This window comes from Nomascus leucogenys, chromosome 19, assembly GCF_006542625.1.
Source record: "Nomascus leucogenys isolate Asia chromosome 19, Asia_NLE_v1, whole genome shotgun sequence".
In the NCBI taxonomy this organism is placed as follows: domain Eukaryota; kingdom Metazoa; phylum Chordata; class Mammalia; order Primates; family Hylobatidae; genus Nomascus; species Nomascus leucogenys.
The window spans coordinates 28494611-29579316 of NC_044399.1; the positions used below are offsets into that span (position 1 = coordinate 28494611).

The 1084706-nt window shown below is 41.8% G+C and overlaps 11 protein-coding genes, 3 long non-coding RNA genes, 2 other non-coding genes and 6 pseudogenes across 32 annotated transcripts; 6 read left to right on the top strand and 16 right to left on the bottom strand.

The window, feature by feature from the left end:
* Positions 1-4821: 4821 nt before the first annotated feature.
* Positions 4822-68760, bottom strand: MRC2 (mannose receptor C type 2). 2 transcript variants are annotated; one of them, XM_030800544.1, is made up of 31 exons: positions 68505-68760; positions 33036-33437; positions 31717-31890; positions 31364-31528; positions 31113-31226; positions 30452-30595; positions 26197-26385; positions 25882-26036; positions 23851-23958; positions 22125-22240; positions 21498-21646; positions 20543-20760; positions 19375-19517; positions 18123-18225; positions 17717-17855; positions 17572-17607; positions 17059-17219; positions 16890-16957; positions 16104-16204; positions 15664-15806; positions 10010-10124; positions 9749-9912; positions 9450-9558; positions 8650-8888; positions 8348-8516; positions 8105-8254; positions 7644-7763; positions 7277-7456; positions 6283-6309; positions 5964-6190; positions 4822-5655 (listed from the first exon to the last, which is right to left on the bottom strand). In XM_030800544.1, the coding sequence occupies exons 1-30, from the start codon at positions 68620-68622 to the stop codon at positions 5970-5972; spliced, it is 4440 nt and encodes a 1479-aa protein (XP_030656404.1). In that variant the 5' UTR covers positions 68623-68760; the 3' UTR covers positions 4822-5655; positions 5964-5969. The 2 variants fall into 2 exon arrangements, with proteins under 2 accessions (XP_030656404.1, XP_030656403.1); XM_030800543.1 differs by having other exon boundaries at positions 4822-6190.
* Positions 14429-14534, bottom strand: LOC115831583. Its single transcript, XR_004027113.1, has one exon. It is a non-coding gene; the product is annotated as a U6 spliceosomal RNA (small nuclear RNA).
* Positions 68761-80690: 11930 nt separating the features above from the next.
* On the bottom strand, positions 80691-220182 carry TLK2 (tousled like kinase 2). 5 transcript variants are annotated; one of them, XM_030800549.1, is made up of 23 exons: positions 219732-220182; positions 217815-217900; positions 175540-175611; positions 174107-174176; positions 173210-173253; positions 172051-172146; positions 160144-160311; positions 144049-144144; positions 142661-142753; positions 136281-136391; positions 131298-131434; positions 123032-123184; positions 121989-122054; positions 119654-119720; positions 117857-117954; positions 116239-116320; positions 110208-110299; positions 99653-99742; positions 95482-95651; positions 94134-94272; positions 90089-90200; positions 88160-88267; positions 80692-83769 (listed from the first exon to the last, which is right to left on the bottom strand). In XM_030800549.1, the coding sequence occupies exons 2-23, from the start codon at positions 217893-217895 to the stop codon at positions 83596-83598; spliced, it is 2319 nt and encodes a 772-aa protein (XP_030656409.1). In that variant the 5' UTR covers positions 217896-217900; positions 219732-220182; the 3' UTR covers positions 80692-83595. The 5 variants fall into 5 exon arrangements, with proteins under 5 accessions (XP_030656406.1, XP_030656409.1, XP_030656407.1 ...); XM_030800547.1 differs by lacking the exon at positions 121989-122054; XM_030800545.1 differs by lacking the exon at positions 121989-122054 and having other exon boundaries at positions 217815-217897; positions 219732-219798.
* A 30268-nt stretch (positions 220183-250450) lies between these two features.
* On the bottom strand, positions 250451-274226 carry METTL2A (methyltransferase like 2A). Its single transcript, XM_030800550.1, has 9 exons — positions 274080-274226; positions 273782-273873; positions 271533-271891; positions 270348-270397; positions 265385-265445; positions 259702-259841; positions 255526-255632; positions 252413-252478; positions 250451-251614 (listed from the first exon to the last, which is right to left on the bottom strand). The coding sequence occupies exons 1-9, from the start codon at positions 274187-274189 to the stop codon at positions 251460-251462; spliced, it is 1140 nt and encodes a 379-aa protein (XP_030656410.1). The 5' UTR covers positions 274190-274226; the 3' UTR covers positions 250451-251459.
* A 7920-nt stretch (positions 274227-282146) lies between these two features.
* EFCAB3 (EF-hand calcium binding domain 3) lies at positions 282147-661222 on the bottom strand. The gene is made up of 32 exons (XM_003270799.4): positions 661186-661222; positions 659302-659445; positions 654983-655054; positions 653162-653305; positions 652554-652625; positions 649517-649666; positions 647554-647598; positions 644330-644473; positions 642337-642408; positions 612638-612709; positions 608286-608423; positions 607937-608005; positions 603182-603322; positions 588197-588268; positions 587185-587328; positions 585494-585565; positions 349314-349367; positions 348281-348385; positions 347413-347466; positions 346308-346412; positions 332661-332714; positions 331630-331734; positions 328121-328174; positions 323980-324030; positions 318944-319034; positions 314562-314638; positions 310035-310178; positions 308427-308498; positions 306902-307022; positions 287419-287612; positions 286879-287063; positions 282147-282502 (listed from the first exon to the last, which is right to left on the bottom strand). The coding sequence occupies exons 1-32, from the start codon at positions 661220-661222 to the stop codon at positions 282176-282178; spliced, it is 3381 nt and encodes a 1126-aa protein (XP_003270847.3). The 3' UTR covers positions 282147-282175.
* On the bottom strand, positions 303877-304685 carry LOC105737903 (annotated as a pseudogene).
* On the bottom strand, positions 318830-318892 carry LOC115831607. The gene has a single exon (XR_004027132.1). It is a non-coding gene; the product is annotated as a U7 small nuclear RNA (small nuclear RNA).
* On the bottom strand, positions 319948-321575 carry LOC105737883 (annotated as a pseudogene).
* A 5327-nt stretch (positions 661223-666549) lies between the features above and the next one.
* Positions 666550-712258, bottom strand: EFCAB13 (EF-hand calcium binding domain 13). The gene is made up of 9 exons (XM_030799481.1): positions 711795-712258; positions 705139-705299; positions 698483-698594; positions 696234-696364; positions 695427-695509; positions 692280-692423; positions 679905-680048; positions 671084-671155; positions 666550-667146 (listed from the first exon to the last, which is right to left on the bottom strand). Exons 1-9 carry the CDS (start codon positions 711822-711824, stop codon positions 666557-666559), a joined length of 1467 nt encoding a protein of 488 aa, XP_030655341.1. The 5' UTR covers positions 711825-712258; the 3' UTR covers positions 666550-666556.
* On the bottom strand, positions 670855-676180 carry LOC115831458 (annotated as a pseudogene). The gene has a single exon (XR_004026943.1). The product of XR_004026943.1 is annotated as a UDP-N-acetylhexosamine pyrophosphorylase pseudogene (transcript).
* A 4196-nt stretch (positions 712259-716454) lies between the features above and the next one.
* Positions 716455-736508, top strand: LOC105737939. The gene is made up of 3 exons (XR_001113646.2): positions 716455-716581; positions 721408-721555; positions 736170-736508. It is a non-coding gene; the product is annotated as an uncharacterized LOC105737939 (long non-coding RNA).
* Positions 726996-784363, bottom strand: ITGB3 (integrin subunit beta 3). The gene is made up of 15 exons (XM_003270698.4): positions 784271-784363; positions 763559-763644; positions 756475-756670; positions 755328-755580; positions 753607-753769; positions 752804-752965; positions 750306-750401; positions 749811-749900; positions 748983-749117; positions 747346-747775; positions 740419-740641; positions 739360-739460; positions 737106-737225; positions 732334-732500; positions 726996-729823 (listed from the first exon to the last, which is right to left on the bottom strand). Exons 1-15 carry the CDS (start codon positions 784347-784349, stop codon positions 729758-729760), a joined length of 2367 nt encoding a protein of 788 aa, XP_003270746.1. The 5' UTR covers positions 784350-784363; the 3' UTR covers positions 726996-729757.
* Positions 784364-809181: 24818 nt separating this feature from the next.
* MYL4 (myosin light chain 4) lies at positions 809182-843821 on the bottom strand. 3 transcript variants are annotated; one of them, XM_030799733.1, is made up of 8 exons: positions 843753-843821; positions 823322-823484; positions 819054-819081; positions 812804-812953; positions 811009-811182; positions 810407-810484; positions 809803-809844; positions 809182-809350 (listed from the first exon to the last, which is right to left on the bottom strand). In XM_030799733.1, the coding sequence occupies exons 2-7, from the start codon at positions 823448-823450 to the stop codon at positions 809816-809818; spliced, it is 588 nt and encodes a 195-aa protein (XP_030655593.1). In that variant the 5' UTR covers positions 823451-823484; positions 843753-843821; the 3' UTR covers positions 809182-809350; positions 809803-809815. The 3 variants fall into 3 exon arrangements, with proteins under 3 accessions (XP_030655593.1, XP_003270748.1, XP_030655594.1); XM_003270700.2 differs by lacking the exon at positions 843753-843821 and adding an exon at positions 823718-823811; XM_030799734.1 differs by lacking the exon at positions 809182-809350 and having other exon boundaries at positions 809786-809844.
* A 90-nt stretch (positions 843822-843911) lies between these two features.
* Positions 843912-908713, top strand: CDC27 (cell division cycle 27). 6 transcript variants are annotated; one of them, XM_003270701.4, is made up of 19 exons: positions 843912-844078; positions 851552-851627; positions 860920-861067; positions 862932-863057; positions 870264-870361; positions 871212-871366; positions 871472-871683; positions 873764-873878; positions 876957-877069; positions 884539-884638; positions 886084-886291; positions 886495-886667; positions 889621-889773; positions 891139-891347; positions 895943-896060; positions 899941-900069; positions 902737-902811; positions 904058-904214; positions 905640-908713. In XM_003270701.4, the coding sequence occupies exons 1-19, from the start codon at positions 844052-844054 to the stop codon at positions 905720-905722; spliced, it is 2475 nt and encodes an 824-aa protein (XP_003270749.1). In that variant the 5' UTR covers positions 843912-844051; the 3' UTR covers positions 905723-908713. The 6 variants fall into 6 exon arrangements, with proteins under 6 accessions (XP_003270749.1, XP_030655540.1, XP_012353202.1 ...); XM_030799680.1 differs by having other exon boundaries at positions 904122-904214; XM_012497748.2 differs by having other exon boundaries at positions 886498-886667.
* LOC101178210 lies at positions 892172-892740 on the top strand (annotated as a pseudogene).
* Positions 908714-926150: 17437 nt separating the features above from the next.
* Positions 926151-941945, top strand: LOC115831477 (translation initiation factor IF-2-like). The gene is made up of 3 exons (XM_030799768.1): positions 926151-926158; positions 926250-926754; positions 941590-941945. Exons 1-3 carry the CDS (start codon positions 926151-926153, stop codon positions 941671-941673), a joined length of 597 nt encoding a protein of 198 aa, XP_030655628.1. The 3' UTR covers positions 941674-941945.
* Positions 941946-948081: 6136 nt separating this feature from the next.
* LOC100600393 (leucine-rich repeat-containing protein 37A2) lies at positions 948082-992749 on the bottom strand. Of its 3 annotated transcripts, none has more exons than XM_030800551.1 (15): positions 992267-992749; positions 990117-992092; positions 987995-988066; positions 985151-985222; positions 981945-982016; positions 981215-981295; positions 965195-965266; positions 964564-964638; positions 959088-959206; positions 955612-957143; positions 954965-955069; positions 951707-951756; positions 949935-949989; positions 949720-949856; positions 948082-949612 (listed from the first exon to the last, which is right to left on the bottom strand). In XM_030800551.1, exons 1-15 carry the CDS (start codon positions 992696-992698, stop codon positions 949546-949548), a joined length of 4917 nt encoding a protein of 1638 aa, XP_030656411.1. In that variant the 5' UTR covers positions 992699-992749; the 3' UTR covers positions 948082-949545. The 3 variants fall into 3 exon arrangements, with proteins under 3 accessions (XP_030656411.1, XP_030656412.1, XP_012353122.2); XM_030800552.1 differs by having other exon boundaries at positions 990117-992128; XM_012497668.2 differs by lacking the exon at positions 992267-992749 and having other exon boundaries at positions 990117-992155.
* On the top strand, positions 949900-1005636 carry LOC105737930. Its single transcript, XR_001113627.2, has 5 exons — positions 949900-950013; positions 954566-954656; positions 988195-988334; positions 1000373-1000498; positions 1005050-1005636. It is a non-coding gene; the product is annotated as an uncharacterized LOC105737930 (long non-coding RNA).
* LOC115831557 lies at positions 967025-978015 on the top strand. The gene is made up of 2 exons (XR_004027080.1): positions 967025-967105; positions 976269-978015. It is a non-coding gene; the product is annotated as an uncharacterized LOC115831557 (long non-coding RNA).
* On the bottom strand, positions 993038-1027199 carry LOC115831556 (nucleosome-remodeling factor subunit BPTF-like). Its single transcript, XM_030800553.1, has 3 exons — positions 1026985-1027199; positions 996071-996180; positions 993038-993124 (listed from the first exon to the last, which is right to left on the bottom strand). Exons 1-3 carry the CDS (start codon positions 1027190-1027192, stop codon positions 993077-993079), a joined length of 366 nt encoding a protein of 121 aa, XP_030656413.1. The 5' UTR covers positions 1027193-1027199; the 3' UTR covers positions 993038-993076.
* Positions 1027200-1045935: 18736 nt separating this feature from the next.
* On the bottom strand, positions 1045936-1047209 carry LOC100596100 (annotated as a pseudogene).
* Positions 1047210-1065701: 18492 nt separating this feature from the next.
* On the bottom strand, positions 1065702-1068377 carry LOC100601067 (annotated as a pseudogene). The gene has a single exon (XR_122193.4). The product of XR_122193.4 is annotated as a C-Jun-amino-terminal kinase-interacting protein 1 pseudogene (transcript).
* Positions 1068378-1084706: the final 16329 nt, after the last annotated feature.

Consider the following 1084706-nt stretch of genomic DNA (forward strand, 5'->3'; position numbering starts at 1 on the left):
TCTGCCTGCCATATGGGGCTTTTCATGGCTTGAGATTCCAAGAGGACAGCCTCATTTATTAAAAGGCAGTGAGGAGGCCAGGTGCGGTGGCTCACGCCTATAATCCTAGCACTTTGGGAGGCCGAGGTGGGCGGATCACTTGAGGTCAGGAGTTCACGACCAGCCTGGCCAACATGGTCAAACCTAGTCTCTACTAAAAATAAAAAAATAATTAGCCAAGCCTGGTGGAGGGTGCCTGTAATCTCAGCTACTCAGGAGGCTGACGCAGGAGAATCACTGAAGCCCGGGAGGCAGTGAGCTGAGATCACACCACTGCACTCCAGCCTGGGTGACAGAGCAAGACTCCGTCTCAGAAAAAATAAAAATAAAAATAATTAATACTAAAATATAAAATAAAGCATCCCCAATGGTCTAAATGTCTAATACATCAACCGAGCCCCACTTTATTTCTATGCATTGTACCCCACAGCCCAGGAGACCCAGGTGTCCCTCCGCCACTGCTTTGGGAAGGGAGGCCATGGAGGCTCAGAAGGAAAGCAGTCATTCTTAGCCCTCAAGTCTCAAAATAGCCCTAAAACTCTCCAGAGATGAGAGGTTGGGACAAAGTTCTTTAGTCCCCAGGCCTGACTGCAAGATCTCGAGGGGCTCTCTGCAGCCCTGTTGCCCACCCCACAACACGTTTTCCAGTGCAGGGAGGAGAGGTGGCATGGCAAGTTCTTCACCTTTGTGCCTTAGATTTCTCATCTGTAAAAGGGGGACAGTAGCACCTACCTTATGTTGTATTGGGAAGATTAAGTGAGTTAATACGTGTTAAGCAGTTAGAACAGGGCGTGTACATAGTAAATAATACATATTTTGTTATTATCATTGTCATGGAGGAATAGTGGGTCAGAGGCAGTGTCCTGAGCCCACTGCAGCCCCAGTATGAGGAAAGCCACCATCCAAGGGTCCCCAAGTCCCTGAGGGAGATGCAGAAGGGCAGGACACCCCTGCATAAGCCAGCGGGGACATGAATGACCAGGGACCAGATGCCCCTCCCCCAGCTTCGAAACCTGGACACTCCATAGGACCTCAGAGGCCGATGCAAGGAGACAGTTAAGGTTTTGCACTCCTCACTGTGTGGCCTGGAACCTCAGCGCCCCCAGCGTGTCCACCTCCAGCAGGAAAGGCCTGCCCACCGCTCCTCCTCCTCCCTTTTCTCTAGTGCTGGCATCCCGCCTGCTTGTCTGGAAAAGGAAGGATTAAAATCTGCCCCTCAAATGGTGCTGGTTCTGGTGGGAGTGAAGCCTGCAGTCTTTTCCCGGGGCCTCTTGGCAGTCCCAGCCCCTAAGATAAAGAAAATCAGGCCTGTCCTGAACATCTCAGTACTTTCATCTGGTGCTGGTCTTTCACAGCCCCCTTCATTTCCCTGCTGTCCTTTCCCCGCCGTCCCTCCCTCCCTCCCGCCTGCCTTCCTCTGGGCCCTCCCTCAAGACGCAATTCTTTGCCTTGTGCCTGCAATGGACTCAAGCCCTGGTGCTCGAGGCGGCTTGGCCGGGCTCAGGCGGCTCCGTTCCAGGAGAGCCATGTGGTGTGGCTGGCGGCTCCTCGCCCCTGCGGCCTCACAGAGCTGCCCACTGGGCCGCGCCAGCTCTGCCAGCAGAACTTCGAGGAGGCCATCTCTGGCGCGACAAGAAGAGGTTGAGAGAATGCTATTCTCTGGAGAGCGGCCGCATTCTCCCATTCATTCACGGATCCAGGTGGCCAGAGCGGGGCGGGTTAACCCTGCAAGTGAAGGCTGGGCCTAGCGCCTGGCATACAGTGCTCATTGCCCAGGCCCGCCAGAACAGGCTTGGGGGCATCTGCCACCCAGCAAAGAGCCTGATATGTAGAGGAGGTGCTTGATGTATTGAAATGAAATGAGCAGAAAGGAAGGAGACTGCCACCAGGGCCATCCTGAGCCAGAGGGCGAGTGGCCGGCGCCCAGAGCCTGCCTCCTGCCCCTTCAGAGAGGTACAGGAGCGTCCCTTAGTCATCTCTGGGCAGGCTTAGAACGAGGTCTAGGGGTAGCCTCCAGGCACCCGTGATGCTGTCTGAAATGCTTGCAGGTGGGTGCAGGGCCCTGGGGAGACTTGTCACCTGAGCAAGGCAGAGAGACGTGAGGACAGCAGGCACCAGCCACTGACGAGGGCAGCTCTGGCCACTTGGATCCTCAGTCCCTCTGCTGTTCCTTCCCACCCCTCAAGCTAGTGACCCTGACTTCACCCCTCGGCCTTTCTTCTCTCCCAAGGTTAGAGTTACTAGGGTCTGGGGGGGTGGGCCTTTCCCCCAGTGTTTCTTGTGGTATTGTGTCAGGAGTTGGTTCCTTCCAGTGGGTTCGTGGTCTCTCTGACCTCAAGAATGAAGCCGCGGACCTTCATGGTGAGTGTTACAGCTCTTTTTTCTCTTTTTTTTTTTTTTTTGAGACAGAGTCTCGCTCTGTTGCCCAGGTGCAGTGGCGTGATCTTGGCTCACTGCAAGCTCTGCCTCCTGGGTTCACGCCATTCTCCTGCCTCAGCCTCCCGAGTAGCTGGAACTACAGGTGCCTGCCACCATGCCTGGCTAATTTTTTGTATTTTTAGTAGAAACAGGTTTCACCTCATGATCTGCCCGTCTCAGCCTCCCAAAGTGCTGGGATTACAGGCGTGAGCCACCGTGCCCGGCCTAGTGTTACAGCTCTTAAAGGTGGCACGGACCCAAAGAGTGAGGAACAGCAGCAAGATTTATTGTGAAGAGTGAAAGAACAAAGCTTCCACAGTGTGGAAGAGGACCCGAGCGGGTTGCTGCTGGGGGTGGGGTGGGTGTGGGACACAGTTTTTATTCCTTTATTTGTCCCCCCCCATGTCCTGCTGATTGGTCCATTTTACAAATCTCTAGCCAGCTACAAAGTGCTGACTGGTGCATTTTTACAGAACACTATTGGTGCATTTTACAAACCTCTAGCTAGCTACTGAGCACCGATTGGTGTGTTTTTACAGAGCACTGATTGGTGCATTTTACAAACCTCTTGTAAGACAGAAAAGTTCTCCAAGTCCCCACTCGACCCAGGAAGTCCAGCTGGTTTCACCTCTCACTGTGGCCAGTGGCAGGGCACTTAACTCACAAAGGGAGCTGTTTGGGCTGCAGGGCTAGAGAGCAACTCACTCCAGGGTGAACCTCCCACGGGACTGGGGCTCCCTCCCATGAGTGATTAGGCGCCTTCCACGGGTCCTGCCGTTGCTGGGGCAGCACAGAGAGGATTGCTGGTGGGGGTCCCCTGGGCTCCACCGTAGTCCTGGACTCAGGCCAGCAGCTCATGGGCTCTCCCTAGGGCTCCCGTCTCAGGAAACGGCACCCCATTCACCCTGCAGTCCAGGCGGGAAGCTTGGAGTGCTTCCTGACTCCCACTGCCATTCCCCAGGCAGATCCCATCCCCAGCAAGGGCATCCGCCATCCCTTCAGTCCAATCTGGCGTTAATTTGCTTTCACAAAGAAACACTGGAAAGACAGGAAACTGACAGGGCAGGAGGGTATAGGCTGGAGGGGGACGGGCAGGGGCAGGACTTGCCTAACATCTATCTTGGGATATCATTTAGGTTTGAACTGCGTGACTGCGTTGTCTATTCATAAAAGTGGAAACTTATTTTAAATATCATGAACAGGGCAAAACACACACACACAGAGAATCTGACCACTGCTGCAGTCCTGATCCCAACAAACCACCGTCTTGTTGTGCCTGAATTTATTACAAGAGCTTCCGCACCAGCCTTCCTGCTTTCACTCCCCCGTTTCCCATCCATTGTCTATTTCTCATCTCCTAGCCAGAATGATCTTGTTAAAAGGTCAGCCCGATTAGCCATTCCCACTGACTTCCCACTATCCTGAAAATAATGCTACGTTCTACCACTGCCTTCAAGGCCTTGGACAATCTATTGGCCCTGCCTCTGACTCATCTCAGCCCCAGCCCACCTCGCCTCCCTGCTGGTTCCCTAAAGCACCAGGGACGCCCCCCTAGCCCTGGCCCAGATATTTGCATTGCTCACTCCCCTGCCTCATTCAGGCTGCAGTCAATCTCACTCCCTCTAGTGAGACCCTCCCCAGCCACACAGGCCACATTAGCAGCTTCCCCCTGGCTCGCCCGACTGGTGTTGGTTAACCTTCCTTTGTTGGCATCTGCAGCTCAAATACCGGCTGAATGAACAAGCGGATGAGTAAAGGTCCTGCCGTCTATTCTACCTTCTGTGGTTTCAGAGCCCAGGCCCCCTAAGGACACATGTGAACTTTCAGGCTGTTAGAGGGCAGGTATGATGGCTGCTTTGGAAGGACGGTGATGTGGAGCCCCCACCCAGGGCCGGCCTGGACACATCGAGTGCTCCCCTGGAGCCGCAGCCCAGAAACGGCAGTAACGCCTAATGCTTACAGAGCCCAGAGGCACTGTTTTAAGTGCTCTGCACAGATGAGCTCCCTTGATCCTCACATATCCTTAAAACAACCCCAGGAGGTGGGTCCGGTTCTCCCCACTGTGCACATGTTGAGAGGTGTGCTAAGTTGCCCAAGCTTGCACGGCTGGCTGCTCAGCAGCAGATGGCCTGGCTCCTGAGTTCTCACCCACATTCAAGCCCCCAGGAACAGAGAGAGCGGGGCGCAGGCGCAGAGGGGTGAGCTCCTGAAGAAGATCTGGGGTGAGAGTGTCCCCTAGAGGCCCAGAGACAGACGCAAAATGGCCAGCTGCAGAAAACACCTGTGGTGTAAGCTCCAAAACGACAGTTATCTCCAAAGGGACAGACGTGAAGAAGCAGGCTCACCACAGGACAAGGCAGAACCTTCTCTTTCAAGCCTCTTAAAGGTGTTTTATTTGTTTGCTTTTCTTTTTTCCTTTTTTTTTAAAAACAATAATGGCACATTTAAAAAATCAACTACAGAGAAAGGGCCATGTCTTCCAGTCCATGTTCACATTGTCCCACGCTGTCACACCAGGATGGGCCGCATACTTCATCCTGGCTGGGACTGTGGCCTCTTGGAAGGGTACTGGGCCACTCCAGGGCTCGGGTGGTGCTCCTCCTGGATCCACTAGAGGGTGGGACCTCCAGGCCCTCCCAGACTCCTGCTCCTCTGGGGCCCCCAGGACTCTGGCAACCCCTCCCCTTGCTCCAAACCAGAGCCAGGAGCTGGAGATGTTAGGGAACTTATTTTGGTCCCCACAGGGGACTCTTCCAGGGGCAGAGCCCTCCCCCACCCGGCAGGAGATGACACCCCAGCCCAGCCCAGCTCCCACCCTGGGAGGTTGGGGTGTCTCTCCCCAGTCTTGTCTCCAGCCCAGCAGACACCACACCCGTGCCCTGGTTCTCAGGCCCAACCCACCTAGGCCCCTCCTGCCAGGCCCCACAGCCACCCCAGCAGGCACAGGAGTGATAGATGCTCAGCCCCCTCAGCTGACCCTCACCAGGAACAAGAGGGCTCCCCAATCCCCAGGGCCCGGCTCAGAAGGAAGGGGTGGGGGAGAAGGGGCGAGAGGGAGCAGGGTGAGGGGCACAGAGCTGAGGCTGCCAGGTGGGAAGAGAGATGCAACAGATCTGCCCAAGGGGACACGGGAGGCTCCTCAGGCTCTGCAAAGAAGGGGGTCCTGGGGTGCGGATCAACAGGCCTGGGCCGGGGGCTCTGGGGAGAAAGAGGCTCTCGTTCCCCCTCCCATCCTACCTCTGGTTACTGTGGGGGCACAGGCCCAGGTGACAAGACCTCAGGCCCCCCCAGAAAGGGAAACGCCACGCTGCACTCAGCTGGGTCTCAGCCCAGCCCTTGTGGGAGGGTGGCACCCCACCAGCCCAGGCCCTGCCCAGCTCCAGCTCCCAACAGCGACTCCCAAGGGCACCCTTCCATAGGCCAACTGGACAGGCAGCTGGTGGGGGGCCAGACCGACCCAAGGCCCCAGCTCCCCAGCTCCTCCCGCCCTGGCCCTGCCCACGCGCCTGGCTCTATTCTTGCTGCTCATTCATTTCCATGTCTGACACCAGGATGTTCTTCTCAGTGGCCTCGGTGGGGCTGGAGCTGCTGCGGCTGTAGCGGGCGCCCTCAAAGGCCCCACGCTCGATGCTCTGGCGCCTCCGGTAAAGGATGACGGCCGCAGTGAGCAAGGCCAGGAGCAGCAGCACCGCCATCAGCACCACCACCAGCGCCGCCGGGCTCTCTGGAAGTGCTGCCAAGGCAAGTGTGCGTGAAAGGCCAAGTGGGCGTCAGGCCCAGCAGCGCTTCCTGCCTGCCCACCTGGGGGCACTGCCTTTCACTCACCTGATGGGGAGAAGCTGCTCTGCTCAGCTGTGGGCAAGAGGAGGGGGCCAGTTAATAATAGCGGTGATCATCATAACAATCATTTAAGTAAACATACAAAGCACACAGGCCTGGGCCGGGAGGTCTGGGGAGAAAGAGGCTCTAGCTCCCCCTCCCATCCTACCTCTGGTTACTGTGGGGGCACAGGCCCAAGTGACAAGACTTCAGGTTCCCCCAGAAAGGGAAAACGCCATGCTGCACTCAGCTGGGTCTCAGCCCAGCCCTCGTGGGAGGCCTGGGTGTCGGCCCCTTCCCTAACTCACCTCATCTTCACTAGCACTCTAGGAGGTCGGGACTTTTTTTTTTTTTTTTTGGAGACAGGGTCTTGCTCTGTTGCCCAGGCTGGAGTGCAGTGGTGTGATCTCGGCTCACTGCAGCCTTCACCTCCAGGGTTCAAGCAATTCACATGCCTCACCTCCCCAGTAGCTGGGACTATAGGCATGTGCTACCACGCCCGGCTAATTTTTGTACTTTTTGGTAGAGACAGGGTTTCACCATGTTGGCCAGGCTGGTCTTGAAACCCTGACCTCAAGTGATCCACCCACCTCAGCCTCCCAAAGTGCTGGGATTACAGGCATGAGCCACCACATCAGTCTGGGACTACTACTATTACCATTTGACATATGAGGAAACTGAGGCCACAGACTCTGCCCAAGGTCACACCATTGGTAAGTGACATGACCAGGACTGGAACTTTGTCCATGCCCTTGACCACTACGAAGTGACAGGGGGTTGCTGACCCCCAAGCCTTGTGGTCTAGTTTAGATGATAAGTTTCAGGTCCAGTCCATCCCACAGACTAATTTATCCTGGGGGTCCCAGCTGCCCGCAGTCTGGTCTGTTCAGGCCTTCCCATCAGCTGTGCCCCCTGCAGTTGTGTAGCAGCCCCCAGCCCCAGCCCAGGACCAGCGGCACAGGGTGGAAGGAGGCTGAGCGTGGGCCTGCCTGGCGCTCACCACGAGGAAGCTTGCAGACGACACCCATGGTGATGTTGCTGCAAGCGCCGGGGCGCCACAGCCCGCTGTTGCTCTGAATCCAGTAGCAGCTGTTGTGGCTCAGCATGCTGGGGCCCAAGCCCGGGGGCCCCCAGTTGGAGTAGTTCACAGCTGTGTTGTCCTGCCAGACCAGGGTGCCTCCTGTGGGAAAGAAGACGCTGAGGGAGCAGGGACAAGGTGGGGCAGGAGTAGGTGGAGGAGAGCAGGCGTGTTCTAGAACCAACTCCCCGTCCCCTGACAAGCCCCAGGGCAAGGCTCAGGGCAGAGTGGAGGGCAGCCCCTTACAGCCTGAGGCCTGATCTCCCCACCCCATACACAGGGCACCCACCTTTGGGATTGAAGTTCATGCCCAGCCAGGCGCCCCGACTCTGGCCCTCATAGCTCTGCAGGTGCTCCCAGACAAACACATTCTCCATCTCATCCAGAATAGACAGGACTGCCCCGCCCGCTGGATGCAAAGAAGGCCCACGTCAGGGCGGATGGGTCTCCGGCGGGGGCAGAGCCCCCCAGAGCTGCCCCAGCCCTCTTCTCTGCAGCCTGAGTAGAGGATGGTGTGGAGTCTGTGGATTCATGTGTGTGTGTGTGTGTGTGCACGTGTGCAAGTGTATGGGGGGCAGCATATGCACATATAGCGTCATGTATGGCCTCTGCATGTGACAGCATGAGGGCATCTTGTGTAAGTGCTGCCTATGGGTAGAGATCAGTGTGGGGATGTACTCATGGATCTGAGTGCCCACGAGAGGAGGTGCCACCTGCCCACCATGTGTGGGCTCTGGCCTGGTCACCCACCTCTCTGGCAGCGCTGTCGTGCCTCCTTGTGGCCCAGCAGCAGCTCCATGTGGAAAGAATAGCAGTGCTCCCGGAAGGGGATCCACGCGGAGTCTGCCAGCCCCTGGGGACAGCTGCCATGGTAGCTTATTCTTCGGGGAGGAGGGGGCCCTGTGGGGGTACAGGATTAAGAAGTGGCCCAGCACCCTCCCCGGGGCCACCAACACCTTGCCCACACCCCCGTCCTGGCAGGTGGGCACTCACCACTGCTAACCCCGCACACAGCCCCCTGCAGCTTGGTGTCACAGCTGGTGGTGCGCCAGGCCCCATCCACATCCACGTAGGTACAGCCCCCCGGCTGCTGGGGCTCCCCATCCTGCCAGCCCACGTAGTTCAGTGGCTCCTCTGAGACCCAGGAGTACCGCCGAGAGCCCTGGGCATGGGGGGCCATGGGGTAGGATGAAGGGAATAGTCAGGATAGGGTGCGGATAAGGTGGGGCCAGGAAGGGGCAGGGAGGGGAACCCGGGCAAGGCTGGGGCCCAGGGCAACAGCATCGTGAGCCCACCTCCTCGCCAGCCAGCCCGATCCAGAGCGGCGTGCGCAGCCCTCGGGCAGCCTGCGTAAGGAAGGCCTGGGTGTAGGGGTCGGGTACGTAGGCCAGGCTGGCATTGCGGCTCTCACACAGCAGGAGGGCATCGTGCCAGCGCAGTGGCTTCTGAAGCAGCCGGAAGGTGCCGTTGAGGTAGGAGAGCTCAGTGCCCGGGGCGGGGGGCAGCGCTGCTGGGGACGGGCTCAGGGAGGGGTCTACAGGGAAGGGGTCAGGGTTCAGGCTGGGCTCTGCTTCCCTCACCCCATTCCCAGGCACAAGGCCAGGAGAAGGCCGGACACCAGGCAAAGACCAGGTCTCCACCAGGCTCGGCACTTGGCTCAGACCAAGGCTTGGTAGGTGTCAGCCCTGATATTATTAATAATAGGTGTTTGCTAACAAATGGACAGGGAGGCGAGGGCCTTGACCTCCTCCTACCCAAGGAACCCAGGGCAGAGGCCACCTACGCATGGAGCTAAAGGTGTCTTGGACCTGGAACCTCAGGGTCCTTGACGCCACATGTGCCAGCACTCCATGCAGCCCAGCGTCTAGCTCTCCCCCCAACCCAACGAGCCCTCCATACCCCCAAATCTTCATCCTGAGACCCGTGGGTGCTACTGCTTTTCCATCTTATTGGCACCTTGCCTTTCTGCCCATCTGCTTCCCAAGCAGAGTCCCGCTCTGCCAGGAACCATGATTCCTTCCTCCTGGCATGGTCCCAGCATCCAGCCCAGTGCCAGGGCCCCGCTGGGGTTTCCCAGGTGACTAGTGACACATACCCGTGCCCTTCTGGCAGATGAAGCCATGGGTCTCCTCCGTGCAGCTCCGATCGTCCCAGCGGCCAGTGAAGTGGGCTGAGGGGCTGTGCAGGACCACCGCACAGCTGGTCTGGGGGGAGGGAGCTGCTCAGGGAAGCCCCAGCAGCTGCCTCCCTGTGCTACTGTCCCCAAAAGGCTGCAATGTGAGCAAAGAGGCTGGAAGAAAGGAGACCCCGGGGCAAGGGGAGACACTGGGACAAAGGCAGCCCCACAGGCTTAGGGCAGTGGGGTGCGAAGGGGAACAGGGAGGGCATCCTCACCGGTTTGTTGCCGCTGGGAGCAGGGCTAGGGCCAGAGGGCTCCCCAGGTGCCCAGTTGGCATACATCAGAGGCTCCTGCTCCACCCACTGGAAGTCCCTCTGCGAGGCGTGGAGGCCAATCCAAAGGTCAAAGGTCACATTGGGCAGGCTGGCTGTGATGAATGCTACGGTCCCCAGAAGATATTTATGAGTGACTCTGCCATAGCTATTTGGGGGGACAGTGTCAGAGGATACTGGGGGCTCCCCATAGGCTGGCCCTACCTTGCTCTAAGGGGTTTGTGATGGTGACCAGCTGGGCCTCTTGCTGTTCACAGGAGAACTGTGCCTCTGACCACTTCACCCGGCTCTGGGGGTCCTGGCCCTGGACCTGAAAACACTGTGGGGCAGAGGTGGGGATGTAATGGCCAGCCCCACCTCCCCATCCACACACCCGGAAAGGCCGCTGCGCGCCCCTCAGCAGCAGGTCCTGGGGGGCCTTTGAGGGCTGGGAGAGAACAGTATCTGAGAACCAGGACAGCTGGGTCTCCTTGGGGCAGCCTCCAGCACCTCCCAGCTTGGAACTGCAGATTCACACACACCTGCCCACACTCCAGGGGATCTTTAAATGGGAGGATTTCTTTGGGCCATCAAAGGCTATGACAACAGTGCCTAGGCCAAGCACGAGGAAGATGGGGACAAGGACCTATCTTGCTTTCTGCTAAACACCCGTCCAAGTGTTATCTGACATCCGTTATCTTGCCCTTTGAACTTACATGATCATCTCTAGGACACCTTTTTTTTTCTTTTTGAGATGGAGTCTCGCTCTGTCTCCCAGGCTGGAGTGCAGGGGCACCATCTCCCCTCACTGCAAGCTCCGCCTCCTGGGTTCACACCATTCTCCTGCCTCAGCCTCCTGAGTAGCTGGGACTGCAGGGGCCCACCACCACGCCCGGCTAATTTTTTGTATTTTTAGTAGAGATGGGGTTTCACCACGCCCAGCCCTAGGACACTTTTATCTCTATTGTTGAATGATCTATTAGCAGCAGTTTCTAACTCTGTAATTTTACATTTCTCTTTTCCCACTTTCATTAGCTCCATAAGGTTTCAAAACAAACAAACAAAAGCCCTGGGTAGGAAATCTCTCATCAAGTGAAGACTCTTTCTTAAGAAAATGAATATCTGATGATTTTCTGCTCAGAGGCAGTGTGATGGAAAATAAAGGGTGTTGGCCAGGCACGGTGGCTCACACCTGTAATCCCAGCACTTTGGGAGGCCAAGGCAGGTGGATCACCTGAGGTCGGGAGTTCGAGACCAGCCTGACCAACAACATGGAGAAACCCCGTCTCTACTAAAAATATAAAATTAGCCGGGTGTGTTGGCACATGCCTGTAATCCCAGCTACTTGGGAGGCTGAGGCAGGAGAATCACTTGTACCCAGGAGGTGGAGGTTGCAGTGAGCTGAGATCACGCCATTGCACTCCAGCCTGGGCAACAAGAGCGAAACTCTGTCTCAAAAAAAAAAAAAAAAGAAAGAAAGAAAGAAAAGAAAAGAAAAAGAAAAGAAAGGGTGTAGGGAAGCTTTGGAGTCATAAAGTCAGGGGTGGGATTCAGGTAAGGGGGAGATGTCAGATTCCAGCTCTGACAACCTTATGGCCTCAACTTACACCTCTGTAAAGTGGTGATACAAAGCCTGTCTTTGGGGATCATTTTAAGGATTAAAGATAACAGTACATGACACAGTAGGCACTTAACAAGTGAGAGCTGTGACTATTAATAATTAGCTCCAGCACCATCCTTACTGATGCAGATGGCAGATTTGGGGTAAAAAATTGTCAGCCCAGAAATAATGCAGATTTTTGGAGGTCTGTCACAAAGTTCAAGGATTTGGTTTCACAGAATTAGTTTCAGAGCCATGCTGAGGCCCAACTTAAATAACGAGTAGAATTCATCATAAACTTGGAAGCAGCAAGGTCACACCAGCACCAGCAAGAAGTGACAACTAAAGGGAGAGGGTATTCAGCTCAGTCCAGCCGACACTCAGGGCATCCCTGCCACGTGCAAGTGTATTAAGGGGTATGGCAGGTGCTAGTGGCCCTGCCCTTCAGGAGCTTAAAGCTAGTGGAAGAGGCTGTCCCACAAACCAGGGGTCCCTGGCCTCTTAGGAAGTGAGCAGCAGGGCGAGGGGGCATTACAGCCTGAGCTCCACCTCCTGTCGGATCAGCAGGGGCATTAGATTCTTTGTTGTTGTTGTTGAGATGGAGTCTTGCTTTGTTGCCCAGGCTGGAGTGCAATGGCGCAATCTCGGCTCACTGCAACCTCCACCTCCCAGGTTCAAGCTATTCTCCTGCCTCAGCCTCCCAAGTAGCCGGGATTACAGGCGCCCACCACCACACCTGGCTAATTTTTGTATTTTTAGTAGAGACAGGGTTTCACCATGTTGGCCAGGCTGGTTTCAAACTCCTGACCTCAGGTAATCTGCCCACCTAGGCCTCCCAAAGTGCTGGGATTATAGGCGTGAGCCACCGCACCCAGCCAAGATTCTCATAGGAGTGTGAACCCTACCATGAACTGCACATGCGAGGGATCTAGGTTACGTGCTCCATATGAGACTCTAATGCCTGATGATCTGAGGTGGAACAGTTTCATCCCAAAACCATCCCTCCCCTCCCCCAGTATGTGGAAAAATTGTCTTCCAAGAAACCAGTCCCTAGTGCCAGAAAGGTTGGGGACAGCTGCCATAAATGCTTTACCTACATCCAAATGCTATAGGGACACGAAGAAGGGCACAGAACTAGTAAAGCAAGATGGGTGAGGGCAGGCAGTGAAGGAGTGAACACCCTAGCATACTTCCAGAGCTTTCCACAGGCCAGGCACAGTGGCTCACACCCGTAATCCCTGCCCTTTGGAAGGCCAAGGCAGGAGGATCACTTGAGCCCAGAAGTTCAAAACCAGCCTGGACAACATGGCAAAACCCCATCTCTACAAAAAAAAATAGAAAAATTAGCTGGGCATGGTGGCATGAGCCTGTAGTGCCAGCTACTCAGGAGGCTGAGGCAGGAGGATCACTTGAGCCCAGGAAGTCGAGGCTGCAGTAAGTAAGCCATGATGGTACCACCATACTCCAGCAGTTTTTGGACAGAGCAAGACTCTGTCTCAAAAACAAAAACAAACAGAACTTTCCACAGGGTAGGAGAGTAACTGGTATCTTGACAATGATGATTAAGAATGGGACCTATTACATATATAAAATATATTCTGTTTAAAAAGTGGGTGGAAAAAGAACAAGTTTTTGGAAAAACTTTATAACATGAGAGATACTCAAAATATGATACAGAGAAAGAAGAGTTGGGTAGGAAATTATATTATTTAGTATGAGCTCAATTCCATGGAAAAAGGCAGGAAGGAGAATAACAAATATTGATAGCTGTGATCTCTGGAGAGTGTTGGATGAGTTTTGGTTTCTCTTCTGTATTTTCCAAAGTTTTAATAATATACATGCCTTAATTTTTTAAGGTAGAAGAGGTGTAATTTGTTTTTTGTGGGTTTTGTTTTGTTTTGTTTTGAGACAGTCTCAATCTCTCGCCCAGGCTGGAGTGCAGTGGCACGATCTCGGCTCACTGCAACCTCTGCCTCCCAGGTTCAAGCGATTCTGCTGCCTCAGCCTCCTGAGTAGGTGAGATTACAGGCGTCCACCACCATGCCCAGATGATTTTTTGTATTTTTAGTAGAGACAGGGTTTTGCCATGTTGCCCTGGTTGGTCTCGAACTCCTGACCTCAGGCGATCCACCTGCCTCGGCCTCCCAAAGTGCTGGGATTACAGGCATGAGCCACTGTGCCTGGCTGTGTAATGTTCTTTTGAATATTCTGAGGAGGGCAGGAGATCCATGACACTAAGAGGCTGGCTGCCTTCCTGTGTATGACAAGGATTTGTGGATTATATTATTCAGTGTTAACTAATCTAATCTTCACAATGGGGCTAAGTGTTCTTAAAATGTCCCCGCAAAGAAGCCATGGCTTGAGATTAATACCAATGACCCTGGCACATTACAAGGAAAATGACAACCTTCTCTTCCTGCTATGAACTCTTTGTCAGTCGCTAGGTAAAAACAATGAAGGACTAATCAGGTCTAATACATCAGCCTGTGCATGGAAAAATAACGACTGTGGGGAAGAAACTCACACTATGGAGGGGGTGTTTTGAAAACATGTTTAGAAATACATCCATAGTGATTAGTTTTAGTGCCCCAAGCTTTCCTACCTGCACACTCGAAACACTTGGAAAAAGAATTTTCTAGATGGGGTCTTGCTACATTGCCCAGGTTGGTCTCGAACTCCTGGCTTCAAGTGATCCTCCCAGGGCTCAGCCTCCCAGCCTACTAGCCAATTTTTAAACAAAAATGTTTAATTGGTAGAAGGACTAAAAATGGGGAGAATTATTTAGAAAGCCCAGCCAATGATGGACGAACTTTTTTCACTTCAATCTATTTGTCTTTGTGAGGCATCTTTAATCTATAGCCACCATGAAATGCATGTTTTGAAATAATTTGGATTTCCAACACGTTAGACCTGTGAGTCATGGGTCTTAAAGTGTCGGACTAAGATTTTTTAAAAACATGAAGTATATGCAATCACATTGGTCTTATTAAAATTATTTAAACAATAATTTTTTCGTTGAACAACCTTCAACTTTCATGAACTACACAACATATGGAACCTTCAGGAATTTGCATAGCATCCTTGTGCAGGGCCATGCTAATCTTCTCTGTATTGTTTCACTTTTCACACATGTGCTGCCAAAGTGAGCATATTAAACAATAATTATTATAATTGATCTTTTTTTTTTTTTTTTGAGAAAGGGTCTCACTCCATTGCCTAGGCTGGTATACAGTGGCATGACCACGGCTCATTGAAGCCTCTAGCTCCTGGGTTCAGGGGATCCTCCCACTTCCCACCCCCTGGGTAGCTGGGACTACAGGTGTGCACCATCACACCTGGTTAATTTTTCTATTTTTTGTAGAGACGTGGTCTCTCCATGTTGCCCAGACTGGTCTCGAACTCCTGGGCTCAAGTCATCCTCCTGCCTCAGCCTCCCAAAGTGCTGGGATTACAGGTGTGACCCACGACGCCCAGCCAAAAAAATGTTTTAAACTTAAAAGTATTTAAAAATCGTTAGCTAATGTTTTATACTCTTTTGTTCTTATACATATTTTACTATATATAATATTAGTCATTTAGTATGGAAGTAGGTTTTATTTACACACACATATTATACATATATAAGTTAAATGTACACACACATAGTTTGGTTATGTAAGCTCAATATTTTGTTTTGCTAATAGGAGTTCATTATCAAAGTCTTTGGCAATCAGGCCGGGCGCGGTGGCTCACATCTGTAATCCCAGCACTTTGGGAGGCCAAGGCAGTGATCATCTGAGTTCAGAGGTTCGAGACTAGCCTGGCCAACATGGTGAAACCCCATCTCTACTAAAAATACAAAAATTAGCCAGGCGTGGTGGCAGGTGCCTGTAATCCTAGCTACTCGGGAGGCTGAGGCAGGAGAATTGGTTGAACCCAGGAGGCAGAGGTTGCAGTGAGCCGAGATCATGCCACTGCACTCCAGCCTGGGTGACAAGAGTGAAACTCCTTCTCAAAAAAAAAAAAAAAAAAAAAAAAAAATCTTTGGCAATCACTGATCTAGAAAACTCTCCAAATTATTTGGACAACCTTGCTTCCCGGAGGATTGGAAGGTGCTACTACACTGAGTCATTTTCCAAGGAGTCTGGCCCTGGTACTGGGGCCAGGTGAAAGAGAAGTTGGTGGGTACAGGCAAGAGGCCATGAGTTTGGTGCTGCCAAAAGGCCAGGACTCCTGAGGCTCAGCCCCTGTTCACATCCTCTCCCGTGACTCCCTTGGGTGCCCCCTTGCCACTTCCTACCTTGTTGAGGAACTGGATCCAGCCAGAGGGGCAGCCCCCTAGGGCTGTAGTTGGCAGGTCTGGGGGCTGTGTTTCTTTGGTGATGTTGCTGCGCTTGCAGATGTAGGGCAAGGCTGTCAGGCACCTCTGGTCCCCCCAGTCCTCTGCGGAAAGGGGAGGGGAGGGCAGTCACCCCCAGGGCAGAGCAGGGCAGGGCATGGCTGGCAGCACACTCAGCCTCATGCCCTGAGAGGAGGCTGGGCAGAGGCTCAGGGCCTGTGTCCAGCTCCGAACTCAAGTCTTCTGGACCATGGAGACAGGCCCACCCCTCGCTGAGTTTAGCCTTTATTGGGTTGTGGGAACAAAGAGAAGGAGAAGAGACTGATGACTTCCGCCCAGGCTTGCCCAACATCAACCCTCTGCACAGCTGACTGCGCACTCTGCCCCCACCTTGCCCTCACCTCGGCTGGCTGTCATGTACACGCACTTCTTGTCCTTGCCGACAGGCCGAGGTTTGCCTGGTGCCCAGGAGATGAAGTTTATAATGGAACCATCTGTCCATCTGCAATGGCATGGAGCAGAGGTAACTCCAGCACCGGCCCTGGGTGGGCCTCCACTGGATACAGAAATGGGGGCAGAGAAGGGCCCAGGTTCTGGGGTTTAGTGGCTGTAGGCTGAGGAGTGGGGCTACTGAGTTCAGGGCAGTCACAGACCCAAGGACCTGGTGCCTTTAGATAAGGCCCCAGCTGTCCCTGGACACTTGCTGCTCCAGAAAAGAAGCCTGAGGACTCCAGGGCAGGAAGGCCAAAGGGCAAAGACAAGCTCAAATTCTGATTCCCAGGTGCTCCTGGTCCTTCCTGCCTCAAGCCCCCCAGTGCATGGTAAGTAGGCACCAAATACAAAGAGGCCCCCGGATCATCATATGTTCTGCCCACTTCCCGAGAGGGACTTAGTCATGATGAATGACACCAGACATAACAGGAGCTGCCATTATGTAGTAACTAATGTGCCGGATGCTGCGTAAGAACTTCACATATGTTATTTCTAATCTTCACAAAAATCTTACCAGGCAGGCCTCATATTCCCATTTTCAGATGAGAAAATCAAGGCCCAGAAAAGTTAAATCGCTTGCTCAAGGCCACACAGCCAGCAAGGGGCAGGGCTGGATTCAAATGCAAGTCTGTCTCTGTGCTCAGTGTGTGGACAGCCAGCCCCCTTCCACATCTGCTGCCTGCCTGGGTTCCTACCTGAAGCGCCCATCGCTCTCAGAGGTGTGCAGGCCGATCCACCAGTGCTGCTCCTGGGCCCGGGAGAACTGGAGAAGCCAGGCGGACAGGTGTGGGTAGGCAGCCCCCTGCCCTCATCCCGGGCCTGCCCTCCCCCAGCCTGCAGCCCCCTGCTCCATCCAATGCCCACCTTCTGCAGGTTGTGGCCCAGGAAGTCTAGCTCCGCCTGGCTGTGCACGGAGGTCAGCTCGGCCTGGAACCACGTGCAGATGCGCTGCGCCTGCGCCCACGTGGAGTGGTGCTCAAAGAACTTGTACTCGGCCTCCTGGAAGCGCAGCCATTCCCGTCGGCCTGCAGGAGCAGCGCGGGCGTGGGAGCGGCGGCCAGGCCGAGGTTGCACGCCAGGCCCCGGAGGCGGGCGCGGCAGGGCCGGGCAGAGCCAGGCGGCAGCAGGCAAGCCTGCGGGCACACCAGACCCAGGCAGGCACCGTGCCAGGCCCCAGGCTCCAGGCTTGCCTCGCCTCCCAGACGGAAGCAAACAGGGCTGCGGCTGTCTCCATCCGAGCCAACCCCGTCCCCCTTCTCTCGACCAGAACTCCTCATCCCTCCACCCCCGTTTCATTCAGGCCTCTCGGGCGTTACCCCAGAGTTGACGCCCCCTCCCACGCGATGGGTAGCGGGATGGGCTGGGGGCGGTCCTCACCTTGAGGGCTGTCGTCGGGCTCCCGCAAGTCCGTACCTAGGGGAACAAGGACAAAGACATTGTGAGGAAAGGAGACCCTCCCTGGAATTCCCGGCCCCGCCACCCTTCGCTCCAGCCCGCGTCCCCCAGCGCCACTCCAGCCAACCTCTGGGGATCTTGCAGATCCAGTCCAGCTGTGTGTCGCACTGCATGGCCACCCACTGCAGGGAGGCCAGGTCCAGCACCGCACAGCCCCGGATGTCGTCGTCGTCGTGCCGGCTCCGGTCGAAATTGTGGTAAGAGAACTGGAGGAGGCGGGTGGAGGGAAGAGAAATGTGAGGCGCAAGGTGCAGGCCGCCCCCATGCCCAGAACAGGTGAACAAGAGGCCTGGCCTGAGCTGGGAATTCTCACCCGGGGCCAGATGACCCCTCTCGGACCTGCTTTCCTGAAGCCGGCTCCGACCAGGGGCCCGGCCCCCAAGAAAACCCGCCCACCTCCAGGCCCCGCCCCAAACAGGCCCCGCCCACCAAGCTCCCTGCCTCACTGTCCCAAATACCCCAGGCCCCCTCACCCCTAGGCCGTCGCTCCAGCGCCAACTCTGACCCCCTCTGGGATCCCGACGGTTCAGGCCGATCCAGAACCAGTGCTGCTCGTGGATCTCGGGTTCTGATTCACTTCAGCACAACCCAGGAGTGGGGAAGGAAGAGATGGGAAGTGAGAGGGGCAGGGACCCAAACGTGCCCCCTGTCCCTTGCAGCTGTGACCGGGGTAGCCCCCAGGGCCTGGGGCCTCTCCATCTGGGCTTCACATTGACCCATCGATACAGCGTTGAGGTCACTTCGGTAAAGTTCTCCCCCAAGACAGAGCTGGGGACAGCTGGACCAAGCCATCCACTCAAGGGGCAGTGGCCCCTCCCCTTCGTTTGGGTTCCTTTTGGGTGGGGGTGCCCGGCCCAGCAAGATTCTGCAGGCTTTTACTTTACGGAGTTTAGGAAGTTCAGATGAGCAGGTGGCAGGGATCTACGGCTCTGGAGTTAAATAAACCTGGATTCAAGTATCCGTTCACCCATGAACTTGGGCAAATAACCTCTCAATCAACCCATAAGGGTCAGGGGTTAACATCTACTCCACAGGGTTGTCGGGAGGCTTCAGTGAGGATTATATGTTTAGCACAGTGCCTGGTACCTGGTGAGAAGTGATGACCATGAGCTATTGTAATTATGAGTCAAATAATGTAATCTCAATGTTTGCTGAGAGGAGCAATCCCTTCAATTAAGCTATCAGGAAGCCCGGATCCATCTGGATTTTCCCAGTGCTAGGGGATTCCAGGTGCTGATGCTCAGACCCCAGGACAGAGGTGGTGTCTCGAGGGATGCCCATGGGCAAATCCTCACAGCTGTGGTCTTTCTCCTCCTATCTCTCAGGAAAAACTGTTGATTGAGGAGCATGGGTCATTGTGGGATGGTGTAAGGTAAGGGGAAACACTTGCCAGGACCAGCGTGTGGGAGATTTTGCAATGGGGTGGGGGGTACATATGTAAGTTTGTGGGTCTGTTGGAGCATTGCTGGGGGGATGATGGTGAGCAATACACAGTCTCCTATGAGTGCATGGATCACACCAGCGTGTTCTCCCAAGACGCCAGGGCACCATGGCTACTTGAGTGAGGACAAGATGGTCCTGGCACCAGCAGCAGGTGCAGGCCTCCCTGGGGTCACCCACACTCTGCCATCCCCCTCTCGCCCAACAAAACCAAGGTCTGTCGGCCATGCCTGCTCCTACACGTGCGCAGGTGCCCTCCTACCACGCCTCAGCCCGGCTCAGTACCCGAAGATCTTGTTGAGCATGTTGGCCACAAAGTGCTCCTCCTCGTAGCTGGCCAGGCTCAGCAGCTGGGCCCCCAGCTCCTGGCAGGCCCCCTGGGCCTGGACCCAGCTCTTCTTGTCCTGTAGCCGCTCTGAGCTGAACACCTGCAGGGGCAGAGTCCAGCTGTCTAAGCTGTCCCCACTGGCCCACCCCTCAGGGGGCACCTACTGCCTTTCCCACCATGGCAGAGGAGGGGGCTGGAGCCTCACTGGACAGGGGGCTCAGGCTAGCTAAGGACAATCCTGTTCATCTGCAGATGAGGTCCGGGGAGGGAAGCTGGCATAGTCACCTCCTGGAGAGTGCCCCTGAGCCCCATCCCCTGACCAGCAGGGAGACCCGGGCTCTAATCCCAGCAGAGCCACAGTTTAACGTGGCTAAGTCCCTTCTTCTCCCTAGACTTCAGTTTCTGTGCATAATAAAAGACTTTGGATTCTGCCAGTGGCTCCCAAACCTAGAGTGGTTAAAAATACAGATTACCAGGCCCAATCCAGACCTAATGAATCTAAATCTCCATCATGACAGCCTAGATTTTTTTTTATTTTTATTTATTTATTTATTTATTTTTGAGACGGAGTCTCACTCTGTTGCCCAGGCTGGAGTGCAGTGGTGCAATCTCAGCTCACAGCAAGCTCCACCTCCCGGGTTCACGCCGTTCTCCTGCCTCAGCCTCCAGAGCAGCTGGGACTACAGGTGCCCGCCACCATGCCTGGCTAATTTTTTGTATTTTTAGTAGAGACGGGGTTTCACCGTGTTAGCCAGGATGGTCTCGATCTCCTGACCTCGTGATCTGCCCGCCTCGGCCTCTCAAAGTGCTGGGATTACAGGCGTGAGCCACCGCGCCCAGCCAAGATTTTATTTTTATCAGGTTCCCCAAGCAATTCTGAAGAACAGCTAGGCTGGCCCCAACATTTGGGAACCTCTGAAATCAATGATCTGTGGTTCCCTCAATTCCTCAAATGATTATTGAGCACCAGGCCTCCAGATTCCATGGACAAGTCTCACCAGAAATCACCCGTCTGCAGTCTGGTGTGTCTCTGGATTGTGGCTGGTCCCACTGGAACCTCCACGCAAACTGTCTCTTTGCTCCTGTCCTCCCCCTGCCCCCCACCTGGCCAACAGGCTGCCCTACCTTATAGCAATACCGGAGTTTGGGGTCCGAGGCCCAGCCCTGGGGACAGGAGCCAGTGAGGCTGGGTGTGGGATCTGGCCCAGGCAGCTCTGGCGTCACTGGAGTGCCCAGGCTCTGCCGGCAGATGTAGCGGGCCCGGAACGAGGTACAGTTCTTCACCTCCCACAGCCCCATGGCGCTGCCAGTGGCCAGGGCCACGCAGCCCCCACGGCTGTACCCTGAAGGAGAGGGAAGGGAGACCCAGGCTCTGAGACGGATTCATAGTCCGGTCCTCCCTCACATCCCGGCAGGGCACCAGCACAGCCCTCACACTGGGAACCAGCTTGGCCACCTCTGCAGAGACATGCTCTCTGGGGTTGGAGCCAGGAGGGAGGAAGGGAATGGAGGCAGAGCCCTGGCTCTGCGTTCACCCACTGTGAGGGCTCAGGCAAGCTGCTTAACCTCACTGAGCCTGCTTCATCGTCTACCTCATCAGGTTATTGAAAGGGTTAGAAAGATAGTGAATGTGAAATGGTAATAATAGTAATAACAAGCACTTGTATTGCGCTCAGTATTCTAAACACATTTTTTAAATGAGTCCAGATAGAGAAGAGATTATTTGTTCCTTTTTTGTGAGCCCAGATAGAGAAGTAATCTAGACACTTTACACACATTAACTCTTTACACACATTAGCACTTTACGCATATTTAAGACTCATGTCATCCCTATGAGGAAAGGATCATTATCCCCATTGGACAGATGAGAAAACTGAGGCTCAGAGGATGCACAGCTAATAGATGGCAGAGTCAGGATCGGAGCCAGGCAGTTTGGTTTCAGAGCTTGTGCTCATAGCCGCTACACCACAGTGCACCAGTGATCTGTTTATGGGGAAGCCCTGGGGCTCGGTGCTGTCAAGGACAGTCCACCCCAGCCTCCCTCCTCGCTTCACCAAGGCAAGTCAAAGAAGGGGCTCACCGGGCTGGTCCCGGTTCCAGTGGGTGTACATGACTTCATCCCCACTGAGCCAGCGGAAGGAGCCGGTGCTGTTGAGGTCCTGCAGGGCCGTCCAGAAGTACTCGCCCTCCCAGTTGTAGATGAGGCTGCTGACGAAGGCCTGCTCGAACCTTCAGGAGACGGGCTGGTCAGGGCAGGGATCTCCCCCCTTCCCAATCCCCCAGCCACAGGCCAGACGCCCTACCGTGGGATCTCGGGTGCTGCCCCCGACCAATAACTTGCTCAAGAAAGCAGGGACCCCTGGGAGCCCTGCAGCTGATTTATGGAACCCCCAGCTGCCCCTTCTACTCTCTGCACCCCTTGCCTTGCTAAGAAGAAGGTAGAGAAAATCAGACACAACCAAGGCCTCTCTTCCTCAAGTATCCAGCCCACACCTGTGCCTGCCCGGGCCCTGCCCTACACTGGGGTCACTTAACAAGTGGTAGTCATTCTTCTGACAAGATTTTAAAATGCCCTGGAGCCCACTGAGGTTCAAAGGACTCCAGGTCCCTCTGGGCAGGATGGTGGGATGCTACCCTGTTTGCTGGAGGGGCCACATTAGGCCCAGACAGGGGCAAGGGCTAGTCAGGGCACCCGCCCCTGCTGTACCTGTTGGTGATGGTGACCAGCTGAGAGCTATGGTCGGTGCACAGGCGCCGGGCCTCACTGTAGGTCACTTGGTCCTCTCCCAGCCAGTAGCAGGATGGGCTGTGCCACGTCCAACCCTGGCTCAAGAGTGGACAGAAGAGGGGTGTCTGTAGTGAGGATGACTCTCCACCCTCACCCATAAATCCTGCGGTGGGAGATGCCATCAGGGACCTCACTGAACGTGCTCAGGACGGAGGGGACTGGTTTGAGTCCTGGGCTGTGTTCTGCACCTCGTTTCTCCACACTCCCCCTCTGCCATCACCCACAGCTGTGGAAGCTGGGGTGGAGGCCCAGCCCCAGCGTGGCTGGCCGGCAGGCCGCCAGCGACCGGCCAGTGACCTGGCTCGGGAAGATGAATGGCCCTTCAGGCTCCTCTCTTGGGCATTTAAACCAAGAGACACAGTGGGGAAATTACTGTTGGCTGGGAAACCACAGCTAAAAGCTGGGGAGAGCTGCCAGGACGGAGAGGGGATGGGCAGTCCTCGGGGGCCTGGCAAAGCTGGAGTCGGCACAGGACGCTCCTGGCCCGGGGATGGCAGGAGGGGCTCAGAGACGAGACCCTCGCAGGCGAGGCTGGCAGGAGCCAAGGCAGAAGAGAAGCAGATGTGGTATGTGTGATGGGGGCCTCATCTGCTAGCAGGGGGTGTGCTAAGACCCCTGGTGATCCTGGGCTGTTAACCATGGACCCTCAACACTCCCCACACAAATTCCAGGCTGGCCTTGGTGCCAGAGAAGTTGGTAATTCCTCTCTACTCCTCCCTTCACGATCTTCGCAGCCATGACACAGCCCCTGGGCCAGGCACTGTCCTTGCCAGCCCACAGACTCTGCAGCCGGGCTCTGCTCTCCCCTCTGCTTCCTCCCCCATGGGGCCATGCCTGTTAGTGTTTCCTGCTCATTTTCTGGGGGAGGCTTTGGGGTCCAGGTGGGTGTGGTAGGGGCTTAATCCAAAGGAAAACAGAGTGAGGAGCCAACCTGGCTGCAAGGGGCTGCTGGGAGGGGCCAAGGGCCAAGCAGTGTCTTTTAGAAGCAAGCTCCCCGCACCCATCACAGCATTTGCACCCCTGCTCCACTCCCTGGAGGAGGGAGAGGGTCTGTCACTCCCTCACACCCTCAGTCACTCACCCCCCGCCACTCACTTATACAGCTTTCATTCCTTGACCCCCCGCCCCCAACCTCCCTGAACATCCTCTAGAAGCCCACTGGGGCTGGGAACACAAGGAGGGGGAAGGTGCAGCCCCACCCTGAGTGGCCTTACTCCTCCAGGGGAGACAGACCAGCACACGCCCTGTGTCAGACGGCAGAGGAAGGGGAAGGCAGGACTGGGGGTGCATAGGGGCCACACTTCACTTCGGCAGCCACTGCTTGACATGACTAGGCTGGAGGTGGGGGTAGACCAGCCCCCACCTCCCTGTTCTCTGCTGTCTCGAGGAAGTGGCTTCCCCCATGGGGAGGGACTCAGGACTGGGCTGGGGGCGGGGAGCTCTGCTTCCTCCCAACAGCGCCCACCCGTCCCATCCCATCCAGTATCACTCCTTCAAGATAGGAGCAGTTTGGAGAGCTCAGGGAAGGGGGTGCCAACTCGAGGGCGATGCCATGCGAGGCAGCAGGAGTTCATCCATCCATCCCTCCCCTGGTAGCCCCTCTGACTGGTGGCCCCACTCAGGGCAGCTCCAGAAACACCCTCACCTTCCGGCAGCCATGGTCCTCCTCGGCGGCCCCCTGGCTCAGCTGGCCTGCCTTCTTGCAGATGGATGGCAAGGACTGGTTACAGGGACTGTCATTCCAGCGGCCTTCCTAGGGACACAGGGTGAGGAAGAATCTCAACCCCCACCTCCCCATAAATCTCCCAAATCCTTCTTGGAATCTGGTTCCTAGAGCTGGCCCTGTCTCTGACTTGCTGTGTGATTCTGACATCTCTGTGTCCCAGCTGTGCAATGGGGAAGGCGGGATGAACCCATAAGCCTCACAGGGTGGATGAGAGCACAAGCAGTTCATGTGCAAACGCCTTGAAACTTAACAAGCATTGTCTAAATGGGAAAGGCATCCTGGCCCGGCGCGGTGGCTCACGCCTATAATCCCAGCATTTTGGGAGGCCGAGGTGGGCGGATCACTTGAGGTCAGGAGTTCAAGACCAGCCTGGCCAACATGGTGAAACCCCATCTCTACTGAAAATACAAAAAATTAGCCAGTCGTGGTGGCACATGCCTGTAATCCCAGCTATTTGGGAGGCTCAGGCAGGAGAATCGCTTGAACCTGGGAGGCAGAGGTTCCAGTGAGCCAAGATTGTGCCATTGCACTCCAGCCTGGGCGACAGAGTGAAACTCTGTCTCAAAAAAACAAAAAGGAAAGGCGTCCTTTTAATTATTGATAACTCGTTTTATAAATATCAAAAACAAACTGGCTAAGATTGTTAGAGTAACTGATGGCAGGATAGACAGCTGGGATTCCCAAGGCGTCTAGCTAGTGCCTGCAGGGCCAGAGTGAGCAGAGGCCAGTGTGCCCTGACCAGAATCTCAGCTGATGAAGCTGAGGAGGAATTTAGTCCTCGGCCCCTGCTTCTGTCTTCACCCTCCCCAGTATCTACAGGCCCCCAGCCAGCAGTATGTCTGCCTCTAAGCTCCATCCTGAGGGCAGGCGTGTTTGTGTATCCTAGCACCCAGAAAAATGCCTGGCACATGGTAGATACTCAATACATAATTGTTTTAAAATTCTTAAATAGCATCCCCTAAGGCAAATGACTGCCACTACAGTCCCCAGCATTGTTTGCAGTATGTGACAGCAGAACATCCTGTCTGTCCCTAGGAAGGGTGATCTGTGTCCCTATGGCTTTCTCCTTTTTATTTTATTTTTATTTTATTTTATTTTATTTTTATTTTATTTTATTTTGAGACAGGGTCTTGCTCTGTCACCCAGGCTGGAGTGCAGTGGTTCAATCTCAGCTCACTGCAGCCTCCGCCTTCCAGGTTCAAGAGATTCTCTTGCCTCAGCCTCTCGAGTAGTTGGGATTACAGGCATCTGCCACCATGCCTGGCTAATTTTTGTATTTTTAGTAGAGACGGGTTTTCACTATGTTGGCCAGGCTGGTCTCGAACTCCTGACCTAAAGTGATCCGCCTGCCTCAGCCTCCCAACGTGCTGGGATTATAGGCATCAGCCACCACACTCAGCTGGCTTTGTCCCTTTTTAAAGGGTCTTTCATCTCTGCTTGAAGCCCTGCATCAATTCCTTCACTTATACCACATCTAAGCCCAAACCATGGCAAATTGTCATAACTCAACAATCTCTTGAGATGATAGGACCCTGGACTGGGTAGATCACCGGGGGCAAGGGCTGGCAGAGTGCAGCCCTGCTTGCAAAGTATCTGCACATAATGTGGGTTCTGATGCCACCTTCTGGCAGGGAAGGGCAGCTGGGAGGAGACCAAGAATGCGCCAGGCACTGTGCCTAAGGTTTCACGAGAATTAACTCCTCTGATCTCCCCTATGACCCTCTAGTAACTTGCCCAAGGTGACTTGGCTAGTTGGAGGTGGAGGTGGGATTCAAGCCCCGGCAGTCTCTCATGTGGAAGGGAAGGCATTGGTGGGGAGGAGGGGGACTGCTGAGAGGTAAGAGTTTCCAGACAGGTACTGATAGTAACTAGGATGTCCTTCAGCTGGGGTCGCACCTGGAGGTTGGGGGTGTATTTTGTGGCCCTGTGATAGGGAGAGGGAGATCTCACCGGGCCCCAGATGGTGACACAGTCCTCCAGACTGTCCCGGAAGTTGTTGGGCTCAAAGGGGTGCCAGTGGGTGAAGCTCACAAGGCTCCCGTCAGACCACTCAAAATTCATCTGCAGTTTCAAATCGTTGAGGCCGATCCACAGCTCCTCCACCTCTGGGGGTGCGGCAGGAGAGGAGGGGAGAGAAGACATTGAGAGGTCAGCCTCAGCCACCAGTAGGGAGGAAGGAACATTCTCTGAGGCTCCTGGGCAGGATGGGTGGGGCAGTGGGAGGCCCTGCCCTCCACCCAGACATGTGGGCGGGCAGCTCCTCACCTTGCTTGATCTGCTTGGTGATGAATTCCAGCTCTGCCATGCTGTGGATGCTGACCAGGTCGCCACCGCCCCGTAGACATGCCTTCTTGGACTCCTGCCAGCTGCGCTTTTCGGCCTGCAGGCGGTAGCAGTGGCCCTGGAAGGGCTGCCAGCTCGGCTCGCACTCCACCTTCACATTGGCCCACCTGTCTGCAGAGACCCATGAGGCTGCTGCTCAGGGACTGAGCCGCCCAGTCTGGGCACCAACCCACTGGGTTGACGTCAACACAGGCGAGGCCTCCAAGTCACCTCCTCTCCAAACTCTCCCAGATCAATTCCAGTCCCCACCACAGGTCTTGGAAATGCTAAAAAAATAAAACTTTACAGGGCTGCTGGAGCCCCGGGGCAGAGACCCAAGTCGTGGTGGCAGATTCCACCCAGGACAGAACAGTTCCTCTGGCTGTGGCTCTCAGAATATGATGGGTGGGCCAGGCATGGTGGCTCAGGCCTGTAATCCCAGCACTTTGGAAGGCTAAGGCTGGAGGATTGTTTGAGCCCAGTAGTTCAAGAACAGACTGGGCAACAAAGGGGAGACCCCATTGCTATAAAAAATAAAAAATTAGCCAGGCATGGTGATGTGCGCCTGTGGTCCCGCTACTCAGGAGGCTGAGGTGAGAGGATCACTTGACCCGGGGAGGTCAAGGCTGCAGTGAGCCATGATTGCATCACTGCACTCCAGCCTGGGCGACACAGCAAGACCTTATCTCAATCAACGCATCAATGAATCAGTCAATAAACGATGGGTAGAAAGTCAGGACAAACCAGCCCCATGAGCCTCAGTTTCTCCCTCTGTAAATGGGGTTCCCTGCTATGAGATTCAAGCTTGGCTTATGGCCACCCTGCCTAGTAAATGGAACCACTGTTATTCTCTCAAATAACATATATTGAGCACCCACTCTGTGCAGGTCTGGGCAGCCCAGGAGGGAGAAAATAGGGAAACGGGACCTTGAGCCACTAATGGGGCCCAGGCAGGCCCACCAGGAATCTAAGGTCTTGGTGGGTGGGCAGCCGAGAACATTAGGAGGTGCTCAAAGTCACTACAGATCGGCCCCATCCCCCAGCTGGGACTCCTTCCCGCCTCCTAACTCCTAACCCTGAACCCCAGGGCTGAGAAATCCACCCGTCCCAGGCTCTCCCTTGCCCCGACTTCCGTGCCTTTCAGGTTCACCTTCTAGGGGTTGGGGTCCGAGGGCAGCTGAGGCAAACAAGCCCTTACTTGGTCTTGGCAGGAGAAAACAGGACTTCACCAAACCACCCACAGTGTCAGGCTCGGGCAGAATTCTGCCTAACCGGGCAGGAAAGCGCGCGCCCACTAGAACACGGCCTCAGACTGGGATTCCCGTGGTCCAGCCACACCTGCTCCTGGAGACCCGGCAAAGCTGGGCGGGCTGAGAGCCCGATTGGGCTCGCTCTCTGGCTCAGGACCTGTCAATCATCTCTTGCTAGCCAATGAGCTAAGACCTGAGGCTGCCGCCCCAGACAAGCGGATTTTAGTGGCTGCTGAGACCCGAGGGGCCTCAAGGACTGGAAGGGAGCTTGGGAAATGTGGATGCTTTGGGAACACGACGGCGCCTGCCTTCGAAATGACAGGACTTAAGTGATGAGACCGGGAAAGCAGAAACCGCCTAGAATATGCCTCGTGCAGAGAGATATGGGCTGGGCAGAGGGGCGGAAATTCGAGGCCTTAGATCTGTCTGCAGGTCCGGGAAGACCCAGAGGACAGAGGACTTGGTGAGGGGCCACAGATAGGCTAGGCATGCCCATGCCCGGGACTCCCAGCGGGCCCCTTCCTTCAGAAAGCTGCTTCTGGGAGGACTAGACTACGGCCCAAGGCTCCCTCCAGCTAGAGGTGGGGGTGCCCTAGATCGGGCTGCTGACGTTTCAAGCTTCTGCTCCTGGCCCCTTAGGGAATGGGAGATAAAGCAGTGGTCAACAGTCCTGAATCAGGCCGGAGCCGTGGCTCACGCCTGTAATTCCAGCACTTTGGGAGGCCGAGGCGGGTGAATCACTTGAAGACAGGAGTTCGAGACCAGCCTGGGCAACATGGTGAAACCCCATTTCTAAAAATACAAAAAAATTAGCCTGGCGTGGTGGCACACTCATGCATATAATCCCAGCTACTCGGGAGGCTGGGGCATGAGAATCGCTTGAACCCGGGAGGCGGAGGTTGCACTGAGCAGAGATTGTGCCACTGCACTCTAGCCTGGGCAACAGAGCAAGACTCTGTTTCAAAAAATAAATAAATAAAAATAAAAAGGCGGGGTGCAGTGGTTCACACCTGTAATCCCAGCACTTTGGGAGGCCGAGGTGGGCAGATCACCTGAGGTCAGGAGTTCAAGACCAGCCTGGCCAACATGGTGAAACCCCATCTCTACTAAAAATACAAAAGTTAGCTGGGAAGTAGTGATGCCCGCCTGTAATCCCAGCTACTCAGGAGGCTGAGGCATGAGAATCTCTTGAGCCTAAGAGGCGGAGGTTGCGGTGAGCTGAGATCGCACCACTACACTCCAGCCTGGGTGACAGAGTGAGACCCTGTCTCAGAAAAACAAAAAACAAACAAACAAACAAAAAACCAGTCCTGAGTCGATCCTTGGCAAGACTTCCATGGTCAGGAGCAGAAGTTTTGCTCTGTAAGCTCTTTACTGTCTGTGGTTAGTGGTGTGTGTGTGTGTGTGTGTGTGTGTGTGTTGCCATGTTTTCTTTGTAAAAGTCTCCTCACCGCCCCACAGCTTCCCAGGCAACTGCACGTGCCCTCCAATCTACACCATAGTAAACATCCACAGCCAACTACAGAAAAACTCCTTTGTGCCAGGCCAGATCTCCAGCCTTCCTCACAACAACCTTGCAAGGGGGGTGACTTTATTCTCCATTTGCAATGAGGACTCTGCACCCCAGAGACTAAGCTGCTTGCCCAGGGCCACACAGCAGTAAGGGGCAGAATCCCTAAAGCAGGCCCTGTCCATTGCCCCAACTCCTCCAGGAGGCCCCTAAAGCTGTCTCTATGATCACAAACGAGAACCAGACACTCCCTGGCTTAAACACCTACAAAGGTTCCCCACAGCCTACCCGGCCCCACCCAAACTTGGCCCAGCAGCCAAGACCCTGCAGAGACTGGCTGCAACCTGCCTTTTCTTCACCATGCCGTTTAAGCCAGGGCTTCCCAAACTGTACCTGCACATGAATCATCTGAGGATCTTGTTAAATGCAGGTTCTGATTCAATTACTCTGGGGCGGGCCTGACTGTGCATTTCTAACAAGCCCTCTGGGGATGCTGTGCTGCTGGTTGGAGGACCATACTTGAAGTGGTTAGAATCTATACCCTAACTGCAACGGGCACCATCCATTTTTTCTTTTTCTTTCTTTTATTTATTTTTTATTTTTTATTTTTTTGAGGCAGGGTCTTGTCTCGCTCTGTTGCCCAGGTTGGAGTGCAGTGGTACAAGCAAGGCTCACTGCAGCCTCAACCTTGCAGGCTCAAGCAATCCTCCCACCTCAACCTCCCTAGTAGACCGGAGTGCATCACCACATTCAGCTAATTTTAAAAAAATATTTTGCAGAGACAAGGTCTCGCTATGTTGCCCAGGCTGGTCTTGAACTACTGAGCTCAGGCAATCCTCCTGCCTTGGCCTCCCAAAGTGCTAGGATTATAGGTGTGAGCCACGGTGCCCGGCCATCACTCACCACCCCTTAAAGCTGCAGTGTATTTCTAGGCCTCCACACCTTTGCATGTGCTGTTCCCTCTGCCAGGAATGCCCTTCCCCCACACCTCTTTATATCTTTTAAACTTACACTCAATTTGAAAGGCCCAAATCAAATGTTATTTCCATAAACCCCTCCTTAACTCTCAGAAGCTCAATCAGTTTCTTCTCTATGCTCCTCTAACACTGATCCATATTTCTATAATTACTCATGACCTGGGATAGTCTAATTGTGCATTGAGATATCTTTCACCTCCAGCAGACTGTGGTCTCTACGAGGGAACAGTGGGTATTGCCAGCATTTAACACAGATCTCAGCACATGCTCCCCAAATGAATTAATGACACATTCCAATTTGCTCAGACTTTAACTGAACAATGAAATAAAAGTCAGAGGATCAGAGAGTCCCCTTGTGCTGTGGTGGTAACCGGAGGAGAGGCTGGGCCTGCCACGGCTCTGTGGCTGTGTCCCTGGCCCCGGGAGCCCCTCCCCACCCTGCGGCACAGTGCCTGGCTCACCTGGAGGGATGGGCTCAGCAGTGGCGTTGGGCTTCTTCTTGCACACATAGGGCAGCGCGATGCTGCAGTCGCGGTTCTGCCAGCCGCCCGAGGACTCAGTGCGGATCACTCCACAGTTCTCCTCACTGGGGTTGTCCGGCTGGTCTGTGGGGAGGGCAGGGCGCCAGCACCCCCGGAGAGAGAAGCTCACACCGTAGCTCCCGGGGCCCTGCTCAGAACCTCCTACCTCCCTCTGCTCCCTCGGAAGCCTGAGCCAGTTCGGGAAGCCTGGTGCTCAGCTCCAGCTCCGCCCCAGACCACAGGGTCCTCCGCGCTTTCTAACCTGGGTGCACATCGCCTTGAACCTTCTACCCAGCAACCAGTACCAGCCCCGCCCCGGCCTCCCCGGCCAGGCGTTGGGTGCGCTGGTGCCCGCTGCGCACAGGGGTGGCTGAAGAGGTGAGTGGAGGCTGGCACCCAGTCCATACGCACCAAGACCTGCGGCCTGGGGCAGTGCCGCCCTCCATGGGCTGGGGGGGTGCAGTCTGGGGAGGGGGTGGAGGTTTGTGCTTCCCCTACCCACACTGCCCCTCTGCAGGAGGACATGAGGAGAGGAGTCCATGGGAGGCCAAGAGCCCGCGGGGCCCCTTGGCTGCCCTGCGCCCCCAAACTTGTGCCTCACCACTCTCCCAGTTGAGGTACTTGAGGGGCGAGTTGTCCGACCACTGCCAGCCTCCGCTCGTGTCCAAATCATTCAAGCCGATCCACAGGGTGGAGCTGTACCCAGTAAGGAGGCCTGACAGCAAGGAGGGACACTGAACAGGGGACCCCTAGCCCCAGCCTCCCGCCCTCCCCATCGACCTCTCCCCAACCCATAAGCAGAAAGGGCCAGGGCCCTCCAGAGGCACGAGCAGGCGTCAGACCCCGGCTCACCGTTGATGTAGGTCTGCTCGTGGATCTCCGTGATGCTCAGCAGATCCGCGCCCTGCTGCTCACAGCTGGCCCAGGCCTCCCTCCACGACAGCGTGGACTGGAAGTTAAACTGGTAGCAGCTGTCAGTCAGCTGGTCCTTGTCCCAGAAGGTCTCGCAGTCGTTACCTGCCACCAGGACAGACCTCTCCTTCAGGACCCCTCCGGGGGTCCCTCGGGAGTGCAGACCCTCCCCCAACCAAAAGGCTGCACTAGGTAGGGGAGGGGGCAGTATCTCACCCTGGGTCTGGGGCCCCTCAGCACCAGCCTCCCTCCAGGAACACTGCCCCCACCCCCACGGCTCCAACCACTCTCACTCTTGATGGGGCAGAAGCCCCAGCGCTCGTCTTTGCCGTAGTCCTGGGTGGTGGCACACCACAGGTGACCGTCCTCGCGGCCCGTGCTGGTGCAGCCGTGGAACCACTGGTTGTCATATTTGAAGGGGATGGTGCACGGCTTGCCATGGGAGTTCCCCTGGATGGTGTAGACCTCTGCAGGGGGTGGACAGGGGCCAGGCCCTTGGCATCTGGACACCAGAGGCTGCCGCGCCCCTCGACCCTCAGGAGAAATCCCCTAAAACCCAGGGTGCTGGGTGTTCGCAGGGGTCAGCAGGTGGGAGAGGCAATGGCACCCCATAGTGGCTTTAAGGTTCCTTCTGCTGTTGAGTCAGCCCAGGAACCAGAGAGAGGTCTTGCTGCATGCCTCATAGGGCTGGGAAGGGGATCCCTGGTACCCCTAATCCCATCCAAACTCCAGCTGGGCGAGGGGGCATCCAAGTCATCCACAGAGGGCTGAGCCCAATGGAATCTCTGCTCAGCTACCCAGCCCATGGGCTCTGTGTCCCCACAAAGTTCTATCTCGGAACTCAGGGGGTCTCCTAGGAAAGGCCCCCCCAGGACGGGGCTGTCCACCACAAGAGGCCAGCCCCTCACATGGTGACTCTGGTCCCCATTCACCACATGCAAGATAGGCATTAAGACAACATGGGGGGCTACAATGGGGTTTCACCTGGAGAGTGGGCCTGGGGGAAGGGAATTTTCATTTAATTTTATGTTGTATACTATTTGAAGACTTTACAAGCATGTATTTTGCAATTTTTACAAAAGTAAATTAAATGCTTTGAGGTTAATTTTTCTTTTTTCTTTTCTTTTCTTTTTTTTTTTTTTTTTTTTTTTTTTTTTTTGAGACAGAGTCTTGCTCTGTCACCCAGGCTGCAGTGCAGTGGCGCAATCTCAGCTCATGGCAACGTCTGCCTCCTGGGTTCAAGTGATTCTCCTTCCTCAGCCTCCCAAGTAGCTAGGACTATGATGGGCATGCTCCACCACACCTGGCTAATTTTTGTATTTTTAGTAGAGATGGGGTTTTTCCATGTTGGCCAGGCTGGTCTCGAACTCCTGACCTCAAGTGATCCACCCACCTTGGCCTCCCAAAGTGCTGGGATTACAGGTGTGAGCCACCACACCAGGCCTGAAGTTAATTTTCTTCATTATTAAAAAATGCTTCCTATTATAATTAAACATGTGACTGCCAAGGGTCCACAGAGGCCAAAGGCCTTGTCACTGGGAATCTGTCCCTCATGGCTCCAGGCCCCTGGACGTCAGGGACCCCACCCTCCCGCCTGCAAGCAGCCCCTCACCATGGTAGGGCAGAGCACATAGGTCCTCCTCGCTGCCGTAGATGCGCCACTGGCCACTGCGGGTCTGGTCACCACGCTCAAGGGTGCCAGGCTTGGATATGTTGCTGGTGCGGGCCCCCAGGAGCAAGGACAGCTGGTCACCCAGTGTACGACAATGCCAGCGAAGATTCAGTGCCTCCCGGTCACACTCGTACATGCCCAGGGAGGCCGTGGTGTTGGTGCCTGGCCAGCCTGTGCCCAGGCACTGCATGGTACCCAGGTTGAAGAGCCGGTTTCGGGAGACCCACTTCCAGCGCTGGGCAGGGAGACTGGTATTGCAAGCCGGGGTGACTCTGACCTGCCCACCTTGGGCCTCCAGGCAGCCCTGCAGTCCATGGCTGAAGATGAGGAAGACATTGGGTTCTGGAAGGGAAGGCAGGACACGAAGGCATCACAGGGGCTCTCCTGGTTGGCCCTTGATGACCGGTGTGGCTGACAGGCACCTACCATGTGCCCAGCGCAGGACGGTGAGCCTTCGCTCATACGTTAAATCACTCGGTCCTCACTACCAACCCTGTGAGGTGGAAATGAGTGGCAGTGCTAAGCCCTTGTGCCCAGATGAGGCAGAGGCCTGCAGGACCACCTCTGTTCTAGCCCCTGCTCACCAGGAGGGAGGACTCAGCCCTCCTCTGTACCACCCTCAAAAGCAAACCCAACTCCACCCGGCACATCACCTGTATACTTTTCTGAAGATTTTATGAGGAGCGGTGGAGGCATTTACACCACATACTACGTTGCAACCTCAATCTCAATCTCTATTACATGGCGTGGTTTTTCTGCCAAAATTCTTCTTTGATCCGGAGGCATTGTGTCTCACCCTTCTCCCTGCCCCTTGCATTGGTTCCATCCTTTCCTTCTTCTAGGATCTTCCCAAACCACTCATCCCACCCCTGAACTATTTCACGCCTTAATCTTTATGCAGCAATTTAATTCTTTGGCTTCCTCAACCTTTCCTCTTTCCACCTATCTCCTCACTGAGCAGGCACCCTCTGTAGAAGTCATTGGGGAAATCCAACCTGCCCCCCCACCACAGAACACCCACTTTACAGAGTAAGAAATGAAGCTTCAATGCATAGAGACAGAAAGCAAATTAATGGTTGCCTGTGGGTGATGAGAAAGGGGAGTGGCTGCTACAGGGCACAGTGCTTCTTTTGGGGATATGATGAAAATGTTCTAAAATTAGGTTGTCATGATAGTTGCACAACTCTGTGAATAAACTAAATCCCAATTAAATATATGTTTTAAATGGGTAAATTCTATATGTGAGTTATTTCAGTGAAGAAAAAGAAAGGAAGGAGCAAGGGAGGGTAGTAAGGAGGAAAGAGAAAGAAAAGAAGAAAGTAGGGAGGAAGGAGGGAGGGAGGGATGGATGGTAGGAAGGAGGGAGCGAGGGAGGGAGGGAAGGAAGGTAAGAAAAGACAGAGTCTTAGAGACATGAAGTGACCTACTCCCAGTGTCACACACCCAGTAAGCAAACCCAGATCTCTGTGACATCCATCACCTTCCTCTTGTTCCCTGACTGCCACTTATGTACACAATACACATATGGAGTACATCCAATCTCCAAAGAACTTTTGCATCCACTAGCCACTAGCTCCCCAGGATACTTTTCATGTCTTGAAATGATGAATCCGACTGCTAGTGTTTCTTTTCTTTTTTTCTTTTTTCTTTTTTTTTTTTTTGGAGATGGATTATTGCTCTTGTTGCCCAGGCTGGAGTGCAATGGCACGATCTCGGCTTACTGCAACCTCTGCCTCCTGGGTTCAAGCAATTCTGCCTCAGCCTCCTGAGTAGCTGGGATTACAGGCATGCACCACCAAACCTGGCTAATTTTTTGTATTTTTAGAACAGACGAGATTTCTCCATGTTGGTCAGGGTGGTCTCAAACTCCCAACCTCAGGTGATCTGCCCACCTCGGTCTCCCAAAGTGCTGGGATTACAGGCATGAGCCACTGCGCCTGGCAGCTAGTGTTTCGATTCTAGCTCTGCCACTGAATATGGGACTTGGGCAAAGTGCTTCACCTCTCTATGCCGTTTCCTCATCTTAAGACTCTGGTAACGATGAAATGAGATAATACATGTAAAGCATTTGGAACAGGATCTGGCACAGTAAGAAGACTATAAATCAGCATTATGCTATGTTATTGGTGAAGAAATTGGCTGAGGGTAGTGGAGCAATTTGATGACAAGAGTGATAAGATTGTTAAGGGAAGGAGCTGAAATGTGGCCCTTGTCTCCTGGGTCCAAATCTCAAGTTCTCTCTCTTCTCCCATGCTGATCTTATCATCCTTCTATAGTCCATTCTCCAAAGACAGTCAGAATAATCTCTCTCTCTTTTTTTTTTCTTTTTGAGACAGAGAGTCCTGCTCTGTCGCCCAGGCTAGAGTGCAGTGGTGCAATCTCGGCTCACTGCAACCTCTCCCTGCCAGGTTCAAGCAATTCTCCTGTCTCAGCCTCCCGAGTAGCTGGGACTACAGGCACATGCCACCATGCCTGGCTAATTTTTCTGTATTTTTAGTAGAGACAGTGTTTCTCCACGTTGCCCAGGCTGGTCTCGAACTCCGGAGCTCAGGGAATCTGCCCTCCTCAGACTACCAAAGTGCTAGGATTACAGGCATGAACCACCGCACCTGGCCTAGAATAATCTTTTAAAGATATAAATCAGTCCTAGAAAAAATTTTAAAATATTATTGGAGTGTTGAAGGTCATAGACAACAGTGATGAATTCAATGGCATAAGAACTTTTTTCTCAAAAAAAGATTTTTTTCATGGCAACATATAATGCCATCAGCAAGGTCAAAATTCAAATAAATGACAAAAATATATGTAACTTATTAGAGGCAAACAGTTAAGTCCACAATATTAAAAGAGCTTCTGGCTGGTCCAAAGGTGGTGAGTTATCTCAATTGATTGTTCATAGTCAGTTACAGACCAAACTGTTTGTTCTCCTCTTTCCTCCTTTCTGACTTTACTAGGAAAGAAAGAAAAGAAAGAAGGAAGGAAGGAAAGGAAGGAAAGAAGGAAGGAAGGAAGGAAGAAAGAAAGAAAGAGAGAAAGAGAGAAAGGGAGAAAAGAAAAGAAAGAAGAGCTTCTACCAAAAAAATAGATACATGAAATTTAAGGAAAGTATCAACAACGCAGTAGAAAATGAAGAAGAGATATGCACAGAAAGCAAAAGAAGAAAATGCAATTGCCTCTTAAATATTTGAAATGACAGCCTCACTCATAGTAAAAGGGAAAAAAAACAACAACAACAGAAGGCAGGTAAGTCTTCCTCCTGCTTGAATTACTTCAAAGATGATTCATCATTCTTCAAATAAGATTCAGCCTCTTACTATGAGCCACAATTTAACATGATCTGGTCCTGTCTAATGGCCTGATCTCAAATCTTGTTACTCCACCTTGCTCAAGTCCCTTTGACCTCCTTGTTCTTCCTTGAACAAGCCTGGCTGTTTCCTGCCTCTGGGCCTATACATTATTTCCTCTACCTGGCATTTCACATTTCAAACAACAAAAAAGGGTAACATCTTTAGAGAGAGCCTCCTGGCCTCCCAATCTTAAAGTGACCACAGTTACTCTCTATCATATCACTTGATTATAATGCTCTTCATGGCATTTATTATCTGATTTTTTTCATCATCTGGGTTGTCTGTGCATCTGCATCTATTGACTGTTTTTTCTTTTGATTATGGGTCATCTCTTGCTGCCTACTATCTGCTAATTTTTATTATATGCTGGACATTGTGGACTCCTCATAAGGAGTCTGGACTTTTTTGTTGTATACTGAATGTCAGGGATGATATGTTAAAGGGAATCTGGATTTTAAAAAAATCTTCCTCTAAAGAATGCTGGATTTTATTATGGCAGGCAGTTAAATTACCAGTGGATTACCTTGCTCCTGTGGAGATTTGGTTTTAAGCTTTGCTAGGGTGGGGTTGTTTGAGTTTTGCCTTTAGTCTTCAGATGTGGCTCGTACCCTTGGATTTAATCATAAGGTGAGGCCCTTCTGGGATTTCGAAAGAAAACCTTAGGTGATTACTAAGCCCCTCAAACTTGGTGGAACTTAAATTTTAAACTCTGTTTCCTCAGCACCAGGTAGCAACTGAAACCTCTGCCTCCCAGCTGCTGTTTCTTGCTGGGCTGCTTAGAGCCCTACCCTGCAAATGCACAGTTTAGGATTCACCAAGGATTTAAGGAGAATCTGTAGAAGGAATTTCTATGGCTCCTTCCTTTCCAGGATTTTCCCTCTCAGTGTTAGCCTTTCTAGTGGCCCCAAGCTCTAGCCAGTAAAACTGCCACTTTCTGTGTGAGCTCCTCAAACCAGGTAGTGTGCTCAGGGAAAAGCTGGTTAAATGTGCCAGGTTTACTTTTTACTTTCAAGGATTTTTTCCTCTCTACCTCTGTCTGGTTTTAATTGCTGCCCAGTGCCTTCAAGTCACCATAATCACCATATTTTATATTTTTCCCTTAGTCTATAAGCATTCTTGGCCAGCAAGTTAGACTGACACAAGCTACTCTGCCACTTCCAGAACCAGAACTCGCTATCTGACAGGCTCTTGTTTTCTGTCTTCTCCACCACTGTATCCCCAGCACCTACAGTTCTGCCTGACACACAGTAATGCTTAAATACTGAAGGAACAAATGAACACATGCATGAATGAACGAATTTCATGCCTAGATAATAATCACAAACAACCAGCCTATCTTTCTGCTCCTTGTTCTAACAGCCAGATTAATTTTCCTAAAACATAGTGCCCACAGCTCCTGTCACGGATGCTCAAAACATCACCACGGGAGTGTAGGTTGGGGCAGGGACCCTGTCCCTCTGTCCTCTAACAGCACTTGGATGGGGTTCCTCTCTGGGCAGGACAAAGTGAGCTTCCTAAAGTACCCCTAGGACAACTGCCACAGCTAATCTCTGGGTCCCCTGCCTTGAACCTGCTCCTTCCCTCCTGCCATGAACTGAATGTGTCAACCTCCAAAAATTCATGTGCTGAAATCTTTTTTTTTTTTTTTTTTTTTGATACAGAGTCTCGCTCTGTTGCCCCAGCTGGAGTGCAGTGGCGCGAACTCTGCTCACTGCTGCAACCTCTACCTCCCGGGTTCAAGTGATTCTTCTGCCTCAGCAGCCTCCCAAGTAGCTGGAACTACAGGCCTGCGTCACCATGCTCAGCTAATTTTTGTATTTTTAGTACAGACTCAGTTTCACCATGTTGGCCAGGCTGGTCTCAAACTCCTGACCTCAGGTGAGCCTCCCACCTTGGCCTCCCAGAGTATTGGGATTACAAGAGTGAGCCACCACACCCAGCCTGTGTTGAAATCTTAACCCCCCAGGGTGATGGCATTAGGATGTGAGGACTTTGGGAGGTGCTTAGGTCATTAGGGAAGAGCCTTCATGAACAGGATGAGTGTCCTAATAAAAGACACCCCAGAGAGACCCTCGCCTATTCCACCATGTGAGGGTACAGTGAGAAGATAGCTATCCACGAGGAAGTGGCCCTCACCAGACATTGAATCGGCAGGGACCTTGATCTTAGACTTCTCAGCCTCCAAAGCCATGAGAAATACATTTCTATTGTTTACAAGCCATCTGTTTATGGTATTGTGTTATAACAGCCCAAACAGACTAGGTCACCTTTCAGCCACCCACCAGAAAACAGAAACCAGCTCCAGGACCTGATCCATGCCTGCCCAAGCTTCCTTTAAGGAGTAGGTATCTGGTTCTCAGAAACTCTACTCCAGACAGTAGTAATAGAAAATGGCCCGTGGCAGGAGGTAGCCAAAGGGGCCTGGGGCCGGAAAAGGAAAAAAATGTTTTGTAGATGTTTCTCAGAGATAGGACTGGAAAACAAAGCCCAAAACTTCACGTGAGCCCGCAACTGCCCAAGAGGACATTATCTTCCTCTCCTCCCCAGCCAGAAAATCCACAAGTGTGCTAAATCAATGCCAGGTGGGCTGTAGCAGTTGTAGCAAATGGTGAATGAAGGGTCAGAAAGAGGTCCAGGTTAGTTGGGAGGGGCGACTCCCAGGGTCAGGCCAACCTCCCCTCACTTGACAGAGGAAACTGAAGCCCAGGAAGGGGACAGGATTAGAATGTCCAACAGAAGTAACTTTCAGGCCTCAGTTTCCTCCTTTGTCACATGAGGCACAGCTTCGAGGCCTCTCCTCCCTCTGACATCCTAGGCTCTGGGTTCAAATCCACCCAACTTTTTGCTAGGTGCATGGCACGTTCAGGCAATGCTGGGACCACAAGGAAACTCGCAGCACTGTCCCTCCCCTCGCAGGATTTGTAATCCAGTTAGAGGAGAAATGCCGGGCATAAGAGCAAACAAGCCTTTAAAATCCCAGGTGTCTGGGGGCGTTGCAAGGAGCTCTGTGCCTCCCAAGGGCCAAGAGACTCTGCTGGGCAGAGATCTGAAGAGTGCAATGTGGAGGAGGCACTGAAGAACACAGGTCACATTTTCTCATTTGGCAGCAAAAGAGGACAAAGGCAACCTCTTGCATTTTCTCATTTGGCAGCAAATGAGAAAAGGCTGAGGAATCAGAAAGCAGAGGAGAGGCGTGCAGGAGCTCTGCAAAGCAAAGGAGAGGCTGAGGGGGGATTCCTGTAGGTGGATCCAGGGGGACTCTGCCAAGCAGGGGTCAGAGGGTTCTTGAGAGCATTTTCCACCCGAAGTGGCTGGTGGGCCTGGGCCCTCACTGAAAAGAGGCTCTTTCTCCAAGGCTTAGTGGAGGGGGAGTGCACGCTCAGGCTGGGCTAGAACTGCTGGGGAAAGAGAAAAGGCGTCCTGAGAGCTGGCTCTGTTCTTTGTACCCGTGCTTCATCAAGCACATACAAAGCGGGCAGAGGGAGCTCAGAGTGCACAGGCCTGATGCCCCCTACCCCCATCCAGAGAGGGCCCCTCCAGCCTCACCCACCCCCCAGCCTCATCCATATGCATGGGAGCATCAGGTGTCAGTGCAGGGAGCAAAATTGCCCCCCACAGAAGGTGCAGGGCCGCTCACAAGGATCTTGGGATTCTCCTCCCCAAGGACAAAGACCACTTCTTGCATTTTGTAGGCAATCAACCCATGCCTAGCACAGTGCTACACATCAAGCTGTGGCTCAATATGTTCTTATTGAGTAAATGAAGAAATGAATGAAGCTAGGCAGGGAGCTGTGCACTGAGCACTGGCTGGGTGTGATTCATTCATTTATTCATTCATTCATCCAACAATGATGTATTGAGAGTTTCATAGATGCCAGCAGGGTATTCGGCACTGAGGGTATTGTGAACAATATAGACATGATCCCAGCCCTTATCACCATATGGTCTGGCAGGGCACTGGGCTCTACAATGAAGACATGGCAACGATAACAATCTGTGACTTCACTGAGCTGCCTTTATCTGCCCAGGAAACTTCCCAACCCCTTCTTGTTCTCCTTGTATCGTGTACCTCTGGCTATGTGGATGTGTGGGTGGGCAGAAGGCTCACTCTTGAGCTGATGACAGTGTCTATCCCTTTGGCCACAGTAATGGGGCATATAACTCAAACAGGGCTGATCAGAGAACTCCCCTGGAACACAAAAAGCTTTCTCTTTTTGTTAAGATTGCTAGGCTGGGGCTGCCAATGGCCATGCTTCCTATGATGAGGGGATAATATATAAAGAGAAGCAGAGTTAAACAGGACAAAGAGATGGAAAGAGAGGAAGTGAGTCCTAGAGATGCTGGATGTCCTGTCCCTGAATCTCTGAGGCTCTTTCCTCCATTCTGTGAAACACTCAGGATCATCTGCAGCCAGCTGGGCTCCTGCATTCCCTTTTTTAATGAGCTTGTCTGCATTGGGTTTCTGTCCTATTCTCCTTATTTCCTGGGAGGCTACTGCTCTAGGACCTCCTCTGACCTGTCAGACCAGCCTCTTGGGTCGGCTGCAGCATCAAGGCCATGTCAGAGGAGGTGCCTGGAGGCTGGACCCTCAGCCCATTCTCCTAATCATCCTCTGGCTGCTCCCTCGGGGGCTTTCTTATCCCATACGGATGATAATCATTTATGAAGCACTGTAAGGGAAATTAAAAATGAACCAGATGCTGGGCACAGTGGCTCACACCTGTAATCCCTGCACTTTGGAAGGCTAAGGTGGGAAGATTGTTTGAGCCCAGGAGTTCAAGACAAGCCTAGGCAACATGGTGAGATCCCGTCTCTACAAAAAAATTTAAAAATTAGCCAGGTGTAGGCTGGGCGCGGTGGCTCACACCTGTAATCCCAGCACTTTGGGAGGCCGAGGCAGGTGAATCATGAGGTCAGAAGTTCGAGACCAGCCTGGCCAACATGGTGAAACTCCATCTCTACTAAAAGTACAAAAATAAGTGGGGCGTGGTGGCACGCACCTGTAGTCCTAACTACTCGGGAGGCTGAGGCAGAAGAATCGCTTGAACCCAGGAGGCAGAGGTTGCAGTGAGCTGAGATTGCGCCACTGTACTCCAATCTGGCAACAGAGTGATGCTCCGTCTCAAAAAAAAAATTAGCCAGGTGTGGTGGCATGTGCCTGTGGTCCCAGCTACTCAGGAGACTGAGGCAGGAGGACTAACTGAGCCCAGGAGTGTGAGGCAGTAGTGAGCTATAATCACGCCACTGCATTCCAGCCTAGGAATCAAAAGAAGATACGGCCTCTGCCCTCATGCATTTATAATGAAGCTGGAGAGGCTGAACTCATAAAGCAATCCATGGAAAAGTCTAAGCCTGCACGGTTGGGAGTGAAGGTGATAGATAGAAATTAACTTTCCAGATAAATGAAGTGTGATAGAAATATTTCTTTCTTTCTTTTCTTTTTTTTTTTTTTTAAAGAGACAGAGTTTCGCTCTGTTGTCCAGGCTGGAGTGCAGTGGCATGATCATAGCTCACTGCAGCCTTGAATTCCTGGGCTCAAGTGATCCTCCCGCCTAAGCCCCCAGAGTAGCTGGGACTATAGGCATGCACCCCACCATGCCCAGCTAATTGTTTTTTGTTTGTTTGTTTTGAGATGGAGTCTCACTATGTTGCCCAGGCTGGAGTGCAGTGGCACAATCTCGGCTCACTGCAAGCTCCGCCTCCCAGGTTCACGCCATTCTCCTGCCTCTGCCTCCCGAGTAGCTGGGACTACAGGCTCTCGCCACCACGCCTGGCTAATTTTTTGTATTTTTAGTAGAAACGGGGTTTCACCGTGTTAGCCAGGATGGTCTCGATCTGCTGACCTCGTGATCCGCCCACCTCGGCCTCCCAAAGTGTTTGTTTGTTTTTGAGACGGAGTCCTCTGTCGTCCAGGCTGGAGTGCAGTGGCATGATCGCTGCTCACTGCAAGCTCCGCCCCCTGGGTTCATGCCATTCTCCTGCCTCAGCCTCCCGAGTAGCTGGGACTACAGGCACCCGCCACCATGCTTGGCTAATTTTTTTGTATTCATAGTAGAGACGAGGTTTCACCATGTTAGCCAGGATGGTCTCGATCTCCTGACCTCGTGATCCGCCCGCCTTGGCCTCCCAGAGTACTGGGATTACAGGCGTGAGCCACCGCACCCGGCCCCAGCTAATTGTTTTTACTTTTTGTAGAGACGGGGTCTTGCTTTGTTGCCCAGGCTGATCTTGAACTCCTGGCCCCAACCTCCTGATCCTCCTACCTTGGCCTTCCAAAGTGCGGGGTTTCTAGGTGTGAGCCACCGTGTCTAGTTTGATAGGAATATTTCTGACGTAGTCCACACTTCTTGCTTCTCAGACATCCAGGTCATCACCTGGGAAACATGTCTGTGCTGATGGGCAACTGGGTTTTAAAGCAATTTGCCCTACATTGAGTAACCCATCTCCTCCCTCCTTGTTGATGGTCACTGAGGCCTCCTCTCCCGTCCTGTCTGCTTCAAGGCACACAATGCTTTGGTGAAGTTGCGAGGCTGAGTGCAAAGGCTTGACAACAGTTTGTGTCTCTGGAGCAAAACCCTCAGCTGTTTCTGCAGTTTTCCCGGACTCAGCCCATCCACAGAGGCAGCCAGAGGTCTGACCTCAGATAAGACGGCTGCTCTCCACAAGACATCATAGATGAAGGAGGCAGATGAGAAGTTAATTCTAGCATGGTGCCTGGCATGCAGCGGACTCTCAACAAATATGTGTTGAATGAGAGGCATGTCACATAAAACCCTGAAAGGCACAAGCAGAGACAAGGACAAGGAAGGCATTCCAAGGACAAGGAAGGCATTCCAAGGACAAGGAAGGCATTCCAAGGACAAGGAAGGCGGTCCAAGCGGCCGAACCACAGGAGCAAAGGCTACAGGCAGGAACGCAGGGCCCAGCGACCACCTGGCTTAGCTCCTGGAAAGCTGGGGGCTGGAGGGCAGCTGGCCAGCCCTGGAGGGGACTCAGTTCCATCCCTGAGGGCATGGCAGTATGGCCTCCAGCCTCTGAGCCTCTCTCCCTTCACTGCCCCTCCCCAGGCCACGCAGAGGCGAGAGGTCATCCCAGGGAGAGCCAGAGGCCGCCTGAAAGGGCCGCCAGCCAAGAGGAGCAGCTGTTTTCAATGAGCTGCTTAACCTCGAGGCCAGGCCTGGAAATGTCCCTGAGTCAGCAGAAGCTGCCAGCTCCACCCTGCTAAGGGGCCAACCCTGGGGACCCAGCACCCCACCCTGCACCACCCCTGGCTAGAGACTGTGTCCACGTACATGCATGCACATTAGATCCTGGGCTGGACGAGGGGGGCATCGCTTCCATGGAGGAGGGGGGATCACATGACATCGAAGCCCAATACCCTGCCCAACTGTGCAACATCCCCACCGACATCCTGAACTATGGCGGGTTTCCCTCCACCGGCCACCTTCCACTTTTCACACTCTCCTCCCTCCTCCCCAACAGCCCCTCCATCCCAGCCAGGCCAAACTGCTTTCCTCCCACAGCTTAAAGCGCTTGTGCCTAAAACCTACACACACAGTCCCAGCGGTTGCGCTGTTGCTGTCACAGGCCACCCTTTGTAGAGCGGTAGCGGGCTTCCCACACCAGTCATTTCCAGAGATGCTTTTCTCCCCATTTCCAATCTCTGTGTTGCAGACTGTGATATCCTGTGTTCTAGGAAGACATTAAATCACACTCTGGCAGGGAATGGGTGGAGAGGTGGGACTGTCCCTCCACCTACTAAATGCAGTGGGTGGTGGGGAAGGCGACTGTCACCTTTCCCGCGGTTTTGCTGATCCCCCACCCCCGCCCCGGGAGTAGGGGCGGGGGTGGGGGTAATGCAGGCTGGGTGGAAGCTAGCTCCTGGGATTCTCTGGGAAGGCAAATCCTCACCCGCGCTGGCTTTCCCCTTAGCAGTGTCATGGTGTTTGATCTCATCCCCTGCTGGCTTTTGTCTTCAGACCAAAGCATCACAGTATTTTCGGCCCGTCCTCCCCCAGGACCCCCTCGCCGGAGGAACTGGAGAGCAGCCGCGCTACAACAAGCGCAATCGCTCTCGCCTCCAACTTCTGCTCCGGGCAGCGCCCGGGCCTTTCCTCTCACTGGCTCTTCCACCCCGGCGGTCACCAGGCCTGGATCCCCAGAGTGGGAGCATCCCGGGGGCGGGCACACCTTGACCCCTTTCTCCCCCAACCGAGTGCCCAGGATCTGGGGCTCCCAGATCCACCTGCCCTTGGAGTTCCGAGTCTTCTCTGCTTCTGCTCCCCGAGGGGCACCCCTGCCCCGCCATCGTGCACCCCCAACTCCACGGAGCGCCCCTCCCCAAGCCACCGTTCGCCCTCAATCCGCGGCACGCCCCTCCCCCCGCCACCGTGTGCCCCTCCCTCCACGGAGCACCCCTTCCCCTGCCACCGTGCACCCCCACAAGGGGCGCCGCTTCCTCCGTCACCGTGCGCCCCCCTCTCCACTGGGCGCCCCTCCCTCCACCGCCGTGCGCCCCTCAATCTGTGGCTCTTCCCGCTCCGCCGCCTCCCGCCCAGCTAGACAAATGCCCGGTCTGCGTGGCCGCTGCCCCCGGCGCCGTCTGCGAGCCCGCAGCCAAAATAAACAGCCCAAGAGCCACTTCCTTCCCCGTGGGGGGAACTTTCACAACGACGGCTGGCTCCAGTCGCGGCAGGAAGTGGCTTTCTGGGCCAGCAGGAGCCAACCTCATTGACCAGGCCGCTGAGGGCAGAATTCGGGAATGGGACCCGGAGCGCGGGGGCGGAGGCAGAGCCTCGCCGTGGCCACGCGATCGCTCGTGCCCTCGCGGGGACCCCATCGCCGACAGCGGCCACCACTCCATAACGCAGGTCCGGAAGGCCTCTGCCGAGCCACACCTGTTCATCTCTCCGTCCGGGGGTGTCGTGCGCCTGTCCCTTCTTAAAATCATGGACAGGTTAGGACTCCACGCCTGGTTGATTGAGGACGAACCAGTGAGTGAGTGAGTGACTTTATTAGGAGACATCCACACGAATTTGGGGGAAAGCACTTTTTTAAAATGTAGTTTTGACAAAGTGTCTACAAGCTGTGTGTGGGGGGAGTAACCGAAAGCGGAAATACTACAGGTGCCCCTCCGGTTCATTGAAGAGTAAACAGAAATGAAGAAAATCTTTGGGCCTTTCTGTAATTTACAATTTTCCATAGCGAAAATTTATGTTTTCTGACTAAAAAAAAAAAAAAAAAAAAAAAAAACTTAGATACCCACCCCCCCACACACAAAAGAAATGTGTAGAGAAATGTATTCAACCAGAATGATTTGTTCATGAGAAACTAAGGTTTAAAATATTAACAGTCAGGCAGGGCGCGGTGGCTCACGCCTTTAATTCCAGCACTTTGGGAGGCCGAGGTGGGTGGATCACGAGGTCAAGAGATCGAGACCATTCTGGCCAACATGGTGAAACCCTGTCTCTACTAAAAGTACAAAAATTAGCTGGGTGTGGTGGCACTTGCCTATAGTCCCAGCTACTTGGGAGGCTGAGGCAGGAGAATTGCTTGAACCCAGGAGGCAGAGGTTGCAGTGAGCCGAGATCGCGCTGCTGCACTCTAGCCTGGCAACAGAGCGAGACTGCATCTCAAAAAAAAAAAGAAAAGATGTTTGTCAAATGACAGAATGACTGTGAACGGAGGGATCTTAGAATTCATCTTGCCAATCCTTTAGAATGGGAAAACGGAACACAGAAAGGTTAAGTGACTTGTCCAGGGATGTTCAAGGAACCCGGACCATGGCCTTTCTATTAGGTCTAAACCTCATCAGAGTCCTAAACAGCACTGTGCCAGTATTTGCTTCTCTAGGCAAACCATATCATTTACGTCAACACCGACAATGAAATGGCAAGTTAGTGATCATTACACCAGCACCACAAGCATGAACCAGGCCTGCCCCCGGCAAACTGGGATCTGTGGTCACCCTGCGCTCGTAAAAAGAGACACAAAGAATGCCAGGCATTAACCATGCGCGTCCAAGCACCAGACAGTGGGTTCCAAGGCTTTTCATTAATCCTTATAACAACCCTCAGATGTAGGTAAAATTCTGATGTGCACTTGACAGATGAGGAAACTGAGGCATTAAATAACTGAGAGATTAACACTTGATAACACAGTTAGGAAGGGGAAGAGCTGGGAAGGATGGCCAGGCAGACTTATTCCAGAGCGGACTCCAGCTAGCCTCCGTATTTTAGATGACGGCCCACAGGCAAGCTGTGTTTGGCTTCAGGGTGTGTGAGAGAGATTACACATGAAATTGTGGATTTCCAGTCGAGGCAGCGTGCCTGCAGGGCGCCAGCCACAAGAGCTGGTGCAGCTGCCCACCTGGGAGGGGTGTGGGCTCACCAGTTTGCCACAGTCTCCACCCATCCCTTTTGTGCCCCCACCATACACACACACTGAAGTGGAATGAGAGTGGCCATATAGTATCATGCTTGTACCCTTGTTTTTCTGAGTGGCAAAGCATTTTTCAGTATCCTGGCGTCTATTAAGAATGACGGCCAAGCATGGTGGCTCGTGCCTGTGGTCCCAGCATTTTTGGAGGCTGAGGCAGGCAGATCACTTGAGGCCAAGAGTTTGAGGCCAGCCTGGCCAACATGGTGAGACACCATCTCTACTAAAAATACAAAACTTAGCTGGGTGTGGTGGTGGGTGCCTGTAGTCCCAGCTACTCAGGAGGCTGAGGCAGGAGAATCACTTGAACCCCAGAGGCAGAGGTTGTAGTGAGCCGAGATAGTGCCACTCCAACCTCAGCGACAGAGCGACACTCTTGTCTCAAAATAAATAAATAAATAAATAAATAAAAAAGAATGACAAGAGGGCTGCATCTATTTCAAAATAAAACAAAACAAAAAATGTATGTATCGGTGGGGTGGGGTCTGCTGCCCTGCAGACATGATTGATGTCAAATGACACTGTGACACGCTGCATAGTAGACATGAGACACATCTGAAACACAGCACAATATGACTGAGAAATCAAGGCACGTTTCCTAATGAGCTGTTGCTCCACACATTGGCAATTCCCTGCCCTCCACACATTGGCAATTCCCTGCCCTCCACACATTGGCAGTTCCCCGCCCTCCACACATTGGCAATTCCCTGCCCTTCTGATGTGGCAACATTCAAGGATCACTTGTTTGGTTCTAAAAGCAAGGCACGGCACTCTTTTTGAGACACAGTCTCTCTCTGTCACCCAGGCTGGAGTGCAGTGATGAAATCTCAGCTCACTGTAGCCTCCACCTCCCAGGTTCAAGGGATTCTCCTGCCTCAGCCACCCAGGTAGCTGGGATTACAGGCGCCCACCACCATGCCTGGCTAATTTTTGTGTTTTTAGTAGAGACAGGGTTTTGCCATGTTGGCCAGGTTGGTCTTGAACTCCTGACCTCAGGTGATCCATCCGCCTCAGCCTCCCAAAGTGCTGGGATTACAGACACGAGCCACTACGCCAAATGGCACTCTTTAAAGTCAAGTGAATTTAGAATCGTTCTTGCTTGGGAATCTTCAAGATCTCCCTTTAAAATTCTAGCCAAAGATTAAACACTTGCCAGCTTCTGCGACGACAGATCAGCCGGACCTTGCCCCCACCTCCAGGAGGCACCATGGTGGAGGGCCTGGGAGGGCAGCTCTAGAATGTGGACCTACCCAGGTTCGCACCTCTGCTTGGACCCTTGGGCCCTGGGACTGGCTGCCTCACTTCCGCGAGCCTCGATTTGGGAAGGACACGAATAAGATCTGTCTCCTGGGTTTCTGGGACGACAAAGGGAGAGAAGGCTTCCTGTCCCTCGGTACCTGGGGAGCATGGAGTAATGGGAGGCCATTACTGCTTTTGATATTTAAGCAAGAGCCTCTGCCCAGTTTTGGGCAGCGAGCTCAAGAGTCTGTTTGTGTTTCACAGTGGAGAGTCTGGGAACCAGGCTTAGCAGACACTGCAATCTGGATAAGAAGAAACGATAAGAGGAAATACGGCCAAGGACTCCAGTGTGTAAGCTGTTCTTCAGAAGAATTAAAAGAAAAATAAACCCACGGTCCAGATGCAAAGTCCTCCCCCGACCTCAATTCCCATGGGTGCCCAGTCCCTTGCAACCACCATTCGTTTCTGTCTTTGAACTCTGGACCCCTCCTCAGGTCTTCCAGGAGGGAGATGCAAGGAGAAGAGGAAGGTGTGTCAGGGAAAAGTAGGGGGCTCTCTGGAAGGGCCAGGGCAGGGCAGATCGGGTGTGCACTCTTTCAGCCACATTCCGGTTCTGCAGAAATAAACTCCAAGGGCAGCTGTAAGGGAAAATGAGGTCACTCACAACGCAGCTGGAAGGGAAAGTGTGGAAAGAGGTGGGGCAGCGCCCACACCCCTTGGCCTGGCAGACACTGGGACAGGAGGAGTTGGCCTCGGACCCTCACCGGGACCCTCGCGCGGTCACGCAACCTCCGCCTCCCGGGTTCAAGTGATTCTCCTGTCTTAGCCTCCTGAGTAGCTGGGATTACAGGCATGTGCCATCACACCCAGCTTATTTTTGTATTTTTAGTAGAGATGGGGTTTCGCCGTGTTGTCCAGGCTGGTCTCGAACTCCTGACCTCGAGTGATCCGCCTGCCTGGGCCTCTCAAAGTGCTGGGATAGCAGGCGTGAGCCACTATGCCCGGCCTGTTCTTCCTTCTCTAATATCAATTAAAAATTAATGGGGTGGTGAAGAGAACTCAGGCTCTAGATTCAAAGCTGGGTTTGAGTCCCAGTTCCTGAGTGAGTCACTTGACCCCTCCACTCTCAGTGTCCTCCTCTGGTCAGTGGAGAAAACACTCCTCCTGTCCACTGTGTAGACCAATTACTGAGCACTTAGCAGGTACCACTGAGCAGGTGCCTTGTGCTGCCCACTGGGTAGTTGGCAGGGATGGCTGAGATCATGGATGGGAAGAGCTCACCTCATGGCTCCTCACAAAGGGAGCTCATGGGAGTAGCAGCCCCAGAGGGGCAAACTTTTTGCTGGAAAAATTGGCAGCATCTATCAAAAACCTTCAAAAGAATGAACACTTTGACCCCAGAATTCATTTCCTAGGATTTTAACTTAAGGAAAGAATTAAGAATGTATACAAAGATTTAGCTACACAGCATTATTTACAATAGCAATGATGGGGGAGCGACTAATGTCCAACAATATAGTGTTGACTAAGTAAATGGAAATATATTCATCTAATGGAATATATTCATCTAAATGGTCTCAAACTCCTGACCTCAACAGAAATGTATAAAGGGTATTTAGACACAGAAGTTCACATTCTATTGCTGATTTTTTTTTTAAAGCAAAAATGGGGGGCGCGGTGGCTCACTCTTGTAATCTCAGCACTTCGGGAGGCCGAGGTGGGTGGATCACCTGAGGTCAGGAGTTCGAGACCAGCCTGACCAACATAGTGAAACCCCTTCTCAACTAAAATTATAAAAAATTAGCCAGGCATGGTGGCATGCACCTGTAATCCCAGCTACTCAGGAGGCTGAGGCAGGAGAATCACTTGAACCCAGGAGGCGGAGGTTGCAGTGAGCCAAGATCATGCCACTACACTCCAGCATGGGCAATAGAGCAAGACTCTGTCTCAAAAAAAAAAAAGAAAAGCAAAAATGAATATATAGTATAACTTCATTTTTATTTTCTTTTAAATCAAGTAATGTCTAGAAAGATGCTTTTGCATTCTTGTTCTTAAAGTTGGGTGTCCAAATCGCCTGGAGAGCTTATTTACAATGCCAGTGTGCAGGCCCTAGAGCAGGTCTACTGAATTAGAATCTTAGAGTGACGGAAATCTAGATTGTAAACAGTCCCAAGCAATTCTGGGGTACACCAGGGTTCCAGAACAACTGTACATACCCAGGTGTTAATAGTGGTTATGACTGACTTATGAGATAGCTGTTGATTTTTATTTTCTTCTCTTTGTATTTTCTACAATTAATGTATTTGGTAATTAAAAAGAGATAGAGAATATATGTGTGCATCTGTCCTTTGTTTCAAACTTAACCCTGCGGGACTTGAACTCATATATGCAGAGTTCGACACTAAACCCAGCACATTTGGAGAGGGTGAGCAAAGGAGTAAACCAAACAAGATCCTCCTGGGAGAGGCTCCAGATGGATGAGACCACGCACCCAATCCTGGTGCCAAGGAGCAGACACTGCTGACAACAAAGAAGTGGGTGCCTTCAGAGGCATCAAGTTGACGTAGGTCAAGCCACCTTTTCACCGTGACTGGGATCCACATCAGACTTCAGGTCTGGGCAAGGAGTCCAGTGTGCTACGATGCACACAGTGACACTTCTATCAGTGACAATGAGAAATGACCTGCCCATCATGGTGGCATCACATCTATAAACCCAGCACTTTGGGGCTGAGGCAGGAGGATTGCTTGAGCCCAGGAGTTCAAGACCAGCCTGGGCAACATAATGAGACCCTGTGTCTTAAAAAAAGAGAGAGAGGGACAGAGAAATGACCTAAATGTCCAATAGGGGTAAGTTATTGTCCACTCACACCACAGAACCCTACGTAGCCAATAGAAGTGTTGGGCAGAAATACATTGATGACATATTGCTGAATGAAAGAAGAACATTAGGAAACAACATGAAAACATCTCTATAAAGTTTTATACAGGGAAAGCCGGGTGCGGTGGCTCACGCCTGTAATCCCAGCACTTTGGGAAGCTGAGGCAGGTGGATTGCTTGAGCTCAGGAGTTTGAGACCAGCCTGGGCAACATGGCAAAACCCCATCTCTACATAAAATACAGAAAAAAAAATTAGCTGCGGTCGGTGGTGCACACCTGTGGTCCTGCTTACTCAGGAGTCTGAGATGGGAGGATTGCTTGAGCCCAGAAGATTGAGGCTGCAGTGAGCCAAGATCATGCTACTGCACTCCAGCCTGGGCAACAGAGCAAGATTCCATCTCAAAAAAATATATAAATATATTATATATATACACACACACACATATATATATAAAATGTGTATATATTATACACACACAATATGTATATTATATATGTGTGTATATACATAACATATATATATATATTTTTGAGATGAACGTATATAATGTTTCTAGAGGACCATGCAAAGGAACCAGAGCTGGATCGCATTCCTTGCTCCTGTGATCCTGTCTCTTAGCCTCTCAGGCTCAATTTCTTTATCTGTGAAATGGAGGAATGTGAAGGTTTAAAATATGGGCCATACGGAATAATCTGATGCTGACCCTGGCTTACTTTATGTAAATGTAAATTTACTTACTTTATGTAAATTTACTATTAGTAAATGATAATGGGGTCTCCCATTTCTCATTTGTTGCACAAACAACATTATATGGAAACATTACAGTTCTTAAAAAGAAGGAAGCCTTCCAAAGGCCAATTCCCTAACTTACTGGCACCCTTCTGAGTTGCATTCGAGTCACATACCAGGTACTGTCATTTCATGTTTATAAAATTTTGTGTCCTGTTGTTTTTCAAAAAGCAAATGTGTATGACAGCGTTTGAGCCCTCCACCCCTGCCCCTTCTGTGAACACTGGGCTAAGTCACAAAGAGAAAGAGGAGAAAACTCGCGGTAGGGGGCTATTAATGGAGAGAGCACCAGGTGGTTCCCTGCAGACACAGAACCAGCTCCAGCTGGTGACCCTTGAGAGTCTCTCCCGCAGAAACTCCGAGGCTGACCCTCGCCCTCGCCCACAAGCGGGGAGGAGTCCTCACCTAAGTCCCAAATGAGGATCTGCGGGCTGTGCTGAAAACCACCACCTCCCAAGGAGGCTCTGACTGGCTGTGAGGAGTCACATGCTCATCCTCTGACCAATTACAGGACGGTACTGAGAACAGGACGCGAGTGCTGCTGGGGTCACGTGATCGATCACAGGCGAAAGATGCTGGCTGCCACTCCGTGGCCCAAGATACCAACATGTTTATTTTTGATTTTTATTTTTTGTAAAGATGGGGTCTTGCTATGTTGCCCAAGGTGGTCTTCAACTGGCCTCCCAAAGTGCTGGGATTACAGGCGTGAGCCACGGCATCCTGCCTCCAGACATGTTTTGTTATTTTTCCAGGTGGAGTCTTTCTCTGTTGCCCAGGGTGGAGTGCAGTGGCATGATCTCCGCCCACTGCAACCTCCATCTTCTGGGTTCAAGCAATTCTCCTGCTTCAGTCTCTTAAGTAGCTGGGATTACAGGTGCCCATCACCACACCTGGCTAATTTTTGTATTTTTAGTAGAGACAGGGTTTCACCACGTTGGCTAGGCTGGTCTCAAACTCCTGACCTCAAGTGATCCACTTACCTCAGCCTCCCAAAGTGCTGGGATTACAGACAGGAGTCACCACACCCAGCCTCCAGACATGTTTAAAACAGAAAAATTTCATCTACAATCGCCCCTGTTAAATAATATATTATGTAGTATATAGCATAGTACGTAAGAGAATCTCTTCTAAGTTTGCTGTGATTTTTCTACCAATTTTATCTATACATCCAAAATATTTCTATTCATATATATACACACACGTAATACACGTATATATACATAAATATACATGCACATTTCCACACGCAAACATTTTGGATCTTTTTTCACTTAATATTTCAGCAAAGGGATTTTTCTCTGTCCTTAAAAATATTCATAAAAATCATCTTAATGGCTGTATATTATTCCATGGTATAATAATATTATGTTTCATTTCATCATTTCCTAGCTACTACTTTAATTTACAAATAGAATTTCCTAATTATAATGTTATATTGAACATATTATATCAATCTTTCCTGGCACTGTTGCTAGAGGTGAAATTTTTTGCTAGTGATTTTAAACATTTTCCATTGGCTTATTAGACACTGGCATTTCCTCTTGGTGAACTCCGTTCATATCTTTTATAGTCTCATCTATTTTGATCTTAGTTGCCTTAAAACTATTGCAGGTTCCTGCGTTTTTCTCATGGTTTTATATGAGCTAGTTGCCATGTTTGTTGCAGATCCCTTCCCTGTTTGTTGTTCTTTTTAAATTTTATTTGAAACCCTCCCTGGTCGCTGAATACCCGTCTCCCACACTAAAGGTAACCACTCTCCTGACTGCAAACAGCACAGATGAGTTGTGCCTTTTATTTTGATATTTTCTTTTTTGTTTTTAGACGGAGTTTCACTCTTTGTCACCCAGGCTGGAGTGCAATGGTGTGATCTCAGCTCACCACAACCTCCACCTCCTGGGTTTAAGTGATTCTCTTGACTCAGCTTCCTGAGTAGCTGAGATTACAGGCACCTGCCACCATGCCCAGCTAATTTTTGTATTTTTAGTAGAGACGGGGTTTCATCATGCTGGTCAGGTTGGTCTCGAACTCCTGACCTCAGGTGATCCACCTGCCTTGGCCTCCCAAAGTGCTGGGATTACAGGCAAGGGCAACCGCGCCTGGCTATTTTGGTGTTTTCTATACATTGGGTCATATGGTATGAAGTAGCGTCTAGCTCAGTTTGTGAACTCCATCCATGCTGTGGCATGCAACTAGAGCTTGTTCATTCTCATCACTGTCTAATATTCAATTTTGTGAAGCTGCCACAATTCATCCATTCTATCGTTGATGGGCATTTGGGTGGTTTTCAGTTTGGCACTAGTTTTTAGTTTTTGGCTCTTATGAATAATGCTACTATGAACAACTTTGCTTTTTTAAGACTATGGTTAAAATTCCTTAGGTTATCTACTAAATACAAAGGGGAGGCCAGGCATGGTGGTTCACGCATGTAATCTCAGCACTTTGGGAGGCCGAGGCAGGTAGATCACTTGAGCTCAGGGGTTCACAACCAGCCTGGCCAACATGGTGAAACTCCACCTCTACTAAAACTACAAAAATTAGCCAGGCATGGTGTCAGGCACCTGCAATCCCAGCTACTTGGGAGGATGAGGCAGAATAATTGCTTGAACCTGGGAGGTGGAGGTTGCAGTGAGCCGAGATCGTGCTGCTGTACTCCAGCCTGGGTGACAGAGTGAGACTTCATCTCAGAAAAAGGGAAAAGGGACCTTTTTAGTGGAGAGATCTGGGAGACACCAGCTGAAACAAATGGTCAAAGTTAGTGTAAGGGAACAAATTGACATTGGTGTGACAGAATGGAAGGACACAACATCACCCATGAGTTCCCTTTCCAAAAACATTTAATATGAATCCAGGAACGAGTAAACAATCAGACAAATTTAGACTGTGGGACGTTTTACAAAACAACTGGCCTGGGATCCTCAAAAATGCAATGCCAATAAAAGACAACAAGGCCAAGCAACTATTCTAGATTAAAGGAGATTAAAGAGACATGACACCTAATTGAATCCTGAATTTTAAAACAGCTATAAAGGACATTATTGGGACAAATGGAGAAATCCTAACATGGACTGCAGATGAGAAAAAAAATTGTATCTGCTCTATTTCTTGGGTGTAATTAGATATTATGGTTACATAGTAGCATGTCTTTGTTTTTAGTTGTTACATGTTGAAGTATTTAGGTGTGAAATGTCATGTCTACAACTAACTTTCAAAGTTTCACCAAACAGACCCACCACACACACACACACACACACACGCACACACAGAGTGAGGTAAGCAAATGTGGCAAAATGTTAACAGCTGGTGCTTCTAGGTGAAGAGTATATGGGCGCTCGCTGTATTATTTTTTCAGTTTTTCCCGTGGTTTGAGAAAGAGTATTGTACCACATGCAGTCCTCTGGGATCCTTTCCCCCATTCAACACTATGTCTCTAATATTCACCCATGTTGTTGCAGATAGCTGGGGTCCATTCGTTCACCTCTGTTACATTTCATTGTGTCTACTCTATAATTTCTCCATATCTCTTTCCAAGGACATTTTTGTCTTCGCTAATATAAACAGGCTTCCAAGCTCTTTGCAAACCATCAATGCCCTTACATACTTCGATCCTTCAGGAATGAGGTTAAGTTTTTATGGGGTAATACCAGAATCCCCTTCTCTTGGGGACCAAGATGACTGCAAAGCTGCTTCCTGTTGAGTCCTTCCTATTCAGCCAGGCTAGTTTGTCTGGGAGTCGTTCTCCCTACGTCAGACAGGTTCCTGTTCCTAGATCTAAGGTTTTAGAGCAGTTGATTGCCTCCATCTTTCTTTTCTTTTTTCTTTTCTTTTTTTTTTTTTGAGACGGAGTCTCACTCTGTTGCCCAGGCTAGAGTGCAATGGCGCCATCTCAGCTCACTGCAACCTCCACCTTCCGGATCCACCCACCTCGGCCTCCCAAAGTGCTGGGATTACAGGCATGAGCCATCGCACCCAGCCCATCTTTCTCTTAATGAACTTAAAAGTTGCACCTTACAGGCCAGGCACAGTGACTTATGCCTGTAACTCCAGCACTTTGAGAGGCTGAGGTGGATCACTTGAGGCCAGGAATTTGAGACCAGCCTGGGCAACATAGCAAGACCTTGTTTCTATTAAAAAAAAAAAAAATTAGGCCAGGCGCAGTGGCTCACGCCTGTAATCCCAGCACTTTGGGAGGCTGAGGCAGGCGGATCACGAGGTCAGGAGATCAAGACCATCCTGGCTAACAGGGTGAAACCCTGTCTCTACTAAAAAAAAAAAAAAAAAAAAAAATTAGCTGGGCATGGTGGCGGGCGCCTGTAGTCCCAGCTACTCGGGAGGCTGAGGCAGGAGAATGGCTTGAACCTGGGAGGCAGAGCTTTCAGTGAGCTGAAATCGCGCCACTGCACTCCAGCCTGGGCGACAGAGCGAGACTCCATCTCAAAAAAAAACAAAAACAAAAGCAAAAACAAATTAAATATTAGCCAGTGGTGGTGGTGTGCTTGTATTCTCAGCTACTGGGGAGGCTGAGGGGGGAAGATCACTTCAGCCCAGGAAGTCGAGGCTGCAGTGAATCCCACCATTGCACTCCAGCTTGTGCAACAGAGCGAGACAGTGTTTCAAAAAAAAAAAAAAGTGCACCTGCAAATGAAATCAGTGTACGTTTGAGATTATTTATGGCACTCTACATTGGGAAGGGACTGCTTTCAAAATGCAAGCCTCAGGAAAGCAGGAATCATGCCTAGCCTGCTCACCACGGTGTTGGCAGCATCAAATACCATGCCTGGCACGTTTTCAATGTTCAGGAAAGAAAACGAAAACAAAAGACACCAGTTAACTGAATGAATGAACAGACAGATGAATGTCAGGTATGCATCTTGTTTCCAGTATGTGCATATTATGTTGTAAGATTGTCTCACGGTCCTCAGAACTTTCCTTGTAAGAATCATTAGCTGGCCAGGCATGGTGGCTCACACCTGTAATCCCAGCACTTTAGGGGGCCGAGGCAGGCAGACCACCTGAGGTCGGGAGTTCGAGACCAGCCTGACCAACATGAAGAAACCCCGTCTCTACCAAAAATACAAAAAAAAAAAAAAAAAGTAGCTGGGCGTGGTGGCAGATGCCTGTAATCCCAGCTACTCGGGAGGCTGAGGCAGGAGAATTGCTTGAACCCAGGAGGCAGAGGTTGCAGTGAGCTAAGATTGCGCCATTGCACTCCACCCTGGGCAACAAGAGAAAACTCTGTCTCAAAAAAAAAAAAAAAAAAGAATCATTAGCTATATATTTGTCACTTAAAGTTACACAAATCATTCATCATGTGGTTTCCAATTTGTTTTGCTACTAAAGGCTGTGGCTCACGCCTGTAGTCCCAACAACTCAGGAGGCTTAGCGGGGAGCACTGCTTAAGCCCAGGAGTTTGAGGCTGTAGTGAACTATAATTGTGCCACTGCACTCCAGCCCGGGCGACAGCGTGAGACCCAGTCGCTTAAAAACACTTCTAAGAACAATTTTTTTATCTTTGAGATTAATATCTTATAAATTACCAAAAGTAAAATTATGACATCGAAGGATAGGAAGTCCTACATATCCAGTTTCTTACATATTGTCTGAAAGACTGAATCCTGAAAAACCAGAACCAATTTACAGTCCCCCAGTCAGATATATTGGCTTCTTCACAGCTCCGCCAATACTAGCTTTTCTGTTTTTGCTAGTTTAAGTAGTTAAAGAAAGCTAATTTCCTTCATTTCCAGTGATCCTTGCACTTTATTTATTTATTTATTTGAGACAAAGTCTCACTCTGTTGCCTAGGCTGGAGTGTAGTGGCACAATCTCGGCTCACCACAACCTCTGCCTCCTGGGTTCAAGTGATTCTCCTGCCTCAGCCCCCTCCCCGACCCGAGTAGCTGGGATTACAGGAGTGTGCCACCATGCCCAGCTAGTTTTTGTATTTTTAGTAGAGGTGGGGTTTCACCATGTTGGCCAGGATGTTCTCAAAACTCCTGACCTCAGGTGATCCGCCCGCCTCGGCCTCCCAAAGTGCCGGGATTACGGGCATGAGCCACTGTGCCTGGCCCAATCCTTGCACTTTCTATGTGACAGCTTGCTATCTGAATTTCCTCAAGTGTGATCAACTATAAACTGAAATTAAAATTTCTAATTGTAATCCAGGTGTCCTCATAACATTTATTTTGTTCTATTTTGCTTTTGTGACAGAGTCTCGCTTTGTCACCCAGGCTGGAGTGCAGTGGCACGATCTCAGCTCACTGCAACCTCGGCCTCCAGGGTTAGGAGTTCAAGACTAGCCTCAATCTCCCAAGTAGTGGGATTACAGGTGCCCACCACCACGCCTGGCTAATTGTTTTCTTCTTTTCTTTTTTTGTTTTTTTGAGACAGGGTTTCAATCTTGTCACCCAGGCTGGAGTGCAATGGCACCACCTCGGCTCACTGCAACCTCTGCCTCCCACGTTCAAGTGATACTCCTACCTCAGCCTCCTAAGTAGCTGGGATTACAGGCACATGCCGCCACACCCGGCTAATTTTTGTATTTTTAGTAGAGACAGGGTTTCACCATGTTGTCCAGGCTGGTCTTGAACTCCTGACCTTGCTGCCCACCTTGGCCTCCCAAAGTGCTGGGATTATAGGCATGAGCCACCGCGCCCGGCTGTCCTCATAACATTTAAAAGTAAAAATTCCTTTTCCTATTAGTGTGTTTTTTCTGGTGTGCCTCACATTAAGTTCTTATAAGTTTAAATCCACTTCTGGAATTTTTTTCTAGTACATTGGACTTTTTTCTGTTTATTTTAATTCAAAACCATATGTTTTTCATGACCGTGGCATCATGTAAAATTCTAGAAGGGTAACTCTCATTGCCTTTCTATTAAAAAAAAAATTCTTTGGAACACTTGACTTTCTTTTTTCATTTTCAACAAACATTTACTAAATAATACCAAATGCCAGCCTCACAGTCGCTCACACATGTAATCCCAACACCTTGGGAGGCTGGGGCAGGAGGAGGCCTTGAGCCCAGGAGTTCGAGACCAGCCTGGGCAACATAGGAAGACACCCCCCCACACTACTAAAAATAGGAGCAACAAAATAGAGTGGTGGTGCTGCCTGTCGTCCCAGCTACTTGGGAAGCTAAGGCAGAAGAATCGCTTGAGCCCAGGAGGTCGAGGCTCCCGTGAGCGCCACTGTACTCCAGCCTGGGCGACAGAGCAAGACCCTGTTTCAAACAAACAAACAAACAAAAACAAATGCCACCGAGGCCAAGGTACTGTGCTGGAACCTGTGCAGCGACAAAAAGGCCCTGCTCTGGAGGTGTGTGAGGGACGACAGCAGTAAAATGCTAGAGCAGCCGTGGAGAGAAAGGCTTCTTCCAGCTGAGGGCAATCAGAAGGTCACAGGTGTGAGTTGGGACTCAAAGACAGCCCCCTGGGAAGCTGGTGCTCCTGGCAGGGAAAAAGCCTGAGCAGAGTCTGGGTTGGGCAGTACTGGGAGCTATGGGAACGGTAAGGAGCTCAGCTTGACCTGCACAAATGCTGAGAACCTGACCATGGAAGGCCAGGGATTCTTTTTCTTTTCTTTTCTTTTCTTTCTTTTTTTTTTTGAGACAGAGTCTTGCTCTTTTACCCAGGCTGGAGTGCAATGGCGTGATCTCAGCTCACTGCAACCTCCACCTCCAGGGTTCAAGTGATTCTCCTGCCTCAGCCTCCCGAGCTGCTGGGATTACAGGCATGCGCCACCACACCTGGCTGATTTTTGTATTTTTAGTAGAGACAGGGTTTCACCATTTTGTATTTTTGTATTTTTAGTAGAGGCAGGGTTTCACCATTTTGTATTTTTATATTTTTAGTAGAGATGGGGGTTTTACCTGGCCAGGCTGATCTTGAACTCCTGACTTCAGGTGATCCGCCTGCCTTGGCCTCCCAAAGTGCTGGGATTACAGGCATGAGTCACCACGCCTGGCGGGAATTCTAAATTCAGAAAGTTTACATTGATTCAAGCTGCCCCTTAGCAGTGCTAACCTGGCAGCAATGCCAGCTCTGGACTGAGGGTGGAGGGGAAGACCCTAAGGTAGGAAACTGTGGATGTAAATTATACCACAAAGGCCAGGAGAAGAGAGTTTTCAAAAGTGTCCATTGGTCCAGGTGCAGTGGTTTGTGCCTGTAATCCCAGAACTTTGGGAGGCCAAGGCAGAAGAATCGCATGAGCCCAGAAGTTCAAGGACAGGCCTGGGCAACATAGTGAGACTCTTTAATTAAAAAAACAACAACAGGCCGGGTGCGGTGGCTCACACCTGTAATCGCAGCACTTGGGAGGCCGAGGCGGGCGGATCATGAGGTCAGGAGGTTGAGACCATCCTGGCTAACATGGTGAAACCCCATCTCTACTAAAAATACAAAAACAAAATTAGCCAGGTGTGGTGGTGAGCGCCTGTAATCCCAGCTACTCGGGAGGCTGAGGTGGGAGAATGGCGTGAACCCGGGAGGTGGAGTTTGCAGTGAGCTGAGATCACGCCACTGCACTCCAGCCTGGACGACAGAGCAAGACTCCGTCTAACAAAACAAACAAACAAAACAACAACAAACCCCAGAAAACAGTCCATCGTAGGGAAGCAATTTTGTTTTGTTTGAACCAAGTACATCATAACAATGAAATATTGAGCACCGTTAATAAGAATGAGGCAGCTCTGTAGACGCTTGTGGCAAGATCTCTAAGAATACATAAAATAAAAATTATTTTGCAGAAGAGTTTAAAATACGGGCCTATTTGGGTAAATGGAGTATTTATGCGTATGCATATGCATTAAAAAATCAGAAGATTACCCAATGAACTACTACTAATCTTCACTGGGGAATCTTGGTTGGGAAGATTACCCATAGAATCTACTAGTGGTAGACTGTGGCTTCTGCTAGTGTGTGATCAGTGTAGGGGAGTGGACTTCACATTTTTTTGCACTTACTTGTGTATGGTTTGAATGTTTTCCACTGAGCATGCATTTTTACTTTTTTTTTTTTTTTTTGAGACAGGGTCTCACTCTGTTGCCCAGGTTGTGCAGTGGTGCAATCATAGCTCATTGCAGCCTCCAATTCCTGGGCTCAAGTAATCCTCCTGCCTCAGCCTCCTGAGTAACAGACTACAGGCACGCACCACTGTGCCCAGCTAATTAAAAAAAAAAAAAATCTGTAGACATGGGGTCTTGTTATGTTGCCCCAGCTGGTCTCAAACTCCTGGCCTCAAGCAGTCTCTCCTCCCTTGGCCTCCAAAAGCACTGGGATAATAGGCATGAGCCACCATGCCTGGCCCATTCTTACAATTGAGGCTAATGAACAGCATGCAAGCTGCAAGGTGAGGCCTAAGAAAGGTCACTTAATTTAGTAATTAGGGAGCCTCATTAGTATGACCCTTGGGAGGCAGTCCCTTAGACAGAAGGCTGAAGGCAACTAGAGGCAAAAAGGGGAGAGGTATGTCCAACCATCCCAGTGTTCCCTAGTCTGTCTCGGTTTTATTCCAGAGTCCCAGGAAGCTCCTTATCCTTCCCTAAGTGAAGGTTAAATAGGGAAGTGTAAGGATGAAGAGGAAGGTGATAAAGCAGATGGTGATAAATTGAGGGGCTTTAGCGGGTAGGACCATTGAGGGTGGGATTTTTTTTCTTTGGTATTTCAATTTACTTTCAGAAAAACTATGATTACTTTTTGGCACTTACAGGAGTTAGCAAAGTGTCACAAAGAAGTAATGCCTCTGATTGAGGCTATTTCTGAAAAAAAAAAAAAAAAAGAGAGAGAGAAAAATAATAATGAAGTAACAGGTTTAGACCTGCTTCAATTAAAAAAAAAAAATGGGGCTGGACACAGTGGTGCACTTCTGTAATCCCAGCACTTTGGGAGGCCGAGGCGGGTGGATCGCCTGTCAGGAGTTCAAGACCAGTCTGGCCAACATGGTAAAACCCCATCTCCACTAAAAATACAAAAATTAGCTGGGCGTGGTGGCACGTGCCTGTAGTCCCAGCTACTCGGGAAGCTGAGGCCAAAGAATCGCCTGAACTCTGGAAGTGGAAGTTGTAGTGAGCCAAGATCGTGCCACTGCACTCCAGCCTGGGTGACAGAGGGAGACTCCATCTTAAAAAAAAAAAAATTGTGTCAGAGGTGTTCAAACCAGAGCAACTCTGTCTTTAATAGGGGCTGGGTAAAACGAGGCTGGGAACTCTTGGGCTGCATTCCCAAGAGGTTAGGCATTCTAAGCCACACAATGACACAGGAGGTTGGCACAAGACACAGGTCACAAAGACCTTGCTGAAAAAACAGCACACAGTATAGAAGCCACCCAAATCCCACCAAAACTAAGAGGTGACAGAAGTGATCTCTGGGCCAGGCGTGGTGGCTCATGCCTGTAATCCCAGCACTTTGGGAGGCTGAGGCAGGCAGATCATGAGGTCAGGAGTTCAAGACCAGCCTGGTCAACATGGTAAAATCCCATCTCTACTAAAAGTACAAACATTAGCCAGGTGTGGTGGCACGTGCCTATAGTCCCAGCTACTTGGGAGGCTGAGGCAAGAGAATTGCTTGAACCTGGGAGGCGGAGGTTGCAGTGAGCCAAGACCACACCATTGCACTCCAGCCTGGGCAACAGAGTGAGACTCCATCTCAAAAAAAAAAAAAGTGACTTGTGGTCATTCCCACTGCCCATTTTTTATACACTAATTATAATGCATTGGCATGCTAAAAGATATTCCTATCAGCGCCATGACAGTTTACAAATGTCACGGCAACGTCAAGAAGTTACCTTATAGGGTCTAAAAAAGGGAGGACTCCCTCAGTTCCGGGAATTGCCCACCCCTTTCCCAGAAAACTCACGAATAATCCACCCTTTGTTTAGCATATCATCAAGAAGGAACAATTGTATAAGCAGCTGAGGCGTCCACGCTACTCCTCTGCCTATGGAATAGCCATTCTTTATTCCTTTACTTTCCTGTTAAGACTGCTTTCACTTTTCCCTATGGATTCGCCTCAAATTCTTTCTTGCGTAAATTCCCTCTCCTGGGGTCTGGATTGGACCCCCTTTCTGGTGAGTTGTAGTTAGGATTTTTTTTTTTTTTAGACAGGGTCTCACTCTGTCACCCAGGCTGGAATGCAATGATGCAGTTGCGGCTCACTACAGCCTCAACCTCCTGTGCTCAAGTGATCCTCCCATCTCAGCCTCCCCAGTAGCTGGGACTACAGGCATGAACCAGGACACCCGGCTAATTTTTTTTTTTTTTTTTTTCTGTAGTGACTGGGTTTCGTCATGTTGCCCAAGCTGGACTTGAACTCCTGGGCTCAAGCAATCTTCCCTCCTCGGCCTCCCAAAGTGCTGGGATTACAGGCGTGAGCCACCTCACCCAGCCTTTCTCTTCTTAATAATAAAAATAGCAATAATTTAGTATTGTTTGCTAAGAAATTATTCTGTGCCCAGTAGTGTGCCAGGCACATATCTCATACGTTCATGATCTCATTTGTATGTAATTCTTATAATACCTCTACAAGAGGTATTGATTTTTCCCATCTTATAAATGAAGACACTTGAGCCTCTGCCTGAGGTCACATAGCTGGTGAGTGGCATCAATCCTGGTCCCACCGACTCTGTCCCTATTTACATTTCCAGAGGACTGAGGGGGGGAAACACTGCCAGCCATGCCCACACTCCTGCCTCATCTACAGGAGGGAGGGGCCACTGTTCAGCCTCGCACGCGGCTGCCTTCAGGGAAGGCTGGGGAAGGCTGAGGAAGGCTGGCTATAGTGTTCCCTACATGTGCCCTCCTGAGGTGATCCCTGGGAGGGAGATTAACAGAGAGGCCACCCATCCAATCTGGGATTTGTCACCGTGGGCTATGTCCGTGTGCTTCTCTCTCGTCACCCCAGGTCAGCCCAAGAGGCAGGGACTAGGCTCCCTCAGTGTCCTCCCCAGGATCCTTGAGTCTCGAAGGAAGGGTCACTGGAAGGTGGGAAAGAAGAGGGGAGGGGAAGAACGCCAGGCAAAGGGATCGCGCGTGGGCAGAGGCCTGGAGGTGGAGAAGGCTAGGGCAGGACAAGAGACCAGAGGCATGGGGGCCCGGGGAAACTAGGAAGAAGTTGGTCCTTCTTCTACCAACAAAAACCAGAGCTGTGGAGGGCAGAATGCACAGTCAATGAAAGAGAAATCGGGAGTGGGCGAGGCTGAGGGGAGCAGAGCGCAGGTGGAAGGGTCTGCGCTGTGAGAGTGCAGAGCCAAGAGGCTGGTGTGGGGGGGGTGGGGGGGAGGGGAGAGATGAGGGGCCAGGGGGAAGTGCAAGAAGGGAACCAACTGGTGGAATTCCACGAGGGGCCACAGTGTGCAGTTGAGGGGGTCAACCCAATCTGTTTCCTAAAGGGCTGCAGCTGGTGGACCCCGGCAGTCCCCCAGTGTCACAGGTGCCACTGGACAGCCCTCATCCAGCTGCCGTTTACTGGTACAACCCCTAGCTGAGGAGTGACAGATCTGCAGGGCCCAGGGTGTGCTCCAGGAGCACGTCACCACCCCACTGGCCCACCCCACCCAGATTCACAGGACCCAGGCGTGGGAAAGCGGCCCCCTCCCATCTCATGTAGGTCTAAACAGGAAGACACGCTTCCTATCAGCAGTGCTCAGGCCTTCCAAGTCCAGGGACCCCCACTGGAGACATGGTGGGGAGGTCTCAAATAAAGAACAGGCCATGGCCATCTCTGCTTCAGCTCTGCAGGGGCTCAGTAGACATCCACTGAATGAATGAATGAATGAATGAATGAATGAATGAACAAACATGTGAATCCTTGACCTCAGGGAAGCTGGAGTGCCAGGCTGGGACACCTTGAGTCACTCACTTATCAATGCCTTCTTGGAGGGGGTCCCTCAGAGATCCTGAGGACACTGCAGACAGCTCAGTCCAGGCCTCTTGGACCCACAAGGAAGTGGGTGACCCAAGCGCCCAGACCGCTTACATGTGACAGAGGGCTGCTCGCTCCACCCTCCTCCTCAGGAGTCCTCCCGGTGGGACACATTGAGAGGTGTCCTAGAGGGCTTGGAGTTATGGGCGGGGGGGGGAAGAACGCATAAGGCAGAATTTCCCAGGCTTTCCTAACACACACACACTGACAGTGCTTCATGCGATGGAAACGCTGTGTGGTACTGGAGCGTTCAGGCTCCATACCCACTCCTGGGTTCGAATCTCACTGGTACCACCTTCTAGTGGTTTGGTGGTACAGCCTTGAGTGACTCCCTTAACATCTTTAACATTTTCACGCCAGATGTGTGCAAGGGTGACACCTGCTCAGAGATGGGAGGTGCTGAAGAGCTACTGCCAGCACAGGACCCAGCACGGCGCCCAACACATGCACGGCGCAGCCGTGGATGCCATTGCTCCGTCCCTCCGGGGGTATGGACGGTGCAACAGGACTCCTCCTCGATGCTTAAACTGATGAGGAACTCAAATGAATATCTGCCTGAGAACTGCATGGCACTTCTGAAATCATCTCATTGAGCCAAGTCACGGTGCCCTACGTGCATCAGAAAGCCAGGATTTCTCTGGTGTGAAAAATGGAGGCCAAAACCCGGGGTTCTTCCTCCCCTCCATGTACCCTCACGTTGCCCAGGTGAACCCAGAAGAGAGCCAGGATCCCGGCACTAGCCACAGCTCAGCTGGGCACCTCCTGGGCCCTGATGGCTCACAGAGAGCCAGAGGGTTGCAGCAAGGAAAACTGAGTTTTGCGTGGGGGAACAGTAAGAAGTTTCTGAACCCCACGACTCAGCAGAAGCTGGGCCGCAAGTGTAGGGAGCTGGTCTGGCTGACTCTGGTCAGAGCCCCAAGTACCCGATGCCTCCCTCCCTGTCCTTTAGGCAGCACCGACCTTCCCCCACAGGAAGACTTCCTGAGGTCTCCTCACCCCATGACCTTGAGACTTGATCCCTGGAGCTCCCAGAAGCCCCTTTCCCAGCAACTAGCCCCTCATTCCTCTGCTCGGAAACCTCCAAGGGTCCCCTGGGGTTCCCCACAGTCAGCGTGCAGGTCCCTTCCCCATTCTGGCCTCCCAGGTACCTCTTTCACTCAACCTTCTCCCCGACCCAGCCAGCAAGTTTCCACATCATCCCCAGAAGCGCCCAGCCCAGCGGCCCCTTCCTGCCTCTCTCCAGACAGCCTTGGCCACCCTTTGGCCCACACAGTCTCTCCTGCCTCCAATCTCCAGACGGGAAGCATCCACACTCCAGCCTTTCACTTACTAAGTGTGTGACCAATGTAAATGATCAGACCCCTCTTAGCCTTCATTTCCTCAACTGCAAAAATGGTCCAACAATAACCATCTCCTTGGGTTGTTATCAGAATGAAATGGGAACTTGCACACGAAGCGTTTAGCGTGGCTCTGGGCAGGCAGGCATCCCACCAATGGCATCCTGCCCCCTACGCAGTTCACTGTTCCACATTTCATTCTCCCACAAGATTTTCTTTTTCCAGAGGATGCATCTTACACCCTTCTCTACCTTCCCTCCTCCCCAAGAACTTGGCTCAAGGCTGAGCAAACTGCATGCTCCAGAAATGCAGTAATATGGCAACCAACAAAGAGGACTCCTTCCAGTGACAGGCTCCGTGGGCCACTCCACCAAGGTGGAGAAAAGATGGATTCCACCATCACGCACCAAGAAGGCACTGCCGCCTCGCTGCCCCTGCCCCGTGCTCTGGGCACACAGGGCTCCCCCCATGGTGGTCAGGAAACTGCCCACACGCAGCCCCTGCCCTGCCTGGCATAAGCCTCGCCCCCAGCAGCACTGCCCTGCCACACCCTACCTCCCACACGCATTTCCTGGGGCTATTTGGTCCCTGGTGCTGGTGAATTCCTCCCAACGACAACGTAATTCACCAGGTACTAGGGGCTGCCAGCTCTTCGGGCAAGGAATTCGGCCCAGAGGCTCTGAACAGGCTTCCCAGGGGAGGGCCCAGTGGAATTTGGCAGGGCAGGGGCAAGCGCACTCTGGGCAGAGGGCACAGTTCCGAGGGAAGGAACCTGCAGCAGCTCCATCCTCCTCCTGCTCAGCTGCTGCTGGAAGACCTCACACTGCCTGCCATCCAGATCCAAGTCTCCTCAGGGTGTGGTCAATGCAGTGCCAACGGGAAGGGGACCCTCTGAGGCTACTCATCCCTGGACACAGCCCCAGGGACGGCCAGGCACAGAGACCAGGAGGAGAAGGGGCACTCCAGGCGTCCTTGTCCTCCCTGACCGGGCCTCTCACCAGGCACTTCCAACCCCCTCTATGAAAAGCTCCAGGGGGAAAGGCCGAGTCAGCACTCTGGCCACAACTCTCTCCCAGGGCCTGGCTTTCAAGTGTGCTCTGGAGCTCTGGGAATGGCCATCCTCCCCACCCCTTCCCACTGCCTGCCTCCTGAGGCCCTGCGCAGAGGAGCAGAGGAAGGCAGGAGTGCGAGGAGGTAGGGGAATTGCCTGTGAGGCCGCCCTGCAGCGGGTTAGGGGGTTACCCGGCCTGGTTTGTGTCTGTCGCACATTCAATGCCAGGTGGGCCCAGAATTGCCCCAGGGGGCTCTGGTTGGTGTGAATGTGGGTCACCGTGGCCCCCACCTTTCCCATCTGGCAGATACGTGTCTTGTGCCTACGTCACGCCAGGCCAACCCAGCAAGCACGGGCCAGGCTGGAGGCCCCAGACTCTCCAGGGGGCTGTCTGGTCCTTGCACAAAACTGCAGACACTGCACGGACTGTCCCCATCCCCCAATTAAACAGCCAGCAGGACCAAGCTGGGCCCGGCGATTCCCGCGTTCACTCCAGACACCCCCACCCCCACTCCCCCAGGAAGTGGATCTTTCCTTTCAACTCTCAGATTCTTGGCGAGGGATCTGTCTGTCCCCACACTTCACTGTTATCCCTGAATAAGGAGCAGGAAGAGAATGGCACAGTTTTGGGGTTTTCTGATTTTTGTTTTGTTTTCTGTTGGTTGGGTTTTAAAATCTTTAGCAGCTCTTTTGCCGCTCAAGATCTGTCCCCTCTGGAGGGCCACGAGTGTGCCCAGAGCTGCCCACGCTACGCAACATCACAGCACGGCAGCGCCCAGCCTGTCGCTGCGTCCCGGTGGCAGGAGCCTCCTCACAGGGCTGCTGAGCTCACGCGGGGCGGATGCCGCGCGCCACAAGCCTCCTTGAAGACTAAGTGTGGAAAAGAAAATATCAACGCCCACGAGATGCAGGGGGCGGGGGGAAGGTGAGGGAAACGAACCCTCGCGGATAGTTGGAAAGCCGTCCTAACGCATCAGTCCTGGGGCAGAGCGAGGAGACCGGGCCCGGGAACTCCCGGACAGGGAGCCCTGGCTCCCCGGGCGCGCCCTGCAGGTCCCCTGCCGAGGACGGGCCGGCGCCAGGTGGTCCGGGAGCGCCGTGCGCGGGGGTCCTCAGGAGCCCACCCGCTTCCTCCGAGGCTGCTGGAGTCCCCCGGGCTCCCCTCCCCCGCCGCCCGCCACATCTGGTTCCACTCAGGTCCTCCCCCACCTCTAGGCGCGCTCCTCCTCCCCTCTCCTCCCCCGCTTTCAGAAAAGCGGAGACGAGTTTTAAAAACCCAGTCACACACACACGAACACGCACACGCACACACGCTTCTGGAGAAAAGTGGGGGGAAAAGGAGGGAAAAGTCGAGAGCGGCCCGCGCCCTGGCGCTCCCCCCGCCCGGGCCCTGAAGTTGGCCAAGTTGGCAGCGCCTTACCCGGGAGGGCGGCGTCCCCAGGGGCGCCGGGACGGCCGAGGTGCAGGCCCCCGAGGAGCAGGACGCAGCGCAGCAGGTGACGAGGCCAGGGCGCGGGGGCCGGCCGGCCGGGCCCCATCCCCGAGCGCGGCGCTCAATGGACGCGGGGACCGAGGGCGCACGGGCGCAACGCGCAGTGGCAGCCCCGAGGCTGGGCTGTGATGACCGCCCGCAAGGGGCTCGCGTCCTCCTCCGGGTCGGGGCGAAGTGATGCCTCCCGGGGAGGAGGAGGGAGGAGGCAGCCCGGGCGGAGGGAGGGCGGAGGGAGGAGCGCAGAACCGGGAAGGAGGGTTCGAGGGGTAGAGGGGAAGGGAAGTGGGCAGCGTGGGAGGGGAAGGGGAGGAGGCGCGGGGCTGGGGCGAGAGCGTCGGGAGGGAGAGAAAGGGGTGGCGGAGAGGAGGATACGCCGGGTCCAGGAGGACCCCAGTGTGCGCCCTTTCTCTTGCTGCTCTGTTTCCCAGCCTCTCCCCGCCTCGCCTTCCCTCTCTTCGGTCCCGGCCAGGAGCCCCAGACGCTGCGTCACAACTCCCCGGCTGGCGCGGGCGGGGAAGCAACTGCAAAACTTTCCGCAAACTTCACGGCGTGGTGGGACCTGGGCTACGAGGTCGGGCCAGCCCGGGGCGGGGGCGTGCGGCTGACCCAGGTGGCCAGACCCGGGCCGCCAGCATCCGCCCCGCCATCCCGCCTCTTTTTGCGGACGTCTCCAGCAGCCCAGCATCCCCTACCTCCATGCGGAGGAGGACCCCTCCCCCGGTCTGGTGGGGAAGGGGCGGAGCCCAGAGCCTGGCCACCAGGGCGAAGATTGGGGGAGGGGGAGGCAGAGCCCTTGTTACGTGTGTGCAGAGCGCAACAATTCTTGCAGGTCTTGTTTTAGCATTTTCGTGACCCCTGTGTCAGTGTCCCCGGTGCAGGAGTGTAGCACTTTTGCTAGTTGGGGCTGCATCCAGAAACCTGGGGAAAATCTGCCCACTGGACGTCCCAGAAGACCGGCATCATCTCTCCCACCAACTGGACTGCTGGCCGGTAGCAAAAGACCAACTGGAAATTTCATAAAACGTTAGACAATCCACAGTTACTCATTGTTACGCAACTGGTCTCTGCAGCACAGAGCACGAACTGGGGAGTCAGGATGCTGGAGTCCAGCCCTGCCTCTCTGCGGATTCCCTGCCCGACCTTGGGAAAGCCTCTTGGGGTCTTGGGACATAGGGCAGGACTGAGACGTTGAGACCCCAAGTGCAAAGAAGACACATTTCTCCTACCACGAGTAATCAAAAACACTATGAAACTGTACTATGGGCCGGGTGCAGTGGCTCACGCCTGTAATCCCACTTTGGGAGGCCGAGGAGATTGAGCCTAGGAGTTCAAGACCAGCCTGGGCAACATAGGCAGATCCCATCTCATTTTGTTAATATACATTTTTTAAATAATAATAAAACTGTAATATAAATTTTATTGTTTCCTGTCTTGTCCACCTTGGTATGTTTTTTGGAAATAAATTCAGTTTTTTTCCTTTTCATTCCTCCTGTTTTGGGTAAATGTTTCCCCAACTCTACAATGGGGGTGTTGGGTCAGAGATGCTCACTCGTCTCTTCCCATCACTGCCAGGCTGAGGCTCTTGGTAAACAGTCCAGTGGTAACAGAGCCTCGAAGCAAGCCCCCTCTGAAATCCCCTAGAGGCCCCTGGAAAGGGTCCCACTGGCCACCCTTTGGTTAGCAGCCAGACCAACAAATCCCCTGCACCCCACGGCTAGCTTCAGCAGGTCTGACAGGGCCAGGTCCCTTCTGGTTGCTGTGGCTCCACTGCCCCTTGGGACATGGAGCATGTCTTCTTGGTGTGGCATGTTCTGGGATCTCAGTCCTCTGCACACAACAGGCCATGCTGGAGCTGCCTCAGAGGTCCTCCTCTTGGCCTTCCCTCTTGCACAATCCTGTAATCTCCGAAGGATTTGAGGATTTGCCGGCTAAGCTGCTCTCTCGCTCTCAGAACACAGGATACTCCTTCCCCTGAAACAGGGTTGGATTCCCCCTTCTCCAGCAGCTTGACTAAGTTTCGGCGTTTCCTGCCGGTCTTCCCCACCCTCCTACTATCAGTGGCAGGCCAGAAGCCCACTCCTTGACAACACCAGTGCGGAGCATGGGGCCAGAGAATCCACCACTTGCCGGCACCAGGTCCCGCCATGCCCAGCGCACAGGAGGTGTGCTCTCATCTCTTCACTCACTGGTTCAGCAAGCACCGACTGCTAGCCCTGTGCTAGCTGCTAGAGAAACAGAGATGGGCAAAAGCCCTAGAGGAGCCTCATTTAGTGGGGAAAATAAACGTTTTGCCATATTCCAGGCAAAGAAGACTCAAGGGCTGAGGAGCACGAAAGTGTGCTGCTCTCGCAGGGACAGAGGTTGGTTCAAGCCTCTAAGGCCCGGTTCTAGTCTCTGTCAAGGGTGAGACTTCCTCCTCCAGCACGACATGGTTCCACACCGTGTTCCACTGACTTCTGCTGATGTCTGCAGCCACCAACTGCTTTTGATCTTGACTTTGGGGCAGAAAGCAGGGACACATCTGGGAGATTCTCCCTGTGGAGAATCCAGGCCAGTTCCCTACTGCATAAAGATCCTGTGCAGGATCAGTTGTCAACAGAACATGGCCACAGTCTGTAGGAGTGTTGGGTGTTGTGAGCAGCATGGGGCTCTCGAGGAACCCCTCATCAACACCCAGACCTTCATCTGCTTCCAAAGAAAGGCCAGCGTCCTCTGTGCCCACAGCCTCCTCACCATTCCTGTGCCCACAGTTGAACAGCTGTTTACTGTGGGCCAGTATGTGTCAGGCATCAGGCTAGATGCTGGAGACTTAGTGAGGTCTCTGACTTGTCCAGGGGATTTTTGCCAAGATGGTATTCGCTATCGTGGAACTGAAGCTGAGAATGGCTCTCCCCTAGACACTGACCAACTGTCAACCAGCAACAGGTACTGGGGGTGATACAGTTTGGATCTGTGTCCCCACCCAAATCTCATGTCAAATTGTAATCCCCATTGTTGGAGGTGGGCCCTGGTGGGAGGTGATTGGATCATGGGGGTGGATTTCTCATGAATGGTTTAGCACCATCCTCTTGATGCTGTTCTCATGACAGTGAGTGAGTTCTCACGAGAACTGGTCATTTAAAATCGTGCAGCACCTCTCCACTCTCTGTCTCTCGCTCCTGCTCCAGCCATGTGAACTGCTGCATCCCTTCCGCCATGGTTTTAAGTTTCCTGAGGCCTCCCTAGAAGCTGAGCAGATGCCAGCATCATGCTTCCTGTACAACCTGTGGAACCATGAGCAAATTAAACCTCTTTTCTTTATAATTACCCAGTCTCAGATATTTCTCTTTTTTTGAGACGAAGTCTCACTCCATTGCCCAGGCTGGAGTGCAGTGGTGCAATCTTGGCTCACTGCAACCTCCACCTCCTAAGTTCAAGCGATTCTCCTGCCTCAGCCTCCCAAGTAGCTGGGATTACAGGCGTGTGCCACCATGCCCGGCTAATTTTTTTATTTTTAGTAGAGAGGGGTTTCACCATGTTAGCCAGGCTGGTCTCGAACTCTTGACCTCAGGTGATCCACCCACTTCACCCTCCTAAAGTGCTGGGATTACAGGTGTGAGCCACCGTGCCGGGCCTGGTCTCAGGTATTTCTTTATAGCAATGAGATAATGGTCTAATCCTGTATTAGCATTACCCATTAGCAGACCCCCTGTGGGTCTGCTAATTTCATCAAAACCAGTTTACGCCAGGTGTGGTGGTTCAGGTCTTGTAATCCCAGCTCTTTGGGAGGCCAAGGTGGGAGGATCACTTGAGGCCAGGAGTTAACAATCAGCCTGGGCAACATAGCAAGACCACATTTCTACAAAAATTTTTTAAATTAGCTGGGCGTGGTCATGGTGGTATGCACCTGTAGTCCTAGCTACCTGGGAGGCTAAGACAGGGGAAGTACTTGAGCCCAGGGATTTGAGGCTGGAGTGAGTTATAATCACCACTGGACTCCAGCCTCAGCTACAGAGCGAGATCCTGTCTTTAATCAATCAAACAGTTTAGTGGAAGGAGTATAGACTTTGGAGCCAGAGAAACCTGAGTTCAAATCCTGGCTTCCCCATTTCCCAGCTTTGTGACCTGCAGCAAGTTATTAATGCTTTAACTCTGAGCTCACAATAATTTTTACTTGTAAATGGGGCAACTTGAGATGTTTCCTACCTTGGGAGTTAAATGTTAAGTGGAAAGCAATGGCATGGCCCCTGGATGAATGGGGATGTTCAGGGAATGTGGTCTCCTCTGTTTCCCATCTTCCTTTGCCATTTGGACATCAGGGTCCTTACCCTTCACCCTGCCTGTCTCTCCCCTACTCTCCCACCCTACCCTGCCCATGAAATCTGCACAGATCAGTTTTATCAGATTGTAACACTGAGTTTTACTTTGCCTGGGAAAACAATACAACATCCCTGCATTTTCTGAACATCTCCATATTTGTGTACAAAAATGGTACCCTGAAGTGTAAAGTAATCTAATTAGAAGCATGCTCGCTTTGGCTAATAAATGTGTGTCCATAAACAGCTCAGCATGGGGCACTGGGGTGAGTCCAGGCCTGGGGAGTGGAGGTGAGTGGGAGTTCCAGCTCTGCCATTCACTAGCCACATGTCCTCGAGCAAGTCACTTCCCTTCCCTGAGTCTCAGGTGCCCTGTGAGGTGTAAGTTTTGGTGTCATTACTCACTGTGCTTAGGGATCCTCTGGCATTACTCTCCTCTTCTCTGGTTCTGTGGCTCAGCAGCCTCTCCAGCCAGAGGGTGCCCAGGGGAGCAGAGCACCCAAGCGGGCCAGGTCTACAGCAGAAGCTTAGGAAAGGACAACTCAAGACAGGGAGGGAAAATGCAACTGGATGGCTAGGTAGGGTAGGAGGCTATAAAGAAAGACTTGGGCCGGGTGCGGTGGCTCACGCCTGTCATCCCAGCACTTTGGGAGGCTAAGACGGGCGGATCACGAGGTCAGAAGTTTGAGACCAGCCTGGCCAATATGGTGAAACCCCTTCTCTCCTAAAAATACAAAAATTAGCCGGGTGTGGTGGCGGGCGCCTGTAGTCCCAACTACTCAGGAGACTGAGGCAGAAGAATCACTTGAACCTGGGAGGCAGAGGTTGCAGTGAGCTGAGATTGCGCCACTGTATTCTAGCCTGAGTGACAGAGCAAGACTCCGTCTCAAAAAAAAAAAGACTTGGCCAGTCCTTGCCTGAGGCAACTAGAAAAGAGGCAGTGACCCCAAAGAGTTCTGTATGACCTGCCCCACCCTGCACCTTCTCCAAGCCAGGAAAGAGGACTGGCCAAATGTGGGGCTGGCCCAAGTGGGTCTCACCCACTCTTCTCCCTGGCTCCTGCATCTCAAATCACTGGGGCTCCACTCAGGCAATCCACTCCAAGTCCATCTGGCTACACCCTCGTCTACACCACCAAGGATCCTAGAGGGGACTGGGCTAAAGAAGGAAGGAAGAAGGCAGGCTCAGGATTCAGAAAGACCCACAGTTCAAGATCTGGTTCAACCTCTTCCAAGGGTAACTTAAAGGAACTATTTTTTCCCACACCCACATGACTGGGCAACTTTATGGCTGGTCTGTCTTCTCTTGACTAGTCCACCTCATTATAGCCCCAGCCCTCCTCACCATTCATCCAGCCACAGTTACAACCTGACAAAAATTCTGCCCACTTTCTCTAGGTTCTTTTTCCCTTCTCCCTTCTGTGGAGAACACCTAGAAGGGCTCCCCAATCCCAGGAAAGCCTCTGAGTTTATATCCACTCACTTCCAACCCAAGGCCTGTATTAGAAGAGGAATCCTTAGGCCAGGCGCAGTGGCTCACACCTGTAATCCCAGCACTTTGGGAGGCTGAAGCGGGTGGATCACCTGAGGTCAGGAGTTTGAGACCAGCCTGGCCGACATGGTGAAACCCCATCTCTACTAAAAATACAAAAAATTAGCCAGATGTGGTGGCGGATGCCTATAATCTCAGTTACTCAGGAGGCTGAGGCAGGAGAATCACTTGAACCCAGGAGGTGGAGGTTGCAGTGAGCCGAGATGGTGCCATTGCACTCCAGCCTGGGCAACAAGAGCGAAACCCTGTCTAAAAAAGAAGAGGGATCCTTTAAAGGGACCTCAAATCCCAGCCTTTTCTCTACCAAGGGCTAAGAGATAGTTACCTCACAGTGTCTTCCAGGAAGCAGGAAGTACAGATTTCCTCTCCATGAGCCTAGGAATCTGGACATCCACTCTCACTTGGAGGAGCCACCACGAAAACATTGTGAGCTGCCAGCGGGGCCCTGGAGTAAGCTCAAAGCAGGAGGGCTCAGGACTGCAAACCCCGGCTGCAGCAGGGGTCACAAAGCAAATGCCTCTCAGATCCTCGCTGGCTCCTGTCTCCACTGGGGAGGCTTGAGCAGGTTAGGAGCAAGCTGGCTAAGAGGAGCTCAGAGAGGGACAGAGGTTGCCCTGAGGCACCGCAGTAAGGAAAAGAGGGCACCACAGAGCTGAGCTGAAGAACCAGTTGTGCATGAGTGAGACGGAGTCCCCAGAACTTTCTACTGCCCTCCCCAGCTGGGGAGGTGGGGAGGAAAGGGAGTCACTGAGATGGAGCAGGATGCCACTTAGGGCTCTGCTGGGCCTCCTAAGCATGGAAATAAAAGTCTTGAGTCCCTTTTAAATGACATCCAAGGCACTTAGCTAGCCTTAAAAAGTCAATGAAGCCGGACACAGTGGCTCACACCTGTAATCCCAACACTTTGGAAGGCCAAGGTGGGGTGATTACTTGAGGCCAGGAGTTGGAGACCAGCCTGAGCAACATAGTGAGACCCGGTCTCTACAAAAATAAAATAGCAATCTGATAAATGTGAAGCTAAGTAACAATTGTCTCACAAGCAAGTCACTCACAAGGTGTTTTGATTCCCCATAGAAACTAAAAGATAACATCATAACATATCTTCTTGTGATGTTTCCAGAAACCTCCACCACATGGAAAATGCCTCTATTACTATACAGACCTTAGATAAGGGGGAGCTGGGGACTGAACTCTGACCACTATTCTTTGCCATGAGCCAGACCAGTGTATACCTTCCATGTATTTCTTGGTTTAAAATTTTGCCTGCAGCTTCCGCTATCCTGAAATATAACCCCATCTTTAAAAACTCTTGCTTGTAAGCCACCAGGGAGTTCTGGTCTTTATTATTATTATTATTATTATTATTATTATTATTATTATTATTTTTGAGACAGAGTCTTGCTCTGTTGCCCAGGCTGGAGTGCAATGGTGCAATCTTGGCTCACTGCAACCTCCACTTCCCAGGTTCAGGCAATTCTCCTGCCTCAGCCTCCCAAGTAGCTGGGATTACAGGCGTGTGCCACCATGCCCAGCTAATTTTTGTATTTTTAGTAGAGATGGGGTTTCACCACGTTGGCCAGGCTGGTCTTGAACTCCTGACCTCAGGTGATCCACCTGCCTCAGCCTCCCAAAGTGCTGGGATTCCAGGCATGAGCCACCGCGCCCGGCCTTAGGGAGTTCGGGTCTTAAGCACTAGCTGCCTGTTCTCCTTGCTAGGCACCAAATAATAAATACGCTTTTTCCCGCTGCAAATCTCAGCATCAGTGACTGATTTTACTGCGATGGGCAAGCAGACCCCATTTCAATTCGGTAACAGTATCACCCTGACTACAAGGGCCTCCCCTGACCTGGAACCGCAATGCCTCTGAGCCTGTCCCTGCACTGAGGATGAGGCCAAGCCAGGAGTCCAGGCCTCCTCTGAGCCACAGCTGTGGTTGGGCTGGCAGCTCTGCATCTTCACAATGTCACCCGAGATGTTCCACGACCTTTCTCTCTGTCTCCCCAACTCAGGAAGGACAGGCAGGGTGAGGTTTCCTCTGGTCTCAGTACTTGAGCCTTCTAAGCAAGGCCCAGTCCCTGCCAACAGCCTTCTGTGGCTCTCACTGATCCTGGCCCAGCGGAAGGCCAGGCTTTGCAGATGCAGAGCCTCCCCGATCCATCCCTTCCAGCCCAGGCCTCTGGCGGAATAGACCCTGGACCAGAACAGGAGCCAGGAGGCTTCATCCAGCTGGCCCACCACCTCCACCCTGTCCCAGGAGTCTGGCCCCACCTCCCTCAGTGGGGCAGCAAGTAGGAGACAGGGGCACCTGGGAGGCACTGCAATGTTTTCCAGCTGTTTAGTGGGTGGTGACCAGCATTTTCAAAGTGCAGTAGAACACTAAATGTCACAGTGCATTGCACATGAGTTAAGCCCTATGCCAGGGGCTATGTTCTGGGTTGAGATGTTAAGATGTTATCAAACAAATTTGAAAAACACTGCTGCTGAGGGCCTGGCCCCAGCCCCCCAAGCTCACCAGGTATCCTGGCCCAGCTCTGGTCTGCTCACCTGACACACTGCCCGGAGCTCCTCTTGGGTCTCACGCCTAAGTTCCCTCACCCCACCTGTCTGGCTCTACTTCCCCTTCAGAGGCACCGGCTGGACTACTTGGCCCCAGGCTTCCCGAGGGGCAGCTCATGATGCAACAACACGATATGGCGTTTGGAGCAAGGGAGAGATGCACAAGGCGCTGTGAGAGCCCAGAGGAAGGCCAGAGGTGACGCCTAAGCTGAGTTCTCCAAGATGCTCAGGCAGCCAAAGCGATGGAACTGCGCTGGAAGAGGCTGGGATGTGTGAGATCACAGGGGCCCTGCAGCAAAACACATTGTTTGTGAAGCTTATAAGGACCCTTTGCTGCTATGTTCCCCTCCTCATCCTAATGAACTCTGCTCCTCTCTCAAGGCCCAGCTCAGTGCCCTCTCTCCATCCCCAGGGTCTCATCTCCCTCTTACACAACTCCCCACCTCCCAGCTCCCACTCAGCTTCTCAGCTGTAAGCTTCCTTAAGGCAGGAGCCAAGATGAGGGGCCTTTTTATCACCCACAAATCCTGGCCCAGTGCATTAACAGAAGGGACCAACAGGTGTGTCCAAGCGGATGCATGAAGTTCATAGATGCGGCAGTTGTAGCTCAGAGTAGGAGTGCCTGGCTCAAGGTCACACAGCAAGTTGTGGAGTTGTGGTGTGAGCGCAGTCCTCACTCAGGGCTGTACTACCTTGTTCTACGATGCCAAAGCTGGGCACTTTGTCCAGCTGATGTGGCAGAGAATGCCGGAGGAGGGGTACTGGTGTGAAGGTTGTGGGGAGGGTTGAGAGTGTTGCAGATGCAAAGGAGCAAGGCCTTCCTGGATGTGCTGCCCAGAGGCAAGCCCTGCTCTTAGGGCATGTGAGCCAGGCTGAAGGGCTCACGTCTCACACTATGACAAGCCAAGGCCCCCACTAGGGGGACATCTATGTCCTCTGGACATCTCTCCTGGGGCCACTGTGACATGGAAGTGGCCACCAGCCTCACTCTCTATTTTATCCCACAACCCCTTTATGCCTTACAGCAACCTTAAGGAAGCCAAGGCAGAGGGTCCCATTCTCACTTACCCAATTAGGACACTCAGGAGGAGGAAGATGCAGTTTCTAGGGGCAGGACGGGCTTATGGCTTCCTAATCTATGAGCGTGAAAGGAGCAGAGAGGGCTTAGGGAACAGGCAGCACTGACATTCTGCGAAGCCACGCCTCCATTTTCCCATCTAAGTTCACTTCCAGCCCAGGACTGCAGAGCCAGTCTGCTGCCCACACTGGCTGGGTCTCCAAGTAGATTTCTTCTGAGGGCCATAAGCCATGAGGCAGGGGAGGGACAAAGTGAAGGGAGTCTGGGGGAGGGGAGCTGAAGTGCAGCCCTTACCCACAACAGCCTCTGCCCAAAAGATGGCACTCATAGAATCCACCTCACCCAATGTTCAAGCCTGTAGGCCCTTCCTCCCCAGTCACTCCTGTTCCACCCACTGCTCGTACCAAACCTCTCTAGGCCTAAGTTTCCACATGTAAAATCAGAGAGTGGCTGGGCGTAGTGCCACAATGCCTATAATCCCAGCAATTAAGAAGGCTGAGGTGGAAGGATCACTTGAGTCCAGGAGTTCAACACCAGCCTGGGCAACATAACAAGAGCCTGCCTCAACAACAACAACAAAAGGAAAAGAAGAAAAAAAACCATCAAGTTGCCCCTACCTTGCATATGCCTAGGTTGTGAAGCAACACAGCCGAGAAACTTGTTTGCAAAGCACAAGTGCTAGAGCCCCTTCTCTCTGCTATTGACCTCTGCTCCCTCTCCACGCAGCTTTCTGGGTGAAAAGGCTTGGATGGCGCATGGGGAGGCCACCACAGCTGCAGGCTGCTTGCAAGGCTGAGGATAGCACAGCTCTCTAGCTGGGCACTTCCCTCCACACCCAGGAGTCAAGTCAGTTAGCCAGCTGCTCTATGACTCCCTCACCACGGGGTCTCCTGCCCAGCGCCTCACACGTGTACACACACAGCCCTTTGCTGACTCCAGCCTGTCTCACACCCCTGCTGGGCTCCCCCAGCACAATAGCCCTCTTGTATTCCCTGCCCCCACCAGGTCCCAGACCTGCTCCCAGGCCTGCCTGTTTTCCCAGCCTCTGGCAGGTTCCCCCTACCCAACCACAGAACTCAACAGCAACCTGAGTCCCTAGCCACTCCCTGCCCCTTTAACCCTCCTCCTCTTCCCGCGATCTCTTCTCTCCTAGCTTTCCAAACAGCTGCAGTCCAGCCCTGGCCCTCCTCACCCCTCCCTCATCCAGTGGGCCGGGGTGGATTCATAAGCAGACCCAGGTCTTGGCCAGCTCCTCCTGCAGCCCTGGACCCCTCAGGTGAAAGGAAAATGTTATAAATAGTTGTTTTATATTTTAAGAGAAGGCCAAGGGTGAGAAGCTTCGCCCGAAGGAGTGAATGTTTCTTCAGTGTATTGTTAGGTATTTGTGCAAGGGATATGTTGTAGGGGCCCTCCAGGTGCTCCCCACAAAGGCAACATATGTATGACATCATATGCTGTCGGACAGCCAACAGCGTTGGAGTTTTTTCCCTATGTAGAAAATAATAGTCCTGTCTTCCAAGTGGGTGAGTTGGGAAGAGGCCTGATAGCCACCCTCTCCAATGACCCCGCCCTTATTGCAGTAGCTGGCTGGCAGGAAGGTTGGCAGGACTGGTACCCTTCAGTGTTCATCCCGCCTGGGAGTCAGGTAGCCTACAGCGGTGTTCTCAAACTGGAGCCTGCATCAGCAACACCTGGAGGATGAAACAGCCTGTTAGGCGCCTCCCCTTCGTTTCGGACACAGTGGGAATGGGTGGAACCTGAGAGTATGCATTTCTATAAGCTCCCGGGTGATGCCGACGCTGCTGGACACCTTCGTCCATAGAGATGCTTCTCCCAGGTTCAGCCAAAAGCAGTTTTGGAGCCAGGGGAAGAGGAGATTGCTGACCTTGTAAGACAGAGGTTGATACTGAACCTCAAGCCAAAGGGGCAGTCTCTTCAAAGGTCTGCATGTGGTGAGTAGAAGGCTCTGAAGCTCACACTAGTGAATTGGGGTTCCACTACTAGATCTTGTGATCTTTTTTTAAACCACATTTTTTGATTCCCCGCTTATGAACAAGCCAGGCACTTTACATATCTTATCTCTACTCCTTACTCCCACAGTGCAAGGAGATATCCCTGAAGCTTGCAGAGGTGGGGTCTAAACCCAGACCTAATTTTAAAGTCTAGGTTCTTAACCTTTTTGTGATTCTCCCTTAAGAAATGAGGCAGATAGCTTGGGCAATGAGAATGATGAAAGGAGGGAAGGAAATGGAACCCTTTTTTAGATAGCTGACATGTCCAGGTCTGCCACAGAAGTGGGGACATACAGCTCTTCCTGGTGAGTCTCCATCTAAACCTGCCCATCTCACACTGCACGAGTCCAGTTCCTTCCCTCCTGGGCCCTTACTCCCAGATTGCTGACTCCTGGATTGCCAGGCCTTCCCTGTCCTGTTCACTGCTGTATTCCCACCAACAAGCATCATTCCTGGCACACTTGAAGGTACCAAAGGTGTTGCATGAATCAACACATTCCCACGCCTGCAATGCCCCGAGACTCAGCCTGTTGCCAGGATTCTCCCAATCTACACCCTAGGTGGTCAGGTCCCTGTGTGAAGCTAGAGAACTAGAGTCAAATCAAGAGGCTGGGAAATTTACTTCTTAAAACTTATTTTAATATCCTTCCCTCCCCCACCCCATTGGGAAAAGGCTAAAACAATCTGGATGGGTTTAATTACAAATTAATACATACTGTCATTGTGTAAAGTAAATCAACATTGTGGCAACAAGGGACTATTCTTGGAAAAAGCGAAACCCATATTAACAAAATATGTCATGGAAGAACCCCACTTAGTGATTTCACTGGCAGCTTGAAAGACAGTCAATGGAAAGGTCAACGTTCTGCATGTTCTCTGGGGCTTGTCCATGCCTTGGAAGAAGGTCTTGCCCATATTCAGCCAAGCCTAGTTAGCTCCAAACAGGCCCTAGACCAAAAGCAAGGGAAGAGGGCATCCTTTCAATAGGATAAGGGTAGAAAGGGCAGATTGACAGATAAAATCCTGTAGCTTCACTTAAAAGCTACGGGGATAAAGGAGGCAGGAAGTTACTGGGAAGGCTTAAAGAAAGATGCAGCATTTTTTCAACGTTAAGAAAAATGTTAAAAAATTAAAAAACAAACAAATCAACTGCAAGATCACTGGAGAGGAAGAAAAAAAGGAAAAGAATTCATTGTTTTCAGTGAGTTTGAACACGGTCTCCGCTTCATCCATGTCTTCATTATGCAGACACCATCCTCTCAGCACTGTGCTCAACCTGTTAGACCCTTTGCTTAGCAGCTTAAAGGAATTTTTTTTTTTTAAAAAGGTACTATACACACATACATAAATGCACACGTTTATATGTGCATGTGTATAGACATATAAATTGTAATAAAGTAGTTTTAGAAAGCTGGGGGTACCAAGGCCTCTGGGGTTGACTTCCTTGCATTCAGAATTCCACAGGATGATACCTACCCATGAACTTCTCTCCAATTTGAAACACTCCATCTTCCCTTAAGATCGCCTGATACTGAGGAGACTGAGGCAGGTCCACAAAACAAACGAAGGTCCTAGAAAATGTGTCATCAGTGACACTGTTCACATGTGAATGGAACACTAGAGTCATGAGTTATGTGAGAGCTCTCTACCCTTTCTGACTCCCCCTCCCTGCCCAGACAACTCACAGGCCAGAATACTACATCTTTAAATATTTCTGGCTAAGCCCTCGCCACATATGTCAGTAACATTCCAAGCTGGCGACCACATGTTCAGGCTCTGGCTCCCTCCCTCTCTACTGAGGAGTGCTCTGCTGTTTCAAGGGCACGGTGGGGCCACCCGTCTCCCATTTCAGCTCCATCTTCAGTTGATCGTACATCTCAGAAACAACCAAATTAAAAAAGAAAATTGGTGCCAAAAGAATGTTCGTATTTTAAACACCTATTTCTCCTTTTTTTTTTTTTTTTTTTCTGAGACACAGTCTCATTCTGTCACTCAGTCTGGAGTACAGTGGTGCCATCTCGGCTCACTGCAACCTCCGCCTCCTGGGTTCCAGAAATTCTCCTGCCTCAGCCTCCCGGGTAGCTGGGACTAGAGGCGCACGCCACCACGCCAGGCTAATTTTTGTATTTTTAGTAGAGATGGGGTTTCACCATGTTGACCAGACTGGTCTTGAACTCCTGACCTCGTGATCTACCCGCCTCAGCCTCCCAAAGTGCTGGGATTACAGGTGTAAGCCACCAGGCCCGGCCTGAAATATCTATTTCTTTTCAGATTATTTTTAAAATTCCATTTGATAATCTTTTAAAGTGAGCTAGACAAAGTGTGTGTGTACATGCACACACAGACACACACCACCACACACCCACAAAATTCAGAGGCTTAGGGGGAAGGTTGTTTGCTGCCAAAAGATGTAACAGAAGAAAGCTTATGTGCTAATCAAGTTTTAATAACGTGGTTAACAAGAAATGTACACCATTTAGCAAGCACACAAAGACTAAGGGTAGGAACTACTGATCCCTGGAGTGTCTGGCTCCCAAGCCCATTTTCTGCCTACCTTTGGCATAGCTTCATAGTTACTACATTCAGAGAATCCAAGAGGACTGCATGGACAGATGAACCTTTATTTAAAAAAATAGCACTTCAAATAAATTAAAAGGGACAACCGTCAAGTGTTCAAATTGTGAAGAAATAGTTGAAAACCTAGAGAGACTCCAAGCTGCAGTCTTCTAACCTCATTCTTTGTCCAATGGCAAAAACCCACACATCTCAGTACTCCCACTCAATTTTTTCCCTACTGAGATGAGGGAAGCAATTGCAAACAGGAGACCAGATGGAGGAGAAAGCTGCATCTGATTGGAATGAACATTGCCACGTACTTGCTAATACAGGTTTCACTTTATGACCAAATGTATTCTTTCAAAAATAAAAAAGGGGAGAGGGAAGCTGCATGTTTTTAAAAATTGAAATTATTTAGGGATAAAACACTAACTCTAGTGCCTTTAACGGGCAATAGCAACTTTTTTCCTCCGAAGTCAAACACCATCCCCAGCTGAGCCTTTGTGCTACAAGCTTTTCAGGAGATGTTACCTAAACTTTATTAAAAGAAAAGAACAAGTTTAAATATAGACACTGGACTAGCCCAGTCTGTATTTTCAAGTCCACATTCTTCATCTGAAGCACTGCATCAGGGACCCCCCTGAGTCTGCATGTTTTCAAGTTCACAGTACATGGAACCAGTTTTTCTTTTTAATTTTTTCCTCACTCAGAGCAGCCACACACAGTGGCCGTTGACGCTGGAACCTCGGGCGGGGCCTTTTCCTACGAGGCCTGGCCAGAGCTGCCCAAGGTTTCTCCTCAATGAGAATCGATGCTGTCATGCTCTATGGATGGGAAAAAAGCAAGAAAATAAAAGCACCTGGTACAGGTTTCATCAGATCCATTCGGATTCGCTATGTTCCAAACCCGCTGCTGAATGCCATTTGTCCACTTTGTGTGTGTTGAACAGTTTGTGGCCTTGGAGTTGGTCTCAATTAGAAGAACTGTTATTGGACGCCCCAGAGGTTGATGCAATAGCAGCTCCAGCAGGGCTACTCGTAGAGACTGACTTTCGGATGTGAGGCAACAAGTAGGGATCACAGGCCAGCTGCTGGACATCAATGCGGTCCTCCTTTCGGTAGGCCAAGCATCGTCGAATAAACGCCTGCAAAGGAGAGTTTGTTGAAGACAGAGGCAGACAGTCTTGGCACCCCCAGAGGGAACCCTAAGGCTCTCTATCGGCTGCCAGGGCCCAGAGCAAGTATCTCCTAAAGAGAAGGGGCTTAAGGCCTTCCCCAGAAATCGCCAGGCAGACCCAAAGAAGACAAGGGAAGGAGAAGCACCAACAGCAGTACCTCTCTGCTGCCACCGACCCCTTCTCAGACAGAAAGGGCCGAGCCATTACTGAAGGGAGGAAAAAGGAAGCACAACCTCTAAATACTCCTGCCCCCAAAGCACTAAGACCAACAGAAAAAAAAAAAAAAAAAAAAATCTCTCTTTGTCTTTACTGGTTTGGATGGGAACGATCTAACTTCATGGTCCTCCATCTACAAACCATGGCCTCAAGTGAACTTCCTGAGGAAGCGAAAATTCTATCACCATATGAAGTGTCAGGAGACACACAACCACTAACACTATGATGTGTCACAGGTTATAAAATTATTTCCCTATGTCGTAAGGGGAAACCTGAAAAGGACCTGCATCTGCAATAACACTGTAGACCCAAAAATGCAGTGAGTGGGGTTGCACACGGAATTCCAGTTCACTACCAATATGGAGGCTATGCAGTTTTAGTTTCTGTAAGTCTTAGCATAAAGGCCCTTATATAGATTATCTGTCTTTTCCTGCTTGCTTTCTTCCTATTTTTTTAGCTAGTGCTGTTTAATCACTTTCAATATAACTATTTTAACTAAATTAATTTTTAAAAATCTAAAACATCATTACAGAAACTCGGTATTTTACATGAGGGTGACAAGGATGTGATGTGTCGGCACAGATAGGCTCATCGGCTCTCTCAAATGGACTGCTCTGGCAGAGATGTCGGTGCAGAGGCTGTGCGTGGGTACAGCAGGAGGTATAAGGGAACTCTATACTTTCAGTTTTGCTATGAGCCTAAAACTGCTCTAAAAAGCAAAGTTGATTTGAAACAAAATCTACAACATGAATCAAGCTACTGATTTTTTGGTTTTCCCCCATGTTTGATAAACAAATTAATAATACAATGCCAATCCTGGTTTTTCAAAATTAAAGACTTACAGGTACTGGCTTGGTTAAAGCATTTGAAAGATAAAAACAATTCATAGAAATGAACATAATGATCCTTGGCCTTTAAAAATGAGCCTTTCTAGGTGAAAGACAAGGAATTGGAGTTAAACAGGTTATCTTGGCTTAAATACTGGTCAAACTGTTTTTTAAAACTTTTTTTAGAGACAAGATCTTGTTCCGTCACCCAGGCTGGAGTGCATGGGCATGACCATAGCTCACTGTAGCCTCAAACTCTTGGGCTCAAGTGATCCTCTACCTCAGCCTCCCAAGTAGCTAGGACCAAAGGCATGCCCCACTATATCCGGATACTTTTAAAATATTTTGTAGAAATGGGTCTCACAATGTTTCCCAAGCTGGTCTCAAACTTGTGGCCTCAAGCAATCCTGCCACCTCATCTTCCCATAGGATTACAGGTGTGAGCCACGGCACTCAGCCAAGTAAACTTCATTTACCTTGAATTTTCTCTGTAGCTGCCAGTGTCAGCTCTTAAAACAACAATCAACTCACACAGTTGCCCTGATTAAAACCTGCAACTGCCTTCCCTCACACTTACCCTCACCCTCCTGCCTCTGTTACCACCTTCCCATTTGCTCTGTGGACCTGCAAAAAGCTCATTCTCACATCTGAGCTTCTCTCTGCTAAAAGGGTTTCCCCCGCAGATCTACGGCTCCTGCAAATCATGGCTCCCACCTTCATACCATTTAAGATACTGCTCAAACTGTCACTTCATCTTTGAGGCCTTCCCTAACCATGCCATCAAAACAGGTTTCCACCTCCTCAACCCCCTACTATGATTTATTTCTTCATAACATGTGTCACCATCTGAAATGTATCCACTTTTTGTTTTAATGTTTTCCTCATAAGTGGAATATAAACTCCTTAAGGGTAGGGAACTGGTCTGCAGAGTTCACTGCTACATATTCGGTTCCATCTCCACTACCCGGAATTCTGTCTCAGTGTTTCATAGGCATTCAATAAATATTTGTTGTGGGAGGACAGGAAGAGAAGAGGGTAGGATTTGGAGAAACAGGGACACAGGAGATAATGCATGGAAACATTTGGAGATACTTCTGTATTCTTCACAACAAGTTCATCTAACAGACTCTAAAGTTTTGGAGACATTTGTTCACCTATTTATTGAATAAACACGAAAATTTGACAAAAGTTATATAAAGAAATAGTCTTGAAAAACCTGACAGATTAGGAGAATTAAACATCTACCAGACAACGTATTCAAGTCCCTCAGTGTCGACTCTGGGTGGCAGCTGTGGCATGGGTAGTGAGAGCAGCTAGCTAGAGAATCTGCCAAGGGTTAGGTGCTACCAGTCCTCTTAAACCTCACAACCACCCTTCTTTTTTTTTTTTTTTTTTTTTTTTTTCAGACAGGGTCTCACTGTGTTGCCGAGGCTGGAGTGCAGTGGCTAATTCATAGGTATGATCATAGCACACTACAGGTGCACAGCGCTGCACCTAGCTACAAACACCTTTTAAGGAAGATGTTTTTTTCTCTGTTTTTATGGATAAGGAAAAACAGCTTAAAAGGTTTAACTTGCCTAAAGTTACACAGCTACTACTGAGTGCAGAGCTGACACCAAAATTAGGTTAACCAGGCTTCAAAGCTGAGCCTCTCTCCAGCTCTCCCAGGACAGTCAGGAAATCAGCATTTGCCTTAGGGATGTGTTATGGGACTTCTCCCTTGCAGATTTGATTTCTTGGTTATGCAGTACTTAAACTGTTGAACAACAGGGACAGGGAGCCATCAGTCAGGAATTATAAACAACGGCTGAAGATGTTCATTCTTACCCTGTGACATGGCAGCTAAACCACTTGGAAAAGAGGCTCTTTCCTAACCTATGTCACATAGGTACACTGTGAGGAAACAGCAGAGATCAAACACCGAAAAAAGAGATTAGACTTGTAACTGGCTGGGCACAGTGGCTCACACCTGTAATTCTAGCACTTTGGAGGCCGAGGCAGGTGGATGGCTTGAGCCTAGGAGTTCAGGATCAGCCTGGGCAACATGGCGAAACCTCTTGTCTACAAAAAATACAAAAAAATAGCCAAGAGTGGTGGTGCACACCTGTAGTCCCAGCTTCTTGGGAGGCAGAGGTGGGAGGATCACCTGAGCCTGGGGAGGTCGAGGCTGTGGTGAGCCGTGATAGTGCCACTGCACTCCAGACAGGGTGACAGAGTGAGACTCTGTCTCAAACCAACAACAACAAAAGACTTGTAACTGCTCACTTTGACCTTAAAAATGCTAAATGACCACAGCACCCAATGGGACTGGCTACCATTCATCTAAGTAGAACTGGTTAATAAATAGAGATAAATAAAATAGCAAGGAAAAAGTAGGCTGGCTACTAGAATCTTGGTTTACAGATGTGGCAAGGATGAGTGATTATTTACAGCTTCCTTTTCACCACTTCCCATTCCACGTTTCCTTTGCCCCACTGAGTTTTTTACTCCCTCACCAACTGCAACAGAATTTACTGCTTACCATTCACTTGACATTTAACCTTATAATGTTGATATGGTTTGGCTGTGTCCCCACTCAAATCTCATCTTGTAGTTCCCATAATCCCATGTCATGGGAGGGACCTGGTGGGAGGTAACTGAATCATGGGGGTGGTTACCCCCATGCTGTTCTCATGATAGTGAGTTCTTATGAGATCTGCTGGTTTTATAAAGGGCTTTTCTCTCTTTGCTCGGCACTTCTCCTTTCTGCTGCCATGTAAAGAAGGACGTGTTTGCTTCCCCTTCCGCCATGATTGTAAGTTTTCTAAGGTCTCCCCAGCCATGCTGAGCTGAGTCAATTAAACCTGTTTCCTTTATAAATTACCCAGTCTTGGGTATATCTTTATTAGCAGCATGAGAACAGACTAATACAAATGCCTTAGTACTCTTATATAATTTCTCCTACATGGGCATTAGCTCCCCAAATTAATCATAATCCCTGAATACAGATGAAGTTGGGTATCTTTCGTGACATCCACACACCTGTTCTCTCTCAACTGGAGTCTGCTCTCCCTCCCTTTCTGACTCTAGGGAGCCTTTCCAGATTAAAACACCCACCTATCAACATTCCTTCTACCGGAACTGGGGATGGGGTGGTCAGGGTATAAGCAATGTTCTTCTGCCAAGTGTTCTTAGGAACATTAATTCATGCTTATCCTAATATTTTTATTAACTGCTGAATTTCACACTGAAGAATCCATCCACTATTACCCAAAAAAATAATACAGAAAGCAAAGCAGTCGTCTCTGTTGGCCAATGGGTCAAACAAAACTTACCTTTGCTTCAGGTGTTACTACTGGCTTTGGCGGGAACTGTACTTCAGTAGCTTTAAGAATCGTATTCTCTTGTAGGATGTCTTGCTGAGACTGGTTATGGCCAAAAGGCTGTCACATAAAAACAAACAAATAAGGTGGGCCTCTGATGAAAATTAAAGAGAAAACAATTCAATACCACAGGGAAGGAAAAGGATAAGACATCTTCTAATTTGAATTGCTGCAAGGAACTCTGGAGACAATCCCCTCTAGTTCTCTCACTTTATAGATAAAGGGGGTAAGAGCTCAGAGCGTATGTAACTTGCTCACAGTTCAACTACCATGTCAAAGCAGAGTAGGGACCAGAAGCAGCATCTCCTATATCCTAACGCTCTGCTAAGCTTTGCTCACACCAGAGAAAAGGGAGATCTAGAGCAGGACCCAGCAACCTCACCTACTCTGAGGGATACATGTGGCCCTAAGAAATACACACCTGTGTCTCAGGCCAACTCAAGAAACAGAAAAAGAGAAGGAAAGGAAGTCAAAACCAAGAGGGGTAAGGACAGAGTGGGAAAAAGAAAGAGTTGGGGTTACTTAATGGCTTCATCTATGCCAAGCTGCCATTTTCTTTGTCTTTTTTTTTTTTTTTGAGACGGAGTCTCACTCTGTTGCCCAGACTGGAGTACAGTGGCACGATCTCAGCTCAGTGAAAGCTCTGCCTCCCAGGTTCATGCCATTCTCCTGCCTCAACCTCCCGAGTAGCTGGGACTACAGGCACCCGCCACCACGCCCGGCTAATTTTTTTTTTTTTTTGGTAATTTTAGTAGAGACGGGGTTTCACCATGTTAGCTTCACCATGTTAGCCAGGATGGTCTCGATCTCCTGACCTCGTGATCCACCCACCTCGGCCTCCCAAAGTGCTGGGATTACAGGAGTGAGCCACCATGCCCGGCCACCGAGCTGCCATTTTCTAAAAAACTCTTAAAAACAAGTTCAACTCAAGTCTCTTTACACTGGTTCTACTGAGATCTCTCTCAAACAGTTATTTCTAGATAATTTCTACTACTGTTATTGGCAGCAATTCAACATTGTCAGGGAATGTAAATAATAATTAACCCTACTACCTCTGAATAGTTTCCCCGTTTTAGAGAGGTGAGATAGAAAAAAAAAAAAAAAGAAAGAAAGACCAAGGGGAAGCTAAAGAGGAAGGTATAATCTGAATTAAGAGCCTGGTCTGGGGAACGTAATCAAAATATTAAGAATTCAAAGGAGACACAGAACTCCCATCTGGCTTATACCCAGAGCCTACTGGGAAACACTGAAACATACAAACACACAAAAACAGCAACAGGAACATAAATACACAAATGGATCCTAATATATACATTTATAAGGCATGTTCACAAGGAAAAACAAATATGACAATTCATTAGGTGTAGTTTACTACTTGTTGAAATATGTCACCTTGATCAGAGGTAACAATGAATACGTCCTGACACCATCTCCCCAGTATAGAAATATAAAGCACGCTTTCATTAATAATAGGTTCAACTAATGAGATGGCTGGCAATAAAGATTCTGGGGATATTTTGAGTTTTGGTTCTTGGGGCCCCCAGGTTCTTGGGAAGATTGTATACTTTAATAAATAAACGATTTTTGTAAATCTCTATACATACTATCAGAATAAATACATGTTCCAGATCTAATTGAGAACAGCAAAAGTGCATGTTTTTAACAGCCCAGCAGAACTCATTAGGTGCCCTAGGGTTGAGGATTTCTGCTTACGAATAAGGCTTGTATTATTAAGTCTGTATTTTCTTTAAACCACTCCTTTCAGGATTCTATTTTGTATAACCCAATAATTAACTCCAAGAGACTAATCCATACCAAGGCACTGTGTGTGTGTGCTACCCAAGAAAGAGATCAAGCTTCTCCATCAACCTTCTAACTTACCTTCCTTCCATAAAGACACTGATAGAAGATCACACCCACCGACCACACATCAACTTTATTTGAGATCTTTGGTGGTTCTTTCCCAACCACAAAACACTCTGGTGGTAAATACCTGGGACAAAGAAGAAATATAAATTATTAGAATAATGATCATATAAGTTTAAGACATGTACAAAAAGACAAAATAAAATATCTTGTTGAAAACAGAAATATCTTTTTTTTTTGAGACAGGGTCTTGCTCTGTCACCCAGGCTGAGTACAGTGGCATGATCATGGCTCACTACAGCCTCAACCTCCCGAGCTCAGGTGGTTCCCCCACCTCAGCCTCCCAAGTAGCTGGGATTAAAGGCAGGCACCACCATGCCTGGGTAGTTTTTTAAAAAAATTTGTAGCAGTGGGGTCTCACTGTGTTGCCCAGGCTGGCTGGTCTCAAACTCCTGGACTCAAGTGATCCTCCCACCTCGACCTCCTAAAGTGCTGGGATTATAGATGTGACCCACCACACCTGGCCAAAATGTGTGAATTTTAACAGTCAACTTAGACCTATATGAAGAGTCAATGAAAAGACACACTAGGCGGGGTGTGGTAATCCCAGCACTTTGGGAGGACAAGGCCGGCAGATTGCTTGAACTCAAGAATTCGAGACCAGCCTGGGCAACATGGCGAAACCCTATCTCTACTAAAAATACAAAAATTAGCTGGGCCTGGTAGCATACCCCTGTAGCTCCAGCTACTTGGGAAGCTGAGGTGGGAGGATCACCTGAGCCTAGGGGAGGTTGACTGCAATGAGACAAGATCATGCCACTGCACTCCAGCAACAGAGTGAGACCCCCATCTCAAAGTAAGAAAAGACACTCTAACTTAGAGAGGCAGTAATGTCCCTATAGGGCATCAAAATACAGTTCTCAATTTCCTAAGAGTGGTAAATATTCTCACTAGTCCCACTTCACTCGCGATCTCGGCTCACTGCAACCTCTGCCTCCCAGGTTCAAGTGATTCTCCTGCCTCAGCCTCCCAAGTAGCTGGGATTACAGGCATGTGCCAACACACCCGGCTAATTTTGTATTTTTAGTAGAGATGGGGTTTCTCCATGTTGGTCAGGCTAGTCTTGAACTCCTGACCTCGTGATCCGCCCGCCTCAGCCTCCCAAAGTGCTGGGATTACAGGCGTAAGCCACTGCACCCGGCCAGTTCTTGATTTTTTAATATACATAACTTAAATATGATCTTGGATAAGTATAACCTTAATTCTAAAATGACCATTTAAATGTATTTATAACTTTTTTATGGCAGTGGCAGGGAAGAATAGGAGTTGTTGAACCCATCCGAATGCAGAAAAATAAGTTAGCAAAATTTTTTTTTTTTTTTTTTTTTTTTTTTTTTTTTTTTTTTTTTGAGACAGAGTCTTGCTCCATTGCCAGGCTGGAGTTCAGTGGTGCAACCTCAGCTCACTGCAACCTCCGAATAGCTGGGATTACAGGCGTGCACCACCACGCCCAGCTAATTATTTTTAGTATACATGGGGTTTCACCATGTTGGCCAGGATGGTCTCGATCTCTTGACCTCATGATCCGCCCGCCTTGGCCTCCCAAAGTGCTGGGATTACAGGCATGAGCCACCACACCCGGCTAGCAAGATTTTTACAATATAAAAAGCCCTGTCACTTGATTGTACATGTCTGGCAAATCCCTTTCTAGGTTTCAGTTTCTCCACCTGTAAGTGAATGAAATTAATTCTTCATCCAAATAATACTGAAAATAATAAGCATTCTAACTTACTATCAAGGATTTTGAGAGGAGAGTAGAAGACAGCTCTATGATACTAAACTGTGCTAAAAAAAAAAATATATATATATAGTTGCATATTCCATCACAATCAAAATCCCCATACAAAAAAACAATTATTCTCACGGCATAGTCTATGGGTCACTTCTTTAAAATAAGTATTCAGCCAGGCGTGGTGGCTCACGCCTATATTCCCAGCACTTTGGGAGGTTGAGGCGGGTGGATCACCTGACGTCAGGAGTTCAAGACCAGCCTGGCCAACATGGTGAAACACCATCTCTACTAAAAATACAAAAAAATTAGCTGGACGTGGTGGCGGGTGCCTGTAAACCCAGTTACTTGGGAGGCTGAGGCAGGAGAATCGCTTGAACTCGGGAGGCGGAGGCTGCAGTGAGTTGAGATCACACCATTGCACTCCAGCCCAGGCAACAAGAGCGAAACTCCATCTCAAATAAATAAATAAATAAATAAATAAAAGAAGTATTCAACATAGAAGAATTCTGTAACCAGTAAATACTGCAAATTGTTACTTATAATTTGTTATACCCTTCAGGATTATTTTTATCTGACATACTGAGGATAGTGATTACGAGAATATTTCTACCAATTTGGAGACTCTTCAAACCTTCATAGAAACCTGTAACACTTAATCTTCTCAGAAGCCCTATCTTAGATTATTAAAAATCTCAACTATAATCGAACAGTAAAATGACCCCCTAAGTAAGCACCATCCAGCTTCAAGAATTATCAACATGTGGCCAATCTCTACTATTTCTCCCAACAGACTACTTTGAAGCAAAATCCCTAGCATCACATAATTTTTATTTAAATTCTAATCACTGAATTTTTGTAGGTAAGCAATTACAGCAGTAACTATTTTAAATGCGAAAAAACTGTGCCTTAAAAAAAAGATGATCAAACACAAAGCTCAAATCCAAATTCCAGTGAATTTATATAGCAGAGGTATAGACCTGTTTCCAGAATTTTCAGCAGCAGATATTTTTGTATCACTTAGTGACAGGAACACTAGCCCACAATAACCACCATAGTGAATAAACACTGTAAATGTAGCTTCTATTTTAAATCTATAATTTCAAAGTTTTAATTTAGGGACTGACTTGTTACTATAGGTACCATTTCCACAAGCAGTAAGGAGCAGCAGAAACCGGGGCATTGTGTCCATGGTGTTATTGGCAGGCTTCACGATGAGCACAGGGTTGATGCTGTGTGTTGTGAAAGCCATGTCCCTCTGCTTCCTCTTCTACCTTTGATTCCAGACAGTCAGTACTCTCTGCTAGGGCCTAGGACCCTCCAGTTCCAAAGATAAAGTTATTTGACCACCTTCCCTAGGGTACAAATAACATGTGTTGCCCCTCCGTTGGTGCTACAGAGCCTTCTCTTGCAACTCTTGAAGCAAATCCCTCATCCCATTAAGCCATGAAGAGACTTGCATTTGGACTAAAAAAAAATTGGGGGCCATTCTTTATATACACCAATATGTGGCTTGTGTGACCACCTCAAAATGGAAGAGGAAGCTTTATTAACACACTTTTACAACCATAGAGTTAAAGGCCTGAGTTTCAGGTATCTTTTATGGTTCTAATGGCCAAATGTAATAGTAGGCAGAAATAGAAGCATAAAACTGGCAGGCAGAGGTAACTTGGGTGGGGGTGGCTAGGGGAAGACAGGTGACAAGAGATGTGAAGAAATGTGCCTCAAAAACTTTTAGATCATGGCTAACAGACATGGATAAACTTCTGGTAAATTGTGGTCATTTTTTCCTGGATAGATTTCATACACGCTATAGTTATGTTTCATCCTGATCTTCGTAACTCCCTACAGTCCAACATCCTCAGGCAACTCTTGAGACAAATCCCTTATCCCCTTAACCCATGAAGAGAGACCTGTATTTGGACGGAAAGATTTTGGGGCCATTCTTTATATACACCACATGAGCAACCTTGTTCTCTACTGACTTGCAAGGCCAACTCTGTACAAAAAACATACATTTCAAATACCTGGACACATATAAGCTCTCCTTCTTAAGGGTTTCCAAGAAAGGAAAGAAAAATTGAGACAAATTAATGTAAATACCAAGAGTCAAACTGCTGAAAAGATAGTAATGATTTGGGGAGAAAGTCTGCTTTGGTTTATGGCATTTTTGCCTAGCAGATAGCATACAGCAATTAATTCATTATCAACACTTCAGCATAGCAGAGCCACATCTCTATAGCCAACCTGGCAGAGCTCCTGGATACCTACCAATAAGTACCAGCACCTTGTGATGTTAGCTCCATGCCATCCACTGAATTGTAGCTATCATCATCCATGATCTTCGAAAGACCAAAATCTGTAATTTTTATCTCTCCACACGCTGTACCATTTACTAAAAGAATATTACCTAAAAAATAAAAACCTTCATGAATAAGCAGAGACTTACTGATTAAGAGAAAAACCCAAAGTAATAGCAGATAAGAAGGGGACAACTGAACTCAAGCTCTTGCAAAAGCAAACATCCAAATCCTGGGAATCAAGCAATCTGGACTCTGGATACTCAGGGAGAGTCCTCAGCATCTGCTGAAACTTCTATTTTCCAAGAATCACCTGCTTAATGTGCCAAAACCATCACTATGATGAGCTCTGGAAATAAAAATAACTGGCCAAAGTAAAATATCCTTGTTCACTTGGTCAAAACTGATGGGAAACTTTCATCTGAACTTTCAGTGAGGATCTCTAAACTACCTTGTTTAGAACAGCACTTGGGGTGTGGGGGAGGAATCAAAGAAAACATGTAAGGAAACCAAAGCTAGCACCACAGCACCGCCTACAGCTCCCATTGCAGAAAAGTGTTGAATTCAGTTATGGAAAATTCATTCACAAAATAGTCATCGTTTAAAAAATTTCTTCATCATAATTAATGTTTTAGTCATCTGAACTGTATTAGAACATTAGAGAATAGTCAATGAGACGCAATATGCACCTACCAGAAGAGTAAAGCAAAGTTTACAATTTTGCAACACCAGAAGGTAAATGTGGACCATCTTCCTAATGCCCGAGCTAAGCTGTTAGAGTTGTCTATAGAACTATGCAGATTTCTAAAACACAGCTGAAGATAACAATAAAAAATAGAGGTAAGGACTCTAGCTGCCCTGTACTCTTTGCCGATGACCATCAAAGCTAGATAATAACCATACAAAAAGATGAAAAATTCTGCTTGAAATTTATTGAAATGGGATGCATAGAAGTAAAAATAAGTTATTAATTTGGGGGCTCTTAGCAAAGAGACCTGAAGCAGAGGGACTGTTATGTAGTATGAGTCATGGGAAAAAAACAAAACTGAACTTGCTGGAACATTCTTTTTTAACGAGACATCATGAACTGCTCCAAAGATAAAGGTATTGTTTCTCCAGAGTATTTAATCCAACACACCCTCCTAAACCCAGTGCTGCTTGGCTAGGACTCTTTTTTCCCACACCTACCCAGGGAATCAAAAGTCAGATGTTATTAGCCTTTCTTGGCTGCTGTGAAATTCTCTAACTTTATCAAATTAAAAGTCACTTATAAGACCAAAGAAAACCCACTAATACTGTCTCCTAAAAGTTAGACATACCTGGTTTGAGGTCATAGTGTATGATGGGAGGTTTTATTTCATTTAAGTACTTTAAAGCATTCACAATCTGCATGATAATGGACCGGGCCTCTTTCTCCGACATTAATTTGTGCTGTTTCAGGTAGAAGTCCAGATCATTTCCCTCACAGTATTCTAATACTGTACAAAACCTAAAAACAAATAAACCAACATTTAACCATGGAATAAGAGCAAGCAGATTAAGACTACCTAAATCAGTCCCACGTGAAAACTTCAGGTCATCAGCTTCGCACTCCTTTCTTCTTTGTTCCTTAAAATACTCTTCAATTGTTTATTCAGTATTAGCTGAGGGGTTTCTAGTAAGAAACTGCTTATTCTCTTGAAGAGTCTCCACACCCTCAATGTTGGAATCTGTTGTGCTCAAGTTCACCCATGGCAGATCTCTTCTTGAGTCTAGACTATAAGAATACTGATAAGAACTATAATGTATTTAAGCTAGGTATCTTCTTGGAAGGGGCTCCTTTACACACCCATGCCACACATCCATGTCTAAACAACCAGAATGTGATCAAGTACACAATTCTCCTTTTTTTTTTTTGAGACTCCGTCTCACTCTGCTGCCTAGCTAGAGTGCAGTGGTGCAATTTCGGCTAGGTACACAATTCGCACTGCAAACATTTTATATAACCCTGAGTGCTGGCAATGAGGAAAAATCTAGAGTTTGCCCACGTCCCAAAAACTGACTGCATACTACGTCTTCTGACAGTTTGGCACAATACTGCACTACAATTTCTCTTAAACACAAGGTGTAAAAGAGCTTGTAAAGTATAGTATCTATGGTCCTAACAAATGTATGTGGGTTCTCTTTCCTTCCCTTATGTCAATATGTCATACAGACCCAAACATAAAACCATATGCCATTGGTGGCATCACCAGTCATGTGTCTATCTTCCAAGGCATTATACTCTGAAGTAAGGTGTCCTGAACTGTTTGAATATCCTTGAGGGATGAATACGTTTCGAAGTATTCTAAGTTGTGACAATGTGGGTGTATCAATCAGGGTTTAGCCTGGAAAAAAAAAACCACCTGAACATTTAAAACAACGAGACTTTAATTCAGGGAACTGATCACACAGATGATGGAAGAGCTGAGAAGACAAACTGGTCAGTGAGGCACCCTAGAGATCATCTACAGGAGGAAGCCATTAGCACCCTCAGGCAAGCAGGCCAGAAGGGAGGAGATGGTGAAACCAGAACCCAGGGTCATCAGGAGAAACTAGAATTGCGGGGAGGGAGAGGAGGTGGAGACCCCCTCCCATTTCTGCCTTCCCATTGGCTGAAACCAGCAGGACACCAATGGACACATGCGCCTGATAAACACAGCCTACAAGGGCTAACCCCCCCCCGAAGATACAGAGCAGTGAAAGAGCGAGGAACAGAACTGAGAGCAAACAGGCTCAGGACTAGCGCTATGGGCCACTGAGCAATTTGAGGCCTTCATAAAGCACTGCAATTGAATATGGACACACATGGTCCTGTGGACTCCACAAACTGAACAATATCTTATGTATCTTACGAAACACAGCAGGGCATGCTAGTACGCTATTTGAAAACAAATGTCTGCTGTAATCCCAGCAATTTGGGAGGCAGAGATGGGTGGATCACTTGAGGCCAGGAGTTTGAGACCAGCCTGGCCAACATAGTGAAACTCTGTCTCTACTAAAAATACAAAAAATTGGCCAGGTATGGTGGTGCATGCCTGTAATCCCAGCTACTTGGGAGGCTGAGGCAGGAGAATTGCTTGAACCCATGAGGTGGAGGTTGCAGTGAGCCAAGATCATGCCACTGCACTACTGCCTGGGCAACAGAGCAAGATTCCATCTCAAATAAAATAAAATTAATAAAAGAAATATCTGAAATTTATAGATTCCTCTGATCTGAGATTCTGAAATCTGAAATATAGACTCATGCTCAATGGAATGATTCTTTGACCCAAATGCAAGTTGAAAATAAAGCCTCACTTTCAGCCGGGCGCAGTGGTTCAAGCCTGTAATCCCAGGACTTTGGGAGGCCCAGGCGGGCGGATCACAAAGTCGGGAGTTCAAGACCAGCCTGCCCAGCACGGTGAAACGCTGTCTCTACTAAAAATACAAAAATTAGCCAGGCATGGTGGTGTGCATCTGTAATCCTAGCTATGTGGGAGGCTGAGGTAGGAGAATTGCTTGAACCTGGGAGGTGGAGGTTGCAGTGAGCCAAGATCGCACCACTGCACTCCAGCCTGGGCAACAGAGTGAGACTCCATCTCAAAAAAAAAAAAAAAAAAAAAAAAAGGAAAACAACCAAAACAAAGAAAAGAAAATAAATCCTCACTTTTCATACCCAAACAATTCCGAGAAGATGTTCTAAAAATCATGGTCTGACTTATTTTTGGTGAAAATTCATCATACATACAATAGGAAGAACAAAGTAATCAACTCAAGAATAGTATAGAACCAACTCAATTTCTCACATTAGTTAAAAGTGTGTATACCATTCAAAACAGCAGATAATTTGAGCCTAATATTTATCTTTGAAATAGTTCTTGAACTTAATAGTTCAGAGAGGGGTGGTCTACCTAGTAGTCAAGCAATTTACTCAAAGCAAAACAGTAATGCCATGCCCTGCCCCTTGTTTCCCAATCCTGCCCTCTAACTAGATCTTTTTTAAAAAATTCCACTCCATGTGAAACACACATGGCTAAGCTCAGTGCCAGGGCTACCCAAATGAGAAGAAGAAATCCCTGAGAGAATGGCCCAGGTCATGTTTCCAAAGGGAATTATAGTCCTCTTTGGGGTTATTTCTAAATGTGAGGCAGCTGTCTGCACAGCCATCTCTGAGACTGTTGGCTAGAACAGACCAAAACTCCTAGAGTTATCCTGGGAGGCTGAGGGAACCTGAAGTCTAGATCTAGGGTATATTCTGATTCAGTTCAGACTTCTACAGAGAAACATTTCCAAATGCTGAGATATAACCAGCTAAACTGCTGGATAAACCCAGAGGCACAGGAGCTTACCTATACCAAGTAACAAAATACAGCAATGCCCACAATTATTAACTATCTCAGACAAGTTATTTAACTTCTCTGGTCCTCAAAATCCATCTATAAAATGAAAAGGCTGGACTCTGAGATCCCTTCCTATTCTAACATCCTATAAGCCTATGAGCCTGTATTTCAACATGTAGCACTGAGCCTTGTCTTCATTAGTGCCACATTTCTTATCTCAGTCTAGGATAAAATCACATGGCCAGCACTTTTTAAAAAGGTCTGTCAATGTTCATAAGAGTCTCTGGGGTGAGCAGAAACTCTCTTGAACAGTCTACACTCACTAGTGCACGTCAGTGGCATGCTGGCACCAACTCATGCCAGTTTCCAAGAGCTGACTTAAATTTTCAAGAATTTTGTGAGCTGGTTATCAAACCATTATAAGCAAAATGTGGTATATCCACACGATGGAATATTATTTTGCCATAAAAAGGAATGAAGTACTGACACATGCTACAAGGATGAAACTTGACAACACCATGCTAAGTGAAAGAAGCCAGTAATAAAAGTCCACATACTATATGATTCCATGCATATGAGGGTCCAGAATAGGAAATCTATAGAAATAAAACAGACAGGTTAGGGCTAGGGCAGAGGGATGGAATGGTGGAATAGATGAATAGTAGTAAAACGTATGATGGGGTTTCTTTTGAGGTGGTGAAAAAATTCTAAAATTGGCTCTGGTGGTTGCATGTATCTATGAATATGCTACAAACCACTAAACTGTATATTTTACATGTGTGAATCATACAGCATGTGAATTATAATTAAGATGTTTAAAAAAAAAACAAAAACAGGTGGTACATCAAAATTGGACACAGGAGGAATATCTACACCATAGAAACTGGCAAACACTATAAATTAGCCCTGTCTCTCTTCATACCAAGCTGGCTGTTAAACATTTACTGGCACGCAAGTGCACATGTCCTTTGGCCTAGAGGTTTCTTGCTGATCCAAATCTGAATTTATGTTTGATCATTTGTCCACAAATTTAATATATTTGGTTCCCTCAGAGGGTATGTCCTGGACCCAGAGTTCAGCTCTATTCCATGAACAATCAACATTGCAAGAAAATAATATAACTGTTAAGGTAAAATGGCACAGCACTTACGAGTCAGTATCCAGTGAAAAGTAATCATACAGCTTAACTATTCTGGGATGATCCAGTTCTTTATGAATCCGGTATTCCCTACATGCATGCCTGTAAACAAAAGGGAAAATTAACAAGAAGGTATGTTGGCCTGCCTTTTAGAACTCTTCAAAGATCTTCCTAAATATTCAATCATTTCTCTATTGTCTCCACATGTTAATTCCATTCAGGTCCATCTGGTCCCTCATCTGACTTTTCTCTTTGCTCATCCTATTTTCTCCACTGGAATCTACCAAGCCATTGAGAAAATATTAGGTGCTCTGGCTGGGCGCAGTGGCTCACGCCTATAATCCCAGCACTTTGGGAGGCCGAGGCAGGTAGATCACGAGGTCTAGAGATGGAGACCATCCTGGCCAATATGGTGAAACCCCGTCTCTACTAAAAATACAAAACTTAGCTGGGCGTAGTGGTGCGTGCCTGTGGTCCCAGCTACTTGGGAGGCTGAAGCAGGAGAGTCACTTGAACCCAGGAGTTGGAGGTTGCAGTGAGCTGAGGTCACGCTACTGCACTCCAGCCTGGCGACAGAGTGAGACTCCATCTCCAAAAATAAAACAAAATAAAATAATAGGTGCTCAAATATTTGTTAAGTGAATGGATGTCAACCCTTTTCATCCCTTTCAAGTTCATTCTATGATAATCACACCTCTTTTCCACTTATACTCAAGTATCATAGATTTTAAAATAACAAGGACGGTTATTTTCCCCCCTCCTCTAAAGCTGATACATCATATTTGTAAATGTATATATGCTGGGGTAACATCAAAGGGGTCATTTTTAGCATGTAAACCCCTTAGGTTAAAAGATTATCTGTTACATAAATCAATTAGCAGTACTTCGTATTTTTTGTTTTTAAATCCTTCTTACAAAAATAATTTAAGTGCTATTAGCTTTACTTTATTCCAATCAACTATGAAGTGTGAAATTATGGAACCCCAGTTTTCTTAGAATGGCAAATTTGATACAGTCATCCACTGCATAACAACCCTTCGGTCAATAATGCTAAGCCACATATACGACAGGGGTCCCATAAGAGTATAACAGAGCTTCCCATGAACTGAGGAAGGAAAAAAAAAAAAAAGTACAACAGAGCTGAAAAATTCCTATCACCTGGTGACCCAGCAGTCATGATGTCACCACACAATGCATTACTCGTGCTTGTGGTGATGCTGGTGTAAACAAACCTACTGTGCTGCCAGCCATATTAAATTCTAGCACATACAATTATCTACAGTATATAACACTTGATAATGATAATAAATGAATACATTATTGGTTTATGTATTTACTATACAGCAGGCCCTTAAATAACATTTTCTTATAATGCTGATTAAAAAAAAAAAAAAAAAGGCTAGGCATGGTGGCTCACGCCTGTAATCCCAGGACTTTGGGAGGCCAAGGCGGGTGGATCACCTGAGGTCAGGAGTTCGAGACCAGCCTGACCCAACATGGTGAAACCCCCATCTCTACTAAAAATAAAAAAATTAGCGGGCCATGGTGGTGGCCACCTGTAATTCCCACTACTCAAGAGGCTGAAGAAGGAGAATCACTTGAACCTGGGAGGCAGAGGTTGCAGTGAGGCGAGACTGCGCCATGGCACTCTAGCCTGGGTGATAAAGTTAGATTCCGTCTCAAAAAAAAAAAAAAAAATCAATTCCTGGTCGGCACCACTGTCCACGTGGAGTCTGTGTGTCCTTCCCCTATCTGCGTGGGTTTTCTCAGGTTATTCTGCTTTCCTCCCACATCCCAAAGGCACATGTGTTGGGTTCACTGGCATACCCACATGGTCCCAGTCTGTGTGTGTGTATGTGTGTGTGTGTGTGTGTGTGTGTGTGTATGCACCCGCCCTGCAATGGGACAGCATCCTGTCTAGGGTGGCTCCCACCTTGCCCCTGAGCTGCTGATATAGGCTCTGGCCACCCTCAACCCTGAGTGGGGAATGAGTGGGTAAATGTTACCTTGTTTCTATTAATCTTTCTTAAATGTATATAAAGCTCATATATATTTCAACGTTTAGTATTAGAAGTGTTTTAGTCTTTATTTAGAAGCTGGGTAATGTTTTTGTGACCAGGAATATGCCACAGGAACTTAACTCTTGTTTATGTCAATTAGCCTATGGTAAAATTGGTTTTGTTACACCTTGTTTCCCTTAAAGTTGCAGTTTCCAAGAAGCTATCACTGCTATTAAGTGAGGGCTTACTGTACTGCACTTTTTTTGTTTGTTTTTGAGATGGAGTCTTGCTCTGTTGCCAAGGCTGGAGTGCAGTGGCATGATCACAGCTCACTGTGGCCTTTGCCTTCCAGGTTCAAGCCATTCTCCTGCCTCAGCCTCCCAACTAGCTAGGATTACAGGCACATACCAGCACGCCCAGCTAATTTTTGTATTTTTAGTAGAGAGGGGGTTTCGCCATGTTGGCCGGGTTGATCTTGAACTCCTGACTTCAAGTGATCTGCCCGCCTTGGCCTCCCAAAGTGCTGGGATTACAGGCATGAGCCACGGCACCTGGCCTGCACTGTACTTTTTAATTATTTAAATTTTAGAGACCAGGGGCGGTGGCTAACGGCTGTAATCCCAGCACTTTGGGAGGCCAAGGCAGGTGGATCACTTGAGGTCAGGAGCTTGGGGCCAGCCTGGCCACTATGGAGAAACTGCATCTCTACTAAATTTACAAAAAGCAGCAGGGAGCGGTGGTGTGCACCTGTAATCCCAGCTACTTGGGAGGCTGGGGCAGGAGAGAAGCTTGAACCCAGGAGGCAGAGGTTGAAGTGAGCTACCACCACTGCACTCCGGCCTGGGCGACAGAGCAAGAATCCATCTCAAAAAAATAAAAAAAAATTTTAGAGTATACCACTTCTACTTATTAAAAAAATTAACTATAAAGTGGCCTCAGGTGGGTCCTTCAGGGCGTATCTCAAGAGAAGGCATTGTTATCATAGGGGATAAAGCTTCATGCATGTTATTGTCCCTGAAGAGCTTCCAGTGGGACAAGATGGAGATGGAAGAAAGCGATATTGATGGTCCTGACCCTGTGCAAGCCTAGGCTAATGAGTGTGTGCCTTAGTTCTTAACAAAAAATGTTTAAAAATTTAAAAAAATTTTAATAGAAAAAAGCTTATAGAATAAGGATACAAGGAAAGAAAATATTTTCATACAACCGTACAATGTGATTTTTTTAAGCTAAGTGTTATGAGAGTCAAAAAGTTTTAAAAAAAGGCAGTTTCTACAGCAAAAAGGTTATAGTAAGTGAAGGTTAATTTATACTTGAAGAAAAATTTTTTAATAAATGTAGTGTAGCCTCTGTGTACAATGTTTATAAAGTCTACAGTAGTGTACAACAGTATCCTAGACTCTGACTCACCCAGAGCAACTTCCAGTTTTGCAAATTCTATTAATGGTACAGTTGTATCATTTTTATACTGTATATTTACTGTACCTTTTCTATGCTTAGATATGCTTAGATACACAATTAGTAACACAATTGCCTATAGCATGGGTCCCCAACCCAGTACAGGTCCGTGCCTTGTTAGGAACTGGGCCAGACAGCAGGAGGTGAGCAGTGGGTGAGTGAGCGAAGCTTCATCTGTGTTTACAGCTGCTCCCCATAGCTCGCATGACCGCCTGAGCTCCACATCCTGTCAGATCAGCAGTGGCATAGATTCTCATAGGAGTGCAAACCCTACTGTGAACTGTGCAAGCCAGGGATCTAAGTTGTGTGCTCCTTATGAGAACCTAATGCCTGATGATCTGTCACTGTCTCCCATGACCACCAGATGGGACCGTTTAACTGCAGGAAAGCAAGCTCAGGGCTCCCACTGATTCTACATTATGGTAAGCTGTGTAATTAATTCAGTATATACTACAATGTAATACTAATAGAAATAAAGTACACAATAAATGTAATGCGCTTGAATCATCCTGAAACCATCTCCCCCTGTCCCTGGTCCATGGAAAAACTGTCTTCCACAAAACTGGTCGCTGGTGCCAAAAAGGTTGGAAACCACTGGCCTACAGTATTCAGTACATTAACATGCTATACAGGTATGTAGCCTAGGAACAATAGGCTATACCATACAGCCTAGGTATGTAGTAGGCTATACCATCTAAGCTTACATTAAGTATACTCCGTGATGTTTGCACAACAACAAAATCACCTAACGATACATTTCTCAAAACGTAGCCCCATTGTTAAGCAACATGACTAATATGATTAGCATTTTTAAGGTACTTTTCTAGTTTAAAATCATTTCATAAGGAACAAAAGTGTACTATATACTCTGACATATTCATATTCTGAATTTTAGAAGAACAACAGAATATGCTTACACAATATAATTACCAATACTATTTTAAGAATGTAGTTCTGGCCGGGCACAGTGGCTCATGCCTGTAATCCCAGCACTTTGGGAGGCCGAGGTGGGCAGATCACCTGAGGTCGGGAGTTCAAGACCAGCCTGACCAACATGGAGAAACCCTGTCTCTACTAAAAAAAAAATATAAAATTAGCCGGGATGGTGGCGCATGCCTGTAATCCCAGCTACTCAGGAGGCTGAGGCAGGAGAATCGCTTGAACCCAAGAGGCGGAGGTTGTGGTGAGCTGAGATTGCGCCATTGCACTCCAGCCTGGGCAACAAGAGCGAAACTCCGTCTCAGAAAAAAAAAAAAAGAATGTAGTTCTTATTTACAAAGACAGTAACTGATATTTTAAGTAATTCAGCACTATTTGGCTTAGGACATTTTATTATAAGGCTAGTTGGAAAAGAGACACTTTCCATAGTACGGTAAAATAAAACTAAACAACAGTGATGTTTTCAGAAACCAGTAAACTCCAGTATACCAAAAATACAAAGAAAGCACTCAACTAAAGAAAAGCTGAGGAAAAAATTAGGGGAAGTGGGGAAGGGGAGAAATAGGAATCTAAAAGTAATTACATATATTTTTCCCCAATGGAAACTATTTGGGCTTAGTTTTCAAGCTGCCACTTTTGGCCATTTTGCCTTCCCTGATGCTTCATTTCATCATCTTTACGTTTTTCCAAAAAACGACTTGCCAGCACTGAGGCAGAGTGGTGTTAGAACACACATTACCCTGGGAACACAGAGGCCTAGCTCCTTGCTGTGGCTCTGTGGCTCCACCTCTCTGAGCTTCAGTTTCGGCATCACTGGACTGGGTGTTTTGAAGTGAGCTTGCTGCAGACACTCAGCAAATGTAGCTTTGGCCTCCCCAACCCTCAATTCCAAAGTAGCTCCACACTTGTTTTTTTTTTTTCTTTTTTTTTTAATCACATATATTTAACAGTACAGTTTTACACAGAGTACTAAGAGCACTTTTCTTCATATTTTACAGAAGGGCTAGAAACATACAGATTTTCTTTTTCTTTTCTTTTTTTAAGACAGTCTTGCTCTGTTGCCCAGGCTGGGGTGCAGTGGTGCCATCTTGGCTCACTGCAACCTCTGCCTTCTGGGTTCAAGTGATTCTTCTGCCTCAGCCTCCCAAGTAGGTGGGATTACAGGCGCGTGCCACCATGCCCAGCTAATTTTGTATTTTTAGTAGAGACTGGGTTTCACCATATTGGCCAGGCTGGTCTCAAACTCCTGACCTCGTGATCCGCCCGCCTTGGCCTCCCAAAGTGCTGGGATCACAGGTGTGGACCACTACACCCTGCCCAGATTTTCTATTAGTAATCATACAATAGCACATCACCAAATCTAGCTCCTAAACAGGATGCATTACAATTTGTTTAGAATTTAAAGGCTTAAGGGCAATAAGCAGGAGAGGAAAAAGTATATACATTTTTATTTTACAAAACTGACTGAAAAATACATTCAAGAAATAGTAAAGAGAATTTAATACGATCTTGTTGGGTGTGGTGGCTCATGCCTGTAATCCCAGCACTTTGGCGGGCTGAAGTGGGAAGATTGCTTGAGCCCAGGAGTTAAAGACCAGCCTGGGCAACACAGTGAGACCCTATCTCAAAAAGAATTTAATATGATCTTATGTGCCCTGAAGGAGGTGGCACCTGATTAAGAGGGGTAATCACTATGTCCAAATAATCTCCTACACGGAGCTTCTGCAACTGCGGAGTCACAGAATCATCAGTCCCCTTTCTGCCAGCACACTTGCATTTTTAAATACATTAAGATTCCTTGTAATATTGCATTTGATAAAATAAGGGTGCTGCTGTTTTTGTTTTTGAGATGGAGTCTCACTCTGTCGCCCAGGCCGAAGTACATACAGTGGCGTGACCTTGGCTCACCACAACCTCTGCCTCCTGGGTTCAAGCAATTCTCCTTCCTCGGCTTCCTGAGTAGCTGGGATTACAGGTGCCTGCCACCATGCCTAGCTAACTTTTTTTGTATTTTTAGTAGAGACGGGGTTTCACCATGTTGGTCAGGCTGGTCTTGAACTCCTGACCTCAGGCAATCCACCCACCTCCGCCTCCCAAAGTGCTGGGATTACAGGCGTGAGCCACCGTGCCCAGCCGGTGCTGCTGTTTTTTTTTTTTTTTTAAACTTTTTGACTCTCATAATAACACTTAGCTTAAAAAAATCATGTTGTACGGTTGTATGAAAATATTTTCTTTCCTTGTATCCTTATTCTATAAGCTTTTTTCTATTAAAATTTCTTTTTTATTTTTAAACATTTTTTGTTAAGAACTAAGGCACACATTCATTAGCCTTAGGCTTGCACAGGGTCAGGACCATCAATATCGCTTTCTTCCATCTCCATCTTGTCCCACTGGAAGCTCTTCAGGGACAATAACATGCATGAAGCTTTACCCCCTATGATAACAATGCCTTCTCCTGGCATTTAAAAAAACAAACAAACAAACAAAAAAAACGGTTAAAGGCCGGGCACGGTGGCTCATGCCTGTAATCCCAGCACTTTGGGAGGCTGAGGCGGGTGGATCGCGAGGTCAGGAGATCAAGACCATCCTGGCTAACACGGTGAAACCCTGTCTCTACTAAAAATACAAAAAGGTTAGCCAGGCTTGGTGGCAGGTGCATGTAGTCCCAGCTACTCAGGAGGCTGAGGCAGGAGAATGGCGTGAACCCAGGAGGCGGAGCTTGCAGTGAGTGGAGATCGCGCCACTGCACTCCAGTCTGGGCGACACAGTGAGACTCTGTCTCAAAAAAACAACAAACAAACAAAAAACAAAAAAAAGTTTAAAAATCTAGGGACTAAACCAGATCACTGTTCTAAGTTATTTTTCATTCTAGCATGCTATAAATGTATAGCGCTTGACCCTTTTGTTTTAACTTCTTGATTTTATGCATTTTACAGCAGAAATCAATTTCTCTTGTTGAGGTACAGAAAACAGAGGAAACAAAAGGTGGCAAAAATTTAAGAATCAAAATGTCATTCAAAGTCCTCGCCAATTAAGGGAATTTGCGGAGTGTCGCTGAACCTATGCCCAGCTCTAAAACCGCATCTCTTACTTCATCAGCAAGGCAATGACTGAGCCATGTTCAACTTTCAACTTATAATCCAAGAGATCTATGCACTACAAATACAGAGACTTTAATGAGAAACTGGAAGAAACTCCTCCACCAAAATGTCTTTTACTCTCTTTTAAGTTAATATATATTTAGATTTTTCAAAATGCTTACTTTTATCTTTAAAAAATTAGAATAGAGTATCATACAAAAGTATACTAACTCCAATACAAATTACTTCTGCAAATAATTTTACGTGAAATTTTTCCTACTGTAGAATTTTTAATATGTTATTTGAGGGAGTTAAGGCAGGCGTAATACTGAATTTTTAAAATAAATTTTTTAATAAAATTTGTGTTTTTATAATATAAACGTAAAATACAATCAGTTTACTTTTTGTTTGCTTATGGTAGGAGGAGGAGAGGAATGCAGTGACAGAACAAAATTCAAAATACAACAAAACAAACACCTTTTATTTTTTTTTGAAATCTGCCTTCTTTTTTACCAGAATAAATGTCTTGATTCCAGATGGGACTGGGAAGTCATCCCCATGAATGGAAAAGCAATTAACAGACCTTACTAGCAGGGTTATAGCATTTTCATATTTTATAATGTCACAACACTGAAGTGTACTACTTTTTAGTTTAATACTGGATTTTTAAAGCACTCATCAATGTCCGTTATGTGCTTGATGGAAGTCTCCTTTTAGTTCAAAGCAGTTAATGACATTTTGTCAATTCACCATTTTCTACAGCCTGAAATGCATGAGTATGATTTCACATCACTTAGAAAGCCAATTCTTTCAAAAGAGAGGTGGAGGTACTTAAGAATTGTCTCCTCAGTGATGCTTCCTGATTGGAATACAAAACAAAACAAAAAAAAGGAACTCCCCCCAGCTGCCCAAGCAAGAATGGAGGTCACAAGAACTCACACACCCTCTCCCCAAGGTGTCTGCCAAATGGGAAATGCCCCCTCCTCAGATGAGCTCAGGCACCATGATCCCCCCTCTGATGAGGAAACAGAGTAGAAAGGCACCAATGCCAGCCTGGAACTTGAATGGAAAGAACTTAGACAAATAGGACCATCCCCTTCACGTGCTCTCTGATTCTGTCTGGTAGAGACATATGTGAGAAAACACCCAATCCATACCCACCAGGCCTCAGAGTGCTTGCCAACTGTTTGAAGGACGGACAAGGCCTGGCTTCCACTCCTCATTGTTTCAAAAGGCTAGATGAGCAGAACGCCCACCTGCAGTTGCTGTGGTATCCAACACTAGAGCTCTCTGCAAGGTCAGCCAGAAACCTGGATACTGAGACTAAGCAAAATACATATACGTCTCAGCACAGGAACTATGTTCTCGAGATTAACCAAGGTTGGTCCCTACAGGGCATTTTTAAAGAGAAGCATGTACTGGTCCAACACCCTTAGGCATTCTTAGGGTCTCAATACAGTAGGGGCATTGCTCATTTATAACTGGTTAGAACAACATGTGCTTTCCTTCTCTGAAGTGCTCCTGGCACTCACTACTACTGTGTGCCACTCATCCCTACATGTCAAGTGACTAGAATGTTCTTATAATAATGTAACTGCTTCTCAGGAGCATCTGGACTGTAGCTGCCTGTCACCTAAGAAACACACACAGGGTGCCACAGGTCATCCCTTCTCCCTCTGCTAAGCCCTGTTGCTCTTAATGTAGCAGGAACCTTCCCTTCTCCAGTGTTGAGCACCACTGCCCATCTGTTTGGAACAGGAAGAACTTCTGGGTCCCTGATGAACAAGAGGTATAGAGCAAGGGTTGCCTTGGACCAGGCTAGAAGCCAACTAAAGGGCTACTTCAAAGACCACTGTTTTTCTCCTTCCAAATTATTATTTATAAAACAACAACAACAACAACAAAACAAGACTGCCTTTATAGAAAGGAGGTGTTTGTTTCGTCAAAAAAGCCTGTCCCCTCCTTTCAAGGGCAGGACTTGTCTGATTCAATACTTGTACCAACAACAAGGAAACAAAACTAAGCCCAGTGGGGAACCTAATAGCAAATTAAGTCTGCATAGCCTCTAAAGCAAATGAGCCATGAACTCCAATGTTCAGAAGCTTGGGGGCATATAGGCAAAACCTGACATTAGTGGAACAAAGCAATTCACAGCTGCACAGATAATAATAATTCATTTTAAAGAAGCCCGCCCTCTCTACCCCACACCCCAAGTAAAGATGAAGGCTGCCACTAGTACTATTCTATAGAGAAGCAAGCACAGAAAGTGGGACCCTGAAGACCAACTTTGAGATGGGCAAACTGTGACAGGGAGGAGTACATAGCACAGAGAGGCTGAACAAATCAAACAGGTGCCACCAAGACACACCAGGTGCCCCCAGTCTCTTTCAGAAGGAAATGACTGAAGTAGCAGAAACAGCCCACCAGCAGCTCCCTAGGGTCTAGTTTCTACAGACAAGCAACAATGATTTTTTTTTTTTTTTTTTTTTTTTTGAGATGGAGTCTCGCACTCGTACCGTCACCCAGGCTGGAGTGCAGTGACGTGATCTCGGCTCACTGCAAGCTCTGTCTCCCAGGTTCACGCCATTCTCCTACCGCAGCCTCCCGAGTAGCTGGGACTATCAGGTGCCCGCCACCACGCCCAACTAATTTTTTGTATTTTTAGTAGATACGGGGTTTCACCGTGTTAGCCAGGATGGTCTCAATCTCCTGACTTCGTGATCTGCCTGCCTCAGCCTCCCAAAGTGCTGGGATTACAGACGTGAGCCACCGTGCCCGGCCAGCAACAATGATTTCTAAGGCTTTATTTACTACAGCTATTTTAGCCACAAAGGAAGGGAAGATTAAGAGTACCTAGAGCTTTGGATTAAGGAAAGTCTGGATTTAAATACCAGCTCAGCCACTTCCTGTTACTCCAATTCTGTAAACATCAGTTTCCTCATCGTAACACTGAGAATGTATTTATTCTCTTAGGGCAGTTATGAAGATTACATAAAACAAAACCAACAACAATGCATGTAAAGCTTGTAGCATAATGCTCAAACTACAGGTATTATTTAATTTTAAAAAGTCAGACACTGAAGTATCACTTACTTGTGGTAATTCTCCTTTTTCTCATCTCTCCAGTTTTTATTTAACTGGTGAATTTTCACAGCTACGTATCTTTGCTCTGTTAAATCAAATGCCTATAAAGAGAATAAATTATATACTGGGTAAATGTTAAGAAAAATTACAGGTAACTGATGTGAAGCTTTAATTTAACACATAACATAATCAAAGTCCAAAATACATTATTACATACATCACATACTTATATCAGTGTTGCAACCATCTTCTCAAAACTTGTGATTAGATAATTTAGAAGTCTCTAGACACACTGGCACCAAGGGGTTTAGAACATAAAACCAGGCCAACACCACAAACAGAAAGATAGCCCCTGCCTTCAGAATCATTTCCCAACCATTCTCTTTCTGGACACCATCTATTCCCATCTGGGACCCGTCTCCCTTAGGTTGTCTCTTGTCCTTCAGTTGACACTAGGACTTTACAAGCTCCAAACATCCTGCCACTTTTGAAATTCCAGGGACACACACTGCCTGCCTCCTGGAGAAAATAACCCCTCACAATATACTTCTTTGGTATGATTGTTTACAAAATAACCCTGTAATTTGGCATATTGTTTATTAAAATAAAAAGAGAAACAAGAACAAAAAACAGCCCTGCCTTTAGTCCCATCTCTATATGCTGGGTAAATGAAAAGTGGTTTTGTTGTTGCTGTTGTTTTTGAGACGGAGTCTCGCTCTGTCGCCCAGGCTGGAGTGCAACGGTGCGATCTCGGCTCACTGCAACCTCTGTCTCTCGGGTTCAAGTGATTCTCCTGCCTCAGCTTCTTGAGTAGCTGGGATTACAGGCACACACCATCACGCCTGGCTAATTTTTGTATTTTTAGTAGAGATGGGTTTTCACCATGTTGGTCAGGCTGGTCTCCTGACCTCAGGTGATCTGCCTGCCTCAGCCTCCCAAAATGCTGGGATTACAGGCGTGAGCCACTGCGCCTGGCCGAAAAGCAGTTTCTAATCCCAAAAATGGCTGAAGTTAGTCACACCAAGTCACTTCTCCAGCACTGTACAGAGGCAGGAACCGGCTTTCCCCAGTGGCCACCACTGCCAGCAAGTCCTGCATCAGCTAGGTAGTGCTTGCTATAGCACAGTAAAAAAGGTAACATGGATTTTTGAGGAAGCTGGGTGTAAATCATAATTTGATAAAGTAATCTTTCAACTCAATTGAAGATTTCCCTCCAAACCAAAGAATTTATTGCATAGCTCCTTTAGAATAGTTTTTCTTAGTTTGTAAAGTTTAGATTAAACGCTTACTACTTCAGTTTCAACACTGTTATCACTCATCTGCTAATTTTCACAAATATACAAATAGATGAAGGCAACAAGTACAGAAAACAGTCCATAAATAGGGTGATCACTACTTTACAGATGTATCTAAACCTAAGTTTCTCTAGGTAAGCACTGCATGTAGAGAAAGCTGCTTATAAAATAGAGAAACTTCCATCATTTATACCAAATTAAAACCAGTATGTTTAAAGTATAAAAACCACTCACTTCAGACGTAATATCTTATTTCACAAAAATTGCAACCTTTTTTATTTTTATTTTTTATTTTTTTATCTAGACAGGGCCTCAATGTGTTTGCCAGGCTGTTTTTGAACTCCTGGCCTCAAGTAATCTTCCCACCTTGGCCTCTCAAAGTATTGGGTTAGAGGCAGTAGAGGCCATGCCCGGCCAAAAATGGAAACTTTTGAACTTCTTTTCTTAAAGAATCTTCAGTCCATCCACAATCATGAATACCGTTATGGCTTCACAGTAGAAAACCATTTCAAATAAAATAATTTTTAGAAACATTAAATAGGCCAGGCGCGGTGTTGCGCCTGTAATCCCAGCACTTTGGGAGGCCAAGGCGGGTGGATCATGAGGTCGGGAGATCGAGACCATCCTAACACGGTGAAACCCTGTCTCTACTAAAAAATATACAAAAAATTAGCCGGGCGTGGTTGCGGGCACCTGTAGTCCCAGCTACTCGGGAGGCTGAGGCAGGAGAATGGCGTGAACCCAGGAGGCGGAGGTTGCAGTGAGCCGAGATTGCGCCACTGTACTCTCCAGCCTGGGCGACAGAGCAAGATTCTGTCTCAAAAAAAAAAAAAGAAAAGAAAAAAGAAAAAAAAATTAAATACCACCCAATTTATAAGAGCACCAATGCTATTTCAAGCATAATTTTCTCTAACTACTACACTGTACTTCTAAATCCAAGACACTGTGACCTACCACCGACTTAAGAAAGGATTTTGGAGAGTGGAGAACAGCAAAAGAAAAACTACATTAAATGCACACATCACTGTAACAAGTATTTAGATTTCAGAAATAAAGTGTGTGGGGCTGAGCGTGGCGGCTCACACCTGTAATCCCAGCACTTTGGGAGGCCGAGGCGGGCAGATCACGAGGTCAGGAATTTGAGACCAGCCTGGCCAACATAGTAAAACCCCGTCTCTACTAAAAAAAAAATACAAAAATTATCCAGGTGTGGGGGCGGGCACCTGTAATCCCAGCTACTCGGGAGGCTGAGCCAGGAGAATCACTTGAACCTGGGAGGCAGAGGTTGCAGCAGTGAGCTGAGATCACACCATTACACTACAGCCTGGACGACAGAGTGAGACTCCGTCTCAAGAGAAAAAGAAATAAAATGTTTGAAGAAATATATTAGGAAAAAATAGGATGATGAAATTACTAAAAGTAACTGGGAGGCACCAAGAACCAATTTTGATGATTTAAAATTACATACACTTCTAGGTATATATCCAAAAGAATTGAAAGCAGAGTCTCACAGAGATAATTTGACACCCAAATTCAAAACAGCACTATAGGCTGGGTGCGGTGGCTCGTGCCTATAATCCCAGCACTTTGGGAGGCAGAGGTGGGTGGATCATTTGAGGTCAGGAGTTCGAGACTAGCCTGGCCGACACAGTGAAATCCTGTCTCTACTAAAAATACAAAAAAATTAGCTGGCGTGGTGGTGCACACCTGTAATCCCAGCTACTGGAGGAGGCTGAGGCAGGAGAATCACTTGAACTGGGGAGACGGAGGTTGCAGTGAGCCGAGATTGCACCACTGCACTCCAGCCTGGGCGACAGAGCAAGACTCTGTCTCAAAAAAACAAACAAACAAACAAAACAAAAACAACAACACCATACACAGTAGGCGAGAGATGGAAGCAACCCAAGTGTCCATCGACAGAGAAGGATAAACAAGATGTGGTACATACAATAAAATATTAAGTGACCTTAAAAAGGAAGGCAATCCTGTCACATGCTATAGCATAGATGAACCTTGAGGACATTATGCTAAGTAAAATAAGCTGATTATAAAAAGAGGTAGTATGATTCCACTTCTGTAAGAAATCTAAACATAGTCAAATTCAGAGTAACAGAATGTAAAATGGTTCCAAGGACAAGGAGGAGGGGGAAAGAGAAGTTGGTTAATGGTTACAGAGTTTCAGTTTTGGAAGATGAAGAAAAGTTTGAGATCTATTTCACAAAAGTGTGAATGTACTTTACTGAACTACACACTTAAAAATGGTTAAGATGGTAAATTTTATATCTATCTTTTTACAATAAAAAATTACAAAGAAAATAAACTAAGCATTGACTTAAGAATGAACATAAATAAAAATGAAGAAAGCAGAAAGAAGGAATGAAAGCAGACATTAATGAAATAGAAAACTAACCAAATAGCAGATTTGATCAACAAAAAAAGTTGATTCTTAGGAAAAAAATTAGTAACAACACTGACTGATCTGTAGCCTATCAATCAAGAAACACAAAAATAAAAATTTTACAAGAACAGAGAAGTAACTAAGATGTGGAAAATATTTTTTAAAAATCTAGGCCAAGCATGGTGGCTGTAATCCCAGCACTTTGGAAGACTGAGGGATGAAGATCACTTCAGGCTAGGAGTTTAAGACCAGCTTAGGCAGCACAGTGAAACCTTGTCTCTATTAAAAAAGAAAAAAAACTAAATGAAATAGATTTCCTAGAAAAATTAAATTACCAAAACTGACTTAAGAAGGGAGAGAAAATCTGAACACATCAATAGTTGTAGAAGAAACTGAAAACACAGCCAAATGTTTTCCATTAACTCAACATCTCCCAGGCGATTTTTCTTTTCTTTCTTTGTAGAGGCATGGTCTTGCTATGTTGCCCAGGCTGGTTTCAAACTCCTGGGCTCAAGTGATCCTCCCGCCTCGGCTCCCAGAGTGCTGGGATTATAGACATGAGCCACAGAGTCTGTCCTGCCCAATAAATTTTTATGAGTCAACTCTAACAAATTTTCAAAGAGCCAACAATTCCCAAGTGATGAAAAGGGTTCCAGAGCATGGAAAAAAAGAGACTTCACAACTCTATCTAAGGAGCCAGGATAATTATGATATCAAATTTTGACAAAGCTGCTTGCATACCAAAGGTGACTACAGGCCAATCCTACTCATAAACACAGATTAAAAAATACGAATAAGATACTAGAAGCCAGGTGCAGTGGCTCATGCCTGTAACCCCAATACTCTGGGAGGCTGAGGTGTGATCACTTGAGCCCAAGAGTTCGAGATCAGCCTGGGCAACATGATGAAACCCTGTCACTATAAAAAAAATACAAAAATTAGCCAGGTATGGTGGTACACGCCTGTAATCCCAGAACTTTGGGAGGCTGAGATGGGAGTACACTTGAGCTCTGGAGTGGGAGGTTGCAATGAGCCAAGACTGCACTGCTACACTCTAGCCTGGGTGTCAGAGTGAGACAATGTCTCCAAAAAAAAAAAAGATACTAGAATATCAAAACCAGTATAGTAGTGCACTAATCGTAGTATAGTTCTGGAGATGAACAGTGATGTAGTGATGTCAGTTGCACAACACTGTGAAAGTACTTAATGCCACTGAAACATATACTTAATAAAATCACAGCTGGGTGCAGTGGCTCACACCTGTAATCTCAGCACCCTGGGAGGCCAAGGCAGGAGGATTGCTAGAGCCCATAAGTTTGAGACCTGCTTGGGCAATGTAGCAAGACCCCATCTCTACAAAAAATTTAAAAATTAGTGCACTGGGCCTGTAGTCCCAGCTACTCAAGAGGTTGAGGCAGGAGGCTTGCTTGTGCCCATTAGTTTGAGGCTGCAATGAACTATGATCATGCTACCTCACTCCAGCCTGGGCAATAGAGCAAGACTCTATCTCTAAAATAAATAAATAAAACCACAATTTAAAAAAAATTAAAATAAGAAAACAGTAGAACTAGTTTTACCATTTTTATTTGCAATGAAAACTATTTTACTAAAAAGATTTCTCATATATAAATTCATATGGGCATAACATAAATCCTAACAGTGAAAGCTGTACCTCTGAAAGGGACAGCTATGCAACAAAGACTACTTAATAAACAATTCTGTACTTTATAGACAGGTGCCAGAAACATGTAGAAAAATTAAATCCACATGTTATGGATCTGTAGCTATATTTAAAACATACTGAATCCCTCATTTGGTAAAAATCAACCTGGAAGCTCAGCAGCCTGTACTACGCTAGCCCAACTGAAGCACTCTAAGCCAGGACACTCTTTCAGACCGCCAGTGCTAGTAAATGATATTAGAACACTTCTAAAACAAAAAGCAGGTTTTCCAATGAAAAAAAACCTATTCTTATTGGAAATAGGTTTGACACATCTATTCTGTAAAAGAAAGAAAGATAGCACATACTTTTTTCTAACAAATATGTATGAGGCAGAAAGTACAGAACCAGAATAAAAATCATCATAATTCCACGACCCAGTACATTTCCTTCTTGCTTTTTAAATCTATAATTATTTATTTTTCAAATTTGAAAATGGCAATACTGTATTCTGCTTGGTCACTTAGGTTTATTGAAAGCTGTTTTCCCAAAGATACAGGTTTTTAAAGTTTTTGAATTTCAACCAATGGATATCAACCTACAATTATCAGTATTCTTAATGTTCTCCAAGTTGGTAAGAGCTGATAATTTAACCCCCAGTCTTTGTATCCAGTTCCTTATACTTACCTTGTAAACTTCACTGAAACCTCCTCTACCCAAAAGATGTAACAACAAATATCTGTCATTTAGCGTTGGATGATCTTTAAATCTGCGGAAACAGGGAACATGTAACACCCTGAGATCATGGACTACAGTCTTCCACGCTTGCAAAATTCCCAGAATATCTGACACATTATACATGTAATTATAGCTGCTGTTGGTAGTTTGACAATCAACATCAACATGGCAAATACTGAGTATAAAGTTACACAGTGCAAAGAGGCAGCATAATTACAATGAACAGCACTACCTATAGAGCCACAGGACTTGGATGCTGGTCTCAGTGTAGCTACACTAGACCTTTCTTGCTCCTCCTCCTTTCTTCTGCCCTGCTATACAATGAGGGAGGGTAGATTAGAGATTTTTAGATTGTGCTATTTGGCTCCTCCAAACTATTCAAGGGCCACATGTTCCCACCATTTCAAAACTACATACAGTAAAATTCCAAGACACTTGCTATTTCCTTAAAAACAGATTTGATTTTAAAGTGAGTCACATGTTCTATGTGCACTCATTATTCTCTCTTTAAGACAGATATAACTGTGTTCCCCATATTAGACTCTACCTTGGGTAGTTTCTTAATAATATGATAAAGAAATGACAAGTTCTGGCAAAAACAAATTTAAAAATATTTTTACCTAGTTCTTGATCTTAAACAATCTCACTATTAAATCTGAAATTACTTTACATGGATTTTAAGAAAGTAGGATGCCTATCTGGAGAGACATTACTGCATGGTGGTTTAGATGAAAAAGATCCAGCTTGAACTCTTTGGTCACATTATTTATGGGTCCCTGGGCAAGTTAATTTAATTTCTCTAAGCTTGTTTTCTGATTGACGTATTAAAGATGACTGAGTTATCCTGCGGATTAAATGAGAGCACTAAGGGCACTTAGGACCAAGCCTGATACACAGAGAGCTCTCAGGAAGTGGTACCTGCTGTTGTCTGCCACTTTAACAGAAAGACAGGTCCAAAGCTCATATAAGCCAAACAAAAATAGACAAGCTATGGCTTTATGAAAAAATGTTTCAGGGTCCAAAAAATATGAGGAAAAAACAGATTACTTATAAAAACCCCTTTCTACTTTCAACCTACTTTTCCCAGTTTCAATTCATCTACAATTAATGTACTGAACTTAAGAGTCTTACTTAAAATCTCAACACCTGAATGGCCCTTAAAGGTCATTCAGAAACCGAGTGTCATCTCAACCCAATACTCTTTCCAGAACACCACACTGTGACCCATCTTCTCTTTCTTAAGGCTCTGTAGGGAAATCTGAATATGCAACATATCTCAACCATTTACAATTACAAAGCCATATTGTTTTAGTAATTTTTACTCATGTAAAAATGCTGTATGTATACACATATATACTTAATATATAAATTTAATACAATTGTATATTTAAACCAAGGCAAATCATAATTTTGTTCACAAAATTGTATTAGATGCTACAAAAGAGCTAAATACACTATGGAATCATTTATGTAACTTATAGTAAGCAAACACATTATTCTAGACCATTCAATTCATATCATAAAATGCTTAGCAATCTCCAACCCAATATGCCCCCAAGTAGCTTACTGTGAATTATCTTCATTATGTATCCTTTTTAGTTCCCTGATATGTAGATTTCTAACCCTTTCTAGCCTCTCCAGCTCTGCCTGGATCTCTGCTTCCTCCTAAAGTGAAAAGGAAAGAAATAGCACAAAAGAAGGGGAACGTTACCTTTTCGGGATCTTATTTCAAAAACAATAGCAGATATTTATCTTATGAAAGGCTAAAGGAAGGTGCTTTGCGTTGAAAGATTTCTTTTTAAGCGATAAGAATTTTAATCATAAAAATGAGCCCACAGAAAAAATAAAATTCAAACCATACAGAGGAGTTCAGCAAGAAAAGCAAAAGTTCTCTACCCTCCTCCTCCCTCCTCTCCATGCCCACTCCTGAGATGTAACCACTATTAAGTTTCTTACGTATGTTTTCAGGAATGTTTTGTGCATATACATTTAGACATGGAGACATTTTTTACAAAAATCAGGTTATCTATCTGGTTCTCATCTTTAAGTATGGATTACACTTGGTGCCTTAAGTTCTACTTATTTTTATTTTTTAATTTTTGAGAGGAGTTTCGCTGTTGTCACTCAGGCTGGAGTGCAATGGCACAATCTCGGCTCACTGCAACCTCCGCCTGCCAGGTCCAAGTGATTCTCCTGCCTCAGCCTCCCGAGTAGCTGGGATTACAGGCACATGCCACCATGCCCAGCTAATTTTTTGTATTTTTAGTAGAGTCGGGGTTTCACCATGCTGGGCAGGCTGGTCTTGAATTCCTGACCTCAGGTGATCCACCCACCTCAGCCTCCCAAAGTGCTGGGATTACAGGTGTGAGCCACCATCCCCAGCAAGTTCTACTTATTTAACAAGCTCTAAGAACCCAGTGGGAAAACAGCATGAAAACTAATATGTGAAATAAAAAACAAAAGCACACATACCAAAAGCAGTTCAGTAAATCTTTACTGACCATTATCACCCATAAACAGCATCAACCAATGTATGGGCTTCTGAATTTTAAGAGCTGAGCAATCCACATCTAAGATATCTCAGTGAACATCATCAATAACAAATTCTATGTTATGTGCCTTTGTGTTTGAATAAGGTTCACATAAGACTTTCTCTTTTTAGCTAGTTTAGGCAAGGAATAAGAGCTGCTATGTGATTTAAAATATGACAAGAGTCTTCACATCAATTTCAAAACCATCTGCTCTTGTTATATATTTAAAATTTTACTCCAAGGATAACCACTTGGGAAGCCTCATGATGTGTACAGAATTATCTGCTGATAGATCACTAGGGGGAAAAACACTCTCATTGGGTTGCTGGAAGTGACTTGAAAATGCAAAGATAGGCCAGGCATGGTGGCTCACACCTGTAACCTGTAATCCCAGCAGTTTGGGAGGCCGAGGGAGGTGGATTACTTGAGGTCAGGAGTTCGAAACCAGCCTAGCCAACATGGTGAGACCCCCATCTCTACTAAAAATACAAAAATTAGCTGGGTCTGGTAGCATGTGCCTGTAATCCCAGCTAGTCAGAAGGCTGAGATACGAGAATCGCTTGAGCCCAGGAGGCGGAGGTTGCAGTGAGCCAACCACTGCACTCCAGCCTGGGAGACAGAGTGAGACTCTGTCTCAAAAAAAAAAAAGAAAGAAAATGGAAAAATATGAGTTCTACCATTAGGCTACAAGACATGACAGTGAAAGCAGTCACTGAAGCTTTCTGCTGCTATGTGCAGCTACTATTACAATCGCCCAAATGACCAAATAGCTTCAACCCCAAATTTAAACTAGGTATCACATTTCTCCAGGGAGATTTTCTCATTATACTTACCTTTTTAAGATGACCTAATCTGAGTTTGAAGATTTCTTCTTGTTCATGGTATTCTGCTAACGTTAACCTGAAAAACAGTGGTAAAAGTTTCAGTAAACTACTAGAAATCATAGTTTGCCTATTTAAAGAGAAATGCTCAAATATACTATAAGACATATTCAGTTTCAGTCTCAGTTAAAATGACTGAAAGATGGGTTATCTTGTAGTCCTCTGACAAGAGAAAACTTCTGTAATTTACCAGATGTGATGTGAGGGAAGAACTTCAAAGCCAAAAGTCTAATTTGTGAAACATAAAAAAAAAAAAAAGTGAGCCATATTTTTATATTATTTTTGAAATGAGTTTTGTGCCATATATTACTAAGATAAAAACTCAGAGACAGCCAAAAATTCTCTAAAAATTTTTTAGAGGGCAAAACCATAAGCCAATGGATTTGATTATTCTTGTTAACACTTAAACCTTGATACTGTAATGACAAAGAGAAAGACATGGCAGCAAATTAGAGTCTAGGATTTGGAGTCTGAGGACTAGGGTTCAAAGCACTACTAAGTTACTGGCCATGTGACTTTGGGCAAGCAACTTTAACCTCTTTAACTCAGTTTCCTGAAATGCAGCAAGTGATAATACCTATCTAAGAAAGCATGACTATTAAATGACAACGTATAAAGAACATTGAAAATGCTATTTAAATCAACTCTCAAAGGGCTGACTTGACGGGTAGTCATGTGTTTCATGTTCCAACTACTCCAACAGCATCCTTGTATCTCAAGAATGAACAAGTGGCCAGGCTTCGTGGCTCACTGTAATCCCAGTACTCTGGGAAGCTGAGCGGGAAGTACTTGGAGCCAGGAGTTTGAGACCACCCTGGGCAACAAAGCAACACTCTGTCTCTGTGAAAAAAAGAAGAAAGAAGCTGGGCATGGTGGCACATGCCTGTAGTCCCAGCTACTCAGGAGGCTGAGATGGAAGGATTGCTTGAGCCCAGGAGGTTGAGGCTATAGTGAGCTATAATATGTCACTACACTCTAGCCCAAGCAACAGAGCAAGGCTCTGTCTCGAAAGAAAAGAAAAGAAAAGAAGATAAACAAGTGAGAATTATTATTTCTTCCATCTCTACCTTCTTCGCATTCTAGAAGCATATACAGATATCTAATATTTTTAGATATCACTGTTTAGATATATTCTAAATAGCAGAAGAAAGGGGAAATATCTATCCTATCAGCCAGAACAGAGCCTTTGAGGTCTAACTCAAGAAAAAATAGAAAGAAGAAACTCACCCACTAGGGCTATCTCTTTACAGATGCAGAAATACCTATATCTATTACTCCATTCCACACCAGCAAAAAACAGAAAAATAAAAAATGATGGCTAAGAATTCTCTGTCTGAAACAGGTTTGGGGCCAAGAAAGGATAATATGGCTCACTCCAAGACCCCAGAGACCTACTTCTGGCTTCTGGTCAAATAAGAGCCAAGTCACAGATACTCTAATTAAAAACTGGACTGAAGGCCTTCCAGATTGGATTTTACACAGGACTCCAGATGGCAACTGCTTACACATTACTAGCCTGGATTGCATTCTAATTATCGTTCTGTGGCAAAGAAACAACCTATGCCTTCTTTATCACTCCTAAGCCATTAGCATTAGCATTAAATAATTATTTATTTTGTGCATTAGCATTAAATAATTTTCAAATAATACTAGAGGGAAAGTCCCTTCACAAAATAAACACAGGAGTCATGAAAGAAAACATTGGTCAGATTAATTAGCCTGGACAATCTTTCAAATTTGAGCCCCTACTTGGACTTGCTGAAAGGAAAATACTTTATATTTAAGACTCAATACTCTTCCCCTCTTCTCATTCTCATTATTGCACTTGACTAGTCTTTAAAATCAAGGGAAAAAAAGACTCTGGTTTTATAACATTTGGGCTGGGTGCAGTAGCTCACACCTGTAATCCCAGCACTTTGGGAGGCCGAGGAGGGTGGATCATTTGAGGTCAGGAGTTCAAGACCAGCCTGGCCAACATGGAGAAACTCCATCTCTATTAAAAATACAAAAACTAGCTGGGCATGGTGGTGCACGCCTGTAGTCCCAGCTACTCAGGAGGCTGAGGCAGGAGAAACACTTGAACCCGGAAGACAGGTTTCAGTGAGCCAAGATAGCAGCACTGCACTCCGGCCTGGGCAACAGAGTGAGACTTCATCTCAAAAAAACAAACAAACAAACAAACAAAAAATTTGGAGTTATATGAATGAAGATGTTTTCCAAGTTCATTAAGCACATTTTTATCGCTATACTTAATGTAATTATTAGTTTATTCGTCTGTTCATCTCACCTAAGTAAACTGTGGGCTCCTAAGGCTGGGGCTGTATCCTTTAGCTCTGTATTCCCAGAAGAAGGCCTAGCATAAAATAAGCATTTAACATAGACTTACTAAACGAATATCAAGGAAAAGACTTCCCAAAACATCAGATATGTATGGGGTGAGGATTGGTGTTAAGCCATCTTTCTCACTAGAATGAAAGAAGATGCATTTCTAGGATGCCACCGATTTTTAATAATAATGTAATACAAGTATTATTATACCTGAAGTGGATTATGTGTTGTTTTTGTGAACTAATATGAAAACATAAAGCAAATGACGTATTAGTTGATAAGTTACATATCTTTTATCTGCAGCTATCTTTGGACATGAAACTTACTTTCAGTTAAACAGAAAGGAAGAAAAGAATGGAGAAGGCAGGCATTTGTGCTTAGAATTTTCTACTCCTCCGATACATGGTAGCTATGTAAATATTGTTGAGTGGCAGAGAAAAAGATGACTGTACTGCAGTTTAAGATACTGGTGTTTTCCTTTGATTCCCAGAACAGGAAACAATTCTGATGAGATCAAGTTGTGGCTTATTGGGACAATGTCCTTTTCTAACATAACAGCTTTCCAGGGGGCTTATCCTAAGTTTGTGGCTATTAACTAAGTGCTCTTTTGACCAGTAAAGAGCATTCTTCAGTCTGAAGTAACAGCCAGGTAACTCCCATAAGATGATACTAGTGTACCACAACCTGGAGCCACATGTAAGCAATAATATCATTTCAGTACAATGACGTCTTATTTGTTAACCAGGAGTGGCCAAAAGTCATGATGTCAAGTGACATTACTTTTCCCTCTCATTCAAAATGCCCTAAAGAAAGAGCAGGTTTAAGAAAATCAACTAATTTTATATGGCATTTATATGAGTTGAGCAAATCCATTAATGTAACTGAAAAGAAGGTTTAAACCTGAGTGACCTCAAGAATTTAAAACCATTGCCGGTGGCAATCAACATTTGTATTTGGGGGCAGGGTGTGGTGTCTCAGCATTCACGTCAATAAAGAACATACGTTTCATTTTCAGCTCCATTGGTCTTGCTTTTCCGCTGTTTCTGCTCATTGGTTGCAGGAGGGGCCTGACCCATGGCAGGAGGTTTCCGCTTTGCTAACATTTTCCGTTGTCTTTCTATCTCTTCCCTCTGTGAATTTATCCTTTCCTGTTGCCTAGAGATATAAAAGACGTTGTACAAAGAAAGAAAGTCAACAGTTTTACCACAGCTGTGGAACACACACAATTTGTCACTTGTGTATCCAATTTCAGAAAAAATAAGCCCCTTTAAGTCAAGTAGAGATTTGATTTTAACTTCAGATTGGAAGGGCCAAATAATTGGTGATAGATATTTTCTGGGAATGAGTCTGTGCTTTAAGACACTAGTTATTACTATTTTCAGAGTGGACAGGAAGGAACATATCAAATTTCTATTGTGACCTTATTTTCTGACTCAAAAGGAACAATTTTCTGATTCCTTTTTAACAGTTAAGGAAACAATTCTCTGATCTGAACCCATTAAAAGTAAAAATCATATTTTAAAAGTTGTAAAATGTTCCAAGTTCTTTTTTGTTTTTATTTGGATGAAAGCTTCTCAGTTTTATGTAAAAAGATACCAAGTTTGTAGGATGCTAAAGAAAGTAAACAAGATTTTCTTTTTAGACCTATCCTTTATTCTAGTCTAAGGGAGCCATTACTACTCTACACATCAACCCCGCCCACTGATACAGTGACACCTAGATTAAGTTTTTACAACAAAAATACATTCGGAGAAAGCACAATGAAGTCTTCCAACTAGTAAGAACTCCTTAGGGAATAGTATATGAAATGAATTAGTATAAAACATATTTTACAACTGCAGTTAATCTAACACCATTACCATTAGAGTATTTCCTAATAAGATGTCACATTTTTCTGTGATTAACTAGTTTACAAATTAGGGACCAATAAAAACTCCATTGTAAAAAAAAAAACACTTTCTCTCATGTATCCTACCATCTAACAGATATTAAGGTTTACAGAATTGGTATATAAAAACATACAAAATTGGAGATTAACCATCTAACAGGCTAGTCTTTAAGTCATCCATTATAATTGACAATCAAATGATAGCTCCCTTCTCCTTCTCCCTCTACTGTGCTTCTCCGCTCGTTCTCTTTTGCGGAATCTTCATTTTTGTGGAAAAATAAATCTTTTTTTTTTTTTTTGAGACAGAGCCTTACTCTATTGCCCAGGCAGTGGCACGATCTCAGCTCACTGCAAGCTCCATCTCCCAGGTTCAAGTGATTCTTGTGCCTCAGCCTCCCTAATAGCTGGGATTACAGGTGTGCACCACCATGCCCAGTTAATTTTTGTATTGTTTTAGTAGAGACGGGGTTTCATCATGGTGGCTACGCTGGTCTCAAACTCTTGACTTCAAGTGATCCACCCGCCTCAGCCTCCCAAAGTGCTGGGATTACAGGCATAGCCACCACGCCTGGCAAAATCTAATTTTTTAAAACCTACACTCAAATGGAAGTTGCTCTACCCTCTTCCCTGAACATTGCTGTCAGATCTTTTCCAGATTCAGTACAGTATCTTTCGTGGAAGAACGACAAGCAGAAAACCAAGATTACTCTAAGGTAGATACCCACAATACAGTTTATTCAAACATATCTAGAAGGGCAATGCTGTATGCAAAATTAACCTAATCAGAGTCTTACAAAGAAACAGCCAGTCACTTGATAATACTATGCCCTTGGCTTCAAGATGAGCCAGGTCACTGATTAGACATCAATCGAACAGCAAAATGAAAATGATAATTCAAGAGTTTTCTGTTTGCCTGAAAATTATTTTTGATTATCATTAGCTAGACCTCCTCATCCCTACTCGCAGAACATATATAAGGTTGACTCTCCATATCCACGGATTCAACCAACTGCAGATTGAAAATACGTGGAAAAAAAAAAGATGGCTGCATCTATACTGAATATGTACAAACTTTTTTCCTTATTATTCCATAAACAATACAGTATGACAATTATTTACATAGCATTTACATTTATTAGGTATTATAGGTAATCCAGAGGTGATTTAAAGTATATGGGAGGATATGCATAGGCTATATGCAAATACTACAGATTTTATATCAAGGACTTGAGCATCCATGGATTTTGGTATCTGAGGAAGGTCCTGGGACCAATTCCCCACAAGGGACAAATACATATATAATTCATGGCTTGAAAGAAATCTGGGTTGAGACACAGAATCCTTAAGTAAAATCACAATCTTTCTTCTGGAGAAAACATTTACCTTAACTGAACATGAATTTCCCAATTAAAAAACTAGTAAACATCTTTAGCTCATTTCTACCCTTTTCAGGGGCCATGAATGTAAGACACTCTGAACTCCCTACAGATAAACATACAATATACAGTTTAAACTATAAACTACAGTAGCTTAGTGGAGTGCCACAACATTTTGTCTTTGAAGATTAACAGTGTTTTGCAAAACTGAGATTTTAGCAATCACCTTTATCAAACATAAAAATAATCTATTATTTTCAAGGACAATTCATATGTTTAATCTCTTCAGATTCAACAAGAAATGATCCCCACAGCCATCACATATATAAACCATAACACAAGGGACACAGATTCCAAAACACCTTTAGGGAAATCCTAAACTGTACATTCTGAGAACGAGAGTTTGAACATGAAAAGCTGATGCACCAAAGATCAACGTTACGTATTTTAAGGATTCCCATATCAATTCTTGATGTTCTTGAAACTGTTTAGCTATTCACATCGAAGAAGAATAGAATAAAGAGAGTCTATCAGTGGTACTTCATTTAGATTTATTTTGGAAGTACAAAGGCTGGATTATGTCAAACTGTAACTTCTCATAGAACAGGAATCGTGTCTTAGCAATCCGTATAACCCCCAGCATGCATTAACAGTGCCTTTCACCGAGTTGATCCTTAAATATTTCTTGTATAGCATCAATTTTAGAGAGTGCTCGCCCTTCATCACCCATAGCAAGAGGCTATTTCTTCTATATTTTACAGAAGTATTGAGGACCCAATAAATCCATCTCACTCAAATCTAAATAACTCTATTTACCAAGCCATTGCCTGCAAAAGAGAAACAAGACAATCAATCTTCTGCACCATTATGGGTTGTGTCCCCCAAAAGATATGTTAAAGTCGTTAGTACCTCAGGATATGACCTTGTTTGGAAATAGGGTGAATAAAGATATTACTAGTGAAGATGAGGTCATACTGGACACGATATGACCTTAATCCAATATGACTGGTATCCTTATGAGAAGAGGAGACACAGAGACGCACAGGGAGAGCACCATGTGAAGAGGAGACAGCGAATGGAGTTATGCTGCCACAAGCCCAACATCTGGGGCTGCCACACTGCTGAAGAGGCAAAGAAAGATAATCCCTAGAGGTTTGAGGAAGTATGGTCCTGCCCCACCTTGATTTCAGACTTTCAGACTCCTGCAGTGTGAGAGAATACATTTTTGTTACTTTAAACCACCCAGTTTATGGTATTTGTTACAGCATCCCAGGAACTGAATGCAGGCACCTTCAGCAGCAAAACTACATTTTACACTTCAACCATACAAGAAGTAACTAGTTGTAAAGGTATTTTTAAAAATGTGGCCGGGCGCGGTGGCTCACACCTGTAATCCTGGCACTTTGGGAGGCCGAGGTGGGCGGATCACTTAGTTTGAGACCAGCCTGGCCAACATGGTGAAACCTCATCTCTACTAAAAGTACAAAAAATAGCCAGGAGAGAGTGGTGGTGTGTGCCTGTAGTCCCAGCTACTCAGGAGGTTGAGGCAGGAGAATTGCTTGAACTCAAGAGGCAGAGGTTGCAGTGAGCCGAGATCGTGCCACTGCACTCCAGCCTGGGCAACAGAGCAAGACTCCATCCCAAAAAAAAAAAAAAAAAAAAAAGCAGCACGTATTTTCAGTCATTATTTTAACAAAATTATTTTAAATAATCTGTTATCTATTTCATCTCTGAGAGGTCTGAAACTTCAAAACTTCAAACAACATGTCAATATCCCAGATGGGTTGTTTTTTTTTTTTTTTGGATACGAAGTCTCGCTCTGTCACCCAGGCTGGAGTACAGTGGCGTGATCTCAGCTCACTGCAACTTCCACCTCCCAGGTTCAAGCAATTCTCCCGTCTCAGCCTCCCGGGTAGCTGGGACTATAGGTGCACGCCACCATGCCCGGCTAATTTTTGTACTTTTAGTAGAGAAGGGGTTTTACCATGTTGGCCAGACTGGTCTCGAACTCCTGACCTCAGGATATGCACCCGCCTCGACCTCCCAAATTGCTGGGATTACAGGCATGAGCCACCACAACCAGCCCAGATGAGATTTTTAAAGATTCCCAGGATTGAATATATTCTGTATAAACTGGGAGCTGTGAAATGGTATACGATACCTAAAGAAGATCTAATGTTTATAAAATCAACAAAATCAGTGAATTTGTTATGGATCATATGACTGAGAATCAGATGGTTTGATGTAAATTGCTTTAAAACGGATACTGGTTGGGAGGACGAGGTGGGTGGATCACTTGAGGTCAGGAGTTCAAGACCAGCCTGGCCAACATGGCAAAATCCCGTCTCTACTAAAAATACAAAAATTCACCAGGCATAGTGGTGGGCACCTGTAATCCCAGCTACTGAGGAGGCTGAGGCAGGAGCATCACTTGAACTCGGGAGGCAGAGGTTGCAGTGAGCCGAGATCGTGCCACATTGCACTGCAGCCTGGGCAATAGAGTGAGGCTCCGTCTCAAAAGAAAATAAATGAAATGGATACTGGAACTTGTTACGCTTCAGAATAAATACCTGGACTAGCATTACAATGCTGTAAACTTTAATTTCTTCCTCTAGTTATATGCATCTTAAATGATCACAATTTTGTACACAGGTCAAATCCCATTACTTTTCTTTTTTTTTTTTTTTTTTTTTTTTTTTTGAGACAGGGTCTCTCTCTGTCACCCAGCCTGGAGTGCAGTGGCACAATCTTGGCTCACTGCAACCTCTGCCTCCCATGTTCAAGCAATTCTCCTGCCTCAGCCTCCCAAGTAGCTAGGATTACAGGCGTGTGTCACCATGCCCAACTAATTTTTGTATTTTTAGTAAAGACAGTGTTTCATCATTTTGGCCAGGCTGGTCTCAAACTCCTGGCCTCAAGTGATCCGCCCATCTCAGCCTCCCAAAGTGCTGGGATTACAGGTGTGAGCCACCACATCTGGCCAAATCCCATTACTTTAATTTTGTTTACTTCAACATAAACAAAGCCTAGTAAAGAATTTTTATTGCCTTGCCATGGACTGTTTGAGACTTCTTTAAACAAAAAGTGGTATACCGAATAACATTAACATTTAGTATTTAACATTACTTTCTCAGAACTATTAAAATAAGCTACTTTTTCAAAAGATTCAAACATACTGTGGAAAGCAAAAATTACTAAACTGGCCAAAAAATACTACAAATCTGATATAATTTTCCTATTAGACAATGAATCTTCTGTTTTAGGAAATTAAAGATCACTCAAAAAAAGAACCAGTGAACAAAAATAACAACAACAACAACAAAAACGGTGTTAAGGGTCCTATTGAGGCTATATTTGATTATCTGATTCATTTTTTAAATGCCTTCAGGTTTGTCTCTTCCCATAAAACCTAGTAATGTTGTTAGTGTTCAGCTACTTCACCCACAAAATTACTTCACATGTCTTGGAGTTTCTCATGTGCAGAATTGTGATCTCTGAGGTTATTAGATATAGCCTTTTACAACTAGAGAATTTCAATTTCTATACTGAACGAAATTAATTTATTAAAGCAAAATTTCAGGAACTAAAATACCTATAATTAATAGACATCAGCCAGAAACAGCTTCCCAAGAGAAGACACAGATTTCTTGCCATTTATATGACTTAAAACAGTAAAACAGTGCTATCCACCTACAGTGAAGAGTCCTACTTAGGGATTTCATTTACATAGTCTCACTTCTTCTGATCTGATGGCTCTATAGCAAAGTCATCATTTTGTACTCTACCATACAGATTTCCAGACCCTCGTGCGCATCAAGCTGCTTTTAGAGTAAGAGATAAAATATTGCTACTATAAGCAGTAAGTTTAACCAATTCTTTTTGTTTTGTTTTGTTATGAGACAGGGTCTGGCTCTGTCGCCCAGGCTGGAGGACAGTGGTACAATTCTCGGCTCACTGCATCACTCACCTCTGCCTCCCGGGCTCAAGTCATCCTCCCACCTCAGCCTCCCAAGCAGCTGGGACCACAGGTGTGTGCCACCACACCCAGCTAATTTTTGCACATTTTGTAGAGACAGGGTTTCATCATGTTGCCCAGGCTGGTCTCGAACTCCTGGGCTCAACTGATCCACCTGCTTCGGCCTCCCAAAGTGCTGGGATCACAGGCAAGAGCCACTGTGCCCGGCCATAAGCACTCCTTAAAACTAATAACATCTCTATACAAACTCACCATCTTTCCTGAATCAAAGTCTAAAAAGACTGCTATCTAAATAGTAGCCATTGACAGGGCTGCTCAGAGTGACTACCACTACTAGAAGTCAGTGTAAGCATTAGGTGGCTTTGGCCACTATGTGGATCTTAAGTTTTATCTTCTTCTGATTCCATTTTAACAAAACTGGAAACTGGATGGTACGTCACTTCCAGGGCAACTTGCATGTCTTGGCCAGGATGTTATAAACAGGTATCATACCTCCATGTAACTGCTGTTTACACTGCCCTGATACCTCTGCTATCACCAACCACCTATGCTTAAGAGCGCAGAATGAATGCTGCTCTGAATGTCTGGTGCCGGCCTAAGAAAAGTCTGTGCTTTCCTTCCAAGGTATTCTTTGACTTGAAAGCCTCTTCACACACCAAAATATACAACATACATGAGGAATAATCATGAAGCAAAAACACGCTTAATCTAAGTTGGAGGTTAATGTTTCACACATAAAACAAGGACTACTAACGTCTAATTCAGAGGTTAGTTTTAACAAATATTATAAATAGCATCAATATTTGTATTTTCTTTCAGGCATAAGTTTCTTATTTGTTTCATTATTACTCAAAAGTAGTCACATGCTTTCCAATTCATACTCAACAAGCTATTTCAGCAAAAAAACAACAGGAAGGAAAGGCAGTCTATAGAACCTTCCAACTCATCATGACCTAGAGATTAAAAAAGAAAAAGAAGATACACCAAAACGTACTGCAATCTGAAGATATCTATATACATTTAAAGATCTAAGCTAACGGTAGCTAGTCACACAGTTAGAATTTGAGGATTTTAAATGTTAATTCCCTCGTTGGAATAAATACCTGAATGTTTCAAATCAAATGTTATGACAAAGACAATGAATGTTCAAGATTCCAAGCTGCAGACAGGCACACACAGTGGTGCTGGTCACTACTGCCTTCCACGAATTGACTCTGATGACTGGACACTGTCTCCTTAAATAATCCCAGGAACATGTCCTATAAAGTTCTTCAATGGTTTTATTCTGCTTTATACCTAAACTTATCTCAGGAAATTCTTTCTCAGGTCCTTTCACATTTCATTTTTCTGTGGATCCAGAATAAATGCTTGATAGACTCTTAATGAAAATTCATTATATAATTAGAAAGATAGAAAGTCAAACCCTAGGTTTTTCTTCCTTAGCTTCAGCAATTCTGATTCTTTTAAGTTTTAATGCAGAATTCGTTCTTTTTTTTTTTTTTTTTTTTTTTTTTTTGAGACGGAGTCTTGCTCTGTCACCCAGGCTGGAGTGCAGTGGTATGATCTCGGCTCACTGCAACCTCCACCTCCCGGGTTCAATCAGTTCTCTGCCTCAGCCTCCCAAGTAGCTGGGATTACAGGCGCCTGCCACCACGCCTGGCTAATTTTTGTATTTCTAGTAGAGACAGGGTCTCACCATGTTGGCCAGCCTGGTCTTGAACTCCTAACCTCATGATCCACCCGCTTCGGCCTCCCAAAGTGCTGGGATTACAGGCGTGAGCCAATGCGCCCGGCCTGAACTCATTCTTTATTTATTTTCTGGAACTCATTTTGTATTCCTGATTTTACTTGTGTCTTTTTTTCAGGACTTCACCTCATTCGATACATTTCTTTCCACATGTGGTGACTAAAAAACTAACTGAAAAGATGACTACCAATACTAGGATTATTAATGACTACGATTACAGAAAACCTAAAAAATCCAAACGAACTTTTCAATTCTCCATTTAATCATAACAATTCACTTACTTGATAAGATTCTGAAAAGCATAACCATCTGTCCACTGTTCAGTAAATGAGGCTCCGTGTCGGACAGTAGTAAAGTGGCCCAGTCTCAAGCGGTCTTGCATGCTCTTATCTCTACATGCCATCTTCTCTTGTTTTGACTTAGGGGAAACAGACAAAAAAAGGAATTCAATACCAATTAGCATGGATAAAGACACTTCTTAGAAACTAAAACATTTAACATCATCAGGAAACATACTGTTGAAAACCATACACCTTCTCAGAAGTCAGTAATGACTCCTTGGACGACTAACTATTCCTATTCAAACAAAGTAGACAAGATAGAATAATGAAACAACCACAGGTTCTTCATAGGTAAAGCTTTCCCAATCTGCCTACGTGTGTGTGGGGTTTTTTTGTTTGTTTGGTTTTTTGTTTGTTTGTTTGTTTTTTTAAGGCAGAGTTGCTCTATCGCCCAGACTGGAGTGCAGAGTCATGATCTCGGCTCACTGCAACCTCTGCTTCCCGGGTTCAAGCGATTCTCCTGCCTCGGTCTCCTGAGTAGCTGGGACTACAGGTGCGCGCCACCACGCCCAGATAATTTTTTTTTTTTTTGAGACGAAGTCTCACTCTGTTGCCCAAGCTGGAGTGCAGTGGTATGATCTCGGCTCACTGTAACCTCCACCTCCCGGGTTCAAGCGATTCTCCTGCCTCAGCCTCCCAAGTAGCTGGGACTACAGGCACATGCCATCATGCCCAGCTAATTTTTGTATTTTTAGTAGAGACAGGGTTTCACTGTGTTGACCAGGCTGGTCTTGAACTCCTTACCTCGTGATTTGCCCGCCTCGGCCTCCCAAAGTGCTGAGATTACAGGCGTGAGCCACCACACCCGGCTAATTTTTGTATTTTTTAGTAGAGACTGGTTTCGCCATGTTGGCCACGCTGGTCTTGAATTCCTGGCCTCAAGTGATCTGCCCACCTCCGCCTCCCAAAGTGCTGAGATTACAGGCCTAAGCTACTGCGCCCAGCCTGCCTAAGTGTTTTTAATCTTAGAGTTCAGCATCTCACATTTGGGCCACATCAATGCCTAGCTCTTAAGCTGTTTCCCTATTTTCTGTTTCTTCTCTATCTAATATTTTCTAGAGAACTGCTGCCAATTCATCTTCTCAGAACACGACTTTGCACACTTCCAGTTTGATGTTCCAAACCTTCCATGGGTCTTTGCTACCAAACTTTGGATCCAGACAAGAAAAACTCCTCAATGCGCTAGATTATTATCTGCCTCCCTGCAGAATTCTTACTCCAGAACACCTTATACACTCCTGATTCTTGAGAACATCATTCACTGAACACAGGTTTATTTAAAACCAATTATACGTCATGAACTGTAAGAATGTTAAGTATAGAACACAGAAAAAAACTGGTGTTCACAGCCTAGAGAGAGGGGGAGTTATAACCACTAAATATATTAATTGGTAATTCTAAGTACAAACTGCAGTAAAGAATTCAAAGGAAAAGAATAAAGTACTATGAGAGATAATACCATGGGATAAACGTCCTTGAGATGTCCTATTTCAACCAACAGGCAATTTATAGCTGCAGTTTTCCATGCCCAGAACACATTTTTCCTCTTTTTTATAGCTTTCTACAATTAGTCCCCTGCCCTTGATTTATTTTAGTGAATTTCTTTTCTTTTCTTTTTTTTTTATTTTAAGAGACAGGGTCTCACTCTGTTGCCCAGGCTGGAGTGCAGCAGTGCAATCACAGCTTACTACAGCCTCCAACTCCTGGCTCCAGTGATCCTCCCACCTCAGCCTCCTGAGTAGCTAGGACTACAGGTGTGGTTAGTGAATTCTTAATATGTGCACTGCTTCTCTGAATAGGTTTCCTTATATATGTGAATGTATCTTAATCGCCCACCCTCATGTAGACTGTTACCCCTCTGATGGCAGGAACTGTGTCTTTTGTTTCTTAGATTCATGCAAGCTGTTCTATTATGAGAAATTCATTCTTTTTTATTACTGAGTAGTATTCCACTGTATGACAATATAATTTGTATATACATTCACTTGTTAACAGACACGTACGATGTTTCCACTTTTTGGCTATGAATAAAATTCCCATGAATGTTCTCATACAACTACTTTTATGGACATTTGCTTTCTTCTGTTTTTAAAAATAAAGATGGTCTCGCTGTACTGCCCAGGCTAGTCTCAAACTCCTGGGTTCAAGTGACCCTCCTCCCTGAGCCTCCCAAAGTGCTGGGATTACAGGTGTGAGTCACCATGCCCGGCCAACATTTGCTTTCGTTTGTCTTGGGTAAATGCCAGGAGAGGAATTGCTGGATCACAGGATTTAGTACCTATTTATCTCAAATAGAAAAACTGTCCAAAAATCTTCTGAAGTGGCTGTAATATTTTACATTTCTATTGGTGTAAGAAATCAGGCGGCCCCTCATCTTCACCAACCCTTGGATCTGTCAGGTTTTTTTTATTTCTAGTCATTCTACTGGGTATGTAGTACTATCTCACGCTGGTTTTACCTTGAGTTTTCCTGATAGATAATGACATTGACCATCTTTTCATGCTTGCCATTTGCGTATTTTTATACACTCTTTTTTTGTAAACTATCTGTTCAAGTCTCTTGCTCATTTTTAATGAGTTGTCTTTTTATGATTAAGTTATAAGAGTTTTAAAATTTTTATTCAAATTCTATGAAAGATAATATTGCACTCTACGATTGCATTTTCATTTGTGTGTTTTTTTGCTTGTTTTTTGTTTTGAGACAGTCTCATTCTACTACCTAGGCTGGAGTGAAATGGCATGATCTCAGGCTCACTGCAATCTCCGCCTCCCGGGTTCAAGTGATTCTCGTGCCTCAGCCTCCAGAGTAGCTAAGATTAGAGGCGCACACCCCCACACTCAGCTAATTTTTGTATTTTTAGTAGAGATGGGGTTTCACCATGTTGGTCAGGCTGATCTCGAACTCTTGACCTCAAGTGATCCACCCTGGTTGGCCTCCCAAAGTGCTGGGATTACAGGCGTGAGCCACCACACCCAGCCCATTTATGCTTCTTTATATTGCATCACGGTGTAGCAGATACTCAATAAATATTCCCTATTTAGAAAGTCAGTAAGTAGATACTACAATTTCAGTTCTTTTGGAAACAAATTTAAATTTTGTTATGTACTACTTCTAGCAAATAGAAAGTTGTTTTCCTGTGAGAACTCAGAGACAGCATTATGTTTACTTTTTGTAGTATGCTATTTAGAGTTTAGTACAACTGGCTGAATCTATGCTGATTTCAGGAAGTATTCTAAAACTTCAAAGAAATTATCTGGATTAACATATATTTTATTTTTTCTCACTCTCAGAAAAAATTTTAAAAAGTGGTTTCTTTTCTATAAAGTTGATTAATGAGTCAAAGAATGAAACAAAATTTCCCCCAGTATCTTTGGCCTCAATAAAATAATCCATTTCACTTTTACTAAAAGACAGTGCTCCCTGTCTTTTTAACAACATTCCAAAGATTTCAGGAAAATAAATCCCCAGTATATCTCAAACCTCTAGTTTGTTCTTGTAATATTGTCATTAGGAAGTATTGCCTTCTTAAAACTTCTAAGAAATACGCCGGGCGCAGTGGTGAGCGCCTGTAATCCCAGCACTTTGGGAGGCCAAGACGAGGGGATCACTTGAGGTCAGAAGTTCAAGACCAGCCTGGCCAACATGGCGAAACCCCACAATTCCTCAGGGATCTTGAACTAGAAATACCATTTGACCTAGCAATCCCATTACTGGGTATATACCCAAAGGATGATAAATCATGGTGCTATAAAGACATGCACACGTATGTTTATTGCAGCACTATTCACAATAGCAAAAACTTGGAACCAAGCCAAATGTCCAACAATGATAGACTGGATTAAGAAAATGTGGCACATACATACCATGGAATACTATGCAGCCATAAAAAATGATGAGTTCATGTCCTTTGTAGGGACATGGATGAATCTGGAAACCATCATTCTCAGCAAACTATTGCAAAGACAAAAAACCAAACACTGCATGTTCTCACTCATAGGTGGGAACTGAACAATGAGAACACATGGACACAGGAAGGGGAACATCACACACCGGGGCCTGTTGTGGGGTGGGGGAAGTGGGGAGGGATAGCATTAGGAGATATACCTAATGTTAAATGACGAGTTAATGGGTGCAGCACACCAACATGGCACATGTATACATATGTAACTAACCTGCACGTTGTGCACGTGTACCTTAAAACTTAAAGTATAATAAAAAAAAAAACACAAAAATTGGCTGGGCATGGTGGCACACACCTATAAACCCAGCTACTCAGGAGGCTGAGGCAGGAGAATCACTTGAATCTGGGAGGCGAAGGCTACAGTGCGCTGAGATCATGCCACTGCACTCCAGCCTGGATGAGACTCAGCCTCAAAAAAAAAAAACAAACTTCTAATAGTCACTAATACCTATTAACAGAGATAAGTGATAATTAACCAATGAATATAATAAAGAGGACATCAGCCAATTAAGTAATCATATACAGGTATATGACAACCTTAATTTTTTAATGCACAAAGCATTAATTATCACATTATTATATACATAAGTTATTCTAAATGCCATCTCTGAAACAAAAATGCAACTATTGTTAATGATTCTAATAGTAATAGGATACTCACTTCAATTGATGGAATGAATTTAAGAATTTAGGAGAGCAATACCCCAAATAAACTCAACTAGGACAAGCTGTCTCTGTTCAATATCACACTCAAAGCAATGCACAGCAACAAAGCATATCCCAAATTAACACTCTGGATGCTTGGTCTGGTGTCCATGCGAGGAAAAAATTCTAATTGTCAAATCATGTTCCTAAAAAGCTCTACTTTTAAATATTTTCATCTCAAGTAAGGAATAAGAAGCCACACAATGACACACATTGAGTATCTTGGGATAGAGTTTAGACCAACATTATTCACTGACCTTTTCTATAAGGAGTTTCTTGCTCATTGTCACACATCTATTTAATCGTTCCTTGTATTTCTCTAGCATCTTTTGCTGTTCATCAATCTGCCGTCTCAAATCACAGTTGGCCTTCAATGAGAAAAAAATGTTTAATTAGCTCCAAGGAAGAAGATTAACAGAAAAGCAGTTTCTAGGGAGAGAAAAAAAAAATCATTTCTATATGTTGTTTTATCAAAAGCAAAATTAATGTTCAAACAGGTAAGAAGTAACTATGTCTCAGAAAAAGTAAATAATTCATTCCTTTATTCTCTCATAACATATCATCTATTTGTAAATGATAAATTGAATTACTAACTTGGGCATGTTTTTCTACTGATCATATTTTGCTCCTGCCAATAACCAGTTACAGCTACTCTTGTAATCACAAACACCTAAGCTATCACAAAATAATAACTTAAAAAATGTTAAGGCTGGGAATCGTGGCTCATGCGTGCAATCCTAGCACTTTGGGAGGCCGAGGGGGGCAGATGACTTGAGGTCAGGAGTTCAAGACCAGCCTGGCCTGTGTGGTCAAACCCCATCTCTACTAAATATAAAAAAATTAGCCAAGTGTGGTGGCGGGAGCCTGTAATTCCAGCTACTCGGGAGGCTGAGGCGGGAGAATCGCTTGAACCCAAAGGCAAGGGTTGCAGTGAGCCACGATCACGCCACTGCACTCCAGCCTAGGTGACAGAGTGAGACTTCATCTCAAATAAAAAAAAAAAAAAAAAATTAAACTACACATGTTTAAAATACAGAGTGATTAAGCACATACAAAAAAATTACTGAATTTTATGTTTGCTTTGTTCTTTTTCTAGTCGTATTTAAGAAAGATAAATTTGCATAAATGTTCCTCACCAGAGAAGCCAGGCACGCCCATGCCCACAAAAGACAGAACAAACAAACAAGGTCCTCATTCAAGAATGCCAGAATGTAAATATACAGCTAATTTAGCTGTGGTCAGAAGCCTACAGTGTGGACTAAAAACTTAAGGCCTCCTGCAATAACAGAGAAGGGAAGAACCACTAACCCAAGGATGAATTTGACTTGCAAGTCCTGAATTTATCCCTTTTGTGTTAAAAAAAAAAAAAAAAAGAGATCTCAGCTCTTCTAGCAAATAATGTTACCTCATAAAAACTCACTTAAATTATGAAAAAGAAAAATCTGTTATGTGTTTCTAAAATACTAAAAAGCACAAACAGAAGATATCACACAATACTCAATTTTTGAGACTTTGTAGCTTCATTAAAATTTTTTATCATTTTTTATTTTGTATAATACAGCATCATTTTTAAAGTAACCCATGGGAAACAGCTTTTGTCTCCAAATGTTTCTCCTCTCCCCATCAGCATTAATTTCTTCCTGTTAGTTTTTGTACAGAACCATATTATCAAAGGCAGAGTGTAACTACATTTGGGTAAGTGTGATTACCAAATTCATACTAAAGAATCTACGAAGCAAAGATCATGTAATGTTTATGGAAAACCCAGTCTACTCATAAGGTGAGTGTTCCCTTGAAATCTATAACCAAATGTATGAAATCAATCAATCTCTTGGCAGTTATTTAAAATGTTAAGAATTCTAAGTTTTTGTGGCTTCTGACACTAATGTCTTCGAGGAGTTCATGTTTAAAGGAACAGCTGGTGGCTGGTGCGCGTGGCTCATGCCTATAATCCGAGCACTCTGGGAGGCCAAGGCAGGAGCATCGCTTGAGCCCAGGAGTTCAAGACCAGCCTCAGCAACATGGCAAAACCTTGTCTCTATAAAATTTTGAAAATTAGCCATGTGTGGTGGCATGCGCCTCTGATGCCAGCTGTTCGGGAGGCTGAGGATTGCTTGAGCCTGGGAGGTCAAGGCTGCAGTGAGCTGTGATTGCACCACAGCACTCCAGCCTGGGAGATAGAGCAAAGCACTGTGTCCTTTTTTTTAAAATTAAAAAAAAAAAAAAAAAAAAAAAGCAGCTGGCTAGTAGCCCCCAATGCAGCCAAACCCAACATCTCACTAAAATGGCAAAATTCAATGAATGATGTCTGAAAGAATATACAAGACATGTAGTCTTTCCCTCACTGTCGATCTTCCAGATCTTCTAGAAGCACAAGTTCTAATCAACCTAAAAACAAGGCAGCTGCCCTCTGTGTCTTCCTTTTTTACTTGTTTACTCCTTTAGTACTGCTCTACATACAAATGAAGACTGCAACAGTCTGAAGATGACGGAGTAGAAGGGGCAGTGGTGAGTGAAGGAAACATACTGCTTCTTAGAAAATATAAGCAAACATTTTTTTAAAACTCCTAAAGCAATACCAAGTTAGGATTCAAGTTTTTCTCATACTCTGTCATATCAATCTTAAAGTCAGATGATGGAGAAAGGCACGCCCACAATTCTTAGTACAGCAGAGCTTCTCTGTACAAAACCCTGACAGATACTGGAATTTGGCAAGGAGCTTTTTACACCCACAAACCATTTCATTATAAATCTTCGATGGCAATTCAACCAGCACCCAAATGAATAAAAACAGGAATAAGAGCAACTCCATACAAGTATACACATCCGAACAATGAAAAATACAACACAGTGCTGAGACTACACATGGGTCTCCTCATTCAAAGACAGAGAAAAGGAAATAAAAATAACATTAGTAAATAAAAACAACAACAAAAAAAATAGGCCCAAGGAATACAGAAAATCAGCTTGAAAACAATGAAAATGATCACCCACAGAAATCAAAAGAACATTTTAGAATACTTCTTGTCATATTTCATAAAACGCAAAAAGACATGATATCTAGGAAATAGGAACCAAAAACCCTAGAGAATATACAGAATGGGGTAAGAAAGTATATTAGATGAGGGAAAAAAGCAGGGAAATTTAAAATGTAAATAATAGGCCTGGCATGGTGGCTCACGTCTGTTATCCCAGCACTTTGGGAGGCCAAGGCAGGAGGATTGCTTGAGCCCAAGAGTTCAAGACCAGCCTGGGCAACACAGTGAGACCCTGTTCCTACAAAAAATAAAAAAATTAGCCAAGCACAGTGGCATGTGCCTGTAGTCCCAGCTATTCAGGAGGCTGAAGTGAGAGGACTGCTTGAGCCTGGTAGATAAAGGCTGCAGTGAGCCATGACGGTGCCGTTGCACCCAGCCTGGGCGACAGCAAGACACTGTCTCAAAAAATAAAAATGTAAACAATAAAATCAAAATTCACATGAGCTGCAGTAAATGCCAGAAATATATGGAAGACAGTGTTTAATGAGATTCAGAAGAAAGGGGCAATCACATTAAAATGAGACATAACGTGTTAGAAATAAAGGAGAGAAATCAGAGATTCAAGCTAAGAGTCAAGAAGAAACAAATATAAAGAGGGATAAAAGCATAGTTAGACATAATCACACATTTTCCAAATAAAAATATATAAACCCACATATAGATACACCCTGGGGTAATATTTAATAAATTACGGTGTTTGCTGCTTTGGTCATGAACTTCTCTGAAATACTAAATGCTTGAAAAACTGAAGGAGAAACAGAGAGAGAGAATGTGTGTTATATTTGAGAGGCAGAACGAACAGAACAAGGGGTTATGACACAAAAATCCTGCACACAGTGTTGTCTTTTCATGGGAGGGCAAAAGAGAATTCTCAGGTCTGCAAGGCAGAGAAAATTTAACACTGACAAATCCTTGCTGAAAAATAATCACTGAAAAATGTACCACCATCAACAGATAAAACAAAAACTATAAATAAAAAAATACTGTTGATAAGCTTTGAAATCAGTTGAATAAACAAGTCTAACAATGACTACAAATTTGGTCATAAAGCTGCCTCTGCCTATACTCTATACATAAGAACTTAGTATCATATATAGCAGTAAAAATAATTTAATAATAATAATATAGGCCAAGCGCAGTGATTCACGCCTGTAATCCCAGCACTTTGGCAGACCAAAGCAGGCTGATCACTGCAGGTCAGGAGTTAAAGACCAGCGTGGCCAATATGGCAAAAACCCATCTCTATTAAAAATACAAAAATTAGCCAGGCATTGTGGTGCATGCCTGTAATCCCAGCTACTTGGGAGGCAGAGGCAGGAGAATCACTTGAACTTGGGTGACAAAGTGAGACTGTCTCAAAAAATTAATTAATTAATTAACTAATAATATAAACAGCCAAATGTAGTGGCACATGCCTATAGTCCCAGCTACTTGGGAGGCCGAGGTGGGAGGATCACATCAGGCAGGGACTGGGGAGGGCACAGCTTGCAAGACTGCACCACCGCACTCCAGCCTGGGTGACAGAGTGAGATCCTGTCTCAAGATAAATATATAAAATTAATAATAATAGCCGGGTACGGTAGCTCACGCCTGTAATCCCAGCACTTTGGGAGGCCGAAGCGGGTGGATCACGAGGTCAGGGGTTTAAGACCAGCCTGACCAACATGGTGAAACCCTGTCTCTACTAAAAATACAAAAATTAGCTGGGCATGGTGGCGGGCGCCTGTAATCCCAGCTACTCAGGAGGCTGAGGCAGGAGAATTGCTTGAACCCGGGAGGTGGAGGTTGCAGTGAGCCGAGATCACACCACTGCACTTCAGCCTGGGCAACAGAGCAAGACTCTGTCTCAAAAAAAAAAAAAATTAGTAATAATATAAACACACCAGACTTTACTAATAAAGGCCAGACTTAGTTTAGCTATGTGCTGAATTCCAGGTTTTATATAAAAAGGAGTCAAAATACACTATTTTACCCTATGTTTTTATTAAGTACAGAAATATAATACAAGTAAAAAAATTTTGGAGGTCAGATCATCATGAGTACAGTGACTTTTATAATCTGTATTATTAAACATAAATTCAAACAAAATTGTACCCAAAGCCTAATAAGAAAGACTGACAAAGGCAAGGCCACCGATCCCCACCTTGCTGTGTCACAGTAACCCTGGAGGTTTCAGGACCCTAAAGAGTCAGATTAACTACCACATTAGCACAAATAAGGATCAAACCTATACCTTCTAAATCACTAGAGAAGAGAAAAATGCTAGCCAATGTTATTCATAAATCGGTAACATTTATGTATATATTCATTTGTGTGTGTGTGTGTGTATACACACATATCTATTTCAAACAGCTCAAAATTACTGAAAAAAAATGTACCAAATGTTTAATCCCAATTAATGGAATTATGAGTGACATATTTTTCTGTATTTTGTAAAGAGCATGTATAATACTTTTTTTTCTTTTTTTGAGGCAGGGTCTTGCTCTGTTGTCCAGGCTGGAGTGCAGCAGCATGAACTTGGCTCACTACAGCCTAGAGGTCCTGGGCTCAAGCATCTTCCCACCTCAGGCTCCCAGTAGCTGGGACCACAGACACACCACCATGCCTGGCAAACTTTGTATTCTTTTATAGAAATGGGGTCTTGCTGTGTCATGCATGCTGGTTTCGAACCCCTGGTCTCAAGCAATCCTCCTGCCTCAGCCTCCCAAAGTGGCAGGTATGGACCACCATGCCCGGTCCTTTTTACTTTCTTATTTTTTTTTTTGAGATGAAGTATCACTCTGTCGCCCAGGCTGGAATGCAGCGGTGCAATCTCGGCTCACTGCAACCTCCGCCTCCCAGGCTCAAGTGATTCTCCTGTCTCAGCCTCCCAAGTAGCTGGGACTACAGCCGCTTGCCACTACACCAGGATACTGTTTTATATTTTTTTAGTAGAGACAGGGTTTCTTTTCACCATGTTGGCCAGGCTGGTCTCAAACTCCTGACCTCAAGTGATCCACCTGCCTTGGCCTCCCAAAGTGCTGGGATTACAGGTGTGAACCACCATGTCCGGCCCTTTCTACTCTTTAAAAAGTATGAGTCAGTCATGCCAAATTGCATATTCAAAATATATTGATAAAGTATTTTCTAGCGGTATCTATTTAATTCCAGATGAAGTATTTTAAAGGTTTCTTTTGTAAGCACCAAAAAGTTTGGGTGAGTAGGTTATAAAAGGTACAAAAAGCGAAATGGGCTAAAAAGTCCTTTGAAATAGCTTATAAAATTCAACAATATTAAAATAACTTCTCTGGAATGGGAAAACAACACTTTATACTTATTCCCACAGTTCTAGATGAAATATAACACTCCACATATCTATTTCTCCAATATAAATTCAATCATTAAAATACTACAGTATAAGATTTCCAATTTAAAGGTAGTGTTTAGAATGCAGGAATCTGGTTCCTACTCAGATTCCCTCCATTAAAGAAAAATACCCAAATGTTTATTGTTTCATTGTTATTTGGCTATAGTAATTACTTCTATGATATGTACATAATCCAAATATACATAACAAATGGTGCTTGCTATAAAATCTCTTACCACATTTTAATACTTACTCTTAATAAATCATCTATTCTTCCCTCCTTCTTCTCTAAGTCAGAATTCTTACTGTTTTCTAGTGCAGATATTTTTTCTATTGTGAGGTCCGACTACAGAGACAAAGGTAAAACAAATTTAGGATTAGTCTCAACATATTATATGTCATCACACTCTTCTCATTACCTTTCTCAGGGGGGAAAAAGCACTTGCTCACACAAATGGCCTAGAATCACATGGCTTAAGAAATGAAATCTGCTTGTCTCATCTCATTCTTCAAGTCCTCTGCTGGGTTCCTTATGTCCCACTACACCTACACTTCAAACACATGTTAATTCTGGAATCAAATGTATGAATTCTCACTACTGTGCACTGAACAATGTAGAAACACGTTACTCCAGAAATGAAACTAACTTTGAATAGAAAAGGATCTCACAGGAGACTTGACACAACTCTCTAAGGAACAAATGCGCCATCTGGTGGAAACAGAGAGCAATCAGAAGGGAAAAGAAGAAGCTACCTGAGTGCTCAACTATCTAACTGAACTGTACAAGAGCTGGTGATTTAGATAAAATTCAAATGTGCTCCAGGGAGCTGTATACCTCTTGAGATTTAAGAAATTCTCCTAGATTGCCAACGATCCTGTCTTGAAAGTAATATATATAGTATCAAAAGAGGCTTCAAGAAAACCCAGTATACTCAAAACTACAAAATGGAAGCTATAGCCACCATCCTTTGCAGATACAATCCTCAAATGTTCAGAACGCTCCCTAAATTAAAGAGTTTCTGAACACAATTTCAGGAGTAAACCATGTTGGTATCTCACATCTGAGAGAAGTTTAGCCAGGTATAAATAAGTAAACAGGAAAAGGAATACATTAACTACTTAAGGAATACATTAATTACTACAGTAAGCAGGAAAAGGAATAAATTAAGGAATTAACATTTATTGAAAGCCTACTACAAGTACACTACTAATAAACATTTTGTATATACTGTCTGAGATCATGAGAATCAACCACATTTTCACAGATGATTTGTACTAAGAAAAACTGAGGCCCAGGCCAGAATGAATTTAGGCCACAGTGCCAGAATCTGAACTTAAGCCTTCAAAGTGTAGGTACTTTTCTTCTGTGGAATACTGTAGGAAACTTTCCTTAACATCATGCTTTAGCATAAGCATTTCTGCTACAATACACCGGAAGAGTAAAGAAAAGCCTCAAAAAATTAAAGCACCTTCCAAAGGACTTTAAATACCCATAATGCAAGTTCTGAATATAATACACACAAATAATGAGGTGGTCAGAGAAATACAGAGAAGTCAGAGAAGAATGACAGACTACACAGGTTAGCCCTTATTCTTACACAGCAGGTATGCCCCTCGATTGATTATCGATCACCAACCTACCTGGGTCTGTCTGTGCTGGATGGAGATCTGTTTTTGGGAGCTGCAGGAATGCTCTGTGTTGCCAGATCCCGTAGATGAGGGACTGTTTTGCTGAGCCTACAATAAAGGTGCATTACCAATCACAGGAAAGTTTGGCATCTTTTTCCACAAACACTTGTATTAATGCAAACAACTCCATAATTTGAATCTCCACAATACAAACCCCTTCTTATGAAAGTGAGAAGTCAGGGCCACGTGGCCAAGAAGAAAGTAAAACAATCCAAATATGAGACAAAGGGCTGGACACGGTGGTTTATACCAAGTTCCTGTAAACAGGTTTAAAGTATCAAATGCTTACAAATAAATTTTTAAAGTATGAAAATTAGAGAAAATGAAAAGTTATTCCTGTAATAAGTTGCCTTTTTCACTTGTATTTTCATATGCTTTAGTCAGAAAAGGCTAGTGAAGCATCCAATGCACAGGGGCTGCACATAAAGGACTGTGAACCACTATTCAGAATAGTCTCCTAAACACACAAACATTATCCATGAACACGCAGCGGTCTAAAATCCAGGTTGATTTCTAATACCGTCACTTGCTGACTGGGCATTCTAAGGCATTTTAAATTTATATGGTTTAGGTTCCATAATATAATTAACCTATTCAGGTTACTAACCTATTCAGGTTAATTATATTATATTCTCAATAGTACTTTTTTTTTTTTTTTTTGAGACGGAGTCTCGCTCTGTCACCCAGGCTGGAGTGCAGTGGCGCAATGTGGGCTCACTGCAAGCTCCGCCTCCCAGGTTCATGCCATTCTCCTGCCTCAGCCTCCCGAGTAGCTGGGACTACAGGCACCTGCCATCACGCCTGGCTAATCTTTTTATGTTTAGTGGAGACGGGGTTTCACTGTGTTAGCCAGGATGGTCTTGATCTCCTGACCTCGTGATATGCCCACCTCGGCCTCCCAAAGTGCTGGGATTACAGGCGTGAGCCACCACGCCCAGCCTAATAGTACTTTTTAAAACAAGGTAAAACTGCAGCTAACAAAGTATGACCCATCACAGATGTAAGTAGAAAATAATTCAATATTCTGAGAATCACGGAATAGTAAAAATACAGTACTACTATCTCATCAGAGAATACAGCATTTCCACATGTGAATTTCTTCTGATACTTTCTACATATTCTTTTGATTATTGTTCTTACTCATTAACATATTAACAATGGTATAACCACCATCTATTGAACAAGTTACTGTAACCTAAATGCTTCACTGTCATTGTCACACATTAATTCTTACAAAATCCTATAAGGAGGCTGGGTCAGGTGGCTCACCTGTAATCCTAGCACTTTGGGAGGCTGAATCAGGTGGATCACCTGAGGCCAGAAGCTCGAGACCAGCCTGGCCAACATGGCAAAACCCCATCTTACTAAAAATACAAAAATTAGCTAGGCACGGTGGTACACACCTGTAATCCCAGCTACTCAAGAGGCTGAGGCAGGAGAATTGCTTGAGCCTGGGAGGCGGAGGTTGCAGTGAGACGAGATCACACCACTGCACTCCAGCCCGGGTGACAGAGCAAGACTCTGTCCTATAAGGTGGTTGTAATTATTAGTTCCATTTTACAGATAAATAAAATAAAAATCAGAGATATTAAGTACCTATGTGGGTTCACAGAGCTAGTAGGTGGGGGAACCAGAACTGGGGGTTGTGTCCACAATAACTGCTCTCAATGACCATAGTAGACTGTTACCACCACCCTGTGAACAAACTAGCACTTCCTACACACGATTTCATTGAAGGCTCACAACGACCTTATCAGATAGGCAGCATTATTAACGCCATTTTAATGTATCCATTCAATGACTATTTATTAAGTACTCCCTATGTCTAAGCACTGTGCTAGGTGCTAGGTGCACATGGCCAAGAGAAACCACAGACCCAGTCCTTACTCTGCCTCAATGAAGCTTACAATCCAAAAGAAGATTTACTAAACACTTGGTAAATATTTGTTGAAAGAAACTGTTGAATAAACAATTATATAATACACGATCGCAATTAGGATAAGTGCTAAAAGAGCATTTAACAAGGCACATAACCTAATTTAGAGGGTCAGGGATAAACCTTTAAAAAGTTTATGGTTTGAGACTGAGCACAATGGCTCATGCCTGTAATCCTAGCACTTTGGGAGGCCGAGGCGGGTGGATGACCTGGTCAGGAATTCAAGACCAGCCTGGCCAACATGGTGAAACCCCCATCTCTACTGGAAATACAAAAAATTAGCCGGCCGCAGTGGTGCACGCCTGTAATTCCAGCTACTCAGGAGGCTGAGGCAGAACAATCACTTGAACCTGGGAGTCGGAGCTTGCAGTGAGCCAAGATTGTGTCACTTCACTCCAGCCTGGGCAACAAAGCGAGACTTCATCTCAAAAAAAAAAAAAAAGTTTATGATTTGAGGCTGGGTGTGGTGGCTCAGGCATATAATCCCAGCACTTTGGGAGGCTGAGGCAGGTGGATCAGCTAAGGTCAGAAGTTGAAGACCAGCCTGGCCAACATGGTGAAACCTCATCTCTACTAAAAACAAAACAAAACAAAACAAAAAAAATTAGCCGGGCGTGGTGGTGGGTGCCTGTAATCCCAGCTACTCAGGAGGCTGGGGCAGGAGAATCGCTTGAGCCCAGGAGGGGGAGGTTGCGATGAGCTGAGATCATGCCACTGCACTCCAGCCTGGGTGACAGAGCAAGACTCCGTCTTGCGGTGGGGGTTGCGGGGGGAGTGCCAAGTCTATATAATTCCAAATAACTAAAAATGTTCTCTACTCTAGAATGCAGCAAATCTAATCTTTCCTTACTAATTAAGGGTCATCATTATGAACCTCAAGTATTATAATGCACTAGGATACAAGCATTCTTTCCTTCAGTTATCATTTGATTGCTTTTACAATCCTCTCCTTTTACAATGTGTTTCTATTTTTTATTTTTATTTTTTTACTTTTTTTTTTTTTTTTTTTTGAGAGGGAGTCTCACTCTGTCGCTCAGGCTGGAGTGCAGTGGCACGATCTCGGCTCACTGCAAGCTCTGCCTCCCAGGTTCACGCCATTCTCCTGACTCAGCCTCCCGAGTAGCTGGGATTACAGGCGCCCGCCACCACTCCCAGCTAATTTTTTGTATTTTTTTTTTAGTAGAGACGGGGTTTTCACCGTGTTAGCCAGGATGGTCTCGATCTCCTGACCTCATGATCCGCCCACCTCAGCCTCCCAAAGTGCTGGGATTACAGGCGTGAGCCACCGCGCCCGGCCCTACAATGTGTTTCTATACAAATGACTGTTTGAACTATATTTATAATAAGAACGAATAAGAATCAAATGATTAGACTGGGCGCAGTGGCTCACGCCTGTAATCCTAGCACTTTGGGAGGCCGAGGTGGGCGGATCATGAGGTCAGGAGTTCAAGACCAGCCTGGCCAACATGGTGAAACCCCGTCTCTACTAAACATACAAAAAAAATAATCTGGGCGTAGGGGCGGGTGCCTATAATCCCAGCTACTCGGGAGGCTGAGGCAGGAGAATTGCTTTAACCCAGGAGGCGGAGGTTGCAGTGAGCCGAGATCATGCCACTGCACTCCAGCCAGGGCGACAGAGCAAGACTCCGGCTCAAAAAAAAAAAGAAAGAAAACAATCAAATGATTAAAAGACACTTCTACAGATTTCTAGATATATGGTATATTGGTTTAAATATGCTTATATCTGATTCTAAGTTTTCTTCCAGCAAACTGAGGGTGTTAGAAAGTGATTTAGTGAGATATTTCTAAATTAAAGCTCACATAGGGCTGGGTGCAGTGGCTCATGCCTGTAATCCTGTCACTTTGGGAGGCCAGGGAAGGCAGATCACGAGGTCAGGAGTTCAAGACCAGCCTGGCCAATATGGTGAAACCACGTCTCTACTAAAAATATAAAAAATTAGCCAGGTGTGGTGATGCACGCCTGTAGTCCCAGCTACTTGGGAGGCTGAGGCAGGAGAATCACTTGAACCTGGCAGGCAGAGGATGTAGTGAGTTGAGTCACCACTGCACTCCAGCCTGGGTGACAGAGTGAGACTCCGACTCAAAAAAATAAAAATAAAAAAGACACACACACACACACACACACATGTATATATATATATATATATATGGCCCAATGATAAGTAAAATGCAAAAGTTAACTGAGGAAGTAGGCAGTTAGGAAGTTCAAAGTGTGTGCACTTAACTTCCGTGGAATACCATAAACAAAAAACAGTGTGCGCACTTTCCTTAACACCATGCTGCAGTATAAGCATTTCTGCTCCAATACACTAGAAGGGGAAAGAAAAGCCTCAAAAACTTAAAGCACGTTCCAAAGGACTTTAAATACCCATAATGCAAGTTCTGAATATAATACAAACAATGAGATACCATCAGAGAAATAGAGAAGACAAAGGGGAATCATAGACTATCTAAGGTTAGCATTTATTCCTATGCAGCAAATATACCCCTCCACTGGTTATTGATCATCAGCCTACCCAGGTCTGTCTGTGCTGGATAGAGATCTGCTTTTGGGAGTTGTAGGAATGGCTCTGTGTTGCCAGATCCCATAGAAGAGGGATCTAAAAGGCCCTTTGCAGATTTCTTGATATATGGTATATGGGTTTAAATATGCTTATTTCTGATTCTAAGTTGTCTTCCAGCAAACTAAGGGTGTTAGAAAGTGATTGTGATGTTTCCAAATTAAAGCTTTCTGTAAAAGTACACATATAAATAGCTCATTGATAAGTAAAAATGCAAAAGTTAACTGAGGAAGTAGGCAGTTAGGAAATTCCTCAGTTGGGAAGCAGAAAATCCTCATGAAAATGAAAACAATGTTTTCAAAAGGTAAAAGGTACTACACAATATAGGGAATTCCTGTGACAATGCTCAGATCCGTTAGAGAAAAAAATGCTGCAAATCTAGAAATGCAAAACTGGAAAACAAAGAGACTATGCTACCAAAAAGAAAAAAAAAAAAATCCATGCCAACAACCTATATTAATCACTCTAATCCCTCATTCAGCTAAGCTAAATACATTTTCAAGACAACCCCAACAGCACAAAAGGAAAAATCCAAGATGAAAAAACAATACCTAATCATAGAGTTAAAACAGATAATTGAATAAACAACTCTAAAAGTAAAGTATCAGTTTAGCCCTTGATTTTCAATATTTTATAGTATGAAATGACAAACTGCTTTGGTTCATTTCATAAACTGAAACTCTGCATTTAGATAACTGTATTAAAGGGTCTTATGAAAAAAATAAAATAGGTTCAGAGAAGATCAAAAGGATACTGTAGCTACAAAAATTTAAAAAGTAAAGAACATGAATAATTAAATTGACAAAATAAGATTATCAAAGTTTAAAAATTTAATAGGTGGGTTAAATATCAAAATGGACACAGCTGAATACACAGCCAGTAACCTAAAAGACAATGTCAAGAAAATCTCCCAGAAGAGGCCGGGTGCAGTGTCTCACGCCTGTAATCCCAGCACTTTGGGAGGCCGAGGCGGGTGGATCACCTGAGGTCAGGAGTTCGAGACCAGCCTGGCCAACATGGTGAAACCCCGTCTCTACTAAAAATATTTTTAAAAATTAGCTGGGTGTGGTGGTATGTGCCTATAGTCCCAGCTACTTGGGAGGCTGAGGCAGGAGAATTGCTTGAACCCGGGTGGCAGAGGTTGCAGTGAGCCAAGATCGTGCCACTGCACTCCAGCCTGGGTGACAGGGCGAGACTCAGTCTCAAAAAAAAAAAAAAGAAAATAAGAAAATCTCCCAGAAGATAAAACAAAAGGTTAAATGGAGCACAAAAGAAAAGAAACATGAATAGCACAGAGACCCTGAAACTATCTAATGGCTTTCTAGAGTAAAGAACAGAGGAAATGAAATAATCAAAGAAACAGTAAAACAAAATTTCTCTGAAATAAAAAACCCTTTCCATTATTTAAAAAAAAAAAAACAAAAAACAATCACCAAACTCAGAATAGGGAACTTTCTCAGCCAGGTGCAGTGGCTCACGCCTATAATCATAGTACTTTGGGAGGCCAAGGCGAGCTGATAGCTTGAGCTCAGGAGTTCCAGACCAGCCTGGCCAACATGGCAAAACCCTGTCTCTACAAAAGAAATCAGGGCATGGTGTGATGGCTCATGCCTGTAATCCCAGCATTCGGGGAGGCCAAGGCGGGCAGATCACCTGAGGTCAGGAGTTCAAGACCAGCCTAGCCAACATGGTGAAACTCCGTCTCTACTAAAGATACAAAAATTAGCCAGGCACAGTGGTGTGCGCCTGTAATCCCAGCTACTCAGAAGGCTGAGGCAGGAGAATTGCTTGAATCCAGGAGGCAGAGGTTGCACTGAACCGAGATCCATGCCACCGCACTCCAGCCTCAGTGACAAAGGAAGACTTTGCTCAAAAAACAAACAAAACAAACAAACAAACAAACAAAAAATCAGCCGGGCATGGTGGCACGCACCTGTAGTCCCAGCTATTTGGTGAGGCTGAGGTGGGAGGATGGCTTGGGCCCCAGCAGTTGAGGCTGTAGTGAGCCACAATCAGGCCACTGCACTCCAACAGCCTGGGTGACAAAATGAGACCCCGTCTTTAAAAAAAAAAAAAAAAAAAAGAGAGGAACTTTCTTAACCAAAAAAATGACCACCTCTGAAAAACATACAGTAAACATGCTACTTTTTCTCTTTTTTTTTGAGACAGTCTCTCGCTCTGTCACCCAGGCTGGAGTGCAGTGGCACAATCTCAGCTCACTGCAACCTCTGTCTCCTGGGTTCAAGCAATTCTCCTGCCTCAGCCTCCCAAATAACTGGGATTATAGGTGCACACCACCACGCCTGGCTAATGTAATATTTATTTTTAAAGACCTCACATTTCCCTTAAAAATCATGAACAAGAAAGACAACGATGTCCCAGAAAAACTGGATGATACCTTTTTAACCTTAGCTAATAAGTTTACACACAGAATTTTCTTTACAATTAACGTTTGAAAACTTGCTTAAACCTTTAAAACAATCCCAGCACTTTGGGAAGCTGAGGTGAGTGAATCACAAGATCAGGAGTTCAAGACCAGCCTGGTCAACATGGTGAAACCCCATCTCTACTAAAAATACAAAAAATTAGTTGGGTGTAGTGGCAGGCGCCTATAATCCCAGCTACTCGGGAGGCTGAGGCAGGAGAATCGCTTGAACCTGGGAGGCGGAGGTTGCAGTGAGCTGAGATCGCACCACTGCACTCCAGCCTAGGTGAAAGGGCAAGACCCGATCATGATAGATCAACATACAAAAATCAATTGTATTCCTATACTCTGGCAATGAGCAATCTGAAAATAAAACTAAGAAAACTATTCCATTTGCAATAGCGTAAAAAGAATAAATATTTCGGAATAATTTTAACAAAAGAAATATAGGACTACATATTGCAAGTTGCAAAACATTGTTGAAAGAAATCAAAGGGTCCTAAATAGATATTTTGTGTTCATGGATTGAAAGACTTAATACTGTTAAAAAGGCAATACTTCTCAAATTGATCTACGGATTCAACAGAATTGCTATCAAATCCTATCTGGTTTATTCATAGAAACTGAAAGGCTGATCTTAAAAATCATAGGGAAATGCAACAGATCCCAAACAGCCAATACAGTCTTGAAACCCAACAAAGTTGGAAGGCTCGCACTTGCCAATTTCAAGACTTATTACAAAGCTACAGTTATTCAGACAGTGTGGTCCTGGCATAAAGACAGGTGATATGGTTTGGCTCTGTGTCCCCACCCAAATTTCATGTCGAATTGTACTCCTCATATGTCAGGGGAAGGGTCTGGTGGGAGCTGATTGGATCACGAGGGCATATTTCCTGCTTGCTGTTCTCATGATAGTGAGTGAGTTCTCACGAGATCTGATGGTTTAAAAGTGCATGGCACTTTCCCTTTCACTCTCTCACTCTCTTTCCTGAGAAGAAGGTGCTTGCTTCTCCTTAACCTTCTCCCATGATTGTAAGTTTCCTGAGGCCTCCCAGTCATGCTTCCTGTTAAGCCTGTAGAACTATGAGTTAATTAAATCTCTTTTCTTCATAAATTACCCAGTCTCAGGTAGTTCTTTGTAGCAGTGTGAGAATGGGCTAATATAACAAACATACAGATGGAGCAGGATTCAGAGTCCATAAATAAACCCCTTGCTGTAAGTCAGTTGATTTTTGAAAATGGTGCCAACGGTTCAATGGTAAAAGCACAATATTTTCAACAAATGGTGCTGGGACAATAGGATATACACATGCAAAAAAAATGAAGTTGGAACTCCTTCCTCATACCACACACAAAAATTAACACAAGACGGAAAAAAGACCTAAATATAAGAGCTAAAAGTATAAAACACATAGAAGAAAATATAAGAGTAAATTTTCTTGACTTTAGGTTAGGTGAAGCCTTGGCTACAACACTAAAAGCATAAGCAACAAAAGAAAAAAACAGATAAATTGAACTTTTCTCAAAATTAAAAACTTCTGTGCTTCGCAGGACACCGTCAAGAAGTAAACTGACCACCCACAGAATAGAAAACCTTTGCCAATCATATAGTTGACAAAGATCTAATATTCAGCATATATAAAGAATGCTTAGAACTTAACAATGAAGGCAACACTATTAAAAAATGGGTAAAGGATTTGAATAGTGATCTCTCCAAAGAAGATGCACAAAAGCCCAATTAGCAAATGAAAAAATGCTCAACATCACCAGTTTTTGGGGGAATGCAAATCAAAACCACAATGAGATGCCACTTTACACCCACTAGGATGGCTATAATGAAAAAGAGAGACAATAGCAAGGACATGGAGAAATTGGAATGTACTGCTGTGGGGAATGTAAAATGGTGCAGCTGCTGTGGAAGAGTCTGGCAGTTCCTCAAAAACAGTTACCATATGACCTGGCAATTTCACTCTCCAGCATATATCCAAAAGAAACGAAAACGTATGTCTACACAAAGTCTTATACATGAATGTTCATAGCAACATCATTCATAATAGCCAAAAGTGGAAACAGCCTAAATGTCCATCAACTGGTAAAAGGATAAAGCCGTGAACAACTGGCACCAAAAAAGAATGATTCTCTTTACTGATGTACACCCATGAAAATCCATGAAGCCATGATAATCAAAGAAGAGAAAGCTGTTTGTCACCATTTGGCACAGCTATCGAACAACTCCCTACTTTAAAAGTTAAAAAAAATGTAAAAGCCTCATTAGTAATCAAAAGGAAAGAACTAAGCATTTAGCCTGTTCTTTCTAGTAGAACTGTACGTCAGTGTAGAGCAACAGGCACAGATGATGAGAGGAAAGTTCTATTTTATAGATGCTAATAGATATGTTATAATGTTAATTTCACTATCTAGCAAAATGTTAACACACGTTTTTTAAAAATGCCTATTTAATTATTTAGAGATAGGAGGTCAAGATTTCTGAATTGTATTTTAAAACACTTTGGCATAAAAAAAGCAAACTACTTTTTTAAAAAAGCAAGTTTTGAAGAACATCTGCATAATGTTAAAAGACACAAGTTTTAAGGAAACAACAGACTTGCCATTAAGGGAAAAAAAGATCCAGTAGACCTTGACGACTAGAACTGTTTCAATCTAAACTAATTCAATGTCTCTCTTCTTTTCAGTGAGTCCAGTAAAATCATTTGGTTTTGCAATGCCCAACAATGAAACAATCATAATATTGTAAATGTTCCTTGTTTTCAAGTCTTAGAATAATTTACAAAGCAGAAAAGACTCAATTGTAGTTAAAATAACAAACTAAATATCAAACACTCATACTGTAACATAACTAAACAACTGAAAAAGAAAGAAAGACTGGGTGAAAGTTATGTTAAATTTGTCTTTCATAATGAGGAGTAAATAGATCTTACTTAAAGTTGATTAAATAAGGCCAGGTACAGTGGCTCAAGCCTGTAATCCCCACACTTTGAGAGGCCAAGGCAGGAGGATGGTTCAAGACCAGCCTAGGCAACACAGTGGGACCCTGTCTCTACCAATAAATAAATAAATAAATAAATAAGATTAAATAAGGAACATATTATTTGACATTAAGATGGTAATCATTAGAAAATCCAAAACACAAACTGTTAACAGTAGTTATCTCTCTGAGAAATCCAAGGGAAGAATTTTACTCTTCTCCATCTCCTCAATTTCTTGTGGGTCATGTGCATGTTCTATTTTTATAATTTAGGAAATTATTTGCTTATGATTTTCCCTGACGACATTCTCACCAATAGAGAAGGAAATGACCTTTTTCTAATCCCTCTACATCTCCCTTCTTCCTGGATCTTTATGTATGTTGCAATGTCATAAAGTTAAAAGTGAGAGGTCAGCTCAGATATCTTATTCTCTAGCCTGATATATATTGTCTTTGTACAGATAGTCTTCATACTGGGAGCCAGTGTGGTGGTATAGAATGAGCACTAGACTGTAAGTCCAAATACTAATTTTTTTTTCTTTGAGACTGAGTCTCACTTTGTCACTCAGGTTGGAGTGCAGTGGTGCAATCTCTAGTTGCAGCTACTCTGGAAACTGAGGCAAGAGAATTGCTTGAACCCAGAAGTTCCAAGGCTATAGTATGCTATAATGCTATGATTGCGCCTGTGAATGGCCACTGTACCCCAGCCTGGGCAACATAGTGAGACCTCTCTCTTAAATATAAAACCTTAAATTTCCTATGTTAAAACATAGAATTATGTAATAATTTTAAACATTTAAAAGATCAAATTCTTAATATTCTGCCACCTGCTATTTTTATCAACACATATTTAGAAATCTTTCACTGGTGTATATACAGCTACCTCACTTCTTTTGTCAGCTGGATAGCATTCCACTGTACAAATGTATTACAATTCATTTAACCAGTCCTTCTATAAAGAATGCTTTTACTAACTCATGCAACATATAATTACACTGAGTGCCTATTAGAGCAGGTCCCGTTCTGGGCATTGGGGATACATAAGTGAACAAAGCAAAGTCCTTGATCTGATGAAGCTTACATTCCAGTGGGGGGAAGTCAGACAAAAGTCCATCATAGTACTTCAGCTGGTGCAGACTAAGGAGAAAAACAATGCAAGGCCTAGGAGCTCAATAACAGGTGGGGTGGGTGGGGAGATGTTGCTATTTTATAGTGTGGCCAGGGTAGGCCTAATAGGGTAAATATAAGCAGAAACCAGAGGGAACTGAGAGAGCGGGGCATGATGATATATGGGTGAAGAATGTTAGGGCAAAGGCAACAGCCAACACAAAGGCCACGAGGTGAGGGCATCACTGAGAGAGAGTATTTGAGAAAACAAGGTGGCTAGTGTGCATGGAATCTGATAAGAAAGGGAGATAGTAGTAAGACATGTCAGGGTGGAGGAAAACAAACCATGCAGGGCCACTTTAAGGACTTTTCAACAGGGGAGTGGCATGACTGGACTTATGTTTCAACACAATCACTCTGCTTTGTTAAGAACAGATTAAAAGAAAACAAAGGTCAAAGCGATGGGTCCAGTTATCTCAGTGGGAGACAATGGTTTAAGTTGGAGTGGCAGTAGTAAAGAGAATTAGAAGTGGTAAAATTCTGAACATAGGCCGGATACAGTGGCTCATGCCTGTAATCTCAGCACTTTGGGAGGCCAAGGTGGGTGGATCACCTGAGGTTAGGAGTTCAAGATCAGCCTGGCCAACATGGTGAAACCCCATCTCTACTAAAAATACAAAAATCAGCTGGGTATGGTGGTATGCGCCTGTAATCCCAGTTACTTGGGAGGCTGAGGCAGGAGAACCAGCTTGAACCTGGGAGGTGGAAGTTGCAGTGAGCCCAGATTGCACCACTGCACTCCAGCCTGGGTAACAAAGCAAGGCTCTGTCTCAAACAAAAAAAAAAAAAAAAAAAAAAATTCTGAACATATTTTGAAGGTAAAATCAATAAACTTTACTGATAGATTTAGATTTGGCATGTAATATAAAAAGAAGAGAAAGACAAGAATGACTCCAAGGATTTTAGCTGTAACAATTAGAAGGAGAAAAGTTGACAGTTATTGAGATGTAGAAGGCTGTGGAGGTCAGACATGGTGGCCCACACCTAAAATCCCAGCACTTTGGGAGGCCAAAGTGGGAGGATTACTTGAGTTCAGGTGTTCGAGAACAGCCTAGGTAACACACTAATACCCTGTCAATATTTAAAAAAAAAAAAAGAAAGAAAGAAGAAAGGAGAAAGAAGAAAGTAGAAGAAGAGGAGGAAGAGGAGGAGAAGGAGGAGGAGGAGGAGGAGGAGAAAGGTCGCTGTAGGAGAAATGAGTTTCAGGTGGGGAACAGAAGGAAGAGTTCAGTTTTGAACATGTTATATTTGATACGTTTGTTAGACATAAAAAGGAAATGACTGGAGGCAACTGACATAGGCCTGAAATTCAGGGCAGAGCTCTGGGCTAGACACATAAACTTGGAAGTCCTCTGCACATAGGAGTTAAGTTTTAATAACAAAGGAACTAGATGAGATTAAGAAGGCTGGGTGTGGTGGCTCCTGTCTGTAATCCCAGAACTTTGGGGAGGCCGAGGCGGGAGGATCACTTGAGGTCAGGAGTTTGAGACCAGCCTGGACAACATGGCAAAACTCTGTCTCTACTAAAAACAAAAATCATCCAGGCATGGTAGCAGACGCCTGTACTCCCAGCTACTTGAGAGGCTGAGGTGGGGAAATCGCTTGAGCCCAGGAGATGGAGGTTGGAGTGAGCTGAGATTGCACCACTGCACTCCAGCCTGGGCAACAGAGTGAGACCCCGTCTCAATTGGAAAAAAAAAAAAGAGAGAGGGAGGTTAAGAAGAAAATGAAGGTAGATAAATGAGTCTGAAGACAGAGCCCTGGAACACTCTAATGTTCAGAGATAGAGGATGTGAGAAAAATCGAATGGAAGCCGAGTGAAGACTGTATGCTTAGAGAAGAAAGAAGTGATCAACAGTCGCTAATGAATTAAGTCAGATGAGTTCTGATGCGAAGGTCATATCCTCTGAAATACTGGAGGGGAAACTGCTTCCAGATTTTTTGCAACGATAAACAATACCTCAATAAATATCTTTGTGTAATTTTATGGGAATGGAATTTCTGGACCCAAGGATATGTAAACTTAACATTGAGATACATTACCAAGTTGTCCACATGACTTCAACAATTTATAGACAGAATAAAACTGAATGTATCTCTAAACCATCACCTACACCAGAACTATCAAATTTATTAATCCTTGCCAATTTGCTAGGTCAAGAATGTTATCTTGTTTTATTTTGTACTTCTCTATGGCCAAAATTGAGCGTTATTTCATGTTATTAGCCACTTGCTTTCTTTTCAAAAACAGTCTTTGCCTACTTTTCTAGGAATCTGCTTTCCTTTGCTGATTTACACTTGTTGTATATTAATACTAACCCTTTTACTATTTTCTTTCCTTATACTACTAAGCTTATATGCTGGCTGGTACTGCTGAGAAGCAAAGAGAAACAAACTGTACCAGAGCATTTAGACTTTTGGTTTTCATACTGTTTCCATGTTCCTTCTTCATACATGATCATTTTGTTACTCGTCTCTGCCACCTCTTTCCACATGAGAACAACGTGGCTACAGCATCTGCTACTCCTCTGATAGCAGACTGCGTCAGCTGATAGGACTGAGTCCTTCACGTGCATCCACCACAAGCCTGCATAACCATACTTTTTACAGAAGATGAAAAGGAGAACAAGTTCTTGCTGACCAAATCTTGTGTATTTAACTATGTGCTCAATACACGGTGGGCACTCAGTACGTATTTGTGGAGTAAACAAAGGGAACTCCTCTCAAGTGAAAAAGAGGTCATTTAATTGCCTTAAAAATGACCAAAAGACAAATAACTCCCTAATTATCCAAGGTTTTTCCTGGAAAAGTAAGATCCAAGATAAAGATTTAACAAAGGCTGGGTGCGGTGGCTCACGCCTGTAATCCCAGCACTTTGGGAGGCCGAGGTGGGCAGATCATGAGGTCAGGAGATCGAGACCATCCTGGCTAACATGGTGAAACCCCATCTCTAATAAAAATACAAAAAATTAGCCGGGCATGGTGGTGGGTGCCTGTAGTCCCAGCTACTCGGGAGGCTGAGGCAGGAGAATGGCGTGAACCCGGGAGGCAGAGCTTGCAGTGAGCCGAGATCACACCACTGCACTCCAGCCTGGGCGACAGAACCAGACTCCGTCTTTAAAAAAAAAAAAAAAAAAAAAAAAAAAAAAAAAAAACAAATATTTAACAAACGTAAGTGTATGATAAACATTAACAATCTTGAAATGTGTGAATGACACACGTACATTCTTTAGAACAATACTATAGCATACTGCATTCTCAAAGAAACTATTCCATACTGCTGTCAGTCCCTCTCACAATATTATATAGGTCAATTCTCCCATTTTTAAAGTACGTATATTTCCTTTGTTACCTGGGGATAGGACTATACTGTCTTCACACAAGAAGTTTCCCCATTCCTTTGATGATTAAAGATCAAAACACTTCTAACATTAAACACTGAAATAAAAGTGGGCTCTACATACATTTAAGTAAGATTAATAAAAACAAGTAAGATAATGATTTTTTTTAATCAATATTGGCCAGGTTAGCCTCGAACGTGTAGCCTCGCCTCCCTGAGTGCCAGGGCAACCAGCCTGAGCCACAGCGGCTCCCCAAGTAAGATAATGATTTATCTGTTTATTCCAGTACAGAGTGGTGAATAGCCAGAGCCTATCCCAGGCAGCTCAGGGTGCAAGCAGAAACCAGACCTGGACAGGAAGCCATTCTGTTGCACACACACACCCACACTCACTCAGACTGGGACTCCGTAGACACACCAATGAACCTAATGCACACATCTCTGGGATACGGGAGGAAACCAGAGTGCCCTAAGAAAACCCACACAGACATGGGGAAAACATGCAAACTCCACACAGACAGTGGCGTCAGCTCACAGTGTCTAATTAACACTATCACGAAACCATGTTGAATGAAATGACGTTATTCAAGGAGCATTGTATCTCTTTCTTAAGGTAAAGCTATCATAACTATGAGAAAACATTCCATATCATGCACAATGGTTTCCTATCTGGTTAACTGTTTTATTATTTCTATTTCCTTTTCTTTTTTCAGCATCTTTTTGAACACAGTTGGTGGAGTGTGGATTGAAGACTTAATAGATACCATAGGGCAAATAAACAGGAAACTTAGATTATAACTGGACAAAAATGAACCAGTAAGAGGGACAAAATTTGGATGAGTGGTGACTTAGTTCTGAAAGATGCCCCTGAAAGTGGAATAGGAATAGGGTGACAGGGCTTTCTGTTACTCTGGCACCCTTGGCAAAAAACAGGTGACCCGGTAGGGCCCAGAAACCAGGAAAAGTAACATTTGGTTCAAATTGCACTCATAGCGCCTTATGAAACGAGGTCAAACTTTCATAATACTCAAATTCTTGTTCTTCAAAGATAGAGAAAGAAGTAAGCTGAAAGGAGCAAACAGGTAGCCAAATATTCCTGAGAAAGATAAGTGTACCAACACTCTGAAGGGTGAGAAAGCAAGTGTGTACATCGCCCAAATACTACACGGGGTAAATGACCAGTAACCTTGCTGTGAGAATGCCTGCCTACATACTAAAACTGTACTGACTTGAATATTAACTTACATAGATGATGGCTGGAACTTGGAGAGTCTATTTTTAATTATATCTTGGTTACTAATGGAATTTGATCTGTATTTTCTTCTTTGTCAGTCTAAGATTATGCTTTCCTTCCTTCCCATTATGGGTTCAGGCTTTGACAAAGCAGTCTCCCTCAGGAGCTTGAACCAAGGGAGACTGGGAAAAACACAATATATTTAGAAGTGATGTAGAATTAGACATGTTTGGGAATGATGATAAGGAGAGATCACATTTAAAAAAAAAAAAGTATCAGAAATGTCCTTATCTCTCTACCAAAATAATTAATCCAATTTCATCAAGGAGCGCTAGGGCAATGGAAAGGATCTGAATTAACTTAGGCTTTGTACTCACTGAAACAAAAGTGAAGCAGAGGCCAGCTCCCCTTTGTGCCAGCTGCTCTGTGTCAAGACGAGGTTTTGCTAGCATCACTGACATGAGGGTTGGCAGAGCAGACTGCTCCTCCGTTGCCTCCTTTGCAGCACTGCCATCTAAACCATAGAGGGGCTGTTCTACTCGTCGCTGGAAAACAGTAAAGAAACACACAAATGACATGAGAAAGATAATCTGATACTGCCCAAACATGCAACGGGTTAAAAACAGTTATCAAATATAAGATGAATTGTTTCTTTAAAAAGGCCTCTCTAAAAATAATTATGGAGAGCATACCAACATTATCATTGTATTATAACCTACCTAACAATGTGACTATCTTACTCAAATTCTTTGACATTATATTTTAATGGTTCTATATTTATGAGAGTCTGAATTCACACATTACTTTGTAGAATTCTACAAATCAACTTCATAATGCCCTCAACCCTACACAGGAAATATTATTTCTATCCTGTAGGTAAATGAAAATTAAGACACTGTCCCACGACTTTTTTTTCTTTTTTCTTTTTTTTTTCTGAGATGGAGTTTCATTCTTGTTGCCCAGGCTGGAGTGCAATGGAGTCTCTGCTCTCATTGCATGCAACCTCTGCCTCCTGGGTTCAAGCGATTCTCCTGTCTCAGCCTCCCAAGTAGCTGGGATTACAGGTGCCTGCCACCATGCCTGGCTAATTTTTTTGTATTTTTAGTAGAGACAGGGTTTCACCATGTTGGCCAGGCTGGTCTCGAACTCCTGACCTCAGGTGATCTGCCCTCCACGGCCTCCCAAAGTGCTGGGATTACAGGCATGAGCCACCGTGCGTGGCCTGTCCCGTGACTTTATAGGTGAAGCTTATTTCACTCTCAATTCTATTCTCACTGTACTATATTTAGATGCAAAAATCTAAAATAAATGCAAGCAAAACAAGTTCCACAGTATACTAAAAGGATAATACACCACAATTACGCATAACTTACTCCAGAAACCTAAAAATGATTCAACATTAGCAAATCTACTAATGTAATTCATTACATTAACTTTAGGGAGGGATAAATTAAGATTCTTCCTGTTGGATACCAAAAAGGATACGCACACTGTTAGGCAACTCTTAAAAGACTGGAATTGGCAAGGCACAATGGCTCATGCCTGTAATCCCAGTACTTTGGGAGGCCAAGGCAGGCGGATCACTTGAGGTCAGGAGTTCAAGACCAGCCTGACTAAAAATACAAAAATTAGCCAGGCATGGTGGTGGGCACCTGTAATCCAAGATACTCAGGAGGCTAAGGCAGAAGAATCGCTTAAACCCAGGAGGCGGAAGTTGCAGTGAGCCCAGATTGCGCCACTGCACTCCAGCCTGGGTAACAGAGCGCAACTCTATCTCAAAAAAAAAAAAAAAAAAAAAAAAAGACTGGAATTATCCACTTTTAATGCAATGAAAAGTATGTTTTTCAAAAATTAAAATATCATAATTAATGGTGCTAAGACTGGAGACGCTTTCATTAAAGCTAGAAAACAAGACAAAAGTAACATATTCTCATATTAAACGTTATTATGAAAGTTTTAGCCAATATAAAAAAGAAAAAAAGACGTAAAAATACTAGAAATTAAAGATTTTTAGTGTCATTTTTGGATGATATAACCATTCACAAAGGAAACCAAGCAAATCAATGGAAAAACTACTATAACAATTAAAAGGAGTTCAGTAAGATGGCCAAATACAAAATAAATACACTAAAATCGACAGCTTCCCCAACTGATTTTAATCAGAGCATATAAAAGAAGGAAAAGCAGATTCAAAGTAGCAAACAAAAATCTGTAAAATACTTGAAAGCAAACTTAAGAAACATGCAGAACACCTATGAAGAAAAACTATACAGCTTCACAGATGAATATAAAAGATGATCTAAATTAAATGGTAATATCATGTTCCTGGGTTCAGATTCTACAAACATCAAATTTCTCTAAAACCCAAGTTTAATGTTTTTAATTTTGTGTTTTGCCTTTTTCTCTTCCAAGGGATAGTCTTATGGTGGTATAGTGGTCATCCAAGTTCTCTCTCATGCTTTCTTGGGCAGTTGTTTTTGTAGAATTTCACAATAAATTCTAAGGTTCACTTAAAAAAATAATCATAATCAGCCACATAATTTTTCAGAAAAAGTATCAGGGAAACTTGACCAGATATCAAAACATACTACAATGTTACATTAACTAAAACAGTATCATACAGATACAGAAGCAGACAGATTGACCAGTGGCACAGAATACAGAATTCAGAAACAGATCTATATAATATAGATATATAAGTTGTGATTAATGTGCATTTTGTATTAGCGGGAACTTATTAAAAAGATGGTAGGACATTTGTGCAGATATTAGAAAAAAAGGGAAAAGTAGATTCCTACCTTTTATCACATATAAAAAATTACAAGAAGAAAAAATAAACAAATGCTTTTAGAATTTTCTAGTGGTAAAGGACTTTTTAAACATGACATTAAAAATATAAACCATGGGCGGGGCACAGTGGCTCATGCCTGTAATCCCAGCACTTTGGGAGGCCACGATGGGCAAATCACTTGAGGTCAGGAGTTTAAGACCAGCCTGGCCAATGTGGCAAAACCCTGTCTCTACTAAAAATACAAAAATTAGCTGGGCATGGTGGCACATGCCTGTAGTCCCAGCTACTTGGGAAGCTGAGGCATCAGAATCACTTGAATCCAGGAGGCAGAGTCTGCAGTGAGCCAAGATCACACCACTGCACTCCAGCCTGGGCAACACAGCAAGACCCTGTCTCAAAAAAAAAATTACATATATATACACATACACATACACACACACACACACACACACACACACACACAGACACACACACACACACCCCATATAGGAATACACCGCATGGGAACATCTAAGAATAAGACAAATCCCATAAGTCATAAAGGAAAAACACTGATAAATTTAACTACTTCAATTTTTTTACATCTGAATGGTAAAAGTCAACATAAAGTTAAAAGACAAGATTACAAACAAGCAAAAATATTTATAATATAACAAATAATATAAATAATTTATTAAATCTTAATAAATAATGCTTTACCTATCAGTAAAACAAAAACCAAAACACACAAGTATTTCAAAAGAGACATATGCAAAGGACCTGAACAAGCATTAAAAGAGAAATCCAAAAGGCCATTAAACATATGTTTAATATATATAACTAATGAACAAATATATATAACTAATGAACAATAATAACAATAATAAGTTAAAACAAGGCATTTTTCTTTATGCAAAGGTTACAATGATAAAATTCAGTATTAGCAGGGTGTGAAAAAATTGGTACTCTCAAACTGCTAATAACCTTCTAGAAATTTATGTGATGACATTTTTAAATGATTATATTCTGACTTGGGAATCACCATTAGGGGATTTACCTGGGAAAAATGCATAAGTTAAGAAGTATGTATAAGGATGTTCATTACAGCACTACTTATAGAATACAAATGCTTATAAGATACTGGTTAAATAAACTAATACAATGGAAATAAGAAAACCTATTATATAAACATCCATGTATAACTCAAAAAGTCTAGAAATATTTGCCCACCATACTGTCTAATAACAGTTCTTTTGGAGGGAACTTTCTATTTCACCATTTCTGAATTGTTGAACTTTCATAATCCGCATGAATAAAGGAAATAATTTTCCTTAATCAGGAACAGTTCTTTAACGTTTTCATGTCAAAAAAATAAAAGTAAAATGATCCTGACAAAGAAACTAGTTTTTGAATCTATGAGTAGAGTCCTACCCCAGCAAATGTAACAGTTTAAACCCAGGCTCCAGAACACCTGTGATACCCATTGATGACAACATTCTCACTGCATGGGAGAATGAGCTGCAACAGTAAAATTAAACCTTCTGCCACATATTCAATAAATACCTGCCAAGGATTGAAAGATTTAAAAACATTTCTGTAAATATCCTATGTAGGCTATAGCCTTTCCTGTTTGAACCAACCTCTCCCTGGAGCGGGGGGAAGAAACTATACAGATAGGATAAAATATGGGCGAACAATAACAACAACAAAAAACATTAAAAGCATTGAACAGTTGATAAAGTATTAGGGATCTGCCAGGGCAAAATCTAAGAGAAATTAGGAACATAAGACAGGTAAAAGAAGCACCAAAGCCACATATGGCCTAAGGGCACCTGCAGATCTTGAATTTCCATTTTCAGGGCAACATGGTATCAAGCAGATAATCACAGACCAAAGCCCACCCAAGGGAGAGGGTTCAATAGGAAACCCTTCCCACTTCAAGCTGGGCCTCCAAAGAGCTACCGGCATTCTGAAGGAAAGGGTAAACCAGAAGAAAAATTACCCCCACCCTCAGATGGCTGCCAGGAAGTTGCCTTGGCAGTGTAAGAGTTGGGGGTTCTCTTGAGAAATGTTGACACAATCCAAATCAATATTTCCTAGTGTTGAAATAAGCAAACAAAATAAACAAACTAAACAAAATATAAGCCATAAATTCACTAAAGTGGTATATAAAAGAGGTAAAATCTCTAGGTACTTGGAAGGAGCAAATAAAAATTTTCCCTGGAGTAACACATCTTCATTCATCCTAGATCTTGAAGAAACCCCCCCAAAAATTTTTCAAGAACAATGAGGAGTACACAGTTAAAACACAAAGCATAAAAGAAATAAAGCCATGAACAACAACTAAAAAAAACAAGAAACACCAGAAACTGATTCATAAAAGCTTCAGATGCTAGAATTATCAAACAGATTATAAAATAATTGTGTCTACCATATTTTAAAAAATAAAAGACAGGCTTGAAAATATCTGCAGGAAATGTAATTCTTTTTCTTCAAAAGGCAGTAACCAGTTCGATAGGGCTAATAGCAAATTAGAAACAATAAAACAGGATCTGGGAACTAAAAGGCAAGAAGAAATTATCCATGATGGAGTATATAAAGACAAGAAGAACAAAAATACAAAAAAAGAAGTCAAAAGCCATGGTAATAAAATTAGAAAGTATAATGTATGGTTAATTAGAATTTCATAAGAGAAGGAAAAAAAGAACAAGTCAGAGATAATAGTCAAAGAGACAATGGCTAATTATTCAGAACTGATTAAAGACACCAACCCACAAATTCCAGAAGTCCAAGAAATCACAAGCAAGAGAAATGAAATGACACATCATCATAAAACTACAGAACACCATAGCTAAAGACTTTTAAAGCAGCCGGGGAAAAAAAGCAGATACCTTCAAAGAAACAACAGGCAAATGACAGCTGATTTTTTAATAGTCAATGGAGGGTTAGAACATGGTAATGAATTACTGCTCAATTGTGTTAAAAGAAAAAAAAAGCGAACCTAAAAATATACACAGCCAAAAATACCTTTCAGGAATAAGAGCAAAATAAAGTTATTTCAGTAAACAAAAACCTAGAGAGTTAATCCCTAGCAGATATATTCTAGAAGAATACTAAAGGAATACTTAGGCAGAAGGAAGGTGACCCCAGGTGGAAGGTGTAGGAGGCAAAAAGGAAAGAAGTACAAAGAGGTAAATATACAGATAAACCTAAATGAACACTGATAGCACTGAACAGTAATATTTTATGAGACCAAAAAAAGGCAAAATAAAAACATACACCACTACCACCAAATCAGTAGCAGAGTAAACAGTGTTCTGGGGACATGATTTTATTTGGTAGAGGATGAAGATACAACTGACTTCAAATTTTGGCATGTGGTAATTTATTTTTATTTTTTCTTTTCTGGGGGTTTCGAGACAGGGTCTCACTCTATGCTCCAGGATGGAGTGCAGCGGTGTGATCACGGCTCGCTCCAGCCTCAACCTCCTAGGCTCAAGGAATCCTCTCGCCTCAGCCTGGGACTACAAGGTGCATGCCACCATGCCTGGCTAATTTTTAAATGTTGTTTTTTGTTTGTTTCTGAGACGGAGTCTCACCCTGTCACCCAGGCTAGAGTGCAGTGGTGCGATCTCGGTTCACTGCAATCTCTGCCTCCCGGGTTCAAGAGATTCTCCTGCCTCAGCCTCCTGAGTGGCGGGGATTACAGGCACCTGCCACCAAGCCCAGCTAAGTTTTTGTATTTTTAGTGGAGACAGGGTTTCACCATGTTGGCCAGGCTGGTCTCGAACTCCTGACCTCATGACTTGCCTGCCTTGTACAGACAGGGATCTCACTATATTGCTTAGGCTGGTCTCGAACTCCTGAGCTCGAGTAATCTTCCCACGTGGGTCCCCAGGTCTCCCAAAGTGCTACGATTACAGGCGTGAGCCACCACGCCCGGCTGTATGTGGTACTTTCTAAGAGAAACACCAAAGACAGCCTAGCTACTAGCAGAGGAGGAAAATAGAAAATGACTTAAAAAAAAAAATTCAATCTAAACGAAAGCAAGAAATTAAAGAAAAAGGAACACAGAACAGGCAGGATAAATAAAAAACACATTAAACAATGATATATCTAAACTGAATGTAGTGGTAATTATATTGAATGCAAATAGGATAATAAAAAATTTTAGACTTAAGAGAAAAAAATCTAATTATATGGTATTTGCCAAAGATAGAAAACATAATAATGCAAAGTTGACAGTATTAAGAATGGAAATAGTTATACCTCACAATGGTTTGGATATATTAAATATCAGATAAACCATATTTAAAGCAAAGGGCTTCAGCCAGGCTCGGGGGCTCACACCTGTAATCCCAATACTTTGGGAGGCCACGGCAGGCAGATCACTTGAGGCCAGGAGTTCCAGACCAGCCTGGCCAACATGGAGAAAACCCAACTAAAAATACAAAAAGATTATCTAGGCATGGTGATGCATGCCTGTAATCCCAGGTATTTGGGAGGCTGAGGCACAAGAATCACTTGAACCCAGGAGGCAGAGGTTGTAGTGAGCTGAGATCGTGCACTGAACTCCAACCTGGGCAACAGAGAGAGAACCTGTCTCAAAAATAAAAACTAAAATTAAAAAATAAAGCAAAGAGCTTTAAAGAGATGAAGAGAGTCATAATATATAAAACAAAATTTAATATAAATATAAGAAGAAACAGACAACTTCCACAATCACAGCGAGAGATACGAATATACACACCGCTCTTAATAATTGATAGAACAGCCAAAAATAAAAATACCTAAGATTTAAACACTGAGTTTACTTACTGGCAAAACTAAACTATTTTGTTTATGGATTCATACATGGATAGTTTAAACTACATGAAAATGATTACCACAAAAAGTAGCCAAGTGATCACTTCTAGGGTAGTGGGAGTTGTGATCAGGGAACAGCATGTAGGTTTCCAGCTGCTGGAAATAGTTTACCTCCCTATGTAACAATTACATAGTTAACTTTATAGTGATTTTCTGGGAGCTTTTTTGTGAAGGACCAGATAGAAATATTTTAGGTTTTGCAGGCCACATCAGTCTCTGTCATATATCCTTCGTTTCTAAAACCTTTTAAAAATCTAAAAATCATTCTGAGCTTGCCAGGCGCGGTGGCTCACGCCTGTAACTCCAGCACTTTGGGAGGCTGAGGCAGGTGGATTACTTGAAGTCAGGAGTTAGAGGCCAGCCTGGCCAACATGGCGAAACCTTGTCTCTACTAAAAATACAAAAATTAGCCAGGCGTGGTGGTGCACACCTGTAATCCCAGCTACTTGGGAGGCTGAGGCAGGAGAATTGCTTGCACCTGGGAGGCTGAGGTTGCAGTGAGCCAAGATTGCGCCACTGCACTCCAGCCTGTGGGATAGAGTGAGACTCTGTCTCCAAAAATAAAATAAATTAAAATGAAATAAATTTAAAAAAATAAAAATCATTCCTAGCTTGCCAGCTGTGATCTTTTGCCAACTCCTGCATGAAAACTTTCATGTTTGACATACTGTATTTTTTATATTTAACACAAATACAGAATAATCTTTTACAGGAAAAAAGGTGAAAATAATCTTTCATCCATCTATTCTTCCCTGTCAGCACAATTTTGAACACCTATTGTGTCCCAAGCACTGTTTTGGATGCTAGAGACTGAAAATAAAATAAGACATTATTGCTTACATGTCAAGTGGGGGAAATTAGTTTAAAAATTACACCTTTATGTAACAATAGACAGCAGTAAACAAAGCAAAGCAAAATCCCCATTCTTATGAGATTAACATTCTAGGTGGGGCGCAGTGACTCATGCCTGTAATCCCAACACTTTGGGAGGCCGAGGCGGGCAGATCACGAGGTCAAGAGATTGAGACCATCCTGGCAAACATGGTGAAACCCCATCTCTACTAAAAATACAAAAAATTAGCTGGGCGTGATGGCGCATGTCTGTAGTCCCAGCTACTCGGGAGGCTGAGGCAGGAGAATCGCTTGAAACTGGAAGGCGGAGGTTGCGGTGAGCCAAGATCGCACCACTGCACTCCAGCCTAGGCAACAAGAGCGAAACTCCGTCTCAAAAAAAAAAAAAAAAAATCTAGTGGGAAGATGGGCAATTAACTATATAGTTAAAAATTAAAATATATAAATTATTAAATAAAAATTAAACTTATAACACACCAATGAAAATAAATGACCTACAAAATACACAATGAAATGGATAAACCTCACAAAAGTAACGTGCAACAAAAGGAGCTAAACACAAGAGTATACACTGAATGTCTTTTACACAAGATACAAAAAAAAAATTCATCTATGTTGTTAGAGGCCAGGCTAGTGGCTATCCACAGCGGCAGGGAGGGGGTTAGTAACTGAAAGGGAACTCAGGGAGACTTCTGCAGCACTGGTAATATTTCTTGTGCTTGTAGAGTTTGTGAAAATTCATGTGAACTGTAGACTTACAATGTGTACTCTTCTGTATGTATAAATATGAATCAACAAAAAAATTTAAATATATATTAAAATGTATGTACATGGGTGTGTCAGGTGCCAATAACTTAGAATTAAAATAAAGTACAGTTAGGAACAAATTGACAAGGTATGAGGGACTGCTATTTTAGAGAAGTTGGCTAATGGAGACCGCTTGGCTGAGGTCATTTTTGAGCAACAACCTGATGAAGAGATTGCTGATATCTGAGAAAAGAATGTTCCTGGAAGAGGGAATAACAAGTACAAAAACCCTATAGCAAAAGCGTTCTTCACAGAGCTCAAGGAGGCCAGTGTGGCTGCAGTGGCATGAAGGAGAAGGAGAATGGCTGCAGATGTCAGAATCAGGTGGACGACAGGGAGCACAGATCACGCAGGAGCTTTTAGGTCACATAAAGACTTCAGTCTAGGAAGTGTTGAGCAGAGGAGTGCCAGGATGTATCTGAACATTTTAACAATTACTCGGGCTATTACATTAAGGTGAAACAAGGGCAAAAACAAGGAGACTACTTTGAAAGCTAATGCAGTGAACTGGAAAAATAGAAAAGTGGTCATATTCTAATACATTTTAAAGGAAAAACAGGATTTTCTGATGGATTACATTTGGGGCATGAGGCTGTGACCTGAAAAACCAGATGGTGTAACCTGTCATTTACCAGGACAAGGCAGATTACAGGAAGAGCAGTTCAATGTTATTGTTATGGTAGGGAAGGGAAAGCAAGAGTTCCTTTTTGGACATGCTCAAGCAGTACAAGTGGAAATGTCAAGTAGACAGCTGGATACATAATTATTGGAGAGACCAGACCCATGTGAAGGGCTAGCAAGTTCATTCATCTCAAAGGCAGATGGATGTGGGTACTGATGTAAGGAGCTTGGCAAATCTGCAGTAGGAGCTTGTGGAAATGCTCCTCCGATTGTTTATATTTTCTCAGTAACATAAAAAAGGAAGGCCATCAGTTAGCAGAAGAATTGCTGGAGGTTTGCAGGAGATGACAAAAATAGGACATATTCATGGAGGAAACGGAACTAAGTAGAAATACAGTAGGACTGGCAGGCAGTGAGAGATACACATGAGGCCAGTGCTCATGACCAGATCAGTCAGTCACCTTGGTGTGTGTGTTTTCCTCCAACCATGCTGAGTTGCCTAGAGGCAGGCAAGGAAAAGGTGGAGGATTAAGCTTTGGTTCCTATTTTAACACCTCATCTATATTCAGATTTGCATGATGATGAGGCTCAGCCACATTCATATAGCTGGCAAAAATGTCTACAGATCATTGAGTTCATCTCTTTTGTCTTCAGGTAAGATTCAACCTAAACTGACACATGAGAGATGGGTGGTCACACCATTAAAAACCAAATGAAAAAGGCATTTCAGGAAGAAAAGAATGATGGACAACACTGAGAAATTCTACAAAACGTATCTGTCCCAAATAGATAATCTGCAATCTCATTTAGTATCTTTTAGACTTTAATTGGTTTGAAACTTAAGAAAAACAGAGACACAGGCCTCTTCAACAGTTAACTAACAAACCTCAACCTGCCCAAATTGGATCTATCATCAAACATTTCTAACATTTTAAACTATGGCCAAGGATGGTCTGACACAATGGCTAATGCCTGCAATCTCAACATTTCGGGAGGTGGAGGCAGGCAGACCACATGATCTCAGGAGTTTGAGACCAGCCTGTGCAATATGGTGAAACCACGCCTCTACAAAATTACAAAAATTAGCCGGGCGTAGTGGTACATGCCTGTAGTACGAGCTACTCAGGAGGCTGATTTAGGAGAATCACTTGAGCCTAGGAGGCAGAGGTTGCAGTGAGTCATGATCGCACCACTGCACTCTAGCCTGAGTGGCAGAGCGAGACTGCCTCAAAAAAAAAAAAAAAAAAATTATATATATATGGCAATGATGACACAGTAACAGCCAAAACTTCTTAGTTGTTTTCATAAGTTTAACTTATGTTTTCATAAGTGCTTTAATAATTACAATAATCCTAATGACGGTTTTTATGAGATAGTAGAGGGGGAGAAAGTACATTTTAAAATACTTTAACAATACAGAAGCCTAAATCGCTTAGGAAATGAGTACTATTACACAACTCTACCAAGGCAAAGAAAAACAACTTTCCTAAAAATCAGTGATCTAAAATAAAAACTTCTGTCCCAGAGACCCTGTCTCCCAAGATCCCAGAGGCAATACCTAAGGCATTAGGGGATAGAGCACACTCTTGAGTAAGAGGTCTTACACAGTATCAACAAATAATGCAAAGACACTGGAGCAAATAAACATAATCCTACGTTAGCTTACTCAGGAATTCTCAACCTCAGCACCACTGATATTTTGGACCAGGTAATTCTTTTTTGCAGGGAGGCTGTTCTAACATTACAGAATGTTTACCAGCATCCCTGACTTCTGCCCAGTAGATGCCTATAGTGTCATCCCCATACCTCCGAGCAGTGACAACCAATAATGACTCCAGTTATTGACAAATGTCCCTGAGGGGCAAAACTGCCACCAACTGAGAACCATTAACTTAGGTATGATGTTTTTAAGACCTTCAGATCTCTCTTACAGGCTGGAAACATACCTATCACAAATCTGTATAGCATTAGTTTTTCTAGTACATTACTGAGTAAGCTCTGGAGATAACTCAATTATGCCAGAAGCTGGTAAAATTTTAAAATAAAAATAAACCCTACAGGAACATACAAATTTGGCAAGGGAAAAAACCTAATGTTTCGATTGGAATCAATTCTTCGATAGACTACTGAGCTGTAGGATTAGAGGTAATTTATTATATAGAGATAATAGGATTGGCTCTTCTGTAAAAAGCTAATTTACTGATAACAGATTTGAATCAAAGTAAGGGACTCATAGGTAAAACTATGAACTTTTCTCCCTAATGCTTCATTCCCTGTGGGTAATTAATGAAAGAGAAACTTTGCTTGAGTGTTTCTGGGCATCTTGTCTCCTACAACAGGTGTCAAATTTCTCCAGGTGAATGCTTACCGGTAAGGGATTGGATAAGGAATGTTGCGGTGAGGATCGTGCAACTGGTGGAACACTTCTGCCAGGGCTGGTTCCTGGCCCGCTTCCCCCAGCAAACTGGCCAACAGGGAAAAACGGATATGAATAATTCAAAACAGTACTATGCTTCAGATAAGGAGAGTAAAAGATTAATACACAAACAGATCTTAATTATATGGCCCCTTTAAGTTAATACATCTTACTCTAGAGAGAAAATGCCACACAAGTCAAATTCTGCTAATTTTTAATGAGATTTCTAAGAAGGAGCTCCAGCAGAAATATACCAAGATATAAAGAAAACATGGCTAGAAAGCTGAAGGTATAACATGATTCTGAAAGGACATGAGAGAAGAATGTTTTCCCTTCTTGTCTCAAAATACACGAAGCAGAAATGCAGTGGTGCAGTGGATGTTAGTGTCTTTAGTAACCACTAACGATGGGTCAGGGAACTCACTACATGTTCCACTGGACTAAAGGGAGGAGGACAAAAGAAGAGTCCAAGTCATTCCACCTCAATCTTTGTAAGACACAAAACCTCGTCTGGCCAAGAGAAAAATCACCTCATTTGTGAATTCTTATATCATCACAGACAAGACACATAATAAATTTAAATTTAGGAAGGCAGCAGCAGTTTTCTCTTATTGAGAGATGGGGCAGTATTAACTGATGAAGATGGGGAGAAAGGGAAGAAGAGTACAGTAAAGGCAAAACATTACTTTCTTTCTTTTTTTTTTTTTTTTTTTTGGAGACAGGGTCTCACTGTCACCCAGGCTGGAGTGCAGCAGATCATGGCTCACTGCAGCCTCGACTTCTCAGGCTCAAGTGATCCTCCCACCTCAGCCTCCCAAGTAGCCAGGACTGTAAGTGGGTGCCACCACACCTGGCTAATTTTTTCTGTTTTTTGTAGAGACAGGGTTTCCCCATGTTGCCCAGGTTGGTCTCGAACTCCTGGGTTCAAGCGATCCTCCCATCTCGGCCTCCCAAAGTGCTGGGATTACAAGCATGAGCCACCTCGCCTGGCCAAAATATTACTTTCTAAAGCCTCAAATGAACACAAGGATTTAGGTTTTTTTTTAAAAAATCACTATAGAGTTTTTTTGTTTTGTTTTGTTTTTTTGTTTTTTCAAAAAATGTAACTTACCTCAAAGTAATCACTAATTTTATGTCCCCTAGGAGTGCCTTTCCCTGAAAATGAAACCAAAGTAAATACAGTTTTTCCAATACACATATAAACCATCATTCACTAAAATGTACTATACATTCAGTAACTACATACATTGCTATAAACCCAAGTGTCAGCTTTACTTGTAACAAATGAGCCAAAATACCTTAGCCTAAGAACAGACTATTTCCTCCATAAAATAAAGGACTGAACAAGCAGTGAAAGGAAGAATTTTTCACAGCTTTAAGATTCAGTAATTTTTCTTGTCACTTTGGGAGAATTTTGCTCCCAAAGACAAAATGAATTATCTGTAGATTTTAAAAGATAAGAAGGATGCAACAAGACTGGGCTTTCTATTCCTTAGAATGGGAGAAAAAAAAGCCAAGCCATTTTTTCTTTCTTTGATTATATAAAGATATTTGGCATTATAACCATCATGTTTACAGATTTATCCCAGTGGGTTCCAATATTCAACTAACAACTGCCATGGAAGAGCAGTAGGCAGAAAGGACAGTAATGTAAATGAAGCACTTTCAGCTGGCTATCATTAACAAATCACTGATCTAACACAAGACAGAGTTAAAACTGACATAACCTCTTTTTTGTACAATATATGCTTGGTGTAAAGAAAAACCTGTGGTTAAGAAGATTGTTAGCTTACAACAGGGAAAACAAAGAGTCCCCGAAGAACTAACACTGTTTTGTCTGGTGTATATCAAATGGCAAGTCTGTAATAAACAGTCTGATACTCCCTTAAGATACACAAACCTCCTTTCAGGAATCCTTGTGTATAAACTAATTATTTAGTATGAATTGGAAAATTCTATCTAAGTACATTAGAATTGAGTACTTTTGTTGATACGAAATTATTACTACCTTGGCTAGTTTCATATGGTTCAGCTTTTCTTTTCCGATTTCGCTGGTCATTCTGCTTTTTCTCGGGAGTCTGTTAAATACCATATAAGTCACAATTAGCATTTTGGTAAATTTTTCACGTTAGGAAAGACAGCGAGTATACACAAAATATTGAATATATAAACAGATATAACTGGCCCAGACAAGTCCTGAATCACTGTCTTCCTGTTAAAATTGAGTATAACAAAGAGTATTAGGGTCTAGAACCAAACCATCCACACAGTTTTTGGCAAACTGCTTAAAATATCGGAGCTTGAGTTTATTCATCTGTAAATCAGAGGTGCTACAAAACTTTCATAAGATATTTAATAGAGCACAAATGTAGGACAAATGTCCACCATAAGTTAAGTTCTCAGAAAACTGCTGTTACAGTACTTCTACTTTAAATCCAATCTTTTTTCCAAAAAGGAGAGATCTGCAAAGTACAAAGTAGGTGGCTACAGACTTACACTTAGACCCATCTACAGGCAGCTAGGTTATATGCCAAATAAAAAAAAAAATCTCATGTATGAGGGCTGTGAATAGTTAAGCAAATGAACAAAAAATCCTCGCCAGGCACTGTACTGTGGCTCATGTCTGTAATCCCAGCACTTTGGAGGCAGAAGTGGGAGGATGGCTTGAGTTCCAGACCAGCCTTGGCAACATAGTGAGGCCCCGCCTCTAAAAATATTTTTAAAAATTAGCCAGGCATGGGGGCACCTAGCTACTCAGGAGGCTGAGACAGGAGGACTGCTTGAGTTCAGGAGTGTCAGGTTACAATGAGCTATGATTGCACCACTGCACTCCGGCCTGCATGACAGAGCAAGGCCATGTGTCGAAAAAAGTTGTAAAAATAAAATCAGTCAATCAATTTTATCTTCCATTTAAACAGGAACAATATTGCAAATTTCTATCCTTTACTGATGGCAACTATGCAAAAATTTTAAAATATGTAAGAGCCACACATGATTATAATAAAAACCTGTGAGGGCCACATCATAACTGTACGTATGCAAAGAGCACACAACTCAAAGGGGAGCAATTTACACAGAGTCTAACAGCACCCAGGGAGTTAATTAAGCAGTGCTATTTTTTCTGTGAGATGGGGGTCTCACTCTGTCGCCCAGGATGGAGTGCAATGGTGCCATCACAGCTCACTGCAGCCTCATTCTCCCGGGTGCAAACGATCCTCCCACCTCCAAGTAGCTGGGGCCACAGGTGTGCACCACCACGCCCTTCTAAGTTTTTTTGTAGAAACAAGTTCTCACTATGTTGCCCAGGCTGGTCTCCAACTCCCAGCCTCAAGCAATCTGCCCGCCTCAGCCTCCCAAAGTGCTGAGATTACAGCCTTGAGTCACCAAACCTGGCCCAAAAGTACAAGTATGAAAAGTCCTGCCATGAACATAGTTTCTTACCTCAACTTCTTTATCACTCAAGGATCCGACGCTGCACAAGCTCTGGTTGGAAGACTCACTATTAAGTGGTCCCTGAAAGAAAAGAAAAATCATAAATAAATTTTAATTTGAGGATAGCAAAACTGAAGAAGAAGCCTGATGATTTTTTTTTTTTTTTTTTAGACAGAGTTTCACTCTTGTCACCCCGACTGGAATGCAATGGCGTGATCTCGGCTCACTGCAACCTCTGCCTCCTGGGTTCAAGTGATTCTCCCACCTCAGCCTCCCGAGTAGATGGGATTACAGGTGCCCACCACCACGCCCGGCTGATTTTTGTATTTTTAGTAGAGATGGGGTTTCACCATGTTGGCCAGGCTGGTCTCAATCTCCTGACCTCAGGTGATCCGCCTGTCTCAACCTCCCAAAGTGCTGGGATTACAGGCGTGAGCCACCATGCCAGGCCAAAGCCTGATGATTCTGATGTCTAACTCAGGTCAGAGATGGCAAAAGTTAACTGCATCAACTTCAAGCCAACCTGAATAGAACTCAACTATGGTGCCGTACCCTCCATGTTAAAATCATCTACCATTATTTTCATTTCTTTTACAAACTCTGTACTCATGTGCAAATTTTCCCTCCTATAGTACTTCCACATGTATTGAATTGTTTATGGAAAATAAGCATGAGAAATCAACTCTCTTGGCCTCTTATAACACAAAAGAACAGTACCTGAAAGTTGAGATGTTAAGGGGTTTATTAAGAGTTCCTTATGAAGCATAGTCAAAGTTCATAATGAAGGAAATGTTTTTCTAAGCTAAGCCTTATGGAGGCATGAATGCTAGCTCAAAAAAAGTTTACAGGAGATTGACACTGAGAATAACAGCATGAGGAAGCTCCACTGACTGCTCCTTAGTGGAGTGGAGATGGGGTTTCATCTCCACTCAAACAACAAGCACTCAAACAACAAGCACTCAAAGCCTCTGAGTCCTAAAGGCAAACAGGAAATGAAGAAACAGGCTGAGCATGGTGGCTCACACCTATAATCCTAGCATTTTGGGAGGCCGTAGTGGGCGGATCACTTGAGGTCAGGAGTTCGAGACCAGGCTGGCCAACATGGTGAAACCACGTCGTTACTAAAAATATAAAAATTGGCCGGCACAATGGCTCACACCTGTAATCTCAGCACTTTGGGAGGCCGAGGCAGATGGATCACCTGAGGTCAGTTCAAGACCAGCCTGGCCAACATGGTGAAACCCCATCTCTACTAAAACTACAAAAATTGGCCAGGCCCTGGTGGCGGGCACTTGTAATCCCAGCTACTCAGGAGGCTGAGGCAGGAGAATTGCTTGAACCCAGGAGGCGGAGGTTGCAGTGAGCCAAGATCGCACCACTGCACTCCAGCCTGGGTGACAAGAGCAAGGGTCTGTCTCAAAAAAACAAAAAACAAAAAATTAGCTCGGCATGGTGGCACATGCCTGTAATCCCAGCTACTCGGGAGGGTGAGCCATGAGAATCACTTGAACCCAGGAGGCAGAGGGTGAAGTGAGCCGAGATCGTGCCACCGCATTCCAGCCTGGGCGACAGTGAGACTCTGTCTCGAAAAGAAAAAAAAAAAAGAAGAAACATTTATTCAATAAACTCTGAAAATTCAGTCAGAAAAGTGACAGTCTGTAAAATCTGAACAAAGATCCCACCCCGGCCCTGTCAGCTAGGCTCTGGGTGCTGCAGCCAAGAACACAGGTGTCCCCTTTCCCCAAAATCCAAGCCTGAGGGCTCTTTTTTTTTTTTGAGATGGGGTCTTGCTTTTGCTCTTGCTCTGTTGCCCAGGCTGGAAGGCAGTGGTGCGATCTTGGCTCACTGCTACCTCTGCCTCCTGGGTTCAAGCGATTCTCCTGCCTCAACCTCCCGAGTAGCTGGGATTACAGGCACGTGCCACCACACCCAGCTAATTTTTGTATTTTTAGTAGAGTTTTTTTTGTTTTTTTTTTTTTTCGAGACGGAGTCTCGCTCTGTCGCCCAGGCTGGAGTGCAGTCTTGTGATCTCTGCTCACTGCAAGCTCCGCCACAAGGGTTCACACCATTCTCCTGCCTCAGCCTCCCAAGTAGCTGGGACTACAAGCACCTGCCAAAACACCCGGCTAATTTTTTGTATTTTGTTTAGTAGAGACGGATTTTCACTGTGTTAGCCAGGATGGTCTCCATCTCCTGACCTCGTGATCCGCCCACTTCGGCCTCCCAAAGTGCTAGGATTACAGTTGTGAGCCACCGCACCCATCCCTGAGGGCTCTCTTTATTCCTGGGAAGAATGCGACTTCAGCGTTTCTCATCCTGCCCTGACTTCTGTTGCTGAGGCTAAGTCTCAGGCAAGTACTCTCAGAGACAGGGGCTCCCTTCTTCTGCTCAATCCCTACTTGTGGAAAAGGGGCTCTTTCATAGGCATGACACACTGAGAATACTGGGAATCCAACGACCCTTTCTCCCAGCTCATGGGGCAGTGGTTCCACAACAGGAGAGACAAGCCAAGAGGACCCCAGGCTGCTGACCTGCCCCATACCCCCCTAGAGCTGGGGTAGCATTCACAGAAAAGTTTGCTATTGTCCCCACCTAGTCTACCACTAGAACCCTGGCTCAGATACTTTGCCTAAGGCAAGAAGCAGGAACACAGAGTATCTCAAAGGACCTAACTTCACTTGCAAGAGTGTGACAAGTTTCAGTCTAAGGGTGTTCCCAAAAACAATAGGGGTTGTGGTACTAGGCAAGTAGAAAGAGGTTCCTGGATGTGATGAAGATACAGCCTAGACCGTAGGCTAGTTTGTAGGAGAGACCCAGGGCATAAAACAGCCACAAGGAGCCTTCCTTTTATAACTAATGACTAGTTCAGCAAGGTTGTAGAATATAAGATTGATAGACAAAAATCCATTTTTTTATACTTGCAATGAACAATCTGAAAATGAAGAAAATAATTCCATACACAGTAGCATCAAGAGGAAGAAATAATTTTATATTATAAACAATAATAATTTATTATTGTTTCGCCATGTTGGCCAGGCTGGTCTCAAACTCCTGACCTCAGGTGATCCACCTGCCTCTGCCTCCCAAAGTGCTGGGATTAAAGACGTGAGCCGCCTCACCGAGCCCCAGCTGACTTCTTTGTAGAAATTGGTAGGCAAACTCTAACATGCATATGGAATTGCTAGGAACCAATCCTGAAAAAGTAGGAAGGCTCATACTTCATCACCTAAAAACAAAGCCACAGTAATCAAGACAGTACAGTACTAGCATAAGGTTACATCAATGGAATAGAATTGAGAGTCCAGGAATAAATCCATAATTGTGGTCAAATGATTTTTGACAAGGGTGCCAACACAATTCAACGAGGGAAAGAATAGTCTTTTCAGCAAATGGTGCCAGGAGTAGATAGCCACAGGCAAAACAATGAAGTTGTACCCTTCCTTCACATCAACATAAAAATTAACTCAAAACAGGCTAGGAGCAGTGGCTCACTCCTACAATCCCAGCACTATGGGAGGCCAAGGTGGGTGGATCCCTTGAGCTCAGGAGTTAGAGACCAGCCTGGTCAACATGGTGAAACCCCATCTCTACCAAAAATACAAAAAATTAGTGAGGCATGGTGGTGTGCACCTGTGGTCCCAGCTACTTGGAGGCTGAGGTGGGCAGATCGCTTGAGCCCGAGAAGCAGAGGTTGCAGTGAGCCAAGATTGCGCCACTGCACAATGCACTCCGGCCTGGGTGACAGAGCCAAGACCTTGTCTCAAAACAAAACAGTTATGAGTAAAATAAAAACATGTTTATTACTTAATTTTAAAAGCAATTTTTCCAATTTTTATGTTACTGCTGATATACAGAAATTATTAATTTTCATAGTTTTTATTTAGCCAGTCACTTTACTGAATTGTTCTTCTTAATCATTTTCAGTCTTTTCCTTTCTTTCTTTTTTTTTTTTTCGGAGACGGAGTCTCGCTTTGTAGCCCAGGCTGAAGTGCAAAGGTGTGATATCAGCTCACTGCAACCCCTGCCTCCAGATTCAAGCAATTCTCCCACCTCAGCCTCCCACATAGCTGGGATTACAAGCACACACCACCACACTTGGCTAATTTTTTTGTATTTTTAGTAGACAAGGGGTTTCACCATGTTGGCCAAGCTGGTCTGGAACTCCTGCCTTCAAGTGATCCGCCCACCTCAGCCTCCCAAAGTGCTGGGATTATAGCCAGAAGCCACTGCGCCGGGCCCAAGTTGTTCCTTTCCACTTAGTTGTCTAGGTATAAAATCATAGCATTTGTAAATAACAAGGTTTTATCTTCCTTTCTATAATTTATACCTCTTATTTGTTTACATTTTACTGCACTGAATAAAACATGAAATAATAATCATAGAAAACATTTTTCCATTCTTCATTTTCATGGTAACACTTCTAAAGTTTTACCATTAAAAACTATATTAACCCGTTTATGCCCAAGGTTGCAAATTTTTTCTGTGACAAATCAGACCTTGGTGATGACCTTGAGCAGTAGAATATAAATAACTCCCACAAGTTTAGCAACCCAATAATGAAACACTAAGCACAAATGGGCTAAGACCCCAAACGGACAAAACAATCTTGAAAAAGAACTAAGTTGGAGGTCCCACACTTCCTGATTTCAAAACTTACTACATGCCGGGCGCAATGGCTCACGCCTGTAATCCCAGCACTTTGGGAGGTCGAGACAGGCGGATCACCTGAGGTCAGGAGTTCAAGACCAGCCTGGCCAACATGGTGAAACCCCATCTATACTAAAATTACCAAACATAGTCAGGCAGGGTGGTGCACGCCAATAGTCCCAGCTAGTCGGGAGACTGAGGCAGGACAATCGCTTGAACCTGGGAGGTGAAGGTTTCAGTGAGCCGAGATTGCACCACTGCATTCCGGCCTGGGCAACAAAGTGAGACTCCATCTCAAAAAAATAATAATAATAATTAATTTTTAAAAATTACAAAGCTATAGTAATCAAAACATCGTGGTATTGGCATTAAAGACAGACATATATCAATGGAAAAGAATGGACAGCCAGAAGGAAATCCTCACATACATGGTCAAATGATTTTTGATAAAGTGCCAAGGCTATTCAATGGTGAAAGTCAATTTTGTCAAAACCTGGTGCTGGAGGCTGGCGCGGTGGCTCACGCCTATAATCCCAGCACTTTGGGAGGGTGAGGCGGGCGGATCACTTGAGGTCAGGAGTTCGAGACCAGTCTGGCCAACATGGCGAACCCCACCTCTACTAAAAATACAAAAATTAGCTGGGCATGGTGACACACGCCTGTAATCCCAGCTACTTGGGTGGCTGAGGCACGAGAATCACTTGAACCTGCAAGGTGGAGGTTGCAGTGAGCTGAGATTACTGCCAGTGCACTCCAGCCTGGACGACAGCGAGAGACTGTCTCAAAAAATAGTGCTGGAGAAACTGGATATGTACATGCAAATGAAATGAAAGTTGGACCATTACCACATGCAAAAATTAACTCAAAACACATCAAAGACCTAAACATAAGAACTAAAACTATAATCAACTCTTAGAAGAAAACAGGGAGAGCCGGGCACGGTGACTCATGCCTGTTAATCCCAGCACTTTGGGAGGCCGAGGTGAGCGGATCACCTGAGTTCAGGAGTTTGAGACCAGCCTGGCCAACATGATGAAACCCCATCTCTACTAAAACTACAAAAATTAGCTGGGCGTGGTGGCGGGCACCTGTAATTCCAGCTACTCGGAAGGCTGAGGCAGGAGAATCACTTGAACCCGGGAGGAGGAGTTTGCAGTGAGCTGAAATCGCGCCACTGCACTCCAGCCTGGGCTACAGAGACTCCATCTCAAAAAAAAGAAAAAAAAAAAAAAAGAAGAAGAAGAAGAAGAAAACAGGGAGAAAGTGTTACAGCGTTGAATTTAGCAATGATTTCTTGAATGTGACACCAAAAGCAGAGATTAAAAACAGTAAAAATACATAAAATAGACATCAAAATTTAAAATCTCTGTGCATTAAATGACACAATCAACAGAATAAAAAGGAAACCCATGGAATGCGAGAAAATACTTGCAATTTATATATATGGTAAGGCATTAATAACCCAAATATCTGAATAACTGCTACAACTCAACAACAACAAAATAACCCAATGAAAAAATGGGCAAAGGACTTGAACAGATATTTCTCCAAAGATATAAAAATGGCCAATGACCACATGAAAAGATGCTCAAAATCACTAATTTTAGGAAACTGCAACTCACAAAAAGACACCGCCTCACATCCATTGAGGTGACCACTACCAAGAAAACAAAAACCCAACCAACCCCACAAAATAACAAGTATTGGTGAAGATCGGGAGTAACTGAATACTTGTACACTGTTGATGGGAATGTAAAATGATGTAACCACTATGGAAAACTATGGCAGTTCCTCAAAAACAGAATTATCATATGATACAACAATTCCATTTCTGGGAATATACCCAAAAGAGTTGAAAGCAGGGCCTCAAAGAGATAGCTGTGCAACCATGTTCACAGCAGTATTATTCACAATAGCCAAAAGGTGGAAGCAACTCAAATATCCATCAACAAATGAATGGATAAACAAAATGTGGTGTATACATGAAATTCTACATTCTACAACATGGATAAACCCTGAGAGCATTATGCTAAGTGAATAAGCCAGTCACAAGAAGACAAATACTTTGTGATTCCACTTAGATGAGGCACCTGTAATAGTCAAATTCATAGAGTCAGAAAGTAGAATGGTAGCTGCCAGGGGTTGGGGAGAAGGTGGATATGAGGAGTTGTTTAATGGGCATTTCAGTTTTCATTTTCCTAGGTAAAAAAAGTTCTGGAGATTGGATGCAAACAATATGAATGTATTTACTACTGAACTGTACATTTAAAAATAGTTAAGATGGTGGGCCAGGCGCGGTGGCTCAGGGCTGGGTGTGGTGGCTCACGCCTGTAATCCCAGCACTTTGGGAGGCCAAGGCAGGTGGATTACGTGAGGCCAGGAGTTTGAGAGAAGCCTGGCCAACATGGTGAAACCCCATCTCTACTAAAAATACAAAAATTAGCCGGGTGTGGTGGCGGGCGCTTGTAATCCCAGCTACTCAGGAGGCTGAGGCAGGAGAATGGTTTGAACCCGGGAGGCAGAGGTTGCATTGAGCCAAGATCGCACCACTGCACTCCAGCCTGGGCAACAGAGTGAGACTCCATCTCAAAAAAAAAAAAAGGTTAAGATGGTAAATTTTATGTTATGTGTATTTTACCACAATTAAAAAGTTTTTGAAACTGTATTGTTTTTAAAATTACAAAGTAGGAATGACTACTGAGTTTATCCAAATTTTTTTTTTTTAAATTATTATTGACTGGGCATAGTGACTCACACCTGTAAGCCCAGAACTTTGGGCGGCTGAGGTGGTGGATCATTTGAGGTCAGGAGTTCGAGACTAGCCTGGCTGGCCAACATGGTGAAACCCCCATATCTACTAAAAGTACAAAAATTAGCCAGGCGTGGTAGCACACACCTGTAGTCCCAGCTACTTGGGAGGCTGAGGCAGAAGGATTGCTTGAACCCAGGAGGTGGAGGTTGCAATGAGCTGAGATCGCACCACTGCACACCAGCCTGGGCAACAGAGTGAGACTCCATCTCAAAAAAAAAATTTTTTTTATTTTATTTGCTGTGTTGTAAAGTAATAATAATAAATAACACGTAGCACTTTTTTTAAACACAATCCTCAAAAGCTCACATAATGTAGCACTTTACAGGCAAGACATTCTATATTAGCACATTTAATCGTCACAGCTTATAAAAACAGACCCTTGGCCGGGCGCAGTGGGCTCATGCCTGTAATCCCAACACTTTGGGTGACTGAGGCGGGTGGATCACAAAGTCAGGAGTTCAAGACCAGCCTGGCCAAGATGGTGAAACTCTGTCTCTACTAAAAATACAAAAAATTAGCTGGACATGGTGGCGGGCGCCTGTAATCCCAGCTACTCAGGAGGCTGAGGCAGAGAACTGCTTGAACGCGGGAGGCGGAGGTTGCAGTGAGCCAAGATCGCACCACTGTACTCTAGCCTGGGTGACAGAGTGAGACTCCGTCCCAAAAACAAAACAAAACAAAAAAAAAAACAGACCCACATAAATATATCCAACTGATTTTTTACAAAAGTATAAAAGCAATTCAATAGGGTTCACCCCTGTGATCCCAACACTTTGAGAGCATGAGGTGGGAGGATCGCTTGAGGATCACTTGAGCCCAGGAGTTTGAGACCAGCCTGGGCAACAAAGTGAGATCCCATCTGTACAAAAAAATGAAAAAGTTAGCCAGCCATGGTGGCACTGTCTGTAGTCCTAGCTCCTAGCTACTTAGAAGGCTGAGGCGGGAACTCAGGAGCGCGAGTGCAAGGTTACAGTGAATTATGATCACACCACTGCACTCCAGCCTGGGCAACAGAGTAAAACCCTGTCTCTTTAAGAAAAAAAAAAAAAGGCAATTTAATAAATTACATAAAGAGACTTTTAAATAAATGCTACTGGAACAACTAGATGCATAGGCAAAACAAACAAACAAAACACCTTTGTTTTGTACACTGTTGCTTACACCTTGCTTACACTTTATAAAATATTAACTCGGCCGGGTGCGCTGGCTCACGCCTGTAATCCCAGCACTTTGGGAAGCCGATGCAGGTGAGGTCTGGTGTTCAAGACCAGCCTGGCCAACATTATGAAACCCCGTCTCTACTAAAAATACAAAAAGTTAGCTGGGCATGGTGGCGGGTGCCTATAATCCCAGCTACTTGGGAGGCTGAGGCAGGAGAATCGCTTGAACCTGGGAGGCAGAGGTTGCAGTGAGCTGAGATCGCACCATTGCACTGCAGCCCGGGCAACGAGAGCGAAACTTCATCTCAAATAATAATAATAATAAATAAATTTTTAAAAAAGAAAAAAACAAACTAGATCAAGAACTTAAATGTAAAACATAAAACTGTTAGGAAAAAAGGGGAGAAAAATCTCTACAACTTAGAACTAAGCCAACAGTTCCTAGACTTGACACCAAAAGCTCTAATCCACAAAAGGAAACATTGATAAATGGAAGCTCATCAAAAGTACAGAGTAAGACCCTGTAAACAGGATGAAGAAACAAATTACTGACTGGAAGAAAATATTTTCAAGTCACACATCTACCAAAGAACCTGAGATTAGACTATCTAAAGAATTCCAATTAGAAAATTGGCAAAAAATATAAACAGACATTTTACTAAAAAGGATGTAGGCCAGGGGCGGTGGCTCACCAGCACTTTGGGAGGCTGAGGCGGGCGGATTACCTGAGGTCAGGAGGTCGAGACCAGCCTGACCAACATGGAGAAACCCTGTCTCTACTAAAAAATACAAAATTAGCCGGGCATGGTGGTGCATGCCTGTAATCCCAGCTACTCGGGAGGCTGAGGTAGGAGAATTGCTTGAACCTAGGAGGCAGAAGTTGCAGTAAGCCGAGACCATGCCATTTGTACTCCAGCCTGGGCAATAAGAGCGAAATTCCATCTCAAAAAAAAAAAAAAAAAGGAGGGGTGATGTAAAGATGGCTAATGAGCACAAGAAAAGATGTTCAACACATTAGCCTTTAGGGAAATAAAAGTTTAAACCACAATAAGATTTCATTACACACCTATAAGAATGGTTAAAATAAAAAATAACAACAACGCTAAACGCTGTCAAGGATGTGGAGAAACTGAATCACTTACATGTATTGCTGGTGAGAATGTAAAAAGGTAAAGCCTTTTTTGATGGTTTCTTTTAAAACTAAAAATGCACTTAAAACTTATCATTTGACCCAGCAATTGTGCTCTTGAACATTTATTCCAGAGAAAGAAAAACATGTTTGTGTAAAAACCTCTATAAGAATGTTCAGAGTAGCTTTGTTCATAATAGCCAAAAACTGGAAACAAACCAAATGTCCTCATGGAGGCAATGGTTAAGCAAAGTGTACTATATCCATACCATGGAACACTGCACAGCAATAAAAAGGAATGGCCTATTTATATATGCAAAATCTTGGAACTTCAAGGAAATTATGCCGAGTGAAAAAAAGCCAATCTCAAAAAGCTGTAGGCTGGGTGCGGTGGCTCACACCTGTAATCCTAGCACTTTGGGAGACCAAGGCAGGAAGATTGCTTGAACCCCAGAATTCAAGACCAGCCTGGCCAATATAGTGAGACCCTGTCTCTACAAAAAATTTAAAAATTAGCTAGCGTGGTGGTGAGCTAAGATCGCACCACTGCATTCCAGCCTGAGTGACAGGGTGAGACTCTGTCTCAAAATAAAAAGTTGTGTACTTTGTGACTCCATTTATATATATTACATTCTTGAAATAATGAAATTATAGAGGAAAATAGATCTGTACTTGTCAAGAATTAAGGTTTCAAGGGAGAGTGGGTGTGGCTATAAATGTGTAGCAGGAAAGAGCCTTGTGATGAAGTAGTTCTGCATCTTGACTGTAGTGGTTACAAGCTACACATGTGATAAAACTGCCTAGAAGTGTAATACACACACACATAAATGATTCATGTATAACTTGAAATCTGAATTAGTCCTATGGATTGCACCAATGTCAATTTTTTGGTTTTAATAATGTACTAGAATTATACATGAGGAGAGATGCACCGTGCATGAACAGAACCTTCCTATACATTTTGTGCAACTTCCTGCCAATCTCTAATTACTCTGAAATAAAAAAGATTTTTCTAAAGTTTTTGGGGTTTTATGTATTACTTGTTATTGTAAAGTAGTAATAATGATAATCAACACTTAGGTAGCATTTGCTAGGGCCAGGTACATCAGGGCATTTAACCCTCGTAACAACCTGTTATGAGCTGAACTATGTCCTCCCAAAATTCCTATGTTGAAGCCCTGATCTCCAGTACTTTAGTGTATTTGGAGATAGAAGCGTAAATCCAATAAAACTGGTATTCTTATGAGAGGAGATCAGGACAAAGAGTGAGAGAGAGCAAGTGAGCACGCACAGACATGTATGCACACAGAGGGACTACAATATGAGGCCACAGGAAGGAGGCAGACATCTGCATGCCAAGGAGAAAGGCCTCAGAAGAAACCAAACCTGCTGACACCTTGCTATTGCACTTCTAGCCTTCAGAACTATAAGAAAATAAATTTCTGTTGTTTAAGCCACACAGTCTGTGGTATCTGTTATGGTTGCCCTACCTTGTGAGGTAGCTGCTCTTATTACTCACTTATAGACGAGGAAAGCATAAGAGAAGATCAATAAACTCATTCAAGGTCACACAGTCATTAGGTAGCAAAGCCAAGATCTGAACCAAGGCTATCTGGTTCAAAAAAAGTACTCCTCACCATTAAGCCATACTTAGTCTGTAGGTGCTGTTATGACAGAATGCCTGAGACTGGGTAATTTTTTTTGAGACAGGGTCTCGCTCTGTCACCCAGGCTGGAGTGCAGTGTTCCAATCCTGGCTCACTGCAGTCTTGACCTCTGGGCTCAAGCAATCCTTCTGCCTCAGCCTCCCAAGTAGCTGGGATTACAGGCACGTGCCACCACGTCTGGCTAATTTTTGTGTTTTTGTAGAGACGGAGTTTCACCACTTTGCCCAGGCTGGTCTCGAACGGCTCAAGCAGTACACTCGCCTCCACCTCCCAAAGTGCTGGGATTACAGGCATGAGCCACTGTACCCAGCAGACTGGGTAATTTATGAAAAACAGAAATTTAATTTCTGACAGTTCTGGAGGCTGGGAAGTACAATACCAAGGCACCAGCAGGTTAGGTGTCTGGTGAGGGTCCAGGCTCTGCTTCCAAGATGGTGCCTTCAACACTGTGTCCTCCAGAGAGAAGGAATCCTACATCCTCACAAAGTAGAAGGCAGAAGGGCAAGAGGTCCCGGACACCGTCCTCACATGGCAAGGTGTAAAAACAGACTAGGTTACGCCATCAAGCCTTTAAAAGGATACCTAGTCCCATTCATGAGAGGAGCTCTCTTTACCTAATCACCTCTTAATACACTGGCGACACCTGAATTTTGGAAGGGACACATTCAACTGACTCTAGATATATTACTGAGTTTTTAAACACTGAACTTGTCTGACATTAACTACTTGAAACAAAACAAAAGAATAATCTGCTGTGGCCATTTACTAGTATTTTTATTTTATTTTAAACATCTATACATTCATAAATGAGATTAGGTTATACTTTTACTTTTTCATGTTTGTAATTTTGCTGTCGGAGTTGTTTACTTCTGTCTTATTATTCAACATGAGAAGTATCTGCTTCTTAAAAGGTTAGGAGAGACCAGGAGTGGTGGCTCACACCTATAATCTCAACAATTTGGGAGGCTGAGGAGGGAAGATTACTTGACCCCAAGGGTTCCAGATCAGCTTGGGCAGCATATCAAGATCCCATCTCTACAAAAAATTAGAAAATTACCCGGGTGTGGTGGCCCATGCCTGTGGTCCCAGCTACTTGGGAGGCTGAGGTAGGGGAACTGCCTGAGCCCAGGAGGTCGAGGCTGCAGTGAGCTATGTTTGTACCATTGCACCCTGGGTGACAGAGCAAGACCCTGTCTCGAAAAACAAATAAATAAATAAAATAAAAGGTTAGGAGAAATCACCAACACCTAGAGAGGAGGAAGTAGTTTTATAATCGCCTCAATTTTTTTCTTGGTTACAGGAGTCTATTCTGGTTTTGTTGTTGTTGTTGTTGAGATGGAGTCTCACTCTATTGCCCAGGCAGGAGTGCAGTGGTGTGATCTCGGCTCACTACAACCTCCACCTCCCGGGTTCAAGCGATTCTTGTGCCTTAGCCTCCCGAGTAGCTGGGATTATAAGTGCACACCACCACACCTGGCTAATTTTTGTATTTTTAGTAAAGACAGGGTTTTACCATGTTGCCCAGGCTGGTCTCAAACTCCTGACTTCAGGTCATCTGCCTGCCCTCAGCCTCCCAAAGTGCTGTGATTACAGGCATGAGCCACCGTGCCCGGCCCCTATTCTGATTTTTATGTCTTATTTCGTCAGTATTAATTCCTAGTATCTTTGAAATTATTTATTCATTGAGACTTTCATATAACTAACAACATTCACTTCCAGTATTTTCTTTTTGTAAGTCCTCGGTACCTTTTGTTATATCCGATGTACTCTCCTTCATTTTGCCTTTTGTTTCCTAATTTTCCAACTCTTGATTATTTCCCATTCTTCTGTTTTGCAATGTATTTATTTCTTCTTGCATATTTATTGTTTTTTCCTCCTCTTTTCTAGTTTTCCTAAAACCATAAATTGAATGGTAAATTCATACTCTTGTACAAAATGCTTCTTTGTCCACAGTATTTAACTATGTGGCATTTTATCTTATTTTCTTAGTAAAATAGTCTGTTACTTGTCATTTGCTATATAATAGCTATCTGGGAGAATGCTTACTAATATCCGTATCACTTGGGAGGGAAAATTATCCTTTAAAAGAGCCACCCACAGACTCAAAAAAAAAAAAAAACCAGGAAATTTTTTTTAATTTACTAGTTTAAATTTGTTAATTTCACAAATTTAAACAAATTTAACTAGTCTGATTTGTTAAATCAAAACTAATTTTGGTAAGATCTCTCCACAAAAGCTCTATTGTCTATGACAACATTTAAACTACCTCCCCTGTCTCCTGCTGATAATAATTTTCTAAGTAAAAAAATCAAATGGACAGTTTAGAAGATGAACAAGAGTCAAGTTTCTTGTTTTTAAAAGAGTACAGTTTGCAAAAATAAAGTAAAACATGTTTCTAATATACTTAAAATGTACTTTTTTTTCTAGGAGGATCTTAAAAAATACTTTAGTTACAAGCCTAGAGAAAATTCTGTGGATAAATTATAAATCCATGAACACTGAGGTTAAGATGCAAATGTTGACTACCAGCCCTTTAGCACCACGAAGGAGGCGCATATAAACTAAGAAAAACTTGTAGAATAGAGGCCAAAGGTTAATCTTTCACTCCTGTAAAAGTTTAAACGTCAACATTTACTGAGTTTCTAAAGTTTTCATTTCCTCCTTAGACCAAATTGGCTGCTTAAAAAGGACTGAGAACAGAAGACAAGTTAAGCCTGCCTAGGTATGAAGAAGCATAGCTGCCAACAAAGTCAAACTACCCCATACTCCAGTAAAGAAGATAACGCCATTTAAAAAAACTAAGGGTCTCTATGCTTTTTATTTTAGTCATGAGTAGTACCACCTTTTCACACCATACCAGAGTCAAAATAGCAATCAAAATAGTTTGACTCCCAGAGACCTTACAACATTCTTAGAAGTGAAACAAATGTGAAATCTGTTAAATTCTTACTTGATGTGTATAAACAGAAGAGTTCTAGGTCAAGTGAAAAAAAGTTTACCTTTTTTTTTTTTGAGACAGAGTTTCGCTCTTTTTGCCCAGGCTGGAGTACAACGGCACGATCTCGGCTCACCACAACCTCCGCCTCCCGGGTTCAAGCAATTCACCTGCCTCAGCCTCCCTAAGTGCTGGGATTATAGATGTGACTCACCGCGCCCCGCCAAAAAAAAACCCCACTTTCAATAAGTGACAAAACACTGTAAATAAATGTGTTTACAGGATGATTATTTAAAGAACAATGATCCAAACTAGGTCTGTATGTATCAACATCTACCTGGTAGATCTCCAAAATCATATGCTGAGTGGAAAATGAGCTATTACAGTTCTCATTATTATAAAAGTATGCAAACATTCTTTATATAACTGAAAATTAATCATTAAAGAAAAAACAAATCCTAAGAGAAAACAGTACAATTCCAATACACACAGAAGCACTAACCATATGCAACTACTATATATTTCATTATGGGGCCTATAATCTATGTTTTTAGCTTTCTCCTTATGCTAAAAAGTTCTCTTTTATCGAGAACAAATTCAATATTTAAACTACAGACAGAAACTAGAAGCTCTGTACAAAATCCTGGAGCACATTCACAGTGAAGAAAACAAAGAAATAGAAAAATGAGAACAAAAATATAAAAATCAACATAATCTAGATTTAAAATACCCGAGAGCTATGTAACCTTGAAGAAAATTCAGTGACCAGTAAGTTTAGTTTTGTGGCTTTTTCTGTTGTGAAGAGACTATTACTTCACATATGAGGAAAAAAAAGAAAAAAATCCCACTGCCATCTCCAGTAGAAACTGTATAACAAAATTCCTACTGGAACTGGTGTAAGATGATGCAGAAGTCAACATTCCAGTTCTGGTTCTTGACTGTGGCACAAGCGTTAACAAGTTTACTATAAAGAACTAAGCAGACGTCACTAATATGGCCTTCCTTCAAGGCCCAGAAGTTAAGACAGCAACTTTAAGTTCATATAACCAGTGACTACCTCCTACATACACACACGTCCTAGAACTGGTTGCAGGTTCTACCTATCTGTCTGGAGAAGACAGTTGGCAGAGCTTTCCACCAAGCCATGGCAATCTCATCTGTGACCTGCCAATTCCAAAAATTACACTACTAACCTATAATCACATGATGGCAGTACATTTGGTATAACCCACATATAGACTCTCAGCTAGATAACTGTTACTTATGACTCTAAAGTACATACTTCCAAGATACAGGCTCATGGCTCAGAGTTAAACTAACTTACAATTTAAATAGATGCTGACTTGGATTAAAGTGTATTGGCTGGGTGTGGAGGCTCACACCTGTAATCTTAGCACTTTGGGAGGCCGAGGCAGGAGGATCACTTGAGCCCAGGAGTTTGAGACCAGCCTGAGCAACATGGCAAAACCCCATCTCTACAAAAATAAATAAATAATTAGCCAGGCATGATGGCATGCACCCATAGTCCCAGCTACTAAGGAGGCTGAGGTAGGAAGATCAATTGAGCCCAAGAGATAGAGATTGCAGTGAGCCTTGATCGCACCATTGCGCTCCAGCCTGGAATTGGTATAATAATAAGATGCAGAAGTCAACATTCCACCCAACATTCTGGGTGACATAGCAAGAATATGTCTCAAAAAAATTTGAAAACAAAGTGTATTAAAAGCATTTTTAAAATGGTGTCTCAAAAATAAAAACAAAGTAAATAGAAAAAAAGAAGAAAAAAACAACTGGTGTCTTGAGCTGCATGTGGTGGCTCATGCCTGTAATCCCAACACTTTGGGAGGCTAAGGCGGGAGGACCACTTGAGGCCAGGACTTCAAGACAGCTTGAGCAATGTGGGGCGCCCCGGTCTCTACTGAAAAAAAAAAAAAATCTGGGTATGGTAGTGCATGACTGTAGTCTTCACTTCTTGGAAGGCTGAGTTGTGAGGATCACTAAAGTCCAGGAGTTTGAGGCAGCAGTGAGCTATGATTGCACCACTGCACTTTAGTCTGGGCAAGAGAGCAAGATCCTGCCTCTAAAACAAAATTTTAAAATAAGAAATAAAACTGGTATTTTGACATATCAGCTGTGAAGTGCATCACAAGAAATCCTGATAGCATTTTTTCTTGTGAGTGACATACTTTTAATATAAAATCACGGCCAGGCAGAGTGGCTCACACCTGTAATTCCAACACTCTGGGAGGCTGAGTCAAGTGGATCACTTGAGGTCAGGAGCTCGAGACTTGGGCAACACAGCAACACCCTGTCTCTACTAAGACTTCCAAAAGTAGCCAGGCATGGTGGCGCACGCCTATAGTCCCAGCTATTCAGGTGGCTAAGGAAGGAGAAATCACTTGAACTTGCGAGGCGGAGGTTGCAGTAAGCCAAGATCACGCCACTATACTCCAGCCTGGGTGACAGAGTGAGACTCAGTCTCAAAATAATAAATAAATAATAAAATAGACTCAAAATTAGCACTATATATTTTTTTTTAAAGATAAGGTCTCACTCTGTCGCCCAGGCTCAGTGCAGTGGTGCCATCATAGCTCACTGGCAGCCTCAACATCCCAGGCTCAAGCAATCCTCCCACCTCAGCCTCCCAAGTACCTGAGACTACAGGTTCGTGCCGCCATGTCCGGCTTTTTTTAATTTAATTTTTTGGTAGAGGTGGGGTCCTACTATGTTGCCCTGGCTGGTCTCAAACTCCTGGGCTCAATAATCCACCCACCTCGGCCTCCCAAAGTGCAGAGATTATAGGCATGAGCCACTATGCCCTGCCTAAAAAATTAATCTCATTTACTTGCATTTCCTCCTGACTAGGAACACATGGGATGGTCCAAGGGTATGATCAACAGAGAACAGCTGGTCCTGACAGTTTAAAGTCAAATAGCTGTGGGACTAAATCTCTGAACCACTGTATGAAACTGGGCAAATCACTGAAGTTCTATTAGCTCTTCTTGAAATCTGTGGATTTCAAGAGGAAAAACCATCTACCTTATGGATGTTTCAAGGATTAAATAAAATAGTACTATATGTTGGGGATGAGGGTAATACAGTGCCTGAAATATAGTTGGTGCTCAATGAAGATTATTAGTTACTTCTTTTCCCCTATATGGGAGTCCTGCATGGACCATCCTTAACATGAAATTTTAACCAACCAACCAGTTTCAACCACTCTATGAACTACCAAGCATGTATTACAACAAAATAACTTGCCACCCATAGGGGCCAAATTATTCAACAAGTCACAATATTTAAGATATAACTGGCCGAGCGTGGTGGCCCACGCCTGTAATCCCAGCACTGTGGGAGGTCGAAGTGGGCGGATCACCTGAGGTCGGGAGTTCCAGACCAGCCTGACCAACATGGAGAAACCCTGTCTCTACTAAAAATACAAAAAAAAAATTAGCTGGGGTGGTGGCGCATGCCTGTAATCCCAGCTACTCGGGAGGCTGAGGCAGGAGAATCGCTTGAACCTGGGAGGGGGAGGCTGCAGTAAGCTGAGATCACGCCATTGCACTCCAGCCTGGGCAACAAGAGGGAAACTCTGTCTCAAAAAAAAAAAAAAAAAAGATATAACTAGGCCAGGTGCTGTGGCTCATGCTTGTAATCCCAGCACTTTGGGAGACTGGGGCGGGTGGATCACATGAGACCAGGAGTTTAAGAGCAGCCTGGCCAACATGGCAAAACCCCATCTCTCCTAAAAACACAAAAATTAGCCAGGCATGGTGGCACACGTCCATAATCCCAGCTACTAAGGTGGCTGAGGCATGAGAATCACCCGAACCCGGGAGGCAGAGGTTGCAGTGGGCTGAGATCGTGCAACAGCACTCCAGCATAACAGACAAGAGTGAGACCCTGTCTCAAAAAAAAAAAAAAAAAAAAAAAAAGACATAACTAAAAAGTAAAAGCTTTGAACCACTCATCTAAATAAAAAATGTTAAGCCAGGCCGGGCGCGGTGGCTCACACCTGTAATCCCAGCACTTTGGGAGGCCAAGGTGGGTGGATCACAAGGTCAGGAGATCAAGACCATCCTGGCTAACACAGTGAAACCCCGTCTCTACTAAAAATACAAAAATCAGCCAGGCGTGGCGGCGTGCGCCTGTAGTCCCAGCTGCTGGGGAGGCTGAGGCAGGAGAATGGCGTGAACCTGGGAGGCGGAGCTTGCCGTGAGCCAAGATCGCGCCACTGCACTCCAGCCTGGGCAACAGAGCAAGACATCTCAAAAAAAAAAAAGTTAAGCCAAAGCCGTAAACTGAGGCCCTACATTTATTTCTCCCTTCAATTTCCATTAGATTATAAATTCTATAAGGGCACGGGTCAATGTTTTTATTCACTACTATATCCCTAGCACAGTATCTACTACATAGATGTTTATAAAGACATGCTTATGAACAAATTAATGTTCTTTAATCCTTTGCACCTGAATGTCTTCAACCATGAAACAAGAATATAAAATAATTTCTTCTGTTCTTGGGGAATGTTTTAACATTGCACATTATTTGATGCTATTATAAATGATTTGCTTTTTTTTTTGCTTTTACTTCAACTGCCAATTGTTCATTGCTAGTATGAAAAATATAACTATATCTTGCAAATTGATTTATATTCTAGCTAAACTTAAATTCTAGTAGCTTTTTTATAGCTTACTTAGGGCTATGTGTACAATCATGACATCTAAAGAATAGTTTACTTTTACTTTGTAATCTGTAAGATTATTCCTTTTACTTGCCTTATTTCATTGGCTAGGACCTTTGGAACATGTTTAATAGAGGTTGTGAAAACAATTATCATTGACTTGTTTGGAGTATTATATAGAAAGCATTCACTCTTTTACCATAAGTATGATGTTACTTATATATTTTTCATAAGTGCCTTTTATCAGATTAAAGAAGTTCCCTTCTATTCCTAGTTAGCTGAGAGCTTTTATCACAAATAGTGTTAAAAGTTTGTCAAATGCTTTTTAGGTAACTATTACAAAGCCACTTAGATTTCCTCCTTTATTCTATTAATAATGGTGAATTACAATGAATTCTAATGCTAAGTCAACTTTGCAACTGGGATAATCCAATTGGTTATGTTTTTATTCACTGCTAGATTCAATTTTCTAATATTTTGTTAATTATTTCTGCATATATATTGAGGGATACTGAGCTACAGTTTTCTTTTTTCCTAATGTCTTGGTCTGGTTTGGTATCAACGCAATGCTGGCCTCATAAATGTCTTGTGAAATTTGTAAAAAAAAAAAAAAAAAAAAAAAGGTATTTTTTCCTTAAATGTTTGATAGAATTTACCAACAAAGCCATGTAGGTCTGGATTCTTCTTTTTAGGAAGACTTTGTGTGATTGTTTGTGACAGTGACTGTGCCACTGCATTCCAGCCTCAACCTCCTGGGTTCAGGCAATCCTCCCACCTCAGTCTCTCAAGTAGCTGGGACCACAGGCGTGCACCACCACACCTGCCTAATTTTTATTTATTTATATTTTTTGTAGAGATGAGTCTCGCTATATTGCCCAGGCTGGTCTCAAACTCCTGGGCTCAAGTGATCCTCCTGCCTTAGCCTCCCAAAGTGCTGGGACTAGAGCCATGAGTCACTGTGCCTGGCCTTGTGGGAAGATTTTTAATCCAATTTCTGTAATAAATATGGGGTTATTCAGATTCTCATTCTTTCTTTTTTTTTTTATTTGTTTTTTCTTCCAGTATTTTTGTATTTTAGTATTTTGCTATATTGCCCAGACTGGTCTCAAACTCCTAGACTCAAGCAATCCGCCCACCTTGGCCAACCAGAGTACTGGGATTACAGGAGTGAGCCACCTCACCCGGCCTTGTTTTCTATCTCATTTACTTTAACTCTTTATTATTTCTCTTCTATTTAGATTTCTCTTTCTATTAAGGCAGAATGTTACGTCACTGATTTTAGACCTTTCTTTTAAAGCTGAAGTTTCCTTCTAAAGCACTGTATTAGCTGTATCCCACAAATTTTGATATACTGTGTTTTCATTTTCATTTAGTTACAAATATTTTCTTTTTTTTTTTTTTTTTGAGACAGAGTCTTGCTCTGTCACCCAGGCTGGAGTGCAGTGGCACGATCTTGGCTCACTGCAAGCTCCGCCTCCCAGGTTCACACCATTCTCCTGCCTCAGCCTCCCGAGTAGCTGGGACTACAGGCATCTGCCACCACGCCCGGCTAATTTTTTGTATATTTAGTAGAGATGGGGTTTCACCGTGTTAGCCAGGATGATCTCGATCTGCTGACCTCGTGATCCGCCCACCTCGGCCTCCCAAAGTGCTGGGATTACAGGCGTGAGCCACCGCGCCCAGCCCACAAATATTTTCTAGTATCCCACAAATTTTGATATATTGTGTTTTCATTTTCATTTAGTTATGAATATTTTCTAATTTCCTTTGTGAATTCTTTGACCCAAAGGTTATTTTGAAGTATGTTATTTCACTTTCAAATATTTGGAGATTTTCCAGATATCTTTTTCATTTCTAATTTAATTCCATTGTAGTCAGAGTAGACACTACATTTCAATCCTTTTAAATTTGTTGAAATGTGTTTTGTAGCCCAGCATATGGTCTATTTTGGTAAATGTTCCATGTGCACTTGAAAAGAATGTGGGCAGAGTGTTCTATAAATGTCAATTAAGTATAGTCCATTGAGAGTATTGTCCAAATCTTCTATAACCTTACTGATTTTTTGCCTGCTTGTTCTACCAGTTATTGAGGAAGAATGTTGCAGTTTCCAGATGTAATTGTGGATTTGTCTATTTCTCCTTTCAATTGTCAAGTTTTTGCTTCCACTGTTACTGGATGCATATACATTTAAGACTGCTGTGTCTTCTCAAAAAATTGATCCTTCTTTCGTGATGAATCGTGCTTCATTACTCCTAGCAATATTTTTCTTGTTCTGAGGTCTCCTTTGTCTAATAAAAATCACTCTAGCTTTTTTATACTTAGTGTTTATACTTAGCTTTTTTATACTTAGTGATACTGTTTATACAGTATCTTTTTCCATTCTTTTAAATATAAAGACACAATTAGCCAGGTGTGGTAGTACACACTTGTAGTCTTCCCTACTTGGCAGGCTGAGGCGGGAGGATCACTTGAGCCCAGGATTTTAAGGCTGCAGTGATCTATGATCATACCACTGCACTCCAGCTTGGGCAACACAGGGAGACCCTCATCTCTTTAAAAAATAAAATAATAATAACAAAGACCCGATCTAGGAAATTCATTGTAATAAAAGGTTTGCTAGTAAGAGCAGGATCCCATTATAGCAAATGGCACTCTAAAAAGTTCTGTAAGAATGGCCCATAATAAGAATTTTGTTCTAATCTTTTATTTTAGAAATAAATAAAACTTCGGAGAACTTGTTAAAATAAGTTTTTCACAACAAATAATTCTTTCTTTTTTTTTTTAGACAGAGTCTTGCTCTGTCACCCAGGCTAGAGTGCAGTTGCATGATCTCAGCTCAATGCAACCTCTGCCTCGCAGGTTCAAGCAATTCTCATGCCTCAGCCTCCTGGGTAGCTGGGACTACAGGCACACGCCACCATGCCCAGCTAATTTTTTGTATTTTTAGTAGGGACAGGGTTTTACCATGTTGCCCAGGCTGGTCTCAAACTCCCGAGCTCAGGCAATCCGCCCACCTCGGCCTCCCAAAGTGCTAGGATTACAGGCGTGAGCCACCTTGCCTGGCCAACAAACAATTCTATACAACAAATGGTTCCTTGAGTTCTGGTCCAGAGTACGTAACAATTTTCTTTGTTTTCCTTACTGAGCACTATTAGTAGGTAAAAAATAGGCTGGGCACGGTGCCTAACACCTGTAATCCCAACACTCTGGGAGGCTGAGGCGGGCGAATCACTTGAACCCAGGAGTTTGAGACCACGCTGGGCAACGTGGCAAAACACCGTCTTTTTTTTTTTTTTTTTTTTTGTGAGACGGAGTCTTACTCTGTCGCCCAGGCTGGAATGTAGCAGCTCAATCTCGGCTCATTGCACCTCCTAGGTTCAAGCGATTCTCCTGTCTCAGCCTCCCGAGTAGCTGGGACTACGAGCGCGCACCAACAAGCCCAGCTAATTTTTATGTTTTTAGTAGAGACAGGGTTTTGCCGTGGTCGCCAGGCTGGTCTTGAACTCCTGACCTCAGGTGATCCACCCGCCTCAGCCTCCCAAAGTGTTGGGATTACAGGCATGAGTCACCGCGCCTGGCCAACCTCGTCTTTACGAAAAATACAAAAATTAGCTGGGGACAGTGGCGCATGCCTGCGGTCCCAGATACTCAGGGAGGCTGAGGTGGGAGGGTCTCTTGAGCGTCGGAGGTTGAGGCTGCAGAGAGCCATGACTGCACCACTGCACTCCAGCCTGGGTGACAGAGAGAGACTGTGTCTCAAGCAAACAAAAAAATAAAGCAAAGAAATAGCTGATCAAGAGCTGAGACCTTTTAACTTTTGCTCCAGTATCAAGCAAGACATACAGGTCTACCTCACTTTTCCCCACATAAAATATTCTAATCATCTCTAGAAAAATCCTCTTTCAAAATGAGCTACCAAATAATAATACAGTAAAAAAGACAGGGCTTGGCTAGGCCCGGTGCTCATGCCTGTAATCCCAGCACTTTGGGAGGCCAAGGTGGGTGGATAACCTGAAGTCAGGAGTTTGAGACCAGCCTGGCCAAAATGGCAAAACCCCACCTCTACTAAAAATACAAAAAATTAGCTGGGTGTGGTGGCGCACAACTGTAATCCCAGCTACTTGGGAGGCTGAGAAAGGAGAATGCTTGAGCCCAGGAGGCAGAGGTTGCAGTGACCCGAGATTGTGCCACTGTGCTCCAGCCTGGGTGACAGAGCAAGACTTTGTCTCAAAAAAAAAAATAAATAAAAAGACAGGGCTTTATACGACACTATCAACTATGTTTAAGTTAACTAAATCTTTTAACTTTCTAATTCATTACATGGTGCTACTGTTTTCTCTCCAAGACCTAAAAACTAGGAATTATAACTTTTGATAATATGTATATTACAAATTAATTCCAATATCCCAAAACCTGAAAGCCCTAAGGAATCTGTTATGGTGAATGAAATTTTCCTTGCAGTAGTACTTGCAGAATTTAATGTAAGCCCTCATTTAAACCTATTTTACACACACAGAATTCAAAAGAAACATGGACATCATCAGGTAAAAAGGTTTGTTCTTCATATCTTCAGCAAGTCCAAGAGGTAATAATGAAGGTCTCTGAATTATTTTTCACCAACACAGTCTAGTTAAAATGTCAGATTGGGCTGCGCACGGTGGCTCACACCTGTAATCCCAGCACTTTGGGAGGCCAAGGTGGGTGGATCACCTGAGGTCAGGAGTTCGAGACTAGCCTGGCCAACATGGTAAAACCCCGTATCTACTAAAAATACAAAATATTAGCTGGGCATGGTGGCACGGGACTGTAACCCCAGCTACTCAGGAGGCTGAGGTAGGAGAATCACTTGATCCTGGGGGGTGGAGGTTGCAGTAAGCCTAGATCGTGCCACTGCACTCCAGCCCGGGCAACAAGAGCAAAACTCTGTCTCAAAAGAATACAATACAATACAAATATCAGATTGGCTTGACTTTAGCTCAACTTTTATCAACTCCTAATAGATGAAAGGATTTCAACTCCCTGTAGTAAAACTTACCACACACTATCTAAAGCTCTCATTAATAAAATTGGAGAAATAAAGTACTGCTTAATAAATTCAGTCTAATAATGGGGGAAAAAGCCTTTTAAAACATGGTCTCAAGAGTGGGAGGAATAACAGTAAAAGGTTAGGAATTAGATTTAGTCCAGTCTCTTCCACAATGACTCTCCACACAACATCTCTAATAATTACGTACATAGCTTCTGCTCAAATACTTCCTGTAAGAGAAAAATACTGTGTAGAGAAAAACAAAGCAGTGTGCTTAATTCGGGTCAACTAACTACAAGTCAGTGGTTTCTTTAACCTATTTTGAGTCACAGAATTTTTTTTTTTTTTTTTTTTTCTGAGACAGGGTCTCACTCTGTCACCCAGGCTGAAGTGTAGAAGTGCAAATACAACTCACTCTAGCCTTGACCTCGACCTCCAAGGCTCAGGTGATCCTCCCACTTCAGCCTCCCGGACAGATGCAGATGGGACTATAGGCACATGCCACCATGCCCGGCTAATTGTATTTTTTGTAGAGATGGGGTTTCAGCACTTTGCCCAGGCTGGTCTCAAACTCCTGGGCTCTATGGTCCTCTTGCCTCAGCCACCCAAAGTGCTGGGCCTTGCCACTGTGCCTGGCCAAATAACTTTTTTTTTTTTTTTTGAGATGGAGTCTCGCTCTGTCACCCAGGCTGGAGTGCAGTGGCACGATCTCGGCTCAGTGCAAGTTCTGCCTCCCGGGTTCACGCCATTCTCCTGCCTCAGCCTCCCGAGTAGCTGGGACTACAGGCGCCCCCCACCATGCCCAGCTAATTTTTTTTTGTACTTTTAGTAGAGACGGGGTTTCACCATGTTAGCCAGGATGGTCTCAATCTCCTGACCTCATGATCCACCTGCCTCGGCCTCCCAAAGTGCTGCGATTACAGGCGTGAGCCACCGTGCCCAGCCCCAAAGAACTTTTTAAGAACGTAATAAAACCATGGACTCTTTCTAAAGAAAAATATACATCCATATATATACACACACACAAATATTTACCTATCATTTTACAGAGTTCAAGGACCCTGATGCCTGTCCACCCCTTGCCATACTTGACTATGGGAGACAAATTCCTCTTCTCCATGGAGAAGAATGTGGCTATATCTACTAAAATCACAAATGCATATATCCTTGAAAAAAGCAATTCCACTTCTAGGGATTTATCCTGTAAATGTATCTGAATGTGTGTTAAATGACATGATGTACAAGATTATTCACTATAGCACTATTTATATCAACAAAACACTGCTGTCCATCTAAGTGTTCATCAACAGGAAACAGTTCAGCCATACAATGAAATACAAAGCAGCCTTGAAAAAAAGGACAAAGAAGCTCTATATGGCTGGGCGCGGTGGCTCACGCTTGTAATCCCAGCACTTTGGGAGGCCGAGGCAGGCAGATCACGAGGTCAGGAGATCAAGACCACGGTGAAACCCCGTCTCTACTAAAAATACAAAAAAATTAGCCGGGCATAGTGGCGGGCGCCTGTAGTCCTAGCTACTCAGAGAGGCTGAGGCAGGAGAATGGCGTGAACCCGGGAGGCGGAGCTTGCAGTGAGCCGAGATTGCACCACTGCACTCCAGCCTGGGGGACAGAGCGAGACTCCGCCTCAAAAAAAAAAAAAAAAAAAAAAGAAGCTCTATATGTATGAATGTAAAACAATTCCTGAAATATCTTAAGCACAAGAAGCAAAATGCACAATAGTTTATATAATATAGATGCATTTTTTAAAAATGGAAGGGTTGAATATACATACGTATTTGCAGATATATCTCTCAAATATAAGAAACTTTATAACAGTTGTCTCTAGGAAGGAAACCAGGTGGATAAGGGAGAAATGTAGAAGAGATGTTTCACTGTGTATCTGTGAAAGATTCTGAATTGTGTATTATATATTAACTAGTAAAAAATTTTAATTTTGGGGCCAGGCATGGTGGCTCACGCCTGTAATCATAGCACTTTGATAGGCACAGGTAGGTGGATTGACTGAGCTCAGGAGTTCGAGACCAAAGCCTGGACAACACGGTGAAACCCTGTCTCTACTAAAAAACAAAAAAAAAATTCACTGGGCATGGCAGCATGCGCCCATAATCCCAGCTACTCAGGAGGCTGAGACAGGAGAATTGCTTGAACCTGGGAGGCAGAGGTTGTAGTGAGCGGAGATCATGACATTGCACTCCAGCCTGGGTGACAGAGTAAGACTCCGTCTCCAAAATACATATATATAATTTTTAAATTTTTTTACCGCATACCTAGACTTCAAGGAAACTAATCAAGATTAATTCTTTAAAAACACGCCTCGGCCAGGCGCGGTGGCTCACGCATGTAATCCCATCACTTTGGGAAGCTGAGGTGGGAGGATCACTTGAGCCTGGGAGTCAGAGGTTGCAGTGAACCAAGACTGCACCACTGCACTCCAGCCTGGGTGACAGAGTGAGACCCTATCTAAAAATAAAAATAAAAAATAAAAAATAAAAAAGGCCTCTGCCCTAGACTCTAAACTCTTTTGCTAAGCTTCAAAACCAAGCTATCCTGTACTAATCATTCTTTAATTTATTCCTAATAATATTGTATCAAAATTGTTCTGAGTTTTTTGTTTTTTGAAATGGAGTTTCCCTCGTTGCCCGGGCTAGACTGCAATGATGTGATCTTGGCTCACCACCACCTCATGCCTGGCCATAAGGTTGTTTATCTACAGTAATCTTTTCCCTTTTTTTTGGAGATAGGGTCTCGCTCTGTCACCCAGGCTGGAGCGCAGTGGTGCAATCTTGGCTCACAGCAACCTCCGCCTCCTGGGTTCAAGTGATCCTCCTGCCTCAGCCTCCCAAGTAGTTGAGATTACAAGTGCCCACCACCATGCCCAGCTAATTTTTGTATTTTTTAGTAAAGACAGGGTTTCACCATGTTGGCCAGGCTGGTCTTAAACTCCTCACCTCCAGTGATTCACCTGCCTCGGTCTCCCAAAGTGCTAAAATGATAGGCATGAGCCACCACACCCAGCCAATCTACAGTAATCTTAATTCTGCTTTCTGAGCAATACACAATGAACAAGTTAATTATACTCCCTTATTCTGGGCTCATAATACCTTCCCATCAGCATATCCATCCTCAGCTATGTGCCATAGGCATCTGAGTCCCTGTTTGTCTGATTATAAATGCCTCAGGACTATACAATGTATCTGGGCCAGGCATGGTGGCTCACGCCTGTAATCCCAGCACTTTGGGAGGCAGAGGCAGGTGAATCACTTGAGACGGGTGGATCACCTGAGGTCAGGAGTTCAAGACCAGCGTGGGCAACATGGTGAAACCCCATCTCTATCAAAAATATTGACCAGGCGCAGTGGCTCATGCCTGTAATCCCAACACTTTGAAAGGTCAAGGCAGGCAGATCCCTTGAGGTCAGGAGTTCGAGATCAGCCTGGCCAACAAGGTGAAACCCCATCTCTACCGAAAATACAAAAATCAGCCAGGTACAGTGACGCACGCCTGTAGCCCCAGCTACTCAGAAGACTGAGACACAAGAATCACTTGAACCTGGGAGGTGGTGGTTGCAGCGTGTCAAGATCATGCCACTGCACTCCAGCCTGGACAACAGAGCAAGACTCTGTCTCAAACAAACAAAAAAATTAGCTTGGGGTGGTGGTGCTGTGTCCCTGTAGTCCCATGTACCAGGAGGCTGAAGTGGGAGGATCACTTGAGCCTGGGAAGTCAAGACTGCAGTGAGCCATGATCGTGCCACTGCACTCCAGCCTAGGCAACAAAGACCTTGTCGCAAAAAAAAAAAGTATACAGTACATCTGGTTGATTTTGTTAAATTCCCCTAACAACCTAAATACAGTATAGATGTGATCAAAGTTGGCTGAACTCAACTGCTGCAAAATTTGGACACTAAGCTTTTGACACAGGCCAGGCACAGTGGCTCATGCCTGTAATTCCAGTGCTTTGGGAAGCCAAGGCAGGCAGATCACCTGAGGTCAGGAGTTCAAGACCAGCCTGGCCAACATGGTGAAACCTTGTTTCTACTAAAAATACAAAAAGTAAGCCAGGCACGGTGGCTTACGTCTGTAATGTCAACACTTTGGGAGGCCAAGGCAGATGACTTGCAGTCAGAAGTTGGAGACCAACCCAGACAATATGGCAAAACCCTGTCTCTACTAAAATACAAAAAATAGCTGGGCGTGGTGGCGAGCACCTGTAGTCCCAGCTACTCGGGAGGCTGAGGCATGTGAATTGCTTGAACCCGGGAGGCGGAGGTTGCAATGACCTGAAATCAAGCCATTAGACTCCAGCCTGGGCGAAAGAGCGAGACTCTATCTCAAAAAAAAAAAAAAAAAAAAAAATCGATAGAGCTATTATGTCTCTTTTCCTTCATCTTATCCAGACACAAGTAGGTCAAATGGCTTTTCAAAAGAAATTAACTGAGTATTTTGTGTTTTGTTCTAGCTGGTCAATTGTTACTATAATGGAGACTGGATAAGTTAGTTTGATGCTAGTAACTACTGCTAAATTTGAACATTAAATGTGGTTGCAGAAGTTAGTAACAGAAGACATCCTGAATTGGAGGATCCTGAGATCAGCTGTACCTTCAGATTACATTTTAATTCCACAATTAATCCTTAGTAGTCTTCTAGAGTCAGGGAGAACAGGAACTAAGTGATCAACAACTCTGGCAGCAGTTTATGTAATAAAAGTCACATATATACCTTTTGTAGAAGCAAAGTTATCAGTCATACAGCTCACATCCATTACAATGGTTACCAGCACCTTGTTATCTTTATGTAGGCAACATTACCAGTCTTCAAAGGACTGATTGTAATACTATTTGAGGCCATACTCATTTTTGTTTTTTTTTGAGATAGTCTCGTTCAGTCACCTAGGCTGGAGTGCAATGGCCATCTCGACTCACTGCTCCCTCCATTCCATGGGCTGAAGCGATCCAGTAATAAGCATCATCTTTTATTATGAAGACAATAAAATCTTGAGGTTGTGTTCACTTAATCTGGTTGCAGTTGGTCTTTTGGGAGGGAATAAACTAGGGCCATCAATAGAATTCCCTTTGTAGAAAAAATTTTCTTAAATTAAATAAAATTCAATACTCAATTTTAAAATAAAATTCTGGCTGGGCATGGTGGCTCATGTTGTAATCTCAGCACTTTGGGAGGCCGAGGCAGGTGGATCACTTGAGGTCAAGAGTTCAAGACCAGTCTGGCCAGCATGGTGAAACCCCATATCTACTAAAAATACAAAAATTAGCCAGGCGTGACGGCAACACGCCTGTAGTCCCAGCTACTTGAAAGGCTGAGACAGGAGAATCGCTTGAACCCAGGAGACGGAGGTTACAGTGAGCTGAGATCACACCACTGTACTCCAGCCTAGGCAACAGTGTGAGACCCTGTCTCAAAAACAAAACAAAATAGAATACAGTAAAATTCTAGTACAGCAAATCTGGATAGCAAATTAGCAAATGTGTGATATTCTAAAAGTAACCTACGGTTTGACTAACATGAAAGTCTATCCTAAGGCTGGGCGCAGTGGCTCACCATGGTGAAACCCCGTCTCTACAAAAAATACAAAAATTAGCCGGGAATGGTGGTGGGCACCTATAATCCCAGCTACTTGGAAGGCTGAGGCAGAGAATCGCTTGAACCCAGGAGGCAGAGGTTGCAGTGAGCCGAGGTTGTGCCACTGCACTCCAGCCTGGGTGACAGAGCAAGACTCCATCTCAAAAAAAAAAAAAAAAAGGCTATCCTATGTAACTTGCCAAGTTACATAGTAGCTTACTTCTTACTTACTGGGCCAATAATACTATTTGTAATAATTGCAATTTGACTACCATTACTAGTTCATCTGCATATGTTAACAGAATTTCTAAGACTTCTAAAGCTTTTGTAGAATGTGAATTAAAAGAACCACTATTTTCTAGCTGTCCCTTATTAATAAGGCCTGAGAGGAGGTCAACAAAAGAGTACAGTTTAATATGATCCAACTTCGGGTCTGCAGCCATAAGAATTTAAAGCAGGGACTGCAAGACTACAGCCATTTTCATAGCAGCAGCATTTGTTTGTTCATAGCACTATTCACAATAGCCAAATGGTAAAAGTAACCCAAGGGTCCATCAACAGATGAATGAATAAACAAGATGTGGTATATGCACACAATGAAATATTACTCAGCCTTAAAAAGGAAGAAAATGAAATTTTGACATATACTACAACACAGATAAACCTTGAAGATACTATGCTAAGTGAAACAAGCCAGTTAAAAGGACAAATACTGCTATGATTTCATTCATATTAGTACCTAGAATAGTCAAATTCACAGAGATGGAAAAACAGAATGATAGTTGCCAGGGGCTGGGGAGAAAGGTGGAGAATGGGGAGTTATTGGGAGGTTTTCTTGTTGTCGTTGTTCTGTTTTTTGAGACGGAGTCTCGCTCTGTCGACTAGGCTGGAGTGCAGTGGCATGATCTCGGCTCACTGCAACCTCCGCCTCCCGGTTCAAGTGATTCTCTTCCATCAGCCTCCTAAGTAGCTGGGATTACAGGTGCACACCAACACGCCCGGCTAATTTTTTTGTATTTTTAGTAGAGATGGGGTTTCACTATGTTGGCCAGGTTGGTCTCCAACTCCTGATTTCGTGATCTGCCCACCTCGGCCTCCCAAAATAGTGAAATTATGGGCTTGAACCACTGTGCCTGGCCTGGGAGTTATTATTTAATGGGCATGGAGTTACGATTTGGGAAGATGAAAAAGTTCTGGGCCAGGTGCAGTGGCTCACGCCTGTAATCCCAGCATTTTGGGAGGCCTAGGTGGGCGGATCACCTGAGAGGTCAGGAGTTCAAGACCAGCGTGGCCAACATGGTGAAACCCCATCTCTACTAAAAGTACAAAAATTAGCTGGGCGAGGTGGCAGGCACCTGAAACCCCAGCTACTCGGGAAGCTGAGGCAGGAGAATCGCTTGAACTTGGGAGGCGGAGATTGCAGTGAGCCAAGATCGCGCCACTGCATTCCAGCCTGGGCGACAGAGTAAGACTGAGTCTCAAAAAACAAAAAAAAAGTTTAATAATAAATCTCTATCTCCCTCATCTAGTTAGGACTAGAAAACAGACACCATCCTTATTCTGAGACTATTTTTAGAAAAATGTTTTACCTTTATTTTCCTCACTGCTGTCTTCAGAGTATACCTAATGGGCAAAACAAGGTACTTTTCTTGCTCCTATGGTATTTTTCTAACATCGTTATTTTATTGTATGTAACCCATGTTCCCAAAAGGCTATATATATACAAAATGAAGGAATGAATTTTGGCAGATTTTATCCTATAGAACCTTTGTTCCTGAAGGTTTATATTTTAATACCACCACTCATTCTTTCATACTATTAATACTTAACTGGAATATTTGGAATTTATTATCCTGTATCTCAAATCTGGCTTCCTCTTTTTGTGTAGTTCATCAAACATAAAATTCTTAAATTGGAAGTGCCCAGAGAATTGAAATGACTCGTAAGTTAACTAGAGCTCGCTAACTTCTTAGCAGATTCTAGTATCAAAGCTATATTATTCCTACTCCAATACTTTGCAATATATGCAGCTTTTTGGAAAAAGGATATGTTAAGAATAAGATATGGGGGCCAGGTGTGGGGGCTCACGCCTGTAATCCCAGTGCTTTGGGAGGCCAAGACGGGCGGATCATGAGGTCAGGAGATCGAGACCATCCTGGCCAACACGGTGAAACCCCATCTCTACTAAAAATACAAAAATTAGCAGGGCATGGTGGCACCCACCTATAGTCCCAGCTACTAGGGAGGCTGAGGCAGAACTGCTTGAACCCAGGAAGCGGAGCTTGCAGTGAACCGAGATCACGCTACTGCACTCGAGCCTGGGGACAGAGCAAGACTCCACCTCAAAAAAATAAATAAATAAATAAATAAATAAATAAATAAATAAAGTACTTAGCTAACCATGGCCAACATACTAGGAAGTAGATTCCAAACTAATTCCATCACATCTAGTAGTGGCCAGGATCAAGTGAAACGTATCACCAGGAGGAACCTAACAATTTAAGACCCAGACAAGGTAGAGAGGAAGAATAGAACTAAGCCAAATTATCCCTAGACCCAGGTATGAAATAAGCAACCACTGATAATATACCTTATTTGTTTTCCCTCTCATGGCCTTTCTTAAAAATAAAATTTTAAGAAATCTTTCCATTTAATCTGAATTTAACTAAAAGTAAACAGAGAACAGGAAATAAATGACTTTAAAGGCCAAGAGTGATGACAACGCCAATGCCAACCACTTATAGGCAGGAAGGAAGAAGGAAGCAGATGAGAAGTGAAAGTCACAAGGAGGTAAACTTTACAGTGACACAAGAGTTCACACACACTAAGTGTTAGTTTTATATTATTGACTGCAAGGCAATGAAATAAAGAATTACTTCTGTAAAAAGTCAAGAATCCAGAGACACAAGACCAGAACTCAAAAAAATCACTTCTGCTGGGTGCAATGGCACATGCCTTGTTGTCTCAGCTACTTAGGAGGCTGAGGTGGGAGAATCACTTGAGCCCAGGAGTTCGAGGTCAGCCTGGGGATGAAGTCCTGTCTCTAAAAGTTAAAATTTAAAAATAAAAAATGATTTCAATTTGAAGTCATTTGCAGATTAAATTCTAAAGAAAAATTTTTGAAATTAGGCCAGGTGTGGTGTCTCTTACCTGTAATCCCAGCATTTTGGGAGGCCAAGGCAGGTGGATCACCTGAGGTCAGGAGTTCAAGACCAGCCTGGCCAACATGGTGAAATCCTGTCTACACTAAAAATACAAAAATTAGCTGGGTGCGGTGGCGCGTGCCTATAGTCCTAGCTACTTGGGAGGCTGAGGCAGGAGAATCGCTTGAATCCGGGAGGCGGAAGTTGCAGTGAGCCGAGATCATGCCATTGCACTCCAGCCTGGCGGCAGAGCAAGACTCCATCTCAAAAAAAAAAAAGAAAAGAAAAAGAAAAATCTAGCTATAATTTAAGAGGCCTGGGAGTATAGGGAGAGAAGAAAGTCAAAGCCCGGGCCCTGCCCAATGAGGAGAGTGTGGGAAAGCCACCCCATACATTAGAAGACCCATGGGCTACACCCTCAGGATAAGAGTGACTCAGCTCTTATAAAATTTCAACGTATAGGTTTATGTAGATTAAGCAAATCTAAAGAGAAAATTAATCAAGTGGAAGATAGGTCACAAGAAACTACCAAGTATTTAGATAAGAAAACAAAAAGACAAGCAATACAAGAGACAGGGTAAGAGGCAGAGAAAACACAATGAGAAGGTCTAGTATATGTTTAGCGTGCCAGAGAAGACAGAATAAGACAGAAACAATATATGACAAGATAACGGCTGAGAATATTCTATAACTGGCCAGTGTGACGGCCCACGCCTGTAATCCTAACACTTTTGGAGGCCAAGGCAGGTGGATCACTTGAGGTCAGGAGTTCAAGACCAGCCTGGCCAACATGGTGAAACCCATCTCTACTAAAAATACAAAAATTAGCTGTGCGTGGTGGTGGGCGCCTGTAATTCCAGCTACTCAGGAGGCTGACACAGGGAGAACTGCTTGAACCTAGAAGGCGGAGGTTGCAGTGAGATGAGATCACGCCACCACACTCCAGCCTGGGCAAGTTGACTCCATCTCAAAAAAATATAAATAAAAATAAAGAGCCTAATGGAAGCCAGTAGACAACTGTGAACAATGGACTTTAGTTAATAACGTATCATCAATTGTAACAAAGACACTAATAATGCAAAATGTGAATAATGAGAAAGTAGGGTAAGGAAGTATATGGGAACTCTGTATTAGCTGCTCAGTTTTCTATAAACCTAAAAGTGCTCTAGAAAATATACAGACTGGGCACAGTAGCTCACACCTGTAATCCCAGCACTTTGGGAAGCCAAGGCTGGCGGATCGCCTGAGGTTAGGAGTTCAAGATCAGCCTGGCCAACATGGTGAAACCCCATCTGTACTAAAAACACAAAAAAAGAAAACTTAGCCGGGCATGGTGGCACGTGCCTTTAGTCCCAGATACTCAGGAGGTTGAGGCAGGAGAATCACTTGAGCCCAGAAGGCAGAGGTTTCAGTGAGCCGAGATCGCACCACTGCACTCAAGCCTGAGTGACACAGTGAGACCATGTCTCAAAAAAAAAAAAATTTTTACATACACACACACACACACACACACACACAATTAAATCCAGAACAGCAATAGCATGTGAATTGTGAGGGGAATAAATGGAGTTAAATCTTCAAGGTCACCAGTCTGGGCAACATGGCAAAACCGTTTCTACGAAAAATACAAAAATTTGCAAGATGTTGATGGGAGGCTTTTTTTTTTTAATTTATAAAAAGAAAAATTACAAAAATTATTCGAGTGTGGTGGTGTGTGCCTGTAGCCCCAGCTACTCAGGAGGCTGAGGCGGGAGGAGCACCTGAGCCCAGGAGGTCAAGGCAGCAGTGAGCCATGATCATGCCACTTCACTCCAGCCTGGGTGACAGAGTGACACCCCATCTCAAAAAAAAAAAAAAAATCTTCAAGGCCCTTGTACTGACGAAGAGGAAGACAAAGGTATTAACATTAACCTTTGATAAGTTAAAAATATGTGTTGTCATTTCTGTGGTAACCAATAAAAGAACAGAAAGGGTGCAAGACTTCCAAACTAGAATTTCGAGTTATGAATAAAAACAGTCTGGATTAAGGCAGTAGCAACGGGGGCAGAAAAACACTTCAGAAATTTCAGAGAAAGAGGCGCGTGTTGGTACTTGACGACATATGAAATAAGGAGGGAATCAAATAAATACTAAAGTAAATTAATCCGCAGTTCCTTAAAATGCATCAATATAAGTATAGGCCATTTCTCAGCATTCATACTTATTGAGCATTGTCAGGCATGTAATTAAATGTAAGACATACAAACATTTTTACAAAATGAAAGTGACTTTGGTATGTGAAAAAGCTGACACTAGATATTCATAACTGAAAGCTTCTAATTGCTGCAATGAACTACATGAAAAGAAAGGTATCAGTTGGTTAAATACCTTTTCAGAAGTCAAATTTGATTATATAATGTGATGTATCAGACTTAAAAATTTATAAAAGATAGAAAAAGAGTTCCTTGGCCCGGGCACGGTGGCTGACGCCTGTAATCCTAGCACTTTGGGAGGCCAAGGCAGGTGGATCACCTGAGGTCAGGAGTTCGAGACCAGCCTGGCCAACATGGTAAAACCTTATCTCTATTAAAAATACAAAAATTAGCTGGGCATTGTGGCGGGCACCTCCCAGCTACTCAGGAGGCTGAGGCAAGAGAATCGCTTGAACCTGGGAGGTGGAGATTGCTGTGAGCTGAGATCATGCCACTGCACTCCAGCCTGGGAGACAAGAGTGAAACTCCGTCTCCAACAACAACAACAAAAAAAGTGAGAACTTAAAAGATACTTGCCGCCGGGCGCAGTGGCTCACGCCTGTAATCCCAGCACTTTGGGAGGCCAAGGTAGGTGGATCACTTGAGGTCGGAAGTTCAAGAACAGCCTGACCAACATGAAGAAACCCCATCTCTAATAAAAATACAAAATTAGCTGCGTGTGTTGGCGCATGCCTGTAATCCCAGCTACCTGGGAGGCTAAGGCAGGAGAATCACTTGAACCCGGGAGGCGGAGGTTGTGGTGAGCCAAGATCACACCATTGCACTCTAGCCTGGGCAACAAGAGTGAAACTCCGTCTCAAAAACAAAAAAACAAAAACAGATACTTGCCAAGGATTTAAGTAAAGAATTCCTGCAGATTAAAAGAATATCATAAATTTTTACAGATATCTCCTTGCTGACTTACTTTTTTTTTTTTGAGACAGAGTCTCACTCTATTGCCCATGCTGGAGTGCAGTGGCGCAATCTTGGCTCACTGCAACCTCCGCCTCCCAGGTTCAAGCAATTCTCCTGCCTCAGCCTCCTGAGCAGCTGGGACTACAGGCACGTGCTGACTTACCTAGTCTTTCTAGGGCAGTTAACTTAGTTCTCTTGGAAACAATTCTTTCATTTTGCAATCATATTTCTTTCTTTTTTTTGAGACAGAGTCTCGTTCTGTCGCCCAGGCTGGAGTGCAGTGGCACGATCTCGGCTAACTGCAACCTCCAACTCCCCAGTTCAAGTGATTCTCCTGCCTTAGCCTCCTGAGTAGCTAGGATTACAGGCACATGCCACCACGCTCGGCTTATTTTTTGTATTTTTAGTAGAGATGGGTTTTGTCATGTTGGCCAGGACGGTCTTGATCTCCTGATCTCGTGATCTGCCCGCCTCGGCGTCCCAAAGTGCTGGGATTACGGGCGTAAGCCACTGCGCCCGGCCTGCAATCATATTTCATTGGTTTATGCAATTGTGTATTAAATTGAATAATTACAACACAAGTGTAAGTTATTGTAAAATGACCATTGACATGGCTATAATTCAACTAGTGGGAGCAATGTGATAAGCATCAGTCAGCATGGCTTATAAACAGAGAATGGAGAATGCCTATTAATCCAGTGAGTTGATTACGTACAGATTTGTTAACCATTATCCCTGTTATAAAATATCTAAATTCACTTCTTATTGCTTTTGTTGTACTATTGGAATAGTACCTGGCACACAGTATTATAAGTATTTGCTACTATATTAACATTGATATTCAACTAGGTGCAAGTAACAATGCATGCAAGGGTGAAATTCTGTCTACTTTACATGGTCTCCAGAACCGCTGAGACTACCTGTACTTAAACTGTCAAAAGGGAGCAGGGTGTAGAATATAAACTGCAACAGGTTGATTGAAAACATATGAATTCAAGATATAGTCAGTTTCACATTACTAGAAGTAGATTATCCAGTGCTTACAGGAAGAGGTCTTTAAAAAGAGGTATGACAGGCCAGGCGCGGTGGCTCACGCTTGTCATCACACAATTTGGGAGGCCAAGGCGGGAGGATCACGAGGTCAAGAAAGAGAGACCATCCTGGCCAACTAACATGGTGAAACCCCGTCTCTACTAAAAATTTAAAAATGAGCTGAGAATAGTGGCACACGCCTGTAGTCCTAGCTACTCAGGGAGGCTGAGGCAAGAGAATCGCTTGAACCCGGGAGGCAGAGGCTGCAGTGAGCCAAGATCATGCCACTGCACTCTAGCCCGGGTGACAGAGCGAGACCCCGTCTCAAAAAAAAAAAGAGGTAGGACAGCTCACATGTCAGGTCAACAAGACATAAAGAACTAGCAGCCGGGTGCAGTGGCTCGTGCCTGTAATCCCAGCACTTTGGGAGGCCAAGGCGGGCAGATCACGAGGTCAGGAGATCGAGACCATCCTGGCTAACACGGTGAAACCCCATCTCTACTAAAAATACAAAAAATTAGCAAGGCGTGGTGGTGGGCACCTGTAGTCCCAGCTACTCGGGAGGCTGAGGCAGGAGAAAGGCGTGAACCCGGGAGGCAGAGCTTGCAGTGAGTAGAGATTGCGCCACTGCACTCCAGCCTGGGCGATAGAGTGAGATTCCATCTCAAAAAAAAACAACAACAACAACAACAACAAAAAAAAAAAAAACCGAAAATTACTAGGTTCACAACCCAGTTTAGCCTTACCACCTCAAAACTGCTAAGACGATGGCTCCAGGTCCTCCTAAAAAGGGGCAGCTAGACTAGGGAGCCTGCTATAGACTTTTGGGTGCACATTACACTACTTTCCCCTCATCAATTCATGACAGAAAACGTCAATCTTTAAAAAAAAACCAAATAGTGCATCCCATATGCTTGAGAAACTGAGTACCTATAAACACACTATGCAAGAAAATTAAAAATTTGCACTATGCAAGAAAATTAGAAATAAAAAAAATTAAAAACCTAAATATAGGTAATGAGCAACTTAAATATAAGTAATAGATGTGGAGATTTGGCCATTCTGTTTTAGTCTAAGTAATGGAGTGTATATCTAATTTGCAGGTGGAAAAAACTTGAAAGTTATACAACAGAAGATTTACAACAACCAGAAAGTTCAAAGACTGTAGCTACTTGCAACACTCTTGTCCACTAGGAAAGAATCCACAGTGGCACTGACTTTCTTCCTTCTATGGACATCAAAAAGTACTGAAAAATGTTATGAATAGTTAGGAGAAATTCAAGAGACAGCCCAAGAGGCTGAACCAGTCCCACTAGATGGCACCATCACAGGGAAGTCACTCTGCTCTCTTATTTGGAGCTGCAGAGGCTGAAATCTTTTTTGATCTTCGAAAAACAAAGCTGTCATCAACACAGTGATATTCTTTTTTTGTTTTGTTTTGTTTTTGAGATGGAGCCTCGCTCTGTCGCCCAGGCTGGAGTGCAGTGGCGCGATCTCAGGTCACTGCAAGCCCCGCCTCCCGGGTTCACGCCATTCTCCTGCCTCAGCCTCCCAGGTAGCTGGGACTACAGGCACCCGCCACCACGCCTGGCTAATTTTTTGTATTTTTTAGTACAGATGGGGTTTCACTGTGTTAGCCAGGATGGTCTTGATCTCCTGACCTCGTGATCTGCCTGCCTTAGCCTCCCAAAGTGCTGGGATTGCAGGCGTGAGCCACCGTGCCTGGCCCTAACACGGTGATATTCTCATTGGGAAATAATGATCCGAAATGAGAATTCAAAGCCAGGGAGAGGAGTTTTTCCAAAAGCACCCTTTTCTCCCAGTATCATCATCCCCTCCACACCCCCATTTCAAATCAATAGTCTGAGAGGTACGATGTCTTACTGGTAAAAGAAGTAATACAAAGGCTGGGCGCGATGGCTCACACCTATAATCCCAGCACTTTGGGAGGCCGAGGCGGGTGGATCACCTGAGGTCAGGATTTCGAGACCAGCCTGGCCAACGTGGTGAAACTCCATCTCTACTAAAAATACAAAAAATTAGCCGGGCGTGGTGGCACGTGCCTGTAATCCCAGCTACTCGGGAGGCTGAGGCACGAGAATTGCTTGAACCCAGGAGGCGGAGGTTGCAGTGAGCTGAAATCGCGCCATTGCACTCCAGCCTGGGCAACAAGAGTAAAACTCTGTCTCAAAAAAAAAAAAAAAAAAAAAAAAGAAGTCATACAAAATGGAGATTTTCTTTTCCCAGCTCTGCAAACTACAGAATTAATTTTTTTTCAAGTTTCTTTGTTATAGGAAAAATAGTCTCCTGCTAGTCCTCAAATAACAAATTCATTGTAATCAATATACTTACCATGACTGGAAATATCAAAATAACATATGACTACTTAAGCCGGGCACAGTGGCTCACGCCTATAATCCCAGCACTTTGGGAGGCTGAGGCAGGCACATCACAAGGTCGGGAGTTCAAGATCAGCCTGGCCAATATGGTGAAACCCCATCTACTAAAAATACAAAAATTAGCTGGGCGTGGTGGCAGGTGCCTGTAGTCCCAGCTACTCAGGAGGCTGAGGCAGGAGAATTGCTTGAACCCAGGAGGCAGAGATTGCAGTGGGCCGAGATTATGGTACTGCACTCCAGCCTGGTCGACAGAGCAAAACTCTGTCTCAAAAAAAAAAAAAAAAAAAAAAAAAAAACAACTAATGGAATAAAAACAACTGGAAATAAAGCTGGGTGCAGTGGCTCATGCCTGTAATCCCAACACTCTGGGAGGCAGAGGCAGGTGGATCATTTGAGGTCAGGGATTCAAGACCAGCCTGGCCAACATGGTAAAACCCCATCTCTGCTAAAAATACAAAAATTAACAGTGTGGTAGTGGCACACACCTGTAACCCCAGCTATCTATAGGCTGAGGCAGGAGAATCGCTTGAGACTAGGAGGTGGAGGTTGAGGTGAGCCGAGATCGTGCCACTGCACTCCAACCTAGGCTAGAGAGTGAGACCCTCTCAAAAACAAACAAAAAAACTGGAAATAGGTAAATTTCTTTTTCTGTACAGAGAACTTTCTATGTTAAAGGTAGAATTTCCTATTAAACAATAGGTTACTGTATTAAAGTTTTCTGATACCTTAGTTACATGACTTTAAGTTGGGTCTAGACAGCAACATGTTGAATGTCACTCATTCTTATCACTTATGCCCTACTCCATCAAAAGTATACTTGGATACAGCCATCACAAACCTAAAAACAGAACAACAACCCTAATCCAAAGATCAATGAGCTTAAACTATGTAAAATTTGAATACAAACTGACTTACAGGAGGCGGGGGTGGGGGGACCATTTAAACAGACAGATCTGGATATTAGCCTTATGCTCAATCTTCAAGTTAAAAAGACACATCAGAGGTCATTTAGAGATCAATTTAGTATTCAAACATATTGCTCACTTCTACTTGAAGCTACTTCACCTAGATCAGAGAGTTTACATTTGTAAATGTAACTTCACTATACAACGTCCAGGAGCACAGCCACTCTAAGTGCCACAAAAGTAAACTGCTTAAGTGGCCAAAGAAATTAAGAATATGTAACAAATCCTGTGTTCCCACAACACCTTGTCACAGTTCTAATACAGATCTCATCACGGTATCATCTCTCTCTCCCCATACTGCAGATGTGGAGGTACTGTGCTCAAGCATCAGCCCTAACACCTTGCACAATGCCTAGCATACAGCAAGTGCTCAATATTTGTTGAATAAACAAAAACTATCAAGCTGGTTGGGCGCGGTGGCTCATGCCTGTAATCCTAGCACTCTGGAAGGCCAAGGCAGGAGGATCACTTGAGGCCAGGGGTTTGAGACCAGCATGGCCAAACCCTGTCTCTACTAAAAGTACAAAAAAATTAGCCAAGTGTGGTGGCGGGAGCCTGTAATCCCAGCTACTAGGGAGGCTGAGGCAAGAGAATTGCTTGAACCCAGGAGGCAGAGGATGCAGTGAGCCAAGATCGTGCCACTGCACTCCAGCCTGGGCGACAGAGCAAGGCTCTGTCTCAAAAAAAAAAAAAAACAAAACCCTATCAAGCTATCCCAGCTCACCAAAACTGTGAGACCCATCAAAGAAGCCCATTTTTCCAACTAAACCTCAACACACCTTCTCCTTGGAGAAGCTACTAACTAAAGCACGAGATCAACATCCAGGTTACCATGAGACAGGATTTCTTGAAAAGCACAGAAACAAATGTTGTATCACATTGGTTAAAGATCAAAAGCTCGGCCAGGCACAGTGGCTCCTGCCTGTGATCCCAGACTTTGGGAGGCCGAGGCGGGTGGATCACCTGAGGTCAGGAGTTCGAGACCAGCCTGGACAACATGGTGAAACCCCGTCTCTACTAAAAATACAAAAATCAGCTGGGCGTGGTGGTGGGCGCCTGTAATCCCAGCGACTCAGGAGGCTGAGGCAGGAGAATCATCACTTGAACCCAGGAGGCGGAGGCTGCAGTGAGACGAGATCACACCCTTGCACTCCAGCCTGGGCGACAAGAGGAAAACTCTGTCTCAAAAAAAAAAAAAATTCAGTAGCTCATACGTTCACACATCTCAAGCCCAAGTAATGTGATCTTGGACCAATGAAGCTTTTAAATAAAATATCGCAAATATACTTTGAGTACTGTATTAAAATCAAACATTTTACACATTGTAAAATCATCCTATGAGAGCAGAGGGGTGGACCAGTGGGTACATAAACATGCATAGGAAACTATAAATTGCTTAACTTCATACGTGCCCGTTAATGGGGGCCTAATCTAATATTATGCTCCTGCAACAAAAATAAAAACTAAGAAGGAAGAATGAGAAGAGCAACAAACCAGTCTGGGGGTGCAACCAGTAAAGAGTCTGCAGACTTCACAGAGGCCAATTTTTCAATACTCTACCATGTAACTACCTCCAAAGTCCAATGTAACAAAGCTATGCAATGCCTTGTAATTTTCTTTCTGAATGACTGACAAGTTTTAACAAAATATGGCATAGAATCTATACACACATCCTCTTAGTTTCCTTGTAACAAGAACCATGAGAAACCTCTCCTATACGAGAAAGGAGGAAGAAACATATATTTCCATATAGAACATTTTCAAACCTACTATGTTAAATGACTACTGGAATGACTAGCAGGATCCAAAAGTTCACTGAAATTAAGACCCAAATCTTCTCCCCTGCAAACTATCAGAAGGGCCTACCCAAATTGCTCTTAATCATTTAAAAAATGTGTTTAAATTAGAATATGAATAGTGTTCATTATTATCATTTTACTCACCTTACTAACACCTACTCCAGTAAACCTGGCCTCCAGTAATTCCTGCCGTCGTGGGTCCAGGCTATGCAATTCTTCCATCATTTCTACTGAAAAAGAAAAAGAAGGCTGTGAAACCATAAACACTAAAATGTGAGGAGGTAATTTTTTGTAGAACGAAACTCACAGTAATTATTTCACCGAAAGATCAAATGCAGGTAAATCTCAAGTAAATATAGCATACAAGTGGTAGACTACTATGTGCTGCATCAAACAGTAATACATTTAAAAGTTTTAAAGCAGCTCAGAAGTCCTCTTCTATGACAGCCACTTTTTCTTCCCTAGTTCTGATTTGATTTTAACAGCAAAAATAAACCCCTCAAACCCTTCATATAATCTCTGTAAAAGTTGAGCACAGGGGAAAGAACAAAACAAGAACTAGCCTGCAAAAAGAACATTCCTTCTATCAGCCTTCGGATCTAGCTAAGTATCTTCAGATATTTATTTCCCACTCAGGAAGTAGTCCTTAAACTAAAAATATGAATCATTGACAATAATTTCAAAAGAATATAGGATGAATCAGAAGCTACAAATAACTGTAAAAACACTATTATACAGCTCCTTTCTCTGAAGAGCTCACAGTAGCTCATGAAAAAAGGAATTAATTATTTTAAATTTAATAGAGAGCCCATGGTAAAACCATCCACCTCCATTCACTCAGTAAATTAATATAGCTCCATAACAATCCCTTTAAAAAATATTTTTCTGACCACTCCCTGCAGTAGTTTTCTCTTGATTCTGGACATCTGCTTTTAGCCCTTCTTCCAAGCAGGGAGGGGCAGGAGGACACCATTTTTAAACTTCCATAACCAATTAATGCACAGGCTACTTTCAGCAAATATGTCCATCCTTTGCAAGAGACCAACTCCTACACGACCCATTGAAAACCTCTCTTTAATATTAACAGTGGAAAAGAAACATATATCATTACATAGAACCCCTTCGAACACATTATTAAGAAGTTGGAATAGTTGGTGTGATTTTAAAGTTACTGAAAAGATGAATCGAACATTCTCCTCTGCAATCCAACAACTCTACAATCTCCAGTAACAACCCCCTTACAAGTCCTTCAGTTTCATTTCCCTTCCTGGATTGAGAGCCTGGGGCAAAGGGGAATGAAAAGGTGACAAAGTTTCACCCACACATGCAAGTGCAGGTTAGAGAATTAGGAAATTCTCAGAAAGGTTGAAATGCATCTTTATAAAAAGAAAAAGAAGGAAAAAAAGAGACTGGGAGAATGAGTTTCCCCCGTGGCCTTCCTCGCGTGCTGCCCTGCCCTAATCGAGGTCGGAAAGGCAGAGGTTGCAGTCTCTCCCAAACCCCAAGGTCTCTCCCAACACTTCCCAAACCTCCATCCCCAGGCCCGGCCCGGAAAATGACGCCCCGGCGGTTATTCCGTTTAACGTCAACTCATGTTAAGGAAATAGCCACTCCGTCTAATTCCAGCGGGGCCTTGGACTGGGATCCTCCCTGCAGCCCACAGCCGGGAAGCAGGAGCGATGGGGCCTGGTCCCGGCGCCCCTCGCCGGCTCCAAACTTTCCCCAACTCCAGGCCCACCTGTCACGGAGGAAGGGAGGGCCGGCTCTCGGGGGCGCCCGGGAGGCTGCTGAGGCCTCCAGCTGCCAGGGGGCCCCCGTCTCTCCTCCGGCCGCCGGCCCCAATCCCAGGCCGGGGCCGCCTGGGCCTCCCCCATCTTCTGCCCGGCCCCTCAGCGACCCGCAGCCCTCAGGGAGCCCCTCCCGCCTCAGCGCCCAGGAGCTGCGGTCCGGAGCCGGCCCCGAGCTGGGCCCAAGACGCAGGCTCCTCAGGCCAAAGGGGTCCCCGGGACGGTTAATGCCCCAGGCCCGGCGCCCTCCCCCACCCGGGGCTCAGCCTCTCACCTGCCGCCGCCGCCGCCGCTCCACGCTCCTCCCGGGAGGGGCCCCGACCCGACCCGGCTGCGGGCCGCTCCGCTCTCCCCCTGGGCAGGCCCGGGGCGGAGCCGGGGCCTCTCCTGAGCGCCGCAACCCCCCGCCCGGGCAGCCGCCGCCGGCGCCGGGCTCCACGAGAGGGCGGGCGGGGGAAGGGGGGCACGAAGGCCGCAGATCCCCGGGCTCGCGTACAGAGCCAGGCGCCTGACGCGGGCCCGGGCCCGGGCGGCCGCGGGGGGCGCGGGACCGGCCTCCTGGCGCCGGACAAAGGCCAAGGGAGGCGCAGGAGGGCCCAGGCAGGGCCAGGAGGTGGGGGCCCGCTCGGCTGGGGGCCACTCGGGTGCGGCGCGGAGGGCGGGGGGGGGTCGGAACCGCTGGTGCCCAGGACCCGCCTCCGGCCCCTTAATCCGGATCGGTTCGGTCCGGATTAGTAGTGATCGGTGTAAACACACTAGTGAAACCGCGTGTTTCCTCGCGAGATTTGCACGGCTGGGAGGCAGGGGGGGTCCTGGGGGGGTGGGGGAAGCGCCGACAGTGGGGGAGGAGGGGGAGGGGACGAGGAAGGTGGTGGGGGGGGTCCCCGCTGCCCCGGCGCCCCGCCTCCTCCAATCAGCGGCCGCGCTGCCGGGCAGGGGTTAACCAGGGGACCCCGCGCCGGCAGAGGAGGCCGCGCTTCGCCGGACGGCTGAGGGCGGACGCCGGGCGGCGCCGGCTGACTGGCCGCGACGCGAGGGGAGGTCCGGGGGCCCGGGGCGCCCTGCGACTGCCCGAGGCCGGAGGCCCGGAAGACCCGCCGTCGCCTTTGTGTCACCGGCCCCCGCCCCGCTGGACTGGCCCGGGCCGGGGCGGTTGGGTCGGCGCTGAAGGGGCTTGGCCGCCTGGACCCACCCGTTCCCGGATCCGCCTCGCCGGCCCCGGCTGCCGCCCAACCCCTCGGCTCCGCGAGTTTGGGTGAGAAGTGTGGCGGCTTTTCCCAGGGATGGAGTTTAGAGGACGCTAATCCTATGTGCGAGCGGCGGACCCCGCCCGGACTTCCCGGAGGCGCCCGGTTAGTGAGGCGACGGCGCCCACCCGTGTTCGCGGGCTCCCGGCCGCCACTCCCCGGAGCCGCCGGCCCGCCCCAGCCCCGCGCGGCCTCCTGGAGGGCGGGCTGCACTCCCTCCACGTACCTGGCTGGCAGAGCGTCTCCAGGGACAAAAGGTGCCCTGGGATCAAAGCCGAGCCCCCGCCCCCGCCGGGATGCTGCCCTCCGGAAGGAGGGGCGCTGCCCCCAAGGTACTATTCCCGGGCACCCGGGGGGGAGGTTCCATTTCAATCTCCGATGAAAAACACGGCCCTCCCGGGTACTTAGGAGGGTCTGAAGGTAAGTGCCAAGATGGAGAAAACACGCCGGCCCCTCACAGATTATCTCCTGAGGAATGAGAACTATCTAGTGGGCAAGGAGGGCTTCCTGCATAGCAGAGGGCACCCCCTCTGATCCCCCAACGCCAAGGGAAAAAAAATCACTCTTCACTGGCTCCCCTGAGCCAGGACAGGCTCCAGTGCAGCCACCCACCTTATAATTTTCCGCGGATGCTGCCTTGATCAGATGTCTGAAGATGCCTTTAAGGACTACAAGCAAATCTCAAGGGAAAAATTCAGACCTTGAACAAGAGCCTTGAACTTTTTCAGGGTTAGACAAGTACTCCCCAGTGGAGTTTCTGCCCTTATTTCTTCTTTCTTCTGTTAATTCTTTCATATTTTAACAGAACACAGACCTGCCGAAACGACACAGGATGGCGCTTTGCTTTTTGTTAGTTCTCCAACCTTCCAAACCCTTGGGGCACATGCAAGCACTGTGGAAAAACTCCATTAAACTAAGAGTCATCTTACTCCAGATCCCAGACTGCTTGGGAAGTTGGACATGCATATTCCCAAAGAGAACAGTGTTGGAAGGAGACAGGAGAGCAGCTAGGGTTGGGGTAGAGGGTAGGAAAAGAGGGCAAAATGGAGGACTACCACTCGAGGCCAGCCTCCACTGCCTGTTAGGGCGGTAGAACCTAAGAGCCGGTCCAAGGCAACACAAAAGACAGTGAGGCTAGGTCTTTAATTGCAGCCAACGATCAAGAAAGCAACTCCATCAAATGACACTGTCTTTAAGAATTTATTTTTTTCTGAGACAGAGTCTCGCTCTGTCGCCCAGGCTGGAGTGCAGTGGTGCGATCTTGGCTCACTGCAACCTCTGCCACCCAGGTTCAAGCAGTTCTCCCTGCCTCAGCCTCCTGAGTAGCTGGGATTAAAGGCACGCGCTACCAGGCCCGGCTAATTTTTTTTTTTTTTTTTTTGGTAGAGTCGAGGTTTTGCCATGTTGGCCAGGTTCGTCTCGAATTCCTGACCTCAGGTGATCCGCCCACCTCAGCCTCCCAAAGTGCTGGGATTTCAAGCGTGAGCCACCGCGCCCGACCAAATGACACTGTCTTAAATGATTTAATGTCTTAAATCGAGAAAGGAGAGTAAGAGAAAGCACTCAACGGAGTCAGAGGTGTCTTGCAGCCTAGCTCTTTCCACAGATAAGCCACATGGGCCTATCATCTAACCTTTTCAAGCTTCTCCAACTGCTTCTGTGATGGAGGGATTTGGGCTAGAGGATTTTTTTTTTTTTTTTGGTGACGGAGTCTCACACTGTTGCCCAGGCTGAAGTGCAGTGGCACAATCTCAGCTCACTGCAACCTCTTTCTCCTGGGTTCACATGATTCTCCTGCCTCAGCCTCCCAACTAGCTGGGATTACAGGCGCACACCACCACACCCAGCTTATTTTTTGTATTTTTAGTAGAGACGGGGTTTCACCATGTTGGCCAGACTGGTCTCGAAATCCTGACCTCGTGATCCACCCACCTTGGCCTCCCAAAGTGCAGTGATTACAGGCATGAGCCACCGCGCCTGGCCTAAGATCCCATTTTTTAAAGTAATTAGGCTGGGTGCAGTAGCTCATGCCTGTAGTCCCAGCACTCTGGGAGGCCAAGGCGGGTGGATCACTTGAGGCCAGGAGTTCGAGACCAGCCTGGCCAACATGGTGAAACCCTGTGTCTCCTAAAAATACAAAAATTAGCTCGGCATAGTGGTGCATACCTGTACTTTCAGCTACTTGGGAGGTTGAGGCAGGAGAATTCGCTTGAACCCGGGAGGCGGAGATTGCAGTGAGCCAAGATGGCACCACTGCACTCCATTCTGGGTAACTGAGACCCTGTCTCAAAAATAATAACAAAATGAAAGTAATTATTTAAGGCTGGGAGTGGTGGCTCACGCCTGTAATCACAGCACTTTGGGAGGCCGAGGCGGGTGGATCATGAGGTCAGGAGATCGAGACGATCCTATCTAACACGGTGAAACCCCATCTCTACTAAAAACACAAAAAAATTAGCCAGGCATGGTGGCGGGTGCCTGTAGTCCCAGCTACTCGGGAGGCTGAGGCAGGAGAATCACTTGAACCCAGGAGGTGGAGGTTGCAGTGAGCTGAGGTCATGCCACTGCACTCCAGCCTGGGTGACAGAGCGAGACTCTGTCTCAAAAAAAATAATTATTATTATTATTTAAAATAATCATTGGGCCTGGCGCGGTGGCTCACACCTGTAATCCTAGCACTTTGGGAGGCCAAGGCGGGTGGATCACGAGGTCAGGAGATTGAGATCCAGTCTGGCCAACATGGTGAAACCCCATCTCTACTAAAAATATTTTTTTTAATTAGCTGGGCATGGTGGCAGGCACCTGTAATCTCAGCTACTCGGGAGACTGAGGCAGGAGAATTGCTTGAACCTGGGAATCGAAGGTTGCAGTGAGCCGAGGTCATGCCACTGCAATCCAGCCTGGCCGACAGAGCAAGACTCTGTCTCTAAAATAATAATTATTATTATTGTTATTTTTGACAGGCCAGTGTAGAACAGGTGGGGCATCTGTGGTATGACAGAACTGGGTTCCAATTCTGTCCCTTCACCTGTCCCAGGTTCCTCATCTGAAAACTGTGACCCAGTAAACCTAATTTCATGAGCAGCTTTCATTAAAATTGAAATAATGTTGGAAAATGCCTTGTAACCATGCTTGATATAGAGTAGTTACTTAGCCAGTTATTTCCTCTCTTCTTCCCATTCCTAACAAAACTGAAAAACGTTTGGTTAATAGGAAAGAGCACTAAGGGGATTTTGTTGTTGTTTGAGGCAAAGTTTGGCTCTGTCGCTCAGGATGGAGTGCAGTGGCACAATCTTGGCTCACTGCAACCTCTGCCATAGACAGGAGCCAAGTGTAGTGGTGTGCACCTGTCTGTAGTTCCAGCCTCTTAGGAGGCTGAGGCAGGAGGATTGCTTGAGGCCAGGAGTTTGAGTCTAGCTTGGGCAATATATTGAAACCTTGTCTCTTAAAAAAAAAAAAAAAAAAAAAAAAAAGAGGCCAGGTGTAGTGGCTCACGCCTGTAATCCCAGCACATTGGGAGGCTGAGGCGACAGATCACTTGACCCCAGGAGTTCGAGACCAGGCTGGGCAACATGCAAACTTCCATCTTTTAGGCCGGGCGCGGTGGCTCACACCTGTAATAACAGCACTTTGGTAGGCCGAGGTGGGCAGATCACGAGGTCAGGAGATCGAGACCATCTGGCTATGGTGAAACCCAGTCTCTACTAAAAATAAAAAAAAATGAGCCAGGTGTGGTGGCTGGCGCCTGTAGTCCCAGCTACTTGGGAGGCTGAGGCAGGAGAATGGCATGAACCCAGGAGGTGGAGCTTGCAGTAAGCCGAGATTGCACCACTGCACTCCAGCCCAGGCAACAGAGCTAGACGCCCTCTCAACAACAACAACAACAAAAAATTACGTCTTTAAAAAAAAAAATACAGGCCGGGCGCGGTGGCTCACGCTTGTAATCCCAGCACTTTGGTAGGCCGAGGCGGGCGGATCATGAGGTCAGGAGATCGAGACCAAGGTGAAACCCCGTCTCTACTAAAAATACAAAAAAATTAGCCGGGCGTGGTGGCGGGCGCCTGTAGTTCCAGCTACTCGGAGAGGCTGAGGCAGGAGAATGGCATGAACCCGGGAGGCGGAGTTTGCAGTGAGCCGAGATTGCACCACTGCACTCCAGCCTGGGCGACAGAGCGAGACTGTCTCAAAAATAAATAAATAAAAATAAAATACAGGGCTGGGCGCGGTGGCGCATGCCTGTAATCCCAGCACTTTGGGAGGCCGAGGCGGGTGCATCACGAGGTCAGGAGATCGAGAGCATCCTGGCTAACACAGTGAAACCCCGTCTCTACTAAAAATACAAAAAATTAGCAGGGCGTGGCAGCGTGCGTCTGTAGTCCCAGCTGCTGGGGAGGCTGAGGCAGGAGAATGGCGTGAACCCAGGAGGCAGAGCTTGCAGTGAGCCAAGATCCCGCCACTGCGCTCCAGCCTGGGCGACAGAGCGAGACTTGGTCTCAAAAAATAATAATTAAAAAAATATGTACAAAAGTTAGTTGCGCATGTTGCCATGTGCTCCTGGTCCCAGCTACTCAGCAGGCTGAGGTTGGGAGATCACTTGAGCCCAGAAGGTGGAGGTTGCAGTGAGCTGAGAACCCACCATTGTACTCCAGCCTGCCTGTCAGTGAGATTCTAAAAAAAAAAAAAAAGAAAAAAAGAAAAGAAAAAAAAATCTAGGGCCGGGCGCAGTGGCTCATGCTTGTAATCCCAGCATTTTGGGAGTCCGAGGCGGACGGATCATGAGGTCAGGAAATCGAGACCATCCTGGCTAACACGGTGAAACCCCATCTCTACTAAAAATACAAAAAATTAGCCGGGCGCGGTGGCGGGTGCCTGTAGTCCCAGCTACTGGGGAGGCTGAGGCAGAAGAATGGCGTGAACCCGGGAGATGGGGCTTGCAGTGAGCCGAGATCGCGCCACCGCACTCCAGTCTGAGCGACAGAGCGAGACTCCGCCTCAAAAAAAAAAAAAAAATCTAGGCTATGCTCCCTACTATGGGAAATCTAGTCTAGTCATTTGGCAGAATCAGGCTTTGCAGGCCATATTGTCTCTGTCATAACTACCAACTCTGCTAGTTAAAAGGGAAGTAGCCACAAACAATATCTGAATGATGGATTATGGCTGTGTTCCAATAAAACTTTATTTGCAAAAACAGGTTGCTGGTTGCAAGGTAGTTTTCCAACCTCTACGTGATTCTCAGACTTTAGGTTGCATCATAATCACCTGGAGGGCTTGTTCAAACACAGATTGCTGGGCCCCACCCCAAGAATTTTTGATTCAGCAGGTCTGGGGTGGGGCTGATATTTGTATTTCTAACAACTTTCCAGGTGAGGCTGGCTGATGATGGTCTAGAAACCACTTTGAAAACCTCTGAAGCTTTTCTCAACTCCCTTCTTTGTGTACCTAAAACACTTTATCCCTACTGTAGATGTAGCATTTAGCATGTTAGTTTAGTGATTGGTGTGTGGGTCTCTGGGAGCCTTTCTGAATCACCTCCCTAGCCTAGTGCCTGACAATAGCAATTTGCTCCCCATTCATTGACTGAACTGAAACCGGAGGGTCATGGTCATCATCAATGTTCCAAGCCATAGATAGAAGATGAAGTCACCACCCCCAATCTCAGAGCTCATCAGAGTAGAGCTTGGGCTGGACCCTGCCCTTCTCTGCAGTGAGCAGTTTTCTCTCTGGAGCTCTGTGCAACCTGGAGCCAGCCCTGCCTGGGGTAAGAGGAAAAAGGACTCCTTCCCCCCAGCCCCACAGCCTGTACGCAAACACACCAGGAGACATGACCTGCTCAGAGGAGACCTGGAACCAAGGGAATAAAATGAGAGTGGGTTGGGGGCTTGGCTGTTTAAGTTTGTTAATTTTTGCTTGTAAGTGGACAATTTGTGGTGTGGTGTGTGAATTTGGGGTCTTAAATCCAGATAGCTGTCTGCTGTGGACAGCCGCTGTTTCTGAATTACAGGGCATTTCAAGTCACCTGTGGTCAGGATGTTTTCTCTCAGATCAGGCAAAATCAATTGGTCCTGATAATAACCAGGGGAGTTGTACTTTCCCTATCTTGAGTAGAAGAAGCCACAGCTCCCGGGTCCACCTGCCTTTCCTGACTGCCCACCTCCTGGCTTTTTTTTTTTTTTTTTTTTGAGACGAGGTCTTGCTCCGTCACCTAGGCTGGAATGCAGTGGTGCGATCTCAGCTCACTGCAACCTGGGCCACCTGGGTTCAAGAGATTCTCCTGCTTCAGCCTAGCGAGGAGCTGAGATTACAGACGTGCGCCACCTCGCCCAGCTAATTTTTTTATATTTTTAGTAGAGACGGGGTTTCACAGTGTTAGCCAGGATGCTCTCAAGCTCCTGACCTCGTGATCCGCCTGCCTCAGCCTCCCAAAGTGCTGGGATTACAGGTGTGAGCCACCGTGCCCCGCCGGCCTCCTGGCTTTTATCCTGGGGGCACTGCAAGTAGAGCCAAGCATGTGGCCCATGCATCCTTCCCAGCCTCTCTTTCCTGCTGGGCATGGAGGAGGAGGCACTGCCAGGAGCTCCCCACAGACAGGCGCTGCTTACTAATGGGTTGGCTGCAAACTGTAGGCATAACAGTTACCTTCCTCTTCACGACCCCCAGGCCTGACCTGACGAGGCTTACACAGGAATTTCTTTGATTTTTGTTTTGTTTGTTTGTTTTTTTTTTTTTTTTTTGAGACGGAGTCTCGCTGTGTCGCCCAGGCTGGAGTGCAGTGGCGCGATCTCGGCTCACTGCAAGCTCCGCCTCCCGGGTTCACGCCATTCTCCTGCCTCAGCCTCTCCGAGTAGCTGGGACTACAGGCGCCCGCCACCACGCCCGGCTAATTTTTTTGTATTTTTAGTAGAGACGGGGTTTCACCGTGGTCTCGATCTCCTGACCTCGTGATCCGCCCGCCTCGGCCTCCCAAAGTGCTGGGATTACAAGCGTGAGCCACCGCGCCCGGCCGAATTTCTTTGATTTGTGAAGTTTTAAGACTATGCTGCTGGGCGAGGTGACTCACGCCTGTAATCCCAGCACTTTAGGAGGCTGAGGCAGGCGGATCGCGAGGTCAGGAGATCAAGACCATCCTGGCTAACACGGTGAAACCCCGTCTCTACTAAAAATACAAAAAATTAGCCGGGCATGGTTGGGGGGCACCTGTAGTCCCAGCTACTTGGGAGGCTGAAGCAGGAGAATGGCACGAACCCAGGAGGCAGAACTTGCAGTGAGCCGAAATCACGCCACTGCACTCCAGCCTGGGTGACAAAGCAAGACTGTCTTAAAAAAAAAAAAAAAAAAAAGACTATACTACCTAATCTTCCATGCCTCGCTCTTTCCACATTAATAGACAAAACCAGGAAAAAGGACTGCTCCCTCTCCTGCTCTTGATTGGGCTCCATAAGAACTGCCAAAAGGCCAGGCAGCATTTGCTACTCTTCTGGGGTTCACTTCTGAAAGGTGCCACCCTGCAACCTAGAGCACAGGGAAGTTAGGACAGCAAAGGAGCCGAGCTGAGCCGACGCTGGCTTAGAACTCTTTCTGATACTCCCTGTTCCCGCCAGCTCGTTAGCCCAGCCTGCCAATCAGTTTTGCATCAATAAACTTTATGTTCTGAGCTTGGCCAGATGAATGAGAGGAGGGCAGCTAAAGACTGATCTCTGACCTTGGCACATAAACAGCCTCCAGATTGGACTTGACAGTTAATAACGGAAAGGCCCTGCAATTCTCTGATGCCTTTTTGCCTTAATTAGATTGAGCATTCCAAGGCTATGGGGGAAATCTTCCATTTGAAGAGAAAGACCTCACAAGACAGGAAGTCACTTCACTCATTCATTCAGTCAGTCAGTCATTCGGTCAACAGTCACTGGCATTTGTCAAATGCCCTATTACCTGTGCTGAGCACTATGCTAACTGCTTTTGAGTCAAGTGGCTGCAAGAATTCCAGAAGTCCATGCCGTGCTCTTCTGGAAGACTGCACAGCCAGGCAGTCAAGAGCACAAGCTTCAGTTTAACACATCTGAGCTCAAATCCTGATTCTGCCATGTGACTTTTGGCAAGTTATTTGAACTCTGCCTTTAGTTTCCTCTTGGAGTAAATAATACCAACCTCCACAGGTTGTCATCAAGGCCAAGTGAGACCATCTGTGTAAAGTAGGCAGCACAGAGCCTGGTGCTTGGCAGGTGCCTGGTGGCCATGAACATGACAGTGCCTGCACTTGGCTGAACTGTCAGGCCAAGAAACCTCCCTTCCTTCCCTCTCTCCCCTCCCCCATTCCTGGCATGCTGCCAGTCACTGGGGAGCTGATGATGACTCACAATCCCTGCCCTCAGTGATATAAATCTTTTGTCGGCCGAACACTGTGGCGCAACGCTTGTAATCCCAGCACTTTGGGAGGCTGAGGCAGAAGGATCACTTGAGGCCAGAAATTTGAGACCAGCCTGGGCAACATACCAAGATCCCGTCTCTACCAAAAATTTAAAAATTAGCCGGGCATGGTGGTGTGCACCTGTAGTCCTAGCTACTTGGGAGTTGGGAGGCTAAGGCAGAAGGATCGTTTGAGCCTAGCAGTTCAGGGTTACGGCCTGGGTGAAAGAGAGAGACCCTGTCCCTTTAAAAATAAAAATAAAAATAAACTATTGGCCAGGCACGGTGGCTCACGCCTGTAATACCAGGACTTTGGGAGGCTGAGGCAGGTGGATCACTTGAGGCCTGGAATTCAAGACCAGCCTGGCCAACAGGGTGAAACCCTGTCTCTACTAATAATACAAAAAATTAGCCAGGCATGGTGGCACATGCCTATAATCCCAGCTACTCAGGAGGCTTGAGGCAGGAGAATTTCTTGAACCTGGGAGGCAGAGGTTGCAGTAAGCTGAGACTGCACTGCTGTACTCCAGCATGGACGACAGCGGGAGACTCCCTCTCAAACACACACGTGCGCACGCACACACACCAAAAAACAGGACAGCCGGGCACAGTGGCTCATGCCTGTAATCCCAGCACTTTGGGAGGCTGAGGTGGGCAGATCATGAGGTCAGGAGTTTGAGACCAGCCTGGCCAATATGGTGAAACCCCGACTCTACTAAAAATACAAAAATTAGCTGGGCATCATGGCACGTGCCAATTGTCCCAGCTACTTGGGAGGCTGAGGCAGAAAAATCACTTGAACCTGGGAGGTGGGAGGTTGCAGTGAGTGGAGATCGTGCCACTGCACTCCAGCCTGGGCAACAGAGTGAGGCTCAGTCTCAAAAAAAAAAAAAAAAAGATATCCCTGAACCCTTTCACGCTATATTTGCTCACACATACAGGTTTCTTCAGTGTTAACCGTGTTCATCACATTGATGTGCTGTTTCACTTCACGCTATGTGATGTGAACTTCAGCCAGAGCAAGGAGAAAGCAGTATATACTCTGAAAAGGACCCCGCACCGTGTTCACCCAAACAGCAACCTTGTCATGCATCTCAGAGCCCTTGGCATCTGGGCCACCTCCTCACTCCCCCAGGGGTGCTCTGAAGCCTTAATCAGTCTGCTTTTTCTTTTTCTTTTCTTTCTTTCTTTCTTTTTTTTTTTTTTTTTTTTTTTTTAACAGAGTCTTGCTCTTGTTGCCCAGGCTGGAGTGCAGTGGTGCGATCTTGGCTTACTGCAACCTCTTCCTCCCGGGTTCAAGCGATTCTCCTGCCTCAGCCTCCCGAGTAGCTGGGATTACAAGCATGAGCCAACACGCCCGGCTAATTTTGTATTCTTAGTAGAGATGGGGTTTCTCCATGTTGGTCAGGCTGGTCTCCAACTCCTGGCCTCAGGTGATCCACTTGCCTCAGCCTCCCAAAGTGCTAGGATTACAGGTGTGAGCCACCACACCCAGCCTCTCTTTTTTTTTTTTTTTTTTTCTGAGAAGGATTCTCGCTCTGTCGCCCAGACTGGAGTGCAGTGGCGAGATCTGGGCTCACTGCAACCTCCACCTCCCGGGTTCAAGTGATTCTCCTGCCTCAGCCCTCTGAGTAGCTGAGACTACAGGTGCCCACCACCACGCCCACCTAATTTTTTGTATTTTTAGTAAAGACGGAGTTTCACCATGTTAGCCAGGATGGTCTCACTCTCCTAACCTCATGATGTGCCTGCCTCAGCCTCCCAAAGTGCTGGGATTATAGGCGTGAGCCACCATGCCTGGCCAGGAGTCTGCCTTTCACGTGCCTCTTTGTATTTATTGGTTTTTTTGTTTTTTTGTTTTGAGACAGAGTCTCGCTCTGTCGCTCAGGATGCTGGAGTGCAGTGGCACGATCTTGGCTCACTGCAGTCTCTGCCTCCCGGGTTCAAGCAATTCTCCTGCCTCGGCCTCCTTAGTAGCTGGGACTACAGGCACACGCCACCACACCTGGCTAATTTTTGTATTTTTATTAGATACAGGGTTTCACCATATTGGTCATGCTGGTCTCTAACTCCTGACCTCAGGTGATCTGCCCACCTCAACCTCCCCAAGTGCTGGGATTACAGGCGTGAGCCACCATGCCTGGCGTTGTATTTATTGGTTTTAATCCTCAATTAGAAACCTCTTAGGCAATTGTCTAGTTTTTACTAGCTATCCTTAATTCTTGTTTTTTTTTTTTAACTGAAATCAAGTTTATTAAGTAAGTAAAGGGATAAAAGAATGGCTACTCTGCCGGGTGCAGTGGCTCATGCCGGTAATCCCAGCACTTTGGGAGGCTGAGGCGGGTGGATCACAAGGTCAGGAGTTCAAGACCAGCCTGGCCAAGATGGTGAAACCTCGTCTCTACTAAAAATACAAAAATTAGCCAGACATGGTGGCGGCGCATGCCTGTAATCCCAGCTACATGGGAGGCTGAGGCAGAGAATCGCTTGAACCTGGGAGGCGGAGGTTGCAGTGAGCCGAGATCGTGCTATCGCACTCCAGCCTGGGTGACAAGAGCAAAATTCCGTGACCCCCCCCCAAAAAAAGGAACAGCTACTCCATAGGCAGAGCAGCGGCTATCCTTAATTCTTAAATAACCCAGGCTCGTGCTATTCAGTATATGCTTCCCATGACTTCCTAAAGGGACCATGAGCGTACAGGAGTTCAGAGTCCTTTGAGATCTCCTAGTTCAATCTCCTCACGTTACAGATGGAGAAACTGAGTCTCGGAGGTGTAGGGACTTAATTTCTCCTCTTGCCTCCCTCCCTAAACCAATAAACAATCTTCACCCAGATCATCAACACAAACCCACAAATCCCACCAGTTTTTCCCTGCGGGAACCTCCCCATTGCTCTCCTGGCCCTTCTTAGCAGAGAGCCTCATATCCTACGTAGAGGAGAGAGGGAAAGTCATCAGACAGGAACGCCCCCCACCAAGCTGCCCGTCTGACGTGTGGCCACCCACACTGGGCAAAGGCCACCCTCCAGGCCCTCACTCTGGGCCATCCACCTGCTCCTCCAGGACTCTGCCCTGCACCTCTCACCCCTGGCTGACATCATCACCTTCTCCTCCTCCCTTCCATGAGCATTGCTTTCAACACACACTCATGCTCCTATTCTTCAAAAAATTTATCAATTGTATGAAACTTTCTCTTGACCCTGCTAGTCACCCTTCCTTTTTGTAATTAAAATAAAAAAAAAATTTTTTTGAGGCGGAGTCTCACTGTCGCCCAGGCTGGAGTGCAGTGGCGCGATCTTGGCTCACTACACACTCTGCCTCCCGGGTTCACGCCATTTTCCTGCCTCAGCCTCCCGAGTAGCTGGGACTACAGGCACCCGCCACCATGCCCAGCTAATTTTTTGTATTTTTAGTAGAGACAGGGTTTCACTGTGTTAGGATGGTCTCAATCTCCTGACCTCATGATCTGCCTGCCTTGGCCTCTCAAAGTGCAGGGATTACAGGCGTGAGCCACCACACCTGGCCTCTTTTTTTTTTTTTTTTTTTTGAGACAGATTCTCGCTCTGTTGCCGGGGCTGGAGTGCAGTGATGCAATCCTGGCTCACTGCAACCTCCACCTCCCGGGTTCAAGCTATTCTCCTGCCTCAGCCTCCCAAGTAGCTGGGATTACAGGCACCTGCCAGCATGCCTAGCTATTTTTTGTATTTTTATTAGAGACAGGGTTTCACCATGCTGGCCAGGCTGGTCTTGAACTCTTGACCTCAAGTGATCTGCCAGCCTCGACCTTCCAAAGTGCTGGGATGACAGGCATGAGCCACTGCACCCAACTTAGTTTTTTTTGGAGACAGGGTCTCTGTCATCTAGGCTGGAGTGCAATGTCAAGATCTAGCTCGCTGCAACCTCCGCCTCCTGTGTTTGAGCTACTCTCCTGCCTCAGCCTCCGGAGTAGCTGGGATTACAGGCAGGCGCCCCCAACCGTGTCCGGCTAATTTATTTATTTTATTTTTTTAAATTTTTTGAGACGGAGTTTTGCTCTTGTTGCCCAGGCTGGCGTGCAATGGCGCAATCTCAGCTCACTGCAACCTCCGCCTCCTGGGTTCAAGTGATTCTCCTGCCTCAGCCTCCCAAGTAGCTGGGATTACAGGCATGCACCAGCACACCCGGCTAATTTTTTGTATTTTTAGTAGAGACGGGGTTTCACCATGTCAGCCAGGCTGGTCTTGAACTCTTGACCTCAGGTGATCCACCTGCCTCGGCCTCCCAAAGTTCTGGGATTACAGGAGTGAGCCACTGCACCCGGCTGCACCCAACTTTGTAAGGAAATAATTTAGCTGAAAGAGGAGTTGAAAAAATATTAAAATATTCTTCACCTAGATTTTTCCAATTAGCATTTTGCCATCTGTGCTTTCTCTGTGTATGGGGTATGTGTTTAGTTTTTTGTTATTGTTGGAGCACTGGAAAGTTTTAAGTATCTACTCTTTCTGCCCTAAATACTATAATGTGTGTCTCCTACAGAGTTTCTCTCTTACCACACACCGTTATCACACACAACAAATTCAGAGCTGCTGTATTATCTAATACAGGCCAGGCATGGTGGCTCATGCTTGTAATCTCAGCACTTTAGGAGGCCGAGGCTGGAGAATCACTTGAGCCCAGGAAGTTGAGGCTGCAGTGAGCTCCCTGCACTCCATCCTGCATGCCAGAGTGAGAACTTGTCTCAAAAAAACAAACAAACAAACAAACAAAAAGTATTATCTAATATGGAGTCCATTTTCCAGTTTCCCCATTTGCCCCCAAAATGTCCTATATAGCTTTTTTTTTAAGTATAAATATTTTTTATTTCAGAGATGGGGTCTTGCTCTGTCACCCAGGCTGGAATGCAGTGGTGCAATTGTAGCTCACCCACAGCCTCAACGTCCTGGGCTCAAGCCATCCTCCTGCCTCGGCCTCTGAGTAGCTGGGACTATACCCGGCTCATAGCTGTTTTTTAATCCAGACCCCAGGCAGGGATGAGGCCAGGCACTGGTGATCGTGCTGTTTTACTCTTCCTTCCCATCCCAATTTGACTTCCAGACTCCGCCCTCCACCCAGACGGCTCTGGTCAAGGTCAGGAGCCACTTGCATTACCAGATCGAAAGGATCCTTCTTGCTGAGCGCAGTGGCTCACGCCTGTAATGCCAGCATTTTGGGAGGGCGGATCACCTGAGGTAGGAGTTAGCGACCAGCCTGGCCAACATCGTGAAACCCCATCTCTACTAAAAATGCAAAAATTAACTGGGCATGGTGGGCGCCTGTAATCCCAGCTATTCAGGAGGCTGAGATAGGAGAATCGCTTGAATCTGGGAGGTGGAGGTTGCAGTGGGCTGAGATGGCACCATTGCACTCCAGCCTGGCCAACAAGAGCGAAACTCCGTCTCAAAAAAAAAAAAAAAAAGGATCCTTCTCTGTCTTGTCTTCATTCTCTGTCTTCAGCAGGGACTCAACAAGGGCAGTTTCCTCTGAGTTTCTGGGTCACAACACATTCCCATTTCCTCCCTAACTCAGAGATTGTGGCTTCAAACACCAGTTGTGCACTGATGCCACCCACACTTCCAGCATCCAGGGGCATCCAGCCCTGACCTGTCTCCCCTACTCCAGACTGACATGTTTCACTGCCTTCTCCACACTTCCATGCGGGTGTGCCATGGGTACCTCAATGGGTCTGAACAGAAGTCTTCATGTCTTTCCTAGCTCAGGAGCACAATAGCATGACCATCACCACCATTTATCCTTGATAACAGCCTTTCCTTTCCCCTCCAGCCCCTCTACCCACAGGTCCTCTTGGACCCCCCTGTCTCCATCCTCACCTGCATCGCTGAAGCCTGGCCCCCTATTCAGAGTCCGGAAGTATCCAGGGCCCTCCACGCGGCTCTCAGCTCTTGCCCCACCCCCACAGTACACTTTCCACAGTGCTAATCGCTTTAAAATGGAAATCAGATCTGGTCACTCCCTCCCTTAAAACCCTTTAATAGCTGCTCATTGGAGTGAAAAAAAAAATCTCAGCTCCCTCTGGCTTATAAGGCCCAGGTGGTCCAACCCTGCCTCTATCTCATCTCCAGCCTCCTCCACCATTCTTGCCAGGGACCCTCCGGGGCCTGCCTTTAGCTGCTTGAATGGGGATATTTTCCTGCCTGGGGGCTTTTATACTTGCTTTCACCCTGGCCTGCCATGCTGTCACCCTGGAATCTCCCGTGGCTGCCTCCCCTCCGCCTTCCTGGCCTCCCAGAGCTCCCCAGCGCTCACTGTCCACATCCTGCTGCCTGGAGCGGGCTGTCCTCTCCATCTGCCGTCCGGGGCAGGGGCTCTGACTGGCTCAGCTCAGGGTACATGCATGATCTTCTCCATTCACCTGGACAAGGGCGGGGGTAAGGGATCATCATTTGGTCTAGATTCATTCTCATAATATTCATTATTATTATATGCATATTTTCTTCTGATTTTAAAATTAATTAAAACAATTTCCAGGGCCCCTAACAGTGTCATAGGCCTGATGGAGCAGCGGAACCTGCCTGAGGGTAAAGCTGAAGTTCCTCGGAAACCAGACGGCCTTATAGCCTTTTCACTGCTCTTTGAGATGGAAGAGAAGAAATGCAGATGAATGCTTTCTGCTACAAATCTCATCTCTCCAGGCTAAAGTTGCCAAGGAACATGCCATCACTGTAACTGCTAAAAACACAATGTATAATGAAATGCATCTTCTACAAATGAATCTGTGAATACAGAATAGCCTACAGAGGTTGACAATTTGATTCTGTTCTCTGCAAGGCATTAGAATTTCACTATGGGGGCCACTAGGTCTGCTGTATTAATTATGTGTATTCTATTGTTTTTTGTTGTTTTTTTTTTTTCAGACGGAGTCTCACTTTGTTGCCCAGGCTGGAGTGCAGTGGCTCTATCTCAGCTCACTGCAACCTCCCAGGTTCAAGCGATTCTCCAGCTTCAGCATCCCGAATAGCTGAGACTGTAGGCACTCACCACCACACCCAGCTAATTTTTGTGTTTTTTTTGTTTTTGTTTTTGAGAGATGGAGTCTTGCTCTGTCGCCCAGGCTGGAGTGCAGTGGCACGTGATCTCGGTTCACTGTGACCTCTACCCCCCGAGTTCAAGCAATTCTCCTGCCTCAGCTTCCCAAGTAGCTGGGACCGCAGGCGTGCACCACCACACCCAGATAATTTTTGTAATTTTTTTTTTGAGATGGAGTCTCACTCTGTCGCCTAGGCTGGAGAGCAGTGGCATAATCTCGGCTCACTGCAAGATCCGCCTCCCGGGTTCACGCCATTCTCCTGCCTCAGCCTCCCAAGTAGCTGGGACTACAGGCGCCTGCCACCATGCCTGGCTAATTTTTTGTATTTTTAGTAGAGATGGGGTTTCACCATGTTAGCCAGGATGGTCCCAATCTCCTGACCTCGTGATCCACCCGCCCCAGCCTCCCAAAGTGCTGGGATTACAGACATGAGCCACCGTGCCCAGCCAATTTTTGTAATTTTTTAGTAGAGACGGGGTTTCACTGTATGTTGGCCAGGGTGGTCTCGAACTCCTAACCTCAGATGATCTGCTCGCCTCGGCCTCCCAAAGTGCTGGGACTACAGGTGTGAGCCACTGCGCCTGGTCTATTCTATTGTTTGTTTTGTTTGTTTTTGAGAGGGAGTCTTGCTCTGTTGCCAGACAGAGCGTGCAATCTCGGCTCACTGCAACCTCCGCCTCCTGGGTTCAAGCAATTCTCCTGCCTCAGCCTCCCAAGTATCCGGGATTACAGACGTGTACCACCACGCCCAGTTAATTTTTTGTATTTTTGGTAGAGACGGGGTTTCACCATGTTGGCCAGGCTGGTCTCGAACCCTTGACCTCAAGTGATCTACCCACCTCAGCTTCCCAAAGTGCTGGGATTACAGGCGTAAGCCACTGTGCCTGGCCCTATTCTATTGTTTATACTCAATTTTCAGTCGAGGAAAACAGCATGAGAGAACTTTAACTTGGCCAAGATGGCAAAGAGAACAAATGGTGACTCCAGGGTTTCAACCCCAGCCCCTGCTCTTAGGGGTTGCTTTGGAGAGATTGGGTTTGAGGTGCCTGGGGCCCTGCTAGGGGAGAGATATGTCTAGGAGTTATTTAGATAAACTAGTTCAAGGCTCAGGAGAGATCCTTAGCTCATGACATAGATTTGGGAATTATTCTTGTATTGGTAGCACTTAGAGATTCAAAGTGGATCAGCTCATTCACTCTTGCCATCTTGTGGGGCCTAGAATTGTTTCCAACCATCCTGATGCCGCCTCCTCCCCATGACAGGCTTGCTCCCCGGCTGGCTCTTTTGTCCTGCTCTTTCCCAGGAATGCGTGGCTTGGAAGGAACACTTAGGGAGACCCTCCTTTCTGCAGGTTTTGAGGTCCATCTCCAGCCCTGCTGTTTCCTGCTGGATCGGGTGGCAAAACTTGTCTTTCCTCCCTTTGGTGCCTGACACTCTCAGGGACATGGCTTGTAGGTGACATTCTAAGCACTTGCCCACCCAATAAATATTTACTGAGCACCTTCATGTGCCAGGCAAATCTAGGTACTGAGGATACAACTGTGAGCAAAATTGACCAGGTCCCCGGACCCAAGGGGCAAGCCCATAGTCTAGAGGCAGGAGGCAGAAGTGAGCAGGAACAAGGATGCTGCTAAGGAGTCATAAGAAATGCAAAGCCAGGCACAGTGGCTCACGCCTGTAATCCCAGCACTTTCGGAGGCTGAGGCGGGTGGATCACCTGAGGTCAGGAGTTCAAGACCAGCCTGACCAACAAGGTGAAACCCCATCTCTACTAAAAATACAAAAATTAGTCGGGCGTGGTGGCAGGCACCTGTGATCCCGGCTACTTGAGAGGCTGAGGAAGGAGAATCTTGAAACTGGGAGGCGGTTGCAGTGAGTCGAGATTGTGCCATTGCACTCCAGCCTGGGCAACAAAAGTGAAACTCCGTCTTAAGGAAGAAAGGAAGGAAGGAAGGGAAGGAGGGAGGGAGGGGAGGAAGGAAGGGAAAAGAGGAAGGAAGGAAGGAAGGAAAAGAGAGAGGAGAAAGAGAAAAAAAGAAAGAGAGAGGGAGAGAGACAAGAAAGAAAGACAAACCCTGGGACGGCGTGGGACTGAGGGGTCGTGGGAGGTCAGGGAAGGACTGTTAGACGGGCAAGGCCTGAGGGTATAGGATTGGCATGTCTAGAAGGCCTGCTTGAAGGTGCCCAGGGGTCGAGGAGAGGGGCTTAGAAAGGGAGGAGGATCAGAAGGGAGGGGCATGTCCCCCCGGCATACTAAAAATGCAAACATTAGCCAAATGTGGTGGTGGGTGCCTGTAATCCCAGCTACTCAGGAGGCTTAGGTAGGAGAATCGCTTGAACCCAGGAGGAGGAGGTTGCAGTGAACCAAGATTGTGCAGTGATCTCCGTCTAAAAAAAAAAAAAAAAAAAGTCAAGAGAGCTGAGCACAGGGGCTCACAGCTCACGCCTATAATCCCAGCACTTTGAGAGGCCGAGGCGGGAGGATCGCTAGAGCCCAGGACTTTGAGACCAGCCTAAGCAACATGGTGACACTGCAGTTTCTTGTCTCTTAAAAATATTAGACAGGCGTAGTGGCACACACCTGTAATTCCAGTTACTTGGGAGGCTCAGGCGGGGAGGATTGCTTGAGACCAGAAGTTCAAAATTAAAATTGCAGTGACCTATGACTGTGCCACTGCACCTCCAGTCTGGGTAACAGAGCCAGACTCTGTCTAAAGAAAGAAAGAAAAGAAAGAAAAGAAAAGAAAGAAGCAAGGAAGGAAGGAAGAAAAAAAAGGCAAGAGCAGACAGCTCTTTGTGAAGGAGAGGAAAAAGGAGGAAGAAGGAGCAAGAAAGAGGCAGCAGCAGGACTGGCTGGGTTCTTTGCGAGACCCAATGAAAAATGAAAATGCTGGGTCCCGCGTTAAAAATAATTATTAATAATTCTGGGCTGGGTGTGGTGGCTCACACCTGTAATCCCAGCACTTTGGGTGGCTGAGGTGGGTGGAATCACTTGAGGTCAGGAGTTCAAGACCAGCCTGGCCAACATGGTGAAACCCCATCTCTACTAAAAATACAAAAATTAGGCTGGGCGTGGTGGCTCACGCCTGTAATCCCAGCACTTTGGGAGGCCAAGGCAGGTGGATCATGAGATTAGGAGTTCGAGACCAGCCTGACCAACATGGTGAAACCCCATCTCTACTAAAAATACAAAAATTAGCCAGGCATGGTGGCGGGCACCTGTAATCCCAGCTATTCGGGAGACTGAGGCAGGAGAACCACTTGAACCCAGGAAGCAGAGGTTGCAGTGAGCCAAGATTCTGCCACCGCACTCCAGCCTGGGTGACAAAACGAGACTCTGTCTCAAACAAAACAAAACAAAACAAAAACAAAAATACAAAAATTAGCCAGGCGTGGTGGCGGGCACCTGTAGTCTCAGCTACTCGGGAGGCTGAGGCAGGAGAATTGCTTGAACCCAGGAGGCAGAGGTTGCAGTGAGCCCAGATCGCACCACTGCACTCTAGTCTGGGTGACAGAGCGACACTCTGTCTCAAAAAAAAAAAAAAGAAAGAAAGAAAAAAAGAAAAAAAAGAAAAAGAGAAAAGAAAAAACGAATTCTGGCCAGGCTAATCCCAGCTACTCGGGAGGCTGAGGCAGGAGAATCGCTTGAACCCAGGAGGCAGAGGTTGCAGTGAGCCAAGATCCTGCCACTGCACTCCAGCCTGGGCAACAGAGTGAGACTGGAGACTCTGTCTCAGAAAGAAACAAACCAACCAGAAAAAAAAAAAAAAAAAAAAGGAAAAGAAAGAAGCAAGGAGAAGGAATCTCAAGACAGCAATGGCAGGGCATGAAATCAAGCGTGGGCTCTTCTGTAACTGAACAGGCCACAGCCTGTGAAGCCTCCATGGAACCCCTTGAAGATGAGGAATTAGAATCCCAGCATCCCCTGGCCAGGTGCGGTGGCTCACGCCTGTAATCCCAGCACTTTGAGAGGCCGAGGTGGGCAGATCACGAGGTCAGGAGATCGAAACCATCCTGGCTAACACGGTGAAACCCCTTCTCTACTAAAAATACAAAAAATTGGCCGGGCGTGGTAGCTGTAGTTCCAGCTACTGGTTGGGGGTTGGGAGGGCTGAGGCAGGAGAATGGCGTGAACCCGGGAGGCGAAGCTTGCACTCCAGTCTGGGCGACAGAGAGACTCCGTCTCAAAAAAAAAAAAAAAAAAAAAAAAAACCAACAAACCCAGTCCCCCCTTCACCCCAGGAGGAGCTGAGCCTCACAGGCTCACCTGGCCCATAGGGTAAAGATGGGGGATTTCAGTTTTCTATTTTGATGAAAATGTTGCAATTTGGACAGTGTTGCAACACAAACACAAACTATGTAGCCGATTGCATGGACTGTTGATAGTTCTTTTACACTTCTGATAGCTGCGGGGTTTTCTTCTCCTGGGGAGGTTTGGGGTGAGGGTGCCTTCTCCTCCAGCCCGCAGCAGGGTTAACATCTGAGCAGGTGTAACATTTTCCTGGACTGGCATCATTGGTTGGAGCCAAAAATGTCTAAACTCGTATATTATGTCAGATATCATTTATATCAAACTACCTCTCCCTGATCTAAGGCTAATTACCTCACGATTAACACTGGTCGTCTGACCTTGGTAAACCATTTACCCTCCCTGAACTTCGGATTTCCTCATCTGTAAAATGGAGATAATTACACTTATATTCACAGAGGCAATGTGAGGATTAAATATATGAAAAGCTATTTAAAGAGTCTTAAGGTCTAGACAAACGCCAGCTCGTGTTAGTGCAAACCTGCTCAGCAGTTGCTTCGTTGGGGCACCTCGGAACGGGATGGCTTGACAGAAACCTCCCTTGGTGCCATCCAATCTCTGGGCTCAGTTGTTTTCTGAACAATCAACTTCTGATCTAAATTCGGTTTCTCAAGTAGCTTCCCTTCCTGGAGAGATCCCCTCAGCTTGTCAGTTACATTTCCGATTACAGATCAATAATCTTGCTTTAGGGGCACGATTAGTGGGGTGGGGAAAAATAAAGAAAAACAAAATAATCTTGCTTTATAATCCAGACCCTTGTGAGCGGGGCTGACCTCATAGCTTTAACAGTTCTTAGATGAACTGAGAAGAATCCAGATCCTGCACATGAGGGTTGATTGGAAGCTGGCAATCATTCTCACTCATTTCTCAGTACCTAATGCACCTGGGTAGTACTCACTAAAATGTGCTAGGGCCGGGTGTGGTGGCTCAGGCCTGTAATCCAAGCACTTTGGGAGGCCAAAGCAGGAGGATCACTTGAGGCCAGGGGTTTGAGACCAGCATGGCCAGCATGGCCAAACCCTGTCTCTACTAAAAATACAAAAAAATTAGCCAAGTGTGGTAGCGCATGCCTGTAATCCCAGCTACTAGGGAGGCTGAGGCACGAGAACTGCTTGAACCCAGGAGGTTGAGGCTGCAGTGAGCCGAAATTGCACCACTGCACTCCAGCCTGGGTGACAGAGCAAGACTCTGTCTTAAAAAAAAAAAAAAAAATGTGCTTGAGGCAGATACATTCATTACGAGAGTGAGCAATGGTACCAAGCTTAAGATTCATGATGCAGCGTTCCCCACACTGGGTGGATGGAGAATCCACCATGAGCCTCAGGCCTTTGCACTGGCTGTTCCTTCCACAGAGAAGATGTTCCATGAGAGATGTGACCTTCTCCAGGAGGCCTTCCTTGTCCCCACTCCCACCCTCAGAGTATGCCTTTTCCCTGATCCCTGCCACCTCTCTATTTTCCCTAGCTTGCTGGGTTCTTCCTGGCACATGCCCACGTGTTAGAGGATTTATGGGTTTATTGTTGGAATCTCCTCATCCAAATTTGACAGCTCCAGGAAAGGTGTGACTGATGTGTTCACTCCTGTTTCCAGACCTAGTGCTCCAAGTCTTTGGCCAAAGGCATCCAGCTGGAACTTAAGATATTGTTTTGCTTTCATTGTATTTATCTTTAAAATATTTATTTATTTTTAAATACAGATGGGGCCTCACTATGTTGCTCAGGCTTGCCTCAAACTCCTCAAAGGGTTTAAGCCATCCTGGGTTCAAGTGATCCTCACACCTCGGTCCCCCAAAGTGTTAGGATTACAGGGGTTAGCCACTGCACATGGCCCAAAAATACTTTCAATTCATGGCAACTAATATTTATTTTACCTTTATAGCAGTGATTTTAAAAAAATCCCTTAAAAATAAATTTAAGGCCGGGCGCAGTGGCTCACGCTTGTATTCCCAGCACTTCGGGAGGCTGAGGCAGGCAGATCACGAGATCAAGAGATTGAGACCATCCTGGCCAACATGGTGAAACCCCGTCTCTACTAAAAATACAAAAAATTAGCCAGGCGTGGTGGCACACACCTGTAGTCCCAGCTACTCAAGAGGCTGAGGCAGGAGAATCACTTGAACCGGGAGGCGGAGGTTGCAGTGAGCCGAGATCGTGCTACTGCACTCCAGCCTGGGCGACAGAGTGAGACTCCATCTCAAAAAATAATAAAATAAATAAATAAATACATTTAAGTAAAAATATAAATTTAAAAATTTTTTTTTTGTTTTTTGAGATAGAGTCTCACTCTGTCACTCAGGCTGGAGTGCAGTGGCACAATCTCACTGCAACCTCTGCCTCCTAGGTTCAAGTGATTCTCCTGCCTCAGCCTCCTGAGTAGCTGGGACTACAGGCAAGCACCACCACCCCCAGCTGATTTTTGTATTTTTGTATTTTATTTTATTTTATTTTTTTGTAGAGAGGGGGTTTCACTGTGTTGGCCAGGCTGGTCTGGCCTCAGGTGATATGCCTGCTTTGGCCTCCAAAGTGCTGGGATTACAGGTGTGAGCCACTGCGCCTGGCCAAAAATATACATAATGTAAAAGGATTCAATAATGGTCTACTCAGATATCAATATTTGGGAAGATGAAATAAACCGGCTGAAGTCTAGGAAATCATGCCCTTACAGATGCCTTTTTGGGGATTCTGCCTGCCATTGTGGGAACTGCCTGCCTAGACACACACACATGCACATACTGCACACCCATTTTACAGAGACATCAAACCTCAGGAGCTTGGTTACAGCTGCCTCCCATGAGTGCACTAAGGAGCAGAGAAGTGGTCCTTAAAGAGGCTGCAGGAGTGAGGGTGACCACACACCTCCCAGGGTGGGGTCCAGGAGGCACCCTGTGCCTTTCTACTGTTGTTTTTTGTTTAAGCCACTTTGAGCTGTTGATACTTGCAACCTTGTATGATTTTTTTTTAAGTTAAATACAAACTGTGTATCCGGGGTGTCTGTGCAGTGGTGGGGGGCAGCGGGCAGGGTAGGAAGAAGCTATTCAGGCATTCAGTCCCCACTGACTGGGCACTGACCATGGGCCAGGGGCTTTGGTAGTCTGCTGTGTTTAGAATACAACGGTCCCCCAAGAAACTCATAATATATTTATTCATTTATGTATTTGAGATGGAGTTTCACTCTTGTTACTCAGGCTGGAATGCAATGGCTTGATCTCAGCTCACTGTAACCTCCACCTTCCAGGTTGAAGCTATTCTCCTGCCTCAGTCTCCCGAGTAGCTGGGATTACAGATGTGCACCATCACGTCCAGCTAATTTTTGTATTTTCAGTAGAGACGGGGTTTCACCTTGTTGTCCAGGCTGGTCTTGAACTCCTGGCCTCAGGTGATCTGCCCGCTTTGGACCCCAAAAGTACTGGGATTACAGGCGTGACCCACCGCGCCTGGCCCTTTTTATTTTTTATTTTTTCAGGCAGAGTTTTGCTCTTGTCACTCAGGCTGGAGTGCAATGGCAGGATCTCAGCTCATTGCAACCTCCGCCACCCGGGTTCAAGTGATTCTCCTGCCCCAGCTTCCCAAGTAGCTGGGATTACAGGCACTCACCACCATGCCTGGCTAATTTTTGTATTTTCAGTAGAGACAGGGTTTCACCATGTTGGCCAGGCTGGTCTCGAATTCCTGACCTCAAGGGATCCACCTGTCTTGGCCTCCAAAGGGATTACAGGCATGAGCCCCCGCACCCCATCAGAAACTCATAATTTAATGAGCTCGATTGAATGTTAGCCTTAATCGCCCACAAAATATTGAGGGGTAATGAGAAGCAAGGCTGAAGAGGGTTACGGGGGCTTGTCAGTAGCAGGGCACTTAAGGGCCCTCACCATTCTGCTCACCCTTGGAGGGTTTCTCAAGTGTGCCACTGCTGATAAATGTTCCTCCCTCCCTGCCTTCTTTCCTTCCTGTTTTTTTTTCTTTCCTTCTTCCCTTTCTCTTTCTTTTTTTTTTTTTTGAAGGAGTCTCACTCTGTCACCCAGGCTGAAGTGCAGCGGCGTGATCTCGGCTCACTGAAACCTCGGCCTCCTGTGTTCAAGCAATTCCTTTGCCTTGGCTCCCCCAGTAGCTGGGATTACAGGCATGGGTCACCACACCCGGCTACTTTTCGTTTTCTTTCCTTTCCATCGTTCTCTCTCCCTCTCTCCTTCCTTCTTTCCTTTCTATCTCTCTCTTCTTTTCTTTTTTTGAGACAGAGTCTTGCTGTGTCACCCAGCAGTGGTGTGATCATAGCTCACTGAAGCCTTGAACTTCTGGGCTCAAGCGATCCTCTCACCTCAGCCACCTGAGTAGCTAGGACTACATGCAGGCACCACCACGCCTGGCTAATTGTTTATTTTTTTGTGTGTGAACAGGATGCTGCTATGTTATCCAGGCTGGTCTCAAACTCCTGGACTCAAGCGATCCTCCCATCTTGGCCTCCCAAAGTGCTGGGATTACAGGTGTGAGCCATCACACCTGGCTATAACATTAAATTTTAATGGCAAAATCCAGATTCAGAGAATGGAAGTAGAGAATGAATGAATGAAGGCAATGTGAGGCTCATCTGTGGGTAAAGATGCCAAGCTTGAGGCTAGAGTCAAGGCTACGGTGTCTCAGGGTCCCCAGTGGGGTATTAAATCGGACTGTGGCGATTTGTCCTGAAACCTGGTCACAGAGTGTGTTTCACTGGCTACAGAGACAATGTCCAACCTTGAGCCAAGACACTTATTTAAATAAAATGAGGCAGTCATGATGCAATGTTTCAGTGTTTTCACCTGGGAAATTCACCATCAGCACTTCTTCTACCTCTTAACTAGGGTTCCCAAATCACAACCTGTAGACCAAATTAGGAAGCACACACAAATCTGCAACGCATCAACGCAGCCAGGCTCTGAAAATAGCAGCTGCAGCCACAAACCAAAGAACAGGCCTTTGTGAACAGACTGAAAGAAACTGCTTGTCCTGAGCTCATCTTTTAGGCCACAGAGAGAACTCTTTACTCCTACTAAAGTATGTCTTTAAGCAAAGATAGGAATCAATTACATCCAAGTAGGATGTCTTAGCACATTAGATTTTCCCTTTCTCACTAAGTTTCCAAGGCCTAATTTTCCAACCAGAGCCCAAGAGAATATGAACTTATATGAAAAGAGGTGGCCGACCCATTGTACATAGGTTTGATAGCATTAACAGAGGGCAGGCTCTACATGAATCCTGCAAGACCAGGAGATGAATCCCTTTCACAGTGCAAAACCCACTTTGAGGGTGATCGCTGCCTTGAGGAACATGGTTTCACTCCAATAGCTCCAGTGCATCTGTCTCAAACTGTCTCTCATTTTTCAAACAACATTGAATTTATCTCCTCACCCTAATTAACACTACTTAGGAAGGTAAATCAGTTTCAGAAACACTTCTCTGTTAGATTCACGTTGAAACCACACAACTTCCTGAGCAGCTTCACACCTGGAGCCACCTTCCAGCCCCACATAGCACCTTTTTTTTTTTTGAGATGGAGTCTTGCTCTGTCACCCAGGCTGGAGTGCAATCTCTGCTCACTGCAACCTCCGCCTCCTGGGTTCAAGCAATTCTCCTGCCTCGGCCTCCCTAGTAGCTGGGATTACAGGCTCTCGCCACCATGCCTGGCTAAATTTTTTTTATTTTTTATTTTTAGTAGAGATGGGTTCTGCCATGTTGGCCAGGCTGGTCTCAAACTCCTGACCTCAGGTGATCCGCCCACCACGGCCTCCCAAAGTGCGGGGATTACAAGGGTGAGCCACCACACTCGACCCACCATTCTTGCATTAAGCATATTAAGAGATACCATTTAGAGTCAGACTGATAGTTGAGACAGTATTTATTTTTTAAGTGGCACTGAGGTCATATACTTTAATCCCTCCCAACACATGTAAGGGATGAAACGTTATGCAAAGTCCCTTACAGAGTCAAATTTGGCCTGAGAGATAAAAAGTCGAGCTTAGCAGATGGCAGGGAATAAAAGGGAGCAGGGGCAGGAGAAGGCTCATCTTTTTAATCTAAGCCCAAAGCCCAAACCAGGTGCCAGAAAGATAAAATAAAAACTGTGCCTATAGTTCTGAAATGCTTTAGGGATGCTGAAGGAGTCTTTAGAGAATCATTTAAATTAATGTACCTATTCTTCATTTCAAAAGATAAATGAAATACCATCCCAGTGATTCAGTTTTTTCCAGTTTTAAGTAAATACGGTAATGGAAAAGATGGGAGCTCTCTTCCTCCCTTCATTCTTTGCTCCCACCTCTGAAAACCCATTAAGTGGGGCCAGTCGCGGTGGCTCATCCCAGCACTTTGGGAGGCCGAAGTGGGAGGACTGCTTGACCTCAGGAGTTCAAGACCAGCCTGGGACACATGGTGAAACCCTGTCTCTACAAAAAATACAAAAATTAGGCTTGGTGGCACATGCCTGTAGCCCCACCTACTTGGGAGGCTGGGGTGGGAGAACCACCTGAGCCTGGGAGGCCGAGGCTGCAGTTAGCAGTGATCGTGCCACTGCACTCCAGCCTGGGTGAGCCTGTCTCAAAAACAACAACAAATAACTCCACAAGAAACTCAAATACCCATGGGTCCATATTGAGACAAGTAAATCAGATATGAGAAGGCTTTTCTGTACAAGATACCAACCAATCAGTGTAGAAGGAATGGAAGGATCAGAAACCACTATTTGGCAACTATCATAGTTATTCAGCCAAAAAACAGCAATAGATACTGAAACTAGGGGGTAGAAGTTTGATGAGGAACAGGATATTTAGTCTCAAAGCACTTCCCTACAAAATACTTATTAACTTTACAGTGGCAGAACCCGGCAGACAACACAACATTATTGGTGACATCACCAATAATGGGGAAATTTATAATCATGTGTCGCCTGATACGATCCTATGGGAGGAACACAGCATCACCTCTGAATATTCCTGCCCAAAATGCAGAGCCTGAACCAAATCATGAAGAAACACCAACAAACCCAATTCGAGTTTACACAATAGCCTCTTACCTTAAAATGCAAAGGTGCAAAAGCAAGCCTAAACTGTAGACTGAAGCAGACTGAGACACAACTACTAAATTCAATACAATTATTTATTTTTTATGGTTTTTTTTGTTTTTTATTTTTAGACGGAGTCTCACTGTTGCCCAGGCTGGAGTGCAATGGCGCGATCTTGGCTCACTGCAACCTCTGCCTCCCAGGTTCAAATGATTCTCTAGACTCAGCCTCCCAAATAGCTGGGATTACAGGCTCCCACCACCACGCCCACCTAATTTTTGTTTTTTTGTTTTTTTTTTGAGATGGAGTTTCACTCTTGTTGCCCATGCTGGAGCGCAATGGCACCATCTCGGCTCACTGCAACCTCCGCCTCCCAGATTCGAGTGATTCTCCTGCCTCAGCCTTCCAAGTTGATGGGGTTACAGGCATGTGCCATCACGCCTGGCTATTTTGTATTTTTAGTAGAGACGGGGTTTCTCCATGTTGGTCAGGCTGGTCTCCAACTCCCAACCTCAGGTGATCCACCTGCCTCGGTCTCTCAAAGTGCTGGGATTACAGGCGTGAGCCACCGTGCCTGGTCTGTATTGTTAGCAGAGATGGGGTTTCATTATGTTGGCCAGGCTGCTCTCGAACTCCTGACCTCAAATGATCCGCCCACCTTGGCCTCCCAAAGTGCTGGGATTACAGGCGTGAGCCACCGCACCCAGCCTATTTTTAACATTTTTTTAAAAAGTCAGGGTCTTGGCTGGGCGTGGTGGCTCACGCCTGTAATCCCAGCACTTTGGGAGGCCGAGGTGGGCAGATCACCTGAGGTTGGGAGTTCGAGATCAGCCTGACCAACATGGAGAAACCCTGTCTCTACTAAAAATACAAAAAATTAGCTGGGCATGGTGGCGCATGCCTGTAATTCCAGCTACTTGGGAGGTCGAGGCAGGAGAATCCCTTAAACTTGGGAGGCGGAGGTTGCGGTGAGCCGAGATTGTGCCATTGTACTCCAGCCTGGGCAACAAGAGTGAAACTCCGTCTCAAAAAAAAAAAAAAAAAAAAAAAAAGTCAGGGTCTTGCTACATTACCCAGCCTGGTCTCGAACTCCTGGCCTCAAGTCATCCTCCTGCCTTGGGCTCCCAAAATGCTAGGATTACAGGAGCCACTGTGCCCAGCCAACATAATCATGTTTTTGTGTGACAAAGCTATTATTGGGACTACTGGGTAAACATGAATGGTTAGTGGCTGGCATTAATGTTTCCATGTATTCCTACTTGTGATGGATATATTTGGTAATATATTTGGTGATGTTGGGACATCAGAAAAAAATGGACTATTCTTGCAGTATTCCTATATAAATTTATTATTCCAAAATTTAGAAAAACATCAACAAGGTGAAAGCTGGGCATCTTTGTTTTTGAGATGCAGTTTCGCTCTTGTTGCCCAGGCTGGAGTGCAATGGCACCATCTCGGCTCACTGCAACCTCCGCCTCCCAGGTTCAAGCAATTCTCCTACCTCAGCCTCCTGAGTAGCTGGGATGACAGGCGCCCACAAACATGCCGGGCTGATTTTTTATTTTTTAGTGGAGACGGGGTTTCACTATGTTAGCCAGGCTGGACTGGAACTCCTCGGTCCAGGAGGAGTTCTTCTGCCCACCTCGGCCTCCCAAAGTGCTGGGATAATAGGCGTGAGCTGCCTCGCCTGGTCAAAAAGTCCTTACTTTTTTTTTTTTTTTTTTTTTTTTTTTGAGATGGAGTCTTGCTCTGTCGCCCGGGCTGGAGTGCAGTGGCGCAATCTCGGCTCACTGCAAGCTCCGCCTCCCGGGTTCACGCCATTCTCCTGCCTCAGCCTCTCTGAGTAGCTGGGACTACAGGCGCCCGCCACCACGCCCGGCTAATTTTTTGTATTTTTTTTTAGTAGAGACGGAGTTTCATCGTGGTCTCGATCTCCTGACCTCGTGATCCGCCCGCCTCGGCCTCCCAAAGTGCTGGGATTACAGGCGTGAGCCACCGCGCCCGGCAAGTCCTTACTTTCTAAAATTAAGGATATATCCTATAACTGCATGGATCAAGAGAGAAATATGTAAAAATAACTGAAAAAATGCAGAACATAAAAAAAAAAAAGGATCTAACAATTAGCTAGGCATGATGGTGCCCACCTGCAGTCCTAACTACTCAGGAGGATGGCTTGAGCCAGAAGTTCAAGGTGATAATGAGCTATCATTGCACCACTGAACTCCAGCCTGGGCAACAAAGTGAGAGCCCTGTCTCCTAAAAAAAAAAAAAGCATCTAACACTGACAATGATCACATTCAGAAGTGAAGTGATGATGTGGTTAAAATTAAGTTCTCTCAATTCCTTTTGTGTCAAACACTTAAGGGTGCAGAAAAAAAGATAATTTTGCAAAAAGTGAAAATTCTTTTTTTATTTTATTATTATACTTTAGGTTTTAGGGTACATGTGCACAATGTGCATTGTTACATATGTATCCATGTGCCATGTTGGTTTGCTGCACCCATTAACTCGTCATTTAGCATTAGGTATATCTCCTAATGCTGTCCCTCCCCCGTCCCGTGAAAATTCTTTTCTTTTTTTTTTCTTTTTTTTGAGATGGAGTCTTCCTCTGTTGCCCAGGCTGGAGTGCAGTGACATGATCTTGGCTCACTGCAACCTCTGCCTCCCAGGTTCAAACGATTCTCTTGCCTCAGCCTCCCAAGTAGCTGGGACTACAGGGGACTACAGGTGCGTGCCACCATGCCCAGCTAATTTTTTTGGTATTTTTAGTGGAGATGAGGTTTCACCGTGTTAGCCAGGATGGTCTCAATCTCCTGACCTCGTGATCTGCCTGCCTCAGCCTCCCAAAGTGTTGCGATTACAGGCATGAGCCACCGCACCCGGCCAGATTCTTTCAATTCTTTAGACACAGGTTAGAGTGGGAACAGTACTTAAAATTCCATGGAACTAAGATTTTTTTTATTTTTATTTTTTTGAGACAGAGTCTTGCTTTGTTGCCCAGGTTGGAGTGTAGTGGTGCAATCTCAGCTCACTGCAACCTCTGCCTCCTGGGTTCAAGTGATTCTCCTGCCTCAGCCTCCCGAGTAGCTGGATTACAGGCACCTATCAACAACGCCCAGCTAATTTTTTTGTCTTTAGTAGAGATGAGGTTTCACCATGTTGGCCACGCTGGTCTCGAACTCCTGACCTCAGGTGATCTGCCTGCCTTGGCCTCCCAAAGTGCTGGGATTACAGGCGTGAGCCACCACGCCTGGCGGAACTAAGATAAAGTGAAAACCACGATCAATTACTTAACAAGAACACCACATTTTGATGCTCTCTATAGGGTCATTTTTTTTTGTCAGGAAAAATCTGATCTGATTCTTTCCAGCTTGTTTCCCCTACAACTTAATAAGCCCTTCACTAACCTCTGTATGTATTAACTGCAATTGCCTAGCCGGGCATTTACACTCTCAAAAGATTTAACGCAATTACAGTCAAAAAACACTTGTCATATATAACACTTTTTCACATGGAAATAAATTGGTGGTTTAAGGTTTACAATTCCTTTGAATAAAATTTCAGTTATTAGTTACAAAATGCTAAGACAGATTGAGATCTCAAAGAAAGAACTTGAGAAAATTATGTTTTAAAGGACTTCACAAATATAAAGCATAATTGTTAGACTCCTGATACAAAGTAACTTTTCCTAGGTTTAAGGTTCAAGCCTGAATTCTTGAATTGTCCAACATCAAGGAGACCTCATTTATATTCTTTTTATTTTTATTATTACTTTCAGATACAGGGTCTCTCACTATTTTGCCCAGGCTGGATCCTGGGCTCAATGGATCCTCCCCGCCTCAGTCTCCTGAGTGGCTGGATTATAGGCATGCACCACCATGCCCGGTGCTACAAATTTTTTTTTTTAAAAGCCCGGAAACACAATGGGCTTGCATCGTGTTGGCAGCAGGTGCCTCTCAGTTGGTGCTGGACAGAAGGGGCTTGCAGTATTTGCACTGAATCCAAACCCGGTACATTGTCAGTTGCTTCCCTCGGTTCACCTGCAGTCGGCGGTCCACCAGGTTCTGAACTTTTTCCAGTCCAGCAGTGGTGAAAAGTGTGTCCAGTTCCTCTAGTGTGGAAAATAAAAGATGTTTATGCATTTTCCCCTCAAGAAAAGGCATTTTTATCTACTAAGTGCTTGTTAAATGGGGCTCTGGGAAGTTGCTGTCGTGTTTTTTACATGGCCATTCGGTTATAAATGCAGTGGTGGCTTGGTAACAGCAAGTTCATGCTTAGGTTGGGGAAGCCACTGCATATGGGCCGCGGTTTTTTCCTTTTTAAAAACCTTTGGTTTATATTTGGCCTTTAGGCTCTATGAACACCTTAAAATTTATGCAAAAATATCTATGTATGTCAAAGCAATTGTTTTAGGAAAGAGGTTTCATCATCTTAACCAAAGGCTCAAAGAAGGTGACCCTAAAAAGGGCCCAGGAACGGAAGGCCCAGGTGAAGGATGAAGCCTGTGGACGGGCCAGTTGCAGAGGAGAGCAGTTCCCGGAACCCCTAGAACCCAGAGTTCACCCTGACCTGGGCACACCAAAGCACAACCCCGTGTAGAAGGTGAGACAGGCTGGACTGGAGATGAGCCTTGCAGACTGGGCAGACTTCCCATTTTGGACAGTGGCAGACAGGGAGAGCAGAGCAGGACTGAAGGCATGGACAAGCCAGGGCTGCCTGGGGGCCCGAGTGGCTGGCTGCCATGGGTAGCCTAGCCCAGGGTGGAGGAGGGTGTGAGCAGTGGCGAACCGCAGGAAACGGCCTGCCTAAAAGGCAGGAGGGGCCAGATAGTTTTCCTTCTGAACGTGCCTTGAAGACCATCTCATCTGGTACTGGGGACTTCTAGCGTAAAAAGATGAGTGTTTCATACCTTGTGTGAAGAAGTAAACTCTGGTTCCATCACCTCTCACATAGAAATTTCCAGATAGACACTGACCTGCAGAGTGATGTGTTAAAAATCAGAGACTTTAAAGCAATTCTTTGACTTGCATTGCTAAGGAATGGTTTTTTTTTTTTTTTTTTTTTTTTGAGACGGAGTCTCGCTCTGTCACCCAGGCTGGAGTGCAGCGGCGCGATCTCCGCTCACTGCAAGCTCCGCCTCCCGGGTTCATGCCATTCTCCTGCCTCAGCCTCTCCGAGTAGCTGGGACTACAGGCGCCCGCCACCACGCCTGGCTAATTTTTTGTATTTTTTAGTAGAGACGGGGTTTCACCGTGGTCTCGATCTCCTGACCTCGTGATCCGCCCGCCTCGGCCTCCCAAAGTGCTGGGATTACAAGCGTGAGCCACCGCGCCCGGCCTAAGGAATGTTAACTGAGAGGTCAGTTGGTTGCATGGAGAGCACTCCCGCCTCAGTGCTTTCGGAAGAGCAGCTCAACGGAAGTAAGTCACAATGTCAGAAAACATGAGGTTCCTAAGCACCCCACTCCAAAACTCTAGAATTGTTTGATGAAAACCACTTGTTCACTCTCCCAAACCCATTAAATTAACAGCACAAACTTTTTATTTATTTATTTTTTTTTGAGATGGAGTTTCGCTCTTATTGCCTAGGATGGGTGCAATGGCGTGACCTCAGATCACTGCAACCTCTGCCTCCCCAGGTTCAAGTTATTCTCCTGCCTCAGCCTCCCAAGTAGCTGGGATTACAGGTTCCCACCACCACACCCAGCTAATTTTTTGTATTTTTAGTAGAGACAGGGTTTCAGCATGTTGGCCAGGCTGGTCTCAAACTCCTGACCTCAGGTGATCCACCCGCCTTGGCCTCCCAAAGTGCTGGGATTAAAGGCGTGAGCCACTGTGCCTGGCCTTTTTTTTTTTTTTTTTAAATTACGCAATACAGCTGAGTTTAAGGCAACTTGAGACAACCATTACCATTTTGGTGGTGACTGTCCTTTGCATGTCTCTTCACGGGTCTACAGAATCATAAATACAACTCAGATACTGTTTTGATCATGAACACACTTTCCCTTCTGCTGCTAACCACCCTGACCTTACCTCAGTTTACCGGCCTGGCACATACTTCTAGACCTTCCCGAATGCCCAAATCGTCACAAGTGTATACTTATTTCCCTGCAGATACTGGTATATGGGGATAGAGTTTAAAATACTCCCTTGCACATTGCTCTCCTCTCACTGAATACAGAACAGAAATCCCTTCAAGTTCAGTGGTATGGGGTCCACCTCAGGTGACAAGCATGACATCTCCCTATCCAGAGGCATTCACTTTGTTTACAAAGTTTTGCTCCTGCATGTATTATGTGCTAGTTCTTGACTATATTCAAAACAAGATTGGATTGAACAATAATTGGGTGCCTAAAAAAAGGCTGTAAGCCGGGCACAGTGGCTCACGCCTGTAATCCCAGGACTTTGGGAGGCCCAGGTGGGTGGATCACCTGAGGTCAGGAGTTCGAGACCAGCTGACCAACATGGTGAAACCCTGTCTATACTAAAAATACAAAAAAATTAGCCAGGCGTGGTGGCACATGCCTGTAGTCTCAGCTACTCAGGAGGCTGAGGCAGGAGAATTGCTTGAACCCAAGAGACAGAGGCTGCAGTAAGCCAAGATGGTGCCATTGCACTCCAGCCTAGGAGACAGAGTGACTCCGTCTCAAAAAAAAAAAAGGCTGTAACACTGGGCACAGTGGCTCACACCTGTAATCCCAGCATTTTGGGAGGCCAAGGCAGGTGGACCCAGGAGGCAGAGATCACGCCATTGCACTCCAGCATGGGCAACAAGGGCAAAACTCCATCTCAAAAAAAAAAAGGCTATAACAATTTCTTTTTCTACCAGTAATGAAGGAATGCACCTCTTTCTTTGAATTGGCCAGCAATAAGAAGTACTAACTCGTTATTTTTATTTCCTTGAAGTGTTGTTTACTGGCCATTTAGATATGTTCTTCTGTGAACTGACTAAATACTCCTCGCCTGTTTTTTGGGTGGGTCACTGATCTTTTCCTTATCAGTTTCATGACAGCTCCTTGAAGAGCAAAGATATTAAGTCTTTATCTATTATATGCACTGAAAATATTCCTTCTTACTCCGTCATTTGCCTTTTACATTTTTAATGGCATCTTTTGTCATGCCACATTTAAAATTATTTATGTCTTTCAAATGTCTTTTTTTTTTTTTTTGAGATAGAGTTTCACTCTTGTTGCCCAGGCTGGAGTGCAATGGTGCGATCTCGGCTCATTGCAACCTCCACCTCCTGGGTTCAAGCGATTCTCCTGCCTCAGCCTCCCGAGTAGCTGGGATTACAGGCATGTGCCACCATGCCCGGCTAATTTGTATTTTTAGTAGAGACAGGGTTTCTCCATGTTGGTCAGGCTGGTCTTGAACTCTTGACCTCAGGTGATCCGCCCACCTCGGCCTCCCAAAGTGTTGGAATTACACGCATGAGCCACTGCGTCCGGCTGTCTTTCAAATGTCTTTCTAATAAAAGCTCTTCTAAAGGTAGCTTGTCTTACTTAAAAAGACCTCAATATCTAGATTATACAAGCCTCTTCAGTTTTCTTAAAAAAAATACTACTCTGTCACATATTAGATGGCTTTATATAAGGAGTTCTAATTCTAGAGTTTCTATTCTGATGGCAGCACCATTTTTTGATTATAGTGGCCAAATACCTTTTTTTTTTTAAATTATACTTTAAGTTCTGGGGTACATGTGCAGAACGTGCAGGTTTGTTACATATGTATACATGTGCCATGGAGGTTTGCTGCACCCATCAACCGGTCATCTACATTAGGTATTTCTGCTAATGCTATCCCTCTCCCAGCACCCCCACCCCCAGACAGGCCCTAGTGTGTGATGTCCCCCGCCCTGTGTCCATGTGTTCTCATTGTTCAACTCCCACTTATGAGTGAGAAAATGCGGTGTTTGGTTTTCTGTTCTTGTGTTAGTTTGCTGAGAATGACAATTTCCAGCTTCATCCATGTCCCTGCAAAGGACATGATCTCTAGTGGTTAGGATTCAGCACTCTCAAAATACCTTTTTTAAACCGAAGCTGAGCCATGTCATAGCGGCCGTAATCTCGCAGAAGTATCATCCCCCCAGGTTTCAGAAGCCTGCTCAGCCTGTTGATAGCCTTCTGCATCCTGTGGAGCAGCAGGGAATGACGGTCAATCAGGTCTCCTTAAAGACAGCATTCTCTTTCCCTGTAGCATATCCCAAAAAGCCAGTGGACTTCCTCAACTGACACACCAAGTCTGAGATCTAAGCTCCTCTACTCTTCAGTTAGAACTGAAGGACATTAGCTGCCTGCTCACAGCTGTGGCCTCGATCCACTGCCTTCAGCCTGAAGAGGCCCGAGGACAGCCCGCTTCTGCTGTAAGAAAGTTCCCTGATCCCAGCTGGGTGCAGTGGCTCATGCTTGTAATACCAGCACTTTGGGAGGCTGAGGCAGGTGGATCACATGAGGTCAGGAGTTTGAGACCAGCCTGGCCAAAATGGTGAAACCCCGTCTCTACTAAAAATACAAAAATTAGCCAGGCATGGTGGCGTGTGCCTATAATCCCAGACACTCAGGAGGCTGAGGCAGGAGAATTTCTGGAACCTGGGAGATGGAGGTTGCAGTGGGCCAAGATTGCACCACTGCCCTCCGGCCTGGGCCGCAGAGTAACTGAGACTCCGTCTCCAAAAAACAAACAAACAAAAGTTCTCTGCTCTCCATCTGGTTCACTTCCCCACTGTCCTAGATAGCCATCTTTGCCCTGTGCTCCTGTGGCTGAGCGGAATCCTGAACATCCAGTGGGTTCTGCTAGGTGACTTATCTGCCTGCACCATTAGACCTGAGCTCTTTCAATGCAAGGGCTGTATCTTTCTGTTTGTTAAATGAAGACCTGTCCTCAAGAACTTACAAGTTACATGGCAGTACAATCAGTATGCAAATGAGTATAACAGACAGAAGGTTTTACACTTAGGTCTGCGCTTTCCATATGCAGTGTTCTTCAAAAGTCTTGGTGCAGGTTGAAGCTTTCATAACTTCAGAAGTCTAAATGCTACAAACTTCACCAAAAAATTTCAAAGTCTATTTAAATTTTGCATAATGAATGTTTCCCACTTAAAAAAAACAAAAAAACAGCCAAGGCAGGCAGATCACCTGAGGTCAGGAGTTGGAGACCAGCCTGGCCAACATGGTGAAACCCTGTGTCTACTAAAAATACAAAAAAATTCGCCAGGGATGGTGGCAGGCACCTGTAATCCCAGCTACTTGGGAGGCTGAGGCAGGAGAATCGCTTGAACCCGGGAGGTGGAGATTGCAATGAGCCAAGACCAAAGCACTGCACTCCAGCCTGGGCAACAAGAGCGAAACTCCATCTCAGAAAACAAACAAACAAACAAAAAACAGCTGGGGTCCTGCTATGCTATGTTGCCCAGGCTGGACTCTTGGGCTCAAGTGATCCTCTTGCCTCAGTCTCCTAGGTAGCTGGGACTAAAAGTGTGTGCCACTGTGGCTGGCTTGAATTTTAAATTTTAATAATTTGTTTTAGTCCATGTCAATTTTTAAAAAGTTTGTAGCACTGAAACTTCTAAGGTCATAGGTTTTTTTTGAGACAGGGTCTCACTGTGTCACCCAGGCTGCAGTGCAGTGGTGTGATTATAGCTCACTTCACTGCAGCCTCAAACTCCTGGGCTTAAACCATACTCCTGCCTCAGCCTTCTGAGTAGCTGGGACTACAGACATGCACCTGGCTAATTTTTTTATTTTTATTTTTAGTAGAGGTGGGGGTCTTTCTTTGTTGCCCAAGCTGGTCTTGAGCTCCTGGCTTCAAGCACTCCTCGCACCTCAGACTCCCAAAGTGGTGGGATTATAGGCGTGAGCCACTATGCCTGGTCAACCTCTGCAATTATTAAAGTTTAAAACCATGGTAGGCCTTTTGGGTTATCCTGCATATGCCTTTATTTCACATTCATCCTCTCAGGTTGGATGACTTCAGTACCCTTCTAGAGGAAGTGTGGCCTCCTAGAGGAAGGTCAATCACTCAAAGCTCATATCCTGTGCAGCCAGCAAGGGGTCCTTGGACTCTGGAAGATAAACCAGGATCTCAATCACTGGTCCCTGCAGTCTCTAGTCATGTAATCTGGCTTCCTAACACCAGCTTACCTTGACCTTTAACACTAATTTACTTAATCATCCTTTGGAGGACTCTGACGACACAGAATGAGATGTTTGAAGTCTCTAATCTCATGATTTCATGGGTACAGTTTACCCTAACATGTGCCAACCCCCAGCCTGTCCAGACTCACCGCACTCTGGCAGTGACAAAGGCTTCCATGGAATTAGTCAATGGTGTCTGAATCTCTTAGCCACCATCTGACTCTGCTTCCTTGAGAAGGTAGTTTTGGTCAGGTGCGGTGGCTCATGCCTGTAATCCCAGCACTTTGGGATGCCGAGGTGGGTGGATAACTTGAGGTAAGGAGTTCAAGACCAGCCTGGCCAACATGGTGAAACCTCATCTCTACTAAAAATACAAAAAATATTAGCCAGGTGTGGTGGTGCTTGTCTGTAATCCCAGCTGCTCGGGAGGCTGAGGCAGAAGAATCGCTTTAACCTGGGAGGCAGAGGTTGCAGTGAGCCGAGATCTCACCACTGCACTCCAGCCTGGGCAATAGAGTGAGACTCCATCTCAGAAAAAAAAAAAAAGAGAGAAGGTAGTTTCACAGGACCACTGGTTACCTATGCATATGAAGTTTTAATGGTGTATTTTACGATATAGCATTTGACTTTCCTTTAATCTGAATCTGATTTTATAGAATTCTGTATCACATTTTTCTAAAACACTGTAAGCATCAGAGAACACCTTAGTTAAGGTTCAATGTAAATTTCGTGTTGCTAATAAGGTTGTTTTATTTAAAGCACTTAAAAGGCCAATAGGCTGAGCGTGGTGGCTCACGCCTGTAATCCCAGCACTTTGGGAGGCTGTGGCAGGCGGATCATGAGGTCAAGAGTTCGAGACCAGCCTGGCCAACATGGTGAAACACCACCTCTACTAAAAAAAAAAAAAATACAAAAATTAGCCAGGCATGGTGGCATACACCTGTAATCCCAACTGCTTGGGAGGCTGAGGCAGGAGAATTGGTTGAACCTGGGAGGTGGAGGTTGCAGTGAGCCAAGATCTCATCACTGCACCCCAGCCAGGGCAACAGAGCAAGACTCAATCTTCAAAAAAAAAAAAAAAAAAAAAAAGGCCAGTGTGGTGGCTCACACCTGTAATCCCAGCATTTTGCGAGGTTGAGGCAAGCAGATCACAAGGTCAGGAGTTTAAGCCTGACCTGACCAACATGGTGAAACCCTGTATCTACTAAAAATACAAAAATTAGCTGGGCATGGTGGCGGGTGCCTGTAATCCCAGCTACTCGGGAGGTTGAGGCAGGAGAACTGTGTGAACTGGGAAGACGGAGGTTGCAGTGAGCCTAGATCACGCCATTGCATTCCAGCCCGGGTGACAGGGCGAGACTCCATCTCAAAATAAAATAAAATAAAATAAAATAAAAGGCCAATAATGAGACATTACCTAAAAGCTGTGACACCCACAGTTCACAGTTCTAAAATGGCATGTGATGAGATTATCAATAGGAATTTCCCCACACACTCATTAGAGACTGATTTCCCATTCTTTCCCAATGTTGAGCCACAACAAAGAAATGAAGAACCAACTACTGTAGAAGTTTCCAGGCCAGAACAGAAGTTGGGCATCAAGACAAATTTAGGAAAATGGTTGAGATGCTCACATCACTACAAATGGTGTGGCTTCTTTGTGTCTATCAGAACATAAACAAAATTCTTTTTACTTTGAGCCCAACTCTAATATCAAGGTCCCTCGCCAGATGGGCACGGTGGCTCACACCTATAATCCCAGCGCTTTGGGAGGCCAAGGTGGGAGGAACGCTTGAGCCCAGGAATTCAAGACCAGTCTGGGCAACATGGCAAAACCCCATCTCTGCTAAAAACACAAAAATTAGCCAGGACTGGTGACACATGCCCGTGGTCTCACCTACTTGGGGAGCTGAGGAGGGAGGATCATTTAAGCCCAAGAGGTTAAGGCAGCAGTGAGCCATGATCGTGCCACTGCACTCCAGCCTGGGCTGACAGAGCAAGACCCTATCTTAAAAAAAAAGGTCCCTCACCAAAGAGACACTACCAGCCAAGGGACCCAAACTTACTTGTCTGGAACAATTGCTGAAAGAACAAATATGAGAATGATAATATCAAGACTGCCCTTGGGCACCGGGTAACTCTTCTCTTCATCACACAGGTCGTGAACAAAGGCAAAACACCGAGAAGGATCATATTCTGTATTTGTCTGCAGACAAACGGAAGTGGAAGAGACAAGTAAGTTAGAAAATATTAACATAGCCTAAAGAAAAGATTATCTTGTTTTAAATTTTAAATGTAACTGCTGCTACTTCACAAAGAGGGATATATTTCTTTTTTCTTTTTTTCTTGAGGCAAAATCTGCCCATGTTGCCCAGGCTGGCCTCAAACTCTTGGGTTCACGCGATAGGATCACTTGCTTCACCCTCCCGAGTAGGGGATATATTTCTAATCATTATATAGATTGGTGAAAAAGTAATTGAGGTTTTTGCTATTGAAAGTAATGGCAAGAATGTGGTGACTTATGCCTGTAATCCCAGCACTTTGGGAGGCCAAGGCGGGAGGATCACCTGAGGTCAGGAGTTCGAAACCAGCCTGACCAACAAGGAGAAACCCCATCTCTACTAAAAATACAAAATTAGCTGGGTGTGGTGGCACATGCCTATAATCCCAGCTACTCGGGAGGCTGAGGCAGGAGAATCACTTGAACCCAGGAGGCAGAGGTTGCAGTGAGCCGAGACTGCACCATTGCACTCCAGCCTGGGCAATAAGAGTGAAACTCCGTCTAAAAAAAGAAAAGAAAAAACAGAAAGTGATGGCAAAAACGACAATTACTTTTGCATCAATCTAATAGCATGTTATTTCAGGGAGGACTCAAAGAGTAAAGATCAGGAATAATTGAAGGGAGATGGTGAGGAATCTAATAGTTGCTTTTAAAATAGAACATTCCTGACTCCCCTACTTTTATTCTTTATTCTTGTGTACTTTCTATACTTCTCATGCATGAAGTCAGATCTAAGAATTGGAAAATGATCATGAAAATGAGTGACCAACAGGGAAAAAAAAACATTCGTAAGGAGAGAGACAGCACATACGTTAAGCATGCAGTGGCTCACGCCTGTAATCCCAGCACTTTGGGAGGCCGAGGCGGGCAGATCACGAGGTCAGGAGATCGAGACCATCCTGGCTAACATGGTGAAACCCCATCTCCACTAAAAATACAAAAAATTAGCCGGGCGTTGTGGCAGGTGCCTGTAGTCCCAGCTACTTGGGCGGCTGAGGCAGGAGAATGGCGTGAACCTGGGAGGCGGAGCTTGCAGTGAGCCGAGATCACACCACTGCACTCCAGCCTGGGCGACAGAGCGAGACTCCATCTCAAAAACAGAAACAAAAACAAAAAACAAACAAAAAGCACGATCTGCTAGGCACAGTGGCCACGCCTAGAATCACAGCACCCTGGGAGGCTGAGGCAGGAGGATCACTTGAGCCCAGGAGTTTGAGACCAGCTAGGCAACATAGTGAGACTTCATCTCTACAAAAAATTAAAAAAATGCCAGGCGCAGCCGGGTGCGGTGGCTCACACCTGTAATCCCAGCACTTTGGGAGGCCGAGGCGGGTGGATCACGAGGTCAGGAGATCGAGACCACCCTGGCTAACACGGTGAAACCCCGTCTCTACTAAAAATACAAAAAATTAGCCGGGCGAGGTGGCGGGTGCCTGTAGTCCCAGCTACTCCAGAGGCTGAAGCAGGAGAATGGCATGAACCCCCGGGGGCAGAGCCTGCAGTGAGCCGAGATCGCGCCACTGCACTCCAGCCTGGGCGATAGCAAGACTCCATCTCAAAAAAAAAAAAAAAAAAATGCCAGGCGCATGCCTGTAATCCTAGCACTTTGGGAGGTCGAGGTGGGCGGATTACCTGAGGTCAGAAGTTCAAAACCAGCCTGGGCAACATGGTGAAACCCCATCTCTACTAAAAATACAAAAAATTAGCTGGGTGCAGTGGCACCCGCCTGTAATCGCAGCCACTCTGGAGGCTGAGGCAGGAGAATCGCTTGAACCTGGGAGGCGGAGGTTGCAGCGAGCTGAGATCACGCCACCGCACTCCAGCCTGGGCAACAGAGCTAGACTCCGTCTCAAAAAAAAAAAAATTAGCCAGGTGTGGTTGTATGTGCCTGTAGTCCCAGTTACACAGGAGGCGGGAGAATCACTTGAGCCCAGGAGATCAAGGCCGCAGTGAGCTTGACTGTACCACTGCACTCCAGCCTAAGTGACTGAGACCCTGTCTCAAAACAAACAAAGCACACAATTTAAAACAACTCCCAACTAGAAAATATTACACAAACCATAGAATCCTTCAGGAAAATCAATTTCTGTAGATGTAGAAAATGTACTTTGTTATCAAAAACTGAAGTAAAGATAGGCTTCAATATTCATTTGGTCTTTAACTGCACGAATAATTCTAAAAGCATGGCACTACCAATTCCTAATCTGCCCTAACAGCATTGCATACATTGCATACATAATTGTGACAGACACTTTTTTTTTTTTGAGACAGAGTCTTACTCTGTTGCCCAGGCTGGAGTGGTGCAATCTCAGCTCAGTGCAACCTCTGCTTCCCGGGTTCAAGCAATTCTCCTGCCTCAGCCTCCCCAGTAGCTGGGATTACAGGTGCATGCCACCATGTCCTGCTAGTTTTTGGTTTTTTTTTTTTTTTTGAGATGGAGTTTCGCTCTTATAGCCCAGGCTGGAGTGCAATGGCGTGACCTTGGCTCATGACAACCTCTGCCTCCTAGGTTCAAGCGATTCTCCTGCCTCAGCTTCCCGAGTGGCTGGGACTACAGGCACCTACCACCATGCCTGGCTAAGTTTTGTATTTTTAGTAGAGATGGGGTTTCACCATATTGGCCAGGCTGGTCTTGAACTCCTGACCTCAAGTGATCTGCCCACCTCAGCCTCCCAAAGTGCTGGCCACCACGCCTGGCCAATTGTAACAGACACATTTTTTTTTTTTTTGAGATGGAGTCTTGCTCTGTCACCCAGGCTGGAGTGCAGTGGCGCGACCTCGGCTCACTGCAACCTCCGCCTCCTGGGTTCAAGTGATTCTTCTGCTTCAGCCTCCCAAGTAGCTGGGACTACAGGTGCGTGCCACCACACCCAGCTAAATTTCATATTTTTAGTAGAGATGGGGTTTCACCATATTGGTCAGGCTGGCATCGAACTCCTGATCTTGTGATCCGCTGACCTTGGCCCCCCAAAGTGCTGGGATTACAGGTGTGAGCCACTGCGCCCAGCCATAACAGATACATTTTAAGGCATCTACCCTCAATGTCCGTCTTCTCCAAATATGTGAGTTTGTTTCTCATTGGCCAAAGCTGATTCAAACAGGGCTGCTGTATTTATCAGGTAGGTTGTGTTAACTAGACTTTCCAGGGACTTCAGAACTGGGACACAATCATTTTAGTGAGGCACCATGAACCCCTGAACAGGGTGAGCTTGTAAGGGACTGGGAGGAGCAAGCACGTTGGGGCCACGTGCAAAACTAGGAAAAACTGACTAGAGAAAGCTGGTATGCAAAGAGGGAAAAACAAATGGGCCCTGGACAATGAGAGGTAAGATACCAGGAACCTGGGGCTGTATTTTGTGCCCTTAGGTTCTATGACATTCTCCTTTATTGCTTTGAGTTTGTCCAGATGTTTCTGTTACTTGTAACTCAAAGAACCTCAATGGAATCATCTCATCAAGTTCGCCTGAGCCCAAAAGTTCAAGGCTGCAGTGGGCTATGATTGTGTCACTCTACTTCAGCCTGGGCAACACAGTGAGAACCAGTCTCAAAAAAAAAAAAAAAGTGAAGCCTGAAGATGTGACTGAATTGCTGCAATCTTGTTGCTGCTTCTTTTTTAGTCTTATTGTTTCTTTCTTTTTTAAAACCAGCATCCTTATCTATAATGAGTTGCTTCTTATGGTTGGGCAAAGAAAGTGGTTTATTGAGATCAAATCTACTCCGGTAAAGATGCTATGAACATTGTTTTGAAATGGCAAGAAAGGTTTTTTGTTCTGACATGGCATCAAACTTAGTTGATAAAGCAGCAGCAGGGTTTGAGAGAATGGACTTCAATTTGAAAGAAGCTCTACTGTGGGCAAAATCCTATCAGCATCGCATGCTACAGAGAAATCTTTCATGAAAGGAAGAGCCAATTGATATGGTAAACTTCATTGTTACCTTATTTTAAGAAACTGCCAGTCACCCCAGCCCTTAGCAACCACCACCCCAGCCCTTGGCAATCACCACCACAGCCCTTAACAACCACCACCCCAGTCCTTGGCAACCACCACCCCAGCCCTTAGCAACCACCACCCCAGCCCTTGGCAATCACCACCCTGATCAGTCAGCAGCCATCAATATCAAGGCAAGACCCTCCACTAGCAAAGATTACAACTTGCTGAAGGTTTAGATGATTATTAACATGTTTTAGCAATTAACTGTTTTTTTTTCTCTTTTTTTTTTTTTTTTTTTTGAGATGGAGTCTCACTGTGTTGCCCAGGCTGGAGTGCAGTGGCACGATCTTGGCTCACTGCAACCTTTGCCTCCCCAGTTCAAGCGATTCTCCTGCTTCGGCCTTTTGAGTGGCTGAGACTACAGGTGCCCACCAACATGCCTGGATAATTTCTTGTTATTTTTCTTTAGTAGAGATGGGGTTTCACTATGTTGCCTAGGCTAGTCTTGCACTCCTGATCTCAAGTGATCCGTCTGCCTCGGCCTCCCAAAGTGTTGGGATGACGGGCGTTAAGCCATTGTGGCCGACCATTAACGTATTTTTATTTTTTTGAGATGGAGTCTTGCTCTGTTGTCTAGCTGCAGTGCAGTGGCACGATCTTAGCTCACTGCAACCTCCACCTCCTGAGTTCAAGTGATTCTCCTGCCTCAGCCTCCTGAGTAGCTGAAATTACAGGTGTGTGCCATTTTTTGTATTTTTAGTAGAGACGGGGTTTCACTTGGTCAGGCTGGTCTTGAACTCCTGACCTCGTGATCTGCCCGCCCCGGCCTCCCAAAGTACTGGGATTACAGGCATGAGTCACCGCATCAGCCTGCAATCGTATTTCATTAGTTTATGCAATTGTGTATTAAATTCAATAATTACAACACAAGTGTAAGCTATCATTCGAGACCAGCCTGGGTAACATGGTGAAACTCTTCCTTTCACTTGAACACACAGAGGACACTGTAGAGTATGAAGTGGCCTAATTGCAATATTGTGTCTTAAAGAACAAGGAGACCTGAGGAGAGGGAGAGAAATGGGGGAATGGCAGGTTGGTGGAGCAGTCACAACACATGCATTTATTAAGTTGACCACCTTACACAGATATGATTAGTGGAACTCCAAATCAAGTACAACAGTAACATCACACACTATAACATACATAACAGTAAAAAAGTCTGAAATATTCTGAGAATCACCAATGCATGACACACAGACACTAAGTGAGCATATGGTGGTGGAGAAACAGCATCGGTAGGCTTGCTTGATGTGGGGTTGCCACAAACTTTCAATATATGAACAGATATGACATCTGTACAGTGTGATAAAGTGAACTGCAATAAAATAAGGTATGCTTGTTATCAGTAAATCTTTTACTCTTAGACCATAAGAACACAGACCATATAAGAACACAGCCAGAGACCTTGATTTTTAGGAGAACCTTTTCCCTTTAATCAGTGGAAATTACTGATAGGTAATTTCCCATTGTACTCACCTGGACCAGTTCTATAGCTGTGGAAGAAAAATCACAGCAGTAAACAAAGAGTCCTGGGTCACTGAAATGGGCAGAAAAGACAGAACAATGAGACTACAAATCAAGCTATGTCTACTCTCATTCTTGTGTAGCAGAGTTAAAATATCAAATGGGAAAAACTATCATTCATTCAAATAAACCGTATCTATTAGTCACAACATATTTCATTTTGGTTAAAATCCTTTTTGAATTATATCCTTTTGGAGGCTCTGTGGACATAGCTAATATGAAGTTTATAAAACAACCAGTGAGTTTCAAATCAATGTCTTCTCTTTTTCCATCTACAGAAATCCTACTTTTCCCTCAAATGAAGCCTTGCTTGATAGCACCACAAGAATTCTTTTTTCTTCGCTGAGCTACCTTGGCACTTTCTCCACACCAGGAACACATCTGTACCTGTCTGTTGGCGCCCACCACATAGTGAGTGAGTGCTTTGACAGCGGCGATTACATCTTTCGCTTATTAGTTCACCAAACACTACTGAGAGCCCACTATGCATTGTGTATTATCTTAGATGCTGAGGAGATAAAGATGAACACCACAAAATCCCTCTGCTTATTTTTCTTGGTATCCTCACTATCTAGCACAAGTCTCAGCACAAGGTAGCAACACAAAAAATGTTGATTTTAAGACCATCAAAATTGCTTCCAGTTATGAAGCACATTATACATTTATTCTGAAGACATCAAAATACAAAACAATTTGTAATGCCAGAATTCTTTTTGTTAGTACAGGTCTAAATAAAAATGGGAGAGGAGGAAGGCTGTATGCTTGTGTTTTAGAAACAACAGCCCAGAGCTCTTCTGCACTGTTGGGCTCATTATTTGAGTGAGACCCTGGGATTTTTGGAAGTATGCATACCTCCAGCCTCTCAAAGGCATGGGCTCTGCTTCCTGCTGAACTGTTGACCTTTGGAGCAGACAACTTCCGGGAGGTATAATCAAGACGAAAAACCTGGGGAACTGCAGCATTTGCTATGGTAATCACTAGCTACCTGTGGCTACTTAAATTAGAAATTCAGTTTCTCAGTCCCATTAGATACATTTCACACGTGGCTAATGACCACCATAAGGGAGAGTGAAGATGCAGATCATTTCCATCACTGCACAAAGTTCTATTTCACAGCACTGCTCCGAAAGCAGGGTCCATGCCTGTCCTGTCCTCGAATCAGCTAGGCAGCTGCATCTGCCGCGTACCCATTAAGGTCATGGGCTAAGTTCTATCAGACTCAGCTTCTGCTTTCTAAAAGACTCATTGCAGTCTTTGCCTCCTGGGTTCAAGTGATCCTCCTACCTCAGCCCCCCAAGTAGCTCGGATTACAGGTGCACACCACCATGCCCAGCTAATTTTTGTATTTTTAGTAGAGACGGGGGTTTCACCATGTTGGCCAGGCTGGGCTCGAACTCCTGACCTCAGGTGATCCGCCCACCTCTGCCTCTCAAAGTGCTGGGATTACAAGGGTGAGCCACCACGCCTGGCCCGTGCTTTTCTTTAAGTTTTCTACCGGTCATATAGTTGTCCCTTGGTATCCAGCTCAAGTCTCTTACACAATGGTGTTGGGTGTAGCATTTGCATACAACCCACACACATCCTCCTGCATACATTAAATCATCTCTAATGCCTAACACAAATGCCCAGCACTTTGGGATGCTGAGGCGGTTGGATCACCTGAAGTAGGGAGTTTGAGACCAGCCTGACCAACAGGGAAAACGCCGTCTCTACTGAAAATACAAAATTAGCTGGGTGTGGTGGCGCATGCCTGTAGTCCCAGCTACTTGGGAGGCTGAGGCAGGAGAATCGCTTGATCCCAGGAGGTGGAGGTTGCGGAGAGCCGAGATCGTGCCACTGCACTCCAGCCTGGGCAACAAGAGCAAAACTCCGTCTCAATCAACCAGTCAATCAATCAATAATACAAAAATTAGCTGGGCGTGGTGGTGGGCACCTGTACTCCCAACTACTCGAGGAGGCTGAGGCAGGATAATTGCTTGAACCGGGGAGGCAGAGTTGCGGCGAGCCGAGATCGAGTCACTGCACTCCAGCCTGGGTGACAGACTGAGACTCCATCTCAAAAAAGACTGCAGAGTGAGGCAGCTGGACGATAACGACTAGGGAAGTTTTCTAGATGCTTCTGATCTAGAATATGAGGAAGGAAGGAAATAGTGTAGTAGAAACAAAGGACATTTTGGAAAGGTACGGAGTCAGGGGAAGACATGCAAGGTGTGACCAGTGCACTGAGGGATAAGAGGACATACTTTACAGGGCACACTCTCGTAGAGGACTTTGAAAACTATGCCCAACAATTTAAACCTGATTCACAGGCAGTAGAAAACATGTCCATTCTAAGCCAGTGAATTACATGAACAAGTGGGTTCTAGCAAGATATTGAACACAGCGATCTTATTTAAATGGCATAAAGAGGCTGTGGCAAAGATGCCATCTACATTGAGTTTTACATTCATTGATGATACTGATGATTAATGGCTGTAACTTGAAGCTAAGTCAATCTCCCATTTGAGGTGGATTCCTCAGTGTAACTTGAAGAGCAGAACAATCTCTTTTCTTCAGTGTTAGCTACTAGGACTTGCCATTTTCTTAGAAATTTCTGAGAACAAATTGTAGAAATATTTAAATGTGTATTAGTAACGAGGCTAATGTTTTACTCAATCCTGTTAATGAATACTGTGGGCTAAATTGGCAAAGTATATATTATATGAAACCTTTGAGAAACAGTGGATTCCAATAATGAATACAGAACTGGAATGTCATTTCCACAAGGGGTTTAAAAACAGCTATAGGGCCGGGAGCCATGGCTCATGCCTGTAATTCCAGCACTTTGGGAGGCTGAGGCTGGTGGATCACTTGAGGTCAGGAGTTCGAGACCAGCCTAGCTGACATGGCGAAACCCCAACTCTACTAAAAATACAAAAAGTAGCTGGGCATTGTGGTGCATGCCTGTAATCCCAGGTATTTGGGAGGCTGAGGCAGGAGAATCGCTTGAACCCAGGAGGCAGAGGTTGTAGTGAGCCAAGATTACACCACTGCACTCCAGCCTGGGCAACAGAGCAAGACTCCGTCTCAAACAAAACAAAATAGGTATGGTGTAATAAATATATTTGGTGTTGGTCCTTGTGGTTCCAGGCAGAGTTCCAAAAACCTTAAGAATTTCCTCAGCAGGCTGGGCGCGGTGGCTCACACCTATAATCCCAGCACTTTGGGAGGCCAAGGTGGGTGGATCACCTGAGGTCAGGAGTTCGAGACAAGCCTGGCCAATGGGGTGAAACCCTGTCTCTACTAAAAATATAAAAATTAGCTGTGTGTGGTGGCATGCACCCTTAATCCCAGCTACTGGTAGGGAGGCTGAGGCAGGAGAATCACTTGAACCCGGAAGGCAGAGGTTGCAATGAGTCGAGATCGTGCCACTGCACTCTAGCCTGGGTGATGAAGCAAGACTCTGTATCTTTTGTTATTCATAATGAACTCCCTCAGGACCACACTGAATTTATGTTAATGAGATGACCTGGGGTGGGGCCAACACTAGTAAGGGCAAACTGATTGGAACTTTCAGCTTCACCCACCAATGTCCTGAATAGAAATGCAGATTATGCTGTATGAAAGCTATTTTCTTCTCCTCCTTTTAAAATTAATTTTCCCATGAGTCTGTGTCCTAGCTGTATAAAAACTCTTGAGGCTGGGAACGGTGACTTATGCATGTAATTACAGCACTTTGGGAGGCCGAGGCAAGAGGATCACTTGAGCCCAGGAGTTTGAGACCAGTCTGGGCAACAAAGTGAGATCCTGTCTCTACAAAAAAATAAAAATTAGCTGGGTATGGTGGCATGTGTCTGTAGTCCCAGCTACCTGGGAGGTTGAGGTGAGAGGATTGCTTGAGCCTAGGAGTTTGAGCCTGCAGTGTGCTATGGGCGCACCACTGTGCTCTAGTCGGGATGACAGAACAAGAGCTTGTCTCAAAACAAAAAAAACCCCTTGATGAGCTTCCAGTTTGGTGAACACATCCGTGTGCTAGGAGGGCGCTGCACTAAGCTCCTCAGGGTCAAAGCTCCTGAGCGTGAGATCCTCTGAACCCCACCTTAATTACTTCTTCAGCTGGCTGTTAATCTGTATTCTTCATAACAAACACATAAATTTAAGTAAAGTGTTTCCCTGAGTTCTGTGAGCCATTCTAGGAAATTATTGAACTGGAGATAGGGCTCCCCTGATTTACAGCCTGTAGGGTAGAAACACGGAGGACCAGATTCACAACTGGCATCTGAAGTTGGGGGCAGTCTTCTGGGACCGAACCCTTAACTTGTGGGATCTGATACCAACTCCAAGTAGACAGTGTCAGAATTGAATTGTAGGACACCCAGCTGTTGTTGAATTGGTCAGTGTTGGCAAAAACCCCGCACATTTGGTGTCAGAAGCATTCTGTTTAAGTACACAAAACCAGTGTGTTTTCGTCAGAACAGGAGACATCTTCATGTATGTTAGCTTTCTCAACTCTACCATGGGGGTGATGACAACTCAGCCACTGACTGTTCTTCAGAGATCATGAGAATGGAAAAGTTGAACACATTTGTTCCTTTGAAGAAGGCACTAAACATTAACACTAGCAAGTTTTAAGTCTAATTTTCCAAATGACAAAGATAATCAAATTAAAACAATCCATAAATGAACAATGTAGAAATCTGAATCTGACATAATCCATATTTTCCAATAACCATTATTGATAGTTTGATGCAGCAAGTTTTGAAAAAACCTTTACTTTTTTTTCTTGCTACATTGCCCTGGCTGGTCTCACACTCCTGGCCTCAAGCAATCCTGCTTTGGCCTCCCAAAGTGCTGGGATTACTGTCGTGAAGCAATGCGCCCCGCCAACCTTCACTTTTATCTTCTTTGCTGTCATAAACTTTTACAACATACTTACTTGTTTGTTTGTAAAATTGGAAAGACTGTGTTTCCCACACCACAGCCAACCTGCAGACAGAAATGAACTATTAAACACAGAACTTTCCAGAGTTAATTCCCTAAAGCTAGAAAAGCTAGAAAAATAATAATCAACAAGAATCTGGCCTAACTGTATTAGGGAAGGTGTAGTGATCAGAGCTAAACAGTACCTATGACATTTGTTGATTTTGTTCTTGACTTCAGGAACCCTTAAAAGACAAGAGCATGGGTTTTTATTAGCAGAAATGAGCTGGTCTAGAAAAAAGGGCAAGGATTGCTTTTATCTTTTGAGTTCTAGCAAATGGTCCTGTAGATGAAGTATTTTCTTACTGAGCTTATATTATTATTGTGAAAATATTTGTAATAGACTGTGCTAAAAAATGTATGAAAAGGGGACCTTGGCAACCTTGTCCTAAACACAGTTCTGCATGGTAATGAAGACAGCAACTATTTATTAAGGGCTTAACTATGTGCCAGGTACTGTTCTTAGCCATTTTACATACATTATCTCCATCCTCATAACTACAAGGTGCAGAGGCAGCAGTCTCACTGCTCAGAGAGGGTAAGGAAATTGTCTAAGATCACACCATAGGACTCAATCCCAAGGCTAACCAGTTCCAGAACCAGCTTCCAGTAATGTGTGCAGTCCCCATTTATGAATTTACATTATACCAATCTAGACATTTTTCCAGGTCTAGACTCTGAGACACCATCCAAATGCAGAGGAAGAGAATTATCCCAGGCCTAAGACACAGGCACCATCCTAACTACCCTCTCCGTTCCTATAAATGTATTAGAAGAGAAGCAACAATTTGTCTTCTGATCTGGGACTTTTTTCCAGAGTTATAGCATGATCATGTTGAGCTCTTTCACCTGTATGATGCAGTGGCATGTGACAGGTACAGCATGATGCTGTTAATACAATTTTTGGAAGTGACATGCTATTCCCGTGTGATCTTTGTTTATCATGACCACTAGATATCTGGCCTGCATTGAGGGCATTTTATCAGTTCAAAAATGGAGGTGATTCCAGGCTAATATAAGGGTCAAGTCTAGTCGGCATCATCCAATAGAAGTTACTTTTGTTGTCAGCCTCTCTGTGCTACCTCATGTGCACAAATATAATAGCTTCACATACCCCACTACCAAGACAATAAAAGGTTACCTCCAGTATTCGGTATGTGGCTGAAGATCCAGGAAACTCATCAGCACAAATTTCCAGGTCACTAATTTTCTGAGCTACATTCTCCTCCACAGGAGGTGTCTGTGTTTTATGTTCAAGGCTCTTTGAAGAACACTTGTGCTGTTCTTCCATTATTAAACCAGGTCCATCCTCATTGTTTCTACATTCAGGTACTTCACTCCTCTTGTTCTCCAAGAACCAATCCTTCAAATGATTTTGATTTTGGCTAGGTGCCAGCTCAGGGAATTCGGTAAAAAGCCAATGTCTATCCTTGAAAAACCCATTTTCGTGGATTTTGTAGAAGTCATTCCAGTATTTGTGGGCATTGATCTCATAATCAACTGTAAATATTTAAGAAAAAATTTTAAGAACCAGCTCTCAAATATTTTATTTATATCTAATGTCAATTATCCTGCTTTACCAAATGTCACTTTAATACTAAAAGTATCCTCAGGTAGAGCCACAGTCCTAGAACTGAAGGCATTTCTGAGGTCATTTAGTCCTGCCATCTGGCATTATACCTGAATGCCCCTATCCGTCATTACAGGAGAGTCTAAATTCTGTTTGAACAATCAACCAGAGAACTTACTACCTATCAAGTGTCCTCCTACATCTTTGGATGACTTTTTTTTTTTTTTTTTTTGAGACGGAGTCTCGCTCTGTCACCCAGGCTGGACTGCAGGTGTGTGATCTCGGCTCACTGCAAGCTCCACCTCCCGGGTTCACGCCATTTTCCTGCCTCATCCTACTGAGTAGCTGGGACTACAGGCACCTGCCACCACGCCCGGCTAAGTTTTTAGTAGAGACGGGGTTTCGCCATGTTAGCCAGGATGGTCTCGATCTCCTGACCTTGTGATCCGCCCGCCTTGGCCTCCCAAAGTGCTGGGATTACAGGCGTGAGCCACTGCGCCCAGCCAGATGACTTTTAACTATTAAAAAATCCTAAAAGTAGCCAGGTCCAGTGGCTCATGCCTGTAATCCCAGCACTTTGGGAGGCTGAGGCGGGCAGGTCACGAGGTCAGGAGATTGAGACCATCCTGGCCAGCATGGTGAAACCCTGTCTGTACTAAAATACAAAAAATTAGCCGGGTGTGGTGGTGCACACCTGTAGTCCCAGCTACTCGGGAGGCTGAGGCAGGGGAATCGCTTGAACTAGGGAGGAGGAGATTGCAGTGAGCTGAGATTGCACCACTGCACTCCAGCCTGGTGACAGAGTGAGACTCCGTCTCCAAAAAAAAAAAAAAAAGAAAGAATAAAAACCTAACAAATTGAGCAGGACAGTGACAATGGAAGTTGGAATCCACTAAGAAGTGTGTTAACAACTCACAACTCACCTGCTGAATCAACCAAAACTCCCTAAGAAATAGGATTTTAGTTCCACTACTGCTACTACTGACTGCTTACCTCTGGGAAAAGCACTTAATGTCCTGTGGTCCAAGTGTCTTTAACCATAAAAAGAGAATATTGAACCACATGATTTTCAAAATCCCTTTCAACTCTTAACTTGCTTTGATCTAGTTGCTGTCAAACTATGCAGGGTGAGTGTTTTGTAACTGGAATCTTCTTGTTGTAGAGAACTCTTTCAGCGGGTACTAAGTTTGTAGTCCTACCTTCAATTGTCTGGAATAATCAGTCCCACTTTTAGTATCTAGGGATATTATGCAGTGAAATCATCCACCTCTCAAGCAGGGGCCTCCTTTTCTTCGGCTAGACTTACTAGACTTATCTCCACTCTGCTGCATCCACCTTTCCTTGACTGAAGCCCTAAATTGTCATAACCATCACACAAATAATAGACACACAGTCACCAGTCATTAGCCCCCCTCCCAACAATATTTAGAATCTAATCACTTAAATGAAGCTTCAATGGAAACATCTCATGGAAAATGCAAATCATGTAGAAAGTACAGGTTCTAAGATGATCGCGTGACCACACAGTTGTCATTGTTTAGCCATATCAACGTGGGTCTAGTCAACATAATTAAAGACAAAATTACCCTCCTCCAAAGTAAAAGTATATATATAAAAAAACCCTCTACGACTTAAGATTTTGCTAACAATGCAGCCCTTTTCCCTCCTTGCTCATCCCCTCCCTGTCCTGCTCTACTCCTGAGATCCGCATCAGGCCAGGAATAAAGGATCTGGGCGGCCGCGGTTCCCTGGCCTCTCCGGGAGGGCGCGTTCGGCAGTACGCTGGCTGTTGATACCAATGAGAGCCCATTTAAGCGCACCTTGTTTCTCCTGGCACACTCGCTGGATACTGTTCTCCTGGACTTTTCTCTCCGCCGCCGCGGCTTGCTCTTCCGACCACTCCACATTGTCCCTGAGAAAATCAAACGGGCAGCTTAGGGGACTCACGTCCTGGCTGCGGGCAGGGTAAGTCGCTGGCCTAGGAAGTTTCTCTCCGTTTGGAGAGTGACTCGGGTAAGGCAGCTGGACTCGTGGCCGGCGGCCAGGGGCTTTTCGGAGTGCTCCGAGGCGGCGGGACAGAGGGCGAGCGCCAGGCCGGGCGAGGGGCAGGGTGATTACCAGGCATTGTGGTGGAAGACGCGCGCCGGATCGCTCAGGAACCGGCTTCCGAACTGCTGCCTCTTATCGGCGAGGACTGCAGGTGCACCTTCAGAGTAGGAGCCGGCCATGACACCGGAGCCGGAAACACTTTACTTTCCGTAACGCGAGAACTTCCTGCGGGCCACGCCCTCTTCCAGAAGACGCCAAGTCTCGGCGGGAAAAACGGTGGCGGGTTAGGGCGGCCCTGGAGTCTGGTCCGGGTGGCGCTCGGGAGCTGTCGTTTGGGGCTGCCCCAGGGTTGGCGAAGGGCTCTCTAGGGAAAGGGATCAGGCTGGGGGAAATTCTCCCCGGAGTCGTTTCTCATTGATGAGGTGCTGATGGACGTGCAGGTTAGGCAGAAAGTGGGAGACATTCCACTAGAGCCCCAGTTCAATGGTGGGATCCTCTAACAGGTTCCCCAGCTCCCCTCAAGTTGTAAAACAGGAAAAATCTTGAATCATTATAAGAGTTGAGGCTACCTAGTTCCACTGTGGAGCCGATGTCCAGAACTGAAGAAGGTAGCAAGCAGCGGGAAGAAACAGGGCAATTTCCAGCTTCTATGGTCAGCTCTTCATAGTGTGTGTGTGTATGTATACAGTGTGTATATATATTTTGGTTGGGGTAGGGGGAGATGGAGATATGAAATTAGAGAACACGAGGCTTAGCAAACCAAATGGAATATTCAAGGACAAGTTTTTTTTTTAAATCATAACCATCTAACCTTTTTGGATCATCCATATTATTATATTTATTATAATTATCCTTATTAGCACAATTAAGATTGTAATACACACATACATACAGTGTCATAGTAATACATTTTAGCCTTACATTTCTATTTCTAGATCTAATACAAATAGACTCTCAAAAGAATCTAGAAGAAAGTATGTTATAGACATAAGGTTATTTGAGAAGACTTCCAAGAGAAGCATGATGAATACCACTTGGAAAAGAAGGAAAGGGCAGAGACCAAACAAGGACCAGCCCAATACCTCTTGGATTTTATTTAATGTCATAATGTCAGAATAAAGGGAAAGATGAATTTTTTTACAAAAGGAAAGGGTTAGTGCAGTGCTAGACATAGCACATTGGTAATTAGTCCTTTTTTTTTTTTTTTTTTGAGACGGAGTCTTGCTCTGTTGCCCAGGCTGGAGTGTGGTGGCTGGATCTCAGCTCATTATAACCTCCATGTCCTGGGCTCAAGTGATTCTCCTGCCTCAGCCTCCTGAGTAGCCGGGATTACAGGTGCGCGCCACCACACTCAGCTAATTTTTGTATTTTTAGTAGAGATGGGGTTTCACCATGTTGCCTGGGCTGGTCCCGAACTCCTGACCTCAAATGATCTGCCCGCCTCGGTCTCCCAAAGTGTTGGGATTACAGGCGTGAGCCACCGCGCCCAGCCAGTAAAATTGTTTATTCCATTGTAAATTCTTTCTGTAGGTAAAACTACAGGGAGCAATGAATGATTCTATACTTTTTCCTCCAAAGAAATGGGAACAAGCTCTAAGCCCTCTCTAATCAGGAAGAAAAATACACAAGTTAATCAAAAAGATAGTAAAGAAGTTGTACTTCATTTGAAGACAATATGCTTTTGCCATTCTTGTGGTCTTTGGAAACATTTTGAACACAAGCTCCATACCCAGAAACAAGTACAAGGAATTTTTATCTTTTCTCAAGGCCAGCTGTTTGCAGATATGGTGGTTGATTTACATTTATTTCTGGCATCTTGTTTTCTCATCTATGGGCTTTTATTCTCCCCTCACTAAAAGCTGTTAGTGTTCCCAATCAACAGTCCCACTGCATATTTTCTTGCAGACAGCTCATTGTCTTCACTTGAATTTACTATATTAGTTCCAATGGAGACATTTTAAATGTCAAACAGCTTTGGCCTTTTTTTGTGAAATGTGCTAAAGTATCCTAAACTTAATTTTATTTTTTATTTTTATTTATTTATTTATTTATTTATTTATTTATTTATTTATTTATTTTGAGACGGAGTCTTGCACTGTCGCCCAAGCTGGAGTGCAGTGGCGTGATCTCAGCTCACTGCAAGCTCCCCACTTCCCGGGTTCATGCCATTCTCCTGCCTCAGCCTCCCGAGTAGCTGGGACTACAGGCACCCGCCACCACGCCCGGCTAATTTTTTGTATTTTTAGTAGAGACGGGGTTTCACCGTGTTAGCCAGGATGGTCTCGATCTCCTGACCTCATGATCCGCCCACCTCGGCCTCCCAAAGTGCTGGGATTACAGGAGTGAGCCACCGCGCCCGGCCTAAACTTGATTTTATACAATTATATTTGATTGGCCCGTGCAACCTATTTTTCGAAGCACCTAAAATAATTTTTCAGAAGTTTGACATGGCTGTGAGTTCTCTGGTATCAGACTTTATACTGGATTGTAGCTTCAGAAACGCCACGTTTCAGAGGAACTAAGGGTCCCTCTGGTGGTGAGTAAGGAGAACTCTTCTAGCTCAGTGGGTGGCATGGGTTAAACGCTTGTAAAGGTTAAAAACTCTCACTCTGGATTATTGCCTTAGGTTGTTAGCCAAGGACAAGGGTAGTTAATTGGTTTTTTTTTTGTTTTTTTTTTTGTCTGAGACAAAGTCTCGCTCTGTCGCCCAGGCTGGAGTGCAGTGGCATGATCTCGGTTCACTGCAAGCTCCAGCTCCCGGGCTCAAGCCAGTCTCCTGCTTCAGCCTCCTGAGTAGCTGAGATTACAGGCCACTGCCCCCACACCCAGCTAATTTTTGTATTTTAGTAGAGACAGGTTTCACAATGTTGGCCAGGCTGGTCTCGAACTCCTGACCTCAAATGATCCACCTGCCTCAGACTCCCAAAGTGCTGGGATTACAGGCGTGAGCCACCGTGCCCGGCCTTTCTTCTTTTTTTCTTTGAGATAGGGCATAACTCTGTCATGCAGGCTGGAGTACAGTGGCACGATCACAGCTCACTGCAACCTCTGTCTCCCAGGCTCAAGTGATTCTCCCACATCAGCCAACAGAGAAGCTGGTACTAGAGGTTTGTGCCACCATACCTGGATAATTTTTGCATTTTTTTGTGGAGACAGTGTTTTGCCATGTTGCCCAGGCTGGCCTCAAACTCCTGGTCTTGAGCAATCCGTCTGCCTCGGCCTCCCCAAGTGCTGGGATTACAGACATGAGCCACTACACCTGGCCTGTGTTTTCTTATTGCAAAATAAATTTTTTATTATAGAACATTTAGAAGATATCGATAAAACAAAAGAAAATACTTCTTCCCACCATTAATTTGACTCATTAACGCTTTGGCTTATATCATCCCAGTCCTTTCTTTCTAATTTATATAAGTGACTTTACACAAAAGAAAATACTTCTTCCCACCATTAATTTGACTCATTAACGCTTTGGCTTATATCATCCCAGTCCTTTCTTTCTAATTTATATAAGTGACTTTACATCAAAATAGTTTCAGAACAAAATGCTTTGTGTTTTTTTTTTTTTTAAACAATTACATTCATCTGGCCGGGTGCGGTGGCTCACACCTGTAATCCCAGCACTTTGGGAGACCAAAGCGGGTGGATCACGAGGTCAGGAGTTCGAGACCAGCCAGACCAAGATGGTGAAACCCCCGTCTCTACTAAAAATACAAAAATTAGGCCGGGTGTGGTGGCTCACGCCTGTAATCCCAGCACTTTGGGAGGCCGAGGTGGGCGGGTCATGAGCTCAGGAGGTCGAGACCATCCTGGCCAACATGGTGAAACCCAATCTCTACTAAAATACAAAAAATTAGCCAGGCATGGTGGCGTGTGCCTGTAGTCCCAGCTACTCAGGAGGCTGAGGCAGGAGAATCGCTTGAACCTGGGTGTTGGAGGTTGCAGTGAGCCCAGATCACGCCACTGCACTTCAGCTTGGGCGACAGAGCGAGACTCCTTCTCTCACACAAAAAAATAAATAAGTAAATAAAAATAAATAAAAAATAAATAAAATAGCTGGGCATGGTGGTGGGTGCCGGTAATCCCAGCTACTCGGGAGGCTGAGGCAGGAGAATCGCTTGAACCCGGGAGGCGGAGGCTGCAGTGGGCTGAGATCGTGCCACTGCAGGCCAGCCTGGCGACAGAGCAAGACTCCGTCTCAAACAACAACAACAACAACAAGAAAACCCAATTACATTCATCCATTTTAAGTGTACAGTTCAATACATTTTCATAAAAATCTGTATTTGTGTAATCAGTATCACAATCTAGTTTTAGAACAACGCCTTGAAGTTCTCCCATGCCACTTAGCAGTTGTAGTCTGCTTTTTAACTTAATAATAACTTGGGGACATTATTCTTTTGTTCGAAATATTCTTTTACAACATCACTTAATGTCCTTCTGGTATTGTTTCGTATAGCTATATCATGCTTTATTGGACATTTAGGCCACTTTAAGTTTCATACTATTAAAAATTTAACGGCTGGGCGCAGTGGCTCACATCTGTAAATGGGAGGCCAAGGCAGGTGGATCACGACGTCAGGAGTTCAAGACCATCCTGGCCAGCAAGATGAAACCCCGTCTCTACTAAAAATACAAAAATTAGCCAGGTATGGTGGTACACACCCGTAGTCCCAGGTACTCGGGAGGGTGAGGCAGAAGAATAGCTTGAACCCTAGAGGCAGAGGTTGCAGTGAGCCACAATCACGCCACTGCACACCAGCCTGGGCAACAGAGTGAGACTCTGTCTCAAAAAAAAAAAAAAAAGAAAGAAAAAAATTCAACATGGTGTACATCTTTGTAATGAAATAATTTTGTACATTCATGATTATTTCTTTATGATTAGTTTCTAGAAGAGGAATTGCTGAGTCAATGGTTATAATTAGCTCCATCACTAAGCTCTGTGAGGTTAAGTCATTTTACTTGTTTGTTAACTGTTATATGTCCAGGTCCTAGAACTAGATCTGGCACACAGTATGCAACTCAGTAGATAATTGATGAATGAATGGATGGATGAGTACCCTCTTGCTATACCATATTTCAGCACAGAGATGCCAATTTACACTGTCATCAACAGTGTGTGACAATTTAATAGAAAGAATGTATTGCTGTACATTTTAGATTTTCCAGGACAGATCATACTAAAAATATTCTGCCCTGTTATCTCACTGATGCAAGGAAATATTCCAGGAATTGTAACATTTTGGCATCCAAATTATATCTCCTAGATTACCTGTTATACCCACAGCCATATGAAAAGTCTCTTGTCAAGTCATAAATCTTGTTTTTAGCTAGAAAATATGGCTGCTTATCTATCTATAAGGTTAGTTCTTCTCTCCAACATTGTATCTTTATAAATAATAGCAGGTATATTTAGACTCTTTTGACTATTCATGGTAACACTCACAAAATTACCTCAAGGCCATTTCAATAAACAGTTTTGGGGGCACTATGTTCATTGCTTTTTCCTGGCATTTTATAATTTTACAGCGGGGCACAGTGATTCATGCCTGTTATCCCAGCACTTTGGGAGGCTGAGGGTGGCAGATCACCTGAGTTCAAGAGTTTGAGACTAGCCTGGGCAACATGGCGAAACCCCATCTCTACTAAAAATACAAAAATTAGCTGGGTGTGATGGCACGCACCTGTAATCCCAGCTACTTGGGAGGCTGAGGCAGGTGAAACGCTTGAGCCTGGGGAGGTGGAGGTTGCAGTGAGCTGAGATCACATTGCTGCACTGCAGCCTGGGCAACAGAGTGAGACTCTGTCTCAATTTTTTTTTTTTTTTACATTATGAGGCATTGTCCCCATCAATATTGGACATATCTTTTCCTTTTTCTGGGTCAAAATTTTTCTAGAATAGTGATTTAAAAAGCATTTGTTTGGCCGGGCGCGGTGGCTCACGCTTGTAATCCCAGCACTTTGGGAGGCCGAGGCGGGCATATCACGAGGTCAGGAGATCGAGACCACGGTGAAACCCCGTCTCTACTAAAAAATACAAAAAATTAGCCGGGCGCGGTGGCGGGCGCCTGTAGTTCCAGCTACTCGGAGAGGCTGAGGCAGGAGAATGGCGTGAACCCGGGAGGCGGAGCTTGCAGTGAGCCGAGATTGCGCCACTGCACTCCAGCCTGGGCGACAGAGCAAGACTCCATCTCAAAAAATAAAAAATAAATAAAAAAAAAAAAGCATTTGTTCTATATGTTGAGTGTGATGGACTGGTTTGCACCCACACACCTGCAAACCAGCTTCTTGGACAACATTTACAAATAGTTGATCTCATCCCTTACATTTTTAGATCAGAATTGGCACAAGAAATAAAACACTTTGCCATCCTGATGCTAGATCAGAAGGTTAATATAGGTTTAGTCTTGGTACATCCAGATTTCCTGAGTCCAAAAGTGGTCTGTCTCTCTGTGGGCAACCCGTGAGAACCACAGAAAAATACCCCAATGGGACTGGGCACAGTAGCTCATACTTGTAGTAACAACACTTTGGGAAGCCGAGGTGGGAGGATCACTTCAGCCCAGGAGTTTGAGACCAGCCTGAGCAACATAGGGAGTCCATGTCTCTATAAAAATAAAAAAAATTTAGCCGGGCATGATGGTGCGCCCCTGTAGTTCCAGCTATGTGAGAGGCTGAGGTGGGAGGATTACTTGAGCCCAGGAGGTTGAGGCTGCAGTGAGCCATGATTGTGTCACTGCATACCAGCCTGGGTGACAGAGTGAAACCCCATCTCTAAACAGACACACACACACACACACACACACACACACACACACACACACACAACAAACCAAAACAAAAAACCCAGTAATGGATAACACACACTTAAACATGATTGAAAGGGCAAATTTTATGTAATGTATATTTTACCATAATAAAAAATTATAATCCCCCAAACTTGTAATATAGTTATATATGTGCTCCTTTATTAAATGCATTAAAAAACAGCAACAATAAATACAATGGATGTGATCAGCTATTCATTTTGTTTTGTTTTGAGACAGAATCTTGCTCTGTCACCCAGGATGGAGTGCAGTGGCATAATCGCACTTTATACTCACCATAAACTCACTGCAACCTCCACCTCCCAGGTTCAAGCGATTCTCCCGCTTCAGCCTCCAGAGTAGCTGGGATTATGGACGTATGACACCACGCCCGACTAATTTTTGTATTTTTAGTAGAGACAGGGTTTCACTATGTTGACCAGGCTGGTCTTGAACTTCTGACCTCAGGTGATGCGCCTGCCTCAGCCTCCCAAAGTGCTGGGATTACAGGCATGAGCCATTGCACCTGGCCATGTTCAGCTATTTGTAAGAGCAATCTAAGTGTGCAGGTGTGTAGCTAAGGAGCCTTGGGAATACCCAAATTTAATCAAGGTTCTTTAGGGCTTGCTGATCTTATTCCCTGAAACTGAAAGGTCATCCTCATCTGCTGTCTCTAGTCTCTTTCACAAACAATTGAAAACCTAACCCAGTTTACACTCACCATAAACTCAGAGGTTTATTGCTTGGAGGGCCCTTAGCTCAGGCCAACTTTTCTCCTTCCTGCTGAGGCTTAGGCAGTCTTAAGCCAGGTAGGGGCAGCAGAGTGCAGCTGGTTGCTAAGGAACTAACAGCCCAGCATCTATTTACTAGTAAAGATTTAGGAAAGGGGGCCGGGCGCGGTGGCTCACACCTGTAATCCCAGCATTTTGGGAGGCCGAGGCGGGCGGATCACGAGGTCGGGAGATCGAGACCATCCTGACCAACATGGTGGTAACCCCATCTCTATTAAAAATACAAAAATTAGCTGGGTGTGGTGGTGGGTGCCTGTAATCCCAGCTACTTGGGAGGCTGAGCCAGGAAAATGGCTTGAACCCAGGAGGTGGAGTTTACAGTAAGCCAAGATCATGCCACTGCACTCCAGCCTGGTGACAGAGGAAGACTGTCTCAAAAAAAAAAAAAAAAAAAAAGAATTAGGATAGGGAAACCATTTTATGACTTAAACTTTTTTTACTGGTCAGAATCCAAAAGATGTCAAAATGTCCAGCTTCTAAGAATGTACTTAGACAAAAGCAAGAAACCACAATTTTGATAACTATGAAAAAGTAGTTTGTGATGAGCTGTTTAGAAAATGTAGAAATTTCATTGTTGAAATCCCTTTAAACCTTTCCATTTTCTTTTTCTTCCTGAGTCTGTGTCACATTCACTGGTATCTGATGAGGAAGAGGATCTGGAGTTATGGGAGGAATTTCTATTCACATAGGCATCATATAACCTTAAGTCCTTAGGAGAAAGTAATTCTTGGCAAACATTCCAGGACCACGTATAAGTAGAAAAGGTGTCATAAAAGGACTCATTTCTAGAGTCTATCCCAATCAAATCCCCTCGGATCTTCTGCCAGAGGTTGAGCATTTCTTTCCGGTGTTCAAGGGCAATTCCTAAATTATAGGTATCAGTAGCTCTCTTCACCTGCAGTGAGAGACCAGAAGTTTATTGTAGTTACCTTAAAGTAGCTTTGATTTGTGGACCACAATGATAGATACCCCAAGAGTTATGTTCCTGGGCTACTTGAAAGTCACTGAATCTATACATTGGGTGGTGCCTCGAGAGGACATGTGAGCTAGGAGTTGATGGACAATCAAAATGTACTGCTTGGGAATAATGAGGTAATAAGAAATTTTTTAAGGATATGAAAAATACAATGGACTAAAATAGGGTGAAGTATGGTATGGAGATAGGCTATGGATATAACAAGAGTGCCAATTCAGCCACTCAGTTCAGCCTAGGATAGGGAGAACTGACTGGGAGAAGATGCTGAGCTGAGTAGGTCCTCAAGGATGTGATCAAATTGAGGGAGTAAGTGGTGAGGGGAAGGTGTTCCAGGGAGAGGGGACAGCATAAACAGCTTAAACAGAGACCCCAAGGCAGTAAATATCCTGGAGGTGTGGTAGGAGGGTTCAGGCACTTGGTATTGCTGGAGTGTCAATTAAAGTGGGAGGAATAAATAATGACAAAGGACAGGCAGGCCCTTACACTTAATCTTATAAGTCAGTAATATCTGTGAGGCTGGCAAAAGCCTGTTCCTCAGTGAAAATCATGCTGTAGTGACCCACTGTTTCTAATGAAAGTGAAATCAATCCCTTAAGCAGAAAATAGAGTTGAAATTGCCATCATTGAGAGGGACGTGTTCACTTTTAAGCAGGACAGTGCCATTCACTTCTAGGGATCCACATCTCCTGACCCTGAATGGGCATCTAAACCCCAATCCCAACCCATCAGGGCCTAGATCTGTAGGATCTACCTACCACTTGTTAACTTGTGAACTTGTTATTCTGGCTTTAGGCGCTCTCTCTCTTGCTTTCTGAAACATGGGGTTTTGCTTTCTTTTGAATACATTTTTGAATGTTTGTCATTTTATTTCATCCAGTATTCATATATATATATATTTTGTAGAGACAGAATTTTACCATGTTGCCCAGACTGGTCTCGAACTCCTCAGCTCAAGCAATCCACCTTCCTTGGCCTCCTAAAGTGTTGGGGTTATAGGCATGAGCTACCATACCCAGCCCTATCCAATATTTTAATGTGGTCATAGGGAGTCTATGTGTGGGGTCAGGTAGTGTTCATGTAACTCAGTTACTTTCTGAAACTTGAAAGTATCATTTCTTTCTTTTCTTTTTTGTAGAGACGGGGTTTCACCATGTTGCTGAGATTGGTCTCAAACTCCTGAGCTCAAGTGATCCAGCCGCCTCAGCCTCCCAAAGTGCTGGGATTACAGGCATGAGGCACTGTGCCCAGCCTATTTCTTGGTTCTAAAGAACATTTATTTTATTTTGAGATGGAGTTTTGCTCTTATTGCCCGGGCTGGAGTGCAATGGTGCGATCTTGGCTCACCACAACCTCTGCCTCCCGGGTTCAAGCGATTCTCCTGCCTCAGCCTCCTGAGTAGCTGGGATTACAGGCATGTGCCACCACGCCCAGCTAACTTTGTATTTTTAGTAGAGATGGAGTTTCTCCATGTTGGTCAGGCTGGTCTCAAACTCTTGACCTCAGGTGATCCACCCGCTTCGGCCTCCCAAAGTGCTGGGATTACAGGCGTGAGCCACTGCGCCTGGCCTCTAATGAACATTTATAAATATACAATTAGATTAGATTAGATGTAATATACTACATAGTATATTAGATATACTATATATGTATATAACTATAAACATATAGTTTAATAGAAATAGCATTAAATGTAGTATATTATAATATTTGTAAATATAGTACATATACAGTAGGTATAGATGTAAATATACATATGTATGCATGTAGTATAATAAATATAAATATGTAGTGTATTAGAGGTAATATACTAGTAAATATGTAATAGATGGTAACAAGTGTTATGAAAAAAATCAGGAAAGGGGGTAAGGTATTGGGGGTTGTGATTTTATTTGAATACATATATATATTTATTTGTGCAAAAATTTTTATTTTAAATTTATTTTTAATTAAAAAATTTATTTTTAGAGATGGAGGCTCACTATGTTGCCCAGGCTAGAGTGCAGTGCATTCACAAGCATGATCATAGCACATTACAGCCTTGAACTCCTGGGCTCAAGTGATCCTCTTCCCTCAGCCTCCTAATCAGCTGGGATTAGGGGTATGTACCATTGCACCCAGCTATTTAAATACTTATTTAAAAAATAATTTATTGGCCAAGCGTGGTGGCTTATGCCTGTAATCCCAGCACTTTGGGAGGCTGAGGCGGGTGGATCACCTAAGGTCAGGAGTTCGAGACCAGCCTGACCAACATGGTGAAACCCCCGTCTCTACTAAGAATACAAAAATTAGCCGGGTGTGGTGGTGCATGCCTGTGGTCCCAGCTATTCGGGAAGCTGAGGCAGAAGAATTGCTTGAACCTGGGAAGCGGAGTTTGTAATGAGCCAAGATTATGCCACTGTATTCCAGCCTGGGCAACAGAGCAAGACTCTGACTCAAAAAAAAAAATTATTAAAGTGAAAATTCATGTAACATAAAATGAACCATGTGAAGTGAACAATTCAGTGGCATTTAATACAATGACAATGTGGGGATTGTTATTTTAATGGGGTTGTTAGAGAGGCCTCCTAAAGTGACATTTGAGACAAGACCTGAAAGAGGTGAGGGGAGAGCTATGATGCAGCTCTCTGAGGAACAACATTAGAGCAGAAGAAATAGCAAAGCCACAGACCACGAGGTGAGAGCACATCTAGTCTGTAAGAGGAAGAGTAAAGAGGCCTTGAGGATGGAGTGGAATGCACTGGACGGTGAGCAGTGGAAGATGAGATTGTTAGATGGGCAATGAGAGCCTAGATCAGTGATGGCCAATAACATTTTCCTCAATAATGGAAATTTTCTATATTTCTGTGTCATCCAGTATAGTAGCCATTAGCCACATATGGCTATTGAGCATTTGCAATGTGACTGGTGTGACTGAGGAACTGAATTTGTAATTTTATTTAATTTTAATTAATTGAAATTTAAACAGCTACTAGTGGCTACAATTATTGGAAGGCTCAGGTTTTGATTGTGTGGGACATTGTAAGTTATAAAAATTTTGGTTTTCATTCTGCGTGATACGAAAAGCCATTGGAGGGTTTCAATCTGATTTTAACAGAACCACTTTGGCTGCTGGGTTGAGAATCGATTGAAGCGGACAATAGTAGAAGCAAGGGGACCATTTAGGAAGCTATTGACATTATTTCTGCTGAGATTATTAGAGACAATCTAGCATACAGTATGCTCTCAGGAAATAAAGTATTTGTATTACAGTATTCTTTCTTCCAAAAAATACTGAGTTACCTGTGAGCCAAATTCATTTTAGATGATAGGGATACCTCAGTGAAAGAAATACAACCCTTGTGTACATGAATGTTATATTCTAGTTGGAGAGATTGACAATAAACAGATAAGCATCTGGGGTGGAGGAGTAGTTGAATGTTGGGACATAAGTTTAAAAGAGGATAAATGTCCTCTTATTTCCATCTTCTCAGTGATATTTGCCTGTGGGTGTTACTTCATTTGGAGAAAGACAAAGTCTGAACTTGAGGTCATTTGTGACAGTGATACCCCTCTGGGCCTCTTAAACTCTATGTGTGGAGGGGCCTGCTAGGAACTGTACAGTGATGTGAACAACACATGGACCTCTGGAACCCAGAGCTCCGCAGGGTGAGCTGGCCTCCAGTTAAGTTTCCATTCTGTTTCTTAGGCCTAGAGGCCTTACCTGGGGTGAGGCCAGAGCCTCTTGAGAGTTTATCTAGAAACTTGGGCATAGTTGCTGGAGACCTTAAAATTTATGATGACAAAAGTATATCCTGGGAGTGGGGGCAAAAAGACTAGAGTCAACAGAACTTGAAGCAAGGCCAGAAGGTGCAGCTGGGACCATAAATGGGGATCTAGTCGAGGGCAGGATGGCCCCTCCATCACAGCACTGCTCCTTTGGGTTGTGGGCCTGGTCTTCTCATCTCATGGTGTTTGCCCATCCACAATCTAGAGTGGATGGAGGGTGTCCAGAGTGCAGCTTCTGGTCCCTGAGTGGTTGTGGGAGCAGTCAGAGATAGGAATGGAGAAACTTTTATTGTTATTATTCCTATATTCCCCATCCCCAACCCCAAAGCTGTATTTTTTAGTAAGTTTAACTATTTGTTGAAATTAAATGAAATGTTAATACCTGGACTTAAATTTAGGAACATGGTTATGGCATCTGGTTTGAAAATAATGACTAAAACTATTTGTTGTAAAAAGCATGTTATTAGTTCTGTTAAGTTAGTGCTTAAAAATCCAAGTATTTAACTAATGTGACATAATCTAAATCTCACCTGTGTTTTCCAGTCTCTTTTATGGAAAAAATAATCCTCAAAGAAATTCAAAGGCTCCTTTCTTCTTAGCATCTCTAATTTCTGCATGTCTTTGAATGGCTTTCCCATCACCACCCCATCCACATTAGGTAACAATGGAAAGATGGGTATTTTTGAATATGGGCTATCTGAACCAGGATTGCATCCTAAAAAAGATAAAAACAAAAATGGTATCACAAACAATGCAAGAAGAAGTTCACATAAAAGACCAGCATGTGGTGCCTATTTTGCTTTGTCTATTCTTCTCAGTGGCCATGGCCCTCATTCTTCACTCTCCTGCTCCCAGCCCCTACCCATCCACAGACTCTAGGCTTCATCAGGTGTCTGAGGATTCAGTTACATCTACATTTGCTTTCAAATGACATCTGTATGACAGAGAGTGGTCACTCAGAATAGGCCGTGGTCCTGTTCTTACGGCATTTGGGCTCTAGTACTTCTTTCTGACCAGTCATATACAAATAAATCCTTTAGGACAGTAGAGAGAGAACAAATGGCTCTTACTCTTGAGCTCTTCAAGAAATTTAAATAAATCATTTTCTTTCATTATTGCAATCCGGGCAGCATTAGCAAAGGCAGCCATGCTTGAGCTTGGAGGTGTGCATATGTCTGGCTTAAGTGTCCTTTTTCCATAGCCCATAGTGTAGGGACTCCACAACATTCCTGGGCAAGTATGCTGGAATTTTCTTTGGAAATAGCTTAAAAAAAAAAAAAGTAATTCAGAAATGGATACAAAGAGATATAGGACAAAAATTTTAAAAAGTCAAGTTGCTAGTTACATATGCTGAAGAAACTTATTTTAAATCGAATTTGCATATTCATTCAATAATATTTGAGTGCCTATTTCTGTGATATTTATACAATATTTACTGATACCTTCCACAGGCCATTTGACTATTTATATCTGTATTCCTTGGCTTTTGGTCTCCTTTTTCTCCCCAAGGCTTCCCAGAGTTGTTTTTTTTTTTTTTGAGACGGAGTCTTGCTCTGTCACCCAGGCTGGAGTGCAGTGGCGCAATCTCGGCTCACTGCAAGCTCCACCTCCCGGGTTCACGCCATTCTCCTGCCTCAGCCTCTCCGAGTAGCTGGCGCCTGCCACCATGCCCGGCTAATTTTTTTGTATTTTTAGTAGAAACGGGGTTTCACCGTGGTCTCAATTTCCTGACCTCGTGATCCGCCCGCCTCGGCCTCCCAAAGTGCTGGGATTACAAGCGTGAGCCACCGCGCCCGGCCTGTTTTTGTTTTTTTTTAGAGAGAGATGAGGTCTTGTTATGTTGCCAGGCTGGACTGGAACTCCTGGGCTCAAATTCCCCTCCCTCTCGAACCTCCTGAGTAGCTGGGACTATAGGTACCTGCTATCATGTCCAGCTCTGACCTCCCTGTTTTGTTTAGAAAAATACGTATGAATTACGATCCTTCACAAACACTTAAGTGGTACCAGCTTGAATACAAACATTAATTATTATTACTTTGTGTTAGGTTTAAAAATGCAACTTTTGTTTTAAATTAAAAGAAATTCTCATTGCAGAGAATTTGGAAAACATAGAAAAGTATAAAAAGGAAAAGAAAATACTACCAGTAAGCTTATGATCTGGAGTAAATCACTATTGATTGCATTTCTTTCCTATCTTTTTTTTTTGGAGTGTATGTGTATGAACAGACTTAGAAGATGTATTACTGGGCGTTTTAGGTTATACATTCTTTAAGAATAAGTACAGCTGGCAGGCTGTATATGATAAAGGACTCTGATCCATAGTATAAACATCTGACTTACAAACATGCATGCCTCGAATATCAGTGACTGTGGTGGTAAGTGATCAGCTTCCTCCTTGCTGCCAGAACAGTGGACTTCTCTCTGCAGCTATGGTAGGGATCTGCTTACTGCTGCTGAGGTGGAAGGACTTGCTTCTCACTGCTTTGGTAGTGGAACCTCTCACATTTCAGTGTTCTGAGCAGAAGAGCATCACTTCATGCTGTCTCAGAGGACAAAGTGTAGGACCTTGCTTCTCATTAATACATAGGCTGATTTCTTCCTGTTACAGCAATGGGAGGCTTCACTACTCTCTGGGATGGTGACAGGCAACCTTTCCTTTTCTCTCAGGAAGAGGGAAAGGACTCATTCTAAATGTTGGGGCTGAAGCAGTGGTTGGTAGGAAATGTGCCTATGGTGTTCTGATTACAGTCTGACTTATGATCAGATACTTTTTTCCCTAGCCTTGAACTCAATCATCGACGATGTCATCACTTGCCTCTGAAAATGGCATAATGTAATTTAATTCTCACCAGGTCCTTCAAGGCTCAGTTTTTCTTTCCCTCAGAGTATTCTCTATATACCCTATGGCTCTGAGTGTGGTCTTCAGCACCACTGGGAAAATACAAATTGTGGGAAATACAAATTCTTGGCCCTGACTACACACCTATTAACTTAGAAATCCTGTAGCCTAGCAATGTGTTTTAACAATCACTCCAGCTGATTCTGACACAGTGCAAGTTTGAGAACTTTTGCTCCCGTCTATAGTTTCCTTTCTTCCTTGAAATTCTAATCTTTGCTTAACAATTTATGTCACATTATATTTTATAACTGTTTCATGTATATTACATACCAAAACTAGTGGCTTGTGTTTGTATTTGCTGTCTTTATTATTATTATTATTATTTTTTGAGATGGAGTTTTGCTCTCGTTGCCCAGGCTGGAGTGCAATGGCGCGATCTTGGCTCACTGCAACCTCTACCTCCCGGGTTCAAGCGATTCCCCTGCCTCAGCTTCCTGAATAGCTGTGATTAAAGGCATGCGCCACCATGCCTGGCTAATTTTGTACTTTTAGTAGAGACGGGGTTTCTCCATGTTGGTCAGGCTGGTCTTGAACTCCCAACCTCAGGTGATCCATCCACCTCGGCCTCCCAAAGTGCTGGGATTACAAGTGTGAGCCACCGCGCCCAGCCTGCTATTTATTATTATTATTATTATTATTTTAGAGACAGAGTCTCACGGTCTCCCAGGCTGGAGTACAAGGGTGCAAGGCTCACTACAGCCTTGAACTCCTGGCCTCAAGCAGTCCTTCTGCCTCCGCCTCTTGAGTAGCTGGGACCACAGGTGCAAGCCACCCTGCCTGGCTAATTTTTAAATTTTTTGTAGAGAGTTTCCCTACATTGCCCAGGCAGGTCTTGAACTTCTGGGCTCAAGTGATCTTCCTGCTTTGGGCTCCCAAAGTTTTGGGATTACAAGAGTGAGCCACCATGCCTAGCCTGTATTTGCTTTTAATAACTATATAATTTTGCTAGATTTGCATATCCCTGTTTCCCGGAATTCCTGGGCATATCTAAAAATATAGGAAAGATATTCTTTGCCACACAATATTACAAAGTATAATAAAAGAAAATAGGGCCAGGCGTGGTGGCTCACGCTTGTAATCCCAGCACTTTGGGAGGCCAAGGTGGAAGGATCACCTGAGGTCAGGAATTCAAGACCAGCCTGGCCAATATGGTGAAACCCTGTCTTTACTAAAAACACAAACACTAGCCGGGCGTGGTAGTGGTGGTGCGTGCCCATAATCCCAGCTACTTGGGAGGCTGAGGCCAGAGAATCGCTTGAATACGGGAGGTTGCAGTGAGCTGAGATCGTGCCATTGTACTCCAGCCTGGGTGACGAGAGCGAAACTCCATCTCAAAAAAAAAAAAAAAAAAAAAGAAGTATAACAAAAGAAAATATACATTCTATAAACCTATATTCACAATAAAGGATCAGTCTGTATAGGGGCCCAAATGTCCTGGGCAAGCCCAGTCTTCACTCATTTCCCTCAGTCACCTCCAGTGATGTCCTGGCTTGTAGTAGGCTTTTCCTCTGCTGAGGTTTCACACCTTCCTGACAGTCCAGTGAATTCACTGACACCATTCTAACTGTGTGATCCTGGGCATATTATTCAATTTTTAAGGTGCCTCAATTCCCTTATCTGGGAATAGGGGTAATGATAGTATCCACTTCATAGTGTTAAATGAAATAATACACATAAAGACTTCAGGGTGGTATCAGGAGCATAGTAACAACTCAGCATATGTAAGGTGTTGTTGTTATTTCTCTAGTTCCTTGCAAGATCCATGATCAAACACACAGGACTTCTATATATTTCACTTTTTGCTTTCTTGAAGAGATCTACCCACCTGGAATGGTTTCAGTGCATAGTTATTGACCCAGAGTTATTCGTCACCACCATCCTAGGGAGGAAGTCCCTTTGTCTGTCTCCTTTTTGGATCTTCTGTTTCCTGGATCCTGTTTTCCTTTTTTTTTTTTTTTTTTTTTTTTTGAGACAAGGTCTTGCTCTGTCACCCAGGCTGGAATGCAGCGACCTCCTGGGCTCAAGCGATCCTCCTGCTTCAGCCTCCTGAGTAGCTGGGACTACAGGCACATGCCACGTCTGACTAATTAAAAAAAATTTTTTTTTTTTTTTGCAGAGATAGGATCTCCCTATGTTGCCCAGGCTGGTCTTGAACTCCTGGGCTCAAGTGATCCTTCTGCCTCAATCTCCCAAAGTGCTGGGATTATAGGTGTGAGCTGCCTGTTTTCCTACTTATTATGTATACTCCCTCATCTTGGTGGGGTGTATCCTTCAATAGCTTCCTAAGGAAGAATGCGTAAGTACATTTTTTGAGGCTTGGTAACTGGAAAGTGTCTTTTCTTTTTATACTTTGCAGTTTGGCTGGGTAGATTGGAAATCATTTTTTCTGAGGCACTGGTCCATTATTTTCTGGCTTTCAGTGCTGTACTTGAGAAGTCTTATGTTTCCTTTTCGCATGCAGAAAAGTAAATTTTTTTCCTTATTGGAAACTTTTAGCATCTTTTTCCTGATGTTCTGAAATGTTATAGTAATGTGCCATGTGTGGGTATGGGTCTTTTATCATTCATTGTGCTGGACATTCAATGGATACTTTAAACCTATAAACTCATGTATGTGAGTTCTGGGAAATCTTCTAGGACTATTTTTTTTGATGATTTCCTGCCTTCATTTGGTTTTCTTGTTCATCTTTTAGAATGCCTACTATTTGGAATGTTGGACTGATTTTCTCATCTTTTTTTTTTTTTTTTTTTTGAGACGGAGTCTTGCTCTGTCGCCCAGGCTGGAGTGCAGTGGCGCAATCTCGGCTCACTGCAAGCTCCGCCTCCCGGGTTCACGCCATTCTCCTGCCTCAGCCTCTCCGAGTAGCTGGAACTACAGGCGCCCGCCACCACGCCCGGCTAATTTTTTGTATTTTTAGTAGAGACGGGGTTTCACCGTGGTCTCGAACTCCTGACCTCGTGATCCGCCCGCCTCGGCCTCCCAAAGTGCTGGGATTACAAGCATGAGCCACCGCGCCCGGCCGATTTTCTCATCTTTTCTAATGCTGTTTTCTCTTTTTCTAATATTCTGAGAGATTTTCTTAATTGAAATTTTCACTTCTGCTATTCTATTTTTAATTTCCAAGAGCTTCAACTTTCTTCTTTCTTTTGAATGTTTCTTTTATATAGTTTCCTATTCAAATTTCATGAATGCAAATTACCCCTCATATCTTGGAGGATATTACAATAATTTTTCTGTATCATGCATTATCTCTACTTCTTCAGTTTGTTCTTCTTTCTTTTTTGTTCTTCTTTCTTTCCTTGTTTTAATATTTCTTTACTATTAATCTAAGATTAATAATTTAATAATAATCTTCCTTAAATATCTTTTTTTTTTTAAAGAGATGGGAGCATCATTATGTTACCCAGGCTGGACCTGAACTCCAGGGTTCAAGTGGTCCTTTTGCCTCATCCTTTTGAGTAGCTGGGACTACAGGCATGTGCCACTATGTCCAGCTCTTAAATGTCCCTTGATTCCTTGGGTGTCTATTCATATTTTAGAATGAGAGTAAGCACTTGTTAAGTCCAATTGGAAGCTCTTTGGTGTGTTAAATCTTATTGATGGGAGCTCTACTGTCAGGTAATTGGTTGGAGCCTTGTTTCATCAAGAGACTTTTTAACTGTGAGTGTGGGTTTTTTCTCTTGGGCTAGTCAATTTCCCTGAAGACGAATCTTCTACAGTTTTACTTGGGTGATATAAGTCTAGCTTCCAACACATTGGGAATATGGAAGGAGAAGGGGGCTAGTGGGAGGTCTTGCCATTCAGTAAGTACATTTTCTTTTCTTTCTTTTTTGAGACAGAGTCTTGCTCTGTCACCCAGGCTGGAGTGCAGTGGCCTGATCTCGGCTCACTGCAACCTCCACCTCCTGGGTTCAAGCGATTCTTGTGCCTCAGCCTCCCAAGTAGCTGGGATTACAGGTGTGTGCCACCATGCCTGGCTAATTTTTGTATTTTTAGTAGAGATGGGGTTTCGCCATGTTGGCCAGACTGGTCTCGAAGCAATCTGCCTGCCTCAGCCTCCCAAAGTGTTAGGATTACAGGCAGAAGGCACTGTGCCCAGCCCCCTTTGCTTCCTCTACTTTCCAGAGCTATTTTTCTTACCTCTTCATTTGTCTCTTGGCCATCAGTCTGTCTTTCTACCAGACTTTTCTATATACTATTTCCAGGTCAAACTCCGCCACTCCTCTATCAAAATCTTTCTTCCTCACTGCTCCCCTCTCCCAGCACTTTGGCTCCCCACTGCTTGGAGGAAATCTTAGAGGAGATTTTCTATAATCTGGATCCAGTACATATTTTCCACCTTATCTCTTCCTGTTTCCCTACACAAATATCATGTTGTAGCCAAACAAATGTAGACTGTTTTCTTTTTTTTTTTTTTGAGACGGAGTCTCGCTCTGTCGCCCAGGCTGGAGTGCAGTGGCACAATCTCCGCTCACTGCAAACTTCGCCTCCCGGGTTCATGCCATTCTCCTGCCTCAGCCTTCCGAGTAGCTGGGACCACAGGCGCCCACCACCACGCACGCCCGGCTAATTTTTTGTGATTGTTTTCTAAGTCTTTTTCTCACAACATTCTCTTATTGAACTGCTGAATCAGATATTTAATAGCTGTATAATCTTGGGAAAGTCAATTAAATTCAACAAGTATTAAGTGCCTAGTTTGTTTTGTGCTGTGTGTTAGGTGCGGGAAAAAATGAATAAGCCTGACATGGTCCCTGCCCTTCTAGAGCTCACAATCTAATGGACAAGGCTGCCTGTTAAACCTGTAACTTCAACAGTGCAATGTGCTGTATGATAGGGAGAGAAGAGCATGTAGGAGCAAGCCTGACCCAGAATTGTGGGTCAGAGAAGGCCTTTCAGAGGGAGTGACTACTCACAGGGACAGAAAGGATAAACAGGAGTCAGCTAAGCATAGATAGGTAGAGTGGGTTGAATTGTGTTTCCCAAAAAGATGTCCAAGTCCTAAGCCCTGTACCTGTTGTGGGACCTTCTTTGGAAAGTATCTTTGCAGATGTAATTAAATTAAAGATCTTGAGATGAGATCATCCTGGATTTAGGGTGGGTCCTAAGTCTAATGACTGGTGACCTTATAAAAGAAAGGAGAGGGAGATTTGAGACAAAAATAGAAGAAGGCATTGTGAAAATGAAGGCACAGATAGGAATTATGCTGCCACAGGCCAAGGAATGCCAGGAATCACTGGAGGCTGGAATTTCCAGGGAAGGATTCTCGCCTGGAGAAGGAAGGGGTGTGGCCTTACTGACACCGTCTGGCCTCCAGAACTGGGAGAGAATAATTTTTATTGTTTTAAGCCACAGAGTTTGTGGTAATTTTATTAATTAATTTATTTTAGAGATGGCGGTCTTGCTATGTTGCCTAGGCTGGAGTGCAGTGGCTATTCACAGGCATAGTTCTGCTGCTGATCAGCATAGGAGTTTTAACCTGCTCTGTTTCTGACCTAGGCTGGTTCACCACTCCTTAGGCAACCTGGTGGTCCCCTGCTCCTGGGAGGTCACCATATTGATGCTGAACTTAGTGTAGAAACCTGATTGGCATAGTGCACTATAGCTCAGAGCTCTTGGGGCTGAAGGGATCCTCCTGTCTCAGCCTCCCAAGTAGCTGGAACTACAGGCTTGCACCACTGTTCCTGGCTATGGTAATTTTTTATGACGCCCTAGGAAACTGACTCACAAAGGGGGAAACTGTTTTAGGCAAATACCAGGAGGTGAGAGAGCATGGAGTATTTCAGGATATGAGTTAAATGTAATCTAGGGTGTGAGAGGGGAAGTTACAAGAGATGACGGCTGGGCACAACTGCTGTCACCTATAATCCCAGCACTTTGGGAGGCTGATGGGGGTGGATAACTTGAGGTCAGGAGTTCAAGACCAGCTTGAGCAACGTGGTGAAACCCTGTCTTTACAAAAAAATGCAAAGATTAGCCAGGCATGGTAGTGCATGCTTGTAGTCCCAGCTACTCCAGGAAGCTGAAATGAGAGGATTGCTTGAGTCTGGGAGGTAGAGGCTGCAATGAGCCTTGATCGCCCCACTGCACTCCAGCACTCTATCCTGGGAGATAAGAGAACAAGACTCTGTGGAGAGACAGAGAGAGATATATGAGACTGGAGGTTAAGCAAAGGATATATTATGAAGGACCTTTAAAATGTCACGTTAAGTTAGAACTTTTTCATAGGAAACATGAGAGGTCACTGTAGGCTTTTTAGAAGGTAAGTGATGTGATGATATGATTAGATTTGTGCTTGGCATTGTAGGCCACTTAAATATTTTCTAATATATTCAGTTATGATCTGGCTGCAGTGTGGAAAGTGGATGGAGATAGCAAAAATGGAAACAGAGTGACAAGGCAGGATACTGCAGTTAAGTCCAAGAAGATAGTGACTTACTTACGCTAGGGTAGTTTCTGTGGGGATAGAGAGAAGTGCATGGCTTTCATGTTGAGGAGGTAAGATAGACAGGGCTTAGTGATTGGTTGGATGTAGAGAGTGAGAGAGCAGTGACAACTGAGGATTATGCTACGCCTTTGGCTCAGACAGTTGGGTAAATACACTGAGTTGGCAAAACCATGCACGGAGATCTGAAACTCAAGTGGAAGAACTATAGAAGTATCTGTGGACACAGAGACACAAACTACCATCAGATATAAACACCTCTACACAAATAAACTAGAAAATCTAGAAGAAATGGATAAATTCCTGGACACGTACACCCTCCAAAGACTAAACTAGGAAGAAGTTGAATCCCTGACTAGACCAATAACGGGCTCTGAAATTGAGGCAATAATTAAGAGCCTATGAACCAAAAAAAGTCCAGGACCAGATGGATTCACAGCCAAATTCTACTGGAGGTACAAAGAGGAGCTGGTACCATTCCTTCTGAAACTATTCCAATCAATAGAAAAAGAGGGAATCCTCCCTAACTCATTTTATGAGGCCAGCATCATCCTGATACCAAAGCCTGGCAGAGACACAACAAAAAAAGAAAATTTTAGACCAATATCCCTGATGAACATCAATGCGAAAATCCTCAATAAAATACTGACAAACCGAATCCAGCAGCACATCAAAAAGCTTATCCACCATAATCAAGTGGGCTTCGTCCCTGGGATGCAAGGCTGGTTCAACATACGCAAATCAATAAACGTAACCCATCATATAAACAGAACCAAAGACAAAAACCACATGATTATCTCAATAGATGCAGAAAAGGCCTTTGACAAAATTCAACAGCCCTTCATGCTAAAAACTCTCAATAAATTTGGTATTGATGGGACGTATCTCAAAATAATAAGAGCTATTTATGACAAACCCACAGCCAATATCATACTGAGTGGCAAAAACTGGAAGCATTCCCTTTGAAAACTGGCACAAGACAGGGATGCCTTCTCTCACCACTCCTATTCAACATAGTGTTGGAAGTTCTGGCCAGGGCAATCAGGCAGGTGAAAGAAATAAAGGGTATTCAATTAGGAAAAGAGGTAGTCAAATTGTCCCTGTTTGCAGATGACATGATTGTATATTTAGAAAACCCCATTGTCTCAGCCCAAAATCTCCTTAAGCTGATAAGCAACTTCAGCAAAGTCTCAGGATACAAAATCAATGTGCAAAAATCACAAACATTCCTATACACCAATAACAGACAAACAGAGAGCCAAATCATGAATGAACTCCCATTCACAATTCTACCATTAACCAAATCAAGGCCTGCTTTCTCAGGAAATTAAATAATTATCTTTGCCACTTATTTGACATTTATTTAACATATTTTGGATTATGTTACTTCTATTTATTTAAATATCCACATATTTCTGACTTTTCTCTCCATTTTTATATATATATATGTGTGTGCATATGTGTATACATATATAATTATTATTTTTTCTTTCTTTCTTTTGAGACAGGGTCTCATTTTGTTACCCACACTGGAGTGCAGTGGGGTGAACATGGCTCACTGTAGCCTTGACCCCCAGGCTCAAGCAATCCTCCTGCTTTAGCCCTTTAAGTAGCTGAGACAACAGGTGTGTACCACCACGGTGGCTAATTTTTTGTTTTTTTGCATATAAAAATTTATCACTACAGTTTTTTTTTTTTTTTTTTTTAAATTTATTTTTTTTATTATACTTTAGGGTTTTAGGGTACATGTGCACAATGTGCAGGTTTGTTACATATGTATCCATGTGCCATGTTGATTTCCTGCACCCATTAACTCGTCATTTAGCATTAGGTGTATCTCCTAATGCTGTCCCTCCCCCCTCCCCCCACCCCACAACAGTCCCCGGAGTGTGATGTTCCCCTTCCTGTGTCCATGAGTTCTCATTGTTCAATTCCCACCTATGAGAGAGAACATGCGGTGTTTGGTTTTTTGTCCTTGCGATAGTTTACTGAGAATGATGTTTTCCAGTTTCATCCATGTCCCTACAAAGGACACGAACTCATCATTTTTTATGGCTGCATAGTATTCCATGGTGTATATGTGCCACATTTTCTTAATCCAGTCTATCGTTGTTGGACATTTGGGTTGGTTCCAACTCTTTGCTATTGTGAATAGTGCCGCAATAAACATACGTGTGCATGTGTCTTTATAGCAGCATGATTTATAGTCCTTTGGGTATATACCCAGTAATGGGATGGCTGGGTCAAATGGTATTTCTAGTTCGAGATCCCTGAGGAATCGCCACACTGACTTCCACAATGGTTGAACTAGTTTACAGTCCCACCAACAGTGTAAAAGTGTTCCTATTTCTCCACATCCTCTCCAGCACCTGTTGTTTCCTGATTTTTTAATGATGGCCATTCTAACTGGTGTGAGATGGTATCTCACTGTGGTTTTGATTTGCATTTCTCTGATGGCCAGTGATGATGAGCATTTCTTCATGTGTTTTCTGGCTGCATAAATGTCTTCTTTTGAGAAGTGTCTGTTCATGTCCTCTGCCCACTTTTTGATGGGGTTGTTTGTTTTTTTCTTGTAAATTTGTTTGAGTTCATTATAGATTCTGGATATTAGCCCTTTGTCAGATGAGTAGGTTGCAAAAATTTTTTCCCATTCTGTAGGTTGCCTGTTCATTCTGATGATAGTTTCTTTTGCTGTGCAGAAGCTCTTTAGTTTAATGAGATCCCATTTGTCGATTTTGGCTTTTGTTGCCATTGCTTTTGGTGTTTTAGACATGAAGTCCTTGCCCACGCCTATGTCCTGAATGGTATTGCCTAGGTTTTCTTGTAGGATTTTAATGGTTTTAGGTCTAACATATAAGTCTTTAATCCATCTTGAATTAATTTTTGTATAAGGTGTAAGGAAGGGATCCAGTTTCAGCTTTCTACATATGGCTAGCCAGTTTTCCCAGCACCATTTATTAAATAGGGAATCCTTTCCCCATTTCTTGTTTTTGTCAGGTTTGTCAAAGATCAGATAGTTGTAGCTATGCGGCATCATTTCTGAGGGCTCTGTTCTGTTCCATTGATCTATGTCTCTGTTGTGGTACCAGTACCATGCTGTTTTGGTTACTGTAGCCTTGTAGTATAGTTTAAAGTCAGGTAGCATGATGCCTCCAGCTTTGTTCTTTTGGCTTAGGATTGACTTGACGATGCAGGCTCTTTTTTGGTTCCATATGAACTTTAAAGTAGTTTTTTCCAATTCTGTGAAGAAAGTCATTGGTAGCTTGATGGGGATGGCATTGAATCTATAAATTACCTTGGGCAGTATGGCCATTTTCACGATATTGATTCTTCCAACCCATGAGCATGGAATGTTCTTCCATTTGTTTGTATCCTCTTTTATTTCATTGAGCAGTGGTTTGTAGTTCTCCTTGAAGAGGTCCTTCACATCCCTTGTAAGTTGGATTCCTAGGTATTTTATTCTCTTTGAAGCAATTGTGAATGGGAGTTCACTCATGATTTGGCTCTCTGTTTGTCTGTTATTGGTGTACAAGAATGCTTGTGATTTTTGTACATTAATTTTGTATCCTGAGACTTCGCTGAAGTTGCTAATCAGCTTAAGGAGATTTTGGGCTGAGACAATGGGGTTTTCTAGATATACAATCATGTCATCTGCAAACAGGGACAATTTGACTTCCTCTTTTCCTAATTGAATACCTTTTATTTCCTTCTCCTGCCTGATTGCTCTGGCCAGAACTTCCAGCACTATGTTGAACAGGAGCGGTGAGAGAGGGCATCCCTGTCTTGTGCCAGTTTTCAGAGGGAATGCTTCCAGTTTTTGCCCATTCAGTATGATATTGGCTGTGGGTTTGTCGTAGATAGCTCTTATTATTTTGAGATATGTCCCATCAATACCTAATTTATTGAGAGTTTTTAGCATGAAGGGTTGTTGAATTTTGTCAAAGGCCTTTTCTGCATCTATTGAGATAATCATGTGGTTTTTGTCTTTGGTTCTGTTTATATGTTGGATTACATTTATTGATTTGCGTATGTTGAACCAGCCTTGCATCCCAGGGATGAAGCCCACTTGATCATGGTGGATAAGCTTTTTGATGTGCTGCTGGATTCGGTTTGCCAGTATTTTATTGAGGATTTTTGCATCAATGTTCATCAAGGATATTGGTCTGAAATTCTCTTTTTTGGTTATGTCTCTGCCAGGTTTTGGTATCAGGACGATGCTGGCTTCATAAAATGTGTTAGGGAGGATTCCCTCTTTTTCTATCGATTGGAATAGTTTCAGAAGGAATGGTACCAGTTCCTCCTTGTACCTCTGGTAGAATTCGGCTGTGAATCCATCAGGTCCTGGACTCTTTTTGGTTGGTAAGCTATTGATTATTGCCACAATTTCAGAACCTGTTATTGGTCTATTCAGAGATTCAACTTCTTCCTGGTTTAGTCTTGGGAGGGTGTATTTGTCGAGGAATTTATCCATTTCTTCTAGATTTTCTAGTTTATTTGCATAGAGGTGTTTGTAGTATTCTCTGATGGTAGATTGTATTTCTGTGGGATCGGTGGTGATATCCCCTTTTTCGTTTTTTATTGCATCTATTTGATTCTTCTCTCTTTTCTTCTTTATTAGTCTTGCTAGCGGTCCATCAATTTTGTTGATCTTTTCAAAAAATCAGCTCCTGGATTCATTAATTTTTTGAAGGGTTTTTTGTGTCTCTATTTCCTTCAGTTCTGCTCTGATTTTAGTTATTTCTAGCCTTCTGCTAGCTTTTGAATGTGTTTGCTCTTGCTTTTCTAGTTCTTTTAATTGTGATGTTAGGGAGTCAATTTTGGATCTTTCCTGCTTTCTCTTGTGGGCATTTAGTGCTATAAATTTCCCTCTACACACTGCTTTGAATGTGTCCCAGAGATTCTGGTAGGTTGTGTCTTTGTTCTCGTTGGTTTCAAAGAACATCTTTATTTCTGCCTTCATTTCATTATGTACCCAATAGTCATTCAGGAGCAGGTTGTTCAGTTTCCATGTAGTAGAGCGGTTTTGAGTGAGTTTCTTAATCCTGAGTTCTAGTTTGATTGCACTGTGGTCTGAGAGACAGTTTGTTATAATTTCTGTTCTTTTACATTTGCTGAGGAGAGCTTTACTTCCAACTATGTGGTCAATTTTGGAATAGGTGTGGTGTGGTGCTGAAAAAAATGTATATTCTGTTGACTTGGGGTGGAGAGTTCTGTAGATGTCTATTAGGTCCACTTTATGTAGAGCTGAGTTCAATTCCTGGATATCCTTGTTAACTTTCTGTCTCGTTGATCTGTCTAATGCTGACAGTGGGGTGTTAAAATCTCCCATTATTATTGTGTGGGAGTTTAAGTCCCTTAGTAGGTCACTCAGGACTTGCTTTATGAATCTGGGTGCTCCTGTGTTGGGTGCATATATATTTAGGATAGTTAGCTCTTCTTGATGAATTGATCCCTTTACCATTATGTAATGGCCTTCTTTGTCTCTTTTGATCTTTGTTGGTTTAAAGTCTATTTTATCAGAGACTAGGATTGCAACCCCTGCCTTTTTTTGTTTTCCAGTTGCTTGATAGATCTTCCTCCATCCCTTTATTTTGAGTCTATGTGTGTCTCTGCATGTGAGATGGGTTTCCTGAATACAGCACACTGATGGGTCCTGACTCCTTATCCAGTTTGCCAGTCTGTGTCTTTTGATTGGAGCATTTAGCCCATTTACATTTAACGTTAATATTGTTATGTGTGAATCTGATCCTGTCATTATGATGTTAGTTGGTTATTTTGCTCGTTAGTTGCTATAGTTTCTTCCTAGTCTCGATGGTCTTTACAATTTGGCATGTTTTTGCAGTGGCTGGTACTGGTTGTTCCTTTCCATGTTTAGTGCTTCCTTCAGGAGCTGTTTTAGGGCAGGCCTGGTGGTGACAAAATCACTCAGCATTTGCTTGTCTGTAAAGTGTTTTATTTCTCCTTCACTTATGAAGCTTAGTTTGGCGGGATAGGAGATTCTGGGTTGAAAATTCTTTTCTTTAAGAATGTTGAATATCGGCCCCCACTCTCTTCTGGCTTGTAGAGTTTCTGCTGAGAGATCAGCTGTTAGTCTGATGGGCTTCCCTTTGTGGGTAACCCGACCTTTCTCTCTGGCTGCCCTTAACATTTTTTCTTTCATTTCAACTTTGGTGAATCTGACAATAATGTGTCTTGGAGTTGCCCTTCTCGAGTAGTATCTTTGTGGCGTTCTCTGTATTTCCTGAATCTGAATGCTGGCCTGCCTTGCTAGATTGGGGAAGTTCTCCTGGATAATATCTTGCAGAGTGTTTTCCAACTTGGTTCCATTCTCCCCATCATTTTCAGGTACACCAATCAGACGCAGGTTTGGTCTTTTCACATAGTCCCAAATTTCTTGGAGGCTTTGTTCATTTCTTTTTATCCTTTTTTCTCTAAACTTCCCTTCTCTCTTCATTTCATTCATTTCATCTTCCATCAGCGATACCCTTTCTTCCAGTTGATCGCATCTGCTACTGAGGCTTCTGCAATCTTCGCGTAGTTCTCGAAACTTGGCTTTCAGCTCCATCGGCTCCTTGAAGCCCTTCTCTCCATTGGTTATTCTAGTTATCCATTCTTCTAATTTTTTTTCAAAGTTTTTAACTTCTTTGCTGTTGTTTTGAATTTCCTCTCGTAGCTCAGAGTAGTTTGATCGTCTGAAGCCTTCTTCTCTCAACTCATCAAAGTCATCCTCCATCCAGCTTTGTTCCGTTGCTGGTGAGGAACTGCGTTCCTTTGGAGGAGGAGAGGTGCTCTGTTTTTTAGAGTTTCCAGTTTTTTTGGTCTGTTTTTTCCCCATCTTTGTGGTTTTATCTACTTTTTGTCTTTGATGATGGTGATGTACAGATGGGTTTTTGGTGTGGATGTCCTTTCTGTTTGTTAGTTTTCCTTCTACCAGACAGGACCCTCAGCTGCAGGTCTGTTGGAGTTTACTAGAGGTGCACTCCAGACCCTGTTTGGCTGGGTGTCAGCAGCGGTGGCTGCAGAACAGCGGATTTTCGTGAGACCACAAATTCAGCTGTCTGATAGTTCCTCTGAAAGTTTTGTCTCAGAGAAGTACCGGGTTGAATGAGGTGTCAGTCTGTCCCTACTGGGGGGGTGCCTCCCAGTTAGGCTGCTCAGGGGTGAGGGACCCGCTTTAGGAGGCAGTCTGACCGTTCTCAGATCTCCAGCTGCGTGCTGGGAGAACCACTACTCTCTTCAAAGCTGTCAGTCAGACAGGGACATTTAAGTCTGTGGAAGTTCTTGCAGAGTTTTTGTTTGTCTGTGCCCTGCCCCCAGAGGTGGAGCCTACAGAGGCAGGCAGGCCTCCTTGAGCTGTGGTGGGCTCCACCCAGTTCGAGCTTCCTGGCTGCTTTGTTTACCTAAGCAAGCCTGGGCAATGGCGGGCGCCCCTCCCCCAGCCTCGCTGCCGCCTCGCAGCTTGATCTCAGACTGCTGTGCTAGCAATCAGCGAGACTCCGTGGGCATAGGACCCTCCGAGCCAGGTGCGGGACACAATCTCCTAGTGTGCCGTTTTCCAGGCCCGTTGGAAAAGCGCAGTATTAGGATGGGACTGACCCGATATTCCAGGTGCCGTCTGCTTCCCCTTTCTTTGACTAGGAAAGGGAACTCCCTGATCCCTTGCGCTTCCCGAGTGAGTCAATGCCTCGCCCTGCTTCGGCTCGCGCACAGTGCGCTTCACCGACTGTCCTGCACCCACTGTTAGGCACTCCCTAGTGAGATGAAACCAGTACCTCAAGCAGAAATGCAGAAATCACTCGTCTTCTGTGTCGCTGGGGCTGGGAGCTGGAGACCGGAGCTGTTCCTATTCGGCCATCTTGGCTCCACTGTTTTTTTTTTTTGAGACTCTCACCCTGTTGTCCAGGCTGGAGTGCAGTGGTACTATCTCGGCTCACTGCAACCTCTACCTCCCAGATTCAAGCAATTCTTGTGCCTTGGCCTCTTGAGTAGCTGGGATTACAGGTGCGCAGCACCACACCCGGTTAATTTTTAAATTTTTAGTAGAGACAGGGTTTCACCATGTTGGCCAGGCTGGTCTCGAACTCCTGGCTTCAAGCAATCCACCTGCCTTGGTCTCCCAAAGTGTTGGAATTACAGGCGTGAGCTACCACGCCTGGCCCATCACTACAGTGTTCTCACCATTAAAGTTTATGATCTTGGTCTTTCCTTCGTGCCTTTGTATAGGGCCAAAAGAGAGACATTGGGCACTTTGACAACCTTAAAGCAGACTCCAGGAATATCGCCTTTTTTTTTTTTTTTTTTTTGAGATGGAGTCTCGCTCTCATTGCCCAGGCTGGAGTTCAGTGGCATGATCTCGGCTCACTACAACCTCTGCCTCCCAGGTTCAAGTGATTCTCCTGCCTCAGCCTCCTGAGTAACTGGGATTACAGGCGCCCGTCACTGTGCCTGGCTAATTTTTTTAAATTTTTAGTAGAGATGGGGTTTCACCATGTTGGCCAGGCTGGTCTCGAACTCCTGACCTCATGATCCACCTGCCTTGGCCTCCCAAAGTGCTGGGATTACAACCGTGAGCCACTGTGCTCGGCCCAGCATGACCTTTTTAACCAAATCCAGCAACAAGAACTTTATCGTTCTTGTTGAACTTTCAGCAACAAGAACTTTTCAGCAACAAGAACTTTCAGCAACAAGAACTTTTTCTCAATAAAGTTCAAGCAACCACCATTGGCTACAAAGGCTGTGATTTTCTTGCTATTCTTGATCAGCTAGATGCTGGCACACTTCCTGATGGCAGAATTTGGCTGTTTGGTTTCAACCCCTACTTTTTCCAGCACAATTCCTTTTGCATGAGAAGCACCTCTCATGCAACCCTCAAAAGGGTTGGCCTTCAGGGCTGTGCCCAAATGGGCTTTCTTGTACTGTTTTTCATGCCACTTCTGGTCTCATCAGTGACTATGGAACTTCCTAGCAGCACAAAGTCCATGACACTTGCCCATCCTGCTGGTACCACGGGCCTAAGTGAAAGAGCTAATTTTTGTAGAGACGGGTTTCACCAGGTTGCCCAGGCTGGTCTCAAACTCATGGACTCAAGTGATCCATGCACCTCAGCCTCTCAAAGTGTCTCCATTTATACATTAAATACTATGTCTTAAACATTTTTGATCTCCTTAGGTATCAGGCACTAGCAAGATGACCAGATAAATAATAACCAGATAAGATAACCAGATAAATAACAGCCACGCCACAATAACAATAAAAACGCCAACATCAGCTAACATTTCCTAAGCACTTACTGGGTGTGAGAGGCAGTATAGGGAGATAGATAAGAGCATGAGTTCTGGAATCAGACCTAGCTAAAATATAGGTACCATTCCTTCTTGGGCAAGTTATTTAACTGACCTGTGCTGCAGTTTTTTCATCTGTAAAGTGGGAGTGATGATAGTATATACTCATTAGGGAGGTGAGGATTAAATTAGATAATATATATATTCTTTTTTAAAAAAATTTATTTTTATTTTACTTTTTTAGAGGACGGTCTCACTCTGTTGCCCAGGTTGGAGTGTAGTGGCACAATCACAGCTCACTGTGACCTCAAATTCCTGGGCTCAAATGAGCTTCTTGAATAGCTTAGACTACAGGTATTCACCACCATGCCTAGTTAATTTTTTTAATTTTGTAGAGATGAGGGTCTTGCTATATTGCCCAGCTGGTATGGAGCTTCTGGCCTTAAGTCATCCTCCCATCTCAGCCCCCTGAGTAGCTGAGATTATAGGTGTGAGCCATGGTGCCTGGCTATAATTTTTTTTAAACGAAGCTTCAATTTTCTTTTTTTTTTCTTTTTTATTTTTTTGAGATGAACTCTCACTCTGTTGCCCAGGCTGGAGTGCAGTGGAGTGATCTTGGCTCACTGCAACCCTCCGCATCCCAGGTTCAAGCTATTCTCTTGCCTCAGCCTCACGAGTAGCTGAGATTACAGGTGCCTGCCACTACACCCGGCTAATTTTTGTATTTTTAGCAGAGACGGGATTTCACCATGTTGGCCAGGCTGGTCTCAAATTCCTGACCTTGTGATTCGCCTGCCTCAGCCTCCCAAAGTGCTGAGATTACAGGTGTGAGCCACTACGCCCAGCTGAAGCTTCAATTTTCAAGATAATATGTGTATGCTTAGTCTAGTTATTTCCACATGATAATAATAGCTAACATTTATTGAGCTCTTATAATGTGCTAAGCACTTCACATGTATTGTCACACATCAGCCCCACAATTGTCCTATAAGGTAGGTATTATTATTATCATTCCCTTTTTATAGATGAGGAAACTGAGACTGAGAAGTTAAACAATGTGTTGAATTTGTGTACCAACAGCAGGCTTTACTAAGTGTCTTTGAGTTGGAATGAAAAGTAGAATGTTGTGCATCCTCTATTCTACATCTGACAGAGAGATAGGAGAGTATAAATAGACTACTTATTGAGGGGCAGAAGAATATTTTTACATTGTTGGTGGAATTCTATACTCTTAAGTCTCTCTAGGTGGGAGACTGGAATGTTTTGAAGGAGTATAAATTGAAAAGACTGACAATAGCAACATTTGTTTAAGATAATGATAAAAACAGATTGAGGTGATTTACTCTCAGCGCTACTTGCTGGAATAAATAATGCAGTTGGTGTGTGTTATTTATTTAAAGGATGAGAATTAAAGGTTTAAAGGATGAGAATGTTTCCTCATCCTTTATTCTCAAGTCTAATTCTGGCTCTGCTCTAGTCCAAAGGCTACTTTCGGAGGTCTGAATTTGCTGTACCTCATCTCTGAGTCAGAGATTTTTGAGAGCCCCTGGTAGTTTCAGCATGAACAAGAGTGTCTTATATTCCAAATTGGATTTCTAAGCCCACCCAAAATTATTCCTGGAAAAGTCTTGTTCTGCTGGAATTCTTTGGCCTGAGATAGAGGAGGCTAAAATTTCTTGGTTGTCTTAGGTCCTCAGTGGGGCCCTTGGGTGGTCTGAGGTCAGCCTCGCAGTTTTAGAGCTGGGCAGGACTGTGGAGATGAGGGAATAAGGTCTCATGTTGTAGCACAAGGGCATTTGCCCAGATACCTTCTTCTCCTTAGTTTTGGACCAGAACCTGTGGAGTTGGATGTTAGTGAGAGCTGACTGCCATGTTAATATCTTCATAATGCTTCTGAGAAGGCTGTTTTTGCTCCTTTCCTTCTCACTTACCTTACTATTTCTTTTATAGACTTTCTGGGTAGGGCTGAAGTCTCTAGAAGCCTTGATAGGATTTCAAACAATAGGATTCCTGGGTTGCCAGCTAAATCTAAACAGGTCTCCTTTTCTGGAACTATGGAGGGAAAACAAAAGATAGATTTTTAAATACCTTCTGAAATAAGAAATTGACCACCTCTTTACTGATTATTTACAATAATAATATCAAGTCAGGAACTAGAGGTACAGTAAAACATTAAAAGTCTGTTCTATTTGGTAGAAAGGACATTTTGGTTACTGAGCAGACAGAATAAAATGGAATGTTAAAAAATACTTTTAGTTCAATAACTTCTAAGAAAACGAAGTAATATTTTTAACACAAACATGAATTTTGTGTTAATGATTATTATCTGGTTCTAGGCAAAGATTCTAGGCAAACTCCCATTACTATAGTATTACTTGTAAGAAATAACTTCTCTTTATCCTAAGAACAGTTCATAGCTTATGAATGAATATATTTTCAAAACTGTATACAGTATTTGGAATTTGGAATGTTTATCCTGGAAAACATGAATAATGGTTAGCTTTTCCAAGGCCGCCTGTTAAATTTATAAACAAACCATGAGGGGATTAATGACAATATTTCAAGTACAACTACACATCATTTATAACCTTGGGGGAGAAATAATAGAAAAATTATTTTCTATTAGTTAGTGGAAGCACGTGACACCTTAATGCTCTCTAACCTCCAGCAGACTCTCCAGCCCTAGCATTGAGGGTAGAGGCTTCATCAGTGTGGGGAAGGTATTTTTTTAAGAACAGTAAATTATCGATACCCTAGCTTTACATGAGAGAGTGCATTTTTCTTTTTCTGAAACAAAATTTTTTTTTAAATAAAAGGAATGCCTCCCAAAGTAGTGCAAACACACATTATAGGCTGGGGGTGGTGGCTCACGCCTGTAATCCCAGCACTTTGGGAGGCTGAGGCAGGTGGATCATGAGCTCAGGAGATCGAGACCATCCTGGCTAATAATGTGAAACCCCATCTCTACTAAAAATACAAAAAATTAGCCGGGCGTAGTGGCGGGCGCCTGTAGTCCCAGCTACCGGGAGGCTGAGGCAGGAGAATGGCATGAACCCGGGGGGCCGAGCTTGCAGTGAGCTGAGATCGCACCACTGCACTCCAGCCTGGGTGACAGAGCAAGACTCCGTCTCAAAAAAAAAAAGACAAAATAATTCAGACATTATAGAAGGCAGCCACATTTTTCTACACCAGTCACTCCTTCAGTGTTCTCATTGGAGACCAAAGGGCAGTGTCTCTTGCAGTAGGCGTTTGGATAGTGCAAGTGCCTGCTTGATTTAGTTAACACTGTACCAATTTGTTTAGCAAATACTGTTCTGGAGAAGCAGTACAAAAGTAACTCACATCCCAGACTACACCTTCCTGACCTGTCTCCCGACTGGAAGCCTGTGAATGATCTTTGCTGTGCAGTGAGTTGTAGCTGCCCAACTGCCTTCTGTTCATAACGTCTCTACTCACCCACCGCCTTGAGGAAGAGATTCTTATCTGTTAGCACCTTGATAAAGTCTGAGAAATTCACCTTCCCATCTCCTGCAACAAAAATCTGAGACTCAGGACAAGGATAAGATGTATTTTAATTATGAGAGTATATATTAAATATAAAAATTAAAACACTCTGGATGATTTAATATTAAAAACAGGGCATTTGAGGGCTGGAAATATGCTCAGGTGAGCCCTGGTCTTCTTGAAGTGGTCTTAGCACCATTACATGAGTCCTCCACAGCCCACAGAAGCAACGGTGGTTGTAAACATCCAGCCAGGAGCACCCAGCCATTGCAGTCTGTCCACCTGCCCCTTTCTCAGAGACTGGCCATGTTTGCAAGGAATCTGTCCTGTCTTCCCATGCTATAACCGCCCCTATTATTCCTATTATATCTCCAAGCTGTATTCCATTTCCTCTAAAATTGAAGGATGATGAGTATTATTAGAGGGGTATGTGTATGTTTCCATGAAATAATAGAAAATTTTGACACAGTTAGTAGAAGCAAGTGACACCTTAAGTGACATTGAATGACAGGTGGAACTGATGTTGATTGAATAGGGCACTAGCAGTTGGGTGGAGAGAGGTGAGAGGAGATAATATGCTGCATATATTTTTCACACAGCATATCAGTTTGGGCTACTAATAATTCAGTCAGTATATTCACTAAAAACATTATCTGTGGCTGGGCGTGGTGGCTCATGCCTGTAATTCCAGAACTTTGGGAGGCTGAGGCGGGCGGATCACGAGGTCAGGAGATTGAGACCATCCTGGCTAACATGGTGAAACCCTGTCTCTACTAAAAATACAAAAAATTAGCCGGATGTGGTGGCGGGCCCTGTAGTCCCAGCTACTCAGGAGACTGAGGCAGGAGAATGGCGTGAACCCAGGAGGCGGAGGTTGCAGTGAGCTGAGATTGCGCCACTGCACTCCAGCCTGGGCAACAGAGCGACTCCGTCTCAAAAAAAAAAAATTATCTGTATGCTTAAAAAATACCAACAAAAGTGCTGTGGCATTTAAAATTCAATATAGGTGGGACTTGATGAAAAAAAAGATTTGTTCTATTTTGATTCAAACAGAAACAAAAGGCTTGAATTCTCTTGGTAACATGTCATTATTAACATTGTTACTGCTTTTGTACATCAGGACAGGTGACCTGAATTTGATACTGAAATCAGACAATCACTCTTAGCTTCCACACAGCGTTTTTCAAATAGTCCATTTTCTAGGATTAATTTGATTTCACAACTTGTACACATACCTCACTGATCTCCTTAAAGGGACATACACACATACACACACAGACACACAGACACATGTGTGTGTCCCTTTAAGGCTATATATATGTGTGTGTGTGTATACATAGATATATGGATATATACATATATGGATATATACATATATGTATATTTGTATATAGTATTCAAATATATAGTCTACAAACATATAATATACAAATATATATATATATATTTGGGGGGCAAGTAAATAAGGTTTGTTTCTCATGTTTATACAGTGATTAAAAGAAAACTATATATTCACAAAAATCTTTTATGGGAAAAACAATGAGAAGCCAAAGGACTCACGATCAATATCAGCACATTTCAATTCATTATAGACATCATGCTTGGTTAGATTCATTCCCAGCTTAGCTACAGTGCACATCAGTCCATGGAAATCAATACAGCCAGTTTTGTCCTTGTTGAAGAAGTTGTAGGCATCTTGGAAAGCTGGGGAAATAGGATTAAGTTATTCAGGACAGTTGTTCAAGAAGAAGTACATACACTAATAGGAGTAGGACAGACAATATAGTTGACTGGAGATCATGTTCTAAAAAAAGGATTGTGAAAAAAATGAGTGCTTAATAGACATTTCTTATAAAGGACAGTATCCTTCCATGGAACTTGAACTGGAATGAACTAACTGTTGCAAAACCAAGTGTTGGTAGGTAAGATGGCTTTCCAAAGATACCCACACCGTAATCCCTTAACCTGTGAATATGCTATCTTACATGGCAAAAGGGACTTTGCACATATAATTAAGATAGATTATTCTGGGCTCAATCTAATTACATGATCCCTTATATAGCTAGAAGCCAGAGAGATGTGGCAGAAATCAGAGAGGTTTAGAGCATGAGAAAGACCTGACCCACCATTGCTGATTTATCAGCCAGGAACTTCTCTGCTTGCTAAAGAGGCTGAGAAGCTCCTGGCTGATAAACAGTAAAGAAACTGGAATGTCAGCCCTACAAGAGAAAAGAACAGAATTCTGCCAAAAATCTGAATGAGACTGGGAGCAGATTCTCCTCCAGGAGATCCTCGTGGATCACGAGGTCAGGAGATTGAGACCATCCTGGCTAAGGCCAGGCTGGCCAACACCTTAATTTCAGTCCTATAAGACACAGAGAAGAGAAACCAGCTGTACCCACCTGGGCTTCTGACTTATAGAACTGTGAGATAATAAATTTGTGTTGTTTTAAGCTGTTATGTTTGTGGCAATTTGTTACAGCAGCAATAGAAAACTAATCTGTCAAACTGGACCCAAATTACATATATGTGTGTGTATGTTTTGTATGGATCCAAAGTTTTTCAAAGAAATAGTCAAGGCACTAACTGGAGCCAAAATTAGATATGTATTTTCTGAAATTAGTGAATGAGGAAATAAACCTGGAACAAAATATATCCCAAATGACACCTGAATAAAACTTACTTCATATCACATTCAAGTCTCAGCGTCTCTATGTATAAGAGTGATTAATCTCCTACAGAGATAATGATACCTGCTCTGTAAGTGTGTAATGTAAAAAGGTAACATCTTTCTCCTTGATAAAAGGTAGGCTTCTCTAGGGCTGGAACCGAACTATCTCTGACTTGTTTCTCTTTTTCCCACTATCTCTTGCATGTTAGTAGGCAGTCAACAAATATTGATTGCATGCTTTCCATGGACCAGGTATTGCTCCAAGTGTTTTGGATATATTAGTGCACTAAATAGACAAAGATCTGTGACTTCATATAAATGTAATAAATAGGTAAACCATTTTAGAAGGTGGTATGTACCATGGAAAAAAGAAAAAATAATTCTGGGTGGATGATTAGAAAGAAGAAAAGAAATAGAATTCCTACACACTCCCACCTCCATGTCTACTTCCTGACCAGCACCTGTACCTGCATGATCTTCCCTCCCTTGTGGATTGGAACTCATCCCCTCTCTCATATTCAAAGAATTTACTGAAGAAAGGGTCTCCTCTTAGGTAAGGGAAATATCATTTTTTCATTTTCTATTATATCAATCCTATTGTTGTATAAACTTTTGCTATTTCTCCCTTAAAAAGTACATTGTGACCCCATTTCCCCCTCCGGCTATTGCTACCTCTGCCATTTGTCTCTTCTTCCTATTGAAAATTTAGTCATTTATGGCCGGGTGCGGTGGCTCATGCCTGTAGTCCCAGCACTTTGGGAGGCCAAAGCGGGTGGATCACGAGGTCAGGAGATCGAGACCATCCTGGCTAACAGGGTGAAACCCTGTCTCTGCTAAAAATACAAAAAATTAGCCGCGCGTGGCGGCGGGCGCCTGTAGTCCCAGCTACTCAGGAGGCTGAGGCAGGAGAATGGAGTGAACTTGGGAGGCGGAGCTTGCAGTGAGCCGAGATCGCACCACTGCACTCCAGCCTGGGGGACAGAGTGAGACTCCATCTCAGAAAAAAAAAAAAGAAAAAAATTAGTAATTTATTTCTATCAGTGTGGATTCATGGATGTTTATTTTATACTTTGGGTTATAGTCAATTCTATATTATTAATTTTTATTGCTCAAATAGAAAAAGTTGGTGGAAGGCAGAGTATATGGATACAGATGCTGGTAAGGAGGTAGACATGGAGGTGAGAGTCTATGGAAATTCTACTCTGATTGCTTCAGTTTTCTTCAGGAAAGTAAGGAGACCAATTGACAGTAAGGATGGGAGATGCTGGGGATCTTGAAGTATTCAATAAATATTTGTAGAATGAACAAATTAACCTCTCATAGGAAAGTTGTGAGGATTAAGCACTGTAACGAACACATTTTCTAGTTTCCATATTTGATGTTTTGATATCTGGGGCCTTGCTGGCCCTGGAGGGACTGCCCCTCTCAGGGCTGGTCAATTCCTAGAAATAGTAACTACTAGCTTGTGAGTGTGTCTTTCCTCTGCAAACCATCCAATTCCATAGACCATATTCCATAGACCATATCCTCAACCACCTGCCTTCTCCACCTCTTACAGTCAGAGCCACTACTTCCCTGCCCTAGTCATCCCAGGGCTAGGTACCAGACAACTAGGGACAGCCCTTACATGCCAGAGCCCACTGAAGTTGTTTAAACTAGCTAACCCCATACCTACTTACCCTGCCTTGTCCATTCCTTTTTGCAGAAACCACAATAGAGTTTCTTGTCCACATGCTGCCCCTGCCCACTTCCTGACTGACCCTGGTGCTTCCTCTTGTGGCCCCACATGCTTGGCATGCTGTGCCCTGTTTCTAGGGATCTGTGAGTATGAAAAACTTCCTTTGTGGCCATCATTTCTGTGTCTGCATGTCTCACCATATCTGACTAAAATAAACCCCTTAAAATGAGAACCAAAGTATCTTAAGGCACTTTAGAAACCTTAAAGGTCTATAAAACCATAAGCTGTTATTATTAAGGCATTTAGCTCAGTTTTACAATGAAAAATGCCAATCTGATCATGACAATCCTTTGCGTTTTCCAAACCGAAATTCCCAGCAATAAAGGTTGATTGATTATAGAATGAACAAATTAACCTCTCGTAGGAAAGCTGAGGATTAAGCACTGTAAAGAACACATTTTCTAGTTTCCATATTTGATGTTTTGCTATCTGGGGCCTTGCTGGCCCTGGAGGGACTGCCCCTCTCAGGGCTGGTCAAGGTCGACTGATTCTATGATTCATTTCTGTCTCCTGGGTCAATTTCTAAATTGGTTCTAAATTTAGTGGGGTAAAGCATCAGCCTCTCCAGAAACCAGACGCAACCTAAACACAGCCACACTTGACTTCTTTGAATTTTTCTAGTGCATCATGCTTTCCCTTTTCTCTGGCCTTTGTAGATTCTGTTCTTTCTGCCTAGAACACTCCTCTCAGCACTATTTGCCTGATTTACTCCAATTCGTCATTCAGCCTTCTCTGGGACTGCCTTTCTTCCCTCACAAGACCAAATTAGGAGGCTTTCCTTTAAGCTCCTTAACACTCCATACTTTTCCTATCATAACTTGTGTTATATTGTAATTTAAATGATTTATTCCGCAAGTTCATGCCTTTTTTGTTTTCGAGACGGAGTCTCGCTTTGTCACCCAGGCTGGTGTGCAGTGGCGCGATCTCGGCTTACTGCAACCTCCGCTTCCTGGGTTCAAGCAATTCTCCCTGCCTCAGCCTCCCAAATAGCTAGGATTACAGGTGCCCGCCACCACGCTCTGCTAATTTTTGTATTTTTAGTAGAGACAAGGTTTCACCATATTGGCCAAGCTGGTCTCAGACTCCTGACCTCAGGTGATCGGCCCGGCCTGCCTCAGCCTCCCAAAGTGCTGAGATTACAGGCATGAGCCACTGTGCCTGGCAAGTTCATGGTTTAACAGCCTGTCTTCCCTATTAGACTTCCTATCAGGGCAGGGACCACGTCTGACTTGTTTTGTTATGTTTCCCACACCTAGTACATTTTTGGCATTAAATAAATATTTGTTGTTTGGATGAATAAACTTTAGCCAGTGTAGCTCATTTTATATTTTTTTCTTTGAGAAATCCTAGGACTGTAGCTGTGTTTGTGTTCTTTATTACTTGATTTATATTTGTTCTTTTGTTATTTTTGTTCTGTTTGCATTTGTTCTTCTTTTCCACACCCACAAGTTCTCTTTTGAATACAGTTATTTGACCAGCACTGCCTAAATTCTAGGGAGATGTCCATTTAAAAGCAATTTCCCTCCTGTCCCACAAAAATGTAAGGCTTTTTTCCTTTCTCTCAAATGATGGTGGTGTAGACAACCCTTGAAATCTCAGATCTTTCTTAGAGAAGAAAGGATCAGACATATTAAGGAGCTGTTGTTCATGCTTCAATTTTGAGGATGATTCTCATTACCTGCCATTTGTGAAGCACTTAGCTTCTTTTCTTTGTGTTGTAATTGGCATTGAAGAGATCCTGGTAAGTCTCTATCCCTGAGGAAAGATATGAAAATATTTAGATTTACTACATATGTGAAACCAGCAGATATTAGTCCTATTCATCAGTTTCTGCTTACTGGAATGAATGTAGCATCTCAATGTATCCAGTCTACTATCCTAAGGGATCTTCTATTTAGGATAGCCAATAGCTACAGGATGAACAGTGAAAAAATGTTGGCCACTGAGATCCACCTCTGCCCTAAACTTGCCCATCATCCCTCCCTTAAAAAATTATAATTTCAGGCCAGCCATGGTGGCTCATACCTCTACTCCTAGCCCTTTGGGAGGTCAAAGCAAGAAGATCGCTTGAGCCCAGGAGTTCAAGACCAGCTTGGGCAACGTAGCTGTCTCTATTTTTTGTCTCTACAAAAAATAAAAAAAAAATTAGCCAGGTGTGGTGGCACAGGCCTGTAGTCCTAGGCACTCAGGAGGCTGAGGTGGGAGAATTGCTTGTGCCTGGGAGGTCACGGCTGCAGTGAGTCATGATTGCACCACTATGCTTCAGCCTGGGTGACAGAGTGAGAGCCTATCTCAAAAAAAAAACAAAAAAAAAACAAACCCAAAAACCAGTTACGATTTCCCCCCATTTTACAAAATAAGAAACAGAAGCTCAGAGCGATTAAATAATTTGTCTCAGGTTATACAGATAGTAAATGAAAGACCTGAGATTCAAACCCAGATTTGTCTGACTCCAAAAATCAAGGCCATAATGCTTTACACTATTCCTGTTGTTAGAAAGAGAAGTTGTTTCAATTTTCTTTTTTGCTGGCTCCAACTCTCAGCCTTGAGTTTAAAGTTTTAAAACAGTATAAATATTGTTGTGGTGAATACCCTTACAGAGAAACCTTTGCATCTATGACTATTTTACAACTTTTTTTTTTTTTACAACTTTTACAACTATTTTACAATCGCCAAATTGTATTTTTACCAGCATATGTATGGGTGTATAAGAGAGAGAAATAAAGATAGAGAACACTTCTGAAAATTTGAAACCCTGGGTGACCTTTCATTTATTGAGGAAAGTAAAAGCTGGAAAAGGCAGGAACATATTAATACCTTCAAGATACTTTGTACAGCTCTGAAGTAATTTATTACTTTAAGAACACACAAAAATATATCATGTAAAACTGAGTTTGCTTATAATATGATAAATAAAATTTAATTACATTTAAGTAAATGTGATTTAACTCCAAAATTTAATTATAATCAATTTTATAAATTTATTTAAAGTGCATTTAGTTTTGATACTTGTAAAACTAAACGTTTAAAAAATATGAAATCTCATAGTTTTGTGGCTTTATAAGAAGCAGTTTAAAAAGTAAAACTAGGCTGGGCACGGTGGCTCATGCCTGTAATCCCTGCACTTTGGGAGGCCAAGGCGGATAGATCACGAGGTCAGGAGATCAAGACCATCCTGGCTAACATGGTGAAACCCCGCCTCTACTAAAAATTAAAAAAAAAAAAAATTAGCCAGGCATGGTGGCAGGCGCCTGTAGTCCCAGCTGCTTGGGAGGCTGAGGCAGAAGAATGACATGAACCAAGGAGGCGGAACTTGCAGTGAGCAGAGATCATGTCACCGCACTCCAGTCTGGGCAACAGAGCAAGACTCTGTCTCAAAAAAAAAAAAAAAAAAAAAAAAAAGGAAAACTAGGAGAAATACTAAACATTGTAGTTAAACAAAAAATTATTATGGTTTATTAATTTAGTATCCTCTAAAGTACTTATTAGATTCAACTCATTTTCAAAGAGCGGCCTGGGAGAAAAGGAGGTGATAGTCTCAAAACTGTTCTTAACTTTTGAAAGTGGCATTTTATCTAACTTGTCTTATTTTCTCAGTTTTTACTAACATTGATTTCTTCTTCTGGTGCTTCCTCTTTATTATCTACTTGAATTTCTTCTCTTTCTCTCATTCTTTCAAGACAGAGTCTCCCTCTGTGGTCCAGGATGGAGTGCAGTGGTGTGATCGTGGCTCACTGCAGCCTTGACCGCCCAGGCTCAAGGATCCTTCCACCTCAGTTTCCCAAGTAATTGGAACTATAGGTGCATGCCACCATACCCAGCTAATTTTTTATTTTTTGTAGAGACAAGATCTCCTTATGTTGCTCAGGCTGGTCTTGAACTCCTGGGCTCAAGTGTTCTTCCCCCACTACCTCCCAAAGTGCTGGGATTACAAGTGTGTGCCACTGTGCCCAACCTGTAATTTCTGAAGCTCAGGTTTGTCCTTATTCAGATAGGTTATTTTATATTTATTGTACAGATGTTCCTTGATTCATGATGGGGTTACATCCTTACAAACCCATCATAAGTTGAAAATATTGTAGATTGAAAATGCATTAATTCGCCTAAACTACATAGCTTAGCCGAGCCTACCTTAAATGTGCTCAGAACAGTTACATTAGCCTACATGTGGGCAAAATCATCTAGCACAAAGCCTATTTTGTAATAAAGTGTTGAATGCCTCATGTAATTTATTGACTCCTGTACTGAAAGTGAAAAACAGAATGGTTGTATGAGTATTTGAAGTAGAGTTTCTACCAGATGCATATTGCTTTTGTACCACTATAAAGTCAAAAAATGGTAAGTTGAGCCATTGTTAAGTTGGGGACCATCTGTATTTCTAAATATAAACAAATTTCTTTTGCATGACGTAAAAGATGCAGTACATGGAGAAATACTATGTTCTCAAGAAGCAGGAGGAAAGTAGAATTCAAGGCAGTGTAAAGATCTTTTTTCTTTCGAGACAGGGTCTTGCTCTGTTGCCCAGGTTGAAGCGCAGTGGTGCGATCTCAGCTCACCCTAACCTCTGCCTCCTGGGCTCGAGCAATCCTCCCACCTCAGCCCCTTGAGTAGCTGGGACTACAGGTGTGCACCACCACACCCAGCTAATTTTTGTATCTTTTTTGGTAGAGGCTGGTCTCAAATTCCTAGGCTCAAGTGATCCACCCGCCTCAGTCTCTCAAAGTGCTGGGATTACAGATGTGAGCCACCGTGCCAGGCCAGGCAACGTAAAGTTCTTATTACCTGTCTTTAAAAAGACACTCTTGGCACAATTTCAAACCTTATCTTGGATCAAACATTGGAGAAAGACTTTATTTTTCAAAGTTTCAAATGACTGAAGAATCTTACATTTGGAAGGAACCCAATCCAGCCTCTCATCTAATGTAGGAATTCCCTTTACATGTAGTATTGTCTAGTCTTTGCTTAACTACTTTCAGTGACAAGGAACTCACTACCTCAAAAGATAGCTTGCATAGTCAGGGACACTAGAAAAGATACACTCAGAGTAGAAAGTAAATGGATAATTGTGAAAGAGAAAAAAATGTTCTTCTTATGATCTGATAAAATATAAATCAGGTTCTCATTTTTGGTCATTAGTGGCTGTTTATTGAAATTTGTTGTTAGGTGACTAAGAAAAAGCCATTGTTAATGTCACAGGTAAATCTCCCTTCCCAATTTTAGCCCAGGGTCAGTCATGGCTAATTTACCAGCTTTCGTTTACCAGCTATATTTGAAATATAGACCCTTTTTCTACACTTTGACTTGGTTATGGGTTTAGGTCTTCTTTATGGCCTTCTAAATTTTTTCTTCCTTAAACTGGCACTCAAAATATCTCAAGGTATAATTGATAACTCCTTGAGCCCCCTAGGGTATTTTGTATCCTAACATAAAAACAGCTTCTCCTTTGGGAGGACAGGAGGGAGAATTCTGCTCTTCCTATCAAAAAAGATGTATATCTTTTTCTTTTCATAAAAAATCTTTCTCTTCAATTCCGATGTTTTGTTTTATAACTAAACTTATCATATAATAAATATTTGAAGAGTATTTTAATTGTTTCATCATAATCTTTATGAGCATTTAATATATTAATAATTTTTTTTTGAGATGGAGTCTTGCTCTGACACCAGGCTGGAGTGCACTGGCACGATCTCGGCTCACTGCAACCTCTGTCCCCCAAGTTCAAGCAATTCTCCTGCCTCAGCCTCTCAAATAGCTGGGACCACAGGTGCCCACCACCACGCCTGGCTAATTTTTGTATTTTTAGTAGAGACGGAGTTTCACCATGTTGGCCAGGATGGTCTCGATCTCTTGACCTCATGATCCACCCACCTCAGCCTCCCAAAGTGCTGAGATTACAGGTGTGAGCCAGTGCGCCCGGCCAATAATCTTAATAATTTTCTTTTTTTTAGGGGCTTCCTGGTAAAGACTGGAAAACCTGCTAGACAAAATTCTGAAGGAGCTGTAACACTAATAATTCTTTGTCATAATACATTTATCACCCTTAATACATTCATTACCTACCTTTTACTGTGGGAGATGGGTACTTTTATTAGAGGATTCAGCTTAAGTTTTGGTTTAACTTCTGAAACTGCCATGTGGCCAGTGACTCTGTCTGGAATTCAGAATGTACAATTAAGAAATCAGTTTACAGATTAATTCTTTATATTCTTTTGCAACTTTTTCAGCTCAAAGCCTGGAGTTTGAAAAATCTAGGGCCTCAAGGAATGGTAATAGATGCAAACTCAAGTTAGAGGTATGCATAAAGTTGGAATGCCATGTGGAAAGGCCCCTTCATTGTTCCCAGATTTCTAAGCAAAGTTGCTTGTCACTGCTCCCCCTTCAATTAGTGTCACTCTGATCCTATGTAAAAATAAATGCTAAGTGAAATAAGCCAGACACAGAAAGACCAACGCTATATGATCTAACTAATATGTATAATCTAAGATAGTCAAACTCATAGAAGCAGAGAGTAGAATGGTGGTTGAGGAAGGAGATATGGGGAGATGTTGGTGATACGAAGTTTGAAGATGAATAAATTCTGAAGATCTAATGAACAGCATGGTGACTACAGGTAATAACACTACTGTACTGTATACCTGAAATTTGCTAAGAGATTAGATCCTAAGTGTTCTCACTACACACACACACACACACACACACACAAATAGTAACTCAGTGAAGTGATGAATATGTTAATGAGATTGATTGTGGTGATTATTTAACAATGTATACACATATCAAATCATCAAGTTGTACACCTTAAATAATAAAAATGGTGCCATGTGACACAGATAATGAGCATTCTGGAAACATATGGAAAAAGTTATTTAAAGATGCTACTTTATTATGAAATCAGTAGAGCTTTCAAATCATAATTGACAAAGAATAAAATTTGCCTACTTGTTTACATCTTAGATACCTGCCTAGTAGTAAGTAGACTTTCCCAGGGTTTCTTTTTGGGAGACTCATCTCTGCCCTGTCACTTCTTGGGAACCAACTGTTGTTTGTTTGTTTGTTTGTTTTTGTTTTTAGATGTGTAAAAAGGCTTTATTTGCAGGGGAGCAGGAATTTAATAAAAGAGACCAAATCCCATGTCATCGTCTGACTCTTTGGACACCTCCTCCTCCTCCTCCTCATCTTCTCCTCTGCTGCAGCGGGGGTGGAACCAGCAGCAGGAGCTGCACAGCCTGGGGCAGCAGAGACAGCCGTAGCCCCACCGGCAGGTACACTGGCAACCTTGCCAATACCCTGGGCGATGACGTCTTCAATGCTTTTTCCATTCAGCTCACTGATAACCTTGTTGAGCCGGTCGTCGTCCGCCTCGATGCCTACGCTGTCCAGGATCCTCTTGATGTCTTTGGGGCTGAGGGAGGTGTTGCCCCCGAGGGCAGCCAGCAGGAGGGAGGCGATCAAGTGCACTGGGGGCAGGCGTCTACGGAGGTGGCAGCGAGGCCTCCATGCGTGCGATCTCGGCGGAATCAGAGAGGAAAAGCCCAGGTGGTCTTGGTTAACAGTAGGAATGGGGGTGGGATACAATGCAGTTCTGCTACCCTACACCCTGGAAGGAACTCGTGAATTACCGTCGCCTTTCCACTTGGCATAGTTTGAGAAACAGGGCTTATGGATCAGAAGCTGGGTTGGCTGGGCTTCCCCCTTTGTTGTTCTTTGAACCAAGCCAAATGTCCAACAATGATAGACTGGATTAAGAAAATGTGGCACATATACACCATGGAATACTATGCAGCCATAAAAAATGATGAGTTCATGTCCTTTGTAGGGACATGGATGAAGCTGGAAACCATCATTCTCAGCAAACTATCGCAAGGACAAAAAACCAAACACCGCATGTTCTCACTCATAGGTGGGAATTGGACAATGAGAACACATGGACACAGGAAGGGGAACGTCACACACTGGGGCCTGTTGTGGGGTGGGGGGAGGGGGGAGGGATAGCATTAGGAGATATACCTGATGTTAAATGACGATTGATGGGTGCAGCACACCAACATGGCGCATGTATACATATGTAACTAACCTGCACATTGTGCACATGTACCCTAGAACTTAAAGTATAATAATAATAAAAAAAATGTAGAGTGTATTTGATAGTTCACTGACAAGAAAACTAGGTTGCTGACTTAGGAATAATGGATAATTGAATACTATTCAACCATGAGGAAAAAAAGTCTCTGAATGTTTGGTTAGAATTTGATCCATTTTCCCAGGTCTTCACCTCAGAGCCCAGAAAGCAGTTGTTTCTAAACAACTCAATTTACAAGTTCTCAAAATCTGAAAACCTACCACAGAGCTGGGAACTCCAGAATGGCTCAACAATTCAGGCACTTGAAAGGTGCTGTGAAATCATCCCCATACCTCAAAATAATCATTTCTTTAAAAAAATACCTTCAATTCTCATAGATAATAGATTTTTAAAAAAGGACTCAGCATAGAATCCTACAAAATCATGATATTTACCTACTTTTAAGCTGTGCTACCTACCACTTCTGGGCTTCAATCAGATCAGGAATCCAATAAAGGGTTTGTTCCATCACACAACTGTGACCTCATTAACTGCTCAGACTCAAGCCCAGGGAGAGAACGACCCAGGAGCTCCTTCCAACCTTACAGCAAGTGTGTTTTCAGTGTGGTTCATTCAGCACCCTTGGTGTATATGAGGGTGTGATTTATAAAATCTGAACATTTTGACACTGTTGGGATTTCAGGGAAGGGGGATAATTTTTGTTTCAAGTTCTATATTAATATATTTTCATGTTAATGTCTTTATCAGGCTGGGTGTGGTGGCTCATGCCTGTGATCCCAGCACTTTGGGGGGCTGAGGTGGGCAGATCACCTGAGGTCAGGAGTTTGAAACCAGCCTGGCCAAATGATGAAACCCTCATCTCTATTAAAAATAGAAAAATTAGCTGGGTGTGGTGGCACACACTTGTAATCCCAGCTACTCAGGAGGCTGAGGCAGGAGAATTGCTTGAACTCAGTAGGCAGAGGTTGCAGTGAACTGAGATCACGCTCCTGCACTCCAGCCTGGGCGACAGAGCGAGACTTTTGTCTCAAAAAAAAAAGAAAGTCTTCATCAGTCAGTTGAAAGTTGTTCAATTAAAACATTTTACTCAGTTGCCTTCACTGAATGTGATTAAGAATCATTTCATTAATTGTTTAAGCCTAGAAAGAGAGGCAAAAAAACTCTCACAGGCTTGTAGTCTTTAGTATTATTGGGAAAAGTGCTTTCAAAAGAACAATTACAGAAAAGATTGTTTTAAGCAGAAACCAAGGTATTCATGATCGACATGTCTCATGGCATTGTAAATACTCTAGTGCAGGAGTTAGGAGTGTCTTTAGTCTATCATGGCTAAGTACAGATATCTCTGGCACCCAAGGCTTAGCTAGTTACATAGCTGGGCCCCTAAAAGTGCTTCAGGTTTCACTTGCAGCAATTCTAGAGGTTTCCTATTCCTGCTCAGGGGGATTTGTTCATTATGCGCATAATTTGACTTTAACCTAATCTTTTTAAGCTTGGTACACTGCCTCCCATTCTGGACAGGAACACACAAGGAAAGAAAGGGAAGGCTTAATTTATAAATTACTTCAACAATTATTTACTAAGAGCCTACTATATTAAAGACTACTTACTTAGATTTTTTTTTTTTTTTTTTGGTGAAGTCTCACTATGTTGCCCAGGGTTGAGTGCAGTAGCAGGATCATGGTCCACTGCAGTCTCGACCTCCCGGGCTCAAGTGAGTCTTCCACCTTAGCCTCCCCAGTAGCTGGGACTACAAGGTGCAGGCCACCGTGCCCAGCTAATTTTTTGTATTTTTGGTAGAGATGGGGTTTCACTATGTTGCCCAGGCTGGTCTCGAAATCCTGGCCCCCAGCAATCTCCTTGGCCTCCCAAAGTTCTGGGATTACAGGTGTGAGCTACCATGCCCAGCCTTATTGTTGCGTTACAGCATTCTTTATTTTGGAGACTAGATCCTTATCAATTACATAATTCACAAATATTTTTCCCTATTCTGTGGGTTGTCTTTTTACTTTATTGATAATGTCCTTTCAGCCACAGAATTTAGTCCTGGAATTTTAAAGCTGAAAGATAACTAATGGATCATCAACCTAATTCTGCCCCCAACCCACCACATTTTTTTTTTATTATACTTTAAGTTCTGGGACACATGTGCAGAACGTGCAGGCTTGTTACATAGGTATACACGTGCCATGGGGGTTTGCTGCACCCATCAACCTGTAATCTACATGAGGTATTTCTCCTAATGCTATCTCTCCCCTAGCCCCCCACCCCCCTACCCCCCAACAGGCCCCGGTGTGTGATGTTCCCCTCCCTGTGTCCATGCCCATTTCATTTTTTTTAAAAAGAGACAAGTTCTTTCTTTGTTAGCTGAGGCTGAAGTGCGGTGGTGCAGTGATGGCTCAATGCAGCCTCCAATTCCTGGGCTCAAGTGATCCTTCCACTCAGCCTCCCGAGTAGCTAGGACTACAGTAGGCAAGTGCCACTATATCTGATTAATTTTAAAATTTTTTATAGAGAGGGGGCCTCGCTGAGTTTCCCGGGCTGGACTCATACTCCTGGCTTCAAGTGATCTTCCTGCCTCCGCCTCCCAAGGCTCTAGGATTACAGGTGTGAGCCAATGCTCCAGGTCTTCACCCATTTTATTTTACTGCTCAGGACACTAAAGCCCAATGAACTGAATTAACTTCCTTAATGGCAGAGTCAGGAACACCTGCTTTGTAAATTGCACTGTGATACCAAATAGGCTACAGTGTTCTTAGAGGTTAAAAAAAATCACAAATGGAGCATTAGAAAAGAATATAAAATACTTGATAATCACATGTGATTCAGTGTGGTGTGGACTATAAAGGTACAAGGAACTTAGTTGGAGAGATAACGGTGTTCATTCACTTTATGGACAAGTAGATGGAGGATAGAAACTGACAAGACAATTAGGGAAAGTAACTAAGGTATTAAAAAATGTAAGTCAAAGTATTAAGCCCCATCTTTACAATGGCTTCACATCAGCTTTCACACTCACCTTTAATATCATTTGCAGTTTTCAACTTATGCAGAGTCACCATTCCTTTTGCTTAAAGACAAGATTAAGAATCAAAATTACATGAATTCTGAAGTTATGGAAAGTAGACTAGGAGGGCATAATTTATCTTATTTTTTTCCCCAGATGAGTGAAAAATTAAGAAAATGTCAAGGTTATATGGGATATCCATCTTCATTCATATTGTTTCTTTTGGTGCCTTAATGTATTGTACTCCAAAAGCAAAAATTGAAAAGCACTATAGTGTCAGCATTGAAATCAAGACTATTCATTTATCATCTTTTAGGATGTAAAGAAGTGGAATGACTTTGAAAATCTGTTGATTCAGGAGGAAGATGATCTGTTACCCACTTCATTTTCATGAATGCTTTGTTTAGGAAGGTATTGACTAGTTAGATACCTTTTAATGAGATAGATATTTCTTTCTAGTGAATTATCCTATCAAATATGTGGGTATAATTAACTAACTGCAAAATCTTCCTTCACCCCACCCCTTTCTATGGCCAGAACAACAACCAACCAAAACCTTAATAGTACAGATTTAACTCTTTTTCTTTTCTTTCCTCTAAAAATGTGGGGGAGTTTTGTTTTCTAAGCATGAGAAGATTAATACTCAGGAAAAAAGTGTGGCTATAATAACTCAGTTTCCTATATTTGGTTTGGTTTGGCCTGGCCAGATAAACCAATAATGTATTATTTTAATATCAAAAAAGGTCCATGGCAGATGATGAAACATGGAAACATGGAAAATATTTCGTGATCCCTTTAGGTTATAGAGGCTATATAAGGTAATATATAATGCAGAAAGCAATACATATAAAGAAGAAATATCTTTCCTATGGGGAAAGGATTAATTCTAATATAAAACACATAATCTGTAGAATTCAGAAAAACCTACACCTATGAAGCATCTTTTCTTTCCCTGCCTCTGATCTGTCACTCTCTCTCTCTCTATTGCTTGGCTCTTCTCCCTTCCTGGATATTAGTTTGCTAGAGGCACCCTATGCCATTCTTAGACACTGCACGTGGCAACATTCTGGTTGAGAATGTGACTTAGAAGATGACAAGAAGCAGACTTCATTTTTATATAGCAACTTTTTTTTCTAAATGTATGTTAGACTTTCTCTGTGTCCCTAGTAAGTACAGTTTTAGAAATTCTCATGTGGAACCTTACAACCCCAGTGCCTCTGAAGGCCAGAGTGAAGCTCTGAATGTTCACCATCAAATAACAGAAATTTTAGCAGGTCTTGAAGTTGTTCATATATGAATGTTATTTCCACGTTATCATGCTTAGGTAGCTGAAATTCACCTTTATTCTTTAGAAAGTAGAAATGGTGAAATGGGAATGGGAGAAAAAAATATTTAAGTGTGAAAAATGCCATTGCCATTATGCCTATGTCTGTCATCTGAAATTTGAGTGTGAAGACTTAAATCACAGTACTATATTAGAAGGCAAATGTGTTAATATGGCATTAAGAAATAAAGTTTGTCCCTTAATACTTATATAAAGAAAACTTTCTTTAAAAGTTTTTTTAGGCAGAGTCTCGCTCTGTCACCCAGGCTGGAGTGCAGTGGTGTGATCTAGGCTCACTGGAACCTCTGCCTCCCAGGTTCAAGCGATTCTCCTGTCTCAGCCTCCCAAGTAGCTGGGAGTGTGCCACCAAACCTGGCTAATTTTTGTATTTTTGTAGAGACGGGGTTTCGCTACGTTGGCCAGGCTAGTCTCTAACCCCTGACCTCAAGTGATCCACCTGCCTTGGCCTCCCAAAGTACTGAGATTACAGGCGTGAGCCACCGTGCCCGGCCAAAGAAAACTTTATAAGTGAAAATGTAGTATTATTGAGTGAATCTTTGAAATAGAAACCAGTATTTGAAATTTCTAAAAATATGAAACATACTTTAAAACACCTAAATATTCTTTAAGGCACTGTAGACTTCACAGAATAAAATATATTTCAGTGGCAGGAGGTGGATTGGGGCTTATGAAGTGAAGAAAACATGTGGGCGAGCTGGGTAGCCATGTGAAATGTATATGTTTGATAAAGAGACTGGAAGAAAAAGAAAGAATAGCACTAGAAAAACAAGGGGAAGCTGGAGCAAAAGAAAAAAATATATTTTTAGAGATATGGAGAAGACAATAAAAGAGGATAAAAGAAGAAGTGGAGAGGAGAAAGAAGAATGATAGAAAAGTAAGCAAAGAGATCTGAAGTGTTGTGCCTTCCTGGCTTTATAAATGGTTAAGAGCCAATTCTAATATGGGTGACTCGCCTATGTTACCTGGGGTTGTTAGTTTTACAGAACTGTTTGTTCCGAGTTGCCCAGCTAGGAGAGATTATCTTAAGAATGACCTTGATACAGCCGCTTCGGTTAGTGAATCTTCAATTATCTGAAAGCAGGAGACTAGAACCTCTATCAGGTAATCAACAAGTATTTATTGAGCATATACGGTGTACACAAAAACTAAGCTTTTGTGAGAGTGGGAACCTTGCTTTATCTTTTGTTCATTGCTAAACTTTCTTGAACAGTGTCTGGGTGCTCAAAAAATACTTATTGGTGAACATAGAACTTATACATGGCCATGGGAGATGGTTTCCAGTATCTCCAATTGGCAGATTGATTTTAAATGCTGGGGATAAAAACTAACAAGTGAACATTCCTGAAAGTTTTCTAGCACCAACAGCAAAAGCAGCAATAGATGGGATAGACTGGACTTATTAAAAGGTATATATTTTTTCTTTTACAAATAAAATGCAACAGGACTAATTCGGAAATATTAGGTATGGGTACCCAGAATTTAAATTTATTTTCTATTAAAATTCATTTTGTGGATACTTGCATAACATACCTTAAATTATTCTTACACCCTCCTTTTTTATTTCTTTTTACAGACAAGGTCTCACTCTATCATCGAGGCTGGAGTGCAGTGGTGCAATCACAGTTCACTGCAGCTTCAACCTCCTGTGCTCAAGCAATTCTCCGACCTCAGCCTCCTGAGTAGCTGGAACTACAGGTGTATGCCACCACACATGGCTAATTTTTGTAATTTTGTGTAGAGATGGGGTTTTGCCATGTTGCCCAGGCTGCCCTCCAACTCTCGGCCTCAAGCAATCTGCCTGTCTTGGCCTCCCAAATTGTTGGGATTACAGAAATGAGCCACCATGCCCTGCAATGTCCTCCTTTTTGAAACACAGTCAGGCTTGCAGAGACACAGCAAATTTCTTTTTTGTCGCACTTGTTAGGAATGCAGATGCAGAGAATAAATCAAGATTACTTAAAAATGAATTAAAGATTGAGGTTGCACCTGTGTGGGAAGAGGGCAGAGACAAGTTTTACTTTGCCTCTGTTGATCAATTTCACAGCATAATGTTCAAATCTCTCATTCATTTGGAACATGACATTTTGGCAATAAGAAACTTATTTTAGAAATAATTAAATATAAGGGGCCTACAGGCAAAAAGTACTGAGATTATGTATTAAATTTCAGAGGCATCCAGAAAGGAACTTTAGATTATTAGCTTTATTTATTTATTTATTTTTTGAGATGGAGTCTCTCTATGTTGCCCAGGCTGGAGTGTAATGGCACAATCTTGGCTCACTGCAACCTCCGCCTTCCAGGTTCAAGCGATTCTCCTGCCTCAGCCTCCCGAGTAGCTGGGACTACAGGTGCGCACCATGACGCCCAGTTAATTTTTGTATTTTTAGTAGAGATGACCATGTTGGTCAGGCTGGTCTCAAACTCCTGACCTCTGGTGATCCACCTGCCTCGGCCTCCCAAAGTGCTGGGATTACAGGCATGAGCCACCGTGCCCGGCCTAGCTATATTTATAAAAAAATAAAATTTTAATATGAGTAAGAAAATGGAATGTAAATACATTGGACATGGATAAAAATGCACAGAAATTATGTATGCATAAGGAAAAAAATTGTGGTGATAAAATTATGGATTATCATTGGAGGACAGAATTAAGAATTATTAAAATTTCCTTTTTTGTCTTTCCATTTGCTAAACATAGAAATTTTCTATAATGAACATATATTACTTTTATAACCAAGAAAACACAGATAAAAATACACATATAGCATCAGATTACAATTTTATATTGTATCATTAACTTTCACTTACGTTTAAACTTCTTCAGGCCCTCCATTACTGAATTAACATTAATCTTTCCATTTCCTGTAAAACATTTTGGCTTACAGAGAAGTCACATAAAAATTCATAACAGTTGTGAAATTATTAAAAACAATATAATAGGCTGAAATTCTTCCATGAGTTAGAAGAACTAGAAACATTGGTTTGCTTTGGAATTTGGATTCATTTTTCTGTCAGGTGAATATGATGGAAAAAAAAAGATGAACTTTTGCTTTGGCTCTGTCTGGCTCTGTCCTTCAGGCTGGAGTGCATGGCGTGATTATGGCTCATTGCAACCTTGACCTCCCTGGCTCAAGCGATACTCTCACCTCAGCCTCCTGAGCAGCTGGGACTGCAGGTGTGTGCCACCACACCCAGCTCATTAAACATTTTTTTTTTTTTTTTGGTAGAGATGGGGGGTCTCCCTATGTTGCCCAGTCTGGTCTTGAACTCCTGGCCTCAAGTGATACTCACGCCTTGGCCTCCCAAAGTGTTGGGATTACAAGGGTGAGCCACTGTGCCTGGCAAAGATGAGTCTTTGAAAGAGATACCTATTTCTACTTTTTTTTTTTTTTGAGGCAGGGTCTCACTCTGTCACCCAGGCTGGAGTGCAGTGGCGTGATCTCAGCTCAGTGCAACCTCTGCCTCCTGGGTTCAAGTGATTCTTGTGCCTCAGACTCCCAAGTAGCTGGGATCACAGGCATATGCCATCATGCCCAGCTAATTTTTTTATTTTTAGTGAGATGGGGTTTCGCCAGGTTGGCCAGGCTGGTCTCGAACTCCTGGTCTCAAGCAATCCACCCACTTCAGCCTCCCAAAGTTCTGGGATTACAGGCTTAAGCCACTGTGCCTGGCCCTATCTCTGCTTTTTAAAAAGCAGTTCATCTTTTCTGTGCTTTAGGAAATTGTATTAATCAAAGGGACAAAAATAAGAAGGAACAAGGTATTTTCAGGGAACTGTGGGTAGTTCAGTTGGTTTGGAGCATGACATGTTGGAAGTAGTGGAGGAGAAAGCTGAGAAGTACATGGGGGCTGTGTTGCAGTGGGTTTTGTTTGGACTTTTTTGGGAACATAGGAAAGAGTCATGAAGGCTTCTGACCATCGCTATGTAAAGATTGATCTGAAGGCAATCTGCCTTTTCAGAGGCAGGATACAGAGAGATAAATGAAACTGAATATGTTGGAAAGGAATTATTAAAGCAGTAATTTTTGAAAAGAGAGTAGATGAGGTCAAGAGTAGTGGATTTAGAAGGGTTGTAAAGAATCTCTTCAACTGGCCGGGTGCAGTAGCTCATGCCTGTAATTCCAGCACTTTGGGAGGCTGAGGCAGGTGTATCACTTGAACCCAGGAGTTGGAGACCAGCCTGGGCAACACAATGGTACCCTGTTTCTACAAAAAATACAAAAATTAGCTGGGCATGGTGGTGTGTGCCTGTAGTCCCAGCTTCTTGGAAGGCTGAGGTAGGAGGACAGTTTGAACCCAGGAGGTGGAGGTTGCAAGGTTGAGCCCAGGAGCTGATAACACGCCACTGCACTCCAGCCTGGGTGACAGGGCCAGACCCTGTCCCCAAAACAAAAAACAAAATCTCTTCAACTGAAGAGAGAAGAGGAAGAAAATATAGGTGAAAAGGAAGAAATGAAAAACTAGAGAGAACAGAACATGGAGATATGTTTGCAATGGATTGGTTCAAATTTATTGCTATAAAACCATGATTTGAAAAACCTAACGGTTCAGTGTCTCATCTACTTTCAGTTGGGCTTTGTAGAGAAAGCGAAGTATGTCTCCTTTCTTCATCCTTGTATTCCTAGTACCTAGTATAGGGCCTGACATATTCAGTGACCAATAAATATCTGTTGGTTGAATAAATCAATATACTCTTTTAAATTCAAGGCCAGGCTGAATAGAAACTCTCTGACAACATCACTGAAGCATTATAGTAAGAAACGCTATCCTCCAATGCACTTAGAATATCTTTTTTGGGATATCAGAACAAAAAAGAAAATGGTAGAAATAAAATAGTATTTATATAGCACAAGGGCCAGTGAGTAAGCCATGTAAATAGACTCAATAAACAATAATAAAATTTCAATAAACAAACAACCCCAAATTCCCCCTCCTTCCCCTGTGTATCTCTTCCTAATACTCATTTTATTTTCTAGTTTCACTCGCTGTAATATTTTTCCTTATTTTTCAGGCTGGAATCATACCGTCAGGCACAACTTAGCATATTGGTTGTATTTGTGATTTAAGAAATGAAAGTCATGCACAATCTTTTTTTTGTTTGTTTTTTTTGAGATGGAGTCTCACTCTGTCACCAGGCTGGAGTGCAGTGGCGCAATCTTGGCTCACTGCAACCTCCCCATCCCGGGTTCATCCTGCCTCAGCCTCCTGAGTAGCTGGGATTGCCCGGCTAATTTTTTTTTTTTATTTTTAGTAGAGACGGGGTTTCACCATGTTGGTCAGGCTGGTCTCAAACTCCTGACCTCAGGTGATCCACCTGCCTCGGCCTCCCAAAGTGTTGGGATTACGGGTGTGAGCCACTGTGCCTGGCAAGTCAGGCACAATCTTAACATATCATGTCTTTTTTTCATCTTTTAGGTCTCTGATAGGCAAAAGGTGGCTCGTGCACCAGCATCATTGGCATCATCTGAGAGCTTGTTAGGAAGGCAGAATCTCAGGCTGTACCCTATTCTCAAACCAAAATCTGCTTTTTTTTTTTTCTTCTTTTTTTAAGGAGACAGGGTCTTGCCCTGTTGCCCAGGCTGGAATGCATGGTGCAATCATAGCTCATTGCAATCTTGAATTCCTGGGCTCAAGTGATTGTCCTGCCTCAGCCTCCCAATTAGCTAGGACTATAGGCATGTGCCATCACGCCTGGATAATTAAAAATTTTTTTTTGTAGAGACAGGGTTTCAGTCTATTGCTCAGACTGATCTTGAGCTTTTGGCCTCAAGAGATCCTCTTGCCTCAGCCTTCCAAAGCACTGGAATTATAGGTGTGAGCCACCATGTCTGGCCCCCAAATCTGCATTTTAACAAGATGACCAAGTGATTCATATGCACATTTAAGTTTGGGAAGCTATGTTCTAGGTGTTACAAAGATAAGGATCATTTCTGAGGATGTTATGTACAGGATGACAAAAATACACTTCTTTTTTTTTTTTTTTGAGACGGAGTTTCGCTCTTGTTGCCCAGGCTGGAGTGCAATGGCACAATCTCAGCTCATTGCAACCTCCCCCTCCTAGGTTCAAGTGATTCTCTTGCCTCAGCCTGCTGAGTAGCTGGGATTACAGGTGCCCGCCACCATGCCCAGTTAATTTTTTGTATTTTTAGTAAAGACGAGGTTCCACTGTGTTGGTCAGGCTGGTCTCGAATTCCTGACCTCAGGTGATCCACCCGCCTTGGCATCTCAAAGTGCTGGGATTACAGGCGTGAGTCACCATGCCCAGCCCCAAAATACACTTCTAAGAAGGCAACATAATTATAAAACATACATCTCACCATTAAATGTCAAATGAGGCATCAACTCCTTCATTTCTCCTTCTGTGAGCTCAATCCCTTCGCTTGCTAGAAAGTTGTCTAAGTTCTGGACATCAATCACCTCTCCTTAGAAAGGGTGAGAAACGAATTGCAGAAATATAACAGAATTATTTGCAAAGGACAAAGAACACTATCTGTGCTTATATACATTATCATCCAGAATAGGAGAATCAGAAACAAAAATCTTTAATTCTGATTGAAAGAATCAGAAAGTGGCTACAAAGAAGAAAGTAACCAAGGGTTAGGAATTGACTGGTGGGTTGTTGCAATATCCACAGCACATTAAAATACATATAGGGACTTAGTTTTATGTAACAACATTACAGATTAATGTAACGGGGAAAGATAGAATTCCATCACTCTAACACAGGAACCATTTTTAGTTTTTGATATTCCATCTTGGTCTTGGCAATAAGACTGTACTTTTACAATGTGGAAATCTAATATATGTACAATTCCATATTTTGCTTTTCCAACCTAAAATCATTCCTTCATAAACATGTTTCCAAGTTGCCATATAATCTTTACAGTTAGCATTTTAACATGTTATCTCATTAAACTGACATACCATGGTTTATGTAGTAATTCCTGTATGGTTAGGTATTTCTAATCAGTTTCAATTTTGTCACGATTCTGAGAATGAAAGTCCTTAGGCAGAAAACTTTTCATTTTATTCAATAAAACTATTTTTAAAGGATAAATTTCTAAGACTGGGGTTAGTGGGGAAAAGGGTATGAATAGTTCTGTGGCTCTTGATATCTATTACTACTTTGAAGAACTCTTTTGCAGAAAATTTTGGAGACTAGTATGGGCACCGATATATAAATACAGATTAGTTATTGTTTACTCAAATTCAGCAGCATCCACAAAAATGGAACATATGTTATATGAAAAATCTGAACACTTATGAATGGAAAATATTCTTCTCCAACACTAATTGCAAATATTAAGATGTTACTTATAACATCTTCCCATTATAGCTTGCAACTCACCCTTGATGTAATTGACAGCATCCAGTAAGTCATTCAGGTCAACTGCTGTCTCACCTGTAAGGCAAGGGAAGTATACCTCAGAGTCATACGAACTGATGTTCCTGAGACCCTCAACATTAATGCTGTATGAAGTTCTGAAGTTATGAAGATCGTAAGAATTCAGTAATTTTTTTCTTTTTTTTATTTTTTGAGGTGGAGTCTCACTCTGTTGCGCAGGCTAGAGTGCAGTGGTATGATCCCAGCTCACTGCAACCTCTGCCTCCCAGGTTCAAGTGATTCTCCTGCCTTAGCCTCCCGAGTAGCTGGGATTATAGGTGCACATCACAACGCCCAACTAATTTTTTGTATTTTTAGTAGAGATGGAGTTTCACCATGTTGGCAGGCTGGTCTTGAACTCCTGACCTCGAGTGATCCACCCACCTTGGCCTCCCAAACTGCTGGGATTACAGGCGTGAGCAACCATGCCCAGCCAGAATTTACTATCTTTAAATTTTTCCTTAGAATTTTACGGACTTATCCTCAGAGATAAGAGTGTTATCTTAGAAACAAAGTAAGCTTTAATTGTGACAAATCTATCAAATTTTTTGTTTTTCTTTGTGTTAGAGACCACCAGAGTTGTCTAAATTAAGAAGTGATTGGTTACAGTTAAGCACAGGGAGAGGATAAATGACTCTGACCCTATGTACTTCTATTTAGTCAACTAATCAACAGCTATTTATGTATCACCTTCTAGGTGCCAGGCACTTGGATAGGCTTTGGGGATACAAAAGTAGGCAAGGTGACAGAGTTCTGGCTCTTAAGGAGTGTACAATGTAGTGAGAGAGACAGATAATAAACATATAAACAAAAAAGATAATTTGGTATACTATTAAGATGCTATAGAGCAACATAATAAATAGTAATAGAGGATGGGATTGATTTAGACAGGGAGGTCAGGAAAGGCCTCTCAGAGGAAGGTCTATTTGGGTTTAAGGCTGAATGATGAGAAATGAGTAGCCATGTGAAGAATTGGGGGAAGATCATTCCTAGTAGAAGAACAGCATGTGCAATAGTCCTAAGGTGGGAATGAATTTGCCATGATCGAGAGACAGAAGGTCAGTGTGACAGGGGCCAAATCACGCAGGGCCTGGTAGGGCATGATGATAAAGTCTGGATTTTACTTTGATTGCAATGGAATGTCATTGGAGGCCTCGGAAAACTGGAGTAACTTGACCTGATTTCAGCTTCCAAAAGATCACTCTGGCTGGTGTGGATAGGATAAGGAAACTGGAGGAATGGAGACCAGACAGGAGCCTGTTTCACTGGCCTAGTAAAGAGATGACAGTGGCTTGGGCTGTGGTTGCAATAGTGGAGATGGTGACAAGTGATGGATTCAGGACGTATTTTTCAGTTTGAACCTACATTTCTTTTTCAAAATTTGGTTTTCCCTTCTTTTCACAGGTGTTGATGAATCTAGATTTACATGTGGGATATGAAGGAAGGAGAAATCAAAGATGAAACCTAGTCTACCATCCCCAGTCAACAGGGTGGATGGGATGCCTTTACTGACTTGGGGAGGACTTGAGATATTTTAGGAGAATTAACCAATAATTCCATTAAATTGGTGATGACTTTTAGAAATCCAAGTGGAGATACCAAATAACTAGTTTGATATGCTATTGCTTAGATAAATTGAGCTAGAGATATAAATTTACTCTACCAGCTTAGAGAAGGTATCTGACCCAATGAGACTGAATGTAATCTCCGAAGAGGAGAGTGTAGATAAAAAAACAGCCAAAGGTCTAACCCTGGGTCACTTCATTATTTAGAGATCTTGTAGGGGAGGAACAGTCAGAAAGAAAACTGAGAAGAAAATGTCATCGAGGGAAGAAGAAAACCAGGTGAGTATGGGGCTTTAAAAGTCTAGAGAAAAACACATTTCTTTTTCTTTTTTTTTGAGACAGGGTCTTGCTCTGTTACCCAGGCTGTAGTGAAGTGGCACACAATAACAGCTCATTGCAGCCTCCACCTCCCGGGCTCAGGTGATCCCCCTGCTGCAGCCCCCCGAGTAGCTGGGACTACAGGCATGTGCCACCACAGCTGGATAGTTATTTTATTTTTTGTAGAGACAGGGTTTCACCATGTTGCTTAGGCTGGTCTCAAACTCCTGGGCTCAAGTGATCCACCTGCCTCGGCCTCCCAAAGTGCTGGGATTACAGGCATGAGCCACTGTGCCTGGCTGAAAAATGTATTTTAATAAAAAGGGGGTGGCCACTTATGTCAAATGCTGCTAAGATGTCAAGTAAAATAAGAACAAAGAATTGACTGTGAGCCTTGGCAAGAAATAGATTATTGACAGTCTTGTTGAGAGCTCATTTGGTGCCATTGTGGAGATAAATACCTAATTGGAGAATGCTGAAGGGTGAATGGGAGGTGAGGATATGGAAACGATGAGTAATGACAACTTTTTGAGGCAACTCTGCTGTGCAGAGGAACCAAGAGATGATGTGGTAGCTAGGAGGGAGCAAGTGTGAGAGAAAAGCATAGCTGCATGTCAAGAGAAATATAGATAGAGATACTTCAGAGAGGGAGAAATTGATGATGCAGGAAAGGGGAAATATTGCAGGAGGTAAGTTTTTGAGAAGGCAAGAGGAAATAGGATCCAGGGTGCAAGTGGAAAGGCTGGCCCATGAAAGGAGCATTCTTTCCTCCTTATAGCAAGACAAAAGGCAGGGCATGTGGGCATAGGTATACATAGGTTCATAGAAACGGAGGTAGGAAAATGAGGTCTTCTTCTCTAACTGCATCTATTGTCTCTATGAAGTTTGAGATGAGATCATCAGCTGAGAGTTGAGGTGAGGAGACACTGGAAATTTAGACAGAGAAGGTGTGAAATTGTCTCTGAGAGTAAGAAAGTGAAGTTACTTGGAAAACATAGCAGGGACTTTTTTGGCAGTATTAAGGGCTAACTTGAAGTTTCTGCCCATTATGTGAAGTGAGTTCTATTAGCATGGCTTTGTGATCTTCTCCAGCAATGTTAAGCTGTTCAGGGGTAAGCGTGGAGTAAAAAGATGGCCAAGTTTTTGCCAAGGAAATTTGAAGTTCAGAGAGTTTGTAAGCTTATATGATGTTGAAGCAGTGAATCTAATTTAAGTAAGGAAGAAAATTAAGAGAGGTGGTGGTGGGGTTGTTGAATAATAAAAGAATAGTAGGGTCAAAGGCATGAAGGTCTCCACATGGCTGGAATAGCTGGAGTTGGAGTTCTATACTCTGTTCTGGTACAACATATGATTGATTCAGTAGCACTGTTTCATCATATTCAGTTGGTAAATGGAATGATGTCACAGTAATGTGAATGGTGTGTTGGTTCATACATAATTTTTTCTAAATAAGAAGGGAATTCTTTTCTTCAGCAAGCAAGAAAAAAAATCTTAGGTTGGGGCTACAGCTGGAGCCCTTTCTGTTCCGTATTTTAATAAAATTAAAAAATTAGTGCCTGTGATGCAGGAGGGGGAACCAGCTTCACTGGCTCAGAGCTCTACTTCCATCTACACTATTTCAGAATGGCAAGCCAGCTCTTTAACTCCTTTTTTGGGGTGTGTGTGTGTGTGTGTGTGTGTGTGTGTGTGTATACGCATTTTTAAATTTTTTTTTTTTTTTTTTTGAGATAGAGTCTCACTCTGTCGCCCAGGCTGGAGTGCAGTGGCGTGATCTTGGCTCACTGCAACCTCCGCCTCCTGGGTTCAAGCGATTCTCCTGCCTCAGCCTCCCAAGTAGCTAAGATTATAGGCGCCTGCTACCACTGATTTGTTGTATTTTTAGTAAAGACAGGGTTTCACCATCTTGGCCAGGCTGGTCTTGAACTCCTGATCTTGTGATCCACCCACCTTGGCCTCCCAAAGTGCTGGGATTACAGGCATAAGCCACCGTGCCCGACCTATTTTTAAATATCTTACAGCTGTTCTGTGCTATTTGCCTGGGCTGTACAAGTTTCCTTGTGCTTTTGGTAGTGTTCTGGTTACAAGCTGGCATAGATTTTGGGTGTGCTTCCAGAATTTTCTCCATAAGCTCCATTACTTTAGTGGGTAATTTTACAGAACAGGAGGTTTTTCAGGAATTCCTATGTGGTGTTATGGCAAAAATGTCTGCATAGTAAATGAACTGGAAGGAAAAAGGTTAGAGAATGAGTCTATGAAACAGTAATTTTGGAGGTGATGAAGTATTAGGGAAGGATGAGTTCTAGGTCATTACTATGTGAGTGGTAATCAAGATGGAAGGGAGGAAAAAAATGACTGAAGTTAAAGATATCAAGGAACAAGAGGTCAGAGTATTGGATGGATGACCTGTATCAGGAGTTTTTAACCTAGATCTATTGACCCTGTATTGCCAGAATTCAGGGAGGTCTTGAGCTGGAATGGGAAAAAAATACTTTCTTTTTTCTTTTATGTTTTGAGACGGAGTCTTGCTCTGTCGCCCAGGCTGGAGTGCAGTGGCGCCATCTCAGCTCACTGCAAGCTCCACCTCCTGGGTTCACGCCATTCTCCTTCCTCAGCCTCCTGAGTAGCTGGGAGTACAGGCGCCTGCCACCACACCCAGCTGATTTTTTGTATATTTTTTAGTAGAGACGGGGTTTCACTGTGTTAGCCAGGATGGTCTTGATCTCCTGACCTCGTGATCCGCCCGCCTCAGCCTCCCAAAGTGCTGGGATTATAGGCATGAGCCACCATGCCCGGCCTTTTTTTCTTTTTTTTAAATAGAGATAGGGTCTTGCTATGTCGCCTGGGCTGATCTTGAACTCTTGGCCTCAAGTGATCCTCCCACCTTGGCCTCCCAAAGTGTGTTGGGATTACAGGTGTGAGCCACAATGCTTGGCCAAAAGTGTGTCTTTCTTTTCACTAACCATTAACTTAAATTTATTATTTTCTTCAATTATTAATGTAGGCAATAAACCCAAGAATAGTGGCAGAAGTTGTGACTTTGTCACTAATAGAAATCACTGACATTTTCAAATCATAATATAGTTGTTCCAAATATGTTGAAATGTTGCTCATGCTCATTATTACTTTATTTTTTATTTATTTTATTTTTTTGAGATGGAGTGCAGTGGTGCGATCTTGGCTCACTGCAACCTCGGTCTCCTGGGTTCAAACAATTCTCCTGCTTCAGCCTCCCTAGTAGCTGGGATTACAGATATGCACCACCACGCCCAGCTAATTTTTTTTGTATTTTTGTTAGAGATGGGGTTTCACCATGTTGGCCAGTCTGGTCTCAAACTCCTGTCCTCAAATGATCTGCCCTCCTTGGCCTCCCAAAGTGCTGGGATTACAGATGTGAGCCACCGCACCTGGCCCTCATCATTACTTTAAAAATATAAAAATAATTTTAACCCCCTGTAATCCCAGCACTTTGGGAGGCCAAGGCAGGTGGATCACCTGAGGTCAGGAGTTCAAGACCAGTCTGGACAACATGGTGAAACCCCATATCGACTAAAAATACAAAATTAGCTGGGCATGGTGGTGTGCACCTGTAATCCCAGCTACTGGGGAGGCTGAGGCAGGAGAATCATTTGAACCCAGGAGGCGGTGGTTGCACTGAGCCAAGATTGTACCATTGCACTCCAGCCTGGGTGACAGGGCAAGACTCTTTCTCAAAAAAAAAAAAAAAAAATTGATCTGCTACTAGAAAGTGTTAAATGTTTTAATAAATACTAATAATTTATATTTTAATGTTTTGATAAATTATATTTTAATATAATTAGCTTCTTTGTAATCCTATTATTTTATTTTATACATTTTAAAACATTATACTTGGAAGTGGTCCATTCAGCAGATTTTCAAAGGGGTCATGGCACAAAGTCAAAAGCCCTTGATCTATATGAAAGATTTTGAAGAACAAGGACAGGAGTAGGAGAGAAGGAAGACAGTGATCCCAATGCTATTTCTTATAGGATGTTTTAAATTGCATATTGTCTTATTTATTTATATAAAGGTAATAATAAATATGTATTGTTAGGAAATATTTTCATAACAGGAAAAATTGATTAATAGATTATAGAATTTCCTTTTTCATTCTGTTCTTTTTTATTATTATTGTACTTTAAGTTCTAGGGTACTTGTGCACAACATGCAGGTTTGATATATAGGCATACATGTGCCATGTTGGTTTGCTGCACCCATCAACTCGTCATTTGCATTAGGCATTTCTCCAAATGCTATCCCTCCCCCAGCCCTCCACCACCCGACAGGTGCTGGTGTGTGATGTTCCCCGCCCTGTGTCCAAGTGTTCTCATTGTTCAATTCCCACCTATGAGTAAGAACATGCAGTGTTTAGTTTTCTGTCCTTGTGACAGTTTGCTGAGAATGATGGTTTCCAGCTTCATCCATGTCCCTGCAAAGGACATGAACTCATCCTTTTTTATGGCTGCATAGTATTCTATGGTGTATATGTGCCACATTTTCTTAATCCTGTCTATCATTGATGGACATTTGGGTTGGCTCCAAGTCTTTGCTATTGTGAATAGTTCCTAGAAATAGGAACACTTTTACACTGTTGGTGGGAGTGTAAATTATTCAGCCATTGTGGAAGACAGTGTGGCGATTCCTCAGGGATCTAGAACTAGAAATACCATTTGACCCAGCCATCCCATTACTGGGTATATACCCAAAGGACTATAAATCATGCTGCTATAAAGACACATGCACATGTATGTTTATTGCGGCACCATTCACAATAGCAAAGACTTGGAACCAACCCAAATGTCCAACAACAATACACTGGATTAAGAAAATGTGGCACATATACACCATGGAATACTATGCAGCCATAAAAAATGATGAGTTCATGTCCTTTGTAGGGACATGGATGAAACTGGAAAACATCATTCTCAGTAAACTATCGCAAGGACAGAAAACCAAACACCGCATGTTCTCACTCATAGGTGGGAATTGAACAATGAGAACACATGGACACAGGAAGGGGAACATCACACTCCGGGGACTGTTGTGAGGTGGGGGGAAGGGGGAGGGATAGCATTAGGAGATATACCTAATGCTAAATGACGAGTTAATGGGTGCAGCACACCAACATGGCACATGTATACCTATGTAACAAACCTGCACATTGTGCATACGTACCCTAAAACTTAAAGTATAATAATAATAAAATAAAAAAAGTGTTCCTATTTCTCCATCTCCTCTTCAGCATCTGTTGTTTCCTGACTTTTTAATGACTGCCATTCTAACTGGTGTGAGATGGCATCTCATTGTGGTTTTGATTTGCATTTCTCTGATGACCAGTGATGATAAGCATTATTTCATGTGTCTGTCAGCTGCATAGATGTCTTCTTTTGAAAAGCGTCTGTTCATATCCTTTGCCCACTTTTTGATGGGGTTGTTAATTTTTTTCTTGTAAATTTGTTTGAGTTCTTTGTAGATTCTTATTAGCCCTTTGTCAGATGGGTAGATTGCAAAAATTTTCTCCCATTCTGTAGGTTGCCTGTTCACTCTGATGTAGTTTCTTTTGCCGTACAGAAGCTCTTTAGTTTAATTAGATACCATTTGTCTATTTTGGCTTTTGTTGCCATTGCTTTTGGTGTTTTAGTTATGAAGTCCTTGCCCATGCCTATGTCCTGAATGGTATTGCCTAGGTTTTCTTCTAGGGTTTTTATGGTTTTAGGTCTGACCTTTAAGTCTTTAATCCATCTTGAATTAATTTTTGTATAAGGTGTAAGGAAAGGATCCAGTTTCAGCTTTCTACATATGGCTAGCCAGTTTTCCCAGCACCATTTATTACATAGGGAATCCTTTCCCCATTTCTTGTTTTTGTCAGATTTGTCAAAGATCAGATGGTTGTAGATAGGTGGTGTTATTTCTGAGGCCTCTGTTCCGTTCCATTGGTCTATATATTCTGTTTTGGTACCAGTACCATGCTGTTTTGGCTACTGTAGCCTTGTAGTATAGTTTGAAGTTAGGTAGCATGATGCCTCCAGCTTTGTTCTTTTTGCTTAGGATTGTCTTGGCAATGTGGGCTCTTTTTTGGTTCCATATGAACTTTAAAGTCATTTTTTCCAGTTCTGTGAAGAAAGTCATTGGCAGCTTGATGGGGATGGCATTGAATCTATAAATTACTTTGGGCAGTATGGCCATTTTCATGATATTGATTCTTCCTATCAATGAGCATGGAATATTCTTCCATTTGTTTGTGTCCTCTTTTATTTCGAGGAGCAGTGGTTTGTAGTTCTCCTTGAAGAGTTCCTTCACAGCCCTTGTAAGTTGGATTCCTAGGTATTTTATTCCCTTTGTAGCAGTTGTGAATGGGAGTTCACTCATGATTTGGCTCTGTGTTTGTTATTGGTGTATAGGAATGCTTGTGATTTTTGCACATTGATTTTGTATCCTGACACTATGCTGAAGTTGCTTATCAGTTTAAGGAGATTTTGGGCTGAGACAATGGGGTTTTCTAAATATACAATCATGTCATCTGCAAACAGGGACAATTTGACTGCCTCATTTCCTAATTGAATACCCTTTATTTCTTTCTCTTGCCTGATTGCTCTGGCCAGAACTTCCAACACTATGTTGAATAGGAGTGGTGAGAGAGGGCATCCTTGTCTTCTGCCAGTTTTCAAAGGAATGCTTCCAGTTTTTGCCCATTCAGTATGATATTGGCTGTGGGTTTGTCATAAATAGCTCTTATTATTTTGAGATACGTTCCACTGATAACCTAGTTTATTGAGAGTTTTTAGCATGAAGGGCTGCTGAATTTTGTCGAAGGCCTTTTCTGCATCTATTGAGATAATCATGTGGTTTTTGTCGTTGGTTCTGTTTATGTGATGGATTACGTTTATTGATTTGTGTATGTTGAACCAGCCTTGCATCCCAGGGATGAAGCTGACTTGATCGTGTTGGATAAGGTTTCTGATGTGCTGCTGGATTTGGTTTGCCAGTATTTTATTGAGGATTTTTGCATCAATGTTCATCAGGGATATTGGTCTAAAATTCTCTTTTTTTGTTGTGTGTCTGCCAGCCTTTGGTATCAGGATGATGCTGGCCTCATTAAATGAGTTAGGGAGTATTCCCTCTTTTTCTATTGATTGGAATAGTTTCAGAAGAATGGTACCAACTCCTCTTTGTACCTCTGGTAGAATTCAGCTGTAAATCCTTCTGGTCCTGGACTTTTTTTGGTTGGTAGGCTATTAATTATTGCCTCAATTTCCGAGCCTGTTATTGGTCTATTCAGAGATTCAACTTCTTCCTGGTTTAGTCTTGGGAGGGTGTATGTGTCCAGGAATTTATCCATTTCTTCTAGATTTTCTAGTTCATTTGCATAGAGGTGTTTATAGTATTCTGATGGTAGTTTGTATTTCTGTGGAATTGGTGGTGATACCCCTTTATCACTTTTTATTGCATTGATTTGATCCTTCTCTCTTTTCTTCTTTATTAGTCTTGCTAGCAGTCTATCAATTTTTTGATCTTTTCAAAAATCAGCTCCTGGATTCACTGATTTTTTGAAGGGTTTTTTTGTGTCTCTATCTCTTTCAGTTCTGCTCTGATCTTAGTTATTTCTTGCCTTCCACTAGCTTTTGAATTGTTTGCTCTTGCTTCTCTAGTTCTTTTAATTGTGATGTTAGGGTGTCAATTTTAGATCTTTCCTGCTTTCTCTTGTGGGCATTTAGTACTATAAATTTTCCTCTACACACTGCTTTTAAATGTGTCCCAGAGATTCTGGTATGTTGTCTCTTTGGTTTCACTGGTTTCAAAGAACATCTTTATTTCTGCCTTCACTTCGTTATTTATCCAGTAGTCATTCAGGAGCAGGTTGTTCAGTTTCCATGTAGTTGTGTGGTTTTGAGTGAGTTTCTTAATCCTGAGTTCTAATTTGATTGCACTATCGTGTGAGAGACAGTTTGTTGTGATTTCTGTTCTTTTACATTTTCTGAGGAGTGCTTTACTTCCAATTATGTGGTCAATTTTAGAATAAGTGCGATGTAGTGCTGAGAAGAATGTATATTCTGTTGATTTGGGGTGGAGAGTTCTGTAGATGTCTATTAGGTCTGCTTGGTGCAGAGTTGAGTTCAAGTCCTGGATATCCTTGTTAACCTTCTGTCTCGTGGATCTGTCTAATGTTGACAGAGAGGTGTTACAGTCTCCCATTATTATAGTGTGGGAGTCTAAGTCTCTTTGTAGGTCTCTAAGGACTTGCTTTATGAATCTGGGTGCTCCTGTATTGGGTGCATATATATTTAGGATAGTTAGCTCTTCTTGTTGAATTGATCCCTTTACCATTATGTAATGGTCTTCTTTGTCTCTTTTGATCTTTGTTGGTTTAAAGTCTGTTTTATCAGGGACTAGGATTGCAACCCCTACTTTTTTTTTTTTTTTTTTTTTTTGCTTTCCATTTGCTTGGTAGATCTTCCTCCATCCCTTTATTTTGAGCCTATATGTGTCTCTGCACCTGAGATGGGTCTCCTGAATACAGCACACTGATGGGTCTTGACTCTTTATCCAATTTGCCAGTCTGTGTCTTTTAATTGAGGCACTTAGCCCATTTACATTTAAGGTTAGTATTGTTACATGTGAATTTGATCCTGTCATTATGATGTTAGCTGGTTATTTTGCCTGTTAATTGATGCAGTTTCTTCCTATCATCAATGGTCTTTACAATTTGGCATGTTTTTGCAGTGGCTGGTACCAGTTGTTTCTTTCCATGTTTAGTGCTTCCTTCAGGAGCTCTTGTAAGGCAGGCCTGGTGGTGACAAAATCTCTCTGCATTTGCTTGTCTGTAAAGGATTTTATTTCTCCTTCACTTATGAAGCTTAGTTTGGCTGGACATGAAATTCTGGGTTGAAAATACTTTTCTTTAAGAATTTTGAATATTAGCCCCCACTCTCTTCTGGCTTGTAGGGTTTCTGCAGAGAGAACCACTGTTAGTCTGATGGGCTTCCCTTTGTGGGTAACTCGACCTTTCTCTCTGGCTGTCCTTAACATTTTTTCCTTGATTTCCACCTTGGTGAATCTGACAATTATGTGTCTTAGGGTTGCTCTTCTCAAGGAGTATCTTAGCGGTGTTCTCTGTATTTCCTGAATTTGAATGTTGGCCTGCCTTGCTAGGTTGGGGAAGTTCTGCTGGATAATATTCTCAAGGGTGTTTTCCAACTTGGTTCCATTCTCCCCGTCACTTTCAGATACACCAATCAAACGTAGATTTGGTCTATTCATATAGTCCCATATTTCTTGGAGGTTTTGTTTGTTTCTTTTTACTCTTTGTTCTCTAACCTTGTCTTCTCACTGTATTTCATTAATTTGATCTTCAGTCAGTGATACCTGTTCTTCCACTTGATCGAATTGGCTATTGAAGCTTGTGCATGTGTCACGAAGTTCTCGTGCCATGGTTTTCAGCTCCATCAGGTCATTTATGGTCTTCTCTACACTGTCTATTCTAGTTAGCCATTTGTCTAACCTTTTTTCAAGGCTTTTCGCTTCCTTGAGATGGGTTTGAACATGCTCCTTTAGGTCGCAGAAGTTTGTTATTACTGACCTTCTGAAGCCTACTTCTGTCAATTTGTCAAAGTCATTCTCCATCCAGCTTTGTTCCATTGCTGGTGAGGAGCTGTGATCCTTTGGAGGAGAAGAGGTGCTCTGGTTTTTAGAATTTTCAGCTTTTCTGCTCTGGTTTCTCCCCATCTTTGTGGTTTTATCTACCTTTGGTCTTTGATGTTGGTGACCTACAGATGGGGTTTTGGTGTAGATGACCTTTTTGTTGATGTTGATGCTATTCCTTTCTGTTTGTTAGTTTTCCTTCTATCATTCAGGTCCCTCAGCTGCAGGTCTGTTGGAGTTTGGTGGAGGTCCACTCCAGACCCTGTTTGCCTGGGTATCACCAGCAGAGGCTGCAGAACAGCAAATATTGCAGAACAGCAAATATTGCTCCCTGATCCTTCCTCTGGAATCATCCCAGAGGGGCACCCACCTATATGAGGTGACTGTTGGTCCCTGCTGGGAGGTGTCTCCCAGTTAGGCTACACAGAGGTGAGGGACCCACTTGAGGAGGCAGTCTGTCCATTCTCAGAGCTCAAACGCCATGCTGGGAGAACCACTGCTCTCTTCAGAGCTGTCAGACATGGACGTTTAAGTCTGCAGAAGTTGTTTGCTGCCTTTTGTTCAGCTATGCCCTGCCCACAGAGGTGGAGTCTAGAGGCAGCAGGCCTTGTTGACCTGTGGTGGGCTCTGCCCAGTTCGAGCTTCCTGGCCTACTCAAGCCTCAGCAATGGTGGACACCCCTCCCCAAGCCAGGCTGCCACCTTGCAGTTCGATCTCAGACTGCTGCACTAGCAGTGAGCAAGGCTTTGTGGGCATGGGACCTGCTGAGCTAGGCATGGGTGAGAATCTCCTTGTCTGCCAGTTGCTAAGACCTTGGGAAAAGTGCAGTATTTGGGCAGGAGTGTCCCATTTTTCCAGGTAGTCTGTCAAGGCTTCCCTTGGCTAGGAAAGGGAAATCCCCTGACCCCTTGCACTTCCCAGGTGAGGTGACGCCCTGCACTGCTTCAGCTCACCCACTGTGGGCTGCACCCACTGTCCAACCAGTCCCAGTGAGATGAACCAGGTACCTCAGGTGGAAATGCAGAAATCTCCCATCTTCTGCATCGATCACACTGGGAGCTGCAGACTGAAGCTTTTCCTATTTGGCCATCTTGGAGTGCCTCTCCTTTCGTTCTGCTCTTTAACAACTTTTCTATCTTCCCCATCATCATCACCACCACACCACCATCCATCATCACTAACATTTACTGACTATTCTAGACTGCATTACATGCATTACATAGATTAATTTCAGAGCAAGAAGTAATCATAGGGCATCATTTAGTTCAACTTGAAGATATCTTACATATGAGGAAACTAAGATTAAGTAGGGTTAAATTATTTGTCAGCAAGTCTGTGGCAAAACAGGGACCAGGACCCAGCATAAAGAAATAATGTATACTGCATGAGGAACGTAGGCTGGATTCACCAGGGAAAAGAGAAGACTTTTCCCCCTTAGACACTGTCAGGTGACTTTTCAAAAAGTATATATAGCAGTGGCAACTCTCACCCTAAATTTATCAGTTAGTCCCTTTCCTCATATTTTCATAAGAACTAAATATTATCAATCTTGTTAAGTTTTGCCAGTCCAATGAATGAAGATAGTATTGTGTTTTATTTTGCATTTTCATGATTATTGGTGAGGTTAAACATCTTTTCATATGTTATTTGGGGATGTACATTGTATTTTCTCTTGTATGAATTACTTATTTGTATATCTGCCTATTTTTCTATTATCAGTATGTTTCTTATCAATGTACAAGGGCTTTTGCTACCTTAGGGGTATTAGCTCTTTGGCTTGCAACTATTCATTTCTAATTTATCATTTGACTTTCAGGTTTCTTAATTTTTCTCTTAAATGTTCTCTTCAATTCATTTTTCTTTCAGCTCCTTAAGTGTGTGGCATTCCCAGGCATGACTGAGGCTTCAAGTGGCATCCCTGACATATCTTTTTGAAGATGGTATTTCATCAAGAGTCAGAATTAAGTTTTTACATTTACTTCATTATGATGCTAAAAAGGCTAATTTCAGCAGTTCTAATGGAAGGGCTTAATGTTTCTCTGAAGAGCATAGAGATATTTGTAATACTCACCCTCAGTTGGTAGTTGGGTCATGAGTTCCTCAAGTTCCTCATCCTTGATTTTAGTTCCCATGTTTTCCAAAAAAGTCTCCACTTTTTTTATTTTGACCCTTGGCCCTTAAGGAAGAAGGGCATGGAATCAGAATATGAGTGTTATTGTTTAAGAGTGAAAAATGTTAATCATGGTCATGCATCAGAAACCCCAATTGGAGGGTAAAGTACAAGAATACAAAGAAACTATTAACGTGTGTGTGTGTGTGTGTATCTCCTCAGATTGTGTGTGTGTGTGTATCTCTTTAGATTTAGATATGTCAGTTAAAAGTTGGAAAGAATTGAGAAAGATAACTGCTGAATTGTTAACAGTATTTACCTTTATAGGGAGGGGATTTGTGGAAGATAGGAGAACTTACACTTCTTTTTTTCTTTTCAAAACCGGGTTTTGCTCTGTAGCCCAGGATGGAACTGCAGCCTTGAACTCCTGGGCTCCAGCAATCCTTCTGCCTCAGCCTCCTAAGTAGGTAGGACTATAGGAACGTGTCACCATGCCCAGCTAATTTTAAAATTTTTTGTAGAGATGGGGTCCCACTATATTATCCAGGCTGGTCTTAAAATCCTGGCCTCAAGCGATCTGCCTGCCTAGGTCTCCCGAAGTGCTGAGATTACAGGCAAGAGCCACTGCGCCAGACTGTATCAGTTTTTTTTTTTTTTTTAAAGTGGTTAGAGTTGCATAATTTTCTTGTATTATTTTAGTGTTCTAAAACATCTTTTTCTAATTAACAATTGAAATAATAATTACTTACACAGAGTTAGTACGGAAAGATAGGGTATTTCTCTTAATACTGATCCAGGGGGTTCTGCTTTGGTTTTCCCTGAGAGGTCAACAGAGAGGAGCAGGCAAGTCTAATGACTTGTGGTTGAAACAACAACTAATTTACTTCCTATAGTGATATGATTCTTTAACTTATATCCCAAAAGGCCAATGCATCCAAAGAAGAATGGTAAGTTATGTCCTAACAACGGATAAGTAAATTGGCAGGAAGTGAAGTTGGAACATTTAAAAGAAAATACCAAACATAGGAATTTTTTTACTTGCTCTTTCACCATGCTTCCTACTCACCGTTGAGGGCCTTCACACCTTTGAGCAATCTATTCTTATATACCTTTCCACTAGCTGTAAGATAAGACACAATTCAGAATACGGGTTATATGACAGGAAGACTAATAAAATCAGCACAAAGACAACACAACATCCATAATTTCAGGGAAAGAAACCCCTTCCAATTTGCTTGGAAGTTTCTTCTCTATTACATTTAAGAATGAAACCAAAGATGAAGAATACTTTCCCTGTTATAAATCTATCCATTGGTTGAATAAAATACAGTATTTCCCTGTTTCTGTCTTTTTCCTTCCTTTTCTTTCTTCCCTGGTTTCCTTCTCATTGGTCATGATGAGATTAGGCAGTGCTCCCAGGGGGACAGGATAATTTAGCCTGGATGGTGGGACACCCCCAGTGAAAGATGTTGCTAGCTTTCAGTATTAAAATATAAGCAACAAAAACAGGCAACAAGACTTTTTTTTTTTTTTTTTGAGAGATAGAGTCTTGCTCTGTTGCCCAGGCTGAAGTGCAGTGGCATGATCTTGGCTCACTGCAACCTCCATCTCCCAGGTTCAAGCAATTCTCCTGCCTCAGCCTCCCGTGTAGCTGGGATTACAGGCATATGCCACCATGCCCGGCCAATTTTTGTATTTTTAGTAGAGACGGGGTTTCACCATGTTGGCCAGGCTGTTCTCGAACTCCTGACCTCTTGATCTGCCCACCTTGGCCTCCCAAAGTGCTGGGAGCCACCGCGTCTGGCCAAGATGTCTTTTAGTGTGATAACTGTGTTTTCTAAAGGAGGTTTACTGGGCATATACATGTGTAATTTAAGAAGTTTTCACACACAAGCCCCTAAATCCAAGTTTCAAAGGATGTGGTAAATACTCACTGCGAATTGGCAGAGTTTTCAGCAGCTTCTTGTGCTCCTCATCAGTGAGTACAAGCCCCATTTTCCTCAGCTCATTCCCCAGATTACTGACATTAACTTTTTCTCCTTTGGAAAGACGGGAATTGTTAATATGTAAGAATTTTAGGAAGAGAATAGTGATTTCAAATTATGAAAAAATTACCGGCCAGGCGCAGTGGCTCACGCCTGTAATCCCAGGACTCTGGGAAGCCGAAGTGGGTGGAGCACCTGAGGTCAGGAGTTCAAGACCAGCCTGGCCAACATGGTGAAACCCTGTCTCTACTAAAAATACAAAAATTAGCCAGGTGTGGTGGCAGGCACCTGTAATCCCAGCTACTCGGGAGGCTGAGGCAGGAGAATCGCTTGAACCCAGGAGGTGGAGGTTGCAGTGAGCCAAGATGGCGCCATTGCACTCTAGCCTGGGCAACAAGAGTGAGACTCTGTTTCAGAAAAAAAGAAACAAACAAACAAACAAAAACAAAACAAAAAAAACAAGCAAACCTCTACATAATATAAGTCTACAGGAAAAATCCCAAATCAAAGAGTAAGGTTATGAAACAAACATTTAACCATTACATTTGTAGGGGTGTCAATTTAGCATGTTAGTAATAGTCTGAAGAGAAAACTACTATTTAAATATATTTTTTAAGAGAGGTTTTTGCTCTGTCTCCCAGGCAGGAGTGCAGTGGTAATCATAGCTTACTGCAGCCTAAAACTCCTGGGCTCAGCTGCCTCAGCCTCCCAAGTAGCTGGGACTACAGGCACATGCCACCATGTCCAGCTAATTTTTTTTTTTTTTAGAGATATGGTATTGCTTTGTTGCCCCAGGCTGGTCTTGAACTCCTGGCCTCAAGTGATCCTCCTGCCTCAGCCTCTCAAAGTGCTGGGTTTACAGCCATGAGCCCACATGCCCAGCCAAAATCTACTGTTTAAAAACACTTAAATTTTTTTCTCTATAGAGCATTAAGGTCTTAGTTAAAAATGAATGCCCTTCTCACCATGACTTCTGACTTACCTGTAAAAGCTTTTGCTTCATCCATCACCACATTCACATCAACCATTTCATTTTCTGTAAGACAAGACAAGTCAGACATAGAGACCAAATCTTAGACAACTGACGTGAAAATTTAAGTTGTAATATAAAGGTTGGAATTCAGCTATTTCTCCTAATTTTCTCTAGTAACTCTTTTAACTCAAAGTGAAGAAGAAACAGAAGATAGAAAAAGATCAAGCTGTAAGTTTAAAGTGAACACCTACTTAATTAATACCACTTTCTATAAAGTATCAAATGACTCAACATTGAGATAAAGCAAGTTTAATAGTAATCCCTTCTATAGGCTTTTCTCTTCCTTCAGACCCATAAGGGCAGCATATTTTAATATACATGATTGAATTTGAAACCTAGAAGTCACTTATGTACATAAACAGTGAACCTTTAAACCTTGAAGGAATGCTAGCTTCTTAATCTCCAAATTTTGCTTATGTTCCCACCTCTACCCCTCAAGACTGTAATCTACTTGAGTGCAGAAATTATGCCTTAATTTTATTATACTACTGGGTTTAAATTTTCCACTCGCTAGTTCATTGTTTCGCATATAGTATGTGCTAGCTAAACAAATGAAAAAATTCAGTGGTATGGAAATAGTCACACTGTTGGATGAGAAAAAAATTGTCATTAAAAAAAATAAAGAATTCTAAAAAATACCTCATCAGTAACAATATTTTCCAGCAGGAAGCATTTTTGAGGACCCCTAGCTAAACATGTAGGGACAACATTACAATTAAAAAGTAATTTATGGTGACGTTTTTCATGATAGGAGGAAGGGCCAGACAAAATTATGGATAATTATCAATGTCGTTAAGCCCAGGGAGTGTGAGGTTTTAAACTGCAAATTACGGCTGGGCAGGGTGGCTCATGCCTGTAATCCCAGCACTTTGGGAGGGCAAGGCATGCAAATCACTTGAGGTCAGGAGTTTGAGACCAGCCTGGCCAACATGAGGAAACCTTGCTTCTATTAAAAATACAAAAATTAGGTCGGGTGAGGTGGCTCATGCCTGTAATCCCAGCATTTTGGGAGGCCGAGGCGGGTGGATCACTTGAGGTCAGGAGTTGGAGACCAGCCTGGCCAACAAGGTGAAACAACACAATATTATATTGTATTGTAATTATTATAAACAATACAAATAATTATTTGTATTTTTAAATACAAAAAATTAGCCGTGCGTGGTGGCGGTTGCCTGTAATCCCAGCTACTCGGGAGGCTGAGGCAGGAGAATTGCTTGAAGCTGGGAGGCGGAGGTTGCAGTGAGCTGAGATCGCACCACTGCACTCCAGCCTAGGCGACAGAGGGAGACTCCATCTCAAAAACAAAGAAAAAACAAACAAACAAAAAACGAACCTACAAAAATTAGCTGGGTGTGGTAGTGCATGCCCATAATCCCAGCTACTTGGGAAACGGAGGCATGAGACTCGCTTGAACCCGGGAGGTGGAGATTGCAGTGAGCCGAGACTACACCACTGTACTCCAGCCGGGTGTGAGCAAGACTCAGTCTCAACAAAACAAAACAAAAAACTACAAATTAGGCCAAAACTGTTTTCTACGTTAGGGCCAGCTACAGGTGAAGGTAGCATGGAGGATGTCTGCTGATAGCAGTGGCCTACTTTAGTTACACCTGCCCATCGCTAGTTGAGAACAGAAACCCTGAATTAGGGGAGAAAAATTATTTATTTTGGGTTGGCATGTGCTGGCTCTACTGAAAGATGTGCTATCTGGCTCTCTAATGGAAGCTTGTTTTTCAAGGGGAAGAGCCATCTAATAACGAAATCTTAGCCAGGGTCTCATTCCTTAGCAATTTCTTCCTAATGAATTATTCTGGCTTTGCCTCCGACAGTTTTGTCTAGTTAAAACGGTCTTACTGAGTTATTAATAAAACTTTGTCTTATTATAAAAAGGTTTACTTGGGAAGGAGGGAGGGAAGGAAGGAAGGGAGGGAGGGAAGGAAAGAGGGAAGGAGGTAGGAGAATATATGAAGCAAGTATGGCAAAATAGTAGCATTTATTAACTCTGGCCAGTGGGCACACAATGTTTGTTATATTGTTCTCTGTTTTCAGGTATGTTTGAAATATTTCATAAGCTTTTCAAAGAGGTTAAAAAATAGGTTTACTTTCAGGAGCCTTCCTACAGAAGCCCTGCATTTCTCCTAGGTACAGTGGTATCTGAAACACTTACCATCAACAGGCAGATGGTTCAGTAGGTCCTCATATTCCTCTTTCCCAACTTCGATTTCCATATTATTTAGAAGAGTTTCCAGATTACTGACATTGACTTTTTTTCCTTAGGAATTAAGAGGATGGAATAAGAAAAACAAGTAATTTGAAGAAGTGGAAGATGCCAGCTTTATTATTATTATTATTTTTGAGATGGAGTTTCACTCTTGTTGCCCAGGTTGGAATGGCGTGATCTCAGCTCACTGCAACCTCTGCCTCCCGGGTTCAAGCAATTCTCCTGCCTCAGCCTCCCAAGTAGCTGGGATTACAGGTGCGTGCCACCACGCTCAGCTAATTTTTGTATTTTCAGTAGAGATGGGGTTTCACCATGTTGGCCAGGCTGGTCTCAAACTCCTGACCTCAGGTGATCTGCCCGCCTTGGCCTCCCAAAGTTTTGGGATAACAGGTGTGAGCCACTGTGCCCGGCTCAGAAGATGCTAGCTTTAAATATGCATTTATATTAAGTGGAGAGTGAAATAATATATTGGCCACTCAGTGTCAGAGTTGAGAAGAGAAAATGCTCCCTCAATATTGAGCTATAATTTTCAATTGAAGTAATCATGGAGGAAAAAGAATTAGACAAATTTGATAAATTGTGATAAAGATAACAAACCTAAATGAAAGCAGAATTTCTTTTTCTTTTCTTTCTTTTTTTTTTTTTTTGAGATGGAGTTTCGCTCTTGTTGCCGAGGCTGGAGTGCAATGGCACGATCTTGGCTCACCGCAACCTCTGCCTTCAAATGATTAGGTTCAAATGATTCTCCTGCCTCAGCCTCCCGAGTAGCTGGGATTACAGGCATGCGCCACCATGCCCAGCTAATTTTTGTGTTTTTAGTAGAGATGGGGTTGCTCCATGTTGGTCAGGCTGGCCTTGAACTCCCGACCTCAGATGATCTGCCCACCCTGGCCTCCCAAAGTGCTGGAATTACAGGCATGAGCCATGGCGCCTGGCCCAGAATTTCTTTTTCTTTTTAAGATAGGATTTTTTTCTGTCGCCCATGCTGGAGTGCAGTGGCATGATCCTGGCTCCCTGCAGCCTCGACCTCCTGGGCTCAAGTGATCCTCCCACTTCAGCCTCCCAAGTAGCTGGGGCCACAAATGCATGCCAGCAGGCCAGCTAATTTTCTTATTTTTTGAAGAGATGTGGTCTCCCTAAGTTGCCCAGGCTGCTCTTGAACTCCTGGGTTCAAGTGATCCTCCTGCCTTGACCTCTTAAAGTGCTTATATTACAGGTGTGAGCCATCATACATGCTGAAAGCAGAATTTCAAACTTGCTACAGTGACGTATTACTAACAGTCACTTGCTCAAATATAATTATACCAAAGGAAGAATGGTAGGTTATGAGGCATACATTCAGAATCAGTAAACAGTGGAATAGTGAGATTCTAATCAGTGAGAAATTCAAAAAAGCAAATGTAAAGCCCAGTACATTTTAGCTGCTGTTTTCATATTCTTACCTTTGAAAGGCTTCACACTATCCAGTAATTTTTTCTTATACACCTTTCCATCTGTAAGATATGGTAAAATTCAAGTCAAAAAGAGGATAAGAAACTCTTTTTATAAGACATGATTCACCTAGAAATTTATTCTATTTCGCCCTCAAATAATAACAAAAGATAAGAACTGCTCTCAATGTGGTCAATCTGTCCCCTAGTTGAAACACATGCCAGTAGTTGATGTGCCCTACAAACACACACACACACACACACACACACACACACACACACACACGTGCTGCTTCTGCTGCTTTTTTTTTTTTTGAGACAGAGTCTTGCTCTGTCACCCAGGCTGGAGTGCAGTGGTGCTATCTTGGCTCACAGTAACCTCCATCTCCCGATTTAAGTGATTCTCCTGCCTCAGCCTCCCGAGCAGCTGGGATTACAGGCATGCACCACCATGCCTGGCTAATTTTTGTATTTTTAGTAGAGACAGAGTTTCATCATGTTGGCCAGGCTGGTCTCAAACTTTTGGCCTCAAGTGATCCACCTGCCTTGGCCTCCCAAAGTGTTGTGAGCCACTGCGGCCAGCTGGTGCTGCTGCTTTTTTTTTTTTTTTTTTTTTTACTTTCTTCTTGTTCTTCTTTTCTTGCACTTTGCCTTTCTCTCCTTTCCCTGACTATGCTCTAGGCCCATGAAGTGTTCCTATCTTTATCCCTAATGGAGGATCCTAAAGGGATGATATGAAAAATAGTTATCAACTTGAACAGTAATAAAAAACAATATTTAAATAAAAAATTAAAAACTGTTTTTGTTTTCTGAACAAACTCTTTCCATAAACGGAGGTGAAATTCAATTAGAACAGAAACAGAGGGCTTGTGCACCACCCCACCTCAGGCTCTATCCTATGGCAGGAGAATCTGTAGTACTGAAAAACCCCTCAATGCCTGGCATTGTCTGTATAGTATACTACAGTGTCTGTAGTAGTCCCTGATACAGTCCATCTGCATTCTCCTTCCTGCTCTCTCAGAACCAAACTCCTAAGTAGGCTGCAATTCTCATAACTGGCCCTTTGAGAGAACAATCTGGAGGAAATGCTAGACAAAATGAGTAATCACAGCTTTAAGAATATGTGGGATGGGCCAGGCGTGGTGGCTCACGCCTGCAATCCCAGCACTTTGGGAGGCTGAGCCGGGCAGGTCACTTGAGGTCGGGAGTTCAAGACCAGCCTGGCCAACATGGTGAAACCCCGTCTCTACTAAAAATACAAAAATTAGCCATGTGTGGTGGTGGGTGCCTGTAATCCCAGTTACTCGGGAGGCTGAGGCAGGACAATCGCTTGAACCCGAGAGATGGAGGTTGCAGTGTGTGGAAATCGTGCCACTGCACTCCAGCCTGGGCGACAGAGCCAGATTCCGTCACATACACACACACACACAAAAGAATATGAGGGATGAATTCAAATGGGTACTCAGCATTTGCTGCCCAGGGTGCTACTTCTGCCTCAAGGGCACTATCCCCCTTGGCAATGTGCAGCCTTACTCTTGCCTGGGGAAAACTGGGGCAAAGAGCAATGGGAGGAAAGGATATCTACATGGGGTCTCTAGAACCAGGCAGGAGGCACAGTTCTGAAGCACAGGCTAACCTCTAGGGTCTTTGTGGGTAGTTCTGTGCAAGTGCCCTGTAGGTGGAACTTTTGAGGGGCTGTTTGTGCTACTGACCAGGTGGGATACTGACAGTATAAGCACACAGTCCTGGAGGCCCCTGCTCTCAGGTGGTTTTCCCTTTTAATTGATGGATTGTGGGGAGATACAAGGGCTAACACGGGAGGGACTGAGAATGTTGGGTGCATCGGGGGCTACAGAAGAATTTAGCTGTGCAGCTATTACAATATTTAGCAGAGGCCTACTCACTGAATGCGAAAGAGAACTTTCTCATTTCCAAATTAAAACACAAGTGACAAGAATAGGGTTTCTTTCTTTTTTTTTTTTTTGAGATGGCATCTCACTGTGTTGCCCAGTATCTTGGCTCGCTGCAACCTTTGCCTCCCGAGCTCAAGTGATTCTCATGCCTCAGCCTCCCAAGTAGGGGACTATAGGCACCTGTCATCACACCCCACTTTTTTTTTTTGTATTTTTAGTAGAGACAGGGTTTCACCATTTTGGCCAGGCTGGTCTCAAACTACTGACCTCAGCTGATCCAGTCACCTTGGCCTCCCAAAGTATTGGGATTACAGGTGTGAGCCCACACGCCTGGCCAAGAACAGGGTTTCTTATGCCAGAATTTCATTTTTTACGGGGTGTAATGGTTAATACTGAGTGTTAACTTGATTGGATTGAAGGATGCAAAGTATTGATCCTGGGTGTGTCTGTGGGGGTATTGACAAAGGAGATTAACATTTGAGTCAGTGGGCTGGGAAAGGCAGACCCACCCTTAATCTGGGTGGGCACAAGCTAATCGGCTGCCAGCGTGGCTAGAATATAAAACAGGCAGAAAAATATGAAAAGACAAGACTGGCCTAGGCTCCCAGCCTACATCTTTCTCCTGTGCTGGATGCTTCCTGTCCTTGTACATTGGACTTCAAATTCTTCAGTTTGGGGACTTGGACTGGCTCTCCTTGCTCCTCAGCTTGCAGATGGCCTATTGTGGGTCCTTGTGATCGTGTGAGTTAATACTCCTTAATAAATCTATCTATCTGTCTGTCTGTCTATCTATCTATCTATCTATCTATCTATCATCTATCTATCTATCTATCTCTCCCACTAGTTCTGTCCCTCCAGAGAACCCTGACTAACAAAGGGGGTTTCTCACAGTTATTGTCCAGAAGCCTATGATACCACAGCTCCATGCACAAGCACCATGATGGTATGCTAAATACTCACCACAGACTGGCAGAGTTTTTAACAGCATCGAGTGTTCTTTTTCTGTTAGTTCAATCCCCATGTTTCTCAGCACATTTTTAAGGTTATCAGCTTCAACCTTTTCTCCTTTGAATAGATGGGAATTGTTTCAGAAGACAATATTAAGAGACTTAATTATTCCAAGTTATAAAAAAGTATAATCCAGTACAGCACTATTTCTAACTGCACAATGAGGTATAAATACATGAGTTGACTTCACTTACATAAAGTTATTTTGAGATTCAGTACCTGAAAGCATTCTTTAATCCAAATAAACAGATGACACTTCCGTTCTGGGTATGAGCCAGGATAGCATGGAGTAACAGGGGGGTGGCATAATTGCTCAGTGACTTATGATGTGCTATGGCTTGAATGTTTGTGTCCCTTCCAAAATTCATGTTGAAACTTAACCCACCATGCAACAGTATTAACAGGTAGGGCCTTTAGGGGTGGTTAGGTCATACAGGTTCCTCGCTTCTGAAATGGATTAATGCCCCTATAACAGAGGTCTCATACAACAATCAGCCCCTTTTTTTTGCCTGTCTGCTCTTCCCCATGTGAGGACACAGTGTTTAAGGCACCATCTTGAGGCATAGAGCAACCTTTGCCAGACATCAAATGTGTCTTGATCTTGGACTTCTCAGCCCCTAGAACTTTGAGAAAGCAATTTCTATCATTTTTGAATCACCCAGTTTGTGATATTTTGTTATAGCAGCATGAATGGACTAAGACAGATGGTATATAGAATCTATGTAATTCTAGCTGCAAGTAATATTTCTGTTTCTGCTTCATGGCCTGAATTATGGGACTAATTGTTCATAGTGATCACATTTCCTTTGTGAAAACTTCATACTCAGATTCACTGTGTTCACCAATATTTTGGTTCTTTAAACACTAGTGAAATGAACACATTATTGGCCTACACATTAGACAAGTTAATACCTCTTTTTGAGAGTACCCACACTTTTCCTAAATCTTTAATATTCCAAAATGTTGTCAACAAGACAAAATTATCAATAAATGGTAAAAGAGCAGAATGAATTTATCGATTTCTGGAGGGGGTAAACTACTGCTTTAAAAGGTAGTTATCTATAAAGCATTAAGATCTCAATTTTATTATGTCTTATATAAATTCCCACTCACCTGTAAAAGCTTTTGCTGCATCCATCAAGACATCCAGGTCAACCTTTTCATTTTCTGTAAGAAAACTCAGAATTTAGATTCAGAGTTGAAGCTACTGAAAATTAAAAAATTATATAAAATTCTTAAATTGAAATTTAGTGAACAGAATTACAGTAATTTTTAATGCATTATTCTAGAATTTTTATTATTTTTTCAATCCAAAGGAGCACATACTAGAGGAAAAAAGATTCAAGCTTTAAGTATATATTCATTCAACTTAATTGAATGCTTGTTTTTATTTTACGAACTGTTAGCTGTTAAAAATATTCAGAGCATTATGGTGAATGAAGTTTTGTTTGTCTGAAGTTAGCGCCATCCTACAGGTCAGCCCTCCTCCTTTCAGATCTAGTTCTCTTGCATTGAGTGCAAGGCTGAGATGTGTTAGAGCAAGTGTTCCCAGCGTGTGGGCCATGGACCTCTATATTCACCCAATACCCTTTGCCGTTTTCACTGTGTTGACATTTGTACTGATGGTGCAAAACAATGTTGGACAAAACTGCTGCATCTTTGCATGAATGAAGGCAGTGACAATTAAGTATACTAGCAGTCACTGCGTCCTTCACTGTACATACTTGTAGTAAGATGTCCTTGGCAAAGCAGCAAAAGTTATTAATTTTTATTAGATATTAACCCTTGAGTGCATGAAACACTTAAGCTGCAATCTGAACTATGATGATTTCCTGAGGAAAAGAACTTGTATGATTGTTTGAGTTGCAAGAAAACTAGCTGCTTTTTCATGGGATACCATTTTCACTGGAGAAAATGACTAACAGACAAAATATAGTTTTTCAGAGTTGGATATCTGCCAGACACCTTCTTGAAAATGAACAAAGTAATCTCATCATTTTAAGAAAAAAAAACCCTAACAACAGATGTTTTAATGGTTGAGTTCAAGCTTTCGAAGAGCAATTTGAATTTTGGAAACCTTATTATCTGTAATGTGACTTGATAGTTTCCCAATACTTAAATATTATTTTAATAAGAATGATGGTGATATTAGTAAATGTAGTTTTTCAAACAAGCCAGCATAATAACCAGCTAACACAATGACAGTATCAAATCCACACATATCAGTAATAATCTTGAAAGTAAATGGGGTAAATGGCTCACTTAAAAGGCACGGAGTGGCAAGATGGATAAAAAAGCAAGATCCAATGGTAGGCTGTCTTCAAGAGACATCTCACATGTAATGACACCCATAGGCTCAAAATAAAGGGATGGAGGAAAATCTTCCAAGCAAATGGAAATCAGGAAAAAGCAGGGGTTGCAATCCTAATTTCAGACCAAATGGACTTTAAATCAACAAAGATCAAAAAAGACAAAGAAGGGCATTACATAATGGTAAAGGGTTCAATTCAACAAGAAGACGTAACTATTCTAAATATATATGTACCCAACACAGGACTGTTCAGACTCATAAAGCAAATTCTTAGAGACCTACAAAGAGATTTAGATTCCCACACAATAATAGTGGGAGACTTCAGTACTCCACTGACAGTATTTGATCACTGAGGCAGAAAATTACCAAAGATATTCAGGACCTGAACTCAACATTGGACCAAATTGATCTGACAGACCTCTACAGAACTCTCTACCCCAAAACAACAGAATATACATTCTTCTCATTGCCACATGGCACATACTCTAAAATTGACCACATAATTGGACATAAAACAATTTTCAGGAAATAAAAAAGAACTGAAATATCAAACACACTTTCAGACCACCGTGCAATAAAAATGGAGGTCAAGAATAAGAAAATCACTCAAACCATGCAATTACACGGAAATTAAACAACATACTCCTGAATTACTTTTGCGTAAATAAAGAAATTAAGGCAGAAATCGATAAGTTCTTTGAAACTAATGAGAACAAAGATACAACATACCAGAATCTCTAGAATACAGCTAAGGCAGTATTAAGAGGGAAATTCATAGCACTAAACACCCATGTCAGAAAGTTAGGATGATCTTAAGTTAACAACACCACAACTGAAAGAATTAGAGAAGCAAGAGCAAATCAACCCCAAACCTAGCAGAAGACAAGAAATAACCAAAATCAGAGCTGTACTGAAGGAAATTGAGACTCTGAAAACCATTCAAAAGATCAGCAAAGCCAGGAGTTGGTTTTTTGAAAAAATTAAAAAGGCCACTAGCTAGACTAATAAAGAAGAGAAAGAAGATCCAAATAAACACAATAAGAAATGACAAAGGGGGTATTACCACTGACCCCACAGAAATAAAAATAAGCATCAGAAACTACAAACATGTCTACACACACAAACTAGAAAACCTAGAAGAGATGGATAAATTCCTGGACACATATACCTCCCAAAACTGAACCAGGAAGAAATTGATTCCCTGAACAGACAAATAATGAGCTCTGAAATTGAATCAGTAAATAGCCTACCAACCAAAAAAGCCCAGGACCAGATGAATTCACAGCTGAATTCTACCAGATGTGCAAAGAAGAGCTGGTACAATTCCTACTGAAACTATTCCAAAAAATTGAGGCTGCATCTAGTCATCCATCTTGGAGGAGGAACTGATTCTGACTTTTTGATTATTTTAGAGTAACGGTCTTTAGTCCCCATTAGCCCATCTCCTAACTTCTGAGTGTCCTGGCATCCTCCCTATGGATCTCCCAATTCCTGCAGGTCACAAAAGACAGGGGCTGTGGCATAGTCACCTGGGCCTCCCTGAATGGAGGGCATGGAGCAGTGAAGAGTGGAGCTAAGCACAGTTTGTGGGTGCAAGGAGACAAAGGCCCTGCCAGATCCCTGAAGCTATATTGTTATTTTAAAATGAATTAATATATAAGTATTATTAAATGTGTTTTAGTTTCTAATATAAATATTAATATATACCCACATGAACAGCATGAAGAAGTTTTTAAAAAATTATTGATTGATTGATTGATTGATTGATTTTTAACAGTGGTGTCTCTCTATGTTGCCCAGGCTGGTCTCAAACTCCCGGGCTCAAGAAATCCTCCCACCTTGGCCTCCCAAAGTGGGAGGATTACAGACATGAGCCACTGTGCCCAGCCACATAAATAATTTTTGAGACCAAAATGTTTGAGAACCCCTAGTTTAGAGAGTATATGCAATAATAGACAATACTTAGTTTGCTTGTTGTTTCCTCATCCAACTTCAGAGCATATTTATCATTTAGCCTAGAAGATCCTGATACCCTATGTTTCCTAGTTCTCTTGTATTTTCCCAAGACTGTAGGCTCCTCTGAGGGCAGACGCCATATCTCTGCTGCCCTTGTACCCCTAACCATTCTTAATTTCTAGTAAATACATTACCCAGATATAGTATAAACATTTGCCAAGTAAATACAGCAGTATCATTACAATGCTGATATATTATTGGCATTCAATAAATATTTGTGGAATGAATCAATAAAAGAAAAAAATGTATTCAAAAATCAGGACCTCGATCCTTGAATAATGAAGTCCTGCCTTAGTAAAAGATAATCTTTCTAGTCTATGGTGTTCCATGCTGTTATAAACTTGAAGCCAGCCCTTTATGCCAATCAAGATTCTTGGTGATCTGCGTCCTTACTAATGTTAGCTATCAAGCTCAGTTGAAGAAAGAATAGACTCCTCCCCTCCTTCTCTTCAGAGTCTTTTCAACTCAGCCCCAATACTATCACAGTCGCACTTTTTTTTTTTTTTTTTTTTTTTAAAAAAAAAAAAGATTGGCCTAAGCTGAAAAACTGTGAGTTCCCAAAGTGTGAGGGGGATAAAGTCTGCCTCCGAACACATGTCCCTTCTGGGGAACCTGAAAATCCAGATCACAAGAGAAAGATTTAACCTTACCTAGAGCTGAAATGGATTTAGGGAGCCAGGCAAAATATAAAAATAGAAGAAGCTGCAGGAAGAGCCCCGCAGGTACTTCTGGTCCCCAGCTTCAACCCAAGGAAGCCATTTCTGGCCTTATCTCATAGGGGTTCTTGGGGAAGGCAGCCAGTGGAACTGGGGAGGGGCCACAGGGTGAAGGAAGCTCCTAACTGAACTTTGTAGTAATTTCAACTGAGCATGAATTTTCCTGAGCAGAATCCAGAGGGGGAGCAAATGGGAAGTAGAGATAGGAGTGCAGAAACCACAGCTGATAGTCTGGGCAGGTGGGGAAGGGCAAGGTCTGAGAGCCCTGCTTGCTTTCTCAATGGGGAGGCTTATAGCCTGGGGCAAGATCTCAGCCCTGTTGCCACTGAGATCTAAAAGTTTGGAAAATATATTTGAGGGAATAACTGAGGAAAACTTCCCTGAACTTGCTAGAGATCTAGACATTCAAATACAAGAAGTTCAAAGAACACCTGGGAAATTTATTGCAAAAAGGTCATCACCTAGGCACACAGTCATCAGGTTATCCAAAGTTAGGATGAAGGAAAGAATCTTAAGAGCTGTGAGGCAAAAGCACCAGGTGACCTATAAAGGAAACCCTATCAGATTAACAGCAGATTTCTCAGCAGAAACCTATGAGCTAGAAGGAATTGGGGCCCTATCTTTAGCCTCCTTAAAGTATACTATCAGCCAAGAATTTTGTATCCAGTGAAATTAAGCTCCATAAATAAAGGAAAGATACAGTCTTTTTCAGACAAACAAATGCTTTGAGAATTCATCACTACCAAGCCAGCACTGCAAGAACTGCTAAAAGGAGCTCTAAATCTTGAAACAAATCCTTAAAATACACCAAAATATACACCAAAATAGAACCTCCTTAAAGCATAAATCTCACAGGACCTATAAAACAATGACACAATAAAAACAAACAAACAAACAAACAAAACCACACACAGTATTCAGGCAAAAAACAGCATGATGAACAGAATAGTACCACACATCTCAATACTAATGTTGAAAGTAAATGACCTAAATGCTCTGCTTAAAAGATACAGAATGGCTAAGAATTCATCAAACAAGTATCTGCTGCCTTCAGGAGACTCACTTAACACATAAAGACTCACATAAACTTAAGGTAAGGGGTGGAAAAAGATATTCCATGCAAATGGATGCCAAAACAGAGCAGGAGTAGCTATGCTTGTATCACACTAAACAAACTTTAAAGCAACAGCAGTTAAAAAAGGCAAAGAGGGGCATTATATAATGATAAAAGGACTTGTCCAGGAAAATATCACAATCCTAAATATATATGCACCTAACACTGGAGTTCCCAAATTTATAAAACAATTACTAATAGACCTAAGAAATGAGACAGACAGCAACATAGTAATAATGGGGGACTTCAATACTCCACTGACAGCACTAGACAGGTCATCAAGACAGAAAGTCAACAAAGAAACAATGGGTTTAAACTGTATCCTAGAACAAATGGACTTAACAGATATTTACAGAACATTCTACCTAACAACTGTAGAATATACATTCTATTCATCAGCATATGGAATATTCTCCAAGTTGAACATATGATAGGGCACAAAACAAGTCTCAACAAATTTAAGGAAATTGAAATAATAGCCAAGTACTCTCTCACACCACAGTGGAATAAAATTGGAAATAAACTCTAAAAGGGGTTTGATGCAAATACATGGAAATTAAATAACTTGTTCCTGAATGATTGTTGGGCTAACAATGAAATCAAGATGGAAATTTAAAAATTCTTTGAACTGAATGATAATAGTGATACAACCTATCAAAAGCTCTGGGATACAGAAAAGGCGGTGCTAACAGGAAAGTTCATAGCCTGAAATGCCTACATCAAAAAGTCTGAATGAGCACAAATAGACAATCTAAGGACACACTTCAAGGAACTAGAGAAACAAGAACAAACCAAACCCAAACCCAGCAGAAGAAAATAAATAACCAAGATCAGAGCAGAACTAAATGAAATTGAAACAAAAAAATACAAAAGAATTATGAAACAAAAAGCTGGTTCTTTGAAAAGATAAATAAAATCGATAGACCATTAGCAAGATTAACCAAGAAAAGAAGAGAGAAGATCCAAATAAGCTCAATTAGAAACAAAATAGGAGATATTACAACTGATACTACAGAAATACAAAAGATCATTCAAGGCTATTATGAACACCTTTACATGAATAAACTAGAAAACCTAGGGGAGATGGATAAATATCTGGAAATACACAACCCTCTTAGATTAAGCCAGAAAGAAACAGAAACTCTAAACAGACCAATAACAAGCAGCAAGATTGAAACAATAAAAAATTGCCAAGAAAATAAAAGTCCAGGACCAGATGGATTCACAGCTGAATTCTATCAGAAATTCAAAGAAGAATTGGTACCAATCCTATTGACACCATTCCACAAGATAAAGAGGGATTCCTCCCTAAATCATTCTATGAAGCTGGTATCACCCTAATACAAAAACCAGGAAAAGACGTAACCAAAAAAGAAAACTACAGACCAGTATTCCTGATGAACATAGATGCAAAAATCCTTAACAAAATACTATACTAGCTAACTGAATCCAACAACATATCAAAAAGATAATCCACCATGATCAGGTAAATTTCATACCAGGGATGCAGTGATGGTTTAACATATGCAAGTCAGTAAATGTGGTACACCACATAAACAGAATTAAAAACAAAAATCACATCCTCATCTTAATAGACACAGAAAAAGCATTTGACAAAATCCAGCATCCCTTTATGGTTAAAACTCTCAGCAAAATTGGCATACAAGGGACATACCTCAATGTAATAAAAGCCATCTATGACAAACCCACAGCCAACATAATACTAAATGGGGAAAAGTTGAATGCATTCCCTCTGATAACTGAAACAAGATAAGGATGCCCATTCGTACCACTTCTGTTCAACATAGTACTGCAAGTCCTAGCCAGAGCAATCAGACAAGAGAAAGAAATAAAGGGCATCCAAATCGATAAGAAGGAAGTTAAACTGTTGCTGTTTGCTGATGACATGATTGTCTACCTAGAAAACCCTGAAGACTCCTCCAGAAAGCTCCTAAAACTGATAAAATAATTCAGCAGTTTCCAGATACAAAATTAATGTACATAAATCAGTAGCTCTCCTGTATACCAACAGCAACCAAGCTGAGAATCAAATCAAGAACTCAACCTCTTTTACAATAGCTGCAAAAAAAAAAAAAATACTTAGGAATGTACCTAACCAAGGAGCTGAAAGAACTCTACAAGGAAAACTACAAAACACTGCTGAAAGAAATTATAGACAACACAAACAAATGGAAACACATCCCATGCTCAGATACATTCAATATTGTGAAAATGACCACAATGCCAAAAGCAATCTATAAATTCAATGCAATTCCCATCAAAATACCACCATCATTCTTCACAGAACTAGAAAAAACATTCTAAAATTCATATGGAACAAAAAATGAGTCCACATAGCCAAAGCAAGACTCAGCAAAAATAACAAATCTGGAAGCATCACATTACCTGATTTCAAACTATACTATAAGGCCATAGTCACCAAAACAGCATGGTACTGGTATAAAAATAGGTACGGAACAGAATAGAGAACCCAGAAAAAAGCCAAATACAGCCAACAGATCTTCAATAAAACAAACAAAAACATAAAGAGGTCAGGCATGGTGGCTCATGCCTATAATCCCAGCACTTTGGGAGGCCAAGGTGGGCAGATCACTTGAGGCCAGGAGCCTGGCCAACATGGTGAAACCCCATATCTACAAAAAAACAAAATCAAACAAAAAAAAAAAATCAAACAAAAAAACAAAAAACATGAAGTGGGGAAAGGACACCCTATTCAACAAATGGTGCTGTGAAAATTGGCAAGCTACATGTGGGAGAATGAAACTGGGCCCTTATCTCTCACCTTATTCAAAAATCAACTCAAGATGAATCAAAGACTTAAATCTAAGACCCGAATCCATAAAAATTCTAGAAGACAACATCAGAAAAACTCTTCTAGACATTGGCTTAGGGAAAGATGTTATGGCCAAGAATTCGAAAACAAATGCAATGAAAAGAAAGATAAATAGATGTGACTTAATTAAAAAGCTTCTGCACAGCAAGAGAAATAATCAGCAGAGTAAACAGACAACTCACAGAGTGGGAGAAAATCTTTGCAAACTATGCATCCAACAAAGGACAAATATCCACAATCTACAGGGAACTCAAACAAATCAGCAAGAAAAAACAAATAATCCCATCAACAAGTGGGCAAAGGACATGAATAGACAATTTTCAAAAGAAGATATACAAACAGCCAATAAATGTATGAAAAATGCTCAACATCTCTAATGATCAGGGAAATGCAAATCAAAACCCCAATGTGATACCACCTTACTCCTGCAAGAATGGCCATAATTAAAAAATCAAAAAATGATAGATGTTGGTGTGGATGTAGTAAAAAGGGAACACTTTTACACTGCTGGTGGGAATGTAAACTAGTATAACCACTATGGAAAACAGTATGGAAACTCCTTAAAGAACTAAAAGTAGATCTACCATTTGATCTAGCAATCCCACTACTGGGTATCTACCCAGAGGAAAAGAAGTCATTATATGAAAAAGACACATGAACATGCACATTTATAGCAGCACAATTTGCAATTGCAAAAATATGGAACCAGCTTAAATGCCCATCAACCAATGAGTGGATAAAGACAATGTGGTATATATATGTATATATATATACACCATGGAATACTACTCTGCCATAAAAAGGATGAAATAATGGCATTCACAGCAACTTGGATGGAGTTGGAGACCATTATTCTAAGTGAAGTAACTCAGGAATGGAAAAATGAACATTGTATGTTCTCATTTATAAGTGGGAGCTAAGCTATAAGGATGCAAAGGCATAAGAACGATAGAATGGACTCTGGGGACTCAAGAGGAAGGTTAGAAGTGGGGTGAGGGATAAGGCTACACATTGGGTGCAGTGTACATTGCTTGGGTAATGGGTACACTAAAATCTCAGAAATTACCACTAAATAACTTATCCATGTAAGCAAATACCACCTGTTCCCCCAAAACTATTGAAATAATAAAAAAAAAATTCAAAAAAGGAGACTGGTCTATATCCTGATGGATATATCTTTTCATCTCTTCTTATCCTTTTTATTTTCTCTTACCCTCCCCTCATCTCTTTCTGTTATCTCTTTCTTCCTTATCCTACTCTTTTATTCCATTCTTTATCTTTCAAATATTCCTTTATTCTATCTTTCCATTCTTTTGGTGTTCTTGTCCTCATAGAGACACTCTGAGACACTGTTTTAACCCTGGTGATGATTCTCATGGTTTGATGTATCTTGTTTAAAGATGAATAACACTAATAATTAGGGAATGCATTTTCAATTGTCTGATACTGAGTGTCCTATAAGTACCTCAATTCAATTATATTTCAAAGATTTTTCTTCATTCTGCTTCCTCTGCTATCCTTCTCCCTGTTCTTAAAAATTGTTTTTTGGCATTGTTTTTGTGCACCAGAAGTGATAAACTTCTGGTGCACAATTTAGTATCTCCCTCCCTCTCACCCACCACATCAAATCAGTCTTCCCCATATATGTGTGGTTCCCAGGTAAGGCCCTTATCAACTGTACCTTATTAACAGTCTCTTAAATTGTATCTCTGTCCCCAGTTTTTCTCTCTCCAACATGTCTTTACTCTTTGCTTTCACAGTAGACTAGTCATTATCTACAGGATAAAGGTGTCTTAAATGCTCACCAGTCACTGGCAGGTGAGTCTTCAGGTCCTTGATTTCTTTTGCTTCGAGTCTGAACCCAGTGTTTTGTAGAACAGTCGTTAGGTCATTGACATTAACCTGCCCTCCTTCATAGAAACAAGAAAAAGTAGATAAGGATATCATAAAATGAAAAATGCATACTCTCAACCCCTACTCAGAAATGAAAGCAGAAAGAAGCTATTTACAGCAAGTCATGTGGGCGTCAGGAACAGAATATGCTTCCAAAATTAAACTTCTGGAAGAAGTTTATACTGGGGAGGAGAAGTAAAGAGTTTGGCATTTCTGATGAATTAGACAGAGATAACAACCAAATCATGTTATTCTGTCAAAAAGAAAGATTTGAAACTTGTTACAGTAATAATAAATTATCTCCCAAGTGTAATGGTACATAAAGGAGGACTCCAGTTAATGGGGAAAATTACTGAAAACTATTGGTGTAGTTTTGATCAAATCATTCTGAAATATGGGGATTTAAAAAGAGTCAATAAAGAGTCAATATATATTTCAGATAAATTAAATAATTAAATGTAAAAAGTGAAATAATAGAAAAACAAAGAAAACTAAATATATGTGATTCTTCACACACTGGCTAGCTTGTAAAGGACTTAAAAGTCAATCACAGAAGAAATGACTGATAAAATTAAATACATAAACATGAAAAATGGCCATATATCAAAATACAACATAATGGATAAAAAGTAGATTTGTAGTTGCCTAGGTCTGCGAGAGTTGGGGGGGTATAAGTAGTGACTGCTAATGGGTATTGAGTTTCTTTTTGCAGTGCTGAAATATTCTACAGCTGATTGTGGTGATACTGCACAACTCTGTTAGTATACTAAAACCCATTGAATTATACACTTTAAGTAGGTTAATTGTATGGTATATGAACTATATCTCAATAAAGCTGTTGTAAAAATACAATAAAATAAAATGCAGATAACGAATTGGGAAAATATTTATAATAGATATGACAATGTGCTAATATTTAATCTATAAAGAGGTCATTCATATTAATAGAAACAATGTTTGGACTCCAATAGATTAAAAGATACAATGATATAAAAACATTTTCTTTCTGAAAATTTTTTTCCTTTTTCATTTATGGTTTTTAAATTTTTAAAAATTTTTAAATTTTCTTTTTTTGAGACGAAGTCTTGCTTTGTCACCCAAGCTGGAGTGCAGTGTTGTGATCTCGGCTCACTGCAACCTCCGCCTCCTGGGTTCAAACGATTCTTCTGCCTCAGTTTCCCAAATGGCTGGGACTACAGGTGGGCACCACCATGCCCGGCTAATTTTTGTATTTTTAGTAGAGATAGGGTTTCACCTTGTTGGCCAGGCTGCTCTCGAACTCCTGACCTCGTGATCCAACCACAGTGGCCTCCCAAAGTGCTGGGATTACAAGTGTGAGCCACCATGCCCAGCTTAAATTTTTTTCTTGCCCTGTTTTATGGTGTTGGTCAAAATTTTCTATGAGTGATTTTATGTATATATTTTGTTCTCTAAGTAGATTATAAACTCTTTGAAAGTAAGAGCTACCAGCCAGGCATGGTGGCTCACACCTGTAATGCCAGCACTTTGGGAGGCTGGGGCGGATGGATCACCTGAGGTCAGGAGTTCAAGACCAGCCTGACCAACATGGAGAAACCCTGTCTCTACTAAAAACACAAAATTAGCCGGGTGTGGTGGCGGGCACCTGTAATCCCAGCTACTTCGGAGGCTGAGGCAGGAGAATCGCTTGAACCCAGGAGATGGAGGTTGCAGTGAGCTGAGATTCTGCCATTGTACTCCAGCCTGGGTGACAGAGCGAGACTCCATCTCAGAAAAAAAAAAAAAAAAAAAAAAGAAATTAAGAACTATCTTCTGCTTTTTGTAGCCCCTCCCCTACCACACTCCCAACACTATGCCAGTCTAATGTTTGATGAATGAAAAAATCCTCAAAATAAGCTTTCTTTTCCATTAAAGAGAAAACAACTGCTATCCTTGTGAGGAATCCATCATTTAAATATAAAACAATTGATATGGTTTGGCTGTATCCCCACTCAAATCTCATCTTGAATTCCCACATGTTGTGGGAGGGACCTGGTGGGAGGTAATGAATCATGCGGGCAGGTCTTTCTCATGCTGTTCTTGTGATAGTGAATAAGACTCACAAGATCTGATGGTTTTATAACGGGGAGTTTCCTTGCACAAGCTCTCTCTCTTTGCCTGCTACCATCCACGTAAGGTGTGACTTGCTCCTCCTTGCCTTCCACCATGATTGTGAGGCCTCCCCAGCCATATGGAACTGTAAATCCATTAAACCTCTTTCTTTTCTAAATTGCCCAGTCTCAGATATGTCTTTATCAGCAGCATGAAAATGGACTAATACAACAATATAAAGCTGATTTAAAAATTGTCTTTATTTTAATATATTTTTTGAGACAGGATCTGGCTTTGCCATCCAGTCTCACTGCAGCCTCAAACTCCTGGGCTCAAGTGATCCCCCTGCCTCAGTCTCCTGAGTAGCTGGGACCACAGCTACATATCACCAATATAAAAACATTTTCAACTTTATTGATAACAAAAAAATCAGAACAATAATTAGATTCAATTTTTTCAGCAAATTAATTCAATTTTTTCATCCATCAAATGAAGAAGAATAAAAAATATTAAAATAATATACTGTGTTTAGGGCATGATGGTAATACTATGTATGGAGGTGCAAGTTCCTGCTGGAAGAATATATCCAAAGAAAATGACTTTAAAGTTGGATCAAGATTTATGTATGAAGATCAGAGACTTATAAGAGAAAAACACTAAATAAGTGTTCAACAAGAGAACAATGATTAGGTAAATTATAATACAACTAGATAATAGAGTTATTAAAATGATGTTTACAAAGAAATTTTAAATAACATGGTGAAATTATTACACTAAAATTTTAGGATTAAATGCAGGATATGTAACATTTCTAGTAAGAGTTTAATTAATAATACACATATATGCACAGGAAAAAGATCAAAGATATCTGTGATAGAAAAGGTAATATTACTTGAAATTGTGGGTAATTACATTTTTTTCTGTATGCTACTATATATTTCCAGATTATTCTCAAATACCCAGCATCTAGTAGACACTTGAATATTTGTTGAATAAAATGCATAATTTTCTGCTTATTTATGTAATCAGACAAAACCAGTTAGAACAATCTCAAATATTATTGTCCTTATCCTTTTCTTCACTTACCTCTGAAGGATTTCACACCATCCAATAATTCTTTCTTAAACACCTTTTTATCAGCTGTAGGATAAAACATGATTAATAATGCTTTCAGAGATTCATAAAAATTAAAATATATACTTACAGGAAGGGAAAATTTAGAAATTTATTACAATTTAATCTCAATGAAATGAAAGATACTTGGAAAACTCAGTGTAGTGAACCTATCCACTGGATAGAATACAAACTATTGTTAGTGGTGCCCTACCGTGCTGAACTACACATAGCCTTGCCTTTCTTGTTTTCTCCTCTCTAATTTACCTTCATCTTTTCTTTCTTCACTTTTTCTGCCCCTTCTGCTCTTACTTTTTTTCAGTTTATACCTTAAGTCTTATCTTTTTCCTAGGGGGACAAAAGAAATTTTCTTATGATAGGACTTCTGACTGAAGAGGTTCGTGTTTCCTAAACCAATATAATAATAACAGGATTTTTAGAAATGCTAGGACTGGGCCTTTTAAAAAATATTTTTAATTGACACAACTGTTTCAAATATTAGAATTTCTAATACAAAACCTTAAAACCAACCTCTTTGAAATTTTCAAGAGTGTAAGGACTTGGGGAATCAGACATGGTCCCTGCTCTCTCAGGTTTTAGATAGTGCCACGCAGACAATGATCTTCAGTAAGGGTTGAATGAATATATTTTTAGACATCAGTGAAGCAGATGTAAATGCTTACCAGAAACTGGCAGAGTTTTCAGCAGCTTTTTGTGCTCCTTATTTGTGATCTCTATTCCCATGTTTTCCAGAACATTTTTCACATCCCCAGCATGAATCTGCTCTCCTTTAGAGGAAGGGAAATAGTCATAGGTAAGAATATAAGAATTATGTCATATTTTATATTATGATATTATAATTATGTATTAGTCCATTTTCATGCTGCTGATAGACATACCTGAGACTGGAAAGAAAAAGAGGTTTAATTGGACTTACAGTTCCACATGGCTGGTGAGGCCTCAGAATCATGGCAGGAGGTGAAAGGCACTTTTTACATGGCGGTGGCAAGAGAAAATGAGGGAGAAGCAAAAGCAGAAATCCCTGATAAACCCATCAGATCTCATGAGACTTATTCACTACCATGAGAATAGCATGGGAAAGACTAGCCCCCATGATTCAATTATCACCCCGTGGTTCCCTCCCACAACATGTGGGAATTCTGAGAGACACAATTCAGGTTGAGATTTGGGTGGGGACACAGCCAAACTATATCAAATTATATACAATATTATATGTAATTATAATTAACATATATGTAATTATGATTAACATATAACATTATAACTACATATAATGTTATATATCATATATATGTACCTACGTTTGTATATATATAATTATATATAATTTGTGTGTATGTGTGTGTATGTGTATATGTATGTGTGTGTGTGTATATATATATATATATATACATAAATGTAATCCTGAGCTGCTGGGGGAAGAGCAAAGCACAGTAAAAGCTTGTTTAGCTATTTATTTATTTATTTATTTACTATTTTGAGACAAGGTCTCACTCTGCCATCCTGGCTGGAGTGCAGTGGCATGATCATGGCTCACTGCAGCCTTGACCTCCTGGGCTTAAGCAATCCTCCCACCCAAGGCCCTCAGAGTAGCTGGGACTACAGGCATGCAACAGCACATGGGGCTTTTTGTACTTTTTGTAGAGATAGGGTCTCCCTGTGTTACCCAGGCTAGTCTTGAACTCCTGGCCTCAAGTGATCCGTCTGGCTCAGCCTCCCAAAGTGCTAGGGTTACAGGCATGAGCCACTGTACCAGGCCTTGTTTAGCTATCTAGAGTCAAGGAGGGGAGTCAGAAATTTTTCTTTTAACCTAAGTAAAATAAAATCTCTTACAATGATAAAACAATATCATACAATAAGTAAAACCGGAATTGTATAACTTCTCAATAATTTGGGAGCTGTTTCATGGTTAATATAAATAATACCACAAGAACACCTCTATTTTTAATTTTCTTTTTCTTCTTTCTTCTTTTTGGTCCTCCTATCCCCTTCCCTCTTGTTCTTTTGCCTTAATTATGGGGTAAGTTAAAAATGACAATAAAATCTGACTCCTTGTAATATATTTCACCTTGAGTGAATTTACATTTATATAATTACATTGTAAACTTGGGAAGTCAGGGATCATGTCTTTCTCTCAAAATCTAGCATAATGCCTGGCATATAGCCAGTGATCAACTAAATATAGAATGAGTTAATTAATTGTTTGAACATCAGCAAAGCAAAATACATTACCGATTGAAACTTCAGAGAGTTCATTCACTTGATCATTACTGAGTATTTACTATGTGAAGAAAACAAAATTTTTGAAGAGGTAAAACTGACATTGAAACTGCTCAATATATAAAGCATAATTAGGCCAGGTGTGGTGGCTCATGCCTGTAATCCCAGCACTTTGGGAAGCTGAGGTGGGCAGATCACTTGAGGTCAGGAGTTCAAGACCAGCCTGGCCAACATGGTGAAACCCTGGCTCTACAAAAATACAAAAATTAGCTGGGTGTGGTGGCATGTGCCTATAATTCCAGCTACTCAGGAGGCTGAGGCAGGAGAGCCACTTGAACCCTGGAAGCAGAGGTTGCAGTAAGCAGAGATCAGGCCTCTGCACTCCAGCCTGTGTGATGGAGTGAGACTCTGTCTCAAAAAAAAAAAAATCATAATTAACAAGCAGGACTATGACTTTTTTTGGCAAATATTATTGCAACATTTACTAAAATTGATCATGTTTTAAGACAAAAATTTAAATCTCAATAAATTACTCAAAGGCAAAAAGTATATTAGTCATATTCTAATTATAATTTAAAGTCAGCTGGGTGCGGTGGCTCACACCTGTAATCCCAGCATTTTGGGAGGCCACGGTGGGTGGATCACGAGGTCAAGAGATCAAGACCATCCTGGCCAACATGGTGAAACTCCGTCTGTATTAAAAATACAAAAATTAGCTGGGTGTGGTGGTGTGCTCCTGTAGTCCCAGCTACTTGGGAGGCTGAGGCAGGAGAATTGCTTGAACCTGGGAGATGGAGGTTGCAGTGAGCTGAGATCGCTCTGCAGTCCAGCCTGGTGACAGAGTGAGACTCTGTCTCAAAATAAATAAATAAATAAATAAATAAATAAATAAATAAATAAAATAAAATAAAAATAAAAGAAGAAAAAATGTAAAATCAACCACAGAAAAAGATTTAAGAAATCCTCTCTACTTGGAAATTATAAATAAAATACTTTAAATAACTGCTGAGTTAAATAAGTTGAAACTGAGATAATAAACTACTTAGAAATTATGAACACAACTTCTGTTTCCAGCAAAACAATAGAGTAGGACATCCTACTTGCTACAAATATCTAAAATGGATTAAAAAAATGACAAAATAATTATAGATGGATGGCTGAGTTTGTCGGAAAGGAAGAAAAATTTCTGGTTTCAGGAAATAGAGAGGGTTTTAAGAGTCAAGTTGATATGTACTCAATTTTTTTTCTTTCTTTTTTTATTAACCTTTCCTACGGTGCTGAGATATATACTCAATTTGATGTGGAGATAACCCTAGTGGGTTATCTGACCAGATCTGGCAACAGCTTTGTTTTAATGCCCAAGCAGGAGCAGGGAGATAAGTTCTTGAGCACATGATAGGGACACAGATTTGAAACACTGCATATTTAAAGTCCATTAAAGAGACTGGGCACAGTGGCTCACATCTGTAATCCCCAGCAAGTTGGAAAGCTGAGGAAGGTGGATCACTTGAGGCCAGGAGTTGGAGACCAGCCTGGCCAACACTGAAACCCCGTCTCTACTAAAAATACACACACACAAAAATTATTTGGGTGTGGTGGCACATGCCTGTAATCCCAGCTACTTGGGTAGCTGAGACACAAGAGTCGCTTGAACTCAGGAGGTGGAGGCTGCAGTGAGCTGAGATCATGCCACTGCACTCCAGCCTTGATGACACAATGAGACTCTGACTCAAATAAATAAATAAATTAAATTAAACTATTAAAGAGAAAGAAAGGGCATAGATAGAAGCATAATAATAAAAAATTGAGGAAAAGAACAGGCTAGTGTGCAAAAGATGTAAAATGATATCTAGAAATAAAAAATTGTGGCCGGGCACGGTGGCTCACACTTGTAATCCCAGCACTTTGGGAGGCCAAGGCGGGCGGATCACGAGGTCAGGAGATCGAGACCACGGTGAAACCCTGTCTCTACTAAAAATACAAAAAAATTAGCCGGGCGTGGTGGTGGGCGCCCGTAGTCCCAGCTACTCGGAGAGGCTGGGGCAGGAGAATGGCATGAACCCGGGAGGCGGAGCTTGCAGTGAGCCGAGATTGCGCCACTGCACTCCAGCCTGGGTGACAAAGCAAGACTCTGTCTCAAAAAAAAAAGAAATAAAAAATTGTTATTGGCATTTTCAATAAACAGTGTGAGATGGAGTTGTAGAGAGAATTAGTGAACTGGAAGAGAGATTTGAGAAATTCTAAAAAAAAGGAGAACAATATAAAAAGTGGAAAATATGGAAAAAAGATAGGAAAGACAGAATAAGAAAGTCCATCATATACATAATAGGAGTTTCCAAAAGTAAAAGAAAAAGAGAAGAGGCAATATTTGAAACATAAAGGCTAAGAATTTTCAATAATTGATGAAAGGCATGAATTTTTAGTTTCGGGAATCACAAGTCTTGAGCAGAAAAAATGAAAAGAAGTGTATACTTGGAGACATTATAATGAAAACTTCAAAGATAGAGATAATCTTAAAAGTTACAAGAGAAAAAGTAGCTATTAATAAATAATTAAGGCTGGGTGTGGTGGCTCACACCTGTAATCCCAGCACTTTGAGAGGCCAAGGTGGGTGGATCACTTGAGGTCAGGAGTTTGAGACCAGCCTGGCCATCATGGTGAAACCCCATCTCTATTAAAAATACAAAAATTAGCCAGGCATGTGGCTCATGCCTGGAGTCCCAGGTACTCAGGAGGCTGAGGCAGGAGAATTGCTTGAACCTAGGAGGCGGAGGTTGCAGTCAACTGAGATTGTGCCACTGCACTCCAGCCTGGGTGACAGAGCAAGACTCTGTCCCCCTCCAAAACAAACAAACAAACAAACAAACCCAATTAAGACAGCTTATTTTTTTAACAGCAAAAAGAGTCCAGAAAACAATCAATATATGAATACATATATATATAGTGTGTGTATATATGTGTGTCTATGTGTATATGTGTGTGTGCATGCATGCACATGGTATATATTTTCTTTTCCCTCTTTCCACTTTTAATTTAAATATTAGTTTTGTTATATGTTAACTTTACAACTTAGGCTTTAGGTAACAGACTATTCAGATAGCACTGTAACTAAATTTGATAAGTAATTAACACAGCTCAGAGACAGTATGACTGTCTACCCAAGATGGACTGTTGGAACTTTGTTTCTCCTCATTCTGTGGAGAGGGTGAGAAAGAATATCTTCATTTATATGAAGAATAGTTGCATCTTATTAGGTGGAAACAGAGTTTTTTTTTTTTTTTGATAAATAGAAGTTCAAATATATGCAGAAGGATTGTAGCTGAGTAGCCAAAAGAGTACTCTTTCAGCTATTTAGTTATTGTCTCTCAGCTCCAATCCTACCGTTCTATACTTAGCTTTAGGATGCTGAGCCTGAGACTCTGTAAACTATGTTTCTGGCTCCATGTTAAATTCTGCCAACGGAGAGTGCTAGAGGGAGTCTGAAAGGCTGGAAGATGCAGTTCCTTCCTGCAGTAGTGGCTGAATCCAGTTTTCAGTTTTTCAACCTTGTGGAACCAGCTTTATCTGGTGTCTCCTCAGGGACAGACATCAGCATTAGTTTCCAGAGTTCTAAGATAAAATGACAGTCTGTAAGTCTAGATACAGCCAAACTATGATTCAAAGATGAATCATAGCCAGGTGTGGTGGCTCACACCTGTAATCCCAGCACTTTGGGAGGCCGAGGTAGGCAGATCACGAGGTCAGGAGATCAAGACCATCCTGGCTAATACGGTGAAACACCGTCTCTACTAAAAATACAAAAAAATTAGCCAGGCGTGGTGGCGGGCGCCTGTAGTCCCAGCTACTTTGGAGGTTGAGGCAGGAGAATGGCGTGAACCTGGGAGTCAGAGCTTGCAGTGAGCCGAGATGGCGCCACTGCACTCCAGCCTAGGTGACAGACTGAGACTCTGTCTCAAAGAAAAAAAAAAAAAGAATCATTAGTTTCCAGAGTTCTAAGACAAAATGACAATCTACAAGTCTAGATTCAGCCAAACCATGATTCAAAGATGATTGTAAAATAAACATACTTTTAGACAAAGACTGGCTTTTGTTGATATCACTTAGAAGGATGAACCCATAAAGGACTAGGAAGTTAAAAGCATCAGTGAGTAAGGAAAGCTTTAACTGTATTTACATCTTACAGAAGATTGGCTTTAAGTTACTCTGTTCTTGCTTTTAATATACTCACTTGACAAAATCCCACTGCTGGTTAAATGCAAGTCTCTACTACTCTGTGCCTACAGCCATGTAGCTAACTAGAACTAAAGCGAACTATGCTGACTGCCCTCACTTTACATTGATGATCATGAACCTCAAGTGGGTCTTTAATGCCCTGGGGCAATCATACTATACTTTGCTGGTTCCTTAATTTTCCTACTCTTCTTTATGACTACTTCACACCTTCCTTCCTCTTTTAAAACCACTGTTTCCTCTTCTTTCACTTGATCACTACTTCTTTCCTCTCTTTAATTAAAAAAAGAAGCCGCCTCTTACCACCATTTTCACCACTTTACTTATGCCCTTATTCCACTTTGCTCTCTTTTGCAGTGAAACACCTTAGATATTCACACAGTTCCTAAATCCTATCTTCCCATTATTTTGGACTCATTCCACTTAGGCTTCTTCCCATCCTCACTATCTGAAGTTTCTCTTTGGATATCACCAGTGACCTCCATGGGGCTATATGCAATTGTCAATTCTTGGTTCTCATGTTAGTTGGCCTATCAGCAGCATTTGACTATTGATTTGCCCTCTTGTCTGGTAACTGTAGCAGATGCTACAGATGCCCTGCTCATATCCCCTCATATCAATGCATGCTTGTCCACTTTCAGTTACTAGTATCTCTTTGTCTGAGGGATTTCTTCAGCTGCCGGAGTTCACTCTGCCTATGCTCAGATGGCTAGAAATGCCAGCAGAGTAATACTGCTTTCCCCTCCCTTAAGCAGTTTTTAACCAATGACTGATATGAGTTGGTGTGAAAATAACCTAGCTCTATTACCCCTCTCTTGAGGCCATGTCATTTACCAGATATTCCCCAGTGCGATTAGGCTCCAGTTACCTGCAATGGTAACTTGTTTGATAAACACTTTATTGGCTGCTTTTATCTATGTCTCACTTCTCTGCTCCCCTGAGCTCCCTTCCCAAGCAAACTACCTGTATATGTAATCCTTGTTTCAGGGTTTGTTTTCTGGGGGCACCCAACTTAATATTCCTTATCTGGTTTTCAGGGCACCTTATTATCTTGGTTTTCCACCTACATCACTGGCTACTCCTCATCTTCTTTGCTTTAGGACTTCTTAATATTGAAGTACTCCAGGTTTCATTCTTTAGTCCTCTTCTCTTCTTCACTTATACACACTCCTCGAGTGAATTCATTCAATCTCATGGCTTTAAATACCATCTATATGCCTATGACTTTCAATTTTATATTTTTACCCAAGATATATTTCTTGAATTTGAGGCTGTTTAGTAAGTTTGTACTTGACATTTGCATTTGGAGGTCTATTAGTTATCTCAAAATGCCCCAGATTGGATTCCTAATTTTCTTTCACCCAAACTTGTACTACTGGTAACTTTTCTCATCTCAGTTAATGGCAAGACTACCCTTTTAGTTAGTTGTTCAAGACAAAAATTTTAGAATTACTCTTGACTTCTCCTTTTATCTAGTACTTTGTATCTAATCCTCCAGAAAATTATTTTGACGCTTTAAAAAATATGTCCAGAATCCAGCCATTGCCTTCCACCCTGGTTGTGTCACCAGCATCCCTAACATTGATTACTCCAAAGGCCCTCAAAATGGTTTCCCTGTTTCCTTTCCTCCCCTCCCCTCCCCTCTTCTTTTTTTTTTTTTTTTTTTTTTTTTGAGATGGAGTCTCGCTCTGTCACCCAGGCTGGAGTGCAGTGGTGCTATCTCGGCTCACTGCAAGCTCCGCCTCCCGGGTTCACGCCATTCTCCTGCCTCAGCCTCCCGAGTAGCTGGGACTCTACGGCGCCCGCCATCACACCTGGCTAATTTTTTTTTGTATTTTTAGTAGAGACGGGGTTTCACCGTGTTAGCCAGGATGGTCTCGATCTCCCGACCTCGTGATCCACCCGCCTCGGCCTCCCAAAGTGCTGGGATTACAGGTATGAGCCACTGCGCCCAGTCTCCTCTTCTTTTCTTTTGAGACAGAGTCTGCTCTGGAGTGCAGTGGCATGATCTTGGCTTACTGCAACCTCCACCTCCCAGGTTGGAGTGATTCTTGTGCTTCAGCCTCTCACGTAGCTGGGATTACAGGCGTGCACCACCACCCCCAGTTAACTTTTGCATTTTTAGTAGAGACAGGGTTTTACCATGTTGGCCAGGCTCATCTTGAACTTCTGGCCTCAGGTGATCCACCCATCCCAGCCTTCCAAAGTGCTGGGATTTCAGGCAAGAGCCACCGTGCCCAGCCAAATGGTTTCCCTATTTCTACTGTTGATTCTTTCCTCCCAGCCCAACCCCAATCTATACTCAAAACAAATCCGGAAAGATCTGATTAAAACATAGGTCAGATAATATTACACCTTGGTTTTAAACACTATAATAGCTTTCTGTTTATCTCAGAAAATAAGCCCAAATCCTTGCAGGGCTTTCACAAATAAGTCATGCACCCATTACTTTTCTCTTCTCATCCCCCATTACTTTTTTTTGAGATTGGGTCTGGCTTTATCACCCAGGCTGGAGTGCAGTGGCCTGATCTCAGCTCACTGCAACCTCTGCTTCCCTGTTCAAGTGATTTTCCTGCCTTAGCCTCCTGAGTAGCTGGGACTACAGGCATGCACCACCACGCCTGGCTAATTTTTATATTTTTAGTAGAAATGGGGTTTCACCATGTTGGCCAGGCTGGTCTTGAACTCCTGACCTCAGGTGATCTGCCCGCCTTGGCCTCCCAAAATGCTGGGATTACAGGTGTGAGCCACCGTGCCCAGTCTCCCTATTACTTTTTTACTTAGTTACTCAGCTTCAGCTACACCGACCTTCTTGCTGTTCTTTGAATATACCAGGCATGCTCCTGCCTTTGTCCTTGTCCCCTTTGCCTGCAACACTTTTTGTCTAGAAATCCCCACATGGTCAAAACCCTCACCTCTTTCAAGTGTTTGCTCAAATGTCACCTTCTCAAGAAGGCCTGATTATCTGTTTAAAAACACACCTGCCTCTTTCCCCAACACTCCCTGCTCTCCCAATCTCCTTTATCTACTTTTCACTTATTTCCATAGCATAAATAACTTTCTAACATATTATATAATGTACTTATGTTTAATGTTTATTGTTTATTGCTTATTTCCCCTGCTAGAATCTAAGCTCCATGAGGCGGTGACCTTTGTACTATTTACTGATGTAGCCTATATGCCTAGAACAATGCCTGGCATGTGGTAAATACTCTATAAATAATTGGTAAGTAAATTAGTGGAAGAAACATTATTGTGTTAAAAATATAGTTCCATATAAAACTTTAAGATCACACAATGTAGTATTTACTGTAACATCTCACTCACCTGTAACATTTTTAACTTCATCCATCATCACATTCAAATCAATCTTCCCGTTATCTTTAAGATAAAAAAGCATCAAAAAGATTTATGGAAAAATGATATAAGGTCCTTAAATTTTGAAATAGAAACTCAAAAGTCAATTATTCAAAAACATTTCCCTAGAAGTTTATTTTTCCAAGTCCAATGCTCATGAATTTAATTAATATAGATACTACTATTTATCTTATAAACAAACAAAATCTACATTTCACAATGCAAGAGTAAAGTTTAAAGCATTCTTCTTTCCTTCAGGACAATCAATATATTACCTAGTAAGTTAGTCTATTCAGGGGTTGGAAATTTGAGAATTAAAAAATTTTGTTTAAAAATGGTATTTCCATTTTTGTCAACGCTGACTTTATCTTTAGGCTTAGGATGACTTTGGCACTAAGTTATCCACTAAAAGATGAGAGTGTTGGTATCCACGTCTGGTTGCTCTTAGGTTGCCAGCATAAGTATCATGTTGATATATCCAGTTAAAGTCCATTTGTGATGACAAAACTTTTATTTTGCCATGACCATTCTCAATTACAATATATTTTCATAGACCATGTACTTAGTTTCTTTGATCAGTATTTCTCAAATTAAAGTCTGAAGTCACTGGAAGTCAGCGGATAAATTTTAAGCAGTTTGTAAGATTGCAAGTTTGAGAGACACTGGATTGGGAGGTTAAGCTAGTAGTTAAGAGATGCTATTACTCTTATAGACAAGATTCAGTTTGGAATCTTACAGCTGCTGAAGGACACACTCATTTTCTACTTATGACTTGGTCAAGGGTGTCAATTCATCACTGCTCAAATATGTTCACACTGTTGTATTATTTGTAATATTCCTAAGACTATAAGTTTATCTGAGGATAAGATACCAAGAATCACTTTGCATTCTTACCATCACCTAGGCATTAGTGTAATGGTCTGCACAAGATTGATGCTCCATAAATATTTACTAAATTATAGTTATAGCAAAATGCAAACATATTATAAATAATGAATTAGCTTTAAAATTATTATATTCGATTCTTAGAGAATTTATCTTTGTTTGTTCTTTTTAAATACTTTTTTGATTATGACAATCTTTTTTTTTTTCATACTGTTGCCCAGGCTGGAGTGCAATGGCATGATCTCGGCTCACTGCAACCTCTGCCTCCCAGGTTCAAGCGATTCTCCTACTTCAGCCTCCAGAGTAGCTGGGATTACAGGTGCCCACCACCACACCAGGCTAATTTTTTGTATTTTTAGTAGAGACGGGGTTTCACTATGTTGGCCAGGCTGCTCTCGAACTCCTGACCTCGTGATCCACCCACCTTGGCCTCCCAAAGTGCTGGGATTACAGGCGTGAGCTACTGCACCCAGCGATTATGACAATCTTTTACTGGTATTTTTTTTTCTTTTTTCTGAAACAGGGACTCATTCTCTCGCCTAGGCTGGACAATCCACCTGCCTCACTCTCCCAAGTAGCTAGGACTTTAGGCACATACCACCATCCCTGGAAAATTTTTTTATTTTTGAGATAGATTCTCGCTCTGTTGCCCAGGCTGGAGTGAAGTGGCACGATCTTGGCTCACTGCAACCTCCACCTTCTGGGTTCAGGCAATTCTTCTGCCTCAGGCTCCTGAGTAGCTGGGATTATGGGTGTGTACCACCATGTCCAGTTAATTTTTGTAATTTTAGTAGAGTTGGGGTTTCATTGTGTTGCCCAGGTTGGTCTCGAACTCCTGGCCTCATGAGATCCACCTGCCTTGGCCTCCCAAAGTGCTGGGATTACAGTTGTGAGCCACTGCGCCTGGCCGTTCCCGGATAATTAAATAATTTTTAGAGGTGAGTTTTTGCTATGTTGCCCAGGCTGGCTTTGAACTTCTAGTCTCAAGAGATCCTCTCGCCTCAGCCTCCCAAAGTGCTGGGATTAAAGAGGTCAGCCACTGCGCCTGGACTGGTATTATTTTATAGTTTTATAATACCTTATTATTAGTAGAAATATGGTTACCATTATAACTTTTAAATAGGACAAGGAAGATCCTTTTTTGGATAAAAGTCTGCCTGTAAATAACATGCCACCACACTCTTCCCTTTCTATGTCTCCAATTAGCTCCACTGAGGCCCATTAGATTCTGAAACAATATTCTATCCTACCTCAGATGATTAAACAGAGGTACAAGGTATTCTACAGGAATTATATTAAGGGCCTCACACTTTAAATCACTGTGCTGGTGATGTTCCAAGATACTAGGACAACAGGGCAACCGCAAGTATCTACATTTATTGCATTGGTAGATTGAAAGAGCTATAGAAGGGATTTAAAAACAAAAGAAAAAGTCATGTTTTGAAAATTGCTTACTTATTAAGGCAAAGGTACCAAGGGCCTAGAACAGTGCCTGATGCATCATGGTTTTTAAAGTTGATGGACTGGAAGAATGAAAGGTACCACTGATTTAGAAAAGCACATACAGTATTCACTGACTTGGATTAATTATATATTTTTACAATTTCCTCTAGGGAGCAGTAGTCCCCCAAAATTTCCTGATGAATTTTTCTCAGTTCCACTAGCATGAGACCATCTAAAATATGACAAGTTTAATTAATTTCATCTGTAACATTACTATATACCTTTTAAAATTCGTTAATTCTATTAGCTCATGGAAGTATAGCATCGTGGTTAAGAGATAGTTTCTGGAGCCAGATTGCCTAGGTTCTTCTCCTGGTTCCATCATTTACTAGCTCTCTGCCTTTGGGCAAGTGACTTGACTTTTCTGTGCCCTAGTTTCCTTATATGTAGAATGGGGATAAAAACAGAACCTACCTTTTAGGGTTGTTTGCAAGATTAAATAAGTTGATATATGAAAGTACTTAGAATAGTGCCTTGCATGTGTCAGGACCACACAGTGTTGGTCATTGCTATTAACCATGGATTACCAGCAGGGATTAAAAGATTAATGTCCTGTGTATTCTTGTTAATTCTTGGCATTTCCTGTGGTGTTACATAGTGAGTTGACACTTGCCATTTATGTTGGCAGTATTCTTGGTGATTCTTCCCAAGCGGTAGCCATTGGGTTCGGTTTGGTAGCTATGGTGAAGGTCTTACTCTCTCATTTCTTTTCATATATATCCTATCTTCAATCATTCTACCCCTTCAATCATTCCAGCCCCACTACTAGCCTCATGTTCAAAGGTTTACTAAAGGGTATACTGATATTCAAAACTCTCACCATCAACTGGTAGGTGGTCATTCAGTGTCCGGATTTCTTTCTCCTTGAGATCAATTCCTATGCTTTTCAAGAAAATTTCCTTCTTATCTGAAGACACTTTTGTTCCTTAAGAAACAAGCGGATGGATACAAGAAAATTTGTAATGATATAAAGAGTGGGTAATTCTAGCTCACACCTAGGCATCAATTCTATAAGCAGAAAGGGCAAAGAACAATTAAACCAGTCAAGTAAACATGGTTTTTGGTATGTAAGTAAGGAATTTCTAAACCCTGAGCTGTGGGATTCTGTTGTTGCTTTTAGGAGAACTAAGACCAAAATAACCTTTATAAATGTGTCTGCACAATAGGATCTGAAACTTGCTAAAATAATGGAGAAAAATAAATAACTAAATAAAGTCTGTGGGTTTACTCCATCATAATCCTCTGGAAATATTTTTAAAATTTTTATATTTTTAATTGACAAATAATAATTGTGTATTTTAAAGGGTAGGATGTGATGTTTTGATACATGTAAGCATTGTGGAATAATCAAATCAGTGTAATTAGCATATCTATCACCTCAAATATTAATCATTTCTTTGTGGTGAGAACATTCAAAATCCTTTCTTGTAGCTTGAAACACACAACATACTATTATTAATTATAGCCATCTTGTTCTGCAATAGAACACCAGAACCTATTCCTCCTAACTATGACTTTATATCTGTTGACCAATATCTTCTGAGACACTTTTTTTTTCACTTTTTCTGTTCATTTTATTATTTTATTTTAATTTTATTTCTTAATATTATTATATTGTTTTATTATTATTATACTTCAAGATTTAGGGTACATGTGCACAACGTGCAGGTTTGTTACATATGTATACATGTGCCATGTTGGTGTGCTGCACCCATTAACTCGTCATTTAGCATTAGGTATATCTCCAAATGCTATTACTCCCCCCTCCCCCCACCCTACAACAGTCCCCGGTGTGTGATGTTCCCCTTCCTGTGTCCATGTGTTCTCATTGTTCAATTCCCACCTATGAGTGAGAACATGCGGTATTTGGTTTTTTGTCCTTGCGATAGTTTGCTGAGAATGACAGTTTCCAGATTCATCCATGTCCCTACAAAGGACATGAACTCATCATTTTTTGTGGCTGCATAGTATTCCATGATGTATATGTGCCACATTTTCTTAATCCAGTCTATCGTTGTTGGACATTTAGGTTGGTTCCAAGTCTGTGCTATTGGGAATAGTGCCGCTATAAACATACGTGTGCATGTGTCTTTATAGCAGCATGATTTATAATCTTTTGGGTATATATCCAGTAATGGGATGGCTGGGTCAAATGGTATTTCTAGTTCTAGATCCCTGAGGAATCGCCACACTGACTTCCACATGGTTAAACTAGTTTACAGTCCCACCAACAGTGTAAAAGTGTTCCTATTTCTCCACATCCTCTCCAGCACCTGTTGTTTCCTGACTTTTTAATGATGGCCATTCTAACTGGTGTGAGATGGTATCTCATTGTGGTTTTGATTTGCATTTCTCTGATGGCCAGTGATGATGAGCATTTTTTCATGTGTTTTCTGGCTGCATAAATGTCTTCTTTTGAGAAGTGTCTGTTCATATCCTTTGCCCACTTTTTGATGGGGTTGTTTGTTTTTTTCTTGTAAATATGTTTGAGTTCATTGTAGATTCTGGATATTAGCCCTTTGTCAGATGAGTAGGTTGCAAAAATTTTCTCCCATTCTGTAGGTTGCCTGTTCACTCGGATGGTAGTTTCTTTGGCTGTGCAGACGCTTTTTAGTTTAATTAGATCCCATTTGTCAATTTTGGCTTTTGTTGCCATTGCTTTTGGTGTTTTAGACATGAAGTCCTTGCCCATGCCTATGTCCTGAATGGTATTGCCTAGGTTTTCTTCTAGGGTTTTTATGGTTTTAAGTCTAACATTTAAGTCTTTAATCCATCTTGAATTAATTTTTGTATAAGGTGTAAGGAAGGGATCCAGTTTCAGCTTTCTACATACAGCTAGCTAGTTTTCCCAGCACCATTTATTAAATAGGGAATCCTTTCCCCATTGCTTGTTTTTGTCAGGTTTGTCAAAGATCAGATAGTTGTAGATAAGCAGCATTACTTCTGAGGGCTCTGTTCTGTTCCATTGGTCTATTATCTCTGTTCTGGTACCAGTACTATGCTGTTTTGGTTACTGTAGCCTTGTAGTATAGTTTGAAGTCAGGTAGTGTGATGCCTCCAGCTTTGTTCTTTTGGCTTAGGATTGACTTGGCAATGCGGGCTCTTTTTTGGTTCCATATGAACTTTAAAGTAGTTTTTTCCAATTCTGTGAAGAAAGTCATTGGCAGCTTGATGGGGATGGCATTGAATTTATAAATTACCTTGGGCAGTATGGCCATTTTCACAATATTGATTCTTCCTACCCATGAGCATAGAATGTTCTTCCATTTGTTTGTATCCTCTTTTATTTCATTGAGCAGTGGTTTGTAGTTCTCCTTGAAGAGGTCCTTCACATCCCTTGTAAGTTGGATTCCTAGGTATTTTATTCTCTTTGAAGCAATTGTGAATGGGAGTTCACTCATGATTTGGCTCTCTGTTTGTCTGTTATTGGTGTATAAGAATGCTTGTGATTTTTGTACATTGATTTTGTATCCTGAGACTTTGCTGAAGTTGCTTATCGGCTTAAGGAGATTTTGGGCTGAGACGATGGGGTTTTCTAAATATACAATCATGTCATCTGCAAACAGGGACAATTTGACTTTCTCTTTTCCTAATTGAATAGCCTTTATTTCCTTCTCCTGCCTGATTGCCCTGGCCAGGACTTCCAACACTACGTTGAATAGGAGTGGTGAGAGAGGGCATCCCTGTCTTGTGCCCATTTTCAAAGGGAATGCCTCCAGTTTTTGCCCATTCAGTATGATATTGGCTGTGGGTTTGTCATAGATAGCTCTTATTTTGAGATATGTCCCATCAATACCTAATTTATTGAGAGTTTTTAGCATGAAGGGTTGTTGAATTTTGTCAAAGGCCTTTTCTGCACCTATTGAGATAATCATGTGGTTTTTGTCTTTGGTTCTGTTTATATGCTGGGTTACATTTATTGATTTGCATATGTTGAACCAGCCTTGCATCCCAGGGATAAAGCCCACTTGATTATGGTGGATAAGCTTTTTGATGTGCTGCTGGATTCGGTTTGCCAGTATTTTATTGAGGATTTTTGCATTGATGTTCATCAAGGATATTGGTCTAAAATTCTCTTTTTTGGTTGTGTCTCTGCCAGGCTTTGGTATCAGGATGATGCTGGCCTCATAAAATGAGTTGGAGGATTCTGTCTTTTTCTATTGATTGGAATAGTTTCAGAAGGAATGGTTCCAGCTCCTCTTTGTACCTCTGGTAGAATTTGGCTGTGAATCCATCTGGTCCTGGACTTTTTTTGGTTGGTAAGCTATTGATTATTGCCTCAATTTCAGATCCTGTTATGGTTCTATTCAGAGATTCAACTTCTTCCTGGTTTAGTCTTGGGAAGATGTATGTTCGAGGAATTTGTCCATTTCTTCTAGATTTTCTAGTTTATTTGCCTAGAGGTGTTTATAGTATTCTCTGATGGTAGTTTGTATTTCTGTGGGATCGGTGGTGATATCCCCTTTATCATTTTTTATTGCGTCTATTTGATTCTTCTCTCTTTTCTTCTTTATTAGTCTTGCTAGCAGTCTATTAATTTTGTTGATCTTTATTTTATTTTTTATTTTAAGTCCTGGGATACATGTGCAGAACGTGCAGGTTTGTTACATAGGTATACATGTGCCATGGTGGTTTGCTGCACCTATCAACCCGTCATCTAGGTTTTAAGCCCTGCATGCATTAGGTATTTGTCCTAATGCTCTCTCTCTCCTTGCCCCCAACCCCTTGACAGGCCCTGGTGTGTGATGTTCCCCTACCTGTGTCTATGTATTCTCATTGTTCAACTCCCACTTATGAGGGAGAACATAGGGTGTTTGGTTTTCTGTTCCTCTGTTAGTTTGCTGAGCATGATGGTTTCCAGCTTCATCCATGTCCCTGCAAAGAACATGAACTCATTTCTTTTTATGGCTGCATAGTATTCCATGGTGCCACATTTTCTTTATCCAGTCTATGATTGATGGGTATTTGGGTAAATAATTTCGTTATTTACCCAGTAGTCATTCAGGAGCAGGTTGTTCAATTTCCACGTAGTTGTGCGATTTTGAGTGAGTTTTTTAATCCTGAGTTCTAATTTGATTGCACTGTGGTCTGAGAGACTATTTGTTATGATTTCTGTTCGTTTGCATTTGCTGAGGAGTGCTTCAGTTCCAATTATGTGGTCGATTTTAGAATAAGTGCTATGTGGCACTGAGAAGAATGTATATTCTATTGATTTGGGGTGGAGTATTCTGTAGATGGCTATTAGGTCTGCTTGGTCTAGAGCTGAGTTCAAGTCCTGAATACCCTTGTTAATTTTCTGTCTCATTGATCTGTCTAATATTGACAGTGGGGTGTTAACATCTCCCACTATTATTGTGTGAGAGTCTGAGTCTCTTTGCAGGTCTCCAAGAACTTGTTTTATGAATCTGGGTGCTCCTGTATTAGGTGCATATATATTGAGGATAGTTAGCTCTTCTTGTTGCACTGATCCCTTTATCATTATGTAATGGCCTTGTCTTTTTTGATCTTTGTTGGTTTAAAGTCTGTTTTATCAGAGACTAGGATTGCAACCACTGCTTTTTTTTTTTTTTTTTTTTTTTTTTTTTTTGCTTTCCATTTGCTTGGTAAATATTCCTCCATCCCTTTATTTTGAGCCTATGTGTGTCTTTGCATGTGAGATGGGTCTCCTGAATACAGCACACTGATGGGTCTTGATGCTTTATCCAATTTGCCAATCTGTGTCTTTTCACTGGGGCATTTAGCCCATTTACATTTAAGGTTAATATTGTTATGTTTGAATTTGATCCTGTCATCATGATGCTAAGCTGTTCAATTTGCACATTAGTTGATGCAGTTTCTTCATAGTGTCATTGGTCTTTATATTTTGGTATGTTTTTGCAGTGGCTGGTACCAGTTTTTCCCTTCCATATTTAGTGCTTTCTTCAGGAGCTCTTGTAAGACAGGCCTGGTGAGGAAGCAGAGCCCTCAGCATTTGCTTGTCTGGAAAGGATTTTATTTCTCATTCACTTTATGAAGCTTAGTTTGGCTGGATATGAAATTCTGGGTTGAAAATTCTTTTAAGAATGTTGAATATTGGCCCCCACTCTCTTCTGGCTTGTAGGATTTCTGCAGAGAGATCCACTGTTAGCCTGATGGGCTTCCCTTTGTAGGTAACCTGACCATTTTCTGTGGCTGTCCTTAACATTTTTTCCTTCATTTCAACCTTGGAGAATCTGATGATTATATGTCTTGGGGTTGCTCTTCTCGAGGAGTATCTTAGTGGTGTTCTCTGTATTTCCTGAATTTGAATGTTGGCCTGTCTTGCTAGGTTGGGGAAGTTCTCCTGGATAATTTCCTGAAGTGTGTTTTCCAGCTGGTTTCCATTCTCCCCGTCACTTTCAGGTACTCCAATCAATCATAGGTTTGGTCTTTTCATATAGTCCCATGTTTCTTGGAGGCTGTGTTCATTCCTTTTCACTCTTTTTTTTTTTTTTTCTAATCTTGTCTTCACACCTTATTTCAGTAAGTTGATCTTCAATCTCTGGTACCCTTTCTTCCACTTGATTGATTCGGCTATTGATACTTGTGTATGCCTCACGAAGTTCTTGTGGTGTGTTTTCCAACTCCATCAGGTCATTTATGTTCCTCTCTAAACTGGTTAATCTAGTTACCAGTTCCTGTAACCTTCTTTCAAGGTTCTTTGCTTCCTTGCATGGGTTAGAACATGCTCCTTTAGCTCAGAGGAGTTTGTTATTATCCACCTCCTGAAGCCTACTTCTGTCAATTTGTCAATATCGTTCTCCATCCAGTTTTGTGCCCTTGCTGGAGAGCTGTTGTGATCATTTGGAGAAGAGGCATTCTGGTTTTTGGAATGTTCAGCGTTTTTGCGCTGGTTTTTCCTCATCTTTGTGGATTTATCTACCTCTGATCTTTGAGGCTGATGACCTTTGGATAGGGTTTTTGTGTGGGGGTCCTTTATGCTGATGTTGATGTTGTTGCTTTCTGTTTGTTAGTTTTTCTTCTAACAGTCAGGCCCCTCTTCTGCAGGTCTGCTGAAGTTTGTTGGAGGTCCACTCCAGACCCTGTTTGCCTGGGTGTCACCAGTGAAGGCTGCAGAACAGCAAAGATTGCTCCCTGCTCCTTCCTCTGGAAGCTTTGTCCCAGAGGGGCACCGGCCTGATGCCAAATGGAGCTCTCTTGTATGAGGTGTCTGTTGACCCTTGTTGGGTGATTTCTCCAAGTCAGGAGGCACAGGGGTGAGGGATCCACTTGAGGAGGCAGTCTGTCCCTTACCAGAGTTGGTGCGCTGTGCTGGGAGAATCCCTCTTGTCAGGATCAGCTGCTCTCTTCAGAGCCAGCAGGCAGGAATGATTAAATCCACTGAAGCTGTGGCCCACAGCCACCCCTTCCCCCAGGTGCTCTGTCCCAGGGAGATGGGGATTTTGTTTGTAGGCCCCTTACTGGGGCTGTCACCTTTCCTTCAGAGATGCCCTGCCCAGTGAGGAGGAATCTAGAGAAGCAGTCTGTCCACAGCTGCTTTGCCATGCCCAGACCAGACCTCCCAGCCTTCTTAGCACTTCGGGGAAAACCACCTACTAAAGCCTCAGTAATGGCAGATGCCCCTCCCGCTACCAAGCTCAATTGTCCCAGGTTGACTTCAGACTGCTGTGCTGGCAGTGGGAATTTCAAGCCAGTGGTTCTTAGCTTGCTGGGCTTCATGGGAGTGGGATACACGAAGCAAGACCACTTGGCTCCCTGCCTTCACCCCCCTTTCCAGGGGAGTGAATGGTTCTATCTCACAGAGTTCCAGGTGCTACTGGGGTATAAAAAAATACTCCTGCAGCTAGCTCAGTGTCTGCTCAAACAGTTGCCCAGTTTTGTGCTTGAAACCCAGGGCCCTGGTGGCATAGGCACATGAGAGAATCTCCTGATCTGCAGATTGCAAAAACCGTGGGAAAAGTGTAGTAACCCAGTGGGGTAGCACAGTCCCTCACAGCTTCCCTTGGATGGGGGGAGGGAGGTCCCTGGCTCCTTGCACTTCCCAGGTGAAGCAACGCCCTACCCTGCTTCTGCTTGCCCTCTGTGGGTTGGACCCACTGCCCAACCAGTTCCAATGAGATGAACTGGGTACCTCAATTGGAAATGCAGAACTCACCCACCTTCTGTGATGGTCTTGCTGGGAGCTACAGACCAGAGCTTTTCCTATTAGGCCATCTTGGCCCCTCCTCCTCAAAACTTTTTAATAACATGTTTCTAGGTACTAGCTCTAGAAATCCAAGACCAATATGACAGAAAAAGGGCCTCGTGATCTGAATGCTAAGACAGTGTTTTTTTTTTTTTTTTCTGGTGATTCTGATGCACAACTTTATTTGGGAACCACTGTTTTTGAGTCTACTGTAGTTAAACCATTTTAGTGATTGCAGTGTGCCTAAAGCATATAAGGATAAACAATGAATTAATAAACAGTTGGGACAGCAGGATTAATAATCTGAAAATTGTGAAATAGGAAGGGTTTTTGAAAACAACAGTAAAGCTTGAGGAACTCAGTTTTACCTGCCTTTTTATCTTACTTCTCACTCACCTTCAAGACCTCTCAATTCTTTCATCAATCTGTTCACAAATACCTTTCCTTTGGCTGTAAGACAAAGAAAAATCCAAGTCTCAGGCAGCAATGTAGATATTTAAAAAATAGTACAAAACATACATAATTTCAGAATATGCATTTTAAAATATTTTATTCCAGAAATTTATACCTTTTCATTTTCAAGAATAAAACTCAGGAATGGAAACAGTTCGCAATATGATGAAATCATTTTGTTGGTGGGACATGGAACATTCCTTACATAGAGAGTATTAGTCACAAAAGGTCATATGCTCGGCCTTCTTCAAAGAATCCTGTGATTTTGTTGTTGTTGTTGTTGAGACAGGGTTTTGCTCTGTCTCCCAGGCTGGAGTGCAGTGATGAGATCTCAGCTCACTATAGACTCCACCTCCTGGGCTCAAGTGATTCTCCCACATCAGCCTTCCAAGTAGCTGGGACTACAGGTATGTGGAGCCATGCCTAGTTACTTTTTAAACTTTTTTTTTGTAAAGACAGGGTCTCACTATGTTGCCTAGGTTGGTCTCAAACTCTTGAACTCAAGTGATCCTCTCACCTCGGCCTCCTAAAGTGCTGGGATTACAGGTGTGAGCCACCACACTTGGCTTTACTATGATTTTTTAAATTTAAATTTAAACTTTTTGAGACAGGGTCTTGCCCTGTCATCCAGGCTGGAATGCAGTGGTGTGATCACTGCTCAAAGCAGCCTTGACCTCCTGGGCCCCAGCAATCCTCCCACCTCAGCCTCCTGAGTAGCTGGGACCATGAGCATGTGCCACCATGCCTGGTTGTGTGATACTTTTAATGCTTACCATCAACTGGAAGATTATTCAGCAGTTGCATGCCTTTATCTTCTGTGAGCTTTATCCCCATATTTTCCAGAAAATTTTCCAGGTTCCTAGTATCAACCTTCTCACCTTTAAAAAGTAAAAAGTGAAAGTGGTTTAAAGTTTGAAGAATGATGATTCTATATTAAGAAAAATGTTCATGTAGCATCATTTGCTGATTAAACATTAATGAAATAAATTGGCAAGAATGCCAGCTATTGCTCAGACATAAACTTAGAGCTGTTTTCTAAAACAATGATGGTGAAAATTAGGCTGTAAGCCATTAGATGCAAACGTTCACCAGTAAATAGGTAGAGTGAGAGAATGTATCAAAAAGGGAAACATTGCATTTAAAATAGAATTTTGTGCAAACATTGGAATCTCGATTTTGCAAAATTTTCTTAATTGCATGTTTTGCCACCATACAGAGCCTATCTCTAGGGGCTTCTATCTTAACCTGGTCTGGCTCTCTATCATGCCTCAGGGATTTGGTGAGTCTGCTTTCCTCTTCTTGGTAGCTACAACACACAGTGCATTTCTTGTGCTTCCTTCCTTAAGGGTGGCTAGGAAGTCAGATGCAACCTCTCAAGCTCACCTCTTTTTGTGTGCCTCAGGAACACTAGCATGTAGAGATTTTTTATTCCTAGAACCTTAATATAAAGTGCTAGAGGGAAACAGACAGGTGATAACCAAACTATCACAAGCATGAGTAAGACACAAAGCTAACAAGTTTCTTTGGTAATGAACTTAGTTTTAGTTCCTGGTTATGAGAGTGGAAATCACCAGTTATCCTTGCCCCCTGCAACCATCTCCCAGTCTGCTCTTAGGATGACTGTGTACAATTTTCCTTCACCATGGCTCTTTTCTCTGCTTGAAGATGCAATTTCTTTCTTTATTGTTTGAGCATAACCTCAAGATTTTATTGTTTTCTTAATAAAACAAAAGATGAAGCTCAGAGCTGAATCACTTGGCCTTTTCTTGTTTTAGCTCCTTCCCGTTCTCTTAACAGCCAGCATTCGCTGAGATCTGCAGTTGGACTCAATACACTCTTGTCTCAGCACAATCTTCTTTGTGGTTTTAGCCTTTTCTGGAAAATCAGCTTAGTCTGCCCATCACAGCCACTCTGCTTCCTGTCATAACACTGCTTTCCCTGGGCATACAGAGAATCCTTGCCCTTCTTGCACTGTGTCACTTTGTGGGATTGGTGCTTGCCATACTTCCTACAGAAAGTCCAGTGGGTTTTATGAATGTTCATCATGTTTACAGTAGCTCTCTTGGCAGGGAACAAAAGCTAAAGATGCGGTTAAGGCAGACAAATCAGATGTCCTAATCCTTTCCAATTCCAGCAAAAGAAAATTCTTGCTTTTAGTCCTCTGGAACAACAATGCAGTATTTCCATTGGGAGGGGAATGTCTGGAGAGTTTGCCAGTCATCTGCACAAGTGCCTAGGAGGAAATGTGCATAAGGGTTGTTTTCCCCAAGATGCTTCGGAACTCTCTTTACCACTGGGGCTTCTAATATCCCCCTGTCACCAGCCAAAGGAATGACTCTTCAGACACAAAAGAGCACCCAGTCTGCTAACTTGATCAGGCTTTTGACAAGACATGGGAGCTTCTGCCTCAAGGGCATTGGTCTAACCATACCTTTTATCCATATTGCTCTCATTTTTCAGAATGAAAACCCCTCCCAATTTTCTGCTCTCTCTAGTCTATTCTGTTTTATTACTTGATATTTTTCTTTCTATTGCTAGCTTCTTTTCAACCCTTCTCATAGAGTTGAAATAGAATATGAATTTCTCTGTATTTTTAGTCTCTTTACAGACTTTTAACCTTCCTTCTTAATTGAACTTTGCCTCTTCCTAATTTTCTATTACTTGCTTTTATTTTTGAGATAAGACTGCTCATTTTTCTTTTTCTTTTTCTTTTTTTTTTTTTTTTTTGAGATGGAGTCTTGCTCTGTTGCCAAGACTGCTCATTTTTCTATGTCCTAATTGTCTCAGGGCTTGGCATTCTCCTAGATTGCAACTGCTGCTTTCCAACCAAATCCAAACCTCTTCTCTTTTGAGATTTATGGAATTTGGCTTACTTTTTATTGCCACCCACTGGCTTCTTGGTCACTTCAGCAGCTTGTCCTATGACCCATAGTCTTCTCCTGCATCCAAAACTCCTGGCATCATTATAAGGAATTCCAGCCTTTATATGGATAACTCATTCAATGACTTCGCCTCCAAATCTCTTGACCTTCTTATCCTCAATGACTATCTCTTATTTTTATTGCCACTCACTGGCTTCTTGGTCACTTTAGGAGCTTGTCCCATGACCCATAGACTTCTTCCTCCAAAACTCCTGGCATCATTATAAGGAATTCCAGCCTTTATTCAGATAACTCATTCAATGACTGGCCTCCAAATTTCTTGACCTTCTTATCCTCAATGACTATCTCTTAAATTCTACACTAGTTAACTCTCAAGGACACATTCTGGACTTTGTCATCACCTAGAAATGCTTTACCTCTAAAACCTTAAATTCTAACATGCTGACTTTTGGCCAATACCTTGTAATTCTTCCATTTATTTTACTTCCTTACTTATACCACACGTGTTATATCTTTATAGAGAATTTCATTCCTCTTCTCTCACTTTTCTCTAAGTTCACAACCTCACTTCTTTCTGCATCCACACTAGAACACTTAATCATTTTCTTGGACTACATGGTTAAGTCTCTATGCTTTCATTGTTTTGGTACATGAGCCTTAGAATCTCCTAATTTGGTCCAACTGAAGAATATCATATAATCATATGAAAGGTTGCCATTATGTTTTAATGGTATTTAACTATGGTTACCTCTTGGCACTTCTCAGCAATGCCTTCATGTATTCCTTATTAACTTTAGTTCATATTTTCTATCAAAGTTATACAAAATTAAGTTAGTATAGCTTTTATGGAAAACGGCATGGAGATTTCTCAGGGAACTAAAACATGGAGCTGCCATTTGATCCAGCAGTTCCATTACTGAGTATATACCCAATGGGAAAAAAATCATTATATTAAAAATATATCTGCACTCTTATGCTTATTGCAGCACTATAGCAGAGATGTGGAATCAATCTAAGTGTCCATCAATGGAGGACTGGATAGAAAGTATGTATATACCAAGGAATACTACTCAGACACCAAAACAATGATATGTTGTCTTTTGCAGCAACATGGATGGAACTGGAGGCCATTATCCTCAGCAAAATAACTCAGAAACAGAGGGTTAAGTACTGCACGCTCTCACTTATAACTGGGAACTAAACAATGAGTACACATGGACATACAGAGTGGAATAATGGACATTAAAGACTACAAAAGGTGGGAGGGTATGGGAGCGAGCGTTGAAAAATTACCTATTGGGTACAATATTCACTGTTTGAGTGATGGGTATACTAAAAGCCCAGACTTCACAATGATGCAATATATACATGTAAGAAATCTGCACTTGTATCCCTTACATATATAAAACTAAAAACAAAAACAAGAAACAAAGTTATGTAAAATCACCAATACTCTTCTTGAAATTCCCTACCCCACCATTGTGTCCTTCCTGTTAGTAGATGATCCTGTTTTCTACTTTACAAAGAAAATTGAAGCTTTTAGGTAAACTCCTTTGAATTTTACTCCCACATCTACATAGATTATATCTGTGTCCTTCCTGACTTTAAGTCCACTTGTCTTGGAAAAAGAGGTGGCTTCAGAATCTTTTTTTTTTTTTTGAGACAGAGTTTTGCTCTTGTTGCCCAGGCTGGAGTGCAATGGCACGATCTTGGCTCACTGCAACCTCTGCCTCATAGGTTCAAGTGATTCTCCCGCCTCAGCCTACCTAGTAGGTGGGATTACAGGTGCCCACCACCATGTCCAGCTGATTTTTTTTGTATTTTCAGTAGAGATGGGGTTTCACTATATTGGCCAGGCTGGTCTCGAACTCCTGACCGCAGGCGATCCACCTGCCTTGGCCTCCCAATGTGCTGGGATTACAGGCGTGAGCCACTGCGCCTGGCCCAGATTCTTATATATTCAATTGTGTACGGTTCAATTCTCTTTAGATGTCTCACAGGAACCACAAATTCAATATGACCCAAAATGGTAACTCTACTTCTAAATGTTTTACTGAATTTCTTATTTTGGTGACTGTCACTATCACTCACCCAACTACCCAACTCAGAAACAAAGCAGTCATCCTTTACTCTTTCTTTTCTTCCAAACTCCATACCTGATCAGGAATCAAATCCTGTAATACTGTATCTGTAATATCTCTTATATATGTCCCTTCCTCTAAAGTCTCATTGATAATGATTACCTCTGTCTTTTATTGTCTTTTGCCTGGACAGTGACAATCTGCTTCCTAACTGCTCTCCCTGACTCCTCTCTTGCACACATACCTTCACCCATTGATCCATTCTCTATATTGCTGAAGCAATCTTTCTTTCTTTTCTTTTCTTTCTTTTTTTTTTTTTTTTTTGGAGACAGGGTGTTGCTTTGTCACCCAGGCTGGATTACATGGTACAATTGTAGCTCACTGCAGCCTCAACCTCCTGGACTCAAGTGATCCTTCCACCTCAGTCCCCAAGTAGCTGAGACTACAGGCATGTGCCACCACACCTGGTTAACTTTTTTCTTTTTTTTACTTTTTTTTTTTTTGTAGAGATGCAGTTTCACCATGTTGCCCAGGCTGGTCTCAAACTCTCGAGCTCAGGCAATCCACCTGCCTCTGCCTCCCAAAGTGATGGATTATAGTCATGATCCATTGCACCTGGCAAATCTTTCTAATTTGCACATCTAATAACATAGTCTTTAGCTTAAAATCCTGGAATGACTCCATACTCCACAGAATAAAATTCACACTCCTTTATTTGGTAGTCAAGGCCCTCTATGATTTGTCCCCTGTGTTAGTTCCTGTTGTTGCTGTAACAATTTACCAAAAACTTGGTGGTTTAAAACAATACAGCTTTTTTCTCTTAATGGTTCTGGAGAGTGAAAGTCTGAAATCAGTTTTATTGGGCTAAAGTCAAGGTGTCAGCAGCGCTGGTTTCTTCAGGAGGCTCTGGCAGAGAATCTGTTCCCTTGCCTTCCACTTCTAGAGGCCACTTATATTCTTTGGCTCATGTCCCTTCTTCCATCCTCAAAGCCCTCATTGTAGCATCTTGCGTCCATTGTCACACTGCCTTCTACTTTTTCTGTCATCAAGTCTCCCTCTTAAGGACAGTTGTAATTACATTTAAGGTATACTTAGATAAGGATAATCTCCCCATCTCAGGGTTCCTAATCATATCTCCAAAGTCACTTTTCCCATATAAGTTAACATTCACAGGTTCTGAGGATTAGGACCTGGGTATTTTTGGGAGCCTACCACATCTCCTTCCTTGCTCTTTAAGTTTATTTCTTGCCAAACTCCTGATAGCATTTTATGATCCAGCTTATGCCAAATTATTTCTAGTTCCTTAAAGTTCCATACTGTTTTGTTTCTCATCTTGGTGCCATTTATGCTTTTTTTTTTTTTTTTTTTTTTTTTTTTTACCAGTTGAGTCAATTGTCTTACATGGTTGCTGTTCATGGTACCCCATAACAATTACAGTAGTAACATCAAATATCATTGATCACAGATTACCATAATAGATATAACAAAGAAGTTTGCAAGACATGACACAAGAGACATGAAATGAGGACATGCAATTGGAAAAATGACATTGATAGGCTTGCTCAATGCAGGGTTTTGCAAACCTTCAATTTGTAAAAATCACAGTATCTGTAAAATGCAATAAAGCAGGGCATAATAACATGAGGTATGTCTGTAACTGAATTTCTTATTATAGGTGTATTTAGACTTTTTTTCTTAGTTGGGCACAGTGGCCCACGCCTGCAATCCCATGACTTTGGGAGGCCGAGGTCGGTGGATCGCCGAGATCGGTGGATCACCGAGGTCAGGAGTTTGAGACCAGCCTGGCCAACACGGTGAAAGCCCATCTCTATTGAAAATACAAAAATTATGCTTTTTTCCCTCTATCAGAAACACTGTCTCCCTGACAAACATGGTTTCATTTTTTAAGGATCAGCTCACTTGTTGCCCACTCTACAAAACTATTTCTCAATTTTTTCTCCTCAGGTGCAAGTGACCATCTTGCCCCTTCTTTACGTTGCATAGGTTCTTTGCAATCTATAAAATTTTATTGCATTTACTTGTATGTATTTTTCCTGCCTCAACTACACAAGCTCCTGGAAGGTTGGGATATGATAGACACTCAATAATGAGTTAATAAAAATCTAACCTACCTGTAAAAAGATATCCTTCATCCATCACCACATTCACATTAACTCTCCCCTCATCTATAAGACAAGACAGAATCGTAATCATAAAGACAATAATAGAATAGAAGAAAGATGTAACAGTCATACATTGGCCAGGTGCACCTGTAATTCCGGCACTATGAGAGGCCAAGGTGGACGAATCATTTGAGGTCAGGAGTTTGAGACCAGCCTGGCCAACATGGTGAAACCCTGTCTCTACTAAAAATACAAAAATTTTTATATTTGTATAAAATATGAAGGAGGCTGAGCAGGAGAATCGCTTGAACCCAGGAGGTGGAGGCTACAGTGAGCCAAGAACATGCCACCGCACTCCAGCCTGGGGGGCAGAGTGAGACTGTCTCAAAAAAAAAAAAAAAAAAAAAGTCATACCTCGAAGGAAAACCCAAAATTCAGCAAATTTGTATGATTTAGTCTAGAATTTCATCCTTTTGTTTTGATATTTATTTATTTATTTTGTGTCAGGGTCTCACTCTGTTGCCCAGGCTGGAGTGCAGTGGTGTGATCTTGGCTCACTGCAACCTCTGCCTCCTGGGTTCAAGTGATTCTCTTGCCTCAGCCTCACAAGTAGCTGGGATTACAGGCGCATGCCATCACGCCCAGCTAATTTTTATATTTTTGGTAGAGATAGGGTTTCACCATGTTGGCCAGGCTGGTCTCCAACTCCTCACCTCAAGTGATCCACCTGCCTCGGCCTCCCAAAGTGCTGGGATTACAGGTATGAGCCACTGTGCCCGGCCTAGAATTTTATCCTTTTAAAACTCCAAATGGAAAATGTGTAAAGAAAAAGCTCTGATTATAAAAAGGATACTTACTTCACACTTCTAATATCACTTTTTATTTTATGAAGATAGTTAACCTCATGTAGTAGAATGCTGGGCTGACACACTGAAGAAGTAGCCCTCTCTACTTTGATATCTGGAATAACTCTATTTTATTGATTATAATACTGTCAAGCAACTTAAAAAGGGAAAATGCTCCAGTAGGGAAGATTTGACTTGGAGCATTAACAGTCCATATATCTGCAAAAAATCCCTCCCCTAAATCAAAAAACAATGCATTTTTTGTTTTGTTTTTGTTTTGAGATGGAGTCTTGCTCTGTTACCCAGGCTAGAGTGCAGTGGCGTGATATTAGCTCACTGCAACCTCCGCCTCCCGGGTTCAAGAGATTCTCCTGCCTCAGCCTCCCGAGTAGCTAGGATTACAGGCACCCGCCACTGCGCCTGGCTAATTTTTGTGTTTTTAGTAGAGACGGGGTTTCACCATCTTGGCCAGGCTGGTCTCGAATTCCTGACATCATGATACACCTGCCTTGGTCTCCCAAAGTGCTGGGATTACAGGCGTGAGCCACCGTGCCTGGCCACCAATGCCTATTTCTTTTCTTTCTTTCTTTTTTTTTTGGAGACAGAGTCTAGCTCTGTCGCCCAGGCTGGAGTGCAGTGGCGCCATCTCGGCTCACTGCAAGCTCCGCCTCCCAGGTTCACGCCATTCTCCTGCCTCAGCCTCCCGAGTAGCTGGGACTACAGGCGCCCCCCACCACGCCTGGCTAATTTTTTGTATTTTTAGTAGAGACGGGGTTTCACCGTGTTAGCCAGGATGGTCTCGATCTCCTGACCTCGTGATCCGCCCGCCTCGGCCTCCCAAAGTGCTGGGATTACAGGCATGAGCCACCACGCCCAGCCACGGCAATGCCTATTACACTCAATCCACACTTAGCTCAGGCTGTCTGTCCTTCTTCTACTACCCACTTCAATATCAAGAATTTTTTTTATCAATCTAACTGAACTTTAACAATATCTTTTAAATTTTGTTTTTAAACTTTATTTTGTATTTTTCTTTTTAAAACTTGTACAAATTTAAGGGGTACAATATTGTTATATGGATATATTGCCTTTTAAAGTGGGTCTTTAAAGACCCTTATAGGCCAGGCCCGATGGCTCACGCCTATAATCCCAGCACTTTCAGAGGCCAAGGCAGGTGGATCACCTGAGGTCAGGAGTTTGAGACCAGCCTGGTCAACATGGCGAAACCCCGTCTTTACTAAAAATATTAAAATTAGCCGGGTGAGGTGGTGGGCGCTGGTAGTCCCAGCTACTTGGGAAGCCCAGGCAGGAGAATCACTTGAACCTGGGAGGCAGAGGTTGTGGTGAGCCAATATCAGGCCATTGCACTCCAGCCTGGGCAACACGAGCAAAAGTCCATCTAAAAAAAAAAGGGTCTTATAGATGGTCAGTGCCTTGGAGGAAGATGTCTTATCCATTCTCATGCATTTTATTTTATTTATTTATTTTTGAGACAGAATCTGGCTCTGTCACCCAGGCTGGAGTTCCATGGCACAATCTCGGCTCACCACAACCTCTGCCTCTTGGGGTTCAAGTGATTCTCCTACCTCAGCTTCCTGAGTGGCTGGGACTACAGGCATGAACCACCATGCCTGGCTAATTTTCCATCCTAATGTATTTTAATTATTCCCACAGAAGACTTATGAATAGTCTGAATGCTATTTATATGAATATTTCTAATGCTATTTCCTAAGAGCTCATTGACTTGAAAAGTAGTACTCAAGGACATAGTTGACACTTCTACAACCAAAATCATCACGGCATTCCAGCAAAGTTTCAAGATACCTGGATAATGAATAAGAAAAAGTATCTACATCATTTTACAAGTAGATAAAAAATACTGGGAAATGATATATTTCCAATAATAAAAAAAAATCCAATGGAAAATTCACTTTCTTCTGACCAGAGCAGAGCATAAATAGGTGGCATTGTGTTGAGATGAATGTATACTGATTTTTATTATTGCTACTAATAAAGCTAATTTTAAATGTTTACTATGTGCTAAGGCCTATATTAAGAATTTACAACAATTATGAAAGTAGATATTATTTTCTTCTTGACAGAAGGGAACTAGATTCAGAGTGGTTAATTTGACCAATCTTGCACAGCCAAGAGTTGTCAGAGCTGAGATTCAAATCCCTGTCTGGCTAATTCCAATTCCAACTTCATTCCACAATGCCATATAATCAGTGGAACCAGTGGGATGAATCCCAGGTTTTTGCTATTTTTTTCCCTAGAGGGTTATTATTTTGGAAAATTTTCTTTTTGGATACTTGTAGGTCTCATTATGATGAGGCCATGCTAATGTTTGGTAGAAGTGATTGATGTTAAGGGGAATTATTACTATTCCCCATCTTAAACTTGTCATTTTTCGTAGGTCAGAATTCACTGTAGATAAATTCTTTTCTGTCTTTCTCTTACTACTATTTTCCTCCTTATTTTATTTGTTTACTTTCAAACTTTCCCTATCAGACATTTTCTCCATTTATTTATTTGTTGGCTTTTCCTTTTGGTCTACTAATAATCTCATCAGTGCTCTGACACATTGCTAAAGTTTTGCTAAATCTGTGGACTGCTAACTTCCTAGTTAAAGATAAATAAGATGAATTACTAGAGTATTCATTTCCAACCATCTCTTAATTCATATTTCTAAGTCAATGTCTTACAAGTATCTCAAACTCTACCTGTCCAAAACTGAAACTACTCTCCTGACATTTTAACCTGAACCTCTTCCTGAATTGGCTTATGACTGATGACTTACTTATTAAGATATCCCTTCCTAAAATTCTTCGACTTTTCATACCTCTCATGTAATCAGTCACCATGCCCTATTCTCTTTACATTTTTATTTATTAGTTTTAATAAATAAACTTAAATTTTAAAATCTTTCCCAAATCACGCTGTTATCCATTACTAAGTTCATTTCCCTTGCCTAGGCTCTCACTGTCTCTTGTTGGATCATGGAAGTATCTCTCAAGTTCCAGTCTTTACTTCCAATAATGCTGTCTACATTGCCATCAGCACTGATTTTGCAAGAGGGAAATACTCTAGATATACCACTACCTACAGTATAAAGGCTAAAATTGAAGAGAGAAATAGACAATTGAAGTATAATATTTGGAAACTTCAGTACCCCACTCTAAATAATGGATAGAACAACCAAACAGGAAAATAAGTAGGATAAAGAAGACTTGAAGAATATTATCAACCATGGAACATTCACCAGGCTAGACCATATGCTAGGCCATAAAACAAGTCTCATTCAGTTTAAAAGAACTGAAATCATGAAAGTATGTTTTCTGACCACAAAGGAATTAATTCTAAATCAACAGCAGAAGGAAATTTGGGAAATCCATAAACATTTAGAAATCAAACAACACATTTCTAAATAACCCATGGATCAAGAAGAAATTACCTGGGAAATTACAAAGTATTTTAAACTGAATGGAAGTGAAAACACAAATATGAAAAATTTCAAAATGCAGCTAAAGCAGTGCTTAGAGGAAAATTTATACCTGCAAACACCTGTATTAGAAATGAAGAAAGGGTTGGGCATGGTAGCTCGCATCTGTAATCCCAGCACTTTGGGAGGCTGAGGTGGGTGGATCACCTGAGGTCCGGAGTTCGAGACCAGCCTGACCAACATGGTGAAACCCCTTCTCTACTAAAAATACAAAAATTAGCCAGGCATGGTGGTGCATGCCTGTAGTCCCAGCTACTCAGGAGGCTGAGGCATGAGAATCGCTTGTACCCAGGAGGCGGAGGTTGCAGTGAGCCAAGGTGCCATTGCACTCCAGCCTGGGCAACAAGAGCAAAACTCTGTCAAAAAAAAAAAAGAAGAAGAAGAAGGAGAAAGAAGAAGAAGAATAAAGAAGAAGGAGGAGGAGGAGGAGGAGGGGAGGAGGAGAGGAGAAGGAGGGGGAGGAGGAGGAGGAGGAAGGATTTTAAGTTAATAATTTAAGTTTTCACGATAAGAAAAACAAACTAAACCCAAGGTAAGCTGAGAGAAGAAAATATGAGGATTAGAGCTGAGATCAATAAAATGGAAAACAGAAAATTGATAGGAAAAATTGATGTTGGCTTTTTGAAAAGATCAACAAAATTGGCAAATTTTTAGCTAGTTTGACTAAATAAAAAAGATACAGATCAAAATCATGAGAAAGGAAATCATTACTGACTTCATAGAAATTAAAAAGGAATATAAAGAAATACTATGAACAACTTCATGCCAACAAATAAGACAACTTAGATGAAATGGACAAATTTCTAGAAAGGCACACATTACTGAAAGGCTCAAAAGAATGATGAAAGCTAAACTACACAGCTTTCCAGTCTTGGCAATCTGCCTTTCCAGCCTTTTTTTTTCTTGCCATGTTGTAACATGAAGAGTACATTCTACCCACAAGGAAATTCTTGCTGCTTTCCTAACAATTCTGTGACTTTGCATGCATTTATGCTTTTGTATGCATTATTTTCCTATCTGGAATGCCTTCATCTGGGAGAATTTCCACACATCTTCTGACAGGCCTTTCTCTGATTCAATTCCTGGCAAACTTAGCTCTTTCCTCCTTTAGGATCTCACTGAATATATTTTTATATATTCACAACCACATAGCATTATGATGACTTGTCTGCATATAAGCTGTATTACTAGCCTATGAACTCCTAGAGGTCAGAGATCCTGTCATCTTCATTTTTGTATTCCTAATAGTTTACATATATTAGATGCTCAATAAAGTCTACTGCATGAATTGATTAATTCTTGAGGACTGGACTCTTACCTTTTTATATATTATTTATTTATGCATTTATTTATTTATTTTGGAGACAGGGTCTCACTCTGTTGCTCAGGCTGGAGTGCAGTTCTTTTTATTTTTTAATGCTTCTGCACAACTCTAAATATACCATCAGAAGTTCTCATATATGAATCCAAAGTTTTGCTTAAAGAGCAGCTCACCATCAATGGGCAGGTGGTTTTTCAGATCTTGGTATTCCTCTTCCTCAAGCTGAAAGCCCATATGTTCTATGAAGGGTTCTAGCTTATCAACACTAAGCTTCAATCCTTAGAAAAAAGAGGACAGGAATGAGAAATGCAAACAATAATGATAAAGTGAAAAATACTAGGCATGTCCATGAGTTAACAGAGGGTAAACAATCAAAGAAACAATAAAGTTGTTTATATGAAAAGAATTGCCATGTGAATCGGGAGCAGAACCTGCTCTCCCATTTTTGTCTAAAGGATCTGACTATAGCTTTCATGAGACATTTATAAGGAAAAAACTGAAGAACTAGGAAAGTCTGATGAAATGTGGCGAGAAACTGCCTTTATAATTCTATTTGTAAAATAGATTTTAAATGTAGTGATAGAATAAAAAATCATTTCCCCGAAGGCACTATGTTCAAAGTAGTAAATTATGAGACAAAAACACTTAGCAAACAGGTTAATTGCCAAATTTGTCATCACCCCAAATATATGTGGTTTTAAAAAAGTAAACACAATCAGTTTTACCTGATTTCTCACTTACCTTTGAGAGACCTTATTCCATCCAGCAACTTATGCTTATACAACTTTCCAGCAGCTGTAAGATATTAAAGCACAGTATAGAAACTGATAGGGAGGCCTGATAAAATATTTTAAAAACCAGCAATTTCAGAAGAACAACTCTATAATTTTACTTAAATCTTTTCGTGTTTGTGTTTATATCTGAAATAAGAATTAGACCAACAGGAGAAAGCTCTTAAGATAATAAATCTACCTACTTTTTCCTTTTTGACAATCAAAACAATTAGTGGTACCTTGCCATGCCTTTCTTATATCTCTCTTTCTTTTCTTCTGATTTCTCCTTTTCTACTCCTCTGCTTAAGATCATGCATATTGGTGTTCCCAAGTATAATGTTAGATATAGTTAGATTTAGCTCAGGTGATTGTTGAGCAAAAAACCTGATGATTATGACAAGATTTCTTTAAATGTTAGCATTGAGCGTTTCCATATAGTTTTCACATGACATCAAATGGATGCTTTGCTTTGTATTTTCATTGACAAGCCCATGACAATAAATTCTTCTTTAAGGTAATCAGTGAGATGTTGTCTGCTGCCGTGACAGGTTTCATATTTACAGAAATTCATCTGTTCCCATATAGGTGGTGAAGTAGCATGGATTTCTGGCTTCCTCTCCACAAATCAACCCTGGAGTAACTGAAGTTTGAGCAGAAATTTGGATTGTAGGAACCAAGTGAAAAGCCATAACAAAATTCTTGGGAAATGAAAAGCTGTATATGTGTGTGTGTGTGTGTGTGTGTGTGTGTGTGTGTGTGTGTGTGTGTATGTGTGTGTTTACAGCCTGGGGTAGAGGGCTAGCAGTGGCAGTTGAAGCACCAATTAGGGAAACTTTTCTTTTTAAAAGATTTTTGCCTTTGCCTTTATGCACCATGAATCTAAGATTATCATTGCCTACTCCTTCCCTATAGAAAGCAGCAACAAAAGGCTAGACCAATGGTCAGGTGTCTGGAAGGTAACATCAGGGCAGCATATAAACCCTTCACAAGTGAAGGACTAATGTAAACAAGAGAAGACTGATAAGCTGCCCTCTGGTATTTTATCTTCCTGTAACTTTTATGGTTGGTGGATTGCCTTCTTTCAGTTCTAAGTTTCTCTGTGGTTAAAGGTGAAATTGACTGTCACTGTTTGCTGATAATATGATCGTTTATCTTGAAAACCCTAAAGGCTCTTCTAGAAAGCTCCTAGAACTGATAAAAGAATTCAGCAAAGTTTCTGGATACAAGATTAATGTACACAAATCAGTAGCTCTTCTATACACCAACAGCAACCAAGCGGAGAATCAAATCAAGAACTCAACCCCTTTCACAACAGCTGCAAAATAAATAAATAAATAAAATACTTAGGAATATACCTAACCAAGGAGGTGAAAGATCTCTACAAGGAAAATTACAAAACACTACTGTAAGAAATCATAGATGACACAAACAAATGGAAACACATCCCATGCTCATGGATCGGTAGAATCAATATTGTGAAAATGACCATACTGCCAAAAGCAATATAAAAATTCAGTGCAATCCCCATCAAAAAACCACCATCATTTGTCACAGAATTAGAAAAAACAATCCTAAAATTCATATGGAACCAAAAAAGAGCCCATATGGCCAAAGCAAGACTAGGCAAAAATAACAAATCTGGAGCCATCCACACTACCTGATTTCAAACTATACTATAAGTCCACAGTCACCAAAACAGCATGGTACTGGTATAAAAATAGGCACATAGACCAATGGAAAAGCATAGAGAACCCAGAAATAAACCCAAATACTTAACAGCCAACTAATCTTCCACAAAGCAAACAAAAACATAAAGTGGGGAAAAACACCCTTTTCTTTCTTTCTTTTTTTTTTTTGTAAGATTCTATCCAGTTTATTCTCTCTCAATTTTAGAAAAACAGCTTTCACACTTTCCCTCAAATATTGAGCAATATAAAAGCATTGTTCAATTTAACTTTGAAAATGACAACTTAAGGTACTGTGTTAGATGCAGTAAACCAAATAGAGTCTTAAAATATAAAAATTCTTGACAATCGAGTAGGAGTAACACACTTTTTTTTTTTTCATTTAACATTTCAACCTAACCACGGAGATGTGGGGGATTTATGTTCTTTCCCTTTTGATTGTGTGTGTGTTCTGCAATTGCTTTAATCAACAGAAAACTACAGAAGTGACTCTGTACCTGTTTCTGTGCCTAGGCCTTATGAAACTGACAGCTTCCACTATCTGTCTCTTGGAACAATTGCTCTTGAAAACCAGCCACTGTGCTATGAGGAAGACGAAGCAATCCCATGGAGAAGCCCACATAGAGAAGAACTGGAGGTCCCAGACTGAAGTCCTGCTGAGTTCCCAGACAACATTCAGTACCAATTTGCCTTTTAAGAGAGTGAGCTATCATGTAAATGACTTCTCTGGATCCAGAAAAGCCTATTTCTTGACCTACAAAATCATGAGCCAAATAAAATTGCTCTTTTAAGACAACCCACAGAGTGGGAGAAAATCTTCACAATCTACACATCTGATAAAGAGCTAATATCCAGAATCTACAATGAACTCAAACAAATCAGTAAGAAGAAAAACAATCCCATCAAAAAGTGGGCTAAGGACAGGAATAGACAATTCTCAAAAGAAGATACACAGATGGCCAACAAACATATGAAAAATGCTCCTTCCTGTGTCCATGTGTTCTCATTGTTCAATTCCCACCTATGAGTGAGAACATGCGGTGTTTGGTTTTTTGTCCTTGCGATAGTTTACTGAGAATGCTGTTATCCAGTTTCATCCATGTCCCTACAAAGGACATGAACTCATCATTTTTTATGGCTGCATAGTATTCCATGGTGTATATGTGCCACATTTTCTTAATCCAGTCTATCGTTGTTGGACATTTGGGTTGGTTCCAACTTTTTGCTATTGTGAATAGTGCCGCAATAAACATACGTGTGCATGTGTCTTTATAGCAGCATGATTTATAGTCCTTTGGATATATACCCAGTAATGGGATGGCTGGGTCAAATGGTATTTCTATCGGAAGGGGAATATCACACTCCGGGGACTGTTGTGGGGTGGGGGGAGCGGGGAGGGACAGCATTAGGAGATATACCTAATGCTAAATGACTAGTTAATGGGTGCAGCAAACCAACATGGCACATGGATACATATGTAACAAACCTGCACATTGTGCACATGTACCCTAAAACCTAAAGTATAATAATAAAAAAAAAGAAAAAAAAAGAAAAATGCTCAACATCACTAATGATTAGGGAAATGCAAATCAAAACCACAATATGATACCACTTTACTTGTGCAAGAATAGCCATAAGAAAAAAATCCAAAAACAGTAGCTGTTGGTGTGGATGTGGTAAATAGGGAATACTTCTACACTGCTGGTGGCAATGTAAACTATTACAACCACTATGGAAAATGGCGTGGAGATTCCTTAAAGAACTAAAAGTAGAACTACTATTTGATCTAGCAGTCCCACTACTGGTATCAACCCAGAGGAAAAGAAGTCATTATATGAAAAAGATACCTGCACACACATGTTTATGGCAGCACAGCTCGCAATTGCAAAAAAGTGGAACCAACCCAAATGCCCATCAATCAACAAGTGGTTACAGAAACTGTTGTATATTTATATGATGGAATACTATTCAGCCATAAAAAGGAATGAATTAACGGCATTTGCAGCAACCTGGATGAGATTGGAAACTATTATTCTAAGCCAAGTACCTCAGGAATGGAAAACCAAACATCGTATGTTCTCACTGATACGTGGGAACTAAGCTATGAGGACACAAAGCCATAAAAATGATACAGTGCACTTTAAGGACTGGGGGGAAGGGTGGAAAGGGGATGAGGGATAACAGACAACAAATAGGGTGCAGTGTATACTGCCTGGGTGATGGGTGCACCAAAATCTCACAGATCACCACTAATGATCTTACGCATATAACCAAATACCACCTGTACCCCAATAACTTATGGGGAAAAAAAGGTGAAATTGACCAGAGGAGAGTGTCAGCGCAAGAAAATGATTAAATATTCCTGGGTTTCTCTGCCCTGGGACTCATCTTCTTCTTTGATTAAATTGAGTCAAATTAATAAATTTCTTCACATATTGTGAATATCACTGTGTACTCTATACTATCTCAACATGAAATTATACATGGTTCCTCAACCATGCCTTGGTTGAGTATGCCTCCATGCCTTTGTTACGTTTTTCTTTTTAGTTCTTGCCATTTCCTACTGTTAAACTGTTCAGGCTCATTTGAAATAATATTCACTCTGTGAAGCCTAGAGTTTCCAGTCATAGCTGGTCAATCTTCCCCTTTTACTTACATGGCAGTATGTATTTATTAATATTATAGCACTTACCATAGTGCATGGAATTTTTTTGGCATGTGCTGTCTATCTATATATTGAATTCTTTTAGGACCCGGACATTGTCTTTTTTATTCTTTAAGGCTCAGAGCCAAATATAATGTCTAGTACCTAATGGCAGCACATTAACTTTTAGTAAATGGATGAATAAATACCTCATCATAAATTAAATGCTTACCATCAAGTGGCAAACTTTTCATCAACACCGAGTTTTCCTTCAGCTGCAGTCTTAACCCTATGTTTTTCAGAATATTTTCCAGGTCTTCATAGTTAATTTCTTCCCCTTAAAAAAGAAAATAATCAAAAAAGATCACATTTCAATAGTAATTATAAAATCAATTATGTCTGTGTAGCATCATCCTCAAATATAGGATAAAAAGCAACAGAAACATCAGTGTTGTCTAATTACACAGAATGAGAAGGGAGATTTCAGAAATGAAACTTCTTTCTGGTAGAAGAAAGCTCTTTAATGTTGGGAACAGGAAACAAATACAGCACACAGAGTTCACTAAATGATGTGGTAGGAATAATTCTGCCAGCATGTAATATATGCTCTATTGTTTCATTTGTGTCTGAATCATGAATTTATTCTTGGTAGGCATATTACCTGTATGTGTAATTTGCATTGCTATTTTGCTATCAAAACAGTAGAGAATGAAAAACTCCAAAGAATACAGGACATGTTATTTAGGCATTACATTGTGGCCTTTTAAGTAAGATGTAGATAACAACTGATTATATTATAATAATTAATAACATTTAGTTTATAAAGCACGTCTCTTTAATTGTATATAAATTGCCAATAAAAACAGACACAATGTCAGGATTAATATGTTATGGACAAGATAACATAAAATACTTTCAAAATAATTTCTTTTGTTAAACATTTAGATGATTTTTATTGTCTTATCATCATTTCTTCTGACTCACCTAAAACTTCATCTACTTCATTCAGAAGTAAATCCAGTTTAACTCTTCTCTCATCTATAAGACAAGATACAATTTTGATATGGTCCTGCTATGGACTGACTGAATTATGTCCCCCATATAATGAATGATTCATATAATGAAGCCTTAACCCCCAATGTGACTGTATTTAGAGACAGGGTCTTTAGAAGGTAATTAAGATTAAATAAAGTTGTAAGGGTGAGTCTCTGATCCAATATGATGGTGGCCTTATAAGATGAGGAAGAAAGAGATCTCTTTCACCCTCTCCATCATGTAAGGACATAGCAAGAAGGCAGCCATTTATAAGCCAGAAAGGGAGCCCTCCCAGAAACCAAATTGGCCAGCCCCTTGATCTTGGACTTCCTATCTCCAGAACTGTGGGAAAATAAATTTCTGTTGCTTAAGCCACTCAGGCTATAGTATTTTGTTATAGAAGCCCAAGCACACTAATATAGGTCCCAATTACATAAAATTCTTAAACTGTGAAGTAAAGTGCTAAGGATTTGGCAATTGCCTAGAATTTTTTCTAATTATACATATATTTAGAAAAAAGTGTGTGTGTGTATGTATATATATATATATATAAAATATATAAGTATATGTATATATACACTTTTTATATATAAAAAGAATATATACTATACTTTTATACATATAAAACTACATATATACACATATATATACTGTGTGTGTATATATATGTATATATATACATATATATGCATATACATATGTGTGCATGTATATATATATATATATATACACTTCCTTTTTAGAAACAAGGTCTTGCTCTCTTGTCCAGGCTGGAGTACAGTGGCATGATCATGCCTCACTGCAGCCTCAACCTTCAGGGTTCAAGTGATCTTCCCATCTCAGTCTCCTGAGTGACTTGGACTACAGGCATGTACCATCACACCTGGCTAATGTTTTACAATTTTTTTTTTTTTTTACAGATAGGGTCTCCCTATGCTGCCCAGGTTGGTCTTGAACTCCTGGGCTCGAGTGATCCTCCTGCCTTGGCCTCCCAAAGTGCTGAGGTTACAGGTACAAGTCACCCCATTTAGCTCTAAGTAGCTTATTTTTACTTTATATAAGTATAAATTGAGAAAGGAAAAAATAATCTAAATATGATAAACACACTTATGCTGTTCAGTCAATTTGTCCTGTTTTTGTTACTTCCTCACTAGTGTGAAAGAGGAAAAAAAAGAAAGATTATTTTCATTGTTAAATTCATCAAATATTTGATGGTCTAGAAAAAAAAATTCTAAAATTCAAATGGAACCAAAAAGGAGTCAAAGCAATCCTAAGCAAAATAAAACAAAAAATCAAGATACAAAGAAAAACCAAAGCTGGAGGCATTGTATTACCTGACTTCAAAGTATACTACAAGGCTACAGTAACTAAAACTGCATGGTACTGGTACAAAAACAGACACATAGACCAATGGGACAGAATAGAGAATCCAGAAATAAAGCCACACACCTGCAACCATTTGATCTTCAACAAAATTGACAAAAATAAGCAATGGGAAAAAAAACTCCCTATTCAAAAAATGGTGCTGGGATAACTGGCTATCCATATGCAGAAGAATGAAACAGGACCCCCTACCTATCACCATATACAAAAGTTAACTCAAAAGATGGATGAGAGACTTAAATGTAAGACCTCAAACTATAAAAATCTTACAAGAAAACTTAGGAATACCCTTTCCGATATTGGCATTGGCAGGGAATTTATGGTTAAGTTCTTAAAAGCAATTGCAGCAAAAACAAAAATTGACAAATGGGACCTAATTAAACTAAAAGCACACAGAAGCACTGCAAGAGAAACTATCAAGAGAGTAAACAGATAACCTACAGAATGGAAGAAAATATTCACAAACTTTATGTCTGACAAAGGTCTAATATCTAGAATCTATTAAGGAACTTAACGAGCAAAAAATTATTACTCCACTTAAAAGTGGGCAAAGGACACGAACAGACACTTCTCAAAAGAAGACCTACAAGTGGCCAACAGACATGAAAAGAAAAAAATGTTCATCATCACTAATCATTAGAGAACTGCTAATCAAAACCACAATAAGGTATCATCTCACACCAGTCAAAATGGCTTTTCTTTTCTTTTTCTTTATTTTTTTTCTTTTTTTTGAGACGGAGTCTTACTCTGTCACCAATGCTGGAGTGCAGTGGCGCGATCTGGGCTCACTGCAAGCTTTGCCTCCTTCCTGGGTTCACGCCATTCTCCTGCCTCAGCCTCCTGAGTAGCTGGGGACTACAGGCGCCTGCCACCACGCCTGGCTAATTTTTTGTATTTTTAGTAGAGACGGGGTTTCACTGTGTTAGCCAGGATGGTCTCGATCTCCTGACCTCGTGGTCTGCCCGCCTTGGCCTCCCAAAGTGCTGGGATTACAGGCGTGAGCCACCACGCCCGGCCCAGAATGGCTTTTCTTAAAAAGACAAAATATAACAGATGGTGGTAAGGCTGGGGAGAAAAGGGAACACTTACATGCTGCTGCTACTGCTGGTGAGAATGTAAATTAGTTCAGCCACTGTGGAGAGCAGTTTAGAGATTTCTCAGAGAACTGAGAGTTGAACTACCGTCTGACCCAGCAATCCCACCACTGGGTATATACCCAAAGGAAAATAAATCATTCTACCAAAACGACACATGCAATTGTATGTTCATCGCAGCACTATTCACAACAGCAAAGACATGGAATCAACCTAGATGCCCATCAATCGTGGACTTGATAAAGAAAATATGGTACATATACACAATGGAATACTATGCAGCCATGTAAAAGAACAAAATCACATCCTTTGCAGCAACACAGATGCAGCTGGAAAGCATTATCCTAAGCAAACTAATACAGAAACAGAAAACCAAATACCATATGTTCTCACTTATAAGCAGAAGCTAAACCTTGGGTACTCATGATCATAAAAATGGTAACAATAGACACTGAGGAATACAAGAACGGGGAGGTTGGAAGTAGGGTAAGGATTGAAAAAAAATCCTACCTATTGGGTACTATCATCACCACCTGGGGGACAGATTCATTCATACTCCAAACCTCAGTATCATACAATATACCTGTGTAATAAGCCTGCACATGTACCCCCTGATTCTAAAACGAAAGTTGGGGAAAAAAAGAGAAATCCAACAGGTAATATTTTGTAAGCAATGTAAAATGACAGTAAAAATGTCAGTGAAAGTGAAATCAACAAGGAATATCTAGCCACATACAAATTTTATTTAAAATCAATTGGAATAACAGTTCAAACTAAGAATATTTTACAAAAATCAGTGAAGTACTTAAGAGAAAGCCTTGTGATTGGAGTCAAAGGATTTGAATTTATTGAACCGCTACCAATACTAACTTAAGGTTATAGAAAAACATCAAATCTGGCCTTGTCCACTACTATTCACTAAAGTAAAAGGTTATTTCAAAAATATGTTCAAAACATAAAAATGCTTTTAAATATTAATAAAATAATTACATTCTAAAAAAACATATTTGCCAGGCTCTGTTTTAGTACTGGGGATACAATAGCAAACAACAGGAAGTCTCTGCTTCTGTGACAGCAATCACTAATGTCAAAGCAACCACTGCGTTATGAACTATTTCAGATCCAACAATAGAGCATTACATTAAAACACTGACACTGAAGAGGGAGAAGGAAGAGGAAGAAAAAGAAAGTGGGATAAAGGATCAGAAAGGGAGGAAAATAGAAAAAATTAGAGTATGACTCCAGTGTGCAAAAAAAATTAATAAAAAAAACAACAACACTGACACTTATTTGCTCCTACTTATTTCAAATATTTTAAATGGTTCTCTAGCTGTTTTTTATATCCCTTTGGTTTACTGTTGTACTTTTGTTTCTTTGGTTGTATTTTTGAAACTCAGCCTTCATAGAACAGAGGTGAACTCTAGTAATATTTATTTCAAGACATCAGCTGGTCTCTCTGGAAATTTAGAGTGGGGCCATATCCTCATTTTAACAGGAGCTTTACACACTCTTGGTTGGCTCATGTGTTACACAGTTTTATGAAAAAAGGATTAGAGGTTGGGCAAGAAATAGAAGACCATGTTTTTGGCAAGCAGAAAGTCTTACGGTTTCAAGCATGATCAGATCATGTTAGATAAGCTTTGGTAAATCAGCACTTCTGGGATGCTTATCAAACTATTACATTATCTCAAGATCCTAAAGATGTTAAGATGCTCAAGATGTTAAGAGTTAAACAGAGTGCTTTGACGAGATTGTGTTGCTAAAGATCATGCAAAAAGGTAATAATTCCAAATAAATATATCAACATATATTTTCTTTTATTGTAAAGGCTATTTCAACAAAATTAACTGTGGTGGGATTGCTTATATAAAATGAAGATTCATGGGCTCCATCCTAGACCTACTTGATCACAATCTCAAGGGAGTGGGTGATTTCTATGCAATCTAAAGTTTAAGACCTATGAATTTATTAAATGTGATTGTTAGAAATGTTTTATACATTTTACAATAGTACACATAACTTTTAACAATTTCCACCACTTTCTTTTCTGTTTCTTTTTTCTGTTTATTTCTCTCTGAATTATTTCATAATTTTCTCCACCTTCTCCTCAAATATTCTTTTTCTGTTTACTTATATACTTGATCCCAACACTGGCCATGATCTTATTTTGGTGTTTTTTGGTATAGAAGCTCTGGTAGCAGCAATATAAGGAAATATATATTATATATACACACACACACACACACACAATTGTGTGTATATATATATAAATATTTATATTTATATTTGAGACAGGGTCTCACTCTGTCTCAAAGAGTCATCCAGGCTGGAGCGCAGTGGCACCACCATGGCTCACTGCAGCCTTGACCTCCCCAGGCTCAGGTGATCCTCCCACCTCAGCTCCCCCAGTAGCTGAGACTACAGGCATCCACCACCACACCCGGCTATCATTATTATTTTTTTTTGTAGTATATTTTTTTGTAGAGATAGTGTTTCGCCATGTTGCCCAGGCTAGTCTTGAGCTCCTGTGCTCAAGAAATCCGCCCACCTCTGCCTCCCAAAGTGCTGGGATAACAGGTGTGAGGCACTGTACTGGGCCCAATTATTGATATTTTATCTCAGATTAATAATAAGGGACACTATTTCTTCACTCTTTAGGATTGGGTCTCTATATGCTCTATATGCTTCTGACTTTTTGCATGAAATTAATAAATATACTTGAGATGTTCTCATAGAAAAACAAAATTTTTCTTACAGGGCCCTGTATTTTTGAAATGCTCACCATCAATTGGTAAGTGTTCACACAGTTTCTCAATTTCTTCTTCCTCAAGTGGGATTCTCATGTTTTCAAGAGCATCATCTATTTTATTGACATTAACCTTTCCTCCTTAAAAAAGAGGGGGATAAGAATAAGAGAAATTTGTATTTATGCTAAAGAGAGAAAAATGCTTGCTTATTTCAGTCAATCAACACAGACAGGAAGCATCATAAAACCCTTGAAGCAAACAAAAGAATCAGTTGTGGAGTAGGAACAGAAAAATTTTCCCTCATCAGTGTTCCAGAAAACACTGTTACAGCAATTTCTAGGAGGAATTTACCCAGAAGAAAAAGAGCAAGCAAGACTGATGAATTATAGCAAAGAAACAACAATCCAAAGATTTCTTACCAGTAAGATTTGAAATTTGCTACAGTGACAAAATAGTGTAGGCTATTACCCCAAATGTGATTGTGTACAAGTAACAATGTCAGCTCATAATTTGAAGAATATATTAACATAATTAGTAATCTAATCGTTGGGAAATAAGATAGGTTTTAGGAAAGTAAATGCAAAAGCTTGAAGAACTCAGTTTTATCTTTCCTAGCATGATTTTTACTCACCTCTGTAAGTCTTCACTCCATCCATCAACCTATTTTTATATACCCTTTTATTATCTGTAAAATAAGGGTCAATTTAATTCACAAGGAAGTGGAAATTCAGAAAGACATTAATGCTTAGTTATTAGTAAATTTTAATAAATTTATCTTAATAATAATCCAAAGAAGGAAGTAAAGAAATTAATACGTTTCTCAAGGTTAACTATATTCTGGTATTTGGTGTACTATTAGTGGAACACTAACATGTTGATATAGATTTTTTTCTTTTCCTTTTTTTCGAGGTGCATCTTCCTTCCTTTCCACAATTCTTTTATCATCTTTTCCTATCTTTAGCTTTAGTCTTGTTATAGCTGCTGAGTCTCACATTTAAAATTGTTTATCCCATAACAACAATACCCCAAAGAAGACATTACCTCCCAAATTAAGATATAAATGGTAAAGACAGTATATTTTATATTAGAATTGGCTCTTCCTATGCTTAATTTTCTCTTAATTTTTAATAGGACTTTAAACAGTTATACTTCTAGAATTTTATGTGTACAAGTCATAAATCCAAGATTCTTTGAAATTGACTGCAAGGTCTGAAATGCTTACCATCCAATGGCAGTATGTTCAGTAGATCCTGGTTTTCTTTATTTGTAAATTCAATACCTACATTTCCTAGATAAAGTTGTGTGTCACTGGCATTAATCTTACCACCTTAGAAAAAGATGGGAAACATGACAAGTGAATATTTTCACATACGATGATTCCAAATTTAGAAAATTATAATAAAACAGTAATATCTCAACTTGCAAGAGATGTAATTGCAGAAGAACAAGAACCCAATGAGGATTATCTGACTGCAGAGCATCATAAGAAGGAGCTAAAAATAGAATATTTCCTTTAAGTCAAAAGAATGCTTTTATTCATGGTCTAAAAACAATGGAAACAAGCCAGATACCTATAATAAAATAGACTTCTTTAAAAAAAAGATACTCCTAAAAAGTAGGCAATAAAAAAACTCATCAGTATTCTTAAAAAGAAGCATGTCATCAATACTTTGGTGAAATAAGGCTTGTGTATCATTTATACAATACTAAGGCATTCCAAAAATAAATATATTAAAATAGTTTTACATATAATAAGGGATCTTGATTTTATATCTTTTTGTTAGCATTTCTCACTCACCAGAAAATAAATTGGCTGCATTGATCACAGAATTCAATAAAATCTTTCCATTCTCTGAAATACAAAACATAAATCAGGTATAAATAATTTTTTTATTGCTATTAGGAATGAGATCACTTTTTTCCTTAAAATTTTCTAAGTTATCATTGCTTTCAGAGAGAACATTTGTTAATTTTTGAGTGTTTTTCTTGTACTCAACTACCTTATAGAATTCGAAGACCATGTTTTAAATGCTAAATTGTATCTTAAATTCTTCTCCTAAATTGTCATTCTGACCTAAAAGATATCTGTCCAATTGCAGATGAATGGTCTCAAGTCAGAAATCACTCACCCTCTATTTCAACTCCACTCTGACATTCATCTCGTATTTGTTAAATAAAAACATAATCACCTCTATTTGTACATTACTTTTTTTTCTGAACAATTCCAAACCTTTTTTACCTTCTCATTTGGTTTTGTCAGTCTCTGACCTTTTGTAACATCTATTTCAATATCTTACATTATTTTCTTCTGAAGTGTTTGTTTTTCTAGTTAAATCTAAATCTACCAGTGCCCTTATTGGTTCTCTGAAAATATTGAGATTAATAATCTGAAGTCATATTTTTATCCTTGAGGACTGTAACTCTACAAGTACTTCTTACTGTTTATTTTATTTTTCTTTTTTTAAGAGACAGACTCTTGCTGTTACCCAGTCTGGAGGGCAATGGTGCAGTCATAGCTCACTGCAACCTCGAACTTCTGGGCTCAAGCAATCCTCCTGCCTTGGCTTCCCAAAGTCTTGGTATTATAGGTGTGAGCTACTGCACCTGGCCTTCTTACTTTCTTTTATTTGAGACGGAGTCTCACTCTATCGCCCAGGCTGGAGTGCAGTGGCACAATCTGGGCTCACTGTGTCCTCTGCCTTCCGGGTTCAAGTGATTCTCCTACCTCAGCCTCCCAAGCAGCAGGATTACAGGCCTGTGCCACTACATCTGGCTAATTTTTGTATTTTCAGTAGAGATGGGGTTTCACCATGTTGGCTAGGTTGGTCTCGAACTTCTGACCTCAGGTGATCTGCCTGCCTTGTCCTCCCAAAGTGCTGGGATCACAGGCGTCAGCCACCGGGCCCAGCCCCGGCCTTCTTACTTTCTAAGTGAAATTGAATAAGCAAACTCTCAGAGGTTCTACAAGAGGATTTTAAAGATTCTTCAGAAAGAAAGTGATAAATGGTAAATGAAATACCATCAATTTTCAAATGGTTTCGTAGATCTTTCATTTCTTCGTTTTCAAGTTTGTAGTTCATGTTTTCCAGAATGGTTTCTAGTTTATTTTCAAAGACCTTCCCTCCTTAAGAAAAAATATGTGCAATAAGAAAAATGTGAAATAATACTTTAACCTTAAAAATTCTACTTAGGTATATGCCCTAAACTCCAGTGAGAGGGAGAAAAGCAAAGTCACAACGCAGATGTTCAGAGAGAACACAAAACCAAGGTGGCAGGCGATTGGGTACCGATATGAGGAAAAGAACAGCTCCTTATATGTGTTGCATGATACCCTGCTAACATTTTAAGTAGACATTTGAAACAAAGAGAACGAATAGGGCTTATTATTCATTCTTCAACTATTATTCATTGTGGAGAAATATATTAGAAACAACAGCCATAATAGCAGGCACTGAATTTGAAATCTACCATTATAAGAGCAAATTGTCTGTATAAATTTAGTATTTATCTGAGCTTAAGCTGTAAGTCATAAAAGGAAAGAAAAACATCAGTAAACTAACTGTTAAACATAACACAGTGAATCAACACCTCTCATCTGTGAAATGGTGATAATAAAAGTACCTACCTCATAGTATTTCTGTGAGAATTAAATAAATTAATATATGTAAAGTATTTGGAATAGTGCCTGGTACTCCACTCATTAGAAATTAGCTATTGCTATCATTAAGTAATTAAAAAGACTTTCAATTAAAAAATTTTTTTCAACTTTTATTTTAGGTTCAGGGGTACATGTGCTGGTTTTTTACACAGGTAAATTGTGTGTTGCTGAGGTTTGTTGTACAAATGATCCCATCACCTAGGTAGTTTTTACAGTACCTGACAGGCAGCTTTTCAACCCTTGACCCCTCTCAGCCTACCTCCTCTACCCCTCCTAATAGTCCCCAGTGCCGAGTGTCTATTATTCCCATCTTTATGTCCAGGTATAGTCAATGGTTAGCTTCCACTTATAAGTGATAACATGCAGTATTTTCTTTTCTGTCCCTGTGTTAATTTGCTTAGAATAATGGCTTCAAGCTACACCCATGCTGCTGCAAAGGGCATGGTTTTGTTCTTTTTTATGGATGCATAGTATTTCATGGTGTATATACACCACATTTTCTTTATCTAGTTCACCACTGATGGGGATCTAGGTTGATTCTATGTCTTTGGTATTGCAAATATGCTGTGATGAACATACATGTGTATGTGTCTTTTTGGTAAAATGACTTATTTTCCTTTGGGCATATACCCAGTGTAGGATTGCTGGGTCAGATGGTAGTTTAACTCTCAATTCTCTGAGAAATCTCCAAACTGCTCTCCACAGTGGCTGAACTAATTACATTTGTTCCCTTTTCTCCACAGCCTCATCAAAATCTGTTTTTTTTTTTTTGTCTTTTTAAGAAAAGCCATTCTGACTGGTGTGAGATGGTATCTTATTATGGTTTTGACTTACACTTCTCTAATGATTAGTGATATTGAGCATTTTTTCATATGTTTGCCAGCTACATGTATGTCTTCTATTGAGATGTATCTGTTTTTATCCTTTGCAAAGGGACTTTTGAAAAGGAAATACAAAGCTTAAGGATTTCAATTTTACTTGACTTCTTATTACATGTATTACTCACCTTGGAAAGTCTTTAAACGATCTAGTAACAGATTGTGATACACCCTTCCATCAGCTATAAGACAAGGCATAATTGATGTCATAGAGAAAGTGATACAGCAATTCATAACAAGAATATATAGACTATTATTTCATAAAGACAACAATCTTACATGATTTGCCTTATAGATTTAACCAGTTTTGCATCCGCACATCCTTCTCTTCCTTGGCTTTAAGAATAAAGTGAAGGAGTAAAGTTCCAAATATATCCATCTTACTACGCTGAAACTATCTCTCTGCCTTGACCCTTTTTATCCTGCTATTATTACATGACTTCTCTTTTTTCTCCTTTTTCTTTATGCTTTAGGACTTCCAGACATTCCCAAGGTAATATATTAAATTAAAAATGTTTAATAAATTAAAAAATCTTTATTCATTTACAAAGTTTTCAAGCTCAGTCCCAATAAATAAGCTCCATTACCATAATAGTCTTCATGAGAGCAAGGACTTTTGTCTTTAATCTCATTACCTAAGAAGTACTCAGTAAATATGTTGAATATAAATATAGGTGGAAAAAATGTTTAATGATTCCCACCTCCCCCAACAATACTGTCACCTAAACTAAGTTCCCCCAAAGGCCAAACTGTATCAGAAATGCTCACAAGTTTGTCAAAGATCAGATAGTTGTAGATATGCAGCGTTATTTCTGAGGGCTCTGTTCTGTTCCATTGATCTATATCTCTGTTTTGGTACCAGTACCATGCTGTTTTGGTTACTGTAGCCTTGTAACGTATGTTTATTGTGGCACTATTCACAATAGCAAAGACTTGGAACCAACCCAAATGTCCAAAAACGATAGACTGGATTAAGAAAATGTGGCACATATACACCATGGAATACTATGCAGCCATAAAAAATGATGAGTTCATGTCCTTTGTAGGGACATGGATGAAACTGGAAATCATCACTCTTAGTAAACTATCGCAAGGACAAAAAACCAAACACCGCATGTTCTCACTCATAGGTGGGAATTGAACAATGAGAACACATGGACACAGGAAGGGGAACATCACACTCCAGGGACTGTTGTGGGGTGGAGGGAGGGGGGAGGGATAGCATTAGGAGATATACTTAACATAAATGACGAGTTAATGGGTGCAGCACACCAACATGGCACATGGATACATATGTAACAAACCTGCACATTGTGCACATGTACCCTAAAACTTAAAGTATAATAATAATAAAATTTAAAAAAATAAAAAAAAGAAATGCTCACAAGTAACTGGCAGAGTTTTTAGCAGCTTCCAGCGTTCCTTAGGTGTGAGTTCTATCCCTATGTTTTTCAAAATATCATCTACTTCATTAGCATTAATCTTGGTTCCTTTGAAAAGATGGAAAAGATGATGAAAAATCTGAGAGTGAGTGACAAATGATTTTAAACTATGAATGTCATCTAAGTTTAATTGCAGGCTTAAATAGTCAAAATGCTGAGTCAAAATTCTAAGGGGATGTCAGAAATAGAACTCAATCTCATAATTCTAGAGAGGAAAATATCTTTTGAATGCTCTAATAACAATGGGATAAATCAACACTCTGAAATGGGGCTTGTATAAAGGTCTATGTCTATGACTACTGTATAAATGACTATGTAATTCTTTGAAGATAGGTAGCATCCATATTTGCCTATGTGATAAGATGAATTATTCCTAAAAAGAATTATGACAATGTTTTGTTTCACCAATTATATGGTAATCTAGATTTCTGTCTGTTTAAACAATGGAAACGTGATGTTCATTATTGAAAACAATCCAGAAGATATAAGGTATTTTACCAAGACTTTATAATTTAGTACTTTTGCTCAAAAAGTATATGATCGAAAACTATCCTGAGTTATTGGATAAAAGATACCATTAATATACTAAAAAGACTAACGAGTCAATGTCAGTATGATGGAAATAGAATATTTAAAAGTATAACGGAAAAAGTATTAGAATATAGCTATTTACAACAATTTTCCCTATAACTTTTTTCTTTTTTTTTTTCTTTTTTGAGACGGAGTCTAGCTCTGTCACCCAGGCTGGAGTGCAGTGGTGAGATCTTGGCTCACTATAACCTCCGCCTCCCAGGTTCCAGCGATTCTTCCACCTCACCCTCCCAAGTAGCTGGGATTACAGGCACGCATCACCAGTCCTAGCTAATTTTTTGTATTTTTAGTAGAGATGGGGTTTCACCACGTTGGCCAGGCTGGTCTCGAACTCCTGAGCTCAAGTGATCCATCTGCCTCGGCCTCCCAAAGTGCTGGAATTACAGGTGTGAGCCACTGCGCCCGGCCTACCTATAGTTTTTCACTCACCTGTAAATAACTCTACATTTTCCATGACCTTATTCAGTTTAACCTTCTTTTCATCTGTAAGATAAGGTACAAGTGACACCGAGCTATAATGACTCAGACCCAGAAAATATGCTATAAAGATCTTGCATTGTAAAATACAACACTAACATTCAGAAGTTTACCCTGATTTGTTCTATAAATGTATTCATTTTCATGCCCAGATGATCATGGTAGTGAAGAATGAAGTTCCAAATATGATAACTATATAGCACAGAAGAAGAAATTAAAGTATATAAAATTCTATTCACAATGGTTCTAGGAAATTTTGAAAGCATTGCTTTGACTTCCTTTCCACTTGGCCTGTCCCACTTTAGAATCCAGGAATAACCCTATGTTTGACCACTTTATTATTACAGGATTTAAAAGAAATATATTCTATAATATTGGTGTATTTACCTACCTAAAAGATCATAGCTGGCTACTTCTACATGCAACTGTTACTCAGCCCTTTCTCCATGCCTCCGACTCCCTGGCCACAAAGATTTCCAATCTTTGCTGACTCTCAGTTAATTTGTGTACTTACTGGTTGATAATTCTCATCTCAAGGGCCACATCACACAACCTCCTTAAAGAATCATTCCTATCATAGTCTGTGTGGCTCTGCTTACCTCTCTTATGTGAGACAGTATGATTTGGTAGAAAGGGCAAACCTTTGAAGTTACATAGATCTGAGTTCCCATCTTTACTCTTCCATTTAGCGGCCACATGGCCTCGGGCAAATCAATTAACCGTTGTGACTGATCTTCAATTTCCACATCAGATAAATTAGGATGATAATCTACTTTGCAGAGTTATTTTGAGGACTATTAACATACGTCAAGTACCAATTATTATTTTTGGTATATAGCAGGCAGTTAATACTTGATCATTATTGTCTGTGGCTATTTCAGTTGAGGTGATTAGTTTATATTACCAGGAATATGACAGCATGAGAATAAGAGAAAGAGGATTGGCCAGTTTCCTATATTAGCTACTTAATTAGTATACAATTCTGTGTTCTTATTAATTAAATTAATATTATTTTGTGCAAATAGTCTTGCAAAATATGTGTTCAAGTGGGTAAGACTGACCTGATTTATATTAGCAAATATTTCTAGTAAAAAGACATATTAAATAAAGCAAGACTGTTCATAAAATTCTGAATCTGTGTGCTTTGGATCAGAAAGAAGAGAGATAGCTGTGATACATTTTTATAGTGTAGTAAGGATCTTAGATAATTGGCTTTTAATTCAACATATCATTCACAATCTCAGACCCACACAATACACTATAATACTAAGGAAAGTCACTGTGTTGCTACCAGAGAGAAGGATGCATTTTCTATTTCTTTTTCATAGGATTTTAAAAACTAGGCTTTTTATATGATCAAAACAACATGCTTTAAAATGTTTACTCACATAATTATCCCTTAGCTGGGGATGAGAGTTGGGGATCCCACAATTAAAAAGGTTCTCCCTGCTACAATTGGCAAACTAGCGTCTATTCCTGCTTCATTTGGTAACAGTGCTTTCCCTTTTTGGAAGGGTATACTGTCTTATCCTCTGGGAGCAATTTGTAGGCAATCAAAGTCCCTACCTTACCCTGGCCACCAAATGGTAAGGCCTAAAAAGATCCAATCAAAAGAGAAAACCAAAGGTGGCTGTTGGTATTCTGGTCACCCACCAAATGGTCAGGATAAGGTAGGGACTTTCATTGCCATGCCCACAAACTGCTCACAGAGGGTAAGATGGTATACCCTCTCTCTTGAGACTCTGAATCATGAAAAGCATGATGTAAGGGTGATTCATTTCTGCTTCACTGCCCTGACAAAACTGTTGATTAGTTCCTGCTACCTAGGCTCTTTGATGCTGCCTTGATTTGCCCTTTCTGATCCTGGTTTTGTCATCTATTTCTTTGATTCTGTGAACCACTCTGTGGCCTTGCAAAAATTTTCTTTTGTACTTAAATTGGCCAGACTTAGTTTTTTTTTGCCTGCAATCACAGGACCAGAATACTAACAGCCACCTTTGGTTTTCTCTTTTGATTGGGTCTTTTTAGGCCAAGCTGGCAAAACATTATTTTTCTTAGTGTCAGGGCTAATTATAGGTTGAGGCATCATGGAATCTGTATGCTGATATCAGCAGGTTACTTAACTATACCAGCTAATCACCAATCTATAGAGAATAGGACTCATCAATGGGGAACTGTTTGCTCTAGATTCACTTGCAGTGGCTTGTGAATGCTGGCAATTTATCTCCTCCCTTATCAGGTATGAAATGGAGAAGACTGTGATTTAAAGTATTTTAAAGGGTGTGCTGGGTGCAGTGGGTCATGTGTGTAATCCCAGCACTTTAGGAGGCTGAGGCAGGCAGATCTCTTGAGCCCATGAGTTTTGAGACCAGCCTGGGCAAAATGACAGAAACCCATGTCTACAAAAAATACAAAAATTAGCTGGGCGTGGTGGTGCATGTCTGTAGCCCTAGCTACTTGGGAGGCTGAGGTGGGAGGATTGCTTGAGCCCAGGAGGTGAAGGCTGCAGTGAGCTGTGATTGCACCACTGCACTCCAGCCTGGGCAACAGAGGCAGACGCTACCTAAATAAATAAATAAATAAAGTGTGGCTTTTTAATTGGGATGTTAGGGTGTCAATTTTAGATCTTTCCTGCTTTCTCTTGTAGGCATTTAGTGCTATAAATTTCCCTCTACACACTGCTTTAAATGTGTCCCAGAGATCCTGGTACATTGTATCTTTGTTCTCATTGGTTTCAAAGAACATCTTTATTTCTGCCTTCATTTCGTTATTTACTCAGTAGTCATTCAGGAGCAGGTTGTTCAGTTTCCATGTAGTTGTGCAGTTTTGAATGAGTTTCTTAATCCTGAGTTCTAATTTGATTGCACTGTGGTCTGAGAGACAGCTTGTTGTGATTTCTGTTCTTTTACATTTTCTGAGGAGTGCTTTACTTCAAATTATGCAGTCAATTTTAGAATAAGTGTGATGTAGTGCTGAGAAGAATGTATATTCTGTTGATTTGGGGTGGAGAGTTCTGTAGATGTCTATTAGGTCTGCTTGGTGCAGAGCTGAGTTCAAGTCCTGGATATCCTTGTTAACCTTCTGTCTCATTGATCTGTCTAATGTCAACAGTGAGGTGTTAAAGTCTCCCATTATTATTGTGTGGGACTCTAAGTCTCTTTTTAGGTCTCTAAGGACTTGCTTTATGAATCTGGGTGCTCCTGTATTGGGTGCATATATATTTAGGATAGTTAGCTCTTCTTGTTGAATTGATCCCTTTACCATTATGTAATGGCTTTGTCTCTTTTGATCTTTGTTGGTTTAAAGTCTGTTTTATCAGAGACTAGGACTGCAACCCCTGCTTTTTTTTTTTTTTTTTTTTTTTGGCTTCCGTTTGCTTGGTAGATCTCCTTCCATCCCTTTATTTTGAGCCTATGTGTGTCACTGCATGTGAGATGGGTCTCCTGAATACAGCACATCAGTGGGTCTTGACTCTTTATCCAATTTGCCAGTCTGTGTCTTTTAATTGGGGTATTTAGCCCATTTACATTTAAGGTTAATATTGCTATGTGTGAATTTGATCCTGTCAGTATGATGTTCGCTGGTTATTTTGCCATTAATTGATGCAGTTTCTTCATAGCATTGATGGTCTTTATAATTTGGCATGTTTTTGCAGTGGCTGGTACTGGTTGTTCCTCTCCATGTTTAGTGCTTCCTTCAGGAGCTCTTGTAAGGCAGGCCTGGTGGTGACAAAATCTCTCAGCATTTGCTTGTCTGGAAAGGATTTTATTTCTCCTTCGCTTATGAAGCTTAGTTTGGTTGGATATGAAATTCTGGGTTGAAAATTCTTTTACGAATGTTGAATATTGGCCCCCACTATCTTCTGGCTTGTAAGGTTTCTGCCAAAAGATCCGCTGTTAGTGTGATGGGTTTCCCTTTGTGGGTAACCTGACCTTTCTCTTTGGCTGCCCTTAACATTTTTTCCTTCATCTCCACCTTGGTGAATCTGACAATTATGTGTCTTGGGGTTGCTCTTCTCAAGGAGTATCTTTGTGGTGTTCTCTGTACTTCCTGAATTTGAATGTTGGCCTTCCTTGCTAGGTTGGGGAAGTTCTCCTAGATAATACTCTGAAGAGTGTTTTCCAAATTGGTTCCATTCTCCTCGTCACTTTCAGGTACACCAATCAAACATAGATTTGGTCTTTTCACATAGTCCAATATTTCTTGGAGGCTTTGTTCGTTTCTTTTCACTCTTTTTTTCTCTAAACTTGTCTTCTCACTTTATTTCATTAATTTGATCTTCAATCACTGATCTCTGTTCTTCCACTTGATTGAATTGGCTATTGAAGCTTGTGCATGTATCACGAAGTTCTCGTGCCATGGTTTTCAGCTCCATCAGGTCATTTAAGGTCTTCTTACACTGTTTATTCTAGTTAGCCATTTGTCTAACCTTTTTTCAAGGTTTTTAGCTTCTTTGCCATGGGTTAGAACATGCTCCTTTAGCTTGGAGAAGTTTGTTATTACTGACTTTCTGAAGCCAACTTCTGTCAACTCGTCAAAGTCATTCTCCATCCTGCTTTGTTCCATTGCTGGCAAGGAGCTGCAATCCTCTGGAGGTGAAGAGGCACTGGTTTTTGGAATTTTCAGCTTTTCTGCTCTGGTTTCTCCCCATCTTTGTGGTTTTATCTACCTTTGGTCTTTGATGTTGGTGACCTACAGATGCAGTTTTGGTGTGGATGTCCTTTTTGTTGATGTTGATGCTATTCCTTTCTGTTTGTTAGTTTTCCTTCTAAAAGTCAGGCCTTCAGCTGCAGGTCTGTTGAGTTTGCTGGTGGTCCACTCCAGATCCTGTTTGCCTGGGTATCACCAGTGGAGGCTGCAGAACAGCAAATATTGCAGAACAGCAAATATTGCTACCCGATCCTTCCTTTGGAAGCTTTATCCCAGAGGTGCAACTGCCTGTATGAGGTGTCTGTCGGGGCCCCTACTGGGAGGTGTCTCCAAGTTAGGCTACACAGGGGTCAGGGACCCACTTGAGGAGGCAATCTGTCTGTTCTCAGATCTGAAATGCCCTGCTAGGAGAACCACTGCTTTCTTCAGAGCTGTCAGACAGGGACATTTAGGTCTGCAGAAGTTTCTGCTGCCTTTTGTTCAGCTATGCCTTGCCCACAGAGGTGGAGTCTATAGAGGCAGTAGGCCTTGCTGAGCTGTGGTGGGCTCCACCCAGTTCAAGGTTCCCTGCCACTTTGTTTACGTACTCAAGCCTCAGCAATGGTGGGTGCCCCTCCCCCGGCCAGGTTGCAGCCTCACAGGTTGATCTCAGACTGCTCGCTAGCAGTGAGCAAGGCTCTGTGGACATGGGACCTGCAGAGCCAGGCATGGGAGAGAATCTCCTGGTCTGCAAGTTGCTAAGACCATGGGAAAAAGCACAGTATTTGGGTGGGAGTGTCCCATTTTTCCAGGTACAGTCTGTCACAGCTTCCCTTGGCTAGGAAAGGGCAATGCCCTGACCCCTTGGGCTTCCCAGGTGAGGCAATGCCCTGCCCTGCTTTGGCTCACCCTCCGTGAGCTGCACCCACTGTCCAACCAGTCCAATGAGATGAACCAGATAGCTCAGTTGGAAATGCAGAAATCACCCGTCTTCCATGTCGATCATGCTGGGAGCTGCAGACCAGAGCTGTTCCTATTTGGCCATCTTGGAATGGACTCCAAGTGTGGTCTTTCCTTGGGTCTGTCTCAAGTCTATGATCCTATCCCTCAGGAAGCAGTTCAACTTTGTCTCAATTGCTTATGGCATCAGTAAATAGCTTTAAGTAGTTTAAACCAGAGAAAGGAGTGTTCTTGGCCTTTTATTAAGCAATGTCTGTCATACATATATTTAAAAACAAATCTTTAATTTTTTTATTTTTAAAAATTATTTATTGCTTTAAAAGATATCAATTTAAGAGACATCCTGGTGGATGGTCAAAAGGCTAGATTCTTCTTCCTGAATTCATTCTTCTGCTCCATAGATTTAAGAATCTCCATAGTTTTAAGAATCTCTATAGATTTAAGAATTCTTCCTGAATTCATTCTTCTGCTCCAAAGATTTAAGAAGTCCTGGCTGGTCGGGATGCCTCATGCCTGTAATCCTAGCACTTCAGGAGGCTGAGGTGGGAGGACTGCCTGAGCTCAGGAGTTCGAGACCAGCTTGGGCAACACGGCATAACCCCGTCTCTACTAAAGATACGAAAAATTAGCCGGGCGTGGTGGTGCATGCCTATAATCCCAGCTACTTGGGAGGATGAGGTAGGCGAATCGCATGAACCAGGAGGTGGAGGTTGCAGTGAGCCAAGATCGTGCCACTGCCCTCTAGACTGGGTGACAGAACAGACTCTTGTCTCAAAAAAAAAAAAAAAAAAATCCTGTTCCAAGGTTATGTTTTCCTCTCTTGTTGGCGTTTAATTCTATTCTATAAGGGGAGAATATACCAGCCATGCTGTCTGAGATTCCTAATAACACTCACTCTGTTGTTGGCTTCTGGGCTCAATTAGGAGACTACAGTAAAAGGTTAAACACCTACTTCCTGCTCTCTTTTATTTCCAGTAAGTCATATCTTCTTTTAGCCTTGCCTTGACTATATGTAGGAATAGATAGTTTCATTTTTTACTTTTTATGTTTTTTTGAGACAGAGTTTTCACTCTTGTTGCCCAGGCTGGAGTGCAATGGCACAATCTTGGCTCACCACAACCTCCCCCTTCCAGGTTCAAGCGATTCTCCTGCCTCAGCCTCCAGAGTAGCTGGGATTACAGGCATGCACCACCATGCCTGGTTAATTTTGTATTCTTAGTAGAGGCGGGGTTTCACCATGTTAGGCTGGTCTCGAACTCCTGACCTCAGGTGATTCACCCACCTCGGCCTCCCAAAGTACTGGGATTACAGGCATGAGCCACTGCTCCTGGCCAGAATAGGTATCTTTATACATAAACTTCTAGAAAACTAGATAGGAATATGTAGTAATTATACACAGTGAGGTTTTCTTAATGTATTTAATTTATAAACTCTCCTTAGAACCTAATCTTAAAAATGAAACTCCATTAGCTCAAATAATCCCATAACTATAAACAAATCTATTGCTCATATTGATATTGAGGCTTAATATTAGGACAGAATGGTATAAACTCTGTAGGAAAGCAGGAACACTTTTGAAATCTCCACTCAGCGCTTCTTTTCTTTTTTTTTTTAAACTTTTATTTTAGTTTCAAGGGTACCTGTGCAGGTTGATTCTACAGTTAAGTTTTGTGTTGTGGGGGTCTGGTGTACATATTATTTTGTCATCCAGATAATAAGCATAGTACTGGATAGGTAGTTTTTTTTAACTTCACCCTCCTCCCCACCTCCACCCTCAGGTAGGCCCTAGTGTCTGTTGTTCTCTTCTTTGTGTCCACGTGCACTCATGTTTAGCTCCCACTTATAAGTGAGAACATGTGGTGTTTGGTTTTCTGTTCCTGCATTAATTTGCTTAGGATAATGGCCTCCAGCTCCATACATGTCTGGCACTAATTTTCTGTTAGGGATTTATTAGTTATCTTAAAGCCAGGATGGTTAGGCATGTTGTCTTTTCTGTCACAATATGTTCCTTCCTTTAGTCTAGTTAGCCTTTATGGTGACTTAAGGGATTCCCTTTTTTCCTGATTTATTTGTAAATATCTTCCCTGACTTTGTCTTCCTTTGAAGTGTTCCTTTGTTTCATTCCTCTGTCTGTTCTTAGGTCTGTCAATTTCCTCAATGGCATCAGAGTTTAGCCTTGAAGGCAGGACTCACTGTTTAGCAGATTACTGATATCCGCTTTAAACATTCTAATCTGAGATAATAGATTTTTTTATATGAATACATTTTGAAATTTTATTAGAGGATCTCAGAGTTTCCTTGAAGGTACAATGACGTGCTCACCAGTAGTTGGCAGGTGGTTCTGCAGGTATTCAATTTCCTCATCTTCCAGCTCATAACCCATGTTTTCCAGGATAGTATCAATTTTAGAGACACTGCACTTCCCACCTTAGGAAAGAAGGAAGTGATAAAAAATAGGAACTGATAGCTAAGAAAAATACTAGTTATATTCACTCACCAATAACAATCAAATAGAACAAATCCACTGAACGGTAATAATTTTTTTAAAAAACTGTTCAGGGCTACATAAAGCCTTACTATGGAAGCCAGGAATATATGTTTTGCCACTCTTGTTTCAGGGGATGCTTTCTATACTTTGCAAAAAAGGTGTATTTAGAAGGAAATTATATATTACATAATATGTAATTTTATTATATGCTAATTATATGTACTTTTATATATTATAAATTACATATTTTTTTTAAATGAACTTGATGAATTATGTTAGATAAGAATTAGAGCTCTGGATAGCAAATAGAATTTAAAACTTTTTCAAAGTATAAATTATCACATTAAAAGTTGTATCTAAGACCTATAGGCTAATGTGACAATAAAACAGATAATCTAATTATTATCTAATGATAAGGTCTTTTAATAGTTAAGGTAAAGCTTACAAGTCATAGTTTCACTTGCCTTATTGGGTTTTTTACTTACCAGGAAATGATTTTATATTATCAAGCAATATATTTTTATATACCTTTCCATCATCTGTAAAATAAGGCACAGTTAAGATTAAAGAAATTACAGAGACAGTCAAAAAAAGAGTAGAAAGAACATAATTTTTTTTTTTTTTTTTGAGATGGAATCTCACTCTGTTGCCCAGGCTAGAGTGCAGTGGTGTGATCTCAGCTCACTGCAACCTCTGCCTCCCAGGTTCAAGCGATTCTCCCACCTCAGCCTCCTGAGTAGCTGGGATTATAGGCATGCGCCACCATGCCCAGCTAATTTTTGTATTTTTAGTAGAGATGGGGTTTCGCCATGTTGGCCAGGCTGGTCTCGAACTCCTGACCTCAGGTGATCCGCCCACCTTGGCCTCCCAAAGTGCTGAGATTACAGGTGTGAGCCACCATGCTCAGCCCCAATTTTTAAATGCAGATTTAAAAATGTTTAACTTACATTCCTACATTTCCTACAGCCACACCTCTTCATAACTAAGTCCAAAAATAAGACGAGGATAAAATTCTTAATGTGGACAGTCCATTCATTCTTCTACACTGAAACAGATGTGCCTTTTCCCCACTCTGAGTTTTCCCTTTTCCTTCTCTCCGCTACTAGCTAATTCAGCCTTCTTTTCTCTTTGGCCTCCTTAAGCTTTATTTAATCTCAGGGTAATGTTACTCTTAATGGCAGGACTCAGGTTTGAAGATACAACAGCCTCTCAAAACTAAACATTTAAATGCCAAATGCATAATATATTTACAACCAGAGGTTCATATTTTTGTCTTTTTGTCTTTTTTTTTTTTTTTTTTTGAGATGGAGTCTTGCTGGATTGTGCAGGCTGGAGTGCAGTGGTGCGATCTCAGCTCACTGCAACCTCCACCTCTGTGGTTCAAGCGATTCTCCTGCCTCAGCCTCCTGAGTAGCTGGGATTACAGGAGCGCACCACCATGCCTGGCTAATTTTTGTATTTTTTAGTAGGGATGGGGTTTCACCATGTTGGCCAGGCTGGTCTCAAACTCCTGGCCTCCGGTGATCTGCCCGCCTTGGCCTCCCAAAGTGCTGGGATTACCACCATGCCTGGCCTCTTTTTGTCTTTTTATAGGAAATCAGAAGGGCCCATTTTTATGATATTCTCACATTTAAGTCCACACTAGCACAGAAATATATATCATAGTACTGCATAAAATACCTACCAGTCATTGGCAACATTTCCATCAGGTTCCAGACTTCCCTATTTGTGAGTTCTATCCCCATGTCTCCCAGTACTTTTTGTATGTCCTTGGCTTGAATTTTTCCGCCTTGTAAAAGATGGGAATGGAGAGACAGGTGAGAATTGCCTACTGACTCAAAATGATGAAAAGTGTTTATGCTTGTATAGTATTATCTACAGCTTTCAGATGAAGAGCACTGGAAATGGAAATTATTTCTTAAAATCTAAATAAGATCCTTATTTATAATTCTCTTAATGACTTAGAGAACTTAACCCAGCTCATAGTAAGGGGATGTACAAGATGCTCAGTGATCTAAATATGTATAAGCTTTTATGTAATCTGAATCATATTACCATCAGGTGAAATCTGTGTTACATTTGCTTTGCCTGAACTATGAGATAGATTAGTCTCACTGACTACATTATTTGTATACCTGTCAAAGTTCTACCTTAACATTTACTGGGTTACAGTAGGTGCTTAGTAAGCATTTTGAATGAATGAATGAACACGTGTTGCCTATTTAATCACAGTGAAATGCATCACAAAATCGAGCTTTCAGAGTATAAGACTGGTTATAGAGGTGCAGCACCACAAAGTTGTAGCTAAAACATAAATAATTCAGTGAAATTTTCATTATTAAACCCAAAATTTAATCATTAAAAAAGTAGAAGTTAATAAGTCAATGATAGAATAAGAAAATACAGTTTTAAATATGTATGTGAAAGTGAAGTATTTGCATTTTGGTTTTATATCTTTTCACAAAATGTCTTGCTCACCTGTTAATTTATTTACTTCTTTTAGTAGTTTATGCAGATCAGTGATCCCAGAAGCTAAAAAACAATCCAAAAATGCAGACAGACATAATTGTGTGCTGATTCAAAAAGATTGTCAGAGCAAAGGAATCATTTTCTTTATGATTTGTTTTGAATTATAGCCTAATAACATACATAGATAAACATAAAATAGGGAAAATTACTCTACAAAAATGTTAACTATTAATTTCATCAATTATTCTCTCCTCTCTTTTAAGATCTCAAACTTTATACACCGTGGAACATCTACCCCCTTGGGCATGGTCTCTTTACACTATCTACTATCAAGTCCTAGGAACAAGATGAAAACATTTCCGTTTGGAACCTTAAGCTATTTCCCCACTGAACACTGCCCCATACCAACATCCCCCTGTTGTACTTATTTTCTAGTAAATATGTTCATTATATACTCAAAGATATGTTCATTACATACTCAAAATAAAAATAAATAAATTAAAAGTGCTTTTAAATAAAGAGAATGTATCTACTTAATTCTGTATCCCATCCAGACATCCTAACCCAGCAACTAGCATAAGACTTTACACATAGCAGTATTAAATACTTTAAATTAAATGGTGGATTGGAACATATTACAATGGCACAAGTAGTTCTCAAATCATCGTATTTTTTCAAAGTTGCAGATGCAGTATATTTTGGGGTAAGAAGAAAACTAGAAACTAGGCACATTATTGGTATTTTGGTATTTTCTTGCCATTAAAGGTTACTTTTATTTTTTATTTTTTTCCAGACAGAGTCTCACTCTGTTACCCAGGCTGGAGTGCAGTGGTGCGATCTTGGCTCACTGCAACCTCCGCCTCCCTGGCTCAAGCAATTCTTGTGCCTTAACCACCTAAGTAGCTGGGATTATAGGCGTGTACCACAACGCCTGGCTAATTTATATATTTTTAGCAGAAATGGGGTTTCACCATGTTGGCCAGGCTGGTCTCAATCTCCTGGCCTCAGGTGATCTGCCTGCCTTGACCTCCCAAAGTGGTGGGATTACAGGCATGAGCCACTGCACCTGGCCAAAAGGTTATGTTATTTATTATTATACAATCCCATTCTTCTTTTGGGGTAGTTTCCATAACACATTTTCCATTCATTTAGTTAGCAGATTTGCACTTTGGGGACTCTAATTATATATAGAACAATGTATTACATAAAACTCCTATGGAGCACAGAAAGAAAACAATATGGAAAATAGCGAAGAGATGTTAAGGGCCACAGAGGACACAACTATAAGGTTTACCTTACATTTAATCAGAGTTACAGAAGAAACGAACCCACAGAATAAAGACAATAATGGAAGAGATGATGGCTAATAACTTTTCAGATCTGATGAAAGACTCCAATTGTCAGACTCAAAAAGCCCAGTGAATCCCAAGGAGGATAAATAAAAACAAATACATTCCTATCTTCCATAGTGAAACTTCAAAACCAAAGACAAATGTCTTAAAAGCAGCAGCAGCAACAACAACAACAACAGCAACAAAAACATTACTCTCTCAGGAAAAATAAATAGATTCACAGTTGACTTTTCATCACTTTTCATCAGCAGATGAGAAGATGAGAAAGCAGAAGATAGTGGAATGATATCTAAAATGTGCTAAAAGAAAATAACTGTCTACCTAGACTGCTAGGTCCAGAGAAAATATCTGTCAAAAACAAGAGCAAAACAAATATATTTTTAGACCAGAAAGAAAAAAGGAGTATTTGTCACTAGCAGATCCTAAATAAAGGAAATTATTTTAGGCAGAAGAAAAGTGATCCCAAAGGGAAGGCCTGAAGTACAAGAAAAAATGAAGGGCAAAAAATAGGTAAACATTTGGGTAAATCTGAATAAATGGTGACTTTATAAAACATTACTACTGATACAGGTTTGCTGAATTAAAACAAAACAAGATAGCATGAATGACATAAAGAACGCTAATATGGGGAAGGGGAAGGGGAAAAATAGAGTTAAAATGTTCTTAGGTCCTTCTATTATCTAGGAGAAAATGAATTTGGGGATGCAGTAACCTGCAAATTTATATTATTTTCTTTATCAAGGTCAGCAATAGAAGTGGAGATCTGAATGACTGGGTTGATGAAAATTTGGGGGTTTTATACAGCAGGAATGACAGAGAGAGTTGTTTGACAATGAAAGAAGTTAGAAAACAGTTTGTATATTGAAAGGAGATGGAGAAACCCAGGAACTAGTATTATTGATGAAGATGAGGTACATTTCTTGGGAATAAGAGAACTGGAAGGTTAAAAAAGAAGGTAAAATATTGCTGGCTATGATTTCTAAAGTACAGGAGATGAGACCAAGGAAGGAATAATGTGAGCCAGTGCCAAAACACAGGAAGAAGGGATCAGGAAGTTGGTGTATTACAAAGGTACAGAGACATGTATAGCTGGATGAAAGGACCTTCAAATGTTATTATACTATGTACTCACAAAAATAAAAAATAAAAAAGTTACTAAAATTATGTAATTAATCTGAAATTAATGACCCTTCCCTGTGGTTAATAAGCTGTCTAGCTTCTCTCAACTACAGACTTATTTATAACTCACTCTAAGACATATACCATGTACCCTGAAATTAGTGAAAATACACTAAATTAAAATGTGTTCTTATGTTAGGACTGAGTTCTTCTCTAAGTTATAAAAAGTCATATTAGCACCCAAACAGATCTAGCCTCAGGAATTCTCATTAAGCCTATAAATAAAATTTCCTCAAAAGGTCTAATACTATGTTGCTCACCATCAACTGGTAGGTTTTGTGACAAATCTTTAAGTTCCTTATTTGGAAGTATGATTTTCATGTTTTCCAAAATGTTTTCCAGGTTACTAACATCAACCCTTCCACCTAAGGAAAGAATCAAGAATATGAGGGAAATTTAATGCCCTTTTGAACAAGAAAATTTCAATTAATCCCCATGCACTATGGCTATCAGCAAAAATATCAATGACCCAAATGTTCAAGTGCATAAAGGTGGACAAGATGGGATTAGAATTGTAACCTCTTGCCTGATCTTGAAAACCCTACAAATTACAGATTGATTCTCTGACGAATTACTATTGTGGAGACAAAGTGAAAACATCTTTCTGGTAGGAAGGGCCTAAATGCTCAGTTTAGTTCTTTTAGTTACTGACATGCCCTGAACAACTGCCAATACTTCGCTTCACATTTTCTATGTAGAACCAGATTTAAATCTGACTTTCAGCTAAACTGGGCAAAAGCCAAACATGGCAGCAAAATGAAAGACTATTTGGAAAATGCAGCTATATTTAAAAACAGCAGAGTAAATACAGAATTAATTATTATGAGAGATGGTAAGACCTGTAAGAGAATAACCAGGCAGTAATACAAATTTGAGGCTGGTGGATTCTCTTCATGCTTCTTACCGTTGAATGATTTCACACCATCTAGCAATCTATTTTCAGATATAGTTCCATCATCTGCAGGAAAAGGCAAAATTCACAGCACAGATAAAGTGATACAGAGACTTACAAAACTGGTAAAAAGGTATCATTTCATAAAAATATTTCTAAATGATTTGCTTTAGGAATAATTTTGATTTTTGTTGTCCCATGAGTTTGAAACCACAGAATGGAGAAAACTCTCAGAGTGCTATGTCTGACTTAAAGTAATTATTTAATCATTTAATATTTAGTGGTAAACAGCTTTAAAGGAATATGAACATGTCTTTTGCTTTTCTTCTATGACTATTCCTTCTTTCTTCTACTTTCCTATTCCTTCCACTTTTATATTTTTTCTTACATCTCTCAGCTCAACTTTTAGTTGTCAAGGTGGAGCCAAAAATAATAACAAAAGTTTTTATATTCAATGGCAAGATTTCAAGAAAATAGAGTTGCTGACTCTCAAAGAAAGAACTTAATTATATTTTCCAAACGAAAAACAAGGTCATGCTAAAATTCCTTACACAACCATTTTTTTATTTATTTTTCATTTTATTATTATCATTTTTTTGAGACAGAGTCTTGCTTTGTTGCCCAGGCTGGAGTGCAGTGGCACAATCTCTGCTCACTGCAAGCTCCACCTCCCGGGTTCACACCATTCTCCTGCCTCAGCCTCCCCAGTGGCTGGGACTACAGGCGCGTGCCACCACGTCTGGCTAATTTTTTGTATTTTTAGTAGAGACGAGGTTTCACTGTGTTAGCCAGGATGGTCTCGATCTCCTGACCTTGTGATCTGCTCGCCTCGCCCTCCCAAAGTGCTGGAAGTAAAGGCGTGAGTCACTGCGCCTGGCCGCCATTTTTATTTTTTAAACTAGAATATCTAATAGGTATCTTTTTTTGTTTTTGTTAGGTTGTCTTAAGTACATAGGGCTAAACTTCTTCAAAAGATCCAGTAGTATTTGAAGTGCTCACCATCAATTTGCAGATTTTGTACCAGTTCCAAATATTCTTTAGGTGTGAATTCTATTCCAAGGCCTTCGAGAATATTTTTTAGATTTTTCACATTAAGTTTTTCTCCTTCAAAAAACAGAAATGACAAGTATAGTTGACAATATTAAGATCTAAGTATTCAACAATATGAAAGAAAATTGTCTTTGTTTCTACATTACCATCCCTAACAGCTGATAAAAAACAAAGGCATACCAAGACCTAATGAGTGGAGTAATTGTTAAAACTCATAAATGGGCCAGGAGTGTTGGCTCATGCCTGTAATCCCAGCACTTTGGGAGGCTGAGGTGGGTGGATCACCTGAGATCGGGAGTTTGAGACCAGCTTGACCAACATGGTGAAACCCCATCTCTACTAAAAATACAAAATTAGCTGGGCGTGGTGGCACATGCCTGTAATCCCGGCTACTCGGGAGGCTGAGGCAGGAGAATCGCTTGAATCCGGGAGGCGGAGGTTGCGGTGAGCCGAGATCGTGCCATTGCACTCCAGCCTGGGCAACAAGAGTGAAACTCCATCTCAAAAAACAAAACAAAACAAAACAAACAAACAAAAAACCTCATAAATGAATTCAGTAAAGTTGCAGGATAAGAAATCAACTTATAAAAATTAGTAGGTGGTTGAGTGTGGTGGGTCACGCCTGTAATCCTAGCACTTTGGAAGGCTGAGGCAGGAGGATCCCCTGAGCCCAGGAGTTTGAGATCAGCCTGGGCAACACAGGGAGACCCTGTCTCTACACAAAATTAAAAAAAAAAAAAAAAAAAACAACTATCTGGGCATGGTGGTGTGCACCTATAGTCCTAGCTACTTGGGAGGCTGAGGCGGGAGGATCGCTTGAGGCTGGGAGGTAGGATGCAGTGAGCTGTGAATGCACCACTATTCTCCAGCCTGGGTGACAGAGTGAGACCCTGTCTCAAAAAAGAAAAAATTAGTAGTGTTTCTATACCCCAGCTTTGAACTATCTAAAAAAGAAATGAAGAAAATAATCCCATTTACAATATCAATAACATAAAAAATTTTAAAATGGGAATAAATTTAACCAAGGATTTGAAAGATCTGTACACTGGAAGCTATAAAACATTGATGAAAGAAACTGAAGACATAAATACACGCAAAGATATCCTATGTTCATGAATTGGAAGAATCAATATTGTTAAAATGTCATCCTATTCAAAGTGATCCATATATTCAATGCAATCCTTATCAAAATTCCAATGTCATTTTTCACAGAAATAGAAAAAACGATCCTAAATTTTACATGGAACCACAAAAAACCCCAAATAGCCAAAGCAATCTTGAACAAAAGAGAACAAGGCTAGAGGCATGACACTTCCTGATTTCAAAATACATTACAAAGCTATAGCAATGAATATAGCATGGCACTGGCATAAAAAGACATACTGGACAGTGAAACAGGATAGAAAGTCCAGAAATAAACCCATCTATTTACAGTCAATTGATTTTCAACCAAGGCACCATACAGTCTCTTCAATAAATGGTGCTGGGGAAACTGGATATCTCTGTGCAGAAGAAATAAATTAGATCCTTATCTCACCTACATACAAAAATCAACTCAAAATGGACTAAAGACTTAAACACAAGACCTGAAACTGTATAACTACTAGAAGAAAACGTAGGGGAAAACTCCATGACTTTGGTCTGAGCAATGATTTTTTAGATATGATCCCAAAAGTATAGGCAACAAAAGCAAAAACAGACAAATGGGATTATATCAAATGAAAAAGCTTCTGCACAGCAAAGGCTTCCTTTGATGGGAGATTTTTTATTACATGTTCAATCTCCTTACTCTTTGTTGGTCTGTCAGATTTTCTATTTCTTCATGATTCAGTCTTAGTAAGGTGTATGTTTCTAGAAATTTATCCATTTATTCTAGGTTGTCCAAATTGTTAGCATATAATTGTTCACAGTACTATCATCCTACTATCCTTTGTATTTCTGGGTATCAGTTGTACTGTCTCCTCTTTTATTTCTGATTTTATTTGAGCCATCTCTCTTTTTTTTTTAGTTTAGCTAAAGGTTTGCCAATTTTGTTTATCTTTTCAAAAGAACAACTTTCAGTTTGGTTTCTCTAGTCTCTATTTCACTTATTTCTGTTCTTACCTTTGTTATTTCCTTCCTCCCTCTGCTAAGTTTGGGCTTAATTTTCTCTCCTTCTGTAAGTAACCTATCATTCATTTACTGAATCTTGGCAATTATACATATCTTACCTCTAAATGTTTTATTTTTGAGAAATCAAGTGAAAAGCACAATAAGGCATCAAACCATACACCTGATAAGGAGCTAATATCTAAAATATATATGGAACTCAACTCAATAGCAAGAAAACAAATAACCCAATTAAAAAAATGATAAAAGGGCCTGAAAAGATATTCAAAAGAAGATATATGAATGGCCAGCAGATACATGAAAAAATACTCAACATTTCTAATAATCAGGAAAATGCAAATTAAAACCCCAGTGAGATATCTCCTTAAACCTCTTAGAATGGCTATTATCAAAAAGACAAAAGATGTTGAGAACGTGAAGAATGGGGAATACTTGCACACTGTTGGTGGGAACATAGATTTAAAAAAGAAAACAGCACGGAGTTTCCTCGAAAAGGTAAAAACTGAATTACCATATGATCCAGCAATCCCACTTCTGAGTATATATACAAAGGAAATGAAATAAAAATGTTGAAGAGATATCCACACTCCTATATTTATTGCAGCATTATGCATAATAACCAAGACATGGAATTAACTAAAGTGTGCATCAATGGATGAAGGGATAAAGACACTGTGGCATATATACTGGACCACCTTTAAAAAGAAGGAAATCCTGCCATTTGCAATAACATGGATGAACCTGGAGGACATAATGTTAAGTGAAATAAGCCAGGCACAGACAAACAAGTGCTACATGGTCTCACTTATATGTGGAATCTAAAAAGGTTGAACTCATAGAAGCAGTTACCAGATGCTGGAGTCAGGGGTATGTTGGTCAAAAGGTACAGGTTTCATTTAGACAAGAGGAATACGTTTTAGTGAACTATTGTACTGCACAGTGAGCATAGTTAACAAAAATGTGTATTTCAAAATTGCTAGGGGTAAAAGAAACTATCAACAGAGTAAACAGACAACTTACAAAATGGGAGAAAATTTTTGCAAACTATGCATCTGACAAAGGTCTAATATCCAGCATCTATCAGGAATTTAAACACATTTACAAGATAAAAACAACCCCATTAAAAAGTGGGCAAAGGTCATGAACAGATACGTCTCAAAAGAAGACATACATGTGGCCAACAAGCATACGAAAAAAGCTCAACATCTGATAATTAGAGAAATGCAAATCAAAACCACAATGAGATACCATCTCACACCAGTCAGAATGGCTATTACTAAAAAGTCAAAAAAATAATACATGCTGGTGAAGTTGTGGAGAAAAAGGAACGCTTATACACTGTTGGTTGGAATGTAAATTAGTTCAACCATTGTGGAAGACAGTGTGGCGGTTCCTCAAGGATCTAGAACCAGAAATACCATTTGACCCAGCAACCCCATTACTGGGCATATACCCAGAGGAATATAAATCATTCTACTATAAAAATACATGTACATGTAGGTTCGTTGCAGCACTAGTCACAATAGCAAAGACATAGAATCAACCTAAATGCTCATCAATGATAGACTAAATAAAGAAAATGTGGTACATATACACCATGGAATACTATGCAGCCATAAAAAAGAACGAGATAATGTCCTTTGCAGGGAGATGGATGGAGCTGGAGGCCATTATCCTTAGCAAACTAATGCAGGAACGGAAAACCAAATACCACATATTCTCACTTATAAGTGGGAGCTAAATGATGAGAACACATGGACACATAGAGGGGACCAACACACACTGGGGCCTAGCAGTGGAGGGAGAGGATCAGGAAAAATAACTAATGGATACTAGGCTTAATACCTGAGTGATGAAAAATTGGTACAACACACCCGTATGACACACATTTACCTATGTAACAAACCTGCACATCCTGCACATGTACCCCTGAACTTACAAGTTAAAAAAATTACTAAGGGTAGATTTTGAATATTCTCACCATAAAAAATGATAAGTAGGTGAGGTAATGACAATGTTAATTAGCTTGATAAAATAATTCCACAATGTATACATATATTAAAACGTCACATTGTACCCTATAACTATATAATTATTATTTGTCAAATAAAACACCAACTTAAGAAATTAGAAAAAGGACAATAGAACAAATCCAAAAGCTGTAGAAAATGAAAATAATACAAAGACAGAAAGTAATAAATATGAAAATGAAGATACAATAGTGATAGAGAGGATTAAGAAAGTCAAAAGTAGGTTTTTAGTAAGGAGTAATAAAGCAGATAAATATCTGTCCAGGTTGAGTAAGGAAATAGAAGAGAGAAGATAGAAATAAATATTTTTATAAATAGAAAAAGGGGACTTCAATAACATATAGCAGAAATTAAGAGAATACTATAATTTATGAATAAATTTGAAAACTTATACCAAAGTAACAAACATATAGAAGATATAACTTACCAAAACTAGCTCAAGAAAAACAAAAAATCTCCCAGAGGATCCTATTATCATTTAAGAAAAATAAATTAATAGTTAAAATCTTTCTACCTAAAAAAATAAGACCCAGATGGTTTTTCAGGTAAGTTCTGTCAAACTTTTTCTTTTTTGAGACAGGGTTTTGCTCTATCACTCAAGCTAGAGTGCAGTGGTTGATCTTGGCTCACCACAACCTTGAACTGCTGGGCTCAAGTGATCCTCCTGCCTTGGCCTCCCAAGTAGCTGGGATTATAGGTCTGGGCTATACCTGGCTAACTTTTAAATTCGTAGTAGAGTCAAGGTCTTGCTATGTTGCCTAGGCTAGTCTTAAACTCCTGGGCTCAAGTGATCCTTCCTCCTTTGTTTCCCAAAGTGCTGGGATTATAGGCATGAGCCACTGGTACCTGGCCCAAACCTTCAAGAAACAGATTATTCCAATCTATTTTTTTTTTTCCAAGACAGGGTCTCACACTGTTGCCCAGATTGGAGTGCAGTGGTGCTCATTGTGGCTCACTCAAACTCCTGAGCTTAAACGATCCTCCTGCTTCAATCTCCTGAGTAGCAGGGACTACAGGTGTGGACCACCACCTCCAGCTAATTTTTAAAATATGTATATTTTTTGTAGAGACGGGGTCTCACTATATTGCCCATGCTGGTCATGGACTCCTGGAGCAATCCTCCTGCACTGGCCTCCCAAAGCACTAGAGTTACAGGTGTGAGCCACCATACCTGGCCAATTCTAATCTAATACAAACTCTTTCAGAAACTAATAAAGAGGAAATATTTCCCCAAGATGGATTATATATGGCCAATATAACCTTGATACCAAAGTATATGAAAATCATAGAACATGATAGTATATGAAAGAAAATTATACAACAACTTTAGTCATGAAAATAGATTTAAAAAACATTAGTAAGCCTAATCCAAAATTGATGCCTAAATTCAACATATCTTAGTAATGTAAGAGTGGTTTAAGTGAAAAAAATGTATGCATGCCATTTTCCATATCAAAAATTAAAGGAAAAACCATACAATCATCTCAATAAACAAATTATTTCAAAAAATATTATTGATCAAGTACGCGTTGTTCCAAATACTGGGGGTTACAGTAGTGAAAAAAAAAAAAAACAGGCAAAAACCTTGCCTTCATCTTCCAGCCAAAAGAGAACAGGAGAATTCCTTAACCTAATAAAGGGTGTCATCCAGAAACTTCAACAAACATTCTCAAAGATGAAATGTTAAGACATTTCCTTTAAAATCAGGAATGAGACAAGAATGCCTCGGAACACTGTATTTAGCAGTATATATTGGAAGTCCTAGCTGTTGCAGTAAGGCAAAGAAAAACATATAAGTTAGAACAGTTGAAAAAGAAGAAACAGAAACAGTCCCCATTTATCGTAATTATTTACATAAAGAATCTATATAACATTATAAAATCTATATAATTTATGTATCCATGTGACACATAAAAATTTATGCATCTACATATAACACACAAAATTTATGTATCTACATATGATACATAATAATTTATGTTTCTAAAAGAATCCATCAGCCTATGGGCAGATTGTTGAAATTAATGAGAGTTTTGCAAGGAGCTAGGTTTAAGATCAGTATAGAAAAATCAGTTGCATTTCCATACTTTAGCCAAAAAAAGAAAACATAATTTTAAAAAACAGCATTTTTATTAGCAGAACATTAAGATACTTAGAAATGAAGCTAGTAAGAATTTTTTTTTTGAGACAGGGTTTCGCATTATTGCCCAGAACTAGAGTGCAGTAGCACAGTCATAACTCACTGCAACCTCAAACTCCTGGACTAAAATGATCCTTCTGACTCAGCCTCCCAAAGTGCAGGGAAATGGGGAGGGGAGTAACCACGGGTTGATGCAATGATATTGGAAATATTCTAGTTATTTTGTTGATTATTGGATTCAGGGATATTAGCATGATGCTTATAAATATATATATTAACTGAAAAGATGAGAAAAATAATTAAAGAACTAGAATTTAAATATTTACAATACGTTTTAACTTGCCTATAACTGCTTTCACATCATCCATCGCCGTTTTCAGAGGAACATTTCCATTAGCTGTAATACAAAGCATAAAAAATTTGGACAATGACACAGAACTTCGAAAAATTATAAGCTACAGCCCAATGAAAGACTACGTATTTTAATAAATTGTATTCATCTTAAACTTTTATTTCCTGGTTTGAGTGCTTGATTCTTTATTAGTAAGAAGGACCAAGGTAGAGCGCCCATGTTCCTTAAACATAGGGTTTGACTATGGCAAATGTACTATGCCCTCGGTTCTTGGGTTTTCAGATACTTTCTAATAAGCATGGTAAAAGGTATCATTCATAAAAGATTTTTGTGTGTATGTGAACCTGACATCTAACACAGATACTGAGCTTCTATCTATTCTCAATATGCTTTCCTCTAACGTTTTCAACTTCTGTATATATCTCAAAATGGTGGTGACATGTGGTTGTTAGATACTTGGTGAAATATTAATGATGTTCTGCTACTTCCTATTGTAGATATTTTTCTCTCAATTGTTTCTGGCTCTCTTTGTTGTTTATTTATTCATTTCCCCCCTTGCTCTCATGTCTGTTTCTCCCTACTATTCTCTGGCCTGATAACAGTTGTGAATATCCTCTCAGCATTATTCATAGTTGAGCAGGATGATAATACATATGAATAAAAATGACAAAAGACAGGATTTCTTCTTATTTTCACACCAAGTTCTTCTCCATGATTCTTAGAAATATCTTAAGTGCCTCAAATCAATCTAGTTTTAGAAATTAATATACATGATTCCAAGATTTTAAGCTCTCCCCTAAAAGGCAAAATAGTTATTTATAATGCTCACCATCAACAGGTTGATTTTGTATCACACTTTGAAGTTCCTTATTTCTGAGCTTGATCCCCATGTTCCCCAGAATTGTTTTCAGGTTACTGATATCAACCTTTCCTCCTTAAGAAAGAGACAGAAATGTGATTTTAAAAAAACCTAAAAAAGACAATGTGAAAAATACTTTTCATGCTGATGAGTTAGTTAAATTAACATTCAAAAGGCCTGACTGTTGCTGAGAGTTAATTGCAATGACCTAATTGGAAAATAGGCTGGCAATAACTATCATGATCCATTAAAATGTTCAAAATATGGCCAGGTGTGGTAGCTCATGTGTATAATCCCAGCACTTTTGGAGGCTGAGGCGGGAGGATTGCTTGATCCCAGAAGTTCGAGACCAGCCTGGGCAACATAGTGAGGCCCCACCTCTATTATTTAAAAAGTTCATAAATCTTAGCCAAATAATTCCACTTTTGGGAATACAGATAAAGCTTGTGCCAAAAGAGGGGACAAGTGTTCATTATAGTCTTTGTTACAATAAGTTAAACAAATTCAAACTCCCAGAATTTAAATATCTAACAACAGGGTATTTTTAAGTAAACCAATGTATTTTCAACCCACATAAAATTATTTAGCTATAGCCATTAAGAAAGATGTTTGCCACAGGAAAAGAAATACTTTTTGAAAATAAGGTGGAGTTATATGATTATTTAACATATTTACCAAAGTCTTTATGCCCAGTAAAATAAACATAAAACAATGTAAATAATGCCTGCGATTCTTCCTGCCATTCCACAGACAGCAAGCACATAAGTAGAGTAAACCTCAGATAGACAATATCAATTTATTACTCTATCAGATGGACTAATTTCTCCTGTGCCTGTCATACTGTGAGCATCTTAACTCAGTGTGATTCCAGTATTAGACAAATTTTTGTATATCATGGCTGTTGACCAACTGCTTCATCTAATTCCTCAACTATAGAAATCTATTACATCATTGGATGAAAAAGTGACTATGTTGGAACTTATCAAGGCTAGTATATTGATAACTTTTATGTGATCTTCCAATAGGATTTCAGAGTAATTTTGACTACGTGGGATTTTTAATATTTTAACTACATAGGCTTCAAAATATTAAGAGTGGTTATGATTAGATAGTAGGACTATGAGTGTTATAAAAAAAATTAGATATGGCCAGGCGTGGTGGCTCACATCTGTAATCCCAGCACTTTGGGAGGCAGAGGCGGGCAAATCACTCGAGGTCAGGAGTTTGAGACCAGCCTGGCCAACATGGTGAAACCCTGTCTCTATTAAGATTACAAATATTAGCCAGGCGTGGTGGTGGGTGCCCGTAATCTTAGCTATGCAGGAGGCTGAGGCAGGAGAATCGCTTGAACCCGGCAGGCGGAGGTTGTAGTGAGCTGAGACCGTGCCATTGCACTCCAGCTTGGGCGACAAGAGTGAAGCTTTGTCTCAAAATAAATAAATAAATAAATAAATAAATAAATAAATAAGATTATTTACTGGGCACGTGACACTTTATACTGAATAATATCGGGGGAAATTCAGCCAGATATCAGGTGAAATTCACCCCTGATATTTCATGTAGGTTCTTTTCTATTTTCCCTAAGTGTTGGCTGGTCTGAGAAATAAAGGGACAGAGTACAAAAGAGAGAAATTTTAAAGCTGGGTGTCCAGGGGAGACATCAAATGTCGGCAGGTTCCGTGATGCCCCCTGAGCCTTAAAACCAGCAAGTTTTTATTAGTGATTTTCAAAAGGGGAGGGAGTGTATGAATAGGGTGTGGGTCACAGAGATTACATGCTTCACAAGGTAATAAGATATCACAAGGCAAATGGAGGCAGGCAGAGATCACAGGACCACAGGACCCGGGCAAAATTAAAATTGCTAATGAAGTTTCAGGCATGCATTGTCATTGATAACATCTTATCAGGAGACAGGGTTTGAGAGCAGACAACCGGTCTGACCAAAACTTATTAGGCAGGAATTTCCTCATCCTAATAAGCCTGGGAGCGCTACAGGAGACTGGGGCTTATTTCATCCCTACAGCTTTGACCATAAAAGACAGCCACCCCGCCCCCCGAAGTGGCCATTTTAGAGGCCTACCCTCAGGGACACATTCTCTTTCTCAGTGATATTCCTTGCTGAGAAAACGAATTCAGTGATATTTCTCCCATTTGCTTTTGAAAGAAGAGAAATATGGCTCTGGTCCACCCGGATCACCAGCAGTCAGAGTTTAAGGTTATCTCTCTTGTTCTCTGAACATTGCTGTTATCCTGTTCTTTTTTCAAGGTGCCCAGATTTCATATTGTTCAAACACACATGCTCTACAAACAATTTGTGCAGTTAACGCAATCATCACAGGGTCCTGAGGCAACATACATCCTCCTCAGCTTATGAAAATGATGGGATCAAGAGATTAAAGACAGGCATAGGAAAGCACAAGGGTATTGACTGGGGAATCACGTGATAAGTGTCCATGAAATCTTCACAATTTATGTTCAGAGATTGCAGTAAAGACAGGTGTAAGAAATTATAAAAGTATTAATTTGGGGAACTAATAAATGTCCATGAAATCTTCACAATCCACGTTCTTCTGCCATGGCTTCAGCCGGTCCGTTTGTTCGGGGTCCCTGACTTCCCACAACAGAATAAAATAAAAGAACACTAGCAATTCACAACTGAACATTATGATGGTTATTTTCAGCACTGTGAAGGCCACAACTTTAATTAGACCTATCTAAAATTAAACAGAAAGACGAAAGTGGAGATACTCAGGACTGTTTCCTTTGAATCTGATCCGGGGATCAAGCTTATGCAGCATACACACACAAAAGACTACAAGATCAATATATAATCGATAAATAGAAGAGGTGGCAGAAGAATCATGCCCTCATAACTAGGAATAAAGACGAAGATTGAGAATGTCAATCTTATATGCTTTCTCATCACTTTTATTACCCACCTTTGAAAGACTTCACACCTGTTAGCAATCTATTCCGAAAAACTTTCTTATCACCTGTAAAAAAAGGCACAGTTCAGGACAGAGAATGGCTCAGTAAGAGACTTTAAGAGGCAGACTTTTCTTTGTGAAACTGACCTTAGAAACTGACCCTGTTTCACCTTCAAATCATGATGAAGTTAAGCAACAAACAAAGCTTTCATTATGATATGGAGTGGTAATCTGGTGTAGAGGTCAAGAGCCTGCAATTAAATTCTTGCTCTGCAGACTGGCTTTGTGGCCTCAACCAAGTTACTTACTCTTCCTATGCCTTTGTTTCCACCACTGTAAGATGGAGATAATGTGTTATCATTGTGTGTGGTGAGGATAGTACATCACCACATCATTAGGACTTAATAAGTCTAGATGTTATTATTAATAAATCTACTTACTCTTTGACACTGAAGGTAACTGTTGGTTTATATATTACAGAGCTGAAACTCCTCTCATCCTTTATTTCTATCACATTTTCATTCTGTTTACTTCCTCCTACACCTAAAGTTTGACATGTCAATGGCCTAATGGGTAGCAGCAGGGATTTGCTTAGTCCTTGGTGGCAAAGCTCTTGCTTGAAGGTTTTTATGACTTCCAAACTGGTATGACATATGGAAAAATTTAATTTTCTAGCAGCTGGTATAAGAATTGTTTGCAGGGACAAATAAGCAAAAGCTTATGTTGAGAAGATGTGGGGCCTTTGTGTTTAAGGGAAGAAAGAAACAACACTCCTAACAGAGAGGAGAGAGAAATTTGGTATCCTCCCAGAAATTGGTAACAGAGGAAAGAATTTTTAGGGTTTAGCTCTGTGAGAGATAAGTGTGGGGAAAAGGGAATCTCCCTTGGCAATAGTTAGAAAAGTGATTCTGGGAAAGAACAGGAATTCTCATGAGGACTTTGGCAATGTTTACTGAGCGACAGCAGATATAAATCCTTTTCCTCCTTGCAAAATCATCAGTAACATCTTTCCTCCTCAACAATGGTTTTGTGGAAAAGGATCCTTTTGGGGGTTGAATTCTGTACCTGAGTTAGCACATAGTAATAGAAAGGCTGTTCATATGGAAACAGCTGCAGGATGTGTGCAGGTAACATATGAACATGCATCACTTTCACATATACATTTCAAGAGTAGAACCATAAAACTAAACTGCCTGGAGCTCACAGTAACATACAGCTAGCTCACCATCAACTGGTAGTAATTTTAGCAGTTCCACACATTCCTTATCATTGACTTCTATCCCCATGTCTCCGAGAACATTTTTCAGATCTCTGGCATCAACCTTTTCTCCTTTGAAAAGATGGCGTGTTAATAGGTGAAAAGTTTACAAATTAATAACTTTAAAAATAATTTTAAGTTCATACTAACCTGTTCGAGTGATTTTTAAAATACTTATAATATTTTACATAGCATCGCTCTTAATTTGGAGTTAAAGAGCAAAGGCAAAATGGAACATGCAAATACAGTGTGACAACAGAAGTCAAGGTAAACCTGTTCCTATAATATCAATATAATGAAGGCTCTCTTAATGTTGAGGATAATATACAAAATTAAATCTAGTTAACAAATCGGATTATCAATTGCCAACAGAATTCTGGCAAGTGATATTATATTGAATGATATAGCTGATCATTCATGAAACTACATGTATCTTGAGCTTTGCAAACTTCATCATATTTATTATTGTGCTTGCCTGAAATTTAGCTATATACATTCAGCGAAAAACATATATAGGTGAAAAAATATCTCCTCAGAACATTGGACTTTTTATCAAGACTATGTTGTGTGGTTTATTTTTAAAAGTTTATCCAAGATCAAATTGATTTTTATTAGGCAGAAATATTTTACAATAACTGGGTAAAATGAAAAAATTAATATAACGATAGACTATTGGGGAAATAGCATCTAAAATATAATTTACTGTGAAACATTAGGGTTTCAGTGTTATGGAAACTCACCTACAGCAGCCCCCGACCCTCCTGATGGAACAGGAGTCAAGAGGCAAAGCCACTCTGGCTAATATTCTAGGGTTGTAGAATGTTATCCTGCCTTTCATAATCCATTTAACAAAGTAGAGGAAGGGGGGTTGGGGGAAGGAAGGGAGGAAAAGATGAATAAGTGAAACACAGGGGATGTTAAGGGCAGTGAAACTATTCTGTATGAAGCTGTAATGGTAGATACATATCTATATGCATTTGTCAAAACCCATAGAACTATGCAACACAAAGAGTGAAACTTAATGTAAACAATAGATTATAGTTAATAGTAATGTATGAATGTTGGTTTATTAATGGTAACATATGTACCATACTAACGCAAGATGTTAATAGCAGGGAGACTGTGTGCTTGGGATAAAGGGGAGTGGAAGGATGGGTATATGGAACTCTCTATACAATATGCTCAATTCTGTAAATCTAAAAGTGTGCTAAAATACAGTCTATTATCATAAAATATGATAATAATAATAATGCCACCCACTGAAAACCTGCCCTTCTTTAGTGCCTTGGAGTGCATTTTGCTCTCTCCCATTGGAGATACAGGATGCATTGTGACTGGGTCTACTTAGCTGATATGTGCATGCCAAATATGGGGGATGACCCCATACTAAAGAGTCTTGCTACAGCTGAGTGTCACAAAAATACTAAGACCTCAATGGAAGAGAGAGTAAACCTCCTGGAAAAAAAAAACTTACCTGTAAAATCTTTTATTCTCAGCATCACGTTATTCAGATCAACCTTCTCATCAACTGTAAGACATGGAGGAGTCACAGAGCAACAGTAAGGCTATTCTTTTTTTTTTTTTTTTTTTGAGACGGAGTCTCACTCTGTCGCCCAGGCTGGAGTGCAGTGGCTTGATCTCGGCTCACTGCAAGCTCCGCCTCCCGGGTTCACGCCATTCTCCTGCCTCAGCCTCCCGAGTAGCTGGGACTACAGGCGCCCGCCACTACGCCCGGCTAATTTTTTGTATTTTTAGTAGAGATGGGGTTTCACTGTGTTAGCCAGGATGGTCTCAATCTCCTGACCTCGTGATCAGTAAGGCTATTCTTTCGGCTTTTGCCACCCATGACACCTGCCCCCAACTAGAATGTTGATATCATCTTGAGTTTTAGTTCTAGACTATGATATTACATTTTTGCACATGCAATACTTACTTAGATTTAAGAGTAAGTTCTTTCCTTCACTACTGCCCCTGTATTCATTTTGTTTTTATTAGAATACATCTGTTAGTAATTTGTTTAGAGAAAGTCCATGGCTAGTAAACTTCTGTGTTCTTGTTTGCCTGAAAATGTCTATTTTATCCTAATCCTTGAATATTTGGTGTTCAAAGTTATTTTTCTCCATCACTTTGAAGATAAATATTTTTCTGTTTCTTTCTGAATCCAATGTTGGTAATATAAGATTCTTTTATCATTTTGTGTGTAGTTTGTTTTTTCTTCTGTTAACGATTTATAAATTTCTCTTCGCCCCTGATATTGTGAAATTTTAGAGTATCTTTAGGAGTAGGTGGAAAAAAAATTTATCCTGCTTAACATTCAGTATTCCCTTTGATCTAGAATAAAAGGAAAGGATGAGGAGATGAATGATTTATATTGTTCATTTCCCCTTCTTTACTAATTTATCCCTAACAGTTGTTTCTACTTCTTCCTAGTAAGTTGAGAAGGAAAAAAGTTATTTATTCAATTTGCTTTACCCTAGGTCTGGGCACTTTAGTGTGAATTCTCTGGATTTTGCAGCTTACCAGTTTAGTTTCTGAAGAATGACAAAGGTTTTGAGGAGCCTGCTCTGCTGTACTATTGTTTCCAGTGTAGAGTCTTTATTTCCTTGTCTGTCCCCATTTAACATTTATGGCATTAAATTGGTTCCCTTTTATGATTTGATTCATGTTGAATTTCCTTTGCTTATTTTTTTACTTTTAAAAATTCTGTTGTTCATTTTGTTAGGTATTAGAGGAAAAGAAAACTAGCCAGATTTTGCTTTTTTCATCAACTCAAGCTGGAGTCCTCTGGACCAGTTTACATAACATTAAAATGAAAATTCTCTGAAAATTTGATAGAACTTTGAAAACCATTTGAGGCTATCACCTTTTGTTGGAGGGATGGGTAGTAGTGGATGAGTTTACAGATAAAATTATTTGACAGTATTTTTCAACTATTATTGGTCTATCCATATTTTCATATCTTCTTGAACCAATATTGGCACTTTTTTTCCTCTGAAAAAGTTTTCATTTTACTAACATATTTAAAATCTAACCTCATATTACATGTAGTATCCTATTATAATAGTAATATTAGGCTGACTATTCATAGTTACATCTCTTAACATTTCTAATGTCATTCCTATTCCAGGTCTCTCTATTTTATGTTAATCTTTCTGTTTCATAACAGCTGAATCATACATACTAGAAATCACCATTAATCAATTTTAATCATGCCTCGTCACAGTTTTCCTTTTCTCTCACATATTGTGTAATGTTTCTTTTAAATCTTTCACATTCTATTTTTCTTCTTTTCTTCATTCTTTGACCTGAGAGTGGTCTGTTAGTACCCTCACCAATTTTCATTATCCATAATGGAATACATTTGCTGGACTTGAATTAAAGAGAGGAAATATGTTTTCATCTGACCTGAATTCTGCTCTAAGCTTTTAAAAATGCCCTACTGATATCAATTAACCACTCTCATTGGTCTATGTATGCTTTCAAACCCAAGCTGTCTTAAATGTAATACATTTTTATCTATAATGCTCACCATCAACTGGTAGGTCTTTCGAAAAATCTTCAAGTTCTTTTTCTGAGAGCTCAATCCCCGTATTTTCCAGAAATTTATCCAGGTTATTTATATCAACCTTTCCTCCTTAGGAGAGACAAAATATCATTAAAAAGAATACTAAGACATGAAAAAAATCCTTTTTAATTCATATGCGTTATGGTTATCACTTTAATCATCAAGACATAAAGTATAATCAGATCTAGTTAAGGGTACAAATAGGGTCACCACTAAAACTAGATGTAGAATCTCATCCTCTGACTATATCTTTTGTTTATATCAACATAGTGCAAGTTTTATAGGATGCTGGATAATTTTCCAAAGAACTGTGGCATAATATATCTAACATAGCCACAAATACTGGGAGGATGCATATATGGGATTTTAAATCTCATACAAATAAATTTGTGTAAATTAAAACAGGAGATTATCTCAGATTTATCTGCTTTCTCACCATACTTTGCACTTACTTTTAATAGTCTTTATACCATCCAGCAACCTTTTTTGATACACCTTTCCTTCAGCTGTAAGAAAAGACACAATTCAGGTCAGAGAACAATAAAGGGAGACTTGCTAAACAATAAAAATGTGACAATTCTTCCCCTAATCACATAATTTCAGAAAGATGGAGTTTTAAATATTTTTCTCTGAAATTTACCTACTTTCCTCTCAATTAGTAACGAAGATTATTTGGAGACACTTTAATGAGGTAGATCTATTCACACTTACACAAAAGCAATAATTATTGGCTTAAACATTTTGAAACTTATATCCCATTTGATTTACCTTTATCTCTAACTTCTTTCCTTATACTTCTCTTACTTTTCCATTTTACATTCTCCCCTGTACTATCAGGCTTATTAATGCAATCAATGACAACAATACACATGTCTTACTGGCATGAAGGAGTACAATAGCTACTGTTCATCATAATAAAAATCAAATGAACCAGATTTATTTTTTGGCAAAAATCTAGTAATTCTAAAAGCTTTTAAAACTAGAAGTAGAATCTCAACCTCTGACTATATCTTTTGTTTATTATCAACATAGTGCAAGTTTAATAGGATGCTGGGTAATTTTTCAAAGAACTATGGCATAATATATCTAACATTTATCATAACATATCTAACATTATTTATCATAACATAATATATCTAACATATTTATCATAACGTAAATAGTGGGAAGATACATATATGGAATTTTAAACTGAATACAAATAAATTTGTGTAAATTAAAAATAGGAGAATATCTCAGATTTATCTGCTTTCTTACCATACTTTGAACTTAAAAAAAACCGTGGTAACAATTTTATATCATTTTAGAAGAAAATCTCACATCTCACAAGCACTCTGAAGCCCTTTGAAGGATATATACGTTTTAAATTCTTACCATCAAGTGGCAAAGTTTTTACTAAAGGCAAGTAGTCCTCATATGTGACCTCTATTTCCATGTCTTTTAGTGCATCTTCTAGGTCACTGACATCTACCTGTTCTCCTAGAAAAGAGACAGAAATTGTGACAAAAACAAATTTGAGAACACAAATACTGTTAACTAACAATATTTTCACTCATATACCATTATAATAATTTCAAAGGTACTTAAAATCATGTATTGCACAACAAGCAAAAAGTTCAAATTTATAATAATCTTAATCACGTAAATAGGTAAAAATAAAACAAATAATAATTTGGTTCTTTTCTTACAGTATAGAAGTTTAACTATTTCTCTTGATATTTAAAAAATAATCATTATGTTAGAAGCAGTAAAGTGTGAGGCACATACATTTCATATTGAAAAGTACACAGATTACATAAATTATATTAATTATTAAGTAGTACAATGTCCATAAAATGCACATAATAAATGCTTGATAGAGAGTATATTGCAAAAATGGGTCCTCAGCCAGCATTACCTTTATAGCAAAGCCAGCCCAGGGCATTAGAGGAAAAGAAAATTATAGGCCAATATCTCTGATGAACATACATGTAAAAATCATAAACAAAATAGTAGTAAACCTAATTCAACATCACATTAAAATGACCATTCACTATGATCAAGTGGGATTTATCCCTGGAGGCAAGAATGGTTCAACATATACAAATCAATAAATGTGATACACCACATTAACAGAATGAAGGGAAAAAACATACGATCATCTCAATAGATGCAGAAAAGGATTCAACAATATTCAACATCCTTTTATGATAAAAACTCAACAAATTGTATATATAATAAATGTTCTTCAACACAATAAAGTCCATATATGACAAACTCACAGTTAACATCATGCTCAATGGTGAAAAATTGAAACTTTCCCTCTAGGATCAGGAACAAGACCAGGAAGCCCACTTTTTTTTTTTTTAATTTTACTTTAAGTTCTGGGAAACATGTGCAGAACATGCAGGTTTGTTACATAGGTATATATATGCCATGGTGGTTTGCTGCACCTATCAACCCATCATCTAGGTTTTAAGCCCCAGATGCATTAGGTATTTGTCCTAATGCTCTCCCTCCCCTTGTCCCTCACCCTCTGACAGGCCCTGGTGTGTGATGTTCTCCTCCCTATGTCTATGTGTTCTCATTGGTCAACTCCCACTTATGAGTGAGAACATGTGGTGTTTGGTTTTCTGTTCCTATGTTAGTTTGCTGAGAATGATGGTTTCCAGGGAAGCCCACTTTTAAGAGAAAGAAATAGAAGGTATTCACGTTGAAAATAAAAAGTTGATTGTTTGACGATGACATGATCTTATGTAATGAAAACCCTGAAGACTCCAACAAAACACTTAGAACCAATAAACCAATTCAGTATGGCTGTAGGATACAATATCAACATAGAAAAATCAATGGTGTTTCTAATACAGTAACAATGAACTATCTGAAAAAGAAATAAAAAAATCGCATTTACAATTGCTACAAAAAAGCTTAGGAATAAATTTAATTAAGGAGGTGAAATATCTGTATCCTGAAAACTATAAAACATTGATGAAACAAATAATGGAAAGATATCTTGTGTCCACAGATTAGAAGAATTAATATTGCTAAAATGTTCATACTACTCAAAGTGACCTATAAATTCACAGGAAAAATAACTAATGAGTACTAGGCTTAATACCTGGGTGATGAAATAATCTGTACAACAAACTCCCATGACACAAGTTTACCTATGTAACAAACTTGCACTTGTACCCCTGAACTTAAAAAAAGAAAAGTTTTAAAATCAGAATACATGCAATATCCAAAATAAGTTAATTTTGACCATCAAAAAAAGTGATCTAGAAATTCAATGCAATCCCTACCAAAATTCCAATGACATTTTTCACAAAAATAGAAAAAAACAGTTCTAAAATTAATATGGAAACACAAAAGATCCCAAATAGCCAAAGCAATCTTGAGCAAAAAGAACAAAGCCGAAGGCACCATACTACTGAATTTGGAAACCTACTACAAATCTATAGTAACCAAAACAGCATAGTACTGGCATAAAAACAGACACATCAAACCATGGAACAGAATAGAGGTCCAGAAATACATCTACACATTTATGGTCAATTTTGATTTTTAGACAAAGGTACCAAGAACACACAATGGGGAAAGGACAGTCTCTTCAATAAATGGTGTTAGGAAGACTGGATATCCACATGAAGAAGAATGACATTAGACCCTTATCTCACTCATTTATAAAAATCAACTCAAAATGGATTAAAGTTACAGTTTCAGGGAAAGAAATAGAAGGCATTCAAATTGGAAAGAAAAAGTTAAGTTCTCTGTTTGCAAATGACATGAACTTATATAAAGAAAACCCTAAAGACTCCAACAAAACACTATTAGAACCAATAAACCAATTCAGCATGGTTGCAGGATACAGTATCAACATAGAAAAATCAGTGGTGTAAAACTACTAGTAACTGCAAAACTACTAGAAGAAGACATAGGGGAAACTCTCCATGACTTTGGTCTGGACAATGATATTCTTGGATAGGATCACAAAATCATAGGTAACCAAACCAAAAACAGATGACTGGGATTGCATCAAACTAAAAAGCTTCTACACAGCAAAGGACACAATTAATAGTGTGAAGAGACAACCAACAGATTGGGAGAAAATATTTGCAAACCACGCATCTGACAAAAGTTTAATATCCAAAATACATAAGGTACTCAAAGAACTTAATAGTAAGAAAAAACAACCTGATCAAAAAATGGGCAAGGGACCTGAATTGTTACTACTGGGTCTTCTTTTTCTGCTTTGTTAATGAATTGGATTGGGGACCTTCTTCCATCATATCCATAGAACCAGATCACAGGACAGCCTAAATAGAGTGGAGGGCAATGGCGCCCTAGCCTATGGAGGAGGCATGGCAGAGGAACTTGATATAATTTTAGTTGTGGATATTGTGATGACTTTTATCCTGTGCACTCGGATCCAGCTGTGTACATATCAGGAGAAACAATGGGTTCATTTCTCCTCCATTGTCTACTATGAGAATCTGTATAGCTATTGAAAACTAAAAAGTACTCGTATTTTTGTATTCTAAAAATAAAAGACTGATTGTTCCACAGTAACAGCAACAAGGAACCACCAGACTGGTTTTAAATCTGTTTAATCACTCAGTGACAAATTACCAGAAATAACACACTTCTGCAAGCCAACTGATCAGTCAAAGCTTCTTGCTTCTGAAAGTCAGCCACATGGGAGCAGTCATACTTCAATGAACACTTTTGTGAACACCAACCAATCAATAACACTTTTACCAGAGAAATCATGTTTCTACCGATGATGTCAACCTACCCATGCCTCTGAGTTTGCCTATCACTCAACTCTATACTTTCCCCAGATCTTATATAAGCATTCTGTTCTGCACAGTTGTGACCATGTCTGACCAGCTTTGCTTTTGATTTCAGATAATAAAATAAATTAGTTGTGTCGGCCTTTAAAAATCCTGAAGGGGTCACTTATTTTGAAGATCTCCATCTGGCAGCATTCCATGGGGCTTGTTGGACCAACTGGGGTACTCACCAGGACTCTTATGTATAATTTCTATTTGTCCTTCACATTTGCTGTCATGTAAGTCAACAATTTGAGATCTTACTGTGTTGTATTGAGTTCTTGTGGGCAAATTAATTTTGTTATCCCAGGATTTGTCTTTGTCCTTAGTGCTAGTTCTTTGTGTAATATAATCAGACTTTTTGATTTGTAGTATATTTGGTAAATATTTTTGCTGTTAACCTGCCTATTCTTCCACTACTTGCTTTGCTTTTACTTTTGCTTCTCTATTGGAATAAAGTCATGCCTCAATTATTTTTGTTTTGTTCTTGTTGTCTTATTCTGTTGAGTGTGTAAGTGAAAATTTCACAATGGATGAAAATCACAGGCCCAATCCAAATTAGTCTTAAGGACTAATGGTTGTAGGTTTGTGGGACTAGCCATAAATTTTTGCAAAGGCAACTAGTCAAACTTAAATAAAATTTGAGAAAGCACCCATTATCTTTTTATTTGTGAAAGAAAATCAGTTTTAAAATTTTGTATTCCAGGGTTGATGATTTTCAGGTTACTGATATACAGCTCTTCATAACATTTGCTTGGCTGGTGAACTCAGTTGCCATATATAAGCATACATATACTTTTGTGACTCTTTTGTGAATTTTCTTTTGGTAAACAGGGGGAGAATGGCCACATTGCTAATTCTTTATATTGTACTTGCATTCACACTTCCTCTTCCTCTTCTTCTTCTCTCTCTCTTCTTTTTTTTTTTTTTTTTTTTTTGAGATAGGGTCTTGCTCTGTCACCCAGGCTGGAGTGCAGAGGTGCAACCTCCGCCTTCCTGGCTGAAGAGATCCTCCCACCTCAGTGCCCTGCTCCATACCAGTATCTGGGACCATAGGCATGTGCCACCATGCCCAGCTAATTTTTGTATATTTTGTAGAGGCGTTGTTTTGCCATGTTGCCCAGGATTCACACTTAGACATTTATATATAAGCTAAAAGAAAACTTGAGTTTTAAAGGTAGACTTAAAGGATTGGTTAGACTAGTTTTCACTCATGCCTGACAAATGTTTGGCCATGATTCCAGAGTAACTTCCAGTCCCTTCTTATAATATTTTCAGTTTTGTTTGCCTCACAGCTGTTTGAGTTCTGCTTTTCAGAGTCTCTTTAGTAGAGATGGGGTTTCACCGTGTTAGCCAGGATGGTCTCGATCTCCTGACCTTGTGATCCGCCCACCTCGGCCTCCCAAAGTGCTGGGATTACAGGCGTGAGCCACCGCGCCCGGCCAGAGTCTCAAATGCTTCTATGCAGCCACTGTATCAACAGATAATTTAACAAATGATTCAAAGACAAAAACAGGATGAAATCATCCTGATTGGACACTGAGATGTCAGCTCATCTCAAGCAGAATCAGCAATAGTGGAGAAGGTCTGGACAATTCCTAATGGTTTTCCCTGTGGCTCTCATTGAGGGAGGACCAAAAGGTGGAATTAGGACTAAAAACATTCTCATATTATTAAGAAAAGTCTGCTATCGTGGTTACATAGCAATATCAAATACTATAGATGCAGCTGCTTCCTCTCCTTCTTTCTTTTCTCTCTCTCTTTTTTTTTTTGTTTTTTGATAGGGTCTTGCTCTGTCACCAAGCCATCCTCCCACCTTGGCCACCCAAAGTTCTGGGATTACAGGCGTGAGTCACCATGGCTGGATGGCAGCAGCATCTTCTATTGCTAGATGAACAACAAAGACATGAGCACACTTGCTGTATTATGCAGAGTAAATGCCAGACTCAGAAATATAACTTATTTCTCTTATTTATAATAAAAGTCATTTCAACATAATGTAGGAGAAAATTACTACACATAATATGAAGTTAATATAATTTCCCTGAAAATTACGATATTGATGATCAATACAAATAATTTTGTTCGCAGAAATGTCTCAGTTATTACCTCAATTCTGAAGTATCCTATATCTTGTGCCAAGATCTAGTACCTCTATTGGTTGTAAAAGTGTAGGTGATCCAAAGCAGGTAAATAAAAACATTTAATTAATGAAAGGTTAAAACGGTGAAATTAATAAGAGAATGAAGGGATGGTAGGAAAGATCATGTAAAAAATTAATTTCTCGGTGGGTGGAGCCAAGATGGCCGAATAGGAACAGCTCCAGTCTACAGCTCCCAGCGTGAGCGACGCAGAAGACGGGTGATTTCCGCATTTCCATCTGAGGTACCCGGTTCATCTCACTAGAGAGTGCCAAACAGTGGGTGCAGGACAGTCGGTGCACCGCACTGTGCGCGAGCCGAAGCAGGGCGAGGCATTGCCTCACTCGGGAAGCACAAGGGGTCAGGGAATTCCCTTTCCTAGTCAAAGAAAGGGGTAACAGATGGCACCTGGAAAATCGGGTCACTCCCACCCTAATACTACGCTTTTCCAACAGGCTTGGAAAACGGCACACCAGGAGATTGTGTCCCGCACCTGGCTCAGAGGGTCCTATGCCCACAGAGTCTTGCTGATTGCTAGCACAGCAGTCTGAGATCAAACTGCAAGGCAGCAGCGAGGCTGGGGGAGGGGCACCCACCATTGCCCAGGCTTGCTTAGGTAAACAAAGCAGCCAGGAAGCTCGAACTGGGTGGAGCCCACCACAGCTCAAGGAGGCCTGCCTGCCTCTGTAGGCTCCACCTCTGGGGGCAGGACACAGACAAACAAAAAGTCAGCAGTAACCTCTGCAGACTTAAATGTCCCTGTCTGACAGCTTTGAAGAGAGTAGTGGTTCTCCCAGCACGCAGCTGGAGATCTGAGAACGGACAGACTGCCTCCTAAAGTGGGACCCTGACCCCTGATTAGCCTAACTGGGAGGCACCCCCCAGTAGGGACAGACTGACACCTCACTCGGCCGGGTACTCCTCTGAGACAAAACTTCCAGAGGAACAATCAGACAGCTGAATTTGTGGTTCATGAAAATCCGCTGTTCTGCAGCCACCGCTGCTGACACCCAGCAAACAGGGTCTGGAGTGGACCTCTAGCAAACTCCAACAGACCTGCAGCTGAGGGTCCTGTCTGTTAGAAGGAAAACTAACAAACAGAAAGGACACCCACACCAAAAACCCATCTGTACATCACCATCATCAAAGACCAAAAGTAGAAAAAAACTACAAAGATGGGGAGAAAACAGAGCAGAAAAACTGGAAACTCTAAAAAGCAGAGCGTCTCTCCTCCCCCAAAGGAACGCAGTTCCTCACCAGCAATGGAACAAAGCTGGATGGAGAATGACTTTGATGAGAGAAGAAGGCTTCAGACGATCAAACTACTCTGAGCTACAGAAGGAAATTCAAACCAATGGCAAAGCAGTTAAAAACTTTGAAGAAAAATTAGACGAATGTTTAACTAAAATAACCAATGCAGAGAAGTGCTTAAAGGAGCTGATGGAGCTGAAAGCCAAGTTTTGAGAACTACATGAAGACTGCAGAAGCCTCAGTAGCCGACGCTATCAACTGGAAGAAAGGGTATCAGTGATGGAAGATGAAATGAATGAAATGAAGCGAGAAGGGAAGTTTAGAGAAAAAAGAATAAAAAGAAACTAACAAAGCCTCCAAGAAATTTGGGACTATGTGAAAAGACCAAACCTACGTCTGATTGGTGTACCTGAAAGTGACGGGGAGAATGGAATCAAGTTGGAAAACACTCTGCAAGATATTATGCAGGAGAACTTCCCCAGTCTAGCAAAGCAGGCCAACATTCAGATTCAGGAAATACAGAGAACGCCACAAAGATACTCCTCGAGAAGAGCAACTCCAAGACACATAATTGTCAGATTCACCAAACTTGAAATGAAGGAAAAAATGTTAAGGGCGGCCAGAGAGAAAGGTCGAGTTACCCACAAAGGGAAGACCATCAGACTAACGGCTGATCCCTCGGCAGAAACTCTACAAGCCAGAAGAGAGTGGGGGCCAATATTCAACATTCTTAAAGAAAAGAATTTTCAACCCAGAATTTCATATCCAGTTAAACTAAGCTTCATAAGTGAAGGAGAAATAAAATACTTTACAGACAAGCAAATGCTGAGTGATTTTGTCACCACCAGGCCTGCCCTAAAACAGCTCCTGAAGGAAGCACTAAACATGGAAAGGAACAATCAGTACCAGCCACTGCAAAAACATGCCAAATTGTAAAGACCATCGAGGCTAGGAAGAAACTGCATTAACTAATGAGCAAAATAACCAGCTAACATCATAATGACAGGATCAGATTCACACATAACAATATTAACTTTAAATGTAAATGGGCTAAATGCTCCAATTAAAAGACACAGACTGACAAATTGGATAAGGAGTCAAGACCCATCGGTGTGCTGTATTCAGGAAATCCATCTCACGTGCAGAGACACACATAGACTCAAAATAAAGGGATGGAGGAAGATCTACCAAGCAAATGGAAAACAAAAAAAGGCAGGGGTTGCAATCCTAGTCTCTGATAAAATAGACTTTAAACCAACAAATATCAAAAGAGACAAAGAAGGCCATTACATAACGGTAAAGGGATCAATTCAACAAGAAGAGCTAACTATCCTAAATATATATGCACCCAATACAGGAGCACCCAGATTCATAAAGCAAGTCCTGAGTGACCTACAAAGAGGCTTAGACTCCCACACAATAATAATGGGAGATTTTAACACCCCACTGTCAACATTAGACAGATCAACGAGACAGAAAGCTAACAAGGATGCCCAGGAATTGAACTCAGCTCTGCACCAAGCGGACCTAATAGACATCTACAGAACTCTCCACCCAAAATCAACAGAATATACATTTTTTTCAGCACCACACCACACCTATTCCAAAATTGACCACATAGTTGGAAGTAAAGCTCTCCTCAGCAAATGTGAAAGAACAGAAATTATAACAAACTGTCTCTCAGACCACAGTGCAATCAAACTAGAACTCAGGATTAAGAAACTCACTCAAAACCGCTCAACTACATGGAAACTGAACAACCTGCTCCTGAATGACTACTGGGTACATAACGAAATCAAGGCAGAAATAAAGATGTTCTTTGAAACCAATGAGAACAAAGACACAACATACCAGAATCTCTGGGACACATTCAAAGCAGTGTGTAGAGGGAAATTTATAGTACTAAATTCCCGCAAGAGAGAGCAGGAAAGATCTAAAATTGACACCCTAACATCACAATTAAAAGAACTAGAAAAGCAAGAGCAAACACATTCAAAAGCTAGCAGAAGGCAAGAAATAACTACGATGAGAGCAGAACTGAAGGAGATAGACGTACAAAAAACCCTTCAAAAAATCAATGAATCCGGGAGCGCTTTTTTTGAAAAGATCAACAAAATTGGTAGACTGCTAACAAGACTAATAAAGAGGAAAAGAGAGAAGAATCAAATAGATGCAATAAAAAATGATAAAGGGGATATCACCACCGATCCCATAGAAATACAATCTACCATCAGAGAATACTACAAACACCTCTACGCAAATAAACTAGAAAATCTAGAAGAAATGGATAAATTCCTCGACACATACACCCTCCCAAGACTAAACCAGGAAGAAGTTGAATCTCTGAATAGACCAATAACAGGTTCTGAAATTGTGGCAATAATCAATAGCTTACCAACCAAAGAGTCCAGGACCTGATGGATTCACAGCCGAATTCTACCAGAGGTACAAAGAGGAGTTGGAACCATTCCTTCTGAAACTATTCCAATCAATAGAAAAAGAGGGGATCCTCCCTAACACATTTTATGAGGCCAGCATCATCCTGATACCAAAGCCTGGCAGAGACATAACCAAAAAAGAGAATTTTAGGCCAATATCCTTGATGAACATTGATGCAAAAATCCTCAATAAAATACTGACAAACCAAATCCAGCAACACATCAAAAAGCTTATCCACCATGATCAAGTGAGCTTCATCCCTGGGATGCAAGGCTGGTTCAACATACGCAAATCAATAAATGTAATCCAGCATATAAACAGAACCAAAGACAAAAACCAAATGATTATCTCAATAGGTGCAGAAAAGGCCTTTGACAAAATTCAACAGCCCTTCATGCTAAAAACTCTCAATAAATTAGGTATTGATGGGATGTATCTCAAAATAATAAGAGCTATCTATGACAAACCCACAGCCAATTATCATACTGAATGGGCAAAAACTGGAAGCATTCCCTTTGAAAACTGGCACAAGACAGGGATGCCCTCTCTCACCACTCCTATTCAACACAGTGTTGGAAGTTCTGGCCAGGGCAATCAGGCAGGAGAAGAAATAAAGGGTATTCAATTAGGAAAAGAGGAAGTCAAATTGTCCCTGTTTGCAGATGACATGATTGTATATCTAGAAAACTCCATTGTCTCAGCCCAAAATCTCCTCAAGCCGATAAGCAACTTCAGCAAAGTCTCAGGATACAAAATCAATGTACAAAAATCACAAGCATTCTTGCACACCAATAACAGACAAACAGAGAGCCAAATCATGAGTGAACTCCCATTCACAATTGCTTCAAAGAGAATAAAATACCTAGGAATCCAACTTACAAGGGATGTGAAGGACCTCTTCAAGGAGAACTACAAACCACTGCTCAATGAAATAAAAGAGGATACAAACAAATGGAAGAGCATTCCATGCTCATGGGTAGGAAGAATCAATATCATGAAAATGGCCATACTGCCCAAGGTAATTTATAGATTCAATGCCATCCCCATCAAGCTGCCAATGACTTTCTTCACAGAATTGGAAAAAACTACTTTAAAGTTCATGTGGAACCAAAAAAGAGCCCGCATCGCAAAGTCAATCCTAAGCCAAAAGAACAAAGCTGGAGGCATCATGCTACCTGACTTCAAACTATACTACAAGGCTACAGTAACCAAAACAGCATGGTACTGGTACCAAAACAGAGACATAGATCAATGGAACAGAACAGAGCCCTCAGAAATAATGCCACATATCTACAACTATCTGATCTTTGACAAACCTGACAAAAACAAGCAATGGGGAAAGGATTCCCTATTTAATAAGTGGTGCTGGGAAAAGTGGCTAGCCATATGTAGAAAGCTGAAACTGGATCCCTTCCTTACACCTTATACAAAATTAATTCAAGATGGATTAAAGACTTACATGTTAGACCTAAAACCATAAAAACCCTAGAAGAAAACCTAGGCAATACCATTCAGGACATAGGCATGGGCAAGTACTTCATGTTTAAAACATCAAAAGCAATGGCAACAAAGGCAAAATTGACAAATGGGATCTAATTAAACTAAAGAGCTTCTGCACAGCAAAAGAAACTACCATCAGAGTAAACAGGCAACCTACAAAATGGGAGAAAATTTTTGCAACCTACTCAGCTGACAAAGGGCTAATATCCAGAATCTACAATGAACACAAACAAATTTACAAGAAAAAAACAAACAACCCCATCAAAAAGTGGGCGAAGGACATGAACAGACACTTCTCAAAAGGAGACATTTATGCAGCCAAAAAACACATGAAAAAATGCTCATCATCCCTGGCCATCAGACAAATGCAAATCAAAACCACAATGAGATACCATCTCATACCAGTTAGAATGGTGATCATTAAAAAGTCAGGAAACAACAGGTGCTGGAGAAGATGTGGAGAAATAGGAACACTTTTACACTGTTGGTGGGACTGTAAACTAGTTCAACCATTGTGGAAGTCAGTGTGGCGATTCCTCAGGGATCTAGAACTAGAAATACCATTTGACCCAGCCATCCCATTACTGGGTATATACCCAAAGGACTATAAATCATGCTGCTATAAAGACACATGCACACGTATGTTTATTGCAGCACTATTCACAATAGCAAAGTCTTGGAACCAACCAAAATGTCCAACAACGATAGACTGGATTAAGAAAATGTGGCACATACACACCGTGGAATACTATGCAGCCATAAAAAATGATGAGTTCATGTCCTTTGTAGGGACATGGATGAAACTGGAAAACATCATTCTCAGTAAACTATCGCCAAGGACAAAAAACCAAACACCACATGTTCTCACTCATAGGTGGGAATTGAACAATGAGAACACATGGACACAGGAAGGGGAATATCACACTCTGGGGACTGTTGTGGGATGGGGGGAGTGGGGAGGGATAGCATTAGGAGATATACCTAATGCTAAATGACGAGTTAATGGGTGCAGCACACCAACATGGCACACGGATACATATGTAACAAACCTGCAGATTGTGCACATGTACCCTAAAACTTAAAGTGTAATAATAATTAAAAAAAGAAAAAAAATTAATTTCTCACTTACCTAAAACAGCACTCAATTCTTTAATCAACTTATTTAGTTTGACTTTCTTTTCAGCTGTAAGACAAGGCAACATTTAGACACTGATAAAGCCAATCTCGGAAGAAAAGCATAAAGCATTAATTATTTAAATTATGAAGTAAAACCTAGATGAAGGCTATTCACCATATGTTGTCATTTTAACATTTATAATTCTTGGGCTTTAATAAATAGCTCTGTTATCTGCAATAAGAACTAAGATTTCTTGGACCATAAAGTCTCCCTTAGGTAAAATGTTTTCTGTACTCTTTTGAATGCATTCTGGTTTTAATTCCCTATTTCTCTTGGAATGGATGATAACACATATTGGTATATACTGAAGGCCATTGTTTATGACATTATGTTATTTTCTATTATTGGACGACAATGAAAGAATCCCAGGAAAAGGAGCAATGAACAGCACAGTGTGTGGTGAACTAATGCTTTTATATCTTGCTCAAGGGAAAAATGCCCCATAAGGAGGGAAAAGAGTCAAAAGAGGTTGAATGGAGTCAGAGTAACAGTTAACAGTTAGTTTCTGAGTTTAGACTGTCTGGATCTGGGAATAAGCAGTGAAAAAAGATAATCCTAGCTCTACGAAGCTTACGTAAATTTGTTTTGTTCATGGCTGTATCCCTAAGACTGAAACAGGCTGAGACATGGGTGTTCAACAGATATCATGAATCAATAAATTAATTAAATGAGCCAATTGATAAAATGCTTAGCACTGTGCCTGGCATACTGTAAGACTCAATGTACATAAGCTATGAAGGATCACTGAAGAGTTTTAATTTGAGGAATAACAATGTCAGATTTTCACCTTAGCAAAATCATCCTGGCTAGTTTATACAGAGCAAATTGAAGGCAACAATATGATTATTAGACCAGTCAGGAGGCTTTTCTAGTAGTTTAAGCCAGAGATCATGAAGATCTGAATTAAGGTTAGAGTAGTCAAGATAGCAAGATAGTTTTAAGAGGAAAAAAATGAGAGAGCATGAGCTGCCAAGATAATTTGTGGATTATTGCGTGGTAACTGTGGATAAATAATGGTAACAGAATTTTTAAAAATTATGAATTAGGTAGTTCCTGATTTTTGTTTTACCTTGTATTTGCTGAGTTTGGATTATCAGTGAAAAAGCTATGTCTGAATTGGGATTTGTTATTATAGAAGAATATTTCTTAATTTACCTCAATTTAACCAACCTGATGGTCTAAATTTGATTTTCCCTTTCTACTATGAATTCTCACATTCAGACTGATGCTGACGGCATGCCAAATTTTCACAGCTAGTAAGCTTCCATTTTAGTAATCCAGTGCATCTGTGTTATGAGTTAAGTTGTAGAGTTTGTTTCTAGACTTGTTTATAAATAGTTCTACTTTTTATTAAATTGATGATAATTCAATCATTATATAAACCGATGAACTATAAATGGAAAAGGGAGTTTTTCTCATAGAAAACACATTTGAATAATTTGGAATATTCTGGTGAAGGCAAATTGCTAAAAAAGTTCTGCTGAATTTGGTGTGAATAAGATAACTGTAAAAAGACTGGAGAAATAACTAAAACCTAGACAGATTCTGACTGAAATTTCTGGTCAACTTTTTTATTTCTTTTTTTATTATTTTTTTTTAGACATGGTCTTGTTCTGTCACCTGAGCTGGAGTGGTACAGTGCACAATCATGACTCACTGCAGCCTTGACTTACCAGGCTCAAGCGATTCTCCCTCCTGAGCCTCCTGAGTAGCTGGGACTACAGGTGCATGCCACCACGCTTGGCTAACTTTTGTATTTTTTTGTAGAGATGGGGTTTTGTCATGTTTCCCAGGCTGGTCTAGAACTACTGGGTTCAAGTGATCCACCCGCCTTGGCCTCCCTCCCAATGCTAGAGTTACAGGTGTAAGGCATGGCGCCCTGCCTTCTGGTCAACTTAAAAGAAAAATACTTTATTCTTAAAAGAAACTGAAATTAGGAGTGTAGACAATAAATAAATATGTTTATGTAAGAAAATCCCCAAAGAGAATGCCTACATTAAATAAAAATGGCCTTGGGCCTATTTTTTTCTTTCAAGTAAAATGTTTAAGGTATGTATGTATCATTTTATGATCCTTTATTTTAACTAGATTTTAAGATGATCTGACCAACTGCTTGTCTCAGTCATTCGAGATAAAAGGATTTTACTATCCTAGACTGAATCACATGGGCTAAGTCTACGTTTGAGATCAAAGATTTGAAATCTTAAACATACACAGGTAAGTGAAATCATCTAGAAATGTGGTTGTGGAAAGAACAACAGACTGAGAATAGAACTGTTATATCACTATCATTTCAGCCAGTATTTTTCAAAAATATTTTTCCTAAGCTCCACTAAGAACTCTGAACACCCACCATGTCACACACACACACACACACACACACACACACACACACACACACACACACGTCATAGTTTCATGAAATAATATGTAGCCTGTGTGACATATGCTCTGATATTTTCTTTTCTCTTCTATAATATTTCATTAAAAAATGCTCACTTAACCCACTAATTTGAGGGGAGGAATAGAAAGCCATAAACAGTGAGCCTTAGGAGAGGCAGAGAAGAAAATTATGGAGAGCATGAATTAATAGCAGCTGAGAATGTAGAGAGTTGTAATAAAAGAAAAAAGTTTAATATTATTAAAGGCATCAGAGAGCTCCAGTTAGAAAAAGGTAAGTGGTGCACATTGGATTTGTCTACTAGGATGTTGCAGTCAGCTAAGTAAGAGTATTTTTTAATAGAATGGTGAATGTGGGAACTGGATATTTTGAGAGAAGAAAATATGAGGTGATCTCCTTTCCTTCCATTAATAAACCCTTCCCTTCCGTTTTGAATGCTACCTCCTGATCATTTTCTGGCTTAAAAAAAATCTTGGCTTCATTTTATGCAATGCTTAGTATCCATAGGGGGAAAATTGGATTTTAGATTAATTAAGAGAATCATTAGATTCTCTTAGATTAATTGAATTAATGTAGATAATTATTTCTCTTATATTAATTAATTAATTTAGATTACTTGAAATTATGAAGAGATTAAGAGAAATGATTTTTTTCCCTGACTTTAAGACTGAGCTCTTCTCTAAGCTTTTGAAAAGTCTTTGATATTTCGATGATCTGCTTCGAGAAATTCTCATTTTCAAGTTTAAAAGAATAAGTACCCCTTAAAAAGTATAGGGGTGATTACAGTGCTCACAGTCATCTGGTAGTCTTTCTGTTAGATCCATAAATTCCTCTTCCGTGATCTTTATCCCCATGTTTTCTAAAAGAGTGTCCAGCTTATTGACATCAACATTGCCTTCTAAGTAAGGAATAGAAAAGGAATATGGTAAAGCAGAATGATTCTAAAATTGGACTATGCATTCATGTTGCTGTATTATTTTTCTTCTTTATTGAGCATGTGTTTTATCACAATGGAAAAATATCATTTATTTCCTAGTATTACTGTTAAGATTTTAAGACAAACACGAAAAACTTGTTTTTTACAGCTAATGGAAGGATAAAAATTAGAACTGAATTCTTCAAATCTTATTGTGGGAACAAGCCTACAAAGCAAAAATATTCTTAAAGAAGGTTGAAAAGCTAGAGCTGATGATGACCATAATATTCCACAGAACAGGAGTTATTTTTGTTGCCTGTATTTGCAAACTATATGTCCTGCTTTTGACTGAAATCCTTATCTGACAGCCTTTACTCTTCACCTTTTCCTGTTTATTAAAAAAATTTTTCCTTTGGGGCTGAGTGAGGAAAAATCCAAGAAAGTTTGACACTTTCTGCCAGATCATAGTAAAATAAACACTTGGTAACTTGCAGATCTACTGAAGGAGCCATAAATAATGACTCAGTTATATAGGAAAGGGAGATTTATATTTTAACAGTACAAATAAGGGTTTAAGACTAAGCCTTTTTATTGTGCTGCTTACTCACGCTCAAGAGACTTTATGCCTTTCATCAACCTTTTCTGATACACTTTTCCATCACCTATAAAAAACGGGACATTTTGGAAATAGAGTTAGAAGATAGTACACATCTCTTAATTTCAGAAAGAACTTAAAATCTTTGCCCAAGGAACATTTCAAATGCAAATATATAATACACAGTAACAAAATGTTCACTCTCAGTAGTACATGAGTAAAATGCAAATCATAACAATTATACGTACCTGCCCACTTTTCTGTATTGGGAATGCAGGGAAAATAACATTCTCTACTGCTGTTTGTGGGAATTCAAATTATGATAACTTTTCCGGAAAGAAATTTGACAAAATAAAATATCTTCCATTTTGCAACTTTACTTAAAGAAATCTAATCTTGACAAATTTTAGGATGTTTGCAAAGTTTTCTCCACAAGGTTGCCAAAGAAAATAAGGACATATATTCATAGATAGGAAACTGGAAATACACATCTCAAATTTTTTATATTTATTTATTTATTTAATTTTGAGATGGAGTCTCACTCTGTCGCCCAGGCTGGAGTGCAGTGACACGATCTTGGCTCACTGCAACCTCCTCCTCCTGGGTTCAAGCAATTCTCCTGCCTCAGCCTCCTGAGTAGCTGGGACTACAGGCGCGTGCCACCATGCCCGGCTAATTTTTTGTATTTTTAGTAGAGACAGGGTTTCACCATGTAAGGCAGGATGGTCTCAATCTCCTGACCTCGTGATCCGCCCACCTCAGCCTCCCAAAGTGCTGGGATTACAAGCGTGAGCCACCGCACCAGGCCACACATCTCAAATTTTTGACAGTAGTTATTATTTTGAGGTAAGAATAGAAATGTTTTGATATTTTCTTATCTGCATTACCAAGGTTTTCTATGATGAATCACATTAATAGTTTGAAGAGATAAGAATGATAAATTAATATATATATAAATTTTATCTATTTATCTTTATCATCTATTCATCATCTAAAAAGTGCTGAAGGAAAATGCTCTAAAATATTAACTTTGATTATCTTTGGGTTATGAAATTAAAAACATTTTTTATTTTTCTGAACTTTTTGGTTTTATTTCACCTAATAATAAGTTAAGAAATGTAGCCTTTTCTCAATGTACAAAATTATCCACTTGTTGGTAAACTACATATTCTATTTTTCAGAAACACACACAGCTACTTTATTTAGTTTCTTTCTATTGTTTCTCTACTACTGTTTCTTTCCCCTCCTCTCTCTCTATTTTCTTGTCCCTTTTATTTTTCTTTTAATCTGTTTCTACAAATCTAGCTAATCAACAACCTGAAGATGTGAATAATGAATTTGAACTTTGATAGCAACTTACAGCTGAAAGGTTTGATGATTTTCAACTAAAATCTAAGTGATGAAATTTTTCTTTGTATTAGCATTAGCTTTTAACAATTTTTAAGCATTTTTAGTTTATTTTGGAATGTTTTTATATATCCACAAAACCAGGCTACCTAAAAAACCCAGTGGCATCCATAAGACTTACCATTAACTGGCAATGTTTTCAGCAAGTTCAAGTGTTCATTAGGCATGAGCTCAATCCCCAAGTTTCCTAAAACACTTTTAAGTTTATTTGTATCAACTTTGTCTCCTTTGAAAGAAAAAAACGTTGTTCACACATGGCAATTTTAGGATATTATAATTACCAGAAATACTGAAAAAGCTGGACCATATAATGACATCTTTACTCATGTATTCTCACATATTCCTTTTTTTTTTTTTTTAAATTTTACTTTAAGTTTCGGGATACAAGTGTAGAACATGTAAGTTTGTTACAGAGGTATATGTGTGCCATGGTGGTTTGCTGCACCTATCAACCCATCATCTAGCCATTAAGCCCTGCACGCATTAGCTATTTGTCCTAATGCTATCCCTCCCCTTGCCCCCCACCTCCTGACTGGCCCCAGTGTGTGTTGTTCCCCTCCCTGTGTTCATGTGTTCTCATTGTTCAACTCCCACTTATGAGTGAGAACATAGGGTGTTTGGTTTTCTGTTCTTGTGTTAGTTTGCTGAGGATGATGGCTCCCAGCTTCATCCATGTCCCTGCAAAGGACATGATCTCATTCATTTTTATGGCTGCATAGTATTCCACATTCTCACATATTCTAATAGTGTTTAAGGATGAGTGAGATAGAACTTCCTTGATTCTTCATGAGAAGAGACAGCAGTCTCCTAAGCCTAATGTAAAGACATGCTAGCACTGAAGAAAATCCGATTGTACAATCAGCCTATAATTTAGGGATATCTAGTCTTTTTTGTTTTTAATGCTTAATCATGTGATTATTATTTAAAGCAACCCAATCCACTTAATCCTTTTAAAATATTTATCTTCTTATTTTCTGTGTCTATCTAGATGTTGACTACTTAAACCAGAAGTTATTAACTCAAAAGCTCACAAGAGTCTGGAGGTAAAGGAAAGGAGTGAAATTGGCTTTGGTGAAGCAAACAGCACATGCTTTATCCAAAGAGAAAAAACATCAGCAATTTTGTGAGTAAATGCAGATTCAGTGTTTCCAGACCTTACAAAAGTTGATAGCAGTTTGGATTCAACCATGGGTGGCCAATTTGTGACTTCTGATTAAAATACTGGTTCAGATCAGCATATTATTGTTAGATATCACAGAAAATATAATTTATTACTCAATTATACCATTCATTTTTATGTCCAAGTCCTAAATAACCAAAGGGAGAACAGTTCTATATAAATATGTAAAATATCAGCACAAATACATTTAATATTGGGAAAGCACCATGCAAAATACAACTGAGTTAGAATTCAAGTAAAAATGTTTTAGTAATGTCTTACCTGTAAAATATTTCATTTCATTCATCAACTTCTTCAGATCAACCTTACCATTAACTGTAAGACAAGGAATAAATTGTTCAGAAACATGACAATAAGACTATGAAAATGATGCTGCACAGAGGAGAATTTAGTATTTGTTTGCTTTAGAACATGTAACTTTTGCTACACCCTTCATAAGAAAGCTCAAATGATAATAAACACAATTATTTCCTAAATACAATTAATATTTCAGCAGCACTGAAGTATTATGTTTTGGGGGAGAAAAGTGACTAATTCCTAGTTTCTGAAAAAAAGTAGTTTTTCTTCTAGCAGCAAAGTAATACTCCATGTTGATGAGAAAAATCCAGCTATAACCCAGGAATCACGGAAGATTAAAAATGTAGTTATTTCATGAATTCAATAAACTTTTAACACAAAATACCAGTAGAGTGGCCAGAAAAGTATATCAATTGTTAATAGTCTTGCTAAGTCTATGGTGAGAAGAATATTTTGATCCTTAATCTACACCTATTCAAGTATTCCTGAACACAAATAATTTCTGTGTCAACACCAGCTACAGGTCAGGACAGCATGAAAATGTGTTTTTGTTCAACTGGACTATTATAGGTTATCAAGCCTATCACGGAAAAAGATAAGATCTTTGAAGGGGATTATTGCTTTTTTGGCTTTGTGTATGGTTTGCTATAGTGGGGAGTCAACTAAATCCTTTTGTCTTTTGATTGCCCAACTGGTCATAATAAAAACTGTAACAAACTAGAGATTTTTTTAATACCTTATTGGATATGTTACCTGATCATAACTTCACAATGTATATGTAAAAAAATGAAAAAAAGGAAATTAAGAACCATATTCCTAGATAATGTTTGCATTGATTACAAGCTACCTAGTAAAAAGTAATGACTAAGGTAACTCTTCATAATGAAACCAAAAGGACTCAGTGAAGCTGCATTCAGAAGAAAATGTATGGTTTAAACTTCATTATTAAAGCAGAAAGACAAAAAGGAACTAAGCATGCCACCCAAGGTAGGGGATGGCAACCATAGAGGAAGAAACAAAAACCTATGAGATTGGAATTAATACAGGTAAAAATATAAATTAATAAAATAAAAAACAGTGAAAGACAGTGAAAATACAAATGAATACAAAAGCTAGTTATTTGAAAAACCAATAAAATGTATTTTGTTCTGATGGGCTGATTAAGAGAAAAAGGAATCAAAGACATTTAAGAATAGGAAAAGAAAGAGAGCCATATCTTTCAGGCCCTGGCAGGTAAAATATATCTTTGAATGGAGCACCCAAGAATGAACTTATTTACAAAGGTATGGCCTGGATAAAGGGGAACCAAGAGATGATGAAAATCCAGATGGGGCTGGAGTACTGGGACAGAGGGAAGCCATTAGCCTTGTTCCTGGGCTTAAAAGTGAAAAGATTTAATGTGGCACATATACACCATGGAATACTATGCAGCCATAAAAAGGATGAGTTCATGTCCTTTGCAGGGACATGGATGAAGTTGGAAACCATCATTCTCAGCAAACTAACACAAGAACAGAAAACCAAACACTGCATGCTCTCACTCATAAATGGGAGTTGAATGGTAAGAACACATGGACACAGGGAGGGGAACATCACATATCAGGGCCTGTCTGGGGATAGGGGGCTGGAGGAGGGACAGCATTAGGAGAAATACCTAATGTAGGTGATGGGTTGATGGGTGCAGCAAATCCCCATGTTACATATATACCTATGTAACAAAACTGCACGTTCTGCACATGTACCCCAGAACTTAAAGTATAAAAAAAAAAGTGAAAAGATTTAGAAGGGAGAAGTAAAACTTTCTCTATTTACAGATGACATGATAGTTTATGTAAAAAATCCTAAGGAGTTTACAAAACAACTATTAGAATTAATAATTTAGCAAGGTCACAGAACATAAAGTTAATATACCAAAATCAGCTATTTTTTTAATATACTACCTGCCGGGTGAGGTGTCAGAGCCCTGGCAATGAAAAGTGATTGGCTTGTGGGTAGTAAGAATAATTTATGGACCACAGTATAGGTTTGAAAAGGCAAGCGCTGCAGAAGAGTGCAGTGGGGTACTTCGGCAAGAGAGGAATGAGTGTGTCACGGTGGATTTTCCTTAGGGGTATTTATGGACCTTAAAGCGGGAGTTTAAGGGTAATTTGGATCATCTTAGCCACATACGTCATGATAAATAATTTTTTGGAAAAAAAACCTGTTACCAGATGGTGTAAAGCCACCAGATGGTGGCTTTAGATAATAGGGAAGTCTAACTACTTCTAAATTCCTCTGATAAGGACTTTTGCCCCTGGAGGTCTGCTTGATGGCTATCAGATGATCTCTGCTCTCCTCACTATCAAGAAATAATTTGAAAATAAAATTTCAAAAACTCCACTTTCAATAGCATTGGAAAACATTAAATATTAGAAATAAATTTAACCAAAGATGTAAAAAGACTTTTACACTGAAAACTATAAAACATTGCTAAGAGAAATTAAATACCTAAATAAAGATAGCCCATTATTTATCAATTGGAAGACTCAATATCATCAAGATGTCAGTTTTTGCAAAATTAATCTATAGATTCACTGCAATCCCAGTATGCTTTTTTTGTATGTAGAAATTGACAAATTGATTCTAAAATTATCTGGAAAAAAAGAACCTAGAATATCTAAAGCAATCATGGGAAAAAGACAAGACTGGGCATATTCAGGGTGGAATGGCTGGAAAAAAGAAGAGAAAGAAGAAAGAACAACGTTGGAGGATAAGAAAAATATTGAACTTACAAAGTCACTTGATTTTCAATGGAGATACCAAAACATTTTGGTGGGGAAAGGAAATTCTTTTCAACAAATGATGTTGGAATAACTAGACATCCATATAGAAAAGAGTGAACTTCAACTCATACATCACACCACACACAAATATTAAAGATAGATCAACTGACTGAATTGTAAAAGTTAAAAACTTAAAGCTTTTAGATGAAAACATAGGAGAATATCTTTGTAACTTGGATTTCCTAGATAAGATATGGAGAGCAATAATTATAAAGAAAGAGAAACATCTAAGTAAGGTTTCATCAAAATTAACAACTTTTGCTTAACAAATAACACCATTAAGATAATGAACAGGCAAACCATAGACTGAGAGAAAACATATCTGAGAAACGGCTAGTATCCAAGATATATAAAGAATTCCTAGAACTCAATAAACAACCCTAAGTGGGCAAAAAAATTTGAACAGAAACATTACAAAGGAAGGTATATAACTTGCTATCAAGCAGTTGAAAAAGTATTCAATATCATTAGTCATCAGGGAAATGTAGATTAACACAATATTGAAACACCACCACACACTGACCCGAAGGGCTAAAATCAAAAATATTGATAACACCAAATGTTGGTAAAGAGTGAAGCGAATAGAAATCTTAGACATTGTTGGTGGTAGTATAAAATGGTGCCATCAACTTTGGAAAAATCTCTGGCAATTTCTTATAAAGCTAAAAATGCATCTACTTTATGATGCAGCATTTCCACACCTAGGTATTTACCCAAGAGAAAGAAAACACAAGTCCACATATAACTTGTGTAAGAATGTTCATAGCAGCTTTATTCATTATAGTAAAATACTAGTAAAAACCTGCATCCAACAATAGAAGAGATAAACATGTTATAATATATTTGTACAATAGATTACTGCTCAGCAGTGAAAACAAATGAATTACTGATACAAGCAACAACATGGATGAATCTAAAAACAATTATGCTTAGTAAAAGAAGTTTTGGCAGACCATATTTTCAAAGAATGGCTGAGATATATATCCCATCCCACATCCTCTTCTTAAAATGCGACTGATGCAGCAGGGCGTGGTGGCTCATGCCTATGCACTGTGAGAGGCTGAGGCCTGTGGATCACTGGAGGTCAGGAGTTCCAGACTAGCCTGGCCAACATGGCGAAAACCCATCTCTACTAAAAAGACAAAAAAGATTAGCTGGGCGTGGTGGTGTGTGCTTGTAGTCCCAGCTACTTGGGATGCTGAGGCACGAGAATTGCTGGAACCCGGGAGGAGGAGGCTGCAGTGAGCCAAGATCGCACACCGCACTCCAGCCTGGGTGACACAGCGAGACTGTCTAAAAAAAAAAGAAAAAGAAAACATTAACTGATACATCTCCCACCAAGAGCTTAGACTGAGTCGAGGCAGGGTTTTGCCATGGCTTCAACAATAACATTTGGTGAAAATGATGCTATGTGACTTTTGAGGCTATACCACACAAAGGATAGTTTTCATCTGGCATTCTCTCTCTCTCTCTGTCAGAATGTTTCAATTTGGTACCCAACAACTGTGTTATACAGGAGCCCAAAATAGCTCATGCAGTGAGACCATATGGAGAACACACTTGGAGAGAAGCAGAGACTGCCTCCAACCCCAATCCAATAACCATCATCAACTGACAGACTTGGGTGAATGAGCTCATAGATGATTCCGAACCCTAACTTCTGAGTTTTCTAGCTGAGGTCCCAGACATCATGAATCAGAGATAAGCCATTCTCACTATGTCCTGTCTGAATTCCTGACCTACAGAATCTGTGAGCATAACAAGTAGTTGCTTTATGCCACCAACTTTTGGGGTAATTACGTTGCAGCATTAGAAAACTGGAATAGAGGCTTTATACAAAAGAGTACTTACTATATGAGCCATTTATATGTTTTGGGGTAGGTAAAATTAATTTATGGTAGAAAAAATTAGCATATTGGTTGCTTCTAGGATGGGGTGAGAACTGGGATGGAGCATGAAGGAAATTTCCGGAGTGACAGGAATGTTCTATATCTTGATGTTTGGGTTACACAGGTATACTTATACGTCAAAACTCAGCAATCATGCACTGTAGATGTATATCAGTAATTACATTAACTGTACTAAAAACTAACCAAAAGAGAAAAAAGAGAAAGATTGTCAGACTCAAAAAACGGAATCTAATTATATGCTGTATACAAGATATACCCTTTAACAATGCGGGCACAGATAGATTGAAAATCAAAGGAGGGAAAAGATACACTATGAAAACAGAAAAAAGCTAGTAACACTGGTAATATGGACAAAGTAGTATTTAAGGCAAGAAGAATTACAAGAAATAAAAAGGGACATTTTATAATGACAAATGCATCAACTCAAAAAAGAAAATATAATACTAAAATAGCTCAACCACACCTAAAATAAAACTACATGTGTACATTTAACTCATTATCTTTAAAAAGTTCCCTATTTCATTTTTAACTTTTATTTGGAATGGCTGAATGATAACAATCACTACCTTTCTCAGATAATTGTTGGGGGTATTCCAATTATAATCCATCACTGGCATTTCTCTTTTTTTCTCTCCCATTTCTCTGTTAACTTTCTTTCATTATATTCTTCTAGCACCGTCCACCAAATCCACAATTTTGCCAACTTAATTTTCCTCTTTCTGTGTATTTTCTGGCCTATTGGTGGCCCTGTTAACACTTTCATTTATTTTTAGTAATAGTTCAACAAATTCCTTACTTAAGGTTATAAAATAACATTACAAACCCAGGGCAGGATTAGGAATTAATGATAAGGTGGAGATTTTATTTTGGCCGGGGGTTTCAGAAATTCTTAAATTCTGCCTATAATAGATTACTACTTACCTGTAGGTCCCCAAGATAAATACAGTCCCAGGAAATGACTGACAATTTTTAGAGTCCAAATCTCTTGAGGTATATCTTCGCATAATATGAGCCAGTAGTGCTTTAAAAGATTCAGGCAGATGTGGACTATGGGTATACTCTCAAACCTAAAACTGGGTCTCAAATTTTACCACTGTTACTTGAAAAAAGGTTAATACAATGTATACATGCCAGCATCGGGGAAATGGAAACAGAGAGGAGCTGGTTTAAATTGTCCACCATAAACCTTTCTCCATAGGACCCGTATGAAAGAGAGACAGACAGACAGACAAACACTGATTCAGATGGGTGTCATGTACAGCAGGTCTACCTAGCCACAGTAAAAGGGAAAAAACCATAAAAGATTAAGTGCCCTTAAAAAAATAAATACTGATGTCGCCTATTAGCAAATGTGGTCAAAGGTGTGGATTGGAATTTGAGCAATACCTATCAATTCTCCTTACCTTACAGGGAATACAAAGAAAAGTTGAATATAAAAAGAGAGAGTGAATGAATAATGATCATGAAATCTTTCTCCAAATACACATGCAACCAGCAAGAGATAGCATGTGTTCTTCCTTTGGACCCAAGTTTTTCCTCTAAGGTTTTCAGAATGCCTTCTTGATGCCAAATAAACATTTTTCTTTTTTTTAAAGAGACAGAGTCTTGCTATGTTGCCCAGGCTGAAGTGCAGTGGCTATTCACAGGCACAAGCATAGTGCACTGCAGCCTTGAACTCCTGGCCTCAAGTGATCCTCCTGCCTCAGCCTCCAGTGTAGCTGGGACTACAGGTAAGCACCACTGGATCCAGGTCCAAATAACATTTTTAATGACTGTTATAAATAGGCTTATAAGACTAGCTCTTCTGTAGGTTTCAGTAATATCTAAAATTCTCACCATCAACTGGTAGGTTTTGTGTTAGATCTTCAAGTTCTTTTTCAGTGAGGTTTATGCCCATGTTTCCCAAAACCATGTCCACTTTGCTGGAGTCAATCTTCCCTCCTTATTAAAAGAGAGATATATAAGCAAAAGTTAATGTCTCTAAAATGTGGGAAAAACTATCAATTTCTGAGGATTATGGTTAATATTTTCATACAAAAGACCAAATACTAATAAGACATCTACAGGTATACAAAGAGTCGGTAACAGACTTGGAATTAGAGCTTGCTGTTTTAATAGTCATGATAAGCATACCCAGTATAAAGTTTTAAAGGTGACTGAATTACTTCTCACAGAATTTCAGCAAGGTGACAATCCAATGTTTCTAACTCATTTTCTCTGGTTTTCATTGTATTTATTTTTACAATGAACTTCTAGTTATGTTAAGGGATGCTGGATTTTCCATTCCCATTTTCTTTTTTTCTAAAAATATTTTTAAAATTTATTCAAAAAAAAAAAACCAGGATACATATGCAGAATGTGCAGGTTTGTTACATAGGTATATGTGTGCCATGTTGCTTTGCAGCACCTATTGACCCATCCTCTAAGTTCCCTCCCCTGACCCCCATCCCCAGTAGGCCCTGGTGTGTGTTGTTCTTCTCTCTGTGTCTATGTGTTCGCAATGTTCAACTCCCAGTTATAAGTGAGAACATGTGGTGTTTGGTTTTCTGTTTCTGTGTTAGTTTGCTGAGGATGATGGCTTCCAGCTTCATCTATGTCCCTGCAAAGGACATGATCTCATTCCTTTTTATGGCTGCATAGTATTCCATGGTGTATAAGTACTCCATTTTCTTTATCCAGTCTATCATTGATGGGCATCTGAGTTGGTTCCATGTCTTTGCTATTGTAAATAGTGCTGCAGTAAACATACGTGTGCATGTGTCTTTATAGCAGAATAACTTATATTCTTTTGGGTATATACTCAGTAATAGGGTTGCTGGGTCAAATGGTATTTCTGGTTCTAGATCCTTGAGGAATCGCCACACTGTCTTCCACAATGGTTGAACTAATGTACATTCCCACCAACAGTGTAAAAGCATTCCTATTTCTCCACAGTCTTGCCAGCATCTATTGTTTCCTGACTTTTTAATAATTGCCATTCTGACTGGCATGAGATGGTATCTCATTGTGGTTTTGATTTGCATTTCTCTGATGATCAGTGATGTTGAGCTTTTTTTCATATGTTTGTTGGCTGCACAAATGTCTTCTTTTGAGAAGTGTCTGTTCATATACTTTGTCCACTTTTTGATGGGGATGTTTGTTTTGTTCTTGTAAATTTGTTTAAGTTCCTTGTAAATTCTGGATATTAGGCCTTTGTCAGATGGGTAGATTGCAAAAATTTTCTCCCATTCTCTAGGTTGCCTGTTCACTTTGATGATAGTTTCTTCTGCTGTGCAGAAGCTCTTTAGTTTAATTAGATCCCATTTGTCAATCTTGGCTTTTGTTCCAATTGCTTTTAATGTTTTTGTCATGAAGTCTTTGCCCATGCCTATGTACTGAATGGTATTGCCTAGGTTTTCTTCTAGGGTTTTTATGGTTTTGAGTTTTACATTTAAATCTTTAATCAATCTTGAGTTAATTTTTATATACAGTGTAAGGAAGGGGTCAAGTTTCAGTTTTCTGCATATGGCTAGCCAGTTTCCCCAGCACCATTTATTGAATAGGGAATCCTTTCCCCATTGCTTTCTTTTGTCAGGTTTGTCGAAGATCAGATGGTTGTAGATGTGTAGTGTTATTTCTGAGGTCTCTGTTCTACTCCATTGGTGTATACGTCTGTTTTGGTACCAGTACCATGCTGTTTTGGTTACTGTAGCCTTGTAGTATAGTTTGAAGTCAGGTAGCGTGATGCCTCCGGCTTTGTTCTTTTTGCTTATGATTATCTTGGCTATACAGATTCTTCTTTGATTCCAAATGAAGTTTAAAATAGTTTTTTCTAATTCTGTGAAGAATGTCAATGGTAGTTTGATGGGAATAGCATTGAATCTATAAACTACTTTGGGCAGTATGGCCATTTTCACAATATTGATTCTTCCTATCCATGAGGATGGAATGTTTTTCCATTTGTTTGTGTCCTCTCTTATTTTCTTGAGCAGTGGTTTGTAGTTCTCCTTGAAGAGGTCCTTCACATCTCTTGTAAGTTGTATTCCTAGGTATTTTATTCACTTTTAGTGACTGTGAATGAGAGTCCATTCAAGATTTAGCTCTCTGCTTGTATATTGTTAGTGTAAAGGAATACTTGTGATTTTTGCACATTGATTTTGTATCCTGAAACTTTGCTGTAGTTGCTTATCAGTTCAAGAAGTTTTTGGGTTGAGCTGATGGGGTTTTCTAAATACAAAATCATGTCATCTGCAAACAGAGACAGCTTGACTTCCTCTCTTCCTATTTGAATACTCTTTATTTCTTCCTCTTGCTTGACTGCCCTGGCCAGAACTTCCAATACTATGTTGACTAGGAGTGGTGAGAGAGGGCATCCTTGTTTTGTGCTAGTTTTCAAAGGGAATGCTTCCAGCTTTTGCCCATTCAATATGATATTGGCTGTGGGTTTGTCATAAATAGCTCTTATTATTTTGAGATATGTTCCATCAATACATAGTTTATTGAGAATTTTTAACATGAAGGGATGCTGAATTTTTTTTATTTTGAGATGGAGTCTCACTCTGTCGCCCAGGCTGGAGTGCAGTGGCGTGATCTCAGCTCACTGCAAGCCCCACCTCCTGGGTTTACGCCATTCTCCTGCCTCAGCCTCCTAAGTAGCTGGGACTACAGGTGCCCACCACCACGCCCAGCTAGTTTTTTGTATTTTTAGTAGAGACGAGGTTTCACCATGTTAGCCAGGATGGTCTCGATCTCCTGACCTTGTGATCCGCCCGCCTCGGCCTCCCAAAGTGCTGGTAATACAGGTGTGAGCCACTGCGCCCAGCTGCAGGGATGTTGAATTTTATCAAAGGCCTTTTCTGCATCTATTGAGATAATCACATGGTTTTTGTCTTTGGTTCTGTTTATGTGATGGATTATGTCGATTGATTTGTGTATGTTGAACCAGCCTTGCATCCCAGGGATGAAGCTGACTTGATCATGGTGGGTAAGTTTTTTGATGTGCTGCTGGATTCGGTTTGCCAGTTTTTTATTGAGGATTTTTGCATCGATGTTCATCAGGGATATTGGCCTGAAGTTTTCTTTTTTTGTTCTGTCTCTTCCTGGTTTTGGTATCTGGATGTTGCTGGCTTCATAAAATGAGTTAGGGAGGAGTTCCTCCTTTTCAATTGTTTGGAATAGTTTCAGAGGGAATGGTACCAGCTCCTCTTTGTATTTCTGGTAGAATTCAGCTGTGAATCCGTCTAGTCCTTGTTTTGGTTGGTAGGCTATTAATTACTTCCTCAATTTCAGAGCTTGTTATTGGTCTATGCAGGGATTCAACTTCTTCTTGGTTTAGTCTTGGGAGGGTGTATGCATCTAGGAATTTATCCATTTCTTCTGTATTTTCTAGTTTATTTGCATAGAGGTGTTTATAGTATTCTCTGATGGTAGTTTGCATTTCTGTGGGGTCAGTGGTGATATTCTCTGTATCATTTTTTTTATTGTGTCTATTTGATCCTTCCCTCTCCTCTTTATTAGGCTAGCTAGCAGTCTATCCATTTTGTTAATTTTTTCAAAAAACCAGCTCCTGGATTCGTTGATTTTTGGACTTTTTTTGTGTGTCTATCTCCTTCAGTTCTTCTCTGATCTTAGTTATTTCTTGTCTTCTGCTAGCTTTTGAATTGTTCGCTCTTGCTTCTCTAGTTCTTTTAATTGTGACATTAGGGTGTCGATTTTAGATCTTTCCTGCTTTCTCTTGTGGGCATTTAGTACTATAAATTTCCCTCTTAACACTGCTTTAGCTGTGTCCTAGAGATTCTGGTACATTGTCTCTTTGTTCTCACTGGTTTCAAAGAACATCTTGATTTCTGCCTTAATTTCATTATTTACCCAGGAGTCATTCAGGAGTAGGTTGTTCAATTGCCAGGAAATGGTGTGGTTTTGAGTGAGTTTCTTAATTCTAAGTTCTAATTTGATTGCACTGTTGTCTGAGAGACTGTTATGATTTCCGTTCTTTTGCATTTGCTGAGGAGTGTTTTACCTCCAATTATGTGATCGATTTTAGAATAACTGCCATGTGGCACTGAAAAGAATGTATGTTCTGTTGATTTGGGGTGGAGAATTCTGTAGATGTCTATTAGGTCTGCTTGGTCCAGAGCTGAGTTCAAGTCCTGGATATCCTTGTTAATTTTCTGCCTCATTGATCTGTCTAATACTGATAGTGGGGTGTTAAATTCTTCCACTATTATTGTGTGGGAGTCTAAGTCTCTTTGTAGGTCTCTAAGAACTTGTTTAATGAATCTGGGTGCTCCTGTATTGGATGCATATATATTTAGGATAGTTAGCTCTTCTTGTTGCACTGATCCTTTTATCATTATGTAATGCCCTTCTTTGTCTTTTTTGATCTTTGTTGGTTTAAAATCTGTTTTATCAGAGACTAGGATTGCAACTCCTGCTTTGCTTTGCTTTCCATTTGCTTGGTAAATATTCCTCCATCCCTTTATTTTGAGCCTATGTGTGTCTCTGCATGTGAGATGGGTCTCCTGAATACAGCACACTGACAAGTCTTGACTCTTTACCCAATTTGCCAGTCTGTGTCTTTTAAATGGGGCATTTAGCCCATTTACATTTAAGGTTAATATTGTTATGTGTGAATGTGATCCTGTCATCATGATGCTAGCTGGTTATTTTGCACATTAGTTGATGCAGTTTCTTCATAATGTCATCAGTCTTTATATTTTGGTATGTTTTTGCAGTGGGTGGTACTGGTTTTTCTTTTCCATATTTAGTGCTTCCTTCAGGAGCTCTTGTAAGGCAGGCCTGGTGATGACAAAATCTTTCAGAATTTGCATGTCTGTAAAAGATTTTATTTCTCTTTCACTTATGAAGCTTAATTTGGCTGTATATAAAATTCTGGGTTGAAAATTCTTTAAGAATTTTGAATATTGGCCCCCACTCTCTTCTGGCTTGCAGGATTTCGGCACAGAGATCTGCTGTAAGTCTGATGGGCTTCCCTTTGTAGGTAATCTGACCTTTTTGTCTGGCTGCCCTTAACATTTTTTCCTTTGTTTTAATCTTGGAGAATCTGATGATTATGTGTCTTGCGGTTGCTTTTCTCAAGGAATATGTTAGGGGTGTCCTTTGTATTTCCTGAATTTGAATGTTGGCCTGTCTTGCTAGGTTGGGGAAATTCTCCTGGATAATATCCTGAAGTGTGTTTTCCAGCTTGTTTGCACTGTCCTTGTCTCCTTCTGGTATTCCAATCAATTGTAGGTTCGGTCTTTTTATGAAGTCCCCTATATCTTGGAGGCTTGGTTCATTCCTTTTCATTCTTTTTTCTCTATTCTTTTCTGCATGTCTATTTCAGTGAGGTGGTCTTCAAACTCTGATATCCTTTCTTCTGCTTGGTTGATTCAGCTGTTGATACTTGTGTATGCTTCAGGAAGTTCTTGTGCCGTGTTTTTCAGCTCCATCAGGTCGTTTATGTTCCTCTCTGAACTGATTATTCTGGTTAGCAATTACTCTAACCTTTTATCAAGGTTCTTAGCTTCTTTGCATTGGGTTAGAACATGCTCCTGTAGCTCACTGTACTTGTATTACCCATCTTCCGAAACTTACATCTGTCAGTTCATCCATCTGATCCTCCATCCAGTTCTGCACCCTTGATGGAGAGACACTGCAATCATTTGGAGGAGCAGAGGCACTCTGGCCTTTTGGGTTTTCAGCAATTTCTTTTTGTTGATTCCTTCTCATCTTTGTTAGTTTTTCTTGTTTCAGTCTCTGAGATTGCTGATCCTTGGATGAGGTTTTTGTGAGGGCCTTTTTTGTTGTTGTTGATGCTGTTGTTGTCGCTTTCTGCTTGATTTTCTTTCAGTAGTCATGTCCCTCTTCTGTAGGGCTGCTGGAGTTTGCTGGGGGTTCACTTCAGGCTCTATTAATCTGATTTACTCCTGTGCCTGGAGATGTCACTCAAAGAGGCTGGAGAACAGCAAAGATGAGTGCCTGCTCTTTCTTCTGGGACCTCTGATCTTAAGGGGCACCAACCTGATGCCAGTAGGATTGCTCCTGTATAGAGTGTCTGACAACTCCTGTTGGAGGGTCTCACCCAGTTGGGTGGCACAGGCCGCAGGACTCATTTAATGAAGCACTTTGTCCTTTGGTGGAGAGGATGTGCTTCACTGGGGGGAAATCCACTCGTTTGTGCTGCCTGGATTCCTCAGAATTGCCAGGAGGAGAGACTAAGTCTGCTGGCCTGCAGAGACTGCAACTACCCCTCCCCTTAGGAGCTCAGGCCCAGGGAGATCCGAGTTCTGTCCCTGAGCCTCTCGCTTGAGTTACTGTAGATCCTGCAGGGAAGCCCTGCCCAATGAGGAAGGATGGGTCAGGGTTTGGCCTGAAAAGGCACTCTGGCCACAGGCTGCCACAGCCGGTGTGTTGGGCTGTTGGGACAAGACTTAGGACCAAGCCTTCTAGCCTCCCTGGTGCCAGAAGGGGAAAAGTACAGCCTGGAGCTATAGAAATGGGTGCCACCCTTCCCCCGCCTAGGGAGCTTAGCATGCTAGGCAGTTGCAAGTCCTTTGCTGCCCCTCCCACAAAGAATTCAAATGACTTAGACAATAGGCAGCCTCAGCTGATGCTGGTCATCCATCCCCACTGGGATTTCAGTAGGCGTAAGCAGATTCCAGTTGAGAGGCTGTAAGAAACTGTGTGTCCCAGGGGTTGGGACGCTAGGCCCCGGTGGCGTGGGTTCACGAGTGGGATCTTCCGATATGTGGGTTGCACAGTTCCGTGGAAAAAGCAGAGTTCCATGGAAAAAGCTGGGTAGCAAGCTCACTCACTGCCTCTCTTGGCTGGGGGCAGGAGGTTCTCCTTCCCCATGTGGCTTGCAGGTGGGCCACTGCACCACACTGTTCTTCCTTCTCTCCATTAGTCAAACTAGCCTTCTAGTCATTTTGATGAGAATCTGGATACCTTGGTTGCCGGTTAAGGATTTATATATTTATCATGTTTTTGGATGGGAGCCTCTGAACACCGCTGCTTCTAATTGGCCATCTTGGCCCCGCCCCATAAATTTTTTAATTTTAATTTTTGTGAGTACTTAGTAGGTGTGTATATTTATAGGGTACATGAGATGTTTTGATGCAGGCATGCAATGTATAATAATCACATTATGTAAAACGGGATATCCATCCCCTCAAACATTTATCCTTTGTCTTATAAGCAATCCAATTAACATTTTATTTAAGTTAAAAAAGTAATTTCCCTTTACTTTTTGCTGGGCAACCTTGGCTGTAATAATTTCTTCTGTCAAAATTTGGAAAATCCCAAGAGAGCATGGGAATTCTTTCCGAGTTACATTATAAGAAATGATCTCTTAAAGTAGAGGCTAATCTATAAAATAAACAAAAGTATGTAATAATATACATGTTATGTGGTAAGATTCACAATTTAATCACAAGGAAATTATGTAAATGACAAACATTATAATCTCAGATTAATCCGCATTTTATTAAGCATCTCTCTCACCTCTAAGAAACTTTATACCATCCAGCAATCTTTTCTGATAGACCTTTCCATCTGTAAGAAGAAGCACTGCTCAGATCACACAAGAGAAATGTGGGGCTTTACAGAAAATACAAAACCAATAATTTCAGAAAGACATACTTTATGAACTGCCTTAGAAATTTTCTGACTTACTGAAAAACAATGAAATTACATAGAGTGTGGAGAACGTTATAACTTTATTAATATAGGCAGTTAATACTGACACTCTACCATGTGGAAACATATCCTTTCTTCTTATTATTTTGTGATATTTCCATTTTCTCCTATTAGATCACTCCCTTCTCTTTCTTTTTCTCATTTATTCTGGCTTAAATTTTAGATCTTTCAGTAGAATCAAAAGTAATAAAAAATATAACTGAACCCTGACGACAGAAAACATGATGACACAATTGTTGATTCTCAAACTAAAAGCTGAATGGCAAAAATAATCTTTTAAAATATAATGAGGTCATTTAAAATTATGTAACATGGGTCATAGATTATTTTTAAAGTTAGATAATTTTAGAAGTTTTCACAGTTTAACAGTAAGCCTCCCTGGAAGATTACATTTTTATTTGAAATACTCACCATCAACTGGCAGATTATTTACCAGTTCTGTGAGTTCTTTATCCGTAAGCTCTATCCCCATGTTTCCTAGAATTGTTTTCATGTCATCAACATCAACTTCCTCTCCTTCAAACAGATAGAAATGGTAACACATGAGATTTTAAAGAACTACCTAATTATTCTAAATAATAATTACATTTTCTATTAATGCTAAATAAATATCTTTGATTAATCTGGAAAAAGTGAGATTACAGGCTTATTAATAAAATGTGGCATCATGTTTTGTTGCTGAAACATTGATAAGCCATAGTTAAGGTCTAGGAAACTGGACACGATCATTTCATTAAAAAATAGCTTAATTAATTAAAAAAAAAGCAAAACTGGAGGCATCACATTACCTGACTTCAAACTATGCTATAAGACTACAGTAACCAAAACAGCATGGTACACATACGAGAACAGACACATAGACCAATGGAACAGAACAGAGAGCCCAGAAACAAAGCCACAGATCAACAACCATCTGATCTTCAACAAAGCTGACAAAAAGAAGCAATGGGGAAAGAAGGCCCCAGTCAATAAATGGTGCTTGGATAATTGGCTAGCCATTTATCAGAATGGTAGTTCTCAGAACAGGCTAGCCATATGCAGAAGAATGAAACTGCACCTTTACCTTTCACTATAAACAAAAAGTAATTAGAAATGAATGAAAGATTTAAATGTAAGACATCAGACTATAAGAATCCTACTTTGGGAGGCCAAGGCAGGAGGATCCTTTGAGCTCAGGAGTTCAAGACCATCCTGGGCAACATAGTGAAACCCTGTGGTGGTGTATGTTTGTAGTCTCAGCTCCTTGGGATGCTAAAGGGGGAGGACTGCTTGAGCCCAGGAGATTGAGGCTGTGGTGGGCTGTGACAGTGCCACTGCACTCCAGCTGCACTCCAGCCTGGGCAACAGAGTGAGACTGTTTCAAGAAAAAAATCCCAAGCAGCAACAAAAAAAACCCTGTAAGCATTCTGGAAGATCTAGGAAATGCCATTCCAGACATTGGTCTTGGAATATAATTTATGCTCAAAAAGCAATTGTGACAAAAACAAAAATTGACAAATGGGACCTTATTAAACTAAAGAGCTTCTGCACCGTGAGAAAAACCATCAACAGAGTAAACGGACAACCTATAGAATGGGAGAAAATATTCACAAACTATGCATATAGCAAAGGTCTAATATCCAGAATCTATAAGTAACTTAAATCAACAGGCAAAAACAAATAATTTTATTCAAAAGTGGGCAAAAGACATTAACAGACACTTTTCAAAACAAGACATACATGCAGCCAACAAGCATATAAAAAAAATGCTCAACATCACTAGTCATCAGAGAAATGCAAATCAAAGCCACAATGAGATATCATCTCACACCAGTCAGAATGGCCTTTATTAAAAAGTCAAAAACAACAGATGCTGCCAAGGTTGCGGAGAAAGGGGAATACTTACACACTTCTGGTCAGAATTTAAATTAGTTTGGCCACTGTGGAAAGCAGTTTGGAGATTTCTCAAAGAACTTAGAACAGAATTAACATGCAACCCAGCAATCCCATTACTGGGTATATATCCAGAAGAAAATAAATTGTTCTACCAAAAAGATGTAGACACTCATAGGTTCACCACAGAAAATACATGGAATCAACCTAGGTGCCCATCAGTGGTGGACTGATAAAGAAAATGTGTTACATACACACCACAGAATACTATGCGGCCATAAAAAGAGTAAGATTGTGTCCTTTGCAGAAACATAGATAGAGCCAGAGGCCATTATCCTAAGCAAATTAATACAGGAACAGAAAACCAAATACTGTGTGTTCTCACTTGTAAGTGGAGTAAACACTGGGTACACATGGACATAAAAATGTCAAAAATAGAACTATGGACTACTAGAGGGGGTGATGGGGAGGGGGATGTGGGTTGAAAAACTACCTATTGGGTACTATGCTCACCACAGGTGATGGGATCATTTGTGCCCCAAACCTCAGCATCTCACAATATGCCCATGTAACAAACCTGCACATATACCCCTTGAATCTAAAATAATAGTTGAAATTATTTTTAAAAACAACCTAATTTTAAAAGACATTAAAATTAACAGGAACACATATCAAATATGTGTAAAGTATTGGAATCATACACATTTAGTATTTGTATTTACTTTATAAATAACATTTATTTTTTATGTGATCAGCAAACAGTTGGTTAAATGTATGAAAAGTATACTCTCAAGTGTTAGGATTTCCATTGCTAATTTTCTGAGTATTCATGTCTGAAGACAATCATAAGGATGAATAAGAACGGACTTGGACCTCTAGTTTAATCAAAAGGCCTAACAAAACAAGTTAAAGGAACTGTCTGATATTCTTAGCCATAAATATAGAATTCTTTTTTGTCCTTAAATGAAGTGTGTTTTCATTTGCTTTAAGCAGCCTTTTAAAACAAAATATCACTCTTTTAAAATGTTTAAGAAAAGTAAAATCAGTTGACTGAAAAAAATCAGAATAATATATATTTGGTCACTTTCTCACTTGTAACAGCTTCTACTTTATCAGGTTTTTCAGATCAACTTTCTCATAGGCTGTAAGACAAAGTTTAATCAGAGAGAAGCAATAACATGAACTCTGAAAAAAAGACATATAGTACAGGAGGTTCTTTTCATTGAAGATTTATTGTTGAATAGATGACCAATGAAAATAAATCCAGTTAAAATGAGGACCAAGATTTAATAGCAAATAATAAATAAAAATGATCTAAAAGGTTTGATTGGACAATAAAAATGGAAATGATCAAAATAAGTTTATATGATCTTATATTTAGGGAAATTCAAATTATATTTATAACTATTCCATAATTTTTAGGATAAGCAATGAATAAATGCTAACTTCTAAAAGTGTGTTGTGGTACGATTTTCTGACAAAATTATATCACTGCCTACTACAGCATCTTTCTTTTTTTTGAGACAGAGTCTTGCTCTGTTGCCTTCTGTTGCCCAGGCTGGAGTGCAGTGGCGTAATCTTGGCTCACTGCAACCTCTGCCTCCCCGCAACCTCTGCCTCCCTGGTTCAAGCGATTCTCTTGCCTCAGCCTCCCAAGTAGCTGGGATTACAGGCACGGGCCATCATACCAGGCTAATTTTTGTATTTTTAGTAGAGACAGGGTGTCTCCATGTTGGCCAGGCTGGTCTCGAACTCCTGACCTCAAGTGATCCACCTGCCTCGGCCTCCTAAGTGCTGAGATTACAGGCATGAGCCACCATGCCTGGCCAGCATCTTTTTAAACTTTGAAACAAAACATATAGAAAGTAATTTTTGCAAAAGTGATTGACTTTTTTTTCTTGAGGATTCTTCTAACTCCTTTGAAGTCCAAATCATGCTACTTTAAATGGCCTTTCAAATCACTATTCATGTGGAATTTTCCTTCAATTATTAAATGGTCTAATTCTGTCGGGTCCATACTTTTAGTGGCCTTTGTGTCTGATTTGAGCAGTCTTCCAACTTTACTTTCACTTACTTAATGAAATTATGCATATTTTTCAATACATGTAAAGATTATTATCTTGTATGGTCATATGTTGATGCAACAGGCAGCGAATGTGTTAAACAGCAAGGAATGTTTGATAGGGACTAATTATTTCTGCGGTCAGTTTAGTAATCTCCTGAACCAAATGGTGGCTAAGAACTCAGCTAAAATCCAATAGTTTTACATCATTGGTATCAATCTTAAATTAAGAAAACTAAATAAATCAAGTCTAAAAAATTATAATTTAAGACATACTTTGTATAATAAATTAAAAAATACACAAGCATACAGGGAAAAAGTAAATAATTCCTCCTTTTACCTCTTCTCATTTTTATTGCCACATTCCACCATTACTAATAGTTTGGCATATATCCTTCCAGACTTTTCTTATGCTTATAAAGGTTATATATATATAAAAGGTTATATATATATATATATATATATATATATATATATATATGGTTTTATATATATATACACACACATATGTGTATATATAAATATATGTAATACTTTATATATAATACTAATATAACATAAATGGTTATATATAAACATATATAGTATACTTTCACCCTGTCTCCCAGGCTGGAATGCAGTGGTGTGATCACAGCTCACCACAGCCTCAACCACCCTGGCCTCAGATGATTCTCCCACCTCAGCCTCCCGAGTAGCAGGAGTTACAGGTGTGCACCCACCATGCCTGGCAATTTTAAAAATATTTTCTGTAGAGATGGGCTTTCGTTGTGTTGCCCAAGCAGGTCTCAAACTCCTAGGCTCAAGCGATCCACCTGCCTTGGCTTCCCAAATTGCTGGGACTACAGGCGTGTGTCACCATTCCTGGCCAAAAAGTATATATATTTTTAAAAATCAATAATATAGTATATACTTCTCTGTATCTTGTTTATTACAGTAACAAAAAGTAAAAAGAAAGCACCTCAATATCTGTTAGTAGAGGAATGAGTTCTGGCTGAACAAATTGGGTTATACCCTGGACTGGCATCAATATTATATGGATCAGTGACTAAAAACAGGTTGCAGATCCTACTTTTATAAAACAATAATTCCTCTCCTCCTTACTAGCAACTGTCCCCTATGACACATAAAGCAAGTGATTACAGGTTTTAAAGGAATAAAAATGAAGAGCCTTGTTTGTTTTTTTGTGAGTTCTTCTGACAGCTATTCAAATGTCTCTTGGGCAGCAACTCATTTAAAATTTTGAAACAGTCATAATTAATCCTGAAAGCTCAGCCTCTGTTTAAAATCACAGTGTTTTCCAGGCTGGGCGTGGTGGCTTACCCCCGTAATCCCAGCACTTTGGGAGGCTGAGCTGGGTGGATCATTTGAGGTTAGGAGTTCAAGACCAGCCTGGCCAACATGGTAAAACCCCATCTCTACAAAAACACAAAAATTAGCCGGGTGGTCGTGGCGCGTGCCTGTAATCTCAGCTCCTCAGGGGACTGAGGCAGGAGAATCTCTTGATCCTGGGAGGCAGAGGTTGCAGTGAGCGGAGATCATGCCACTGCTCTCCAGTCTGGGTAACACAGTGAGACCTCATCTCAAAAAAATCAATCAATAAAAATAAATAAATAAATAAAATAAAATCACAGTGTTTCCCATAATGCCCACCATTACTCAGGAGATCCTTTATCCTATCAAGTTCCTTTTCTCTAAGCTTGACCTCCATGACTTCCAAAATAGCATCCAGATTATTTACATTAACCTTCCCTTGTTGTGAACATAAAAGAAAAGGGAGAAAAATGGAATACTCTAAAATATTAAGTATTTTAGATTCTAATATTCTAAAATATTAAAAATACATTAATACATGTATGTTATTACCTCCAACTAACAGGTGTTACTTTTAAATGACTATTGCTAATATTTTCATGAAAAGAACAAAAGAGTAGTAGATTTGCTGATTTGTTCTACTCTCCAGAGGTTAAAAGCAGAGTTAAAATTAGAACTTGTTTCCTCAAACCTTAAACATACCTACCCATGGAAAGGTTATACGGTGCAGGGGTAAAGCAACCATAACTGGAGAACACGAATCTATCATTTCCACAAATAAGAGGTTGTATATGTTTCCTAAACTCTCACTCTCAGATTTTCACCATTTCTGGTCAAATTTTGGAATAAATGCCAAACTTTCCCTCATTCCCTTCTTCCCTCCCTTCCTATCTTCCTGTTTTTCCTTCTTTCTGTCTGTCTGTCTTTCTTTTATTTATGTTTATAGGAATGTTTTTTCAGAGAAAGTTTGAAAATTATAAAGCAATAGAGAATTTCCTTCTAAGACAAAGTAAAGGCTATTACCAGGACAAATACAGATGTGTTACAATGAGCAAAATAAATATTATATTCTATTAATATAAATTTAACACTTGATTTTCATATACGTTCTCATTGAGCTTACTCACTTTTATTATGCTTCACATCTTTCAGCAACCTGTTTAGAAACACCTTTCCATTAGCTGTAAGAAAAGGTGCAATTCAGATCTCTGGGAAATTACTAAGGGAGACTGACCAAAACATTACAAATTATAGGACTGCAGAAAGATACATTTTAATGATTTGGTTTTAAAATTAATCTATTTTATAGTTACACAATATTGACATTTAAGAATGGAAATATTCACCACAGTGACAAACCTATTCATTCTTTGGTATTAGAGACATTTATTAATCTATCTCTATTAGAGATATTTATTAATCTATCTCTATATATCTAGATCTATTAATCTATCCAACATGGAACACTAAAACATGTATCAAAATACTTCTTTCTTCTTTTTATTCTACTGTTGTTCTATTCCTCTCTTTTTCATTGCTCATATTGTAAACCTAATACTAATCTGAGGGAGTAATATTTGTCACCTAGACAACTATATGGCAACAGAGAGATGACTCAAATTGTATTAGAAGAGGTAATGACAGAACTTCTTTTCAAGTCAAAAGTGCCTTTCTATTAACTTATGGCATTTTTTAGGTGAAATTATCCTATTAAAAAAGACTGGGAACTGCTTAAACAGGCCCATTAAATCAATTTCCCTGGAAGGTATGTGGCATTTACACGGCTTACCATCAATGGGCAATGTTTTCAGCAGTTGATTGTGCTCCTTATCTGTAAGCTCAATCCCCATGTTTTTTAGAATATTCTGTAGATCACCAGTATCAATCTTTTCTCCTTTTAAAAAGATGAAACATTCATAAGTAAAATATTAAGGAACAATCTCATTATTTCAAGTTATCTAAAAGTATACTTGTGCTGCTATAGTCTTTAATACAAGAATGAAGAGGAGTGAGAATGTGAGATTTCTTGATAAAAATAGAGAAATGGTAAGCTGAAAATAGAATTTTTCCCTTAATATTAGTAAAAGGGATATATTCTTAATACTAGGAATAACACCAGATAGCACAGAAGAAAATTTGGTCATATAATTATTAAGATTAGGATGGTTAGTATAATAAGGTACACAAGAAAAGTATGAGGGGGGTCTGTTCCAAGATGGCCAAATAGGAGTGGCTCCAGTCTGCAGCTCCCAGGGTGATCGACGCAGAAGATGGGTGATTTATGCATTTCCAACCTAGGTACCTGGTTCATCTCATAGGGACTGGTTGGACACTGGGTGCAGCCCATGGACGGTGAGCCAAAGAAGAGCAGCGCATCGCCTCACCCAGGAAGTGCAAGGGGTCGGGGGATTTCCCTTTCCTAGCCAAGGGAAGCCGTGACAGACTGTACCGGGAAAACTGGGACACTGCCACCCAAACACTGCGCTTTTCCAATGGTCTTAGCAAACGGCACGCTAGGAGATTATATCCCATGCCTGGCTCAGTGGGACCCATGCCCACGGAGCCTTGTTCACTGCTAGTCCGAGATCGAACTGGAAGGCAGCAAGCCTGGCTGGGGGAGGGGCGTTCGCCATTGCTGAGGCTTGAGTGGGTAAACAAAGCAGCCGGGAAGCTCAAACTAGGTGGAGCCCACTGCAGCTCAACTAGGCCCACCTACCTCTGTAGACTCCACCTTGGGGGGCAGGGCTTAGCTGAACAAAAGGCAGCAGAAACTTCCACAGACTTAAACGTCCCTGTCTGACAGCTCTGAAGAGAGCAGTGGTTCTCCCAGCACAGTGTTTGAGCTCTGAGAATAGACAAGACTGCCTCCTCAAGTGGGTCCCTGTCCCTTATGTAGCCTAACTGGGAGACACCTCCCAGTAGGGACCAACAGACACCTCATACAGCCGGGTGCCCCTCTGAGACGAAGCTTCCAGAGGAAGGATCAAGCAGCAATATTTGCTTTCTGCAATATTTGCTGTTCTGCAGCCTCTGCTGGTGATACCCAGGCAAACAGGGTCTGGAGTGGACCTCCAGCAAACTCCAACAGACCTGCAGCTGAGGGACCTGACTGTTAAAAGGAAAACTAACAAACAGAAAGGAATAGCATCAACATCAACATCAACATCAACAAAAAGGACATCCACACCAAAACCCCATCTGTAGGACACCATCATCAAAGACCAAAGGTAGATAAAACCACAAAGATGGGGAGAAACCAGAGCAGAAAAGCTGAAAATTCTAAAACCCAGAGCGCCCCTTCTCCTCCAAAGGTTCGCAGCTCCTCACCAGACACGGAACAAAGCAGGATGGAGAATGACTTTGATGAGCTGACAGAAGTAGGCTTCAGAAAGTCGGTAATAACAAACTTCTCTGAGCTAAAGGAGGATGTTCGAACCCATCGCAAGGAAGCTAAAAACCTTGAAAAAAGATGAGACGAATGGCTAACTACAATAAACAGTGTAGAGAAGACCTTAAATGACCTGATGGAGCTGAAAACCATGGCACGAGAACTACATGATGCATGCACAAGCTTCAGTAGCCAATTCGATCAAGTGGAAGAAAGGGTACCAGTGATTAAAGATCAAATTAATGAAACGAAGCGAGAAGAGAAGTTTCGAGAACAAAGAGTAAAAAGAAACAAACAAAGCCTCCAAGAAATATGGGACTATGTGAAAAGACCAAATCTACGTTTGATTGGTGTACCTGAAAGTGACAAGGAGAATGGAACCAAGCTGGAAAACACTCCTCAGGATATTATCCAGGAGAACCTCCCCAACCTAAGCAAGGCAGGCCAACATTCAAATTCAGGAAATACAGAGAACACCACTAAGATACTCCTCGAGAAGAGCAATCCCAAGACACATAATTGTCAGATTCACCAAGGTGGAGATGAAGGAAAAAATGTTAAGGACAGCCAGAGAGAAAGGTCGGGTTACCCACAAAGGGAAGCCCATCACACTAACAGCAGATCTCTCAGCAGAAACTCTACAAGCCAGAAGAGAGTGGAGGCCAATATTCAACATTCTTAAAGAAAAGAATTTTCAACCCAGAATTTCATATCCAGCCAAACTAAGTTTTGTAAGTGAAAGAGAAATAAAATCCTTTAGAGACAAGCAAATGTGGAGAGATTTTGTCACCACCAGGCCTGCCTTACAAGAGCTCCTGAAGGAAGCACTAAACATGGAAAAAAACAACCGATACCAGCTACTGCAAAACCATGCCAAATTGTAAAGACCATAGATGTTAGGAAGAAACTGCAGCAAGTAACGGGCAAAATAACCAGCAAACATCATAATGACAGGATCAAATTCACACATAACAATATTAACCTTAACTGTAAATGGTCTAAATGCTCCAATTAAAAGACGCAGATTGGCAAATTGGATAGAGTCAAGACCCATCAGTGTGCTATATTCAGGAGACCTAGCTGATGTGCAGAGACACACAAAGGCTCAAAATAAAGGGATGGAGGAAGATCTACCAAGCAAATGGAAAACAAAAAAAAAGCAGGGGTTGCGATCCTAGTTTCTAATAAAACAGACTGTAAATCAACAAAGATCAAAAGAGACAAAAAAAGGCCATTAAATACTGGTAAAGGGATCAATTCAACAAGAAGAGCTAACTATCCTAAATATATATGCACCCAATACAGGAGCACCCAGATTCATAAAGCAAGTCCTGAGAGACCTAAAAAGAGACTTAGACTCCCACACAATAATAATGGGAGACTTTAACACCCCACTGTCAATATTTAACAGATCAATGAGACAGAAGGTTAACAAGGTATCCAGGACTTGAACTCAGCTCTGCACCAAGCAGACCTAATAGACATCTACAGAACTCTCCACCCCAAATCAACAGAACAAACATTCTTATCAGCACCACATCGCACTTATTCCGAAATTGACCACATTGTTGGAAGTAAAGCACTTCTCAGAAAATGTAAAAGAACAGAAATCACAACAAACTGTCCCTCAGACCACAGTGCAATCAAATTAGAACTCAGGATTAAGAAACTCACTCAAAACTGCACAACTACATGGAAACTGAACAACCTGCTCCTGAATGACTACTGGGTAAATAATGAAATGAAGGCAGAAATAAAGATGTTCTTTGGAACCAATGAGAACAAAGACACAACATACCGGAACCTCTGGAACACATATAAAGTAGTGTGTAGAAGGAAATTTATAGCACTAAATGCCCACAAGAGAAAGCAGCAAAGATCTAAAACGACACCCTAACATCACAGTTAAAAGAACTAGAGAAGCAAGGGCAAACAAATTCAAAAGCTAACAGAAGACAAGAAATAACAAAGATCAGAGCAGAAATGAAGGAGACAGAGACACAAAAACCCCTTCAAAAAAATCATTGAATCCAGGAGCTGGTTTTTTGAAAAAAATTGACAAAATAAATAGACTGCTAGCAAGACTAATAAAGAAGAAAAGAGAGAAGAATCAAACAGATGCAATAAAAAATGAAAAAGGGGGTATCACCACCGATCCCACAGAAATACAAACTACCATCAGAGAATACTATAAACACCTCTACGCAAATAAACTAGAAAATCTAGAAGAAATGGACAAATTCCTGGACACATACACCCTCCTAAGACTAAATCAGGAAGAAGTTGAATCGCTGCATAGACCAATAACAGGCTCTGAAATTGAGGCAATAATTAATAGCCTACCAACCAAAAAAAGTCCAGGACCAGACGGATTCACAGCCAAATTCTACCAGAGGTACAAAGAGGAGCTGGTACCATTCCTCTGAAACTCTTCCAATCAACAGAAAAGGAGGGAATCCTCCCTGACTCATTTTATTAGGCCAGAATCATCCTGATAGCAAAGCCTGGTGGAGACACAACAAAAAAAGAGAATTTTAGACCAATATCTCTGATGAACATCGATGCGAAAATCCTCAATAAAATACTGGCAAACCGAATCCAGCAGCACATCAAAAAGCTTATCCACCAAGATCAAGTTGGCTTCATCCCTGGGATGCAAGGCTGGTTCAACATAGGCAAATCAATAAATGTAATCCATTACATAAACAGAACCAAAGGCAAAAACCACATGATTATCTCAATAGATGGAGAAAAGGCCTTCAACAAAATTCAACAGCCCTTCATGCTAAAAACTCTCAATAAACTAGGTATTGATAGAATGTCTCTCAAAATAATACGATCTATTTATGACAAACCCACAGCCAGTATCATATTGAATGGGCAAAAACTGGAAACATTCCCTTTGAAAACTGGCACAAGACAGGGATGCCCTCTCTCACCAGTCCTATTCAACGTAGTGTTGGAAGTTCTGGCCAGGACACTCAGGCAAGAGAAAGAAATAAAGGGTATTCAATTAGGAAAAGAGGAAGTCAAATTGTCCCTGTTTGCACATGACATGATTGTATATTTAGAAAACCCCATCATCTCAGCCCCAAATCTCCTTAAGCTGATAAGCAACTTCAGCCAAGTCTCAGGATACAAAATCAATGTACAAAAATCACAAGCATTCTTATACACCAATAACAGACAAACAGAGAGCCAAATCATGAGTGAACTCCCATTCACAATTGCTTCAAAGAAAATAAAATACCTAGGAATCCAACTTACAAGGGATGTGAAGGACCTCTTCAAGGAGAACTACAAACCACTGCTCAACAAAATAAAAGAGGACACAAACAAATGGAAGAACATTCCATGCTCATGGATAGGAAGAATCAACATTGTGAAAATGGCCATGCTGCCCAAGGTAATTTATAAATTCAATGCCATCCCATCAACCTACCAATGACTTTCTTCACGGAATTGGAAAAAACTACTTTAATGTTCATATGGAACCAAAAACCAGCCTGCATTGCCAAGACAATCCTAAGCAAAAGGAACAAAGCTGCAGGCATCATGCTACCTGACTTCAAACTATACTACAAGGCTACAGTAACCAAAACAGCATGGTACTGGTACCAAAACAGAGATATAGACCAATGGAACAGAACAGAGGCCTCAGAAATAACACCACACATCTACAACCATCTGGTCTTTGACAAACCTGACAAAAGGAAGAAATGGGGAAAGGATTCCCTATTTAATAAATGGTGCTGGGAAAAGTGGCTAGCCATATGTAGAAAGCTGAAACTGGGTCCCTTCCTTACACCTTGTGCAAAAATTAATTCGAGATGGATTAAAGACTTAAATGTTAGACCTAAAACCATAAAAACCCTAGAAGAAAACCTAGGCAATACAATTCAGGACATAGGCATGGGCAAGGACTTCATGACTAAAACACCAAAAGCAATGGCAACAAAAGCCAAAATAGACAATCCAACTAAAGAGTTTCTGCACAGCAAAAGAAACCACTGTTGGAGTGAACGGGCAACCGACAGAATGGGAGAAAATTTTTGCAATCTACCCATTTGACAAAGGGCTAATATCTAGAACCCACAAAGAGCTTAAACAAATTTACAAGAAAAAATCAAACAACCCCATCAAAAAGTGGGCAAAGGATATGAACAGACACTTTTCAAAAGAAGACATTTATGCAGCCAACAGACACATGAAAAAATGCTCATCATCACTGGTCATCAGAGAAATGCAAATCAAAACCACAATGAGATACCATCTCACACCAGTTAGAATGGCGATCATTAAAAAGTCAGGAAACAACAGGTGCTGGAGAGGATGTGGAGAAATAGGAATGCTTTTACATTGTTGGTGGCAGTGTAAACTAGTTCCACCACACGTGGAAGACAGTGTGGCAATTCCTCAAGGATCTAGAACTAGAAATACCATTTGACCCGGCAATCCCATTACTGGGTATGTACCCAAAGGATTATATATCATGCTACTATAAAGACACATGCACACGTATGTTTATTGCAGCACTATTCCCAATAGCAAAGACTTGGAACCAACCCAAATGTCCATCAATGATAGACTGGATTAAGAAAATGTGGCACATGCACACCATGGAATACTATCCAGCCATAAAAAAAAAAATGAGTTCATGTCCTTTGTAGTGACATGGATGAAGCTGGAAACCATCATTCTGAGCAAACTATCGCAAGAACAGAAAACCAAACACCGCATGTTCTCACTCACAGGTGGGAAATGAACAATGAGAACACTTGGACACAGGGCGGTGAACATCACACCCTGGAGCCTGTTGTGATGTGGGGGGATGGGGGAGGGATAGCATTAGGAGAAATACCTAATATAAATGACGAGTTAATGGGTGCAGCAAACCAACACAGCACATGTATATATATGTAACAAATCTGAACGTTGTGCGCACGTACCCTGGAACCTAAATTATAATTTTAAAAAAGTCAATAAAAAGAAAAGTATGACATATTTTATTTTTGTAAAACTATGTGGTTAGATGCTTGCAATTAACTGATTACTTTGATCCTTTTAATGCTTCACCCTGTTTTTACTGTGTCCATCTAGTTTTTTGGGTCTATAATTACTGGTGAAATCATTTTATTGGAAAAAAGTACTAAAGAATGTAAGATGTTATCAAGAAATAGTTTTTTTTTTTACTGATAAAACACAGATAATGTTAATCTGTTAGTAAGTGCAGCTATTTTATCAAAATATTGAAAATATGTGAATTTATAAGCCACAACTAGAATATTAGAAAAATACTGTTAAAAATTTTAGTGTAAATCATTATTTATTGCAAATCATTTATAACAAACTCTTACCAGTTAAAGCTTTCACTTCATCCTCCAATGCTTTCAGAGTCACTTTATTATCAGCTATAACGCAAATGCATAATTTGAAGCTCATAACATGTTATATCATAAGAACATTCTTTGGCCTCCTATGATTATAACACCTAGTAGCAGCACTTATGAAGTATACTGGGCATTGTGTTAAGCACTTTAGTCATTTGATAAATATTTACTCAGAATATGTTATGAAGATGAAGAAACAATTACAAATACTGAAAATAAACTTCTTTAGAAAATGTAAATTTGACTTTCTAACCCATAAAATAGCAAATCTTATATTTGATAATGGAAAGATGGAATTCAAAAGTGGCTTTTTCCTATGGGTCAGCTTTCTTGTCCTCAGAATTTGGAAGGCTCTTTTATTGACCATGCCACTAGTACTCAGAATACTACAGTCCCTACTTTGTTACTCCATTTTCATTATGAAAAGTTCTTTTTTCCCTTTCCTTCTAATAATGCTAAAGGTATATAAAACACAAAACTCAAAAACCAGTGATATCTAGCATGCTCACCACCAACTGGCGGGCTTTGTGTCAGATCTTCAAGTGCTTTATCTGTGAGCTTGATTCCCATGTTGTCTAGAATGGTTTTCAGGTTTTTTACATCAGCCTTCCCTAATCAGAAAGACACAGGCTGTGAGGAAAATGTAGACTCTAAAAAAAAAATTTCTAAGTTTTTTTTTTTTTTGAGACACATACTCACTGAGAATCTGAGAAAAGCTATGGATCTTATATTTCCACAAAGTACACATACGCATTTTTATAAACTGGCCATTAGGATTTAGGGGGATATGCTAAAGCCCATCCATGGACCTCGTAAGTGTTCATGAAACCTAGCTTTAAAATATCTGTTCCACACTGAAAAAAGTTAATTCCTATGAATCATGATTATATTTTTCAACATAAAGAGAAAAAATTCATTGAATCAATATATAAATGAAATTGACAATGGAATTAAAATTAGGATCCTTTTCTTTAAACCAATTAACTGATCAGTGGATGCAAACTTGGGGACAACAATTAACATATTTTGACCAATACATAGGATTAAAAAGTAATCTCTCAATATTACTCCCAATAGCGATAACGATAGCTAATATTTATTGAGAGCTTTTATTTTGGCACCAGGCACCATACCAAACATTTCATTTATATTTTGTCATTAATCTCAGACAGATATCAGATAACAGTTAACTAAATTCCTTATATAAACAGCTCATCTTTTCCCTGACTTTTTTGGCATGTAATTACAGCTTCCTCACTAAGTTTACAAACTCTAAGAGAGTATGGGATACATTTCTAAACAATATGGTTGATGATCTGGTTAAAGAAAGACAAATCTGTTTTTAAAAAATCAAATGGAATCTATGTATTAGAGGGGTTGCAGGATTCACAATGAAATTATTAGTGAATGATGTAAAGGCCAAATGAGTACCTTATATTCATCTATCTTCTTATTACTTTCACTCACATTTAAGGTATTTCATACTACTCAGCACTATGTTTTTTCCCCAACATTTTATTTTATTTTATTTTATTTTATTTTTATTTATTTTTATTTATTTTTTTTTGAGACGGAGTCTCGCTCTGTCGCCCAGACTGGAGTGCAGTGGCGCGATCTCGGCTCACTGCAAGCTCCGCCTCCTGGGTTCACGCCATTCTCCTGCCTCAGCCTCTCCGAGTAGCTGGGACTACAGGCGCCCGCCACCACGCCTGGCTAATCTTTTTGTATTTTTAGTAGAGACAGGGTTTCACCATGGTCTCGATCTCCTGACCTCGTGATCCACCCGCCTCGGCCTCCCAAAGTGCTGGGATTACAAGTGTGAGCCACCGCGCCAGGCCCTCCCCAACATTTTATAACGAAAAGTGCCAAACATTCAGAAACATTGAAAGAATAGTACAACGAAACATCACCACTTACATGAAATAATAGTTAACATTTCGCCATAGTTTACTTTTTCTCTCACACTGTCTTTCCATATGTACGTGTGAGTGTATACATAAATACGTTTTTCTTCCCTCAACCATTTGACTGTAAATTGTGGACATCGTAACTTATTATCCCTAAACACTGCAGCATACAATGAATCTTCTAAGAATAAGGATATTCTCTTATGCGACATTGTTGATAAATACATAAGAGAATTAACGATAATCCCTTAGTGTCATCTTACATCTAGTTCATATTTTAAAATATTTTTCTTAATTGTCCCCCAAACATCTATGACAGCTGTTTCTGTCAAAGGTTCACATTGCATTTAGTTATTCTCTTTGTCTCTTTAAATCTAAAAGTTGGCTGGCGCAGTGGCTCATTCCTGTAATGCCAGCAGTTTGGTAGGCCGATGTGGGCAGATCACTTGAGGTTAGGAGTTCGAGACCAGCCTGGCCAACATAGTGGAACCTCGTCTCTACTAAAAATACAAAAATTAGCTAGTCATGGTGGTGCATACCTGTAATCTCAGCTACTTGGGAGGCTGAGGCAGAACAATCACTTGAACCTGGGAGGCAGAGGTTGCAGTGAGCTGAGATAGCACCACTGCACTGCAGCCTGGGCAATAGAGTGAGACTGTGTCGAGAAAAAAAAAAGTCTCCCCACTTTTTTTTTTTTAACATTGAACACCAACTTTTTTAAAAGACTAGGCCAGTTTTCTTGTAGAATGCCTCACATTCGGAATTTGTGTGATTTTTTTCTTTGTGGTATTATTTAACCTGCTTTTTATTCCTTATATTTCAAATAAACTAGAATCACTATGAAGTCGTGGAATTTTTTCCAATGATTGATAGTAAATTGCAGGCATTTATTTCTCTCTCTCTCTCTTCCTCCTTTTTTTTTTTTTTTTTTTCTGAGATGGAGTCTCATTCTGTCACCCAGGCTGGAGTGCAGTGGTGTGATCTCGGCTCACTGCAACCTGTGCCTCCTGGGTTCAAATGATTCTCCTGCCTCAGCCTCCCAAGTAGGTGGGACTACAGGCACCCACCACCGTGCCCAGCTAAATGTTTTTTTGTATTTTTAGTGAGACGGGGTTTCACCGTGTTAGCCAGGATGGTCTCGATCTCCTGACCTCGTGATCTGCCCGCTTTGGCCTCCCATAGTGCTGGGATTACAGGCGTGAGCCACCACGCCCGGCCTGAAATATTATAGTTTTTAAAAAGAAGAAAGTCTTCCAAACGCCAATTCCCTAACTTACTGGCACCCTTCTGAGTTGCATTCGGGTCAGGTACTAGGTACCGTCATTTTGTGTTTATAGAATTGTGTGTCCTGTCGTTTTTTGAAAAGCAAACGTGTATGACAGCGTTTGAGTCCTCCACCCCCACCCCTTCTGTGAACCCTCGGCTAAGTCACAAAGAGGAGAAAACTCGCGGTAGGGGGCTATTAATGGAGAGAGCACCAGATGGTTCCCTGCAGACACAGAACCAGCTCCAGCTGGTGACCCTTGAGAGTCTCTCCCACAGAATCTCCGAGGCTGACCCTCGCCCTCACCCACAAGTGGGGAGGAGTCCTAAGCCCTCGCTTAAGTCCCAAAGGAGGATCTGCGGGCTGTGCTGAAAAACTCCACCAGAGGGGCCCCTTACGCTCCCAGGGAGGCTCTGACTGGCTGTGAGGAATCAAATGCTCATCCTTGGACCAATTACAGGACGGTACCGGGAACAGGACACAAGTGCTGCTAGGATCACATGACTGATCACAGGCAAAAGATGCCCGCTGCCACTCCATGGCCCAAGATACCAACATGTTTATTTTTTACTTTTATGTTTTGTAAAGATGGGGTCTTGCTATGTTGCCCAAAGTGGTCTTCAACTCCTGGCCTCCCAAAGTGCTGGGATTACAGGCATGAGCCACGGCATCCAGCCTCCAGACATGTTTTTTTATTTTTCCAGTCGGAGTCTGGCTCTGTTGCCTAGAGTGGAGTGCAGTGGCGTGATCTCAGCCCACTGCAACCTCCATCTTCTGGGTTCAAGTAATTCTCCTGCCTCAGCCTCTCGAGTAGCTAGGATTACAGGTGCCCATCACCACACCTGGCTAATTTTTGTATTTTTAGTAGAGACAGGGTTTCACCATGTTGGCCAGGCTGGTCTCAAACTCCTAACCTCAAGTGATCCACTTACCTTGGCCTCCCAAAGTGCTGGGATTATAGACAGGAGTCACCACACCCAGCCTCCAGACATGTTTAAAACAGAAAAATTTCATCTACAATCACCCCTGTTAAATAATATATTATGTAGTATATAGTAGTATATGTAGACAGAAGGTTAACAAAGATATCCAGGACTTGAACTCAGCTCTGCACCAAGCAGACCTAATAGACATCTACAGAGCTCTCCACCCCAAATCAACAGAACAAACATTCTTATCAGCACCACATCGCACTTATTCCAAAATTGACCACATTGTTGGAAGTAAAACACTTCTCAGAAAATGTAAAAGAACAGAAATCACAACAAACTGTCCCTCAGACCACAGTGCAATCAAATTAGAACTCAGGATTAAGAAACTCACTCAAAACCGCACAACTACATGGAAACTGAACAACCTGCTCCTGAATGACTACTGAGTAAATAATGAAATGAAGGCAGAAATAAAGATGTTCTTTGAAACCAATGAGAACAAAGACACAAAGTACCAGAATCACTGGGACACGTTTAAAGCAGTGTGTAGAGGGAAATTTATAGCACTAAATGCCCACAAGAGAAAGCAGGAAAGATCTAAAATCGACACCCTAACATCACAGTTAAAAGAACTAGAGAAACAAGAGCAAACACATTCAAAAGCTAGCAGAAGGCAAGAAATAACTAAGATGAGAGCAGAACTGAAGGAGACAGAGACACAAAAAAACCCTTCAAGAAATCAATGAATCCAGGAGCTGTTTTTTTGAAAAGATCAATAAAATTGATAGATGGCTAGCAAGACTAATAAAGAAGAAAAGAGAGAAGAATCAAACAGACGCAACAAAAAGTGATAAAGGGGATATCACCACCCATCCCACAGCAATACAAATTACCATCAGAGAATACTATAAACACCCCTACGCAAATAAACTAGAAAATCTAGAAGAAATGGATAAATTCCTGGACACATACACCCTGCCAAGACTAAATCAGGAAGAAGTTGAATCACTGCATAGACCAATAACGGGCTCTGAAATTGAGGCAATAATTAATAGCCTACCAACCAAAAAAAGTCCAGGACCAGACGGATTCACAGCCAAATTCTACCACAGGTACAAAGAGGAGCTGGTACCATTCCTTCTGAAACTCTTCCAATCAATAGAAAAAGAGGGAATCCTCCCTAACTCATTTTATTAGGCCAGTATCATCTTGATAGCAAAGCCTGGTGGAGACACAACAAAAAAAAGAGAATTTTAGACCAATATCCCTGATGAACATCGATGCGAAAATCCTCAATAAAATACTGGCAAACCGAATCCAGCAGCACATCAAAAAGCTTATCCACCAAGATCAAGTTGGCTTCATCCCTGGGATGCAAGGCTGGTTCAACATAGGCAAATCAATAAATGTAATCCATTACATAAACAGAACCAAAGGCAAAAACCACATGATATTCTCAATAGATGGAGAAAAGGCCTTCAACAAAATTCAACAGCCCTTCATGCTAAAAACTCTCAATAAACTAGGTATTGATAGAATGTATCTCAAAATAATACAAGCTGTTTATGACAAACCCACAGCCAGTATCATGTTGAATGGGCAAAAACTGGAAACATTCCCTTTGAAAACTGGCACAAGACAGGGATGCCCTCTCTCACCAGTCCTATTCAACGTAGTGTTGGAAGTTCTGGCCAGGACACTCAGGCAAGAGAAAGAAATAAAGGGTATTCAATTAGGAAAAGAGGAAGTCAAATTGTCCCTGTTTGTACATGACATGATTGTATATTTAGAAAACCCCATCGTCTCAGCTCCAAATCTCCTTAAGCTGATAAGCAACTTCGGCCAAGTCTCAGGATAAAAATCAAAGTGCAAAAATCACAAGCATTCTTATACCCCAATAACAGACAAACAGAGAGCCAAATCATGAGTGAACTCTCATTCACAATTGCTTCAAAGAAAATAAAATACCTAGGAATCCAACTTACAAGGGATGTGAAGGACGTCTTCAAGGAGAACTACAAACCACTGCTCAACAAAATAAAAGAGGACACAAACAAATGGAAGAACATTCCATGCTCATGGATAGGAAGAATCAACATTGTGAAAATGGCCATGCTGCCCAAGGTAATTTATAGATTCAATGCCATCCCATCAAGCTACCAATGAATGACCTTCTTCACGGAATTGGAAAAAACTACTTTAATGTTCATATGGAACCAAAAAACAGCCTGCATTGCCAAGACAACCAAGCAAAAGGAACAAAGCTGGAGGCATCATGCTACCTGATTTCAAAGTACACTACAAGGCTACAGTAACCAAAACAGCATGGTACTGGTACCAAACAGAGATATAGACCAATGGAACAGAACAGAGGCCTCAGAAATAACACCACACATTTACAACCATCTGATCTTTGACAAACCTGACAAAAGCAAGAAATGGGGAAAGGATTCCCTATTTAATAAATGGTGCTGGGAAAAGTGGCTAGCCATATATAGAAAGCTGAAACTGGGTCCCTTCCTTACACCTTATGCAAAAATTAATTCGAGATGGATTAAAGACTTAAATGTTAGACCTAAAACCATAAAAACCCTAGAAGAAAACCTAGGCAATACCATTCAGGACATAGGCATGGGCAAGGACTTCATGACTAAAACACCAAAAGCAATGGCAACAAAAGCCAAAATAGACAATCCAACTAAAGAGTTTCTGCACAGCAAAAGAAACCACTGTTGGAGTGAACGGGCAACCGACAGAATGGGAGAAAATTTTTGCAATCTACCCATCTGACAAAGGGCTAATATCTAGAACCCACAAAGAGCTTAAACAAATTTACAAGAAAAAATCAAACAACCCCATCAAAAAGTGGGCAAAGGATATGAACAGACACTTTTCAAAAGAAGACATTTATGCAGCCAACAGACACATGAAAAAATGCTCATCATCACTGGTCATCAGAGAAATGCAATCAAAACCACAATGAGATACCACCTCACACCAGTTAGAATGGCGATCATTAAAAAGTCAGGAAACAACAGGTGCTGGGGAGGATGTGGAGAAATAGGAACACTCTTACACTGTTGGTGGGAGTGTAAACTAGTTCCACCATTGTGGAAGACTGTGGCAATTCCTCAAGGATCTAGAACTAGAAATACCATTTGACCCGGCAATCCCATTACTGGGTATATACCTAAAGGATTATATATCATGCTACTATAAAGACACATGCACACATATGTTTATTGTGGCACTATTCCCAATAGCAAAGACTTGGAACCAACCCAAATGTCCATCAATGATAGACTGGATTAAGAAAATGTGGCACATATACACCATGGAATACTATCCAGCCACAAAAAAAGATGAGTTCACATCCTTTGTAGCGACATGGATGAAGCTGGAAACCGTCATTCTGAGCAAACTATCGCAAAGACAGAAAACCAAACACCGCATGTTCTCACTCATAGGTGGGAAATGAACAATGAGAACACTTGGACACAGGGCGGGGAACATCACACCCTGGAGCCTGTCATGATGTGGGGGGATGGGGGAGGGATAGCATTAGGAGAAATATGTAATGTAAATGAGGAGTTGATTTATTTTTATTTGATTAGATTTAGTTCTAGCCACTTAAGCTTTCTAGAGGTGTACTGATTGGCTTGAAATCCCAGGGCATGCCTGTTTATGAGGCAATTGTTAATGTTCTACAACTTGCAATCAGAAACAGTTACTTAATTTATTTTTCACATCGTTTGGACAGTCTCTCTATTCATTCACTCATCAGATATTTAAGACTTGTAAAATAAGAGAAAGGTACTCTGCTAGACAACAGGAGTACAATGTTAAAAATAATCAGTATGGTCTCTGCTACCAAGAAATCTTAAACTTGTAATGGGGAGTAATATAAACGCTCATATGTAGAATTCAATATGGTAAGTACAATGATGCAGACATATTTAGTATAGAACAAAAGATGAGGGAAGACAGAACAGAATAGGCTTTCTGAAGAAAGTCAACCCTGAGTTGAAGCTGAGTTTTTAAAAAATAATATGAGTTTTCAAATTACATGTGTGTAACTATGTTTGTGGCAATGTATTGGCTGAGGTGAGAGAAGATATACAATAAGATGCTATGCCATATGTATTAGGTAACAAAGAATATTTATTCATTTGTGAAAGAAACTTTTAGAAGACTCTGCTAAATATCAGGCATCATACTAAATATTTAGATGAAATACAATGGATGCTAAAAATAGCATAGTCTCTGACATTAAGTAGTTCAGACTCTCGTGGAGAGACAGACACGGCATAGATATTTGTTATCAAAGAAATGCAGGGAGAAATTTTTCTACCAATTGAGTAAGGTGACATTCCTGCTACCAGTCTGGAGTGCTATTCAAAACCAGCATGGGAGTTCAGATGTTTCAGTGTGACTGCAGAGCAATGTGAGAGACAGGAGATAATAAGAAAGGCTGGAAGTCAAGACCAAATGTAAGAGAGGCTTCTAGATTTCATGGTTGGACTAGAGAACTTGGAATTTTTTGGTAGTCAATAGCAAATCACCAAAGGGATTCAAGCAGGAATATAAAGCATTTATATTTTAGATAGAGCATTCTGATAGCTCTAGAAAACACAGACTTAAAAGGAAATAACCTGTAGTTAGAGATGACTTCATTTGGCAATTCATGGAATACAGGCAGGGAGGGGGTGTGAGGAGTAAAGGCTAATACAAAACATTCTAGCTTAAGTGAATGGAAAACGATGGTTTAACCTACAAAGACAGAAGCCAGTATATGGCAGAAAATTATAAAATTAAATTTTAAAATACGGTGAAAGTAAGAAAGTATAATAGGAGTTTTGTATACATTGATCTTATACTAAGGGGAGAAACAAGCTGGGAATCTAGAAGTCTTCAGCATAGACATAATATTGAAAATATTTCCCTTGGAAAATGTATAAAAATGAAATGAGTAATGGTAATTTAATACAAATGGCTGAGGAATGACTATTTAGTAAAGGCATTGCCTATTTTAAAATTTTCATTCTGCTCCACGTACATTTCCTAATTGTAGATTGGTCTTGACTATTTTCTAAGCAATGCAAAGAACACAGAAGGAAAGAAGCTAATGACTATGGATTTCTGAATCAAAGAGACATGCCCTATTCTTATTATGCTTTATTCTTTCATTTTTGAAAATGTAGATAGTTTCTATGGCAAATAAGCAGCTAGCTATCCACCAATATTCCTACTTCCTCCCACAATGTGGAACTGTAGATGGAAGAGAACGCCCAGCCAGATACTACATTCTAACACCCTGCTGCTAAAGTGGAGCTCTCTGAACCTTTTCCAGGTCTGAGTGATGCCTGACTCATCAATCCTTTAATGCTCAAATGAATTCTGTTAACATCGTTTTGTCTAAAGATTTTTTTCTTTTAACACCTTAAAAAATACATGCGTTGTCCATTAGGACAGGCTTCTAACTTATCTTAGTAAAATGCATGTTTTTTTATACGAAATATCACTAGTTCATATGTATTCCCTTATACAAGCCCACAATGTCAATTCCTTTCTAAGCTCCATTGCTCTCTACAATGCTTACCACTAAGTGAAAGATTTTCTGTCAGATCTTTAAGTTCCTTTTCTTTAAGTACAATCCCCAGGTTTCCCAGAACAGGGTCTAGGTTATTGACTTTAACCCTTCCTGCTTAGAAAAGAAACAAAGAATCACGATGACAAAAATTAATGATTTCAAAATATTGATATATTCAGGCATCGATTTTTACCTGATGTGCCCTTTATTATAATAAAAATATAGATGTACTACTTATTTGTATTAGTGAATAGGCATGTGAGATAAGCTCAGCAAATCACCTATCATCATATTAAGAATAACTTAACAAAAAAAATTCTGAAGTTGAAACATTATTTGGGGAACTGTGACTATGTATTTAAAGTTTTTATCTGCATTATTAAGTAGTAATTATCTACAAAAAGAGGGCCCCAAAGAATACCAATGGTACGGTTGTCCCCATGGGGCTTATGGGGATAATACTAGGCAAGTCTGTCTCCCGAGTAAAATCAAGACAATAGCTGAAAGTGATAATTTGAATTTCTGACTATCAATGTTATACTTTATTGCCACATCTAAAAAGTATTTAAAATGGTAACAAATTGCTCTATGAGAGTATTATGGACAACACATTCACCACAAATGTTAACTGCCATTATTCTAAGGGTCTGGAAGAAGGCCAAATGCCACCAGCAAGAGATTTCTCTCACCATGTACTAAAAAGCAGAACTTGTAACCAACCCTTTTTCCTCCTCTACTCCCTTCTCTTATTCTAAGGACTGATAGGTGAAAGAAGCAGCAAAAAAGCAGCTTGGCTACAATTCTATGTTTTTTTCTACTTTTTAAATTGTTTGTTAACTCGCATTTGGGAAAGTACATATTATAGAACATAACTTGAAGAATCTTGATTCATGGAATAAAATTATAATAAAGAGCACTCTAAATCCTTCATATAATAGGTTGCTATTGGGGAAATTTCCAGAAAACTGCCCTATCTTCTCTACATTATATTCTGTATGTAATTAGATTTCAAATGATTATTTGAGGGTGCCATTTAGAAATATTCAAAAGAGAACAGACTCCTTGCAATAATATAACATGGGTAATTATATCAAAGTACCATGTAATGAATGTAATAAAATGATAGCTCTAAATATAGACACATACACACCATTAAAACCTAGTGGTATAGACATGTGTTGTTTTTTAGAAGACATTTGTGTAAATCATGCTTCTTTCATAGACTTCACACCATCCAACAATCTGTTCTGACATACCTTTCCAGCAGCTATAAGAAAACGCACAATTTGCCTCAGAAGGAAAAGAAAGTGGGTGGTCACACAGTTATTGTGCAAATGGATAATTCAAATAAAAGAGTTTAATGCTTGACCATTTTTGGGACCATCTAATAATTCCAAATAATAAAATAATCATCATCTGTGCTGTACCATCTTCAATTTGAAGTAGTGAACAGGTAGGAAGAGACCTATACAACTACACTGAATTATGGGAGAACTGCAAACAGAACATACTTCCATAATTTCATAAATAAGAAAATCCTCTCTTAGTGATGAATCTGTGGGCATCTCATGCAGCAGAGCAGTAATCTTGCTATTAAGATTGGCCACCAAATTAGAATGGAAATCATAGAAATTTATAACTGTGGCAGGAGAAATTGATATTGTGGGGTATATTTTTAATTACATGTTTTTTCTCTTCACAATGTCACTAATATTTTGTTCCCTACTAAAGCTTCAGCTTGCTATTTGCTATGCCAGTCAAGATATGGGTTATCTGAATATTGGTAAAATAAATCATATTATTGATCTATTAAAAATATTTTCTCTATATTGCTTACTAAAATACAGAATTTTAATTGTATTGTTAAATCTAGATAGGGTAAAGTCCAACATAATACTATAAGAAGATGCATTTAATGAAAAATTAATATAAGACAAAATATGACAATTTGAGTAAATCAAGAAAGCATCTAAAACATTAACACAGTTTTATAGTAACTTGTCACTCTTCAGTAAACGCTTTTAAAGCATCCATTAACTTTTTCATTTCAACCTTCTGATTAATTGTTAAGAAAACATGCAAATCATATGGACATGCTACTGACACTCATTAAAATACAACATAAAAAGAAATAGAAATCATATACTCTATAATTTTATCCTGTTTATCCCTTTCATGAGTTAGAAGTTCCAGATTATGATTTCTAGGGTGTTGACTCATTGTCCTAAAGGAAATAAAATCTCTAACAGTCAAGGGTGAGTTATATAATAAAGTCGCTTTTTTTCATGGGGTCTGCTTTATGACTCCTATGCCTTGGAAAACTTTCTACTGTTTACATCAAACACAAAGAATAGGACTTACAACTTGTGTGTATTGCATATTAATGTTTCAGTTTGGATTTTAGAAATAATCTCCTTATGTAATGAGTTGATATTCAGTAGTTTCTAACTTTTCCCTGAGGCAGAGCTTCTTACTCCGTTGTTACATAAGTAAAATAATAATCACTCCAGTGATTAATATGAGATATTTTGTAAAGTGAAAGCTTAATATTTATTTATAAAGCCAATTTTTAAAAAACATTAAAATGAGGCTGGGTGCAGTGGCTCATGCCTGTAATCCCAGCACTTTGGGAGGCCAAGGCGGGTGGCTCACTTGAGGTGAGGAGTTTGAGACCAGCCTGGCCAACATGATGAAATCCTGCCTATGCTAAAAAAATACAAAAATTAGCTGGGTGTGGTGGTGTGTGCCTGTAGTCCCAGCTACTTGGGAGGCCGAGGCAGGAGAATTGCTTGAATCTGGGAGGCAGAGGTTGCAGTGAGCCGAGATCGCGCCACTGCACTCCAGCCTGGTCAACAGAGTGAAACTCCATCTCAAAATAAAAACAAAAATAAAAATAAAAATAAAAATACATTAAAATGAAAGTATGTTATGCAGATAAAATTAACTCAGAAATTAAGGTTGTGTTAGAATCTCAGATACATTTTCCTTTATTGGATGAAAAACAACTAAGAAATGTTCTCTCTGTTCTTCATTTGCAAAACATATTCTTGATTGTTTGCCTGACTGTAAATGACAAATATTTAAACAGAAGTTCCATGTAATTGAGAAACTCTGTTAGTAAGACTATAATTGAAAAACATTTCCAATAATTGAAGTTTGTATTGATTATCTTATAAGTTACAGAAAGTGGCCAAAAGCAAGCATCAATTGGCCATGTTATAAAATCTAGGCTGAGAGGAATTTTTGTTCCTCATTTTCTTCTTTATCTAAAAAATTCAAGTAGGCCATTATTCATTTTTTTAGATTTGCTGAACTGTTGTGAATACACAGCAGTCTCCTCTTATGTGTGCTTTCACATTTTGTAGTTTCAGTTACCTGGGGTCAGCAGTGGTCTGAAAATATTAAATGAAAAATTCCAGAAATAAACAATTCATAAGTTTTAAATTGTACACCATTCTGAGTAGCACGGATGAAATCTTGCATCACCCTGCTCTGTCCTGCCTGGGATGTGAATAATCTCTTTGTTGAGCATATTCATGCTGTATATGCTACCCACCCATCAGTCACTTAGTAAGCATCTTGATTATCAGATCAACTGTCTCAGTATTACAGTGCTTGTATTCAAGTAACCCTTATTTTACTTAATGGCTCCAAAGTGCAAGATTAGTGATCTTGGGTATTTGGATATGCCAAAGTGAAGCTGTAAAATGTTTCCTTTAAGTGAAAAGGTAAAGTTCCAAACTTAATAAGGAAAGACAAAAATTTGTATGCTGAGGTTGCTAAGATCTATAATACTGATGCATCTTCTATCTGTGAAATTGTAAAGGAAGAAAAAGAAATTTATGCTAGTTTTGTTGTCACACACCAGATTACAGAAGTATACATATGATTCTGTACTATCCATAGTTTGAGGCATCCACTGGGGTTCTTGGAACATATGTTGCATCATGGATAAGGGGAAACTACAGTGATTCACAAACCACATAATCTACCTTTTTTTTTTTCCCCAGACAACCTCGCTCTGTCGCTCTGTCATTCAGGCTGGAGTGCAGTGGTGAAATCACAGCTCACTGCAGCCTCAACCTCTCAGGCTCAAGCGATCTTCCTGCCTCAGCTTCCAGAGTAGCTGGGACTACAGATGCATGCCACCATGCCTAGATAAGTTTTAAAAAATGTTTTAGTAGAGATAATTTTTTTAATGTTTAGTAGAGGTCTCACTATGTTGCCCAGGCTGGTCTCAAATTCTTCTCCAGCCTCAGCCTCCCAAAATGTTGGGATTACAAGCAAGAGCCACTGTGCTCGGACACCCATTTAAAGTGTACAATTGCATGTGGTGGTGTTTTTTTAAGCATATGCATAGACCTAGGCGACTATCACCACAATCTAATTTAAGAACATTTCTATTACCTCAAACTTGATCTGCATTAGCCTATAGTAACCAGCCCCTAGTAATCTAATCCACTCTCTGTCTCAATTGATTTACCAATCCTGGATATTTCATATAAGCTGATTTGCACAATATGTGGTCAGTCCTGTCCACGTGTTCAACATTCCTTTGAATCCAAATTTAAAGGAGTTGCTGACATATGTTCATGAAATTACAAGAATATCACCTTATTTTCTTTCTGAGTTCATTTCTAAGTTTTTATAAATGTCTTCTTAAGAGCAAACTTTTTCAGAGGTGATTATATAGATGTTCACATTCTCAAGTTATCTTCATCAGTTGAAAAATTTAAATGCTCACCATCAACAGGTAAGTTCTCTATCAAAGCTTTACTTTCCATTCCTGTGAGTTTCATCCCCATGTTTTTCAAGACAGTGTCCGGTTTAGTGACATCAATAATCCCTCCTGAGGAAAAAAGAGAGGAATATAAGCAAATTTGACAAAGGCTATGAATTACTATGTATTATGGATATAAGTTTCACCAAGAAGACTAAGGTCCAATGAGGTATGTTCAGTTGTACAAAGACTGTCAATAAGGGTAGAATTAAAATGTCTACCCTTGAGCTTTTTTGGGAAGGGGAGAATAATTTATATAATTCACTTTCAAAGGTTGCGGCATACCTACTAGACCATTTATATAAATGGCAAAGAAAAAGGTCACATACTGCCAAGAGTAGGGAAGTATTATTCTTGTTTCCTGAACTAAACAGTTTTCTCTTCTCTGAATAAATTTATCAAATAATTTTGAATAATTCATCTCATTTTTTGTTAAATTACAAAATATTACAGGGATGAAACATTTTATGAAGATACCACTGACACCTTTGTATTCCACCCAGCTTCAGGAATAAACACTACTGATGTAGCAAAAATGTCCTGTGAAACCCTCTTCATCCTCAGCCCTATTATTCTCTCACATTTTTCTCATGTGAACCACTGTCTTAAACACAGTGTTTATAATTCCCATGCACATTGTACATGTATATGTGAAGTAGTTTTGCATAACTTTAAAATTTATATATGTCATATAATAATGTGAGTTTCCTTTGCCACTTGCATTTTTAATTCCATTTTCTTTGCTTTTTAAAAAAGATTTGCCCATGTTGAAACATGAAGGTCTTCTTCATTCATTTGAACTACTGTTTATTATTCTACTATAATGTTATTCCAACATGAATTGATCCATTCTCCTGTAGATGAATGTTTAGGTTGTTTCTGATTTTTTGCTATTACAAGAAAAGAAAAGGATGTTAATGAGCAATAAGAAATCATCTGAAGGTAGAAAACTCACTGGTAACAGTAAGTACACAGAAAAAGAGACTATTATAACAGTGTGACTGTGGTGTGTAAACTGCTCTTTTCTTAAGTAGAAAAACTAAACAATGACCAATCAAAAATGTTAACTACAACTTTTCAAGACATAGTACAAAAAGATATAAATAGAAACAACAAAAGTTTAAAGGCAGGGGGATGAAGTTAAGGTGTAGAGTCTTTATTTGTTTTATTTTTGCTTGTTTGTTTGCTTACGTAAAAGTGTTAAGTAGTTATCAGGTTAAAATAATGGCTTATAAGATAGTATTTGCAAGCCTTATGGTAACCTCAAACAAAAAAAAATCATACAATGAATACACAAAAAATAAGAAAACAAACTAAATCATATGACCACAAAAAATCACCTTTACTAAAAGGAAGATAAGAAGGAAGAAAAGAAGAAAGAGAAGACCACAATACAGCCAGAAAACAAATAACAAAATGGCAGGAGTAAGTCTTTACTCATCAATAATAACACTGAATGTAAATGAACTAAACTCTCCAATCAAAACACCTACTGTCACTGAATGGACCCTGCCGCCCACCGCCAAAAAAAGACTAGTAGATTCTGTTGTCTACAAGGAATACACTTCACCTATAAAGACACACACAGACTGAAAATAAGGGATAGCAAAAGATATTCCATGCCAGTAAGAAACCAAAAAGAGCAGGAGTGGCTATACTTATATCAGATAAAATAGATTTTAAGACAAAACTGTAAGAAGAGACAAAGAAGGTCACTATATGATGATAAAGGGGTCAATTCAGCAGGAGGATATAATAATTTTAAATATATATGCACCCAACACTGGAGCACCCAGATGTACAAAGCAAATATTATTAGAGCTAAACAGAGGGATGGACTCCAATACAACAGTAGCTGGAGACTTCAACATCCCACTTTTGGCATTGGACAGATTTTTTAGACAGAAAATCAACAAAGAAACATCGGATTTAGTCTACATTATAAACCAAATGGATCTAATAGATATTTACAGAACATTTCATCCAATGGCTGCAGAACACATTCTTTCCTCAGCACATGGATCATTCTCAAGGATAGACCATATGTTAGGTCACAAAAGAAGCCTTACAACATTCAAAAAATGGAAATAATAGTGAAGATCTGACAACAATGGAATAAAATTAGAAATTCGTAACAAGAAGAATTTTGGAAAATGTACAAATACATTGAAATTGAATAATATCCTTCTGAGTGACCATGGGTCAATGAAGAGATTAAGAAGGAAATTAAAAAATTTCCTGGCTGGGCGCGGTGGCTCATGCCTGTAATCCCAGCACTCTGGGAGGCCAAGGTGGGCAGATCACCTGAGGTCGGGAGTTCGAGACCACTCTGACCAATGTGGAGAAACTCCATCTCTACTAAAATTACAAAAATCAGCTGGGCGTGATGGTGCATGTCTGTAATCCCAGCTACTTGGGAGGCTGAGGCAGGAGAATCCCTTGAGCCCAGGAGGCAGAGGTTGCAGTGAGTAGGGATCACGCCATTGCATTCCAGCCTGGGCAACAAGAGCAAAACTCTGTCTCAAAAAAATCTTTAAAAAAAATGATAATGGAAACACAACATACCACAACCTATGGGATATAGCAAAAGCAGTACTAAGAGTGAAGCTTATCACTATAAGTGCCACACCAAAAAAAGAAAAACTTCAAATAAATAACCTAACAATGCATCTTAAAGAGTTAGAAAAGCAAGAGCAAATCAAACCCAAAATTAGTAGAAGAAAAGAAAAAATAAATATTAGGGCAGAAATAAATGAAACTGAAATGAAGAAAATACAAAAGATCAATGAAACAAAAAGTTGGTTTTTTGAAAAGTTAAACATAATCAACAAACCTTTAGCAAGAGTAACTAAGAATAAAAGAGAAGAGATCCAAATAAATAAAATCAGAGATGAAAAAGAAGACATGACAACTGATACCAAAGAGATTCAAAGGATCATTAGTGGCTACTATGAGCAACAATATCGTAATACATTGGAAAATCTAGAAGGAATAGACAAATTTCTAGACACATACAACCTACCAAGATTGAACCACGAAGAAATCCAAAACCTGAACACACCAATAACGAGAAATGAGATCAAGCCATAATAAAAATTCTCCCAGCAAGGAAAATCCCAGGATCTGAGGTCTTCACTACTAAATTCTACCAAACATTTAAAGAAGAACTAATACCAACCCTACTCAAACTATTCTGAAAAATAGAGAAGAAAATACATCCAAATTCATTCTACAAGGCCATCCAAATTCATTCTCCCTTCCTTCTCCCTTCCCTTCCTTCTTTCTTTCCCTTGTTCCCTCTCTCCTTCCTTTCCTCCTCCAAATTCATTCTACAACACCAGTATTACCCTGATATCAAAATCAGACAGACACATAAAAAAAAGAAAACTACAGGCCAATATAGCCGACTAATACTGATGCAAAAATCCTCAACAACAACAAATATATATATAACAAAATATTAGCAAATTGAATTCAACAATACATTAAAAAGATCATTTATCATGACCATGTGGGACTTTTCCCTGGAATGCAAGGATGGTTCAATATACACAAATCAATTAATGTGATACATCCTAACAGCAGACTAAAGGACAAAAACCATAAGATCATTTCAGCTGATGCTGAAAAAACATTTGATAAAGTTCAAATCCCTTCATGATGAAAATCCTCAAAAAACTTGAGATAGAAGAAACATACCTTAACATAATAAAAGACATATATGACAGATCCACAGCTAGTATAATGCTGAATGAGGAAAAACTGAAAGCCTTTCTTCTAAGATTCAGCACATGATGACAAACACACCCACTTTCACCACTGTTATTCAACACAGTACTAAAAGTCCTAGCTAGAGCAATTAGACAAGACAAATAAATAAAGGACATCCAAACTGGAAAGGAGAAAGTCAAATTATCTTGCTTGTGGATAATATGATCTTAGATTTGCAAAAACCTAAAGACTCCACCCAAAACTACTAGAAGTGATAAATTCAGTAAAGCTGCAGGATACAAAATCAGCATAAAAAAGTCTGTAACATTTCTATATGCCAGCAATGAACAAGCTGAAAAAGAAATCCAAAAAGTAATCCCATTTACATCAGCCACACATAAAATTAAACACCTAGGAATTAACCAAAGAAGTGAAAGATCTCTATAATGAAAACTATGAGACAATGATGAAGGGAATTGAACAGGACAACAACAACAAAAAAAAAATGGAAAATTATTCCATGTTCATGACTTGGAAGAATCAATACAGTTAAAATGTCCATACTCCCCAAAGCCATCTACAGATTCAATTCAACAGAATTCCTATTCAAATACCAATGATATTCTTCACAGAAATAGAAAAAACAATCCTAAAATTTATATGGAACCACAAAAGACCCAGAATAGCCAAAGCTATCCTAAGCAAAAAGAACAAAACTGGAGGAATCACATTACATGACTTCAAATTATACTACAGAGATACAGTAAGCAAAATGGCACGGTACCAGCATAGAAACAGACACCGAGACACACGGACTTTTTTTTTTATTACTGATTCAATCTCTACATGTCATAGGCCTGTTGATATTTCTTCTTGAGTGATTTTAGGTAATTTGTGTTTCTAGGAATTTCCCTATTTCATCTAAGTTATTATAATGTCACCATACAATTGTCATAATATGCTCTCATAAACCTTTTTATTTATGTAAGCTTGGTGGTAATGACCCCACTTGCATTTCTGATTTTAGTTATTTGTATCTTTTCTCTTTTTTTATTTGTCAGTCTGGTTAAAGGTTTGTCAATTTTGTTGATCTTTTCAAAGAATTCAGTTTTGGTTTCATTAATCTCGCTATTGTTTTTCTACCAAATGTCTAAGTGTTATCTATCTTCACTTTAATCTTTATTTCCTTCCTTGTACCAGCATTGCTTTTAGTTTGGTATTCCTTTTCTAGTTTCTCAAAGTGCAATGTTAGGTTATTGATTTGAGTTCTTTCATCTTTTTTAATGTAGGCATTTACATCTATAAATTTCCCTCTGAGCACTGCCTTCACTGCATCCCACAGTTTTGGTATGTTGTGTTTTCATTTTCATTCATCTCTATGTATTTTTTAATTTTTTGTGCCTTAGTGACAGTATATGGGGCCAACTCTGCAGGTGTGCAAAATGCAAGAACTGTGGGGGTGTGGCTACCTCCACCTAGATTTAAAGGATGTTCTGCAGAGCCTTGGGGAACAAGCAGAAAACTTCCATGGGGTGAAGCCACTGCAGAGAGCCCCCACTAAGGAAATGAATGCCCAGTGGAGCCATGGGGGCAGGACTGCCCTCCAAGACTGCAGACCAGTGGAGCCACCAGTGTGTAACTCCAGCCTGGGAGAGGCCACAGGTATGTGACTCCAACATGGGAGAGATGCCGTATGGGCTGCACCCAGCAAAGCCACGAACACAGGGCCACCTAGAAACTTTGGGGTCAAACCTCTGCCCCAGTATGTCTGGAAGGTGAGACACTGAATCAAATAAGATCATTCTCAAGCCTTAAGACTTAATGTTCTTTGACCTGTTGGGTTTTGAATTTACTTGGGACTAATTTCCCTCCTTCTCTACTTCCCTCTTTTCCATCTTTCCTTCCTTCTCCCTTCCCTTCCTTCTTTCTTTCCCTCATTCCCTCTCTCCTTCCTTTGCTCCTTCCCTTCCTTTCCTCCTTCCCTCCTTCCCTCCCTCCTTCTCTCCCTCCTTTCTTCCTTCTTTACCTCCCTCCTTCCCTCCCTCCCTCCTTCCTTCCTTCCTTCCTTATTTCTCCTCTTTAGAATGGGAATATATATCCTATGCCTATTATATTTTGGAAGCACATAATTTGTGTGATTTCATAGGCTCACAGCCAGAGGAAAATTTTCCTAAGTATAAATTATACCTTGAGTCTCACCCATACCACCACTTAGATGATATTTAGATGTGACTCTGGACTTTAGAGTTGGTGCTGGAACAAGTTAAGACTTTGGGGGCTATTGGGATGGGATGAATGTATTTTTGGGAGATCAGGAGTAGAATGCTATGGTCTGAATATTGGTGTCCCCTCAAAATTCATATGCTGAAACTTAACTCCAAAAGGGATGTTATTAAGAGGTAGAATCTCTGGCAGGTGATTACATCATGAGGGCTATGTCCCCCATGGGACAGGGATTAGTGCCCTTATGAAACATCTTGAGGGAGCAATTTGCCTCTTCTGCCCCTTCCACCATGCAAGGATACAGCAAGAATGTTCTATCTTTGAAGCAGAGAGTGAGCCCTCTCCAAACACCAAACCTGTCAATGCCTTGATCTTGGATTTCCTAGCCTCTGAAACTGTGAGAAATGAATTTCTATTGTTTATAAATCAGCCAGTTTTAGGTATTTTTGTTATAGCAACATGAATGGATTAACACATATACAGAGCATCAATCCCAATCTGAAGAAGGTCAAGGCAAAAGTTGTTCGTGCCCCATCCATGATGTAACTTCTTACAAGTACCTGGAATTCTCTAGTTGTTTTCTCTAGCTATATAAGTATGCTTAGCCAGTTTGGGGCATATTAGAGGTGCCAGGGATTAAGTTTACTCAGGAGCATCACTCAACCATTGATTAGTGGGAAGCGGTCCTCCCTTATTTTTCTTTAAGTCCTTGGACATAATTGCAATAGCTGCTTGAAAGCCTTTGCTAAGTCCAACATCTGAGCTATATCTAACTATGTATCTGTTGATTCTTCTTTTTTCTTTATTTGACTATAATACTTTTCTGATCTATCTAGTAATATTTATTGTATGCTGGATGTTGTGATTAATATCTCATAAGACTCTGGATTCTGTTCCATTCCTCTGAAGCATTTTGAATTTTATTCCAACAGGCAGTTCCATACAGGTGACCCTGAACTAGTGTAGGTTTGATTTTGCATACTGTAATAATTGATCTAAAGCAGTGCTGTCAAATAGACCTTTCTGTGATGATGGAAATGTCTACCTCTGCACTAATACAATAGGACTAGTCAGGTATGACTATTAAGCACTTGAAATACGGCTAGTGTGACTACAGAACTAAATTTCTAGTATTATTTAATTTAAATTCATTTAAATTTAAATGACTGCATGTTGCTAATGGCGACCATATTGGACAGTGCAGATCTAGAATAATCCTTACTCCAGGATGTGATATTTACTTCGGAGGTGTAGCCTTTCTGGTTTCTCAGCTACTTGTCCAAGGTGTTAATGAGGTTTCCTCACTCTAGCTGGACTGACACGTCAACTAGCATTGCTTTCCCTCTAGTGTCTTTGTTCCACTCTCAGTCCTATAGCAGCTACTTTCTAGTGTAGCATCACTTTGAGCATGTGCAGTCTAAACCTTGGCTCAGAAGTCAGAGCATCCCCCACCTGACCCCATAGACTTCTGCCTCACTTCCTACACAGTCTTCTTCTCACTGGCACTATGCCCATCAGATTCCAGCCACTTCAACAGCCCTGAACTCTAATCTATAACTGCCTCAGCTCAGTGTGGCCACTGTGTTCTGCCTGGGCTTTAGCTTCCTAAACTATAACTGGAAAATTGTCCTTAGGCTTACTTCATAATTTTTTCTTCTCTCAAGGATCAGAGTCTTGTACTTTCTGTCGTGTCCAATCCTTGAAAACAGTAGCCTTATATATATTGTCCAGTTTAATAATTGTTTATGGCAGGAGAGCTAGTTATTTCATAATGATCCACAGGGAAGATCCTGGTAATGATTTTTTCAAAAGTTTTAATTTTGCTGAAACACACATCAATGCTCTATATATGTAAATTAAGTATGTTAATTATATTGTTCAAATATTCTTGATAAATTTTGATTGCTTATTCTAGCAATTTCTGAAGGATATATGTTGTAATCTCTATGGTTAGGATTTATTTCTCCATTAAGTTTTGTCATTCTGTGCTTTATATATTTTGAAATTATATTATTATGAACATTAAAATTTAGAACTGGATTATCTTCCTCATGAATTAACTCCTTTATCATGCTGCAATGTGCTGGATTATCTTGCTATAATCTCTACCTAGCTTGGTATTAATTTAATTATACCAGCTTTATTTTCATTTGTGTTTGTATTATGTATCCATCCTTTTGCTTGCAACTTTTCTCTGTATTTATATTTAAGATGTGTCTCATGTAAGTAGTATATATTATTTTTTAATCTAGAGTCACAATCTTTTTGTTTTAATTTGAATATTTATCCCATTTACATTTAATATTATATTTTAGTTAAATCAATATTTATTATTGCTTTATTTGCCAACTTGTTATGCTTTCATTCTCTCTTTTTTAATTTACTTCTTCCTTTCTCTTGACTTATTTTTATTTTTCCATTATTCCCTTTATTACAGGGAAAATGGTGGCTCATGCCTGTAATCCCAGCACTTTGAGAGGCTAAGGTGGGCAGATTGCTGGAGCCCAGGAGTTCAAGACCAGCCTGGGCAACATGGTGAAACTCTGTCTTTACAAAAAATACAAAAATATTAGCCAAGTGTGGTGGTGTGCACTTGTAGTCCCAGCTACTTCAGAGGCTGAGGTGGGAGGATTGCTTTGAGTCCAGGAAGGCTGTTGGTTGCAGTGAGCTGAGATCATACCACTGAACTCCAGCCTGGGTAACAGTAAAGAAAAAGACTCTATACTTTTATTTCCTCCCCATTACATTTTAGATTATTGATATTATGGTTTATACATTTTTGTATTATGTGCCCATTAACAAATTATTATAGTTATAGTAATTTTTAATATGCTTATCTTTTAACTTTTATACTAGTGTTGAAAGTGATTTATCTACTGCCATTAGAATATTAGAAAATTCCAGATTTGTCTAAATACATTTACTTTAATTAGTGAGTTTTATACATTCATATGTTTTTATGTTGTTAATTAGCATTCTTACATTTTAGCTTGAAGAACTCCCTTAAGTATTTCTTGTAGGGCAATAAACTAGTAATAATAAGCTCCCTCAGCTTTTGTTTATATGGGAACGTGTTTCTGTCTCCTTCATTCCTGAAGGACAGCTTTGCCAGATACAGTATTCTTGGTTAGCATATTTTGCTCTCTCCATATTTTGAATATATAATCCCATTATTTTCTTGCCTACAAAATTTCTATTGAGAAATCCATTGTCAGTCTTATAGAGGGTCCCTTGTACGTGATAATTCACTTTTCTTTTGATGTTTTCAAAATTCTTTTTCTTTGGCTTTTGACAATTTAATTATATGTCTTCATGTAGGCCTCTTCAAATTCAACCTATTTGCTGACCATTAGGCTTCAAGAAGCCACTGGCTGGGCCCTCTGGTTGGGCATGGCCACCAGCAGAATGCAGTGCCATCACCAAGGTCAGCACACTGGTTACTGTGAACCATGTCCCCCTTTTTCTGTTCCTATGTGACCCCAGGTTGTCTAGCCCTGCCAATTCCCCCATTGTTCCCCATGAGGAAAGACAAAAATAGGCCCACCTAAAATTGCCCAGAACACTGGGGAAGCTTGATGTTCTCCTTAGGATCTCTTTCCTCACTAGAGAAACCATTGGCTTGGGGATCCCTTTTGATGTGGTGCTGTGCTAAAACGAAACCTCTCCTCTCACCCTTCTGATATAGCTTTCCTCCATTTTTTATGTGCCAAGGGGGTGCTTTTTAGCCTCAGTCTCAGGTTCTGAGATTTTAACAAAGGCACTCTTGTATATGGATAGTTGATAATCAGTGTTTCTGTGAGGTGAACTAGAGCAGGGACCTCCTATTCTGCCATCTTGCTGATGTCACTCTCCCGTATATTTAACATCTAACTACACGTCTTTAATTGGTACATCAACAGTACTGAAAAATGAAGCAATGATTTGATAAAGATATATTTTGGGGAATGAGCTTACCATAGGGCAACGGTGAAACAGTATGCAACCCATGGCAAAGTTATAACTAAATGGCATACAAGTCATATGAACAAACATTTTTATACATAAGAGACAGTGTTCAGTAAAATGTTCCTATGGAATGCTGTTTTGTCTTATTGAACTGTGTCTAGCTTAATATATTCTATTTTAGTTCCTTTAAGTTAGAGATTACTTTGTGATTTACCACACTTCAATTGTAATTCAATTTTTTCTTTAAGACAGGCAATTCTGTCCTCGATTCCTGAAATCTGATTCAAGAATTTGAAAATCCATGCCTATAAATAAGTAGGGAAAATGTACACATCGGCTGAAATTCCTAGTTCCTATGAAAACTGCTGATTTGACTAAGGCCCTAGCAACTTTCTCAGCTACTCCTGGTACACTAAGAATTGTTTACATTCGGCCCCACAAAACCAAACACTATGTCTATTTTTGCTTACCACTGTATCTCTGGCACTTGGCATAGCACCTGATATATAGTGCTTAGTAAAAAATTGTTAAATGAATGAGTGAATGAATGAAAAATTTAAAAGTACCAACTTTAGATTAATACATTAAGAGAAAAAATATCATTCTCATCAAATAAGTACTATCAAAAATATCAGCCAAAATTCTCTTGAGGGTGGCAAAGCTATTAAGAATCCAAATTCTCTTGAGGATGCAAAGCTGTTAAGTTTCTCACCATTCACTGGTAGATTTGGGGTTAGATCATTAAGTTCCTTAGCTGTGAGTTTGAATGCCATGTTTCTGAGTATACTGTCAATGTCATGAACATTGACTTGCAACTCTATAAAAGAGGAAGACATGAAGAAATTGAAATAAAAGTCAAAATGTAATAAATATCAATTTTTATGTATCATGATTATCAATTTCATTATAAAGAAGAGCCCAGGGACACTTAAGTATTTAAAGAGGGCCATTAATGAACTAAAATTAATCTATTCATTTACATCCAATATCCAAAATGAGCCCACATAAATAGCATGTTGAAAGTTGATAAACCACTCAGGTTATTTATAGCAGAAAAATAGCAAATTTTTAAATAGTTTTTAACAAAGTATCCATACAAATAAGGTTCCGTTTGCTCACTGTCTTATTGGACTGCACTCTGTATCTCAAGATATATTAGCTTCTCTAAAATTTTGAGACCTAGGACTAAATTTTATTATTTCCACAGCCAAAATTGAGAAAAATCTAAGATAGGTAGAATAACTTTAAAAATAAAACACAGGAAATTATTAAATCAATGTGAACATGTATATGTATTAAAATTAATTATGGAGATATATATGAGATTGATAGCAAAATTTCGTGGTGAGGATAAAACAAAAGCATAACACAAGTACCTCAATTAATCTGCTTTCTCAATTTGCATATCGCTTACCTTTTATACCTTTCACACAATTCAGCAACCTATTCTTATATATTTTTCCATTAGCTGTAAGAAAATATGTAATTTACGTCATATGGAAAACAATTATATATGCAAAAGCAATACAAAAATCTCTAAGTTCAGAAATACAGACCATAAAATAATTTGCTCTTAAAATTTACTTAATATTCTCTAAAATGATAAAATTAAAATGTAGACAAAATTCTTAATATGGTAAATCTGTCAATTCTTTAGCATCTGAGAAAATTATTAATATCAACTAGGATAAAGCAAAAAAAGTATACCTTTTCTGACTTTATTCTTTTTTTCTCCACAGCTCCTATACATCTATACATTTCTCCTCCTCCTCCTCCTCCTCCTCCTCTCCCATATCCTCCTCCTGTTTCCTATAGGTCTTAACTCAACACATCTCAATAGAATGAAAGATAACCATCAATATTAATTCCTTAGCCCTGATGACAAGATTTATGGTTGTGTATATTTCATTAGACAATTTTTACATTCCTAAATATTAAAAATAGTTACCTATGAAATTATGAATATTTAAAAATCCCTAATTTATAAACAATGTACAATAAACATACGTTGTTGGATAATATAAATTTTGAGGATATATTCCTATTTCAAGACTCTACTGATATGTGTAATGTGGAATAACTCCCTTGATGACTACACTAACTCTCCTGAAGACTACTACTATTTGAAATGCCCACCATCAATTGGAAGTAATTTCTCTAGCTCCAAGTGTTCTCTAGATGTGAGCTCTATCCCCATATTTTGCAGGACATTTTCCAGGTCATTGAAGTCAACTTCTCCTCCTTCAAAACAAAAAACGTAGAGAAAAATAAAATTTAAAAAAATATTATAATTCAGAATTATGAAAGCAGAATTAAGGCAAATAATGGTATTTGTTAAACAATAAGCAGTCAATTGCAGATACAGAGAATGAATAGTATTCCTTCAACCCTAGTAAAAGAAGTGTTCTCACAGTGATGGTTATAAAATAATATTGCACACAGTTATATAAAGCTTATGCCATTTTTTTTTTTTTTTGAGACGGAGTCTCACTCTGTCGCCCAGGCTGGAGTGCAGTGGCGTGATCTCAGCTCACTGCAAGCTCCGCCTCCCAGGTTCACGCCATTCTCCTGCCTCAGCCTCCCGAGTAGCTGGGACTACAGGCGCCCGCCAACATGCCCGGCTAATTTTTTTTTGTATTTTTAGTAGAGATGGGGTTTCACCATGTTAGCCAGGATGGTCTCGATCTCCTGACCTCGTGATCCACCCGCCTTGGCCTCCCAAAGTGCTGGGATTACAGGCTTGAGCCATCGTGCCCGGCTGCTTATGCCATTTTAAATGAGCATAATGGCAAAGACAATTGGTACAAATAAATGTGTTATCTAGGGTAGGGAATTAAACTAGAAATCAATAGTAAAGGTTTACTAAGAAAACTCCCATATATTTGGAAATCAATAAGTGCATTTTTAAATAATTCATGTGTCAAAAAGCAAATCAAACAAAGTTAGAATATATCTTGACAATGATAATATTACATATTAACACTTGTGGAATAAGGTAAAGATGTGCTGACAGGGGAATTTAGTCTTAAATGCATATGCTAAAAAAGATAAAAAGACCAATAATCTAAGATTCTATCTCAAAAAGTTAGAGAAAAAGGCTGGGTGTGGTGGCTCAACACCTGTAATCCCAGCAATTTGGGAGGCTGAGGCGGGCGGATCACGAGGTCAGGAGATCAAGACCATCCTAGCTAACACGGTGAAACCCCGTCTCTACTAAAAATACAAAAAAAATTAGCCGGGCGTAGTGGCAGGCACCTATAGTCCTAGCTACTCAGGAGGCTGAGGCAGGAGAATGGCGTGAACCCAGGAGGCAGAGCTTGCGGTGAGCTGAGATCACGCCACTGCACTCCAGCCTGGGCGACAGAGTGAGACTCCCTCTCAAAAAAAAAAAAAAAGAAGTTAGAGAAAAATAGCAAATTAAACCTCCCGAAAGTAGAAGAAAATAAATAATAAAGACAAAAGCAGGAATTACGGAAACAAAAAACAAACCTTACATAGAGAGAATGAACACAGAAAAAAGTTGTGTTTTAGAAAGACTAACAAAGTTGATAGATACCTGTACTAAGATTGACAAAGGAAAAAATGGAGAAAACATAACCAATGACAAATGAGACCACTACAGTTCCTACAGATACCTAAAGGATAATAGGAGGATATTATAAACATTATGTAATTAGTTTGAATATTTAAAAAAGGTATAAAGTCCTAGAAAAACATAACTCAGCAATAATGCTATATATATAGATACAGATATATACAAAGTAAAAAAGACTTAGGAGTAATTCTAACAAAAAAGAAAAATCGAGTTGACCAAAATAAACTTAGTGATGAACGATTTTTAATCATGTGCCACCAACTTGAATTGGCTCATGACAACTGATTGTTAAATTTTCAGGAGTTTTGTGAACTTGATTTTAAATTGTTTACTACTGGAAGTCAGCCATGGTGAGACAATTTACATCATGGAAGTTGAAAAATGCTACAAATCAAATGGTGGTGTTTTACAGAGAGCCATTTTACCAGCATACCATTTACTGAAAAACTCAAAATTATAAATATATCCATTCTCTATAAATTGATCTAGATTCATAGGCTGTGGCAAGATGGCTGAATAGGAGAAGCTCCAGCCTGCAGCTCCCAGCAAGACCAATGTAGAAGGTGGGTGATTTCTGCATTTCCAACTGAGGTACCTGGTTTATCTCATTGAGACTGGCTACACAGTGGGTGCAGCCTATGGAGGGCAAGCAGAAGCAGGGTGGGGCATCACATCACCTGGGAAGCACGAGGAGCTGGGGAACTCCCTCCCCTAGCCAAGGGACTGTGCCATGAGGGACTGTGCTATCCAGCCCAGATACTACACTTTTCCCATGCTTTTTGCAACCCATAGACCAGGAGGTTCCCTCGTGTGCCTACACCACCAGGGCCCTGGGTTTCAAGCACAGAACTGGGCGGCTGTTCAGGCAGACACTGAGCTAGCTGCAGGAGTTTTTTTCGTACTCCAGTGGTGCCCAGAACCCCAGCGAGACAGAACCATTCACTCCCCTAGAACAGGGGCTGAAGCCAGGGAGCCAAGTGGTCTTGTTCAGTGGGTACCACTCCCATGGAGCCCAGCAAGCTAAGAATCACTGGCTTGAAATTCTCACTGCCAGCACAGCAGTTTGAAGTCAGCCTGGGATGATTGAGCTTGGTGGGGGGAGGGGCATCTGCCATTACTGAGGCTTGAGTAGGCAGTTGTCCCCTAACAGTGTTAACTCTGACTGTGCAGAACTCACTTGAGCACAGCAAAGCCCCTGGGGCCAGACTGCCTCTCTAGATTCCTCCTCACTTGGCAGGGCATATCTGAAAGAAAGGGAGCAGCCCTAGTTAGGGGCTTATAGATAAAACTCCCAACTCCCTGGGATAGAGCACCTGGGGGAAGGGGCAGCTGTGGGCACAGCTTCAGCAGACTTAAATGTTCCTGTCTGTTGGCTCTAAAAAGAGCAGTGGATCTCCCAGGACAGCACTCGAGCTTGGCTAAGGAACAGACTGCCTTCTCAAATGGGCCCCTGACCCCTATGCCTCCTTACTGTGAGACACCTCCCAGCAGGGGTCGACGGACATCTCATACAGGAGAGCTCTGGCCAGCATCAGGTGGGTGCCTCTCTGGGACGAAGCTTCCAGAGGAAGTAGCAGGCAGCAATGCTTGCACTGGTGATACCTAGGCAAACAGGGTCTGGAGTGGACCTCCAGCAAACTCCAGTAGACATGCAGAAGAGGGGCCTGACTCTTAGAAGCAAAACTAACAAACAGAAAGCAATAACATAAACATCAACAAAAAGAACACCCACAGGAAAACCCCATCCAAAAACCATCAGCATAAAAAATCAAAGGTAAATAAATCCACAAAGATGAGGAAAAACCAGCGCAAAAACGCTGAAAATTCCAAAAACCAGAATGCCTCTTCTACTCCAAATGATCGCAACTACTCTCAAGCAAGGGCACAAAACTGGACGGAGAATGAATTTGATGAATTGACAGAAGTAGGCTTCAGGAGGTAGGTAATAACAAACTCCTCCAAGCTAAAGGAGCATGTTCTAACCCAATGCAAGGAAGCTAAGAACCTTGATAAAAGGTTACAGGAACTGCTGACTAGAATAACCAGTTTGGAGAAGAACATAAATAAACTGATGGAGCTGAAAAACACAGCATGAGAACTTCATGATGCATACACAAGTATCAATAGCCAAATTGATCAAACAGAAGAAATGATATTAGAGATTGAAGATCAACTTAATGAACTAAAGCAGAAGACAATATTAGAGAAAAAAGAATGAAAAGGGATGAACAAACCCTCCAAGAAATATGGGACTATGTGAAAAGACCAAACCCACAATTGATTGGTGTACCTGAAAGTGAGTGATGGGAGAATGGAACCAAGTTGGAAAACACACTTCAGGATATTATCCAGGAGAACTTCCCCACCTAGCAAGACAGGCCAAAATTCAAATTCAGGAAATACAAAAAACACCACTAAGATACTCCTTGAGAAGAGCAACCACAAGTCACATAATCGTCAGATTCTCCAAGGTTGAAATGAAGGAAAAAATGCTAAGGCAGCCAGAGAGAAAGATCAGGTTACCTACAAAGGGAAGCCCATCAGACTAACAGTGGATCTCTCTGCAGAAACCCTACAAGCCAGAGGAGAGTGGGAGCCAATATTCAACATTCTTAAAGAAAAGAATTTTCAACCCAGATTTTCATATCCAGCCAAACTAAGCTTCATAAGTGAAGGAGAAATAAAATCCTTTACAGACATGCAAATACAGAAGGAATTTGTCATCACCAGGCCTGCCTTACAAGAGCTCCTGAAGGAAGCATTAAATATGGAAAAGAAAAACCAGTACTGATGGGAGGTTCCAAGATGGCTGAATAGGAAGATCTCCAGTCTGCAGCTCCCAGCGTGAGTGGCGCAGAAGATGGGTGATTTCTGCATTTCCAACTGAGGTACCAGGTTCATCTCACTGGGGCTTGTAAGACAGTGGGTGCAGCCCATGGAGCAGGGCGGAGCATCGCCTCACCCAGGAAGCACAAGGGGTCGGGGAATTCCCTTTCCTAGCAAAGAGAAGCCATGACAGATGGTACCTGGAAAATCGGGGCACTCCCACCCTAATACTGCACTTTTCCAATGGCCTTAGCAAACAGCACACAAGGAGATTATATCTCACGCCTGGCTGGGAGGGTCCCACGCCCACGAAAACTTGCTCACTGCTAGCACAGCAGTCTGAGATCAAACTGCAAGGCAGCAGCAAGGCTGGGGGAGGGGCGTCTGCCATTGCTGAGGCTTGAGTAGGTAAACAAAGCAGCTGGGAAGCTCAAACTGGGTGGGGCCCACCGCAGCTCAAGGAGGCCTGCCTGCCTCTGTAGACTCCACCTCTTGGGGTGGGGTATAGCTGAACAAAAGGCAGCAGAAACTCCTGCAGACGTAAACATACCTGTCTGACAGCTCTGAGGAGAGTAGTGGTTCTCCCAGCACAGAGTTTGAGATCTGAGAATGGACAGACTGCCTCCTCAAGTGGGTCCCTGACCCTCGAGTAGCCTAACTGGGAGACACCTCTCAGTAGGGGCCGACTGACACCTCATACTGTCCGGTGCCCCTCTGAGATGAAGCTTCCAGAGGAAGGATCAGGCAGCAACATCTGCCGTTCTGCAATATTTGCAGTTCTTCAGCCTCCACTGGTGATACCCAGGCAAACAGGGTCTGGAGTGGACCTCCAGAAAATTCCAACAGATCTGCAGCTGAGGGTCCTGACTGTCAGAAGGAAAACTAACAAACAGAAAGGACATCCACACCAAAACCCCATCTGTACATCACCATCATCAAAGACCAAAGGTAGATAAAACCACAAAGATGGGGAGAAACAAGAGCAGAAAAGCTGAAAATTCTAAAATTCAGAGCACCTCTTCTTCTCCAAAGGAACACAGCTCCTCGCCAGCAATGGAACAAAGCTGGACAGAGAATGACTTTGACAAGTTGAGAGAAGAAGGCTTCAAACGATCGGTAATAACAAACTTCTCTGAGCTAAAGGAGGATGTTCGAACCCATCGCAAAGAAGCTATAAACCTTGAAAAAAGAGTAGATGAATGGCTAACTAGAATAAACAGTGTAGAGAATTCCTTAAATGACCTGATGAAGCTGAAAACCATAGCACAAGAACTATGTGACACATGCACAAGCTTCATTAGCCGATTTGATCAAGTGGAAGAAAGGGTATCAGTGATTGAAGATCAAATGAATGAAAAGAAGCAAGAACAGAAGTTTAGAGAAAAAAGAGTAAAAAGAAATGAACAAAGCCTCCAAGAAATATGGGACTATGTGAAAAGACCAAATCTACGTCTGACTGGTGTAACTGAAAGTGATGGGGACAATGGAACCAAGTTGGAAAACACTCTTCAGGATATTATCCAGGAGAACTTACCCAACCTAGCCAGGCAGGCCAACATTCAAATTCAGGAAATACAGAGAACACCACAGAGATACTCCTCGAGAAGAGCAATCCCAAGACACATAATTATCAGATTCACCAAAGCTGAAATGAAGGAAAGAATGTTAAGGGCAGCCAGAGAGAAAGGTTGGGTTACCCACAAAGGGAAGCCCATCAGACTAACAGCAGATCTCTCGGCAGAAACTCTACAAGCCAGAAGAGACTGGGGGCCAATATTGAACATTCTTACAGAAAAGAATTTTCAACCCAGAATTTCATATCCAGCCAAACTAAGCTTCATAAGTGAAGGAGAAATAAAATCCTTTACAAGCAAACTAATGCTGAGAGATTTTGTAACTACAAGGCCTGCCTTACAAGAGCTCATGAAGGAAGCTCTAAACATGCAAAGGAACAACCAGTACCAGCCACTGCAAAAACATGCCAAATTGTAAAGACCATCGATGTTAGGAAGAAACTGCATCAACTAATGAGCAAAATAAACAGCTAACATCATAATGACAGGATCAAATGCACACATAACAATATTAACCTTAAATGTAAATGGGCTAAATGCTCCAATTAAAAGACACAGACTGGCAAATTGGATAAAGAGTCAAGACCCAACAGTGTGCTGTATTCAGGAGACTCATCTCATGTGCAGAGACACACATAGGCTCAAAATAAAGGGATGGAGGAAGATCTACCAAGCAAATGGAAAACAAAAAAAAAGCAGTGGTTGCAATCTTAGTCTCTGATAAAACAGACTTCAAATCAACAAAGATCAAAAGAGACAAATAAGGCCATTACATAGGGTAAAGGGATCAATGCAACAAGAAGAACTAACTATTCTAAATATGTATGCACCCAATACAGGAGCACCCAGATTCATAAAGCAAGTCCTGAGGGACCTAAAAAGAGACTTAGACTCCCACACAATAACAATGGGAGACTTTAACACCCCACTGTCAACCTTAGGCAGATCAATAAAACAGAAGGTTAACAAAGATATCCAGGAATTGAACTCAGCTCTGCACCAAGTGGACCTAATAGACATCTACAGAACTCTCCACCCAAATCAACATAATATACATTCTTCTCAGGACCACATCACAATTATTCCAAAATTGACCACATAGTTGGAAGTAAAGCACTCCTCAGAAAATGTAAAAGAACAGAAATCACAATAAACTGTCTCTCAGACCACAGTGCAATCAAACTAGAACTCAGGATTAGGAAACTCACTCAAAACCGCACAACTACATGGAAACTGAACAACCTGCTCCTGAATGACTACTGGGTATAAAACGAAATGAAGGCAGAAATAAAGATGTTCTTTGAAACCAATGAGAGCAAAGACACAAAGTACCAGAATCTCTGGGACACATTTAAAGCAATGTGTAGAGGGAAATTTATAGCACTAAAACCCACAAGAGAAAACAGGAAAGATCTAAAGTTGACACCCTAACATCACAATTAAAAGAACTAGAGAAGCAAGAGCAAACACATTCAAAAGCTAGCAGAAGGCCAGAAATAACTAAGATCAGAGCAGAACTGAAGGAGATAGAGACACGAAAAACCCTTCAAAAAATCAATGAATCCAGGAGCTAGTTTTGTGAAAAGATCAACAAAATTGATAGACCACTAATAAAGAAGAAAAGAGAGAAGAATCTAATAGATGCAATAAAAAATGATAAAGGGGATATCACCAATGACCCCACAGAAATACAAACTACCATCAGAGAATACTATAAACACCTCTACGCAAATAAACTAGAAAATCTAGAAGAAATGGATAAATTCCTGGACACATACACCCTCCCAAGACTAAACCAGGAAGAAGTTGAATTGCTGAATAGACCAATAACAGGTTCTGAAATTGAGGCAATAATTAATAGCCTACCAACCAAAAAAAGTCCAGGACCAGACGGATTCACAGCCAAATTCTACCATAGTTGAAAGAGGAGCTCGTACCATTCCTTCTGAAAGTACTCCAATCAATAGAAAAAGAGGGAATCCTCCCTAATTCATTTTATGAGGCCAACATCATTGTGATACCAAAACCTGGCAGAGACACAACAAATAAAGAGAATTTTAGACCGATATCCCTAACGAACATCAATGAGAAAATCCTCAATAAAATACTTGCAAACCGAATCCAGCAGCACATCAGAAAGCTTATCCACCACGATCAAGTCAGCTTCATCTCTGGTATGTAAGGCTGGTTCAACATATGCAAATCAATAAACATAATCCATCATATAAACAGAACCAAAGACAGAAACCACATGATTATCTCAATAGATGCAGAAAAGGCCTTCGACAAAATTCAACAACCCTTCATGCTAAAAACTCTCAATAAATTAGGTATTGATGGAACATATCTCAAAATAATAAGAGCTATTTATCACAAACCTACAGCCAATATCATACTGAATGGGCAAAAACTGGAAGCGTCCCCTTTGAAAACTGGCACAAGACAGGGATGCCCTCTCTCACCACTCCTATTCAATGTGGTGTTGGAAGTTCTGGCCAGGGCCATCAGGCAAGAGAAAGAAATAAAGGGTATTCAATTAGGAAAACAGGAAGTCAAATTGTTCCTGTTTGCAGATGACATGATTGTATATTTAGAAAACCCTATCGTCTCAGCCCAAAATCTCCTTAAGCTGATAAGCAACTTCGGCCGAGTCTCAGGATACAAAATCAAAGCCCAAAAATCACAAGCATTCTTATACCCCAATAACAGACAAACAGAGAGCCGAATCACGAGTGAACTCCCATTCACAATTGCTTCAAAGAAAATAAAACACCTAGGAATCCAACTTACAAGGGATGTGAAGGACCTCTTCAAGGAGAACTACAAACCACTGCTCAACAAAATAAAAGAGGACACAAACAAATGGAAGAACATTCCATGCTCATGGATAGGAAGAATCAATATCGTGAAAATGGCCATACTGCCCAAGGTAATTTACAGATTCAATGCCATCCCTATCAAACTACCAATGACTTTCTTCACAGAATTGGAAAAAACTACTTTAAAGTTCATATGGAACCAAAAAAGAGCCCGCATTGCCAAGACAATCCTAAGCCAAAAGAACAAAGCTGGAGGCATCATGCTACCTGACTTCGAACTACACTACAAGGCTACAGTAACCAAAACAGCATGGTCCTGGTACCAAAACAGAGATATAGACCAATGGAACAGAATAGAGCCCTCGGAAATAACACCACACATCTACAACAATCTGATCTTTGACAATCCTGACAAAAACAAGAAACGGGGAAAGGATTCCCTATTTAATAAATGGTGCTGGAAAAACTGGCTAGCCATATGTGGAAAGCTGAACTGGATCTCTTCCTTACACCTTATACAAAAATTAATTCAAGATGGATTGAAGACTTAAATATTAGACCTAAAACCATAAAAATCCTATAAGAAAACCTAGGCAATACCTTTCAGGACATAGGCATGGGCAAGGACTTAATGACTGAAACACCAAAACCAATGGCAACAAAAGCCAAAATTGACAAATGGGATCTAATTAAACTAAAGAGCTTCTGTACAGCAAAAGAAACCACCATCAGAGTGAACAGGCAACCTACAGAAAGGGAGAAAATTTTTACAATCTATCCATCTGACAAATGGCTAATATCAAGAATCTACAAGGAACTTAAACAAATTTACAAGAAAAAATCAAACAACCCCATCAAAAAGTGGGCGAAGGATATGAACAGACACTTTTCAAAAGAAGACATTTATGCAGCCAACAGACACATGAAAAAATGCTCATCATCACTGGTCATCAGAGAAATGCAAATCAAAACCACAATGAGATACCATCTCACACCAGTTAGAATGGCGATCATTAAAAAGTCAGGAAACAACAGGTGCTGGAAAGGATATGGAGAAATAGGAATGCTTTAACACTGTTGGTGGGAGTGTAAATTAGTTCCACCATTGTGGAAGACAGTGTGGCGATTCTTCAAGGATCTAGAACTAGAAATACATTTGACCCAGCAATCCCATTACTGGGTATATACCCAAAGGATTATATATCATGCTACTATAAAGACACATGCATACGTATGTTTATTGCGGCACTATTCCCAATAGCAAAGACTTGGAACCAACCCAAATGTCCATCAGTGATAGACTGGATTAAGAAAATGTGGCATATATACACCATGGAATACTATGCAGCCATAAAAAAAGATGTCCTTTGTAGCGACATGGATGAAGCTGGAAACCATCGTTCTGAGCAAACTATCTCAAGGACAGAAAACCAAACAGCGCCATGTTCTCACTCATGGGTGGGAACTGAACAATGAGAACACTTGGACACGGGGCGGGGAAGATCACACACCAGGGCCTGTCATGGGGTAGGGAGAGGGGAGATGGATAGCATTTGGAGATACATCTAATGTAAATGATGAGTTAACGGGTGCAGCACACCAACATGGCACATGTATACATATGTAACAAACCTGCATGTTGTGCACATGTACCCTAGAACTTAAAGTATAATAATAATAATAAGAAGAAGAAGAAAAACCAGTACCACCTACTGCAAAAACATACCAAAATATAAAGACCAATGACACAATGAAGAAACTGTATCAACTAATCTGCAAATTGAACAGCTACCATCATGATGACAGTATCAAATTCACACATAACAATATTAACCTTAAATGTAAATGGGCTAAATGCCCCAATTGAAAGATACAGACTGGCATGTTGGATAAAGAGTCAAGACCCATCAGTGTGCCATATTCAGGGGACTCATCTCACATGCAAAGACACACATAGGCTCAACATAAAGGGATGGAGGAATGTTTACCAAGCAAATGGAAACATACTTTATACCAACAAAGATCAAAAAACACAAAGAAGGGCATTATATAATGGGAAAGGGATCAATGCAACAAGAAGAGCTAACTATCCTAAATATATATGCACCCAATACAGGAGCACCCAGATTCATAAAGCAAGTTCTTTGAGATCTACAAAGAGACTTAGACTCCCACACAATAATAGTAGGAGACTTTAACACACCACCGTAGATATCAGACAGGTCAACAAGACAGAAAATTAAGAAGGATATATAGGACTTGAAATCATCTCTGGACCAAGTGGACCTAAAAGACATCTACAAAACTCTCCACCCCAAATCAACAGAATATGCATTCTTCTCAGCACCACATCACACTTATTCTAAAATTGACCATATAATTGGAAGTAAAACACTCCTCAGCAAATGCAAAAGAATGGAAATCATAACAGTCTCTCAGACCACAGTGCAATCAAATTACAACTCAGGATTAAGAAACTCACTCAAAACCAAACAACTACATGGAAACTGAACAACCTGCTCCTAAATGACTACTGGGTAAATAACAAAATGAAGGCAGAAATAAATAAGTTCTCTGAAACCAGTGAGAACAAAGACACAAAGTACCAGAATCTCTGGGACACAGCTAAAGCAGTGTTAACAGGGAAATTTATAGCACTAAATGCCCACAACAGAAAATGGGAAAGATCTAAAACTGACACCCTAACATCACAATTAAAAGAACTAGAGAACCAAGAGCAAACAAATTCAAAAGCTAGCAGAAGATAAGAAATAACTAAGATCAGAGCAGAACTGAAGGAGATAGAGACATGAAAAACCCTTCAAAAAATCAATGAATCCAGGAGCTGGTTTTCTGAAAAGATTAACAAAATAGATAGACCACTAGGCAGACTAATAAAGAAGAAAAGAGAGAACAATCAAATAGACACAATAAACAATGATAAAGGGGATACCACCAATGACCCCACAGAAATACAAACTACCATCAGAGAAGACTATAAACACTGCTATGCAAATAAACTAGAAAACATAGAAGAAATGGATAAATTCCTGGACACATACATCCTCCCAAGACTAAATCAAAAAGAAGTCAAATCCCTGAATAGACCAATAACAAGTTCTGAAATTGAGGCAGTAATTAATAGCCTACCAACAAAAAAAAAAGCCCAGGACCAGATAAATTTGCAACCAAATTCTACCAGAGGTATGAAGAGGAGCTGGTACCATTCCTACTGAAACTATTCCAAACAATTGAAAAACAGGGATTCCTCCCTAACTCATTTTACGAGGCCATCCTGATCCCAAAACCTGGCAGAGACACAACAAAAAAAGGAAATTTCAGGCCAATATCCTCGATAAACATCTGTGCGAAAATCCTTAATAAAATACTGGCAAACCGAATTCATCAGTACATCAAAAAGCTTATCCACCATGATCAAGTCAGCTTCATTACTGGGATTCAAAGCTGGTTTAACATATACAAATCGAGAAACGTAATCCATCACATAAACAGAACCAATGACAAAAAAAAAAAACCACACGATTATCTCAACAGATTCAGAAAAGGCCTTTGATAAAATTCAACACCCCTTCATGCTAAAAACACTCAATAAACTAGGTATTGATGGAACATATCTCAAAATAATAAGAGCTATTTATGACAAACTCATAGCCAGTATCATAGTGAATGGGCAGAAGCTGGAAGCATTCCCTTTTAAAACTGGCACAAGACAAGAATGCCCTCTCTCACCACTCCTATTCAACGTAGTATTAGAAGTTCTGGCCAGGGCAATCAGGCAGGAGAAAGAAATAAAGGGTATTCAAATACCAAGAGAGGAAGTCAAATTGTCTCTGTTTGCAGATGACATGACTGTATATTTAGAAAACCCCATGGTCTCAGCCCCAAAACTCATTAAGCTGATAAGTAACTTTAGCAAAGTCTCAGGATTCAAAATCAATGTGCAAAAATCATAAGCATTCTTATACACCAATAATGGAGAGCCAAATCATGAGTGAACCCCCATTCACAGTTGCTACGAAGAAAACAAAATACCTAGGAATACAACTTACAAGAGACGTGAAGGACCTTTTCAAGGAGAACTACCAATCTGCTCAAGGAAATAAGAATGGACACAAATAAATGGAAAAACATTCCATGCTCATGGATAGGAAGAATCAATATTGTGAAAATGGCCATACTGCCCAAAGTAATTTATAGATTCAATGCTATTCCCAACAAGCTACTGTTGATTTTCTTCACAGAACTACAAAAAAACTACTTTAAATTTCATATGGAACTGAAAAAGAGCCCATATATAGTCAAGACAATCCTAAGCAAAAAGAACAAAGCTAAAGGCATCATGCTACCTGACTTCAAACTATACTACAAGCCTACAGTAACCAAAACAGCATGGTACTTGTACCGAAACAGATATATAGACCAATGGAACAGAACAGAGGCCACAGAAATAACACCACACATCTACAACCAAATGATCTTTGAGAAACCTGATGAAAACAAGCAATAGGAAAAGAATTTCCTGTTTAATAAATTGTGCTGTGAAAACTGGCTAGTCATGTGCAGAAAACTGAAACTGCACCCCTTCCTTACACTTTATACAAAAATTAACTCAAGATGGATTAAAGACTTAAATGTAAATCCAAAAACCATAAAAACCCTAGAAGAAAACATAGGCAATACCACTTAGGACATAGGCATGGGCAAAGACCTCATGACTAAAACACAAAAAGCAATTGCAACAAAAGCCAAAATTGACAAATGGGATCTAATTAAACTAAAGAGCTTCTGTACAGCTAAAGAAACTATCATCAGAGGCAACCTACAGAATGGGAGAAAATTTTTGCAATCTATCCATCTGACAAAAGTCTAATATCCAGAATCTACAAGGAACGTAAACAAATTTACAATAAAAAAAAACTCCATCAAAATTTGGGCAAGGGTAGCCGGGTGCACTGGCGGGCACCTGTAATCTCAGCTACTTGGGAGGCTGAGGCAGGAGAATCACTTGAACCCGAGAGGCGGAGGTTGCAGTGAGCCAAGATTGCACCACTGCACTCTAGCCTGGATGACACAGCAAGACTCCATCTCAAAAAAAAAAAAAAATTTTTGACAAAGGACATGAACAAACACTTCTCAAAAGAAGACATTTATGCAGCCAACAAACATGAAAAAAAAGCTCATCATCACTGGTCATTAGAGAAATGCAAATCAAAACCACAATGAAATACCATCTCATGCCAGCCAGAATGGTGATCATTAAAAAGTCAGCAAACAACAGATTCTGGGGAGGATGTAGAGAAACAGGAATGCTTTTACACTGTTGGTTGGAGTGTAAATTAGTTTAGCTATTGTGGAAGACAGGGTGGTGATTCCTCAACGATCTAGAACCAGAAATACCATTTTACCCAGCAATCCCATTACTGGGTATATACCCAGAGGATTATAAATCATTCTACTACTAAGACACATGCACAGGTATGTTTATTACAGTGCCATTCACAATAGCAAAGACTTGGAACCAACCCATATGCCCATCAATGATAGACTCGATCAAGAAAATGTGGCACATATACACCATGGAATACTATGCAGCTATAAAAAAGAATGAGTTCATGTCCTTTGCAGGGACATGGATGAAGCTGGAAACCAGCATTCTCAGCAAACTAACACAGAAACAAAGACCAAACACCGCATGTTCTCACTCCTAAGTGGGAGTTGAGCAATGAGAACACATGGACACAGGGAGGGGAACATCATACACCAGGGCCTGTTGGGGGGTGGGGGCAAGGGGAAAGAGAGCATTAGGACAAATACCTAATGCATGCAGGGCTTAAAACCTAGATGATGGGTTGATGGGTGCAGGACACATGTATACCTAAGTAACAAACCTGCACTTGTATCCCAGAACTTAAAGTTTAATAAATTGAAAAATAATGACCTAGATTCAACAAAAACCCAAGCCATAGGGGTGGATTAAAGTTTGATTTGAAATGTATATGAAAATACAAAAGGCCAAGAATAGCCAGGGCAATCATAAAAAAGTAAAACAAATGTGAAGGATTTACACTTCAGATATAAGATACATTGAATATATTAAGAGAGTGGTGGACTGGTGCAAGGACACACAAACAACAACAATAAAGTAACAGATTAAATAGTCCAGATATACAAACACATTTATGGTCTTTGATTTATGAATAAGATAGCCTTACACTGCAGTGAGAAAACTGTATTATTTTCAATAAATGGTGCTGAATATCCACTTAGAAAAAAACTGAATTGTCACCCGTATCCTACATCACGGATTGTAGATCTAAATGTGAAAGTAAAATAACAAAGGTCCTAAAAAGTGAAATAAGAAAATATTTCCACGGGCTTGGTGTATGCAAGGATTTCTCTTCTTTTATTTTAAGTTCAGGGGTACATGTGCCAGTTTGTTACTCAGGCAAACGTGTGCCATGGTGGTTTGCTGCACAGATTATCCCTTCCCAAATATTCTACCATAAAAGAGAAGACTGATTAGACTACATGTAAAAATAGGAACTTTTTTTCTGTAAAAAGTATAATTCAAGTGAAAAATCTAATACATATAGTGAGATATCTGTAATGTATAACCTACAATGGACTTGTATCTAGAATATATTAAAAAAAAAGTAAAAGACAGTAAGTTTAAAAAATCAAAAGTAAAAGACAGACATCCAAACAGACAAATAGGTAACAGACATCAAGAGGAACTTTACAAAAGAGATTATCCAAATAACTAAGATATGTAAAAAAGGTGCTCAATATCATTCATCATTAGGGAAATGCAAATTATAAACACAGTGGGATAGTAATACATGCTAACATGGAAAAGACAGTATCAAGTATCAGGCAAGGATATAAAGCAAAACTCTCACACACTGTTGGTTGAATTGTAAAATGGTACTGCTACTTTGGAAAATTGAATGACAGTATCTAATAAAGTATACATAATTCTATAACAAAGCAATCCGATTTCTATGTATGGCCACATAATCATGCACATATGTTCACCAAAAGGCATGTATAAAAATATCATTTGTAATTGGCCAAACTGGAAATGTCCTTCAGTAATAGAATTGACAAATATATTATAGTATACTTACACAATGGAATATTACACAGCAATATATTCAAGTACAACAAACTAATTGAAATCATTCCCCATACCAAAAAAGGTTCCCTAAAGATTTCTACTTGATTACAGTTTATTAGTCTTTGTACTATATAGCAGTGAAAATGAGCAAACTACTGCTGCATGCAACAATATGAATGAATCTAAGAATCGCATGTGACATAATGTTGAGTGAAAGAAATTAGACATAGAAGAATACAGATTGTATAGTTTCATTTATGTAAAGTTCAAAAACAGACAAAACTAGTAAATCTGTGGTCCTAGAATTCAGGATAGTAATTGCCTCCAAAAAGTAAGGAGGAACAGTCTATGTAGTGGTATCAGGAATCTTCTGGGTTATATAATCTTTTATTTCACAACCCAGGTTATAGTTAAATGGGTTTGTGTAGATGTTCATTTTGTCATAACTCTTAAGTTGGACACATATGATTATATAATATATATGTCAAACCTTAGTAAAATAATTATCATAGAAAATATGGCTTAAGATATTAGGATCTTAAATTCATAGTAACTTCTTACTAACCTGTAATAACTTGCACTGCATCCATCAATGATTTCAAATCAGTCTCCCCTTTAGCTGTAAGATAAAGTGAATTCAGGAAAAAAATTATTTCTAAATAATAATCCAGAAACCAGCTAAAGTTTGTTATTATACATCATTACTTAGCTTCACTTTAATTGAATAACTTTTTTTGTCATTTTTTAAACTTTTTAAATTCTTAGAAACAAAATAGTATGGTGTAGCACAATAGACAACCCCATATGTTCTCAAAGAAAAAAGTGAATAATAGATTTACATGTAGCAAGACAAGAACTTCCATTCCAAGAAGGCTAAAACATAATTGCTAATTGTATTATACTGTTTAAGCACAGTATTTAGAACTATTTTCCCACAATTTCATATATGCTCTTTTCCTATCCAATTGAAACACATAAATCAAAGTTGAAATTAACTCTTTCTACATGCCTATTTCAGATGTATAATTATATTTGAGGACTATGCTTATTACTAGTATCAGCATTTAAGCTTCCATTTCCTCTTTATTTTTATATAGTAAGAGCAAAATTTAAGTATGTATGCATGCAGATGTATATGCACAATCATATATTAAAATAATAAGATAAATATTGCTGTCCAGAAAAAGATGGCACCTACCAAATTGAAATGCCAGCTGCCAGACCATGTTACCATACAGTCATTTCAGTTAAGGTCCCAAGTTTGAATTCACAATACAAAGGACAATTTGAGGATGTTAATGTATGAATGTATAAATAATGTATGAATGTATAGGTTGTATGAGAGATAAACATATAAAAATTGCTGACTATAACAAACTGCTATGGTTGAAGCCAAGGTTGAGGAACTAGAGCCCACCCTATGTATCACTACCTGTTTATCCTCTTCCTGCATAGCAACACTTGAAACAATTCAATAAAACATAGTCTTCAAGAGTTAATTCCATATTAGTAAGCTGGCCCTTGACCATTGGACCACAAAGTCTGGCTCGGGAAAGAATATGTTCTTACTGGGCTCTTATGCTTTCCTATAAACATGATGAAAAATACCATCCATGCAAGTTAATTCTCTGAAGACCCTCAATTCTGATAATGCCACAGTTCTCTGGTGACAAAGACCATATGTTCAGCTCTGGTCTATTCCTAACAGACTTTGATACAGCATGTCACTCAGAATTGCTGCAAATAAATGATTACATAATACCAGGTGTAAATATTAGTATCCTGACCAAAAGCAGTTCTTCATTTTCTTTAGGAATTATCTTGTCAATATCTATTCATTCACTTATTCATTATGTCATTCTCTCATTTACTCAGTAATTTGTCCATCTCTAATTTAACATTTGTGGAGTGCCTACTTATATGCCAAATACTCTTCTAGGTATTGGAAGATAAAAATATACCCATCCCTACTTTAAAGCTAACATTAAAGTGACAAGATAGGCAAATAAACAGAAATACACAATTACAGTACAATGTGGCAAATATAATGAAAAATGTATGCACAGTTATTGTGGAAATACAGAAAAGAGGTATCTAATATAGTCTGGGTAGTTAAAACTTTCTGGAAAAAAAACATGGCTCTCAATTCTGATAAGCAATGAGAAACAGTTAGTCATATGAAGGGAAAGGAGAGGCCCTCTGAGTAATGGAGACATCATAAACAAAGCAAGGAAGTGATAAAAAGCATGATATAAAATACAAGTGATATAAAGTTATTTTATTCTATGATATAAAATGGAATAAAAGTGCAATATTATTGGAGTGTAAAATACTAGATTAGGTAAACAGGATCCAAATCATGAAGGAACTTGTTTTCCATATCAATGGACTTAAGACATTTTTTAGCACATGATTGTAAGCCACTAAACACTTTTAAATTGAGTCATGATGTGGTCAGATTTGCATCTCATATAGATCACTATGATGGCTATTTTGTAGAAGCCATTGTAATAGCTGAAACCAGGAAGGAAAGAACCTGAAATATGACAATGATAGAAGGAACAAAGAGATGTTAACAGATTTATATATGGAATTTTTTCAATGTTTTATTATGTAAATTTTCAAACATATGGCAAAGTTGAAAAAACTGTACAATGAACAGACCTATCATCTAGATTCTACTATTAACATTTTAGTATACTTGCTTTGTCATATACCAATCATCTATGTATGGTAGTTTGAGGTAAAACTGGCATGATAAAGTGATAGTCCAGATAGGAGGTGATAGGAAACACGTGGTTATAAAAAATGAATCCCATGTATCTAGCTTATATGACTAAATAGACAGTGATAGAACAAATGGGGCAGAGAATATAGGACTAGAAGGTAGCTTGGACAGGGAACAAATGAATTCCGTTTCAAATAGGTCAAAGGATGTCTCCTATGGAATATCTGAGTAGAAATATCTAGCAGGCATTTAGATATACCAGTCTGCAATGCAGGGGAGAGGTCTGTGTAAAAATACAGATTTGAAAGTCATCAGCATGTAGGTGATATGTAAAACCGTAGATATGAGTGAGATTTTCCAGAGAGAGGATATAAAATGAAAATCAGAATAAGAAAATCCAGATTGTGGTAACCACACAGAAACTAGGGGAACAAAATTTCAAGGTCAGATTTATCATCAATATCAAAGACAGCAGAGAGCTCCAATAAGAAACAGAATGAATAATGTCTAATGCAATCGACAAATGGAAACTTATGGTGTCCTTAGAGAAGTTTCAGTAATATTAGGGAGCTGAGTCAGAATACAAAAATGAATGGGAAATATAGAAAAAATACACATTAACCTTCTTTCATTCCTTCCTTTTTCCACTCTTTTCTTTGGCTTCCTGAACATTCCCAGATGTGAAAAACAATCTTAGAATCAATCTAGTCAAATGCTTTGTATTCTATGTGGATTTAGAAAATGAAGACAGGCTTTGTTCTTGCTCTGAAACTGAATCTTTCTGAGATGTTGCAAGGTTTATTATCACAAAATTAAACTGGTTTTAGAAATACTCATATATAAACCTGCGACCCACTTCTGAAGAATTTTTTTATATCTAAAATGAGTCACCATCAACTGGAAGGTTTCTTGTCAGCTCTCCAAGTTCTTCTTTAGTAAGTTCAATCCCCATGTTTCCTAGTACGTTGTCCAAGTCTCTGATATCTACTGTCTCTCCTTAGTAAAGAGAAAGAAATATGAAAATTTCCACTAATGCTGAAATGTTCCACCTTATATTTCCTTATGCATTAAAGATTTTGTTTTGCAAGTAGACTTAAGATCACTGGAACCTGTTTAAGTTTACACAGAGATTCAATATGGTTAGAATTAAGCTTAGTTCCCTTAAATCTTTTTAGAAGAATAAACATACTCACCATAAATTTTCAAAGGGAACAAAATTAGCTTCCAGTGTATTATTCTTATAATGAAAATAAGAATTTCTAGTGAAATGAGAAAGTTACTATGGTTGGAATAAGAATACATGGGTTTGAATACTGTTTTCTACTATTTATTATCTACAGGAACTTATTCAAATAACCTAACTTCTTTGGTTTCCAGTTTTCTGTTGTATGAAAAGAAGATGTTCCTACCTGTTTCACAGAGTTTCTGTGGGGATAAAGTTTCATGTGAAAAATCCTAGAACTCTGTCAGCATAGAAAGTGCTTGATACATTTTAATAACTACTTCTGAGCCAAAGGTAGGCTCATTTACCTTTTTAACCCAAACTAGATTCATTGTCCACGCTAACCACAATCACTGAATGGCAATTCTCTTGCATTTTACAATTAATCTTTAAAAATAAACTCAGTCTCTTCTCTAGGAAAGTGTATCAAAACGTGTATAAATATGATCAATATAAATAAAACAAAAATGGACATTCTGCCAAAATAAAAAATAATGTAAATTATGTTGGATCCATATGTTGGAGAGTAGCAGGATTCCTTATCAAGTGATTAGGAACCATGACAACAAAGAGGAAAATTGAGAGTGATTTGTTAATTCATCATCCATCTTACCATTGAAAGCTTTCAAACCAGATAAGATTTCATTCTGATACACCTCCTCAGACTTAGTTTATGTCTCTACTGTGAAATATATCTAATCATCTATTTATGGTCATTACTGAGAAAAAACTTATTGTAAAAGAATAATATTTAGCTCAGAAGACAAATATTTAGCAAAGTGATATAACCGAATATATGTCCATCATTGCGATGATTCATGTCTTTCTTTTTTTTTAAATTTTATTATTATTATACTTTAAGTTTTAGGGTACATGTGCACAACGTGCAGGTTTGTTACATATGTATACATGTGCCATGTTGGTGTGCTGCACCCATTAACTTGTCATTTAGCATTAGATATATCTCCTAACGCTATCCCTCCCCGCTTCCCCTACCCCACAACAGTCCCCGGTGTGTGATGGTCCCCTTCCTGTGTCCATGTGTTCTCATTGTTCAATTCCCACCTATGAGTGAGAACATGTGGTGTTTGGTTTTTTGTCCTTGCGGTAGTTTGCTGAGAATGATGGTTTCCAGTTTCATCCATGTCCCTACAAAGGACATGAACTCATCATTTTTATGGCTGCATAGTATTCCATGGGGTATATGTAAACTACTTCAACCATTGTGGAAGTCAGTGTACCGATTCCTCAGGGATCTAGAACTAGAAATACCATTTGACCCAGCCATCCCATTACTGGGTATATACCCAAAGGATTATAAATCATGCTGCTATAAAGACAAATGCACACATATGTTTATTGCGGCACTATTCACAATAGCAAAGACTTGGAACCAACCCAAATGTCCAACAACGACAGACTGATTCATGTCTTTCTTTGGGAGGGAGGGTAATGCTCAAACAGCGTGCATCACAAAAGACATTCTTCAATTTCCTACAATGGTAATAGTTCTTCACTAATAATGAGTAATGTCATTCACAGTAGTAACAATAGATTTCAGACCATGCTCTCCTATGCTACAGCTAAGTCAATACAAATATTTCATAGCCTTTCCCCCAAGTTCAAAATTGACTTGTAATTCACACCTTTGACACTGAACTTATTTCTGTAATGCTAGAGTTTTGCCTTTTTTTGACTTTTTTTTTCTCATGCACCTGTTCCAGGAATCCAATCTAATGGGTGTGGATCTGTGAGCACGTGCAAACATACACACTCTTAAAACTGATAATTCCCAAACCCTAATTGTTTGCAACCACTATGAGCCCACAAATAATGGAGATGGAAGTTTTGGGAAGGTAGAGGAGTGATAGAATGATCAATCTTTCCCTTTTCCCATCTCTTCTCAATTCAAGTCTGCTTGATTTGTTCTGGCATGTTATAATTACTTAATAACCTTGATTCCTGGCTTCTCCTGAATAAAAAAAAAATGTAAGGATCTAGAAGTAGTTTGAAACTTCAGAATAAAGGCTGAAGCTCCCTCTTCTTATTTCTCAAAGGTCCGCACTTGGGAAAATAGGAGACAAGCGTAGAGATGGTCAGTAACAGTCCACCACATTCCAGTAAGAAGACCCAACAGAAGGTTAAACCACCACATCAGGCTTTTCTCCTGGAGTCAGTCACCAGCACAAGCAACAGCACCAGAGAGACTGCATAACACATGATCTGTGAAGTCTGTTGTAAGCTATCTATGATAGTGGCAAGACATCTTAAAAGAAAACAATTGCAGAAACCAGGCAGGCAGGGTACACTCAGTATATGCAGAAATAGAAACAGAGGATAAAGGTATCACATCTTTCAGGACAGATAATATTTACAAAGACAGAAAAGGGAAGAGGGCATCCCAGGTGGCACATATAGGCTTTAAATCCTATACCTAATATGGAGATGAAGCTATTTGATGACAGTGATGGTGGGAGGAGAAAATCAATCCAATGTGGTGACAGGCTGTCATGTTATCAGCATACCAGGCCTTGGCGAGGTCCCAGGGGACAATTCTTTTATCCAGAGAGTGCACACATGTGGACTCCACAAGTAGCATCTCCCCTTATTAGCCTTCAAACTGGAAGCAGATGGGCAACAGGTATACCAGCCCTGCTGGAATTCATAATAAAAACTGGCAATCACAGAACCACAAAAGGCCAGAGCAATACCTACAGGCTGGCTGGGGCTCAGCTGGAAGAACTGGAATGGAACACTTGGGAGACTATCGGAGCTTAAACACCAGGAAGGCTTGAGAGGAGGAGTACACAGGGACATCTGGAAGCAGGAAGTAAATATTTGACTTTAGAACTATTTCCCTATAGACTGGGATACTGAAAAAAGGGAACCAAGATACAAATTCAGACCAGAAGAAGCCTGGAAGAAGAAACAAGACAGGGACCAGTCAGTAGCAGTTGGGCATAAGCAAGAGGTACATCACATGGTAAGAAGTAAGAAACAGCTGCTGGTCCTAGGGTTGGGTGGGCAGCCAGGATGACAGAATAGAGAAGCACTCTCAGTTATGAAGATCAGAAGGATGGTGAAGACAAGATATCATTACAATCTGGAATCTTAAACCATTATTTCCACCAACCAAAACAATGTGGTTATGGCACAATGTCTCCTTAACCTGTGAGTTCTGCACCAGCTTCATGGAATCCAAGAAACAGGTAAAATGCACCTAAGATGGTTTCATAAATTTTCATACTCTATTATTCCATTTCTATAACATTCTTAGAGATGAAACTATAGTGGAGAACAGATCACTGGTTGACAGCCTAAATAGAAAAGTTTTAAATTAAAAAAAAAAAAAACGCAAAATACAACTCACAGAGAAGAGAAATAAAATCCATAAAATAGTTTAAGTTTCATGAAGGAGCACTTTTCCGATTTGCCTTAAAAATTAGGAATATCTGATGAGGACGATGAAGAAAAAAAAAGAAAAAAATAGGAATATCTTCACTGGCTGGCCGTGGTGGCTCACATCTGTAATCCCAGCACTTCGGGAGGCCAAGGCAGGAGGATAGCTTGGGCCCAGCAGTTCAAGACCTGCATGGACAACATAGTAAGATCTTGTCTCTAAACAAAAAAAAAAAAAAAAAAAAGAGAGAGAGAGAGAGAGAGAGAAAAGAAAAAAGAAAAGAAATATCTTCATTAAAATATGGAAGCTAGGCCAAAATCTTGTCACTCTTGAAGCAGTTGTTAGTGACACCCTGTCATGCCGAATATATGTACAGGTGTAACATTTTAAATTATATCAATGTACTTTTCATTCTCACATTTCCTTTCTTCCATGCAACCTTTCCCAAATCAGCCATAGAATTTACACCACTTCAAAAGAAAAAACTTGTTTTTAATGTTTAAAGGCTACTTTTACGAAGCAAAACTTCAAGGTCTGACACTTAGTGTTACTGTAAACTAGAGTACTGAGAGGCCAAAAATTACATAAGGGAAACGCCTTTCCTCCTTCTTTCTACCCCCTACTTGATAAGAAGAAAAATGAAAAAAGTCCACTTTACGGTTTAAGAAAGTGCAACTGGGAAGAGCAATAGTTACAGTAATATAGTTTTATCTAGTTATCATCTATCTACCTACCTACCTACTTATCACCTTTCATCTATTTCTCTTTTATCTATTTATCTCCACTTACTGAGAAGTTTAAGTGTTCTTGCAGCCTGCTGCCCACCTTCCACCTCCACCCGAACTCCCCTCTCCAAGAGGAGGTAAGATAGAAGAAAAACTCCAGATATGCTGGTGGGATGAGGGTGGGGTATGAAAAAAGCAACAAGGACTTGTGTCATACTTCCTATTTGGAACTTTGTGAAGTTACCACCTCACTAAGTGCGCAGGCACTAGCATTCCATTGTCATGAAGGATAGATATTGTGGCATGGTGTATGTAGGCAGACAAAGGGCTGAAAATATGCCACCCCTTAGTCTCCTTTGGTTTTTGTGTGATACGTGAGAAATTCAGATACTTCCATGTACTTCCAGTGAGCAATGTGAAAGGTATCTCAGAGATGAAGGCCAGTGGGTTTGCCATGGGATATCAAGTCAAAGGGCAAGACGTTTCCTAACACAAGCTGTTGGGGTCGACGGTCCAGTCTGGGTACAGACAGAATACTTAACTGAGACTCAAAGGCCCTTATTACCAGTGAGTGCTAAGGCTGAGCCAAGTTAGTGAAGGAAGGATCACAGAATCTTGACTTTGCTGGGAAAACAGATTGTGAATTTTTCAAGCAGTAGAATTCTGCAGGAGAGGTAAACAGGATCCATGGAATCCCATGAAATATGGGACATTGCTAAAGAGAGTATCAAGAACCCAGACAATAAGACAAGGTCTGGCTGCCCTCTTCTACCACCAGGAAGACATTCAAGCTTTCCCTTATACTGGGATGCCTTTCTGAGGGGAAGTAAGGGAAAGACTTGAAAACTGATAATTTCCCAAAATGAGCTGGGTCAGCCAAAAGAGACTGATTTTTTGCTTAAACCAGAAGAAACTGGATTACTGGTCAATTTGAATCCTACCTTCTCACCTTTCAATATCCCACCCACAGCCAGAATAGGATGGGGGACTGAGAGAGAAATGAAGTTAGAAAAAATAAAGAACACACCACATTTATTGTGTATCTCAGTTTGTTGTATGTCAAATTTGAATTTGCTACACACACATACCCATTCCTTTAATATTTTTTTTCTTTATGACTACTTCCCTATTTTCTTCCTCTGTACCTCTCAGACTTGTTTCCCTCTTTTTTTATACTTAGACTTTAGGCCTATAGGTAATTCTGGTATACCATTCGAAATTGTTTAATACTGATGGAAGAACCCATAAGTGAATGGTTTGCTGCTATAAATATACTAAAAATACAATCACAAAACAGTTTTATTTTTCATTATAGTTATATTGAGCTAATGTTTTCCTCAACATATTTTATAAAACGTTAGTATGATGATATAGATCTGGAAATTTTCACACACAAGCCTCAAAACAAAGCTCCCTTGAAGGGAAATTCATCAGCTGAACCTTTCCTTATCTGTGAGTTTAACCGACATACTCCCAGGAATATTTTGAAAGTCACTGGGATCAATTTTCTTTCCTTTGAAAGATTAGAAAAAGAGCCCAGAAAAACATTTAAGAATTATTTAATAATTGCAAGATAAGCAAAATACCTAGCATGCTTGTATCACTCTAATTCAGCTATAGATGAAAATAAAGATATGAGCTATTTCCAATTAATTGCAGTCTAAAATAGTCATATTTTGGTAATCCTCTTATAATTCCAGGTCAGAAATATTATATATCAACAACCTAAAATTACTAACAGGGAGTATCATTATTATTTTCTTTTGTATTATGAATCTGGTTGTCTATATATAGATACAATCTGAAGAAAAATTACTACATTTTATCCTGATATTTACCCTCTAAGCCTCTAGTCCTTCATTTATAAAATGAAGATTATAATAGTACCTATCTAATAGATATAACAGTAACAAATGAATTAATGCATGCAAAGCACTTGGCACAATGCCTGGTATATAGAAAGTGTCCACTACATAGTAGTCATTATTATTTTTATTATGCTGATTTAGGTTTCATATTTCTAAAGTATAACAAGTGAAGCATGCTATTGGTAATACCTCTAGAGAATGGAGGACTTCTGTCAAGAAACAGCACTATAATTTTATTTTGAGAACACTGAAATTCAAAGTAGTTAATTAGAAAACATTTGCATTAGTTAATAAAGTGGCAGAAGTTACAAAGAAATGGTTACATATTCAAAATACTGTTGCAAAAAAAAATGTGTAAAGCATTAGTATCTCAGTTTTACATCAACTTCTTACCTGTAACAGGTATAGCTGCATGCACTAGTTTAATACGTTCCACTTTCCCGTCAGCTATAAAACAAAACAAATCACAGAGGCCACAGTGATTCAAAAACACAACGTGAAATTTTTTTTTTTTTTTTTTTGAGACGGAGTCTGGCCCTGTCTCCCAGACTGGAGAGCAATGGTGTGATCTCGGCTCACTGCAACCTCTGGCTCCTGGGTTCAAGCGATTCTCCTGCCTCAGCCTCCCAAGTAGCTGGGACTATAGGCACGCGCCACCACGCCCAGCTAAGTTTTGTATTTTTAGTAGAGACGGGGTTTCACCATTTTGGCCAGGATGGTTTTCATCTCTTAACCTCGTGATCCGCCCGCCTCGGCCTTCCAAAGTGCTGGGATTACAGGCGTGAGCCACTGCGCCCGGCCTGTGACATTCTTAACTGTGAGACACAGCATAAGAAATCAACAATTTCCCACTATTTTCACTATAACTGTATTTTTACCATCCCTCCCCACACCATAAGAACATGGAAAAAAATGAGCATTTGAAAAATGATACACATGCTTTTTTTTTTTCATTAAAGTACTTTGGTGTTAAACTCTATTTATAGCATTAGAGCAAAAATTTTGAAGTATTTTCCTCCATATCAAGCAGGTTCATTTCATCTCTTAACCTCTCTAATTTGTTCTCTTTCACTCAAGGAAGGAAAGAAAATGAAATTTAATGCATGTCTACCAAGCCATATATTGTGATAGATGCTTTCATACAGTGCATCTATCTCATACTTCTATGAAGTTACTATGACTCCTTTTTAAAAAACATACAAAGAAGTTGAGCCTCAGAAAAGAACCTTGCCTAAATCACAAAGTTAATATGAGATTGAAAACTGTATCTGTCAGATTCCTAAATCAACATTTGTTCCATTCCAAGTCAAGTAGGCTGCTGGGGCAGGATTTAAAAGCAGCACAATCACTTGCACCAACATTCTTAAAACTGACTATGGTCACACTTAGTCCTCAGTAAGCACTTTTGATAAGCTGATATTTCTAACCCTTAAATTACTTTCACTTATACTTTTTTGCCTATATATTTCTCTTCTCCCTTAATCTAATGCACCTTTAGAAACAAACACTAAGTTTTACATTTTTATAAATCTCATCTCCAGAGCCTAGCATGGGGTTTTGCTTCTTTGAATTTACTTCAAGAAACATAGAATATTCTAAAGTATCATGAAGGTAGTGCTCAGTTCAGCAAAATGAAATGCTTACTTTTGGACTGAGTTCCCTTAACATGTGTCAGTTGTATTTGAAGAACTAAAAAAATAGAATTTTAAAAATGTGAAATCATAAGCCCACAATCCCAAATTATCCTTTAACAGGGATGAGGGTGTCTATAATACTCATAATTACCTGGCCAATTGTGTGACAGTTCTTCAAATTCCTTATCAGAGAAATTCATTTCCATTTTCTCTAGAATGGTGTCAAGGTTATCAATATCAACCTTTCCCTCTTGGAAAAGAGAAAGAACTATGAAAAAGGTATCATGACTCTACAACACCAAAACAATGTCTATGTATTATCAATACTATATCCAAAATCTATCCAAGTGGCAATGAGGTTTAATATCAGAATTAGAAATAAAATGTATTTCATTAGGCTTATGTTAAAGAAAATCCTATTCAGCAAGATTTCTAAAAGAAGTTGACTCCAAACGTCAGCTCAAATGTTACCTTCCTCTATCAGGCAGTCCCTAACTATCCTATCTAAAGTAACCCCGCCATCTTCCACTCTTGCTCATGTTACCTTCTTTTTCTTTCATAGCACTAATAATTGCTTTATAAAATTATCTCATTTTTATTTATTAATTTCTCCCTCACTTTAGTGGGAATATGAGTTTCACGAAGGCAGGAACATTGCTTGATTCACCACTGTATTTCCTACACCTATAATACTAGAGAAGTACCTAGTACTATAAGAGCACAGTAAATGTTAATTAACTGAATGAATTATAGCATTGAAGGCAAGGAATCTAATGTTAAAACCTTAGACAAATAAATGTTGTCCAGACTATCTAAAAAGGTAGTCTCCATTGCTGAGAAAATCCTGAAGTCTCTATTTCACATTTTTGTTGCAAAGACACAGAGGTTGTTTTTTTCCTCGCCTATCAAGATTGGAACTTCTTTCCAAAATACAAAACAGTTTATCATGTGATATTAACTGATAAATATGTAAAATAATAACAAACCAATTAATACGTGGTGGCAAGACTGACACTCTAATGACTAGGAAATGGTATAAGAATCAAAGCAAAAGGATCACAGTTACTGCCTTTTCATCTTTTTTTTTTTTCCAGAGACGGAGTCTTGCTCCGTCACCCAGGCTGGAGTGCAGTAGGCGCGATCTCGGCTCATTGCAACCTCTGCCTCTCAGGTTCAAGTCTCTTACCTCAGCCACCCAAGTAGCTGGGATTACAGGTGCCTGCCACCAAGCCTGGCTAATTTTTGTATTTTTAGTAGAGACGGGGTTTCACCATGTTGGCCAGGCTGTTTTCAAACTCCTGACCTCAAGTGATCCACCTGCCTAGGCCTCCCAAAGTGCTTGGATTACAGGCGTGAGCCACCGCGTCCAGCCTCATCTTACTTTTAAGAGCCTCCATTACATCTATTTGCTTCATCTGATTTATTTTTTTCTGTTGCAATAAAAGGCAAATATATAATGATTTATAAACACTGTGAAAGACTCCAACATTTCGTAAATAAATTTAGAAAGTTAAAATTTCTTTTATAATTCTGCATGACAGTCTTTCCAAATGAAATGAAAGTAGGACATTTAGAATACTTTCCATTTGGTAATATGACAATTAGTAACTCATATCCATTCTTAATCTTTCTCTACTCCCACCTACTCCTGCCATCCTATCCTAATTATTTAGGAGCAAATCATAGACATCATATCAAATCATCTGTAAATATTTCAATATGTATGAATAAAATATAAGAGCACTGTAAAAATATTACTAAATCATTATCATGCTAAAATTGTTAACAAGTATTCCTTAAATTATCAAGTATCTAGTTTGTGTTCATATTTCTCTGTCTCAATTTTATATGAGTTTGTTCAAATAATGATCCTAATAAAGTCTGTTACCTGTAATTGCAAATGCTATTACATCTTTTAGGTCTCTTTAAAAAATTTTTTTTTAGCTTTTACATTGATATAAAGACATTTGTTCAATTCATACAAATAATTTTTCAGATCTATACAGTAAGCCTAAGCTGAGGGGAAAAAAAAATCCTTACATTGATAGCAAAATATCTTCTAGCCCTCATAAGTCATCTGCAATCACTTACTAGGGAAAAATTCCATAATCACATAGATCATGCAAACACTTTTTCATGCTATTGGTATTCACTTTTCTAAACTGAGCAAAACAATGAAACCTTTTACTTTTTTATGGATTTCAATTTTCACATATATTAATTTTCCTTCCAACCTTGATCCAGCTCATTACCTAAAGGAATGAGATAAGGAGTGAGAAAAAGATCCTTGAATTTTCTCATTTTCCTCCTTTTTCCTTGAAGTAAACCAAGAATTCATTAAAAATTTTTATGCTGCATTTTCTTTTTCTTTATTTTTAAATTTTATTTCAACTTTTATTTCAGATACAGGGGGTACATGTGCAGATTTGTTACATGGGAATATTGTATGATGCTGAGGTTTGGGGTATGGATCCCCATCATTTAAATTTTTATAAATCAGAACCATAACAAAAGACTCAATGGAGTAAATAAACAAATGGGTATTCAAATGTCAGTAATCTAATAGGCCCTAATACAGCTTTAAGATAATTTCACTTTAACATGGAAGTGTTAGAACAGAAAAGAAGCTTCCCAAGAGGCACTCATTTTTAAAATAAATTGTGGCTTAAATTATTACTGTATAGACTATATCAGGCAAAGGCAGAAAGAATTAATTTTTTCCTCCTTTCATGAAGCACTGCAAATCATCTACCATCTTGATTAAGTGTGTTTATTGAAAGTTTTCTTAACATTAGACATTTTTATGGGAGTAAAATGATTAGTAAATAATCATTTAATTTCTTCTCTCCTCCTAGTCTAGCCACATAAACCAGCCATAAAGGATGATACAGATTTCAGCTCTAATTTGTAAAATATTCCAAGAGCTGCCACACTCCCAAAAACTAGAGAAAACTGCCACTCACAAATAAACTATCAAGGTAAATGTAAGTACAGTGTGGTTCTAATTTTCTTTCATACAATCCCAGACAACCCCAAATAACTATAAATGCCTTATTTTAAAAAAAGTAATTTTAAAACCTTCAAAAGTACTTAAAATACTTAAATGTAGAGCTCTCAAATTTCCTTCAATCAGGCCAGAAATCATCACAAAAATTATGATCACAGTTACAAATGGAATGAGTGAAATGTTTAAGTTTAGGACAACCAAAAAGCCCTATGTAACTTCTTAAATATAATCATTTACTCAATTATACTGTAAATGGGAATGGTGATAACACAGGGAGCATACCTTGCAGGTGAAGTTTCTAGAAATTCATGAAAACAATGCCATTCCATATTACAGATACAAAAGGAAAAACAGTTCTAATAGAGTTAAGAGTACTCTGGTCATCTTTGTTCATTTAGTCATGCAAGGTGTTAACTATTTTCATTTCCCATGACACAAGATAGTCCATAGGAGGAGCTAGTGGATATTGTCCATTATGAAGGGATGATGGAAGCTGGACCAAGGCTTAACAGCTGAAAGACCACCTGGAGCTTCCAGAACCTGGCTACTTCAGATGCCACTCAGGTCCCTTTTAATTTATAGGTCCTGACTCTATCTCATTTTTCTCTGCATTTTTTTTTTGTTGAAAACACTACATTGTTAGCTCCTTAGAGTTTCTCATAACCTGGATTTTGATTATTACACCCCCGTGGTGGGGTTTAACATATTCCTCTGTGCTCTTATTTTTTTCTGTGAATCAATAGGAAGATACAGAGGCTTGACCAGACACAGGGTTGATCATCTGGAAAAAAATACCTCATAGCTGGTATTTTGTATTTTCATCAGAAAACAATGTCTAGTTTTCTTTATTTTTGGGTGATAGTAGTGATCACTGATAATTATAGACTAGACCCATTAAATTATTAGGGGTTGCAAAATCCTCATATTCAATTTCAATCATTCCTTTTTTTGTTAAGCTGCAATACATTTATAAGATAAACTTCCTCTTTGGTTATTTGGTTACTATAAATTACAGTTTGTATAGAAAGTGCTTATTTCCCTCTATTTACCAGTCTCAAAATAATTTGTTTCCTAGAATCTTCCAGTGATGATTTGTGATGATTTTGTTAGTTGTGTGTTTTGTTGTTTCACTTGAGTATCATTAAAAAACTCATGGATTTAAAGATTTGTTTCAAATTACTGCAATTATTCTTACTGATGATCAAATTGTGCTATCTTTGGCCAGAGGGAACCCATTCAAGTCAGAGTTTGAGTCCTTTTAGTAGTACTGGATAGGTTTATTGCTTTCTGGCATTATAAAATATTCCAGGCTCTTCTTGTACATTTTCTTTGGCATACCTGGGATCAGCCATTTCTCCAAAAAGCCATTCTTACAGAAGGTAGCTAGTCAGACATGAGCAGAGCAGGAGACACTCTGGCTTTACACCAGGAATGTCAGGTGACCATCAGGTGCTGGTCAGGTGGTTGTTAACTCTCTCTCTCTGAAAATATAATCTGTCACAGCCAGCACCAGGAAAAGGTAGTCTCTCAATAAACAGAAACACCTAAAACTGGTGATCAGAAGCTTCCCAATAAGATCTCAGGAGTTGGGTGAGCGGGCTCAAGCATGTGCATTAAGAAGCAAAATGACAGAGTTTAACTGGTATATGACCTTCTAGGGACATTCAGCTGGTAAGGGAAGTACACCTCAAGTGAACAAGGCATACAACTCCAGTAAACACACTGTGCATGCTCTCCTTGCAAGCGTTAGTAGGCCATTGTGCATGTGGACAGCCCACCCCAAGGGAAAAATCAGGGTAGAAGGGATGCAAGACTCTGGAAGTATGTCAACATATAAAACCCCATGCCAAAAGGTCAAACTGTGCACTTGTCTTTCAAGTCACCCACTTTGCCCTCTTCCAAGTGTACGTTCCTTTCTTTTGTTCCTGCTGTAAAGCTTTTTAGTAAACTTTCACTCCTACTCTAAAACTTGCCTCAGTCTCTCTTTCTGCCTTATGCCCCTCAGTCAAATTCTTTCTTCTGAGGAGGCAAGAATTGAGGTTGCTGCAGGCCTGTACTGATTGACTGTTGCTAACATACTTTGATGCCACGTCTTGGATACGTTCTGCCGATAATACCATGCTTCCTTTTAAAGAAGGGAGATACAGAATTTGGAGACTACAATCTGGGTCTTAGGGGCTGTGTTGTAATAAAAATATATTTTGTCCTGGTCCTCAGTTCCTGTCACAGAGTGATGAGAGTGTCTTTGTTATTTATAAGGAACCCCTTTAGACCATACTTGAGTTATGCTAATGGAGTAACTCATGGCATGGATCCTTGGATAGCTTGGGGAAGAGGAGGTTGGTTACAAGAAAACCAACCATGTGATTAGAGAGTTTAAACTTTCAGCCCCACCCCCATCCCCTGACCTCTGGAGAAGAGAAAGGGACCAGAGATTGAGTTCAATCATATGACCAATGATTTAATGAGTCATGCCTATATAATGAAACCCGAGATAAAAACTCTGAAACAAGAAGGCTTGGAGAACTGCTGGGTTGGTAAATAATATTAATGTGCTAGGAGGATGGCATGCTTAAAGAAGGCACAGAAGCTCTGTCCCCACCTACCTTGCCACCCTATATATCTCTTCATCTAGCTGTTCATGTGTATCCTTTATAATAAACCAGTAATCTTAAGTATAGTGTTTTCCTGAGTTCTATGACTTGTTCTAGTAAATTTGTGAACCCAAGCAGGGGGTGGATGCAGGAATCCTTGAATTTTTAAACTGGTTGGTCAGCAGTGTGGATGGCCCACTGACTTATGGCTGGCATCTAAAGGAAAAGTAGTCTCATAGTATTAAGCATTTTAAACTGTGGGGCCCATGCTAACTCTAGGTGGTCAGTGTCAGAACTCAATTGAATTGTAGGACACTCAGTGTCAGAGAGTTGGTTATTGGAATGACACAGGGGTGCTCTTCAATAAAAGGCTAGTTAGTAATTGGTTCCAGGCCTTTTCCATGGATGTAATTAGGAAATACGCATCTTAAGATAAATTACATCATGAATTCATAGTAATATATTCACAATCCAGGGTGTTTTAAAGTAAATCTCATTTATCTAAATTAATATTTCCTTTCTCCTATGCCAAAAATCACCATTCTCAACAATACCAACATTATGACTCATTTGCTTTATCCCACAGAATATACACAAGAGTCTCAGAATAATGCCACAAAAGCTAACAATAATAAGCTAATTGTTGAAAATATTTTCAGGGTTATTGTTGTCATTCTTTGCAGATATTTTTGTCCTTTGATATTCCATTCAGGGGTGCACAGTCAAATTTGTATTTTTTATAAAATTGTTTGAAGTAGTTCCTTTCTATGTTTTAAGCTACCAAATCAATATAAAGTTAGGTTCATCTGATTTTGCTTTCAATTTTTAGAAACTGCTTTTAAAAAAATTGCTAAATAATTATGTAAAATATTTACAAAAATCCAAAGTTAAATATTTATTCAAAATAGGAGGCTGGGCACGGTGGCTCACTCCTGTAACCCCAACACTTTGGGAGGCCAAGGCGGGCAGATCACTTGAGGTCAGGAGTTCGTGGACAGCCTGGCCAACATGGTGAGACCCTGTCCCAGCTAAAAATACAAAAATTAGCTGGGCATGGTGGCAGGCGCCTGTAATCCCAGCTACTCAGGAGGCTGAGGCAGGGGAATTGCTTGAACCCAGGAGGTGGAGGTTGCAGTGAGCCAAGATTGTGCCACTGTATTACAGCCTGGGCGACAAGAGGGAGACTCCGTCTCAAAAAAAAAAAAGAAAAAAAAGATACATTTTTTAAGTGTATCCTCTTTTCCAGTTTTATTCACCTTGTTCCTTCCCATCCCTGAGAGTAACTATTTAAAAATTGTATATCTGATACTTCCATTTCTCTTTTTAAATCAACTTTGTTGAGACATAATTTACATATGATAAGCCACAATTTTAAGTGTTTGGTGTGATAAGTTTTGACAAATACATACATCCATGTAAACAACACTAAAATCATGATATAAAACATTTCCATCACCCCTCAAAAGTTCCCTTTCTATGCTGTCGGTCCCTCTAAAACATAAATCTAAACAATCACTGATGTAATTTCTGGTATTATGTTTGCTTGTTCTTGAATTTCATAAAAAGTATAATGTAGTCAGTATTATTTTGTGTCTGTCTTCTTTTACTCAGCATAATGTTTTGAAATTCATCCAGAATGTTGCCTGTTATCAGTAAATCATTCATTTATATTGCTGAGTCATATTCCATTGTATGAATACTATACTTTGTTGATCCCTTTGCAGGTAGATGGACATTAGGATTATTTCCAATTTTTAACTCTTACGAATAAAGCTATGAGCATTCATGCACAAATATTTTTGAGAACATTTATATTTCTTTCTTTTGGAAAAATATATAGGAGTGAGAATGCTGAGTTTTACAGTAAGTTTATGTTTGGTTTCTTAAGAAATTACCATGCTGATGTCCACAGTGGTTAGAAGACCCTCTAGGAATTATATGAGTTTCAATTGCTCCACATCACTACCAACACTGGGTATGGTTGATCTTTTTATTTTTAGTTTTTCTAGTGGATGAATAGTGATATCTATTTATGTTTTAAATTGCATTTCCCTGAGAGAAATAGGAATGCTTTTCTACTGTTGATGAGAATGTAAATTAGTTCAACATTGTGAAAATGGTGTGGTGATTCCTCAAAGATCTAGAACCAGAAATACCATTTGACCCAGCAATCCGGTTACTGGGTATGTACCCAAAGAATAGAAATAATTCTATTACAAAGATACATGCATGAGTATGTCCATTGCAGCACTATTCACAATAGCAAAGCTATGGAATCAACTCAAATGCCCATCAATGATAGAGTGGATAAAGAAAATGTGGTACATATACACCATGGAATATTATGCAGCCATAAAAAGGAATTAGATCATGTCCTTTGCAGGGACATGGATGGAGCTGGAAGCCATTATCCTTAGCAAACTAATACAGGAACAGAAAATCAAACACCACATGTTCTCACTTATAAGTGGTAGCTGAACGATGAGACACATGGACACATTGGAGGAACAACACACACTGGGACCTGCCATTGGGGGTAAGGGGAAGAGCATCAGGAAGAGTAGCTAATGGATGCTGGCCTTAATACCTAGGTGATGTGTTGAGCTGTGCAGCAAACCACCATGGCACACGTTACTTATGTAACAAACCTGCACATCCTGCACATGTACCCCACAATTTAAAATAAAAGTTGAAGAAAAAAAAAAAGAATCAGATCACACCTATGAGTGATCTTCAGCCTGCCCCATTTCTGGTCCAAGAACTGTTGAAACTCTGATTGCCTAACCTCCTCCTGGCCTTCTTCTCCATTTCTTAGTATCTTACTTTCAGGCCTTCTCTTTCCTTCTATGTCTACTCATTTACCTTCTTATTTTCCTTTATCTGTTTTTCTTTTCCTAAGTTAAGTCACTCATAGTAGAGTCACTCTCAGATATTGTGTAAGCCTGCCAATGACACCAAAGAATTGTAAGAGAAGACAATATTTTAACATATTTAAGAGTTAACCTTTCTGAATACAATTCAAAGCTGCAATATGGCAAAATAGGTATTGTTTAACTAATTCTCATAGATAAGATATGCTCCTCTAAAAATATCAGCAATGCCAGAAATGTTTACCATCAACCGGTAAGTGTTCTTGTAGATTCCAAGATTCCTTATTTGTGAGCTCCACTCCCAACTTCTCCTGAATATTGTTAGGCTTTTTAGCATCAACCTTGTCTCCTTAAGAAAGATGAGACAAATTAGAGGAAAAAAAAATCTGTTTATCTATGTGCACACATATATATAACATAATATCTGAGATAAAAGTACTCTGTGCATGTTGTGCTTTTAAGCAAACTTGCATGATTAAGATTATTTTAAAATACATATAAAATAAATAGCAAAATTAGCAACGGAACCTGATATCATTAGTCCTTGCTCAAGGATCAAAATTATACCTCTGACAACCAGCATAAGCCAAATTTTTTTAATGTGAAGTTGGTAATTGTCTATCACTAAATTTCACCAGTAGATAATAATTCAATTATTTTGGCCACTACTTACTATCTATACCAGAAGTGGTATTTGTTCCCTTCTACTTCCTCCAATCCTTCTAGATTTCTACTTATGTATTTAGTTACTAAAGTAACTTAAATCCTGCCAATTTATAACAGCAATACTTCCGTGCAGGTCAAAAACATGACCACTTTAAGAAAGCCAGAGTAAATTACATTATTTAGAAAAAATATATAAAGGGATCATAGAAGTTGTTTGGCGTTACAGTAGTACAGTGATTCTTTGTTCATGAAACAAACTCAGTATCAGTGGATACAAATTATCAATCAATAAAATGATTACCATTTTTTTACTCATTAAATAATATAAACACTAAAAATCAAAACCAAGAATTTCAGTGCAAAATATAAAAAAGAATTAAAAGAAATGTACCAAAATATAGATGTTGGTAATCTTTGTCTTTGGTTGTAAACTAGGGGTGATTTTTTGCCTTCTTTATGCTTCCTTTGTTTTCTACAAGCTTTGTGTATTATGAGCATGTATTCCCATAATCAAGGACAAACATTTAATAGCTTTATTAAAATACTATTGTGAAGGCTAAAGATTTTAATTTTATATCTTATTACTCACCTTTAAGAGTCTTTATGGTATCCATCAATTTAAGTTGAGTTATCTTCCCATCAGCTGTGAGAAAAGATACAAAGTTTTAAACAAAAGCAATAATAATATGGGAAGTCAAAAAGCACTATAACTCAAAATTATAAAAATTAGTATAAACAGCAAATCTTTTAAAATTTATTTTTTAATCGACAAAAATTATATATATTTATGGTGTGTAACATGTTTGATATAAGCATACATTGTGGAATGGCTAAATCAAACTATTTAACTTATGCATTGTCTCACATACTTATCATTTTTTTGGAGTGTGAACACAAAGTCTACTTTTTAGTAATTTTCAAGCATATAATACATGGTTATTAACTATAGTCACCATAATGAACAATAGATGCCTTGAACTTATTCCTCGTGTCTAACTGAAATCTTGCATCTTTGGATCAATAACCCTCTATTTCCTGCACCCACCAGCCTCTGATTATCACTGTTTTACTCTGTTTCTATGAGTTTGACTTTTTAAAATTCCAATATAAGTGCAATCAAGTGGTATCTGTCTTTCTGTGACTAGCTTATTTCACTAATATAATGTCCTCCAGGATCATCTATATTGCAGCAAATGACAGAATTTCCTTCTTTTAAAAGTCTGAATAGCATTCCACTGTGCATATATATCACTGATTTCATTTTATATATATCCAGCAGTGGAATTTTTGATCATATGGTAGTTCTATTTTTAATGTTTTGGGCAATCTCCATACTGATTGCCTTAATGGCTATATTATTTTATATTCCCACCAACAGTGTGCAAGAGTTGCCCTTTATCCACATCCTTGCCAATACTTACCTTTTGTATTTCTAGTAATAGCCATTCTAACAGGTGTGAGGTGATATCACATTGTGATTTTAATTTTAATTTCCCTGATTAGTGATGTTGAGCATTTTTTCATATATCTGTTCCCCATTTGTATGTCTTCTTTTGAGAAATCTATCCATCAGGTCCTTAGCTCCTTTGCCCATTTTTAATTTTTTTTGTATTCTTATTATTGTGTTGTTTTAGTTCCTTTTTATTTTGGATATTAACCCCTTATCAGATGTATGGTTTACAAGTATACTTGTCAATTCCAAAGTTCTCTTCACTCTGTTCCTTATTTTCTTTGCTGTGTAGACGCTTTTCACTTTGATGTAATATTATTTATCTATTTTCACTTTCGTTGCCTGTACTTTTGGGTTCATATATGAAAAATCATTGCCCAAATCAGTATCATGGAGCTGTTCCCTATGTTTCTTCTGGTAGTTCTACAGTTTCAGGCCTTATGTTTAAGTCTTTAACTCATTTTGTGTTGATTTTTTTACGTTGTGTGAATTAGGGTTGCTATAGTTTGAATGTCCTCTCCAAAACTCATGCTGAAATGTAAGTACCAATTTCACAGTATTGGGAGGTGAAGCCTTTAAGAGGTTATTAGGTTATAAGGGCTTTAACTTCTTGAATAGATAAATGCCCTTATTAAGGGAGTGGATTAATTATCATAGGAGAGGGCTCCTGATAAAAAGATGAGTTCGGCCCAATTTCCTCTCTCTGTCTTGAGTGCTCACTTCTGCTTTCTGCCTTCCAACATGGGATGACCCTCTCCAGGTGCCAGTGCCATGCTCTTGAAACTTCCAGCCACCATACCATGAAACAAATAAATATCTTCTCTTTATAAACTACCCAGTCTGTGGTATTCTGTTATAGTAGCAGAAAACAGACTACATTAAAGTTCTAATTTCATTTCAGCTTTTCCAACACCATTTATTGAAGAAAGTATGTTCTTAGCCTCTGTCTAAAATCAAATAACCATAAATCCATGAATTTATTTCTTGTCTCTCTATTCTGTTCCATTGGTCTATGTGTCTGTTTTGGGGTCAATACCATGCTGTTTTGATTACTATAGCTTTGTAGTAGATTTTCAAATTTGGTAGTGTGATGCCTCCAGCTTTGTTCTTTTTGTTCAGAATTGCATGACTATTCAGTCTTATGGTTCCATATAAAATTTAGGATTGTTTTTTCCATTTATGTAAAAAGGTAACTGGAATTCGGATAGTAACTCCATTGAACACATTGCTTAGAACACGTTGATTAGAATACATTGCATACAACACATTGCTTTGGGTAGAATGGGCATTTTATCATTTTGTCATTATCGATTCTTCTAATCCATGAACAAGGAATATCCATGAATGTGATATCACTCCACTTATTTGTGTCTTTAGTTTCTTTCATCAATGTTTTATACTTTTCAGTACACAGATCTTATACTTCCTTGGCTAAATTGATTCCTAAATATTTCCTTGACTGTTTTTTTGCAGATAATTCGTTGTTAGTGAATAGAAATGCTACTGATTTTTTATGTTGAGCGTGACTTTACTGAATTCATTTTTTATTTCTAACAGTTTTTTGGTAGAAAGTTTGGAATTTTCTATAGGTAAGATCATGTCATCTGCAAACAGAGACTATTTAACTTCTTTCTTTCCAATTTGGATGCTTTTTATTCCTTTCTCTTGCCTAACTGATTTGGCTAGGACTTCCAGTACTATGCTGACTAGAAGTGGCAAGAGTCAGCATTCATCTCTGGTTGCCACTGTTAGAGGAAAAGCTTTCAACTTTTCAGTTAAATATGTTGTTAGCTGTGGGTTTGTCATATATGGTCTTTATTGTGTTGATGTACAATCCTTTTGTACCTAATTTGTTGAGAGTTTTATCATAAAAGAATGTTGAATTTTGTTGAATGCCTTTCCTGCTGCTATTGCGATTATAATATGGTTTCTGTCCTTCATTCTGTTAATGTGATATATCACATTTATGGATTTGCATATTTGGAACCATCCTTGAATCCCTGAGATAAACCCTACTTGATCATGGTGAATGATCCCTTTAATGTGCTGTTGAATTCTGTTCACTAGCATTTTGTTGAGGACTTTTGTATCTGTACTCATCAGGGATATTGAACTGTAATTTTCTTTTCTTATAAAGTTCTAACCGGATTTGGTATCAAGGTAATCCCAGCCTCATTAAATATGTTTGCAAGTATTCCCTTCACAGTAATTTTTTGGAAGAGTTCAAAAAGGCCTTGTGTTAATTCTTTCTTAATTGTCTGGCAGAATTCAGGAGTGAAATAATCAGATCCTGGGCTTTCCCTTGAAGGAGGCTTTTCTTTACTGATTGAACCTTCTTACCCATTATTGATCCTTTCAGATTTTCTGTATATTTGTGATTCAGTCCTTATAGGCTGTATCTGTCTATAGCTTTATCCATTTCTTCTATATCATCCAATTTGTTGATGTATAAATGTTTGTAGCAGTCTCTTATGATCCTTTGTATTTCTGTGCTATCAGTTGTGATGTCTCCTTTTTCATTTCTGATTTTATTTATTGGGTCTTCTCTTTTTTCTTAGTTTAGCTAAAGAGGTTTTCAATTTTGTCTATGTTTTTAAAAATCAAATTATTAGATTCTTTGACTCTTTTTACTGTTTTCTAGTCCTATTTCATTTATTTCTACTCTGATCTTTATTATTTTCTTCCTTCTACAGGATGCCTCATTTTATTGTGCTCATCTTACTGCATTTTGCAGATACTGTGTTTTTTACAAATTGAAGATTTGTAGCAACCCCGTGTCAGGCAAGTCTACCACTGCCATTTTTCCAAAGCCATGCTCTCATTTCATATTTCTGTGTCACCATTTTGATAATTCTCGCAATATTTCAAACATTTTCATTATTATTATATTTGCTGTGATTTGTGATCAGTGATCTTTGATATTACTATTGTAATTGTCTTGGGGTGCCATCAAGCATGCGCATACAAGATGGAGAATTTAATCAATATATGTTTTTGCGGCTTCTGACTGCTCCACATACAGGCCATTCCCCCATCTCTCTCCCTCTCCTTGGGACACTCTGTTCTCTGATATGCAACAATATTGACGATACCCCTATAAATGGCCTCTAAATGTTCAAGTGAAAGGAAGAGTTTCACATTTCTCACTTTAAATCAAAAGCTAGCAATGATTAAGCTTAATGAAGAAAGCATATCAAAAGCCAAAATAAACTGACAGCTATGACCCTTGTGCTAAACAGCCAATTTGTAAATGCAAAGGAAAAATTCTTCAAGGAATTAAAAAGAGCTACTCTAGTGAACACACAAAGAAAGAGAAACGCCTTATTACTGATATGGAGAAAGTTTTAGCGGTCTGGATAGAAGATCAAAGCAACACAACATGTCCTGAAACCAAAACCTGAAGCCATCTCCATAACATAAAAGTACAAGGTGAAGCAGCAAGTGTGCTAAAGAAACTGTAGCAAGTTATCTAGAAAATCTGGCTGAGATAATTGATGAAAGTGGCTCTACTAAACAACAGATTTTCAATGGAGATGAAACAGCCTATTGAAAGAAGGTGCCATCTAGGACTTTCATAGCTAGAGAGGTGAAGTTAATGCCTGGGATCAAAGCTTCAAAAACAAGCTGACTCTCTTGTTAGGGGCTAAAGCAACTAGTGACTTTAAGTTGAAGTCATTCATTAACTTAATTAAACATTCTGAAAATCCTAGGGCCCTTAAGATACTACTAGCACAGGATAAATCTACTCTGCCTGTGCTCAATAAATGGAACAACAAAGCCTGGATGACAGCATACTGTTTGCAGCATGACTTACTGAAAATTTTAAGCCCACTATTGTGACCTACTGCTCAGAAAGAAATATTTTTTGCAAAATATTACTGATCACTGACAATGCAGATAGTCACCCAAGAGCTCTGATGGGGAAGTACAAGATGAATCTTGTTTTCATGCCTGCTAACACAGTATCCATTCTGCAGCCCATGGACCAAGGAATAATTTTGACTTTCAAGTCTTATTATTTAACAAGTACATTTTGTAAGGCTGTAGCTGCCATAGATGGATCCTCTGATGGGTCTGGGCAATGTAAATTGAAAGCCTTCTGGAAAGGATTCACCATTCCAGATGCCATTACAAACATTTGTGATTCATGGGTGGAGGTCAAAATGTCAACATTCACAGGAATTTGGAAGATGTTGACTCCAACCTTCATGATAACTTTAAGAAATCATTTGGAGGAAGTACCTGCGGATATGGTAGAAATAGCAAGAGAACTAGAATTAGAAGTGGAGCCTGAAAATGTGACTGAATTGCTGCAATTTCATGATATAACTTCAATGGATGAGAAATTGCTTCTTATGGGTGTGCAAAGAAAGTGGTTTCCTGAGATGGAATCTACTCCTGATGAAGACGCTGTGATGCTTATTTGGTTTGTACTCCCAATATCTTGTCACAGATGACAACCTCAGTAGATGTCTGTCGTGTAAATGAATATTTATCTTATAAGAATAAAGGGAGGATTCAGGGGATCATGGTAGATGGGAAGCAGTTTTAGATTGCAGCTCCGGACAGAGCAGCATGCAGAGGCTTGCATTGTGAATTTTAGTTCCAGATCAACTTCAAGAACAAACCAGCAATCTCGAGAGAAAGTGGACTCCTCCTGCAGGACCCAGGAGACACCCCTAATACTGTGAGTGCCCCAACCGCGGAAGTGGGAAAGGGAGACCCTTTTCTCCCAAACACACTCCCCCACTGGAGAAACTGAAGGTCTGTTTGTGGGAGAAGTTTCTGACTTTACCTGGAGCTGAGTCAAGTTGGAGAGCTAAGCGAAATACAGGGGTAGAGGAAGCAGCAGAAAGGCCCTGGGAGCTTGGTGGGTCCCCAAGCAGCCCATTCCTGCCTGGCATCACAGGGATCCATTGGGAAGGTGGCCAGACAACCACGGGGTAAAACTACATGGAGAGCAGGAATTATCTAGCTGAATCTTGTAACAATTTGAGGGGGCAAGAAGCCTCCTAGCCAGAACTCTGGAGAAGGCACGAATCAGGTGTGCAGACTTCACAGGTAGGGGAAGAACTAAAATCCTTTTCTCTTGCAGCTGGGAGGCAGATAGCCTTGGGCAACTTTTCAAACCTGTCTTGCCCTCCACTTGGAGACAGACAGGGCTATTGTGGGGAGGGTAGGCACGGTGGGAGTGAGACCAGCCCTTTAGTTTGCATGGCAGCTGGATGAGGCCTGTGACTGCCAGCTTTCCCCCACTTACCTGACAACCTGCATGACTCAGCAGAGGCAGCCATAATCCCCCTAGGTACACAACCCCAGTGACCTGGGAATCTTACCCACATCTCCTACAGCAGCCACAGCAAGACCTGCCCAAGGAGAGTCTGAGCTCAGACATGCCTAGCCCCACCCCTACCTGATGGCCCTTCCCTATCCACCCTAGTAGTGGAAGACAAAGGGCATATAATCTTGGGATTTCTAGGGCCCCCGCCCACCACTGGTACCTCTCCACACTATGACAGCTTATGCTCTCTGAAAAGCACCACTTCCTGGCAGGAGGGCAACCAGCACAAAAATAGAACATTAAATGACCAAAGCTAAGGACCCTTATGGAGTCCACTGCACCCTCCACTACATCTACTGGAACAGGCACTGGTATCCATAGCTGAGAGACCCATAGACAGTTCACATCACAGGACTCTGTGCAGACAACCCCCATTACCAGCCTGGAGCTGGGTAGACTCACTGGGTGGCTAGACCCAGAAGAGAGACAACAATCACTGCAGCTTGGCTCACAGGAAGCCACATCCATAGTAAGGGAGGAGACCACCCCTCATATGGTCTTATGCCCAATTTCTGCCTCCAAAGAAAGAAGAAGTAAAAACTAAAAGGCAGAAATGAAATCCACAGGCAGACAGCCCAGCGCCACACCTTGGGCCTGGTAGTTAAAGATCGACCCCTGACCTAACCGGTTATGCTATCTATAGATTCCAGACATTGTATGGAAAAGCACTGTAAAAATCCCTGTCCTGTTCTGTTCTGATTACCAGTTCATGCAGCCCCCAGTCACATACTCCCTGCTTGCTCAATTGATCACGACCCTCTCACACGGACCCCCTTAGAGTCGTGAGCCCTTAAAAAGGACAAGAATTCCTCACTTGGGGAGCTTGGCTCTTGAGACAGGAGTCTTACTGATGCTCCCAGCCAAATAAACCCCTTCCTTCTTTAACTTGGTGTCTGAGGGGTTTTGTCTGTGGCTCTTCCTGCTATGTTTCTTGGTTCCCTGACTGGGAAGCAAGGTGATTGGCAGATGGTTGAGGCAGCTCCTTAGGCGGCTTAAGCCTGCCCTGTGGAACATCCCTGTGGGGGACTTCGACCAGCCCGAGTAATGCAGATCCTGAGAGTGCTCCTGGGTAGGCATTTGCCCCGGTGGGACGCCTCATTAGAGCAGTGTGTGGCAGGCCCCCGTGGAGGATCAACACAGTGGCTGAACACCGGGAAGGAAGTGGCACTTGGAGTCCGGACATCTAAAACTTGATAAGACTGGTCTTTGGAACTTGCCCACTCCGTTTGAGTGGAAGCGTGGCCTGATTACCCATGGCATGCCTTTATCAGCACTTTGGTTTTGGTTTTGGTTTTGACTTGGTTTGAATTGCTTGACAGGACCAGTCTTGGGAACTTGCCCACTGCATTTGAGTGGAAGCGTGGCCTGATCACCCATGGCATGCCTTTATCGGCACTTTGGTTTTGGTTTTGGTTTTGACTTGGTTGGAATTGCTTGACAGGCACATATGCTTGCACAAGTGTGGCATGGATTTGACCCTGAGGCCATGTTTGAAAATGGTTCCCAGTGCTAGGAGGATTTAAAATTCTTATAATAAAAATTACAGTAAAAACAGGAACCTGCTTACTGATCCCTTATTTACTACCTGTACTCATTCAAATGGTAAAAGGTTTCATCGATACTCTAGTTCACCAGAATGCCTCAGCACAAGTGTATTACATGAATCACTATCAATCTGTCATGCAGGAAGACATAGGTAGTAAGGATGAAGGTGAGAACTCCCACTAATGAAATGAGTGAGAGTCTCCAAGGTGGGGAATAAGGGAGGAGACCACCCCTCATATTGTCTTATGCCCAATTTCTGCCTCCAAAGAAAGAAGAAGTAAAAACTAAAAGGCAGAAATGAAATCCACAGGCAGACAGCCCGGTGCCAGGCCCTGGGCCTGGTAGTTAAGGATCAACCCCTGACCTAACTGGTTATGTTATCTACAGATTCCAGACATTGTATGGAAAAGCCTTGTAAAAATCCCTGTCCTGTTCTGTTCTGTTCTGATTACCAGTGCATGCAGCCCCCAGCCACATACCCACTGCTTGCTCAATCAATCACAACCCTCTCACACGGACCCCCTTAGAGTTGTGAGCCCTTAAAAAGGACAGGAATTGCTCACTCGGGGAACTCAGCTCTTGAGACAGGAGTCTTGCCAGTGCTCCCAGATGAATAAACCCCTTTCTTCTTTAACTTGGTGTCTGAGGGGTTTTGTCTGCGGCTCTTCCTGCTATAATAGGAAAAGCGGGAGAGTACTACATCAAGGGAACACCTCATGGGACAAAAGAATCTGAACAACAGCCTTCAGCCCTAGACCTTGCCTCTGACAGAGCCTACCCAAATGAGAAGGAACCCTGGTAATATGACAAAACAAGGCTCTTCAATACCCCTAAAAAATCACACTAGTTCACCAGCAGTGGATCCAAACCAAGAAGAAATCCCTGATTTACCTGAAAAATAATTCAAGAGGTTAGTTATTAAGCTAATCAGGGAGAGACCAGAGAAAGGTGAAGCCCAATGCAAGGAAATCCAAAATATGATACAAGAAATGAAGGGAGAAATATTCAAGGAAATAGATAGCTTAAAGAAAAAAAACAGTAAAAAATTCAGGAAATTTTGGACACGCTTTTAGAAATGCAAAATGTTCTGGAAAGTCTCAGCAATAGAATTGAACAAGTAGAAGAAAGAAATTCAGAGCTCGAAGATAAGGTCTTTGAATTAACGCAGTCCAACAAAGACAAAGAAAAAAGAATAAGAAAACATGAACAAAGCCTCCAAGAAGTCTGAGATTATGTTAAACAACCAAATGTAAGAATAATCAGTGTACCTGAGGAAGAAGAGAATTCTAAAAGCCTGGAAAACATATATGGGGGAATAATCGAGGAAAACTTCCCCAGCCTTGCGAGAGACCTAGACAGCCAATATAAGAAGCATAAAGAACACCTGGGAAAATCATCACAAAAAGATCTTTGCCTAGGCACAATGTCATCAGGTTATCCAAAGTTAAGATGAAGGATAGACTCTTAAGAGCTGTGAGACAAAAGCACCAGGTAACCTATAAAGGAAAATTTATCAGATTAACAGCAGATTTCTCAGCAGAAACCCTACAAACTAGAAGGGATTGGGGATCTATCTTCAGCCTCCTCAAACAAAACAATTATCAGCCAAGAATTCTGTATCCAGTGAAACTAAGCATCATATATGAAGGAAAGATACAATCATTTTCAGACAAACAAATGCTGAGAGAATTCGCCATTACCAAGCCACCACTACAAGAACTGCTAAAAGGAGCTGTAAATCTTAAAACAAATCTTGAAAAAAGCATCATCAAAACAGAACCTCTTTAAAGCACAAATCACACAGGACCTATAACATAAAAATACAAGTTAAAAAGCAAAAACAAAAAACAAATAAAAAACACAAAATACACAAGCAACAAGGAGCATGATGAAAGCAATGGTACCTTATATTTCAATATTAACATTGAATGTAAATGGCCTAAATGCTCCACTTAAAAGATACAGAACCACAGAATGGATAAGAACTCACCAACCAAATATCTGCTGCCTTCAGGAGACTCACTAACATGTAATGACTCACATAAAAGCAAAGGGGTGGAAAAAGGCATTTCATGCAAATGGACACCAAAAGCTAGCAGGGGTAGCTAATTTTATATCAGACAAAACAAACTTTAAAGCAACAGTGGTTAAAAGAGACAAAGAGGGACAGTATACAATGGTAAAAGGCCTTGTCCAACAGGAAAATATCACAATCCTAAACATATATGCACCTAACACTGGAGCTCCCAAATTTATAAAACATTAGTAATAGACCTAAGAAATGAGATAGACAGCAACGCAATAATAGTGGAGGACTTCAGTACTCCACTGACAGCACTAGAGAAGTCATCAAGACAGAAAGTCAATAAAGAAACAATAAATTGACACTATATCTTGGAACAAATGGACTTAACAGATATATAAAGAACACTTCATACAACAACCGCAGAATACACATTCTATTCAACAGTGCATGGAACTTTCTCCAAGATAGATCATATAATAGGCCATAACATGAGCCTCAATAAATTTAAGAAAATTGAAGTTATATCTAGCACTCTCTCAGACCACAGTGGAATAAAACTGGAAATCAACTCCAAAAGAGACCTTCAAAACCATGAAAATACATGGAAATTAAATAACCTGCTCCTGAATGACCACTGGGTCAAAAACAAAATCGAGATGAAAATTTAAAAATTTCTTAGAACTGAATGACAATAATGACCCAAGCTATCAAAACCTCTGGGATACAGCAAAGGTGGTGCTAAGAGGAAAGCTCACAGCCCTAAATGCCTACATCAAAAAGACTGAAAGAGCACAAACTGACACTCTAAGGTCACACCTCAAGGAACTAGAGAAGCAAGAACAAACCAAACCCAAACCCAGCAGAAGAAAGGAAATAACCAAGATCAGACCAGAGCCAAATGAAATTGAAACAAGAAAAAATAAAAGATAAATGAAACACAACGCTGATTCTTTGAAAAGATAAATAAAATTGATAGACCACTGGCAAGATTAACCAAGAAAAGGAGAGAGAAAATCCAAATAACCTCACTAAGAAATGAAACAGGAGATATTAAAATTGACACCACTGAAATACAAAAGATCATTCAAGGCTACTATGAACACCTTTATGCACATAAACTAGAAAACCTAGAAGAGGCGACGGAAAAATTCCTGGAAAAATACAACCCTCCTAGCTTAAATCAGGAAGAGTTAAATATCCTGAACACACCAATAACAAGCTGCAAGATTGAAATGGTAATTTAAAAATTAACAACAAAAAAAAGTCCAGGACCAGACGATTCACAGCAGAATTCTACCAGACAATGAAAGAATTGGTACCAATACTTTTGACACTATTCCACAAGATAAAGAAAGAAGGAACCCTCACTAATTCATTCTATGAAGCCAGCATCACCCTAATACCAAAACCAGGAAATAATATAACCAAAAAAGAAAACTACAGACTGATATCCTTGATCAACATAGATGCTAAAATCCTTAACAAAATACTAGCCAAGTGAATCCAACAACATATCAAAAGATAATCTACCATGATCAGGTGAGTTTCATACTGGGGAAGCAGGGAGAGCTTAACATACGCAAGTCAATAAATGTGATAGACCGAGGGTGGAGCCAAGATGGCCGAATAGGAATAGCTCCAGTCTACAGCTCCCGGCGTGAGCGACGCAGAAGACGGGTGATTTCTGCATTTCCATCTGAGGTACTGGGTTCATCTCACTAGGGAGTGCCAAACAGTGGGTGCAGGACAGTCGGTGCAGCGCACCGTGCGCGAGCCGAAGCAGGGTGAGGCATTGTCTCACTCGGGAAGCACAAGGGGTCAGGGAGTTCCCTTTCCTAGTCAAAGAGAGGGGTAACAGACGGCACCTGGAAAATTGGGTCACTCCCACCCTAATACTGAGCTTTTCCAACAGGCTTGGAAAACGGCACACCAGGAGATTGTGTCCCGCACCTGGCTCGGAGGGTCCTATGCCCACAGAGTCTCGCTGATTGCTAGCACAGCAGTCTGAGATCAAACTGCAAGGCGGCAGCGAGGCTGGGGGAGGGGCGCCTGCCATTGCCCAGGCTTGCTTAGGTAAACAAAGCAGCCAGGAAGCTCGAACTGGGTGGAGCCCACCACAGCTCAAGGAGGCCTGCCTGCCTCTGTAGGCTCCACCTCTGGGGGCAGGACACAGACAAACAAAAAGACAGCAGGAACCTCTGCAGACTTAAATGTCCCTGTCTGACAGCTTTGAAGAGAGTAGTGGTTCTCCCAGCACGCAGCTGGAGATCTGAGAATGGGTAGTCTGCCTCCTAAAGTGGGTCCCTGACCCCCAAGCAGCCTAACGGGGAGGCACCCCCAGTAGGGACAGACTGACACCTCACTCGGCCAGGTACTCCTCTGAGATCAAACTTCCAGAGGAACAATCAGACAGCTGAATTTGTGGTCTCATGAAAATCCGCTGTTCTGCAGCCACCGCTGCTGACACCCAGCAAACAGGGTCTGGAGTGAACCTCTAGCAAATTCCAACAGACCTGCAGCTGAGGGTCCTGTCTGTTAGAAGGAAAACTAACAAACAGAAAGGACATCCACACCAAAAACCCATCTGTACATCACCATCATCAAAGACCAAAAGTAGAAAAACCTACAAACATGGGGAGAAAACAGAGCAGAAAAACTGGAAACTCTAAAAAGCAGAGCATCTCTCCTCCTCCAAAGGAATGCAGTTCCGCACCAGCAACGGAACAAAGCTGGATGGAGAATGACTTTGACGAGTTGAGAGAAGGCTTCAGATGATCAAACTACTCCAAGCTATGGGAGGAAATTCAAACCAATGGCAAAGAAGTTAAAAACTTCGAAAAAAAAAATAGATGAATGTTTAACTAAGATAACCAATGCAGAGAACGGCTTAAAGGAGCTGATGGAGCTGAAAGCCAAGTTGTGAGAACTATGTGAAGATTTCAGAAGCCTTGGTAGCTGATGTGATCAACTGGAAGAAAGGGTATCAGCGATGGAAGATGAAATGAATGAAATGAAGCGAGAAGGGAAGTTTAGAGAAAAAAGAATAAAAAGAAATGAACAAAGCCTCCAAGAAATATGGGACTATGTGAAAAGACCTAACCTACGTCTGATTGGTGTACCTGAAAGTGACGGGGAGAATGGAACCAAGTTGGAAAACACTCTGCAGGATATTATCCAGGAGAACTTCCCCAGTCTAGCAAGGCAGACCAACATTCAGATTCAGGAAATACAGAGAACGCCACAAAGATACTCCTCGAGAAGAGCAACTCCAAGACACATAATTGTCAGATTCACCAAATTTGAAATGAAGGAAAAAATGTTAAGGGCGGCCAGAAAGAAAGGTTGGGTTACCCACAAAGGGAAGCCCATCAGACTAACAGCTGATCTCTCAGCAGAAACTCTACAAGCCAGAAGAGAGTGGGGGCCAATATTCAACATTCTTAAAGAAAAGAATTTTGAACCCAGAATCTCATATCCAGCCAAACTAAGCTTCATAAGTGAAGGAGAAATAAAATACTTTACAGACAAGGAAATGCTGAGTGATTTTGTCACCACCAGGCCTGCCCTAAAAGAGGTCCTGAAGGAAGCACTAAACACGGAAAGGAACAACTGGTACCAGCCACTGCAAAAACATGCCAAATTGTAAAGACCATCGAGGCTAGGAAGAAATTGCATCAACTAACGAGCAAAATAACCAACTAACATCATAATGACGGGATCAGATTCACACATAACAATATTAACTTTAAATGTAAATGGGCTAAATGCTCCAATTCAAAGACACAGACTGGCAAATTGGAGGAGGAGTCAAGACACATCAGTGTGCTGTATTCAGGAAACCCATCTCACGTGCAGAGACACACATAGACTCAAAATAAAGGGATGGAGGAAGATCTACCAAGCAAATGGAAAACAAAAAAAGGCAGGGGTTGCAATCCTAGTCTCTGATAAAATAGACTTTAAACCAACAAAGATCAAAAGAGACAAAGAAGGCCATTCATAATGGTAAAGGGATCAATTCAACAAAAAGAGCTAACTATCCTAAATATATATGCACCCAACACAGGAGCACCCAGATTCATAAAGCAAGTCCTGAGTGACCTACAAAGAGACTTGAACTCCCACACAATAATAATGGGAGATTTTAACACCCCACTGTCAACATTAGACAGATCAACGAGACAGAAAGTTAACAAGGATACCCAGGAATTGAACTCAGCTCTGCACCAAGCCGACCTAATAGACATCTACAGAACTCTCCACCCCAAATCAACAGAATATACATTTTTTTCAGCACCACACCACACTTATTCCAAAATTGACCACATAATTGGAAGTAAAGCTCTCCTCAGCAAATGTAAAAGAAAAGAAATTATAACAAACTGTCTCTCAGACCACAGTGCAATCAAACTAGAACTCAGGATTAAGAAACTCACTCAAAACTGCTCAATTACATGGAAACTGAACAACCTGCTCCTGAATGACTACTGGGTACATAACGAAATCAAGGCAGAAATAAAGATGTTCTTTGAAACCAACGAGAACAAAGACACAACATACCAGAATCTCTGGGACACATTCAAAGCAGTGTGTAGAGGGAAATTTATAGCACTAAATGCCCACAAGAGACAGCAGGAAAGATCCAGAATTGACACCCTAACATCACAATTAAAAGAACTAGAAAAGCAAGAGCAAACACATTCAAAAGCTAGCAGAAGGCAATAAATAACTAAAATCAGAGCAGAACTGAAGGAAATAGAGACACAAAAAACCTTTCAAAAAATTAATGAATCCAGGAGCTGGTTTTTTGAAAAGATCAACAAAATTGATAGACCGCTAGCAAGACTAATAAAGAAGAAAAGAGAGAAGAATCAAATAGACGCAATAAAAAATGATAAAGGTGATATCACCACCTATCCCACAGAAATACAATCTACCACCAGAGAATACTACAAACACCTCTACGCAAATAAACTAGAAAATCTAGAAGAAATGGATAAATTCCTCGACAAATACACCCTTCAAAGACTAAACCAGGAAGAAGTTGAATCTCTGAATAGACCAATAACAGGCTCTGAAATTGTGGCAATAATCAATAGTTTACCAACCAAAGAGTCCAGGACCTGATGGATTCACAGCCGAATTCTACCAGAGGTACAAGGAGGAACTGGTACCATTCATTCTGAAACTATTCCAATCAATAGAAAAAGAGGGAACCCTCCCTAACACATTTTATGAGGCCAGCATCATCCTGATACCAAAGCCTGGCACAGACACAAACAAAAAAGAGAATTTTAGACCAATATCCTTGATGAACATTGATGCAAAAATCCTCAATAAAATACTGGCAAACTGAATCCAGCAGCACATCAAAAAGCTTATCCACCATGATCAAGTGGGCTTCATCCCTGGGATGCAAGGCTGGTTCCACATACGCAAATCAATAAATGTAATCCAGCATATAAACAAAACCAAAGACAAAAACCACATGATTATCTCAATAGATGCAGAGAAGGCATTTGACAAAATTCAACAACCCTTCATGCTAAAAACTCTCAATAAATTAGGCACTGATGGGACGTGTCTCAAAATAATAAGAGCTATCTATGACAAACTCACAGCCAATATCATACTGAATGGGCAAAAACTGGAAGCATTCCCTTTGAAAACTGCCACAAGACAGGGATGCCTTCTCTCACCACTCCTATTCAACATAGTGCTGGAAGTTCTGGCCAGGGCAATCAGGCAGGAGAAGGAAATAAAGGGTATTCAATTAGGAAAAGAGAAAGTCAAATTGTCCCTGTTTGCAGATGACATGATTGTATATCTAGAAAACCCCATTGTCTCAGCTCAAAATCTCCTTAAGCTGATACGCAACTTCAGCAAAGTCTCAGGATACAAAATCAATGTACAAAAATCACAAGCATTCTTGTACACCAATCACAGACAGAGAGCCAAATCATGAGTGAACTCCCATTCACAATTGCTTCAAAGAGAATAAAATACCTAGGAATCCAACTTACAAGGGACATGAAAGACCTCTTCAAGGAGAACTACAAACCACTGCTCAATGAAATAAAAGAGGATACAAACAAATGGAAGAACATTCCAGGCTCATGGGTTGGAAGAATCAATATCGTGAAAATGGCCATACTGCCCAAGGTAATTTATAGATTCAATGCCATCCCCATCGAGCTACCAATGACTTTCTTCACAGAATTGGAAAAAACTACTTTAAAGTTCATATGGAACCAAAAGAGAGCCCGCATCGCCAAGTCAATCCTAAGCCAAAAGAACAAAGCTGGAGGCATCATGCTACCTGACTTCAAACTATACTACAAGGGTACAGTAACCAAAACAGCATGGTACTGGTACCACAACAGAGACATAGATCAATGGATCAGAACAGAGCCCTCAGAAATAATGCCGCATATCTACAACTATCTGATCTTTGACAAACCTGACAAAAATAAGCAATGGGAAAAGGATTCCCTATTTAATAAATGGTGCTGGGAAAACTGGCTAGCCATATGTAGAAAGCTGAAACTGGATCCCTTCCTTACACCTTATACAAAAATTAATTCAAGATGGATTAAAGACTTAAATGTTAGACCTAAAACCATAAAAACCCTAGAAGAAAACCTAGGCAATACCATTCAGGACATAGGCATGGGCAAGGACTTCATGTCTAAACCACCAAAAGCAATGGCAACGAAAGCCAAAATTGACAAATGGGATCTAATTAAACTAAAGAGCTTCTGCACAGCAAAAGAAACTACCATCAGAGTGAACAGGCAACCTACAAAATGGGAGAAAATTTTCGCAACCTACGCATCTGACAAAGGGCTAATATCCAGAATCTACAATGAACTCAAACAAATTTACAAGAAAAAAACAACCCCATCAAAAAGTGGGCGAAGGACATGAACAGACACTTCTCAAAAGAAGACATTTATGCAGCCAAAAAACACATGAAAAAATGCTCATCACTGGCCATCAGAGAAATGCAAATCAAAACCACAATGAGATACCATCTCACACCAGTTAGAATGGCCATCATTAAAAAGTCAGGAAACAACAGGTGCTGGAGAGGATGTGGAGAAATAGGAACACTTTTACACTGTTGATGGGACTGTAAACTAGTTCAACCATTGTGGAAGTCAGTGTGGCAATTCCTCAGGGATCTAGAACTAGAAATACCATTTGATGCAGCCATCCCATTACTGGGTATATACCCAAAGGACTATAAATCATGCTGCTATAAAGACACATGCACACGTATGTTTATTGCGGCACTATTCACAATAGCAAAGACTTGGAACCAACCCAAATGTCCAACAACGATAGACTGGATTAAGAAAACGTGGCACATATACACCATGGAATACTATGCAGCCATAAAAAATGATGAGTTTGTGTCCTTTGTAGGGACATGGATGAAACCGGAAAACATCATTCTCAGTAAACTATCGCAAGGACAAAAAACCAAACACCGCATGTTCTCACTCATAGGTGGGAATTGAACAATGAGAACACATGGACACAGGAAGGGGAACATCACACTCTGGGGACTGTTGTGGGGTGGGGGGAGGGGGGAGGGACAGCATTAGGAGATATACCTAATGCTAAATGACGAGTTAATGGGTGCAGCACACCAACATGGCACATGGATACATATGTAACAAACCTGCACATTGTGCACATGTACCCTAAAACTTAAAGTATAATAATAAAAAAAAGTTACAGAATTAACTTATTAGATAAGTATTATTTTCCAACAAGCCAGAAAGTTCTCTCCATCTCCACATGTAATTCTTCAGTAAACCTAGCCCTTTTAGAATGTTTTATTTTTTTTTTATTTTTTTTTTAAATTATACTTTAGGTTTTAGGGTACATGTGCACAATGTGCAGGTTTGTTACATATGTATCCATGTGCCATGTTGATTTCCTGCACCCATTAACTCGTCATTTAGCATTAGGTGTATCTCCTAATGCTGTCCCTCCCCCCTCCCCCCACCCCACAACAGTCCCTGGAATGTGATGTTCCCCTTCCTGTGTCCATGAGTTCTCATTGTTCAGTTCCCACCTATGAGTGAGAACATGCGGTGTTTGGTTTTTTGTCCTTGCGATAGTTTACTGAGAATGATGTTTTCCAGTTTCATCCATGTCCCTACAAAGGACATGAACTCATCATTTTTTATGGCTGCATAGTATTCCATGGTGTATATGTGCCACATTTTCTTAATCCAGTCTATCGTTGTTGGACATTTGGGTTGGTTCCAACTCTTTGCTATTGTGAATAGTGCCACAATAAACATACGTGTGCATGTGTCTTTATAGCAGCATGATTTATAGTCCTTTGGGTATATACCCAGTAATGGGATGGCTGGGTCAAATGGTATTTCTAGTTCTAGATCCCTGAGGAATCGCCACACTGACTTCCACAATGGTTGAACTAGTTTACAGTCCCACCAACAGTGTAAAAGTGTTCCTATTTCTCCACATCTTCTCCAGCACCTGTTGTTTCCTGCTTTTAGAATGTTTTAGACTCATGCCACAAATTCAGGTTAAGACTACTCTAGTCCCCTCAATCATCCCAAAGAGTCCTGACACACAAGACCACTTTCTCATTCCTAATTGAAATAAAGAGAGAAAAGGAAAGGAAAAGTCCTTCAGCAACAGCTAAAATATATATGGAGATAATATTCTTTGTTAACAAGACTAACAATTCTTTGTTAGCAACATTCATTCATCCTGTAAAATAGCAAAGGTTGAAAATGGTTTAAAATGAATTTAAACTGCTTTCATTTATAGTTATACTGTTTTCTTGAAACTATCAGTGAATATAAGGATTATAAATTAATCCTTAATTTAAGGATTATAACTACTTAATAAAACTAGAATATTTTCCCTAAAAACATATACACAGTTAAACTATGATATTAATTCAAAAGGCAGTGTACAATGCAAAAAGAAAAAGGTAAAATTAAAAAGCACAATATTTACCAACCATGGCCTTTTCTAAATTGTTGCAGTGAAGTATTACTAAAAATTTCTTAAGACTGCACACTTTCTAAAGTGGAACACTGGATTACTTGTGAAACTCAAACAACAATATTCAAAAATGTCTATTAAAAATACATTTGTGCTTTATAAAAATAAACATAGTTAAGTTTGACTATTTTATTAACCTCAGAATATAACAATGAACTGAAAAATACTTGCCAGCTCAAACCAAAATTAATTTGATGACTCATATCTCTAGGATAAGGTTGGTTTAATGTAATGAATTTTTATGACCTATACAAACCTTTTAAATAATTTGTGCCAATCTCTACAACCAAAGTCTTTAAAAGAAAACATATATGGTAGAATTTTTTAACTTTTTTTGAGGCGGAGTCTCGCTCTGTCGCCAGGCTGGGGTGCAGTGGCACCATCTTGGCTCACTGCAACCTCTGACACCCTGGTTCAAGCGATTCTCCTGCTTCAGCCTCCCAAGTAGCTGGAATTACAGGCACACGCCACCACGTCCAGCTAATTTTTGTACTTGTAGTAGAGACAGGGTTTCAACATGTTGGCCAGGATGGTCTCCATCTCCTGACCTTGTGATCCACCCGCCTCAGCCTCCCAAAGTGCTGGGATTACAGGCATGAGCCACCACGCCCAGGCCCAAAACAACTTTTAAAAGGTAGAACAAAGTTGAAGGGCTAACATTATCTGATTGATTTTAATTTTTGTTATGAAACTACAATAATCAAGGCAATGTAATATTAGTGTAAAGATAGACAAAAAACAATGGAACAGAATAGAGAATCCACAAATATACATTTATGAAACATTCTACATATATAAACATTCCACTTATATATAATATTCTATACATATAATATTCTGTAAAAGTACAAAGGCAATTCAGTGGAGAAAGTATAGTCTTCTCAACAATAGAACAATTACATAACCATATGTTAAAAAAACTCCACACTTTACCCCGCATACAAAAATTAACTTGAATTATACATAAGAAATGTAAAACCAAAAACTATAATTTTAGAATAAAACATATGATTTAAAAAAACTTGCAAACTTGGATAAGAACAAGCTTTCTTACACATGACACCAAAAGCATGGTCCATAAAAGAAAAAAATTGGTTAATTAGACTTCATCAAAATTAAAATTAACCCTCTTTTAAAGACACTTAAGAAAATGAAGAGACAAAAGATTAGAAGAAAATATTTGCTAAGCATGTATCTGGTAAAAGACTTGTATCCAGAATACATAAAGAAATATGAAAACAGGCAACAGAGACCAACCCCATCTCTAAAAAATATATGTGTGTATATATATTTACATGTATATATATATGAAAACAAACAAGCCAACTTAAAAAGATGAACAAAGTTATAACAGACACCTCACCAAAGAATATACACATGACAAATAAGTATACAAGAAAATGCTCAACATCATTAATCATTAAGAAAATGCAAAGTAGAACCACAATGAGATACTACTATATACTTCTTAAAATGGTTAAAATTTGAAAGACTGAATATGCCAAGTATTGGCAAGAGTTTGGAACTGAAACTGTCATACACTGCTCTTGGGAATGTAAAATGGTAAAACCAGTTTAGAAAACAGCTTGGCATACTCTTAAAAAGTAAAACATGCATCTACTATATGATTCTGTTAGCATACCCCTTGGTAATTGCCCAAAGAAATGAAAGCATATGTTCATACAACAACTGGTATGTGAATGTTTACAGAAGCTGTGTTTGTAATAGGCAAAACCTGGAAAAAACCTAATTTACCTGTATCACCAGGAAAATAAACTGTGGCATATCTATAAAGTGGAATACTATTCTGCAATAAAAATAATGAACTACTGATGCACACTATAACATGGATGCATTTCAAAATAATTATGCTGAGTGAAAGAAGCCAGCAAAAAAGAGCACACCCATTTACATAAAATTACCAGAAATGCAAAAACAAATTTCTAGTGAAAGAAGCATATCAGTGGTTGCCTCGGAATGTGCGAAATGTGGAGAACGGCAAGAGAGATTATAAAGGGTATGAGAAAGTTTTAGGTGTAAGGGATATATTTATTATCTTGATTGTGATGATGGTTGCATAGGTACATGCGTATGTCTACACTTAATCAAAATATGTCCTTTAAAATATAAAATTATACAGTTTTACATCAATTATACCTCATAATGCTGTTTTAAAAATAATAACAAGAGGCAATGAAAACTATCTAAATATCTAAAATAAAATATTGATTGACCCACCTTCAAATATAGAAGTTGGCTTACTTGTGTTCAAATTCTCCAAAATTTTCTTGAGACTTACATTACTATTTTCTAAAAAGTAAGGTACAAGGATTATGAAATGGCAAAGTGTCAATGCTAATAATTATTAAATAACCATGACAAAGGATAGGGATGGGAAATTTTTGTAATTTCTAGAAATTAGCAGGATAAAAATCAATTAATTTAAAATAGTTTTACCCACAATCAATTTTCTCAAAATAAGAAATTCTAACTAAAGGAATTTACTTGGCTTAAATAATTAAATTTTGTGCATATATTTTATAGATTTGATGCTAAATAGAGGATGGCTCTTAAAAATTTATTTCCAGTAGAAAAATCCATGAATTTTAATTAGCTCTCAATCTGCCTATGTTCTCATTATATTTCTAAGACCCAGTTTACCTCTCACATGTAAGAATGGCTTTTATCAAAAAGACAAAAGATAACAAGTGTAGGCAACGAAGTGGTGAAAAGGGAACTCTTGTACAGTTACGGTGGGAATGTAAATTAGTACCACCATTATGAAAAACAGTATGGAAGTTCCTTAAAAAATTAAAAACAGAACTCCCATGTGATCCAGAAATTTCACTTCCAAGTATATATCCAAAGGAAATGAATTCAGCATGTCAAAGAGATATCTGCACTCCCATGTTCATTGCAGCACTACTCGCAATAGCCAAGGCAAAGAATCAACCTAAGTGCCCATTCAACAACAGATGAATACATTTTTAAAAATGTGATGTTTATCTATATGTTATAAATATATATGCACAATAGAATACTATTCAGCCTTTTAAAAATGAAGGAAATCCTGTCATTTGCAATAACATGGATAAACCTGGAGGACATTATGCTTGGTGAAACAAACCAGGCACAGAAAGACAAATACTGCATGATTTCACTTATATGTGGAATCTAAAAAAGTTGATGTAATGGAAGCAGGGAAGACAATGGTAATTACCAGGGATTGCAGAATTTGAGGGGAGAAATTGGTTAAGAGAAACAAAATTTCAGTTAGACAAGAGGAATAAGTTCTGGAGATCTATTTTAGTGCAAGGTGACTATGGTTCATAATGTACTGTATACTTGAAAACAGATAAAAGACTACATTTTAAATGCTATCACAAAAAATTATAAGGATTTAAGGTGATGGATATGTTAATTAGCTTGATTTAATCATCCACAGTGTATACAGATTTCAGAACATCACACTGTACTCCATAGATATATATTTTTCACTTGCCAATTAAAAACTAAACACTTTTGGACTGAGCGTGGTGGCTCACACCTGTAATCCCATCACTTTGGGAGGCTAAGGTGGGTGGATAGCTTGAGTTTAGGAGTTTGAGACCAGCCTGGGCAACATGGCGAAACTTTGTCTCTGCAAAAAATACACATTAGCCAGGTGTGGCGGCTGCTTGGTGGGCTGAGGCAGGAGGATGGCTTGAGCCCAGGAAGCCAAGGCTGCAGTGAGCCATTATCACGCCACTGCACTCTAGCCTGAGAGACAGAGAGACCCTATCTCAAAATAAATAAAAGTAAAAAATAAACACTTCTGCTGATCAAAAAATAAAATAAAATATACATATACACAACAGCTATCCCAAGCACATAGTAAAACTAGGACTTCATTAAGCTCAAAATAGATTGCTCTTTCAAAAAGGATTCACCATCAACAGATGCTTGTCTCAAGATCTCTTGGAACATTTTGCTGCTTACTGGAATTCTGGCACTCAAGAGTTTGGAGCTCAGTTCATTTACAGGCATTGTATCACTTCTGATACTATCAAGAGTTCTAATCTCTTTAAATAAATCTGTAAATACGGGAAGAATAGAAAACAGATAATGAAGTTGGGGCAAAGCCCCTTTTAAGATATAACATCCACAGCCTGCTGTAGAAGACATTCTGAGTTAAAAGGCTTTTAAAACATACCTATGGGCTTTGTTTTTAGAAGTCAGTTAAATAATAAAAAATGTTCAACATACCCCTAGTCAGTAAAAGTTAAGTTTCTGCAAATTTTTTTGTAAAGTCCACTTTTTTCAGTAACTATTATCCCTGAAAGGTGTTTCTGCTACATGCTCTGGTCTTTCACAGACTGCAAAGCTTTTCAAGACAGGTAGGTAGGTGGTAGCTCTTAGAATGAGGCTGAGAAGCACAAATAGAAGCCAAATAGTTGGGGAAAGGAAAACACTAACAAATATAAATTTGCTACAGACTGAAAAACAGTCATACACTACCTTAACATTAAAGAGTGTTTATCTCTTACCAGTCTACCAACTAATTTTAAGAACACTAGATCTTTCTTGTACTTTCCTTAATTAACATGCTTCACTATAGGTGAGGAAAATAAGCATGTGGCTATCAATAAAGGTGAGAGAAAATTTTACTAGATTAATGGGAAGGATGCATACTGTTACAATAAAGCATAATACTGAGACAAATTATTTGCTTTAAGGAAGCATATTCTAGGTATGTAATTCTAAATAATTCATTATACTCAAAGCATAAATTGAATATGATAAGGAATAAGAAAGCAGATTACAACATTTCAAATAAAGCAAAGAAAACTTAGGAAAGTGTTGAAAATACAGAGAGAAACAAACTATATTTTAGAAAAGATAGGATACCATAAAATGACCTAAGAAACTGCTTTCTAATTTTTATTCTTTTACTATACTTACTGTTGAATGGTGTGGATGGTTTAGGTGAATTAGTGAAAACATCAATTACATCTTTTAAGATCACTTTTCTTTCTGAAAGGTTAAGAAATAAAGTAGGATTTAAATAAAGTAGATTTTAAATTCATTAAGGCAGGGATCTGGTATTATTTTAATATTTCATCCAGCTTTCAAACCCTAGTGATCATAATGCATAGTAAGAAATACTTCTATATTGTGAGCACAGACACAAACAAAAATACAAGTTTTATAAAGCAATACTCACCCTTATCGTAGGTGATACATTCTAATATCTTCTAACAAATTTCAAGTTATTCTATTTCATTTTTTAAATACTATTCAAGACCTATTAAATTTATTTCACAACTGACCCACAGTTTTAAAAATGATAAACAGGTTATATAGCACAAATATATATACACATTAATTTTCATTAAAGCATATAAATACTTATAAAGAGTATAAGAGGATGTGTAAGACTACCCACTGAAGAGATGTTTTACCCATCAAAAACAGCAAAGGAAGAGACCAGAAAAAGAAAGAAAAGACATACTTTTCCTTTGCAAAAAAAAAAAAAAAATCTGGTGACAAAGAGGAAAAATTCATTCTTTTCTTACTATCATTACTTCCTAATTGACATTGAAACAACAAACAAACAAAAAACTATACACAAAAGTAAATATATAAAACTAGACTCCCTTTTCCAAGCAAGTAAAAATCCTTAGGAAACCTAACAGTCAAGTGTCAATTTCTTCTGAATTATCCATAACATTACACATAAATATTTCTTGTTCTTTGGAATAACAGGGTTCAGGACATGTTATCCCAAAATATAACACTGTGACAGAATTGGATATTTAAGCTGAAGGAATCTGAGAAATATCAGGTGCAAGAACAACTCTGTGATCTCCCTTGTCTCCCCTGAAGCAGGTCATGATATCCTCATATGAGAGGTGCTCTTCTTATTTAAAAAAAATGAGTATCCTTATCTCCGAAGATGGAGGGATGCTGAGAGGAATCAAAACAAACAGGCCATGCTACCCTTAGCTACACTTAGCTCACAGCCACTCTTTTATCTTCTATTACATTTTCCATGACTTTCCACTCTTCATCAAACCTAGCGTAAAAACATCCAGATTTAATCACTTCTTCAGGTTTTCACTTTCTAATGAGGGTTCCATGTCACATAAAACTTACACCAAATAAACTTGTATGCTTTTATCTTGTTAATCTGTCTTTTGTTACAGAGCCTCAGCCAAAAACCTGAAGGAGAGAAGGAAAATATTTCTTCTCTATGCTTAACTGGAGACTGCTTCAAAGATTATAAACTATTAGCCCACAGATTGAATACAGTATGAGATTTAGTGATGTTCATTGGCCTAGAGAGTGTCATAGTAGTTTTTAAATTTGAATTTCATTATCTTTACATGGGATATATACTCTCAAGTTACTCCACAATTCTCATCACTTCATCTTATGCTAACCTATTTTATTAATTTGTATTTCATGCCTGACTGCTAGACATTTGAGTTAGATGCCCTTGGCCTGTTTCAAATATTATCCTTCTCTGGAAGCCTACTGTAATTTATTTTTTTTATTTTTGTTTCAGACAGAGTCTCGCTCTGTCGCCCAGGCTGGAGTGCAGCGGCGCGATCTCGGCTCACTGCAAGCTCCACCTTCTGGGTTCATGCCATTCTCCTGCCTCAGCCTCCCGAGTAGCTGGGACTACAGGCGCCCGCCACCACACCCGGCTAATTTTTTTTGCATTTTTAGTAGAAACGGGGTTTCACCATGTTAGCCAGGATGGTCTTGATCTCCTGACCTCTTGATCCGCCCGCCTCGGCCTCCCAAAGTGCCGGGATTACAGGCATGAGCCACCGTGCCCGGCCTGTAATTTATTTAAAATGTCACTATTAGAACTATAACACTGGATGAAACTGGAAAACATCATTCTCAGTAAACTATCGCAAGGACAAAAAACCAAACACCACATGTTCTCACTCATAGGTGGGAATTGAACAATGAGAACTCATGGACACAGGAAGGGGAACATCACATTCCAGGGACTGTTGTGGGGTGGGGGGAGAGGGGAGGGACAGCATTAGGAGATATACCTAATGCTAAATGACGAGTTAATGGGTGCAGGAAATCAACATGGCACATGGATACATATGTAACAAACCTGCACATTATGCACATGTACCCTAAAACCTAAAGTATAATAAAAAAAAATAAAAAATAAAAAATAAAAAATAAAAAAAGAACTATAACACTGTACCTCTTGGATTGGGAAACTAATTTGACCCATCTTTCCCCTATCTCCTATTCTAAGCAATTAGCTTGACCTTAAGTAGTATTTTTTCACTCCTCTGATTTTTGTCAACTTAATGTTTTTGTAGAGACTGCTTTTGCAAAAGCCTAAACCCCTTGAAGAAAATATATCAAATGCCTAAAGAGAGAGATTTTGACAACTGAGAGGAAGGATTTCTTCTGAAAAGAGAGAGAGAGAGAGAGAGAGATCTAATGAGAAATAATGAGAATTTCTCTATGAGAGCATCCATTCCCCAACCCTACCCATCCTCAAGGTGCAGGACTGCCATTGCCTTTATCAACTGAATGTCAGTAGAAACACAATGAAAGGGAGTTTAAAAGCTCTTCCTCCTTGCCCCATTGCCCTTTCCCAAATTATAGTGCAACACTGGATTGGGAGGGAGTCCCAGTAAATAACCAGCCAGCCCTCAGGGTCAGAGTTAATTCAATTAAAAGAAAATAAAGTGACTGCAATTTCTGGTACTATAGCAGCTAGACATCTGGATTAACCCTCCTACTGAAGATGACAAAAATTCTAAATAAAATATGATTTATAAAAAATCTTAACTGCCTCAATATGCTGCCAAGAAAGTAAGAAACTCCCAGGCCAAAAAAAATTGATGAAGAACTCTAACCCAAAGCACTGTATCTACTTTTTCAGGCAAAGAGTGTTTGCCAAAGACAAAGCAAAAACAAATGGAATGAATTTTAGTTTATATTTTCAAAGGCTCAGGCAAAACCTAGGTTCCTCCCAAACTGCATATTTATACTCCTTTAACTTATAAAACTGCTTACCTAGAATTCAATACCCACAAAAAATATCAATAATAAAGAAAGGTTCCTCCTTTAGAGGTAATTTGACTCTTCTCTCTGGCTACCTTTAAGGTTCTGTTTCTTTTGGGGTATGGGGCAGGTTCATCCTGATATATCTTCGCATGGATTTCCTTTTATTCCATGTGGAATTCACTGGACTTCTTGAATTGGTAGGTTAAGGTCTCTCTCAATTCTGGAAAATTCTAAGCTACTGTCCCTCAAATATTTTCTCTGCAATCACTCTATCCTCTCTTCTCCCCTGTATCGATGTATATTTTTTATACCTCTTCATTCTATCTTCTATGCCTCTTAACCTATTTCCTGTATAATTTGTCTGGCTGCATTGTGTATAACTTCTTCAAACTATTTTGCAGTTCATATTTCTCTCTATGCCTATTTTAATCTGTTAATATTCTTGTCCACTAATTAATTTTGATTATTATATTTTAAATTTCTAGAAGTTGTCCCTTTTTCATATCTGTGCATTCTTTAAAGGCTTTAGGTTCCCTTAGATATTTTCAAGCTTCTCTTTTATTTCTTTGGAAGAATACAGAAGAATATGACTATAGAAAGAATGAAATTTTAAAAACGGAAGATACGTACACCAGAAAAATATTACCTTAGGCTAGATTGGCATCAGACAAAATATACTTTAAGGCAAAAGCCTTACTGACGATGAAAATTCAACTTACAACAGGGGAAAAAACAGTTTTAATCTCTTTAGGAATCTATAACAAGTTTAACTTTAAATACATCTAGTAACAAAGACTTAAAATATAGAAAGCAAAAAATTGACAGAACTACAAGGAGAAATAAACAAATAAACTATCATTACTGAAGATTTTTAACAAACCTTTCAATAAATGACAGGACAAACAGACAAAAAATCAGTAAGGACATAGAAGATTTGAAAACATGATTAATAAATGAGCAAATATAAAGGACTGACTCAACAATTGTAGAATTTCTTTTCAAACTCATAACATTTTCCAAAAAATGATCATGTTGTGATCCATAAAGCAAGTCTAAATATATTTTAAATAACTAAAATCATATGCATTTTAAATCACTGAAATTATAGAAAATATATTCACTTACTGCAATATAATTAATCCAAAAATTAAAAACAAAAAACACTCCCAAATTTGGAAATGAAGAAACCTTCTAGAATTGCCTATGGATCAAGATAGAAATAATTTTAAAACTAAGAAAAATAATTTTAACTAATCAATAATTTAAAAACTACATATCAATACCTGGGGCCACGTAGCTAAAAAACCAATACATAGAAGAAAATATATATGCTTAAAACCTTACATTAGAGAAGAAAAAGGGACTAAAATTTCATGAGCTAAGCATCCATCTCAAGAAGTTAGAAAAAGAGTAACAAAATAAACATAAAAATTATAGAGAAGAAAATGATAAAGATAAAAACATAAATGAAATGAATAATAAACATATAATAAAGAGGATCCAAAAGTTGACTTAATTATTGAAATGTACAAACCATGAGCATAAATTATCTTAAAAACACACAAAAAAGACAAAAATGAGCAAGACAAGGAATGAGATGGGAATATTACCGCAAATGCCACAAATATTACAAAAATGTTAAGATCTTATTATTAAAAACCATAGAGTGACTAGCCTAGCCAACATGGCAAAACCCTGTCTTTACTAAAAATTAAAAAATTAGCCAAGCATGGTGGCACACACCTGTAATCCCAGCTACTCTGGAGGCTAAGGCACGAGAATCACTTGAGCCTGGGAGGCAGAGGTTGCAATGGGTCAAGATCATGCCACTGCACTCCAGCCTAGGCAACAGAGCAAAACTCTGTCTCAAAAACAAACAAACAAAAAGTATAGTATTAGAGTGATAAATTTTTCAGATGAAAAAGTCAAAGTCTTAGGAAAAAACCAACTTACCCAAATTGACTCATGAATAAACAGAAAATCTAAATAATCCTACAATATGAAAGAAGATGAATCAGAATCAAAAATCTACCCAAAAGAAAATGTCAAGGCTCAAATGGCTTGTTCTGTGAATTCCACTAGACCCAAAGATAATATGCAATCTCAATGCTATAGAAACTATTCAGAGATTGGGGGTGGCTGGCAAGATGGCCACTGAAACTATTTCAAACAATAGAAACAGAAGGACTCCTCCCTAACTCATTTTATGAGGCCAGCATCATCCTGATACCAAAACCTGGCAGAGACACAACAAAAAAAGAAAATTTCAGGCCAATATCCCTGATGAACATCAATGCAAAAATCCTCAATAAAATACTGGCAAACTGAATCCAGCAGTATATCAAAAAGCTTATACACCATGATCAAGTCAGCTTCATCCCTGGGATGCCAGGTTGGTTCAACATACACAAATCAATAAATGTAATCCATCACATAAACAGAAACAATAACAAAAAACACATGATTGTCTCAATAAATGCAGAAAAGGCCTTTGACAAAATTCAACACCCCTTCATGCTAAAAACGCTCATTAAACTAGGTATTGAGGGAACATATCTCAAAATAATAACAGCTATTTATGACAAACCCATACTGAATGGGCAAAAATTGGAAGGATTCCCTTTGAATACCGGCACAAGACAAGGATGCCCTCTCTCACCACTCTTATTCAACATAGTATTGGAAGTTCTGGCCACAGCAATCAGGCAAGAGAAAGAAATAAAGGGTATGCAAATAGGAAGAGAGGAAGTCCAGTTGTCTCTGTTTGCAGATGACATGATTGTATATTTAGAAAACCCCATCGTCTCAGCCCAAAATCTCCTTAAGCTGATAAACAACTTCAGCAAAGTCTCAGGATACAAAATCAATGTGCAAAAATCACAAGCATTCCTCTATACACTAATAATACACAAATAGAGAGCCAAATCATGAGTGAACTCCCATTCACAATTGCTACAACGAGAATAAAATACCTAGGAATACAACTTACAAGGGATGTGAAGGACCTCTTCAAGGAGAACTACAAACCACTGCTCAAGGAAATAGGAGAGGACACAAACAAATGGAAAGACATTCCATGCTCATGAAGAATCAATATTGTGAAAATGGCCATACTGCCCAAAGTAATTTATAGATTCAATGCTATCTCCATCAAGCTGCCAATGACTTTCTTCAAAGAATTAGAAAAAACTACTTTACATTTCATATGGAACTAAAAAAGAGCCCCATATAGCCAAGACAATCCTAAGCAAAATGAACAAAGCTAGAGGCATCACGCTACCTGACTTCAAACTATACTGCAAGGCTACAGTAACCAAAACAGCATGGTACTGGTACCAAAACAGATATATAGACCAATGGAACAGAACAGAGGTCTCAGAAAAAACACTACACATCTACCATCTGATCTTTGACAAACCTGACAAAAACAAGCAATGGGGAAAGGATTCCCTATTTAATAAATGGTGTTGGGAAAACTGGCTAGCCATATGTAGAAAGCTGAAACTGGATCCCTTCCTTAACACCTTATACAAAAACTAACTCAAGATGGATTAAAGACTTAAATGTAAGACCTAAAACCATAAAAACCCTAGAAGAAATCTTAGGCACTACCATTCAGGACATAGACATGGGCAAAGTCTTCATGACTAAAACACCAAGAGCAATGGCAACAAAGTCCAAAATAGACAAAGGGGACCTAATTAAACTAAAGAGCTTCTGCACAGCAAAAGAAACTATCATCAGAGTGAACAGGCAACCTACAGAATGGGAGAAAAATTTTGCAATCTATCTGTCTGACAAAGAGCTAATATCCAGAGTCTGTGAGGAACTTAAACAAATTTACAAGGAAAAAACAAACAATGCCATCAAAAAGTGGGTGAAGGATATGAACAGACACTTCTCAAAAGAGCACATTTATGCAGCCAACAAACATGAAAAAAAGCTCATCATCACTGGTCATTAGAGAAATGCAAATCAAAACCACAATAAGATACCATCTCATGCCAGTTAGAATGGCAATCATTAAAAAGTCAGGAAAGAACAGATGTTGGAGAGGATGCGGAGAAACAGGAACACTTTCACACTGTTGGTTGGAATGTAAATTAGTTCCACCATTGTGGAAGACAGTGTGATGATTCCTCAAGGATCTTGAACCAGAAATACCATTTGACCCAGCAATCCCATTACTGGGTATATACCCAGAGGATTATAAATCACTTACTATAAAAACACATGCACACATATGTTTATTGCAGCACTATTCACAATAGCAAAGACTTGGAACTAACCCAAATGCCCATCAATGATAGACTGGATAAAGAAAATGTGGCACATATACACCATGGAATACTATGCAGCTATAACAAAGAATGAGTTCCTGTCCTTTGCAGGGACATGGATGAAGCTGAAAACTGTCATCCTCAGCACAGGAACAGAAAACCAAACACCACATGTTCTCACTCAAAAGTGGGAGTTGAACAATGAGAGCACATGGACACAGGGAGGGGAGCATCACACACTGAGGCCTGTTGGGGGGTGGGGGGCTAGGGGAAGGATAGCACTAGGAGAAATACCTAATGTAGATGACAGGTTGATAGGTGCAGCAACCACCATGGCATGTGTATACCTACGTAACGAAGCTGCATGTTCTGCACATGTATCCCAAAACTTGAAGTATAATTTAAAAATAAACTATTCAAAGATTTAGGCAAAGAAAAAATACTTTTCAAATTATGAAGATAATGTGACATCAAAGCCTGACAATGCTAATGAAAACAAAGAACATTACAAGTTAATCTCACAGATAAATAAAGATGTATAAATCCTTAACAAAATATTAGAAAAATGAACCCACCAATATGTAAAAAGGATAATACATCATGACTAAAATGAGTTTATTCCAAAAATTCAGGTTGCATTTAATATAAAAAATCAACTAATGCACCACATTAACCAATTAAAAGAGAAAACTCATATGACCTATTTTAATAGATGCATAAAAACTGTTGAAAAATTTTGTAATAAAACAAACAAATATAAATGTAATCATTTTTAAAACAGGATTAAAAGGCAATTTCCTTAGCCTGGTGAATGGTATTTACGAAAAACCCACAGGAAACACTTGGTTTCGTACCTAGTGAAATGCTTAAAGTATTCCTTTGAGATCAGGAATAAAAGAAAGATGCCCATTGTTGCTATTTTTAGCTAAGATTATTTTGGAGGTCCTAGTCCCAGTACAGAAAGATAAAGAAAAACAAAAACATAAAAGAAGTACACATTTTGAAAATTAACTTTAAGAAATATCATATGGCCGTGAAATAGAAAACACAGTACTATAAAGATATATGTTCTCAGCAGAAACCTTATATGCCAGAAGAGATTGCGGTCCTATCTTTAGCCTCCTTAAATAGAGTAACAGTCATCCATGAATTTTGTATCCAGCAAAACTGTTTCACAACTGAAGCAGAAATAAAGTATTTTTCAGACAAACAAATGCTGAGGGAATTTGTCAATATCAGACCAGGCTTATAGGAAATGCTAAAAGGAGTTCTAAATCTTGAAACAAAAGGTTGATATGCACCAGAATAGAACTTCTTTAAAGCACAGAACTTACAGGGCCTGTAAAACAATAATCCAATGAAATAAACAAATTAGGTAACAATCAACAGGATGACTGGAACAGTACCTCACATCTCAATATTAACATTGAACATAAATGCCCTAAATGCTCCACTTAAAAGACAGATTGGCAGAATGGATAAAAAAATCACAAACCAAATATCTGCTGTCTTCAAGAGACTCACCCAACATGTAAGAATTCATATAAACTCAAGGTAAAGATGTGGAAAAGATATTCCACAAAAAGGGAAACTAAACATGAGCAAAAGTAGCTCTTCTTATATCAGATAAAACAGATTTTAAAGCAACAACAGTAAGAAAAAAAAAAAGACAATGTCATTATATAATGATAAAAGGATCAATCCAACAAGAAGATATTGCAACCCTAAATATACATCCACCTAACTCTGGAGCTCCCAGATTCATAAAATGATTAATACTAGACCTAACAAATGAGATAAACAGCAACAGAATATGGGACTTCAACACTCCACTGACAGCACTAGACAGATCATCAAGGCAGAAAGTCAACAAGAAACACTGGACCTAAACTGCACTTTAGAGCAGATGGGCTTCACAGATATTTACAGGACATTCTACCCAAGAACTACAGAATATACGTTCTTCTCATCAGCACATGGAACATTCTCCAAGACACACCAGATGATAGGCTACAAAACAAATCTCAATAAATTCTTAAAAATCAAAATAATACCAGTATCTTCTCAGGCCACAGTGGAATAAAACTAGAAATCAATTCCAAAAGGAACCCTCAAAACTATGCAAACACATGGAAATTAAACAATGTCCTCTTGAATGATTTGACAGTTAGCAATGAAATCAAGATGGAAATTAAATAATTCTTTGAAATTAATGATATTAGTAACACAAGTTATCAAAGCTTCTGGGATATAGCAAAAGCAGTGCTAAGAGGAAAGTTTATAGCACCAAATGACTACACCAAAAAGTCTTAAAAAAATAACAAATTCAACCACCTAACATCACATCTCAAAGCATTAGAGAAATAAGAACAAACCAAACCCAAAGCTAGCAGCCAAAAAGAAATAATAAAGATCAGAGCAGAACTAAATGACACTGAAACGAAAAAAATACAAAAAAGATCAATGAAACAAAAGTTGGTTCTTTGTAAAGATAAACAAAATTGATAGACTATTAGCTAGATTAACCAAGAAGACAGATTCAACCAAGTTCAATTAGAAATGAAAATGGAGACATTACAAACAACACCACAGACATACAAAAGATCATTCGAGACTACTATGAACACTTCTATGCACACCAACTAGAAAATCCAAAGGAAATGCATAAATTTCTGGAAACATACAACATTCCTACGTTAAATCAGAAAGAAATAGAAATCCTGGACAGACCAATAACATGCAGTGAGATTGAATTGGTAATTCAAAAATTGCCAACAAAAAGAGCTCAGGGATTCACAGCTGAATGCTACCAGACATTCAAAGAATTGGTACCAATCTTACTGAAACTATTCCATAAAATTAAGAGAGGGAATCCTTCCAAACTCATTCCGTGAAGACAGTATCACCTTAATATCAAAACCAGGAAATGACATAACAAAAAGAAAACTACAGACCAATATCCCTGATGAACATAGATGCAAAAATCCTCAACAAAATACCAGCAAACCAAGTCCAACAGCACATCAAAAAGATAATATACACAATCAAGTTGATTTAATCCCAGGGATGCAGGGATGGTTTAACATACAGAAGTCAATAAATGTGATACATCACATAAACAGCATTAAAAACAAAAATCATACGGTTATCTCAACAGGTGCAGAAAAAGCATTTGATAAAATCCAGCATCCTGGCTGGGCGTGGTGGTTCACGCCTGTAATCCCAGCACTTTGGGAGGCCCAGGTGGGTGGATCAGGAGGTCAGGAGATAGAGACCATCTTGGTTAACAGGGTGAAACCCCATCTCTACTAAAAATAAGCCAGGCATGGTGGCACGTGCCTGTAGTCCCAGCTACTCAGGAGGCTGGGGCAGGAGAATCGCTTGAACCCGGGAGGTGGAGGTTTCAGTGAGCCGAGACTGCACCACAGCACTCCAGCTTGGGTGACAGAGCGAGACTCTGCCAAAAAAAAAAAAAAAATCCAGCATCCTTTTCTGATAGAAATGCTATCATAAACTAGCATACATTCAATCAAAAAAAACTAGGCATCAAAGGGACATACCTCAAAATAATAAAAGCCACGTATGACAAACCCACAGCCAACATCATATTGAATGAGGAAAAGTTGAAAGCATTCCTCCTGAGAACTGGAGCAAGGTAAGGATGCCTACTTTCACCACTTCTATTTAACATAGTATTGGAAGTCCTAGCCAGAGCAATCAGGCAAGAGAAAGGAATAAAGGGCATCCATATTAGAAAAGAGGAAGGCAAACTATCACTGTCCACCAATGATATGATCATATACCTCAAAAACCATAAAGACTCCTCAAAAAGACTCCTAGTTTGATAAATAAATTTAGTAAAGTCACATGTGACATAAGCAGTGTACATAAATCAGTAGCACTGCTGTACACTAACAGCAATCAACTAAGAATCAAATCAAGAACACGATCCCATTTCTAATTGCTGCAAAATAAAATAAAATACCTAGGAATATACCTACATAACAAAGTGAAAGTTGTCTATAAGGAGAACTCCAAACCCCTGCTGAAAGAAATCACAGACAACACAAACAAATGGAAAAACATACCATGCTTATGGATTGGGAGAATCAATATTGTGAAATGACCGTACTGCCCAAAACAATCTACAGATTCCATGCAACTGCTATCAAAATACCAACATTATTTTTCACCTAATTAGAAAAATAAATTCTAAAATTCATATGGAACCTAAAAAGAGCCTGAATAGCCAAAGCAATCCTAAATAAAAAGAATAAATCTGGAGGCATCACATTACCTGACTTGAAATTATACTCCAAGGTTATAGTTACTAAAACAGGATGGTACTGATTTTTTTTTTAAAAGTAGATACATAGACTAATGGAACAGAATAAAGAACTCAGAAATAAAGCCAAATACTTACAACTATCTGATCTTTGACAAAGCATACAAAAACATAAATTAGGGAAAGGGCAGCCTATTTAATAAATGGTACTAGGAAAACTGGATAGCCACATCTCTCTCCTTATTTCTCACCTTATACAAAAATCACCTTATATAAAAATATCTCACCTTATATGAAAATCAACCCAAGATGGATCAAAGACTTAAATCTAAGATCTGAAACCATTACAATTCTAGAAGAAAACCTAGGAAAAACCCTTCTGGACATTGGCCTTGGCAAAGAATTTATGACTATGACCCCAACAACAAATGCAACAAAAACAAGAATAAATGAGTGGGACCTAATTAAACTAAAAACCTTCTGCACAGCAAAAGAAATAATCAATATGGTAAATAGACAACCAATAATATAGAAGGAACTATTTGCAAACTATACATCCGACAAAGGACTAATATCCAGAATCTACAAGGAACTCAAACAAGTCAGCAAGAAAAAAAACACATAATACCATTAGAAAGTGGGCAAATGACATGAGCAGATATTTCTTAAAAGAAGATATATGAATAACCAACAAACATATGAAAAAATGCTCAACATTACTAATAACCAAGGAAATGCAAATTAAAACCATGATGAGATACCATGTTACCTCTGCCAGAATAGTCATTATTAAAAAGTCCAAAAACAATAGATGTTGGCATGGATATGGTGAAAAGGGAAGGTTTATACACTGTTGGTGGGAATATAAATTAGTACAACCTTTATGGAAAACAATATAAAGATTTCTTACAGAACTAAAAGTAGATCTACCATTTGATCCAGCAATCTCACTACTGAGTACCCAAAGGAAAAAAAGTAATTATATCTAAAAGACACCTGCACATGTATGTTTACTGCAGCACAATTCACAATGGCAAAGATATGGAACCAACCTAAGTGCCCATCAACCAATGAATGAATAAAGAAAATGTGCTACATATATACGATGGAATACTACTCAGCCATAAAAAGGAATAAAATAATGTCTTTTACAACACCTACAATGGAGTTGGAGGCCATTACTCTAAGTGAAGTAACTCGGGAATGGAAAACCAAATACAATATGTTTGCACTTGTAAGTGGCAGCTAAGCTATGGGTATGCAAAGACATACAGAGTGGTATAACGGACTTTGGAGACTCAGAAAGGGGAGGTGTGAGAAGGGTGAGGAACAGAAAATTACATATTGGGTACAACGTACACTACTCAGGTGACAGTTACACTAAAATCTCAGACTTCACCACTATACAATTCATCCATATAACCAAAAATCATTTGTACCCCGAAAACTATTAAAATAAAAAAGTTTTTAATTAACATAGAAATATACAAGTTCTCCCAAATTGAACTATATATTCAAAACTCCCAAAGGATTTTGACAATCTGTTCCCAAAATTTATATAGACAAGGAAGGGTTAAAGAACAGCCAATACATACTTGAAGAACAACAAAATGGGGGCATTGGGGGTCTCACCTACCATATAAAAGGTTGATTTTAAAACTATTGTAAATATGTGGTACTGATACAAGGATAGAAAAATAGGCCAATGTAAGGAACTATGCATATATAGACACTTGATAAAGACAGAAGTGATATTATTGGTCAATAAGGAGAGTTTTCTCAATAAATGATATAGAAATAATAAAATTGGGCCCCTATTTATCACCATAATAAAAATTACATCTGGATAGATCAAAGATATAAAAATGAAATGCAAAACTATAACACTTTTAGAAGGTAACAGAAGAATCTCTTCATGGTCTCAGGATAGGGGCAGGATTTCTCAAACATGACAAAGTTTACTACCCGTAAGGTAAATATTGATACATTTGAGTACATGCATATTAAGAAATAATGTATACCAAAAGATACCATAAAAAGTTAAAAAACAAACCACAGACTGAGAGACAATATTGGCAAAGCACAGTGCTAAAGACCAGTATCCAGAATATATAAAGAACCTCTATAAATTAACATTTTAAAAATGAAATCCCTCTCACCAAAAAAATGAGCAGAAGTAATTGGGCATTTATTAGATAGTAAATTGAAATAGCTGAAAACATCTGAAAGGTGCTCGATTTTATTAGTAATCAAAGAATTTTAAGTAAAAACCAAAATTATGTATTTTTACTTTCCCACCAGATCTGAAAACAGTTAAAAAAAATCTAACAATACCAAGTGTTGGTTAATATATGGAACCACAGGAATTCTTTCCCATTATTGGTAGGGGTATAAACCATTATACCTACTTTGTAAATGTTTGGCATTACTTTGTAAAGTAAAACATGAAAATACTGTAAGACCTAGTAGTTCTCCTAGAAATATACTCAAAGAAGCTCTTGGACATGCCTATCAAGAGATAAATATGATATTATTCTTCATAACAGCATCGCAAAAACTGAAATCTAGCCTAAGTTCATCAACAATAGGGCAGATTTGTCTTAAAATTGTGGTTTGCTCACGAAATGGAAAACTATACAATAGTAAAAAGGAATGAATCACAGCTACAATGCATCCGTCTGGATAAATTTCACAATACTGAGCTAAAAGCAAACCATAAAAAATATATACAGCATTATTCCATTTATATAAAGTACAAAAAGCAAAACTCCACTATATATTTTTTAGGGATATGAACATAGTAAACTATAAGAAAAAAAAGCAAGGAAATGGTTAGAACCATGCAATGGATGCCTTCTAGACATTCCAGAAGTCATTTGCTGAATCTCACTGCTGTCTTTACAGTCCATCTAGTCTAAAAATTATGCTAATCCAACAATAGTAGGGTGACTAAGGTTATGTTCTTAACCACAGAACACAAAAGTCTGTGGAACTCTGTATATAGGAAGTATCTTCTTTCTAGAATACTGGGTTGGGGAAAAGGAAGAGTAGGGCTCTACCAAATGTATTATTTGGCTTTTATACTCCAATATATGAACATCTGGTTTTAAAACATGAATAACAAGATTATGTCTGTCTTATCCAAATAAAGAACATCCATACACTTTCCAAAAGGGTTGTAACAATTCACAACGAGCAATATACGAATATACTGGTTCCACAATAACCTTTTTAAGTATACAGTATTACTATCACTTTTTAAAAATTTAGCCTGTGCGAACATGTGTACTCTAAACAGGAGAGCTGAGAAGTAACGGAAGTACTCACCGTCTGTTGCACAGTTTGATAAAATCTTAAATTCTTCTTCATTTAAAGGTTTCTCCAGGCTCTTCAAAGTGGATAAAAGGTCTTCAATTTCAACTTTCCCATCACAGACACTATTAATAATGTTCCATGCATCTTCTATTTCTATGTATATATATATACATATTGAGAAAGTGTCACAGTACTTACTCTAACCATATAAGCACATAACAACCCGATTTGTGTAAAATATATTCACTTTGTAGGATATCCAATCCTTTTTGCCTCTGAAATATCTTCTAAATGGAAAGCTCTACAAAATTTATAGGTTAAATGTTTATATGAGAAAACAAGAAACAAATATTTTTAAAGTGTTCAACTCAAAAAACTAAACAACAAAACAGAAAAATGATCACAATTAAAATGGTGCCATAAATTATTTTTTAATTTTAAAAGTAGCCCTTGCTCTTCTTATCTACATGTTTGGAAAGAATGACAGTGCTGTTGATGAGATGTCCATAAACTGATGTTTTATTAACTTAATTTTAAGTGTTATTCAAATACTTTTAAATCTCTGTATCCACACTTTTCACTATCTTCTTATTTATGCCATCTCTATTTATTTTCCTTCATCATAATTCCTAAAGAGTTCTTTATTTTATTAGTCTTTTTCAAGACCCAACTTTTGGTTAAACAAAAATTTGTTTTTGTGTGTATGTTCTATTTCAGTTACTCCTACTTTCAACTTGATTAGTTTCTAACCACTGCTTTTTGTGGGGACTGTTTTGCTGTTGTAGTTTATGTTGCTGTTTAGTTCATGAGTTGAAAAATTAAGAAAATTTTCATTATTTCTCATTTTCTAATAAAAGCATTTAAAGCTACAACATTTCCTGTAAGACTGTTTTGGTCATACTTCACATGTTTTGACATTTAGTACTCTCATTCTCATCCATTTCTAAACAGTGTTTAATTTCAGACTTTCTTCTTTAACCAAATATTTAGTGGAGCATCTGCTTTTTTTGCTTTTTAAAAAGCTGCTTTTAATCTTCAGATCAAAATGTTTTCCACATTCCTTCATAAATAATTTTAATATATTACTACATGGTGGTCAGAATACGTGATCTAAACAACTTCTGATTTTCAGAATTCATTGACATTTTTCTTGTGACTTAAATATATCATATATTTGTGTGAATATTTCATAGGCATTTGAAAATGTGTATTCAATGTTTTTGGAATATGAAATGCTGTATGTTTCTTAAATCAGGCTTATTGTCATTTAAATCTCAAATTCTTTCTATCTTTATCTCTGTGTATAAATATATACACTCTGTTTAATCTTATCTAACTTATCAATTTAATTTTTTCATATTAGTAAAGAGTTCTAGTATACATAATTGAGTTGATCATACTCTTGAATTCATGGTGTTTTGCCATCACTTATCTTCAAAGGGCCTCTGCTTGTTTTATTCTTTTTCTCCTTTAACTACTATCTCCAGTTTTATTCCTTCATAAGTAGCAACTCCAGTATATTTAATATATTTCTATTCAATCTATCTAATTACTTAGATTTATGTGTTTACCTGAAAAAATATAGTGTTGTCTAATGTGCACTCATATAAATCAGTTTACATAAAGCATTTTGAACTGTAAGTTTATTTTATTTCTTCCCTTTCTTCACTGAACCATATATTACTGAAATATATCTATGGTACAACTAGTTTGTTTCTGATTTACTATATGTAGAGGCCACATTTTATTGAATCATTCAATTAGTAATGGACAACTAAGTTACATTCATCTCTTTTCTCTCTCAAATAATGTTGCAATGAGCTCCCTTATACATGTCTCTAACAAGAAACTTTCTCTGGGTGTTACAAGTCCAGCGTAACATTTTTTTTTGGGTCACAGATTCTGGGCACCCGATAGAATTGATGGCCCCCCGCCCCCTGTACATTAGCAGAGATATATCAACAAATGAAAATGTGCAAGCCAGTCTACATGCTCACAAGACCTCCTCCAACTTTGAAATAAAATTCTTAGTTATGGACCCTAGGTTAAGAATTTAGAAGACATCCTAAATATTGAAATTTTATTGTATAGATAATTAGGAAGTTAAAACCTAAGAAAATCATCAAATATTAGGGGTGCTTCTGAATTGATTTATCTGCAGTTTAACTGCTTAGCATTTATGGAATGCATTTAGGTTACAAAAAGCCATAGAGTTTTATGATAAGCTGGCCAAGTAATTAGTTGAATAGATTTTATAATTTTTTACACTTCTCATCTGATAATAACTACTGTATAGGTAGTAGACTTGACAGTAGTTCAGTATTTTCTGTCAACAGAGTTGTGTTTATAATAATTACAGTCAACTACTGTAGTTCTTCAGTTGCACAGAGTAGCTTTTGGCAAAAGTGAAAAAACCTACAACCAACCTACATCTTTTTACCTAGGTGGAATAATATTGAGTTCTTAACAGATTATACTTCATTATAGCCTGTGTGTGACTAGCTAGGTTGAAATGTACTGTGCATGATAGGCCTTGTAAAGCAAGTTATACGTTGAAATTGGTATCTTGGGAAGCGTAGATAGATAGCTGGAGAAAAATGTAATGATTTGGAGCTTATACTCCAGAGGGGAAAATGTATTTCCCGTGTTTATAGAGAATAGAAGAATAATGGGCAGGGGTTGAGTGTAAAGGGAATTAAGGGGTATCTTAGAATGGAGAAGAAAAGGAATAGATTTTGAAGGAAAATATCATACACGTTCTCTACTCAGTCACATCTGGAAAATAGGGAATATAAAATCTACTCCAATATTAACTGTTAAAAGGGTAAAGAGGATCTTTAGTTGGAAAACTGTTCTGATTTTGTCGTTCTTTCAGTTCAGACTTATTTCAGTACTTTGGTTTGTCATGAACTTTATAACTATTGTGGAGCAATTAATAAATAACTCTTAACAGACAAAAAAAAAGAAATTTTCTCTGGGCTAATTAAGAACTGAATTATTGGGTGATGGGAACGCACGGATTTAATTTCACTAAGTGCTGCTAGACTGCTATTCTGAGTGGCAATACTGTTTTACCTGCCCGCCAGCTATTCATGAGTATTCCTAATGCTCTCTTCATATACTTATGAGCCATTTGTGTTTCTCCTTTTGTATACTGCCTTCTTATATCCTTAACTCATTTTTCCAAAGAGTTTTTATTTATCTATTGCTTATTTGTAGAATTTCTTTATATATATTTGAATTATTAATCTTTTGTTAGCTCTAAAAGTTGCAATTATCTTCTTTCAGTCTGTTACATATCTGGTCATTTCTTTAGAGTCCTTCATTGAACAGAAATATTTAATTTTAATATAATCAAATCTTTTTCTACCCTATGATTGTGATTTTAGAAGTCTCATTTAAGAAATCCTTCGCAACCACAAGGCACAATATTTTCTCCAATAATTTCCTTCACCAGTTTTGTAGTTTTACTTTCAGATTCACATTAACATCTATTTAATTTATTTGAAGATTATTTTTGTGTATGGCATAAAGTATGAATTCAATTTTATTTTCCTCCACAAAGTGCAGCAATTTCCCAAATAAGGTATTAAATAACACATCTTTTCCCCCATTGATTGATGATATCTCTATCATATGCCAAGTTCTCATATACATGAGTCTCTGCAGGTACTATATTGTGATGCATTGGTCTATTTGTAACACTGTTACAATAGCATTATAATATGTCCTTCTATCTGGTATGGTAAGGCAACTTCCCCATCATTATTGCTTTTCAAAGAGTCTGGCTTTCAAATAAATACCATAATTATTTTCTCAAAGTTCCCACCAAAATTTTCCTGGAATATTGATTGAAATTGCATTCAAATTAAAGACTAATTTAGAGATAATACACTTAAGACCCATTCAAAACCCCAGTCTTAAGATTTCAGTTCGCAATTTCAGTGTTTGTGTTCCAAGGTTGTTTTAATGTCTCACTGTGCTGAAATTTCAAAATAGACTTTAAAAAGCTGAGTTAAGCACTTAGCTAAAGTTTTTGACAAAGAGCAAGGGAGTAAGCCCAAATATATAAGAAGAAATAAGGAAGAAAGATAAGAAAAGTGGAAATGACACTAGAGGTGATTAAAGAAACCAAAACCAGATACTTTAATAATAAGATAGATAAACCTTGGACAAAACTGATAAAGAAAAAATGCAACTTAACAGAATCCATGAAAAGTGAGAAACACAGATAACAATTTTTTAAGTAACTAATGATATTATGAAAAATATGTATCCACAAATTTGAAAACCTGGGTTTTAAATATATATATTTCTATATTGTTTAAATGACAAAATGAAAAAGGGGCCTTGGCAGAGTTTTGTTAAAAGTTAAATACATGGCCAAGCATGATGGCTCATGCCTGTAATCCCAACACTTTGGGAGGCAGAGGCGGGCAGACCACTTGAGGCCAGGACTTTGAGACCAGCCTGGCCAACGTGGTGAAATCCCATCTGTACTAAAAAATATAAAAAGCTAGCCAGGTACACACCTGTAATCCTGACTACTTGGAAGGCTGAGGCAAGAGAACTGCCTGAACCTGGGAGGTAGAGGTTGCAGTGAGCCAAGATCATGCCACTGCACTCCAGCCTGGGTGAGACGCTGTCTCAAAAAAAAAAAAAAAAAAAAAGCTACACACACACACACACACAAATACACACACAACTACACATACCAATCTAGAGACATGAAGTTTCTGTTTACATTCCATCAAATTTCATACTTACTTTGGCATTCAATAAATTCATCAGTGTTGGCCAATTCTCTGATAAAATCCTTAAAATGCACCACTTCATCTTAAAAAAAGGAAGTAACAATTTAGATATTGTTGTTAAAATGATCATTTGATGTTATAAAACCAGAGCTATAAAACATGAAAATAAAGTGGAGGAATGAATTATCTTGTGTTGTATCCAATATGCACATCAGATCCAAAATAAAAGCGGCCAGACATATAACTTTGAAAATAAGTTCCTTCAATACAAACTCATCAATTAAAAGATAATTTCCTTGGGCATTTAAAGTTTCTTCTGACATACTCCAACTTTGTTAATTTAAAGTGAAATAATTACTCACCATTAGGATTAGTATTATCCAAAGTGTTCTGTATTTTATCATCTGTCAGATAGATTCCCATGGCATTTAAATTTTTCTGGAGACCAGAAATGGCTGTAACATCATTTTTGTGAATGTTGTTGTTGTAAAATTTATCTTCTGGGAAGAGATAATCACTTTCAGTTAGAAAGAAATTTTCATGTTTCTCCTTTATATTTTAAAGATAGGTGGTTAAAATTTCCCAACATATGAAATTACACTTAAGAAAAATGATAGTATTATTTATTTGTATTTATTTATGTCCTTCTCTGTTGCCAAAATAAGTTAACTGACAAGAAATAGACACCAAAAAAATACAAATGTAAGTGAAAAAATTGGGGGAAAGGAAGAGAGCAATAAAAATAAGATAAAAAAGAGCAATAGACAAAATATATTTCATAAGGTCATATACACAAATTTTGCAAGAATACCACATTTGTATACACTGAACAAAGCCTTCAAAGTAAATAAAGCAAAAACTGACATAATTAAAGGGAGGAATAAATGAACTGGGGATTTTAACACCTTGCTATCAGTAACTAATAGAACAAGTAGAATAAAAAACAGTAAGAATTAGAAGACCAGACCAAATTAGCAAACATTGTAACCTAACTGATATTTACAGAATGCTACCCAACAAGTGCAGAATGCACATTCTTTCAGGTACACATGGAACATTCACTTAGATAGACCATAACCAGGGCTATAAATAAATCTTAATTAATTTAAGAATTTAAATCATGCAAAATATATTCTCTGGCCAAATGTATTAAATTAGAAATCAGGCTTGGCACAGTAGCTCACACCTATAATCCCAACACTTGGGGAGGCCAAGGCAGGAGAAATGCTTGAGCCCAGGAGCTCAAGACCAGCCTGGAACACAAAATGAGACCCCATCCCTATAGAAAAAATGTTTAAAATTAGCCAGGTGTAATGGTGTGTGCCTGTAGTCCCAGTTACTTGCAAGGCTGAGGTAAGAGGTTGCTTGAGCCCAAGAGCTGGAGGCTGCAGTGAGCCATGATCATGCCACCTGCACTCCAGCCTGAGTAACAAGAAAGACCCTCTCCCTAAAACAGATAAATAAATAAATTAGAAATCAATAATAATTAAGATATCTAGAAAATGTCCCAATATTTGGAAATTAAAGACTACATTTCTAAATAACCTATACTTCAAAGAAAAAATCATTAGGTAAATTAGAAAATATTTTAGTAAATGATAAAGCACAACATAACAACGTTTGTGAGATGCAATGAAAGACATATTAGGGGAAAATTTGCAGTTCTAAATGTTAGAAAAGAATAAAAATCAGTTATCTAAGCTTCTATCTTAACAAGCTAGCAAAGAAGGGTAAACGAACCCAAAGTAAACAAAGACCAAATGATAGTAAAAATAAAAATATAAACCAATGAAAAAGAAAAACAAAAGAGAAAAGTTAACAAAAATTAACAAAATCACCATTTGTGTAAAATTATTAATAAATTTAATAACCCCCTAGCAAGACTGGTTACAAACAAAAAAGAGAAAACAGAAATTACAAACATCAGGAATGAAAAATAAGACATCACACTATAGACATTAAAAGGATAAGGGGATATTATGAACAACTTTATGACAATAAACCTGATAAATTACATAAAATAAACATTTTGACAAGACACAGTTCCAATTATAAAAAGTATATTTCTTCTTTATGATACTTACAGAAAGATATAGTGACTACAGAAATATTTAGAAGAGGGAGGCTCTAAACAGCTATACATCCATTGAATAAATAGAGCTCAATATTTTAAATCTTCAGGAATAGATGGTGAAGTCTACCAAACATTTAATGAAAACAATAATCCTAATCATAATCATAAACTGATATGGTTTGGCTGTGTCCCCACCCAAATCTCACCCTGAACTGTAATAATCCTCACGTGTCAAGGGTGGGGCCAGTGGAAATAATCGAATCATGGGGGCAGTGTCCCCATAAGTGAGTAAGTCTCACGAGATCTAATGGTTTTATAAATGGGAGTTCCCCTGCACAAGCTCTCTTGCCTGCCGCCATGTAAGAGGTGACTTTGCTCCTCATTAGCCTTCTACCATGATGGTGAGGCCTCCCCAGCCATATGGAACTGTGAGTCAGTTAAACCTCTTTCTTTTATAAATTACCCAGTTTCAGGTATTTCTTTATTAGCAGCATTAGAACAGACTAATGCACAAACTCAACCAGAAATAAAAGAGGGAGGGAAGACTTCCCAACTCATTTTATGAGGCCAGCATAACCCTAACAAAAAAATCTGGAAAAGACACTGAAAGAAAACTATAGACCAATATCCCTCATAAACATATACTCAAAAATCTTTAATAAAATATTAGAAAATCAATAAGGTTAAGAGCTCTGTTGTATAACATGGTGACTACAGTTAATAACAATGTATAATATTTTTGAAAATTGCTAAGAGAAAAGATTTTAAGTGTTCTCATCACAAAAATAGGTATGTGAGGTAAAACATGTTAATTAATTCAATTTAGCCATTCCACAACATATGTACATATTTTGAATCATGCAATACACAGTACATACAATTTGTATTTGTCCATTTAAAAATTAAAGGGTGACCATAGTTAATCATGTATTGAATGTTCTCACTACAAAGAAATGATAAATGTTTGAGCTGATGGTGTGAAAGGAAAATAAATCTCTGTATCCCAAAATCACTAAGCCAAAGGGAAAAGTCAAGCTGGGAACTGTGTCAGGCAAACCTGCCTCCCATTCTATTCCTAAAGGAGATAGCAACAGAGATAAAAAATAAAATAAAATAAAATAAAAGAAGAAGCTACATACCTTCCTAACAATTTGTCCATAAGGAAATTCCCCACTTCAAGTTGTCTTCCCCCCACCGTTCTGGAACAAACCAATGTACATCTTACATGTATTGATTGATATTTCATGTCTCCCTAAAATGTATAAAACCAAGCTGTGCCCCAACCACCTTGGGCACATGTGTCAGGACCTCCTGAGTCTGTGTCATGGGCACACCCTTAACCTTGGCAAAAATAAACTTTCTAAATTAATTGAATCCTGTTTCTGATATTTGGGGTTCACAACCAGTTGCTAATTACACTGATTTGATTATTATACAACATATAAATGAAACAACACATTGTACCCCATAAATATGTACAATTATGTATCAATTTAAAAATTTTTTTAAAACACTTCTAATGTGTAGATTAACTTCTTGATTTATATTTAAATATGAATCTTCAGCAAAATAGCAAAAGTAACCATCTTGATTTAATGTCCTAGTATTTTCTTCCCATATATGAATTGTGTAACCTTAAGTGAGGACAATAAAATCAGTTAAACTGTAAGTTTAGAACAGACCTGAGGGATAATTTTGCACAGCAGCTTTACTAACGGTACATTGTTGGTTCAACAAAATGTTGGTTACACATATACACACACACACACACACGCACACAACTTAGTGGGAAACAAACAGCCAAAGGGATCTGTACCTCAACTTTGGGGGTCCTCAAATAAAGCTTTATTTGGAATTTGTAATATTGCAACCAGAACCAATCAGAATCCATTTTTTCTAGGGAGGATTGGTAGTATAAATGAGAGTATAAACAAAGTACATTCAAAGTATATGCATGCAATGACTGCCAAACTCAAACCACTTCATATTTAATCATTTACATGATATTCCACAAAAGGCAAAACTATAGGGACAAAGAATGAATCAGTAGTTGCCAGGGGCTCAGGGTAGAGGAAGAAATGGATTACAAAAGGGCATAAGAGACTTCTGGGGGATAATATAGTCTATATGTTCTGTATAGTAAAGGTTACATTACATTATTTTTAAGAATCCAAAGAACTGTATACCTAAAAAGAGTGAATTTTGCTATATGTACATTATACCTCAAAAAGCATGAATGTTTAAAAAATGTGATCAAGAGAGTCGCTGAAGATACATGAGAACATAACAGTGATAAAAATTCTACTGGATTTGTCAAAAGTTTTAAAAATTATTTTCTAATAATTTCAGAAGTCAAATATGCCTACTGAATAACCTCAAAGAATAATATATAATCTAGTAATTTTCTAGCACTACCAAGTAAGACTACCTAAAATTTTGAGTTTGGGTTAAGCTTAGCAATATTTGCCTTAGAATTCAAACAGAAGTTATGTAATCTAATCTTGTATTGTTTTATATTTATATTGTATTGTTTCTTACTTACCTGTGCTTTAACTATCGAACCCTGTATTGTTTTTAACATGCAAACCACTGCTTGCCTTTCTAGATCTGGGCAATAAGTGCATATTAAATAAAACTTACCTGCAGCTTTAGGAATTGTCAATATATCGGATAATTTAGTCATAAATTCTTGAATGGTAACCCTGCCACTTTCTGTAAGGCAAAGCATAATTTAATTAAATGAAAGAATTACTGTTTCAGAATTAAATAATACAGCTCAAGCTAATAGTCAAATTATAACAAAAGTTAAAAGCTTGAGAGTAAGGCTGGGCTACTCTCTTGCATGCATATGATTATCAGTTTCTGCTCATTCTATTTCCAAATACTTCTTGAATTTACTGCTGCATTAACTAATACCTTTGTTATTACAATAGCATCTTTAAAAACCTATGCCACCAGTCTCATCTTCTATTTATTTTCCACAGTATGTCAAGGGATGTATTTCTCTTTAAAATAATTGATTATTCCTATGCATAAAACCCTTCAGTAGCTCCTAATTGCCTACAAAACTACAGAATAAATATAATACTGAGGAGGTGAGGGAGGGAAATTATAGACCAATATTACTCATACATGTGTTAAAGTATAAGCAAAATACTACTTATAGGATTCAGCAGTACAACAATGAAAAAAAATTCAAGATACTTTCAGAACATACATTCTCACTGAGAGTGATACTGCTCTCAAGGGGTAAAACTGGTTCTTAGGATAAAAAAAATCTCAGATATTACAATAGTTTGTGGCCATAGTACTTAAACAGATATATGGTATATCTGTGGTATTAAATATTCAAGGGGATAATTAGGAACTAAAATGTCTATAAAGGCTTCTTATGGGAGCGAGAGAAAAAAAGGCTAGAAACACTGCTTTAGTATGACAGTAGACAAGTAAATTTAATCTCTCCACATGGTCTCCAAAAATCCATACAAATTAACAAGTAAGGCAAGTAAAATAGCCTATAGTCCATGCCTACAGTGTAACTAAGAGGCAGAATATTAAACATTTGTATTTGCATATAAGTCAGAAAACAAAAATCTAGGACCAGCGCAGTCAGCTTCAGAGCCTACACCAAAGAGGAAACTCAGGCAAGACATGGTGGCTCATGCCTGTAATCCCAGCACTTTGGGAGGCTGAGGTGGGCAGATGACTTAAGGTCAGGAGTTCCAAACCAGACAGGCCAACATGGTGAAACCCCGTCTCTACTGAAAATACAAAAATTAACCAGGTGTGGTGGCAGGAACCTGTAATCCCAGCTACTCGGGAGGCTGAGGCAGACGAATTGCTTGCACCTTCAAGGCAGAGGTTGCAGTAAGCTGAGAATGTGCCACTGCACCCCAGCCTGAGCGACAGAGCAAGAATCTGTCTTTAAAAAAAAAAAAAAAAAAAAAAGAGGAAACTCAAGTGGCAATTTCATAGACAAAAGAATAAGGAAATGTCTTTGTAATACAGAACATGGATAATATCAATGAGAGTTTACCCATAAGAAGAGAGCCCCCTTGCTGTGTAGGGAAATACTAAGAACAAGTCAGAGAGCTGATGAATGAAAGCCTTAACCTCTGGGGAGATAAAACAAAGAAGCTTGGAAATACAGGAGGCCAAAGATAGCAGTCTTGAGATGGTATATGAGGGAAGCAGAAAATTAATATTAGAACCTGGGTACAGGACAGATTCCGAAAGTGAATAGCATTATACAAAGCTTGGTAGAAAAATCGCACTAGTTCACCAGTAATGGATCCAAACCAAGAAGAAATCCTTGATTTACCTGAAAAAGAGTTCAGGAAGTTAGTTATTAAGCTAATCAGGGAGGGACCAGAGAAAAGCAAAGCCCAATGCAAGGAAATCCAAAATATGATACCAGAAGTGAAGGGAGAAATAGTCAAGGAAATAACTTAAAGAAAAAACCATCAAAAATTCAGGAAATTTTGGACATCCTTTCAAAAATGCAGAATGTTCTGGAAAGTCTCAGTAATAGAGCTGAACAAGTAGAAGAAAGAAATTCAGAGCTCGAAGATAAGGTCTTCTAATTAATCCAACAAAGACAAAAAAAAAAGAATAAGAAAATATGAAGAAAGCCTCCAAGAAGTCTGTGATTACGTTAAACAACCAAATATAAGAATAATCAGTGTATCTGAGGAAGAAGAGAATTCTAAAAGCCTGGAAAACCTATTTGGGGGAATAATCGAGGAAAATTTCCCTGGCCTTGCTAGAGACCTAGATATCCAAATACAAGAAGCACAAAGAACACCTGGGAAATCCATAGCAAAACAATCTTCACCTAAGCACACTGTCATCAGGTTATCCAAAGTTAAGACGAAGGAAAGACTCTTAAGAGCTGTGAGACAGAAGCACCAGGTAACCTGTAAACGAAAACCTATCTGATTAACAGCAGATTTCTCAGCAGAAACCCTACAAGGTAGAAGGGATTAGGGCCCTATCTTCAGCCTCCTCAAACAAAACAATTATCAGCCAAGAATTTTTATATCCAGTGAAACTGAGCATCATATATAAAGGAAAGACACAGTCTTTTTCAGACAAATGAATGCTAAGAGAATTCGTCATTACCAAACCACCACTACAAAAGCTGCTAAAAGGAGCTCTAAATCTTGAAACAAATCCTGGTAACACATCAAAACAGAACATTTTTAAGCACAAAATACACAGGACCTATAAAACAAAAATACAAGTTAAAAAGCAAAAACAAAAAACAAAAAAAAACCAAAGTACACAGACAACAAAGAACATGATGAATGTAACCATACCTCACATTTCAATACTAACACTGAATGTCAAAGACCTAAATGCTCCACTTAAAAGATACAGAACCACAGAATGGGTAAGAACTCACCAACCAACCATCTGCTGCCTTCAGAAGACTCACCTAGCACATAAGGACTCAAATAAACTTAAAGTAAAGGGGTGGAAAAAGGCATTTCATGCAAATGGACACCAAAAGTAAGCAGGGGTAGCTATTCTTATATCAGACAAAGCAAACTTTAAAGCAACAGCAGTTAAAAGAGACAAAGAAGGACATTATATAATGGTAAAGACCTTGTCCAACAGGAAAATACCACAATTCTAAACATATATGTGCCTAACACTGGAGCTCCCAAATTTACAAAACAATTACTAATAGACCTAAGAAATGAGGTGGACCTATGTCTCCACATCCTCTCCAGCACCTGTCATTTTCTGACTTTTTAATGATTGCCATTCTAACTGGTGTGAGATGGTATCTCATTGTGGTTTTGATTTGCATTTCTCTGATGGCCAGTGATGACGAGCATTTTTTCATGTGTCTGTTGGCTGCATAAATGTCTTCTTTTGAGAAGTGTCTGTTCATATCCTTCACCCACTTTTTGATGGGTTTTTTTTTGTTTTTTTCTTGTAAATTTCTTTGAGTTCATTGTAGATTCTGGATATTAGCCCTTTGTCAGATGAATAGATTGCAAAAATTTTCTCCCATCCTGTAGATTGCTTGTTCACTCTGATGGTAGTTTCTTTTGCTGTGCAGAAGCTCTTTAGTTTAATTAGATCCCATTTGTCAATTTTGGCTTTCGTTGCCATTGCTTTTGGTGTTTTAGACATGAAGTCCTTGCCCATGCCTATATCTTGAATGGTATTGCCTAGGTCTTCTTCTAGGGTTTTTATGGTTTACGTCTAACATTTAAGTCTTTAATCCATCTTGAATTAATTTTTGTATAAGGTGTAAGGAAGGGATCCAGTTTCAGCTTTCTACATATGGCTAGCCAGTTTTCCCAGCACCATTTTTTAAATAGGGAACTCTTTCCCTATTTCTTGTTTTTGTCAGGTTTGTCAAAGATCAGATAGTTGTAGATATGCGGCATTATTTCTGAGGGCTCTGTTCTGTTCCATTCGTCTATATCTCTGTTTTGGTACCAATGCCATGCTGTTTTGGTTACTGTAGCCTTGTAGTATAGTTTGAAGTCAGGTAGCATGATGCCTCCAGCTTTGTTCTTTTGGCTTAGGATTGACTTGGCAATGCGGGCTCTTTTTTGGTTCCATATGAACTTTAAAGTAGTTTTTTCCAATTCCATGAAGAAAGTCATTGGTAGCTTGATGGGGATGGCATTGAATCTATAAATTACCTTGGGCAGTATGGCCATTTTTACGATATTGATTCTTCCAACCCATGAGCATGGAATGTTCTTCCATTTGTTTGTATCCTCTTTTATTTCATTGAGCAGTTTGTACTTCTCCTTGAAGAGATCCTTCACGTCCCTTGTAAGTTAGATTCCTAGGTATTTTATTCTCTTTGAAGCAATTGTGAATGGGAGTTCACTCATGATTTGGCTCTCTGTTTGTCTGTTATTGGTGTATAAGAATGCTTGTGATTTTTGTACATTGATTTTGTATCCTGAGACTTTGCTGAAGTTGCTTATCAGCTTAAGGAGATTTTGGGCTGAGACGATGGGGTTTTTCTAGATATACAATCATGTCATCTACAAACAGGGACAATTTGACTTCTTCTTTTCCTAATTGAATACCCTTTATTTCTTTCTCATGCCTGATTGCCCTGGCCAGAACTTCCAACACGATGTTGAATAGGAGTGGTGAGAGAGGGCATCCCTGTCTTGTGCCAGTTTTCAAAGGGAATGCTTCCAGTTTTTGTCCATTCAGTATGATATTGGCTGTGGGTTTGTCATAAATAGCTCTTATTATTTTGAGATACGTCCCATCAATACCTAATTTATTGAGAGTTTTTAGCATGAAGTGTTGTTGAATTTTGTCAAAGGCCTTTTCTGCATCTATTGAGATAATGATGTGGTTTTTGTCTTTGGTTCTGTTTATATGCTGGATTACATTTATTGATTTGCATATGTTGAACCAGCCTTGCATCCCAGGGATGAAGCCCACTTGATCATGGTGGATAAGCTTTTTGATGTGCTGCTGGATTCGGTTTGCCAGTATTTTATTGAGGATTTTTGCATCGATGTTCATCAGGGATAATGGTCTAAAATTCTCTTTTTTTGTTGCGTCTCTCTGTTGGTGGGACTGTAAACTAGTTCAAACATTGTGGAAGTCAGTGTGGCGATTCCTCAGGGATCTAGAACTAGAAATACCATTTGACCCAGCCATCCCATTACTGAGTATATACCCAAAGGATTATAAATCATGCTGCTACGAAGACACATGCACACGTATGTTTATTGCGGCACTATTCACAATAGCGAAGACTTGGAACCAATCCAAATGTCCAACAACGATAGACTGGATTAAGAAAATGTGGCACATATACACCATGGAATACTATGCAGCCATAAAAAAGATGAGTTCACGTCCTTTGTAGGGACATAGATGAAGCTGGAAACCATCATTCTCAGCAAACTATCGCAAGGAAAAAAAACCAAACACTGCATGTTCTCACTCATAGGTGGGAATTGAACAATGAGAACACATGGACACAGGAAGGGGAACATCACACACTGGGGCCTGTTGTGGTGGGGGATGGGGGAAGGATAGCATTAGGAGATATACCTAATGCTAAATGACGAGTTAATGGGTACAGCACACCAACATGGCACATGTATATATATGTAACAAACCTGCACGTTGTGCACATGTACCCAAAAATTTAAAGTATAATTAAAAAAAAAAAGAAATGAGGTGGAGAGCAACACAATAATAGTGGGAGACTTCAACACTCCACTGACAGCACTAGACAGTTCATCAAGACAGAAAGTCAACAAAGAAACAATGGACTTAAACTATACCTTGGAACAAATGGACTTAACAGATGTATGCATGGCCGAATAGGAACAGCTCCGGTCTCCAGCTCCCAGCCCCAGCGACACAGAAGATGGGTGATTTCTGCATTTCTGCTTGAGGTACCGGTTTCATCTCACTAGGGAGTGCCTAACAGTGGGTGCAGGACAGTCGGTGAAGCGCACTGTGTGCGAGCCGAAGCAGGGCGAGGGAAGCGCAAGGGGTCAGGGAGTTCCCTTTCCTAGTCAAAGGAAGGGGAAGCAGACGGCACCTGGAATATCGGGTCAGTCCCATCCTAATACTGCGCTTTTCCAACGGGCCTGGAAAACGGCACACTAGGAGATTGTGTCCCGCACCTGGCTCGGAGGGTCCTATGCCCACGGAGTCTCGCTGATTGCTAGCACAGCAGTCTGAGATCAAGCTGCAAGGCGGCAGCGAGGCTGGGGGAGGGGCGCCCGCCATTGCCCAGGCTTGCTTAGGTAAACAAAGCAGCCAGGAAGCTCGAACTGGGTGGAGCCCACCACAGCTCAAGGAGGCCTGCCTGCCTCTGTAGGCTCCACCTCTGGGGGCAGGGCACAGACAAACAAAAACTCAGCAAGAACTTCCACAGACTTAAATGTCCCTGTCTGACTGACAGCTTTGAAGAGAGTAGTGGTTCTCCCAGCACGCAGCTGGAGATCTGAGAACGGACAGACTGCCTCCTAAAGTGGGTCCCTCACCCCTGAGCAGCCTAACTGGGAGGCACCCCCCCAGTAGGGACAGACTGACACCTCATTCAACCGGGTACTCCTCTGAGACAAAACTTTCAGAGGAACTATCAGACAGCTGAATTTGTGGTCTCATGAAAATCCGCTGTTCTGCAGCCACCGCTGCTGACACCCAGCCAAACAGGGTCTGGAGTGGACCTCTAGTAAACTCCAACAGACCTGCAGCTGAGGGGCCTGTCTGGTAGAAGGAAAACTAACAAACGGAAAGGACATCCACACCAAAAACCCATCTGTACATCACCATCATCAAAGACAAAAAGTAGATAAAACCACAAAGATGGGGAAAAAACAGACCAAAAAAACTGGAAACTCTAAAAAACAGAGCACCTCTCCTCCTCCAAAGGAATGCAGTTCCTCACCAGCAACGGAACAAAGCTGGATGGAGGATGACTTTGATGACTTGAGAGAAGAAGGCTTCAGACGATCAAACTACTCTGAGCTACAAGAGGAAATTCAAAACAACAGCAAAGAAGTTAAAAACTTTGAAAAAAAATTAGAAGAATGGATAACTAGAATAACCAATGGAGAGAAGGGCTTCAAGGAGCTGATGGAGATGAAAGCCAAGTTTCGAGAACTATGCGAAGATTGCAGAAGCCTCAGTAGCAGATGCGATCAACTGGAAGAAAGGGTATCGCTGATGGAAGATGAAATGAATGAAATGAAGAGAGAAGGGAAGTTTAGAGAAAAAAGGATAAAAAGAAATGAACAAAGCCTCCAAGAAATTTGGGACTATGTGAAAAGACCAAACCTACGTCTGATTGGTGTACCTGAAAATGATGGGGAGAATGGAACCAAGTTGGAAAACACTCTGCAAGATATTATCCAGGAGAACTTCCCCAATCTAGCAAGGCAGGCCAGCATTCAGATTCAGGAAATACAGAGAACGCCACAAAGATACTCCTCGAGAAGGGCAACTCCAAGACACATAATTGTCAGATTCACCAAAGTTGAAATGAAGGAAAAAATGTTAAGGGCAGCCAGAGAGAAAGGTCGGGTTACCCACAAAGGGAAGCCCATCAGACTAACAGCTGATCTCTCAGCAGAAACTCTACAAGCCAGAAGAGAGTGGGGGCCGATATTCACCATTCTTAAAGAAAAGAATTTTCAACCCAGAATTTCCTATCCCGCCAAACTAAGCTTCATAAGTGAAGGAGAAATAAAATACTTTACAGATAAGCAAACGCTAAGTGATTTTGTCACCACCAGGCCTGCCCTAAAAGAGCTCCTGAAGGAAGCACTAAACATGGAAAGGAACGACCAGCACCAGCCACTGCAAAAACATGCCAAACTGTAAAGACCATCGAGGCTAGGAAGAAACTATAGCAACTAACGAGCAAAATAACCACTAACATCATAATGACAGGATCAGATTCACACATAACAATATTAACGTTAAATGTAAATGGGCTAAATGCTCCAACCAAAAGACACAGACTGGCAAACTGGATAAGGAGTCAGGACCCATCAGTGTGCTGTATTCAGGAAACCCATCTCACGTGCAGAGACGCACATAGACTCAAAATAAAGGGATGGAGGAAGATCTATCAAGCAACTGGAAATCAAAAAAAGGCTGGGGTTGCAATCCTAGTCTCTGATAAAATAGACTTTAAACCAACAAAGATCAAAAGAGACAAAGAAGGCCATTACATAATGGTAAAGGGATCAATTCAACAAGAAGAGCTAACTATCCTAAATATATATGCACCCAACACAGGAGCACCCAGATTCATAAAGCAAGTCCTGAGTGACCTACAAAGGGACTTAAACTCCCACACAATAATAATGGGAGATTTTAACACCCCACTGTCAGCATTAGACAGATCAACGAGACAGAAAGTTAACAAGGATATCCAGGAATTGAACTCAGCTCTACATAAAGTGGACCTAATAGACATCTACAGAACTCTCCACCCCAAGTCAACAGAATATACATTTTTTTCAGCACCACACCACACCTATTCCAAAATTGACCACATAGTTGGAAGTAAAGCTCTCCTCAGCAAATGTAAAAGAACAGAAATTATAACAAACTGTCTCTCAGACCACAGTGCAATCAAACTAGAACTCAGGATTAAGAAACTCACTAAAAACCGCTCAACTACATGGAAATTGAACAACCTGCTCCTGAATGACTATTGGGTACATAATGAAATGAAGGCAGAAATAAAGATGTTCTTTGAAACCAACGAGAACAAAGACACAACATACCAGAATCTCTGGGACACGTTCAAAGCAGTGTGTAGAGGGAAATTTATAGCACTAAATGCCCACAAAAGAAAGCAGGAATGATCCAAAATTGACACCCTAACATCACAATTAAAAGAACTAGAAAAGCAAGAGCAAACACATTCAAAAGCTAGCAGAAGGCTAGAAATAACTAAAATCAGAGCAGAACTGAAGGAAATAGAGACACAAAAAAACCTTCAAAAAATTAATGAATCCAGGAGCTGGTTTTTTGAAAAGATCAACAAAATTGATGGACCACTAGCAAGACTAATAAAGAAGAAAAGAGAGAAGAATCAAATAGATGCAATAAAAAACGAAAAAGGGGATATCACCACCGATCCCACAGAAATACAATCTACCATCAGAGAATACTACAAACACCTCTATGCAAATAAACTAGAAAATCTAGAAGAAATGGATAAATTCCTCGACAAATACACCCTCCCAAGACTAAACCAGGAAGAAGTTGAATCTCTGAATAGACCAATAACAGGTTCTGAAATTGTGGCAATAATCAATAGCTTACCAACCAAAAAGAGTCCAGGACCTGATGGATTCACAGCTGAATTCTACCAGAGGTACAAGGAGGAACTGGTACCATTCCTTCTGAAACTATTCCAATCGATAGAAAAAGAGGGAATCCTCCCTAACACATTTTACGAAGCCAGCATCGTCCTGATACCAAAACCTGGCAGAGACTTAACCACAAAGGAGAATTTCAGACCAATATCCTTGATGAACATTGATGCAAAAATCCTCAATAAAATACTGGCAAACCGAATCCAGCAGCACATCAAAAAGCTTATCCACCATGATCAAGTGGGCTTCATCCCTGGGATGCAAGGCTGGTTCAACATACGCAAATCAATAAATGTAATCTAGCATATAAACAGAACCAAAGACAAAAACCACATGATTATCTCAATAGATGCAGAAAAGGCCTTTGACAAAATTCAACAACCCTTCATGCTAAAAACTCTCAATAAATTAGGTATTGATGGGACGTATCTCAAAATAATAAGAGCTATCTACGACAAACCCACAGCCAATATCATACTGAATGGGCAAAAACTGGAAGCATTCCCTCTGAAAACTGGCACAAGACAGGGATGCCCTCTCTCACCGCTCCTATTCAACATAGTGCTGGAAGTTCTGGCCAGAGCAATCAGGCAGGAGAAGGAAATAAAGGGTATTCAATTAGGAAAAGAGGAAGTCAAATTGTCCCTGTTTGCAGATGACATGATTGTATATCTAGAAAACCCCATTGTCTCAGCCCAAAATCTCCTTAAGCTGATTAGCAACTTCAGCAAAGTCTCAGGATACAAAATTAATGTACAAAAATCACAAGCATTCTTGTACACCAATCACAGACAAACAGCCAAATCATGAGTGAACTCCCATTCACAATTGCTTCAAAGAGAATAAAATACCTAGGAATCCAACTTACAAGGGATGTGAAGGACCTCTTCAAGGAGAACTACAAACCACTGCTCAATGAAATAAAAAAGGATACAAACAAATGGAAGAACATTCCAGGCTCATGGGTTGGAAGAATCAATATCGTGAAAATGGCCATACTGCCCAAGGTAATTTATAGATTCAATGCCATCCCCATCAAGCTACCAATGACTTTCTTCACAGAATTGGAAAAAACTACTTTAAAGTTCATATGGAACCGAAAAAGAGCCCGCATCGCCAAGTCAATCCTAAGCCAAAAGAACAAAGCTGGAGGCATCACGCTACCTGACTTTAAACTATACTACAAGGCTACAGTAACCAAAACAGCATGGTACTGGTACCACAACAGAGACATAGATCAATGGAACAGAACAGAGCCCTCAGAAATGATGCCGCGTAGCTACAACTATCTGATCTTTGACAAACCTGACAAAAACAAGAAATGGGGAAAGGATTCCCTATTTAATAAATGGTGCTGGGAAAACTGGCTAGCCATATGTAGAAAGCTGAAACTGGATCCCTTCCTTACACCTTATACAAAAATTAATTCAAGATGGATTAAAGACTTATATGTTAGACCTAAAACCATTAAAATCCTACAAGAAAACCTAGGCAATACCATTCAGGATATAGGCATAGGCAAGGACTTCATGTCTAAAACACCAAAAGCAATGGCAACAAAAGCCAAAATCGACAAAGGGGATCTCATTAAACTAAAGAGCTTCTGCACAGCAAAAGAAACTATCATCAGAGTGAACAGGCAACCTACAGAATGGGAGAAAATTTTTGCAACCTACTCATCTGACAAAGGGCTAATATCCAGAATCTACAATGAACTCAAACAAATTTACGAGAAAAAAACAAACAACCCCATCAAAAAGTGGGCAAAGGACATGAACAGACACTTCTCAAAAGAAGACATTTATGCAGCCAAAAAACACATGAAAAAATGCTCATCATCACTGGCCATCAGAGAAATGCAAATCAAAACCACAGTGAGATACCATCTCACACCAGTTAGAATGGCCATCATTAAAAAATCAGGAAACAACAGGTGCTGGAGAGGATGTGGAGAAATAGGAACACTTTTACACTGTTGGTGGGACTGTAAACTAGTTCAACCATTGTGGAAGTCAGTGTGGCGATTCCTCAGGGATCTCGAACTAGAAATACCATTTGACCCAGCCATCCCACTACTGTGTATATACCCAAAGGACTATAAATCATGCTGCTATAAAGACACATGCACACGTATGTTTATTGCAGCACTATTCACAATAGCAAAGAGTTGGAACCAACCCAAATGTCCAACAACGATAGACTGGATTAAGAAAATGTGGCACATATACACCATGGAATACTATGCAGCCATAAAAAATGAAGAGTTCATGTCCTTTGTAGGGACATGGATGAAACTGGAAAACATCATTCTCAGTAAACTATCGCAAGGACAAAAAACCAAACACCGCATGTTCTCACTCATAGGTGGGAATTGAACAATGAGAACTCATGGACACAGGAAGGGGATCATCACACTCCGGGGACTGTTGTGGGGTGGGGGGAGGGGGGAGGGACAGCATTAGGAGATACACCTAATGCTAAATGATGAGTTAATGGGTGCAGGAAATCAACATGGCACATGGATACATATGTAACAAACCTGCACATTGTGCACATGTACCCTAAAACCCTAAAGTATAATAAAAAATAAAAAATAAAAAACAGATGTATGCAGAACATTTCATCCAACAACTGCAGAATACACATTCTATTCACAGCATGGAACTTTCTCCAAGATAGACCATATGGTAGGCCATAAAGCGAACCTCAATAAATTTAAGAAAATTGAAATTATATCGAGCACTCTCTCTGGCCACAGTGGAATAAAACTGGAAATCAACTCCAAAAGAGACCTTCAAAACCATGCAAATACATGAAAATTTAAATAACCTGCTCCTGAATGAGCACTGAGTCAAAAATGAAATCAAGATGGAAATTTTAAAATTCTTTGAACTGAATGACCATAATGACACAACCTATCAAAACCTCTGGGATACAGCAAAGGCAGTGCTAAGAGGAAAGTTCATAGCCTTAAACGCCTACATCAAAAAGACTGAAGGAGCACAAACTGACACTCTAAGGTCACACCTCAAGGAACTAGAGAAGCAAGAACAAACCAAACCCAAACCCAGCAGAAGAAGGGAAATAACCAAGATCAGAACAGAACTAAATGAAATTGAAACAAAAAAATACAAAAGATAAATGAAACAAAAAGCTGGTTCTTTAAAAAGATAAATAAAATTGATAGACCACTGGCAAGATTAACCAAGAAAAGAAGAGAGAAAATCCAAATAACCCCACTAAGAAACAAAACAGGAGATATTACAACTGACACCATTGAAATACAAGAGATCATTCAAGGACCCTTGTGCACATAAATCAGAAAACCTAGAAGACATGGATAAATTCCTGGAAAAATACAACTCTCCTAGCTTAAATCAGGAAGAATTAGGTATCCTGAACAGACCAATAACAAGCAGCAAGATTGAAATGGTAATTAAAAATTACCAACAAAAAAAAGTCCAGGACCAGATGATTCACAGCAGAATTCTACTAGACATTCAAAGAAGAATTGGTACCAATCTTTTTGACACTATTCCACAAGACAGAGAAAGAAGGAACCCTCCCTAATTCATTTTATGAAGCCAGCATCATTCTAACACCAAGACCAAGAACGGACATAACTGAAAAAGAAAACTACAGACTGATATCCTTGATCAATGTAGATGCTAAAATCCTTAACAAAATACTAGCTAACCGAATCCAACAACATATCAAAAAGATAATCCACCATGATCAAGTGGGTTTCATACCAGGGATGCAGGGATAGTTTAACATACGCAAGTCAATAAATGTGATACACCACATAAACAGAATTAAAAACAAAAATAACATGACCATACAGAAAAAGCATTTGACAAATCCAGCATCTCTTTATGATTAAAACCCTCAGCACAATAGGCAAACAAGGGACATACCTTAATGCAATAAAAGCCATCTATGACAAACCCACAGCCAACATAATACTGAATGGCAAAAAGTTGAAAGCATTCCCTCTGAGAACTGGAACAAGACAAGGGTGCCCACTCTCACCATTCCTCTTCAACATAGTACTGGAAGTCCTAGCCAGAGTAATAAGGCAAGAGAAAGAAAGGCATCCAAACTGGTAAAGAGGAAGTCAAACGGTCACTATTTGCAGATGATATGATTGTTTACCTCAAAAACCCTAAGGACTCCTCCTGAAGGCTCCTAGAACTGATAAAAGAATTCAGCAAAGCTTCCAGATACAAGATTACCATACACAAATCAGTAGTTCTTCTATACACCAACAGTGACCAAGCGGAGAATCAAATCAAGAACTCAACCCATTTTACAATAGTTGCAAAAAAAAAAAAAAAACTTCGGAATATACTGAACCAAGGAGTCAAAAGACCTACTTTTAGTTTTTTAAGGAATCTCCGTGTTGTTTTCCATAGTGGTTTTATTAGTTTACACTCCCATCAGCAGTGTAAAAGTGTTCCCTTTTCACCACATCCATGCCAACGTCTATCTAATTATGGCCATTCTTGTAGGAGTAAGGTGGTATCTCATTGTGGTTCTAATTTGCATTTCCCTAACAAATAGTGATGTTGTGCATTTTTTTCATATGTTTGTTGGCCATTTGTATATCTTCTTTTGAGAACTGTCTATTCATATCCTTTGCCCACTTTTTGATGGTTTTGTTTTTTTCTTGCTGACTTGTTTGAGTTCTTTGTAGATTCTTGATATTAGCCCTTTGTCAGATGTAGAGTTTGTGAATATTTTCTCTCATTCTGTGGGTTGTCTGTTTGCTGATTATTTCTTTTGCTTTGCAGAAACTTTTTAGTTTAATTAAGTCCCATCTATTTATTTTTGTTTTGGTTGCATTTGCTTTTGGGTTCTTGGTCATGAACTCTTTGCCTAAGCCAATGTCTAGAAGAGTTTTTCTAATGTTATATTCTATAATTTTTATGGTTTCAAATCTTCGATTTAAGTCTTTGATCCATCTTGAGTTGATTTTGTATAACGTGAGTGATGAGGATACAGTTTCGTGTTTCTACATGTGATTTGCCAATTATCCCCATGCCATTTGTTGAATAGGGTGTCCTTTCCCTACTTCATGTTTTGTTTGTTTTGTCGAAGATCAGTTGGCTGTATTTGGCTTTAACTGTGGGTTCTCTATTCTGTCCCATTGGTCTACATGCCTATTTTTATACCAGTACCATGCTGTTTTGATAACTATTGCCTTGCAGTATAGTTTGAAGTCAGGTAATGTGATGCTCCAGATTTGTTCTTTTTGCCTAGTCTTGCTTTGGCTATGCAGGCTCTTTTTTAGTTCTATATGAATTTTAGGACTTTTTTCTAGTTCTATGAAGAATGATCATGGTACTTTGGTGGGAATTGCAGTGAATCTGTAGATTGCTTTTGGCAGTATGGTAATTTTCACAGCATTGATTCCACACATCCATGACCATTTGTTTGTGTCATTGATGATCTCTTTCAGCAGTGTTTTATAGTTTTCCTTGTAGAGATCTTTCACCTCCTTGGTTCAGTATATTCCTAAGTATTTATTTATTTTTTTTGTAGTTGTTGTGAAGGGGATTGAGTTCTTGATTCGATTCTCAGCTTGGTCATTGTTGGTGTATAGCAGTGCTACTAATTTGTGTACACTGATTTTATATCCTGAAACGCTACTGAATTCATTTATCAGATCTAGGAGCTTTTTGGATGAATCTTGAGGGTTTTCTGGGTATACGATCATATCATTGATGAAAAGTGACAGTTTGCCTTTCTCTTTACTGATTTGGATGCGCTTTATTTTTTTCTCTTGTCTGATTGCTCTGGATCACACCAGACAGCAATTTTTAAACTGTGATATTTGACAAAGTTTTGACATTTGTAAACACAAATAAACAATAATCACAATAAAATAATGAACACACTTATCATACCCAAAAGGATTTTATATCATTTTGTCATATTTGTTTTGCTATTGTCTAAGAAATTGAGTAATTTTTAAAGTAAAAAATCCAAAAGACAAGGAAAGAGAAAAGGAAATATGGAACAGGTGGCTGAAATAGAAAGTACTAGTAAAATGGTAGATTTAAACCCAAATACTTTAGTAATCTCATACGTGTAAGTTAACTACATGGTTTAATTAAAAGACATATTACTAATTAATTAATGGGAGTGAAGGAATAAATCATCCCTGCCGAAGAATTTCAAATAATTTTAAAATGTAGAAGGAATGAGGGAAGTAGGAAATCAACATTAGAACAACACAGTAATAATTGCTACAGCAATTCATCTGCCAATGAATGCTAAAATTAGTGGGAGAAACTTAGAGGAGAAACAGAATACTTGCACAGTCTCAAAGTATCTCCTCCAAAAATATTTATTAATTACTGTGGTTATTTTAACACACGTTCACAAATTCTTTGATACTCCTCCCTCCAGAAGAATAGCCTAATTTTCTTCTTCTTGAGCATGGGGCTGAACTTTATGACTTGCATCTAACAAAAACTGTGAAAAAAGGAAAAAGAGTAACTTTACAATGAAAAAATATGGCAGACACCACTTCAAGTGATCAAGTGATCATAATATCATCAGTAACAAATCATGTTAATATAATGTATTATATGTTGCAATAAAAAGGGCACTTTACCTTTGGGGTATTCTTCCCAAAAGCCCATAACCCCAGGCTAATCATGAGATAAACCCAAACTAAGGGTTTATACAAAATACCTGACCAATACTCTTCCAAAGTGTCATGCTCACTAAATAGAAGGAAAGACTGAGAAACTGTCATAGACTAGAGAAGGCTAATAAGACATGACAGCTAAATGCAACATGGTATCCCAGGCTAGATCCTGGGACATTAAAGCACATTAGTGAAAACTAGTGAAATCCAAATATATTCTGTAGTTTAATGAATGGTACTCTCCCAATATTAATATCTTTGTTTTAATAAATGTTACATGGTTATGTATGATGCTAACATTAGGGGAAGCTGGGTAGGGTATACAGGAACTCTGTACTATCTTTAAAACTCTTCTGTAAGTGTAAACATTTCAAATAAAACATTTTTTAAGATACTAACAGGCTGGCAAAGCCATGTACTATTCATGAGATACATCTAAAATATAAGGATACAGAAAGAATGAAAGTAAAATGACAAAAAAGATATGTTATCCCTAAAAAAAAGATAGCCAATGTTGCTATACTAGTATCAAGGTAGATGTTAAGATAAAAAGCATTATTAAAAACAAATATGGATACTTTATAATGAAATGTTCTATTAATTTGGATGATATATCAGTTTTTTTGAGACAGGGTCTCACTTTGTCACCCGGGTTGGAATGAAGTGGTACGAACACAGCTCACTGCAGCCTCAACCTCCTGGGCTCAAGCAATTCTTGCCTCAACCCCCCAAGTAGTTGAGACTACAGGCTCATGCCATCACACCGAGCTAATTTATTTATTTATTTTTTCTTTTTGAGATGGAGTCTCACTCTGTCGCCCAGGCTGGAGTGCAGTGGTGCGATCTCAGCTCACTGCAAACTCCGCCTCCCGGGTTCACACCATTCTCCTGCCTCAGCCTCCCAAGTAGCTGGGACTACAGGTACCCGCCACCAGGCCTGGCTAATTTTTGTATTTTTAGTAGAGACGGGGTTTCACTGTGTTAGCCAGTATAGTCTTGATCTCCTTACCTCGTGATCCACCCGCCTCAGCCTCCCAAAGTGCTGGGATTACAGGCGTGAGCCACCGTGCCTGGCCCATACCAAGCTAATTTTTGTACTTTTTGTAGAGACAGGGTTTCACCATCTTGCCCAGGCTGGTCTCGAACTCCTGAGCTCAAGTGATCCGCCTGCCTCAGCCTTCCAAAGTGCTGGGATTATAGGCATGAATCACAATGCCCAGCCTTAATTCTAAGTCAGCATGTTAACAACATGGGCTAAAACTATAGACAGCAAACACGGACAGAATTGAAAGGAGAAGTAGACAAATACATAATCATTGTATAAAATTGTGGAAGATTTTAGAACAACTGTTTCAGTAACTATTGAACAAAGAAATAAAACATCAGTAAGAATATAAAAAAATTGAATTTGACAATAAATCCAATCTAATATATAGAACACTCCCACCCAACCCAACTGCAGACTATATATTCTTCTCAATCACATGAAATATTTACTAAAAATTAGGAAATTATTACATTGATACAATGTAATAATATCATCTAATTCTCAAACCCATTCACATTCTGCTATTTGTCCTGGTAATGCCATTTTTAGCAAAATGATACATATTTTGTGAATGCTATAAAGAAGGCACCGAGATTAACTTCTTTATAAATGAATATTCAATTGAAATAACATCATTTATTTAAAAGGCCATCCTTTCCTTGCTCCATTGCAGTGGTACCTTTGTTGTAACTTTATAACTTTGTTATAAATCTTGATGTAAAATAACGTGAGTTTTGCAACTTTGTCTTCTTCAACTTTGCCATGGCTATTTTGGCCCTTTGCATTTATTCTCATATTTAAAATCAGATTGTCAGTTTCTATAAAATTATGCTAGACTTTTGATTGGGATTGCATTGAATGTATAGCTCAAATTGGTGAGAACTGAAAGCATATTGAAACTACAAAACATAATATATCTCTCCATTTATTTAGGTTTTTCTTTAAATTTTGTCAAAATTGTTTTGTAGTTTTCTGTTTAAAAATTATAAACTTGTTTCACTAGTTACTCCTAAATATTTACTTTTTTGTACCATTGCAAATCATATCTTTACTTTCACTTTATAATTGTTTGTGGCAAAATACAGAAATACAATTTTTGAACATAGAATTATAATTTTAAATTGATCATGTGTCATGCAGCTCTGATAAATTTGCTCATTAACTGAAATACAATAATATAATAAGCAGTGTATAGATTCATATTTTTTCTACCTATTAATTATATTGTCAATGAGTAATGGAAGTTCTATTCTTCCCTTTTAATCCTTATCTTTCTTATTCTGTTTTGCCTGTGGTACTGGCTAGGACTTCCAGTACACTGTTGAATAGAAGTGATGATAGTAGACATTCTTGTCTCATTCCTAATCTCTGTGAGCAAGAATTTAAAATTTTCCTTTAAACATGATTGTTGTAGGTTTCTGTAAGTACCCCTTAACATGAAAGGGTGTTGAATTTGATCATATATGTTTTCTACAACTACTAAGATGATTTTTCTTCCTCCTTTACTTTGTAATATGAAGAATTACATTTTTATTTTTGTTAATTAATACCAATATTGCACTCCTAAAAATAATTCAACTTGTGATATATCTTTCCTTTTTATATATCACTAGATTTCATTTGATCCTATTTTATTAAAGCTTTTCCCATTTGTGGTCATGATGGGGACTGAATTATAATTTGGTGCCCATGTAAGGTTTTTATATGAAGATTACATAGGTCTCATAAAATGAGGTTGGAAATGTTATTCCTGCTTCTAAACTCTGAAGGAGTTTATGTAAGAGTGGTACTATATCCTTCTTAACTTTTAAAATAACTTACCAATGAAGCCATCTGAACCTGGAGTTACTCTTCAGATTTTCTCATTATTCTTCAGCTACTTTTGGTAAGCTGAGTTTTTCAAGGAATTCATTCTTTTCATCAAAATTTTCAAATGCATTGGTATAAAAGTATAAGATCCTCTTAGTATCTTTTTTATGTCTGTGTACTCTGTAGTGATGTCCCTTTTTTCATTCCTAATATTGGTAACATTTCTTCTATGTAGATCTCTTGGTAGTGAACTTTCTGTCTTTTAAAATATTATTTCATTTTTAAAAGATATTTTAATATAGAATACAATGTTCACAGCCTTTAAAAAAGTTTAGTATTCAATGTTATTCCATTGTCTCTGGCATTCATCAGAGATGGATCACAGCATTCTGAAAGACAGGTGCATTTCACCAGCACTGTAACTCCTGAACAGTAATAACCAATAAACTATTGACTCATGAACTAAGCTAGGCTCCTCCAATGATAATTTTGTAAACATTTTTTGTAAAGAAAGCTACGAATATGTATTTATTATTATTATTATCATCATTATTATTTAGAGATGGGATGTCGCTCTGTCACACAGGCTGGAGTGCAGCAGCATGATCACAGCTCACCGCGGCCTTGAACTCCTGGGCTCAAGCGATCCTCCTGTTTTCCTGAGTAGCTGGGACTACAGTCACGTGCCATCACACCTGACTTATTTTTAAATTTTTTGTAGGGACAGGGTCTTGCCATGCTGCCCAGGCTGGTCTCAAAGTCCTGGCCTCAAACGATCCCCCCACCATGGCCTCCCAAAGTGCTGGGATTTACAGGCATAAGCCACCACACCCAGCCATCAATATTTTTTTGCTCCTTAGAAAATAATGTATAACTTTTCACTGGTGGCTTTTAGGATTTTCTCTTTGTAGTTGGTTTTCAGCCATTTTACTCTCATGTTCTTAAATGTGGTTTTCCTTGTGTTTATCCTATGGCCCCACAAATCCTGACAGGCTTGGTTACTGCCCATTGCCCTTAAACAGTTGTGGTGATTACTTATGTTGCTTAATTTTTACCAGATTTTATAGTTATTCTACAAAATACAAGCTACTTCATCATATACAGATAGAACCAGGTGAACCAGCTTTACGGGTAATTCTAGTTACCCTGCTCTGGTTAAAAATTACTGTTTAGGTTATTACTTTAAACAAAGCTATAGCAATCAAAAGTATGTGATATTGATATAAGGATAGAATAAATATAAAAGGAATAGAATTGAGAGTCCAGAAATAAACCCATACATCTATGATCAATTGATTTTCTCTAAGGGTACCAAAATCATTCAGTGGAGAAAGAACAATGTTTTCAACAACGGATGCTAGGACAACTAAAAATCTGGACCAAAAAAGATAAAAATGGACTGTCATCTCACACCACATACAACAATTAACTCTAATTTATTAAGGATTCAAATAAAAGAGCTAAAACTAGAAGAGAACTTTGGTGTAAACCTTCAGGAGTTTGGATTATCTTTATGACATCAAAAGAAACAACAAAATAAAATATAAATTGAACTTCACCAAATTCAAAATCATTTATGCTTCAAAGGACACCAGGAAAGAAAAAAAGACAACTAACGAAATGTGAAAAAATACTTGCAATTATCTACCTGATAAAGGTCTAATGTCCAAAATATATGAATTAACTCTTACAACTCAACAATAAAAAGCCTGATTTTAAAATGGGCAAAGGATTTGAATATACATGTCTCCAGAAAATCATTGAGGAGAAAGTATGTATCCCAGAACAAGTTTTTAATGCAGACAAAAGTGCCCTATTCTGGAAAATAATGCCAAAAAGGACATTTATTAGTAGGGAAGAGAAGCAAGCATCACGATTTAAGAAGGGTAAGCTAGCTCTAATGTTTTGTGCAAATGCAGTTAGGTTTAAAATCAGGACTGCCCTTATCCATAAAGCTGCTAACCCTCAAGCCTTGAAGGGAAAGATAAACTCCTGCTCCCATCTTTTGATTGTATAACAAGAAGGTTTGGAAAACCAGAATTCTTTTTCTAGATTGGTTCCATCAATGCTTTGTCCCTGAAGCAAGGAAGAGACTGCCTTTTAAAGTTCTTTTGATATTGGACAACGCCTCTGGCCACCCAAACTCTATGAATTCAACACCAAAGGCATTGAAGTGGTTGGCTCCAAATATGATATCAGCCTCTACATTAGGGGGTCATAAGAACCTTTAAAGGCTCATTACACATGGTACTCTATGGAAAGAATTGTCAACACTGTGGAAGAAAACCCTGACAGAGAGAACATGAAAGGCTTCAGTAGGATGCCACGTCAAACCCCAAACAATAAACTCCTGCTGGAGAAAGCTGTGTCCAGATGTTGTGCATGACTGCACAGGATTTATAACAGAGCTAAACAAGGAGATCATGAAAGAGATTGTGGAAATGGCGAGAAAAAAAATGGTGAAAGGTGAAACGAGAAATTCAAGAGTTAATATACACCACACCAGAGGAATTAACTGAAGATGACTTGATAGGGATGAATGCTTCCAAACCAGTGCCAGATGATAAGGAAGAAGACATAGAAGAAACAATGCAAGGAAACAAATTGACATTAGACAATCTGGTAGAAGAGTTCCAATTATTCATGACTGCTTTGACTTATTTTATGACATGGACCCTTCTATGATATGGACACTGAAACTAAAGCAAACAGCGAAAGATTGGTATCATAGAGAAACATTCTTAGAGAAATGAAAAGCCAATAACGTCAGACAAGAAATTATGATGTATTTCCATAAAGTTAAACCAAGTGTCCTTGCCTCTTCTGCCTCTTCTTCCACCACCTCCACCTCTTCCATCTCTCCCACTCCTGAGATAGCAAAACCAACTCCTCTTCCTACTCATCTTGAAGATGATGAGGATGAGGATGATCATCCACTTACACTTAATGAAGAGTCAACATATTTTATCTTCCTTATGATTTTAACAATATTTTCTTTTCTCTAGCCATGTTATTGTAAGAAACAGTATTATATAAATATGCCATAAAGATATGTGTTAATCATTTATGTTACTGATAAGGCTTCCACTCAACAGTAGACTATTAGTAATTAAGTCTCGGGGGAGTCTGAAATTATACATGAATTTTTGACAGTGCAGCCACTCGTTTTCCAGCCAGTCTCTTGAAGCAAAAGTGTCCCCTTACCCTTGGACTTTTGGAAATGTGGACTTTCTTTCATTTTCATTAAGCAATCTTTTAAATCCAACTCTATATTATCTTGAAGGTGCCCCTAACCCCCACATTGTTCAAGAGTCAATTGTACTAATTCATGCTATAATATAAATGAACTTAGAAAACATATGCTATCAGCATGGATGTAGCTGGAGGCCATTATCCTAAGTGCATTAACACAGAAACAGAAAAACAAACACTGCATGTTCTCACTTATAAGTGTGAGCTAAACATTGGGTACTCATGAACAGAAAAATGGCAACAATTGAAAGTGGGGACTACCAGAGGAGGGGAGGGGGAGAAGGGGAAAGGGTTGTAAAACTAACTATTGTATACTATCCTCAGTACCTGGGTGATGGGATCATTCATATCCCAAACCTTAGCATCACACAATATACCCAGGTAACAAGCCTGCACACGTACCCCCTGAATCTAAAATAAAAGTTGAAAAAAAGAGAAAGAAAGCATATGCTGTATAAAAGATGTTAGACACAAAAATATACAATATGATTACATTTATATGAAATGTTCAAAATAGGCAAATTCATACAGACAGAAAGTAGATTCATGGTTGTCAGTAGTTGGAGAGAGGTGGGAATGGAGAATAACTGCTAACAGGTACAGAGTTTCTTTCAGAGTCATGAAAATGTTTTGGAATTAGAAAGTGGTGATGGTTGCACAACTTTCTGAATATACTAAAAATCACTGAATGGTACACTTTAAAAGGGTGAAATTTATGGTATATGAATTATGTCTCAATTTTAAAAGCTACATCTGATTAAAAATACTATAAGGCATTCAATTTTAGAGATATTAAAATGTAAAAAATGTGATACAAAGACATTTGTTTCACCAAAGCATTTAGAAATATGCCATTGATAAGGGTATCTGCATCCATGAAGAGTTCTTTGGTAGGTGTTCTCTGCAGACTTGGGAGTTAGGAAAATATGTTGGTGTTGAAATGGTCTCCCTAATTTCAAAAAGAATAAGACGAACCTCAGGGACAGAGGCCAAGCAGAAGTCTTTAAATAGCAGGGATAAAATGATGTGGTTAGGCAACATAGATAGTGTGGTATTAAGAATAATACAGGGATTGATACTGCGGGGATTTAGAAGGACTGATTAACTGAAGTTAGGATTTCTATAACCGAAATAGATGGGCAGTCCAGTTGTGTACATCTGAAAACTCCAGAGGCATGACTTAAGATGTCACAAAAACTGGTGGTCCCTCATCCAATTCCACACATGATTTAATTCATAGATGAGAAGTCATTGAAGAAAAACCTAACTACCTTTGAGAAAGGACCTTGCACATATTAATCTTTTTAACCTTGCCTAGTTTTCCCCCTCATTATATCTTTGCCCAATTTTCTTCACTTATTTTTATATTATTATATTATTTATACTATACATCATAAGTGGCTTGAAATCCTTTATAAATTAGAGAGACTAAAAATTAAAAACTTGAAATCCAGATAGTCATTTTTATTTTTTTCTTTTTTTTCTCTTTTTTTTTTTTTATTATACTTTAGGGTTTTAGGGTACACGTGCACAATGTGCAGGTTTGTTACATATGTATCCATGTGCCATGTTGATTTCCTGCACCCATTAACTCGTCATTTAGCATTAGGTGTATCTCCTAATGCTGTCCCTCCCCGCTCCCCCCACCCCACAACAGTCCCTGGAGTGTGATGTTCCCCTTCCTGTGTGCATGAGTTCTCATTGTTCAATTCCCACCTATGAGAGAGAACATGCGGTGTTTGGTTTTTTGTCCTTGCGATAGTTTACTGAGAATGATGTTTTCCAGTTTCATCCATGTCCCTACAAAGGACACGAACTCATCATATTTTATGGCTGCATAGTATTCCATGGTGTATATGTGCCACATTTTCTTAATCCAGTCTATCGTTGTTGGACATTTGGGTTGGTTCCAACTCTTTGCTATTGTGAATAGTGCCGCAATAAACATACGTGTGCATGTGTCTTTATAGCAGCATGATTTATAGTCCTTTGGGTATATACCCAGTAATGGGATGGCTGGGTCAAATGGTATTTCTAGTTCGAGATCCCTGAGGAATCGCCACACTGACTTCCACAATGGTTGAACTAGTTTACAGTCCCACCAACAGTGTAAAAGTGTTCCTATTTCTCCACATCCTCTCCAGCACCTGTTGTTTCCTGATTTTTTAATGATGGCCATTCTAACTGGTGTGAGATGGTATCTCACTGTGGTTTTGATTTGCATTTCTCTGATGGCCAGTGATGATGAGCATTTCTTCATGTGTTTTCTGGCTGCATAAATGTCTTCTTTTGAGAAGTGTCTGTTCATGTCCTTTGCCCACTTTTTGATGGGGTTGTTTGTTTTTTTCTTGTAAATTTGTTTGAGTTCATTGTAGATTCTGGATATTAGCCCTTTGTCAGATGAGTAGGTTGCAAAAATTTTCTCCCATTCTGTAGGTTGCCTGTTCATTCTGATGATAGTTTCTTTTGCTGTGCAGAAGCTCTTTAGTTTAATGAGATCCCATTTGTCGATTTTGGCTTTTGTTGCCATTGCTTTTGGTGTTTTAGACATGAAGTCCTTGCCCACGCCTATGTCCTGAATGGTATTGCCTAGGTTTTCTTGTAGGATTTTAATGGTTTTAGGTCTAACATATAAGTCTTTAATCCATCTTGAATTAATTTTTGTATAAGGTGTAAGGAAGGGATCCAGTTTCAGCTTTCTACATATGGCTAGCCAGTTTTCCCAGCACCATTTATTAAATAGGGAATCCTTTCCCCATTTCTTGTTTTTGTCAGGTTTGTCAAAGATCAGATAGTTGTAGCTATGCGGCATCATTTCTGAGGGCTCTGTTCTGTTCCATTGATCTATGTCTCTGTTGTGGTACCAGTACCATGCTGTTTTGGTTACTGTAGCCTTGTAGTATAGTTTAAAGTCAGGTAGCGTGATGCCTCCAGCTTTGTTCTTTTGGCTTAGGATTGACTTGGCGATGCGGGCTCTTTTTCGGTTCCATATGAACTTTAAAGTAGTTTTTTCCAATTCTGTGAAGAAAGTCATTGGTAGCTTGATGGGGATGGCATTGAATCTATAAATTACCTTGGGCAGTATGGCCATTTTCACGATATTGATTCTTCCAACCCATGAGCATGGAATGTTCTTCCATTTGTTTGTATCCTCTTTTATTTCATTGAGCAGTGGTTTGTAGTTCTCCTTGAAGAGATCCTTCACATCCCTTGTAAGTTGGATTCCTAGGTATTTTATTCTCTTTGAAGCAATTGTGAATGGGAGTTCACTCATGATTTGGCTGTTTGTCTGTGATTGGTGTACAAGAATGCTTGTGATTTTTGTACATTAATTTTGTATCCTGAGACTTTGCTGAAGTTGCTAATCAGCTTAAGGAGATTTTGGGCTGAGACAATGGGGTTTTCTAGATATACAATCATGTCATCTGCAAACAGGGACAATTTGACTTCCTCTTTTCCTAATTGAATACCCTTTATTTCCTTCTCCTGCCTGATTGCTCTGGCCAGAACTTCCAGCACTATGTTGAATAGGAGCGGTGAGAGAGGGCATCCCTGTCTTGTGCCAGTTTTCAGAGGGAATGCTTCCAGTTTTTGCCCATTCAGTATGATATTGGCTGTGGGTTTGTCATAGATAGCTCTTATTATTTTGAGATACGTCCCATCAATACCTAATTTATTGAGAGTTTTTAGCATGAAGCGTTGTTGCATTTTGTCAAAGGCCTTTTCTGCATCTATTGAGATAATCATGTGGTTTTTGTCTTTGGTTCTGTTTATATGCTGGATTACATTTATTGATTTGCGTATGTTGAACCAGCCTTGCATCCCAGGGATGAAGCCCACTTGATCATGGTGGATAAGCTTTTTGATGTGCTGCTGGATTCGGTTTGCCAGTATTTTATTGAGGATTTTTGCATCAATGTTCATCAAGGATATTGGTCTGAAATTCTCCTTTTTGGTTATGTCTCTGCCAGGTTTTGGTATCAGGACGATGCTGGCTTCATAAAATGTGTTAGGGAGGATTCCCTCTTTTTCTATCGATTGGAATAGTTTCAGAAGGAATGGTACCAGTTCCTCCTTGTACCTCTGGTAGAATTCAGCTGTGAATCCATCAGGTCCTGGACTCTTTTTGGTTGGTAAGCTATTGATTATTGCCACAATTTCAGAACCTGTTATTGGTCTATTCAGAGATTCAACTTCTTCCTGGTTTAGTCTTGGGAGGGTGTATTTGTCGAGGAATTTATCCATTTCTTCTAGATTTTCTAGTTTATTTGCATAGAGGTGTTTGTAGTATTCTCTGATGGTAGATTGTATTTCTGTGGGATCGGTGGTGATATCCCCTTTTTCGTTTTTTATTGCATCTATTTGATTCTTCTCTCTTTTCTTCTTTATTAGTCTTGCTAGTGGTCCATCAATTTTGTTGATCTTTTCAAAAAACCAGCTCCTGGATTCATTAATTTTTTGAAGGGTTTTTTGTGTCTCTATTTCCTTCAGTTCTGCTCTGATTTTAGTTATTTCTAGCCTTCTGCTAGCTTTTGAATGTGTTTGCTCTTGCTTTTCTAGTTCTTTTAATTGTGATGTTAGGGAGTCAATTTTGGATCATTCCTGCTTTCTCTTGTGGGCATTTAGTGCTATAAATTTCCCTCTACACACTGCTTTGAATGTGTCCCAGAGATTCTGGTATGTTGTGTCTTTGTTCTCGTTGGTTTCAAAGAACATCTTTATTTCTGCCTTCATTTCATCATGTACCCAATAGTCATTCAGGAGCAGGTTGTTCAGTTTCCATGTAGTAGAGCGGTTTTGAGTGAGTTTCTTAATCCTGAGTTCTAGTTTGATTGCACTGTGGTCTGAGAGACAGTTTGTTATAATTTCTGTTCTTTTACATTTGCTGAGGAGAGCTTTACTTCCAACTATGTGGTCAATTTTGGAATAGGTGTGGTGTGGTGCTGAAAAAAATGTATATTCTGTTGACTTGGGGTGGAGAGTTCTGTAGATGTCTATTAGGTCCACTTTATGTAGAGCTGAGTTCAATTCCTGGATATCCTTGTTAACTTTCTGTCTCGTTGATCTGTCCAATGCTGACAGTGGGGTGTTAAAATCTCCCATTATTATTGTGTGGGAGTTTAAGTCCCTTTGTAGGTCACTCAGGACTTGCTTTATGAATCTGGGTGCTCCTGTGTTGGGTGCATATATATTTAGGATAGTTAGCTCTTCTTGTTGAATTGATCCCTTTACCATTATGTAATGGCCTTCTTTGTCTCTTTTGATCTTTGTTGGTTTAAAGTCTATTTTATCAGAGACTAGGATTGCAACCCCTGCCTTTTTTTGTTTTCCAGTTGCTTGATAGATCTTCCTCCATCCCTTTATTTTGAGTCTATGTGTGTCTCTGCACGTGAGATGGGTTTCCTGAACACAGCACACTGATGGGTCCTGACTCCTTATCCAGTTTGCCAGTCTGTGTCTTTTGATTGGAGCATTTAGCCCATTTACATTTAACGTTAATATTGTTATGTGTGAATCTGATCCTGTCATTATGATGTTAGTTGGTTATTTTGCTCGTTAGTTGCTATAGTTTCTTCCTAGTCTCGATGGTCTTTACAATTTGGCATGTTTTTGCAGTGGCTGGTACCGGTTGTTCCTTGCCATGTTTAGTGCTTCCTTCAGGAGCTCTTTTAGGGCAGGCCTGGTGGTGACAAAATCACTCAGCGTTTGCTTGTCTGTAAAGTGTTTTATTTCTCCTTCACTTATGAAGCTTAGTTTGGCGGGACAGGAGATTCTGGGTTGAAAATTCTTTTCTTTAAGAATGTTGAATATCAGCCCCCACTCTCTTCTGGCTTGTAGAGTTTCTGCTGAGAGATCAGCTGTTAGTCTGATGGGTTTCCCTTTGTGGGTAACCCGACCTTTCTCTCTGGCTGCCCTTAACATTTTTTCTTTCATTTCAACTTTGGTGAATCTGACAATAATGTGTCTTGGAGTTGCCCTTCTCGAGGAGTATCTTTGTGGCGTTCTCTGTATTTCCTGAATCTGAATGCTGGCCTGCCTTGCTAGATTGGGGAAGTTCTCCTGGATAATATCTTGCAGAGTGTTTTCCAACTTGGTTCCATTCTCCCCATCATTTTCAGGTACACCAATCAGACGTAGGTTTGGTCTTTTCACATAGTCCCGAATTTCTTGGAGGCTTTGTTCGTTTCTTTTTATCCTTTTTTCTCTAAACTTCCCTTCTCTCTTCATTTCATTCATTTCATCTTCCATCAGCGATACCCTTTCTTCCAGTTGATCGCATCTGCTACTGAGGCTTCTGCAATCTTCGCGTAGTTCTCGAAACTTGGCTTTCAGCTCCATCAGCTCCTTGAAGCCCTTCTCTCCATTGGTTATTCTAGTTATCCATTCTTCTAATTTTTTTTCAAAGTTTTTAACTTCTTTGCTGTTGTTTTGAATTTCCTCTCGTAGCTCAGAGTAGTTTGATCGTCTGAAGCCTTCTTCTCTCAACTCATCAAAGTCATCCTCCATCCAGCTTTGTTCCGTTGCTGGTGAGGAACTGCGTTCCTTTGGAGGAGGAGAGGTGCTCTGTTTTTTAGAGTTTCCAGTTTTTTTGGTCTGTTTTTTCCCCATCTTTGTGGTTTTATCTACTTTTTGTCTTTGATGATGGTGATGTACAGATGGGTTTTTGGTGTGGATGTCCTTTCCGTTTGTTAGTTTTCCTTCTACCAGACAGGACCCTCAGCTGCAGGTCTGTTGGAGTTTACTAGAGGTGCACTCCAGACCCTGTTTGGCTGGGTGTCAGCAGCGGTGGCTGCAGAACAGCGGATTTTCGTGAGACCACAGATTCAGCTGTCTGATAGTTCCTCTGAAAGTTTTGTCTCAGAGAAGTACCGGGTTGAATGAGGTGTCAGTCTGTCCCTACTGGGGGGGTGCCTCCCAGTTAGGCTGCTCAGGGGTGAGGGACCCACTTTAGGAGGCAGTCTGACCGTTCTCAGATCTCCAGCTGCGTGCTGGGAGAACCACTACTCTCTTCAAAGCTGTCAGTCAGACAGGGACATTTAAGTCTGTGGAAGTTCTTGCAGAGTTTTTGTTTGTCTGTGCCCTGCCCCCAGAGGTGGAGCCTACAGAGGCAGGCAGGCCTCCTTGAGCTGTGGTGGGCTCCACCCAGTTCGAGCTTCCTGGCTGCTTTGTTTACCTAAGCAAGCCTGGGCAATGGCGGGCGCCCCTCCCCCAGCCTCGCTGCCGCCTCGCAGCTTGATCTCAGACTGCTGTGCTAGCAATTAGCGAGACTCCATGGGCATAGGACCCTCCGAGCCAGGTGCGGGACACAATCTCCTAGTGTGCCGTTTTCCAGGCCCGTTGGAAAAGCGCAGTATTAGGATGGGACTGACCCGATATTCCAGGTGCCGTCTGCTTCCCCTTTCTTTGACTAGGAAAGGGAACTCCCTGACCCCTTGCGCTTCCCGAGTGAGGCAATGCCTCGCCCTGCTTCGGCTCGTGCACAGTGCGCTTCACCGACTGTCCTGCACCCACTGTTAGGCACTCCCTAGTGAGATGAAACCGGTACCTCAAGCAGAAATGCAGAAATCACCCGTCTTCTGTGTCGCTGGGGCTGGGAGCTGGAGACCAGAGCTGTTCCTATTCGGCCATCTTGGCTCCACCCAGATAGTCATTTTTAAATGTCATTTTTAAATATTTATTTTCTAGCCATTCTCTTGAACAAGAAGTATTCACTTACCCTTGGACTTTTGGAAATGTGGACTTTCTTTCATTTTCATTAAGAAATCTTTTAAATCCACCTCCATATTATCTGGAAGGTCAAAGTCAAAAATGCTGACATTAAAAACCTGATACTGAATTGGCACATGAAATAAAGACCGATTTACAATAGTTAGCTAAAATTTCACTCTAGCTCACTTTTCTGTCTCAAATGATTGAAACTATTTCAATAGAACTTTTAACACTTTTTAAAACCACCCAGTGACTAGTTAATAATATTACTAGCAAACAATAGCTAACATTTTTGAGTTCCTTATATATACTAGGCACCCTTTTATGGTGTTTTACACATATTAAATCACGTAATCTTCATAATAATTCTATGATGTGCATACTCTTCGCATGCCTATTTTTTTTTTTGAGACGGAGTCTTGCTCTGTTGCCCAGGCTGGAGTGCAGTGGCGCGATCTCTGCTCACTGCAAGCTCCGCCTCCCAGGTTCTGCATGCCTATTTTTGAAAGATGAAAGCAAATGTAAATTAAATAACTTGTCCAGGTCACAAGGTCAGGAAATGTTAGAGGTTGTATTTGAATTGATGCAGTCTAAGGCCAGAGGAGACAATGTTATTAGAATACACACATACATGCACATGTACATGTACAAACACACACACACACACACAGTCACAAGTTAAGTAAGGTGCAATAATGTGACACAGCAGACAATCTAGGGCTATAATTATATTAAGGAGACTTTGAGTTTAAACAAAATGGCAGACCTGGGTAGCACAGAAACCATCCCACTACAAACCCCTAGAGATGCTCTATGACATATAACATTCCATGGATGTGTGACTGAGTCATATGAAGGAAATAACAAAAAGTTAACTGGGAACTGAGATCCAGAATGCTAAGCATTGAGTACTAACACCAAAACTATCTTTGGGATAGAGATGAGACCCAGAAATGGCTAGGTCCTTGATTTAAATGCTCATACAGAGTCATAAAAAAAGATTCGAGCCCATAAAAATAAGAGTAGGAACTTAGCTATCAAATAAAACTGAAATGCTTAAAGGGTTTCAATCCTGGTTTTTTAAAAAAGAAATTAAAATATTATATTTATTGACTCACATAAACAAGGAGGCCTAAATCTTCCCAATTCTGAGAGACAGTGGAAAAAAAAAAAATCTCTTGTGAGAAATTGAAGGCCCAGCATGCATCTCATGTGGGTGTGAAGTCAAAATTTATACCACTCTGATGATGTGAGAAAACTGAGGTAAAAACATAAAAATTGATCTAGGTGAATAACAATCTGGGGAACCTGGCAAAATCAATAACTAAACTGTACTGGAGAGGTATTCTTAAACCTAGGACTCACAGGATTCCCAGACACAAATTGGTTAAGATAAGCCCAAAATAAAAGTTCACCAAAAACCAACAGAACTCCACAGCTTCTAGAAGTATTCCCAAATGATTTGACTTCCTAAAAGTAAATGTGTATAGGAAAGGAGATCAAGTACATATTACATGAAGTCAAAGACAGAAAAGAAAGGTAAATATGGACTACTTGAAAACAATCACTAAAACTAAATAACTTATTTTTAAATGTAGCGAGCCCTCCCATATTTTATTTGGTTAAAAATCAAAATGGAGCAAGTACTGTAAAAAAAAAAAAAAAATGAAAGCGGATCTCCTCTGAAAAAGATTGCATATCAAAATAAGCTGCTGTTGTCATGTTTTTATTTTATTATACAATTTATGGTATTTTTCCACCCATGCTTATAACTAATTAATGGTAATTAAATAAGCACATATAGTATCCATATGAGTATGAATAGATATGTTCAATAAATATTTAAATTAGTAGAGTGATTTGGCTCTAATTTGTATCAACCTAAGCCTCCAACAGAAAAATGACTCCCATTAGCATCTTATCCTTATAGGTACACTCTAAGACTATTTTTCATAAGTAGAAAAAAAATGAAAAGAATCTCAGGCCAAAAAAATGCTCACCACTGACGTTACAACAGTTAAGGGCTTCATTGAAGTCCTCCTCAGTTAAATTAACATTCAAACATTTCAAGGCATGCTCCAAATCAGGTATACCAATCTTCCCATTATCAACATGTGACAAGATGTTAGCAGCTTCTTTAATCTCTACAAAGATAAATGTATACAAGCTAGTATGGTGTAAAAAACATTCAAAATAATTTGTCCAAAATCTACCATAGGTAAACCTCGAATTAAATATTTATCTGAATCAAAATCTCTCCAAAGGAAACACAATATTTTCTATTTGTAACTGATGGCCCACTTCCCTCAAGCAGCACTTGAAACGAAAAAACATTATGGCAAAGAGAATAATATGATGGGCTATTGACATGTATTATAATAAGATTTTATCTTCATTCATTCAGCCATTAAAAACTGAATGAGCTACATGCCTCCCTGTACATGTAGATCTAAAGATTTCTACCACCTGATGATGTAAACAAAGGCTAAAATTTGAGATTGAAGCTCTTGATCCCCAGGGCCTCAGATAGTTCATACTGTGCTTTTGTGTGAATTGGGAAAAGGCACCTCCTCTCTATGCATTAGTTACAAAAAAGGGTACCTTTCACTAGGCAACTGCAATCCAGCACAGAGGTTCAAGGCTTGGGTATGAACTGCATTTCAGCCTCCACTTATGCTCTCTCAACAGGCACCTTTGTACAAAGCACAACTCATATAACCAAATGGGGCAGTCCTGTTGATCTCACACCAATTTAAAATATAAAACATAATCATTATGTGGTTTTCAATTTTTCTGGTTTTTGTCTGTTTGTTTGTTTTTGTTTTTGTTTTTGAGATGGAGTCTCACTCTGTCACCCAGGCTGGAGTGCAGTGGTGCCATCTCAGCTCACTGCAAATTCTGCTTCCTGGTTCATGCCATTCTCCTGCCTCAGCCTCCCGAGTAGCTGGGATTACAGGCATGTGCCACCACACATGGCTAATTGTTTTTATATTTTTAGTAGAGATGGGGTTTCGCCATGTTGGCCAGACTGGTCTGGAACTCCTGAGCTGAAGTGATCCACTGGCCTCAGCCTCCCAAAGTGCTGAGATTACAGGCGTGAGACACCAAATCCAGCCTAATTTTTCATCTGTACCATTTCTCAATCAATTTCTCCCTCAACCCCATATGTCTATGTTTCCATATGCTGAAAATTGTTGCATTACACCAGGAGATCTAAGCCTTCATGGAGATCACTTGGAAAGAACACCATAATATCATCTTAGACCTACATTCATTCTACTAACAGTTATTTTACAGCTTCTAAGATCAACAATAAAATATTCAGTCCCTCGTATCAAAGATTTTCAAGTAAATTCCTTGATAAGGGAGACTAAATCTGTCATATCTATAAACAAAATTATACCATATAGTAAGTGATATGAGAAAAATACACACACAAAATTATGGAAGCACTGAGAAGGTTCACCTAACCTAGATTTAAAAAGTGATGAACTCTGGGAAGGAAGTCTTATGGCATGAGAAATGACATTTGAGCTGAGTTGGGGGGGAAATGTCAGTTTGTCTGTCAGGGAATGTATCCAAAGGAAACAGTATATGCAAATAAATGCAAAAGCAAATAGAGCCAATTTAAATTGTGCTAAGTAGTATGACTACAGAATAAACACAAATGCAGAAATGATAAAGGGTGGGTCTGAAGAGATAAGAAGACATCTATTCAGTCATTCATTCAATAAATATTCATGAGTATGAGTTAATAACAAAAGATTTGGAACAATAGCATAGTAAATATTACATAAGTATCAGATGTTAATATTAGTTAACCTTAAGAGTCTAATTAAAGAGCCAAGCCTCTGCTAGGTCCTAGAGATACGATGGGAAGCAAAGTGGAGATATATTCCTTGGCCCAATGATACCAGGCAAGTGAGAGGAAGAGATATTAATCAAATAATCGAAAACAGAAATGGATATTTATAATATGAAATAAGTGCTAGGAAATGGACAGAATTTAATAAGAGTATATAACAAAGGAAACAAAAAATTCTGACCTATACTAGCCGCTGATGATAGGCTTTTCTATAATTGACTCATGGAGTCAAAAGAGATTATTCTCCAGCTTTCAGACTTAATGTTGTTTTCCCTTTTTGGTTTCAGACTTACTTGGGACCAATTATCCCTTTCTTCTCACTCATTTCTCCCTCTTGGAATGCATATGTCTATCCTATGCCTGTGTGTTTTGGAAGCATGTAACTTGCTAACATCACAGGCTTACTGCTGGAGGAGAATTTGCCTCAAGATGAATTGTGCCTTGAGTCTCACCCATCTGATTAAGATGAGACTCTGGAATTTGGAATTTTGAGTTGACACGGGAACAAGTTAAGACTTTTGGGGCTACCAAGATGGAATGAATGTATTTTGCACATGAAAAGGGCATGAATTTTGAGGGCCAGGGATGGAATGCTATGGTTTGATTGTGTCCCCCAAAGTTTATGTGCTGAAAACTTAATCCCCAATGCAACAGTGTTGACAGGTCGGGCCTAATAAGAGGTGATTAAGTCACAAAGGCTCTGCCCCTATGACTAGATTAATGTCAGTGATTTAGTTATTGCAAGAGTGGCCTTATTATGAAAGTAAGTTCAGTCTCCTCTTGCTCTCTTGCTCTCTCAAACTTTCTTGCCCTTCTGTCTTCTGCCATAGTATGACACAGCAATAAGGCCCTCACTAAATGTGGGCCTCTTGACCTTGGATTTCCCAGCCTCTAGAATTGTAAGAAATGAATCTCTCTTTTTTTTTTTTTTTTTAATACAAATTATCCAGTCTGTGGTATTCTGTTACAGCAACACAAAATGGATTACAACAGTAGGCAAAGAGGATCAGGGAAGAATATTCCAGGGAATAGAATATGAAAAAGTCTTGTGGTGGGAGGAAACGGGAGTATCTAAGGAACTAAAGTAAAGCCAATTTAGTTGAAGTACAGAAAAGAAGGATAATGGTATAAAATAACACTAGAAAGGGCATGGAGGATTTTAATTTTTATCCTAATAACAACAGGAAATGTTTGAAGAGTTATAAATGGGGGAGGTAACATGATTAGATTACTATTGTGAAAAATAGTAATCTGGCTGAAGTGGGCAGGAAAGATGAGAAATACATTGGTACTTGGCAATTATTCTAAAAAATATCTCTTATTATTGAAAATTTTCTCATATATAAAGTTCTTACTCACCGTTTACCTTTGGTAATTTTAGATTTGAAGCCTCTTTCCCAAAATCTGCAAATTCAGAGAGAGACATTACATAATGAGGAATGGCATCCTAATCTTACCCTGCTTGAAAGGAAACCAATGGATAGATTGAATACTTCTTTTCTCACTAACATTTATCATTGATAACCATTCCCTTCTTCTCAAAAGTTGTTCCCTGGCTCCCAAAATATCCATTCTTTCCTCATTCTTTGCTTACTTCTTGGGCTCCTTCATGGTTATCTTCCACCAACTCCTTAAATGTGGCAGTTCCTAATGTCACAGATGCTTCCTTTCTCCCTAAGGGTACAAGTTAATCTCCAGCCGGTCTATTCAATAAAATGCTTAATTATTAGTCTAAATTGTCCTTCTTGATCTCTTACCTACCTATCTACTATCTAGTCCTAGAATTTTTCCTAAGAACAAGTTGCAGTTATACCCATTCACTCCACATACTTCCTACAGAGATGCAAGTTGGTGTAGAGATCTGAGGAACAAACGATAGAAATAAAAACTGTCCATTTGCATAGATGGACTCTATTGTATTAAAGAACAGTTTAGAATAACTCACAGCTAGCCCAAGTATTACCTTGAAACAAACAGAGGTTAGAATACACACAAATTATATTTGCCTTAATTTGTATTTTTGTTTTAAGCAGGATAAACAAAACAAATAACTATAAAAAGTACTTTTAAAATAATAGGTTTGGACAATTTTACATGGTAACTCTAAACAAGATTTCTGAACCTAGGCACTATTAGTATTTTTGGCCAGATAATTATTGGGGGGGGGCAAGGGTATTATCCTGTAAATTGTAGGATGTTTAGCAGCAACCCTTGCCTCTATTCACTAGATGCCAGTAGTCCTCTCCCATCAGTTGTGATAACCAACACTGTCTCTAGATATTGCCAAATATTCCCCGGTGTGAGGTGGGGGGCAATGGGGGATTTGATTATACTTTTTATTTTGTATTTATTTATTTATTTGAGATGGAGTCTTGCTCTGTCGCCCAGACTGGAGTGCAGTGACAGGATCTTGGCTCACTGTAACTTCCGCCTCCCGGGTTCAAGCATTCTCGTGCCTCAGCCTCCCAAGTAGCTGCAACTACAGGCACGGGCCACCATGCCAGGCTAATTTTTGTATTTTTTTAATACAGACGGGATTTCACCATGTTGGTCAGATTGCTCTCAAACTCCTGACCTCAGGTGATCTGCCCGCCTTGGCCTCCCAAAGTGCTAGGATTATAGGTATGAGCCACTGCCCCCAACCTGATTACATTTTTTAGCTGAAGCTAAATTTAAAGGCAGGAAATGGCTTTCTAAATATAGGATAAAATCCATCTCAGTACATCCAAGCTGAGGGTATATAGATGGATCAGGTAAATTCTTTGTAAATAAAGTAAACAACAACTCAACACTTACGGTTGGCTACAGAAATAAACATTAATTTTTCAACAATACCTTGTACTTCTCAAAGGGCCTTTCATCCAAAAACACAAAGCTACAAAACCATTAAGACCTCTCTAAAACACATAAAAGGAAAAGGATTAACTTTGAAATAAAATTATTCTTCAAAGCCATGCAACAAATATATACATACTCTGAGACCAATTTTACAATCTAGGTCATCAGATCACCCAGGAATTTGATACTGTAATGACTAAATCTCTGTGGGCACATATAACATATAGACCTGAATATGGTCTACAGTAAAGCGTCCAACAAGTTTATGGTGTGATTTAGGGGCCAAGTATTAAGACTTAAATAATACTTGGTAAAATAGTTTGAAATCCTTGGATAAAAATTTAGAAGAACAGTAATATCAAACATTTAGACCAGACAGCCCATGGCTGACCTCCCTAAATTAAAAAACAAACAAAAAAAACCTAAATAAAATTCAGAAGAAATTTTTTATACAAGCTGCTGGTTGTCTGCCAAATCAACTCACCTTCAACAAAGGAGTCATCCATTACTTCTTGAAGTATGTCATCAGTAAAAGAAAGCCTATCAGTGTTTTCAAGTACATCTGGATTTTTGTCTTTGTCAAACTGACAATTTTCTTTCATGGAATCCAATGTATTGATAGTCTCATTCAATGCTACAAACAGAGAATATACATACAACATGTAATTCAGTCCATGGATCTAAGTCTTTTGAGCATAACAATAAAATTGATGGCCTCTTTTGAGATCTACACTGTTGAATAAGGCAGTCACCAGCCACATGTGGCCATTTAAATATTTAGAGTGGTCCATTCTCCACTCTAATAATTTTCTATAACCCTACTTCAATAGTTTTCTCCACTCCAATAGCTTTCTATTTGTAGCTCTAATAGTTAAAAATAACCCTTTTCTTTATTCTTAAAATTGATTTGTTAAATGTCTGGGTTTGAGGTGAGCTATTCTGCTACAGACAAAAGTATGTTAAAGTTTCCCTAGTTATTCTGTTAATAAGCACACCATTTCAGTAAAGTCCCCTTCATTCCTCATAACTCCTCCTAAATGCCAATTTTTCTCTTTCCTTCCCTGCATCCCTTGTTCCTGTCAGCTAACTTCACCCATTTTAGAGAATCATCATAGCCTCTTATGTTTAGCACAGTAACAAACATTTGGACTAAGAAGACCGTGGCTGACCTCCCTTGATTTAAAAAAATGTTAAAAGTTCACATTTCCAAAGTATATTTCTAAAAAGGCATCTCTCAGGATTTTGTTCTATGATATAGTCATTTGTCATTGGTAAGACGTTTCAAATATAGGTCAGTGAAGAAGAGTTGAAGGGTATTTGAGTCTAGAGAGAAGATTCATTTAGTGGCAAGGAAAGAGAACATGTGAGTTATCTTGACATTTCTGGAAGGCTATTAATGGGAGGAAGAGTCCAAATGTTAAATATGGTTCCAGGAAATTTCCACCAAATATGTGGAATAATGTTCTAGTTCTATAGCTGTCGAAAATTATAGAATGAGCTACTTCAAAAAGTCATAAGGACTTCCAAGACAAAGAGTGAAATGTGTGAATGTACCTTACCTAGCCTATCCCTGCAACCAACTAATTTTGATTTTGATTTTTAAATAGTAAATATAAAAGTTGAGGGAATTCTGTCTCTAATGAACTAGGGAACTATCAAACCCTCTATTACAGACCTCGTTCTCTGACCACAATAAAATACAACTAGATATAAACAACAAACTTAAGGCAACAATGACATTTAAATTGCTTTGAAATTTGGCCGGGCGCGGTGGCTCATGCCTGTAATCCAGCACTTTGGGAGGCTGAGGTGGGCGGATCACAAGGTCAGGAGTTTGAGACCAGCCTGACCAACATGGTGAAACACCGTCTCTACTAAAAATACAAAAATTAGCCAGGCATGGTGGTGTGCTCCTGTAATCCCAGCTACTCAGGAGGCTGAGGCAGGAGAATCGCTTGAAACCGGGAGGTGGAGGTTGCCGTGAGCCGAGATTGCTCCACTGCACTCCAGCCGAGGCGACAGAATGAGACTCCATCTCAATAAATAAATTAAATAAATAAATTGCTTTGAAATTTAAAGTTTCCTCCTAAATAACTCTCAGATCAAGGAGAAAATCAAAATGCAACTGGAAATATTTATAAAATAACCATAATAATAGCCTAACAAGTCAAAGACTGTTAGATACACCAAAGTTTCACTAAAATGAAAATTGACTGCCTTAAACATGTTTATTACCCAGTAAGAAAAAAAAAGTAAATAAATAATTTAAACAAGAAATTAGAAAAACTATTAAATGAGCATAAGGGAACAATATAAAGGACTTACTAAAGATAAAATCAGAAATTAATTTTTAAACTATAAATAGAAACACTAAAGATAAACCCAAGAGCTAGTACTTTAAAAACAGAGATAATAGAACATTCAGTAGCAAAGAAAAGTTATACATATATATATATATTTAAGAATGAGAAAATAACCATATATACAAAAAAATGAAAAGAATTAGAAGTGCATAGGGCTGTCCTAACAGTCTAAGTCATTTTAACCTCAATACAATTTAAAATTTCCTAGAAGAATCAAATTACCAAACTGACAAAATGAAACAAAAGATGGCAAAAAGCAATCCACCAAAGACAAAGTCAAAAAATCAAAAATAAACTAGAAAAAAACCTGAAATGGGTAAGACAAAGTATTAATGCTCCTATCAGAATTTTTAATAAATAATACCCCCTGTTGATAAAAGTGTGAATTTCCACAAACCTTTAGGAGGGTAATTAGGCAGTAGCTTGTTAACATTTTACATCTAAAAATACTTTGGCCCAGCAAGTCCGCTTCTAAGGAATTTGCCCTACAGAAAAATTGTGTGCAATGTGCACAAAGATATACGTACAAGGATACTCACCAAATGTTTGTAATAGTAAAAAATGGCAATAACCTAAATATTTATTAAAAGTATTGTGGACAAAATTATAGTTCATTCCTCTAGTATAACATTATGCAGTCTTTTAAAAGAATGAGGTAGGTTTACATAATATAGTGGAACACAGAATTATATCTAAGATATACTGTCATATATTGCACTCAAGTTGTGCAATATTATGGACAGATGTAAAGAAGAAAGCCTAAAAGGATATTTACCAAACCTTCATAGGGATAGTTCTGAAGGGTAACATTAATGTTATAAGAGACTTGCACTTTATACTTCTTACATTCCTGGTCATTTAAGTTTTTTATAGCATTAAAAATAACCATTCATATAATAAAGGTATCTTATTTTAACTATTGGAAAAGATCATAATCTTGTTATTTTTCCAATCTCCAATCACAAATATACAATTCTTAAATTTCAAAATAAAATGTAGGAAGTTCCCCATAACTGAAGTGTTCAAGTACACATGAAGCAAACATTTGGCACAGATACTATAAAGAAGATTTAAACACCAAATTTAGGGTTTTACTAGGTGAACTTTGAATAAGTTCTGTATCATTGCCTTCAAACAGTTTTACCATAAAGCTCTTACCAATATAATTGGAAAATTTCTGGGTGTCCCTCAAAGCCCTCATATAGTCTTTAATGTTCACCATGTTATCTTCTGCAAGGAAAAGAGAGAGATGACAAACAAGAACCCCTAGACAAAGTAATACTTAAAGGCTAGTATCAAAATTAGCATATGACTTATATATTTCTTGAACATTTTATTTACAAGGTACTTTTAGATTCATTTTCATCCATTAAGCCTCGCAATAACCCTACAATGTTGTAGGTATACTAGTTCTGATTCTACCTATAATGGGAACTGAAGTACAAAGAAAGCCCCAGTAACTCTGACCAGTAATTTGGTCAAAGGTGGCAAAGCTAGGATTTCTATTCACAGAACTTGAATTCCTAAGATGTTCTTCATTCATTAAATCAAGATAGCAATGAGGACAGAGTATTCTAACAAGCCGACTTCCACAAAATCTAGACCCGCTTGTATAGAAGTATTCTCGTAACTGCAAAAGAGGAAATTAAGAGGAAAGGCTCCATTTCAAAGATTACATTTATAGTAACATAAGCAAATACCTATAGACCTTGCACATCTTTACTCATACAAAAAAAAAATCTGAGAGTAATATTTAAAATGCCTACCAGAAACAAAATCTGATTGAAGAATTTTCTCTACCTCTTCTTTAGGTGACTTAATCCCAATATTTCTTAGAAAGTCTTCCAAGTTCTTCCCAGCTATCATGTCACCTTCAAGCAAATCAGCAGCTAAGACAACTTCCTGTAACTCTATAAATAGAAAAAAGTTAACTGATAAAAAGCAGTAGCCATCACTCAAGACATTTGTTAGTGGAAATCCATAGTTTATTATTGTATCCTGAACTGAGGAATAAGAAATCTCAGAGAGAAATTATCCCCTCATAGAATTCTATGGCCAGCAGCACAATGTGCAGAGTTCTCTTGATCTATCACATTTCTCTGGTGCGTTTATAAAATTTGCACAACCAAAATCACTCATATAGCTGAATTTTTCACTGCAATTATACAAAGTAATTATTTTGCTGAGGACCTGTAATGGTATCAAATAAAATTAACTCATCAGATATAGGCGAAATAACTTTCAGAATTATGAAAAATGTAAAATAGAGGACAAGATTTACAAGGGCTCATTCAGTTGTCCTTTTCAATTCACCAGGACCCAATTGTACCCTAGCGTCTGGAATGTTGCTTTATTTCCAGCAGTGGTTAAGTCAGACAAACATTCAAAGTCTGGCTCCAGGATTTGTAACCTGGAACTGTGCAACTGTGAGCAAATTATTACTTAACATCTCTTTCGTCTAAAATGGGATAATACTATTATCTATCTCACAAGGTTGATGTGGAGAGTTAATATAATAATGTATAAAAAGTACTTAAGATAGCATTAGACATATACTAATGCCTCAATAAATGTCATATTTATAGAATAAAATTAGTTTTATTATTATTATTAAAGTCAACAGAAACTAGCTGCAAATGGTAATCACAGTTTAAGCCTTATGTCCTGCCTCACTTTCTATTCCTCTAACATCACTGGGAGGCACCTACAGATGGCAATCTGAGCTTTGCTGACACCCAAAAAACCTGTATCAGCTCTGTTTTCTTGCCTTAGCACTTGATTTCCTTTAAAAACAGTTTCTTTGCACAACCACCTTGAGTAGAGTCTGCTCATCCTCCCATGCTCCACATACTGTAAGACCAGGAAGCAGAATAGCATTTTCCTGTCTTTCTGCTGCTGCTATCAGGCCATTTTAGTTCCACCTTCAGTCAAACCTTATCCCTCTCCCTTGAGACTCAGGCCTGTTATTCAACTATGCCACTCTCCTGACAACAGTATTGATTACTGTCTGATCACTCCTTCACATTCTCTGAGGTTTTTGGCGCTTTGATCATAATCCTCCTTCTACCTCTCATCCCAATATCATCCAATGACAATAAGGATGAGCCTGGCCTCAGAACACTTTGACCTCTTAACTTCAAAAGGCCTTTATTTCCTTTCCAAAGTCATCCACACCAATGGCTACCCTTAATCCTTATCATTACCTATAATTGTCTATTCCACCTCTAAAATCTTAAATTGCAAGGTCAGACACTGACCATATTCCCTTAAAATTATATGTGTAGATACTGAAAGAAGGCATAGAACTTCATACTATGCCTATTCTCTTGGCTCCTCCAAGTTCTTTAACAAATAGTCTAGACAGAGTAAACCAGCTTTATCAGTTAGTAATGAAGGATACATTCTGAAAGCCAAGTTCCTATATGCCAGCCAATGTTTAATCAAAACCAAGTTTCATCTGCGTACAAACATATCAATGCCAACATGTTAACCAGAAATTAGGTGAACACACAGCATTAAAAACAAAAACAAAAACAAGTCCTTTCAATAAAAGTAAATCTAACCGTTATAAATAATTCAGTACTTACCTTCTAACCTGGCGGCATCACGCATTTTCCTTACTACTTTTGCAAATTCTTCAAATTGTACTTTGTCACCTTCTGTGAGAAAAAACACTTTTAATAGACCAACCTCATTTAGCAAAAGTCAGATCCAATAAAGCAACCTATAAAAATATAAACCATTTGATGCACTCATAAGAATCATATTTCCTTTTCATATTTTTGAATAACCAAAGGATTAATTTTATGGGATTAATAAATATTAAGACTATAGAAGTCAGGCTGACAGCTGGGCGTGGTGGCTCACGCCTGCAATCCCAGCACTTTGGGAGGCTGAGGTGGGTAGACCATGAGGTCAGGAGTTCAAGACCATCCTGACCAATATGGTGAAACCCCATCTCTCCTAAAAAATACAAAAATTAGCCGGGTGTGGTGGCATGTGCCTGTAGTCCCAGCTACTCAGGAGGCTGAGGCAGCAGAATTGTTTGAACTGGGGAGGTGGAGGTTGCTGTGAGCCAAGATCTCACCACTGCACTCCAGCCTGGGCAACAGAGAGAGACGCCATCTCAAAAAAAAAAAAAAAAAAAAGAAGTCAGGCTGAGTTCTCAATGTCAATCAATCACTGGAAACAATATAATCCATATTCCCAAAATATAAAACCAAGACATATTCCTAGACAAAATTGAGACATACCTCAGTCTTAGTTTTGTCTTTCAATTGTTTGAAGATAAAAATTCTATACCAGAAAACTTTAAAGACTTCTTTCAGTGCCTGATAGGCCTATGACTACGATTTCTGATATGTGTTTACACTCATTTCTTACACAGTACACAAGTACTAGATTACAAAGTTACAGTGATGAACACAGGAAACAGAGCAGCTTTGTTTTCCCAGCTAGGAATAAGGAAGCTTAGGATTTAGAAATATTATAGTTTATTATCATAGACTAGAACAAAGCACAACAAGCAAAATGTGTCACCAGCAGATAAAAGCCTGAACAGGGCTTAAGTATATAGCTCAATTAACAATGTCTCACCTTCTATCTACTTTAGCTTTAAATTAACACTTGAACTTTTAGGAACTATTCTTTAGAGTAAAAACGCATGTCTTTATTGCAGTATTTTTGCTGCTTTGGTCATTTAGTAGAGTCCTATATATCACTAACTGTAAAGGCTCTGTCCCTGAATCTGTGTTCTCTCTCTGATGGGAGAAATGGTAGAGAAGGATAGAAGTGTTCGCACATTCCATTCCTCATGCTTCTTTTATACTTTTATACCACTCAGGATGGCCTTCCACTAGCTTCACATCAATCAACAAGGTTGCATAATCAAATATTCTAAGACCATGTTATATAAAGACGTTCTTAATTAAGTGTCTTCAACTTAAAGTAGCTTAAAGATTAGCTTAAAGTAGGCAACAGGTACTGTAACTCAGTCACCTAAATGGAGTCCCCTCTGAATCTAGTTCTTGGTATGTATAATCAAGTAGAACTAAATCACAGCTACTTAGAATTCTGGAAGGAAAGGAAGGGAAGGGAAGGAGAGGAGAGCAGAGGGGAGGAGAAGGGAGGGAATCGAAGGAGGGAGGGAGAGCGGGAAGGGAAGGGAGGGAGAGAGGCAAGGAGGCAAGGAGGCAAAGAAAGAAAGGAAGCAGGAAGCCATCTAAGGTCAACAGGTACTGATAACACTAACAAAATTTACAGCTAGCTTTGGACCTGTTTACCAAGGGACCCAAATCTGTAAGCATGACCTGTGATCTCATTTGATCCTTAGGTTCATATAACTTGCTGAAATAGAATAGCAACTACCAATATTAGGAAGGATTTCCTGGATATCTTTAAATAAATCCTGTGAAAAGACATGTGGATGGATAGAGCTGCTGTCAAGAATTTGTAGCTCAATTATTCTTTGCTAAACCACCAAAACAGGGTTAATCACAGGTGATGCCAGGTTGTAAAGTTAGAGCCTGAAACAAAGATTCAGATCTGGCTTCAATGGATATTGCATAAAAAATCATGAAGATAAGTTCAGAGTCTTGTTGCCAAGCCGAAAAGAAAACGAAGTTATTAAGCTAATTTCAAACACATCAGATATCAGAGTCAGGAGAAACAGAGAATATCAGTTTAAGTTTAAAAATCTAAAACAAATAAAGCTAGAGAAACCACCAGCAGAGAAGAGATTGTCCCAGGCCTTAAATGCCTAACAACACCTATTAATGATTTCCTCTAATTCTTAGCCTATGGATTCAATGTCTCACATTCACCTTGACCATTTTCCATACCATCTTACCTATTTTTGCTCAACACCAACTTTCTTCACTCAGGTCTTTCAGAAGAAACAAGAGAGCTCATAAGCTACATAACTAGATATTTGGGAAGCATTTCTGAATATGCCAAATGATAAATTATCTTTTCTATTTTTCAATGCTTTTTTTGTAATCATCATAAAATTATTTTTTAATTTTAAATATATTTTAAAATATTAAGGAGTCAATATGGAATACCACCAATAACCAAGAACTCACTCTTCAATTTCACTAGAGAGAATCTGAATCAGTTGTTTTTCAAGTTTTTTTTTCTGGTCAAAATAATACCCTAGATCAGTACTTTTAAGTTCTTTCTTATATTTCTAAGGTCTTATGGAGCTGTTTCAGCAGTCCACTTGGTCATTTCTCCCACTTTGGTCAGAGAAGCTCAACTTTAATTTTTATATATTAGGATACTGTATAAGATTTAATCTGGAAAAAAAGCATTCTGCTTTAACAATATCAAATATAAACAAAAATAACAAATCTCAAAATTTTGCAAACCACTGCATTAAAATAAGAACTAAATACCTTTGTACTAAGTGCACAATGTTAAAAGAAGAAATGATATGACAAATGGCGTACAGATACAGTTTGCAATATCATGTGTGTATTTAGGCTTAAATTGTAAAATCTGCATTTTATATACTGTCTTTTGCTTCATAAGTACAGAATAATAAACACAGGCCTGGTGCGGTAGCTCATGCCTGTAATCCCAGCACTTAGGGAGGCCAAGGCCAGCAGATCGCCTGAACTCAGGAGTTTGAGACCAGCCTAGACAATATGACAAAATCCCGTCTCTACAAAAAACTAGCCAGGCACAGTGCTGTGCACCTGTAGTCCCAGCTACTTGGGAGGCTGAGGCAGCAGAATCGCTTGAATCGGGAGGCAGAGGTTGCAGCGAGCCAAGACTGCGCCACTGCACTCCAGCCTGGGTGACAAAGCAAGACCTTGTCCCCTCCAAAGAAAGAATAATAAACACAATATATGAGTTTTTATTATCATAAAAAATACTTTTCTAGTTACTTTCATATCTCATAAAATAATACTTCATTGGTCTGGTTCAAATAAATGCTATTACTTTCTGTGGTACATGTTGCCTATAAATTCCATTAACTTTAACAAAAGAACCTGAAGCACTGCCACAGAGAAAAAGGGAAGAAAATCTATATTATTGGGCAGAAATTAGCCTTCTTTTTATCATCAACCTTTTCACCTCAAATCTTCCAATAAACAAAATAATCAATACATTTAAAGCCCAAAACTGCTAGCCTCAACTAAACAGAAGCTTAATGGATGAAAAGGATAATAAATGATTACAGAAAAAGTTCTTTGACAAAGACCCCTGACAGCATGCTCATGTTACTAATCTAGTTCTGTATAAACATTCCACATAAAAGAATATAAACGTACTAGACATGTTTTTAACTTCTAGGCACTAAGACTATGAGAGAGTAGAAATGTCTACCTGTAGCCTGTGTACTCTCCTTCCTGCATGTAGAATATCAGCAGTAAATGATGGAGACTTACTTTACATTTACATTTTTTAGTCTATAGTCTTTGTTATACAATACTTTTTTGAACTTTGTTTTTATTTTTTTTTTAACTTGCTAAATAGAGGTGGTAGCTATCAGCAGGTGTGTTTTTCTACCAAATTAAATAAAAGCCAATTTCAACAAAACAGTATGAATATTCCAAGTGCTGTTATTATAAAATTTAAATAGATCTTTTACCATTTCCTAATCATGCCCTCTGTGTTCACTGGGATATGCCATTTTCCAGTAACATACTACACAACTTGAAGGTACTCAATGCATATTTGATCAATTTAGAGCAATAATAAATTACATAATAATATTTTTATATTGAATAGCCAAACAATCTGAACCTTCTTTATACAGTATTTCCTAAATGCATATGTTGGCATTTCAATCATATTGGAACACTCCGTCTCACCAGGTACAAGATACAACGACAAGAGTTGACAGAAAATAAAGTAGTATCTTGGTATACTTCTTAATTTTAGTATTTGTAACACTCACCATCAACTGCCACTAGTTTCAATGCAGCTAGAAATTCATCCTTTTTTAAATTACTATTCAAACTAGACAGAGTATTCCACAGGTCAGAAACACTCATCGTCTCCTTTCTGAGATTGTCGAGGGTTTCAATAGCATCAGGCAATACTAAAGGGTAGATAAAACACAAGTTTTACGAATGCTTATGCAAGAAGTTAATACAGTAAACTGTCATCTGGAATAGACAAAAATTAAGGTTTTTATGGTTTAAAAGAATAATAAATATAGCATAAATGAACTGCCAACTTTCAAATATGAAAACATATGAAAATAAAATATTTAGCCTCAAATATAATGTATTTTTTAGGATCTTGAAATATTTTAAGAACTTACAGTGCCCCAACCCTGAATAAACATTATAAATAATAATTTTTATTGAATTTAGATTTTTAAAAGTGTGAATTCAGAAACATTTTCAATTGATAATACAATTAAGTAGCTTTTGTTCTATATCTCTCCCTAAAATTCTCCTCTGGCTCCTACTTCCTCTTCAATCTACCACTGTAGACAATAAAAAGAAAGACTATTTCAATACAAAATCACTGGAGCATCTTAAACAAAGGAGTGCAATTATCTTACTACAAATTTGTAAAAAGTCACTGTGCTGCTATATAGAGAATGGATTCTCAGGAAGATTAGACATTAGGAAGAGCTAGAAGATATTAGTGACCAAGATTTTGTTTATAACCTGTACAATCTTCTCAGCTGTGTGATTTTCTCCAGAAATGCTGTCAGACACAAGAAGGAGGCTAATTGGGTGCATTTGGGGTTGAAAGTTTTGACAGATAGGTGCAACAAAAGTACACGGAGGCAAGACAGTCTAGGGTATTAGGTATATATAGATAAGATAATTTAAACTAAACAAGGAAGAAAAGTGAAAACAGGAGGAGACTGATGGATTAGGAGAAAGCAGAGGGGTAAAGGGATATAAGGTCCCAATGAGGTATATGGAACCAATAAAGAAGACATGCTCTGAGCAGTCTAATGAAGAAAAAAGAAAAAGAAGTAAACATAAACATGCAATATTAACAATTATATATAAAATACAATGACAGAGATAGATTAGGTAATATACTATATAACTCTGTGCTAATAAAATTTTAATCTCCATAAAACTAAATTTCCTAGGAAAAATGAAGTAACTGATAATCTCTTTCTCTGTATGATGTACCCCTGTATAGGAGACAAATTAAATCTTATATTGTAAAGTAAAAGGAGCTGCTACTTAAAATCTACTGTTACCTAACATATAAGAACAAAATAATACAATGTTACTTTCAGCCCCAATTTTTAGAATGCATACTAACTTCACTCCATTAAAAATATACATATGTGACCTTACACTTCTTTATGGTGAACTTCTGAGTGGCAAAACTATCTTTTCCATATTACCACACTTACAGCTTAACATAAAGCCTAGTACATATTAATGGTTCATAAATGTTACTGAATACATTGGAAGATAGAAAGAAATGGGAACAGATGTAACCAGAAATTCTCATATTAGTACTTAGGCACTAGATGGCATCATTTTTCCTAAGTTGAAAGACATTTTAAATCTTTTCCCCAAAACGAATGCTATACATGGTTCTAGCCCTCTATAAGTGTGCTAATGAAAAATAAAATTATGATAGCTTTTAATTCACTTGCATGTAGAAGACATTCTAGAATTAGGGGTCATTAGGGAAGATTAAAGCCAAATATAGCAGCAGGAAGCCAGGCATTTATTTGCCGGATGACCTGCAGGATAACCAGCTCTATAAGAGACTAAAAGAGTGTTTACGCTCTTTTAAAATCTGTCAAACCATTTGGTCCACAAAAACCAGAAGACATGATATTCTTATGTACATAATTTTTCAGAGAAGCATTCTGTGTTGCTCATCATAGTATTGATGAATTCTTTAAAATTCACTTTTTTTATTTCTACAGGAAAAAGAAACATTTTTTTCGGTATCTTTTAAGTATTAAATTATTATGAAAAATATTGAATTATATAAAATAAGTTATATATTCAGAAATATATAATTATATCCATCAGGTAATACTAACCAATAAAAATACATGGGTATAAAGGGGAAAAGCAAATCAATTTACAGTAGAGAAGTAAACGCTGAAAAACACCAAGAAAACTGGTCAAAATTCTTCCAGTCCCTCTCAAGCATACATAATATTTTTAACTTTAGTTTATTTTTATTTTTATTTATTTATTTATTTATTTTTGAGACAGAGTCTCGTTCTGTTGCCCACGCTAGAGTGCAGTGGTGCAACCTCAGCTCACTGCAACCTCCACCTCCCAGGTTCAAGCGATTCTCCCGCCTCAGCCTCCCAAGCAGCTGGGATTACAGGCATGACACCATGCCCAGTTAATTTTAGTATTTTTAGTAGAGACAGGGTTTCCATTATATGAATACACAATGGTGTATACCACAATTTATGTACACATTCTGTGGATGAATATCATGTTGCTTTCTCCTTTTTTGCCATTAAGATCAGTGCTGCCATGTACATTCTTGAACATGCTTCCTGGTAATTAAGTCCAAGAGATTTTCCAGGATTTATAGCTAAGAATAGTATTTCTAAACCATGGGGTATGCAAACTTTACAAGATACTACATATTATTTTCCAAAGTGGTTTTACCACTTTCATCATATTTACCAATACTTAGAATAACATATTTCTTAATTTTTCCCAATTTTAGTGGATATAAAAATGTATCTCATGAGCCAGGCATGGTGGCTTGTGCCTGTAGTCCCAGCTACTCAGGAAGATGAGGTGGGAGGATTGCTTGAGCCCAGGAGTTTGAGGCCAAAAGATCCCTCTTTTTTTTTTTTTTAAGTATCTCATTATGACCTAAACTTTGCACTTTCCTAATTACTAAGGATGTTGAGAACCTTTTCATGTGATTATTAGCAACTTGTGTCTTCATGTGGAAAATTTTTATAATTTCTGTTGTTAGTTTGTAAAAGTTGCCTATATATTCTCTACGATAATCATCACTGTTGTAAGTGTTGCAAATAACTAGTGTGTGGCTTGTATTTCATTCTCTTTGTTGTATCTTTTAACAAACAGAAGTTCTTAATGTATTCAAAGTTATCAATCTTTTCTAGTTTCTTATTTCATATCTTAAAAAATCCTACGTCAGAAAATTTTTCTTCTATTTGTTTTCTAAAACTTAGTTTTCACACCTGGAAATTATTGAATACGGAGTGAGACAGGGATCTAACTCTATTCTTTCCATTTGAGTAAGTAATTATTTCAGTACCATTTATTAAATGGTCCTTCTTTCCCCAGTTATCCACCACTTTATCATATATGTTGCCATGTATGTTTGTGGATATGTTTGGAAGTTCCTTATCTTGTCCTATTGGTAAATTTCTCTAGCCCTGTGCCATTCTCACACTCTTTTCGTCACTATGGCTTTAAAAGGAGTGTTGATATCCAGGAGAGCAAGCTCCTCCCAACCCCCACCCCCCAACACACACACATCTCCACAAATGTTCTTCTTCAAGAGTGCTTTAGCTATTCTTAGCCTTTGGTCATTCATATAAATATTAGAATTAGCTTACAAAAAAGTCAGGGTTTTATTAGAATTGCTTTGAATAAATAAGTTAATTAGAGAATTGACAGTCTTGGGTCTCTGAATCTACAGACATGGGATACATTCTTATTTATCTAGATTTTAATGTCTTCACAAAGTCTTATTTTCTCTATACAGGTGTCATACAACTTAGATATTCCTTTTTTACTTTTTATTATGGAAAATGTTAAATATACACAAAATAGAATAGTGTAATATGTTCATATATTATCGCTAGCGTCAACAATTATCAACTCATAGACAATATTTCATCTATAACCCCAGTCTCCTGTCGAGCCACTCTCACCCTTGCCCTTTAGAAGAGCTGCTACTAGGTTATATGGGCACAGATACTCAAAAATGGCATACCTTTATTGTGAATTGTAGGTTTTGACATAATAATGAATCCCTATTTGCCCCCATTTAATACCTTTTGTCCTGACTTCTACCTTGTCAGACAGCAATACCACAAATTCTGCTTTCTTTTTGTTTGCACTTTTGCCTAGGAAAAAAATCTTAAAAAGACTATTTTAAAAATAAATAAATAAAAATGTTTTTAATTAAAAAGACTATTAATACTGGTTATTCCTAAAAAATGGGCTTTTGAGTGTTTTCTTGTACTTTTGAGTACTTCCATACTTTTTGTATTAGTTTAATTTTAACATTTTATAATAAAAAAGTTAGTCATTTTTCTAAGGAAAAAAATAACAAATTGACCCTCCTTCCAGATGTGTCAATGCAGTTTGCCTGAAAATATATCACTCACCACTAGCTTCAGTCAATTCTGTGATCTTCTTACATTCTGGCTTAGAAAGGTAAATACCCAAATTTTGAAGACAAGTATTTAGATCCTCATAATCCACATTTTTATCTTTAATTTTATCAATGGCTTTAATGACACCAGGCAACACTAAAAATAAAGGAGTATGCTAATAAGTATTAAATATAAGTCAAAAATAAAACACCACTAATAAGATGAATTTTAGTTCTAACACTAAATTAACAAAAATATAAATCACTTCAGCAGTGTTATATACTAAAAGCACATCTAGAATCTTTAATTAAAAAAACAGTAAGTATCAAAATCAAAGTCAAAAATATATTATTCTAGGCCACACACAGTAGCTCACACCTGTCCTAACATTCTATAAACATTTATAATCTACTTGTTTGGGGGAACAGCCTGTTCCAGTGGCCCAGCCAATGCTGCTTGCTTCTGATTAAAATAAAATTAATGAGGCCAGGTATGGTGGCTCCTGCCTGTAATCACAGCACTTCGGGAGGCCAAGGCAGGTGGGTCATTGGAAGTCAAGAGTTTGAGATCTGCCTGGCCAACATGGTGAAACCCTGTCTCTACTAAAAATACAAAAATTAGCCGGGTGTGACGGCGCATGTGTGTAGTACCAGCTACTCAAGAGGCTGAGGCGGAAGGATCACTTGAACCCGGGAGGCAGAGGCCGCAGTGCACTGAGATCACACCACTGCACTCCAGCCTGAGTGTGTTTGTGTGTCTGTATGTGTGTGTGTAAAATTAATGAGTCCAAGAAATAAAAACACCGAAGTGTTTTGTTTAAATTGAAGAATTCCAAGCAAAAATATAGAGTTCTTCACCCTCCCATTAATTTACCCTACCATGTTTTCAGTTCATTAACCTTCAAAAAATAAAATCTTAGAAGCAAATACACGTAGACGTCATGTGCTTCTTACTATGATGCACTGAGATGGGTACAATATCACTTCTGAGGTAATCTGACCAAAAATGCATAACCTGAATTTATTTGTGAAGGAATAAAAGAAAAATCCAGAATGAAGGGTATTATACAAGACAACTAGTCAATACTCTTCAAAAGTGTCAAGGTCATGAAAAATTGAGGAAGCATCCCAGACTGAAGGAGACTAAGGAAAAGTGACAACTAAATGTAATGGGTGATTCTGGATTAGATCCTGGAATTGAAAAAGAACATTCATGGAACAACTGACAAAATTTGAATAAGGTCTGTAGATCAGTAACAGTATTGCATCAGTGTTAATTTCCTGGTTTAGATCATGTCCTAATGGAAATGTTTGTACTATTTTTGTGACTCTTAAGAATGTAAAGTTATTTAAAAATGAAAAGTTAGAACTTTTTAATGTAAATCATACAGGCAGTCATATTCCATAAAAGTCCAATTACCATCCATTTGTTTCAGGAAGTTATGCCACATAAACTATTTCATACTTCTCTATATTCAGAACATTAAGTATGGCTGTGGTAGGTGACATAATTTTATTTTAGTGACACGAGAAAGGTAGATATCACTTTCTTCTGATAGCCTCTTCTACCCATGTCTGTCTGCTGTTTCATTATTCCTTTAACCCAAGGTTTTAATTCTTTTGAAATAAAAATAACTCTCAGAAATACAAATGAGGCACAAAGTAGCAGCAGTGCATTGGTAAAGGAATCAGAATCAGGATGATAATCACTGTGCCTCCTTAATAGATCACATTCCTTTTTTCCATCGAGTTATTTGAATTATGCACTAATGTATGAATCACAAAATTTTCACTAAACAATCATTTTATCTATTACATTAAATACTAAATGTGATATGAAGGTCAGTAAGTTTTTAAAAGAGCATAAATATGACTTAAGTAACTTCAGCAGAGGACTACAGGAAGAAATCTTTAATTGGGTTCCACACACACTGCTTCTATGATGAAAGTAATACAAGGAGAGAAAATATACTGGTTGGGAAACCATTGCTCATCTTTGAGAAAAATCATAAAGACTTGGAGACCTAGATATATACTATTATTTTTTCCTGATATTCTCCTTCCATAAGAGATAATACCTGAAGTACTATGAATATTATATATTTAAATTACAGCACTCTAAGCAAAAATTTCACACAGATTTCCTACTTGTTTAAATGTTTAGTAAATTACAAAATAAACATTTCTAAAAGAAGCCAGGCCTTCTACTTTCTAGGGAATATTAATGACTCCAATTAATCACTGAGTAAGTTTCTCAGGAAAAGTTAAGCTCCTCCCTAAAGGGGGCATCTGGAAAGGAATTATCATCAAAATCACAATATTATATCCATTAGTTTATGTGTCAGAAGTGGCAGGCCAGACGTGGTGGCTCATGCCTGTAATCGCAGATCCTTGGGAGGCCAAGACAGGAGCACTACTTGGGGCCAGGAGTTCAAGACCAGCCTTGGGAACATTATTGGACCCCGTCTCTATGAAAAAAAAAAAAGTTAGCTGGGTGTGGTGGCATGTGCCTATGCTCCCAGCTACATGAGAGGCTGAGGAGGTGGGACGATCACTTGAACACAAAAGGTCGAGGCTGCAGTGAGCTAGGATCACGCCACTACACTCCAGCCTGGTTGACAGAGTGAGATTCTGACTCAAAAAATAAATAATAAATAAACATACAATTCAGTGGCATTAATCACATGTACAAAGTTGTACCACCATCACTACTGTACATTTCCAGAATTTTTGCATAGGCATGGTGGTTCATGCCTGTAATCCCAGTACTTTGGGAGGCCAATGCAGGAGGATTGCTTGAGGCCAGGGGTTTGAGACCAGCCTGGGCAACCCTGTCTCTATAAATAATTTAAAAATTAAAAAAAAAGAAGTGATGGTTACCCAGGGTGTTAACAATTGAAATGCTTACAACTATCTAATAATTGATTCATTCTGTTCATTTCTGTGATGACTGAAGAACTCAAGAACCTAGATTTTTTCTTACCCAGAGTATTAATTGCAGTTTTTTCCGTAGACGAAACCTGTTTTAGGAGACTGGAACGCTTTCTTACAGCTGGCTTCTGAAGTTTTGGGATACTAGAAATATCACTTTTATCCAGAGACTTACTGAGGCTTGTACTACTCTTCAAGCTTTGTGGTTTAGACTTTGAGTCATGAATTTCACCCTTCTCTGAATGTTTTTTAAAGTTTATGCCATTCTTTGAATATGGTTCTTGGACTTCTACATTACTGCTGCCAACCCCACCCAGAAATTTTCTTATTTGCCAAGTATTTTTTGGTCTTTTAGATTCAAGGTCATCATTCTCCATAATTTTGCTATAATATTGGTTGCTGTTTTTATTTAACTTTTTGGATATTGAAGGTTCAGGGAGTTTGGAAGACAAACTGTTTTTCTTCTTATATTTTAGATAGCATTCTGCTATACTTGATAACTTTCTGTCTGAAGTAATTTCATCCAAAGGTGATCCTTCTGTAATTGCTAAATAAGAGAAATATACAATTATTTCATTTACCTGTATAATTTGCAATACATTTCAAAAATAACAACTAAGTCCTCATGAAAACTATTCAAGAAATTATCAGTTGCTTAAACATATAAAACAAACCAAAAAAATTAAAGAACTGACAGTCAAAAGATTGGACTATTAACTAGGTCAAATATAATGTGCTGCTTTAATATATTTACATATTCCCATCCAAAGCTATTTAAAGTTACACTGAAACTAAAATGATAGCCTAATGAAGTATATGGTTCTCATTCCCCACTCCTTCCCAATTGACAAAGATAACAGATTAATAAGCTAATACAGATAGAAATTCCTTACTTATAAAAGTGCAGAACTATGAGGAAAGGGGAGATTTTATTTATAAAATTAGAACTTAAGTAATTATTCTCCTAAATATTCTTGGTATTTGTGGAGGAAAAAATAACTTCATATATAAAACAACATCTTTAGAAAAATATTAACACAATGCCCCAAACTGGGACTTCATTTACAAAATTTATCTGATGTTTCAGAATCTTATCTTACATTTGAATAACACATTTTAAAATATTTTGAATGTTATAATATTTGATCCTCAAAACAACTCTATGAGACTGTCAAGCAGCAGCAGTATAATCTCAACTATGAATAAATTTTGCCTAGAGGAAATAAAAAAGTTTCTTATCTTAGACTCTATGAGAATAAACAATTGAAAATAATTAAATGACAATATTTTAATATTAAAGTCTGAAAATACTTAAAGATGGTGCTATACATGTATCTCTAAGTGCACTATGTATCAGATAAATAGGTTAGTGAGCAGGTAAAAATATAATCTTTGACACTTCTGATTTAGGCTTTTGGACCACACCAAACAGCCTGCCCAGAATCTCTGATTCTGACTGATTAAGTGCCTTCCCAGTCCTTCAAATGCAGAGACATCAACATAAGGCAACAAGAAACATGAAAAATCAAGGAAACATAATACTACCAAAAGAGCACAATAATCTCCTGATAGCTGACCTCAAAGAAACGAAGATATAGAAACTTCCTGACAGAATTCAAACTAATTGTCTAGAGAAAGTTCAGGGAATAAAATTAATGACATACAGAGAAAAAAATTCAATGAAATCAGGAAAACAATAAATGACCAAAAATAGAATTTTACAGAGACACTGAAATTACACAAAAGAAAATAAATAAACAAAAATCAAGAGCTGAAAAGTGTAATTAAAGAAATGGAAAATACAATAGACAACTCAACAACATAACTGATTAAGCAAAAGAATGAATCTGTGAACCTGACAAGTTATTTGAAAATATATAGTCTGTGGTGAATAAAATAAAAAGAATGAAAAATAATGGGGAAAGCTTACAGGATTTATGGGACAGCATCCAAAGAGAAAATAGTCAAGTTATAAGAGTTTATGAAGGAGAAGAGAAAGACAAAAGAGTAGAAAACTTACATAAAGAAGAACAGAAAACAATCCAAATTTGAGCAAATATATAAATATCCAGGTACAGGAAGGCCAAATGCCTCCAATCAGATGAATTCAAACAAGACTACACCAAGACATATTATAATCAAACTGTCAGATATCAAGAACAAGAGGGAGATTCTGAAAATAGCAAGAGTAAAGTAAATAACATATACGTTCCAATAAGGAGAGCAAATTTCTCAGCAGACACCTTATGGGTGCATAGAGAATGGACTATATATTCAGAGTACTGAAGGAAATAAACTGCCAACCAATAATACTGTACCTAGAAAAACTGTCCTTCAGAAATGAAGATAAAGACTTTCCCAGACAAAAGCTGAAAGAGTTCATCCCCTATATTTGTCTTACATGAAATGTCAAAAAGAGTTCTTCAAGCCAAAACAAAAGGATACTGTTTAGTAACACAAAAAATAAATGTGTAAAACTCACTGGTAAAAGTAAGTACACAGTCAAAGTCAGAATACACTAATACTATAATGGTGGTGTGCACTTCACTTACATAGTATGAAGGTTAAAAATAATAAAAGCTACAATGATTTGTTAAGGGAAACAATATACGAATCTGTAAATTGTGACATCAAAAATTATAAATGCAAAAGGAGAGATGAGGTAAAAGCACAGTTTGTTTATGCAAGCAAAGCTAACTTGCTATCAGCTTAAAATTGCCTGTCATGACTACAAGAGATTTTGCAAGCTTCAGAGTAGCCACAAATCAAAAACCTACAATAAATACACAAAAGATAAAAAGTAAAAAAAATCAATAGAGAAAAATCAATCACAAAAGAAGAGAAAAATAAGGAAACAAAGGATCTATAAAACAAGCAGAAACAATTAACAAAATGGCAGTAGTAAAATCCTTCCATATCAATAACTACCTTGAATGTAAATGAATTAAAATCTCCAAAGAAAAGACATAAAGTGCTATGTGGAACTGTGAATCAATTAAATGTCTTTCCTTTATAAATTACCCAGTCTCGCGTATGTCTTTTTTAGCAGCATGAGAAAAGACTAATACAGCAACCAAAACAGTATGTATAAAAATAGACACAGAGGCCGGGCACAGTGGCTCACACCTGTAATCCCAGCACTTTGGGAGGCTGAGGCAGGTGGATCACCTGAGATCAGAAGTTCAAGACCAGCCTGACCAATATGCTGAAACCCCGTCTCTACTAAAAATACAAAAATTAGCCAGGCATGGTCATGCATGCCTGTAATCCCAGCTACTCAAGAGGCTGAGGCAGGAGAATCGCTTGAACCCAGGAGGCAGAGGTTGCACTGCACGCCACTGCACTCCAGCCTGAGTGACAGAGCGTGACTCCATCTCAAAAAAAATGGACACAGAGACCAATGGAACAGAATAAAGAACCCAGAAATAAAGTCACATATTTACACCCAACTGATCAACTGTTGGTTTACACCCAACAAAGCAACAAAGCCAACAAAGCAGTCAAGAATATACACTGAGGAAAGGATACCCTCTTCAATAAATGGTGCTGGGAAAAGTGGATAACCATATGCAGAAGAATGAAACTAAACCCCTATCTCTCATCATATACTAAAAACAACTCAAGCTGAATTAAAGACTTAAACATAAGATCTGAAACTAAAAAACTGTTTGATGATAACATAGGGAGAAGTCTACAGGACATTGGTCTAGGCAAAAATTTTATGACCAAGATCTCAAAAGCACCAGCAACAAAAACAAAAATAGACAAATGAGACTATATTAAACTAAAAAGCTTCTGCACAGCCAAAGAAATAACAGAATGAAGAGACAACATCTTGAATGGGAGAAAATATTTGCCAACTATTCATCTGAGAAGGGATTAATATCCAGAATTTATAAGGAATTCAAGGAATTCAAACAACTCAACAGTAAAAAAAAAAAAAAATCCCATTAAAAATTGGGCAAAGAGGCAGACGCGGTGGCTCATGCCTGTAATCTCAGCACTTTGGGAGGCTGAGGCAGGTGGATTACCTGAGGTCAGGAGTTCAAGACCAGCCTGACCAACATGGTGAAACCCTCACTCTACTAAAATTACAAAATTAGTTGGGCGTGGTGGCATATGCCTGTTATCCCAGCTACTTGGGAGGCCGAGGCAGGAGAATCACTTGAGCCCAGGAGGCAGAGGTTGCAGTGAGCCAAGATCGCGCCACTGCACTCCAGCCTGGGCAACAAGAGCAAAACTCCGCCTCAAAAAAAAAAAAAAAAAAAAAAAAAAAACTAGGCAAAGAATATGCATAGACATTTCTAAAAAGAGGACATATAAATAGCATTTTGAGTATTATATTTCATCTCCCTGATTTAAGAAGGTAAATTATTCAGAGAAGGTTTTCAAAACCCTTTATAAAATAAAACTTATAAATTAAGATTTAATGTAAAGACTTTAACTATAAACAAAACTTGTCATAGCAACAAGAGCTCACTTACAAACATCCTCATACTGTTCCTGTAGCTCATTCAAAATAAATATAATATCCCCAATATCCACCATGTGGTTTCCTGTAATAGAATAAGTTCAAATACTGTATTTACTTTTGAACACACATATATCTGCCATCCTATTCTAATACGAAAACAACACAGAATGTGTGGCTAGTAGGAACAAAGAGCCAACTATTACGAGTTTTGAATAAAACCTGAAATCATGAATTAATAACTCAGTACACACCCAACATAAGAGTAAGACCATGGTCTTTTCTCCTTAATAAAAGAGTTTTTCATCAAAAGAAATAGTCATGTTTTAAGCTCTCGTGCTAATCAGGATATTTTTTCATTTTACATGTTTTTTAGAGTTTATTACAGGTATTTATTTGCTCTTTTGACTTCATTTCTAGATTGTGAACTCCTCAAGAACAAAGGATGTGTTTTTCCTTTGTTTCCCCAATGCCTCACAAAGTACCTACTTCTTATCACTAAAAATTATTTTTGGTTGAACAAAATATACAGAAGGTGATAAAAAACAATGCAATGTCTACATAGTGAATAGCAGACAACGATATTTACTTTGTACCTTCTCTGTGTCCAGCACTCATAACTTCCCACTATTCCTGCCCCTGCCCGTCTAAGATCATTTTACTTCTTGGATAATGCATGACTGAGGATGTGTTCAGATGCAGTCACCCCGAATAATGTCATTTCAATTGTGCACAGAGATAGAAAATGCTTTGCCCAATAGTTCTTGCCTCCAAATATTTGATTTTGCTTGCCATCCAAGATGAAAAAGACTGAAAATTTACTTATCTATAATAGTGATGGTTTTTTTCTTCAGTCTATTCATAAGAAATCAACTGTTCAATAATATGCATAAGTGAAAACTCTGAGAGGAAGAAGCAAATTTTTATTGTTTTCCAGAAACAAGAAGATACGTTTATTTTACTGTCCAATTATTTCATTTAAAAAGTTGAATATTTGATAAAATAAACTTTTGTTACCATAGAAACCTTTCAACATCTACAATGACATATTATTACTATGCACAACTTCAAAAACAAATGCCTCCAGCTCCAAGTAAAGTGATGTTGAACATCCTGACTGTAGTTCAGCTGTAGGAAATTTCTTGTATTGCCAATGGTTTCCTTGCCTTGGAAAGAAATACACAATTGAAAAATATAAATAAGACCTTCAATGAGTTGGGAATCATAAAAATGCTATCTGAAGTTCAGTCATCTAGATCTTGGGAAGTTTGCAGTAGCTCTAAGAGTTCAACAAGCAAAATAAAACCCTGTGAATATTTAAACTTCAGTCATCCAGGAGGTCCTGTAGGTTCACAGTTGGTCTATCAAAAACAAAAGCTATTCCTATTGTGGTAGAACTTGGTATCAGGCTCATATACCATTTTCACCACCTCATGAACTCCATTCTCATCGATGATTAAAGGTGCATGGAATTCTATATCTGCCACATAACTTTCTATTCCTTCCTCAGCATTAGAGATAAGAAGAGAGGTTTCACACCGGATTGGTACATCATTGGCATCCTTTAAGTGGGAAATTGCTGGAAGATGAGAGCCATTTTCATCTATAAAGTGACCCCTGCATTGAGAACCCAGCAATAATGAAGTGTGCCTTGCGGTAGTAGAGTTGTCTTTCCCATTCTGACTGTCAGCATTCTTTAGTGTGGAAAAGTCATCTTCCCATAATACTTCATAAACCACAAACTTCTTTGCGAACTAGAAGATGTCAAAGACAAATTTTTCCATACTTATTCCACTGGGTTTATCTGGCTTAATTAAGTGCTGTTGGGTATCCACATAAGGAATCTTCTTTTGAGCCACATGGTGCTGCAACTGAGGTTCATAAACATTGACAACATCTCTTCAGAAATAGTACAGTGAATAAGTGGTTGGCAACATTCCCCACATTGAACAGCAGTCATCCATCTGAGCTTCGTTTCTGAGCTGTTGCCAGGGAAATATCACTATATTCTACCACCTGGTAAAGTCCATCCACTTGGCAAACCACTCCAACCGGTTCTGTAGGGTTTGTTTTCTCTACCACCTTTGCTCCACAGTCTGCTCCTTTCTGAATGCAAAATCCAGTGAACTGTGGGTCTGCCACTTTTACTAATACGCTGTCAACACAATAGACATGAATGCTCCAAATGCCTCTTTGCTCCATATCCTCCACAATATGCCAGGCTGCAAGAGCCCGATGAAGACCAGTATTCTCATCTGGAGCCATAGAAACTTTGTTCTTCTCTTCCAAAATAATTTGCCCATCAAAACTCATGGCAGGGAGCATTCCTTGCTGAAAAAAAAGATAATATTTTCTATTTTTTTTAAACCAAAGTACTTGTGCTTGGTGAAGAACTCCTTTGTAGATTCTGCTGTTCTGCCACTGATCATTATATGGAATAATGCATTTGTTGCCATAATATTTTTCAGCTAACTGTTGTAGCTTCAGGATATGCTCTGCTTGAATCTGAAAAACTGTCTTATGGGATGGCAAACCAACATCATACATCCCCTTTGGATATGCAACGAGTCTAGTCCCCTGCCCACCAGCTAGAAGAACTGTGACTTTGTTCTGAGAAATCTGGAAAACTTTGCTTTCCCAGGCCTGGAGCTGATCTAGCTTCCCTGCAGCACTGCCCAGTACCTCTTGAGGGACAGGTTCCATTCACGCATCCACCTTTTCTTGATGAGAGGACTGGTTAAATCCTTCAATGGCCTTTTGGAAAAAGAAGTTCAGTTCCTGAAAGTTGATGGCCTGGAGCTCTGCATAAAGTTCTACCTGTCAGGCTTCTTCAAGCTCATTCCAGAAACGTAGTGGGTTTGGACAACCTGAGTTTGAGGTCATTAGTGTTCATAATGCTCTGATAGCCAAGCTTTGTGAAAATAGGGATGCAATGCATGTATCTATAAAGCTTCCTCAGCGCGACCACAGCTCCACCCGGCTCCTTCTGTGCCGGCGTCCTGCGTCCCCTCCAAATATATACCCTCATCCTGGGCCATGGTGGTGGGGCGGGGCAAGCCGGGACCAGGGCCAAGGGGAGCGGCCCAGCCACTCTGCCCCTCTTGCTGCCACGGGAAGCAAATATGTAAATCAAAGAATAGTATCATTTTGGTCTTGGGTCCACCTGATTCACTCTGATTCTCTGAAAATTGGTAAACTATGTATTTCAGGTGCAGGCCTTTAAATCACTGCAAAGCAAATACTATGTGTTTGAACCAATCAAAGAAATGCTAGACAAAATTGGTGCTAAACTGCCTTCTGATTAGAGATTGCTTCCTACATTCTGGTTTCTTATTTCCTTGGTATTTATCCTCATTCTGGTTTTGATTATAGTTCTAACACTTCCCATAACCTCCCCAGTAACTGGCACTTATGGTAGATTGATTCCATGTCCCATGTTCTTAGATCATGGCTTAAGTCCTAAGACAACTCAAAGCCTCAACCCTCAAGCTCTTGAATCTGATCACTGAAAAGTATTCTGTTAGACCATACATGTATTAATCCAGTGGAAAAGGCCATCTTGCTTTTATCTGCTCTTCATTTAGAAAACTCCTTTCTCTGAACAGAAGTCCAACGTCAACTAATAAGAGTATGGTAGTCAACCATGTTCACAGATTCATTAGCTCTTGCTCAAATTTATTCCTTGCATCTATGCAATAATAAACACCTATTATGAAACTCCTAAACAAATATTACCTACTTAAATAGTCCCTAGTGGCCGAAGATGCATTCCAGAATCTGAAATGACTATCTTGGTCCCTATCTAACTTAGCAAAACCTTAAAGAATGATTCCTGGTTGAAACCAAGGCAATCAATATGGTCATAGGTATCATTTATTTCCTAAGGTATATAATTCTGGAGGAAATTCATCCTGGAAAACGCAACTACGTACTGTGAGAGGAAAAAATGATCCTAATTATTAAGGTCATATATGCAAGGCAACATTACTCTGAAGGTGCTAAGTGACCATTAACACTACATTTCTGTAATCTTCAGGTAGCTCCACAATATCGAAAGCCTCCTCTAGCAAAAACTGCACTAGTCACAACTTCCCACCCAGTTCAATTTCCAGATCTCTAACCTCCATGAGAGAAAAAAAAAAAAAGAACTGCTATACCAATACACTATTTCAGAAACCAAAATACCTGGCCCTCTAAGAACTGCCATCAGCTGATTTTCCATATGGCACTTTTTGCCATATCTTAATAAAGCAAATCCTCCTTGGACTTTCCTGAAAATTTCAGGGGGCTAATTCCTTCTCCCTCATTGCAAACATCTATAAAGATGAACATATTATCTACCTATCATCTCCAACAATATACCAAATGCAAAAATAAGATGCTGGAACAGTACCTGCAGTGCTGTCTTCTTTCAGCAGGACTGTGTTATATTATTCCTTACTGCAAAATTCTGCTACAGAAAAATTAACATCTCCTACCTGGGCGACCCAAAATTTTTGGCATCCTGGGGTTAACGTTTCCTTTAATATTAAAATAGCTCAGACCCCAGAGCATATACTAACATAAATCAATACCTTGACCAAAGTTTGAGGATTCCTAGGTCACTTGTGCTCTTTTTGTTTATTTTTGCTTTGTTTCTCTATTCCCATGGACTCTTGATCTCACTCACATTATTACTTTCCACAGGTGCAATCCTCTTTCTGCCCCAAGAAGATCGAACATAGAACTTATAGGTCTTTATCCTTGAAATCTCCCCACCAACAATACTAATACAAGTCTATTGTATATATCCAACTCTTATTGGTAATTTGCAATTGATGGGAGTAAGGGAGTTCTTAAGAAGCACAGCAAGCAACTACATACTATAGTCCTAAAGTTCTATGGTTACTCTACCCTCACTCACTCTTAGGTTCTATCCATCTTCTTCCTCCACTACTGAGCCACTACTATATTTCAAATTCCTGTTGCTTTCTTATGTACAATACTTTACCTTACCTTTTTGCTCAATCTAGGTGTTTCCCAGTATGTTTTAACTCTCATAATCTAACATATCTATTAAGATTATTTTCCTGGTCAAAAGATAAGGACCTTCCTTATGAGGAATTTTGTCTCAAACTGCAGCCAGCTTATTCATATGATAAAATGAAGAACATTTTGTTCTTTCTGACTGGAAGATGTGGCATGAGGAATCAGAATTATTCATTCATTCAACAAATATTTGTTGAGCGGTTAATATGTGCCATAAGCACCATGCTAGGTACTGAAGATACAATATTAAGCTAAAGCAGACATGATATCTGCTCACCTGATGCTCAGTCTTATTTGAAATATCAACATCAATCAAACAAAAATACAAATTTCAATTGTGAATAGTGCTATGAGAGTGTATAACATGAGAATCTGACCTACTCAGAGAGGTCTGGGAAAACATCCCTGAGGAAAAGACAGTTGAGTTTGGATCTAAAGTATAAGTAGGAATTACCTAAGGTGAGAAAAAGGTTCAAGGAAGAGAAATGAACACATGCAACAGCTATTTGGCAAGAAGGGGAATGGTATATAGTTGAAACTCTAAGAAGGCACAGAGAGCAAGGAAGAATATGGTCTCAGATAAAGCTGAAGCTCTGGGTAAAAGCCAGAACACACAAGGCCCTGTAAACCACACTAAAAGAGTTATTTATCCCAAGAGGTATTATTAGATTTTATGTGAGGAGAATAACATGATCAGACCTGTACTTGAATGAAGATCATTATGGCTGCAGTATAAAGGAACATAAGAGTGGATAGGGGTATACTTGTTAGGTTGAACTGCAATGGTCCTGAGGAAAGGTTATGTGAACTTGGACTAAGATAGGGAGATAAGGAGAAATAGATTACGTCTGTAATCCCAGCACTTTGGGAGGCCAAGGCGGGTGGATCACAAGGTTAGGAGATCGAGACCATCCTGGCCAACATGGTGAAACCCTGTCTCTACTAAAAATACAAAAATTAGCTGGGCATGGTGGCATGTGCCTGTAATCCCAGCTACTCGGAGGCCGAGGCAGGAGAAACGCTTAAACCAGGGAGTCGGAGGTTGCAGTGAGCCGAGATCACGCCACCGCACTACAGTCTGGCGACAGAGCGGAGTAAAAAAAAGAGAGAACTAGAAAGACTTAAGAGATATCTATCTTATATACAGAAAAAAGGAGAAAAGTTTTTAAAAAGATGTATCTAAGACTTTAAATAAGGGAACTATTGCATGAGGAATAGAGAAGTAGAGTTGCCAAGGATGACTCTCAGGTTTCTGCCTCACCCTTCTTCTGTCTGTTCTGGGTGCCAAGCACTGTGATAAATGTTTATATTTAATTCCTATAACAATTCTATAAAATTAGTATCATTTGTCCAATATACCGCCCCAAATAAAGCAGGAGGCCTGGAGACCCAGACCAGAACTCCATAAGCCAAAAAGCAAGGTACTGCAGCTATTTCATATATGATTTCTGTTGTTCCTGGTAGGGCATGCCCTAAAGGCTTAAGATTAGTCTTTAAAATCCCCATTTTACATTTTCATACCCCATCATATCCTTCCGCTCATGCCTCACCCCAGAGCCCACCATACCTGACTTCCTAAGAGAACTCCATGTGGCCTGATTCTATCTCCAGACCACATATCAGCAACCAAAAGCCCACTACAAAACCACCATTAATAAATGACAAAAACTAGTGGAAGCCCACTCAAAAAGATGTCATGTCTGATTATTTTTCTGCCATATTTACACAAACTGTTCCTTTGGCTTAAGATGTTTTTCTCACTCTTTGCTACCACCTTCAACTACTTAATTCATACTGATCCTTCAAGATTTAGCTCAGACATCAGGCCCTCTGATAATCTTTCGCTAAGGCTTCCAGTATGTATTAGCAGCCTATGTACACTCTATTATAGTATTTGCCATGGAGCATTTTAATTTTCAGTTTACTTGACTCTTTCCACACTTGAACGTGAGCTCCCTCAAAAACAAAAAGAAGTGTGTTTTATTCATCTTTGCATCACCTAGCACAGTTCCAGGCATAGTAGATATTAAATGACTGACTATCTGATTCATTAAGTGAATGAATCAGGCTGGGCCCAGTGGCTCATGCTTGTAATTCCAGCTACTCAGCAGGCTGAGGCAGGAGGATCACTTGCAGCCAGAAGTTTGAGACCAGCCTAGTAAACATAGCAAGACCTCATCTCTACAAAATAAAAATTAGCCTGGCATGATGGTGCACACCTATAGCCCTAGCAATTCAGGAAGATGAGGTGGGAGGATTATTGAGCCTAGGAGGTCAAGTGGGTTTTCTGCCTGTGTGTGGAGATGAGAGAGTGTAGAAATAAAGACACAAGACAAAGAGATAAAAGAAAAGACAGCTGGGCCCGGGGGACCACTACCACCAAGACGCGGAGACCGGCAGTGGCCCCGAATGCCAGGCTGCGCTGACATTTATTGGATACAAAACAAAGGGGCAGGGTAAGGAGTGTGAGCCATCTCCATTGATAGGTAAGGTCACGTGGGTCGCGTGTCCACTGGACGGGGGCCCTTCCCTGCCTGGCAGCCGAGGCAGAGAGAGAGAGACAGAGAGACAGACTGCTTACGCCATTATTTCTGCTTATTAGAGACTTTTAGTACTTTCACTAATTTGCTACCGCTATCTAAAAGGGAGAGCCAGGTGTACAGGATGGAACATGAAGGTGGACTAGGAGCATGACCACTGAAGCACAACATCACAGGGAGATGGTTAGGCCTCCGGATAACTGCGGGCAGGCCTGACATCAGTCAGGCCCTCTGTCAGGCCCTCTACAAGAGGTGGAGGAGTAGAGTCTTCTCTAAACTCCCCCGGGGAAAGGGAGACTGCCTTTCCCAGTCTGCTAAGTAGCGGGTGTTTTTCCTTGACACTGACGCTACCACTAGACCACAGTCCGCTTGGCAATGGGCATCTTCCCAGATGCTGGCATTACCGCTAGACCAAGGAGCCCTCTGGTGGCCCTGTCCAGGCATAACAGAAGGCTCACACTCCTGGTCACTTCTCAGTATGTCCCCTCAGCTCCTATCTCTGTATGGCCTGGTTTTTCCTAGGTTATAATTGTAGAGCGAGGATTATTATAATACTGAAATAAAGAGTAATTGCTACAAACTAATGATTAATGATATTCATATATAATCATATCTAAGATCTATATCTAGTATAACTATACTTATTTTATATATTTTATTATACTGGAACAGCTCATGCCCTCAGTCTCTTGCCTCAGCACCTGGGTGGCTTGCCGCGCACAATAATAAAACAAATGAATCAATCAATTAATCACTAATTATTATAGGACATCCTCTGGTTACAAGTAAACATGTAATACAAAACACCTGCTAAATATTTTTATCATGTTTAAAGCAATCCACATTGTGCAGAGAGCAACTGAAGGGCATAGCAAAATTGTTTAATCAAAGCTACATAATAAAATTGAGAATTCAAGAAATTTAGGTCTTCTAACTTGTGGAGTCAATGCCCTTGACACTACAAGAAACTACTTCTCCACAAAGACCAGAAATGACTTGGAAAAGAGATATAAGGCTGAACTTTTTTTAATTCATTTTATTCTTTAACCAAACATACCAAACTATAACAATTTTAGAAACCTCTCATTTAATTTTTCTCGACTATTTCTTACTACAGACACCAGTAAACAGTGTCAATGGCAAAATGTAAGAATCAAGAGAAAAAAGGAGAAGCAAAGGACAGATCACAAAATTGATATCCGGAAAAAAATGTATAAATATATTCACATATATATTGACATATATATCTCAATGCAAATAACTCACTGTCAATATAGGTATGTTTTATCACTTCTTCTAAAATTTCAGGATTTACAAGGATACCCATGCTATCCAAAACAGCAAACACTTCATCAGTTGAAACTCGACCACCTTTTATCCTACAGTAAATCTTCAAGGCATCCTGGAATGCTGCAAAAAACAAATTATTATACCATGAGAATCAACAGCTTTTCTTGGAAAAGGAGCTGATTTTGTGTCAATAGCCTTCTAAGGGAAAATAACCTTGTATAAGCACGGGGTTTTATAAATATTTATCTACAAGTAAACCACTGTTATAAAATAACTTTATAATAGTGGTTAAAACATTGGTCTTTTATTTCTCCATAGGAATTTCATATTCTTATGTTAACAATCCTTAGCATATAAAATGAATTGAAAAGAACCTATTCAGAAGCAAATATTCAGCATGGCCCTGACTAGCAAACCAAATCTGGGGGTCCCCAAGACATCTACTTCTGAATGTTAGATTCTATAAGTTTAAAACAATCTAACTAAAATAAATTAAATACCAAATCACTTTATCATTTTCTAAAATTTTTAGAGTCACATCAGAGAGCTCAGTATATTTTTAATTTTAAAAAGAAAATATTCAGATAAATTATAATTTTCCACAAAAAACCTTAAAAATTAAACAGATTGAAAGCAGATTGAATATAAACTGCTAAATTTATATTCTCCCTGACCACTACACCCCTAAATTAGCCTTGACAAAAAAAAAAAAACACAATTCCCGTTATCAATTTCAGATGGAAAATCATTTATAGTCAGACTAGATTTTCTTGAAATTCATCATATAATAAACTAATGATTACTAAGTTCTTTGATAAGCACAGTCAAGGAGGAAAAAATGGGCATTATTTGTTCATTCAATTAGTCTTTTTTTTAATTAATTAATTTTTTTTTTAAAGACAGGGTATCTCTCTGTAGCCCAGGCTGGAATGCAATCACACGATCTCGGCTTACTGCAACCTCTGCCTCCCCAGCTCAAGCAATCCTCCCACCTCAGCCCGTTGAGTAGCTGGGACTACAGACACATACCACTACGCCCCGCTAATTTCTTTGTATTTTTGTAGAGATGGGTTTTTGCCATGTTGCCCAGGCTGGTCTCGAACTCCTGGGCTTAAGTGATCCACCCGCCTTGGCCTCCCAAAGTGCTGGGACTACAGGCATGAGCCACCATGCCTGGCCTCAACTAGTCATTATTGATCAAGTGAACAAAAATAGCAGAGGAAGGGACCTCCAGAAACCCTCTCCTCCATAAAAGCAATGAGAACTCTGGCAAAAATTATCAGAACCAACTTGTTTCAAAATTCTGAAAATAAGCCAAAGGCTTGCAGCTATCTGAGGAATTTCTTCAAGAAAAATGACTGAGTCTTAGTAAGAACAGTGAGCTTTGTGGCATTTAAACTTGCCCTATTCCCATCTACCCATCTCCAGGTTCCCTGGAACATTGAAAACCAGTACTCCACAATCATGATGAAAATGTGTGTGTGTACTATTGAGGTGAGAAAGGCCCCTTTAAGCACAACTCAAAACTCATAAGACATAAAGAAAAAATAATAAATTTTGTGATAAAACGTAATAGTCCCATTCCAAAAACCAAAGACACCATTTCGAAATTAAAAGAGAAACAATAGATTAGAAGAAAACATTTGTAATATACATAACAAAGGATTAATAGCCAGAATATGAAAACTCCTACAAATCAATGAGATGAACAACCCAGTCTTTTAAATGAAAAGTGTATGTGAAAAGCGAATTCATAGAAAAAAATATATGAATGACCAGTAATTATATTACAAGATTACTAATTTCATACTTGAGAAATATAAGTAAACAAGATAGTTCCTGCAAAACAAGGTGGCAAAATTTCTTTTTCTCTTAAGAAAAAGATATTTGCGTTTTTCCCTTTTATTTTTCTCTAGGGAGTCTCTTGATTTCTAACTGTATGCTTGATCTTTTTACTAGTTTCTATGAGACCTAGGTCCTTTGCTTCCACTCTGCCTAGTAATTGATAACTCATTTTGCCTTGACAAAACATAAATTATATATATGTATGTGCACATAAAAAGAATTCTCAGGTCAGTATTAAACTGTAGCAATCTTAGAGGGGTTAAAGAAGGTCTTTCATATCTTTATACACATATATTGCTTGGATATTTTATTAAAACAATATATTCAAGAATTATGTGTGTTCTTTTAAAAGGAACAAAAGAAACCTGAGAGTTCTTGATTAGTCTCAGAACACTGTCCGTAAACAGAAAATAAGGTCAAAATAGGAAACCAGGACTTGAAAAATCAAGGAATATAGGGAAGTAAATAAGCTATTCTAAGTTGTGATTCAAAAAGTGGTCTCTACACGCTGCTCTGTCTGTCTGAGTGAAAGCTGCAAGTTAGTCCTGCCTCCTATCCATCATTTTTCCCTATTGTCTGGAACTCAACTTACATTTTTTTCTGACTATAGATTTATATGTGTGTTTGGACTCCTAAGTACTGACCACAGATACATATATATAATTTATGTTTTGTAGCAGGGCACAGTGGCTCACGCCTGTAATCCCAGCACTTTGGGAGGCCAAGGCAGGTGGATCGCCTGAGGTTAGGAGCTCGAGACCAGCCTGGCCAACATGGTGAAATCCCACTTCTATGAAAAATACAAAACTTAGCCGGGCATGGTGGTGTGGGCTTGTAATCCCAGTTACTCAGGAGGCTGAGGCAGGAGAATTGCTTGAACCAGGGAGGCAGAGGTTGCAGTGAGCGAGGTCGCGCCATTGCACTCCGGCCTGGGCAACAAGAGTGAAATTACATCCAAAAAAATAATAGTAATTTATGCTTTGTCAAGGCAAAATGAATTATCAAAACGTCAAAATAGGAAACCAGGACTTGAAAAATTAAGAAATATAGGAAAGTAAATAAGCTATTCTAAGTTGTGATTTAAAAAGTAGTCAGTTAGTAGACACTCACATCATGAACTTTTGCTCCAAGAACTACTGCAGGAACATACCAGGAAAGCCAAGAGAATCCACACACCCCTTGAAGGAGGTGGATGCCCTTGCAGGCTCTGTGGGACAGGCAAGTAACTGTGAGTCGGCTTGCTTTCTCAGTGGGGAGGCTTGTAGCTTGGGGCAAGTTCTCATCCCTGCTCACCGCCTGCCTGGAAATAAATTCGGTGCTATAGGTGAAGCACAGTAGGAGTGAAACCAGTCTTTCAGACTGTGGGCTGCGTGGAAGCTGGGTGAGGCCTATCGCTGCTGGCTTTCCCCCACTTCCCTGGCGACCTGTCAGGCAGCAGAGGCAGCCATAATCCTCCCAGGAACATAACTCCATTGGCCTGGAAACCACACCTTCACCCCGAAAGCAGCTGCAGCAAGGCCCACCCAAAGAGAGTTTGAGCTCAGACATGCCTAACCTGCCCCACCTGATGGTCTTTCTCTACCAATCCTGGTAGCAGAAGACAAAGAACATAATCTCTTGAGAGCTCTGTGGCCCTGCCCACCACCTGACCCTAGGGCAAGCTTGTAATCTCCCTATACTACTGCAGCTGATGTGCTCTTGAAAGTGCCACCTCCTGGCTGGAGGCCAACCAACACAAAACCAGCACACTAAACAAAAATACAACCGAGGACCCTAATAGAGTCCACTTCACTCCCCTGCTACCTCCATTGGTGCAGGTGCTGGTATTCACGGCTGAGAGACCTGAAGATGGAACACATCACAGGACTCTTTGCAGACACTCTCCAGTACCAGCCTGGAGCCTGGTGGCTCCACTGGGTGGCTAGATCCAAAAGAGAAATAACAATCACTGCAGTTTGGCTCTCAGGAAGCCCCTTGTCCAGGAAGCCCTATGTCTCAGGAAGCCCCTTGTCCAGGAAGCCCTATGTCTCAGGAAGCCCTTAGGGGAAGGAGAAAAGCACCAAATCAAGGGAGCACCCTGAGGGACAAAAGAACCTGAACAGCAGCCCTTGAGTCCCAGAGCTTCCCTCTGACATAGTCTACCCAAATGAGAAGGAACCAGAAAAACAATTCTGGTAATATGACAAAACAACGTTCTTTTACATCTCCAGAAGATCACACTCAAAAGCTTAGCAGCAATGGATCCAAATCAAGATGAAATCTCTGAATTGCCAGAAAAATAATTCAGAAGGTCAATTATTAGGCTAATCAAGGAGGCACCAGAAAAAGGTGAAGTCTAACTTAAAGAAACCAAAAAAAAAAAAAAGATACAGGATATGTATGGGAAAATCTCCAGTGAAATAACATAAATAAAAAACAATCATAACTTCTGGAAATGAAGGACACACTTAGAGAAATGCAAAATGTGCTGGAAAGTCTCAGTAATAGAATCAAGTAAGTAGAAGAAAAAACTTCAGAGCATGAAGACAAGGCTTTCTAATTAACCCAAGACAACAAAAACAAAGAAGAATTTTTTAAAATGAACAGGCCAGGTGCAGTGGCTCACACCTGTAATCCCAGCACTTTGGGAGGCTGAGGCAGGCAGATCATGAGGTCAAGCAATCGAGGCCATCCTGGCCAACCTGGTGAAACCCCATCTCTACTAAAAATACAAAAATTAGCTGGGTTTGGTGGCGCGCAACTGTAGTCCCAGCTACTCGGGAGGCTGAGGTAGGGGAATCACTTGAACCCGGAAGGCAGAGGTTGCAATAAGCCGAGATTGCATCACTACACTCCAGCCTGGTGACAGAGTGAGACTCTGTCTCAAAAAAAAAAAAAAAAAAAAAAAAAGAACAAAGCCTCCAGGAAGTTTGGGATTACGTTCAATGACCAAGCCTAAGAATAACTGGTGTTTCCAAAGCAGAAGAGAAATCTAAAAGTTTGTTAAAACATATTTGAGGGAATAATCGAGAGAAACTTCCCCGGCCTTGTGAGAGGTCTAGACATCCAAATACAAAAAGCTCAAAGAACACCTGAGAAGTTCATCGCAAAAAGATCATTGCCTTGGCACATAGTCATCAGGTTATCTAAAGTCAGGATGAAGGAAAGAATCTTAAGAGCTGTGTGGCAAAAGCATCAGGTAACCTATAAAGGAAAACCTATCAGATTAACAGCAGATTTCTCAGCAGAAACCCTACAAGCTAGAAAGGATTGGGTCCTATCTTTAGTCTCCTTAAACAAACAATTATCAGCCAAGAATGTTGTATCCAGTGAAACTAAGCTTCATAAATGAAGGAAAAATACAGTCTTTTTCAAACAAATGCTGAGAGAATTTGCCATTACCAAACCAGCACTACTGACTGCTAAAAGAACTGCTAAAAGGAGCTCTAAATCTTGAAACAAATCCTCAAAATACATCAAAATAGAATCTCCTTAAAGCATAAATTTCACAGGACCTATAAAACAATAACACAAGAAAAAAAAACCCAAGATATTCTGTCAACAAATAGCACAATGAATAGAATAGTATCTCATATCTCAACACTAACATTGAATGTAAATGGTCTAAATGCTCCACTTAAAAGGCAGAGAATGGCAGAATGGATAAGAATTCACCAACCAAGTATCTGCTGTCTTCAAGAGACTCACCTGACACTTAAGGACTCACTCACATAAACCTAAAGTAAAGGGGTGGAAAAAGATACTCCATGCAAATGGACACCAAAAGCAAGCAGGAGTAGCTATTCCTATATCAGACAAAACAAACTTAAAGCAACAGCAGTTTAAAAAGGCAAAGAGGGACATTATATAATAATAGGACTAGTCAAACAGGAAAATATCATAATCCTAAATATATATGCACCTAACACTGGAGCGCCCAAATTTATAAAACAGTTACTACTAGACCTAAGAAATGAGATAGACAGCAACAGTAGTAGGGGGCTTCAATACTCAACTGACAGCATTAGACAGGTCATCAAGACAGAAAGTCAACAAAGAAACAATGGACTTGAACTATACTCTAAAAAAAATTGATCTAACAGAAATTTACAGAACATTCTACCCAATAAATGCAGACTATGAATTCTATTCATCAGCACATGGAACATCCTCCACGATAGACCATATGGTAGGCCACAAAACAAGCCTCAACAAATTTAAGAAAATTAAAATTACAGCAAGTACTCTTGCTACAGTGAAATAAACTGGAAATCAACTCCAAAAGGAACCCTCAAAACCATGCAAATACAGGGAAATTAAAGAATCTGCTCCTGAATAATCACTGGGTCAACAATGAAATCAAGATGGAAATTTAAAAATTCTTCAAACTGAACAATAATAGTGACACAACCTATCAAAACCTCTGGGATACAGTAAAGGCAGTATTAAGAGGAAAGTTAATAGCATAAAATGACTACATCAAAAAGTCTGAAAGAGCACAAATTGGCAATCTAAGGTCACACCTCAAGGTACTAGAGAAACAAGAACAAACCAAACCCAAACCCAGCAGAAGAAAAGAAATAACCAAGATCAGAGAAGAACTACATGAAACTGAAACAAGAAAAAAAATGTAAGTCAAAAACCAAGTAGACAAAAGAGAACCAGGAAAATCCTAATGCCATGGAGTCTATCAAAATGCCAAAAAGAAAAAGCAAGCCAAGCATATCTATATTATTCACTGCTTCATACATAGGCATAATTAATGTTTATTACATAAATGAGTAAATAAGTATTGAAGAGTTTTCATTGCCTTTTACTTGCTAATCCAGTTCTATAAAGACTATCACATTCACATATCCTTGATTCTAACAAAATAAAATCTGGGCCGGGTGCAGTGGCTCACGCCTGTAATTCCAACACTTTGGGAGACTAAGGCAGGCGGATCACTTGAGGTCAGGAGTTCGAAATCAACCTGGCCAACATGGTAAAACCCCATCTCTACTAAAAATACAAAAATTTAGCCAGGCATGATGGTGCATGCCTGTAGTCCCAGTTACTTGGGAGGCTGAGGCAGGAGCGTCCCTTGAACCTGGGAGGCAGAGGTTGCAGTGAGCTGAGATTGTTCCACTGCACTCCAGCCTGCATGACAGAGCAAGACTCCATCTCAAAAAATAAATAAATAATAAATAAATAAATATACAATCTGATTCACTATAAAAGGAACATACCTCAAAATAATAAAGGCCATATACGACAAACCCACAGCCAACATCCTACTGAATGGGGAAATGTTTAAAGCATTCCCCCTAAGAACCAAAACAAAACGAGGATGCCTACTTTCACCACTCCTATTGAATATATTACTGGACGACCTAGCCAGAGCAATCAGGCAAGAGAAAAAAAGTAAGAGGCATCCAAGTTGGAAAAGAGAAAGTCAAATTATGTCTGTTTGCTGATGATATAATCTTATACTGAGAAAACCCTAAAGATTCCTCCCAAAAAACCCTTAGATTTGATAAACAAATTTGGTAATGTTTAAGTAGATAAAATCAACATACAAAAATCAGTGGCATTTCTATACACTAGTATCAAGCTGAGAACCAATCAAGAAGGCAATGCCATTTAGCTTAGCTACAAAAAACAAAGTACCTAGTAATACATTTAACCAAAGAGGTGAAAGATCTCTACAAGGAAAACTACAAAACAGTGATGAAATAAACTATAGAGAACACAAACAAGTGGAAAAACATCCCATGCTCATGGATCAAAAACTTAATATCATTAAAATGACCATAATGCCCAAAGCAATCTACAGATTCAGTGCAATCTCTATCAAAATGCCAATGTCATTTTTCACAGAAATAGAAAAAATAATCCTAAAATTTACATGGAACTAAAGGAGCCCAAATAGCCAAAGTAATCCTAAACAAAAGAACAAAGCTGGAGACATCACATTACCTGACATCAAATTATACTATAATAGTAACCAAAACAGCATGGTACTGCTATAAAAGTAGAAACATAAATCAGTGGAATAGAAAACAGAACCCAGAAATGAAGCTTCATATCTATAGCCACCTGATCTTTGACAAAGTTGACAAAAACATACACTGGTGAAAGGACACTCTTTTCAATAAATGGTAAAGGGAAAATTGGATTGCCATTCGCTGAAGAATGAAACTGGACCCCTATCTCCCACCATATACAAAATCAACTCAAGATGGATCTAAACTTAAATGTAATACTTGAAGCTTTAAGAATACTAGATGAGGCCGGGTGCGGTGGCTCACGCCTGTAATCCCAGCACTTTGGGAGGCCGAGGCGGGCGGATCATGAGGTCAGGAGATCGAGACCATCCTGGCTAACGCGGTGAAACCCCATCTCCACTAAAAACACAAAAAAATTAGCCAGGCGTGGTGGTAGACACCTGTAGTACCAGCTACTTGGGAGGCTGAGGCAGGAGAATGGTGTGAACCCAGGAGGCAGAGCTTGCAGTGAGCCAAGATCACGCCACTGCACTCCAGCCTGGGCAACAGAGCGAGACTCCATCTAAAAAAAAAAAAAAGAATACTACATGAAAACCCAAGGAAAACTCTTACTGACATTGGTCTAGGCAAAGAATTCATGACTAAGAACTCGAAAGCACAAGCAACAACAACAAAAAAAGACAAATGAGACAACTAAACTAAAAAGCTTCTGCACAGCAAAAGAAATAATCAACAGAATGATTGATTGAACAGACAATGAATGAACAGACAACTTGAAGAATAGGAGAAAATATTTGCAAACTATGCATCCAACAAGGACTGACATCCAGAATGTACAAAGAACTCAAACAGATCAACGACAACAAAAGCAACAAATAATCCTGTTAAAAAGTGGGCAAATGACATGAATAGACATTTTTCAAAAGAAGACATACAAATGGCCAAATGAGCATTATGAAAAAATGGGAAGCAGTGTGGAGATTTCTCAAAGAACTAAAAATAGAACTACTGTATGATCCAACAATTCCACTACTAGGTATATATACACCCAAAGGAAAAGAAACCATTATCTCAAAAAGATACCTGTACTCATATGTTTATCACAGCACAATCCACAATAGCAAAGACATAAAATCAACCTAAGTGTCCACCAATGGATGACTGGATAAAGAAAATGTGGTACACACACACACACACACACACACACACACACACACACACACAGTGGAATACTAGTCAGCCATAAAAAAGAATAAAATAACATATTTCACAGCAACATGGATGAAACTATTATCTATCTGACTTTCTGTTTCTGACTTGTTTCACTTAAGATAATGAAAGCCATTTATAGGTAGGAGCCAAATTTATAGGTGGGAGCCGAATGTGTACACATGGACATAGAGCATGAAATAATAGTTACTGGAGACTTGGAAGTGTGGGAAGGGGGTGAAGGATGAAAAATTACTTAATAAGTACAATGTATAACTATTCGAATAATGGTTACACTAGAAGCCAGACTTTACCAGGATGCAATATATCTATGTAACAAAACTGCATTTGCACCCCTTAAATTTATACAAATAAAAAATAAAAATATATAATTCCAAGGACCGAGCATAAGAACTTGATATCGCCTAATGGAGGAATAGAAGAATTGCTAACATCAGGTCATGAACACCACAGATTTCCTGTTTTTTGAGATACTGTTTCTACCATTAGTACGAATACCCTTTCCAATCACTTTATTTATAATGTATAGGTAATGTAAACTAAAGGTTACTAGGAGACCCATAAGTATCTGAAATTTTTAGGAAGAGATACAAACAAGACTCCTGGCAAAAGGAAGAAAGTACTGTTAAGGATGAAGAACAAAACAGATGTGAGATTTCAACAGAAAAAAAAAACACGCACACAAACAAAGGCATGGGAGTAAGAATTATATTGGCATGTATGGAGATTTATGACTAACTGGAGTATGCGGTTCTTGCCTGGGAAAGGTTCTGTGATAAAGGGAAGAGTGGTGAACAAAATTATGAAGGGGTGAGGAGGCTAAGCATGAGAGTTTGGCCTCTATAGACTCATTTGATAATAGGAAGAGCATCTAAATTCTTGAGCAGGAAAATGACATGGTGAAAATAGTATTTTAAGAGAATTAGTCTAACAGTTAATGTGCAGGAAAAACTAGAGATTAGAGATAGAACGTTTGAATATTGGGGCAGTATGAGCCAGGTTTTGTAATGCCTTTTATGACAAAATTCACTCCTCATTTTTCTCAGCCTACACTAGTGGGAGATTTGTAAAATATAAATTAATTCATATATTAAATACCACCCCTCCCAACCCCAAAATCAGTTACAAAAGTATTATCTTCTATACTTTTGAAGAAGTCTTTTTTACCTGGATTCTGAGAGACCAAATAGGAAACATCAGTCACAGCTTTAAGGAAATTTGAAAAATCCAGCATTCCATTAACTATAAAAATGGTTCCAAAACAGAAGGGAAAAAAACTCCATCAGCAAACATTATTAGCAAACTCACTAAGAACATAAGATAAAAGTGGCAACTAAAAATGTAAATAGAATTAACTAATGAAGGCCGGGCGCGGTGGCTCACGCCTGTAATCCCAGCACTGTGGGAGGCCGAGGTGGGCAGATCACGAGGTCAGGAGATCAAGACCACGGTGAAACCCCGTCTCTACTAAAAATACAAAAAAATTAGCCAGGCGTGGTGGCAGGCGCCTGTAGTCCCAGCTACTCGGAGAGGCTGAGGCAGGAGAATGGCGTGAACCCAGGAGGCGGAGCTTGCAGTGAGCCGAAATCGCACCACTGCACTCCAGCCTGGGTGACAGAGCGAGACTCCGTCTCAAAAAAAAAAAAAAAAAGAATTAACTAATGACATTAGAATACTATTATCTATACACAGAGCAGTCGACATTATATATAGAATGTAAAAAGAATATTTACCAGAAAAAAATTTACATATTGTAATTAGGTAGTAAATAGTGTTCCAGCAGTAATAAGAATGCTATGGGACTAGTACTGTAGATACTGCAGTGCTCTTTGCTCAAGACTAATTTTTATATTTGTAGTTCTTCAAGATTCTTCAAGTTAAATAACTATGAATTCATCTTCTGCTGTCATTAAATAAATGAGCCCAACTTTGACAGGGTTTATTTACATCAGTGATGTTATCTAAGTCACGAAGAAAACAAGTATAAACTTATATTTCAATTTAATGTCATCTGAGCAGAAATAGCCTATAGAGGAATACTTCAGTGCTTCCAATTGTCTGCAGAGGAAATGACAAGGCTTGGTTGTTCTCACTTCCATACCACAGAAGCACTTTCTCCAATACTGAAAAGTCTGTCAAGTTGTCTGTCTCCACTTCTTCAGTGTAACAACTTGAGAGTGGATTCTCCTTTCTTTCAAAAACAGTGAAACATCTGTCCAAATTTTAATGAACTACTTTGACTTGTTTTCTAATATTGTTGTGACTTTGGGTTGGCAAAGATCTTTTAGATAAGATATCAAAGGCAATTCATGAAAGAAAAAATTGCAGACTGGACTTCATCAAAAGTATGAACTTCTCCTTTTCTAAAAACATTCTTAAGAGAATAAAAAGACAAGCAGCAGAATGGAATAAAATATCTACGAATCACATATCCAATAAAGGACTTATATTCAGAATATATAAAGGATCTCAAAATACAATAATAAGAACACAATTTTTCAATGGGCAAAAAATATACAAATGGCAAACAAGCACATGAAAAGATATTCAACATTATTTAATCATTCAGGAAATGCAAATTAAAACCACAATCAGATAATAACCATATATCTATTAGAACAACCATAATTTTTAAAGGCTGATCAATTCAAGGGTGGCAAGAGCAAGAGCATACAAAAAAAGTAGTATACAACAGTATGAATAAATCTTAGTCATATAATATTAAGTGAAAAAAACAAAAGATTATACACATCATGAAAAACTGTTTACTAAAGTTTTTTAAACAACTAAAATTTTTGAACCATTTTACAAAAATACCTATCCATAACAATAATACTATTTAAACAGAAAAATAAGAGAATAATGAATATAGGATTCAAGATAATTCTTACCTCAGGTTGGGGAAAACAGACTAATAGGTTGCTTAGGAAAGTTTACAGTTAGATGTAAATTACTGACAAGGTCCTACTTTTTATTTTGGGTGGTTGGGTCAAGTATTTATTACATTATTTAAATTATATAACTAAATAAGATTAGACCATGCATGGAACAATAATGAGAATATGCCATAATCCAGTCTAGTAATTAATCAATCCAATTACACAAACCTGAGGCTAATTTTCAATATCATTATTGTAAGTAATGTTCTTGTAACATGTAAAAATGTTTCGTAACATATAATATGACCAAAAATGATGTTTTTATAATATATTTTAAGGTTTAGCTTTCCTATCATTTGTAATTAATCTGACAAACATAACATATTTATGATTGCAGACCCTTAAACTAATACTGAAAAGATAAAACTTACCGTCAATATCAACAGTCTTTAGTGCCTGTCGCATTTCTAAATCACTTATAGAAATTCTCAAGATGCAAAGGATCACTGGAAGATCATTCACATAAATCCTACCACTTCGAATTTTACTAAAAATTTTACAGGCTTTATGAAGTGCTGCACACACATAACAAAACATTTAGTTAATTACCAAAAAGAATAATTATCCTTATTCCCCCCACTATCTCTCAAAAAAATAATAATCACTAAAAGAAAGGGGAGCCAATCTGTGTTTTCAGCCTTTCAAACTTCTTTTTTACCCCACCCGCTTCAATCTTTTAATATTCAAATCTTTCAACCTGTTTCCTAAAGAACTTTCAGAAACTGTCAGAAAAGTCACACAAGGGCACATAGGCAAAGACTTCCACAACTTGCCCTGGGAATAGTAAATTTTTCCTCTGTGTTCCCATAGCACTTACTATGTATCTCAGTGAAAGCCCTTGATATTATGATTGCTTGCATGTCAGTATCCCTCACTAAACTGTCAGCTTCTGCGGAGCAAGATTTTTCATTCTTCTGTTTCCAGTGCCTAATTAAGAAATTCTCAAAAAAATGTCTATTGAACTGAATTTTTTGGTTCAGTGGATACTACACTTTATTTTCAGAAAAGAGGCAATTGGTGATAGTGCTGTTTTTGTTTGTCTTTTTAGAGCCAGAGTTTCTCTGTTGCCCAGGCTGGAATGCAGTAGTGCGATCATGGCTCACTGCAGTCTCAAACTCCTGTCTCGAAATCCTGGGCTTAAACAATCCTCCTACCTCAGCCTCTCCAGTAGCTAGGACTACAACTGTGTGCCAACATGCCCAACTAATTTTTTGTTTTTATTATTTTTTGTAGAGATGGGATCTCACTATCTATATTGCCCAGGCTGGTCTTGAACTCCTGGTCTCAAATGATCCTCCCACATTGGCCTTCCGAAGTGCTGGGAATATAGGCATAAGCCACCTCACCCAGCCCTAACAGTGATAAATACAAAATAATGACTAAAGAGTTGATAATAATGGCTTTAATAAAATACTTTTTAGTAGAATTTTGGAGGTGGAAGACAGAGTTCCATGAAATGGGAAGTGAGAAAATTCAGCAACTAATGAAAACAACTCCTTCAAAAGGCTTCTGTGAAAAATATTGAGTATAAAATTAGCAAAGCATAGACCTTGAGAAAGCAGAAGAAAATCAAGAAATGAAAGGATTAGTCTGGTAAAAGGGCACCTTTTCCAATGAGACAAGATGAAAGGATATGAACGTTGTCTGTAGGTAAGAATATCAAGGAGTTGGCCGGGCGCGGTGGCTCACGCTTGTAATCCCAGCACTTTGGGAGGCCGAGGCGGGCGGATCACGAGGTCAGGAGATCGAGACCACGGTGAAACCCCATCTCTACTAAAAATACAAAAAAATTAGCCGGGCATGGTGGCGGGCGCCTGTAGTCCCAGCTACTCGGAGAGGCTGAGGCAGGAGAATGGCATGAACCTGGGAGGCGGAGCTTGCAGTGAGCCAAGATTGCGCCACTGCACTCCAGCCTGGGCAACACAGCGAGACTCCATCTCAAAAGAAAAAAAAAAAAACAAGAATATCAAAGAGTTTAGGAAGCTTCCCAACAGCCCTTACTAACTCTCTATGAAAAAGCAAAGCCACATGATCCAGTAATCCCACTTCTGGGTATTTATCCAAAAGAATTAAAATCAGGATTTTGAAGAGACAGTAGTACTCCCCTGTTCACTGCAGTACTATTTACAATAGCCAACCTATGGAAAACAATCTAAATATCTGTGGAAACAACCTAAATGTCAGGTAAATGGGGGGGGAAAAAGTACGTTATATACATATGATAGAATATCATTCAGCCTTTAAAAAGAAGAAAATCCTGTAATATGTAATAACATGAATGAATCTGAAGGACATTACGCTAAGTGAAATAAGCCAGTTACAGAAGGACAAATACTACAGAATTCCAATTATATAAGGTATCTAAAATAGTCAAACTTATGGAACAAAGAATAGAATTGTAGTTGCCAGGAGCAGGGGGTATGAGGAAATAGTGAGTTGCTAATCAGTGAGTATAAAATTTCAGTTACACAAGATGAATAAGTTCTATAGAAATACTGTACAATATTGTGCCTATAGATAAGAATAACTTACATTTTTAAAATCTGTTAAGAGGGTAGATCTCATGTTAAATATTCTTACCACAATAAAATCTTTTTCAAAAGTAACAGGGGAGAAAAGATTCAGTTTCATAGATTTCAGACTAGCAAGTTTTAATTTTATTTTAATTAAGTAAAACATTTTTAAATGTTTAAAGTTGGATAGGTGACATAATTGAGTATTTGAGGAGAGTAGTGAAGGTTTGGAATAGATACCAAAGGAAACAGGAGAGATCACACCAAAACTTAAAGGGAATACCAACTGGTGCTAAGGGCAGCTGAGGTTGGAAATCATACAATCATAGTGGCACCAAATGGAGAGGTCAAGGAAATAAAATTCTAAATAAAAAGAGATTGTGAGTGAAGAATAAGACATTAAAGTCTGAGATTTTCACATAATGACAATGTGTAATTTGTGGCCATCAGTGTTGGTCAGGAGAATCAAGGTAAAATAATTGGTTTTGAAAGTGTGAAGCTACAGCAGTATGAGTCACCCATTTGGACACTAAGATACACAATATGACAACCCGAGTTAAGGTAAAAGGAAAACTATGCGAAATTATTCCATAAGTATAAAGGAGAAGCCCAAGATAGGGAGAGGTCAGTGTCATGAAGGAGTGAAGGATAGTATAAGCCTTAATATTAAGATACCAAAGACTAAATTCCAGTGATATCAGTGACTCGAGCACTTACTAATTTATCCATGGGATGTAATATGCAGACATTTTTCCAAAAAATACATTTGGACTAGTATAAGATACATATTATATTTTCCCTATCTTACCAATATAACCAAAGATATTTATGTATTGAACTATCTACTTTTGCTTCCTCACAGCCCACAGCATTTGCTATATCATGTATTATCAGTTGATACCATAAGCCATTAGGAGTAGATGAAGAGGCACTAACTGCTGAAACAATTCCTAAAAAGCACATAATCAGGAAATGTATTCAAGAAATTTTAGAACCTCTTATTACCACTTAATTCTTTTGAGTGTAAATATCCATGGGTTACTTCATCATCTAATGTCATGTAGAGGTTAGACAGCATTTCCTTTTCCCTGTCAAAGAAACAGCCATATTAGAAAGTGGCAATGAAAATATGCAAATTCCATTTTAAAATATTAGCAAACCTACCAATAGTCTGAGATTCATAAGAACCTTTCTTGAAGAACTGTCCAAGTTATGGAAAATTCCATATTCTTCACCTCAGAAATCCCACCTTATTTCTTTTTGAGATATTTTTCTATAAAGCAGAATTTACCCTAGTCTGTAAATAGTGTCCATGACCCACTATCCTTTGACTGTGGTCCAATTTTTCCTATTCTTAATCTAAGTCACAGCAAATTTTTAAGAAAATTACAATAATAAAGCAAACGAGAACATCTTTAAACAGCCAAAGAATCTCAGATTCCATTACCTATCAGGAAAAATGTCTGGAAAAGACGATTTATCTAATACTGTAACATGTAAATAACCGAAATCATATAATGTTAGTGTTGGAAGACATCTTAAGACTCCATTTAGTACAAGGTCTTTATACAGATGTGGAAAGTGATGCCCAGAGATGTAAATTTTACAAAAGTCTAAGCATGTGAGGTCAATCAGGACTCAAATCTAAGTCTTCCAATTCCATATACAGTGCTATTATCTCTACACAATTCTAACAGCACAGTTAGCATAAACTACTTGATATTCTTTATGTGGAAGGGATAAATGATTCTGGAGAGAAACACCCAAGTCTGAACCCAACATTTAAAAAATAGAGAACAAGGATTTAAATACCGAGTAATTGCGGAAGATGTACAAAGAGGTGATGAAGTCTTGTGAACGCTGTACTGATTTGGCAACTTGCATAAAGAGTTTTCTTTCCTAGTCATCTTCTCCTTTGACAGCTTCAGAAAAGGAGGGATAATCTAGAGCCAAATGCAAGTATGTTGGTGCCTGAGGTGACACTGGTAATTCAGCATTCTCGGATGATAAAACTCTTAAAAGATAATTAATCATACCTTGGCTCCTCATTAATTATGCTTCTGGTGTAAAATTGCCTTTTGTAATTAAATTACATTTAATATAAACTAAAATTTTAATAAACTATACAATGTTGTTTTGCAAAGCCATGGTTTTCTTAAGTATGCAGTTAATCATGTCATTAATAGTTGGTAAATATATAGTAATGGATTTTGCAAAGCAGGGAAAACCTATGGTATAGAGAGAACAAGAAGACTCAGCCACCAGACTCTAGGCTACATATAAAGGCTTTGACTTAAGTGCAATGTGGAGAATCAACACAGTTATTCAAATGATACAGGTAATTTTGTTTTCAATTATCCCTATCATTGAGTAAATTATCCACTTAAGATTGCATGTATAAACATGATTCCAAAAAGGCAAGCAGCTAGGTGGATAGAAAAGTAGCACTTTAGAAAAATGAGAATTCTAATTGTGTCTTCAATTTTACATGGAACCCTGAGCGTTGAGTTTTAATGACCATGCAAGATGTGGAAAAAACACTCTCACATTACACAAGATTGACAGGAATTGGTACTTAGATGCCACACAGAACCAAAATCTTCAAAAGACAATGTTTTCAGCAAGAGTGGGGAAAGAAAAAATTTATCCCCCAATGAAAAAGTATGATTAAAACATGTCTGTATCCCAGCTCCAGGTTTGAAAAAAAGAAAGACTATTCCTCCTGATTAGTCATAATCATAACTCTACATACATGAGTTTGGAACTCTAATCTACACTAAATATATGGGTCAGGGAAACAGAAACCAAAAAATTCATTTAAAATGACCTCAGATTTGTAACACTTCTGAAGTGCATGGCAAAGACAAAAGCAAATTTTCTTTTTAAAAATTCTCTTGAAGGGCAAACTGAAGATTCCCACATATTTAGATCAACTATATATGAAAGAATGTACAAAGTATATATAACACCCAAAGAACAAGTTAACATGAGTGAGAATCAGACAAAACAACAAACACAACATTTGGATCCCCCAAGAATTTCATATAGTGAATTGATCAGATACCAATCTTGAAATAACTGTAGAATATGAGCAAAAAACATGACACAGGGCATATTTTAAGAACCATCAAATAAAATTTCTGGAGGTAAAATATAGAATCACTGAAATTAAAATCTGAGAGGAAAGGTTAAATTGCAGATTAGATTCAGCTAGATAAAGAATAAGTGAAGTAGACAGTAGATGGGGAGAAATTACCAAGAACAAAATAGAGAGACAGAATAGACAAAAAATATGAAGCAATGTTAAAGAATATAGAAAACAGGATGACAAAATCTAATACACATCTAATAGAAGACACAAAGGGACAGTAAAGAGATTGAAAGAGGGGAAATATTCTAAAAGATAATATATTAGAATTTTCTAAAATTGAAGAAAGGCATGCATTCTCAGATTTAAGAAGCACAGCAAATACTAAGAGGGGAAAAAAGGAAATATACCTCTAAGTATATCATAGTAAGTGACTACACAAAAAGATATTCCATGTTCTAATATCTGAAACCTGTGAGTGTCACCTTATTTGGAGAAAATGTCTTTGCAGATGTAATCAAGTTAAGATCTTGAAATGAAATATACAATGACAGACGTGCTTGTAAGAGAAAGGAAGAAGGAGATGAGATACAGACACAGGAAAAAAGGCCATGTGAAGACTCATGAGAAGATGGAGGCAGAGACTGGAGTTATGCTGCCACAAACCAAAGAACACCTAGGGTTCCTGTTAAAAAAGCAAAAATGTTAGCAGAGAGCACAGTAAAAAAAGACAAAAAAATGAAAAAACGCAAATTTTTCATAAGCTCCTGAAAACATTCCTTGTTCTATTTTTTTTTTTTTTTCCTTAGGGAGAAGGAAAAGGAGAATTAAGAACAGAAGAGGAGGAGCAAGAGCAGGTAGTAATACTTAAGACTGTGACATTTCAACACTTGGACTAAAAAATATAAGGGAATGTTTGAGGGCTAAGGAAAACACTTGAAGGTAAAAGAAAAATTTCCAAATCTTTATTTACCTCAGTTCTTTTACTGTGCTGTTGTACTTGTAAACTCTTTCTCCCAACTTTTTTTTCTCCTGAAAAATCAGAGGACTTTTCTTCTCCACAAAGGATTATTGATGTTTCAAATCTAAATGACACAGAAATTGGAATCACTCTTGAATTTCTTTTTGCTTTTTCTTATTCTTTTCAACTTTTAATTATGGAAATTTTCTAACATATACAAAAGTATACAGAATCCCATCACCCAGTTTCAACAGTGGTCAATCCAATTCCATCTATATCCCATCCCTGTTCCCATCCCTTATTATTTTTGAAATAAATCACAGTATATTATTTCCATCTGTAAAGATTTTAATAGAAATCTCTATAAGGTGTCTTTTTTTGTAGAGATTGGGCTGGGTGTGGTGGCACACACCTGTAATCCCAGAACTTTGGGAGGCCAAGGTGGGCAGATTGCTTGAGGTCAGAAGTTCAAGACCAGCCTGGCCAACATGGTGAAACTCCATCTCTACTAAAAATACCAAAAAAAAATAGACAGACGCGGTGACACACGCCTGTAGCCCCAGCTACTCAGGAGGCTGAGGCACAAGAATCACTATAACCTGGGAAGTGAGCTGAGATCGAGCCACTGCACTCCAGCCTGGGTGACATAGCAAGACTCCACCTCAAAAACAAAACAAAACAAAACAAAAAATACCATATGACAGCTAAAAATCAATAATTTCTTAATATCATCAAATATACAGGCAGCATTCACATTTCCAGTTGTCTCATAAACGTCATAAAATTTTTTTAACATTTTACATCAGGACTCAATAAAATCCCAGCATTATAATTGACTGAAATGTCTTTTTAACTTCTTTTCATCTATAAGTTCTCCTTCTACACCTTTTATTATCATTATAATTATTATTACTAGGTCATTTGTCCTGTAGATTTTCCAGTCAGGATTTTGCTGATTGTATCACCATGGTTGTAGGATTCTAGAGGCTTGAACATATTAACGTTCAATAGTTGAGGGAGATGCAAACCACTCTCTAGGTGGTGATGTTATTCCATCAGGAAGTACGTAATGTCCAATTGGCTATTTGTGGCTACTTATACATAATAACTAGATCCAGTAAATCATGAGGGACTGGCTGGGCATGGTGGCTCATGCCTATAATCACAGCACTTTGGGAAGCCAAGGTGGGCAAATCACCTGAGGTTGGGAGTTCAAGACTAGCTTGGACAATATGGTGAAACCCCGTCTCTACTAAAAAAAATATATATATATATATATATACAAAAATTAGCCAGGTGTGGTGGTGCACACCTGTAGTTCCAGCTACTCAGGAGGCTGAGGCAGGAGAATTGCTTGAACCTGGGAGGCAGAGGTTGCGAGCCAAGATCGCACCACTGCACTCCAGCCTGGGTGATAGGGCAAGACTCTGTCTCAAAAATAAATAAATAAAAATAATAAATCATGAGAGACTGCAAAGTGGTTGGATTATAAATCTATCATTCCTTCAGTCATTAGCTAGAATATTTCTTTTTTGTATGTGTAGAGATGGGATCTTGCTAAGTTGCCCAGACTGGAGTACAGTGACTATTCACAGGTATGATTATAGTACACACTACAGTTTCAAACTCCCAAGCTCAAGTGATTGTCCCACCTCAGCCTCCTGAGTACTGAATTATAGGCACACACCACCACGCCTGGCTGCTAGAATATTTCTACAAATAGAAACTTTCTCTCATATACTATTGGGTTGCCTAGTGGTACAGTTCATACAGAAAGGCAAGATATAGACAGATTCAACTGATTAAAAAAAAAAAAAAAGAACAAGAAAGAAAGAAAGGCAAGATAATTGTTCTATTGTTTTCCTTTATTTACCACTTTTCATAACAAAGACTTGGCTCACTTGTAACCTCTAAAAATGACAAAATAATTTTATACCATTTTGAACACAAAGACTTAAATACATTTGATGCAGTTTAATTCCCTGAAATTATTATACTTATTGATGCTCTAATTTTCTCATCTTTTATAGGAAAAGGTGGGAGCCTCTTCGAGTAGGCTCTTGAGTCCTTCTGATGAATCCCTGGTAGCAGTCTTTTTTATTAATAGTTTCCTTATCTCCAGAAGACAAGATGTTCCAGGCTTACTGTACATTTCCTTTCACAGACATGCAATCAGCATTTCTCTAAAGAGCCTTTTAATAAGAAATGGTATTTCAAGAATAAAGTTTGGGCACTAGAAGCTGAACTTCTTTTTAATCAACATTCTTCTTTCTTATTGTTTGATTTTCTCTTATTTCTCTTTTTTCCTCTTCTTATAGGACTGTCAAAAACTTTTTTTTTTTTTTTGAGATGGAGTCTCGCTCTGTCGCCCAGGCTAAAAGCACAGTGGTGCGATCTGAAGACCTTTCATAACACAAACATTCCATAAACCAGGGGTCCCCAACCTCTGGCCTGTGAACCAAAACTGGTCCACACAGTAGGAGGTAAGTGGCTGGAGAGTAAGCATTACCACCTGAGCTCCACCTCCTGTCAGATCAGCGGCAGCATTAGATTCTCACAGGGGCACAAACCCTATTGTGAACTGTGCATGCAAGGGATCTAGGTTGTGCCTCCTTATGAGAATCTAATGCCTGATGATCTTCTGAGGTGGAACAGTTTCATCCAGAAACCACCCCTGCCTCCTCCCCATCCCCTTGTCCATGGAAATATTATCTTCCATGAAACTGGTCCCTAGTGCCAAAAAGTCTGGAGACCACTGCCATAAACTATACAACAATAAGATAAAATGTAATTATGAATTACATTTGAATTAAATTTTAGAAGAGAAGACACATACTCTTAGAAAGTGCTTCAAGTAATCCAGGGTAGACTTAAATTTCAAGAACAACCCATCAGGACAGTGACTAACTAGACTATATCTACAACAGCTTCAGGTGAACTCAGCCCTAAGCAAAACTGTGACATAAAAAAAAATTATAATTCATGCCACTCCCCTTCTTTAGCAAGTACCTTGGCCTTTTTTTCCAATTTTATTTATTTATTTTATTTTAAATTGATAGATAAAATTATATGTATTTATCGCGTTTCTTAAATTTATTTTTAATTGACAAATAAAATTATATGTATTTATGGTGTACCCTGCTCTTTTTTTTCTGACTTATTTCTCCAAGAAAAAGTATCTTGCTTTTTTGACACACTATCCCTTTAAATCCAATCTCCCAAATTCATACCCTGTGAACCCCCATACTTTGCTCTTCACTTCCCTGAAGCTGCCATATGATTAGATCCCTCTGCAGTCCTCTAGTCTCAAAGCAAGGATTTTCAACTATTTTGCCTATGACCCACAGTCAAAAGTACATTTTCTATTGAGGTACAATATACATATACAGAGAGAAGAGGTGCAATAGAAAGCAAGAGAGAGAGAGGAGGAGGAAAAAGCACTCTAATGTTTTCAATTCTATTCTAACTTATTTATTAAAAAAAAAAAAAAAAAAACTAGTAGTAAACCAGCTGCAGTGGCTCTCACCTGTAATCCCAGCACTTTGGGAGGCCAAAGTGGGAGGACTACTTCAGGCCAGGAGTTCAAGACCAGCCTGGGCAATATAGTGGGACCTCACCTCTCCAAAAAATTTAAAAATTAGCTAGGTGTGGTGGTGCACACCTGTAATCCTAGCTACTCAGGAGTCTGAGGCAGGAGAATCCCTTAAGTCCAGGAGTTCCAGGCTGCAATGAGCTATGATCATGCCATTGCACTCCAGCCAGGGTGACAGAGTAAACTCCTGCCTCAAGAAAGAAAGAAAGAAACAAACAAACAAAACTAGTAGTGACCTCCTAAACTGATTTCATGACCTATTAATGAGTCACAAACTGCAGTTTACTGGTGCTTTATATCCTCCATATATCCTTATTGACGTTGAGCCTTCTTATTTCTAGTATAATCATGACTTCCACTCCATTACATGACTTTTGATCTTTCATCTTTTTTCAAAAAATGATAAAGAAAATAAATTTTTAATCTGATGAATGCAAGGCCTCTTTAAATTATCAGGCCCAAAGAGGCATTAAAATGAGATAGCAGTCACTGTCTCACATCCCCTTGAGCTAAGCAATTATTTCAAAGTTGCCTGCTATGTGGACTCTAGACTGTCACCAAGTAGCCACAAATTAACCTAACAATGCCATACACTGGATACCATAACTCGCACGCTACAGTTCAGCAATATATAGCCAATCACTAATCAATGTTATTTCTGTAAGCCAGTAAGAATTCCTGAAAAACAACTTTTGTAATCAACCCATCTCCTGATTGCTTCCTTTTTTCTTTAAAATATTGAACCTCTCCTTTGCTCTCCAGAGTACCTCCCAGTGTTTCCCAGGCTGCAGTCCTCAACCTGGGCCTAAACACTCTACTTATATTAATTTTGCCTCAGTTTCCTTATTTAGGTAAACAAAAGTATAAGTGTATTTTTTAATTATGAGCTGCTTCGCACATTTCATAGAATAAGGATGATTTGGTATAAATAATGAATAAGTAAAAACATTTGTCCTGTACCCCATTTTTAAATTTTTTTTTATTTTTATATATTTAGAGGGTACAAGTGCAGATTTCTTACATGCACATAGGCATTGTGAGTTTAGGCTTTCAGTGTACCCATCACCAAATTCAACCCCCACCCCTCCTCCTACCTTTTGTAGTCCCAATGTCTATTATTCTACTCTGTATGTCCATGTGTACCCATTGTTTAGCTCCCACTTACAAGGGAAAACATGCACTGTACCCCATTCTTTTGAGGCACGTGCTTCCCACAGTGCTAACCTATCTTGAGGAATGCTAATGGAAGAAGGTAAAGGGATGCTCCCACGACCTTCCTTTTCTTCCTAGGTAACAAGTTTCATTGTAGTCTTCTAGAAATAATTGCTTCATCTTTTGCCATCTAACAAACAGGAGTAGTGTTGAAAATGTTAGATTAAATAAAAGTGAAATACAGATTTCTGGAAGGTAGAGGAGATTTTTATTTAGGTGCCTCTCCAATCACAATGTGTAGGTAATTTCCAGTTTCACCAACAGGTAAAATGAGCATTTAGTTAAAGATAATAAAGTGACATAAGCTCTGAATGTTTTCCCAGAGGCTTTTAGATTTTTTTTTATTTTTTAGTCATTTTATGAATAATAAATACAGATTGAATATTTCTCCTACATGCATCTAAAATGCTAGAACTTCTATGACTAACAAAAGGCAACCAGGCAATGCAGCATACAAGAAAGAACTGCTAAAAGATTCAAATAGCTTGGCCAGGCACAGTGGCTCACGCCTGTAATCCCAGCACTTTGGGATGCTCAGGTGGGCAGATCACGAGGTCAGGAGTTCAAGACCAGCCTAGCCAATATGGTGAAATCCCATCTCTACTAAAAATACAAAAAAAAAAAAAAAATTGGCCAGGTGCGGTGGCTCACGCCTGTAATCCCAGCACTTTGGGAGGCAGAAGCAGGCGGATCATGAGGTCAGGAGATCAAGACCATCATGGCTAACATGGTGAAACCCCATCTCTACTAAAAATACAAAAAATTAGCCATGCATGGTGGTGGTCACCTATAATCCCAGCTACTCGGGAGGCTGAGGCAGGAGAATGGCTTGAACCCAGGAGGCAGAGCTTGCAGTGAGCCAAGATAGTGCCACTGCACTCTGGCCTGGGCAACACAGCAAGACTCCATTTCAAAAAAAAAAAAAAATAGCCGAGTGTGATGGTACACACCTGTAGTCCCAGCTACTCGGGAGGCTGAGGCAGAAGAATCACTTGAACCCAGGAGGTGGAGGTTGCAGTGAGCCATGGCTGCGCCACTGCACTCCAGCCTGGGTGACAGAGTGAGACTCCATCTCAAAAAAAAAAAAAAAAAACTATTCAAATATCTTAATTTCATGGAAGGCACAAAGCCAAGCCTAGAGGAAAGAACCTTCTGTTTCCTTCTTAAATTCTCTTTAAGACAAACTTAACAGACATATGGGTAATTGTTCTCCTCTAACTAGAATCCTATGATTCCAGTTAGCCTATAGCTTCCTTATAGGCTTCCACATGTGATATAGTTTGACTCTGTGTCCTTACTTAAATCTCATGTTGAATTGTAATCCCCAATACTGGGGGAGAGACCTGGTAGAAAGTGATTGGATCATGGGGGCAGATTTCCCACTTGCTGTTCTCACGATACTGAGTTCTCATGAGATCTGTTTGTTTAAAAGTATGTGGCACTTCCCTCTTCACTCTCTCTCCTGCTGGCCTTGTGAAGATATGCTTGCTCCCCCTTCCCCTTCCACCATGATTCTAAGTTTCCTGAGGCTTCCCCAGCCTTGCTTCCTGTAAAGTCTGCAGAACCATGAGCAATTAAACCTCTTTTCTTTATAAATTACGTAGTCTCAAGTAGTTCTTTATAACAATGTGAAAACCAACTTAGACAACATGGAAGCCTATAGACTTCCACATGGCTGTGAGAGAAGTCAGAAAAAATGTAAGAACAGCTATTTAGGAGTTAAAATTATGCTACTGAAAGAATGACCACAAATATGCATGATCCTATACACATGGTACATTATGAGAACACATAAGCTACATTATAGCACTCTTAACTTGCAAAAGTATAATTCAATAAAGTAAGTTCAGAGTTTTTAACTTACATTTGTTTATATTCTGGGCTCAAACTCCTAATTTCCGGTGAAATTTTCTTCTCTATTGTTTTAGAAAACTTGATGTATTTCTTGTGGTTGATAGCTCCTGATGGCAAGTCAGTTGCAAAAGAACTAGAGCCATCATCTACTAAGTCAATATTTTCCTCTGCCTGGGGAATATAAGAGCCACAATCAAGCATGTCCTCTTTGCACATACATATTAAATATGACATTCTGGGTCAATCATTCATTTTAGATCGATATTCTTTCTCAAATAGTGCTACCGAAGAGAATTTTGTTGAAAAAGGTTTTACTCACTAATGTATTATTATTCCAGATTCAGTACATACTCTAAATAACTCCAATTATCCTTAGTGCATTATACAGCTATAAAATGAACATCATTTATGAATATGTCTAACAGTTATTGCACCTAGCACTTTTTCTTTTTTTGAGACAGGATCTCTTTTTGTTGCCTAGGGTGGAGTCCAGTGGTGCAATCATGGCTCACTGCAGCCTTGACCTCCCAGGCTCAAGCAATTCTCCCACCTCAGCCTCCTGAGAAGCTGAGACCACAGACATGCACCATCACACCTGGCTAATTTTTGTATTATTTGTAGAGACGAGGTCTCTCTACATTGCCAAGGCTGGTCTCGAACTTCTGAGCTCAAGCAGTCCTCCCATCTCAGCCTCCCAAAGTGCTAAGATTACAAGCATGAGCTACCTCTCCCAGCCTGGATCTAGCTCTTAAGGCATCAAGGTACAAAAGTTTATCATACTCTTTGCCAAGCAAGGTACAAAAGTTTATCATACTCTTTGCCAAGCAAGGTACAAAAGTTTATCATACTCTTTGCAAAGCAGTATTTTTATTATAAAAATTAACTCGATTTTAGATATAAACCAAAGCCATGATCCATGAAAGAAATAATCGATAAGTTAAACTTCATTTAAATTAAAAGCTTCTGCTCTGTGAAAGACACCATATCAAGACAATGAAAGGACAAGTCACAGACTGGGAGAAAACGTTTTCAAAAGACATATCTCATAAAGAACTGTTATCCAAAATATACAAAGAACTCTTAAAACATAATAAAAAAAGAACTCAATTTTAAAATGAGCTAGACTTGAACAGACACCTCACCAAAGAAGATATACAGAAACATGGTAAATAATGATATGAAAAGACGCTCAACATTATAATGGGATTAGGGAACTGCAAATTAAAAGGAAATATCATTACATACCTGTTAGAATGATGAAATTTTAACAAAAAAAAACTATAAAACTTTGATAAAAGAAACCGAAGAAGACACAAATAAATGAGAAAATAGCCCAAGTTCATGGATTCAAAAAGTTAATATTGTTTAAATGTCCATACTTTCCAATGCTATCTACAGATTCAATGCAATTCTTCTCAAAATTTCAATGTCATTTTTCACAGAAATAAAAAAATCCTAACATTCATATGGAAACAGAAAACACCCCATATAGCCAAAGCAATCTTAAGTAAAAAGAACAAAGTTGGAGGCATCACACTTCCTAATTTCAAAACAGATGATAAAGCTATAGTAATCAAAACAGAATGTTACTGGCATAAAAACAGACACACCAATCAATAGGACAGGATAGAAAGCCTAGAAATTTTCCAAATATTTACAGTCAGCTGATTTTCAACAAAGGTGCCAAGTACACACAATGGGGAAAGAACAGTCTCTTCAATTAACAGCATTGGGAAAACTGGATATCCTTCTGCAGAAAAATGAAATTGGGACATTATCTCACACCACATACAAAAATCAATTAAAAATGCATTAAAGATTTAAACACAAGACCTAAAACTGTAAAGTTACAAGAAGATAGGGGAAAAGCTCTACCACATTGGTCTGGGGAATGATTTGTTAGATAAGACTCTATAAGCACAGGCAACAAAAGCAAAAATGGAAAATGGGATTATATGAAACCAAAAAGCTTCTGTACAGCAAGGGAAACAATCAACAGGGGACGAACAACCCACAGAAGGGGAGAAAATATTTGCAAACCTTACATCTGTTAAGGGGATAAGGGGTTTATACCCAAATTACATAAGGAACTCAAGCAAGAAAACAAACTATCCAATTAAAAAATGTGTGAAGGATCTGAACATTCTCAAAAGAAGACATACAAATGGCCTATAGGTTTGTGAAAAAATGCTCAATATCACTAATTATTAGGGAAATGCAAACTAAAACCACAATGAGATATCATCTCATACTAGTCTGTTAGATATTCTGTTAGCTATTCTGTTAGAATAGCTATTATCAAAAAGACAAAGGATAATAAGTGCTGGCAAGGATGTGGAGAAAAGGGAACATCTGCACACTGTTGGTATGAATGTTAGTACAGCCATTCTAGAAAACAGTATGGAGGTTCCTCAAAAACTAAAAACAGAATTACCATACATTCCAGCAATCCCACTTCTGGGTATATATCCAAAGGAACTGAAATTAATATGTTGATGAGATATCTGCACTCCCATATTCATTTCAGCATTATTCACAATAGCCAAGATATAAAAGTAACCTAAGTGTCCATCAACAGATGAATACATTAAGAAAATGTGGTGAATATACACAAATGAATACTATACAGCCTTTAAAAAGAAGGAAATTTGGTCATTCACCATAACATGGATAGAACTGGAAGACATTATGCTAAGTAAAATAAGCCAGGCACAGAAAGACAAACGCTGTATGATCTCACTTACATGTGAAATCTAAAAATGTTGTTCTCATAGAAACAGGAAGTAGAAAGATGGTTATCAGAGGCTGGGGGGTGGAGAGGTTTGGGGGAAGAAGAGGGATGGGGAATGGGAAGACATTGATCAAAGGCTACAAAGTTTCAGTTAGACTGGAGGAACAAGTTTTAGTGATCTAATGCATTGGTGAACATGGTTAGTAAATAATATATACTTCAAAATCACTAAAATATTTTTTATGCTCTTACCACAAAAAAATAATTTGGTAATGATTATGTTAATAGCTAGATTAAATATTTCTATAATGTATACATAGATCAAAATACTACATTATGCCCCAAAAATATACACAATTATTATTATTTGTCAATTTAAAATAATAATAAAAAACTCAATTAAGAAAAAAGAATGGCAATAATCCAAAACACTGACAACAACAAATGCTGGCAAGGATGTGAAGCAAGAACTCTCATAATTGCTGATGGGAATGCAAAATGGTACAACCACTTTGGAAGACAGTTCGGCAGTTTCTTACAAAACTAAACATACAATCCAACTACTGCACTTGTTGGTATTTACTCAAACAAGCTGAAACTTTATTTCCACATAAAAACCTACAATTGGATGTTTATAGCAGCTGTACTCATAATTGCCAAAACTTGAAAGCAATCAAGATGTCCTTCAGTAATTAATAAACTGTGTTAAATGTAGAGAATGGGATATTATTTAGTGCTAAAAAGAAGTGAGCTATCAAGCCTTGAAAATACATTTAAGAACTTTAAATGCACATTAAGTGAAAAAATCCCGACCTGAATGGTTCCATATTGTATAATTCCAACTATATGACATTCTGGAAAAGGCAAAACTATGGAGACAGTAAAAAATCAGTGTTTGCCAGGGGATGGGGGAAGGAGAAGCAAATAGCTAGAGCACAGAGGATTTTAGGGCAATGTGATTATTCTGTATGATACAAAATAAATGAGACCTAATTAAACTCAGAAGCTCTTGCACAGCAAAAATAATAATCAACACAGTCAACAGACAACCAACAGATGGGAGAAAATATTTGCAAACTATACATCCAACAAAGGACTAATATCCAGAATTTACAAGGAATTCAAACAAATCAGCCGAAAAAAAACAAGTATTCCCATTAAAAAGTGGGAAAATAACATGAGCAGATATTTCTCAAAAGAAGATATACAAATGGTCAACTAATATATGAAAAATGCTCAACATCACCAATCACCAGGGAAATGCAAATTAAAACCACAATAAGATATCACCTTACCCCAGCCAGAATAGCCATTATTAAAGAGTCAAAAAACAATAAATGTTGGTGCAGATGGGATGAAAAGGGAAAATTTATACACTGCTAGTGGGAATGTAAATTAGTATAATTTCCACAGAAAACAGTATGGAGATTTCTCAAAGAAATAAAGGTAGATCTATCATTCAATCCAGCAATCCCACTACTGGGTATCTACCCAAAGAGAAAAAAAAGTTATTGTATCAAAAAAAAAACCTACACATATATGTTTATCTCAGCACAATTCACAATACCAAAGGTATGGAACCAACCTAAGTGCCCATCAACTGATGAGAGGTTAAAGAAAATGTGGTATATATACTATGGAATACTACTCATCCATAAAAAAGAACAAAATAATGTCTTTTGCAGCAACTTGGATGAAACTGGAGGCCATTATCCTAAGTGAAGTAACTCAGGAACAAAAAAACCAAATACCACATATTCTCATTTATAAATAGAAGCTAAGCTATGGATCCAAAAAGGCATATAGAGTGGTACAGATTCAGGAGTGGAGAGGGGGCAGGGAAGTGAAGGATGAAAAACTACCTGTTGGGTACAATGTATACTATTCAGGTAACAGGTACACTAAAAGCCCAGACTTCACCACTGTATAATTCAGCCATGTAACCAAAAACCACTTGTACCCCTGAAGCTATTGAAATAAAAAATATTAAATAAATAAATATCTTTCTCTACAAAAAATAAAATAACAAAAAACAAAGCCTATATTAAAAAAAGAAGCTATATTGCTTCTAAATAGACACCTCTCCCCACCCCCCCCAAAAAAAAGAAATAGAGTTTAGTGACAATAAACATGTTTAGAAAAAGAAGAATGCAGTTGGAAATATTCTCTCCTGAAATTTGGCTGTTTGCTTAAGACAACTGGCGGCATCCAGTCAATCAAAGGTGCATTAGTCCTGAGTCTTTGAACCCAAAGGTGACCCTGAAGATTACACAGACAATTTATAAAGATTACCAAGGAAGTTTAGAGAGAATCTCTATTTCCACAGGATGGAAATTAACAGAACTATTTCAGTGACTTTTACAATCTGCATCATTTGTCTTATAACAAAGGCATACCTTTAAATTGTTTCAAAAAGGCAATTCGATTTGCTGCCTTGATGAGATGTGTATTACAAATGATGAAAGGATTCCTAAAGAGATTGAAAAAAATGACCCAAAATAGAAAGCTGAGGGGGAAAAGGGGTAGGAAATTTAAAAAGACAGAAAAACCTGTTACCAAAGGCCAAGTGAATGAAAACAAAGAGTGAGTAGAAGTTTTTGACACAGAAGAAGAAAAGAATCTCAGAAACACTGTAGTAAAAGGTGAGCCATCTGGGAAGTATAAATTATACAGTCTAAGGAAAACAAACTGGTATGATACTTTAATATTAATTTTTAAGAATTCATCTTCAAAATCAGTTTATAAGGGCAAAATCAACAAAGTAGTAGGTATAAAAAGGTAAACTTTAAATGTATATATGTGTGTATATATATGATATAAAGTACATATCTCAGCACTTTTCAAGAGTCTCTGAGATTATTTTTCAAACTATAGTACAGGTACATGTTTTACACAGTAGCGTCAGATCTGTTAAAAGGATAAATTTAAAAGATTAGGACTCTCAATTGACAATGCTGAATTTCACTTGAGCCCTAAACTCCCAGAAAACAGTGAGGGTTAAAGGAATCCCCCACCCTTTTGTGTTCTGGAAAATGGCTTACTGCAAACCACCCCTCCCCATATGACTTAGGTAAGACTCTGGAATGCCCCCCTTGTTTACTTATTACAATGCCAGACACACCCCCTCAAAATTCCCTTTCTTTTTGTCATAAATTATTAGCTGAATTGCTTTATCCCCACTGATAATCAGAACAAAATAGACTGACTTCATGATAAAATACTCTCCAATATACTTACCTAATCATTCTACTGTTTCATCCCATTTCCCCACACCTGGTTCTTTCTAGCATCTCTCTATAAAAGAAAACTCTTTCTGCCCAACCCTTGAGACACCTGCAGATCTTACGGTCATAGCATTCTTCCCATTGCAATAGTCCTCCTCCTCTTCCAATTTCAATAGTCCCTTTTTTACCTTGCAACAATTATTTTGAATAAAGTCTCTGCTTACTAAGTCCAGATTTGTTTTTATTTGAAAAAAATTGTCTTATTTGACACAATACTAGCAAAAAAAAAAAGGCAGAGACATCTAAAAAGACAGAAGGGCATAAAAATCTGAAGTACAGATAAGAGGGCTAAAGAAATTTGATGTCCTCTACATTATTTTTTGGTTATACTCTCACATCATTAATTATATTATCTATGACCTCTCATGTAAGTTTAACCCTTTTGATCTCCACAAAAATTATCCAGGTCCGTACCCCACCAAAATACTCTCATCATACACCACAGAAGGTCTCTCAGTATTATATGGGTTGTTGGGATGGGAGTTCAATACATGTTCACTAAAATGACTCAAAAGTCATCTCAGTTACTTGGCCAGGTTCCTTATAACTATTACTCTATGAATTTGCTTACTGATTATGAATATGAGGTAATGTAAACTAATTTTAAAAAGAAGAAAGAAGAAATCTTTGGAAACTGTTTTAAATAAATACCTGGCAGAATAAATGTACTTTAGTTTCCATCTTTCTGTTTAGAGGTAAATTCTGTCCTTAAGGACTCCAGGCTTTGATGAACAAGTATGAATGAGCAATAGTACAAAAGGATTTCCTGCCAAAAAAAAGAGAAAGAAAAAATCATATGCTTGTTTAGGACACTTAAGCAATTATATTTACCTACCTGAAGTTATCTCTTCAATGTAAGATTGACTTGGGGTATGATACACAATATTTCACCAACACAGATATGTGGGCAAACACTAGAAAAAGCAGTTAGTAGACTATAAATCACAGATCATCCAGTTCCTTAACTTTACCTTTTGTGGTATGAGGAGAAATCCAGTTTCAAATGGCATACAAAGCAGAGAAATCCAATTATATCTGTTTATTTAAATAAACCCTGAGAAGCAGAACTGCTAAGACAGTAGTAATCACTCATGTTACTGAATGCTTACTGTGTGCTAAATATTATGATAAAGACTTGAAGAGATCAAGTTTCCCAAGATCACACAGCCAGCAAATAGCAGAGACAGAATTTGAATTCAGACAATTTAACTCCAAGCCTGTGGTCTTCAGTCCCATAGAACATTGCCTCTCAAAACAATGCTACTGCAAACAAAAGATGGTGTAGGCTGGGCGCGGTGATTCACATCTGTAATCCCAGCACTATGGGAGGCTGAGGCGGGCAGATCACGAGGTCAAGAGATCGAGACTATCCTGGCCAACATGGTGAAACCCCGTCTCTACTAAAAATATTAATCAATTAGTTGGGCGTGGTGGCATGTGCCTATAATCCCAGCTACTCAGGATGCTGAGGCAGGAGAATCGCTTGAATCCAGGAGGCAGAGATTGCAGTGAGCCAAGATCACACCACTGCACTCCAGCCTGGGATATACAGCAAGACTGTCTCAGAAAAAAAAAGGCCAGGCATGGTGACTCACACCTGTAATCCCAGCACTTTGAGACGCCAAGGCAGGTGGATCACGAGGTCAGGAGTTCAAGACCAGCCTGGCCAAGATGATGAAACCCCGTCTCTACTAAAAATACAAAAATTAGCCGAGTGTGGTGGCATGCGCCTATAATCCCAGCTACTCAGGAGGCTGAGGCAGAGAACTGCTTGAACCCGGGAGGCAGAAGTTGCAGTGGGCCAAGATCACGCCACTGCACGCCAACCTGGGTGCAAGACTCTGTATCAAAAAAAAAAAAAAGAAAGAAAAGAAAGAAAGAAAAGATGGTGTAGCCTCACTTCAATCCAAAGACTTTCACATTATGCAAATGTGATAACCAACACTTAGAAATTCCTCAAATTTTCACATTTTCAACTCACATCTGAGTTACATTTGATGAACTATTTATCACAGTGCTAGCTATATTACATTATATTACATTGCTAGTTATAATCATCAGTCTTTTTCTTGTAAAGTTTAACTGCAAGTATTAATATTCTAATGAAGACAGAGCACTTAAAATCATTTTTATTTATTTCTGACATATGTTAATAGTCATTGTTTTTCAATGTGATATGTCCAACATTCCTGGAATTCAAAATATGTTAAAATAAAATAGAACCACATTGAAAATACCCATCTCAGAAAATACTGGAAATCTATGCAGGTCTCCCCAGTAACCCATCCTATGTAATCTCTTCTAGATCTTCTCCAACCAGTTCAATATTTACCTCTAAACTACTGTGCATAGCACTTACTGTCTTCACTATTCTTGTCTTCACTATTTAACTGACATTAATCATTTGCCTTGTATTTGTATTTAATTTTCATATGTATACCTCCTATACCAACTATAGCCTAAATTTATAAAGAACTGGGACTGGTAACTTATCATTCTTAAAATTATTTCTCACAGTATCAAATACAATGGTATATATATAATGAAGGAAAGAGTAGAGGAGAAGAGGAAAGGTATGGAGGGAGGGGAAAAGAGAGGGAGAGAGGGATGAATGAACAAATTCCCTTCCTACTAAGCTACTCACCAAGAGTTCTTAAATCATCAAAGTGCTTAATTAAGCAGAGTTGACACGTTTTGAATAAATCTTGAAAGGAACAATTGTTCTGTAATTTATTGACCAGATTATCAAAAAGTTGGCAGGTCTTAATTTGCTGGATGAATCAGGTGCCGCATAAGCCTCTCCAAACTTAAAAGAAAAAATTAACTTAGAAAGTCTATTCCCTGTATCTCTGACAATATAATTGTTTCTCAACTATTTCAATCCTATCTTCTATCTGTGAACTTGCAGGAACAAATCAAGAGAAATGGAGGAAGCCGTATCCCTTTTCTCCAGTCGTCTACCCATTCACCTTTCTATCCACGAATTCAACGTTTATGTCTGCATGCTTAGCCTAGGTTCTCTCCCAGGCTCTAGGGATATAGCAATGAACAAAATATATATAAATATATATAAAATCTGCCCTCATGAAGCTTACATTCTAGTCAGGGAGTGAAATGATAAAATAGAAAAATAAAACATATCGTATGTTATCTGCAGTAAGTACAAAAAAAAAGTAAAGCAGGGAGGGGAATATGAAATACAGTATAGGGGAAGAGATGCAGGGAACAGAATGGGTGGCCAAGGAAGACCTTACTGAGAAGGAGACTTTTGAGTACAGACCTGCGGGAACTGAAGTAGGGAGCTGATTAATACCTTAGGGAAGAGCATTTCAGCCAGAAAGAAAAGTTAAGTACAAAAGCCCCGAGGCAAGAAGAATGTTCAAGGAATAGTGGGAAGGCCCCAGGAGGCTGAAGCAGGAGAGATCAGAGAGGCTAAGGGAAGGTGGCAGATCATGGAGGAACCCTAGATGACAGTAAGAACTGTGGCTTGTACTCTGAAGGAGTGACAAGCATTGGAAGAGTTCTGAGAAGGATTACATAATCTGAAGTTCTTTCTGAAAGGATCACTCTGGTTACTGTGAGGAGGGAAATCAGGTAGGTCTGGGTTCCTGAATGCCAAGTGAAGAGGGTACTTCAAGAAGTGAGCAATCAGGCTGTGCGTGGTGGCTTATGCAGGTAATCCCAACACTTTGGTGCGGGGGGTGGGTGGGGGTCTAAGCAGGAGGGCTGCTTAAGGCCAGGAGTTCAAGACCAGCCTGGGCAACAGTGAAACTCCCACCTCTACAGAATTTTATTTTTTAATTAGCTGGACATGGCGACCTTAGTCCCAGCTACTCCAAAGACTGAGGCAGGAGGATCTTTTGAGCCCAGGAGTTTGAAGCTGCAGTGGGCTATGATTGCACCACTGCACTCCAGCCTGGGCGACAGAGTGAGACCTTGTCTCAAAAAAAAAAAAAAAGTGGGGGGAGTGGGGGGCTAAGCTCAGTACTGAATGGTTCGCTAGGTTTCACAACACGGAGGACACCGACAACCTTGAAAGGAGCCATCTGGGTGGGGTGGTAAGGAGACAATGTCCTCAGAGCGAGTACAAGAGAGAACGGGGTAAAGAAATTGAACCCAGCCAGTACGGTAGGCTCTTTCAAGGAGTTATGTTGTTAAGAGAAATAAGGTAGTAGCTGAGAGGAAAATGGGGCTGTGAGGGTTTAAGATGAGAAAAACAAAGGCATCTTCACTGAAGCATGACTCTGTACGACATCCCTTCACAAAATACCTTCCTCTTTCCTCTCATGCCACATTTCCCTCACAAGCCGCCCCACTCGCTCGCTTTTCTCTCGCTAGAGGGACCGAAAACGTCATTAATACCAACTGCATACACAACTCCATTGCAGCTATTGCCATTCATGAACGTTCAAACTTTCGTCACCCTGTTTTCATATTTGTGTAACAAACGTCGAGTGAACCTCCACCTCTTCCAAGAACCCACGCTGAGGAGGCTTCCCATAGACCCTGCTCTCATGAAGCCAACGACTTCTACAGGAAGAAACAGGACCTGTAAGCTAGGGTGAACGACCCGCAAGATGGAAATGAGTGCCCTAATAGAGGTCTCCGCCTCACGCTGAAGGAGCAGGGAAGTGACCCCACCCCCGGGACCGCCAGCCTTCTACAACAACCACCATTTCTGAGGAACCACCTGATCAGTCCCAGTCACCCTTCACCCTGCCCCTTTGTCCCACTCGGTCCCCTCACTGTTCCTTTCTGGAACCTTCCTTCACCCAGCCCCACCACTGTTCTCCTTCCACCCTCGCACCCTACTGCATTCTCCACCCTCCACCTCGAAGGCTCCCCTCCCAACTCCTCAGCAGGTCTCGCCTCCCCTCCCCACCTCTGTCCCCCAAGGGTCCCACTACCGGCCCAAGCTGCCCTCCCTTCCTCTTGGCTCGAGGCCCCCGCGCTTTCTGCGGTCAGCCCTGGGGCCCCTCGGGCGGCGCTGCTCTAGCTCTGCAGCCTTCCCAGGCTCCCGTGCGGCGCGGTCCCGCCCCCGCGGTCACCTGACCGAGCCCGACGCTCCGCCCACCGGGCGTCGCGAGCGGAGCGGGCACACTACCGCCGTCGAGCCGGTGCTGCCACGGCCACCGCCACCGCCCAGGGGCTCCGGGGCCGTGGGGAGCGGCTGAACTCAACACCGCCTCCGGGCCGACTGGAAGGCGCTGCGGCCGCGCCTGCCTGCCCCACCTCATAGGGGCCTGTGACCTCACGAGGCGAGCCGCCGGGCGCTGCATTCGAGCGGCGAGGCTCCTGTCCGTGCGCTTTCCTCCCGCAGCCCCGGCCGGGATTCCGCCCTCCGTCCTTGCCACCCGCTCGCCACTCTTCCCTAATCGCTGTTCATTCTCCGGTGCGCTGTCCCGCCATGGTCTGACCCCACTTCAGTTTTATCTTCGGTCCATCCTTTGAACACCCCGACCCCCTTCTTCTAAAACATTCCATCCTTCTTGGCTTCTGCTGCTCAATAATGGACAGCAGCTCGAAGGCCATGTGTCCCACGGCTTTGCTGAAATTTGTCTTGGGTTGCCTTTCAGGAGACTGTCGTTTCCTTTTGAAAGAGATACTTTGGTTGGTTTGGTTTTATTCTGTGTGTTTGTTTTTCCTATGTATTTATTGTATGCAGTTGGGCAAAATATTTATGCTCTCTGAGTCTCGATTTTCTCGTTCTTCCAGGGTTGTGGGAATTCAAAAATATATACGTAGTGCTCAATGTTACAATATTTAATCCTTTGCATGATACTACTGTGTTCATTTATATCTTAAACCTTGCTTTGTAGGCATTTAATATTTTATTTTGATTTGTATTTATTATTAAATATATATACAAATCGTAATTGTAAATATTTAATGGGGTACAATGTGATATTTTAATATATGTATACAATATGGAATGACCAAGTCAAGCTTAACATACCCATCACCTCATTTAACGTTTTTTGTGGTGAGATATTTGAAATTTACTCTTAGCAGTTTTGAGATAATATGATATATTATTATTAGCTATAGTCACCACACTATGCAATAGACCTCAGAAACTTGCTGCTTTTGTCTGACTGAACCTTGTATCCTTTGAACAGCATCTCCCCATCCTCCATCTCCTACCTGCCCCGTCCCTTCCCAGCCTCTAACCACTATTCTACTGTCTACTTCTATGAGTTTGACTTTTTAAGATTCCACATATAAGTGAGATCATGTGGTATGTGTCTGTCTGTGCCTGGCTTTTTTCACTTACTATGTCCTCCAAGTTCATTCATGTCACAAATGACAGAAATTCTTTTTTAAGGCTGAATAGTATCCATTGTGTATGTTTACCACATTTCCTTTATCTGTTCATCCATTGATGGACAAAGGTTGATTCCATTATCTCAGCGATCGTGCATAATACTGAAATGAACATGGAAGTGCAAATAAGTCTTTGATATACTGATTTCAGTTACTCGATATATGCCCAGAAATAGCATCGCTGGATCATATGGTAGTTCTACTTTTAATTTTTTGGGAAGCCTCCATATAGTTTTCCATAATGGCTATAACACCAACAGTGTAAAAGTTTTCTCCACATCCTCACCAACACATTATTTTTCATCATTTTGATAACAGCCATTCTTTTTTTTTTTTTTTTTTTTGAGATGGAGTTACTCTGTTGCCCAGGCTGGAGTGCAGTGGCGCAATCTCAGATCACTGCAACCTCCCTTCCTGGGTTCAAGCGATCTTCCTGCCTCAGCCTCCCAAGTAGCTGGGATTACAAGCATGTGCCACCACACTTGGCTAATTTCTGTATTTTTAGTAGAGATGGGGTTTCACCATGTTGGCTAGGCTGGTCTCAAACTCCTGACCCTCAAGTAATCTGCCCACCTCAGCCTCCCAAAGTACTGAGATTACAGGTGTGAGCCACCACACCCAGCTTAATAGCCATGCTAACAGGTGTGAGGTGATATTGTAATTTCATTTTGCATTTCCCTAATAATAGTGATTTTTTTTTTCACAAACCTGTTGGCCATTTGTATGTCTTCTTTTAAGAATGGCTGTGTCAGGCTGGGCATGGTGGCTCACACCCATAATCTCAGCACTTTGGGAGGCCAGGGCGGGAGGACCGCTTGAGCCTAAGAGTCTGAGACCAGCCTGGGCAACATAGTGAGGCCTCATCTCTACAAAAAAAATTTTTTTAATAAGTCTGTTCAGATTATTTGCCTATTTTTAAAATCAGGTTATTTGCTTTCTTGCTACTGAGTTTCTTGTATATCTTGGATGTTAACCCCTTGTCAGATGTATGATTTGTAAATATTTTCTCCCATTCAGTGGGTTGTCTCTTCACTCTGTTAACTGTTTCCTTTGATATGCAGAAGTTTCTAGTTTCATGTAATCCCATGTGTTTATTTTTTGTTTTCTCGCCTGTATTTTTGAGGTCATGTCCAAAAAAATGCCCAGACCAATGTAGTGGAGCTTTCCACCTATGTTTTCTTCTAGTGGCTTTCTTCTATTTTTTCCTCTAGTAGCTTTCCCCCATGTTTTCTTCTAGTAGTTCCAGTCTTACATGTAAGTCTTTAATCCATTTTGACATTTGTGTATGGTGTGAGATAAGGGTCCAATTTCATTTTTCTACACATGGATATCCAGTTTCCCAACAGTTTTTATCAAGAGATTCCATTCCCCATTGAGTGTTCTTGGATCCTTATCAAAATGCAATTGTCTGTACGTTCCGGACTCTCTAGTATGTTCTATTGGCCAATGTATCTGCTTTTATGGAATACCATGCTGTTTTGATTACTGTAACTTTGTCATTTATTTTAAAGTCAGCTACTGTGATGCCTTCAGCTTTGTTCTTTTTTTTTTTTTTTTTTTTGAGACGGAGTCTGGCTCTGTCTCTCAGGCTAGAGTGCAGTGGCACAATCTCAGCTCACTGCAACCTCCACCTCCTGGGTTCAAGTGATTCTCCTGCCTCAGCCTCCCGACTATCTGGGACTAGAGGTGCATACCACCACACCTGGCTAATTTTTTTGTATTATTAGTAGAGACGCGGTTTTTTTACCATGTTGGCCAGGCTGGTCTTGAACTCCTGACCTCATGATCTGCCAGCCTTGGCCTCCCAAAGTACTGGGATTACAGGCATGAACGACTGCGCCTGGCCCAGGTTTGTTCTTTTTGCTCAAGATTGCTTTGGTTAGTTGGGATCTTTTACAGTTCCATATGAATTTTAGGATTTTTTTATTTCCATGAAAAATAACTCTGCAATTTTGATAGGAATTGCATTGAATCCATAGATCACTTTGAGTAGCATGGGCATTTTAATTATATTAATTATTCCAATCCAAGAACATGGGATGTCTTTTCGTTTATTTGTGTTTTTTCCAATTTCTTTCATCAGTGTTTTTTAGTTTTTAGTATAAAGATCTTCACTTTCTTGGTTAAATTTATACCTTTTTTGTTTCAGTTTTGGTTTTTGCTAATGTAAGTAGAATTATTTTCTTAATTTCTTTTTTGGATTTGTTGTTGGCATCTAGAAATGCTGCTGATTTTTGTGCATTGACTGTGTACAGCAATTTTACTGAATTTATTAGTTCTAACGGTTTTTTTTGGTGGAGTCTTTTGGGTTTTCTATGTGTAAGATCATGTTGTCGACAAAGAGAAAATTCCAATGCTTCCTTTCTATTAAGATGCCTTTTATTTCTCTTGCTTAATTATTCTGACTAGAACTTCCAGTGCTATGTTGAAAAAAAAAAAAGCAGTAAGAGTGGGCATCCTTTTCTTTTTCCTGATCTTAAAGGAAATGCCTTTAAGATCTTTCACTGTTGAGAATGTTAGCTGTAGGCTTGTCATATATGACCTTTATTGTGTTGAGGTACGTTCCTTCTATACCTAATTTGTTGAGAATTTTCATCATGAAAGGATGTTTCATTTCATCAAATGCTTTTTATGTATCTATTGAAATAATCATATGATTTTTGTTTATGTGGTGTATCACATTTATAGATTCCTATATGTTGAACCATCCTTGCATCCCAGGGATAAATCTCACTTGATCATGGTGAATTATTCTTTGAATGTATTGTTGAAGTCAGTATGCTAGTATTTTGTTGAGGATTTTTGTGTCTATACTCATTAGGGATATGACCTGTAATTCTTTAGTGCTTTTTAAATGTATATAGTTTATCTCCCCAAAGATTCTGAAATATCTGAGTGCTGAGACCATGTCTTTTATTTTTGTAAATACCCCTCAATCCACCCTCCATCCCCCACTTTCCCACTCCCCACGCCTGTTGTGTTTAAGGGTGGTAGCTCAGAGTACTGTTCAATCAGGCAAAAGACCCTCTAAAGATTTTAAGAGTGGCTGGGTGCAGTGGCTCACGCCTGTAATCCCAACATTTTGAGAGGCCGAGGCAGGTCGATCACCTGAGGTCAGGAGTTGGAGACCAGCCTGGCCAACATGGTGAAACTTCATCTCTACAAAAATACAAAAAAATTAGCTGAGTGTGGTGGTGGGTGCCTGTAATCCCAGCTACTCAGGAGGCTGAGGCTGGAGAATTGCTTGAACCCGGGAGGCAGAGATTGCGGTGACCCAAGATCTCGCCACTGCACTCCAGCCTGGGTGACAGAGTAAGACTACATCTCAGAAAAAATATTTTAAGAGTATGGCTCACAGGTCCTCTCATTCAAACAACAGGGCTTCTAAGAAACTTAAGGTCTTTGTCCTTCAGCAGAAGCCCAAGGTAGAAAAAGAACGTATCTCAAAGGTATTTGCTGCCATGGCTTTTGTCTCCTGGACTAAAACCCAGTAAGATTCACAGTAGATTCAAAAATTGTTTTAAGAGAATTGTATTGTCAGAAATACTGTCAGCTCAAGCTGAAAGAGAGTTACAAAAAGGAAAGGGGCCTTTGGACCCTTTCTACAAACACATTTCTACAAACAGGAAGCAGGCTAAGAAAACTATTTAGGTCCAAACACATCTCCCTTTCACCCAAAAAAGGATGACTTAGAGGATAAAACCAAGAGCCCAGAGGGTGGAAACAAAAGCCATAGGGAGTTATTCCCAGGCTTTGAATGCAGAACTACAAACCTGTACTCAAATGGATTTCAGAATTGCTATGAACTAGTGACTTCTGTGCACCTTGTTTTCCAACTGTTAGAACAGGAGTGTCTATAGCAGTTATCTCTCTGCCCCTGCCGTTTTACATTGGTTGCTGTGGGGAAAGGAGCATATGACCTTTTCCTTTTTGTTCGCAGAACTTCAGATTGAAAGGCATGTACTTGAGTAGCTGTATTTAAGGAATTACACCCAAGAAGTCTCATCTTCCCTGGACTTATGTGGAGGATAAGATTCTGAACTTTGAATTGATGCTATAATGGGATAAGACTCGGGGCCTTAGAAGGGGTAAGTTTATTTTGCATGTGGGAGAACTATAAATAATTTGTGACCAGAGGGTGGCCTGAGGTAGTCTTAAAATATGTCCACAAACACTTTGATATTTGTATTCATTTCCTATGCTGTGGTAACAAATTACTACAAACTTAGTGGCTTAAATAGCACAAATTTATTATCCCAAATTTCTGGAGGCCAGAAGTACAAAATGAGCCTTACAGTGTTAAAAGCAAAGGCTGCATTTCTTATTGAGGTTGTGGAGGAGAATCCATTCTTTGCCTTTTCCAACTTCTACGGGCTGTATACATTCCTTGACTTATGGCCATATCAGTCTGACCCACTTCCATTCACTCTCACTCTGGCTCTCCTAACTCCCTCCTCTTTTTTTTTTTTTGAGACAGAGTATTACTCTGTCATCCCGGCTGGAGTGCTGTGGCGCAATCTCGGCTCACTGTAACCTTTGCCTCCTGGGTTCAAGTGATTCTCATGCCTCGGCCTCACAAGTAGTTGGGATTACAGGTGCATGCCACCACGCCCAACTAATTTTTTTGTATTTTTAGTAGAGACAGGGTTTGGCCATGTTGGCCAGGCTGGTCTCAAACTCATGGCCTCAAGTGATCCAACCACCTCAGCCTCCCAAAGTCCTGGGATTACAGGCATGAGCCACTAAGCCCAGCCCTGACCCCTTCTTGTAAGGACACTTGCGATTACATTGAGCCTCCCCAGATAACCCAGGACGATTGCCTCATCTAAAGATCATTAATTATGTCAACAAAGTTGTTTGTTCCACGTAAGGTAACATATTCACAGGTTCTGGAGATGGGGATGTGGCTGTCTTTGGGGAGCAATGACTCTGTACACAATGCTCCTACCTTCAAGAGGTGGCATCTATTTCCCTTCTCTTGAATGTTGGCTGGATTTAGTGAGCTACTTCTAATGAATAGTGTATGGCAGAAATTATGGTGTGACACTTACAAAACTAAGTCATAAAAAAAATTGTGACTTCCTCCCTGTTCTCTCTTGGATTACTCCCTCTGGGAGAAACTAGCTGACATGTCATGCAGACACTCAAGCAGTCCTATAGAGATGTCCAAGTGGTGAGGAACTAAGGCCTATTGCCAATAGCCAGCATGGAATTGATGCCTCCTGCCAACAGCCACGTGAGTAAGCCATCTTAGAAAAGGATTCTCCAGCCCTTTTTAGCCTTCAACCGACTACAACCCTGGCCAACAGTTTGACTCCAACCTCATGAGAGTCTCTGAGCCAGAACCACCCAGCTAAGCCATTCCTAAATTCCTGACCACAGAAACAGCAAGATAAGTTTGTTGTTTTAAGCTACTAAATTGTGGAGTAATTTCTTATGCAGCAACAGATAACTAATACAATCCCCACTGGGTACGGTGGCATGCACCTGTAGTCCCAGCTACTTGGGGAGGTTGAGGTGGGAGGATTGCTTGAACCCAGGAGTTCGAGTCCAACCTGGGCAGCATAGCAAGACCTCACCTCCTTAAAAAAAATTTAAAAATAAATAAAATAATACAATCCCCAAGGTCACATACTGAGCTATGAGGGCTACTTAACTTCTGGGTATTAACTCTGCATTCCAGCCTGCAAGATGAAGGAAATGAAGAAAAGTATGTTCCTTCCCTTAAACAGCATTTACTGGAAGTTGCATACACCTCTTTCATTTACATCTCATTGTCTATGAGATGGACATGGCACATATAGCTACAAGATTTTTGCATGCTAACTTTGTATCCAGCAACTTTACTAAATTTGCTTATTAGTAATAAAAGAATAATATTTATTCTGGGCAACCATGTGCCCAACTAAACAGCAGAAGTTCTAATATTATGTGAGAAGGAGAAAACATACTGGGCACAATCAGCAATCTCTGTCACAATGGTGAGTGTAAGGGTCAGGAAAAGCAAAGTCCAGCACACACCCATCAACATTTTTTTCCAATTTCTTAACGAAGTATTTCCATTGGCCACCAAAGTGATATTTACACATCATCACTGTGATCTCTCCAAAGAATCAAGCCAATTCTGTATGAGTCACTGGAAAATCCAATTACTATACTAAAATGAAATCAATTGTGAAACTTTTTCCTTACAAGTTCTTATTGGGGACACTGCTAAAGAATAATTTAAAATGGACATTTTGTTTAAAGGCTCCTAAATTTTCTAAATGGTGCTTTCTGTGAGCAATCTTTGATGTGTCAGAAAATACATAGCCGATGAAAGCGTTTCCTTTATGCAAGGAGTTGGAGGGGCTTCATTATAACATTAGCAGCCTCAAAGAAGGCAGTCATGTTCCTAACCTCTCATTTTCTTTTCACATACAAACCCTTCTTAGGTAGCCACATTAAGTGGATTTTTAAATTTTTATGTAATGATATACTTAACCCTAATCACAAGCTTCTAAGACTGCCTCCTTGCATGTTTTAATCTAACTAAAACAAATTAGGAATATATACTTCCATAAATATATTATATTATAAAACCAATTAGAAATGATTTTTAAATGGCTTATTTGCAGAGCATACGTTATGGTTCCATTATATCATTGTGAAAATTGAGTAATTCCCAGGCAATCTGCTTGTAATTGGTCCCAGTGGTCATTAGATGGCTCTGTTACTGTAGAGTTTGGACTACCAAAGCCAAGAGTTAAAGGATTACAAATGTGGCTTGACATATAGCTTTTCATCTCATTTTACATAAGATCCTCTATTTTCATCCAGACATTTAGTCAGCAGTTACCAAGACGTAAATAAAACAGTGAATCTCACAAGATTTCACCATAAAAGGTCTCAGTCTGTGTTCACATAATCTAATGATGTCATGTATTGTATCATGCTCAAAAAATGTACATTATGTTAGAAATTTAAGACTCAGGCCAGGCACTGTAGCTCACGCTTGTAATTCCAGTACTTTGGGAGGTAAAGGTGGAAGGATTGCTTGAGCCCAGGAGTTTGAGACCAGCCTGGGCAATATAGTGAGACCTCATCTCTACAAAAAATATGTTTTTAATTAGCCGAGTGTGGTGGCATGTGCCTGTAGTCCCAGTGCTTTGGAAGACCAAGGCAGGAGAATCCCTTGAGCTTGGGAGGTCAAGGCTGCAGTGGCCACAATGATGCCACTGCACTCTGGCAACAAAATGAGACCCTGTCTGCAAAAAAAAAAAGGACTTAAAGATTATGTTATCAGTGTTCTGTAAGGTACTTCAGTCCCACACTGTTGGTGCTCAATAAATTTTAAACAGCCAAAAGTAAAGTAAAAAATTCTAAGTATTATTCCAGCATCCTATAGGATAATGTTAATAATTAAGATTTTGATCCCATCTCCTGTGAATAAATTCTGTAAGAATATTTCCTTGCTTGCGTCTTGGTACACATAAAAAGCATCCTGTTAGTTTTTCCCCAGGATTCTGTTCTTTCAGTTATTCATGGGAATTTGTGGTCATGAGTGAAACCAAGATGCCCAAGATCATTTAACCTGGAAAATGGGTCAAAGTAGATTTTCATTTTGTGTGGGTGGATATTTCATCTTCTGAGTATGTCAGGCAAGATTTGCTATTAACTATATAGTAACTAAGCTGCCTTACTATAAAGTTCTTTCTAGGCAAGAAGGCTAAATATGTGACTCCTTAAATCAGTTGTTCTTAAACTTGAGCATGAATTAGAATCACCAGGGAGGCTTCTTAAAACAGATCATGGGTCCCCACTCCCAGATTTTCTGATTCAGCAGCTGTGGGGTGGGGCCTGTCGATTTTCATTTCTAACAAGTTTCCAGCTGATATTGATGTTGCTGGTCTTGGGACCACACTTTGACACCCACTGCCTTAAATAAAATTTAGGCATTTAAATAGTCCTGTAAATAATTTGCCATTAAGCTATTATTTTATCCATTTATGCTTCCTACAAACAAAATCTAGGCTACACTGGCAGTCTGTTCTTTTGAGGTTGCACAAGTTCCTAAATAATACTCAATTTAAAAAAAAAACTCAAACTCTTAGAACAGTAATAACCTACTCATTTAAAAAACATTAAGTCTAAAGAGGGCCAGGCCTGGTGGCTCACATCTATAATTCCAGCACTTTGGGAAGCTGAGGCCGGCGGATCAGTTGAGGTCAGGAGTTCGTGACCAGCCTGGCCAACATGGTGAAACCCTGTCTCTACTAAAAATACAAAAATTAGCCAGATGTGGTGATGCACGCCTGTAATCCCAGCTACTCGGGAGGCTGAGGCAGGAGAATCGCTTGAGCCCCAGAGGCAGATGTTGCAGTGAGCAGGGATCACACCACTGCACTCCAGCCTGGGCAACACAGCGAGACTCCATCTCAAAAATAAATACATAAAAATACAAAAATTTGCCAGGCATGGTGGCGGGCGCCTGTAATCCCAGCCACTCGGGAGGCTGAGGCAGGAGAATCTCTTGAGCCCAGGAGGCAGAGGTTGCAGTGAGCCGAGATCGCGCTCACTGTGCTCCAGCCTGGGCAACAGAGTGAGACTCCATCTCAAAAAAAAAAAAAAATCTAAAGAGAAGCTCTGGATTCTGAAGCTAGCTTCAGTACCCATAGTAGTCATCATTCTGTTACATTTAGAAACATGCTTGCTCTAAAATAATCATTTCTGAGTCAATGACACCTATTCTTTTCATCCAAAGGAAACAAATAACAACACAGGAAGCACTGGGCAGCCTTAGGCCAATTCTTTTTGGTAAGTACATTTAATTTACTGTTGCACAAACCCAGAGAAGGTGGTTAGGAAGTCAGGAAGGCACTTAAGAAATTTCAACCACAGCTGGGCGCGGTGGCTCACTCCTGTAATCCCAGCACTTTGGGAGGCCGAGTCGGGCGGATCACAAGGTCAGGAGATCGAGACCATCCTGGTTAACACCGTGAAACCCCGTCTCTACTAAAAATACAAAACAAAATTAGCTGGGCATGGTAGCAGGCGCCTGTAGTCCCAGCTACTCGGGAGGCTGAGGCAGGAGAATGGCGTGAACCCAGGAGGCGGAGCTTGCAGTGAGCCGAGATCGCGCCACTGCACTCCAGCCTGGGTAATAGAGCAAGACTCTGTCTCAAAAAAAATAAAAAAGAAAAGAAAAGAAATTTCAACCAGGAAAACTTAACAAACAAAAAGAGGCCTTTGGACCCCCACGTTAAAATCACGGATGACAGGCCAGGCACAGTGGCTCACGCCTGTAATCCCAGCACTTTGGGAGGCGGCGGAAGGCGGATCGCCTGAGGTCAGGAGTTCGAGACCAGCCTGGCCAACATGGTGAAACCCCGTCTCTACTAAAAATACAAAAATTAGCCGGGCGTGGCAGCGGGTGCCTGTAATCCCAGCTACTGGGAAGGCTGAGGCAGGAGAATGGCTTGAATCCGAAAGGCAGAGGTTGCAGTGAGCTGAGATCTTGCCATTGCATTGCAGCCTGGGTGACAAGAGTGAGGCTTCATTTCAAATTAAAAATAAAGAATAAAAATAATGAATGACCTGGGATTATCAGAGAAGTAAAGAACCACTTCTAATATGGCAACTTGTGAGGAATATTCAAAGTTTCCCATTATTGTCCACAGATCCTGAGACTGGACATAAGTTTTCTCCAAAAGAGCAAGACACAATCCCTTTGTGCCGTGTTATCTGATGCCAGAACACTGTTTAGCTGTTCACCCCACAGGCCAAAACTGCTATTTGCTACCTCATGAATGCAGCTACAGGTTATCCCCACATATTGACAAATAGTATTGGTCTTCAAGACCTGTGAACTTTATTCCAGTAGCTCAGACAAGATTCCTGATTTGATTCACCCGTTAAATACATTTTCTTCCCCCTTTGATACAGTTTCTTCATATAAAACATCTTATCTAAAGAAAATGTCCTGTTAACACTCTCATGGACTGTGTCTTAGTAACTGAAGATTATAATTACAGGCGTGAGCCACCACACCTGTTCCCTGCCACTATTTCTAAAGACTTCTTGGATCCATGACTATCCCTCCCCGTCCCCTATTTATCCCTCTACCATATTCCCATTCCCTACAGTAAGGAGTAATCCATGGGTGAGACAGGGCTCAGTCATTGCCTCATATCTAATTCCAAGGCTTATTCTCAATGTTAACACAATAATACAGAATAGATATTTCAGCTCCTTATGGATTCCTCTTCCCTAATATGTGGATGCAAATGTGTGCAAAGTGAATAAAGAAATAATAACTAAATGAAGCTTAAGTGCTACATCGGGAGAGATGTAACTATTAACAAATGTTGGAAAAGGGGTTTGGAGAGAGGATAGAATGAGACTTTCATTGAGAAAGATGATAGGGAATGACATCTGCTCTTGCCAAAGCCAGGTCTCTCTGATCTCCCAACTAAAAACACAAACAGTATCAATATCCCACAGAATCTTAACCGCACATTTGATGCCACAGTAGGTCCCAGCATCTTAGAATGTTGATACTGAAAGAGACCTTCAAGACTGGCTGCTAAAAATCCATCATTTCTCAAACTAGAAAACAGCCTTAAGAAGAAGAAAGTGACTTGCCTTAATTAGAGTTAAAGATTATTTAGCTGTAACACTGAGGCCAGAACTCCAGTTTTCTGCTCATGGAACAACTGTTGATAAGTCTTTCTTTTTCTCTTGGGCATTTGGGGGTGGCTTTTAATGTTGGATGTATGTCAACACCAATGGAGCCACTGCTTTTCTGGGACAAAAGAACAGTCCCTCTTCCTCAGGAAAGGTCCAATGTGTCCATACATCTATCCCCATAGCCTTCCATCATGAGAGAGCCCCTCACAGATCCAGCCACTGGCCAGTGACTTGCTGTGAATGATGCCAAGTGGGAGTGTCTGTACCCTGCCCAAGTCTGTGTGGTTTCCTATGCTCTCCTTCTTTGCCATCACATAAATTTACAAATATAATGCAAGCATGTATATATACATGTTATTTTAAGTTAAGAAAACCTCATCATGAGAAAAATAAAATAAAATTGCACTGTGGCCTCTCAGATTAAAGACTGAGTTAAAATGAGGTTGTCCAACCCATAGAAGAACAGGCCACACATGCTGATACAACTGACCCATCATTCCATCCTGGCACTTATTCCCAGCCAACTCACGGGAATAATTCCTTCACAAGGCAGCCAAGAGGTAGAAGGTAAATACAATCAGCCCCATGGATGGATACAGCACACCAAGGCACAGGGCTGGGTATGTGGAGGTGCTATGGATGAGGGACAGGAGGCCGGAAGCGTAGGGCCAGACCTCTGGCTCTACAATAGCACTCTCTCCCTTTGAGGAAAAGCATTTGGTCATGAGAGACATCCCCAGCTCATAGCAAATGTCTACAGCAGTGAGGGTGTGGAATTAGGAGGTAAAGAGATGGTGCTGGCCTAAGGGTGACACACTTCTTCTAAACAAACCTCCAGAGTAGAGCTGCCAATAAGGCAAATCTGAAGGGTTGTGATTGTGAACTGGGAGATGCTGGTACATCCCCCAGGCCATGAATGACCCCTGAGTGGCCCAGACATCCTCACTCCCAACAGGTCAAAGAATTAGCTTGCGAGGACTTCCCTTGCGAGAGAACCATAGCTGGGTTGAGGGGATGGCAAAAGGCACAGGCAGCTCTGATCAGCTCTCCTTGACTCCTCCTTCGGCCTGAGGGAGGGGAAAGGAGGCAGAGGTACAGATGACCCAGGCTGCCAAGCCCAGCAGTTCCCACCATAGCTGCTGAGAGTCAGGCCCGAGAACCATAAACTTACGAACTCAGGGTAAAGCCAAGGCTTGGCGTCCCTTCCTCTGGAATGAGAGGCCTCAGCCCTGCCCTTCTCTTCAGGGACAATGGCCTGATGAGGAAAGCTGGCTTCTCACTGAGGTAATGAAGAACACCTGCTCAGCTCCATAGTCACCCTCAAGCTAAGCAGGAAGAATCCCTGCAGGAGGCATTCTGGGATAAAGGCTAAGGAGCTCAGCTTATCAGGACACATCACAATTTTAAATTACACACTCCCACACACAACACGCACACATAAACACACAGACCCACACACACACACACACAGACCCACACTTCCACATACTGACATTCTCCCAACCCACCCCACTCTGAGCCCCAAATCCCTCCCCACAAATACTGTCCTCTGTAAACATGATGGCAGAGACTCCTGCAATCGTGGCACAGGCTGATAATGATCTGAGGATGACTGCTTATCATTAAGTGCCCCGGTACGTGATATTGGTGAAGGTAGACGTGGCCTCTTTATACAGTGGGTTGTTGGCCTGTGGAGGAAACAGAAAAGCATCTTACAGTGACTTCCTCAGTCCTTCCCTACCCTGAATGTTTAAAATTCATCTCAGAAGTTTTCCCAAGGCACCGTTCTCTGGAATACACCATCAATGAAACAGAATAATGTTCATTTTGCTCACACTTTAGTTCTTGGCATGGGAATTGATAGGAAATAACAGGAGGAGATGAGGTAGAATGCCATCCTGCCACCGTTTCTTTTTTTTTTTCTCAGACAGGGTCTCATTTTGTTGCCCAGGCTGGAGTGCAGTGGCACAATCTCGGCTTACTGAAACCTCCACCTCCCCTGACTCAAGACATCCTCCCACCTCAGCCTCCCAAGTAGCTGGGACTACAGGCACACACCACCATGTCTGGCTAATTTTTGCATTTTTTTGTAGAGATGGGGTTTCATCATGTTGCCCAGGCTGGTCTCAAACTCCTGAGCTCAAGCGATCCACCTGCCTCAGCCTCCCAAAGTGCTGGAATTACAGGCATGAGCCACCACACCTGTTCCCTGCCACTATTTCTAAGGAGCTAAATTCAGCCTATCACTCTTCAGTGATCCCACAGCATTTGGGGATAGAACCTCTCCTATTTCACCCTTGTGTCCCCCCTCTCTTTTGCCCTTCTCCTATTTTACATTCCCTGTGACAGTGATAGGAGATGTGGACAAGGGACAGAAATGTAGCAGGTGGAATTCAGAACACAGAGGAAAGCTTTTGCCCAAGTAATTATTAATTTGTTTTCATCTAATCTGGCCAAGCACTAACCATGGCCAGGCATGGTGGTTTATGCCTATAATCCCAGCACTTTTAGGGGCCAAGGTAGGGAGATCACTTGAGCCCAGGAGTTCTAGACCAGCCTGGGTAACAGAGTGAGACCTTGTCTCTACAAGGGAAAAAAAATACAAAAATTAGCTGGCTCGGTGATGTGTGCCTGTAGTCCTGGCTACTTGGGAGGGTGAGGTGGGAGGATCACTTGAGCCCAGGAGATTGAGGCTGCATTGAGCCATGATGGCACCACTGCACTCCAGCATGGGTGACAGAGCGAGACCCTGTCTCAAAAAAAGAAGGAAGGAGGGAAGGGAAGGGAAAGAAAAGGAGAGGAGGGGAGGAAGGGAAGGGGAGGGGAGGGGAGGAAAGGTAAAAGGAAGGGGAGGTGAAGAGAGGGGAGGGGAGGGAAGGAGAGAGGAGGGGAGAGAAAGAGAAAGCACTATCCACAAACTGTCATGTTATCAGGACAAAGTAAGACCCTCACTAGGTTTCCCAAACTATTTTCCAACAGAAAGTAACAAATCCTGTAAGGTCTAGTAGTCCTTAATGGTAGCTTCAAGAAACACATTCTTGGCCAGGCGCAGTGGCTCACGCCTGGAATCCTAGCACTTTGGGAGGCCAAGGCGGGTGATCACGAGGTCAGGAGTTCGAGACCAGCCTGGCCAACATGGTGAAACACCGTCTCTACTAAAAGTAGAAAAAATAGCTGGGTGCGGTGGCTGGCACCTGTAATCCCAGTTACTCAGGAGGCTGAGGCAGGAGAATCACTTGAACCTGGGAGGCCGAGGTTGCAGTGAGCCAAGATTGCTGCACTCAAGCCTGGGTGACAGAGCAAGACTCTGTCTCCAAAAAAAAAAGAGAAAGAAACATTCCTGTGGCCCTCATAGGTACAGAATGTTCCACACTGTTCTAACAGAAACATCTCAGTTTCTTGGGACCCTTGAGTATAAAGCTCTGGGGTCAACATCAAATGGGAACAAACTTGCAGCCTAACTCTGGACATTTGGGGAGTCAAATAGCCATTTGAAGGGTCCAGGAAAAAAGTTGAAATGTGAAAGAAGAGCCAAAAGAGAATAGAGTAATATTAAGTATATAGAAAGTTCTCAGTAAATGCTTATTTAATTGGAATAAATCAGGATAAAAGAGTAGAGTCTGATTTGGAAGTAATCTTTTATTTTATTTATTTTATTATTATTATTATTATTATTTTTGAGACCAAGTCCTGCTCTGTCACCCAGAGCAGGGTGCAATCTCAGCTCACTACAACCTCTACCTACTGGGTTCAAGCAATCCTCCTGCTTCAGCCTCCCGAATAGCTGGGATTACAGGCATGCACCACCACGCCTGGCTAATTTTTAGTTATTAATAGAGACGGGGTTTCACCATGTTGCCCAGGCTGGTCTCGAACTCCTGAGCTCAAGTGATCTGCCCACCTTGGCCTCTCAAAGTGCTGGGATTACAGGCACGAGCCACCAGGCCCGGCCTGGAAGTAACCATTTATTTGAGAAGAAAGAAGAGAATGAGGTGGAATGACATCCTGCCACCATTTCTAAGAGGCTGAAGGAAGCTGAAGGACAAGGGGATAGTGAGACCATCTCTCCCAGTTTCCAGAACAGAGGATAACGGAAAGATGATGGTACTGGCTGAACATGACCACCCAAAGCATCTGCTGCTTCCACTTAAGGGTCTCAGACCAATGACTTTAGAAAACACCCAGCCCTGTCTCTTACTGTGTCCCATTTTGCTCTGGCGCGTTCTTCCTCAAATTTAGCAAACTCTTTTCGGTCATGGATGGTGATGAGGAGCTTCCAGATGAGCAGAGCGGCAAGGCCGATGAGCAGAATGGCCCCCATCACTGAGAGCAGGACCACCAGGATGTCAGGGCCCTTGGGACACTCTGTGAGGAAGAAGCACAGAGCAGGGCGGTTGTGAATGAAGCAGGAATCACTTGAACTGGCTATGAATAAGGTGTTCTTGACAAAGTAATTAAGGTCCTTGAAGGAAATAGGACAGTTTTCAAAAATTAATTTTTTTAAGGAGACAATCATTAGGACAGCAATAATCTGCGCTGAGTGGCTCAAATCAGAAGTCTAGACCTGGTAACCCCTAGACAGAACCCAGCCACACCTTTGTATGGGGGTTCACCCAAGTGTTTATTTTAAAAATTAAACACAAAGAAGAGGACAACAGACACTGGGACGTACTTGAGGGTGGAGGTGGGGAAGAGGTGGGGATCGAAAAACTACCTATGAGTCACTATGCTTATTACCTGGGTGATGAAATAATAGGTACACCAGACCCCCATGACTGACAATTTATCTACAGAACAAACCCACACACGTACCCCTAAAGCTAAAATAAAAATTTTTTAAAAATTTAAAAATAAAAAGCCAAGTGTGGTGGCTCACACCTGTAATCCCAGCACTTTGGGAGGCCAAGGTGGGCAGAGCACCTGAGGTCAGGAGTTTGAGACCAGCCTGGCCAACATGGTGAAACCCCGTCTCTACTAAAACTACAAAAATTAGCCAGGCATGGTGGCGGGCACCTGTAATCCCAGCTACTCGGGAGGCTGAAGCACAGAATCACTTGAACCTGGGAGGTAGAGGTTAAAGTGAACCAAGATCACACCACTGCACTCCAGCCTGGGTAATAGAGCAAAACTCCATCTCAGAAAAAAAAATAAATAAATAAATAAATAAGAAAAAAAATTGATTTTATTGGCAATATTGAATAATCAGGAGATTCTCCCCCTAAAATTTCATATTAGTCTCTAAAAAGAAAATCCAGGCCAGGCACAGTGGCTCATGCCTATAATGCCAGCACTTGGGAAGCCGAGGCAGGAGGATAGCTTGAGTCCAGAAGTTCAAGACCAGCCTGGGCAACATAGTGAGGCCCTGCCTCTACAAAATTTTTTTTTTTTAATTAGCCAGGCATTGTGGCATATGCCTGTAGTCCCAGCTACTCAGGAGGCTGAGGTGGGAGGATCTTTTGAGCCTGGGAGGTCAAGGTCATAGTGAGCCATGATCATGCCACTGCTCTCCAGCCTGGATGACAGAGGGAGAGCCTATCTCAAAAGAAAGAAAGAGAGAAATACAGAAAGTGAGAGATTCCTGTATTCCTGCAGGGCAGCAGCTAGCTAGAGCTGAGGAGGAGCTGCTGCTTTTAGTTGGAACGCATGTTTTCTAGTTCACCAGAATCCCCACCACTCTCCCTTTTCTCTCCTAGAGGAAGGCAGTGTGACTTGTTGGTGTGTCTGTGCTCCTGTGGATGTTAGAGCCAGACTCCCTGAGTTTGAATCCTGACTTACCACTTAACTTTGATACATGATCTTTGTAAAATTACTTAACCTTTCTGAATGTCTGTTTCCTTGTTTCTCCATCTTTAAAATGAAGATAGTAAGAGCACTGACTTTAAAAGACACTTGTTATGAGGAATAATTAAATTAAATATATCTTAAAAACTCAGAACAATGCCTGGCACAGAATAAGTGCTCAGTAAATATCAGCTACCGTTGTAACTGATCTTCTTACACCCAGTTGTTTTCACTAACTTATTTGCTTCCTTAGCCACTGTAAGTATTTGTGTCTGTTACCCTGGTTCAGATATTTACATTCCTGAGGGCTGTGAACCTAATGACATTTTTTGCATTCTTAGAGACCAGGACCTGCCAGCCAAGACAATATTTTGGGTTCTTTCCCAAAATATTTAGTCATCTAAAATCATAACCCTATTGAAAGCTGACTTCCTGTTCAACCCCAGTCAACAACTAAAACAGAGGCATGTCACCCCTCTGGGGGTCAGGCTGAGTATACTCTGCAGAGCTCTGCTTCCCACAAATGTCAGGTATCTAATAGGTGATCTTATTCCAGTAACCTCAAGTGTTATGAAACCAGGTGTTTATATTTGAGGGTGCTAATGAGCCTGGAGAGGAAGTCACACCCACTTTCCACACTGTCTCCCACCTTCTTCTCCAAACATATACCCAATGCTCACCACACACACCACAAAAACAACCACCACCATAACCCAAGCTGGCTATCTCCCAACCTGCCAAATTACAACCTGTCTATAATTAAATGAGTGCCTGGAGAGAGGCTGTGAGGTTCCAGTGTTCAAGTTCCCAAGAGTGCAGGGTCCCAGTTCTGGGAAAAACAATTATGGATTCTCTGGAAGATTTGGGTAAGCTGACCCTCAATTATCCAAGTAAAATCTCTTTAATTCTGCACATTAATATGGGCAGGACAGGTAGGGTGCCAGAAGGTCTTCAGGGGAAAACAATCTGTTAACCATGTGTCCTGAAAGGAGTTTGGGGTGGGCTTCCTGGAAGCAGAAGGCAAGATCAGGTGACCTCTGGAGGGCCCTTCCAGCCACAGCGGTGGACCAATGGCAAATGACCCAAGGTCAGAGAAGTCTGGGTAGGGTTGGCAGATTTAGCAAACAAAAACACAGGTGCAGTGGCTCACACCTGGAATTCCAGCACTTCAGGAGGCCAAGGCAGCCAGATCACTTGAAGTCAGGAGTTCAAGACCAGCCTGGCCAACATGGTGAAACCCTGTCTCTACTAAAAATACAAAAGTTAGTCAGGTGTGGTGGTGGGCGCCTGTAATCCCAGCTACTCGGGAGGCTGAGGCAGGAGAATTGCATGAACCCGGGAGGCAGAGATTGCAGTGAGCCAAGCTCACGCCACCGTACTCCACCCTGGGCAACAGAGCAAGACTCTGTCTCAAAAAAAAAACAAAAAAAAAAACAAAACAAAAAAACAAAAACCCAGGAAGCCAAGACAAATTTGAATTTCAGATAAACGATTATTTTTTACTATCATTGTGTACCAAATATTGCATGGGACCTAGTGTATTTTATTTGGCAACCCCATCTGGGAGTGATAAGAGCCCAGCTCAAGAGCCCATTCCATGTGGTTAAATTCCGTTTGGTCAATGCCAAAACTTTTGGCAGTGTTGTCTTTACTGCCCTATAGTGGCTTAGCCCTTCAAGAAGAGCATCTGCAAGAGCACGAGTTAGGAAAGAGAAAGAGAATGATCTCCCCCATTGTCTGAGGCCCCAGCTGCAACATTCTACTCAAAGCCAGGAAATGATTGGAGTTGGGAGATGAGCAGGGAGGCAGAGCCTAGAATTCCAGAGCAACAACATAGGAAATGTTGGCCCTGTGTGTTGGCTCACACCTGTAATCCCAACACTTTGGGGGGCTGAGGCGGGGGGATCCCTTGAGTCCCGGAGTTTGAGACTAGCCAGGGCAACATAGTAAGACTTCGTCTCTACAAAAAATGAAAATTAAAAAGTAGACAGGTGTGGTAGTGTACGCCTGTAGTCCCAGGGAGGGTGGGATGGGAGGATTGTGTGAGCCGAAGAGGTTGAGACTGCAGTGAGCCAAGGTCGCACCACTGCACTCCAACCTGGGCTACAAAATGAGACCCTATCTCAAAAAAAAAAGATAGGAAACATGGGTCTATGGATCTGGGGTCTGTTCTCCTAATGTGGAGGAAGGGGTCTACTGGCAGTGAATACTCAAAAATGTTTTCTAATAATTCATCTTAATCTGTTGTTTAAGGAGAACAAAGGCCATAAAGGTGTTAAAGGGAAGCAAGCAATCAACAGCATTGGATGGTGACAAACCTGTGGCTGGTCTGTGTATGATGGTATGGATTCCTCCTGGTCCCAGAAGGCACTGTCCTTTCAGTGTTCAGGGCAGCCTTGCCTTAGTGCCTCAAACCCATCCTACATCCTGCGGTAAACTTGGAAAGGTAACACCTCTAACCATCAGGCCTTCCTCTGAAGCACAGTCAAGTTGCTCCTGGCAACCATCTCAATTTTAATAGTGCAGATGCCATGTGCTGTAAAGTCCTAAAATTTAAATTCTTTATTTCTTGACATCATTGCCTCAAAAAAATGCAGTGATATATGTTGTCCATTAATGAGATCCATATCTATCTTCTCCTTACCTGCTTTCTGATTTTCCTGTCTCCTCAATTAACAAGTCACTTTCTTGATAATATTTGTGTTTATAAATACCCTTCACCCAGATGACAGTCCCTAACTTATCGTTTGTTTTTGTTGTTGTTGTTTGTTTGTTTTTTTGAGACAGAGTCTCACTCTGTTGCCCAAGCTGGAGTGCAGCGGCGCAATCTCAGCTCACTGCAACCTCCGCCTCCCGGGTTCAAGTGAGTCTCCTGCCTCAGCCTCCCAAGGAGCTGGGATTACAGGCATGCGCCACCATGCCCGGCTAATGTTTTTGTATTGTTAGTAGAGACAGGGTTTCACCATGTTGGCCAGGCTGGTCTTGAACTCCTGACCTCAGATGATCCACCCACCTCGGCCTTCCAAACTGCTGGGATTACAGGTGTGAGCCACCACACCTGGCCCCTAACTTACCACTTACAGGCTTAACCTGTTTTGCTTAAGAGCATCGATGAGTAGAGATTCCTGCCTAACGTGGTTCTCCCTTTCCCTCCTGAGGCAGGGCCAGGAGCCCTCAGGGTTCACTCACCTGGCTCTTCTACCACATACAGGATGGACTTTCCACTAGAATCTTCATAGTACTGGAATCTGACAACACAGTCATCCTCATTCTTATAGGTACAATTCACTGCATCCTTGCCAGTGTCCTCTGGGAGTAGGGAAAATGGAGGAATAAAAAGTGAGACAACTACTGGAAGATGGGCCCACTCCAAACCCCTATCACAGGACTTCGGGGAAACTATGCGACAGGAAACCCTGTGCCTCATGTGCATGATGCCTAGATTCAAGGTGGCTGTTGTGTCTGGCAGTTGCCACTCACTGACCCTCACTGATGTATTTCGTACTGTACAGGCCCTTTTTGGTTCCTAATCCTTCCTCTGAAAGGGACATGATATAACAGTATTACACAATTTAATTCAAATTCTGGCTTCACTACCTACCTGTTGTGTGATCTTGGGTAAGTTACCTGACCTCATCAAGTCTTTCTTCATCTATAAAAAGGAAATGATACCCCCACCTCACAAAGTCGGTGAACTAAACAGCATAAAGTAAACAGTGTCTAACATATAGTAGGTGTACTCTTCCCTCTCTTTCCTTTCCCTGCTGCTTAGTGATTCTTAATAGTTTGCTTATGCAGCTGTTCTATTTCTTCCATTTCTGTTTCTGATCCAGTATACTTCCCCAGAGCTATCCTCTCTTCTCTGACTCCCACCATGTTTTGTAGACTTCATCTCTTCTAATTCTAAAGCCTGTTATTCTGCCAATGATACTAGGGGTTACCCTCCACCAGCTGCACTATGCTACATACTGATGAAACCAGATGAGTAAAACTGACACATGATGAAATTAAGCAAATGTACCCAGGTCACACAGCAAATGAGTGATGAAGCAGAACAAGAACAGGAGTCTCAAAGCACATCCTGCAGACTTGAACTCAACAACCCTTCAGAAAACCAGTGGTATTATAATAGAGGGAAAAGAGTATGAATTTCAGGATCTAGTTATTATCTTAATTTGCCATTCCCTTGCTTAGGCCAGTTACTTAACTTTCCTGAGACTCAAAATGAAGATAATAATAGTACTGTAGTTCTACTTCACTAGGCTATTGACAGAAAAATAAGATAATGTATATGAAAGATACTTTACAACTTTTACAAGCTATAAAATTCCCTACAAATAAGCATTTATTTTAATATGCTTATTTCCATACTCTTTTCCCTGTACTATAATACCACAGGTAGAGGGGAGGTGGAGGTACAGAACTACTTATCAATTAACTTGTAATACCTACCTAGTCTAGATGATGAAAATAACATCTCAGCAGCCTCTCCTCTCTGAACTAATCATAGCAAGCCTAATCTGCTCCAGAGGAAAAAGTGTTTCTACAAACTCAATCCCCAAATCACTAACCTCACCCCAGCCCTACTTCTGATGTTAGCCAAAAGGCCCAGAGATCTGACTCTTTTCCATAACACCCCCACCAGGAAGCTGACTGGCTGGCTGTGTCTTACTGTAGCTCTCTCTGAAATGTGTTTCTGCCTTCATGGGACATTGCTATCTGTGGAGAGATTGCCGTCTCTCTAGTACTACCCAATGCTTCGCTGGCCCACATAACTATATCAGATGTGACGACAGCAGCAAAGATCATCTCCTTTTAAGTTAAGATGAAGTACAGAGAATACTTCAAGAATAATTGCAGGCAAGATTTTTTTTTCTCCCCATTGTTTGTATTTCTGTCTGTCTTATTTCAAAAGGGGCTCCAGAGAGGCAGAAGGACTTCAGATAAAGCTTTTGGTTGCCTATCCATAAGGTTGAAGATTTCCCTCCAAACCTGCAAAGCTTTAAGCAAAATCTTGGGCACTGCATAACACTTTTAGTTAAGTAAACTTGGTAAACGCTTACTAGCTACTGAGCTAAGATGATGACTATCACAGGCAACCACTTCCCAGCTCTGTGCCTCAGTTTTTTCATCTGTAAAATGGGATACATTCTCTTCCCTTCCTTAGGGAGGTGCTTGCTCCCTTTGCTTTGCAGGCTCTTGCTGAGTCTGTGGGCTCTGGGAAGCAGAAGTGGTGGATGGCTGCACACACTAGTAAGAAAGGAGGACGACTCTCAGAGACACCAGCTCACATCAAGTGTCAGTTGTTCCTCAAGCCTGCACAACATTCCCTGAGGTAGGAGTCACACTTCCATTTTACAGATGGGAGTTGGATAGGTTCTGGGATTGAATTAGAAACATTTAGAACCTGGGTGTGTGCAACTCTAAGATGTGCTGAACTTACTAAGCTCTTTCACTGACTCGATCTCGTCACGGCAGTAACGGTTGCAGGTATTTTCATCATGTAGGGCTCCCCGGTCAAACTTCTTACACTCCACACATTCTCTGAAGGAGAGAGGACACGGTGATTAAGGGAAAGAAGGAGGAAGCCTAAGCATATCCCAGTCCAGCTGCGATCTCCATGCATTCAGAAAGCTGCTCCACCTCCATTAAAACACACACACACACACACACACACACACACACACACACACACACGCCTGTAAGACAGTCCTGGGGACCTGAATGGCAAGTGTGGAGTTCAGGGGTGGGAGTGTCCCCCTCACCCGTAGGCAGCACCTGGCAGCCAGAAGCCTCCCAGGTCCTTCATTAAACGTCCCACCCCATCCAGGGCTGTGCCAGGATGGTGAACCGTATGCCACTTCTGAGAACTATGAAGTCTGAACCAGTCACGTCATTTGGGGGCCCAGTGCAAAATGAAAATGTCAGCTGTCTTGTTCAAAGATTAGTAAGAATGTCAAGAGAGTGATGGCAAACCTTTAAAACAAGCATGAGGCCCTTCTAGGCATAGGGCCCTGTACAGCTGCACAAGTTGCATGCTCGTAAATCTGGCCCTGCTTAAAGTGGTAAGCAGAATGACAGTGCCATGGACTTGGGCTGATGGGGCTTCCTCTGGCCCCTAAAGTGGGAGGTTTGTAGTAGTTTCACAGTGTCCTCCATAATTCCAGCCCTCACATCTCCCACTGAATCAGAATATTAGCACTGGAATGTTCCTCAGACTGGTTTAGCCTTCCTCCCAACTCGGAGGGATTCAGGATGTCACCCTAGGAGAGGACATTCTCCAATCGAAGTCCAGCTCGTTCAACTTTGGCGCCTTCACAGTCGGCTCTATTCCAACTTGCCCAAAGCCTTTGGCAAAAGGAGAGGTAGCCATCTGGCTGGAGTGGACTCCTCTCCCTAAGGCTCTAGTGAGCAAGAAACACACCTGGAGAGCTGGGGATTCTAGTCAGGGGATCCTCTCCTACCTCCCAGCCTCCCAGCTCTCTCCAGACTCCACACTCACTTCTTAAAGGTGCAGGCATCTGGGCAGGTGGGGCACTTCTCACAGGTGTCCCCATAGGAGCCCGGCTGGATACAGACACAGCTGCCACATTCACACTTGCCGCGGCCGCTGCACAGCAGCCCATTGCTAGACATGCAGGTGTCAGTACGCGTGGTACAGTTGCAGTAGTAGCCGGTCCAGTCGGAGTCACACAGGCAGTCCCCACAGCTGCACTGGCCATGGCCTGAAAACACACAGCCCAGGAAGGTGGACTAGCTGGCGAGAGCTCCACTCCCAGGGCAGCAGGCTACACACAACGACCCTGCTCTCCCAACCACACAGATAATGATCCTCCGGGTTGGCAGGGAATTGGCTTACCCCCCAGGGGGAGTCCTACCTAGCAGGGACAAACTCAGTTTTCTAGGTGTCCCAAGGTATGGCAGGACTTGCTCAGAGCCACTGTAGAGCAAAAGATTCTCAGGAACTAAGTCTCCTGGGCCTCTTGCCCTCTCTCTTGCCCTTTTCTGAATACCTCTGCCTTCTGAGAAAGGCAAGAGAAAGGGTAGGAGGCTTAGGAAACTTGGTTCCTTCTAGTCTAAGAACTAGAAGCAAGCTCTTTAGCCCTGAGGGCTGACAGCACAAAGCCACAGCCCTGAACCTACACAGGGCACTCAGTAGCCCTGACGGTGTGACCTGACGATGGCAAAATGCCTCACAGGCCCCAAAACTCTCTCCCTTTGACCTGACACAGGGCTGCTCGCCTCTCCTACCTGATCTAAGAGGCCTACCATTGTTGTCATCGTGGCCACCCAGTTGGGTTAGACAACAACATAGGGTCCAGTTGGAAGAGCTGGTCCCGTCCCACTAACAAAGCAACCACCACTTCCATTTCTCCAATCAGCTAGGTGTTACCTTGCAGGATGAGAAGCAGGGCTCTGAGGCCACATGCGCAAGACAGGAAAATTGTGGCATGGGGAAAGAAGGAAAGGAGAGATTCAGGGCAGGGGGTTATTCCAAATGCAGAGAGGGAAAGTGCACACAGAGCGCCCTGAACGTATGGGTGGATGGGGCGGGGCATCCAAGGGGCAGAGGGACGGCACTGAGAGCCCATGGAGTTGGCCAACGGAGCCAAGTAAGCAGAGAGAACAAATATCCCCTATCTCCCAGACTGCCGAGGGCCAGTGCAGTTAAACAAATCCCATGGATGCCATAGAGAAAAGAAGTCAGAAAATAGGATTTTCCTAAGGTGAACAGCAGTAGAGACAATCACTAGTAATGACCTCACGTAGCCCGATGGCCTCCCCCATGCCCCTGTTGACTCATCTTGGTTCCTGCTTCTGCACTCAACAGTTGGAGAAATGTTTGCCACAATTAAACATTTTTTAATTAATTAATTATTTAAAGTTACAGGCACAGTTCAAGTTCACCAACACAACCTGTCTTTCTTGACCTGGTTCTCTTCTTAATCTGACCTCATCATATCATATCTTGGAGTGTAGTGGAACAGACTTGGAAAGCATTTAGAGAAGAGAATGTGTATCTATTTTCCAAACCAATCAAGGAGACATTTAATGTGTGTCAAGCACTGTGCCAAGTTCTTTTTCTTTTTATTTATTTGCTTTTTTTTTTTTTTTTTTTGCAACAGAGTCTCACCCTATCACCCAGGCTACAGTGCAGTGGTGCAATCATTGCTCACTGTAACTTCAAATTCCTGGGCTCAAGTGATCTTCCCACCTTAGCCTCCTGAGTAGCTGGGACTACAGGCATGTGCCACCACAGCTGGCTAATTATTTTTGTTTTTATACAGATGGGAGTCTTATTATATTGCCTAGGCTTGTGGGCTTGTGCCAAGTTCTTTTTTTTTTTTTTTTTTTGAAAGTCTCACTGTCACCCAGGCTGGAGTGCAGTGGTGCCATCTTGACTCACGGTAACCTCCACCTCCCGTGTTCAAGCGATTCTCCTGCCTCAGCCTCCCAAGTAGCTAGGACTACAGGCGTGCACCACCATGCCCGGCTAATGTTTGTATTTTTAGTAGAGATGGGTTCTCACCATGTTGGCCAGCCTGGCCTTGAACTCCTGACCTCAGGTGATCCATGTGCCTTGCCCTCCAAAAGAGCTGTGATTACATGCCTGGTCAGCTGGTCCACCACGCCCAACTGCAAGTTCTTTAGTATGTTATCCTTTTCATTTCTTCTAACAACCCTTTGAGGTCAGAGAGGTTAAGTAACTTTCCCAAGGCCATACGCCTTGTAAATGGCAAGGTCAGGACTCAAACTGAAGTCACTGTGACTTCAGATCCCAAGTGCTTAGCCTCTATGCAGTGTCATAAGCAATGCTTTTCCCTATTTATACTAATATGGTCTTTCCAGAAGATGTCTCTAACTTACAGAGAAAATGGCCTTAACCAGTAGAAGATGGAGCCAGTTTTAATGGAATATTCTTCAAATTGACCAGTGGAGGAAGAAAAGAGACCAAAGTAGTAAGAAAGAAGTTATGGAAAGTCCAGTAACTAGGCTTGATCTCAATGAGAAATTTCAAGGAGGGAACATTTTAGGAGTCAAATGTTCTGAACTATTTAAGTGAAGGGTGGATGGGCCTCACTGTAGACATTTCCATGCCCTGTCCTCAGCCTGGTCCTGTCTCCAGATAATTAAGTCATCTCCCCTTCTCCAGGTGATTGTCAATTCCTCTGTGGCCAGGATTCTCTTTGTAAAATGTGATTTCTCAACCTTGGTACTTTTCAATATTTGGGGCCAGATAATTTTTTGTTGTGTACGACTGTCGTGTATATAAGGATGTTTAGCTTGAGCTCCACCTTCTAGACATCAGTAGCACCTCTCCAGTTGTAACAATCAAAAATATCACCAGACATTGCCAAATGTGCCCTGGGAGACAAAATGTCTCCTTCCTCCCAGTTGAGAACCACTGTTTTAAAGTATCAGTCAACTTGATCATGCCACTCACCTGCTTAAAAACCTTCAAAGGCCAAGTGTGGTGGCTCATGCCTGTAATCTCAACACTCTGGGAGGCCGAGGCAGGTTGATCACTTGAGCCCAGGAGTTCAAGACTAGCCTGGGCAACATAGCGAGATCCCATCTCTACAAATTTTTTAAAAATTATCCAGGCATGATGGCAAGAGCCTGTAGTCCTAGCTACTTGGGAGACTAAGGCAGAAAAATCACTTGAGCCCAGGAGTTCAAGGCTGCAGTAAGCCATGATCATGCCACTGCACTATGGGCTGGGCATGAAAAGAAATGTCTGCTTCCCAGGAAGGATGGGGAACATAACCCAAGCTGCCCCAGCTGCCAAGTATATCTGGAAAGTAGAGATGTTGGGCTGCCAGAAGGGTGGGGAAAGCAGAAAGGCTGTGTCCCGAGGCTAGGTTCCCTAGAAGTACAGCTTGGATGAGGATCTTATTTAAGGGACTCATTGAGGAAGTAGAGAGGAGGGAGAGAAACAGGACATGGCAAGAGGCAGAGCTGGCAGGAATGTGGTCTCAGCCAGATGCCCTCCAGCCTGATCCTACGTGAATGGCATCAAAAAGCCAGGCCCACCCTGAGGCAAAGAGTCTAGCCTTGAGTAACCCCTTCTCCATCAGTCATTGGCCAACATCTAGGGGCAAGACAGCTCCTGTCAGCCGAGGGTAGTTCTCCACAGAAGGGGCAGCTGTAAGCTGCTATTGGCCAACCTCACAGCAGCCGGGGGAGGAGTGCGCCAGCCAGCAGAGCTGCTCCCCCGCCTGCCCCCGGGCCTTCCACTATACCCTGCATTTGGCCACTGCTCCTGGATGGGAAAGACCGACACCACAGGGGCCTGGCAGCACTCAGAGGCCTCCGCCTCCTCAGAAACTCTTGTCCCATAGTGTTTCCTTTGTGAGGCTAAACAAAATGATCTTTGACAAGATGGGCCAGCCAGGGAGTGAGGTTGGGAGTGGAAGTGACAGGTCAGAGCCAGCAGGCTGACCCCCAAGCCTTGGTAGGGTTAGTCCTTAAAAGGAAGCCACAGTGTGGTAATGTCACAGGACTGGCACCCATCCAGCAAAAGGGAGGCCGAGCCCGGGTTCATCGGAAAGTCAGAGGAGTAAAGTAAGAAATGAAAAGTGTAAGAGGAGAAAGGGAGGGAAGCCAGAAAAGGGAGGGAGGAACAGGTACTTAAGGTCATTGGGAACACAAGCCCCACAGCTAGACCTTCTGGGCTGATGCTCGCTCCACTCCTTTCCGTCCTGAGCCTGCCCTTCCTCTGAGATCCGTCAGACATCCCACCTCCTCCATGAAGCCACCCAGGCCTACCCTGTCCCCAGTCAGTCTCACTCCAGTGGACTCCTATAACATTCCCTGAGCACCCCACACTTCCTGGATCTGTCAGATTCAACCTCATATTGGGAATTATCCTTGGTTAACTGTCTTATTCATGCCTCTCTATCCTACTCCACAACAGCACAGAATCTGGCTCACGAGGGTGCCTGACTGATCTGTGGCTGTGGCAAGTGGAAAACTCCCTTGAGGATGTGCACTTCTTGATGTTTGAGGTAGGAATGTTGATCATGAGCAACCATGAAGACCAGGCCCAAAGTAGGGAGGGGACAACAGGGATGGCCAGGGAACCAGCTGCCATGCTTACAGGCCATGGGCTAGGGAAATAGCCGAGTCACAGCACACCTGCCTCCTGAGCCCCTGCTTGTGGCAAAGAATGGAGCATAGAGCCAGCAGCTCTGGCAATGGGCAATGGTGAGTGGGGCTTTAAGCTTGGAGAGGTCAGGGATCATGCATGACCCCTTGTTCACTCATATGGACCAAATGATGGCACAGAGCAACTGCTCAATGATGTGCGCCCCTGAGTATCTGTCACTGGATTATGTGATGATGGCACCACGAGGTCTAGATCTGAGGCCGGGTGGGCACCTGACACCCTAGCAAGACATGGTAAAGGGAGGCTGCAATGGCTGCCCTGGTTCCCTCATGGATTAGACTGGAATGCACTGAGGAGGAGCTGTTCTTGCACTGGTGAGAGGCAGGAACCAGGGCTTCTGACCCAGTCAGCTTTGTTTTGTGGCTTTAGTGGGGTAGCAGCCAAAAGAAACATGCTCTGGCTGGGATCCTGCCGCAGTGCCTCACACCAGACCAGGAACCATCAGGCCATGGAGGAGGACTGGGGTGCCCCCGTGGTCCAGCCGTACTCCTTTCCTGGGACCACCTTCTCTCCCTCAGTCCCCAGTCTTCTTCTCAGGGGTTTCCCACTTGAAACTTACCCATTTCCTTTGGTACCTTGAATTAGATGTAAATACTTTAAAGAGTAAAATGAAGTGAAACTCCTGCCTCACCCCCTAATTCAAATGGTTGTTGTTTGTGTGCTTTCATCTGTGTGTGTCTGATCTCTTGCTCTCCCCTAATCGTTCTGATAATACTTCCTTCCAAACTCTCTCTAAAATTTTGACAGCATGAGTAAAGGAAACAGTGTTGTAGATAATAAAAAAGCCGTCATTTTTGTGTTACTGGCATGCTTTAGAATCACACAGATCGACCTTTCTAAGTGACCTTTTTTAAAGGCTAATATCAGTATTAAAGTGAGTATCTGCATGGATTAGCTCAACTGATTAGAACCCCAATGCCAGCCGGGCGCGGTGGCTCACGCCTGTAATCCCAGCACTTTGGGAGGCCGAGGCGGGAGGATCATGAGGTCAAGAGATCGAGACCATCCTGGTCAATGTGGTGAAACCCTGTCTCTATTAAAAATACAAAAATTAGCTGGGCATGGTGGCACATGCCTATAGTCCCAACTACTTAGGAGGCTGAGGCGGGAGAATTGCTTGAACTGGGAGGCAGAGGTTGCAGTGAGCCAATATCGCACCACTGCACTCCAGCCTGGCAATAGAGCAAGACTCCGTCTCAAAAAAAAAAAAGAACCCCAATGCCGATGAAGCCAATCTGAGTCAAGGGTCATCCCCAGAAAACAATTATAATCTCTCTGTTTGGCCACACAATACCCGTAACCCAGTCCCAACCAATTTGTAAGTGTCTGTCCCAGGAGGGATTAAGCCACAGTGATGATGGCCCAGTAAAAACCCATCCTCAGTGCCCCAGGAACAACTCAGACTATTTGCCCTCTGAGAGTGTTGTCAACATGTCTGCAGATAAAGACTACATTAACATTAGTTCAACTTCTAGCTGGGGAGGTACCCCAGGAGTGGTTCTTGGGGCAAGGAGAAACTAATTTGAGATTATCAGTGGGCCTCAAGATTTTACTGAATTTTGCAATGAGAAGGACAACTCAGCACCCTGCTGAGTAGAAGGACTTAAAATCATAATCCCCAATCTGTCAGCAGGGACTCTCTGTGGCAGTGCTATCCAAGAGAACTTTCTGTCACATTGAAATGTTCTAAATCTGTGCTGTCCAATATACCAGCCACTAGCTACATGTGGCCACTGATCAGCTGAAGAACTGGATTTTTAATTTTTTTATTTTGGTTAATTTAAATAGCCACATGCGGCTAAAGGCTACCATATTGGATAGCAAAGATCTAGAATCCAAAAAATAACAGTAGTACCAATAGTAGTAATAGTGATAACAAAATAGTGCTAACATTAACAAGAGCATGACACCATTTTCCAGACATTGTTCAAGCACACTCCAGTGTCTTGCATATATACTACTATTTTCCAGATCTCTTGCGATACAAAGAAAAACTCATATAAAATTATTACTAACCTTACTACATATTCTGACATGTGTTTTCTAAGTCTATAAATACTAAAAATTTAATTGCCAACTATCAGTAACTTTTTTTTTTAACCTGAAAAGGGGATTGGTCCTTATACTCAAAAAGATTAGGAACCACTGACTTACACCTCTGCCTGCAAAGACCCATCTCAGGCCTTCACCTATGTTTCCAGGGGTTGCAGGTATATGAGGGGGTGTGGGTTCCAGGACAGGGGGCCCTGCAGTTCTCACCTGAGCACATCTCCCCCTTGTAGCGGACACAGGAGAAGTCATCACACTCACAGTACTTGCCCGTGATCTTGCCAAAGTCACTGCTGTGGCAGACACATTGACCACAGAGGCACTCGCCCCGCTGGCTGCAGACGGGCTGACCCTCCCGGGGGCTGCACTCATCCTGCTGGGAAGGGCGATAGTCCTCCTCTGAGCACTCACACTGGGATCCCAGCCAGCCAGGCCCACAACGGCATACCCCACACTCAAAGGTCCCATTGCCATTGTTGCAGCGATGGCTATTAGGTTCAGCTTGGGCCTGGCAGGCACAGTCGCAATCAAAGGTGACCTGGACAATCAGGCTGTCCTTGAAGCCCACGGGCTTGATAGAAAAGGACTTCTCCTTCTCCTGGGGACAGCCTCGCACCTTGGCCTCAATGCTGAAGCTCACCTGGATGGAAAGCAAGATTGTATTTAGACACAGTTGGGCCCAGTTAACACTCCAGCTCTGGAGGGAAAAGTTGTTCCCTGCCCTGCCAAGGAATACCCAAATTGGGTGTCTTATGCTTTTGCAATCTGGAGTTCCTCAGCCTTCCTTCTATGAAGGTCTGCAAAGCAAAAACACAAGCACGGGAATAGTATCATTGTGACATATCTAGCTGGATGCAGAGACATGGTTTACTGTCAATAAATAATAAAAGGCTGTTTTCTCACTCCACATATGAAATAGACCAGCTCAAACTGAACAGAACCTGTGATCATATAAACACCCTGCTCTGGCCTGATTATAATTATCAGCAAGCTGGACTGATTATAATTATCAGCAAGATGCACAAAGCACTGTTCTGCACCACACAATCCTACATGGTGGTCAATCATAAGCTCAGGATCTACTTCAGTTTCCACACATTTCATAGCTTATGCAATAAAGCATGTTTCAGGACAATATTTCTAACATGGGATGTTTGCACAAGTGCCTGAGAGATAGATAGATCAGTAGAAAGGATCAGTGCATCCAAAGATCTATTTTCTTTCCCTCCTTACTCCCCTCCCACCAACCCCTCTCCCCTTAGGCAGAAGCAGAGGAGAAATGACCAATAAGGAAAGTCGTGGAGAGACTGGAGTGGTGAAATGAACATCTGGTTTCAAAAATTCCATGAGGGTAGGTATTTTTGCCTGTTCCATTTGCTGCTAAATCCTCAGCAGCTAGAACAATGCCTAAAACATTGTCAGTGCTCAATAAATATTTATAGATGATGATGTCATTTTACATTTTAGATTTTACTTTCTTGTGTCATTTTACAAAAGAAAGGTATTAATTACCTTGGGAAGGCTGGAGACTGGTGAGGGACTGAAGGTAAAGAAATATTTTCCTTTGCAATCAACTGTGCATACACAAACAAAGGTAACCAAATTGTACGTTTTTTAAATTCCTGAGAGTAAAGTTCATGTAACAGAAATGGCTTATGCAACAGAAGCCTCAGAGGAAAAGATTGGTGGATCCATTACATCTAACTTGGAATGACTTTCAGGAAAGGTATTTTTCTTGCTCATATTTTTTTCTGGCAGAAGGGGGCCATTTTTAGTCACTACAAAAGGAAGAAAGGGGGTTGGGACACAGATGCTACAGGACAAAGGCCCTGCCCAGCCCACCTCACCGTGTCTCCGATCTTGAGTCCCATACAAGACTTGAGGCCAGGGATGACCTCATTGTTGAGGCAGGTGGCGTTGAAGGATAGAGACAACTCTTCAGGGAGGTCACGCACTTCCAGCTCGACTTTAGAGCGGATTTTCTGAGCAGAAAGGGGCATAAGAAGACAAGAAAATGAGCTGAAATGAAATGGGAAATGGCAAGAGCCAGTTCCATCCCAAGCCACATCTGCCAAGTAGCTCTGGATTCACCCCAGCAGTGCCAGAGGCTAAGGTTTGACCTGGAAGCTGCCGGAGCACCCCTAGGTCTCTGTTTCCTGCTCTTTCCTGCGCAGGAACCTGCTCCCTCTTTCCATCTCCGCTTGCATCTAGGTGAGTCTGGGTAAAATGTACCAGCTACACCCTCCTGCAGGCCTCACAGATGTTGCAAACGGGGAGTGCCAATACTGGTCACCTTGGAAAGCAGCACTTTCTACCTAATGTTTCATCAACCTCACCTTCCCCATGTCTCAGCTCTCTCTTTTCCCTGTTATTGGAGCCCAGTTTTCCTTCACTCTGCCCCCACAATTCCAGGGCTCTGCTCCTTCTCCATCTAATCCCCATCCCCATCCCCATCCCCATCCCATCCCATCCCCTTTCTTTCTTTCTGGGCTACTTCCTTCTCAGAAGGCTGCATCCCTTCTAGAGCGGGCCATTGCCTGGGCTCTGGGAGCACACAGAGAAGGCAGTAAGACCGTGTGGTAGACTGGCAACTGGGACTCACAAATCTGAGCCCTGCTGTGTAAGCCAAATGAGGTGGACTCTCCGCAGGACTATTCCCAGCACAAGACACTTACCCCATAAGCATCAACAATGAGCTGGAGGACATTGCTGGAATCCATGGACAGAACCCCGACTGTGGTCCCTGGGATGAGCTCACTATAGTTCTAGAAAGGAAGACGAAGTCCAGAGCTTACTGAAGGAAGGTGGTGGTCTCCAAAAGCCCTCCCCAAATCCCACTGAGAGTCCTGAGATGAAGATTGGAGGGAGGTATGGGATATTTCAATTGTCACTGCCAGGAATATATCTAGCAGTTTTTCAGCCCTGAGCAAAAGTAGAGGAAACCTCTCACCCCCCTCACCACCTCCCCTCCACTACCACAAACACCAACACACACCTAGTAAGTTCAAGGTTGCAGGAAAAAGGCCCAGAGTGCAATCTTTAGCTCCTGGGGAGTGGATTAGGGGAGAGTCTTCCCTGGTTGGGGACTATGGCCAATGCTAGCACAGGCTGGCTACCTGGGGCTCCCACCATCACAGGGCCCACACCAGGAAGCCCGAAGGCACAGTCACCTGATAGAGACTGACTACATTTTCCGTCACTGCAAAGATCAAATTGATGTTTTTCTGGGATAGCTTCTCAGTCATCAGCCCCAAAGAGGGATAATCCTAGGAAAATGACGGATGTAGAGGTTAATGAAGTCTCATGTACATCCCTAGGGTCTAAACTTAGAACTTATCTTGCTTGGGCTGTGGCTCAGAGTGTGGTGGTGCTTAAACCGTTTCACTTCATGCTGAAAGTGAGACAAGAGCCTGGGCAACAGAGCAAGACCCCATCTCTACAAAAAAAAATTTTTTATTTGCCAGATGTGGTGGTAAGTGCCTATAGTCCTAGCTACTGGGGAGGCTGAGGCAGGAGGATCACTTCAGCCCAGGAGTTGGAGGTTACAGTGAGCTATGATTGCACCACTGCACTCCAGCCTGGGCAGCAGAGCAAGACACTGTATTTAAAAAAAAAAAAAAAAATGGGGGGGTGACAGTGAGACAAGAAGGGTAAGTATCACAGAAGTCTACTTGTGAACTCCAGGGTAGACGAAGAGGTACAGGCCAGTGGTGTCAAAACTAAGCACCTCTTTCTTCCTGCTTGAATTAAATGCACTAATACTATGGAGCTGCTTCTGCGCACAAGGCACTGGGTTAGGCCTCTGTTTTGGAACTACTGACAAATGCCTTGGCCTGGCCCTCGTGATCCTCCACCGTGTGGTCTCAGTCTTTCTTTCCAAATATCACTCACCTCTCTCCCTCTTCCACTCAGCAGTGATCTGGCCCACTGTCTCCCACCTGGAGTGGCCTTCTTGTTGGTAATCCTCCTCCTTTCTTAGGGCCTAGCTTAGCCCCCACCTTCTTCAGGAGACTTCCTTGGCCATCCCAGCTCATGAGCTTTCCTCCCTTGGATATGTATAGCCACATTGGCTGTGCCACACCCATTTAGCACTAATCATGCATCTTGTGTTATTGTAAATATATATATCCTTTCTCCTCAACTGGACCAAAAACTCCCTAAGGATAGAACTATACATAGTCTTGTTACCTCCCTCAGCTCCTGGCCCAGTGCCTTGCATAGATTAGGTGTCAAAGGTTGCTGACTCATTGTCTGATAGTGCTTGACTTGGATATTGCTGACACCAAGGAACTCAAGGACGCTGTGGGGGTGGGGTGGTGAATCGTGAACATGTCCATGGGATCCTAGACCTTGCAGGGAGCTCATTAGATCCTCAGCTCAGTCTCCTGCCTTTACACAGGTATACCTTGAAGTCACCTAGATGTGGAAGTTGCTATATTATCCTTAGGAGACAAAGAGTTCACACCTGCCCCAGATACCTAGAGCATTACAGCACATTTCTCTTATGGCTTATAGTAATTTCTCCTGATTCAATTTAAATATTTTCCTCTTGTTTAACCTTCTACGGCCATATAAAACAACTTATAAGTTCTCTCAAGTATAAGCTAAATCATCCTTTAGCCTTCTTTCTTTCAGGCTAAATGACTCTGGCCCTTTAATCTTTCCTCGTAGGACCTGTTCACCATGTCTTTTATGTTCTTCCCACCCCCCTTTCTAAGAGAAGGGGTCTCCAATAGGAGCAATGGCTCACGCCTGTAATCCCAGCACTTTGGGAGGCTTAAGCAGGCAGATTGCTTAAGCCAAGGAGTTCGAGACCAGCCTGGGCAACATAGCAAGACCCTGTTTTCAAAAATTAGCTGGGCATGGTAGTGCATGCCTGTGGTCCCAGCTATTCAGGAGACTGAGGTGGTGCAGGCTTGTGAGCCAAGATTGCACTACTGCACTCCAGCTGGGCAACACAGCAAGACTCTCTATCAAAAAAAAAAAAAAAAAAAAGCAGGGGTAGTTCTTGCTCTGTCACTCAGGCTGGAGTGTAGTGGCAAGGTCACAGCTCACTGCAGCCTCAGACTACTGGGCTCAAGAGATCTTTCTGCCTCAGCCCCACAAGTACCTGGGACCACAAGCCACCACACTCAACAAATTTTTGCATATTTTTGTAGAGGCAGGGTCTCACTATATTTCCCAAGCTGGTTTCAAACTCCTGGACTCAAGTGATCCTCCCACCTCAGCCTCCCAAAGTGCTGAGATTACAGGCATGAGCCATCACATGCCTGGCCAATCTTTCTCTTTTTTTCCTCTATCTTCTTCCAATAACCACAAATTAGTATGGTATTCCAAGAAAGGGCTAATCAGAGTGGAGAGGAAGACCTGCTTTCCAGCTGGGTTGTAAAAATCCTTTGGGTCCATTCTGGATCCCATGATGCTGCTGCTATGCTGGCGGCAGTGAAGGCAGTGATAACACCACAATCAGGGACATCTCTAATGGTTATATAGGTTGTATGCTGGATAACGGTGTCCAGTTGGTAAGGGATAGGGGCAAGCTGAAACCGAGCCCTGCACCCTGCCCAGAAGGAGGGGCTGCCATTTTCATATTCACACAGACTCTGCCTGGGTTAGGGCAACCCTCACCATCATGAATAGAAACCATAGGTGGTGCCAGAGATCTCACCATGGTAGTGGAGGCAGAGTAGTGATTGTCACTACCAACATGACACTGCCCATCATTGGGCTGGACAATGCCTGCCAGCCTTCCGTCCAGTGCTATGTGAGTCTTGGCATCAGTGGTAAACACCAGCAAGTGGGATGCATCATTCCTCCAGCCAATCTTTTCCTGTTAAAAGAAAACAAAAAACAAAGGCAGAGGAGACAAAACAAATTCAGCCATGTCACTGGTAGAGAACAGAGACCCAGGGCACTCCCTGGCTAAAGGGCTGGACAGCTTGTTTTGAAGAAGGGTCTCAGTCCCAGTCCTTGGAACCGAAGCTGAAGCTTTCCAGTTCAGGGGTTTCATTCTCTTCAGAAAACAGTCTCATAGCTGATTAGTTCAAGCAGCTGAATGAGATCCTCTTAAACTCCAAACTTAACTCTTCTAATGACAGTCACATTGCTCATCTAGAAACTGACGTGCATCCACAGAGCTGACCTGGCCTAGAAGAGATCTCATCTGAACATCTGCCTACTTTGCTGAGGTTAAGTTAACCCAACCTTAACTCTGAAGTAACTCTGAAGGTGGGAAGATGCTCTCCCCTGGGAACACCTGAGACCACTGGGGTTCAAAGAAATGTCAGCTCAGGCCAGGGAGTGGATCTAAGCCGAGGCTGAATATCAGGAGCAACTTACTACTCATAACTGCAGGAAGCTCTGCTTAGTTCTCATCTCATTTTACACCAGAAATCCCCAGAGTTCAGCCACTTCCTTCCCCATTTTGATCTATGCCAACCACACCTGGCACTCCAAGTCCTCCAAACTCACATCACAGACTGTAGCCTGCATGATGGCATCAAAGCCACCCTCTGGGGCATCTCGGTTCCGTGACACACTCTGCTTCTTCACTTCCTCATTGAAGCGGGTCACCTGGTCAGTTAGCGTCAGCACGTGTTTGTAGCCAAACATGGGCAAGCAGGTGGTCTTCATACTGGGGAGGGATGGGAGATAATTTAAGCAGACACCTTGATGGAAAAGGCAGCATGGGAATTGGGGGAAAGAGAGGGGACAAATATAGATAGTGGTATGCCCAGGCCAGTTCCATACAACCACAGTTACCCAGACAGTTCAGACTCCAAAATCCTCAAATTACCTGAGGCTCCTCATCAACCTTACCCCCATCCAGCTAACCTAGAGGATAAGAGATTGAACTGGAAACAAGACTCCCTGAGCTTAGATCCCAGCTGCCCTCTTTACTAGCCATGGGACCTTTGGCAAGCCTCTCAATCCAACCTGTGAAAGTGGGGCCAGGATAGCATATAGCCCATAAGAGTTGTGAGACTTAAGTAAGTTCATACACACAAAGCACTTAGACCAGAGCAAGGCTCGAGTTGCTGTTACTATCACCTTATACTTAACACTTTCCTAAAGTAACAATAAAGCAAAAGTTCATCAGTAAGTTAAGGTCCCTGAACCATCAATAAATTGATAGATCATGCAGGACAGGAGCATTTCTGCCCCCAGCCAAAATAGTGTGTTTAATTAATAGCTGATGTCTTGCTTGGGAACCTTGCAACCCAGATAGAAGGTTGAATGCCACATCATATAACTTCAAAACTTTTTTTTTTTTAGAGACAGTTGTGCTCCATTGCCCAGATTGGAGTGCAGTGGCACAATCATGGCTCACTGCAGCCTCAACCTCCCAGGCTCAATCAATCCCCCACCTCAGCCTCCCTGTAGTCCTGGGGACTGCAGGCATGCACCATCACACACAGCTAATTTTTTTGTAATTTTTGTAGAGATGGGGGTCTCACTATGTTGCCTAGGCTGAACTCAAACTCCTAGGCTCAAGTGATCCTCCCACCTTGGTCTCCCAAAGTGCTGGGATTACAGAAGTGAGCCACCCCACCTGGCCATAACTTTGAAAACTAAAAAGTAAATTCACACCTTTTCAGACTCAGCAACCAGCATTGTTAAGTTATTCTAATACATGGATTTGCACAGTCTCCACCAATTAAATAAATAAGCCGTTCAGTTTTAAGCCAAAGTGTCAAACAGAGGCACAAGTTATCCATTTACAGACTATAAAAGTGTTCAACAAATGTCATTTCCACTCTTTTATATTCCTTAGCACATCATTTCTTCTGTTTTCACCCTGCAGGATGCACGGCCTTGATGAAGACAGTAACGCCAACAATGGAATCGATCCTTCTGTAATCATAATTTCTCGGTTTACTTATCCATAAATTTCTTTCTACTTTTGACCTCATTTCCCTCCCATCCTCTCTTGCCTCCTATTTATTTGTTACCAAGACTAAGAAGCTGATGAATTTTCTTTCTAGGTTCTCCAAACAGCCTTAGGCTCCACTGACACAATACTCTAGATCCACAAGCTAGCCCATTTGCCAGACAGGGAGACCAAGGTAGAGAGGAGCTATAGTTTGGCCAGAAGACAGCCAACAAAGTGATCCTAGAGCTAGAAATAGGAACAGGACTTGGACCCTCCTGGGGCAAAGGATGCTGTTCTGGCATCTGGAGGAGGGACTTACTCATAGCAGGGGTTTTCGAGGGCCTCCGGTGGGGAGATATACATGTATGGTGACACAGGCTTGTCCACAAACGCCCCGAAGCCAATCCGCAGGTTACTGGTGAGCTTTCGCATCTGGGTGGCCAGCTTGGTACCCAGGTTCTGGATGCTCCACAGATCGTCCTTCATGGAGTAAGACAGGTCCATCAAGTAGTAGATGTCCACAGGGTAATCCTCCACCTGCCGCACTTGGATGGAGAAATTCTTCGAATCATCTGGAAGGCAGAAAGATGTTAGTTTTTATCTTCTTCTCCCACCAAGATTGAATAAGCAGATTTGGATACAGTTGGGACTAAGAAATTGCATGATCAAAGCAAACCAGAAAGCCCTGGTCCCTTTTCCTCTTCCTTTGCAATTCTATTACTCTTCTAATCTCTTGACCCCCTATTTTTAACCTCTTCTTTTCCATTCTAAAATTTTCCACTTTCTCTAAATCCCCAGGGGATTTCTAATCCTGTGAGTTCCACGGGTCTATCACTGTGAGTCACAGAGATTTTGATAGTTACTACACTTCAGACTCTGTAAAAGACAGAAATTGCACCCTACCCTTCTCTGAATCCTATTGCATCCAACACATGCCTTGGTAGTAGGTAAATCCTTCTTGCCTTAGTTGGAAAGTCAAAATCAATGCTTCAAAATTTCTGTCTCTTAGTCTAACCCTTCCTCCCTCTAAAGGTCTTGTGTACCTATTGTGTCTGCCCCCATTCTCCTGTCCCAATCCCCCATGAAAGGGGGGCTTACAAGTTGCTTTCTTGTTCTGTATCTCATTTGCACCTCAACACAAAGCTCTAAGCTAGGTAAAACAGGCACTTGGGTAAAGAAGAAACAAATGTTTTTTGAGCACCTACTATGTCAGAAGGGTTAAGTAACTTGTCCAAGGTCAAATAGCTAATATATGATACAGTCAAGATTCAGCTCAGATCTTCTGACTCAAGTCCTAACATCTCTTATTTTCTTCCATTCTCTTGCCCACAGCTCCCCGCTCATCCTTGTCTTCCCACCCCATTTCCATTCTGAGCTACTTCCCCAAGACTTCCTCCTCAGACCTCCACCTTGTGCTCTATGCCCACCTGTTTCAGGTCTCTCCCCGCAAAGGGTCCCATCCCTACCTGGTCGGAGCCGGAGTGCAATCCTCTGGGGACTGACTTGAGTGACCTGGGAGCTGTCTCCAGAGCCCTTGTCGCTGAGGGGCCTGTCCTCTAGTACTCGGGCCTCACTCACTGGGAACTCGATGGATTCTGGGGCACAGTTATCCTTCAGCAGATTCTCCTTCAGGTCACAGCGAGGTGAGCCCAGAGGCAGGGCCTGTAAGACAGGAGCCCAAAGAGAAGTCCAGCAATCAGAGCTATGGTGACTGTCTGCCTCCTGCAGGCCCTACCACTTCCCAATAGCTAAGAGTTTACCCCATAACATTGGAGCATAAACAAATTGTTGTGGTCTTTCCTGGGATAATCCCTTAGGACCGTTGTACAGAAAGGGGAAATTGATACATTGGGAGGCCAAGGCAGGAGGACTGCTTGAGGCCAAGAGTTCAAGACCAGCCTAGGCAACATAGCTAGACACTGTCTCTACCAAAAAAAAAAAAAAAGGAAAAAGAAAAGAGAAATTGAGATATTAGGAAGGCCTATTCATGGAGTTGTAGCTAGAAGGAGAGCCTGTACAGTAAGATGCCTGGTAGACCAGCATTTTTTAACTGTGGAATACCACACACTTGTGGGTCCCAAAATCAATTTAGCAGGTGTCAACTATCATTTTGTTAAATAAAATACAATAGAATAGAATAGAAAATATGAAAGTGTACAAATAGTCAAAGTGTTGTTTTGTGAAACTCTTATATTGTTGGAGGAGAGTGGGGAATAACACATATAATAAATAACTATACCCAGTACAATGTGTTTCTTTCTGTAGGTCAGGGTCAAAACAGTTTGGAAGCTACTGTGTTTGACACGGGTTAGACTGTGAGATCCATGAAGTCAGGGACTGTGTGTGTCTTGGCCCCTCTCATTTCCCAGCATCCGACCTAGGACTTACCACAAACGTGATAGGGAAAGGCAGTGTAAGGAGGCAGGAAAGAGTCAGGGCTAAGAGCACAGGAGTAAATCTCAGCATTGCACTTACAACTGCTTACTAAGGCAAGTCACCTAATTCCTCCAAGCCTGGTTTCCTCAGCTGTAACACGAACATAATAACAGTCCCTCCTTCAGTACTTAAGAGCAATCAAAATCATAGAGTCAAAAAGTAGAATAGTAGTTTCCAGGGACTGGGAGGAATAGAGAATTACTGTTTGATGGGTACAGAGTTTAAGTTTTACAAGATGAAAAGAGTTAAGGAGATAGATAGTGGTGATGGGTTTCATGACAATATGAATGTACTTCATGCCACTGAACTGTACGCTTAAAAATGGTTAAGATGGGCCAGGCACAGTTGCTTACGCCTGTAATCCTAGCACTTTGGGAGGCCGAGGTGGGCAGATCACCTGAGGTCAGGAGTTCGAGACCAGCCTGGCCAACCTAGCGAAAACCCGTCTCTACTGAAAATACAAAAATTAGCCAGGTGTGGTGGCATGCACCTGTAGTCCCAGCTACTTGAGAGACAGGCACGAGAATCACTTAAACCTGGGAGGTGGAGGTTGCAGCGAGCCGAGATCATGCCACTCCACTCCAGCCTGGGTGACAGAGCAGGACTTGATCTCACAAAACAAAACAAAATGGTTAAGATGATAAATCCTATGTTATGGGTATTCACCTCTCCTACCTCTTCCTCCTCTGGAAGCGTCTTTTTCTTGCTCAGAAAAGCCCCAATCCTATCTCTGATTCCAGCTGCCCACAAAGCCCCAGGGAGAAAACCTTCCCAAAAAGGCAGTGGATAAATCAGAATGCAGTGAGGAGCGGATCCTTTCCAGAACCAAGACAGATGCTGAAGAAGACAGCAGGGACCGGAGCCCAGCAAACTGGATGAGAGCAGCAAGGCCATCACGCATCTTCAGGCTCCATCAGCAGAGGGAGAGAATGCATTAGACGGGAGTTTCCTGACTCCTATTTTCTAATGTGGCAGTCCTAATGAGAAGAGGGTTTGAAGCTCTAAGATGTGCTGACGGTCCTAATGGTTTGTTATGAGTTTCCTTAGAAAAATTAAACACTGAAAACCAAAACTGCCTCCCTCCCTCCCTTTGTGGTTGCTGACATCAGAGGTCAGGAATATAACAGGCCTGCTCGTCAGCCAAACTCTCCACGAGAGCCCTCTGTTCCAGAAGAGCACCAAGGCAGTGACCTCAACATACTTGGGCAACATTCCCTTTCTTGGTAACCCAGGCTGAGAAGGTAGAAGGAATGTCTCCAGGTTATGCAGGAAGAAAGCTAGAAGGGGGAGGGGTGAATATTAAAGTTCCAGTTCCCAGGGAAACCGGATATTACACAAAAAGGGCAAAAATAGCCAAGACCCAGGGGAAGGGCCCAAGCACAGAGGTGGGAGGTTCCAGCCGGCGCCCTGCGAGCTGGCTGAATTACCTCCCTCTCCTGGGAGGGTGACACACGCTCTTGGTACCATTCTCCATTAATCCCACTTTGGAAATTGGGAAAATATAACATGAATAGTTGTCATTATCCTGCCTATTTCACAGGGTTAGTCAGGAAGTAAAAGAAGACTCTGAATGTGAAATGCTTTCAAAATATAAAAATCTCAACATAAGTTAACTATACTGAAATCCATTAGAACAGAGGTCCCCAACCTTTTAGGCACCAGGGACTGGTTTCATGGAAGACAATTTTTCCATGGACAGGGAGGTGGGGATGGTTTCAGAATGAAACTGCTCCACCCCAGATCATCAGGCATTAGTTTGATTCTCATAAGGAGTGAACAACCTAGATCCCTCCCATGCGCAGTTCACAGCAGGGTTTGAACTCCTATGAGAATCTAATGCCACCACGGATCTGACGGATCTGGTGGAGCTCAGGCAGTAATGCTCACTCGCCTGCTGCTGACCGCCTGCTGCTGACCTCCTGCTGTGTGGCTCGGTTCCTAACAGGCCATGGACTAGGAATTGGAGCCCCTGCTTTAGGACATAGTACAAACAAATAAATGCAAATATAAAGTGACTTTTTTTTTTTTAGATGGAGTTTCGCTCTTGTTGCCCAGGCTGGAGTAGTGCAATGGCACAATCTCGGCTCACTGCAACCTCCACCTCCCAGGTTCAAGCAATTCTCCTGCGTCAGCCTGGGGTTACAGGCCTGCACCACCACGCCCAGCTAATTTTGTATTTTTAGTAGAGACGGGGTTTCGCCATGTTGGTCACGCTGGTTTCAAACTCACCTCAAGTGATCTGCCTCAAGGGATCTGCCCACCTTAGCCCTGCTGGGATTACAGGAGTGAGCCACCACACCTGGCAGGTGACTCTTTTTTACAGTTACCGCATAATAACTACTATTATTTCATACTCTTTTCTTGGACAGCGAGAGTCGATATGCCCCAGTACTTTTTTTACCCCAGAGCGCCACCAAAACATCTCCCATCCATGGTTGTCTTGATTAACTCATCTGGTGAGGACAAGAAATCACTTGAACACGCAAAGAGAAAAGAATGAAGAGGGCAGAAAGGAGGAGGGGAGGAACATGAAGCATTTTTGTTTATAGTTGTTGGTATTCACATTTCATTGTTTACAAGAAGAGGAGCACTCTTAATATTATACTTCCTTTTACAATAATAAGTTGGAGCAAAACTCTCAAGATGAACATTTGTCCTCCAGATTAAAAATAAATAGAAAGAAGACAAGTCAGAATAAAATTATGTTTGGGATTACATAGAAATGTAAATCATGGCCTATGTCTTGCTCCTGCAGTTGCAGAGAAGAAAACGAGAAGGAAATCCTATTAGAGTCTTCCTCTACTTCGCTAGACTCAAACCCCTTCTTCCTCTGTCACCCTTGGTTGTCAGGCTAAGTGGGAAGCTGGCCCACCTTCCAGGGTGTACTCGGGTTTATATAAGAATTCCTAGTATTTCCCTCCACTGTAGGGTTGCCAAATTTAGCAAATATTTGGGACATACTTATACTAGAAATTATTTTTTAATTCAAATTTAAGTGGATGTTCTGTAGTCTAGATTTATTTTTTAGAGACAGGATCTCCCTGTGTTACCCAGGCTGGAGTGCAGTGGCTATTAACAGACATGATCATGGTGCACTATAGCCTCAAACTCCTGGGCTCAGAGGATTCTCCCACTCCAGCCTCCTGAGTAGCTGGGACTACACGCACCAGGCTGGATGTTCTGTATTTATCTGGCAACCTTAATTCCACCTCCATCCACCTTGACCCCAACCCCAGTGGCCCTTCGATTAGCAATGTTTGCCAAACTTGCTATCATAAAAACCCATTCTGATGTAACAGACCCAGGGTCCATCCTGGGAAGCTTTATTTTTAACAAGCACCCCAGGCAATTCTCAACACCAAATGAGTTTGGGAGGTTCTAGACTCCAGCAGGGCACCACTGAGACTAAGACTATGAGTTGAGTCTCTGTATAAAGCCGGCCTCTTTGCTAGATTTACAGACCAGAGAGAGCACACCACCCCAACCCGTGTCAGTATCCAGCCCTCCAAGAACACACCCTATGCAGATGGGCCCAGAACTCCGTGCTCATCCACATTGGCTATGTTTTCCTCTTACCCAGCCAAGCTCTCACTATACACACCCAAGAGCTCCGGTCCTCTAGGACCAAGGGGAAAGCCGAGCCCAACCAGTTGTTTTTCCAGGCACTGCCAGCTTGCCTGGAACAGCCAACTCAGGGGAGGAAGAACAGAGGGCTCTCCAGGGTTTGATTATTCAACAAATTACCTACAAAATGGACCAGACAGTTCACCTTTGGTTTTTTGAAGTCAATGTCCAAGGCATTTTCAGCAGTTAAACTTGGCCTATCCTGGGGAAGCCCTGCTCCTCTCAAGAACAAAATAGCATTTATGTTCAGGTTAAAGTCCAGGATTCCCACCTCCCATCCCTCCCTGGTCACCACATTCTGTCCCACACTGGGCTCCTCCACCTTCCTTCCCTCACTCCTCCCTCTTGCTCAGGGATAGCTGTAGTCCTTCACTAACCTCGGCCCTGCCTCCTTTCATGTTCATATGCCATTCTCCCAGGGAATATCTTACTGGACTTTCTACCTCCCTCCATTTGTTTTCTTTGGTCCTAGCTGCGCCCATTTCCTCGCTGACTGCACCCCTCATTCCTAGGCTGGTCCTATGTCATGCTCTGATCTACCCTGCACCTTTCCCTCTGCCCTCCCCAGGCCTGCCCCAGGGGACAAGGAGCACAACAGTCACCCACAAATATTCTACATTTGCATCTTTGAAATCCGGTTACGTGACCTAAGGGCTTTGTCTGGTCAGTCCCCAGCCCACCTCAGCTGCATGGCTAGTCCCTACGCAGATCAAGAGGGATGAAAAATGGGAGATAGGGAGCAGGACAGACCCTCCAAGAAGGTTTTCTTTTTCCCCAGATTCTCTGGGCCAGAGATACCTGCATTTTCTCTTGCTTTGGGTTGGAAAGGAGGGAAGGAGGAAAAGGGGGAAGCACCCTTTGAGTGACACTAGGGCTTCTGTCCTGACCTTCCTCTGCTCCTGAAGGCTTTGGGCTACCCAAGGCCCCCTCCGCATTCAGCTCTCCCTTCTTCCAGCATTCAGTTGCAGAATTGCAACTTCCTGGTAAAAGAAGCTTTAGTAATATCACGATGGGAGGAAGGAGGACATAGTGAATAAGGAGGGAGGAGGCTACATCACACTGAGCAGCCCGCTCGGCACAGAGGGGAGGAGAACCTGCGGGGGTGGAGGAGAAGGTCTCATCCATGCCCCCCTTACTCCCCTTCCCCAGCCCCAGGGAATGTTTCATTTGCTAAATGAAGTCAATGTGGCCCAGATGTTGGGCAGCTGCCTCTGGAAGCAGTTCCCGTGCTGAACGGCAAAGAGGCCAAAGCAACGTGCGGAGCTGGCCTCTGCTGCTCTGGCAGCCCTCCTGGCCAGTGATAAACACAGCCTCCCAGCTCCCGCCTCTCCCCCCAGCCGGCCAGGGAGGTTGCCTTTTTAGGAAACTCAGCAGATCTGGAAAAGAAGCAGACAGAGAGACTGAGGGCGGGATTGGAGCGGTCATAAACTGGAGAGGGCTGGGACTTGCTGTGGGACAGAGAAGACGCCTCAGGTAGCTGAGCCGCAGCCAGGCCAGGAACTCAGGTAACCACCTGCTGGCCGGGCCAGTGACTCAGCCCCAGACTCTACAATCACCCAATCTCTTCAACCACATTCATCTCCCACCCCCACCCCATCAGCTCTTGCCAGCTCCAAATTTCCATCCCAGCCACAAACATAGCCATTCCCTCAGACACACTCATTCCCTAGGGCCCCAGACACAACAAACCCTCTGCCTGGACACAACTAACCCTTTCCTGTCCCCCTTCCGTCCTCACCAAGTAGGCCCAGCTCCTTTCCTCAACACCTGTGTGAGAAGGAAGGAAGGAAAGAAGAGAAAGAAAAATGTAAAGCTGGGGGGCCCAATCGTCAAAGAGAAGGGAAGAGAAAAGATCTTCTGACTAAACATCCCCACACACAAGCACAAGATTCCTCTTCTATTTGCCTTTTTTTTAAACCTCTAGGAAAAAGAAGTAAGCCAGCACCCCTTCCCAACCCCATCCATACCTATACCCCTTGCTGCCTCTCCTTTTGAGACCTGACACCCTGCCTCCCCGGGATATTCCACCCCAAGAAATGCAAGCAAAGGGCTGGGCATGGTGGCTCACACATGAAATCCCAGCACATTGGGAGGCTAAGGTGGGAGGATCTCTTGAGTCTAGGAATTCGAGACCAGCCTGGGCAACATAGTGAGACCCTGTCTCTACCAAAAAATTAAAAATAAACTATTTTTCTTAGGAAAAAAAGCAAGCAAAGTGTGAGAAAGGGCAGCAGTGGTTACAGAGAGGACAGGAGGTCGAGCCAAACTGGCAAGGGCCAGGGGCTATATGGTAGACTCGGGATAGTATTCCTAGCAACATCCCCATGACGGCTCCTCACCATGCATCAATGGGAAAAAGTCATCAAAGTTTTGCTTAGAAGGGACAAGGGGCATGTGTATTCAAGAGGGAGGTGATAACTTCATGGGTCTGTTTCTGCACAAAAGCAGCTTAGTCTGGAGAAGAAACAAGGTCTGGTATCTGCTCCTTACCTCATCAGAGCACCAGGCACACATGGGGCTCACAGCCAGGCACTGCTGGCAGGAGCTCACACCTCGCGTGGTACAGATGTTGGGCCCTGCAACAGACAGACAAAGGCATTAGCACCAGATTTGGCTCAGTGAAGGTACTTGCCTGCCTCATCCTTCTCAACTTTCCCAATGTCCAGGTTTACAGCTCTCAGGTGCACACAAACACACCCTAACCATACCACAGATGTCTACCAAATACAGGTTATTGGTAAGAAGGAGGAGGAGGAAAATCAGGGGAAACTCAACACTGCTCTCAACTGATGAGGCCACAGTGGTAACAAGTGATAGGGCAAGGCTGAGCCACGGACCCAAGTCTCAGATCGTAACTGATGGAAAGGCTTTAATTAACAACTGGTTTGACACCTACATTGTGCAAATGAAAATATCTCTGGGGCCCAGAAAAATGGCAATGTATCCCCTCTTCAGTCATTCTAGTGATATTCACAGCCACTACACAGGGGATCCAAGGCCCAGATGCACTAACATTAACACACAGCCTAAATACAGTGGGGGCGTGGAGGGTGAGGTGACTTTGGTGGCAGTGTCCCACTGGCTGGCAAAAGAAAAGCAAATTTGAAATCTTCTCAAGCATCTCAATACATATATCTTGGAATCCAACCATAAAATGCTCTAGGAGGAAGTGCAGAAATGTTAGAAAAGGCTGACTGATATACACTGAAAGAATATGGAATTTTAGAGTTGGATTTTGTGCTTGAATTCTGAATGTTCTTCCTACTAACTACTTCATGACCTTGGGCAACTCAACTAGCCTCTATGGGATGACAATATCTGTCTCACAGGATTTGTACAAGAATTCAGTGAGGTAAGAGGAAGCACTTGGTACACTATAAGGTGCTGTTCAAATGTGAACAGTCCTCATACTGTCAAAGGACAGAACAAAGGCTAGGAGGAGGAGCAGGAACAACCAGGAGAACCAAAATTACCTTGAGAAGCTCAGCCAGGAAGCCAAACCCAGGCATCTGCTTAGACAGAAGCCACTGTCCTCTCTAATTGCCTAGCTCAGCATTCCTGCTCCAGCCAGGTGAACCCTTCTTCCTGCAGTGCCTTAAGGAGGTTTTTTCCAATATAAGGAGCAGAATGTGAGGGACCTGTTCCTCTCCATGTCCCAGTTACCCTGACAGCTCCTTCATGCAGTTTTCCAAAGGGACCTCTTTGCCCCCAGCTGGTAAGACCAGCAAGCCTATTTTGGAGAAATCAGCCTGACCATTGCGATGTTTTCCCGGTGTCCCCAAAATTTCTCATTTAGCTGTCTCCATTCATTTTATTACAGTGTGACTGAATTCCCTACTTCCCAACACCTGGACAAAAACACACTCAGAAAATGAGTGTATACACACACACACACAATATTGTAAAGAAAAATTATGGCCGGGCGTGGTGGCTCATGCCTGTAATCCCCTTACTTTGGGAGGACGAGGCAGGCAGATCACTTGAGTTCAAGAGTTTGAGACCAGCCTGGCCAACACGGTGAAACTCCGTCTCTGCTAAAAAATACAAAATTAGCCGGGCATAGTGGTGCATGCCTGCAATCCCAGCTACTCAGGAGGCTGAGGCAGGAGCATCACTTGAACCAGGGAGGCAGAGGTTGCAGTTAGCTGAGATCATGCCACTGCACTCCAGCCTGGGTGACAGAGTGAGACTCCATCTCAGAAAAGAAAAAAAAGAAGGAAGGAAGGAAGGAAGGAGAAAGGAAGAAAGGAAGAAAGGACGAAAGAAAGAAAGAAAGAAAGAAAGAAAGAAAGAAAGAAAGAAAGAAAGAAAGAAAGAAAGAGAAAGGAAGGAAGAAAGAAAGAAAGAAAGAAAGAAAGAAAGAAAGAAAGAAAGAAAGAAAGAAAGAAGGAAAAAAATTATATAAAATTTGGAAAGAGGCAAAGAAAATACGAATGTCCTTTCAATGTAATGCAGAGTGTTGACTAGCTGACCCACCATGCTTAGGGATTATCTGATTTTCTAAGAGTATTTACCTATTATTTGGCTTCTATTAATCAGGATATTTTACAATACTGTAAGAGTAGATGTTGACTTATCGAAAACCATAAAAATGGAAATGACCACCATTGCACTCCAACCCCGGGCAATAGTGCGAGACTCCGTCTCAAAAAAGAAAAAGAAATGATTTTTGGTGAGAACAATGTATATTATTCTTTAAAAAAAAAAAAAAAAAAAAAAAAAAGGCCGGGCACGGTGGCTCATGCCCGTAATCCCAGCACTTTGGAAGGCCAAGGCGGGTGGATCACAAGGTCAGGAGATCAAGACCATCCTGGCTAACACAGTGAAACCCTGTCTCTACTAAAATACAAAAAATTAGCTGGGCGTGGTGGTGGGCGCCTGTAGTCCCAGCTACTCAGGAGGCTGAGGCAGGAGAATGGTGTGAACTCAGGAGGCAGAGCTTGCAGTGAGCCAAGATAGCGCCACTGCACTCCAGCCTGGGCGAGAGCCAGACTCCATCTCAAAAAAAAAAAAAAAAAAAAAAAATAGCCCAGGTGAGGTGGCTCATGCCTATAATCCCAGCACTTTGGGAGGCCGAGGCAGGTAGATCACCTGAGGTCAGGAGTTCAAGACCAGCCTGACCAACATGGTGAAACCCTGTCTCTATTAAAAATACAAAAAATTTGCCAGGCATTGGGGTGGGCGCCTGTAATCCCAGCTACTTGGGAGGCTACTCAGGAGGGGCAGGAGAATCACTTGAACCCAGGAGGCAGAGGTTGCAGTGAGCCGAGATCACGCCACTGCACTCTGCCTGGGCAACAAGAGCGAGACTCCGTCTCTAAATAAATAAATAAATAAATAAATAAGTGTTTGCTGTTTCAGCCACCCAGTTTATGGCATTTTGTTATAGCTGCTAGAACTGGCTAAGACAACATTTTAATCTAATCATGATCATATTGTGGTGTATAAGGTAAATTATTTAGATAAGAGAACAATGTATATTATTCTTATCCAACAACAATACCATTGATTTCTGTCTGGTAGAAAAGGTTATCCCCCACAGGTTAAGGTTTATTGCCTTGTAGAATATTAACCAATTTTGAATCTATTCACTAATTCACTTCAGCATTCCTTTGACTGATCAACTATAAATCTCCCTTCTTTGAAATTCCTTTTGAACTACCCCTAATGTCTTACTGGTTCTTTAACTACTAAAGTTGAATAAAATATTTTACAAATATGTCCTTTATATTTGTGTAGAAATCATAGTTTTAACTCTGTGAAAATTATACATACTTTAACAGTACCCATTTCAGGACCTTACTTGGGGGCCAGGAGGTCTAACAGAGTGAGTACACACAATGAGTAGACTGTCATCCTAATCGAGTCACCCACTAATAGTGTGGCCATGGGTGAATCATTTAACTCCTCTCAGCCTCCATTTCTTCAATACTAATATTCCTACCACATCATAATAATTTACGTGTCTGCCTTGACAACACTGCCACCCAACAGATTTTAAGTCCCTTTAGACCTGCTCTGCCCCCTGCCCAGCTCAGCTCCCGTTCTTACTCAGTGGAGATGCTCAGTAAATATGCACTGGGGCAAAATGAAAGGTAGGGGAATAGATGAAGTTTTGCTTTGCTTTTTTAAGCAACTGAGCTCATTTCTCAAAATTATGCATAGAATTCCAATATAAAACATGTAAATTGGCTGCAACAGTTCCTCAGGCAATTTAAACTTTCATTGTTCTCCCAAAAACCCTAGATTTTATGTGGAATCCTTGAAGCACCTCCTGGAAGTCCCAGGTTTCCTCAGAGCCTTGAGTCCATCTAACTTCAAAGGCCTTGCCCAACTTTAAAATTCTACAAGTGAGATGCCATTATGAGCCCATGAGTAACCTCTGGGGCTCCACTCTCTGACTTAACTACAACTTCAGAATGTAAGTGTGAGGCCCGTGAGTGGGAATGATGACACTGGTTCCAAGCCTGGCCTTAAAGCATCAAGGTCACCTCTGAGATGGGGCAGCCCTGAACCATGCAATGCCTATAATGAAAGAAAAGTAGCTGCTAGTTTCAGGATTCCTGAATGTTCACAACGAACAATGCAACCCAAGACTTCTCCCTGCATGAGCTGCCTGGCCATCTCTTAGCCTTATAATTGCTCTCTTCCCAGGAATATGTGGACATAGCCTCTCTTTTTCCCCTATCAGAAGACTTCTGAGAGGAGCACAGCCTGAACTATTTTAGGTATCTCCCTCCCTTTCTGGAGTTTCCATGGGAATTGGCATGCAAAGGGGTAATTCTGGACATAAATGCCATTGATACTCACAAGAGAGAGAAGCGCAAGGAGACATCAAGAAGGGTTAGAAGAGGGAAGAGGACCACAGGAGATATGGGCACTGCTATGGTTTGGCTGTGTCTCCACCCAAATCTCATCTTGAATTGTAGTACCCATAATCCCAACAGGTCATGAGAGGGACCCAGTGGGAGGTAATAGAATCACGGGGACGATTACCCTCATGTTGCTGTTCTCTTAATAGTAAGTTCTCACAAGATCTGATGGTTTAATAAAAGGCTTTTCCTCCCTTTGCTCAGCACTTCTCCATCCTGCCACCATGTGAAGAAGGATGTGTTTGCTTCCCCTTCCACCATGATTGTAAGTTTCCCAAGGCCTTCTCAGCCATGCTAAACTGTGAGTCAATGAAACCTCTTTCTTTTATAAATTACCTGGTATTGGGTATGTCTTTATTAGCAGTGTGAGAACAGACTATTACAGTAAATTGGCAATGGTAGAGTGGAGTGCTGCTATAAGGTACCAAAAATGTGGAAGTGACTTTGGAACTGAGTAACAGGCAGAAATTGAAACAGTCTGGAGGGCTCAGAAGAAGATAGGAAAATGTGGGAAAGTTTGGAGCTTCCTAGAAACTTGGAGGGCTCAGAATACAGGAAAATGTGGTAAAGTCTGGAACTTCCTAGGGCTGAATGACTTTGACCAAAATGCTGATAGTGATATGGACAATGAAGTCCAGGCTGAGGTGGTCTCAGAAGGAGATTAGGAACTTATTGGGAACTGGAGTAAAGGTCATGCTTCCTATGCTTTAGCAAAGAGACTGGCAGCATTTTGCCCCTGCCCTAGAGCTCTGTGGAATATTGAACGTGAGAGAGATGATTTAGGGTATCCGTCAGATGAAATTTCTAAGTAGCAAAGCATAAAGCAGCAGGAAGCAGAGCATAAAGGTGTGGAAAATTTGCAGCTTGATGATGTGATAGAAAAGAAAAACCCATTTTCTGTGGAGAAATTCAAGCCAGCTGCAGAAATAAGTAACGAGGAGCTGAATGTTAATTACCAAGACAATGGGGAAAATGTCTCCAGGGCATGTCAGAGACCTTCATGGTAGCCCCTCTCATCACAGGCACAGAGGCCTAGGAGGAAAAAATGGTTTCCTGGGCTGGGCCCAGGGCCTCCCTGCTACGTGCAGCCTAGGAAATTGGTGACCTGCATCCCAGCCACTCTAGCCATGGCTAAAAGTGACCAACATAGAGCTCAGGCCGTGGTTTTGGAGGATACAAGCCCCAAGCCTTGGCAGCTTCCATATGGTGTTGAGCCTACAGGTGCACAGAAGTCAAGAATTGATGTTTGGGAACCTCTGCCTAGATTTCAGAGGATGTATGGAAACACCTGGATGTCCAGGCAGAAGTTTGCTACAGGGCAGGGCCCTCATGGAGAGCCTCTGCTAGGGGAGTGCACAAGGGAAATATGGGTTGAGGCCCCCACATAGAGCCCCCCACTTGGGCACTGCCTAGAGGAGCTGTGAGAAGAGGGCCACCATCCTCCAGATCCCAGAATGGTAGATCCATTGACAGCCTGCACCATGTGCCTGGAAAAGCCGCAGACATTCAACGCCAGCCCATGAAAGTGGCTGGGAGAGAGGCTGTACCCTGCAAAGCCACAAGGGTGGAGCTGCCCAAGGCCATGGGAGCCCACCTCTTGCAACAATATGACCTAGGTGTGAGACATGGAGTCAAAAGAGATCATTTTGGAGCTTTAAGATTTGACTGCCCTGCTGGATTTCAGACTTGAGTGGGGCCAGTAGCCCGTTTGTTTTGGCCAATTTCTCCCATTTGGAATGGCTGTATTTACCCAGTGCCTGTACTCCCATTGTATCTAGGAAGTAACTAATTTGCTTTCAATTTTACAGTCTCATAGGCAGAAGGGACTTGCCTTGTCTCAGATGAGACTTTGGACTTGGACTTTCAGGTTAATCCTGGAATGAGTTAAGATTTGAAGGAACTGCTGGGAAGTCATGACTGTGTTTTGAAATGCGAGGACATGGGATTTGGGAGGGGCTAGGGGTGAAATGATATGGTTTGGCAGTGTGCCCCACCCCCCAAATCTCCTCTTGAATTGTAGTTCCCATAACCCTCATGTGTTGTGGGAGGGACCTGATGGGAAGTAATTGAATCATGGGGGCAGTTACCTCCATGCTGCTGTTCTCATGATATTAAGTGAGTTCTCATGAGATCTGATGGTTTTATAAGGGGCTTTTCTCCCTTTTGCTTGGCACTTATCCTTCCTGCCACCATGTGAAGAAGGACGTGTTTGCTTCCCCTTCCACCATGATTGTAAGTTTCCTGAGGCCTCCCCAGCCATGTTGAACTGTGAGTCAATTAAACCTCTTTCCTTTATAAACTACCAAATCTTGGATATGTTTTTATAAGCAGCATGAAAATGAACTAATGCAGACACTGTCAGATTACTTTTTAGGACTTTTCCCAGTCTATTCATTTAACCATCCATTCATTCTCAAATTAGCATTTCCCTATGAGTCCTTGACTTGTAGCCACAATAGAAAGCTTTGCAAGATACAAAATAAATAACACCAGGTCCCTCCCAGTGAACTAATGGTCCCTGACCCCAGAGGATAAAATTAGGTGCTAGGATTTGTTCTTTAGGAAATCATGCCTGCAGAGTCATGGTTACCCAGTCCCTTTATCCACTCTTTTTAATGAATCACAGGTTGATTTTATAAGAACCAATGAACCCCCATGATACCCCCAATGAAGTCCCGCTACCCAGGCAGGTTCCCTGGAATGCAGTGGTTAAAAGTGACTGACTCATCAGAAGTCTCTGCACTGAGCCCATGCTGATTCAATGAGTTGTTGTTCTGAGCCCACCCCTCCCTCCTGAACATGTGGAAGGAGTTGGACCTCTGTTTCCAGTCATTCATAAAGCCTATGTTCCTGCTCATTCCCTGGGGCCCAGACTCAGTCCTGCTAAAGTGAGAATCTTCACCATAATGTCACTTAAAGAACAAACAGCTCCTACCTCCTACCACCCCTTTCCTCTGACAGGTTAGCCAGAGCCAGGGAAAAGGTGGATCGACCCCAGTCTTCACAGGGTGGTTGTAAGGATGAAATAAACCAAACCCTGTAAAACTCTGAGCATAACAGCTGGAACACAGAAAGTACTCAATAAATGCTGCTGCTGCTGCTGCTGCAATTTATATTGGTTTTATTGCTGTTTTTATCCTGAGTCTCAAGTTGTTTAGGGCAGGTGAATACTTTTTTTCCTTGATGACATCATTCTAGGGGACACTAGATATGAAGTTAAGTATGCCCTGAGCAGAAGGAGTTGTGGGAGTGTGGAGCCAGAAAGTATCACACCAGGGTAAAATGTTTACTTGTCAGATCTGGCTTCTAAATGGGGTTAGGAATATTAGTCTTTGAAAATCCAGGCTCATGCCTGTAATCCCAGCATTCTGGGAGGCCAAGGCAGGAGGATTGCTTGAGCTCAGTAGTTGGCGACTAGTCGGGGCAACATAGTGAGACCCCCATCTCTATGAAAATTGTTATAAAAATTAGCTGGACATGGTAGCATGCACCAGTAGTCCCAGCTACTCAGGAGGCTGAGGCAGGAAAATCAGCTGGGCCTGGGAGGTTGAGGCTGCAGTGAGCTGTGATCGTGCCACTGCATTCCAGCCTGGGCAACAAAGTGAGACCCTGCCTCAAAAAAGTTTTTTGAAAATAAAAATTTTAATCCAATCAAGACCAGCCAAGAAGTTTGCCTGGAAAGTAGAAGTAGAAGGCTGTGGTTTGGCACATCAGCTTGAATCACAGAAGCAGAAGAGAGACAAAGGGTGGGAAAAATGGAGGAACAAAGGAAGAAAGGGAGGAAATTGGATCCAGTGGAAGTCATAATGCGTCAATGGGGGCTATTTTGAGGACATGTTGTCCAATGAGACAGGATGCTGGACTGTAGGAAGAGGCCACCCTAATGAGGACAGGGGACACAGGAGAGGGCTAAGTCAGAGTGACAGGTGTTTATCGAGAAGGGAGGATGTTCCACTAACACTATGGACATCTATCAGTCTGCCAGAAAGGAGTTCTAATCTGGGTCCCCAGCCCTGCCACTGACCTTTGACTGGTGACTTCCCAATTAGGTCCATGGGGACAGTGGGTGACTCACATGGTGCCTCATTGTAGTCACCTGGCCATGTGACTCATGAAAAAACAGAACATCGCATGTTTACTGTCCTACATAGGCACAAGTGGTTTCTCTAGAGCAAGTTGCTAAGAAAGTTTATTTTAATTTTGTTCCTTCCTTAAATGTAGCATCAGCTAAGTAACCCAAGGAAGGAGAAGGAGACAGGGAGGTGTAATTTAAGGTAACACACACCTCTGTGCTCTGAGCAAAAAGCTCCAGTAAGCATCACCCAAAGCTGTAGAGAACCCAGGCAACCATATTTCATCAAATCTAACACTATGGATATAGTATATATCCTGATTTCAGAGATTTAGAACTGTTTTTAAGTATATCAGAGCCAATTAAATACGGTATTTAACATTGGAAAACATTTGTGTTAACTTGCCTCCACCAATATTAAAATGTGTTATAAGTTGACTTATGTCCTCAAAAAAGATATGCTGAAGTCCTTACCCCAGTGCCCATGACCATGACCTTACAGAGAAATCAGGTCTTTGCAGATGTAATTAATTGATGTCGTTAGGGTGGGCCCTAATCCAACATGACTGATGTCCTTATGAGAAGAGGAAAACACCACACGAAGAGAGAGACATAAAGAGAGAATGCCACATGAGGCAGAGATTGGAGCGATACAGCCAGAAACTAAGGAACACCAAGGATTACCAGCCAACACCAGAAGCTAGGAAGGAGGAAAGATTCTACCCAGAGTCTCAGAGGGACCATGGGCCTGCTGACACCTTCATTTCAGATTTCTAGCTTCCAACAAAAATAAATTTCTGTTGTTTTATGCCACCCAGTTTGTGGTGCTTTGTTACAACAGCCCTAAGAAACTAATACAAAATGGATTTGCATCTCCATCATGTATATGGCATGATTTTGAAGAACATTGCCATGAAATACTTTGCATGATTGAAAAAAGCCAGCATGAAATGAAATTTTTGTTGCATTTAATCCACATATGGATAAGGTTTGAAAAATGATTACTTTAGCTGTACATTTTTCTATATATATATATCTCAATGGTGTCAGCATTCATTGATTCACTCATTCATTTACTCGACAAATATTCATTGAGCATCTACCTGTGCCAGGCACTCTCCTAGGCACTGGAGACACACTGATTAACTAAACAAAGACCCTGCTCTTTTGAAGCTTACATTTTAGTGAGGAAGATGATAACAAAAAATACACAACAAAAATGCACAATTTCAAACATTGGCAAACGCTGTAAGAAAATAAAACAGGATAAAGGAATAACAACCAATGAGGGAAAGGACTCTCTTTTAGAGCATGTGATCAGAAAAGGTCTCTCTGTGGAGCTGACATTTCAAAATGATGTTAAAGAGTGAATCATGGTAAGATCTAAGGCACAGACATTCCAGAAAGAACCCAAGACAAGACCTGGATGGACAACAGCCTGTTAAAGAAATAGCAGGCGGCGAAAGAAAGGAGGAAGAGAGAAGCACAGAGGAGGTTAGAGGAGCAGTTAGGGACCAGAACACTAGGAAGCTATAGGCCATGGTAGAGAGTGTGGCTTTTTCTCCACATAGTGGGAAGCCACTGGAGGAATCTGAGCAGAGGTGAGCACAAAAAGATCATCCTGGCTGCTGAGTGGAAGACAGAAAGAAGGGAAGCAAAAAGGAAAGAGACTTATTATTCAATTAGAAACGTACTAAAATAACCCAGGCAACAGAAGGCAGTGGATTTGGACGGTAGCGGAGCCAATGATGTGGTCAGACTGTAGATACGTTCCATCTAAAGACTTGCTGATGGATGGCTCATAGGGCATGAGGGTGTGAACAAATGTGAACCTGAAAGAGCCAATCCTTCGAGATAGATCCAGAGTGGCTAAGTGGGCCTAAATTTTAAATAGAGCAAAGCTGCCATTTGCTGACTAGAGGTCACAACCCACTTTGAGTTCCCTGAAAATCAACACCTCTGTTCAACTTTGGGACCTCCAGAGCTAACCTAAAATAACCAGTGAGGGCTCTGCTGCCTTGACCAATCAGGCCTCAGTTGTTTCAACCAAACAGAACTAAGCAAGTTGGAATTGTTCATTTGCATAAGTGGACCTCATCAGGATCCTGGGCAGGAACTTTCATTATAAACCCCCAATTCTGACACCAACAGTTGAGTTTCCCCAGTTTCCAAACTGTTCATTGGAATAAAGTCTTTCCTCCCAATTCCTTTTCAGAGAACTTTTGTTCACAAGGGAAAAACAGGAAGGATTTTTGTCTGAGCAAGTGGATTCCCTGTAGACAAAGTTCAAATGTCTTGACCACTGGCCATATCCTTTCATTGACCCTTCATGCAGTAAGAAAATAAAGCAGGATAGGCCGGGCATGGTGGCTCACACTGTAATCTTAGCACTTTGGGAGGCCAAGGCGGGTAGATCACCTGAGGTCAGGAGTTCAAGACCAGCCTGGCCAACATGGCGAAACCCTGTGTTTACTAAAACTACAAAAATTAGCTGGCCATGATGGCGTGTGCCTGTAATCCCAGCTACTGGGGAGGCTGAGGCAGGAGAATTGCTTGAACACTGGAGGCGGAGTTTGCAGTGAGCCAAGATCGTGCCACTGCACTCCAGCTTGTGTGATGGAGTGAGACTCTGTCTCAAAGGGAAAAAAAAGGGTGGGGGGGGGGCAGGGAATAGCAAGCAATGAGGCAAGGAGTCTCCTTTAGAGCATGTGGTCAGGAAAGGTCTCTCTGTGGAGCTGACGCTCCAAGATGATGTTAATGGGAAGATCTAGGGCAGGTCCTGTCCTTGTAAATGAAGCCAGATTATGTCTGGTTATCATCTCCAATGAGGTTAATTAGGTCGCCATGTGCTGAAGACTGCATAAAGCCCACCCTGGGACAGAGTCCTGTCTTCTCTAAGGTCGTGGTCTAAAATTAACACCCAGCTCCTGAGAAATGTGGTAAGGCAGGGGCAGTAAAACAACAGACACGGTGGATATGGCAGAAAAAGCAAGCAAAGCAGCAGGAAACCTCACATCTAAAGCCTTCTTTGCCCTTCCTCTGGCCGTATGACCTCAAGCACATCCCTTCATCTCTCTGGTGCTCTCTCTAAGGCCCAGTGCCTCTTTGAGTCTATGTCACATTCATAGTCAAGAAGATATAACTGCTCTGTAGTATTTAATGGGTTTAACCAGCCACATCAGCCAAGCACTGCTTGGCTCCAAACAGCTGCTTCCTTTCCACAGTGCTCCCAAGTTGTTAGGATTAAATGACATAACACATATGAAAGAACCTTCTATAGCGGATGCTCAATAAATGTTCATTTCCTTCCGCCTTACTTTCACTCTAGTCACTTCCTACACCAGGAATCCCCATCCCCTCGCCTCCACCTCAGGGTCAGACGTGAAAGGGCCCTTTGTCTCTAACAGGATATAGTGAAGAAATCACTCTGGGCAGGAGACAAGAGCCCCCAGGGAGAGACCCAACCAATGCCACTAAGCCAGTTGTATGATCTTGGACAAGTCACTTCACTTCTCAGGAACTCCCTTTTTGCTTTTTCGTAAAACAAACAGGTGTCAAATTAGATGACCTTCAAGGTGCTGCCCATCCTGGAAGTATCCTGTCTTCCAGCCAGAAAGCATCAATAGGGGGACTCATACCCTAGAAAGCCTAGCAACCCCAGGCATGAGAACCCTCAAGCAATGCACAAGTGGCCATTTCTTCCTGATGGCCTGATATTTGACTCAAATGCTGCATCTCAAGAGTTCTGGAAAATTTTAGTAGCATGGACCCCACCTCTAATCTGACTCATTCAGTATACAGAAGAAGCAGGTCTGTACCAAGCTGTCCAAGGCTCAGCCCAGGGGTGCCCTATTGGTGACCTCGTTGGCATCCTGTTGTCCAGAAGGCTGCAGCCTTCCTCCCCCAGCTCATGTGTTATGGATGTGGACAGCAGGCCGTGGTGCTATCACCAGTCCTTACTGCCAGCCTGGCTTGGTAGGAAAGCAAACTGGTTCAACTGTTTTGGAGGACAAATTGACAACATCTATTAAAATTTAAATTTAAAATATGCATGCCCTTTGACCCACCAACTTTCAGAAACACTTGAACAAAGGTGCATAATAAACGAATAAGGATATCCCCTGCAGCTTTATTTGTAGTAGCAAATAATTGGGAATGACCCCAATGTCTGCCAACAGGGAATTGGTTAAGTAAATTCTGATATATTCATATAACCAACAGTATGCCTTATGGCTAGAATTATAGCTCTTGGGATAAATAATGGAAAGCCATAAACTGACATAAAAAGATGCCCAGAGTATATTATTAAGAGACAATGGGCCAGGTGTGGTGGCTTATGCCTGTGATCCCAGCACTTTGGGAGGCTGAGGAGGGTGGATCACCTGAGATCAGGAGTTCAAGACCAGCCTGGCCAACGTGGCCAAATCCTGTCTCTACTGAAAATACAAAAAATAGCTGGGCGTGGTGGCAAATGCGTGTGATCCCAGCTACTCTGGAAGCTGAGGCAGGAGAACTGCTTGAACCCAGGAGGCGGAGGTTGCAGTGGGCCGGGATCGTGCAACTGCACTCCAGCCTGGGCAACAGAGTGAGACTCCGTCTCAAAAAAAAAAAAAAAAAAGACAATGATCCTATTATTGATTATCCTATTTGAGAAATAACAATAATGATAAATAATTATCTATGTTGACAAATACATAGAAAAAAACTCTGCAGTAACTATCAACAGTGGTTATCTTTAAGGACAAGACTGCAAGAACTGGTACTTGTACTTTCTGCATTATATTTCTGAGCTGCCTTTTTTTTAATAATAAGCTTAATTACTTTTATACACTAAAAGAAAATTAAAGCTAATTTGAAATGTGATCTGTTCTGCCTCCCTGTCGACATTTGCATTTATTTAAATGTAGGCTCCCCAGAGTCTGCTGGGCTTTCTACAAACTGCACCTTCAGCATCAAAACCTCTTGGAATGGCAAACTCAGCAGGAACACAAGAATGAGCTTTGGGGTATGGTTTGCATGAGGAGATGCTGGTCAAGGGATATAAATTTTTAGTTAGACAAGAGGAATAAGTTCAAGAGATCTACTGTACAACATGGTGACTATAGTTAATAACCATATGTCATCTACCTGAAAATTGCTGAGAGGAGATTTTTAAGTGTTCTCACCACAAATAAATGATAAGTATGTGTGTGAGGTAATGCATATATTATTTAACTTCATTTAACCATTCCACAATGTGTACATATTTCAAGACATCATGTTGTACATCATAAATATATATAATTTTTATTTGTCGATTTTAAACAATAATAATGATAAAAGAGAATGGAAAAAAAAAGGAATAAACTTTGTCAGGCCCACTCTCACAGCCTTCAAGAACTGCCCAGGGCAGCATGGTCTGTTCTCAACTTGTGGAAGTCCCAGAAAGGAAACACCACCCTCCCCTCCACTGGGGATTGGTCAAACGTGCTCCTTGCAGGCGGCTCCGGCAAAGGCTCAATCTGGAGTTCAACACGTGCGATGGCTAAAGTTGGGGTTTGGAGCCATCAGTGAATCTCACAGACCCAGGTTTCTCTATCCAAAAATTCCATTAGCAAAGAGACGTAAGGTTGACTACAGGGACTTTTTAAGTGGCTACTGAATGTGTCTTTTGCCAAACTTCTGGAACTCTCTTCTAGTGCAGTTTTTCAAGCTTGATTTTAACCGCAGGATCTTCCTTTTTTCCCAAAGAAATCCTTACATGAAATCCAAATTGTTAATTAGTTAAAGGAGTTCCACTTGAAGGTGGTGGGGAGGGGCAGGAGCAAATTGAAGTATCTCCCTTCATCTTCTCTGTCCCACTTTGCAGCCCCTGGGACACCAAGAGACTGAGGCCTAAAGGTAAGGTGACTTGTTCGAAGTCACCCAGCAAGCTGATGAAAAAGCCTGCAGAACGGTGAATCGAATGTAGGTTTCTTAATTCCAGATACATTGTTCTTTCCACACTGAGCTTTTTTCTATATGAAAGGAAGTACTATATATCATGGGTTTAAGTAAAGGAATACACACACACACACACACACACACTCACACACACACAAATAATCATAAATGCGAGGGGAAATGTCTAAATAGAACACACCACCTGATTAATATGAACATTATAGCGGAATAGAATTAGAAGGGAACCAGCAATTTTAATGACTGACAATGATCCTATGTGGATGAACCTATTTGAGAAATAACAATATTTGTTTTGTTTTGCTCTGTTTTTTGAGACAGAGTTTCGCTCTTGTTGCCCAGGCTGGAGTGCAATGGCTCAATCTCGGCTCACTGCAACCTCTGCCTCCTGGGTTCAAGCGATTCTCCTGCCGCAGCCTCCCGAGTAGCTGGGATTACAGGCTCCCACCACCGTGCCCAGCTGATTTTGTATTTTTAGTAGAGACGGGGTTTCTCCTTGTTGGTCAGGCTGTTCTCAAACTCCTGACTTCAGGTGATCCACCCACCTCGGCCTCCCAAAGTGCTGGGATTACAGGCATGAGCCACAGTGCCCAGCCGAGAAATAACAATATTTGTTATTTTGACTTCTTTAAAATGAACATCACCTCATTTTTCCTCTTTCTTTCTCTCCTTGAATATTTAAATATCTTCACTAACTGAACTAAGAAATTGAACTAACTCAACTATAAAACTGAGAGAGGGGGGTTAGTAAATAGTCTTTTCATGGGAACATGACAGAAAAACAGAAGACATCTGGAGTTAGATCTAGTGTTAGAATCTGTCTAGCAAGCTTTCTGGTTTTGGCCAAAAAGCCACCCACCCACCCACTACCCCAAAAAAAGAGAAAAAAGGCCAGGCACAGTGGCTCACGCTTGTAATCCCAGCACTTTGGGAGGCCGAGGCGGGTGGATCACGAGGTCAGGATATCGAGACCATGGTGAAACCCCGTCTCTACTAAAAAATACAAAAAATTAGCCGGGCACAGTGGCGGGCGCCTGTAGTCCCAGCTACTCGGAGAGGCTGAGGCAGGAGAATGGCGTGAACCCGGGAGGCGGGGAGCTTGCAGTGAGCCGAGATCGCGCCACTGCACTCCAGCCTGGGCGACAGAGCGAGACTCCGTCTCAAAAAAAAAAAAGAAAAAGAAAAAAAAAGTTGAGTGGATTGTTTTTCCAGAGATGCTACCAAAAATGTAAAAATGTAGAATAGCCCCAGGTTTACTTAACAACTTCTGACTCCAAGCATCATGACATACAATATTTGGCCACAAAATATCTGTTACTCCTATGAGCAAGAATAATAAGTGTTGGTTGCTACAAAATCCTCTCTAATATCCTGAAGTCTTTAACTACTTAGCACATGGAAAATCTAATGGCTTATATATAGCCGAATACATCCATCCAATTAGAAAATTTAGAAGCTGAAAGCTGGGCAGCACCTCCAAGGTTTAATGGATCCAGCCCCACTGCTTTCAGGGTAACTGTTCCAACATGGAGGATGATGGAGTGGCCTCAGACAACATCTTAGAGTTACTGATAGATGCAGCATCATAGATTAACCCCAAATGTATTGTGCTAAGTGAAAGAAACCAGACTGAAAGTCTATACACTGCATGATTTCATTTATATGACATTTTGTAAAACATAGAACTGCAGGGACAGGAAACAGATCAGCGGTTGCAACTGACGAGGGTTGAGGGTATGGTATCGATTACAAAAGAGCTGGGGGGTACCTGGCACAGTAGCTCACGCCTGTAATCCCAACACTTTGGGAGGCCGAGGTGGGCAGATTGCCTGAGCTCAGAAGTTCGAGACCAGCCTGGGCAATATGGTGAGACCCTGCCTCTATAAAGAAAAAGAAGGAAAAAAAGAGCTTGGGGGAATTTGGGGGGATGATGGAAATATTCTGTATCTTGATAATGGCAATGGTTACTTGACTGTATGCATTTGTCAAAATTCATAGAACTGTATGCACTAAAAAGGGTGAATTTTACTGTACATAAATTATACCTGAATTATCTAACCAAAAAAAAAAGAGTGTTTCTGGTGAGACTGTGTGCATGGACAGAAAGGCAGATGCTATCACTTTTTTGCTGAAGAGTCTCACGTTTCAATAAATGCCAGCAGTTCCCACACGGGGAATACGCAGTTCCCCTAAACAGAGTCATTTCCCTGCTCCCACCGTCATTTCCACCAGTGGCCTGAGCTCCATCAGGCACAATGAAGGTCCCACTCAGGAAGGGCCAAGGTTCAGGAAGAGGGAGCAGAGGCGATGGGGTGGGGCAGCAGGCCCACTCTGTGGGCAGCAAAGAAGGCTGGGTAAAACGAAGCGGTTCATCCCCGAAGCTGCTCAGTCACTCCCTCGGTTAATTATCTGCCTGCTGATTCATGAGTTGTGGTTCCTGTGGGCATGCTTCCTGGAGATTTCTGCCAACAAGGGAAGAAGGGTTCTTGGGACTGGGAGGGGATGATAACCAGAGATCCCACGTAGGTGGGGAGCTTTGGAGGAGAAATTTCGATCAGGAAATTCTAAAGTCATAGCCAGACTCCCCCTCCTCACTGTGGTGTGCTTGACCCATCTTATGATCTTCCCAAGAGACCTCTGTCACTCCTCACCTTTGCCCTCACACCCACACGTCCAAGGCGGAGAAAGGAGAATGTTGCCCTTCTAATGGCTCCTCCCAGGAGGGAAAAAAAGGCAGACACTTTACAGAGGATCCATTGAGTTTTTCATACTCTCAGATCACAGGTCTAAATGGTGCAACAGTGCGGCAGCCCAAATGCCCAAAGAATTCATGATCTTGGCTATGTTTTAATACCCTCCAGATTATCCAAACGGAGCACTTGAGGATCTTACATGAATGAGTGCAAATATCCAAATATTGGGTTTCTTAAAGGGAGGCACATCATCTATAGATGCCTTTTCATAGCATTCCATAGATATTTATTTTGCTGCCTATGTGCCAGGCAGTGGGCATAGAGTATTGAACAAAATAGACATGACCCTCTCCTCATGGAACTTGAAATCTTATAGATCCTTTTATCTTCCTCTTTTTTCAGATACAGGGCTTGAAGTTTTCTCATGGGTAAAGCAAATGTATAAGCCTTTTTCCTTCTTGGCTTCTTCTGTGGATTCTTGCCAGGTTAGAGTAGCTGAGATACGCCAAGCCAGCAAGGAGGAACGAGTTGAAATAAGACGGACCCCTCTCTCACATATGTGTGGGGAAAGGGACCCCGTCAGTTTCATTCTGGAAGCCTGCATAGCGCATATGCATGAAGCAGTAACAGCTTTTGCCTCCGATACATGGTAGATAGCATGGATAGGAAGAATAATGACAATAGTAGTTGTCATTTATTAAACACTTATCTTGTGCCTCTGTTTCATTTAATCAGCCTAATCATAGGCATTGTTTCCTCTGCCTTACAAATGAGGAAACTGAGGACTCAAGAGATTAAGTAACTTATTTAAGGCCACACAGCCTACAGGAGACAAAGTCAAGAATCAAACCCACATCTTACTGGCTTTAAACCATAGCGCTCCCTTTCCGAAGCCAACAAGCCTTCCTGCTGTGTTTCTCCAGGACCTGAGGATTCCTGCAGAGGGCTTCGATTGGAGAGTTTCTAGGATATAAACTCCAGAAGAGAAATAAGCACCTCAGCTTAGACCTAATTAGGTCAGAATAAAAACCTAAACACGAGGAAGACAAAAAACCCATACTTCATGGGTGAAGCTAAAAAGATCATCTTTGTACATAAAATAAAAAACTTGATGCTATCCTCAATCAACCTCTCTTCTCCCGAAAGCAGACTCTGCTACTCTGGGACAACCTCTCTGTGCCACTCAGCTCTTTCTGTGCCCCTTCAACACTTGGAGTCCCAACACAACTCTCCTACTCTCATCCCACCATCTGCTTCCCCAGGGATCTGAGGACCCTGCCACCAACACTGGGATGGCAGATATAAATATAGTAGAAACTGCTTTGCGGGGTTGGGGGTGAGGTATTACTCTGGAAGTCTGACTTTGGAGCCCCTACCCTTAATCAGAACTGTACACTGCTTCTCAGACAGAGTGTGGGGCTAGCTCAGCACAACCCATCACCACTTCTGGAATCGCCCCAATCACAAGATTAATCTGTGAACAGATCTCCTAAGGATTTTTTTTTTTATTTTAGTAGAGATTAGGTCTCACTATGTTGCCCAAGCTGGTCTCGAACTCCTGGGCTCAAGCAATCCTTCTACTTCCACTTCCCAAAGTGGTGGGATTACAGGCATGAGCCACCGTGCCTGACCAGATATCTTAAAGGATCTTTTAATGCAAACTTAGGTATGTCAATGCAGTGGAATCCAATACACTCCAAAGTGAATTTAGAAGACTGTGAATGTGAAAAATTTTTAATGACAGCAAAAATTGTTGTAAGTGCATGGAAGCAAGCATCTCATCTTGGACAAGGCAAGGATACCTTTTTTTTTTTTTTTTTTTTGACTGAGTTGCCCTGGTGGATTTCTCCATTCCCTGCATCAATAGCCAGCAGCATCTGACCCAAGGCTCCACATGTCCCAGGGCAGAATGCTGGAGATTCCTATTTCTGTGTCATAGTCATCAGACTGCTCACTGCAAGCTAACACTATCAGCTGATCTGTTTTAGTCCCTGTCACATAGGAAATGCAGCAATAACCACTGCAATATTCCCCTATATATCAACTGCAATCCCTCCTTCAAGATACTCTTGGCCGGGTGCGGTGGCTCACACCTGTAATCCCAACACCTTGGGAGGCCAAGGCAGGCGGATCACGGGGTCAAGAGATCAAGATGATCCTGCCAACATGGGGAAATCCCGTCTCTACTAAAAATACAAAAATTAGCTGGGTGTGGTGGGTGCCTGTAATCCCAGCTACTGGGGAGGCTGAGGCAGGAGAATCGCGTGAACCCGGGAGGCAGAGGTTGCAGTGAGCCGAGATCGCGCCACTGCACTCCAGCCTGGCGACAGCGAGAGTCCATCTCAAAAAAAAAAAAAAAAAAACAAGATATCCTTGCCCTGTCCAGGATGAGTTATACGTCTATACATACACAGAAGAGTCTTGAAGGGAATCACTGAAGTATTTTCAAATAGTTTATCTTTGAAGTGAACTTATCAACAAATCTTCCCTTTTTAAAATAAATCCTGGCCAGGTGCGGTGGCTCACGCCTGTATTCCCAGCACTTTGAGAGGCTGAGGTGGGCGGATTACTTGAGGCCAGCAGCTCCAGACCAGCCTGGCCAACATGGTGAAACCCCGTCTCTATTAAAAATACAAAAATTAGTCGGCCGTGGTGGCAGGCGCCTGTAATCCCAGCTACTCGGGAGACTGAGCCAGAAGAATCGCTTAAACCCAGGAGGCAGAAGTTGCAGTGAGCCAAGAATCCACCACTGCACTCCAGCCTGGGCGACAGAGCGAGATTCCGTCTCTAAATAAATAAATAAATAAATAAATAAATAAATAAATAACAATAAAATACAAATCCCTTCTGCAGGGTGTAGATTGTTTTACGAGTACTACAGTTTTTATTAAAAATACTCACATGCACTCTTGTGTCATCCTCTGAGGCAGGGGCGGCTCCAGCAGACCAGCAGCCAGGGTTTCTCTCCATCCCAGGCAAAATCACCAAGGACTCAGAGAGGACCACGGGCAGCAACCCCGGGCTGTGCCTGCTCCATCCCTCCACCTGTGTCCCCAGCACCAAAGAGGCCGAATGCCAATTGCCCTGACGGCTGACGGTGTGCGCAGCAGCCAGAGACAAAGCCAAGGATCCCACCGGCCCAAGGGAGCCTTTTCATGGCTCCCCGAATACACTAGAGATTTTTCGGGTGCAGGGTCTGCCCTGGGAGCAGAGACACTGGAGGAGGCAAAGCCCTCATCCTGCTCCAAAACAATCCCGCAGGAAGCCAAGTTGAAGGAAAAAAAAGAAAGAAAAAAAAAGGAAAAGAAAAAACCTTCTGGAGAAAGCGTAACAGGAGAAATTGGAAATGTGAGGAAACTGGCAAACCCGCGCGCGCGCACGCTCTCACCCAGGAAGCTACAGCGGCATCCCTCTGCCAAGGCGCGGGAATAACCCCCGGAAGTCCCACCTCGCCTTGGCTCCTGGGCCAGTCGTCCTTGGCCCGACCAAGACCACCCGCACCCGAGGAATTCCCAGCGCAGACGCGCGGGACCAGCCCTCCGGGTTTCCCGGCTCCAAGTCCGCAACTTGACGGCGGCGCAGACTTGGGGCAGCTGCGACGCTGCCGAGCCGGAGCCTCACTTACCTCCTACGCCAACGCCCGCCAGCGCCCCCAGCGCCAGCACAGTCGCCCAGAGCGGCCGGGGCCGCGGCCGCGCTCGCATCTCGTCCACCTCCTGCGGCGCTCCACCCGCCCCACAGTGAGCGCCGCCGTCCGCGGCCGCTTTTCCCGCAGCGGGAGGGGAGGGGACGCGGTGGGTGGGACGCAACGGGGGCGGGCCGCAGACTCGCGCTTCCTCCCCTCGGGCTTTTCTAGACCCTGCGCCTGAGAGGGAGCGGTGGGAAACTGCTACTCCACTCCCGCCGCCTCCCTCGTCTCGCCCACGAGGACCCACCTGCCAGCCGGGTCGTCAGCGCATCCTGGTCCCGGGGGTCCGCGACTGGGCACTTGGTGTGCTCAGAAAGGCCAGGAGGCTGTGGCCCCTCTCTAGACCCTTCCAGTCCCGCCTCCTGGGAGACCCTGTTTCGCTGGATTCTTGGAACACATTCACCCACTGCCTCGAGTTTCATTCATTCACACTTTAATTCATTTGATTGGCAAACATCTGTTGAATGCCTTCTCTGAACCAGTTCAGTCCTTTATTATTCACTAGTTTTTTTCTTGCCTTAGTTTGGTTTTCCGGTAGGCTACCTACCTGTTGAGGGCAAGACCACATCCCAAGCTTGTGTAAGCAGTGAAAGGTCCATGAAGAGCCTCGCCCTACAAACACTGGCTTGCACCTAGCCAGTGTCTGAAAACGTCTCAGAACACAGTCAGCATATTGCCTCCAAATTCACACTCACAGGCTTTGGGACTTTATCTATTTTCCTCAAAGGCCTCCTGCCTGACTCCCCCAACCTGTGGCCCCTTAACTCCCACCCCAATCTTTCTTTGAGGCCCTGGATCTTCCCCAGACTTAAAACCTCTGGAAGCTCAGAGAGGCAAAATACTATGGCTATGAGCAAGAGGCCACCAGAAAGTAGCTGGGGTAGTGCAGCCGGCCTCAATGGGTAGTCCTGATGGTGATAAAAACAAGGCCTGAGGCATCAGTTCCCCTTTAGGGCTTTCACAGTGGCCCTGGGCTTCCCTACGCAGCGTGCCCACCCTCTTCTGAGACACACAAGATGCCAGACAACTGGCCCTGACCCATCTCTCCAGCCCATCTCCTGCCCTAGTCCAAGAAGATACTTGTCATTCCCAAATGCTCCATGCCTTCCTATCTGACTGATTTTCCTTCCTTTTTCCACTTGGAAAATTCCACTTATCTTTCAAAACATCTCAGATGCCACCTTTTCCATGTGATTTTTTTCTGACAATCCTCCACCTCCTGCCTCACCCTCCCAAACACTAGGACCTTAATAGTAACACACATCAGCAGAAGCGTCACTAGCAATTTGCAAGGGGAAGAGCCAGCTCTGCAAAGGGTAGTTGGGCCCTCTGACCTGGGCTTTCAGGCTGAAGCTCCATCTACCTTCCCTGGCTGCAGAGGGCCTCTAGGCCAGAAGCATTTTAACAGCAGTGTCAACGCGCTGGAGCAAAGTTCAGGTCACATGGCCTGGTTACATCTCTGCCTAAATATTTACTTATCTGCTGCATTCCCATATATATAAAACCAATCTCCAGCCACTTAGGTGTCTCCTCAGCCTATCCCTGCTGGCTGCAACCACTGGGGTGGACACTGGCCTCAGCAAATATGCTAAGTCCACAACCCTAGCCCAAGCCCTAGCAAACATGACATAATTGTGCAAGTGACTCCATCCTGCACTCCCAGCCCCAGGGAAGGCAAAGGAGCTAGTCCATTCACATTTAGTATAGTAATTGATGGTTGTGTTTACATTTACTATCTTGTTATTCGTTCTCTTTGGCTGGTTTCTCTGTTTCTGTTTTTCTGCTTTCTTTTGGGATAATTTTTTTTTCTCTACGGGCTTCCTAGCTACACCTCGTTTGTGTGTGTGTGTGTGTGTGTGTGTGTGTGTGTGTGTGTGTGTGTTTGCTCTAGGTATTACAATATTCCTCCTTAACTTATCATACAGTAGCCTATGTTGAATTAATATTGAACAATTCTATGTAAATTGTAAGAACCTGTAAACTACAAATAAAATTCTAAGCCCCCCCAAAACTGTCTGAACTAACCCTTCCTCTCAGCCAAGGGCATTCCAAAGTTAATCTGAAAAACTAGTTCAGACCATGATGTGAAGCAGGTTTGGGGAAGGTGGCGGGGGGGCGGTGGTTGAATATGCCTCACAGCTGACCAGCATTAGCATCAACACAAAGACCTTAAGGCTGATAGAACAGACTCTCTAAGTCTGATAAGAAACATTAACACTCTATTCTGTCTGAAGCCTTTGGCTTCATCTGCATGATAAAACTTTGGTCTCCACAACCTTTTATCCTAACTCAGACATTCCTTTCTGTTGATTCTAGGTCTTTAGATAATAACTCTTACAACCAATTGCCAATCAAAAAATCTTTGAATCCGTCTCTGACCTGGAAGTCCCTGTGTCAGATGTCCCGCATTTCTGGACTGAACCAATGTTCAATGTACATATATTGATTGATGTCTTTTGTCTCCCTAAAATGGATAAAACCAAGCTGTAGCCCGACCACCTTGGGCAAGTGTCTTCAGGACTTCTTGAGGCTGTGTTATGGGCATGTGCTTAACCTTGGCCAAATAAACTTCTAAATTGATTGAGACTTGTCTCTTTAAGTACATTAAAGATGGTCTGCTGTTTGCTGTCTCCATCATCTCTGGTGAAAAGTCTGCCATCCTTTATATTCTTGTTGGTCTTTCTTCTCCTCCTGGATTTTTTTCCGTAACTTTTTATTTTTAAATCATTAATACTTACAGAAGAGTTACAAAATACTAAAGAGAGTTTTCTTATGTCCTTCACCCAGCTTCCCCTAATGTTCACATCTTATATTTCTACATCATAATTATCAAACACAGGAAATTAACATTGATATAATGCTATCAGTCTAGCTACAGAATTTGAATTTTACCATTTTTTTCCCACTAATGTTCTTTTTCTGGTCCAGGATCTAATTCATTGTATTTGGTCATCATGTCTCCTTAGTTGACCTCAATCTGTGACATTTTCTCAGTCTTTCTCATTCATCACTTTGACACTTTTGAAAAGTCTAGGCCAGCTGGGTGCGGTAGCTAATGCCTATAATCCCAGCACTTTGGGAGGCCAAGGCAGGTGGATCACTTGAGGTCAGGAGTTCAAGACTAGCCTGGCCAAGATGGCAAAATGCTATCCCTACTAAAAATACAAAAAAAGGGCCAGGTGTGGTGGCTCACACCTGTAATCCCAGCACTTTGGGAGGCTAAGATGCGCAGATCACCTGAGGTCAGGAGTTTGAGGTCAGCCTGGCCAACATGGTGAAACCCTGTCTCTACCAAAAATACAAAAAATTAGCCAGGCATCATGGCAGGCACTTGTAATCCCAGCTGCTTGGGAGGCTGAGACAGGAGAATCGCTTGAACCTGGGAGGTGGAGTTGCAGTGAGCCAAGATCACACCACTGCACTCCAGCCTCGGTGACAGAGCAAGACTCCATCATACACACACACACACACACACACACACACACACACACACACACACACTAGCTGGGCATGGTGATACGTGCCTGTAGTCCCAGCTACTCGGGAGGCTGAGGCAGGAGAATCACTTGAACCTGGGAGGCAGAGGTTGCTGTGAGCCGAGATTGCACCGCTGCACTCCAGCCTGGGTGACAGAGGAAGACTCCATCTCAAAAAGAAAAGAAAAGTCTAGGCCAGTTTTTTGTAGTGTTATGTTTATTTGGGGCTTGTCTGTTGTTTTCTCATTTTGGACAATAATGCCACAAAAATGATGCTGTGCCTTCTCAGTACATCATATCAAGGAGTATATGATGTTGATATGGCTTATTACTTTGATCACATTGTTAAGGTGGTGTCTGCCAGGTTTATTCACTATAAAGCTACCATTTCTGTGAATGACAGGGCCTTAGCAGATGGATAATAAAAAGTAAAAAAATACAAAAAAAAGCTACCATTTTTCTCTTTGTAATCTATACATATTTAATGGGAGGATACTTTAATTTTAGGCAAATATCATAATGGTTTCATAATTTCACCCACTAATTTTATCATCCATTGATGATTCTGAACTGCAATAATTATTACTGTGGCATTTGATTCATAGCGATTTTCTATTTTCTTTTTTCTTATACAGTTATTAATTAACATTCAACAGTAAAGAAGAGCTGTCCCTTCTCTTCCACTTTAAAATTTGTTTATGTCAGTATAAACTCACAGATATTTATTTTATTGCAGGACAGATAATCCAGTACTATCATTATTATGCTGCTCAAATTGTCCCAGGTTTTTCCCTAGCTACTCTATTCAACATCATCTAGATATCATCCATCTATTTGGAGACAGTTTCCAAATCCTTTCTAAGATTTATGCTCTCTAGGTGATATGACCCCAATTTATCTTATCTTATTTTATTTTATTTCATTTCATTTCATTTTTGACACAGGATCTTGCTCTGTTGCCCAGGCTAGAGTGCAGTGACATGATCATAGCTGATTGTAGCCTTGAACTCCTGGGCTCAAGCAATCCTCCCACTCCAGCCTCCTGAGTATCTAGGACTACAGGCACACACCACCACATCCAGATAATTTTTAAATTCTTTGTAGAGACAGAGTCTTCCTATGTTGCCCAGGGTTGTCTCAAACTCCTGGCCTCAAGTGATCCTCCTGCCTTGGCCTCCTAAAGTCCTGGGATTACAGGCATGAGACACTATGCCTAGCCTTCTCTAGTTACTTTTAAGTTCTTTATCTTTTTTTTTTTTTTTGAGATGGAGTCTTGCTCTGTCACCCAAGCTGGAGTACAGTGGTGCAATCTCTGCTCACTGCAACCTCTGCCTCCTGGGTTCAAGCAATTCTCCTGCCTCAGCCTCCTGAGTAGCTGAGATTACAGGCACCCACCACCACACCCAGCTAATTTTTTTGTATTTTTAGTAGAGACAGGGTTTCACCATGTTGGCCAGGCTGGTCTCGCACTCCTGACCTCAAGTGATCCAACCGCCTTTGCCTCCCAAAATGCTGGGATTACAGGTGTGAGCCCAGCCTCCTTATCTGTATTCTTAAAAGACAGGTTTGAATTCTAGAGCCTCCATTTCCTAGCTGAGGGACCCTGGCGAGTTACTTGACTGCCCTAAGCCTCCATTTCCTCATCTATGAAATACAGTTAGAAGGGACATGATGGCTCACACCTGTAATCCCAGTGCTTGGGGAGGCTGAGGCAGGAGGATCACTTGAGCCCAGGAGTTCAAGACCAGCCTGAGAATCAAAGCAAGACTTCATCTCTACAGAAATGTTTAAAAATTAGCTGGGTGCACTGGCACACACCTGTAGTCCTAGCTACTTGGGAGGCTGAGGTGGGAGGACTGCTTGAGCCCAGAAGTTCAAGGCTGCAGTGAGCTATGATCATGCCACTGCACTCCAACCTGGGCAACAGAGCAAGACCATCTCTTAAAAATATAAAACATAAATAAATGTTTTAAATAAGGTTAAATGAAAAAAATTAATGTAAGCCACTTAGCACAGAAATTAGCATGTAATAAGTATTCAATAAGTGGTGGGCATGGTGACTCACACCTATAATCCCTGTGTGGGAGATTTTAGGTGTGAGCATTGTGGGAGGCCAAGGAGAGGATCCCTTGAGACTAAGAGTTTAAAACCAGCCTGGACAAAATGGTGAAACCCCATCTCTAAAAGTAAGTAAGTAAGTAAATAAATAAATAAATAAATAAGAGCTATTTTTTCCTCTTAGCATTAACTCATCTATGCTGGTTTAATCTACCCCCACATTCTGCCTACGAGTCAGGATACCCACTGATTTTCATTGTTGCTGCCCATCGCTAGCCCCCTGGCCAATGTTGGCTGAATGGAGGCAGGACGATGTTGCATACTGTCTGGGTAGCGTCTTTACCAGTCAAACTGAGCATCCTCTGACGGCTCCTGGATCAGGTCCTGTGCCCTGTGCCAACCCATGGGTGGATCTAGTGTCTAGTCCTTGGGCTTAATTAGTGGTGGTGGGACAAGTCCACCAGGTTTCTTCACCTGAAGTCCCTTGATGAGTTCCTGGGGATCTGTCAGGCACCTCTAATATGCAAACATTTGTGTGATACACATTTTTCTATAGAAATGGTCCTCAGTTTTCACTAGCTTCTCAAATGGGTCTGTGATGTCTAGGGTTAACAACAATTGTTCCACCTCCTTAAAGAACTAAAAGTAGATCTAACACTCCATCCAGCAATCTCACTACTGGGTATCTACCCAAAGGAAAAGAAGTCATTGCCTCAAAAAGACACCTGCATGTGTAGGTTTATCACAGCACAATTCACAACTGCAAAGATATGGAACCAACCTAAGTACCTATTAACTGATGAGTGGATAAAGAAAATGTGGTAGCTGGGCATGGTGGCTCACGCCTATAATCCCAGCACTTTGGGAGGCCGAGGCGGGTGGATCACCTGAGATCAGGGGTTCGAGACCAGCCGGGCCAATGTGGTGAAACCCTGTCTCTACTAAAAATACAAAAGTTAGCTGGGGATGGAGGTGCACACCTGTAACCACAACTACTCGGGAGGCTGAGGCAGGAGAACCACTTGAACCTGGGAGGCAGAGGTTGCAGTGAGCCGAGATTGCACCATCGCACTCCAGCCTGGACGACAGAGTGAGACTCGGTCTCAAAAATAAAAAAGAAAATGTGGTATATAGACACCATGGGATACTACTCAGCCATAAAAAGGAAGGACATAATGTCTTTTGCAGTAACTTGGATGGAGCTGGAGGCCATCATTCTAAGTGAAGTAACTCAGGAGTGGAAAACCAAATACTGTATGTTCTCACTTATAAGTGGGAGCTAAACTATGGGTATGCAAAGGCATACAGAGTGGTATAATGGACTTTGGAGACTCAGAAGGGGGAAGGTTGGGGGGGGTAAGGGATTAAAAAAACACATATTGGGTACAATATATACTACTCAGGTGATGGGTGCAGCAAAATATGAGACTTCACCATTATACAATTCATCCATATAACTAAAAACCGCTTGTACTCTAAAAGCTATTGAAATTTTTAAAAACATATCTATAAGAAGGAAAAAAAAAAGAACAATTGCTCCAGAGGAATCCTAGGATCTAGAACACCATGAGGCTAGTTTGGGCCACTGAGGACTGAGGAAGGCCCTTGCTATAGCCAGTACCCACACTATCAGGTATGTCCTGTCACTACTCCAGCCTGCCACTCACCAGCTTCTCTGGAGTAGCAGGACCTAGTGAGTTCTCCCAAATCTGCCCGAATTCAGTGCCAGTCCATTGTCCAGTCCCCGACATTTCTACTCAACAGAGGGGGTTAACTCCACAGGTCTACTCCAGCCAGGGACTGACCTCCCTTCCCCCAACCCCACTTCCCTTCAGCACATGAGCTGCTCACCCAGTTCCTCTTCCCCAGTGTTTGGCTCTCCTCCACGAGAAGAAACTAGAATTTGACAGCACCTACCATATACCACCTTCTATACAAATATTGATTATTTCCCTCAATCCTCATTTTACAGAGGTGCAAACTGAAGCTTGGTGGATGAAGGCACAGTGATGATGATGATGATGATTTTACTAGATGCCATTTATTTTGAGGTTATTGTGTTCAAGATACTATGCTAAGCATTCTTTCATACTTTTTTTTTAGTCTGCGGTAAGATATGCGGGAAAATCCTGATTTTACAAGTGAAAAAATGGAGGCACAGAGAGATGAGGTAATTCGCTCAAGAGCACCAGGGAGTTAGTGGCAAAGACGGGGTTCAGAAAAGTTCAGCCTGACTTCAGTGCTTACCCTACAGCCTACTGTCTCCCTTACTGTAAGTGTGGGTATAGAATGTCAGGCACTCCCAAATGTTTCAAGTCAGCGTTGCTATGATAATGGGAGAAATTCATGTTTGTCATAAAACACTACTGGATTTCCCATTGTCTGAGATAAAATTGGGAAATCCATGAAGACATTATCTCTAGCGTCGCTGCAGCCCAGGCCAAGTCCAGGAATTCTGTGCCACCAGCCTGAGGAGGCACCCAGAGCTGGGTCAGTCCTACCCACCCCCAAGGGCTGCTCTATTTCCAGGTCCTGACCACTTCCTGTCTTGACTATTACAAGAAGTTACCAACCATGTCTGGCTGAATCCTGAGATATGATAGTGGCACCGGAAAAACCTGGGCATTGGGCCAAGTTCTGAGCTAAACAGAGGGCCCTCGGGATACAGCTTTTCCTTGAAAGGATGACAAACAGAGAGATGACTGTGAGCTGGAAGTATGAATAGCAGCATGTCTCACTTCCCCCATGGCCCTATCTGTTTCCAACCCAGTAAGACCTGCCTGGAAGCCATGAAGCCTGAGGAAGCAGCCACGAGGCCACACCTCCTTCACTGCACAGGACCCCTGGCAGGAGCGCTCCTCTGCCTCTCTGGTCCTGCCTCCTGCCTCTCCTCTCCACCCCTCTGGCTCCATTCTCCTCCCTTCAGGGACTCAGATACCTGTGCCTACCCCAAGGGCTGTGTTCCCTGTCCCTGGGCAGTTACTCTCAACCGCCATCCTCTGTCTGCCTCACCCTGATTCTTTGCTCCTTCCCTAGGAACTCTTTGCCCGCACACCCATCCCTTAAATGCTCAGAGGATTCTGTACATGGTAAAACTTTCAGCCTAAGACCATTCTAGTTAATGAATGCCCTGTTTCCTAACGCTTTTCTTTGCTCGGGTCATAAAATGGACTCGTTGTGCCTCAGAATTCTACTAGGCAATGCACTGAATAAGATTTAAGCTTATAAGGACAAGAATGTTGATAACTTCACCTCCGACATTTATTGAGGGCTCATTGTGGGCCAGGTGTTATTCTAATAAGTGCCTCATACATATTACCTTGTAACATCCTCACAACATCCCTTAATGAGGTGGGTGTTGTTTTTATCCCCATTTTACAGAGAAGGATGCCAAGGTGCAGAAAGGAAGAGGAGTCTCCAGTTCTAAACTCTGGCATTCTGGCTTCAGAAGCCAAACACTCAATAATCAAGCCATGCCCAGAAGCCTTCAATGCCTACACCCCCAAAAAGTAATTAATAATGGATATTTGGGGCACTGTGGCAGGTGACCATGGATGCCCTTCAAGGTAGGGGGATAGAACTCTCAAAGTCCCTCAAAATCTAATTGTAATATGGCAGAGGATGGGAGGGAAGCACGTGAAGATTTGGCTATGATATTAATTACATAGGTTATAAGATATAAGCCCCAGCTCTGTTTATCTGTGCCAACTTTTTAAGTTGTATTTTTTCATCGAGACAGACGGGGGAAAAAAGTACCTTAAAAATATGAGCTAGCCAGGCACAGTGGCATGTGCTACTCAGGAGGCTAAGATGGGAGGATGGCATGAACCCAGAAGTTCGAATCCTCATCTCTAAAATTAAAAATATTTTTAAAAACATAAAAATATGAGAGTGATTTTGTAGCAAGACTATTCTTACTGATGGCAGCAGCGGGCCATCCAAAGCGGCAGCTACCATCACACCAGCTGCAGCAGGGAGGAGCCAGCAGTGGCGGCAGGAGCAGGTGTGGGAGGGAGCATCAGTAACGGCGGTGAGACCCCTGCGCTCCACCTCTCACGTGCCCTGCATCCCGAGGCAGCCGACTGCACCGCCCCCACCATCGCATGGCTGGGTGGGACCCGCCCCCAGGCCTGGAGCCTCCATCACTTTTGACCCTGGCCCCATGTCGCCGCTGTCGCCCACCGCGGCTGCAGGGAGGGCGTGGGGAGGAGGCGGACAGTCCTCAGTGCCCAGCCCAGGGAGCTGCCCCAGAGCCTGCCGCCCTGGGGGCCACTGCAATGGGGCCAGGCCCAGTCACCAGCCTGCAGGGGAACAATGCAGTTGGGCACAAAGAGGTGGGCAGAGAGGGGCCTGGGGTGCAGAGCTGGGGCCGAGCTTCGGGGACCAGGGGTGGAAAGTGGGAGCGGCACCTGCTTAGAGACCCAGCCAGCAGTACGGCCACGTGCCCAACCCACTGAGAGCAGGGGTTCCTGTGCCTCAAGAGGAGGCTCTGCGCAGGGTTGCCAGGGCTGCATCCCCAGGATCTGCCCTGCATCAGGGTGGCCACCGAGCCTGACACTCCAGATGGCCAGGCTCAGGACTTATAGTTCACTCTCGAAGTCACTCCCGGAGGTGCCCCTGGGCAGGGCCTGATGCGGGGGAGCCCTGGGCCACCCCTGAGTGCTGGGGGCCATGGTAACAATGACACCCCTACACCAGATGCCGGCCCAGGCCCAGTGAGAACTTGAAGACCTCACTCCAGGCTGTGAGGAGGCACTGCCAGGGCTGATTGCTCTACAGAGCCAGCAGGAGCCAGGGACAAGCAGAAGCCCCACCCCTGCCAAGTTGGCGGGTGGGAACTCCCCAGGTGCTGCTGCAGCCACCTTGCCCTGTGGAATCAGGCATCTCTGCACTCTTGAGAGCCCAGGAAGATCCCTCTGCCCCCTGCAAGCTTGGGGGTGCCTACTCCCACTGCCTGGCTTCTCCCCACTGTTGGCATCCACTCTGATCTCAGAGCAAGGCCAGGGCCTAGCCTGGGCACTGTCACAGCCCTGCCTGGGATGCACACACTTGGGGCAGTGCTGACACACTAGGCCCCTGCTGCTTTGGTCCCCTCTGGACTGTGGGTGCCAACAAGCACAGGAAGGAGGCTGAGGGGGGTGCTGAGGACAACCCGGAGCTGGCCTGCAGACTGAACAGCCTGGGCACCATGAAGTGGGCAGGAGGCAGACAGGCTCCTGGGTGGAAGAGGGAGGGTCCCCAGTGAAGCCCCACTTTCAAGGGAGTGGCAGGGTTGGGGGCAGCAGCCAGTCCAAGACCAGAGAGGGAACCTGAAGTGCTTTTCTCTGAGCCCTGCCCATAGCCACCTATGGACCAATCAGCATTCACTTCCTCCCTTATGAAGCCCATAAAAACCCTGGACTCAGCCAGACTGAGCAGAGGATGGAAAGCATGACAGCCAGGGAGATGATGACCAGCTGCAGAGAGGAGCTGCCCTCCCCAGAGATGCTGCCCACCCCAGGGTCTCCTCTCTGCTGAGAGCTGAGGAGATGACCATCTGCAGAGAGGAGCTACCCTCTGCTGAGAGCTGAACACTCATTGGGACACCCTGGCTATGGAGAGGAGCTGCTCACTACAGGTCTCCTCTGAGCTGTTCTGTTGCTCCATAAAGCTCCTCTTCATCTTGCGCATCCTCCACTTGTCTATGTACTCATTCTTCCTGGTTGCAGGGCAATAACTTGGGACCTGCCAAATAGCAAGGCTAAAAGAGCTGTAACGCAAACAGTGCTGAAATGTGCCCCTTGTTTGCCCCATTGGGGACGAAAAGGAGAGAAAATCTGTGGCCCTTCAGGAATCTCAGACCTGGGAGCTCCCCAAGCCAGGGCTGTGACTCCCTCTTTGGGGCCCTGCAGTTCCTGGCATCTCCAAGCTTCTGGGTGCCACTGCATTCCCCAGTGCCAGCCGGGGAAGCTGTTTGTGCACCCAGTCCAGCAGCAGCCTCACAGAGAGCTGGCACCCATGCTACCACCTGGAGCTGCCCACCCTGCAGCAGCAGCCGGCATGTCCAACTGTGCACAGTGGCTAGACCCCGTGCTCACCCATGCACCCCTTACCACTCCATGCCTGACCTGCAGTCTCCCTTGGAGGCATGGGATTCAGGCCAATAATGTGAGCAGAGCATGGCCTGCCAGGCCGAGTGGGCGGAACGAGCCCAGCAGGCCTGAGCGAAACTTGGGCAAAGGCGCTACCAGCCGCAGAGGTTTCCAGCCAGAAAAGCAACACCCCAAAGATCCAATAACACTACCAAGTCCAAATAATCTGAGTCTCATCCACAGAAAAAAGAAATTTAGTAATAAGTATACCTGAGTTACAAATCATATGACACAAGTGACTTACTGTCTCTCCTGCTACTCCCTACCCACTCCATCTCTTCTCCCACAACCCACAAGACTCATTGCAACCAGATGCCACAAAGAAAGGACCAGAGGGACAGGGTCACCAGGACACATCCCCTCACTCCACCTTCCCAACTGGAGCCCCAAGCAGCATTCCTCATTTCCTTTAAGGTCTCTTTGGCTCTTATTCCCTGGGAAGTGTCCCTAACTCAGCTCTAGTCTCTGATCATTTCTGTGCTCTAAATCATTTCAATATTTCTGCCCTAATTTTGTTAAGTGTTGGTTGGATTTATTTTATTTTTTTTTTTTTACCTGCTAGCAGGTTTGTACCAAGGGGCCTGAATGCTTTGCTCTACACTTCTTTGAGTATTCCTAGTGTCATGTTATTTGGTGGCCAGAATGGTACATGATGGTCGAGTAACCAAAGCTGCAGAAGAGGGGAGAAAAAGAGCTGGAAGGGATCCCAGAGCACCTTTGTCTCCTATACTGCAAAAGGAAACTGAAGCCCAGGAGGAGAAAGTGACTTGACAAGGTGACAAGTTTGACTGGTGGTGAGGGAGAACCAGGTAGTTTTTGTTTCCTACTTCACGGCATGGGGTAGAGAGAATTGGGGTGGGGCCAAGGAAAGCAAAGGGCAATAAGGCATGGCGCTAAGAATGCAGGCAGCGAGCTGATGTGGGTCTGATTCCTGAAGCTTCCACCCACTCACTGAATGCCCTGGTGAGAGTTACTCAACCTCCAGAAGCCTCAGTTTTCTCATCTGTAGAATGGGGATAATCACACTTACCTCATGAGGAATCTCTGGGAAGGGTAAATGAACATGTACACAGAGCACTTGAAACAGCATTAGCACAGGGGAAGTATGCAGAAGAGGGAGGGGTTCTTATTATTATGAGCAGTATTTCTCCATTTGTCTTCTAGGCAATTTTTATTCTTCTTTCTTTCTTTCTTTTTTCTTTTTTTGGTCGGGGACAGGGTCCCACTCTGTTGCCCAGGCTGGAGTGCAGAGGCACGATCAAGGCTCACTACACCATTGACCTCCCAGGCTCAAGTGATCCTCCCACCTCAGCCATCGGAGTAGCAGGGACCAGAGACACACACCACCACACTGGCTTTTTTTTTTTTTTTTTCACTTTTTGTAGAGACAGGGTCTCACTGTGTTGCCCAGTCTGGTCTTGAATTCCTGGGCTCATGAGATCCTCCCACCCCGATCTCCCAAAGTGCTGGGATATCAGATGTGAGCCATGTGAGCCACACCCAGCCATTTCTATTATTTTTGAGTTTTCTAAAAGAATAATGGTTCTTTCATTTTCTTTCTTTTGCTAAGGCTATTCCCATTGCTTAGGATACCCTTCTCCCCTACAGAGTCCTTACTATATTGCAGACACTGTTTTAAGTGCTTTACACATTTTAAATTATCTGATCTTCTTAATAACCAAATTGGGTCAGTAAGACTGTTATCCCCAGTTTATAGATTAGGAAATTAGCCAGGCATGGTGGCTCACTCCTGTAATCCAAGCACCTTGGGAGGCTGAGGAAAGAGGATTGCTTGAGGCCAGGAGTTTGAGACCAGCCTGGGCAACATAGTAAGACCCCATCTCTACAAAAAGTAAAACAATAAAATAAAATAGCTAGGCATGGTGGCATCCACCTGTAGTCCCAGCTACTTGGGAAGCTGAGGCAGAAGGATGACTTGAGCCCAGGAGTTTGAGGTTGAAATGAACTATGCACAGCAAGACTCTGTCTCAAAAAAAAAAAAAAAGGTAAGTTCTAATTCAAAACAAAACCAGCAATACAATGCATTAAGGACATGATTATGAAACTACCTATACAGAGTTCTCTCCACATTCTGACTGGTAACCAAGCTTTTAATGCTAGATCTTTGACTTCTAGCTTTTGTTTGTTTGTTTGTTTGTTTGTTTGTTTGTTTTGAGACAGAGTCTCACTCTGTTGCCCAGGCTGTAATGCAGTGGCATGATCTTGGCTTACTGCAACCTCCACCTCCCAGGTCCAAGCGATTCTCCTGCCTCAGCCTCCCAGGTAGCTTGGATTACAGACATGCGCCACCATGCCCAGCTAACTTTTGTGTTTTTAGTAGAGATGGGGTTTCACCATGTTAGCCAGGCTGGTCTCGAACTCCTGACCTCAAGTGATCCACCACCTGGGCTTCCAAAAGTGCTGGGATTACAGGTGTGAGCCACTACACCCAGCCAACTTCTAGCTTTTTTCATTAGCTTGTAGAGCACAGACAGACTGAGCTGATTACTGAAGAGTGTGGGTGGAAATGGAAAGGGAGAAGGTAGGGCCAAGGGGGCCATTATTGAATCTCCTTTGAAGCTCCAGGGCCAGGAAGTTGAGACCAGCTCTGCCAGATGTGCAGTTTCAAATTCTCAGATGCCAAGACCAAAGTCTCACACATCACAAAGAAAACTGAGACATGGATGCCCCCAGTTCCCTGTACCTACATCGACCACAGCCATCAGTTACAAAATGACACTTCTGTCCCTAATAACTAATACCATACAAGATTTATGTAAATGCAAAATGACTGAGATTTTTAGGAACTGCACATACTCTCTTGAGTATGACCAAAAATTTGTGAGAGGAGAATCACTTCCATTGACAATGAACTTTATTCTAAAGAAAAACTAGGCCAAGTGCAGTGGCTCACACCTATAATCCCAGTACTTTGGGAGGCCGAGGCAGGTGGATTATCTGAGGTCAAGAGTTTGAGACCAGCCTGGCCAATATGGTGAAACCCCATCTCTACTAAAAACACAAAAATCAGCTGGGTATGGTGGCAGGCGCCTGTAATCCCAGCTACTCAGGAGGCTGAGGCACGAGAATCACTTGAACCTGAGAGGCAGAGGTTGCAGTGAGCTGAGATCACACCACGGCACTTCAGCCTGGGCAACAGAGCAAGACTCTGTCTCAAAAATAAAACAAAAGAGAGAAGAAAGAAAGAAAGAAGAAAGAAAGAAAGAAAGAAAGAAAGAAAGAAAGAAAGAAAGAAAGAAAGAGAAAGAAGAAAGAGAAAGAAAGGAAGGAAGGAAGGAAGAAAGGAAGGAATTAAACTGATAGGAATGGAGGCATGTGAATAAGTGGTGATCATCAGGAAGATTCAGATCTACTGGGGACCTGCCCATCTGAGGGAGGACACCCAGTGGAGGCCATCAGAACATGATAAAGGAAGAGAGGAAAAGAGGTGGCCTCAGTGGTGTGCGAGCCTGTGCGCCCTCAGTTCCTACCAGGGGATATGTGCCCCGTGCAGATCCAGCAGGGTTTGGAACAAGATTGAGAGGAGCTTGGTGTTTATGCAGATCAAAGTGGCCCCACAGAAGAAGTAAAAGTTATAAGTGAAACTGTCTCTTTAAACCCAAGTGTGACCCAAAGAATGGCGGGGGGCAGAGCTGGAAGTGAAGAGAGTCCTGAGAGAAAGAGATGAGCTATCTTGGAGTTCATGGTAGCCTGAGAGGAAGACTGGCTACACCAGATGCAATGTCAAAACATTCAGGAAAAAGATAAACAGAATCCCACAAAGGCCCTGCAACAGCAGTTTTTAACCTTTTTTTTTTTTTTTTAGACCTCTGACCCCTTTGAAAATATAACAAAAAGGGCAAATCCTCCCCTTGGAAAAAGAGCAGAAATATGCCTACAATGGTTTCCTAGGGTTAAGAACCTCTGTTTCTATTGTAAGAAGAATGAATGGTACTCAAGATTGAAATTCTAGGCCGGGCACGGTGGCTCATGCTTATAATCCCAGCACTTTAGGAGGCCAAGGCAGGAGAATCACCTGAGGCCAGGAGTTCAAGCCCAGCCTGGGCAACATAGCAAGACCCTGTCTCTATAAAAAAAAAATGTTTAATTAGCAAAGCATGGTGGCATATGCCTATAGTCCTCGCTACTCAGGAGGCTGAGGCAAGAAGATGGCTTGAGCCCAGGAGTCCAAGGGTGCAGTGAACTATGGTCATGCCACTGTACTCCAGCCTGGGAGCAGGGTTCCAGTCAGGAGGCACAGGGTGCCTTCCTCTTTGCCAACATGACGACAGTTTCTACCTTTTAGGATTTGGGTAAAAAGAAGTAAAGAAGAATAAAAGAAGAGTGAGAAAGGGAACTGGAAAATGGGATGGAGGCAAGGAAAAGGGAAAAAAGACAGGGTGGAGCGGGGAGCACCCATTCACTCTGGAGTGATGTGTACCTATTCAGAGGTCGAGAAGCCAAGTGAAACAATCTGAAGATAGGTCAGGTGTGGTGGCTCATGCCTGTGATCTCAGCACTTTTGGAGGCTGAGCAGGGCCGATTCCTTTGAGCCGAGGAGGTCGAGACCAGCCTGGGCAATGTGGCAAAACTCCATCTGTACAAAAAATAGAAAAATTAGCCAGGCATGCTTGTAGTCCCAGCTACGTGGGAAACTGAGGTGGGAAGATCACCTGTTCCCCCCGGCAAGGCTGAGGCTACAGTGAGCCGTGACTGCACCACACTGTGCTCCAGGCTGGGCAATGAAGTGAAACCCTGTCTCAAAAAAAAAAAAAAAAATCTGAAGGTGAGCTGGGAAAGCACTCATTCTTTTCTCCCCTAATCTTGTAGAACCACAGAATCATAGGTTTCAGGGTTGGAAGAGATCTTTAGTTCAAACTCTTCCATAAAGCCCCATGAAATATTTGCTAGTGTTCACCTGAATACCTACCATGACACGGGACTCAATACTTTGCAAGGTAGACCATTCCATTTGAGAAAACCTCTAGTTGACATTAAATTTTTCCTAGTAGGGATCTGACATCTATATCCCTGAGGTTTTCATCCACTGATCCTGGATTTGCCCCCAAAGTGACCCAGAAAAAATGTAGGACAATTTCCCATGATAGAAGTTGCTATTGCCCCATTTCTCAGCCAAGTACTTTCCAGCAGGTGCTTGTTCTAGGCGAAGATTCTTGAATCTGTGTTATGTGGCCATTTGCTCTGAAACCTGTTTTATCTTGGGTCTCAGTTCCCTCTAAGGTATGTATTCTCATATTTTAGAGTCAGAAGATTAATCTCCTTGACAGAAAAGATGGAACTGAGGTCAAAATAGCGGTTGAGTTCTACTAATGTCACACTGCTGGCACAAAGGGCGGTGCCCTTCCTGGTCTTCTTGCTCTTAACATAAGTAAAAGCATATATTTGTTGATTTTAACATATAAACATTTTCATTTCATTTTAGACTTATGCCCTCTTGGCTTGTTCTCACAGCTCTATGCCACAACTTTATGTCCATCAGTGGCTCTCAGTTCACCTTCAGATTTTTGTTTTGTTTTGTTTTTAGACAGGGTTTCACTTCATTGCCCAGGCTGGAGCACAGTGTGGCGCAATCACGGCTCACTGCAGCCTCAACCTTCCCAGGGGGGAACAGGTGATCTTCCCACCTCAGTCTCCCACATAGCTGGGACTACAGACATGCCTGACTAATTTTTCTATGTTTGTAGAGATGGGGTTTCACCACATTGCCCAGGCTGGTCTTGACCTCCTGGGCTCAAGGGGTCAGCCCTGTTCAGCCTCCAAAAGTGCTGGGATTAGGCGTGAGCCACCGCGCCTGACCTATCTTCAGGTTGTTTCACTTTGCTTCTCTACCTCTGAACATGTCCCTCCAGTGTGAATTGGTGCTCCCCGCTCCACCTTGTCTTTTTTCCCTTTTCCTTGCCTCACATCCCATTCTCCAGTTCTTTTTCTCACTCTTCTTTTATTCTTCTTTACTTCTTTTTACCCAAATTCTAATAGGCAGGAACTGTGGTTACGTTGGCAAAGATGAAGGCACCCTGTGCCTCCTTACTGGAACCCCGCTCCCCGAGTTCTTGTCTATTGATATTCCATCAGAGCTTGCCACCTCTCTTCCTTGAAAGCCCTCCCTGACCACCCCTCCTCCTCTGAGCTCCTAGTGTCCTGGTCCCACACCTCTCCCTTGCTCCTTAGACATATACTGCCTAGTGTCATTTCGATTATTTTGTCTTTTAATATAGTTCAGCTCCACTTTTATATTTTTTCCCTCAAGTAGAGTATAAACTCATAGAGGGAGAGACCATAGATGACTTTGTTTTTACATCCTGAAGTACCTACTGCTGTGCACTCAATAATTTATTTTGAATGAATGCTTCCCACGGCTGAAGATTCTAAACACACATATACAATAGGATCAAAATAAAACAAATGGACTAAGGCTGACTGTAGTGAGAGGGAGTTGTTGAATGCTAAATGATTAGTATCAGAGAGCTGGAAGGGACATGAACCATGATCTAATCGACTCCCTCATTTTGCCACCTGTGGACTGAGCCTGAGTGGGGATGTGACTTGACCAGGTCCCCACATGTCCACAAGTGTCCTCTCTATGACCCTCATTGCAAAACCTTTGTGGGGGTACTGAAGCAAACGAACGCATTGCTGTGAGTCTTTAAAAGTAAACAAAAACTCCATTTGTCTGAAGCCAAAGAGACGGACTAAGTGACTTCTCAAGTTTCCTTTCGGCCCGGGCTGGCAATCGGTTTTCTTCAGCGTCTCAGGAACATGTCAAACGTGGGCGTCCTGTTGGAAGCACGCTGTTGCAAGTTTGTCATCTAGTGGTGGAAGGTAGGTATTGCACCACCAGCCATCTCCACCAACCCAGTTTTCTCTAAAAGCCCTGGTCAACGGAGTTTGTGTAGGATGCCAAACGCGTGATGACACTCTGCTAACCGTGGCCCTCAGGTGATTACACTCTACTAGAAGTCTGCAGGGTCTCCTGTAGCTCTACAGTTCCAATCTGGCGACTGTGTTAGGGAGACTAAATTGTGACCATCACTAATACGGATGGGAATATCTCTAGGGAAGGGGTGAGCCTGACTTGCGTCTTGAAGGGTGGGAATAACGTGGATGAGCAGAATGGGGCACATATCAGGAGAGAGGAACAAGATGAATCAAGAGGTCGTGGGGTGAGGAGAGAGGGGGAGAGGGAAGCAGCATTGGGGAACTAACAGAAAGAAAGATCAGCTGGCTTCAGCCAGTGGTGCCTCTAGCAGATTTGGGGCAAATAAAGATCTTAGAAATTAGAAAGGTTTGGAAATGACCCAGTAGGGGATAGGAGCTCTTTTAAGTCCTAATTGGGGAAGAAATTTGATTAAAACGGTGTTTTAGGAATATTAATATGCCATGCTACCATCTTTTTTTCTTTTTTCTTTTTCTCACCACCGCCCCATGACCGGCCCCACCCCCGAGATGGAGTCTTGCCCTGTCACACAGGCTGGAGTGCAGTGGCACAATCTCAGCTCACTGCAACCTCCGCCTCCCAGGTTTAAGCAATTCTCCTGACTCAGCCTCCCAGGTAGCTGGGATTACAGGCACCCGCCACCGCGGGGTAGTAGAGGCTCTGGCCTCTGTCAGGGCCTGTGGCAGTGGGCAGGGAGGAGACTTACAGAAGGCCCCCTAGTCTCACCACATTTGCCAGGCTGGTCTCGAACTCCTGACCTTGTGATCCACCTGCCTCAGCCTCCCAAAGTGCTGGATTACAAGTGTAAGCCACCGCACCCGGCCTTTTTTTTTTTTAAGATGGAGTCTCAGTCTGTTGTCCAGGCTGGAGTACAGTGGTACGATCTCGGCTCACTGCAACCTCCACCTCCTGGGTTCAAGTGATTCTCCTGCCTCAGCCTCCTGAGTAGCTGGGATTACAGGCGTCCAACACCATGCCCGGCTAATTTTTGTATTTTTAGTAGAAACAGCGTTTCACCATGTTGGCCAAGCTGGTCTTGAACTCCTGACCTCAGGGGATCTGCCCACGTCAGCCTCCCAAAGTGCTGGGATTACAGGCGTGAGCCACCGTGCCCGGCCCATGCTACCATCTTTAACTAGAGAGGGGAAACTAGAAAAATTATGAGTCGAGTTTGTTATTATTCTTCCTATGTATTTTTAAATTAATAAATTTTAATTAATACATATTTTTGATTAATAAATACAGAAACTCCTGAACTGCTATGAGAAATGATAGAAGTGCTTAGCATAGTGCCAGCACATAGTAGGTGCTCAGTAAGTTGATGATGCTCTTTATTATCATCTCTCTGAAATTCACCTTTGACATCAGGGGACCTCATATGATGATCGCCTTAGCTCTAGTGACTGCTTTGCTCATTTTCTCTCCGCTGGGTAGTAGAGGCTCTGGCTTCTGTCAGGGGCCTGTGGCAGTGGGCAGGGCGGAGACTTACAGAAGGCCCCTGAATACCCTCTCCCCCTCTCCTCCTTTCCCACATCCCTCCTGAAGGTCACTGGCTGTTCGTACCTCTGACAGTGGGAAGTTTGCATGAAGATACCCATCCTCTCTGACAACTTTCTGGGCAAATTTCTCCCCAGCATCTGTCCACGGGGAGCAGAGAGCCTGGCCGTTGGGGGACACACAGTCACACTCTCTTTCCACAGAAGCAGCTTCCCTGTGTCCCCTCATGTGTCATCATCCCCTCAGGATAGTGCTATTGCTGGCTTCAGGCCAGAGCCCCCCTTAAATCTTCCCCAGAGCTGGGACACCCTCCACCTCCTCCTTCTGGCCCATTTACTCACACTTATCCTGCCTGAGATGCCACCATCTCAGGCCCTCATTCAGGAACCCCTCAGGGTGGTGGAAGGGCCCCCAGTGGGCTCAGTCCTATTTCCATGAATTACGATTGACCCATGAACAACGTGGAGGCTGGAGGCACCAACCCACGTGCAATCAAAATGTGCATATAACTTTTGATTCCCCAAAAACTTAACTACTAATGGCCTACTGTTGACTGGAAGCATTACCAAAAACATAAACAATTAACATATATTTTGTATCTATATATTATAGACTGTATTCTTATAATAAAGTAAGTTGGAGAAAAGAAAATATTAAGAAAATCATAAGGAAAAGAAAATATATTTGCTACTAAGTGGAAGTGGATAATCTTCAAGGCCTTCATCTTCCTCGTCTTCAGGATGAGTAGGCTGAGGAGGAGGAAGGGATGGTCTTGCGGTCCCAGGGTGGCAGAGGTAGAAGAGGAGGTGGAGGTGAAAGGAGAGGCAGGAGGGACAGGTACATTCAGTGTAAGTTTTATTGAAAAATGTCTGTATATAAGTGGATCCACACAGTTCAAGCCCATGCTGTTCAAGAGTCGACTGTACATGGTCTGGATCTGGGTTCGAAATAGTGGGAGTCAGTCCAGTTGAAGAAAATCGTGAACTTTATTTAGTCACTTTTTATGCATACCTCTTCCCAGGAGGGGCAAGTGCCAAACCTTAGTTATGGGCCGGGAAAAGTACGGGGTTGGGGAAGGGATGACTAGGAGGACAAGAGTCTCTTCTGTCTTCAGATAAACAAGCCCAACACCACGGAGGCAGCGAATAAGTTGCACTGGTTCCCAAGGAGGTTTGTGAAGTAGAAAATGCTTCCCGGCCGGGCGCGGTGGCTCACGCCTGTAATCCCAGCACTTTGGGAGGCCAAGGCGGGTGGATCACCTGAGGTCAGGAGTTTGAGACCAGCCTGGCCAACATGGTGAAACCCCATCTCTACTAAAAATACAAAAAATTAGCCGGGTGTGGTGGCACGCGCCTGTAATCTCAGCTACTCGGGAGGCTGAGGCAGGAGAATCGCTTGAACCCGGGAGGCGGAGGTTGCAGTGAGCCGAGATCGTGCCACTGCACTCCAGCCTGGGTCACAGAGTGAGACTCCATTTCAAAAAAAAAAAAGAGAGAGAGAGAAAAGAAAACAAAGAAAAAAGGAAAGGAAAGGAAAGAAAAAAAAGAAAAGAAAAGAAAAGGGAAAAATGCATCCTGAACTATTCTCTCAGTGGAAGTGATAGCTGAGCTGGAGCAGCATCTTAAACCATGTGTAGAGTTCACACACTGAGACACCATACGATAAAAGAACTTGAGTCCCTGAGGACTGTGGAGCATACCAGCTGTGCCAGCCAGGGACTGCCAATCTCTGGATTGTAATGGGAGGAAGAAACGCACTTCCATGTCTCTTAAGCCACTGTGTTTTGGTCTCCATACGCACAGCCAAATATAATCTTAATTAATACTGTGTTCAATAAATGTTGGCTGATGTTGTCACATGATTATAACTAATGTCTGTCTTCCCACTAGACTGAAAGCTCCATGAGGACAGGGGCCATGTCTGTGTGGTTCAGTATATCCCCAAGGCTCATGCCAGTGCCATGTGCACAGCAGGTACCCAATGGGCATCTGTTGAATTAGTGAGTGAGCTATGACCTCTGTTCATGCTCTTCTTCTCCCTGGGTCTGAGCACCAACCTTGGGGCACCTTTTCCTGAAAGATCTCACTGAAAGCCCTTCTCCCAGAGAAAATATTTGTAATGCCTCACTTCCTTCTGGTTCCTCCTCTTATTGGTTCCTTATAAAACTTACACTGTATGTTGCGTAGATGGAGTTATCCCTATGCTATTTGGGGATCATTCTCTATTTATCCCTGGATACTTATGTGCTTGCTTAAGTGGACAGTAAGCTACTTTGGGCAAGGAAAACACTTTCAGTTTTCAAATCACTGGGAACCTTAACTCCAGTTCCTCACAAGTGAATACAGTGAGCAATAAATACTTGCTGAAGAAAGAAAGAAGAGAGGGAGGAGGGCGAGGATCAAAAAACTACCTATCAGGTACTATGTGTATTACCTGGGTGGTGAAATAATCTGTACACCAAACCCCTGAGACATGCAATTTACCTACGTAACAAACCTGCACATGTGCCCCTGAACCTAAAATAAATGTTAAAAAAGAAAAAAAAAAAAGAAGGGAAGGAGGAAAACCTAACGAGGCCCCAGTGCTAAGGAGAATGTTGGCATTTCAAGTTGAGGGTGTGATTTAAAGAAAAGGCGCAGAAAGTGAGGCCAAAAAGAGCAGTCTGTGAAGTAGGGACAAGGAAAAGAGTCCTAAGAGCCAAGCTTGGAAAACATTTCAAAGGCAGGTTGAAAATGGTGTGTTGAAAATTGAAAAAATGTAGAATTCAGGGGACCTTGTCAACATTAGCTGTGACCCTGATTAAGTCACTTCCCCTTTAAGGATCTGTTTTCCTGATTTTGACACTTAGGAAGTCTGACTAATCGGTGAACTGGCTGTGCTCCAAGGAGCCTAGTTAGAGGCTCCAAGAAGCCTGAACCCAGCCCTCTCCTCCTCAGTCAGAGAAACTCTGTTCTCTTCAGCTTCACGCACTGACTTCCCCGTAAAATTTAGTTCGAACAAAAGGCTATGGGGCTAAACCAAAGTTTGAGAGCCACTGGATTCAATGAACCCCTCCTCAACAGTATAAAGATCCCTGGTTTTGAGATTCAACCAGTCACCCCCAAAGCTGAAACCCTTCCTCAGAGAAAATCTGGGAAACAAAGGGCATGTACATCGACCTTGGCCTTGTCTCCCCAGCCAGATTCTAGGAAGAGCAAACTTGGGCTCATGGTTCTCAGCTTCCCATGACAGGCAGGCAGCCTTGGCTGAATTCATAGATGTTCCACAGAGTTCTGTGGCTGGATGCTTGACAGTTAGGCAATAGAAAGGCCATGGGAAGGATTTACTTCACCTTGGGGAGTCCTCAGGGATGTAAGGACGCCCTTTCTGGGATGACTGGACCCCTGTGCTCCCATATAAATATTTCTACTCATATACATGTGTGTTTAACTTCCTCACATCATCTTGCTCCTTCTTCTCAATTGCTGGTTTTCAGGCGTCTCTTTTGCACGTGCCTCTCCCCACTCTCCTCCTCTCTCAGCCTGACGTTCCTGACCTCTGACCCTGACTCTTTCCAGGGCACTGAGCTGGAATCCTGGGTCTGGAGTCAATGAGATGTCCAGAACAGGAAGGAATGAACCAGGTACCGGGAGCTTTGCACTCAGAGGAAGAGGCACCTAAAAAAGCAAGGACCAAACCAAACCGTGGTCGACCTATACAATGGGATATGATTCTGCCTTAAAAAAGGAATACGAGGACATTGTGCTAAGTGAAATAAGCTGGCCACAATTGACAAACACTGTCTGATTTCACTTATCCAGGGTGGTCAAATTCATAGAAATGGAAATAGAATGCTGATTGCCAGGGGCTGGGGGAAGGAGGGAATGGGGAATTGTTTAATGAGTACAGAGTTTCTGCTGGTGGAAATGAAAAGGTTCTGGAGATTGATTACTGATATGGTTTGGCTGTGTCCCCACTCAAATCTCATCTTGAATTCCCACATGTTGTGGGAGGGACCCAGTAGGAGGTAACTTTCCCATGCTGTTCTCACGATAGTGAATAAGTCTCACAAGAGCTGATGGTTTTTAAAAGGGGAATTTCCCTGCACAAGCTCTCTTTGCCTGCCACCATCCATGTAAGATATGCCTTTGCTCCTCCTTGCCTTCCACCATGATTGTGAGGCCTCCTCAGCCACGTGGAACTGTAAATCCATTAAACCTCTTTTTCTTCCCAGTTTCAGGTATGTCTTTATCAGTAGCATGAAAAGAGACTAATACAGTTACACAACAATGTGAATATACCTCACTCTACTGAATTGTATGCCTAAAAATGGTTAAGATGGTAAATTTTATGTTATGTGTATTTTACAACAATTTTTGTTTAAAAGCAGCAACAGCAAGGACCAAAGGAGGAGTCCCTGCCTCAGCCTGGCCCCTCTCTGCCTGCCATCTGGAGGTGTGATTAGGTAGAGGGTGAGCCCAAAGGGAATAAAACTCCTCCAGGTGACAACTCCCCAAGCTGCTGGCCTTCCAGAGCTTGCTCTCCTGGGTCTGACCCCAATATCTCTAGATCCACAGGCTTTTGTCCTTGTCTTCTAGCTCCCAGATACTACTCATTTCTCTGAGCACACATGAGGCCTCAGGTGACTTTATCTCACACACACACACACACACACACACACAAACACACACAACACAAACCAACGCAATTTGTTAATTCGTTTTAAAAAAACAAACAAAACAGAGACTGGTAAGAATCCCAGAGCCCAGCCTGGCCGTATGAGAGCTGTTTATTAACAGGAAGGGCCTGTAAGGTCCTTGGGGCAGTGGTGTGGTGATAAGTTGAGGACTCCATCTCAGCTCAGCCATCCGGGGCCTCTCTCTAACTCACCCTGGTATGGCTAGGGCCAAGGGCCAGGCACCTGAAAGAAAGTGCTAGGTGGAAAGGGCATTTCACTCTCCTATACCCAGCCCCTTACCACACCCAGGGGGATCCCAGGGAAAACCTAGGGAAAGAAGTGAGGAAGAACAAGGTCAAGAGCACAGGCCAGGGACCTTCTCTTCCACTTGGGATCCGGCTTTCTCACTCCCAGGAGCCTGTACAGGAGGCCCCAGGCCTGAGGGAAGGGCATTGCCTTGAGAGATCCTGGGAGAGGCGAGAGGAGGTGACTGATAGGGTCAAGACAGGGTGAACAGGCAACGGCAGGCAGGAGACAGGAGATGGTGAGTGAGCAGGGCTGTCCTCACGTCCTGATCCCAAGAGGTTTCCTCTTAAGGGGTCAGGGCTGGGGCAGATGCCTTCCAGGGCACGTGGTGTTATTCTTAAGGCCCTATGTGACCCCGGAAGGGACCAGGAGGGAGAGGCTGCACTCACCTGGAAGACTGCTTCACCCTGACATGATGTGCTTGACAAAGGCTAGGAAAAAAGTGAAAATCAGCCACCATGTGGCTCAGTGCCTCTAGGCCCATAAACCACTTGTCCCTTCTCCACACTGCCTGACTTCTAACCCTCCTGTTCCCCTTTCTCCAGACTGTGGAGAATAAGTTCCTGCTCTTATTTGGGGATTGGTGGGGAGAAGGTGAATGGAGGGCAGATACCTAAACTCTGCTCTGTGCCCACTCTCTGTGCTGATTCTCAACACAAATGGAATGAACTACATTATGTCTATGAATCCCCACAGCCTTGAGAAAGGTGCCAGCATCACCCCCATCCCTCAGATGAGAAAACTGAGGCTCAGAGAAAATAAGTGACTTAATCAAGCCCACCAGCTAATATATCACAGAGCTATCTCCAAAATCCATGCTCCCGCCATTACACTAGGAGGTTCACTCACAAGATGGAAAAGAACAACATCCAGTGGGGGGTCTACCAAAGCCCACCTCAGACACATACCCTCCAGCTCCTGGGCCCACCCCATCCAAGCTGTTCCCACCCTACTATCCCTGGCTGCCCTGAGAAGCAAGGAGTGGCTTAATACCTTCGTAATTGATGCAGCCATTGGCATCCTCTTGCCCAGCTAACAGCTGCTCCACTTCAGCCTCAGTCATCTTCTCTCCTGCGGTGGGTTTGGGAGGTGGTGTGCTCTTAATTACAGATGACAAAGGAGGAACTGGCAATACCCAAGTACCCCCTTAAGTGTGAAGGTCCAAGACTGCCTGGATCTGGGTGGTGGTTCAAACCAAGCCTCCCCCACAGGTTTTGAAGGGTGGGGCCAAGAGTCTAAAGGTCTTGCCTAGTCTCCGAAGCCTGCCCCTCTGCCTTACAGCTTCCAGGGCCTCAGTGTTTCAGGCAAAGACAAGGACAGAAGCCCTGAGTCCCACCTCTCAGGCCTCAGTAGTAACCCCTGCTCTGCCAACCTGCTGTCCCCTCCTCTCCCAAACCCTGGTACCTGCTGAGCAAACCCGACTGGGAATGGTTGTTCTTGCAGAGCCCAGGGAGGCAGGGCCTGGATCAGGTCATTATCCTCAGGATGCAAAGACCCTTGTATACCACCCCCTGCCCAACCAGCATATGGCACCTTGGCACCTCCCACCCCTCGATTCCTCCCACTTGGTCTTCATCTCTGCCCAGCTGGCATACCCAGGGTGGCAAGGACATGCCGAAGCTCAGCACCCATGACTGTGCCATTGCTCTCTTTGTCAAAGACACGCAGGCCCTCCACGAAGTCCTCATAGGTGCCCTGCTCCTTGTTGCGGGAAATGTGCTGCAGGATGGGCAAGAATGTCTCAAAGTCCAGCATCTTGACATTCATCTCTTTAGGCAGGCAGGGTAAAGAAAGAGAAAGCAATGTGAGCAGGTGCTCAAGGGAGCAGAGGGTCAAGAGGGGGCCTTACCCCAAGTCTGACAGCACCCAGGGCTTGGGCTGCAGCCACTTCTGGGTGGTACACCCATTAGTGCTCCTAGAGGACACAGAGCTGCCCGTCCAAGCAAGGTAGGGGACTGGGGACTGGGGAGATGGTCTCAGAGGCCCTCTTTTCTCAGTGAAAGCAGTAGGGTAGAAGGAAAAAGGAACCCTTCACCCAGACCTCTAAGCACCAGGTGGCCAGCCAAGCGGAGGAGCTGAGGGTGGCAGCAGCAGGATGTGAGGGGCCCGAAGTGCCATGCGGCCCGGGCCTCACTCAGTTTAGACCCTTGACATGTGACAGACCTATAATCATAGGGGCAAACCGACAGGATTGAAAAAAGAAATGTTTGCATGGGGTCCCATCACTAGACCACACTGCTTGAAGCTACTCTGAATCAATAATTCTTATAAATTCACAGTTCTCTTGTGAATAGCACACTTCTCTCACATGGTAGTGTATTTAAAAGGCTTTAATTTAATAGAGGCAAACTATTTTTAAATATCACAAATGTGGGCATTTCTTTATTTTATAAGCACCCAGGACTTGCTTCTGACTTCTGAGATGCAAGCTCCTAGCCCTTTGGTCCTTTCCTGCCCACATCCTTCACCCCCGTGGTTATCTTCAGCCAGAGGAGAAGGGGGACGGGCCAGAACCAAGGGATGGAGAGGGAACAACTATGGGGCCCAGGAAGCCTTCAGAGACAGCCCACCCTTGCTGAGAGGCTCACCCCATCCCAAACCCCATGCCAACACCACTGAGGAGAAGCGTGTGTGTGTGTGTTTTAGAGCAGCTGTTAACTTGACTGGCACACATGACAGACGACATTCACAAACAGGACACACTCTCTCGCACCTCTTTTCATCTGTCGTAATGACGATTGACAGAGGCACAGCTCACATGAGTATGCACACTCAACTATCACACTTAAGCCACAAAAGAATCATTTGCACCACTTTCTAAGCACTCACTCACCATTCTAAACACTCACTCACCAAAACCTATTGAAATGCAAATGAATGAAAGAGGCAGCACGTAGAGCTAAGAATCTTGAAGCTGCTCTAATTTATATCAAACAATTTGCAAACGTCAGTACTCTAACCATTATTAGAAACAAACTGTCTGTAATACAGCTCACGATGGCCACCACAGGATACCTCGGTGCTGTGACAGATGCCCCTCCTGAGAGCTCCTGGGCTGGGAAGTGGGAACCATCAGTTATCAGATTTCCAGATTCCCACTCAGCCCTCCTCAGACACTGAGGCAACAGAATGTGGCTCTTGCCCCACAGGAGCTCCCAACCTCGTGAGGGAAACAAGCCCAGGCTACATTCCTCAAGGGTCACTTAAGTATGGGGACGTCTAGATAAATTCTCAAAATGGGACTAGGGTAAGCTGGGTAGGTGAGGCTGGTCCTGAGGGGCTAAAGCGGGAGAAGAGAGAGTGCAGATGGCAGAGAAAATCTGGACAAGGAGGGAGCCAAGGGGCTGCCAGGCTGACCCTGGGAGAGGTCTGCCATGCGGCCGCACTGACCTTCGGGCTTGGGCTTGCCCAGCACGCGCAGCACCTCGGCGTTGGTAGGGTTCTGGCCCAGGGCCCGCAGTACATCCCCACACTGGCCATAGGTGATCTTCATCTCTCCAGTTGGGGTCCGGTCAAACAATGAAAAGGCCTCTTTGAACTCTGTGGAGAGAAGACCCAGCTATACCCCGCGATCCCCAGTGAAGGTGGTGGCTGGTGGCCTAATCAGCCTCTATCCAAGCTGAATAGCAGGTGAGTATGGTTGTTAAAATATTCCAATATTTCTCTTTGTCCATTATCCCAGGCCCTCCCTCGAACCCGTCCCCATCCCATCTTCTGTCAACCAAAGAGGCAGCTGGTGCCTCCACGACCCATTCCATGGCTGGGCCTGGGATCTCTTCTATTGCTTCGTTGTTATAAAATTCAAATGTTGGGAGGCTACGGCCCGAGAATCGCTTGAGCTTGGGAGGCAGAGGTTGCAGTGAGCTGAGATCGCACCACTGCACTCCAGCCTGGGAGACAGAGTGAAACTCCATCTCGGAAAAAAAAAAAAAAAAAATTCAAATGTCTCCCTGGCCTCCACCGCTCCCACCTACAATCCTGCTCTGGTGTAGGTGAGGTTCCTGACTGCTGAAATGACAGACAAGTGAAAACAGCACTGGCCCAGAACTGAGGATTCCTAAATTCTCATCTTGGCTCTGCCTCAGAGTGCAGGATAAGCTGGGCTGGGTCTCACCTTCCTGTGCACACAAAGGGAGTGACAACTACACCCCACTCCCTGGGCCTGTCACTGTGAGAGCAAAGGGAGGTCGCAGTGCGTGGAAGCACTTTACAAAGTGGTAAGACAGCTGGAAAGTCAGCTGTTATCAGTACTGCCTGTTCCATGCTGAAAGGCGGCTCCCAGGCCAGATGAGGCAATGGTCAGACCACCCCAGCTCTGCCATCGACTCGCATACAGCCTTGGGCAAACTATTAACCCCTGTGGGCCCTCGTTTTCTTAGCTCTAAGTGGAGATACAATGATCACTTGAGTGGGTTGAAGGTGGGATCACAAAGCACACCAAGCAATGTCCAGCATATGTTAAGGGAATCGACAAATGGTGGTTACAACTGTTTCCTAGTTCTGTTTCCTACTTACCAGCTCAGAATCACAGGGACTGGGACTCCTTGAAGGCAGCAGGGCAAGTAACCCTGCAGCAAGACCAAAGGAAGGCACTCCTGGTCCCTTTTTCAAAGAACCTTAACTCTTCATTGATTTGTTTTGGTTTTGTTTTTGTTTTTGTTTGAGACAGAGTCTCGCTCTGTCACCCAGGCTGGAGTGCAGTGGTGTGATCTCGGTTCACTGCAACTTCTGCCTCCCAGATTCAAGCAATTCCTGTGCCTCAGCCTCCCAAGTAGCTGGGACTACAGGCGCTCACCACCACCACACCTGGCTAATTTTTGTATTTTAGCAGAGACAGGGTTTCACCATGTTGGCCAGGCTGGTCTCGAATTCCTGGCCTCAAGTGATCCATCTGCCTTGGCCTCCCTAGTGCTGGGATGACAGGCGTGAGCCATCATACCCGGGCCCAGTGCTTCATTGATTGGGATTCAACCAATTCATTAGTGGAGGTAATTTGGCCTGGGAGGGGCATTTAAGTAACCTTATGCTACCCACAAAGAAGTGGTTTACTAAGCAGATTAACAGTATAAGCCAAGAAAGAATTCATGAACTACTTAGGAAAAAAAGCCAGTTTTAATCCTTTCCAAGTACTTCTTTCCTTAGAGGCTGCATATGGATTATTTACAAATCATTCCACATATCACAGAAGATTCTCCAAACCTTTACTTTCAACTCTTTCTTCGGCTTTATATGAGTTTAAAAGACATAAAACCACATTTCTTTCACATTACTGAATAATCGAGTTCAAATTTCATTCCCATTGCTTACTTGACTTTGGACAAATAAATATTTAACCTCTAAAAACCTCTTCTATAAATGGTACCTACATCATAGGTTTCTTTTTAGTTAGATTTTCTTTGTTTTTTTTTTTGAGATGGAGTTTCACTCTTGTTGCCCAGGCTGGAGTGCAATGTCGCGATTTCGGCTCACTGCAACCTCTGCCTCCCAGGTTTAAGCAATTCTCCTGCCTCAGCCTCCTGAGTAGCTGGGATTACAGGCATGCGCCACCACGCCTGGCTAATGTTTCTGTACTGTCAGTAGAGACGGGGTTTCTCCATGTTGGTCAGGCTGGTCTCAAACTCCCGACCTCAGGTGATCAGCCCATGTCGGCCTCCCAAAGTGCTGGGATTACAGGTGTGAGTCACTGCACCCGGCTATCATAGGTTTCTTAAATTACATTCAAATTAATATAATAATGTATGTAAATATACTGTGTATATAAATACAATAATGCATGTAAACATTTTTAACACAGTGTCCAGCACATGGTAAATGCATCAACAATGCTGCTAGTATTATCTCATTGAGTTTAATCCTAATTTGGATCACTTAACCATGTGATCTTGGCCAAATCATTTAGCTTTGTTGAATCTTGGTTTCCTGCTTTGTAAAAAGGAAATAACAGCTACCTCATAGCCTTGTTATAAGGATGTAATTTTTTTTTTTTTTTTTTTTGGAGACAAAGTCTTGCTCTGTCACCTGGGCTGGAGTGCAGTGGCACAATCTCAGCTCACTGCAACCTCCACCTCCCAGGTTCAAGCAATTCTCCTGCCTCAGCCTCCCGAGTAGCTGGGATTACAGGTGCATGCCACCACCCCCAACTAATTTTTTATACTCTTGGTAGAGGCCGGGTTTCACCATGTTGGCCAGGCTGGTCTCAAACTCATGACCTCAAGTGATCCACCCGCCTCAGCCTCCCAAAGTGCTGAGATTATAGGTATGAGCCACCGCACCCAGCCAGGATTTAATCCTTTTTACCTTTAAAACAATTAGCATGGTGTCTGGCACAAATTCAGTGCTCAATAAATATATATTTGTTAGTCGAATCTGAAGTCAGACTTTTTGATCTCCTAGTTCATTCAGAAGAGTGAGGTCAAGTTTAACAAAAGAGGAAGTCTCCTCAAAAGAAGACGTAACAATGTGCCAGGCACAGTGGCTCACGCCTGTAATCCCAGTACTTTGGGAGGCCGAGGCGGGCGGATCACCTGAGGTTGGGAGTTCGAGACCAGCCTGACCAACATGGAGAAACCCCATCTATACTAAAAATACAAAATCAGCTGGGCGTGGTGATGCATGCCTGTAATCCCAGCTACTCAGGAGGCTGAGGCAGGAGAATTGCTTGAACCCGGGAGGCAGAGGTTGCGGTGAGCAGAGATCACACCATCGCACTCCAGCCTGGGCAACAGGAGCAAAACTCTGTCTCAAAAAAAAAAAAAAAGAAAAAGAAAAAGGAAAAGAAAAAAAAAGATGTCACGATGCTTAATAAGAGGGTGAAAACTGAAGAGGAAGGTAATAAGAACAATGACCTATAATTTGAGCACTTACCATGAACCAGGCTCTGAGCAAATAATTTTGCATAGAACACTTTATTAATCTTTATGAAAAAAATATGTGCTATAGGTATTATTATCCTCATGTAAAAGCCAATGTAGATATGACTTATGATCAACTATTAAAGAAACCAAGGAAATGATGGGGAGGAAGGAGGAAGAGAAGGAGACCTGCTTGTTATAACTGCTAATGCTCCAACCAATCACCTGGACTGCTGGGAAGCCTGGTATGCACATAAAAAAATCAAACACTGAAGCTTAGGACTACAACTAGAAAAAAAAAAAAGCCAGTGTGATCTTCAGGTATTAGAGGTGATGTTCAAGGGTCCAGAAGAGACCTTTCCTCAATAATCTGCAGTAGTGTAGTCACCTGCTTACTAGAGCAATGAGTCCAGTGGTAGTAACCCCTCTCTAAAAGAATACAGAAATCTGGAGAGGGATGAGAAGGAAGCCAAAGGTTAGAAGCTAATTCCTATGAGAAAAAAAAAAAAGCACAAAAGAAATTGGGAGGCCAGGCACAGTGACTTAATGCCTATAATCCCAGCACTGTGGGAGGCCAAGGTGGGAGGATTGCTTGAGGCCAGGAGTTGGAGTCCAGTCTGGGCAACATAGCGAGACCCCCATCTCTACAAAACATAAAAACAATGGTACATGCCTGTAGTACAAGCTACTCAGGAGACTGAGGTGAAAGGATTGCTTAAAACCAGGAATTCAAGGTTACAGTGAGCTATGATAGCACCATTGCACTCCAGCCTAGCTGAGAGAGCAAGACCTTGTCTCAAAATAAAATAAAATGATAAAATAAAATAAAATAAATAAATTGAGGCATATCACCTAGAGAATATAACTCTTAGGAGAGATTTGAAAACTATCTCCAAATAGATGGAGGATATCTAGAGGATGCTGAATGGACTAGAATTTCTGAATTGAAACCCAAATACCCTCACTTTGTAGATAGGAAAATTAAGATTTAAAGAAGTGACTTGTCCGAAGTCTCATGGCCAATAATGGAAGAATTAGGGCTAATACGAAAGTCTCCTAATTCCAAATTATGTTCTTTCCACCATAACCAAGATGACAATGAGAAAACCATTATCATCTTCACCAAAAAACAAATGAAAAGATCGCTGGGGTAAAATTAAAGAAAAAACAATTCTGATTCAACAGAAGGAAAAATGTCTTCAAGGTCGGAGGGATAAAAGATCAGAATGAGTTGTCCCCTCCCCATCAGCCCTGAAAGTCTTCAGGAGAGAAGAGATAACCATCTGTTTCAGTTGGCCATTTGGGAAATTAAAATTTTAAATCATTCGTTGATTTTCCAGTCCTCACTAGTGTCATTGTGTTTCTATATCCACGTAAGTATATATTTAACTAAAATGCATTGAAATTAATGCTGCAAGTGAGTATCCACTGAATATTACGAAAACAGAGTCAGGCTCAATTCACTAGTTTCAGAATGCATATGCCAGCTCTCATGCTGCATTTGTGGGTAAACTGGTTTCACTTTTTTGGAGAGCAACCTGGCAATAACCATTATAATTTAAAATGCACCATCCTTTAAACCACGGCTAGGAAGGCCACAGGTGAAAGAAAGCTGATATCCTCCAACCAGAAACAATCTGAAAGCCTATCAATATAGTCCTGATTAAATTAAAAGGGTACATCTGTGTGTGAGAGTCTATATAATTGTGTAAAAGAATGAGGTAGAACTGTTTGTGTTAATTTTGAGAAGATATCCAAATACTATATATTATTAAATCCAAGTATATATTTAATAAAAGGTGGACAATGTGTATCACATGGCTTGATTTGTATAAACTGTATACACTCATACATACACACAAACATGTGTCATTATATATTTTTCTAAATGGATACATAAACACCTGTTCACAGTGGTTGTCTTTGGGAGAGGAATCAGCATGGAAAAAAAGGATTTTTATTTTTTATTATTTACTTTTAAGTAATATGTGTGTGCTTTTTTGCTTTTTTGTTTTACCATGTGCAAATATTCATTTAAGTTTTAAAAGAGAGTATGTGCTTAAAATGAGGGGGTTGGATTAGGTGATTTTTCAAGGTCCCTTCCAATTCCTGTAATTTTATGTCCTAGAGGCGTTTGGTGGAGGAAACAGAGGGATACGCTGCAATGACATTGAGTCCTGTGTTACAGCTGGGGACACAGAGCATCACATGATAAAACATTTCATTGGCGCTGCCACCATTAGTGGGTTAGCATCTTGGCAGACTTCATGGTGGGAGGAGGGGAAGCTGGTAAACTACAGAGGGCTTTCCAATAATGGGAACAGAAATGAGAGCTTCCAAATATCTTAGATAGATCTTTGGGGCCAACAAAAAAAGGCACTAACTTTTGTTAAGCATCTACTATGCTCCAAGCAGTCTGGCAGAGTAGTTGAGGAAACAGATCTGGAATCAGATTGCCCGAGTTTGAATCTTAGCTCTACTGCTGACTGCCATGTGAGACTGGGCAAGTCACCCAATCTCTATGTGTCTCAGTTTATCACTTGTAAAATGGGGGAGGTAACAATTGCTACCTCATGGCATTGTTATGAGAATTAAAGGAGTTAATCCATATAAAGTGCCTAGGACTGTGCCTGACACATGGTAGATGCTCAATACAGGTTTGCTATGATGATGATAGTGATTACTATTACCATGAGGACAACTACTCCTCCTCTTCTTCTTCCTCCTCCTCCTCCTTCTCCTCCAGGAAAGTGCAATAGAGATGGAGAGGTGGGGTGGTCCATACTCACCTTCAATCTGGTCGGCAGTGAAGTCTATCTGTAGGGAGGGAAATAAGAGTGAGGGCTTGGATTGCTAAAAGCAATTGTAAAGGCCCCCAAAGGGAAGTAGAAGCAGAAGTGGCTTCCAATACAGTCTGGCCACCTCCAGCAGGCCACTGATAAGCAGGGAAAGAGACTTGTGCTAAGGGTAAAACACAAGTCTCCTGATGAATGAGCCACAACTGACAGGCTATAAAATACAGTCGGCCCTCCTCCCCAGGTTCAACCAACTCTGGATTGAAAATATTCAGAAAACAATAAATAACCACACGACAATAAAATATAATACAAAAAATATATAACATAACAACTATCAGAGAGTATTCACATTGTACTAGGTATTATAAGTAACCTAGAGATGATTTAAATTATACAGGAGGCTGTGTGTAGATTATACGCAAACTTTACATAGGAGACTTGAGCATCCTTAGATTTTGGTATCCATGGGGGTCCTGGAACCAATCCCCTACAGATAACGAGGGACAACTGTAATGCAGACTCCAAAGCTCTCTCAATACCACTTATTAAGTGTGGCTCCAGGTAAGAGGGAAAGGGAAAGAAAAATTCCCTAGATAATTCTAGAACCTACGCAGACTGCCTATTGCAATGCCTTTGGGTCTGAGGTAAATTCTTCATCCTAGCCACCCACAAAGTGCCCTCACTGTTGCCCCTTCAATCTCTTCCTAGTCCATAGTCCTCTGACAAGCTGCACTTCTGCCCTCTTTGGGCACCACCACTCCCCACCCTCGGACTGCTCTTTCTATTTGATTCTGATTTTAAATCCACTCCCTTCAATGAAGGCTTCCCACACTGCATCCCACTCCAACCCCTCCTTCAGCACATATCCCTCATTAAGTACAATTTATAAGAGGCCATTGGTTTGTACTGAGCTCTTACACTAGGCCCAACAGACCAAACCAAAATAGATTCACTCATGCTGAAGTTCCATGTAACCAAGCTGAAACTACATTGTTCATCTGATTTTCCAAGAAATCAGGAAAGTAAGAGATAATAGCCAAATATCCAAACACGACAGTTTCAGCCAGCTTGATAAGAAAGTGCCATCTACTTTAACCTTTACAAGAAAAGTAACTTTGCAATGAACAATTTGCATTTTGCTCTTCGTTTCTGCTTACCTCAGCCTTTCTTTGTCTATAATACCACCTCCTATGCTTGGCTCATTGTTGCCAGATTCTAGACTCAAACATAAAAGCCAGTTCAGATCTTTAAACTAAAATGCCTTCTAATTTTGTCTTCTGACACACTCTTAGGCACTCTGGGACAGCAAGAGTAATTGGCATGGGCCCTCCGCACTTCCTAATTGTTTCCAGTCACGACTTTATGTGCACTCTGTCTCCTTGAAGCCACTGTTCCCTCAGGCAAGGAATCTTGTTATTGTTCACTTAAATGAACAATACATAGTAGGCACTGAAAAAAATATTTGTTGAATGAAGTAATACATTTTAGATTTCTCCCTCATAATGCATAATAATCTAATGCTGAGTACAAAAGAGGAGAGTGAATGACAATAGCCAAGCATAAGTCATCATTTTATTTTATTTTTTATTCTTATTTTTTGAGATGAAGTTTTGCACTTGTCACCCAGGCTGGAGTGCAATGGTGTGATCTTGGCTCACTGCGACCTCCGCCTCCCAGGTTCAAGTGATTCTCCTGCCTCAGTAGCTGAGATTACAGGCATCCGCCATAACGCCCAGCTAATTTTTGTATTTTTAGTAGAGACAGGGTTTCACCATGTTGGCCAGGCTGGCCTCGAACTCCTGACCTCAGGTGATCCACCCGCCCCGACCTCCCAAAGTGCTGAGATTACAGGCGTGAGCCACCACACCCAGCCCAAGTCGTCATTTTGATTTAAGATCTTGTATGTTACCTCGTGGTCCTTATGCACCCCATCCCACCCCATCCCATCCCATCCCCTCTCCACTGGTGGTAGTTCCCATCCTGGAGCCACTTCTTCAAGTGCCATCATTCCTAGTCCTAATTCTGCTGCTGCTTGTGCTGTGCCCATCCCGTCTCATCTCCGAGAACTGACCTCCATTCATCAGGACCCAGAGGTGGCAGCCATGAGCTGGGAAGAGGTTGGAGCAGTGGGGAGTTAACTGGGTTGGAAAGAAAACTAGTTGTGGCTAGGAATAGACTGCCAAAAGTAGGGGGTGGTCAGAAAGTTAAAGGAACCCCCTAGATGGGGTGAAGGATGCTCTGCATTCACTCTCTGAGGCACAGTTTGCCTTACTTTGCAATGCTTTAAGTACCAGGAATAAACATGTAAGAGCAATTAATGTAAAAACATAAAATCTCAATAGACGTGGTCATAACTGCACACATTGGGCTGAAGTTTGCTTCTGTTCTATCTTCGAATCTTTTTTATAATTTATTTATTTGTAGAGACAAGGATCTTGCCATGTTGCCCAGGTTGGACTCAAATGCCTGGCCTCAAATGACCCTTCTGCCTCAGCCTCCCAAAGGGCTGGGATTATAAACATGAGTCACCTCATCTGGCTTCTGCTCTGTCTTGGAGTAAAGAACCTTCTAATCAAAGGAACTGGGTAAGTATAACACAATAATAGGGAAAATGGCTCTCATAAAAGATACCTATTTTTTTTCTACTTCAAAGCAACTTCAACAACCCCCATGAAGATGCAGATATGGAAAAGAGGATTGCAACCAGGGGTGCAATTTCTCACAGGAGAGAAATTGAGAGAGGAGAGTGAATGAAAAAAGTGGCAGGCCAAGAGAAGGACACCAGTTTGATGCCACAAGGCAGCTGTTGCCCAGACACCAGGGACCAGGCCTGGCAACCCACCCAAAGGCACAGTGCTTTATGGGAACAAATCAGAAATAAAGGCGAGGAGGGATCCTGAAGGGGGAAATAGTCAGCTTTTCCTGCCAGGCTCAGCTTGTAAATGGAGTGATGTATGACCTAGAAAACCTGCAGGTGTTTTCAGGGTCCTCCAGTAGCCTCAGTTTCCCCAGAGTGAGCCATAACCAAGCTCAGAAATGGGGCAATTGCCTCCATCTCTTGGCTAAACAGTTCCACCTTAACTCCTGTCCCTTGCGGTGACTGGGTCTTTGGCATAATAATTGTAGGGTTATCCCGGCTGTGGGTATGAGAGGAATTCTCAGAGGGCAGGGAGGTCATACAATTAGAGCTCTGGGTTTTAATTTCCCTGCCTGCTTGTCACAGAACCTGGTCCTGTGCTCTTATTTTGACCTGATCCCTCACCACCCCCAGCCCTGTCCTAAGGCTGAGATCCCTGGGGGCTCAGCACTCCCAAGCTGTTATTAATAGCTCTTCATACCAGTAGCCACTTGACCTTTTCCACTCTGGTGCCAAGGCTTAAAACTGCTCCTCTCCAGAGGTCTCTGGCCCCCTCCCTCTTCAGGCCACCCCTCTCCCATCAGTTCCATTCCTTCAGCAGCTGGGCCAGAGAGCTGGGAGGTCTAAAATGACTGAGTCAGCAGGCAGGGCCCACACCAGCTCCAGGGAGAGGAATGTTTTGTGTGAGGAGAGCAGGGTGGGGCAAAGGAACCAGGCCCAGCTTCCTGACCCGGTTGGAGAGAGGGTCTCAGCCCAGGGTGGGCCAGTCCTCTGCATGCTACAGATAGGAACCCAGGCTAAGGCCACAGAAGGAAAGGCCCGTCTGGGTAAGGAAAGAGATAGAGGAATCCAGGCTCCTCTTACCTTAACCACAACCTCCTTCCCACCCTGCCCTTACCTGCCGTAAGAGTGTTTGCGAGTGAAGCCTTTCCCAAACTGCCTTGCACAGGGAGGATATTCCCTGACTGTTTATATCACTTACTCCAAGTTATACTGGCAGCTGCCATGATGTGTCTGTTCTCCATAAAGATATCCCACTACCTCCTAGGAAAAGGCTAGTCTCTTTTACTTTGCTGTGGTGGTCCTCATAACGCCTTATAAAAGGGTGGATGGATGGTTGGTTGTATCTCCCCCCATTCCCAACTTAGCTGCACAAATCTAGGGTAGTAGGACAGGGCTCCCTCAAAGCAGCACCTCATTCTTGACGGAAAAGGTTTATGACCCAATCTCCCCCTCATCAGCCCCAACACCCGCTCCACTGCCCCATGGGACTGCAGTCTGGGGCATGGACACCCTAGTCCTCATCCCAGTCCAGCCCACATAAAGTAGATCGCTAAGCTCCAGAGCAAAAGGACTCTGAATGTCATCCCCACCTCCATCCCAATGGCTGAGCCTCACTTACCTTTACACTCTTGGGGTCAAAGGCAGGTTCCTTGGGAGCCTCAGGAGCTGGGGCAGGGGCTGGTGCAGGGGCTGCAGCTGGAGCTGGCTTGGCGGCCTCTTTCTTAGGCTCAGGCTTCTTGGGAGCCATGTTGTTTCGTTGGGATCTTTGGCAGAGGAGTGATCTAAGAAGAAACCAACAGACGTGGCGTCTGGGAGACGAGATAGGAGCCTGGGCCGCCTCCCTTGCCTTTTATCCTGAGCAGGAGCCCCCACAGAGGGGCTGGGTGAAAGCAAGAGCAACTGCTGCTGACTATAAAAGGAAGAAACGCCAGCAGGGTACAGCTGACAACTGTGTATTGTCACCAGGTTTGGGGCCACTAGCCCCCTCCCCTTCACGCCACACCTCTCTCTTCACCTCTAGGACAGGCTGATCCCTTCCTGCCAATTGGTGGAAACCCAGAAGGACCAGGGAAACAGACCTTCTCAAATATGCCAGAGCAGCCAGAGAGATGAGCTGACTTGAGCAGTTGATAACCCTCACACAAAGCCCAGGGGAGGGTGAGGCTTTTTTTAGCCCCTCCCGAGCAGAGGCAGCCCACTGCACATTCTTTCTAAGCCAAGCTCCTTTAAGCTGAGAGCCACTCTGGGCCCTCAGCTCTGCCTAGAGGCCCAACTCTCCAGGCATGGAGCTCTGAAGCAACAGCTGGTCCAGCCAACCCACACTGCCCCACACCCTCCCAACTCACAGGATGAAAGCCTCCATTTTCCAGAGCAGGCATCCCAGGAACTCCACAGACCTCAGATCCCTAGATCTACCCCCTTACACACAACCTCAGTCATTCATTCAACAAGTAGCAAGCACTGAACCCATGCCTAGGCACCTAGGAGAGAAGCAGAGAGATGTGGTAGAAAGTCGAGGAGACTGAGGGTCAGAAAACTTGGGGTTTAGTTTTCACTTTACCTCTAACTCATTCTGTTCTGTGTGTGTGTGTGTGTGTGTGTGTGTGTGTGTAGTGCTTACTACTATCAGTACCAGGAACTGTTAAGTGCTATTCATATAAAATCTCATTAAATCTTCACCATGATCCTATAAGGTAGATACTATTTTGTTTGTTTGTTTGTTTTAACAGAAACAAGGTATCACTCTATTGCTCAGGTTGGAGTGCAGTGGCGCAATCACAGCTCACTGCAGCCTCGTCTTTCCTGGCTCAAGCGATTCTCCCACCTCAGCCTTCCGAGTAGCTGGGACTACAGGTGCACACCACCACACCTGGCTAATTTTGGGAGAGTTTTTTTGTTTTTTGTTTTTCAGTAGAGATGAGGTCTTGCTAAATTTCCCAGGTTGGTCTTGAACTCCTGAGCTCAAGGGATCCACTAGCCTCGGCCTTCCAAAGTGCTGGGATTACAGGCGTGAGCCGCCACGCCAGGCCAGGTAGATACTATTATTATTTTCATTTTACACACGGGGAGAATGAGACTAAAACTGGATGAACAACTTGGCCAAGGTCACTCAAATAATTAGCTATAAGCTGGGATTAGACTCTAGATATGTCTGATTCTAAAGTCTATGCTTGAATAATATATATGATAATCCAGTTGTGGGGGAGAGACATACAAGTTTGTGCATTCATTGGAGGAGTCAGGATGGATACACGCTGAACTGTTAACAGAGACACCTCCGGGGACCTGGGGGTAAGGGTGGGAGGATAACAGCAATTTGCAGTTTTTTACTTTTTTCACTTCCTGTATTAATGGAAATTTTTATAACGAGCATTTACTGTTTATGTAAAAAAACTTTGAAAGTCAACAAAATAATTCAGAAAAATAACAACAAAAAAGCTTATGTATCCACTACACAAAACTGCTTTGTGCTGAATCTTTAGACTCTACAGTTCAGAAGAAAAGAGGAATAAAGCTGAGAGAAGCAAAAAAAATCACTTTGCCTTTCTAGGCCCAGTTTCCTCGCCTGTAAAGCAAGATTGCTAGACTACAGAATCCTGGTTGCTGTTAGCTCCTAAGCCTGCAATTCGGGGTGCTCTGGAGCCCAAATCTGCCCATTCCCCAGCTCTCTAACTACAGGTTCCATGCCCCAGATCATTGCTTTCAGAGCCAGAAGGACCCTTGGAGATCATCTGGCCCCATCCTGTTTTACAGGCAAGGAATCTAAGGTCCAGGGAAATGTTTAAGTTGCCTCAAGACATTCAGCTACTTATAGGCAGAGCTGGGCCAACTAATTCTGTTTCCCGGGGTGCAGTGCTCTCTGTAGCACACTGCTCTTCACTGCTCCTCCTGTAGCCTATACATGCTCACTGGTGGTGACAGAGAAGCCCTCAATGGAAACAGGCAGGAAAAAGGGCCAGGACTTGCTTAAGGGAATACTAGAACAAGACCAGGGCCCAGATTCTAGCCCAGCCCTGGTCCTGAGTTGGGATGGCGGCTCCTTTGCTCTATGTACCTCACCTCCTCCCCTCATCTTCTGCCTCACCTCTCTTCCTTGTCGGCTACCAAACTTGATCCCTTGTACCTTCGCTCGCACTCTTCTATAATCCCTGTCAGTCCTCTCCTGACCTACCCCATTCCCCACAGGGGTTGGGAGTTCAGGTTGTTGGTGATGAGGAAAGAGAAAAAGTGGAAACCCAGGCCCTCCTCCTTCTCCACCTCCACCTGCATCCCTTCCTGGACTGCATCCTGCGGAGTTTGTGCAAAAATAATACAAACTGGGATTTCTATAAAAAGCTGCAGGATAGAAGCTGGGAGACCCAGGCACTAGTCCTGACTCTGCCAGCCACTTCCCCTCTCTGGGCCTCAGCTTGCTTATTTTAAAAGGAAAAACAATCAGGAGACTTTCAAACCATGTTCAACAGAATCCTGAGACTAGCAGTCTTGCTCTCTTGCTTTATAGGTGACATGCTTCTGGCTGCAGGGGACATAGAAAGGCCAGGCCTTGGAGCTCCTTCCACCACCATCTCTTCAGTCACCACCACTCCTGTGTTTTACATACTGGAGCTCCCAGTATGTAAAACAGTATCATTTTCTAATGGTTCCACGGCCTAAAATTTTTTAAAATAATCACTGAATGACACATGCCCCCTTCCAGTTAAAACACACACGCACACACAACAAGTTATTATTATGTTATTGTTGTAGTTATTCTACAAAGACATATGATCCTCAGAAGAAAAAGCTGGAAGGTTGTTCTTTTCTTTTCTTTTCCTTTTTTCCCCCAACCCACTCCCCTTTCTTTTCTAAATTCTACGAAGCAAAATATCAAGTCTGCTTTGGAACAGAGCTATGAGGTTAGAAAGCTGGGAAAGCCGAATGGGGCTCCGGAGACATCCAAAATCACGCAAAGACTGTGGACTCTGGAGGTAGACAGTGATGGGTCTGAAGCCTGGTTTTGCCACTTTCTAATCTAGGCCCGAGTAGCCTCAGGACCTTTGAGGGTAAACATTTCCTTTACAAATTGTCATGAGATTTGTATGAAATAATGTAAGTAAGGCACCGCGAACAACCTCTGCCACGTGGGAAACATTCAAAGATATTCATTTCACTTTCCTTTGCCAAGCAGGTTGAAGCTAGAGGTGCATTCAGGCTCCCCAGATTTGGAACTTCCAGAGAGAGATCCACATGAGAAAGGGACAAGGTAAGGTGAGAGTGGCTAAAGGGATTTTAAGGTGTGGGATTAGGAATGAGGAAGAGGTGGAAAGGAATGGAAGCGGGGGGAAGGGCAGCAGCTGGGAACTCCTGGTGTAAAATATTTGTGGCTCAGAAAGCACGTGGCAGGTCTCTAGGGCCAGGCAGCCTGTCTGACGGAGAACACTCAGAGAAGGCTCGCCCAACCACCTGAAACCTTAGGCACAGGTGCCTCAGCAGGGGAGGAGATGCTCCTCAAATCAGTTTCGGATTCGTTTTCAGCAGCCCCAGTGAAAAAAGTGCCTGGCACTTCAGAAACAACTGGAGGAGAGCTGTGGTTTCAGGGAAAGAGCTGTGCATGAAGAAGCAACATATCAACCCCTGGTCTTGTTTTTACTAAAATTCATGACGCCACGCTTCATTAGAGCCCACTAGCTGGAGTCCGAGCTTCCATCTTCTTATGGTCTTCATTCTGTTTCATGGCCAGTGACTTTCACCTTCAAATCTTACCAATCAAGAGTATCCTTCCCAGGGCCTATGACACAGACTTGCCCTACAATATGTGTTGGCCCATCAGAGCCAAGGAAAGAAGGAGATGTAGTAGTGTGAAGAGGCAAGTATGGCAGTGGGTACTGGCAGCCAAACAACTTTCTCTGGGAAACATCTGGTGGTTTCTGAGCCAGAGTTGCTGAGGCTCACCCAAATGCTCCCATGAGGGACTTCCAATTCAGCAGACTGAAAACACAAGACAGAATTTAACACCAACCGGTTTACATCAGATGTCAAATTCAGACACAAATGCACAAAGGAGAAGTGACATCAGCCCTCATTTGGGCTGAGCTTGCAAATGCTCACTCCTCCTCCTCCCTTCATCTCTAACCACACAGAGCCTGTCTGTGTCCTGCTCAGACAGAGGTCCATTAGAGTCTCCTGCCTGGGATCAAATGCTGCTGACAGCTAGCCTGGCTGTTAATGCCTTGTTCCTGTCACCCTCTCTCTCTCTCCTCTGACCAATGTCTCATAAGCCTGGACATCACAGGGCAATGCCCTGGCCAACACTATGTCAGTCGTCCCTATAGAGAGCACTGGATAATTTGGGTTTCACTGCAAGGCAGAGGTTAAGAAGGCTGACTCATGAATCAGACTGCCTGGTTTAGAGTCCTGGCTTAGTTAGTTAACTTTTTTTTTTTTTTTGAGACACGGTCTCACTTTGTTACTCAGGCTGGAGTGCAGTGGTGAAACACAGTTCATTGCAGCCTCCATTTCCCTGGTTCAAGTGATTCTCCTGCCTCAGTCTGCCAAGTATCTGGGACTACAGGTGCACCCTACCACACCTGGCTACTTTTTAACTTCTTTAGGCCTCAGTTTTCTCACCTGTAAAATGTGGCTGTTATAACTACAAGGTAGTTGTGAAGATTAAATGAGTTAATACAGGTGGCACATGTAGAACAAAGTGTCTAGCACAAAGCAACTACTCAAGATCTTTAAGCTTGGATCCTGATGGAACTACTGTGACTGTGGCTCCCTATCCCAAGATCACCCGCAGAAGAGTTACAAAGAGAAAATATCAAGAAATGAAGAAAACCTCGAGAAACCCCTTGGGTGAATGACAGGACCTTGTTTTGAATTGGTGTGTGTGGTAGAAGCGTGGCTTTGATTAGAGGCAGGAAGTAGCCAGGCACAGCTGTGGAATGATTAAAAAAATAAAGGAGCTCTCAGGATTCTGATCTCTCTTTTCCTCCACCACTGTCTTATGACAAACAGTGCTACTCCCTCACTTGCCATAACTCAAACTGTGGTCCGGGTGTTGGTAAGAGTAACAGCAAAGCACTGGAGATGCACTGTACTTGTGATCAAAACAGGTAAGGGGCAACCCAACTTTAGACAGATGTTCCCCCTCCTGAGCTCTCTAAATTTCCAGGGCATGTGAACTACACTCTAAGAAGTGTTTTGGCCACAGACACGGTGGCTCACGCCTATACTCCTAAGGCTGCTTTTCCCTGACAGGACGGCAAAGGGTGAAGCCCTGACATGGAGAGTTATTTTATGAGTCTGAGCATGACGGACTTGGGAGTTTGGGAGCCAAGGGTTCTCAGTTTTAGGGCTCATTCATCCCCAGCCTTCAACTTCTAAGCTCAATGGCACTAGTATGCATTGCTGGACAGAACAACCTGTATGGCCAAGGACAAAATAACAAGACACCTGAATAGCACAACTCATCCGAAGGGATACAACTTACTTGATTACACAGTGTAACTTAAGTGGAAATATGACAACAGATGGACCAAGATTTTAAAAGTAGCCCAAAAATCGTGCTAAAAGAGATAAAGGAAAATATTACTAATATGACACCAGGACCAGAAAATGTAAAGAACAAACAGATTATCAACTATAAAAAGTATAATAGATGAAATAAGAAAAAAATTTTTAAAAAAACAAGCAGATACCTTATGTATGAAAAAGTAATCACCAAAATAGAGCACATGATAGATTTCAAAAGTGGCAGAATAGATATAGCTGGGAAACAAATTAGGGAATTGGAAAACAAAAGAGAGACTATCTCCCAGAAGAAAAAAACAGGGCAAAGAAATAGAAAACATAAAAGAAAAGCTAAGAGATATGGAGGATAGTACGTTTATATTTAACTGACAATTTAAAAAAAGGGATATGAAAGATAGAAGTCGAAATGTTTTAGCCCAGTATTCCCAGCACTTTGGGAGGCTGAGGCAAGCAGATGACTTGAGGTCAGGTGCTCAAGACCAGCCTGGCCGACATGATGAAACCCTGTCTCTACTAAAAATACAAAAATTAGCTGGGCATGGCGGTGCATGCCTGTAATTCCAGATACTCAGGAGGCTGAGACAAGAGAATTGCTTGAACTAGGGAGGCAGTGGCTGCAGTGAGCCAAGATTGTACCACTCCACTCCAGCCTGGGCAACAGAATGAGACTCTGTCTATAAGTAAATAAATAAATGCATAAATAAATTTAAGCTTCAAGGAAAGAAAACATCTCTGACTTATCTAGATAGGTGCAAGAATTTATGCTCAAATTGAAACATTTCACAATACAAATCAATATACATTATTTCAACATAAGTATGCAGAAGATTCTAATTGTAATAAACAGTATTATGTAAATTGGCTACAAAAACAAGAAAAGTTTAAAGAATGCTTTGTTGATATTAATAAATTTAGAGTTGCTTTTTGTTGATATTAATAAATTTAGAGTTGCTTTTTCAATTTATACAATACCTCTTTGAATTTCATGTTAATAATACTGAGTTGACACAAGAGTTGGTGAATTTACTTAACTTGGACAGATGTAGTTTTAAACTGATATGTTTTTACTTCAAAGTCAGGTCAATTCTGCTAAAATAAATATGACTAATGTGACTAATATGAAGTAGTTTTGTCAGTTTGCATGTAAACATTAAAGAAAAATACTTTGTTGATATTTGATTATTAGAAAACTTTTAAGTATGCTTGGGACAACTTAGGTATATGAATCTAGTTTTTTGACTGTGCATTTTATGAACTCTAAATACAGATTAAGTGTTTATAATGAAAATTTACCATCCAAATTGAGATATGCTATAACAGGAAAATACATGCTGGATTTTGAAGTACAAAAAAAGAATGTGGGCCGGGCACGGTGGCTCATGCCTGTAATCACAACACTTTGGGAGGCCAAGGCAGGTGGATCACTTCAGGTCAGGAGTTTGAGACCAGCCTGGCCAACATGGTGAAACCCCTTCTTTACCAAAAATACAAAAATCAGTTGGGCGTGGTGGCACATGCCTGTAATCCCAGCTATTCGGGAGGCTGAGGCAGGAGAATCACTTGAACGCCGGAGGCGGAGATTGCAGTGAGCCGAGATCGAGCCACTCCACTCTAGCCTGGGCGACAGAATGAGACTTGTCTCAAAAAAGAAGACAAAGAGGGCTGGGCGCGGTGGCTCACGCTTGTAATCCCAGCACTTTGGGAGGCCGAGGCGGGCGGATCACGAGGTCAGGAGATCGAGACCATGGTGAAACCCCGTCTCTACTAAAAATACAAAAAATTAGCCGGGCGTGGTGGCAGGCGCCTGTAGTCCCAGCTACTCGGAGAGACTGAGGCAGGAGAATGGCGTGAACCCGGGAGGTGGAGCTTGCAGTGAGCCGAGATGGCGCCACTGCACTCCAGCCTGGGCGACAGAGCGAGACTCCGTCTTAAAAAAAAAAAAAAAGAAGACGAAGAATGTAACACATCTCATATTGATTACATGTTGAAATGATAACATTTTGGGTGTATTGAGCTAAATATTATTAAAATTTTTAATAATACACACATACTAGAAGCATTACCCGTTATCCAAGAACACATACAAACAAAAAAATACACAGTAAAATATTCAATAATTGCCTAGAGTGGGTGTGATTTGGATGGGTGGGGCAATGAGATAAAAGAAAATAAATAAGTAATCCGGCCAGGCGCAGTGGCTCACGCCTGTAATCCCAGCACTTTGGGAGGCCAAGGTAAGTGGATCACTTGAGGTCGGGAGTTCGAGACCAGCCTGACCAACATGGAGAAACCTTATCTCTACTAAAAATACAAAATTAGTCGGGTGTGGTGGCGCATGCCTGTAATCTCAGCTACTTGGGAAACTGAGACACGAGAATCTCTTGAACCTGGGAGAGGCAGAGGTTGCAGTGAGCAGAGATCATGCCATTGCACTGCAGCCTGGGCAACAAGAGCAAAACTCCGTCTCAAAAAAGAAAAAAAAAAAAAAAAGAAAAGAAAATAAATAAGTAATTAAACAAGAAAGGCCTTGCATGGACCACTGAAGAAAGAAGGCCATAAATCAGGAGAATGATTAACCCAATCCTCTGTATATAAGAATCCTTCCCACCAAGGAGGGAGGAAAAAAAAAGCAATGAATCACCTGAAGGCTTAATAATTCATAAGGCCCAGAACACCAAAAATGAAAGCAGAAAAGGAGGGGAAAGGTGTCTAAAATCAAAGTTCAAGGACCACACTAAAACTAGCTATCACAGCACTTTATTTTTTACTTATTTATTTTTTGAGATGGAGTCTCACTCTGTCACCCAGGCTGGAGTGCAGTGGCTCAATCTCGGCTTACTGCAACCTCCGCCTCCCTAGTTCAAGCGATTCTTCTGCCTCAGCCTCCTGAGTAGCTGGGATTACAGGTGCCCACCACCATGCCCAGCTAATTTTTGTATTTTTAGTAGAGACAGGGTTTCACCATGTTGGCCAGGATGGTCTCAAACTCCTGACCCCAAGTGATCTACCTGCCTTGGCCTCCCAAAGTGCTGGGATTACAGGAATGAGCCATAGCGCCTGGCCAACACTTTAAATCATCCTCTCAAACTTCATTTCCTTGACTGCTTTAGCATAGGTGGAGAATGCTGTATGTTCAGCCTCATCACTCAATTGTTTAAATGGTTGAAGCTCATTTCTGTACTGCAATCAAGGCAGTGCTGTCTAGTGACATATGTGTGAACTGAATCCTGTGAGAAGGACACTGGGAGGGAGCCTGCCTAAGGTGGGTTAAAGTCTACCTAGGGATCTAAAGCAGAGGGCAGGATAGCTGGTGTTTGGCAGAGATTTATAGTTGCAAAGCAGCAGAGAGCAAGTTGGAATCCTCACCAGTCATCCAGACTGCACCATCCCAGATATGCTAACAGCTACAAGGAACTTCAGAGGTCCAGAGAGAAGGAGGTGACTTGCCCAACGTCATACTGAGTTATGACTGACCTGAGACTAGAATGCAGGATGCTAAGACAACCGTGGGAGCTGGCAGAACTGACACAAGGGTTCTCTGAGGGAGAAGCCTAGCCCCCAAGGGGGCAAGGAAGCAAGGAGACATCAGTGGAAGAGATGTCCCTGGAACCCACAGCATGGGTAGCTCTCAGTGAGGAAAAAGAGCCCAAATCCTTTCTCAGCAATTGGGGATATATTTTTAATGCTAAAGATTATTCTCTCTTCTCAGTTTCCCTCTCCACCGACTTCCTCTTTTACTTCTTGAATTCTGACTTCCTCTCTAGCATACCACCAGTGACTTCCCTGTGACTAGATCTAGTGTGCTTGTCTTGGGCCTTCTCTGCTATGCTTGTAACACCAAAGTTCTGCCACCAACTCTCCTCTCCCTCATTCAGATTACTCTCATTCATTCATTCAACTAACACTTATTGAGGCCAGGCATGGTGGCTCACACCTATAATTCCAGCACTTTGGGAGGCCAAGGCAGGTGGATCACTTGAGCCCAGGAATTCAAGGCCTGCCTGGGTAACATGGCGAAACCCTGTCTCTACAAAAAAAAACCACAAAAATTAGCCAGGTATGGTGGCACATGCCTGTAGTCCCAGCTACTCCAGAGGCTGAGGTGGGAGGATCGCTTGAACCCAGGAACTAGAGGTTGCAGTGAGCTGAGATGGCGCCACTGCTTTACAGTGTGGGTGACAGAGACCCTGTCTCAAAAAAAAAAAAAAAAAAAAAAGACTCTACTACAACTAACAAGTATCGAGCACCTACAGTATGCAGGTACTTTTTTTTTTTGAGACAGGGTCTCCAAGAAGCTGGGATTACAGGTACACGTTTGTTAATGTAATGCCTTGTAAAATCTTTGTGAAAGTATTTATCATTATACTAAAACTACGTATTTGTATGTCTGCATCCTCTACACCAGACAGTGAGCTCCCTAGGGCCAGGAATGGTCTCTTATTCATCTTAGGAAAAGTACCTGCAGGCTGGGCACAGTGGCTCATGCCTATAATCCCAGTACTTTGGGAGGCCAAGGCGGGAGGATCGTACAACTGAAAGAAGGTGCACAACTAAAAGATGCTTTTAGTTCTGCCTGAAAACTCTCTCTCTCCAGTCCCAAATTCTTTCCTTGTTTGTTTTTGTGAGGTTTTGTTTTTTTTTTTTTTTTTGAGACAAAGTCTTGCTCTATCTCTCCAGCTGGAATACAGTGGTATAATTTTTTTTTTTTTTTTTTTTGAGACAGAGTTTCGCTCTGTTGCCCAGGCTGGAGTGCAGTGGCACAATCTCGGCTCATTGCAAGCTCCACCTCCTGGGGTCACACCATTCTCCTGCCTCAGCCTCCCAAGTAGCTGGGACTACAGGTGCCCGCCACCACGCCCGGCTAAATTTGTATTTTTTTTTTTAGTAGAGACGGGGTTTCACCTTGTTAGCCAGGATGGTGTTGATCTCTTGACCTCGTGATCCACCTGCCTCGGCCTCCCAAAGTGCTGGGATTACAGGCGTGAGCCACCATGCCTGGCCATACAGTGCTATAATTTTAACTCGCTGCAACTTTGAACTCCTAGGTTCAAGAGATCCTCCCACCTCAGCCTCCCAAGTAGCTAAGACTAGAGGCATACACAGCCATGCCCGGCTAATTTTTTTTATTTTTTTGTAGAGATGAGGGTCTCGCTTTGTTGCCCAGGCTGTTATCGAACTCCTGGCCTTGAGTGATCCTCCTGAACTTGCAAAGTGCTGGGATCACAGGCGTGAGCTACTGTGCCTGGCCAAACTTCATGTTTTCAATTAACCTTTGGATATTTCTCATCTGAGGCTCTCCAAACTCAGTCTGGTTTAAACCTAGATCAGCCTCTATCTCCCAAATCACATATGGGTAACAAAAACAAAGTCTATTCAAGACAGCTACGGTCTATACTGAATACTAAATTATAATCAATCTGCGTTTAATCCATTGCTCTGCAATTTACCCACAGAAAAAATGAGGCTGCTTAGAGCCTAGTTAGAAAAGAGAGAAGCAAATAATCTATTATTTGGTGGGCATCCACTCCAGATGCTATAGGTATTTTTTATCTAGTAGTCAGGTATATACGTCACTTCTGAGAAAAAAAAGAGACAACAGCCACTAAGATCACTAAATTTACTCTTTTTGTTCTAAGTCTGTACTCAGTAAGCAGTCTTCTGGTTAGAATCTGAATGCCTTCAGGACAAGGAATTGGATAAGAATATTTCTCATTTTAAATTAGTAACTCGAAACTGTTTAAATTTTCTTTTTTCAGATTCAACTATCTAAGATCCTAGAATAGTGAATATTCAGAGTTGCCCAGACTCCCTGGCAGCCTCTCTGCTGCATTCCTAGCCCCTAGTCTTTCTCTCCTCCAATGCACATAATCCTCAGCTGTTAGCATAATCTTTTTCGAATTCTGGTCTCATGAGGTCATTCTCCAGCTCAATCATCATCAACAGCTCCTTCGGTCTATTTTATCAAAACTAAAGTCATCAGCCAGGAGCCCAAAGGTTTTTATCAGCTGTCCCCAACACCACCATTTCAACCAAGCTTATACAGCCTCCAGTCCAGACAAGCTAATTTGCTTTTAGTCTCCTGCCTTTATTACAGATGCTCCCCACCATCAGTTGACAATATCAAGTCAAAAATGCATTTAATACACCTAACCTACTGAACATCATAGTTTAGCAAAGCCTATCTTAAACGTGCTTAGAACACTCACCTTAGCCTACAGTTGGGCAAAGCCATCTAACACAAATCCTATTTTATAATAAAGTGCTGAATATCTCATGTATTGAATACTGTACTGAAAGTGAGACACAGAATGGTTGTATAGGTATCTGAAGTACAGTTTCTACTGAATGCACATTGCTTCTACACCATGGTAAAGTCAAAATATCATAACTTGGGTGCTATCTGTAGTTTATTTCCCTGTGCTTTTGAGTCAGCCCTAGGCGCCCTAGTCATAGGCCATTTAGCACATCTCAGAGCTCATCTCAATCAAGATGCATTTTCTGAATAGTCTCAATACTTCAGATACTGCCTTGACTTTAAATCCCTTAAGGATTTAGCCGGGTGCGGTGGCTCATGCCTGTAATCTCAGCACTTTGGGAGGCCAAGGCGGGCAGATCACGAGGTCAGGAGATCGAGACCATCCTGGCTAACACGGTGAAACCCTGTCTCTACTCAAAATACAAAAAATTAGCCAGGCGTGGTGGTGGGCGCCTATAGTCCCAGCTATTCAGGAGGCTGAAGCAGGAGAATGGCATGAACCCGGGAGGTGGAGCTTGCAGTGAGCCGAGATGGCGCCACTGCACTCCAGCCTGGGCGACAGTGCGAGACTCCGTCTCAAAAAAAAAAAAAAAAAAAAAAAAAACCCTTAAGGATTTATGTGCAAGACCAGCATGTTCTCTGGACCCAGAAAGGGGGAGTCAAAAAAAAAGCATCATGTTTAGATCAGTGAGATGAAATTAAGTGATCAAGTCATTCAATCATCAGATATTTCAAAAATATTTATATATTTACAATATTTTAACGAAACAACAAGAGCGAAATATTATAATATTTTAACAAAACAACAAGAGCAAAAAATATTTATATATTTTATAATATTTGTGCAGGGCACTGAACTAGGTGATGGGGACATAATGTTCAAACCAAGGTCCCTGCCTTCAATGCAGCTTATATTAAACAAATACGATTAAAATTACCATACATACTATGAAAGAAACGAACAAAAATGTCATGAGAGAGAATAACAGAGTGGAGCTAAGAATTTAAATTAGGTAGGTCTAGGAATATTCTGAGGATGTGATACTGAAGCTGAGGCTTGAAGGATAAATAGAATTTCACTGGTCAAAGAGTAAGGGAAATGTATTTCAGGAAGAAAGAATAATATGTAGAAAGACTTCCACTTTAATCACTCAGTCAATATTTCTTAAGAATTTTCTACATATGTGGTGTTTTTCAAAGAACAATATCGAGAAATATAAGACTTGGCCCTTGCATTAGGGAGACAAGACATAAACAGAATAATCAATTATATAAGTTTACCTGGGCTTGCTATAACAACATACCACACACTGAGTGGCTTGAACAATAGAGATTTATTTTCTCACAGTTCTGGAGGCTAGAGGTCCATGATCAAAGTGTCGGCAAAACAGATTCTGGTGAGGGCTCTCTTCCTAGATGTTGGCCTTCTCCCTGTGTCCTCCTATGACCCTTCTTTGGTGAATGCCCACAGAGAGATCAAACTTTCCGGTGCGTCTTTTTATAAGGACACTAATTCTGTCGGATCAGGGCCCCATCTTTATGATATCATTTAACTTTAATCACTTCCTTAGAGATCCCATGTCCAAATACAGCCACACTAGGGGTTAGCTTCAACATATGAATTTTGAGGAGATGCAACCAGTCTATAATATCAATCAACAAACAAAAATAATACTAGGAACACAGTGAGTTAGAATTACTCTACTCATTCATTAAACAAATAATACTAAGTTCCCATTATATGCCAGATACTGTACTAAGTGTCAAGAATACACAGGGAACAAGGCAGACAGGGCTTCTGCCCTATGGAACTTATAGGCTAGACCAGAAGTAGACAATTAAACAGATAATTACAGCAAAGAGTGATGGGAGTAATGACATGTCTGGTAGCACTAGAGTAATAGCAGGGAGAGCCAACCTATCCCAGAGGAGCAGAAAAGGCCTGAAAGAAGTATATTTGGAGGATAAGCAGAGCTAGCCAGATGAAGATAGAATTAAGATGAAGAGTGGAATTAAGAGGGTTCTGGGGAGAGTGCAGTACATGCAAAGCCTGTGAGGCAAGAGAGTGGGTGACTTTGGGAGGCCATGGCAGGCGGATCACCTGAGATTAGGAATTGGAGACCAGCCTGGCCAACATGGTAAAACCCCATCTCTACTAAAAATACTTGGCTGGGCACGGTGGCTCACACCTGTAATTCCAACACTTTGGGAGGCCAAGGCAGGCAGATCACCTGAGGTTGGGAGTTCGAGACCAGCCTGACCAACATGGAGAAACCCCATCTCTACTAAAAATACAAAATTAGCCGGGCATGTTGGTCTATGCCTGTAATCCCAGCTACTTGGGAGGCTGAGGCAGGAGAATCGCTTGAATCCGGGAGGCAGAGGTTGCGGTGAGCCAAGATCATGCCATTGCACTCCAGCCTGAGCAACAAGAGCAAAACCCCGTCTCAAAAAAAAAAAAAAAAAATTAGCCCAGTGCGGTGGTGTGCACCTGTAATCCCAGCTACTTACTTAGGAGTCTGAGGCAGGAGAATTGCTTGAACCCAGGAGGCAGAGTTTGCAGTGAGCCGAGATTGCACCATTGCACTCCAGCCTGGGTGACAAGAGTGAGACTCTGTCTCAAAAAAAAAAGAAGTTCCATGAAGGGGCTGGGCATGGTGGCTCACACCTATAATCCCAGCACTTTGGGAGGCTGAGACGGGTGGACCACTTGAGCTCAGGAGTTCGAGAAGAGCCTGAGCAACATGGCAAAACCCTGTCTCTACAAAAGATACAAAAAATAGCCAGGTGTGGTGGCATGCACCTGTAGCCCCAGCTATTTGGGAAGTTAAGGTGAGAGGATCACTTGAGCCTGGGAGGTTAAGGCTACAGTAAGCTTCCAGCCTGGGTGGAACAGGGAGACCCTGTCTCAAAAAAAAAAAAAAAAAATTCTATGTAGTTGGAAGGTGGACTATAAAGGAGAGATGAGTGAGATAAGGCTGAATAAAGAGGCAGGTACTAGACCTGAAGGTAAGTCCTGAATTTGGGGGGGTGGGGGAAGACAGGGAGAGGAGTCCTAACACAATCAGACTTATTTTTGGAGGTAGGTAAGATACAGGAAGGAAGAAACATGAAGATATATTTAGGAGGTAAAATTGGCAGGTCATTGTGACTAGATATTGGAATTGTAGAGTCAAAATATGCCACACTGATATATGCCACTTTGGCATAAGGATTATTTTGAGAATAATATACACTTGAAAAACAGCATATGTGAGAAGAGCACTCTGGCCTTCCTTTTTCTTACTGAAACCAAGAGATAAAACTCCCATGTAAAAGATGCCCTCCTTGTACCAGGAGAAAGCCATTCTTATCACCAGAGACAGAGCTGAGGCTGGAAGAAATCTGTACAAACCTTGTTAAACTAACCCTTATCTAATCTTTTGGGCATTGGGAAAGATGGTGATATCTTAAACTGGGATAGGAAATATTTTAAGAGAATGAGGGGTTCCATTCCGAACAAAGTGCGTATGAGACATCCAGATAAAGATGTCCTCTTGGCAGTTAGTCATTTGGGCCTGAAGCTCTAAAAAGTAGTCTGGCTGGAGACACAAATTTTTCAAACCATTTGTAGATGAGAAACTGGGGCCACAAGAATGGATAGGGGTGGGGTATGGTGGCTTATGCCTATAATCCCAGCATTTTGGGAGGCCAAGGTGGGTGGATCACCTAAGGTCAGGAGACCAGCCTGGCCAACATGGCGAAACCCCATCTCTACTAAAAATACAAAAATTAGCCCGGCGTGGTGGCGTGTGCCTGTGGTCCCAGCTACTCGGGAGGCTGAGGCAGGAGAATCGCTTGAACTTGGGAGGTGGAGGTTGCAGCGGGCTGAGATCACGCCACTGCACTCCAGCCTGGGTGACAGAGTGAGACTCCATCTCAAAAGAAAGGAAAGAAAGAAAGGAAAGAAAGAAGGAAGGAAGGAAGGAAGGAAGGAAGGAAGGAAGGAAGGAAGGAAGGAAGGTTGGTTTTGCCTAAAACCGTCCTAAGAAGAATGTGTAGGGTGGGTGAGAAGAAGGCCTAGAACAGGTCCCTGAAGCACGCTTAATATTAAAGGGGCTGGCAGAGGAGCTGCAAAGGAAACCGATTAAAAAACAGAGCAGTAGGCCAGGCACAGTGGCTCATGCCTGTAATCCCAGCATTTTGGAAGGCCAAGGCAGGCAGATCACTTGAGGTCAGGAGTTCGAGACCAGCCCAGCCAACATGGCGAAACCCCATCTCTACTGAAAATACAAAAATTAGCTGAGTGTGGTGGCGCACACCTGTAAATTCAGCTACTCAGGGGGCTGAGGCAGGAGAATCACTTGAACCTAGCAGACGGAGGCTGCAGTGAGCCAAGATAGCGCCATTGCACTCCAGCCTGGATGACAGAGCGAGACTCTCTCAAACAAACAAACAAACAAACAAAAACAGAACAGTAGGAGGAAAGCTAGGAGATGGTGTCATTAGAGAAGCTAAAAGAAGAGGATGATTTGACCAAAGAATAAACATTGTGAGGGTGGGGTGGGGGTGGTGGGGTGCAAGGTCAGGTAAGGAGGCCATAAGACCACATGCAACAGGGACAAAATGAAGGGTACAGACAAGGAGGACTGAAAGACTTCAGGAGAGTACGCTTACTCTGGGCTATGTTTCCGTGGGACCTACATTTTGCTAATGATACCATGTCTAGCTTTTTGAATAGTTCCCTAAATGCCAGCCTCCAAATCTGACTGAATATGAAATAGACCAAGAAGCAGGCTTAGGAGAAAAAATAATTTTCCAATTCCATTTTTGGAATAATGCTGTTGTAACCCAACTCCACTCACTAGCCAAACATTGGATAACGGATGACAGCAGGATGCCCAAGTGGTTGATGAATAGTGAGTTTAAGTAGGTCAATTAGGAGCAGAGAAGGAAGTAAAAACACTCCAAAATACCCCATCAAAGTACTTCAAACAATGTGGCTTTGCTGTGGATGAGTAGAAACCACAACAGATGTATTAACCTGGTCAACAACAATCAGAAAGGAGATGCTTTTTTTTTTTTTTTGAGACACAGTCTCGCACTGTCACCTAGGCTGGAGTGCAGTGGCCCGATCTCGGCTCACTGCAAGCTCCGCCTCCCGGATTCACGCCATTCTCCTGCCTCAGCCTCCCGAGTAGCTGGGGACTACAGGCGCCCCCCACCACACCCGGCTAATTTTTTGTATTTTTAGTAGAGACGGGGTTTCACCATGTTAGCCAGGATGGTCTCCATCTCCTGACCTTGTGATCCACCTGCCTCAGCCTCCTAAAGTGCTAGGATTACAGGTGTGAGCCACTGTGCCCGGCCTTTTTTTTTTTTTTTTTTTTTTTTTTGAGATGGAGTTTTGCTCTTGTTGCCCAGGCTGGAGTGCTATGGTGCAATCTCAGCTCACTGCAACCTCCACCTCCCAGGTTCAAGCGATTCTCCTGCCTCAGCCTCCCGAGTAGCTGGGATTACAGGCATGTGCCACCACGCCTGGCTAATTTTGTATTTTTAGTAGAGACAGGGTTTCTCCATGTTGGTCAGGATGGTCTGGAACACCTGACCTCAGGTGATCCATCTGCCTTGGCCTCCCAAAGTGTTGGGATTACAGGCGTGAGCCGCCTCACCCAGCCAGGAAATGCTCTTTTTTAGGTTGAAAAAAGAAAAAAGCCTTTAGGCAAATTCTAAGTCTATAAGCCAGAGTGCCAAGCATCAGAGGCTCTTTAAATGCTGACTCTAGATCCATATTTTCACAAAGTATCATCTTTATGTATCCTCTGTGGTAAGGTCCTATATTTAGGTTTACAAAACTCTGCTGCACACATACAAGACTTGGGTTGGCAGCATGTTGTGTGAAAGAGCTGAGTCCGTAAATGACCACACAAGTTTAGCATGAGCAAACAGTGTCATGTGACGGCTAAAAAATGTAAATACAGGCTGGGCACAGTGGCTCACGCCTGTAATCCGAGCACTTTGGGAGGCCGAGATGGGCGGATCATGAGATCAGGAGTTTGAGACCAGCCTGGCCAACATGGTGAAACCCCGTCTCTACTAAAAATACAAAAATTAACCGGGCGTGGTGGCACACACCTGCAATCCCAGCTATTCAGGACGCTGAGACAGGAGAATTGCTTGAACCCCGGAGGCGGAGGTTGCAGTCAGCTGAGATTGCACCATTACACTCCAGCTCTGGGCAACAGAGCAAGATTCAGTCTCGGAAAAAAAAAAAAAAATGTAAATACAACTGTAGTCCACTTTAATAGACGTGTCCAGATAATAATAGTCCAACTGCATTCTGAATTAATCAGAATAAATCTGGAGTACTGTGTTCAGTTGAAAGGGTCATATTTTAAGAGTGATAGCTCTTACTTATCCCTTTCTTTCCATTCCCAATCTTAGATACTCTCATCTCATACCTAGTGTGGTAGATTGTTTCCAAAGATGACCCAAAAACTCCTCTGATGGCACATGCCTTTTGTGGTGTTACTTTGCCACTCTTCCCATTAAGAAGTAGACTCTATTTCTCCTGGTGAATCCAGGGTGGCTCTGAGTCTTACTCTGACCAACAAGAAGTGATGCTCACAGGCCTAGGCCTAAGGGACCTCACAGCTTCTATTTTTGCACACTTTGTTGTCAACCACTAAGTCAAGAAGCTGGAGCTAAACTACTGACTGATAAGAGGCCAATGTGAAAAGAGAGGTCATGCAGAGGAGAAATGAAGGACCCTGCCAACAGCTACCACTGACACCCTAGACATGTGAGTGAAGCCATCCTGAATCTTTCAGCCCTAGCCAAGCCAATGCTGGTGATGTTCTATATCTGTGTGACTGTCCAATATGGCAGTCACTAGCCACATACAGGGCTACTGAATCCTTGGAATGTGGCCAGGGCATCTGAAGAACTTCATTTTTAACTTCATTTTATTTTAACTTAAACTTTAAATAGCTAATGGCTACTTTCTAGGCCAGCGTAAAAGTCTGTTACCACTCAAGTCATCCAGCATAATCCCGCTAAAGCAACTGGGCACAGGGCAGCCAAAAATCACCTTAGCACCTGCCCTTTAGGGGTTATAAGTACATATACAGTGACAAGAGAAGGCGGTGGAGAAGGATGCAGTGTAGCTCTGTCAGCCTTGTTTTTAAAAATGAAAGAAAAAATATCTCCCTCCAACATCACCCAAAGGGAAATTTCCAGGCAATGGAATATATCATGAGTCTCACATCTAGCCTAGACAACTCCTGACTAGAAAAGTAATTTTCAAAAACTGTTTTCCTCATCTGCTGAAAAACAAAATTGAAACAGTTCCCTGGTTCACTCTTTCTGGGGGGAGAGGAGGAGCAGAAAGGAAATATGAGAGAGTCGACATTGTGTGCTAGACACGGCCACATTTGTAATACATCGAATTCTCTTAATCCTTTTTTTTCAAACTAAGCGAACATAAGTTCAGAGAGGTAATTTGCCAAGGACCTATGACTAGTTAGTGCTAAAGATAAAATTCAAAACCAGGCCTCTGAATTTCCGATCCCCTACTCTTTCTACCACAGCGGATGCCTCACCTATTAAAAATAAAAATTTCTAATGGCCTATTGAGCTTTTCCATGATCTCTTCACCTAAGTAACTATTTCCAATTAATGCCTTCTTAGCAGACTGATACCATTTTTCCTCCCTTCACTTTCCTATACTTCGTTTTCCTCTAATTTTACCCATCCTTCAAACTCCATTTTAAACTTTTTCCTTCCATAAAACTTTCCTCATCTTAACATAATTTCCCTCTCTGAATTTTTATATTACTTATAATACGCACCATATAATATAGCGTTCTCTGTTACATTGCTTTTCCCTTAAAAAGACCTTAATCTCCTTGAGGACAGAAGTTATCCTATCTCTTTGGGGAGTGGCAATCTTTCCAAATTTCTTTAGCTTTCCCCCGGAGCCGTGAGTAGATACTTCTGGAATGGACGAATGATCTAAACTCAATAGACAAATACTTGTTGATTCATTAAAAGCCCCAAACTCTGCTGTTTTACCCTTTGCTTTACAATCTACAGCACACCAATTAATTCAGAAGGGCTGAGGGGCGAATCCAGAAGGGCTGAGGGGCGAGTCCACACTGCAGCCCCGCCACGTAACGATCCCCGCCCGCTCTGTCACGCCACGCCCAGCCTGCTGGTTGCCGATTTGGCGTGGCCCAATCCTGGGACGGCCGATTGGGCGTGGTGTGCGTGGCTGAAGGCGTGGCTGAGAAGAAAAACTTACGCTTTGGGTCAGACTCGGTAGTTTCCGGTAATCTTCGACAATTGCCGGCAGCGGTTTTCTCTCTCGTCGACCAACCTCGGGTATTTCCGGCCCCTTTCGGGCTTTTCCGTGTGGTTCCCGCTCGGCTTTCTCCACTTCGGGTATTCCCGTGTTCCGCTCGGAAGCACTCGGCAATCGCTCGGCCTCCCCCATCCCCCGGTAACGGTCGCTGGTGAGTTTAAATGAGCCGGGGCTGGCCGGGCCGGAGCCGCTACAGGGGGGGCCTGAGGCACTGCAGAAAGTGGGCCTGAGCCTCGAGGATGACGGTGCTGCAGGAACCCGTCCAGGTAATGATAACCTTCTTCTCTGAGGCTTGGCTCGCAGCCTCGGTCGGGAAGCAGCGTAGGGCCACTCCGCGGCCTGGTGCGGCCTAGGCCCGGCTGCTTCTCCCGCCTCCCCTGCTGCCGTGTCCTGCCTATCTTTCGTCAGTTCGGAGGCCTTGCCCACAGCCTAAGCCGTGTTACCTCTGGCCCTACATTACTTCACCCTTAGTGTGAGCAGCTTCGGCGAGAATAACCGCCTTTCCCGTCCGAGCCAACGTCCGGCCAGCCCTTCCTGTCAGTCCAGGGGCCTGGCTTGACTGGGGGTGGGAGATGAGGGGCCGAAAATGCACCCCAGGCGCTTCCTTGCCTAAAAGATGATCGAGAAGCACATTTGATCGGAGCTTGTATGATCTTCGTGACGGTAGGGCAAGTTTACGGAGGTTTTTTTCTTTTGTCTTATGTGAGAGGGTGGAGGGAGAGTAGGATCGGTCTTTTTAATACTAATTTCTATTTTGGTAACAGACTTCCTATCCCACGTTTCCTTTCTCGGTGAATTTCCCACCGGACAATGATGGTTTGAGAAGACAACTCCAAGCCTCAGTGCTGAGGTGCAAGCACCAATACCAGAGGAGGAGGTGGAAAGGGCACATCTGGGTTGTTTTCATCCTCTCTGATGGGGATCAGGAGCATTTTGTTGTGCATGTTTATAAGGCATTCAGGAAATGAAAGACAAATAATGGTGTTTCTGTCCATTTCACTGACTTTACACCAGGGTATGCTTTGACGCACAGTGCTGTGTTGCATTAAAGGAACCCTATTGGATTTTAAGTGTGTGATGCGGTGCCAAGTCATTTTCCCCCCTGACATCTGGAGAAACTGAATCTTTTGTGCCTTGGTAATGGACCAAGTCTGGGAGACTTCATCCCACTATATGATCTTTGACTTGATCAGAATTGACCTCTATCAACTGCTGTCATTGAGTCATGGACTTTATTTTGAAGTTATAAAGCAAACCGATTTTTAGAAATTCCTTCATATTGCCCTTAAAAGGCTTGAGGTATAAAATAGTAAATATTTTAATATGACTACTTTCATATTTATTTCATTTTTCTAAACAGCATGAAATACTCATTTCTTCTAGTTTGGCTTTTTCTCCAGCTGTTTACATATAGCAGCTATTAGTGTTTGAATTAATAAAATGTAAGATTATATCTTATGAAATTTACCTGTCTGTAAGTTGTATCAGTTTTTCTAGAGCTATTTCCGTCCAAATTCTTTTTACCAGTATAGTTTCTTTTAACATTTTTTTTTATTCTGGCTGTAGATGAGGTAGTTATATATATATAATTTTTTAAGGCCTAACATGAACTTAAATAGATAAGCAGATTACTCAAGTTATTTAATTTCTGTTGCATATTCATGTAATTTTGTTTTAATAGTTAATGATTTTTTTTTTTTTTGCTTTCTCTGGCCCCAGAAGTCTTCTAAAGTGGTAAACTAGTTGCATTGATAGACTATAACCACCATTTAATAATAATTTCAGACTTTATAAAAGCATGGAAGGCCGGGCGCCGTGGCTTACACCTGTAATCCCAGCACTTTGGGAGGCTGAGGCGGGTGGATCACCTGAGGTCAGGAGTTCGAGACCTGCCTGGCCAACACAGTGAAACCCCGTCTCTACTAAAAATATAAAAAATTAGCTGGGCGTGGTGGTGGGCACCTGTAATCCCAGCTATTTGGGAGACTGAGGCAGGAGAATTGCCTGAACCCAGTAGATGGAGGTTGCAGTGAGCCGACATGATCCTGCTGCACTCCAGCCTGGGCAACAGAGTGAGACTCCGTCTCAAAATAAATAAAAAAAAAAATAAAAGCATGGAAAAGAAAAGGAATATGTAGCCAGTTTCTAGATAGTACCCATCAGGTTTCCTGTTTGTCCTTAAAGTACTCTGAGCAGTAATACACTTTGATATTTTTAAGGCTTAAATGTCAAATTTGCTTCTTTTTCATACTAGCATTTTCCATTAGATTTTTGAGATAGTGGTAGAAAGTTTTAGGATATGACTAGGGGAAAATTTTGGTTGTATAGTATAAGAAGCCATTCAAGAAGGGATTTGGAGCAGTGAGAAGAACAAGCAACTTTGGCTACAATGATAAAGATCAATGATCAGGGATAGTGCTGCAAATGGGAAAGAATTAGGAAGAGAATAAAAATAGGACAGATATATAAGATACTGTCTTTATTAAAAAAACTATGATGACAGATTGCATGTATTTGGAAAGCAATGAGAGTAAGTTGGAAAATTGTTCTTTCTTGGAATGTTTCAGAGTTGATGGTATTACTAGGCATAGGAAAAAGTTCACAGAAAAGATGAACAACTGTTTTCTGCATGTTTTTCTTTAAAGTTTTAACGTAGAATGGCCAGTCTGATATACCATATATGCCTAAATTAAAACTCCGTCTCAAATTACTACTTCCCAGAAGAGTATTACTTTATATTTGAGTCCTTACCAAAGTCTCACATATGAGACAGAAGTTCTGTCGGTTCTTTTATTTTTAATAGTAGCTATTTGGAAAGACACACTAGCCTGAGTGACTTCAGTGAGAGCTTTTTGGATATTTATAAAAGTCACCTGATGAAATTGGTTTTTAAAAAAGAAGCAAAGAGATTTTATATAGATTTAGCAATTATTCCTAGGGGTTAAGACTTCACAGAAGTGTTGGATGAAGTTGTAAATAAGCCTTTCAAAAATTAATTTAATAAGCAATATAGCAATTGGGCACTATATACATGATATTGTTTTAGAGATATCAGATGGTGAAGGAGTACTCTTGGCTGGGGATAAAATGTTCAGGGACAGCATCTAACTTGGACTCAAAGGGTAACATATTTTGGCTACTCAATGAGAAATTCAGATTTAATGTACATTGGTAATGAATAACCATTATATGAGCAGAAGAGTTTTTGAGCAGAGGAATTATGTAATAAAAGCACCACTTTGGGAATATTTATCTGGTGCTGTTGGAAAGGGAGGAAGAAACAAGAGTTAGACATACAGACTAACATACAGACATAGCAGAATAATCCAACTGCATGATCACGTAGACCAGGGCTGCTTAATCTGGGCACTATTGACATTTGGGGCAAGCTAATACTTTGTTGGAAGCTGTGCATTGTAGGATGGCTTCTAACCACTGGATGACCCCTCCATTTGTGACAACCAAAAATACCCTCTAGACATTGCTAAATGTTGGGGCATTAGTTGAGAGTAAGGAGGCAAAATTGCCCAGAGTAAGAACCACTGATGTGCATCTAAACTAAATCAGTATCCTAGAAATGCAATTATAACGTATAATATGAAATTTCAACAGTGATTTTTTTTCTTTACATCTTCTTACATTGTCTGAAGCCTTTATTATCCATTTCTTTTATGGTTTTTAAAAAAGGGCAGCTGACTGGGCACAGTGGCTCACGCTTGTAATCCCAACACTTTGAGAGGCTGAGGCAGACAGATACTTGAGCCAAGGAGTTCAAGACCAACAAATAAAATAAAATAAAGACAGCTTTTTTGACAAAAACAAGAACACAAAATGTTTAAAAAATTTAACAAAAACAAGTATAAAAATTTTTTATAATAAGCTTTCTCTAACAAAAAATTTATAGTGATTACAGGTGGGGCACGGTGCCTCACGCCTGTAATCCCAGCACTTTGGGAGGCTGAGGTGGGCGGATCACGAGGTCAGGAGATGAAGACCATCCTGGCCAACACGGTGAAACCGCTTCTCTACTAAAAATACAAAAAAAATTAGCCGGGCGCGGTGGCAGGCACCTGTAGTCCCAGCTACTCGGGAGGCTGAGGCAGGAGAATGGCGTGAACCCAGAAGGTGGAACTTGCAGTGAGCCGAGATCGTGTCACTGCACTCCAGCCTGGGTGACAGAGTGAGACTCTGTCTCAAAAAAAAGGGAGAAAAATTTATGGTGATTACATTTAAGTCTGAGTACAACTTATAGAGGTTTGTTTATATTTTAAATAATATTTTATATTTAAGAATAGCTAGCTGGTAAGGAATTTTGCAACTTTAAGCTGTTGGTTTATTTATCTTTTAAATTAGTGCACCTGGGGACTAACCCATTAATCAGTCAGATTTCTCTTAAACATTTTTTAGGGGAGAGGGAGAGAAGCGTTGTTCTTTTTGGCTTCATAACTTTCTTTTAGCAGCATTTCGTCCATCTGGCTTTAATTTGTAGAACTCTAGTGGTAATGCACTGGGTGTTGTTCTTTTAAGGGAAGTCCCACACCATCAGTTGGGCAGAGGTGCTGATTTTAGCCCTATTCATCATCAGCTACTAATCTGTAGTGCCTTAGAGAATAATCTGTTCTCCCCCCAATCCCCGCACAAGAGACACTGTTAGTCAGGAACTTAGAATGGATTGAGCAAAGCAGGATGGAAGCAGTATGTGAGATTCTCGAGATGGCAAGTTTTTTCTGATGCTCTTAAGAATTGGTGATAAGGGAATGATGTTCTGAGCAAAGCTTGATTTTAAGTCAGAAATGGATACAACTTTTCAATATACCTTTTTTCCTTCTTTTTTCCCCCCACCCTTGCCTTTTATTTCTTTAATTTTAAAAGGACAGAAAAAATTTCAAAGTTCTAAGACTTTTTGACTTTAGTATATGTGTGTGAAATTTTCCTAGTGGTCCATAGTAGTAAAATAGCTGGTAAATCATTTGAGTCTTTTGTGGCTTATATATTGCAAAATAAGCAGTTGTAGCAGGTATGCTGGGGAGATGTTATGTAACGGAAACTACATATTTATTGAATTTCTTTATATTAAGAGATTGGCAAGGAAACGGTTTTCCAAGTGCTTAATGTATGACAGTATACTAGGAGCATTATAAATGGATCATTTCATTTAATCCACAAAACAACTCCAAGAAATAAACTCCATTTATCAGATGAAGAGATTGAGGCTGAGAAAAGTTGAGTATTTCCCACAAAGTCCCACTACTGGAAGTGCTGGCACACAAATTTGAGCACGTCTCCGAACATCAAATCTCTGGTATCTTTGTTCTACTCACCATTTTCTTTCACTTACAACAAAATTAAACATGTAGGTTCTTAGGAAATCCCAGATTTCATAAAGGAGTAATTTGGTGGTAATTATTTGCATAATAAAATAATTCTTCTATTTATCACAGAGTTTCTTTCAATAGAGACTCCCAGAGATTCTTAATTATTAGATATGCATCTAGGAATACAAAGAAACTTAATGCTGAGACTAACGTACAAGAGTGTCAACAGTGGACGACTGCTAGAAGTTAAAGATCATTTGCTTATTCAACATATAAGCACCTGCTTTAAAAGCACATAATGGATGCTGGGAGTATAATAATGAGCAAAAACAGATGTAGCCCCTACCTTGTGGAGTTTATAATATGGTGAGGAAAACATCACTCAAATACTTTCCTAAATTAATACAGAATTATAGCAGTGGGAAGTATTACAAAGGAAAGGTACTTGGTGCAATTAGAGTGTATAATAATGGTGCCTAATCTCATCTTTTTCCTTGTATCGAGATATGAATGGTAAAATTAGACATCTTTGAGACTTTATAAAATTTAAGCTATATAAACAAAGGTTAAACAAGAGGCTCTGGAGATCCCAAACTAAGTTCATTACTGTTCTTTCTTGAGGAAATAGAAAGGGCTAAGTCATTTACTACTTTTATTTTTAAAATTATAATTAATAATACTCATTGCAGAATTATTAAACATTTACTTGTTTGTTCAACAAAATTTATTGAGCCTTTACTGTATCTAAGGCATATTAATCACTTAATATAATTTAGATGTACTGGTACAATGTTAGCTAGTGATCAGTAACCAGATTTTACTGGTTTCCGTTGTAACCTTATTAAATCATTCAACAAATTATAAGCTGGTGTATGTGCTAAAAATAAAAAATAACACTTGTATCATGATCAGGTGTGAGATATCTCAAAAGTAGTTTATTACTAAAAATGATTTGACATTACCTAGTAAAGATGAACATAGGCATATTCAACAATCCAGTAATTTTATTCCTCAATATATATCCTAATTTGGAGAGATTCTTTTTTGTGTTTTTTTGATGGGAGTCTTGCTCCTATTGCACTCCAGCAGCTATTCACAAGTATGATCGAACTCCTGGACTCAAGCAGTCTTCCCAGCTCAGCCTTCTGAGTCGCTGGGACTAAAGGCTCACACCACCGTGATGAGCTGGAGAGATTCTTAAACATATACCCCGGGAGATGAATCTTAAGACTGTTGCAACATTGTTATAATTGGAAAAACAAAACAAAAAAACAACTCTAGAAATAACCCAGATGTCCACATGCTGTAAAATAGATAAAATACATTTTGGATTTTGATATGTTTATACAATGGAAATATTATTTATTCAGCAATGAAAACAAATGAACTCTAGCTACACACATCAAGAATGAATTTTCGAAACATTGGATTTCAAAAGCAAATCGTAGTAGAATGTATACAATATGGTTGTATTTATTTAAAGTTCAAAAACAGGAAAAAGTAAATGTTATACTGCTTAGAGATGATATGTACAAATGTATAAAATTGTGAAGAAAACCAAGAGAAAGGTCAAGAAAATTCAGTGTGGTGGTTTCCTCTTTGGGGCAGGGAGAGGTTTTGTTATCAACAAGGAGCACACAGGGAGTTTCAGAGATATTTTATTTCTTAAGCTGGGTGGTGAGTACATGGGCCTAAATGTCTTTGGTTATTGTTACTTAAAATGTCCTTCTATCTCATATATACTTTAGGTTATATGTTTTGTAATTCTAAAAGAGAAAACACCTATTCAAAAATTAAAAGTTATTCCTATGATAACTTTACTCATTTGCATTCCAGTATGCTTCCTGGAGTGGATGAGAATTGAGTGGCATTAAAGGTAATAGATAGGGAAGTTTTTGTGGGAGGATGACATACATTTTAATATCTCTGTCATGTATATCACATAAAGTGGTTGAGAACCACTGCTGCTAACAGTCTGTAGTTTAGTAGGGTTGGCAGTCCTGTTAACAAATAACCATGTTATGAGTGCTCTACTAGAAGAGGTATCTTAGAAAAGAAATGGCTTGACATCAGCCAGGAAAGCTTTATGGGGCAGATGTTATTTAAGCTGGATCTTTAGGGAGGAGCAGTTTATAAGGGGAGATTGGCGAGGGGAGCCCACATTGCCCAATGGAGGAAAAGGATGTACAAAGGCACAGAAGCCTAAAAGTCCATAGAGAGTTGAGTGGGGAAATTCAGATATGATAGGAGCCATACTGTGAAGAGCCTTACCCAGCACACTTTGGAGTTTGTTCTGTGGGCATTGGGGTTTTATCACTTAAATTAGGGATATTAATTTCAGTATTCGATGTAAGGCTCTGTGCTAGTAGTTACCTTGAAAGTCTGTATGTATGTATATTTATGTTCTTTTTCCTCCATTTGCAGGCTGCTATATGGCAAGCACTAAACCACTATGCTTACCGAGATGCAGTTTTCCTCGCAGAACGCCTTTATGCAGAAGGTTTGAAATCTATTCATTGCTGTAGAATGATAAATGAATAACATATATGAAATTCCATAACTTTTTATCACGGTAACAAGATTCTAGCTATCATCATCTTTTTTTTTTTCTGATTGACACTAGTTCATAAAATCTTTACTTTTTTTCTGTGTAGTTCCCTTACATACTACTTTTAATAACTATGTAGCATTGATTCAGGTTTATATGCTATGATTTACTTAATCATTTTTCAATCTTTAGGTTTTTTTTTTCCAGGGTTTTTGTTGTTTTGGGTTTTGTTTTGTTTTTTTTTTTTTTTGAAACAGAGTCCCACTCTGTCACCCATGTTGGAGTACAGTGGGACCATCTCAGCTCACTGCAACCTCTACCTCCCAGGCTCAAGCGATCCTCCCACATCAGCCTCCCAAGTAGCTGGGACCACAGGCATGGACCACCATGCCTGGCTAATTTTTTTTTTTTTTTTTTTTTGGTAGAGATAGGGTTTTGCTATGTTGCCCAGGCTGGTCTCAAACTCCTGAGCTTAGGCGATCCACCTGCCTTGGCCTCCCAAAGTGCTGGGATTATACTCATGAGCCACCATGCCATGTATTTTTTTTTTTAAGAAAAGAATCTGTATTCTATGGTGAAGAACATGGATTTAGACTCTATAGCCTTGGAACACATCCTAACCTGTCACTTAAATGTACAGTTTTATAACCTTGGACGAGTTACTTTATTATTTGAAAATTCAGATATTTCGTCTATAAAATAATCATTGCCTCTTAGAATTATAAATTCAATGAGATGGTTTCTTTAAAGCCCTTAGCACAGCCATCTGGCTTGGTAATAAATGCTAAATAAACACCACTGATAACGTATGTTTTGTTTCCGTCATTATTATAATTCCCTTTCTAAGATGCTGATATAGACATCATTGTGTACAGCTTTTTTTTTTTTTTTTGAGTCATTTCCTTGGGTTATATACTTTTAAATGGAATTTACAAGTCAAACAGTATGAGTTTAGTAGCTGAGAGTTGTGAGAACAAGGCCTAAACCTCAGGGGCAGGAAATTTCACAAAAGGACAAAGAGCAATGCTTGGAAGTAGTTTTGAGAAGTTAAGTGGAAACCAGCCTTACCTTGACTCTGAGATAGTGGGATGTAAGGTGATTACCGTCCATGTGAGCGAGCTGTCAGGTCCTGGGTGGAGAATGGGAATTCAGTGAGAAAAGTGAGGAAGATCTGGGCAACAGGTGTTTAAAGTCCCAATGAAAAGATTAGAAAGGTGAGAAGGAATGGAAGGCTTAGAGAGAAGATTATACAATAGATTAATCTACTCCATTCATTTATGCAAAAGTGATGTTTATTGTGAATAATCTATTTAAAAATATTTTCATTGATACCTAGGCAGGCCCCATATTTTGCTGTATTTTTAAACATTTTTGTTGAGTCGGAATCTCACTCTGTCGCCCAGGCTAGAGTACAGTGGTACAATCATAGCTCACTGCAGCCTTGAACTCCTGGACTGAAGTGATCCTCCTGCCTCAGCCTCCCAAAGAGCTGGAGTTACAGATGTGAGCCACTGTACTCGGCCACTGTCTTCTATTTCTAGTATTTCCTTTTTGTATTTGTTTATTATTAAAGAATAGGCAGTTTCTAGTTTATTATAGCTAGGCTCTTAAAAATTGTAAATTCATGGTTTAGAATTCAATTAGATTTTCCCCATAGAATTGGTGGCAAGATTCCCAGATTAGTCCACATAAAGCTGTTTAATCCACATTATTTATGTGCCTGATACAATGCTTGGCACTTGGAAAGTTGCTCACTAAATGTTAGTTTCTTTCAATATAGAACCTAACCATTCTGTTTAACCAATTTATATGAGGAAAGATTTTAGAATTAAGTGTAGTAAGAGCAGATACTATCCTGGCTCAGTAATAATAACAATAATTCTATCACTTACTGATTTCTTACTGTATACTAGGTACCCTTAAGTATTTAATATTAGTTACTAATTTAATCTTCAATAATCCTATCAAATAGACATTGCTATTGCCATTTTCTGGATGAAGAACTGAGACTAATGTCCGCAGGCAGTAACTAGTAGTCTGTCTGATTCCGCTTTCCCAAGGGTAGCAATTACCACTTCTCTGATTTGCAACCATAGTAGGCATCACTAATCCATTATAGTACTCATTCCCACTGAACCAACCTCAGAATTCTTGGCAACACAGTTTTCTTGGCTGGACAGTATCAGTTGATATGCCAGATGTAACCTGTTTGCTCAGGGGCCTCCTACGTCACTAGTAGCAGTTTCTATATTTGGAGAAAGACATCCAACAAGGCATGAGGCTAAAGCAGTTGATCAGTAGGATCTTCTGTAAGTCAAATTCTTGAAATAATTTCTCAGATTCACTAGTTCTTGGTTGCCCATTTGTCTTTCTCTCGAGATTTATAGTCGGCCTGAGACTGTGGGATCAGAAAGAAGGAATAGCAAAATGGTATAAGAGAGAACTGGGAGGCCGAGGTGGGCGGATCACCTGAGGTCGGGAATTTGAGACCAGCCTGACCAACATGGAGAAACCCCATCTCTACTAAAAAATACAAAATTAGCCGGCAGCATGGCACATGCCTGTAATCCCAGCCACCCAGCAGGCTGAGGCAGGAGAATTGCTTGAACCTGGGAGGCGGAGGTTGCGGTGAGCCGAGATTGCACCACTGCACTCCAGCCAGGGCAACAGAGCGAGAGTCCGTCTCAAAAAAAAAAAAAAGAAAAAAGAAAAGAGAATCTGAATTCAGATATTCATTTACCATTTGATCTTAAGCCAAAAATTAATTCTGAGCCTTACTTTCCTTATCTTTAAAATAGAAGAGAAATATCTGTTTAACAAGATAATTTTAAGGAGTAAATACAGTAAAATATGTAAAGAGTCTGCTGTAGTTTCTGGCACATAGAAAGTCCTTTACAGGTTCCCTCTCTCCCCTAACATATCCTAATACAGTGACTTTTCAGGGGTTTTTTTTTTCTTATTTTTATTTATTTATTTATTTTTGAGATAGCCTGTCACCCAGGCTGGAGTGCAGTGATGTGATCTCGTCTCACTTCATCCTTGACCTCCCAGGCTCAAACAATCCTCCCACCTCAACCTCCCTAGTAGCTGAGACTACAGGCACATGCCACCATGCCCCGCTAATTTTTGTATTTTTGAGGACACGAGATCTCACGATGTTGCCCAGGCCAGTCTTAAACTCCTGGTCTCAAGCAATCCTCCCACCTCCACCTCCCAAAGTGCTGGGACTATAGACATGAGCCACTGTGCCTGGCCAGATTTTTTTTACCCTTGTTAGATATGATACACTCTAATATTTTCCATTGAGTGGTTTTGTTGTTGTTTTAACGTAGGCTGATAACCACTAAATTGACATCACAGTCCACTAGTGAGTTGAGATTTGATGTTTTGGAAAAACTGTCCTAATTTTACCATCTCCCTCCAATAAATTCCCTTCCCCCGTTGTAAGCATGTATTTTTCCTTCCTACCACCAATACCTGATCCCCTTGACCAAGGTTTTTCTCCTTTATTAATTAACTGTTAAGAATGAACAGATAATCCCAGCACTTTGGGAGGCCGAGGTGGGCGGATCACGAGGTCAGGAGATCGAGACCACGGTGAAACCCCGTCTCTACTAAAAATACAAAAAAAAAAATACAAAAAAAATTAGCCAGGCGTGGTGGCGGGCGCCTGTAGTCCCAGCTACTCAGATAGGCTGAGGCAGGAAAATGGCGTGAACCCGGGAGGCGGAGCTTGCAGCGAGCAGAGATCGCGCCACTGCACTCCAGCCTGGGTGAGAGAGCGAGACTAAGCCTTAAAAAAAAAAAAAGAATAGAAATAAGTGCTATACAACAAATAGAAATAGTGTTAGACTATGAGGAAAAAAATACATTAATGCAACTACTATGATAGCTCTTTGGAGATATGTGTGTGTGTGGGTGTGTATACACATATAAGAGTTATGTTCAGAAAATCAACCAGACATAAGTTTTGTGTGCATTTTTTTCATAAGTAATTGCTACCTATGGAACTCTATGAGACTAAGAGGATTGTAACTAGTGAAAGGAAAAGAAACTGCTGAAAACCTTGTGTCAATATGTATTCCTAGGTTATTTTGAGAGTCCTAGCCCAAAGTTCAAAATTGCTTAAGGTCTACTGTTTTATCTTAAATTAATGTGAGTTTTACATGCCACACTGCAAAATGTTTTTGTTTGTTTGTTTCAGATAGGGTCTCCCTCTGTCACCCAGGCTGCAGTGCAGTAGCCCAATCTTGGCTAACTGCCTCCCAGGTTCAGGCAATTCTCCTGCATCAGCCTCCTGAGTAGCTGGGATTATAAGCGCCTGCGGCCACGCCCAGCTAATTTTTGTATTTTTAGTAGAGACGGAGTTTCACCATGTTGGCCAAGCCGGTCTCGAACTCCTGGCCTCAAGTGATCCGCCCACCTCATAGTGGTATCTTAGGTTAGATTTGAATATATTGAGATATATTCAAAGATACCTCCCAAAGTGCTAGGAATACAGGCGGGAGCCACCGTGTCCGGCCTTTATTTTTTAATGTTAGTACTTGTTAAACATTTTTTTTTTTAAGTCAAGATCTCCCTATGTTGCCCATGCTGGCCTCAAACACTTGGGCTCAAGCGATCCTCTCAAGTAGCTAGGAATACACAGGCACGTGCCACTGCACCCTGCCTGAATGCATTTTAAATGACCGTAAATCGTTCACCAATTTTCTACCTGTCTTAGTGATTAGTGGATAAGATGTATAGATTGCATTGGGTGTATCAATTTTAGTAAATTAGGCTCAGTGGGAGAGAACTGAACCAGAGTAAAACGTTCAGCATCTGTTTCTTTTCTATTAACCAGGATACCGAGAGCCCAAACTCACAGAAATATATGCGTACAAATGGCAACATATAAAAAAAAACTACCAGATTGTGTTAAGATCAGTATTAAAGAATATCCAGAATTCTACTAAAGATGTGGAATAATGTATCATTTTGAGGCCTTTATTGATCCAAGACTCACCTATTTTCATTGAATTAACTTGAATGTTTCACAGACACGTCAAACTCAATATATTCAAATCTAACCTAAGACACCACTAACTGAATTTTCCTTATCTCCCCTTCCCTGCCTGTTCCTTTTCCCCTCCCAAATTTATGTTCCTTCTTAAAACCCTTCAGAGGTATCTAATTGTTGTAAGGATCTGTTCCTAAATCTTTACACAGTTTACAAAGCCCTGCACAATTTGGCCATCTTTTTTCTCCTCATATATTGCCATTTTCTGCCTCAAACACTAAGGAGCCTTTTAAAACTTCTTCCAGCCCTCTTTTATTTGTGGTCTTTTTACTCTAAGCATGGTTTTAAAATACTTAAGAGCACTATTAACCCCATCATTAACAACAGATATAAAACCAGTTAGTATTGAAATGCAGGATGTAAATAAATGTAGAAAAGGTAAATATTGAGAATAGTATTAATATGCTAAAGTTGCATATGTAGATGAAATGTTCAACAGTGGAAATGACTCTGAACAACAGAATGAATAATACAATATAAGAAAAGTACAGCCTCCATACAATTGAAAACAGCAAAAAAAAGAAAAAAAAAGTTAACGATGAAATAGAATTACTTGAGCATGTGGCTCAGGGACACTTATGTACCGCCTGCATTAATATCAAATATCTATTCAGGTATTGTAAATTTAAGAAAAGGCCAATAATTAAAATAATAGCACATACAGCCTTCACTGTGTGTCAGATACTATCCTAATTGCTGTACATGTATTAAGTCATTTAATCCTAACAGCAACTTTAAAGGTAGGTATCATAGTCCTTATTTTACAGATGAAAAAAAAATGAGGGTCAGAGAAGTTAAGTAACTCCGCCCTAAGTCATAGCTAGTAAGTTGAAGTGCCAGAATCTGAACCCAAGCAGTCTAGCTTCAGAGTCAGTACTTTAATCCACATGCCATACTACTTATAGTTGATTTAAAAACTTAACAGATAATCAATTTGTTTTATTTTTTTTTCTTTTGAGACAGAGTCTCGCTCTGTTGCCCAGGCTGGAGCGCAGTGGCATGATCTCAGCTCACTGCAACCTCTGCCTCCCAGGTTCAAGCGATTCTTGTACCTCTACCTCCCAAGAAGCTGGAATTACAGACATGCACCACCATGCCTGGCTAATTTTTGTATTTTTAGTAGAGACAGGGTTTCGCCACGCTGGCCAGGCTGGTCTCCAACTCGTGGACTCAAGTGATCTGCCCACCTTGGCCTCCCAGAGTGCTGAGATTACAGGCATGAGCCACTGTGCCTGGCCCAGATAATCAATTTGAAATGTGTCACAAATCATAAAAGGTTGTGTGTATGTGTGTGTGTTCTATGCGCTTAAATTCACACAACATCAGAGTTAATGACAGGGTAGCCACAAAGTACTCTAACCTCTGAGGGCTTCTCTGATATTTGTATAGTTTATCAAGGCTAGGTAAAGAACGGTCACCTCAACAAATTTTAAATTTGTCAAAATTGGTCCATTTTAGAAAGGCTGCTTATTTAATTATAAATCAGTGTGAAGAAGAGGTGTCTGTCTGGTTTAAAAGCATTGAAAGACTAATTTACCTTTCTGTTTGATGTAAATGTATCTGGAGGACGCAAGGTTAAACCCCTCTTAATTATTTTGGACTTATACTCAAAAGACCTTTCCAATTTTGAAGCCAAACCTGTTTGTAAGAAGAGGAACTTCAGTAGTATTGCTACAACTTCCTTTCTTTCTCCCTTCCTTCCTTTCTTTCTTTCTTTCTTTCTTTCTTTCTTTCTTTCTTTCTTTCTTTCTTTCTTTCTTTCTTTCCTTTCTCTCTCTCTTTCTCTCTTTCTCTCTCTCTCTTTCTTTCTCTGTCTCCTTTCCTGTCCTGTCCTGTCCTGTCCTGTTTTGACGGAGTTTCGCTGTTGCCCAGGCTGGAGTGCAGTGGCACGATCTCGGCTCACTGCAGTCTCTACCTCCTGGGTCCAAGTGATTCTCCTGCCTCAGCCTCCGGAGTAGCTGGGATTACAGGCTTGCGCCACCGCGCCTGGCTAATTTTTGTATTTTTAGTAGAAGACGGGGTTTCGCCGTGTTGGCCAGGCTGGTTTTGAATTCCTGGCCTCAGGTGATCTGCCTGCCTCAGCCTCCCAAAGTGCTAGGATTACAAGCATGAGCCACCACGCCTGGCCAGTTTCATTATTTTTAAGTTTTGCCTAAATCACCAATCCATATTCCCATTTGAAGATATAATTTTTAAGTTATTATGCTTCAAAAAGCTAATTGCAGTATTACACTAAAATTACACACACACACATACACACAAAAAGAATAGTTGGTATCTTTATTAGGTAATTTTATTGCAGTGAAAATGGACCTACACATAATCAAATATTTGTAAACAATTGAGACAGCATTACTGTGACTGGGAGTTAAATTAGTTTGTGGGAGCCATTGTTTATTGGTATAGTCAATAGTTTTTAAAAACTTATAAGGTGAAAAGAAACCAGACCATTGTAAAATCTAGAGGAAATCAAACTTTCTAACTTATGTAAATTAGAAGTTGTAGCTCAGTAAAATTAATAGTTTATTCCTACTGCAGTGAGCGCCCCATTCTTTTTTTTTTGTACCTGCAGCACTAATACTACTGTACATCTCATTAAAACACATCTGCCAAAATTTCTTACCATTTACTATTTATTATTTCTTACACTGTGGTTTCATGAAAAACCATAAGATGGACCAGAGAAGAAGGGTTCTGTTGGTTTTTGCTTGCACATATCTGTGACAAAAAACTTAGAAATAAAATTTCAAATTACTTTTTTATCCAAACTCCTAGAATGATGTTAACTATTTAAAAAGATGTGGCAAGTTTGTCTTGTACTTTACAACAGTGGTTCTCAAACTTGAGAATGCCACAGAATCGCTTGAAGAGTTTGTTAACCACATAGATTACTGGTTCCTACTCCCAGAATTACTAATTTAGTGGGTATGAGATGGGACACAAAAATTTTCATTTCTAGCAAGTTTCCAAGTTATGCTGATACTGGTATAAGGACCATACTTTGAGAACCACTGGCTTGGAAGATCCTTCAGCTCACTGGTATTATTATATAACCCATTTTTAGAAGCACAGTTTCGTGGTTTTCCCTCTCTTTCCATCCTCTTTGTTGTTGCCTCTGTAGACCCTCCTCTGGATTGTGGGGATAGAAGTGAAGCGATGATCAGTTTAGTAGAGACATAGACTAAATAAGGGTGAAAAATGCCACATTGCATTAAGAAGGCAGGGGGCATTTCCTAATGTAAAAAGGAGGGACAGATTGATAGATAACTTGCTATTGTAATGTAATTTAATTAATGTTACTATAGTCTGTCAACTGAATGTTAAAGTGGTGTGAGCATTCACAATTTATAATTTATCTTAAATATCTTAAATATAATTTAATGTATATTTGATGTTAAAGCAAAACACGTGGTTTTTTTTTCAATCTGGTCTTTTTAAAATATAGAAATTATTTCATATTGGTAGTTAGATTTATTTACACTCAGGTTTCTCTTGCTAATGAAATTTGACTTCTATCCTCCCAAAAGATTTATTAGAAAAATATTACCTAAAAACAAGATCCTGGCCGGGCGCGGTGGCTCACGCTTGTAATCCCAGCACTTTGGGAGGCCGAGGCGGGCGGATCACGAGGTCAGGAGATCGAGACCATCCTGGCTAACACGGTGAAACCCCATCTCTACTAAAAATACAAAAAATTAGCCAGGCGTGGTGGCGGGCGCCTGTAGTCCCAGCTACTCGGGAGGCTGAGGCAGGAGAATGGCGCAAACCCGGGAGGCAGAGCTTGCAGTGAGCCGAGATCGTGCCACTGCAGTCCAGCCCGGGCGACAGAGCGAGACTCCGTCTCAAAAAAAAAAAAACAAGATCTTTTACTGGCAGTCTGTTTAAAGGCAGGGGTGTTCGTGTGTGTGTTTGCTTTTCTTAAATATTTACAGAGAATACTATGATTGTCTTCATTGTATTATTTCCTTGGTTTCTTATAGAGAAAAGTAATCAAGAGCTAAGGAACTAACTTTGCTATAAGCAAACCGTTTCTCCATAATTCAAATTTGAATTAATAAGTGATTGTTTTGTGTTAAAATAGCAAGCCTAATTTTTTTTTTTTTGCTAAACTTGTTTATTGCATGATAAACTGATTATCATTCAATATACTGAACAATAGCCTTTTTAAAAAATGTCTGTTTTTAGTACACTCAGAAGAAGCCTTGTTTTTACTGGCAACCTGTTATTACCGCTCAGGAAAGGCATATAAAGCATATAGACTCTTGAAAGGACACAGTTGTACTACACCGCAATGCAAATACCTGCTTGCAAAATGTTGTGTTGATCTCAGCAAGTAAGTTTTAAAATATTTTCTAGCTTTTTTGTTTTACTTACACTGTTGAATTTTGGATAAAATTCCTTTCAGATTAAACTCTGATTCCCTTTCTTCCCTCTTTTTCATCTATTTCAGTAACATTCGAAATGTTTACACTGTTGCCTATGGCATTATTTATATTATGGAGATTTCATTGTTATGGTAATAAATAATAGAGTTTAACTCTGGAGAAACTTAAGTTATAACTGATTCTTACTGGTTTCTTAAATGATCACAAATATTTCATTTTCTTGGCTTTCAGTGTTAGACCAATTTGAATAAGCCTGAAAACCCACCAATTCACTTGAGATTAAGGCTCCCTTGTGTTTAGGTGATTGTATAGTTTCCTTTCAAGATCATTTTATTGAGTACTTCTTTTGCACATTACAGTTAAACCAAGTCAGCTGTCCCTATACCAAATTTGGAGGCATTTAGAGATACAGATAGTTAGGTTCTATTCAATTCTTTTCTGTACTGTCAGAGATGGAATCATGGTAAAAGGGACTAAACAGTCACATGTGTAAACGGTGTTAGATATTTGTAAAAGCCTGTATGTATAATTGGCTTGTAGGTTTACAAGGGGAAGATACAAGTAAGTCTCACAGTAGACTGATCAATAACTATATTATCTGTCCAGTGACTAATTGATGACTTTTTAATTAAAGCTAGCTAAAATATCTGAAATTTCTGAGACATTTGTTACTGAATTATTTTTAAATTTCGAAGATCCTAATGTTGAATTCTTAAAAATCTTTCTTATGTAATTTGCCAGTTCCTTTTTTTTTTTCCTTTTTTTGGAGAAAGGGTCCTGCTCTGTTGCTCAGGCTGGAGTGCAGTGGGGTGATGATGGCTCACTGCAGTCCCCATCTGGGCCTAAGCGATCCTCCCATCTCAGCCTCCCACGTAGCTGGAGCTGCAGACAAGTGTCACTACACCTAATTTTCTTATTTTTTTTGTATAGATGGGGTCTCACTATGTTGCTCAGGCTGGTTTTGAACTCTTGGGTTCAAGCCATCCTCCCACCTTGGCCTCCCACAGTGCTGGGGTTATAGGCTTGAGGCACTGTGCCAGGCCTAAGTATGCAATTTTTAATTAAAATATGTTAGTCTTGTTTAATTTGCGTATACATTTCTATTTTAAGGAAGTAAAAAGGACCACCGTGTTTGTTAATGAAGAACCATTTATGTTTTCTCCCCCAGTATAATAGTCATCTTCTGTTCCTTCTTACATGAGTAATGAATATGTTGCTCAGACTGGATTTGTACATACAGAGAATAAATGTAACTGATTCTGTTTTTAAAAGTAAAAGCGAAATTTTAAGATCATAAATTTCCAGCCTCTCAAATGATTCTAAATACGTGTTTGCCACTATTGTAATTAAAAAAAATTTTTTTTACAAAAAACAAATTGGCCAGGTGCAGTGTCTCATGCTTGTGATCCCATGAGATGGGAGGATTGCGTGAGCCCAGGAGTTTGAAACCAGCCTGGTCAACATAGTGAGACCCTGTCTCTACAAAAAAATTAAAAATTAGCTGATATGGTGGTGTGCACCTGTAGTCACTCACAAGGCTGATGCAAGAGGATCACCTGAGTCCAGGAATTTGAGGCCATAGTGAACTATGATTGTACTACTGCACTCTAGCCTGGGTAACAAAGCGAGACCCTATCTCTTTAAAGAAAGGAAGAGAGAGAGAGGGAGGGATGAGGGAAGGAAGGAAAAGAGAAAGAGAGAGAGAGAAAATTTGTGTCTCCATAGTTAGATGCACTTTGGTAATGAAGAATATGTTTACATGAACTGCTTTTTATATTGGTTTTTAAAAATCTTTAAATTTGTATTTTAAAGGCTTGCAGAAGGGGAACAAATCTTATCTGGTGGAGTGTTTAATAAGCCGAAAAGCCATGATGATATTGTTACTGAGTTTGGTGATTCAGCTTGCTTTACTCTTTCATTGTTGGGACATGTATATTGGTAAGTAAGAATGATTCAAACTGTCAGAAAAGCATTTCCATACAAGTATGTTTTATAGTTTAAAAAACCTATGTTGATCAGTGTTTATCAAATATTACTTGGCTGAGTAGTACATAGTCTGATTCTATGACCTTATTAAAATAGCAGAGATGTTAATCTAATTTTGGACTCTCCACTTATCCTTACTGATAATAGCTACAGCAGCCCTGCCTAACAATTGATCATACATGTTAGGTTTTTTTGTTTGTTTCTATTTTTTTTTTTTGAGATGGAGTTCACTCTTGTCACCCAGGCTGGAGCGCAATGGTGCGATCTCAGTTCACTGCAACCTCCACCTCCTGGGTTCAAGCGATTCTCCTGCCTCAGCCTCCCGAGTAGCTGGGATTACAGGTGCCTGACACCACGCCCAGCTAATTTTTGTATTTTTGGTAGACAGGGTTTACCATGTTGGCCAGGCTGGTCTCGAACTCCTGACCTCAGGTGATCGATCCACCTGCCTCAGCCTCCCAAAGTGCTGGGATTACAGGTGTGAGCCACCGTACCCGGCCCCATGTTAGTTTTTTTACCTTGGGTGAAAAGATTATCTTTATGTGATCCACTGAGGAGATAGAAGAAAAGATAGCCAGGTGCATTGTCTCAAGCCTGTAATCTCAACACTTTGGGAGGTGGAGGCGGGAGGATCACTTGAGGCCAGGAGTTCAAGACTAGCCTGGGCAGCATACCAAGACCCCATCTGTACAAAAAAATAGAAAATTAGCTGGGTGTGGTGGCACATGCCTGTAGTTCCAGCTACTCAGGAGACTGAGGTAGAGGATCTCTTGAGCCCAGGAGGTTGGAGCTGCGGTGAGCTGTGATTGTGCCACTGCACTCCAGCCTGGGTAACAGAGCGAGACCCTGTTTCCAAAAAAAAAAAAAGAAGGAAAAGAACAAGTAACTCTGCCCGTGGGAATGCTTCATATGTGTAAATGTTATCTGTTGTCACTTCTCCCCTGTGGGAGAAGTGACTGGGGACTGCTTGTCTAAAGAACTAGGATAGCATCTGTTTTAAGATAAATTGAGACTAGTTTGAAATTGGTTATTTTTCAAAACCTTGAAAGTGTATTTCTGAACAGAATAAATTATTCGACTAAGTTTGGGGGCCCATTTTCAGGTGTAACAGTGGTATGTTTAGCCATTAACACCACTCTTGCGAACAGGAGTAAGCAAAGACAATATCAATATATTCATTTACCTTAAGGACTGAGAATAATGAATTTAGTTCATGAAACTATGATTCTTCTTGTCATTTAGTCAAGAAACTTTGAGATTCATTCCCATTATAGCTAAACACACTTGGCTTGAATATAAAGATAAATAACTCACACTTGGCTTGAATATAAAGATAAATAACTCATAGTCACACTTGGCTTGAATATAAAGATAAATAACTCACATTCCCCACCCTCAAAGGTTTATAATAGAGTAGGAGAAGAGAAACAGTAAACAAAAGTTTTTAAGTATGATATAGTGAAATATATATATTTGGTCTTTGACCTCATTTCCTCGTATACACTTAGAATCTCCAAAGTGATATCTTTTTGTATGCAAACAAATTGACTGGTAGCCGGCATTCCCTAGGTAGCTTCGGGATGAGAGCTAGCAGCAAAAGACCAAGGCAGGATTAGAGGATTGGGACTTTTCATCCCCACCCCCAACCTCCCAGGTGGTGAGAGGAGCTGAAGATTAAGTTTCACCATTAAATTGGTGATAAGATTATCACCAACAGCCAATGGTTTAATCAGTAATGCCTATGTAGTGAAGCCTCCGTAAAAACTCAGAAGGACAGGGTTCAGAAAGCTTCCAGAAAACTGAACACATGGAGGTTCCTGGCAGGTGTCTTGCCTGGAGAGGCCATGGAAGCTCCGCACCCCTCTTTGCCCATGCCTTGCCCTACGCACTCTTCATCTGTATCCTTTGTGATATCCTTTATAAGTCAACTGCTCTAGCAAATTCATCAAACCTGAGTAGAGCATTGTGGGAATCCCAATTTATAGCTAGTTGACCAGACGTTCCTTAGGCCCATACTTGTGACTGGTTTCTGAAGGTTGGGCAGGGCAGTCTTGAAGACTGAGCCCTTAACCTGTGGGACCTGAGGCTGTCTACAGGTAGATGGTGTCAGAATTGAATTAGCAGACATTCAGCTGGTGTTTGATGCTTGGTGTGTTTGGGGGGAAAAAGAAAACTCAGACATTTGGTCACAGAAGTCTTCTGTATTGACGATTGTTATTGTTGAGAGAGAATAGGAAAAAACAAAATGTTGCTTTTTCCACACTCAGAGTTAGTTTTTATTATCACATTAAAAGTTCTGTCATAAAATTTGAGCATCATATTGTTCAAATGAGAGAATAATTAGTCCTGCCTGGTTAGGAAGAGGGGTTATGATAACTAGGAAAGACTTGATAGAAAAAGTAAAATTTGACAACATCTCATATCTATAGAGTATCTTCCAGAGGAAAATAGATGTTTGAAGACTACAAATTATTTGAGAGGAGTGATGTACAAAAAACCGGAGGGTAGACAATTTATGAAAGAAGTTGGCAAAATTTTAATAAGGAATGGTGGAGAAATAATCCTAAAGAGCATCATATTCTTTTATTTTTAGAAAATTAACTAAAATGAAGTATTATAAATATTATTACTCTGTTTAAAAAAGTTGCATTAGATGATAAAAAGTCACACGTGGATAAGAAAATCTCAAAACATTTGGAAATGAAACCACATACTTCTAAATAATTAATAGGTCTGGGCACAGTGGCTCATGCCTGTAATCCCAGCCCTTTGGGAGGCCAAGGCAGGTGGATCACCTGAGGTGGGGAATTTGAGACCAGCCAGGCCGACGTGGTGAAACCTTGTCTCTACTAAAAATACAAAAATTAGCCGGGCATGGTGGTGCACGTCTGTAATCTCAGCTACTTGGGAGTCTGAGGCACGAGAATTGCTTGAACCTGGGAGGCAGAGGTTACAGTGAGTCGAGATCACACCACTGCACTCCAACCTGGGTGACAGAGTGAGACTCCATCTCAAAAAAATTAAATAAATAAATAAATCATGGGTTGAAGAGGAAGTCTCACAGGAGATTTTAAAAATATATTGAACTGAATGAAAGGGATAATAAATATGACATATTAAAAACTGTGATGTTGCTAAAGTCTTAGAGCGAAATTTATAGCACTAAATGTTTGTTATAAAAGAACAGTTTCAACTCTGCTATCTAAGCTTTCACTGTAAGAAACTAGAAAAGGAAGAGCACAGTAAATCCAAGCAAACAGAAAGAAGGAAATAATAAAAAGTAGAAATCAGTGAAATTGCAAACAGAAAAACAGTAGAGAAAATCATTGAAACCAAAGCTGGTCCTTGGAAAGATTGGTAAAACTGCCAAAACTGACCCCAAAAAAGAAAGAGAGAGAACACCATTACTTATATCAGGAATGAAAGAAGGAATATCACTATCTACCCTGAGGACAGTGAAAGGATGTGTATGCTGAAAACTCAAAACAACTCTATGCACATGAATTTAACAACTTAGATGAAATGGGCCAATTTCTTAATACGCCACACTACCAAAACTCACCTAAGAAATAGAAATCTGAATAAGTTAATCTGAATAATCCTAAAATTATGAAAGAAACTTTAATTTGTAGTTAAAATTCTTCCCTAGTGCTACACAATCTCTTCCAGAAAACAGAACAAGAAGAAATACTCGCCTACTCATGAGGCCGCATTTCCTTGATTCCAAAATGAAATACTGTTCTAAAAAGGAAAACTGTAGGCCACTATCCCTTAAGAATACATCTATACACAAAAATCTTCAAAAAAAATTAGAAAATCAGATGTATCAGTGATATATAAAAATAATACTATTTCTCAGAAAATTAAAACTAGAATTACTATTTGAGCCAGTAATTCCACTTCTGGGAACATACACAAAATAATTGAAAACAGGATCTTGAATCGTCAGTTGACTTTTGAAGAAGGTGAAAAACAATTTAATGGAGGAATGATATCCTTTTTAGCAAATAATGGTGCCAGTGCAATTGGATATCCATAGGCAGAGAAATGAGCATTGACTTAAACCTCATACCTTATTAAAAATTTAACTGAAATGAATCATGGATCTAAATGTAAAACATAAAACTATTAAACTTGAAAATCTTTATGAGCTAGGGTTAGGCAAAGACTTCTTAAACCTAACACCCAAATGACAGTACATAAAAGAAAAAGTTGATAAATTTTATCAAAATTAAAACTCTTTGCTTGGCAAAAGACATTAATGAAAATACATGCAAGTCACAGCCTGGGAGAAAATATTTGCAAATCACATAAACAACACAGATTGTATCTAGGCTATATAAAGAACTCTCTCAGTAATAAAAAAAAAAAATCAGTTCAATTAGAAAATAAGTAAAACAATTGAATGAACATTTCACCAAAGAGGGTATATGGATGGTAAATAAGCAGGTGAAAAGATGTTCTAAATTGTTAGCCATTAAGGAAAGCAATTAAAAACCACCATTAGATACCACTACACACCTATTAGAATGGCTAAAAATAAAAACTGCTGACAATACCAAGTGCTGGTGAGAGGATGCAGTACAGCAGGATTCTTCGTACACTGCTGGTGGGAATGTAAGGTGATATTTTACATAAGAGTTCATAGCAACTTTATTCATAAAAGCCCAAAACTGGAAACAACCCCAAATTCAGTAAATAAATAGATAAACTAGTCCATATGATGGACTACTTAGCAATAAAGAGAAACAAACTACTATATTGATATGTATAGTAACTTAGATGGATTATAAGGGTATTATGGCAAGTGAAAAAAGCCGATTTCAAAAGTTTATATAATTCCATTTATATAACATTAATCTGACAGAATTATAGTGAAGGAGAACAGATCAGTGGTTCTCAGGTTGGGTTAGGGTGAGAATGTAACTATTTAGGGGTTTCTTTGGGATATCGAAACAGTTTTATATCCTGATTATAGTAGTGGTTATACAGATTTGTAAATATGATTTGTAATATTCTCTATATACACGTGTAAAAACTGCTAAAATTCAAATAAGCTCTGTGGTTTAGTTTACTGTTGTTGTTGTTGTTGTTGTTGTTTGAGACGGAATCTCACTGTCACCCAGGCTGGAGTGCAGTTGCACAATCTCAGCTCACTGCAGCCTCCACCTCCCAGGTTCAAGCAGTTCTTGTGCCTCAGCCTCTGGAGTAGCTGGGATTATATGTGAGCGCCACCATGCCCGGCTAATTTTTGTATTTTTAGTAGAGACGGGGTTTCACCGTATTGGCCAGGCTGGTCTCGAACTCCCAACCTCACATGATCCGCCTGCCTCGGCCTTCCAAAGTGCTGGGATTACAGGCGTGAGCCACCATGTCCAGCATAGTTTACAGTTTTATACTAATGTCAATTTCCTAGTTTTGATAACTGTACTATGGTTATGTCAGATATTATTGGGGGAAGCTGGGTGTAGGGTATGTGGAAATTGTGTACTATTTTTGCAAGTTCTATGTAAGTCTAAAATTATTCCAAAGTAAAGTTTAAAAAAATTAAGGTAAAATCACAAATATGCTATACAGTCATGTGTCACTTTATGATGCGGATATGTTCTGAGAAATGTGTCCTTAGGTGATTTTGTCATTTGTGAACATCATAAAGTGCATATACCCAAACCTACATGGTGTAGCCTACTACACACCTAGGCTATATGGTATAACCTATTGCTCCTGGGCTACAAACCTGTACAGCATGTTACCTTACTGAATACTGTAGGCAGTTATAACACTATGGTAAATATTTGTGTATCTAAACAAAGAAAAGATACAGTAGAAATATGGTATTATAATCTTATGGGGGCCAGGCAGGGTGGCTCAGCCTATAATCCCAGCATTTCGGGAGGCCTAGGCGGGCAGATCACCTGAGGTCAGCAGTTCAAGACTAGCCTGGCCAACATGGTGAAACCTCACCTCAACTAAAAATACAAAAATCAACTGGGCGTGGTGGCACGAGCCTGTAGTCCAGCTACTGGGGAGGCTGAAACAGGAGAATCACTTGAACCCGGGAGGCAGAGGTTACAGTGAGCTGAGATCATGCCATTGTACTCCAGCCTGGGCAACAAGAGTGAAACTCTCTAAGACCTACCTGACCCCGGACCTCTGGAAGGAGACTGTATTCACCAAGTCTCCCTATCGGGAATTCACTGACCACCTTGTCAAGACCCACACCAGAGTCTCGGTACAGAGGACCCAGGCTTCAGCTGTGGCTACAACATAGGGTTTTTACACAAGAAAAATAAAATGAATTAAGCCTGGGAAAAAAAAAAAAACCTGATCATGTATGCTATATTTAAAGCATTTAAATCACTTTCAGAATTACCACTGGGAATGTTATATTAAAAATTAAGGCCAACTGTGGTGGGTCACGCCTGTAATTCCAGCATTTTGGGAGGCTGTGGTGGGCAGATCACTTGAGCTCATGAGTTCGAGACCTGCCTGGTGGGCAACATGGCAAAACCCCATCTCAACGAAAATACAAAAAGTCCAGGTGCGGTGACTCACACCTGTAATCCCAGCATTTTGGAAGGCCAAGTCAGGTAAATCACCAGAGCTCATGAGTTCAAGACCTGTCTGGGCATCATGGCGAAACCTGGTCTCTACAAAATATGCATAAATTAGCCGGATATGGTGGTACGCACCTATAGTCCCAGCTGTTCAGGAGGCTGAGGTAGGAGGATGGCTTTAGCCTAGGAAGTAGGGGTTGCAGTGAGCCAAGATCATGCCACTGCACTTCAAGCCTGTATCATAGAGCCAGACCTTGTCCAAAAAAAAAAAAAAAAAAATTAAGAATAATACTGAAGAATTTGGATGTTTTTCACATCTCCCTCAATAGCTCTAGTATCTGACAGGAAGTTTAAAGTAATAGTAATATTCAAGAAGGCAACGATAGTTTATTTTGTAAGCATTTCTTTTGATTCATGTTCTGTGTGCTTTAACTTGACTTGATTTGGAGATTAGCAGATAGGAGAAATTGGTAATTTAGAGAAGCATCACAAAGAGTGCTCTCCGAACTTCTGTAACTTTTACCTAATTTTTTATACGAAAATTTATGATAAAAGTTTTGGGGTTTGTAGCTTATTTAAATCTACTTGTTTCTCTCCACAGCAAGACAGATCGGCTTGCCAAAGGATCAGAATGTTACCAAAAGAGCCTTAGTTTAAATCCTTTCCTCTGGTCTCCCTTTGAATCATTATGTGAAATAGGTAGGTGGGTGGAGTTGAGAGGTGGGTGGGTTCCCATCTCCTTTTTTTCCTGCTACTTAATTTTTGGAGAGCAATACAGATCATCTACCCCCAAGAAAAATATTTTTCAAAGTTAAAATTGAGAATAAAAAATAAGTTAGAATATTAGGTATGTTTCAAGAATCATATAACTGAAAATTACACAAAGATTAAATCCAGTAGATTCTTTTGTTTAGCCAATCTATTTTCATGTATCTGTTGTCCTCTAGAATGGGTTATATTGTGTGTTTAACACTAGCAAAATTGCTTTCTGAATAAGAAAATTAATAGAATTTCTAATACAATTAATAGAATGCCTGGAGCAGAAACTTACAAGACCTGAACAGTACAGGGAGAGAATTTCTCAGTATATTTGGCCTAGGATACATAAAGGACCATTTTTCAGCATTGTTGCATCTATGTATATATAGAAGGGCTTCAACCTTTACTGTAAAACATGATGGGTTTTAACTCTTCAACCTCATCTCCTACTTTGAGAAAAATGAGATCTAGTTATTTTCAGCTTTAAAACAAACACAGAAATCTGCATTTTTCTGTGATTTGTTATGTTTAAAATTAGTGTTCTTGTAGTTTATTTTCTGAATTTACAGCTTTATCTTACTGTTAAACTTTTATGATATATTGATAGATGGGCTTTTTGGGGGTAAATTTGATTAGCAGAAGTGGACAGGAGATTTTAAAATTTTGGATAAGGCTTTTAAAATTTTGGATAAGGATTTTAAAATTTCCTGTTTCCACTGATTTATGCATACTTGAAAAACATGTATTCCTCACTTCCTCAGAGACAAACTTTTTTTTTTTGTCTTCACAGGTGAAAAGCCAGATCCTGACCAAACATTTAAATTCACATCTTTACAGAACTTTAGCAACTGTCTGCCCAACTCTTGCACAACACAAGTACCTAATCATAGTTTATCTCACAGACAGCCTGAGACAGTTCTTACGGAAACACCCCAGGACACAATTGTAAGTGTCTTATATTCTAGTGTTCAAAATATTATGAAAACTACAAAGAATGATCTGAACTAAATAATATATTGTGAATGACTTGGTAGAAATTTTCTGTTTCAGGAATTAAACAGATTGAATTTAGAATCTTCCAATTCAAAGTACTCCTTGAATACAGATTCCTCGGTGTCTTATATTGATTCAGCTGTAATTTCACCTGATACTGTCCCACTGGGAACAGGAACTTCCATATTATCTAAACAGGTTCAAAATAAACCAAAAACTGGTCGAAGTTTATTAGGAGGACCAGCAGCTCTTAGTCCATTAACCCCAAGGTAAGTCAAACAAGATACTTTCAAATGTGCTATAATACCAAATGATCTTATAATAACTCATATTGTTAGTAATGCAGATTATTACAACAGCAACTTCTAAATCACTATGGAAACAGGGGCATTCTGTTTTCAGAAAATGAAGTAAAAAACAGCACATAATGATGTTGCCAGGTGCAGTGGCTCACGCCTGTAATCCCAGCACTTTGGGAGGCCAAGGCAGGCAGATCACCTGAGGTCAGGAGTTCGAGAACAGCCTGGCCAACATGATGAAACCCTGTCTCTACTAAAAATACAAAAATTAGCTGGGCATGGTGGCGGGCGCCTGTAATCCCAGTTACTCAGGAGGCTGAGACAGGAGAATTGCTTGAACCCGGGAGGTGGAGGTTGTAGTGAGCCGAGATGGGAGCCAAAAAAAATTGAATATTGGACTGGCCGGGCGCAGTGGCTCACGCCTGTAATCCCAGCACTTTGGGAGACCGAGGTGGGCGGATCACGAGGTCAGGAGATGGAGACCATCCTGGCCAACATGGTGAAACCCTGTCTCTACTAAAAATACAAAAAATTAGCCGAGTGTGGTAGCACGCGCCTATAGATCCAGCTACTCGGGAGGCTGAGGCAAGAAAATCACTTGAACCCGGGAGGCAGAGGTTGCAGTGAGCCGAGATGGTGCCACTGCACTCTAGCCTGGGAGACAGGGCAAGACTCCGTCTCAAAAAAAAAATTGGAGAAAAATTTAAAACTCTGAAATACTCCTTAATTAGGTAGTAAGCACATTAAAAAATACTGTCTTTATGGGTGTGCATTCCTGGATAGCGGTGAGCCTCATGAAATGTTATAATCAGGGCACAATTGGTTACTGTTAAAGTGGCTTTTTCCGAAAGATGGAGGAAATTTGACGCTTACCTTTTTTTGTTTGAGACAGGATCTCACTCTGTCACCCAGGTTAGAGTGCAGTGGCACAATCATAGCTCACTGCGGCCTCAAATTCCTGAGCTCAAGCGATCCTCCCGCCTCAGACTCCTGAATAGTTGGGACTGCAGGCACATGCCACCACACCTGGCTAATTTTTTTAAGTTTTTTTTGTAGAGATGGGGTCTTGCTGTGTTGCCCAAGCTGATCTGGAACTCCTGGCCTCTAGTGATCCTCCTGCTGTGGCCTCCCAAAGTGCTAGGATTACCGTGAGCCACTGAACCTAGCTGTCACACCTATTAATATAAAATATTTTATCAAAATTATTAGAAGTATATGTATGTATAAATACAGGAACTCAGCCCAGAGGATACATATCCAAAAGTATCAAAATGAAAAATTATGTGCTAGAATGGGTTGGGCATGGGGGCTCATGCCTGTAATCTCAGCACTTTGGGAGGCTGAGGTGGGCAGATCACTTGAGACCAGGAGCTCAAGACCAGTCTGGCCAACATGGTGAAACCCTATCTCTACTAAAATTACAAAAATTAGCCCGACATGGTGACACATACGTGTAATCCCAGGTACTTGGGAGGCTGAGGCACAAGAATCGTTTGAACAGCAGATGAAGGTTGCAGTGAGCTGAGATCATGCCACTGCACTCCAGCCTGGGCAACAGAGCGAGACTCTGTCTCAAAAAATACATATATATATGCTAGAAGAAATTCTATGAATCAGGTCCTGAGGCCAGGGAACTACTAAAATAGCATGACCATGAGATTACAACTCTGCAGAGTTATAGTTATCTAATGGTCTCTAGAGACATTTTCTCTGTAGTTGTGTCTAAATCCCATAAATTCCGAGAATTTGAAGTAATCTGATCATTTGGATCTTAGATTTATAAAGCTACTCTTCTTTATTTCTAATAAATCTCCTGAGATCAGTAATTTTTGCTCAGTTTAGTTCCTTGTTTGATAGCTTTTTTAAATTTTAGTTATGGTGGGTGGAATAGTCTACATTCACAGCTTATTTTTAATCTGCCCCTCAGATCCTCACTGTCCCTAAGACTGATTTGCCATTCTCTTCCTTTTAGACCTTCTAATTTAAGTATACTGCTGCTTTATATATGCCTTGATGACTTTTTGACACCTTGATTTCAACCTCTTCTCAGTTTTGGGATTTTGCCATTAGAAACCCCAAGTCCTGGAGATGGATCCTATTTACAAAACTACACTAATACACCTTCTGTAATTGATGTGCCATCCACCGGAGCCCCTTCAAAAAAGGTATTTTCCGTGTAAAATGCAGTTTGGATATTGATTAAAGCAACTTGTTTATTTCAATCTTTTAAAGGTAATCTCAGGGAAAATCTTACTTTATATAAGTGCTTTTGCCTTAGATTTGAACCCAGCAGGTAGAGAGTGATCTAAATATAAAATAATGTCATTATTGTTGTAGCCTCTTGGTTATAGTAGGAGACAGACTTCTTACTCTTTTGGCCAAGTAAGATTGTATCTCACAAATTTAGTTTATTTCAGCATATAGTTAAATAAACATAATCATATTTTTACTTTTTAATTTCCTTTTTAAAAAACAAAATTAATATTGTTTATATTACTTTAATATAAATAATAGAAATTATGTCTGCCATAGTTTTTACTTGTGCCCACCACTGTGTATATATGTTTTTTAATAACATTAATAATTATATGAAAAAAATTTGCTCAGGTAAAGCCAGATATTTCTGATAATAAGATTTTTGGTAGATCGTGGATGCACAGTTTTAAAATGAAAATGAAAAATATTTGGTAGTATACTTATAGTAAATATTGCAGCAAGTTTCATGAGGCTTTTTTTTTTTTTTTTTTTTTTTTTTTTGAGACAGGGTCTTGCTCTCCTGCCCAGGCTGGAGTGCAGTGGTGCGACCATGACTCACTGTAGCCTCTACCTCCCAGGCTCAAGTAATCCTTCCACCTTAGCCTCCCAAGTACCTACGACTATAGGTGTACACCACCACACCCAGCTAATTTTTTTAACTTTTAATTTTATAGAGACAGGATCTCACTATGTTGCCAGGGATGGTCTCAAACTCCTGGGCTCAAGCAATCCTCCTGCTTTGGCCTCTCAAAGTGCTAGGATTATAAACATGAGTCACTGCCCAGCTGAGGCTCTTGTTTTATAATGTTCCCTTATATACGTATATGGAAATAGAGGCCAAAATACCATTTTTAAAAAGCATATCTGTGGCACAAGGTAACTTCTGTGAGAATTAAATTAGGCTCTATATATAAAATACCTATTGCCATGCTTCATAAATATTCAAGAAATGGAAGCTAAACAAGTCATACTAATATGTGAATAACAGTTATACTCTGTTTACCTTAATAGAAACATGTTTCTTCTTATAGTTGCTTTTTACTATTTTACTCCTGAACATCCTTAGAATCTGCAAAAGATTTTTCTATAATAACTCCTTAGTGAGTGATAATAGGAACTCCAAGAATACTTAAAAGGGACTGCAAAATAGTTTGTGTATAGATTGTTTTAAACATTACAGTTACGAAGAAGGCAAAGCAAAATGGTAGTTAGCATGCCAGGTGAAGTAGGCCAAAACTAGAAGAGCCATAATAACCATAATAACCGGCCTGGCGCAGTGGCTCACGCCTGTAATCCCAGCACTCTGAGAGGCCGAGACGGGCGGGTCACAAGGTCAGGAGATCAAGACCATCCTAGCTAACACGGTGAAACCCCGTCTCTACTAAAAATAGAAAAAATTAGCCGGGCGTGGTGGCGGGCGCCTATAGTCCCAGCTACTCAGGAGGCTGAGGCAGGAGAATGGCGTGAACTCGGGAGGCAGCGCTTGCAGTGAGCCGAGATCGTACCACTGTACTCCAGCCTGGGCGACACAGCGAGACCCCGTCTCAAAAAAAAAAAAAAAAAAAAAAAACCATAATAACCAAAGCAAGTTAAGGCAGTGGGCAGGCACATGATTTTAGTGCCCAGATAAGATTGCTGTCTCATCCTCTTCTGCCTCTGTTCTCCTCTTACCTTATTACAAGACATTCCCAGAAAAGTCACGCATGTCGGTCTGCATACAGTGTCAACTGAAAATATCAAACCAGGTAGTGAGTGCAGTATACATAGTTCTTTGATAAATAAGGAAGGGCCAGAATTGACTTAAGTTTTGTCCCTTGGATGAATGTAGTGATCCCAATTTGGAAAAGGCGGAGGAAGGCTTACAAAGTTTTATTTTGAAGTGGTGGTACATTAGATGAAAATATTCAGTAGAAAGTTAGTCATAGAGGAAAAAATGTGACCTGCTGATAGAAATAATAATTGAAGCTATTAAAATGACCAGGCTCTCCTAGGGAAAGAAAGAGTAGCTAAGAAGAACAGAGTAAACCTAATTTAAAAATAGTAGAAGGATAAAGGGGCCAGCAAATGAAGTGGCAGGACAAATAATGTAATGTTTTGGAAGTAACACAGTTTCAAAAAGTAGGGCATGATCAGTGATGTTGAATGCAGGAAAGGCTAAAATAAGGTTTTTGTATCTGATGCGACAGTGATTATTAGTGATTATTTATAATATGCAGTTTGAGGATTGTGTACAGGACATCAGGGTAACAGTAAGTTTTGAAGAAAATTCTCTGGTAGCCAAAGGGGAAAAACAGTGCACTGATAACAATAGTCATAGATCATTTAAAGAAGCTAGATGGTAGAAATGAATAAAAATAAGGGAATAAATTAGAGAAGACTGAAGAGCCAAGCAAAGATTTTTTTTCTCCAAGGGAACAGAAACCAATTAATGAAGATTAGAAAAACTAAGCAATATTAACTCTAAAGAACAATATCCTTAGATTTTGGAAAGTAATCAGATGGTTGTTTTTTTAAAATCTATTCCTCTGAACTCCTTTAGAACTGTTACCAAGTGCCAAAGGAGTATAAAATCTTATCGTATTATTATTTTTTTCTGTGTATAATGAGATAAATCATAAATCTTGAGAATCTAGCTGTCTTAAAATTTTTTAGTACTTAACCCCAAGTAGAGAAGGTATGTAATAAATGGAGGATGGTCACAACGAGATGAAAAGAATAGCTTCTGGGGATTTTTAGCCTTTGAAACTAAAAGCAAAAGATGAAAAGACATTATAGAGGTAAAAATACTGTGAGATTAAAACAAGGAAATAGACTAATGTTCATACTAATATAACAATAATTAACAATAATGATATAATTTATCTTTGAGGTGACAGTATATTATGGCTGCTTGTATTGAGAAAACGTAGATGGGAGCGTTGTGTTGTCTTTTATCATTTACAGTGTAGCCCATAATTCACAAACCTTAGACTTTTCGTGTTTTACAGTCTGTTGCCAGAATCGGCCAAACTGGAACAAAGTCTGTCTTCTCACAGAGTGGAAATAGCCGAGAGGTAACTCCAATTCTTGCACAAACACAAAGTTCTGGTCCACAAACAAGGTATTTATCATTGTAATTATTCAACTTTTCTTGCCATAAAACTTGATTCTTTATATTTCTTCAGTTTAGGCAGATAGTGACTCCCATGGATTCTAGAATAACTACTGTAAATTTTGAAGATGTAAAATTTGAAACCTCTAACTTGCAACACTAGTGTAATTTTGAGTTGAGTTTTGTAATGCACAGAAGACAATAGTTAACTAAAGCAGCGTTTTAGTTTACTCTGATTGCCTCATGGATTTGTAATTCTCTTCTTATGCACATGACCCTCTCTATAGTTTAGGTACAGATAGGTTTCATACTCCCCTTCCCACATTATGCATGTCTATAAACAGATTATAAAAATAACAGACAAATAAACTTCAAGTAATGAATCTATTTCCACACAGAAACGGTGTTAGATAGGATTTTCTTTTCCTCTTCAAGGACTCAATAGATTATAGCTAACATTTTAAAAGAAAGATACAATTTTCTTTCTCTTTTCTAAAACTGTGAACATGTACCTAAATTTTAAAACAGACACAGGTGTGCATATACCTCCTTGACTATCTAAAAGACCTCTATGTTCCTGTAATGCTCCCAGAATGGTAAGTCTAATCCTCTTGAGTGCCAGCTTGCAGTGATTGCCTGAGGCTCTGTTGTGAGAAGGAACTTGAGACCTCCTGCAAAGCAACATTATATGTAAAAATAATTTCTGATTTGTACATTTTACTTTAGAGTCAAACAAATAGACTAACACTAATAAACATCAGCTCCTTTTTTTTTGGAGACGGAGTTTCATTCTTGTTGCCTAAGCTGGAGTGCAATGGTGTGATCTCGGCCCACCACAACCTCCGCCTCCCGGGTTCAAGCGATTCTCCTGCCTCAGCCTCCTGAGTAGCTGGGATTATAGGCATGCGTCACCACACCCAGCTAATTTTGTATTTTTAGTAAAGACAAGGTTTCTCCATGTTGGTCAGGCTGGTCTTGAACTCCCAACCTCAGGTGATCCTCCCACCTCAGCCTCCCAAAGTGCTGGGATTACAGGCGTGAGCCACCGTGCCTGGCCAACATTCGCTCTTAATAATTTTGTGTTCTTTGTATTGTTGATTCCATTTTATCTCCTGAATTGCCTATATTAATTTTCTAGGGCTGCCATAACAAAATACCACAACTTAGTGTCTTAAAACAACAGATACTTATTCTCTTACAGTTGTAAAGCCATAAGTCCAAAATCAAGGTGTTGGCAGGGTTGTATCCCTTCCAAAATCTCTAGAGGAGGATTTTTCCTTGCCTCCTCCAGCTTCTGATAACCCCAGGTGTTCTTTAGCATGTGACAGTATAACTCAGTATCTACCTCTGTCTTCACATGGTCATCTTCCATGTGTGTTTCTGTATCTAAATTTCCCTCTTCTTGTAAAGACAACAGTTATATTGGATTAGGATCAACCCAGATATCCTCAGCTTAACTCAATGACATCTGCAAAAACCAAATTTCCAAATAAAATCATATTGACATGTACTGGGGCTTAGGGCTTCAACATATCTTTTGGGGAGGTACAATTCAATATTGCCTTATTAGCAATTGCTCTTTATTTTGTCTTTTTAGAGGTTGTTTTGAGTTTGTAGTAAACATTTTAACTTATCAAGGTTTGCCTTCAAGTAATAGACCATTTCATGTATAGCACAGAACCTTACAATAGTATACTTTTGTGCTCCTCTCTCAGTCTTTATGGGAGGGATGGTTGTAATATATTTAATTTCTATATATGTTATAAACCCCACAGTGCATTATTGTGGTCGTGGTTTCTGCCTTAAACAGTCAGTTATATTTTTATAGAGGTTTTTTGTTTTTTTTGTTTTTTTGTTTTTTTTTTAGATGGAGTTTCACTCTGTCACCCAGGCTGTAGTGCAATGGTGCAATGTCGGCTCACTGCAACCTCCACCTCCCCAGTTCAAGCAATGCTACTGCCTCAGCCTCCCATGTAGCTGGGATTACATGCATGCGCCACCACACCTGGCTAATTTTTGTATTTTTAGTAGAGACAGGGTTTCACCATGTTGGCCAGGCTAGCCTCGAACTCCTGACCTCAAGTGATCCACCCGCCTGGGCCTCCCAAAGTGCTGGGATTACAGGCATGAGCCACCACGCCCAGCTGAAATTTTTTTAAATGAGAAAAAGAAGTCTATTTTATATATACACACATAACTACAATTTCTGGTGTCCTTTCCTTCTATAGATCCAGATTTCGATCTGATATCATTTTCCTTCACCTTGAAGGACTTCTTTTTAACATTTCTTTTTTTTTTTTTAAGACAGAGTCTCACTCTGTCACCAGGCTGGAGTGCAGTGGCACAATCTCGGCTCACTGCAACTTCTGCCTCCTGGGTTCAAGCAATTCTCCTGCCTCAGCCTCCCGAGTAGCTGGGACTACAGGTGCATGCCACCATGCCCAGCTAATTTTTGTACTTTTAGTAGAGATGGAGTTTCACCATGTTGGCCAGGATGGTCCTGATCTCTTGACCTTGTGATCCTTCCACCTTGGCCTCCTGAAGTGCTGGGATTACAGTCATGAGCCACCGCACCTGGCCTTTTTATCATTTCTTATAGTACGAGTCAGCTGGTAATGAATTTTTTCAGCTTTTGTGGATCAGAAAAAAAAGTTCTTATTTCATCTTTATTTTTGAACAATATTTTTACTAGGCAAGAATTTCTTTTTTTTTTTTTTTTTTTTTTTTTTTTTGAGACAGAGTCTTGCTTGTTGCCTGGGCTGGAGTGCAGTGGCGCAATCTTGGCTCCCTGCAACCTCTGCTTCCCGAGTTCAAGCAATTCTCCTGCCACGGCCTCCCGAGTAGCTGGGATTACAGGCACGTGCTATCATGCTCAGCTAAATTTTTTATTTTTAGTAGAGATCGGCTTTCACCACGTTGGCCAGGCTAGTCTTGAATTCCTGACCTCAGGTGATCTGCCCATCTCGGCCTCCCAAAGTGCTGAGATTACAGGCATGAGCCACCATGCCTGGCCAAGAATTTGTAATTGAAAATTTTTTTAGGGATGTTGCTTTACTGGTTTTTTGGCTTATATTGTTTCTGACAAGAAATCTGCTGTCAATCTCATTTTTGTTCCTCTATATGTAGTAATATGTCTTTTCTCTGTTTCAAGGTTTTGTTTTTAATCGCTGATTTTAAGCAATTCGATTATGATGTGCTCTAGTGTAGCTTTCTTGTTTCTTGGCCTTTGGATTCATTGAGCTTCTTAGATCTGTGGGTTTATAGTTTTCATAATAGTTGGCTAAATTGGGGGCATTATTTCTTCAAATATGTCCATGTCTTACCCTCTCCCTCTGGGACTCCAAGTACTTGTATATTAGATTGCTTGAAGTTGCCCCACAGCTCACTAATTCTTCATTTTTGTTTCCAATCTTTCTCCTCTCCGTGTTTCATTTTGGATAGTGTTTATTGCTGTGTCTTCAAATTAATGTTTCTTCAGCAGTGTCAGACCTGTTACTAACCACATCCAGTGTTGTTGGGTTTTTTTTTTGTTTTTTTTTTTATTGCAGACGTTCTTCTTTCATCTCTAGATTGATTTGGTTTTCTTTCTTTTTTTTTTTTTTTTTTTGAGATGGAGTCTCGCTCTGTTGCCCAGGCTAGAGTGCAGTGGCACAATCTGGCTCACTGCACCCTCCGCCCCTCCCGGGTTCAAGCGATTCTCCTGCCTCAGCCTCCTGAGTAGCTGGGATTACAGGCATGCGCCACTGCGCCCTGCTAATTTTTGTATTTTTAGTAGAGACGGGGTTTCACCATGTTCCTCAGGCTGATCTCAAACTCCTGACCTTGTGATCCTCCCACCTCGGCCTCTCAAAGTGCTGGGATTACAAGTGTGAGCCACCGCGCCCAGCCTTTTTTTTTTTTTTTTTTTTTTGAGACAGGGTCTCACTGTCACCCAGGCTGGAGTGCAGTGACACTACTATGGCTCACTGTAGCCTCAAACGCTCAAGCGATTCTCTTGCATTAGCCTCCTGAGTAGCTGGGACTACAGGCACATGCCACCACATGTGGCTAATTATTTTTATTTTTATTTTTTTGTAGAGACAAGGACAAGGTCTTTATGAGACAAGGTCTTGCTATGTTGTCCAGGCAGATCTTGACCTCCTGGCCTGAAGCAGTCCTGGCTTGGCCTCCCAAAGTGCTGGGCTGACAGGCATGAGTCACCTCATCCAGCCTCTTCTATGTTTTTGAATGTATAGGATATATTTGTATTTTTTTAATGTTTTTGTCTACTAAGTCTTACTTTGTTATTTCTAAGTTTTTCTTATATTACTTTTCCTCTTCATTATAGATTATATTTTCCTGCTATTTTGTATGCCTAGTATTTTTTAATTGGATGTCAGTTATTATAAATTTTACTTTTTTTCTTTGAGACAGGGTCTTTTACTCTGATGCCCAGGCTCTAGAGTACAGTGGTGTGATCATAGCTCAGTGCACCTCAAACTCCTGGGCTCAAGAGGTCCTCGCACTTCAGCCTCCCGGCTAGCTGGAACTATAGGCACATACCACATGTGGCTAATTTTTTTTTAGTTTTGCAGAGATGGGGTCTTGCTTTGTTGCTCAGGCTGTTCTCAAACTCCTGGCCTCAAGCAATCCTCCCACCTCATCCACCCGAGTTGGGATTACAGGTGTGAGCCACCGTGCCTGGCTATAAATTTTACATTGTTGATTACTGGATATTTTTGCATTCCTTTAGGTATTTTAAAGTTTTATTCTGAGATGCAGTAAAGTTGCTTGGAAACAGCTTGATCCCTTCAGGTCTTACCTTTTAAATTTTGTCCAGACAAAAGTAGCCTTAGTCTGGACTAATCTTGTCCCACCATTGAGGAAGTACCCTTTGAGTACTCTCCTCAAAAACTTGTTTAGTATGAGGTTTCTTCACTCTGCCTATTGAAAGTATGAGCTGTTCCCAGCTTGGAGTGAGATCCAGTAATTATTCTGTCTACTTCTTTTCAGTAATACTTTCCCCAGCTTTGGGTAGTTTCTTCACTATGGTACTATGATGTAATTCTGATGCTAACTACCCAAGCTTAGCACAGACACCACAGGTTAAGATCACAGTCCCCAACAAGAACTGTCTGAACTGCCCAGTTGCAGGTTCTGGGTTCCCCAGGCCAGCCACATTTCTGACCAACTGGCTACAAATTTAAGGATTCCTACTACCCTCTTACATTCAGTAATTTGCTAGAGCACCTCACAGAGTCCAGGAAAGTGCTATACTTAATGATTACATTTTTATTGTAGATGACACAGTTAGGAGATACATAGGATTAGATATGGGAGAGTCCTGATACAGAGCTTTCATGTCTTCTTTGTGGACTCACCCTCCCAATGCATCAGTATGTTTACAAACCAGGAATTTTAGCCAAGTTTTGGTGTTCAAAATTTTTATTAGGGTTTTTAAGTTATATAGGCATGATTGATGGAATCATTGGCCACATGATTGAACTCAATTTCCTTCCCAGAGGAGCTCAGGCTGGTGTTGCTGGCTCAAAGCCCCAGCCCTCTAATCACATGGTTGACTTTTTTTTTGAGACAGAGTTTCGCTCTTGTTGCCCAGGCTGCAATGCAATGGCACGATCTTGGCTCACTGCAACCTCCACCTCCCGGGTTCAAGTGATTCTCCTGCCTTAGCCTCACGAGTGGCTGGGATTACAGGCACCCGCCATCATGCCCAGCTAATTTTTGTATTTTTAGTAGAGACGGGGTTTCACCATGTTGGCCAGGATGATCTCGATCTCTTGACCTTGTGATCCGCCTGCCTTGGCCTGCCAAAGTGCTGGGATTACATGCGTGAGCCACCATGCCCGGCCACATGGTTGACCTTTACAGCATGGCCAGCCCCCATCCAGAAAGTATCTAGGAGTTACTTCATTAGCATAAATTCGGGCATGGTCCCAGGAGCTCATAATGAATAACAAAGCCATCCCTGTCACTTGAGGAATTCCAAGGACTTAGTAGATCTCAGGAGCCTGGGACGTGGATCAGACAAATTATTATATAACACTCAAACACCTACACTGATCAGTTTTCAACTGAAGACTCTAGGGAAGCCCTCTGCAGATCTTTGTAGGTCTCCCTTTGTGGCTCTCTCTTCTCTCTGGTGTTCTGCCTTGCAAATTCTGGCTGCTTTGGCTTTCTCAAATTCTCAACATTTTCTTTTCAACACAGTGGGACCACTGAGCTCTATTTTGCATTCTTTTTTCCTGCAAGGTGGCCCTAGAACTGTCCTCAGAAATGTTTTGCCTATTGTCCAGTGTCTGAAAACTGTTGTTCCATATATTTGGTTCAGTTTGTAGTTATCTGAAATGGGAGAATAAGTTTATTCCATTTTACTCTGTCATGACTAGCAGAAGTCTGTTCTGTTTAGAAAGTTTTTTTAGAGATGATTAGAATGGCATAGTACTTTTAGCTAAGTCATCCAAGAAGGGTTGTGTGTCATTTGCTCCATATGAAGTGAAGTCTAATTCTGAACTTTGGAAGCCTTTCGTTATCAAACTCCTAGTTTATCAGATGCAGATTAAAAGGATTCATGTGTGTGACATACACACACATGCATATATAGAGGTATCTATACATATTATATATGTACATGTCGTAAAAGATGAAAATATATATATCTTTCTGTTTTCTGATGTTCTTTGACTCAGACTCAGGTAGCTAGTAGGATTTCCCAAAAATTACAAAGTTTGGATAGTTTAGTCCGTAAGTTTACCCAATTCTAGATTGTCAATTCTAGATTGTTTCAGATTTTAAGTTTGCTTGCTCCTAAGATTGAAATTCTCATATCTCAGGGTTTGCCTTTAAAGTAAAAATGTACAGAGGCTCCTTTTGCTTTAAACAGAATAAACCTTTGATGTAGCTGTTTGAATTTACGGGGAGATAACTTCTCAAATATCAGTTGTTCTAGTGGTATTTACTTGTTGACAAATACCCCACATTTAGACTGTCTTTGCCCAACCGTCTTTTCTTTTTCCTCTAACTTGTTTTAGTTGCAAATGAAGGGTAAAAATAATTGATTTATAGATGTGCTTATCATTTGTTGATCCAGAGTTTTATGAGGATTATTTTTAGTTCAAATTAAGAATTTCAGAGTGAAGATCTATGCTATAATCTTTACTATTTTGTAGTAATGAGTCATTTTATTTTTATTTATTTTTTATATGAAGGAAAGTTTATTAAGGAGTATTGACTTACGATCACAAGGTGAAGTCCCACAAGAGGCCGTCTGTAAGCTGAGAAGCAGGAAAGCCAGTCCAAGTCCCTCATTTTTAAATACTGTGTTTTCATAGAGAAACCACGAAAAGAACTGATCAAATTCATCAACTTTAGAGTACTTATATAATTAATGTATATTTTTAAAATATACCCAAATTGAAACAATGGTTAATGGTCATAAATCAAGTAAAATATTAATGTCTTCCTTTATAATTTTTTTTTAGTACAACACCTCAGGTATTGAGCCCCACTATTACATCTCCCCCAAACGCACTGCCTCGAAGAAGTTCACGACTCTTTACTAGTGACAGCTCCACAACCAAGGTAATTTAAAGATTTCTGTACGTCACATTTACTTAATGCTTCCCCTGCTAAAATTTCTGTTCATTGATGACTCCATTCCTAATAAGTTAATAAAGAGACTATTTTGAATTTTAAAATGTTTTAATATAGAGGGCCATCTATAATTTTTGTGAAGTTAATTAGTCCTTTGGTAAATATTATATAATATTCTTTTTTAATTAAAATTTTTTTCTCTCAGGTTAAAAATGACATAGGAATAATCTTGAAATGGCAAAATTATAGTAATGGACAACAGATGAGTGATTATTAGGAGTTAGCCTCTAGGGAGGATGTTACTATTAAATCATGGCACAAAAGAATTTCATTGTGGTGGTACAACAGTCCTGTATCCTGATTGTGGTGGTTGATTACACAGATCCATTCACGTGATAAAATTTTATAGAACTATGCACACACATACACACACACAGGTTTATATAAAAACTGATGAAATCCATATAAGGTCTTTAGTTGATAATATTGTACTAATTTCAGTTTCCTGGATATGATGATATACTATGGTTATGTCACATGTTATCATTTGCAGAAGAGTGAGTCTAAAATTATTTGAAAATAAAAGTTAAAAAAAACTGGAGACCCGGCAGACGCAGTGGCTCATGCCTGTAATCCTAGCACTTTGGGAGGCCAAGGTGGGCCCGTCACTTGAGGTTAGGAGTTTGAGACCAGCCTGGTCAACATAGCAAGACCCCATCTCTGAAAGAAAAAATTAGCTGGGATGGTGGTACTCTTTGATCCCAGCTGCTTGGGAGGCTGTGGTGGGAGAATCGCTTGAGGCTGGGGAGGTCAAGGCTGTGGTGAGCTCTGATTACATCATTACACTGCAGCACGGGCAACAGAATAAGACCCTGTCTCAAAAAACAAAACAAAGGTCGGGCACGGTGGCTCATGCCTGTAATCCCAGCACTTTGGGAGGCCAAGGCAGGCAGATCACCTGAGGTCAGGAGTTCGAGACCAGCCTGACCAACGTGGAGAAACCCATTCTCTCCCAAAATAAAAATTAACTGGGCGTGGTGGCTCATGCCTGTAATCCCAGTTACTCAGAAGGCTGAAGCAGGAGAATCGCTTGAAACCGAGAGGCAGAGGTTGGGTTGTGGTGAGCTGATAATTATATCTACTTATTTTCTTACTTTTAAATAATAAATGAGAGTTTGATATACTTTCACAAGAGAGCCACACTTAATGCTAACGCACCTTAGTCACTATTAGTTAATGTAATTTATGTTCAGAATTACTGTGTTTAAAATTAAATGACTTTGAAGACCTTTGTTTTTATAAACTCTCTTCTGAAAAAAATACAGAATTAATCAAGATTGTACATTTATTTTATATCTAATACTGGAGAAAGGGTGGAGGAAAAGTCTAAAATACATGAGTATAACAGGTGTGAAATTTCTCCCCTTTTACAGGAGAATAGCAAAAAATTAAAAATGAAGTTTCCACCTAAAATCCCAAACAGAAAAACAAAAAGTAAAACTAATAAAGGAGGAATAACTCAACCTAACATAAATGATAGCCTGGAAATTACAAAATTGGACTCTTCCATCATTTCAGAAGGGAAAATATCCACAATCACCCCTCAGATTCAGGCTTTTAATCTACAAAAAGCAGCAGCAGGTCTGTTTTAAATGCTTAATATTATCTTTGTGTTTTATTATGTACTTATTTTAAGTAAATTTCTTTATGTTCATTACAGTACCTTCATTGTTTTCCATATAGATGTTGGAATTTTTAATGGATTAGTTTGTAATTACCTTTTCTAGAGAAGCAAACTATTTTATTGTGTTTTTTCCTTTGTTTACTATGTTGTTTTCTCCTAGAAGGTTTGATGAGCCTTCTTCGTGAAATGGGGAAAGGTTATTTAGCTTTGTGTTCATACAACTGCAAAGAAGCTATAAATATTTTGAGCCACCTACCTTCTCACCACTACAATACTGGTTGGGTACTGTGCCAAATTGGAAGGGCCTATTTTGAACTTTCAGAGTACATGCAAGTAAGTATAGAAAATGGTTACATATTCCTTTCTAGAGATAATTTCAATTTGATTAAAATAAATGCCCATGCTTAAGAAGGCTAGATCTAAAAGATCGGTATTTATTATGTAATGTCTATATATTTATTTTGTCAGAATTTATAATTTATAGATATAGTTCTTTCTTGTGTTAAGGAGTAATTTAAATTCTTTGCAACTTCTCAGAATAGGTTTATAGAGACCCAAGTCATCCAGACATTCTTACGCAGAGTGTATCCTATTCAGTTGTGTCTGAAAATACATATTTATATTTACCATGTAATAGGATTTATATTTTTTCTGCAATATACAGAGTTAATTACTGGGGTGAATTTTTGATATTGAGTATGTTTTATAAACTTGAAGAATGCTATAAAGAAAATTGTGTTTAATTGAGGACACAATGTCCTTATTACAAGGCGTTTTACTCTTTGGATTTTAATTAAATTTGTTGCTTAAGTTATCTGTCTATACCAGAAAAGGAGAGAATGATTAACCTAAAGCCAAAGAAAATTCTAATTCCCAATTTATATTACCCCTCAGTTCTTCCCAAAGCATTTTCTCCACCCCCAACTTAAAAAAAGAAACCTTTTAGAAACCTATATATTAATAAAATATCTTTAATATGGATTAAAGTTGATATGATTCGTTTTTTGCTTAATTTGCTTTCAGTTCATTTATTCAGTATATATTTCTGTGCATATGATATCCTGGACTCTTCTAGACTCTGTATTACAGCTAGTCAGACAATTTCTTGCCTCTGTGGAGCTTACATTCTAGCAACAGACAGATTGTAAGCCAATAAATGTATAAGAACAGGCAGCAATAAATCATGAAGAAAAATGAAGCATGGTGAGGAAACTGGGGGACAATGAAGTATGGTGTTTTTGTTTTGCTTTGTTTTTGTTTTTATGCACTCAGAGGGAAGGTTACTCTTCCCTTCATGATCCATGCAAAGATCTAGGGGAAAGGTGTTCTTTCCCACAGGGAATACATATAATTTAATTTTGAATAGTACAGAAAAGAGAGTTGAAGACAGAAAGTCTTATTCATTGCTACAAAACCCATGTTTCGATTATAGTCCTTTATTGGTATGTAGCATATACACAGACAGGCAAGAGCTGTGTTCGGAAAAGCCGTTTAAAAAGTTATTTCTAATTTATTGTTTCACAGCTACTTTAACATAAATGAATTTTATTGTTTCCCCTAGTTATAGTGGTGACCCAAATATTTAATTAAAGAAAGCCTCTGCTTCAACTTAATTTCTGAGTTTTTTTTCCCATTTTTCTTTTTGTCTATGCCATAATCATTTTTCAAAGGAAGCAACAGATTCTGAAAACTTTGAAACCAAAAGGTACCTACCTATATTTGGCTGATGGGTCTTTTATCTTGTTACCATGCCTGTATGAAAAACTTGGCCAGGTGTGGTGGCTCATGCCCATAATACCAGCACTTTGGGAGGCCAAGGAAGGGGGATCACTTGAGCTCAGGAGTTGGAGACCAGCCTGGCCAATGTGGTGAGACCCTGTCTCTACAAAAAATGAAAAAATTAGCTGGGTGTGGTGGCACTCACCTGTGGTCCCAGCTACCTGGGAGGCTGAAGTGGGAGGATCACTTGAGCCCTGCACGTCAAGGCTGCACACTTACCTTTACAACTTTTAAGAGATTGCAAGGAAGTTACAAATCGTTAAGCTATTCCAAGATATCATATGACCACTTCTTGGAATTAAGCACTCAGTTTTAAAATGCTCTTATTTTCTGTCATACTCATTTCATTAAAAACAGTCCAGATATTCCTTATTCTAAACTAAACTGTGAGAATTTCTTTTCCTTTCTTTTTTTTTATTACCTAGACCTTTTCTGGCAGCTGAGAATTTTGAACTTGGTAAATTGATAAAGTAGGAAACTGATTTTATATGACCTAAATCCTCAAACTTTAGAGGGAGAGAAACACAGTTCTGGGAGCTGTGAATGTGATGAGGAAAAAAATTGATCAGGCAGCTGAGGAGAGACCCCGAAGTCAAGAGAGTGCTGCAAAGGAAAGAATAATTAATAGGTAGGGCCTATAATTCCTAGCAGACACAATATTGGTGTGTGTATTCAGGGCTCAATAGGATTGATAACCATAGAATTGATAGCCAGCTTAACCTGTTTCTTCCCTCTAAATTTTCTAGCACAACCTCTCAGTAAAAATCTGTTCAAAAATAGATTTTATGTTACAGAAATCATTCTTCCATCATCTTTCCTAAAAGAGTTATTCTGGCCGGGTGCAGTGGCTCACGCCTGTAATCCCAGCACTTTGGGAGGCCAAAGCGGGTGGATCACAAGGTCAGGAGATCGAGACCATCCTGGCTAACACAGTGAAACCCTCTCTCTACTAAAAAATACAAAAAATTAGCCAGGCGTGGTGGCAGGTGCCTGTAGTCCCAGCTACTTGGGAGGCTGAGTCAGGAGAATGGCGTGAACTCGGGAGGTGGAGTTTGCAGTGAGCCGAGATCACGCCACTGCACTCCAGCCTGGGCGATACAGCGAGACTCTGTCTTAAAAAAAAAAAAAAAAAGAGTTATTCTGTAACGCCATTATTAAAACTTGGAAATGTGGTTTTTGAGAAAGAAATATTGACTTTTCTTTTGAATTGTAGCTTTATATAGATTTCTCTTCCGTCTTTTTGGTAGAAACTCAAATTTCCTTTTCAGAGTTCATGTTCTTACCATGGCTTGTGTATAAATACTAGGTTGACTGTCAATATGGTTACATCCCTATTTGACCTGCCATAGTAGATTGCTCAATTTGTCCTTGTGTTAATACTCATTCACATAAAAACCATAATACAAGGCAGCATTTAGATCCTATGAAGATAATGACCAGGGCTTTCCCTGTGTATATATATAAATTGTATCAACTTGTTTTCTCTTACTAGTTTTTTTTATTTCAGGCTGAAAGAATATTCTCAGAGGTTAGAAGGATTGAGAATTATAGAGTTGAAGGCATGGAGATCTACTCTACAACACTTTGGCATCTTCAAAAAGATGTTGCTCTTTCAGTTCTGTCAAAAGACTTAACAGACATGGATAAAAATTCGCCAGAGGTATGTTAACCAAAATACTTTGCTTATATAGTTACCTTTTTGATCACCCTCAACAGATAGAGATGAACCAAGCAATTCAAACACTGTTTAGTGTCACTCACACTTATTTCTTTTTTTTCTCTCTATCTAGTCAGGGACTCAGAGAGGAAGAGAAAGTCCTAGAATGTGTGGCGCAGATTCACAAATAGAAAAATCACAAAGCAGATATTTCATTCAGGATTTATCGAGAGTTGACTACGTTAAATTTGCTGTTGTCACCAAGATTAGAGTTCGTTGAGCAGGAGTTACATAGATTGAAAAAATTAATAGTTTTAAATTAAATTAGTATTGTCATTGTAAGACGTAGGTGCAATTAATTTACATGCTCTTATCTTGTAAGATTGTATTTCATTGCATCTCAAAAATATTTAATGATACTTTTGTAACATATCTAAGCTTAGAATTAAATACAGTCAACTCCCATTATTTGCGGTAATTCTGTAGTCAACATGAACACTGAATTAGTGCTACTAATTCAGTGATGGAGAGTTTGAAACAGATAGATTGTGGATTATAATCTTGAATCCTAAAAATAACTCATCTTGGTAGATCCTATTTTCTTTACAAAAGAGAGAATGCTACTGGGCGTGGTGGCTCACACCTATAATCCCAGCACTTTGGGAGGCTGAGGCAGGCAGATTCCTTGAGCTCAGGAGTTCCAAGACCAGCCTCAGCAACATGGCAAAACCCTTCTCCACAAAAAATACAAAAATTAGCCAGGTACGGTGGCAGGCACCTGTGGTCCCAGCTGCTCGGGAGGCTGAGACAGGAGGATCACTTGAGCCTAGGTGGCAGAGGTTGCATTGAGCCAAGATCACACCACTGCCCTCCAGCCTGGGCAACAGAACAAGACCAGATCTCAAAAAAAAAAAAAAAAAGAAGAAGAAGAGAGAATGAGGTTCAGAGGTGACTTGCCTGAAGCCACCCTACTTAAAAGTGCCAGCAGTGGGATTCAAATTCTGTCCAACTGTCCTCAGAGCCAAAGCTTCTTGCACTACACTAAACTACCCCACAGAGTTTCTGTCCCTGGTCATTTCTACATGAGAGCTAAAACAAGAAGGTAGAGTCACATTATTCAACCTCAAATGAGAACATACCTTTTGATGACCATGAAAGCACTGCAAGTATTGATTTTGGTTTTACAAATAAATTTTAGCAATCAGACAAATTCACAAATACGGAATCTGTGAATAATTAGAATTGACTACTGAAGCTCCTCCGTTTTTGTCTTTCTGTTCTAAGTTGAGGCTTCATTTTAGTCATAGGTTTGGTTTTAGAAAAAATAAAATTTTAATTCTGTTTGGTTTTTGTTCCCATTTTTTTAAGGCCTGGTGTGCTGCAGGGAACTGTTTCAGTCTGCAACGGGAACATGATATTGCAATTAAATTCTTCCAGAGAGCTATCCAAGTTGATCCAAATTATGCTTATGCCTATACTCTATTAGGGCATGAGTTTGTCTTAACTGAAGAATTGGACAAAGCATTAGCTTGTTTTCGAAATGCTATCAGAGTCAATCCTAGACATTATAATGCATGGTAAGTGGTAATGAAGTGCAAAGACAAAGCCTTATTGATGGTGCTGGTACTTACTAATTTTTCTTGTTAGATAGCTCTTTATTGCCATGAATTTGGTTACTAATACTTAGGGATGGTACATACTGGTCAATAACTTCTAACTAAAATGTTTTCTTATGAAATGTACGTCTTTAACAAACTCTTAAATTAACTAATGATAATAGAACACCAGATCCTTATACTCAACAGTTTCAGACTTCTACCAAACTTTTGCAGATACTGTAGTTGTTTTTTGTTTGTTTGTTTAGTTTTGTTACTTTGTTACTTTTTCTTCAAACACCGAAATGGTGATTGGGACAAAAAGTGCTTGGGAAATTGGAAAGGAATAGCATAATTCACTTATTGGATAATAGAAAAAAAAATTGAAAAAATTCACTAGTTGCTGCTTTTTGACAGTGTTCCGGTTTATTGAGTTACTATTAAGAACTTAGTGTACCCTTTTATTTAGCAGTATCTCTATTTTACTTTTTTGTACTTGTGTATAAGCAGACACATAGGAAATTACTACCTAGGTCATACTGTTATCAACTGAATAAGATATGAAAAAGTTTGGTCCTATTTCTGCCTCAACACCATACTTAACTGTTGACATTTATTGTATTTTTCTGGACTGACTTAATAGTTTAAATATCAAGAGAAGGTATAATTATGAAGCCATAACTGTGGTAGTTTTTTTGTCAGATACGGTTATCTTTGGGGTTATTATAACAGTTGAGTTTTATCATTCTATTTGCTTCTAAATCTGAAGTATTATATTACTAAAACATTTTTTGATTTGTGACTATGTTGTTTAACGGATTATATCTCATTTTTCAGTAGTAGTTACATTGCCTGAAAGATGGCCAAAAAAATAGTGCTAGCTTTTGCTGACCAATGTAACAATCGACTTGCCAATGCTGCCGTCTCTTCCGATAGCTATGTTCTCTGTAATATTTTAAGAACTCAGTTCTTTTTTTTTTTTTTTTTTGAGGCGGAGTCTCGCTCTGTCACCCAGGTTGGAGTGCAGTGGCGCCATCTCAGCTCAATGTATGCTCCGCCTCCCGGGTTCACGCCATTCTCCTGCCTCAGCCTCCCGAGTAGCTGGGACTACAGGTGCCCACCACCATGCCCGGCTAATTTTTTTTGTATTTTTAGTAGAGACAGGGTTTCACTGTGTTAGCCAGGATGGTCTCAATCTCCTGACCTCGTGATCCACCCACCTTGGCCTCCCAGTGCTGGGATTACAGGCGTGAGCCACCACACCCAGCCAAGAACCCAGTTCTTAATAAGACTTGTGTTGTTTTTGATTTTTTCCCAAGTCTGGTTGATCCTTATGTTGTTTTTTTAAAATGTATATTGTTGGTTCAGCTATTTTGCAGGAGTTGCATTCTTAAAAAACTTAACCATATCAAAAATTATGTTTAAAGGAGGATTATTCAGATTGGCAAGCTTTTACTAGGAGGAGTTTGCCGACGTATTTAGGTAACTCTAAATACTGAGCAACTTTATTCTAACTACAAAATAAATAGCCTTTCTTTTGTTTTCACTTTCACTATCATTAGCATAGTGTTTAATACCTTTTCTTCATCTATAACACAATTATAATGATATATAAAGCCACTCAACTAAAGCAGATATGCTGTGCTTTTTTCTTATTCATTTGATGCTTATTCCCCATCATCATCATCATCATCATGATCATCTAGTTGTGGCCGTGAGAAGTCTCCGTAATATAAACCATCCACACTATATTCATTTGACATTTTGAAAATTCAGGAGAAATACCTGCATATTAACCTAATACACTATTACATAGCCTTTAAAAATTGTAATTTGAAGGTCTATAAGTATAGGAGCATGCTTTTGATAACAGTAAGTGGGGGAGAAGGAAGCCAAACATGACACTATGTATGCTATAATTATAATAATATAAAACAGAATGTGGAAATAGCATTGTTAGGAGTTCAGCCTTTAGAATCATTAAGGAAGAACCTGGTTAGAATCTTTATTAGCTGTATAACTTTAAGCAAGTTATTTAACTTCTCTAAGTTTCAGTTTCCTTATTCAAAATAAGGATGATAATGGTACCTATGATTCCTCCAGGGATTAAATGAGATAATTTAGCAATGGTCTTGGCACACATGTAATAACTACTCAGTAAAAATTAGCTGTTAAATCTAGAATATGACAGGTATGGTGGCTCATACCTATACGCCCAGCACTTTAGGAAGCTGAAGTGGGAAGATTACTTGAGACCAGGAGTTTGAGACCAGCCTGGTCAACATAGCAAGACCACTTCCCTAACAAAAAAAAACAATTAAGGCCGGGCGCGGTAGCTCACACCTGTAATCCCAGCACTTTGGGAGGCTGAGGCAGGTGAATCATGAGGTCAAGAGATCAAGACCATCCTGGCCAACATGGTGAAACCCCGCCTCTACTAAAAATACAAAAATTAGCTGGATGTGGTGGTGATGCATGCCTGTAGTCCCAGCTGCTTGGGAGACTGAGGCAGGAAAACCACTTGAACCTGGGAGGTGGAGGTTGTGCCACTGCACTCCAGCATGGCAACAGAGTGAGACTTCATCTCAAAAAAAAAACAAAAAAACAATTAGTCAGGCATGGTGGTGTATGCCTGTAGTCCTAACTACTCAGGAGGCTGAGGTGGGAGGATTGTGTGAGCCTAAGAGTTCAAGGTTACCTACAGTGAGCTATGATCACGCCATTGCATTCCAGCCTGGACGACACAGCAAGACACTGAATTTAAAAAAAAAAAAAAAAAATCTATATGGGTTTAGGGGTGTGGTTTCTTTTTTCCTTATTATCATAGTTTTATTTGATTTGATTTGGTTGTTTTTGCTTGTAAAAGTGACCCTTTAAAATGTTTTAATGGTCTGGGCATGGTGGCTCATGCCTGTAATCCTAGCGTTTGGGAGGCCAAGAGGTTGAGGCTAAGAGTTTGAAACCAGCATGGTCAACATAGTGAGACCTTGTCTCCACAAAAAATTAAAAATATATTAATATAAGAAGGCTGGGGGCGGTAGCTCACACCTGTAATCCCAGCACTTTGGTAGGCTGGGACAAGCAGGTCACTTAACGCCAGGAGTTCAAGACCAGCCTGGCCAACATGGCGAAACCTGGTCTCTACTAAAAATACAAGAAAATTAGCTGGGCATGGTGGCACATGCCTGTAATCCCAGCTACTTGGGAGGCTGAGGCACGAAAATCGCTTGAACCCAGGAGGCAGAGGTTGCAGTGAGCTGAGATTGCACCACTGCACTCCAACCTGGGTGACAAAGCAAGACTGTCTCAAAAAAATATACATATATAGGCCAGGCGTGGTGGCTCACGCCTGTAATCCCAACACTTTGGGAGGCCGAGGCCGAGGCGGGCGGATCACCTGAGGTCGGGAGTTCGAGACCAGCCTGACCAACATGGAGAAACCCTGTCTTTACTAAAAATACAAAATTAGCTGGGTGTGGTGGCGCATGCCCGTAATCCCAGCTACTCGGAAGGCTGAGGCAGGAGAAACACTTGAACCTGGGAGGCGGAGGTTGTGGTGAGCTGTGATTGTGCCATTGCACTCCAGCCTGGGCAACGAGTGAAACTCCGTCTCACGCCTGTAATCCCAGCACTTTGGGAGGCCAAGGCGGGCAGATCACCTGAGGTCAGGAGTTCAAGACCAGCCTGACCAACATGGAGAAACCCCGTCTCTGCTAAAAATACAAAATTAGCCGGGCATAATGGTGCATGCCTGTAATCCCCAGCTACTCGGGAGGCTGAGGCAGAATTGCTTGAACCTGTGGGTGGAGGTTGTCGTGAGCCGAGATTACACCATTGCACTCCAGCCTGGGCAACAAGAGCAAAACTCTGTCTCAAAAAATATATATATGTAAAATATATATATATATATATATATATAGTGTGTGTGTGTGTGTGTGTGTGTGTGTGTGTGTGTGTGCGCGCGCGCGCCTGGGCAACATGGCAAAACCCCATCTCTACAAAAAATACAAAAATTAGCCATGCCTGGTGGTGTGCACCTGTAGTTCCAGCTACTCAGGATGCTGAGGTGGGAGGATTGATCACTTGAGCCTGGGAGGTCGAGGCTGCAGTGAGCCGTGATTCAGCCACTGCACTCCAGCCTAGGCAACAGAGTGAGATGCTATATTTAAAATATAATAATAATAATAATAATAATAATAATAATAATAAACTGCTTTAATGGCTAGGCATTGTGGTTCATGCCTGTAGTCTCAGCTGCTCTGGAGGCTGAGGCTGGAGGATTCTTTGAACCCGGAAGTTCAAGGATGCAGTGAGCTATGATTGGCCCACTGCACTCCAGCCTGGGTGAGAGTGAGACCCCAATTCAAAAAAAAAATTTTTTTTTAATTAAAAATAAGTAAATAAAATGTTTTAATGATTTTTATCATAACTGATATTTTTTGCCTCCCCTCTAAGACCACCAGTATTCCACTGGATTATTAAAATGCCAGATTCTATACTTGTTCTTTTACTAATTGAACTAAATTAGCAACCTAAACTTTATATTTTTAAAATTATACTTTGTTTTATACTTTCAGGTATGGTTTAGGAATGATTTATTACAAGCAAGAAAAATTCAGCCTTGCAGAAATGCATTTCCAAAAAGCACTTGATATCAACCCTCAAAGTTCAGTTTTACTTTGCCACATTGGAGTAGTAAGTAGCTTTCTAAACATTAATACTCTATTAATCTCCCTTTTGAAATATGTTTGTTATTGATTTAATTGCTGTGATAAAAATTGGTCCTTTTTTGTGTTGAAACAGTATTCTGGAGCCTATTACAACCAAAAATACTACCCATTTGGCTTAGCATAAAAAAAAATATCACAGAATTGCCATTATCCCTTGCACAAGTCACTTCATTGCTCTGAGCTTCTGTTTTATGAATGTCATGTACTACTTGCTTACCTCATAGGGTTGTTCTGTGACTCAAGTAAGATATCTCCTGGCCGGTTGCGGTGGCTCATGCCTGTAATGCCAGCGCTTTAGGAGGCCGAGGCAGGTGGATCACCTGAGGTCAGGAGTTGGAGACCAGCCTGGCAAACATGGTGAAACCCCATCTTTACTAAAAATACAAAAATTAGCTAGGCATGATGGCACACGCCTGTAGTCCCAGCTATTCGGGAAGCTGAGGCAGGAGAATTGCTTGAACCCAGAAGGAGGAGGTTGCTGTAAGCCGAGATCGCACTACTGCACTACAGCCTGGGCGGCAGAGCAAGACTCTGTCTCAAAAAAAAAAAAAAAAAAAAAAGATACTTCCTATTTTTGAAAGCATTTTCCACGGGTTAATATTTAGCTCCTAAGTTAAGTAGGGTTTTTTGGGGGGGTTTTTTGTTTGTTTGTTTGTTTCTTTCTTTGTTTTGAGATCTGTCACCCAGGCTGGAGTGCAGTGGCCCGATGTCGGCTCACTGCAAGCTCTGCCTCCCGGGTTCACGCCATTCTCCTGCCTCAGCGTCCCGAGTAGCTGGGACTACAGGTGCCCACCACAACGCCTGGCTGATTTTTTGTATTTTTAGTAGAGACTGGGTTTCACCGTGTTAGCCAGGGTGGTCTGGATCTCCTGACCTCATGATCCGCCTGCCTCGGCCTCCCAAAGTGCTGGGATTACAGGTGTGAGCCACCACGCCCGGCATTAAGTAGGTAGTGTTTTAAGGCAAATGGTTCCCTGTGTTTAAGCCTCTGAGTAACATAGGTATGTCATAATGAATTAAAATTCTTATAAGGCAATATGCACAATCATTTTTATATTTATATATTTTAAATGTATCTGGTAACAAATTGTACTTTGGCCAGGTACAGTGGCTCATACTTGTAATCCCAACACTTTGGGATGCCAAGGCAGGAGGATTGCTTGAGGCCAGGAGTTCAAGACCAGCCTGGGCAACATAGCGAGATCCAATCTCTACAAAAAAAAATTTAAAAATTAGCCTGGCATGGTGGTGCACACCTGTGGTCCTGGCTATTTGGGAAGCTGAAGCACAAGGATCACTTGAGCCCAGGAGTTCAAGGCTGCTGTGAGCTAAGAAGGTGATACTGCACTCCAGCCTGGGCGACAGAATGAGACCCCATCTCTTAAAAGAAAATAAATAAATTGTACTTTAATAGGAGAAAAGATATGTACATTATGTTTGTTTGCTTTTTAAAATCTCATTTATTAGCTTCTGTATAAGTACAGTACCTTAAGTTCTTGTTCTCATCCTCTCATCCCTTTCCCCTCCTCCCTCCCCTCAGCTTCTCTCTTTTTTTCCCCCTAGCAAGTTTAGCTTTTGTGGGAATGGTCATACAATGTGAGGAAATTATGTTAGTTCGAAATGTCACTATCATGGGGGGAGTAGAATTCTAATTCTCTATTGACTATAATGAAATTGACCATGATAATTTTCTTAAAAATGGACATAGTCCAGCACCATAAGACAGGGAAAGAAAAAAAAGTTGACAGTAACTTCTTTTATAGTTAGCTACTGCGGGAAAAATGGAGAGATAATGTGTCTACTTAAAATTATTTTGTATTGTCATCACCTTATTTATTCAATTCAAAATTAAATACCTCTTGACACCTTTTGGTGAAGTTGAACACTTTTTAAAAAATAGGAATTCTTCTAAACTTATTGTAAAACAGGCTGTTTTAAATTTTTGAGTGGTTTATTTGAAGAAATTGTCAGGTAAGAGAGTAAGCTTTTCTCTTTTAGGAAACTAGTATTTAGGGTCTCAATCCTGTGGGCAGAATATTTGGCCAGCATTAGATCATTGCGTAGATGAGTTTAGCAAGCAGATGTTGGCACTACCTATTCTCACATTCTTACGACCATGATATTTGTTAAAGTTCTGCAGCCACATTCATACATTCATTCATCCCACTTTTTTAATTTAATTTTTTTTTTTTTTGAGATGGAGTTTCACTCTTGTTGCCCAGGCTGGAGTGCAGTGGCATAATCTCAGCTTACTGCAACCTCCACCTCCCAGGTTCAAGTGATTCTCCTGCCTCAGCCTCCCGAGTAGCTGGGATTACAGGTGCCCGACACCACGCCCGGCTAATTTGTTGTATTTTTAGTAGAGGTGGGGTTTCATCATGTTGGCCAGGCTGGTCTCGAACTCCTGACCTCAGGTGATCCACCCATCTTGGCCTCGAAAAGTGCTGGGATTACAGGCGTGAGCCACCGGGCCCAGCCCACCCCACTTTATAACATATAATTTGTCCAAGGAGGAACACAGCAGAATATTAGTATATACATATGAATGAATAGTGAGGTTTGGTACTTTTTAAAATCTTTTAAATTTTAAGTTATTTAAAATATCTTGGCCGGGCGCGGTGGCTCACGCTTGTAATCCCAGCACTTTGGGAGGCCGAGGCGGGCGGATCACGAGGTCAGGAGATCGAGACCACGGTGAAACCCCGTCTCTACTAAAAATACAAAAAAAAAAAATTAGCCAGGCGTGGTGGCGGGCGCCTGTAGTCCCAGCTACTCGGAGAGGCTGAGGCAGGAGAATGGCGTGAACCCGGGAGTCAGAGCTTGCAGTGAGCGGAGATCACGCCACTGCACTCCAGCCTGGGCAACAGAGCGAGACTCCGTCTCAAAAAAAAAAAAAAAAAAACTTAAGTTATTTGCTTCCCAGTATTAGAGATCAGTGATTTTCAATTATGTAAAACAGTAAAATCATTTTTCTTTTTTTTTTTTTTTTTTTTTTTTTTTTTTGAGACGGAGTCTTGCTCTGTCACCCAGGCTGGAGTGCAGTGGCGTGATCTTGGCTCACTGCAACCTCTGCCTCCCTGGTTCAAGCAATTCTCCTGCCTCAGCCTCCCAAGTAGCTCGGACTACAGGCATGTGACACCACGCCCAGCTAATTTTTTGTATTTTTAGTAGAGACGGGGTTTCACCATGTTAGCCAGGATGGTCTCGATCTCCTGACCTCGTGATCCACCTGTCTCGGCCTCCCAAAGTGCTTGGATTACAGGCATGAGCCACCACACCTGGCCAGTAAAATCATTTTTCAAATAAATTCCTAAAATATTGAAAATATAATTGTTCTGAGTGAAACAAGGTTTGTAAACAGGAGTTTTTTTAACATAGTTTTGAGAAGTCTAATGTTTGAAAGACCACATAAACCTGATAAAATGTGACTATTATCTGGCTAAATAGTACAGATCTTTTTTATGAATAGAACACCAAGGTTTTGCTTGCCTTTTAGACTTAAAGGTAACCAAATATCTGCTCTAAAGATAGACTATTGATTATCATCATAGATATGTACCAGAGGACCTAGATTTTTATCGCAGAGCAAATTATTTAAGATCTCTAGACTTCAGTATTCTCATCTTTAGTGAAGCAGTTGAACTAGAATTAGAAGTGATTTTAGATATAATCTATTAATCATTTGGTAATTAATTACTAAATCCACTTAATGCAGTGGACAATCCAGTTAGACCCTACAACCTTCTCTCTAATAATTTGATTATGTTGGTTTTGAGTCATGTTGGTTCTCACCTTTCTTCATAAATATCAAGAGGGAGTATTAAAATGATCGTTATTTCTTACAGGTTCAACATGCACTGAAAAAATCAGAGAAGGCTTTGGATACCCTAAACAAAGCCATTGTCATTGATCCCAAGAACCCTCTATGCAAATTTCACAGAGCCTCAGTTTTATTTGCAAATGAAAAATATAAGGTAAGATAAATATCTTAAGGGTCTTCAGTGTTGTATTGCTTAAAAACAACGTTATCCCTTGTTTTCAATAAACTGAAAGTTATTTATTTTATTTTGATCTGAGACATTTTTCCAAGCCGTTAATTTCATTTTTTGTGATCTTTATTTCTTCATGAAATACTCATAGGAAGGATAGGTGTGTGGATATTTAGGAATATATAATTATCCCTTGTAAAGATGCCTTATATAGAAAGGCAGTTTTTTCATCAGGTAGTTATCTTAAAGTTATCTTAAACCATCCTCTTAGGACCAAAATAAGTGAACAGATGAAAATGAATGTATGGGCCAGGCGCAGTGGCTTACGCCTGTAATCCCAGCACTTTGGGAGACTAAGGCGGGCAGATCACCTGAGTCAGGAGTTCAAGACCAGCCAGGCCACATGGTGAAACCCCATCTCTACTAAAAATACAAAAAATTAGCTGGGCATGGTGGCGGGTGCCTGTAAGTCTCAGCTACTGGGGAGGCTGAGGCAGGAGATTTCAACTTGCATTTGGGTCAAAGAATCATTCCATTGAGCATGAGTCTATATTTCAGATTTCAGAATCTGAGATCAGAGGAATCTATACTTTTCAGACATTTCTTTTTTTAATTTTATTTTATTTGAGATGGAGTCTTGCTCTGTTGCCCAGGCAGTAGTGCAGTGGCATGATCTTGGCTCACTGCAACCTCCACCTCATGGGTTCAAGCAATTCTTCTGCCTCTCCTGCCTTGTGTTGTTGTAGCAGTGAAGGAGGATTGGAGTGTGTCATCTTAAAGATTAAGATTTCTTTAAAGGCCAGGCGCAGCAGCTCACGCCTGTAATCCCAGCACTTTTTGGGAGGCTGAGGTGGGTGGATCACGAGGTCAGGAGTTCACGACCAGCCTGGCCAACAGGGTGAAACTCCATCTCTACTAAAAATACAAAAATTAGCCGGACATGGTGGTGGGCTCCTGTAATCACAGCTACTTGGGAGGCTGAAGCAGGAGAATTGCTTCAACCTGGGAGGCGCAAGTTGCAGTGAGCCACTGCACTTAAGGCTGGATGACAGAGCAAAACTCCATCTTGGGGAAAAAAAAAGATTTCTTTAAAGGCTAGGCATGATGGCTCATGCCTGTAATCCCAGCACTTTGGGAGGCCAAGGTGAGAGGATCACTTGAGGTCAGAAGTTTGAGACCATCTGGCCAATATGGTGAAACCACATGTCTACTAAAAATACAAAAATTAGCCAGGCGTGGTGGCACACGCCTGTAATTCCAGCTGCCCAGGAGGCTGAGGCAGGAGAATCGCTTGAAACCGGGAGGCAGAGGTTACAGTGAGCCAAGATCATGACACCGCACTCCAGCCTGGGTGACAGAGCGAAACTCCATCTCAAAAAAAAAAAAAAAGAGATTTATTTAAAGTAAGGCCGGGTGCAGTGGCTCACCCCTGTAACCCCAGCACTTTGGGAGGCTCACCTGAGGTCAGGAGTTCAAGACCAGCCTGGGCAACTTTAGTGAAACCCCATCTCTACTAAAAATGCAAAACAAAATTAGGCATTACAGGTAATCCCAGCTACTCAGGAGGCTGAGGCAGGAGAATCACTTGAACCCAGGAGGCAGAGGTTGCAGTGAGCAGAGATCACACCACTGCACTCCAGCCTGGGTGACAGAATGAGAGTCCATCACGAAAAAGAAAAAAAGATGTCTTTAAAGTAATAATTCTCAAAGTGGTCTGGGAACTTCTGGGGGTCCCTAAAATCCTTCCAAGGAGTCCTAGAGGTCAAAGCTATTTTTACAATAATATCTTGACATTATTTACCTTTTTCACTCTTATTCTGTCCCAAATGGACAGTAGAATTTTCCAAAAGCTACATAATATGTGATATCAGAACAGATTAAATGGAGAAGCAGATAGATGTGAGAATCCAGCTGTCTTCTACTAACAGAGACTTGCAAAAATGTTAATGCCACTCTTCTCAATGACTTTTTGTTGTTCTGAAAAATTATATAGTTACTTTTCGTTAAAAAATAAATCACTGGGCTGGGCATAGTGGCTCACACCTGTAATCCCAGCACTTTGATAGGCTGAGGCAGGCAGATTACTTGAGGTCAGGAGTTGAAGACCAGCCTGGCTGACATGGTGAAATCCCGTCTCTACTAAAAATACAAAAATTAGCTGGGTATGGTGGCACATGCCTGTAATCCCAGTTACGCGGGAGGCTGAGGCAGGAGAATTGCTTGAATCTGAGAAGTGGAGATTGCAGAGAGCAGAGGTTGCGCCACTGCACTCCAGCCTGGGTGACAGAGCAAGACTCCACCTCAGTAAATAAAAATGAATAGATAGATAGATAGATAGATGACCAAAAGCAAAGTTTGTCACCACCTGCATATTTCACAAAGAGGGGTGCGTGTGTGTGTGTGTGTGTGTGTGTGTGTGTGTGTGTGTGTGTTCAGTGTACTAGAGTGCCTGCCATTTCTTAGTACCTATTGTCATATAAGTATGCATTTTATTTTCACAACAATAAGAACTAATACAATAAGGAAGTACATTGATTAAGATTTAGTTAGCTTTTGTGAAGATGATTTGGGAAATCGAATAAGTAAAAACACTTGCTTGGTCAAAACTTTAAAAATTTTTGCTACTTTAAGGTTTTTCTTTGCCTTTTTCAGTCCGCTTTACAAGAACTTGAAGAATTGAAACAAATTGTTCCCAAAGAATCCCTCGTTTACTTCTTAATAGGAAAGGTAAAGACTGGGGTCATGGTCCCAAACAGTGACTTTCATAGCAAATATTGACATTTTATAAGAATAAATGTAATACTTCCTGTACAATATCTATTGAGCAAATTCAACTAAAGCTCCGAACTGAGTGCTCTGGGAATAACAGATTTAGTTCTAATACTTAAGAAAGTGATATCCTAGCCGGGCACGGTGCCTCACGCCTGTAATCCCGGCACTGACTCCTGAGGTCAGAAGTTTAAGACCAGCCTGACCAACATGGTGAAACCTGACTTCTACTAAAAATACAAAAAATTAGCTGGGTGTGGTGACACATGCCTGTAATCCCAGCTACTCCGGAGGCTGAGGCAGGAGAATCACTTGAACCTGGGAGGCAGAGGTTGCCGTGAGCCAAGATCACCCCACTGCACTCCAGTCTGGGCAAGAGAACAAGATTCTGTCTCAGAAAGAAAAAAAAAAAAAAGAAGAAGAAGAACGTGAATGGCACTGTGTTGTCTTGATTAAGAGAAATGGCTTATGAGAGTCCCAAGGCCAGACTAGTCAGTTTTTTATAGACTAGACCTCCATATGCCAGTTAGTTAAGGTGACTGTAGACAGTTGTAAAGAGCTGATATAACTCAATTTAAAACCACTGTAAATGAAAGTTAATTAAGCAGTTTATAATCCATTTAATCCCATTATCATTGTTCCAGTCAGAGTGATATTTATTGGAAACTTACTACCTGAAAGAAGCAAGGAATTCTGAAAATAATGTCTGATTATATTAAAAGGACCTCAAAAGCTGGTATGAGTTCATCTGTAGGAAGAAAATGTCCTACCCTTAGAATGAGTTTAGAGCACATAAATCAGGAGCCTAATTTAAATTATAAATATTTAGAATTGTAGAGGCTGGGTGCGGTGGCTCACGCCTGTAATCCCAGCACTTTGGGAGGCAGGTGGATCACCTGAGTCAGGAGTTTGAGACTAGCCTAGCTAACATGGCAACACCATGTCTCTACTAAAAATACAAAAATTAGCCGGGGGCGGTGGTGGGCACCTGTAGTCCCAGCTACTCAGGAGACTGAAGCAGGAGAATCGCTTGAACCTGGGAGGCAGAGGTTGCAGTGAGCCAAGATCACGCCATTGCACTCTAGCTGGGGAAATAGAGTGAGACTCCATCTCAAAAATAAATAAATAAGTATATAAATATTTAGAATTTTATAGTTGAAGCCCACAACTTAATGAAAAATGTAGTGCTGCTGTTTATTTTTAGGTTTACAAGAAGTTAGGTCAAACGCACCTCGCCCTGATGAATTTCTCTTGGGCTATGGATTTAGATCCTAAAGGAGCCAATAACCAGATTAAAGAGGCAATTGATAAGCGCTATCTTCCAGATGATGAGGAGCCAATAACCCAAGAAGAACAGATCAGTAAGTATCATACATATGATTTTGAGTATTTAGAAAGTTACCTTTTGCATAAGGATTTGTAGGCTACTCTTTTATTTTATTTTTCTAACCATGGTGTTTTCATTATACCAAATGGACTTTTAGGGAAATTGAACAGGGTGATGTAATAACAAAATGCATATAAAGTCAGATAATGAGTGTCTGTTCTGGATCTAGTTTGCTGTGTGACTTTGACAAATTCATTACTAGGTTTTACCTGGGCCTCAATTTATCTTTGAATATGTAACCAGTACTGTTTTATCTGCTTCATAAAAATGTAGTTTTTTAAATAAGAGAATGGAGAAATTTCTGACAAGATAAATTCTGATTAGATGCCTTTGTTCCAGAAAACTCGGTGAAAGGCTTTAATTAAAATTATAAGCCACGGGGCCAGGCGCAGTGGCTCAGGCCTGTAATTCCAACACTGGGAGGTGGAGATGGGTAGATCACCTGAGGTCAGGAGATCGACACCAGCTGACCAGCATGGTGAAACCCTGTCTCTACTAAAAATACAAAAATTAGCTGGGTGTGGTTGTGGGCGCCTGTAATCCCAGCTACTCGGGAGGCTGAGACAGGAGAATTGCTTGAACCCAGGAGGCTGAAGTTGCAGTGAGCCGAAATCACGCCATTGCGCTCCAACCTGGGTGACAAGAATGAAACTCTGTCTCAAATATATATATATATATATATATATATGCCAGGCATGATGGCTTGCGTATGTAATCCCAGCTACTCAGGAGGCTGAGGTGGGAGGATTGCTTGAGCCTAGGATTTCACGACTAGCCAGTGAGACCCTGTCTCTAAACAAATTTTTAAAAGTAGCTGGCTGTGGTGGTACGCGTCTATAGTCCCAGCTACTTGGGAGGCTGAGGCAGGAGAATCATACCACTTGAGCCCAGGAGTTTGAGGCTGCAGTGAGCTATGATTGTGCCACTGCACTCCAGCCTAGGTGACAGAGCAAGATAGATGATTGATTGATTGATTGATTGACCGACCCCATAAACCTTTTGAAACTGAAGGTTATAGTCTATGTTTCTGTGGACTAGCAGGGAGTATTCTTAAAGTGGAGTCAGTGATTGGAGGTTGGGAGAAATGTCAATTTTTTTTTTTTAATGTCTCAGAGAACTAGCTAGTTGTAATTCCTAGGGCAGGAATAAGGAACTCATTAGGAAGAGGCAGTTTTGGTAGTTAAAACCTTAAAGGTAAAATGCAGTAAGCTAATATCAGACCTATTATAAAGTTAGGAAACTTGAGTTGCATTTTATTAAAGGATATGAGGATTTTTAAGGGCCTTTATTTAGAATTTTATCTCTCTGCATATAATACAATTTTTCTTACTTGTTTTCATGAACCAACAGGATATATTTATCAGAAACCTTACTGTGGACTTTTGTTTTATTTTTAAAGTGGGAACAGATGAATCCCAGGAGAGCAGCATGACAGATGCGGATGACACACAACTTCATGCAGCTGAAAGTGATGAATTTTAACTTCTGGATATCGGACTTTTACAACTGGATGTGTGACTAGTGCTGACATGTTTCTTGTCCCTCCATATACTGAGTCTTTACTCTTGAGCCGGCGGTGTCATCATCCGTCACTTATACCATGAGTGTGCCACTTTCATTGGACCCTGACTGTATACAGAATGAAAGGCAGTGCAATATTTAGCTGCTAACAAGACTGGCTCTTTTACCAGTATGAATGACAATTTATGGGGGGTAGGGTGGGAAACTTTCTTTTCTGTTTTTCTTTAATCTCCCTTTGTTGGAAAGTATCATGAAAGGAAGAGTTATGTTTTATCTTGAAGGAACCATTAGATATGGAAAATAGTGATGAACCAGAATTTCTTGGTTGCTTTTTCAAAAATTGTTTTTATTTGGTTCTGTTCCTGATAAAACAGAGTAACTGACCTTCATTTCTAGGTTCTTCAAGAATGGTGTTTGCAAGTGCCAGATGGAACAATAAAAGACGTTGCCTATAACAGTGACTTGATTGCCAAGGAATGTAAATTACCTTAAACTTGCAGTGTCTCCCATAAACAAATGTAATGGGCATATTGGGACTCGTATGTAGGAATCAAATATCCCTCCATACAGTGTATACTTATTCTTGGCAAGAATGCTTTAATGTCTAACCAAGAATTTTAATTTATTCATCTTGCTTCAAAGTGTTGATCATTGTTGTCTTGGTATTGCAAACTTTAAAATTGTTTCTTACCATATTGCCTCTTCTCTTTGAGCTCTGTGGGATCACCTTTAACATTCAGAGATGATAGAGTGGTTCCCCACTGAGAAGCCAAAACAAGGCCCTTAATAAACCCTTAAGTTCACCATATCCATCAGAAGGAGAACACTAAAGTGGAGAGACTTTAAGAGATCATGATAGTGAAAGCCTTAATATAATCAGAATTGTACCATAACCTTGAATCTATATTTGTTCAAAACATTATCCCTTTGACTTTTCTAAGTGTTTGCTTAAGCAGAGTGTAAGAATGTGCAATTACCTTTGGTTGAGATCCTTTCCATTCTTTTTGACTCTCTGCTTCAGATTTTTTCAGTAGTGTGAGTCACCAAAACATTTACTAAGAGTAATTGGGTTTAGGATGTTGGAAATTTTTAGCTTGGGGGAAAAAACATTCTTATGAAGGAGATAGGTTCTCTTCTGAGTTTGTCATAATATGGATTGGTGTCTTTGGAAAATGGCCACAATTTTAAGAATTTAATTATGCATATAAAATGATAATTATTGGAATTCCACAGTAACAGATTTAAACAGTCTTAAATTGTTTATCTCCTTTATTGTAATGTATTGAAATTTTTAGAGAAACTTTAGTTGTTAACATTTTATTAAGTGCCAATGTCAGAATATAACAAATTATAGTGTCTTATGAATGACAGGCCTACAGTTATTTTGGATTATTTGATGAAGGACAAACTTACCTGTATTTGTTAGTCAAGCTGTGAAAATAAGGTGGATTACAAAAGATGTGAAAAAAAAATTTAGCCTGTAGACTCAGTAATTTTCTATAATTTACTGTTAATCTCATTTGAACATGGATTAGGTACAATTATAAATTAATTCAAGTCAGGGTCTTTAGGTATCAGGTGCCAGAGAGATATTTAACAGATTTCCCTACCTAAATTTATGTATATGTACTGTCTAAAAAAAATACTTTTTAAAAAAAAGGAACAGCTGGGAGAAAATAAATATATTGAAAAATTCCCAGAGGCTAGCACTTGGATTCTAACACGTATGCTATTGTATTATCCATTAGTTCTGTAATATTTAATTTTAGATTCTTTTATTTTTTTAATTGGCAAAGCACAGGGTGCTGTATAACAGTGTCATTTAGAGTTTTATAGAAAGCTTCAACCTGAGTTCTGCATTATAAAGCCTGGAGAAAGCTAAGCTTAGAACATAATTTGCTGAAGTATAGTTATCTTTTTGTAGTAGGAATTTATGTCCTGTGCCAGAGGTGAGAGTCTTTCTGGTACTGATTTTTTGAGACCAAGGATAAAAGTATCGTTTTGTAAGACACGCCATGGCAATGGCTGGTTGGGGGACAGTTTCCGCCCAAGCTTGGCCTATTTTATTTTTCCTTAAACCTACTTTCAAAGTCATTTAGGTATTTGAAGCCTTATTTCCCACCTAGTAACACTTTCTGGCTTTTGCAGTTTCTTTTTTTGTTTGGTTTTGTTTTTTGCATGGAATGGGGATCAAACAACCCAAAGAAGAACACATTTTGATCAAGCAAAATGTTTGCTTCAAACATCAGAAGTTTATTTTACAGAAATTAAATTAAGTAGTTCGACATCCTTTTCTCTGTTTCACACATATATTAGGTTGGTGCATAAGTAATTGTGGTTTTTGCCATTACTTTTATGGCAAAACCTGCAATTACTTTTGCACCAACCTAATACATATATATACATATATATGCGCACACACTTGTTCGGAAGTTATGTTGTGGCCTTGGATTTGTTTTTCCCCTTGGAAATGGTTCTTAACTCTGGGATTTTAGAAGGTTAGAATATTTTTTCAAGAGAACAGTGGTACTCAAAAGAATGAAAGGTGGTCCCTACATTTTCTGTATTCATCACTTAAAATTTTTAATTTTTCCGAGAACTACAGGTAACATTTGAACCATGCTGCTGTTGTACCTTAAACAAAAACTCAGTGATAACCAGTATTTAGTCTATTAAAAATGCTCTTTTTGAAGAAAAAAGTTTGGAAGTCTCTGATTAGCCAGAGTATAGTATGAGTCTTCACTGAGAAATATGGTGACCCATTTTCTTTGTGAAAACCTGGGAAAATGCAAGTGTGGGTATGAAGTGTGTGTTCTGTTTGCATTGAAGCAATGTAATTTTGTGTCTTCTTTTTGCTTTAACTGACTTATTTCAGAAATTGTACAGTGTTGAGGGGGAAAGTCTTTGCTGTTAATATATTTGCAATTCATTAAAGGATATGGAAAATCCAAATAAGTTACTTTTGAAAGCAATTTATAATCAAGTTGTTAAAGCTATATGAAAGCTGTGCCATCTGTATTTTCATAAGAAGGCACAGAAAAACAGAGATACAGTTTTATGTTTCACAAAAAACTAGAGCAATGTTTATCTAATTTTTTAAAACTTACACTCTTTTAATATATTTATATTTTTAAACGGTCATACTCTTTTTTAGTATTATTTGAAATATCAAAATAAATACTATGACAAAAACAATGGTAATTTTTAGAATACCTTTTTTCAAACTACAGAAGCCCCTTACCAACCAGCAGCTGTGAATTTGCAAGTCAACTGCTTATTCTTTGATCATGTGATTTCTGAAATTTCTTCAAAAGGGACACAAAGGTTTTTTTGTTCCAGTTAGAATCTATTTAAAAAGGTCAGGATCTGAAAGAAGTAAGATGTAGAAACTAAATTTTACTCTAATTTGAAAATCTTTTTTTTTTTTTTTTTTTTGGTATCTTGGAGAAAGTACGAAGAGTTGAAGGGTTTTATTCAGACTTGAAGAAAAGGCAGTAACAGGGAAAAACATATGAAGGTGGGGTGAGCTGGGCAGTTCCAAGGGGAACAATGCAGACCTCATAACCTTCCCTAGGACCTGCCATTTAATGTCAGCTGAACAAGGATAAACAGCAGCTTAGACATGAAACTCTTCTTTGGCTTGTTTAGCTGACAACTTACGGTTCATGAAGGTTCAGTATAGGTTTTATTTTTCTTTGTAAGTGCAAACTTGTTAAAAAGCTATGTTTGCTGAGATCCTGCTCTATGGATTGTGTTACTTGCTTTGTGGATGATATTTTCAATTCTCAACACTAGAAGGTAGGTATTACTTCATTTTACAAAAGAGGAAACAGGCTCAGCTATTATATGATAAAACTGGGCATTTTTGGCATTAGTGTATGTTCAGAATCTCATATTTTAGTTTTGGACTTCCTCTGGAGGTTTCAAGTCATATTTAATGGTAACTGTAAGTTGTCTTCACTAGCTTTTTTTTTTTTTAAGACAGTCTCGCTCTGCCCCGCAGCCTGGAGTGCAGTAGTATGATCATAGCTCACTGCAGCCTCGAACTCCTGGACTCAGGCAATCTTCCCACCTCAGCCACCCAAGTAGCCAGGACTACACATGCACCACGACACCTGGCTCATTTTTTATTTTTTATTTTTGTAGAGTCAGGGTATTGCTCTGTTGCCCAGGCTAATCTCAAACTCCTGGCCTCAGGCAATCCTCCCACCTTAGCCTCCCAAAGCACTGGGATTATAAGCGTGAGCCACCTCACCCAGCACTCTAGCCTTTGTTTTTTTTTTTTTTTTTTTTTTCGATGGAGTTTCACTCTTGTTGCCCAGGCTGGAGTGCAATGGTGCGATCTCGACTCACCGCAACCTCCACCTCCCAGGTTCAAGCGATTCTCCTGCCTTAGCCTCCCGAGTAGCTGGGACTACAGGCATGTGCCACCACGCCCAGCTAATTTTTGTATTTTTAGTAGAGATGGAGTTTCTCCATGTTGGTCAGGCTGGTCTCAAACTCCCGACCTCAGGTGATCCGCCCACCTCGGCCTCCCAAAGTGTTGGGATTACAGGCATGAGCCACCGCATCTGGCCCTCTCTAGCTTTTTTTTTTTTTTTTTTGAGACAGAGTCTCGCTCTGTCACCCAGGCTGGAGTGCAGTGGTGCAGTCTTGGCTCACTGCAAGCTCCCAGGGTTCACACCATTCTCCTGCCTCAGCTTCCCTAGTAGCTGCGACTACAGGCGCTCCCCACGACGCCTAGTAGCTGCGACTACAGGCGCTCCCCACAACGCCTGGCTAATTTTTTTTTGTATTTAGTAGAGACGGGGTTTCACCATGTTAGCCAGGATGGTCTCGATCTTTTGACCTCGTGAGCCACCGCGCCCGGCCTAGCATTTTTGAATATAAAGTCTACTGTAGGCTAATATCAAGGTCCAGGTTTTACAGAGGAAACTTTATTATTAATCATCCAGATCTGTTGTAGTATAGTACTTTGTTAGCGCTTTGATCTATGTGTTGCTTCTCTACTCTTCTGCCACTGAAATTGGAATATATTTTCCCTCTGAGTGACTAGGATTTGCTTTAAAGTAGAAAGTTATAAATCTTCAATTTTCTTTCAGTTCTTGCATTTTTATTAACAACTTCCTCTATCGCAAGCATTTTTTTTTTTTTTTTTTTTTTTTTTTTTTTTTTTTTTTTTTTTGGAGACAAGGTTTTGCTCTGTTACTCAGGCTGGAATGCAGTGGCACGATCACAGCTCACTGCATCTTCTACCTCCCAAGTTCAAGCGATCCTCCTGCCTTAGCCTCCGAAGTAGTTGGGACTACAGGCATGCCTCACCACTCCCAGCTAATTTTTTGTGTTTTTGTAGAGATGGGGTTTTGCCATATTGCTCAGGCTGGTCTCAGACTCATGGGCTCAAGCAGTTCGCTCTCCCCAGCCTCAAGCATCCTTTTAATATTCAACACTCTTAGGAAAAATGTAGGCCAGATGTTGTGGCTCACACCTGTAATCCCAGCACTTTGGGTGGCCGAGATGTGCGGATTGCTTGAGCCCAAGTTAGAGGCCAGCCTGGGAAGCATAACAAGACCCCGTCTGTATTTAAAAAAAAGAGAGAGAAAGAAATGGGCCGGCCGCAGTGGCTCACACCTGTAATCCCAGCACTTTGGGAGGCCAAGGCAGGTGGATCACGAGGTCAGGAGATCCAGGTCATCCTGGCCACCATGGTGAAACCCCGTCTCTACTAAAAATATGAAAATTAGCCAGGTGTGGTGGCGTGCGCCTGTAGTCCCAGCTACTCAGGAGGCTGAGGCAGGAGAATTGCTTGAACCTGGAAGATGAAGGTTGCAGTTAGCCGAGATCGCACCATTGCACTCCAGCCTGTGTGACAGGGCGAGAATCCATCTCAAAAAAAAAAAAAAGAAAAGAAGAAAGAGAAATGTAGGCTGGGCACCGTGGCTCATGCCTGTAATGTTAGCACTTTTGGAGGCTAAGGGTGATGGATCACTTGAGTCAAGGAGTTCAAGACCCCATCTCTACAAAAAATGGGTAAAAATTGGCCAGGAATGGTGGAGTGCACCTCTGGTCCCAGCTACTTGGGAGGCTGAGGTGAGAGGATGACTTGAGCCTCAGAGGTTGAGGCTGCAGTGAGCCATGATGGCACTGCTGTACCTAGCCTGGTGGCAGAGTGAGACCCTGTCTCAAAGAAAAAAAGAAAAATGTATGGCCGGGAGCGTGGCTCACACCTGTAATCCCAGCACTTTGGGAGGCCAAGGCAGGCAGATCATGAGGTCAGGAGATCGAGACCATCCTGGGTAACACGGTGAAACCCTGTCTCTACTAAAAAAAAAAAAAAAAAATACAAAAAATTAGCTGGGCGTGGTGGCGGGTGTCTGTAATCCCAGCTACTCAGGAGGCTGAGGCAGGAGAATGGCATGAATCTGGGAGGCGGAGCTTGCAGTGAGCCGAGATCACGCCACTGCACTCCAGCCTGGACGACAAAGCGAGACTCCGTCTCAAAAAAAAAGGAAAAGAAAAAGAAAAATGTATTTATGACACTTGCTAAAGATCATAAGACACAATGGGGGGCATGGACATAGGTATAGGGCCTACTGCAATGGGGTCTTGCAGTAGGGGAGAGAGATAGGACTCTGATTTTAACAGGGACAAGTGGAGGTGTATATCCAAGGAACAGAATGGGGTCAGTTGATGGAAAATTACTCAGAGAAAACATCAAAGATAAGGGGTTTCTGGCTAAACTGACTTGATAGGATTATTGCTGGAAGCTAAGTACGTTGATAAGATATCAAAGATGGGAGATTTTTGCTAAAATGATTTAGCAGGATTTTTTTTTTCAAACTATATTCTACAAGGACAGAGAGGGAAGCCCAAGGTCAGGCCTAATCAGAAAGGACTCAGAGGGGCCTGCCGCCTGCCTAAAGTTTTGGTCAAAGGAGAGAATCTTGTCAACATCATCAACATAGAATTTTCAATTGAGAGTTAAAGCTGTATTTGAATCCCAAACAAATTCAGGGAAAGAAAAAGCTGTGTTTGAAAATTCAAGGCCTTGAAAATGCAGAATTCAGTTTGAATAAGAAAGGGAATAATAGACCCAGTGCTTTGGGAGACTGAAGCAGGAGGATCCTTTGAGGCCAGGAGTTCAAGACCAGCCTGGGCAAGGTAGGGATACCCCATCTCTACAAAAAAAAAAAAAAAATAGAAAAATTAGCTGGGCATTGTGGCATGTGCATTTAATCCCAGCGACTTGGGAGGCTAAAGTGGGAGAATCATCTGAGCCCAGGGAGGTTGTGGCTGCAGTGAGCCATGATTGCACCACTGCACTCCAACCTGGGTGACAGAGCCAGCACTTTGGGAGGCCAAGGTGGGTAGATTGTGAGGTCAGGAGTTCAAGACCAGCATGGCCAAGATGATGAAACCCCGCTCTACCAAAATACAAAAATTAGCAAGGCACAGTGGCGGGCACATGTAATCCCAGCTACTCGGGAGGCTGAGGCAGAGAATTACTTGAACCCAGGAGGCAGAGGTTGCAGTGAGCCGAGAAAAAAAAAAAAAAGAATAGATTGGCTGTGACCAATTTCCATATTTATTTTTAGCCAAACGTATTGACCAAGAATGACCAGTTTAGATAAATCATGGTCCTGGGTTGGAACACAAAGAAACTGGAATTTTATTAGCAAAGGAGAAGGGGAATGGCTATTGAACGTTGATGTTGTGTTCAATTTAGTGAGGGTTTTTTGCTTTGTTTTTTGAGACAGGGTCTCAGGGTCTTGCTCCGTCTCCCAGGCTGGAGTGCAGTGCAGTGGCATGATCATAGCACTGCAGCCTTGAACTTTTCAGGCTCAAGTGACCTTCCCACCTCAGCCTCTCAAGTGGCTAGGGCTGCAGACGTGCACCGCCACACCCAGCTCATTTTTTAATTTTTCGTAGAGATGGGATCTCATTATGCTGCCCCGGCTGGTCTCAAACTCCTGGGCTCAAGCAGTCCTCCCACCTTAGCCTCCCAAAGCACTGGGATTACAAATGCAAGCCACTACACCTAGCCTGAACTTTCTTATTCTAAGGATTTGCAGAGTTTCTGTTTGAGCCATTATCTTCAAATAATGATGTTAATTTCTTTTTAATCCTTATGTAGAATACCTTATTTCTTCTTTATTTATTGCCATGCCAGGATCACCAATACTATATTGAGCAGTAGCAGCATAAAAACTAGTATTTATTGTCTTACTCTCAATATTTAAAAAGATGCTTCTCAATTTTCTCAAATTTGACATTTACTTTCCACTCAATGACACAATCTAAAGCCACAAATGTACAGTATGTTACACTCTGTCACCCAGGCTGGAGTGCAGTGGCGTGATCTTGGCTCACTGCAGCCTCTACGTCTCCGGCTCAAGGAAGCCTCCCACCTCAGCCTCCTGAGTAGCTGAGACCACAGGTGCACGCCATCATGACTGGCTAATTTTATTTTTTATTTTATTTTATTATTATTATTTTTGAGACAGAGTCTTGCCCTGTCACCCAGGCTGGAGTGCAGTGGTACGATCTCGGCTCACTACAACCTCCACCTCCCAGGTTCAAGCGATTCTCCTGCCCCAGCCTCCCGAGTAGCTGGGATTACAGGTGTGCGCCTCCATGCCCAGCTAATTTTTGCATTTTTAGTAGAGACAGGGTTTCACCATGTTGGTCAGGCTGGTCTCGAACTTCTGACCTCGTGATCCACCCGCCTCGGCCTCCCAAAGTGCTGGGATTACAGGCATCAGCCACCGCGCCTGGCTGTTTATTTTTTATAAAGACAAAGTCACACTTTGTTGCCCAGGCTGGTCTTGAACTCCTGCCTTAGCCTCCCAAAGTGCTGGAATTAACAGGCACGAGCCACTGCACCCAGCCCAACACATTACCTTTGCTAATCTTGTGGCCATTCTCAACACTCAGCTCCACTTATAACTATCATTTATAACCATTGATCATACCACAAGATCACAAATACCTCCTTTTTTTTTTTTTTTTTTTTTTTTTTCTGAGATGGAGTCTTGTTCTGTGGCCCAGGCTGGAGTACAGTGGCACAATCTCAGCTCACTGCAACCTCTGCTTACTGGGTTCAAGTGATTCTTCTGCCTCAGCCTCCCAAGTAGCTGGGACTACAGGCGGGTGCCACCATGCCCAACTAATTATTATTTTTTGTTTGTTTGTTTGGTTGGGTTTTTTTTTTTTTTTTTGGGACAAAGTCTCATTCTTGTCGCCCAGGCTGGAGTGCAATGGCACGATCTCAGCTTACTGCAACCTCTGCCTCCCAGGTTTCAAGCAATTCTCCTGCCTCAGCATCCTGAGTAGCTGGGATTACAGGTGCGCGCCACCATGCCCAGCTAATTTTTGCATTTTTAGTAGAGACGGGGTTTCACCATGTTGGCCAGGCTGGTCATGATCTCCTGACCTCAGGTGATCTGCCCTCCTCAGCCTCCCAAAGTGCTGGTTTACAGGCATGAGCCACCACACCCAGCCAAGATATGTCCTTTCTACTGCTAGTTTTCAATGGTTTTCATCATGACTAGATACTGAAATGTATCTGTGTATTACGAAAAGCATACAGGCCAGACATGGTGGCTCACGCCTGTAATCCCAGCACTTTGGGAGGCCGAGGCAGGTGGATCACCTGAGGTCAGGAGTTCGAGACCAGCCTGGCCAACATGGCGAAACCCCATCTCTACTAAAAATACAAAAATTAGCCTAGCGTGGTGGCGTGTGCCTATAATCCCAGCTACTCGGGAGGCTGAAGCTGGAGAATCACTGGAACCCGGGAGGCAGAGGCTGCAGTGAGCCAAAATTGCACCACTGCACACCAGCATGGGTGACAGAGACTCCATCTCAAAAAAAAAAAAAAAAGAAAAAGAGAAAGAAAAGAAAAGAAAAAAGAAAAGCATGCAGAGACTTCTGGGGCTGGAGAACAATAGCAGTAACCTCATTGTAAATCTGTCCCTCACTCTCCCAAAACAACCATAAAATCAAGTAGGACAAATAAAAACTACACAGGGCAGAACACTGCAACTTCAAATTACCTGTAACTAGAGGAAAAGGTTTGCAACAGGGATCCTGCCACCACCATAAGCCTGTGGGTGTGGCGAATGAGGAAAGGGAGGTTAAAGCATTATATGGACAAAGCAGAATGGAGTTTAGGACTTAGAGGAAGCACAGACACAATCTCCAGGGGGGAAAATGTGAAACAACAAGTGTAAAATACTGAACACAGGTTAGTACTTGGTAGATCACATCCCTGTCTTTGGGACACAGCCTTAAAAATGTGTGGTACCAGGAGTGGCAGCCTCATAGAAAGTGTTTCTGGGAGAGAATCAGTTATAAGGAGGGGTTGTGAAAGGAAAAGGGGGAATTGAAAAAAAAGAGAAGAGAAAATGCCAAGTTTTTCCCCCACCTTATCAACAAAAATCTTTAAATTGCACAAAAGAGGGCAGAACTGACAAGGCCACTCAAGAATTTTATGAATTGGGCTGGGCGCGGTGGTTCATGCCTGTAATCCCAGCACTTTGGGAGGCCGAGGCGGGCGGATCACGAGGTCAGGAGATCGAGACTATCCTGGCTAACACGGTGAAACCCCATCTCTACTAAAAATACAAAAAAAAATTAGCTGGGCATGGTGGCGGGCTGAGGCAGGAGAATGGCGTGAACCCGGGAGGCGGAGCTTGCAGTGAGCCAAGATCACGCCACTGCACTCCAGCCTGGGCGACAGAGTGAGACTCCGTCTCAAAAAGAAAAAAAAAAAAAAGAATTTTATGAGTTGAATGATTTGGAATAAAGTAGCCAACATCCATACAAAATTATTGCAAAAGTCAGGAAATTAAAGGTTTTTCTGCTGTTGAAAAGCCTCCCCAAAAACCTACAAAGCTAAAGGAAAAGAAAATGTCTTTCAAAAAGCATGTGAGAAAGTGAAAAGTCACCTTAAATTAGAAAAATAATAGAAAGGAAAAATGAGGCCAGGCGTAGTGACTCACGCCTTGTAATCTTAGCACTTTGGGTGGCAGGAAGATCGCAGAAGCCCAGGAGTTCGAGATCAGCCTGGCCAACACGGCAAAACCCTGTCTTTACTGAAAGAACAAAAATTAGCTGGGCATGGTAGTGTGCGCCTGTAATCCCAGCTGCTTGGGATGCTGAGGTGGAAGGATGGCTTGAGCTCAGGAGGTGGAGGTTGCCTTGAACTGAGATTGTGCCACTGCACTGCAGCCTGGACAACAGAATGAGACTCCATCTCAGAAGCAAAAAAACAAAACAACAAAACAACCAAACAAAAAAAACCCCACATATGCATCTACTCTTCTATTGAGCAATCCTACTTCTAGGAATTGACCCTGAACATACACCTCAACAACATGAAAATACATATGTGTAGGTTTATTCATTACTGATTATCTGTAATTGCAAAATCTTGTAAACTACTCAAAAGTCCAAGCAGAGGAGGTTGGTTGGGTACACTGTGGTAAACACATGCATGTGGTGTAAACATATAGCCAAAACATTTACTAGGGGTACTGTGGGGCTTCAGAAGCCAGGGTCTTAGTATAGCCTTTTTTTCTGTTTTTTATTTTTCTTTTCTTTTTTTTTTTTTTTAGAGAGTCTCACATTGTCGCCCAGGCTGAAGTGCAGTGGCGCAATCTCGGCTCACTGCAACCGCAAACTTTGCCTCCCGGGTTCAAGCGATTCTCCTGCCTCAACCTCCTGAGTAGCTGGGATTATAGGCACCCAACACCACGCCTGGCTAATTTTTGTATTTCTAGCAGAGATGGGGTTTTGCCATGGCCAGTCTGGTCTCGAACTCCTGACCTCAGGTGATCCACCTGCCTTGGCCTCCCAAGGTGCTGGGATTACAAAGCGTAAGCCACCATGTCTGGCCAGAATAGATCTTTATGAGACATTCCATAGGCTTTCTTACAAATACAAATAACTTGTTTACTCGATTTCCAGGTAAAAACATTTTTTATCTTTTAGAAACATTTTTTAAAAACACAAGTTTTACAGCTGTCTTGAACCGGGGAGGTGGAGGTCGCAGTGAGCCAAAATCGTGCCATTGCACCCCATCTTGGTCAACAGAGCAGGACTCCATATCAAATAAAAACAAAAAACAATATATATCACTATTTGTCAACCACCGAAGTTATAATTGTTTCAGGCCAGAATAATCGTTACTAAAATTAATAAGCAAAAATGTGATTAAAAACAAGATTTGTATGTAGTCTCAAAAGTGCCTCCCCAGGCCGGGCGCAGTGGCTCACACCTGTAATCCCAGCACTTTGGGAGGCTGAGGTGGGCGGATCACCTGAGGTCGGGAGTTCAAGACCAGCCTAACCAACATGGAGAAACCCCGTCTCTACTAAAAATACAAAATTAGCCAGGCATGGTGGCCCATGCCTGTAATCCCAGCTACTTGGGAGGCTGAGGCAGGAGAATTGCTTGAACCCAGGAGGTGGAGGTTGCGGTGAGCCGAGATAGAGCCATTACACTCCATCCTGGGCAACAAGAGCAAAACTCTGTCTCAAAAAAAAAAAAAAGTTCCTCCCCACAAAATGGTTATTATTTTTCCTAGTAATATATATGGAGAAGTACACAGCATCACTTCTGGATATTCCTGCCAAAAATGTGTAACCTGAATCTACTTATGAGGAAATACTATGCAAACTCATACTGAGGGACATCGTACATAATAAGTGGTCAGTAACCTTCAAAAGTGTCATCAAGGTTATGAAAATCAGACAGACCAAAAAACTATTGCATATTAAAGGTGACTACATTGACAAGTAAATGCAATGTGTGATGCTGAATTGGATCTTGAGACAGAAATTTTTTAAAATTTTTTCTTCTCCCATAAAGGACATTAGTGAGACAGTTGGCAAAATTTGCATAGTGTCTAGATTAAATAATAGTCCTCTGTCAAAGTTAATTTCTTGATTTTGATAACTGTACTGTGGTATAAGAAAATAGGCTTACTTTTAGAAAGTACGAGTAATGGGCTGGGTGCAGTGGCTCATCCCAGCACTTTGGGAGGCTGAGGTGGGTGGATCACGAGGTCAGGAGTTCGAGACCAGCCTGGCCAACATAGTGAAACCCCCGTCTCTACTAAAAACACAAAAATTAGCCGGGCATGGTGGCACATACCTGTTGTCCCAGCTACTGGGGAGGCTCAGGCAGGGGAATTGCTTGAACCCGGGAGGTGCAGGTTGCAGTGAGCTGAGATCGTGCCACTGCTCTCCAGCTTGGGCAACAGAGTGAGACTTCATCTCAAAAAAAAAAGAAAAAGAAAAAAGAAAGAAAGAAAGAAAGTACGAGGAGTAATGAGGGACAGGGGAATTGTGTATGCAATTTATTCAATGATAGCTTTGGGGAAAAAATGTGTGTGGGGCGTGAGGGGAGAGACAAAAATTAAAAAGCAAACTTGGTAAAATGTTAACATTTGAGGAATCTCAATGAAGAGTAGATGGATTCTTTGTATTATTTTTGCAACTTTTCTGAAATTATTTCAAAATAAATGTTAAAAGAATAAAGTATACTCATATAACTCTTGACCAGGCATGATGGCTCACACTTGTAATCCCAGCCTATATATATATACACACACACATATACATATATATACTTATATAACTCTTTCAAGGGACAATACTAAACCATGCTTAGGAATACATACACAGTCGATATAAGTATAAAGACAAGCAAGAAAAGTATTTACTATAAAAGTCAGAAGAAGGCTGGGCACAGTGGCTCACACCTGTAATCCCAGCACTCTGGGAGGCTGAGGCTGACAGATCACTTGAGGTCATGCATTCGAGACCAGCCCGGCCAACGTGGCGAAATCCCGTCTCTACTAAAAATAAAAAAATAAAAAAAGGGCTACCCTCCCTCCCTTTGTATGAGAGCTCTGTTTTCACTCTATTAAATCTCGCAACTGCACTATCTTCTGGTCCGTGTTTGTTACGGCTGGAGCTGAGCTTTTGCTTGCCGTCCACCAGTGCTGTTTGCCACCATTGCAGACCCGCCACTGACTTCCATCCCTCCGGATCCAGCAGGGTGTCCACTGTGCTCCTGATCCAGCGAGATGCCCATTGCCGCTCCCGACTGGGCTAGAGGCTTGCCATTGTTCCTAAACGGCTAAGTGCTGGGTTCGTCCTAATCGAGCTGCACACTAATCACTGGGTTCCACGGTTCTCTTCCGTGACCCATGGCTTCTGATAGAGCTATAACACTCACCACATGGCCCAAGATTCCATTCCTTGGACTCCATGAGGCCAAGAACCCCAGGTCAGAGAACACAAGGCTTGCCACCATCTTGGAAGTGGCCCGCCATCATCTTGGGAGCTCCCGGTAACAGGAGTGGCGATCCTGGGTTCCTAAGATGGGCCAATGTGATAACGAGACTCCTTATCAGAGGGAGGCAGTAGGATCAACAGTCAGGAGTGGAAGATGTGATGAAGGAAGTAAAGGTGGGAGTGAAACAAGGAAGCAGCCATGAGCCAAGGAATGCAGGTGGCCTCAGAACCTCCAGAAAGGACCAGTTCTACTGACACCTTGACTTTAGCCCAATGAGACTGATTTTGGACTTCTGACCTCCAGAACTATATAAAGAAGATGACAATTAGCGTGTGGGGAGTCCACAAGACATTGTGATGTTAAATGTGGATCCTTCTTCTTGACAAGGGATACCCACCTACCTACTGAGAGACCTCCAAACAGAGACATCAGCATAGAAACCTCCGCAGAGATAACCAGATCTCCATATGCAAACCCATGCAAAAAGAAACCTAGAGAAACAGACACCCAGATGAAGAGGGGTGTGAGTGTAAGCTTTGCAGACGGAGCTACCGCCGGGAAAGACTCAATGTGCTTCAGTGGCTGATGCCCACTCCTCAAAAAACAAACCAAAACCCAAAACAACAAGTGGTGTAGAGACAAATGAGAATTGACAAAAGGGAAAATTACTTGGTCTAGAATTATTTTGTGATTTTCCAACTACCTGCACCAGTGTCTGACCGATAACGCATACTCAGTAGATAGTGAATGAATACATGTGACATAATCCAATGACCAGACGGTAGCTTGAGTTTAGAATAGTAATTCTGTCTGCCTTTTTCTGCTTTGTTTTTCTCCCCTGCCCCTTTGATCTTTGTATATTCCTGTCCTTTGGACACCCACCTCCATCAAAATGTCACAGAAAAATTCTGTGAAACTTGACTGCAGGGTCAAAGTGATGTCAAAGGGGGGTTTGGGGAGAGGCATGTGATAAAAATAGCCCAGCTGGGGTTCCCATCTGTTTCCCATGCTGTAGCACTCCACCCTGGGCAGTGTTTCTCATCAGTATCAGCCGGGTTGTTTGTCAAAAATTCCAATTCCCAGGCCACACCCCAAAGAATCTGATTCAGTGCTTCTGGGCTGGGGCACTCTTAAGTAGTTCTGCAAAACGCAGTTTGAGAATCTCACTTGTAGATTAAGGAGAATGAACAATCTTTTATCCTTAATCCTGAAATCTAAGGAGTACTGAAAACAGAAAACTGCTAGGTTTTCGTAACTCATTTTGGTGGTAAAATCTGATCCATGAAGTGACATCACACTATAAATGATCCTTATTTATTGCACATAATGTGGACATTCACACGCTTTGCTGCAGAAATATTAGTGTGTTTGATTAGAAGTAGCTCTCCCTGGCCGGGTGTGGTGGCTCACGCCTGTAATCCCAGCACTTTGGGAGGCCAAGGCGGGCAGGTCATGAGGTCAGGAGATCGAGACCATCCTGGCTAACATGGTGAAACCCGGTCTGCACTAAAAATACAAAAAATTAGCCACGCATGGTAGCGGGCGCCTGTAGTCCCAGCTACTCGGGAGGTTGAGGCAGGAGAATGGCGTGAACCTGGGAGGTGGAGTTTGCAGTGAGCCGAGATCACACCACTGCACTCCAGCCTGGGCAACAAGAGTGAAACTCCATCTCAAAAAAACAAAACAAAACAAAAAAACAAAACAAAACACAACAAAAGAAATGATGAACATATTGTTAGATAAAGACTTTGTGATTAGCAATGTAGTTAAAACTTCACGAAAAGGAATAAAAGTTGTCCTTGCCTTAGGGGACACAATTTCTAGGGAAGAGGATCACCGACTTAGGAGGTTTGGGTGGATACAATGCTGAAAAAAGGAGGATGGAGTTCTCATAGCTCCCACGCTGCTCGCACATTTGTGCTCCTCCAATCTCATATACAATCTTTTCCTTTTGAGGCCCATGTCATTGAGCTATGAGACCCCATTGTCCACCTCAACTCCATCATCTCCCAACTTTCCATCCATTCCTCCATGTTAATTTATGGTTTGAGCACCTAGGTTTGTATCTTCCTTTCCATCATCCTAGCTACCATTAACATCTATGCTGCATCTTCCCTCACTCTCTTCAACTCCAGTAACCTTCTCGTCTATAGTGGCCTCCACCCATGACCATGGAAAGGAGCTTCCCAGACCCTGGACCAGCTCCATGACTGAAATCCTAGCTCCCAGGCTTCAACTCTCTGACCTATAACCTTAGCCCCTCTCAACTTTTCTTCCTTACTCCAATTTCCTCTGTTCTTTCATCTTCAGAGGCAAGATCCTATTATTCTTTTCAAAATATATATATTTTTTATTGAGATGGCATCTTGCCAAGTTACCTACACTAGTCTCAAACCCCTGGGCTCAAGCAATCCTGCTGCCTCTTTCTCCCAAAGTGTGGTATTACAGGTGTGAGCCAGCATGCTTACCTCTTTTATTTTAAATTATTTTATCTCTTGAGACAGAGTCTCGCTCTGTCGCCCAGGCTGGAGTGCAGTGGTGTGATCTCAGCTTACTGCAACCTCCACCTCCCGGGTTCAAGTGATTCTCCTGCCTCACCCTCCCAAATAGCTGGGATTACAAGTGCCCACCACCATGCCTGGCTAATTTTTGTAGTTTTAAGTTTTAGTAGAGATGTGGTTTCACTATCTTGGCCAGGCTGGTCTCGAACTCCTGACCTCAGGTGATCTGCCCACCTTGGCCTCTCAAAGTGCTGGGATTACAGGCATGACCCACTGTGCCAGCCTTTTTTTTTTTCTTTTTAATCTGTCTTGATTTTGCTTCCTTCCTAAACAGTTTTGGCTTCATGATCACTTAAGCCAAGAGTCACAAACTAAAATGCTATCAAAGGGCCAAGCAGGTCGCAAAATTTGAGTGATACAGGCTCAATGTCTTAGTCGCCTCAGGCTACAACAAAGTACCACAGACTGGGTAGCCTAATAATACAGATCATTTTCTCATGGTTCTAGAGGCTAGAAAGTCCAAGATCAAAGTTTCCAAAGAGTTAAGTTTCTGGTGTTGACACAGGGCTGCGAAGACCCCAAACTGGGGCTTAGCCTGAGAAGGTTCTTGGCTTCACCCAGGAAAGAATTAAAGGGCAAACCGAAGATGTTAGAGGCCAACTTTTTTTGTTTTTTTGAGACAGGGTCTCTGTCACCCAGGCTGGAGTGCAGTGGCTCACTGCAGAATCTATCTCCGAGGTTCAAGTAATTCTCCCCACTCAACCTCGTGAGTAGCTGGGAGTACAGGGGCGCACCACCACACCCAGCTAAATTTTTATATTTTTAGTAGAAGACAGGGTTTCACCATGTTGGCCAGGCTGCTCTCAAACTCCCGGCCTCAAGTGATCCACCCGCCTCAGCCTCCCAGGGTGCTAGGATTATAGGCGTGAGCCCCTGCACCTGGCCTAGATGCCAACTTTTATTGAAGCAGTGACCTACAGCAACAGCAGAGGGACTGCTCCTCGCAGAGCAGGGCTACCCTATAGGTAGTGTGACCAGAGCAGCAGCTCAGGGCAGTTCTGCGGTCATATTTACATCAACCTTTAATTATATGCAAATTAAGGGGTGGACTATACAGATGTTTCTAGAAAAAGGCTGGTAACTTCTGGGTTGTCGAGTTGTTGCCATTGAAAGGGGTGGTAGGCTGGGCGTGGTGGCTCACACCTGTAATCCCAGCACTTTGGGAGGCTGAGGTAGGTGGGCCATGACGTCAAAAGTTCAAGACCAGCCTGGCCAAGATGGTGAGACACTGTCTCTACTAAAAATACAAAAATTAGCCTGGCGCAGTGGCAGGTGCCCGTAATCCCAGCTACTCGGGAGGCTGAGGCAGGAGAATCACTGGAACCCCGGGGGGCAGAGCTTGCAGGGAGCCAAGATCGTGCCCCTGTACTCCAGCCTGGGTGACAGAGTGAGACTCCATAAAAAAAAAAAAAAAAAAAGAAAGAGAAGGAAAGAAGGAAAGAAAGAAAGAAAGAAAGAAAGAAAGAAAGAGGTGGTAATTCTGGGTGCCACCATGGAAATAGTAAACTGACATGGTGCACTGGTGAGCGTGTCTTATGGAAAGCTGCTTTCACCCTGTCCCTGTTTCAGCTAGTCATCAATTTGGTCTGGTGTCCAAGCTCCACCTCTGGAGTCCAGTTCCACCTCCTAACTCAGTGTGGGCTTTATTACCTGGCTTGCCTTTTTGAAGTGGCCTCACATGGCAGAGAGAAAGCTAGAGACCTCTCTGGGGCCTCTTCTCATAAATACACTAATTCTATTAAATCAGGGCACAGTTTTATGACCTTATGTGACCTTAATTACTTCCCATAAATCCTTTTTTTTTTTTTTTTGGAGACAGAGTCTTGCTCTGTCACCCTGGCTGGAGTGCAGTGGCATGATCTTGGCTCACTGCAAGCTCCACCTCCCGAGTTCAAGCAATTCTCCTTCCTCAGCCTCCTGAGTAGCTGGGACTACAGGCGCGCACCACCACGCCTGGCTAATTTTAGTTTGTTTGGTTTTTTTGAGACTGAGTCTTGCCTTGTTGCCTAGGCTGGAGTACAGTGGCATGATCTCGGCTCACTGCAACCTCCACCTCCTGGTTCCAGTGATTGTCCTGCCCCAGCCTCCCAAAGTAGCTGAGATTACAGGCATGCACCACTGCACCCGGGTGATTTTTGTATTTTAGTAGATATGGAGTTTCATGATGTTCCCAGGCTGGTCTCGAACCCCTGACTTCAAATGATCAACCCGCCTCGGCCTCCCAAAGTGCTGGGATTAAATGCGTGAGCCATCATGCCTGGGCAATTTTTGTATCTTTTTAGTAGAGACAGAGTTTCACCATGTTGGCCAGGCTGATCTCGAACTCCACCCGCCTTGGCGGACGGAGTGATCTGCCCGCCTTGGACTCCCACAGCGTTGGGATTAGTGGCGTGAGCCACTGCACCTGGTCAAATCCCTTCTTTTATTTTTTACTTTTTAATTTTTTTTTTCTTTTGAGATGGAGTTTCGCTCTTGTTGCCCAGATTGGAATGCAATGGTGTGATCTCGGTTCACTGCAACCTCTGCCTCCTGGGTTCAAGTGATTCTCCTCTCTCAGGCTCCTGAGTAGCTGGAATTACAGGTGTGCACCACCACACCCTGCTAGTTTTTGTATTTTTAGTAGAGACGGGGTTTCACCATGTTGGTCAGGCTGGTCTCAAACTCCTAACCTTAGGTGATCCACCTGCCTTGGCCTCCCAAAGTGTTGGGATTACAGGTGTGAGCCACCATGCCCGGCCCAAATTTCTTCTTGAAATAACATTTTATTTATTTATTTATTTATTTATTTATTTATTTATTTATTTATTTATTTTTTGAGACAGAGTCTTGCTGTCGCCCAGGCTGGAGTGCAATGGCGCGATCTCAGCTCACTGCAGGCTCCACCCTCCGGGGTTCACGCCATTCTCCTGCCTCAGCCTCCCGAGTAGCTGGGACTACAGGCGCCCGCCACCTCGCCCGGCTAATTTTTTGTATTTTTAGTAGAGACAGGGTTTCACTGTGTTAGCCAGGATGGTCTCGATCCCCTGACCTCGTGATCTGCCCTCCTCGGCCTCCCAAAGTGCTGGGATTACAGGCGTGAGCCTCCGCGCCCGGCCTTGAAATAACATTTTAAATGAATAAAATAAAAGATGTATACTCAACAAATTAGGAACAGAAACTTCCTCAACCTAAATGAAGAGCATCTATTAACAACTCACAGCTAATACTTTGTGTTTGTGTGTATATTTTATGTACATATATAACATCTCTCCCTATGGCCTTCCGGCCTGGAGTTTTCATCATGTCGCTTCCTGGATGAAGGAACCTGGAGGGGTGAGGGGCAGAGGTTGGGGGTGATGGAGAAGAGAACCTAAAAGGGACTTAGGTAGGGGGTTCAGAGAAGCCGACTGGCGTGATGCTTTGCCGGGATTCCTATTCCTATTCCTCCCACCTCAGGCCCCCTTCTAGTCCCCTCAGCCAAAAGCCTCTCGTTTCCAAGGGCCGAGATAGAGACAGAGACAGCGAGATACACAGAGACAGAAATGCCAAGGTATCAACATCCCTCTCCCCTTTCTGTCCCGTCCCATCTCTCTGACGGATACCATCACTCAGCCAATGGCGCTCACGATGTGCCCCTGAAGGGCCAATGAGCGCCAGAGGAGGGCGGAAGATTCCCCGCCCCCACTTCCTGGCGTGGTTGAGTCGCGCCGGAAGGTCGAGGCTGGGGGAGCCGCCGTTGGCTCTGATGCTCCTGGGGGTGGGGGCACGAGTGGGCAGGGTGATGGTGAGGCAGACGTGGCGGCCCCGACCCGGCGACCTCGAGGGAGCGCCCGGCTGAGAGGCGGGAGGCCGAGGGGCCCGGGGAGCGGGCGCCGCCGAGGGCCCTGGAAGCGGCAGGGCTGGGGGAGAGGGGACGCGTGTGTGGGGCACGGGGACCCCAGCCCAGCTCCCACTTGCAGACCTGGCCCGCGGGCTGCCGGCCGAGTGGCCGGGGGGCCTGGCTGCCCAGGAGACGGGCCGGGGCCGCGGCCGGGGGCGCGGAGCGGACATAGGGGCGCCCGGCCGAGCCGAGGTGGGACGGACCGACGCAGAGAGGAGGGGAAGCCGCCTGGCCTGAAGATCCCGTCTCTAAGGTCCCATTCTGAGGTACTGAATGTTAGGAGCACTACATATCTCTTTTTTTTTTTTTTTTTTTTTTTTTTTTTTTTTTTTTTTTTTTGAGACAGGGTCTCCCTCTGTCATCCAGGCTGGAGTGCGGTGGCACTTGGATCACTGCAACCTCCAGCCCCCTCACCCCCGGGCCAAGCAATCCTCCCACCTCAGCTTCTCGAGTAGCTGGGACTACAGGTGCGCACTACCACAGCTGGCTATTTTTGTGTATTTTTAGTAGAGACGGGGTCTTGCCATGTTGCCCAGGCTGATCTTGAACTCCTGAGCTCAAGTGATCCTGTGGCCTTGGCCTCCCAAAGTGCTGGGATTACAGGCATGCGCCACTGTGCCCAGCCCCCTGGAGTACTACATATCTCTTTTCGGGAACAAAATTCAGCCCAGAACAGGTGTATGTCATTTATCATGGGTACTAGACCCTCAACACCTATACATAGGAAATGAAAATTGATAGCATGAATTAAAGTAGATTATTTCTTTAGCGTCTCATGTGTTTATCTTTAACAAGATTTTTGTTTTATCTTTGAAACTTTTTTTTGAGACGGAGTCTTTGCTCTTTCGTCCAGGTTGGAGTGCAGTGGCGCGACCTCTGCTCACTGCAACCTCCGCCTCCGGGGTTCAAGCGATTCTCCTGCCTCAGCTTCCCCAGTAGCTTGGATTACAGGCGCCTGCCACCACACGTGGCTAATTTTTGTATTTTTAGTAGAGACGGGCTTTCATCATGTTGGCCAGGCTGGTCTCGAACTCCTGACCACACGTGATCCGCCCGCCTTGGCCTCCCAAATTGCTAGGATTACAGCTGTGAGTCACCGAGCCCGGCTCATACTGTTGGTTTCCTCTGCAGACTTATTTCCTCTTTTGCTCCTAAAAACATTAGTATTTGCCTTCCCTTGACCCTTTCTCCTCTCATCTTGTGCAGTTTCTGAGGAGCATTTCTAAAAAATTATCAATCTTCTGTTTATACTTCTTCATTTGGGGAAGTACCTCAGCATCTACCCATAATTATCTGTGTCTCAATTATGTCCAGTCTACAGTAAATGTTCTCATTCTGTGGCCACTCAGGTCTTTAAAAAAATAATCTTTAGGGCCAGGTGTGGTGGCTCACACCTGTAATCCCAGGGCTTTGGGAGGCTGAGGCGGGAGGATCACGAGATCAGGAGATCGAGACCATCCTGGCTAACACGGTGAAACCCCGTCTCTACTAAAAATACAAAAAAAAAAAAATTAGCGGGGAGTGGTGGCGGGCGCCTGTAGTCCCAGCTACTCGGAAGGCTGAGGCAGGAGAATGGCGTGAACCCGGGAGGCGGAGCTTGCAGTGGGCCGAGATCGCGCCACTGCACTCCAGCCTGAGCGACAGAGCAAGACTCAGCCTCAAAAAAAAAAAAAATCTTTACTTTAGAATCTTACCAAGAGTTTTGTGAAAGCTCACATAAATTATATTCACATATTTATTTTCTCAGAGAATTTGGGTGAACTGGTGTGATGTGATTTCCACTTTTAGAATCCATGTTGTCTCTTCCTCAGAAGGTTATTCATGCTGATATGTCTTCTGAGCCCATCTTTGTTAGAGATTTGCCAGTCTGGGCAGTTTGAAGTTGCAGCCTACTTGAGTGGATGGGAGTTACTTTGATGACAGCATTTTTTTGTTCATTTTTGTTCAGCACATATTTGTTGAGTACCTAATATGCCAGAAGTTGTGCAAGGAAAATGTTGATGAAGGAAAAGTGGATTCTATCCTCCTGGGATTTAGAGAAGGTCACTCATATGACCGTCAGCTAATATGTTCTGCCCTGCAGTTTAATAATTTATACTTAAATGCCTTTAAAACACAGAGAGGGGGCCGGTCGTGGTGGCTAACGCCTGAAATCCCAGCACTTTGGGAGGCCGAGGTGGGCTGATCACTTGAGGTCAGGAGTTTGAGACCAGCCTGGGCAACACAGTGAAACTCCATCTCTACTAAAAATACAAAAATTAGCCGGATGTGGTGGCACACGCCTGTAATCCCAGCTACTTGGGAGGCTGAGGTGGGAGAATCTCTTGAACCTGGGCAACAGAGCTTGCAGTGAGCCGAGATGGTGCCACTGCACTCCAGCCTGGGCAACAGAGCGAGACTGTCTCAAAAAGCAAACAAACAAAAAAAACCCATAGAGACTATTTTGGGTCTTCATGACTACCTGACATCTGACATATCAGTTTGAGGAATTTAGTATATTTAATGATGAATTTGATTCACTATTAGTGATTTGTATGTTTTAAAGAGTAATTTAGATAGTGATTTCCCATCTTCCCCAGTAAATATTGAAGCAAATAAGAATTATATATATCAGCTGTCTTGCCTTTTATCCACTGTTTATATCCTGTTTATCAAGTGACCCATCCAGTTTTATTTGGCATCTAGCTTTTTATATATTTAAACTGTCTCTGAGGTCGCTTTGCATTTTCTTTTTTTTCTTTTTTTTGAGATGGAGTTTTGCTTTTGTCGCTCAGGCTGGAGTGCAGTCTTGGCTCACTGCAACCTCTGACTCCCAGGTTCAAGCAATTCTCCTGCCTCAGCCTCCGAAGCAGCTGTGAGTTCGGGCATGTGCCACTACACCTGGCTAATTTTTGTAAGTTTTTTTTTTTTTTTTTTTAATAGAGAGAGAATTTCACCATGTTGGTCAGGCTGGTCTTGAACTCCTAACTTCAAATGATCTGCCTCCCCTCAGCCTCCCAAAGTGCTGGGATTACAGGTGTGAGCTACTGTGCCCGGCTTGCATCATTTTCTTGGAAGCTTTTTTTTTTTTTTTTTGAGACAGAGTCTTGCTCTGTTGCCCAGGCTGGAATGCAATCATGGGATCTTGGCTCCCAGCACCCTCTGCCTCTGGGTTCAAGTGATTCTCCTTCCTCAGCCTCCCAAGTAGCTGGGACTACAGGCGTGTGCCACCACACCGGGTAATGTTTGTATTTTTAGTAGAGTCAAGGTTTCACCATGTTGGCCGGGCTGGTCTCGAACTCTTGACCTCATGTGATCCATCCACCTTGGTCTCCCAAAGTGCTGGGATTACAGGCGTAAGCTACCGCACCTGGCCTCTTGTAAGGTTTTAATTGTTGCTTTGCCTGCATAGGTCTTAGTGCCCCTGACCACTTTATGGTCTTTTATTGTTTTTCCTCATTTCAACTATTCTTCTGTTTTGAGGAAAGTTTTTCATCCCACTTCCCCCTTTCCATGCTCGTTAGAAATTTAAGATTTTTGGTTGAGGCTGGGCATGGTGGATCACACCTGTAATCCCAGAGTTTTAGGAGGCCAAGGCAGGAAGATTGCTTCAGGCCAGCAGTTCTAGACCAGCCTGGGCAACAGAGTGAGACCCCTGTCTCTACAAAAAATAAAAACAATTAGCTGAGGATGGTGGCACACGCCTATAGTCCTCATTACTCAGGAGGCTGAGGCAAGAGGATCACTTGATTGAGCCTAAGAGTTTGAGGTTACAGTGAGCTCTGATCATACCACTGCCCTCCAGCAGCCTGGGTGACAGTGAGACCCTGTCTCTAAAAAAAATAAAATAAAAATTTTGGTTGGGCACCTGTTTTGATCTATTGCTCTTAGTAAAATATTTAAAAGTCCATCCATATCTATGCTTTGTATGGCACATTTGCTTTTTTTATTTTTATTTTTATTTTTGAGACAGGGTCTTGCTCTGTCACCCAGGCTGGAATGCAGTGGTGCAATCATGGCTCAGTGTAGCCTCAACCTCCTGGGCTCAAGTGACCCTCCCACCTCAGCCTCCCAAGTAGCTAGGACTAAAACTATGCGCCACCATGCCCAGCTACTTTAAAAAATTTTTTTTTTTTTTTTTTTTTGAGACGGAGTCTCGCTCTGTCGCCCAGGCTGGAGTGCAGTGGCGCGATCTCGGCTCACTGCAAGCTCCGCCTCCCGGGTTCACACCATTCTCCTGCCTCAGCCTCCCACGTAGCTGGGACTACAGGGGCCCGCCACCACGCCCGGCTAATTTTTTGTATTTTTTAGTAGAGACGGGGTTTCACTGTGTTAGCCAGGATGGTCTCGATCTCCTGACCTCGTGATCCACCCGCCTCAGCCTCCCAAAGTGCGGGGATTACAGGCGTGAGCCACCATGCCCAGCCTCTTAAAATTTTTTTGTAGAAATTGAGTCTTATTATATTGCCCAGGCTGGTCTCAAATTCCTGAGCTCAAGTAATCCTCCCACCTCAGCCTTCCAAAGTGTTGGGATTACAGGTGTGAGCCACTGTTCCTTGCTATTTTTTTTTTTTTTTGTAGAGATGTGATCTCCTTATGTTGCCCAGCCTGGTCTTGAACTCCTGGGCTCAAGCAATCCTCTCTCCTTAGCCTCTGGAAGTGCTGGGAGTACAGGTGTGAGCCACCGCACCTGGCCCTAAACATTCTTGTGTAAGTTTTTGTTTGGATACCTGTTTTCAGTTCTCTTGGGTATATTCCTAAGATTAGAATTGCTGGGTGATACGGTAACTCTAACTTTTAGTAACCACCAAAACTATTTTCCAAAGCAGCTGGACGATTTTGTATTTTTAGCAGCATATGAAGGTGCCAGTTTCTCCACAGTCTTGCCAACACTTTGTAATTGTCTTTTTTTATTTTTTGATTATAGCATCCTAATGGATGTCAAGTGGTATATCATTGTGGTTTTGAATTGAATTTTCCTGATGACTAATTATAAGATATCTCCCTCCCCTCCCTCCCTCCCTCCCTCCCTTCACTCCCTCCTTCCCTCCCTCCCTTCGCTCCCTCCTTCCCTCCTTTCCCTCCCTCCCTCCCTTCCTTCTTTCCTTTTTCTTTTTTTTCATTTTGACAAAGTGTTCCTCTGTAGCCCAGACTGTAGTGCAGTGGCACGATCACAGCTTACTGCAGCTATGACCTACTGGGCTCAAGCGATCCTCTCACCTCAGCCTCCCAAGTAGCTGGGACCCCAGCTGGTTATTTATTTATTTATTTATTTTTTGAGACGGAGTCTCACTCTGTCACACAGACTGGAGTGCAATGGTGTGACCTCAGCTCACTGTAGCCTCTGCCTCCTGGGTTCAAGAGATTCTCCTCCCTCAGCCTCCCAAGGAGCTGGGTCTACAGGCCCTCGGCTAATTTTTGTCTTTTTAGTAGAGACGGGGTTTCAGCATTTTGGCCAGGCTGGTCTCAAACTCCTGACCTCACGTGATCAGCCCGCCTCAGCCTCCCAAAGTGCTGGGATTAAAGGCATGACCACTGTACCTGGCCTTTTTGTATATTTTGTAGAGATGGGGTTTTGCCATGTTGTCCAGGCTGGTCTCAAACTCCTTAGCTCAAGCAGTTCCCCCACCTTGGCCTCCCAAAGTGTTGGGATTACAGGCCTGATCCCCTGTGCTCAACCTGATGAGATCTTTTCATGTGCTTATTGGCCATTCATATATCTTCTTTGGAGAAATGTCTATTTAAATTCTCTGCACATTTTAATTTTATTTTTATACATCTATTTTTTAGGCGAGGTCTTGCTCTGTCACTCTGGCTAGAGGGCAGTGGCCAATCATAGTTTTCTTTTTCTTTTTCTTTTTTTTGAGATGGAATCTTGCTCTGTCACCCAGGCTGGAGTTCATTGGCACTATCTTGGCTCACTGCAATCTCTGCCTCCTGGGTTCAAGTGATTCTCTGCCCCAGGCTCCCAAGTAGCTGGGATTACAGGCACCCACCACCATGCCCAGCTAATTTTTGTATTTTTAGTAGAGACGGGGTTTCACCATCTTGGCCAGTTTGGTCGTGAACTCCTGACCTCATGATCCACCCACCTTGGCCTCCCAAAGTGCTAGGATTACAGGCGTGAACCACCGCACCCGCCCAATCATAGTTTCTATAACCTCAAACTCTTGGACTCAAGGGTTCCTTCTGCCTCAGGCTCCTGAGTAGCTAGAACTACAGGTGTGTGCCACCATGCCTGGCTAATTGTTTTATTATTATTATTATTATTATTATTATTAATTCTTTTTGTAGAGACAGGGTCTTGCTATATTGCTGTGGCAGGTCTCAAAATCCTTGCCTCAAACGATCCTCTCCTTCTGGTGGGAGCCACCGTGCTCAGCCTTTGCCCATTTTAAAATTGGATTCTCTTTTTATTGTTGAGTTGTAAGAGTTCTTTAAATATACTAGACACAAATCCCTTGTGAGATACATGATTTGCAAATATTTTCTCCCATCTATGGGTTGTGTTTTCAATTTCTTGATGGTGTCCTTTAACGTACAAAATGTTATAATTTTGATGAAGTCCAATTTACTTGTTTTTTCTTTTGTTGCAAGTGGTTTTGATGTCAAGCCACCAAATGAAATGAAGATTAGCTTTTGTTTTCGTCTAGGAATTTTATGGTTTTAGCTGTTACATTTAGGTCTATAATCCATGTTTAAATTTAATTAGAATTAATTTTTGTGTATGGTGTGAGATACAGTGGTCCAACTTCATTCTACTGCATGTGAATATTCAGTTGTCCCAGCATGGTTTGTTGAAAAGACCATTATTTGTTTCTTGTAGAGATGGGGTCTTGCTTTGTTGCCCAGGCTAGTCTCAAACTCCTGGCCTCAAGCAATCCTCCTGCTTCGGCCTCCCAAAGTGCTGGGATTACAGGTGTCAGCCACAGCACTTGGCTTAAAAAGACCATTCTTTCCTCCACTGAATTGTCTTGGCATTCTTGTCAAAAAATCAATTGACTGTCAGTGTAAGGGTTTATTTTTGAACCCACAATTATATTCCATTGATCTGTATGTTTATCCTTATACCACTACCACACTGTCTTGATTTCTGTAGCTTTGAATTATGTTTTCAAATCAGGAAGTGTGAGTCCTCCAACTTTGTTTTTCCTTTTCAAGATTCTTTTGGGTACACTGGGATCCCATTGGTTCTGTAGATCAATTTAGGGAATATTGCCATTTTAACAGTGTTACATCTTCTGATCCATTCTCATCCATGAACATAGGATGTCTTTCCTTTTTTTTTTTTTTTTTTTTTGAGACACAGTTTTGCTTTGTCATCCAGGCTGGAGTGAAGTACAGTAGTGCAATCACAGCTCACTGCAGCCTTAAGTATCTTCCCTCCTCAGCCCCCCAAGCAGCTAGGACTACAAGTGCATGCCACCACACCTAGCTCATTTTTGTATTTTTTGTAGAGACGAGGTCTTGCCACGTTGCCTAGTCTGATCTTGACTGATCCTGAACTTCTGGGCTCAAGCAGTCCACCCACTTCAGTCTACCAAAGTGCTGGGATTACAGGTGTGAGCCATCACACCTGGCCTTTCCATTTAGTTAGGATTTCTTTAACTTCTTTTGGCAATTTTTATATATTTCAGAGTATAAGATTGTCACTGCTTTTGTTAAATTTATTTCTGATTATTCTTTTTTTGTTTTGAGACGGAGTCTCATTCTGTCATTCAGGCTACAGTGCAGTGGTGCGATCTCGGCTCACTGCAACCTCTGCTCCCAGGTTCAAGCGATTCCGCTGCCTCAACCTCCTGAGTAGCTGGGATTACAGGCACCCGCCACCACACCTAGCTAATTTTTGTATTTTAGTAGAGACAGGGTTTCACTATGTTGGCTAGGCTAGTCTCGAACTCCTGACCTCAAGTGATCCGCCTGCCTTGGCCTCCCAAAGTGCTGGGATTACAGGTGTGAGCCATTGTGTCTGGCTGGCTATGTGTGTTTTCTTTTTTTTTTTGGATACTATTGTAAGTGGAATTTTTAAAAACTTTTCATGTTCAGATTGCTTATTGCTTGTGGATAGAAATACAGTTACTACTTATATGTTGAGCTTGTATCCTATAACTGTGTTGGATGTGTTTATTGGCTCTAATAGTTTATTTGTGGGATTTTCTATATACAAGATTGTATCATCTGCAAATAAAGGTAGTTTTACTTCTTTTTTTTAAGCCTGAGTGATTTTTATTTCTTTTTCTTGCCTATTTGCCCTGGCCAGAACCTTCAGTGCAGTGTTGAACAGAGTGGTAAGAGCGGATATCCTTGTTTTGTTCTTGACCTGAGGGAGAAAGCATTCAGGCTTTCTCCATTAAGTATGATTTTAGCTATGGGGTTTTTTAGGTATTCTTTTTTTTCCCCCATAGGTATTTTTTATTAGGTTGAAGGTGTTTTCTTCAATTCCTACTTTGTTGAGTGTTTTTATCATGAAAGCATGTTGGATTTTGTCAAGTGCTTTTTCTGCATCTATTCAAATGATCATGTGGTTTGTATCCTTTATTAATACCGTGTATTACATTAATTGATTTTCAGAAGTTAAGCCAACCTTGAATCCCTGGGATTAAGTCATACTTAGCAATGGTGTATAAGGCTTTTTATATGTTGCTGGATTCATTTTGCTTTGTTGAGGACTTTTACATCTGTATTCATAAGATATATTGGTCTGTAGTTGTCTTATGATATCTTTGTCTGGTTTTGGCATCAGAGTAATAATGGCTTTATTGAATGAGTTGAGATGTGTTCTTGGCTTCATCTTGAACCGATTTTGGTTTAACTTTGAACATTCATTTAGCAAGAGTAAATTCTAATTGCCTAATTACTGAATGAAGATAATAATTAAAGGTATAACTGTTTTTTGGTTTGTTTGTTTTGAGATGGAGTCTCGCTCTGTTGCCCAGGCTAGAGTGCAGTGGTGTGATCTCGGCTCACTGCAACCTCCACTTCCCAGGTTCAAATGATTCTCATGCCTCAGCCTCCCAAGTAGCTAGGATTACAGGCCCCTGCCACCACACTCAGCTAATTTTTGTTTTTAGTAGACTAAAAATACAGAAATTTTATCATGTTGGTCAGGCTGGTCTCGAACTCCTGACTTCAAGTGATCCTCCCATCTCAGCCTCCTCAAGTGCTGGGATTACAGGTGTGAGCCACCACACCCAGCCTTTTTGTTTATGTTTGTTTTAGAGATAGGGTCTTCCTATGTTGCCTAGGCTGGAGTACAGTGGCCTATGTTTTCAAGCACTCCTCCTGCCTCAGCCTCCCAAGTAGCTGGGACTAGAGGCACATGGCACACCCAGCTTGGTTGCCTTCCCCCCACTCCCCAACCTGTGAGACAGGGTCTTGCTATTTGTCCAGACTAGTCTAGAACTCCTAGGCTCAAGTAGTCTCTCCACCTCAGCCTCCCAAGTAGCTAGGATTACAGGCACATGCCACCACACTTGGCAGTCAACTGTTTAAAAAACATCTATTATTTAACATTCGGGGTAGAGGTTCCAAGTATAGAACTTTAGATCCTTACTGCCTGCTTGGTTCCCTGGATTTTTTCTCCTAGTTTTATTTGGGATACGTACTTCATTATTTCATTTTGGTTATGCCATAAATAACACTAGCATTCCTGGGATGATTTAGGCAAGCTTCAGAAAAGAGGCCAGAAGTAAATGGAATTGGAAGGATAAAGCCACTAAAATTTTTTCATTGTTCTCTGATCATTTTTTAGCTTTGGATTTTTTGATCATTTAACGTATCAATGAGTAGAAAGGATTTTTCTTGACTACCACATAGCTTATAAAGTGACCGAGTATTCTTTCCTTAGAGATTCTACAGTGTTTAACATTCATTAGGTACTCAGTATGTTTATGAATGAATATATATTAATGGTAGGGCTTTAATAGGGTCTTATTTTGTTGTAACCGAGTGAGTTAGAGAGAAATGCCACACTTTGAGACAAATTCAGGAGTCCTTTATTAGCCGGTGACCGAGAGATGGCTAACGCTTGAAATCCTCTCGGCCCCGAAGAAGGGGCTAGATTTTCTTTTATACTTTGGTTTAGAGAAGGGAGGGTGAGCCTAACTGTAGCAGTCTTACAGAAGTAAAAACAGGCAAAAAGTTAAAAGGACAGATGGTTACAGGAAAAACAAACAGTTCCAGGTGCAGGGGCTTTAAATTCATCACAAGGTGATAGGTGTGGGGGCTCTGGGTGTTATCTGCGGGACACAAATGCGGGGGCTTTAGAGTGCTATCACCCAAGTGAATTCCTGGGAACTGTGGACACAGCTTGCCACAGTACCTTATCAGTTAATTGCACTGTTTGAAGTGCTGAGAGTCAGCTTGCACAAGTTAAGACCTTGAGGAAGGGGGTGGGTAAGGAGCCCTCAATGTCTTGCAAATGAAGGAGCCAAATGGAGTCCGTCTGGCTCTTTCAGCTAGGAGACAGTCAATCAAGTTAATACAAGTTAATTTATCACAATTTTACTGAAAATTGAAGACAATCATTCAAATTTGGATTACAAGTATTTGTGTTATAAGCATTTAATGCACTGGCCTAAATTTTTTTTTTTTTTTTTTTTTTTGAGACGGAGTCTCGCTCTGTCACCCAGGTTGGAGTGCAGTGGCGCGATCTCGGCTCACTGCAAGCTCCGCCTCCCGGGTTCACGCCATTCTCCTGCCTCAGCCTCTCCGAGTAGCTGGGACTACAGGCGCCCGCCACCACGCCCGGCTAATTTTTTTGTATTTTTAGTAGAGACGGAGTTTCACCGTGGTCTCGATCTCCTGACCTCGTGATCTGCCCGCCTCGGCCTCCCAAAGTGCTGGGATTACAAGCGCGAGCCACCGTGCCCGGCCGCGCTGGCTTAAATATTAACAAGCATGGTCATATTTTGGCATTGCCATCGTATGTATTCTGGGAAGTGTGAGTAGGATTTGGAACTCGGTGTTCATTGATTCCAAACACCATACTCTTTTCCAATAAACTGTATATTTAAAGTGAGAAAAAATAGGTTTTTCTATTGGATTTAGTATTAAAATTCTCTTATTCTTCTAGAGATAGCACGAGGCAAGTTCTCCCTATGGAATTTATGGGGTTGGGTAGGGATGGGAGGGAGACCATGTCTCAGTACATTGTACTTTTCTGCTCCTTCACTCTTCTGTTTTTATTTTGTTTTGTTTTGTTTTTGTGACAAATCTTGCTGTGCTGCCCAGGCTGGAGTGCAGTGGCACAATCTCACTGTGCACAAGGCTCACTGCAGCCTTGACCTCTTAGGCTCAAGAGATCCTCCCTTCTCAGCCTCTTGAGTAGCTGGGACCACAGGCTTGCACCACTATTCCTGGCTAATTATTGTATTTTTTTTTTTGAGACGGAGTCTCGCTCTGTTGCCAAGGCTGGAGTGCAGTGGCGCAATCTTGGCTCACTGCAAGCTCCGCCTCCCGGGTTCACGCCATTCTCCTGCCTCAGCCTCTCCGAGTAGCTGGGACTACAGGCGCCCGCCACCACACCCAGCTAATTTTTTGTATTTTTTTGTATTTTTTTTTTTTTAGTAGAGACAGGGTTTCACTGTGGTCTCGATCTCCTTACCTCGTGATCCGCCCGCCTCGGCCTCCCAAAGTGCTGGGATTACAGGCGTGAGCCACCGCGCTTGGCCTGTATTTTTTTTTGTAGAGACAGGGTTTCACCTGTTGCCCAGGCTGGTCTTGACTCCTGAGCTCAAGCAATTTTTTTTTTTTCCGACGGGGTTTCACTCTTGTCATGCAGACTGGAGTGCAATGGCATGATCTTGGCTCATTGCAACCTCTGCCTCCCATGTTCAAGCAATTCTCCTGCCTCAGCCTCCCAAGTAGCTGGGATTACAGGCACCCACCACTACTACCTGCTAATTTTTGTATTTTTAGTAGAGACAGGGTTTCACCGTGTTGGTCAGGCTGGTCTAGAACTCCTGACCTCAAGTGATCTGCCTGCCTCAGCCTCCCAAAGTGCTGGGATTACAGGCATAAGCCACCGCGCCTGGCCTCAAGCGATCTTTTTGAAAGAGAAATTAGTATCACATATAGAATTCGAACATTCTAACCTCAGTTTGACTTTTGAAAGGAAGAAAAGTAGACAAAATTGATCCATTCTGGAGGAGCTACTTTGGAATGGCAGTACTTTAAATAACCGAGAACCTTTCACTATTAACTTTGTCATTTGCTTTATTCTTGTAACATACCAGAGTCTTATTCTCTAAAAAAGACAGAGTAGGCCGGGTGCAGTTGCTCACGCCTGTAATCCCACCACTTTGGGAGGCCGAGGTGGGTGGGTTATCTGAGGTCAGCAGTTTAAGCCTAGCCTGGCCAACATGGTGAAACATATTGTCATATTGTTTATGTTCTTAGAAACAGAATTTCCTGGCTGGGGATAGTGGCTGGTGTCTTTGGGAGGCCAAAGGTCAGGAGTTTGAGAGCAACCTGGACACCATAGCAAGACCCCATCTCTACAAAATTTTTTATTAAAAATTAGCCAGGGCCGAGTGTGGTGGCTTATGCCTGCACTTTGGGAGGCCGAGGTAGGCGGATCACCTGAGGTCAGGAGTTTGAGACCAGCCTGACCAACACGGAGAAACCCCATCTCTACTAAAAATACAAAATTAGCCGGGTGTGGTGGCGCATGCCTGTAATCTCAGCTATTTGAGAGGCTGAGGCAGGAGAATCGCTTGAACCCAGGAGGCAGAGGTTGTGGTGAGCCAAGATCATGCCATTGCACTCCAGCCTTGGTATCAAGAGCAAAAGTCGGTCTCAAAAAAAAAAAAAAAAAAAGATTAGCCAGGTATGGTAGTATGCTCCTGATCCTAGCTGCCTGGGAGACCTCCCACCTAGGATAGCTTTCCATTTCTCACCACTTGTTGGCTTTATCAGACTACGTGTTTTCCCATCCAGATTTGAAACAGCATCTTAATGTTTTACCTAATATTTATATTTTAACTAAATTTTAATGAGATGACACATTTCTATATATTTATTAATTATTTGCCTTTTATGTGAATTTCCTATTTCTATTAAGATTGTCATTTTTTCTTTTAACTTGTTTCTTTTTTTTGAGACAGAGTTTTGCTCTTGTTGCCCAGGCTGGAGTGCAATGGCGCGATCTTGGCTCACCGCAACCTCCACTTCCTGGGTTCAAGTGATTCTCCTGCCTCAGCCTCCCGTGTAGCTGGGATTACAGGCATGCTCCACCGCGACCGACTAATTTTCTATTTTTAGTAGAGACAGAATTTCTCCATGTTGTTCAGGTTCGTCTCGAACTCCCAACCTCAGGTGATCAGCCTGCCTTGGCCTCCCAAAGTGCTGGGATTACAGGTGTGAGTCACCATGCCCGGCCTCTCTAAATCTATTTCTGAGAGTTCTGTTACATATTCTGATGTTTAATCTTCAGTTATATGTATTAGATATCTTCCACCAAAATACAGTTTGCCTTTTAACTTTATTAGATTTTCTATTGTATGTTGACAAGTAGGTGATATCTTTGTGTCTTATCTAAGAAATGCTCCCTTCTTTAAGTCCCGAAGATGTTAAGTTTGGCTGTTCATATTTAGCAATTTGAAATACCAAAATTTTGTAATTATATCATGAAGAAGGAAACTAATTTTACTTTTTCCTTCTAAAGAACTGGCCAGTTTAGTACTATTGAACAGTTTAATTTTTTCCCCACGGATCTGATTAAAAGAAAATTTCCCGGTATCTTTTATGTATCTAGTTCTACGTTTTGAGGCTTTCTACAGTTTTGCAGCAAATCTGGCTATCTGGTAATGTGAATTTGCATCATGCCTTCTTCTTCCAAATTTCTTGCTGTTGGTCCTTTATTCCATGTGAACTTTTGGATCTGTTTCTCAGCTTTCATTAAAAATACTGTAGGCAATTTGATTGGAATTTCTTTGAATTTATAGATGTTCATGAGAATCACCATCTTTAAAAAATGTATCCTGCCATTTGTATAGATCTTCATGCTTTCAGGCGTTACAGTTTTCTCTTTTTTTTTTTTTTTTTTTTTTTGAGGTGGAGTCTTGCTCTGTCGCCCAGGCTGGAGTGCAGTGGCCCGATCTCAGCTCACTGCAAGCTCCGCCTTCCGGGTTCACGCCATTCTCCTGCCTCAGCCTCCCGAGTAGCTGGGACTACAGGCGCCCGCCACCGCGCCCAGCTAATTTTTTGTATTTTTAGTAGAGACTTGGTTTCACCATGGTCTCGATCTCCTGACCTCGTGATCCGCCCACCTCTGCCTCCCAAAGTGCTGGGATTACAGGCGTGAGCCACTGCGCCCGGCCTGCTGTTTTCTCTATAAAGATTTTTATTTATTTATTTTTTAATTTGAGAAGGAGTTTTGCTGTTGTTGCCCAGGCTGGAGTGCAATGGCACGATCTCGGCTCACTGCAACCTCCACCTCCCATGTTCAAGTGATTCTCCTGCCTCAGCCTCCCGAGTAGCTGGGATTACAGGCATGTGTCACCACGCCCGGCTGATTTTGTATTTTTAGTAGAGATGGAGTTTCTCCCTGTTGGTCAGGCTGGTCTCAAACTCCTGACCTCAGGTGATCCACCCGCCTCGGCCTCCCAAAGTGCTGGGATTACAGGCGTGAGCCACCACACCCGGTAAGATTTTTAATATATCATTAGTTTTGTTGGCGTTATGAATGGTACTTAACAATGAATATTTTCTACTTTTTTATTAGTTTTCAAATATTCTTTACTGAAGACTTTTGCTGAATTCTTTATTAGTTTTAATCTTAATGTTGGTTGGATTTCCTGTATATTCTTATATGTTTTATTTTAGCATGGACAATATTTTTATCTCTAGAGAAATTAATGCAATTTCAGAGAAATTGTGTGCCACAGGATCAGGATGCTGGAAGGCAGTTCCACTTAATTTGGGAAAGACCTATTTGAAAGTTTATATCCATGTGCATCCTGAGGAGTGAGGGGTGTCTGTCTCTGTCTGTCTTGGGTTTTTCTTGACACTAGAGTTAGTCTCTGCAAGGGCCTTTAGAAGTTAAATTCCATCCTCCACCCCCCAATCTGGTGTAGATATTACTGCTACTCTTGAATTTCACTCAATTTATTTCCTTTTAGGAGACTCAGGTCAGAATGGAAATGGGCTGCAGACAGGGCAGCTATTGTCAGCCGCTGGAACTGGCTTCAGGCTCATGTTTCTGACTTGGAATATCGAATTCGTCAGCAAACAGACATTTACAAACAGATATGTGCTAATAAGGTAAGGGATAGGTGTCTGGTGTTTTTTTAGTACAGCTGAAAACTATCATTATTGCTTTTCTCCCATTCCCTCCCACCTCTTTAATAATCCCCTCGCCATAATCCCCTTTTTTAACTATTTCAAGACAAACGGTTTAATGACCTGATATAGTGGTTTAATTTGTTTAAGAACCTGATGGGGCCACGTATGGTGGCTCACTCTGGTAATCCCAGCACTTTGGGAGGCCAAGGCAGGAGGATCATTTGAGCTCAGGAGTTCTAGACCAGCCTGGGCAACATAGTGAGACCTTGTCTTTACAAAAAATACAAAAATTAGCCGAGCATGATGGCATGTGCCTGTAGTCCTAGCTACTTAGGAGGCTGAAGTGGGAGGATCGCTTGAGCCCATGAAGTGGAGGTTGCAGTGAGCCGAGATTGTGCCACCACACTCCAGCCTGGGCAACTAAGACCCTATCTCATAAAAAGGAAAACACTATTAGAATATAATAGTTAATTGAACTTGTATTTAGAACAAAACAGTGCGGGTATCTGAGCTAACAGGAAACAAGAAAAATACTGTATAATGCAAGCAAGCCATTGATGTAACTGTCATATTTGTTAGATTTATGGAAAAGTGCCTACTATGTCTCAGCAGTGTTCTCCATAGTAGGGTCATAATGGTGAACAAAAATCCTACCTTCATGAAGCGTACATCCTTGTAAAGTATTTTTTATGTTAGCTTGGTATGGCTGAGCTCTATCTTTATCTAGACCCATGTCTTTATATAGACCCAGCACTTTGGGAGGGTGAGGCAGGCAATTCACCTGAGGTCAGGAGTTGAAGACCAGCCTGGCCAACATGGCAAAACCCTGTCTCTACCAAAAATACAAAAATCAGCTGGGTATGGGGTACGCGCCTGTAGTCCCAGCTACTCGGGAGGCTAAGGCATGAGAATCACTTGAACCCAGGAAGCGGAGGTTGTAATAAGCTGAGACTGTGCCACTGCACTTCAGCCTGGGTGAAAGTGAGACCCATGTCAAAAAAACAAAAATTAATTAAAAATAAATTTTTTGTAGAAAAGGGGTTCCACTATGTTCCCCAGGCTGATATCAAATTATTGGCCTCAAGCTATCTTCCCACCTTGGCCTCCCAAAGTGCTGGGATTACAGGCATGAGCCACAAGGCCCACCTAAATTTATATGTAAATAGCCATATGTGGCTAGTGGCTACTGTATCAGACCTCACAGTTCTGTACAGATAATGCACAGCACAGAGTAGCATACTATACACGCCCTACTAAATCTTGCTTTGCTCCCTTAACAGCACCTATGCATCTTGGAGATAGATTGTCCCAGTCTGCCTCATTTTTAAAAACTGCTGCATAATATCCTCTTGTAATCCACAAAGGCAATCCCAGACCCAGCCTGGAGAGCCATGGGTCATCACTTTTTACAACAAGCTCTAAAATCTTCCACATATACCATAACCAAGGCACTTCAAAACAACCCTAGGTTCCTGATTCTTCCACTGAAGTACCCAGGGCACCTCTGCTCCCTCCCTGCCCTCTCTGCAGTACGGCAGAGTGAACATAAAATGGTTTAATATAGGCTTCGCCTGGTGCGGGGACTCCCGCCTGTAATCCCAGTACTTTGGGAGACCAAGACAGGAGGATCACTTGCCAGGAGTTCAAAACCAGCCTTGGCAACAAAGTGAGGCCCGTCTCTACAAAAAAAAAAAAGAAGAGGTCCCTTTTTTTGTGAGATTGATGGATGTAGGGGAGCGGGCCTGTGAGTTGGAAGGGAGGCATTAAGGATCAGTCATTTACAGCAGCTTCCAAGGATGTTCAAGGCTAGAGATCCACAGGTGTATTTTCAGAAACTGAATTTCTTGGTGGGGCACAGTGGCTCATGCCTGTAATTCCAGCACTTTGGGAGGCCAAGGTGAGCGGATCACTTGAGATCAGGAGTTCAAGAGCAGCCTGGCCAACATAGTGAAACTGTTTTTACAAAAAAATATATAAAAATTAGCCGGGCATGGAGGTGGGCATCAGTAATCCCAGCTATTCGGGAGGCTGAGGCAGGAGAATCACTTGAACCCAGGAGGCAGAGGTTGCAGTGAGCTGAGATCACGCTACTGCACTCTAGCCTGGGCGACAGAGTGAGACTGTCTCAAAAAACAAAACAACAACAACAAAAAACTCAAAACAGGCCGGGCGCAGTGGCTAAGACCTGTAATCCCAGCCCTTTGGCAGGCTGGGGCGGGTGGATCACCTGAGGTCAGGAGTTCTAGACCAGCCTGACCAACATGGTGAAACCCCATCTTTACTAAAAATACAAAAATTAGCCGGGCATGGTGGTGCATGCCTATAATCCCAGCTACTAGGGAAACTGAGGCAGGAGAATTGCTTGAACCCAGGAGGCAGAGGATGCAGTGAGCTGAGATCGTGCCATTGCATTCCAGACTGGGCAACAAGAGTGAAACTCCATCTCAAAAGAAAAAAAAACCCAAACAAACAAAACCCCTGAATTTCCCTGTGGACACCTTTTCTCTGGCAGCCTTTTTCAATGAGGAGTATGTTTTCTCCAATACTGTATGGCCTGCAGACCGCTCAGCTTTCATTCTAGTGAAAACATTCCAGAAAAAACTCTGAATCAATCCCAGGTGTTTCTCCAATCAATTCAGGATGATTGTGTGTCACCTGCTGCCCAGCTAGAATGACACCTCTCCAGGCCTCTGACTTAGCTAGGTCTCCACCTTATGACTCCACCATAGACTCCATGCCTTCTTCCTTTGCAAAGCCTCAGACACCCAAATGCCTACCAAAAGTGGGTAGGGCGCCAGGACACCTCCAAGTATAAGTGGGGCTCTCCAGCACGCCTGGATGTGGAGTTGTGCTGCAGAGTGGTGGCTGCTCGTGACACTCATTTCACCCCTTTCTGTGCAGGTGCCGGAAGCCCAGGAAGCACATATCAAGGCTCCCTTGCCAGCGGGGTGCTGCCAATAAAATGTAGTCACGTGGAATTTGGAATGTGGAAAGGAGGTAGAAGTCATCCTTTCCTCCCCCGTAGCAGCAGGCGTGCAGGCTCTGGTGGTCAGCTGGACTCCATACTCCCCCACCAGTCACCAGCCTGGGGACTGTGGGGCTGCAAGGACCTCAGCAGCGGTTTCCCAAGTTTCCTGACTTCTTCCGTCCTCTGGAAATCAGCTGTGGTAAAGTAGCCTGAAAGCCAGTGGTGCAACCCCCTCCCCCTCAACCTTCACCACCTCTAGCCCCTCCAATCATAAGCACTAATTGCCTATATACAACCCCTTTTGTTGGAAATATCTCGAGTAATTTCTGTTTTCCCATCTGGGGTAGTGGAACATAAGAAGAAATATACATTTGGTCTCTGCCCCCAGTTCCTAACACAAAGCTCCTAAAACCCTTGGAAACTCCTGAATGATGGGGGTGCTGGGCATTGTCTTCCTTTCTTAAAAAATTTATCATTTTTCTTTTCTCCCAGGGGTTTTTTCCTTTTTAAACTTTTCTTTTGGGTTAGGGGATACACATGCACGTTCGTTATATAGCTAAACTTGTGTCATGGAGGTTTGTTGTACAGATTATTTCGTCACCCAGGTACTAAGCCTAGTACCCAACAGTTTTTTCTGCTCCTCTCCCTCCTCCCACCCTCCACCCTCAGGTAGGGCCTAGTGTGTGTTGTTCCCTTGTGTTTATGAGTTCTCATCATTTTGCTCCCACTTATAAGAACATGCAGTGTTTGGTTTTCTGTTCCTGTCTTAGTTTGCTGAGGATAATGGCCTCCAGCTCCATCCGTGCTCCTGTGAAAGACATGATCTCGCTGTTTTTTATGGTTGCACATCTTTTGTTCTAACATTTGGTCCTTAAACCTGGTTCCTGACACAGAGCTCCTAAATCCCTTGGAATTTTCTGGGTGATAGAAGCGTCCTTTGTTCTCATGAGGTGGCTCTCGGTGGGCTCCTTATTTGGGGACTGGTCACGAAAAAGACCTAACTATGGTTGGAAGCGTTGTGCTGTCAGCCCCATTCCCCATCTTCTGGGGTGGGGAGCGGAGCTGGAGCTCGATCATGCCTACGTGACAAAGCCTCCATAATAATCCTTAAAAGACAGGACGTGGAGAGCTTCTGGGTTGGCGAACACATCCCTGTTCTGGGAGGGTGGTGCACCCCAACTCCCCAAGGACACTTCCAGACCTCACCCTGTGTATCTCTTCATCTGGCTGTTCATTTGTGTCCTTTAAAATATCCTTTGTAATAAATCAGCAATGGTAAGAAAACTGTTTTCCTGGGTTCCATGAGCTGTTCTAGCAAATGTTCAAACCTGAGGAGGGAGTTGTGGGGACCTCCAATTTATAGCCAGTTGGTCAGATGCATAGGCGATGCTTGGCCTTGCACCTGGGGTCTGACGTGAGGGTGGTCCTGTGTGACTGAGCCCTTAACCTGTGGAGTCTGGTGCTCACTCTGCTTAGGGCTTCTCTGCCTTTGTAGTGTCCTGTCTAGAAGGCCTTTCCTTCCTCTTGTCAGCTCAGAAAACTTTTCTTCCACTTCCCTTCTTCTAAGCCATCCCTTACATCTACTCCTTTCCAGCCAACCAAAAGCAGAACCACGGCTGGCTCCACTGCCACCATGCCATTCCACACTGTCTCCTCAGGATGTATTCAGATGTCCAGCCCTCCCCCAAGTCTAGGAGCCCTTTGAGGAAAGGGATGCTGGCCTAGTCAACTCTTTCCCAGCACCAGGCACAGCGTCTGGCACGTTTCGTCTTTTTCATGGACTCTCCCCAGGCGGCCTGACCTTCCCTCCTCTGAACTGCTGCATTTCTTGTCTGCATCATGTTTGCCCTAATCAGATATCACCTTATTTCCATCTTTTAAAAAATGCTTTATTTCTCTGGCAGGCTTCATTGGAATCACAATTTTCATTCATTTAGTAACTGTTGGCCTTGTATCCACCTCTCTCTGGCACTCAGGTCTCACTTAAGAGCTGGCCGTCTGAGCTGTGATTTGCGATCAGTGAGATGGAGACAGAGGCAGCCCTAGGCAGTCATGTTTTGTTCCACCTGACCCGGGGCACCACTCCCCCTCCCAGGCTACAGGCGGGCATGGGCACCAGCCTGGGAGAGACAGCTCATCCATACTCTGGCCCAGCAGAAACTCTGAGCTTAGACAAAACTGCTCAGTTGAGGACAAACTGGGCAAAGTAGAATCTTACTTTGGGAGTTTTTAGAAATATGGTGGGGTGGCATTTGGGAAAAATAAGAATTGCAGCTGGGCATGATGGTACACACCTGTAGACCCCCAGCTACTCTGGAGGCTGAGGTAGGAGGATCTTTGGAGCCCAAGAGCTTGAGGCAGCAGTGAGCTATGAATGCACCACTGCACTCCAGCCTGGGTGACAGATCAAGACCCTGTCTGAAAAAAAAAAAATGTACACATTTGAGATACCTAATTTTTGTTATATAAAAAAATTATAAGCATCAAAATGTGAAATTATGTAAATATGCCAAAATAGGAATCTGGAGGTGCTTGGAATCCAGAGTTTGGGAGCCCAGCAGTGCAAGGATCTCTAGTCTTGGCTTTTTTTTTTTTTTTGAGATGGAATGTCGCTCTGTTGCCCAGGCTGGTGTGCAGTGGCCCATTATGAGCTCACTGCAACCTCTGCCTCCCAGGTTCAAGCAATTCTCCCCCCCTCAGCTTCTGAGTAACTGGGATTACAGGCGTGCATCACCACCCCCAGCTAATTTTTGTATTTTTTAGTAGAGACAGGGTTTTGCCATGTTGGCCGGGGTGGTCTTGAACTCCTGCCTCAGGTGGTCCACCTACCTCAGCCTCCCAAAGTGCTGGGATTACAAGCATGAGCCACTGCACCCGGCCTTGTCTTGGCTTCTTGTCAGCTCCCTGCTTATGTCCAACACTCACCCCTATTAGAGCTGTTGTGGGGAGCTTCTGTCCTGGTGACTTAACAGTGTAATTAAAGTGCTTAGCACTGTACCTGTACCACAGCTGGTGCCAATAACAGCAGCTGCAATCATCCTCACCATCCGCATGTTATTGTTATATTAACTCTTTGATGGCAACCCTGGCTTATCCCCCCGTCTCCCTATGCCCTACAGCAGGGCAGTGGAATGGTTAAGAGGCTTTGAAGTCTAACAAACAGTGCTGGCTTAAAACCCTACTTTGTCATTTTGGATGTGTGGCTTTGGACACTTTGGGCAGGTCACCTACGTTCTTCGAGCCCTGTATCCTTATCTGTCAGATGATGATTTTTTTTTTTTTTTTTTTTTTTTGAGACGGAGTCTCATTCTCTTGCCCAGGCTGGAGTGCAGTGGCTTGATCTTGGCTCACTGCAAGCTCCACCTCCCGTGTTCACACCATTCTCCTGCCTCAGCTTCCTGAGTAGCTGGGACTACAGGCTCCTGTCACCATGCCCGGCTAATTTTTTTGTATTTTTAGTAGAGACGGGGTTTCACCGTGTTAGCCAGGATGGTCTCGATCTCCTGACCTCGTGATCCGCCCGCCTCGGCTTCCCAAAGTGTCAGATGATTTTAACGACTATGCTTCCATGAATTGCTGGGCTAAATGATATGACTGTAAAATGCCTAACCCAGGGTTTAGCATCGAGTAAGCAAATTGTAAATGGTAGCTGCTGCTCTGCCTATGATTATTTAGTCTTGTGCTTTAAACTCAAATATTTGTTGGCCCACTGAAGTCACCACACAGAGAAAGATGCTTTTCATTCTCAGAAAAGAACTTTGGGAGATAACTGGGGCAGGCAGCAAGAGAACAGGTGTCTTATGTCCAGCATTAGCAAACTCATCGGAACTGATGGGCAGCTCACTTTGCTTAGAACCTGCACCAGCACACACACGGGGCTGCTTCCCAGTCACACTGCTCCTGGGAAGGTAGGGGGGCTGCTGTTCTGCAGTTAGCGCTGTTCTTTACCTCCTATTACCGAACTGCCAAGTTCATTTGTGTTCAATTAGGTAGATTACCAATTCTTGTTCATTCCGATTTTCTTTTGCTCCCTAATGTGTTTAACGTTCACTAACCTACCAAATGTGATTTATTAGTGACTTTTTCTTTGAAGATGGAGTGGAGGAATCCTGGCGCCTTCTGCAACATTCTGCTGCTGTTATGGAACAGTACAGTTACGGATGTGCATCAGCGGGGGATGGGGAAAGGCTAGGGCAGTACATGTGAATGGAGAGGTAGCACCACCAGTATGTTTTCTGAAATACAGTCCCACAGAGGGCAGTCTTGGGAAATTACTGTTCTCACACGCTCTTCTGGACCCTACCCCTCCAGCACCTCCCTGCTATCCAAGGGTTGGGATTTTTAAAAAGAAAAACAAATTTAAAAAAAAGCAATGTGAATCTTTTGTCATCTTGTAAGGGTGAAAAGCCCCCTACCAAGTCTGGATGAACATTCATGCATGTGCTTGAGGGCTTGGGAAAAAGGCAGGGCTTGGCCCCACAGTGCAGGTAGGCCCAGTGATCCTATGATAGGGGCCAGGAGATGGGAGGTCCCCTGTGGGCAGGAGTTCAAGTATGTGGTATTATATGACTGGTGCTTGATGAACCAAGGGAGAGGGCACCAAAAACAATGGTATTTAATTGCAAAATCTCCACCCCCTGAGGATCTGTTTTCAGGTCTGGGTGACTAATTATACTGGGAAACAAGGGAGGGAACGATGGCCCTGTGCTTCCTCTGCCCCCTGCCTCTGGATGCATGGGCCGCCGGCTTCAGTCCTGCTTTTCCTTCTGATGGCCCTTGTTGTTTATGCTACGTATTTTTGCAGGAGGCCTGAGGTGGGCTGGGGTCAGTCTGTGTTCTCCTGTGACAGGGCTTCACTCTCCTCCCCCTTCTCTGTTGGGGTTTCGCTGTCCCTGGGATAAGAATAACAATGCCAAGGTTTTGATTCTTGAAAGGAGCAATTAAGCTTCTCACCCCCGCCCTCATTTTAGATGGGAACTGTGAGGGCCCCGTCATTTACCCAGGGTCCTTGTTGAGGAGCTCGTCCTCATTCGATGACTTGCACAGCTTCCATGTGCAATTATTTCCTCTTGTGGCACTGAAATGTTTGTACGTATCTTTAAGCCAGAGCGGCTGTCTGAATGAGAAAAGTCCATCCTAGAAGACAGAAAGGGAAATATTAATTTTGCATGTCCTCTGCTTTCCCTGGCCACAGCAATGAATCCTCCAATGTACCTGACTCTCCCTTTGCGAAGAGCATCTCCTCCGTGGCAGAAATCTGAAAATGCCCCTGGGGAGACACATGCACAAGACAGTGAGTGGTGCAGCCCTTTCCCACGTATCTCACAATGTACTTCTCTGATCTTATTAGGACTAAATGAGTATCTCAGTCCATAATCACAGTGAGAAGAAGAACCACCACAGACCACATACCTGGGGTCTTGAAAATAATTCCATGCACGTGGGACTTTCAGAAGCTCTCCATGTCTGTCCAGAAGGGCCCCACAATATACTGGGGGGACTTTGTATGTGGCTCAGCACGGAGCAGGGGCAGGATGTTCAGTCCCACTCACCCCCTTGGCCAAGTGCCCTTGTGCAGTGAACAAACTGCACAACCATGCTGGGCAGAAGCATTTTATATCAGTCCCCTTCGGACTTAGTCTCACAGGCATCATTTGATGGGGGGTGGGAGATGAAGTGGTTCTTCCTTTTCTAGATACTTTATTCTATAAGTTGGATCACCTCAAGCAAATGCCTGAGTGCAGCTAGCCAAGTTCTCTATCTCACAGTCTTCATACGGCTGGCTGTCGCTGATGAGTGAGTGAGCTGTGAAATCAGCTTAAAGCACAACATGTTTTTTTTCAATGTGAATAAAATAGGAAAAGGCAGAGTGCATTGTGTGACCATGGGGCAAGACACTCTCCCTTTCTCTTTCTCAGTTTTCCTGTCATAAAAGGACAAACTACTGTCTAAGGTCTCCATAGTTAAAATTCTTTTTTTTTTTTTTTTTTTTTTTTTATTTGAGACAGTTTTGCTCTTGTTCCCCAGGCTGGAGTGCAGTGGTGCTATCTTGGCTCCCTGCAACCTGCGCCTCCTGGGTTCAAGCAGTTCTCCTGCCTCAGCCTCCCAAGTAGCTGGGATTACAGGCCTGCGCCACCACACCCAGCTAATTTAGTATTTTTAGTAGAGATGGGGTTTCACCATGTTGGTCAGGCTGGTCACGAGCTCCTAACCTCAAGTGATCCCAAAGTGCTGTGATTACAGGCGTGAGCCATCCTGCCTGGCCTTTCTGGTTAAAATTCTGTGAGGTTTGCATAAAAGGAATAGAGTGGGGGCCCAAAAACCAGTAAGATGAGAAAATAGTGTTTCCTCAGTTCTAGGATCCAGGGGAAAAAAAAGAAATAAATAAAAAAGAGAAAGTACTGTTTCCTGCCACTTAAGAGGAAGGACTCACATATCCTACCTTCCATCAGCCTTGAAGGAGACGAGTGCCCTCTCTCTCACACCCGGTGGCCTTCCCTTCCCCTTTCCCAGAGCCTCCAAGAAGGCCCCTGGCCTGGCCTGATGCCCACCATCAGCAGCAACAGGGACCAAAACCTTTCTCCTTCCTATCCCTCCCCACCTCCCGAAAGGGCTGGGGACGGCAGGTGTGTCTTTGTTAGTTCCATCCAGCTCAGCTTTGGCTGGGGAGCTAATTTCACTGGAGCCAGGCTAAGCATTAGGATAAGTAAGTATTTGTCCTGTCTTGGGCAGTTCCCTCACTGAAAAATGAGGGCAGAGTTCTAAGCCCTCCTCTAATTCTAAAATTCTAATTAAAACATCGCGAGACTAGTGGTGGTGCATGCCTGTAATCCCAGCTACTCGGGAGGCTGAGGCAGGAGAATTGCTTGAACCTGGGAAGTGGAGGTTGCCGTGAGCCGAGATCGCATCATTGAATTCCAGCCTGGCAACAAGAGGGAAACTCCGTCTCAAAAGAAAAGAAAAAAAATCACCAGACTAATATTTACCTTGAGAATCCTTCTTCATCTTCTTGTGGTGACCTTCGGTGACAACAAATCTGTTTTAGAAGAAAACACAATTAAGATTATCTATGACAATAACCACCATCTCCAAATCTGTATTGATTCCTTTTATTCATTATAAGTCTCATCTACCTGATGAGGTCACTTTTTTGAAGACAGGAATTGTATGCTGTGTAACACTGCTTTGATTCTTCCATAGTTCAGTCATCCTTGCTATCTTGCGGGGGACTGGTTCTAGGATACCGCCCCCACACCATACCAGAATCTGTGGATGCTCAATCCCTTACATATAATGCTATAGTATTTGCTTATAACCAACACACATCCCCCCTATACTTTATTTACTTAGCGACAGGATTGCCCTCTGTTGCTCAGGCTGGAGTGCAGTGTCATCCTCTGTTACTCAGGCTGGAGTGCAGTGTCACGATCACAGCTCACTATAGCCTCAACCTCCTGGGCTCCAGTGACCCGCCCACCTCAGCCTCTTGAGTAGCTGGGACTACAGATGCATACCACCACACCTGGCTATTTTTTTTTTTATTTTTAAAAAAGACAAGGTCTCACTATGCTGCCCAGTTTGGCCTCCCAATATGTTGGGATTACAAGTGTGAGCCACCATGACTGGCCCCATGTAATTTAAGTCATCACTAATAAAATGTATACATATTGTACAGTGGTGACAGTTGTTATATTTTACTTTCTATTTGTATTTTTATTGTTTTTTTTTCTTCAAATATTCAGCCTGATCTAGTTGAATCTGAAGATGTGGACCTGCTGATGAAGAAGGCTGACTGTATCTAACTTAGGGTCTTGCATGCAGCTGACACTTAATACATTTTATTGACTGTTTTAGATAACATTCAACAGATAATTCCTAATAAAAACTCTTGAAAGTAGGAGAAAAAGGACACCTGAGTCCTTCCTCTGCAGTGGCAGGAAAACCAGCCTGGGCAACATAGCAAGGCCTTGTCTCTACAAACAAATTTTTTTAATTAGCTGCCTGCCTGAAGTCCCAGCCACTCAGGAAGCTGAGGCAGGAGGATCCCTGAAGCCCAGGAGTTTGATGTTACAGTGAGCTAGATCACACCATTGCTCTCCAGCCTGGGTGACAACAAGGCCCTGAGAAGGAAAAAAATAAGGAAAGGAAAAAGGAAAGGGGAAAGGAAGGAAAGAATAGAAGTATTGGAAAGGAAGAGGCAAAACTATCATTATTTGCATATTAAATGATAAATGTTAGCCAAAGAAGCCTAAGAGAATCAACTAAGATTTTACTGGAAGTAATGGGAATTCAATACAGTGGCTATCTACAAAATCAAGAAATCAGCACACAAACCTCAAATACTTTTCCCAGGTACCACCAATAACTAATTAGAAAATGGAAGAAAGATCCCATTTACAATGGCAATAGAAATGTATGAAGTATTTAGGAACAAAAATACAAAGATCTTTTATCTAACAAGAGATGTGTAAGATCTATATATGGAAACACTAAAGCTCTTCTGAAAGACATTACAGGAAATGAACACATGACATGAGATAGCACGTTCCTAGAATGTCGTACAGATGTCAATTCTCAAATTAATCTAAAATTTAACGTAATCCTATTCAAATCCCAAGACAGTTTTTGGTGGTGGCTGTTTTTGAGACAGGGCCTCGCTCTGTTGCCCAGGCTAGAGTGCAGTGGTACGACCACAGCTCACTGCATCCTCGACCTCCCAGGCTCAAGCAGTCCTCCCACTTCAGCCTCTGAAGTCTCTCATATGGTGTCCAAGAAATGGTGACAAATCTCACAAAGGGACTAGGCTCAGCAGGGCTGGAATATTCAGGGAAGGTGTCAAGAAGAAAGATAAACTTGAGTTGGCTTTTGAGAGATTCATAGGACTCCCACAGGCAGAGTGAAATAAGGGCATTTTATGGACAAACACAGACAAAAGCAGAAATGCGGGTGGTGTGACTGGGGTATGGTGAGGGGCTGCTGTGGCTGGAATGGAGGGCTGCCACAATAATGGAAATGGTAAATGAGGCAAATAGGGTTGGACTGGTAGCATAGCGTCAAGGTTGCCAGCTTATTAAATCACTCTTCCAATATGCTAGCACTGGCCTGTTGGGAAAAGTAATACATCATGTAATCGAACAAAAGACAAACGGAGGCAAGCTCCAGGAATGGGCACTGTAAACAGGACTTGCCCCAGAGTAGCTAGATGTAGGCTTTAGATAAGTTGATGCAGCTGGGTGCAGTGGCTCATGCCTGTAATCCCAGCACTTTGGGAGGCCGAGGCGGGTGGATCACCAGGTCAGGAGATCGAGACCATCCTGGCTAACACGGTGAAACGCCATCTCTACTAAAAAAAACACAAAAAATTAGCTGGGCGTGGTGGCGGGCGCCTGTAGTCCCAGCTACTCGGGAAGCTGAGGCAGGAGAATGGCAGGAACCCGGGAGGTGGAGCTTGCAGTAAGCCGAGATCACGCCACTGCACTCCAGCCTGGGCGACAGAGCCAGACTCTGTCTCAAAATAAATAAATAAATAAAAATAAAAAAAAATAAAAGATAAGTTGATGCAGGTTGAGCATCTCTAATCTGAGGGGGAATGTCTCACATGGGGTCCAAGAAACGGTGACACATCTCACAGAGGGCCTAGGCTCAGGAGGGCTGGAGTATGAGACGTTCCCCCTCGCCTGTGAACTTCAAAATGTGGCCAACAATTTTTTAAAAGATGGCTACTCTGTAGTGCTTTAAATGGACCAATTTAGACAATGCCTTACACACTGGAGGACGATACTGTGTGAATCTAATAAGTCTACAAGACAATACTTCTCTCTTTTGGCTCTCTCCTTCCTCTCCAGGGTGATGACAACTCCGTGAGGGTGGAGATTATACCCCTCTCATCATTTCAGCAACAAGGAAATAAATTAGTGGCAGAGTAAGGGTGATTTGGTGAGTACATCCAATTGTTGACATAGTTTTGGGTGGGAGAAATTTTGCCATTATATTGACTTCTTAAAATAGTCTAGTGGGATTAATTTGGTTTCAATTCACAGAGATCTGGAAGCGAGGATCCTTTAAAAATCCTGAAATATACACTGCAGTAAAAGAGCAAAGCATACACCTCAGCCTTAAATGACTGAAGAAGTATGTCAAGTAGCAGCAGGTGGGAAAGTGACTTTGGTTTTCAGTTTGTGAGCTCTGAATCCACACAAAGACAAGACTGCATTCTGAAAACCTGAATTAATTATTGTCCTTACCACAATGAGGCAGAGAAGTATAATCAAATTCGTTACTATGATAGTCACAATTAATGCGAAGGCGAGTTTCTTCTTATAGCCATATCCTGGAACTTCCTTTGTGAGCTAAAAAAAACCAAACAGAATGAGAGCTAACTATTCAAAACCCCAGTATTCCAGGTGAGTAGCTTACAGGTTCTTTTTTATTTTTTTGAAAGAGGGTCTCACTCTGTCACCCAGGCTGGAGTACAGTGGTGCAATCACCGTTCACTAGACTCGACCTCCCTGGGCTCAGGTGATCCTCCCACCTCAGCCTCCCAAGTAGCTGGGACTACAGACACGTGTCATCAACCCAGCTAATTTTTGTATTTTTAGTACAGACAGGCCAAGCTGGTCTCAAACTCCTGACTTCAAGTAATCCACCCACCTTGACCTCCCAAAGTGCTGGGATTACAGGAGTAAGCTACCACCCCCGGCCTATGGTTCATCCTGTTCCCTAATCTATTTCACTCTTTACATGAGCAAAGTGGGAGATCACTGTCATGGCCAAAGTTACATGGCCAAGATAAGCTATGGCCTGGGAGTCCCAGGTTCTCCTGTGTGGGCACTTTGCTGGGATATGCTAAATGATGGGAAATCTGGGTCTCATGTTTCTGTGTGGTCCTCACCTCAAGCGACTTCTGTTCTTTGTGTTCACTCTGGGCTTCCGTGCTCTCAATATAGGTATCGGTCTTCCATTGGTCTGTATCCCATTCTACCTTGGATGCCTTTACTTCCTGCTGCTTGCTGAGAAGATTCAGCAGGTGGCCTGTCCTGGAGATGAGCCTGGCACAGGTCACTTGCACATCGGCCCCAGAGCAGTCCATCTTCAAGGTCCGGATAACATGAGAAAGGAGCCTTCTCACATTGTTGTCGGGGATAAGGGACTGTAGCTGCTGGGTTAGCTGAATTTCAAACTGATCACCTGGGGACGAGAGCAATGGGTCATTGAAGCTTTTGGGCTCGGGGGACAGGTCAGTGCCCGCGTTGTTGTGTTCCCCTTTTGTCTCAGTTTGTGTAACAGTTGGCCGTAAGTCGAATGCAGTCCCAGCGGAGTCTGCCTCAGGAGGGTGATTGTAGTTTGTGTTTTCAGAGATGGTGCCTTCTGGCATGTTAGTGTTTTCCATAAAAACGTTTTCTTCAAAGGCATTTCTTGCAGTTGTGTCTTTTACATTTGTGTTTTTTATAAAACGTACAGAAGGAGCAGATACTTCCAGAAAAGGGTTTTCCTGAGGACTCAGGTCTCCTAAGGATGAAAAAACCCCTTGTGAAGGGGAATTTATGAGGCTGTTTGCTGCAGAGAACGGAGGCCGGTTTGCGAGCATCAGTCTATGGAGATAACTTTTCTTTCTGAACTTTGGACTCTTTTTGAACTTGGGTGTTCTGTGGGCCACGTGGGAGCGAGTTTTGGGAAGGTGGTATTTTTTTCTGGAATATATCATTGGTATAGAAGCCTCCATATCTGTAACTCTGGCCTTTGCACTTTCTAAAATGGAAATAGCGTGGGTGAAGTCTTTCGATCTGTCTCTCACCTGAGGCAGGGCTTTTGCAGGGCTGGAGGTAGAAGGCGCGCCCTTGGAGAAGTGTTTCCGCACAGAGACTGCTGCCTTATGCTGCTGGGTGAACGAAGGCTTGCTGTAGACGGCGTTTCCCGCTGACTTCTCAGGCCCCTGCTGTATGTGAGGCTGTTCCAGCTCCCTTGGGGCTGGACTCCCGAGCCTTTTTTCTTCGGCAGCGTTCTCCACAGATGCCTGGGCACCCTGTTCCCTCCTGATGCTCTGCCTTCCCACCTCTTTGAAGTGCCTTTTCTGGATGCTGCTTGGGCCCATGAGGACTCTGTTAAATCTCTGCAGGTTTTTACCTACACTTTGAATTTTTGCCAGGCTGTTTCCTGTGGTTGGCAGTTTAATGAACGGTAATAACATTGATTTCACATCTAGGTTTGCCGCTGAGAAATAAGGGAAGATGTAACTTAGGGCACCGGTAACATCACTCTCGTCATTGGTGTCTCGCTGCTCACTCCCAAAGCCTGACAAGTTGATGCCACTGCTGTCTGAGGGCACTTCCGGCTCAACAGTCAGCTCAGTGCTTGTGTGATTCTTCCGGGCTTGTAACACCTTCATGAACGCTCCTTCTGGATTCCCTATAGATGCTTCTTCAGCTGTCAAAAAAGAAGAGACTGCTTTGATCATGAAAGATGATGGGACGGGATGCATCAGTCCATAGCTGTACACCCCAGTCACACAGAGTAGGAGTCAGCAAACATTCGAGTGCCATTCAGAGAGGAGAAACACACACCCAATCCTAAACCTATGAAATGGCAACAACAAAAGGAGAAAATACATCTTTTGAAAACACGGCCACCTACTTGGAACATTCCATAGTGTGACATAGAGTAACTCTGCTTAGGATTACTTCGTTGATCCCCAGGGGCCAACTGCCCAGTGCTCAGTCAAAGCCCAAGGTGGAAGACAAGGGCTTCCCTGATGAGCTGATGAGCTGGCCTCTCTGGAGACTGCTCCGTACCCTGTGCTGTCCTGCCTCAGATGCAGAGAGAGCACAAGGCTCCCGCTCTCCTCGTCCTCGGTGCGCCTGCGTTCTTGCTACCATCACAGCTGAATGCAATGAAAGGCGGTCCTCTGAGAGGAGCAGGGTGGAGATGCTAAAGTGGAGGCCCCCTCCCATTGCTGATAGATCCTCATCTGGCACGCGCTCCACCCACCCACCCCATTCTCTGCTCCCACATATCGTAGCCCCATCACAGAAGATGCAACATGGAAAAAAGCACTGTGTCCACCCTAGTTCTTAAATTTGGGCAGGGATTTGTGGTGTAGGTTAAGAGGTTTTTAAATTTGCCAGATTGGATGCCTATGTTGTTAAATATACAATGAATCTCTGGTATGATAGCAGTTTCTGGATAAACATTACTTGAGGTCCTAAAATGCAGAAGGGAAAAAGCAACTTTTGTCAGATGCCTACTTTGCTTTCATTTCATCTCTAATATTTTGGATGGGGAATCATCCAAAGCTTCTGACTGCATGAAGGTCAAGTGTGCCAGTGTGCAGCTGGGTTTCTTTTCCAGAATTAAAAGTATTTTGGGTGGTGGTGAGGGTCAGCAGAAGAAGTAAAGATTGTGAGAAAGGGGAAACATGGGCTTGGGGAGAACCCAGAACTGGGGCCAGAAGACCTGGCACTAGGCTACAGCACTTAGCACCTCTGATCTTGTTTTCCTCATCTGTAAAAGGAGGTTAACAAAGCTTTTCTGCCCACTTCTTGGGGAAAAGGGAATAATATAATTGGTAAAAAAAAAAAAAAAAAAAAAAGAAAGTTTTGAAAAATAAGCAACACTGACTTTATGTAACCAAGCATTATTAATTATCCACCCCATATCACTGGTAGATACCTGTATTCAAGCTATCTGGACATGAAAGCAGTCACATTTTAGAAGTCATGAAGTTGGTGCTAATAAATCTAATCTAAGAAACACTCTTGAAAGCCCTTGAGCGTTTGTTCTGTGAACAGAAAGGTTTGAGATTCGGAGCAAGGTCAGAGTTGGATGGTCTAAGAATGGAAAAGCCCTCCATTCCATTAGAAGAGCCAGGTAGCAATTTCTGGTTATGGAACCAGAAGCTCTCAGGCTTCAAATAAAACAGCATCACTTGTACTCCTATAAAACTGTAAAAACAGAAAAACCAAAACCGTATCTACATCTGTCCTATAAGGCAGAGAGTACTTGAGACCTCATGGATTTAAAACCAGCTTACAAACTACATTGCACTATATGAAGAAATTATCACTGTGGGCAAAGCATCAAGCAGAGAGCACAGTACACAGTGTGTGGATGTTAATGGTATTCCCTAGCCGTCCCATTCCTTTGTCTTGGTCCTTTGTGCATATGGAACAGTTCTATTATTAAATTTTGTAATAATAACTGAGAACCTGACTCTCAGCAAGGGAGTAGTTCAGAAATTGAGGGAGTTTAACTCTGAATGAGTAAGTAAAAATAAAGCAATTATGTCATTAGCTTAAAATTTTGTCATCATTAAAAATAAAAAGTTTAAAAACAAATAATGTAACAATTCATCACCGCGCAATTTGGACTCACGACAATGTATGGTGTTTGTCAGACATGCACTGTTGCAATGCAGCTTGACTGTCTTGCAGACAGCCTCAATGCTGTTTTTAAATTGGCAGAGGCAGCAGGCCATATGGCTAGGTAAGATCCTATAGATGAAAACAGAGAGCAATAAATTAGTGGTAAAGCGGTTACTTGAGTAGGTAAAGGAGGCAGCCAACGCTACCAAAGGGGTGGGAAAAGGGTGCCATTGAAGCCTATGGACTGGACAGTTGGGTAGGAACCAGAAGGCCAATAGGAAGGAGGGCAAAGTTGCCCAACCGAAGGGTAAACATGGCAGTGAGTATGGTATGCCTAGAATAAAGGTGGTTGGGATTAGAAGTGGGTGACAGTGATTAGTAGTTTAATTCAGAAGTATCTCTTCCCAACGCAAAAGTCTCACTTTGGGCTGAAAGTACAGAAGAAGAAGGTAGACTTTTAAGAAGTCTGAATAAGCCCCCAACTTCTGGAGTCCCTTTCTCAATTCCTGTTGGGAGTGGGAAATATAAATTACTCTGGGCATTAAAAATAGCTTAGTTTAACCTGGATTCCGGGGTTAAAACATAACAAAGATTGCATTGGCCAAATCTGGACAATTTGAGCATTCAAAAGAATAACAACAATAAGTTACAACATATTTAATATAAAGAAGAATCCATGAAGAGTGATATTGAAAAAGAGGGGCAGTTCTTCTTCAATGAAATAATGCCAGCTAGTAAATGTAGAAGGAATGACACAATTTTAAAAAGTGTCACTTTGCAACCATCAGTGTAGTACAAATTCATTCAGACAAGGATTATCATTGATGCACATTTGGGTGAAAAGACATTTGAGAACAGGATCTTCACTGAACTCAAAGTAACAACCCACAGATTATTTATTAATTACCAAGGGGAAAATTGTTATTTTTTATTTTTATTTTTATTTTGTCACCCAGGCTGAAATACAGTGGCAAAATTATACCTCATTGCAGCCTCAACCCCCCTGGGCTCAAGGGATCCTCCAAATTCAGCCCCCTGAGTAGCTGGGAGTATAGGCTTGCACCACCATGCCCAGCTAATTTTTTTTTTTTTTTTGTACTTTTGTATTTTCAGTAGTGACAGGGTTTCCCCATGTTGCTCAGGCTGGTGTAGAACTCCTGGGCTCAAGCAATCCTCCCACCTCGGCCTTCCAAAGTGCTGGGATTACAAGAGGGAGCCACTGCACCCAGCAAAATAATTACAATGGAGAGATCTGGAAGATCACCTTAGTCAAGTGATCAAACTTAGTATTACAGGCCACCTGCAGTTACGAGGCAGGAAGGATACATCACCTATGCAGTATTTTTCCCAAAAATGCTTAACTTGAATTTCATCATGAGGAAACAGACAAATCCAGACTGTGGGACAATTTACAAGACAACTATCTTTGACTCTTAAAAAATGCCAATGTCATGAAAGATCAAAGAAAGTAGAGGCATGTTTTAGATTAAAGGAAATGAAGACATGACATGCAGTGCCTGATCTTTGATTGGATTCTGTACTATTCTTTCATCTTTCTGGCTTGTTTGAATTTTTTTCAACATGTAAATTTGGGCAAAAGAGGTAACCAAGACAATTGATTAATTTATTTTTGTGGCTTATTGGGGGCATTTTCAGAGAGATAAAAACAATCCCTGTAACTGAAGTAAAAGGTTAATCTTAGGCAGTATAGCATGGCCATTAAGAATACAGATTCCACAGCCAGACTGTGCTTAAATCTCAGCTCCGCTAATAATGTGAATTTGGGCAAATTGCTTAATCTCTGTTCCTTGGCCTTGTCATTGTAATAGTACCTACCTCTAATGAATTTTGAGGATCAAATGAATCAATACCTGAAAAATGCCTGGTGCACAGTGAGTGCTCAATAAGAGTTAACTATAATTATTATGTTGCAGAGGTTGTGGGGGGCCTTTTCTGAGTCCTCCAAAAGGATGGCTTTATTAGGGCCACATTAAGACTGAAAACAGAAGAGGGTTTCATGGATACATGAAGTCTATGAGTTGGGGGTACAATGTATAGAGTTTTAGATTAAAACTGCATCCAATAAGTTGGCCTGACACATCTTTCAAACCTATAGAGGAATAATCACAGGTGACTAGTATTATTCCTTTGGGTCCAGTGGAAGCCTCTGATCTTCACATGGAATGGACCCGGAACCGTAACCCAGCATTTTGTTATATAGCAACCTTAACTCTGACACAAAGGTGTTTCTTTTGTTTATTTTGAGGCTGGGTCTCGCTCTGTTACACAGGCTGAGTGCAGTGGTGCAATCTTGGCTCACTGCAGCCTCTGCCTCCTGTGCTCAAGTGATCCTCCCACCTCAGCCTCCTGAGTAGCTAGAACTACAGGTGTGTGCCATCCCGCCTGGCTAATCTTTGTATATTTTGTAGAAATGGGGTTTCACCATGTTGTCCAGGCTGGTCTCAAACTCCTGAGCTCAAGCAACCCTCTCTCTTTGGCCTCCCAAAGTGCTGGGATTACAGGCATGAGCCCAAAATTTTTGTTATTCTTTTTCTGCCCCCAACTTTTTATTTTAAACATTTTCTTTTTTCCTTTAAGCCTTAGGATGGCTGGGAAACATTTTCAAATGGTATAATGAACACCTGTATAACTTTCATCTGGAATCAATAGTTGCTAATACTTTGCCACATTTGCTTTCCTTGTGTGTATGTCTATACATTTTCTGGACAAAACCATTTGAGAGTCAGTTGCAGACGTAATGACCCTTCACCATTAAAGACTTCAGTGTGCAGCCCCTAAGAACCAAGGCATTCTCCGACATAACCAGAGGACTATCATCACCCAATGGAACTTCATATTATCATTGTCTACTATGCAGTCCATACACACATTTTCACAGTTGTCCCAATCATAACATGGCTTAAAAAATTCAGAATCCAATCAAACATCAGACATTACATGTCGTACATGACTCTTTAGTCTCCTTCGGTCTAGAACTGTTCCCGGGATTGTTTTAAAGTATACTGACAAACCTTTGAGACTGTAAATGACCTGAGGTATACTTGAGAATAATTTTCCAATACGCGTTAAAGATCATTACACATGAGCCAAGACTCAAATGAGCTGGCCTACTTACTTTGTACATAAATGTGTAAACTCCTGAAGACTTCCAATAATGAACTCCCATAAGACAGTTAGTTCAATGTCTTTACGGCCTTGGTGACAAATCATTACAGAGGATGAGAGCATTTTTCCTATCCACTAATGGTCAAGAAAAAAGCAGACAGATCCTCACTATCTTAGAGAACTAAGTGAGAAAGCTGGTCGATGAAGGGGACTTCATCCAGAGAGGAAGGGATCCAGCTGACAGGGAAGATGCTGCAGGAGGCTGAGGAAAGTGAGGCTAGAGCAGTAAAACAGATCTGACAACGTGGTGAAGATAAGAAAGTGACCTGACAACAATGAGCGGAGCAGAGTGCTAAATGAAGGGCCCTTTCCATGCTGATCTTGCATAATACCCTCAACCAGCCTTAGCATAACTGAGTCTCTATTTAGCTTGCCATATTTTGGGGGCTGGTGGCACAACTTAAGTTGCAGTAAATTGTGTAACAAACACAGTAGGGCCCTGCAGGCATATATATACACATATATATGTACGTGTATAGATGTATATACATATATATTTTTTAGAGAGGGTCTTGCTCTGTCACCCAAGCTGGAGTGCAGTGGTGCCATCTTGGCTCACTGCAACCTCCATCTCCTGGGTTCAAGTGATCCTCCTGACTCAGGTTCCCTAGTAGCTGGGACTACAGGCGTGTGCCACCACACCTGGCTGATATATATATATATAACCTGCAAAGAAGGCCAGGCACAGTGTCTCATGCCTGTAATCTCAGCACTCTGGGAGGGTGAGGCAGGAGGATCACTTGAGACCAGGAGTCTGAGACCAGCCTGTGCAACATACTGAGACCTCATTTCTACAAAAAAAATTAAAAATAAAAATAAAAGATACATCATATATGCAAATTAACTCAAAATGGATCATAGACCTAAATGTATATAATTTCTGGGAGAAGACATAGGAGAAAATCTTTTAGACGCTGGATTAGACAACAGGTTCTTAAAGATTTCTTAGGTAAGAAACAAAAAAATCACAGGCCATTTAGGAAAAAAAATGCTAACTTAAAGCTGGACAAAATTAAAAACTTCTGGTCTTCAGAAAACATTTTTATTTTTTACTTTTTTTTTAGGCAGAGTCCCACTCTGTCGCCCACGCTGGAGTGCAGTGGTGCAATCTCAGCTCATTGCAACCTCCACCTCTCAAGTTCAAGCACTTCTCGTGCCTCAGCCTCCTGAGTAGCTGGGATTACAGGCATGTGCCACCACACCTGCCTAATTTGTGCATTTTTAGTAGAGATGGCGTTTCCACACAACCGGAATACTACTCAGCAATGAAAAGGAGTGAACAGTTGTCCCTCGGTGTCTGCAGGGGATTGGCTCCAGGACCCCCTGCAGATACCAAAGTCCACAGATGCTGATGTCTTTTTTATGAAATGACATGTTTGTATATAGCCTCAGGTATACTTTAAATACCTAATACAGTGTAAATGGTATGTACATAATTATACTGTATTTTAAATTTTCTAATGTTTTTATTGTATTGTTGTTTTATATATTTTATTTTTTCCAAATATTCTGCATCCATGGTTCGTTGAATCTACGGATGAGGAACCTGCAGATATGGAGGGCCAGCTCTAGTGATAGGTGCAACAACATGGATGGTAGCATAATCTCAAAAAAAATTCTTCTGAGTGAGGCCAGGCAAGGTGGATCTTATCTGTAATCCTAGCACTTTGGGAGGCTGAGGCGGGCGGATCACTTGAGGTCAGGAGTTAAAAACCACCCTGGCCAACATGGTGAAACCTTGTCTCTGCTAAAAATACAAAAATTAGCCAGGCGTGGTGGCATGCACCTGTAATTCCAGCCACTCGGAAGGCTGAGGCAGGAGAACTACTTGAACCTGGGAGGTGGAGGTTGCAGTGAGCCTAGGTCATGCCACTGCACTGCAGCCTGGGCGACAGAGTGAGATTCCATCTCAAAAAAAAAAAAAAAAAAATTAGGCTTTGTGAAAAGAGCCAAACACAAGAGGCTACATGCAATATGATTTCATTTATAAGACATTCTGGAAAAGGCAAAAGTATAGGAACAGAAATCAGATTAGTAGCTAACAGGGGCTGATGGTGGGAGGACGGGATTGCCTACAAAGGGACAGGAGGGGCCTTTTTGAGGCATCAGAAATGCTTTATATTGGGAATGTGGTGGTGGTTATGTAACTATACATTTGTCAGCCTCATCAAACTGTATACTTAAAAAGCGTGAATGTTACTATATGAAAATTATACCTCAATGAACCTGACTTAAGAAAATAATAAAACGAACCTAAAGAACCAACTAAGTAAAAATAAATCTCAGAAAAAAAAACTTACAGTTTTTCCAGTTCAACCGTCATCATGAGAATGTTCTTAAGTGTTGTAAGTGGGACTAGCGTTGTTCCCATGTCTCTGAAGAAGAAAGCCGAAACATTCATGATATGAACCCCAATAAAAAATTCTGTACTTAACAATTCAATTTTGGCTTCTCTATTAAATAAGCCAGCTCAAGAGTTTATTTGCTGTAGAATTCCAGGGGACTCTTATTAAAGAAATTAAAGTTGATTTGCATCATCAAATTAATGATACTCAAGAGCAGAACTTACACCTTTTTTTTTACCATTATCTTCTCACTTTCATATTGCACTCACCATCTTATTTACGCTTTTCTTCATTTTTAGAATAATGAACACCTTTTCCCCTTTGCTTTCTTGGTTAAATAATATTCCTCCATGTGTCTACATGTTCCAAATCTATATGGGTTCTTCAATGCTGTTCTCTTCCCCTGCTGGCTGTCTTGACCATTATACATCCTCTTAATTATTTTCTTCGCCAATAACTTTTTTCAATAACCCAGTTAAAATTTGAATTATGACATTTTAGCCTAAATGTAAAATACTTAAGCTTTGATGAACAATTTAAAAAGCATAAATCATCTCATGACTCACGAGAGTACTATGGTACTTACAGATATTTTAATGCCGGCAATTGAAAGAGATACGGATCTTCAACAGTTGTCAGAGGATTGCGATTCAGAATTCTGAAAAATGCAATGGAAGTAAAATAACCTGCATTTTCAGTGTGTGAAACTGCATGGAAAGTTTACATTCATTTTTTGGTATGGAACTTGTAGGTAAAAAAGAAAAAAATGTTTCCTGTTTTTACCTAAGAAATCACCATTAGACTCCGTAAAGCACTATTCCTCTGGGAACTACCGAGGTCTCTAGAAGATAACGGATAGAACGAGGGGAAGAACTCCAAGGAAAAAAAAGTGGATAGCAAAGAAAAAACATGCCACAGAACTTTCCAGGTCAAAAACCCTAAAAGTGAGTATGTTGGTAGGAAGCCCTGACTGTGGAGGAAACACTATTTCTAGCATCCTCCATAATTCAAGTTGCTCATCATAATTCAAGTTGTTCATCTATTTTTTTTTTTTTTTTTTTTTTTTTTGAGATGGAGTCTCGCTCTCGTTGCCCAGGCTGGAGTGCAATGGCTCGATCTTGGCTCACTGCAACCTCCGCCTCCCAGGTTCAAGCGATTCTCCTGTTTTGCCTCAGCCTTCCCAGTAGCTGGGATTACAGGCACCCACCACCACACCCAACTAATTTTTGTATTTTTAGTAGAGACGGGGTTTTACCATGTTGGCCAGGCTGGTTTTGAACTCCTGACCTCAGGTGATCTACCTGCCTCGGCCTTCCAAACTGACAGGATTACTGGCGTGAGCCACTGTGGCTGGCTGCTTGTCTTTTATCTTTATAAAGTTTTTAAAATTTATGGTTTAATTTGCACAGTTAAAAAAAAATAGGACCAATTCTTTTGCTTCATAGCCAAAGAAGAAGGAATAAATCTAAGAGGAGGAACTGGTCAAAACCATACTCCCACTTGTCTTCTTGTATGACATCACAGCCTTTCTTACATTGCATGTAATCACCTGTCCACTTGTCAGGCTCCTGGACAATGAGTGCCTTGAGGGCAGAGACCACATTTTTTTTTTTTTTTTTTTTTCTGAGACGGGGTCTCACTCTGTCGCCCAGGCTGGAGTGCAGTGGCGCAATCTTGGCTCACTGCAATCTCCGCCTCCCGGGTTGAAGCAATTCTCCTGCCTTAGCCTCCCGAGTAGCTGGGATTACAGGTGCCTGCCACCATGCCCTGTCATCCCTGTGCCTGGCATGATGTCTGAAATGTATTAGGCATTTAACAAATGTTTATTGAATAAAAAATGACATTTTGTTTATATGTCAATAAAATGAATAAATTGATTTTGATGCAAATTTTTATTCCAAAATGCTGGAATCGATTTTCTTTTTCATTCTTTAAGGTGAACAAGAAAAAGAAAAGAAACAGGAAGAAATAAAAGAAAATCTGCCTTTAGGTTAACCCAAGAATCATCTTTGTACTTCTGCAGAAATTATAAAAATAATAATTACTACAGTGAGTATCTACTGGGTTGCCAGGTATTTGTGATCAGCAAATACCTTACGTGGTAGATATTATTATTGCTCTATTTTTAAATGAGGAAACTGAGGCACAGAGAGGTTATATAACTTGTCCTAGGTCACCAAGCTATTAAGCAGCAAAGCTGTAATTTGAAGTCATATGTTTAATCTGTATGAAGAAAAAGGGTTTACTTTAACCTTAGGTTTTTTTAAAATTTTTATTTTCGTTCTTCACTCATTCTTATTCTTTCTCTCTTTTTCCTTCCTTCCTTCCCTCCCCCTTCCTTCTTTCTATTTTCTTTCCTTTCCTTTCTTTCCTTTCTCCTCTCTCCTCCACTCCCCTCCACTCCCCTCGCCACCCAAACAGGGTCTCGCTCCATTGACCAGGCTGGAGTGCAGTGGCGTGATCTTGGCTCACTGCAACCTCCACTTCCCAAGCTCAGGTAATCCTCCTTCCTCAGTCTCCCAAATAGCTGAGACTGTAGGCACGCACCACCACGCCTGGCTACTTTTTGTGTTTTTAGTAGAGATGGGAGTTTCACCATGTTTGCCAGGCTGGTCATGAACTCCTGATCTCAAGTGATCCACCTGCCTTCGCCTCCCAAAGTGCTGGTGTGAGCCACTGGGCCCAGCCTTAATTTTGAGAAGACTAAATACAGAAGTGCCTTTCAACCTTCTTCTACTCCTCTGGGAGGATCTCTATGAGAATTACAATTTCTCATTAGCAGGGCACGGCAGCGCTTGCCTGTAATTCCAGCTGTTTTGGAGGCTGAGGCAGAAGAATTGCTTGAACCTGGGAGGCGGAGGTTGCAGTGAGCCAAGATCAAGCCACTGCACTCCAGCCTGGGCAATAGAGCAAAAAAAAGTGGATTACAGTTTCTCTTTTTATGCCTTTCCCCTAATCATTTCCCATGATTAAATAGTTAATTAGTCTATGGTCAATGAGACTTTTTTTTTTAAGAGACACATTCTCACTCACTGTGTTGCCCAGGCTGGAGAGCAGTGGCTATTCACAGCCACGATCCCACTAGTGATCAGGATGTAAGTTTTGACCTGCTCCATTCCTGAACTGGGCTGGTACACCCCTTTTTAGGCAAGCTGGTGGTCTCCTGTTCCCGGGAGGTCACCATACTGATGCTAAATTTAGTGCGGACACCCAATCAGCATAGCATGCTACAGCCCAGAATTCCTGGACTCAAAGGATCCTTCTTCCTTTGCCTCCCAAGTATCTGGGACTACAGGCATGTGCCCGGTGAGCCTTCAGAGATTTAAAACCATGTTGTAAGTGACATCAGTGAAAATGGTGGAATAAAGACATCCAGGCTGGGCACAGTGGCTCATGCCTGTAATCCCAGCACTTTGGGAGGCCAAGGCGGGCAGATCACGAGGTCAGGGGATTGAGAACATCCTGGCTAACAAGGCGAAACCCCGTCTGTACTAAATATACAAATATTAGCTGGGCGTGGTGGCAGGCGCCTGTAGTCCCAGCTACTTGGGAGGCTGAGGCAGGACAATTGTGTGAACCCAGGAGGCGGAGCTTGCAGTGAGACGAGATTGTGCCACTGCACTCCAGCCTGGGCAACAGAGCGAGACTCTGTCTCAAAAAAAAAAAAAAAAAAAAAAACACAACAAACACCAAAAAAATGGCCAAAAAAAAAAAAAAAAAAAAATTGACCAGAATAAACTTTTTCAGAACTCTAGAAATGTAACCAAAGTCTTGCAACAACCCAAGAAGCATTTATTCAAGAAAAATTTCTGTAAGAACAGTGAGATTTGTGTTAACTTGCCTTAGACCATTCCTCACTCTCTAGCTCAGTAGTTGCCTTGAAAAAACAGCCCACATCCCCAACCAGAGGGAGCTGAATGGAGCTGGAGCTCCTTCAAAGCCTTATTCTCAGTTAACTGTCATGATGTCATCTGTCTGGTGGTTCCCTGGAAGACCTCATTTGAAAGGTTTGTCTTTATTTGACCAGAATGAAGGCTGTCAGTGCAAAAGCCTCTCCACAGAGGGTGTTTTTGGAAAACAATTACAGACAAGTGTTTTAACATGGCAACTGTATTGGGCAATGAATAACAGTTTGGGGGAAAAAAGCCTAATCAAAAAGCTTAATAGGAAAAGCTGACGAATAAGATGTCCACAGGAATTTTGAAACACTCTGATATATGCTTGGGAAACTAGAAGTCCATAAGACATATTCCTGGCGATTTGGAATGTCATGCACATGCATAGGGCAGGCTGTCAGCATGGTCAGGAAAGACCTACTAAGTTCATAAACTCTCATCCCTGGCTGATCTTGAGGTTTTGCACAAGCAAGAAGTGAAAGCTAAGGCATGGCTGTAAATTGTCTAGCTGAGTGCTGAAGGTATGCCCCAACATGGACCCAGAGCCCCCTGGCAAAAACTAGGAGACTTATCAGTTCCAAGAATTTAAGTAAATCTTCATTTAATCATTAGCTGACCGGTAAGCTAACCGAGGAGAGACTTTAGTGGGAACACATGACATATAATGCAAGACTTTACAGAAGAAGTTCAGAAAAGTCACTTAATAAATAGCAACTACTAACATAAGCAGCAGTAACACCAAACCCTGGCAGCATGGATCTGATTTTCAGAATTGCTACATTATATTATTTAAAATATTCAATTTTTAACAAAAGTTTATGAAAGATGCAAGGAAACAAAGTATGGCCCAAACACGTGGTGGGGGGAGAAATATGCAGAAATTGCCCCTGAGAAAGACCAGATGTTAGACTTACTAGACAAAGATTTTTTTATTTTTTATAGCTGGGGTCTTGCTAAGTTGCCCAGGGTGGTCTTGAACTCCTGGCCTCAGCCTCAGCCTCCCAAAGTGCTGGGATTATAGGCATGAGCCACCATGCTTGGCCTAGAGAAAGATTTAATTCAGCTATTTAAAATATGTTCAAAGAGATAAGAGAAACGATCCAGTTCTGTAGACTAGAGAACTAAAGGAAAGTATGAAAGCAATGTCTCATCAAATAGAGAATATCGGTAAAGAGATAGAAACCATAAAAAGGAGCCAAATAGAAATTCTAGAGTTGAAACGTATGGTAACTGAAATGGAAAAATTATTAGAGGTTCTCAATGGCACATCACAGTAGGCAGAAGAAAGAATGGGGAACTTGAAGGTTAATTGAGATTGTTGACTCTGAGGAACAGAAATAAAAATGAATGAAAGTGAATGGAATCTCAGAGACCTGTTTGTGGAACACATCATCAAGCTTACTAACATACACATAATGAGAGTCCCAGGAGAAGACAAACAGAAAAAAGGAGAAAGAATATTTGAAGCAATAATGGCCCCAAACTTCCCAAACATGATGAAAAACAATCTGCATATTCAAGAAGCTCAAGGAACTACAAGTAGGAAAAACTGAGGGATCCACATCTAAACATACTGTAATCAAACTGACAGAAGCCAAAGACAGAATATCTTGAAAGCAGCAAGAGAAAAGCAACCCATCACATACAAGGGATCCTCAATAAGATTAATAGCTGATTTCTCTTCAAAAACAATGGAGGTGCTGGGCATGGTTGCTCACACCTGTACTCCCAGTACCTTGGGAGGCTTGAGGCTCAAGAATTGCTTGAAGCCAGGAGTTGGATACCAGCACTGGCAATATAGTAAAACCCTGTCTCTACAAAAAATTTAAAAATAACTGGGTGTGGTGGTGCATGCCTGTAGGCCCAGCTACCCAGGAGGCTGAGGTGACAGCATTGCTTAAGCCTGGGAGGTGGAGGCTGCAATGAGGTGAGTGATTGCCCCACTGCACCTCAGCCTGGGTAACAGAGCAAGACCCTGTCTAAAAACAAAGCAACCACACACAACAGTGGAGGACAAAAGGCAATGAAATGGCATATTCAAAGTGCTGAAGAAACTGTCAACCAATAATTCTATACCTGGCAAAACTACCTTTGAAATTGAAGAGAAATTAAGATATTCTAGATAAATAAAAACTGAGAGACTTTGTTGCTAGAAGACCTGCCCTATAAGGAGTACTAATGTGAATCTGCACAAAGAAATAAAAAGCACTGGCTGGGCACAGTGGCTCAGGCCTGTAATCCCAGCACTTTGGGAGGCTGAGGCTGGAGGATCACTTGAGGTCAAGAGGTTGAGACCAGCCTGGCAAACACGGTGAAACCCTGTCTCTACTAAAAATACAAAAATTAGCCAGGTGTGGTGTTACATGCCTGTAGTCCCAGCTACTCAGGAGGCTGAGGCACTAGAATCGCTTGAACCTGGGAGGCAGAGGTTGCAGCGAGTCAAGATTGTGCCTCTGCACTCCAGCCTGGGCAACAGAGCAAGACTGTCCCAAAAAAAGGAAAAAAATAAGAAAAAGATACTTACATACTGCAATAATTATAAATCTAGTTGATGAACATAAAGTATATAAAGATGTAATGTGTGACAATAACAGTATAAAGGAGAGGGTGAGAGTGGAGCTTTAGAGAAGCAAAGTTTTTGTATACTATTGAAACAAAGTTGGAATTAATCTGAACTACAACGTTATAAAATTAAGATGTAGCTGAGACAACAGGTGCGCACCACCACACTCGGCTAACTAAAAAAAAATTTTTAGAGATAGGGTCTCACTATCTTGCCCAGGCTGGTCTCAAACTCTTGGCCTCCCAAAGTACAGGGATTATAGGTACGCACCACTGCATCTGGCCACAAACATTTGTTTTTTTATTGTTCATTTTTCAAGACAGGTTTTCACTCTGTTTCCCAGGCTGGAGTGCAGTGGCACAATCATGGCTCACTGCAGCCCTGACCTCCCGGGCTCAAGTGATCCTCCTGCCTTAGCCACCTGAGTAGCTGTGACTACAGGCATGTGCCACCACGCTCAGCTAACTTTTAAATTTTTTTTTGTAGAGATAAGGTCTCAGTATGTTGCCCCGGCTGGCCTTGAACTCCTGGGCTCAAGCAATCCTCCCACCGCAGCCTCCCAAAGTGCTAGGATGACAGGTGTGAGCCACTGCACTGCACAAATACAGAAAACCAAATTATTAAAATTAGAAATGGGAGGGGATATTACTATTGTTCTTAGAGACATAAAAAGGATTATAATATGAATAAAAAGGATTATATATATAAACAATATATGCTAATAATTGGATAAGCTGGATGAAAGACACATTACCAGAAAGATATAAACTACTGAATCTGACTTGAGAAAAAAACAGAAAATCTGAATAGACAGACCTATGTCAAGTAAAGAGATTGAGGTAGTAATCAAAAAACTTTCCACTAAGAAAAGACCAGCAGGCAGCTTCACTGGTGAATCTACCAAATACTTAAAGAAGAATTAACACCAATCCTTCATAAAGTCTTTCAAAACACAGATGAGGAAAGAACATTTCCTAACTTATTCTATGAGGGTGATATTAACCTGGTATCCAAACTAAAGACGTCACACACAAAAAATTACAGACCAGTATTTCTTATGAATGTAGACGGAAAAACGCTTGACAAAATCTGGCAAACCAAATTCAACAGAGTATTCTGTAAACATGGAGCAGATAATAATAGCACGATTCTCCAAATTGATCTATGGTTTCACTACGATTGTTTTTTTGAGTTAAAAAGCTTTCATTTATTGGCCAGGCATGGTAGCTCACACCTGTAATCCCAGCACTTTGGGAGGCTGAAGCAGGTGGATCATCTGAGGTTAGGAGTTCGAGAGCAGCCTGATCAATGTGCTGAAACCCTGTCTCCATTGGAGTCTCACTCTGTTGCCCAGGCTTGAGTGCAATGGCGTGACCTTGGCTTACTGCAACCTCCACCTCCCGGGTTCAAGCGATTCTCCTACCTCAGCCTCCCGAGTAGCTGGGATTACAGGCGCCCGCCACCACGCCCTGCTAATTTTTGTACTTTTAGTAGACACGGGGTTTCACCATGTTGGCCAGGCTGGTCTCTTAACTCCTGACCTCCGGCGATCCGCCTGCCTCGGCCTCCCAAAGTGCTGGGATTACAGGCGTGAGCCACTGCGCCCTGCTAACATATCCTCTTTCTAAAAAGCTACATATATTGCAAAGTATTGGAACAGGAATAACATAGCAGTTAGGTTGGGCATTTGGGTTGATTACATGTCTTTGCTATTATCAGTACAATTCTTATCAAAATCCCAGCTGGCTTCTTTCCAGAAAGTGACAAGCTAGTTCTAAAATTATAATGCAATTTAAGGCACCCTAAATAGCAAAATAATCTTGTAAAATAACAAAGTGGGAAGACTCAAATGTCCCAGTTTCAAAACCCAAATCAAATCTACAGCAATCACAGTGTGACACTGTAATGTGGACAGACAAATAAATCAATAGAATAGAACTGACAACCCAGAAATAAACCCTCACATTTATGGAAAATTGATTTTTGACAAGGGTGCTAAAACAATTCAATGTGGAAATAATGTTTTTTTTTTAAATGGTGCTGGAACAACTGAACATCTATGTGCAAAATAATGAAGGTGGACCCTCTACATCTCACACAATTATAAAAATTGATGCAAAATATGTCAAATATCTAAATGTAAGAGCCAAAACGACAAGACTCTTAGACAAAAACATGGGAGTAAATCTCCGATTAGACAACAGTTTTTTCTTCTCCAAACTGGATTTTTTTCTTTTAAAACAATTTTGTCTTTTGAATTTAATGGAGTATTACTAGCTGAAGGCAGCTGACATGGTGAAAAGAATGTCAGACTGATGAAAGGGACACAGCCTGATTTGAAACCAAACCCTGATCCTTTTTAAAGAAGAATAAGACATTTTATACACACACATGACACCAAAAGCACAAACAACCAAAGGAAAAATACATTAGATTTTATCAAAATTAAAAACTTTTGTGCATCAAACAACACTGGCAAGAAAGTCACAGAACTCACAGGATGAGAGAAAATATTGGCAAATTATCTGTTAAGGTCTAATATCCAGAGTATCCAGAAGATATACAGAATTCCTATAATTCAATAAAAAGACAAATCAATTTTTTAAATGGGCAGAGGATTTGAATAAATATTTCTTCAAAGAAGATATTTAAATGGCTCATATACACATAAAAATGTTGAATGTCTTAAATCATTAGGGAAATATCCATCAAAAACTGCAGCGAGATGCTACTTTACACTCACTGGGATGGCTATGAGAAGAGATAGACAACGACAGTGTTGACAAAGACATAGAGAAATTGAAAGCCTCAAACATTGTAGATGGAAGAGTGTAAAATGGAGCAGCCACTGTGGAGGTCAGTCTGCCAGGTCCTCAAAAAGTTAAACATAAGAGTTGCCATATGATCTAGCAATTCTGCTAGGGATGCACCCTAGAATTAAAAACATGTCCACACCAAAAGTAGTACATGCATGTCCATAGCAGCATTATTCATAAAAGCCAAAATAAAGTAGAAAGAACCAAATGTCCACTAAGTGATGAATGGATGAACTGATATAGTGATGGCTCCATACAATGGAATATCACTCAGCCTTGCAAAGGAATGATCCATGCTGCAGCATGGGAGGACCTTAGAAACAACATGCTTCACGAAAAGAAACCAGACACAAAAGGCCACTTACTGTATGATTCGTTTATATGAAAGATCTAGAATAGGCAAATCCATAGGGACTCAAAGTAGATTAGCAGTTACCTGGGCCTGAGGGAAGACAGCACTGGGGTGTGACGGCTAATGGGTACCATGTTTCTTTTTGGGCTGATGAAAATGTTCTGGGGTTAGATAATGGTGATTGTTTGCTATACAACCTTGAGAATATACTAACCGCCACTGAATTGTACACTTTATAATACTGCGTTGATGGTATGTGGATCATGTCTCAATTTAACACAAAGAAGCACGTTGTACTGTATAGAACACCAGGTGCCAGAAGACCAAACATGCTGGCAGATGGAAAAAAGAGGAGTGAAGATTCACTCTCCCTTGACAAAGATCAAGAGTGAGTCAGTGGCGAGGCTGGGAGCCACACAGCTTGTCCTGCCTTGTGATCCCCCTCCTCTTCCTATTCCAGATGGTTTTTCAGTTAATTTGTTTTGTAACACTAATATTCAATAAGATGAGGTTACAAAGAGGAAGAATGTGAGTGCCACATGACTGGTTAAGTATGGATTCTCAAACTAGGGCTTTAAATATCCTTTGTGATTTTTTTTGGCATGAAAACTTGTAAGACCACTGGTGGGCTCTGTACCAGTCGGCTACTCCCTCATTCTATATCTTCCTCTGCCCACTTTCCTCCCAGCTATTAAAAACGAATGTAGGCTGGGCACAGCAGCTCAAGCCTGTAATCTCAGCACTTTGGGAGGCCAAAGCAGAAGGTGAGCTTGAGCCCAGGAGTTTGAGACCAGCCTGGGTAACATAGTGAGACCCTGTTTCTATTTTTTTTTTTTTTAACAACCAAAAATAATGACTGTAAAGCAATATGTAGCCAAACAACTTAGCAAAGTTTGTTATCTTTCCTCCAAAATTATCTCACTCTCCAACCTTCCCTCTTTCTTGACAGCTCATCCATAGCCTTGAGCTCAGCATTACCTCTGAACCAGGAAGCTCTTCTCCAGCTGACATTAGGATCTTTGCCTTTGTCCCTAATGAAATCAAAATATAGGGCCACTCGATATTACCCTATTTTCCTCCTGTTCTAAGGCATTCTTTTCTCGACTAAGGTTGTGCCTGGGCCATGGAGAGACTGAGTGGGAACTGGCTCAAGGGCTCAAGTTTGAGGACTCTACAGCAACTCTTTCCCACAAACCAAATGATATGAATGTTTTTATTTATTTATATTTATGTTTCCACTTTTAAAAGTCTTTTTGTAGAGATCGGGGTCTCACTTTGTTGCCCAGGCTGATCTTGAACTCCTGGGGCTCAAGCGACCTGCCTGTCTTGGCCTCCTAAAGTGCTGGGATTACAGGCATGAGCCAGCACGCCCAGCCTCGAGTGTTTTTAGATTCACAGTAGATGATCATTTCCATTTCTGGTTCAAGTCCTTCATTTTATACATTAAACTAAGGTGCACTGACTCCCAGTCCATCGCCTTTTTGGTATCTTTATGGGAGTAAAATGTGGCAAGCTTTTTCTTAGCCTCAAAGACTGTCTCAGAGTAAAAGTTTAAGAAGTACTGCTCTAAATAATTTTTTTAAATATGGCTTATAAGATGAAGAAAATAAATATTTTTGTACAAGCCTTTTGCTGTAGAACAATGGGACAGAATAAAGGTAGCTCACAAAATAAGGGAACATTTCTTGCCTGTTTTTCCTCCAAATTCTTCTGTACAGGTCCAGACAGATGGGCTACGTTTCCTTTCTATTAACTGAGGAGACAGAGATGAAAGGACTGGAGCATGTCATCACTGTCTTAAATGTACTGAAATCCTAACAGCTTTAGCTGAAAAAATGTCCAAAGCAGGCCGTGAAAATAAATTTAAATGACAAACTCCAAAATGATCTATGCTAGAATCTCAAGGCAGTCAGGGAAAACTGGTCCCATGGAGGAAGGTAGTCAAAGAAATAAGCAGATGACCTAGACCCTCACCCAATATGTGCAGTGTACTTAGGGAGAAAGTAACCTCTTTCCTTTATTCATCTACATAGGTTCATGAGCCACACATCTCCCCACACCAAGCTCCTCAATACAAGACCTCGGACTGCATCACATAAATGCTTTTTCAGGGGCAAAGTCTAGAGAATCTGAAACGGTGAGCCTTTTTTTTTGAGATGAAGTCTCACTCTGTTGCCCAGGCTGGAGTGCAGTGGTGTGATCTTGGCTCACTGCAACCTCCACCTACTGGGGTCAAGTGATTCTCCTGCCTCAGCCTTCAGAGTAGCTGGGATTATAGGTGCCCATCCCCATGCCCAGTTAATTTTTTTGTATTTTTAGTAGAGACGGGGTTTCACCATGTTGGCCAGGCTGGTCTCGAACTCCTGAGCCCAAGTGATCCACCCACCTTGGCCTCCCAAAGTGCTGGGATTACAGCATGAGCCACTGTGCCCAGCTGTGAGCCTGTATCTTAATCAAAGTCCTGAGAATAACCTTGAAGAAGACTCCCTTGCAATGAGGAAAAACCAAAGAAGCAAGGGACCTGGAATCTGGCAGACCCGGGTTTGAATTCTGGCTCTGTCACTTTCTGGTGAAGTGACTTGAGTAATGAACATGAGCCTTTCTGGGTAGCGTTTACAGCACAAAGCAATTTGAGGAATAAATGAAAGAGCACGTGTCTAGTGCCTAGCAGTGCACTGGAAACAGTGCCGGTGCTCAGCCGTCATGTCACACCAGCACTGACCGGTGAGCATAAACCCTGGGGATGCCCAGAGCTGGTACAGCCAGGAGCTCCAGAAGCATGGGATTCTCAGAGGGAAATGGAGCTCACTGCTGTACAGGTCCTGTTCAAGTTAGAAAGTAAGATACAATGCACACAAAGCCAAACTGTCATCATTCAGCTCCTATTACAGGGGAACTAAGAGCTGCGTTGAAAATTACTTGCAAAGCTTGTAAGTGGTTCTGCCACTTATTGGCCATGTGAACCTTAGCAAATTACCTAGCGTCTCTGAGTTTCAACTTCCTCATCTGCAAAATAGAAATGATAATAATAACCGCATCGCAAGAGTTGTTGGAAAAATGAAAATGAGATATCACAGGAGGTAACATGTATGGAGCATTTACCATATGCCAAGCAGTGTTCTAAGAACTTCGGACATGTTATCTCACTTGTATAAGTACTTAGGTGCCTACAACATAAACAGCACCTAGTAAATTAAGTATTGAAAAAATGCTTTGGGGCAGAGGAAGAAATGCTAAGCTTCTGTGAGAAGAGAAGACAGCTTGTTACACAGGTGAAAAGAATAAGCGGCAGCTGAGAGAAGAAAAGTATGAGTTGCTAGGTGTGACAATCTCAAGACTTTTCAACCATTACAAATTTAAACAGCCACCCTAAATCACCCCAAAGGACAGACCCGAGTTGTTCTTTTTGTCTTTAATGTTTGTGCCTCTCCGAATCAGAGAAGAAGCTGCCAGGATTCCAGTACATACCAAAACATGACAATACCCCTCAACTGCGCAAACTTTTGTGCATCCACCGCTACGTAAAGGAAGCCGAAGTCAGTAGACCGGGGGGAACAGTAAGGCATATTTGTGACTGAAGCTCAATTTGCCATCACAGTGTGGCCACACCTGCCTCACTAATATCCTAATAGTGGGATAAATAATTCAATAGGGATAAAGCCTGGATTTTCCTCTTCTTCTCTCTTAGTGCTTACATTCTTGGCACGGTATCGATGTGCCATAGACAAGCCAATATGTGAGTGTGCTCTCTCTGAATAAAGTACAGCCTTTCTACATTGCCAAGTCATCCAGGTTCTAAAATTATTGTTAGAACCAATGAAGTGACTACGAGAATTTTCAAAAATAAGCCATCAGTCTGGACCTGTGTATAGGAATGAAGGAGACGCACTTAAGTCAGGGAAAAAATATAAACATACTTAACATTTAGGATTATCAACCATTGCTGCTTTTCCATAAACCATTTCATTCATGATTTCATCTGTAAGAGATATGATTATTGCCCCCATTCAGCGAGGGACTTTGATAGTTAGCTGCCTGGTCCTTCTTGCTTGGATGCCCTGCAAATAAATGTCCTCCTTTCCCCAATGCAAAACCTCAATATAGTTGTTTAACTTTACGGCACTTGGGCCAGCAGAATCCAGTTAAGTCCACTAATAAGCTCTTGGCCTGTCTTTGAGATGGATTTCAGATTCAAAATAGACTGACCCTATCACCCTGCTAACTTGGCTAGTCAGTATTTGTCAATAACATAGAGGTTTCATTCAAGGGATTTACTGGGTTGTAACTATTGGAACCCAGGGATGATGTCAGGATTTTGTGGGGCCCGAACCTTATCTAGTAAAAACATAAAAAAATTATGAATACAAAAATTTCCAGGGGCCCTCCCAGGACCTTGGAAGGGCCTGTGCAAGTGAGAAGCCCTGAAGATTACGTTCTATTCAATTCATCTTCAATCAACCACAGCTGGGGCCTCGTTTTTTGTTTTTTACAAACTTATGTAATGCAGGGAAATATATTGTTTCAACTTACAAACACCACAAAACGGTGTCATATTGGTCATAACATTACTGGCACCTTCCCTTGGCAACTTGCCTTTGGAAAGAAATGCAATGGGCCTATATGTCACATGTGCCAAATATGACTCTGCAATGTAGCTTTGTTTACCAGGAAGATTTGACCCCAAAGGAGCCCAGCCCCTAACATACACTTGGTGTGTTCAGACCCTTGTGCCAATCTTTGAAAGTAACCGTGACTTAGTTTGAAGGGTACAGCTCTATTCTGTTTATATGAAATGAGTACTAGTTTCCAATATCAGCTAGCTCTGATTTTTTCATCACCACGAAGCAAATGCCTTTTTCTGTTGTTTAAGATGAACACAGAAACTCAAGATAAGAAAGTTAGTGTCTCCTCAAGTCTTTCTTAACCCACCCCCATTCCTGCTTTGTCCTCTCCTTGTCACCCTGCCGTACAGATCCCCACATGGCTCTCATATGTTTTCCCATCAGCATCCACTTCCTCCTTGAGGAATGAAAGTCCCCTGGGGACAAAGTCCTTATCTTGGTGTGTCTTTGAGATGGATTTTGTAGCCCCAGCACTTAGTACAGTACCTGGCACAAATGGACATGGCACTCAGTGAATGTTTTTGAGTGAATTCATTAATTTGTATCAACTGTGATTCCAGTGTTTTCCTGGTGTTGCCTACATAATTGTAGTGGAGCTGGCTAGATGATGATGATGATGATGATGATGATGATGATGATGATGATTTGAGACAGAGTCTCACTCTGTTGCTCAGGCTGGAGTGCAATGGTGCGATCTCGGCTCACTGCAACCTCCGCCTCCTGGTTTCAAGTGATTCTCCTGCCTCAGCCTCCCGAGTACCTAGGATTACAGTTGCCCGCCACCATGCCCAGCTAATTTTTGTATTTTTAGTAGAGACAGGTTTCACCATGTTGGTCAGGCTGGTCTTGAACTCCTGACCTCAGGTGATCCACCCACCTCAGCAAAGTGCTGGAATTACAGGCAGGAGCCACCGCTCCCGGCCACCAGATTTTTATGAGGGACTCCCAGTGGTATAAAGTGCTTAGTAAAGATGGTGAGTTTAAAACATTTATATTGATGCTACCTAAACCTCTTGGTGGAGGGACCTAATGAGCCTGTTCTCTGGTGTGAGGGCAAAAGAAAAACAGACCCTTAGTGTCCTTTTCCTAAGTTAGGCATCAGCAAATTAATGAGGACAGAGAGGAGCATCTGCAGAAACTGCTGCTCTAGTCCAGACACATCCTGAACGCCTCCCTCTATCTCAAAATGTACTGTGTGAAACTAGATTTCTGAACCACAAGGCAGGTGGAAAGTCTTCTCAAAAGTCAGTTGTAGAGGAGAATCTTCACCTTGAGTCCCCTTCAGGCCATTGAATATACCCACTCTGATTTGATGGGTATGTTATACAGAGAAATCATAGAATTTTTGCACTTACGGTAGAAGAGTAGTCAGGAAAGTATATGGAATTAAGATAGAGCGATATATTTTCTTCACAAAATTTTTTTTTTTTGCACAATAGCTTAACATAAACACCATCTTGGCCAGGCATGGTGGCTCACACCTGTAACCCCAGCACTTTGGGGGGCTGAGGTGGGCGGATCACCTGAGGTCACAGGAGTTCCAGACCAGCCTGGAGGGGAGGTTGGAGTGTAGTGGCACAATCTCGGCTCACTGCAACTTCTACCTCCCGGGTTCAAGCCATTCTCGTGCCTCAGCCTCCCGATAGCTGGGATCACAGGTGCCCACCACCACGACCTGCTAATTTTTGTATTTTTAGTAGAGATGAGGTTTCGCCATGTTGGCCGGGCTGGTCTCAAACTCCTGACCTCCAGGGATCCTCCCACCTTGGCCTCCCAAGGTGCTGGGATTACAGGCATGAGCCACCAAGTCTGGTCCTACACTTTGGATTTAACTTTGATTCCTGCTCATATGCAGAGTTTCTAACTGCTTAAAGGTCTGCAACATTTAGCTGCAAGGAAGGAAGCTTAACACAAAATCCTCCAGGAAGCAAAAAACTGCACCACCATGCCCAGCTAATTTTTTTGTATTTATAATAGGGACAGGGTTTCACTATGTTGGCCAGGCTGGTGTTGAATTCCTGACCTCAGGTGATCCGCCCACCTCGACTCCCAAAGTTCTGGGATTACAGGTCTGAGCCACCCCGCCCAGCAACAAGGCTAATTTGAGGGTCACTTCTTTGATGCCTTTTCTTGCCCATGCTATAGGTCAGAACTAGGACAAGCAGAGGAGGTCATATATAAGCTACGTAAGTCTCTTGGCCTCTTTGTACCTTAGTTTCCCCATTTGAGAAAAATGAATTGATCTTAAGACACGCTTTTCAGAGTTCATAAGGGGCTTATACCCAGCTAACCGATCATTGTATGAGTTTTTGTACATAAATAGTTGTTTACATGTATTCATCTTCTATTTCACTTACAACTTATGTAAAAACTGCATTCCATGCCAGGCCTGAAATGTTCCAAAGCTGAGTTCTGTAATTATATTGCAACCAAGATTTCTAAAAAAAAAAAGACACAAGCCAAAGGAAAAAAAAAATTATTTCAGAACATTTACCATTTGCCATGATCCTAATTTATATAGGATGGAACATAACCTCAATCCTTTCTCTATGCACTAAGGAAATCTCACTGTGGAAGATACTGGCTTATAATTTATACTTTAACGCTGCACATGTGGCACATTAGCTACAAAACAATGAATGCTCAGTAAATACCCGTGTTAAGTCATCTTTATTTCTCTAGAACAGGATTTCACAACTTCAGTGCCATCCACATTTTGGACTATATAACTCTTTGCCATGGGGGTTTGTCTTATACCTTGAAGGATGTTTAGCAGCATCTCTGGCCTTTGCCCACCAGATGCCAGGAGCACACCCACAGTTTTGTCAACCAAAACTATCTCCGGACATTACCAAATGCCACCTGAGTGCAAAATCACACCAGCTGAGAACCACTGCTCTCTGATGATTCACTAAGATCTGTGTAATAATTCTCACAATAATCCTTGCTAGAGACAAAAAGGATTTGCTGTATAATTTTAGTAGCTTTCTACTGGTAAAATTTTAATCATATTTCAAAATGAATAGCAAAGAGGTTTACAATTTTTATAAAAATTCCAAATGTAGTCAAGTTATATTTGTAACTTACAGAAACTGCAAAAATGGTAGTGGTTCAAATGTACGTCTTTCAATAGACTGTATTTTATTGCAGGATAAATCTCTAGGAAAAGGAAAATATTGCCTTGATTAGTTATTAAATGTCGATTAGTATGAATAATAGCAAGAGTTTAGAATAATATTGAATACACATTTTTCATCTCAACTCTAAACGTTTGGACTTGTATTTGAACTTTCCAGAGCCCCTAACCCTGCCCATACCTCTCCTAGAGTCTCACTTTCATGGTTTTAATAAATATACAACTTAATGGACTTTGGAATTAATTTCTCCTGAGAGCACTAGACTTGATTAGATGCCCTTTTGTAGTGTCATCAAATCTTAGATTGTGAGCTCAAAGATTTTATCTCTATATATACAATTTCTAATATTAAAAAAAAAGTCAGGCCAGGTGCCGTGGCTCACGCCTGTAATCCCAGCACTTTCGGAGGCCGAGACTGGTGGATCCTGAGGTCAGGATATCAAGACCATCCTGGCTAACACGGTGAAACCCCGTCTCTACAAAAAAATACAAAAAATTAGCCGGGCCTGGTGGCACGTGCCTGTAGTCCTAGCTGCTTGGGAGGCTGAAGCAGGAGAATGGCATGAACCCGGGAGGCAGAGCTTGCAGTGAGCCGAGATTGCACCACTGCACTCCAGCCTGGGTGACAGAGCGAGACTCCGTCTCAAAAAAAAAAAAAAAAAAAAAACCAAAAACAAACAAAAAAGTCTCACATTTCTACACCTTCTTAGTTTCGGTCTGTTTTCCTAAGCCAGTTCAATATCAGAAGAAATAAAAGACGTCCTTTCACATCATTTGAAAGGAAGTTACCCTTTTACCTAATACATAACTTTGAACTAATTCAAATCATATTAATAGAATTAATTTCTATCATATTAATAGAAATTCATTTTTGGTTTTATATTTCTTTAATATTTCATGAAAGACATTTCTTCAGTTATACAGTGATGGAGTGTGTCCCTCCCTCTTTACCTGGATGGTGTAACGTTGTCTGGCTGATGTCTCCAACTCTAGCCTCTCCCTTCCTAAACTATCCTGCACACAGTCATCATATAAACTCTCCAGAGGTGGCTTGCAAAGACCAGCATCTCCTAGGAAATTATTGAAGATGCAAATTCTTGGTCCCACTCTAGACCAACTGAATCAGTAACTACGAGGGTGGAGTCCAGAACTGAGTTCTAACGTGCCCTCTCAATGACTGTGATGCAGATCTATCTTACAGCACTGCTGTGGTAACACGGTTCCCCATGTTGGCTCCTCAGCTTGGCATTCAAAGCCCTAGAAGATCTGGCTCCATTTTCCTACCCTCCCACCTTGTACTCTACGGGTACTCATGGCATTCCTCGAATACTTTCCGTGTTTTGCCCTCCCATTTTCCTTTTGCAAGTTTAGAATATTTTTTTCCCCAAGATGTGTGTCTGATGTTACACAATGGCCCTTCAAAATCCTATTCAAATGGCACTGTTCTAGTTACATCCTCCCGGGTCCAAATTGAAGGCATTTTTTCCTCTTCTATGCTCCAGAAACAATTTATCCCTCCTAGTGCCCACATCCACTTCTTCTTTTTAATGTAGTTATTTTTTATCCCATTTCTTCTGAGCATAAACTCCTTGAAAGCATGGACTAGGTCTTGCTCATCTGCATTGCCCACCATGTTTAAAACTGACACATGGAAATAAAGCAAACTCAAATATTTGGAAAATAAATGAATAGCTGGGGGAGTGAGTAGAAGGAAAATAGCTATCTTAAAGGAAAAGTAGTTTTATTATTTCATGGCCTCTGTAGCACTTTGGCATCCACTTGAGGGTCTTTACACCCACTTCCCTTAAGCCTTCTATATTTGAAAGAATCTGTTTGCAAAAGACCATCACTAATGAGCTTAATAAGGATTAATGACATGCACGCCTCTATGGACAAAGGGTAAGAATCCAGTTTTCATAGCAATGAACATAGTATCTTCTTGTCTCTAAACAGACAGAAATACAGGGATCCCTTTCTTGGTAACAGGGCTGGGGAGATCGTTATTTTGTAATTAGTGAAGAGTTAGGGGCATTTCTGATGTGCTTCTTTTTTTTTTTTTTTTTTTTTTTTTTTTTTGAGACGGAGTCTTGCTGTGTCCCCCAGGCTGGAGTGCAGTGGCTCACTGCAAGCTCCGCCTCCCGGGTTCACGCCATTCTCCTGCCTCAGCCTCCCGAGTAGCTGGGACTACAGGCGTCCGCCAACACGCCCGGCTAATTTTTTTGTATTTTTAGTAGAGACGGGGTTTCACCGTGTTAGCCAGGATGGTCTCGATCTCCTGACCTCGTGATCCGCCCGCCTCGGCCTCCCAAAGTGCTGGGATTACAGGCTTGAGCCACCGCGCCCGGCCTTCCGATGTGCTTCTTAGTGTAAACATTTCTAGCTCTACCACTTAACCATCATTTTAAACATCTGTTTTAATATAACAATTCCTGAAATGAAATCCTTAATACCAGCCTATTCTCTTGGTAGCTTAATATTCTTGATAATATTATTGATATAATTCAGCTGATTTTTAATATTTAAATGTTAATTTAATTCCGATTAAATTACCAAAAAATTCTGGATTAATGATGTTCAAATGAATGTAGGTGGTCTCCATTTTCTTCTCCTTTAGGCAACAATCTGAAGTTAACTTTCATTCCTTTCATCCTACTGAACCAACTTTTTGAAATCTTTTTTTGTGAAGGTCAGACAGTAAATATTTTAGGCTTTGTGGGCCACATATGATCTCTCTCGCATATTTCTCTGTTTCTTTTCTTTTTCTTTCACAGTCCTTTAAAAATGCAAAAACCATTCTTAACTTAATGGGCTATTTAAAAATAGGCCATAGATTAGATTGGATCTATTGGTTGTAGACTGAATAGAAAAAGAATGGTATGTGAACCCTTATAAAACAAGGTTCATATGGGTGTCAGTCACTGCTCAGATTTTCTTACCATGTGAAATTTTTTTCTGTCTGTATTTTGTCTATATAATTTAAAAACTGAAAATGCACAGGAGGTAGCTAATGCTAGAGATGGGCTGAGACCCTATACAAACTTAAAGAATTGCAGAATTTTATTGCTCGTAGAAATCTGAGAGATTATCTAATTTGAACCCCTTATTCATTTTACAGATAATATGACTAAAAACTCATAAATATAATTAACTAACTTACAAATACTGGAGGAATAGCAGGCCTTCAAATGAATCCTTATGTAATTCAGTCAAGTTATTTTCACTGAGAATTCTGGAAAATGAAAAAGTTATTTCTAGATTAAAATGCAAACTACAACTATTTGCTACACAGGACTATCTCCTGCATGTGGAGGAAAGCTGGGTCATGGTCACTTCAAGATGGTGGTATCTGCTGTGCTTTCATTCAAACCTTTTCTTACGTTTTCCTTTTTGTGTCCATCTCTCTCCACCACCACCACAAACACACACACACACACACAAGCACACCCCTACCCACTCTTCCCACCAAATGGTATTATTTCATGCCTCCTCTCTAGATCACAAAATCACTTTCAGAATCCAACACTGGGTGGCACCAAGATCAGCAGAACCTCCATTTCCTCCTCTCTTTTCCCAAACCTTATTATGAAAGCCCCACATGGAACCATGTCAGGGCTGCAAGTGAAGCCATTCAACCTTTTCCCCCCATCAAAAAAATCTGAGAACTACAATGTGCATAAAGTGCACATAACATAAATGTTGTTTATATTTAATTTAATTTAACTTTTGAGACAGGGTCTCACTCTGTTCCCAGACTGGTCTCAAACTCCTGGCTCAAGTGATCCTCCTGTCTCTGCCTCCCAAGGTGCTGTGACTGCAGACATGAGCCACCTCACCTGGCCAAATATTTAGTTTAATAATTATGAAGCAGATACCCATGTAAACATCGTTACAAAAGATCATTGCTAGCATGCCAGAAGCCCCAGTGTGCCCCTTTCCAATCATATCCCTCTCTCTAACCCTAATAGGTAACCACTATCCTGACCTTTGTAATAATTTTCTTGTTTTTAAAATGTAGTTCTGGCCTGGCGTGGTGGCTGATGCCTGTAATCCCAGCACTCTGTAAAGCCAAGGTGGGTGAATCACCTAAGGTCATGAGTTTGAGACCAGCCTGGCCAACATGGTGAAGCTCTGTCTCTACTAAAAATATAAAAATTAGCTGGGTGTGATGGAGGGCACCTGTAATTCCAGCTACCCGGGAGGCTGAGGCAGGAGAATCGCTTGAACCCTGGAGGTGGAGGTTGCAGTGAGCCAAGATCGCACCATTGCACTCCAGCCTGGGCAACAAGAACAAAATTCCATCTGAAAAAATACATAAAGCAATTCTCCTGCTTCAGCTTCCCAAGTAGATGGGATTACAGGCACCCACCACCATGCCTGGCTGCATTTTGTATTTTTAGTAGAGACGGGGTTTCACCCTATCGGCCAGGCTGGTCTCAAACTCCTGATTTCAGGTGATCAGCCTACCTCCCAAGGTGCTGGGATTAAAGGTGTGAGCCACCGTGCCTAGCATATGTTTTATTTTTAAACTCATCATGACTTGTCTATATACATTGAACTAATGATGTGACACACAAACTGTTGTGAAAAATGTCAGTTACTTTGAATATAAGCATTTTTTCCAAAATCACTTCTGTGTCTAAACCAATTCCTTCTATAAATCAGGAAGAAAATGATAAAACAATTCAACAGGAAAATGAACAAAGGCCAGAAAACTCAGAGAAGAAACACAAATGTTCAATAAACATATAAAGATATTTAATTAAATTCATGAGTAATCAGAAAAATTCAAATTTAGATGGAATCCCTTTTATTCATTCATAACTTCAGCAAAAAGTTGGAGAATACCCAGTGGTGAAAAGGTGTTGGGAAATGAATGCTGTCATATTCTGCTGACAATCGAGTAAGTTGGCACAACATTTTTGAAGGTAATTAAAATTTTATATCTACATAGTCTTCACCCCAACAATTCCATTTCTAGGTATCTATGCTACAGGAATACTTGCCCATGTTCACAAAGAAGCATGTACAGGGATTTCATCGCAGCAATGCATGTAACAAGAAAACGAAGCATAATCTAAACATTCATCAATGGGGGAATTATTAAATAAACTGTGATGCATCGATACTATGGATTGTGCAGGAGTTTAAATGAATGGGGTGACCCTCTAAGTACTGGGAAGGAAAGAAATCTAAGGCATATCATGAAGTGAAAGAATCAAGTTGCAAGATGTTACCATTTATGTAAAGAAAAAATTTTAAAAACCACAAAACAAATCTATTTTGCTTTATGTAAATATGTATGTAGGTAAATAGGGAAAAGTCTGGAAGCATGTATACTAAATGCAGAGTAGGATTACTTCAGGGATGAAGGAGTAGGGCACAAGGAGGGTTTTTGTTATATCTGTTATCGCATTTTTGTACATTAAAAATAGAATCATGGGCTGCGAGTGGTGGCTCATGCCTGTAATATGAGCACTTCAAGAGGCCAAGGTGGGAGGATCACTTGAGCCCAGGAGTTCAAGACCAGCCTAAGCAGCATAGGAAGACCCTGTCTCTACAAAAAATACGAAATTAGGTGGGCGTGGTGGCATGCACCTGTGGTCCCAGCTACTTGGGAGGCTGAGGTGAGAGGATCACTTGTGCCTGGGAGGTGAAGGCTGCAGTGAGCTGTGATTGTGCCACTACACTGCAGCCCAGAGGACAAAGTAAGACACTGTCTCTGAAAAAAAAAAAAAAAAAAAAAAAAAAAAAAAGAGAGAACAAAAAGGAATATAACCATGTATTATTTGTATGATAAAAAATAAATTTAAATTGCCTCTTATTTTAAAGAGAGCCTACCAAATTTAATTTTAAAATAACCATACGATTGCAATCAACAGTGGTTGATTTGGGGTATGGAGGAGAAATATCTTTCCTCAGAGGTACCGACCTAAAATTCTGGACCAAGAAGGATCTTACAATGCAGTTAGCCTTTTGTCATATTTGGAGAGAATATACTCACAGTTTCTCGGTCCAACTGTATGCTTTCCATACATTTCCATCAATGTAAGAAATATAGTTTCCTTGGAAATTTCTGTGAAGAAACACAGTTTATATCCTTGAATAGGTAGGAAAACAATGAACACGATAAGTAAAGGAATCATTGCAACCTTGTTGGGGATATTCAGAAACAGAAAATAACACCTGCTTTCTCATTTCCAGAGCTGTCAGCTTCCCAGTTTGCACAATTCATCAAGAAATTATGCGGGGCCACTGGCACAAATGATGAGGCATCTCCCGGAAGCTTAACTTCCTATCCATCCCATCTCTTGGACAGATGATGCCAGTTAATTACCTTGAATGTAAGTATTTTATATAAAAGCACTTATGTGTCTAAACAGACTCCTACAAATCAGTACCAAAATGGTAAATAATTCCACAGAAATATGGGCAAAAGCTTATCATTATCAACAAATGAGAAGAAAGAAACCCTATGCCAGGTAACATCAAAGCTTTGGCCCAGTGCCCTCTGTTGAAACATCCTAGGCTTTTTCTTTCCACTCCTATTACAACTGATCTGATTTGGCCCCTTCACACTTCACTCCTAGATTTTGCTAGACCTTTCTATTTTGTCTCCCTGAATTAAGCTTTTCCTTTTGGGCACTTTACATTGGATTCTAAAATAATCCTCTGCATGTCTACACTTGCACATAATGCAAAAAAATAAAATAAAATAAAATAATCTTCCTGTTTTAATCATTTAATCTCTCTTGCTTGGAAACTTTCAATGGCTTTCCATACCTCATTGTGTAACTTTCAAACTCCTATAGCTGATAATCAAGGTTTTACAGAATCGTATCTTCATTGCTCCCTCACCTAATTCTTTGTAGCCACATTGGTCTACTAAATTCCAACCATACCGGTAGCCATGCGTTTGCCTAGACTGTACTCCCATTTTTTTTCTATTTAACAAATTATAGCTACTCTTTAAGACCCAAGTAAAGTTTTAGCTTACCCATGTAGCATCTCCACACCTTAAGGATCACAGATTCTGGCAACTTCTAGCACCAATGGTCTGCATTATCTTTCAGTACTTAATTATATATACCTCCTTTTTTATGCCTATTCTCCTTCTTCCCTCCTATCATTTTTTTTTTTTTTTGAGAAGGAGTCTTGCTCTGTTGCCCAGGCTGGAGTGCAGTGGTGCAATCTTGGCTCACTGCAAGCTCTGCCTCCCAGGTTCACGCCATTCTCCTGCCTCAGCCTCCCGACTAGCTGGGACTCCAGGCACCCGCCACCACACCCGGCTAATTTCTTTTTGTATTTTTAGTAGAGACGGGGTTTCACCATGTTAGCCAGGATGGTCTCGATCTCCTGACCTCATGATCCGCCCGCCTCGGCCTCCCAAAGTGCTGGGATTACAGGCATGAGCCACCGCGCCCAGCCTCTTCCCTCCTATCCTTTTCATGTTCTGGAGACAGTAGCATACTTGGCCCTGGGTTTGACACAAAACAACTTCTACATATAGAAAGCTAGGGACAAAGATGACTTCTGGACAAAACTAAAGGACTGAGTAATCATGTGAACAGCCAACACTCCTACATATGCTAGGCACTGATGAAGTGTTTCATATATTCACTCACCTTAATTTCACAACAATCCTATGAAATGCTAACTAGCATAATCCGCAGTTTAAAGGTGAGGAAATTGAGTCACAGAGCAGAATAACTTGCTCTGGGTCACCAAGCTAATAAATAGACCTGGGTTCAAACCCAGGCAGCCTGGCTCCGGAATCAACTCTTAACCACTTAGAGCATCATCACTGAGATCGGGAGAGGGGCAGGCTGGTGTAAAGAGGGTGAAGCGAAAATGGGAGGAGAGCAGCGGTTAAGCAATGATGTGATGGAGCTAAATAAAAATGGATACGAAAACGAGTAAAAGACTAGAGTACAAGTAAAAGACTGGAGAAGGGGCCTAACATTAAAGGAGAATGAGGAGAAGGGAGAGTTGACAAGCAAAGGTGAAAGCAGAAAGTCAGTTGTCCGTATGGCTTGGGGAGATAAAGAAGGCCCAGGAAGGCCTCCAGGAAAAGGTTGCCATGTCAGGCAGGACACAGAGGACAATTGAGGAAAGGTGATTCTTACAAGATGGTGAAGATGCCATTGTAGGTGTTGGGCTCTGGCACAGGCACTTGGAGGAGCCTCTGCTCTGGGTTGAGATCAATACATGACAGCATCTTATTTTCGCAGGTACAGAGCTCACATATGTTGGTGCTTGTGGAGGCCTTCTGTTCCTCTGGTGCAGTTAAAGCCTTATTTTGGGCATAACTTTCAGACTGCACCAATGAATTCTGAGTAGGTTCTAGCTCAGTAGGTGGACCTGTGACTTCAGTCAGTTTTCGATGCAGAGTCTGAACCTGATCCGGATGAGGAGCTGTAGTGTTCTCCAGGGCTGTAGAATGTCCAATCTCTGTAGTGGGCTCTGGAGTTATGGCAAGCCCTGGGTCTGGAGGCTGAGTTGAGGTCTCCTCCATGGTTGGAGATGGTTTAACTTCTGTAGTAGGTTTTGTAGTTATGGTAAGCTCCAGGTCCAGAGGTTGAACTGTGGCTTGAGTCAGGTGTGACTGCTGAGCCTGACCCTTGTCTGAAGGTGGAGGTATCACCTCAGGGTGTTCTGGAGGAGGAGCTGTAGTTGTCAGGGCCGTAGAAGGTTCAACCTCTGTAGTGGATTCTGGAGGGATGGTAAGTCCCAGGTCCAAAGGTTGAACTGTAACGCTGGGTGACACTGGATGCTGAGCTTGATCCTGACCTGGTGTTGGATTTGTTACCTCTTGATACACTCGAAGTTGGAATACAACTTTCTTAGGAGGCTGAGTTGGGGTCTCCTTCATGGTTGGAGAAAGTTCAACCTCTGTCGTGGATTCTGGGGTGATGGTAAACCCCAGATCTAAAGGTTGAACTGCAGCTTGAGTCAGGTGTGAATGCTCTGGAGGTTGAGCTACAATTAGATTAGGGAACGCTGGAGTCTGAGCTGGGGCCTCCTGAAGGGTTAGGAAAGACTCACCCTCCTCAGCGGTCTGTGGATGCTCACCTGCAGCCTCCTGCTGGGTTGGAGAGAGGTTCTCATTATTAATAGGTTGAATTGTGAAAGATCCAGCCTCTTCCGATGACTCTGGAGGCAGAGGTGGGCCCCTGTGCTGGATGGCGGGAGGTTCTACATCATTACCTGACCCTGAGAGCTGAGCTGTAGCCTCCTGGTGGACTAGAGGAGTTCCCACCTCTGCACTAGGCTCTGCCGCTATGGTGAGCTGCACGTCTGGAGGCTTAACAGAGACATTGGGCGAATCTGAATGCCGAGTTTGATGGTAACCTGGAGGTGAAACTGTGACTTCATGATGTTCTGGAGGCTGACCTGGGGTCTCCTGCTGGGTCGGAGAAGATTCGACCTCCCCAGAAGACTCAGAAGGCTGAGCTGGCTGCTCCTGCTCACTGATGGAAAGTTCACGCTCCATAGCAGGAACTGGAGGCTCAATTGGCGCCTCCTGTTGGGTTGCAGAAGGTTCCACCTCCTCTGGAAACTGAATTGGGGCCTCTTGCTGGGCTTGGGAAGATTCTGTGTCATTGGTAGGCTCTAAAGTTATGGTAACCTCCACATCTGCAGGTTGACCCGTAATGTTGGGCAAGTTATAATGAGCTTGATCCTCACCTGGAGGTTGAACTGTCACCTCATGATTCGGTAGAGTTAGACTCTCCATAGAGGACTCTGGAGGCAGAGCTGGGGCCTCCTGCTGGGTTGAAGAAGGTTCTTCCTCCTCAGGGAGCTGTGGAAGCTGTGCTGGGGCTTCTTGCTGGACTGAAGAGGACTGGATGTCTTCAAGGGTCTCTGGATTTTGAGTTTCGGGCTCCAGATGGAATTGAGAAGGTCCAACTTGCTCAGAGGGCCCTGGAGGCTCATCTGACTTCACCCGGAGTTCTGGAGGCAGGCTGCCGGGATACGGTGTATCCATATTCAAATATTCATCCCGCAAAGTCTGTTTCTGACTCCGAGGTGTGGATAATTGACGTGTAATCCCAACAATCTCAGCAAGGCTCCAACGCTGAGCTAGATCTTTCTTCAGGTTCTTGGGCGAAACAATAAATTTGGTTAGTTTTGAAACCTTACTGTCTAGCGGAACAAGTATTTCATCTGCCTAATGATGTGCAGCCCGATCTAGATCTGCAGTTTGAACCTTACTTTTGAGGCGAGGAAGCTGAACTAGGGTCTGGCTCTGATCCCCATCTAGCAGTGGACCTACCTCTGGGAGCCTTTCTTGCGGAGTCAGCTTGTTGTTTAAATCCTGCTGTGCAGCCGAGAACTGCTCTGGCCCCAGGGGCAGCTCTCCAGCTGAACCTATGTCCAAGAATGGAATCAAATTTTCAGTCGATTCCTGGGGTGGGGCCGACATCTCTGAGGAAGCAGAGGGCCCCAGGTAATCAAAGTCCCCGGGGTCCGCCGGGAGAGTAGGCGCATGGGGAGATTCCCATGGGAGATGGGAGGAGTGGGAAGACGAGGGCTCAGGAGGCCCCAGGGGGTTAGAGGTCAGCTGGAGCGGGTCCTTGACCCACTCCAGAGGCTGAGCCTCCTTGACTAGTGGCCACAATAGTTGCCACATAAGGAGGGGCCATGGGCCCCAGACACGCAGCCGGGACATGACACACACTAGTGCTACACACTGAGTGGGAGCCATTCTGGCAGCCCGGAGATGCTCGTGCCCCTTACAAGTGTGAGCCCCGCCCTGTCTTTATGACACCTTTATTTATGTCACCTTTATTAGGCTTGGGTCCAAATCTGCTCCATGTCACCAGGGCACTCTTATGTCACAATCCTGCCCAAGCACGCCTTCCCACCCCGCCCTGCCGGAACACTCCTCCCCTCCCCTTAGTGAGGAAGGATTTGGGCCTCAGACCCTGGTGGTCCCAGGACCCCAGTGCCTGCTGTGGTGGGGTAGGGTGGGGTAGGGTGGGGTAGGCTGGGGTGGGGGCGCAGCAGAGCTTCCCAAGGAAGTCACGGGACCTCCCCTCAGGACATTCAGAAGTGCTAGTCCAGTTCTGGCAGCCTTCCTCCTTCAAGGTGAAATCCGAGAATACTCTTCCTTCCAGGGAGAGCAACTGACCTGCAAAATGGGCGCCAGTTAGGTTGGCAGGCAGGATGCACATTACAGTCATTTATTCCAAAGTGTTGCCAATTTCGCTAAACTGTTCCATGTTCGATAATTAATTCACCACCCCCTATTAGGTAGAGGCTGCCAGGGAATAAGCAAGGACTCCAAATTTTCTGTAGGAGGGGTGTTGGGAGTTGGCAATTCGGTCTGGGAGAGAAGGTTTTAATTCGAGTGAAGAGCCCTTTGCACTAGCCTGGGAGGAGGCTGAACTGTCATCCTGCCTTGACTCAACACAGCCATTACCCTAGAAGTTACAGCGCCACCCTTCAGAGATCTACCCTGTGTGCACACATGGAGAAGAGGCTTAGGTTGTTAAAGTCAGCATGTTAAATAATTTCCTGAAATGCGACTGTAACTAGAACCCAGCTGACTTCCCCCACAGCCATTCTTACCTATTTTATTACTGTCTGGCATAATTACCAGCATGTAAACTCCAAGAAGGTGCTTCATCTTATTCCAGTGCCTAGCATAGGCATAGGGTGCATAGTGATGGCTTTAAAATTGAAGGGGGGCCGGGTGTGGCGGCTCACACCCATAATCCCAGAACTTTGGGAGGCCGAGGTGGGGGAATCACTGAAGTCAGAAGTTCGAGACCAGCCTGACCAACATGGTGAAACTCCGTCTCTACTAAAAATACAAAATTAGCCAGGTGTGGTGGTGCATACCTGTAATCCCAGCTACTCAGGAGGCCAAAGCAGGAGAATCGCTTGAACCTGGGAGGCAGAGGTTGCAGTGAGCCGAGATCGCAACATTGCACTCCAGCCTGGGCAACAAGAGAGAAACTCCATCTCAAAAAAATAAAATAAATTGAAGAGATTCCAAGATTCACCTCATTTAGGGATGGATCCATTGTTATAATCAGATTTCTGAAATGAGTGCTGACTTCCCCTCACATTTCACAGGAAGCTAGACTTCTTAAAGCTTGAAGTTTCCTTGGTGGGTTTTATTTAAATTGAATTAAAATAATTATTTTACAGGGAAAAATTTCAAAACACTTTGCAACTTTGGGGTAAAAGTTAAATAAAACACTGTAGCCCCAAGTTAAGTTCCCACTGAAATGATACTTTTGCTCTTTAAAAAAAAAATTCCATGAATGGTAAATAATGACTGTTTTGAGATTAATTTTGAAACTTAATCCCTATTTAAGAGCTTTCATGTGCAGTCATGCATTTCTTGCCATGTGAGGAGCTTGAGAAATGTGTCATCAGGTGATTTCACCATTGTGCTAACATCATAGCGTATACTTCCACAAACCTAGGTGGTGTAGCCTACAGCACACCTAGGATACACGGTATGGCCTAGGACTCCTAGGCTACAAACCTGTACTGTATGTTACTGTACTGAATACTAAAGGCAGCTGTCACACAATGGCAGGTATTCGTGTATGTAAACATGGAAAATATATAGTTAAAATACTGTGTAAAAGATAAAAATGGGGCCCGGGTGCAGTGGCTCATGCCTGTAATCCCAGCACTTTGGGACGCCGAGGTAGATAGATCACCTGAGGTCAGGAGTTTGAGACCAGCCTGGCCAACATGGCAAAGACCAGTCTCTACTAAAAATACAAAAATTAGCTGAGTGTGGTGGCGCGTGCCTATAATCCCAGCTACTCAGGAGGCTGAGGAAGGAGAATCACTTGAACCCGGGAGCTGGAGGTGGCAGTGAGCTGAGATTGCACCACTGCACTCCAGCCTGGGCAACAGAGTGAGACTCCATCTCAAAAAAAAAAAAAAAAAAAAAAAACGATAAAAATGGTATACCTATATAGGGATAGCTCCATTATACTCTTACGGAACCACCATCATATATGCGGTCTATTGTTGACCCAAACCTCATTTTTTAGCACATGATTGTAAATGACTGACAGAAAAATCTTCAGCAAAATATTCCACCCAAGATACATGGGAGATATTGAGATCCAAGTAACAAGCCATATTTGAAAGGCATTATAGTTTTTGAAAGCTGTGGTGCCATCATTCTTAAGGCCAGTTACCTTCTCCCCACATCTCTGGGATCCTGTTTGAAGGGAGTTCTAAAAAGGCCTGTGTTCAAGCAGCCCAGCATCCCTTACTCCTAGAGCGGGGGGAGACTAACCCCTCTCCTGTGTCCACAACTGTAGTAATCCAGTCCTCAGTTCTGCTCTCCAAACTTCAAATAAGGGGTCAGAGCCAAGGGTCAAGACTTTAGGAAAAGCCCCAGAAATACCTTGCACTCAAAAAGCAGTTTCAGAGTTTCACATTTTCCTGAGAATGAAACAAATTATCCTCCAAATTCTGCTGCTTGTTTTGAATTATGGTTACATTGGCTATGTTATCCCACCCTTGAGTTGTTTTTCTTTTTCTTTTTTTTCCTCTAGAGAGTGTCTTGCTCTGTCATCCAGGCTGGAATGCAGTGGCATGATCTCGGCTCACTGCAACCTCCGCCTCCTGGGTTCAAGCGGTTTTCATGCCTCAGCTTCCCAAGTAGCTGGGATTACAGGTGCCCACCACCACACCCAGCTAATTTTTGTATTTTTAGTAGAGACAGGGTTTCACCATATTGGCCAGGCTGGTCTTGAACTCCTGACCTCATGATCTGCCCACCTCGGCCTCCCAAAGTGCTGGGATTATAGGTGTGAGCCACAGCGCCCGGCCTGTTTGTTTTTTGAGGTGGAGTTTCACTCTTGTTGCCCAGGCTGGAGTGCAATGGTGTGATCTCGGCTCACTGGAACCTCCGCCTCCCGGGTTCAAGCGATTCTCCTGCCTCAGCCTCCTGAGTAGCTGGGATTACAGGCATGTGCCACCATTTCTCCATGTTGGTCAGTCTGATCTTGAACTCCTGACCTCAGGTGATCCACCCACCTCGGCCTCCCAAAGCACTGGCATTACAAGTGTGAGCCACTGCACCCGGCCCTGTTACCTTTGAGTTTTTATCTCCACGTACTTGAATTAAACCGTGTAGTTCTTCTTCCCATCTGACATCTACAATCTCTTCACAGGGTCTGTACTCCACAGCTATTTTACCACTTTCTGAAATAAAGTTAGCAAGGATCAATTCAGAATCTTTTTCATTCTAAAACTTCCTGCATATAATGGTAGCAACCCACAATGAGACATTCTTTTGGTTTCTAAAAGCAGAAAATAAGCATTTTCCTGGAAGTTTCCTCATCTCCTCATCATACACTTCCATTTTTGTTTTCTTTTTTCTTTTTTTTTTTTTGAGACAGAGTCTCACTCTGTCACCCAGGCCGGAGTACAGTGGCACTATCATAGCTCACTGTAGCCTGGAATTCCTGGGCTCAAGTCATCCTCCTGCTTCAGCCTCCAGAGTAGCAGGCACTACACCACTGTGCCCAGCTAATTCTCTTTTTTAGAGACATGGTCCCGCTTTGTTTTCCAGGCTGGTCTCGAACTCCTGGCTTGAAGTGATCCTTCTGTCTTGGCCTCCCAAAGTGCTGAGATTTCAAGCGTGAGTCATCATGTCTGGTTTCACAGCTCAGTTTTTAACATATGTATGAAATGTCAACTGTGTTTGGTTCAAAGGACTTTATGATCTTACAGATAGGAACTAAGGAATAATAACGTAAGAAATAAAAAATGTGGAAATAAAAATGTTCAATCATAATATGATTAAATAGTAAGGCACTAGGTGGGGGGTCGAAGTAAGTTCGAATCCAAAATAGAGACCACTGGGCTAGCAGACACTTCACATTAGAAGCACGGCTAGGTGTCTACTCCCTGAGAACCAAAATTCCACCAGATACAATGAACAAAGCTTTAGAGAGAGAAAACATTTGAACATTTTATGGGCAGAAAATGGCCCACATACTCTATAGACAATACAATTTCCTTCAAGGCAAACTACAGCTATAAGGCTTTTGGTCCAAGAAGTTTTGAGTGTGTGCAAGGGATACCCTTGCACACTAGGGAGGGGTAGACAACCCACACATTTAGCTTGGTTATTAAATGTCATTACTCAGACTTGACAGTTGATGACCAAGGAAGTAAGACTTTCACTAGAAGGGGTGCCCAGGTTGGAAAGCTGAGAGCAATCAGGGCCACCTCTTACAAGCAAATAAAGGTCTGTAGTAACTTAATTAGAATCTCTCAGTCTCTAAGCCTTCAGGGCTGTGAAGCAGAAGGGCAACTCTGTTCAGGGACTCTTTGCTAAACACCAGGTTTCCTTTGGGCACAGGCTATGACATTTGCGCCACTGTAGAACTGAACAGGGAATACAAGCAATGCCATTCAATAGGATGACCACTTCCAAGGCTCACAGCAAAGCAGCTGACTATTGTATAAGAATCATATTTGGCCAATATGTCAGTGCCAGAAATGAGAGCTGGAACTGAATTCTCAATTCGAGAAACATAATCTAATAAATTCTTCAGCAGAGAGTTTATTTATTCAGAGAGAAAACAACGACAACAATAGCATATTCTGTCTGCTTACCTTGTAAGTATAGTTCTGAGTTTTTACACTTGTCATCTCATTTTTTCTTACGATATCCGCCATAAGGTTGATGGGATTACTAACCCCAGTTTGCAGATAAAGATTGCAGCTTAGAGATATTAAATATCATCAAATCTCTCTGGCTGTAAGACTAAAACTGCATACAAAAATCTAAGAGACAGAGTTAGGACTCAAATCCATGTGTCCAGGGCTTATAATCACTATTTTGTATGATAGGCATGCAATTAAAGAAGACCTGCCTGAAACATTTTCTGTGTGACCTGAGGCAAGTCCTTTTATATCTATAAACTAGGGACAGTATTTGCTGTCATTTTTTCTACAAATGTCACAAAGAACAAATTTGAGCCTGTCGCTGTGAAAGAATTTAGCAAATGGCAGCATACTAGGGAGTGTTTTAGATATCGATATTTTTATCCAATTAGCTTTTCAAAATGAGTTTATTTGCTCATTGAAACTGAAGTACTTCAACGACGATTAAGAAAGTTTTACCTAGAACCACAATCAACAGTTTCTGGAATGCATCTGACAAAGCCTTCTGAATAGCAATCTGGGCTATCTTCCTTTTCATAGGAATGACAATGGTCTTAAATCTAACCAAAACAAATGGATTTAACATGCTTATCTGAGTGATAATTGCTACATGTTGGTTAAAAAATAAAAATGCATCCACGAATCTTAGCTCATAATCTTCGTGATGAAAGGCAGACAGCACAAGGGTAGGGTTGAATGTCTCTGTTATAGGTACATCCTGGCAGGGCCCATTTTTACTGCCTCCATCTAGTTGGGAAGTTCCTGAAGTACTAGAGGGAGACACAAGCCAAGAACCTGGCACATATCTCACATCACCCAGAGATTTCAAATTCATCAGTTAAGGCTACACTCCTACGGACCCCACCCTCCTATGCATCAAGGGCTGGAATCACTCACCGAAAAAAAGTTTTGTTGGCTGGACACAGTGGCCCATGCCTGTAATCCCAGCACTTTAGGAGGCCAAGGCAGGTTGAGGCCAGGAGTTCAAGAACAGCCTAGCCAACGTGGTGAAACCCCATCTCTCTTAAAAATACAAAAATCAGCCGAGTGTGGTGGCACACACCTGTAATCCCAGCTAGCTACCTGGGAGTCTGAGGCACAAGAACAACTTGAACCAGGAAGTGGAGGTTGCAGTGAGCCGCGATCATTCCACTGCACTCCAGCCTGGGTGACAGAGTGAGACTATTTTCAAAATGAAGCCGGGCACAGTGGCTCACATCTGTAATCCCAGTACTTTGAGAGGCCAAGATGGGCAGATCACTTGAGGTCAGGAGTTTGAGACCAGCCTGAGCAACATGGTGAAACCCTGTCTCTACTAAAAAATTTTTTAAAAATTAAAAATTGGCTGAGTGTGGTGGTGGGCAGGAGGCAGGTGAACTGCTTGAACCTGGGAGGTGGAGGTTGCAGTGAGCCAAGATCACATCAGTGCACTCCAGCCTGGGCGACAGAGCGAGACTGTCTCAAAAAAACAAAAAAGGTTTGGTACAGATGATCTGGCTCCTCCCTGGGCATCATCCATGAAAGCCTACTCCCCTCCATTAGCCTATAGCCCTGCCTCTGACTTCAAACCCTAAGCCTGAGGGCCATGAATACTAGAAAAAAATCTCAACGTCAATACCAATTGAGTACCCTTTCTAGGTATCTATAGTAGACTCTTTTTCCACTGAAGCCCTTCTATGAGTAAAAAAAAGGCTGAATGGGCCGGGTGCAGTTGCTCATGCCTGTAATCCCAGCACTTTTGGATGCCAAGGCAGGTGAATCACGAGGTCAGGAGTTTGAGACCGGCCTGACCAACACAGTGAAACCCCATCTCTACTAAAAATACAAAGATTAGCCAGGCATGGTGGCCACATGTGGTGGTGCATGCCTGTAGTCCTGGCTACTCAGGAGGCTGAGGTGGGAGGATCCCTTGAGCCCAGCAGTTTGAGGTTACAGTGAGCTATGATCATGCTACTGCACTCTAGCCTGGGCAACAGAGCAAGACCCTGTCTCTAAATAATAATAATAATACATAGATAAATCTTTAGATAATTTTGTTGGGATAACTGAAGGCTATAAGAGATACATATTTGGAGGACTATTTTAATACAAAGCAAGTTCTTAACCGAAAACTAGAAAAACATTATTTCCTTCTTCCTCCTAAGCTTCTTGGCAGGAAGTACACTGTACAATTTTACATTTAAAGATTCTGGCCGGGCGGGATGGCTCACACCTGCAATCCCAGCACTTTGGGAGGCCGAGGCAGGCAGATCACGAGGTCAGGAGATCAAGACCATCCTGGCCAACATGGTGAAACCCCGTCTCTACTAAAAATACAAAAATTAGCTGGGTGTGGTGGTGGGCGCCTGTAATCCCAGCTACTCGGGAGGCTGAGGCAGGAGAATGGCTTGAACCCGGGAGGGGGAGATTGCAGTGAGCCAAGATCACTGCATAAATCAATAAATCAATAAATCAATTAATTTATTAACTAAATTAATAAATCAATTTATTTATTTATTTATTTAAAGGCTCTGTCAGGTATTGCCTAAGGTAAAAGTCTATATTGTAAGACATATACTGAAGTCCTGCCCAGAACTTCAGTAGCTCAGAGAGGGAAGGGCTTGATATGTGTCTGAAAAGACGAGTTTTAGACGGCAAAAAAAAGGAGATCCTTCCCATTTCAACTCCTTACCTTCCTCCACCCCCAATGAAAACAGACCTTCCTCCACCTTATCCACAGGCTCCTCCACCAAGCCAAGGCCAGACTCCTGCAATCATAGGATGGCAACACCACTGCTAAAGCACAGAACTTCAGGCTTTGCTTCGGAAGTGGCACCATGGTCTCTTCATTTTCCCTTTCTTCAAGGTCAGTAAACAGAGGCTGTTAGGAGTTTTAGTGTAAGTTCCTTCCGAGGATGTTAATTAGGCTTCAAACTGTTTTGTTCTGAGAAATAAAAACTAAATTCCAGTCATTCAAGCTAATTTCACCATATTGGCCAGGCTGGTCTCGAACTCCTGACCTTGTGATCCATCCACCTGGACCTCCCAAAGTGCTGGGATTACAGGCGTGAGCCACCACGCCCGGACAGTTGAGGTGTTCTATGGCTTCAAAATCAAGTAAGATTTGCAAATGAATTGCTAGATACAACCGTTTTTTGTTTTTTTTTGTTGTTTTTTTTTTTTTTTTTTTTTGAGACGGAGTCTCGCTCTGTCACCCAGGCTGGAGTGCAGTGGCGCGATCTCGGCTCACTGCAAGCTCCGCCTCCCGGGTTCACGCCATTCTCCTGCCTCAGCCTCTCCGAGTAGCTGGGACTACAGGCGCCCGCCACCACGCCCGGCTAATTTTTTGAATTTTTTAGTAGAGATGGGGTTTCACTGTGGTCTCGATCTCCTGACCTCATGATCCGCCCGCCTCGGCCTCCCAAAGTGCTGGGATTACAAGCGTGAGCCACCGCGCCCGGCCCATTTTTTTATTCTATGCCACACAAACAGTGGAGAAAATTATGGACACCACCATCCAAGTGATTGAGATTATTAATTTTAGGTAGCAGGCCAATTCAGACACGTCCACTTATCCTCAATGGCAGGAGGCCTCTCACATCCCCTCCCTGTAACCCAGTTCAATACTTCTGTCTAAAGTCTAGAATTTCAATGTTGAAAGGAGAGCGTGGTTAGTGAGAGAAAATCTACAAACTTTATCCTGATGATCCTTTCTGACCATCCATTGAAACCAAAGTAGTAATTCACCAGTTCTTGGCATCAGGACCTGTTTCAGGCAAGGGCCTGATGTGGAACTGCCTTATGTCTGGTGCCAAGAGGAACCTAAGTCACAACAGATAGACCCATAAATATCACAGCCTGCCAGAGATTTTACTTTGGATACACCTGAGATTTATCAATACCAACTGTGCAAAGAAAAGAAATTGTTTCAGTCTTCCCATTCAGTAGCTCCTTCTTAAGAACATGACCTGAAGAATAGATAAGAGGAACCCACCCATCCCCCACCCCAAGTTACTAACCCCCGTTTAAAGAGGAAATACACATACCTCTATACATTTTACAAGCAACTAAAACAACTAGAGGTTCATCTGCATTTATAAGCTTCTTTGAGAATGCAAATATCTACCGAGTGTTAATTCTTGAAATATTTTACACATTTCTGTGAATTTCTTATATCACCAGTTCTTTCTTATATGTCTATTTCATTTTGTAAGTGTAGTATATGATTATATTCATGAAACTCAAATGATACAAATAAAGTCAAATTTATTGTATTAGAAATTAACAAGAATTAATAGTAAAGTTAATTCTTTGTTGATTTGTTTATGCACCTTCCTCTGTCACTGGTTTATAAGCTCCATAAGTGCCAGAGGAAAACATATCTTATTCTTTTTTCATTCCCAGAACCAAGCACAGTTCTTGGCATATAATACAGGATAGATGATCTGTTGATTGAGTGAATGAATAAAACGAGCAAGTAAAAAATGAAATTACGTTTTCCCACTGAAGAGAAAGAGAAATGCTTGTCGGGAAGGAGAAATGAAGACTAATTTTTTTTTTTTTTTTTTTTTTGAGACGGAGTCTCCCTCTGTCGCCCAGGCTGGAGTGCAGTTGCAGGATCTCGGCTCACTGCAAGCTCTGCCTCCCGGGTTCATGCCATTCTCCTGCCTCAGCCTCCTGAGTAGCTGGGACTACAGGTGCCCCCGACCACTGCCGGCTAATTTTTTGTATATTTAGTAGAGACGGGGTTTCACCGTGTTAGCCAGGATGATCTCCATCTCCTGACATCAGGATCCGCCCACCTCAGCCTCCCAAAGTGCGGGGATTACAGGCATGAGCCACCACACCCGGCAATGAAGGCTAATTTTTAAATGTTGAGTGCTACCGCGGAGACCAGCCTGTATCATGAGTCACAGTGAAGCCTTTCGGGACATCTAGGAAACTTCAGAAGGACTCTGAGCCCCTGGGTGGTACAGACAGTTGTCGCCTTGGAAAACCTTGCCACAGTTCTTGCTGGCAACCATTTCCCTTCATTTCACTGAAACAAAAACAAAAACAAAAAACCCTCACAGGTGCCTTAGGCCTTTCCTTGATTTTAAAACATTATTCTCTTTTCTGTATTTATAAAAAGCAAAAAACACAGGAACTAGGTGTATGTGCTAAAGTAGAAAAGAACACTTAAGGCCAGGAGCTGTGGCTCATGCCTGTAATCCCAGCACTTTGGGAGGCTGAGGTGGGCAGACTGCCTGAGGTCGGGAGTTCGAGACCAGCCTGACCAATATGGTGAAACCCTGTCTCTATTAAAAATACAAAAACTAGCCAGGCGTGGTGGTGGGTACTTGTAATCCCAGCTACTTGGGAGGCTGAGACAGGAGAATCTGGGAGGTGGAGATTGCAGTGAGCGGAGACCGGGCCATTGCACTCCAGCCTGGGGAACAAGAGTGAAACTCCGTCTCAAAAAAACAAAAAAGAAAAAGAAAAGGACCCTTAAACTAGGTAACAGTGGGAGTCAAGTAGTAATCCAAGGCTCTGAGTTCAGTAAGTAAATAAATCTAATATGAATGCTCTTTCCTCTCATTCATCTATTAACTTGTAGAACATTTCCTCCATCACTGCATCAGCGATGAGCTTTATGCTGTGAAATTCTCAAAATCTAAAGCTTATGAAGTGGTCTCAAGGTCCAAAGCGCACTAAAAACTCATTACTTACAAAATGATACCAAGTAACTGTTTCATCATCTTTACCGTACCTTTACCATATTTGAGTGGCTATGTGAAATGGTCACAGGTTAGAAACACATCATAGTCCAAAAGTTAAATAATACCTCACAGGTAATCATTTCAGTCACAGGAAGTAGAACCAGGATTGAAGAGGGTGTTGAATAAGCTACAAAAGTGGGTATAGTATACCTGGAGTCATTACTAAGCAGAGTTCTCAGATTTGATCAAGGTTAATTCAATGAGGAATGGAATATAGACAACAGGCAGCAAGATTAGCAGGAAGCAGTCAGATTAAGTAGCCAATCAGGAATTGAAATTGGTCCTTGAAAATGGAAAGGTGATTGAATTAAGGCACACAATGAGATATCATTCTGTGGCTCTGGGAAAGTAAAATTGGTTGTCATGTTAACATGGAATAGGATTTCTACAAGGCCGCTTAAAGAATGTTTCCATCCTCTGAGAACTGAAGGGAGTTCCAAATAGGCAGTTTGTGACTGATGATGAGCATGATGATGATAAAGTCTCCTTTATATAACAGCCGGCAGAAGACTTGGTCACACCCACACATTTTAAATTCACATAAAGGTAAATATATGGTCAGGCATGGTGGCCCACACCTGTAGTCTCAGCACTTTGGGAGGCGAAGGCGGGTGGATCATTTGAGGTCAGGAATTCGAGACCAGTCTGGCCAACATGGTGAAACTCCATCTCTACTAAAATACAAAAATTAGCCAGGCATGGTGGTGCATGCCTGTAGTCCCAGCTACTCAGGAGGCTGAGGCAGGAGAATCGCGTGAACCCGGGAGGCGGAGGTTGCAGTGAGCCAAGATCGCACCACTGCCCTCCAGCCTAGGCAACGGAGACTCCGTCTCAAAAACAAGTAAATATAGCTGGGCATGGTGGCTTGTACCTAGCTACTTAAGAGGCTGAGGCAGGAGGATTGCTTGAGGTCAGGATTTAGAGACCAGCCTGGGCAACACAGGGATACTCTGTCTCTAAAAAAATTTAAAAAGTACCACCACCACGCCCAGCTAATTTTTTTTGTATTTTTAGTAGAGACGGGGTCTCACCATGTTAGCCAGGCTGGTCTCAAACTCCTCACCTCAGGTGATCCACCCGCCTCAGCCTCCCAAAGTGCTGGGATTACAGGCATAAGCCACAGTGCCCAGCCGAGAACTTGCATTTCTAACAATTCCCAGGTTGTGCTGTTTGGGGAACCATACTTTGAGAAACACCTCCCTATAACCTGATAGGTTATTTCCCCTAAGATCCAGATGAGTAAAAATTAATACACATTAGATGAAATTCCAGAAGTTATCTTCAAATTTTGCTACTCATTGAATGTCATGAAGATATTGGAAAAAAAAGAAAAAAACAAATAACAAAAAACAACCTTGCTACTCAACAAGGGATTTGCTATTATCACATTTCAGAGAAATTCAGAATCTCAGGCCTAAACCCAGGCCTACTAAATTAGGATCTGCAGTTTCTCACCATCTTCAGGTGATTTCTACGGTCATTAAAGTTTGAAAGGCTGCCTTGAAACAGTCCTTCCTAAAACTGAAGTGGAGGTGCAGCAAAAATCATCTGGAAAATTGTTTAAGGTAATCCCAAATGCAACCCAAATTTACAGAATCCCCGGTGAAGCTCAGTAGTCTGTATTTTTATCCTTCTCCCCAAATAATTCTGATGTGCAGGCAAGTTTGAAAACCACTGCTTTAAAGAAAATGGATACTCCCCTTACCAAGCAGAAAGTAGGATTTTGGAAACTCATGCATGGGAAGCAAAAAGATGCCTCAGGAGGCACGATTACAACAGGATTGATGCAAACGGAAGCTGAAGCTTAACCAAAGATATTAATATATGCCCACAAAAGAAAATGCTAAGGAAGTCAAGTGGTCTGCCTGAATTCTGAAGAAAAATGGAGAACCAAAGGACAAAATTTGTCAACGAATTTCCAGCACAGTCTGGGTTAAGGGAGTGAATTTCTTGACTGAATGACACAGACTCTGTACCACCTGATTGGCTGTTACCTTAATGGAGGAATTACCTATTACAATGTATAGGTACTTTAATTAGAATGACCTGGCAGTTACTGAGGCAAAATTTTCCGCTCCTTTGTATTCTGTTATACAAGAAGGATCTACACGGATGTTCTCTTCTCTGAACTGTCTGGATGAACTGGTCAATGGCACTCATCATACCTTGGTTTTTAAATCTGCATTGTGGTCATAATCTGTTATTTAATTAATTTCTCGTATTTTTAATAAAAACTCCGCCTATATATTTTAAACAGAAATTGCCTTACTTTGCTGAAATTCTGAGAAATCCTAGACAGTCTTTAAGGCCGGGCTCAAATGTCACCTCTTTGCTGTGCCTCCTGGTGCTGTGCTTCTGATACTTTGTACGGTCCTCCATGACAGCATGAGCACAATTATATTACAGGCAATTATTCATGCTCCCCTGGCTCATTTGTTGACTCCTTTAGAGCACAGATCATGTTTTATTTATTGTAGCAACTAAAACAAGTATTTGTTCAACCAATGACACCCATAAACAAAACTACCTGCCGAGGGGAGAGATGCAGGGGTAAAGTTATGCCAAGATTAAATCCCAGAAACCATTGTAGATTTTTCAGAGTTGACTCCTGTTTTCAGACTTCTAGACTTCAAAAAACAACTCTCTATAAAATGTATGTTTCTAGAAGGAAGAAGTGTAACATTGTCCCCTTATTTTTTTTTTTTTTTTTGAGCTGGAGTCTTGCTCTGTCGACCAGGCTGGAGTACAGTGGTGCAATCTTGGCTCACTGCAACCTCCACCTCCCAGGTTCAAGCCACTTGCCTGCCTCACTTCAAGTAGCTGGGATTACAGGAGCCCACCACCACACCTGGCTAATTTTTATATTTTTAGTAGAGATGGGGTCTCACCACGTTGGCCAGGCTGGTCTCAAATTCCTGACCTCAAGTGATCCACCTGCCTAGGCCTCCCAAAGTGCTGGGATTACAGGCGTGAGCCACCACGCCTGGCCTATAAAGTGCTTTCTATTTGGCATTGTGCTAAGCACTTTAAAATGCATTATATCATTTTATCCTCAGATCAGCTCCATAAAATAGCTACCATTCTTACCTCTACATGTATATAGATATATGTATCTATATATACGTATATCTACATACATTGAAAGTCTCACCAGTGTTTTAACTTTTGCTTTCAACCACTATACATATTTTAAAGAGCTTAAGAGGAGAAACAACCGTTTGCGTTTTTTAATTTTCCCAGATACCATTTCTGCTGCTCTTTCTTTGTCTCTGAAGTTCTAGTATTATCACTGGTATAATTTTCCTTTGGCCTAAAGACCTTCTTTTACTTTTATTTTAGAGCAGAACTTCTGCCAACACATTCTCTTAGATTTTCTTCATCCGAAATGTCTTTTTTCTTTTTCTTTTTGCCTTAATTGTTGAAGGGTATTTTTGCTGGATATGGAAATCTGGATTGACATTTCTCTCAGTACTTTAACGATGTTCTGTAGTTACTTGAATCACTGAAAGGCTTAAAGTTGGGGACCGGCTCTATCACGTACACATTTTATAGAAAGGTTCATTACTTTCATATCTTCACTGTGGACCATAGCCTTTATCATCACAAAATTTTGTCTCATTTATGAGTTTTTAAATTTTGCTTTGAACCTAAACTTTTATAACTCCTTTCTATTTCCTACAATGTGGAGTTTATGGCGGACAGCACAGGCAGTTGGAAATACATATCTGGAGTTTAGAAGAGAGGTCTAGGTAGGAAAATGGATCTAGAAGTCATTGATATTTTGGCCGGGCACGGTGGCTCATGCCTGTAATCTCAGCACTTTGGGAGGCTGAGGCAGGCAGATCACAAGGTCAAGAGACTGAAACCATCCTGGCCAACATGGTGAAACCCCGTCTCTACTAAAAATACAAAAATTAGCTGGGTGTGTTGGCACACACCTGTAGTCCCAGCTACTCGGGAGGCTGAGGCAGGAGAATCACTTGGACTCGGGAGGCAGAGGTTGCAGTGAGCCAAGATCGTGCCACTGCACTCCAGCCTGGTGACAGAGTGAGACTCTGTCTCAAAAAAGTCATTGACATTTTGGTGGTAATTGAGTCAACTGATAATTAGGGGAAAGTTGGGGAAACTAAATGCTGAGGACTATCGCATGTAAGAGGGATGTTTGAAGGAGGAATAACTGGTCAAGGAAATCAGGTCATGAGTGGCAATAGTAAATTTAAGAAGGATGTAGTAGCCAAAGGTATCATACATGCATTGTATATATATGTAGATATATATCTTTCAATGTATGTAGATATATGTCTACATACATATACAATGTATGCATGTAGATATAATATACATTGAAACTATAGATACATATCTATATATCTACATACATTGAAAGTGTATATAGATATATACACACATACACACACACACATATATACAATTATAAGGGAGGGGTCTAGAATAAAGAAATCTGTATGTTTGCGATACTTTTACATTTTATTTAGAGGTAAAATGCTAACTCTAAGTAGGTAGGTTTGGTATATATTTTGTAATTCCTACAGCAAAAACATAGCACAGATATAACCAAAAGCCAATTAATAAAACATAACACTAAAAAATATTCAATTAATCCAAAAGCAGGCAGAAAAGAAACAGAAGAAACCCCCCAAAAAAGAGATAATCAGAAAACAATAAAAAGGAAACCTAAATCCAATCATTATCAATCATATTAAATGTAAATGGTCCAAAACACATTAATTAAAAGACACTGTCAGATTACATTTAAAAGAAAAACGAGAAAACAAGAAACCATTTGAAAATATAATGATATGGCCAAGTATCGTGGCTCATGCCTATAATCCCAGCATTTTGGGAGGCTGAGGTGGGCAGGTGGCTTGAGCCCAGGAATTCAGGACCAGCCTGGACAACAGGGCGAAACCCCATCTTTATTTTTACAAATTAAAAAATAAACGAATACCATGATATCTAGATTAAAAGCAAAAGGGTACAGAAAGATATGTCATTTTAACACTAGTCAAAAACAGTATTATACTACTAATATAAAACACTAATTTTATATTAATATTAAATAATTTTTTTTTTCCCCCGAGATAGAGTCTTGCTCTGTTACCCAGGCTAGAGTGCAGTGGCATGATCTCGGCTTACTGCAACCTCTGCCTCCTGGCTTCAAGCAATTCTCTTGCCTCAGCCTCCCAAGTACTTGGGATTACAGGCGCCTGCCACTGTGCCTGGCTAACTTTTGTATTTTTAGTAGAGATGAGGTTTCAGCATCTTAGCCAGGCTGGTCTCGAACTCCCAACCTCAGGTGATTCACCCGCCTCGGCCTTCCAAAGTGCTGGGTTTACAGGCATGAGCCACTGCACTTAGCCTGTTTTTATTTTTTATTTTTCTTTTGAGATGGAGTCTTGCTCTGCTTCCCAGGCTGGGGTGCAGTGGCGTGATCTCAGCTCTCTGCAATATCCAACTCCTGGATTCAAGTGATTCTCTTGCCTCAACCTTCTGAGTAGCTGGGACTACAGACGTGTGCCACCACACTAGGCTATTTTTCTCTTTTTAGTAGAGATGGGGTTTTGCCATGTTGTCCGGTCTGGACTCGAACTCCTGACCTCAGGTGATCCGCCCGCCTCGGCCTCCCAAAGTGCTGGGATTACAGGAATCAGCCACCATGCCTGGCCAAATAATGGTTTTTAATATAGTGATTATTACCAGAAATAAAGGTTACTTCAGAATGATAAAGGGGTCAAATAATCAAGAGGACAAAACTGTAAATGTTTCTAATAACAGTGCCTCAAAATATAGGACGCATAAACAGAATTTCAAGCAGAAAGAGAACAAACCCATAACAATCGTTGCAGACTTCAACACTCCTTTCTCAGTAATCACTAGAACAAGCAGACACGTAATCAGCAAGGATAGGGAAGACCTTAACACGATCAACCAACTTGACCTAATTATCATTTATGAAACACTTTACCTAACGGCAGCAGAACACATCTTTCCTATTACAAACTGAACATTCACCTAAACAAACAATGTTTCAGGCCATATACAAACCTCTACATGTTTTTTTTTAATTCATCATAATGAGTATGTTCCCTAACCGTAATGGAATTAAATTAGAAACAAACAACAAAGATGTCTGGGAAATCCCTAAATGTTTAAAAATTAAACAATACATTTTAAAACAAATCATGGGTCAAAGAGTAAGTCATAATAGAAATTTTACAATATTGTGAACCAAATGAAAATGAAAATAAAACATGTATCACAAATTCTAAGATATGTTTTTAAAAGTGCACAAAGGGGCTGGGCGCAGCAGCTCATGCCTGTAACCCCATCACTTTGGGAGGCCAAGGCAGGAGGATTGCTTGAGCCCAAAAATTCCAGACCAGCCTGGGCAATATAGTGAGAACTCATCTCTATTTAAAAAGAAAGAAAGAAAAATCAAAGAAAATGAGGTATATATGCACAAGAGGATATTATTCAGCCATTTAAAAAGTGAAATCCTTCATCTGTAAAGCTTGAGGTTTGGAAAATAAAACCTGTTTGCAGCAACATGGATAGAACTGTTATGTGTTAAGTGAAATAGGCCAAGAACAGAAAGACAAATATCACATATTCTCATTCATATATGAGAGATTAAGAAGTTGATTTCGGCCGGGCGCGGTGGCTCACGCCTGTAATCCCAGCACTTTGGGAGGCTGAGGCGGGTGGATCACGAGGTCAGGAGATTGAGACCATCCTAGCTAACACAGTGAAACCCCGTCTCTACTAAAAACAATACAAAAAATTAGCTGGGCGTGGTGGTGGGTGCCTGTAGTCCCAGCTGCTCAGGAGGCTGAGGCAGGAGAATGGCATGAACCCGGGAGGCGGAGGTTGCAGTGAGCCGAGATGGCGCCACTGCAATCCAGCCTGGGCGACAGAGCAAGACTCCGTCTCAAAAAAAAAAAAAAAAAAAAAAAAAAAAAGTTGATTTCATGGAGATAGGCAGTAGAATGATGGTTACCGGGGGCTGGGAAGCAGGTAGGGATGAAGACAAGTCGATTCATGGGCATAAAAACCCAGTCAGATAGAAGGAATACGTTTTAGTTTCTGTTTGCACAGTAGGGTGACTAGAGTCAACAATAACTTAGTGTATATTTTAAAATAGCCAGAACATTTGTTATCTTCCCAACACAAAAAAAAAGGATAAACATCTGAGATGATGGATACCCTAATTAACCTGATTTGATCATTACACATTGTATGAATCTATCAAAATATTACATGTACCCTTATAAATATGTACACTCTACCTTAAGGAAACAATGAAAAAAGGTGTGGAACCACAATGACCACAACAAAATCAAAGAGGAAAATCTTTGTGAACTTGGGTTAGTCAGGCCAGGAATCAGCAAACCATGGCCAATCCACTACCTGTTTTTGTAATAATCAAAACAATATAATTGATAATTTGTAAATTATGTGAAATTCAAACTGCAGTGTTCATAAAGTTTTATTGGAACAGCTATTCTCATTCATTTACATATTGTCTATGACCGCTTTCATTGCTACAATGGCAGAGCTGCAACAGGGACAGCAAAGCTGAAATATTTACTATCTGACCTTTTACAGAAAAAGTCTGGCAAGGTCTGGGTTAGGCAGAGTTGTTAGATGAACACCAAATGTGTAAAAGAAAAAATGTGGTAAATCAGACTTCATCAAAATTTAAAACTTATGCTCTGGGAAAAAGACACTGCTAAGACAATGAAACACAAGGCACAGATGGGGAGAAAATATATGAACATTACACAGCCTAACAAAGTACTTATATCCAAAATATATAAAGAACTCTTACTACTCAATAGTAAGAAATTGGCCAGGCATGGTGGCTCATGCCTGTAATCCCAGCACTTTGGGAGGCCAAGGTAGGCAGATTGCTTGAGCTCAGGAGTTCAAGACCAGCCTCAGCAACATAGCGAAACCCTATCTCTATTAAAAATACATAAATTAGCCACACATGGTGGCATACATCTGTTGTCCCAACTACTTGGGAGGCTGAGGTGGTGGGAGGATCACCTTGAGCCCAGGGTCGAGGGGAATGACAGGCTGCAGTGAGCCAAGATCATGCCACTGCACTCCAGTGTGGGTGAAAGAGCGAGACTCTGTCTAAAAAAATAAAAGAGGCCTGGCGTGGTGGCTCACGCCTGTAATCCCAGCACTGTGGGAGGCCGAGGCGGGTGGATCACGAGGTCAGGAGATCGAGACCAACCTGGCTAACACGGTGAAACCCCGTCTCTACTAAAAATACAAAAAATTAGCCGGGCGTGGTGGCGGGCGCCTATAGTCCCAGCTACTTGGGAGGCTGAGGCAGGAGAACGGTGTGAACCCGGGAGGGGGAGCTTGCAGTGAGCCAAGATCGCGCCACTGCACTCCAGCCTGGGCAATACAGCAAGACTCCATCTCAAATAAATAAATAAATGAAAAGAAGAATAACAATAAAGAAAGCAACCCAATTAAACATCTTAAATAAAGATTTTGGTATCTTGGCCAGGCATGGTGGCTAATGCCTGTAATCTCAGCACTTTGGGAGGCCGAGGCAGGCAGATCGCTTGAGCTCAGGATTCAAAATCAGTCTGGGCAACATATCAAAACCCCATCTCTATTTAAAAAAAAAAAAACAAAAAAAACTAGCCAGGTGTGGTGGTGCGCACTTGCAATCCCGGCTACTTGGGAGGCCGAGAGGTGGGAGGATGGCTTGAACCCAGAAGGTGGAGGCTGCAGTCAGTGGTGACTGTGCCACTGCTCTCCAGCCTGGGCAACAGAGCAAGACTATCTCAAAAAAAAAAAAAAAAAAAAAAAAAGATTTTAGTATTTTTCCATAAGCAATGATATACAGATGGCAAATAAAAAGATGCACATAAAAAGAGGCTCAGAACCATTAGTCATTAGGGACAAGCAAATTAAAACCAGAAGGAGCTACCACCATATACTTATTAAGGTGGCAAAAAACAAACAAACAAAAAAAAACTTGAGGCCAGGTGCGGTGGCTCACGCCTGAAATCCCAGCACTTTGGGAGGCCGAGGCGGGAGGATCACGAGGTCAGGAGATCGAGACCATCATCGCTAATAAGGTGAAACCCCGTCTCTACTAAAAATACAAAAAAATTAGCCGGGCGTGGCGGCGGGTGCCTGTAGTCCCAGCTACACGGGAGGCTGAGGCAGGAGAATGGCGTGAACCCAGGAGGCAGAGCTTGCAGTGAGCCTAGATGGTGCCACTGCACTCCAGCCTGGGCGACAGAGCCAGACTCCATCTCAAAAAAAAAAAAAAAACAAAAAACCAAACAAACAAAAAAAAACCTGACAATATGAAGTGCTAGGGAGGATACAGGGCAACCAGAACTCTTCATACATTTACAGGTAAGAATGCAAAATGGTACAGCTACTTTGGAAAACAGTTTTGGCAGTTTCTTATAAACATACAACCCAGAAATCATACTCCTAAGTATTTACTCACGAGAAACAAGTATTGTGTTCATACAAAAAACATTATGGAAATGTTTAGGGCAGCTTTATTCATAGCTGCCAAAAACTAGAAATAACTGAAATATTCAACTATTGAACAGATAAATGCACTGTGACACACTCATATAAGGGACTGCTACTCAGCAATAAAGAAACTACTGATACAACAACATAGATGAATCTCAAATACATTATGCACTGTACATGTATAAACTAAAAAATTAAAATACCTTTTTAAAAGTCAAACAGGCCAGGCGCGATGGCTCACACCTGTAATCCCAGCACTTTGGGAGGCCGAGGCTGGCGGATTACCTGAGGTCAGGAGTTCAAGACCAGCCTGGCCAACATGGTGAAACCCTGTCTCTACTAAAAATACCAAAAATTAGCCAGACGTAGTGGCGGGCGCCTGTAATCCCAGCCACTCAGGAGGCTGAGACAGGAGAATCGCTTGAACCCGGGAAGCGGAGGGTGTGGTGAGCTGAGATCGTGCCATTGCACTCCACCCTGGGTAACAAGAGCGAAACTCTGTCTCAAAACTAAATAAATAAAGTCAAACAGTACATGAAAAAATAATATGATCAAGAGAGGTTCACTGCAAGAATGTAAGGGTGAATCAATATAAGAGCTACTAATTCTATGAATATACACTACTGTAATTAATATGTAGCATGCAGGAGGAAAACTATATGATCATCTTAAAAGATGCTAAGATGTCATTTGACAAAATATAATAGCCATATCTGATTAAAAATAAAAACTTACACAGAAAAAAAATTGAAATAGGTGAATACACTCAACACATTAAAGGTCTCAAACCAACAGTTAACCATTAAATATCTGCATCAGTTCCATTAAATTGGGATAGCATACTAAGATGCCTATCATTATAACTAACATTTGACATTGTTTTGGAGGAGGTGGTAGGGAATGCAATTTTTTTCTTTTTTCTTTATTACCCAGGTTCCCATCAATGGTAAAGGCAATGTAATTTGAAGAGAAAAAGGAGATATAAATATAAGAAAATCAGATGTGTACATGATTCATGTTTACAGATGACACAACTTTATTCCCAGAATAAAGTTATTCCAATCAAAGCAAAAGCTACAAGAAACAATTAGAAAAAAGAATAGGTGGCTGAATTTTAATTAATGAGTTTTCAACTAGAAGCCCCCTAGGAGAGCAGGTATTTTTATAGACAAAGATTAAATAAGATATCATGGCATAAGTGAAAATATTTAGCAAATAAATTATACTTCATCCAATTTTGTAAAAAGTATGTACATACACATGTGCCAGGTGCAGTGGCTCACGCCTATAATCCCAACACTTTGGGAGGCTGAGGCGGGCAGATCGCCTGAGCTCAGGAGTTTGACACCAGCCTGGGTAACATGGTGAAACCCCATCTCTACTAAAAAATACAAAAAATTAGCTGGGTGTGGCAGTGAGCACCTGTAGTCCCAGCTACTCGGGAGGCTGAGGCAGGAGAATCACTTGAACCCGGGAGGTGGAGGTTGCAGTGAGCCGAGATTCCGCCACTGCACTCTCGCCTGGGTGACAGAAGAGAAAAAAAGAAAAAGTATGTACTTTTTTGCTCAAAAGAAAAAAAAAAAGTATGTATGTACACATGTCCACCCAAAGATGGTGACCTAATGAGAGGAACCAAAATATTAATGTTCTGGGTTTCCTAAATTTTCTACATTACTTTCCTGATAAAGGGAAAAAGCAAAAATAAAATGTAAAGGTTTTGTTTTTTTTTGAGATGGAGTCTCACTCTGTCACCCAGGCTGGAGTGCAGTGGCACGATATCAGCTCACTGCATCCTCCACCTCCCAAGTTTAAGCGATTCTCCTGCCTCAGCCTCCCAAGTAGCTGGGACTACAGGCGCATGCCACCACGCCTGGCTAATTTTTGTATTTTTAGTAGAGACGGGGTTTCGCCATGTTGGCCAGGCTGGTTTCGAACTCTCGAGCTCAGGCAATCCACCCGCCTCGGCCTCCCAAAGTGCTGGGATTACAGGTGTGAGCCACCACGCCTGGCCAAAATTTAAAGGTTTTACTAGATTTCCAGCATTATTTATGAAAGTCAAAGTTTTTTTCCTAAACTAATTACCGAAATCACAGACTAATGAATGTCAAGAGCTCAAAAATAGGATGAACAAACTATGGCCGGCCACAGCCTGTTTTTGTAAATAAAGTTTTATTGGAACACAGCCACACTTATTTGTTTACTTATTGTCTATGGCTGCTTTCATCCTAGCAGCTCAGGCTGCTTTCTGCCTGAGCTCTGCTCAACGGCAGAGCTGAGCAGCTGTGACAGAGCCAGATGGCCTCCAAAACCTAAAATATTTACTAACTGGTGCCCTAAGAACAAGTTTGCCAATCCCCTGATCATTAGATCATCTAGTCCATCCTACACTGTACAGGTGAGTAAACTGAGGTCCACACAAGAATGACTTCTCTATGGTCCAAACTCAAGTTAAGTAAGAAGCAAGGAAGACTCCATTTCCATGGTACTTTCCACCACTTGGCCAGGAAACTCTCAAAACAGACATCCTGCTGTTTGGGAGGTAAACCTCAGGGTCTCTTATCACGTCGCAAGTGAGTGTATTTGCCAATACATTGATGAGAAGAGGACTTTGGGCCTAGTCAGTATCCAAGAACACCTGCTAAAGGTCTGAGTAAACCTTAGTAGACTAGAAAAAGTTAATTTAAAAACCATATAGGCCGGGCGCAGTGGCTCACGCCTGAAATCCCAGGACTTTCGGATGCCCAGGCAGGCGGATTGCCTGAGGTCAGGAGTTTGAGACCAGTCTGGCCAACATGGTGAAACCCCATCTCTACTAAAAATACAAAAAAATAAGCCGGTATGGTGCCATGCGCCTGTAATCCCAGCCACTTGAGAGGCTGAGGCAGGAGAACTGCTTGAACCAGGGAGGTGGAGGTTGCAGTGAGCAGAGATCACACCACTGTATTCCAACCTGGGTGACAGAGGGAGACTCCATCTCAAGAAACAAACAAAAAACAAACAAACAAACAAAACACATAAGCACAGACTAGGGAAGGTTTAAAAACAAACAGATGCTGAGAGTATAATCTGGTTCAGTTTTTTAAATAGCACACACTGTAACCCAACAATCCAATCCCACTCCTAGGAACCTACCCTACAGAAACACCAGCTTAAGTGACTAAAGATACATCTCTAGCACATTTAGGACAGCACTGTCTGTAAAAGCAAAAAGGGCCTCAATTCTAGGCAAATAAATGTTATCAGCAAATGCAGTTATGTGTTAATAAAGAAGGGGGCACTTCGTGCCTTTACCTTACAGAGCGTCCTAACCTTCTGAGCATGTAAATTTGTGACCCTTGCCATAAACCATCTCTACTGTTAGGTTTCTTCCGAGACACAGAAGATTCACAACTCATGCCATTAAGGCAGTTAAGGACAACCAATATACCTGGAAGACGGTAATCTTCCAAGTTACAGAGGATCAGAAATCTAATGCATTTCACCTGGATAATTCAGACTCAAAAGTTCAAATCTGTATCTGAAATTACAGTAAAGCCACTTTAAAACTTTTCATTCTTTGCACAGCACTTTGAAAGCACAGTACAGTCATAAGGTGGAGAAATGAGTAACTTACTGAATGAGACTTTCAGAAGTGTGTGAAATAGTTTTGACGTCTACAAAACCAGGGAAAAGTGCACTTTCTTTCTGTCTACTTGTTCTCTTGATTCCTGTGGGAAGAATGTTGAAGTCTACAATATTGTTAAGGATGTTGTCTGTTTCTCCTTGGAGTTCTATGAGTCCTCACGTATTTTGAGGCTCTGTTATTAAGTTCATAAACCTTTAGGAAGGATTGTTTTAGGATGGGCTAAGATATTATTCGCTATTTTAAATGTTGGACCATCTCTTGAGACAAATATCCATGCAAGAATTAGAAAGGAAAAAGGATAAGAGAAATTCCACAGATTAATATATGCATTTCTGAAACACTTTTTAACTTCCATAAATAGAATATACACACAGACCTCAAAAGAGGCACTACGAACATAGTGAAATCGAGCAAGAAGCCGTATTTCTAGTAAAATATATAAACTGCACCTACTGAATGTTGCCATTTGGTATGAATCACATGGCCATGCCGTTTCCCAAGCGTGGGAATTACAGAACACATCCATGAGCAGAGAGGAGTCTAGGCATAACTTTCTTAGTAAATCTCAGGGGGGTTCCATAGACAAATAATTTGGCCAGTGACTCCTGAGAAAGAGGTTTTATATAGGAGAACCCAGACACACTAGGACATACTAACATCTCGCAATTCAGTTTGCATATCAACATTTACACTTTTATAACACTGAAATTCTCTGAGTTATCAAATTTAATTTCTCAACCAAAAGTCTCTGAATCTTAATCTTTCCTTCCCTTCTGGCCTACATATATGACTCTTAGCTTACTTTTACCAGGACTGTGGCAGATTTTCTAATTACGTGTTAACTGACTGCCTCTTCACCCTATCACCAAGAACAACAAATAATGGAAAGTCATCTCACACATGACCCCAAATCTTATTGCAGAAATGCAATACCATCACATACACAAATAATGCTGGGCCCAGAGTCTCCACAAAGGAGGACCTCACTCAGCCAGACTGCTGGGGCTACCCAAGCTGTGCAGGATTTAGGGCAAATAAAAGGCTAGAAAAGGAGATGTTAGGTAAATTCTCACTGGTCTAACAGAGGCAGACTGACTACAATGAGTCCAGGAGAACTTTCTGCAATGATATGAAATGCCCCAAATGCTCTACATTTGTGTGGTGCAATACATGTGGCTACAGAGCACTTGAAATGAACGTATAACAGCTAGTGCCACTGGAGAAACTGAAGTTTTCATTTTACTTAATTTTTTTTTTTTTAAGAGATGGGTTCTCACTCTGTCACCCAGTCTGGAGTGTGGTGGCACAGTCCATAGCTGACTACAGCCTCAAACTCCTGGGCTCAAGCAATCCTCCCACCTCAGCCTCCCAAACAGGTAGGACTACAGGCTCGCCATCCTATGCCCAACTATTTTAATTCTTTTGTGAAGACAGGGTTTTTACAAAACCCTGTTGCTCAGGCTGGTCTTTAACTGATGCCTCAAGTGATTTCCCACCTCAGCCTCCCAAAGTATTGAGACTACAGGTGTGAGCCACCACGCCTGGCCTACTTAGTTTTAATTAATTTAACTCTCCACATGTGGATAATAGCTACCATACTGGACAGTATAGAGGGTGAAAACAACCCACAGGCTTTCTTTGACTCAACATTCAGTTCCACAATTACCTGTGCTGCCTACTGCGTTCAAGAGATTTAACCAGGCACCCCAGAGACTGAATGGGACTTTCCCTGCCCAAAGTAGCTTGTAATGAAGGAAGGGCCAGATCATTAACAGGCCATTTCAGTTCCACCTCTTAACAGATAAAGATACAGATAAAGGGGTTAAATAATTAAGAGGATAAAACAATCCTTCCTAAAGGTTTATGGACTTTAGGAAGGAGCCTCAAAATACATGAAGATTGCTAGAACTTCAAGAAGAAACAGACAAATCCTTCACAATAGCTGTAGACTTCAACACTTCTCTCAGTAATCAACAAAACAAGCAGAAAGTCAGACAGATCCTAATAACACTATCAACAAACTTGACCTAATTGATATTTATGCAATACTCCACCCAACAAGAGCAGAATACAAAATTCTTTTCAAGTACATATGGAATATTCACTTCGACTGACAAAATTTTGGGGTGCAAAACAAACCTCTAAAAATGTTTTACAAAATTAAAGTCATACAAAGTATGCTCTCTGAACAAAATGAAATTAAATTAGAAACCAGTAACTGAAAGATACCTAAAAAAAAATCCCCAAATATTTGGCTAAAACAATTAATGCACAAGGTCCTGGAAGTTAAGGGGGTGGGAAACAAAGGAACTCAGCCCCACCTGGGGGTAAAGGGAATGGTGATCAGAGAAGGCAGGCTGGAGAGGGTGACGGATGGGTGACTGGGATTTGGGTCTGTGAGAACTACAAAGAAATAAGTATTACTAGATCAATCTGAGATGAAGAGAAGAAATAAGGAGTGAATAAGGAAAAGAGAAATAAGGGAGATGTAAAAAGTAAAGTAGAGGTTCCTCTTCAAGACTTTCCTCTCTGTCTAATTAAGAATAAATAGTAACTTCTCTTAGAAGCAAAATTTATTCAAAGACCTGTGCTAACGTTCTTAAATATCTGCTAGCGGTAATAAAGAAATCAATGTACTTTATGTTCTTAGCTCCCACAATTTAGCCTAAATATTTGCCCTGGCATGCTTAGACTGCTCCAAGCAAGCATTAGGTCATAGCCTGTTCCTCTTCCTTATTTAAAAGTGTTTTTACCTTTCTCAACATTCCACAAGTTACTTCCTCCTTCCTTTGTTCCCCTCTGCCTTTGCCTCTTTTAAAAAGTTCTAAGTTGCTAGCCAATCGGGACAAATACAGAATGTGAGGTCCCGTTACAGCCAAAGGAAACCAGAAACAGCAGTAAGGTGGATGAGTCAGATTATAAATGACCCTGTCTCCTTTGTTGGGTGTACTCTCATGGCACAACTGCTGGCGAGTGTACCCTTTCTGCAGGAAGTAAAAATGGCCTTACTAAGTAAATTAAATTTAGTTCAAGTGCTGTTTCTTCACGGCACCAGGGAACAAGCATTTCAAACAGGAGATTTAGAAGTCAGTTCATCCTTCACTCCTTTTCTCTCGCTCATCACATCCCAGCCTAACCAATCTATCATTAAGGATTCATTCTAATGCCTGAATTATTTTCTGCCAGGTGCTGTGGCTCACACCTGTAATCCCAGCACTTTGGGAGGCCAAGGCGGGTGGATCACTTGAGGTCAGAAGTTCGAGACCAGCCTGGCCACTTGAACCGCGGCAGAGGTTGCAGTGAGCCAAGGTCATGCCACTGTACTCCAGCCTGGGCGACACAGTGAGACTCTGTGTCAAAAAAGAAAAGAAATTAAAATTGAATGTGCAATAATGCAGCAAATAATCCTATTTATATACCCAAGAGAAATGAAAATATATGTATAGATAAAAACATGTACACGAACATGCTCAGCAGCATTATTCATAATAGCCAAAAAGTGGAAACAGTTCAAATGTCCGTGAACTTACGAAATGGATATGCAAAACATGATCTCTGGGCACAGAGGTGTGTGCCTTAACTCTAGCTACTCTGGAGGCTGGAAGGCTGAGGCAGGAAGCCTGAGCCCAGGAGTTCCAGGTCAGCCTAGGCAACATTGCAAGACCCTGTCTCCATTTAAAAAATAACAGTGGTATAGCCATACAATGAAGTGTTATTCAAATATAGTACTGATACATGCTAAGATATGCATAAACCTTGAAAACATTAGGCTAAATGACAGAAGCCATACATTATATGATTCCACTTAGTAAGACATGTCCGTAAGAGGCAAATCAACAGCGAATGACCGTAGATTAGTGGCTGCCAGGGGATGAGCAGGAGGGAGGTGAAGAACAGGGAGTGATGCTATAGGCATGGGCTTCTTTTGCAGGGGCGTAAAAACGAGCTGGAATTAGGTAGTGTTAATGGTTGCACAACTCTGTCAATATACTAAAAAAACCACTAAATTACATACTTTACAAGGGTACATTTTACAGTATGTAAATTATATCTCCATAAAGCTGTTACCTTTTAAAAACTGAATTTTCATAAATATTGCTTGAAAATCATTCTGCAATTTAAAAGATGTTCAATAAATGTTAACTATTACTGTCACAATTTTTAAAATGTGACAATCTCAAAATAATATTTGAATGTAACTATCTAGAAAAACATAAAAATTGTAGACATATACCAGCAGACAAAACAATTGAAACATTATATTTAATTACACGCATTTTAATTCTTTCTATATGATCACTTTCGATCTTTTAAAGTGCATTTTAATGTATAATTTTTTTTAAGAAACATGCTGCCTCCTGATGCTTATGTTAAAGAACCAAAAGCATGAAAAAAATTAGAGGCCAGGCGTGGTGGCTCAGGCCTGTAATCTCAGCACTTTGGGAAGCCGAGGCAGGTGGATCACGAGGTCAGGAGTTCAAGACCAGCCTGGCCAATATGGTAAAACTGTCTCCATTAAAAAGTACAAACATTAGCCGGGTGTGGTGGTGGGCGCCTGTAGTCCCAGCCACTCAGAAGGCTGAGGCAGGAGAATCGCTTGAACCCAGGAGGTGGAGGTTGCAGTGAGCTGAGATTGTGTCATTGTACCCTAGCTTGGGCAACAGAGTGAGACTCCGTCTCAAAAGAAAAAACAAAAATAGAATAATTAGTGTCAGTGTTAAGCTAGTGCTGAGATCATAACCACTGTCAACAGGCACTCAAAGAGAAGGAAGAACAAGGTGCGCAACAGGACTCAGGGAAGATCTCCCAGGAAGATGGATTCGAGCCCGGCTAAGGAGCAGGAAGGGAAAAGGGCATCAGCTAGGATTTGTTCCTGTGTCACCCAGATTACCACTTGCCCACCATGACTACCACTCTCTCACCCCCATGTCTCCACCATTAAGGGTCTTTAGTCAAAGGGAAGACACAGGGACTTGAGGACTGAGGAAAGGAGGACCTAACAGAAGAGACCAGAGCTCCCGGTCTTAACATCCCCAGTCCTGTTATATGCATGTTTCAACACAAACTTCCAAACATGCCCATGGGTGAGCAGAATAGAAAAGCACGAACTGTATGCAAGACTATTTATTACTGCGTAACTAGGACATGCCTCTCTACTACTCACAAATCATGTTGCCCAACTTTTTCAAAACCCTTTTGGCTCTCACTTTAATTCTCATGTTTAATCTCTTGAGGTACTGATACCTGAAAACAGATGTCATTAATTTCCCTTATAATCTTGACCTTGCTATTGTTACTGAAAGTACTACCGTTCTTAGGGAGGCATAGGTGATGCACTCCTCTCTCTACATTCTATGTGTCAAGGACAGAAGAACTCCAAAGTACCTGCTGGACTGATCTTCCATTCAGGACTACAAAACCCACCAGCTATCTTGTCCTTGTCAATCCATCCTGTAGAACAGAAGCTATGCTTCAAGATCTTCTGATCATCTCAATACCCAAAATTAAATAGATTTGAAATAGATTTGAGAGAGAGGGCTACACCAGTGGTTCAACAGCATCTCTGTGATTTGATGTGATTCTGTTTCATGTTTGTGCATGGTGCTGCTGGGAATACAGCATATCTTCTCAGGGTGTTCAGGAATGAAAAAGGCCTGAGGATCACGATCTAGCCCAATCCTTATTCTACAGAAGAGGGGGAAAGTACAGTTGCTATAGCCTGATCCTCTAGGTACTGCCCAACACAACATACAAGGGAGCTTTGGTTTATTTCCTATTCCCACACTCAGCCTCTTGTTAAACCGAGTTGAGACTGCCCACATTTTAGTATCAGTGCCTGCCGCTCCCTGCTGCTCCCTCCCGCTCCCTCCTGCTCCCTCCCTCAATCTGCCTGTCCTTACTCTCCACATGCCCATCCAGGAAGCCGACGCCCACACCAATCCCCTTAAACAGGGTATATAATCTCACCCTCCTTTAAATGCCCACTGCACTTTGCACCTCACTTGTAACAATCAGAAATTATACTGAAAAGATATTAAGTTGACACTGGTGGGAATAATATTGTCAAACCAGTGACAAATTCTGTTTGAGGTAAATCTATGGCTCATTGATGGCATCTCTGCCGCTGATCTCCACTGTCACAATCCTTAGAGGACATAAATCACTAACTTTCCCAGGATAACACCAGGGCTTTTGTTTTATGAAGTCATCAGAGGTTCCAAGTTTTAAAATTCCAGGAAAGTATTCTCAGAAGTCTCACACAAGACTGAGACTGAAACACAAGAACCATTCTGTTTTAAATACAATTTCTTAAAATCAGCAAATGCTTAATTTCAAAGTTCTGTCAGAACTTTACCAAATGCCTATTGAAAACACTTCCTATACAATCCTTCTCATTATATCGGCAATGTCATAAAACCTATAGGCTGAAGTAATTCTAAATTTAAAAAGTAAAAATAAATGAATCAAAGCATTATTCAGCCATATGTCTTCGGCTAAAGCAAAACTAGGTGATTTCAATTTTATATGAAAAAGTTGTTATCCTTACATTTTTTTCCATAAAAGGAAAACAATCTTCAATAAATAAACCTTTCATAACTTTAGTAATATCAACTAATGTCTTTGCATTCAGTTATATTACCTACAAAATACTGAGTTATTTCTTATATTAGGAGTTATTTCTTACGTTAGGAATGTCACATGTCAATAATTAAGCCAACGCTGTAAACTATAAAAATTAATCAAATTACTCTAAATTACCAATAAAGTAAATTCCTCTTTCAGCTTTCACAGTACAACAGGATTCAAATTCATCAATCATACTTCTTTATGTGTTATTCAGAGATCTTAAACCAGTTCTAAAATTTTTTTCTTCCATCTACACATTTACCTGACAGCCTTCCACCCAGGAAGTACAGACTATAAAACCAATGAAACTAGTACTTAGCCTAAACAACTCACTGTCACGCGTTGTTACTCATTGAAGGCAAGTGGGCATGTTCTAAAAGTTTGGAACCCAAAATGTCACTCACATCTGGGGGGTGGGGGGCGAGGGGAGGGAACTTAGAGGGCGGGTCAATAGGTGCAGCAATCCACCATGGCACACATATACCTATGCAACAAACCCGCACATTCTGCACACGTACCCCATTTTGTTTTTAGAAGAAATAAGGAAAAAAAAGTCACATCCATTTTACCATAATCTTAAGAAATAATGTGTTGCAAAAGGTAAAACATCCAAATTAACATCACAGCCAATAAAGGAAAATGCCTGGCAAGCAATATGAAATAGCAACTCAAAAACAAAGTAACTCTTGCAATGAAAAACATTCACTGGGCCGGGCCAGGTGGCTCATGCCTGTAATCCTAGCACTTTGGGAGGCCGAAGCGGGTGGATTGCCTGAGTTCAGGAGTTCAAGAACAGCCTGGGCAACATGGTGAAACCCCATCTCTACTAAAATACAAAAAATTAGCTGGGCGTGGCAGTGTGCACCCGTAGTCCCAGCTACTCAGGAGGTGAGGCAGGAGAATTGCTTGAACCCGGGAGGCGGAGGTTGCAGTGAGCCGAGATCGTGTGTGCCATTGCACTCCACCCTGGGCAACAGAGCAAGATATTCACTGATCAAATTGTCCATCAAAATCCAATTAGAAAAGAACAACAACAAAAAAAAACCAACTAGACAACTTTCAGTTTCCTAAATCCAAAATATTTAGGGGTTATGACACCCACTGTAGAATTATCAAAACTTCATGTATTACAAGTTCTCATCTACTAACAGTAATTTATCCAACCAATCTTTGATGAGCACCTGCTATGTGCAAAACACTGTTACAGGAGCTGCAGGGGGAATAAGCTCAATAACTATCTCTACAGAGTTAGTAATTTCATATAAGGATAGACAAGTAGACACACAGTAGGCTACAGGTGTCATTAAGAAAAACAAAATGTCAGGCTGGGCATGGTGGCTCACACTTGTAAGCCCAGCACTTTGGGAGGCTGAGGAGGATGGATCACCTGAGGTCGGGAGTTTGAGACCAGCCTGACCAACATGGAGAAACCCCGTCTCTACTACAAATACAAAATTAGCCAGGCATGGTGATGCGTGCCTGTAATCTCAGCTACTTGGGAGGCTGAGGCAGGAAAACTGCTTGAACTTGGGAGGCAGAGGTTGCAGTGAGCCAAGATCGAGACTGTACCATTGCACTCCAGCCTGGGCACCAAGAGCAAAACTCCTTCTCAAAAAAAGAAAAACAAAATGTCACAGAAGTATCAAAAGTAAACACATTTTTTTAAAGAACACCTAGCTACAAATTGTAATTTAAGTCAGCATATGCACAGCCATCAATCCTAAATATTATTTGCTAGGCCTTCAAATACAACTTAAAGTTAGCTGAACTGCCCTGCCAAAATGTCTCAGCTCTGTCTAACCAGAAAAAACTTCCTCCAGGGGTGTATGCAATCCAGTCTCCATGTTTCAATTACCGGCTCTGGGTACAAAGACCAACTTGTGATTTCTTAAGGTAAAAATTATTACTATAAAAGATGTACTAGGCCGGGCACGGTGGCTCACGCCTTTAGTCCCAGCACTTTGGGAAGCTGAGGTGGGCGGATCACGAGGTCAGGAGTTGGAGACCAGCCTGGCCAACATGGTGAAACCCCACCTCTACTAAAAATACAAACATTAGCCAGGTGCGCTGGTGGGCGCCTGTAATCCCAGCTGCTCAGGAGGCTGAGGCAGGAGAATTGCTTGAGTCCGGGAGGTGGAGGTTGCAGTGAGCCAAGATCGCGCCACTGCACTCCAGCCTAGGCGACAGGGCAAGACTCCTTTAAAAAAAAAAAAAAAAAAAAAAGCACTAAAATTAAGTTGGCAAGAATTTACATGTACTCCTTTTTACATATAAGACATAAATATCTGACACTTGATTCATTCCCTTCATTCTCCAGCCAGCCTCCCAGGGCAAGTCTGGCAAGGATTCTGACCATGGGGCAAAAGAAACTACCTTTTTTCAGTGTATGTTAGGACAACCTACGTGGGTTTACATTTGGCTTAATATAATACTACCCTACTTCTCCAATCAGTATTTAAGCATTTATGAAAAAACAGAAACTTTTCGATTTAACCACTTCTACTACCCTAGTCTCTCTGACAAAGACATGACACATCTCACTTCAAGGAAAAAAGGGTCCTTTTTCCTCACAATACTTCCTCATAAACTTTATTTTTAAAATGCTTTTAAAACCAGATTCTAATTTAATTAATCTAGATTTGCAAAATTATAAAGGAAAAGTCTTGCCGCTTGTTGCTTCGGTTATGTTAATTTCACAATTTAGTACACTGCAACTACGTATTTAATACAAAGCAGCCTTTCTTGGGGCGGGGCGGGGGCGGCGAGGTGTTTAACAAAATGCAGCTCAGCACCAGCCTAGAGAAACTTTTCTGTGTGAAAACAGAAGAGGGGTTACCATGGAGAAATTCATTACGGATTTCGGGAGGGCTTTTTCCTCAGAAATAGAGTGAAAAGAAAAAGTGGTTGTGTAATAAATCTGATACTGATGCTGCGTGACTTAGAAGTTGGTCCAAAAGTTCATCTTAGGCAATTATGTCTAGATGATCAACTACACATCATCTGCAACAGGTGACAGGAAACTGCATTTCCCAGGCAAGGCAAAGCGATCAAATGAGTTAAGACGCGCGTTCCTGCGGTCTCGTACTTTTATTTTTGATTTAACCAAAACAATTTTGAATCGGATGAATTACCAAATTTGGTTGGGTCTTCTTGGCTTTCTGCTTTGCTTTTTAATCAGCCATTTACCAGAAACTGTTGCACAGGCCCATTAGCACTCGAAGAATAAAAACAAACACACAGGACCAGATAAGGTTCCCCTACTAACCCAAATGATCCGTTTCCCTAACATAATTTTAAAACCACAGCTAGGGGTGTGAAAATCCTTAATTCCCCTTTAAGGAACAGATATATAATAAAAATCCGAAAGGAACCACATTAGAAATGAAAAGAGGTTTGCAAAACAAGAGGCTTCTTTCATTCCAGAAAACCACACCAAAACAAGGGGAGAAAAATGAAAGCAATGGATATGTGTTTGCCCAAGTTTCAATCTTGCCCAGTGGAGACACTACACAGGCACAAATTCTGAGGAGGAAAAAGAGGAGGTTGGCGGGCGGGGGCGGGCAAGAGAGAGCGAGTGTGGCCTGCAAACCGCAACAATGCAATCTCCATTTTGAACAATGCGCCTCTTTCCTCTTATAAATCTAGTTTTTTGCCACTTGATGTGCCCTCGCATTTCCCCTCTGGGGGTCGGCGGGGTTGGGGGGAGATCGGAGCAGGATGCACAGCACATGAGTGAGCAAGGGGGGGAGGGCAGAGAAGGTGGGGAAGGAGTCTGTAGCAACTGGGCTGGGTGGGTACCTGGAGTGCTGCTGTAGGTACTATAGCTCCTGAAGCTGCTTTCCGTGCAGTAACTGGCGTCCTCGTACACCACTTTGTTGACCGCCCTCCGGGCCGCGGCGGTCCGGGCCAGGTGGCTGCCCCCACCTCCCCCCGGCCCGGAGCGCTGCTGCTGGGGTGCGGCCGGCGGCGGCGGCGGCGGCGGCTTTCTCCGGCTACTGCTGCCCATTCTGGGCGAGCTCAGCCGCGTCTTGAGCGCCACCTCAGCCTGGCGGCGGCCCACCTGCCTCGGCTGCTACAGCGTTGCCGCGAGCGGAACCCCGGATGGGTCCGGACGTGGGCGGCGGCGGCGGCAGCGGCGGGGCCGGGGCGCAGCGCTCCGCAGAGGAAGCCGCCGGCTGCTTGGTCTGCCTGCCCCGCCGGCCCCTCATGTTGGAGCCCAGGAGGAAGGAGAAGGGAAAGCGGACGGGGAGGGGCGCGCGCAGTGGGCGCAGTGGGGGCGGCCGGGGCCGGGTGGGGAGGCCCGAGGGCCCGGGCAGGAGGGGCCCGGCCTGCGGAAGCGGTTGGAGGGAGAAGGCTCAATCCAAGTGGCTGGGGCCCCACTCCGGATCGCCTTCAGCCGCTATCTTGTCTCTTCCGTCTACCGGAGCGCGGTCACGTGAGCTGGAACGGGGCGAGGTGGCGCGGCGGCCGCTAGGGGGAGCGCGGGAGCATTGAGTCGGGGGCGGAGAGCCTGGAGAGCCTGGGGCGCCTGGGCTGGGGGCAGCGCGGCGCGGCTGGACTCCCGGCGCGGTGGAGCGGCTGAGAGAGACGCGCAGCTCGCGAAATGCCCCGCGTCTAAGGCCTTCGGAGACCACAGTTTCCGCGGACCCCTGGCTGGAGCCCAAAGCCGACCGGACCTCCTCCCTGCGTCTCCCCTTCCGCGGCTCGGAGAGGAAGGCAGGAGAGCCCCCAAATATCATTCCCCTCCCGCCCCCTAGGGAAACTGAGGCTGAAAGAGCCAGCGAGAGAAAGAAAAAAAAAAGTCTCGGAGTGGGGCGGCCCGAGCGACCTAAGGGACGGGGCAGCGCCAGCGACCGGGGGAAATTAGTCGGGGTGGGGGAACAGGGAGACAAGCCCCCAGAATTTAGGAAACTCCGAAGCTTGGAGCTGGAGTCAACCCTTAACTTCCAACAGGGAGCCAGCGCTTATCACTGCCTCACACACAGCGTGTTAGTCTCCCTTACCCCGGAGAAACTCTTACTGTTAGTGTTCAGCCACCACTTCTTCCTTCTGAATCTGGAGTCTAGAAGGCCTGCAGTTTTAGTCCTGCTCACAGTTTTGTATCTGTTCCATTGAGATTGTTGTAACTTATTTAAGTATGACTATGTCTTTTCAGTTTCTCTTTTTTTATATTTTACTCTCACTTGTATGTTCTTGAAGGGAGAGGGAGGATCAAAGTGTGTGCCCACTATACCATCTTGGTTTTCCCAAAATCCGTCCCATCATGTTGTAAAAATCTATGAACTAGGAAATGAAACTCAAGGTTTTCTTTCTAACCAAGGAAGAAGTTCAGTCTCTCTCTATAAATAGAGAAGGGCTGTTGAATAATTTGTCACATTGCTTCTCTTTTGACTTTATAAGACTAGATTGTCTATAGACAGAGAAACAGATTCATTAAACCAGGGCCATTCAGGTTTATTTGGTAAAATATTTGTGATATATTTAAAAGCTTCCTGAGGTACTCATGTAATGATTGGTGCATAGGGCTGGGTGACCCTGCAAAAAAAGAGGCACAGCAAACTTTCTTTCAGGTACAGATGGACCTTATCTTTAGGCAAATCCTTGAAATTTTGGAGGGGGGAATCAGGTTTTCCTGTGGGGTTTTTGTTTTTGGCTTTTCATAGACATCTATATGAAGTCTCTGCTTTAGAATCTATAAAACTATAGCTTCAGAGGCTGGGCGTGATGGCTCATGCCTATAATCCCAGCACTTTGGGAGGCTGAGGTGAAAGGATCACTTGAGGTCAGGAGTTCGAGACCAGCCTGGCTAACAGGGCGAAACCCCATCTGTACTAAAAATGCAAAAATTAGCCAGGTGTGGTGGCAGGCACCTGTTGTAATCCCAGCTACTTGGGAGGCTGAGGGAGGAGAATCACTTGAACCCGGAAGGCAGAGGTTGCAGTGAGCTGAGATCATGCCACTGCACGACAGAGCGAGACTCCATCTTGAAACAAAAAACTGTAGCTTCAGAGATTCACTTAAATTATCATTTATAGGCCAGGAGAGTTGTGGCTCACAGCCTGTAATCCCAGCATTCTAAAAGGCTGAGGCGGGTGGATCACTTGAGGCCAGGATTTTGAGACCAGCCTGGGCAACATGGCAAAATCCTGTTTCTACAAAAAGGAATTTGCTGGGTGTTGTGATGCACACCTGTAGTCTCAGCTACTTGGCGAGGCTGAGGCCAGGGGACACTTGAGCCCAGGAGGTCGACCCTGCAGTGAGCCATGATAGCACCACTGTACTCTAGCTGGGACGATCAAGTGAGGTCCTATCTCCAAAAAAAAGTTTTGTTTTGTTTTGTTTTAAGACAGGGTCTCACTTTGTCATCTACGTTGGAGCACAGTGGTGCCATCACAGCTCACTGAAGTCTTCACCTCTCAGACTTAAGGGAGCCTCCAACCTCAGCCTTCCAAGTAGTTGGCACTACAGGCATGCGCCACCACACCTGGCTAATTTTTGTATTTTTAGTAGAGATGGGGTCTCACCATGTGGCCAGGCTGGTCTTGAGCTCCTGGACGCAAGTGATCTTCCAGCCTCGGCCTCCCAAAGTGCTGGGATTACAGGTGTGAGCCACTGTGCTGGACGAATTTTTTTAAAGAAGGAAAAATAAAATTAATTCATCCCTTCATTAAAAAAATTAAAAACTCTTTAAAGGAAACATGGGCTAAGTTATTTTTCTGAGAGACTATAAGATTTAGGAAGAAAAATAATCATGATGAAACGTTTTGGGAATATTTTTGGTATTTAAAATTATTGTAGAAATTTATAAATGTGTCAGATTTTGGCTGGGCACAGTGGCTCACACTTGTAATCCAAGCACTTTGGGAGGCCAAGCTGGGCAGACCACCTGAGGTCAGGAGTTTGAGACCAGCCTAGCCAACATGGTGAAACCCTATCTCTAAAAGAATTTTTGTAAAAAATTTTAAGTCAGATTTTAAGAAATATTCTTATGGCCAGGTACAAGTGGCTCATAACTGTCATCCCAGCACTTTGGGAGGCAAAGGCAGGCAGATCACTTGAGCTCAGGAGTTAAGTTACCTGGGCAACACAGCAAGACTCCATCTCTCCAAAAATATTAGCTGGGCATGGTGGTGAGCACCTGTAGCTACTTGAAGGAGTTAAGGCAGGAAGATCACTTGAGCCTGGCAGGTCAAGGCTACAGCAAGCCGTGTTTATGTCACTGCAGTCCAGGCAGGGTGACAAAGTAAGACTCTTATCTCCAAATAAGAAAGAAATCCTCTTGGTCATAGATATGATTTCTTTACACCAAGTTTGTTTGTGGATGCCAATCACAGTGGGTTTGTCCCTAGGGTAATATAGTTTGCTTTGATCATTTCCAAGAGTAAGTTGTACTACAGGATAGCAGAAGAGATATGCTTAAAAAGTATGGCAAAATGCATATTGAGAAAATAGTATGTTGGCCAGACACAGAGACTCACGCTTGTAATCCCAGCACTTTGGGAGGCCGAGATGGGTCACCTGAGGTCAGGCGTTCAAGGCCAGTCTGGCCAACATGGTGAAACCCTGTCTCTAACAAAAATACAAAAAATTAGCTGAGCTTGGTGGCACATGCCTGTGGTCCTAGGTACTTGGGAGGCTGAGGTGGAGGATCACTTGAGCCTGGGAGGTGCAGGGTACACTGAGCCGAGATTGTGCCACTGCACTCTAACCTGGGTGTCAGAGTGAGACCCAGTCCCCCCCAAAAAAAGAGAGAAAAAACAAGATGCAGTAAAGAAGCCGACTAAAACCAAGATGGTGACAAAAGTGACCTCTGGTCATCCTCACTGCTCATTAAAACTTTTTTTTAAAAAATATGAAAAGAGGCTGGGTGCTGTGGCTCATGCCTGTAATCCCAGGACTTTGGGAGGCCAAGGCAGGTGGATCACCTGAAGTCAGGAGTTTGAGACCAGCCTGGCCAACATGGCAAAACCAAAAATGCAAAAATTAGCCAGATGCGGTGGCACACACCTGTAATCCCAGCTACTTGGGAAGCTGAGGCAAGAGAATTGCTTGAAGCCAGGAGATAGAGGTTGCAGTGAACTGAGATCATGCCACTGTACTCCAGCCGGGAGACAGAGCAAGCCTCCGTCAAAAAAAAAAAAAAAAAAGCCGGGCTTGGTGGTGCACGCCTGTAGTCCCAGCTACTCAGGAGGCTGAGGTGGGAGGATCATGTGAGCCTGGGAGGTCCAGGATGCAGGGGGCCGTGATCCTGCCCCTGCCCTGCAGCCTGGGTTATACAGCGAGACAAAAGAAAAAAGAAAAAAGTTAATGGTAACAGGATAAACTACATAAGCATATATTATTCCTTCACATTCATGAAGCAGGTCAATTTGAAGCTTGAGGACGACTTCCATTCCTCTAGGTGAATCTACCAAGAAATGCCTTGGTAGAGCTAGGAGTGCCAATGGTATCAGCAAGGCCAGCCTGGTTGCCTGTGATTCATGGTAATTCTCACTATGACTTTGACATGATGTTCCTACACTGTGCCTATCAACACTTGTAGACACACTGTATAAGCGTTTGTTACATTTACTTTTCCTGTTGTCATTAGGTCTTTTATTACAGAGGCCACTCTGCACTCCACAATCACACACTTATACAGCTCCACCTTGCCAAGCAGTGTAGACCCTACCAAGCAGTGTAGACAGGTTCTGGATAACTATCCTTGCATCGTTCCCCACACCATGTCCCAGATGTTGAACTGAAGCAGCTCCTTCCATGTTCCCTGCCTGTTAATTAGCCAGGCCACTGCCCACATTGTCACAAACATTATATTAACTGAAAAACTGGCCCATGCCATATTCCATTATGAGAAGTTATTTTTAATTCAACTAAATTCCAATGTTTATTCAGAAAACCTGGTAGAGATTGAATTGCTCTATGTACCTTTCTTAGTTTTCTTCTTCATAGCATATTTTGACCATTTATCTTCTACACCTGGCTGACCTGCATGGTCCTTGTAGTGTAACTTCTACTTGGTGTTTGTGCTTTGCTTTGTTTTCAAATTTAAATTGTGAGATACATTTTCAGACCTACCTAAGAAATAGCCCTGGTATTGAAATGGCTTCTGTGGAATAGGTTTGACAGATGTAAGTCTTTGATTCTTTGGCTTTGGTTTTTGTGCCTGTTACAGTTTTACACACATTCATTCAGAGGAAAACATTACCATCAGTGTGTGGTTTATTTTTTCAAATTCCAGTATGTTTTTAAAGACTCATATTTCACTAAGCAGGGTACTTGTTGAAACCGATGTGAGTGACTTTGTTTCCACATGTGATAGAGCATCAGATACTGGAGTTTGCCGGGGGTAGAATGGTTGGATTCAGGAATGTTTAGCTGACTCATAGCAGGAAGTTATCCTGTAAAAAAATGAAGCAAGGCAGGGAAGACAGATTTAAGTACCATGCAGCTCAAAATGACAATTACATTGTCATTTTCATTGTGAATACTTTTAGGTTCTATATTGGCTGTGATCTTTGTACTAACTGGTATCATGGGGAATATGTTGGCATCGCAGAAAAGGAGGCTAAGAAAATGGATGTGTACATCTGTAATGACTGTAAATGGGCACAAGAGGACAGCAGTGAGGAACTGTACTGTATCTGCAGAACAACACCTGCAGTCACAGTGAGTTCTAATAAGAGCATCATATTTAATAATTTAGGAAGCCAAATTGCTCTGACTGTTTACTTATTTATTTTAAAATAAAAAGCAGATTTTTTCTACATTTGTTATACACTTACATTACAAATTCCTTTTCATTTTTTTTTCTCTTTTTCCCTTTTTACCTACCCTTCAAAATTTATCTTGCTTCATACTGAATGTTTGAGACACATTGGGGAAAATGTGGTTTAATGGTAAATTTGATTCTTCAATATGTAACATAGAAATTAATGAGATTAAAATAGCTCGACTTGTTTGGACTTTATCAGTGTTTGAAATAGTGCTTTATTATAGGTTAGAAAAACACTAATCTGGGTATAAGCTCTGAGACTCTGTTATTACCTTATAGGATTTTGAACTCCCATATGGTACAGTACTAGTTGAAAGATTTGTGACTTTGTTTTCAGCTTTAAAATCAATTGAATGTTTCATATTTATCTTTAAATTGATTCTCCAAAATTACAGTGTTCTTATAAATTTTTTTACTGCTTGTTCTTAACATCAAAAATACTAAATTAATGTACTGGAATGTCAATCTTGAAAGTATTAAAACCATAATACTAAAGCTATTTTATAACCCAGGGTTTAGCAAATTTTCAGGTGCATGCTTTATTATAAGTAACATCATCCCATCTGTTTTGAACACACATTTCCATTTCGGATCTTGCAGATGTTTTATTGGCCATGATCGGTGTTAGAATTGGTACCATGGGTGCTGCATTGGCATCTTGCAGAGTGAGGCAGAGCTCATTGATGAGTATGTCTGTCCATAGTGCCAGTCAACAGAGGATGCCATGACAGTGCTCACACCACTAACAGAGAAGGATTATGAGGGGTTGAAGAGGGTGCTCCGTTCCTTACAGATGAGAGCCCCTCTGTGTGCAGCATTTGAAAATGAAATCAGCCAGAATAATTTTGGAAGCATTTCTAGGATTTCAAGTTTCCAATGTTAGGATTTCAAGTTTCCAATCTTAGAGTGATTATTTACTGACTCTCAGCTAGTCTAGTGAAGTGCTTGACAAACTTCAGTCCTTCACATACCAGTGTCATGAGCTTTACCATATCCCCACACCACCTCAGCTTATCTAACACTCAGATAATCTAACATGACTTACTTCTTTATACATTTTATTTTTAAAGAAACTTCCTCTCACTCCCATAGATTGAGAAACAGTATGATTAGATTATAGTTATTATTTTCCTTATGAAAGAAAGGGGGCTGGGTGCGGGGGCTCACACCTGTAATCCCAGCACTTTGGGAGGCTGAGGTGGGCAAATCATGAGGTCAGGAGTTTGAGACCAGACTGGCCAACATGGTGAAACCCCGTCTCTACTAAAAATACAAAAAACTAGCCGGGTGTGGTGGCGTGAGCCTGTAATCCCAGCTACTAGGGAGGCTGAGGCAGGAGAATCGTTTGAACACAGGAAGCAGAGGTTGCAGTGAGCCAAGATCGAGCCGTGGCACTCCAGCTCAGGTGACAGTGCGAGACTCCGTCTCAAAAAAAAAAAAAAAAAAAAGAAAAGAAAAACAGGATAGGTATGGTTTGCCGGATTAGCAAGTGATACAGATGTATTGAAGACGTAGAAGGCCAGTGTGGTTGCTCACACCTATAATCCCAGCACTTTGGGAGGCCAAGGCAGGAGGATCACTTGAGTCAATTAGCTAGAGACTAATCTGGGCAACAAAGTGAGACCCCATCTCTACAAAAAATAAAAACAAAAAATTAGCTGGGCATGTTGGCATGCACTTGTTTATATAGCTACTTGGGAGGCTGAGGTGAGAGGATCACTTGAGCACAGGAGGCTACAGTGAGCTATGATCATGCCACTCCACTACAGCCTGGATGACAGAGCGAGACCCTGTCTCAAAACAGTGGGGGGAAAAAAGGATATAGTGCATTGGATTGAAACTTTCTCCTATTTTTATCATAATCACAAGAATTGAAGAAACTAAAAAGGGAATCATAGTCTCAATGTGTGGTTGAATGTTATTTAACATCACATCTCTGCCACCTCATCATTAACCAGCTGTGGTAATGATTCCACACTTTGAACCCATCCCACCTGTTTACAGAAGCAATTGCAATGCCAGCATCACTCAGTGACAGCTCATCATGTAGAGCCCAGAATACTGATTTTGTGACTTCTAAGCTTGTGTTCCACCCCCTACACCAAGGTCTTCTGACCAGCCTTTGAGTACCATTATTGCAGAGGAAGCTCATCTTAGGTAACTTATTGCTAAAGCAGAAATCACCTAATATAAAGTATTTCATTTATCACATTTAAAACTGACTTTTGGGTTCATTGATGTAGTGACTCAACTGGGAAACTTAAATGGAATTAGTGTGTTCACTGACAATAAGAATGCCTACTTTTTTATTATAGGCCCACAAGATGGCCTGGCCTTTCCTTGAACCAGTAGACCCTAATGATGCACCAGATTATTATGGTGTTATTAAGGAACCTGTGGGTACACATGAGTTGAATTTGAAGTTTTTTCAGAAGTCTCAGTGGATATTTTATTATCCATAAAATTAATATCTTAGAATACTTTTAGCAAGGCTGGTGGGGGTATAAATTGGTATGGTCACTTTGGAAGGTAAATTGGTAGTATCTATTACGGTTGAATTGTGCATACTCGGTGTTTTGTTTTGTTTTGTTTTTTGAGATGGAGTCTCACCCTGTTGCCAGGCTGGAGTGCAGTGGTGTGATCTCACCTCAATACAACCTCTGCCTCCCAGGTTCAAGCGATTCTCCTGCCTCAGCCTCCGTGTAGTTGGGACTACAGGCACGTGCCACCACACCCGACTAATTTTTGTATTTTTAGTAGAGACGAGGTTTCACCATGTTGGCCAGGATGGTCTCAAACTCCTGACCTCAGGTGATCCGCCCGCCTCAGCCTCCCAAAATGCTGGGATTACAGGCATGAGCCACCGCGCGCAGCCCCCCCAGCGATCTTCCTTTGAGGAAAACCCATGGGGTGCTTTCTCTCTTCTGTAGCAAGGAAGATGGTTACTAAGAGGGTATTTTAAAGAGTTTACCTAAAATAAAAGTGAAAGTCCAGGCAAGGTGACTTATGCCTATAATCCCAGTACTTTGGGAAGCCGAGTGGGGAGAATCACTTGAAGCCAGGAGTTCAAGACCAGCCTAGGCCACAATATGAGACCTTGTCTCTACTACAAAAAAAAAAAAAAAAAAAAAAAATTAACCAGGCTTGGTGATGAGTGCCTATAGTCCAAGCTACTTGGGAGGCTGAGGCAGGAGAATCACTTGAGTATGGGAGTTTGAGGCTGCAGTGAACTATGATCGAGCCACTCCACCCCAGCCTGGGTGACACAGCAAGACCTTGCCTCTTTAAAAAAAAAAAAAAAAACTGAGGCCGGGCGTGGTGGCTCACGCCTGTAATCCCAGCACTTTGGGAGGCCGAGGCGGGCGGATCATGAGGTCAGGAGATCGAGACCACGGTGAAACCCCATCTCTACTAAAAATACAAAAAATTAGTTGGGCGCAGTGGCGGGCGCCTGTAGTCCCAGCTACTTGGGAGGCTGAAGTGGGAGAGTGGCATGAACCTGGGAGGCAGAGCTCGCAGTGAGCCGAGATTGCGCCACTGCACTCCAGCCTGGGCAACAGAGCAAGACTCCGTCTCAAAAAAAAAAAAAAAAAGAAATCTACCCAGAGAACTGAAAAGTCAAGGGGATTGATCATAGGCAGCCTGGATTTCAGATGGAGTTAAGGTAGGACAGAGGAGCACAACTTCTCATTATAAGCCCCTCTATGCTTTTTGATTTGTACATGGTGGTTATTCCTCTGGTTAAATTTCTAAAACTGCTTTTTTAAATTGGAAAGGCCTTTGGTGGTAACTGTGAGGTAGAGGCCAAGGGGTGTGAATCCTACCCTGCTGCCAGCTTGCCGGCAGAGCCCGGAGGATGACTGCTGGCAACTGATGATGAAGGAGAGGAAATTGCCTGGAGGTCCTGGGGCCTGTGGCAAGACAAAGGGAATTTGGTAAAGGAGCAAAGGAGACCTAGGCTGGGCCTGCACAGTGAAGGGGCCACTTAGGATGTCTTCTTGCCACCTGGTTATTTTATGTAGCTTTTTAATATACTCAAGTTGACATAATTTTCAATAAAGCACATGGGAGCTGAATGGAGACGTTTGCTCAATTCTGCTTAAATAAACAAATTAGGCTGTGTGCAGTGGCTCACGCCTGTGATCTCAACACTTTGAGAAGCCAAGGCAGGCAGCTCACTTGAGCCCAGGAGTTTGAGACCAGCCTGGGCAACATGGGGAAACCCCATCTCTACAAAAATTACAAAAAATTAGCCGAGCATGGTGGCACGTGCCTGTAGTCCCAGCTACCCAGGAGGCTGAGGTAGGAGGATCACCTGAGCCCTGGAGGTTGAGGTTGCAGTGAGCCATGATTGCACCACTGCACTCCAGACTGGGCTACAGAGTGAGACCCTGTCTCAAAACAAACAAATCAAAAAAAAAAAAAAAAAAAAAAAAAGAAAAAAAAAGAAAAAATTACAATGCAAAGAATTGTGTAAAGACAACTTGCTGTTGCATTTTTAGGGAATTTCTATTGCTTTCCGGATTTAAGGCAGAATGAAACATCACTAGCCAGTTATTGAAACTTGATTTTATTATGGATTTCCAGAATTTCCTTTGCCATATTTTCCCATTTTAATTTAGGATCTCCAGCATTGTTTGCACATTGTTTTCATTACTGCACTTTGTTATAATTCATCATTTATACCATCCATATTCTTTCTTTTCTTACAGATTGTGATATCTTTAGTCTGAATTTTTACCTGGAATCAGAACTGGATGTTGGGGTCACTGTTTTATTGTACCTCATGATTACCTAATTCAAAATTGCCCCCCAAAAAGTTAAGTTAGCTAATATAATTTTTTAACGTTAAAGATGTGTAGTGGTAAACAATTTATTCTAGCAGCCACATGGAACAATGTATTTAAAAACTGTAAACTCTTGGAATACTGTATTTATCTGCTATTGCAATCTAAAGTCCTTTGACTTAGTCCTGGTAACTGTACAGTACTTTGGTTTACTAACAAAAGCTGTGAGGCCAGGCTCGGTGGCTCACGCCTGTAATCCCAGCACTTTGGGAGGCCGAGGCAGGCGGATCACCTGAGGTCAGGAGTTTGCGACCAGCCTGGCCAACATGGTGAAACCTTGTCTCTACAAAAAGTGCAAAAATTAGCCGGGCGTGGTGGCAGGCACCTGTAATCCCAGCTACTCGGGAGGCTGAGGCAGGAGAAACGCTTGAATCTGGGAGGCAGAGGATGCAGTGAGCCAAGATCGCGCCTTTGCACTACAGCCTGGGGACAAAAGCGAGACTTCGTCTCAAAAAATAAAAAGTTGTGAATAAAACTGTGTGAAACTGGGAGACTTTCTGGACTTTAATAGAAAAATGTGATTTTAAAATTGCTTTTTCTTTTGTTTTAGCATAACTTTTCCCTTTATAGTCCCCTCATCTGTGTAAATAAACACACACATACACACACACACACACCTTTCACCACAATGGTAATGCTTCTGTAAATATCTGTATTTGTCCAGTTGCCTGAAAATGTTGTAATCTTTATTAGACAAATATATATACATATATATTTTAAATATTGGCTTTTTCCAGTGAGCTATTATGCTTAGTGTACAGTGAAAAGTTTTAATATTATAGGTTAAAAATTTCTTAATTGTTCTTTTCTATTCGCTTGCCAAGGGTGAATGAAACAACATGGCTGCTTCTCCCAGACTGATTTACTTTGGCATCCGCATAAAGCATTGTTTTCAAAAATGAAAAGTGCTCAGTTGTTCCCTTTTTTCTATATTCTGTAGGTCTCACAACAACAAACTGCAGTCTACAGCTTCCTAAAGTTCAGCATGTTAACCTAACATAAAACACAGAAAGAATACCCAGGAGGCGGAGCTTGCAGTGAGCCGAGATTGCGCCACTGCACTCCAGCCTGGGCGACAGAGCGAGACTCCGTCTCAAAAAAAAAAAAAAAAAAAAAGAATCTTGTTGCCTGAACTATTTTCAATGAAGGAGCCAGATGTTTTTACTCAGGCTATCCTGACAAGACTTGACCTAAACTTTGTTTTTATTGATCATAACAGTCCAATTATATTATTGGCCAATTTTATCCAATGGGCAAGAAAAAAGCAAAGTTGCCAGATGCAATGGCTCACGCCTGTAATCCCAGCACTTTGGGAGGCCGAGGCGGGTGGATCATCTGAGGTCGGGAGTTCGAGACCAGCATGACCAATATGGAGAAACCCCGTCTCTACTAAAAATACAAAATTAGCTGTGCATGGTGGCCCATGCCTGTAATCCCAGCTACTTGGGAGGCTGAGGCAGGAGAATCGCTTGAACCCGGGAGGCAGAGGTTGTATTGAGCCGAGATTGAGCCATTGCACTCCAGCCTGGGTGACAAGAGCAAAACTCCATCTCAAAAACAAAAAAAGGACGAAAAGAAAATGAAAAAAGAGAAGTCAACGACACCATTATCTTGTCAAGATCAAATGGTTTTATTATCGTGGCAGAAGCGAGAAAACTTTGTTTATTAAAAAAAGAAAAGAAAAAGAAAGCAAGAAAAAATGATACTGTGGGGTCAAGTATAACTCCATGGAAATGCCACTTCTGCTCTTCAGTGAAGAAGCTGGTTTAGAGTCTCAAAGAAAACTTTTGACTGTATTTATTTATTGTTGCAAAAAACATGCTTTTTTATTGCTGCCCTCATTTGTCAACTAATTATTTTTTCTTATAAATCCAGCCACGATTACATATAATCCATCCGTATCTTATCATGATTCCTGTACGTAGAAGTACAAGACAACCTCTAGATGTCTTTTCTTTCTATGAAAGGAGCTGCTTGTACACATGTGCACACCCACACACAACTGTGAATCAACAATGAGTTTATTGTTCATGGCAGATTAAAGTCAAGCTTTGCATAAAGGTTGGGCTAAGTGGTCCTGGACTACAGACTCTGTTGCCTTGAATATAACAGTACAATTTGTCAATTACTCCACACCAGTTAAAATGAGTAAAATCTATTTGAAGGTATCTTCTTTGTAAACATTTGTCAGATTCTAATTTTTCTTTTTGTATTAAAATTCAACTATGGATGTATGTGAAACAAAATAAATGGAGATAGTTTTTCTCCCACAGACAGAGGTGTCTTTGAATGCGTGCTAATGATTATCTGTAAGCCTCTGGAGGGAGGGAGGGCTGCAAGGTCACGAAAGGCAAAAGAATCTAATTGTACCTGGAATTCTCCAGGACAGCAGTGGCCCCTCGTTTTATCATTCCCAGTCAATTGTCATCACGTCAGAGAAAAATCTTCCGGGGTGCTAATCCTGTTGCATCAATTGATCATACTAACGAAAAAGGTAATGCGACAAGATACACATTGCCTTCATCTGTACGTTCTGTGATACTGGGCAAATTACCAATTACAGACAGCTACTTATATTTTATGAAGGACATTTTTTTTAGATGATCTCATCCTCCGTGTTATTTGCTGATTGGGTTTGTTTTTTGCTTGTTGGTTGGTTTGTTTCTTCCATGTAAGGAAAAGTAGTGTAAGCAGTAGCAAGAAAATGAGGAAGATGTATTTTGCATGTTCTTCCTTTCAGTGTTCTTACACGTTGTATTACTGCATTGTGGTAATAGCTTCTATAAAATCTGCTATAGCTGGATTATGCAGCTTTGAAAAAATTTTACTAGATTTTATTCTAACTCATATTAGCTTTGTCCTATCAACTTCTGGAATTTATCTAATTATTGCTTTTAAAAGTTTCCTTCCTTTTAATGTTTCCCTGCTATGCAAAACCTTTCCCAGACCTTGGTTTCTTAAAAGAAAGATGTTGCTACCGTTCCCAATTCTTTCTTATTACAGGCTCAGGTGTACAGGTTATTCTGGCTTAATTTTATCTAATGAAGCCCATTCCTTTTTGTACATAAAGATGTCACTTAAACCTATGTTTACAAACTAAAGAGACTAATCGCTCAATATGAAAACATGAAAACCTTTTTGCTTAAAATATTAAGCTGGAAATAGTTAAACATGGATTATTTTGTCCTTTTACTTTTTAAAAAATGTTACATATTGTACGCACTGTGCTGATGCAAGAATTCTACATTATAATGAATTATAAAATTATTCTGCATCTCCTCACGTCACAGTATTTCCACACTATTTATTCATATATATATAAATATATATGGGCTTAATCATTTAAAATTTGTTGCAGCAAGAACTTTCCTACCTGTAGGCAATAGACTGCTATGTTTCCAACAACTTGTGGCAAATTCTAAACAGCAATTGTTTTGTACGTAATAGGACATTTCATACTAGAAAAATAATGTTTTTGATATTGGATTTGGTGCAGTTTCTAATGAAGCAACGGTTGCTTGGTTAATATATTTTCTGTAGCTGTTAGCATTGCCAAATTATACAAAAAGGGTAAATTTTATGGAAATCCTGAGACCAGGAAGATATTAATTTCATATGTGTATTTAATGGTATAAAGTGTTTTACAGTTTCTATCACCATACAAATACATAAAGACATTTTATAGTTTTATCAACTACAGAGCTTTAGTCTTTCAAAAGTAATTTTTGAAAAACATACATTCCTGGCCAGGTATGGTGGCCCACACCTGTAACCCCAGCACTTTGGGAGGCCGAGGCAGGGGAGATCACCTGAGGTCAGGAATTTGAGACCAGCCTGGCCAACATGGTAAAACCCCATCTCTACTAAAATACAAAAATTAGCCAGGCATGGTGGCAGGCACCTGAAATCCCAGCTACTCGGGAGGCTGAGGCAGGAGAATCACTTGAACCCAGGAGGCAGAGGTTGCAGTGAGCCGAGATCATGCCATTGCACTCCAGCCCGGGGGACAAGAGTGAGACTTCATCTCAAAAAAAGAAAAAAAAAGAAAGAAAAACATACATTTTTATAGAACATAATGAGTTCCAAAGCTGCTTTTCTGTGAGTAATCTTTGACAAGCTTCTGCTATTAAGATCTATATAACACAGCTATTTTGCTTTCAATAATCCAGGCAGTAAACTGTACATTTGTGATACTCTTAGGATTTTTCTACCACAGGCCTTGGGCTTGTAAATATATTTAATTTGCATCAATAGATTTCCTGGGCTAAAAGTATTTTCAATAACTGTTACACTTCACCTGCCAAGTTCACAATCCTTGAAACCATTTCATGAAAAGTATTTTCCTATTGGCAAAGCTTTTATTCTCCTATCCGAATTCTACAGGAGGTTTGAATAAAATTGTGGTTGGGCATGGTGGCTCATGCCTATAATCCCAGCACTCTGGGAGGCTGAAGTGGGCAGATCGCAAGGTCAGGAGTTAGAGACCTGCCTGACCAACATGGTGAAACCATGTTTCTACTAAAAATACAACAATTTAGCTGGACGAGTGGCACGCACCTGTAGTCCCAGCTACTCAGGAGGCTGAGATAGGAGGATGGCTTGAACTGGGGAGGCAGAAGTTGCAGTGAGCTGAGATTGTGCCACTGCACTCCAGCCTGGGCAACACAGCAAGACTCCATCTCAAAAAAAAAGTGAACTTTTGGAGATATTTTCTGAAGTAAAATAATTACCTTTTTATATTCCAAATGGCCTAGAGTGTTATTTAGAGACACGAAGATTTGCTGTTGTTTGTAATCTACCTTCCTAGGATCTGCAAATAAAAGTTATTGCCCTATTTCTGTTCATTCCTTTAGGCAAACTCTCTACTTCTTTATGTTAAAGAGCCAACCTGGTGGCCTTTCAGATCTCTGCACACTTAGTTAGACAAAGTTACATGGTTATTTCAGCATTCACTCTTCATGATTGAAACTATTATGATATGGCTGGGCGTGGTGGCTCACACCTGTAATCCCAGCACTTCGGGAGGCCAAGGCAGGCGGATCACCTGAGGTTGGGAGTTCGAAACCAGCCTGACGAACATGAATCGCTTCTCGGCCTTTTGGCTAAGATCAAGTGCAGCCTGACGAACATGGAGAAACCCCATTTCCACTAAAAATACACGAAAAAAAATTAGCTGGGCAAAGTGGCACATGCCTGTAATCCCAGCTACTTGGGAGGCTAGAGCAGCAGAATCGCTTGAACCCAGGAGGCAGAGGTTGCGGTGAGCCGAGATCACGCCATTACACTCCAGCCTGGGCAACAAGAGCGAAACTCCTTCTCAAAAAAAAAAAAAAAGAAAAGAAAAAAAAGGAATTATTACCATAGGTCTCAGATTTCTTGCCCTTAATGTGAGAATGGGGATATTTCATGGATAAAATAATGAAGTACTTGACGAGGTGGGGGGAAGAGCCAACTGAGAAGTATTTTTAATAATTTGAAACATTCTGAGATACTTCTAGATACTTGGAGCAAGATACTAAAAGACTTTTCTCAGAAGATTATACCACTTGATCCAATTTGAACCAAATTCAACTAAAGAAATTAGCCATATATATATACTTTTTGTTGTTGTTTGAGACAGAGTCTTGCTCTGTTGCCCAGGCTGGAGTGCAGTGGCATGATCTCGGCTCACTGCAACCTCCGCCTACTAGGTTCAAGTGATCCTCCTGCCTCTGCCCCCCAATAGCTGAGATTACAGGCATGCACCACCATGCCCAGCTAATTTTTGTATTTTTAGTTGAGACAGAGTTTCGCCATGTTGGCCAGGCTGGTCTCGAACTCCTGACCTTGTGATCCACCTGCCTCGGTCTCCCAAAGTGCTGGGATTACAGGCGTGAGTCACAGCTCCCGGCCTAGCCTTTTGACATTTAAAAATTCAACTTTGATTTGACTGGCCTGAGTTATGCCTGAGTTAATGTTTTTTTATCTTAAAGAAAACTAGCTCAGAAGTTCTTCATTAGCTATATACTCTATCATGCAATAATGCATCTGACTCCCAAAAAGCAATTCTAGTAAAATTTATAATAAATTTGGACAAAACTCATTTTTGGAAAATACTCTAGAAATCCCTCAGTAGTGCTTTACCATAGAACACTCAGAACCTCTCGACTCTTTATTACCTGTCTGCCCCATAATTGGAACAAATAATAATATCAGGTATTGTAATGTTAGGCTGTTGCCTCTTGGCTCCTGTGATTCCCTAGTGTCCCATCCTGGATGTCCTTTATGTGTACAGTGCTACTGCTGGGTGCCATGGACAGTGTCAGGACACATTCTGACCTTCCTGAGTGCATCACCGTGAGGCCAAATAGGCTGCTCTCTCTCCAGTGAAATTCCTTCCTGTCTCTCTTTAGGCAGTCATCTTCATCTACGCATTAGTGGTGTCTCTGTTCACCATACTTCTTATAAACTGAAGTACAGCCTGATCTTCCAAAAAAATACTCTCATGTCTTTATGGACTCAGGTATAAAATCAATATTTAATTTAGCTAGTGATTAAACCTTTTTAAAACCAACTGGAAAATGTTTAAAATTCACTTGCTTGTGAGCTGTCATTGGTTAATATTGGTTCCAAGGTTTGGGGAATGAATTTGAGAAAGGCTTTTTCTCAAACCTTTAGGGCTCAAAGGCTAAAACAAAACAAAACAAAAACAAACAGGTACATCCAAGATCTGATTTCAAGGCAAGATTTATTGCTTTACAAGCAAACATTATACTTGGTCTTAAGAGAAAAATGACATCAGACACACCTAGAATACATTTCACACTGGGATAGCTGTCAGTTCAGCACAAAACATACATTATGGCCAGGCGGGGTGGCTCACGCCCGTAATCCCAGCACTTTGGGAGGCCGAGACGGGCGGATCACGAGGTCAGGAGATCGAGACCATCTTGGTTAACATGGTGAAACCCCGTCTCTACTAAAAATACAAAAAATTAGCCGGGCGTGTTGGCGGGCGCCTGTAGTCCCAGCTACTCGGAGAGGCTGAGGCAGGAGAATGGCGTGAACCCAGGAGGCGGAGCTTGCAGTGAGCTGAGATCACGCCACTGCACTCCAACCTGGGGGACACAGCAAGACTCCGTCTCGAAAAAAATAAATAAATAAAAATTTAAAGAAAAAACATACATTATTCGGAGCAGGGAGGCATGAAAATAAACTATATCTTACTTCTTTTTGGTACATCAGGAACACTTTTGCCTGAAGGAAGCCCTTTAGTACTTTTTTTAAATTTATTTTTTTAATCCACCCATCCGCAACTGGCCCTTTTGTACTGTTTGTTTGTTTTTGAGACGGAGTTTTGCTCTTGTTGCCCAGGCTGGTGCGATCTCAACTCACCACAACCTCCACCTCCTGGGTTCAAGTGATTCTCCTGCCTCAGCCTCCCTCAGCTGGGATTACAGGCATGTGCCATCACACCTGGCTAATTTTTGTATTTTTAATAGAGATGGGGTGTCACCATGTTGGTTAGGCTGGTCTCGAACTCCTGACCTCAGGTGATCCCCCCGCCTTGGCCTCCCAAAGTGCTGGGATTACAGGTGTGAGCCACCGTGCCTGGCTTGGTACTCTTTAAGTGTAAAATTTTAATACATGTCCTGGGCTTTGACCCTTGTGTTTGACCTAAATGACGTTTCATATGTAAATGTCTTTTGACTAGTGCGCTTACTGTTATGTAAAGAATTTAAAATGTGATAGTTTGAATATAAAATCTGGTTTGATACATGATATAAAAGTTATATATTTAAATTCAAGAAAATGTTTTGTGGACTATTTCTATTAAAGAATGTATTAAATTAAAATATTTTAAAACATGAAGCAGTGATCTGTTAACTAGACAGGTCAATTATCTGAGCGTGTAAATTACTGTCTGACACAACAGTTGAATCACCTTGACACTGAGCTCAGGAGCAGCCCATTTAAGAAGCAACTTGTAAATAACAAAGTGACACCTTCGAGATTACAGTTGCAACTATGCAAGTCATTCACAGAGTGGCTTTGGGCTCTCTTCTAAAGGAGGACCCATTACACGAAGATAGACCTTTCATGTCTTGTTGCCGATGTCTCTTGTGATCCAGAAATGCCAGGATGGTTGTTTCAAATGCATTAGGTATGAACTGCACCTTGAACTTGCCCTTCCCTTTTTGGGTTAAACCTTTTCACATAGCTGCTGCTGCTCCTCACAGTCCATCCCCTGGACAGAGGTGGCCTCTCAGGACCTGGAGCACAGCTGTAGGAAGCTGCCCTCTCTTATGGTAGATGTGGCCCATCACAATATACCTGCTGCCTGGACAAAATAACCAGAACATTAATTCATAGTGTCTTTTAAATGCCATGAAACAGAAAATATAAGGCCTTTAAGAAATGCCTAAGCTGCAATCTACTATCTTGCTGCACAAGTTGAAACTGATATTTAGTCTACAGGCAAGGTGGAAACAGTCTAGCGACCTGTAGAAGATAACCAACCCAACCAGGCCGGTGCAGTGGCTCACGCCTTTAATCCCAGCACTTTGGGAGGCCGAGGCGGGCAGATTACTTGAGGTCAGGAGTTTGAGACCAGCCTAGCCAACATGGTGAAACCCCATCTGCACTAAAAATACAAAAAGTAGCACAGGGTGGGGGGAAGGGAAAGCAATATGTAACCAGCCCACATTACAGAACAAAGGTCCTTATCACATTGTATCAGGATTTCCCAGAGCACATGCCTAGAAAGATGTGGGAGTGGGGCCGGGCGCAGTGGCTCATCCTGTAATCCCAGCTACTTGGGAGGCTGAGGGCAGGAGAATGGCTTGAACCTGGGGGACGGAGGTTGCAGTGAGCTGAGATGGCGCCACTGCACTCCAGCGTGGGCAACAGAGTGAGACTCTGTCCAAAAAAAAAAAAAAAAAAAGATGTGGGAGTGGGTATTCCCCGCTACCAACCCTCCACACACTCCCCCAAAAAAGCAGCTTTTCTAAACTCAGTTCTGTACAGTCCCTTCTGGCAATGGTGTTTGGTGGTCGCTCACTCCATTTGTCAACATCTATTTATCGACAGCCCGCTTGCTGACAACAGCTGCTGTTCTCACCCGTGGGGGTAGGGCTGACGGTGCTTAAATCGCAGAGTGGCGGAAATAATACCTGTCGTCTAAATCCTATTCATGTTACAATACTGTCCCCCATCCCTCCCAAAAAAAGGCTGGGATACCCACAGCCCGGGCTGTGACACCCACGTTAATAAACGGTGGTATAAAGTACATATGCAGCGTCATTCAGCTCAGTTTCAATACCAGATTTAAACTCTGGACACGGCTTATTGCAGCTGGAGGAGTCCAGGGCTAACATGTGGACTCGGAAGAAGAAGCCGTCGAGGGTGAGGTACACGCGGTTCATCTTGTACAGCTTGTCCCGATCCACCAGCCGGATGCCCGCGCCCAGCACGTCGACGTCGTGCACGATCCAGTTCACCGCTGCTCCCCAAAAACAGTTTGGAAACCCCAGTTCCTCTCCCAGTCCCCGGGCGTTGGTTTTTAGCAACAGCGAAACGGCCCGCACGGGTCAGGCGCCCTGGGATCTCGCGTGCAGGATTCTCCGGTACTCGGAAAGGCTAGCGGGGCGGCGGCTCGGCGGCCGGGCTCACCGATTTCGCGCCTGCAGAACACCTCGCGCCCGTCCATGCCCGCCCGGCAGGCGCACGCGCAGGGATCGGCGCCGGGCTCCGCGGCCCTCCGCGGCTGGTTGAGGCCGAAGCTGAGGCTGAGGCTGAGGCGCGGCGGCGGCGCAGGCGCTCAGCCCTGGGCCGGCACGACGGCTCGCGGCCGGTTGGGGTGGGCAGGGCCGGAGGGGCCCTCGGCGGCGCGCGCGAGCGGCCGGGCGGCGGGGAAGCGTAGGGCCCGTGAGCGCGCGCGTCTCGGGGCTTCCTCCGACGCGGGCCCGCGGCGCGGCGACGCGCGGTTCTCGGCTTGCGCCAGGCGCGGGCCTGCGGGCGCGTGTGCGGCCTCACAGAAGGTGGCCCGGTTGTCGGCCGGCGGCTGAGGCCTCGGCGCCCCCTCCCCAGATCCCCGCTCCGTTCCCAGGGCTCCGCACTACACCGATCTTACTTTTTCTCTCCACCGGAGCTTCGGGGGATGATCCGACGATTAAACAGAGGAGCCAGAAAGCTCTAGCTGTCATTTTTGCAGACAGGGTTCCCAGGCTCTAAAAGTGAGCCTGGGCTTTTGCTTGCTTTCTCTGCCCTAACCCCTTCTCCACACCCGCACCCCCGTTCATGCTAATGAGGGGCAGCCTTTGGGGAAACGGGAATCACTCGGTGAGCAGACCATTGGAACAAAACCGAGCCGCAGGGATTTTTCCTTCTTCCTTCCTAAAAGGGACGAGCACATGGCCTCGCAAAGTTGTCCCCGAGAATGTCTGTCCTGTGATCTGCGGGCGAGGATAGCATCACAGCCTAAACTTTAAACCCGTGTGCGTTTGCGCGCTGCGGTGGGGGCAGCAGAGGGTGGGGTGACAAGTGCGGAGAATAAGGGTGTTTCGGGACTGAGGGACTGAGCGGGGGAGAAAGAGTGATGGCCGCTTTTTTCTAGATTAGGTCAACAACAAATAGGAAAATAGTGCTTAAGACAGCGTGGGTTTGTGGAAGGGAGGAGATTCCAGATGACAGAGAATGTATCCTGGAATGTGTGTGTTAGGCAATTTCTAGAGAAACCAAGTCACTGCTTCCTAAGTTTAGTAAAACTGTTTCATTATATATGACAGCTCACTGTAACCTCTGCCTCCCGGGTTCAAGCGATTCTCGTGCCTCAGCCTCCCAAGTAGCTGGGATTACAGGCATATGCTACCATGCCAGGCTAATTTTTGTATTTTTAGCAGAGATGGGGTTTCATTGTGTTGGCCAGGCTGATCTCAAATGCCCGACCTCAAGCGATCCACCCGCCTTGGCCTTCCAAAGTGCTAGAATTACAGGCATCAGCCACCACGGCCAGCCCAGAGTTCTAATTATTAATCAGAAGCTTGCCTGTTGAGGCCGGGCATGGTGGCTCATGCCTGTAATCCCAGGACTTTGGGAGCCTGAGACAGAAGGATCTGTTGGGCTCAGGAGTTCAAGACCAGCCCGAGCAACATGGAGAGACCCTGTCTGTACAAAAAATACAAAAATTAGCCAGGCATGGTGGCTCACGCCTATGGTCCCAGCCACTTGGGAAGCTGAGGTGGGAGGATTGCTTGAACCTAGGAGGTGGAGGTTGCAGTGAGCTGAGATCATGCCACTGCACTCCAGCCTGGGTGACAGAGACCCTGTCACAAAAACAAAAAAAAGGAAAGAAAGAAGAAGAAGGGAGAGGAGGAGGAGGAGGAGGTGGAGGAAGAGGAGGAGGAAGAGGAGGAGAAGGAAGAGAAGAAGAAGAAGAAGAAGAAGAAGAAGAAGAAGAAGAAGAAGAAGAAGAAGAAGAAGAAGAAGAAGAAGAAGAAGAAAGAAGTTTGTCTGTTCAGCATTAAATCAAAGAAGAGAAATTTGCCTTTGAGTATTACATCAAATTGCAGCTGAAGGAGCTGGGCTAATCTTCCCTCATTCAGGTGTTGGAGGAGTGAATTATCTTCTCCCTCCAAAAGAGTAAACCTCTACAGCCACTGCAAAGCTTTGGTACACCAGAGTCAGGTTCTCCAGACTAGACAGGCCCAGATAAACACTAGTAAGTTCATGCCCTCGGGGCTCTGTTTATAGATGTCCTCAGATCCCCTTCTTTCACGTGCTCTTTCTTTAAGTCAAGTGGAATAAAATTCACTAGGCTTAAGATTTCTCAGTTACAACCACATTTCTGACATACCTTCTTAAGATTACATTCAAATCACCCACATCCTGCTGGGGGTGTTCCCAAAACTCTTCTGTTGCAGGAATGTTGTGAATGCCCTGAAACCCACACCCTGAAATGTAGAAGCAGAGAGCAAGCTGGATGGTTCCCAGGGACTCCCAGAGGCTCCTGGGGTGGCAACAGCTGGAAGAACTCACCAGAGTCCAGTGCTGGGTCTTGGGCAGTGTCTGGCTTGCAGCCTTAGAAATCACAGTAATGGTGGAAGGTACAAAGAGTTCAAAGAGACTGATCTATGTAGCCAGAATGCCAGTTTATTAATTTACAATGAGAAATCAACTCAGAAATGCAACTCATGTCAGCCTGGGTAGCATTCTCTTTCTATAAACAAGCCACACAGGAAGCCAAGTTATCATCAGGGTGCTTGGTAATATAAACCAGAGCCCAGGGAGTTTGTCACCTGATTGGAATGTTTAACAGTATTGGTTTCTCACAGCCTAATGTGTTCATCTTTACAATAGGTGTGTATACCTGTCGGGAGGAAGAACCCAAGAGACCAACTGGCAACTTCCTTCATAATTTCTGGTATTTTGAGTGTATGTTTCTGCTTAGCAAATATTTATTGAGCATCTACTGTGTGTTGTATAATAAAGAATTTGCAGGCCAGGCTCGGTGGCTCACACATGTAATTCCAGCACTTTGGGAGGCTGAGGCGAGCGGATCACTTGAGCTCAAGAATTCAAGACCAGCCTGGTCTCTACCAAAAAAAAAAGCCAGCTGAGGTGGTAATTCTAGAGAATTTGAATTGTCTAGAATGACTCACAGAACTCAGGGTAGCATTTTACTTACAATGAGTTGTATTATTATTTTGTTGGTTCATTATTTTATATTTAACTTATTTTAATAAAGATGGTGGGAGCCAGATGCAGTGGCTCACACCAGTAATCCCAGCACTTTGGGAGGCTGAGGTGGGCAGATCACTTGCGGTCAGGAGTCTAAGACCAGCCTGGCCAACCTGGTGAAACCCTGTCTCTTTTATTTTTTTGAGACAGAGTCTCGCTCTTGTTGCCCAGTCTGGAGTGCAGTGGCACAATCTCGGCTCACTGCAACTTCCACCTCCCGGGTTCAAGCGATTCTCCTGCCTCAGCCTCCCAAGTAGCTGGGATTATAGGCATGCACCACCACGACCTGCTAATATTGTATTTTTAGCAGAGATGGGGTATCTCCATGTTGGTCAGGCTGGTCTTGAACTCCTGACCTCAGGTGATCTGCCCAGCTCAGCCTCTCAAAGTGCTGGGATTACAGGCGTGAGCCACCGTGCTCGGCCTTTTTTTTTTTTTTTGAGACAGAGTCTGGCTTTGTCACCCAGGCTGGAGTGCAGTGGCGTGATCTCAGCTCACTGCAACCTCCACCTCCTGGGTTCAGTCGATTCTCCTGTCTCAGCCTCTCAAGTAGCTGGGATTATAGGCACACACCACCATGCCTGGCTAATTTTTGTATTTTTAGTAGAGACAGGGTTTCACCATGTTGGACAGACTGGTCTCGAACTCCTGGGCACAAGTAATCTGCCCGCCTCGGCCTCCCAAAATTCTGGGATTACAGGCGTGAGCCACCGCGCCCGGCCCCATTTTATCTTCTATCTCTACAATTATTTATTTGTTTGTTTGTTTATTGAGACAGGGTCTCACTGTTGCTTAGGCTGGAGTGCAGTGGCAAAACTCTATCAAGGCTCACTGTGGCCTTGACCTCCCGGGACTCAGTTGATCCTCCCTCCTTCGCCTCCAGAGTAGCTGGGACTACAGGTACCCACCACCAAACCTAGCTAACTTTTATATTTTCTGTAGAGATGGGGTTTCACCATGTTGGCCAGGCTGGTCTCCAACTCCTGGGCTCAAGCTAACTAACCTCCTCGGCCTCCCAAAGTGCTGGGATTACACACATAAACTACCACACCCGGATTTCCTTGTTACTCTAGGAGACGTTCTGGAACTTATACATCAGCCACGGATTTCATTTTCAGTGCCATCAATTCTGCTTTTTGCTCTGTCCAATAAGGATCTTCCTTCCTTTCTTTTTTCTTTTCTTTTTTTTTTTTTTTTTTGAGAGGGAGTTTTGCTCTTGTTGCCCAGGCTGGAGTGCAATGGCTCGATCTCGGCTCACCGCAACCTCCGCCTCCCGGTTCAAGTGATTCTCCTGCCTCAGCCTCCCAAGTAGCTGGGATTACAAATTATGAGAATTCTCAGAAAAGTACAAGGAGAAATAGTCCTTATGAAGAAGGAAATTATAAAAAGGGAATAGACTGAAATGAACAAACAACAGGATGAACAAAAAAGGAAGCTGGCTAATAATTACTGAGCTTTTAAATCCTTACTAGGGCCAGGAGCAGTGGCTCACACCCTTAATCCCACGACTTTGGGAAGCTGAAGCGGGCAGATAGCTTGAGCCTAGGAGTTTGAGACCAGCCTAAGCAACATGGCGAAATCCCATTAATAAAAAAAAAAAAAAAAAAAGAAGAAGAAGAAGAAGAGGGGAAGGGAGAAAGGAAAGAAGATCGGTTAGGCACAGTGGCTCACGCCTGTGATGCCAGCACTTTGGGAGGCCGAGGCAGGTGGATCACCTGAGGTCAGGAGTTTGAGAGGCCCGGCGCAGTGGCTCATGCCTGTGATGCCAGCACTTTGGGAGGCCAAGGTGGGTGGATCACTTGAGGCCAGGAGTTCAAGACCAGCCTGTGCAATATGATGAAACCCCATCTCTACTGAAAATATAAAAATTAACCAGGCATGATGGTGCTCGCCTGTAGTCCCAGCTGCTCAGGAGGCTGAGACAGGAGAATTGCTTGAACTCGGGAGACGGAGGTTGCAGTGAGCTCAGGTGGCACTACTGCATTCTCTAGCCTGGGTGACAGAGCAAGACCCTGTCTCAAAAAATAATAATAATTGTCTTTAGGATTCTTTGTCAACATTATTTGAGGTATGCTCTGCACATTTTTAAGGGGAAAATATTTTTACTTTTATTATTAAACATTTAAAAAGTTATGGAGAATAATGTGATGAATACCTGCATAAGTATAACCCAGTTTTATCAGATCTTAATATTTTCCCATAGTTGTTTCTTTTTCTTTCTTCTTCTTTTTTTTCTTTTCAGTGGTTAAAAAATTACAAGTATAGCCAGTCACCGTGACTCAGGCCTGTAATCCCAGCACTCTGGGAGGCCGAGGCAGGCAGATCACCTGAGGTCAGGAGTTTGAGACCAGCTTGACCAACATGGAGAAACCCCATCTCTACTAAAAATACAAAAAATTAGCTGAGTGTGGTGGTGCGTGCCTGTAGTCCCAGCTACTTGGGAGGCTGAGGCAGGAGAATGGTGTGAACCCAGGAGGCAGAGCTTGCAGTGAGCCAAGATTGCACAACTGCACTCCAGCCTGGGTGACCGAGCGAGACTCTATCTCAAAAAAAAAAAAAAAAAAGAATAATAGTCTCCAATCCCATCCAGGTTGCTGCAAATGCCATTAATCCATTCCTTTTTATGACTGAGTAGTATTCCACTGTATATCTATACCACAGTTTCTTTAGCCACTCATTGATTGATGGGCATTTGGACTGGTTCCACATTTTTACAATTGTGAATGGTGCTACTATAAACATGCGTGTGCAAGAATCTTTTTCATATAATGACTTAGAAAGACTGAACTCTTACCTGGGCTGTGTGTGTTCTCTCTCTCTTTTAGTTCATTCACTCTAGCTATGTGGGGAGGACATTCAAACAGTCTGTGGAGAAGTCCAGGTAGTAAGCCAGTGAAGTCTTCAACCAATATTCAGTAAGGAACTACAGCCTGCCAACAACCAATGAGTGACCTTGAATGCATATTTTCTCCCAGTTGAGTCTTCAGATAAGAGTGCAGCCCCAGGCCACTGCTTGACTGAAACATCCCAAGAGAACTGAGCAGAACCACCCAGCTAAGTCCCTCCCAGATTCCTGGCCCACAGAAAGTGTGGTATAATAAATGTTTTTTGTTTTAACCTGCTAAATGTTGGGGATAATTTTTTTTTTTTTGAGATGGGCCTCACTCTGTTGCCTAGGCTGGAGTGCAGTGGTATGATCATGGCTCATTGCAGCCTCAACCTCCCAGGCTCAAGGGATCCTCCCATCTCAGCCTCCCAAGTAGCTGAGATCACAGGTGTGTACCACCACACCTGACTTTGTTTTTTTTTTTTTTTTAGTAGAAACAAAGTCTTGCTTTGTTGTCCAGGCTGGTTTGGAACTCCTGGGCTCAAGTAATCCTCCCTCTTCAGGCTCCCAAAGTGCTGGTATTACAGGCATGAGCCACCATGCCTGGCCCAATTGTTAAATCTTTTTAAAATTTTATTATTTTTTTCTTTTTTGTTCAAAGTATTAATTTTTTTTTTTTTTTTTTTTGAGACAGACTCTAACTCTGTTGCCTGGGCTGGAGTGCAGTGGTATGATCTCAGCTCACTGCAACCTCTGCCTCCCAGGTTTAGTTCAACCAATTCTCCTCCCTCAGCCTCCCAAGTAACTGGGATTACAACCACGTGCCACCACACCCAGCTAATTTTTTGTATTTTTAGTAGAGACAGGGTTTTGCCATGTTGGCCAGTCTGGTCTTGAACTCCTGACCTCAGGTGATCCACCCACCTCGGCCTCCCAAAGTGCTGAGGTTATAGGTGTGAGCCACCACGACTGGCCTAGTGTTAAATCTTTATAACAACGTAAGTACGAGGTTGAGACTTATTACCCTGTTTTACAGATGAGTAACTGAGGCACAGAAAGGTTGAGTTACTTGGCCAAGGTTATACAACTAATAATGACAGGATACCAAAACTGCTAGTTTCTGCCAGTGCTCTTAATATAAGGTTGAAAGAAAAAAGAAGAGAAAAGAGCCAATTAACATGAAACATAGCTGTTAGAGCCTCCTTCTACAAATGGCCATGAAGTCTAAGTTGATAATCATAGCTGCCTTCTTCCACCACTTCTTCCAATCCCCTTTCGAAGGGTTCTGTGCCTCATAGGGACACTCAATACTTTATTCCCATAAGACCTGACTTCTTGGTGGTCTTGTTTTTATTGAGTTGCTCTACTTTTCCATTAACCAGGTCTTAGGGTCAAGGGCCTGCTAAGATGTGTCCCCAGTGAATTTTTGGCTTTCAGACATAGCATCCTTCCTCTACTAAGTAACAGAGCCATTTTCCTCTTGCTAATCATATGTAAAGAGGCTAGTTTGGTGATGGTTTTAGTCAGCTCAGGCTGCTATTACATACTGGGTGGCTTAAACAACAGACATTGATTTCTCACAGTTCTGGAGGCTGGGAAGTCCCATATCAGGGTGATAGCATGATTGGGTGCTGGCAAGGGCTCTTTTCCTAGCTTGCAGATGGCTGCCTTCTTGCTATATCCTCACTTGGTGGACAAAGAGAAGAAAGACTCTCTGGTCTCTTCTTTTTTTTTTCTTTTTGTTTTGAGACAGAGACTCTCAGATGCTCTCTCTGTCCAGGCTGGAGGCTGGAGTGCAATGACATGATCTGGGTTCACTGCAACCCCCACCTCCTGGGTTCAAGCCATTCTCCCACCTCAACCTCCCAAGTAGCTGGGATTACAGACTTGCGCCACCACGCCCAGCTAATTTTTGTATTTTTAGTAGAGATGGCTTTTCACCATATTTGCCAGGCTGGTCTCAAACTCCTGACCTCAAGTGATCCACCCACCTTGGCCTCCCAAAGTGCTGAGATTTCAGGGGTGAGCCACTAGCCAGACCACCTGGTCTTTTCTTTTAAAGACACTCATCCCATCGTGGGGCACTGTCTGCACAATCTCCTCTAGGACTAACTACGTCCCAAAGGCCCCACCTTCTACTACCATCACACGGAGGTGAGGGCTTCAACATAAGAATTTGGAGGCTGAGGCCGGGCGCGGTGGCTCACGCCTGTAATCCCAGCACTTTGGGAGGCCAAGGCGGGTAGATCACGAGGTCAGGAGATCAAGACCATCCTGGCTAACATGGTGAAACCCTGTCTCTACTAAAAATACAAAAAATTAGCCAGGCGTGGTGGTGGGCACCTGTAGACCCAGCTACTTGGGAGGCTGACGCAGGAGAATGGTGTGAACCCAAGAAGCAGAGCTTGCAGTGGCCCAAGATCATGCCACTGTACTCCAGCACAATTTGGGAGCCGGGCGTGGTGGCTCATGCCTGTAATCCCAGCACTTTGGGAGGCCAAGGTCAGCAGATCACCTGAGGTCAGGAGTTTGAGACCAGCCTGACCAACATGGAGAAACCCCATCTCTACTAAAAATACAAAATTAGCCAGGTGTGGTGGCGTATGCCTGTAATCCCAGCTACTCGGGAGGCTGAGGCAGGAGAATCACTTGAACCTGGGAGGTGGAGGTTGCATGAGCAGAGATCGCACCACTGCACTCTAGCCTGGGCAACAAGAGCAAAACTCCATCTCAAAAAAAAAAAAAAAGAATTTGAGGAGGATGCAAACACTTAGCCCATAATAGTAGCCGCCTTCCATCTTATTGATTCAGCAGCATGAGGAACTCTAAATGGCCAGCTTCGGCTGGGCAAGGTGGCTCATGCTTGTAACCCAAGCACATTGGGAGGCCGAGGAAGGAAGATCACTTGAGCCCAGGAGTTCCACAGCACCCTTGGGCAACATACTTGCCCATAGTGTAAAAATTAGCTAGGCAGGGCTGGGCTTGATGGCCCACACCTATAATCCCAGCACTTTGGGAGGCCAAGGTGGGTGGATTACCTGAAGTCAGGAGTTTGAGACCAGCCTGGCCAACATGGTGAAACCCCACCACTACTAAAAATACAAAAATTAGCTGGGCATAGTGGCACACGCCTATAATCCCAGCTACTTGGGAGGCTAAGGCAGGAGAATCGCTTGAACCCAGGAGGCAGAGGTTGCAGTGAGCTGAGATCGCACCACTGCACTCCAGCCTGGGTGACAGAGACTCTGTTAGAAAAAAAAAAAAAAAAAAACCAGGCACGGTGGCTTATGTCTGCAATCCCAGCACTTTGGGAGGCTGAGGCAGGCGGATCACAAGGTCAGGAGTTGAGACCAGCCTGGTCAACACGGTGAAACCCCGCCTCTACTAAAAAAAAAAAAAAAAAAAAAAAAATTGCCAGGCGTGGTGGCACATGCCTGTAATCCCAGCTACTCTGGAGGTTGAGACAGGAGAATCGTTTCAACCCAGGAGTCGGAGGTTGCAGTGAGCCAAGACCGCGCCACTGCACTCTAGCCTGGGCAACAAAATGAGACTGCGTCTCAAAAAAAAAAAAAGAAAAAAATATTAGCTGGGCAAGGTGGCATGCGCCTGTAGTACCAGCTACTCAGGAGGCTAAGGCAGGAGGATCGCTTGAGCCTGGGAGCCTGGGAAACAAGAGTGAGATTCTGTCTCAAAATAAATAAATAAATAAATAAATAAGTAAATACAATAAAATAAATGGCCAGCCTCGGCTTCCAGTTGAATAAAACCATAATAGATTTCCTGATCTACACATTTCTTCCTTTGGCACTAGGACCTCTGGACCCACTGAGTCCCGGGTCCCTGGCAAGGAAAGCAAAAATTCTTCATGTGAATTATTAGGGGCCACAGTGGGAGGAGCCACTCCCATCTCCTCTCCTCGGTTCCTGGACTCATTCTAGCATTGTCTGAGTCTAGGAACGGCAGTGCTAGCAGAAGTCCCGCAGGCAAGGGAGGCAAATCCACACCCAGAACACGGGTCTGTCGTTGTGAGGATGAGGCACTGTCCTCCCACCCCAGTCTGGTCCTACAAAAAAGGATGGCCTCGCAGGGTGCGACCTTCACCTTGGAGCAGCGCCCTCTGTTGGCCGCCTCTAAGATCGGTGGTCACTTACATCCCTCTTCTAATCCTCCCCTACCTCTGTTGGTTCAAATCATCTCTCAGTTTATTAAACCTTGGAAAGAATTACATAGCGGTTACTCACAGCTTGTAAATTACAATAGAAAGGTTCCTTTCAAATGGTAGAGTTGCACTAAAGAGGAAATTGGGTTTATAAGAAAATGGAGGCAAAGAACTTAAGTTTTAAGAAAAAGCACTTCAAAACAGAAGGGCAAATGGAAAAGGGGGATATAAAACAAACCAATAAAAATACCATCTGAGGGTGTTACTGTCCGAAAGTAAAGAATAGGATGCATCACTAAGCCCTTTGCACTCTTTATGACCTCGTAAGTAAAAATTATTACTTAGAATAATAATAAGTGGTGCACACTACATTCCCTGTCCCTCTTCTAGACTTTTTTTCGTAGAAGAGTCAGAAAACAATTTACTAACCTCCCTGTTTGATATTAAAAACTCAATAGGAAGGTTTTTAATATTTTCTGTCAGTATAAGTTGAACTTGATTGTGTCAACTGAAACCCTAGAGGTTTGTGTATCAGTAGAATGCAAGAACATTGTTAAAGATGCTTACGATCTTTTTTGTTTTCCTTTCCACTCCATTGTATCAATTTTTTGAGTAACTTTTAAATGGCTAGAAAATGGTCTTTTTGCTTTGCCCTTTTATAGCTGAAATAACCAGCTCCATTCTTTTCGTGAATAGTAAGTTGATATATTTATTTATCAGGTGTCTTTCAGTTGTCACTAAATACTGTAGTTTTCCTGTGTTGTATGGAAATTATAGTTCAATTATTCTAATGTGATGGAGTGCAACGAGTCATTGTAGAACTTTTCACCTGTTAATGTTGAAGTTATACCTCTGAACTTCTGCTGTGGATATCAAGGAAATAATAAAGCAAAATCCCTAAGACATTTGAAAAAAAAAAACCCATCCTGGGAAACATGATGAAATCCCATTTCTACAAAAAATACAAAAATTAGCCGGGCATGGTGGCACACGCCTGTATTTCCAGCTACTTGGGAGGCTGAGGTGGGAGAATCACTTAAGCCCAGGAAGTGGAGGTTGCAGTGAACTGAGATTATGCCATTGCACTCCAACGTGGGTGACAGAGCGAGATCCTGTCTGAAAAAAAAAAATTCAATAAATCAACGAATGGTGACCCTAGTAAATACCTGATACTTTATTTATTTGGCTCAATGAAAATAAAAAAGAGAATTTTATGCAAAAATTTCAGACAACTGAATTTTGCCAAATGATTCCATTTACTAAGGATTCCATCTTTGGTTCTAATGTAATATATATTCCCTGTGGAGGAAATGGATTTCTCCAAATAACTGGATCCATAATCATGTAATGCTAGTGGGGACAATCACCCCAGCTTAGATACCATCAAATGAATTCCAACATATGTGAGTTCTCTCATTATTTGTCTTCTCACCTGCCAGCCTGCCTCTCTTGGCAATGCTAGGATTCCAGAATCAGGCCCTAAGCTCAGCAAGGGCCTCCATGAGGGCCATATTACACCCTAAGATTCCCAGATGTCTATTGGGAACCACCTTTGACTTACTCCCTTATTTTGCCCCTGAAACTGCATGGGGACAAAGAAGAAATCATAAAAACAGGGATAATGGATATGGCCCTAAGTATTTTAATGTGGTCTATCAATAATGTCGTCATACCATCCCTGTTTACCAAGCCTTTACGGCAATTTCTTCACCTTGATACTATTGACATTTTCGGCTGGATCATCATTTTTTTTGTGGGGGAACTGTCCTGTGTGTTTTAAGACGTTAAGCAGGCCGGGTGAGGTGGCTCACACCTGTAATCCCAGCACTTTGGGAGGCCGAGGCGGGCTGATCACCTGAGTCAGGAGTTTGAGACCAGCCTGACCAACATGGAGAAACCCCGTCTCTACTAAAAATACAAAATTAGCCAGGCGTGGTGGTGCATGCCCATAATCCCAGCTACTCGGGAGGCTGGGGCAGGAGAATCACTTGAACCCGGGAGACAGAGGTTGCAGTGAGCCGAGATCGTGCCATTGCACTCCAGCCTGGGCAACAAGAGCAAAACTGTGTCTCAAAAAAAAAAAAAAAAGATGTTAAGCAGCGTCCTTGACCTCTGCCCAGATATTGCCAAATGTCACTTGGGGAGCAAAATTGGCCCAGATGAGAACACGGGACTAAAGTAAGCAGAATTATCAGGATAAAACACAATTCACCTCTATCATACCAGAGTTTTTTGTTTGTTTTTTGAGACAGGGTCTTGCTCTGTCACCCAGGCAGGAGTGTGGTGGTGCGATCATAGCTCACTGCAGCCTCAAACTCCTGGGCTCTCAGGAGGCTGAGAAGCAGTGAGTCACGATTGTGCCACTACAATCCAGCCTTGGCAACAGAGTGAGAACCTTTCTCAAACAAACAAGAGGAAGAAGAGGAAGAGGAAGGAGAGGAACAGGAGGAAGAGGAAGAAGAGGAAGAGGAAGATAAGGAAGAGGAAGAGGAGGAAGGGGAAGGGAAGAGAAGGACAAGAAGAAGGAGAAGAAGACTCTGGGCCTCAAGCCATCCTCCTGCCTGAGCCTCCCAAAGTACTGGGATTACAGGTGTGAGTCCCTGAGCATATTAGTCAGGGTTCTCTAGAGGGACAGAATTAATGGAATATATATAGGAGTTTATTAAGTATTAACTCACAGGATCACAAGCTCCCACAATAGGCCGTCTGCAGGCTGAGGAGCAAGGAGAGCCAGTCTGAGTCCAAAACTGAAGAACCTGGAGTCCAATGTTGGAGGGTAGGAAGCATCCAGCACGGGAGAAAGATGTTGGCTGGGAGGCTAAGCCAGTCTCTCACATTTTTCTGCCTGCTTATATTCTAGCCTTGCTGGCAGCTGTTTAGCTTGTGCCCACCCAGATTAAGAGTGGGTCTGCCTTTATCAGCCCACTGACTCAACTGTTAATCTCCCTTGGGAACACCCTCACAGATACACCCAAGATCAATACTTTGTATCCTTCAATCCAATCAAGTTTACATTCAGTATTAACCATCACACTGAGCCTGGCCAAAGCTGGACTACTTGTAATAAGCTTTTGTCTGGAACCTTGATTTGGGAGCAAGTGGCCAGAGGACGATGAAAACTATCAGAGGTGGCTGGGCACAGAGGTTCATGCCTGTAATCTCAGCACTTTGGGAGGCGGAGGTGGATGGATCACTTGAGGTCAGGAGTTTAAGACCAGCCTGGCCAACATGGCAAAACCAGTCTCTACAAAATACACAAAAACTGGCCAGGTATGGTGGCTCATGCCTGTAATCCCAGCACTTTGGGAGGCCAAGGCAAGTGGATCACCTGGGGTCAGGAGTTCGAGACCACCCTGACCAACATGGTGAAACCCCGTCTCTATTAAAAATATGAAGAACTGCCGGGCGCGGTGGCTCATGCTTGTAATCCCAGCACTTTGGGAGGCCGAGGCGGGCAGATCACGAGGTCAGGAGATCGAGACCACGGTGAAACCCCGTCTCTACTGAAAAATACAAAAACTTAGCCGGGCGTGGTGGCGGGCGCCTGTAGTCCCAGCTACTCGGAGAGGCTGAGGCAGGAGAGTGGCGTGAACCCGGGAGGCGGAGCTTGCAGTGAGCCGAGACTGCGCCACTGCACTCCAGCCTGGGCGACAGAGCGAGACTCTGTCTCAAAAAAAAAAAAAAAAAATGAAGAACTAGTCGGGCATGGTGGCAGGCTCCTGTAGTCCCAGTTACTCGGGAGGCTGAGGCAGGATAATTGCTTGAACCCGGGAGGTGGAGGTTGCAGTGAGCTGAGATCATGCCACTGCACGCCAGCCTGGGCAAAAGAGCGAGACTCCATCTCAAAAACAAACAAACAATCAGAGGCGCTGACTGCAGTGACAGCCATCTGGCTCTGACAGTTGCTGTGCTTCCAGCTTCTTGCTATTTCAGGGGCTCTGGTCTTGATTCTTGCAGGTTCCCAAACCTGGTCCTACAGCTCCCCACCTCCTGTCTCTTTAGTGGTTTAGTGGGCACCCCCTCCTCTGTATCTTTCTAGGGAGTTTTAATGTGCTTTGCTTAGGTAGGGCTGGTTTGTTTCCATGGTTGGCAACAAGAAGGAATTGGTCAAGGAGTCTAAGAAGTTGTCTGGAGAACCAAGAAAAAGATTTCCTGGAAGCAAAGAAAGAGTGCGTTTCCAGAAGAAAGATTCATCAAGAATTTCAGCTGGGCGCGGTGGCTCATGCCTGTAATCCCAGCACTTTGGGAGGCCGAGGCGGGCGGATCACAAGTTCGGGAGTTCGAGACCATCCTGGCTAACACGGTGAAACCCCATCTCTACTAAAAATACAAAAAAAATTAGCTGGGGGTAGGTGGTGCATGCCTGTAGTCCCAGCTACTCGGGAGGCTGAGGCAGGAGAATGGCGTAAAACCCAGGAGGTGGAGGTTGCAGTGAGCCGAGATCATGCCACTGCACTCCAGCCTGGGAGACAGAGCGAGACTCCATCTCAAAAAAAAAGAGTTTCACACATCAGGGCCAAGTCAAGCAAGACAAGGACTGAAAGGTGCTCCTTAAATTTGCCTATGAAGAGGCCACTGCTGGGGAGGAGTGTGTCAGGTGGCAGTGGAGGGAGGACAGCAAGTGTAGAGGAGACTCTGCAATCTCCACCTCCCAGCTTCAAGCACTTCTCGTGCCTCAGCCTCCTGAGTAGCTGGGATTACAGGCGTGTGCCACCACACCTGGATAATTTGTGTATTTTTAGTAGAGATGGGGTTTCCACACAACTGAGCAATAAAAAGGAGTGAACAGTTGTCCCTCGGTGTCTGCAGGGGATTGGCTCCAGGACCCCCTGCAGACACCAAAGTCCACAGATGCTGATGTCTTTTCTAAGAAGTGACATAATGTTTGTATATAGCCTCAGGTATACTTTAAATACCTAATACAGTGTAAATGGTACGTAAATAATTATAGTGTATTTTAAATTTTCTACTGTTTGTATTGTCTTATAGTTATTTTATATATTTCATTTTTTTCAAATATTCTCCATCCATGTTTAGTTGAATCTATGGATGAGGAACCTGCAGATATGGAGGGCCAGCTGTAGTGATGGGTGCAACAACATGGATGGCAGCATAATTTCAAAAAATAATATGATAAGTGAGGCCAGGCGAGTTGACTCACACCTGTAATCCTAGCACTTTGGGAAGCCAAGGAGGCTGGATCACTTGAGGTTAGGAGTTCGAAACCAGCCTGGCCAACGTGGTGAAACCTCGTCTCTACTAAAAATACAAAAATTAGCCAGGCATGGTGGCGTGCACCTGTAATCCCAGTTACTCAGGAGGCTGAGGCAGGAGAATCACTTGAACCTGGGAGGTGGAGGTTGCAGTGAGCCTAGGTCATGCTGCTGCACTGCAGCCTGGGCGACAGTGAGACTCCATCTCAAAAAAAAAATTATGCTAAGTGAAAGAAACCAAACACAAGAGGCTACATGCTATATGATTTCATTTATAAGATATTCTGGAAAAGGCAAAAGTATAGGAACAGAAATCAGATTAGTAGCTAACAGGGGCTGACGGTGGGAGGAGGTGATTGACTACAAAGGGACATGAGGGGCCTTTTTTGAGGTGACAGAAATGCTTTATATTGGGAACGTGGTGGTGCTTATGTAACTATACATTTGTCAAAACTCATCAAACTGTACACTTAAAAAGGGTGAATGTTAGTATGTGAATATTATATCTCAATAAACCTGACTTAAGAAAATAATAAAACAAACCTAAAAATGCAACAAGGTGAAAATAAGTCTAAGAAAAAAATAACTTACAGTTTTTCCAGTTCAACCGTCATCATGAGAATGTTCTTAAGTGTTGTAAGTGGGACTAGCATTGTTCCCATGTCTCTGAAGAAGAAAGCCGAAACATTCATGATATGAACCCCAATAAAAAATTCTGTACTTAAAAAGATAATTCAAGGACATGTGATTATTTCAATTTTGGCTTCCCTATAAAACAAGCCAGTTCGACAGTTTATTTGCCGCAAAATTCCAGAGAGCTCTTATTAAAGAAATTAAAGTTGATTTGCATCATCAAATTAATGATATTCAAGAGTAGGTCTTACACTGTTTTTTTTTTTTTACCATTATCTTACTTCTCACCTTCATATTGCATTCACCCATCTTGATTATTTACTCTTTTCTTCCTTTTTAGAATAATGAACACCTATTCCTCTTTGCTTTCTTGGTTAAGTAATATTCCTTCATGTGTCTACATGTTCCAAATCTATATGGGTTCTTCAACACTCTTCTCTTTCCCCTGCTGGCTGTCTCGACCATTACACATCCTTTCTTAATCCTTTTCTTTGCCAATAATGTTTTTCAATAGCTCAGTTAAAATTTAAATTATGACTTTTTAGCCTAAATGCAAAATACTTAATCTTTGATGAAAAATTTAAAAAGAGCATAAATCATCTCATGACTCACGAGAGTACTATGGTACTTACAGATATTTTAATGCCAGTAATTGAAAGAGATATGGATCTTCAACAGTTGTCAGAGGATTGCGACTGAGAATTCTGAAAAATGCAATGGAATTAAAATAACCTGCAGTTTCAGTGTGTGAAACTGCATAAGAAGTTTATATTCATTTTTTGGTATGGAATTTGTAGGTTAAAAAAAATCATTTTCTGTTTTTACCTAATAAATCACCATTAGACTCCGTAAAGCATTATTCCTTTGGGAACTACCTAAGTCTCCAGAAGATAAAGTAGAGGAGAGAAAGAGGGGAAAAAATAGAAAAAAAAAAAAAAGGGGGATAGCAAAGAAAAAATATGCCACAGAACTTTTCAGGTCAAAAACCCTAGAAGTGACTATGTTGGTAGGAAGCCCTGATTCTGTAGGAAACACTATTTCTAGTGTCCTCCATAATTCAAGTTGCTCATTTTTTGTTTTGTTTTGTTTCGTTTTGAGACAGAGTCTTGCTCTGTAGCCCAGGCTGGAGAGCAATGGCTCCATCTCAGCTCACTGCAAACTCCGCCTCCCAGGTTCAAGCGATTCTCCTGCCTCAGCCTCCTGACTAGCTGGGATTACAGGTGCCTGCCATCACACCCAGCTAATTTTTGTATTTTTAGTAGAGACAGGGTTTTGCAATGTTGGCCAGGCTGGTCTCGAACTCCTGACCTCAGGTTATCCACCTGCCTCATCCTCCCAAAGTGTTAGGATTATAGGCGTGAGCCACTGCATCTGACCGCTTGCCTTTTATCTTTATAAAGTTATTAAAATTTATGGTTTAATTTGCAAAGTTAAGAAAAAAATAGGACCAATTCTTTTGCTTTATAGCCAAAGAAAAAGGGATAAATCTAAGAGGAGGAACTGGTCAAAACCATACTCCCATCACACATACTCCCACTTGTCTTCTTGTATGATATCATAGCCTTTGTTACATTGCATGTAATCACCTGTCTACTTGTCAGTCTCCTGGACTATCAGCTCCCTGAGGGCAGAGACCACATCTTATTGTTGTTGTCATCCCTGTGCCTGGCATGTTGTCTGAAATTTACTAGACAGTTAATAAATGTTTATTGAATAAACAAATCACATTTTATTTGTATGTCAATAAAATGAATAAATTCATTTTGATGCAAATTTTTATTCCAAAATGCTGGAATCGATTTTCTTTTTAATTCTTTAAAGTGAACAAGAAAAAGAAAAGAAATAGGAAGAAATAAAAGAAAATCTGCCTTTAGGTTAATCCATGAATCATCACCATACTTTTGCAGAAATTATAAAAATAATAATCATTACAGTGAGTATCTATTGGGCTGCTAGGTATTCGTGATCAGCATTTCACATTTAATCCTCACAATGCCTTATGTGCTAGATATTATTATTGCCCTATTGTATAAATGAGGAAACTGAGGCACAGAGAGGTTACATAATTTGTCCTACATCACCAAACTATTAAGAAGCAAAGCTGTAATTTGAAGTCATGTGTTTTAATCTGTATGAAGAAAAAGGGTTTACTTTAACCTTATGGTTTTTTAATTTTAATTTTCTTTTCTTCTTTCTTTCTTTCTTCCTTTCTTTCTTTCTTTCTTCTTTCCCTCCCTCCCTCCTTCTTTCCCTTTCTTCCTCCCTTCCCTTCCTCCCTCTCTTCCTTCCTTCCTGCCTCCCTCCCTCCTACCCTCCCTTCCTCCCTTTTCTTTTTTTTTTTTTTTTGGACAGGAAATGGCACTTTAACAGTTGGGGCCAGGGTGACAGGACCAAGATGGGGCTAGCGTGTGTCAGTCAGGAAGCCTCCCTCTCCTGCTGGGACAGGGCCTTGCGGCAGCTCCTCCTCCCCGCTGAGGTCCTAGGCCTGCCACAGGCCAGCATGCCATTGAGGTCAGTGGCAGGAGCCACCCAGAAGCCCCGCAGATGACGGAGCTGAGAACAGGGACTTCACCTCCACTTGTTGCCATTTCCTCACTGGAAAGTCCTTGGGAGGTGGCTGGGCTCAGCCTGAGCTCAGGGCTCTTTGGTGGGGGTTGGGGCAGGGGCAGGGCAGGCACTTGCAGGTGGCACAGGCTTCATCGAGGCTGGACACGGGATTCATCAAGGCAGGAGTCAGAGCGCCGGATCTCTGGCAGGGGAGGTAAGGCCCAGGATGGGGCAGGGCCGTGTGCTCCTGGAACGGACATCCTTCTCTGCCAGAGACCTGCTTCCCAAGCCCTGTCCCTCCCAATCCCCAGGCAGCCCACTCTGCCCTCCATAGGTGAATCTAATCCCATATATTACAATAAACTGCATTTGCCTCTCCCCATTGCCCCACCCTCCCTTACCCTGGGCCAGCGGCCCCCACTTCCTCATCCCCTGGCGGTGGCAGGTGCCCCTCCTCAAGCAGTGCCACATCCTGTCAGCAGCCAGCTGTCCTGGCACTGGCCTGAGGGCCGGGGGACGCAGAGGGCAGGGCTGCGCGGCTACTCCAGGTAGATATCTTCTGTGGGGCGGGTGTACTCCACAAACTGCTCGTAAAACTGCTGGAATGCTCTCCCCACGGACTCTGCCAGGGCTTTGGGGGGGATCTTCAGACACAAAGACGTGGCAGGCAAACCGGTGGTCGGCGGGGTGCTTGGTGATGAACCCGAAGTACTTGTTCTTTGGATGATATCCGCAGAAAGAGACGTTTTTTAACTGGAAAAAGTGGCTACATTTATTCCCCTTGGCCTCCTGGGAGTCATCGGCCTTGACACCTATCTTCACACCCCGCACGCTGATCTCCAGGACACGGCTGGAGGGCGGGTTAAAGTGCACGGTGAGCCGGCGGGTGGTGGCAATCTTTTGCATAGCGGCACAGAGGACGTCATTGCTCTTGTGATAGGGAACCTGGACTGAGCCCAGGAACTTCAGCCGGAACCGGTCCACCCAGTCACTGTTTTTGGCCAGGGCTGCCATGTGCTCGGGCTCCTTGGTGACCTCGATGGCGTAATAGGCAGGAAAGACGCCCCGGGCACCAGTGCGCATGTTGTAGGCTTCGTACCAGTAGTCTTCAACCTGGAGCTCCACTAGCAGAGGGTCATCCACTTGCAGCTCAAGTTCGTCTTCGTGTCGAGGCACAAACCTGAATATGGCCCGGTGGGTCTGCTCCTGCTCCTCCCCGTTGATGATGCAGGAGAACAGCCCGAAGGAGTCGGCACTAGAGGAGCGGAAGCGGCCACTCGTGAGGACGTTCAGGAACTTCTTGGAGAAATGGACGTCGGGTTCGTCAGGCGTGGAGTCCTCGGAGAGGCAGGCAGGAGGCTGGGGCCGGGGGGGGGGGGCTCCTCATACTCCTCTCCGATGGCTGACTCATAGGGCGAGGAGACGGAGGCACAGTTGTCGTGGACGGTGGCCGAGTCACTCTCGTCATTGTAGTCTCCGAAGCACGGCCGCAGGCTCACCAGCTCCAGCTGCGCGTGCTCATCTACCACCAGCGTGTACTTGACAGAGTCGTAGGACAGGGCGCTGGTGTCCGAGCTCAGAGAGGCCCGTGGAGGTGGCGGCGGCTCCCCCAGGCTCCCCCGCCACCCTCCGCCTGGGGGCTCAGCCCGCTCTGGGGACGACAGGCAGTCGAAGCCCTCCTCCTCTTCACTGATGAAGGGGTGCGGCCGCCCTGCCTTGGAGGGGTAGGCGGCAGGGTCTGGATCGGAGCTGACCCACATCCGGCTCTCGGTGGCCGGCAGGAAGGCGGAGGTGGGCTCTGCAGGGTCTGGGGGACTCTGCATTGGGGTCAGGTAGATCTCCTCAGTGGCCTCTAGTCGCACATCGGCCTGGTAATGTATTCGGTCTCGATGCGAGTGGCCCCGACCCCCAGGCGGCGCAGCAGGGGGACTACCCGGAGATGCCTTCTGGGTGGCTGTGCTGCGGGGCGAGGGCTGTTGGTGGAGGTGCCTCGATCTGTGGTGGGGGCGGGGCTGCTCTGGGGGGCAGCTCATCGCTCAGGCAGATGTGTTCATGCCGTGGTGTCTGCTCCCCTGTCTTCAGGGGTGAGGATGATCGAGACACCCGATCCTGCCAACTGTGCTTTTTGCCCAGAGAATTATTATTCAGTGTGTCCTGAGACCGCGGCACCTGCGCAAAGAGGTTGAGCGTGGTAGGCAGCTTGGGCCGGTACGTGTCCCCGCTGCCCGGGCCCTGGCTCTGGCCTTGGCTCTCTGGCCCTGGCCGCGGCTCTCTGGCCCTGGCCGCAGGACGCCGGCTCCTGGCCGGACTCGGCCTTGGGCGGCCCCGCTCCCGGCCGCCGGGCCGCGCGCTCCTCGTCGTCGCCCTCCTCGTCGTCCTCGGCCCCGGGAGTGTCCCCCGTCGCGTCGATCAGGTCCATCTGCAGCATCTCTGCCTGCAACTGGCTCCCCGCGTCGCCGCCGCCCTCAGAGCCCTTTCTTTTCTTTTCTTTTCTTTTCTTTTCTTCTCTTTTCTTTTCTTTTCTTCTTTCTTTCTTTCTTTATCCTCTTCATGTCACTCCCTCCCTCCTTCTTTCCCTTTCTTCCTTCCTTCCCTCCCTCCTTCCTTCCTCCCTCCTTTTCTTTCTTTCTTCCCTTCATTTTCCTTCCTCCCTCCTTTCCCTTTCTTCCTTCCTCCCTCCTTTTCTTCTCCTTTCTTTCTTTTTCTTTCTTTCTTTTCCTTCCTTCCTTCTTTCTTCTTTCTTTTCTTCCTTTCCCTTCCTCTCTCCTTTTCCTTCCTTCCCTCTCCCTTCCTTCTTTCTCTCTTTTTTCTCTCTCTTTTCTGTCTTTCCTTTCTCTATTTTTGCCTTCCTTCCATTTTTCCTTCCTTCCCTCCCTCCCTCCCGCCTCTTTCTCTCTCTCCTCTTGCAAAAAAGAGTAAGCAAAGACATAATATCAATATATTCATTTACCTCAAGGACTGAGAATAATCAATTTAGTTCATGCAACTGTGATTCTTCTTGTCATTTATTCAAGAAACTTTGAGATTCATTCCCATTATAGCTAAACATTCTTGACACTGGAAATATAAATATAAATAACTCACAGTCCCCACCCTCAAAGGTTTATAATAGAGTAGGAGAAGAGAAACAGTAAACAAAAGTTTTTAAGTATGATATAGTGAAATATATATATTTGGTCTTTGACCTCATTTCCTCGTATACACTTAGAATCTCCAAAGTGATATCTTCTTGTATGCAAACAAATTGACCGGTAGCTTCAGGATGGGGGCTGGCAGCAAAAGACCAAAGCAGGATTAGAGGGTTGAGACTTTTCATCGCCATCCCCCAACCTCCCAGGAGGTAGGAGGAGCTGAAGATTAAGTTCAGGGACAGGAAAAGCTGTACTCGAAAATTCAAGGCCTTGAAAATGCAGAATTAAGCTTGAATATGAAAGGGAATAATAGACCCAGTGCTTTGGGAGGCTGAAGCAGGAGGATCCTTTCAAGCCAGGAGTTCAAGACCAGCCTGGGCAAGGTAGGGATGCCCCGTCTCTATAAAAAAAAATAGAAAAATTAGCTGGGCATGGTGGCACATGCCTTTAATCCTAGCTACTTGAGAGGCTAAGCTGGGAGAATCATCTGAGCCGGGGGAGGTTGAGGCTACAGTGAGCCATGATTGCACCATTGCACTTCAGCCTGGGTGACAGACCCAGCACTTTGGGAGGCCAAGGCGGGTAGAACGCGAGGTCAGGAGTTCAAGACCAGCCTGGCCAAGATGGTGAAACCCCATCTCTACTAAAAATACAGAAAATAGCCAGGAGTGGTGGCAGGTGCCTGTAATCCCAGCTACTTGGGAGGCTGAGGCAAAGAATTGCTTGAATCTGGAAGGCAGAGGTTGCAGCGAGCCAAGATCATGCCGCTGCACTCCAGCCTGGGCGACAGAGTGAGACTTTGTCTCAAAAAAAAAAAAAAAAAGAATAGGTTTCCTGTGACCAATTTCGGTATTATTTATTTTTAGCCAAACTTATTGACCCCGAATGACCAGTTTAGATAAATCGTGGTCCTGGGATGGAACACAAAAAAGTGGAATTTTACTAGAAAAGGAGAAGGGGGATGGCTATTGAACATTGATGTTGTGTTCAATATAGTAAGGGTTTTTCATTTTTTTCATTTTGTTTTTTGAGACAGGGTCTCAGGGTCTTGCTCCGTCTCCCAGGCTGGAGTGCAGTGCAGTGGCATGATCATAACACTGTAGCCTTGAACTCTTCAGGCTCAAGTGACCTTCCCACCTCAGCCTCCCGAGTAGCCAGGACTACAGGCATGCACTGCCACACCCGGCTCATTTTTCATTTTTTTGTAGAGATGCGATCTCATTATGTTGCCCTGGCTTGTCTCAAACTCCTGGGCTCAAGCAGTCCTCCGACCTTAGCCTCCCAAATCACTGGGATTACAGAGGCAAGCCACTACACCTGGCCTGAACTTTCTTATTCTAAGGATTTGCAGAGTTTCTGTTTAAGCCATTATCTTCAAATAATTGTTTTAATTTCTTTTTAATCCTTATGTAAAATATCTTATTTATTTTCTTTCTTTCTTTTTTTTTTTTTTTTGAGACGGAGTTTCGCTCTCGTTGCCCAGGCTGGAGTGCAATGGCACGATCTTGGCTCACCACAACCTCCACCTCCCAGGTTCAAGCGATCCTCCTGCCTCAGCCTCCCGAGTAGCTGGGATTACAGGTATGTGTCACCACGACCTGCTAATACTGTATTTTTAGTAGAGATGGGGTTTCTCCATGTTGGTCAGGCTGGTCGCGAACTCCCAATCTCAGGTGATCTGTCCATCTTGGCCTCCCAAAGTGCTGGGATTACAGGCATGAGCCATCGTGCCCAGCCCTATTATTCTTTTTTTTTAATTTTTAAAAAATTGAGATGGGATTTTGCCATGTTACCTAGGCTGGTCTCAAACTCCTGAGCTCAAGCAATCCTGCCACCTCTTTCTCCCAAAGTGTGGGATTACAGGTGTGAGCCAGCGTGCTCGGCTCTTTATTTTATTTTATTTTAATTTTTTGAGAGAGAGTCTTGCTCTGTTACCTAGGCTGGAGTGCAGTGGTGTGATCTCGGCTCACTACAACCTCGACCTCCCAGGTTCAAGCGATTCTCCTGCCTCCTTCTTGAATAGCTGGGATTACAGGTGCCCACCACCACGCCTGGCTAATTTTTGTAGTTTTAGTAGAGATGCGGTTTTACCATGTTGGCCAGGCTGGTCTTGAACTCCTGACCTCAGGTGATCTGCCCACCTTTGCCTCCCAAAGTGCTGGGAGGGTGTGAGCCACGGTGCCCAGCCTTGTATTTTGTTTTTCTTTTTAATCTGTCTTGATTTTGCTTCCTTCCTAAACAGTTTTGGCTTCGTGATCACGTAAACCAAGAGTCACAAACTGAAATGCCATCAAGGGGCCAAGCAGGTAACAAAATTCAAGTCATACAGGCTCAATCTCTTAGTCACCCCAGGCCACAACAGAATACCATAGACTGGGTAGCCTAATAATACAGATCATTTTCTCATGGTTCTAGAGGCTAGAAAGTCCAAGATCGAGGTTCCCAAAGGGTTAAGTTTCTGGTGTTGATGCAGGGCAGGTAAGTCCCAAAACTGGGGCTTAGACTAAGAGGGTTGGCTTCACCCAGGAAATAATTCAAGGGCAAACCGAAGGTGTTAGAGGCCAACTTTTTTTTTTTTTCGAGACGGGGTCTCAATCTGTCACCCAGGCTGGAGTGCAGTGGCTCACTGCAGACTCTGCCTCCTGGGTTCAAGTGATTCTCCCACCTCAACCTCCTGAGTAGCTGGGAGTACAGGTGCGCGCCAAAACACCCAATTAATTTTTTTTGTATTTTTAGTAGAGATGGGGTTTCACCATGTTGACCAGGCTGGTCTTGAACTCCTGGCCTCAAGTGATCCACCCGCCTCAGCCTCCTAGAGTGCTGGGATTATAGGCATTACCCACCGCACCTGGCCTAGATGCCAACTTTTATTGAAGCAGTGGCCTATAGAAACAGCAGAGGGACTGCTCCTTGCAGAGCAGGGCTACCCTATAGGCAGTGTGACCAGAGTAGCAGGTCAGGGCAGTTCTGCAGTCATATTTACATTGACCTTTAATTATATGCAAATTAAGGGGTGGACTATACAGATGTTTCTAGAAAAAGGCTGATAACTTCTGGGTTGTCAAGTTGTTGCCATTGAAAGGGGTGGTAGGCTGAGCACAGTGGCTCATGCCTGTAATTCCAGCACTTTGGGAGGCCAAGGCAGGTGGATCATGAGGTCAAAAGTTCAAGACCAGCCTGGCCAAGATGGTGAAACACTGTCTCTACTAAAAATATGAAAATCAGTTTGGAGCGGTGGCAGGCGCCTGTAATCCCAGCTACTCGGGAGGCTGAGGGAGGAGAATTGCTTGAACCCGGGGGGCAGGGCTTGCAGTGAGCCAAGACTGTGCCACTGCACTCCAGCCTGGGTGACAGAGTGAGACTCCATCTGAAAAAAAAAAGGGGGGGTGGTGGTAACTCTGGGTTCTGCCATGGAAATGGTAAACTGACATGGCGCACGGGTGAGCATGTCTTATGGAAAGCTGCTTTCACCCTGTCCCTGTTTCAGCTAGTCATCAATTTGGTCTGGTGTCCAAGCCCCATCTCTGGAGTCCAGTTCCACCTCCTACCTCAGCGTGGGCTTTATTACCTGGCTTGCCTTCTTGAAGTGGCCTCATGTGGCAGAGAGAAACCTAGGGAGCTCTCTGGGTTCTCGTCTCATAAAGACACTAATTCTATTAGATCAGTGCCCAGCTTTATGACCTCATTTGACCTTAATTACTTCCCATAAATCCCTTTTTTTTCGAGACAGAGTCTTACTCTGACACCCTGGCTGGAGTGCAGTGGCATGATCTCGACTCACTGCAACCTCTGCCTCCCAGGTTCAAGCAATTCTCCTTCCTCAGCCTCCTGAGTACCTGGGAGTACAGGTGCGCACCACCATGCCTGGCTAATTTTCTTTTTTTTTTTTTTTTTTTTTGAGATGGAGTCTTGCTCTGTTGCTCAGGCTGGAGTGCAGTGGTGCAATCTTGGTTCACTGCAACCTCCGTCACCTGGGTTCAAGTGATTCTTCTGCCTCAGCTTCCCAAGTAGCTGAGATTACAGGCATGCGCCACCATGCCCTACTAATTTTTGTATTTTTAGTAGAGACAGGGTTTCCCCAAGTTGGTCAGGCTGGTCTCGAACTCCTGACCTCAGGTGATCTACCTGTCTCGGCCTCCCAAAGTGCTGGGATTGCAGGCATAAGCCACCATGCCCAGCCCAAATTTATTCTTGAAATAACATTTTAAATGAATAAAATAAAGGATGTATACTCAACAAATTAGGAACAGAAGGAAACTTCCTCAACCTAAATAAAGAGCATCTATTAACAACTCATGGCTAATAATTCTTTTTTTTTTTTTTTGAGAATGAGTCTTGCTCTGTTGCCCAGGCTGGAGTACAGTGGCGTGATCTCCACTCACTGCAAGCTCCACCTCCCGGGTTCATGCCATTCTCCTGCCTCAGCCTCCTGAGTAGCTGGGACTACAGGTGTCCACCACCCACGTCCGTCTAATGTTTTGTATTTTTAGTAGAGACAGGGTTTCACCGTGTTAGCCAAGATGGTCTCAATCTCCTGACCTCGTGATCCGCCTGCCTCAGCCTCCCAAAGTTCTGTGATTACAGGCATGAGCCACCGTGCCTGGCCGGCTAATAGTTCTTTTTTATGAGACAGAGTCTCACTCTGTCACCCAGACTGGAGTGCAGTGGTGTGATGTCTGCTCACTGCAACCTCTGCTTCCCAGGCTTAAGCAATTCTCTTACCTCAGTCTCCCAAGTAGCTGGGATTATAGGCTCATGCCACTAGCACCAGCTAATTTTTGTATTTTTTTGTTTGTTTTGTTTGTTCGTTTGTTTGTTTTTGAGATGGAGTCTCGCTCTGTCGCCCAGGCTGGAGTGCACTGGTGTGATCTTGGCTCACTGCAACCTTCGCCTCCTGGGTTCAAGTGATTCTCCTGCCTCAGCCTCCCAAGTAGCTGGGACTACAGGCGTGTGCCACCACACCTGGCTAATTTTTTTTTTTTTTTTTTGTATTTTTAGTAGAGATGGGGTTTCACTGTGCTAGCCAGGATGGTCTTGATCTCCTGACCTCGTGATCTGCCCGCCTCAGCCTCCCAAAGTGGTGAGATTACAGGTGTGAGCCACTGCACCCAGCCTAATTTTTATATTTTTAGTAGAGATGTTTTTATTAGAGGTGGGGTTTCACCATATTGGCCAGGCCGGTCTTGAACTACTGACCTTAAATGATCCACCTGCCTTGGCCTCCCAAGGTGCTGGGATTACAGGCTTGAGCCATTGCATCTGGCCCCACAGGTAATACTTAATGATGAAAGACTGTAAGTGTTTCTCCTAAGATCAGGAAGAAGACAAGGATATTCACTCTTGCCACCTCTATTCAACATTATACTTAAATTTCTAGCCAGGAAATTAGCAAGAAAAAGAAATAAAACCATGCAAATTGGAAAGGAAGAAATAAAACCATCTGTGCTTGCATATGACATGATCTTGTATGTAGGAAATTCTAAGGAATCCACAAAACCGTTAGAACAAGTAAACAAATTCAGCAAAGTTGCAGGTGTAAGAGTGATATAAAAAAAATTGACCTGGCGCAATGCCTCACGCCTGTAATCCCAGCACTTTGGGAGGCCTAGGTGGGCAGATCATGAGGTCAAGAGTTCAAGACCAGCCTGACCAACATGGTGAAAACCCATCTCTACTAAAAATACAAAAATTAGCTGGGTGTGGTGGCGCGCACCTGTAATCACAGCTATTCGGGAGACTGAGGCAAGAGAATCGCTTGAACCCGGGAGGCAGAGGTTGCAGTGAGCCGAGATCACACCACTGTACTCCAGCCTGGGCAACAGAGCGAGACTCTGTCTCAAAAAAAAAAAGTAAATAAATAAATAAATTGTATTTCTGTACAGTAACAATTAGCAAGCTGAAAATGAAACTAAGAAAATTCATTTACAATATCGTTTACAAACACACACTTAGGAATAAATTTGACCAAAGTGCTAGACCTTTTTCTTATTTATTTATCTTTTGGTTCCTAAAGAATCCACACCAAAAACAAAATAAAGCAAAATCTTAATAGTAATGAATTAATTTTGCAAAGTTGGAGGATACAAGATCAACATACAAAAATCAGTTGTTTATTTATTTTTTAAGAGACAAGGCCACACTATGTTGCTGAGGCTAGGATGCAGTGATCATTTACAGGCAAAATTACAATGCACTATAGCCTCAAACTTATGGCCTGAAGCAATCCTCTTGACTCAGCCTCCCAAGTAGCTGGGACCACAGGTGGTGCACCACTACACCTGGCTCAGTTGAATTTCTATACACTAGAAATGAATAATCCAAAAATGAAATTAATAAAACAATTCCATTTATAATGGCATAAAAAAAAACCACTTAGGAATAAATTTAACCAAGGAAGTGCAAACTACAAAACATTATTGAAAGAAATTAAACTTAAATACATGAAAAGACATTGTGTGTTCATGGATTGAAAGACTTACTACTCTTCACATAGCAATGCTTCCCAAATTGATCTACAGACTCAACACAATCTCTATCAAAATCCCAACTACGTTTTTTGCAAAAATGGACAAGCTGATTCTAAAATTCACATTAAATTGTAAGGAACTTCAAATAGACAAAACAATCTTGAAAAATAAGAACAAAATTGGAAGACTCACACTTCTTGATTCAAAATCTAATTCAAAGTACCAGTAGTTGAGCCCCTGGGCACTGGCATAAGGATTGACATATAGATCAATGGAATAGAATTGAAAGTCCAGAAATGAGTGCTCACATTATGGTCAACTGATTTTTTTTTTTTTTTTTGAGACAGGGTCTCACTCTGTCACCCAGGCTGGAGTGCAGTGACCAAGGCTCACTGCAGCCTCCGTCTCCCGATCCCCCTGCCTCAGCCTCCTAAGTCACTAGGACCACAGGCATGTGCCACCACGCCCAGCTAATCTTCTTCTTTTTTTTTTTTTGAAACAGAGTTTCATTCTTGTTGCCCAGGCTGGAGTGCAATGGCGCAATCTCGGCTCACCACAACCTCCGCCTTCTGGGTTCAAGCGATTCTTCTGCCTCAGCCTCCCTAGTAGCTGGAATTACAGGCATGAGTCACCACGCCAGGCTAATTTTGTATTTTTAGTAGAAATGGGGTTTCTCCATGTTGGTCAGGCTGGTCTCGAACTCCCGACCTCAGGTGATCCACCTGCTTTGGCCTCCCAAAGTGTTGGGATTACAGGCATGAGCCACCATATCTGGCCGGCCCAGCTAATCTTTTCAATTATTATTTTTAGAAATGGAGTGTCACTATATTGCCCAGGCTGGTTTTGAACTCCTGGGCTCAAATGGTCTTCTTACCTTGGCCTCCCAAAATACTGGGATTACAGGCGTGAACCACGGTGCCCAGCCAAGGTCAACTGATTTTTAACAAATATGCCAAGACAATTCAATGAGAGAAAGTGTAGAAAAAAGAGTCTTTTCAAACAATGATCCTGGGACAACTGGATACCCACACACAATAGAATGAAGTTGAACCCTCACCTCATATTATCTACAAAAATTAACTCAAAATATAACAAAGCCTTTGTTTATAAAACATTTGTTAGACTGAAAAGTAGAAAATTCTTTTTTTTTTTTTTTGATGGAGTCTTGCTTTGTTGCTCTGTTGCCAGGCTGGAGTGCAGTGGCATGATCCCAGCTCACTGCTGCAACCTCCACCTCCCGGGTTCAAGCCATTCCCCTGCCTCAGCCTCTGGAGTAGCTGTAACTACAGGTGCGCACCACCACGCCCGACTAATTTTTTGTATTTTTTTTTTTTTTTGAGACCGAGCTTTGCTCTTGTTTCCCAGGCTGGAGTGCAATGGCACGGTCTTGGCTCACCGCAACCTCTGCCTCACAGGTTCAAGCGATTCTCCTGCCTCAGCCTCCCAAGTAGCTGAGATTACAGGCATGTGCCACCATGCCCAGCTAATTTTTTTGTATTTTTAGTAAAGACGGGGTTTCTCCATGTTGATCAGGCTGGCCTCGAACTCCTGACCTTAGGTGATCCACCCACCTCGGCCTCCCAAAGTGCTGGGATTATAGGCGTGAGCCACCGTGCCCAGCCCAATTTTTTGTATTTTTTTAAATAGAGACGGTGTTTCACCATGTTGGCCTTAGAGGAAAACATAGACATACATCTTTATGACCTTTGGATTAGGCAAGTTTTCTTAGATATGACACAAATGTTTAACATAGAGCTCCCATATGACCCAGGAATTCCATTCCTAGGTATATATGCAAGAGAAATGAAAACGGAAAAACTTAAAACACACACACATATGGCGAAACCCTATCTCTACTAAAAATACAAAAATGTTGCTGGTGCGGTGGCTCACGCCTGTAATCCCAGCACTTTGGCAGGCTGAAGAAGGTGGATCGTTTGAGATCAGCCTGGACAACATGGTGAAACCCCATCTCTACTAAAAATACAAAAATTAGCTTGGTGTGGTGGCACATGCCTGTAATCCCAGCTACTCGGGAGGCTGAGGCAGGAGAATCTCTTGAACCCAGGAGGTGGAGCTTGCAGTGAGCCGAGATCACACCACTGCACTCCTTCCTGGGCAACAGAGACTCTATCTCAAAAAAAAAAAAGAAAAAGAAAAAGAAAAAGACAAATTAGCCGGGCATGGTGACAGGTGCCTGTAATCCCAGCTACTTGGGAGATTGAGGTGGGAGGATCAGTTGAACCTGGGAAGCAGAGGTTGCAGCGAGCCGGGATCGTGCCATTGCACTCCAGCCTGGGCGACAGAGTGAGACTCCGTCTCAAAAAATAAAAATAAAAATAATACACACACACATATACACATACACCTCTTTATTTCTTCAGCGAGACCTGAAGATATATATCCATAAGAACAGGATGCTATAAAAAATGAACAATAAGAAAACAAGAAAACTATCATAAATTAGAAATATGATAGCCAAGGCTGGGTGCAGTGGCTCACACCTGTAATCTCAGCACCTTGGGAGGCTGAGGCGTGTGGATCACTTGAGGCCAGGAGTTTGAGACCAGCCTGGCCAATATGGTGAAACCCTGTCTCTACTGAAAATACAAAAATAAGCTGGGCATGGTGGCCCGCGCCTGCAATCCCAGCTACTCAGGAGGCTGAGGCAGGAGAATCACTTGAACCCAGGAGGCGGAGGTTGCAGTGAGCCGAGATCAAGCCACTGCATTCCAACCTGGTTGACAGAGTGAGAACCTGTCTCAAAAAAAAAAAAAAAAAAAAAAAGCCAAAATTAAAAATTCAATAAAAAATTTGAAGGTTGAAGAAATCTCTTAGAATGTAGTATTTAAATTCTTTCTTTTTCTTTTGAGACAAGGTCTTGCTCTGTCTCCCGAGCTGCTGTGCTGTGGCGCCATTCTAGCTTACTGCAAGCCTCAAACTCCTGGCCTCAAGCAAGTCTCAGATCTCAGTCTCTCAAAGTGCTGAATTATAGACATGAGCCACTGCAGCTGGCCAGAATGTAGAATTTAAAAGGTGTTGAAAAATAGAAAAAAATCAGAAAATTGGAGGATTGAGGCTGGTTGAAGGCAGAGGCAGGAGAATAGCTTGAGCCCAGGAGCTTGAGTATAGCCTGGGAAACACAGAAACCCCATCTCTACAAAAAAAAAAAAATTACTTTTTTTTATTTTTTTAAGAGAGAGTCTTGCTCTGTCACCCAGGCTGGACTGCAGTGGTGCGATCTTGGCTCACTGCAACCTCCACCTTCTGGGTTCAAGCAATTCTCATGCCTCAGCCTCCCATGTAGCTGAGATTATAGGCATGTGCCACCACACCCAGCTAATTTTTGTATTTTTAGTAGAGACAGGGTGTGGGGGGGTGTTGGGGGAGATGGGGCATGGCAGGGAGGGGATGGCAGCTTTCACCATGTTGGCCAGGCTGGTCTTGAGCTCCTGGCTTCAGGTGATCCTCCCACCTCAGCCTGTAAAAGTGGGATTACAGATGTGAGCCACCTCGCCCAGCATTTTTTTTTTTTTTTTTTTTTTTTTATAGACAGTGTCGCTGTGTCGCCCAAGCTGGAGTGCAGTGGCACAATCTTGGCTCACTGCAACCTCTGCCTCCTGGGCTCTGGCGATTGTCATGCCTCAGCCCCCCAAGTAGCTGGGATTACAGGTGCACACCATCATGCCTGGCTAACTGTATTTTAGTAGAGATGGGGTTTCACCATGTTGGCCAAGCTGCTCTCAAACTCCTGGCCTCAAGTGATCCACCTGTCTCAGCCTCCCACAGTGCTGGGATTACAGGCCTGAGCCACTGCACCAAGCCCCAGCTCCAGATTGTGAGTTTCAGAGCCAGGCTAGATAGGATTCAGACTCAGATCTGTGAGATTTCTGCTGCTCAGGCTGTTAACCAGTGACTCGTGGTCATTTTTTTGTTTTTTTTTTTTTTTTAGGCAGAGTTTTACTCTTGTTGCCCAGGTTGGAGTGCAATGGCTCAATCCCGGCTCATTGCAACCTCCACCTCCCAGGTTGAAGCGATTCTCCTGCCTCAGCCTCCTGAGTAGCTGGGATTACAGGTGCCCACCACCATGCCCGGCTAATTTTTGAATTTTTAGTAGAGACGGGGTTTCACCATGTTGGCCAGGCTGGTCATGATCTCCTGACTTCACGATCCGCCCACCTCGGCCTCCCAAAGTGCTGGAATTACAAGCGTGAGCCTCCGCGCCCGGCCTGACTTGGGGTCTTTTGAGATTATTTCTGATGTCCCATAGACATTTCAAAAGCAAAATGTCAAAAGCTACACTTGCCTCTCAAACCTTCATTCTCTCAGTGTGATAGACACCCTCCTTCCCATCTTCCTTCGCTTCCACGGGTCACTCAAAGCTGAAGACCTGCAAGCCATCTCAGGATCCTGTCCTGTATCCCATCCACACTCATCACACCCTCTCAATTCTGGCTCCTAAATACCCCTTGGATTTGGCCTCTCCTCCACGTTCCCCACTGGCATTGTTTTATTTCAGGTCTTTATGATTTCTTGCCTGCGTTTCTGCAGCAGCCTCCTAACTGCTCTCCCTGACTCCAGTCTTGCCCTCTCTGTTCCATTTTTCTTATTGCACACAGGGTGATTTTTCTAAAATGTAAATGTGACCACATCTCTTGCAGGCTTAAAACCCCTCAAAGGTTCTTCACCTGCTCAAGGCTGCAGCACACACCTCCCAGCGCAGCTCTGCAAGTTGACCCCGCCCTTCTTCTCCATCAGTGGTTCTCAGAGTGTAGCCCTCCAAGCAGCAGCATTCTGACCCGCTACATCAAGATCTCTAGGCTTGGAGCTTGCGAGACTATGTAAACAAGGCCAGTTTTTTGTTCGTTTGTTTGTTTGTTTTTTGGAGACAGAGTCTCGCTGTGTCACACGGGCTGAAGTGCAGTGGCTTGATCTTGGCTTACTCAATCTCCACCTCCCAGGTTCAAGTGATTCTCCCGCCTCAACCTCCTGAGCAGCTGAGACTATAGGTGTGCACCACCACACCCAGCTAATTTTTGCATTTTTAGTAGAAATGGGGTTTCACCACATTGGCCAGGCTAGTTTCCAACTCCTAACCTCAAGTGATCCGCCCGCCTCAGCCTCCCAAAGTGCTTGGATTACCAGTGCGAGTCACCATGCCCAGCCAACAAGGCCAGTTTTTATGCACATTTAAGTTTGAGAACCACATTGCAGTTAATCTCATCTGGTTTCCTTTCTTGAACTCCATGCTTTAGCCTCATTGAACCATCAGTTTCTGGAAAGTGGTATATTACCCCTCACCTTCTAGAATTTGCACATGCTATTCTCTGCCCTTATCCCATGGCAATGGCTTTGTCTGCTTTTATCCATATTCCCCACCTCTGTGGAAACCGGAAGGCAGGGGCACCACCTTATTCATCTTTACATCTTTAGGGTCTTGGACCTGACATACAGTAGGTGCTCAATAACTATTTGATTTTTCTCTCTCTCTTTTTTTTTTTAGAGACGGGGTCTCACTCTGTCACCCAGGCTGGAGTGCAGTGGCTCAATTATGGCTCACCTCCCCCTCAACCTCCTGGGCTCAAGCAATCCTCCTGCCTCAGCCTCCCAAGTAGCTGAGACTACAGGCACTCACCACCATGGCCAGTTAATTTTTAAGTTTTTGCAGAGATGGGGGTCTTGTTATGTTGCCCTGGCTGGTCTCCAAATATTGGCCTTAAGTGATCCTTCCACCTCAGCCTTCCAAAAGTGCCACTGCACTCCAGCCTGGGCGACAGAGTAAGATTCCATCTCGAAAAATAAAAATAAAAATAATACACACACACATATACACATACATCTCTTTATTTCTTCAGCGAGATCTGAAGATATATATCTATAATATAAGAACAGGATGCTGCCGGGCACGGTGGCTCGTGTGTGTAATCCCAGCACTTTGAGAGGCCGAGGCGGGTGGATCACGAGGTCAGGAGATCGAGACCAGGGTGAAACCCCGTCTCTACTAAAAATACAGAAAAATTGGCCGGGCGTGGTGGCGGGCGCCTGTAGTCCCAGCTAAACCTAACTGCTGAAAGCAGGCGACATTCAGCTACCAGGATTTATGAGGGAGAACACAGCAAACTGTGCTATTACTTAGGAATACCTAGAGTCAATGTATATTTATTTTCATTTTACTCTAGCCCCACTGGTGATCTCTGCCCAGTAATCTAACTAAATTGATGACAGTGGGAATGAAAGGAAATCATAGATATGTATTATTGTAAAGGAAAATAAATGCAAATGAATGGGTACGGGGACAGTCTGTACAATTCAAGATCTCATCTCTTTGTGTGTATATATATATATATATATATTTTTTTTTTTTTTTTTTCAAGACAGGATCTTAGCACCTACTGTTTGCAAGGCTCCCCCTATGTTAACCTTTACAGCAACTCTGGGAGGGATGTTTTGTTATTGAGAGAACTGAGAGACAGAGGTCATTAAATATTTGTCCAAGATCCTACAGCTGCAACATGGTAAATGCACTGCTATTGGAACTTCCTGTTAAGTGAGTTCCATGGCCCCAAACTGCATGCCCACCCATGTTGCTCACAGATTGGTCACAATGTGGCTCACAGTCACAGACACAGGTGAATGGATCAACCATTATTTTTGATAATGATTCTGGGGTATCATCTTTGACTCAAAAACACAAACTGTTATTATTATCTATGCAGTCTACAGCCCTCTGCTCTACCAGCTGAGCTATCAAAGAGTGCACAAGCTGTTATTATATCACAAGATTTTTTTTTTTCTTGAGACAGGGTCTTATTCTGTGGCCCAGGCTGAAGTAAAGTGGCTCGATGGCGGCTCACTGCAGCCTTGAACTCCTGGGGTCAAGCGATCCTCCTACCTCAGCCTCCCAAGTAGCTGAAACTACAGGCATGCACCACTATGCCTGGCTGACTTTTGTATTTTTTGTAGAGACGGGGTTTCGCCATGTTGCCAGGCTGATCTGCAACTCCTGGGCTCAAGCAGTCTGCCCACTTCACCCTCCCAAAGTGCTGGGATTTCAGGCTTGAGCCACCGTGCCCAGCCCACAAGATCTAAACGCTACTGTTGAAGCAAAAAGACCTGAAGACAGAATTTGCCCTCCTAATATAAGCCCATGGTAACCTGAACCTCCGTCACCCTAACTCTCATCACAGTGTATTGTAATTACTTGTTGAAGATGAAATTTGATTTTCCTTTTTGATGTTACTTCTCCAGCACAGTACCTGGTATGTGGAAGGCACTCAGACTAGGGCCAACCTGGTGCCAGCTAACCTGGGACTAGTGCAAGCTCCTGAAATTCACCTGGTCAAGGGACACATGTTCACAGGATCTCCTGGGGTTGTGTCACCAAAAAATAAAATAAAATAAATAAATTCACCTGGTGTCTCTAGTCACCAAGATTTTCTCTAAAATGCCACACAGAATTCTATGTATGGAATTTTTTTCTTTTCTTTTTTCTTTCTTTTTTTTTTTGAGACAGTCTGTCACCAGTCTGGAGTGCAGTGGCGTGACCTCGGCTCACTGCAATCTCCGCCTCCCGGGTTCAAGCGATTCTCCTGCCTCAGCCTCCCGAGTAGCTAGGACTACAGGTCCGTGCCGCCATGCCCAGCTAATTTTTGTATTTTTAGTGGAGACGGGGTTTCACCATGTTGGCAAGGATGGTCTCGATCTCTTGACCTTGTGATCCGCCCGCCTCAGCCTCCCAAAGTGCTGGGATTACAGGCGTGAGCCACCGCGTGTGGCTAAGATTTTTTTAAAATAAGGAAAGTTCAAGTTTACTTTAGATACCATAGTTTAGAATTTAAACTCTTGTCCTTACTTTGGAATGTCATTTTAGATACCTATGTGATTGAGGAAAAAGACATTGTAACTGATCTTATCCCCTTTAAAAAAAAAAACCAGCTAACCATTATTCATTTAGTCTTCTGTACATTGTGTGAAATAAAATATAGAAGACTAGGGGACAGTTTCTGCCCTCAAGGAGCTTTATGTGTTTTTTTACGTGCGTTTTGTTGTTGTTGTTGTTGTTGTTTTGTTTTGTTTTTTTTGTTTGTTTGTTTTGACAGGTTCTTACACTGTCACCCAGGCCGAAATGCAGTGATGAGATCTCAACTCACTGCAACCTCTGCCTCCCAGGCTCAAGTGACCCTCACCTCAGTCTCCTGAGTAGCTGGGACTACAGGCATGCACCATCATGCCCAGCTAATTTTTTTGTGTGTGTTTTTGTAGAGACGAGGTCTCGCCATATTGCCCAGGCTGGTCTCGAACTCCTGGCTTCAAGTGATTCACCTGTCTCAGCCTCTCAAAGTGCTGCGATTACAGTCACGAGCCACCTCACCCAGCCAGTCAGGCTCTTAAAAAATCCATCATACGGGCCGGGCGCCATGGCTCATGCCTGTAATCTCAGCACTTTGGGAGGCCGAGTCCAGTGGATCACGAGGTCAGGAGATCGAGACCATCCTGGCTAACACGGTGAAACCCCGTATCTACTAAAAATAACAAAAAATTAGCCGGGCGTGTTGGCGGGCGCCTGTAGTCCCAGCTACTCGGGAGGCTGAGGCAGGAGAATGGCGTGAAGCCGGGAGGCGGAGCTTGCAGTGAGCCGAGATCGTGCCACTCACTGCAGGCTGGGCGACAGAGTGAGACTGCGTCTCAAAAAAAAGAAAAAAGAAAAAAAAATCCATCATATGTATGCACTAATTTAATCTTCACAACAACTCTAAGGGGTAGGAACTATTTTTTTGCCCCATTTTACAGATATGAAATGAGGGCCTGTGTTGAAGGTGTTTTCTGGGGTTGATTTAAATAGACTTAATAAATTCAGAAAAAAGATTCTTAATTGATAAAGGTTTTTTATTTTTTTTGAGTCGGAGTCTCGCTCTGTCGTCCAGGCTGGAGTTCAGTGGCGTGATATCGGCTCACTGGAACCTCTGACTCCCTGGTTCAAGCAATTCTCCTGCCTCAGCCTCCCGAGTAGCTGGGATTACAGGCACGTGCTACCATGCCCGTGGTTTCACCATGTTGGCCAGGATGGTCTTGATCTCCTGACCTCGTGATCCGCCTGCCTTGGCCTCCCCAAATGCTGGGATTACAAGCGTAAGCCACCGTGCCCGGCCTTGGCTTTCATTCTTACTGTCCCATGGTTACCAGAGCCTAAAGAGTTAAGACCTATGA

Coding starts and splice junctions, on each gene's coding strand:
- CDC27 (XM_003270701.4), top strand. CDS start 844,052: ATGACGGTGCTGCAGGAACCCGTCCAG. Junction 886,668..889,620: donor AACTTTCAGAGTACATGCAA/GTAAGTATAGAA, acceptor TTTTTATTTCAG/GCTGAAAGAATATTCTCAGA. Junction 889,774..891,138: donor TGGATAAAAATTCGCCAGAG/GTATGTTAACCA, acceptor CATTTTTTTAAG/GCCTGGTGTGCTGCAGGGAA.
- TLK2 (XM_030800549.1), bottom strand. CDS start 217,895: ATGATGGAAGAATTGCATAGCCTGGACCCACGACGGCAGGAATTACTG. Junction 117,955..119,653: donor GATTAGGTCATCTTAAAAAG/GTAAGTATAATG, acceptor TTTTCACTTTAG/GAGGAAGCAGAGATCCAGGC. Junction 116,321..117,856: donor CATAATGAAGATAATTCACA/GTAAGCTACTTG, acceptor CTGTTTCCGCAG/ATTTAAAGATCATCCAACGC.
- ITGB3 (XM_003270698.4), bottom strand. CDS start 784,349: ATGCGAGCGCGGCCGCGGCCCCGGCCGCTCTGGGCGACTGTGCTGGCG. Junction 763,645..784,270: donor GGCGGGCGTTGGCGTAGGAG/GTAAGTGAGGCT, acceptor TGTCTGTTGCAG/GGCCCAACATCTGTACCACG. Junction 755,581..756,474: donor TGCACTCCGGCTCCGACCAG/GTAGGGATGGGA, acceptor TCTGCCTTCCAG/ATGATTCGAAGAATTTCTCC.
- EFCAB3 (XM_003270799.4), bottom strand. CDS start 661,222: ATGATGAGCAACACAGAATGCTTCTCTGAAAAATTAT. Junction 331,735..332,660: donor TGCTGTCAATTACATCAAGG/GTGAGTTGCAAG, acceptor ACCCTTTCTAAG/GAGAGGTGATTGATGTCCAG. Junction 308,499..310,034: donor GAAATGTGCTGATATTGATC/GTGAGTCCTTTG, acceptor TTTTTGTTGCAG/GAGATGGGAAGGTGAATTTC.
- METTL2A (XM_030800550.1), bottom strand. CDS start 274,189: ATGGCCGGCTCCTACTCTGAAGGTGCACCTGCAGTCCTCGCCGATAAG. Junction 270,398..271,532: donor CCACATACCGAATACTGGAG/GTAACCTTTTAT, acceptor TTCTGTCTGCAG/GTTGGCTGTGGTGTGGGAAA. Junction 265,446..270,347: donor CCAATTTTACAAACAAACAA/GTAAGTATGTTG, acceptor TGCCCATTTCAG/TGACCCAGGACTCTTTGTTT.
- MRC2 (XM_030800544.1), bottom strand. CDS start 68,622: ATGGGGCCCGGCCGGCCGGCCCCCGCGCCCTGGCCTCGTCACCTGCTG. Junction 22,241..23,850: donor AGGACCATGGCTGCCGGAAG/GTGAGGGTGTTT, acceptor CTCTTGAGCCAG/GGTTGGACGTGGCACAGCCC. Junction 6,310..7,276: donor CGTCTGCAAGCTTCCTCGTG/GTGAGCGCCAGG, acceptor TCTTGCCCACAG/CTGAGCAGAGCAGCTTCTCC.
- EFCAB13 (XM_030799481.1), bottom strand. CDS start 711,824: ATGGAAACTAAAGTACATTTATTCTGCCAG. Junction 705,300..711,794: donor AAGTACATTTATTCTGCCAG/GTATTTATTTAA, acceptor TATATTCCCCAG/GCAGAGGAAAATATTGACTT. Junction 698,595..705,138: donor AGCCCAGAATATAAACAAAT/GTAAGTTAAAAA, acceptor TGTGTCATTTAG/ATTTGAAACATCAATAATCC.
- LOC115831477 (XM_030799768.1), top strand. Junction 926,755..941,589: donor CTCTAAGGTCCCATTCTGAG/GTACTGAATGTT, acceptor ATTTCCTTTTAG/GAGACTCAGGTCAGAATGGA.
- LOC115831556 (XM_030800553.1), bottom strand. CDS start 1,027,192: ATGGGCAGCAGTAGCCGGAGAAAGCCGCCGCCGCCGCCGCCGCCGGCC. Junction 996,181..1,026,984: donor TACCTACAGCAGCACTCCAG/GTACCCACCCAG, acceptor ACTTTATTTCAG/AAAGTGGTAAAATAGCTGTG. Junction 993,125..996,070: donor GTGGAGATAAAAACTCAAAG/GTAACAGGGCCG, acceptor CCCATTTTGCAG/GTCAGTTGCTCTCCCTGGAA.
- LOC100600393 (XM_030800552.1), bottom strand. CDS start 992,698: ATGGCTCCCACTCAGTGTGTAGCACTAGTGTGTGTCATGTCCCGGCTG. Junction 981,296..981,944: donor CTACCATTTTTGCAGTTTCT/GTAAGTTACAAA, acceptor TTTTTTTTTTAG/AAATCTTGGTTGCAATATAA. Junction 957,144..959,087: donor GACAAACACCATACATTGTC/GTGAGTCCAAAT, acceptor CTTTTTTGACAG/CTGAAGAAGCATCTATAGGG.
- MYL4 (XM_030799733.1), bottom strand. CDS start 823,450: ATGGCTCCCAAGAAGCCTGAGCCTAAGAAAGAGGCCGCCAAGCCAGCT. Junction 819,082..823,321: donor TTGACCCCAAGAGTGTAAAG/GTAAGTGAGGCT, acceptor CCCTCCCTACAG/ATAGACTTCACTGCCGACCA. Junction 809,845..810,406: donor TGGCTGCATCAATTACGAAG/GTATTAAGCCAC, acceptor CTTTTTTCCTAG/CCTTTGTCAAGCACATCATG.